Source organism: Melopsittacus undulatus, chromosome 8 (assembly GCF_012275295.1).
Source record: "Melopsittacus undulatus isolate bMelUnd1 chromosome 8, bMelUnd1.mat.Z, whole genome shotgun sequence".
Taxonomy (NCBI): Eukaryota; Metazoa; Chordata; class Aves; order Psittaciformes; family Psittaculidae; genus Melopsittacus; species Melopsittacus undulatus.
Genome location: NC_047534.1, coordinates 10,543,269 through 11,681,097, shown reverse-complemented (window position 1 = coordinate 11,681,097; position 1,137,829 = coordinate 10,543,269). Strand labels below are relative to the sequence as shown.

At 46.4% G+C, this 1,137,829-nt stretch overlaps 42 protein-coding genes and 1 long non-coding RNA gene across 96 annotated transcripts in view; 19 read left to right on the top strand and 24 right to left on the bottom strand.

Moving 5' to 3' along the window:
• Positions 1 to 1,064, top strand: part of IL20RB (interleukin 20 receptor subunit beta) — a 13,683-nt gene extending 12,619 nt beyond the window's left edge. For both annotated transcript variants that reach the window (XM_031052318.2, XM_005152513.3), the window contains exons 6-7: positions 1 to 114; positions 711 to 1,064. The exon at positions 1 to 114 is cut by the window's left edge and continues 32 nt beyond it. In XM_031052318.2, the coding sequence (XP_030908178.2) occupies positions 1 to 114; positions 711 to 836 (240 nt within the window). In that variant the 3' untranslated portion in view covers positions 837 to 1,064. The remainder of the gene's footprint in view (positions 115 to 710) is intronic.
• An 11,026-nt stretch (positions 1,065 to 12,090) lies between these two features.
• On the top strand, positions 12,091 to 66,075 carry GSG1L (GSG1 like). The gene is made up of 7 exons (XM_005152512.3): positions 12,091 to 12,873; positions 29,519 to 29,566; positions 43,910 to 44,062; positions 48,154 to 48,265; positions 52,949 to 53,116; positions 58,756 to 58,823; positions 65,937 to 66,075. The coding sequence occupies exons 1-7, from the start codon at positions 12,573 to 12,575 to the stop codon at positions 65,957 to 65,959; spliced, it is 873 nt and encodes a 290-aa protein (XP_005152569.1). The 5' UTR covers positions 12,091 to 12,572; the 3' UTR covers positions 65,960 to 66,075.
• A 12,920-nt stretch (positions 66,076 to 78,995) lies between these two features.
• KATNIP (katanin interacting protein) lies at positions 78,996 to 139,040 on the bottom strand. 4 transcript variants are annotated; one of them, XM_013129951.3, is made up of 26 exons: positions 138,803 to 139,040; positions 138,088 to 138,164; positions 137,476 to 137,645; positions 132,966 to 133,051; positions 130,022 to 130,156; positions 127,709 to 127,970; positions 126,456 to 126,608; positions 124,242 to 124,405; positions 122,091 to 122,203; positions 121,543 to 121,645; positions 120,897 to 121,103; positions 116,699 to 116,839; positions 111,155 to 112,043; positions 105,869 to 106,600; positions 105,147 to 105,355; positions 100,527 to 100,590; positions 97,349 to 97,526; positions 94,780 to 94,945; positions 90,431 to 90,588; positions 90,045 to 90,109; positions 88,757 to 88,867; positions 86,813 to 86,952; positions 84,119 to 84,220; positions 83,272 to 83,432; positions 80,855 to 80,943; positions 78,996 to 79,478 (listed from the first exon to the last, which is right to left on the bottom strand). In XM_013129951.3, the coding sequence occupies exons 2-26, from the start codon at positions 138,147 to 138,149 to the stop codon at positions 79,423 to 79,425; spliced, it is 4,716 nt and encodes a 1,571-aa protein (XP_012985405.2). In that variant the 5' UTR covers positions 138,150 to 138,164; positions 138,803 to 139,040; the 3' UTR covers positions 78,996 to 79,422. The 4 variants fall into 4 exon arrangements, 3 of the variants coding, with proteins under 3 accessions (XP_012985405.2, XP_030908072.2, XP_030908073.2); XM_031052212.2 differs by having other exon boundaries at positions 127,814 to 127,970; XM_031052213.2 differs by having other exon boundaries at positions 127,832 to 127,970.
• An 89-nt stretch (positions 139,041 to 139,129) lies between these two features.
• On the top strand, positions 139,130 to 181,229 carry GTF3C1 (general transcription factor IIIC subunit 1). Of its 4 annotated transcripts, none has more exons than XM_031052178.2 (37): positions 139,130 to 139,350; positions 140,055 to 140,264; positions 140,432 to 140,608; positions 143,704 to 143,847; positions 144,403 to 144,499; positions 144,959 to 145,082; positions 148,645 to 148,803; positions 149,463 to 149,578; positions 150,955 to 151,279; positions 153,016 to 153,227; positions 153,802 to 153,941; positions 155,476 to 155,629; positions 156,555 to 156,658; positions 156,880 to 157,058; positions 157,403 to 157,678; positions 157,920 to 158,065; positions 158,477 to 158,574; positions 160,186 to 160,282; positions 161,082 to 161,259; positions 161,624 to 161,759; positions 163,529 to 163,664; positions 164,426 to 164,507; positions 165,152 to 165,337; positions 165,893 to 166,047; positions 166,189 to 166,331; positions 166,526 to 166,607; positions 167,813 to 167,925; positions 168,838 to 168,900; positions 169,544 to 169,637; positions 170,516 to 170,688; positions 171,331 to 171,615; positions 173,625 to 173,878; positions 175,206 to 175,492; positions 175,974 to 176,619; positions 178,188 to 178,227; positions 179,191 to 179,383; positions 180,856 to 181,229. In XM_031052178.2, the coding sequence occupies exons 1-37, from the start codon at positions 139,130 to 139,132 to the stop codon at positions 181,075 to 181,077; spliced, it is 6,447 nt and encodes a 2,148-aa protein (XP_030908038.2). In that variant the 3' UTR covers positions 181,078 to 181,229. The 4 variants fall into 4 exon arrangements, with proteins under 4 accessions (XP_030908038.2, XP_033921242.1, XP_012985394.2 ...); XM_034065351.1 differs by having other exon boundaries at positions 165,890 to 166,047; positions 175,974 to 176,565; XM_013129940.3 differs by having other exon boundaries at positions 165,890 to 166,047.
• Positions 181,230 to 181,617: 388 nt separating this feature from the next.
• Positions 181,618 to 182,605, bottom strand: POLR3K (RNA polymerase III subunit K). Its single transcript, XM_034065809.1, has 3 exons — positions 182,097 to 182,605; positions 181,934 to 182,021; positions 181,618 to 181,856 (listed from the first exon to the last, which is right to left on the bottom strand). The coding sequence occupies exons 1-3, from the start codon at positions 182,205 to 182,207 to the stop codon at positions 181,729 to 181,731; spliced, it is 327 nt and encodes a 108-aa protein (XP_033921700.1). The 5' UTR covers positions 182,208 to 182,605; the 3' UTR covers positions 181,618 to 181,728.
• SNRNP25 (small nuclear ribonucleoprotein U11/U12 subunit 25) lies at positions 182,101 to 185,355 on the top strand. Of its 4 annotated transcripts, none has more exons than XM_031052327.2 (6): positions 182,102 to 182,364; positions 182,462 to 182,552; positions 182,631 to 182,736; positions 182,815 to 182,889; positions 183,838 to 183,900; positions 185,163 to 185,355. In XM_031052327.2, the coding sequence occupies exons 1-5, from the start codon at positions 182,248 to 182,250 to the stop codon at positions 183,890 to 183,892; spliced, it is 444 nt and encodes a 147-aa protein (XP_030908187.1). In that variant the 5' UTR covers positions 182,102 to 182,247; the 3' UTR covers positions 183,893 to 183,900; positions 185,163 to 185,355. The 4 variants fall into 4 exon arrangements, with proteins under 4 accessions (XP_033921699.1, XP_033921698.1, XP_030908187.1 ...); XM_005152509.4 differs by having other exon boundaries at positions 184,609 to 185,355; XM_034065808.1 differs by lacking the exon at positions 182,815 to 182,889 and having other exon boundaries at positions 182,101 to 182,364.
• Positions 185,356 to 185,466: 111 nt separating this feature from the next.
• RHBDF1 (rhomboid 5 homolog 1) lies at positions 185,467 to 222,795 on the bottom strand. 7 transcript variants are annotated; one of them, XR_004081065.2, is made up of 18 exons: positions 222,773 to 222,795; positions 206,390 to 206,531; positions 204,085 to 204,215; positions 198,539 to 198,752; positions 196,572 to 196,778; positions 195,758 to 195,880; positions 195,456 to 195,616; positions 192,976 to 193,227; positions 192,133 to 192,244; positions 191,314 to 191,388; positions 190,589 to 190,750; positions 190,382 to 190,482; positions 189,592 to 189,655; positions 189,045 to 189,139; positions 188,004 to 188,079; positions 187,422 to 187,522; positions 187,008 to 187,184; positions 185,467 to 186,230 (listed from the first exon to the last, which is right to left on the bottom strand). XR_004081065.2 is itself a non-coding variant. In XM_005152507.3 (18 exons), the coding sequence occupies exons 2-18, from the start codon at positions 206,507 to 206,509 to the stop codon at positions 185,811 to 185,813; spliced, it is 2,568 nt and encodes an 855-aa protein (XP_005152564.1). In that variant the 5' UTR covers positions 206,510 to 206,531; positions 222,773 to 222,794; the 3' UTR covers positions 185,467 to 185,810. The 7 variants fall into 7 exon arrangements, 6 of the variants coding, with proteins under 6 accessions (XP_005152564.1, XP_030908182.1, XP_030908184.1 ...); XM_005152507.3 differs by having other exon boundaries at positions 187,008 to 187,161; positions 222,773 to 222,794; XM_031052322.2 differs by lacking the exon at positions 222,773 to 222,795 and adding an exon at positions 221,873 to 222,055 and having other exon boundaries at positions 187,008 to 187,161.
• Positions 222,796 to 245,744: 22,949 nt separating this feature from the next.
• On the top strand, positions 245,745 to 262,747 carry MPG (N-methylpurine DNA glycosylase). Of its 3 annotated transcripts, none has more exons than XM_005152506.3 (6): positions 245,745 to 245,839; positions 247,433 to 247,586; positions 252,016 to 252,161; positions 252,771 to 253,004; positions 256,362 to 256,566; positions 262,233 to 262,747. In XM_005152506.3, the coding sequence occupies exons 4-6, from the start codon at positions 252,783 to 252,785 to the stop codon at positions 262,649 to 262,651; spliced, it is 846 nt and encodes a 281-aa protein (XP_005152563.2). In that variant the 5' UTR covers positions 245,745 to 245,839; positions 247,433 to 247,586; positions 252,016 to 252,161; positions 252,771 to 252,782; the 3' UTR covers positions 262,652 to 262,747. The 3 variants fall into 3 exon arrangements, with proteins under 3 accessions (XP_005152563.2, XP_030908059.2, XP_030908060.2); XM_031052199.2 differs by lacking the exon at positions 245,745 to 245,839 and adding an exon at positions 245,864 to 246,080; XM_031052200.2 differs by lacking the exon at positions 245,745 to 245,839 and adding an exon at positions 246,105 to 246,277.
• Positions 262,748 to 264,440: 1,693 nt separating this feature from the next.
• NPRL3 (NPR3 like, GATOR1 complex subunit) lies at positions 264,441 to 310,687 on the bottom strand. Of its 5 annotated transcripts, none has more exons than XM_005152503.4 (14): positions 310,521 to 310,687; positions 309,403 to 309,472; positions 304,082 to 304,120; positions 300,365 to 300,494; positions 297,324 to 297,398; positions 294,185 to 294,338; positions 293,273 to 293,354; positions 286,555 to 286,692; positions 285,664 to 285,820; positions 283,905 to 284,011; positions 282,648 to 282,777; positions 271,613 to 271,802; positions 270,314 to 270,506; positions 264,441 to 265,209 (listed from the first exon to the last, which is right to left on the bottom strand). In XM_005152503.4, exons 1-14 carry the CDS (start codon positions 310,636 to 310,638, stop codon positions 265,044 to 265,046), a joined length of 1,749 nt encoding a protein of 582 aa, XP_005152560.1. In that variant the 5' UTR covers positions 310,639 to 310,687; the 3' UTR covers positions 264,441 to 265,043. The 5 variants fall into 5 exon arrangements, with proteins under 5 accessions (XP_005152560.1, XP_030908041.1, XP_030908040.1 ...); XM_031052181.2 differs by having other exon boundaries at positions 310,603 to 310,648; XM_031052180.2 differs by lacking the exon at positions 304,082 to 304,120 and adding an exon at positions 303,712 to 303,870 and having other exon boundaries at positions 310,603 to 310,648.
• A 4,536-nt stretch (positions 310,688 to 315,223) lies between these two features.
• Positions 315,224 to 317,418, top strand: LOC101872691 (hemoglobin subunit pi). Its single transcript, XM_005152502.3, has 3 exons — positions 315,224 to 315,346; positions 316,376 to 316,580; positions 317,143 to 317,418. Exons 1-3 carry the CDS (start codon positions 315,252 to 315,254, stop codon positions 317,269 to 317,271), a joined length of 429 nt encoding a protein of 142 aa, XP_005152559.1. The 5' UTR covers positions 315,224 to 315,251; the 3' UTR covers positions 317,272 to 317,418.
• A 2,361-nt stretch (positions 317,419 to 319,779) lies between these two features.
• On the top strand, positions 319,780 to 320,544 carry LOC101872527 (hemoglobin subunit alpha-D). The gene is made up of 3 exons (XM_005152501.2): positions 319,780 to 319,887; positions 319,983 to 320,187; positions 320,372 to 320,544. The coding sequence occupies exons 1-3, from the start codon at positions 319,796 to 319,798 to the stop codon at positions 320,498 to 320,500; spliced, it is 426 nt and encodes a 141-aa protein (XP_005152558.1). The 5' UTR covers positions 319,780 to 319,795; the 3' UTR covers positions 320,501 to 320,544.
• Positions 320,545 to 326,135: 5,591 nt separating this feature from the next.
• On the top strand, positions 326,136 to 326,944 carry LOC101872367 (hemoglobin subunit alpha-A-like). The gene is made up of 3 exons (NM_001281559.1): positions 326,136 to 326,266; positions 326,403 to 326,607; positions 326,720 to 326,944. Exons 1-3 carry the CDS (start codon positions 326,172 to 326,174, stop codon positions 326,846 to 326,848), a joined length of 429 nt encoding a protein of 142 aa, NP_001268488.1. The 5' UTR covers positions 326,136 to 326,171; the 3' UTR covers positions 326,849 to 326,944.
• Positions 326,945 to 336,036: 9,092 nt separating this feature from the next.
• Positions 336,037 to 353,117, top strand: PGAP6 (post-GPI attachment to proteins 6). Of its 2 annotated transcripts, none has more exons than XM_034065217.1 (13): positions 336,037 to 336,165; positions 340,448 to 340,625; positions 342,239 to 342,446; positions 342,559 to 342,659; positions 343,034 to 343,299; positions 344,193 to 344,521; positions 345,265 to 345,358; positions 345,902 to 346,025; positions 346,709 to 346,845; positions 348,813 to 348,991; positions 349,444 to 349,590; positions 349,975 to 350,091; positions 350,947 to 353,117. In XM_034065217.1, the coding sequence occupies exons 1-13, from the start codon at positions 336,066 to 336,068 to the stop codon at positions 351,241 to 351,243; spliced, it is 2,277 nt and encodes a 758-aa protein (XP_033921108.1). In that variant the 5' UTR covers positions 336,037 to 336,065; the 3' UTR covers positions 351,244 to 353,117. The 2 variants fall into 2 exon arrangements, with proteins under 2 accessions (XP_033921108.1, XP_033921107.1); XM_034065216.1 differs by having other exon boundaries at positions 342,526 to 342,659.
• Positions 353,118 to 353,256: 139 nt separating this feature from the next.
• MRPL28 (mitochondrial ribosomal protein L28) lies at positions 353,257 to 355,750 on the top strand. Its single transcript, XM_034065218.1, is given in 6 exon segments — positions 353,257 to 353,384; positions 353,386 to 353,565; positions 353,655 to 353,807; positions 354,087 to 354,221; positions 354,901 to 354,987; positions 355,381 to 355,750. Coding segments are annotated over 6 exon segments (741 nt in total). The 5' UTR covers positions 353,257 to 353,276; the 3' UTR covers positions 355,459 to 355,750.
• Positions 355,751 to 360,991: 5,241 nt separating this feature from the next.
• LOC115947115 (uncharacterized) lies at positions 360,992 to 377,139 on the bottom strand. 3 transcript variants are annotated; one of them, XM_031052359.2, is made up of 2 exons: positions 376,894 to 377,139; positions 360,992 to 362,945 (listed from the first exon to the last, which is right to left on the bottom strand). In XM_031052359.2, exons 1-2 carry the CDS (start codon positions 377,104 to 377,106, stop codon positions 361,983 to 361,985), a joined length of 1,176 nt encoding a protein of 391 aa, XP_030908219.2. In that variant the 5' UTR covers positions 377,107 to 377,139; the 3' UTR covers positions 360,992 to 361,982. The 3 variants fall into 3 exon arrangements, 1 of the variants encoding a protein (XP_030908219.2); XR_004081075.2 differs by lacking the exon at positions 360,992 to 362,945 and adding an exon at positions 363,266 to 363,893; XR_004081076.2 differs by lacking the exon at positions 360,992 to 362,945 and adding an exon at positions 374,832 to 374,923.
• A 248-nt stretch (positions 377,140 to 377,387) lies between these two features.
• On the top strand, positions 377,388 to 447,877 carry AXIN1 (axin 1). 3 transcript variants are annotated; one of them, XM_034065286.1, is made up of 10 exons: positions 377,390 to 377,573; positions 379,632 to 380,600; positions 416,943 to 417,083; positions 423,576 to 423,672; positions 431,017 to 431,154; positions 436,531 to 437,084; positions 439,456 to 439,632; positions 440,834 to 441,079; positions 446,546 to 446,713; positions 447,421 to 447,877. In XM_034065286.1, the coding sequence occupies exons 2-10, from the start codon at positions 379,723 to 379,725 to the stop codon at positions 447,545 to 447,547; spliced, it is 2,526 nt and encodes an 841-aa protein (XP_033921177.1). In that variant the 5' UTR covers positions 377,390 to 377,573; positions 379,632 to 379,722; the 3' UTR covers positions 447,548 to 447,877. The 3 variants fall into 3 exon arrangements, with proteins under 3 accessions (XP_033921178.1, XP_033921177.1, XP_033921176.1); XM_034065285.1 differs by having other exon boundaries at positions 379,629 to 380,600; XM_034065287.1 differs by lacking the exon at positions 439,456 to 439,632 and having other exon boundaries at positions 377,388 to 377,573; positions 379,629 to 380,600.
• Positions 447,878 to 449,776: 1,899 nt separating this feature from the next.
• On the bottom strand, positions 449,777 to 452,856 carry PDIA2 (protein disulfide isomerase family A member 2). The gene is made up of 11 exons (XM_005152732.2): positions 452,646 to 452,856; positions 452,078 to 452,284; positions 451,717 to 451,850; positions 451,507 to 451,644; positions 451,319 to 451,435; positions 451,123 to 451,248; positions 450,856 to 451,050; positions 450,455 to 450,575; positions 450,140 to 450,321; positions 449,969 to 450,055; positions 449,777 to 449,842 (listed from the first exon to the last, which is right to left on the bottom strand). Exons 1-11 carry the CDS (start codon positions 452,854 to 452,856, stop codon positions 449,777 to 449,779), a joined length of 1,584 nt encoding a protein of 527 aa, XP_005152789.2.
• Positions 452,857 to 453,092: 236 nt separating this feature from the next.
• Positions 453,093 to 457,130, bottom strand: ARHGDIG (Rho GDP dissociation inhibitor gamma). Of its 2 annotated transcripts, XM_034065803.1 has the most exons (6): positions 456,818 to 457,130; positions 455,532 to 455,714; positions 454,459 to 454,542; positions 454,307 to 454,383; positions 453,658 to 453,721; positions 453,098 to 453,575 (listed from the first exon to the last, which is right to left on the bottom strand). In XM_034065803.1, the coding sequence occupies exons 1-6, from the start codon at positions 456,888 to 456,890 to the stop codon at positions 453,376 to 453,378; spliced, it is 681 nt and encodes a 226-aa protein (XP_033921694.1). In that variant the 5' UTR covers positions 456,891 to 457,130; the 3' UTR covers positions 453,098 to 453,375. The 2 variants fall into 2 exon arrangements, with proteins under 2 accessions (XP_033921693.1, XP_033921694.1); XM_034065802.1 differs by having other exon boundaries at positions 453,093 to 453,575; positions 454,307 to 454,542; positions 456,818 to 456,948.
• Positions 457,131 to 458,236: 1,106 nt separating this feature from the next.
• RGS11 (regulator of G protein signaling 11) lies at positions 458,237 to 463,186 on the top strand. Its single transcript, XM_034065412.1, has 17 exons — positions 458,237 to 458,304; positions 459,065 to 459,161; positions 459,530 to 459,580; positions 459,666 to 459,772; positions 459,869 to 459,920; positions 460,002 to 460,060; positions 460,243 to 460,319; positions 460,432 to 460,513; positions 460,586 to 460,654; positions 461,262 to 461,291; positions 461,375 to 461,436; positions 461,664 to 461,777; positions 461,875 to 461,990; positions 462,310 to 462,397; positions 462,486 to 462,624; positions 462,687 to 462,769; positions 462,841 to 463,186. Exons 1-17 carry the CDS (start codon positions 458,287 to 458,289, stop codon positions 462,965 to 462,967), a joined length of 1,371 nt encoding a protein of 456 aa, XP_033921303.1. The 5' UTR covers positions 458,237 to 458,286; the 3' UTR covers positions 462,968 to 463,186.
• Positions 463,187 to 464,385: 1,199 nt separating this feature from the next.
• Positions 464,386 to 484,015, bottom strand: FAM234A (family with sequence similarity 234 member A). Of its 2 annotated transcripts, none has more exons than XM_031052072.2 (12): positions 483,969 to 484,015; positions 477,855 to 478,163; positions 476,726 to 476,842; positions 476,331 to 476,519; positions 472,689 to 472,819; positions 470,211 to 470,340; positions 469,627 to 469,765; positions 469,189 to 469,329; positions 468,731 to 468,809; positions 468,153 to 468,305; positions 467,198 to 467,300; positions 464,386 to 467,052 (listed from the first exon to the last, which is right to left on the bottom strand). In XM_031052072.2, the coding sequence occupies exons 2-12, from the start codon at positions 478,117 to 478,119 to the stop codon at positions 466,841 to 466,843; spliced, it is 1,659 nt and encodes a 552-aa protein (XP_030907932.2). In that variant the 5' UTR covers positions 478,120 to 478,163; positions 483,969 to 484,015; the 3' UTR covers positions 464,386 to 466,840. The 2 variants fall into 2 exon arrangements, with proteins under 2 accessions (XP_030907932.2, XP_012985408.2); XM_013129954.3 differs by lacking the exon at positions 483,969 to 484,015 and adding an exon at positions 481,180 to 481,369.
• Positions 484,016 to 484,079: 64 nt separating this feature from the next.
• On the bottom strand, positions 484,080 to 502,900 carry LUC7L (LUC7 like). Of its 7 annotated transcripts, none has more exons than XM_034065155.1 (12): positions 502,751 to 502,900; positions 501,958 to 502,028; positions 500,754 to 500,848; positions 496,761 to 496,859; positions 495,956 to 496,066; positions 495,102 to 495,245; positions 494,497 to 494,673; positions 493,568 to 493,656; positions 490,108 to 490,188; positions 489,140 to 489,169; positions 488,045 to 488,209; positions 484,080 to 485,635 (listed from the first exon to the last, which is right to left on the bottom strand). In XM_034065155.1, the coding sequence occupies exons 4-12, from the start codon at positions 496,854 to 496,856 to the stop codon at positions 485,494 to 485,496; spliced, it is 1,035 nt and encodes a 344-aa protein (XP_033921046.1). In that variant the 5' UTR covers positions 496,857 to 496,859; positions 500,754 to 500,848; positions 501,958 to 502,028; positions 502,751 to 502,900; the 3' UTR covers positions 484,080 to 485,493. The 7 variants fall into 7 exon arrangements, with proteins under 7 accessions (XP_033921046.1, XP_033921047.1, XP_033921048.1 ...); XM_034065156.1 differs by lacking the exon at positions 502,751 to 502,900 and adding an exon at positions 502,314 to 502,439; XM_034065153.1 differs by lacking the exon at positions 501,958 to 502,028 and adding an exon at positions 486,957 to 487,018 and having other exon boundaries at positions 485,500 to 485,635.
• Positions 502,901 to 505,961: 3,061 nt separating this feature from the next.
• PERCC1 (proline and glutamate rich with coiled coil 1) lies at positions 505,962 to 506,648 on the top strand. Its single transcript, XM_034065708.1, has one exon. It carries the CDS (start codon positions 505,962 to 505,964, stop codon positions 506,646 to 506,648), a length of 687 nt encoding a protein of 228 aa, XP_033921599.1.
• Positions 506,649 to 507,493: 845 nt separating this feature from the next.
• CLCN7 (chloride voltage-gated channel 7) lies at positions 507,494 to 528,075 on the bottom strand. 2 transcript variants are annotated; one of them, XM_005152494.3, is made up of 25 exons: positions 527,865 to 528,075; positions 520,487 to 520,558; positions 519,235 to 519,306; positions 518,956 to 519,021; positions 518,272 to 518,404; positions 517,826 to 517,935; positions 517,118 to 517,198; positions 516,681 to 516,743; positions 516,052 to 516,135; positions 515,789 to 515,882; positions 515,307 to 515,371; positions 514,731 to 514,847; positions 514,359 to 514,413; positions 513,756 to 513,816; positions 512,858 to 512,996; positions 512,491 to 512,584; positions 511,022 to 511,191; positions 510,646 to 510,697; positions 510,238 to 510,365; positions 510,012 to 510,097; positions 509,582 to 509,714; positions 509,427 to 509,486; positions 508,918 to 509,094; positions 508,731 to 508,811; positions 507,494 to 508,639 (listed from the first exon to the last, which is right to left on the bottom strand). In XM_005152494.3, exons 1-25 carry the CDS (start codon positions 528,000 to 528,002, stop codon positions 508,553 to 508,555), a joined length of 2,418 nt encoding a protein of 805 aa, XP_005152551.2. In that variant the 5' UTR covers positions 528,003 to 528,075; the 3' UTR covers positions 507,494 to 508,552. The 2 variants fall into 2 exon arrangements, with proteins under 2 accessions (XP_005152551.2, XP_030908084.2); XM_031052224.2 differs by lacking the exon at positions 527,865 to 528,075 and adding an exon at positions 524,828 to 524,908.
• A 957-nt stretch (positions 528,076 to 529,032) lies between these two features.
• PTX4 (pentraxin 4) lies at positions 529,033 to 531,266 on the bottom strand. The gene is made up of 2 exons (XM_031052257.2): positions 530,969 to 531,266; positions 529,033 to 530,839 (listed from the first exon to the last, which is right to left on the bottom strand). Exons 1-2 carry the CDS (start codon positions 531,167 to 531,169, stop codon positions 529,589 to 529,591), a joined length of 1,452 nt encoding a protein of 483 aa, XP_030908117.2. The 5' UTR covers positions 531,170 to 531,266; the 3' UTR covers positions 529,033 to 529,588.
• Positions 531,267 to 531,594: 328 nt separating this feature from the next.
• On the top strand, positions 531,595 to 538,114 carry ECI1 (enoyl-CoA delta isomerase 1). The gene is made up of 7 exons (XM_034065289.1): positions 531,595 to 531,703; positions 531,915 to 532,043; positions 533,033 to 533,160; positions 533,767 to 533,913; positions 535,137 to 535,258; positions 535,872 to 536,050; positions 537,625 to 538,114. The coding sequence occupies exons 1-7, from the start codon at positions 531,661 to 531,663 to the stop codon at positions 537,789 to 537,791; spliced, it is 915 nt and encodes a 304-aa protein (XP_033921180.1). The 5' UTR covers positions 531,595 to 531,660; the 3' UTR covers positions 537,792 to 538,114.
• Positions 537,413 to 542,150, bottom strand: LOC101879675 (deoxyribonuclease-1-like 2). 2 transcript variants are annotated; one of them, XM_031052122.2, is made up of 9 exons: positions 542,046 to 542,150; positions 541,471 to 541,667; positions 541,075 to 541,163; positions 540,046 to 540,129; positions 539,830 to 539,930; positions 539,643 to 539,755; positions 539,288 to 539,442; positions 539,083 to 539,179; positions 537,413 to 538,416 (listed from the first exon to the last, which is right to left on the bottom strand). In XM_031052122.2, the coding sequence occupies exons 2-9, from the start codon at positions 541,615 to 541,617 to the stop codon at positions 538,366 to 538,368; spliced, it is 837 nt and encodes a 278-aa protein (XP_030907982.2). In that variant the 5' UTR covers positions 541,618 to 541,667; positions 542,046 to 542,150; the 3' UTR covers positions 537,413 to 538,365. The 2 variants fall into 2 exon arrangements, with proteins under 2 accessions (XP_030907982.2, XP_033921181.1); XM_034065290.1 differs by having other exon boundaries at positions 541,471 to 541,670; positions 542,046 to 542,123.
• Positions 542,151 to 543,379: 1,229 nt separating this feature from the next.
• On the bottom strand, positions 543,380 to 546,448 carry LOC115947065 (deoxyribonuclease-1-like). Its single transcript, XM_031052121.2, is given in 8 exon segments — positions 543,380 to 543,416; positions 543,681 to 543,835; positions 543,837 to 544,007; positions 544,268 to 544,380; positions 545,193 to 545,308; positions 545,447 to 545,530; positions 545,698 to 545,786; positions 546,302 to 546,448. Coding segments are annotated over 8 exon segments (912 nt in total).
• Positions 546,449 to 548,434: 1,986 nt separating this feature from the next.
• Positions 548,435 to 556,638, top strand: INTS15 (integrator complex subunit 15). The gene is made up of 6 exons (XM_005152493.4): positions 548,435 to 548,734; positions 549,694 to 549,915; positions 551,104 to 551,269; positions 553,167 to 553,694; positions 555,236 to 555,275; positions 555,871 to 556,638. The coding sequence occupies exons 1-6, from the start codon at positions 548,543 to 548,545 to the stop codon at positions 556,076 to 556,078; spliced, it is 1,356 nt and encodes a 451-aa protein (XP_005152550.1). The 5' UTR covers positions 548,435 to 548,542; the 3' UTR covers positions 556,079 to 556,638.
• Positions 556,639 to 557,622: 984 nt separating this feature from the next.
• NAA60 (N-alpha-acetyltransferase 60, NatF catalytic subunit) lies at positions 557,623 to 579,261 on the top strand. 3 transcript variants are annotated; one of them, XM_005152492.3, is made up of 7 exons: positions 557,623 to 557,758; positions 570,290 to 570,405; positions 571,787 to 571,916; positions 573,261 to 573,357; positions 575,666 to 575,900; positions 576,713 to 576,896; positions 577,348 to 579,261. In XM_005152492.3, exons 2-6 carry the CDS (start codon positions 570,296 to 570,298, stop codon positions 576,867 to 576,869), a joined length of 729 nt encoding a protein of 242 aa, XP_005152549.1. In that variant the 5' UTR covers positions 557,623 to 557,758; positions 570,290 to 570,295; the 3' UTR covers positions 576,870 to 576,896; positions 577,348 to 579,261. The 3 variants fall into 3 exon arrangements, with proteins under 3 accessions (XP_005152549.1, XP_030908170.1, XP_033921579.1); XM_031052310.2 differs by lacking the exon at positions 557,623 to 557,758 and adding an exon at positions 558,838 to 558,926; XM_034065688.1 differs by lacking the exon at positions 557,623 to 557,758 and adding an exon at positions 560,738 to 560,756.
• Positions 579,262 to 579,766: 505 nt separating this feature from the next.
• Positions 579,767 to 582,711, bottom strand: NUDT16L1 (nudix hydrolase 16 like 1). Of its 3 annotated transcripts, XM_034065659.1 has the most exons (4): positions 582,431 to 582,711; positions 581,866 to 581,941; positions 581,681 to 581,787; positions 579,767 to 580,729 (listed from the first exon to the last, which is right to left on the bottom strand). In XM_034065659.1, the coding sequence occupies exons 1-4, from the start codon at positions 582,665 to 582,667 to the stop codon at positions 580,259 to 580,261; spliced, it is 891 nt and encodes a 296-aa protein (XP_033921550.1). In that variant the 5' UTR covers positions 582,668 to 582,711; the 3' UTR covers positions 579,767 to 580,258. The 3 variants fall into 3 exon arrangements, with proteins under 3 accessions (XP_033921550.1, XP_033921549.1, XP_033921551.1); XM_034065658.1 differs by having other exon boundaries at positions 581,681 to 581,941; positions 582,431 to 582,674; XM_034065660.1 differs by lacking the exons at positions 581,681 to 581,787; positions 581,866 to 581,941 and having other exon boundaries at positions 582,431 to 582,710.
• An 837-nt stretch (positions 582,712 to 583,548) lies between these two features.
• MGRN1 (mahogunin ring finger 1) lies at positions 583,549 to 638,560 on the bottom strand. Of its 4 annotated transcripts, none has more exons than XM_031052266.2 (17): positions 638,405 to 638,560; positions 630,532 to 630,650; positions 626,967 to 627,055; positions 620,435 to 620,581; positions 608,910 to 609,027; positions 605,059 to 605,125; positions 602,116 to 602,168; positions 598,885 to 598,932; positions 594,704 to 594,772; positions 592,401 to 592,560; positions 590,506 to 590,615; positions 586,999 to 587,222; positions 586,005 to 586,128; positions 585,489 to 585,534; positions 584,792 to 584,899; positions 584,250 to 584,294; positions 583,549 to 583,867 (listed from the first exon to the last, which is right to left on the bottom strand). In XM_031052266.2, the coding sequence occupies exons 1-16, from the start codon at positions 638,490 to 638,492 to the stop codon at positions 584,254 to 584,256; spliced, it is 1,611 nt and encodes a 536-aa protein (XP_030908126.1). In that variant the 5' UTR covers positions 638,493 to 638,560; the 3' UTR covers positions 583,549 to 583,867; positions 584,250 to 584,253. The 4 variants fall into 4 exon arrangements, with proteins under 4 accessions (XP_030908126.1, XP_030908127.1, XP_030908125.1 ...); XM_031052267.2 differs by having other exon boundaries at positions 584,250 to 584,261; XM_031052265.2 differs by lacking the exon at positions 584,250 to 584,294.
• A 5,293-nt stretch (positions 638,561 to 643,853) lies between these two features.
• On the top strand, positions 643,854 to 652,054 carry UBALD1 (UBA like domain containing 1). The gene is made up of 3 exons (XM_034065641.1): positions 643,854 to 644,123; positions 649,818 to 649,877; positions 650,922 to 652,054. The coding sequence occupies exons 1-3, from the start codon at positions 644,016 to 644,018 to the stop codon at positions 651,240 to 651,242; spliced, it is 489 nt and encodes a 162-aa protein (XP_033921532.1). The 5' UTR covers positions 643,854 to 644,015; the 3' UTR covers positions 651,243 to 652,054.
• Positions 652,055 to 659,178: 7,124 nt separating this feature from the next.
• Positions 659,179 to 680,392, top strand: CDIP1 (cell death inducing p53 target 1). 3 transcript variants are annotated; one of them, XM_031052336.2, is made up of 6 exons: positions 659,179 to 659,223; positions 677,146 to 677,247; positions 677,756 to 677,854; positions 678,242 to 678,388; positions 678,644 to 678,908; positions 679,017 to 680,392. In XM_031052336.2, the coding sequence occupies exons 3-6, from the start codon at positions 677,770 to 677,772 to the stop codon at positions 679,126 to 679,128; spliced, it is 609 nt and encodes a 202-aa protein (XP_030908196.1). In that variant the 5' UTR covers positions 659,179 to 659,223; positions 677,146 to 677,247; positions 677,756 to 677,769; the 3' UTR covers positions 679,129 to 680,392. The 3 variants fall into 3 exon arrangements, with proteins under 3 accessions (XP_030908196.1, XP_030908197.1, XP_030908195.1); XM_031052337.2 differs by lacking the exon at positions 659,179 to 659,223 and adding an exon at positions 659,516 to 659,535; XM_031052335.2 differs by lacking the exon at positions 659,179 to 659,223 and adding an exon at positions 672,315 to 672,649.
• Positions 680,393 to 681,429: 1,037 nt separating this feature from the next.
• HMOX2 (heme oxygenase 2) lies at positions 681,430 to 696,359 on the bottom strand. 2 transcript variants are annotated; one of them, XM_034065796.1, is made up of 6 exons: positions 696,254 to 696,359; positions 691,331 to 691,438; positions 684,497 to 684,614; positions 682,834 to 683,325; positions 681,775 to 681,892; positions 681,430 to 681,694 (listed from the first exon to the last, which is right to left on the bottom strand). In XM_034065796.1, exons 2-6 carry the CDS (start codon positions 691,396 to 691,398, stop codon positions 681,567 to 681,569), a joined length of 924 nt encoding a protein of 307 aa, XP_033921687.1. In that variant the 5' UTR covers positions 691,399 to 691,438; positions 696,254 to 696,359; the 3' UTR covers positions 681,430 to 681,566. The 2 variants fall into 2 exon arrangements, with proteins under 2 accessions (XP_033921687.1, XP_033921688.1); XM_034065797.1 differs by having other exon boundaries at positions 681,430 to 681,691.
• A 1,138-nt stretch (positions 696,360 to 697,497) lies between these two features.
• On the bottom strand, positions 697,498 to 748,536 carry LOC115947107 (zinc finger protein 347-like). Its single transcript, XM_034065791.1, has 9 exons — positions 748,433 to 748,536; positions 747,729 to 747,874; positions 730,671 to 730,779; positions 729,030 to 729,107; positions 727,565 to 728,440; positions 723,360 to 723,505; positions 701,111 to 701,219; positions 699,470 to 699,547; positions 697,498 to 698,880 (listed from the first exon to the last, which is right to left on the bottom strand). The coding sequence occupies exons 1-9, from the start codon at positions 748,440 to 748,442 to the stop codon at positions 697,652 to 697,654; spliced, it is 2,781 nt and encodes a 926-aa protein (XP_033921682.1). The 5' UTR covers positions 748,443 to 748,536; the 3' UTR covers positions 697,498 to 697,651.
• A 2,873-nt stretch (positions 748,537 to 751,409) lies between these two features.
• LOC117436620 (zinc finger protein 2 homolog) lies at positions 751,410 to 775,497 on the bottom strand. Its single transcript, XM_034065792.1, has 5 exons — positions 775,302 to 775,497; positions 772,234 to 772,379; positions 755,043 to 755,151; positions 753,402 to 753,479; positions 751,410 to 752,812 (listed from the first exon to the last, which is right to left on the bottom strand). Exons 1-5 carry the CDS (start codon positions 775,390 to 775,392, stop codon positions 751,584 to 751,586), a joined length of 1,653 nt encoding a protein of 550 aa, XP_033921683.1. The 5' UTR covers positions 775,393 to 775,497; the 3' UTR covers positions 751,410 to 751,583.
• Positions 775,498 to 775,906: 409 nt separating this feature from the next.
• Positions 775,907 to 830,905, bottom strand: LOC106023539 (zinc finger protein 850-like). Its single transcript, XM_034065798.1, is given in 8 exon segments — positions 775,907 to 776,841; positions 785,784 to 786,177; positions 786,586 to 786,626; positions 786,629 to 788,209; positions 810,709 to 811,031; positions 811,597 to 813,355; positions 826,917 to 827,025; positions 830,767 to 830,905. Coding segments are annotated over 8 exon segments (5,064 nt in total). The 5' UTR covers positions 830,818 to 830,905; the 3' UTR covers positions 775,907 to 776,035.
• Positions 828,483 to 843,496, bottom strand: LOC101878312 (zinc finger protein 883-like). 2 transcript variants are annotated; one of them, XM_034065793.1, is made up of 5 exons: positions 843,087 to 843,496; positions 842,511 to 842,619; positions 839,698 to 841,225; positions 830,805 to 830,910; positions 828,483 to 830,070 (listed from the first exon to the last, which is right to left on the bottom strand). In XM_034065793.1, the coding sequence occupies exons 2-3, from the start codon at positions 842,596 to 842,598 to the stop codon at positions 839,703 to 839,705; spliced, it is 1,611 nt and encodes a 536-aa protein (XP_033921684.1). In that variant the 5' UTR covers positions 842,599 to 842,619; positions 843,087 to 843,496; the 3' UTR covers positions 828,483 to 830,070; positions 830,805 to 830,910; positions 839,698 to 839,702. The 2 variants fall into 2 exon arrangements, with proteins under 2 accessions (XP_033921684.1, XP_033921686.1); XM_034065795.1 differs by lacking the exon at positions 843,087 to 843,496 and adding an exon at positions 842,828 to 842,939.
• Positions 843,497 to 845,097: 1,601 nt separating this feature from the next.
• On the bottom strand, positions 845,098 to 876,502 carry SLX4 (SLX4 structure-specific endonuclease subunit). 3 transcript variants are annotated; one of them, XM_013129937.3, is made up of 16 exons: positions 876,322 to 876,489; positions 868,813 to 868,915; positions 866,378 to 867,092; positions 865,554 to 865,817; positions 864,542 to 864,716; positions 862,730 to 862,945; positions 861,555 to 861,769; positions 860,170 to 860,483; positions 858,044 to 858,326; positions 856,445 to 856,533; positions 853,265 to 853,411; positions 852,433 to 852,602; positions 849,147 to 851,590; positions 847,875 to 847,977; positions 847,198 to 847,680; positions 845,098 to 846,622 (listed from the first exon to the last, which is right to left on the bottom strand). In XM_013129937.3, exons 3-16 carry the CDS (start codon positions 866,745 to 866,747, stop codon positions 846,289 to 846,291), a joined length of 5,607 nt encoding a protein of 1,868 aa, XP_012985391.2. In that variant the 5' UTR covers positions 866,748 to 867,092; positions 868,813 to 868,915; positions 876,322 to 876,489; the 3' UTR covers positions 845,098 to 846,288. The 3 variants fall into 3 exon arrangements, with proteins under 3 accessions (XP_012985391.2, XP_033921319.1, XP_033921320.1); XM_034065428.1 differs by lacking the exon at positions 845,098 to 846,622 and having other exon boundaries at positions 847,542 to 847,680; positions 851,374 to 851,590; positions 876,322 to 876,502; XM_034065429.1 differs by lacking the exon at positions 845,098 to 846,622 and having other exon boundaries at positions 847,542 to 847,680; positions 851,434 to 851,590; positions 876,322 to 876,502.
• On the top strand, positions 876,337 to 878,980 carry LOC115947082 (uncharacterized). The gene is made up of 3 exons (XR_004081046.2): positions 876,337 to 877,045; positions 877,800 to 877,907; positions 878,209 to 878,980. It is a non-coding gene; the product is annotated as an uncharacterized lncRNA (long non-coding RNA).
• Positions 878,981 to 886,104: 7,124 nt separating this feature from the next.
• On the bottom strand, positions 886,105 to 912,107 carry TRAP1 (TNF receptor associated protein 1). The gene is made up of 18 exons (XM_034065572.1): positions 912,013 to 912,107; positions 907,425 to 907,592; positions 905,951 to 906,033; positions 905,424 to 905,564; positions 898,281 to 898,352; positions 897,445 to 897,605; positions 896,122 to 896,231; positions 895,865 to 895,938; positions 892,946 to 893,101; positions 892,444 to 892,564; positions 892,242 to 892,311; positions 890,904 to 891,051; positions 890,194 to 890,379; positions 888,905 to 889,043; positions 888,319 to 888,404; positions 887,653 to 887,798; positions 887,209 to 887,281; positions 886,105 to 886,935 (listed from the first exon to the last, which is right to left on the bottom strand). Exons 1-18 carry the CDS (start codon positions 912,092 to 912,094, stop codon positions 886,834 to 886,836), a joined length of 2,118 nt encoding a protein of 705 aa, XP_033921463.1. The 5' UTR covers positions 912,095 to 912,107; the 3' UTR covers positions 886,105 to 886,833.
• Positions 912,108 to 914,828: 2,721 nt separating this feature from the next.
• On the bottom strand, positions 914,829 to 1,014,069 carry CREBBP (CREB binding protein). 4 transcript variants are annotated; one of them, XM_031052057.2, is made up of 32 exons: positions 1,013,853 to 1,014,069; positions 999,912 to 1,000,447; positions 999,735 to 999,785; positions 978,106 to 978,282; positions 968,254 to 968,503; positions 965,935 to 966,048; positions 958,500 to 958,742; positions 957,804 to 957,903; positions 957,252 to 957,398; positions 956,678 to 956,795; positions 953,851 to 954,043; positions 953,662 to 953,715; positions 952,331 to 952,455; positions 951,560 to 951,748; positions 949,684 to 950,103; positions 948,873 to 949,052; positions 948,457 to 948,643; positions 943,359 to 943,477; positions 942,985 to 943,224; positions 942,435 to 942,523; positions 934,440 to 934,520; positions 933,687 to 933,743; positions 932,492 to 932,569; positions 931,985 to 932,052; positions 927,868 to 928,018; positions 926,882 to 927,028; positions 926,356 to 926,469; positions 925,769 to 925,934; positions 924,199 to 924,366; positions 921,473 to 921,634; positions 920,931 to 921,212; positions 917,071 to 919,236 (listed from the first exon to the last, which is right to left on the bottom strand). In XM_031052057.2, exons 1-32 carry the CDS (start codon positions 1,013,935 to 1,013,937, stop codon positions 917,071 to 917,073), a joined length of 7,257 nt encoding a protein of 2,418 aa, XP_030907917.1. In that variant the 5' UTR covers positions 1,013,938 to 1,014,069. The 4 variants fall into 4 exon arrangements, with proteins under 4 accessions (XP_005152542.1, XP_030907916.1, XP_030907919.1 ...); XM_005152485.3 differs by having other exon boundaries at positions 914,829 to 919,236; positions 949,684 to 950,100; positions 999,735 to 1,000,447; positions 1,013,853 to 1,014,068; XM_031052056.2 differs by having other exon boundaries at positions 914,829 to 919,236; positions 999,735 to 1,000,447; positions 1,013,853 to 1,013,937.
• A 29,918-nt stretch (positions 1,014,070 to 1,043,987) lies between these two features.
• On the bottom strand, positions 1,043,988 to 1,128,242 carry ADCY9 (adenylate cyclase 9). The gene is made up of 10 exons (XM_005152484.3): positions 1,126,438 to 1,128,242; positions 1,081,791 to 1,081,963; positions 1,076,734 to 1,076,838; positions 1,072,129 to 1,072,346; positions 1,067,268 to 1,067,370; positions 1,064,710 to 1,064,918; positions 1,056,803 to 1,056,962; positions 1,053,550 to 1,053,698; positions 1,051,515 to 1,051,556; positions 1,043,988 to 1,045,233 (listed from the first exon to the last, which is right to left on the bottom strand). Exons 1-10 carry the CDS (start codon positions 1,128,134 to 1,128,136, stop codon positions 1,044,045 to 1,044,047), a joined length of 4,047 nt encoding a protein of 1,348 aa, XP_005152541.1. The 5' UTR covers positions 1,128,137 to 1,128,242; the 3' UTR covers positions 1,043,988 to 1,044,044.
• Between the last annotated feature and the right edge of the window lie 9,587 nt (positions 1,128,243 to 1,137,829).

The following is a 1,137,829-nucleotide window of genomic DNA, read 5'->3' as shown; positions in this document are numbered from 1 at the left end:
CTCATCTCTGCTGGCTTTGCCATGGCTGCTTTGACCCTGCTTTTCATTACCTGGAAAACAAGCAAAATCCTTCAGTATTCCTGCTGCCCTGTTGCAGTCCTGCCAGACACACTGGTAACTTTTATTACTGTGTTTTATTGGTTTTTAGGGTGTTGGATATTCACAGGAGCACGAGGCAGGCAGAAAAAGCAGACACACGCACAGGAAGCCTTGCTCATTCCAGTATGATGAGCTGAGCTGCACAGGTCAAGCAGCCCACATGAGTTGGCTGCACGGCTGTCACTGCCTTTGGCCTACAGCCCTGATTAGGGAAGATGCTCCTGGTGCTTGTGGGGAAGCAGCTGGGGAGGCATGGACTGTCCCTGCTGACCAGCTGCTCCCCGAACAAAACAGCTGTGTCATTGGCAGCACTGCTGCATGTCCCCTGCTATCAGCACTGAGCTTCTCATCAGCTTGGTAAGGAGAAACAAATCAAAAGCAGCTTCTTTTCTCACTCACTCAGGAGAAGTATGTTTGAGTCAGGAGCTGAAGTGTACTGTCCAGTTCAATTGAGAATGAAGGAAGCAGCTTTTGTGGCTGTGAGTTCCTGAGCAGTGGCTCTGTGGGCAGTTGTGGCAGGAAGGATGAGAGGAGCAATGTGTGGGGAAAAGTGGATGGATGTATAGCTCGGAAGCCTTGAGGGTGCTTGAGCGAACACATTTGTTTTGCAGAAAGTATCAGAACCTCCAACCCAGCTGATACTGTGTGGCAGTGAAGAAGATGAGCAATGTGATCTGATGGTGCATGTTATACCCTCAGAAGAAGTTCTCCGACTGTGGATTCAAGAAACACTTTAGATCTCATAAAATAAACAGCCTGTGGAAACAGATCTTGTAAGCAGAGCTGGCAGATGGTACCCCAGCCACTTTCCTCAGAGTGCCAATAAGTAGCATTTGTGTCTAAAACTTTTGTGTCTAAAAACTGCTGCAAATCAAGTGATACGAGTGTGTGGCCTGCTCTGTTCCTCTGTGTAGCATCTTCATCCATCTGCATAAAAAGCAAGTAAAGGTCACAGATGACAACCACTATCTTTTATAGTTCATCTTAATATCCATACCCATGACCAGATATGAACTCATGTTCACTTTACTTCTGCCAGTCACATAGATGGTTCCAGGGCAGAAACCACCCTTTGCCACCAGGATTTCACCAGAGCAACGAATGCAGAGACCAGTTCCTTTGTTCTAACCCATTTCAGCCTCAGCATTTTTACCTTGATATTTTAAAAAGGAATTAAGCAGCCAGTAAGAGCTTGGTTAAATCAGCCGGAAAGAGCAGGGAAAAAATGCTTTAGGACTGCAGGCCCTAACCTGAGGTTACACTCATTCAAAAGGATGCTGACAGTGACTTGACACAACATAACAACTTGCTGCTTGTGACAGATAATCATGTATGGTGCCAACAAAACTTAGAGACAGACCATGAGGGGCAGCTGGGTTTTACCAGTGCTTCGTGGGGATAGATGTAAGAAACAGACTTCAAAGACGGGTGGAAGGATCTTTGAGAACCATTTTGGGGAGCAGAACTTTACAAGACCAGCAGCACTTCTAATATTATATAGGTGCAAGATCACCTAGGCAGGGTGTCAAAACCATTAATTCACATGGGCAACAGATGTCTTTGCACCAGGAGGCATTGAGCACCAGATGTATGGATCAAGCATCACAGCATTACCATATGAGGGACCATTCCAGGTCTGATGACATCATTATCTTCCAGATATCTTGTCCTTTTAAGGGACAAAATTGGTCCTTAAAAGACAAATTCCTTTTAAATACAAATGAAATAATTTTGTTGCGTATACTGCAATTATGGCTGTCACTTTGAAGAAAAGTAACTTATTACCTGTGAAGTGAAGACTTGTGTTAGGAGGGCATGAAAAGACTTTAAGCTGAAAAGCTTTTTTTTAAAGCTAACAACGGATCTAATGCAATGCAAGACGTCCCTCACAATATGCCGATTTGTTTCATTCTTGCAATCTTGCATCAAGCCATCAGGTGGCAACAAAACACCGTGAAAGAAGTAGAAGCGACTCAGGACTGACCGTACCTCTCTGTGTAGGCAGTCCACCCCCTGGTTCCTGGCTAGCATCACACTTCGGTATTGTAGCCCAGTGGCTTGTTTTATTCCTGTCCCACTAACATCTGCCTGGACAATATTAGGGTATAGTTCTTAAGTGTTAAATAGTAAGACTGGTACTGCTCAATATGTAGCAAATTACAGGGTGAGAAAATCTGTGAAAATCTGAGCATTGAAGACTCAGGGCTGGTTTTAGGTTGACAGCTAACTGGGAATGCCTAGTTGCCAACACCTATATGATGGTGGGCCCTGACAAGGAGATCTGGGAGTGAAGAGGAGGAGGGCATGTACACGGGCTGATACAAGTCCTGAGGGACCCAGCAGGTCTCATGCCCTCCCTGAACTGAGCTGGGTTGGCAGCAGGAGGCAACCAGTGACTGGGTGATTCTGGCAGCAGGCACTGGTGAGCAGCAATTTTGCTAAGGACAGTCAGCACAGAAGTGAGCTCCCTTGCAGGGCTGTGGGCTCTTGGTTAAACACACCCTTAGCTTTGCCCAGTACTTGAATTTTCAAGGCATAGCTCCCCCTTACAGAAGCCTTGGTAGTAAAGTTGGTTTAGAGAGCTCCTGTGCCTTGCATTTACGCTTATTTTATTCCTTGTTGATTTGGATGAGTTCAGTGTCTTGGTTTCGAGTGTGCCCACAGGGGTGTCCCATACCGGAAAATGTCCTGTTACTTCTCCATTCCATGGGTATAGGTCTGAAAAGCCTTAATAGTTCCTCCAATCTCTTCTCCCCTGATATAGTTGCATCATGGCAGTACCAATTGTTTAGGGATACAAAGTAAAGCAGGGAAAGAAACGGCCCTTGAATACAAAGGGCTTTTAAGAATTGTTCTAATGCGTATTTTCCTGCTGCATACTAAGTACACAGCATATGTTTGTTTCCCACTTGCAACAACAGATTTTATGTCCTTTCTTATTTCCAATAAAGCAGTTAAACAGTTGTACAAAACTGCACAGACGTTAAACAAAAGAAACACCTGAAAAAAAAATCTTAAGATAGGGAGATGAAATGGAATTAAGTGCTGCTGCTGTTTCAGAAAGACAATATTCAATTCGCATCAGGATATTCCAGTATTGAGTCTGTGGAGACTTGGAGCTAAAGTTTTGATGCTGATTGAAAGTCCCTGGAAACCACCTCACTTTGAAGTATGTACTGCATTTTGTTAGGCCTGAAAATCATAGTATACAACAAGAGCAATTCCTTTGCCATCCATGTACAGAGTAGCATGGCAGCATTGGCATAGGTAGCTGCTCTCAACCACTCTTTTTAGTTCATTTCTGTGCATTCCAAGAGTTAACCATGCCTTAGCAGTCATGGCAACAGCTGTCTTTCTTTGATAACTGATTTTGCTCCTACAACCATGATACTGCATAACAAAAAAGGACCAAAGAAGAAACAGCAGTGAAGAGCAATGTGTGCTGATGAACTTTGCCCCGTTTCTTTCTCTTGATGTGGTAGCAAGCGGCTCCATTTCTTTTGAAAATGCACTACTTAGTTACTTTCCTCAAAAAAAATGCTGCATGAAAATAAAGCACAAACCTGCATCACCTTTCTAGTGAGTTTTATTTCTGTGCTGCATGTAACCCATCAGATGTGATTCCAAAAAAACAACTTATTCCTGAAGACTTTGTAAGAACAGAAGGAAAGCTGATCAAGATTGGTTTGCAAAGAAAAAATTATTCAGTCTATTAAATGCAGACCAGCATAAAGACTGTTGATTACATGAGCATTTAAAAAGAGTTATGTGATATGACTGGCTTGACAAAAAAGCAAGGAATTCAATTATCTGTTCCATGACACTAAATGGCTGGAATAGAGCCTAATTCTTCCTGTGAAGTATATTTTCTTAGAAGTACATTAAAGTTTGCAATTTTTACAGACTGATATTAATATACAGTCAAATTAAAATTGAGATCTTTAACTGGATAAATTACAATTTAAAGTATTTTCTGCATTATCACAGTATGTTTTGTCTCTTTAAAAGTTGTCTTTTTTCCTTATAAAATCAAAAAGTAAGCTAAATAACTACTTTGACTACAAATCAATTCACTTTCTTGTGAAGGCAGTACTGTGTCCTGAAAATTGATTGCTACAAACATATTAAATATCTAAATCACTGTATATATTTATTGTTTAAAGAGTTATGTACAGATGATTCTGTTGTTACTGAAGTACAAAGCTGCAGAAATAGAAATTACTCAGTTCAGATCTCTTGTGGTCTTCTCAATAAACAGAACTATAAAAAAAATCAGAAATTACTAAATTGAGGTATAAAAGGAATTAAAATATGGCAAGGTTAAGTGAAATTGCCCACATAAATACTGCACACTGAGCCCTAGTTTAGTTTCATTCAGTGTAAGGGCTATAATTTAGCTATTACTACAGCAATGGCTCCTTCTGGGGAGTTTAATGTCCATGGTTCACTCGGGATCAAACTCAGACCTTCATTAACAGCTGAGGACATGCTCTCACAGTGCAGGCCAGCAGACAGTTAGCCTACCCCAAAGGCATCCTGTTCACCCCTTCAGCCGCAGAGAGAGGTTTGACAGGAGCTTGCACTTTACAGATCTTCAGCATTGTAATAAAAGAAGCATGAGGGAACCGCCAGTCTGGACTTCCCTGATGTTAACAACTTACCCTGCCTACACGAATGTCTGCTGTGCTACCCCAGTCTGTCATCCCTCACTGCGGACCCAAGAGGAGAGCAGTGGCACTGCAGGGTGAGGCTGCGGGCAGCAAGATGGGAAGGGTTGCTATCACCCAGCATTGGCGCAGCTCCCCCAGTGACCGGGGTTGGGACCAATTGCTGAACAACCTTTCAGTAATGAGGCTGGTGAGTCAAGACTGGAGCATCAAACGTGGCCAGGGCTACAGCAGAGCTATAAAAACAACCAAGCTAGAGTATGGCTTTGGCAGTGGGTGCCAGAGCTCAAAGGCAGCTCCCAACAGAGGGGGTTCCTGGTAAGAATTTGCACAGTCCTCTCACCAGCAGTCTGACCAGGGGTGACATGGGTGCACCGTATCAGAGCTATTCTTGGGCACAGGCCCTCCAGCCACTGACCCCAGAGGGTTTACCAACCAGGCAACTACAAGCAAGCCGAAGAACATTTGTCTTCATTGTCTCTTGGGGTCATAACAATATTTGATTATCTTTTTTATTTTTACATTATCCTTTATTTTTTTATCAGACATCTAAAACAAGAGCATGAGGCCTATTTAAAGACACAGCAGAGGATTAAAGCAAATACATTCCACCTGTCAAAAAAAGACTTTAGAAAGAGCAGAGAAGTGTTGGCATGGTGAAACTGCAAGGTGGGGGGGGGGGATTAATAGTGGGAGCAATAAGGCATCTTTCAAAACCCTGAAGTCATAGCCAAATAAGAAAAAAAGGAGGGAATCACAATTTCTATCCGATTAAATGTAAATACACAGTAAATCAGGGCAAAAAGATTTTGGGATACAACTTCCTACAAACATCTAAACTAATAATAGATCCTAGAAATGGGACACTTGCCAGGGAGTCTTCAGGGTCAGATGATCACATATCAAAGGAGCTCTCTAGGAAGTTCAAGCAATGGCAGAAACCAAACTGAATTTGTAACAACTCTGCTTACTGCGAAGGAGTTTATGAAGGTTCCCATGCTGAATCTTTATGTCTGAAAGCATAGGATTAGTTTTCACAAGTGGATGTGCTCGGAATGTTCATACATTAGAACCAAAATGGATAAATTGCTCCAATATTAAGCCTGGAGTTCCTGCATGTGGGTGGGAGATTTGAATACTAGCTGTGGTTCATAGGTCCTCATAGGACCCTAGGATAATCCAGGCTGGAAGAGACCTCAGGAGTTCTCTAGTCCAACCTCTTGCTCAAAGCAGGGGCAGCTTGGGTCAGATCAGGCTGCTCAGCGCTTTATCCAGTCTGGGTTTGGAGATCTCCAAAATCAGAAACTGCACAACCTCTCTCAGTAATCTGCTCACCTTCTTGGCTGTCCTGATGGTGAAAAACATGTCTCCTTAAGTCTGGACAGAAGCACTCTTGCATTATACAGGGCATAATACTGAACCTATCAAAGGTCCCCAGTAGTTCTGATCTAGGTTTGAAGTTAGCTTGGAGTTGGGTGGTGGATCGAAAGAACTCCAGACAGCACACCAAACCACAAAGATTCTATAATTCATGTTTGGGAAAACTATTTTAACTGAGTGCTCTATATCTACATCAAATTATGCAGTCCATTTTGTTATGGGGGTTATGCTGACATATGCAGAATAACAGAATTCTATGAAACCTGAATGATTTGGAGACTGACTTACCAGGAGAGCACATGGTGGAGAAAGGGAGGATCTCTTCAAAGATGCCCACAACTTTAGAGGCCAAGTGGAGAGGTGAAGTGCTCCCTACCTGAGACCTTGTAGGAAACGGAGAATAAAAAGGACTCTTCCCCATCCAAAAGTCAGTCAAGGAATGGATTGGAAAGAGTAAATATTCACGATCAGCTCTGAGCTTGGAAATACAACCCCAGGCTCCCGAGCTGAGCAGGCGGTCCTTATGCTACTGCTGAACTTCTTCCCACCTGCAACTTCATTCCCATTTAAGTTCCCAGATTTATTGCATTTTTTCCTTTAAACAATTGCTCTTTCATTTTGGCATCCCTGCTGAGGCCAGGCAGTTCACATAGTCCTGTGAAAGTGGTCTTTGATACATATCAGTTGCAGCTCTATACTTCTTAACATATTGTGGTCTTCAAACCAACCTCCCACTGTATAATCCCTATCCATTCACTGCTGTGCTTTCATTCTGTTAAGCAGTGTCCTGCTTGTCCTCCAGGTTGCTCATATATCTCACCTCTCCTGCTGCTATCCAGACAGGCTCATGACTAACATTTTCCTTCTTTTTGCCAAGTCCTGGCCTTGAATTCCTCTTCTGCCATCTGGTACAACTTCATTGTTAATTTTGACATTGTTCTTATCACTCTGCTGAGTTTGGTGCTACCTCAAATGTCCTGCAGTTTAGAGGATGTCTCTCACCATGACACCATGTGTCATTATAGAATAGTCTTACTCAGGCATTCTCAGCTTCTTGTATTGCCCATAGAGTTTGGCATTTTCTTTGCCACTTCTGCATAATCATTCATTTTTCTGCCAATGCTCTGTGAAATATTGTCCCCTGCTAAGCAAAAGCTTTCTGTGCACCAGCCTGTCATCTGCCTGTTGACCTTTTCTCTTCTACTTGGAATGGTTATGCAATTACCTAGCTATGCCATAAAGAGATATATTTTCCTCTCCATTTTGCTTTTACTATCGATCTCTTGATTTTTACTTTTGTTGCTTTGTCTTCTACCGTCTTCCAGGGGAAAGAAATTCTGCTCAAAGTGAGAGTTGGTACCAAAAGTTAAAAAATCTGCTTGCTGAATGTAAAAATTTGCATGTATTTTGTGCAGTACTTCGTAAGAATCAGCTTCTAGAGCCAGCCCAACTGTCCTGCCTTCCTGTAGTTGCCAAACTCACCTTCAGGATCAGTACCCTGCTTCCATTTGTCTCTGAGCCAGCAAGACTACTTGAGATCATGAGCACAGCCTAGGGACTCTTGATGCACTGGAATATGTCTTCAGTGACAGAATGTATGTTCAGTCTCTGCCAGTCATACTGGCCCCATGAAAAAGCCATCCCTGTACATAAGCAGCCTCTCCTGCTCTGCTCTGGCAGAGTCCATTTTCCAAATGCATTTTGTACAGGGTACAGTTTCTGCAGAGAACATACAGAAATGTGAAACCCAGGGTACTGACTTTGCTCAAGTAGATCTGACTGGCCACACCTTTCTGCACTAAAATCTCATTGCCAAATCATATTCTAGTACTTACAATGCCTCAGCATATGGATGAATTCTAATTATGGCAATAAAATGCATGGACATACAAATATACAGCATTATTCTTCACATAAAAGACACCAAATGTACACAGTTTACTCCTTTGCCAGGCAGAAACTGAAAACTACAGTCTTTTAAACATTCTAGCTTCTGTCCCTAAAAATATATTGCTAATAGAAAGGAAAAAAATGTTAATTAAAAAATCTTAATTAAAAAAAAGAAAAAAAAAAGGGGAGGGCAAGGTGATATCTGAGAGAAGTCAAAATGATATTTCAGGTCTCTGGGTCTATTTTGAGGAAGAAGTCCAATTTTCATGAAATCTGTCTCAAATTTGGTTGCTTTGCCACAAGGGCTAGGATGCAGTGTTTCTGAGATATGTAAGATTTCAGAAGATTTTGATCAACTGTCAGTGATCAACCAGCGTCAGTGTAACCCTAGCAATGTGTCAAAAAATGGAAATGAGATAAATTCATCTCTAGTTAGCGGATTAGGCACATCCAACAGCACAGTGGGATATGGCAATATAGAATTATATGTGAATGTGGAAATCAGATGCCTGGGTTATAAAAGAGCATGTTTGTGTAACAGGCCCTTTGACATTTCCCAACGTTGCTGTTTCTTGTGGCTACCTTTGCTTTGGGCCAAATACTGAAAGGCTCAGAAGCTGTCATTAAAGCTCTGCTGTACAGGAATGCTTCTCTAATTGTAGGTGACTAACATACATGGTAATGATCTGGGAAAAGTATGTAGAGCATTTCCATTCTAACTCTATTCTCCAAATACAGAAGTCAAACCTGCTATGTGACTGAGGTAATAAAAAAATTGCCATTTTGCTGGACAGAATGTGGATAGAGGAAATATATTGGGGCAAAGTTGCTATTTGCCACAAGAAAAAGATGAGCTATGCAGATCTCTGTGTCAAAGTAGGAAAATTCTGACTAGAAAAGGAGATTCTGAACCATTCACAAGACGAATTGATTGAACTTTGGCTTTGTAGTGCTGAGGAAAAGCATGCTCAAACCATGACAGTGAGCTACCAGGAGAGGTCCAACCTAAGGTGGCAGAAGAAGCTGGACAGTCCAGTGGACAGCTGAAAAAGCCAATGCAAAGACATAAGAAAGCCCAGGAGAATAGACCTGTAAGAATTAAGAGTTTAAAGAAAAGCTATAGGGGGTTTTAAATGTTGATTTAAAATCAGCATATAATCCCATGCATTTGACACTGCTGGTATCAAATAAACAACCAGGCTAAGCTCCCATGCCCTCATCATCACTAGAGGACCCAAAAGTAGGGCTTCCTCTCATTTTAGTAAATGTTGCTTCTGTTTCCCACTAGTGAAAAACACAGCCTGATTGAAAATGTTTCTTTGCAAATGCTATCATTATTTTAAACCTTCTGCATCAAATTCTTTTTGTACTCAAGTAAATACTGAGTAATAACAATTTACTCTGATCCTATAAGAAATAGTGAAGGAAAAGAGGTTTAGCTATAACTCATGAAGGTAGTTTATCTCATAGCATCAGAGAAAAGCTATTGCTGCAAAAAGGATTTTAAAGGTTCTTGTAACCACAATATGAAAGCTATTCCTCCATAGCATTCAAACCCTTCTGCTTTACTACTAAAGATAATACCGCATAAATACAACTTAATCCAGGCATCTGAACTTCCTTCAGCAACATATGTATTATCTTTCCATTTTTATACACAACAAATCTGATAAAAAGAGATTATATAAAGAGAAATCATTGGAGCATTACAGCATGAGTATAGCACAGACTAGTTTCCTTCTTTTCAAGTAATCCCAGTGTATACAGCCAGAGGAGTCTAATAATTAGAAAAAGAAGTACTTCTGTTAGGAAAAAAAACATTTAAAAAATCCCTGACTTTGAACGTACTTTACTTTGTGCCGAATATTTTTAAATGCTTAAATTTCTAAAAGCTCTTTATCACTAAAGAAACCAAATTTCTGCTTTATTTTGCTGCCTATATATATATATTCACTGCCACCGTCTCTTTATCAACAACACATTCAACTCAAAAAAAAAAAAACAAGCAACCACGAGTAAAGAAGGTAAAGAGGCACAGAAATAGTAATATTTGTTAGGATTAGGAGTAAAAACAAACTCCAAAAAGTATTTGGGACAAAATAATCACAGATAACCAAACCCTCGAATGCCCACTACTCAGGGACATAGGCACAGGGAGAAACAGAGTGCAGACATTGATGCTGGTACCAGAAAACACAAGCCACAGAGCAGCAGAGATTTGTGAGTAAAGACCTTTAAAGGCCTGTGATGAGTCAGATATGACAGCCACTTGAAACATAATCCTGAGGAATAGCACTAGCTTTCTTGTGAATGCATTCTGACAAAGTTTAAAGTGCATTGTTTATTCCTCTAAGCCTGAGAAACACAGGAACATACAATGCATTACTAAGTGGAATGTCCCTCAACATAAAAATAATTGAACTAATAATCCTGTGGTCCTCTAAATAGCTATCATCTGTATTTCTTACATGTAATTAAAACCAAGAAAATAATGCTGATTATTTTGCTGCAAGACATAATGCTGGAAGGACTGTAACAGGGAAAGGTGTGGTGCAATTCCAACAGAAGGAAGACTGAACAGAGGCACTCTGCTAGCCCTGCCCACTGGAAAAATCTGTCTCTGAGGAGATGTAGCAATCATGCATACAGGCAGAAGTGGCCAAAATGAAGGGCACTTAGGAAGGGAAGTATCTGCAGGTCAAAGCTATTTCACTAACCTTGCAAAGTTGCCATCACAGTTGTTCTCACAGTGCAGAATTTTCTACTAACTTTCTAGTTTATTTATAACACAAAATGGCTAAAGCCAAGTGAGTCTGTATAAGGAATGAAAAATCTCATAAACAGTTGAGGACTAGACATGCAGGGCAGGCACCAGCAAGAGGCATAATACAGAGTCCTATGAGTACCTGTGAGGGGGACATGAGGGTCCCTGAAGTCTTGTGTGGTGGCTTGCTAAGGAGAAACTTCACCTGGTGCTTCCCAGCTTTCTTCAAGAAGCTGGAGAAACTGCCATAACACCACATTTCCTGTCTGCAGGCAGTACGACATAGGATGAGCTTTGCATATTGAGTCAATGTGCTGACTTAACAGAATAGAGGGTGTGAGATGAGACCATTGCCCCATTTATTAGTGTGAGCCTGTGTAGCTGCATGGTTATTTCCAGGGCTTGCTGGAAACCCACTACTGGACTGCTCTGAAAGGCCACAAGCATCCCCATGGCCCTTGCAGAGAGTCCAAACAAGGCTGGAACGAAATATCACTCAGTCCAAAGCCCAGGAGGCATGTGCAGCTTCTTCACCACAGAAAATTGCATTCATCTACTAAGAACACAGAAATGCTGTGTGGTGGATGTGGCCAACCTCAGGGCTGGATACAAGGTCTTAAGAGATTTTACCTCCACCTACATCAGGTGCCATGGTCTCCTTACAGCACTCAGTATCAGAGAGCTCTAGGCAATGCGGAAAGGGGTCATAAGCATTATGAGACAGTCAACCAACTAGACAGGACAGTACACTTCTCTGGAAATGGGACATTATGCAGTGCTCCCTACTCTTGCAGTATTTCCATCTGGTAAGTCAAGGCCAGGGTTTGCTCAAATTAGTTCTCTAGCCAGGACGTACAAAATGTCCTACAGACCCACTTCAAACAAAACATCTGTGAGTACTGTGTCTGGAAATGAAAGCCTGAGAAAGGGGCTCCAGTTGGTATTTTGAATGACGTGGGGTTTACTCATTACACACTTTCAAATCTAAATTCCTCTGGGGCGTTGCTGACTGTCAGCGTAAGCCCCTGAAGACAGAGATTTACACAGGTATGCTGACAGCAGAATCAAACCCCCGATTTACTACTCACTAGCTCAGAGCAGAAACGCTAAACTACCACTCCATCCCTCCTCCTCCCGAACAAATCTCTACTCTGGCACAGAGAAAATGTGTTTCGCAGCTCCAGATAACGATTCATTTCGGGACTAAGATGTGACGCCTCCCCTCAGCCCAACTGAGCCGCCAGCGCTGCAGTGGCCCCTGAGGTCCTCGGAGGAGGGTGGTAGCAGGCAGCAGCTGGCCCTGACGCCTGCCTCCCGCCGGGTTGCTCTTGCTTCATCCTACAAGAGCAGAGGACAGCGCGTCCCGCAGCCTGCAGGTGTCTCCCAGCGGAGACAGCTGCGGAGCCCCTTGGGATCATGTGTGGTACCAGAGCAGATGTTCACTTGCTCTTGGTGCTGTTTGTGAGACAGACCCTCTCTGATCCTGTCAGCGCGCTGAAGCACACCGACTACAAGAGGACGGCCGCACTCCCGCGCCTGCAGCTGCTCCTTTAACGTACAAAGGCAGGATTTCAAGTGAAGAGAAGAATGGGAGTCTGGCTGCAGCGTTTCTTTCATTGCTACAACAACAGATTGGAAGAAGCTGAGAGTTTTGATGCCTGGACAACTGGATTCTGAATCGTGAGAGGCTTTGACCCCCCTCCCCTCCCCACATAAAACAAGCCCCTTTGACTTCTTCTCTCAGCAGGAGGGGGAGGGAGGGCGGATTTACCATGAAGACAAATCGAAGATGCAGAGCCCTGCTAGCAGTGAGTCTGAATCTGATGGCTCTCCTCTTCTCTACAACAGCTTTTATCACGACCCACTGGTGTGAGGGCACACAGAGGGTCCCCAAGCCGAGCTGTGGGAAAGAGAAGAAGACAAACTGCCTCAACTACAGCGGGAATGAGACTGCAAATGAGACAAACCAGAATGTGGTTCATTACAGCTGGGAGACTGGAGACGACCGCTTCCTTTTCAGGTATTTCCACACTGGGATCTGGTACTCATGTGAGGAAAATATCAATGCTGCTGGTAAGTATAAAACAACTTCCTTCCACCTTGTGTTGCTTTGTGTTTGGCTTAGTGTGATAAACACACAGGCAAGCTGTTCTGTGTTGTATCTTAAAGCAGATTCGCCCTGAAGAGAGAGGCAGGATTTTAACAGTTCTTTGTTGAAAAGCAACCTGTTTCCAGCAAGAGCAAAGATTTGCTTGTTTACCTGCTGGCTGATGCAGGGTCTGTGCTCTGAAGCCAGCTGAGTCTCTGATAAGCAGTATGTGCTACCCCCGTGGGCACTGCAGCCAGCCTGGTCAGTGCTTCCCTTCTGGGAGCTGCTCCATGGAGCGCACAAAGAACAGTGGCTGGTAGTTGTTAAGGAGGTTCTGACATCTAATTGTAATTGCCCCTGAAATAACCTAGGGCAGTGTCTGAATGACAGGGAAAGCACAAAAGTCACAGTTTTTATCATGCCATAGCCTGGACTGCCTCTTTTCTGGTATCTCTTAAGCAAATGACCACCCATAATCCCTTCCTGGTGGCTTGATTGCATGTTTATTGAAGGAGAGTAGTGAAATGGCAGTTAAAGGGCACAACCGGGCACAAGAAGGCTCATTCCTGTTCCCCACTCAGCCATTTACTTGCTGAGAACTGCTCAAGAAGATGTCTCTTCAGCTGTTCAGAGCATTCATTTCCTCTGCTGTACCCTGGCACTTTTACCAGGAGTAGAACACTGAAGGGCGGATGGGAGGTAGCAGCCATTGGGACTGATTTAAATCTCAACAGATGCAAACTGACAATCCCTACTCCCAGAGCTGTCTGGTAGAGCTAACATCCAAACTCTGCTTTTGAAAGAGCTTTTTTACTAGATTATGTGATTGGAAAATAAAGTTTACAAATGTGACACAGTGTAAGATGGTGATGGCATGTGGCGTTGCCCAAAGAGCAGACTGGGGAGTTGATCCTTTACCACTATTGGGAGAGAGAAACAGTTAATCATCCTACATGTTGTGTCTCTGAGGACACAACCTCCCTGATAATGAGAAGTTTATGAGGTCATGGTGAAACTTCTCTGTAAGGATGTACTATAAAGCCAGGCAAACTTGGGGAGAAGCTCACAGTCCATTTCATCCCAAGGTGCCGTGTATATTCAGTTATTTTTGTGGATAATGTTTCAAGAATTAGTTGGTCATTAAAACCCATTTTAATGTATGGAAATGCAAGTTGATGAACTTCAGCCTTGGGACTGTCAATAAACAGTTCCATGCTGAAATGAGGGCACCAAAGTAACCCTCTTTATGTTAGAAAAAAACTACAGAAAACAAAGATGATTTGTCTCACTGCTTTAGAAATAAACATAGGCCACAGCAGCCTCAGTGAGCAGCTTAACACTCTGACTTCTTGAGCATCTTAGCTGGTATTGGGACAATCAAGCATGCCCAAATTTCTGGCAGATATTGAAAGCTTTCCAAGCCAAGATGTATGTGTGAGATAAGTTGTAACTGTGTGACTCTAGCCCACTCAGAAAACTGAGTTATATGTGGGAGAAGAGAAAAACAGTGATCTATTCTGTACTAGGTAAACAAAGCTGTGCTGTAGTGGGTGATTTCAGGAGATAGCTGGAAGCCAGCTTTAGAAAGTTATGGTGAAAGCAGGAGCGAAGGCGTTGTTTCTCCCTCCTCACTCCGCCACAGCAGGCACATGTGTGTTTCCTCTTATTTGAAACACTAAGTTCATGAAAAGTACTCTTCAGTTAGCAGACCAGAAGTGAACAGCCTTTGGAAAGAATCCAGCCAGCTACAGGGATGTATTGGCTTAAACAGACAGCTGCCTCATTCAGGATTTACCACAGTTATTTTCTGGTAAGGAACAATGTAATGGGCACAGATGTAAATTTGTCCCTGAGACTGTCAGCATAAAATAACCATGAAAGGTCTTAATTCAGACTTATGGGTTTGTAATACCAGACTGTCAGTTCATTATCATGGCCTTTTGCAACCTGGCTGGTGATCATCTTACCTGACTTCCAGGGTAAGGAGGCACCAGGCAGCCTCAACCAGCAGCACTGAGCTCATGATTATACATACACTCTGATGCTCTATATATCTGTTTGTAATCCATCCCATGGACTCATCACATTGTCCACAGCATGCTTACTGATCACAGTCCTGTAGGTATCAGAAGTCATACAGTCATCATGTTGGCAATTAACACCTTAGCACACCAGGAGAACATCCAGAAAACACCACGAAGCACACAAATACTCGTGTTAAACTAATCAAAATCCCTAGCTTGAATGCACTCTATACTTTCAATGTCATCTTTCTCAAAGCTTTACCAATAGCATACTGAAAGTGACGGCAGCAACAGCCTTCTTCCAGACAAAGTCCTTCTGAAAGCCACTCCATAGCCTCACACCTATTTCAGCAGAACCTGTGGCCACAGCCTATGGTCAGCAGCATTCCTACAGCTCCTGACCTGTCCATGATTCCTCACTGCCAATGTCTGAAGCTAAGCAACATGAATCCCACCAGGAACATATGAATGCCAGTAACACTCTCTGTGATTGCAATGCTGTCAAAGCCTTCCAGAGACTCATAACTTTCCCAGCTGTAAGCCACATTCTTCATCTACCAATCAAGCATTTGACTTCTCTTTCCCTGTAGTCACAGTGCTGTCAAAACTTTCTGCTCCCTGCACTGGTGCAGCTGCAACACAGCTGATCTTGTAGTGCAGACACAACAGGACCAGCTCCCAGTGGGTTGATATTGCAAGAGCCAGCACTGCAGGGCTTCCAGTTGGTTGGAGTGGCTGGGACTCAGTCACACTTTAAAGTGACATTTAGGCTGCAATCAAATTAATATCGAGTGTCCTCCCACTCTTTATCTGAAATGTCCATTTAGATTCCAGATGTTGAGGTGCAAAAAGCATGCCATCCACTCTGCAGAGGCTAGCAAAGTGGGACTTCATCTTGAGGCAGGTTTCTAGTTTTCACTGACATCTCTAAAAGGGATTGAATGCTGTGATTAGTTCTGAATAATTTGCAAATCTAAAATTTCTTTTTATCCAGCATGTCTAGGAAGATAACGCAAAAAGCATTTAGTACCTGAGAATTGTGAATCGCCTCTGGGAATAGAGGGACTGGAACATATATATTTAATTAGTGGGTATGTCCTCTAATTATTTAGCACTTCTGACTCAAAAGTATGCTGAATCCCAGTCTATCAAACAGAGGAGGAAGGCTCTCCTTTTCGGAGTGGGTTCATGCTTTGGATCTCACACAGGTGGAGGCACCTTCTGTTAGAGCAATGCACCTGAACTCTAAAGGGGAATGAAGCTAGAGCATGTGCTATGAGCTTTGTAGATTGTGCTGGTTATGAGTCTTGTTCTGCAGTCACACACTGCACAGGGCACTTGATGCTACCTCCTGGCTCATGAATTCCTTGGCTATGGCCAAGCATCTCTGAGCCAAGCTCTATAATTTAATTTATTTTTGAGTATGACTTTGAGTGCAAATCTTGTTTCACACCTGCAGCCTAGGTCTGTGCTTGTGTCAGTCCTGGACACCCCACAAGATACCAGACAAGTGATGTGCCACAGGAATGACGGTGGTAAACTATAGTTTCTGTGACTCAAGAACAAACATGCAACAAAAAAAATAAACACATGAAGTAGGTAATGTGGCGTATCTTCTCCTAACAGGTAGAGGAGTTTCAGAGCTGGGAAACAGTAACAAGTTAGCTGAGTTTTCTCAATAGTGTGTTTGCTTTGATTTTAATAGAAAAAGCCTACGAACTCAGATCTTGTTTAAGTTACTAATGAACAGTCTCAGCAATAACATCCACATTCAGAGGGAAAAGCAGCTGCCTAGGTGACTTTTAAGAGCGCTATCCAGTTGAATAAAAAAAAAAGCCTTTCCCTGTTGCTCACCATGCCCCATAGAAGCCAGGGAGATCAGAAATGGGTATGCATAGGCATGTTTTGTATTCTTGGAATAATGTTTTGAGGCTAAGCGGTCTGTTTGTATGCTCTGTATCACATATTCCTCAGCACTCTTCAAGAAATAAGTGGTAGAGTAGAATTTAGATGGTATGTAAGGATGCATCAAAATGTGCCATAAATACGGACATTAAATGCACATTTGAGAAGGAGCCAGAAAACAAGAGAGGTGTATCTTGCAGGAATGAATAAATCTGTGACATGGAAAGACAAGAACTAGCCATACATTGTCACAGATGCAGAGCAGTACTGCATATCCCTTCTTCCCTGCCACCATGGGATAATAAGCATATGTGATTCACCATAGGCTTCTGTCCAGAAAGAGAGAACAGGGAGAAGCACCTTGTGAGTATATAATTAAAAGCAAGAGGAATTGGGAATTCTTGCTAGATTATGAGAAATACAATATAATTAGCATGACTGAAACCTGGCAGGTTTATTTGCATGACTGGAATGCAAAAATTGCTACTTATAAATTGTGTAAGAAGGAAAAAGTGGTAAAAGGAATTGAGTAGGTAGAGCTCTATATTAAAGATAAAATTTCCAGTGATGGAGGAACTGAACCCAGGGGGCCTGGATAATCTCCATCTGACAATGTTGAAATAATTGGCACATGAAAATACAGGGCTAGTAGCAAGAATCTGCACATGCTGTATTCAAAGAAGACTGGAAAAAAATTATATAGGTGACTTGAAGCAGCAACCTTAGGACAGTTTTGGGGGACAGCACAACAAATGGGTTTTATCAAAGGCAAATCTTTTAACAAGATGAATCACTTCTTAGACAAGGGTAATAAACTAGACCCAGTCTGCATGGATTTACAGAAAAGCATTTGATGGAATGTCCCACTGAAAAATTTTTTTACTGAAGAACTACAGAGAGTGGAGGGAATGGTAACAATGTGGTGATAAATATAGGTATGCTTCACATCAGAGAATGCTGAAGAGCCTGAGCCTCTTCAGGCTGGAAGGAAGGCACAAGGTACAGAGAACTATGATATTGGTGGGGATCAACTGGGAATGACAGAGATCAGACAAAAAATATCACTGATTGCTTGTGTGACTTAAGAACAGTAAGGCATAACACAAAAAAAGAAATACTCCTTCCTACAGAGCTCCGTGCCAGGGAATGTTGTGAAGGCCAAAACTGGGGATTGCATGGATCCAGGAAGCAAACATCCATTTGTGTTACTGATATGATGATTTGAGAGTAACCTCTGGCCAAGAAGTCCCCAAACTACTGATACAGTACTGACATTACAAAGGGAGTACATGAGCAGAATCACCCTATATCCATCCCTTTGTTCTTCCATAAATATCTATCATTGGATGATGATACAAAAATAGTGAAGTAGGTAGACCTTTTGCTTGAAGCTGTGGTGCAGATTTTACTTTGTTTTGTTTATTACATGGGGATAAATAGAAAGGCTGTCAATTGACAAAAAATAATATTAGAAGAAGTCTGTGGCAAGTAATATGAAAAACAGAAATAGTTACACCGGAGATCAGATATTTCTAGTTACCTTCTATTTTGGGTTTGGGACTGGTTCTGCTATTGCTGAGATTAGCAATCTAGGAGAAAGAACTAAGGATAGAATTCATGTAGCCTAAAAAGGCAAGATGTATCCTACAGCAAACCTGTGGACATTATCAGATGCAGATGTCTGTGCCCAAACTGATCAACATCATCACTGGAGTCAGTAGAGAGTAGTGAGTACTTCCTGGGGAGATTAAATTCTTCCTCAAACAGGATGAACTGAGCCCTGGGATTATGTATTTTCTTCATTAGCCAAAAAGGAATCTAGGAAGTTGCCATTTCTAACACAGAAGCCTTAATTTGAAGAGGATAATCCTGCTTTAAATGCACTCCTCACATATGCTATGGCACAAAGTCTGGGAATATTGGCATAACAGAGGAGACTTTTTTCTGCATAACTCAAAATGTGAATTGGTCTGATAGAGTTGTAAGAATAGTTTTAAAATTTAAAAAGGTTTACAGCACCAATCACTAAGGCATAAAATTCTTTGAGGTCACAGGCAGTTATCAATTGCAGGCAAAAGGTAGGAAACAAGTTGTGGGCCAATATTTGTCTCTGGGGTGACTGTGAACTGCTAAGTGCTGTGATACAAAGGAATAGTATTATTCCAGGGAAGAGTCAGCACCCCTTTGCAAGGCGCAGGTAACACCTGTGCGTTTTGTTAAAGCCATCATGCAGAGTTATGGTAAGAAAAAGAAGGATTTGAAATAGATGCAGAGTGGAATTTCTAAGGTTGTTAAGGAAAAGAGAATCTCTCAAGAAAAGAAAAACTAGTCCTCTTTAGTATAATGTATCAAAGATCTAGATGTGATGGTACCTTATATATATAATATACATAAAATATATAAATACTTATATTTATATATACTTCTTTATGCATATTTTTATATTTTATATACAAAATATATAAATATATATGTGGGTAAATATTAAGAAAATAATATGACTTAAGTAACTAATCATTGAGAAAAAAAGGAAAATCCAAGGAGGGGTTCCCAGAAAGTGCATCACTGGACTTCACCTCATCTGCATCACCATCTGCATCATCTGGACTTCACTGCATCACCAAGGAAATCCATGGGCTGAAGTGGGTACTTCTTAAAGTCACAGAAAGAAGTATAGGAGGGAAAAATAATGTTTCTGGAATGAGGAAGCTTGGAGTGAGTCCTGCATAGATTATTTGTTGGTATCTTAAGGAGGTCTGAAAGGAGCCATCTTGGTTTGACTGCTTTGCTGATACCATGTTTCTACTCTGTTAGGTGACATCCATGCTTTGGGGTTGGTGCTGATCACCAGTGAGAGCCAAGAAAAAAACAGTTGCTGACTTAATGCATATCACGTTTTCTGAAGGGTTTTATATCTTCTCCAAAGCATCAGAAATTGGCTACAGGTGGAGACAATATATGAGGAGGTTGCTTTGCTGCCGTTGACATTATTACAGCCTCTCAGTATCTAATTGATATGTCTGCTCATGCACTGAACATTAAACTGAGGATCTAATTTGGGATCAGAAAAGAAATCTCCTTCAGGCTATATAACAGCTATAGTAACAAGTTTTTGCCTTCGTTTACAGCACGGGGAAAGGTCCGTTTCAGAAAAGCACATATGAACTCCTCCTAACAAATTCCCCCTTTTTTTGCAACAGGAAAAAATTGGCCTGGCCATAGGAATTTAAGCTGTAGGAGTCTTCAGATCTGTTAATGTTCCTCACAATATTCCTGCTCTCTTCCTGTTGGTACATGATAGCTGTGGTTACTGTGGCGGTGGTTGCTTTATTATACACATTCAGTTTTTTATAGGATGTTGGGGATATTTTGTGCCTGCAGTGCTCTGGGAATTCTGGATTTTAAGTCCTCCTGATTCTGCTAGACAGACTATGCTATTCTGCTAGCTCTATGAACATCTATCATACATAAAATGTGGACATAAAGTCCCTGCAGGCTGAGACCCATAAGAGAGGAGAGTAAGGGAATAGGCAATGAACGACCTTATATGAGAACTTACACACTACCTCATGAGCAAAACCTGTTCCGTTCTCTTTGGAAGTGTCTGTCCTCAACCATTTAATCCAGTAGCCTTAAAGTAGCCATCTGAGAGGTTCTAGTAGTTCTTTGTAAATTGAATAAACTTCAAAGTGCTAGAAGACTAACACCCAAGACTAAGGCCCCATATTTCAAAGAGAATAAAGATGTTTACCCCAAAGTCAGTTAGTGAAAAATATTAATAAATGCATTTAGGGCTACAGAAATAGATGCAAGATGGAATATCAAGCATCATGGTATCACTATGGTTTTTTAATTACACCAGACGCAATCCTGATTTTAAAACTTTTTTTATATAGACTAACAGAACTTGCTTACTGGAAGATCTCAAAATGAGGACTTACCAGGGAATAGGGTTGCTTATAGCAGGATCCTCTGTTAATCTTCAATTGGTGTAATGTTACTCAGTATTCTTGTCAGTAAACAAAATGGCAATATAAATCTTTGCTGATCTAGCTTACAAATGACTACAGAAGACAGTAAATACAAGAAGCAGATGCTATTATTATGGAATGTCATGGTTTGTAGAATAGTCACAGGCAAGCAAAATTCAGTGTAAGGTGTTCCACCTTGAGTTTGGCTGCATTTGGTGGGAAAAAGGACACAAACCATGCTCACAGTGAGGGAAATTAACTGAGAAAAAGAGCCATTCCACCATTTCTAGAGTCACTAGATCCAGAGAGACCAAAAACCACCTCATAATATCATTCAGACTGATTTCACTGTGCATCACCTGGCCAGAAAAAAAAAAAAACACTAAATGAGAATTTATTGCAAAGTTATTATTTAGAAGCTTGAAATTAAGGTTTACAAGAATAAATGCAGTGCAACTTTTTTCACTTGATTTTAAAACCTGGATATTATGTTTAACCTCTTAGTCTGTGGCTGAAAGGTTAAAGCTATCTCAGTTTCCATACTCCAAGTCAGATGTGCCTGCCTGGAAAAACAGGATCCCTCAACCCAAAAATCATCTTTGGATAGAGAAGGTGGGAGAAGTTTCTGGACTTCACTTTGAAACAGGCAACCTAAATTACCATGGCTAAAAGGAGCAGGTTGCAGATAGATGGGCGAAGTAGGGAAGAAATACTGTCATGGTGTTAACTGTGGAGAAGAAATACAGGTTGATGTAGTACAGGCTCTGACATTCAAGGTTGCCTCCCCTTCAGCAATCCCTTTTCCTCTTACCTACAGTCACTTGTGGATGTTTCAAGCCACAATCTGAGGACCTGTACTCACAGCAATGTGCCATGCCATCAGAGGAATGCTCTGTCCTGAATCTGTCTTTTCCTCTATTTTGGCACACATCGGCTTTTGATGTTTCCATTGTCTGCAGTAATCCCAGTGGAAAAGAGTTTTCTTCTTTGCTGTCAGTGACTTTCATCTCTGCCTGCCTGGCTCATGTATCTCTGGAGCTAGGGAACAGATCCAATGCAAATACTCTGCTTGAGCATTATTGGAGAGAAGCACTTGGCATGGTTAAAAGAGAATCCACATTGATCCACAGCTAGTAAGTGAAAGGAGTGGGAGCTGTTGAACCACATTTCTTCTACAACCAGGACTTTAGGGTCTTATTGGCTATTTAATCCTTTGATCTTTGCTAATCACCAGCCTAAATGCAGCTGCTAATGCAGTCACCTGGGAAAATGTAGAAAGCGTGACATGCATTATAAAATGATGTAGTTCATACAACAATGTACGTACAATAAGTACTTCATACAAGTACATTATCAGTTACATCTTCTATTGAGAGAATCCTTTCTAATTTTTCTCAGTTTTCTTGGGAGATCTTATAGTTCCGCAGATACTGGACTGCTGATAACATTAGCAGAGTAAGCACAGTGTGGCAGATGGGCACCTGCAGGATAAGGAGGTGAAACCTCTCGTCTTCCCATTCTGTGACTTGAAATGCTAAGAGCACCTCAGAACTCTGTTGATTTAATGTTTTCTAGATTATAAAGTCAGGTTGAATTTGACACCAGAATAATCGAAAGCCTCCCTCAGCACCACTATTTCCCTGATTCTCCCAGTCATTTAGAAATCTGAACTACTTTCCAGCTCTCCAAATGGGAGATGTATGTACACCTCCATCAGGTCTTACCAAGGTAATCAGATGAGTCTTATGACTTGGATGTGTTTCAATCAGACATGATTTGAGAGCAGCCTGTAGAGATGTTTGCTTTCAGATGCTGCGCAAGATTTTTCACATCAGGAAGGGTTTAGCACAGAAAATGCAGTTTCCATGGCACTTAGTCCCAGTTAGCACAAGCGTGCTAGGCATTGCCTACTCTTCCCACACCTTCTGCCCTCTACATAGCTCTCTACTGCTCCAATGAACCAAAGAGGAAACTCCACAGTGGATTGCATCTCCCAACAGAATTATTACCATTTCTTTGTGAATATGTGAATTGATGAAATTTTTATTTCATGCCTGAAATAAAAAAGTGGAAATCTGAAAATTAAAAGTTTTTCCCCTTTAAAGGGTAGAAAGTTTTAAGACTGAAGTTTGCTGAAAGAGAACAGTAGTGTAGCAGTCAATTTAAAAACAACCCCAAAAGGGAAGAAGATTGTGAATTGTCTCAGCAGAGGCTGAGAAATTGAACAAATTTTCAGGTTATTTGAAAGTAAGAGAAATGTTGATGGGCAGCAGCTAGGAATGAGAGTTATCAGAGTGAGAAAAAGCCAATTGTTTTCATCGTTCAAGACATATCTTAGTGTTATTCTGCATGAACTTTACTTTCCAGCAGAAAATATTGCTCCAGCCAAATCAACACAGTCAACTGGAAAATGTTGATTTTGCAGTTGAATACTCAATTTTTCATTAGAAAAAATTCAATTATATACTCTGTCTGGGATCAGTTTAATCAAAAGTGTAATATTTCACTCATTAATTAACCTGATATGGCTCAGTTTGAGTGACCTTATTAACCTATATTTTCCCTGATATAGTACTTTATTTCACTGAAGTTGTGTTGGAGTCCTCAGTCTCGTCTAGGCTGGGATCCCTTGGGGGTTATATCTTTTTTTAGCCAAATACAATGATTTTACTCTCAGTAGATGATGTGGGATTGCATCAAAATTACATGACTCCAGATATAATTGGAGAGATAAAGATTTGTTAGGGCCTGTTGGGAAAAAAGGGGACCTTGTCTTTCGTAGGCTGGGAGCCAGAGTGTTACTAAAAGGGAATGCTGTTTAAATGAAATGTAATCATTTAAATTTTCATCAGAACTGTACTTTTGAACTCGTAAAATTTTATGCAGAGTAAGTGAATACAGACAGCTTTTTCTTTTTACTGCAAGATGAAAAGCAGAGTTATAACAGAGATCCTTCTTTCAGTCAGAACTACCGGAATTCTTTCAAGTCAAACTATTTAACTAGAATGTTTTGAACCAGTGTAGTTGGAAGACATACAAACTAGGATTTTTCAGAGTTGTTTTTATTTTGCTGCCCTGATTATTAATGAGGCATTTATTGTTGGTTCAGAGAGGAAAGGCCCAATATATGTAATCGAGGATATCAACTTCTGTCCTTATTATTGCAGTAGCCATGTTATAAACTTAGATTCTTGTCCTAAAGCCTATGGTTTTTGCTGTGTTTTCTGCCCTTTTCCCCCTTTCCAGTCTAAACCACCAGTTTACTGAGGTATACTCTGGACAAGTCCAGCCACTGCTGTGCAGTGAGGGGTCCTGAAGTCAGGAGCAAGCAAACCACACAGTTTAGACAACTGGTGGAAGAAACAGTAGAATACATGTGGGTCTCACAAAGGCAGTCATTCCAGTGTGCACACTGGCCTTGAAAGTATAGCTGTGTTCTGTAGTTTAGACCTAATCTATGTGTGCCTAGACCTGCCTTTCCAGCTGCCCTATGTAGCTCTCTAATTGCTCCCTAGTGTCTTCCATAAACCCACAAAAGAATATCAGCCTGCATCCACTTTGGAAGCTGCAGCTAGGCACATCTGGTCTGTTGCAATGTAGTTTCAATGCCCACAAGAAGGTGTACAGAGCTTAATGGGGAAAGAGGCCCAGAGCCCTGGGGCCAGTATATCGTACAGACTTGATAGCATTATGGGATCCATTTGTCTTAACTTTCTGGCAGGACTGAATCTGGAGGATTTGGAAAAGCCACTTCTCTTTCTTAGCCTTTGCTTTCAAATTATTGTTCAGGCTAGGGAGGTACAGATGCCTCTGAACTCTGCCTGAGAAAAGTAAAAGGAGCAAGCATTTGCTTCCAGCACAGAGTCCCAGCTGTACAAAGTGTGTCTGACACTATGAAGTAGGACCCTTCAGTGGAGAAGGTAAGAAAGCAACCCCACTATCTCCACATGCTAGGGAAAGGGAGGTGTCTGGGTCTACCTATCTGAGGTAACAGGACACATGGGTAACCACTCCACCATGTGCAACTGCTCATTAGCAATGTTCTGCAGTGCTTCTTTCCCATCCCTGAAGCAGCCTTACTCTTACCAGCTCATTTACTTTCTCCAGAAGACAGCTCAGTCAGATTAGTGCCTGCTTTTCACACAGCACCCTACTTTTTTCCTGAAGTGATTTAATTTTGCAGACATGAGACTATTTCCATGAGAAGTATGTGCCAAAGACTTGGAAGGGCTGGAAGCTCGGACTTCCCACCATGCTGTGAGCAGCAGAAAGAGAAGAAAGAGTATGGGCCTCATGCTGGAAGCAAGACAGAGAGATCAGCTCATTATGCTGCCACAACTTTCTCTCTGTTTCCCTGGCACTGACACAGTGATAAAATCCACATCTTCACTGTTTCCTAAGAACACACAGAACTCAAAGCCAAGCTTTCTTGAGTAGAAACTACTAAGGAACTTGAAAGCATTTGACCTCCAGTGCTGCAGAGCCATGAAATGAGAAAATTCACAATGAGCCTGTCTGGGGAATTGCTGTGCATGCTCCTGGGAAACTGAGCCCAGGGAACTTTAAGACCCAGGAATTTCTCCTCCCTTGATTGTTTGCTGTTGGTGTCCTTCCCAGTTCAGGCTAGGCACATATTCAAGATGCAGATGGATGCACGTGCACAAGCACACGTGCTCTCACTTGCGTACACATGAGTGACACTAATGTGACAATACAGACCAACCTAGAGAGAGCTGTGCCAAAAAGCACCCACAGAAACACAATATCACTATCAGCAAGCTCATTCCTCTTCCTCCTTTCTGGCTGAGCAGGTTTGCAAATCACTACTGATACGTGCACACCCCTTCTCTCTGTAGATGCACAAGCACATCATACTAATGATCCCTCAGATGTTACCATGGGCTCTAAGTCTATCATCCATACCAAGACCTCAAGACACTTGCCCAGCTCAGATCGTGGGGCTTTTCAGATCTCTCCTCCCACTTTCTGGCTGGTTCAGTTTGAAGTTCCCTAGCAGATTACAAATAAACTTACCCATACACATATCCAAGATTAGATTAATCAATTAAGATTAGAGAAAAACACAAGCAGATTTTGGGCTGTTGGTGGTATCCAGTCCTAGAAGTCCCTATGACCCATGTGCCCTTCTCTGGTAGCCCAGAAGACTCAACTGAGCCAGTGTAGAGCCAGCCTGCTTATAAAGGAATGCATTTGCAAGGGCTTGCATAGACGATGTTTCTACCTCACCCTTGGGAAGCCACAGAAGAAACTCTTACTGGTGTTTAGGTGGTTGGTCAATCCTTTCTACTCAGCCTCCAGCAGCTCTCTGACACTGACGAGCTCCAGAATGCTTGATATGCACTGTACATGGCCATTGTTCCTTCATGGAAGTGGAGAGCAATCAGTCCAGGTCAGTCCTTTCTAACTAAGTTATGTGCAAGGGAGACACTCCTTGGCTTTCTCCTCTGTCAGAATTGCTGCCACAGAAGGGTGGCTGGACTATCAGGTGGTTGAAACCTAAATGCTGTTCTTGTTGCATCTCTAAACAGCCTTTTCTGTATTCTCTAAAGACTCTCCAGGAGCATGGTTATGAGGAGAAGATGCATCTGGAAAAGGGCAGCACAGCAGGATAAACTCTTGCCAAGTCTAAAATTAAACTTAAGAGGGCTTAAGAGATCAGTTATACAAGATACCCAAAAATAACTTAGAATAAATCCTAGGAGGAGCAGTGAAAGCACTGCTGACATCTTCAGTTCTCAGTGAGATGCATGTCTGCATGTTGAAGTATGAATGTGGTCTATAAATACCACCAGTGGTTACCACTGAAATGAAGGAGAGGTTTCCAATGCTCCAGCAACAGGAACGATGATGGGAAGTGTTCTTCACCAGGGACTGCTTGTGCAGTTCTTACCACAACTTTTAGCAGTAACCCAGGCACAATCCAGACATCAGCTGCTGAAAATGATGTGACCTCCTTCCACACTTTTGTGTCTCCCAGTTACAGTCATTCTTTGTGCTATGGCACCAAAAGGACTTTTTCTGGACACCCCAGAATTTTCTGGCCATATTATTTAAATTGGAGGCCTCAGCCACAGCCAGCTCTCCTGGGAGAGGTGTTGTTCTGGGCAAGGTGATTTAAGAGAGAATGAGGATGCACATTCCTCCAAATAGCACATGATTACACTCTCTACATCTGTCCTGCAGACAAGGTACCTGCAGCCAGACACTGTGGTGCCATCAGTTTCCTCAGTACTCACGTGTGTTAGAGAGGCTTTGTACCTTGCCGTGTATCTGAAAGGTACCATTTATCTCCAGCTCTCGGAACAGCTGTGCAGTTTCTGTAGTAGCAAACGCCATTCCCCTTTGGCTGTCTTGGGATAACATGATATTTGTTAAAGGTTTTAAATAATATGGCTTCAGATTCACTGGAACCACAGATGAGAGATGACTCAATGCTACCCAGTTAGTTTAAAGTCAGGTTAAAATAAAACTGTGATAAAAGTAGTAACTTCCATCAGAAAAAAAAACCTAACCAAACCATAAAACCAAACTCAAAACACAGATCCATATGGCTACAATGAAAACTTGTGCTTAATCTGCTTATATCAAGTCCAAATTTAAAGGTTACTCTCCCTGTATTCCCTTGATTTTAAGTCAGTACATTCCTGACACACCTCATGCCCTAAAACATGGAGTGTCTGGATGAGAATGATTCATGCTTACAGCACAGAATCTTTTATAGTCCACCTATTTCTCTTTATTTCTTGGTCAGGGACCTAAAGTACACCACATGTGCAAAGACAATTAGGGAGCTGGGCCTGTTCTTGTCCCTACAGATAAAGAAAGGATGACTACATAGATGACAGAACAGCTAAAGAAGTTGGGTATAAGGAAACACTTCTTCAGAAGGGTGGTGAAGCCCTGGGACCAGAGCAGGAGAGAAACCCCATCCTTGGAGTCACCAAATAATGGGTATCACCATCCTTGAAGTATTGCAAGGTTTGGCTGAGAAAAGTCACAACTGACTTGATCAGGTGTTAGCAATAGTCCTGCTTCGAACAGGAGGCTGAACAGACCTGCAGGGTCCTGTCAACACAATGCTGTTATGATGCTGTGATTTCTGTCATCCATCAGATATTTTTCAGTCTGTTTGCCCCAAAACTTAATAACTTGCTCATCTGACATTCCTTCTGCTCAGTTATAGACTGCCCTACCTACTGTTTTGGAAACAGAGATGGTGCTTTGATAAATCAAGTGTCACTTCCTCTTCTTGACTGTCCTGTAGGCAGAGCCTGGATGCAGAGTAGAAATCCTGCCCCCTGCCATGGAGATATTGAAATGTTCATTTTAATGTCAGGTGAACCTTTTCTTTCACAGGAACTCATACATACACAAACAGACTACAGACTATGTACTCAACACTTTTCAGCATATTTAGCATAGGTTTAAAACTGCAAAAAGTAAATAAAAAGTGGTAGTGATAGCATTATAATAATAGATTGTTATTTCAGCACAGCTATCATTTGAATGGTTATGTTTATCTCAATCTTGGCAACAAAGACGCCAGAAAGATTAACATTTTATATTGGTTTGTACATATAATTAATTATAACCAAGAAGAAATTACACACTGATTTCAACATCACTACAGCATTTCACTGTTTATTCCTTTTTAATGGCTCACATTTCCTAAATCAGCCTTTTGACTGTGCAATTAAAATTGAGCAAAACTACTGAAAAATCCTACTGCTATATCTTTGCATCAATTAAAGTCTTGAAGGGCAAAATGGATTCTTCTCCATTACCTCTGTCAGGCATGCTGGGCTCTGATTCCTCAGGGCAGGCAGGATATTGGTCACTTTGGAACATATCATATTGAAGAAAACACATACACCTGATGAACAGATGCACCTAAAGCAGAGAATTTATTTTATAATCTCTGATTGTCTGAAGAAGTAAAAAAGAAAGGTCAAAACATCCACCTTTAAGACACATTTCCTGCTCAGAAGCAATAGGCTTTTCAAGAATGCCTGCAAAAACGGAGGTGGAGACCTAAACAGTGAAAAGTTAATTTACAGTGATAAATGGATGCAGCAGCCACAAAGCAGAAGAAGTGGCTCAGGGCTGTGATGGTCATAGCAAGGCATTTGCTTGCCTTTTTAACAGTTCTTTTTTTAATGCTATGCAATTGCTTAGCTTGCTTTGTGCTCTGTGCTCCAGGTTTGTCTGTCTTAGTCACATGTGTCTTATCTATCTATGGAGATGTCTGTGCCCATGGCAATGCTTCCTGGCACTGGGAGGTTGGGTCACATTCTGGTGGGGCACAGGCATTGTCCTGACAATGAGGAGGAGGGCAACGGTGTTCATGAAAGAGGCCAGTGCCCTCCCAGTGCGAACCCCTGCAGTGCTTTGCACTGTGTCACTCCATTTGGAGTGAACACTGCTCCCAACCTGGGAAGGAGCATTGCTGACCCAGCAGGGTTCAACTATCAGAGAGCACTTTTTTCTTCACTAACTGTATTTCATACTCCCGCTGAAGGAACTGTAATCCTTAGGGAGATTCCAGCCTTGTGAACACTGTGGTTTTGGTCCAGGATGGAGGCATAGGTAGATGTCTGCTCTCTGTGTGGTACTATAGAGACTCAGGTGGCAGAAGCACCAGTCAGAAAGAGGAGGCAAAGCAAAACCAATCCATTTCTATGTCCTAAAGTAATCCTTTTCTTTTGAAGGTGAAAAATGTCGAAGTTTTATCGACCTTGCCCCGGCTTCTGAAAAAGGTAAGACAAAGCAGTCGAGACTTCTTCCCATTTCACACATTGCATCAGTATTGTTACTTTTGCTTGAGTGTCAGGGAAAACATTACTTCCTAAGCACACAAGGACATACCTGTCATCCAGATTACATACAGCCAGGTGAAACAAATGCAAAGGGTTTAACACTGCTGTTTACTCAGTTTATGAAGATCTGTCATTTCTCTGGTGTATTTTCATTCAGCTGTTATTTTTCAAGAAAATAAAGATCTATATTGTAATACAGACATTCCCCTTCTTCATCTAGTGAGGAAGGACATTCTACATGGTTTCCACAAGCCATCAAGACATTTATGGTCAGAAAACTGCAGTCACAGTACCAAAAGTCTTTTTGTGAGAAAGAATCACCTAGATGCTTGTTTGTTTGATTTACCCTTTAATATATACATATATATACAAGGGCACAGAGACAGCTGCAAAGATCATCTTTACCCTGGTATTGTAGGTGTAAATTCCCAATCGCAGTTTAACCCTTATTTCAAATTAGTATTTATCAGGAAAAAAAATGGGCAGAATTGAATTAATGAACCAGGCAGCTGAGCCCATCCTGTTCCTGCCCAAGACAGAGTACTCTGCCCACAGTTGGAGAGGTGCACAAACCTCTCAGTGTCCTTCACACTAACAATGGGCTTCTGGAGAATCCAGAGGACAGATGGAAGTTCGTGTTTGTACAAAGAAGTGATGTATTTTGTTAAATCATTTGAGAAAAACACAAAACCTTTTGGGCATAGGGTGTCTTCATCAGGTCTGACAGAGAGGCAGCAAGTGGTGTAAGCAACAATTGTACTTTGTCTGAATTGCCGATCGGCTGGACAAATTGAAAGAGAAGGGCAATTACCATTAATAAAGCAGTAGGGTAGTTCAGTGCAAGAAATAGTAACAGAGACAGTATCTGTGAAATTCATTGTAAGTAAACCTAAATAAATTATGCACATAAGGGAAGAACAATCCTGGGATTACTGCCACTAATGGGCTCTGAGTTAAATCTTACACACGCAAATGTGGCCTTGGGGCATAACTGTTCTTGTGAAACTACTAGCTCAATACTCAGCAACAGTCAGAAAACAAACTACCTGTTAAAAAGCATCAGCAAAGGAGTTGAGGACAGAGCAGAGATTATCCTGTCTCATGAGGACTGTATACCTCTGAAAACTTTGCCTTTATAGAAAATATAGTGTGGTATTTTGTCCTTTTTAGTCCAGCTTGCAGAATGGAAGCAAGAAAAATCAGAGTCCTGGAAGGTTCTGTACAAGGGTGAGACTAAGGCTCTTCAGTCTGAAAGAGAGACATGTGAAAGGAGATATGATGCCCATTGATAAAGATGTAAAAGGAACTGAAAAGGCAACCTGGGTTATGGTAGTTCTCTGCTTTTCCCAGTACTAGGCCTAGTGGGCACTGCATGACACTTTTAGGAGACAGACCCAAAACAAGCACCATGTGTCTGTTAGAAAGACAATGGGATGTTTTTGTGCTTTATCCATTTTTTATGAAAGTTCATTATGATGCATAATGCTTGGTGTCATCACCCACACACTTTCCAAAACAGCATCTAGTGCTTCACTTTAAGTATTTTTTTAGTTGTGTGAAATGCTGTCAGCAACTTTTTTAGAGTTGCTGCATGGCATCAGTGTGTATTTCTAGACTCTTCTATTTTTCTGTTTTAAGGAAGGAATACTTTTTTGGTGTGCTGGCATAAAGAAAATTATATCTATTTCTGAAGTCTTTCCATGGAGTTGTAAGGCATTTTGACAGAAAGAGAGGAGAATGCTCTTTCAGAGATGGAAAGTGCTGACCATCTGACTCATAAAACCAGGATAAATTCCACAACTGTAGATCAAGTTGGACACTGCAGCATAGTTAATCTGGATTTTTCACCATCCGTCTTGTACTGTCCACAGATCCTTTCACCACATCTGAAGAGAAAATTGTGTGTTAATGATGCCCAATTTGTATTCACTGTAGGATTCCTTAACTTTTTTACTTAATCTGCTCTTTTCCAGTTAGAAGAAACTGCCCATTCTTTTAATTTCTTGAGTCCCTCACTAGCATTGACTTTAATGGTCAGAGGTTTGTCAACTACTCAGTTACACACAGTGACAATGTTGGGACAGATTCTTGATTCTTCTTCTAAGTAAATGAGAGATGATAAAATGCAGTGAGTACCAAAATTTGAGTTCAGTTATACAAACATATTTGTGGTTTCCACAGTCCATTGTGTAACTGGGAATTTTTGGACTGCACTCATCTTCACAACGAGACTTGAGCTTATTCAGTTTCTGTATATATTCTTGGCATTACCTACTACTGAAAAGTTGTTGTTCATGGTTTCGATTACCTAAAGTGTCCCTGTGAATACATGCTCTGTTCCTGCAACTGAGCACTCAGACTCTCCAAGGTTTTCTTCTGAGTTGGTTTTCCCTCATCTAGAGACATCTGCCTGATCAGCTTCTAAGCTGTTGCAGCCTATGCCTACTTCTCAGCACATCATCTCCCACTATAAGACATGCTAAAATGAAGCCTAAGAACAAACTTAGTCTAGCTGTACAGCCAGTGTCTATTGGTGTACCAATAAACACAAATAAACAGCAAGTTTATTTTAAACGCCTGAATAATATTTTAAACCTCCTTAGCATAGAAAAGCTAATCACCAAAACTCAAAGTAAAATAAAACTGTCTATGGTGAGGCCTTACTACATCCTTGTCACAAATCTGGCATTCATAAATGAAAAGGTTTCTTACTGTAAAAATGTGATAGTTGAGCTAACTATTTTTAATCCATATGTGCTGATCTCTAGTGTAGCTGGATACTACATCTCTGATCAATTATTATACCCTTTGAACCAATGACATCTACTAAAAGGAGACAGCAAAATTTGGGGAAAACAGACCCACAGTGTGGTATAAATAAGCATTTCCAACCCACACTAGGAGAGTTCTTCCGTGCATTTAAGGCAGCTGCCAGCAATCTGTCAGAAGCCTGTAAGCCTAACATTGAATCTATTAGCTATTGGTGGTTGTTAGTGCCAAATTTGCTTAACAAAATGAGCTTGGTGATGGTACATAACAACTAAAAAAACCCCACATTTCTATGTCCACAAATATTTCTTCTGATAGTTGCCATTCACTGTCAACAAAGGATGATGGGTCAATAGCTGGTTACCTTGGGCATCATCAGGAATTTTAGTGGGCTGTCACAGAGCAGATGTTGTTGGGTCCTGAAAACTGCACTATTTTCTAGTTTTCATTACAGTTGTGAGTGGTAAGATAGCAAGTATTTCCAAAATGACTTGGAAGGAAACTCTCACAGTAGGCTGAACCTGATCTTTCAGTTCTGAATTGCTTCTGGGATCTTCTCCACAAAACTTAATCAAAGTTTTATTCCTATTGGATATTTGGATCACAGAACCATAGAATTGTTTGTGTCAGAAATGACCTTAAGGATCATCCAGTTCCACCCCCTTGTGCCATGGGAAGGAATACCTTCCACAAAGCCAGATTTCTCAAAGACCTGTCCAACCTGGCCTTGAACACTGCCAGGGATGGGGCAGCCACAGCTTCTCTGGGCAACCTGTGCCAGTGCTCACCACCTTGTCCAAAGAAGAAAAGGATAACCTACTTAGTGAGGGACACTTACATGTTATGCTGAAAAGTGCACTCAGTTTTTAGCTACTTGGTCTATTTTTGAATGCAGCTTGTGGCCTCTCCTCTCCCTTTGGGCTGCTGTAAACCTTGCTAAAAACATCTTTCTGACAAGCTCCCTGTTGTAGTACCCAATGAGAACACTGAGGCTGGGACACACTCCACCACTCTCCCCCTCCCATCACACCTTTCGATGTACCTTTTAGCTCCCCTTTCCCACTCCTTCAAATCTGTGCCCAAGAAGACTTCCAAGAGGCCATGGAGGATACATTCAAAGGAAGAAACCAAGACCAAATATTATGTCTGGAAACTGTGGCAGCACAATAAAAGGCAGAAGATAGCAGTATGTCCCATCAAATGATCTGATAAATGACTTCACAGACCAGCATAACATCACAGCTATACACATATACAGGTCTGTTCCTCCCCCTGCCTAGGATTGTGTGGGGATTCAAACGCCCTTCTATAAATGCATAAATGTCAGCTGCCAACCACAGTGACATAGAGACAGGAGTCACGATCTGCCAAAATCCTGTGTAAGTGAAGGATGGGATATATCCAGTGGAAAACTGTTGGAAACAGCATTTTCACTGGAAGAATTTTGCTGGGGGAGAGTGAGGGTTTGTAGGAAATGTGGTGCCCTCAAGAGTTTTTCGGATGGGGTCAACAGTGGCTGTGCCTCAAGCACAAACTGACGCGAGGTGTCCTATTGGGAAGTTGTCTCAGGAACAGGCTCAAAGGTCAGTCTTGGTTCAAAATTTAGAGATGGCCACACCAACATAGGAGAGGATTCACAGAACAAACTCCTTACTGGTTTGGTACAATATGATCTAAGTTACTCCAGTGCTCTGTAGGACCTCACTTGCCTCAGCTGTGATATCTATGGAATACCCATAATGAATGGCAAAGCAGAAGGTCATCATCAACTGCCTATCTTGCAGTGTTCTCCACCTATTTGTAGGGAAATTCACATGCATAAAATAAACAAAACTTTTTAGAGACCATGGAGGTTGAGACTAGACAAAACCTTGCAGAAGGAAAATGCGCATTTCTAGTGAGTATTTAACAGTCCAAAACGTTACAGGGGACTTTTTAAATTGGAAATTGTACTGGCAGAGGCAGGAGATGCCTTCTGCATGTCCTCTGCACAGGTCATGATTATGCATCCTGTAGAGATGAAGCAATAAAAATTCTGTATTTCTAAAAAGTAGCTGGCAAAGCTAAAGCAGCACATGGCAAACGGCAAATAAATAAGGTCTCACCTAAACACAGCACAGAAAAAGAAAAAGCTGAGCCAAGTATATGCATGCTCCTAAGCCAGCTCTACAACAGCAGTTAATGAGAAGAGAAACTAGATGCCTGATTTTAATAGATACTGACATAATAGGTGTAACAGAAATTTGATGGGAGAAAGATAATTAGTAGGACAATAACATCTTGGTACTGATGACACCAAAAGACAAAACAGATGTCATGTACTAAAGCTGAATCAGAATGACAGGGTAATGTCATTTATGAGCAACACAATCCCTGTGGATGGATTCAATGCCCAGATAAAAAATACAGAATTACATTAGTGATTACCCATTGGGATGGCTTACACTATAGCAGTGTTAAACTTGATATCAGAGAAGGTATAAAGACAAAAAACAAAACTGTAGGAGCAGACTTCAAAACCCCATGTTCAGACTGAGAAAATGTCGTGCTCAGTATGATGGAGAGGCTAAAATTTGGACAAACTTTATGAGCATGGAGAAATTAGTTGGGAAACTTGTAACTGATTCCTGAGTGGCCTGGTGAACTTGATTCAAAATGTCAGCAAGATATACCTTGTATCTGTGGCTAACAGAGAGAGACATTCAGCATCCTTGCAGAAGCAATATAAGTTTAAAAGCCCCCAAAACTTTTGAAGAAGGCAATGCAAGTAAAATTGATTAAAAGAAATTAAAAGGTTCATATAAAAGGACAAGTGGAGCTTGAAAACTGTAAAGATACTAGGTATACTACAGGCATCTAACTATCCACAAATCTTTCTCAGCCACTGAGAGAAAATGGGAGATAATATTCAATGTTGATAAACGCAAAGTGGTGAACGTGAAGAATAATCCTACCTTTACATATATAGTGATGGGTTCTCAATTAGCTTTTTCCCCTCAGGATAGAGTTCTTGGAACGGTGACAGACACTTCTATGAAAACATTAATTCACTACTCTGTAGAGATTAAGAAAAGACAAAAAGAAATATTAGCATCATTGTAGGAAATAAAGAACAAAACAAAAAGTTACCATGCCACCGCATATATTCCTGATGTACCCACCTGCAGCACCCTGTGTGCACTTCCCATCCCTCACCTGCCAGCCCCAGCTCAGAAAAGTTATGATAAAATTTAAAGAGATAGAAAGAAGAGTTTGAGAGTTATGGTCAAAGTTTGGGGATACTTTTTGTATGAGAAGCACAATGCGGAACAGATTTCAGGCTGGAAAAGAGACAAAAGAAACTTGTAACAGCCAAGTTAAAAAAAAAAAAAAACAACAAACCTTTTTTGTGAGCTGGATAGCTGTTCCTGAGAGGAGAAAAAGAGGATAGATTTTCTAAAAGGACAGAGACCTGCATCTAATGAAAAGAAATGTAACTGGGTCTTCCACAAGAATTATACACCTTCCAAGACAGTCCAGTAGTCCAATTCTACTGTCTTCTTGAATATTTTGTATTCTGCTTGCATTTTTCGTGGTATATCTGCAATAGGGTATATACATACCCACACAGACAGGTACCTGGGCACTTGTATTAGGAGAGTTATGATTAAGTATACAGGAAAAAATGCGTTAGTAACATTTTATCTGTGTTTTCTTACACATCTGTTAAGAATCATTAAAGTTATTTTTAAAAACTAATTAGGTATATGAAGATAAAACCATGCTCAAGAGCAGAATTCAAGCTAAATTCTGAAAAGGAAGCAGCAGTCTTACTTCTCATGCTGGTGATGACAACGACATGGAGAACATTGGTTCTGTGGCCAATGCTAGCCACAAGGTCTGAACATAATTTACTTCTAAGCCTAGTGCTGAGGGTGGAAGTACAGGACTACAAACCCTGCACTGTAGGTCTTCAAAGGGAGGCATTTAACTCAAATATGTTGATTAAAGCATATGAGATAGTACTGAGTTAGTCTTTTCCACTATATTACTCTACTCACTATGTTACTACTACACCAGGAAAAAGAGAATATAGGCAAAAAGATGTTCCACAGTCTAATCAGTCTCCTACACATGATTAAATTCAGAACCAAGCTCAATGGCAGAACCATAAAAAGTCATAGAAAACACATCATCATGTAGAAAAGAATCATTTTATGATTCACAGCTCCACCTCATCTTTCAAAATAAATAAACTAATGAAGAACTAAAGCTAAACAAAACCAAAACAGCTGGCTTTTCCTCTGTCACCTAAGCAGTTTCAGGTATTTATCAGTCATTAGGGACTGTAGTGACAGGAAAAGGGGTAATGGGTTAAAACTTAAACAGGAGGAGTTTAGATTGGATATAAGGAAGAAATTCTTTACTGTGAGGGTGGTGAGGCACAGGAATGGGTTGCCCAGGGAAGCTGTGAATGCTTCATCCCTGGCAGTGTTGAAAGCCATGTGGGATAGAGCCTTGGATGGCATGGTTTGGTGTGAGGTGTCCCTGCCCATGGCAAGGGGGGTGGAACTGGATGATCTTAAGGTCCTTTCCAACCCTAACTATTCTATGATTCTGTGGTTTGCAAACTGCAGTCTCTCTATCAAATTGTATCATTTATTTTACAGGAACAGGTAGTTTTGGGTATCTCTGATGGCTTTTAGGATCATGGAGCTTACTTTGCTTTGGTGAAATGTCTTTCATAGATCTGTGGCCTACTTCTCACAGGTTTTTTACACTGCAGCACAAGAGGAGCAGGCAGACAATCTGATATTATGAGACTGCATTAACCAACAGACAGACTGACTGCTCAGAGCTGAGTCCCTATGCCAGCCACAACAGCATGCTCAGTGTTTATTCCTTTCACCATTTCTTACTGATCACTCCAATATTTCTGGCTTTTAATACCCAGTATTGGAGCAGCTGAGCAGTAAATGACTGAAATCATCAGAAGAAAAAGTGTGAGATTTACATGGCCCTTTCAAGCTTACTTTAATGCTCTTCCCAAAAAAGACATACACTTCTCAGTGTGGACCCATTTGTTTATTGTTTTTCGATCTTCTCTCTTCACTTTATTACTGAGCTTGAAGAGAAGAGATTAAAGTGAGATTCAGGTGTCAGTTCCAACATAGCGGGTAAGTATGGAAGAGCAGAGCAATGGCAGTCAGGGTTAAGAAACAGGGACAGCAATATAGACCAGGAGGAACAAAGCAGACAGATCCAAAATTGCAGAGGAAATACCTTTCTGCTTAGGTAAACAGAATATCTTAAAAATTATTAGCCCAAAACCATACACCCATTTGGTCTATGAAACCAGCACCTACTACATGTTTTGCGGCTGCCAGGTGTGCTCTCAGCATCACACTGCTAGCTCTGGAATTGAGCATTAAAGAAATAACAGAATTTTCCCTGATGTGGCAGACCACTGTGTGGGTGCCAAAGACTATGGATGGTCAGCATCTTTCTGAGGATTAGATCTTGATAAGGAATATGGAAGTGCAAGAGGACCTCTGGGGCCACTCGTTCCACAGCAGTCATCTCTGCTCCCTTTCACTTCCTTTCTCAGGAAGAGTGACAAGGGCCTGCCCCCAGTTTTTCAGTTACTAAGTTCTGGGTCCCTCACACTGTTTAAGTCTAATACAGTACCTAACAGAGAGGACTTTCATCATTGAAAATAAACTAAGGAGGAGGACTCATTCCCCAGTACTCTCATCTCCAATGCAAGTGTTCAATTCATAAAGCAGAACATACAGACCCGAGGTTCTCAAAGGCAAGAGAGCATAAGTTGCTGGTAACGTGAACAAGGGTAACAACTCCCCCATGTCCCCTGCTGCCTGTGCTGCATTTAACATCATTAACATGACTCAGCAATCTCCTTCAGAAATAGCAATATTTTCCGAGAGATCCTTTACATGCAAACAAGCTCATGTTTATGGATTAAAAATGCTTTGAACTCTAACAGCAATTGCTCTGTTGGCCACCTCTTCAGTGTTGCCTTGAGAACATGTACTAATACTGTATCTTTGACAGTCATTTTCATGACCTGACCAACCTGGAGAAGCAGCCAGGAGGAGATTTCAGTATTGTTATTCCATCTGGAGACAAAGCCTCACAAACTGGCTTCAGAAGCTGTTGGCATAGTGAGCTGGCACCAAAAACCAACTTTTCTGATTTGCCAACAAGTATGCATAAAACTCTATGGCTGCATGTGAATGTAGGAGGCATAGATGTGTATTTGAACTCTCTAGAACTGGTTTGTCAGCTGTATTAATCTCAAAAGCTCAACTGTAATTGGAATTATGGAGCTTTGTAGTTCCAGAAACAGCAGCAACTGCTTCTTTATCATCCTGCGCATAATCCTGTTTAGATGGTATCCAAGTTCTTGGTATTTCAGTCCAAATCACTAACGAGTCTGCGAATGGCTTTAATAATGCAACACAAGACAACTAAGAATCACCTTTGCATGTTATGGGGAAAAAGCATAGAACAGCGTGTCAGTAACTTCTTGACATTTGTGAGGTCAGTCTAACAAGAGCTCTCTCAGAAAAAAATGGAGTCAGCAACTGTTGCCTCTTTGTGACACGAAATCACAGTGGATTTGAACAAAGAATATTTGATGCTTTGATATGTATTTTCGCTCCAGGTACTGTGAATGGTTCCTTAATGTTTCTTACTCCAAAGGAAAAAGTCCAGATGCATACCGAAAGAATGACCTATGACAACAACAGCAGTTACCCCAATTTTATATTTATACTTCTTAACCTGGATACCAACCAGTCAAAATCAGCTCAAAACTCCTGGAAATCATTAACCACACCATTCGTTGGGTTTCTTAATCAGGAATTCACTGAAATGTGGTCTGATGCCTTGAGTTCTCAACAGAATTTCTATGGCTTTTGCCAGAATTCCTATTTCAAAGGAAACTCAGCACTGGGGATTCCTGACTCAGAGTGCTCCTTGGTGAGAGGTAATAGCGTGTTCACTTACAGTGTCTTCCCTGGTGATCAGGGCTGACCTGACACAAATTCACACTTTGTGAAGAACTTTTGAGCCCTGAGAGTCATTGCAGGCTGAGGTTAAGCTTCCTTGCCTCACTGTCAAAAAAATACCAGCTTGTTTCATTCACATGAAGCATCCTTTTGTTACCATGTTGTCTCTGGCAATTGTACTTAACATGACCACGAGCTTTGCAAAAATGCATTCAGTATCTATGAACCTTCTTCCAAAATGTTGATGCTGCCCTCCACTGTCTGACAGAAATGCAAGGGACTGATCTCGTCAGATGCTTCATGATGTACTTGAGTTCCTAAAATTTCAGCAATCGTGTGGGTAACAGTTATCTTTTTGTTCACAATGAAGAGTATGTTCATTTCACTTGGGGTTGCTGGAAAATTGATTTCCTTGACATGTAATGTGCTGATGCAGTGGCTAAGTCTACAGGGAGGTGGCACAGATGCTTTCCACCATGAACTCCGTAGAGAAAACAATTTCTTGGTATATTGTTAGGGAAATAACAATAGCTCAGAGACATGAAAAAGTTTGGTAGTGTCCTTACTAGTTCACTGATCTTCTTACAAAATCAGAATCTCTGGACAATGACTGAAGCACAGACAAAAAAAATGTGCTTTCAGCAGGACAGTGTTTTCTTTTTAGGAAAAGCTAGTGATCATAGAGTGCAATCTGTCTTGAGATAGATGATACAAAGGTGATATAATTCCTTCTGAGGTAGGAGTCCTATAATGTAAGTTGACTTTGGTGAGGCCCAGCTTTGCCATCTGAAGTTCCAGGCGAGCAGCTCAGCCCAGGTCCTGGACTTTCAGAGCATTTGCTCCACAAGGATATTGTTCTGAAGATGGTGACCCTTCTATGTCCAGGAATAGCTTCACATTCTGTGGTGTTCAGCTTCAGGACAATCCCACCTGTGACCCACAGCAGCTTCCCTGCACAAATAACAGTTAGTTTGATGAACAAGCAAGGAAAAAAGTCATAAACGGGACAAAGACCAAAAAATGAGAGAAAGACAGTGATCTATAATACAGACCCTTGGATACAAGACATCCAGGTGGAAGTCTCCAAATGAACCAAGTTGTGACTCTTCTGAAGGAAAGATTATTCACAAAAGCTAAGTTAGGCCAGACAAATCACTGGAGCAGGGGACACAGGATGGCTGGAAATAAGACAGACAGAAAAGGTGACAGTAGAGAAGATAGAGAAAGAGAAAAATCCTCTGGAGAATTTCTTCCCTGTCACCTGGCATGACTGAGGTCTCCTCAAGAGAAGGAGCTCTTTGCTTTGCAGGCAGGAGGCTGTAAGAGATTGTAAGTGGAAGTAAGTGATGCCAAGTGACTGCCTCATGAATCTCATGTTGAGAGAAGAGCTGTGGGAGATCACTTCACCATCAGCACAGAACAGAAAGACACTGTCTCCTGAATTAATAACCTGGATCAACTGTTCTGCTTCTGGCAGCCACAAGAAGATGCAAAATCCAGATATAGCTTGCACTTTCTGGAAGTTATTATTGCAGATTAAAATTAAAAATCAAATCAGTCAGGACAGGACATAATCATAGCCATGCAAGCACAGCATGTGTGACTTACTTTCCCCACACTAAATGTATTTTAAAAAGTCACAGAGCAGATACTCAGTGTACACCATGAAATAAGACATGAGATTTAGACATATTTTCTTTCTAGATATAATCAGCCCCCCCTAAAACATGGTTTAGAGTGGAAGGGGCCTCTAGAAACTTGAGTTCAAGCCCCTGCTGAAAGTATCTCCATCAGATCCAGCTGATCAGGGCCAAATTTTGTCTTATCCTACCCTGTTCAAATCTAGAAGTCTGACTCTTATCTGTATCCTTCCGTGAGGCAGCTGTAGACAGCAGGACCTTCACCTTCTCTTCTATAGGATAAGAAGGTGAAGCTTTCTCTGTCTTGCCTTGTATGTCACTCTGAAGGTGCATAAAGCTGCCTCTAGCAGTATCCCCTCACTTGCCTTCTGGACATGTTACCCTGGAACCTTCCTTAGAGACATGTGCTTCAGCTTCCTGTAATTTCTCAAGCACACTACCCTTGTGTCTACAGCATCCAGCTTCAAGCACTGTTTCATAGGTTGGCAGTAGATAAAACTTGTATACAGCTGATGTACATCAACTGAACCCCCAAGCCATCAACCAAACCCACAGATCCCTTTCTGCAGGGTTGCACTTCAGCATCATGTTCCCCAGTCTATACATCCATCAAGGATTACACTGTCCCAGGAGCAGAATCCAGCATTTTTCCTTGTTAAATTTCATATTGTTGCTGATTTCCTAGCATTCAAATCTACCAAGATCTCTCTCTAAGGCCTGTCTACTCTTGAGGGACTAAATGTATCCTCCTAACTAACTATCACCCTCAAACTGTCTCAGTATGCACTCAACTCCTGTGATCAGGTCATTGATAGAAACATTGAAGAGAACTGACCTTAAAATTGACCCTGAGGAACACCACTAGTGACTGGCCACCAGCCTGATGTTACCCCTTGACTACAACTGTTTGAGCCTGACCCTTCAGCCAGTTGTTCACCCAAGGCAGTAGAGAACATAGCCACACCACGGTCTTGAGCTGCAGTCACTACTACAGCACTGCTCTTGAGTGTAGATACCAGCAGTGAGTATCCTCAAGAATTGAAATAGGGTAATAAGCGTCTGGGCAGATATGTTGTATATTAGTCTTTTGAGTTTGGGCTGAAACATTTATGAATTAGAAATCATTAGTTAGAGCTCTCTCCTGACTCAGTTTATAGGCCAGGTTTACACCATCTTATTCTTTCCAACTCAAACCATTTCATCATCCTCTTGTTATAGAAACTTCTGTTTGTAATAAAATGAGACAAAATCCCTTTTCAATCCTGCTGAACAGAACAACACCCTTACTGTTTCTCACTTGTACTTCTCTTTGGAAGAGTGTGCCAGTTGCCCTAATACAAAGCTGACTAATAGGAGTGAGGTAAACAGCTGCATGCTGTTGATGCAACATTACCCATAAAAACACATACAGCCACTGTAAGAAATTAAAAGGTTGATTTATTACTGTCTCTGTAGTACTGTTTAAAACCTCAAAAGGTCAGATTCAGTGGCAACAACAAATAGTACATATTAATTAGATGCAATTATAGAGATGAGTTCCCAGACAAAATGAGAGCTGGGATCAATCTGGTCACTAAGAGGGCACTCCAATATTTGGCAGAAGTGAGACTGCATATCTGGTTTGATAAGCTCAACTATAGGCATTATCACACATATGTTCTTACAGTGACGAGAGAATGTATTAATATAAGTGAAGCCTGTAGCAGTCTCTATGGTTACAGCTAACGTTTTCTAATATAAGCCATTGTCTTCAGATGCTTAACTTTCCATGTTTCAACTGCTTAGGCTGAAATTTTCCATCACTGCTCATTGTTTCCAGGTGAATCCTCTAGCAATCAGGTTAGCAAATGCAGTGAAGAATTCTAGCAGATTCTCATGCTGAAACGGTGATCAGAAATTTGGCAGGGACTTGATATTGTCATTTGTTCCCATCCTCTCAAATTTATTCCATGGTTTGATGACTTTAAAAGACTCAGCAGATCCTGCTAGAGGCTTTGTGCTCAAATCTCCAAATGTGACACCTACAGGGGATGAACCAGTCTCAGCCAGACACTACCAAATGTTGCCAGGCTCACCTGTGCACAACCTCAAAGTCCTGCTGAACGCGCAGTACAAACAGGACACATCAACTCTGCCCTTCCGCTGAGGGATTGTACCTAGGGGCTGAGAAAACAGAAGGCAGTCCAAATTTTGTATCTGCAGCTCTTCAGCTGAGTTATAAATAGCTGGCTCCACCCTACCTCTCTTCTGGCTGTCTTTCTATTACTTCCAACAGCAGAGACCTCTGCAGTGAAGCCCAAACACCCCAAGTCAGAAGAGCCATTCTGCAGGACACCAGTTTCTGTTAAACAGTTTCTAATAACATGCCCCAATGCTACACTATAATAAGTATCTTGAAACTTGGACTGAAAATATTTTCTTTGAATGGTGTCATGAAGAAAGAGGTATCCAAGCCTGTTCACTTGCCACCAGCCCACCTCGTGTAAGGTATTACATGCCATCACCACCGTTAAATTTTGTTCACCCACAAGACAGTGAGGGAAAATAAATTCTGTGTCCTATGCTTTGAGTTAGAGGAGTCAAGAGGTTCTAGATATACCCAAAGAGGTTCTTTAGCCAAACTGGGATCTTAGGCAACAGCTTATTCTGTCTTCAGTATCTTTACCACCCTGCTACAGTTCACATCTTCATTCACTGCTTTTTCTATTTTTCAGAGTTTGGGTGGTGGTTTATTTTAAATTTAAACTTTCTGAATACACAATTACTCCTAGATAGTCCTGATTTCATAACCAGTTTTTGAAAACTTTAACCTCTTGCAAGTATTTACCAACTAAGTGACCGGTTGCTGCTCTTGTGCATTACAGGTGTCCTGTGGTTATCAGTAGTATCCGAGGTGTTATACATCATGCTGTTAGTCGTCGGATTCAGCCTTATGTGCCTCGAGCTCTTTCATTCAAGCAGTGTAATAGATGGGCTCAAGTTAAATGCCTTTGCTGCTGTCTTCACTGTGCTTTCAGGTATGAACCTTCCCTTTCCCTTTTGCCTAAGGAGCCACTATGAAACAGAGCTCTAAAACTTTGGCAGAATAAAAGCTAGGGGCTGCAAGAATCTCTCATCCCCATTCAGCTACTGCATTTTTCACTATAATTATTTGTTACTTTGCAACAAGGACTGCATGATAAATTTGCTTCTTGTCAGCAAAAATACATATTCCTGATTTCACAATGGCAATGCAGTCTTCCCACAGCCAGCACAGCCATTATTATGGCCAAAGCCTGAGGTTCATTTTTTCAGCATCATCACACTGAATATCCAACAGAAAATTAAAAAAAACAGATAGTGTTGAAAATTCCTTTTTTCCATGTTAATCCTGAAAACAGGTAAAGGTTTGATGCTTCAAACCAAAGAAAGGAGTCACCTTGTTCATTAGGAGAATAGAGAATGAAAAGAGTTCTAGTAATCACACATAGGAACAAGCCCAATAGTAATGTGGGGATGTGTACACCTTTTGGAACAACTGTTTCAGCCTATTTTCATGCTTGCTCTGTACTTGCAACCTTTCAGCATAGGAACTTGAGGAATTCACTTCTCTGAAAGAAGTTATCAAATCTAACCATGTAACCAAGTGCCCCTTCACGTCTCTGCTGGCAAAGAAAAACACTTTCCCAGATTTATACAGGCAGCCAGCCATAGCTGGCTTTTGTGAGCACTCCTGCATGGACTCCTCTGGCAGAAAGAACTTCTGCAATAAAGGTTCATCTTATTCTGCTGTATTTCAAGCTGAAGGAGATTATAACAGGCAGCATACATTCTGTAAAGGAGTTTGTATCTTCAGGGGTAGCTTGAAATTGTGAAATACTCGTAGTGGTATAAAATTTAGATCAGATGTAGAGGTGAGAGAACAAAAAAAAATCTGGTAAAAACTGACAAAGCATATTTTTGATCGTTGGATGTAATTTGGATTTTTAAAAAAGTTGGTTCCATTTTCAAACTGTATGGAATTCTCCAGCATTCGAGCTATTGTTTCCATGCTGTTCCTCTTTCTCTTTACTGTTAATCACAGTTTTAAAGTTTTGTAAGAATTATGAAGTTTTCTTTCCTACACATCTTTCTATTTTTATTTTTATCCTTCCCTTTTTATAAGTACATTGTCATGATGTTCCAAATACAAATTTCAAAATATTACAGAGAAAAAGGACAGAAAAAGAAGCAAAAAAGCCCAAAACCCCAAAAGAATGCTAGCTGTTCTTTTCAGTGACAGAGTTACCAAAGGAAAGAAGAGCATCTTTATTTAAACTTAGCATATTTATAATGACATAGCTTAGTAGAAATGAAGTAACAAAGAAAACTTTGCCTTGGAGCAACAGACCTCTCATAAAATTAATGCTAGAATTTACTCCTAAAAGTGCAATGGGATCTTCATATCCTCATAGCTCAATATCTAGGAAAGGAATTATTATTAAAGGAAAAATTATTCTTACATTGTGGCCACCTATTATTTTTTCTTTACCTCTTATGAGTCATTAATAGAACCCCAAAACATCATCATTTTGGTATCCCTCTAAACCTTATACAAATTAAAAACCTTATATCTATGTCTCTCATGTAATATTGATAACAAAGCATTTTAATTAATGTGATATATTGTATAAATAATATTTTTGATAAAGATATCTGAAAATTCTTTCAAATATGTTGTATTTTCCAAATTTAGTTCCTTAAGCTCTCCCATTACTGACACCCAGGAACAGCTCTGTCCTGCAAGGCCAATGATCTCAAGCCAGCAATAAGCGGTCAGTGTTTCTGCACTCTCATCACTCCAGCACACCATATTATCAGGACCTGTTGCCCTGGACCTTGTGGGTGGGCATACAGGCATTTTGTCCTCTTTGCAGCCTTTTGTCCTCAAGCAGCCAGTGAGAGGAAGAGCTGATCTTGTAAATACAGCATTTGTTGATTTGTTATGGGCAGTTCATTTTATCCAAAATGTGACCATTAAAAAAATACTATAGGATATCCCCATGGTGAACTTGGCAAAGCAAATCTAAAATAGACCAAACCAATGGGTGGTATCAGGAACAAACCAAACCAAAAGTGCATGAAGCAGCACAATGAAAGAACTTGCATTGTTTTGCCATATCTTATACATGATATAAAGCCACTGACAGCACAGCCAGGTACATGTCCACCCCCGACCCTCCACACCTGAGGCAGATAAAGCAATGAATGCCAAGTTTTCACTGTGGTCCCTGTGTTACACATAGCAGAACCTGCTGATGACCTCCTACTCAGCTGTATCAGTGGACTGTCATCCTGGCCTCCCACACAGCAAAAGGTTTGAATATTGCTGAAACCCCATTAAGGTTTTGCATAAACAGAACAGAACAGCTTTTCCATGTGTCAAATTTCCTGATGGCTCTGACTATGACATATCTCAGGGCAGTCTGTAATATTTTATTAAGGTTGAAAGATAACTGACAGTAGTTATAGGAACAGCAAACCCCAAACTTTAAGATCAATGCAATAACTGTAGCTGGAGAAAATGCACTGAACAGCAAGCTCCCAGTGATCTCTTTAAATTAAATATAGCCAGAAACCAAGGTGTGTACCAGTTTGCTGTGCTCCCATTAGGCCACCCACCCTGCTGAAATATTTCTTCTCTTGTGAATGGCTCTTTCCACCTCCTAACTTTGCAGTGTGTCACACCAACATGAAGCAGCAAATCACCGCTGCTTCTTGTAATAAAATGTTGTTCAGCCTCTGCAGTTGTCTGTATCAAATATGACATTCATCTTGCTGAAGGTCCTGCTTAACATACCCACAACACAAACATGACATTCCCTACCTTTCCTCCCACAGAAGTGCCCTGAATCATCAGCATGTCTGATGAGACAAATGAAATGCTTTAGACCCTGAAAATAAGGGGGAAAGAAGAACCAAAATTTGGGTCTGGGGAGGGAAAACCAGGATCTTCCACACAGAGGAAGGGCAACTATGGAAAAAAGTTGATGGTCAGAGGCAATAGTAAATGGCAACTTCAATTAAGGTGCAAAGTGAAATGTATGGGACTGCGTTGCATCCCACCATAGCAGAACATCAGTACTTCTAAGTGCCTTGAACTGTCATTATAGCACAAGGGGATTTTTGACATCTGTAGGTCCAAGATCTATTTGGGATATGATGACTCTGCCCTATGCTAGCTAACTGCCTGTACCCATGCTTTTTGTGAGCTCAGCTAGGAGCATCATTCTGCACTATCAAGGTACTAAAGCACACACACTCCAAATTATTGTAGTTTGAAAAATCTCCAAGCATCAGAGCTGCTCCTGGCCATCACTTCCTGAAAACTGGGGTTTGACTTTCTTCAAAGAGATGTCTAATTGTAAAGTTCAGGCAGTTTTTACTGCTTAAGCTGAAGAACCATGCTGGCCAGCTAAGTGGCAAACTCAGGCTACCCTGATTTAACTACAACCCTGTTCTTTAGCATCATGGTGAGTAGAATGTCTAATCTTCACCCAGCTGTAGTTATCTCAGCAAAATATAAAAGCAAGCATCATCAACGTTGTACCATCAAAAGTATTCCTAGAGCATCCTCTTACCACACATCATCAGGAGCACTGAGTTCACTGAACTTCCCTGGGTAACTTCAGAGTGTTTTATAAGTGTTCAAATTTACAAATCTTGGCAGCTGTTCAGATAAAATATCATTGTTTGGCATTGACACATTCAATCTTGCATTGCCTACAGAAGCCTGTCTCGTTATTCTCTTACCTGAGGCCTGTCTGCATTGGGCTAAGTGAGATAACTTGTGGGTGGCATACCCCTGTTTTGCAGCAGCAAGGTTGGTGGTGGTGCTAATTGTGCAACATTTTCTTCAACGGTTTTCTTTCTTTAACTCTTCTCTTATTGAGAATTCAGTACGATGTAAAATAATGAGCTTTCAGTCACACCTTTCCTCTGCCCATGCAACTCCCTCCTCCACAGTAGGAGGCATGAAAGTACAACAAAGACTCTTCTGGAGCTTTCAAAGCACTTCCAGCAGCAGCTATCTCACAAATTATGAAAAAACATTAGCACAGAAAATCCTAATATCATCTCTGCTTCTCAGGTCTCTTGGGGATGGTGGCACACATGATGTATACTCAAGTTTTCCAAGTGACAGTCAGCCTTGGACCAGAGGACTGGCGACCCCATTCATGGGACTATGGATGGTCCTTCTGGTAAGTGTCACCACCAGTTAATACCTTTCAGTTTCCAATAGTCTGTTGGGAGATTGTGCATACACCTCAGATTTTCAGGAGCATGCATAAGCATTCCCAGCTGCCAAAATGCTAAGAGCAAAAAACCACCATGGCCATGCGGTTGCTGAGGTGTAGAGGACAGTTATCAGTGACTGTGCAGCAGCAGCTGTGCGTATCAGCAGGTACATAGCATTTGTAAATAAACAGCACCCACAATTACCAACACAGATTGAGCACTCTCATTAAAGTTCAATTTGGGTACATAATTACCATGGCATTTCAGAGACTTTTAGCTTCTTTTTTTTTTCTGTGTTTGTTTTTAATTAATGTGTCAGTTGAACCTTAGAATGCAACTTTGAACACAGCCGCAGACGGGGGCATGGTGCTCCTGGCACCTTGCTACTTCCCTGTGGATCATGGAGAGAAGGCTTAGAAAAACTGGCATATTTTAGAGACTGTTTCCTTAATTTTTTTTTTATCTTTCCCATTTATCTTCTAAGAATCCCATAAAACTAATCTGGCCAAGATATGTCAACTGTGTTATATTGCTTGCAAGTTTGTAAGAAGTTTAACAAGCACAGGAGACTGTGGAGAGCAGAAATACCTGCAAATAACATTCACATCCCTCTAGAGGCATGAGCCTCTTCGGATGGCTAGGAAAAATACTTTCTTTTTTCGTTTCTAAATATAGAGCTTTATTTTTGTTCCATCTCAAAGCAGATACAACAACCTTTGCTAATGTCAGTAAAAACACAAATACTTCTTATGCACAACACTTCAGGGAATTATCAGCCTTTCTTTCTCCCCTCACTATACTGTGCTTCACAGGAGGAGTTACTAATATTTTAGTAACATGTTGCAAAATATAAATCGCATTATATTTAATGTATAGATTATTTTGTGTCTCAATAATGAATATTTACTGCATATGAAGATGAACTTGTAAATATACTGCATTCATATATTCATAATATTTATATAAACATAACAATAATGCATAACAATTGTATAATTATTAAGATATTTAAATAATAAGGCACATTCTTTATTAATTTGTCTTAGTAATATATTTTATTATTTATTCCAATACTCAAAATTCAGACTGTTGTTAAATGACCAGCATGATAAAGCACTCATTAGATTATTCTCCTTCATCTTGTGCAAGACAAGAAACCTCCTGTTTCGTGGCTCCCGTAGGGCATTATGAGCCCTCCCTGGGCCATGTCATCCTACCCATGCTCCAGGCAAGCTGTTCGGAGCTCAGCATCCTATCCTGCAGCTCACAGTGCTGTCTGCTATCCTAACCACAGCTTTGTCTCGGAGCAGATGTGGAATCCCCTGCCTGTAGCTCTGCCCAGCTACCCACAGCCACAGCAAGCTTCTGTTTAAGGACTGATCCTGGGATAGGCCTCACTGTGGAGGACACTGGAGATTCCCACAAGCAGGGAACTATGTGGGAGCAACCTCAGCTCTTCCCAGATTCCTGATACAGGACCTCAGCTTCACTCTATGCAGTGACCATTGGTTCATCCTAGATAAAGTTGAGCTCACTCAAGCCATTGCTGTCACAATGCAGCTTCTCAGATTTGGTAATCTCTCTCCCTCCCCTAATACCTCCCAAGGAAACATGCTTACCTATGCAGGATGCTGGGCAAGGTGCAAACCTCAGCTCAGGCACATCTCCCCTGGGACAGGTGTGAACAGCAGCAGCATTTTCAACCTGCAGTGGTGCTCAGCAGCCTGAGGAAGGCCATGGAGCTGCTCACGCCATGCCAATGACTGGTAACAGACCTAGCAAAGGAAAGTCTGAAAGTCAAATTCAGCAAAAACATTAGTTTCCTTCCAGCTAACACTGAATCGCCCCTGCTGAATAGACAAGAGAGGTATAGCCTCCCCTGGCATCACCCAGGCTTGAATATCTTCTTTAACTAGGGTTAATAACAAATGCCCACAAAACTTGGTGGAGTTTGGAAGCTCTGCACATGTAGGAATTTCCTTCTGTTTCATCTGGGGTCAGGTAATGGCCTGAAGCATGAGCCTTAAATACCCTTGAACCAGCAGTGCAAACATCAGCATTATTTACCACCTTCTCTAAAAGTAACACTGCAGCATCCCACCAGACAACCTGTCAGAGCACAGGGAGTTGTAACACTGAAAAATGGGGCTAGGAAACGTTCTCCACATGGCCAAGAGGTAAACAGCATGAATGGAGATCCAGACTGCCATTTGTTTCCTAAGTTCCAATGAGGAAACTTCCTTTTTTTGTGACTCTAGTTCCTCTCTATAGAAAATGAATGATAAAAATCCCTCTCCTCAAAATGAGGAAGGGCTGCTTCTGATCTGCTCAGATGTCCCAGGGTTGAAAATGCACCTGTTATCTTACTGCGTTCCCAAGCCATTGTCAAAGCCTGGAGGTTGGTCTGTGCTCTGGCACAAGCCAGGAGTGGGGCAGGGGCAGGGGTTTCAGTGGCTCTGAGGAGCTACAGATGTTCACACTCAGCCTTCCTAGGAAGGAAACAAATACTCAAACCTGAGATGTTTGAGCCGCAGAGGAACTTGAGAGCACAATCCTGAGCTCAGCTACCAGAGGCACAATAGGTACAGCCCCATCACACCTGGGACACAGCTGGTATTGCTGTTAAACAGGTCTTCACCTAAGGTTGGATGTAACTCTTACAGGTAGGAGAACCACTCTTTACACTTAAAAACAAATAATATTTAACTAAAGTCCTTAAAAACTAAAACATATCAATGGTAACTGTCTTATTATTATGATATACCAAACGCCAGACCTGAGGTCACACTGAGGGTCTTCATTCTGTATTTCCTTCTCCTAAACCTTTCAGCATTTCTGAGTCAGTGATTAGAAATTATCAGAGACTTTCAAGAGAATCTTTTCTCTATATGTCATTCCCCACGCACCAACCAGGCACAGTGAAGCATGTGGTTTCAGCTGGCTTCTTCCTTGATATTGTTTAGGAGCCCAGCTGGAAACGTTTGGAGCTGTTGGAGCTTTTCCACACATTCTGTGTAGGATGAAGGCACTTGCCAGGCTTCCCTGTGCCTGGATACTCACATATAGCACGAGTTTTCTTTCCACATCTCCACCCAACTGTGGAAATCCTAAAGAAATTTCATCACCCCAGGGTTCCTTCTCATTTGGTTGCATCTGGCAAACAGGTTCCAAAATTACTAGGAAAGGGCTGCCTCCACGCACGTCATTGCCATGGGAGTCCCTAGAGGACTTGTTATGCACTCAATTTTGAAATCACTGAGATGTGCCATTTCTGTTTACTTGGACCATTTTTTTCCCCCAGATTTTTTGGTTCATGAATGTGTGTTCTTTTTCAAGTTTTGCCTAATTTGAAATGAGAGATTGTTTCCTTGTCTGCAGAACCTGTGCAAAACGGGAAAACAGCTCATGCTGAGGGCTCTGTTGATAATGCGTATTTATAAGATAATGCTGCTGTGGCTATATGCTTTCCATTCTGCATAATTTATATCAATGTTCAGTTTGGTTATAAAACAGGTGAAAGCAAGGAGCAAATAAAGTGTGTAGCTGACACAGATGCTGAAGTTAATCCAAATTAGTTAGGAAGCCACTGCAAACTATATGTGGCTGGAGCTGATGAGCTTAATGTAGTCAGGACAAGCCTGAAGGCAGGTAAGTTCTGCAGACAAAATAAGTAATTCAGTGCCTTTTCTGTAGCCCCATTTCATGCTCAAATAGCATCTAAACTTCTCGGGGCCATGAGTTCCACCCCCACCACCACCCTCCTAACTACCCCCCACCCCCAGCCACATCTGAACTTGATGTCAGTGAGGTAAAGGCTGGAGGGGAGATGTGCAGGGAGGGCAGAAGGCACTCAGAGGAAGCCTAGTTCACAAGCAGGGGGCAGAGCAGCTCCCAGCTGAGCTCTCCTTGCCAGGACACCCACAACACTTGCTGTTCCAGCCTGGCACTGAGGCAGTCACGTTTTTATCTCCACTTTCTTTCTCCCTTTGTCTCCCTGTGCTCCTGGTTGGTACTTGCAGGTATCCCGCCACTGGCTGACCAAGATTGGATCTCTGGACAAAATGGAAGTGTTGTCTTCTATTGTAGTCAGGCTTTCAGAGGCCAGATACAAGCCAGGAATGCTAGAAATGTCCATGAGCCAGGAAAGAAGGAAATACAGTAGTGTGATGAAGGCATAAAAAATGTAACAAAAACCATCCCTGCAGTAGTGTTGTGCTGAGTCAATCTCCCATGGATGCTGGAGAGCTTGTGCTGGTCCAAAAGATGTGCTGTCTGGGGCATTACTCCTTCCAGGAGTTCATTACTGGTCTATAGATTTTAGCATTTGTCTGTGAGACTCTGAAACATTTCAAAGGGAAATCAAGAAGCTCTGAACTCTTCTGTCAGAGTGCAGCAAGTATTCATGTTAGCACTCTGTCACACAGTTCTCTATGGGATGAAAACTGTGCCCAGCCCCTGACCCAGCATCCTTCCTGCATGCCTGAGCACCTGCCACAGGTCCTTTGAGGTAAGATGAGAAGAACGGGTTTGTCACCACTGACTTACCTGCCTAGTAGCATCCTGTGTATATGTGTCTCTTGGTGTCAGAAATATACCATGAGCTGCTGTCTTAACCCAGCTCTGTTTGCTGGTTTCTCTCTTCACAGTCTGGCATGGGGCTCTTTCACCTGCTGCATGGCGGCCTCCGTTACTACCTTGAACTCTTACACTAAGACTGTCATTGAGTTCAGACACAAGCGCAAAATCTTTGAGCAGGGCTTTCGAGAAGAGCAGAACTTCCTAGACCAGGAAGCCATCAAGTACTTCAGAGAAAGGTCAGTGCAGTCAGTTGCTCAATCAGTGGAGGTTTTCATGGACTCTGCTAGTCTCAGAAAATCCAAGCTCTCACCCATCCTGGCACATGTGGGTGAAGCCTCTGGGTTACTTGGAGAAGATGTGTGCTAAAGACAAACACAAAGTATCCTCCTTGGTTTGTTTTTTCTTAAATCTTGTGATGTCCCAGTGCCTGCCTTTTCTTACATACTCATTAAAACACAAGACTGACAAGTCCTTACAGTATGCATCTGATTCATAGGAATTCATAAGAAGCTATACTGCTAATGCAAGCTAATTTTCCCTCTCTGGAAAGGTAAAACTGTGGGGATATAACAAGTGTTATAGCTATCCTTTCTCAGCATGTGTAACCTCCCAGTAATCCAGACAGCTGCCAAGACATTTTCCAGCCACCACTTGGTCACTTTGATGTTGCCATCTTCCATAGTCACATGCCCACAACCCATCTTAGTCTTCCACACAACCCATCCTCCTGAACTCCTCCACACAAATATACACCATGCTTTATACCCACACAGTGCCACACACACTGCTACCAGGGTCTTAGATGATCTCTAAGTCCTGTCTGAGTCCCAAAGGTCCAGAGACACTCCTTTACTCTGCCTGTCACAGCACATTGCCCACCCACACTGCTGGCCCCATGCACTCTTGGTTGGCCCATGTGGCTGCACTGGGATACTTGATGCCTTCATTCTTCCATAAGATGGTTAAGGATTTGCTTAAAATTGCAGAATGTGAATACACACAAATATTGACCTCACACAGCCAGGAAGGTGTGATGGACTCCATAGGGGTACCTTCACAGAACAAGGACCTGATAAGTACAGAGAATGTTCACCTAAAGCCTACTGTTGGAAGTAATGTAAAGGTATTTTGGGAACAGAAAACATAATGAGGATTAATTCCTATTCTTCTGACCAATTTGGCAGTTTTTCAGTGGTGGAAGAGAATGGTTGGGAAGCACTAAGGAGACAGAAGATTTGAAATGATCAGACATTTCAGTAGCAAAATGAGGAGCTCTCCTGAGCAGGAAGAACTAGAGAACTTCCATGCTTATATTTTGCTTTGGTTACCCAGCCTTAACTAATAGACTGTTGTTGCAGTCCAATTTCCAAGTTTTCACTCTATCTTTCAGACAATCTGGAAGGATGAGAGAAATTATTCAAACAACCATGATTTTCCTAATTTTGCATTTAGAGATGACAGTGAATTTTAAAAAATTCTGTATGTGAGAAAAAACCCAAACAGTGAAGAGGAAGTGGTCAGCAAGAGAAATCAACACTCAGTGAGGGAAAACAGACGACCGCATTACTGAAGTGAGAATTGCAGATGAGAGACAGGCAGAACTGTAAGCAACAGTATGTTGAGTTATATTGGGAAATGCTAAGAAAAATTGATAAAGTACTGGAACAATAAATAGCAAAAAACATTAATAGCAGTGAGGACAGTAATCCTCTTTATCTCACACAGGTATCATCTGGTTTTATTTTGATTCCTCTTGCACTCACTGTATTACACATGCCCCATTTCTACATACATGTAAATCAGCACCACACAACACACAGTCAAATCCATGTTGGACTGGTCATCTCAGAGACCTTCAACCCAATACACTAGATTAACAGGTGAAGGGCTTCAAAGAATGACAACAGGCCAAATGCAGTATCAAGGCTTTTTCAAGTCTCTTGGAAGTAAGGTTTGAACTTACCTAGGCAGCTAGCAGGGTGTTTAACACACATATGCCCAAGGCAAGTGAGAAGTCCCACCTTGGCCAGCACAAACTAATAGGGTTTTAATCCTTATTTTATATGTATTATTCAAAACAAGCTCCATAATAAGCAATGTGCGTATAGGACAGCCTGTTCCTTTATACTGGTTAGAGCCACCTTGACCAGTATACAGAGGCAGTGCTTTGTCTCTACCACTTGCTTTATGATCAGACTGCATATTTTGTTCTGTCCTTTCAGTTTCTTTCCTCATTTTGAATGTGTGTGAACAGTTCATTTGTTGGTCACATCCTCCAAGCCCCTCCACATGCACTTGGCAAACACAGCTCAAGCATGTGGTGTTCCCAAACTTCATGATTATGACTTTCTTTTTTTATATCAGATTATTTTAATTGTTGTATCTGAATACATAATAAGAAGCCCAGAGTCAGTGTTACCATGGGATCATTCCAGAGATTTAAAGCTGTGCAGCATTACATCCTTTCTTTGTTTTTTTCTTTCATTTAGTGCATTCATGATTGGCTTCACTGCTGTGACCTGAGGATACGCTGAGACTGGGGGCTCCAGGGGTCATTAGTTATCAACACAGTGTTGCTACATGCTGTGGGTGCCAGCAGTCCCAGCAAGCACACAACTTCCCTGAGCTCTGAACTTCTTAGCACAAACAGAAAATAACTTAATTTTTTTTTTCCTTCCTGTGCATATACCCTGGGATACTTAACATTCCCTCCTACTCCTACACCTCCGTGTTCCTTTTCATATCTCATAAATAAAACCCTCCAGCCTGCCTTCCTTCCAGTTACTTTGTACATATCAGGACTCTCTTTGCATGTTTCTTTGCCTCAGCACACATCCAGCACCCACTGTACACACACATCTAGCCTCTGTGTTGAATAAACTTTGTGCAATAGGCAGCTTTCTTAGATCAATATATTTCTAGTGAAAGCTAGAGCTTTATCATTATTCCCAACAGCTGCAGTTTAACTTCCAGGTGACAGGGAAGAAAAGCATTAGACCCGTTTTGCCTGATAAAAGTTTTTTGTTGGAATATTCTTCTCCAGGCCCCTGCTCCCAGAGAAGAAATCTGCTTTATGCAAAATACTGACAGTAATATACTGCTAACCTTGCAAGTACTTTCTCAAACATTGTATCATTTTACTTCACTTAATTTTAATCACGTGGAATTGCATGTAACAAGGGACACATTAGATGAAAGAGCTGAAATGCTCCCTTGAGAGTTCCCAGTTCAACAAGTGCATATATACCATGTTCACCACCCAGTGCAGGGGGTGCAGCAGAGAAGCCACATCAATGCACAGCTTGCTGTCCTGACAACCCCCCCCCCACACACACACTTCTCTACCAGCTCACCCCATCCCCTTCCCTTGTATGTCAGCCTTGCACAGCCTGTAGTACTGCTGCTTTTTTAACTTCCATCTCCACATCCTAACTGCCTCAGCTGTCAATAACATAGGAAAGACCTTTAAAACTACATGAATGCATGTGTACACCCCAAATGCTGCTCCACTGCCTGGTTTGACTCCGCCTTAAGCAGTGCATAGTTACCCATCCCTAAGTCCACACAGCTTATATAGAGACAGTTAAATTCTCTGACTGCCTGCAACTGCAAAGACACAGACTTTGCCTCTCAACAACTAAGCATCTTTCTGTTTCCATCACTGGGAAAACATTTAAAGAGCTGCTGGTAAATCAAAGAGTCATGGTGTTATTCAACAACTATTTCCTTCCCAGACATGAGATACTTTGAAGAGTCCAGACAACACAGATTCTGTAGTTCACACCATAAAATCAAAAAATTATAGCTCTTCAGATATAAAAGATATGATAGCCCTCAGAGTAAGCCTTCAGTAGAACAGGTCAATGATACAGGCTTGGAGGTATTATTCATGTACTAAGTGTTCTATAAAATTAGCAGTAGAATTGTCTGTAACATGTCAGCTTTCAATCTTTGTCCTATTATCGATTGTCCTCCCTTTTTCTCCGGTTTTGCTTTTGACCAACTCTTTGGCTATATTTTTTGCTCATCTTTTTTATTTTTTCACTTTATTAAGTGTCAGTTCATAATAGGTACCTATCTTCCTTCCCTCTCAGTTTCTCTTTCTTCTGTGTTTCCTATGAATACTCTTGCCCCATATAACCTAGAGCATGGCTCATTGTTTACAGTTTACCCCAGCTAGCAGTGGAGGAACCCTCCACACACTTTTCTGTTTCCTTTGCTCTGAGGATCCTTCCAGATAAGTCAAAGGGACAGGGATTCTTTGTTCTCTCTATATAGTTTGATAAACTATGGTTGTAGCTATGGGAAGGAAGATCTGGAGGAGTGGAACATAGAGGCTTGGGTAAGAGTACATAAGGACTGAAGCCTGGGATCAGGGATAGAGAGGATGAAAGGGTGGAAAGCAAATCCAGGTGAACTTGTGGAGAGCAAGTCACTGCCTTGAGCAAGGAATAAACAGTTAGTGAAGTGATACAAGAAAACTTGAATTACCCACTGCTCTCTTTTGTTATTGACAAGAGAAGAAAGAGTAGCAGCTTTTGGAAATATGCCCGTGCTTGGTCAAGCTGTCTGAGGCAAGGAATGTTGAATCGCATTGGAACTAAAGGCCCTACAGACAGGGATAAGGAGGTTAGCCCACCCTGGTACCAGTGGGAGAGGGGACCCAAGAGATCAGCAAAGCCCTGTCTCCAGTCTAATATGCAGCCTTTTGGTAACTGTGAAGTAAATCTCACTTATCAGGTGCTGTTAAACCAACATATAAATTTAGCAAGTAAATCTGGAAGAATCAGCCTTCCACTGTTCACTCATCCATAGCACAGCACTTGCCAACTTGCAGCTGTCCATCAACACCCATTGTGGCTTTGCAGCTGATTTCACAACATTTTTCTTGCTGACTGAGCCCTTACTCTGATCTGCAAAACCAACCCAACATCAAGCAGATGCTACTGGTGAAATTCTAGAATGAACTGTGTTCAAACTGCCATTGACACCCGTGCAGACAAAATGTCTCTGCAGGGATAAAAGATGTAATTTTCAAGTGCTAGGAGCAGTTTGAAACAGACGGCAGGACCAGAGCTATTGCAGAAAGAATAAATCAGGACTATTCCCAAGACTATGAGAATTAGAACTTTTTGGATCATCATTCACATCTGCTATTTTTCATTTCTGTGCTGTATGTTACTCACAGCTTGCTTTCTCTACCTCCATTGTACTGATATCTGTTGTGCAGATCATATCAATGCACTCCAAAGACATGCCAACCTTTTGCTCTGATTTCCTCCTTGGTCACCTAGATATCTAAACAGGTTTTAAGCTACTGACCTACCATACCTCCCATTTACAGAGTCAGTATCTTTTCATATGAACATCAATGAGAATTTCCAATCTGACTATTTGCGTTTCGTTAGCACACAGGGATAAGTGTAACATTCTGCCTTGGATTTATTCGACAACACAGGAAGGTTTATCTGCAGAGCTGTTACTTCTGGAAAATTACATGGCCTGGCACTTAAATGGTGTAGCACTAGCAACATACACACTTCCAACACACACGTATTGTACAATGCTGTTAGTTCCTGATGTTTAGATTCATCCTGAAGAGTAAAAGAGTGGGAAAGCCACAGCCCTGAGCCCCTCATTTCTATTCCCCATGGTCTCTTTACATGAGCTTTCCTCTGAGAGGGGCAAAGCCAATGAAACAGAGTCCTTTGTGAGACCATTACAATCTCCATAATGGGCCTGGCTGGCTATAGATGGAGGAGCCCAGGTATGTTGTACTCTTACTGATTTTGACCCTTCCACCCTTCCATTTCTGTACATTTGGGAGCAGCTTTCGTTTCTGTTAAAGGTGCTACTTCTATATTCTCTTTTCCAGGACTGAGGAGGAGAGGGCTGAGGCTGGGGACCTGAGGTTACAGTGCCTCCATAGCTGCTCCCCAAATAGTAAGTGACCATGGCTTGGATATGTCCAACGATACACAATGGCTTGTACCATCCCCACACTGGCTCCTTGGGGTTAAGAATAAGGTTTGCTGTAGGAAGCTACAGAAATTGAGGTTTTTGTAACTTTCCCAGACAGTGTTGCCCAAATGATAATCAACTAGCATATGAACAGTACAAAATTCTCCAGGATTCAATTTAGGATGTGCACATATCCTATAATTTTATGTTATCTCAAGAAGCTGTGACTTCATAGTAGTTTAAAAATATGTTCTAATTTACACCTGTATAACTTTCATTATCACTACCTTTTATTAATCTATATTTATCACCAATTCATGATGATGCATGCTATTGAATATAAAAGTGATTGAAAGCAGATTTGGTAGACAATAATGTTAGTATAATTAATGCCATTTCTTGCACTTATTCAGAAAATTGCTATGCTTTTATTCAGCATTTGCAAAAATTCTTACCTTAAGCTATGGAATCAGTGGTTCAATGTACGGAGCAGTATTGGAGCATGGCTCCTGCCCTGCTCTGAATACTATACTTTTCCTTTACTCTCCAGGAAAGATGTGTGCAGTTTCATGCATCTATTTCCGTGCAAAGAAAGCAAGTGATTCTTCATTCAGCAGGAGGGAGACTTGGGAAGGTGACTTGCTGTCTCTGCGCTATTAAAATTTGGAAACCTCATAGCATTTTGCTGCCTCTGTCTTGCTGAGATTCACATCTCAGCCACGTACTTATGGAAGCTTGGTGTTCATAACCCTGATAATTGAGGGTCCCAGTCCCTCGTCAGACCTGCTGGAACAGCTCTCCAGTCCCACGTCACTGCAGGTGGTCTCCCTACAGGCATGATAGTGCTAGAATTGATCTGCAGCTTGGTTTGTCATCAGCTCACATGGTAACTCCTGCTCCTTGAAAATGTCATGTCAGTTGTGGATGTTACCACAGGTAGATCCACATCCTTCATTTTCACAGGCCTGAAAATGTTTTTTAGTACAAAATTGATATGGGTCATATGTCCCAAGAAAGTTCCCTACCTGCCAAGCCACTGGCTAGTGCTCGCATGTGCTTATTTCATTATGAAGACTGTCCAAAGGTCTTTGTTTCAAAGAACAAATAACAATTCTTGACACTTAGTGTTCAAAGGAATAGAAACAAAGCTTTATTGATCCTATGCCCAGCCCTGCCCCAGCACTTCAATTTAAAGGACATATAGCTTACCTCTATAGGCGTGCTGACAGCACTGTAAAAGCCAACTGCAAATGACAAGTCCAGTATCAGGTTAAAGAACAGTGGCCATTCTTCAATATTACATCAGTGCCAGCTTCACATCAGTGACCTACTGTAATGAAATCAGATCAATATAAATAAAGTGACATGAGTGAAGTTCTGCTCTCAGTTCACAGTTTACTTATGAATCCAGATTAAACACCAGAATCTTCATTATTTATGTTTCTTAGGGAGGAAAAAACATTAATTAAAGGTGCTCATGATGGCACAAAGCCTCACAACCCTCAAATGGAAGTCTGCTTCCTGGAACTAGCCCATCAGGCCGTAACTGTCCTGTCCCTGATCAGAGGCTTCTCTTTGATGTTCTTTCTAGCTTCATAAACTCCCAGTCTTCTTGTCACATTACATACGCAATGGGCTCCTGGCCATCAAAGAACTGTTAATGGCAAGACAACGACATGAAGTCAGAGCAGCCACAAAGGTTACACTGGCCGTTTGATTATCCAGGGGCCTGCTTGTGTGAAAGAAGGCGGCACATCACCTAGGACAGCCCAAGGCCTCACCATTGCTTGGTCAGCTCACCACCTGCAATTTCGCTAGGAGAGTAAATGCCAGCAGATCGTTTGAGCTCTTTCTGAACTCTTCACACAGAAGTGGTCCTTTACCAGTAGGACATGCGGATGTATTACCAGAAGTTATTCCTGCTGCTCACTTCAACCTGCATTCCCTGGAGGACTTGTCAGCTGCCTTCACTTAGAAATGCCTTGAGGCTGTTTTAATTTGAACCAAACAGCATATAAGGACTATACACTCACCCTGAGACATCATGATTTTTTCTATCCTTCCACAAAGACAAAACAGGGCATTGAGTCCTTGTTGAGAGGCAAGGATTTTTAGAGAGTGCTGCTGTAAAGTGAAACAGTAAAAACTTCAAATAAAAGAAAAAGGCTGAGCAATCATAGAAGAGAAACACCAAATGGTCAGGTGATTTTAGAAGACAGAATATGAAAGGATTGCAACTAGCCCAGGAGCACTGTGAGAGCATAAGTAGCACAAAGGGCCTTATGCCAGCTCAGGACCAGGACAGGATCTTGCGTTCCTCTGTTGGTGAGACTAAGCTATTCATTCTGAGAAGTGGACTTAAATTATACATTTCATCAAAAGCTTGACTCCAGAGGAGTCTTGATCAAGGCAATGCAATATTCAGTCCTGATAATTCTATATTAAACAATTTAATGTCCAATAATAAACTATAATTTTCCTTTAACAGGGTTTAAACTTGCCTGATATAGGCTAATAACAGCATCAGGGAGTTCTAGCTATACATTGGCATCCTCTGCTTTCACCAAGCTGCCTTCCTGTGCAAACATATGGTGCTGGCCCCTATACATCTGATACCATGTCATGTTTTGTTGATACCAAGTTTAGCATTGCCATTGCAAAGCTCTAAACACTCTTAATACTCTGTTGGCTGTCACTTTTGATCTTTGAGGTCTCAACTTTTTCACTCAGAAGTGTAGGGCTGGGACGTCCCAATGCACGGGCTATGCAGTCACTACACAAAAATGAGAGAAGGTGAAGTTTCATAGCAGGGTCTTGTTGTTACACAGCTATTTATTACCAAGACATGCTCACTGTTATTAGGCTGTGGATAGCAATTGCTCCTGATTTCAGACATCTCTATATCCATGCCACTTCCACCCTCTTCTCCAGCCTTTTCTGGTCACTTGGCATTAATATGATGAGTTTGCTGCTCAGATCAGTGCACCTGGGACTCACAGGACAGATGGGAGAGGTATGGATGATAGATGTAGAATGAGAGGCAAAAGAGAAGTGGAAGAGTTTCATGAAGGACAAGGAGGAACAGGTAGAATGGCAAAGCCAAAAGGGAACGGATAGCTCAGAAGAGCCAAGAGCTGAGCAGGAAACAGCATGTTCTTACAGTGTGTGGCTAAAAGCCTCAGTTGCTATTTGAGGCAGATAAACCCAGGGTCCAGGATACCAGCTTTTCTTGTAGAAAACTGAAAGAATATTCAAAATTAATTCAGCATTTAAAAACTAATATAGTCACTGTTTTGGCAGTGTGGGCAATTTAGGAGGGTCACCTGACAAAGAGGAGGCCTTGAGAAAAGTAATTTTATTCTCATATCATCACCCTGCAGGCATTTCCCCTGGGTCCATCCCACAGCTCTTCTACCATCCTCCCACCCCTGGCTGTCTACAGTAAGATTTATTCAACCAGCCCCTCAGTGCTTCACTGAAAAGCATGTTGTCATTTTCTCCTATTCAGACAAGCTCATCAGAAGAACTCTAGTTTTAAAACATGGTGGAAATGATTCATAAAAAAAGAATATCCACTGTTTTTTCTTGGTTGCAAGTGCCACAGAAGTAAAGTAGTGCTGTATTTGCAGGCAACTTTCAAATGTCTCCAAATTCAGTGCTACAAAGACTGTTGCACAAGCTCAGCTGGAGAGGGCAAGGCACAGACGGCAGACAAGGTCACTCTGACAACGGGGAACATGCTTTATATGCTGAGCAGCACTGGGCTGGAAGAAGGCAGACAACAAGGGCTTGATGCATTTGAAGTGTTGCTCAAAGTTGAGTCAAGGTTTCTCCTTGTGGAGGTACCTGACAGCTGCAATCACCTTCCTGTTTCATGTCAGCATTGATTTCAATTCCAGGTCTTGCAGTTCTTCCTGTAATTTATTCAGTTTATAGTGATTCACTACATAGAAACAGGTGGAAAAAATCACCTCTGATGGAGCATCATGGGTACAGATCTGAGATCCAGCCTTGTTATATTGAAAGCAAAGGGAATTTCATTCCTGTCTTCAGGCAACCCCTTGTCCACTAGGGAAGTCCAAAGTTATTGGTCTCAGCTCTGTCATTTACCTCTTCTAAAATCCAGACTGACATTTCACGTTTACAAGCTTCAGATTACTCCTTAAGCAACCAGCTCCTCTGCTTCTGCAATCAGCATGAGGATAAAAGTAAATACAGTCCCATGTTGAGCACTGCAGACACCGAAAATTAGAGGGTGGAAAAGGAAAGCAAAATAAAGTGTTAGTTTAGAATACTTTTCTGTTTCCTCCAGTGCACAGGTGAATTGGAAACATATCTTATGTAAATTTCAGTGAGATTAGTTACGAAACGTGTTCTCTGTCACTCTTAAGTCGCATCTTTCAATAAATGTCCCATCTCCTACAGCTAATCCTGGATTTATGAAAAAAAACAAACCAAACCAACAAAGCCAAACACAGAACAAACAAACACAAAAACACCAAAACCCAAAAAAACCCAACTGGGTCCAACACTGCTAAAGACATGGAATATTTCAGATTGTACAAGCACCAAAGGAGCCCTTCAGTTACTGTGCATATTATATTACCCCTCCCAGAATGTAGGCAGGAATTAGCTCAGTTAATGTTCGGATAGTTTTACACTGTGAGATATTTGAGGATAAATACATATATTTTTAACAAAAAAAAAAACAAAGTTACAATATGCATTTTTATTTTAGTTGCCCTAAAATGGGCTTTGCTCATCAGAGTAGGTTTCTTACACTTTGCTACAGCAAAAAGTATTTCCCGTATGTGGGATTTTGTAGTGAAGATTAAGGAACGAGTGCAGTTCAACTCTGATTTAAGTAACCAGCAGTTTTGTGTCCTTTGTGCTGGAAGATCCCACTTTTCCACTCCTCTTCTCAGGCCCAGAGTAACCTATGCACCAACAGACAGCTCTCCTTCCCTCTGCCTGCTCCCTGGGGCATGGGGATGCTCTCCTTGGACCAGAAGCTCTGGCTTTTGATCCTCACAAGTTTACCAGGCTTCTGAGTCTCTGGCAATAAATGAACAACCAGATTCATCTGTGCCAAATTCCAGCTCTCAGAACACCTCCACAGCATGACCAAGCATGCTACAAGCCATCATTCCTTGCACTCAGAGAGACTGAGAGCCAGCAACTCAATATACAAAGGCAACACAACACAGATGCCCAGCTCCAGGCTACCCTCGCTTGCACAGCCTGTTCTTCCACTGACTACTGACTCCAACTAATGCAATGAAAGGGTAGCAACCCATCCAAGCCAGAGGGCTGCAAGTAATGCCATTTTTCCTTTAAAAAACTATTTATGAGGGACTCTTCTGCAACAGGCACTATACACTTAGTATGGAAGGGGACAGTCCAGAGGCTTCAATGGAAGAGAAGGATGGTGAGGTGGAACTCAAAGCAGAGAAAGCAGAAAGGAGAAAGGGAAACTGAGGACAAGTAAGTTAGGTGGAATCACTGAATCACAGAATAACATGGGTGGACAGGGCCTCTTGTTCACAGCATGTCACTTAGACCAGGCTGAATCAGGATGCTTAGTTCCTTGTCCAGCTAATTTCTGAATACCTCTAAGGATGGAGATCCCAATACATCTCTTGGCCTCTGTCCCATTGAACACCCTCAGGATGAAAAAGCTTTTCCTTACATCTCGTTGGAAATTTTTGTCTCCCACTCCAGTTCAGCCAGTTTAGGAAAGCAAGGCACTTATGGAGAAGGGTGCTTCCTCTGACTTGTGTGTTCCTTCTTTTCTCTCCTGCCTTTTATGTAAGTCATTTAATGCTTCTTTTGGCTCTGTTTTTATGCAGTAGCTCTGTTACTGTCTACTTTTTTGATTAGCAAATATCTAAATTTATTTAAACCTGATAATTACGCTGTGATCTAGCAAAGGCCTTAACCCTATTAAAGCCAATAGGGGTGAGGCGTACTCTTTAGGACCTTAAAAATCTGGTGTTTAATTGCATCCAATATTGAGAAAGGTGCAAGGAGCTGAAGAAGTGAAAATGTAGCTAATTTAAGCCACTGGTACTAACAGGACAGGACTTCATGCACTGGAACTCATATATGCCATCCAGACCAGGATTTTCTGCTGTCTTCCACAACAAGAGAAATACAAATATATCAGATGCACAAGAAGACTCAGTTGGTCACTGCTATTGCTACAAAAGTTTGTCATGTTCTTTGGCTGTTAGAAATCTTGAATCATGATCTGCACAGTGGGTATGTTTGTGTTCCCCTTCAAGGTCAAGGCATTTCTAGCTGCATTTGATACCCATCAGTACAATTCCAGTCTCCAGAGGTACATCTTCCTCTCCTGCCATCAGTCTTGCCAAACTAAGTAAAATTTAGCCATAGGAAAAAAACACTGGTATCTCCTCTGCCTGTACACAGTCTAGAGTTTGGGGGAGGGAGGGGAAGAAAAGTCCTTAACATATTAAGCTATATAAAAGAAATGTCCTACAATGTCACCACAGGAACACTGATGTCAGCCTGTGCTGCCCTTCTGTTTTTATCTTGCCTGTTTATTCATCTCCTAATTCATTGGGTGAATGTGCAGAGCTACCAGGAAACTGAACTATGTGGGTCCAAAGTGAAGGCAGGTCTTTGTAGTTTTCAGGAATGACCAAGGGCAGGTGTTGTGGCAACCTGCAAGCCAGGCTTTATTCTTTTGCATTCTTACTGGAATTTGTCACAGTCAATATGCCAGTAGCTTTCTTCTCTTTCATGTCCCTCCCCAGCACCAAATCCTTGGTTCTTGCGGAGCTGTTGACTTTTGGGAAGAACACTGATGTGCCAGTGATTATCACACTGATGATAGCTGCTTAGGTGGCACCAGGGAGGAACTGATCCTGAATTTATGTGCCTTATTCTCAAGCACTTTTTTCTTGCTCATGAAAAGCAGAGGGTTTTATACAGGCATGAGAAACAAAACAGCCTATGGGGAAATGCAGTTGTGGGAAACAGGCTTAAAATTGTCCCAAAAATAGGCCTAAAATTGTCTTACAAACCTTCAGCCCAGTCCAGAGGACAAAGTGTGTGTTTGTCTTTCTTTAGGGCTTCACAACACCCAGCTCTAAATGTCACTAGCACGCAGAGGAACAGGAGTGACCATAATGCTCAGAAAATTCCCCCATTCGCTACGTCAAACTCTTCCAGCGACACATCAAGCAGCTCTTCACTTTCATCAGGACCAACCAGCCAGATCTCCATGGTTCAGGATCAAACCCTGCTGGACATTGCCTCCATCACTAGATTGGCCCCAGGAGAATCACCAAACCTTCAACCATTTGAGCAAAGAGATAAACATTTAGCAATATCGTGTCCCAGCCCACTCGGAGCACGGACTATTCCAGCATCTTGCCCAGCCAGCCCCAGGCTCAGTGCAACACCCAGCTCAGCCAAGTCACAGCAATACTCTGACTCTTCTCCAGTCAGTCCAGGGATCAATGCAGCTTCCTTCTATACCTTTTGTCCTCACACAGCACAAAACGTACAAGCTTCAGCATCAGATCACACACTGACCCCAACAAGGAAAAGCACAAGGCCTCCAGCAGCAACTCCTGAAGATAGTTCCCAGTCTCCTGGCTATTCTAAAACTGGATTAAAGAATACAGGAAAGGGTTTTGAATCAGATCTGGAAGATCCTGGTCATGAAAGGTATGTATCCAGACCATACACAGGTTTAAGTCCTCCAATGACTCAAACTGGTATAGGGTCATTAAGAGCCCTTCACAAAAAAGTTAAATATCCTTTATAATTTAGATGCTCCCAGTGGCTTTTTATCCAGTAACTACCCTGTGCTCCCACTAAACTTGGTTACCCAAGAAGCAAAATACTGTATTTTCCATACATCCATTTAGCTCTCCAGCCCTGATTACAGACCATTCCTGGGCCAGACTGTCAATCTCAGTTCTTCCAGCAGGACACAGTTTTAAGGTGCCTCATTTCCTTCCAGATGAGAAAGCACATGTCTCCCTATGCTAGCAGAGAGAAACTCTGCTGTGACTATGAAGCCTGACAGCTAAGAGCTGGGCATGGTACTCAGTGACATAGCCAGTACCTCCCTTCCCAAACGTCAGGCTCTGTGATTCCAACCCTGGGCAAGCTGGGTGTATTACACCCCTCTGAGCTTCTGAACTCCACACTGTGTCTGCCACTTCTTTCCTTGGCAGGACATTTGTAACCATGAAGGAATTCCAAGCCATGGAGGAAGAAATAGAGGATGTAAAAGAAGAACTGAAATGCCTGAAGTGGAAAGTGAGACACATTGGTGAGACTGTGCAGCCCTTGGCTGAAGACAGTAAGCGTTACAATGGCTATACCCTGACAGAGCTCAAGGCAATGGTGCAGTTTGAGGATGACCCTTACAAGGCTGCACACAAGATCCTAACTGCACTCTTCAGTGATGTTTACTTGCTACAGCACTCGGTCACTGAACAGGCCTGCAAGTCCCAATCTCTGCCCAAGCCCAAAATAGACCCAGAGCTGTACACAGTGTACTGTGACATTCTGAGGAGCATATTCCCTGGAATTAGCAGCCAGACCTTGAGGGAGGAGACACAGCACATGCAGAAAAGCACCCAGAAAGAACTGCAATAACACCAGAACCCCCAACATGTTCTGCAAAGTGAGAAGTGTCCAGTGATTTTAGAGGATTAACTGTGGTAGGTACCATCAGTTGAGTCTATCTCCACTAGGTATGAAGCATGCCTAAAGATACTGGTGAGCTCTGAGCCCTTCACGCCACTTGCCCAGTGAGACAGGGTGGGAAGGCATTCTGCATACTTCTGACATTCTAGGAAAAAAATGCCCCTTAGTGTCTTTTTCAACATATGGACGTTTCCTTGTTTCCAGCAACTACAAATGCTGACAAAAAGATCCAGAGAAGGCATTATATGTCCACGCAAGGGCATTCTCCCAGCCCCAAACAGATCAACAAACCAGCATCTGGGTAGTTTCTATTTTCTAGAGTATATCATTCATTAAATGACATTACTTGTTAGAAAATTGTGCCTGGGTTGTTTTGTTTTAGGTTTTTTTTTGGGTTTTTTTTGTTTTGGGTTGGGTTCTTTGTCTCACAATGCTTTGCACATGAAATCAACATATAATCATAACTTGGATACACACTGGGATGTGACCTGGGCATGCAGCAAACCACCCTCCTCTGCCCAGCTGCATCCTGGGTTACATGGGAAGAGCACCAGGCACAGATGTCAGGGGCAGCAGCACACCCAAGCAGGTCTCCATTCCCGGTAACCGGGGCCTGGGGCATAACGGCATGCAACATGCCCCTAAATTACCAACCCACCAGTGACACAGGTAAAGGTCTGTGACCTCCATGTCTCCCAGGCTCTGACAAGTGAGTTGACAGACCAGCTGTGCCTTCCTGTGACAATGGTGCTGAATGGTTGGGCCATTGTGAACACCCTGGAGCTCCTTCCTCTCTCCCTGTGACCAGCAAAGTGCAACAGATGAACCACAGTTTGTCCATCAAGTTTTGCTCACAGGTCTTGCAGCTCATTTTGTAAAGATCAGGTGAGGGTGGAGGGTTGGAGAGATGTCCTTGTGCCATTTTGCTCACTACCAATGGAAGATGCTGCTTCCCTACCCTACTGGAACATCCACCCCTTTCAGACAGTCATTGACACTCTTGGAAGCAGTCACTTCCCTGGTCTCAATGTGACAGGTACATCAAAACCCAGAACATGTCTGTCCTGCACACTGCTGCTGCTCTCTGCCAGTCCACTGAGGACAGCAAGGTGAGCAAAAGGTAACCTGTGAGTTCAGCCTACCTTTCCCTCTGCTGAGATATAATCAAATTCTTAAGCTTATTCCAAAAACAACAGGTAGGAGGAGGTAAAAAAATAGAAAAAAACAAAAGCAGCTCATTCCTTGTGTCACCACAGCTCCAGACATCACTGGAGATAGGAGGGAGCAGGACACTCCAAGGACATGCTCTATACATTCTGTATAAGGATGTTCTGACATTTGTATGAGAGATCCTACCTGTCTTTCAGCATGATGTACCTATACTGTTCTCTGCTGGGCTTACATATACAGTTTTTTAAGCTCTTCACTATTAGCAATTTATTTTACTTACGCTCCAACGTGCAGACACAGGCACAGCACTTTTGCCCATGTAGCCTTTCTATACCAACTACAGCTAAGATGCACAGCCACATCCTGCACATTACCAGGTAGCTGCAGTGTCCTGGGTTCAGCAGTAGCAGTCATTTTTCTCCTTAGTAGCTGGTGCAGTGCTGTGGTTTTGACTTTCAGCCTGGGAACAGCGCTGAGAACACCGATGTTTTTAGTTGCTGCTCAGTAATGTTTACTCTGATCAAGGACTTTCTGAGTCTCATGCTCTGCCAGGGGGGAGGGGAAGCTGGAAGGAAGCAGAGACAGGACACCTGACCCAAACTAGCCAAAGGGGTATTCCATACCACAGCACATCATACCCAGTATATAAACTGGGGGAGTTACCTGGGAGGGCTAGATCACTGCTCAGTCAAGCTGGGTATCAGTCAGCTGGTGGTGAGAATTTGTGTTCTCTTCCCTTGTTATTTCCCTTATCATTATTAGCATTGGTGGTAGCAGCAGTGGTTTGTGTTATACCTCAGTTACTGGACTGCTCCTATCTCAGCCCATGTGATTCACATTCTTTTGATTCTCCTCCCCATCCCTCCGGGAGCAGGGAAGAAAAAAGGGGGAATGAGCAAGTGGCTGTGTGGTTCTGAGTGGCTGGGCTTAAACCATGACATACAGCAACACACAGGATTGTGCACAGCATACACCCTTGGGGCAGCCACAGTACCAAAGGAAGCAACAGGTGTTCTCCCCTAGCTCCCTTCGCAGCTAGGCACAAAGGTGAGGAGTGATGGAGCTTCTGGAGATGCAGTGTCACCTCGGAGCAAATCACGCACACCAATGAGCACCAGGATGGATTGTGACAAATGGTCTGGAAGGCTCTATGCACCATGGAGGAAATGTTTTGTGTCTCACAAAAGCTCCCTGTCTTGCAAGCATTTATGTCCTGCTTTCATAGTTCTTTATTTTGTAGGAAAATGCGGCCCTTCCTTTGGTTCAGATGGGTGGGAATAGGCTGGCCCTCCTCTCACAGAACTCACATAGGTACTGCTACTCCAGACTTGGTTTTATATGACAGACCAGACCCCCAGCTCTCAGAAGTTTCTCTTCAGAGCTCGCTGTAATCCTCATAGGGCAAAGAACTGAGGAAAATGCAATATCAATCTTCATAATTTCTATTGCTTGCCCTCTCTGTCTGTAAAATCTGACAGTTGTTCCTGTGAGAACAGGCTCTGTGGCAGCTCATGTTCATGAGGCCAGACAATATGCTCAGATTATTTGTTTTAGCCTTGTCCTCCTTGTGTCAACTAGTAATAGATATATGCACAGATATATGAATTATTTTTATTAGCATTGCATCATCAAGCAATGAGTCCCTTTCAGGTTTCAGTGTCATCTTTCTTCTGGATCAGTTGTGGTATGGATCACTTCCACCCATTTTAGAGATGTGCATTAGGTCTTTCACCTTGATAGTTCTGGCTTTTAGCTATTCCAGTGGAGCTTCCAGGTTATTTATATCCAAGCATAGTTGGCCAGTCTTCCCAGCATTATTATTAGGTTATCATCTCCAACTTCTGAGTCCTGCAGTCTGTCCCCAGTGCCTTACATGCTGCAGCAGCCCAACTGATCGGCTGCAGGGAACCTGTGGAAAAAAGAACAGGGCATACCCATGGCATTTGTCCTTTAGACTCCTTGCTTCCTTCTTTCCTGCATCCATACGTTGAAGGCAGCTCTGCCTCTGTGAGGACTGTTTGCTCTCCGTACTACACCTGCAGTTACTGTCTGCACCTCTGTGACCACCTCCAATACTTGAGCCACTTCTCTGGTTTTTCTACAGGGAGAAAAATCCACTAATTTTCTACTAATTTCCCTGAGAGCTTTTTATTGTTTGTATTCCTGTGCATTCCCAAATCCTTTCATCCTTTTACGAGCCTTAGCTTTCCTTGCTAGCTTTGCTTACCTAGCTTTGCTGGGGAGAGCAGCACAGCTGTCTTCCCACAGTTCTGAAGAGCTTTTCTGTGCAGTCTATTTTTTCTGCAGTCACCCACTCCTAACACAACAGGAGGATGAGGGCTGAACGCCTACACCAGCAGAAAGAGCCCTTCTCCTTGGAGGGTAAGAGAACTGAGTCAGCATAACAGAAGTAAGACAACAGGATCTTAAATACACGGGCCTGAAATGATTTTTTTTGCTTTCACTTTCAGCACCCTGCACTTGCCAGAAATGTGTCCTGTTACAAGCATGCTCTGTCTTAAGACATTAGGTCTTGCTGCCTGGTATTCAGACAAAAAGGCAATTACATTATTCTGACAGTTAGAAAGATTCAGCAATTGTTTCTCTTGGTCAATCCATGCTGATTTGCACTGTGCCTGTGTTGCTCCTTAGCCTAAATAAGCCTTCTCTCCAAAATGTTATCACCAACCCTTATGTAGAGACAGAGAGAGAATGCAGTCAGACACATAGTGAAAAATTAGTCTATAAATCCATGCTGCATTCCATCTATACTCCATTCAAATATATAATTCTATATTTTTATCTTGAACATGCATTTTCCACTCTGAAGACCCAATAGCAGACCAAATGATTTTTTCTTTCTTAACTACAGGCATTACTTTTGCTATTCTCCAGTCACACCCAAATGCAGAGACTCATTAGTATTACACTTATTCAAGTAACATGCACAGTCTGTTATGTATTCATCCCTGCATGTAACCTGAGGACCCAAGAGCCACGGCACAGGTTGTCTTCCCTTGTGTCATCTCTAGGAGCAGATGTCTAGTCAGAAGTGTGAGGACATGAATACTTTTTCCAGCCTCAGGTGATCTGTAGTTTGTACTGACTGATTGCATTAAATAAGCAGCCTTTTAATACCCACCATGCTGTGGCTCTGTAGGCTCCAGTTGGCAGAACAGTCTACAGCAGGTAAGTTATGGTAAGCAGAGGGTCCTGATCCATACTGGTCACAGAATTGCAAAATAATTTAGGCTGGGAAGAGCCTCTGGAGGTCAACTGGTCCAACCCCTCTGATCAGACAGCATTCAAGTAAAAGAAACTGAATAATAAAATATGTGCTGCAGAAACTAAGCCACTGCAATACAACAAACAGCTGGCAACACACACATCCCAGAAAAAAAGAGAAGCCATACAAACAACCTGCACTGGAATCACTTGCAGAGAAGATCCACCATGGGAAAATGTGGGGAGTTTCCTTCCCCCAGAAGCACTGTGCTGGGATATCATCTGGACAGGAGCCCTCCACAGGTTATTTACGTCTGCATCAGTGGATAACAAAGATAAATGGCAAAGTTTCTGTGGCATTGTTTTGGAGGCCCCTTTACCATGGTTACATCTACATGCATTGCCAATCCATTTTTTAGACCTCTCATTAATATCTCTAATGCATAATTGCAGTCAAAATCAGTCACTGAATCATACATTTTATGAGCTCATGCTTACCCGTTCATACTGTTAATAATAATATCTCTGCATAATGTGAACACTTGCTGCAAAACAAGTCCACCAGCCCTTCTGGTTTATGACTTAAAATATAGCAGAGCTAGTTTTAGGCACCTGTCAACTTCTTTATATTAATTATCAGCACCATCTATACTGAAATCTGAGTCATAGGAGTTTGGGCAGGACCATTAATTACCATGAATGTCTTCTCAACTCTTCCTACCCAAATGCCTCCTTCTTATGATGTGTTCTCTATACATTTATATACCTAGATCCTCTTTGCACACTCCTGCTCAATCAGTAATTTTCACATTAAATCTACAATATTTGTTTCCCAAGGTGAAACTACTTCTGGAGACCCTTTTCTATTTCTTACCTCCATATCCTTCTACAGGTGGTTACTCTTTCACTATGAGTCCTCGCCCATGGACCTCTCCTCCCATTGCAGTTTGACAGGCAGACAAGTGTCCAAGAAGTCACTCCCCAGCCCTCATTCCCAAATCAGAAGCAGATGATCAAGGTGCAAATCTCCCTTGGGCCTTAATGCTACTATCCCAGGAAAAAGTGGCACTGGGGATATCCCAAAGGACTTGAGATGAAATGCATAAGGACAGAACACACACTGATTTACCCAAGTACTCCCCTGAGAAACGCAGATCTTAGCTTCTTGCACATTTACTGGAAAGAACATATTTTCTCAGTGCCACAAAGAGAGCGATTAAATTACATACCAGTGTTGTGCTGGGTCAGTTGGGTTTGATCAGATCTCCCATTTTGTGTTAATACTCAGATACATGACCATCCCAGAGAGATGAATAATAGGATCTATTTCATTTCTCTGACAATATTAAAGATAATAAAAAGTCTTACTATATCCCAAATCCTTCTCCATGAACTCTGGCCACAGACAGATCTCCTGTAAGTAATGGAAATGTCAGTTTGATTCATTTGTTCACCAGTTAATCCTTACCAAACAACTACCAATATATAGTAAGCCATCCAAAAACATTCCTTTGGAAACAAGCCAGAACCAGCATTCACTCTAGATTAGTTTTTACCTCTGTTTAGGCTTATAGCATTTCAGGTAGCTTTCCTACTTACTCTATTTTTAGCAGTGCCTCCAGCAGACCAGGAAAGAGGCAGATCATAAGACTTCTGCTAATCTGCAAATCTGTATTTATCGTTGGGAGACCAAATTTATTATTATTATTATACCGCTAGATGACGACAGCAGAGATGACCTTTCTGCAATGCCAGAAGTCTTATCCACACTGATCTAGGCATTTAATCAGGAGAGAAGTATAGATTATTATGTGTCAAAGGAAAAACTTTTTCCCTATTCAGACAGTCGAGCATTAGAACAGATTGCACAGAGAGGCTGTGCAGCCTCCAGCCCTAGAGGTTTTCCAGCCCAAACTGGGTGAAGCCCTCTGTGTAACCTGGTCTGATTTCAGTAAGGTAAAAAACAAAGAGTGTACACACAATCGCAGAAAGCAGCCACGAACACCTTTGATGAATGGGAGCACAGAGCCATGAATGACAACAGGCACAGCCCCATCAGTGTTTCACACTTGCTGAGCCACACTTGTAAGCAAGCAGGTTGACAGTCCCCAGTGTCCCAGCTCGGCTCACTGGGCCGGCTGACTCATTTTCCTGCCAACCACTCTGTGCACCCTGTAAAGCCGATGCGCCGGTGCTGCCTCAGGCCTTGCCCTTTTGATGGAAGATGAAAGCTCTCTCTCGCTCAAGATGAAAGTTCTTTTCCCAGCTTGTTATAGACAGAAATGTCTTTTCTGGCAGCCACCTTATGCTGCCATCTGGCAGAAGAGAAATCCTAATGGAAAAGATGAAAGGGCTCAACTGCTCCCAGTTCATAACCTTTAACACAGAGCCCATCTCTTCTCCTAAGTACAGTGCTCCCCTTGGGTGAAGAGTCATTTCCCTGAGAAACCTTCACAGCCATAGCTGCTTCTTCTGCATTTCCCTACCCTTTATGCCTACAATGCTTGCTTTCCATCCAAGCCTTTGACCAACATCTGTTTCAGCTCCAGCCATACTGACTGGGACATGGTTTGGAGATCAATTCAGTCCATGATCCTCAGCTGGCCTCATTCACAGGAGGCAGCAGATGAGTACAAGGCTCCTTCTGGCCCTTACAATAGCTCTGATATGCAGTGTCCAGATCTACAACTTCTTTTTAGCACTGCACCCACCCCCTACCTCCTCCAGGGCCAGAAGACTTTCAGGTAACAAGTGCCTTCTTTGCCAAGAAGATGGAGACTTGGCTATTTCTATGTTCCTTTAGTGTTCTCCAGCATTCACCTCAACACGCTTAGCCCAGCTTGATGAACTGCCAAAAACCTTCTTTTCCAGTTACATTCAGATAAACTAAGGAACACAAGCAACAGAGCTCTGAAACAATGGATCTGTCTGCTGTATGTCCTTAGGTTTATGGTTCCCCAGAATGCACATCCTCTTGGAAAATCTCCACAAAATCTGTACATTCTGACATTTTCAGAAGTCCTATGAGCAATAGAGCAAAGATGCACACCAAACCAAGTTGATTTTAATCCCAACAAAGAGAACTTTTAGAGTTGAAAGCTAAAGTTAGGATTTCACTGTGGTCTCCCTGTGTAATTGGAACCTTCCAGAAATAAACAGCACACCTGGGGAAGGCTGCTAGCAGCTCATAAGTGATGGCTTTTCTTTCCTAATTAGAGCCAGAGCAGTGAGCTGTGGGTGGAGGACCATGTGGTGTTGGAAGAATCAGTCCAGACCCAAAAGTTCTGATCCTGCTGATCATTAGTGTGGTCAGTTCTGTCTTTCAACCAAGAGCTAAGAAAGCAAACACTAGAAAGCCATCAGACAGAAGGTCTGTAGCCTTATTCTCACATTTTCCAGTAATTCCTAGGTCAGTAAGACACAAATTGCAATTGTTTCCTTTTATGCCTAGAATACAACACTGCAGCACTTCACAGGGTCCTGAGCCAGGGTGATCGGAGCTGATGCTATTAGACAAGGGTGGAAAATGGATCTCTTCCCAGCAAGATTTAGAGGCCAGTTGGACAGGAAATTACTCCAGGTGGGCACTCTGTCCCCATCTCTCAGCTCTTCCTGCAGCTAGGAGATTCACTCTGTAATTGCTTTCTTAGTCCACATTTTATCCTCAGCTGACAGAATTCCATTAGGGTGATAGAAGCTGTGTGATAAAGGGATGTTTGTGTCTTACATGGGCTGTAAGTCATTTCTCAGCAAACAAGCAAATAGTCACAGAAATGGGCAGAGAGACCACTGAGCCAGGAACCCTCCTTGTGCTCTGAACACCAGGACCTCAGCACCCAAATGGAAGCAAAAATTTTTCCAGTGTGTTATTCCCCCCTCTGCTTCCCCTGCTGCTCTTCAGAGGAGACAATGTCAGTCAGTGCACATCTCCAGACTGAGTATTTTTTAATAGAAAATAATCCATCAGGCAGATGTGCAGCAGCTGCACCCCTAGAAGTGAGGGCCCCATAGAAATAGGAGGCCCTGGCACTGGAACTAGGATTGGTCCCAATGCTCATTCAAGCTCCCTTACGCATTGCTCACATCCTCACATTATCACTGTCAGCGAGTCCCATTTTTGGTTGTTCCAGTGTGTTACCTGCTATACAAGCATATCTTACATGTTACAGGATGAACCTGGAAGAGTTTATTGTGCAGCTCTTACACATTCATCCTCCAAAATGAGGATGAGTCTCCTGACTCAGTACTACTCAGACTTCATGTCTTCTATGCCGCCTTTTACACTATCATTGCATCGCTGCTTGCTCCCTTGTCCACAGAAAGGTGCTTCTCGCTGTTTAAATTCTGCTGTATTAAACCACAAAAGGCAGAAATTGAAAAGAGAAGTTGCAGCTCTTCCCAGGCATCCTGGTTTTCAGATTACGCTGTGAAGAACGGTATCTTTTTAGACTGGTATCTGTGAAAACTGGTATCTTTTTAGAGATCACAAAGAGGCAGCATGACGCGTACTCCCTACCGGATTATTTCTTTATCCCTGCCCTTCTCAGTGTCATTGTGGGACAAATTAATTTGTGTTATCTTGATCCAACCCCTTTAAAGCAAGTCACTACAGGTAAAGGTGAGCAACCAAGACATGAAGGTTTTTGAGTGGCCCAGAAATTGGAACTGGGTGAAAGTTTAATAATTTACATCACAGGCTTCAGCAAGATTTCATATTAATCCTTCTCTGTCCTTTGTCGTGCTTTTGACAATGTCAAATGATGTTACTGAGCACATTCTTGCTGAATTACTCTTGCTGAAATTGTGCCTGACATTGACTGAAGGGCTCCGTGGGGATTTCCATGATTGCATGTTTACTCTTTCTTGTAAATCCTAGACTGACACGATTGACTTGTGACTAGTTAAAAAACGGTGAAAAATATAATAAAATGGGGTTTTTGTTTTGTTTTGTTTTTTTTTAACCCTGATTTACCGTGGAAATTAGTTGAGTAACTCTGAATATCTAGGGCTGACTAGGACAATGAGTTATCTTTGGTTATATAAAGGGTCATTGCATCTCAGCTCCAATTAGGAGGGCAAATGCTGACATCTTCCCTACAGAGATTAATGCAGTATTTTCTAAACATTATGCTACTTTCTATATATGAGTGACTGGAATCAAGGACTTCATTAGGCCTTGCCTCAGTGGCATATGTTATCCCAGAGCAGACAGCAGCAGGCAAACTCTTCTTTCACACAGAGCAGCAGGGGAGGATGTCCCACAACTTAGCAACATTTGGAAATACTTTAAAGACTTTCATGGTTTTTCAACAGTGTGGTAATTGTGGGGAATCTCTTGAATGGGTAAAGAGAGCTGCTAGGAGAGGTTGGCAGAAGGTACAAACCAGTATTCTAGTTGCCAGACGAGCTACACTGGGTACAGATTTCCAGAGGCAAAAGGTGTGAAAACTGGCTGCGGCTACCAACTAACCAGGGAAGAGCAGGGGGCAGAGAAAAATGATAGTGTCCTGGTTTCAGCTGGGACAGAGCTGGGACAGAGCTGGGACAGAACTGATTTTCTTCGTAGTAGCTGGTGCAGCGCTGTGTTTTAGATTTAGGATGAAAACAATGCTGATAACACACTGATGTTTTAGTTGTTGCTCAGTAGTGCTTCTCCTGATCGAGGACTTTTCAGTCACTTGTGCTCTGTGAGTGAGGAGTGGCACAGCCAGGACAGCTGAACTAGCCAAAGGAATATTCCATACCATAGAATGTCATGCTCAGGATATAAACTGGGGAAAGTTGGCTGGAAGAGGCTGATTGCTGCTCAGTGATGGGCTGGGTATCAGTCAGTGGGTACTGAGCAATTGTGCTGTGCATCACTGCTGTTTGCTGGATTTTTTTGTTTGCTTGTTTTATATCTTTTTATTATTTCATTATTAGTATTAGCATTATACCTTATGTTAATTATTATCTGTTCTTAGCTCAACCTATGAGTTTTAACTTTTCCTGATTCTCCTCCCCATCCCACTGTGGCTGTGGGGTATTTAGTTGCCAGCTGGAGTTAAACCACAACAGATAGAACTGTGAACCATGTGGGCTTGACCAAGTATTCTGCAATAACTTACAAAACCTGGATTTACCTCAAAGGATTAGGGTTGAAAAATCATTAGTCCATCGCACAGGATCTGAGATGCTCCAGACAGATACAGAGAAGACAGATGAGCATAGAAAGTCCTCTCCTCCTCATACCTTTTCTGATCAATAAGAAGGATGCTATTCTGTGCCAGGGAACACGACAGATTTAATTTCTTTTCAAATTCAGTGCAATTTGTTCAGCAGAACAAACAATGTGACAGGACTCATCTCATGTAGAGACTGCCTATATGACAATGCGATTGGGCTTTAAGTCTTAAAAATCTTGCAATAGCCTCTCCTCTTCCAAATGCACACATTTGAAACTGTTCTAAGCCCTACCAACAAACCTCCTTTCAGCTCCTCCTCTTTTTCATTGTGGAGCTGCATGTAAAGGTTATCTGATGTGGAGCAAAAATTAAAACTTGGTTCTTGGTAGAGCTCCACAGGTAAACACACCAGGGGAGACCTCTGAACAACAGAGGGTTCTTTTGTGACTCCAGTTTGGGAAGAGCCTTTGAACAAAGTGTTTTGTATTTAGGACAAAATATATCTTGTTGCTCCATCAATACAGAGAAATCTGGGAAGTGCACTGCTATCTTGTGTCTTTTCAGTCTAGCCAACAACAGTTAAGAAGCATGTTTTATATAAGCAAATACCCAAGATATTGCACTCAGGACTTAGTACAGAAAGGGAAACAGCACATTTTGATTTTACATCAGATGTTGCAGTATCTCTGCTTCATGTCTAAAAGCATATACTGACTCCAGATTTCAGTTCTCTCTGGAAACAATGAACGAGTTCTAAACGAGAAAGGAATAATCTTTTATGGAAGAGATTTACAGGTTATCGCAAAAGAGAAATGTTCAGTGAAAAGTACATTTGCATAGCTACAAATCCTGCACATAATTATTTGGTTAGAGGTTTTGTTTATATGGCTACATATGCAGAGTAGTTTGTGTTTAAAAAAGCAGTTCCCTCCTTACCTTCTGCTAGCTAAAATGCATTTACTGTTTCCCAAAACTGATGGTAGGTTGCTGGCAACACAACTGGTTGGTGCAGCACAGAGGTATGATGGCCTCCTTGTTCATATAACCAAATTCAGGCAAAATAGAAAAATAGAGCAGGGGGGTGGTGAAAATCAGACAGGTAATGACCATTTAAAAAAAGCCCAACAAAACAGAAAACTGAATTCATGCGTTAAATTTCATTACTAAAGTAAATGTCCTGTAGCAAATAAAGCTTCTTCTCATAAGACAGGAGGTGGTTCAGCACTGGCAGACATGGAAAATCTTCTAGTTGGATGACACATATCTTGGAGATGTATATTGCAGTTATTTAGGGCTGGATGTATTCAGGACCTTCCAATCACAATCCCGTGTTATCTTTTCCTCCTCTGCAGTCCTTTCTCACATATGCAAGTTTTTGGACGCAAAGCTGTTAAGGAAAAGAAAGTGCTGTATTAAGACTGTACCTGTATTAACAGTGAAACCACAGACTAAAATGAGGAAGAAACATGTCCATTTCTCTTTCCATTTCAGAAGGAAAGCTAAGCTACTCTTCTCAGTAATGTTTCTTACATTGACAGTGAGTGTTGCCTATTTTTTCAGTCCTGTGGAACTACTTTCCTGGGGAATCTGGTCTGAATTCAATGTTGACACTGTTCTGTGTAGGAGGTTAGGGCGTCCCACAGGAGGGGACCATCTCTGAGTACTCCTCCAACCCAAATCAGTCTACAAATCTGTGTTATCAACTGCTGTGGCTGATACAAGCAAGTTCTACAGAGGAGATGTGAGGTAGATGGCAACAGGCAGTCCTCAGCTGCTGACTTCAGAGGCATTCTGTGTACTTAATGTCTGGACAATAGATGTGATGGCCACGGCAACAACAGCTGTTCACTACTGGACATAAGCTATGTCTGCACTGGAACCCAGGATGTCATTACAACAGACACAGGGATGTTTAAAATACTTTTGACACAGCTAGTGCTAATATACTAACAACTTTGAAACTGTATTTGCACAGGCAATGGCATTTCAAATCCTTCTCCTACAGAGCTGTTATGAAAAACCATCAAATAATTTCTGTAACACTTTCTAGAGGAACTAATTGGAGAAAGTGTCATGCTCAGGAGAGAAAACCAATCATGAATATACCAGCTTGGCTGAGAATTTGCAATGTATTTAAGGAGCTTTTCTGAGTAATTTACAATGAATGACTGGGACTCTTCAGACTATAAATACAATCTACTCTTTCTCTTCATGAAAAAAAGAGGTTGTCTTTTTAATTATCACTTTGTAAGAGAAAAGACCAACCAGAAAGACAGTGGGAGGAATAAAGTCAACATGTTTTACCCCTTGTTACACTTATTATAATTTTGGATTTGCTTGAGGAGCAATAAGCAGCTGATTCTGAGACACACATGCCTCATCTCTAAAGCTGCTCAAAAGGCCAGTGAGGATGCAATGAGCCTATTATTCCAAAAGCTCTCTGTAAAGCTGTACAACTGACACCAGTTTTTAGTTTTTCTTCAGGGAGTTTCTTTTCTGAGGACTTCTGTGTATGTGTTAGTATACACTGTGACTACATGCCACATATGTCTTTGATTTATATTGTCCACTTTCTGATATAGAATAAAAATCCACTGGAGTATGACATTCCTGGTTTGCTTTTCTATAGCAGAAAAAGTAGAGCTAGATATATAAAATAGATGTAAGTCTCCCATCTTTTCCCAGTTTAGGTCTATAACAATGTTCACTACCTATACTGTCTCTATAGAAAGTGAGAAGAAAACTGGAGAAGACAGAACTAACCTTGATCAGCCACAGCCTGCTTCTTTTTGCTGTTTGTAACAATCTCATTTTCATTCATCATTCGTACATCCTGATCTCCCACATGATTGCTGGAAAGATTAAAATCAGTACAATAGCCAAAATAATCAACATTGTGAGAAGTTATGAGTGTTACGCAAAAGGTTACCAAATAACTTATTTAAGTCCTAGAGGCTAAACAAAGCTATGAAGCACAGCCATATTATGTGAGACTGTCTAGAAAGGAAAGGCATTCTCTGTCTGCAGCCACCTGAAGGATTTCTTGCCAGTTTTAATTAGTAGCATTCGTTCAGGCACACATTCAAATAGAAATACCATATTCACTCTACGATTTTCATGCCTGCCTACACAGCTGGAACTACATTAACCAAAAAGAGAGATTTCAAATCAGTGCTGTTCAAAGACTGTATAAAAATCCCTATATGGAACTTAACACTCTTTTGTAATGTTGATATAGCATTATTTGAAAATTTTCTGAACTAAACAAAATCCATTCAGTGTGACAAGTTTTGTTTGCAGGCTGCTGCAACATGTTTATGATTTGTTTTTGGGAAAGAAGTAGTAACTTCAGAGTTAAATGAAATTAAACAACTTGCAGGAAAAAAACAAGTGAGCTGAATTGAAATTAAAGAAAGTATCTTGCTCTCCTAGAGAAAAACAGAAAATATCCATGCTTTTGGAAAAAAAAAATGTGTTTTTCTTCTCTCTACAAATACTGCACAAAACAGGTTTTCATTTTTGAAGAAAAATGTAATGTCTCTAACTGCCAGAGTGAAAGAGGGGCACCAATCCTGAAGTAAATCAGAACAGATGCAATTGGTGATAATATCTGACTCCAGTTCAGGGTTCATAAAATATTGAACAGTAACATGTGAGAGAGAATAGGCCAAAATTAGAGGTAACAACACAGAGAAGCTCAAGAGCATTTTTAAAATGGAGTGATATTATCCAACATATAGCAAGGGATTTGTCTTCTCTTGCTTACATACCTATATTTTGGTACACTAGTAGGTGAAAAAAAGGAAAATAAGATTGCAATCCAAGCTAAAAAGGAAGACCAAGAAAGCTTCTGCACAGAAATCTAGAAGAGACTCAGCATGTTCTTGATTGGAAACCAGATCAGTTTTGTGTGACAACAAAAGTATGCCCCTCTTAAAACTAAAGCAAAGGATATAGGTCTTATAAATATATGTAAAGGAAGTTGCGTGAAAAAGATCTGTGGTTACAACTGGTGCTTCCCTGCTTCCAATAAAATAACTTTATTCCTAGAAAGATATTAAACTGAAGAAAGTCAAGGTTCATTTCACCTCCTTCTTCCTATATACCACTGAAAAAAAAATCTCACATTTGTATTTCCTTGAGACATTTTCATTTCTGTAACTTTTTCACTTGAAAAACTGTCTACCTCCAAAATTTACCATGGCAACACAGCCACTTGTACAAAAACACGAATCTAACACAATACATACAAACAATAATAATTTATTTCAGTATCTGACAGTACAAACGGCCAACAACCAATGCTTTAGAGAAACATGGGAAAACAAACCCCATAGGCAAATGTGAACTTGTGTTCTTAATCAGGACAGCTTATGTCCCTTCTACTTACTCTTAAATATTTGAATACTCTTCTGAATGAATCATGTGCCATTTCTGAATGCACAACTTGCCCTTTTTTCAAGTGATATACGTGCAAGACATTCTATTTGTTAGCTGTGTAATGTATAAGTGCTCATTTCTATAAGCTTTAGATTTTTCAATTTTCAATAGCATTTAAAATAAATTATTCTTTCAATCTTCATTTTCTTTGCTAGGGACTGGTTTTTAGACCCTATCAATCCTGACCTTCTAGGTATAAGTGTGTTTTTCACTACATTTCATCTTATTTTCTGTGAGATGCTAACTTAAGTGGTTTCAAAATGTCATTCCTCTGAATGCAATTAATTTCTCATTTAAGAAGTTAATTATTTTGGAATGTTTATAAAAGGAGAATTCTGGTTCTTTAATTAGTACCTGTGCCAAATCAGAGGATTTGCTTTTCTTTACTTTTGATATTTGATTCTTTAACATTTTTTTCCTCCATGTGATATCATTGGGATTTACTATTTTTTATCTATGGAAGACTAACTTTTCCCTTTTGTGATTATTACTACAGGTTTCAATGAAAACATATGTATATATGATTCACAAACCCCAGTAAGCACTAAATATGCCTACAAATAAATCTGGTAATTTGGTCCTAGTAACTAAAAAGCTATTGTTTTTTTTCTCGTTAAGTGGGGCTGAGTATGCTTTGGGAGGGAATTTTCTATAGCAATATGCATATTGCTGAGACTAATCACATTAAAAGATTTTTTGAAAATAGGATTCTTTCTTCCAGTCAAGATCCACTCACATACCTAATAACAGTTCTCTTCTCCTGATGGCAAATCTTCTCATCATCTGTAAAGAGAATGGTATGATACGGGACCACTGGATCACAGGTTGGTAGGATGCCTGATACTACATGGTTCACCATATCCAGAATCCCATTGTAGACTAGCAAGTCATCCACCAGAAGCTAAAGATATTTAAGAAACAAACAAACCAACCATCTGAAAATTAGGCATTGCTTTCAGCAGTTGTCTTTATCAGTTAACTAGAAGTCATTCTGCCCTGTTTGTTTCATTTGCCCTGTTTGTTAGGTCATTCTAACCCTAACCATTCTATGATTCTATGATTAGTTTAACTTTTGTTCCTTAAAATTTCCATTTCTCTCTATTCGCTACTAGGTTTTGATGTTGGGTTTTTTTTTCTCTAAGTTTTTTGTCTTCTAAGTGACGTTTCTAACGCAGCTTTCAAGTAGATAATTAAAAATGTATTTCATGTTTTACATAATTGCTGTTCTATTAACTGGAGTGAATCACTCTTAAATCTAGGAATTAATGAATCCCACCTCACTTCAGCTGTCTAAAACTTGGATTTGTAGCTTAAGCTAGTCTTCCAGGCCTGCTCTACAGTCTACAATCTTAAGTCAATTATCTAAGAAAAAAAAAATCAGATGAAGTGTTCCTTCCCCGGACAAGAAAGGGAGGACAGATGACTGGCATAGATTAGTCATTTCAATACTAAATGCACAGTTAAACAAGATGAATCCCATCCTTTAAGATTATATGGAATCACACTTCAGTAAACTGTGAAAATAAGTATAGAAATCAAGCAAGATGACTCACCAGAACATACAAAATACATACAAAAATTACTTACACCAAATTCTCTCACGCCTCTCTGAGGTGTTTTGGCATAGTTCCATAACTTGATCATTGACACAGTAGTAGGTACATCAAAAATGACATATACCCTATTCACCTGTAAAAGAGAATTAATTTATATTTAACCACACAAATTCCCCAAAGAAATGCAATTCTCATGCATGTTGAATAAAGAGCTCCACATTTAAAGAGATCTAGCTGGAGGACAGATAACTGGTTCTAAGGATTTAAGTTCAGCTATCAACTCTGTTGATAATTCACAGATGTCTCTACCCCAGAGCTACCCTTTCAAATGCACACGTAACTCATCAGAAGATGACATCTGCACCTGAGCTTGTCATCCTGGACTACTATTCAGTTAGAGAAGGGGTAGAGAAACACATCAACCAAATACAGACATGTGTCTCCAGATAAGACAAGCTGGAGTCATTCTAGTCTAGTCTAGTCTGGTCTGGTCTGGTCTAGTCTGGTCCAGTCCATTGCATTCTATTTCATTCAATTCCATTCCAGCACATATGAATGGAATCCACCTTTCTATTTGCAGGACTCAAATTTTGCTTACATCCCCTGATTTCAAAAGCTCTTGCAGAAATTTTGCAGTTTTTGTGTGAGAAACACTAATAGAAGTGCACTAATTTTTTGTGTGAGAAACACTAATAGGACCATTCTCCAACTGCTTGCTGAACAATTATTGCTTCAAATATTGTTCATTTTACATTCAGTGGCATTAATGTCAAAATGTTAAGACCAAAGATTAGGCTGTAGGAAACCAATCTTGCCTATTACAGTTAATTCTATGCTACTCCTTTTATGAGCTACTATATCAACTTTAGGCCAGTATATCTTAAGCTTCATCTCTAGTATCCTGTTAAGCTTTAATCATCTGATGCACTGGAGAAGATATTATTAGTTGTGTTAAATCATTATGCATTTTTTTAACTAAAGAAAGGTAAATGTGATCAATAGAAATGTTTATATCTGTAATCTTCCAGAAGACAATTTGGGCACAGTCTCCAATAGCAATTGTCAGTCTCCCAGCAAATGACAAATTTGATGGAAAATATATTGAAACAAAATTACTATCAATAACAGGGAAATAAAGAATTCAAATTGTATTTACATTAGTAATAAATTCACAAAAGACAAAAACATTTTTAGAATTAGAAAGGAAGAAATATTCAGAAGGGAGAACAAAAGCTGTAATATAAAATTTCCTTAAAGCTTTCAAACCTTCCAATATAGCAAAGAGTTAATTCAGTTTTCTAGGCAACCGGCATGTTTCAAAGCAGCCTAGCAATGAGGACCTAAGCATACACAAGCTTTGGATAAGCATCCCAGCTACAGAGGATGATCATAAATAGACTGACTGATAAATCCACTTGCACTTCCTGGCTGCACAACCATGGAAGATGGACAAAAGAAAAGTACTATGTGGATCTTGAAAAGGTAAAATTTGCTACAGCTTAAGCACAGGAAGTACCATTAAATTGCTCACCCTTCCCTTATGTATATCACACTTTATCAATTTACCCTTTTAAGGCTGATATCTTATGTTCTTCTACAGTACTTTGGTGTCAGACACAACACAAAACTGTGCATGCATCTGTGCTACAACTCCAGGTACTGTCACTTTCCTTTTTCCCACAATGAAACAGCCTCTGCAAGCATGTCTTTTATAAGGACATGAGCAAACTCAGATTGTTTTATGTCAAATCATTCAATCATTATGCTAAATGGACATCAGAGCATTGCATCAAATTAATTACCAGGATTCAAGCTGTGGGAGCTACAGAGTAGGAGCTTCAAAGCATTACACAGAACTTCCATTTTCCTAAGAAATGCAAGTGGTCAGTATTCCCAAGTACACTTAAAGGCTTTATCTTAATTATACCCACTGCATTACAACATATGATGCTGTATGAAGTATTTCTAAAACTGACTTAATTCTTTGCTTTTAATATTCTAATTAATAACTGTAACATACAGAGTAAGGATTTTTCCAGCACAGTAAGCTATAACATATAATGTGTCAGGTTTACCTTTTGTTACTTTTGAAATGCATCCTCTTCTAAGATATTAATACATATAAACTATGTCCATAACAGGCCCATAAAAATATCTTCTCCCATCTAAGTTTACCTACTTTTCTTGTTTAGACATTTGATACCCCATATTTTAAACCTAAGGCTTCTAAAAGAGCTGAATTGCTTTGGGCCCTAGGACATGAAATACTGTCATCTCTAATTTACGAGTTTGAATTCAAAACAGATAATGAGATTTAAAAATTTCTTACTGCTGGAATAACATTCATTGCTTATTGTAAAAACAAATTTAAGATCTCAGTCCACTTCTGTTTGAAAGGTGTTTATGCATATTAATATGCATATTATATTCCTTTGTCAGTATCTTTATCATACTAACTGAAAAAACATCTATGCTAGTCTTGGAAATTCTGCTGTTGCACCATGGAGACAGAAGGAGATTACAAACCTGGGAAATCTGTACTGCTGCTATCTGTGCAGTGAAGAGAAAGAAACTGGAATAAAAAGAACTTCTTCCAAAAGGCAGTGATTTAGCACCATTTACTAGTATCAAAGTCACTTAAAAATTATGTTTGCTTCCCCTTTCCTTTCTGCTTCTAGCTACGTCTATGCACATCAGTAAGACGGAATGAAAAGAGAAAATATACCAAACCAGGAAGAACTGGTGCAAGCCACATATGTCTGCCATCAGTTGTGTCATTTACTCTGTCAATTAGTTTGTCTGGAGTTCGAATGTCTCCAGAGACATCTTCTAAAATGTTCACACTATCTGGAAAAGCAGCAATATCTGAAAAACACTTTAAGGGTAAATAACTGAAAAGGACATTTCAGAATCACCATACTTGAAAGTTCATGCCTGCTTTTCTGCATGCCATGAGCAACCATTTGCCACTACAACAGTAAAATGAAAAAATACTCTAAGCCTTTCACATGGGTAGCTGAGGAACCTGGGGGCACACAGGACAACCCTTACAGATTCTGGCATTCAAAATTATTTAAAAAATAGGAATAAATTAGCTAAATGCATTTAATTTATTTCCAAATTTGTATTTATGACTTTATCAATAACCAGCGTTTTGTGACAAACCCCATTTTTTTTAGCATGCACTTGTGAAAATCTCTCATATGAAATACATCTGAAGAAACGTATCCTTCCAGGAGGCAGTCATCTGTCAGCCTAGGTTTTTCTCGAGTTCCTCAAGGTTTGTGATAAAACCCAGGAAATGTCTAATAAAGCCTTCTTTTGGTGTTTTGAGAGGAAAAGATTAAACCTGCTATTGAACAGACTGCCGATGTAACCAGATTTTCTCTCTAAGACATTAATGTTAAAAACATATGTATGTTAAAGGCATGCAAAGAAATGGGGATAGATGGCACTTCCTTCAGAATTATAAATCCCTAGTAATCCAGTTTGAGGGACATTAATTTCTCCTGTCCTGCTTTCTAAAATGCTTGAGTCTGCAAGTATTTACAAAGAATTGCAGGAATAACACAGCAATGCCTCAACTGTTTGAGAAAAGCTTGCTCCAGGCTCAGTGCTCAATTATTGCATTTAGTATTGCACCAAGACAAATACGCTCTTATTGAGATCCTAATATATCCAAGAAACACTACTGCACAGGCAGAAACAGGCCACCATTCAAAATGAGCTGAGGTATCTTTACCTAGCACTGTATTGCACTGTAAAGACAGACCACTTAAAAGCTAAGTTAAAGATCACTTGTTCTTAAAACCAATTTGTTACCATTTTTCAATTTCAAAATGCTTCTCCATTTCATATATTCCAAGTTCATCATGTACCATACAAGACTAAAAATAGCACTCAGGAAAAAGCCTTTATGACGTTTTTCATTGTATCTTTCTACTTATTAGGCAAGAAGGACCCTTAAAGACATATGATTTATGCAGCATTCATGCTTTTTATCCTTTCTAGTTGGCTAAAAAACTTTTTCTTCCATGTGACTGAATTACGTGAATTATATGTTAGGGTATGAAGCTTTCAACTCTTCAGAGACTTTAGCTGATAAAGAGCACTGAAGTGTAATCTTGATGACTATGAATCTTTCAACCATGTCCTTCATTCCCTCTGGTTACCCAGGGAACACTGAATCAAATTCAAAGTCTCAGCCGTTACCTTCACAACTGGATTGGGTGTCTAGAATAGCCTAAAGCTCCAGAACAAGAGTTATGAAAAATTTCTTTCTTGTGGCACAATGAAAGATTTGACAACAAAGAACTGAGCTCAGCCTTTCCTCATGAATTTATAGTTCAAACTTTCTCGTCCTTCCACACCATAGAAGAATACATGTTGACAGCAAAAAGTACCATATCCTTTATAAGCCTTCCCTTCTCTAACCTTCTCTTGCATTGTTGGTACAGCCCATTCAGAGAAAAAATATTCTGAAAATATATAGAGTACATTAAAACATATGGAAATATCATCAAACAAATCCTGAGAAATACAAGCAGAGTAATTGCATGGAATAAAACGGCAATTTGGAAGAAGCAGCAAGTGATGCCATATGGTAATTTGCCAGGGAGCAAACTGTGTATCTGAAAGGGATAGATGCACTTGGTCTGTAGAAGGATACTGTTTTCAGTTAGTAAGATTTGGTCTCCATGTTCATTGAACAACTCAAGTCCATTCAAACCAATGTAGTATGGATCACCCCAACTCGTCAGAAGCTGAAACTGAAAAATAACTAAAAAGCAAAAAGCTATTAAGGAAAATTCTGATACTTTTGTCTGAACAGACTATTTAATTTGCAGTTTTCAAAATTACTGTGCAGGACACACCTTGATGTTAGACACTTGCAGCTTACGAGAATGAAAACAAAAAATATCAGCTTTTCATTTCTGACTTCACTATGTCAAAACCTCTCTGAATAAACTATTTCTATTAAGACATGAAGTTTGCCTTTTCTGTCACTGATAATACACACATGAACATCTGCAGGTGGCACAACTAGTCAAAAGTTTATCTATATGTTTACATATATACATATTCATATATATGTATGTTCATATATGTTCTTCCATCAGATGAAGAACTGTTGAATTAGTATGTGTCTTACCTTCTTGTACACTGCAACTTAATATCACCATGGCTCCTATTTGGAGTTTTTACTGCACTCCTACATTTCCTGAATATGCCTTTGCCTGGTTTTGATTTATACAGGTGATAACTGGCTAGTAAATATGCCCCAAAACTGAATGGCAGAAAATGTAACAATGAAGTCTATGCTGTCCATTTACTAATGGAGCACCCATTTGTTTCTCTTTGCTCTATCAAGACACAGATTGTCATGAAACCAGCATGGAACTTAGTATTGCTGAGATGTCACTGTCTCCAAACTTGGTTAGAATAGCCTCACGGATTTAAAAGGCCCATCAGCTAGATGCATGGCATGATAGTAAGCATTATCATAAAAGACTGTACTTATCTAGAAAACTTAGGTTAAAAAAAATCACAAACATTAAGAAAGATGGTAAAAATATTACACAGTTGTAGTCACCCTTAATAAAGATAGAAAATGAGACAAACATTCAAAAAAATGCAAAATGTGAAGACTACTTCTAGCTTTCATAGGCTGGCTCAACTATCCTAATGGACCTCTAGCTCCAGCTTGCATGGACTACAAAAGGCGGAAGAAAAAGCTACCAGAGTATCTTAAAACAGGTCACACATTCACATATATTATGCTCCCATTATTTACTCTTAATTAATACTTAATATAAGCCTTCCTCATATTCTTGGTATCTCGTTGATTTCTTACAGCACCAGAAATTGTTGGATCCAAAAAGCTCAGGACTCATAAGCATAGCATATAACTCTAAAATATTCTATACAACAAGTAAGAAAATGACAGAGGAGGATACAACCACATGGCATTAATGGTGCTTCATAGTCCATACTAGCTTGTTCCATTCTCTTCGAACCAGTCCTGTCAAAAAAACCAAAACAAAATGGTTCCTTTATGTACCCTTGGCTCATTCAGGAAGGAAGAGAACAAAACCAAGGAACTAAGCCTCCACAAACACCAGTCCCTGATCTCCCTGCCTGCAATTATGGATTCAACTGTCCTCTGATCTCATAAAAACTGGTTAACAGCATATAGTTAAATCCCAATGAAACATTTTGCTCTAAGTACTTTCGTATTTTCACCCAGGTGACTCATACAGTTGGCTTCAACAGAGAGTATGAAAGAATACCAAAGAGTTAAGAGAAATGGTGTAGATCAGATAACAAAACCATCCTACTTTACCTCCTTTGTACTTTATTAATCAGTCGGGGCTGTAGATAATCCAGAAAGAGAATTTCCTGGGCAAAGTCAAAGTGGCAGTTTCCTGGTCCCTTGCGGATAAGAAAGCCCTCCGGTGGGGAGATGCTGTGGCCATCCAGCAACACATGGACTACCTTAGCCTTATTTAAAAATAACATAAGATTACATGACATGACACAGAATAAAATAGATCCAAACCAATCACATTGACTTCAGAGGCAGAATTAATTTCTATAATTTTGTTATATTTATTTAATTCCTCTATAGTATGACATCCTATGGCAAAAGAAAGCTTAAACCAGCAGACACCAGTTGCAACCCATATTCTGCAATTTAGAACATCACAGCTGACACTGATAGGGATGAGAGAGGTGAGGATTTGGAGGACAAAGAAATAAAAATGCATTGTAGAGATCTTTCAATTACTGCATCTCACTAGATCTTAGTAAACTGAAGCTTCCTTTCTTCACCAAAAGGGTTGTCAAGGTCTGGAACAGGCTGTCTAGTGGAAGTGGGAAAGTTATAATCTCTGGAGGTATTCAAAAGACATGTAGATGTGGTACTCAGGCACATGATTTAGTGGTGGCCTTGGCAGTGCTGGGTTAATGGCTGGACTTGATCTTAAAGGTCTTTTCCAAACTAAATGATTCTATGATTCCTGAGTCTGAACATCAACAGAATGGAGAAACTCAGCTTTGAAGTCAGCATGTGTCACAAAGATGATTTGAGGAGACAATTAAAGTCATCAGGCACCTGAATGCATTGCTAGATCAGGCCTGATTGCTCAGCACTGGCTGAAGCTAGCCTTTGAGAAAACACAAAAGCTGATGCTCTCTCTCAAGCAGACTCTTTTGTGTCTCTGTTGCATTTATATAAAGGCTGTATTTATTTAACTTCTTGGCAGGCGGCTCTTGGACTTTTCCAGGATCATGCAAACTCATCTACTAAGCAGTGCTGTATGTTACCTAAGGGCATATGAATAAAGAAGAGGTATTGTGCCAGGCAGAAAGAATTGAGCGTTGTTCGCTGCATAGATGCATGCACGTCTTGTACAATCTCTGAAGATTAAACTAAATAATTCAAGCATACTTATTCAGATGATGCAGGAGTCCTGGCCCCTTCACCCTCCCCCGTCAGCACCATCTGGTGTTGTATGCATGATCCCAGCCACGTAAAAATTCAATCATGCAGCAACAATTATCACTGCATCTTGCCCTGAAATATGTTAAATATAACTTAGCATTAATCACAAGCAGCATTTGTTGCACTAACTACTCGTTTTTCACTATCTAATGGTAAAGGAAGGAATAATACATGTAAAATACAACAAGATGGCCTTTAACTAGCACTAATTAAAGCTTATTGACTAACAGACTGAACCAAAAGAGAATAATTTAGTTAATGAAAGGCTTAATTTAGTCCAAAGATACTGTGAGACAGTTTCCTAATCTCTGGATTTTATAGTGACTGATGTATATATGCTAATGTAAGGTTAACTTAGTTTTGTATACAAATATTTCATTTTCATTATTAGGGTTTCTATCAAAAATAGACATGCAATATTTATGGTGAAAAGTCCCGTTTCAGGTGTCTGAGAAGAACTAAAAACATTCAGAGTTTTATGCAACCCCCATGTATTATCAGTGACCTGGTATTCATAACAGTTCTCATATTCTTTCCATTTGTAAATGATTTTTTTATTCCATTACAATTTCAGTTACACGTGCAATATCCCAAAAGCAGATAATTCTCAGGAATATTTGCTTTGTTTTGCTTTTTATTTTTTGTTTGTTTTTTTCACAAACATTTGTTGATTTGAAAACCTCTGGTATTGTACTGGGCTAGAGGAGGTGCTCAGTACATTTCCAAACAGCATTAAGACTAATTAGGAGGGAATGTCTGTATGACTACCAAGTATGGAGAAAGAATTATTTCTGGTTTCATCTTTAATACATGTGGGAGCAAAGAACAGAAATATCCTTTTCATATCAGAAAGTCTTCTGCATGCTACTTTCCAGCTGAATCAGACAGAATAAGGAAAAGAAGCAAAAAATCCACTGAAATACACTTTAGTTTAGGAAACGTGTATTGAATGGAACTTCTAGAGACTTAGAGATGAAATCTTACCTATTATACTATAGCTGCTTATATTTATGTGTCCTTTACAGCTCTCATTTCTAAGTAATTTTCATCATCCAAGAAGGTACTCAGCCATCACACATAGCATTTTACAAATTGCATAACAAAGCTCTCACAAGGTAATATTTCATAGGGCTGGAAATAGCACACAAGTCTTCATTTTGACAGTTCACTGCCATTACCCTCTCATACTAAAGCTGTGAATAGAATCCACCAGTCTACAGCTGCCTAGGAAATCATTAGATCTCATACCCAGGGACTGGTTCTTAGAATGAACAGCAATACTTCAAGAAACAGATGTCATGATGCTCTAGGTAAACACTCTACAGCTTCTATACTGGGGCCACACACACATCTTGCATCTTCAGTTTTCCAAATATTTTTTTCATCCTTTTACAGACTTGTAGTCATGAACTCCTCATTTAAATTGTACCCACAGACTGTTATGGGACCTGCTATGCCAATTGTATGCTTTAGCAGACTCACTTCTTTTTGTACCTAAGCAAAGTAAACTGCGATTTTTCTTTTTTTCTCAGTTTTGCCTCAAAAACCAAATCCCATGTTAGATTCTAGGGATTAGAATATTTCTTTCTCTCCTTTAATAACTGAGACACATACAGGGAGTTGATTTGGTATGAAAATTCATACTCTGCCAACTCCCCCCAGCTCTATAGGCTATCATATGGCACCAGATGGATGTCCCTTTAGTCAGCTCTGGTCGGTTGTCCTGGCTATGTCCCCTCCCAGCTCCTTGTGCACCCCCAGCCTCCTCGCTGGTGGGGTGGGGTGAGAAGCAGAAAAGGCCTTGACTCTGTGTAAGCGCGGCTCAGCAATAATTAAAACATCAGTGTTTTACCAGCGTTATTCTTATCCTAAATCCAAACCACAGCACTGTACCAGCTGCTAGGAAGAAAATGAATTCTATCCCAGCTGAAACCAGGGCAGAGATTTTAATAAAATAACCCTTGCTGTTATACAGGGGGTATGTTTAGATGGCAAACTCAATGTGCTCCTTAACCCTGCCATGTGTCAAACATGGGTTAACATGGTTTAATGCCATGTATTACAAAATTGGGTGCCATATGTTAAAGTCTCTAAATCAACTGTACCTTCAATGAAAGATCTTTATGCTCTGGCCCTCTGGGAGTCTTTGGCCAGTCTTGGGCACTCAGCAAGATCCCATGCTGACATTAAAAGATGCCAGGGCTCTTGTGAAGATGGAACACCTTGCCACACATTTATGTAGTGTTCATACTAAAGTAATTCCTGCAGGGTAAATTTACACAAAGAAGCAGTTCTGCAACTTTTGCCACTGATTCATCCAATCCTGGGAAGAATCCATGCCTCTGACTTCAGTATTATTTTTCTCCAGAACTGATCTTTTTTGTCCTGTCTCTCTCTAGTTTAATATATATCAACATTTTTCTTCTTATCTATTGACTTGAGTTTGACATCAAGGATGTAACAGTTATATGTCAAGGGGAAAATCTGGAAACAAATGGATTCATAAACTTTCTATGCCATGAACAGCAACTACCTCTTCATTGTCATTACAAATGCATGCATAGCTTCTGAGAATAAGCAGGGAAATGATGTAACACAATCTGCCAGTCAATTCCAAGAATTCAATATGAAGAACATATAAACCAAGCAATTTGGCAAAAAAAAAAAAAAAAAGAGAGGAGATATATTATGCAATTTTAGCTAAGTTAGTTCACTAAGCTGTTTGAAGATGACAACTGTCTCTAATAAACATTAGAGTTGTAGACTCTTCTTGCTTCTTGGAAAAGGTAGTATTGATTGACTTGCCTTCTATAACTTGCCTAAACAGAATTTCTGTTAGAGAACTGTCCTTGTTCTGCCACTCCCTGTGTTCTAGGAAATAATCATATGGTAGGCCTAAATACTGGATATTGAAAGGATACCACTTCAGAACCATACATCTTGAAAATAGTATGTGTCTCTTAGAAAAATCAGCCATGAGGTCTTCTTTAAACTATCTCTGGCTTTTTTTCAATATTTGCTGTTTGTGGAGACAGAAATGCATTATACCTGCCACAAAATTCAGACTCAGACAATCTAGAAAGATTTATGGTGTTCCATTAAGGCAGCTATATTCATTCATCACAGTACCAATTTTCCAATGCACTACTGTATATTTTTGCTGGCAGTGCTCCTTTGCTTTTACTTACCCCTCTATAGGTATCCTCTGGAGATTTATTATAGTTCCAAAAACGAAGCCCTGCAATACTTTCAATTTTATCAAAATGGATCGTGAGCAGATGATCTTCTCCAAAAGAGAAGGGAATGAGCCACATATGGTCATCCTCTACTGTGATATTAGTCCCATCTATTAACCTACAAGGAGAAAAATCCATTAGCTGCAAAAAGGAAAAGCTTGCTTTTCGCATGAAAATCAGGCGCTTTGCTGTTTTTTTCCTATATGCCACTTAAAGCTTCCAGGGCTTACTGTGCCTGTGTGTATAGAACTAAAAAGCACAATAAACACCAAAAATAGTACACAATTGTTGAATTAAGGACAATGGGGAAGAAAAGCAGTATTTCTTTTAGTTGGTTCTGTTTGAGGAAAAACAGAAAACCCCTTAGGTTTCGCTGTGTGGTCAGGGGCAGGCAGAGGAAAGCTCAACTATCTTCCTACCAAAATGGCCAAAGGCAAAAGGCTCAAAACCAATATAACTTACCAATATAGTCCCGTGCCTACACTAGTACATCTGGCACTCTGCAGTGTGTTGCCAATGCAACTATCATGAATCTGACAAGGAGCTGGATGGCAGCTGGATAACCTGGAGAAGCAGAGTTTGTTCACACCCTCCTTCATGCACACAGGCATAGTTCTATTTTTTCAAAAGAGCTTTCCACCAGTGTGAAAACATCTTTTCATAAAAGCACAGACTTGAAGCTGCCTAAAGCTAATTCCGTTATTTCCTCACTTTGGAATCCTGACTTTATATTCTACCACAAACAATGACATACAAAGATGGAGTAAAGGAGAATATGAACTAATTGTCCACTGTAATTACTTTGGTAAACCACCCAAGGTACTTACTATTTATTTAAAAGTTTAATGGAATATGAGTGCCAGACTTGGAAGTTGCTTAAAGAAGAAGATTTGAACAATGACTCTTTCACAGAGAAGCCAATTAGGGAGCCCATGAGAGAAGATATAACCCTTGACTTGGTCCTGTATAGTGCATGGGACCTATTCCAAATGCTACAGTTGAAGAGCACTGTAGTACACTTATACTCAACATGCTTGTGTCCAAAAAGATTCTTAAGCAAAAATTATTCAATACATTAAAAAAAAAACAAAAATCCAAAACCTCAAAATAAAATCATTACACACAACACAGAGAACATGAATGGATATCATACTGGAAGTACAGAACAAATGTATCCCACTTACTAAGAAACATGTTGAAAAGACGGAGGACTTGAAAAATCAAATCTAAACTGGCTCAGTGGCAGGATAAAGGAAGTTATTACAAGCCATCTTTCAACAAAATTCATGATCAGAAAACTCTAACTTGATTGGATCATAACTCTGGAAATCTAAATGCGTATGCACAGGCCAAAAAAGAGTATGAAGGCTAGCAAGCAAGAGGTACCATAAATAAAATTCCTCAAATACATCAGGAGCAGAAAGCTTGCTAGAAATTCTGTAGGATCAACAGACAATGGGGCTGTAAAAGAAGCATTCAGAGAAGGGAAGACACCAACAGAAAAGCTAAATGGCTTCTTTGCAACTGGGACCATTATGGTGGAATATGGAGAGAATCCACCACCAGAATCTCTTAATCACAGGAGATGTCCTGGGAAGATTTCTTAGATCTTGATGCCTACAGAGAGATTTTCATACAAACAGGCAGAAGAACTGAGGAATTATATACAAGTAAGCTTGACATCTGTGTAAATCAGATTAGCAGAAATTACAAAGTTAGTGTACAGGTAGATAAAAACAACATTCTAAGGAAGACTCCACAAAGACATTGAAAAGACAAGTCCTAATTCATAAAATTCACAGAGCACAAACATGCCAGAGGACAGGATTACAACTGAAAATACCCTTTAAAAGAGACACAACTCAGAAACAACCGGATGCAGCTTCAACAACCAAATGCCACGTCCTGTCCAGACCCATAGCATATGATTTCTATATTGCTATCATTTAGGAAGTACAAGTTAATTTGAGAAAGTATACTTGTAAATGAATAAAACTTTATTAGAATTACATCCAAAAAAGGGGGGGGGGGGGGAAGCTGCAGAATTACCAACAGAATGGCACCTGTTTGTGCAATTCCCTAACACATCCTCACACTTTGCTAACTTGAAATTTTTCCTTGAAGTTAACCAGAAAGCCTGCATAAATATCATTGCATATGCATAGACAGATGCTACAGAACACCCACATTTCTGCCTAGAAAGTCCTTAGCAGAGATACCAACCAGGCATGTTGCCATCTCCTAACTCAAGCACCATCTTTTGGAAACATCTCATTCATGTTTCTACAACAAGCTGTTCCTGGGTAGCTTGTGACATCCAAGAATGAGCAGTGGTGGTATGAAAATCATTTCACATTAACATGCGTTAGAAGTTTATATAATTCAGTAGCTTTATAAAGTCTGATGTAAAATGCCTCTAAAATCAATAAACTCCAAAACCATTTGTCAAAACAACAGGCACAAATACAAAGAAAGAGCCCTGCAGAAAATGCTTGGACAATACAACTCTTTCATTACTTACTTCTCTAACGTTCTGGAATCTCCTGCATACTCTGGAAGATCATTCAAGTCTTGGGGTGAAGCAGAAATCTGTTCTGTACTTATTTTTAATGCATGACCATTCTTTCCTATCACTTCAAGTCCTGTCAGTCCAAGGTAATGACAGTCTCCCCAGGTCATGGTAAAATTCAGTTGCAGGCCTATATAAAAGAATATAGATATAATCTATACACATATTGAGTAGTTTGAAGAAGCCAATATAAGCATGAGCCAATATAAGCATGCATGCAACTTCCAACAATTAGCAGTACATGCATTTCGTTTAGATTATATAATCTGCTATGCTGTATTTGGATACTTCCTGATCTGCATGCTTACCTCTATGTAACAGCATAGTATCTTCTGTAAACGTGTGATAGACCCTTTAGTGGGCTACCAACATCTTGTTCAATTTAAACTATATAAATCCCAATAAATAATGCTATCAAGTATCTCATTACTTAGACTGCAGACCGACAGTAATTGAACGATACATTCAAGCAGGTACATGACAGATTTTGTGATTATGCAGACACACAGCAGACCTATTAGTCTGAAGTCTATCTATCATTTTTTGCCAGATAAATGATTATATAGATTCATATAAATCCAGTTTCTTATAAATCAATAAATTGATAGAGAACACTAACTTGTAGTTAAATCAAAAAACAAATATGGTTCACTAATGTGTCTTCATGTCAAAACTGGACATATGGAAGTATTTTAAGGGTCAGCATTACTGAAAACCAGCAATGTTGATTTGCTTGCATCTCCAGAAAATAAATAGGAATGAAAAATTGGGCAGACAAAAGATTGTGCGTGTATCTTCAGGTTCACCTGTTTCATGCCTTACTGAAAAAAAACCTAAGTAGCATATACAGATTTAACAAGTAATATTCCAATCCGATCAGGCTCTATGAAAATCCATCAGTGTAAATTAAAAACATCTTTTATTTCACACATTTTTAGAGAAACACAGAAATAATCAGGTTGGATAATGTCTAAAGAAGCATCATGTAGTCGTGATGCCCTGTAAAACAAACAAGCATTAAAACTATTAAGCCATCCAGCCCAATTACCTATAAATAGCCATAGTAATTTACACAAGACTGTCTTGATATACACATAAATTCACTTGGCTGTTTAGATCTCATTAGCATTTGCAAGGACACTAAGAAATAAAGAGTTCTATTAGCGGACAAGTTTGGAGCTGTGGCTACACTGATATTAAACGCTATTCCCAAGGCCATTGCTAAGACTAAACTTGCTTTGTGTACAAGTGTGCAAGAGTTCTCAGGCAAAACCAAAGTGTATTTTCAAGCAAAAGGGAAAAGACAGGGGGAAGCAGCTATCCACACAAGGTTTAGTATCTACATCACTGTATCAATGCCTTCATAGGATCTCAAAACGATGCAGGGTGGAAGGGTCCTCTGGAGGCCTATAGTCCAACTCCAAGTTCAGAGCAAGGTCATGAGATCAGGTCTCTCAGGAGCTTATCAAGTGGAAGTATGAATGTCTCTAAGGCCAGATTCAAAATCTCTCTGGACCGCTGTTCCAGTGTTTCACTGCCCTCAGGGTTGAATAGATTTCCTAATACTTAATTGGAAATTCTTGTTTTCTACCTTGTTTTTTCTGCTGCCTCTGAACCCAATCCTATTACTATGCCTCAGAATAGCCTGGCTCTGTCCTTTCTATGCTCTCCTGATAGCTAGAGACAGCAAGAAGATCTCCCCTTCACCTTCTCTTCTCTAGGATGAATAAACCAAGGCAGGCCTTTCATGCTTTTCTCACACATCATGGACTCCAGCTGCCTGACTGTCTTAGTCATGCTCCCCCACCAGACTTGCACCAGTAAGTAAATTTTCTTCCTGTTCTAGGGAGCTCCATACTTGACGATACTCCAAGTACAGTCTCACAAGTGTCAAATACAGGGAAAGAATCTTTTTTCCCTGCCCTGCTGGCTGCACTCTTAGGTCCCAGGAGGCAGCTTTACTGCAAGGCCGCACTGCTGGCTCATTTTCAACTTGCGGTTTACAAGGACTTCAGACTCATTAGTGCAAAGCCGTTCCTTAACTAGCTGGCCCCCAGCCTGTCCTGTGGCAAGGGTTTTTACATCCCACCTGCAGGTCTGTGTATTTGCCCTGAACTTCATGAGGTTACACTGGGTAACATCATGAAGTTATCATTTATTCGGGCCTGCTGAGGTACCTCTGAAGAATAGCCTTGCCTCCAGCTTATCAGCCACTCCCTTCTGTTTAACATCATCCACGACCTTGCTGGGATTGCACTTTATCACATCATCCAAATTATTGAAAAAGAAAAAAGACATTAATCAGTGTAGACTATGATAGTATTGATCCCTGAGGGACACCACTAGTAACCAGCCACTAGCTGGACTTTGCACCAGTGATCATCACGTTTTGAGACACTATTTCTCATTGGCATCATGACTGGTAATAAGATGAAAGAGAGAAAAACTACCTACAGCAGGTCAAGGATACAAATCCTCAGTGACTCCATGCATGAACCAGGAGTTCCAGGTGAAGAGGGCAGTATTGATCCTAAGATTTCCATAATTCCCACTAACTCCCCTAAACCAGAAGAATCAAGAGCACTCTCAATCCAGGTCTAAGGGACCACTCCACAGAATCCTATTCCTCTTGTGCTGATGAAAGGACCAGGAACTGACACTGAAAATTCTGAGCCATTCAGAAAATAATTTAAAAGCCCACAGAGAGTTGTTTTAGTACAGGATAAAGAAATCAGGTACTTAAGTATGGATATAACATTCTGGTCTAGCTTTACTGAAGGGTTTCTGTTGTCAATCTGATCTGAGAAATTCAGCCTACATAAATACATAGGACTGGGAGAGAATTAATGTGTAAGGGACAGAGCTATTACAAATCCCATTCAGGGACTAGGCAAATGGATAGTGTTATTTTTCTGAGATTAAAACCCCTCTGTTATGATACAATGTTCTAAAAGCCATAGTAACAAAGTAACACAGCTTCTGCCTTTGTTTATTGTGGCCTTCAATTAATCTTCTTTATTCTAGACCTGACATCTGTTACAAAGTTCTGTACAGCTCAGACAATCAGATCCTCCATGATAAAATGTTAGGAGAGAAAGTGGTTAGGCAAGAAGTAAATGTAAGAACTTACACTTTCCAGTAAATATTCCTGATTCCTTGGGTACATATTCAGAGAGAGGGTCTGGCTCTTGAACCTAAAAGTAAACCAATAGATGCAATGAACATATATAACACATATACATTAAAGGCATATTGTTTATAAAGGGGAGGAGGCTGGTGGTTTTGTTTGTTTGGGGTTTTTTTCCTGTTTCTTAATTTTGCTGGGGTTTTTGTTTTGTTTTAATTTTTACATCCAGCCTTTTGCATGTCATAGAATCATAAAATCATAGAATAGTTAGGGTTGGAAAGGACCTTAAGATCATCTAGTTCCAGCCCTCCTGCCATGGGCAGGGATATCTCGTACTAAACCATATAACCCAAGGCTTCATGCAACCTGGCCTTAAACACTGCCAGGGCAATCTCCTCCTTGCTTCACCAGTCAGGCTGTCCTGCAAAAAACGGAAAACATACCCCAAAATGTAGATCACCTGGATGCTTAGAAAGTCAAGACTCTTCATTTGGTATTTTTTTGTTAGTGCTCATAGGAGTATTAAATGTGAGACTCCCTTGTGTGGGCTACCTGTTCAGAAAGAGTCTGAAATTCTTAAGTCATTCTTATTTACCTACAAACTGCCATGCAACTGATAACATGCTGTATTTGCATACTGCAAATACATTGCAGAGACAAGAAGTCTGGGAGGAAGTTAAGACCTCAGACAGTGCCACCACAGTTTCTTCTCAAGGCCAGAGCAAACAAGCAGATGTGTCCAAAAGCTTGCATTTGCTCTCTGACAGTGCTAATTAATAGTAAGTTATGCTATTCAACATAGCAAAGCAAAAAGATAATAAACAGATGATAAGATCTGCTGATCATACTGGGGCAAAAAGGGTACTAAAGACTAAGGACAACTGCAAAGGGTTCAGACAGACTTAATTTCATTGAGTGAGCATGATAAAATGCTCAATTATGTTCACTACAGGCAAATAGAAAAATGTTACATGTGAGGAAAACAATCCTAACTTTACATATACAGTATTAGGCTTCAAAGAATAGCAGAGTAGAATGTAATCTTGGCATTATTTTAAATAGTTCCACAAAAAACATTAGCTCAATCTTCATTCGTAGTCAAAAAGCCAAATAGGAAACTCCAGACTCCTTTTCTAGTGCAGACTCCTTAACTACAGTTTCATTTACCACTCGAAGTAAACTCCCTGTCACTAAGAATACACCAAATGGACCTACACTGCACCTAAAAAAAAAAAGAAATATAAGACTTGTCAACACTTTTCTCTTACTGTTAACATTAGATCTCTGCAGTATAACCACTGACATCCTGGATCTAATATGTGTATGCTCCCAGATGGCAATATACTTCTTGTAGTAGCAAATGTCCTTGATGTAATTAAGTAGGTGAAACTGAGCAAGAACTGTGCACTGAAATAAATGCGCATAGATAACCTACAAAAGGTGGAAAAAAAAAACTCCTACTGGGGGTACCTTTCTTGCAAAACAGTGACTCTGTCTTTGATGCCTGATGCCTTTTCCTCAGAACAACTTAAGAAGACCAGCCTGAGAATAAGAATTTGCAACAATACTATCAAAACCCATGGACGCAACAAAGCTACCAGTCTTACAGAAGGCAGAATAATGCCCTCCTTTGCAGATCATAAACCACTGTGCCAAGCCACCTTATCACCTTTTTCTCTCTCTTCCTCCTTTATTGGCTACTTAGATTCCTTCAGTCCACTGGTGCCCACCATCTTTTCTTTCAGATATGGTCTAATTTTCTACTATTTCAACCACTTCTGCTTGTGAACATTGTCCCACCCGTGTCTTTAGATCCTTATGGCTAGAACAAAATACCACCGTAGTACATGAGCTCTTGGAAAAGCAGTAAAAAGTAGAAAGTATTTCCATGGTCCTATGCTTAACCATAATATACCACCTTCCATGTGACAAATAACTGAAGTAGGACTAGCCATTCTGGAAAACAGATTTAGAAGAGACTGTAGCAGAGGGGTATAAATCTCTTGAGTGGCTTGAAGAAGGGAATGGGAAATAATTTAGTTTCTTCCAAAACAAAACCTAGGGGACATTAAATGAACCTAGAGACAAACATAAAGAGGTTCTTTTTGCTATGCAAGTTAAGCTGGGAAACAACACAGAGCACTGCAAATTGTACAAACGGCACACAGCTTCAAAAAGCTAATGGATGAAATAATGTAATAAAAATCCATGGCAGGATACTAAACACAAAGGTGAAGTCAAAACGTCCTTGTAAGACAAATTTCTAAGGACTGGATGAGTGTCTCAGAGAAAAGCCACTGCATGTTTGCTCTATTCTTTCATTCTCCCTAGGCATCCACTGTCAGTCACAGTCAAGAGTCAGGTCAAACACCCTAGTTACTGGTCTGACCTGCTATAAAAGTTGATGTATTAAGGTTTACTGAAGTCACAGGAAAGACAGATGACCATGGATAATACTAACAAGAAAGTAAGACACTTCTTAAGAGCTTTTCAAAAGTTCTGTACTCACTGCTGTAAAACACTGTTTCATCCACTGAACATGCTACAGGAAAAAAGGATGAGTGATCAACAGGTAGAGACGTTTTAAACCCAATACCAGTCTGAATTACAATGTTAAGCTGGGGGAGACAAATCATCTACTAGATCTATATAATTTTATAGCATAAGCATCCATCTACAAAATCTTGATGGTACCAGCAAATACAGAATGAGATCAGGGAGTTAAATGGCTCAGACACAATAGCTTTTGTCATTCCACTGCTGATAGAGCAGGTTCCAGATTTAGAAAGAGTATGAAGAACACCACAGATGAAAAGCAAAATAAAAGGCAGGGACGCCAAACAGCCTAGGTCTAGGCTTCTGCAGTGGAAGAAGTCTTGGTGAATGCTCACAATAAACAAGCAATCAAGAAAAGAAAGGTGAAATTCAATTTGCGTCCATGAAATCCTGCACTGCATAAGGTGTCTAAACAGTTTAAGATACTGCAAGCAAAAAAGGGAACAAAATTACTGTTGCCAATGTTAACTAGCATTGGAGATGTCAAAGGGTTAGAGTCACTGACTCATGATTGTCCTGGGTTCAGCTGTAGCAGTCATTTTTCTCCTTCTTAATAGCTGGTGCAGCACTGTGGTTTTGACTTTAGTCTGAGAGCAACACTGATAACACACTGATGTTTTCAGTTGTTGCTAAGTAATGTTTACCCCCATCAAGGACATACTCAATCTCATGCTCCGCCAGTGAGGAGGGGCACAGGAAGCTGGGAGGAAGCAGAGACAGGACACTCAACCCAAACTAGCCAAAGGGGTATTCCATACCACAGCACATCATGCCCAGTATAGAAACTGGGGGGAGTTACCCGGAAGGGCTAGATCACTGCTCAGGTTGGGCTGGGTATCAGTGAGTGAGTGGTGAGCAATTGTATTCTCTCCCCTTGTTATTTCCCTTATCATTATTATTATTGGTGGCAGCACCAGTGATTTGTGTTAGTTACTGAACTGTTCTTATCTCAGCCGGTGGGAATTAACATTCTTTCAATTCTCCTCTCCATCCCTCCAGGAGCAGGGGGAGAAAAAAGGGGGGAGTGAGCAAGCATGGTTCTGAGTTACCAGCTGGGCTTAAACCACAACAATGATCTTAACAGTAAGATCAAATTCCAACATCCTGACATTTTCATTTGTCTTACAAGCCACCAGGAGAAGAGTACAAAACAGAACATGAAGGCATGACAACAGCATAAGGCTCATTAGGAACAATACATCACTGGGAGCATTTTAGCAGAACCAACTGGAATTTAGATTGATTCAGCTTTGATGTCCTCACAGACTTACAAGTAAGAGTGTGTCCCCTAGAAACAGATAACCTCATTGAAGCAACAGTAGCTGCTCATAAAGATCCTTCGAAAGCAGAAGATTTGATGGAAATCAAGTCAAAGACTGCCCCACAACATCCTGAGCAGAAAATCTTGCAGTATCTTTGCTCAGACATAGAGCGAGACTCCAGTACTTGGAAATATGGCCTTCCTCCAAGTAATAAAACACCTACTGTATGGAATAGGAAAGGAACATTTTTATGCTGCAAAATACTCACAGACCTGTGCAGATGCTATTCAGAAAAGGAAAGAGGAAAAACTAAGGGGAAGGTTGAGAGGGGGAGTTCCTTCTCAGATAAAATACTTCATCTGTGGAGGAAGAAACAAGCAAGAGTACACTCTGTGTGAAAATACGGAAAAAAATCTTTGGTTTGAAGTGGTAGGGAGCACAGCTACTCATTATATATTAACTCTATGGTAAAAATCACTGTCAGTGCTCAGGAGTACCTCAATCAAACAGAACTCCCTTGAATGTCTGTCCGAGTAAGCAAAGAGGAAAAAAAAAACAAAACAGTATAGTCTTCTTTGTAGTCTTATTAATGATTCAGGGAAACAAAAATTTTGAGTAATTTTGGGGCTTCAAAATTTTGCATAAATTATTGAGCTGGTGAAAAAAAGGTACCTTCAAAACAGACCGAGCGCTGTATTAGTTCTTCTGCAAAGCTTTACTCTAACATGGAAATCAGTGTCTACTACTTCCACGTCATCTTTCAGACAGACATTTATAAGAGTGTTCCGAACACAGAGGCCCCTACCTGTTGATTCTCTGCTCTTAGCCCTGCTTGTGTGAAAGGTCTTTCATCTCCCTCCCTATCAGCAGTTGTTGGCCTCTTTAACTCTTCCTCGTATCTCAAGCAGCTGGCATTTTCCATTTCTCCATCATATGTCTCATCATAGCAGTATATCGCTTCAAGAATGTCATCATCCATAGTGAACAATATAGTATCACCAAAGTGCTCTGGAGCTGAAGGCAACACACAGAATAAAATATAGAAGAATATATAGAGTGATAAAACTATTTTTGGTCCTTCTTACATTTAATTTGCAGTAGTGTTTAAAGACAATAGACAGCAAATTGATACTCACTACTGATATAATTAGTATGTTCATTCTCAAATTCATACTGCACAGCAGAAAAACCTGGAGAACTTGGTCGAATTTCAAATACATATAAAAGAAAATAGGAAGAAAAGCTTCTTCATCACATTTTCCAAAAGACAGGTCTATCTGATGTGACTGAAATATGGCCTTGTTGCTACACCATCATTAAGAATAGAGATTAGATCTATAGGCTGCTAAAATTCATAGTTTCATTGAAGAATGTATTACTGGGCTTTGCATTACATTCTGAAATTAAAAGGACTAAATACCATACGTAGTGCCAGCTTGCTCTGAAGTGTAAAGTAATAACAAGCTAAATGTATTTGTTTGTATTCTACTACTGTTTCCACAAAGAAAATAAGAAATGATAGCATACCTCCAGATAAGGTTCCTGAAGCTTTTGCAATTTCTCCTTTAAAGATGCATTGTTCATCTAACACCATTATAATGTCTTTCACACCTCTGAAAGAATGTATGCGAGATTTATTATAATTCCAAATCCTAATCATAGCTACTTGACAGGAATCCACAAAGTCAATAAAGATGAAGTGAGGTTTTCCAGGGGTAAATGGTGCTAGCCAGAGATGCATATCATCCTGTGTCCGATTTACGCCATCAATTAGGTTGGTTATTATTCTGGGATCGTTGCCATAAGCTGGTAAAATATTTATATCAGGTGGTTCAGCTGTTATTTTTGAAATCTGAACAGGCTCTCCTTTCGAACTGAAAACTTCAATTCCATTAAGACCAACATAATGTCTGTCTCCCCATGTTGTCTGAATGTCTATCACTAAGTGCTGTCCATAAGGTAAAACAGGAATTTTAAAATCATTTCCATCATGTGCCTCCGTAGAATTTTCTCCTTGCTTTTTTGGTAGTGTTTGTAGTCCCTCTTTTCTCATTTGCTGATATTCTCCAGGCCAGCTGATTTTCTGTTGATGGAGAAACTCATCAAAGATGTCCCCTTGAAAATCCATGTTGGAGATTCGGCCACGATGGGAATAATTAAACTTTACCAAGGAGTTCCAGGACTCCTGCAGAGTGTGTTCTTTTTCATTTTGCCACTTTGCTCTAGAGGTTTCCATGGCCTTGACAGAAAAGTCGTCACCTGAAAACAACATTACATAAGCATTTAATGTAAAAACAAGACTGGAAGCAAATACTATAACATGGACTTGCCCAAATTATGCTGCTACTATTCATGTTCCTTTACCGTAAAACGCTCTTTGGAGTAGCACTTTTGTATTGCCTCCCTATTACAAAGGCTACATGTACCAGTTTCCCTTACCCATTTAGACAAGCACTTTTAACTATTGAAGAGCAGAGCACATGCCAAGATACAAAATGCAACTCAGTTTGAGACTGCAAATTCTTGACTCAACACTTAGAGAAGTTGGGATTTTGCCCAGTGATACTTATTGTCTGTCTGTCACAATAGTTTAAATCATCTGTCTGCATTTCTGCAGATCTTTCATACAGTTGGAAATGGCTGAACTGGTTAAGTTTCTAAAGCTTTACAGAGAAAAGAGTGCTTCCTGTCAAAATCAACCTTGTGCATATATAGAAAAGTGGTGAGAAAAGAAGTAAGGTCAGCATACAAGGAGGATAAGGTGAGCGTTGCGCTCTATGTAGGTAATGTCCAACTATTTTTCTCACTTTTCAGCAAGTGTGAGATGCAGAAGGGGGCTAATGACAAAGTATCTAAGGGGAACACAGTGGAGACAACCAATTAGAGGGGCCCAGTGGGAACAAAGCATGCTCTCCTTGTGACTGCACTGGGGAGCTGCTTCATTTCCATCCCAAAACAATTAAGAGCAGATAATAACGAAGATTTTCAATAAAGCTGTCACTTATGTATTTTCTTCAAATAAATGAAGAAAAGCAAGTAGAGTACTAAACAATTACAGGCCCATGGGCTAGATTTTACTTCTGTACAATGTCCTTGAGTGGATACTAACACAAATGGTTATCAAGAGTAAGTGCCAACTGCTGCAAAATTATCTTTTCCCAGAAGACTGCTCAAGACTAACTTTTACCTTTGTTTTTGGAAACACTGGGAAAGAGGCAATGTTCCTAATCTATCCATGGCCAGTAATAATTTACACTGGGACAAGAAAGATAAAAATAAGAACTTTAAAGCAGATGGGAAACCACCTGAAAGAAGGTTGTCTTCCAGAATGAAAGCTTGAAGACCAAGTTCCCCATTCTTCCTCATCCCACAAGGGAAATAGAGAGAGGAAGCAAAGGTGTGTATCTCACAGAGCATCAGCCATTTATAAGTCACTTTCTTGTTCAAACCATTGCCTATATGGATACTCTTTGGGTGGATGATCCCCAACAGTACTTCCTGTTTGGATGTACTGGAGAAGACAATTTACCTAAAGAAGATACCACATATATATTTACCACTTTTGAAATGTCAAAGCTTGAAAAATTCAGGATGAGCATGTGGAGAAGAGTATTTGACATTTATTAGCTTGCCTTGTTTTGGAGGGTTTTTTCCCTTTTTTAAAACCCCCCTCTTTTTTAAATGTTAAGTACTTCAAGCAGCACAGAGATTGCAACTCAGAAACACTTCTACAGCAGTTTAAATAGGAGTGATTTTCAATGGGAGGTTAACAGGTTTGTTAGCTACATTAAGGAGTCACAACCGAAGTGGAGCTCTGAAAGGAAAGCAGGGAATAGCCCAAAAGCAAAGGTCAATGGCTAAAGGCTTACAGGGTTGGGCATACTTTTTAGAATATAAGATTTATTCTTTTTATTGGAGCCATGTGAACAATAAACTCTTCCCACAGATAACGAGTGTCCCACTTGCAGATGTTAACATAGTCGCAGCCTTCTGTATGCCTGAAAGGATTGTATAATGGATGCTATCCTGAAGCCCAAGAAAAAATGACACCTCAAACCCTGTGAGTTTAGGAGGGGATTCTTAAATCATCAAGTCCCTTGTCCTGCTTCTAATGGCAACACACCTCACACAATTTCTCTCAAAACTTTACTAAACTACATTTTGGGGCAACTCTTGCTTGGAAAAAAACCCCATCTTTCTTCTCTCTCTGTTGTGTTAATCTCATTTTTACTCCCAGCAGTTATAAATAGCAATCATATTTCCCTGCTTCAATCACAGGCTTCATTTCCCAAATCATTCTAAAAGCTCTCTTCTATATCTGTTCCACTTTGTAATCAGCTTTCCTGAAAATGGATGATCAGAACTGCAGTTTTCCAACTGACGTCTCATGAGTGCCTGTGTTGAGATATTAACATTTCCCTCACAGAAAAGCCTCTGCTGATACATCCTTGGAGTGCAGTGTTATAATCACGTCTGCGTCACACTAGCATTTCATAGCCAATCTGTTATCAGCTACTCAACCAAGATCCATCTCTCCCGAGGTCATTTGCAATTGATTATTACTCAGCTTACAACTTAATTTTTCGTTATTATTCCCCAGATGACCCTCCAAGCAGGACTACCGAATTGCATTCCATTGCTATTACTCCCGTCTTCAAGTTCATCTTTCTGTGCAGTTCTTCAATCTTCTTAACTCATAATACCCCAAATTATATGTTATTTGCAAATTTCATCAGCATATTTCCATCATTTCCTTTACACATTAAACAGTTATCAAAGAAAAATTGTATGTTTTCATAGCAACATTAACTCGAGCCAAGTATGCATGGACATGCTATTTCTCATTTCTGTTGTTCTCATTATTCTTCATTTAGTGACCAAAGGCATGCTGTGACATTGTAAATGAGTTTGTGCAGCCTCCCTTTTGGCCCATTCCACTGTTGGGATACTGCAGCTCCCCTAGTCCCACTCCAATTAAAATTCACCACTCTTAGGGAAACACTTAAAACTGTTTTCCTGTTGTTAATGCTCACTCAGCTCCACTTTGAAGATGGCTTTATCCTGTGCAGTATAGTACAACGAAAACAAAAGCTGCTAGATGGCATGCAGTTTTCCCAGGAACAAACACATATTGGGAGTTTAAAGCACCAGATGACAAAACCTGCTCTGAGCAAAATGAGAGGACATTGTAATGAGAATCATGATAACCCTCATCTTATAGTTTACATTAAAACTCCTAAATTGTTACAACTTTTACAGCTGAACAGAGATTACTATAGTAGGATTTAGGTACAGTTTCCATAACGCTAAGAAGTTTTTAATCTAACAAAGATGCTATAAAATGTGTGAAACGGCAAACGGGTGAGTGGTGGGTGAAGGGAAAATGTCAGTTATTCCAACTACTTCCGCACTTTTCTTCTTTGAGGTATAATTTCAGATATACTTATAAAATTGCTGTTTTCTCCAGAGGGGCAGAGAAAGAAAAGTTCAGACATTCTAAGTTTAGAAAGAATAACTTTTGTTGCCTTTATCTGAAAAATTCATGCAGTACCTGCTGTTGAATTTCAACTGGCATTCCTCCATTTAGGCACATTTCCTGTCCTTTATCACCATAACTTTAATGTAAACACCCAGATACAGGACACAGCAAGCTACACTTTCATGTAAATTGTTCTGATGTTAAATCACTCCCCAAAATCTCAATTTGTGTATTTGTAACCTCTTTTTCCAATTTTTTGTGCCTTGTTGTCCTTGGACTGCCAGACTCTCTTCATTGGAGACATGTCACTGAATGCTGAAGAATTACAGAATGTCAAAGAGGGGTATGAAGGCTCCAAAAGAGAAGTCAGAGTGACCCATGGCTTGAAACTGAAAAGGCGAGATTAAAAATACATCCTGAGCAATGGAAATCAAAAAACTTGTTTAAAAGCAAGACCACGTAGAACTTGTGGATAAGAAATTCTATTATTGTGTTATTTAAGCACAAAAATATTACCCTATGTGCAGAAAATTTCTTAGCATGGAATGTTGTAGGTTGGGAGAGAGTAGGAACTTCAAAACTTGACCATTTCTCATACTCTTCCCTGAGGACACGCTGATAGCTACTGCTAGAGGCAGAACAAAATTACACAAATCTGGATCCTTCACCTCCAACAGGATCCAGGTGAACTAAAAAAGGTTTGGAGAAGGATGACAAGGATAATCAAAAACACAGAGCAGGTAACAGCTAAATTTACTAGAAAACTCTTCATAAATAAGCAGAGACGTCTGAGGGAGTTTTGAAGAGGTATATATCAAGTGGCGAAGGGAAAATAAGACCAATTCTCCATTCACTCTGAATAAATATATTTAGTATATATTCTTATTGAGAAAGACACAAACCTACTGCACAAATAAACCCTGTAAATCTGCAAATGTAAAATGGAGTGCAACCTCACTACCTTGAGGTCACACTCTATCTTTTTGCAGATCTTCATCTCTGATATTAGCAAACATTTGCTTTCTGCAGAACTGTCAAATTTCACAACATAATTTACTTTAATCTCCTCCAAATAAATTTAAAAACACTAACTTGGAATGTAAAATTTTCAGAAGACCATTACACATGAGGTGTAGGACAAGGAGAGAGACTCTGAGCATTGCCATAGTAGAAATGCAAAAAACCGAATACTGCAAACAGCAAAACTAAAATCTCCCTGTCTATACCTCCTCCAGGAATCTTAAGAGGTCTCTTCCCACCTAAATGATTCTGTGCTTCTGTAAAACGCAAAACATGCCAGGAGTTGCACTAAGGCTGTTACTGTGAGCTCATACCTTTGAGAGCAGAACCACCTTCTCCAAGACTTACAGTGTTTAACCCCTCCTTTTTTACACATCTGACACTTCTCCTTCCACTTGTAGGCTGTAAGCTGCAGGAACTTTTGTTAGAAAGTTGCTCCAAAATGTCCAAGCACACATCACCATCCTTTCTGGTTAGCATTTGTAATCTCTCATCTCCATTTCCATTTCTACTACTGGATCTTCCCAGTTCATTTCTCTGATATTTGACATCCTCATTAGTCAGATTTGAAAAGTTTTTCATTACTCCATCTGACTGTGTTTGAAATCTCGAGCCTGAACAGTGTTCTGTAGCAAGCCAGGGAGGCTTCTGCTTACTGGAAGTAACTTGATTATTCCCTGTTACTTGGGAAGATGACTGTAACCAAGAAGGAATTGTACTTGTAGAATCAGGCAATTTTCTTCCTGTTAGTTTTTCCATTTGCTCACTCAAAGTAAGCTCATCATCAGATTGAACACGCTCCGTAACTGCTTGCACTGTTGCATTCTCTTTGGCATCTTTTACACAAACTTGAGATGGTGACACTTTCAGATTATCCTCACACAAACTTCTCTTTGTAAAGTTGACCGAGTTCATCCTATGGTCAAGAAGATTTTCTTCTGGCAGAGATTTCCAGTTTAGTGAAGCACTGTCTGACTGTAAGCATTTAAAATGTAGTTCTGCTTCCTTCTCTGTGACTGCAGGTACATTTAGTAATTCTTTCGCTTCATTTGCAGAAGATGCAGAGATATCTTGCTTGTGATCTTTAAGGTCAATAGTACTGCTGTGGTCAGTGAGATCTCCAGAGGCTCTTTCTAATTCACCATCAAATACAAGGTTCTCATCAACATATAACTTCACCTTTCTTGCTCCAACATCAAGGTCCTACAAGAACAGAAGTATGAAGATATCAATCTGTTCAAGCATTATCACTGTTCTGAAACTCTGACATTTGAACACTTAATCAATAAACAGATAAAAACAATTAAATCCTGGATCAGTAACGTGCTTTTGACTACTTTTTAATCACAAGCTCCAACAACTGAAAAATACTGTGGAATATTTAAGGTTTTTATTTAAAAGGACTAAAAACCCCTCTGGACACTACTGTGAACCATTTTGGCAGGGAAGGCTTAACTATTTATAAAAGCCTGAGTGAAGAAGCGCAACTATATTTATCAGGATATAAATTTCAGAGGTACATTTTGCTTCAGCACCTTTGAGATTCACCACTTTCACAGCATGTTCCACAGCAAACAAGCATCCAGATCAAAGCCACCAGACTTAAAAAGAGTTACAGAAATACAGGGCTGGAAAGAACATTAAAAAAATAATAATAAAATCATCTGGTCCATCTTTTTCCCCTGAAGAAAGTAAAATAACCTATACTGTTGTGAAGAAATCTGGTTTTAAACAGATTTCAAATAACCTGCCTTGATAGCTTATTCCAACACTTAACTAGCCTTTCAAATAGAAAGCCTTTACTTCAGGTACAACTCTGCCACTCACTTTATCACCATGTTCTACTTTTCTATGGCACCCACTACAACCTGATTTTTTCATTCCACTGCAGTAGGAACTAATGTTCTTTCTATCCTCTTTAGCATTTCCATCTAACCTCATCTCCCTCCTGACAAAAATACTGGTATCTTCACAGAAAACATAGCAGATGAGACAAAATTCACCACCTTTCTCCCCTCTGAAGTTCAGTAATGTGCCCATCATGTGGAACCTTTAAGAGCTCTCTGTTCCTTCCTTATCTTAATGGAAACTGAGAAGCTTTTTGTGAAAGTAAGAAGTTTCAGTTTCATCCCGCTTGCTCATCTCTTGGATGTCAGTTTTTTAATACTGACTTAAATTTTCCTCTTTGCTCCTGTATGCACTCTTTATAGCTTAAACGTCTTTACAGATTCCATTCTGCTGCTTTCCAAATAATAACATGTATGAGGCGAAAAATATAATATGGACCTACACAAGGAGAAAAACAGAAGATGCAGGCATAATAAGCTCCAGTTGAAAGAAGGCAGTAGGTGTAGGAATGCACGGCACATTCCTGTTACATTCCTTATAGAAAAAGATAACCTTCATTAACTTCTCAGAGAACAGCTGTAAACCCTGTTTAATTGGCCATTATGACATGACTGCCTGTGTTACTCCTAGAGTATCATAAAGTGCTATATGTTGGTACTAATGCATTTGGACATAAAACGTAATCTTTTTTTCCCCTTGAATAGGAACACTACTAGATTAATCTAATTTGGAATCAAAACACTTTAATGATTATATATATTAAAAAATACATACATGGCTTTGCCTGAAATGATGACGGGGAAGAGAAATACTGTCAAGATGCCCCAGTAATGTTATTTTCTTCATCTTTCTATGTCTTCTTTAAATGCTAGAGATATTGGATATTCAGTTGAATTTAGGATAACTGCAACATTCCTACATAATATCCTAGCCTCTACTGCTGTTTCTCTACTGAGAAATACTCAAACCTTAGCTCTGTATTTTTATGTGAGAACAAACTGTGTGGAACCAGAGAAATGTACACATCTGTATTTTGTAAAATATTTGTCAATTTCATCTTTTTAAATTAAGATCAGCAACCTCTTAAGAATAAAATGTTTTGAAATTAATCCCACTCCACCCACCAGTACTGAGAAAACATTGCAAAATGAGATGGTGTCCCTAAAAGAGGGACAGTCGAGCACAGAAAAGGGCCAGGCACTTCAAAATTACTATTCCAGTTAGTAGGAAATGACTTCTCCTTCCCTAATGTTTTGGAATGTCTGGGATAGATACTGCAGGAAGCAAAAGAGGTGTCTGAGACAATAGAGACAGATGAAACTGGGGCAGGCATTAGTAACAGATGATAGCTCAGAACAACCTGTTAATAAAGGAACCAGTAAAAGAAATAATGAAAAACTTTTGCACCAAAATTCAAAGGAGACTGAGGCTCAAGGAGGAAGAATATGAACAGATCTCAATAGACACAAGACTAGAACTGCTCTTTTTCATTCCCTCCCACCTCTCTTCTGAGCTTCCAGTAGCTTAGTGATCAGATGCAGTACGAAACATTCACAGAATGTTTAGTTTTCCTAGTATGACTGCTTAATTCTCCTCTAGCATGAAGAGGCTGGAAAAATCCTTTCCTCAATGAGTAATTCTTTCAAGAAGCCATCCTGTAAACAAATACTGAATACTTCACCCAATGCAAGTTTTTTGCCTCCTGGAAGAGAAATTGGAATGGCACAATGTCTCAGAACAAGCAAGTAGGTACAATCAATGCCGGAGAAAAAAAAAATGGAAAGATTTGGTGAAAACTGTTCTACAATTTCTCTTGACGTTCCTTCCCAGCTTGTACCTTCAGCCCTCACAGGCTGCCTGCTGGGACAGTGCTTTTCAGTGAAGCAACAAGGATGGTATTTCTGGCTATTTCAGTGATGTTTGTGCATGAAGGACAAAGCTTAAAACCAGAGGCGCTTTTCTGCAAATTACATCTGGACAGAGGACTTCAAGTTGCTCCTGCCTGACTTCTCATGGAAGCGTGAAAAATAAGGAGCAATGGAAGTCAAGAACTAGAAAAGTTCTCCTACAGACTTAACTCAGCTGGAACAAAGCACCTGTATCCTCACAAACAATGCACCCCAGTGGTAGTCCAGCACTGAAAAAAATCTCCAACTCCAGAGAACGGACATGAACATACATACAGGAGGGACAAACATGAAGGCAATCACTTGAAGAAGAAAAGGATCCCATTGGAGAGCAACTAAGATCTTCATGCATTTAAGTATAAATTCCATTCAGAGATCTCTGAAGACATGCAATAGACATTATCTTGGATCTTACAAAAAGTTTCAACAGCATCAAGTAAGAATGCAGTTTCAACACTGTAGCAAATATTTACAAAATGTCTGAATATTTCAGACAAGCTTGAAAAGAACTGGCTGCCCTTACCTACGTTTGATCTCCTCTTGCAGACTAAAAATTGTCTCCTTATTCTCAGACCTTATCTGAAGTAAATAAAGGCAAGATGAAGCATTCTCTGAGACCTTCCTTGTAACTCAGTGAATCAAGGAACCTATGACAATTAATAACTTAATCTATTACAGCTTCCTTCAGACATATTTTCTATTTCCAGACTCAAGTTCTAAAGCTCAAACATACAAAAGTACTGGTCTGAATTAATTTTTTGCTTATTTTTTGAAGAAGTACTTTGGCACCTCTCACTTATGTAGTTTTTGAGGGAAAGGAGGAGGTTAAAATTATTACAAAAAAAACACACAGAAATCTGGCTCTGTACTTACATTAGCAGAAGAAAATTGCTGCCTAATTATATTTTTGGTTTATATTTCTCAGACAAAACTTCCTCATGACAAATGACAGAAATAGGCAGAACTATGTATTTTTCCTTCATCTTAGGGATAATGAGACATTTCTTTAGTCAGTGTAGATTGCTGCACTGCCACCAAAATCCATGGGATTATACCCCTAATGGATTGTACAGCTTGCCTTATAGTAGTTTATTGAAAAAACAGTGCCTTTAAACACAGAAATACATTTATGTGTATTTCCTGCATTGTATTCAATAGGTTTAGTAACAAATCATACTATTACCTCCAAAGCCAGTAGTACCTTTCACAGGCTCTAATAATGGCAGAACATTCTGTAGCCCACGTTTTAATAGAGAAAGCTATTAAAATTCCAGAAAACAAATATAAATCATGTAATAGTAAACTTGTTTAAGCTGTCCCTTCCATGACCATTTCCATATGTATAAATTACCATATGTGCTTATATAAGAACAGGGATGAGAGCAAAACCAGAGCAATAAAGCCTCTTATTTATAATCCAGGACAGCAAATCCTCTTTGATCCAGTACCTGGGATTTTTTTTACAAACAAGAATAATTTTCACAGTGACATTCAAGCACACAAACAACAGACCATCTGCCATGAGATGTCTCTATTGCAACAGTAGATTACCTGTTTTATTATGAACACACAGGTAGCATACTTTTTAGTTGTCCCTGGCAACGGCAGGAGGGTTGGAACTAGATGATCTTTTAAGGTCCCTTCCAACCCAAACCATTCTATGATTCTAACTAAAGTGACAAAATTGAAATCAAGCAATAGTCAGCCTATTTATACTTACATACATCAGAAAATACATATTTATGGATGTTAAATCAAAAAATATTATTATAAACCAAATGAAAGTCCTGAATATGAAGATGCACTTGCCTTAATAAAGAATTAAGTGACAGAACATGGAAGACCTTTTATTAGGTCTTTAGAGATCTTTAATAGCTTTGAAAGTAAATGCTCATTGTGCCTATGAAAATGTTAACACACTGCTACCACTTACAGTCAAGACAAAAGCAAATTTCACAGTAGACATGGACACCTCCTAGCTCTCTATTTTATCAGAGAAAACAGTATCCACATTTAGTTCATTAGTTTGGAAAGAATGGTCAAACCGATTTCCCTCGACAAGGCAGAGCATACATACAGAGGAGCTAAGAAGAGGCTACTTACACTGGGAGTTGTTGTGTTGTAATTCCAAATCTTGATCTTGGATATACCAAAGTCATGTGACCGGGTGAGATTGCGAATCACAAAGTAAAGTTGGACGGGTGGATGGAAAGGGCACATCCAAAGGAAGCTTTCCTTCGTGATCTAAAGGCACGTACAAACAGACTGTCACTAATACTCTTCCTCCTAAAGCAGGATATTTTAATTAACTCGCCACCCCACAGAAAAATATCTACAGATTAGAAGAGTAACAATTTAATAAAATCTACTACATTAAGAGCAAAATCTTAACCTCATTTCCAAACAGTAAATCCGACTCTCCTGACTGTAAGACAGCTCACAACAACCTGACAATTAGATAAAGGTCAGCTGCTTGCTGTCCCAGTAAGACATCTGCACACTCACAGATGACAGGCCGTCTGCCATGCTTTGTAACTGCAGGGTCAGAGCAAGCCCAGTTTATTTTAATCAAATTAATCAGCTTTGCAGGCAACAGAGGGGATCACTGAGCACAATGCACACTGTATAATCATTTTACAATTTCTTAAAGTGCTTACACTTCTGTTTTGCCCTCTAAAGAGAGGAATCATAAAGAATTTTATTCCGATGCCTCTACTTTAATCAGGCTTTGCAGACAACTAATTTCATTTACAGATCTATGCCTAAGAGCTTTATATAAGACTCTACACTTGATATTTCCTATGCTATCACAGAAACTCACAATATGAATTTACAAATAACTGACAAACACCACTTTTTAAAGTACCAAAGAATACCTAATTGTGGACATAGTTCAGAAATGCTATCTCCACATGTTCAGAAATTGGATAAAAGGATACATGGCAGCTCAGAAAGAAACAAGAAGAGTTTCAGAATCAAAATGTTGAGTATTCGTATACTTGATGTCAAATGTTACCCCAAAACAGAGACGAATGATGGCAAAAGTAAATACATATGCAGATGACATTCAGCGATTTGAGATTAGCAGATAAATCAGCTTCCTTTCTATTTTCAAGGCTTCACAGTACATATGGTCACAAAGTAGGTACACAAAGTCATTATTTTTCTGTATCTTTTCACTTTGAAGTGAGACTTCCAGTTTTTCCTGAAGGCAGCAACTACAAAACTTTTCTACTGAGTACTTCAATATGTGCCTAATGATGGTAAGGGCAGAGCTCTGCCAGTCTGTTCAAAGATATCATGAATAGATCCACTTCTCAGAGTGGTGATCTTTGTGTTCCAAATTCTGATGGTTCACGAAGTCTCTGCCCCAAAGGCCTCTCAAAAAGTTTGGGAAACTGTTGTTGTTTTGAATATCAGTTTTAGGCATAAACAGCCATAAGATTGCCAGATAGGTTTAATCCTTTCTATATAAAACCAGAAATGAGCCTTTAAACATCAAAGAAATGAGGGACAGTCCTCAAACGAGTGTGAACCCAATTCCAGGAACAACTTCAAAGCTAGATCATGTCACTGAAGTCATAATATGAACAAGAATGATTAAAAAACCATTTCCCACCAGCAGATAACATCTGATGAGGGATCCATCTCCAGACTTCTCAAGTCAAGACCTGATGCATGAGAAATCAATAGGTTCTGGTATGTACTGTGATAGTGCCAGATTCAGCACCAAAATAGAACCTGGAGAAACCTGTCCATGCTTCTCACTAATTTATCCGTAAAGATGCACATGATCTTCCAAACTATACAATGCGTATCATAGCCAGGCCAAGCATCTTGTGTGAGAGGCAGCTGTATAGATCATTTTGTTTATCAGATAGTGGGAGTAACTGCCTAGGACTGAGCATACATAAACTCACAGGTTTCTGTATGCTGTATTCAGGCTGACAGTCTCTGTCAGCCTATCAAAGATCTGACACCAAAAATTGAAGAATGATGAATCCATGCTCAGACTCAAGACTGTGGAAGACTCTCACCTTTTATCACTAAGAGCGATGGTGATATCTTTGCCTTCACATGATGCACTTCAGTCTGAAGTTACTGTCTCTGCAGCTAGCACTGAAAACTCTAGCCCAAAAGTTCTTGGAACCCTCAGGGTGAACTCAATATGTCAGGAGTAGGAATTACATTTTGAACAGGATCATGGAAAAAAAGTGAGGGTGGGAACTGTTGGTCTTAGATTTTGTGTGTGAGAATGGCCCAAGACACTGCTTGTGTGGGCACTGAAGGTGTACACGATGGAGGGTAAAGAAAGGCACAAGCACTGTGAAGAGAAATAATGTGGGTCTGAGGATTCACCATTGTGAAGAAATGTATTGTTAGATATTTCTAGAATTACAGTTATCTGTCCTTGTTATGCTAAGATTTACAAGAGCTGTACATGAATATAAGAATCAAAAAGGCTTATGGAAAACAATTACAATGAAATGCCTAATCTATGTCTTATTAAGCATTATTTCCTTCATTGAGAGCACATAATGGCTTGCCAGGCATTTTTTTTCTGTTACAGCATATCACAAAGAACAGGGGAGAAACCAATTTAAGTATTCTTCTTAAAAGTCTGCAAAGGTAATAACTAAACTAATAAATAGATAAAATTCCTGACCTTCAAGAACAGTATGTCTATTCTCAGAGATAAACGTACACCTAAATGATCATGATGGAAGTGTTTCAGCATTGGTAAAATGAGTTTTCTACAAAATAAGCTTTTATGTTAAGCTTTCATTCTGTTGAAAATATTAGTTGCTTGGAGATTCATTAATTTGTTGGTTTTTCTAATGCACCCAAAAGCTTTCGTATATGATCTGAAATGTACACAAACTGGAAATCCTGCTTTGACTGCTTAAAGCATCTGCAGTTCAGTTACCACATATCCACATTCTATGACCATATTCCCTCTCCAGATTGCATCTTCTCTGATGCAGTATCTTTCCAGCTTCAAAAGAGAGTAGTGTCACAAATCAAAGGAATATATAAATCATTGAAATATAAAACCTCATTGCTTAAGAATAATGGTACATATGAATATATGAGATATGCTAAGAATAACGGGTTTATAATGACTTAATGAATCTATTGCTACATAATTTACAATTATCTAAAGTCTGAGAGTTACTACTATGACTACTGAGTGTCATCTACCAGGGAGCACCACCTGTAAGGAAGAATGCATATTTGTGACCATGATTTTTCATGAGACAGTAAGAAAGATGTTTGAAGTAAAAATATTTGTCTGGAAATGATACTAAGTTTCAACTAAATTTCAAAAGAGTGCATTTTTGCCCTTTCCATTCTCATTCACCCTGCAAGCAGGAAAGTAACACTAGCATGAAATAAGTTAGAATTTATATTTTTAATAGTCTAAGTGATTTAGTATCCTTATCTGCTAAAATATACTAATCCTAACTGTCAAGGTCTATGGAGACAAAGGACACACAGTGAATGTGCAGCACAAATGAAATAATGACTCCTTAAGCGCTATGGACATTTGCTGATCTCTTCAGTAATATCAGAATTTCATACCAGTTACTGTCTTTTGCCCATTGTCTTTAGCATGTAAGCTGCTCATGTCCCCTCATCTTACAATCTCACAGAACAGCTCTGAAATACTTTTACTACGCTATGTATTTTTCTTGTTATGTTCAAAACTACTCAGTTCTTACTCTTCCATGATTCTTTCCCTAGGTAAAAGGATAACAAGGAGACAGGAAAAAATGAAAAGTTTCCTTCTTGTTTTACTTATATTCCTATTAAGCATCTGGAAGAAGTTAGCAGTGAAGTTTTTATACCTTCAGATCACAAGAATTACTTAAGTTTGTCAGCAGACATAACGTAAAAATGTGAAATTCCACATCCTTAAATGTTTGTGATCTTGTTCTACACGTATTATGATTACATTACAATGCTTTAAGAACTGAATGTGTTCTTTTATCCAAGATAATACCAGAGCTGATATATAATGAGACAGAGTTAAAACTGCCTCCTTCAGTTGCTCAGTTAAGCAAGTCAAGCAAATCAAACAAATTCTGTTCTAAACCAAACTTCTACCTGAATGCCAATATCTTGGTCAGGAAAGCAAGATTTGTTAATAACGAGCAATATTTGTGGGGTTTTTAAATTATCAGACAGTTTTTATGCAAGTCAGGTTCAAAAAGCAATCACGTTTCTAAACAAAAAGCTTTGTGATATTAAGGAAATATTATAATGAGAAATTTTCACAACCGGGACCAATCTGTCTTACATTTAAGTTCTTATTGACCAAACAGCACAAATCCCCTGGGTTGTCAGCATTCCGAATATCCACATCGTGAGGAGACACAAATATCTTTTCGTTGTATAAATCAAAGAATTCCACCTTGCTCAGGCCCACGTTTATGGGATTTCCCCAGTTAGAAAGAAGTTCCATAGTCACATAAATAGCATCTTGTATTTCCATACTGGTTGCCATCTGGGACAAAATGAAATATGGTATAAACATAAGTGACAAAACAATAAAATGTGCAACAAAATAAAGACTGTTAAGACTACAGTACTGATGTATCAGAAAAAAAACTTGCAAACGCAAGGCCATTTGGATGACATTCAATCCAGGTTCCACCAGTTTTGCCCCACATCAATTAATAAATCTATGGCACACTAAGAGAAAAGAACTATCACCCTCTTAAGAAGCCCAAGGAGAAAACAGCTGTCTGTTCTTTGCCTGATTCTTCTGTCATTCTGATGAACAAAGGAACAGTGATAAATTCTCTTCTCTTACACTGCCATAGGTTTATTTGTTTACATGGGGTAGAATTGGTGGAATATAGATCATTCGATCTGTTGACTGAATCATTCCAATGTTTCAGTAATACTGGGAAACATCAGTTACAGCAGGCATATATACAAACCTTCTCTTGCAACATGGATTTGCCATCAGACAGGAATACATCATTGTCACAGGCAGAATTGTGCTCAGGTTCTTGAAGGACTTCTGGATGTTTCTTCTGTTGTCTAAAACATACATATTCTGTGTTACCACCTCATAATTCTTGTGTTTTTAAGAAACAGTTTAGTTGGTTCAAAGATGAAGAGATGACAAGATAAACCCACACAGCCCAGGGAACAATCCCACATACCCCTACACTGAATTACAACTATTGTGGCATTCCACCCTAGATAATTTGGTTAAAAGACTGGGCTCCGGTTCTCAGTTGGTTCTGAGGCAGCCTGAGAAAGTAATACATCGGTAATATAAAAACAGATAAAGATGATGGCAGTTCCCTAATCCACAGAGACTGGCTCAAGGCTGGAACTTTCTCCCTAATTTGATACCACTTGCATGATGTGTCAGGTATCTAAAAATTACAGGTGTAGTGGTACTACAATACACCTGGTGGTATACTGAAAAATAGCTCTTCAAAACAGGAAGCTAGCCTTAAATGAAATATATACATACCTGGTTCCAGAAGAACAAATTCTCTCAACAGCTTCTTTGATGTCAGTCCTTGTCTGGCTTTTTTCTGTAGGTTCACCCGTTGTGGAAACAACAGATGAAACAGAAAACTTCTTCTAAGTAAGGAAAAGATGAACATGTTTCATCCACACTGTTCTCTACATATCAATGAGTATCAATCTGCATCTCTGGAATAAATAAGAGTTTGGGCCCAGCTCTGGTTTCAGCAAACCTTAGCTAATTTGTAACTATACTTCATTAAAGCACATTTAACAGACTTGGTCTTGATTTGCAATGAAAGACTTGAGTTTGGAACTTGATCTTTGTTTTGAAGAAAAGTAACATAAAAGCATTCTCTGATGACTATTCAATACATATACATTGAACAGGATATATGTGTCTCTGCCTGAACTCTTTCCTTCTCCAAAATAGGATCATAAATACTTTCAAACCTCCAAAAGCTCAGTTTTATTAGAATAATAAGAATAATAAGAATAAAATTTTGACTTAATTTTTTAATATAGAACTATCAGTGACTACCTAAGAGGAAACAGAGGAAAAGTTCTGCAGATCTTACAATGCTCTGGGCTCTTTCTCTGCCCATACCCAAGTCTGTACCCTCTTCCCTATGTTATTTTTCCTAAAAATTTGCTAGTAGCTTCTGTCAGAGACAGAATACACAGCACAGGGAACAACTAGTCAGAGAGGAACAGCAGTCCTTCTGCTCTCAGGTCACTTCCATTTCTATAATTTTTGAAGAGTAAGGGAACTTTAAAATGCTTAGAAGTTCATTAGTTTTTTAGTATTAACAATTCTGCATTGTTATACATTTAAATATCAAAGGCCAAGTTCCACAACTGGGTAAGCAAAATTAAATTACTTTTGGAAGATCATTTAGGTCATCTTTAAGACTGAGAACTCATGGTTTGTTTTTGAAACTCCATCTCAAGTGTCAGGGTAAAGTTACAACTATTTTAAGTGTTATTTCATTATTTTTCATTTAAGAACATCAGTATTAAAATCAGCATTAGGATGCATTATGTGAGAATATTCAATTACATTTGTTCTCTTGACCACAAAGCTATAAATATCTCAAAAACAAGAGAAATAAGAACGTAAAGTTGACCTAGATGGTGAAATCAGATGTAGTTACCTATAGTAAATGAACATTTTCACCTTTGCTCCTAATCAAAACTCCCCAGAAACCTAATGTTGGCTCAGCAATGACAGCGGATATATATTCATCACAGCACCAACTCACAATTTCAGGGAGCATCAGCTTAGGCTAAAGTAGACAGCTGTCTTGGAAACTCTCATAATTCAAATGAAGAATTCCATGAGCGCCTAGGCATACCTCTTTTCCTTCCTACTAAAATCAGTCTTCTAAACACCAAACTGGAAGCAGACTTTGAATCCATGAACACTGTCCTTAACAGACAGTTTTGCAAATCTTGGTTTATGCTCAAATCACTTTATGTACTTTCTTTTTCTGACAGAACTGAATTACTGGTTAGGCTCAAAGTTTAGCTAGGATTGTCAGTACAAACCTCCATATTCTTTAAATTAATGAGGAATAATGGTCTGACCTGAATAAGAAGGGGATGGATTTTTGTTGATTTCCTTGTTTATAAGACAAGTTTTTAATTATTTTCAAATGTGGCTGTTGGAGATAAGAGATGTACATGCACTGGTGCAGAAAACCTACACTAGCCCCTCATCGCTAGGAGCCAACAGTGTACATGACAGCTCTGCTCCAAAAGCAGAGTATGTATTAACAGGGAACAGTGCCCATATTAATGAGTCCAGGAGGAAGACAGGATTTATTGGTATGGAAATCACATATTATCTTGTTTCAGAAGCTTCCAGAATGAAAATGGCCCAACCAGGCATGCATGCATCTGTGCATTTCACTGTACAATATATCATGTGACTGGTCTATCTGTTGCTCAGTGATCCCTGAAATCAAGAGAGAACTGTGAGATACTAACCTGAGGAAGCAGATTAATGAAAACCACCCTATGGAAGAATAATACAAATTCAATTACACTGAAGAGGCATCACCATTCATTCATACACAATCTTAATTGTAAGAGATTGTAATTTAGGGGGGGGTTGCTACTTGATCAAACAGCCCTCCTCTATATTTTGCCATACCTTTTGAGGGCTTGTGGAAAACATCGGCCCCTGCAGATCTCTCTGCAAGACTTCATTTTCAACTTGCATTGCTTTAATCACAGCTGAAACCGAGAGAGCAGGATCCTTCTCACACACACCCTTTCGAGTTGCAGAAAGTGGGATTTCTGGTCGACTTAAGGGTCCTGCCACCAAAACAAGGAAGGAATACTCATTTGTCTGGAAACACAAGTATAGATCATTAAAACAGCATACATTTGAAACATCCAGTTCAGCTACTGACACAGGGTTTTGCTAGCAGTCTGTAACCATCCCAAGCAAGGCTGAATTGCTCCATTTGTTTTTATATTAAGATTCTTTAGACAACAGCTGAAGCAGTATCTTAAGAGCAGGCAAACTAGAAAATGAAAAACATGATTTTTATGCTTTAAGAATGTTTTGAACTTGCTCTGTTCTGGTATTTAATGGAAATGCCTTGTAATGGTCCATTGAAAAAGAAGTATATGTAATTTCAGCACATCAGAATTTTTCAATGTAACTGGGGTGTTCAGCTATTTTGGAGGAATCCATAGAGCCTTCTAGCAAAACAAGGGGAGTCAGGAGTTGCTATTTGCAAGGCAAAACAAATGACCTTATTACTTAAGTAGTCATCAAAATGCCCATACGCATCCCAATCTTCCAAGCAATCATGGAGAAATAGAAACGTCACAGCCTATAAACAGATTTAAAAGAAAGGAAATAAAATTTAACAATAGAGGATCCAAGACTGGACTAAAAGAGTAGCACAGTGGTTATATTCAAGGACTTCAAAAGTCAAGGGAAGAAAAGGGACAGAATCTACCCAGACATTTAGGTCAAGTGGAAATATTGAAGAACAGGCTGACAAGCAAGCATGTTCATTATGCTGCAGTGAGATTTACTAAGCAGGAGAGTAAAATGGCAGTGGATGCTAGTAACAGGAAGACTACCTTAGAAAGACAGAAATTAAAACTGAATAGAGACTTGCATGCATTCACACTCTTTAAGCCATATGTCATCCACACTCATAAAAACTCTCAACAAGTATTAGTCATCTCTGAAAATACAACGACAAAATACAGTTCTTTTTATTTTTCTATACCAATCCCCCTGAAATGAAATTAATTTAAGGATTTAAAGTGCTGGTTGGACAGAAATGTTTCTAACAAGCACTATTAGAATGAGAAAATGCTATGCACATCTTTGGAAAGTGGTCAAAGCAAGCATCTGCTCAGACAGATGGTGGGCGAGGGTCTCAAACCACAAAGATTTATTCTGAAGCCAAAATGAATTAGCTGCTTTTCTTCAATTTCGTTTTCTGCCAATTAAGAAACTAATATTTTGACTTTTCAAAGCCATTAGTTTTACTGCTTTCTTGGGACACATCTGCATGATGATTCCTTGAAAAGAACTATCTTAACCACAGAGTATGGTAAATCTGAAAACTTTATCTCAGACCTTTCACAACTCAAGTTCATCAGAATTGTTCAGTTAAGGACTGTGCTGAAATAAGAACTGCAGCCATGATTTCAGGCCCTATATATGCGAGTTTTGGGGGTTTGATTTTTTGGTTTTTTTTTAGCCCAAGTAAAGACCACACCTTAACAGCAGATTTCTAGAATAAGCAGCAGTGTCTTCAAAATGGTGTTTGCCAGTCCAGGAGAAACATTTTCCAGTATGGTACTAGATGCCAGCTCACCTACACAGCACTGGAGACTGATCTACAGTGTTCAAGGTGCAATTCAAGTACAGTCCCAAGCAGCAACAGAGCTAATTTTGCTGTGCCATGTAAAACTAGGCCTTTACTGCTATAAATGCATTGTGTTAGAATCTTCCAAAGCATCAACTGCTGATTTTGAGAAGCCACATTTCTGTTAATACCACAGGGAACAGATCTCCATAAAGGAAGTGGGAAACCCAGAGCAAGCACAAAGACTGAAAGGGAGAGGAAAAATTCTTACGCTGTGGAAGAAGAGAAGGAAGATAGCAAATATGCAACAAAAAACAAAAGCATATAGGCTGTGGTCTCTCTCACAATTTTACTTGAGATAAAACACTCCAGGTGGTAAAAACAACAACAAAAAACACATTAAAAAAAGATTACAACAGCTAAGAAAAATCACATAACAACAGATGTGTGCTCAAATTACATCTGAGCCAGAGGGCAAAAATGCAGAAAAACTCTACTGATTGACATTATATATTCTTATTTCTTACTAGAACAGTTTTTCTCATGTCTTTTTTCCTGGTGGAAGAAATCAGCAGAGAATGGCCGCGTTATTTTATTTTTCACCATGACTGGTCTGACAGGAATGTATATTTCAGCATCATCTTTTCTTTTTGCTGAGAGAACTCGTCCTGGCTTCACTTCTGCAATAAGGGACAGAAAAATCAACTTCAGAGATATTTAGGAGCAGTCAGCCAGGGAAAGCTCACTGCTAGCATGTTGCCTATTTAAGTTATATTCGCATAGTTAAAGTGATAACCTCCATCCTGCCTTTCTCTCTTTGATACTGTTCCATTGATATAGAAGTACATAGGCAAGGCTTGAACAGACTTAGTAAAACAAAATAAGCTATATTGTTATAAGTTACAAATATCTCTCATATGTACCAGCTATTTACCTGCATTATTGTCAAGAAAAGCAAAAGTAAAAAAGACGTCTTATATAAAGACTAAAATGTTGTCTTATTTAGAAGTTTCAAGGGGGGAGGGTTGCCTGGTGTAGTTCATCTGCATCCCAGCTTTGAAATCTCTCTGGCAAAAAAAAAAATCACTCTCCCAAAGATGTTCTTCTCACTGCTGCTCCATCCCTTGCTCCTATTCCTTCTTCTGCCTCCTCTCCACATCATACTTCACTCACCTCTGTGATACTGAGAGAAACACTCCTTTTCTCAAAGTGTTTAAAGACTGCTCCTCTTAAGTTAAGCAATTAACTGTGGATAAGGAAAAAAATACAACAGCCCAAACCCCAAACCAAACCCAAACCAAAATGCACGAATGCACTCAAAATGAGGGGGGAATGGAAGTTTGAGAAATACTGAATGCAGATCAAGGTCTGGTTTCTGCCTGAACGTTCTACCTTTTACAAGGTGGGGTTTTTTTTTAAACAATTTTTGAGACCTAGGGACTGGTTTGGAGTTTGCACATTGAGAGCTCTAAAGGAGAAAACCTGACAAAAGGAAGTGGCTGATAGCCAGATTGATTTGCTTTCTCAGATCACTACATCTCTCATGAGGGATGAAGAGCACGTGCTATCAGAGTATGAAGTGGGCTGTATCTTTTTCTTTGCAAAAAAATTCATATTCTAGTAGTAAGAGGATGCAAGTCTCCCAAATCAGATTAAAACAACAGGTTCATGAGAATATCAACTAGCCATTGATGACTAATCAGCAGAAATTCCCTTAAAAGTAATACTCTCAAAGAATTATTATTATAGTACTGTGGTAGTGTATAATACACAGACTCACTACTTTGATCCTGGCTAAACTCCAACACAGTAATGGTGTCAGAATCAAGGCCAGAACATCCCCCAGTATCCCTATGTTCAGAAACTTCTTTCTGCAATGATTTACTGCTGTGTAGCTGAAGACCTCCAAAGCTTGTAACTGTTTCCTCAGTGGAAGACAGTTCTGAAAACACATCTTCTTCAACAGAGTCGTATTCATCACTAAGAGAGTCTTCTTCCATGCTTTTCTCTTCTACGCTGAGTTGCAAGCTTCTTCTTGATTCCTGGTACAATTCAAACAGATTTGTCAGTAAAACTCAAGCATGTATTGTAAAATAAACAAATGTGGAAGCTCTTCCTCCCTTTGGAGAAAGAAAATCTTCTCATGAACTCAAAGCCATGATGCAGCTAAAAATATGCACATTCCTCTGGCATGCCCTCACTCCTCTGATGAGGACTTGTAAAGAAAATTCATCCTACAACACCTTTGTTCCTTCTCATCAGAATGTTTGCAGGAAAATTCTGCAAGCCAAAGAATTTTCGTGTGCAAAACCAACTCAGGAGAATAAGCTACAAACAGGAAATAAGTAATGGAGAAAGCAGAGGCATGTACTTTTCCAGTACCACACAATTAGATTACTCTCTCTTGTGGATTGATATTTGAAGACTAGCCGCAACCTAGATATTCCAAATGCCTTCACAAGACTGCAATGCTAATGTAATAGCAACTTCTTTATGAGCAAATGTATAGATAATAATAATCCTGTCTTGTACATGTTTGTACGTCAAGAGTAGAAAAGTGTTGTGGTCTAATGGACTAAGCTTACAGTTTGCACAGATTTTTTAAGTGGAAATACTAACAGGATTTTCAGAAAAAAAAATCTATTTTGAATTTTACTGTGGAAAAAACTGTCCTGCGTCTCTCAGCATATGCCACAAACAGCATTGATGGTGATGGAGAGCCTTGTGCATTTATGAGTGCAAAAGGAAAAGACTTTGCATGTCTTTAATACTTTTTTCCCTACTTTGTTGGCATTAAAGTTTTGAAATGAGTATAGGTAAGCAAATTGTATGAGTAAGATGAAAACCTGAAGCTATATTAGGTACAAATGAACTGTGACGGTGCATGTGCAGTTTGCAATGAAAGCTTCAAGCTACTCTTCTGCTACAGATTACCCTTGTAAGGAAATCCGTGTTGACAGAAACATATTACAAAGAGCAGGCAAACTTAAATTCAAAAGAGGGTCTATAAACAACCTGAGGCTTGATATTGAGCATGTCCTTATGATAGTCAAGACTAATATTTCTAGCTGTTTGAGAGGGAATTGTACAGGCTTTCCTTTAGTTTGAAACCTCATAATGTGTATTGTAACAAGACATTCAAGAAATCAATTATAGCTTCAGGAAAACACAAATATTTCCATTTGGGATACAAAGAAAAGTGGGGGATTGGTTTAAAATTTTTAGCTTACTACAGACAAATAAATGATTAGAAACATCCATCACTGTAAACAACTTACTGGTTTGTAGAGTAAAGAAAAAAAATCCTAAGCTCAAAAGCAATATAGGAAAGGCAGGCTGGAAAAAAATGCTTGGGAAGTTTGTCTGATGGCAGTGGTAAGATGTATAGACAGTTTCATACATAGATCTCACTCCATTACCCAGAAAAGCTTTATTGATGTCATTAATTGGTTAGTCAGAGAAACCGTCATAAATTTTTGTTCATTTATTCCTTTTCTTTTCTTAGGGATAGGAAGTTTGTGAAGTGTGTTGGAACAAACTATGATTGGTAATCAAATGGAAGGCTGAACTATCAGACCATGGAGTTGATACACGAACAACTCTTGACGGAAAGCAACTGTACTGACTATAGCATTTTTAAAACTTCACTCTGACTTCTGTTAGGCAGAACAATGACACATAACAATTTTAGCACATTATTCAAAAACTAACCTAAACCCAGAAAAACTTGCTGTTTAAGCTTTCTCTAACCTGACAGCCAAGAATGACATTCATTACGGTGTACAACCATTAAGTGAACTGGAAAAGTCTTCTTGCATGAGATAACTTGGTTCTAGCCAACAGAGACAATATTCTACCTCTTTAAAATGGGACTTAAGATGTTATACAGTATTGCTAACTGAGGTTAGATTTTCAAAGTAATTTTACTTTGTTTTTTAATTTTTACTTATGTCACATCTCATTAATACAAAACCATCTTGTGAAAGAAAATCTATATGCTGGGTTTCAATGCTCTAGTCAAGACCGATACCGAGGACCATTCACATTTCGATTTGCACTACCATGAACAACAGAAAGCAACTGCCAATTGTACCTGGGAGTAAGGGAGAGGATCATCACCATTTGTCTCCACATTCAAGCTTTCATAAGGTTCAAAATCCTCAGAGTACTCAAGAGGAGGTTTAATGCGGAGTTTAGTCCCCTTTTCTGTTTTAATCTCCACAGTTTTCTGTTAAAAGCAGCATTCAAAGAAATTAGACATCTTTTGTGCTACCAGCAGTACAAAAAGAATAATCATCACATTTTACATAACAATATCTGGATCAAGTGATGCTTTTCCCCTCTGTTTCATAGAAGGTTTCTGTCCTCCCTTAGCTCACCTATGGGCCCCTGTGTTATGGCTTAACTGTACTAGTCAGATGCCCCACCTGCTGCTGCTATCCCCAGAGTGGGTCAGGCCCAGCAAACATCATGCATTTTGCACCAAAGTGAGTGCCCATTAGAGTTCACGCCCTCACCTCAACAGGTAAGTGAAAAACTCATAGGACTAGGGACATAGCAATTAACAAAACAGCTGCAGTGGAATCACTTCAAAAACAGGCATGTAAAGAAGTGCTGGTGGAACAACCTTACGGCAAGAGCTCTCAAGCCTCTTGTGGGGAACCGGTGTGCTTGGCTGCCTCCCTGAAATGCATCCACACTGATGGAGAACACACAGGGAAACAAACAGGAGGAGTCAGAAGCTTGTACCCAGTTACAGGGTATGACCTCATTGGGATCACAGAGATATGGTGGGATAGCTTACAAGGCTGAAGTGCTGTGACAGATGAATACAGGCTCTTTAAGAAAGACAGGCTGAGAAGGTGAGAAGGAATTACCATCCTTTATGGGTGAGAGAGCTGGAACATACAGAGCTCTGCAAAGAAGAGGTCAGGAGACAGTCAAAACCAGCAGGCAGACAGCATGGGTGCTGTTATAGGAGGTATCTGTATGGACCTCCTGGTCAGAAAGAAGTAGATGAGGCCTTCCTCAAAAAGCTGAGACCCTTTTTCTCAAGGAGTACTTTAACACGCCTGTTATCTGCTGGAAAGACAACATAGCAGGGCTCAAGCAATCTATATAGATGATCTTTAGAGTGTACAGAGGATTAAGAAGCCAACAAGCACAGATACTCTGCTGGAGATGCTGTGAGAGCTGGGACTCTCCAGCCTGGAGAAAAGAAGGCTCAGGGGTGGGAGTGTGTGTCAGCAAAGTGTATAAATTCCTGACAGGTATCTGCTCACTGACAGGACAAGAGGCAATGAACATAGATTTAAAAAAACAAAGACAAACAAACAAAAGAAGAAAAAAAAAAGAACCAAACCAAGCTAAACCAAAACAAAAAACCCCAAACCCAACATGAACATCCATCTGAACAGAAGAAAAAAAAAATACTGTGGGGTGATCAAACATTGGAATACCTGAGCACAGGGATTGGTCCAGATGGTCTCAGGAGTTCCCTTTCAACTACAGTAATTCTGTGATTCTGTAATGTCTGTGTATGAAAATGGCTACCTGAAGTAACTGTGGGTTTTTGAAGATGTGTTACTCATGTGTATATGAGGGGAAATATTCTGCCATAAGCATTCAAGCACGAAGATTTCATTGCCTTTGTAAATGTCAGACACGGCTGTGAAAGTCATTCAAATTAACTTGTTTTACTTCATAATTAGGATGCAATCAAAGTATGCACACTGTCAGTTAACTCCAGCATGGCTGAAGAGGGGTAGAAGATTTGAGAAACTCATCTTTCTGTACCACAGAATTATCTGTTTTTCACAATTTTGAATTCTGTTGCAGACAACAAAAGAGGACTGTTTCACTAAAGTTAACGTATGATCCAGAAACCTGTGCATTGATTCTAAACTTAGTTATCTGGTGTTCATACACTCCCCTAACATTTTGTAACTGCCAGGAGCACAGATATCCTGAGGCAGCCTCGCTTTTGATAGAATGTATTCTTCAATAAGTCTGTCTTATCACCGTATAGCGTACCTTAACACAGCTTACACTTAACTGTTTGAACATTAGCTGCTAGCTGAGAAAATCAATTCAACTAAGCAGTAAGGGTGACAAGTAATGCAGCCTTGAAACTTGAATATGCAGTATTTGCTGAAAGAAAACCTGCATGATATGAACACTTGATCTGCAGTGACACAGACCCCTGATCCTCAGTCACTCAAGCACGGATCTGATATCTAGCCGTGGCAATTGCTAATCAGGGTAATTACTCAGGTGACATGTCACAGTTGTTCAGAATTCACATTTAGGACAGTTTAAGTCAGACCCTTCTTTAGGCCAGATGGAAAAAAAAAACAACATTGATGTTTCTCCAGGGAACCAATAACTATGTACCTAATGGCTTCAAATTTCTTATGCACAGGGACCGTATTATCTATCAGCAGGGATTTTTATTATCTACATGAATCTTCCTTTCTTCCGATCTACAAGAACCTGTCACAAAGTACAACTCAAGCTATACAAATTACACCTCTGTGCCCCTTAGTACTATTGCAGGGTGCAAAACAGCAGTGACAGGCAGGGATATTTCTCCAAAATGAGTTTCTCTACCCTTTGCACTTCATAAGCTCTCTAGGCTTGCCATCAGAGATGTCAAGCAGTGGCTATTCTGCTGGAGGACAGGTTGAGCTAGTCATGTCAAGGCTATAGAGGTTTCTATTACAGTCATCACTAAAACCAGACCTTTCAATGAGATTCGCCTCTTCAGGCTTCAAAGCAAACACAAAACTGATCATGATACCATTTCACATTGTCACTCAGTATCCATACCAAACCAAGACTCAGATTCTACAATAGTCCCAGCTACCCACTATCTACTAGTTGCAATCAATTGTCACTCAGTATCCATACCAAATCAAGACTCAGATTCTACAACAGTCCCAGCTACCCACTATCTACTAGTTGCAATCAATTTCCCCTAGAATTATGTACAATATAAGAATCAGTTCAGAGATGCATTCTTTCAAGCTGTTTCTTACCTGAAGCCAACCTCTGCGTTGTATTTTCCTTGGTACAGTCTGTATGCTGTGTTCTCGCAACTCTTCCTCTTCTAGCTGGGCTGCTTCTTCAGAACAGAGACAAGACAAAACAGAAAGACAATATCTGACAATATATACCTTAGTTTGCATTCTTTTCTTTCCCCCTCCACCCCCGCCACACCCCAGAAAAGAACAGAAGAGTAAGTGCTTGACATGCAAATGGTATCAACAACCGAAAAGGCAATCCACTTCAGATGTTGGCTAGCTGTGTATTAGTTGCAGGAGTTTTGAAGCATTTCAGGAACAGTCATCATCATGTGTATTCCAGAGAATAAATTGTTTAAAGATACATTAGCTTAACAGCAAGTGAAGCCCCATGTTCATTGATACAGAAGGATAGAATTATGTTCTAGAATAGGGGTGCACATCATTTATTCTAACTCCTAGCTGGGTATACAGTAACCCATCTCAGGAAGCCAGCTGATCCCAGAACCCATGCTATTGAAGGCAGACTCTGACAGGTCCTGGTGAACAATAGGTAATGTGCTGGGTTTATAAGGGAATACTGTGTGTGTTTACTAGCAAACTAAAGAAACATAAAGAGATTGGCAAATTAAGCAGAATGTATTAGGTATTATACTGTGCAGAGAAGGGTTTTTCATGTACAAGTGAAGGACATACAATAAGTGCATTCTATAAGTGAAAATAAAATAAGTGAAGGACACACAATCATTTTCATTCATTTCTAAGGCAAGAAAAAATTGGTTCCAGAACTTTTGCAAAAATTCTATGCATGGTCAAGGAGAACTAAGGGTTCCTGTGCTGGAAATGGTCCCAACTTACAGTGTAACAACTTTTTTTTTTCCAGAAGATACCTTGATTGAGACAAAGAGACAAGCATCTTGCAGGACACATCAGCACCCTCAGTGGAACAAGGACACCATTAACACTCTCAAGAGCATCCTAAATAAAAGCATCTTATTTCCTCTTATGTGCAAGGTAGATTTACAGCTTCCATTTCTTCTCAGTGGAGAAAAACAGGTGATGCAAAACCTCTTTTCTTTAAGCCATAATTTAATGGTCACCCTAAGCCAACAGAAACTGGCACTACCAATAAAAGAAGCAGTTGTCCTACGTAGGTCATAAACTCACAGAAAGATTTAGTTTGGAAGGAACCTCTGGAGGTCACCTAGCCCAACCTTCCATTCAAAGCAGGGCTTACTTCAAAATTAGATCAGGTTGCTCATTACAACTTTCAATACTACATTTTCTATTTGTGTCGGACAACCCAACACACACCTGTGAAGTGAACTGCTCAGAGAATTCACATGGGCAAGTTTTAACTGAGGAAAAACAGAAGAAAGAACACTTTTAATTGTAGTCACTTGTGCAATCTGGTTTACCATGAGATTGCACAAATGCTAGTACAAGCAGATACAACAGGCACAGGGCAGGACCATTCTTCGGAGAACAGTGTATGCCTTCCTCAATTTACAGTGATCATAAAATTACAGGGCAAGAAAAACGAGATGTTCTACTGCTTCAGCACAAAGCGTATCTCTTAGGCCTGAAACAGGACTAAGAACAGAGGGGAAAAGGAATGGACTGCTCCAAGGAAGAAAAATAGCCCTTCTAACTAGAGGTATTGTTACTCCTTTACGCTATTCTTAAGTAACTCCTGAAATACTCTGCAGTCATTAGCATTGGTGCTGATTACTATGGGGGTCTTCTGGTACTGAGGGTCAGCTGTCCTGAGATTACAATGCTAGAAGTGAAGTCTGATTCAGTCACTGCTTTGGGACAGAATTAGAAACATCTTTCACCTCCTAAGCAACCTGTCTCTTCTAAGCAACGTCCCAGAAGGCCACACACATGTGCGACAAATTTAAGTAGGAAAAAGGGACAGGGTAGGTCTTATGTTACCACTGCTGAGTATGTGGTTCTCAGAACTGTGTATTTTGTGATGGTTTCATGTCACCAGGTTTCTCTCAACCAGGAAAAACAATAGCTCCCAGGCAGAAGTTGATGAAGCTGAGCTAGTCATCTGTGCTATAAACATTACTTTAGAACAAAAAAATCCTTCTCATGTGGTGGATGAGATTTGAATACCAACCACTGCCTGTTTCAGCATACAAAATAGGCTCACGGGTGTCATTCCCTTGGAGACTTGAGCTGACAGTGCTTATTCTAGTAGCCAAGAACTGAGTAGTACATCATCAAAATAATACTTGTAATCAAAGGAGATTCCATGCTACTCTTAAGCCACATGTTTGTGACCACACTGACATTCACTGGAAGTACACCCATGGTTGTGAAACTATGCCTAGGTTACACACCCAAAGAAATAACAGTACACCTAGAGACAAGCTTCACTACCTTATAAGCCCATAATTTAATTCAATTACTAAGCCTAAGTAAATGCAAAAAGTTGATTAATCACTATTAGTATTAATGACTCCTAGAGAACACAGACAAAGAAAATGGTCCAGACAAATATGTTTATGATGACACTTTCAGGAACCACAAGAAGGGATATGTGCCCATTCTGTATTACCAAGTATTACACATTCCTAATTTTTCAGAGAAGACTAATCCTATAGATGGATACTTTAGAAGTAATAAATGATGCAATAACTCTCATGGAAGATGGATAGGGGAGAAAACTTAGTGCTGTATCTCAGCTAGAAATCATTTCTGTAAGTAAAATCATATTCAGTCATGGGGAAGAAATGACTAGAAATGAAACAGACCACAAATTACTAAAGTACTACCTCCAGGCAAGAAGCTTATATGGATCACCACTGACTCCCACTCTGGACTCTGGTGGCAAAATCAAGCAGAAGAAGAAAAATGACAGGATGATGATTCAGTTGCTATCTCTCACTGCAGCTACATGTGTTTAAAATACACATGTATTTTTCAAAAAAACGCTGGATAGCTGAGAAACAGCAAAACACTGAATTCTCTTTTACAGAGATAATGCTACTGTCTCTACATTGATGGAGCTGAGGAAAGGAACAGACTGCCACTGAAGTCTTTAAAGGTCCTTAAGACACAATGAAGTACTCCACCTCAACAGAATCAAATGGCATTAAGCAATCATAAAAATAAACAACTTCAGTTAAGCTTAGAGGTAACAGCTACATAGCAGAACTGTAAGAGGAAATTTCTTTTGACAGAGTTCAATTACAGCTACTGCCACAATGTCCCTGAACAATTTTGAACCAAAAAAGTCAAAGACACTGTTTTACACCCTCTGTAGTTACCTAAAGGTACATCCCAAGATACCAATGATGTCACACATCCCAGTGTGACGAAGCACACAATTTCCTTCATTTTCAACATATCTTGTAACATGACCCTTTTGCATCATTACACAAGTTTTTCCTTTCATGCAGCACAGTGAAACTAGGTGGCTATCTGATTCCTTATCACCACCTTGTATAGCCTGCAAGAAATTATATAGCAGTCAGCTAAGCCTGAACACACTTAGACACGAAAGCAAACAGTATGTAAAAGAAAAAGAGATGCTGAAGTTAGAGTAACTGTTAGAACAGTTACTAAAAGTTAGTTTCTAGTCTTGTTGAGATTAATGAATTTTCAATTGTAACAAGATATCATACAAGTAACCTTTGAAACCCTTTATCTTCATTTTAAGTGAAAATAAAGCTTAACCAGCCACTATCTATGCAGCAACAGATTAAAAAAATACAGCCTAAAACAGACTGGTTGTAGCAAGTGTGAGGATAACAGACTAAGGCTGGCAAACTGCTTTACATAGGGATTTAGTAAAATCAACTTTATTTTCATTATGCTAAATAGATTAGAAGGCCAGTAAGCTCACACTTTATACCTTCATACATGCATAATTATTCCTGTCACTACACTGTTCTCTATGACAGACTTAAATTAGAAACAAAACCCACATTTTTAAATAAAACCAGCTAATCACCGGCAGAAAATGGTAGATTTTCTTTACTTCAAATATTTAAATAAAGCTTAGCTGTCTTTTTTTGACAACTATTACAATTTAAACATGATTTATGAGCTTAGTGCAGCTATTACTGGATATAATTTGATTATAGTCTGTGTCATCAAATGTAATTTGTCTACGGGACACCAGACTTAGATAACACTGAAGTCCATCAGATTTTAAAGCCTATTAACAATGTTATATATCAAAGAAAGGTTTACCATCATGTGACACAGACAATTTATACACATTTCTAATCTTCCAGCTTTAGTTATAACTGTTTAACAAATAGAGAAGCAGGGAAGTTAAACTTTGGAATTAGTCAGGGATCAACTGAGAAATTGATAGGGCGTTGCAGACACCACCTCTTACATACAATCAGCTTAAGTACTCTGATGAGAGTCCCATGGAATTTCATTTCACCAAGCTCAAATGCTGCTGTTACTTTATCATATCCTGATCAGTAACCTCACCAACTGAACTACAGCTCTGATGAGTAAATGTTTAAAATCTCTGGAAAACTCCCATGTAACTCACCATTTATCCTGGTGGTCTCTGTCTCATTTTTAAGGCAACCATGTGATTTGATTTTTCTGCGGTAATTTCTCCGCTCTGAATTAGCTCCATTCAGATACAGAGAAAATCCTCGTTCTAACTGCTCCAGTTTGATTTGTAGGGGATCCTTTCTTTTTAAACGTTCCAGTAACCTGAAGTAGAAAGGATAATATAATTCATCCTTATGCAGTGCACAGATAAACATGCACATAAAATCAGATATAGTTTGATGTCACTTTGACGCTATGATGTCCCAAACCATATGATGTCCCAAAACCGAAAAATGTTTCCAGTTCACAAGATAAAAATGTTCCCTTTAAGCCATAAAAAAAAACAACCTGTTTTATTAATAAATTTGTCTGTATTTTCAAGAATGCTGAAAAAAATATTGTGATCTCCTCTAGATGTATGAACTTTGATGCACTTGGCAAACAAAGAAAAGAGAATCGCCAAATGTTTTAAGGCACAAACTTTGCATCACATGTTTAAAAAGCAAGCTCTTACACTAACTTTCACAACTGCTGATATTAGATACTATATTAGTGCACAACAGATATTACATACTCAATGGTGGTAACAATTCTGTTATCTTACCGGTTTCTCTGCTGAAGGGATATTAAATATTCATCATGTTTTTCATCAAAGTTAGTCACCATGTCCTTAGTATAAAACTGAAATAAGAATTTAATTGTCACACTTAAGCATAGAAATTATTTATTACAGAGTACTACTGGCTTTGCACCCTCAATAGACAAGAATGCCATTAACTGAAACAAGTTCCTTCTACAAAGCATAAAGTTGTCAGTGCAGTGAATGAAATTCCTGAAGAACAGAGGAAACTTTATTTGTTTTATAATCCATGAACTGACAATCAAATCAATTATGGGGCACAAGCTGAAAAGGGCATGTCCAAAGCTCAACTGTAAGATGAATTGCTACTGCTCATAAGGTCAGTTAATTCTAGAACTGTGTTAATTCTATTAATTAATTATTATTTATTCCAGAGGCTGTATACATTTAAATTATTTAACAAAATATTTTCCCTTGATTGCCTTTCAGGAAAATGAACTTTTCCAGCAATCTCCACCAATTATCCCAGAGTGACTGCTGCAACTTGTTGTAGGGTGCCCTCTTACACTCTCAGAAGCTTAAGCTTGCCAGAACGTTCAATTTAGTTCTACACACAACCAAACCAAACAAAAAGAAAGAAAGAAACCACTGCCGACCAAACAAATAAACAAATTAAAAAAAAACAAACAACCCACAAACCAACAACCAAACCCCACTCTAAACATACTCGATCTCTTACCGACTGCGGGCTCGTTGCTACAGTACTGCTCGTTCCGCGGCCCGGCGGAGGTAACGCAGCGTGCGGGCTGATCTAACAGCTCTCCCGACCGACAGAGCTGGGCTGCACGTCCCGCCCGCCTGCACTGTACCTGCGCAGCGCCGGCACAGCCCCGGGCCCGGGAGGAACGGCCGTAAAGCCCCGCCGGGGACAGAGCCAGCCACAACTCGGCGAGGGGCAGCCAGGCCGAGCCAGGCCGCCCCGCCGCGGCCCTGTTTGTGCGTTGCCTTGGTTACCGTCGCGGAGGTGATCTCACTTCCTTCGCGCGGCCCGGAAGTTGTGGTGGGCATGGAGGCGCTATGGGCAGTGCTGGACGAGGTGGCTCTGGAGGGGCTGGACGGGATCACGCTGGGTGCTCTGTGGTACCGTCTGGGCACCCGCTCGCCGCCCTTCCCGCTGCCGCTGGAGCCGGCCACGCAGCAGCTCCTCTGGGCCGCGCTCAGCTCACAGCCCGGTGTCAGCTTCTACCTGCTGCCGCTGGCGCGCCCGCCGCTCCGCCTGCACGACCGGTGAGGGCCGCGCCAGGGGACCGTGGCCGATCCGCGCTGCCGCGCTTCCCTTGTCCCGCTGGGCCGGGTGCCTCACAGGGAGGGCTCGCTTCCCTACGGTGTTAATCGGGCATGGCTGGTTCCTCGGTCTCCGCGGTAGCTGTTCGTGCCGCCTCTGCTTGTTCCCCGGAGCCGCTCGGGTTTAGCTGAAAGAACGTCGAAGGGGGCTGGTTGGCGGCAGGCAGAGAGGAGGGGGGGGTTGAAGCCTGCTCTGCGGGAGGCCTCTGCAGGAGTTCTGGCTAGATTTCTGCTCAAATAGTCAACTTTATTTGACTGACTAGATTTCTGATCGAGTAAGTAGTCAAATGACTATTTGCCACTTATCTACAAGCAGAATACATCAGCATGGATGTACCCGTTGTTTTACTTTTCTGCAACTAGTATTTATATGTGTTTCTTTTATTCCCACCACTTAAATATCCTTGAATTTTTGAAGGTCGGATAATGTATTCCCCTTCTCCTGCTTCATACATTCTGCCTACTGATAAAATTTGGTCGTGCTCAAGGAGTGCACCTCTGCGCTTTGTGTTTTTCCAGCTTTGAGGTTTCGAGAGAGTTTCATTTTTCCCAAGATATTTCATAGAGATATCAGCATTGTTTGTGTTATATTTCAGTTCCAAATTCATCTTTCTCGGTTAAATGTTGGCTCTGTGATTTCTTTTCAGATATGAAGAAATAGACCTTGAAACAGGAATACTAGAAACCAAAAGAGATCCTGTTCCTCTGGATGATATTTATCCTGTCCACATGATTTTGGATAATAAAGATGGCATCCAAGGTTCCTGCCAGTATTTTAAAGAGAGAGTAGATATCACTGATCAAATAAGGACGAAGGATTTGCAGCCTTGTTATACTTATGGAGAAGCTATTGAAAAGTGAGTGAAATTTTTGTGTCTATAAAGGTTGTTAACTTCAGTTTTAAAATTTAGCCCTCACTGTGTCTGTGCAGATTATATCAAGTGTGGTGATTTGGGGGGGGGGGGGGGGAGTGATCTCTGTTTTTATTGCACTAATAATAATTTCTTTCCCTACTGTTTTGTAGATGGGGAGAGAAGCTAGTCATTGTTGCTTCCCAAGACCAGCGTTACAGAGCTTTGATAGGCTGGGAGGGGGACCCTGATTTAAAGCTCCCAGATTTCTCCTACTGTATTCTGGAGCGTTTAGGCCGTGCTAGGTGGCAAGGAGAGCTTCAGAGGGACCTTCACAGTGGGGCTTTCAAGTAAGTTTATGTCTTGCTATACGAATGAAATCAAAGCTAATAAGTTTCCACTGGCTGTCTATAAAGATCACTCCGCTTAAGACTTCCTATGTATTGATTTAAACTCTCGTTTGTATTGATAGTGTCTCATCCTTACTACCAGGAGCACTGGGCTGTTAGAGCCTGTATTGCTTAAAGCATACTGATCTCTTCCTTGAGTTCATTATATTACCTGACATTTTTTCATGGAACCAGAGATTGTTGGGTTAATACATGTTTCTAATTTGTAGAAGTTCTTGCTTTCTCTAATCACTTTTTCTTTAAATTTGGGTGAAATTATGGTTTTCATTTACTTTTCTTAAGGCATCTTATCCTTCCCAAGTTCTGAAGAGATTCTTGGATGCCCATTTCTGTACCCAGATTTTGTGCTGTGTAGCATAGAATCATAGAATAGTTAGGGTTGGAAAGGACCTTAACATCATCAAGTTCCAACCCTTCTGCCATGGACAAGGACACCTCACACTAAACCAGGTCACCCAAGGCTCTGTCTAACTTGACTTTGAACACTGCCAGGGATGGAGCATTCACTACCTCCCTGTGCAACCCATTCCAGTGCCTCACCACCCTCACAGTACAGAATTTCTTCCTTATATCCAATCTAAACTTCCCCTGTTTAAGTTTCATCCCATTACCCCTTGTCCTATTACTACAGTTCCCAATGAAGAGTCCAGCCCCAGCATCCCTGTAGGCCCCCTTCAGATACTGGAAGGCTGCTATGAGGTCACCACACAGCCTTCTCTTCTCCAGGCTGAACAGCCCCAACTTTCTCAGCCTGTCTTCATATGGAGGTGCTCCAGTCCCCTGATCATCCTCGTGGCCCTCCTCTGGACTTGTTCCAACACTTCCATGTCCTTTTTATGTTGAGGACGCCAGAACTGCACACAATACTCCAAGTGAGGTCGCATGAGAGCAGAGTAGAGGGGCAGGATCACCTCCTTTGACCTGCTGGTCATGCTTCTTTTGATGCAGCCCAGGATACGGTTGGCTTTCTGGGCTGTAAGCGCACACTGAAGCTGGCTCACATTCATTTTCTCCTCAACCAACACCCGCAAGTCCTTCTCCACAGGGCTGCTCTGAATTTCTTCTCTGCCCAACCTGTAACTGTGCCTGGGATTGCTCTGACCCAGGTGTAGGACCTTGCACTTGGCATGGTTAAACTTCATGAAGTTGGCATCAGCCCACCTCACAAGTGTGTCACGGTCCCTCTGGATGGCATTCCTTCCCTCCAGCGTATCAACAGAACCACACAGTTTGGTGTCATCAGCAAACTTGCTGAGAGTGCACTCAATCCCATTGTCCATGTCAGTGACAAAGATATTGAACAAGACCAGCCCCAACACCAATCCCTGAGAGACACCACTTGTTACTGGTCTCCAGCCAGACATTGAGCCATTGAACACAACTCTTCGAGTGCGACCATCCAGCCAGTTCTTTACCCACCGAGTGCTCCACCTATCAAATTGATGTCTCTCCAATTTAGAGACAAGGATGTCATGTGGGACAGTGTTGAATGCTTTGCACAAGTCCAGGTAGATGACATCAACTGCTCTACACCTGTCCATCAGTTCCATAGCCCCATCATAGAAGGCCACCAAATTGGTCAGGCAACATTCCCCCTCAGTGAAGCCATGCTGGCTGTCACCAAGCACCTTGTTGTTTTTCATGTGCCCTAGCATGCCTTCCAGGAGAATCTGCTCCCAGATTTTGCCAGGCACAGAGGTGAGACTGACTGGGCTGTAATTCCCTGGGTCATCCATTTTCCCCTTTTTCCAGTCATCAGGAACTTCACCTGACTGCCACGATTTTTCAAATATGATGGCAAGTGGCTTAGCAACTTCATTCGCCAGCTCCTTCAGGACCCACGGATGGATTTGATCAGGTCCCATGGACTTGTGCATGTTCAGATTCTCAAGGCAGTCTCGAAACAGATAATTTCCTACAGTGGGCCCAAGGTCTTCATTCTCACAGTCCCTGCGTTTGCATTCCAAGTCTTGGGTGGTGTGGTCAGAGCATTTGCCAGTGAAGACTGGGGCAAAGAAGTCATTCAGAACCTCAGCCTTCTCCAAATCCCGGGTAGCCAGTTCTCCTGATAGCTTTTGGAGGGGACCTACGTTGTCCCTAGTCTGTCTTTTATTCACAGCATCTTCCTCTGTTATCTGAACAGCAGCCTGAGTTACCCAAGCTAGACCATGTATTTGTGGATAGAGGAGCTATGGAACCTGGAACCTGCTGCTTCTCCCCATACAGCTGGGAGTATCAGTGCTTCCTCTTGGCATCATTGCTGTGAATCTGCCATGCTCAGTTGTCCCTTACTGCACAGGACAACCTCCTAGGGGTTCCTACGTACATCCCAGGTGATGACACTGCTAACAGTGATCACTGAGCTGTAACAATATAGCTGTAACCATAATAGCATATGTAACAATATAGCTATAACCATATAGTTGTCATAGCTCATGCCTCTTGAGCAATTCCTGGTATTGGAGTGCTAGAGAATATTAGCATTGCTGCTAAGGATTCACTGCTTTTAGGAGATGAAGCTTGTAAACTACACTGGCATTGTTTTTTTGACGCTTAGGAAGCTCTTTTAGGTAACTAAGATGATGGGTGCAGAGGGAAAATATTTTGTGTGTACTTTTCTGTCAGTTCAGTTGCTTAAAACAGCTCAAAATGGAGTGAGATTAATATCAAAGTTATTGCAAGGGGGCTGTGATTGTACTGTAGCTGGGAGTTAGGAGAGGATGGAGAAGGAGGGCATGGGACTACAATAATGGTTCAGCTGTCTCATTAAACCATGCTGTGACACTGATTATGCATAGGGACTGTAGGTTAAAACTGGAGGTATTTCTGTGTGTTTAATCGGATTAACTATGAAAATCAGTTTCACAGGTTATCTTAATTTTGGCTGTTCCTAATTTTGAGATTGTCATTTTGATAATTACCATATGTTGCCAAGACCATAGGTAATTTAGGTAAAGTGGTTTGGGATTAGAATTAATTAGAATTGATTTGCAGCAGTTCCTATGCCTATAGATATCTTGCCATCTTTTCTTTAGAGTGGATGCTGGAAAAATTCATTATCACCGAAGAGTATTGGACAGAAATGGTCTCATAACGATGCAGTCCCATGTCATAAGACTACCAAGTGGAGCACAGCAACACTCAATTCTTCTGCTTCTGACTCGCTTTCATGTTGATAGGTATGTGCCAGTCAGGTGTTTCAAAGATTTCCTGACTAGATTGTGACCTTTTATGATGATGGAAGATTGCTCTGTTGTCACAGAACCATCACAGTTTCCTGCTATTGACTCTTCTCAGTTTCTTCATTAACTCCTTTTCTGAATGCTGGACAATTTAAAACTTACTTGTCTTGAAGCTGTGTACAGTAAGGGTATTCTAGTTCCTCTCACCTTCCTGCATAAACCTAACTCTTCATACTGTGTCACTAATCTTTCTGTTAATTTTGAGTGTCCTCACTTCACATGCATTTCTAATAGACTTTTTTTTCCTGTCTTCTTTATGATTGAAACTTGTACTTCTGTGGATTGCCAATGAAGCAACAGCCTGGGCTAGTCACTGTTACCTCAGTCGAAGTCTCTTCTTAGTGCTATTCAGAGAAGGAAAAACCCTGTAATTTCTAAAACAATCTAAGAACACTTCAGCATACTTTCCCTAGTGAGCAACCTTTGTAAAGGTACCACTTGTGTTTATAAAGCTGTATGCATGCTTACATGTAAAATCATTTTCTTGGCTAGGAGGAGCAAATACGATATTCTGATGGAGAAACTCTCAAGTATGCTAAGTGCTCGTTCAAACCAGATGGAGACATTAGGAAACCTGAGGGAAGAACTGGTGAGATACATTACTCTTTCAAATTCTCACTCATGTAGAATTGTGATGATAAGTATCAAAGGCAGTGATTTGCACTGCCTGATTTTTTAAGTTGCACAAAATTTGGAGGTGAAATATCAAAAGAAGGATCTTAAAAACCTACTAGATGAAGTTGCTATTTGTTATAAGGGAGGAGTTCTATGCAATCCACAGATTCGGAAAACTTTGTCAGTGGATATCATCATGCAATTCTGACTTGCAGTGCTGCTGCTTATTTGGACAGAGTCAGAGGGATAGAACACACTCCAGAAGCCTCTTGTGCTCTGCCTAGTGTCTGCACTAGCAGGATTTCAGATCCTTCTTTTATATCCTATTCCACAATACTGTGATTTAAGAGGCAGTATGAATGTTTTTGATACTAATCACCTACAGGTGAGACTTTTTGGCTACAATGACTTTTGTCGTTTCTCTTTGTGTTAGGGTCTTTGTGAAAGAACCTTCAAACGTCTGTACCAATATATGATGAATGCTGGCCTAGCCAAAGTAGTATCCATCCCATTACGAGACATACACCCTGGCGGAGGACCCTACAAGACAAAGAAAGGTAGAATCATGTCTTTGCTTTCTTTTTTGTGTAATTACATTGGTTCCATTCTATCTATAAGCTTCAAATATTAAAAGATGTATAAGTGAAAATCTGCCTATGCAATTATGTGGAGAAATGTGTTAATAAAGCTAGAATACTGCAGCCCACTTGAATTAGGCGTTTGTTCCAGGTTTTTAAGAAATGACTGGAGGCAAGTTTGCTGTGTATCAGCTTAAGCTGTTTCAGTTGATTGACTCCTAATAAAACTGCTTACACCAATACAGAGAGCAGGAACAAAGAGCAGTCTGCTGACCTTTCTGGTTGAATGGCAAATCAATAAACTTGACAAAAATATATTACAAGTTACATAAAACAAAAAAGGCTATTATGAAATAAGCTAAAGAAACAGACCATCTTAGTTACAGCTTTTGCTGAAATTCTGACTTTTGCTGAAAGTCATGAGAATGCAAAGTTTCTGTGGAAAGTTTAGTATCAAATGACGAAAGTAAGCTTCTACAGCACTACCTTGGAATTCTTGAAGTAAGCAAGATAGCCAACAAGTACTATTCAAAAAAGCCATAGTCTACTGGGGTATAGTTTAATGCATAACTAGTTTTGAATTCAAATTTAAGAGGTTTGCAAGAACTGCTGATAACTTCCAAACATGCAGTGGAAAGACAAAGATGAGCAGAAAAACATGAAGAGAGGAAACTAAAGAGAACAACTGCTCTCAGAAAAAGATGCCAATAAAACTTGCATAGGGAAAAAACTACAGGAATTACAGAAAGCATGAGGAAGGATAGTATCACCAATTCAATTAATACTAAAGGAAATCTAAATCAAATCTTTAATTACAGAAAATCCCAAGAGTCAGATTTGCAAGAGTTAAAAAGAAAATAGTTCTAAAACAGTGTGGGTTTTTTTTCAGAAATGTAGTGAACTATTTGTGAAAATGAAAAAAGAATCGGATATGAACTTATCATTGCAAATTGCATAGAAGTGATCATAAAGGAAGAAGTACAAGTGTCAATAAAAATATGAGCACTTTGAGAAGACAGAAGTGATGCCAAAGACTTGTATTAAGGCTTTTGATTAAAACAACAAATTCCTTCAAATATTTGAAGTGTGGAGGAGGGAAATCCCTCTCTGTAGGGAAATTGTATTATGGACAAAGATAAGCAACAGCCAAAAGTAAGTACAACTTCTAGCGTGGTTCATAAAGAAATCTATCACTTCTTACTGAGTAAATAAGAAAGTGATTGGTCAGCTTCAGTTGTCACAAAATACACAGGTTCACCTCCTTCCCTTGATATCAGAGGGAGTTTTACACAAGAGAATTTGAGTTCATAGTTTCAGGAAGGCAGTAGAGATCCTAAAAAATATTCTAGAATAGATAAGAATAAAATAAAATACATGAGGGAAATTATAATCTGATTTTTACAAAATATCTGTTGTACATAGTTAATGCATTCTAGTTTGAGCGTGTGTCTCAGTAGACAGGGGCTTGCACAACAGGGGTAGCTTTAGTCACCCTGTTGAGCATAGTCATTGACAAAAATTTATTTTCTCTCTTAGACTGTCTTTGAGTGGTATTACACCATATTGTATTTGGTTTTACTTCCTCACACTGACATGCAGAGATGGTCTAATGAGCTGAATACACTTGCAAATAAACCACAAAAGACTAGATAGTATTCCTAAAAGAGTTTATAATTAGTAGTAAGAACATCTAACTTTGGATTAAAGTATTTACTTACAAGACAAAAAAACACAAGTCCATTTATAAGCTTAGTGGCAACCCACAAGGCAGTAGATGATTCAGGTTTGTCAGAGATTGGCATGATGGCAGCTGCATTTACTACTTAAGGTCATCAGAAATATGCCACTTGATGAATCTTTCCCTTGAATGCTAGTTTCATCTTGCAGACTAAAAAGCTGAAAAGCCACACAAATGCCTTAAAGACCAGTATGTATTAAACTGTAATGAATTAATAATAGCTGATTTTTATTGGGGATCCAGATAGTTTAATCTCTGAAGTTATACAGGAAAGCAGATAGAAATATGTGGAATGCACTCAGGATGACGGCAGAGCATCTGCTATGGGAAGCACATTATTAGGGAGTAAAAGCTAAAATAAAAGGAATTTGTGTTTTGGTTTTGGTGAGGTTTTGGTTTGTGGATTTGGTTTGTTTTTTTGGGAAAGTGGTGGGGTTTTGTTTTCAAATACTGTTTCAAGTGAAAACTAATAGGCTGTAGAAATACAAAGGACATAATAACAGTGCCTGCAGCCCTACCACAATGTCAGCATTTAATTACTACCCTAAAACAGTATCTTAGAATACTGGCAAGAAAAGGATTCAGATTGAGGAAAAATAATGGAATCATCTGTCCTGGTGCTCAGTCACATGGTTAAATTACTGTGGATGAACTTCATGTTGGCTAAGCTTCAGTAAGTGATCAGATACATGCATAAGATAAAATTCATTAGCTGTAACCTCAATGATTTCAACCCATCTTTCACCTGGCATTTTTCACAACAGGGCAGTACCAGAGGAGTAGAGACGGCTGTACATGTTCCCACCCACTGCTGCAGGCTGAATTGGCTACTTCTGCAGTAGCTGCTGAATCACTGCAGCTTGATAAGCTGGCAGTGTGCAATCACCTGGTTGTAGTTTACTACCAGTCTCTTAAATTGTTCAGCAGGAGCAAGGTGATGCTGATGACTGTAGGTCAGGGAGCAGAATTGCTGCAGCTTGTCTGAAGTCATCTATCCCCACTCTACCCTTCTGGGGTCTCACAGAAAAGTAGGTGGAGAGTTACTACAGCACAGCAAGTGCACATTAACATGTTAAGATGTGGAATTTGGTCATGTATGAGATTCTAGCGGAAGGTGGGCAGTAGTATGTTCTGCTGTATGCTTCCTCCAACATGCATGCACACAAATACAGAAGAAGGTGCAAGAACAAACAATAAATTGACAGTTCTTTTAGGTCCTGTGAATATTAAATATTGGGAACTTGCAGCAGGACTTGGTAGGGCCCACCAACTTGTACCTACTTGGATCATTTGCTGAGGAAATGCAATCCTGTGTTAAGGAGCAGTTTTGTGTCCAGGTAGCTTACTGTATTGATTCTGTGTCTTCAAGTGTATGGGTTTCTTTCATTATATGATTTGCATTTATAGAAAGTGAGTCTGTAGATGGAAAAAAAAGGAGTGTTCTTATACCCAGTGAGTGATCTCACAGCCACATATGTGCTCTGAAGATGTAATATGGTGGGTCAACGGTTAACCCTTTAATTGATTTATTTATGCTTTTGAAATTTGTCCTGTTGGGCAGCCCTAATAGTGACATGCACATGAAGGTTTGGAGCACCTCAAATTCAGCTAGGTGATATTTTGGTAGATTTGTATATAGGGAAAAGCTGTTGCCAACCTCTCCTAGAAATAAACAGTTGTCTTTGGTCATTTATTCCCCATTCCCCTGCTACTTATTCATGCTGCTGAAAAATAAAATGGTTTAAATACATGTACCACTCCCTGCATTTTGTTAAGAGTTGTTACTAACATTTGTGTTCACAGGGACTGATGTCATGGTCCGTTGCCTTAAATTAGTAAAGGAATTTAAAAAGAAAATGGAAGAATACCATGATGATGATGAAGAAGAGATCATCACAAAAGCTGTTCAGCCTGTGGATATTGTTTGCGAAAGGGATATGCTCACCCAGGCTTATGAGCTAAGTAGGTGATGTAGTAGGACATCCTAAGATTTTTCCCATTCCCTTCTTATTCCTTGTATGCATATAAGAAGGGTATGTATTGTGAATTGTTTTTTTTTGTTTGGGTTGTTTGTTGGGTTTTTTTTTAAGTTCTGATTGCTCTTCAAATACTGGGAGTTGTCAAGTTTTCATGGAGAAGATTAGCTTTATGTTCAAATTAGATTGAAGCCATAGGTGCTGCCTTAGTGCTTCCTGGAAGCTTACCGATACCACTGAAATAAAACAGCATGGCAAAACCAGGATGTTGTGGTGGGGTGGCAAAAGATTCTGAAGAAAACAGTGTTCCTGCTTCTTCTATCTCTTTTCATTTTGTAATGGAGAAATTAATAACTAACTATGGAAAGCTGCCAGGGGAGAAATTCACCCCTGCTTTTAGTCTGAAGGTATATTGCCTTCAAACCTCATTCTGCTGGGGCACTGTTTCAGGTAAAATTGTGTTTTATGACAGTATTTGACTGTATATTGTATATGTCTGTAAAAATATCTTTAGTTGTTAGTGGGGAATGTTATAATACATAGTTCTGGCATATTCAGTTATTCAGAGCAAATATAAATGTATATATATGTATATATAAATGCATAAAATTCTTTCCCTGAGATTTGTTTTCCTTTCTGAAACAGTTGAAAGTAGGGGAACCAAAGGTATTTCTCAGGCAGAAATTCGCTTGGCTATGAATGTGGGGAAGCTAGAATCAAGGATGCTGTGTCGCCTTTTGGAGAGGTACAAAGTTGTCAAGGTAAGACACTTATTGAAACTGGAGATACAATTGTGGTTACTGTGGTAATGTGTTATAACATTGTTAACCTCAAACAATAGAAACAGCAGTGATTTAAGAATTGACAGTGAAAGAGCCCTGATAAGATTGAAAAGCATATGACTGCAATTGAGGAAAAGGTATATAAGACCGAAGCATTCAAAAAGCATTAAGATTGTAACCTTCTGTAGTCTGAGGACTAAGCCTAGTTGTTAGAAGGTAGCATATCTGCTCCTCTAGCATACCTTTTCTTTATTGTTTCCTAGTTAGCTGCCTTGACATCTAATAGCAGTAGCTGGCTGACCCACACATACAAGTAGTTTATGTCGGTTTGTGACTGGATGCTTCAGTAATAAATATCATGGGGAAGAATGCACATGGCCCCATATTTTCTGTCTGTATGGAGCATGCATTCTGGTGATCCACACCAGCTGATGGGATTCTGTTGGCTGCTGCTTCACAGCATTCCAGAGAAACACTGTTCCCAGCACTGTGACACAGGTCCGCCCTCCAAAAAGAGATGGGGCAGAGAAACTGGCCTCTGCCTTGCTTCACCTGGTCCAAATGACTTACCTAAATAATTCACTGTACAATCAGTGGTAACCCAAGTGACCTGGGAGCTGTTACTTCATGAGTTGAGATTTTTCTCAACTCAAAATAGCCTCTTTCCTTAATTTGTGGCTACAAGGCTTCTATTTTGCAAGATCCTCTAATGAAGGATCTTGTTGGAGACCTTTTGTACTTTTAGAATCATTCATCTACTTGCTTTTTGAAAATAGCAGTGAATTCTGGAAAAAAAAATTCTTCTTTTAGAGGTTATAATGATGAAACTCATTATTTTCAGATTTTTTTTTTGAAGAAGATGAATTTTGTTGAAACAAAATTCAGCTGTTGTTTCTCACATGCACCCATCTGCCCCTTTTCACAAAGGCAGGATAATTGCTATCTCACATCAATAGAGAATATTTTTACTAAGAGCTTGTCATTTGGTAAAAGGTTCTGTAGAATTAAAAGAAAAAACAACAAATCCTATATAGAATATCTAAATTTTTTCCATTTTAGTCTGAATACATATAGTTTGTTCTTCCTTAGACTTTTCCACATCACACATACTGCAGGTACTTCATTCTAGTATGCAGATAACGCAGATTGATTTCTCTTCCAAGCTTGGTATTTCTTTTGATTTCTGTATGTTAGGGTGAGCCAACATTTTTGTTATTTAGAAAATAAGGAGAATACCATGACATATTTTAATGTAAGTCAAGAGCAGTTAGAAAACTTTTTTACTGTTGATGTTGAAGAACACTGCAAGAATGGAGAAATAAGGTGGAAAAATAATGTTCCAACTATTCCCTTAGGGTTTTATGGAGGATGAAGGTCGGCAAAGGACAACAAAGTATATTTCATACATTTTTGCGGAGGAGAGTGATTTAAACCGTCAGTTTGAGAGAGAGAAGGCTAGGAGTGAGCAGCTAGCTACGGTTACTTTGGCTCCAGTGCCAGAAGATTCCCCACCTGCAGAAGATGGGTCTCCAGGAGAAGATGATACTTTGGTGTCCGAGTCTGACAATGAAGAAGAAGGGAAAGATGGCAAGAAGAGAAGAAAAGGTCAGAAGGCCAACTCTGGTTCTCCGTTGAAATTAAGTTTCCAAGATGATACCCATCAGTCAACACCAGCTAAAGGTAGATCATGATTTCAAAATCTGGGGAAACCTTACATTTTTCTTACGGATCCTTTTATTAAAGAAAAGAAATACATGCTGTAAGCTTCCATTGCACCTTTTGGTCATATATTTATTTTTGCACTTACTCGATTATTTCCATGGGTCTTTTTATGTTCTCTTTGGAATTCTTTAAGTGGTAATCTCCAGAGATTCTCAGGGTTGAAGTGTACTCTAGTGTTTGTGTACCAAATCGTGTTTATGATTATCACTAATTACTGAGAAGATAATTGCTTCTCCTTATCCATGTACCATTTCTTCTCCTCTTCCCCATGCAAGTGAAATGGGCTCGCACACCATACTGCTTGGATGTTCACTTTTCTTTCTTATGGTGTAAAGGGCTGAAATGATTCTGAAGACGGTCAGGCAAATTCTGAAACTGTTGCAAGAAAGGAGGCAGGATTGCATGGCTAAAAGCCAGCATATTGTGGAGATCGTGCTAGCTAGCAGTCAGGTTGGCTTATGCTGCTGGGGGAACAGCATCCTTGGGTAAATTTTGTATCTGTCTTGGGTGGTCTGTGATGAACTGAGAAGGTGTCTGTCCTGGCTTCTCTTTTTCAGAGTATCTTACAGCTCAGGCTGTTCCCATCAGAGAGCACCATCTTCATAGAGCTTTAGCTTTAAAGTCCTTGAAGACTTTAAAATGGATTTGGCCACATTTTGTCTTTCTTTAAATATTTTCTTTCCTCCACACTAAGGAAAAAAGTAGGCTCTGCCTCATTAAAACACATCATTTCATTCCACTGGATATGTAAATGTCATCTTAGGTGTGGAATATGGCACAGGAGCTGACAGCGCAGCCAGCTAACATGTTTTTACTTACAACATAAAAATTCTTCCCCTTTTAGCACCAGGGTTGGTTTTTTTTTCAGTTGGAAATGTCTGGTATTGAGCCTTAGAGTGTGCAAAACGTATTTATTCATGCACTGATGTAGACCTTCAAGTGGGATGAATATACACAGAGTAATATGTCTGAGACCAGATAAGATGGTAACTGACTGCTTTCAGCAGCAGTGGGCTTGGGATGCCTTGACCTTACTCGCCTAAACGTAACAAATATCTTGTCCCCTGAAGCTAATTGCTTTGTCTTTTCCTTTAGCTATTTGGAACTTCTTAATATGAAAGCTACCAGCCTTTTGGGACATATGCTTAAGAGGATATGGTGGTTTATTTTTCAATTTTCTTTATTTTAACTATTTGTATGTTCCTACAGCTTTCCTGTAAAACTCCAAGGGAAAGAGAACAGATCATGATTTCTCTTGTAGATTATCTTTGGAGTAATACTAAATCCTTGTCCTCATTCTGCTTTGAGTCAGAGAAGTCAGGTTTCTGGCAGAACTCGAGAATCTTTGTGACAGAAACTCTCCTCTCTTCAGACAGCAGTTTCTGGATAAGCTAATCTGGCCTTTCATGGTCTTCTATGCCTGTTATGAAGAGGCTTCTGCATGAAGAGAATTACCTGGTGACAGGGAGTTCACTTTTTAAAAACTTTTCATTTTGAGGGCTCAATGCAGTCATTCATTGTCAAACCACTGCTTCCAGCAAGGTAGAAGAATAGATAAAAATTTTGCAGAATGCTTTTAAAGTGCAGTTACCTGCATTGTGGATGGGGGAATGCCTTTTATAGCAGGAGAAGCTGAACATTTACAGGGCATTGTGAGAGCAGAATAATTACAAGGCTGTTCACTCTTAAACCAGGCTCAAAGCCAACAGCTGTGAAGCCTCCTGGGAAGAAGCTGCCTTCCCCTCCCATTCTTGAAGAGCCTGATGAGCTCCCAGACAATGTTTTGGGGGAGAGTTCTGCTTTGGAAACTCTAAAGCAGGAATCCAATCTGTCAACGTGTGCTCTTTCCACTGATGAAGATGGAGATGTGGCTGTGGTGGAGGAGGTCAGTCTGGAAGACCCTAAGGTAAGATCACATGTTTGAATACCTTCTTGTTGGCACACCTGTCTGAGCTAAGTTACACACTTTTACAGTAAGCCTTCAAGCTATAGTGTTGTATTAATTTATGGGATTGGGGTTTTGGTTTGGTTTTCTTTTTTTGCCCCTTTTTTGCTTATTTGCAGGTTTCAGGATTTTTTTGTTCTTGATTTTTTTTTTATTTTGGGTTTTTTAATTCAGTGTCAAAGTATATTCATATTTTGGCTGCATTGGAGTTATAAGTGAAAGTTATTCCAGGAGATAGGAAGGTGGATGTCCAAAATACAGTTGTGGGTTAGTTCCCTGTGCTCTCCAAATTCCATGTGTTGACTTAACGTATGTCATCACTTAATGTCTGCTGTGTACATAAGTGCTACATATCATCTGTTCTGTTCCCTGCCTGTGACAGGGAGGTGAAAGATGATCCTCATCTGACTAGTTTGTTACAAATGAATACACTAAAACTCAGTTCCACAGTTGCTGCAATGGGAGGAACCAATGCTAGGCTGAAGACATCAAATAGGTTATGTAAAATTTGTATTTTGTCCATACTGTGCACTAGAAGACATGTGGCCAAAAGAAGGAAAAGCGTTCCAAAGCTACGGCAGTGGAGAGACCTCATGAAACATACAGGCTGCTGAAGCGCCGCAATCTCATCGTGGAAGCTGTTCGAAACCTCCGGCTAATCGAAAGCTTGTTCACGTGAGTCCCTCTGAAAACAGTGTCCAGGGGGCTTGATGCATTTTGGTAGTACTGCTTCAGCAAGCAATCTGTGTGCTTATTCCAGTGGTGCTGTTTCTTGCCCCTGATGGAACTCTAGGCTATAATGTTGGAGATGATGGCACATGGAAGGTGTGGGGGGCTGCAGTTATACTGAATCTTAAAACAGCTGTTTGGAAGCAGTAGTAGTTCCTTGAAGATAATTACACAAGTGAATTTTTAGAGTGTATGTCCCATAAACAGAGATTGGAGGACTTTTGTCTCTGTTCACAATATACTGGTGCTTGGGGCCACATAGGAAGATACAGCACTTCCCTGCTTGAGGATTCTGTCATCTGCATAGGTTTTATCTCTGCATGGCTTCAAAAATTGTTTGTGTTTTATTCTGTCATGGACTGCAGAGGTTCATGATGTCAGTCAGTCATCAGTGGACACAAGGATTCTGTCAGGGTCCTGAAAGTGTGCTTTTCTTTGCAGTTGTAAGTGGTACAGTTCTGTGTCTTCTCCTGACTTGCATTGTCTGGATTAAAGATCTTTCCCTGAATGTTACAATGTTTTTCAGTCTTCTAAGATTCACCACCAAAGAGAAATCAAAATTCTGGTGCTTTCCTGGAGTCCCAGCTTCCAAATTGGCAGGAATTTAGTATAGGAATTATAGATAAGAAATCATGGCCTTATTCTCCTCTGGTTTGAGAATTTTGAAACTCTCTGTCACCTAGTTCAATTGCAGATGTTATAAAATCAGAGTGTTATAAAATTAGAGCCTTGTCTTCTGGCACCAGCCTCATCACCCATTGATCTAGACTCATCCAAGCACGAGATCAGGAAATAGCTCTCTGCTTTCCCTTTTAGTGCTGCCAACAGGTAGGTCACAGGTTTCCTCAGCACTGGTGAAGGTTCTGCCCCTCCCCAGTCTCTGGGAAGGAAATTTGCTGAGTCCTCACTTCAATTGTGTTAGTTACCAGGATGTAAAAAAGAGAATAAAAGCAAGCAATAAGGGAGTAGGGTGTGAGTGAGCTCCTGCAGACTGCTGCAAAGGAAGAAGTGAGCTGGCTTCAAGTCATCTGGTATGTATATCTATATTGTGAATACATGTGTAATTTCTGAACTCTGGATGCCACTAAGTAAATTCTTTCTGCCTCAAGCTGAACTGAACTCACAAGTAGAAATATGAAGTGCATGTGTTTAATCACCACCTAAAAAAGCTGTAGCCTTTCCTAACCTTAGGGAGCCTGGATTCGTAATTACACTATAGACATAGATGGAGAAATCGGGCATTGAGACGCTGCTGTCAGGAAAAGAGCAGTTCTCACCTAAAAAGGAAGAGCTTGATTGCAAAGAAACTACCACTGAAATTTAAAGCTAAGTTAGTATTTTTTACAGAAAAAGGGAAAAGTGAGCAGTAGTTGCTAGAAGTAGGGAAATACCCATTCACCCCACATGCTGTAACAAACTGCTCAGGCAGTTTGAAGCACTGCTGGACTTAAAATGCAAGCTATTTTTTTGCATCTTTTAGACTTCAGAAGATGGTGATGGATCAAGAGAAGCAAGAAGGTGTCTCCACTAAATGCTGCAAAAAGTCTATCATACGACTGGTACAGAAGCTTGCGCGAGAAGGACTCCTCAAAGTCTATCGTACTACAGTCATTCAAGATGGCATAAGTAAAAAGGTGACTACACAAGCCCTAGAAGTAGCAGCATCTTTTCTCACAACCTTCTGATTTATCAAAGTGGCTTTGGCCTTTTTACTGAAGTACATGGATGACTTCATTTTTTGTAGCAGAACCCACAGTCAAGCTGCCCAGAAGCTACATGTCCCCAGCTAACCTAGTGTGAAAACCCAATTAGTGCTTTCAGTTATTGTGCTGCAGATAATTGTGAGACCAAAGAATAGTCCACAGATGAAAATCTCTGAATCTCGCTTCTGAGAGGTTCTGCTACTTACCAGTTATGCAATTCATGGTTCTCTCCCTGCACTGTCAGGCTGCAACACAATTCCATTTAATCCCCTTTTGAAAGCTAACAGCATATGAGAAGTTGCCTTCCGAGTTGAGATTTATAAACATGATCTATTTTTTAAAAAACAAAATCCACTGTTACTGGGGTTTGTAGAAGTAAAATGTCTGTAAATGTCATTTGTAAAGCTGAGGCTTATCATTGTAATGTTAGTGTGAAACCTTCATAAGCAGGCAGAGAATCTATTGAAAATTACCTGATGCACAATTACTGCAGGGCATATATGAAATCTCATCTGAATTGTGTCTGTACTTTCAGCAAGAATATGTATGAGTTTGGCTTTCTGATGCATGGCTTTTCATTTATCCCTTTCATTCTAATATTTGCAAATGAAGTTTTAGAGACGTTTACAGTTTATTGGTACAAAGATCATGGTCTGGCCTCTTGTTTAATGCAAACTAGCAATGGGAGTTTTCATCCAAAAGTGTTTATATTCTGTGAGTTATTAAATCTTCATAGGATTCCTTCACTGTGGCTACTGTTAATTAACTGTCCGTTAATCTCTGATAATTTGTGCATCTGATTAAGAACCAGTATCTCCATAAGTACCTGTTGTTTGTTTTCTGCTGCTCTGAACAGGCAGAGTTTGTTGTGCATCCTTCAGTGAGTCCTAATGATCCCCTTGTAAAAAGTGCCATTGAGCAGGTGCGTTTCCGAATCTCCAATTCAAGCACTGCAAACAGGCAAGTGGCAGCAATGGTTTGGATGGCTTTTGGGGAATTTGGCTTATTTAGGACATGCAAAAATATGCAGAAGAAATAAACACAAAGTTAGTAAAAGACAAGAAAAAGCTGCTCTTTAGCAACAGAGGAATTGAAGTACAAAGATGAGGCAAGATGCTGAATATCTGCTGAAGTTGGGAAAGAAGAGATTTTTACCCAAGTGCTGTCTGGTTTTAATGCAGGATTAAAGTTCTGCAGATGCCATCCCAGGACCAGGCTGATGAAGAAGGTCTGGGGCAAGAGGCAGTTCCTGATTCAGGAGAAACACAAGAAAACTCATGTAAAACTGCTAACAGTCGGGCAAGAAGAAGTGATGATAAATTGGGTGTAACACAGCTAAAAAACTATCACCCAGTTACAGGTAGAGCTAACTTGTTTTTCTCTGTGATTTTTCACTTTCCATTTTATTAATAGTCACTTGCAGATGTTGGGCTCTCCTGGGTTTTTTTTTCTTTATTTATAGAAGAAATATTGGGTTTGTATTAAAATAGTCTCACTACTCAGTGTTTTTTTTAGCTGCTTATTTTTTTACAATTACAAACTAGAATATTTGTATTCACTATTACTTATAACTTCATATTTGTAATTTACACACTTTCAACTGCTCATCTTCCAGTTTCTTCACATCAGTTTTACAGAGGTAGCTGTTTCTCCTGTTGTAATCCTCTCTTTAATTTCTGCTTGGTACTTCATCTTCCCCCCCAGTTCCAGGACTTGGGCGTTCTCTTGGCTTTCTTCCCAAAATGCCCCGTTTAAAAATGGTCCACATGTTTCTCTGGTACTTAATTTATGGACACCCTTCAAATGGAACACTCCAAAAAGGAGACAGTGATGGAGAGAAAAAAGGCAGCAAAGAAGGGCTGGATGGGAACGCAGCTGTAGTTGAAGCACAGCCAGATGGGACCTTAGAAATTATGACAACTGCAGTGAATCCTGAAATCTCAGCTCAGGAGACAGAAGTGGAGTTGTCTAATCAAACAGGTAAGAAGCGGCACATCTTGACTTGAACCATGCCAAAGTCTGTAGTAAACACAGAAAAAAAGGTAAAAGTGTACTTCAAAAATGATTGAAAATCAATGGTTTAGATAATTTTCAGGTTGTTGTAGATTTTCAGACTAATATGTTCTGCTTGAACACTCACAGTTTACTGTGAGTTTTAAGTACTAGTGTAACTGTAACAGGTTTGTCCTGTCTGAGTCTAAGCCAGTCTTCTTGCTCCTAGTGTATGTGGATGATGAATCATGGATGCGCAATGTCCCTCCTCTCCCGCTTCACAGAGAGTTTGGATTTGGATGGGCTCTTGTCAGTGACATTCTCCTCTGTTTGCCTCTCTCCATCTTTGTTCAGATAGTACAAGTCAGCTACAAGGTATAGTGCTTTTTAGTTTCATGTTCGTTTCGCTTTGAAGTCAGATGATGTCAACTATATACCTATAAGCAGTAGCAGCTATCCTCTTTCTCTGTTTTAAAAACTAGCCATTGGAGTTCACTTAGTTCTTGACAATTGTTCACAGAAAAGTTAGTTGCTTTTATAGCCACACTGAAAAAAATGTATAGACCTGTAATACTGCAAATTCTTAAGCTAATATTTGTCAAAGAGCTTTTTATAATCTCACTGAATCTTCTGCCTTACTGATTAACCAGAATAATGTTTAAGCATTTTACAAAAGCAATAACATTTGCTTAGAAATTATTTCAGTAGACAGTTCTGGTAGCAAAACTTAATACTTAAAAGGACAGTTATATTTTGCATTTTTATTAACTTCTGAAATAATTCTAGGTGGATGGTCTCGAAGAGTTTTTAAATGACCCCCTAAAAAAGCACACTCTGATTCGATGTCTTCCAAGGTCAGTCCGACAGCAGCTTCTCTACAAAAGGTAAGCAGATGAGTCAAAGTAAATGGCTCTAGGGATGAAACAACAGTGCTTGACTGTTTTATCAGTTATTTCCTGTTTGTCTCAAAGCGAACTTTGTTACTTAAGACAAGGATCATCAATCTTCTAAGGAGAGTGTGCCAAATCGTGTTTTTCTCTCCCAAATAGAAGGTAATAAGAAACTAAACCAATATTCATGCATGCTGTCAGGCAGTGTTTGAGAGCTGGGAGGTTCTGTCCTTCATAACTCATCAGCAGGATGTTACTCTGTATAAAACACACTCCTGACTGCTGCTAAATTAAGAATTTAATAGAGTCTAAATGTTGCTGTCCTTCATAAATCTTTCAGAAGATGCCACATTTCCCAGTTCCAGCCTCTCATACATACATACCATTTGGTTTCTACTCAGGCTTTCAGGGGCACATCTGTCATTGTTTGCCATTCCTTATCTAGGAGATTAAAAAATTGAGATTGGACTTGAAGATAGGAAGGGAAATCAACATTAAAGGAAGGTGATTCCAACCCTAACTGTTCTGTGATACTATGATTTGAGTATGTGGAATTAACTGTACTGTGTTTGTTTCCCCAGAAAGTCATTGGAGACAGTAGGGATTTGGGTATTTGGAGGTTTATACAACACTTTGCAAACCTGAAAACATGTCATTGCTGAGTGAATAGTGCTAGACAGTATCAAGACTTGTGGTTAGCTCAGGTTTGAAATTTCTAACCTATTACTTGCTAAATCTTAGTAACAAGGACACTAGATTTATGGCATTTTCTGAAATCTGTGGGCTCCATCTGATGCGTTTATGAAAAATGGTGTGGCATCTAACCAGGTTTTCTCCCCTCTCCCTGCTCCCCAGTAGAACTTCTAACTCAGCCAAACTTACTTCACCATTTCTAGGCTTGTCAAATGACCTGACCCCCAGAGAAAACTGCTAAAAATACCATTCTCATTAACTGCCCAGAAAAACTTAGGTCTCTGTGAAGTTAAATGTGGGCAAATTTTTTAGCAAACTCTCTCTCAGAAACTAGATCTTGCAGTTTTCATGCAAGTTCCAGAATTTTGCTATGTAAGTAGAGATGTAGCGTGGGAAATGTTGCAGTTTTTGTCCTGCCAAAGCTATAAGCAACTGAAAGCAGTTTCTTGGAGCAGAAATTCTGAACGTCCTTAAGTACAAGAATCATTGCCTATTTCTTTATATGTACACATGTGAAGGCTTATCAGCCCATGTTTAGCAGTCATGTTTTCTTACTCCTGTCTTCTTTTCATAACACTAAATTGTCTGCAGATCTGCTGCTATTCTGACCTGGTTTATCTCATTTTTATGTGGTACTTCTGGCTAATTTTGCTCATTGCTAGCAAAATTTTAGTTAGTATTTGTCTAAAAGAACTGTGTTTGTGATTTGAGGAGATTTTTGAGCTTTGGGATATTTTTCCATAGGCTGATGATTAAAACAAAAATACCACTTGAGAAATTCTGAAACTCAGTATTTAAAAAAAGCAGTGGTTTCCTGAAACTTATGGTTGCTGAAATGAAATAGCATGTTTTCTGGTACCGTTTTTAATGTTTTCATGAGTGCTGATTGTAATACCTCTAATATTGCTGTAGGAGGTACATCTTTTCAGTGGTAGAAAACCTTCAAAGATTATGTTATATGGGACTGATACAGTTTGGCCCAACAGAGAAGTTTCAGGATAAAGACCAGGTAATTTTATTTCTTTTTATTTTCTTTTATTTTTTAATTTAGCCACTATTCTTCATGATTTTTGTCCAATTAAATAAATGCAAGATTTGGGGGTTGTAATTACCTTAAATACTGAAGTAAAATTCCTGATGTTTCAGATGTATACTCAAACCTGAAGATCCAAATGATATATTGCAGGTTTTGCAGATAATTTTTACTTCCTTCTCTGAAAAGGCACTGTTCAAGTGTATAGCACTGAACACTGCACTCAATAATGGTTGAGGAGGTTCCAGACTGGCAGCACTGTATCAGAAATGAGCATGCTACATTCTTTTTCATCAAGGCATTAGGCACTGGGGGTGTGACACAGAATAAAGTCAATGATCAGAGTAAAACAAGTATGTTCATATGCATCTTTTTGTAAATAGCATGTGCAAGGATAAAGAAGTAAGGACATAAAGTTTATGATGAAATAGATAATTAGGCCCCAGAACCCACGTATTCAAGTGCTGAATGAGAGCTTGTAGGAAATAGTCAGGCTCTTGGAAACTTGAAATATCCTTTGCACAAGGGCAAAAAGAAACTGTTCTAAATCTAGAAACAATATATCTGGATTGCTGGCAAGGAGAGTTTTGGAGTACAGTGCAATAGATGGGGAAGGGTGTGTCTTCTGTCAGTGTACTGGCTCAAAACAGCAAAGACTGAGAAAATGCTAAACAGTCCTAAACAACATTAAGTTGTATGTCCTGTGTATTAGGAAATTCTGCTGATTGTTTATTTATTTTTTACCTACCATCCTGAAATATACTGTATTTGACAGGTCTTTGTGTATATGAAGAAAAATGCTGTGATTGTTGATACCACTATTTGTGACCCCCACTATAACCTGGCTCAAAGTAGCCGCCCATTTGAGAGGCGCTTATATGTTCTGAATACCATGCAGGATGTGGAAAACTTCTGGTTTGATCTGCAGTGTGTCTGCCTTAATACACCATTGGGTATGGTATAACTGTACCTTCTTAGTACCTTTACTGTTTATTCTGTTCATGCTACATTCTTCCTCCTTTCCTATAACTTGACCCAGGCTCTGTTTTGTCATTTCAAATGTTTTAATCTCTTGGCTGGTACACCCAAAAAAGCTTTAGAAAGGGTACCAGCTTCCCATTAGTTCTGCCCTGAATACAATTTTGGACAAGGTAGTGCTTTCTAATGGAAGCTAACTGGAGCACCATTAGCCTCTATGGAGAAGTGGTAAAAACGTTAGTACTGTCTGGGAGCAGTAGTTTGCCACAGCAGGGTGGATTGAGAATTGCTTGAAGTCTGACTTTTCATGCTGATAGCCAAAATTATTTGTATGCCTAGGAGTTATCCGCTGTCCTCGTTCAAAGAGAAGTAACCTTCAAGGAGAGGAGACTGCACTAGATGTAGAAATGGAACAAGAGTCAGCAGTGGATAAACATAATCTCGAACGCAAATGTGCAATGTTGGAGTATACCACGTATGTCATTTTCATCCTTGCTTTGTTTCTTGAATAGAATGCGCAAAAAAGCCTGTTCTGGTTTTGAGGATGTTGCTCAGTAGCAGAAGCAGTTAAGACTTTAGCATTTCAGTTGGGTGTTGTGGGGTTTTTCTTCTTAATTCGGAGGCTATCTGATTAAAAAGACATGGACTTATATATCACATTTACAAGTAACTTGTCTACTGAGCAGGTTTTTATACTAGAGGAATGGGAAAAATAGATTCAGATTTCCATCCTAAGTAGTACTAATGTGTGCTGTTGGACAAAACAAATTTGAGAGGGGAGAAGTGCGCTTCCTAAGTACAGTTAATGCAAGGGAAAAAAATTAAAGATTCTCTGTTTCTGCCCTTTATAGTGTGGTATCACAGGCAACCTGTAGCTTCAATAGCTACTCAGTGTTAGTCAGAATTCTGTCCTTCTGTGTTGCACTTTGCTGCACATTGTTTACAGATTGATTTCTAATATGGGGTTGGTGTACACTGCTAAAATCTGTAAGTGATCTCTGGAGCACTTCATCTCCTGCCTACTCACAACCAGAATATTTGAGAGGATGGAGTGCTTGCGACCTGTGACAGCTGTGCAGGATGACAGCTAAACTTTTTAAATAGTATTGTGCACTGTGGTTTAGTTTTGTCAATATTCGGTTTTAATAAACAGCCTGTTTAAAAGTATTTTCAGTTAGTTGAGTGTTAGAAGTAGACACATCAAGTTACCTTAAAAAAGTTCATGAGGTTGAAGGAACCCGATTCCACTGATCCTTGCTGATAGGAAAAAAAATAAATCTGTTCAGTCCACTTGTCAGCTTTTGCATATGGTCTCCATTGTATGGTAAGAAATCCTTTATATTGGATATCTTGTGTTCACTTGCAGTTAGGCTGGAGATGACTGCAGCATCTTTGAGGTCAAGAAACGGGTTTTGGATATTTTTTTCATGGTAGCTTTCAAGAAAATCTTTCAGAAAGTGAAACAGGATTTCAGAAATACTCTTTGGTGTTATTAGCGGATTGTCAGAGCTGTCGTAACTGCTCCGTATGCAGAGCTCATTCATAGTTTGATTATTGATTTTTTTAGGAAGTATGTTTTTCTCCATGGTTCTTTCCAAAATATCGTATTTATAAAGAAGAAAAAAATCTTTTTCTTCCATTGTGCACTCTAGCACCACATTAATTATTAAATAGCTCATTTAGGAAGAGGACCAGTTAATCCTTTCCATGCCAGTCATTGTTAGTTTTGTCCTCTTTCTGGGGGGAGAATTGCAGTGCATTGGTTTTTTTTGCTTGTGTATGTATTTAAATAAGCTTTAATGTATTTTGCTGGTGAACTGGAGAGACCAGTGCTTGACAGTCAGTGTGAAAAAGGGTTATGATTGCCTTTAGTTCCTGTGGGAGATTTTCCCCACACTTTCCAGTTTTCCATCTGAGTAGGTATTTTCTCTAGTTTTGTGGCAAGAATAGCATTGGAAACAACATGGCCATTGGAATTTAGTTAACAGTGATGAAGTTGCTCTGGGTTTAATCTTGAAACTGAGAGCTCAGTCATTAAATATCAGGGATTAAAATTTGATGAAAAACTATTGTTGTCATGCTCCTTCTGGAGCAGGGTTAAGGAAAGGAGCATCTCTCTTCTTTCTCAACCCTATCTAAACTGGGAGGGCAACAGTTGAGGTCTGCACACAGACCACTTAAGAGCAGCTGAGAAAGCACTCCCTGCAAAAGAATTGCTACGTATTTTGTTATTCTTTCTGCTAGAGGCAGCCGAGAGGTGGTTGATGATGGAACTATCCCTGGAGATGGCTTAGGAGCTGCAGGTCTGGATTCCAGCTTTTATGGGCATCTAAAACGCAATTGGATCTGGACAAGCTACATCATCAATAAGACTAGGAAGGTGGGTATTGTAAAATTTATATGCTGTAATGACTTTTCCAAACTCTAATATTCTCAAGGTTGAGATACTGATAGCAAAATCTTACTGCTTGCACACTTTCAGCCGTGTGTCTCTTTTATCACTGGAAAGAAATTAATGCCAAAGGTGGTAAATCGTGGTGCTGAAGTGAGAGAAAGAGTAGGATGTAAATTTAATCTGAACTGAATTTGCTAGTATATTTGACCAAAGGAGAAATAATTAAGCAAGCAATTTTCAGTACTTGAAATGTAGAAGTTGTCAGACAAAAACTGAAAAATCCAGAACAAGGAAATACACACACAAAATAAATATTACTAGGAAGTCTAGCATAGGCAAGTAAGAAGGGCCATGCCCATTCTGGCTAATCCCTGTCTCTGGCTGCCAATACAAGATTTGTAGGGAGGGTGTAAGAGCAAGGGAGTTGTGTAGAGATATTTCCTCAGAATATTCTCCCAGCTGTCTGCAAGCTTGGTTCAAGGCCATTCTAAACCGGGGGCTGATGTTTCAGAGCAGTTAATAGCTTTTTCTTCTAGCATTAATTTCTATGATTGTTTTTTTGGACTCATGTAAATCTATAGTGTCCACAACCTCATGCAGCCTATTATGTGTCATTGTAGCCAGGGATATTTTCCTTTATTCTGAAGATTTATTTCTGACACAACTCAAAGGATGTCATTTATAGAGTTGTTGAAAGCAGTGCTTTCCTTCCGCATATCACCTTTTCTAAAGCTGTGTTGTCTTAGGAAACTACCGTTTCTGAAAACGGACTGACACTGAGACTCCAAACCTTCTTAACAAAGCACCCCCTCTCACTCAGTACTGGAGGTAAGGTGGTGGTGCTGATGGTGGGGTCTGTAACTGTATTATAGCTGTTGTCTTTGTCAAACTCAGTATGGAGGATATGGGTTATTCCTGTCTCTTTATGGTAATCTAGGATGCTTCTGGGGCAGTAAAATGGATAAATAATTTCCTTCCCTATTTCTGGATATATGGAACAATAATTTTTTAGCCAGTAGTGATGACAGGAGTTGTTCCTGTCTCCTTACAATGATCTAAGATGCTTCTGGGGCAGCAAACTAGGGATGTAAATAATTTTCTGTAGAACAATAATTTTTATCCTTTGTAATTTCTGATGTACAGTATGCAGAAATTCTAGAGGGACCAATGTTTTGTACAACTAGACACTGTTAATATTGCAAGCTAAGGAGGAAATGCTCCAGGTTGAATATAAAACCTGAACTCAGTACCCTAGGCTTTGTAATTACTTGATGATTCCTCGTTCATGTGGGATTTTATTCTGTGAGCTGTTGAGATGTGGCATGAAATGACATGACTAACAAAGGGCAAGTCTGAAATGACACGGGTGTTTTAATATACTAAAACATTGGCATTTGCTCTTTATACCGTTAGTATTATAGAATGCAATTGCTGTAAAGCAAATTTACTACAGTAAATATATGTAATTTTAGGTAACAAAATTAGTATTTTGGGAGAAGCAAAGGTGGGATCTGAGTCACTTGTCCAGAAAGATGAAAATATTGAAATAAGTAAAGAACCAGCCCAGGATCGAACCAAACGAGTGAGAGGTGGAAAAAGCCAGAAGAGGAAGAGGCTTCGGAAAGATACTGGAAAGAAGACAAAGAGGAAAAAGAAGGGTAAGTAACACTTAGAAAAAAGAAGCATTCTTTTTGATGCATAGGCCTGCTGTGAGTTGCTTTAGAAAAGCTGATGTAACTGTCACATGGTGTGGGAACTTCATGGCCATATCTTTGCCTTGCCTCTTTCACTGAAGAGGTTGAGATGTCCTGGGGCTGTACACTAGCTCTGGAGGAAAGCAACAGACTGTTACCTGTGTGTGGATCATGATCGCACTACTGAACTGTACAGACTAAAGAAATTCCAGTTGTGTCTCCACCAGATCAACTCGTTGCAATTCACCATCAGCTTTTGGTAGCTGGCTTAAAGGTTCTTCATGGTATGGTGCTCTAGGTTGTCAGTTTCCTAACTAAAGGGATGTTTTTCCTGGGAGGGGTATTAATGTGGTTTACTTCCTGAACTGCTACTTTTCTTCTCTGCTTTTGTCTTTCATTCCTAACAAACTCCGGTTGGTGCTGATACTGACTGTGATAAGAGTTTGAATTAATCAGAACGTGTAATGCTGAGATAGTGGTCTTTTTTGTCTTTTTTTCCCCCCTCTGATTTGTTAGCAGAGGATTCTGTAGAAAAAAGCAAAAGACTCCGCTACCATGATGAAGCTGACCAGAGTGCCCTGCTGAGAATGACACGTCTGCGTGTCACCTGGACAGTGCAAGAAGACAGTCTGCTCATGCTGTGCCGAATTGCTAGTCATGTGCTAAATGCCAAGGTATTTAATAGACCCATTAAGTAGTGGTCCTGCATACTGAGCACACATATCATCAGTCCTTGAAATTCATCCTGGTTCTAACCATCATGTGTGAACATAAAAGCTGAAGTTTAACTCCAAACACATTTGTTCTTCACACAGGTAAAAGGGGCCTTTGTGCCATGGCAAGTCGTTCGGGATATCATGCATGCCAGCTTTGAGGAGTCCCTCGATAAAACTTCTCATTCTGTTGGACGAAGAGCTCGTTATATTGTCAGGAATCCCCAGACCTATCTTAATTACAAGTAAGAAGGTTTCTGTCTATGTTCTAGGCTAAATTCTCCTGAACTTAAGTGAAGGGATACGGTCCTGCTGTGGTTTTGTCTTGTTTCATGTGACTTACAAATTTCAACTGTTTTTTGCACTCAATGCTATCTAATCTATATTGAATTGGGAAAATCTCAACTATGCACAGCACCTTCAATTGTATCTGTTGCAGAGTTTGCCTTGCTGAGGTTTACCAAGATAAAGCCCTCATTGAAGATTTCATGAATAGAGAAAATAATTATGAAGATCCACAGGTAAGAGGGAAGTATTCTAAAAGGTCACAGAGCACTTGATGCTGTTTGGGTTACTGAGTGCTTGCACTGTTTCAATTGCTGTGATTTCATCTCTTCTCTCTCCCTTGTACCCTTAGCTATTTTTAAAATAGCATCATTATAAAAATGCATCATCATTGCTGGTTGGAGAGTAAAGTGGACACAGGCAGCTTTCCAAAGGCACATAAACAGCACTGCTGTGCAACAAAAATGTTTCTCAGTGTGCTTGTTTATAAACATCCACGACTGAGCATCTGTATGCACTGATTGGGTTTGGGGTTTTTTTTATGCTCTCAACTTCCTTGTTATCTGAGCAAGAAAGCATGTTTGCTCTGTGATTTCTTATTTTTTATTCTGCTTGCATGTCTAAATACTGCATTAGCTTCTGTGGATGAGTGCAGGAAGATAAGCAGATTTAATAAGGGAAGTGTTGATTCGATCACTCAAAAGATGTTATTTAAATTTCTAGCTTTTTCATGGCTTAAATCAAGCACAATTTCAAATTGAAAAGTTGTTTATGCTGTCAGTGCAGAAGGAATTTCAAGACTTTTTTTGAACTGGGATTGCATCACAGCAAGTCTTTGTTTTTATCCCAGAATGACACTCCACATTGTCAGCAAACCCCAGTCAGTTCTGTTATTAGATTTGTGTTTGTTTAAATTAAGAGTAGTTGTTCACTGATGAGACATTGCTAAAATAAATGCATGTGTCCCTAGCCCCAAAGTCTGTCTCTGAAAGCAAATAAAAACTTGTTTCTAGAGAGTTCCTCTTCTGTCACAGATGTTCTCTGAGCTATGATTGTACAAAAAGACTTAACAGAGAATGCGATAAAGCCTGAAGGTTATAAAGAGAATAAAAAAGACTTAAGCAGAAGCTTAAACAAAGACCTACCAAGAGATCTTACGCTGCTAATTCGGCATAATTGTTTTCAGAACATATGTTTATGGTGGGTTGCTTGTAGTTGTGAGCGTGATTACAGACAGAACCTGCAGCCGTCAAGTGAATCAGCTAACATGACCTCCACGGAGCTTTTTTTGATGCGTTCACTTGTCTGTTGTAGTTTCTGACATGATAATTCAAAACTGGCTACTTCTACTAGAATATCCCATGAATGCTTTGAAAGTAGATGGTCTTTTCCCATTCTAAGAAACTGAAGCTGATAATATTTCTATTTCTTCTTTTCTAAGGTTTGTGCAAAGGAGTTTAAGGAATTTGTGGAAAGACTGAAAGAGAAATTCAGTTCAACTCTGGGGAATCCCAGACTTGAGATTCCTGATACTTTGCAGGAACTCTTTTCCAGGTAAGTTTCAGTAAATACAAGAAGCAATGTTTCCTCCAAATCCATACTTCATAAATAATATAATTGATTTTTAGTTATTTGAATAAACTTGTTTATTTTAAACCCTTCCTGTTTTGCTAAATAAGACTTTTAAAACAGAAATTCGCAACGTCAGATTTCATAAATTGTCAAGTCCTCAACTTTGCTATTAGAGATGTTGCTACTCAGGTACATTTTAATTGTAGAATCGTAGAATGGTTTGGGTTGGAAGGGACCTTAAGGATCATCTAGTTCTAACACCTCTGCCATGGGCAGGGATACCTTCCACTAGACCAGGTTGCTCAAAACCCCATGAAATAGGTTTCCCTTTACTGTCTTCCAGATTAACTGGCCCCATTTTACATCACAATTTGTAGCTGCTTGCTCAGCTAAGCTATCTCAGTGCTGGTAAAACTGTTGATACCAAACAGCTCCCAGCTTTGTATAGCATTCTCCAGCTCAGATTGTCAAGCTTTTTCATGTTGATTAACACTTGGAGAGAAGTGTAAAAATCTGGGTCTTGCACCATTTTATGATAACACCTTTGTACATTTTCTTACTTGGGAGGAGCTGTATCTTACAGCAAAAGTGCTGCTGATGGAGGTCCCAAACCTCAACAGAACAGTATATCTATACAGTTCTGTACAGTCTCCTGACCATGTGTTTTATCTCCTTGTCAACAGATATTTTAGAGCAGTGAAGGAGACTGATCTGGTCAGTTGTTCTAGTTTTTGACACTTGTGTTGAGGGCTGCTGGAGCAGATAGTGCTCTGTGCTGTTTCAACATTTGCTGTATTAGCAGTTGCATTGGTCAGTCTCTTGGTGACACAGCTGATACAAAATCACAGAATGTTGCCTTTGTTTCAGTGATTTCCTTTCCCTTCCCTTAACTAGATTTCGAGTTTTGGCAATTGGAGAAGACACAGCTCAAAAGGCAAAAGAAGATAGTCTAAGCAGGTGAGTTGCAGTAACACCATTTTTTCCCATTTAGGACTCCAAGGACATGTCAGCCCTCACATCAGTAAAAGTCATATATACAGTTTTTAATTCAGTGTGGCTTTCATCTGTTTGTTGCAGTGTATAAATTTGTTAACAGAAAAATACTTTCACAAGGCTTATAGGGACCTCTGACATAGATTATAGATTTGATGAATGAAATGACAGCAACAGTGACCTTCCCAAAATGGTGACTGGGCATTCTTTTAGATGTGCTTGGAGTATAAAATCGCCTCGCTTTACCTTTCTGCTGTGTTACTCTGCAAACACTTTGGGAAGAGCTGTATGTTACCACAGACCACCACTCAAAATGGTGGTCTGTTATCATTAGGACAACAGGGTATGTTTTCTATGTGGGTGCTGTATCTTAAGAGGAGGAGAGAGAACTCTGAGCTGATCCAGAAATTTAGGGTGGAAGATGAGGGAAAATGTAACAGGGTCTTTCAAGTGAATGATCCTCAGCTACAGTGACCTCCTAGTGACATCTATTTCAGAAGTGGTGATTGAATTTGTATATTTTTATGCTAGTTTAGTAGTTCTCTACCTCATGCTCAAAAATCACCATGAATGAACTTTTTTTTCCTTCCTTCCTTTGTTCTTTCAGTGTCTATGACATTCATTTTCTAGTGCTACAGAACCTGATTCAGAGCACACTGGCACTCTCAGATAACCAGATGAAATCTTGCCAGTCATTTCAGGTACAGTATCTGGACCAAAACTTTACCAATCATAGAATCCTTTAAGTTGGAGAAGACCTTTAAGATCATTGAAACCTAATACTGCCAAGTCCACCTCCAAACCATGTTTCTAAGTGCCATGTCTATATGTCATCATTCAACCCTAAAAAGTTTCACCTTCCTACCTTGCTATATGCCTTTTTCAAATGAGAGCAAAGAAACCCAGAAACTTAGATTTGTATCTGTTCTGTGGGAATTACACTTTTAGGAAATTATATATTCTAGGCAGATTTTCAGTATGTTGCTTTTCCCTCTGAGGATAAGTTTGCAAGATGTGAGATTGAAGCAATCTTCACAAAATATATGAAATAAACTCTATGCCTTCCACTGGGTCAAACTGTATCATGATTTAGTGCCCACTTAGGTAATTGGAATTATGCTCTGGAGGAGATAGCACAAAGACAGTCATAGTATCCAGCTGACATTGGTGTTGGGAGCCTTTCCTTCAGTGCTGGGGATCACAAATCTATCAGGTACTTAAATATATAGAAGTTCAAAGGGAGTTTAATATCTCATCAGCAGGCAAGCATGGAGCCTAGAATCTACCAAAATGTGGTGCAGATGAACATTTTTTACATATATAATTCTAGTGGGAGCCTGATCCCATTTTGAATATCAAGTGTTCTATAGTATTTAGGTAATTTAATTGGCATTTACTGTGGAAAGCCTGGAAGCCCATAAAAGGAATAGAATAATGTAGTTAAGTAAATTTATATGCATCATTTACGTTCCAGCTAGTAGCTTCATATTCATTTAGCTAATGTAACCCTCAAGTAGGTGAGTCTGATAGTGGATTCGGAGCTAACACTGCCTTCTGCATTGAACGGGGGGTTTTGCAGACATTTCGTCTGTACCGGGAGTACCAGGATGACGTTCTCGTGAAGGCTTTCCTGGAGTGTCAGAAGAGAAGCTTGGTCAATCGCCGTCGAGTAAACCACACGCTAGGACCAAAGAAGAGCCGGGCTTTGCCTTTTGTACCCATGTCCTACCAGCTGTCTCAGAGTTACTATAGGTGGGTGTCAGAAAGGTTACTGTTCATGTGTGAGCAGATAAAAGAATCTACCTGGGCATGCTGGGCAGGGAGGAGAGAATACACATGAAGTATCTAGCGAAAAGAACCTGACCATCACAGCTGAGGCTGAAGAGATGAAGGTAACATCTCTGCATGTTAGCCCCTTGTTTGGTTAGCAGTTAGGGCTGTACAGGGAATAGAGCAAAGTTTGTTAGGCAGGCTTTTACAAACACATGCAGAGGATGGGAGAGGTGGCACCAAAGACCTAGATGTGGTGGAAAGATTTCTTTAGCACTCTTGTCATTCCGATGGTTGCTTGCTTTTCCTCTTCAGTTACTTTGTGCTGCACTGTACCTGGATGTCAGGAGTGGGGAGGAGAGTTTAACTGTAATATGTCACCTTCTGCTTGAGCAGTGAACATCTTTGCTTTATATTTATTATATAGTACCTGACCTTAAATACCTAATGTTCTGGAACTAGCAAAAAGACATGGAAAGTAGATGTAGGAGGTACTTGGTCACCATCTCTAGCATGGAAATTCTACCATTTGGCTGCTGTATATTACTATGGGTCTAAAATTCATATACAGTAAGAACAGATTGTGAAGGGTTTGTGCTTCATTGAATTTGTCTTTTTGTCCAGAGTTTTTACGTGGCGGTTTCCCAGCACAATTTGTACAGAGTCCTTTCAGTTTCTGGAGAAGCTCAAGGATGCTGAAAAATCAGACCAGCCAGATAACTTCTCATTTAAAGATACAGAAAACGAGGCATCAGAAGACATGACAGCATTTCCTATGGATGGACCTGGTGGCCAGTGTGTGGCAATGCTTTCCTTATTTTCCCTGGGACTTGTATCTGTGAATGTGAGAATCCCAGAGCAGATAGTTGTGGTGGACAGCACTATGGTGGAAAATGAAGTGATAAAAAGGTAAACACTGTTACATCTACTAGCAAATACAGTTTGGAGGTAACTTGAATGAAATTGGACAGAGACTAGCATTTTCTGCACAGTATTGTGGCATGTTTTACTGTGATATAGTTTAGATTTTTATTTCGGAGGAAGCATTCTGAAGACTTCATGGCACTTCAGTAAGTGTCTGTCATTATAGCCTTGGACTGCGTTTGTCTTCACGTGCATGACATTTAAATTGCTAGGCACTTAATTGCCTCCACAGCTAATGTGGAAAGCAGAGCAGTATGGCTTAGATGAGTGTTTTCATCAACATTGTCCCTTCCCGTTTCAACAACAAAGAAAAATTAGTAACAAGGCTTCAGCTTTATCAGTGAAACCTGTCTCTGCAATAGTGGTTCTGTTTTGTCTCCTCTTTGATTATATATATTATTTTTTCCTAAAGCCCCCAGTAACTGCATACCACTGAAATGCAAACTTTCCCTTGGCAGTCTAACCCTACGAATAACTGTTCTTACAGTCATTTCATGTTTTCTTAGACTGCAACTAAAATATTTTGCTGTAGTTTAACCTGTTGCTTCTGTTGTATATATACATGGAAAATATTTTGTTCTCTTTCTCTTTAGAGCAGCTTATTACCTATTTGAAGATTGCCATCATAGTCCTCCAAAATATGCAGCTCTTTAAAATAACAGATCTCTGTTCCTTTACTTGTATTTTTTGTGTGTTACGGTTCATGTTATGCAGATCTCTTTCTCATTATTTTCCTCTGAACTGAACTTTGATGTTGAAAAACAAATGCCATGTTCTTGGTGGCAGGTATGTGTTCATTACATCATGTTATATATAGGTGATATGCCTGATAATACATGCCACAGTGATGAATGGGCATGGTCTTGCCAAACAAAAACTCCAAACAAACAAAAAAAGAAAGAGATTATGATTCCTGTGATTCACTTTAACAAGTTTCTTTTCCTTTATCTAGGTAATTGCTTCCCCTTAGTGTGGAACAGGTGCATAGTACTATAATATTAATAACATGCATTTGTCTGTACAAAATTGCTTCCTCCTCTTTTCCAGACTATTTCTCCACTTTGTTGGAAGTGTTCTGAATGCAAGTCCTGTCTTCTGATACACTTGAAGTCTCTCCAGTTAGGTGATCCTATGCAGAATTATTGAGCTATTTTGTCACCCAGTTCATTAGCAAAAATGCACTGAACCCTGGAGTAGTCCCATTTCTGAGCAGCAGGCATCTGAATCCATTATTATTTTTTTTCAAAACTATTTGTTCTACATTACACATTCCCTTTGGTTTTAAATATATTTTAAGGTCTAACTCATCTTGGAAAAGGTTAGAAGGAACCACTAGTAGTTTCTCTCATAAGCTGCTTAAAACAGCAGCAACTTCAGAGTTAGATCAGGTTGTTTGGAGCCTTCACCTTTATCCTTAATGGCTTCTGTCATGTCCTGAAAACAGTGTTGGTTTGTTTCTGGGAAATCTATCCTGGGTGCTGCTACTATTCTTTCTTTATGTTGAGGCTGTCTGCAGTTTGGTTTGTATTAATGTTTTGGTTGGTTGGTTTTGGGGTTGTTTTTTTTCCTCCCTTCCTTTTCTAAAGTGACTGAAATCTTTGGTCTGTAATTCTTTCTTCTTTTCTCCCTTAAACTGTCTGCCCTATACTGCAGAATTCCTTATAGTCTCAGCCTTTGTGCTCTGACAGATGTTCCCTCCTGATGAAATGTCTGCCGAACCAAAGGTTTCAGCACTGTAAGATGAGATATTTTCAACATGTTCACAAAATGAGAGAGTTTCCTTTTCCAGGGACCTTTAGTGTATTTTCCTTTTCTGTAATTGCTTGTTCTCAGCACTTTAAATCAGGCTGCTATGGACATACCCACAGCTGCTCATAACTACAAACCAGAATGCAGAACAGCAGGTGTTCTTGCTCTGCTCAGGATAATGAGTCACTTTCTTATTTGGGAATTAAAAAAGCTATAAACAAACAAAACGTCTCTCTTTGCTGTAGTTTGGGAAAAGAAGGACTTGATGATGATGACGACGATGATGATGACTTAGATGACACCTCTGGAGGCAAACGCAGGATTGAAGTAAAAGCTCGTCAAGCATCTCATACCAATTACTTACTGATGAGAGGCTACTATGCCCCTGGAATTATCAGCACACGGAATCTGAGTCCCAGCGACAATATAGTGGTCAATTCCTGCCAGGTGAAGGTTAAACTGCGATGTACACCAGTTCCAGGAAGACTCAGCTCTCCAGGTTAGTTTCTGTTTGGCCTTATTTGCACAGAATTGGGTTTGAGCAGGAAAGATAGTCAACTCATCAGCTGAGGAACCAATTTGAACAAAACCTCTTAAAAGGAATGTTTTGTTTGTCATTACATGTGCATTTTGCCTGTAATGCTTTCTCTCCTGACCTAAAACAGGTATTTGACTTCTGCAAACACCTTTTCCTTCTAACAAGTTCTTGCCTGTATTTCATATTGAGTGAAACTATTAATCCAAAGAGGAAGTCTGTCCTCTACTTTGTTACTCCTTCTCCAGGAGATTTTTTTTCAGTCCCTTCTGCAACTTAGTATAGTTGCAGAATTCTATGACATGTCACACCCAGCCTTTCCCTTCTATAAAGAGAAAAGATCTTTCAGAGCTCTTTGAATGGCAGTTCACATTTACTTGTCTCATGCAGCTCTCTGAAATAGTGGTTTCCAAACTCTGGCCTTTTCCCTACAGTACTTTAAACATTTTGATCATAGTTAAAGCTTGAATATTCGCAATTTATCAGCACTCCCCTTCTCAAAGAGTATCTTCCTTTCAGCTCTAATGCAAATGTATCCAGGAAAACCTTTACTTGTTTAGGTCTAGTGTTGTTCCTGCCTGCTGCTGTTGTGGTAGAGGTAAAATAGCAATTCTTTTTCATATCTCTTCTGCCACACATGCCCTCCAGGTCTGTTAAGCTGACAGCTCATTACAGTTGTTCTCAGTTTAACTTGGCTGTCAAAGAAGCGCAGCTGTCACATGTGTCCCAAAGGCATGATGTAAAGGCAGCCTGCAGATGAAAGGGAGGGGAGCAGGTAAGAACAGTGCCAAAGCTACCCTCTAATCATCCAGGACTGGAAAAAGGTGTTACGCTGCTTCACCTTCTAAATACTCTGCACAGTGGGGGTGGGTTTGTGCAGTGCTGAACCTTCCTCCACACACAGAGATGTTTTGTTATACTGATTGTACTGAGACATTGTCAGCTTGTAGTTTCTAACCATATTTGGTCAATAGCTTTCTGCCATGGATCAGCTGCTTACAGTTCTTTGATTCATAGGGTCCTCCATAGCATTTCTTGCCCTAGAGAGAATACAAGTCTGCACTGTCTTTCAGCAATATATCACATTGGTCTGAGGGTTTCGGAGACAGATATGTGAGGCAGAAAGAAAAGCAGGAAACTGCAGCAATGAAGATGGAAAACTGAGCTCTGATTTTAATTGGATTAGTTTAGAACACCTCTAATCTGTCTCAGATATTTATCTTTCTTTAGTGTACACTGTAGTAACAGCTGCTTCACAGCTTATATACATTGGGTTTTATTTGCTTTGCAGTTTCTTCTTTGCTTGATAACATGGATGTGGGGGTTTCCTGCCTCCCTGAGACTTTTTCCAGACTGATAAACATCCGAGAAGAGGATTATGAGGTTGATCATTTTCTTCATGAGTGTACAGATCATTATGGCTACAATCCTGGAGATGTAGCTGCTGTTATGGAGATCCGTAATGCAATAGAGGCAACTTCCCACTTTGGAATTTGCAAAGTTGAGCTGAGCAAACGTTTCTGCATCTATGAGGAGGTGGAACCTGAACGCACCAGGAGCTTGGAGCAGTACATTCAGGTGGGTTTATAGCCAGCTGCTTTCCATACCTTAATACTTAGATGCTTAGTATTCCCCTCAAATAGCACAACCTTCCAAGATATAGGAAGCAAGTATAAATAAAACAAAGCTGTTTATATTAGGCAAGAGATCACATACCTGATAGCAATCTCACCTCAAAGTTAGGAAGGCAAAAAATTAAAGCAGCATTAACTCAAAGATAAGAATGAATGGTTTTAGAAACCTAAAGATACCAACCTTCACCTTTGGAAGCAAAATTCTCTTTCCCAGCTACATTTTAACTTAATTGAAGCTGAACAAAAATGTCTTGTGCTGTAATTTCAGTAAAGTTTAAGGGATAAAACACCAACTTCAGTGCAGCAAGACAGAAAATTTAATATTCTGCTAAACTCTTCCTCTTTCTTTGCTGCCAGTTAAAGATGACATTTTCCAGCAAAAGCTCTTGAGATGATTTTGTGGTTTTGTTTGTTTGTTGTTATAGGACCTCATTGAAATGCAGCAAGTTTTAGAAGTAGGAGGCCATACTGTAAGACTGGTTGCAGTAGTATTTGCCAAGCCATGGCTATTACATTCAGTATGTCTGAAGAATAAACCAGATGATTCTGATCAGCAAGGTACAGATGCCACTCTCCCAGATGTACAACAGGACTGCCTGCCACTGGAACCAAAGAATGGAGAGGAATGTTTGAGAGAGGAGGAGCAGCTGGGAGAAGATACACCATCTGTCAGTGATGAAGAACCGCCAAGGAAGAGATTTAAGACTCAAAATGATGTCCTTGCAGATGGCGATCAACTCTGCCAAGGTTCACAGAGTAGTTTGAAAAGTGCAGATGAAAGTAACTTTGATGCAGGTGTTACTGATTCTTCTACAATGATGGACGAAGAACCAGGCTCCCTGGGAGGACAGACAGAACACCTGGCTGAACACTCAGTGCCTGCTCCAGGTGCTACAAATGCGGACACTTACAAGGAACAAGATAAATCTTGTTCTGAGGACAAAAAACTGGAAACAGAGAATGATGACCTCAGTGCTGAGCAGAACAAGCAGATTCCTAGCCTTGAACAATCAGCCGGTGAGCAGGATGATGATCTTTCCTACTTACAGGAGAACCCAGGAGTCTCTAAAGGTATCTACAAGCTCTCTGCATCCAAGAAATAGAGCTTAGCTCATCATCAGTTGACCCCAAACAAGTAGCTCCATTTTATAAGCAAATACTAGATTCTTTATGAAGCTACACCAGAGAGAGAGAGGTTGTTATTATTCACAGTTGAAGTGACATAACACAACTTTATCTGGAAGGTCTTGGAGGTTTCAAATACATCAAAGATTCCATCCTATGCCTATTGCTGGAATGTTCATGACTAGTCCAGAAAGGTGTTTTCCTTTAGAACTCTTTTCTGTGTCTTACTCTTCTCCAAAAACATATGTGAATCTGAAGTTTCTCACCTCTGCCTTCAGTCCAAAGGCTAGACATCTCTAAACCTAAAAAACACAGCGCTGCTGGTGTACCTCTAACTAGAATGCCCATGACTGAAATGTAGTAAAGTCATTAAACCATTCACCAGAAAGCAGCACATGCCAGTGAGAAGATTAATAGCCTTGTTTGTAACCCAATTTGACTTCATTTTAAAATTTCCTTTTTACTGCCAGTTTTCTTTTTTAATAGCTGGTAGTTCTTGCCAAGCTCTATATTAAGTAGGTTGTTTGCAATTTTATTTTGTTGTTGTTTTATCAGCTCTGATTTCAGACTGAATCACAAGCTAATTGCTTGTGTGGTATTTTGCCAAGACCTGCCACTACCCATGTTTAGAGATGCAGACTGCAGACTAAAAATCAGTGCAGACTGATCCCTAGCCTCTTAAAGCCTGGTATTGTTTAATTGGAGCCTTCCTGCAGCAAACAAGACTCAGGGTTGTCTAAACTACATAGACTTCAGCAGTTCTTAACATGAAACTGCTAACTTACGGCTTTGGATTTAGTTTCCTCTACTTGTTTGTAACAAAGGAGGGAAGAAATAGTTATGTTATCAAGCATAGAGTTCTGACTGGTCTTACTGTTGAAGGCCAGCTGAAGGGTTTACATGTGCTTAAGCCAAAGTTGTTAGCCTCTGGGTGTGGTAGAAGTCTGTTAAGTAATTGTGTAATTAAAGTCCATGACATAATGCATACTGTAAATTTCAGAGAAAACCTTCACTTTCAGTCTGAACCCTGCTGAAATCCTGAGTTTGCATTCTCAAGTCCACAGCTGCTCGGACTTTTGCTCACCTTCCATAGGTTTACCAGGAGCATGACGTTAGATAAGTCTAAGTGAGCACAGCAGGCTGAGAACCCTGCAAAAGGTCCTGTGTGAAACTTGGTTCTTTCAGTCGATAGAATTACGTGTTGTGCAGCCACATAATCATATTTCTAGGAATAAAACTTCTTGCTGTGATTTGGGAGTGGAACCACAAATTGGGTGGTTGGAGAAGGCAGATGTGGTTGCAAGAGGTATGGGAAGAAAGGGTATGCTGCAGTCAAGTAAAGGCAGCATGGAAGCTCATAGCTCCCCATGCAACCAGATCAACATGCAGCATAGCTTGTGTGTGTTATTCTCTAATGTAAGCTGTTGCATTTTACAGCATGGACACTTTTTACTTTCCTTCCACTAGATAAAGAGTTTGGGTTAATTAAAAACAATGTATTCCTTTCTTTCCAGGAAGTTCTATGACAGATGTATCCCAGGCAGCCAGGGACCGGTGAGTAACAAAGACTTCTGCTGAGTAACTGAACTTAGCACTAACAAAGTAATATCTGGAAGCAAATGGTTTGGAAACCTTTGGTTTACACAGCAATGCGCAGTGAGCATTGATGATGGAGAAATCCCATGTCTTCCTCCATTGTTCCTGTTCATGTTACTTGTGCTCATGTGCATGCTGGAAAAATTTGATACATGTTTTTTCCAGAAAACCAACTAACTTGGAGGAACAGAATTAATTTTATTTCGCAATAAGTCCAGTGCCTGACAGTCTGAGCTACCACATACCCAGGAAAGACCTGAAGAAACTGCAGTATGGGAAATTTCAATTCCCACACAGGGTCTTTTGACTCCAAAATGCTGAAAATAAGGATTTTTTTTCCTATCTGAGCACTGTTGCTGCATGTTGCAGATTAAAGCAGGTCTTGAGTAACTTTTGGAAGATGTTAGAGCTAGTGACAAAGCATTCCTGGTCATTGGCTATAAGGAAGAAATTCTTTACTGTTAGGGTGGTGAGGTACTGGAATGCGTTGCCCAGGGAGGTTGTGAATGCTCCATCCCTGGCAGTGTTCAAGACCAGGCTGGATGAAGCCTTGGGTGACATGGTTTAGTGTGAGGTGTCCCTGCCCATGGCAGGGGGGTTGGAACTAGATGATCTTAAGGTCCTTTCCAACCCTAACTGTTCTATGATTCTGTGATCAAGACTCCAGGTAACCAGTGGGTGGCATACTGGTGCTAAAAGCACTTTTAAGTGGACGTTTTAATGTGAAATACTTCAGGTCTGTGGAACTGTCTGAAAGCTTAGCACCAATCTCTGCCCAGAGCAGCTACAGAATTTACACCTAGCACGTGAGCCAACACTGGCAATGGATGCGGTAAGAATCTGTTATGCAGAAATTGTGATGAGAAATCTAGTTGGAAGAATTAAGTCCTGATGGAGCTGAACTTAAATGGTCCTTTGCAGGGCCTGCGAGAATGTCTGCTTCATCGGGAGACCTTGGAGGATTGTGGATGGGAACCTGAATAAACCTGTGTGTAAAGGGATGATGGAAGCTGTGCTCTATCACATCATGACAAAACCAGGCATAACAGAAGGCACACTGCTGCAGCATTACATGGGGGTACTGCAGCCTGTCGCTGTCCTAGAGATACTGCAGGTATGTGAAGCACCAGCTGTGTGAACTTTAATCTGGTTCAGCTTCCACAGAGAAGAGTCAGCAACTACTTTGCTGGAAGTCCCAGGAAAACAGGATTCTGAATGAACTATAAAAAACAGCCTCTCCCCTTCCTGAATTAACTAAAGCCAGAGCAAGTTACTGTTCACAATGAGGGAGGAAGGAAACCTTTACCTGTCACTGAAATGACCATATGGCTGATTTTAAAATTTGAGCTTGCTTCTGAAACAATGTACATGCAGTTAAAGTTGTAGTTGGTTTCTGAAGAGTGGTGGCTTGTCATTGTGAAATACCAAATTGGCCTGTTTAATACAGTGTTAATCACTAGAGTTTAGCTTTGTTTTTCCCTTATACACCTTTCAGATAAGTAATCTTTAGTGTAAGAATCAGACTGAGCTGTGTCTGTGCTAGACAGCACTGTAAATAAGACCTTCTGTCCTGGCAGACCTGCTTAGAGGCACTTTACAAAACGTTACATGGAGAGAAAAATTTGACTCTCATCTTTTCCCCACATCCTGAAGTTTGATTGCCACCATCACTGCTATTTTGCAAGTGAAACCTTTATTTGTATTTTTTTTCTGTAAGTATTCAAAATCTTAAGCATAGCAATAATATTGCAGTCCTTCCCATAAGCATGACTTCCCCTGCTAATGCTGGAAATCAGTCTTCTGGTAGCATGGCAAGTTGTGTACCCTACCATCCTGTTTCCCAGGTGTTCCAGCACAGCCTGTCAGTAGGTCATGTGCTGGAGCAGCACTACCAGGAGGGACGGGTTTAAAACCGCAGTAGAATGTACAATGGTGAGGCATGCATAGGTGGGAAAGAGTACAGATTCCTCAGCAATTCTAATTCAAATCCACAAAAACAAGCAGTTACCTGTACATTTTACACACTGGAGGACTTGAATCTAACTTGTCTACCAAAAAACTTGGTAAGACCTGGTTTTGAAACCACAGGCAGAGCTTGTATCTGTAATATACCAAATATTAGTAAATCTAGCTGCATACCTATGTAAGGTGATTGAATACACACCAGGTGTTTTCAGCAAATAGAGCACATAAATGACCTTGCTGGGTGGTGCTCTGGGAATAAATGCAGCCCCATTAGCAAGAACTGACCTGAGTCTGGGATTTACATTGATACAGCTTGAAATCATTTGTAGCTGGTCCTCAGTGTTGAAATACATTGTTGAATGCATGTTCTGTCTTAGCAGCCACTGTGTTAACATCTGTAAGAAATGATCTATTTAGCTATAGGAACTTGCTTTGCTTTGCTGTGATCTTTGCCACCCCAATGGGGGATGGCACTTCACCTGAGGAGGTGAAATGAAGCCACCTGTAGTGTAAATTGGTATAAATTGTCCAACATTTCTCAGAACACCGTAGGTAGAACAGTGTTCAGTGCATTTGTTTTTACCACGCTTGGTCAAGCTAAAAGTGTGAATTTTTCTGCAGGGTCTGGAAACTCTCGGCTGCATCACACGATTCTACATGAAAAAGCCATCCCCGGTGTCGCTCTTTTCTCAGCCAGTTATTGAAGAACAACTAAACAATCCCAAACTGAGCGAAACCCCAACAATATACTATGAGCCTACAGTAGACTGTACTCTTAGGCTGGGAAGAGTCTTCCCCTCTGAAATGAACTGGAATAAATGGGTGCAGATTATCCCTGTATAAAAGCTGAGCCCTGTTAAATGGGTTTAGCCTGTAGGAGTGTAAATATGACAATTTGCACTCCATCATGTTTTTATTAAGTTATTTATCCTTTTTATTTGTGAATGTATTTAAGATGAGAATAAAGCTTAATGTTAAGACGCAGGTATATTTGATCCCACTTTCGGTACCTTCTCTTTTTACCAGTAACTGCTTGTAGAGCATGCAGTTCGTAGTTTCTCCTTTACCTTACACGGTTTTCACATGATAGCAAAGGCTCCTTTTTCCCTGTCCCTTTAGGGTCACAGCAGTAACAGCTCACCTTTGCTTTTCCTTCCACCTGGCAGCTGGCTCCGTGCTAAGGTAGCTAAGATAACTAAGCGAAAGGTTTGTCTATATTTTACACACTGGTTTCTTGGCATATGTGGTATTAGTTTATCATCTATTTTTAGCAGAGTGCTGTGCTGTGTGAGGTAAGGGCCCTGCACCCCTCCCCTGTGCCGCTTTCAGCAGTGTGTCAGCTCTACCGAGGGCAGTTTTAAAGCAACCACAGCACACAGTTCCTTACACCCAGGGACACGTTTATTGCAGCAGATTCCCTTTTCCTCCCCAAATCCCAGCGGGCCTGGGCCGCGCCTCTGCCCTCCGCGCTGAGGCAGGAGCGGGCCGGGGCCCTCAGTCCCGCCACCGGTGCCCGCACTGCGTATTGCAGCACTTGTAGAAGGTGGTCATGGGCTCGTCGGCCGAGCGCGTCTGGATCTGCATGAAGTAGGCGCGGGGGTGCTCGCACTTGGGGCACGGCTCTGCGGACGAGGCGCCGTGAGGTGAGGCCCGGTCCTTCTGCCCCCTCGCTCCGCTCCCCGTCCCGTCCCGTCCCTACCTGCGGTGGAGTCCACGTTCTCCCAGGCCGCGGCGCCGCCCAGCACATCGTCCACCTCCTTGAGCCGCGGGTACTTCCTGCTCGTCACCTGCGGGACGCCGCCGCTCAGTCAGGGCCCGACCCCGCGCCCGCCCCCCTGCCCCGCGCCCGGCCAGCCCCGCACCTTCCTCGTGACGTTGCGCACGTAGGGGCAGGTGGTGCAGGCGAAGCGGTGGCAGCGCGGCCCCTCCTCGGCCACCAGCACGTTACCGCAGGCCGGGCAGAAGAGCAGCATCGCCGGTTCCGCGGCGCCGACCGCCCCTTCCGGCGCGACGATGGCGGCGGAGCCCGAGCCCGAGGAGGAGCTGGCGCACGCTGAGGTGCTGGAGCTCTTCCAGGAGGCGCTTGCGCGGCTGGTGCAGGATCCGCTGCTCTGTGACCTCCCGCCGCAGGTAGGGCCGGGGCCGCAGGGGGCCTGACGGAAGCCGGGGTAGCGGTGGCTGGGCTCAGGCCCAGGTCACTCGCCGGCCGCGGCCGTGCCGCCCGCAGGTGACGGCGGAGGAGATCGGCTCGCAGGTGGCGCTGGAGTACGGGCAGGCCATGACCGTGCGCGTCTGCAAAGCGGACGGCGAGACCATGCGTGCGTCCCGGGGCCGGAGGGCGGGAGTGGGCCGGGGCCGCGGGCCGGGGCGCTGACAGGGCTCTTCCCCCTCCGCAGCCGTGGTGGTGGTGCAGAACGCCACGGTGCTGGACCTGAAGAAGGCGCTGCGGCGGCACGTCCAGCTGCGGCAGGCACGGCAGGGCGGCGTGCAGCACCTCAGCTGGTGAGCGGGGCGGGGGGCTCCGGCTGCAAGCGTGCACCCCTGCAGCACTCCCCCATGGCCTAAGCGGTTTTGCCCTAGGAAGTACATATGGAGGACGTACCACTTAACCTACGGCGGAGAGAAGCTGGCAGATGATAGAAAGAAGCTGCGAGAGTGAGTAGTACAGTCTCTTCTGGGGGATGGAGGGGGTCTGCTGGAGCACACGCAACACTGGGGATTTGTGCCTGGCTCTGGTGGCTCCTGCACTTGAACAGGACCAGCACTGCACACAGAGGTGGGACAGGCCCTGCCCTGGCAGACCATCTGAAGGACAGGAAGGCCTCAGGCAGTTCCTCAGTCACAGCCGTCCTATGCAAAGTGCGTTCCTCCAATTCAAATCACACCAAGGTACTTGAGAATAGAACACAGAGAAGGCCAGGGATGGTGTCCTGTGTGCAAAGCACATTAGTTCAGCTCCCAAGGAAACTGGGAGCACTTGGGGAGCAGCTACTCAGCAGAGGATGAGGTCAGGTACATTGTATTGTGGAGAAGACCAAGAATGGAAGGAACCCTGGACACCTTGTGCCAAGTGCTCCTGTCACCCTCACAGAGGACTAAGCAGAGCTGCTGAGGTGAATGCCAGGCAAAGAGTGTCGGGGTCTGGACTTGCTCAGCCACAGAGACGATTTAGTAACAACACTTACAAATAACTCCCATGTTTCCATGCCTGTTCTCAGGGGAAGAAGGCAGGAGGTGCTTCTGAGCACTCTGACAGCTGCATACAGCAGTGCTGGGTATGCCAGCCTGTGTCCAGACCCAGCAGGACAAGCTTGTCTGGAGTATTAAAAATTTAGCAAGACAGACCTACTAAAAGCTTTCCTCAAAAGACTGAGCCATGGGCAACAGATGTTGCATTTAAGAGGTTGTTGCAGTTAGAAAGGCAGATAATCAGATCCTAAGTGCTGGCAGCGTGTTCTGCATACACAAATGAGAAACTGTCCTACATCAGAGCATAGCAAGCATGTTAAGAGTCCATCTTGCCCTGGGAAAGAGGAGGCTATAGGCTTTCAAAGGTTGCAGTTCCTGGTTAACTGGCACATTAACAGTATAACTCTCCTTCAGGTATGGCATCAGAAACCGGGATGAGGTCAGCTTCATAAAGAAGCTGCGAAAGTAACCTGTCAGGTAAGTCCTGAACATCCATTAGAGCTACCGCTTCTTCATCTGTCTCTTCCCCAGACCTTAGTGTTCCAGCTCAGAGCAGCCAGTGCTGCTGCTCTCTGCTACATAGCAGGGCACTACTGAAGGCCTGTGTCTGGGTTAGGCTTGGCTCTGTGGTCTATTTCCATAGTTGTGTTGTGCATACTTTTCTCTGGCCAGAGAACGACAATTCAGCTACTTCAGTTAACACGCAGCAGCAGCATCTTGGTGCTGGCAGTGATGTATCTCTACCCCTAATTTATGTTTAAACTCTGAATCTACTCCAGCCATGTCCCGAGACTCATCAAATGCAGTGTTCTTTTGCTGGTTTGATTGCTTCTAAAACCTTGCTTTTAGCCTTCTTGAATGTTTGTAAATCACTGACAGGGATGTGGCTGGGTGCTAACTCATCCCTACATTGCTATAGGCAATTGCCATCACTCAGGTCATCTGGGTACTTTTGTGTGTCTCAGGCTCTCATACCCACATGGCTGTTCTCCCACCCTGCTCTGAGTGCTCCTGTAACTAACAGAAATGTCCCGTGAATACACCCAGGCAAATGCAGCAAGCAGAGCATGTTCTGTGCTTTTCCATTATGAGTGTATCTTGAGCCATTTTTCTCAATTGGGAAGAGGGATGTCAGCTTACAGATCCTGTAGGTTTTGACTTCCAGTCTCTGTTTCTGGTTTCTAGAAACTAGAGTTCAACCAAGTCATTGTTCTCAGAAGACAAGATACACCATGAGACTTCTGGTCATGATACTTCTGTGCAACTGATGCATTCAACAGGAAGCATGAGTAGCACATATATGCTACCTGCTTGTAATCTGTATAGACATGATTCTGGTATTATGCAGCTATTTTTATAAAGTTGTGCATACAAACACAAGATGTGGCCAAGACTCCAGCTCAGTTATTTTAAAATCATCTCTGCTTCCTCTCCACATCTGAAAACACAGGCACAGTGGCTGAGGAGCAGTGGCAAGAGCAGCTTTTCCAAGAACTTGGGGTTTTGTTTTGTGGCTCCAGGTAGCTGCGGTAAAAACTGTTGCTTTGTGACCACAGTAACCCTTTTTTCTTCTTTAAACACATCCAGTGTACTAAAATGTGTGGTGTAACAAAAGCCATCTGCCTGTGACCAGCAGTCACCTGTGGTACTGGCTGATCCACCCCAATGGAGGCATGGTGATAAGAGAGCCCAGCATGCAGTAACTATTGTTACTGCCAGATACATTGTTTCTTTAACAGAGCACTGAGAATCCAGCCCTACCATGAGCAGAGTAGGGATCCAGCACTGTTCTGGAGGAGAAGGTGGTTCACATCAAAGAAAAACACACTCCAGTTGAAATGGACATCTTTTGCAGTTGCTATTTGAACTGTCTGTCTCTGAGCTCTAAGTGGAATGCACTTGCAGTGATTAAAGAGACTTTTTTTCTGAGGCTTTTGAGGCTCTTATTTCCAGCTGCAGGTTGTCGGATGCTAGAAAGGATTGATTCTAGTGGTACAGGAAACAGCACAGCTGAGATAAAGTAACAAACATAGCCACAGACTATGCAGAACAATTAACAGTAGCTAAAACGCTACCTTACCATTTAATCACCACCTTAGCAGCAGTAAACAACTCTGGTTAAAAATGTAGTATTGAAACTAGTGTAATAAAAATAATGGCAGCAGAAAAGGTTCAATACAATTGAACAAGGCACAAACGTTCCGTTTTCAGAGTCTTCTGAGATAAGGCAAAAAACATGCCTGCCAAGTGCTAAGGAGACAGTTTAAATTAACCACGGGCAGGGTTAGAAGTGTCATTGGATTAGAGGCTTTGTCCACGTGGAACTGGCACAGCAAACGCAAAGACATCTATCTCCAGTGCCTGCTCGAGAAACCAGCCTTTGCCTTTCAGTGGAGCTGTGCGTCCAGGTCGTATTTCTCGCAGAATTTGTCTGTGAATGGTATACAGGTGAGGAACTCGCACCACTCACACTTGATGGGGTAGAAATAGAACAGAATCACGAGTCCTGAGAAGAGTGCAATGAAGATGAGCTGGAAAATTATAATTTGGCATCGCTTCCTATATAAATCAAACTTCCCAAAGCTAATGTAGGGCAGGAAGGCAAAGGAGAGGAAGAAACCGCTGACAAATCCTGAAATGTGAGCAAAATTATCAATCCAAGGTAGGAGGCCAAATGCAAAAAGAAAGAGCACCACAGCCAGCAGCTTGAAGAAAGCCCTCCATGGGCGTGCCAGGATTTGCCAACTCTGGAAGAGCTCCACAAAGAGACAGGCCAGAATCCCAAACTGGGATCCTGCAGGGCCAACCTGCAGAAGAAGAGCAGTATAGGTAACATCAGGCACATGCCATCTGCCTGGCTTCTGCAGCCAGCCACGGGCATTACAGTTATTAGTCATTCAGGTCCTTGCTCAGAGTTGCTGAGGAAAGAGATGCTGCAGTCTGCAACTTCACCCTTACTCCCTGAACCTGTTATAAAGAGGCCAGGTTTGATTTAGGATCAAGGTAAGTGTGAGGCCAGCAATCACCAGAACAGACTTTCTATTGAAGGAAGACAGATCTGGTTCAAGTCACCAGAAGGGAGAAGCCCTTGAGGGCAATCTCTTGACTCCCACAGCACCCTTTTCCTTATCTAAAGGACCTGGAATATAGTCCTCCAGGTTCTGCCACACAGCTTTCTGAAGACAGAGAGTCAAATCAGACTTCTTCAGCTGTGGCATGTGGACAGGGACAGTCATCTGTGGAAAAGGTGAACTCTGCTCCTTGTCTCTCTCCTGCCTGCCACTCACACATGGAGGGGCTCTGGCACTAGCTACAGCTCTCAATTCCCAGCCTGTCAGGGCCCTCTCTTACCCTATGGCTGGACAAACCCCCCCACTCATTAAGAGAGGCAGCCTTCTTACTGTGGTCAGACTGTGCCAGTCACCTGGAAAGCCCAGGTACTCTGGAGATGTTACTATACAGCAGCTAGATGTACAAGGCATGTGCTTCAGAGACCAAGCCCAGCTCTAGTGTCTCGGCCTCTGTTCTGTACGTTCAGAAAGCTGGTGTTCATGGTAAGTTACCCTAGTCTGCAGGAGACCCACCTCTGCTCTGTAGGGTAGAAATATTGCACTGGCAAGGTTCCCAGTGATGCCACTGAGAAGGTAGATGATAGAGATGCGATGCCATCCTGCCAGCTTCTCTAGGTCCCGCAGGATCGTCATTTGGAAACAGACTGAAACCAGACAGTGCAGGATCCTGCCAAGTTCAGAGTACAGGAGCTGAAGCAGCAGACACTGAAGTCACCCCTGTGCTTGTGCTCTTTGCTGAGCCTGGTGTGGCCTCACCCACACCACTAATATCCCTCCCAGCAAACACAGCATGGTAAACCTCAGCAGGGACAGCAGCTCAGCAACCCCCATGTCTCCCAAGGAACGACTACCAGAAGAAGCCTCATAGCAATCCCAGTGTTCAGGCTTCCCTCACCCAGATAATGCAAGTTTTACACCTATGCTTACCCAGCATGGAGGAAAAGTGAGAGCCAGAGGCGGTAGAACTGGTCAGGGACTTCTGGATTTAGGAAAGGGAGGAGTCCACAGACGTCATCCATGCAGTGCACCTAGGGCAAAGTGTGGTTGTGAGGAGCCAGCCAGCATAGCTCTTTACAAAGCCTACTGCAGAGACTGCAGTGAGTTTTAAAAGAGGGGCTCTCCTCCCACTGCTGTGTCAAGTCCCAGTCTTTGTCTGCAACACCAAGTTACACATGACCTGTTCCCTGGGGCAGCTTTATGCCCTCATTCTTCATCCCAGCACATGCACAACTGAGACACTGCATTTGCACGCCAATGCAACAAGAAGGTTCAATTCTGTTACTGCTTCAGTCCAAGTCCTAAACTGGTCTCCAATGAGGGACAGCTGGCTATAGTGGCAGCCAGCTCTGCCACTACAGTCTGGATCATCAACTTCCCCCAGACTCCACGTGGGACAGGACATGGGACTCCCAACTACACTGCAGCACAGTTGCCCCTAGATCTTGCCATGCCACTAAGGGGAACAGGAGGGGAAAAGGCAGCCATACACCCCTCCAGCTCTTCACTTACCTGAGAGCAGAGTGTGGCCTCTTCATGGAAATAGCCTCGCATAAATTCACAATACTCCCGGGAGGTTATTTCACATCTGGAGGAGGCACAAGTAATCAAAATAAGGAAAACCAAGAATCACACACATGGAACATACAATGGACCACCCTGTGCCCTCCCACATGAGCCACTCCCCATGTCTGCCTATGAGAGCTGACGCCTTTCAGCTGCCCCTGATGTGCTGTAGTGTCTCTGCAGCAGATGCACTAACACATTCCCAATTTGAGGCCAGTGCTACTTCCCAGAGACCCCTCCTCTCCCACAGGCAAGCCTGAGTGAACTTCACAGACTAATGCCCTGCATACAGGGGCTCCAAAACAGCTCCTAAACCTGAGCTATTTTCAGCTGAGAAAGAGCCACTAGAACTCAGGGAAGCTGTGTCTGGGGCTGGGAAAATCTTGTGCCTCCATAACTGACACAGTGGAAAGGGGGAGCTAGGCCAAGGGTGTCCTGGTCATGACTTTCAGGGAGAAGGAAACTTCTTGCAGCAGTACTGATTTTTTATCCTAGCAGGGAAAGCCAGGCCAAAGCACAGGGTAACTAGTCAAGCTGAGAAGCAATGTGAGGAAGCACATAATCTTCCTCCCTGGCAAACCACAGCAGGTTGTTTCTTGGCATCTCCTTGAGTGCTCAGGGACTCCATGCTGCAGCCAATGTAGCCTATTGGAACCAAGCAGGCCATTCCCAAGAAAAAGCACAGAACTCCCCAGCAGAAGTATTTAATCCCTTGGGATGTGAGTCCCTCCAAACTGCAAGGACCAGTTTAGTGAGATACCCTACTGCACTGAAGACTCAGTCTGGTTGCTATCCCCTGCTCATCCCAGAGCCCTTCTCCATCTGGGAGACCTGTTATGGCTCTCTGTCCAACTCCCCTTCCTAACAAGGTTAACACTACATGTGGGAAGGCCAAGGAGGACAAATGGCTACATCTACAAACTGAAAAGGGCCCACTGTGTCTCACCCCAACACCCAGCCCCTCTCCATACAGGTAAAACTCATTACCTTCCTTTGGTCCCAATGCAGCAGGGCCTGCCTGTAATCACGCAGTCCATGTGAAGGTGGTTGGTGTAATTCCCAGCACTGTTTTTTGTACAGATCTGCAAAATGACAACAGGCTGCAGTCAGGCAGCCATGGCTTTGCTTGCTGCCTGGGTAAAGTCAACATAGCCCCTTGGGAAGAAGCCAGTCTTCCCAAGGCCTCCCTGTGACAGCAGGATAGTGCCTGACACTCCATCTGCCCAAGCCACAGTCAACACCTCATCTCTGTCAAGGACAAAAACCAGCCCTGAAGCCAAGTTGGTCTCCATCACTCTGTTACCCTGGCAGGGCCCAGGGCTTTAGCTGGCACAGGGGAACTTTGGTTATTTGAGGGCTTTAAGCCTAGGCTAGACAAAGCCATGGCTGCCCTGATCTGGTGTCTGTGACAACACACAGGAGGCTGCACAAGAGACCCTGCCCTTCCACCAACACAGCTGTAGCTCTGCGCAGCAGGATGCAAATGCCACATTCCAGCTGCCCAAACAGGCTCTGTGCCACCAGCGATGCTCACCGGCCATTTGGTGATGTCATCTGGCCACTCATGGGGCTCCATTGAGGCTGGCTGCTCACACACCCTGCAGCAACACAAAGCAGAGATCAGCCTGAGAAATAACTCTTCCTAGCACCAGATGCCCCCAGGAAACACCACACTGTCCTTGCACCCAGGCTGTGGTCCCACAGCTCCCCTCTGTCCCTGGCAAGGGGCTGGTGATATGCTACGTCAGATCAGCCAAGACTGTGCTGATCAAAGCTGCAGCCTCCTTCCAGCGGGCAGAGATCATGGCTCCAGCACAAAGGCAGCCATCTGAGAGTACACAGCTGCTCAGAATGAATTGGCTCCTTCCCAGGTGGACACAATCCGAAAGAGGGGCATTCAGCAGGTCTCAGCTCTACATCAGCCCATGCTGACAGAGGACAAACGTGTCCCATGGCATCTGGCAGGGCGCTGGGGCAGAGGTGTGCTGGGAAAGTGACTGCTGTACCCCAAGAAGGAAGCTTGTGTGGGGAGTAGGTGAGGAGGGGGAGAGGGATGAGAAAGGTACCCACAGTTCACAACAGGCCACTATGCAGGCCAGCAGCCAACAACAATGGAGATTAGGGATGAGCAGAAATATCATGCTCTGTCTTGGTCCCCCCTGAAGCTGTTGGGGCAAGCAGGGATTTCACTGACCTGTCCCTTGGCCTCCAGAGCAGCTGCTACCCCATCCAGCAATCAACTGGTGTGGGACTTCATGCCTCTGACTGTACTGTCACAGCAACCTTGTCCCCACAGGATGACAGCTGGGCTAAGCAGAACCTACCTGGGGTCCTGATGACAAACAGACCCAAACTGCCTCTTGTTTCCTGCCAACATTGGTGTGCTGGGGTGATGGGGCCACTTCACCCACACGGCCAGCGTGGACTGCAGGAAAGAGGAGAGCTATCACCATATAGCCCAGGGTGGGAGAAGCATCAACAGAAGTGGCCCTGAGCCTGCAGGGACAGCACAAAAGGGCCACCACACTCACCGAGCACTCCTCCTCTGAGGTCTGCACACAGCCTGACTTGTCGTTCCGCACACAGCAAGCAGAGTGCTTCTCCTTCTCCCTCTTGGCACTGATGAAGCTGTGCACTTGCTGGTCCTGCCTCATGCACGGTGAGAACTTGGCCCCAAGGTGGATCAGGGCCTCCTAGCAGAGATGGAAACACTCAGCTAAGCCATGGGGCAGGCAATGATTGGCTAGGACAGAGCAGGCTGGGGGAACCGCAAGGGGTACCCCTATCAGGACTCAAGAGACCAGGGACAAGCCCTACATGATGAAGCCCAACTTCAGGCATACTCCCAGTATTCACTTTGAAGAAGTCAAGCCCAGAACAAAAGTTCAGGGCTTTCCTTGTCCATGACCTCAGAAAGGCCAGTCCTGTGGCTGGGCAGGGAAACTGGGACACAACAGCCATTCCCAGGGGGAATGGTGTCAGAAATCTGTCACACCCCATACAGCTCCTGCATTGTCTCTAATCCATGCTTAGCTTTGCAGGAACAGGGTACAAAGCAGGAGTGCCAAGGCCCAATCCTCCAGGTAACCCATTCTTCAGACGGTTGGGGCCAAAAGCACCACCTGCACCCTGTCAATGACAGCAGGCTCTATGGGAGGTCCAACTAGCAAGCATCAAGCTCCAGCCCCTGGAGTGGCAGGGCTGCAGCATGCAGTTCCCCATCAGCCCACCATAAGTTCCAGGCAATGGCACTCACTGAGCTGGGCCCAATCCAGAAGTTTTCCTGCTGAACGTATTTGACATTTTCATAAACCCCTCTGTTTCGTAAGACCTGCAAGGAGAGAAAGTGAGAGCCCCATGAGCTCCTGCACACAGGGGAGCAGGGCAAACAGCAGGGGCTGGTGGAAACAGCACCCAGGATGAACAGAAATCCCCACAGCCACAGACTGGGTGCACGGTTCTCTCAAAATTGGTCTTTTGCAGGATCACAGATAAACCCCCATCAAGGCACGAGCATCTTCATCTTAAGATTTCATTTAAAATGTCTATCTCTGGCTACTTCAAGAAATCCCTGGGCCTGGAGACCTGGGGGTGGCTTGAGAGCCTGCAAAAAGCTTCACAGCTCAGAAGCATAAACAACATTTGTTGGCAGCATAAGCCCAGGTGCTGGTGTCAGTGCTCTGAAAGCTGTCAGCTACATAGATGAGAAGCTCACCAGGGCATCCCCTGCATGGAGTGAGGACATAGCTATAGAGATATGTACCTCAGAGACTTTTAACAACAGCAGGAAGACTACAAACAGCTTCAAGATCAGCTCTCAAAGTCAGACAGGTCAGTTTTTCTCCTGGCAGAAGCAAAATCCTGCAACTTTGCAAAAACTTAGGTTTGAAATATTTCCCTGCTATGAACATCCTTCTGGTCACCAGGAGGAGAACAGGTAGTTTGAAAGGGCTCCCAGTGCAGACACAACTAGAGCCTGCAAAGAGCCCACCATGATTTGTGCCAGTTATAATTTGATGTCAGCTGCAGACTACAACACAATCACACTCCTGGCAAGTCAGGGGGATTTACTTACTGAATCAACAGTTTCATGTTGCGAGAACCCCACAGGGGCAATGCCATAGATGCACACAGCAAGGATGGTGATGAGTGAATGTACAAAGGTGACCCAGTAAGTGAAGAAAGGCCTGGATGAAGGAAAAGAGAAAATATCAGAGGCAGAAACCCAGGCACATTACATCTACTCACAGAACACAGGAGAAAAGCTGCTGTTTTTTCCCAGGAACCTTGACAGAATATAAGATAAATGGCCAGGATCTAGGGATGCACAGGACTGGAGGCAATGACATAAGGTCTTGCTGGCACAGACCCTGTTTACTCCAACTCCCACATTACACTGGGCAAGCCACCTTTTTCCAAGAAAACATCCTTGAGAACACATAAGCTTGATGCCAAAGTGTGCTGTATAATGACTTTAGGGGAATGATCAGAGACAGGGATTCAGAGCCTTCCTGTTCATCACAGGATAGTGGTGGTGGAGCAGAGATCTGAAGGCCCTCCAGGCAGCAGAAATACAAACACCTAACTCAATGTGAGGAGCAGGGTGAGCTCCCAGTGCATGGTGATGCTAACATGCACTGTACTTCAATGGATACTGGGGAGGTCCCAGCAGCAGTTTCACCCAACCACCCCAAGACAGTGACCTAAGTCACCAGGGGACAACAGCAATCAATTACTAGTTTTGCTGGGACTATGCAGTCTATGACTGCAGCTCTCACCTGTGATCACCCATGTCCTCAGTCTGCTGCTTCACATAGCTGTCAATGCGCTTATAGTACAACAAGCGCAATCCCAATCAATTATTACCCTGATCAATTACTGATTTTGCTGGGACTGAGTCTATGACTGCAGCTCTCACCTGTGATCATCCATGTCCTCTATCTGCCGCTTGACATAGCTGTCGATGCGTTTGCGGTATGTACGGTTTGTCAGCTTCCCCACCATGCCCAGGCCATACGGCCTCTTCTCCTTGGCAAAGAGCTTCCTGACAGGGACAGCAATGCGCTGGCCACGCTTCTGTGGGCTGACACTCACCACCTCCTGCCGCAGGCGGACCTTGGGCTGTGCCAGGGCCCCATCCTTCTGCTTCCTCCAACCTCGCTCCAGTGGGCTGAAATAAAAAGTGGGATAGCAATGGTTTCCTTCTGCATGGCACAGCAATGGGGACAAGCCCTTCTCTGGTCTTTAGTGGCAGCAGACCCTGTCTTTCCCACCTCAGCTGGGCTGAGCAGCAGCTAATGGCAGACAAGGTGCCATGGAGTAGAAGCTGTATTTCAAAGGGTTACCCAGTGTCAGTCGATGAAAGTGCAGGACTGCACACTGAAGGTGTATAAGGCAGCCGTGCCACACTAAGCCCCACCAATGAGGAGCTCTCAAGGCTTTAAAGAACGGTTTCAACAACATGCTAAAATGGGGAGGCTGCATCTGTAGCCTCATGCACATCTATTTTTCCCTCTGCTTCATTCCTCTTACTCTGCTCTCTGCTATGAAATGGAAGCATAGTTTAGCCCAGCACTGGAAATCCCCACTCTTAAAGCACTTTACTGTGATTGAGCTGGCAAGTCAAACCCCCATGCACACCAAATCAGACAGAGGAGAAGAGCAGGAATCCAAGCAGCTTTCCTGACCAAGAAAGTGACACTGTCACGTACTGCAAGCTGTGCCTGTTACCTCCCACAATCTGCCTTCCATTCCTCCCTTTATTTGCACCAATGCATGCATTTCTGTGAGAACAACAAAACCAGGCTTCAACAACACACTAAAAATCCCAAGCAGCACTGTCTAAAGGAAGGCTTTTTTACCAAAACAGAGTATGGGATGAACATTGCACAAGCTGTTGGTGATCAGGACCTGCTTTGGAAGTCTCATCATATTCAGATGCTTTTGGGTTTCTTTGCTCTTTAACAGCTCTCTGGAGGTCAGGTCTGCAGCATTCAGACCCTGACCAAAAAAACCCTACCTACCATTTCACCCTTGCTCACTGCCTAACAACATGGTAGGTATGTCCCTCACATGCACTCTAGTCTAATTTACCTTCTCTGGCTTTCTAAACAACCCCCTCTACACAAAGATAATGGTTTTCAGAAGTGGTCAGACAATACAGCTGACAGACTTTGTTCTAGAAGATCAGCATCTTGGAGAGATCATGAAGTATGGACAAGTAACAGCATGAGGGAGGATCTGAACCTCCTCATCCAAAAATACTGATGTGAAACTTCAGATATTTTCAAGATTGCACCTTGCAGAAAATGCATTTTTATAAAGCTGAAAGTCCCAGCTTCCCTTTGGGAAGCCCTTCTCCAACAGAAAGCACAGATTTCATTACAGCCTGCTCTTGCCCCAAGAGTTCAAGTGGTTTCTGTGTTACGGACATGCCAGTTCCTAATATTTTCAGTGCTGGGCTATCTGCCTATGCCAAAATAAACACCCAGCCACCTAAAAGGACACCCGACTACGACTCTGGTAATAGTTCTCTGCAGTGTGAAAGAAATGCATTTTCCTCAGTAAATAAAACTATTTAAGGAGATCCAAATGGAGAAAAGAAGACTGAGACTGTCTCAGAGGAGTGACAACAAACTCCCACCTTTTGCCGCTTCCACTTATGTTAAGACTGAGTCAAATTCTTGGAAACACTTGAAGGGAAAGCACCAACACAGCAAGATGGGCTGTGAACAGCAGAACCACAACAAGGACCTCCCTGTCTGCTCCACATTCACACCCAGCAGAGCTCTGCTGGGGTGAGCTGCCAGCTAAGCTAGAGCTGACTCGGAAACAACACAGGGCAATTACTCAGTACCAGTTACTCAGGTGGAAAAAATCTAAGCATATGGTACAGTACCACCCACATATTTGTAGGGCTCTCAGCATCAGTGCCACACCTCTCATTTCAAGTGAGGAATGTAGCCCAGCTCGACACTCAGCAATGCTTCACACCACTCCTTCAAGCAAGACAACAGCTCCTGGTGACTGTGGCAATGGCAACAGCCTTCTTGTCTTTGCTACATTCTCCATAGCTGAAGGCTGGGCCCCCAGCATCCTCACAGCTGAATTACGAGTGTCTTTTGTTTCTTCAAGGCATGATACAGTCTCAGAAACACACCACGTGAGGCTGGAAGTTGCTGGAGAGACTGCAGAGGTGGCCTCAGAGTCACCTTTCACATGCATGGGTAGCTGGGGCAGGAGGTCTTGAACTGGCCTTAAAGAAAACCCATTATTGCACTGCTCTGGGCTCTGCATTGAGCCACAGTACTCGGATACTGGCTTCCTCTCTGACTATTCCACTCTGAACAGGTTGGCCACCCCATGTTAGGTTTTGGCAGCTTCCAGGAGGATACTCACAGTAACAAGTGGCTTCTTTCAAGCTCATTTTTGTCCAAGGCCCCTCCTGTGAGATCTGTCTGATCCTGAGGTTTCACCTCTGCATCTTTGATTGCAGCTTCTGATGGTGACTCAAACACTTCATCTGGGTAAGTAGAGAGCTCCTCATGAAGGACTCCTTCCTGGGCAGAGAAACAGAAGTCCCCTCAGAAGAAGGCAGCATCACATTCAGACACCAGCCCTGGCACAAAGCAGTGCTGCTCTCCACAGCACAATCCTGCACCGCCTCTGCTGCCAGTATCACACCAGAGCCCTGCCCTCACCCGAGCAAAGAAAGAAGTGTCGAGCTCATCTGGAAAATCCACTGTGTCCTCCTCCAGGAAACTTGCTGGGGTGAAGCTGCGCCGCTGAGCTCTCCTCAGGGTGCTGTCCTTCACTGAGCGCCCCTGCAGCCAGAGGAAGAAAACTGCATCAAGCCACTGAGAACCCTGAACCCCAGGCACATGCAGGGTCACCTCACAGGGAGCCCAAGTGTTGAGCTGGGTCACACTTGTGTGTGGAGCACAGCAGACCTGCTGATGCACAACACCTTCCTGGTGAGACTCACAGGTGTTACCCCACTTCTCTATCCACAGTGCCCATCTCCCATGTGGTGAGGCTTGCAACATGCTCCTCTACCATGTATTGTACAATGTTGACCAAACCAAAGTGATAGGTAGTACTAGGCACAGCAAAAAGGTCCCTGGGCCCAGGAAAGCAGACACATGGCAGGATGAAGACTTGCACAGTAAGAGCTTCAGGTACTTCTGCTCTTGCATGACCACTGACCAGCTGCAGATGGACCGCCAAGAGGTCCAGGCAGGCTGAACTGGATCTGACGGAACGCTCTAAGGCTGCTGGCTGTGGGAATCAAAGCCTGCAGGCCAATAAAGGGAAAACAAGACCTGTACCAAAACCTAGCTATCATCCCTGCCTCCTAGGCACATGGCTGAAGCAGAACAGGAGATGGCTTAGTTTCTTCCCCTCCACCACTACTCTCCCATCCTCTCCACTCAGAAGCTCCTTCCCTCTCTCCTCTCAGGATGGAGCCCCCACCACCAGACTGGTGCCTGGTGCCTGCTACCCCCCCGACAGTACCTTCACCAAAGCTGCAGCTGCTCGGAAACTCATTTTAGCGACAGATTCCCGTTTCCGCCGCCGTGGAAGGCGGTTGAACCCTGAGCGGGAGCTGGTGAAGGAGCAGAGCGATGTGGCGCCAGGTGTGATTGGTGTGTGTGGGATGCTGAAGCCATCGTTGTCGTCAGCCATGCGAAAAGCTCGGCCGCGGGCCAAGGGGTCTATGATCTGCAGAGAGAAGCAGCCCATCAGTCCATTCACAACCAAACCCTCCCCTGCCAAGCCCTCCTCCCTCCAAGCAAATGCCTTGAGACCATGACAGTGACCTGGTTCCCTGGACTGACCAAAAACCAGGCTGGACAGACCAACAAGATTCCACAATAGGGAGATACAGGTTAACCTGTTGCAAGGTAAGCCTAGTTGTAAGCCTCAAACCTAAATCCTCAAACCTCTCGCCCTGCCCTCCCTTCTTCCCACCTTTTTTTCTTTTTCTTTGGCTGGTGATTGACTGTTTTCACCTGGAATGTTCCTGGTGCTTATAGAAGATTCCAAACCTCCTTCAGCCCTTCCTGAGCTCTTGGTTCTATTCATCTCCTGTGCCAGTGAGCTGCACAATCAGAGAATGTGCTGTCTGAACAGGAGTTTGAGAAATCCCTGGAAACAGCCATGCTCTTTCTCCAGTTAATTTCCTTTCTGATACAGGAAAGTCCAGGACTTAAACAGTATCCTGTTGAAGCTTAACTGTATATTTACATCTGCTTCCATTAATTAAGTTTTAACAGCTGGAAAAAGCAGGCAACCTTCCAGGAGCTGCAAGCCCTTCTATGGGACTCTTCAGGCCAAAGCCCTCACTTCTTCCAAACATACAAACCAACCTAATGAAAATATTGCCTTCAGCCACAAACCTTGCCTCTCTGTCCTTACATCATCACAGCTGTGGTTTCTGTAAGACTCCTATGCTTTATCCTAACATTTTACGAGCTTTTTTTTAACCTGCAGTTGAACACTCAACACAAAGCTTTATGGGCTTTCACCTACTGATACTGTGTTCTGACTTCATGTAGCCCAACAGTATTTCTGAGTCTCCTAAGACCAAAGACTAACTGCAAGACACTCTTATTAGCTAGTAAGAAATCAGGAAAGAGCACAACAAGGTGAAATTTGATTGAAAGATGCACAAAATGCTCTGCTTCAGTGACACAGTCAGGCTTCAGGTGACAGACTAACCTGCTTTGAAATTTGTTTCCCTACTTGCCCAGATTGCAGTGGTGCTCACTAATGCACAGTAATCAACCACATGGGTTACTGTCACTGAATGGAGCAGAGGGATATTGTGGGTTAGTTCTGAAGTGCTTCTCACTGGATGTGCTTGACTGGGTCTTGTTCCCTGGGGTCATACTTGAAGGTAAGGAGGAGGGAATTAGGAGATGCCATTTGCAGGCACTCAACACCATTTCTGAGGACCTGTAAGCAGAGCTGTAGTACTGTTAATACAAAAGACACTTTCCAAATTCTTAAAACAACCAGGTATATAAGAGGACAGTAGCTGTGCTTCTGCCTGCATTTTGCCTGGGTCAAGGATCCACTAGGCAATTGTCTTGAGTGATACCAGGTCTGTTACTGTATATTTGGGTCCAGGGTACTTGCCAATCTGTGTACAACAGAATTTTGTCCTTGCAAAATGACAGCAAAACCCCCAGACTGAGCACTCTTGGACATGCTGCACACATCTAATCACCACCATAGTTCACAACATGACAAACACTGCTCTAAGCCTACCACCAAAACAGGTGAGGGACCTCAGCCAACGAGACTGGAGAGAAGGAAGGAGCCTGCCAAACTGTATCTGAGACTTGAGAAGTGTCTGAGCACAGAGCTCAGACGTGTTGAGGCAGAACTAAGCCCGCAGATAGGTCACAGCTGCCAAAGTGGTAAAGACACTGTGCAGGGAACGCCTGATGGCATCGAATCTGTCCCAAATTACTCACCTTTTGCATGCCCAGCTGGCAGGGTCCAACATACAGTGGAGGAGGAGTCTCTGTGCTTGTTAGAGAAATATTGTCCTGACTGGGCAAGTCCATTTCTCGGATGACCTGAGGTTTCAGCTTCCCATACCGCAGACTGCAGTGGCGGAGGCTCTTTCTCTGCCATTTCTGAGTAGCGTCACTGTCTTTGCTCACCCCAAACCAGTCCGCTGTGCCTCTGAAAGATGCCAGCATACAAGTGCAAAGAAGCATTATGTTTGCTTGGACTATGCACATGAGAAGTCCAAAGTCTTGGTGGCCTCTTCCAGTCCAGCCCAATTCAAAGGCACACAGAACTCTTCCCCATGAGCATCTCACAGCCTGTCCTCAGCTGGTTTAGCAACCTGACAGATACTGGCCAGAAATGTTGAACCATTAACGGCATTCTGTCTCTTAAGACAGAAGAAAAATGACAGATAAATGACAGGAAAAATGACAGATAAATGACAGGGGAGATTTGCTGTGTGGAAAGAACAATTTGCTCTTATTTTTTCTAAAAAGAAAGAGATGGAACAGAAACTCAGAAAAGAGCTTGGTGAAATTTTAAAACCCGTCTATTGAAAACACTTACCATCTCCAGGGCAGCTCTACATCCCCATTGTGGGATTGTACTGTTCCATGGCTCTGGAGCTTCTCCCAAGAGCCACCAGAATTCACTGTTCTCTCCCATCCTCCCCCACATTCCCAGGATACTCCCAACTTCTCCGTCTCATGCTGCAGGATTTCTACCCTCCTCAAAGGTAACATGAAAGGCAAGTGTTTGCTCTGGTCCTGATCTCTGCTAAGGTAAACACACACAGCTCTAAGCTGCTGGTTGCAAAGGCAGGAGCACAAAGTTGCAGCCTTGAGGTAGGTTTGCTGCCAAGTGACTGCTGTCACAGAAGAGCAGTTGTTCAGAAGCAAAATCCCAAGGAAGGCAGAGAGGGAGCAAGTCAGACTAACAACCTACTTCAAATACTGCAGGGCAGCTGATACCCTACACCTATAAATATCATCATAGCCCAGCCAACCTTTTCCCACTGTGATTAATCTTTCCTCAGAAGATGACAAGCTGCATCAGCCTACAGCTGTCTGGCCCAGGTGTCAAAACCTGAAAGTTCTTCCAAGCCAAATCCCATGCCCTGGCCTCAGAATCCCGGGTCCAGAGCAGGATTTCCAGCTGCTGAGAAGCAAGACCTCACAGATCACAAAGGGTTTATGAAAAGATACACTGGAATAAAGGCTGCATTAAATCTAGAACTAGGTCACACACAGAGGAACTGAGTCATTGCACTACAGACAGGGAAGTATTCCTGTGTTTTGTACAACACCAAGCAAAAACCATCAACCAACAGGTGAAGATGTCCTGCTACCATGTAAAAATGTGAATTTGAAATCCACAGCCTTTCCAGCTAAAATCTCCAGATGCAAACCAGCACACACTGCCCTCAGCCTCTCCAGAGGATCCAGAACAGATCCTTCAGCTGGTATGAGGTCACCTGGGCAATTGCTGGATCTTACCTGACCTCACTGACCCAACTGCCTTCAAATGCCTCCAGCAAGTCCAGAGGGGCCAGACCTCAAAGACAGGGCTACAGGCATATCTCAGAGCACTGCTCTGCTTCCACAGACCCACATCTCATCAGAGCAATCTCTCTCTGTTTGGGGCAGAAGGGTCAGCACCTGGCCTGACAGACCCAAACCAAGCCTACAGCACAGAGGTAATGCTCTGGCCATGAAAATGCAGCACAACATATACCACAAGACAGTCTTACAACTCAGAGGGCTTCTCATACACAGCTGTAACCAGTATTTCATGGGTAACAACTCATGAGGCCAACTCCTCAATGGGAAAAATTTGAGGGTCATTTTCTGCCATATGAACCTGTTGATGAATGGCCCATTTTACCAACAGCAGAGCCTCAAAGTCCTCTGAAACTGTGCTCCCGCTAGTCTGGAAGGACAAGCACTAGCACAGCTGTTTTGTACTGTGAGGACCAGTCCTGAACTGCCATAGACACCACTGGGCCAGGGTAAAGAGCTGTACTACTCTCTGATCTTAGTCAAGATAGGCCAGGAGAGCTGACTACAGTTTAGGGTATGTGGGCAGATACTGAATGTCTGTGTCCAGCTGGGGAGCCCCATCACATCCTATGCACTGTAACAAGAAATGAACCAGCATCAGAGGTCAGCTCTTGCTCTTCTATTGCACTGAGCTAACTAGCTCTGAAAGCCTAAAACCAATAAGCAGTTGCCAAAGGTAGACACAGTGCCAGAGTGAGGAAGGTAGGACAGGAACGGACTCCTGGGCCAGTCCACTCTAGGTCCAGTCCTCTCCATGCACAAAGTCACATTGTCTGTCTGATTTAAAAGTCTACTAAGCTCCAGTCTTGGGGTGGTGGTTGATGGGCTATTGTGGCTCCTGGAGTGGCTCATCTCCTTGGTGCTAAGTAAACGAAGACCTCCACCTCAAAAGAAAGACAGTCATATTTGGATTAGAACAAGCCATGTTGTCAACAGTGAATGAGTGGGTGTTCTATTCCATTCCCAGCTTCTGAGCCCCGTCTGGACCAACATAACTAGCATCTGTTCAGTGCTGCTTTCTCTCCTTCCCCTTCTGTCCCAAGGAGGCTTTAGGGCCAACATATGCATACACCACATGTTGCACTGATGCTAGCGAAGGCAGGCTGAGCTGTGGCTGCCCTAGGGAGATACTCCAGCTGTGGTGAACACCAGGAGGTTGACAGCTTGTTAGGAAAGGCAGGAGGGAGTGAGGCTGGCGGGTGGACAGCTTGTTAGTCCATGCTACTTATTGACAGCTGCCTACATATTTAGTAGGAGTGACAATTGGTTTTTGTTAGAAGCGCACATGAACTTTCTCACTCTGGTCTGTTTGCAGGCCACCTGGCCAGCCCTGGGAAGGCAGCACAGTCCCAGCAACAGACAGGATCTGTGCAGGTCACAACAGCCCTTGCACACACATGCAGGGGTGAGTTTCACACTCAGTGCTACCAGTACCTGAAAAACGATCGGGGCAGGGACTGCCGCTTTCTCAGGGAACTCCTGCCCACCCGGTGCCCCTGAGCGGGCAGGGTCTGACTCCTCTGAAACCGTACCTGTCTGCTGCAAAGAAAAGATAGCTGAAGGGAAGGAACTTGTAGGGCTGTGCAGGGGAGCAGCCACCTGCATCCAACACTTCCCCATCTCCTTCCATAGTCCCATTCACAGCAGAACATGACAGTGGCTTCCACCTGAGAGCATGACCTCAGAGAAACAACCAAACTCAACCCACACAACAGCACCTTTGAACCCAGGAGGCTGCTGAATCCTTTTGGTGCATCTGCACCTCTGACATATGCCTTCCATTGCTCTTGAAGATACCAGGGATACTGCAATCTACCTCAACCCCTAGATCAATATGATCTGCCTTCTACGCAGAAGCCCAGCTACAGATCCACTGGCTGGCTTTGGACACTTTCGTATCTGCTCAGATACAGGTGTCTGCTGCCACACAAAGTGACCTGGGCCCATTCGGGTTGACCCTGACAGGATCTTGCCCTGTGCACCTATCTGTCTCCCATCTGCTGCCTTGCATGGACCTCTTGGATAGCCCAGGAGACGGGAAGTGGTGTTAGCTGCCTATACTCAGGCACATGAATAACTCCCATGCCATTTGTAAGACTTGACCTTAGGTTCCCTAATGTATCCTCCAAGCCCCAGGGAACAAGACGGTGTGGAGTCCTGCTGCCAGAAAAGTTTCACATCCTGAGGGCCGTGTTAAGCAGAAAACCTAGCAGTCAGCTTTACTGGACTCAGAAAACAAATCTCCAGGATACTTCTACAGATGCATGGTCTGCAATTCCCCATTGCATCCCTACCTCTGCTAAACAGAGCACATGCTTTTAGGCCTTTCCTTGGTACTTTCCAGATCCCTATCCCTGTTTCTGATTCACTTCTTTCATGCTTTTATTGCTAATGTCATGTCATGTGTGCATCTCCTGCAGTTCTGCCCCTTGGAAAGTCTTTCCCACTGCTGCACCTGCTCTCCTACTCACATCCCAACAGCACTCTGTAGACATTGCTCACAAACTGCGAGTCCTCCAGGAGGAAGAGGACTGGCTCTCCCCATGCTGCACAACAGCCTGATTGTTTCAACAATCAGCACTGCAAAACGGCAGTGACCCCACCACATACATACTCTGAGCAGGAAACTCCCAGGATGTCACAAGGTCTGTTGGTGCAACAGCCACACGTCTGCCCGCTGTCCCAGTGCTAGGCAGGACATTAGCATCTCCCTCAATTGGAGCTTCACCATCACCATCCAGCATTCCTCATTTACTTACTGTAGCTCCATATGCCTCATGTTCCCCCAGGACCAGTGGTTTGCAGTTCCCCAGCCTCTCCACCATACACAAAAACTGTTGTTGTGAGGACCTCTGGGGAAGAAGGTCACCCTAGCCCTGCCACACAATGCTTCTTGTCAGGGCCTTTCCAGCACCCTCCCAGGATATCCCCTCATCCTTGATATGCTCTTGCCCAGTTGTCCTGGCAAGGAGTGGGACAAGGTCAGCAAATACTGCTTCATGGCTCAGTCCTCCCAACCTCACAAGAAGCAGGATCACAGAGAGCTGTTGTGGGGGAACTTCACTATCAAGACAGCTGGGGAATGTCTGAGGCAAAGGAAAACACTGTGTGGGAGGTGAGTCTTTCCCATAGCTGGAAAGTTGCTTCTCTGTAAGTGAGCAAAGCCTAGCTGACTACCCCTGACCTGTGGAGCTCCAGGGATGCTCCTGGGATCCAGGCAGGTCTGACACTCTGCCAGAGACAGAAGCCAGGCATCTCAGGAGAGCAGCTGGGAGAGCCACTCCCTTTGGATAAACTGGGATAAGCCTTTGCCACAGGAAGGGATGGAGCATCAGCTCTGGGGCTGTGTTTCATTGACCCCTGGATCTTGGGGACAAATGATAACCCTCTGTAAAAGCGTGGGGGATCGGACCCAGACAGCCTTCCCTACTCTCCGTCATCCCCAATAACCACCTCAAGGACCATCAATGAACTAATGCTAGGATCCAAGCTGCTGAGAGTCATGGACTGCTTAGGATAGGCTTCTGCTTCCTCCAGCAATCATATGCTCTCAGATACAAAGCAAGGCCAGCTCACTACTTCATACAGTCTTGGCTAAACATCAGGGCCTGAGGCATCCTGTTACTCTGGAACAGCCAACTCCCTGGGGAATAGGAACAGACAAAATTTGTCTCTAAGTGACATTGTCCAGATCACCACAATCTTCCTCCCAGGACTTGTCTCCTTACTTACTAAACACAGGCTATATAGCACCCATGGGCTTATGTACTGGGGACCTATTTGCACCCATCCTCTTCTGCAACCTCATGATAGATAACAAGGGAGACAACCTAATCCTGCTGTGATATGCCTCTGAAGTGCCAGGCCATGGGGCAAGCAGAGGAGCATAAATCCACAAGTAAAGGATAGAATCTTATAAAGCAGGCTCCACGAATTCAGTTTCTCACCTCTTGATGGTCTGGGTGATCGAGGTCTGCCGTTGTAGCACCGGTCTCCTCACCTCGTTGGGCAGGGAGGGTATGCGTGTGTTGTCAGCTGGCATGCTCACGCTTCGCAGAAAGGCCTGGCGTCTCGTGGGCTGCACAGGAAAGTTGGAGGGGGTCAGTGTTCTCAGAATGATGCTCTACAAGGCCAGACAGCTTGTACAACATTTAGTCAGCAATTTAACAGCCGCCCAACACCCCAAACATAAGCTGGGTTTGTGCAGTTGGGCAGCAAAACTAGGCTAACAAGGACTATGCTCATATTAGCCAGGAATGGCTCTGCAGAACAGAACAGTTAGCATCAAGGACACAGCACCTGTGTGCTGCAGTGCTTCTCAGTTCAGAGCAGCTCTAGTCTGGACCATCAACTGATGTCCATTTGTAGATAAGATGTATTACATGAGTGCCTGCAACATATGCTCCTGGCTGTTTTCTAGGCAGAAGGAAACCAATCACACATTCCTAGACCACCCCAGAAGGTGGAGAGAAGCGCAGTAACTGAGATTTCCTTCATAAATTACTCTGGATCTGCACTAAAAGCCTGCGAGAGCTGTGAGTGGGTGTGTGCTGTAGCTGCTGCCTGGTACAGGCTAAGCAAGCTGGAAAAGTCACATCAGCTTTGTTCATAACCTAATTGTCTGGACACACTCCGGTCTAAAAGCTGCCGGCATGTCTTGGCTGATGTCACCTACCAAATATGACACAACTCACCAGACTGCTCTCAGCTCATACAACTGCCTCCTGACTCCCCAGGGCTGTTCTGGGCTAATTTTTCATCAGCTTGGCAGAGACATTATTTCCCATTTGTAAAATGCAGGCTGAGCAGACTGCCCCTCTGGCAACTGAAGCTCTGATCCACTGCTTTTCCGGTCAGTCTGCCTCAAGACTACTTGTTACTCTATCCCCTCTGGCCCAGAAAGTTAATAATTCCCACTAATCTTAACACGTTCTGTTAAGTTTTATGTGAAACAATGCATAGATACTTAGGTTATAAGCCAAAGGAGCCCCATTATGCACTCTTATCCCAACAGCCTGTTCTGGGCACACTGGACCTCCAGAGAACATCAACTCCACCAGCTTCCATCATAAGTACAGAGTATGTCTCCAGAGATTTCAGGCAAGAGAGCACCCATCAATACCTTAAATAAATTATTTGCAAAGTTTCCACCTGCACTGTTAAAACCCTGTATTCCACTTCCCATCCTGCAGACTTAATCCTGATCACTTTCCTTCCAAGGTAAGACCAGAACCAAGATTTATCTGCCAGAATCCCTCAGATAACTGAAGTCTGTTTTAGTCCCTGGATCAACGAATGGCAAAGAGGCCAGTCTTTGCTATTCCAAGTGCAACATAAGTTCCCTCTTAAGATCAGCTTGTCCTCAACTCCCCTCCAGGTGTGTCACCCTCCATTTCCCTGATGGCTAAACCATCCTTTTCCGTAAGCAACTGAACTGAAGCACTGCACTCCAGCCATGGAGATAGGCAGGAAGAACACTGTGGCTCTGCCTTCAGTGCAGGTAATCTCTGCTCCTGCAGTAAGGTCACATGAAGAGCCAGCAGTCATCCCACCAGGTCTCACCAGTATGTGAGGGCTTTTGCCACCTTGTAGCAGAAATTTCTGTTATTCTTGCTATACCCAGCACAAATACAGATGTTTTTTGCACAGTTCCTATTAACCTATCACCCCATCTCTACTTCACCATCCTTCAATTTTACTTATCTCTCATTCCAGACTATTTTCTGCTGTTCCTCATGCTGGTAACAGCTTTGAGTTGCCAGTAACTGTTCTTTCTCTGCTGTTACTGACAACAGCCTGCCATTATCTTGGCTATTCATAAGTCAGATTCATTCCCTGCTCATTTTAGTATAAGCTCCAGCACTTCCAGACCCTTGTGTTTGTCTTAAGGAGCCCTTCACTCCTCCAGTCCCCTTAAGAAATGCTTGTTTGAATACTTGACTCCCACATCCCTCAGCCAGGACACTTTCCACAATCCCCACATCCATAGAGTCACATCCCCTGATCTGAGCGCATCAGCCACCCACCCTCATCCCTCCCACATCTCCTTCCAGGGGGAGTTTATTACCAATCATGAATTTACTCAATGGCTCTGCCCGTTCTCACGTGGTCTTGTGACCTGCCATCACACACTGCATCTCTCTCAGCCGGGACTGCTGGTGACCACAGGCACAGGCATGCTCTCAGTGCAGTGGGGCTCTGCAACCCATCCCCAGCTTCACAGGCCCTCCCTTCTGCCCCCAGCCCCTGTACCTGCACAGGCTGCGGTTCTTCTGGCACTGACACAGGCGCCGGCACCGGGATGTCCAGTTTCAACCATGGTGGCTTCTTCCGCTGTAAACTGCTTGTGCTGTCGTGTCGCGCCTCCGACATTGTCCCACGTTTGTCCTCAGGCCTAGGAGAGGGGAGAAATCACAGTCAGGAGGGAATCAGGCTCATCCCTGACACAGTAGTGCTGGCAGGGTCAAGCAGAGCATGCTCCTCCAGGCTGCAAGTGATAGGACCCAAGCCTCACGTTGGATGACTTCCCAAAGTGCCTTATGAGGGTTCAAGCGTCACAGCTTGTGCCCACGCTGGTCAGCCAGGACCAGGCACTAGGAGGACACAGCACATTTCTGAAGCCTGCAGGACCCTGCACCAGGTGCCAGACTGCAGTCACAAGCCTGAGAGTCACCTCCCATTAAGATTTTTGCTGAGACTACTGTGAGATCCGGATTCCTTAAGGACCAGTCATGAATTAAATCTTAATAAGATCTGGATGCAGTCCAACCAGCTAAGTAACAGCAGTACCAAGAGCCACTGACCTCCCTCTAAAACCAGCTTGTGACTCACACAGGCACCACTGCCCACCCGAAGCCAAGCACCACACTCTCCTACCTACTACTTAGCAATTAGCAAGTGGCCATTTCTCTTTGCTGGTTCTAATCTCTTTTCAAAAAGTAGTAATTTTCTAGAAACACAAGAGTACACAGCGCAATGCAAGTATAGCACGAACATTAGGGAACTGGCACTGATCCTGAACTAAGAGTGGTTTTCATACATAAATAATAATGATACAGTATTTAAGTAAAAACCGCTGCATAATCAAAATGCCAAAGCAACCAGGGACTTGCTGTCATCTTGCCCACTCTACTGTACTGCAGATTCCTCCTGCTGTTTAGGTTGCATGCAGTGGGACAGGGACCATGACACTTTCAGGCTGGCAGAGCAACTGTGCACCTCGGAGAAACAGTTAAGAAAATAGATGACACTGGAAGGAGATCAGCTCAGATACCTCCACAGGTACCTTCCAACCTTAAGTTATTCTACCAGCCCATATTTATTCTTCTGCTAGCACACACATAACAGTAAGCTAGTAGCGGACAGAATGTGTGCTAATGGAATAACTCATCCAATTCCCCCCCCAGCTCCCTCTTTGTGTTGTCCCAGGCCACAGATCCCATAGGGGACAATACAGATCAAGAGTTCCAGCCTCTTCCCCCACCCTGGTGGACAGACAGAATAACCATGCAGTTAACTCAACAGGCACACATGATTTCAAAGAGAGCATAAGAAAAGCTTTCTGTTTGCATTAAAACTCAGCATTTTTACAATGTTAACACAGTCAATTTATTTTAAATGCACAATGATTTTAACAGACAAGGATTCTTCCTTGAGAGTGGCCAAGTATTAGGACAGAACCAGAGGCAGGGGAACCTCCATCCCTCGGGACATTCGGCACTCAACTAAACTCAACTGCCCTGAGCAGCCTGAGCTATCTCCGCCTTGCACAGCAAGTGAGCCAAGCAACTTACACAGGTCCCTCCCAATCTAAATTAGGCATGAGTTCCCTGAAACACACACGGTCTTTCGTGGCATTTCCACCCTATTCCCACAGCTCCCTGCAGCTGCTCTGGAAAGGGAGCCGCACAAAAGGTGAAGCTTACCACTGCAGAAGATACACGGTGCAGGGGAAAGAGGTCAACAGACCTATTGGTATTCTCCTACGGGTTAGGAGGAGAGAATCTCATCTAAAAGGAGCTGAACACCAGCTGCTAGCTCAGTCACACAAGCCAGGCTGCCTGCCAGGAGCACTGCGCTCAGCTGAGCCGGAACGACAAAAAGGGAGGACTCAGCTGTAGGTGGATGAAGGTTGGGTTTCAGCAAATACCACAGGCCCCCAAAAGTCTGGGAATTCATGATCCAGCCTGTACAGACATGCCTTTCGTTCATGCAGCATGGTCCTGTGTGCACAGACGCAGCACCGTTTGTTGCAGGGACACAATTCCTTCCTTCCCTCCACCCCTAGCCGCAGGGGTAACCAAATGCATCTGCTGTTCTCCTATAAGATGAGAACAGTGAGAGTATATGCAGAACTCCTGCCTGCTCTTGGGAAGAGTAAATCCACTACCAGAAAGCTTTCAGTCTTGCATACAAAATGGGCAAACTTGTCTTCATGGTGAGGTCAGAAAGCAAAGCAGATTTCTCACACATGAAGAACCCTCCTGGTGCAATGCATAGAGCTCAGCATTTACCCATGAGGATCATGAATACCATGTCTTCCCGGGATAATCTAATCTGAGACCAGCCAAGAGAGACAGAGCCACCATTCTAGCATGACCAAACACAGCCTATTTTACACATGACCATCATGACACAACTCTAGAGCTTTCTTTGTGTGCCTTCAAGGGCAAATTCAGAGCTTCTGAACTAACACAGCTCTTTTTCCAGCATCTCTTCAATGAGTAGGCATTGCTCAACTTCCTTCCTGTCCACCTACAGAGCTGCCTTTGTGAGCAGGTGCTTTGGTAGTAAAGCATACAAACTTGTACGAGATTTGCAGCTCTATCAAACAGCGAAGCTGACCCAGGAAGGCATTGAATGAATCACTCCTGTATTACCAAAAGCTGTCACAACAATGCTGCACTCTGTAACAGACTTCCCAGTGAAATCTGTCTTCAGTCCCCCTTCAGTCCATGTATCCATCACACTGGCTTCATTGCATCCCTTGCAGGCTAGTGCAGGAGGATCTCCAGCAATGTATGCTTCCAAAGAAGAGGACAAAGCATACATGCACTTGGGGTCAAGCCCATGGCTTTATGATTATCCCCAAAGCTGACTCAGCCTTGTTCTTTAGGCAAGAACATCTCAAGATGAAACTCACATAGCTGACAGAGCAACAGACTGCTTTCTCCCAAGGTCAGCAGTCGAAGAGTTCTTTAAATAGCAAAGCATCAAAATGCACATACAATAGTTGTGTAAGTGCACTCACTATTTAAAAACCAGGTGAGTTTCAAGGGTGACTGCAGAGAACTTAATTCAGGATCAAATCCTTTTTGCCAGTTTGACCTTTTTACTTACTAAAATGTTTATATCCTAATGAGAGTGCAGTGAAGGCAGAGCTGTTCACCATTTTCAACTACATCTGTGCATTAGGAATGGCCAAGAAATAAGCCTTTCAAACACTTCAGATTAAACTTGCAGCACTTGTTCTAGCAGGGCCTGATTCTCTGTACACTGTGAATACATGGCCACAGCACATGTCACCAACTGCCTCTGACCCATGCAACAAGAGACTGGGGTATGGACACAAGAGGCAGGTCTCTAAGAGACTGAATGTGGATCCAACTGCACACACAGACATATAGACAAACTGTACATAGCTGTGTACACAGATGTGCAGCTGGACAGTTGAACGTAAGTCTTTGCAAGGCAGGTAACACTCCTTATTACATCTGGTCCTTGCTCAAAGTGCTGCAGTCACTAATTTCTGTATCAGCATTGCACTAAAAGCATATGCTGAGTTTCACACTAACTCCTTGCTTATTTTTAGGGGATAGTGTTTCAGGATACAGTGTCCATGTATTCGATAGGACCAATGGGCTTTGTTCCAAAGCTGACTGCACTGACACAGATTCATTTGAATGGTCCCATATCCCCAATCCCAATTTGTCAGTACTGTCCTAGCAAGTGTCTTCAAGAAGTCACTGACAGCAGCAGGACAGGAACATACACAGCACAGCCATGCAAGATGAGGCCAAGTATCCATCCAACACCAGGATCTCATTTCCAACAGAAGGTGCTTGGCAATGGGTACAGAGTACAGGATTACTCTACAGTCATCTCGCAGGACAGAGTCATGGCATGTGCTATGAATAACTCAGAGGCTTCTTGCACCAGAGATATCTTTGCATTTAATGGTTCTGTATCCATCTTCGTATCCATCTTCATATCCATCCAGTGATTTCTCTTCCACAATTTATCCAACTCATTTTTAATAAAAAAAACCTTGTATTTTTAACTGCATTCTTAACTGTGAGTTCCACTGCTGAAACACGTGCTATCTGACAAGACATCTTCTTCAGTTTGTCTCTAAGTCTGCCATTTCCTGGGTTCACCTGAGCTCCTGGGCTAGAAGAGTGAGCAGCTTTTCCGTATCCTCTTTCTCCATGCGAATCCCAACTTTGCAGATCTCTTCCATGTCCCCCCTACCATCCTCTCTTCCCACAAATACAGTGGGATCTGCATCCAGCTGCTCAGTCATTGGACAGGAGCTGTTCCAGACCTCTCACCTGTGCTTGAGGTTTGCAGCATCTCCCAAAGAGAAAATGCTCCATCAACCCAGACACCAGCCAAATATCTTCATCCTGGGCAGGTGGAAATGTTCAGGCTTTCAAGTTTTTGTGAACTGTCACTGGGACTTGAAACTCGACTTTTGTAAGCCCTCAGGGTAGCAATTCCAGCAAGTGGCATTAAGAGAGGTCTCCACTATTACTAAAATCACACAAGAGCTATTGGAGACATGGGTAAGGAGACTGTCTGAAGAGATGGGAAGATATGGAATGGCCCAATACCTGCCTGGACTTCTCCTCACAGTGTTGTCACAGTCCCAGTCCTGGTGTCATCACCTGCACTGCTCAGTCAGCTCAGAAGCTGTTCCCTCAGCATCACAAAACTGAGGAATCCAGAAACACAAACTCTTCTCCAGCTCACAGGCTGCACACATGGCATGTGCAGATGTAGCTTCTTCTCACTGAGCAGCTGCGTGTACAATCCTGGTAGCAGCACACAAATGACTAATAAAGTCCATTTCAATTAAAATAAACAAACAAGAGGGAAAAAAACCTTGTATATTGCAGATACTATGGGAAAGTCATCTTCAAAAGCTCCATGCCAAAGGAAGGTCACAGTACCAAAACAAAAGCCAAATCCACTGTGCTCTGGGTCAGGCTCAGAAAGGGAGAGTGCATTAAATTCCAAAGCTGGCACATGATCAAGAAAAGCTGCTTAGTGAAATCCACTGACCCAAACAGAGAAGGAAAAGTCTTGTACAGAAGGCTGAGCATGCTCCTAAAACTGACAGGTATCTCAAATATATGCAGCAATTTGCACAGTCATTTCAAAGACAGACCATCCTTCCATCTAAACAGACAACTGAAACTATTCCCATGTTGATTTTTTTCTTCCAAAATTTCTATTTTACCATCATTTCAGTTTAAAATAAGGCCTTTTTTAAAAAAACAAAACAAACCCCAAAAACCATTCCAAATGACAAATAAAACAAAACAAACATTTAATTCAACCCTAGCACACAAAGCACATCACCTGCCCCTTTCCGGCACTGCATGTGCATGTTCTTAAAGGCACTTTCAGGAGGTAACAGACACAAGGGCTATTCTGCTGCCATCACATCATCACTTCCAGCTGTTTTCCTCCATTTTTAAAACCCCGATCACTGCAACAGCTGTATCTGCAGTGGCTGCTATGCAGAGTTCCAGGCACGTCCTGTGTACCTGGGGACATGAAGGTCTGCCCATGCAGCTATTCTGGTTGGGGTGCACCAGCAGGCATCTGGCTAGAGAGACAGCAAAGAAACCAGGACCCTAAATGTGCTCTCCAGAGTGAGCCAGAGGAGGCAGCGGGCTCTGGCTGTGCCTCTCTCTGCATGAGGATTTCTGCTGGCACAGCAGGGAAAAGGCAGGAAGTCCAAGCAGAAGAGTAGCAGTGGGGTTTCAGTCTCGTGGCTGCCAATAAAACCATCTAGCATGGATTAGACCCAGCAAGTTACAAATAGTATCTTGAACATCAGGCTGGAGACGGACCTTTAAAACAAGCCAGTGGAGGGGCTGAGGGCAGGCAGGGATGGGGAAGGTAGAATAGGCCTGTGATCCTACACTCTTGAGAGCTATCAAGGGCACAGCAACGCCCAGGCTTTGACTGAGGCCACCACCATGTGCCACCCTAAGAAACTACCTGGGAAATTAAACAAGGCCATCAGCACTGCTCTGACACTGGCCCTGTGCAGGGCTCTCTCCTGCTTTCCTGACCCTTGCTGCTGAGCTCAGAGGACATGCCATGAGGCTTTGCACACCCACAAGCTGCCCAGCAGAAGCCGGGGTCTGAGCAATCCACAATCTGAGCACAAGCCTGGCAGCAGGCTATGCAGACACACTGCCCTTTCAGCCCTGCACAGCAGGGAGCTGGCAGGACTGCCATTCCCACACACTGCCCACTGCCCCTCTCACTGCCCTCTGCTGTGCACAAGTTCTGCTTGAGTGATGGTAGAGGCTGATGCTGCTTACAACAGCCTGCACCAGATCACACAGGCACCAGTTTCCCAAGGCCCTGCTTTCTGCTTGAAAGCAAACCAATTTGACAGCTGCTTCCCAAAAAGCAGTCTTGCCTTGTTCCAGTGAGCCACTTCAAGGTGTTTTACCAACACAAAGTTAACCCCAGTTAATTATGCCCTCTTGATCTGGCATCCTGAAGAAGCTCAGACAATTTCAGATAAGCTCTGTGCAGCCTGAGAGAAGAAGGGTAGGACCAGCCTATTCAGTGACAGCTCAGCACGATACATCATGCTGAAATATCAAACTATAGCCCGAGACATTGTTCCCAGCCCTACTCCATCCCCAGCCTAGCAAAATGGTGCTTGGGAAACTGTATTTGCCCCCAGCAAGAGGCATACTGCACACTGAGACCTTGTGCTCTCCTCTGGAGAGGGACCAGACAGGAGGACTGGGGAACAGTCAACCTCTTACTAAAAAACATAGTTTTTCTGCAGGCCACATTGGAAAAGCCTGACCCTACCCAAGTCTTTCATACTTTATGTCAAAGTAGAACGTGGAAGAAATTGATCTGGGATAGTAACAGCCTTTGAGCAAGCTCCAACAGAACAGAGGCATTCGCCTTGTAGAGAATGAATTAATAGGCACACAATCTTACTCCTGAGAGCTTTGTCTTCAACCAGTGCTCTAGAAAGAGTTAGAACAGGAGTTACACACTTGAGCAGGTGGCTGTAAAACCAGCGTGCAAGTATAGAATGGAAAAGCAGCACATAAGCACTAAAACAGAGCTGCACCAGCAGGAACCCATCACGGTGGGGTGAATGCTATAGGGAAGGTCTTTAACTTTGGTGCCTACCCAAGTAACCAAGGCAGAAGTGAGGAATCTCACCATGAACCACTTAGTTTAATTAGTTGAGAAATACCAGTGGAAACTTCCTGGCATGGAAGAGGTCAGGCAGACCCCTAGACAGGAAATTGGAAGTTACGTTAGAAAAAAACCTAAGGGTTTGGATGTCATGCAAAGCCTTGTAGAATGGTACTGATATGCAAGAGGCACATCAGGAGTGCAAAGCTTCAGCGTGGGACCCACTGAACTTGGAGAAGGTTCAGCTATATACTAAGCCAGAGGGTTTTAAATATAGGCAATAAAAACATCTGCAGCAAAGTCTGAATATATGTAAGCCAAACCCATGAATAGGAAAACACGATGCCCCTTTGAGCTACCAATTTTCTTCATTTTCAGAAAAAGATGCAAGTCATGTTGGAAATCAATCATAAATTAGCTCCTACTGGAATGCCAGCATTAAAAGCTTTCAAAGCAGCTTCACATGGGACCTGAATGGTGCCCATGTCTGGTGCCCTCATATAGAGGAGAGTAAAAAAAAAAAAAAAAGCCTCTTCTGGTCCCTCTTAATGCCCAGGTCTGTAGTTGAACTTCTTCAAATACAGGTAAAACACAACCCCCAACTTCAGCCTGCAAACACACGGACAACAGACTCTGATCTTCCAGACCCTTTATTTGCAGCAGACAAAGGGCAGAATAGTAACAAGAACACAGAAGCTGATGCTCAAAATTCAAGCTATAAAATTGTCACAGCCACTTGAATGAGATGCAAACAAACAGGAAAAAGCAGTGCCCCAGCCTGTGTTGCCCCCTCCTCATGCTGGCACAAGCATCCCTGCAGCTGTTGGGTGATCCACACTGGAATCCAACACATATTATCACAGCAAAGAAAACGGTTTGTTCCAGCACAAGCTTCTTCCCTCATCCAAGTCACCACATGGCTCCACAAACACTTGTGCCAGCAAAAGGAAAGGGAAAGAAGCAGGAACAGAAAGAGCAGCTGGAGCCAAATGACTGGACAGCTTCTCCAAGAAGCACAGTTTAAAGCCGTCATGAAAACACAGCCAAAACCTCACACTTGATAATTGTTAGCTTCCCGCTGTGCTACAGAGGTGGTAGGTTCTGCACCTCTTCAGACTTAAATAATCTGACGAGTATCCTCAGTACAGGTATTGAATGCAGCAGGAATAAAGTAGTACTGCATCACCAGGGGGTCATTAAATAGGAAAAACATCCAAACCATCCACAGATTTCTCTAGAGCTGACAGCCAAGCTTCCCGCATGGACAGCTTCCATAAAAGAGTTCCCAGAGGATTCATTTCCCTTGCTCACCTATGGCCTGTGACACCCACAAAGGAATGAGGTGGAAGGGAGCCAAGTAGAGCAGACTGTGCAGAGGGGCTGCCTTTTCCATCTCCTAAGCATGTGTGACACAGATGACAGAAGCAGGTTCACAGCACTAGCCAGCATGCTAGTGCACCAGAGCCCATGCAGGGCCCAGGTGATGCACAATCAGCATACAACAGAGATACAACCTACCTAGATACCAGCAAGGGGAACAGTCTGAGCATAAAACATAACTGACAATGGGGAGAAAGCAATGGAAAAGCTGGAGTACTCCAGCATCTTCATCCTGTTTGTGTTTCTCCATGAACACACCCCACAGCTTTGCAGAGAACACCAGCCTGCCACCACACAACAACCACATTTCCAGCAGCCACATGTGAACACTCTGGTCACAGTAAGCCACTTACAGGGTACATCTGGGCAGGGACTGATGACAATACCTGCTATCAGCTTCAGTGACAGTACATCAAGCGTAGGGGACCAGCACTTCCATTCCTTACAGATGTCAGCACTGCCTGGTCCTCAAAAGGAGCTGGTTTCTACCTAGATATCCATTACCAGCTACCAGACGGCTGATGCATCTCAGCATGCCTACGCAAGAAGCCAGGATACTACTGTTGGTTTAGTGCCACAGTGAATGTAGCCAGAATGGATAACAAGTATAATCACATTAACAAGTCAAATATCAACAATTCCAATGATAAACAACTGACTGCCAGCACTGGAAGTATATGCAGAGGAAGGATCACCTACGCAAGCCTTGTTCTTGCACCCTATTCAGAGTAACCACAGCTGCCTGTTGGGTTAGCAGTGCTTGTGCTGAGCCAGCAGAGCCCTTTGCACTAGGGTCCCCAACAGCCTCAAAGCAGTTGTCTTAGTACCCTGCATGGGTCTACATGTTCTGCAGCTCCTTGTTAACAAAGAAGCAGGAAAGAGTGATCACAGAAACTATTTTAGTACACATTTAACTCACTGCAACAATTCAGTGGACCTCCAGAAGCTACTGTTCCAGAGTTACTCTCACTACTAGTGAAAAAGATGCACTGTACAGTACTGGCTGATCCACAAGTACCATGGACACACTGGTCCATGTCACTGCCTCAATTATACAGCAAGGTAAGATTCACAGAAATGCTTTTGTCAGGGCAAAAATTTGCACCGGTCAGTTTTGTTATGACCCCACATTAGAAAACAAAAGACAAAGCTGACAAAATCCTACCACTGTATTTTAACAAAGGTAACCTTTTTCTTTGAAATTTTGCAATTGTAAGTTTTTTTCTACCAACTCTCCTATTCAACACAAGTACCATAAGGGTCAAGGACACAAGGAAAGCTAGGAACTGGATTGACTCTGAAGGCACCGGTAAACACTGGCTCTGGTTGCTTTTGGAAGAGTTGCTGCCTGTGCACCTACCTCAAGAGCAATTTTTTTTGGTAAAGTAATGCCTCTTACTGATTACATTGTTCATTTACAAAATATGACATCAACAAACACTGATGGAAAAGCAACTGCCAAAACTAGCAACCTCCCCTAAAAAGATCACAATACCCCAAACCAAAAATTATCCTAGACCAAAAGCCACCCAACCTCAGTGGCAGAGTCATGGTACTAAAAGCAGCTAAGAATCACTGTTGTGCTAAGTAAAAAGGCCTCACTGGCAAAAGAGATCAAAACTGCCACAAATGACAACATTTCCTATGGAAAGTTACATAAAACCACTTTGAATAGCAATCTAAAAAAATCTTAAGAGGAAATAACAATAACAAACACTGGAGCCACCAGAAGACAGACTTTATATTCAGGAAGGATGGAAGCCATTCAGGCTAGCTCTCTTTGCATGTTCCTTTGAAATTCAGAGCATCTTCACTCACCATCACACACCTGCTTTCTCCAACACAACTATAGTTCTGTTCTCCTGGATCCAAGTGAGAGAATAAGCCTGCATCCACCAGCAGTGCCCACATCAATGAGGTCCAATGAAGATCCTTCAAAGGAACAATTAAATAGCCAAGGACTCAGACCGGAGCTGGTTTGACTGGAGCTGCTCTTCCTAAGCATTAGCTGATTAACCAGGACACAGGAGAGCTACCCTGCCACTCTGATGCTCTAATTCTTCCTCCTGCTAGTGCTCGGCAGCTGGCCACACGCTATCTCCTACTTTGTCTAACTGGCAAGCAGTTGCAGGAAGAGCTTGTCTTGCTCTGCAGGTGTGGGTACACATGTGTGCATTGGTGCATGCCCAACGCAGCAACTCATTTATAACACAAATGGAAATAATCACGATTCTAATGCTGTGATAGAAAAAAAAAATCCAAGTGAACCAAACTTCTTCAATCCAAGTGAATGGCATGTTCTGTCTCACTCTTCTCGCTGAAATCACAGCCCCAGAGAAGACAGAGAAAAGGAAGGTACACTTACACCTTTTGGCAAAACAACTCAGCCTTGCTGTCTTCTGCAGTCCAGTTTAAAGCACTGGGTTTTGAACTCAAGCAACAGAGAAACATACCTCCCATGTGCTGATTGCTACAGGGCAATAACTTCTGAAACAGAGAAGTGTATTCATCAACTGAGCCATCTGAGCCCTCAAGATTTTAAAATTCAAGCTGTTATAACTTTCACTGAGTCAAAGACAAGTGCTGGACCTGCAGAACAGTAAAAGCTGCATCCTGCACAGCTTCAGGATGACCTCATATGGATTGTTCCTTTTTAAAGGAAAAAGGAACCCAACAACCTTCAAAGTAGAACTGCTGCTGACCAGCAGAGCAAGGGGCTGTCTCTCAGTGAAGTGGAAACAGGAAGAAGAGGAGGTGGCAAAGGTAGGCTTTCCAAAAAAGGCAAGATTGGGCATGTCTGGATATCTCTTCTCCCCCTGGGAACTCTGTACTGTGCCAGGGAAGTATTTTGCAATGATACTTCTTAGTTCACTGAGAAGAAATTACATTTCCTTTAATAATTACTGACTGATTTAGAGATGCTCAGATTACTAAGGCAAGATCTGTTTGTTGCTAAAGGCCCCAGAATTTGAGACCAGGTCTATATCACAATAGTTGTAACATTTCTTTGCTATGCAAAAAGTAGATTTCATTATAGTTAAAACAAATGGTTTATCTAACAGAGCTGAAGAGTGCACCCAAAGGAAATTTCAGCAAGAACAAGCCTTATGTTAATCTGACATTTGCTGTCTCTGCAGCAAACAGAGTGCACAACCAATGAAACTTGGAGTCTATAGCTTTAGGAGATTTAACAATAAAGATTAATATGAAGAATAAGCTCTCCACCTTCACCAAGCAACAAACAGCCCCTAGTCATTACTCAAAAGGATTTTACTATAGTTTGGATTTTTTTTCTGAAAATTCAGCTACTAATTTGTTCGTTTGGCATTTTTCTCAACAAACATTAAAAAACAAACAAATCCCCAAACACTTCCTCATTCCGACAGCATCATGGACTAAATCAACAGGTATGAGATATGTGATCTTAAGGGAGCTTCAACCAGCCCTGGACAGCAGCTAGATGAGCAGGACCCGAAAAGAAAGAGGAACAAGCAATCAGAAACCCCTGAAGTTCAACTAACAAGGACACAGGGAATCTCAGCACAGGCACAATTCCCACCGCTCCCTGCGGAAATCTCCCTCTCTCAGTGTTGCCCCTAGATCTTCGCAAGGGCTCAGTCAAGCCTGTCTGTGAAAACAGAGAGTCTGGCAGGGAAGCCTTGCCCACCCCTTGTGCTGTGGTGAAGTGAGGGTCTCTGTGACTCCATACAAACAGGCCTGGATGACAAGAGCACACATCACACACTAAATCAGTCTGGGGTTCTTCAAGGACACTGGAATAGAGCTGCCAGCCTGACCATGGGAAATAATGGATTCATTTCCTTCCAAGGCTAAATAACAGTGAGAGATCTGTGCATTTCAAGTCCATTTCATTCCAACAAGATGATGATAAAGTTAGACTTGGAGCTCAGTACCTCTTCAGCTGAAAAGAAAGGAAACTAATCCATCTCTGAGCTCAGGGAACATGTTAAGGAACAAACTCATCCTTGATTTTAAGTATTTCTACTGAAACTAGCTGTAAACTGGCAACAGGCAGACGGTTGCAGGAAAAGAAATTAACAGAAGTGTCATATTGGGTCACAACTAGCGTTGGAACCTCTGAGAACGGCACATGGTCCCCACAGGATGCTCACAGAGATAACTAAGGAAAAAAGGCAGCAATCACAAGGGAAGAATCTTATCAAAGCGTTCTGCTGGATAAAAGCTCTAGAGATACAGACAGAGAAACATCAGGATCTTCAGCTCACAGCCAGTCCACTCAGCAGGCAGCATCCCCAGCAGCTCATGGGTGCTCTGCCAACACCTTTGCTGTATACACTAAATGGAAAACAACCTGGGACTCCTGGTCATGTTGCCCATCTCGGGTCTTCACCACTAACCAGGGCTGTGTTTGCACTGGAGGGAGATCCAACACACTGAATGGAATCAAACTTTTACTAATTATATCCAAGCATGAGGGCTCTGTGCCCAGAATAAACTGTCCTATTATGCCACACTCAGCAGACCCTGCCTCTGTCAGGGGAACATGCCGGGACTTGCTGGCTACTCTCCCAGGCTGGATTCCAGAGGAACAGGACTGATGACCCCAAAAGAAATTCCTAATCCTGCCTTAAGACCTCACTTAGCTGCAGCCTCAATGCAGTCCCTGTCACAAAAGTGAAACGAGACATCTGCCATGTCCACTGAGGAGGTGCTGGCCCCTTCCACAGGACATTAACCCCCGAGTGAGGTGACACGTCAGGGACACGTGCTCTCAGCACCAAGCCGCAGGAAGGACGAGCTTGCTGAAGAGGTGCCTGCTCTGCGGGCGAGCAGTGCTCTCCACATCCAAAGCTGCGGCTGAAGCCTACCCAGCACAGAGCAAGACATTCCTGAGACGGGGGCCAGCCCATGGCTTTCCCCAGAACCTGAAAAGCCAGTTTGTAGGCAGATCTCTTGCAAGTGTATTGCTTAAAAAAAAAAAAAAAAAGAGAAAGAAAAAAAAGGGCCTGTCATGGGAAGTCCCAGAGCAGAACTAGTTTTGTGGGAGTTGCTTTTACACCGGGCAGCATTAAACTCCTTTCATGGGAACGCACAGAAGCAGCACACTGCTGACACATGAGACCTGCTGCCTTCCAGGGGGGCTCAGGGCTGATGAGCACAGATACCATAACAAAGCTGGGGACCTCATTCCCAATCTACAGCACCTCGTGGGAGGGTGGAAGGGTTCCAGCTGAGGAACAGCACAGGGTCCCCATGAGCATGCACACAGTGGAGACCTGGGCTGCCCATCAGTAGCCACGAGGATCAAAGGACACAAGAGGGATGCAGCAGGAGGGAAGGGTGATAGCTGCTGTTAGAGCCACAGGGGGGTAAAGAAAAAAAAAGAGCAGAGAGGTTTCAGGCATATCAGGCTTTTTGTGAAGTCCTTTTAACAATCAAAACTTGAAGGAAGGAGATACCTGAAAATTCATCTGTTTCTTCCAACTATATCAACTGATCTAACAGAAGTTATCACCTCCTCTTGCAAACCCTGCACCACCGAGACAGAAGAGCTAAAGAGCAACACATATACATGCACTGGGGTGAAAACCCTGTCCTCCTTCCAAGGGTCTGCTCCCCAGCTCAGCACAAGTGGGCCCTTTTTACCCCTGGCACAAAGGCAGTTGCTTGTCTTCGCTGCTCTATCGGCATCGCTGCAGTTAACACCCTGTGTTCCTTCCACATCATATGCTTCATTCAGAAGCACCTTCAGCTTTGCTACCCTGTCCCTTCCCATTACGTCTGCCTATTTTTTCCTTTGCTGTAGAACGCACAGCTTTCTTCCCAGAGGAAATCAGCAGCCATGGGGACAAAAACAGGAAGAAAGGAAACAACTTCCTGCTTGCTCTGAGACCCAGCCTGGAGATATCCCTGACCAGCACCGTGCATCGTGCCACGAAGCCAACCTGCAAGAGAATCAGCAGCCAGAACCACATAATGCACAAGGACAGGAACTGAGCAAAACCCGTTTGTGCTGCTGCTCATCTCTCCCAAGCTGCGCGAGAGAAAATCACAAGTTAAAATACACACAAGAGGCACTTTGGCACCTTGCTACGTGCATGTGGACAGGCTGCTCCCTGAGGAGCCCAAAAGGACTCACCACTGAGGGTGCAATCCTGCAAAAGCTTTACTCACAAGCTGCTGTGATTCCCCTCTTCATGCCAGCAGTGCACAGTGTGAATAGTCAGTTCAGGGACTCGATCCAGAGGAAAACCAACCTTCACGTATCAAACCAAGCACGTTTTCCACCGGATCTGCTCACAGAGCAGCTGCCAAAGCACTGGTGCCAGCATCACGGGTGGGAACGCGTGGCAAGGGAAGAGGTTGGAAAAGCCTTTCAGCTCCAGCGTGGACGAGGACCAGCTGAATGAGCCATGGACACGCACCTTCACCTACACATCAGGCTCACCGAACTCCCGACAACCAAAGACCCATGCATGAGCCGGAAAGTGAGCTCCCACAGGTCTCCTTCTCGCCTGCGGCTGACAGGGCCGGGTTCCCACCTGAGGCACCGAGACACAGTGAAGGCCGCTGAGCCTCACCTCACGGGGTGGGCGACGGTGCCCGGTGAGGGCAGTTTTCCGAGCGCTTCTCGCTGCTGGCAGGGGCCGGGGCCGCCACCTCAGGGCGCCGGCCTGGCCCCCGACGTTCACCGAGGGCCGCTCCCTGCCGGGCTGAGGCAGCGCGCTCCCAGGCAGGGAACAGCCCTCGGTGTCCCGCGGGGCTGCCCCTCCCGGCCGGGCCGCCAGCAGGGGGCTGCCGAGCCGCGGCTGAGGCGGCCGGGCCGCGGGACGGGACAGGACGGGACGGGACAGAGCCGCCACTCACGTGTGCGCCGTGTCCCGCGGCAGCCCCGTACAGCGCCTACTTCTCCCACCCCGTTCCCACGTCTTTGCCCCTCAGGCTCCGCGGTCCAGCACTCACCGTGAATGCGGATGAAGCGCAGCGGCCGGGCCGCCCCCCAGTGCGGCTTAAGGGACCGGCGCCGCCGAGCTCGGCCCGTGTAGGGCGCGGAGACTCCTCCCCCGTGCCAGGGGCCGGCCGGCCGGGCACGCCATTCACAGCCGCGGCATGCAAATGGCAGACGGGAACCGTGCCGGGTTTAGCGGCGTGAGTCCCGCCGGGGAGCTGCCAGCGCCCGGGGCCGCGGGACGACGCATACCGCCTCGCCGCCGCCCTGACTCACGGCGGAGGAATGCGCCGCGCCGGGCGGAAGCCACCGGCCCGCCCGCGGCCCCCGCAGCGCGGCCCCGACCCGCAGCCCCCGCCTCCCCACCGCGGGGTCGGGGTCCGCCTCGTGGTGGGCGTCGCTCTGCGGGGCGAGCAGCCCCCGACCTCCGGCCGAGCTGTAGCGTTCAGCTCCGGTCCCGTTACCCCGAGCCTGCGGGGTTGCTCTCTTGGCTGCTGGAAGCTCTGCTGCCCCTGAGCGCTGTGCCCAGGGGGAGCCGGGGTGATCCCCGTGCGGGCTGCCGCGGACCGGAGTCACTCTCAGTACTGCCGGCAGGGACAGGCACTGCTGAGCTCCCAGGCCTTCCTCCTGTCCCATTGGCCCCCACGGGAGCTCTCAGGGCTGAGCCTCGCAGGGGTGGCATGCGCTGCCGTGGCACAGCACAGCTAATGCTTGGCAGGGCTGCACTTCGCTCTTCCTTGCTGTTTCACTGTACTTTACCTGTTCTTGCCTCAGCCACCCCCACAGTCCTGTGTTTCCCATCAAGTTCTTCACACCTCCTCCTCCAGTCATGTGGTTGGCCTATTATCCCTTCTCTAAACTGTTTCTTTCCTCCCAGCTTAAACATTTTCCCCTTCTGGATGGCATCCTCCCACCTCAATTGCTCAGCCGTCCTCTCCGTTGTCCTGGGATCCTTCCCAAAGATTTCCCCATCCGTCCTCTCCAGAGCATTGGTCAGCATGTATTGCTCACGCAGAGGTTTGCTAGATTTCTGGCCAAGCCTGCAGCATGCACACCCCTCTCCAGCAGTTTCCCAACCCGCAGCTGCAGATGCTTTTAATATCAGTAATAACGGGGGGGGAGGGAGGGGGGGGGGGACACACACATATTCCCTGCCATCTTATTGCATCTTCCCTGCCCACCCGCACGCGAGTGGAGCGGGAGAGCTGCTGTTGCAGAGGATGAGCTCATCGGTACTGCACCCACCCCTGCCCGCACACCGCACAGGCACCCGCGTGTCGAAGGCAGCCCCCGGAGAGCCCTGCTAACTACAGTGTGTCTCATTAGCTAATGAGGCAACACAGATCAGCCACAGCTTGTGCTGGCCAAGCTGGAGACCAAACTGCACACAGAACCCTGACCGTCTGCAAAGCTTAACAGGCACAAATTGTTTTCAGATGTTTCTACCACATAAACAAGAGGAAGAAGTGTCCAGTAATGTAATGGAGCAGAGGTGGACTCGGAGAGCCCTTCTGCAGCTCCCAGGAGGCACGCTCAGGAGCTGGAGTGTGACTCTGACCTACCCCTGCTCTCCTCCTGCCCACTGCCAACAGTACGTGCATTTATCGAAAACCACAAAGCTCTGCCACTGAAACATGATTTCTTGCCCCTGTATAACAGTGCTGCAGACCGCACTGCTAACCTCATCCCACAGGCTTTAGTTCTCCCAGTGCTTCTCTCCCCAGCCCCCTGGGTCTGTATGCTAGGATCCTTCTTTTACCCAGCTGCAGGTATTTCCACTCAGTCAGATAAATTCTACCCCCTTAGTCAAGAATATGCCCTTCTTGCTCCCATCACCACTCAGGGTGTTTTTCTTTCAGCGCACTGAGTCCTATCAGCCTAAAATACATGGAACAGGGTGAATTAAGGCCAGGTTCTGACTTCAGCTCTTAGGAGCATGAGTGGATGCATAGCAGCAGTTTGGTGCTGAGGACCTGCAGTCCTGATCCAGAGCAGGTCAGCCAGCCCAGCGGCTTTGTTTGTTTTCTTCCCCAAGGATGCTTGCAAGGAGTACTTCTGCTTGAAAGGTGGCCTCTGAGGACCAGCTGAAAGAGAGCTCTTTTCTGGTGCTTGTTATGTTTAACATGAACATGTGATTACATGAATTTGCTTCCTTCTTCTCTGCTGGAAACAGGAATTTTCTCCTTTCTGCTTGAAACCCATGAGAAACTGTGATCTTGCCACAAGACATGGTTAAGACCCAATGAAAGAGATATCCATCAGCATATGAAGTGCAGCACTTTTACTGCTGCAGCTCACTTCAACTGCTCCTTCAAAGCCGGGTGAACCACGTGCCTGCCTGCTGATAGCCAGGCCCTGGTGGGTCTGTACCCGCTAGAGTGGTGCAGACCAGCCCATGGGTACTTCACATGTTTGTTCAACACCTTGTCTTCATCAGAACCCACAATTCTCCCTCCTGCATGCACATCTGAAACCAGGCTTTATATTGATTACACACCCAAGTAGGCAAATGGTGGTGTTGGCATGTGCTTATGGCTACTGCTGGACATGTGGCACCAGGAAGCTGTGCAACGCTATGAGCCAGTGCAGCCCCTTATCCCTTACCTTTTTACAACCTGACGGTTATGTGAGGGCAGCTGCGACACACCAGGAGCACAGACGTCTGGTTTTATCTGGATCACCAGTTATCTAGACAGATGATTTGAGTTTGACTTGCTTTGTTCAGTTTAGGGCAAGAAAGCATCCTAGTGTCTGGCGAGCACAGGGGAGAGCATCAGGTTGTAGCCTTCATGGGGGAAAGCAGAGCTTCCTTTGCCTTGTGGAAATACATGGGCTTTGCAGTGCCTTCTGTGCTGACATGAAGCAGTGGCACAGCCATGGCAGCTGTCCTAGGAAACAGGGAAGAGGTCCAGAAAGGCCTGGGATTTCTTCTAGGGAGGATTAATAACACAGAAACCCAAGCAAAGTCACAGAGAATTGGCCTGGCCAGGAACCAGAGAAGGAATTGCCAGCAGCATGAGGATGGGGATTCCCCTTTGGGAATGCCTTCCTAGGGTGAATTGGATATCACCTGCATCCCCTCACTGCAGAGCAAACCAGGTTCCTGGGTACCAGCAGAAGGTCAGACTTTCATCCTCTGCCCCGGGGGAGGCGGGGGGGGGGGGGGGGGGGGGGGAATCCTGGGGACAGAAGTGGTGTTGGTACTGCGGTATCTCTTCACCAGAGCTGCTACAGACATGATCTCCCTTTCTTCCTTGCTATGCTGCAGGTCCTGTGTGGGGCTGGCATTGCTGCTTTCTGCCCCGGCCTTACGCCACAAGAGCAAGTGCTGCCTGAAACCCAGACTGCCCTTTCTCTGTTGCTGTGGGTGCTAATGGCCCATTGATCTGGAGTGTTGGCACAATGTGCTTTGAGTACAGATGCCTCCTCTCCAGATCGGCTGCCAAGCTGAGAATGGTGCTGCTGACCTGCAAAAAAATATTGACACTTTCTGGAGTGCAAATGAAATGCCTTTTGCTTTCCAAAAAAAATTTCTCTGCTAACAAGTAGCTATGTTGCAACTTGAATTTCCTATAATCCACTAAATTTACATTAAGTTCAAAAACCTAACGCTGGCCAGAAAGCCTTTTGAAGCCTCTGTCACCCTCAGGCGCCAGCAGGCATTGCAGACGTTATTATGTGGGATCACGCAGCGGCAAGGAGGGACGCGGAGGTGACTTCAGCCTGGATGAGCTGGCAGCAGGGCTGCACATGAGGCAGGGATGTGGTGTTAAGCCAGGACTTAAAGCCCAGGGAAGAGGCGCAAAAGTTAACCCACCGTCCCAGTTCAGCCCAAACCAGGATTCACTTCACAGGTGTGTTCAGTGAGTCCATGTGGGGCTGGGGAGCAAAACCAGGAGACAAGGTGGAAGAGGAGCCAAAATGCTGAGGATCTGGGAAAGTGGAGGTGCCCCAGGCTGCTCACAGCCACAGGAGCTGCTGCCCAGCAGAGCACGAGGAAATCACATCAAAACTCAATCCCTTAATTTTCTGTTCAGATTAATTACAATTGATCATTCCTAGCTCTAGCCACAGGGAATGTGTGTGTTTGCTGTGCCAGGAAGAGGTGGAGGAATGGAAATAATATAAAACTAGGATTTAATGGCCAGCCCTTACAGCAATATTTGTTTTCAACTGTATTTCACCCAGAAAATCCATTGGGATCAAAAGCATTGGGTCAACCCATTGGAAGAGTTAAAAAAAAAATAAGGAACGAAGTATGTGTAAAGAAGGCTGTTATTTCCAAAATACGTAGGAAATGGCACTTAGCAAAATGGCTTCCTCCTCCCTGGTTTGCTCCAACAAAAAAAGGAACTTCTAACATATCTATATTCATACATACATATGTTTCACATGGAAGGAATAAAAATGTCATGGAAGAAGGACGATGAAACTCCCAGAATATCTGGTATGTTGCCTGAAAGACTCTTATCATTTTCCAGTCCCCTACTGACAAGAGATGAAATAATATTGCTTCAGAATGTCAAAACTAAACAGATTTATTTCCAAGAGGCACACGAGGACTCTTGTAAAGCAGTCAAATACAGAGTGTAGTCGCCAAGCGTGTGCTCAAAGCTTGCTATCAGAATACAGCTTGGAAGAGGCTGAATCCAAATGGCACAAACTACCCTTGACTTGGTGATTTGTCATTCTGTGGTGCCTGAGTTTTGAATGGTGACTTCCATTTAAATGTCTGAATCCCGCTACTGGGGAATGGATGCCTGAAGGGAAAATTACTCATGCTGATGAAGAAGAGGTGTACAAGGGATAGGAACACAGCACATTAGCCTGACAGATGCCAAACAAGTCCATCCCCAAAGCACTGTGAGAAATGATGTCAGGTGAACAAGCAAGGTTTGGTAGCCTGCAGCCAGTAACCGCATCCCTCCAGGCCAGCTCAGGTGGTTTACAGTCTGCTGCTGGGGGCAAGCCTTGAAGGAGAACATTCAAAATTGTCAGTAATGAATTATCTAGTTCAATTCAGAAAGGAGAGCATCAGGGACCAAACCCAGCATTAGCCACAATGAAGTTCACCATCTCATCATCAGTATCTATTAAAGGGGAGCTGAATTTAAGAAAAAACATTTCCAGTTCAGTTACTCATAAATGAACCGAAGGAGTTCATAAAAGATACAAGGAATTTTGGTTGGTCTGTTGTAAATAAATTCTATTCTTAAAGAAAGAGCAGAGATGTGCTATATTGATGTAAAAATACAAACTCAGTAATTGGAGAAAAAAAAGAATTCATTACTGACAACAACCTTGTACAGAACTTGCTTGGTTGAAATAACAGGGCTTTGTGTAAGTCCAGTAAATCTTTAAACAAATCTTTAAGAATAGTTTTTTGGCAAAGGCAAAGTGAGAGTCTGAAATTCAAAGTAAAATCCACTTTCCCTGTTTTAGTAACACAGATCCACTCTCCAGCAACTATAATTTCACACTGTAGTTAGTTAGACTTAAGGAACAATAGTATTTAATGTAAAAAGTACTCCAAACAATCTAATTTCATGGGTTCTGGTCTAAACTTTATCAGTCTCCCACTGTTGCCTGGTAAACTGGGAAAAAGTACAGCTGGAAAGCTGGCTCCTCTTCCCAGTTTATCACTGCTTTGCTAGTTTGGTCCTTCAGTGCTATTCCTAATTTTTCAGGTTGAAACAGGAGACAAGGAAGAGGAGGTGGTTATCAGCTTCCAAAGGCGTTACGAGCTCTGTCTCTGGTATGTCTGGAGTATGGCCTCACTGCTGGGTTTTGAAGACCTCCAAGCATGGAGATCCCACCACCTCTCTGGGTCCTGCCCCAGGGCTGCACTGCTATCACAGAGAAGAGCCCTGTCTTCACGTCCAGTTGGTTTGCCCTGTCACTGTGGTGGCCTCTTGCCCTTGCAGCGTCTCTCTATCCCCCATGGGCCATGCAAAGTGTGTTTCAATCCCTTCCACCTCATTCTCCAGGGTGAGCAAAGCCTCTCCTCCTCAGCCATCCCAGTCACACTTCACTGGTCTCTCCAGTTTCTCTGCCTCTCCCCTCTACCAAGGATCCAGAATGAGACGATGGATGCATCTGATACACTGAAAACACTGGCATCGGATACACTGAAACACTGGCACTATGCAAAAAGGAACAGAAAGATTATTTATAATTAAACTCCATCAATAGTGAGCCTACAAGCATCTGTCATAACACACCAAGCTGTAAAGACTCCCCATTTTCCAGCAGACTTTTTGGTGCAGAAGCTAAAGAAGCTCCTGCTGGCTGCAGTGAGGAAGCACTGGAGGAGCTGTCTTTGCCTTTCCAGACCTTCTGCAGCTATTGGTAGAAAGATGAAACTGCCAGCAAAGTTTTTAACCAATATTGTGTTTATGCCAAGCCGGGGGGAAGACAAGAAAGGAATGAAACCCAAGAAGAAAGCAATTATTAATCTTGACTCCCACCCAAGACCCTTGCATCTATTTTATTTTATTACAAGTATTTCTTACGAAAGAAGTCTACACTTGGAGCAACTGATCCCAGTGGAGTGATACGGTTTAGCACTAGCCAACCTACGAATATCTGCCTTGCTTGTTTTTCCTTTTTCCTGGCATGTGAAGCAATCTGAAATCATCTGGAGCTTCCTACTGCTTCAGGACTTGTGAGGTCCCAAAGCCAGTGATTCAGAAAACTCCTAAGTCACTCTTTGGAAAACTGGGTACACACGTGACCAAGCTGTCCTCTTGGAGCCTCGGCTGGGGCAAGTCTGTCTGCCCCTGGGACCTGTTCCCTCTTTCACTGGATGTGACAATCGCACCAGTGAATATAGTCAAAGCTTCAACTAGACAGAGAGCAGAAGGCCAGCCTCCCAGAGGATTTGATAAAACAGAGCGTGTCTTCATTCCAGATTGCAACAAAGCCCCTTTCCTTGTCCACAAAGGAAAGATCTGTACAAAATATCTAAGCCTTTCCAAAAAAAAAAACCCAACCCCACAAATGTTTGGACACAGTCCATTTTTAATGTAATGTACAGAAACTTCTCAAACACTGGGTGGGGAATTGTTTCAGAAAAGGGCAAAACATTCCAAACTGCTCACTTCCAAAACCCCTTCAAGCCCTGTGGAGGAGATGGACAGATGTTTTACTGGAGTCCCAACGAAATCACTGCAGGGCACAAATGATCCTCTAGGAAAGGGCAGATCCGGAGCTTCGCTGCCCCAGTCCAAATCCTCCTGGAGCACTTGGGCTGCAGAGAGGGATCAGCCAGATGGGCTCATTGCTGGGCCGTGCAGCTTCACTGGAGTGGGGTCTCTCCTTGTGCTCCAGCATCCATAGCTTGGATCGCAGCCCTCTGTGCCAGCAAGAGAAAGAAGCTGCTCAGTGTCTCGTTCCTATTCACCCCTCAATAAAGCGTCGCAGGAAAGGGAAGGGATCATTTAATTTCTTAAAGGGCAGCTGACTCCCCTCTAAATGGCCACATTCTTGTCCCTCTTGCAGAGTGCGGCTGGTGCCAAACTTGGTCACAAAGGCGTATTCACAGCTTTTTCCTTCCTACACATTCAGGAGTTGAAAGCCAGTTTGGTACAAACTCCCCAAAATGACTTATTCAGCAGCAGCTTGACAGCTTCCTGTTTGCAGAGCACAGGGCTGGAGCTGGGGCACAAGCCCCGATATCACACACATTGCCCCTGCTCCTCCGGCGGTCCCTGCTCCTGGCAGCATATCAACCATTAGTGATGGGGCTTGGCTTGGGCAAGCACCCCATCACCAGGCTGACCTTTTCATCTCTGCTTTTGGTTTCATCACTAGATTTGCTTTTTCTCGAGGTCATTGGTCCCTGGGACATGTTCCAGCTGTAATGAGGATCTTTCCCTCAGTAAATAATTCCTGCTCTCTCCAAGGGAATGGAGCAAATATTCAGCCTCAAGCTACTGAGCACTGAGGGCAGCCAGCTCTTCCCATTGCCAACAGCAATGGAAGCGATTATCCTCTCTGGGATCAAGAGACACTAAGTCTTGTCTAAAAAAGCTACAGGAAGACATTGGGGGAACAGGGACAAAGCTATCCTTCAGCTCTTAGGTTTATTTATAGTAAGGGAATCAGGCAAAAAGGACAAACTTGCTCAATACAATGCCACCTTCATACTGGCACCCGCAGATCCTTCCTGGTATGCCCTCAGCTCCATCATGCTTTGGCAAAGTGTAGGAAAGACCAGGGCATAGGACTGTTCAGGTATTTTTCATGTGGGAGCTGAGCTCCCAGGAGCAGTTTGGGGTGGCAGGGTTTCCCTGCTGGGAACATCATAGGTTTACCGAGGAGAAGAAACCCATGGGTCTGTGCGAGCTCATGGAAAAAAACAGTGTCTGTTGTGAGCAGGTCAGTGGTGGCTTCTGGCTACAGGGGGAGGTGATCTGGATGTTTTCTCAAGGTCAGCCTTTGGTTATGTGGTTTCTTCACAACCTGTGGCTTCAGCATGACTGCCAGCAGTACGGTTTCTCCTCTCAGCCTCCTCCATGGCCTTGTGCTGGAAAACGCCTATGTGGTGTCTGCAATCCCCGCGGCCATGCTTACAGGGAGGAACCAAGAATATCCTCATGTCCATGACGTCTCCAGTATAATGACTTGCCTCTTACAAGAGACAGCCTTCCCAAGAGCTGGGAAGGATCCTCCTTCTAATGGATATAGGTATATTTCTTCTACAGGGCCACCACCATTTCAACTCAAATGTTATAAGTGAGCAAGCTGGGTCCTCATGGCCTTTCCCACCAGGCTGGTGGGACAAGACAGCAGGATTTCACTCCAGTGGCCCTATGCTCTTTCACAGTTGCACACACCACACTGGTAGGCTCAGACTCAACTGGAACTATTTAATCATCAACGAGCTGATATGCTGACTGCCATGCTGTCTAATGACTGCACAGATGATCATTTGTGGCATTTCAGGGGTAAATGAGCTCAGATGTGGTTTTCTGGCAGCAAGAGGACCCTTTCTGCTCCCTGAGCATTTGCTTTCAGCTGTGGCTATTTGTACATGAATAAAAGTGCTCACACCTAACCCTGGCCATGAACATTGTCTTATTGCAGCAGGGATAGTGGTGGAGGAGCCCAGGGCTGTGGCCACCCATGCTGGGTCCCTGCAGCATCCATGGGAGTGGGACAGCCACCCCACCAAGCAGGTGCATCATGCTCTGCCACAGTACACTCCTGAAATGAGGGTCACAAATGCCTCTGGCAGGAGCAGCAAGCACTGCTGAGGGTGGATTAGGGCAGGAATGTGGAAGGATTTGACAGCTCAGACACCAGGGATGAAGGACACAGTCCCAAGCAGGCAGGGAGCTGAGGCACATTTGTGCTCATATCTCCTGGACCAGGCCTCCTGCTCCAGGACAGGGGAGCCATCCAAGCCTTGTTAGGTTGGGACGTGTGGAGTCCTCCTTTCTGGAAATGGGCCAATCTCCACCATCATCCTTTCCATGCGGTTGCTGTGGAGAGAACAAATATTTTTGTGCCTTTACTGGGTTGGAGTTTGGATCTAGCTATAACTGGGGTTGATTAGCAAAGGTGACTTGATATCTTCTCAATGGATCCACACAGTAACAGTCCAAGTCACAGGTCTGCACATATCCTTTGGGCTCATTCCATCAGCCCTATTGGCATTCAAACAGGGACATGGCTGGGACATGCAGGAGGGATCCCAGGCTATTGGGACAGAGCTCCTTGACCAGGAACATCTCCAGCATAAGCCAGCTCTTCAGCCTCAGTGTTGTGCTAAGATTCACTTTCAGCATCTTACACACAGATCGTATATAACCCACTGGCTCATGCAGGCTGTGCAATGCACAGAGACTGCTGGTGCTGATTCTAAATGGACATTTCAAAGGAAAAATGTTCTAGGCAATGTGAATTCTCAGCAATCCCAAAAGGATCAAACCTATATGTTTAAATCTCTCCGGGAGAAGTGGTTGAAGGACAGGAGCATGCCAGCATAAGGCTGGGCATACTGGGGACGAGGGATGATGGAGAGACCGTGGCACCCACTGCTGCTGACTCAGACTCAGCAATCACAAAGTCTAATATAATTTTGTTGCACATCATCACGCAAAGGAGCCAGCACAGTAGGTGAGTGGTGTTGCAAGTGAGGCCAGTTTTGCACCGTATGCACTGTATTCTTACAGCCATGATTCAGCTAAAAGGATGTTCCACCCTGGGGCTGGGCAATTACAAATTTAGCAGCTAGAGTTATATGTCCATAAATATCTTTGTGGTAACCTTCCTCACTGCATCTGGGAAGAGCCCAGACAGGAAATCTCAGGTAGAAATGGGAAACAAAACCTCATAATTTGAGTCATCAATCATATGGTAAAGTGAGGAGAGGCGTTAGCTTGAGTGCAACGCAGCTTCTCTCTGGCAGAGCTTCTAGAAATAGAAGCAACAATTTCTTCTGGTTTTTGGCGTATTTGAGCTTTCTCTTAATTTTTCTGTTGGAGAAGGAATAAAACCTGACCTACTTCTGATCAAAAAAGCCATTGGGATCAGACTCCCAAAATAGGCCTGGTCGTAGATGCTTCCTTGATGCCCGCTGAAGCTGGTTGTTTGGTGCAATGAGGTAATGCTTCTCTGAAATAATTTAAAACAAAGAGTTTCTGTAAGCAAGGCTTCAAATAAAATCATCTGCCTTGTTGTTTAGGGCTAAAGAGTCCATCTTAATATTGAAAAGCAGTTGTGTTTTCTGTCTAGAGCTTGAGTTGTGTCATAAATCATACTCATGACCCTGGTAACCAAACTGATGAGGACCCACTGGTCAAAGTGAAGTCAGACTCCAAAATCAGCCCTCACAAACAGTTGTTTTTCTGGCCTTTTGAAAATAATTCTTTTGAGATGTATGATTGGGAATTTGCCAGGCTGCTCCAGATATTTCCCCAGAGATCTAGATGGTACCAGAAGACATGGAAAATAAGATATGTCATTCTGAAATCAGATTATTGACACTGCCTTGCTGTAAAGTACTCTCATTGTATTCACACAGTCTGGGTGCACAACTGTCTGTAGGCAGACAGAGGGTGTCATGCTAAGCAGAGTGACTCGTGTGGGGTTGCACGTGTCCATGGGTTCGAACAAAGCCAGGTCCCCAGGCAGTCCGGTCTCTGTGGAGATGAGAAGCATCCTCTAAACCAGCAGCTAAAGCATTCTCAGAATGAAAACCCAATCAGCCACATGGTAAACATTAAGCCCCTGCTTCAGCTTCTTAGCAGGGTAATCCTGAGAGCTGCCCTGTGAACAACAATGCTTGAAACCTGCCACCAGCTTTGGGTGAGGAATTCCAGAAAAGGGGGTTTGGAAAATGTTGCCATTCAGTTTTACAATGAGGACCAGATTTTCAAGAATCCCTATGGAAAGGAAATTCCAACACATTTGGAAACTAATTTTGGAAAACAGAAATATTTCCATCCGTTTGTGGGAGGGAGGCAGTACATGTCCCACACAGAGCACTATCCCCAACACAGCTCTGAGCATGTGGGGCTTACCATGGACCTGGAGGACAGGGGGTTCTGGTCAGCTGAGGACACCTGTCAGTGCCCAGGGAGCACATGGAGATGTCCACACAACTTCCCACCTCACATATTTGATTGTGTATCTCTTTTCAGTCGTGAACAAATAAATGAAACAAAACCAAGCCCTGGAGAGCTTGGTTCAATGTGTCTGGGCAAAGCCAAGGTAAGCCTAGTTTGTCAGGCCTTGAGAGGAAAAGGTAAGCCACTCCCCAGCCCTCCCATCTTCTCCAACAAGAAGTTCCCAGAACCACTCAGGACATGGACACGGGGTTTAGCAGGACTTCAGGAGCCACATGTGGAGCAGGGGGTGCCAGCAGCACCAGCAGCCCATCCAGACCTCTTAGACTTCATCACCTGTACTGGAGTGCAGCCTCTGGCTATGGTTTGGGTATTGTGGGAGGGCCTGGACTGCTCTCCAGGACCTGACTCATCTCCCTTTGTGGGATGGAGCTGGGATGGTGGGCAGCCCAAAGGCCACTGCTGGTCCTCACCCACCATGCCCCGCTGCAGACCCCAGGAATGTTTCATGGGATAATGATAGCCCCATGGAATCCAACTGACCGCCAGGCTGCTGCACACTGCTGCTTGCAAAACACTATTTCCGGCACCATCACCAGCCTAAACCCCAAACCACCATGCTGCAGCCTGAGTCTGCCCAATTCCCAGAAATTCCAGCAATAGATGAGGCCTGGGATTTTACTCACACACCCACACAGGAACTTAGAAAATGAAAAGCTAATCATGAATGCAGAAGCAGCCGGTGATGGTCACCCAAGCCCTACCTAAGCATCCAGCCTGGAGGAGCTGTTGTCTCCTGGGTTGTGAAATGCTCTCAAGGCTTTTCTTAGGAGCTTTCCCCTGGCCTGTCTGATCATAGTCTCTCTGCAGCTGATGGAGGTCTAGCCTGACACACTATCACTGAGCTGAAATGTGCCTGCCATGTTGGGAGGGGAACAACTCATTGTGAAATTGAGGGATCTGAGTTTCTCCAGGGATTATTCTAATTAGACACTGGCTATTTTTACCCCATATCACATGTTGGAAATACAACTTTCAAACCAGAGGGCAGCAGCCAAGCTAAATACTGTAATAACCTTGAAAAAAGGGTTAGAGAACAACAACATTTTCAGCAATAAATGCTACAGCAGAGGGACTAACTGCCATGCTTCCTGGCACAAGTTGAACAGCAGGAGAGTCAGGGATGGATCTGCAACTGCTGACAGAAGCTCATGCCTAATCTGAGTCCATCCACAGAGGCACTGTCATACCACTGTGAATGATGGGTGCCTGAAGTCACTCAGATAAACACTGTAAACCCTAGAAACAAATTACATTTACAACAGCTCCTATATTCATGAGTATCACTACAGCAGGTCTCATAAATTTTCCAGCAAACCAGTGATTATGGCCAATGGGAAGGAGGCCAGTGGCTTAGTGCCCAGAGTAGCTTGGGAATCCTGGGCTCCCTCACAACTTGCGCTGGGACCAGGAAGGATCAGTACCAAATCCTTCCTGACCACAGTCTGCAGTGCCATGATGCTGGGCAGTTCAGCAAGCCCAGGAGACCCATGGGCCTGTAATTATCCAACAACAGTGGGCTTCATTCAGGTTTGTTTTCCCTGGGCCATGTAGTGAGATCCTGTACAGGATCCTGCTCCCTAAACTGTATCCTCACATTCAGAAGCTGAGGTTTGGCAAAAGCTCTGGGGAAAAAAACTCCCTGCTTGTTCCCAAAATATCATACATGTGCAGAGCGCTAGTCTGACAGACCTCCAGTTACATGAGCTCAAGTTTGGAAGGACTGGGGTTAAATTTAGCTTCAAATATATACAGAGTTTAGAGCTTGTTTTACAGCTGTAGAACTCCTGCTTGATTTAAGTCCTGCACAACATCCCCACAGCTCTGCTCTCCGCCCTGGCCCTTTCCATATGGGGGCTTGGTCCTTCCCAGGGGGCACAGAGATGCTCCCTCATGCAGTCAGCTGAGTGATGGCACCATACCAGCTGAAAACCTGCATCCAGTTTGTGATGTTAGATGAATTCTCTGGACAGAACAGCAAGTATGTGCCCATTCTGCTCCCCAGACCCCCAGGGACAGCTCCCTGCACTGGGAAACCTGGAAGCACTGGTGGGCCTTCAGACCTGGTTTTCCAGTGCTGCTTGGGCAGAGAGGCTCCTTGAGAGAGTCCCTGGGAATGCCCAGATGCAAAAGCCCACAGCAGTCATCTTCCAGGGTTCTATGCATTTCACTGAGGTGAAACTTGCTTTACTGTGAGCACAACTGCAGGAAACTGGGAATGTTAAAAATTGTCCAGACAAGTTACTCCCACCTCTAACAGGATAACACTATCTTTCAAGGTGAGTGACAGGTTTTGATCTCACAGATGTATGAGAGGTAACTGTGCAGTTACTTGGCCTGCGGTGCACATTTCCCATACACCTCTTTGAAAACATCTGCTTGCTAATCCAAGAGCACACCTGGAAAGTCCCCAGACATGGCCTGCTGTGTGCACAGCTCCTAGGGGTTCTCTGACATAAGGGATTTTCCTGCACACATCACACATCATCCTGCACATGCACACATCACCAAGCGATTCTGACAGCACTGGGATGGTTAAAGACAAAGTTTGAAGCTTTAGGGCATTTTGTTTTGCTTAGCTTCCTGTGGTCTGCAATTGCTATGCCACCTTGGTATCTGTCCTGAGCTTCGGAAACACCAGTCCCACAGACACCAGCTGGGGAAAATGCTGCTCAGCAGGCAATTCAGTAATCCCCTATGGTTTTTGCTACTGTAGCCCACTATACCAGTGCCAGTGGCTCATTTCTTTCTCAGTGTGGAACATCTCCGTATCCCAGGTCTGTGGCTGCAATCCCACATCACTGGTCCCACATCCCAATTTGATAATGTCCTCCTCTTTCCCCATAGCTTTGAAACTCCCTTGTCCTTCCTCCCAGCAGTCCCCAAAATAGTTTTTTCCACTTTTAGAGGCCTGCCAGGCCCAAACCCACTGCAGACACAGTTTCTCCTGGCAGCAGAGACCCAGGTGACAAAATCAAAAGGATGATGCTGGACCCTGGGAGCACATTGGCATGCCATGGGAGACAATTCTCAAACAAGACCATGGAAGCACATTGGCATAGGAGCTCAGCTTCTCTTGTTCCTGATCAGACTGAATCCTGGGTATATACACAATCCCAAAATAGTGGGATCAGCCACGTGCGTGGTCTTCTCCTGGGAAAAGGCAGACAAACAGCACGCTGCAGGATGACAGGGCAGGACAGAGCAGTTAGAGAAGCATTTCCTTTCTCATGATTACTCAGTTTATCTTTGATTAGAACAGGGTTTTTTTCTAAACTGTAATCAGGCTGGGAAAATAGCATGGCAGCTCCTCTAAACGTCCAGCTAACTGCTTGGTGAAAGCATTCATGAGGGCTCATCTAACCCACAGAAATTGCTCCAGACAGGCAGCACTGACTCCAAAAATACATTATATAATGTTTGTAACCCTCTCAACTGAAAAGAATTAACTCAATACCAATAGGAACTGGTCTGTAATGAATTCAGTGATGCTCGTGTGAGGTGTGTAAATAGTGTGTGTAAAAAACACCCTACCTGTAGGCCACTGTAGCAAACACTTCAAGCTATTAGGCATCCCCTCCAAACCTGTCATCACACACACCACCCCAGCTGGCAAATCCTTTGCCTTTTTTTTTTCCTCCCCAGATGTTTCAAGCTCCAGTTTGAAGCTGACATCTGGAGAAGTGATGCTGCAGAAATGCTACACATCAGCAGGCTAAATATGGGATATGCAGAGGAAATTAAAATGTAGTGACAGAACAAAATTAATGGACCTTCAGACGCAAGTCAGTAAGTGATATAGTGCCTGTCAATAGTTTTCTAATGCAAAACCAAGCAAGAAACCTTGTTATACTGAGGGCCCCCCCAGGGGAGACATGACATCTGGCCACAGAGAGTTACTGAAGAAAGGCACTCTCTGACATCTGAGTGCCCCATCAGTTAGCATCTCACCAGTGCCCCTCTCTGCTCATCATTCTACATCCTTCTTAAGCTGACCCATCCTCTGTAGCCAAGACAGAAGTATATCTGAAATACCTCTTCCATGGTATTTTGGGGGTTTAGCCATCTCAAGAGATGAGATTGCAGGCAAAGTGGCTTATAGAGGGGCATGGAGGATGGAGGTTTCATCTGTGGGTGTTTCAGGATCTGTCTCAGAAGCTGGACAAAAATCTGAAAGGCAAAGAGAGCAGGAAGACCTCCTTCAAGATACAGGTTCACAAAGAAAGGATTAATGTAGTCCCTCAGGGAACAGGCAACTGCTCTTTGAGCTCCACTGTGGGCAGAAAGAGCAGATTTTCTGTGCGTTCTCTGGAAGAAATCTGTACTCATCAGGCTTGTGAAAGATGAACATTTCTGCCAGAACAGCAGTTACCTTTTCGGTGAAACCATGAAGGAAACCATTGTTGTTGGGGTATTTGCAACAAAAGGTCTGCAAGGCTGTGTGCTTTGAGCTGAGGGAAGTGGTGACTGTGATTGACAGCAGCATTGGACTACTTGATCCTAAAGTCATACAGATAAGTTACTGAAGGATTTTAGTGGAACAGGAGCTCCGAGGTCTCAAGCCAAACATCCTGCCCCTAACAGAGCTGGCTGCAAAGCTGCAGCAAGTTGGTTTACTGCCTTGCCTAGTTCAGTTCTGAAAATCCTCCAAGGATGGAGGTCCTGCAACCTCTTTGGGTACTGCCTGGTGCATAGGAACCTGAGCATCCCTTGTTAGTACCTGAGGCTTCCCATCCTTGTAACCCCTATGGGCAGCACAAGGTGTGATCTGAACCCCCTTTGTCACCTCCCCCAAAGCCACTCTCACAATGGCTCTTCACTGCACTCTCAATTTTGTCCTTGTCTCTCTCATTCTGGTTGGTGAACAGTCCAGATGGGTGGAGAGAAAAGTGAAACAAATATGTTGGTTACAGTAAAAAATAATTTCAAAATTATTATTATTTTTTTCTCTGTAGACATACAGAGGAATTCTCCAACAGTTCAGAACAAAAAAGAAAACCCCAAACCCCAACTCTGGTCATTTTATTTACACAAGGAGGAATGCAGGAATTCTGACTACGCCAAAGCATTTTTGGTTACCCTGTATTACTACAGATTTGTTAAGAGTAGAACTGGCTAACTTACTATCCCACTGAAGACACAATTGCAAGTTTGAATTGAAGTAATTACTGCAGCCCACAAAATATAGCAAGACACAGCTCCTGCTGCTCTTACAGAAATGTGTCAGAGAGAAAACAGAGATAAGTAGGAAAAAGCCATGAGCTAAGCAAATGTGATAAATTTTCAGGAAATAGGAAGAAATAAATTGGGAGCTTAGCTATTTTGAAAGCAATTCCTATTTTTTTCAATGAATATTTATATTGGCTCTGTATTCCTATCTTTCCAGTCAAAATCCTTTCTCACCATGTGATGATGTATTTTAACATGAAGCCAAAAGGGATCCATATTCCGACTAAAGCAATGTGGATGTGCATATTGTACATGTATAACTTGCCTTCAGTAAGGCTGCCTGGAGAAGGGCAAGAAAGTTTCAGATCATTGCAACCAGATGTGGTGTCTATTGCAACAACCTCCTAAACTAAAATGGGAAACAAGCTTCTGTCAGGCAGCAATCTGCAGTAGGGGAAAAGGGGTTCCTGTGTGGAAAGATCACAGTTTACAGTCCCTTATGGGAATGTATTTATTCCACTATGGGAATACAAACTGCTCCTACTTGCAGTTCTTGCATGTCCTCTTTGGCCCACCCATGACAGCGAGCAAAAGGGGCACAACCAGATTCAGCAGTGCTGTTTAAATCGGCTGCTTCATGGGTGTCAAGACATTTGCTTAAGGCAGACATGCTCATGGGGATTGCTGATTTCAGTATAATCATCCCAAAACTGTACAGGACTGACAAGAAGGGTTGCCTGTGCAATAGCATTGCTTGTCAGAGAAGGTGTCATGGACTTAACCTTGGTTATCTAGCCAAGGTAATTTCAAAGCTGTTTGCAGATAGGCTTTGGAGGTCCTGGAAGAGCCAGTGCCTAATCACCATCTTTGCCAAATTTCAGGAGCCCTTGCTCAGCACAGGTAACACCTTAAGCACTTGATTTACCTTCAAAGCCTGTTAACAAACATTTACATAGAGATCCAGCTTATACTGCCAAGAAGTGTTGCTAGTTAGTCTGGAGGAATTACTACCTCAAAGAGAGTAAGATCCCTTAGCAAAGGGACTCATTTTTCATTATTAACTAAATCTCTTCTGGGGTTTTCCCAACATAATTTTATTGTCAGGGTATGAGCAGCTTTTTTTCATTTTCATTTTCTTTTTTTTTTAACATTCCTAAGGTAAAAGCCACAGTAAAGCTGCAACACTGACCTGCCTTGACTGAAGCAGTGGGTAAGGACAGAAATGTTACAAATGAGTGAGGACTGAGGAAAGCATTAGTGATTTACATGCAAAAGCAAACTATACCTATATTGTATTTATGCCCCCAGACCGTTTTATTTTTTTTCCCCTGGGAATATCTGAGTTCCCATCTCTTCAAAAGGAGGAGTTTGTTTTCAGTGGCAGTTCTTGGAACTGGAACACTAAGTCCAATGCCAACTGAAAAATTGATATGCAGAGGGTGCATCCTGCTGCTTTCCAGTCACTTGAATTCTCACCCAGGCTGCCTGTGTTTGTCTGGGAAATCCTGCAGCATCAAATAGTCATATCAAACCTGAGGGATTTGCTTGAACACAGATTTGAGGGTTCAAGAACCCTCCTTTTAAATGGGATCTCAGAGATAAACTGAAGATCCTTCATATTTAAGTTGCTCTTTGAGCAATGGAACAAAGTACAGTTTTCTAGGCTCCTGTGCCCCACTTCCCTTCCTTTCCACAATCACCTGTCTCCAGTAGTCCTAAGGAGCTCGCAGTGCTGGAGCTCCCCTATTCCCTGGACCACACCACACACCATCTACCTCCACAAGCAGAGTGCAGTGGCTGGCCAGTACATCTGTGCCTATCACATAGAACACTTCAAACAGTGTAGGGAGTTGCTGATCACATTCTTGCTTCTTTTTGTAATGAGGGACATGATTCCAGATCTTTCCGCTCTACACAGAAAATAGGTTTTATAAAATCTACAGATTCAAAAGGGAAAGAAATAGACAGACAATGTGAGCCCATAAATTTTCTTACCCTGGGAAAGAAGGTTAAAAGGGAGACATAACAGCAATTTTAGTTACGATGACTAAACTTGAAACACAAACCCCAGCAGAGGGGGTGTCTGTCTCTTGTTCTGGCTTGTGAGCCCTAAGATGAACCTCTGTCTTTCAGCACTTATAATAATTCTTTTAATCTATGAGGACAAGCAAGATGGAGTTACAAATCACTAGGAATATAATTAACTTGCAGTGAATGCAGAGCTAATCTTTTTGTTGGCAGCATTGTTCCACAGGCAGTAAAGCCTTTCTCAGATTGGGCCCTACGTGCCAATAGTTCTGGTCAATGATTATCCCTTGCAAAAAGCTTGTGACATACTCCCTCCAGTCACCTGTTTACATCCCAAATGTTCTCAAGTTCTGCTATTTCAAGCTTAACTCTTGTGACCTTAGTCAATGATATTCAATCCAAGCCTCCTTACCATATCCTGCAAGGCAAACAACTCCAGGTCAGTTTTAGTAACCAGTGCTATGTCATGCCTGTGGTCAATGACTCCAAATATGCCCACACCCATATGTTTCCTAAATCTGGATGTCTGTGATAGCAACCAAAAGGGTCTGGGTGAGCAGTCTTGTTTCACTGACCATTTGGGGCCTTTTTGCTCTTTGTACATTTTCTTTCACCTTCTGGGCATTGCCTGGATGAATTTAGATTTACTAGAAGAGATCAGCTAAGCAGGATAAGCAAAACAATTGTGACTCCTGCAGAATGTCTCTAAGAGCTGGATGAGTCAGATAACAGATCCCCTGAGCAGAGATATCTACCTCCAACAGCGGCCAGTTGCAAAAGCTTACAGACCATATAAAAACAAGTCAAGTATACAGTCATATTCCTCTTAAATACTCCACCAGACCCACTGGTTTGTGGCTCAGGGACTTCCTGAGTTAGAGATGGTGTGTCTTTTTTTAAGGCTTTTCTTCCTGGTATTCCTTCAAAAGGTTCTTGAACCCCCACAACATTTTAGTATCCAGAGTGTCCTATGGAAATAAGCTACTCAGTCTATGTGTGAATTGTCTCTTTCTTTTTGATCCTGTCACTTTCTGGGCCACTTTCTTTCCTTTTCAGTCTTCGTTCACCCTCCCCATGCCGTGCTTTGTAATGAGCCTCTAAGAGAGTGATTGGGGCCCACTCAGTACATAATTTCTGGTCTCCCTTGGAAAATGCTGTTTTCCCAGGGGAGCTAGTGAGTAGGTGACCAGTCTTTATTCCAGTACACTCGTACAATACAAGCACAACCTTTAAAAGTTCCCTTGCAGCAGCTCTTCTATATTTACAAAGGACACAGAATGACTCCTGTAAAAGCAAATTATCATCAGCTCAACTGCATCCTAATTTGAACATTTTTCATCTGGTATGAGACATTGGTGGAGCTTATCTGAACAAATGCTAGCAGCTAGCATGCTGACATTGCACAGGATGCAGAAAAACAGTTATTCCTCAGTGTGTTACCCTGACCTCAGCTTTGCTGATGCACCTCATTTGCGCCTGTTTCTCCTCTTACTGCTCTAGGCTATACATGTCAAAGGTGATCTGCTGTTCCATCTAGAGGGTATGGATGTGGTAACACCAGCACATGGGAGAAATGTTAATCTCAATCAGTACAGGGAGCTAGTTTAAGCACAGCTGCTGCAGCAGGGGGAAGATCACTCTGAAGGAGAGAGGCAAGAATAAGCTGGGGGCAAAGAGCCAGTGGAATTTCTTGAATTGGGTTTTCCCCTGCATCCAGCACATTCTGAGTACTCTCAGCAGAGAGGCTGTGCTGGACATGGCTAACAGCTCTTAGGCTTGCAATGCTCTGACTTTACATACATGCATATGTGTACATATGTAGAGTCATATGTGTACACATACATACATATATGTACACACAAACCCCTGTCACTCTCACGTATACCATTTTTCTGTTCTGACCGATCTTTAAGGCATGCCTGCAGTACAACTCCTCTTGATTTAGAAAATACTGAATAAACTGCCACTAACACCTTCCAAAAAAGAAACTACCATGCTTAAAAACCTTGGCTGATTGATTGGGCACCTCCATCTCCTGCCTCCCAGCCTCCTACTAGTTCAGCTGAGCCCTTGCTCTCAGTCTCCAGATTCCCACTGCTCCTGTCCCATGCAACTAGGGGAGAGACTCCCAGGCATGGCTGATCTTATGGCACCACCAAAACCAGCTTCACTGGGGATACCTTGTAAGCTATCAACCCTCCAGACATAGTGACCAGAGCCCAGCAGCCAACAGCCTGCCCTGCCCTCTCAGTTTCCATGTTTGTTTCTCTGCACTGAGCAATCTTGTGCAGCCAAGCATTTCTGTCTTGTCACAGAACAAAAACCCAAGAAAAAACCCTCAGTAGAATCCATTCATATGTTAATAAATAGGACTTGCCTGCCCTCTCTGGTCCAGAGCTGAGGCTCCCAGGAGGTCTGTTAATTTACTGTGTTTTCCTATTACATGCAGTGCACTTGGTCAGATTTTTTTCACCCTGAGTGTAAAGTGGGTGGAATGGTATTCACCATGGATGTCCACCATGGATGTCACCAGATTCAGAATAAAACATAAACATCTGCTTACATAATGAGATGAATGGGCTTGGTTCACAGAACTAGACATTTGATCTGTGTCTCAGCTTGGGTGTGGGAGATCCCAAAGCAGCTGTGAGCACCTCTCCCTCCTAGTAGCTGGTTAGTTCTGGTGCTAATTTGAGGGTTGTGTGCACCTCCAACAGACACTGATTGGAAATAGCTCCAAATAAGACACCCGCAGTTGAGGATAAGTAGGAAGCAGCAGCCAATACTGGATGTCAGGAGAGGCCAGGAGTGGATGTCATAAAACCCTGTGCTGTTTGGAGCGCTTTCATCCCGGGAATTCTTCAGTAGTTGGCTCATGAAACACTGCAGCTGTCTTGGAAATGTTGGTAAGAGCAGTGTGGCCATGTGAAGTGGCTGGTCAATGGCTGTCAGTGGGAAGCTCCACATCTCTGTCCAGCTGGATACCACTGAAGCTTGGTTTGCTCTCTTACCCAGAGAAAAGCTGAGAATCTTCCCCTTTGGCTTTCTCCTGCTCCCATGCTGATCTGCTGTCCTCACTGTAGAATGATGGAGAGTCAGCAGTCTGTGTATCCTGGAAGCTGTAGGGAACCACTCTGCAAACACGGTTTCTGCTCCAAGAAAAGCCCAGAGCACTGTATGCATGCATTGTGCCACAGAGCCCAGGGACTCCAAAAGCCAGATTTCCTAAGCATGGATTCCAAGTCACTCCTCTCACATTAAAAATAATAAAAAAAAAATAACAGGAGAAAAGTTTTTGTGCAGTTTTTGTGAAACTTTGATCTTCCCAAACAGCTTTTACAGGAGGCTATTTTAGGTGTTGATGCTGTAACAGTAAAGTTATTGGACAAATGAAGAACATAGCTTAAGCTGTCGCTCAGAGCAATTCACATTCCTCAGGTGCTAAAGGCTTTAAATACTTCCTTTGGGCATGAAATAGATCTGCTGTCAAAGAAGCCAGCATTCCTGACAGTGGCTGTCCTGCAGACTCCCACAGGAGAAAGTCTGTGGAGCTGAACTAGCCTGACCCCAGGAAATCCTTCCCACATCTCTCATTCTTGCTTGGTTTCTCCTTTAACTTTCAGAGTTTGCTGAAAGGCCGTTTGATGGTTGGTTAGATCTTCCTTTCCGTGCACTTTCTTGGTCTTCCTCTCTTATATTAATACCACATTAAAGCTGGGATGTGAACCATGCAAGTCAGGAAGTCCAAGATGCTCTTTCAGAGACACTCAGTCAACATTGTTAATGATTTCTAACAACTTCCCTTGTTGTCTTTGCTTGTAACACAAACAGCTGGTTGCAGACTGGAGTTAAAGGCATTTATGCAGCCTGCAGGTAGCATCTCTCCAGGGTATCCTAACTCTTGTGGGCCTTTGTCCATATAAACTAAAAAATAATTCAGATACCTCCAACTGAAGTTTCAATAACTTTAAAATACATTCATGTTTCCTTCCATTTCTCTTTTTTTACACAGCTACAGTGTTACCATGCTTTACAACAATGATTTAAGGGCTTGTCAGTACATTCTTGGTGTTGCTTTGGGTTCCAAAGTACATTAGGTGTTTCTTCACAGCCTAAAAAAATTACTATTGTGTAACAAACTCTGAATTTGCTCCATTCACAGGCGGGTTGGGGATTTTTTTTACATCTTATTAATCAGAGGAGAAAAACTTGGGAATTCTGGCTTCAATTCAGAGTGTACGGGAATGTCAAAGGTTTTACCCAGCTTACTCACATTTGAGCTCACACTGGTGTGTCAGTCCCCATTTCTGCCTCCATAAGAACACTCTTAGCCACTTGTACACTTACCTGCACCTCCAGAGCTGCTCAAATTTCAGTCAGTAATTTATCCTTCATCCTAGCAGATTCATGAACGGGGTAGACACCAGGTGCTCCTTCCCTGCATTGCTGGCTTCTGGCTAGCGCTGTCCTCGCTGGTGTTAATCAGTATTTTATTATACTAACGGGAATAAATCCATCAGACTTTCACTTGTACCCTTCGTGCAAACATTTGTTTGTGAATCAACAGCCCTAACTTCATGTCTCCACAAAGATGTAAAGAAAATGGTATTCTGGCCCGTTTTGACCACATGTTCCATGTGGTTGAAAGCTGAAGCCAAGTTCTTTTTCCACAGGGCAAATACTTCTTACACAGGGAACTGAGGGAATAATTAATGCAGCTTTCTGCAAAGCCAGCTTGTGACCATTCGTATTCACCAGAATCTATATTCACCCCTTTATTTTTCTGAGTAGGATTAATAGGAAACAGCACGGAGCGCGAGGGTGGATGCTGAAAACCAGAGTTCAAACACAGCGTACAGATTTCTGTGCTCCAGAAACCGAGTGTCACCATGCGCGCTCAGAGGAAGGGCTGTAAATCACTCTGCCTGCGGACCATCGCCATCTACAGCTGAGGTGCCACCTCAACCTCCCACCTCCACTCCCCACAGCCGCCGCGCAGCCCCACCGGCGCCTCCAGCCTCGGGCCCGCCTCCCCGCACGCCGCGCCGGGCACGCCCCACACGACAGCTCCCGGCTTCCGGTCAAGGCCTGCGTGCTGCCCTCCCAGGCCGCGGCCGGCCGAGGTGCGGAAACGGCCGGCAGCCCCGGCAGGTGCGTGTGCGGGGGCCGGGCCTGGGCGGGCTGAGGTGAGGCGGCTCCGGCTGCTGACGGGAGGTTCCGAGGCCTGGGCCCGCCGCTCTCGGAAAGGCCGCTCCTGTTCCCCGCCGCTGCAGCTCGGCGGCCTGGCGCCCTTTAAAAGCACGAGCTGCTGTTCTGAATAGTGATGTACTTGTGGGCTGCACTTAGTGCCACCGTAACCGGTTTTGCATACAAAGGTTTCACTGCAAAATCCGTAAGTGCTTTCCATGTATCTAGCAGGAAGAGCTGTGAGGGGTCTTGCACTGCCTTTGTAGCTGTCGGTACTACTTACTGCTGTGGTACACACCTGTGCATGGAAATGACCCCTTCTAACACTGGAAACCCATGCCTCTAGTGTATGTTATGAACTAAAGATACTACAAAGGCTATGCAATCAGTGCTAAGGGAAAGGTAATACTCCCGTTTTCTGAATCCATTTCAGGTGTGGGGACTGAAGGTTGTGATCACCTGGGTAGATAAGGTGTATAACTACAGTTTGACCTGTGTCCTGCTCACTCTCGTGTCTCTTCTGCAGAGAGCTTCCTTTGGCATTTTTAGATGTGATTAAGTAAACAGATTATGAAACTGGTAATACATGCTCTAGAGATTTTGGGGGAAGAGTAATTTCACAGTTGAGTCCTCCAGGAGCAGCTGCTGTACAGATGTGTAACATAAGTGGTATGGTTTGGGCCCTATACGGAGGAAAAATACCAAGTCCACAGAAGTGTGCTGCAAACCTGTTCTAAAAACCTGAGTATTTTCTAAATGAGATGGCCACCTTAGAAACAAGGCTGTTACGGCACAACAGGAGCACCTCTGTGTTCCGCTGGTTCAAATAAGTGTCTGACGCAGATTTTCACAGCTTATACAGTTATCAGCAATCGGATGGTTTCCTGGAAGCATCTTTTTATAGAAGAGACTTTTGCTTTTGTTTCCTGTTGTACCATCAGAAGTCTTCTGTCTCACTTGCCATTCGCAAACTATTGTTACATACAGTGTATTAGGCAAAGCTGTGTGGGAAATTATCCTCTCCTCAGATGCTTCTTTGCTTATATAGGGTCTGAAGGCTTTATTCCAGTATTTTGAAAATGTCCTTTGCTTTCCTGGTGGACATTACATCAGTTATTTCTCTTTACCTGCATTTACACTTGTATCTCTGCAGGACATCCTCTGTTGAAGCTCTGATCCAGTGTTCTGTTTTCTTCCTATAACTGTTACATGGTGTCTGGTAATGCAATGCAAAGTGGACACCAATACTTTGTAACAGGCATATACTATACAGATTAATCCTGAATTGTTAAATGTAGGATAAGCCTTCCCTCTGAAAGAAAAGAGACTTTCTCACTAAGGAGAGAGGCTCATAGGATGTGCATTGAGTCAGTCCCAATTTAATCACCTTGAGCAACACCTTAGCTATTAGGAGCCCATCTCATGACTGATTACAAAGTGTGGCTGGGATTCCCCCCACGTTTTTTTTAGGAGCAATAGGTTCTTTGTGCAGAGCTTGAGTACTGAGGCCTTTCTTTGAGTACCTTGGCCTGAAATTAACTGTTCTTTTTCTTTAAGTTAAAGACTTCTCATTGGACTTCACACAGTCCTTTGTACAACTGTGTGTGGAGCAGTTTATTCCTCTGAGCCTAGGGCTGACTTCTCAGGAAGAGGTGTGAGAACCTTCTCCTTCAGTGCTCATGGAGGGAGCAACTCCAACATCCTCTTTCAGGTAAATTTTTATGTCTTTGTTGTTTGTGTTTCTCTTCTTGGTCTTTAAGTTACTGGTGCTTCAACAGGAACTCTTTTTGTGGATCTTGTTCAGATGTTTGAGCACAAGTCACAAGTTTTCTTTCTTGTCAGTGCACTAATGAAGGCTTTGGTGAAACATCTCTGGTCATTGAGTCAAACCCCCATGCCAAAACTAAATTATTTCTCATGCAATATTAAGATTTGAGGAAGGAATGTGTTTTCTTGGGTAATTTTTTAAGATGGGTACCTAAGACTGGAGTTCAACTAGTTCTTTATCTGCTTATATAGCTCTTTCAGTATCTTCTACAAACCAGGAGTGATTTCACCGCCATCACAGAGGTAGGAAAGAGTACAACTTACAGCTCTTGAATGATGAGCTCAATACACACAATGTACATTGCTACAAATAATGTAGATATAAAGAAAAAACCTGAACTGCAGATGTTTTTGAGTCTATACGTCCATTTCCTGATCAGTGTTTGTGGCTTCTCTAAGTGCTGCCTTGGTTAAATGCTGGCTTGATTAACTCAAATCTCAGGAGACTGAGCTAGCTAACATCCATTGTTAGTATTTTATTTGTTTGCTTTCATTTAATATGCATGTTTGGCACTCAGTTAAAAATAGCAGCTAAAATGTTGGTGGGGGGGAAACAGAACAAAAGAAAATTATTTAAGAGAATCAACCAAAATGGAGCATAATTTTGCTGGGAAGGCTTTTTGGATTTTTCATGACTTTCCATCACTCTCCCCCATTGTTATCTTCCTTGTTCTTTACAAAAGAATGGGTAAGATTCATTCCAAAAAGCTCAAGATGTCCGGCAGGCAGTAGGAGTGAGGAGTGGAATTGGAAGGACATCTTGCAGGAAATTACATCCCCAGTATGTACAAGCATTACAATACTTGTAATGTACTTACAAGCACTCAATACGGTGAATAAAAACATTATTTTTGTCACACTTTTGAGATATTAGTAGAATTGCACATACTGTCCAAGTCTGTTGGGGGAGAGATTGACTTAGTATTTATGGTTATGGTATATTAGCTCCTACCGGCACTCTTTTTTTCAAGTTGGTTTTTTTTTTGCCTGTTTCTCCAGCACTCCACACTGTTTTCCAGGACTGAACTCACTTCTGGTTACTAATAGGTTAGACTAGACAGGAAAGATGGCTGGAAATCCTTTTTGCTGAGAATTCAGGGATCTGACTTAAAATGAAATGTCTGTGTAAGAGGTTATAGAATTAATAGACAATGGCGAGGCAGAAGTTGCCAAACCAGATGAAGCCTTTAGGGAAAGTGCTGCTAATGATGGTCTCAGCAGCAGATGTATCACTACTTTTTAAAGAGAGTTCTAGGGGATATCTGTGGACTGCAGACCTAGACGTTTGAATTAGTAGAAAATACAGCAAGGTAAAAGTATTGGACACCTGCATAAATATTGTATGGTGGGAGAAAAGCCAGTGTGGCTTTTGTAATGGAAAGTCGTGCAGTAAATGTCTAAATAAGCATGTTGAGAGGTCTGGCTTACAGTCTGTACTCAGATTGTGGGAAGCTTTTAAACAGGAGCCCTCACCTGAACAGCCCTTGACATAATAAGGGAGTTCCCTGTCATAAACAGTGGGTACAAAGATAGGAAAGAGGATGTGAGCTGGCTTTACATTATTTAAGGTGGAACATGGCTGAGGAAGATGAATTGCAAATGTAAACTGATTCATGTGGGTGGAGAGCAGTCCTGACTTCACACACAAAATGAGTTTTTTGAGCCATAATGACTAATTCTGTGATGCTTTCTTCATCGATAAAGTCCAGTTTGATAGTTTTACACAGGCTCAGGGAAGACTGCATAAGCTCACAAAGTACACAGGGACTGCCTGGTTCAGAGGATCATGGTTGAGAGATGTGGAGGATGTGCTGGGGAAGCACTGCGTGCTCATTTTGTTGTTCCATCAGCTACTGATTCTGACCTGTGCTGGAGAGCAGGATAAAGAGGCATCCTTTGGTCTGACCCAGCACTGACCATTTGTACATTCGCACATATAATCTGTACAACTGGGAATTAGTATGAGGAATTGCCTCTCCAGAGCTGGCAATGAGTTCTTATGTATATTTCTTCATCATGCTATCAGGAGATATATGTGTGTGAGGAAAACTTCCCAGCTGCAGGTATGTGAGCCAAAAGTACATGTAAATTACAGGTGGGATTTTTTTTCTTGCCACTTTTTAGTGAAAGCTCATTAAGTACATAGGGAAACACCTACAAGCGTAGTCTTACTAGAAGTATTAAAGAAGCCTGTGTAGACTCTGTTGTACCTTGACTACAGGGTGTATCTGCAACCGAGTTGCATTTTATATGGATTTTCAGTGTCTCTCTGATTCTGGCTTTCAGTGTCTCTCTGATTCTGGCTTTCAGGGTCCCTGAACACTTGCCTGGGACTACCCCAGCAGTTTTGAACACTTCAGGCACTTGTGCAGACGTATTCAGCTCTTGATCTGCCTTTTCTGACTTCCATACTTTTTTTTGTGCATGTGCACACACATGTGCTTAACAACTTGTATCTAGTTTGGTTACAAGAAGATTAGTAAAAAGTGATTAAACCCACACCTGGTTCCTGTTTGAGGCACAGAAGTAGAATTTGTTTACTATCCAAGCAAGAAAATCTAGATAGAAATGAAGTTGCAGAGTTTTGTCTGTGGATTTTCACATTAAGAGATCATGTCTCTTGCTTCCCAAATACATGAGGCTTGGTCACCTTATATGTGCTGTCTTCTACAGCATGCTTTTTCATAGGTGAGAAGGATTTGTATATACAAGAAGCATCCTTTTTAGAAAGTGTGGGTAGGCTTTGAGACATAAAGTTCTATGTTTCATATTTTGGTATGAACAAGCAGAGAGACAAAGGGTAGACTATTCCTTTTCTACTGCAGTCCCCTTATTCCATGTTTTTGCTTTTAAAGCAGTCACATTTCTGTATGTGACCCATTTCTCATGACTATAAGGCAGTTTCCTACTGCTGTTTCTAATGAGAGTTGAAGATGCTGAGATCTGTCTAGGATCAGCCTATAGCAACGAAATCACAGGTACCCTAAGGCTGCCAGTATAACATTTACATGGGAGCACCTGCAGCTTTTAAGAATTACTTAACTGGGAATGCAGTCTGTGCCAGGCAACTCAGGTCCTGTTTCTGATGTCACATTCCATAAGAGCACAAATTACCAAATGAGTTAATGCTTCACTCAAATTGGCCATGTTTTCAGCATGTCTTTATGTGCAGCTGATGAACTGGAAGTTCTAGTTAATACCGTCAGAGAAGTCTGGAGGTACTGTCTTCAGTGTGAAGGACTCCCTTGAACGGGTCTTTCAGAGGGTCAGTCTGATACAGAGAAGTGTTCCTTCTCCATCCCTGCCTTCCTGCAACCTTTTTTCCTATTTGCACCCTTTTTCTTAGGCAGGGCTCTGGTTTGTGAAGGCCACCAGGCAATTCTGTCTGAGGCAGGCTGGTAACTTAGGACAAAACCTTTAAGAATTCCCACTAGGTGAAAGCACAGTTCAGAGCAGAATACCTGGCACAGAGCTGGCCATTCTATGGCAAGTCTCTGACATCACTGAATTAGTGCAGTAAAGAAACAGACATTTAGAAAAAAAACATGCCATCTCTCTGCCAGTCATGCCTATGTGATTGGGTTTTTTTGCTGCCTATTTTTATATGTTTATGTCTGGATTCTTCTGAAGTGAAGTGTAACACTGGAATTGGCACTGGGGATCCTGAGTGCAGCAATGCTGAATTTGTTTCAGTGTAGTTCAAGGAAAGTATTGCTGGTGGAGCTTTCTTTGTGAAAAACATCAGAAACAAGATAAAGATTGGTTTTGATGGTGAAAGTTTTTATAATAATGTTTAAAAGTTGATGATCTGGTGAAAAATGAGTGCTAACAGCTATGTAACTATGTATATACTTCCTTGCAGGTTCAGCTGTGTGTAGCATTCTTTCTCCATTTCTAATTATGTATGATGTTCAACCTTTACTTTTTGCCATATATCTACATGTGGTTGAATTTCAGAACTGATGAGGCATCTTCTAAAACCTGGTGTCTTTGTATTCTCTTGTAAGAGTCACTTTCCAAATCTAGTGCCAATGGGGGAATTCTAAAAGTTTGGCTTCAGCTTTTTTGTGTATTCAGTATAGGAAAAGTACATTCCATATTGTTTTCATAACCTTTTGTACAGGAAAAATAAAGAGCATCTCCAGCAACACCCGAGCTGGGAGATAATCTTTTGCTAGACAAATAGAAAACTGCAAATTGTTCTTGAGTTTGAGCTAATGAGGCACTGTTTGTATCATCATCTCCAGCTCCAACATCTTAGTCTATTTCAGAGTACTTTATACAGTGAATAAATGTTTGTTCCTGTTTGACAGGTACAAAGACTGGCACAGAAAAAGAAACATTAACTTTTTGAAGCTTGCATAGTAAATTGGTGACAAACCTAGAAGAACAATTGCAGGTTACGTGGGTTCCTCAGATACACACTGTTGACTGGAACAGACTACTCTTCATCTTTCTGGTAGGCTGAATTTAAAGCTTAATTTCTGTTTGTGGATGTTTTAACAGGGAGATTTTTACAGCATGAGAAAAGAGTTTGTCACTGTGACTGTAAATAGGGTATCTCCCAATTCAAATGTTCTGTGTCCTGTGGAGTTTTAGATTCTACTCCAGCTATGTTACTGCTTAAAATGATTGATGCATGATTTTGTGGACTTCGTAGGTCTGCACAATTTTTGAGGTGGTTGTTTCCTATTTTTTTGCTGTCTAACAGATCACATTAGTTGTAGGTAAAAAGTACTTAGTATTGGTTCATCCTTGTTTTCAGTTTCTGAATTTCCTAACCTAACAGCCAAATTATTTTTACTGCTAAGTGAAGCAGAATTGCTTTTTATCTGCAGTCCTTCAAAGATGAATACTCAAACAGCAGTTTTCTGTTTGCTTATCAGTAGATCCCAATATTTGCCTAACCTGATGTAGACACAGCTAAATCTGTCGCCTGCTTCTGTAATTTGCCTAGATTGTCCAATGAGCTATAGCTTTCAGATGCATTGTTGTGGAGAGATGTGTAAAAATAAGTTTGTGGAAATGAGTTACTTTTAAATAAGTTTTATATTCTTTATTATATCAGTTTTCTAGAACTATGCCAAGGAAACGAAAGCTGGTGGCTCAGTTAAGCGCTCTCCAAAGTGACTCCAGCCTCCCTTCCTTTGATGCCTTGGGGAACCTGAACACTAAACCTGATGGTGATTCTTCTCCAAAAAACAGCAAATATTTTGCATCAAAGGAAAAAAATTCTTCCCATCTAGAAGCAGATTTTTTCAACCAGCCCTGTGTTAACCTGGCCAAGTCCTTTCTGGGACAGGTAAGGCATGAACGCTGTGATTACTGTACTGGAGCATGTGCTAGCTAATAACTTAGTGTAACAGGATAAAATTCTTTTTCCATCATTTGACTCCAAGACTTTCCTATTTTAGGAATACGGCTCTCATTCCTTCTCTTGTTAAATGCAGTGGAATTTAAAGACTAGTAGCCCAGTCTATTTTGGATGGAGTCAGAGGAGTAACTTTACAGGTTTCATTTACTGTTGCATTTCAAAATTAGTTTCTGTGGATTTTTCCTCCCTTTTTTTCTGGTTTACTGAAATGTTCTTTGCTGTTTATGGTTTGAAGGTTGTTTTGGGCCCATTATTGTCCTTTCAAGTATTCCTTTATTTGTTTTTGGCTCTTGCTTAGCTCAGTGTAAAGTAATGCTCTGCAGTCAGCAACATCTTCTCTGCCTCCTTTTTACTATCTTGTGATGCTAATAGCATGGCAGGTCCTCAGCCTTTCTTGACCAGTATCCACTGTCATAGTGTACTTCAGTATTTTATTGTTATCTGCAAGTTCAGCAGACTGCTTAGTACTTTCTTTCCTGCTGCCCTGTATGCTTTGAAAGTTGTCTCTCATAATACCTGCTTTCATTTCTGCTGTTCTGAGTAGCTCGACATTGTCAGTACACATGGTGAGCTCTCTGATGATCACCCCTCTGAGGTTATTACAACCATGTGAGGCAGCACAGGCCTGAGCATGGAGATGTTTACGACTGTACAGTCCCACAGTTAAACAATCTTCACTCCAAAACCTGTTGTTCCTACCTTTTGTTTCTGAGTTTTAAAGACATTACTGGTTCATGAGAGGACCTTCTCCCTTATCCCATTCTAGAAGCTTTGAGGAATCTCTGAACTTATTGAAAGCCTTTGGAAATGAGAGCGGGGTAGATGAAATGTCTCTCTTCTGATTAACGAGTCCTTCAAAAAACTCTCCCACTGTTTCCATGGGAGGGAATTCCTCCAGTGTTTTCCCTACAAAATGTTCCAGTCTGGGACTTCCTAGATACAATTGCAAAATGTGTTTTTAGTTTCGCTGTTCTGGTCTTATCTTCTCGAGTCTTTTTTTATATAACTTTATTGTCGGTAGGGTGAACAGACCCTCTGGGTTCTCATTGGTTTAGATAACTCTAGGAATTTGTTCCACAAACTGTTGGGTTTGGCCTCTCTTGCTGTGTCTAGCACTTTATTTTCTAAGGATATTGTCTTGCTTGTAATTGATGCCTTTGCTCTGCTCTTTAACCCTGCTGGGGTTTTTTGGTCTGTCTTAACCTCTCTCTGATATGTCATGTGTGTTTGCTGTCTTTATAGACATCCTGCTAGAGGTTTGCCTTTCCAGCTTTGACCTTTGGCTGCCTCTTCCAAGTTCTTCCTAACAAGTTTCCTCACTTTACGTAATTTCCCCTTTTTGCTGGTGAGCAGAACTCTGACAGATTATTTTTGGACCTTGATGCTTGTGGAAGGACACTGAACTTCATGGTCATGAAAAGTTGTTTTCAGGGATAAGTCTTTGGAAAAGACTTTGCATTTTACTCTGGATAAGTTTGAGAGTTTAGTCTTCTTTTGTGAGATCCCCAGTTGCTCACTCTGCAAAGCATTTGATGCTGTCTGAAAAACCATCATTTGTGTCCTGTCCTACTGTGATATTTATTTGGTCTATATGAGGGTACCTGAAGTCTCCCAGTACTGATGCATGTTTTTGTCGTCTTAATGACTCTGACACCCTTATGCCATGCAGTTACCCTGGGCAGATGTTTTAGTGCTAATTCTGTATTTTTCCTATTTAGGCCTAGAATTACATGCCAGTCAATTTCTATCTTAACTTTAGATTTTCTTAAAGTATAACCCCCAGTCTCCCACGACTGATTATATTCTCTCATTTTCTTAGAATTAAAACAATAATGGTATTTTAATGTTTTGTTATCATAATTCTGCCAGATTTTGGAGGTGCTTGATATAGTAATTGCTTAACCTTAAATCTGATACTTCAGTTCTTGGGAACAAAAAAAACCAAACCAAAACATACATGCAGTAAATGGCCTCTCAAAACAAACAGTCATAACAGCAAGATACATCCTCAGTGCAAAATAAAAGCCTCTATAAAATAGTTTACTGTGAAGCATTGTAAATGATCACCATTCTTTAACTGTGAATATTTGGTGTGTCTGAAGACTCACGGAAATGCCTGAATGCTTTCATAATTGTAACTTAACCACTGTATTTCATCACAGTGAAAGAGCAGTGTGGCCACATGGGTGTGCTTTTGGTGTGTTTACAGGCAATTGCAAAACACCAGTGCATTTTTCATAAAAATAATAAAACTGATTATTTTCAACAATGTGAGAAGCGCTGCAGGGTATTGATGAGAGACCAGAGTTGCAACATTTGAGACTGACTGCTGGAGCATCCATACTGCATTTGGTCAGTAATTGCATTAGCAATCCAGCACAAACATCTGTTAGGAATTGAGCTTTGTTTCTTGAAAGTCATTTTTTTCAATGGCTGGTTTTCCAATATGGAAGTGCTGAATATCGTAGAATGGAACTGATAGCTGTTGCCTAAATTAGACTATACTGCAGAATTTCTGAAACATGAGTAAAATAGGTCAAACCACAAAAACCTTTGTATGAAGTTTAGTGATTGTTTTCTTTTTACAGAGAATATTTTCAATGTCGCGGTTTTTACCCTCCATCTGCTTTGTTTTATTTAAGGAGGTACCAGCAGCAAGGAACACACTGTAATAACAAGGATCTGTTGTTGCCTGCCTGAAGCCAATTCCCAACTCTCCCGTACTGCCCCTCTCCGCGGTGCAGAAAATACAGAAATAGCATCAGTACTCACTCTGGTCGTGATTATCTCTGTGGTTAGGGAATAGGACTTGTTTGAACCATCTCTGTGGAGAGAGACTATCTAATCATAGCAGTTATTTAATTGTGCTACTCTCATGCTTCTCCTGATCTAAAGAATATATTTATAATGCTTCAAGATTGATATTGGTGGTGCTTTTTTGCCTTAAACCTGGTGGATTGCGGTGGAGAACAGAGAAAATAACCAAAATAACCACAAATCAACTCTGTGGGCTTCACTGTACATAGGACCATAAACTGATTCTTTATGATACTGCCACATCTAGACACTCCAGGCGTTTCATGGAGTTAATGACAGGTAGGAACTTCTTGGACTGGGCTGTGGCCTGGCCAGCAGAAGCTGTTAGCTTACAGACTGAGCTGCTTGCTGGAGAGGATGCAGTACTATCAAGTCCTTTTTTTCCAATTTCTTTGTTTCCCCAGCTTGTGTGCTCTGGTTATTTTGCACAGGGGGTTGCTAACTGATGCACTCTGACCTCTCTTTCAGATTTTAGTTCGCAAACTTCCTGATGGCAGAGAACTCTGGGGGAGGATTGTTGAAACAGAAGCTTATCTGGGTGGGGAAGATGAAGCTTCCCATTCAAAAGGTGGGAAGCAGACTCAACGAAATGCAGCAATGTTCATGAAACCAGGAACTCTGTACGTGTATCAGATCTATGGGATTCATTTCTGTGTGAACGTTTCCAGTCAAGGTAAGTTGAGGCTGAAAGAGTTTTAATACCTACAGGCTAGGATTGATGTTTCAGGCTACATCTGCCATGTTGCTGTCACTTGTGAGCTCCCTATGGGCTCTGTGAACTCGGGGACTTGCTGTCATCTTCTTCCCTTAGGACCTGGATTTTGCTGTTGGGAACAGCACGTAACTGTGGACAGACAGTGTATTAACTTTGGATATTACAAGCAGGGCCCATCTCCAGCTGCACAGCAGCTAGCCTGGTGGGGTTTTGGTCCCAGCTGTGAGCTGTTCAAAGACAGGAAGGTCTGGAGGAGAATCTTGATAGGATGGAGCTTTTAGTTTCAATGACCTGGACTGCTGTCTCAATTGGGTGGTTCAGTAAACTCTGTTCCTTGAAAGTGGTGATGGAGAATTTGAAGTCTTAATGGCAGCCTAAATCTTGGTGTCTGTTGTCATGATAAGAAACTCTTCTGTCTCCTACATTTATCTTCAGAAGCTGGGGAAAACAAAGAAGACTGAGATGTCCTAAGCTTAAGCAAAGAGTGTAGGAGTGTTTTAGCTGCTTTGTTGTTTCTTAAAACAAATCAAAATACGCAGACTGTTACAGAATCTTCCATCTTTTATTACTCTCAATATAATCAACGCCTAATCAAATTATTTTAGAACTTACTGAGACTCTCTCCTTACTCAGCCTCTGTTAACATGCAAGTGTTACTTCTAAAACTTGGGGTTTTTTCTTTCCTGTAAGAATTACAGTGTTTGCCTTGCAATAAAGTTACTCATTAATGGGACGCTGTAAAACAGTGGCAGCTATTTCTTGGATAAATACTCATTTTGTTAGGAAAAAAATTCAACAGTAATTTCTTTTTTGTCATTTCAAAGATACAGCTTAAGAAAACCCACTGCTCATGTATTTCGAAGTGGAAAGCAAATGTTGTAACTGGGACAGTTAATCCTCAGGTTTTGGCCTTTGGACAAGGGCCAAGCAGAAACACAGGGCCAGGTTACAGTGTGGGGGAAGAGCCTGTCTTCCTAAATGGAGGTCTGGAGTCTGGTGGATGAACACATGTGGGTTTCATTACATTGTCCCTGCCAAATCTGTTCAGATAATGAAAGCAGAATGGTTTGTTACTCAGGATGGGTCTCTTAGTACTTGAAATACTAGGAATAATAATTTTTATTAAAAAAAGATGCTTAGCCTTCGAATTCTAAAAAAAATTGTTTGAAATTTATACTCCGGGAATTTTTCCCTTACGTACCTATGTTTAGCTTTCTAGCAAATCAGAGCTCGCTGTTGTGATGGATTTAGTTGGGACTTTTTTGTTATAAACTTATTCTCCATTAGCCTGCCATACATGCAGCTATGTTGACACCAAGCACAGCTGTCACTACCAGCTTTGTCAGGAACACGCTGAGGTAAGCAGCATGGCTGTGCGTGCTGTCTGTCATAGATGCATCTACATAAGCAGGATGTACTCCTTCGGGGTATGTGCAGATGTGCTCAGAGAAAGAATCTGGGGAGAAATTGTACACAAGATGCTTTTCTCACCTTAGTATAGGTGGAGAAGAAGCCTGTCCTGTCATTTAGTCTGAGGAGTTTGTCTTTTGTGGTGGCACTTATGCACCTGGGTCAAAGGCAAAAACGTTTCATTCTTTGGATATGGGACAGATCTTGGAAACTTTGTTTTGAGCCTGGCTGTGGCTGTGCACAAAACGCATGGAAACACTGGCATAACCAAAAAACCTTGTTGTGGCATAGCTTGGTCCTTCTTAGCAGCACAGATCATGCTCCTATAGCAACAATTCCCTAGGAATGCTGTGAAAACCTGAGTGACTGACCAGGAAACTTCTTTTCTTGGATTTTGGCTGTGCAAAGTTGCAGAGCACCAGGAGTTAATGTGTTATCTTCTGCTTCCTGTGATCTCCTAGAATGTTTCATATTTTCCCCTCAACTTGTCTTACAAGGTGAAGGTTTTTACTCAGTTATTCTGTCCTTAGGCTTTTGCTCCAAGAGCCAGTCCATAACTTTGATCCTGGTTTCCTGTCCCTGAATCTCTTCCAGTTCTGTTATAGGTTTCTGTAGATGGAGGGGCGGAGCAGAACAAGTCTAGACATGCACATACAACAGCAGAGCAACTTGCTTTATACAGGTAGTTGGGGTTTACATCTGACAGTACTGTATGGCATTGCCACAGCAAAGTGGAGTAGTGAAGAAGGGAAAAGGAAAGATCTTGGGGGTTTCCTGATGTCTTCATACACACAAATTGACCCTGTCTTAAGCCATTTCAGTTTTGACCTGGATGCATATTAGCAAAGTTCATGTTGAATGATGTGAGAATTAGGGGAAAACCTGAGGTTGATTTCAGGAGAAATCAGTTACACAGATTTTTCCAAATGGATCTTGAAAGATGTTTCTGTTTGGCCATCGGGTGGCTTGCATCAAAATACTCATGCAGTCGTACACCAATTTTTAACAAAGCATGGATTTCTGGAGACAGTTGGAGCAAGCACAGAGATTTAACAAATCTAGGATGGGCTTAGGGGGTTTAGTGAAGTTAGCACTGAGTAATAATCACAAACAACTCAGCTGGCTTAGATTAAACTATCTAGTTTGAAGTGTAGGCAAGTGCTTTTGCTGCTTAAATTACAGGATCCTTGTGGGAGGAAGGCAAGCAGTTCAGAGAACAAATATAACATCATCAGTATTGGCAGTGACTGTACTGCTGCTTCTCAGACTCTTGAACTGAGTGACCATGGAGCTGATCTGGAGCTGCCAACTTAATGGAGGCAGCTGCCCTTTGGCTGGACAGAGATCAGAGTGCTGTGCTGTCCCTGGTGTCTGTGCCTACCTTCTTGGAACAGATGCTGCACAGGGCAGTCCCAGACACACACTGCTGGGACCCGGCAAGCAGCATGAATTGGACTGCTGCAGCAGACTTTTGTTTGAAAAACAGTTTAACACTGACTTTAATCATTATGGTCTTTAATCAGCTCAGGATCTGAGGCCTATATGACAGTCTGACTTTGCTGTGATTTCTCTGGAATTTGCCAAGGTGTACATTTTGCTGCCAGATCTGAATGAACAGCTTGTAAAATCAAGATCCCAGTGATGCTTTACCCTGGCCCAGTGTCACACTGTGTGGTCTTCCCCCTGTCTTGCAGATCTTAGATTAGGACTTTGAAGGAAGTGTTTTGGGAGCAGCGAGAGTCAGATGGGTGGAGAGAAAACTTTCTTCCCTCCAGTGGCCAGAAGTTGTTTCCAAGAATGGGAGCTGGAGCCAGTCCAGGGAAGCAGCAGCAGGCTGCGCTGTGGGGGTGTGGGACTTCCCTATTGGTTTATGATTTCTAGCTGCTCAGGGAGGGAATTTGCCTTGGCATTGTTGTTAGATCCCAGCTTTTAGCTCTGAATGCTACTCATTATATGGAGTGACTCTTCAGCATGGGTGGTAGATACTCTGCATCTCTGGACTGGCACTGCTGCTGATGGCGTGTCAGCGGACATATCTGTGTCAGGCAGATGCTGAAGCCAGATAACCCCGAGAGCAAACTGCTGCAGGCTGTGGGAGGGAGGGAGGCAGCTGAAGTATTCTGGCAGGCAGGAGCTGAGTCGGAAGGAAGCTGCTCTTTGGTAGCTAAAATAAAACTTCTGATATGCAAATATGCTCAGAAGGACCCAAACATGAGCCTGGGGGTGTGGGGACAGATGGGAGCAGAGAAGGCAGTAGCTCATCATGGCATCCCTGCACTCTTCACTTGTCTGCTGTCTCCACATCTCCCCAAAGCTCTTGTGGTGTTGCTGTCACGTTCGGGGACTGACTGGGCAGAGCGTGGTGTCTGTGTTGCAAATAGAGTGCAAAAACTACCTAGTGTAAATGCAGAGACAGAAATGCTGCATATTCCCTGCCAGGGCTCTGGGAGCACCTGCAGTTTCTCTGAGTGCTTGTCTCTCTTCACATAAACTCCCAAGGCCGCAGTTCAATTCAAGTGTAACCACGGTTTCCACTTGCATTTGTGAGGGATGAAAGCAAGTACAGTAATTAAAGGATTGCTCAGAATCCCACAGTTGTTCCTGGCAAGTGAAGCAGCATCCTGATGCGAAGGATGTTTCTTTATGCATGGATGAAAAGCAGAATTAGGACATGGAGCATGTTCTTAAAAATCTAAAGTGACCTTTGAGCTCTAAATCACTGTAGAACAGGGAAGCAGCTTTTGGCTGCCAGATTAGCATCAATCCCCTTCCTCAGAGAAGGGAGTGCCTGGGAACAGATTGCTGACAGCTGTTGGATAGAAGTGTGTTGACTTCGCTGAGATGTACTGAGGGCAGGGGGGGCTTGGGGCAGGTTTGGGGCAACAGACACACCTCACAAAGCCAGGAATCAGGCCCTCAGTCGACAGGCTCAGCTGGGAGCCCAGGAGGGTAATTTAGTGTGGGAGTTGACAAAACATGAGGGATCCTGGTTTTGGAAATCACAGTCCTTAGGATCTGTCAGTGCCTACAAAAAAAGCTCTTGCCAGGCCTGAGCACATCTCCAGATGTTTGAGACGGGAGAGAGGATTGTTTGGAGCAGCATCATGGAGCATGCAGATGCTGGCAGGAGTGCTGCGGGTGGCCCCAGCACAAGCGGTGCTGTGTGGGGCAGTGCTCAGGCCGCTGCACCAGCCGCTCTCCTCACCCACTCCAGATCATGAGAAGACCTTCCCTGATGTCCAGTGGAAAATATTAAGGAAGTGCTTATATCCCACTTAGACTGGAGATGCTCATGGCAGGGGAATGGCTGTGCTCAGGGCTGCATGTTTCCTTCACTGTCACCAAAATCAGGGAGGGCAGCTGGTAGGGGCTGGAGTTTCCCAAGACTCCCGATAGAGCAGCAAACCATCTTTGAGAAGAGAACCTGTCAGTTTTCTTCACTTCTTGTCACAGGAAGGGCTTCTCTGCTGAAGTGATGCTTTCAGAGCCATGCATTCCACAGCTAGACTCTGCAGCCCCATCCTGCCACAGGTTCCCATCTTGCGAGAGCTTCCTTGGCACAGGGGTTCAGCTCACTCTTAGTCATGGCTATGCAGTTACCCAAAGCTGTGGTCATCCCTCCATGAGGATGTTTGAATTGGGAACACCTGCAGCGAGGGCATGCACATACAGGGGCTGCTCCCCATGCCTGCAGCTCCTTCACAGGTTTCTCTTTGTCCAGTCTATCTCTGCAAGCTGCCTCTTTCAGCTGGCAGCATCCAGACCCGTTCCCCTCTCCTTTTTTTAGTGGAGTTCTTATAATCAGAGTTTATTATAAATCCACTGGGTCTGGGAGCAGCTTTGGATAGCTACGCCAAAACTGAACCATATGTGTATTTTTCCTGAACATTGTGCTGACATAAGAAACACCTCTTACCCTCTGGCAAGCCTTGGAGCAGCAGCTAAACTTAATCACATCGAGAAATAGGGTTGGGGAAGAGCAAGTCAGCACTCATGAGTAAAGGACACAGAGCCATGGGAACTGAATCAGAAGAGGGAAGGGAGAGCACTGACTCCAGGGCCTGGTGCTTGATGTGAAGCTGCCCAAGGGAAGGACAGACCCTGTGGTTGGGTGCTGCAGGCTCCAGAGCTGAAGTGCTCCTGCTGCCTGTGGGGCTGAAAGCTGAGATGTTCTTAACAACCCTGTACTGATACGTGGTTCTTGTTCCACACAGGGGAAGGGGCTGCAGTCTTGCTTCGCTCTCTGGAACCTCTGCAGGGATTAGATGCGATGAGAGAGATGCGTAGTGCTTCAAGGAAAGGACCCACAAAGCTGCTGAAGGACTGGCAGCTGTGTAATGGGCCCTCCAAGCTCTGCCAGGCATTTGGGATTGATAAGACTTTTGACCAAAGGGACCTGACACAAGATGCTGCCATCTGGATGATACCTGGACCTGACCTACCAGGGGAGCAGGATGTGGTAGCCACAGCGAGGATTGGTATTGGCAACAGGGGAGAGTGGACCCAGAAACCCCTCAGGTTTTATTTACAAGGAAACAAATTTGTGAGTGTTGTAGACAAGAAAATGGAGAGAGAGATGGCAGCAATGGGGCAGCTTTCTGGTCTTGCAAGTGTGCCACCAAGCAGGACTTGAGCCGTGCTCTGTATCACAGCTGTGTTGTGGCAGCAGCTATGGCAGACAGAGTTGCCTGGAGGTTTTTAAACAATAAATGTACTTCATTACAATGAATGTGGCAAGGTGGAATTTTATGTGTGGGGCAGGCTGGCCTATGTCTGCCAGCCAGAACTGAGGTTGGTTTGGGATGTCGAAGGCCACCTTCTCTTGTACCCAAATAACTGCTTAATTAAGGTGGATGAATGGCAAAAGAGCTAGGAGGAGAGGAGGTAAAGGAGAGATCATACTGTTGTCTACAACTACCTAGTGAGAGGGTGTAGAGAAGACAGAGCCAGGCTTTTGTCAGACAGGATGAAGGGCAATGGGCACAAGCCGGAAAACAGGAAATTCTCATTAGCTGTATGGAAAAAAATTTCACCATGAGAATGGGCAAACACTGGAACAGGGGCCCAGAGGAGCTGTGAGACATTTGAACCTTCACCAGACAAGCTCCTGAGTGACCTGACCTAACACATTTTCTTTGGGCAGAGTTTTGGACAGAAGACCTCCAGCAACCCATTCGAACCTATACCAGTCTATAACATCCAGCCTAGAGAACAAGAATGGGTTTTGTTTGTTTTCCCAGCTGCTTTTGAAACCAGTTCAATGGAAAACTTACCACTGTGTGAACCACAACACAGAAAGCATCACTATTGTAGCCTGCCATGAGGTACAGGGCAGGGAAAACCTCTACAATTCAGCGCAGAACCTGCAGCCACACTGGGAAGTTGAAAGGTGACAGGGTCACCCCTACATCCCCACCCTCCCTCAGCTTGGAATTCACAGGCAAGATTTTCAAAACCCTTGTCCCATCACATGAAAAATACCTTGTCTGGTGCCTTCTGAAGAGCCCTTGTTATGCTGATTGCAGGAGCTCAACTTGAAATGCAGTTACTGTGGGCTGGTCGATCGGATTTTCTAGGCTGGATATTGCTTTTGCTCTTCTGTAACATCCCTCTTGCAGCTGCAGGGGAAGACCCACTGAAAGGACTGTAAGCAGCTGTCATCAGGTATGTGGTGCACTGTGGCCACCTGGCTCCCCCAACACCTCACTGGTGGAAGATAAGTTACATAAAGCTCACAGTTTCACCCAGTTTGTGGGTTAAGCTGTTCTGAGAACCTGCAACTGGGAAGAGCTCCAGCGTGTGTGTGTGTGGTATAAGGGAAGGTCTTCAGGAGGAGCCTGACAATTTTTTAACAACATACACCCCTGGAAGCCACCACCATGGAGGTAAAGGTCTCCCTCCTGCCCTTTCCCTGGGTACTAGCACAAAGCACTGAGCAGCTCCAGGGAACAGGGGCCTTGCACAGGCCAGGGGTGAGCTGGCATAAGCTCCTTCTGTCCTCAGAAACAGAGCTGTCCCCTCCTGTAGCCCCAGGAGGGCTGGAGGAGCAGTCCTGAACTAGATCAGGAAACATGGCTATGTACTAACCTGTATCTTGTTTTTCAGCTGGACAGCTTTAATGCAGGCCAGGGGCCCAGTCCGGTTCTCTGCAGCCACAGCCATGCTTGCAGGGAGGGAAATAAAGGAAGAAAACAAGCCTCAGGGGACAAGTCTGAGTGCCCTTAGCACCAGCTGGTGCCATGTACTGGCAGCCTGGCCAGCTGATTTCCATCCTGCTCAACAAGCTCCCCAGCCCTCAAAAAACCTGGAAACCCTGAAACCCACAAACACACAGGCTGCTTGGTGACAGCCGTGCTCCAACAGACATCTGGTAGTAACAATACTGGGAAGAGGCAATAATAGGCTGTGACACATTGAAGGAGTCATTCCCATTCATGAAACCATTTACTTGTGATGCTTTGCCTTCCTACTTCTGTCCTCACTGCTGCCAGATAAACAGAACTCCTTGGTGCCTGGGGCCATTCCCCTAAAGCCAGGCCAACTCCATTCTGCCCTGGGGCAGAGGCTATGCATGCTCTGCCATGGGGACAGGCTGCTCACAGGGCTCACACTGAATGACCCAGAAGTCCTGTTAAAGAAGAGCAGAGAAAGCACTTCCGATGCAGCAACGTCCAGCCAAGGGTGATGTACCACCAGTAACACTGCAGTGGGAATCTTCTTGGCTACCCTCACAAGCCCTGGGAAGCCAAGGTCAGGGATGGGCTCTGCACCAGCAGCTGCCATGCTGTGGATATGGCACAGCATGAACCCAGGCTGACCAATTTGTCCTGCAGCAGGCCCCAAAACCCTCACACAGACCAGCCTCAGCTGCCACCACAGGCAGCAGATGGGAAACTGAGGCACAGAGGGGGAGAACCTGCTCTGTGCCACCTGGCAAGGAACTGAAGTCACCTCCTGCAGCTTTTAGGCATCTTTTAGACTTGTTGGTATGGAGAGTGTAGCAGGTTCTCATCCTTTGCCATCAGTCACTTTAAGAGGGACTGGAAAACTGAAATCACGGGGTCCTCGTGGCTGGTCACTACCAGCACACTGCGGAACTTGTCAAACAGCATCAGCAGCTGGGAGCGACGCATGTTCTCGTTGTACATGATCTCCTCCAAGTGGTGCCGGCCCCGGAAATAGTGCAGCAGCCTGTGCAGGAGAGGAAGGAGAGCAAGGGAGCACGTGAGCCAAAAGCAAGCGCACACAGCCAGAACTAATCCTGACACCCTCAAGGTTTCCTCTCCCATGGGAAGTAAATCAGAAAGCATCTGGATTGTATCCCTCATTAACATGAGAAGTCAAGTGAATTAAATATGCCTAGCACAGAAATCCCCTGGAAAAGCAGGGACTCCCCCACTTCAGCACTTTGCAGCCATCCTCCTTGTATCAAAAGGCTTCCTAGCCTAGGGATTTCCCAAGATTATCAATTTTCAGTGTAGTTTTATCTCCAGCCATTGAGGAACCACATGTGCCAACAAGCCTTGAGAAGTCAGGCCATGGCAGATTTACTTCTGCGCTCTCTTAGCTGGGCCTACAGTGCCCTTTGCCATAGCTGTGCATCAGTCTGGGTACCTACACTTGCTTTTAGAATTAAAAACATGTCTTCCCTCTCAGTATCGCAAGGGGCTTGGCAACTACGAGTCGTGTACTCCTAAGGTTGGTCAGGCTGGGTTAGGTGGAGCAGTCACAACAGGGAGATAGAAATACTAATTACAAGCACTACAGGGAACCCTTGGAGTTAAGCTCCCAAAGAGCCCCAAAACCCTGAAGCCTAGGCCCAAACAAGACTGGCTTCTTAAATTCCCCATTCTCTTTCAGTATAGACAGGACAGATACCCCTTTGCAGACATGAGATAACCTCAGCCCTGCACAGCAGGGTCTACGACAAACCACTGTAGGAAGTCCCTGATTGAGGACCTGCTCCCCAGAGACCATTCAGACCCTTAATTCCAAGCCAGTCCTCCAGACAAAGCTCAAGTTTGCTGCTCAGTCTCTTGTCTTAATAACCTCCCAAGTGTAGGAACCATACTGCACATCACTCCAGTCCTCGTGCATGTCAGGACCCAAATGCATATGCCAGGATTGCTTCCCCAGCTATGCAGACAGATGTGTGTCCATATGTGTTAACACATCATGCTCTGCTTTGTGCTTCAGCAGGTTTTGCTTATGTTTCCATACCAGCTGCAGTTCAGGAATATGCTGGCCTGCTACTTCATGCTAACTGACAGTAGAAATGAGTGGAATTAATTCATAGTCCTCATGCAGAAATAGCCCTTGAAACACACCAAATGTGCCTTAGAGTATTCCTGCCTGTTTTCACATGATGGCAGGATGGGGCCTCTCATGCTTTCCCTGAAGAATCAACGTGTGCCTGGCTGTCTCTTGCTGCTCAATATAGGCACTCCTGTCACCTGTTAGCCTTCATGGGTGACGGGAAATGAGACTCCATGCAGCAAGTCTCACTCCATCATGCCCTCCCTCTACACTGCACAGAACAAGTTTCATCTCTAGTCCACTACTGCTTGTGTTTCTCTGCTCCCCAGTTTGCCAAGTCCCTCCCCTCACCTCAGTCTTGTTCCCCAAAGAGCTGTGTGTAAGCTCAGAGCTGGGATCCTCATTGCCTCATCCCTTCTGGCAGCCCAGGGCTGTGCAGCCCCACACACACTGCAGACTCCCTTCTGCTCTGATGCTCATCTGCCAGCTCTCAAGTTGGCACCATTATATAGAACATAATTGCTATGTCTCTGTACCTGCAATACAAACAAACAACAGACGGACAAGCTCCAGTCATATTTACCTTTTCACTATCTGGGCTGTGCATTTGCCTTTTGCGGTATCTCCCACTGGGTATTTAAATCAGGCTAATTGGCTTCTTCCCCTAAGGTGATGGGAACCACTGTACACTGAGAAATGGCCATTAGCAGGGACAGCATCAGTTTGAGTGTGCATAAGTCAAAACCAGGCCATCTCCTGAGGTATTAACATGAATTTTTGCATGTTGTATCTTGTAACACTGTTCAAATAGTGATTTTGAAATAGGTTTTTAAAGCTGCAGCTTCTCTCCCTTTTAGAGAGCTGCTCACTGTTATTGCCCATGCTCTCATCTCCTGCATAGCGGTCTTCTATGCAAATGATTATGACCTGGCTTTCAACAGCAACACAGACTAAGCAGAGTTTTCCAATAAATAAACCCATCCTATATTCAAAAGGAGTCTGGATTTGTAACCGGTCAGGATGAAATATTTTCCACTCCAATAAAAGCTGGAGAGGATATTAAAGAATATCACAAAAAATGCCAGCTGGAAGACACCCCCAAAGTCTAGTCCAGCATCCTGCTCCAGCAGGATTAGTGCCAATGCTGTAGCATTTTCTAGCCAAGCTTTGAAACCCTCCAAGGACAGATTCCCCCACATACCTGGATAATCTGTCCTGGGGCGCACCACTCCCAGGGAGGAAGTCTTCCCAAAAGCCCAGCTCTACAAAGCTGTAATCTGGGGGCTCACAACTCCAGTGAAGATGGGCATTACCCTCATGTTTTTGCGCAGAGAACATTTATGGGATGCAAACAGGACCTAAGATGGCACTTCTTGGGGCAGTAACACTGCATTGTGTTGCTCTGAACTGTTGACAGATGTAAACTTCCAGCTCCAGATGCAGTGATGGAAGACTATTACTTTCCATTGTTCATCTCTCCCCTCTTCAAGTTACAAGAGCTGCCCCTCTAACAGCAGTTCTTAAACACTAAATAAAAAAGGATCATCTCAGACAAGTTATTAAAATAAAATTAGCTTGTTTCTGGTCAAGGAGATATCCCTTCCACCAGCACTGCTTGAAAATGGAGCAAACTGTCCACAGCTAAGTGCCACTGATGAGCATTCCTCAGTGGAGTAAAGGATTTCCATCTCCTAGTCTAAAAACAAGAAAAAAGATCCTGAAAGTGTCTCCACACCCAAGGCTTGGGAGAGAAGCCATGAGTGAAGTCTCACACTATCTTTAAAGCACAGTGCTTAATGCATGTTCTGGAAGGACATGCCGACCCTCCTCCAGCAGCACCTAAGGGAAGAACTTGGATATCAATTTCCATTCAATGTTACAAGGGTTAATGCAGCCAATGCTGCAGCCAAGCTTCAATATTTCTTATTTATTCCTTCAGGTTTCTATCTTGCAAATACCAGCTGTGCATAGCAATGGACAGGCACAAGCTCCTTCTGCCATCTGTTTAATGAATAACAGGGGCTCAGTGGCACAGACACAAGAAAATATTGGGCTGAACTTTACTGCTCCTCTGAAAATAGCCCATCCCTTCTTGTGCACACACAACTACACTTGGAAGCACAGTTGCAGTATATTTAGTGCACTAACTATACATTTACAGCAGGAGTTTGTTCTGGGAGGCAGCTGATAGAGCAGAGCTATTTGCCAGAGACAGACCTCATTAGGCTGCTATTCCTCATAATGAAGCAAAAAGAAGAGCTGGCGCAGTAACCTGTATCAGGGTAATGAGGAAATCACCTCATTCACTGCAGCAGCTTCTCCACAGTGTTTACACTTTCATTAAGAGCAATAGGTTTACCCAGACACTCATTTCTAATGGTTTACAGCACAAAGACAGAAAATACACCCTTCAGCTGCTAAGGTACAGTGTCTCACAAAGCCAGTAAGCAAGAGTGTCTTGCATAAACATTTCCATTTGCACACTCCAGCACCCTACCCACAGGATCCACTTGGTTATCATACCTTCTCTCTTCCTCACTGCTGACTTAAGAGTATGCTATGCAGTTGTCAATTTATTCCATAGTAGAATGGAAATTCAGACTTAGCAGAACCATCCTGGGGATCTGCAAAAGAACCTGGTGGAAGCTGCAAAATAAACATCATTCAGACAGCTCCCCAGTTACAGCAGCTGACTTCAAGAAGAAATCCAAGTAATTTTTTGCATCTGCAATTCCAAAGCTTTCAAATGGCTCTTTACCCAGATGAGGGAAGTGGTAGGGGAGCAATCGTGAAATCCTTTCTTCTTCCCAGGATAACTAAGAATCTGCATTGCTACTAAACTGGTCCAAAGAGTCCCCCACAAATTCTGTCTTAAGATATCAGCAATTATGATTTTGTTTTTACTTTCTCTGTGGTTTTGTTAACAACTTGTCATATAATAAGGACAAAACATTTCAAAGTTCTCAAATGCCAAAGTGTTGCCTTTCTATCAGAGAATATGCTCTGAACAATTTAGACAGAAGGCGGAGAAGGAGACGAGTAATTCAGAGAGCAGTAACTCCCCACAAGCTTGGGAGCACTCTAGGAAATACCTGAGCTGTACAGCATACAGACTTTGCCGCAGATGACAGAAGCATTTTCTTGCTATTACAGTTTCTCTAGGCTACTTCACTATATCCATGCTGGGGTAAGAACCAGGTTTCCAGAGGATTAACAGCTGCATCTGGGACACACAGGAAAGGCTGCGGCACTTGCCTCATGTGGTTTTTCCACTCCACAAGTATGAAAACCAGTGAAAGCTGCATTCCAGTGATGCCACTGGGTTTTAAAATGCTTAGGAAGAAAAAGTACTTTGTCCCATACCTTTTCACAGATGGCTGGTTAGGAAGTGATTCTGCTTATTAGCATGTGCAGAACCACATCTTGTGTATCGTTGTTGTGTTGAAATTTGAGGCAACAAAACTGTGTGCTACTAATCACACATCCTAGTGACTTTAACCTAACTAACCTAATGTAACAAGCAACTCTGCAAAACAGACCTTGAAACACTTGTAGACTGGTCTGTAAAAGTATTCAGACTGGCTTTGTGTCTGATGCTCTTTGTCTCATATTTGCAGGGAGTTTACAAACCCTAGCTGGCTAGGAAATACCAACAGACACAAAATGACAGCATCAACATGACTGGGTCTTTGCATGAAGGTTTTTTCAGGCTATGCAGTTTTACGTCTACCATATATGAACACAGGAAAACTATCTGGCAAACAGTGAAGTCCCTGCTTTCCAACCATATGCCCTGATGCTCATTCACACATCCAGGACCCTTTGTTACCAAGTATTCTTGTGACACATAGATCAGTTGTCAAAAACTGATGTGCATAGATGAAACAGGTGTAAGGGTAACAAACTTGAGAAACTTCATCCTCCAAAATCCCAAGCTAATGGAATTTGCTCAGAGTCCACACCGATCCTTCAACAGAACAGAAAGGATAAGAAAAGATAAGGACAGAAAAGATTACATTCTGCACTCTTCACTCCCTACCTCGCAAACATGCGAAGATCTTCTGGATTTTGGGCAGCAGGGACATTAAGTATGGCTTCCCGCTCATGTTCCAACAAGCTTGCTAGTAGATTCTCCGTCATCCTTTTATTTAGGGGTGAGTCCCCACCAGGTATCAACTCAGCACTGGAATTATCCATGCTAGGGCTTGTCAGAGTCATGTCATCACTACTAGCTATCAGGGGAAGAGAGAGAGAAACAGTATTTTTATGTTCCTCAGCACAATGATGCAGAGATTATCAATTCAGGCTGTTTGTATGCAGTCTTTCCAAAATGTCATTTTAGAGTTGTAGTGGAAAAAGTGGCTCTTGAAATGCTACGTGTATCTGCAATTAGTCATCTGACAACACAGTGATTTTCTCAATGGGAAAGTCAAATGTTTCAACAAAGTTATCAATTTATGTGGAAAACCATACTTCTGGAGGCCATAAACAGTCCATAAAAAACATCTGAAAAGAAAATTCCCAGCCAGCTCTGCTTGAATACCATGAAGTGGTAACATGGAAAGCCTAACAGCCCAGAAGGTGGGAGCAAGCAGGAAGGCCAAGAAGCAATATCCTCTTGTGAATGAGCCAGAATAAGCAGATCACAAACTTATCTGACTCACGTTCCAAGACTTCTGCCCTAATTCGCTACTTCTGTAAAGCTGAAAGTTGTACAGAGTCTCTCCTGATAGCCAACCTCAGTGGCGTTCTGAGAATGTGCAGGCAAGAAAGTTTGGGGATTTCAGCATTGTATCTGATTCATACTCTGAGAAAAAAATGTTTTCCTGGATTCACCCTGGCACTGAGGAAGGAGATTAAAGAAGCCGAGAGACAAACAAGCTAGCTATTTATGAGAACAACAGATAGCTCTGCATCTCCTTAGGTGGGGCTCTACAGTCCACAGAAACCAATGCTGTGTGAAACAAATTTTCACAGTTCTGTTCCTCTCCTGAAAACTGAAGTTCATGCAGCAACAACCGTGCAGCCAGGAGAATGTGGTGGTTACTGCGGAGTAGAGCAAGGAAGTAGGAAGTTACTTCAAAACACCAGATATACCTCACATAAAAATACTTTACCATATGAGAGCTTTGCAGATGACAAAGCACTGCTTTTTAAAAAGAGGAATTCAAGGTCTAATAGCCTGTAAGATTTTATGCCAATGCCCAGCTCTAAATTTAAGAAGGGCTGGACCTACTTAGCAAGCACTCCAGCAAAGATGAGTTGTCTTGGTACCAAGACCTACACATTGCTAAGCAGCGGGCTGTAGTCTGAACAACAGAGAAAAGCATGCTCATACTTGGAGAGCCAAAGCTGAGAGCGTTGGGGGTGCTTAAACTTCGGCCTCCAACTCTGGCTGTAAAAGGCATGTCTTCATCTTGGGCTCGGAAATCCTCCTCATTTGGTGGCACCATCAGACAGACATAAGTGTGAAGCTGAATAAGAAGCCGGTGTTGGAGCATCCATATCACCATTTGAATGAGCTGAGTCTGTGGAGTGAGAAATGAAGTATTAAACAACCGTGAAATGAAATACAGGAGGAAAACAGTGCACAAAGGTTAGGCTTTGTGACTAAGAAATCACAAGGAAAAATACTTTACACGCCACACGACAGCTCTATCCCTTCTCCAACCATAAAAAGGTGACCAGGCACACATGTTCATCACACCCAAACCTTCTGTAGATGCTTCAGCTGTAACCAAGCCTTTAACAATCAACATGGCTTTATGCAACACCGAGCAGCACAGCCAGTGTCTTCAAACAAACCAGCCATGCCCCCTTGTCATAGCTCCAGCACCTGCTGGAGCATCTACAGAGCAGATGGATGCCCTCATCACTTAATGCTTTAGCCATACCAATGTAGCCATACAACCCCACCTGGAGCTGTTTCCTTCTCTTTTAACAAAACAAGTTTAGTAGGTGCTAAAAAGAAATGAGACAATCTTCCTTCTGAGAGACCAGACAATGACAAATGAGTCAACCAGATGCAGGCCCTGATGCCCATGGCCGAACAGTGGTAGCCCTGAGACCAAGCTTACTGGCTTCTACGCAAAGCCAACCAAAACCAGTAATCACCGAAGGGTTAATTCCAGAGTGATCAACACATTGAAGTGCCGCTCCCCCAGAAAGCCAGGGAAAGGGAAGAGTGATGGAGCAGAGCTGAACAACCAAGACAGGTGCCCAGAAGTAGGGGCCATTTGCTGTCAGATGGGAAATTGCTGCATAACCATGGGAGAGCCTCTGGAGATGGGAGTCATGCCAGGACTCAGTGATACAGAAGTAACTCTAGCAGCAGCCAGAACCTTGGGACCAGACAGCAGCCTGCAGCTGGCCAAGGAGTCCCCTCTCAGTGCAAGGGGTTAATATCCCCCATTTGCTTTCCACCCCTCTACAATAATAGAACAAGCCAACTTAGAAAGGCACCCAGGTCTTTACAGTGCAGGCAGACAAGTTTCTAAAGCACCGAGAGAAGATGCTCGTATTAAACAAACATGCACAACACCCTGTTACAGCAGTTGAAGACCTGCACAATGTCCCCAGAGTAATGCTGAAAACAGCAGGCAGAGTGAATGACAAGTGTTTGTAGGTTCTTGGCATGGCCTATTTTCAGGAGTTTTGAAGGAGCATTTAAAATGCATCATTGTGTCTGAATTTCTGCACAAAAACCCCTTTCACATCACTGCAGGCAACCCTTCCCATAGCTCATGGCTCTGAAAACACTTATTCACTGACAAAAGCTGTTTGGGGATTTCATAGCAACCAACACTGTTTTGGTGAGAGAAACATAAGCAGAATGAGCTCAGGCTCTGCGAAGGAAGTTAGCTCTGCTGTATTAATCATCAGGATAACAGGCCAAATCTCAATAAAAGCCCCAAACCGAAGTTCATCAGCCCACATAATTTTCCTTTTTCCATAAATCTTGCAATTCCCAGTTCCTCCTCTGCTATCAAATCACAAGAGAAACTCCTTCTGTTTGCAGACAGACCCACACCCTGTCTTTTCAGGGACTGCCACTTTAGGGGGCTGAATGTATTTTAGTCTTAAAACGTATTATCTGGGATTGCCTTCAAACATATCTTTTGGAAAAGCCATAATTCATCTTACACGTTTAATAGAAAATCTATAGAAGAGGAAGGCGAAAGATACCAAATGCAATGTTTTGCTAACATCTGAAATCAGCCTGGGAGAGAAAGGTGGCTTACACCAGTGATTACATTGCTAAGAACCTTCATTCCAGGTGCAGGCCTGGATGGAAAGACGTCTCACATGTTTTACTCCAACTTCCAACCTGCACGCAGTGATGTCTGATGAGACAGTTTCACATCAAATGAAAGAGGTCTGCACATCTCCCAGCACAAAACAACACTGGAAAATCTAAGACAATTCAAGGAGACAGTAAAACAGGCTCTACCAGAATCTGCTGAGTAGGGCCCAACCTAGCCAGCCTCCACTGGTCACTCTGGTGGCTTCATGAATTACAGAAACAGCCAGTTCCTTTTGTTACAGCTCCATGTGCTTAGAAAGTCTTACCCAACACTCTCTAACTTTGCATATGCCCCTTCACCTCTGCATTCTTGTACAAGTACCTAGAAAGCCACCCCTGAGCCAGCAGCTATAGCGCACTAGAACAAGAAGCCAGGCAAAAGTGGTGTTCCAGCTTTACAACTATAACATGGTACAACCGACGACTCCCAAATGCCTCTGTGTTGTAAGCGGGAGAGCTGGAGATTAGCTGTGACTAAGAGAACAAGAGAAAACTGTGCTTCCATATTGAAGTCAGCCTGAACAATCATCTCTAATGATGATCATTGACAGTTACCTGTAATAGGCAAAACTTCAATGGGAATTTGATACCTTTTATGATCTAGTCCTAGAAAAAAGTGATGCAGTGCCCTGCAACTGGCATGATGCCCAAAATGCTGTGCTTTGTGCCATCACTGCACGTGTGTCTCACACCATTTCCACTTTTTCCAGGTTTAAACCTATTTCTTACCAAAAGCAGCAAGTGTTTTCACAGATAAGATCTAGCAGAGGCTTTGCTAATACGTTCTGCTGCTTGTCCTGGATATGAACACTGAATTTACATCCATTCTCCATCTGCTCCTCCTGAGCTCTGATGCAGCTTAGAGACAGGTCTGCAGGAGAAGAGGCTTCCCTGTACCATCTGTGCTGTGCTGGTTGTTAGAAATGCTCCTCCTCCCTCAGGGTTATCTCTGTGCTTGGTCTATCTGATTAGTTGGGCTTCTTGCTGAAGCCAAAAAGGCTGGGAGTAGCTTCCCAGGCAACAGTATGCTTCAGTCTCAGGACTGGCTCCACTCACTCAGTCATCATCTGGCACGGTAGGAATCCATAGGCAGCCTTTGTTGGCTGAAACACCAGGACCGTGACAGGAATATAAAATGAAACATTTTCTGTTGCTTAATTTAACTACCAATTAACTCTAAATTTCATCCATATTCTTTTCATCCTCCCCATCTCCCCACGCTCTCTTTCCAGGCTGCTGCGAGTGGGTTCTGTCTGCCTCAGCATCTGGACGGCTCCCACTGGCACGGATCAGCCCAGGGCCACCCCCTTCACCCCCCGCCCCACGGTGCAGCGGGTGAAGCTGGAGTGTGCTGTCACGCAAGGCGGCACGGAAGGCACTGGAAACAATACACTGCTTTGTGCTCATTGACAAAGGCAGAGAAGATATGTTAGCTTCTGAGAGCATGGGCACTGTGCGTCAGCCCATCTGGGCAGTTTGGGACAGTCAGAGGAAAACTCAGCACCAAGTCTTGGGGGGACAAGATCCAGCACCCATAATTCTCTTCCCTCTGGGAACCAAAGGGAGTCTTTGTAATGCATTAAAATGCATTTCCTGCAATGATTCTTTATGGCTGTTTTCTTTCCCAGGCCTAAAAAACCTAAGAACACCAAAATCTCTGGGACCAGTAACAGGTTCAGGAAAGGGAGCAACCCAGAAACAACCCTAGCTTGCTTCTCACTACAAGAGGATACACTCCTAGTCAAAACACAGTTTGTTTTACCTACAACAAGGTACACAACCCCCCTTTCTCCAGTCTGGATCGTTTAGTTATTTGACACATGCATTCTTCAAAGTCTGACCTGAGAACTAAGGGCTGCCTTGGCTCAGTAGGATAGCACCTTCAAAGTCACTGTGGTAAATGGATGCTTGCTGAAATATATTACCTTTATTCATCATTCAAACCATGCTGGTTTATGAAAAAAAAGATCGGATATTAAAACTTCACCATGTTTTACAAAAATCAGGCTCTGAAGACCCATATTAATGTAAGACAAAACGTTGTCTAATGTTGCTATTTTAATCATTAGGTACCTGCTTTGAATTCTCAGCTTAACCGTTCCCTCTATCTAGGTCTAGGAAGACATATTGTTTTGACTTGCCACACTGAAAATCCCTGATTTTATACCTAGTCCAAGAGTATAAATGCACCTTAGTACTTCCATACCTCTGCCAGCAAAAGCTCCAGTGACTCTTAACACCTTCCAGATGCCCAGTGGAACAGTCCCATTTCCAGCGTGTCTCTCAGAAGACACAATTGCCTATTCAGTATTTGCATGCAGCTCTCCTCCCTCTCCCATCCCCTGACACACTCATTTTGCACTGAGCTGTTACACAAAGCACAGCACGTTTCCCAGATGCGTAAGGCAAAGGCCTCATCTACCAGAGCCTTACTCCCAGCAGCATGGGCAGACTTGTTAAAACAGAAGTGAAAAATTAAACATATTTTGTTCAGCAGCAGCTGTCACACTTCCCCATCTGTTTTCTTCTGTGTTTACAAATATGTAAAGGGTGGGTGTCAGGATGATGGAGCTAGGCTTTTTTCAGTGATATCCAGTGACAGGACAAGGGGCAATGGGTGTAAACTGGAGCATAGGAGGTTCCACGTTAACATCAGGAAGAACTTCTTTACTGTAAGAGTGACAGAGCACTGGAACAGGTTGCCCAGGGAGGTTGTGGAGTCTCCTACGTTGGAGATATTCAAGGCCCACCTGGACAAGTTCCTGTGTGATGTACTCTAGGTTACCCTGCTCTTGCAGGGGGGTTGGACTAGATGATCTTTTGAGGTCCCTTCCAACCCTTGGGATTCTGTGATTCTGCAGTTATCCTAGCCCCATCAAGGGAAAATTAGGTAACTACAATAATAAAGAGCTACTGTAGACTGTAGTGAAGCGGACGCAGGGAGGAAATGGGATCTCTAATTCACCTAGGTAAACTTCTACCACATGGGTGGAAATACCCCTCCTGCTAGTCCATGTTTGTTCCTCAAGGCAGAGTAGAGAGATGTTACAGCATCTTCTGAAACAGAAGAATTAGCTGAGGCCATAATGCAGATGAGGGGAAGCCACAAGCATTGTCTCTTTCTCTTGGTTTGCAAAGAAACTTAGCACAGAGTGGCTGGATGAAGAAACTCTGATACTGCACAAAGAAAGCCTTGCACTGGAAGCAGGTTAAAGCATTGCCATGCACCAGTTGCAGGCCCTAGGACTAAGGGGTTTAGGTCACCAAGTGTTTTCGTGCCTTTGCAAAAGTTATGAAGGGGTGTGCACCACACCAAACACCACCAGAGCTCCACTAAGGGGTGCTCTGCAGCCACATCAAAGCGAAAGGAGAGCACAGGGACAGAAAACAACAGTCACAGGCAGAAGGACAGCTTCTTTGGGGTCAGGGTAGAGGAGATGCAAACTGCTGCTTTCCAGGTAAAAACACTGAAAGGAAGATGAGTTTCCCTGTTGTATCACCTCACAGGATCTCCTCACTCCATGGCTGCACCCTAGTGAGATCCAGCACCAGCAGCATGAGCTACACTGGCTGCTGTTCAAGGCAGTCCCATGCTACCTCGAATTGCTCTAAGTCCAGGTGACACTATACAGCATGGTGGAGCTAACAGGCAACTCACTCCTGTGAAAAGTGGAAAACTGTTCTGCTTTCCTCACTCACATCCCCAGCTGCAGCAGTGCCTCCCTCATTCTGCACCAGCCCTGGAGCTTGCTGGATCTCCTCCTGAGCAAATTCCACCTGCTAGCCTGGCAGAAAATTAGTGCTGCTGAAACAAGTGAACCGAGTCAAGCTGGACAGGAGCCAGAGCTCTAGTGCAGAGGGAAGAGGGACAGGAAGAAGACATGTGTGCACACCTGAAAGTGGAAAGAAAAAACTGGGCCTCCTCTCAACAGCACTGAGATATCATTAGAGTGGCTGAGCTGTAGGCGTAGGCTTATCCTCTCTCACTGTTGCAACACTGCTATCCAAGCAAGGCATTTTAAACACAGAGAAAGGGAAAGTAGCATAGATATCACTACATAAATACCAAAATCTTTTCAAATTATAAGTACAAGACCACTCACAGACATACTACAACCACAGAGTTCAACTGCAATATACAGGCAAGAAAAGATCAAGATGACAGGCTCAAGAATTCCTTTCTCCAGCACAGGCATGGCTGAGAGCACTGGTGGTCCTGGCAGACACCACTCACTGGAAGACTTCTACCTACTTCATAGACAGACATCAAAAGCAGAAAGTAGACATGTACTCCATTTTTCAAGGCAGTCTTGTTCTTGCTCAGGGTGTTTCAGGTTGTTTGTACCTACTGCCAGGCAAAAAACACCACAGCACTCCAAGTATAGAAATGCCAGTGTCATCTTTGTGCCTCCCCAAAGGAATGGAGCAATTCTACCTATATAACAGTAAGTAAGCAGAAATAACTTTGTCCTCTTTCAAGTCAGTCTGTATGACTTTGTATACAAACAGGAGGAAGGGCTTTTTAACAGCCTTCCTAGTTTGTATCATGTTTTATTAACGCCTTCCCTATTTTCTGCCCATCGAGAAGCATGTGCCAAAAGGAGGGAGACAATCCCATGCTTAAGACAAGAGTCAAATGGGATGGATGCCATGAGAACATAACAGTTTCTGCAGAAAATACAGTCCTTCCCACAGTACTGACCTTCTAGTACAGATGACCTTCAGAAAGAGAGACAGTATGGTCAGTTTGATGAAAAGCACAAGATAACAGAACACTAGTGAAAATCTTCAAAGTTAAAAAACCCCATTCCCTTCTATGTACACAAAGAGCAAAACTTCAGTGAAAGGTCCTGACTTTGGGTTTTTTTTCATCCAAAGGCAAAGCAAATACAATTTGACAATATTTACAGTTCAGAGTACAGCATCTTTTATCATTACACAGCAGAACACAAACCCACCCACATTCCATCAGGTTAATTGCTGTATTGACTAGACCTCTTAATTACAACTGGAGTTTAATTACAATTGAAGTAGTCACTTCAGGACAGGACTGGATTCATTACTCTAGTTCCTAACAAAAAATAACATAGGCATCAAAGTAGAAGAAAATGTACTGATATGGAAACATCTAAAAAGTCTCTCTAATCTAAACTCCAGCAGGAACTGTCATACTTAGCTTTATCAAAAGCTGAGTTGCATTGGCTCAGAACAGCTCACCAGGGTACAGCAAGCTCCTTTATCTTCACACACGTGCCCTGCCAATGTGGCCCTGAATCTTCTGCAACCACAGTTCTAACCTCCCCTTTTCAAACTGTAGAAGGCGCTTCCATAGTTTTTGACAGCACCATCCTTCATCCTTCTACACACACTGAAATGACGATGAAAACAAGCCATGCAGCTGACCTTTAAGACCCTACCATGGACGGGTGAGCATCAGAGAGAAGGTGCACACTCTAAAACAGCTATTTTAACACTTCAACAGCTCTGCCAAACATTTGAGTGTGCACTGTTGTTTCAAGGCATAACTGCAGCAGTTAAGAGGCAGACTTTATAGAATCATAGAATAGTTAGAATTGGAAAGGACCTCAAGATCATCTAGTTCCAACCCCCCTGCCATGGGCAGGGACACCTCACACTAAACCATATCACTCAAGGCTTCATCCAACCTGGTCTTGAACACTGCCAGGGATGGAGCATTCACTACCTCCCTGCGCAACCCATTCCAGTACCTCACCACCCTAACAGTAAAGAATTTCTTCCTTATATCCAGTCTAAACCTCTGCTGTTTAAGTTTCAACCCGTTACCCCTTGTCCTATCACTACAGTCCCTAATGAAGAGTCCCTCACCAGCATCCCTGTAGGCCCCCTTCAGATACTGGAAGGCTGCTATGAGGTCTCCATGCAGCCTTCTCTTCTCCAGGCTGAACAGCCCCAACTTTCTCAGCCTGTCTTCATATGGGAGGTGCTCCAGTCCCCTGATCATCCTCGTGGCCCTCCTCTGGACTTGTTCCAACACTTCCATGTCCTTTTTATGTTGAGGACACCAGAACTGCACACAATACTCCAAGTCAGGTCTCACGACAGCAGAGCAGAGGGGCAGGATCACCTCCTTCGACCTGCTGGTCACGCTCCTTTTGATGCAGCCCAGGATATGGTTGGCTTTCTGGGCTGCGAGCACACACTGAAGCTGGCTCATGTTCATTTTCTCATTGACTAACAACCCCAAGTCCTTCTCTGCAGGACTACCATGAATTTCCTTTTTGCCCAACCTGTAGCTGTGCCTGGGATTGCTCCGACCCAGGTGTAGGACCTTGCACTTGGCATGGTTAAACTTCATGAGGTTGGCATCAGCCCAACTCACAAGCATGTCAAGGTCCCTCTGGATGGCATTCCTTCCCTCTAGTGTATCAACAGAACCACACAGCTTGGTGTCATTGGCAAACTTGCTGAGGGCACCCTCAATTCCATTGTCCATGTCAGCGACAAAGATATTAAACAAGACTGGTCCCAACACCGATCCCTGAGGGACACCACTCGTTACTGATCTCCAACAGGACACTGAACCATTGACCACAACTCTTCGAGTGCAACCATCCAGCCAGTTCTTTACCCACCGAGTGATCCACCTATCAAATTGATGACACTCCAATTTAGAGACATGGATGTCATGTGGGACAGTGTCGAACACTTTGCACAAGTCCAGGTAGATGACGTCAACTGCTCCACCCCTGTCCATCACTTTTGTAGCCCCGTCATAGAAGGCCACCAAATTGGTCAGGCAGGATTTCCCCCTAGTAAAGCCATGCTGGCTGTCACCAAGCACCTTTCTCTTTTTCATGTGCCCTAGCATGCCTTCCAAGAGAATCTGCTCCCAGATTTTGCCAGGCACAGAGGTGAGACTGACTGGTCTGTAATTCCCCAGGTCATCCATTTTCCCCTTCTTGAAAATGGGGGTTATATTTCCCTTTTTCCAGTCATCAGGAACTTCACCTGTCTGCCATCATTTTTCAAATATGATGGCCAGTGGCTTTGCAACTTCATTCGCCAGCTCCTTCAGGACCCGTGGATGGATTTCATCAGGTCCCATGGACATGTGTACATTCAGGTTCTTAAGATGGTCTCGAACCAGTGGGCCCAAGGTCTAGGTTTTCACAGTCCCTGTGTCCGACTTCCAAGACTCGGGTGCTGCGGTCAGAGCCTTTGCCAGTGAAGACCGTGGCAAAGAAGCCATTCAGAACCTCAGCCTTCTCCAAGTTCTGTGTAGCCAGTTCACCCGAAAGTTTCCGGAGGGGGCCTACATTGTCCTTAGGCTGTTTTTTAGCTGCTACATACCTATAAAATCCCTTCCTATTATCTTTAACATCCCTTGCCAAGTTTAGCTCCAGTTGGGCCTTAGCTTTCCTAACTTGGTCCCTAACTACCCTGACAACATCCCTGTATTCATCCCAGGCCACCTGTCCTTGTTTCCACCTTTTATAAGCCTCTTTTTTTCTGTGATTTTTTCTCAGCAGCTCCTTGTCCATCCAGGGAGGTCTCCTGGCTCTCCTGCTGCACTTCCTTCTAGTTGGGATGCAACACTCCTGAGCTTGTAGCAGGTGATCCTTGAATGTTAACCAAGAGTCTTGGGCCCCCTTACCCTCTAGGACTATATCCCATGGAACCTTGCTAAGCAGGTTCCTGAAGAGCCCAAAGTCTCCTCTCTTGAAGTCCAGGGCAGTGAGCTTACTGCACGCTTTTCTCACTGTCTTGAGGACCTCAAATTCAACCATCTCATGATCACTGCATCCAAGACTTCCCTGGAGAGTCACATTTCCAATGAGCCCTTCCCTGTTGGTGAGCATGAGGTCAAGCAGGACACCTCTCCTCTGTGTTTAAACAGTAGGATGTCTTAGAGCAACCAGAAGTATTGAAAGAAAAGTAATAAGGCAAGTAATTAATTTTAAAAGCAGTACTGGGAATAAGAATGACTCCTGAAGCTACTGCAGCTAGAATAAAATTAATGCTATTAATTCAGCTTCAATCTTCAGGACACTGAACTGTCTGTAACTACAACAAAATACTGGCAAAACAGCAAAACTGTTCTTCCCCTGCCTCTCAAGATGGCAGTGGACCAGTACATACTATTGGGATTAGATTATACATCACTTCTTATCTTTATCTGATCATAATCTCTGTCGACCTGTAATTACAACAAATACTTCTCTAACAATTGTGCCTGTGTGTGCAACTGATGTTAATCTTCCAGATATTTGAACAGTGGCTTAATTCATATAGCCAGCAAGTCATCAAAGTATGAAGGCTAAAAAACAACACTACGAGAAACAGCTAAAGAAATCTGTCTGTGCTTCCTTTGCTACATGGTGCTATGTTCAGAGGTCCAAGCTCCTTCACTGGGGAATACAACAGTGTCAGCCAGGAGACTTCACATTATTGAGTTCTTGAATTTCACCAGTTCCCAGAAATGCTGCAAGCCATGATGTATGCATAAGAAAAGCAACAGCTCACAAATCCAAAATACATATATTATTATCCAAAGTCTGAACATTAAAATACTAATGTTGTAACACATGGACTTCTGTTGACTACATGCTGAGTCTACTTCCTCTAACAGCCTTTAAACAATTCCAGTTTCATAGCAAAAGCTAAGTGAACAGACAGTTTGCTTTTAAAACCAGATTGTGAACTTAAAACAGATGGAATATGATAAAATTAAATGTGATTGTGAGGAATCCACAAACTTGCACTCAGCCCTACTAATTTATGACAGTTTTCAACAGACCAAATGGAGTTTCAGTTTTCCCTACAAAATCACTCAGGGAAAAGAAACATTCCGATTTTTCTTTTAAGATGTGCTTTGCTAGCACACAGCATCCGCACAGCTTCACCTTGAACATCCCCAAAGCTTTTTGGCATGCAAATAGGAAACAACAAATCATAAGATTGGAAACACAGTAATTGGCAACTTCTAAACCTACGATAGCAGGTTCCAGACTAAGTACTCCAGAAGCAATACTATTCCTTGTTCTCATTAGCAGAAGAACAAGGAACTCTTGTATGTTCTCCATCTCACCTCCTGAACAGGTGGCGCGAGTGGGTTCTTGAACTCTGAGAGTGACACTGGAAGGGAGAACTTGGAAAGCATTGACGGCAGGTTGTGTCCCCGGAACTGACAAGAAAATGCATCTGCTAAAGGAGAGTAACTGCAGAAAAAAAGACAAAGATAGAAATCAGTTTTATATTGCTGGTCAGTGCAACATTTATCCACTTAATCATTACAGAAGTGCCAATTCCCAAATGAACACTGTCTGTGATCTAGAAAACCAGTAAGGATAGTTTATGGCATGCTGCATCCTGCAAAAGTAAGCAAGAAGCATATGCACTTTCATCTTGGCACTGCATTCAGCTGCACTACAGTATTCAAGGTGTGGAGAGAATCCAGAAGAGAAAAATAAGAATGAAAAGAAGTCTAGACCTGCACAGTCTCTGATCAAAGGAACAGGGACTGGGCAGTCAAGACAAGACAGGGATGAGCAGGATATAATACAAGCTTTGAATATGCAAAACGCAACTGCAGATGTGACTGTTCTCCCTGACTATGCTGACAGGACAAGCAACATGACTGATCAGAAGTAAAGGAGAGTCAAATATTAGGAAAACTTTTTGACTTAGGATTCCCATCTACAAAGGTCTTCAAGAACAGCACTGCCATATACAGCACAGGAACAGCTGTTCCTGAATGACCTCCAGGTCCCTTCCAGCTCTATTTTTATAATCCCATCAGAGAAGTTTTGATTTAAAACTATTTTCCTATAACTGAGTTCCAACACAGATTCTAGAAATATCTCAAAACCCAACACAGTAAGAGTTGCCAATCTTCAGCAGAGTAAAAATACCCACCACTGCCTCCACATCTTCCTTGATTTGCTGCTGCCTGCTCTCAAAATGGCCACATTGCCTTCTGTCTGTGAGAAGGCTTATCAGTGGAAAATGCCATCATACAAAACAATAGTGATAGCAACCCTAGCCTGATTTGCTACTTTTGACTAATTTCAGGTGATGCTGTGTACCAGATACACAGATACTCCTATGAAGCACTCATTTATTTAACATCATAAAGCATTTTGTTTTGTAAATGTTTCCATATTGTTTCAGGTTCATACAGCCTTTCTGATATGGGCATTTGGAAAGCAAATGTACAAAATACTAAAAGTAGCTTTAAAGGGTAAATACTTCCAAAAGCCCACATCACTGCAGAAATGTATCTGCAGTGCATATCTGCACTTACCACCACCTTGTTGCCACAGTAACTCATTTTCCTTCTACTTACAGACAGACACTGGCGTTTGGAGAAAGCATGTAGACATTGTTTTCACACAGCGGATAAATAATAATTGCTTTTCCCCAGTAAACGAGATGTGCAGCAAGCTGGAAAACCTGCATTGGGAAAACAGGGAAAGATTAGGTGAGCAAAAGCAAAATTCAAACTCTCAGCAGGAGTTCCACACAATGACAGAAGAGTCGTGTTTGTGCTGAAATGAAAGAATGTTCTATCCCTTCATCCTGCCTTCAGAATAAATTCACGGTTTAATATAACATGTGGCACATCAAAAAGCATTTGACAAGGTTATGAATTTCCAAAGGTTCGCTTCGCATTTCTAAGCAACTTAGTACTTCCTGCCTTAAAGGAATTTTCTTCATGCTCTATCAATAGAAGTTTAGTTACTTTTCATGCCCCAAACCCTTATTTCTGTTTATGCACAAAATGCATTAAGTGTTACACATGAAAAATAAAACAAAAGAATCAGCCTCTACTGTGAGGCAAACATAAAGGAAACCAACACTGCCTTTTTAATGCACTGAGATATTTCAGTAATGAGCTACACAAAGTATTTTAATATGTTAAACAAGTCAGTGGTTGTTAATGGCTCTGGGAGAGCCACATAAATAGCATCTCAGAGACATAAAATCCAGCCTGTATCATTAGATGCATTTAACTTCGCTTTTTTGTGGAGAACAGAACTACAGAAGCAGTAGGGAATTTCCAGAGCTCATCCCACAGCTATATAATGCCAAGTATGACCACAGACCACTCTAAGCAGGCCTAGAAATTTTATTACAAAACAGGGCCTTCCCCTTCAAACAAGAAAAGGTGCACACCTAAGACCAGGAGCATCTGAGAAGACAAATCATGCTCTCCCCGTCATACAAAGCATAGATCATGTCCCCAAGTCTGAATCTACTATAATCATCACACTTGACAAGTAAAGGGCCACAATGAGCAGAGTCATCCACATCTCTCAGTGGTCTCATGTCTCCCATGACTGCCAGAGTCTCGTTCCCTCCACTGGCACAACAAAGGAAAACAATAGGTAGATTTGCATGGGCTTTCAGCACACTTCAGTAGAAAAGATCTTCACAGATCCAGGAAAAGTAACATGTTTGGCCATGGCAGCTGTAAGCTTTCACTCACATTTTGGATACCTCCATTTGCACATAGACATCAAGATGGCAGAACCAAGACAAGACTGGTGTAAGTCAAGAGTACTATTTGCTCCCGTTTTAGCTACCTAATGGAAGGGCACAGAGAAGACAGAGCTATACTTCTCAGAGGGGCACAGGGAGGGGACAGAAGGCAATGCACACAAGATGGAAGATGGGAAACTCCCATTAAATGCGAGGAAAGATTATACTCTGATGCTGGTCAAATGCTGGACCAGGGCCCAGAGGGGCTGTGGGAGGTATCCCTGCAGGTATTCAGAATTTGAATGGACAAGCCCTGAGCAGCCTGCTTTACTGGGCTTGCTCTGAACAGTGGTGTGGATTGGAGACTTCCAGGCATCCCTGCTACACCACAGCAATCTGCAGCTTAGATATAGCTACAGGACTGTTGAGTGCTCTCACTGCACCACTGCCCTTCATTTCTCCAACCTCTCCCCATGTGAGCTCTAAGGCTCACGCTTTCTCTGTGCACTCTGCTCACACTGACAGAACTGACGTGCTCACGTACCACAGAAAGCCCTGGCACACAGAAAGAAAACACCTCATGATTTAAAAGGATTTCAGCTGCTGCTGACAGTTCCCCGTACCTGCAGCAATGCCAAGTCAGCATCTTGAGCCAGTTGCTGCAAATTCTTCACAGCAGAGGTAGTTTTAATTACTCTCACCAGGGCAGGAGAGCAGTCCAACGGGAGCTCATTAAGCAATGACTTCTCATCATTTAAAAGTAATAAGGCATGGTAGGGCCTGCAGAAAAATAGAATAGATTTGCACAATAAACTACAGCTTTTCCTGAAGGCTTAGTTATTCCCAGACCATGATTCCTGGGGTCAATCTACTGGTAAAAAACAAGCTTCTAATCTCATCCTTTTGGTGTAAGCGGGTTCAGAATAAGCTTCTTTTTATGTCACAAAGTAAGGTGCTCCCTATAAAAAAGGGATAAGTGTTATATGGTAACTGGATGCCCCAGAGACTAGGAAAAAAAGACTGCACTGTGCTAGCATGCAATTAAGGCTGGGGAACTAGTCTGAAAACTACTCATCTGCACTACTGAAATACAGAATGGAGTAAAAGCAAGAATTAGTTACTTTTGCAAGTAAAAAGCTGTAAACATGGAATGCTGGAAATAAGATCTCACAGGGCCTGGGATATCTTTCTTCTAAAAGCAAAATTACTTCTGGGTCAGATTAAAACGAACACACAATTCTTGTGACTGGAAAGACCACAAAACTCTCTTGCAGCATCACCTCAGTACAACCACCTTAATATTAAGGCAAAGGCTGTTGCTTCATACTACCACATACACAGCAGCATTACGGCACCACAGCAGAAGATTCAAGGGATCCCTGTCTCAACCGGTGCCACCACTGCTACAGCTCATGTCACATCATCTCCCCAGCTCTGCCAGCACAGACATTTGTGGCACCACACTTGGAATTAGAGAAGAGCTGGCCACAATCTGAAGGACAACTTGCACTTACCTGATGGATTTCAGGCTTCTCTCAATTGCTTCAGGGGGTATAAAGTTTGTAGCAACATAATGGATTTTATGAGGCAGGCAGAAACTCACTTCCAGCCAGTTGTTGATATGTAAACGGACCACCCCTGTTGTGCAGAGACTAAAATAGGAAGAAAATAAATACATTCAGCATTTACTGTGTGTAACAATGAAAATAATAATCCAGATTCACCCCTGCACAGGAATCACATCAGGACAAGAAAAGGCTGAATGTACCCTATCTATCCCCAGACTGACTGAGGGCCAGCTGATTCCTAGCTGCAAGTGCTCCCATAACTTGTACTTACAGAGCATTATCCCCAATGAGACTTTGGAGGGATCTGAAAGACATGACCCCACCGATCTTCTGCTCCCTCTGCTCTTAACATTGCAGCAGTATCTCAAGATAAGAGTTTCCTGAAAAAGCTACTGCAAGGCAGAGATTTCCCTAGACCAGAGCTGCAAAGGGCAAAGATGAATTGGGCACAGCGTTTTCACCTCCAATTTCCATCCTCATCTCCAAGAAAAAAGAAAAGGAGATGTCTGTACTGGGCAAGGGGTGTTACAAGCAGCACGTTTCCACAGTAATGGACTCCTTCAGTTCTGCTTAGGTTGTTTATTTCATAATAACCTGCTCCAGCTTGTCACATGAAATCACAAACGCGCTTGGTTAAATGGCTTCTTCATTCTAGGAAACCACAGGGACTAAGCTAAGCCTTTAAGCTGACTTCAGACAACAGGACTGGAGTGGAAATTACGGACATCTCGGGAATGGCAATAAAGTTTGACACTCATGTTCAGCCTGAAAGCAACTATAAGCCTCTTTCACTGAGAAGAGGGCCTAAAATACAGTTTTGAAGTTTGCACTCTGACAGTTCCAGTCTTAATTTTAAATTCAAGAGTGCTGAGACTCGCAATATGACTTTTGTGTCGGTAATACCCACGAACTTCCCCTCTACACAAAGCATATTTAACAACATGCCAGGAACATGCCGGGAGCAAATACATGCCTTGGAAACTCTTTATGTGGTGATTTCAACATTCTACCTAGCATTCAATTGCAGGCCACAAACTAACATGCTCTTTTTCAAGTTCATCTGGTTGGATAGAGGCTTTAGAGAGACCTGAAAATTCAGCTTTGAAACAAAAACACTGGGCAGCTTTGGCTGCCAGTGTAACTATTCACCAAACCACAACAGAGTGGTGAGAGAACAGACATGATCCTGTCCTACTCTGTGCATGATCAGACTCATTAGGGGCAATCTCACTGCAGACAATGCTTTTCAGAAGCAGAGGCTGTGGTTTTGTTCTCAGATCTTGCAGTGACCTCCAACAATATTGATTTTTCAAGTTGCAAATAAAGTAGCTATTATGTATGTTTTTCTTGAGAGGATGAATCCACTGTCTCTCTGACACTACCACCTCACATCAGAATAGAGGCTCCAAACCCTGAAGGAACATGCAAAGCACAGCAAACACCTCCATTTTTCTTTCATTAAATGCAAGAAAACCAGTAACACTGCTTATCCCACCAGATATACACCAACTGACAGATAAAGCTGGATTCTCTCAAAATACATCAAGATGAGGGGCACCCTAAAGCAGGAGTTATATGCGCTATCTACCAGGCCAAATACTCGCAAGAGAAGACATGACAATAAATGAATGTGGCAAGTGAGATAAAAGACTACCTGGAAACTACTGGGGTTGCTAAAACAGGTAACTAAAAAGCAGCAGAGATACATGAAAACATGAAACACTTGCAGGGATATTTTCCCTGCACAGTTTAGCATTCAGGAAACAGAGGAAAATACAGTTGGTTCCTTTCATTCTTCAGTCCAAGTGCACCAAGGCAAAAGTTTTAATTAGATAATTACACTCCCCACAGCATAATTTTGTCTGCAGTGAAATATACAAGAGCCTAGAATTAAAGACAACAAGAAAACCAGATTTTCAGTTCTGATCTGGATCTTAATTTCATTCTTCTACATTTGCATTCAACTGTACAATTTCAAGCCTTCATTATAGCTTTATGTACCTGGTTTCTCCTTCACCTGCCCCTCCTTGGATGGAAAATAACTGAAGTCTTTAATAATTTGACAAGCTACATTCTCTAGCAGCAATGTATCTGACTGCCCTTAGCCAAACAACGGAGTTGAATAATTTCACCAACAGGTACACAGAGATTCTAACAACATGAAATGCAGTCAAGCCACAGAAAGTGAAGTTTGGATCCACATTTGCCTTCATTATACAGATCCCCCATGAAGTCATCTGTTTAGCAAGCTTTTTACTGTGAGCCTCACAAATCTCCATGAGCTGGCCTCAAGCACTTTCGCTTTGAACCAGCCACCTTCTTTTAGAGGCAGAAGCAGAATGGCAAAAACCAGCAAAAGAAGAGAAAACCAAGAAAATAAGTTTCCAAAGTCATACTGGGCAGTAACCTACCTCCTATTCTACTTTATTCTTCTTAACTAACTCAAGTAGTGGAGCTGAGTCCAGAATGATGCAGGACTGTGGGAAGGTGAGAAGACTGCATCGGCTGCATTGCACACCATGAACCTCAGGGACACAGTTTAAGTAGCCCCCGACAGGAAACCTAGAATTGCACAAAGGTGCAGTAGGTACACCAGGAATTTACAGAAGGCTCTTTTGTTTGTTGCTCCTTTCCCAGCTACTCTCACATTTTATGGGGATTTCTGCACCCTGAGCTTTTTCACTGAGTTGACATTTTCACAAAATTATCTGCTGTAATTCCAAAAGCTCTTTTCAGAGCAGTTATGGCCTATATAAGGGTTGTTTGGCCTTACATGCCCACTGCTCCATCAGTTAACTGGCATCCAGAGACATTGCTGCAACTTTTCCTTTTTCCCACAGACTTCGAGAGCAACTGGGCAAAAATAGCTTCACTCCACATACTCTTAACTGGCTGTTAAACCCTCAAAGGCATTCCATCTTATCCCAGAAAAACTCAGTTTCACACTTTAAGAAGAAAATTAAAGAATCTCTGGTTAGATAATACATGAGGAGCAATACTGAGGGATAAGGATATGGAGAGGGGGTATCATAGTCTAAAACTGAGACAGGGAGAAGACAACAGAAAAAAGCTGTATCATAAGACTTACGAGACATCTCATGATACTAGAAGGAGCAAAGTTCAAAAGAAACAGAAAGAAACACAGAAACTAGTGAAGGCATGGACCTCCTTATCAGGGGATGCTGTGTTGGTTAGATATTTACTCTGGCTCACAGGACTGTGGACTAATTCCGGGAAGTGAATATACAGAAACCACCTGGGATTTTTTGGGAATATCACTGCTCTTTTGCTCTATTCTGCTCTGCCCTGAGCAGCAACTGTGAGCCACCGCCCCAAAACGAGAACCCAGTAGTTGGCCAGTATGCCACAAAACTGCAACATTCTTTTCATAACTACTGGCAAAACAAAGATAATCCCAGCTCATATTTTATGAAATTTTACCTATACACACACCATTTTATGTCTGTTCTATTTATATCAGAAATCAATAATGTTTTCTAGTTTAGTCATGGAAAGCTTGTAGCTCTGGAGTTTATTTTTGCTACAGGTTGTGACTACTTAAAGCTTTGAAATGATTTCACATTTCCTTGTAAAGAAGACACTGACCATCCTTTGATCAAGTAACGGTAGTTGGTTTATATTTTACAGTACAGCCACACAAATCACAACTAATAATTCACTGAATCTCATAAAAGTATTCCAGTTCTCCCTGAGCTGCTGAGATGGGCTAGATCTACCAGTCAGTTCAGATCCCACTAAGCTAAAAATGTAAAGGCTCTTTGCATATTAAAAGAAATAAACAATCCTCCCCCAAAACCTCCCCATACTTTCACTTTAATTCCAGTTATAAAGTGAAAAGAGAAGTTTGCTAAAAACAGACAGGCAGTATGAAGCTAACATACTATCTGCAGTTGCAGATAAAATTTGGCAAAACCTGTCTTAACTCCCTAAACTGAAGGCTGGCTTAAAAGAGACACCCATTTTAACAGTGCTAAATTTGTCAGCACTGGAAATACTGGCAACTGGACTTTTTTGGTCCTAAAGCCAATGCTTTTTGTTCCACACCAATGCTGAAGTTTGGGGACATGATAACAAGACTCAAATCTATTTTCTGAACTAATACAAAAGAAACATTCCCGTTTTCTCCACTAGAGTCAAAAAAGGTCCCAAGATTTAGATGCTGATTACTCCTGAACTGTTAATTTAAGAATATTCCATTAGTACAGCAGCAGTAGTGTTATGGTCAAGATGACCTGGTTATTGAGACCTGGTTATTGATTCCTGCCTTATAAATTACAGGCATTTCATTCAAAACACAAAGGACACTTTGATTCACACAGCTGTGGTTTTGTACAAACCAACTTGCTAAGGGACGTGTTGGGTCTTGCCTGAAATACCTCAGCACCATCTACAGGAAAACAAGGGCTAGACAGCACCTTTGGAGCAAGGGAGATAATTCAAGAGGCCTTCCACTGGAATTGCAGAAATCAGCAGACAATAGAAAATGCTGGCTTGAGCAGATCTCAGATGGAGAGCTGCGTTCCCATCTGCAATTCGAAGTGCTCTCTCCATTTTACTATGCTGTTCCTTTATGCCAAAGGCTATGCCAGAAATCTCTGCAAATTTAAAACAGCACATTATCACTGCATGCATCTGAAGACTTGCTGTTTCCAGCAGCCTTTTCTCCTCTAAAACAAACAGACCAGATCTTTCAATCTTTCCTCTTAGGTCATTCACACTCCTCCACACTCTCTAATCCTTCTCGAAATGTGGTGCCCAAAAGTGGATACAATATTCATTACAGCAGGGGCTTTACAATCCTGAATGGGGTTGATTTCTAACTTACAGTTGAGTCTTGTTCTATGCATTCTTGTCTATTTGCTCTTTCTGCAATCCCATGTCACTTGTGACTAATCCTCATTTCACAGAGGACCACACAGACTCTGCTCCGGAGCTGCTGCCACACAAGAATTCTTCATCTTGCAGTTGCAGAATTAAAAAAATCCTATTTCTAGACCATTTCTTCTACCTTAAAAAAAAAACAACCAAACAGACCACTTTTAATTCCATGCCTGCCTGGTAAGGTGCTGCAGCCCCTCTCAACTGAGCTGAGTGCAGGTATAATTAAGCATATTTCCTCTTCTCTTGCATACAGTATTAATGGAAAAATACTGCAGAACAGCACCTTATTACCCAGCCAGCCAACAACACTGTTAACTACTTTTCAAATATAGCTTTCCAATAAAATGCACAGCCATTATATACTTTTAGCAACACCTTATTTTTTTTATATTTTCTTATGACAATTTCATGCAAAAGTGTCAAAATGTAACTGGCACTGCTTCTCTCCCTCTCACAACGCCTAAATGAGGGAGACACTGCCTTCTGTTACATCTTGGGGGCAGCACCAACGTGTGTTTCTCTGTGGTTAGTCTATGTCAAACAAGGGTCATATTAGCACACTCCATGTTCCTCCAGTCACAGCTAAATGCCACAAGATGTCACTGTGTCACTAAAATGTTTGGAAACAAGATCAGGATCCGCCTAATCATGCACAAACACACAGCCCTAGAGGAACAGAAAAAAGTAACTAGTAGGTGAAGTTTAATGTTAGAATTACAGGCTGCATAGGAAGTGCCTATTTTAAACTTCAGTACAGGTCTGATGTGAGTTGTATGGGACAATATACAACATGCCTTCCAAAGAAGCTGAAATTCACAGGTCTTGAACATAACAAAGCACAAGCTTATTCTAAGTTTTATAATGTGCGTTGCAATCTTTAAATTATTTAGGCTTTCAGTGCCTTACCTTATAAGGCCTTGTGATTATACCCTCTGTACACGGGGAACCGCAATCTAGGGAGGGTAAAGGGTTTGTCTAATATCATGTAATGTGCTCTACAGTCAATCAGGGAACTCCATCATAATTCTCTCAAGCCCTGACAAACACCCTAATCAAAGGTCACATCATCTTCTTCCCCACTAAAACCTTCTTGCTCCTTTGTCAAGATCTTTCAGCAAGCACATGTTGTGAACGGAAGCATTTGCTCTGCATGAGAAGTCAGCACTGACAAGCTGTCAGAGCCAAAGTACGCTGGAGGAGGCTGGTGCCAGCTCCTGCTGAAATTCAGCACTAACTCCACACTCCTTTGAAATCCTTGCCAGAACTTTTAAATCCAGTCAAGAAACAGCATGTTACACTTTTCATTCTGCTGAAAGTCTCACCACCTAATACAAATATACTGTCCAGACATGCACACTGTAACCAAATGAAGCCAGGGCCGTATCTGACTTGCCATCAGTGCTAGATGCAGCATTTTTCTCTTAGCTACAGGTTTAGAGCATTACAGTGATATGATATTCATATTATCACACTTTCCAATGCCACAATTCACTTATCATTATGTGCCTCTGTGCTAAGGAAGAAAATAATTCTTAAAAGTTGGTGATGTCTGTCACAGTTTTATGAACCAAAACATATCCAAAGGGAGACCAAGGTAATGATTACAGTAGCAATTCTGTAAACATTTCACCTTACAGCTAGACTTCACTTTGCTCCTCCTGGTCTAAAACCCAAGTCCCAGTGAGTCAACAGCATGAAGAGGCCGACAATATCCTAAGGAACGAGACTAAGAGATTTCGTGAGAGGCAGCACTGCCACTTACCTGTCATATGTCTCTTTGAGATCTCTGGCCAGTTTGCACTTGGGTAGAATGTGATGAAAAGGTGACTGTGGCCCTTCTGTGGCTGTGGAAAGTTTCAAAACAAGAAAGCAAAGAACTGATTTCAAAGGAAAAAGCATGTCCTCTTCCCCCACTAGGTATTAACCAGTACCTCAGGGACAAAATCCATTTAATCTACAATCTACATCCTCGCTTAATCTACAATCATCTTTGCAGTAACTCAAGTTACATGTTAAAATAATAGTAAATTATTGCCAGTTTCTCCTAAACCTCAACTCAGTTAAGCACATGTAACCATGAATTTGACAAGTGATGATTTTAAATGTTTTTGGGTTTATGCATGTTAGTTTTATTTTTTAATGCTTGCAGCAAGATCACTGTCAGAGTTCACCTTAAATACTCCATATTATTACAGTAAATTGCTCTGAAGTACAGGCTATAAAGATGCTCTGTAACTGTTTACTAGCCATGGTAACAACATGTAAGAGTAAAGTTTCCACACAAGAAACCGGGTGATGCAGCACACAGCATTAAAGCATGGGAAATTTGCTCTAAGTTGGGTGAAGCAGGCTGCATGAGTTCTTCCATCTCAGCCTGACAGGCAGATCCAAATGTGATGGTTCAGTGCCCATTCATTCTCCAGTGACTGCACTGAACTGAGCTAGCAAGGGAAGTGAACAAGCTACTTCGCTTCTAAGGCTGACATCTCTGCATAGGGACAGCAATCTTGGATGAGGCAAAATGCAGTCAAAAACTGTCAGAATGCTAAAGAGCACCAAAACTTGTTCATACTGATCCTAGCCACAAAAGGAGTAAGAAGGCACAATCAGCACTTTTCTGAAGAAGTACTCCTGGACAAACACATTCCTGCACAAAGCTAAGCTCAGCACGTACTTTCTGACATGGCAGACACTTCATCCTGAATAGCTAAGATCAGCTTGGCCTCCCTGGTCAGGTATTGGCAGCGGCGCTCCTCATGCTGCAAGACTATGGCGATTCTTCGGGAAAGATTGTGTAAGCAGTTTATCACAGATGGATCTGCATTGGCCTACAGGCAACACAGAAAAGAAACAGGTCAGTCATTCAGCCACAATCACATATACAAAACTACAGTGATGGGTAAGCAGTCAAAAAGCTAGGCTGGATGGGGCTTTGAGGAATCTGGACTAGTGGAAGATACCCCTGCCTAGGGCAGGGGGTTGGAACCAGGTGATTTTTAAGGTCCCTTCCAACCCAAAACACTCTGTGATTCTATGAAAATAATTATCTTCAGTAGATACCAAAAGTCAGCCTCTTTTGCAATCGGAAAAAGAAAGGCATTTTCTCTAGCAGCAGCAAAGCAGAAAGAGATGTCAAAAAGTAAAGAGAAGCCTCTGGGATTTCTACACTTGTCTGTGCATCAAACAAACACAGTGTCTATAGTATGAAACTCCTATCCAGTTGTTAATGGTTCTAATGAGTTCTGCTAGCAGAGACCAAAAAACTCAGTTTCACATAGTGAGAAAATAAAGTGTCAAGCTATTTGAAAAGGCAGAATGTCATGATGTTCAGGTTAAATTCACCAGCAGTGTGAGGACTACAGTGCCTTTAACACAACCCATTCACTCCATGTTCCTATACTGATGTTTGTTTTATATTCTGACAAGGCAGTAACTATGTGAGAATTGCCAGCACGGGATCAACAATTTGATCCCAAACTGGAATGAATTTGGATTTACACTCCCAAACATTTCATAGATATGGCTGACATTTAACACTGCATTTGTGCATGTCTCAGAATGAAAGTGCAGGAAAAATCTATCACGTAAGTACAGCTAATAAGGTGGGGGGGGGAGGGCCGACACGAGTTGGTGGCTCCAGTCTGAGTAAGCAGCTGCTTTAAATGTTTGTTAAGACATTTAAAGGAATTTACACTTTTAGCAAGTGAACACTTGGCATGTAAGCTAGCAAACTATGACTCAGCATTTTTGATTCCACTGTTCTTGCTGAGTCACGACACGTTGGTAACCCTGAAGCTTGAACACAGCAGGATCGGTGCTGATTACAGCACTTGGGACTTTGCCTGCTCTGTCTGCCCTCTGCAGATGGTCTCTCACCTTTATCTCAGAATGCCTCCACCCACCCTCTGCACTGCACTACACCATTCTAGGAAAAAATTTCCACTTGCTTCTTGCACAGCACTTCCCCCAAACTTGACAGCTCTCTATGAACTAAGGATGTCTCATTTGGTAAATGATTTAGTGCCACATTACACACACAATTACACCAGAATCATCACAGTGCCAAGATGAGAAAAAAGTAGGTTTTCCCAGGAAAACCACTAGAAATTAGATTGAGGAAAAATGTGGGCTAGGTGTAGTCTTCACTGCATTTCAGCAAGCTCTTACAATATTGTGAATGAAAGAGCATTGGTTTCAACACTTCTGCTTCCACATGACCATGTGCATTCATGTTTGTGTTCACATGTACATCTATACACACTTACCTACAACCAAAGCATGGCGCTTTACCAATACACCAAACAATACAATTCCTTGAAGCTAAGGTCTCTTAATGTGTGAAATTTAAAATCAATCCCTGTATTGCAAGTCCTGTCAGGACTCTCTGACTTAAGAATGTCCCAGAGCACAAGAACTCTGGATCCCTTGCTTGGTTCAGACTGGCTACTGGGATAATTGTCTTGTGTGAAATTGTGCTCTTCAGCCAAGCTCAAGCCACCCAGACTGTGGTCATGGCAATGTTAGCTGACATGGAAAAGCCAGCAGTAAGAGAAGGACTAGTGTTAAAAGGAAGAAAACATATAAAATCATGACATTATATCCAGTCAAACAAAAATCAGTAATTTCCATAGATACAGCTATTTCAAGTCCCTCATTTATTTTTAAAATATTTCTTCATATGTGTACATGCCACAGAAATAAAATGATGGCTCCACAGATGTGACCTGTGGGCTGGAAAGAAAGAGCCAGAGCTCAAAAATCAAGTAAGGCTCAAACATCCTGAAATATCTAGGGTTTTACACCACCTAATTAGCCCAGCCAGCATCCCTTAACACAGATACCAACATCTAGTCAATAAAGTGGGCCTAAAAAAATTCCAATCAAAACCTATGTATTTGCTCCAGGTTCTTGCTGAGCATCATAACCTACTTCCTCTTTACTTGTACCTTTTTCTCATTTAGAATGCTACAGCTGCTGCTCCCTGGTACTCTACATCTCATTGCTAAGAGGAAGTAGCTTTCAAATACTGTCTATTTCATTACAAAAGAAAAAAAACTGCAGCAAAAATCTTAGACACTGAACAAAGGCACATGTCCTTGCAACACACAGCATCAGTAAGGGCTCAAAACAGTGTAGTTCTGAGCCAGTCTAGGCTTCTGAATGACTCTGCCCTGAGCTAGCTTGGATTGACCAAAGTCATGGTGGGGACCTGACTCTTAAGGCTGGCCAAGCATAAGCCACTCTCCACACTGCCTGCTGCCTCTGCTTCTGGAGCACAGCTGATTGCCAACGTCTGAGCTGCATGGAGTCACAAGGCCTCAGCGAGGTGTAGCTGTATGGATTTGGCCCTGGGCAGGAGCAGAACAGTCAGGTACAGAGTGTGGCATCTGACACACAGGACAGTCAGACCCAGGCTGCCTTCTCCCATAGCTCTGCTGGTCAAACCTTAATTTCAGGGCCTAGAAAGTCACAGCAGATTACCAACTCATTAATAATGGAAGACAAGAGACATGCAGAACTCGCAGCTGGGTTCATATCTATTTTGCAAAGTGGTTTCTTGCATGTCTTTACATTCTGGATATATAAAACCAAACACTCAGAAAATATCCAGAAGAGTACTTGTTTTCCACTGGGCTGGAAAACTTTCCAACTTGTCAGTGCCATATTCTACATTGTTTAGGTCTGTTGTTTCAAATTCAAATTCCAAATCCAATGAAATGTTTTACAAGAGATTACTGGAACCTGAATCTACTGCATTCTCTTATACATCCAAATCACTTCCTGCTGTCAGATGGAATTAAGACAGTCCTTACCCTTAGTGCAAACACCACGTTGAAGAGAATCATTGTAGGCATCTCTCTCTTTGGTGAGGGATCAGTTTTGGATACCTGAAAAATATTTTTCAATAAATCCTACAGGCTAGTGTCAATTGGATCCAGTAACAAGGGGGGAAAGAAGCCTAACTCAGTCAAATAGCAAGTTTACTGAAAAAAGAGAGCAGACAAATCAAATTATACCATCAAATTTGACTTGTAAAAAATAAAACTATGATTTTTTTTTTAATTAAATTGTCACAGTTACGCTACATCACTGCCTTTTTTGAGAAGCTGTGAAGACTTAAACTTAAACCAAAGAATTTTAGTCATGTCCATGGAATACAGCAGTCTTAATAGGTGTCTTTACTATTGCATATTAGCATCTTTAGGGGCCCTACTTTTCAATTCCCCAGTTGGACTGAGTCATGTTACAAACTGTTGCTTTTATCAGACAAAAAAATACAAAAATCTAGAAGTGCAGTACTAAAATATGAGGTTTGCTTTTCCCTTCCTGCAGGATTTCAAACACATCCTAGAGCACCCCTATTCTTTCTGCAGAAGAGAGTTTCAGCCCTAACGCAGGTACAGACTTTCTGGTGAGGAGGAACAGTTGCAGCCATCATGTGTAAGTTGAGCTTCTGCATTCAGGCAAACACCTCTGAATCTAGCAAGTGTCACCACAAGATGGAGCACAAAATCAGGAGGACATTTCTGCTGCCCCAAAAGTTCCATGGGGGGAACCCATCCAATCCCATGTGAAATCAGCTATAACACCCAGGCAACCTAATTCTGGGTCTCTACCCAACACATGAGCAGGTGTAGCTAATGCAGCATCTGAGACAGAGCAAATGCAGGGATGCTGGCAAAAGCAGAGCTGCATCCACCGTTTCTGACAGGTCCCAAGCATCAGCAACAAACTGCTCAGCAGTAAGCTCCAAAATCTGAGTGCTTTCACTCAGCAGTCTTAAGAATTAGAGAAACGAAAAACAGCAACAAAATGTGGTTGTTTTTTTTTAAAGTATAAGTGAAGTCCTATCAAAAAGGCCATGACAAGAGGGTGGTAAAATTTATCTGGACTTACAGGTTCCAGAATGTTTTGTGAACTTTAACAGAGACTCAAAAGCATTTCCAAATGTAGGGATTGATTCTGTTCCCGCCTTAAAATCAAAGAAACTGGCACCATTAATATCAATTGGAATGCAGGCTAGATTTCATATCACCTCTTGTCCAGAAAAAAAGAAGAAATGACTAAGCTGGAAGAGAAAATACTGAAGGAATTTGAAGAATTCAGAATATTCCTACATAAAAGGTAGTCTGCCATACAGGATCAACTACTTGTGTTCTTGTAACTCTTGAATCTCATCTGAGTAAGAATTTGCTGAGCTGTCCTATGGATTAATTTACTATAGTAAGAACCCTGGAGAAACCCAAACCAGAGACTGTCAGGTCTCCCCAATCACTGCCTTTGCTTTATGGGAAAGGAGCTCCATCTAGCTTCCTCCTAAATGCTAAAGGGTCCCAGATTTAGACTCAAATGAACTAGCAGAGATGGCTGCCACATCTAGAAGTTTCTAGACACTAGAAACTTCTGGTGTGCCTACTGGTGTGATAAGACACACCCAAAAGATCCTACAAGGAGGAGCAAAGTGTTTAAAGCACTTTATAACTTCATTCATTTACCCTGATGCATTTTTATTTGGACATACTGGAAATGAAGAGACATTTCATGCAAATAGGATAAAACTGATTGGGAAGTGGAGAGAACGTGGTGAGGAAATGGAAATACAAGTTTTTAACCTCATTTACAGCACATTTAGGAAGTTGTGCCTTTCAGACAAGATTAACAAAATAAAGGAATCGGATACTGTGAGACAACATGCCATGCTGTCAGGGCACCAACAAGTCTTAATGGCCCTGACCCATCCCAATTAGGTCCTCCAGGCTCATCCCTGGAGCCCCATTTAAGCTCAGCCCAGGGGCTGTAGGTATGCCTGTCCCCGGCCCCATTTCAAGGATGGGCCTTCAACCTACGTTGTCTCCTGGATGGACCTCTGGTTAAGAACACTGCAGTCTTGTCCTCCAGCCCTTTCTCTGGTCCTGTCTCCTTTTTGCTCCTGGCTGGGGGACCCACACAAACCCTGCGCCTGGTTCATCACTTGCCTTGACTGGGGCTGGTGATGCAGTTGCACAGCTTGGGGACGCCTGAATTCTCTCTTCCAACACAGCTTAAACATTTGAGGACTGAGTCGTGGTGACCCTACATCACATTTCTGATAGACCCTAGACTGAGTTTTGAAAGTGGAACACGAGCATCTTTTGATGCTTGGAGCCAGCTCTTCACTTGGATTAAAACAGTCTGGTCCTCTAAATATCAAGCAGCAGATGCCAACAATCTGTTTCCATCTCTAATTATAGAGGGAACGATAAAACTGGCAAGTAGACTTTTTTCCTGAAAAAATGAGTGACTTAGTAAATGTGATGAAAAATGAGACCAAAGCAGTTCAGTGCAAGGGAAATCAGTTTTAAATTCAGAAATTACCAAAGCCCACTTCATTCTTACAGTACATCTTGTGACTTTGTCCATAAGAAGATTTTACACCTCTTTCAACTTCCTGCCTGTTCTAAGCAAACCTTGTGAATGACCTTCAGCATCAGTAAGAGTTAAAAGCCAAACAAGGCTAATGAGGCTTCTAGACTTTGTGAAGGTTTTGGGTTTAACTGCCATACTAATTAGAGGTGCTAAAAAGCTAACTTGCAATAACTAATATAATGAGAAACAGCTTTTGAGCTGGACTGCTTCGTATTACTTGTCTTTACTCACACAACTTTTCTACAGTAACCAGAAAGGGGCCTCTGTGAATCACTGACACAGCTTCCTCAGTTTGCCACTCACCGTATTTATCTGGAAGCAGAAGACAGCTTTGCACATCAGGAAGTAAAAACAGGAACAAAACCCAACACACACATTCTGAATTCTGTTTCCTAAGCCATGCAGTTTGTAAAGAAGGCAGGTCCCCAGAGTGGACCTCATACCATACCTGCCCCAGGGCATGCTGAAGCAATGTGGGATGGCCAACAAAGCGAACATTATCAATCTTCAGTTCAAACTTTTTGCCACACATATCTATCTTGGTAGCCAAAATTGTTGCCAGGATAACATCCGAAAACCTTGAAGAGCAGAAAGAGAAGTTATTACAATTTTCAAAAAGCACACCCCAGAATATTCCTCCAAATAGAGATATATTTAACTCATGAGGTTCTGAAGTATTGAAAGGTGTGTTTAATTGTTGTACCTGGAGCACCACCAATTATGTAAAATTAAGAACCCCTTAATTATATCTCTCAGATCATCACAATTATGAAACAGGAAGCATTCACGACAAAGGCTGCAGGGTCATGCTTATTTAATTACATGCTGAGCAAAATACATTGGAAAGATTAGATTTAGTTTGCTTAAATATAAAAACAGCTCAAGTTAGCCATTGCCTGGATTTAGCTGCAGGTTAATGAATTTACTAAGCAACTACATATCGACACAGCCTGTCACTCAAGCACAGAGATCTTCAAGCCACCCAGTATGGCAGAGGGGAATGCAAGAAAGAGCTGATTCAATTCAAAGAAACATATAACCAACACTTGATCTTCCTTTCCCTAAGCTCATCAGTGAGCTACTCAACAGATCCCAGCCTGTGGTCAACAGATCACTGGCATCCTTCTGAGAGCTGGCTGGCCGCACCTGGGCTTTCTCATTTGATAAACCAAACTGAGATAAATTCATGACAGGGCAGGCCCTTCTCAGCACCAGCCATGGTGTTACTGGATTGCTCTGGATTGGTGGTGAGAAAGAAAGCAGCTGCAAGTCAGGAATGCAAGTACAGAAGTCTGCCCTGTAAAAGACAGATACTGCTGCAAAACAAGTAAGAATCCAGTGTGATAAGGGAGAAATTCTGCAAATGCTCTTTCCAACAGCCTTGCAACACTGGCCTGGTCTCTACAAACACTTGTTTTCTTTAGGGTGCCCCCCAAGATGGTGGAGCTCAAATTCACAAGGAGGAGGACCTCAGCTAGCTGCTGGAGGGAACTTGTAGAATAGGAGCACTGCAAGGTTTGATATTAGCAAGTTCTTTCCTCATCTGATTTCTCGGAGGCTCCCATTTAAACAAATTAATTCCAAACCAGTTTCTGATGAGACCAGTTTTTTAGGAATAAAAATATTTATTTAATTTTCTTTATTTACATTCTGGGACATGTGTCTCTGTGAGACCATCCCCCTCCACCAGGCAGGTATCCCAGATAACCTAGTATCGCTCAAGAAAAGGGCAGGCATGGGTGTATGCTGCACTCATCTTATCTCCTAGCCACACAAGAGCCCTTGATGCCCAGAAAAGTAATTAATGTACCATTTTTCTGGCTCATCTGAGTTATGGAGTACTACAGAAATTGAGACAAATGCACATAGCCAGGTATTCTGTGTGTATCCATCTGCATATGACACACAGGGCATTTCTTTTATGAGACCTATATATGCTGAAGATGAAGGACAACATGGGGGCTTTACAAACTGCCAGAGCCCCACTGTTTGTACAAACAAGTCATCATCCTGACCATAGCACATTGCTTACATTTGGCTATGGAAAGAGCAGCTGTGTAGAAACCTCCAAATCCCTCACCACTGCTCCTAACACAGCTTAGGGCAAGCAGAGAGACAGGGAGACTAACCAGAGACTCCTGAGATCACTGAGCCTATGCTTTTCAGCCACTGCACTGGGCTGCATAACACATGGAGTTCATGAAGAAAGGGCAAAGCGTCCTCAAATAGAACCTGGACTGATGGTCTCTGGAGATCACATTCAAAACAGGGAAGAGTCACCATTACAGCAGTGAGTTTTTCCCCCTTTTTGCCAGGTTCAGCTGTGCTCATTAATCGGCTCATCACAGAGCCAGGAAGACTGTAATAGCAATGGATCCAAAACAAGCATATGTTTTCGGGCGTGAAGGCAGAAAGAGGGTAAACTAGAAATTGCCTGCTTGTCGGTAAGAAATTAGTTACTCTTTCCTCCCCAGCATTGGCAAAGGATACCTTGGGAGCTGGAAAACAGATCATCATAATGACTTTCAGCACTGTTAAGATTTGTCTTTTGCAAGAAATTACACTAGCATATCTTTTAACAGATAGATGTGATGAATTAACAGTTCAGAAGTTCCCAAGGAGAGTTCAGGACACCAACAACCCTCTGTCTGCCCTACTTTGTAGGTGGCTCTGTGATAAGGAAGAGGTGAAAAGGTAGATTTTGTAAAGTCCTCAATATCTTCCCACTAGCACAGACTTCTGTTTCTGGGAGAGTACTGTAACTGCAGCCAGATGACACGCTCAGGATAGATAATCCTGTGATGGTTTACACAGATGCTGCCTGACAGGTACAGACACCTGGTATCACCACAGACTCTCCCAAGAGTGACCTGGACTCCAGCCCCATTCTCCATGCCTAAATTTATTGGGTTTGCTGGTTTAAGAGTTTTCTCCCCCAGTGCTCTTCCTAATTTAAATAATTCTTAGGCCTCAGGATGCTAGCGAGATTGAGGGACAGCAGATACACTATTTCAATTAATCATCTTAGAAAAGGACACTTTTATTTTAAATATTTTAATACTGATTTTCTAATCTCTGGGGTATATTAGATAACTTAAAAATACCGACTTATCAGAGCCCAAGAGTTTGTTAGAAACAGATTAGGTTTCACAGCTGGGCAGCAACAGTCCCTTCTCCTTTTATGAACATTGTGATTTCCAGAGGGAAGCAAACCTCTCCTGTAAAAAGGAATTCAGCAGGCAGAAACTAAACACAAGAAACAAAAGCTTTAATTTGCCCCAAATATCCCACTCCTCTCATGAGCTCAATATAGCAGCAACAGCAGACAATCTCGCACTACAATACAAACCACACTAGTGCAGATCAACTGCTGTCACCAGCATCTCCTCTGGAAACCCAGCTGAAACAATTGCTTTAGCACATGGAAAAGGAGGGGGAAAAGTACCTCTAGCACAAATTCACTTTTTCCCCCCAATAATTGCTAATAACTTTTTATATACCACAGGAATTGAAAGCAAGGTTTTTGTAAAGAATTCTTTGAAGTACTTTAGAATGGGAGCTGAGTATGTAGGTAAGCATCTTTAGGTTAAGCAAGGACTAGAGATGCTGTTTAATACATCTGGGGCCCTGGGTAGAGATAAGTGCTTTTTCCTCCACACATCCAAAAAGGGGGTACAGTGCAGTCATCCAGTTTAACGTAGTAGGGCACCAAGAACAATCAACCAGCACAGCTGCTCAAAACCAGGTCTCTGAAGAGTTCTATGTCATTTCTGTGAGATTAAATAGTTTACTCACTGATCTCTACTTTTAAGCCATTGCTCATCAGACAGCAATTTGTTTTAGGGCTCCTTGTTGGAATAACTACAATGCCAAGGCTATACTTGTTGTATTCTCAGAGGATCACAACCTTTCTCAGTTCACAGAAGAAACAGTACCACACCCATTCTGGATACCCTACAGGAAGCACAGAAATGTTAGTAGGACCTTTGTAATTACCCTGGCATAAACCTTGAGCAGTACATTTTCTACAGACATTGTGATTTAGCATGTAATTATCTCATCATTTGGTGTAAAACAGAAACCAGAAACAAAGCACAATTATAAGGATGGTGAGAAAAGAAAGCCATTCTAGACAAAGGTGATTGTTTAGAACGTTTGGTCTTACCCCGAAACCAATTGCTCATCAGTTAGAGGACATTGGTCTCTGAAATGGGAACATGGCCATGAACACAAAACAAAATACAACAAAAGAAAATAAACGAGGCAAGTACACAAAATACAAAGAAAAAAAAAGAAGAGATAATATTAAAAACTAGGATGAAGTATTAAGGGTTAAACTCCTGTAAAGGAAATACAACTATTGCAAAGAGTCAAAAGTTAATGGTAGGTGAATTCTGGGGACATACTGCAGGCTTAGATTGACAACACGGAGAAAGAGGCCAAGGCATTTTCATCTTCTCACTAGCACCGGCTGCTGTAATGCGGTTCCACAATACACTGCATTTATGGAGCTGTATTTACTTGATATATTTTATTTCATGCTACCTTAAGAAAAAATAGAAGAGGTTGCAGTCTGATTTAGAACAGATTCTAAACTTTAGTTTCTTTTCTAGACTATTACTGGCTTTTTCACTAAAGGAACATCCTGTGCAGCCCCAAATGACCCATAGCTCTTCACAATTGGTTCTAGTGCTCCCATACCCACAATACCCAGAAAAAGAGGATGCCAAACATTTGTTGTTGCATGCACAGCCAGGATTCTACAATGGGCCTTGCACAAAGAGCTGCTGCTTATTACCCCAGGGATCTAAACAATAGGTACAAGCCTGGCCAGACTCACAGCACAAGCATGAAACCATTCTCCAATTCTCTGCCTGTCCCAGGCAATAAGCAGAAACTTAAGAAGAGTAGGCTGAAAAAGTTTTCAAGGCAAACAACCTGAAAAGGCTCTTTACATCAGGAGTACAGAGCTCTGTTAACAGGCTCTGTTAACAGCTGTACTCACTTGTGTATCAAGAGAAAGAAACACCTATTTTCATTTTAAGTCAACCCTCTTTTTTTTTTCCTCAAACACCAAGGAAAACAGGGCTTGTTTCCTGAAATAAACTTTCCAAATATACTAAAAAATAATCTGATAAAAACTTTATACTGTCCACCTTAGAAAGAGGATGCAAAATGAAAGCCTTAACAATTATTTAATCCAAAAGACAGCAGATTTCTACTGGTCATGTTGAAAAGGGAATCTAGAGCAATCCTAAATGACAAACTATACAAAGAGAGTGATATTACAGGAAGAGTGTTTAAAGGCATGGATGGGCGAATGGAAAAGCACGGGCTTACAGAAAGGAAGCCTTTCAGAACACATACAAGGAAGAACACTGGAGTCCAGTGAAAGAGGGACAGAGGATACAGAATGTTATCACAGGAGAACCACTGTTTGTTAGAAAGGGACATTCAACTCCTTGTTTGTCAGTAACTTGGGGTTTGTTACAACAGAAGTGTTTGGCCAATTAATGACATCAATGCTGACGCACTTGCTAAACCTCTTTTCGTTAGTCAGGCTACTAAAAAATGCCAAGTCTGGTCTAACATATGTTGCTATACGTGCATCCTCATTAGAATTTTTGCTTGCTGACTATACCACTTTCAGAAAAAATAAAAAATCCATTTCAAACCAATTCAACCAAGCATTATCTTATGGCTTCTAAAGGGTATTTGCCTCAAGGTTTTTGGGGAGGAGGAAGGAGACACGGGCAGTCATCTCTATGAACTGTGAGGGCTATGTATTACTGGTAAAGCACTCAAAAACTGAAGGATGTTTCTGAAGACAGCAAATGATTAAAGGATGAGAAGAAGTCAACAGAGACAACTGACAGGCAATTTGGTTTGACAGTGACAGATTCTTCTGAATACCTTTTTGTTGTACAGCCACCATCAACACTCCTCAAGCACTTCTGCTGCTTGACTTCCTTTCAAAGGAAGAAAAATCTGTATTCTTCAGACTCAAACTCACAGCTCCATTAAGCAGAAATTAATACAAGCAAACACACACTGGTAACCTAGAGGTAGGACTGTCATGAATAGGCTGCAGCTGTCTATAAAAAACAAAAAGCTTAACAATGACCAGGAAATTCGAGTCTAAAGACTAAAAGAAATCCAATTATGCATATCATTATGCTATACCAAAATGGAGTTAAGACACCCAAACTGATCTAATTTTGTTCTTTCTGAGGCCATACAGGAATACATACACCTCAACAGCTCCAGGAAAGAACAGATCAAAAATAATCGATCTGGGTTCCAATGGCACAGGGAAAAAGCCACAGTGAACCCTATTTTTAGGCTACAATCAGTGCTAAATTGCTAATAAATTAGACAGCCATACAGTATAAGAAAGGATGAATCCATCCCTCGTAAAAACTATTGCAGCAATAAGGTAAATCTGAACCAACCTTTGCAATGGAACATGAGAACACAGGAAAAACCCAACCCCTCAACATTATCAAAACTTGCCATACACCATCAACCCCACCTAGAAGTCTGCCCACTCCAAAGCCTCAATTTGTGCCACCAAAACCATCCACAGATGCTACTGTGATGCAGTGATTAAAAGGATCCAGAAAACAAACTGGACTTCATGCTGGTGAAATCTCTCAGTTCATACTAAACCAAGTGCTTCAGGAAGAGAACCACTGCACCACTGCACTGTGGAAGAATAAACTCACACAGAGCTGCCACCGGGGGAATAGCTCTCACTAAACCCGTCACTATTCCTGGTCTCAATGGGAAACCACAGAACACATTCTGACCAGGAGCCCAGGAGCGAAGGTTCAGAACACTGATGAGGGAAAAAATCCCCATGGGCTCAATGACAATACTGGTTTTGCAGCATATGAAAAGTGAACTCCTTCTGTTCCTAGTTTACAAATCATATGCATCACACCATCTCCAAGACATCTGCACTTTTCTGCCTCCACTCTCCCTTTAAAATCTCTTCTACTCCAAGGTACCAACTTCTGTTACTCCTAAACCAGTCTGATACAAATCCAAAGTCTGAGCAATCTGTTGTACATACTTCTGAAAATCCCTTTTTGCTTTGTGCTGGAAGAAGTGCCTGTGTACCTAAACCAGAGGTTTTAGGCTACAATCAGAATTAGGTACAGTTAAGGCACAAACAGAAGTTTTAGGTACACAGGCCCTTCTTCCAGCACTAAAGTTCAGGGAAAGATACTAACTCTGCCAACAAACCTCCTCTTGTCTAATATAAATTAACAGCACCAGCATATAAACAGCATCAGTGGTTTCTTCCACAAGCTGCTGTCACTGAAGAGAAGGATACATTTAACTGCTACATTAGTTGTATGAGATGCAGTGTACTTACAACACTGATTACATTGATATTTGAAAAAGCTTTTCAATAAAGAAACACAGTTTGAATTTCTGAATGTAGATGCCCAGCCATGTAAGCAGCACAAGCAGTGTGCTGGACCTCAGTATCTGGCCTCTAACAGAACCAGCATTTTCAGAGCAACATAAATGCTCCTTTTCTTCTACTTCCCCTTCATCTGCATGGCAGCTATAGACAGATCCATGGGAGATAATTTAAGGTACTTACTACTAATAGACTGGTGTTGTTAAACAGCTCAATTTCATCTAAGAAGATGTGAGGTTTATAAACACCAACCTTAATAAGAGTAAGCATGAATTTGTATGTATTGCTATATAAGAAACTGTGCAAGTGACAACTTCTGTTTTCTGAATACCATCACTGCAGGGGGATTTCTGTCTTAATATGTTTCATTCAGCACTTCAGAACTGCAATACTTGTGTTTAGTGAGCTCAGTTGAGAGATCACTTTTACAGACTAAAAGCTTAACAAATACCTGACCAGGAGATTAAACACTAACGTTCAAGTCCAGAGTTCTGGACACCACTACAATGAAATAATAACCCTAACCCTAAACCTTTTCTTAATGTGGGTTATATGCCAGCACAGTCAACCTACTTAAAACCAGTTTCAGAAAAATACTAGCAGTTTTCTCATCTAACCATAATTTGAAATCATAAAAGCTTTTCTTAAATCACTATAGTAGCCCCATATTGCATCACACTAATTCAGCACCATAGGCAACATACAGCCATCACAGCTCCACATTAAGAGCTTCTTCCAACCTGTGGAAATGGCAGAGGCAACAAGAATGGGTATCAGACAGAAGCTGGTTCTGTTCCAACACCATCTTAATCTACATGTAGGGAAATACTAGAGCCAGGGTTTTGAACAGCAACCAACAAAATCCCTGAGATAACCAGCACTGCACTGAGCCCTCCTAATGTGCACGCTAGCTGCTGCCCATAGCACATAGCGCAATGCCATTCACCAATTCCCAAACTTAAAAGACCAGGGCTTGCTCCCACTGGAGTTGGGCACTGTACCAAACTGCACTCACCGGAGACACAATAGAAGGCAGTATCTGAAAGTTTCAAAGATGGCAGAAGAGGCAAGAGATACAGGTTACTACCTCAAGCAAAATGCTTTTACGTAATATCCCAGTCCTGGAAAAACATATGAATTGATGAAGTTTACTGTCACGGGTGGTTTTAATTTCAGGTAAGCCATTCTCAGTCATAGAGTTAAGAACACATCTACACGTTGTGAGGTTGGAATCTAAATTTCTTGGGGAGGACACAAGTGATGAATACTCCTTTTTCACTGTTATATAAGAGAACAGAAGAACTGGCCCATTTTATTAATATTGGGGATTTAAACACGTATCACAAAAAAATATCTGCAGCTGAACTATGGGCCAACAGACCAAAAAAAACCTTTTTATTTCCCAGATTTGTGTCATATCCGATAGTGACAAATTTAGAACCATGCAGCAGATCTCAAATGTTCTATAAAAACTAATTACAGAGTCCATTTGTATGTACATGCATGCTGGACACTGCCTATTTTCCATGTGTTTGTTACCCACTGATTTCCTGTAACAGAAAAACTCTTTAAGTCTCACTTTTCTTTTGAGCTACTATTTCACTCCACAGACACAAAGGCAGCTATATCTGGGGAAACAAAATTAGTTATTCATTAGTGCACAGCAACTCCATACGACAACTACATGAGCTACGGAAGAATTTGAGGCGACTGAATAATACATCCAGTGAAGAGGTATGCAGGTAAGGAAAAGTGGAATTTTGCCAAAGGATTAATACTCCTAGTTTTGAAAAAGTAACACTGCCTTTCCAGTGGCCATGAAATACCTGACCTATACCTTTCCCAGAAAACAACAGATTCAGTAGCATTTCCTCATGAGACATTCCTCATTACTAAGTACTCATTTAATCATAACTTTGCATTAAAGCATTTTCTGGCAGGCCATCATCTATACAGGCTGAGAAAATTTGCCTACTGAATCAGGAGGCAACAGAGCCAGGGGCCACATCATCTCTGTTTCAAAATCTTGGGCAAGGAGAAATGTTTCCCCCTACCTGGAGTCCCCATCAGGATCTTCTGTGGTGTCACCAGAGCCATTCACAGCATATCGACTCCTTGGTTTATCTGAAGCAAAGAACAGACAACTTTTTCTGGGAACAATTTCCTTAAAGTGTGTGTCAAGAAAATACTCATCTGTGCCCTTTTAAAACTATCAACAAGGCAAATCTAAAAAAAGTAGTATTAAAAGCAGAAAGCCTCTTCATTTTTAGGTTGAAGTACCTGATCTTGTTTGTTCTGTTCTCATTCAGAAATACGTGAAACAACAGGAGAAAGAGGCTTTCATCTTGAGGGGATAAAGAGTAGAAAATAAAACATTCACAGAAACAACTTTTCTCTCAAGTGCCAGGTAACCCTTTGCAGTTTTGGACAGAGTGGAAAACAGAATTTTGCCTGATGCACTTCCCTCATTATTGCTCAGGTTTCATGGCCATAATGTTCCAGAAACAACTCCTGCAGTCGTAAGTATCAAAACCCTTTACCAACAAAATGCAGAAGTGGGGTGGGAGGGAAGCAGCCAGCCAAAAGAGAAAGACATCATGGCAGATTTTACCTATAAAAACAAATAATGGTTTAGAGTCATTCACTCCTGGTAGAAAGTGACTCACAACCTGGACGGGTGCCAAACCTCTCATGATATATGTCAGATAGCAAGCGACCCGAGTCAAAGACCCTCATCACTTCCACACCTTTAGGCCACACACCAAGACCCTCACTTCTCCCCCTGCCTCCACCTTGCCTTACAGCTCCAGCTCATCCAGGAAAACAACCACCGTAACACCCAGCACTAATGTAGTTCAGTTAATGTGGGGTGTGAGGTGTGTGCTTGTGGGGGTGCTAGGGCACCTGGGGGGTATGAGGCATGGGGGTGGTAGACAGGGTGCTTGTGAGGGGAGTCCGAGGTGTGCCTGGAGGGTACTTGGGGTGTGTGTGGGGTGAGGGGTGTGTGGAGGCGGTAAGGGGTGTGTGAGAGGTTTGTGTGTGACTGTGTGCGGGCTGTGAGGTTTACCAGCCCCGCAGTGCTGCGGGGGGTGCAGGCCCCCACGGGCTGCAGCCGGCCCCCGGCGGAGGCTCCCGCACTCCCCGGGCCGGCCCCCGGTAGTAGCGCACTTACTGGCCTGTGCGGCGGGGTGCTCGGCGCCGCGCTGGAAGGGGAAGCGGAAGAGCAGCTTGTTTCCGCGGCTGCCCGAGCTCACCAGGATAACGCTGATGGGGCTGGTGCTCTCGCCCATGCCGGCGCACCGCTGTACAGTACCCGGCCCGGGCCGGCCCCGCACGCAGGAAGGCGGCTCGGAGCTGCTGGCTTCCGCTTCCGCTGCCACCGGCGCCCGGGCCGCGGCAGCCGGCTGCTGGCGGGCGGAGCAGGGACGGAGGGCTCGGGCTTCCCGGCTGCGGGCTGAGCTCCGGCGCCTCACAACCTCGATCAACGCAGTGCGCCCCGTCCCCAGTACAGCCCAGTGCCCCCAGATCAGCCCAGCACCTCACACACTCTCTGCCTAGCACTGCCGTTTGTCAACCCAGTGTCCCCCATTCAGACTAGTACTTCCATGGACACTGCGAGCTGTTCCACGCATTTCCAGTTTATTCCAGTGCTTCCGTGGCTACAGGCAGATCAGCCCAGTGCCCCCAGCATGGTCCAGCACCCCCGGTTCAGCATGATAGACCCACAGCGCTAGCCCGGAGCTGTCACGCAGGGGCCGCTGGGGACTGCTCATTGCCATTGGCCTCTATGGGTCATTTGTAGCCTTTCAGCCATTTCAGACTAACATCTCCAGAGTTTTACTGAAGTCATAGGCAAACAGCAGAGTGGGCCTGTCCCTCCCTAGCAAGTCAGCCATTACTGGGTGCCCACGGGGGCAGGATGCCAAAGTCAGATTCTTGGCTCCCCATGCTCACGGAAAGGCTCACTTCATCTTGTTTCTCATGTTCATTGCATGATCTCAGGGCACTTTACAGCTAATACCTTGTGGTCCCTGTAAATGTACTCCTGGCTGTAGATTAGTAGAGGTAACTTCCCCTGGCAGCTGTCGTGTTACCTTTGTTTTACTTGGTGTTTAACTGAGATCAGAAATTATCAGCAATTACAAGAGATGTCCTGGGTTTTGCTTGCAAATTCTTCTGTACTTGCTTGCATTATTTAGACATTTGAACACCCTGAGATATCCCCACTCTGGATTTTGCTCTGTGGTTCCCCCCAAGGACACTGTACAGATGTGGTGGCTGAAGAGGGAGATGAGCACACGCAGCATGGGTGTAATCTGCAGGGCCATTCTCTGCAAGGCCAGCGATAACCATTGAAGCAAGAGAAGATGGCACTGAGGGGGCAGAGTTGTCTAAGGGAGATTAAAGAGCAGTCGTATTATCACAGCAGAGCATTCCTCGTGCACCAGCACTCGGCAGCTACGTTAAAAGTCCCCAGTGTGTCTGCTTTGAAGTATAATTTTACTTTCTTAACCAGTTACAGACATAATTGTCTTTCCAGCTGTTGGAGGCTGTAGTTTAGTTAAAACAAAGTTGAAAGTTCTCTGAACACTGTCAGGAAATTAAAGAACAAAGCCAGGATTTAGATTCCACTTTTGAGATTTCCAAAACTTACTGTGCCCCAAATTTATCAGAATTAGAGCAGATCTATGTGCCACCTTATCCACAGGATTCCCCCATGTGAGAGAGGCAGTGCCCACAGAGAATACAGACCTGTGTGGAAAGTTATTCCTGACCTCACAGTGCTGCCATTCAATTGGTTGCTGGATTTACAGTCAGGGCTGATGGAAATTATAATCCTTATTTTATAAGGAGCAAACAGTCCTGTTGCTCATTTCTGCCATTTAAAATTAGAAACTGTAGCAGCCTGCTTTTGGGACAGGGCTGAAACAGTATTAACCTATGTTAATACTAAAAATCACCTTTGGTGACATTTCACAGCTTCATGACAAAGTTTTATCATCTGCCCAGGAGTGGACATTGTGCTGTGGGTCTGTGACTCATGGCTGAGCAGCAGCAAGAAAGGAAGGCAGATCTGGTGGGATTTCCCAGAGGACAGAACTTCAGTGTTGTTCCTGTGACAGAGGAGCACCAGCACCCATGTTGTCCAGCTCCTTGCATTGCTGAGGCCAGGTCTGCCATGTCTTACTATCCTGAGAGCAGCGGGAGCACTGGGATGGAGGAGCTTGGCTGAGGTCCATGCAAGGATAGAGATTGTCACTCTCCATGTCACATCATGGAACATGGCTGAGGGTCTCGATTCTTCCACCAGGCACGTTCCTAAGGAGTGCCTGCAATTGTTCCCAGTGCAGCCCTGATCCTGGGCAAGCAATGATCTCCTTCTAGCAAACCACTGTCACCTTCTGTCTGCTTTTTCTTCTGTGACAGTGCAAGAGTATCTCCCAGAATTCATAAAGACTTCAGTGACAATGAACCCTCTGCTCCAGTCATCGTGCCTACATAGACCATAATCCTGCAGTCATGGAAGATCAATATTCAGGTTAAACAGTGGGCAGTGAAGTAGGAAGGAGTCCTGATAGTCTCTGCCTTATCCCTGGGTATATATGGGCCACAGTCAACTTCACTCGTGTGTTGATTGAGTAACCTCTGATTAAAAGCATTCTCACTGAGGAGAACTTGGAGCACAGCCATGCAGCAGGCAGCGTAAGAGGCAGCACTTTGCGGAAGAGACAGAAACATTGAATAAATATATAATTAACAACATCTTTATTTTCAAAGTAATTTTTCTATGGGAAGACTGCAAATTTTTGAAATGTGTGTAGCAAGGAATGGTGAATACAGCCTTGCCCAATACCTCCATCCATTTAGGCTGTATACAATGAATGTTGCATTGTCCTGTGCTCTGACTGAAGGATTGCTGCCCATGCCATCAGAGGCACTTTTAATTGAAAACTGCACTGCATCTGCATAGCCAGACAGTTAGCTCTGTTTTTTCAGTGCACATGTATGGCATTTATCAAAGGGAGGATACACAAAGAGCACTCTGATAATTTTCTTCATGGTAAAGTGATTGTGCTCACTGGGTCTGAGGTGAGCCCCCTCTTGTATTCCTTCTTAATGTGAGGCACAGAGAGAAGTGAATTACCCAGCCACCCAGCCAGTGGACACAGGGCTGAGGAGGGTGCTGTGGCACTGAGCACTGTCTTAAATTAAACTGCAGATAAGGTGGTTGGCCTCCGCAGAGGTGATGATAATACAAGATCACCGAACCCAGCTTTGCACCTGCTCTTTGAGAAAGTCCAAGGTTTCTTCTGCTTCATGTGATGGATGACATGTGGAGAGACTTCAGTTCAGAGCCCAGTGGAAAGCACAAGGGGTGGGTCAGAGCCCTTCTCCAGGTGCCACTTGCCCTGGGACACTGGGGATACCAGAGGATACAGCAGCCACTGACTAACAGCATCCATACTGGTTCTTTAGCACCACTGGTTCTTTCCCACCTGACCCCAGGATGCAGAACAGCCCCAGGAGCATGGGGTCTATTTGCAGACCCACATATTGATAGATCCCTGGAATCCTCTTAGGATTCCTCTTATCAGGACAACATACCCTTTGTAGCAGTCAGTAGCATTGCTGTGAAACACAGACACATCTTGGCAAGGAATCTGGCTTATACATAGCAACCTTCTCTGCACAAGCATGGAAGGCTATTTAGGCAGAGAACACTATCTGACCTCTCTGATTGTACCAGCCAGCTTTCCCTGCATGGCTGCCAGCACTCAGTGGTGGTGTACAGCTGCTGTAGTTTATCGGGGTGGCAGAGAGATTTGCCTCTGCTTCATGTGCTGGCAGGATATTCATTCCCAGAGGTTCAGCAGCGATCATCTCAGCTACAGTATTTCTTTGACACTTTGCCCACTTATCTGTGATTACAGACCTGTGCTAGTGTTTCCTTTGCTTGTTTGGTCCTTCATCCATCAAGAGCGCCCATGCTCTGAAGCTACTTGCCACCTATCGTGTGCCCAGGCTTTCCAGTGCATGTCCAGCATGTAGCACAATGCATGCCAGCACTGGCTGCGGTGCTGTTTTACAGTTCCAGGCATAATTAACAGGGATCACACAGCTAGAAATCAGAGGTGTGCAGTATGAGGCATAAGCTCTCTCCCTGTACCCACAGAGATCATAACTAGTGATGCTGTTATAAGCACTATTAATTGCAGAGTGAATCCCTAATTCTTTGCAAGAGGCTGGCAAAGTTGAGTCCTGGCAGTGCTGAAGCAAATGGCAAAATCTCCACTTATTCGCACAAAATCTGGCTTCACTCCCCCTCTAAACAGTACTGCACATCTCCCAGTCTGTCCTTACCACTATTTAGGAACCATTTCATAGGAAATGTTGTGCCACATGGCACCCACATATACTGGAAGTGTATGATGTGGCACAGAAAACCTCAGGGTCTTGTGTTCACACCTGTGAAACAAGTGAGAAAATGCAGATATTTCTCCAAGCTCCTTAGCATGCTTGAAGTCCATATGCTCCTTAGCTTAAAGATGTGTCCTAATGCTTCATCAATGGAATTTTCCAGCATTGTCTCTCTGTTCATGTATCAATATGTGTCCAGACAATTTCTACAGACCACATGGCCATTATGTTAAGAAGCAAGAAGCTGATAACACCAGCAAGCAAGGAGGCCAGTGCACTGACCCTTGCCGAAACAGACATGGTTTTGCAGGGAGATAAGAGTCTCCCACCTCCATGGGTGGCCCTCTGGAGTGACCAATGAGTGTGGACAGGCACCAGTGTCCAGTCTCCCCTTCCTCTTTATAACCAGGGCTGCCAGGGTGATGAGTCCAAACCCGCTCTGGGCATCCATCACAAGGAGACCGAGCCTGCATCCTCCTGCACGATGACGCTGACTCAAGCTGAGAAGGCCGCCGTGGTCACCATCTGGGCAAAGGTGGCCACCCAAGCTGATGCCATTGGGGCAGAATCACTGGAGAGGTAAGTCCCCCCAAACTCCTCTGAAGAGGGTGCCTCCTCTGGCTTTGCTATTAGAATGCACCTCATGTAAAAGTTGCATGAGTGAGAGCACACTGGGACTGGTGAGAGCTGGTGGATGATGTCTGTGTTGTTTGGTATGCAATTATATAGAATTATATCTGTGCTACAAAATGCTTCAAAATCTCACAGCAAACCATATTTTTTCTAAGCAATTTTATAGGTTTTTTTCTCATTACAGCAATTCAGAATAATTCATAGCCAGGAGTCCTGGCAAGGAATTCAAAGCCATTCATATTCAGTCCTGAAACAGGGTTATCACTGTTCGGAAATGCACTTGAAGTGGTTTATTGTACAAGTGATGTGCTTTCTCTTGCAATTTCTGGGCATTTAGAGAATAACTATCCACTAAGTTCACTGGGTACTCATGTTTCATTGTTCCAGTGGTAACAGACTGTTCGGAAACAAGGCAACTGGACCCCTCGCATGAAGTATAGCACAGTAATCCAAAATTCATACAAATTAAGGAAGCTGGCACTAAAGGGATAACAACCTGGAAGTTATTCAGAAATTATGTTATTCAAAGTTATTTGTTATTTACAGCTCCATATAGAGCACTGTGGTATTCCTTCCAGGATTCTGAGTACCATTCATATCAATTCTTGTTCGTTCAGCTCGTATTAGTTTGAAGGTCCTGCAGACTGGCTTACAATGTAATATAAAAATATAGTAATAATTTGTGGGCCATTATTTATTTGAACCAAACAAAAATACATTGAGTTCTAATTTGTTTTTTGCTGTCATTCTTCTCTAGTACATACAGGTTAGCTCACTGTCTAATCTGTATGTGCTGCAGAAGGTTAAGAGCAGAAAGACCTTCCTGATGCAAGCTTCAAGCTCCCAAAGCCCTATTACAACAGCTGAAGAATGCACTTCTGTAGCTGGCAGGTTTACATTGCACTTGCTCTGAGGTTTTACCATCTCATGCATGCTGTTTCCACTTCTCAATCTCATTCTCATGTTCTCCTCCAGGCTTTTCTTCAGCTACCCCCAGACAAAAACCTACTTCCCTCACTTTGATCTCAGCCATGGCTCAGCTCAGCTTCGTGGTCATGGCTCAAAGGTCATGAGTGCCATTGGAGAGGCTGTGAAGAACATTGAGGACATTAGAGGTGCTTTGGCCAAGCTCAGTGAGCTTCATGCTTACATCCTCAGGGTGGACCCAGTGAACTTTAAGGTGAGTGAGCACACAGACTTTCAGGGATGAAAACTGCTATCACAGAATAAAAGACCATATATAATTTTGGCTAATGGCAGCTCGATCCCTGGCTGCACTGTGCAGCCTTGTCAACTCATGTAGCTGCTTGTTTTCCACCTACTTTTTAACCTGAGATTGGATCTTTTAAGGAAAGATCTGGTCTAGCTCCCATGGCTGTGTTAAGACAGACTCAAGTCTCTGTTGCCTTTGTTGTAGTTTATGAATCTCCCTCACACATCAGGTTATATCACCTGTCTTGAACAAAGTCTTAGCAAATTCTAAACATTTCCACTTTGTTGCATTTCCCTTTGGTGAGGAAGAAAGGAAGGGACATTTGGAAGACAGAGTGAAATCAGGCAGTGCCTTTTGCCCTACATCAAAGGCAACTCTGCTTTTTTATATATAACATCAGGCAGCAATGCTATCTGGCTGGGACACGTACTTGTCATCCCAGAACATATTGTCACCAAGGCCCATTGCAGACCCCTAGACTGACATCTGTTACTGATTATGATGGATTTCATCCTGTTTTGCCTTACAGCTCCTTTCTCACTGTATCCTGTGCTCTGTGGCTGCTCGCTATCCCAGTGACTTCACACCAGAAGTTCATGCTGCATGGGACAAGTTCCTGTCCAGTGTTTCCTCTGTTCTGACCGAGAAGTACAGATAAACGGCCTACACAGAGGATTTGGGATGCACATCCATGGTGCACCCCAGCTTCCAAGCCCTGGGGTTTTCACCCCTTCCTATGCAGTCCTCTCAGATCCCCTACGCAGGGACTCAGTCATCTGTAAGACCCAATAAATAATTCAAATGTGGGCTAAAGTCTCTGTGTGTTCATCTCCATGTGTTCCACCTGCACTTGACTGTTTTGGCAGGGGTGTTCTCAAATTCCTACACAATATGAAAGAAAAAATACTAAATATTGTAAATTCGTTTACCAATTAAAGTACTGAGCTGTGTAAATTCAGTGGGAATAGCATAACATAACATCATAACATATCCAGTGGGAATAACATAACATTGAGCAGAAGCTCCTAACAAGCTACAGCCCTGTGATTACTACTGCTCACCAAGGCCTGTCTTCCAAAGACTGTTTCCAGGGTGATCAGGAAACAGTCTTTTACCCTGCTGGAATATTGAATGGATCCAGGCTTTTTTGTTGGACATATCCAAAACCCATCACAACCTGTTGTGAAAAAAACCCTGCATTGCCATATATCTTGATGTGCCCAGAGAGATGGTGAGCATTGTCTTCTCATGCTCCTTTCCATGGGGTATGGGCAAAGTATCCAATGTGCTTCACGAACACCTTGGGCTATCACACCTGCTAGACAGGTTTGGTAAAGGGACCACTCCCTCAGGTTGGCATCTCTTGTTTTTATATGTGGAACTATACAAGCATTTGAAATTTGGGAATACCAGTGGCCACTGTAGATCAGTGTTGATACCATTTCTGGGACCACAGATTTCCAGGGTTTCTCTGGAAAGAAGTGACAGGGAAAAGAACAAAACTGATGGTCACCCTGAGGGGCACAGGGATCCTTCATACATACCTGTTGTGGGTTAACCCCATTGGGCAGCTAAGCACTACACAGTTGCTCATTCACTTCTTCCCCTCAATGGGATGAGGGGAAGGAGGAATAAAAGCAAGAAAAGCTGGGGGTCACAATCAATCAAATAAACAAGAAAATAGAATAGAAATAGAATAGAAATAATGGTTTCATAATTGAAAGATATCTGGCAGAAGAAGGAAGAAAACAAAACAAAACAGGTGATGCAAAGGCAACCACCCACCATCTGAGGGCAACCCAGCCAGTTCCTGAGCCAAAAATATGGGTAACCCCCAAAAGCTCCCTGAGCCCCCCTCTTTTCCCTTTTATTGCTGAGCATGGCATTGCATTGTATGAAATACCTCTTTGGGTAGTTTGGGTCATCTGCCCAGTTGTGTCCTCTCCCAGCATATTGCACACCCAAAAATCTGTTCCTTGGCAGGGGCAGAGTGAGAAGCAGAGAAGGCCTTGATGCTGCACAAATGCTGCTCACCAAAAGCTGGACCAACAGTGTGTTATCAGGGCTGGTTTAGTCACAGATCTGAAGCACAGCACCACATGGGCTGCTGTGAACGAAGGTATTTACCAGGATACATTCACTGCTCATGTCTCTCTCAGAGGACTCCTAACATAAAAAGTTGTGTGCAAAGTCTTAAGCACACTCTGATCAACAGCCTGGGCTAGCACTGCAAGCTGTGGTTCTCATCTCATTTACAAACCATAGGGACTGTGTTTGAGCAAGGGGGAGAGAGATGGTGTGGAAGCTCTGAAACCGCCAAATTGCTCCAAGTGTGTCATCAAGCGTTCCACAGCAGTTTTAAAACATTCTGCATTTGTGGGTCTTGGGTAACCTGAACACTGAAATCTGCAGTTTGGGTGTTCATCAGCATCTGGTGTGTCCCTAACACCAAAGCTGTGCCAGTGACTGCATACAGAGGCTGAGTGAAAGATGTGACCATCACCATCCACCTGTGGGATGTCCCAGAGTTTATGGCGAGAGGCAGGAGCACACACCAGGGTGGGAAGAAGGGAGGAAGCCCAGGCCTGACAAGTGTCACAGAACAGACTTTGGGAAGAGCATGCACCAAAACCGAGGCTCTTCCCCTCCCAGGTTTCTCCAGGCTGCTAGAGTGATGGTGTTTCTCATGGCAGATTCCCAGTACAACCCAGGAGAGCTTGTCCATGGCTCTCTGCTTCAGGCAGAGGGGGCCTGGAGGACATGAGGGGCCAGGGACGTGTGTGGGACCCACCCTGACACATGGCCCACATGGAGGAATGATGGATCTCAACAGGAGGCTTGAGGGTGTGCTGGCACGCTCCGGACATGCCCATGGCTGCTGCTAACCATGGGGTAGCACAGCTGGGTGCTGCCTCCAGCCCGCAGCCTGGTGTGGGGCTGGTGCAGGTGGTAGGGCAGGGCAGGGCAGCTGGGGCCCCCTCAGGGCCCCCTCAGGGCTGGGCCCCCCAGGACAGTCAGGGCCCCCCAAGGCAGGGCCCAGCACTGCACATCCAGGGCTCCCCTCGCCCCTCACCCCTCGGCAGGGATAAGATAAGGCCAGGGCGGAGGTGCCGGCTGCTATAAGAGGGTGGCCCGGGGGACACGGCTGCCACCGAGAGCTCCTGTCTCTGCCAGCCGCCGCCATGCTGACCACCGATGACAAGAAGCTGATCCAGCAGGTCTGTGAGAGGTCGTCGAGCCACCTGGAGCAGTTCGGCGCTGAGGCCCTGGAGAGGTGCAGGCCGGGCCCCATGGGCAGGGGCGGGAGGGTGGGAGCCCCAGGAGGGGTGGTGTGGGGGATCAGTGGCACTGACCATCCCGCTCCGGCAGGATGTTCACCACCTACCCCCAGACCAAGACCTACTTCCCCCACTTCGACCTGCAACATGGCTCCGAGCAGATCCGTGGCCATGGCAGGAAGGTGGCCACCGCCTTAGCCAATGCTGCCAAGAACCTGGACAACCTCAGCCAGGCCCTGTCTGAGCTCAGCAACCTGCACGCCTACAACCTGCGTGTCGACCCCATCAACTTCAAGGCAGGCGGGGGACAGGGGACCAGGGATAGGGAAAGGGGGACAGGGGACCAGGGATAGGGAAAGGGGGAGGGGACCGGGGATGGAGGAAGGGGGACAGGGAAAGAGGGATGGAGGAAAGGAGACAGGGATGGGATGGGGGGATGCGGTCCACAGCAGCAGTGCTGAGCCTTGTTTTGCCTTGCAGCTGCTGTCGCAGTGCTTCCAGGTGGTGCTGGCTGTGCACCTGGGCAAGGACTACACCCCCGAGGTGCATGCTGCCTTCGACAAGTTCCTGTCTGCCGTGGCCTCCGTGCTGGCCGAGAAGTACAGATGAGCTGCTGCCTGCACAGTGCCATCAATAAAGACACTTCTGCTGCAGCACTATGTCCATCTGTGCCAGGGCTGGGAGCTGGGGGCTGGAGCAGGATGCAGTGTTGCAGTGGTCACACCAGAGGGAGGGAAGGAAAGAGGGAGAGAGGGAGAACGGGAGGGAGAAAGCTGCTGGTGAGGCTGGTTACGGTACTGGGGAGCAGCACTGGCCATGGGCTTTCTGGATGCCCCCACAAGTCCCTGCCTGCTTCCACCCTGCCCCAGCATGGGATGTGGTCAATGGTGGTAGCAGGAGCCATGGAATGCAGCTCAGCCTCTCACCTTTTGCTGTGCCTGCATCCCTCTGGGGAGTGGGGGGGAAGGAGAACAATGACTGCTACTGCTATACTCAGGACAGTATCCACCCCTTATTCAATATTCACATCATGCTCAGATCCCACATTTTTCAATATACCAATACCCTTGTCTCATATACATATATATATATATATATATATCCACACACAGAGAGAGAGAGAGAGATCATTCCTTAGTGCATGGACCAATCCCTATAAATCTGTTGAGTTCATCCAGTCCATGATGTCAGGCTCCATCCCTTGCAAGTCTTTCAGAGCAGGAGAGGCTGTGTGCAGTGTTGGATCACTGCCTGCTGATGATATTCATTAGGGAATGTAGTGATAGAACAAGGGGTAATGGGTTGAAACTTAAACAGCAGAGGTTTAGGATGGATATAAGGAAGAAATTCTTTACTGTAGGGTGGTGACACACTGGAATGGGTTGCCCAGGGAGGTTGTGGATGCTCCATTCCTGGCAGTGTTCAAGGCCAGGTTAGATGAAGCCTTGGTGGTATGGTTTAGTTTGAGGTGTCCCTGCCCATGGCAGGGGGGTTGGAACTAGATGATCTTGAGGTCCTTTCCAACCCTAACTCTTCTATGATTCTATGATCCTATGACACCGCAGAACTTGTCTGGTTCTGTCAAAGTTCATTCTCTGTTGGGATGATGGTCAGAGGGAAGTCAGGGGCAGTCACTGGTGACCTGGAGACATCTAGTTGGTGGGCTATAAAAGTGCTACATAGCAGGCAACAGCATGCAAATGAGTTCACTGGCTGTTTTCCCCTAAAAGCAAATCCTCTTGAGGTACACATCAGACTTCCCCATCTTCCCTCACTACCCACCAAGTATATCCAGGTTCCAGAGCAAAAGCAATCCCATGAGTGGGTTTGCCTTTACCTGAAGCAGGAATAGCCCAGACTGTCTTCCCCAGCAAATTATTTCTGTGCATCACAAGAACTTTATCTCCTTCTACAGTATGGAAAAGTTCTGACTGGTCTGGCACAGCCCTGTTGGCAGATCCTCTGGTGTCAACCAGCCGGGTGGCTTTTGGTAAATGTGTATCCCAATGTTTGAAAGTCCCACCACCCATTGCTCTCAGTGTAGTTTTTAACAGCCCATTGTACCTTTCCATTCTCCCAGAGGCTGGTGCATGGTAGGGGATGTGATATACCCACTCAATGCCATGCTCTTTGGCCCAAGTGTCTATAATGTTCTGGAAATGAATCCCATTGTCTGACTCAGCTCACTCTGAGGTGCTGTGTCACCACAAGATTTGTTTCTCAAGGCCCTTGATAGTGTTCCAGGCAGTGGTGTGGGGCACAGTGTATGTTTCCAGCCATCTGGTGGTTGCTTCCACCATGGTAAGCACATGGCACTTGCCTTGGCGAGTTGTTGGGAGTGTGATATAATCAGTCTGCCAGACTTCCCCATATCTGTACTTCAGCCATCGTCCTCCATGCCAAAGAGGCTTTAACCGCTTGGCTTGTTTAATTGGAGCACATGTTTCACAGTCATGAATGACCTGGGCAATAGTGTCCATTGTTAAGTCCACCCCTTGATCACAAGCCCATCTGTATGTTGCATCACTGCCCTGATGGCCTGAAGTGTCATGGGCCCACTGGGCCAAAAATAATTCACCTTTATGCTGCCAATCTATGTCCATCTGAGCCACTTCAATCTTAGCAGCTTTATCCGCTTGTTGGTTGTCCTGATGTTCCTCAGTGGCCCGACTCTTGGGTACATGGGCATCTACATGGTGTACCTTCACCACCAGGTTCTGCACCCAGGCAGAGATATCTTGCCACAGTGCAGCAGCCCAGATGGGTTTACCTCTGCATTGCCAGTCGCTCTGCTTCCATTGCTGCAACCACCCCACAGGGCATTTGCCACCATCTACGACTCAGTATAAAGTACTGGCCACTTTTCTCATTCAGCAATGCCCAAGCCCAGTTGGATGGCTTTCAGCTCGGCAAATTGACTCGATTCACCCTCTCCTTCAGCAGTTTCTGCAACTTGTTGTTGGGGACTCCATACAGCTGCCTTGCATCTTCAACACTTCCAAAGCAGTGGAGGGACCCACTGGGCTAGATACTTGCCCATACTGTCCCACACACCTTGCCACTCATGACTGTAAATCCTTGGGGAAAATCTCTTGGTGGTCCTCCTATATCACCATCTGATCCTAGACAAGACTTGAACTGGACCCTGCTTAGCTTCCACAATTGGACGAGATTGGGCATTTTCAGCATGGTATGGCCATAGCCGAAACAGAGAGAACATATGCAGCAACAAGCTGGTTCCCAGCAAGAGGAGCAGGGTACTTTCAAGGGCACTAAAAAGATATTCAGGATCTTTAAATATTCCAGAATCTACTCCCACTGTGAATAGTCTGGTGGAGGAGCAGAAGGTGTGAGGGAATGTCTCCTTCATAGACTGACCACCCAAGGAGGAAAAAAAAAGATGTGTAATTGCTAAACACTTCCATTATATACCTCCCAAAGTATAGAGGTGATGACCACACTGGCAACACATACCACAACCTTAGCCCAGCCGATAAACAATAAAACAGCAGATACCGTCTGTAAAAAAGGTACAACATGATGAAACTCTGAAATTAAGAGCAACAACTTTTGAGAGCCAATAAATCAGCATTGTGATGAGTGACTATTAATCCAAAACAATGAATGCTTATCACAAATACGATTACACGCACTCCGGTCAGATCTGTCGTTATCTCAACCTTCACGCCCCATGTTGGGTTGTCGTGGTTTAAGCCCAGGAGGCAACCCAGAACCATGCAGCCACTCACTCACTCCCCCACTTCCTCCCGCTCTGCTCCCGGAGGGATGGGGAGGAGAATCAAAAGAATGTAACTCCCATGGGCTGAGATAAGAACAGCCCAGTAACTAAGGTATAACACAAATCACTGCTGCTACTACCAATAATGATAGGGGAAATAACAAGGGAAGAGAATACAACCGCTAACCACCCACCAACTGATACCCAGCCCAAACCAAGCAGTGACCTGGGCCTTACAGGTGACTGCCCCCAGTTTCTATACCGGGTATGATGTGCTGTGTCACTAGCCTCTTTGGCTAGTCTGGGTCACGTGTTGTGTCTCTGCTTCCTCCTGGCTTCCCCTCCTCCCTGGAAGAGCATGAGACTCCTAAAAGTCTTTAGTCAGAGTAAACATTACTGAGCAGCAACTGAAAACATTGGTGTTATCAGAGCTGTTCCCAGGCTGAAAGTCAAAACCACAGCACTGCACCAGCTACTAAGAAGGAGAAAAATGTCTGCTACTGCTGAACCCAGGACAGTTGGACTAAATCAAATGTCTAATCCCCTTGAAGGATTATCTGGGGGCATAGGATGAATCCTGCCTAGCTCCATCTATCACAAGGGTTGTTTAGGACTTCACTGGGGATGCTGTGGGAGTGAAATGCCTGTATGAGCTCCAAAAGAAATCAGACAAGTTCATGGAGTGAAAAAAGTCTGTTACAGACCACGAAGCACACTGTTATTGGGCTCAAGCCCCTGAGCCACAAATCCCCACTGACACCCAGCCCGGGTGTGTGCTCTTCCCCTGGCATGTGGGCAGGGTGGCAGTGGGGTGGGCAGAGCTGCAGTCCAGCACAGCACAGTGGTTTCTGGGGTTTGGAGCCTGAATTAAAAAGCCCATTGGCTTTAGATCACAGCTGATGGGTTACAAGAAACTAAACTAGCCCTGGGGCTGCTCCATGTGTGACATCAGAGGGAGGAGATGAGCATTCGTGACGCATGGGAGACAGTGCATCAGGAGAGCAGTGCCAGCAGAGGCCAAGTGTGAGCAGCAGTGGGGTGCTGGGTGCATGGGTTCCCTGGACTACACTCACCCCTGCTCCTGCAAAGGCACTCATGAGTCCAAGGCACTTTCCCTCCACCCTCACATGTATCCTAGTCTACATCCCTGAGTCTTCATGTCCATTTACACCCATCCATTTATCCTTGTGCCACTAGTCTGAAGGGCTCTTCTGCCTTTGCATTCTGTCCCCTGAAGCATGCACATTGCTGCCCCCGCTGATGTTTTCCTGGTCTCTGCTTCCAAGAAGATCAGCCCCCTGCATCCTCCTCCCCACCCCATCCTCCCTCCTTCCCTGCTCTGAAATAGTGCCAGCTAGAGCTAATCTCCCCCAAACACAAATGATAAGAACCATCGGCCATGGAGGAAACAGGGGTGTGAACCGTCCCCTGCCTGCCTGCGCCACCTCTTGAGCCTACTGGCGGCACCTCAGGCCCTCTCACTGTCCTCATCTTCCTCATCTTCCTCACATCCTCGTCTTTCTTGCCCTTATTGTCTTGCCATCACCATTTGGGGCACACAGGACTTGCCAGGGCTCCTGACTGTCAGCTCCTCCTGCCAGTGCTTGCATCAGTGCAGGCACTGATCCTCATGGTCCTACCAAGTGTTCCCCCTTCCCAGGACTCTGAGTCACCCGGTCCCTTGCAGCACTGGGACCAGCAGAACACATGTGCAGGAGAGAGGGCTGGAGTAGGAGAGCTCTGGGATTTGTGTGCAAAGGGATGTGACTGGGGTTCAGGGAGCAGGGGTGAAATGGGCACACACTTGGGTACACTGGTTTGGGATGCACTGAGGGAACAAGAACAGTAGGTACAGTGGGGCAGCATGGCTGAGTGGCTGCATGTACAGGGGCCATGCTGGTTGGCAGGGTGTGTGTGAGCAAGGATGGTGCACATGCAGGGGCTGTGTTAGAGGCAATGTGTGCATGAAGCAGTTCACATGTGTGCGTGGAAGCTGTCTGTCTGTCCAGGTGCTCGCGGGTCCATGTGTGGGTGCTGGGGTGCTGGGCAGGGTCAGTCTGTGGGGCACAGACACTACTGCAGACATAGCCCCACTCTGCTGTCCTCACCACCCTGCCAGCACACATCCCGGCTGTGCCAGAGCTGCCTGCAGCCCAGGGGACCTCAGCCCCGAGCCCAGCCTGTGCCGGCAGGGAGGACACGCACTGCTGAGCCCGTGACAGCACAGACCCTAACCCTAACCCTAACCCCGCAGTTATCCTGCGCCAGAGGGCATGGCCGTCCCGCTTGCACTGATGCTGACCCCATCCCAGCTGGTGCTAGGGGGCAGAGACTCCCCCGCCGGGCCCGGTGCCGGTGCGGTGCCGGGGGGGGGAGCGGGGTGCGGCGCTGGCCGGGGTCCAGCGGGGCAGGAGCGGGGCCAGGAACGGGGCCAGGAGCGGGGCGGGCAGGGGGGCGGGCGGGGCCCCGGTACAGCATATAAGGGCGGCGGCGGCCGGCGGGGGCACCCGTGCTGGGGGCTGCCATAGCGGAGGTGTCACCATGGTGCTGTCTGGGAGCGACAAGACCAACGTGAAGGGCGTCTTCGCCAAAATCGGCGGCCAGGTCGAGGAGTATGGCGCCGAGGCCCTAGAGAGGTACGTGCCATCCCCCTTGTCGTACCCTCTCCTGCCTCTCCTCCACTCCCTCCCATCTGCCCTTGCCCTCCACAACTGTTCCTGCCGTACGTGTCCCTGTCTCACCTGTCCCTGACATCATCCCTCTATTCCCCAGGATGTTCGCCACCTACCCCCCGACCAAGACCTACTTCCCCCACTTTGACGTGAGTCCAGGCTCTGCTCAGGTCAAGGCGCACGGCAAGAAGGTGGCGGCCGCACTGGTCGAGGCTGCCAACCACATTGATGACATCGCGACTGCCCTCTCCAAGCTCAGCGACCTCCATGCCCAGAAGCTCCGCGTGGACCCTGTCAACTTCAAAGTGAGCATCTGAGAAGCGGTGACAAGCCTGGTTCCCGTCTGCACCCCCCTGTCCATCCCCCTCACCTCCCCCCCTCATCTCACCCCCTTACCCCTCCTCCTTTGTCTTTCAGCTGCTGGGCCAATGCTTCCTGGTGGTGGTGGCCATCCACAACCCCTCTGTCCTGACCCCAGAGGTCCACGCTTCCCTGGACAAGTTCCTGTGCGCCGTGGGCAGCGTGCTGACTGCCAAGTACCGTTAAGACGGCACCACGGCTAGAGCTGGACCCGACCCACTGCCAGCTTCCAACAGCAAGCAGACAAATGATCTGAAATAAAATCTGCTGCATTTGTGCTCCAGTCCTGGTGTCCTGCTCTGGTTCCTGCCTGCCGGGAGGGAACGGGAGGGATCTGCTTCGGGTCTGAACTGAGGGTCTCCCATTCCAGGTGGGCACACAGAGGAAATGGGCTCTGATTTTGCTGTCTCTGAAAGGAGGCAGTGTTTGCGGAGTGGTGGGGCTGCTTTTCCCAGCTGTGGGGTCTGGGAAAAGCAGAGCATTTCCAGGTACTGTTGCAGGGGAAAGACTTGGGGAGAGTGGCTGGAGTCTGGCCCTTGGGAGCTCTCTGCAGCGCCAGCCTGTGCTGGTCTTCACACCAGAGCACCCCACTGAGATCCCCTCTTGCCCCACCAGCCCTCTGCACCCCTGACTTCCAATTCAGGCTGAATCATCGGATATCATCTCCTCCTGGAAATGCCTGTGGGAGACAGTGGGGTACAGGGGCTCCCAGTGCTTGTGACCCTCTATGAGATGGCACAGCAAGGATACTCAGAACCTCCAAGCACAAGGACATCTCTCTGTGCATCCGTTTACACCTAGTGCTGCACTCTTGGGGTGTTACTTTTCAGGGGTCCTGCGGAGCTGACAGGCTGGGGGAGACTGGGAATGGGCACTGCAAGGAGAGCAGCCAGGGCTCAGATAGGCAGTGGGGCAGGGGGTGTCAGGGCAGTGAAGCAGCACTGGGAGCGCAGTGCTGTGTCTGTGCAGTCCCTGACCCTTATCGCAGCCTGCAGCAGGGCGGCTGCAGTGCAGGGGGCTGTGGGCTGATGATAAAGGAGACGTGGGCTCTCCTCCAGCCATGGGTGTGGTGGGAGGCGCAGCAACAGATAGCTGTGGGGCCGCAGCCTGCCAGGTGCTGAGTAAGGCTGCCCTGGCCCTGCCAGGCTGGGGGGCTTGGTGCTGGGGGGAAGGTTCAGGAGAGCCCGGGGTGGCTGGTACAGCCCTGACACAGAGCCAGGCTGAAGTTGCCACTGGCCCTGCATACTTGCCCTAGCCCCATGGGCTCCAGTCACCATCAGTGAATGCACCAAAGGCAGAAGAAACCCCAAATGACTCCAGAGAGAGAGGGAGACCCTCCAGCCCTCAGGGCTTCTCCTGCAGAGTACCACAGGCATCATAACCGCACATGCCCGCCCCACCTTGGGGCAGTGAGGAGAGGAGCAGAAAGCTGGTCAGGGCATCACTGAGCTATCTGATCTACTTGTGCATGGAGGAGGGCTCTGGAGCAGGTCGCAGCCTTCCAGCCAGCATCACCCAGGCACAACTCTGCTCCACAGAGAACCCCTGCTTCCTCTCTGAGGGAGAGAAGGGGTATGGTGGAGGGGTCAGGGCACAGGGGTATACAAGGCAGTGAGGTCTGGTGTGTAAAGCACTGGGAAGAGCCAGTATCAAATCCAGCCCAAACTTGGGCTTCTCCAAACCAGGCCACAAAGGATCCTTGTGGTCCTAAGCACAGTGTATGTGTAAGGGGCAAAGTGTAGCAGCAATGAAAGCGATGGTATGCTCATGGAGGGGAAGGGGTTGGCAGTTGTCCCCACTGCCCATGACAGCTTCCAACAGCTCCCATGCTATGTTGTGTCCTCAGGCAGGACACATTGTGTTGCAGTGGGCAGTATCCTGCAGCACTTTCTTAGGGCTCTGCATGGCCAAAGAACCACTGAACTCCCAAGAGCCGGGTGAGTTTTGTCCCAGCCATTTGTCCCTGCTGCCACAAGATGGGGACCTCAAGCCGTGGTGCTTTATCGGGGGCAGGCAGAGGGTGCAGAGGTCCCTGCCAGGATGGGCTTCCAGCCAGCCCCAGTCCCGAGCACACTGGGGACACTGGTGCCATCTCAGAGGGGTGGAGGAGCCCTCCCCAGCAGCCCAGTTCCAGTGCTGGGTGCCCCAGCAGCCAGGTACCCCATGCATCCTGGCTCTTAGCACAGGAGCATGTGAGCCCCAGGCTCCCTTCACTGGGCATCTCTTGGTGGCCATGGCTTCATGTGCCCCAGGATGCAGCCTAACCCAAGGGCATGGCAGGCTGGCAAGAGGTTTCTGCACCACGGCTCTGCCTGAGCTACTGTTCCTGCCTCAGGACCTGCAGGCAGCGCAGCAGCGGTGGTGGCTGCAGCACGGCAGGTCAAACCTTCAGCCCACTGCTGTTCCGGATTGGTGTTGCAGCTCCTATTGCTGCAGCCCCAGTGCTGATAAGAGAGGTGGAGGCAAACTCTGCACTGTCACAGCAGCAGCAAACAGAAATGGCAGCAGGTGACATGGAGGAGGGGGACTCTGGGGACAAAGCCTCCTGATTCGGGACATGGCAGCATTCAGGAGGCAGAGTCACAGGAGGCAGCTCCAGGGAAGAAAGCAGGTGAACATCTTCAGGCAAGACAAAAGCTGTTTCTGATGGCTCTGCTATCTGGAGGCTTCTCTTGCCTCTTACCAGCACTTATTCCTGATGGACAAAGCATCTATGGTTCAGAGGTACCCACAGAACAACACAGTATGTTGTTATACAGTGATCACCAAGGCAAGTGGCATTTCAGAGCCCATTTTTATTCAAAGGGGTGCAAAAGTGACATCAGAAAAGAAGCCTTACCCGGTCACAACACTTTCATCAGTCTGTTGAGTGGTTGTAAACAGCTTCATGCAGGTAGCTTGGTTACTGCTCTTACCAGTGTCTGATAAACAGCCATGGCCTTAGAAAGTGTGTTCTGGAAAGGGACACAGAAATACAGACTTCTGGAGGATGTCAAGCATCCTAGGGCAGTTTACCAGGAATTTCCCATTCAAAATTTAGCAAAGAAACAGTGGAAAGATACAGAATTAATTTCTTCTTAGAAGCTGATCTTAGGACACCAGTTGGGAGATCCTCTTGCTGGGAAGATGAGGGGAAATATCATGTGTTTTACAAACTGTTCTGTTTATACATCCTATTTTGGCATTCAATATGCCAATAGCGTAAGTCATGATTGGTGCAACCTATAGGTCTTTTGTTGAAACACTGCTGTGTAAGCAGTTTGTTTGCCATGCATTTGGACAGTTACTCTTTCCTGAATGTCAGATTTTCCATACTGAACTGACCTCTCTGACCTGTCTAGATCAGTTTGAATTCTAACCCAGTGCTTTGGGGTGCTCACAGCCCCTCCAGCTCAGGAACATCTGAGAATTTAATAAGCACATTCTCCATTACAACACATAAGTTATTGATGAAAGAACAGGGAATGATAATGTTGAACCAAGGACTAGAATCTGTCACAGCAAGAAAACAGACTCATCTGAAATGATTCGTTCTTGGCACTGGCCATGGTTATTACTCATCTCTTTCTTCGATTAAATGTCCCACTGTTTCTCTGTGATTTGAAGTGGACTGGTTTACAGTTCCTTAGTTTCCTCCTTTTACCTATGAATGGTGAGATCCTGTTGTCTTGTTCCTGCCACCCCATCATCCTCTACCACTTCCCAAAGATACTGTCTGCTTGGAGATGGCTTCAATCAGCTGCTGAGGTAAAGGGGATTTTTTTCAGGCAAGCAGTCTGGAATGAATGCAATATACTTTAATCCACACTGTTGAGGATCCCCCCACCTTCCCCGCTGTCTATTTTGCCACTGGGTAAAGTGGTTGCAGAAGACAGAAAATAGAGTCAGCCTTCACTAAAATGCCAATTTTGATGAAGGATTTCAAATATTTTCTTCTCTCTCCTTTCCTAAAAGCAGGGACTGCTCCCAGCGCAGCAGCCACATCAATCAGAGCTATACAAGCCCCTCCAGACAGAACAGGGCTGATAAAACAAGTACTCACAGAACTTAAACCTGTGAGCCCTCCTTTCTGTCTGCCCTGCTTTGCCATCACAAGAAGTTCAACATTGCAAGCAACATCTTAGAAAACGTTTTTGCTGATCCCCATCAAAGCTGACCTGTGAGCACCTCAGGTCTCATCCTGTGAGCTCCCATGACAAGAGGCATTAAGTATTATGAATACCCTGGTTTTGAAGATGTTCATAACAGAATCCAGGTCCTGGATTTTCCGTGTGGGAGGAGAAGGAGCAGACCTGTGGTATCATGATGTTGGCCACTGATGCCTTCTTCCTGCTGTTTCGGAGCCATTCAGCAGAAGCTTTCCACACCTACAGTGCACTGGTTTTCCACCTTCTTTTTGTGGCTGACCATGTCTGTTTTGATAATTAGATGTAGCCAGCTTTCCACTGCAATGGTCCCACCAGCAACTCTTTGCAATGAAGTTACAGTATTTGCCAGTTATGCCTGCTTGATGTTGTGCACTGGGAATTGACCAGATTTTCACCTCAGAGATGGGAATTGAATAGAAATGCAAAGTTTGTCTTCCTGGTGGTTGCCCTGTCTTTTGCCACACACCAACCACCTGAGAAGATCTGCATTTGCTGAGGGATGGTGAAAGTGAGAACACAGGAAATGCTCTGCTGGTGACATCCTTGGTTCGTCCATCCCAGGGATGTTTTCAGCAACAGGAGATACCACCTGGGAGAGCACACGAGCCTGGCCACTTTTCATGGCACTCTTGCAGCATCCACACCAGCAGTAATAGCAATTTCAACGAGTACATTCCTGCCTGCTGCCTTTAGCATGTCTGTTGACCTGCTGCTCACGAATTTGCTACACCTTTTACAAACCTGCTGATCCTATTTGTTTCCACAGCCTCCTGTGGCAGCAAGTTCCAGAAGATCATTCTCCTCCCCTGCCCTGTATAAAATCCTCTACATTCCTTTTAAAGCAATCTACCAGGCTCATCGATGGCCTCTAATTCCAGTCACACAGCATCTGATGAGCACAAAGGCCACAATCACATTCTGATTTTGTAGAGTTGTCCCTTTCTGCTCCTCCTTCTCCAGGGTCAAATCCCAGCCTTCCTAAGACCTCCTCATATGGCAGCTGCCCCATCCCCTTCATCATCTCAGCTGCTCTGCTCACAGCTCTGAAAGTTCACCATGTCCTCGGATCAGAGGCTGGAACTGCACAAATGTGTGTTACAGAGCAGGCAAAAGCTGTCTTCTTTCTTATTTTGAGACCCCAAGCCCTTCTTGATGGCATGGCCACTTTTTGCTGCACGTCAAGGCTACAGTTTTGGTGAACCATCAGTGAAGACTCCATTATATTTTTCCTGAGCCAGTTTAAGTCCAGCCTCCTCTGTTTTAGGTTTTTCCCTGTCACCTTAGTTATCTGCACTGAAACAAATGACCTCCTATTTTTCCATTTGTGAATAACACTAAAAGCTGCATATAGCAAAGCTCCCTGACCACGTTGGCTTTTCCTGAGTCTCCTGCAGTGATGGAGCATCATCTGACATTTCTGACTAAAGCCTAAAAGCTGAAGTGTGCGACTCTACCAGCATATTTTCGGTCCGTAGTCCTGGGACACAGTTCTTCATTATCCTCTCCCTGCCCAGATCCCCTGTCATATTCACTTCAAGTAGGCAATGAGCTGCTCAGTAGACACAAATCAACGAGGATGTAGCTGGAGATGGTTAAAAGATGAGCTTTTCTGCTAGTGCCGCTCTTTTACTCCCTGTATCAGGACCAGACAGAGATACAGGAGCAGTGTGCCAGCTCTGTGCTCTTCAGAGACCCTTGCACATGGCCAGGAGGATCCCAACTATGGATTTATGGAAAGCAATACAGCAAAATGTGCACTGCAGTTGCTCAGCCAGAAAGCTTTTATACCCCCTTCAATGGTTGAGCAGCTGAGTGCCTTTATTAATAGTAGAAGTGTATTTATCAAAATTCATGGGTCAGCACTGTTAAAGTCTCATAGATTCAATTTGCACAGGTCACCATTATTTATTTTTCCAGATCATAGCTTCAAACAGGGATATTTTCAGCTGGGATAGAGTTAGTTTTCTTCCTAGTAGCTGGTGCAGTGCTGTGTTTCAGCTCAGTCTGAGAGCAATGCTGATAGCACACCAATGTTTTAGTTGTTGCTAAGTAATGCTTACTCTGATCAAGGACTTTCCGATCTCTCATGCTCTGCCAGTGAGGAGGGGTACAAAAAGAAGGAGGGAGCAGAGATAGGAGAGCTGACACAGAGTAGCCAAAGGGGTATTCCATACCACTGCACATCATGCCTGGGATAAAACTGGGGGGAGCTAGCTGGAAGGGGCTGCTCACTGCTCAGTAACAGGCTGGGTACCAGTCAACAGGTGCTGAGCAATTATACTGTGCATTTTCAGGGGTTTATTCCTCCCTCTCATTCTCTCTTTTTCATTACTATTATTACTAGTAGTAGTAGTAGTAGTATATTTAATTTTATTTCCATTATTAAACTGGTCTTATCTTAACCCATGGGTTTTACTTTTTTTTTTCCCAGTTCTCCTCCCCATCCTCCTGGATGCATGGTACTTAGTTATCAGGTGGGGTTAAACAGCAACAAGTATATAGTCCAGATCTCTCCCCAGCAGTCTGAATCACTGTAGGAAATGCACTCTCTAGAACAGTCTTCCACCTGCGTGGAGGGATGTGCTTCAGGATTCATGGACCAAAGAGCAAAAGCAGATGTAGTGATCCCTACTCATCACACAGCCACATGCGCTGTGTCCAGTCACATGTGTTGCAAAGCCAGGCAGAAGCCCTGGCCCCAGCACAGCCAAGCTCCGTCAGACTTCAGCAGAAGGTCACGAGGGGGCTTCTAAACCTTATGATTTTGGTTGCCACCACAAGAGGAGACAGATGTCACTGCAGCTGGATCTTCTGCCTGGCTGCACATCATAGCGAGCCATGGGTGGCAGCACATGTCCACCTATGGAAGCAGAGGACGCTATCCAACTGCATCTTCAGCTCCAAATCCAGCTCTGCAGCAAAAGGGAGACCCTCCCTGATTGAAACTCACCCAAGCAAGGGTGCTTGGCCAAAGAGGAAAGAGTGGGAGCAACCCAGTCCTTTTCAGTGATAACATTTCAGTGTGCTCATGAGTTTGGAGCAGCTGTCAGTCTGAAGGTGACATGTCCTACAGCACTCACCACCCCAAACAGTTGCAGTGAACATTGGAATGCTTTTCTTGGGGAACAGGAGCAAGTCTAAGGGACTTGAGGTGTGAGAAAAACAGGTATTGTATCACATTGCAGATCTGATTCTGCATTGGGCTAGGTGAGTTTGATTTGTGCTCAGATTTGTCAGATCTTTGAATCTCAGTTTTTGTCCTTTAAGAGGGAAATAACTGTAAGTAGAGACAGCATTGCAGAAAAGTCATTCATGAGGATTGACTGATGACAAGTTGATACCTTCTAAGTGGAGTTGAAGGGTAAATTACCATAGAATAAGAACAGAAGGGTTTGTTCTTCTTTCAAGAATTGTTTCAGGAAGAACAATTTCTGAGCAACAGCAAAATCAACTGGGAGAACTCAAAGCTAACATGGAAGAGACTTGCCATTCCTTAGGGAAAACTGTAAAATTACTTTATATCCCGAAGAAGCTCAAAAAACAAAAGTGAAACAGTGTAATACCTAACCAGAGTGTGATTTCCCAATATCAAAAGGATATGAGGAATAATAAGCAGATTATGAAAAAATGGAGAGGAGGACTAGCCTCTGAAGAAAGCTCTGCCTGATGTTCATAATATGTGTGAGTAAAGTAAGAACAGGTGAGTCCATCATGTCACGACTTCAGAGCTCAGTCATGAGCTTTGCTGTAAGTCATGAGCAACAGAGGAGGATAACAATTGGGGTATTACAGGATCTCAAGGATTGCAGGGTCTCAAGAATCAACGCAGTAGAAAGGGGATGATACCCTCATGCCCAGCAAGAAAAAGTGGGGAGGAAGCTGGTGCTGTTGTTAGGCAGGACACGTTCCAGAAGGAGAGCTCTGAACATCCAAGGACAGTATTACACAGGGACAAATGGAAATGAACAGGCAGTGAGTAAATCTAAACTGGGAATTAGAAAATTAGTCCCTTCCCATCCCATGCTTCCTGTGCTCAAGCTTTTGGGCTGACTTCAAGGAAGTCTTCTAATAAATTACATGAGAACATTTCTGGCTACTGACTGCACAAGCTGCTCTGACAGGGCTTTCAGTGATGTAGAGCCCCTAGAGAATGACTGACTCTTTCCTAGGGGATTTCATTCCCATACATAATAAGCTTGTCACAAATATATCAGCTCTGTGAAAGCAAGAAACAAAGATTTGGAGCTCCTGAAGTAGAAAGCCCATGAGTTTGTGTTTGACTTGAAACAGGGCAGAATTCCCCAGCCAAACTCAACTGTAAGCGAATGGTGTAATTTTTGTCTGAGCAAGGGCTCCAAGATTGTGTCCAGACTGCATTATTCCCCTGGAGAACACAAACACATAAGAAGGTATCCCAAGGAAAAGGTGTGTAAGAAGGAAGATCCTTCACTCTTCCAAAGCCCACCAGAAAATCAGCGGAGGAGCTGACTGTTTCTATGAAAGCCACAGATGCCGTGAGCCCTACGAGCATGGCAGATACGCGAGAGCTGAGAAGGCAGTTGGGTTTTCTAGGAACAAGTATAAACCACCACACTTCACATTGAAGGGCAAAGCTTCCCCAGCAGTTTCCGCTCTGAGCTGGGATGCGGCGGGCTGTTTGGTTACGCTGCGGCAGTTAATGTCTGTGATTTCGTGTTAAACGGATCTCAGATTACCGTTTTATTTCCCCCTCACGGCAAACCCAGGCAGCGAGACCACCACCTCTCATGGCAGCAGCCTGCTTCCAGCACCTCTCCCCAGGGTGCTCTCCCATAGGCCCAGGGTGCTCCTGGGGTTTGACCCCCTTGAAGTCACTCTTCCGGGGCTCTTAGGGACCTCCTGGAGTATCGGGATGCCACGGGACCATCTCAGTCTCTGGGTCACTGCGCTCCCTGCGGTTATCTGGGGCCTTGGGGTGCTGACAGGACTCCAGCGCTTCCCCAGGACCCCGGCGGTGCCCAGGACAGTGAGACAGGATCCCCCCAGCCCCGCAGGCTGCTCCGGGGGCTCCCCCGCTCCGTGCACACCCCGGTGCCGCAGTGGACCCGGCGCTGCCCCGGCCGCGGGTGTCCCCAGGCCGCAGCGCTCCTGGGGGCGGTGGTTCCGCCGGGGGCGGGCCGGGGCGGGGCGGGCCGGCGGAAGCGGGCGGTGACAGCGCGGGGATGTCGCTGCGGGGCGGGCGGCGGGCGGCGATGCCGGGGTAGCGCCGGGCGGCCATGGCGCGGGGGGGCGGCCCTCCGCTGCGGCGGCTGCTGCTGCTGCTCCTGCTGCAGCTCCTGGCGCTCCCCGCCGGCAGCGGCAGCCGCGCCGGGCCCGGTGAGTCCCGGCCGGGGAGCGGGAGGGGGCTGGGGATGCTCCGCGAGCACAGGGACACAGGGGCACGTCCGGCGGAGGAGCCGGGCTGAGCGGCCTCGCTGTCCGCCTGGCAGGGTCCCGGCGGCAGAGGCGCCCGTGGGAAACGGAGCGGGTCACGTTCAAGTGAGCGGGGACCTGCCTGCCGCGCAGCGCCGGGAGCCGGTCTGAGCCCCGCTGCTCCCGACACGGGTGGCTTTGGGGTGGCTTCATGATTTCTCGATGTGATTTGGCTGGGGGGGGCTCCGGGAGCTGTCTCTGGAGGAGCAGCGCTTGTGTCCGGTGCTGCAGAGCAGCGAGAGGTCAGGCACGGTCCCAGAGGGGTTTCTGCTGTACTTGCGGTGGCAGTGATGGGTCTACTTGGTTTTGCTTGGTTCTGAGATTACTTCCAGCACATCCAGGCGGCTGGGAGGGAGTGGAGGGCTTGCAGAACGGTGGGTTGCTCTCTGTGGCGGTGATGGGGATCCGGGCTGCGCCGGGACTGAGCCACCCCATACAGAATGTGGCAGTGGCTGCAGTGGTGGACAGGTCTGGGGACGTCAGGTTGTTTGCCTGCTTCGCTCCATCAGAGATAGGCTTGTGCCAGCGGTGCCTATCACTGTTGATGGTGCTTAATGACTTCCTCATAGTCTGCAAAGCCTGGAGCTGCTCCGGGGAGCTGATGGACGAGATGGCCTTTTGCCCCAGGCCCACCCTCCTCTGGCATCCTGCTAGCTGGGTTCCCAGCCCTGAGGAACTGCCCCTGCCCTTGAGGTGTGGTGGTTGGTTTGTCTTGGTGCCATCCCACCGGCTGGGGAAGTGTCCCCACATGGTCAGGTCTGGGCACTGATCAAGATCAGTTCCTCCCCAGAGGAGCGAGGGGTCCTCTTCCTGGAACATTTATAGATGGATTTTTGACCTGGACTAAAGGAACAGGGTTTCTGTTACATTATAAATGGGGAAACATCCTGCCACGTAGCCAAGTCTTTTCTTGAGTCACACTGATCATCATCTCTGTAGCTTTAGACAGTGTCTGCTTTAAAATGAGGATTTCATCATTTTGATGAGAAGCCCTGAAACCAAAGTATCATTTCCTAAAACTACCATGATCTCATGGTTGTTTGGAAAAACAAACCCATGCTCTTGCAGGTGGCTCTTTACTCTGAGATTCAGATAACACATCTCTCTGCATCTGCGATTCTACTGCACTTTGTTTCTTGTCTTAAAAACACTTTTGCTTTTTGCATAATAGGTTTGAAAAGTGCTTATGTGGAATCTGGATGGGAGAGGATGGAAACAATATCCATTTGACAATCCCCTTGCTCAGTTTAAAGGCTTGTGAACATCATGGAACAGTCAAATGGGACTTTCCAGGTGTTGCTGTGCTGGTGCAGAGCGTACTGAATAGATGGGGACAGACACATACTGGGCGAGCAAATACAAGAGTGTTCTCTCTCGATGCAGATGAGCTGCCAAAGTAAACGCCTTGCTTGCGGGTGACCTGTCTTTCTGGCTTTCCTCTGCTGATACTCAGCTTATCTGCCTGTGGTGCTTCCTTGTCAGCCCAGCTGCCCCGAGTGCAGCTCTGGGGTGCCCAGCACAGCAAAGCCTGTGAGCAGGGGCCAGTTCTCACCATGAGAAGCTGCCTCTGAATGGACTTTGTCCACATGGGTGTGTTGTTGGTACGGCCTCTGCTGCTGCCGACCTGGTCACTGCCCGCCTGCCCTCGGCCTAGCACTGCGCTTGAGCTGGTGCCGTGTAATTGACCAGTCCTTAATAAATAGCCCTGCTCATTGCTTGGGGGTTTAATTCTTCAGCCTGGCTGCCCTCTCCTCCCCCAGAACCACACAAATCGTGCTTCAGCTTCAAGAGGATGTGCTGAGTGGGTGGTGACCATGGCTGTTGGCTGTGCAGAGCTTGATGGCTGGTGGGGTTAGAACGATGGCATCCTAGTATGGTTTGTGTTGGAAGGAACCTTAGAGATCATCTAGTTCCAACCCACCGCCACAGGCAGGGACACCTTGCACTAGAGCAGATTGCTCCAAGCCCTGTCCAACCTGGCCTTGAACACTGTGAGGGATGGGGCAGCCACAGCTTCTCTGGGCAACCTGTGCCAGTGCCTCAACTCCCTCACAGGGAAGAATTTTTTCCTAATATCTAATCTAAATCTCCTCTCAGTTTAAAGCCGTTCCCCCTTGCCCAGTCACTACAGACCCTTGTAAAAAGCCCCTCTCCAGCTTTTTTTGTCAGCCCCTTTAGGTGCTGGAAGCTGCTCTAAGGTCTCCCCAGAGCCTTCTCTTCTCCAGGCTGAACAAGCCCAGTGCTCTCAGGTTGGAGCAGAAGGACTTATCCGTGTGCAGGCTGTCTGATGGGACGTGTTGCATTGGGCTCTCCCAGCTCTAATCACACTTTGTGTCTCTGTCTCTCCACATCCTGTGTCCAAACACCTCTATGGATCTCCAGAAACAAACATGCCTTCTGCATGCAGACTGCAGCTGGGGTACAGACACCACTGATTAAACACTGCTCCCTTCTGTAACTCCTGTGCATCAAACATAACTGGGCTCACTGCAATCAGCGCAGGGGATCACAGACAGCTCTTGTCCGTAGTAGCCCACGCGCTGTGCTGCCTTACAGCCAGGGAGCATTTGCCTCAAAAGCCCCTTTTGTGGTCTCTGCTCCTTGCTGGCCTAGAGAGCAGCACAGCCCCGGCATGGGGGAGAGCTCTGCCCACGGGCTGCCAGCTTCTCACCACCCAAGTCTCACCCTGCCCCTGGGTGTCCTTGCCTGACCCTGTGCATTGAGGTGCTGCAAGAGCTGCTCCCTTCGCTGGACCCTGTGGGTGCGTGGCCACACTCTTCCTCCAGCTGGCTTGCATGGCTGGTATTTCTTGCTCCCCTGTTTCCTCCTTTCCTTGTCAGGTTTACAGGGTGCCCGGAGGCTTTGGCTTGGTAATCTGCCAGGGAATTAAACCCATGATTACCGTTCCTGTCTCTTTGCAGTGCTGTGGGTGAAGGTCAGCATGCATCCTGCTTTGGGGCATGAATCGTAGTTCCTGCTAGGATTAGATTCCTCTTGGCATAAAGTACATCCCAAGGCTCTGGTCCTGCTTGAGGATTGTTTTCCTCTTTCTTTGGCTTCTTTCTTAAACTCCATTGGGTCCTCTGTGTTTCCAGCATGACCCTGTGCAGTGTTGGAGGAAGGCAAGTTAAACCACACTTGCTGCTTTATTCTCTGTTACAAATGAGGAATCTGTGGCTGAAAGATGATTTCTTCCACTCCAGAGAATTCTGGGGTAGAAGGGGAACATCTGGGAGGACTTGGCAGAGATGTGAAGATGTTTTCTTCTACCCTTTTGCTGAGTGTTATGAACTTTGTTTTTGGGTGGGCAACCTGTGCAGTTTCGTCCCCTTGTCAGCCCTGGTGTGATGGATTTTTTCCATCCCCGAGCTGCAGTCTGGCTGGTTCCTTGCAGACAATAACACTGATGTACAATTTGCAGGTGGAATTATCAGCAGGCTGGGGGTAATCCATAGGCATAGCTGGGCAGAGGGGTGGATGGCAGATCTAGTTAGTCCTGATGGCACTTTGACTGAATAGCTGTAGTTTTGCATGCTCTTTCAGCCTACCCTGGGGCTGTTCTAGCTATCCCAGCAGCCTGTCTTCCAGGCAGGAGAATCTTTAGACTTCGAGAGGTACATCTGAAAGCAGAATTAGGTTTGCAGCACATGAATTTTCATCACATTGTGTGTCACAGGGAGGCAGTGGGTTGTGCAGTACGTGTGTCTTGAGCTGAGTAAGACAGATGAGGTTAGCTCATGTGCTCAGCAGAGAGATGAGGGCACATCTCTTGACTGTGTGTGCCTGCTGCAGGGCCCTGGAGCACCCCTGCTCTACCTGTACCCGTCTGCTCTGCCCTGTTTGTCCCTGCTGCCTACTCTATGGTCCTTTCTTGCGATACCAACTTTTCCTCCGACCTTTTCCTCCTCTCTTTCTCTGGTGATCTGCCATCTTCAGAGCACATCTTGCAGAGGGCACTTAATTCATCTTTTAGTGTTCTATGGCTCCAGGTGATGGTTTTGTAGCAGGGGTGTGGGTGGTTCTGGCTGGATCATAGCATATCTAGTGGGACTGGGATGAGAAACCAGGGACACAAAGGGCTCCTCTCCAGCAGCCTTAAGACTCCTGTGTGCTCCTGTGTGTGGTTCAGCCCTGAAGCCTGCCCCCAGCAGCCACCCCAGCAAGTGCTGTGCTCTCTGCCTTTCAGACCCCATGTATGTCTCCGAGTACTTCTCTCAGAGCGCACAGAAGCTGTCCTTCTACAGCTGGTATGGGAACGCTAAGCTCTTCCACTTCCATGTGCCGGAAGAAACTGTGCTGCTTCGCTGGCTTCTGCAAGCATCCCGGGGAAAAGGACCTGAGTGCACTGACATGGAGATCACAGTGTATGTATGTCCCTGTGCCGGTGCTTGCCCACAGTGGCTTCCTGTCCTTCTCTTGTCCTTGTTGTGCATGGTTGTGGTTGGTTGATTGTAGGATGCTGGACATCTGTTCTCTAGTAGAAAAAGCCGTTGTTTCTTCATGTAGCAGCACTAAATCTGTATTTAAACCTGTAGGAGCTTAAACCTGTAGGAGCATTTTGTTTAAACCTGTGTTTAAACCTGTTGGAGCATTTTGTGTTCCTGTTATCAGTGCATCTGCAGCTGTCTGTCAAATGCAGTGTCTAAGAGACGCCTTAGAAGCACTGGAGGTAGCTCCACAGTGAAGCTGGTGTTGCTGCTCATAAGCAAAGGTGTTCCTGGACCTTTCTGTGCCTGTCAGGATCCTGCACATGGTACCAAAGGATGCAGCAGGACTACAGGGGGTTTGGAAGGACCCCAACCAACTGGAGACAGCCAAATTCCCCAGCACAGAGGAACTGAATAGAGTGAGGATGCTTTGTGAGGTATGCAGCTGTGTGTGGAGCAGAGATAGGAGAGGAATGCCCAGTCTTGCAGACACAAGAGCATGAGAAGATTGCAAACCTAATGCCAGTGAAAGAAATGTTGCCTGAAGCAGTACTTGAGTTGGAGGATTTCAGGACTTTGAGCTGTAGCTTGGGAGGGTACCAAGCTTCCTGGGCAAGTTGTGCCCATGGAGACACATGGGTCTCTGGCACCCACTCCACAGAGGTCTTGGGAGTGACTGAAGCAGCTTGACTTGTACTTCCCTGGTCTGTCCTGGACACAGATCAGTGTTCTCAGTTGCTCCAGAGCAGCCTGGCACAGCTGATCTTCCTTTCTGCTTTCCAGAAAGGTTTCCAATAGCTTGGGGATGTGAGGGACAAGGCAACAGCTAAACAATACCCTAAGAAATGAAGACCAGCCCAGCTAAGCTCAAATGGGTTAACACCATATTCACTGTCACGGTTGCCTGCTGGACCTGTTACATGCTGTTGCAGTGCAGTTCAAAAGCAAGCAAATTAAATGCCAGATTGGCTGCCCAAATAAATATCTCGCGTGTTATTTTGCTGCCTGCTTTTCTGCTGCTTCAAACACTGGGCTGCTTATCTGGGAAGCCAAAGTGCTGTTGTACTGAAGTCAGTCACATGGACCTTTCTTGGTAAGCATCTTCTTAGTCTGTCTGCTTGCCCTTCTTAAGAGAGGAAATAGGGAAGATGTAAATCTTGGCTAGAAAATAAAAGCTCTCTGTTGACGATTCAGCCTATATGGGGAATTTGCTGATGGTTATAAAAAAGGAGTAGTTTTGCGCCTGGGGCTTAACCTCAGTAAATGTGAAAATTTGCTTTCAGGCTTCATGGAATTATGTAAATCCTTATCTTAATAAGCAGCCAAGTTAAACCAATCTCTAAATAAATCCTGGATAAGCTAATAGCAGCCATTCCTCACCAGATGAAAATGATGGCTCTTGTGGTCCACTTGAAAATGTGTGTTTTTCCCCCCTGCTCCCTCTCAGATCCCAGGCCAACCTGGCTGTCCACTGGTGAGTTTGTATCCCACTTTGTTTTGCCTGTGTCTTTACACCCCTCGATTTATTTGCATTCTGATTTCTCTCACAGGCACTTTCGCTATGGGGCCCCTCCCGTAATTAACCCACTGGGCACTGGTTTTCCTGTTAATGCCACTGTCCGTCCTTCCTATAACATCAGCATCACTCTGAGCAGTGCTGTGCAGAACACCACATTTGTGAACATCACCAGCCCTGCTGCTGGAGACTGGTTCATCGCTGCCCATCTCCCTGAGGCTGCTGGCAGGATTGAAGTGAAGGTGAGGGTCCTGGTGAGGCTCTCAGCCAATGTGCCGTGTGTCTTGCCACAGCTGACCCGTCTGCTCTCCCCTCCTGCAGGGTTTCTCCACTCCATGCCCCTATATGTTCCAGGCAGATATGTTTGTGCTCAGACTCACTGATATGCCTGTTCTGGAGCCTGGTGTTGCCATGCCACAGACAGTTGTCTCGCCTGCTAAGCCACTGCATGTCAAGTGAGTGAGAGCAGTGGGTGGAACAACTTATGGCCATGGTGGGGTGGGATTTCCCATGAATGCTGCTTAGGGGAAGCACTGTTGTTCCCGTGTGGGGCTGGAGGTGGGGGTCTCGGTGCCTGTTTGCAAGCTCCCTGCAGCAGTGGTAGGGTTTGCACAAGGAGCACACACTTCTCTGGCTCTTCCTTGGTGGTCCTAGAGGTTCAGCTGTGGGAACTGTAGTTCTTGGAGATGTTTCCCTTTGGAAGGATGTTCACAACACCAACCAGAACCGGCCAGCTCTTGCCACAAAACCCCAGGACTGTGGTGGGTCACAGCTGGCTTACGTGGAGAGCACGAGCTCTGCAAACTGCTGGTCTCCCTTCCTCCTGCAGGGTCTTTGTTCCCAAGCATGCTGCGGGGATGCGGTTTGAGCTGCGAAGCTGTGTGACGAGGGAGCGGAGAGCATGTGCCGTGCGGGTAGTGCTGGGCTCCATCACGCTGCCCCAGTCCTTCCAGAAGATCATCACCTGCACTGGGAATGTAAACTGCAGCCTGGCCATGGAGTCACCCCCCTGGGAGAAGTGGCTGCAGATCATGGTGGAGAGCCTTGGCCCTGCCAATGCCAGTGTGTCTGTGGAGATGCTGGCTTCTTTCACAGGTGGGCTTCCACTTTCTCTAGCCCTATGGGAAGGACCAGAGAGAACTGTGTGTCTACTGTGTCTCTCCTGAGCTTTGGGGTGGGTGGCTGTCTTCCCTAGCATGCTGGCATAACCTTGGGGGCTGGAGCATAGTTGTTGCTTTGAGGTCAAAAGTGAAGGCTTCAGTGTTCACCCAAGAAGGTACTTCCTGGAGATGCCTGTTTTGGAAACGCATGAAAAGTCTGGGGTCTCTGGAGCAATGATGTTTTCCAAAGCCTGTTTGGGAAGCAGTGCCTGATTTACTTGAAATCTTGTGGGGAGATTAATTTGGGGTTACTGCACTGTGATGATATGTTGACTATTGATTGGGAATAAGCAGGCTACAGACAAGAAACCATTTCAGAGAGGTTTCTTTGGGGTAATGTCTTGGGTAGTGGGGGGATGTCACCATTTTGGGTGACACCCTGTGACTCATAAGGTTACAAGGTCCTTGTGGTTGTGATAGGCACCTTTGCATCCTCCTATTACATGACCACAATCCCTGTTTGACTCTTGGAGGCTCACCAACGAGGCACATTTTCTGCTGGGGGTTCTGCCATCCCCTCTTCAAAGCAGATCCTGAACCCACATGCTGGAGGGCCTGGCACTGGCAGTTGAGGTGTTAGAGGGGAGCATTAGAGTCTCTGGGAGTTATGGACAGACTTCTATCATGTCCCAGCTTGTCAGTGCTGATGCTAGAGTTCCCCCTGCACAGATGGTGCCTTTCAGGGGCTGTAGTGAACGCTGCAGTGCATGAACCAGCTGAAATACCTCCAGTTTGTGCTGTCACTTGAAGGTCTGGAGCTGCTGGGGTCCTGCCTGGATGAGGTTCTAGTCCTACCTGTGCTGATTCCTTTCCCTTTCTGCTTTACAGCTTGCAGACCAGGAAGTACCAGTTCATTTCTTAACTTCAGCAGCCTCAACCAGAGCCAAACTGGTCCCAGACCAGGTAGCACAGGAGCAGCAGGGAGCTCCGCTCTGTCTACTGCAGAGGCTTCACACAACGCATCTGGCCAGAGGAGCTTCTGCCTGCAGAACCAGCCCGTCGTTCGTGAGGACCTGGACGTGGTGTCTGTGCGGTACAGGCTCTTGAATGGTCCCAGTGTGCCTGTGAACAACCTCTCCCCTACCCTGCTCCTCCTCAACCTGAACACTGGCATGGACAGCGGGGGTTCCCTCGTGATCAGTCTCCTGCTCAACAAGGTGCGGAGGCTCTCGGATGGGATTGTCTCCCCTTTGCAGGGCTCCATCCCTGCTCCTGGGTGGGTTTGTCAGCAAACTCCAGGGGTTGTAGGTACCGGTGGGACAATTGATCTTCTCTTTTGTTGTCACAAAACACTCTGAGCCTGCTTTAGCCAATTCCATCATGTCCCACCTGCCAGCTCCAGTTCAGGTGCCACAGCTTGCTGGCATGTGGTGGCAGTGACGCAGAGGAGATGAAATGGAAAGCAGCTGCAGTGCCATCTTCTGCACAGGAGCCTGGCACCCTGCCACCAGGATAGGAGACTGAGCAGGGAAATCCAGGGATGTTCCTGCCCATGTCACTGATTCCCAGTCTCCTTCAGTGACATCCCAAAACCAGCCCCTTGAAATTCCATGTAACTTCCTGAGGGCTGGAGCAGGGCTCAGCCCTGCTGTCCTGCTGCCTCTGGCTCCTGCCGCTGTGCTCCTGCTGCAGCAATGTGTGAGTGCCGCAGCTCTGGGGCAGTTTCCCCATGCAGCCCCCCACGAGCCCCTCTTGCCCTTCAGCCAACTTGTGACACGGTGGCAGCGCAGGGTGAGGCGAGCATGGGTTTGCCCAGAAGAAGCTGCTACTCTGTTGTCAGGTGACCTTGGTCTGCAGGGTTCATTGTCACCTGCTGCTCCTGGGGACAGCGTGGGAGAGGAGTTGTGCCAGGGGGTGGCATCAGGGCGCTCTGACCTGGGACACTGCTCTGCTTGCACAGACATCCGTGAACCTGGCCAATGCCTCCGTGGTAGCGTGTGTGAGTGCTGCTTCACCGGTGCTGTCCCTCAATGCCACACACAACTGCAGCACAGGTAGGAGACGCTGACACCTGATGCCAGCTCAGCGACACCATCTCGGGGCTTTGCTTTTAGGCTTGTGAGCTGTCAATGGGCTCGAGACTTTGTGGTGTCCCAAGGAAGCCGATTTCGGCACGAGCCCTTGTGAGGTCTTTGTGCTGGCATGTGCCTAAGGTGCGAGTCTGGCACCAGGAGTTAGTCTCCAACACAGGAAGGTCTCATTACCATCTGGGGCTCTTCCAGCCTTGTTGGCAAGAGGTTTGGGGATGGCCAAGGTATTGCTGGTGTGTAGAGAAGCTAAGCTCTGCACTGGAGGACTAGCCAAGCAAACAGGGTGCTCCAGGTGCGTTGTGCTGTCTGTGCAGGGCTGAGAGCTGAGATGAAAAAATAAACAAGGGTCTCAGGGGCAAGGGTCCTCTCCATTCCCCGGGTACCTCCTGAGGATGGGAGCAGGAGCCACAGGAGCCTCTGATTCCTGTGCAGTCCGTCTTGGCATAGGATTGCTGTGGGCCCTTCTCCCTTGGTCTTGGCACATCCCAGCACCCTCTTTTCCTTAAGCTTTTTTCCAGGGCTACCCTCTGAGTGTGAGCATGTCCTCTGCGGAAGCGACGCTAATTGTCCTGTACCCACAGACGGATGACTGGTTCCTCTCCCTGCAGCTCTCCTGCCTGAAGGGCCAGGGGTGAGTGCTGTGCCATCCCACCTTGGTGCTGGTTCAGAGCGCTCTGTCTCCACATCCCACTGCCCTCGACTGGTGTGAGCATAACCAAACCCCTGTCCTTGCCGCCATGCCGTGGGCTCAGCTCAACTGGTAGCAGCTGAACTGCAGCTGCAGAGGGAGCAAGGGGTGGGTGACAGTGTCAGCTTGCTCACTTGTGAGCACCCAAACAGCTTCTCTGGTGTGCAGCTGGCACATCTCCTGTAGGCTGCAGATGGCGGAGCCTGCCTGGATGAGCTTCCTCTTCCCCAGGTGGATTTTGAGGTGATAAATTGGTAAATGAAAATGCTGCTGTTACTCCTTTGGAGGGTCTCTGAGATGAAGGCAGCTGTGCCCATACTCCTGCAGTTTGCCTAGAAAGCAGCAGCTCAGTCCTTGTGCAAGGGGCAGTGCTAGTGATGCTGCAGTCAGTTATGGGCATTGGGGTCTGCTATGGGTGTCGGAAGAGCTAATGGCTGCACATCAGTTTGGCAGTTCAAGTGGAGAAGGAATCAACTCTGCTTCAAACTCTGGGGAGGGATGGAATAGATCCCGGAATATCAGGGAGCTTGCATACACAGGCATGGCCTGAGCCAGAGCAGGGTGCTCCCTGGGCATAAGGCTGCCCCAGAGGACCAGGGTACCAATGTGACCTGCTGTCCTTGCAGTCAGTGTAATGCTGCAGAAGCCAAAGTGACCGTCTTTGCATACCTCACCCCCTGCTTCAATGACTGTGGGCCGTACGGACAGTGCAGTCTCCTGAGAAGACACGGCTACCTCTATGCTGGCTGCAGCTGCAAGGCTGGTGAGTGCATGTTCTAGAAAGCTTTGCCATCCTCCCCAAGGGGAGGACACATGTTTATGGTGGTGGTGTTTGGGTAGGGCAGCCTGGTGTCACAGTGCCTGCCCAAAGAGCCCTTAGCACTCACAATGGCCTCTTGGAGAGCATCCTGACTTCCCCAAGGGATGCTGTATTCTAGGGAGCACAGAGTACCCCAGGGAAAATGGGGAATTGGGCTGAGGACAGCTCAGGGCTTGGAGAGGTGCTCCTGAGTGCCCCCAGATTGATCAGGGTGCTGGCAGGGCTGCTGGAAGTGCCTGCACCGGGGCCTGTGCCTTCCAGGGGGGTTTGTTATGTGGGGTCCTGGTACTGGTGCCATGAGGCCGGGCTGCATCCCTGCCTATGCTTTGCCGTGGTGCTGTCTCCTGCCAAGAGCCAGCATGCAAGCCAGTCCTTGGGCTTGGAGGTGCCCCTGGAGGAGGAGCATCTGTGTCAGCTGCCAATTATCTTAATGGGATGAGAAGGCTGGGCTGTAGTCAGTGGTGTAGGGAAGATGATAGCTCTGCTGTGCCTGGGTGGTACGTGTACCTGTTCCCAGCAGAAGGACAGGGTAAACTGTGGTTCAGTGCCGCTTTGGGTCTGAGCCAAGACATCCCTGCTGCCTGCTGCAGTGCTGATGATGGGTGTGGAGCGAGATGGAGAGCAGCATCCTCATTTCCCTGAGGGGTGCCAGGTTCTGGGAAGCACAGAGCACCCCAAGGGAACCAGGGAATCAGGCTGAGGACAGCTTTCTGTTGAATCACTTGGAGCAAAATGCCCCATCTGCATATTCGTGACCCAGAAATAAACTGGAGAGAGCAGCTTCCCCGGGCTCTGCCTGCCAGGAGCCGGCACAAGGGGCAGAGCTGCTGGCTTGGTTTCTAGTGGCACTGTAGCTACTTTTAACTCTGCCTCTGGACCACAAGGTGCCTGCACATACCCAGGCTGCCATGTGACTGACCTTCTTTCCCCAAAAGCAGGGTGTGGGCATCCTAATCTTGAATTGAAATACACTCAAAGAAAGAAAAAGGCAAGTGTGTGTTCACAGGAGACCGTCTCAGCTCAGTCCGTAGTCAACAGGCTGAGAACCGTGCCCTGTGTCATCACACTGTCCTCTAGGAAATGCTCACTCCCACTGTCCTGTGCAGACCCGGGTGTCACTGTGGGCTGAGGCACTGGGTTTGATCACACCAGAGAAGAGGAGTTACAGTTGCACCTTGGGCCGTGCAGGGGGGCTACAAGGACCCTGAGCTGGGCTCTTCTGGGGGAGCAGAGGGAAGGGGCAGGAGGCCATAGACCTGGGCTGCAGCAAGGAAAATTCCAGCTAAGCTGAAGAAGACAGCTTTTTCCCATGTTGGGGTTGTTCATCATTGCACGGTGTCTAGCTCCACATCCTTGAGGATCTTCAAATCTCAGTTGGGCAAGGCCAGAGTTGCAAAGCTGGAGCAACCTCACCTGGCTTCACAGTCTGCCCTCCTGTGCCAAGTGATAGGAAGAGGCCAGTGGCTTCTTCAGTGCTGTGGTTCATTCTCCATCCTGGTTCCTGGGATGTGTAGGGATCTTTCAGTCAGCTGATACCATCGTGTGAAGCATCAGAGGCTCAGAAGCCTAATGGACCACCAGCAAGTAGCACGTGTGTTGAGTTATTGAAGGGATGAAAAGTACCATTCCGGACAGACCCATGCTGTAGCTAGGGTGGCCTCTGCTACATGGGAGCAACCTGTGGGATGCCCCCAGAGCAGATGCAGGGCATTGCTGGGGTTCCCCAAGACTTTTCACAGCAGAGCATGCAATAAGTAGAGACCATCCTGGGACCAGGAGTGGGAGTGGCTGATGGACCAAGTGAGAGGAGGCTCAGGGGTGTGAATCCTGCTCCTGAGGCATCCCAGGCTCTTGGGTGCTGCAGGACAGGGTAGGGCAGTGAGATCCACACAAGCCTCTCTGCTCTGCAGGTTGGGGAGGGTGGAGCTGCACGGACGATGCCAAGGCCCAGTCTATCAGTGTGCAGAACCTGGCCACCCTCCTGCTCACATTGAGCAACCTCATGTTCCTGCCGGCCATAGCGGTTGCTGTTTATCGTTACTACCTGGTGGAGGCCTCCGTCTACACCTACACCATGTTCTTCTCCACGGTAGGGATTGCCTTTTGTTGGGTCCCCTCTCACCTCCCGCTGAGCATCAGGAATGCTGCATCAGTCTGCAGTCTTTGGTGGAGGTGCTTCTAGGATCGTTGGACAAGCACCTGCATGGGCACATCCTGCTCCTTCAGAGCTGGGCAGAAGTGTTACTTTCACCGGGCTCTCATATTTGAGGGTGGGAGCCTAGGGAGCAGAGATGGGTGTCTTCGTCTTGGCTCCTTCAGGAGCATTGCACTCTTCAAGGGTGCTGTCCTAGGAGCTCTCTTAGAGAGCGTGTTGATGGCTGCTCTCATCTGCTTTCTGTAAAACCATGGTGGAGCTTCGGGGAGGCACTTCCAGGAGGGATCCTGCTGCCATGGCCTGAGCCTTCTCCTGCCTCTCCTTCCCAGAAAGCCCTGTGGTGCTGCTGGATTCACACTAGCCTTTGCTTTTGTCCCTGGCTCTAGTTCTACCATGCGTGCGACCAGCCAGGCATCGCAGTGCTGTGCATCATGGACTACGACACACTGCAGTACTGTGACTTCTTGGGCTCTGTAGTGTCCATCTGGGTGACGATCCTGTGCATGTCCCGCGTGAAGAAGATCCTGAAATACGTGAGTGTCAGGTAACCCTGCACTGCAGGGCCAGACCTGAGCCAGCCAAGCCACGGGCAGCCGCACTGAGCCCTCTCATGGTTATGTTTCAGTGACACAGCCTAGCCTGGTGACAAAGCCTGTCTGACACTCAGTGCCACCCTGATTTTAAACCCCTGGGTTGTTCTGTCCTGGGATTGTGAACCTGTGTGCTTGTAGGGACTGGGATTTGTGGGAAAGGTTTGTGGATCCTCTGGTTTCTCCTCCTGAAGGTGCTGCTCCCAAGTCCTGCATGCACACGGGGCTGGGTGGCCAGGAGGTGAGGTCCTCCATGCCTCTGGCATGGCTGGCTGTGCTCTCGCAACAGAGGAGCTGTTGGTGACAGCAGTGGTGTCTCATTCTCAGGTCCTTTTCGTCTTGGGGACTCTGTTAATTGCCATGTCCCTGCAGCTGGACCGCAGAGGGGTGTGGAACATGATGGGTCCCTGCCTCTTTGCCCTCGTCATCATGGTTGCAGCGTGGGTAAGTAAGGGCAGTGAGGCAGGACTTGCTGTCCTTTGCTCCGTTTTGGAGAATGGTGGTGGCAGAGCAGACCCTAGCTACAGCCCATCCACAGCATGGCTTGATCTGCTCCAAAAATCTCATCAGAGCAATTTTATTTTAGCCTTTCAGTTCTTATAAGGGGCCTGTAAGAAAGAAGGGGAAAGACTTTTTAGTGGGGCCAGTTGTGACAGGAGGAGGAGTGATGGTTTTAAACTAAAAGCAGGGAGGCTTTTAGGCTGGATGTGAGGAAGAATTTTTTTACAGTGAGGGTGGTAAAATCCTGGCACAGTCTGCCCAGAGGGATGGTGGAGACATTAAAGGCCAGGCTGGATGTAGTTCTGAGCAACCTGATGTAGTTGAAGATGTCCCTGCTCATTGCAGGGGGGTGGACTAGATGACCTTTGAAGGTCCCTTCCAACCCAAACTATTCCATGATTCTGTGAAGCACCCAGATGGAGGGGAGGGAAGGCAAGGTGTTCGTCTATCCCTTGTAGCTGAGAGATCCCTAGTTATGGGTCTTGGCACAGTCCAGCTGCTGCAGCTCCAATTGAGTGCATGCCTGTGGCTGCAGTGTTGCCCCAGAAGGATCGTCTGTTGCCCTTGCAGTGGGCAGGAGCTATAGCATCTGTGCTGGGCTTTGGTGCCACAGCTGGGTATGGGCTTTTGCATGTGAAAGGTGAGCCCAAGAAGAGGGGAGGATAAATCTCTCTGGGACAGCAAGCACAGCCTCTTGCTGTGAGGTTGGCAGGTGCTCCTGGGCCAGGCAGCACTGCCTGTTCCCCCTGCCTAAACTTCTTATTGGGTGCTTAACCTTCTGTGCTCTGACACCTCCAGGTTTACCACGGCGTGAAGCGCAGGCACTGCTACCCCTCCTCGTGGAAGCGCTGGGTTTTCTACCTCCTCCCAGGGATCACCTTGGCTTTCACTGCCATCTCAGTATATGCATTCATGGAAACCAATGAGAACTATTACTACACCCACAGCATCTGGCACGTGCTGGTGGCTTGCAGCGTTGCTTTCCTGCTTCCTCCTCGGGACAAGCATAAAAAGCCCTGGGCCTGGTCACAGAAGCTCACTTGTCGCTATCAGATCTGCCAGAACGACCGTGAGGAGCTGTATGCTGTGACATGAACTGCTCTGCTCCTGGTGGCTGAGGTGGAGGCTGCTGAGGTTGCTCTTGGCCTGGGCTGCCCCTCTCTCGCACGTCAGCAATCCTCTTACGTGCTTGGTTACTGGCTGGGAGGGCGCAGCATGCACCAGGTTTGAAGATGGAGATGGTGGGCTTGTCTTGTGAGGGCAAGCTTGAGGCCACCTCTGCTTTTCTGCTGGGATGGGGCAGGCTCTTTGTGATTCTAGATCAAGGAATAGCCTGTCCTGCACCTCCCCATGGCCCTGGGGGAAATCGCAAACCCTCCTTCCCCTCCTGCTGCATCCATGAGGCTTGGGCTTAGCCCGCACTGAGCTGCACCCCCTTTCCTAACAGAGGGCTGTGGGGCAGGGGTTTCCCCTGCTGTTTTGCAGTCAGCATTTGAACCCAAGAAAGATGGGTTTCTTCTGACCTAGGGGGCAAATACTGCCACATACCCTTGGTGCTGGTGGGGAGGAAGCTGATCCTGGTGTGTACTGGGCCCTTGGATGTCATGTCCACAGGGGTCTGCAGCCTCTCTTGCTATGAAACAGGCAGTGCTGCTCTTACCTAGTCCTGTTTCTGGGGAGGGGAAGAACAAGGCTGGGACCTGGGCCCTGGATTCAGGGTCAGACTTGGCAGGAATGTGAAAAAACCAAGGTGAGGCCATGCAAGAAGCATCTCACCCAGAGCTGTTAACCTGCAGCAGGGCAGGGTTCAGTCCAAGTTAACTTTAGCTGTCAGCTCAGCTAGAAGGAGCCAGGCTGCTGCATTGTCCCCTTCCTCCCTCGATGTTCAGGTATTTACAGTCTTCCTCCCTTCTGTGGGTTTGGCATGTGTGCAGCTCTGCCTGGGGCAGTGTGCATGGTCCAGGATGAGGTCTGAGCTGCTCGCTCCCTGCTCCTCCAGCCTGCTGTGCCTGGGAGGCTGGGTGTGTTGCAGGATCACAGCCGATCTGAGGCCACTGGCAGCATCCTGCCCCAGCCAGGAGCTTTGCTATGAGCTCCCCAGATGCCTACAGTCTCCTTTGCAGTGTCTGTCTCACCTTAGCCTTACTAAAGGGCACACAGACATCAGAAGACAAGGGCAGAAGCTTAGCAACCAGGAAAGCTGGGTTTGCCCATCCATATCCTGTAGATAAGAGCTCAAATACACTGTTCCTTGCTGGTTGATTCCAGCGGTCGGTTGGGTGTAGACTGCTGGGAGCCCCTCCTCTGGTGGCTCTGTGGAGGAAAGAGCTATTTCTGAAGGATTTGCTTCCTCGGGATCCTTTCTTTGCTTTGAAGAGCAGCCAGCCTCCTGCTCAGCTCTGCACTTTACCCTCTGCCTCCCCTCCTCTTCAAGCTCTGACTTCCTAAGCAGGTGAAGGGCACTCGCCTGACCCCAGCGATGTTGTCCCGCCTTTCCCTTTGCTGCAGGATGGGACTGGGGTGAGGGACGCGGGGCCCTCAGGGCTTCTCGAACTCATCACTTTTAGGCACTTTTCCCCCCGTTTCGGTTTGCACAGTGGCGTTGCAGCCCCAGTACCGTGCCAGGAGCTCCCGCCGCTCCATCAGCCGTGCCCTCCGTGCCGGGCTGCCCGTTACCGGAGAAAGCAATAATTAATTCCTCACCGGGCCTTTGGGGCGAGAAATCCCGCTACTGTGATTGTTTATTTTGTGTTGATCGTGGACGTTCTGCTCTATGCCTCCTGCTGCCCTGCACAAGGTTGCGTTCGGTGGCGGTTGGTGTTCATTATCTGGGGTAAGACCTGAGGGAATTCCTGGGGAAAGAACAGGTTTGTTGGGTTGATTTCCTTTGCTGTTACTACCTGTGATTATTTTATACGGTGGATTTTAACGCTTACAGTTTTATAATCCAATAAAGCTATTTGAGGGCACCGCCGCGCTGTCACCGTGCGGGCGAAACGCGGGCTCGGCGCGGCCCCTGCCGGCCGCCGTCCTCGTCCTCTCCCCATGGGCGCCAGCCGCTGCGCGGCGGTGGCGGCGCCGGTTCCGGCCGCGGTGCGCGCCGGGAGCGGAAGCGGCGGAGGGCAGCGATGCCGCTGCACCGGTTCGCGCCGCGGCTGTGGCCGCAGCTGCGGCTGCGGGAGGGGATCTGCGCGCGGCTGCCGCAGCACTACCTGCGGGAGCTGCAGGACGAGACCCCCCCCCACCCCCGTGCACTGGCGGCCGCACGGGCTGCGCGGCCGCCGCAACCCGCGCACCGGGGAGTGGGAGCGCGTGCAGGACGTGCCCGTGCCCGTGTACCTGCCGCGCGAGGCGCACGAGGGGCTCTGGGGCGGGGAGGGCTGGATCCGCGGCTTCCGCTACGCCCGCAATGACAAGGTGAGCGCGGCGGCGCTGTCACCGGCGGGGAGCGGGGACGGGAGCGGCCCTGGCGGCGGCCCCGGGCGCTGACCCCGCTCTCTGCCCAGCTCTCCACCAGGCTGCCCAAGACCTGGAAGCCGCAGCTCTTCGAGCGGCAGTTCTACAGCGAGATCCTGGACGCCACGCTCACCATCACCGTCACCATGCGCACGCTGGACCTCATCGACGAGGCCTACGGCTTTGACTTCTACATCCTCAAGGTACGGCGGCGCTGCGGGCATCTGCTGTTAATGTGTTACTGCACGTCAAAAGCTTCCAGCCTTTGATAACCTCTTGACTTGCTGTTACAGGTCAGAACCATGATCAGATCAGCTCCAGGACAATCCTAAGGGTTATTTTCAGTTTCATAATGCATGTCCTGTGAAAGCCTCTATAGTGTGTGGATAAACCATCCAGTGCTGTCTATGTACTGATAGACTCTAGTGTTTTTTAGCAGGTGGATTTCTGGTGCCAGTTAACATCTGATTTTATTTCTCCAGACTCCAAAAGCTGATATGTGCTCAAAGCTCGGGATGGATTTGAAGCGAACGATGCTGTTGCGACTTGCACGGCGGGATCCTAAACTGCATCCCGATGATCCAGCCAAGAGAGAGGCCATCTATAACAAGTACAAGGTGGGGGCCTGACCTGCAGTTTCTGCCCTGGTGTCCACAGTGGTGTTTGTGGGTTGTCCACTTTGATAATCTAATCACCCTGTCCCAGCACAGACCAGTGTTAATGCTCCTGTGTTCAGATTTAAGAATATGGCCAAAGAAGGCGTAAGCACGATTTATCAGGCATTTTATTTCTTTGGGGGCTGTCAATTTCTGTATGATTACTTGGGAAGACAAGCCTGTGTGTCTGCTGTGATTGAGCTCAGTGAGGGTCTGCAATAAGCACTGATTGGAGCCAGAACTGCCAACAGCAGTGAGAATTTGTATTGATGCTGTAGTGAGGAGACCACAGCTCCTGTGTGCAGTTTAGTGTTGTGCAGTTGCTGGTGGCTGCCAGCATAAAAACACCTCCATAGAAGCATCCACAGTCTGTGGAGCTGTGCTGAGAAACAGTCCCGGGACTACACAAAGGGGAGGCACAGCAGTGGCCATGACTGATTGGAGAAAGCAGGACTCTTACTGCAGGGCAAGGAGAGGTAGGAAGTGGACTTTAGTTGCCAGCCATGAGGGAAGGCTGTTTTAGGATTTATCCATAGTAATGCTCCTTCTGGATTGCATGTTTGTGAGAGGTGAGCATAGAGAGGATTTGCATCACCGTCATCTGGAAAGACTGTACCACCTGCTTCTTTCTTTATCACAGGAATTTGTAATCCCAGAAGAGGAAGCTGAATGGGTCGGCTTGAGTTTAGAAGAAGCAATAGAAAAACAGAGGCTCCTAGAAAAAAAGGTGAGTTCCTGAGGCAGCGCTTGGCACTGAGGTGCCTCAGCTGCATCAGGCTGCACATCCACCTGATCTGAACAGCCTGAGCACTCCTGAGCAATGATCCAAAACTCCTGAGCAGCTGTATGGAGCCACATGGTAACATTGCCCCCAGACCTCTTGACTCTGATTTTGCCTGCAGCGGGAGCAAAAAGGTCAGAAGCACTGACTGTACGAGGTGGTACTGACGTTAACAGGTTGCCTTGTTAAGCCACTGAAAAATACCTGACCACATCTTGCTCTGGTGTTAACTGTTGGCACTCCCACAGCAGTGGCTCCTGGGGCTCTCCAGCAGGCTGCACCCCTTGCTGCTGTGCAGGTTCACTCCTTGTAAGTGACTTATTCTCTGCCTTGTTTCAGGACCCTGTCCCGCTCTTTAAGGTGTATGCTGAAGAGCTCGTCAACCAGCTTAAAGAACAGGCAGAGAAGAAGCAGTAGAAGAAACCTGTGGAGCAAAACCCCTGCTGCAGAACAAGCTATGGGGTTCTGTGTGTCCAGTCTTGTGTGGAAGGGGCCACATGAAGAGCATGCCCAGGAGCATGTTGCAGTTACTGAAGTCTAACAACAGCATAAATTCATGAGGAACAATTCCTGTAGCCTCTGAAAGTGTTCCTGTAAGACTGACTTAATGTGGTCTTGCCTTTGCAAGTAGTTGGCTGCTGTTGAGAGTTGGATCATGATGTAAAATGAAATATGTATTTTGGGAGTATCAGTAAACTTTTCTCTGATACTTACGGCTCATTAGTGTGTTCTAGCAGGGTCTGGGAGACACACTGATAGTGTAACATAGATCAATCCCCAGCCTTCTGCAGCAGGGCTGAGCTCGCTGGCCAATCTGACCCCTTGGTCCCAAGGAGACCAAGGCTGTTCCTGTTTGAAGTTGGTGACTTAATTCTTCCATTCTGTAAAAATGTAGCTGAAGTGGGTGCTCAAGCCTTTGCTCCCATCTGGCAATAAGGGATTGTAAAGCACTTGGCATAATTACATGCTAATGAACAGCACTGTGTATTATGGGTATCATCTGTAAGCTTCATGTTTCTGTGTTTCTGAGTGTGTTTCTGGATGGAGAAAAAGGTCTCTTCCATTTCCCTTCAGCTCAGAGGTAAGGCACAAGCACAGAGCTTGCAGGATGGACCTCATGTGAGCTATATTTCTGGATTGTCACCCCTGGAAGAGACTTAACCATGTCTTGGGATGAGACATGCTTCTCTTCTCTATAAGGGCAAGTGGATTGTCTTAGTTTCTGAACCACAGGACCCATGACAAGAGAGAGGCTGGGCTTGTAGAGCAGTGTGTGGCTGACCCCCTCTGCACGGGGATGGAGTAGGACCAGAGAGAAAGTTCACAGGGCTTTAATGTCTGCCTTAAAGATTCAGGGGATAGGTGGTTGCTGGGGAGGCACCGACCTGGGATGAGGGGGGTGGTGAGGTGAATGCTATCTAAATGATGGCATTTCCTGAAGACAAGACTTCTCTGCTGCTTTCTGGGCCAGGGAATGGGTTGGAGCCCTTGCAAGGGGTATTTGAGCCGCAGGGTGAGTGCGGCAGAGCTGTGCAGCCCCTGAGTGGTAGGGCTGGTTGGTCAGGGGCTGTGCTGTCACTGCATGGGTGCAGGAGGCTCAGGGCCACAGGGGATGGGTTGGGTGGCAAAAGCTGGAATATTTCCAGCCTGCCTCTGTCTCTGCTGCGGCAAGTCCAGGTTCTCAGGAGCAAACTGGCACAGAAGGTTGTATTTGCTAATGAGTGATTTCGTAGCTAGGCCAGCACAAGGATGTTTGCTTATCTTTTCCCTCTCCTGCAACTGAGCTGAGAGGGAAGCTGCTGCCCAGCTCCTCGGGGACCCTGACACTCTGCCCTCGTTAGAGATAATTAGCTGGGACAAGCTCCTGGTTTGACAGCTCTGCTCATCATTAGGCCAGCACAGCTCATGCATTTTAATGCGGCTCTGAGCAAAGCTCCAGACCCTGGCTCCATCCCGGCCCCCCTCCAGTAGCTTTACTGGGTCTGGCCTCTTGGGCTATGGTGGAGCATGGTGGGCATCTGCCTGGATCCTGCTCTCAGCCCTGAGGGGGATCCCAGTGCCTCTGCTCCTCAGCAGTGAGGGGCTGTTTGGGATGGTTGAGTGGGACATTAGCAGCTGCTTCTCTAACCAGTAGGTTTTAGTTACATAAAATCATCTTACAGTTGTGTGGTGCTGTAAGGGGAGGGCTTTGGTTGCACATCCTCCCCAGCTGCGCTGCTTTACTGCCTGTCCTTGCAGTGGGCTCTTCTGTGGTGCTGCTCACTGTGCTTGCCCAGTGTGTAGGATCTGCTGCCTTGGGAAGGTCTGGGGGGTGACAGGGGTAGCAGGAGCTTTTGGGCCAGACCTGAGCGAAGCTCGTGTCCCATTGCTACAGGAGGTGCAGGAGTGTCTCCATGGGTAAATTACTGGGGATGTGGTTAATCCTGACTTCTGACTTGGAGCCCTCCATTCTCTCATCCTGCCTTTGATAAGAAACCTTCTCCTTGCTCCTTTCCCTACACCTGTGTTGGATGTGGCTGGGAGCTTCCCCCAAGGACATACTCTCATGGAGATTCTCTGATTTCAGGAAAACAGAAAACTGCTTTGGAGCAGTGGTGCTGCAGTTTCAGAGGAAGCAGAGTTGAAAGCAGGGCTGGTTGCCCTTCTGTAGGCAGAGCTGCAAATGACTCAAGGTGGGGAGGGAGCCCCTGTGCAGTATTTGGGGTAGTTTGGGGCTATGATACCACCTGCCAGCTTACCACGAGGAGATGAAGTAACAGCTCAGGACCTGGTGTTAGACCTTTGCTGGTTGTGTGCCCCTTTCTTTGCAACTCTGACCACACACAGAGCACTTGATTCTGCTTATGCAGTGGTGGTGCTTACCTGTCCAGGTCAGCTCAGTCTGGCAGGTATCAGGTTCTTTCACTGCCCAGCAAAGGCAATTGAAGGAGTCTGCCATGGTAACGTGTCCCTGGGAAGCCACAGACCCACATGTACAAACTGGGGCCATCAGCTGCACTGGTGGACATGGGAAGGGCTTAGCCACCCAGCACAGCTCAAACCTGAGCACTGCCTCAGGCTCCAGCAAAGGTCACCAGGCTCCTGCTTCTGGCCTGAGGGTGCTGAGCACCGCTGCAGCGTGCAAATACCAACAGCAGGCTGGGAACAAGGACGTGACAGCCACCGGCAAGCTGCCAGAGCCCTGCACAGGGTCACCTTGGGTTTGGCAGCTGAATGTAAGGCTGGGGTAGCAGTGGAGACTGCTCTGAAGAGGGAACAGGGGAAAGTGGTCTTGGCAAGAGCGCCATGAAAGGAAAAATGCACAGGAAAAAGCCAACAGGCAGGGCAGGGTTTGTGCCCATCTCTTGGTGTGCTTCCTGAGCAAGGTGGCTGCTGCCTGGCACCTGGATTGCAGAATCAGAATCACAGAATGGTTTGGGTTAGAAAGGACCTTAAGATCATTCAGTTCCAACCCCCTGCCATGGGCAGGGAATCACTCGGTGGTTTTATTTGCCTGTGCAAGACTGCAAGTGAGAGGACTTCTGATGGGGCAGGAGAACAGGGCCGGTCACCCAAACCCAACCAAGCACTGCTGGAGGCTTTCACCCAAGACTTCCTTTGGCTGTTGCAGACAAGCGCTGCCCAGCAGCACACCTGTAAGCTGGAGTGTGCCATGGAGCGGTGTCACCCACTCGCAGCAGTGTGGCTTGGCGAAGGGTGATTCCGTGCCCAGGAGGGTTGGTTGGTGCTGCAGACAGAGGAGCAGGGGTGGCTGGGGCAGATGAGCCAAGGAATGGGAATGGCCACAAACTGCAGGTTCAGGTTGGCCATGAGGGTGCTGCAGCCCAGCACCGGTCAGTGGGGGGGATCTCCAGCCATGGCAGTTTCCCAGGTTTTGTGGACAAAGCTGAACTGGATTTTGGGGATCAAGATGGAGCCAGGCTCATCTCAGAGGGACACAGGGAAGGGCAGGAGGCCATGGGTAGTGATGTGATTGGAGGTAAGGAAAACTCCTTCCATGGGAGGGTGGTGCAGCCCTGGGACAGGTCTGGAGAAGCAGGAGCACATCCGTCCTTGGAGGCTTTCAAAAGGAAGGGGAAGGTCCTGAGTGACCCGCTTCAGCTTTGCAGCCAGCCCTGCTCAGAGCAGGAGGTTGGAATAGAGACCTCCAGAGGTCCTCCCAACCTTACGCTTTCTCTGATGCAGTTCTAGTCACTCCTCCACCTTGAGAAGCTCCTTGCAAAACAGCCATTAGAACAGGGGGATAAGTAATGAACTGGAGAAGAACAAGTTCTGGCTGGAGGGGAAGGGCCCTGTCTGAGCAGGAGGAGGGGATGTCTTAACATCCCTATTCTCTCCTATTCTATCCTGCCTGAAGCTCCTTCTGCAGCTGTATGCTGTGCTCTCTCCCATCCACCTGAGCAAGTATCTCATGCACCATCATCACCTCCAGGAGAAGTGGCTGTGGGCAGGAATGGTGGGATGGAGCCCATGGCCACACACTGGATCACCAGGAGCCCAGTGGAGTGTAGCAGCAGCAAACAAACTGGCTCTGCCTGAGAAGCCCTGGGGGATCCTGGGGCCGCTGCCTTAGGTGCCCAGCAGAAGGAGAGCCCTGGCAGCTCTCCATGAGTGACTGCCGGGTGTACTGGTCCTGCTGGTTCCTGATGCTCTGCTCGTCCTGGCTGGCTGCACCAGCCCTGGAGGGGATGAGGTGGGAAATGGAGGAGCTGTGTCACAGCAGACTGGTGGTCTGATGGCGTCCTGGAGCTTACTATGGGCAGGACACATAGCTCAGAGGGCAGTGGGTAAGACCAGCCACAGGGTCCTGGCTGGAGCTTGGCTCCAGGGGGATAGCCACAGGCAGGTCTGTGCAGGAGCTTGGTCTTCACAGTAAGGAGTCATAAAAAACAAAACCACAACTCATAAAAATCGACCTATGCAAAGGCACTAATTGCCAAAAGCATCTACCCCTTGGCATGTTCCTGCTGCAGCCTGTCCTGCAGCCATGGGCTGAGCTGGACAGAGGGTGCTGGACCAGGAGTGCACATGGAACACAGGCAGGCTTGTGGAGTTACCTCCATCCTCAGCTCCTTCTGCATGCTGTGGGCTCTGATGGGGCTCCTTGGCTGCAGGATGAAGGCTGTGGGTGTGAGGGGCAGCCATGGCAGCTGAGGGTGGTCAAGGGCACCTTTCCCTGGCTGGACCCTGCCTTTCATGAGTCTCCACCACACACACTTCTGAGGCAGCCATTGCCATGGTAACACTGAAAATGGTGCTGGTTCAGGCCAGTGAGAACACCCTGAAAACACAGGAACTGGCATTGCTGAGACAGGAGCTGTATTCACAGGGCCTCCAGGTACCAGGGATGTGGCTGCTCACAGAAGGTCCTCACAGGATCCTGTGCCCCCAGGGATGTGTGTCCCAGGCTGGGGAAAAAGGTGGTGGAGGGATCATGTGGAGTGAGAGATATTAGAGAAAAGGGAGCAGTCACAAAGTGGGTTTCTCCAGCAACACTCCTGGTATGGATGGGGTGGGACCAGCAAAGCTCATCCCTAGGACAACGTCAGGGTCTGAAGCAGCCCAGGGCAGGTATGATGAATGGAGCAGGCATTTCATGGAGCTGCATCCTCACCAGTCAGAGCTGCTCAGCACCGTGGTTGTGTTTTCTGGCTATCACTGGGTTATTCACCCAAGGAGGCTGCTCCTTTCTGTGAGCACAGCTTGCTGTTGTGCAGTCAGGCTGGATTTTTCCCTCTGTGCCTTTAGAAAGGCTGATCTCTGCCTGCTGTTCAATCCTCCAGGCAGTCCTGTAAGATGCTTTTGCAGCTCATCCTACCCTGCCCTCATCTTCTCACCCTGATCAATGGGTATCGTCAGCAAACCCAGTCACCTCCTTCCTCCCAGATGCTGGAGGAATGGTGGGGTTGTGCAGGGGACCTTGGGGGAACTTTTGCACCACCTCCTGCTTTATCCAGGTATTTATTCACATGGGGACTTGCCCACTCATTCCAGAGCACCTGAATTTGATTGAGACCCTCTACACAGATCCCTTCTGAATGTATTATGAGACCCGGATGGACCTTCCCAGCTGAGTCTCACCTTCCCGGCAGGATGTGGGGTGACTCTGCCCTGGTAGCCCATTGCCACCTGTGCATCCACTTGTTTTATTCCTTAGGATGTTGTCCCTCAACTTCCAAGGCTGACTGGGGACCTGGGATTGGTTAAATCCTTCTTCCCAAAAGCCATGCATGGTTTTAGGAGGTTTCAAGTGGTGGAAAGTCTTTACTCCTAACTTTAAGCTGCCTTGCTCCAGCTCTGGGACTTGAGCCTCCTCATGCCCTGGCTCTCAGAGCAAGGCTTCCCCATACATGCTATTTTCTCCTCTTTCTCACATTGTAGCCTCTCAGTCTATTTGACATTGAGCTTCAGGTCTTGTTGCAAGGCTTTTTCTCTGCAAATTATTAGCTGTTGCCTTTCCTTTTTACAGCAGTTTGAAGCGTGAGACTGGAGCTGGGCACCAGCACCAAAAACCAGGGAAATCTTGGATGCAGGCACAGGCCAGCAGACTTCTGCCTGGCCAGGCCATCCCGGAATGTGCAGAGCCAGGACCTGCTGAAGTGCAGAGGAGGGAACTCTCCTGTACACAGACCTACTTGTCCTGCTTAGCTTCCTTCTTCTCCGTGAGTGCTGTTCCTCTCACCTGTTACCAGTTATTCCTTGTTTTCTGCATGATAGACTGCAGGAAAAGGAGAATTAAGGGCTTTGCAGGGCCCTGGGAAAGGTGCTTTGGTTGGGGGGACTTCCTGGAGCAGCTCTCTGCAGTAGGGAGCAAGATGATGGATCCTTTGAGGAGGGACAGGAGGTGCTGGGTGGCAGGAGGGGACAGCAGTGGTGGGAGCAGAGGGCAGCAGGTGACAAGACCCTGGCACAGGCGCAGGGCTGGTGGGTGCTGCATGTGGCTAAAGCCATCCTGCGGCTACAGCTGTGTGGGCTGGGAGACTGTGAGCCAGGGAGTTGCCATGGGAACCGCCATGGGAGGATGCTTGCAGGGCTCCATGGCCTTGGTGCCTGCACTGGGTCCCCAGCCACAAGGCTCCTGCTGCTGGAGCGGGGCTGGAAGGGCCCACGGGTACCTGTGTAGGTACCGGCTTGTATCCATCAGGAGGGGAGCAACCCCTTTTCAGCTGAGTCCCAAAACGCTTCACAGAGAAGCTGCCTTTAAAACAGAGAAAGAGCATGAGGGAGAGCAACCCCAGCAGGACCAGAGTGTGCTGGGACCTGCAGCTGGACAGGATCCTGGTCCCTGGGGTCCTGAGCCCACACCCTGTACCTTGCAGATCCCAGAGCAGGCCAGCTCCATGTCCCTGAAGGCCTTCAGTGGCAGCACTGTCACCAGCCCTCTGCACACCCAAGAGGGCTGCACTGTGCACATCACCCCCATACGCTGCTGCTGGCACCTTCCAAGCTGGCTGCTCTAAGGAGAGAGGCCTTCCCTCTACAAGCCACCTCAGTTGCCCAGGTAGGGTGTATTCACTGAATATACACACCCTGTTTGCTGGAGCATCTCTGCTGGTTTCCTGGTAGCACAGAGTTGGTGCCCTGCCCTTTCCTGGCTCTCCCTGTAATACGTGGAAAGGACAATTGCTATTGCAACTGCCAGGATCCAGACTGCACTTTCCAGGAGCAGGTAGGTAGGGCTGTCTGCGGATCAGCTGCTTCATTCCCCCCAGTTCCTTCAGAAGCCATCCAGCCTCACTGCTCACTGCTGCTCCATCCTCTGCTGGTTTCACATTCTCACCTCTGTTTCCTCTGTGGTCCTCAGTGAGCAGGATTGGAATCCCCAGTTCTCCCACTACAGCAGAGAGCTCATGCAGTGTCTCCCAGTGCTCCTGGAGCTGCCCCGATGGACTCCTTCTGGATGGCTGTGAGGAGGGAATGGGAAGATAACCTTGGCTTCCTTTCCCTCAAACCCACCCTGCTCCTCTCTCACCCTGTTGCAAGTGAGCTCTCCATTTTCCCAGGATCTCTCCAGCCCTTAGGTTCTCCCTAAGACCCCTGTATGTGATGACCAGTGGGTACAGAAGCACCATGTGGCTGTTCTAGCCAGCAAGGCTGGCTGGGTACCTGTTCTCTGGCTGCAGCATCCATCCCTGGATCATGAGGATCCAAGGATGGCTGCTGGTGGGACCACTCTCCCACCTGCATCTCTCCCATGAAACCCACCTGAGCAAAGATCCTGGCCCACACTCACAGGTCTGACAACAATACTTGTGCGTATCGTCCTGTCCATCGTCATTAACACCCCCAGGAGTAGCAAGAGGCTCCCTGCCCTGCAGACCTGGCAAGGAGCAGCTCAGCATGAAGGTAGCAAGGTAGAGTTGGTGCATCAGCATCCCAGCCTGCAGGGATGAGCATGGCCAGGGCCAGAGGTCCGAGCTACCCTATCCTGGCCAGCACCATTGGTGGGTCCAACAGAACCAGGGAAAGAACCGGGCAGTGCTGGTGCCTGGACAGAAACCGCAGTGCTGTGAACATGAATCACTGCTGGCAGCAGTGGGGAAGGAGGACAGAGGTGACGGAGGAACATTCAGCCCCATGCTGCTCTCTGGTGTGAAATCCCCAAAATGGCAGGAGAGATGGATGGCAGCCTGGTGGCAAGAGCCTGCCATGGCCAACCCTTGCACCAGTGGGCGTTGTGCATGCCCATCCAGTGCGGCTCCTTGCGGGAGGATGTTGGTGAGGGCTGCACGATGGTGTCGGCATTGAGGCATTGTGATGGGGGAAGGCTGGCCAGGAGGGAGGCACTGCTCCCTGCAACAGCCTTCAATGAGTTTTCCTGGAGTGTTGCTGCTCTTTAGGGCTTCTTTCTCCTAAAGGAAAAAAACAAGAGGGAAAAAAAGGAGATGAGGAAGAGCAATCTCTTGGTGCGGGATGAAAGCGGCCTGTCTTGACTATTTACCCAGCAATTATAAGTAAATCGGTGGTGCCTAACGGGGCCGGTTGCCATAGTGACGATGGGATGGAAGGACCAGCATTTGGTCCTGGCCGCAGCCAATCAGGCTGGGAAGACCAAGCTGCAATATAAAGTAAAGATTCCCATCTTCCAGCCACGCACTTGCCAAGAAGGGAAATAGGTTCAAGAGTCGGGGGGATAAAAAAAGTGCTCCAGACGGCGGCAAGCAGGGCGGCTGCTCCCGTCATGGCGGACCGCAGGCACCCGGGCAGGTGAGAAATCCCAACGCTCCCCATCTCCCGCTCATTGTTCTCCCGCGCCGCGGCCCCCTCCGCCGCCCCACCCCACCCATGCCCCGGCACCCACAATGAACCCCCCCTTTGGGCGCCAGACAAAGAGAGGCGGGTGCAGAAAGGCTCCACCATTCTCCCCAAATTGCCATCGTAGGCCTTTCAAATCAAATTTCGCAAAGCAGCTTCATCAAAGGCCCCCGGCTGAGAGGCACGAGCCCCATGTTCCTGCCCCCCCCGGCAGGCCGGGCTGGTGCGGGGATCCCGCACAAAGTCGATGCCGCTCCAGAAGAGTCTTTGCCAAAAAAAAATAATAAAAAAAGAGGAAAAAAGAAAAAAAAAAGGGGGGGTGGGAGATGGAGATTAAGGAAAGCGCAAGCGAGAAAGAGCGGCGCCTAAATTGCTCGCTGTCTCCCCATCTCATTACTCGCGACTTCTGAGGACGGGTATTTCCAAAGGCTGCAATGAAAGACTTTGAATGGAGCCCCCCCGGATGAGATCAAAGCCCAAGGGCCGGGGTGTGCCGGAGGAGAGGGCGAGCGGTGTCGGCACTGCAGGATGGTGGGGGGAGCCTTCCTCCCCTGCTGCTGCTGCCCTCCATGTTTCCCGGTGTCGCTGCGGCCGCTGCCTGACCCATCTTGCAATGGAGACCAGGGACAGCGGCTAGATCCCAACGCCTGAGATCCAGATGTGCGAACTCTGTTGGCTCACAGTTCTGCAACTCTCCCAAAATCTGTGATTAATGAAGGAGCTTATTCCGGTCGGGACCCCTCTGGATACCTTGAATTGCAGATGAGCGGGTGACTTCCCCACTGCTTGAGCCCGCTCCTTGGGTCTCTTCTACGCCGCAGCATCATGAGCCTGGTGAGCCACCAGCAGAAGGGCCGAGGACAAAGGCAGGAGGACAGAAGTTGTGCCACTTTCCCTTCCCACTGCCTCCCTTCAAATACGGGCTGCTTTCTTCTGCTCAGTGACAAATTCGGCTCCGGGCAGTGTTCCCACCACCAGCACCATCAGCGGCATGGAAAGCAAACTCACAGATGGTAAAATAAGAGAGTCGTGTAGGGTTCAAAGAGACCTTCTATGTCAATTGTTATATTATTAGGTAAACTCCAAGAAGAAAATCTTTTAATCCACTGTGGCTAATCCAGTCCACTTTTGTTGGCCAGGACATATTCAGCATCAACAAAAGGCTCTGGCCGACGGACACCGGCATACATAATGTATTGATAACTGCGGGAGCCGGCTCGGCAGCAGAAAGAGCCACGGCTCGGGCCAGCAGCGGGGGCCGGGGCAGAGGATTTGCCCGACTTTTATCAGTTTTATTTTCATTTCAAAGCACCCGGCTGATATTTGCACTGCGCCGCTCGTCAGGGGGGCACAAAGAGCACAGGGATGTTCCCAGCTGCAGCCAGTCCCAAAACCCCTCTGGGACCCCACCAGGACCCCAATGGGACTCTCACTCCTCACCTCAGGGCGATGGGGGCACAGAGGACTGCAAGGGCAGGTTTGTCTCGTGCCCGGTTTTGGGGTGATGGTTCCCATAGGGAGTTTAAGCTGGGGTGGCTCCCCCCAGAACAGCCATCCTGCGTTGGCAGGGTCCCCTGGGATTGGCGGGAGTCACCTTCCTGCAAGGACGTGGGATAGAACTGATGCGGGAATAAAGCTGTCTGCACTGCGAAGGGCCAGTGCTGCCAGGGAGGCGAGGTGGAGAGCAATGCATGGTTACACTTTGTCCTCCAAACCTGGAGAAGCAAGAGACTGGAGCCAAGGAACTGGAAAACCAATGGCAGCAAAGGGCAGGTGGGACATGAGCAGGGACCACATGGCCACGGCTCAGCTGCTGCAGGGTGCTCAGGCTGGAGGAGGCAGGAGCTGGTGGGACCGAGCTGAGATGTGTCCAGGTGGCATCCTGGCTGCCAGCTGCAGATGCTGGAGGTGAGCAGGGGACACTGGTCACTCAGGCTTTGGGTATGGCCCATCCTGAGCAATGGGCTGCCCCAGGGCAGGGCTGGGTGGGAGCCCGTGCCTGGTCCACAGCAAGGCAGGAGGGGACAGACAGCCAAGCTGGGCCCATGGCTTAAGCTGGTGATTAACAACGAATGTAAAACACATGGCTGGATGGGTGCTGGTGGCCATGGGATGAGGATGGGACTGAGCCAGCAGTGAACTCTGCAAAGCAAGGTACCAGGGCCTCCAGTGGGGGTGAGCTTGCCAGCAGCTCATGGTCCTCCTAGGATGCCACTGAGGATGAAATGACCTTATTCTCACTGTGGGTAGCTCAGTGCTGTCCAAGGCCAGTAGCTCAGGTTTAGACAGTAAATCATCAGTAAGACTTGAAGTGGAGACACAGCAATGGAGAGGCCAAAAGGATTTGTTTCAAAGCACCCAGAGGCCTTGCCCAGGGTTTGGTCCTCATGACAAGGGACAGCAGACAGGAGATCACTCTTGAGTGATGAGAGTCACTGCACCCCCAGATGCTCCCTGAGGTAGGCACAGGGCATTCAGCCATTGGGGTAGTGCTAATGGGGCACTGATGGGAGTGACACAGGGAGGAAACGGCCTCCGAGGGATTTGGTTGTTAATGCACACCCTGGGTCCAGCTTTTCTGCCTTCACTGCACTTGCAGGTACATGGAGTGCTTCAGAACCACAGTTTTCCTCGGATGTGGTTAAACTGGGCAATGGTCAGAGATTTCTGCAGGGATCGGATGCACATACAGAGCGATTAAGCACAAAGCTGTTACTGGCCCTGAGCAGTCCATCCTGAGACTTGGCAAGGGAGCCAGGGGAGAAGGGACAGGGATGTGGACGCAACCCATGAAAGCAGCCACTCTTCCAAAGGCTGAAGCGTAATGAGGGCCCACTAATCCTCACTGCACAACTCAGCACATTGCTCTGATCATCACCAAGGCATCCCCAAAACTCCTCTCTGTACAGTCCATCCAGAGGTCCCTCCAGCACAGGAGCTGCCAGACCAGACCAAAGCATAAGAAGCACAAAGCACCTGGAAGACAGAGGATGATAATTCAGGCTCAGTCATCCATTTTCATCAGGAAGAAGTTTAATGGCAGGAGCTGCAGAGGTGCCAGGCTCTGGGCAGCAGGTGAATGTGAGACTAAGCTGAATAGGCCAAATTAAAGATGTTCAGCATTGGAAATCTGAAAAAACACTGGGAAAAGGGAGACATGGGTCTCCCGTTCAGGCACCTCTGCTCCCTGTCCTGCTGCAGGAGAAGGCTCAAGTGGACTGGGAATGGCTGCCCACAAGATGGTCATCTCCAGATGAGGGGCACTCACCCCACCTCATGACCCTGAGAGAGTCAGGGAAACATGTGAAGACTAACCAAAATCCATGTTAACATCCTCTGTGAGCCATGCTCTCCATGATGTCCTTGGCATACTGTGGAAGCTGCTGCTACAGGAGGATGTTCAAGGTCTGGCAAGATCTGTACATCCACTGCCACACTTTTTCTCATGCTTTGGCCAGTTATAACTATAAAGGATCAGGACGAAACATGAGGCCAGATTTGCTTGTGCTTGTCAGCCATGGGTTCTCCTGAGGCTGGTCACCATGCCAACCGGCATCTGCATGCTGAAGGACTTCAGACAGAGGAGATGCAGTAATAGGAGAACATCCAGCAGGACAGTCAAAGCAGGGAGTATATCCCCTGGGAGAAGACCCAGAGAGCCCAGCACCCTGAGGTCAGGAAGGCCGAGGCTGCAAGGATCAGGCTGCTGTCTGCTCCCACTATGGGGAGAAGAGCTGTATAGGCTAAGGGACAGCACTGGCAAGAGTGTGAGTGGTGTGAAATGGCTGCAGATGGGCAGGCTGGACTTGAGACTGTGGCTCCAGCCCTGCAGAGCAGGGTGGGTGGTGGTGCCCTCTCTATCCTGACTGGGACAGGGGCCGAAGGGCTGGGAACCAGCACCGCTTTATGGAAGACATCCCAAGGCTTGGTGTCTGAAGATATGGCACAGTGAAGTTTGGGATACCTGTTCGGCCTGATGCTTGCACCTTCAATAAGCAAGTGGTGAGCACGAGTGGAAAGGGGTCAGTGATGATCCCAAAAGTGCTGGCAGAAGGGGATGGGAAATCTCATGGCTGACATCCAGCATCAGGTTTGCCTTGGCTGTGTAGCAAGCCTTGGATCCCTCCAAAGACAGAGACCTCCAACTTCTCCAAGTTTCATCCCAGGGTGATTTTGTGAGCAAGTTCTCCAGTTCTGTGTCAGGATGACACCAATACTCTCCACACCTGTTTGCTGGTGCCAGAAAGCCTTGAGATGAGTCAGCACCAAGATGACCTCCTGGGCTGGGCTTGTGCTGGGGCAGCTACATCAGCAGAAGAATTTGGAAATTCTTCCATTAGAACATGAATAAATGGCACTCACTGAGCACCTCCAGCTCATCAGCTGGGCTCCATGCAGCATCAGTTCCCTAATGAGGAGCAGCAGAGCCTGCCCCAGCCTGCACCCCCTTGCACTCCCACTGGCACAGCCCAACCAACCCTAACACTTGGGTGTCCACAGCCAGTCTGCAGATCTCCAGCCACAGCAGAAGGGCTCCTCCCATCATCACTTATCTTTTCGCTTTTGCTCTTCTCTGCAGAAGGTAGCAGGTAAACCCCATGGACACTGCTGGGCTGGGTCCAGCATCCTGGCTCAGCTGGTCAGGACTTCAGCTGGCATCCATCAGTGCAGAGCCTTTCCTGGTTCTGTTCCTGTGGCCTCATTCCTACCATGGAAGAGGAACCCTGCAGAGAAACTTCATTTCCTAGAGGTGGTGCAGCCGTCAGGCAGGTCTCCAGGGGTGAAGGGGCTCTAGGACTTGCCTGTGCCAAGCTCCAGCTGCCCTGGTTGGGTGCTGGTGACACAGCAGCCTGGGGGTCCCATCCATCACCTCAGCCAGGAGGGCTGGCCATGGCTCGGGACGTGGGTGCAGGATAGTTACTCTGAGGAAGGGGAGATGGCAAAGAAGGGCAACCCCCACCTGGGGCTGAAGGGTTTGATGGTGGTGCTGGGACACAGGAGGTTGGGAAAGGGGTGCTGAAGGCTGGAGTTACAGGAGGAGTATGGAGACATCCCAGAGGGTCTGTGGCTGTGTTACCAGAGCGCTGAAAGAGCGAGGGGGCTGCCACAAGTGCCTGCCAAGACTAGGGATCCCCCAGGAAGGCCTGGCTTATCCCCTGGCCCCTGAGCACCCCTTGTCCAGTTGCAGCATGTCGCACTGCAGAGGAGCGCAGTGAGGGCTCTGGCTGGCAGGCTGGGACTTGCCATGAGCACAGCCATCCTTCCTGCTGCTGGGAGCTACCAGAGCCGCTACTGGCTATAAGCAGCTTCTGGCCTTCCTGAGCACTCAGAACCAACGCTTCTCTAAGGGTATGGCATCTCCAAGAGAAGCATCTGGGGCATCTAATGTCTCAGAAGCATGAAGCAGTGAGGAAAACCACTCTCCAGGAGAAATCAGGGGTGAAAATGCCATGGGGCTTCCCTCTGCAGCTCCCCATGTGATCACAAGAACCATTGGCCCTAGCTCAGGTCTGGCTGGGTTTTGGACCTCAGCAAACCAGTCACAACCTCAGCTGCTGTTGTCACTTTGTGGGCTGGGAGAAGAACAGTGGTGAGTTGAGACCTGAACCGTGCCTGCCAGCTACATGCACAGGTAAAACAGTTCCCAGAGCTTGTCCTGGGTATATGGGTGTTCCTGAGATGTCTTCACAAGCCTCGCTGTGCCCAGCAGAGCTGACCATAACCCCACGGGCCACTAGGTGGACTCGCAATAGACCACAACTGCGTGATACGAAATGATGCTCACTGACCGCCCTCCGCATCTCTGGGAAGAGCCTCATCAAAGCAGATGCACTGTCAGCGAGCCTGGTGGCAGCAGCGTGCATCCAACTGGGCACCAGCTGGTCACTAGGCTTTGGCCAAACCATGGCAGACAGACCTTGCTCATCACAAACCTTTTGCCAGCTCCCTGGAGAGCTGACCCTCCAGGATGGGTGAGCCAGGAGCAGGGAGAAGCACCTGCTCTCCAAGCTGGGCTGCTGGTAGAGATCACATCAAAACACTCAGGCTGGAAGCCTGCAAGGCTGTCGAACAGACATCAAGGCATCACTGAGCACTGAGCTTGCTTTCACCAGCCAGGCCACTGACCACATCTAAGCCAGAAGATCTTGCCCCTGTGTTGCAAAACAGATCTGCAGGAGTGAAGCAACTGATGTTTCCAGCAGTGCTCTTCCCTCACCTCCCATCAGCCCAGCTGGTTGGGGTCACTCATGGATAAAAAAGATCTGTCTTTCCTCCCAGGATCAAATGGGTTGAACTACTACATCCTGCTCTGCAACAAACAGCTGTCTCAACGCACTGCTCAACAGTGTGAGCCACCAGCCAGACACTGTGTTCCTCTGCAGGGATGATGTCCATCATGTGCCCACCCCATCCCATCCTGCCACAGGGACATGGGAGCAGCAGGCACAGAGGGCATGCAAGCAGTGCCCTGGGGCAGGTGGGTGAGACCTGGGTCAGCACTAGGGCTTGGGGACCAGGGACAGGGATGTCCCCTGGTGCCACTGCTCCCTTCTGCCCCTGCTCTGCGAGATGGGTTTATTTCTGTGGAGATAAATGCTCCAGAGCCCCTGCACTCAGGGAAGGTCCCAGCACAGCTCAGGACAGAGCAGAGCCTGCTCCAGATAACTCCATCTATCTCATGCAGGGCCAAGGTATGAAATGTGTCCATCAGGACCATGGGAGCAGGATCACCTTCCTGCAAGTGGGGACTGGAGGGTGTCCCTGCCTGCAAGCATCTTCCGAGCAGGGTGGTCCCAGCAGGAATGAGCTGACATCTCTTCTCTCTGCAGAGTGATGCTGCTGGAACACACATGGATACCATCCCTCCCCTGGGCCCTCAAGAGAGGCAGCGATCCTGGTGGTCAGGAGCATGGAGAGGCAGGCATGTGGAGTGCCGGGCCTGGGCAGACCCCAAAGGTAGGTGCAGGAAGGTGCATGGGTGGGATTTCACCAAGGAGTGCATCAGCAGCTGGTGATGAACTGCACTGGGCACTGGGCAATGCTGGGGGAGTGTGTGTGCGATGGCTTTTGGCAGAGAGGGTTGATCAATCCCAGGGCAGTTGCAGGGTCTTGGGTGCAGCAGGGGTCTCACAGGGTCTCTGCTGTGCCAGACATGGGCAACCCTTCCCCAGAAGCAGCACAGGGCCAGATGGAGAGGGTCGGGATGTTCCTGCCCAGGTGATCTTAAGGATTTGAATTTCAACCTTAAATCCCACTTGCAGCCTCAGTCCTATAGCTTTTGCCACAAATTTTATACAACCCCCAGAGCACCATCAGTTACAGATGATTTTCTAGAAGGAGATTTTACCTTCCCCAAGGTATCATTGCTCTCTGAGAGAACTATCTGATAGGGTATCCATGGCAGCCAGCCTCTTGTCAGTAGCTAGGAACAACCCCATACCCTGTGCTGCTGTACGAGGGCTGAGTTTCCAGACCTGAGCAAAAACTGGGAGAGGGAAATTTCTAGGCAGAAAGCTGGGATGGGAGCCCAGGGCTTACCTGGGGAGCTGGTACAGAAGAGGTGAGAAGAGAAGCCCATGAGAACAGCTGGGCTCTGATGCAGCCAGGGGCAAAGGAACATTAGCTGCTACTGTTATCAGCTATTACTGGTGTTATGGGAGGTGCAAGGCAAGCAGAGGAGAGTGGCTGTGAGCTGCTGCTGTGAAGTCAGATAGAAGGAGAAAGAAGATGGGGAAAGCTTTGACCAAAACTCCAGTCCTGAGCCCAAAACCTGTCCTGGCATCACTAGATGTGGCTGATAGCCACGGGAGGAGCTGGGGATGGTCTGAGGACTGGTGGCAGGAAAGCCACAGGGCGTTGGGTGATGAGCTCATCCAGAGCAACCTCCCAGGGCATACCATGAGCTCATCTGTAATAGTTTTTTTGGGGAAACACCAGGTTTGGGGCCCTGTAACCCGGCAGGAGAAGGCAGAGCAGAGCTGGGGGAAGCAGGCACAAGGGGAAACACCAAGCAGAGATACTCCCAGAGCTGAAGGCAGAACGAGACCCTGGGGAGAACAGGCCAGGGTGCTATGACACTGCAGGAGCTCAGGGTAATGTGCAGGTCTTTCCTCTGCCATACAGACACCTACCGCACCGTGGGTAAATGCTGGCAGCTGCAGAAACCACATCAGACTGCTGCCTGGGCTGGTCCAGGCCCTCCTGCCCTTACATTCCTGGATGGAGGCCACCCCAGATGAAGGGCTGGAGTTTTTCTCCAGTGAACAGTGAAACCTTTGCCCCATCCACCCCCTCCAGTCCTGTACCTGCATGGAGAGAGGCCTGGGAACCCTGGCGTACCCTGGGGGTTTGCAAGAGAGCATCCATGTGCAAACAGAAGTGAAATGGGAAACTGGGATGATTTTGCTGGAGGGCAAAGACACAAAGAGCACAGAGAGCAGTGGACCCTGCAGACTTCCCACCTGCCTGGAACAGCAGGCTCAGGCATGGGCTTTATAAAAAGAGCAGCACCTGTGCAAAAAGGCTAAGCTTGGTCTCCTAATGGTGCTTCATCCTGGAAGTAAACCCAAGGCATTTCGGTGCATTTGCCTTTTTGGTGGGGAGTCCAAAGGAGGCACACACAGGCTGCCCATGTGTCCTGCATCCCAGGGACTTGGAAAGCTGTTCCCACTGCTCCATGGACACTTTGTGCAGCTGACATTGCCAGGGTGGGGAGGTATCTTTAGTCCGGTGCCTCCTGCAAGAAGGGATGCTGTGAGAATTGCAACCAGCATCATGTGCTTCATCTCTCACCCCCAGCCCTGGCAGGGCTGCCCATGGGTATCCTTGCTGCCCATGCAGAGATGTGCTCTGTCCCTCCTGACTGATGGGGCAGGAGCTGCCTTCCAGCTCCCAGCCCTGCTCTATCCGGGGCCACTTCTCTGCTGTGGTCTTCTACCAGCCATGTGCTATGGCTCCACTTGTTCATCCCCTCCCTGGCCCTGCCACTGGGCTGTGGTGCTTCATCCCAGCTGAGAACACAATAGCAGTGTTTTTACCTTGATTACTAATACATGTTCTTCATCCCACTCTGCAAGTGCCATCGTGCCAGCAGTCCAAAGAGAGAGCTACGTGCCTCCTCTTCCACCCCAGAACATTTGTTTCTCAGCAACCTTTTCTGCCACCACTGCTCATGTAGCCAAGCGCTGACTCCTTCCTCAGAAATGAGGGTGCTCCGGCACGAGGGAGGAGGTGGCACATACCCGTCTAAGGGCGAGCTGCCCTTTGCCAGCAATTGGTGTAGGACCTCATACTTGAGGGTATTTCTGTTTGTCCTCCAGTTTCAAACAGGTTTTTTAATAACACCGAAATTCGGCTCCACTTCGACCTTGCAGGGTCCTCTCAGATCGCAGCCAAAGGTTGAACAGCACCATCTAGTGCGCTTCCTCCCGAAACTGCCCAGTTCAGAGGCACGCCGGCTCCCACCCAGGCACAGCTCTGCCGCTAGAAGGGTATGCTGGGTGCTAACAGCCCCCCCAAGCCATCAAACACCAGCTCTGGATCAGGCCAGCCTTGCTTTGGGGAAGCCAGAGAGAAGAATGAATTTGAGATGAATATTGTCAGTGCTGAAGCTGAACTGAATGCTCTCACTGCAGAAGTGATGCTGGGAGGCTTGCGGCTCACAAGCCAACCTGACAGGGAGCTAATGGTGCTACCAGAAACACCCCTTTGCAGCTCTCAGAGATGGGAGTGAAGGGCTCACAGGGAGGCTCTGCAAATCACACCACACAAATGTTGTGTGCACAACGTCAGGCTGCTTGGACACAGCCCCAGATCCCTTAGACCAAAGGCTGAGCACAGCTCCTCTATCATTAGCATATGCTGGCTTCTCCAGGCAGACATGAAAGCGTGCACCAGGAGCTGGGAAGTGTACAGCATTCCAGGCTTGCACAGGGACCAGCTTCAGCTGCAGGCTGACACCAGTTGTGCACCAAAACACTGCTGGCATCTTGGCTGTGGCACTTTTGAGAGGATATAAGGCAGGGCCACACTGAATTGATGAAGAAGGGAGAAATGACCCGATTTGGTTCATTTGCCTCTAGCTTCTGCTGAAAGACCTTGCAGGCTGATTCCCTTCCTGTGTAGCCAGGGATGCTCGGTTGGGTTTTTCACCTGTTTGATGTCCCCAGGTAAATCTGAGAGGAGCTGATGTTGGCCCTTGACAAAGTGCAGGGACTGGGTTCCACAGGGCGGGGAACAGAGGTGTAAAAGGCAGAGAGGGGGCTCCGGAGGGAGCCCGTGGCTCTCACAACCCCACTCAGCCCTGCTGGAGGACCAGAAAATGGCAAGGCACTGGGAGGGAGCATCAGCCTTTGGAGAATTCACCCCTTCCAGCCTACAAAGGGGCAGCTGCCTGGCTGTCTTGGCTGTGCTTTCTCAGGGCATGAGGAGGGAGCATGCACACAACAATGCTGCACTGATGGAAAGGATCAGCTCTGCCTCCCCAGCATGGCAGGAGCTGTGGGTGGGATGGGAGCTGATTCCTTACCCCATGTTGTGTCCCCTGAGCTGGGGAATGTGGTCGTGGGCAGCTGGGTGTGAGAGAATCCCTCCGCACTTCTCTCGCTGTCCCCGGTCCAGCCCAGCCCTGAGGAGCAGTAAGAAAAGAAGGTTCCAGGGAAGGACGGCAGCATAGGGATGGGGCATGCCAACCCCCAGCACTTCAGCCACATGCATCCTGGTACATCCAACACGCCACCCCCTCAGTCCCCCCCTTGCCACAGAGAAATCTAGCTTCAGTTTCTCGTGTGAACTCAGCTCAGGCCATCAAATCTTGCTGGGCCTTTCTCTGGGAGATGAAAAGCTCCCTAATACCTGATCATCTCTCACCCATGAAGCTGCTTAAGCGCTGTAATCGAGGCTTCTTTAGGGCTCCTTTGAACTGGCAAAGGAGGCTGTGGTTCTCAGGCATCCCCCTGCAAAGCAGGGGTCACTTTTAACTCTTAGACACCTTCTTCCTAATTTTGCAGCATCCTTTCTGAAATGCAGATGCTGGAACCCCTTCTGCAGCGCCCAGCCCCATCCTGGCGAGGACAGCCCCTGCTGCTCCCATGCTGCCCCTCCTGCCTTCCAAACTCACCCCCAAGTCCCTCCTTGCCAAGCGTGGGTTTCCAGCAGAAGGGCCTTGTGCTCAGCAGAGGGATCCTTTCACAGCTGCTCACATTCAACCACACTTTATTTGCCCAGAACTCAGCTTATGAAGCTTTCTACAGCTGTCTTGACCTTGTCCGTGTCTCCTGCCCCTCTCATTTCCCTGGCCCCAGCGTTTTTCTCAGCAGGGTTTTTTAATCTATTTCTAGACCATTGATGGAAACACTGAATAGCACTAGGCTTCCCATCCAAGCCCCGGACACCCACTGAGAGCACTCCCATTCTGCAGGGATTCCCCATTGATGGCTGTCGGTTTGCCAGCTCCCAGTCCCTTTAAGGTGTCTCTCTTGATGTTGTATTGTGCTAATTTTTAATCAGAATACTCTATGGATTAAGTCACATGCCTGAGCAGAGTCCAGGTCTATTATTTCTATGCCATAACCTTTATCAGCCAAACTTGTAATCTCTTCAAAGGATGACATCACAGTTTGACAAGAGCTATTTTCCAGAAACTAGGCTGATTGCATTAATTATATTCCCATCCTTTAATTCTTTACCAGCTGAATCCCACATCAGCTTTTCTATTATTATGCCCAAGATCAGTATTGCACTGCTACGTGTAAATCAGCTCCAAGCATCCTTCACATGACAGCGCTCAAGGAGCTGCACCATCCTGCTGGGCTCAGCGCCGGGGAGGGAAGGGGAGTGCCGCTGCCCAAGATGGAATTCTGTGTATTTCAGAAAGCTGGAAAAAAGCATTGTACATTCCCAAAAGTGTTCCCTAAATGCATGGGAATAGGCACATGCAGAACAATTGCATCAAAACCTAGAAACCATCCTGTCAGGTCAGAAATCTTTCCCAGTGAATTCTGGGTTTTAGAGGACTTGCTTGCATGTTCAGCTTTTGGGATGTACCCAGGAGACTGTCTGGCTCAGTCCCAGGGCGCTCTATGTGTACCATCGCTTCCCAGGGAAGAGACAGGCTTTGCATTTCCCCATCACACCACTCTTGTTCAACCTCTACATCTGGTAATCCTCACCTTCTTCCTTCAATGTCCCTGTCACCCCAGGACAGCACTGCCGTTTCAGTGCTGGGGTACCCTGCCTGGCCAGAAGCTCCCCATGTCCTACCACGTCGGGGTAAGACACGCTCCCCATCACCTTCCTCTGGAGTCTCCATGTTGCTGGACCCATTTCAGTCCATACAGTGCCACCTCTTGGCGAGTCCCTTATTTCTCCCCAACGCAGCACTGCCCTGCTCAGAGCACCAGGACACAAACTGTGGTTTGTAAACCAGCTCTCGTTGTTGGCGGAGGCAAGAGCCGCTGCTGGCCCAGCCAGCGTGCTCCTCCAGCACTGTGCTCACTGGTGCGCGGTCCGTCCTGGGCAGAGCTCAGACATGCCGCTCGATCCGGGACGGAGCAGTGGGAGCTGGTGATGGTTTTCAGAGTTGCTACCTTTACTCACCAATCTGAGCCGGCTCCTCCAGGCCTTGGAGGTCTCCAGAGCGCGATCCCCTCCTGGGCCGACCCTGCCCAGGATGCTCGGGGAGCTCTGCGGGATCCGTATGGCCAAAGGGAGGGAACCCTGCGGACCCTGGAGCCGCTCAACCTTTACGTGAGGCCTATCCCACTGGGGCTCAACTGGGGCCCCCTGCGCAGTGCCCGCACCCTCGGCCATGCGCCCGGGGCTCGAGGCCTCCTCGGCCGGGCACCTCCGTGCTCCTCCCTCTGGCCCAGCAGCGAGCACTGGGTGCCGGAGCCGCAGCCCCGCTGCCCACCCGCCCACCACCGCCTCCCCGCGGGTGCCCCAGCTCCGCCTCTCCCGGGCCGGGCCCGGCCCTCTCCGCCCCCGCGGCCGGCTGCCGGCGCGGGCTGCCGGTCCCGCAGTACCGGCCGGGGGCGCGGGGGGCGCGGCTGAGCCGCTCTCCCCGGCGCTGGGAGGCAGCGGCGCAGGCGGAGCGGAGCGGTGCGGGGCTCGCTGCTGCTCTCTCGCTGTCGCCGCCACAAGCTAGCGGCCGCGGCCATGGGCGTCCCGGGCCGCCCGCTTTGTGCTGCCGCCGCTCCTCCGCCGCCCGCCGCCCCGGGCCGCTGCTGTTGAGCCGCATGGGCCGGGCCCAGCGCCGCCGCCGCCGTTGCTCCGTGCGGGTGAGTGAGTGAGCGGGGAGGCGGCCCCGAGCCCAGGCCCTGCGCCGAGGCCGCGCCGGAGGCCGCCGCCAGGCGGGAGGCGCGGGGCCGCGCCGGGCGCCGCCGAGCCGGCGCTAGGCCGCCCTGGGCGCGGGGGGGGGGCGGGCGCCTGCCGGCGGCCACGGGCCGGGGCGCGCCGCGGTGGGTGAGCGGGTCCGGGACGGAGGCGGCGGCGGGGCCCGCCTGCGGCGCCTCCCCTGAAGTTGCCCGGGGGGCGGCGGGGGGCCCCGCGCCGCGTCCTGTCAGCGCCGGGGCTGCCCGCGGAGCCGTGTCCCGGCCCGGAGCGTCCCGCGGAGCGGCTTGGGGCTACGGGGGCCCGGCCGCCGCTGGCAGGGGCCGTGATGCGGGTCCCCTCTAGAGCAGAGAGCGGCCGGGCGCCCCCCGCTCCACCTCGCCTGCTCCGGTCGGCTCTCGGCGGGCACCCCGCGGGGCTCCCCCGGCCGGGGCGAGGAGCGAGCGCCGCCTCGCAGCAACAATGCCGGGCATGGCTGTGGGGCCGCTGCCCCGGGGGGTCTCCAGCGCCCAGGCAGGGGTGACTGGGGACGTTCACCAGTGAGGTAATGCTAGACCAGTGCTCGCATCCGTAACCGGGGTGAAAACGACCGAAAGCCGCGGCCCCGGTCTGCGGTGCCAGGGCAGTGGCTGCGTGCTCGGGGTGGCTCTGACCGGGTGTGAGGGCAGCCTGTCTCAAGCGATGCTCAGCACAAGTCAGGCACGGGGGGCCTGGCTGTGCTCCTTAACCTCTCCTGGTCTTGCTGGGATATTTTGCGATGTGCAGGTGTATGAGCAGGCACGGCATAGGTGGTGGTTCTTGGTTCAGCCGGGGATAGGCAACGGGGGGAAAATGGCAGAGCATCCCAAAGACGCGTTTGTTGGGGTGAGGTGAGCTTTGAGAGGAAGGCCGAGCTAAAATGTGTCTTTTCGCGGTATGTTTTCACATGCGGTTGAGTTAATCCAGTGCAAGGATTGCACAGGCAGCTGGTGATCTGCAATGCTCAGGGCTTCAGGGCTGATGCTGTTCTGTAAAACAAGACTTTTGCTGCTGCCTTTAAATGCTGAAGTTACCATGTCAAGCAGCAGAAGCAGCAACCCAAGAATTGCCCTTCTCTGCCTTCCCCTCCTTCCCCACACCTTCCATCCTCCATATTGACTCGTTGCCCTTCTTCAAAAACGTTGTACTTGATCGGATTTCCTTCGTGAGGTGGTTTTCTCATCTTCCTTTGATGACCTGAAATTTTCCCAGGCTTGCAGCAGGCAGTGTTGTTAGCATAAATTAACCTTTTCTCAATGGCCTGCATTTGAGAAAACCGGTGCCAGAACTGAGTTCCTGTGCTAACATGCCCATCTGAAGCAAGAATGCAGTCCAGATGCCCAAAATACTGGGGTCAGTGATGTATCTGGATTCCCCTAGAGCTAGCCAAGGCAATGCAGCGTACTCTGAAACGCAGAGATTTGTGAGGAATGTGGCGCCGGTATGTCACTTGAGCATACGAAAGCCACCTGTGTTTGATTAAGGTGCAGTCTTGCTTTCAGGACTAACTGCATGTTCTTTGAAAGTATTTTTCACAAGCCTTAAATTCCTGTTTGGGGATGAGAATTTCCTAACCAGATAAAATCATGCTGCCTTATGGTGACCTGATACATGTGCTGTCCAGGTAGGCTGTGCAAGGGAGTTAATGGTGGTGCAGGAGATGGTATGTGTCCTGTGGCACCTCGTGGTACCTGGATCCTGTAAAACCACTGGTGAGGGGAAACTGGCTGCTGTTTTAGTGTAGCACCAGCTGTATCAATGATGCCAAATGCTGAATGTAAAGTTTTGGGTTATTCTGTGACTGTCATCTTATGAATGTGCCTGGTTTGAGCCTGGTTCTGCGCTCTGGAGTCACTGAGGGCTTTACCATTGATTCTGCTGAAAACAAGGTTTTAATGCAGCAATGCAAAGCAAAATTAGTGGTTTGTAATATTGGGGTATATATTTACAGTGATACTCGCTTATTTTTTTCTCATCTCTTTCAGCAGTACAAGTTTGTTCACCTTGGAGCTACAAATACTGTTGATTTGAGATTTGAGCTCATCTGCCACTGTTCCTGTGCAAGCAAGGATCAGAAAAATGAATATCCAGGGGAAAGGCTTTCCCTTGGACCTCGGAGGAAGCTTCACTGAAGATGCTCCAAGGCCACCGGTTCCTGGTGAGGAGGGGGAACTCGTGTCCACTGATCCAAGGCCACTTAGCCATGGTTTCTACTCTGGTAAAGGTGATGTGGTTAGAAATGAGACATCCACGGCAACACCGAGGCGCTCCGATTTGGATTTGGGGTACGAGCCCGAGGGGAGTGCTTCACCAACTCCACCCTACCTGAAGTGGGCCGAGTCACTGCACTCCTTGCTGGATGATCAAGACGGTATCAACCTCTTCAGGACTTTCCTGAAACAGGAGGACTGTGCGGATCTGCTGGACTTCTGGTTTGCCTGCAGCGGCTTCAGGAAGCTGGAGCCGTGCGCGTCTAATGAGGAAAAAAGACTCAAGCTGGCAAAAGCCATTTACAAAAAATACATCCTCGACAACAATGGCATTGTGTCCCGGCAGATCAAACCAGCCACAAAAAGCTTCATCAAAGACTGCGTCATGAAATTGCAGATTGACCCTGACATGTTTGACCAGGCCCAAACAGAGATTCAGTGCATGATAGAAGACAATACCTACCCTTTGTTCCTTAAGTCGGATATTTATTTGGAATACACAAGGACAGGTGGGGAAAGTCCAAAAATTTACAGCGATCCGAGCTCAGGATCTGGGACAGGTAAAGGGCTACCTGGTTATCTGCCAACTCTGAATGAGGATGAGGAGTGGAAGTGTGACCAAGAGGCCGAGCCCGAGGCCAGCAGGGACTCGGCGCCTTCCAGCAGGCTCACACAGAAGCTGCTCCTGGAGACGGCCACACAGCGTGCTGCCTCAGCCCGGCGCTACAGTGAGGGGAGGGAGTTCAGGTAGGTGAGCGCCGGGACAGTGTCCCTTCTGCAGGTGCCTCCAGGGAATGGATCCTGGAACAACTGTGGGCACCTGGGTGATGGGAGCTTTGGAGGACTTTGGGTGGTGGGGAGCATCTGTATTGGTACAGGATGGCATTGTGTGGGTGCTTTGATGGAATGCAAAGCTTGAATTGAAAGTCTTTGGCTGTTCCTGTCTGATTGCCCCAAATCATCCTTGTAGCATATTCCTTACCTGGAAAAACTGCTACTGGATGTGGTGTGGAGGCCGGTAGGGCTTGGTGGGCAGGGCAGAGCCATGGGCAGGCCTTGTGCATACACGTGCAGTTGAGCAAGCTGCAGTTTTAGGTTGGCTATAGCCTGCACCAGCAGAAGGCCAGTGTTCCGTTACTATAACGCAGGCAAATAATCTTGTGATAGAACTTTTCTGTGTAAATGCACCAGGAAATTATTATGAGCCACCTCTCAAAGCTGCAGGAAGCTTGCAGGAGATACCCTCACCTCAGTGTGCTTATATGAGTGAAATGGTGTTCACAGTGCTCCCTGACAATGGGACATTGCTTTGCACAAGAGATCCCTGGCACTGAATTGGAGCAGTGTCAAAGTCAGAATCACCAGATCCAGTTAAAACCATTCCCTGCTGCAGCTTTTGCCTTCATCAAAGTAATTGCTGGGGGGGTTTTAACTGGAGGAGTTACACAGTTTTGCAGCTTGGGGTTTTTTTTTCTGGGTCCCCCACCCACTTCCAGCCAACATGGATTTTGCAACTTGCTGAGAGCTCAGTTAAAATTCCAGACAATTAACTTAGCAGGGAGCTCTCTGGGATCAATAAGCATGTGTGTGTCTAACCCTTGCTGAATCAACAGAACCCCGCCAGAACACATTCCTAGTTCTTTTTTTTTTTTTCCTTTTTTTTTTTAATAAAATCTCCTTGTTTTAAGACCTGCTTAGGCTAAAATCTGACGCTTTGTGAAGATTACGAAATGAAGGAGCTGAACTGTCCTCTTCAAAGCTGCCTGCCTTATGAAAAGCATTTCTGTGTTTAATCTCCCTCGGCCGTCCCTTTAGGCTGGCAGCTGGAAACACATCCCGCCCCGCACAAGGTCTCGGCGCCTTTCAGCTGGCGAAATGTTTTTGGTTTGATTCTTGTTTCCGTACAGATTTTGACGGGATGTTGCATGTGAAGCTCTTGGAGGGGGGAGGGGGGAAGGGGGAATTCATGCGGACTCCTGCTGGTTTAATCAGGAGTCAGGAAAAAAATATCCCAGTGGCTTGGGACTTTCCCGTGGAGTTAATAAAAACCTTGAATGTTTCTTGAAGTACATTTTCACTGAGCACTTGGGTACTCACCGTAAGTGAAGGATTAGAAAAATCTATCTTTTAGGTACCTTTATTTAAGCAATAACGGCTTTAAGATTGAAAATAACTCATTTGAGGTTCAGCTGTGTTCAGTTTCCTTAGTAGAGCAGGTAGCAAAAAACCTGCATGCAGTGCATGCAGCACTGCGCTTCTCAGCTCCAGCTTCAGACAAAAATGCACTTTACCCGTTATCTGAATGCATCAGTGCCAGATGTTAAAATGGTTTAAGAAATGTGCTGTGAAATAGAAGCGTTTTGGAGTAGAGTTCCACAGTCTTGCACATTTTCATACCAGATTGGAACAACATGAAATAAATCTTTACCTGGAGGATGGAGGTCATTAAAAATGCATGGCTATTAATTTGTAATGTCCAACAGCCTGTCATTGTGGCTACTGACACTCCATTGACCTGTGGGGTAGGGAGGCACAGAAACGTTTGCCGTTCTCACCAGAGCAGGAGTCAGCCTTCAGAGCATTGCCATGCAAGATGCTGCTGAACTGCCCAATCCTGCATTTTTACTCTAAAAAAAATCTGCTGAGATATTAATTTATGAGGTGATTGTTCCTCTTTGTGCAAGATCTTGTGGTTGAATTAACTTACTTCCCGTATGTTGTATAGCAATAGCTGTCTTGAATAAGCTGGTTTCTTAAGCTGTAGCATCTTTATCCTGCACGCTTTTTTGTTCATTTACTTCCTCACCTGTGGAACTGTGCTGGAAGCTGGTGGATCTGCTTGCAGCAAGAGGCCATAGCTGCGTGCAGCAGTTGAAAGGCTGGGTCCCAATTTAGTTTGAAAATCTCCACAAATCTTTTCTTTTTTGCATATGTGTAGAAGATTTTTTCATTTCTGTTCTTGAGGGAATGTTGAAATAAGCTGTTTTGCATTATATCTGAGGGCCTGTGTAATCTTCCCAAGATTGAACTTCTATTCCTTGGCTTCCATGGAAACCCTAAATAAAGAGGAATCTGAGCAAATGCAACAGAAGTATTTGTCTGGTAGCAAATGAGCATCTTGAATCAGTTCCAAATTTTTTTTTGCATCAGAAAGTTCATAAATCTTGATGCGGTAGCTCTGCTCTCGGGGGAGCAAACATGAAGATTCTTCAAACAGCAGAAGACAACTCATTATTAGCACTGATAGTTGAAGGTGTGCAAGTGCGCATGTGTATTTGAGAATATCCTGGAGCCACAAGCATTGCCATTACCCACTGTGATTTTGTATGTGTAGAAAAAGGCCAATAGTCATTATAGTTAGGTTCCTGCAAATTAATTGGACATTGGTTATGGATCAGTGAACTTCAAAGAGGATAACCCCCGAAGATCTTGGGCATTAACTCGCAGCTTCCGAAAGTGACACTAACATGGTTGTGAGAGAGGCTAAATCGTTCATTAACCTTCTTCTGACATGCCGGGATGGCGTTCCTCAGATCCCAAGAGCAGGAATTAAACCTGTGCCTGGGAATCACCTTGCAGCCTGGTTTTCAAGTGCTCCAGGAAAACACAAGTATCTTAAAAAGCTGGAAATTTGGTGTTGGTGGTGAAAGGTCTTAAAGTCAGGGTGGATTTCTTCTGCAGTCTCTTTAGCTCTGAGTTGGAACAGGCTCTTCTCCCACTCCCAAAGCATTGGAGAGTAGTGCTCACAGCTGTTGCCTTTGCTTTCTTCCCTGATGGGACATGAGAAGAGCACATGATGTTACCTGCAAGCAGCTGTACCTTCATCTCTTCTGAAAGCTGAGCTAACTGGGAGATTTAGGTTAGTTCTACCAATGGTTTTGAGGTTTGACCAATGTGTCATGAAGCACACAACATGCTGAAAAGGGAACCTGAATCATGAGAGAACATGCAGTGGTGGGTGAAGTCTCTGGTTGTGTATTGATGAGTGTTATGGTGGAGCTAAGCATGGATGGAGAAAATTTTCAAGTGGGGCTTTGCTATACACATGGTTTGTTGTTTGTTGGTGTTTTTTTAAAGGGAGCTGACTACATGATTCAGGCTTGAATTTCCACAGTGCTGAGCTGACTAAGCTCATGGCATTTCACAAGTGTTGGTGGTTCCGGTAAAAAGATGGGCAATGTGATTCCCTACCAGGGCTGGCAGAAATCATCAGGAGGGTCCCTGTGCTTGTGTCCACCTGTTGGCAACCTCTTTGGACGTGTGTGAGGGCAGCTCTCCCAGCAGCATACAACCAGCAATCCTTCATAACAGGGTGTACAGAGAAAGCAAGGGGAGAAAAGCTGAAGGAGCTTTGGAGGGATGTGACAACCCCTGGTCTGAGGCAATGCAATGATCAACTGTAACATGGAGAGGAACGGTGTGGGATGGTTCAAGGAAGATGGATCTCTCTGATGCTTAGGCAGCATAAGTGGTCCAGCGGTCAAAAGTTGGGCCTGCATCAGGAAGAAGGTGAAATTTAACTGGCAGACCTAATTACGAGGTTTGGTGCTTTGCTTGTAATTAAATATTAAATTGCACACTTCTGACTCAAGACTGTGTGGTAAAGGAAGAGGTGTTAATTGTACCGAACGGGTGGAAGACTGGGGATGCAAAATCAAAAGCGCTGGTGCAGGAGAAGTCTGTGCTTAGAAAGTTTAGGCGTATGTTACTGTCTTACTGATGCCTCTTTTAACTGGAGAGACAGCACGTGCGTCTTGGAGTTAGGCTGCTGGAGCTTCATGAGAGCTTGTTTGCTGGAAAAAAGCAGCTACTGAATATTATACCCATATGTAATGGTGGAAAGAAACTTAACTTGAATTAAAATTGCTGAACCCATAACATTACTTGTAATTGTTACATGATTTGAGGTCTGTATAGAGCAGCAGCTATTTCAAGTTTTAAAGAAAATAAGTTATGGAAGAATAGGTTTGGTTCTGCATTGTTCTTGAGAGAAGTTAATCTAATGGGGAGGTGGGGTCTGGTGCTAACAGCACTGTGGTAATTTAGTGACCAGAGTACTGTAAGCTATACAAGGCAAAGACTAATGGTGTTTCTGCTCAGAAGTTACGCCACCTTTTTTAAATATGTTGTTAAGCTGATGAAACTTCTGCATGGAAATGCTTATATTAACAGTGTAAAGTATTTCTACTAGTGGGTGCCAAGTTTTAAAATGGATTTTATTTGAAGAATAGCTTTTGTGCCCATAGCTTGCCTTTACACAAATCAAGGTGAAATGGTGCTGTATTTGTTGTTTGGTTATGGATCAATGCTTTGGCTTCCTTTTAAAGACAGGTAGTTAAGCTTTTAGCACTCTTGTTTGATAAATGAACAGCGTTTTCTCCCCTCCTCCAGCAAACAGCTACCTTATTGTGTTGTGATTGGGTTCGATTTGGGTTACAGAATCTTTTCTCTTAAAAGCATGAAAGGGGGTGTTGTATCTCCTCCTTTCTGGTGCTGAGGAGATTCTGGTTGGACACACCAGGAAACAAATCTTCCTGAGGGGCACAATATAACCCAGGAACCAAGTCACCATCTTTGGAGGGCTTCATGGCTGATTTGGCTGTGGTCCTATTTTGATAGGGTACAAATGATAGGATAAAATGATAGCACAAATAATGAAGTGCTATATTTTGAGGACCAGATTGGAAGCTGGAATGGTTTGGGTTCTAAACAGATCCCAGGATACTGAGAAGTACACCCAGGAGGTGGGCCACAGGGTGGGTACACCTTGGTTTTGATCTGCCGTTCAACTTGGCTTTATGTTTTAAGGTTTTCTTTGTTGTTGCTGTAATGGACCCTTGAATAATTAGTTAATAATTCCTTGAATAATTAGTTACCACTGGACGTTTTAAAAATGGCTGCCTCTTGGATGTTTTCCTCTAATAGTCTGTTAGATCCTGGATTTATTAACTATTGAGACAGACTGTGAAATCCTGTTACGCTGGGCTTGCTTGGTGGAAAAGGGACTGAGAAGGGTGAGGGGTGCTGGGGGAATACATGCTGGCCTCATGGTATGGTAGAGCTGCTGATTTCTTTCCCCACCTTCACAAACCATGCAAGAAGCCCTTCATGCTCACTGGGCTGGGCCACTGGCTGCTGAAGTACACCACAGCCATGGGTCATCCCTAGCTTTGGGGCTTCAGAAGGTACTCCAAGAAGCTACAGCACTATGGCTGCTCAGTGCAAGGCCAGTCATGCAGTCACCATGCATTTAAAATAAACCTATCCTATCAGAATCAGTGGGAAAATCTGGTTTCAGAAGTGGCTGTATGTGTAGTGCAGAAAATCACTGTGTTTAAAAAAACCCTCAGAACGGAGGTGCTGATATCCTAAATCAGTTCCTGGAAATATCATTGGATTATTAGGCTCATCCTTAAATCCATTAAGCAAATTACAGTTAATCAGTCAAATAAAAGAAGAAAGATCTTTTGCAAGGCCCTCTCTTTTGAGCTGCATGCAGAAGCTGTAGTAATATTTTAATTTTCCGTCTTGTCAGTGAATGTATTCAATCACTTCACTTCCTTATGTGGAGGATTTGAAATTAGAAACTGAGGTTAATTATCTGCATTAAATGAAATATGTGAAGACCACAAAAGCAAAAACCTTCACAATTTGGTACGGTCTTTTAAGCTAGGCAGGCTGTTTCAGAAGGAGAGGGGTTATTTTTCCCTGGTTTTGTTCCGATTGAAGGGGTTTAGTCACAGTAATTGAAATGATTAAAAAGTCAAATTGCTGGTGAATATAATTCTGAGCATCTTTCTGAAAAGGTTTGATACTTGGTTGAGAGCAGGAGTTTGCTCTGCCTGGGCTTGCCAGGGAGCATGGAGCAGCCGCTGTTGTGCCATCTCAGTGTGTTCTTGGGATGGTTGTCCTTGGTGCCTTGTTATCAACCTCTTCTATGGCAATGGGGTGTGCTCACTCTGCTGGTAGGTTAGTAGAGGTGATTTGGAAGTGCAGTGATACTGGAGGAAAGCTACACTTTTGAGCAAATTTGATGTAAACTGGGGCAAGCACCATCCATCCTAATGCCAGCTATTGGCTAATTACTGCCTGTTTCACTTGTAAGTGCAACTTTGGACTCTACAAAGATGATACTTTTGGAAATACACCACCCCACAGCAGTCAGCTGTTTTGGGGGTACTTGTTTATTAAAAGGCTCACTTTTTCCCACCTCTGCAGTACGCTTGTGGTTCAGGTGTGAGCTGCTCTGGAGGCTGCAGTGCCCATCTCTGCTTGTCGGAGCTAAAGCTGTCCATTCACTGGTGCAACCCTGAATATCCAGCTCTGTGCACTTCAGGAAAGGTCTGACTGTTCTGGAGACATGCATCTTCTCATTCCCTTTTGTCGTATGCCAGAGCAAGCTGTTTTGCCAGAAGTCACGCTCCAAAATTGAATTGGAGGAGGTCACACTTGCATGTAAAAGCAAAACCATCGTTACTCGCAGCCCTGGTCTGTATTCTTCACTGTTGTAGGGCAGTGGTGAATTTAAGTAGAACCGTTGCAGTTTTGAGTCAGATTATCCAAATTCTGTAAAACCCAAAGGGAAATTGGATTTTACCTTTGAAGACTCCAGAGCGCACTTTTGTGGTAAAACCTGGATTTTTTTGATCCTTTGTCTCCCAAGATACCACCTGTCCTTAAAGTACCAGCATTTAGAAGGTCTTTAGGTAATCTTTAGCTGATCTAAATAACTAATAGATTGCCTCTTTTCCAGTGGTCCGTGTTTAGGATGAGTTAACTGCTGGAAAACCATGCTCTTAGTGTCGGATTTACCCTTTCCAGTCATAAATTTTGGCCATTTTCTTGGCTGGCAATCACCATTTCAGACCGGGTGAGATTTATCTGGAAGAGGGGATTCCTTGTTCTGCCATTGCTGCCAGCCTGATCCTGGTGGTTGCTTTGGGACCTCCAGCCAGTGCATATATTCACATGGGATCTATCATTTGGTAGCTGGGGACCCCACCAAGTTTTCACAAACAAAGTATTAATGAGAGCTGAGTGATAGAAGAGAGTGTGGGACTCTGTATGCAGCTGTAGCTATGGGTTTGAGTAACTTTGTCCTGGCTCTGCTCTGTGGAAGTAGGAGCTGTAAAAGTTGGCACCAGACATTTAAATGAGAGCTGGGATGAAGCGACTGTTACCCTCGAGGATCCCAAAAGAGGAGTCAACAAATAGAAATTATTCTATTAGCAGGGGCAAAGTTCACAGGTTAACCATCATGTCAAATCAATGAAATACAGCCTTGATCTCCTGCACAAGGGCTTTATTGTGTATAAATAAGAGTGACCAAGCAAAGACAGCAAGTTCTTGCACTGTAAATTTGCAGCAGGCAGAAGAAAGGGAAGCTCTGGACAGACTGTAGTGCGAAATGCCTGCTTTGGACATCGGCTTCATTCCTGCTTCAAAAGATTGTAAAACATGACCTTGGAACCTTCTTGCTCTCCTCATGGCCCTACCCAGATTGGATTTCCAAGGGGCATGTATTTTTTGTTTTTTTAATAAAAAACTGGGGTCTTTGGCTAAGAGGCCTTGTCTTTGTACTTTTAATTCAGTCCATGTGACTGTCATAACATTTATTTCTTAGGAAATGAAAAATGTTCCTTCTTGAGCAAAGCCACAGCAGAAAGCTGTTGGGTATGTGGGCAGCCTCAGGTGTGTGCAGCATGTGTCTTCTGCTGAGCTGCTGGTGCTGGATGAAGACCATCACCCCAAGTCCTTTGTAGTTTGGTCCATGGGTCTACCATGAAAAGAAACAGCATAAGCTGCCTTCTTCTTTGTGGAGGTATTTATGTTTAATGTGTCTGCGAACATGTGTCCATTCAGGGAAACTTTGTTTTCCTCTTGGGAAGAGCTACTTTGACAAGGCTCACTTGACCCTTTTCAAGATGGGCCAATGTTAGCAAAAATAGATGAGCTTGAAATGAGATGGAAACAGGCAGTGAAGGATGTGTGGATGTGTCACTGCAGCATAGGATTTGTCACATTGTAAAACGGCACCGCAGTTTTCCCCTCCAGACACATGCAGTGTGGTTTGTGACCTGGGGGTGATTTCAGTGCTGCTGCTGGGGAAATTAGCCCAAATGGAGGCATTAGAGAGGGCAGAGCATACCGCTGTCCCCGGGTGGTTTTGGGTCTTCCCCAGAAGCAGCTGGTCGAACCTGCTAAAACTGATCCATAAACCTTCCTCCTTCTGAAGACAGGAAGCTTTCCAAATGGGCATGGGAAAAACCTTCCTTTGGTAATCCTGGAGATAACAGGTCATTCAGCTTCACGCAGTGATTCTTGCACAAGTTGTGGTCAGGCTGAAGTGTCTATTTTAGAAAGGCATCCAATGGATGGGAGATCATGCAGCATTTTTGTTATCTCTTCCTGTGGTTAGTTACTTGCTGCTCCCAGTGTTCCTTAACAGCTCCCTTAATTTCTTCAGTTTCTTCCAGGTCCAGTTTCTAGCTGCTGGGGTTTGATGTGTCTTTGCTCGGTTTGGTGTGTCTTTGCTCGCTTTAGAGGCTCTAAATACCTTTGCATGTTTGAAAAAACCCCACTGAATGGGTGTGAATGTTCTTCTTAAGTGGCAGCAGCTTTGTTATGGAAGGCCCTTTGGTTTTATTAGACTTTTCAACCCTCCGGTCGACTGTTAAACAAGCCGTGGCTTGTCATGGTTGACAAACCTTCGCTCTGGTCTCAGACCTAACCTACCAGTTTAAAAGGCAGTATTCTTTTGTGTGCAGGTTTCTGGGTGGGGACCATTGGGCTTCTAAGGGAAATTAACTTGCGGCCTCTCTTTCCCTCTCCTACCTCAAATAAATTAAGTTTTGTGTTAACTGTTCTGTCACTTCCAAAGGCCAAAAGGAAATGTCAGCCTGTGATTCAGGTTTTCTGCTACCTGAGGTTCTCTGCTACACACTAAGAGTGCAAGTAGGTGGGAATATATAATTGTATTAGAAACAAAACAGCTGCCCAATCAATGTCAGCAACTGAAGATAAAATGTAGAAAGTTTTTTGCATGATTCATCCATAATTATTTAAAAACATGATGAATTTATTCTTAAGCTTTGGAAGAGAATTCTTGCAAGGCTGGCGTTTGCCGTCTGTGATGTTTATACACCTGAGTAAATGCCTGTCTCAGCAGTTTGTCAGTGGTGAGTGCCCCAGATCTAAATCCCTTCAAAGGTAAACCCAGCACACCTTTGTCTCTGCAGGCCCTTCCATCTCCAGAGCTTTCACTGAGGAGGTGTAGTCAGTCATGGCAGCAGCTGGCACTAGGATAGCCAGGGTGCTGGGGCTCACACCATTTTAACAAGTATTTCATGCAGATTTGCTCTCTGTAGGTTTAGGTGGCAAAGGCTGTAGCAGCTAAATGATGCAAATACGGTGATGGGACTGGTGCAGAGGTGGTTGGGGAACAGCTTTATGTGCCCCCAGCCATGACAGCCAAGCTGGGGGCTGTATCTACTCTCCTCTTTTTAAGTCCCTCTAGCAGTACGTGTTGTATGGATGGTAGTGGTCCAGGGAAGAAGTGGGGGAAGTTCCTTTGGGTGGTCCCTTTTGCATGCAGCAGGCTGGCCACGTCTGATTTTCAGGCTGTGGAACGTATGGTGCTTTTCCTTATTGTATGTCATTGCAGGTGCTGCTGCTTTCTGCCCAGCTGGGCAAAACTCATGATTTTCATTTTGAGCCCCGCGGTGCTCAGGAGAAGGTGGTCTGCGCTGGTAGAGGGGCATTGTTCACATGCTGCTCTCTTTGTGACTGCCAAGGAGTTGGACATGTGCTATGCTGAACTGGCTGAGAATTGTCAGGGTGGTTGTTGTTGGTTTTATGCTAACACAGCACTCTGCCCGACGCACCAGCCCAGATAAGCATCCACGCGGGGCAGGGCACTTGCCCACGTGGCCGGGAGGGCAGCTGGCACTGCAGTGGGTGTCATTGCGAACAACCAACGCCTCCCAGTTTCATCAGGCTCAGAGCGCGTTTTCCTCCAGTGAGAGGCACAGGCAGGCACCTGCTGCAGCAGGGAGAGGAGGGGAAGGGTCTGAAACCAACATCTGGAGTTGCATCTCTGACCCAGACTTTAGCAGAGTGTCCTCAGTCCCTGGGACCCCAGTGAAGCTCCAATGCTTCATCATGCTGCTTGCCTCAGGAGATGAGCAAATCTGAGGAAGGCAGAAAGTCCAGTGCTTGTTCTAGCCCCTCTTCTGCTGCACCCTGCTGCCTGCAGCTTTAGTGAAGAGTTCAAGGAAGCTTTTCTGATCCTGCAGCAGTCTTGGCAGAAAAGCCAGCTGGCCTCATGTTGATCAGTTTTCCTTTCTTGATGCAATGCTGGAGCTTCTCTCCTTGAAACCCAAGTGTCCCTTGCAAATTGTACTTGACTTGGGCACTCTCAGCCTGGGACATGTGGCTTGTTTGAGCTGTAGCTCCACTATCACCGATTTTGTAGTGAAGATGCTGGGCTTGCAGTCCTCTGGTGCCTGCCCGCAGCTCTTCCACAAGCTCAGAAGGATAGATGCATCCTACAGCTCTCTGGATTTGCCTCCTCAGTGGCAGGACACCCTTGACAGGCAGCAGTTGCTTGGACTCAGCAAGGTCATCTGGGTTTTGGTCCCTGATGGTGACACCCTGAGTCAGCTCCACATGGATTGCTCTCTTTCTCACCTCATGTAGGTTCTTCTGTCTGGAGCCATTAACCACACTGCCAGCAGTCAAGCTACAAGCAACCCTTTTTCTTTGTTAATTGCCACCTGTGGCTTGGCACCAGGAATGTCAGAAACCCTCCCAGGTAGCCCATCTTGGGCTGTGGACTTGGGTGTAGTGTATTGCCTCAGGTGGTATGGAGCAGTGTAATCCTCTCACTTCCCAGCTTTGGAAATCATCCTGGAAGCCTGAGCTGAAGAAAGAGGATGGGACTGGAGCCAAAACTCTTTCCAGATGGGACAGTAGTGGCAGGAACACCTATTGTCCACAGAGGTGATGCCAAGGCACAGAAGTCAATTAGCAGAGAAGAAAAACGTACTTCTTTAACATTTTGATTTTAAAATATTTTTAATTTTTAAATTGAATATGCACACATTGGTATTCCAGGTAGGCAAAATCAGAATCGTAAGAGCAAGCATTTGAAATTATCTGGTTCATGTTAGTTAGCAACTTAGTAAAACAGGCAGGTTTGCCAAACAGGATTATATTCCGTTCTGAGTGATGCTCACTGTGAATAACATTTACAACCTCGAGTTACTCTGCCTTTGGCTCAGAGGACAAGTGAAGAAGTTTGGAGTATGGTAGAGGGGTCTCTTTCTAACCATACTGTTACCAGTGCAGTTATGGTGGAGATGGAGTTTGAAAATTAATCTTTCCTCCTCTTCAGGATCACCTGTTAGTGTTGCAGATCACACAGTCAGCCCCTTCAGGCCTTAAAGAGGTTTTCACGAGCTCTCCCTTTCAGACAGGGGACCCTTTGCACCAAGTCCCTCTCCCCAGCTGATGCTGCAGCTGTTTATGCTAGGCTGCTGGGTTTCACCTTTATTATCTTAGTGCTCAGTGCATCAGTTCTCTTTGTGTTACCATATTTTGAGCATGAATTTGGAAACAGAGCAGTGGTGGAGACCTCAGGGATGGAAAATCCTTCTCAGGTTCTGGAGTGAGTGTGGAGATTGTGGGCATCAGAGCAGCAGTGCCATAGCAGGGAAGGAGGGGAGGATAGTGGGGAAGTATCACCTGTAGTCTGCTACCTGCGGCAATCCAGGCTTGAGGAGGTGGAATAGAGAAGAGGGTAGATGTTATGACCCTGTGTTGGCTAAGGACCTGCTGACTGTGCGAGCTGTCAGAAGCTGTTTGAGGTCAGAGTGCCCTCCAAGTCCTGGAGAAGTGCCTTATTACTGCTTTACTAATCTTCCTATCTCCAGCTTCCCATATAGACAAAACAGGCATGCATCACTTCTTGGAGTGAAGTTTGTTAAAGCTTGTCCCAGGCTGTTTTAAGCGTGCTGTTGGCTTTTTTTGTGTTAATCCTTCACCCTTGCTCTTCCCATGGTCCCCACAATACGAGAAGAGAAAAGGCCGTTCTAGTATCTCACCATAGCTGATTGTGATTTTACCTCTCTCACCAGAAGTCTTAAAATACTCATGCAGGTACATCAGCCATGGCCACTTCTGGTATTGACAGTAGTCCCACATCAAGCCAGAGGTTGGAATACTCTGCTCCTTCAGAGGTTCCTTCCAACAAACACCTCTGTGATTTTAGTCCTTAATTAACTGCCAAGCAGATCCTTCTCTGTCACATGTGTGTCTAAAGGCCTTAATCAGCTTTTATGCAACAGTGAGCCCTGCAGAAACTCATATGCTGGTGTAGTGAAGTAATAGCACTAACAGCCGGACTGGTAGCAAGGATACAACCATACCCACAAATAATCATGGAATACAATATGAGAGCCTGCTCTGAGGTGAAAGTGCAGTTCCAGCAACCAAAGCCACATGAGCAAGGAAAAGCATTTCTTTTCCCCCCAAAAAATAGGCATTGAAAGAGAGGGATGAAACTGCTTTACTATAGCAGCCATATGCAGCAGATCATATCCTTGTCTGTCTCTCCTTCCCTATTCTCCTAGAGGTGTTTTTAAATCTCATGTCTGAAGGGTTAAGCTTTAAAAATGAGAGAGGTACGTCTCCTTTCCTCTTGAGTTTTAATGATTTTTAATTTGCTGTTTGATCCTGGTTCTCATGCATTGACTGTGTGGGAGCTTCCCCACTGGCTTACAAATAAAGCAAGTGACTGTTGCTTTAAAAACTATAAGGCTTAAATCAAATTATGCAGAAATAAAATTGAGCATGTTTTTCAAACAACAGCAATAGAAGGAATAGTTTTTTTGTTGCTGTTGTTGTTTAGGCTTGGTATGCACATTATGATCCTCCTGGTTTTTAGATACCTGATCTCAGATCTGTTCTAGTGGTGTATTTCTCTTTGCAGCATGGAGACCAGAGGTCGTGCATCTCACCTCAGAGACCAGAAAGGTGGGAATGGGCAATGCACTATTTTTAGAAATCAGCAGTGACACATTCCAGGAACTCCTGCAGTATTTTTGAGAACTGAGTTTGAAGGTTTTGAACACAGATAGGGAAATATGTCATCTGTGTAAATTGCTCTAAATTACCTGCAATTTGTTGGGAGTTGCCATTTCTAACTGCTTATTGCAACTCTAGATATTTGAGGAAGCTTTTGATTATCCTGAGCTTGTAAAATGTAATTGGCTATTTCTTAATTGTTGTCCTCTGTGAAGTATAATTACCTGTAATGTAGAGCTTTTTATTTGTCAATGCCGCAAACAGGAAATCAAGAGTGTCTGATTGAGATAAGTTTGGGGACTCTACCATGACTTGTAATTGCATTAGGTGACTTGTTCATACTGGGACTGGTCTCTCCTGTAAAGTCTTGGAGGTCTTTAAGGAACCTGGAAATCTTAAACACCATCTTTATGTCGTAGTGTGTAGAAGTCTGGCTTGTGCTTTCCTAAAGCACTCTTCAGACAGCTGATGTCTTCTTAGCAAGGTAGTGGTATCTCTTTATTCTGACATGTTGCATGAAGTTTCAGAAGGAGCAGGCTGAATTGGAATTAATTGCTTAAATGAGAAGATGTGGTAGAGTTTGCTGATGTCCATGAATACTGGAGAGAAGTCACTTAATTAATGCTTAGCAGGCTGAAGGAAACGGAGAGATACAGAGAACCCCAGTTCTCATTGGTGTATGATGGTACCTGGATGTAGAGCAGACAGAGAATAGGACTATACTGAACTTGGATCTGTTGCAGACTAAAAGCATGTCTTATCCCAATCTGGCATGTCTGCACAACAAGTTGGTCCTCGTGTCCCATTTGCTGCTGCACGGCTGCCCTTGATCCAACTGTGATAGCAAGGCACATGTGGAAGTGTGGGTTTGGGATTCTGGGGTGGCTTGGGGTATATGCTGCATGGTCAAGGTCTATCTGTAAAGTTTTGCCCCCCTGGGTTTGTGTCATGCTCACTCATACTGAAGCTTTCATTGTCATCATCTTCCCAAGCTGCATCTGTCCTTGGTGAAACATTAATACTTAATTGAACTTGGCCATTACTAGGAAACTCTTTGTTGAAGTTCTGTTCTTACATTTTACAGCAGCAATAGAAGTGTCAGGTTAGGTATGTTCATCCCTCCTTCATCTCCACCAGGGCTTGGCTGTGCTGGGCCCAAGTGCAGCTCTGAGGAACAGTGGAGGAAGAAGCAACATGAATTAGTGTTTCCAGTCTGGGGTTTTACATTCTGTGTAGGGGGGTGGAGAACCATAAAGGGAGAATTAAAAGCCCTCTCATTGCCCACTGCAGCCCTGGGAGATCCTTTTGCAAGGCAGGCTGGTTTATGAACATGTCTGATCTTATAGCTGGGGTTTTCAGATGTTTGAGTACATGTGTTTCCTTTGCATTCAGTCTGTAGGTTTAAATATCCTCATTGTGCCATTAGAGCATGACTTAGAATCAAGAACCACTGAGTGTTCTTCAGGAGCTCCTGGCCAGTTCTGCTGCCCGAAAGCAGCAGCGCAAGCTGCCTTTGGAGGAACCTCCTAAAAACAAAACCTTAAAATAAAACCCCTCTTCTTTCTAAACTTGCTCTCCACAAACAGAGAATTGTTTAGTTTTATTTTTGCTCTTTTGATGGCAAACCGGTGCCGAACAGTTCTCAGGGAAAGCGGTGAGTCAGCTCGCCCAACAGTGACTCTATTGATAGATGGAAGGAGTGGCGCTGAAGTCTGTCTAGTCATTGTTGGTGCTTGGCTGGAGCGCCAGGGGCTCCGAGGGCAGGCTCAAACACCTCTCGCCAGCCTTGGGAGATCAAACGCTATGAGTCAGGCCACAGAAATCATGATAGGGCCTAAATTAATTAAATCTTTCTTTAAAAAGCCCTGTTTTGAGAGCGGGAAGGGAAGGACACACGCACCGGGGGGTGTGGGACCCGCCAGCTCATGGGGTGTTGCAAGTTGACTTTCCTTCGTGCCTCCCAAGCTGCTTCAGTGGAAACACTGCCTAGTGCCTGCTCTGAAGCAATGGACCTGCCAACTTTCTTCTCTCTTGATATCCTCCATTTCTCACCTTTCAGTTTAAGGATGTAAGCCAGAGCTAGAAAATAAGCACTTGGCACAGACACACCACTCCTACGTATCCCATCTCCTGCTAATTTTTCAATTAAAAATGCATACAAGGCAGAAAACATTTTAACAGGGGCTTTAATTCATTCTGTAGTTTGTGTAATTTTGATCAAGGGAGGAGAGGCAGGAGGAGATGGCCAGATGGTAGGAAGTGTGGTTATGCTGCAGACTTACTAGTGGCTTTCCCTTGGGTTTTCCCATCCTCTTTTCCTGAGGCATGGCTTGCTGTCAAAGGTGGGGAACCACATCCATGAAGCCACAGCTTCCAACAGAGCTTTACCTACAAACCAAAGGTCATGGGCATGAAGGACCATATCCTATTAATGCACCAGCTATTCATGCCAGCACCAATATCCTGTGCCATGCCTTAGGTTGGTACCATCCTCTGGGCAAGAGAGGGTTACAACGGGCACCAAAGGCCTCGAACTTCACTTTGGTCTATTAAATGCTAATGCCACACACTTTGATACCTCAGGCCATGCTGCCCCGAGCTTTCTTCAGGTGCTCTAAACATGTGTTCACCTCCCATCTCACCAGGCACCAGGAGAAGGCCAATTTTCAGCATAACGCACAATCTCAACTATTTTATTGCTTAATTTAGGCCATAAAGTCTCTTTGATGTGTTGTGTAATGCAACGTTCATTCTGAAAAAGTGGGTGGAGTAGCTTTATGGTATTATAAAAATAAATAAAATGCCTGGCAGGATTTTGAAACCACATGGTCATTCCTCCACTCTCCGCAGATAAGTTGATTGTTGAGAGAGAAATCTTGCTTAATATCTAACTTTGGGTGATTTATTTCTCCAGAGTCCTTTCATCTCCAGCATGTATTGGGTTATCTGTGACTTCTAATCTGATTGTTTTAAGCGTGATCAAAGAACCCAAGAGAATGCACTTTATTTTCCCACTGTATGAACAGAATGCTGTTTGTACAGTGCATTACATCACCTGTTCCTGCTGCTCCTGAGTCCAGCACCAAATGGCTGCGGTATAAATAGAAAACAGAATGGACTTGTAGGGGGTGATGAAATCTGTTCCACTTGCTGAGTAAAACAGAGTTAACTCAACGTATGCTTTCTTCACACCCAACTCTACCTCGGCACACAACACAGGCTGAAAATGTTTGAAATAACTCACTCATGAGGGGTATGGAGCTGACATTCGTGGTGTCAAGGAGCCATGCTGGAAATCCACAGGAGATGGCAGGCAGAGAGATTGCTGTCGTTGAAATTGCTGGGATTCTTTCCAGGCTATGCAAAGAAAGAGTGTGGCCTTGTGTTGTTCTAGCTGCCATGGTCCACAGGCAGCGTCTGCACAAAGAGGTGGTCATTGTCCTTGCCTGGGCTTGGGGTTGCAGGATCCCTACATATGTGGAGGGCTTTGTCACCCCAGAGAAATCCATCAACAGAAAGCAGCTTGTTTTTGGAAGGTCTGGGGGAAGTGGACCCCACGTGCCACCTGACTTTACTCCAGGATGCAAACTGTATTTCTGGGGAGCAAGCACTGAGGAGCAGCTCTGATTCACGGTGGAGGCCTGGGAGATGCTTCTTAATTTGGGCTGGGAGCTGCAGTTCTTTACTTGGTCCTAACAACTCTGAATTCAAGAAATGATGTTTATTTTCTGACATTAATGCTTCACCACCACATCAGCTCAGCACCTGTGGAGGACAGCCATGCATCTCTCTGCAGCTTTAACACATCTCCTCCACTAGCCTCTCCCAGCCTCCTCAGGGGCACTGAGCAGCATTTTCACTCCAATTACCTAATTGATTAACATATTTAACTTGGAACGTTTGTTCTGAGCCTGTGTTTGACTTCCAGTTTCTTGCTTCTCATGCAGACCAGGAGGGTAATGTGAGGGCCTGTAAGCTTGCTTGCCGGGTTTTCCAATCTGTAGCAGCTGGCCTTTAAAAGAATTAAAATACATAATCTTCCATCCTTACTGACCTTGCCTTGACACACGAGCAGCCCTCATGAACATCCCACCCTGGGTAAACAGCTCACGTTTTCATTCAGAGGAGAGCTGCTGTGCACCAAAGGGTCAGGGGAAATCACTTGGGAGATAAGTGGTGTTTTTATCTGAAGTAATTAATCCTTAGTGTTGGGGTTTTTTTAATTTTCTAATTGGCTTGGAAGTTGTTCTTGTGCAGTGTGTGGTCTCTATAGGAATGCTAAACCAGCAAAAATGGCTAAAACTTGTCTTCCCCACCTTATCCTGCCACTCTGCTCACTGGGAAGCAGAAAGCCACCGGCATTTCTGACGTGCCATTCCAGCAGGATGAGCTTATGGCCACTATCTCCCCCATCAGCCTCCGGGTAGTGATCATCTGATATGTGTAAAGGGGTTGCCCATCCATCATTAAGCTGCTGGTGGTTTTCTTCATCTTCAGTCCCCAGGTTGGAGGAGCAGGAAGGAAGCAGGGAGAGGACTGCAGCATGGAATTTTCTCTTTTGATGTTGTCTTTGCATGGGTTAGGATCTCCATGGCTCCATCACTGCTGACTGCTAAAGCACGGCCAAGTCTCCTTGGTGCAGCCATCACCCTGTGTGATGGGCAATGTCTTTCTCCAAGCAAATTGAGCTGCTCTGCAATTTCTTTCCAGTAAATTATAGGATAATGAGTTTGTCCTTCTGCCTTGAATGCTATGCAGCACCACCATGGGACTGATTCAACCTTTCATGTGTTCCCTGCGGGGTGCTGAGCCATGGGAACCGCTGCACAGTTACCTGGTCTTGTCCTGCCCCCAGGCCTGCTGCTGCTGGCCAAAGCAGCGATGCTGAGCTCAAGCTCGCTCTCAGAGACATGTGGGCAAGATGCTCACCTCAGGGTCATATTGCAGAGTTTACCGTAGCTGAAACACTTCTGGTGTGTTGTTTGCACAGTGGTGGTGTTTGGAGGCCACCACTTGCTGGGCTGTGGAGACGGAAACGTTACAGTTTGTATTAGGATTTTCTAGCCTCATGGAACAGCATCCTCCTTAGTGACATTTCAGCTTCCTTTTGGTGCAGCTGAATGAGTGTCTATCTGCAGTGGCTGTGAAGCTACTCTGTCTGTGCCCTTTTGAGGGAAAGAGACTGAATTCTGGTGCTTTGATTAATGAAATGATGAGCTGAGTTTACTCTATGTCCGTTTTATTGCTGCTGTTGCAGACCATAGAAGCATCCAGATGGACTGTGCAAGCTGATAGACACAGACCAGCACTGAAATGATCTGCATCTGCTTGAATTCACCAGTTGGGATATTAGAGTTTAATGTGTGTAGTGTTCCTTCCGCAACAGAAATCTGTATTTCAGTGTGATACACTACTAGTTGGTTTTTTTCCCCAGCTGTCTTATACAAAAGCACTTAAGGAGTAGCTTCAAAAGCACCCAGAGGTGTGAATTACAGCTGATGTAATTAATTTGTGTTTGTGGGCCTGGCCCCCTGCCGTCTAGGTGGTGTGTTGGGCTGGCAGTTACTGAGAACAAAAGTCTAATCTTGGAGAAGATTAGGAATTCTTTGACAAAGGTTAAGCCAGGGCTCCACAGCCTTATCATTTGTACTGGTGTCCTGTGGCAAATCTGTAATTTAAGCCATGAGCAGTAGGCTGGCTGTTCCTCACACCAGCTTTAAAGCAGCAGCCTCTCTGCTCACCTACCTGCTTGCTTTGCAAAACAAAATCTTAAGAGTGGTTAGATATAAAACAAGACCGAGGCAGCTCTAGATCCTTAAGTCACTGCAGGGGTGCCTGTTGCAAGCTGGATCCTGCTGTGTGATTTTTGAAGTCTCTCCTTCCCTAGCCCATCTCCATGCTGTCCCCTGTCTCTTCTGCTCATCTTGTTCTCATTCCTCCCACCCTGGTGTGAGTGAACAGCATAAGGACTGTGCATTGAGCGGGCACTGCAAGGAGAGTTGAGGTGAAACAGGGAGGGAGGCAGATGGACCAGCAGGCAGTTCAGAACGGGGGAACCCAACCTTGCCTTTTCTGTGTGCCGCCCTGGTGTGCTGAGCCCCAGCCTGGCTGCAGCAGGATTTAGTCCCAGCACACTTCCAGCCAGCATGTTGTGGCAAGCTTCTCCAAGCAGCAGTTTCCACTTTTCCTCTTTGTTGTCTATTGTTTTGTTATTTGGGGAACTGGAATCCATGCTTGAATTTGAAACATGGTTAACATTAGCCTCTGACGCAGTGGGATGGGGCTTTTTTCCTTTCAAATTGGTCTGAGCCTGAGTACATCGTTCCCTGGATGACATGAGGGATCCACAGCTCTCCTGTGACCCACACGCATGGACAGCAGGGCAGTGTTGTGTTCAGTGCCGGAAGACCATCCTGTTCAGTGTCAGCAGAACTGCAGGGTGCTTGGGCTAAATGGGGCAAATAGTCACTTTCCAGAGGGAGGAGGCTGGCTGAGTGCTGGTGGTTTAGATTTGGCCCTTTAATGAACAGCATCAGGAATAATTGAAGTTCTCAATTATTTTTATTTTAATTTAATGTGTTAATAACGTGAGGATCTTCAGATGAAAATGAATTTCCAAGTTGCTTTAAGTATTTGCTAGCATAAGAAGCTAAAGACGTGGAAGAAAGGGCCATCTGATGAACTGCTATTGTTCTCTTAATTCAACCCACCCCACTTGAGCCACTCTGCATGAATGGCTTTATGTTTGCTAATAAAATCATGCTATGTTCCCTGCAACACATGTTCTGCATGTCCCAGCTAGTCAGCAGCAGTAAAACCTTTTTTTATAGGTTTATAATATTACCTTCTCAACTGTGGCTTCTTTTAGAGACAGCAGTACTGTCAGGGTTGGCCTTGAGCACACAGGGGTGGCTTTGAGAGCTGCCATAACCCCATATTTCTGGCACATCTTCCTCCTTTCCCTTGGTACCTTGTGCCCTGGTTTGTCAGTGAGCATGTGTACCTCCCTCACTTGAAGGGTGCTGTGTAAGCAGAGACTGTTGGAAGAGAAACAGAAATGTTCTCCTTGGATTGCATCCTCTGCGTTCTCCCCAAAATGTTTGGATGAGCCCAAGCTGCTTCTCGTGCTGGCTCTGGGAGGGTCCAAAAGTGGCTGTCTTAAAGTCTGAAAGGGCTCCAGAGCCCTTTTATCTGTTTGGCTTTGGAGACCCAAAGGGTTTGTGAGAAGAACTCTGCTGCTGTATGAGCCCAGGAGAACTGCAGCCAACCTAATGGTTTCTTTGGGCAGTCCCTGAGACAGAAGGATGAAAAGCAACCTTCTGCCTTAGCACAGCATCTCAGAGGGGGCTGCTTTAGCAGTTGGCTGGCAGTGGTCCTCTAGGAGCCACATCCAAGCTAGGTGGAGAATCAGTATGCATGGCAGTTGCTCCCTCTCCTTGGCACATTGCTTTAAGGACTGTAGGTTGAAGGGGATTAGACCAAGTTCTATGGGGAGGAGAATAGCCAGCAGGGGATGGCTGATCATTTTTGTTCCTTTTGTGGTACAAACAATCTCTCCCTTACTACTCATAGGGGCTCATGAGCCTTTGTGATGTTTATTAGGCTGAAAGATTTGGAGACCTCTGGTCTAGCTAGCTCTCCAACTGAGAAGGGGAATTTAGGCACTTGTGATAGTGTGGCCAAAGAAACTGCAATAAATATTTGGGAGATTTTAATGTTTAGCATTTGTCAAGAATGGTTTAGCAGAATGAAGTCTTTAGTGGAAAGGATGGAAGTCCAGCTGAAATGACAAAGATGTGCCTGGGTTGGCGTTGGCACATCTTCCACACTTCAGGGATTAGAAGGAATTGTGTAATAGCAGCATAATGATCTGCAGAATTGGCTCATTTCAACTTCAGCTGCTTTTGTTTAGGGAGATGGACTTTAAATCTGAAACTGGGTCAAATCTTTTCTTGCTCTAGAACTGAAAGTTCCACACGTTTCACACTTCTGTTTGAAGATGCCTGTTTCTTACAGCTGTTTAACCAGCCTTCCTAGGCTGGATTTCAGACAGGCAGGTGACTTTGGCCTGCAGGTTCTTGTGAAAGTGGTGCTGATCAGGATCAGAAAAGGATCTGATGATCACCAACACATCCTCTCTGGCTGATCGAATCACAGTCCTTGGTCCTCTTTAGTACTGATGGAAACAGCAGACGCTGTTCCGCAGGTATATTCACTCTTCTGGATTCTTACCACATTATCAGTGAAGGTCAGTGTCAAGATAATCTCTTTGTGAACTTGCCCTACACTACCAGGGGGACAGAATTCTTCCCCAGCAATGGCGTTCTTCCTGGAAGTGAAGCCCAAGTATTTGTGAGCAGTGTCCTCAGAGCTGCTGTGGCCCCACGACTCCTCTGCTGGCAGCAGAGAATAAAATCACCAAAGTTTTTCAGTGCAACTGCGTGTCCAACAGTAAGTGAAGATTCTTCTTTCTGATCCCAAGGGCAGCTGCTCACAGACATGCATGGCCTCCTGATCTCCCGTGGTTGGCCCAGGTTAAGGAATTATGCAGATATTCCTTTGTCCCAACCCATGCTTTAACTTTTCCCAGAGAACACATCCTGAAGGGAGATTTGCCAGGTTAACATCGGGAAATAGCTGCTTGGGAAGCCCTCTGCCTTGCTACTGGAGAAAGCAACTTGATTAATTTTCTGACTGGGGTCCACTTCCAGTGATAAGACTGGGAGCACTTGTGAAGCTGAAGATTTGGAGGTCAGAAATTATGGCCCTTCAGCAGGCAATCCCACCAGGCGGTCAACCTGCTGCCTGCAGGCAAGGAATGAAGTGATCCTGCATATGGAGATCTCCATAAGCTGCCAGCAGTGGAATTCATAAATTCATTTATTATTTGCTTAAAGCTGTACAACAAATGCCTCTCTGCAGCATACAGAGACGTCTGTTACCATCTTGAGCGGAGAAGATGATGCCATTGAGCAGTTCCTGTGTTAGCACCATACACATGCAAAACAGAAAAGTCTCTCTTCACTCCCTTAACTCACTGTGTGAATTTTACATCATGCTGTGGATACCCACGTAGTCCAGAAAGATTAGTCCTAGAATAAGAACCTCTGGCAAGGACTGTTCTCTCTTCCCTGGATGTGATAGGGTACCAGCAGCAAAAGTTGGCAGCCAAGCCTGTCTGCTGTCACATTGTGTCATGCAAGAGTCTCACTACTGCAGATGTGCAGGCTCAGACATTGGTGTCACAAGTTCCTGCATGTTTTGATTAATTCATCTACAGTTTTCACACACAGGTTCGGGGATGGGTGCTTTCATCAACTTTGCAATCAAACTGTGTGCCAAGGATATTATGAGTCACGTTACAGACTCACTTGTAGTTTTGCAGGGGCGGGGGGAGTTAATAGTGATGTTGAAGTATCACTCATTTACTCTACAGCAATGGCTGTAGTCATGGTTGCCTAACATCTCCCATTATATAAAACTTTGTTGTAGTTGCTCATATCTTTATCAGACTGTGTTGTTTGGTATTCTTCCATGCTGAGATTTTGCCGAAGGCTTAATTGTTTTGGCAAATTTTAGCAAAAACAGAGGAGGAGGAAATTACATTGTTTTGCTCATGTCAGAGTCTTACAATTTACTTTTCATTGATAACCATCCAACTTCCCTACTTTGAAGCAGGGGTGCATCTTTTGGCAGGTGGGTTGCTGGAGGTAGGAAGGGTGCTGGCAGCTTGTGCATACCTTTTGCTCTCCACATGAAAATCTGTCCAATTTGATTAAATTGGAGAATTGCACGAGCTCTGTAGTAGACGGTTTAGAATTTTGGCAGCCAGAATATCCTGAAAAGTATTTGCTCTAATGATGCTCATGGCTAAGACTTCAGAGACTGGAAATTGCAATTCCTATTGCTGATGATGATGATTCTGGATTTGCTGACACTTGTCATTAGAGGAGCAGCTGTCTTCTTGCATCCTTCAGAAAATGCACTTAGCAAAACCAAAAAAGGCTTTTTGGGCAGTGATGGCGGGGAGGTGCAGAGGGTGAGATCCCCCAACAGTGAGCAGGTGATGTTGGGAGCTGGCAAGAGACAAGGCTGTACAGGATATCTAAACTGGAAAGGGTTTTCTGATGCTTCCAGGAGTTTTCAGGTGCTGTTCAGCCTTAGTTCAAGACTGTTATGCAGGAGGAAGATACTGCTGCGCCACTCATCTCCGCCAGTTTTGGTAATAGGCTAAAATTCCCTTTTGTGTTAATGAATGGCAGGTTAGAGGAGAGAAACCCTGTTTGCCTCCAATGGGGAGGGCTGTGAGCCAACCCTAACAGTGTGATTGAACTCATGTAGCCAAACGGGAGAGAGGGGCTGGGAACATTTGCCCCATGTAGGCATGGGACAGTGTAAGTCTGATGCACAGTGCTATCACATGGCATTTCATAACAGCCTTTTCCTTCATCCGCAGAATTTCATTTATAGTTATGGCAGCTGGGATGACTGCAGCACATGGCGGTGGGTCAGGCTAGCCATGGTGCTCTGCTCTGGGCTCCACTTGCTATAGAAGGAGAAAATGATAGCAGCAATTGCTGTGAGGGTGGTGAGGAACTGGAACAGGCTGCCCAGGGAAGTTGTGAATGCCCCATTCCCAGCAGTGCTCAAGGCCAGGTTGGAAGGGGCCTTGAGCAACCTGGTCCAGTGTGAGGTGTCCCTGCCCATGGCAGGGTGGTTGGAACTGGATAATCCTAAGGTGCTTTCCAACCCAAAACAATTCTAGGATTCTGTGATTTTATAATATACTATGTCAACTGGAAGTGATTTGGGCCAATCCACAGCCATCCAAAATGCAGAATTAAGCACTGGGGATCCCAAAATGTGGCTTTTGCAATGAGCCTGTGCTGACTTCAATGTCTGGGGAGCTGTCAGCTGGAGCATTTGAGGCAATTGTAAGATCTCTTCTCCATGTGGGTTTTCTGATGAGATCTGGCCACAGCTTTGTCCTTACTCAGAGCACTGAAGAGTCTCTCCACACCTTTCTATTTCCACTAATTATTATAGCATCTTTGGGACCTCCCTCCCCTGTTGAATTTGATTGGGTGTCAGCAAATACCTTGTACTCAGAATTTCTAGAGGGAATAAAACAAGATCAGTGGAAACACAAAGTTTACCTTTAAGAAACTCAGGTAAAAAAAAATCAATACAGCTGTCTTCTGTCCAAACAGTGGCTAATTTCTTTAGAACAAAAACCACTTTGGTTGCATTTTCACTCATGTTTTCTGAATGGAATCATCAACTGGTTGTAGTTGTATAAAGATATGTAGGAATGGAGCGAGAGTTCGAACAGGTCCTTTACAACACTTCAGATAGACATGGTACTTCATATATAGCCCCACAATAATGCATGCCAGATGAAAAGATACCGCAGAATTTGTGTAATAAAAGTAAAAGCCCCTATATCTGTCTATTCTAATTGATGAAAACCAAACCAGAAAAATTCTATAAGGCAAAACTAACGACAAACCTCAGCACAGTTCTTCAAGTCAAATTTCACTTGATACAAACTGCACCAAGAAAAAACCAGCACAGGACTTCCCTGAGCAGTGACTAAACACGGTGATGGGATGAACTGCGTATATAGGTCTCCTGATGGCTGCTCTAACGTTCTCGCTCTACATTTAGGGTATTTCATCTCCGCTCTGGTCTGGAGTTTAGCTGGACCTTCTGGTGTTGCAGTGCCCCAGGAACTACCTTGTGAGCTCCTGTGCAATTTGTTTATGAACAAAAAAAAAAAGTATGTTATTGTTTTGCTTCCATGCCTCCTTTAGGTGTTCGTCATTACCTTTTAATACCTGTTTAAATGAGATTAACTGATTTTTGCACCTTGAACCTCTGGAGATCCCTCCTTCAGGAGAGAAGCATTCCCAGTGGGTTCCCTCTTAGTTACAGTCAAGGTATACTTAGTAGACAGTCATTGCTTTCTGACCTGCACTGGCTGGCTCCAGATGTTGGTCTCCATCTATCTCACTGCTGAATGCCCTTGGTTTGTCAGTCAGCCATCAAATTTAGATCCATTTGTAAAAGTATAGCCATTACTATTTGGCCTTGTGAGAAGGATAGCATGACTTGATCCACCCTCATTTTGCCCCAACGACTGAGTTGTATTGGCCAGGTCAGTTTGAACTGAGAAGGCAACATCAGATTATGAGCTCCTAATGGAGACCAGGAGAACAATTTAGGATTTACACATTTGCTGTGATGCTGACATCTCTTCAGAGCTGAGCAGTAAATGATAGAGGAGGTTTAAAAGCTTTTTTTCAGCTTGCCAATATTTTGTTGTTGTTATAACCTGCTGTTTGTTAACATGATGGAACGAGTATCCTTTAATGACCCCGTCTGGGGAGCTTGTGAGACTCCAGACACTGCTAGAGAAGCTCTGTTTCATGAGACCTACTTATCTGTCATAGCTGCAGTCAACTATGCTTAAGAATTTCTGCTCATTATAAAGTACTGATTGGAGGCAGAAGTATCTGGGGGGTTATCTTCTTTTCTGTTCTCATCTAATGGTCTCTTGACTTTGAACTTGAATGTGTTCCCTCGATAGAAGTAAAGTTAAATAAGGCTTTGCAGGAATTTTTAATGTGAAGGTATGAAACTTCTTTGTGAAGGTCTTTTGCTCAACTGAGTTGTTTTTTCATGTGCTGCCAATATCTGATCCCACTTCTTGACCTTTAATATACGCTGAGAAAGAAGATTACGATGTTTCTAATCAGTTGAATCTCCCCTCTGGGAGCATTATTAAATCCTGACTCTCAGCTTTATCTCTGCCAGGTCTTGCCAGCCGTCCACATTTTTGGTTTTGTTACCAGCTGAGGTCAGAGTTCGGTCACCTCAAAGGCTCTTGTTCAACTGGGGGAATTTCTTGGATCCTTTCTGTAGGAGTTAAGACATCAGTGAGCAGCTCTGCTTGGAGGCAGACCTCTTCGTTTCATGTGTGTTGGTGACCCAGACCTTATTCAGTGAAATAATCTTTTTGTGGGTTTTTTTTTTGTGCAGGATTATTGCTAATCCAACCCACCTAATCATTAATAGGTCTTTGGAAACAAACTGGGTGGTTTTGAGGTGCTAAATCCATCAATGATGTTCAAAATATTACATCAACTCATTTCTTCTGTCACCCAAATTGGTAATTTCATTAAAATACCAACTTTGTTGGCAATAAATTGGTAATAAGTATTGAGTTTCATGCCATTGTTTCAGTGAGGATTTAAGTGAGGCTAGCAAGTCTGTGGTTGTGCAGTTCAGTTTACATTATGTGGCCCAGTGATACAAGCAAGAAGTTTAATGTCAAAGCTGCAACTAGTCTTTGTTAAATGGAGCCCCTTTGAGTTGCATATTTTCCCCTTCATTTGGTCATCAGCAGCACCACTGTTGTGACTTAAGTGTCAGGAAATTTACCCCTGAAAGCAATACAGACAATGGATTGCAATGCTGGGGTTTATACCCTCCCAAAAAGCTTCAGTGATCTAAGGATGGGCTGAGCCCAGGCAGTCTTATTTGCCCTTTGATTCTAGTACCTCCTATTCCCCAACATGGTTCAGGTACCTGTAGATGTACCATGTTCTTGAACACTCCACAGGCTCTGTAGGTACGTAGGAAGAAGGAAAATGGTCTGGAGTCATTGGCCAAAGCTGGATGCTTTGTTCCCGTCCAAAAGCTTACTCATCCTACGGGCCTTGGTCTTAAGTTACTAAGCTTACAGAGAAATCTGCTTGTAATTTCTTTCTTGTAAGCCCTTTCTTGTTGAGCAGAAATTTTGGCAAAGAGTTGTTGAGGCACTGGAGAATCACCAGTTCTGCCTGGTTATACCAGGCCTCCTCAGATCTTTCTTTGGAACAAGCAGGCAAGAGGAAATACTTTCCATTTCAGAGAAGCGTGGACAAACAACATTGCTTCAGACGGAGAAGAAAAGCAGCATACGGAGTTACAGCACTGAATCCTGCTAGCCAAAAGCATGCTCTTGCCTTTATTCAATCATTCCTGGAACACAGTGTTCTTATTGTATTCCTCACCCCGCTCAGCGCCTCTCCTCGGGCACAGCACTCAGAGATACCCCAACCACGATGCTGGCAGGATTGGGGATGTTAAAAAAAGCATCAGACGCATCTCGAGCATGGACCCACTCCCTTGCCTGACATTAGGTGAACGTGTTTTCTGAAAACCTGGATCCCGTTAGAAAGGTTCCCGCTGCCTGGAAAACAAAGTACTTGCTTGCCTGGTTTAGTCATTAAGTAAATTTGTGGTTTGGTTGAGACGAAAAATAATGAAGAAAAGCTGTTGAAATCCTGGGATTAATTTGATAGTTTGCAGGCAGCAGTGTTTTTAAGTGGAGCTGCTGCCTTCGTTAGGGTATGAGCAGACCCAGGTATAAACCTGGCCTTCCCTTTCTCCTCGTGCCTCAGAGGCAGGCATTTGGAAGTAATTTGTTTCATGAAGGCCCTGGCTGTGCAGGCGAGGGGGTTGCTCTGGGCTGGAAGCCGTGAGGGTGTCTGCACAGCCAGGAACCTGAGAGATGCTTTTGGCTGCTTAGTCCATGTGTGGAGGGAGCAGCACCCTGGGCTGCAGGCAGGGTGGGAGCAAGGGATGGGTGGTCACCTGTGTGGTGTGACATGGGAAGCTCTGAACAGTTTGGGGGTTCACTGGTGGTTTTACACTGTGATGTGATAGATGTATTGCCCCTTCTGGGAAGAGCTGTTTGCTCTGTGACGCCTTCACATCTCCCAGCTGCCCTGCTGGGGGAGGGAGACCACTGGGCAAAGGCAGAGAAGCCTATGCAGAGACCCCCATGGTACTCTGCAGAGTGTTTTACCTTTCCACTAGCACCCGTTTACTTTGGGAAAGCAGAGAGCTGGGAGCTGGCACTGCTGCATGCTGTCTGAAATGGCTCCTGCGTGTTCCACCACTGAAATACCTACAGGTATATAAAAAAAACACCTGCTATATTAAACATAGATGTCATTTCTGTCTGAGAAGCCAATTAGCAGAGCAGAAAAGTCTCACCTACCAGCCTGTTGCTGAATTTTCCTCAGCTTTCAGTTTGAGGAGGGAGGGGACAGTGAATTATCAGCCTGTTGTGCCTGTGTCTGCACAAGCAGGTCCAGTGGCCTGCAGGGAGCATGTTTGGAGGGTCAAAGAGTGGGGATGAGAACTCGGGTTCCATTCATTTTGAGGGGGGTTGCTGTGGGCTGTTCTCACCCAAACCATTGAGCAGCTGGAGCACATCAGGAACATGCTGGGAACGGGGCATCCCCTGCCCAGGGATGGGAACCTGAGCTCCTGAGCATGCTGCAGGGATCATGTAGACAGGCCCTGTGATTTGAAAAGATTTGTATTAATTTAAATGCACAACGTGACCTTAAAGCACATTAGAGCTTCTATTCTGATGTTCCTCCTAATGCATGTGATCCTGGCCAAGACCTCCCTGTTCTGGAGGTGTCAGGAGGATTTGGTCCTCAGGGTCAAGGTCCTCTCACTGTGTTCAGGGTGCAGTTAGATGTCAGTTAGTTGTTAGAGCAATGTTTCCTGGCAAAGAATGTGGGTGTTCAGGACATCCCTGTGCAGGCTGGGCTCCATTCAGTCACAATTAGTGCAGTCAAATATCCTCTATATTTAGAGAAAATGTCCCTGTTTAATGCCAGCCTTTCATAATGGATAAGGATTCATATTATTCATGTCATAATTAATAACCAAAAAAACCCAAAACAAACCAACTATGTTATGGTATAAATGCAGACTCATATATTGAAATAACCTGTTATTGTTAGATAGGGAACAGAATGTTCTGCAACATTTACTTCATTTCAGGAAGATGATCCAGGCATCCTGTTAATTGATATGCAGACATCGTGTTGCCCATATTTTCTCTTATTGTAATCCATTTCTTGTGCATTGAGCTATTAAACAAATGAGGGGTTTGGTTTTATCCTAGGGAAGACTTGCATTGTTTTTAGGAAGAACTAGACCTTGTTTGTCGAAACTGGTTTTTTTTTACAGTTTTGATTCTAAATCCAAAACTAGTGGACAAAATGTAATATTACCTTGGGGTGATGAATGAGCACAGCCTTGCCTCTGTTGGGAAGGAGGAGCTGGGAGGGCTGATTTGCAAATGCACGGTCAGATGAAATCTTGAGGGACATGTTCTGCAGTTCCTTGGGACACAGTGGTTGCATCCTGTTGTCTGAAAGCATTTCCTAAGAAGGCTAGGATGGCTATAGAGCAATACGGCCACAGCAGTTAGCCTGTCTAGTCTTTTATTTGCTTCCTAAGGCAAACAGTTTATTTCCTGTATTTCAGCTTCCCTAGATTCTGACAAGTTCTAAACCACTTTCCTAACCCACTTTGTTGTATCCTGTGATCTAAATTATTGGTTTCACTTCATGCATCTTTTGTACTTCAGCCCTCCCTGAGAAGCAGTATGTCCTTGGTAACTGCAAAGGAGTGAGAATTTGGAAACTCAGACTGGTAGATCTTGGATTTAGCTTTTGTAACTGTCCTTTAATACTTCACAATAATTACTGAAGCTCCCCATAAAATAATCCCTGTGTAGTCCTGAAATGGAATTGAATGCTTTAGAATAAAAGGGAAGAGCAGTCCTTATCTGTACTTTTAGTTAGGTTTTTATTTATTTCCCGTCTTCCTCCAGCGTGGGAGGATGAATAAGCACAGAAGATACAGATTTGCAAAGGCAAGAAGTGCTAAAGAGCGTCAGTTTTTTCATCAGCTCTTAAAAGCCAGACTGTAATCATAAATTCCCTGATAGCTGGAGCATGCAGAAGTCATCTTTAAGCCTACAAGTGACAGGCTGCTGTTGCTTTTCAAACTTCAGATTTCTTTTTTTTGTGAGACACAACTTTGATCTGGTTCCTTTGTAATGCTCTGCAGAGCGCCGGGGCCGCTGCGCTCGCCGGCTGCAGGGCTGGAAGTGAACTTTCTTGGCAAGAGCCATCTGGAGACCTCAAAGAACAGATTAACTTGTCCAGAATTGAAGTGATCTTTGAAGAAGCTGCCCTTGCCTAGAACACATGTGATTAGCTTGACATTGGCAGTGATAAAGTTGAGATGCACAGCAGTGTCTGAGTACCCAGAGTAATTGGGAAGGGTTTTAAGTGGAGCAGCCCCAAGGATCTGCAATCGAATTATCGGCTAAATCCCCAATTTTAAGCTTTTGAGCAGACTGCGTCTTTTGTGCAGGTTAAATCCAGTCAGGAGTAAAAGTTTTCAGCTTTGCATCTTTGTAGACATTTTGTTCTTGTCTCCAAAACACACGCGATGATGTACTGGGAAATACTGAGAATGCTTTGGGACATTTCTAATGGTTTTATATCCAGTGTGGTGCAACTTCTGTGATGGTCGTTGGCACTATGGACTGGAAACTGACACTTTTCGGTTCAGGTGGTAGATTAATGTAATCTTGTAAGCCAGACTTCTTCATGGGTGCTGTTCTAATCCCTTGTTTAAAGGTGACCCTACCACTTGGACACTCTTGTCAGCACATGCTATTTGAATATGCTGAAGGGATTTGCTTCAGCTCATGCATCATAAGCCAACATGTGCAGCTTTTAATTTGATTGACCGGTTGTGATAATGAAATGTGGTATTGCGTGAAGGATGTGACAGTCACCCGCTTGCTGGTAGATGTAAATATGGGAAATAAGAGAGCCCTGATTGTGTCTGGCCAGCCAGAGACTCAGCAACCTGTCATTTTGGAAGCTTTCTTTTTTTCCCCTTAGATGGAAGTACATGACTTTTTAAACAGAAAAAAAAATAAGCTTTTCACACTCAGTAAATGGGAGATGTCGAAATACTGAGCTGGAAGGATGTCTCTGTGTTAGATTGAGTCATTCCAATGAGGCAGGCAAAATGACCAGCGATGCCAGATGAGAGTAGTGCTTAGTGCCGGTTTCCTCCTGCAAATGCAACTCTGGAAATAGCCATCTTCAAAAACACAAGACTCTGTAAGTTTGAACTGAGTTGTCAGAAGTTGGTATGAAGATGCAGGGTGGCAGCACAGAGACTCAATAACTGGGACTCATTGAATTGCAGCCCTGGTCTATGGTCTCTGGGCACCATCCCTCAGCTCAAACACTGCCCACCAGAGCAGGAAAGGAAGAACCATGTCCTGCTGAGGGGTTCCTCATTGCGGTGCAGGAGCTGCTCCACCTGCCATCGGCTGTGGTTAGAGATCTTCAGTTTCTGCAGAGCCCGTTTTGGGGTGTCTGTCCGTGGGACTTAACCAACATCCCCATGTCTTCTGCAGCTCAGAGCTTTCCAAGGCATCGCATGAAGCTTGCTGAGTAACAGCTGCCTCATGGCTCAAGCTTTCTAGAAAATGGGGTTTCTCTCATGTTAAAAATTAGCTCCTTACCCACCATGGTGACTATAGGTTCCAAGCGTGTCACGAGGGAAAATCTTCTGGAAGCACTGTTTAGAGGGAACATAAGCAGAAAGCATTGTGATTGTCAACTTCGTGAGTCTTTATCTCTTGGGTTTACCAATCTAGTGTCTCAAGCAGCTGCTTCCTTGATAGTGCAGGGGTTTGGAGGTGCCTCACCATGCCACCAGGGAGTTTGGAGATGCATTTACCTCAGGGCCAGGCAGATGGGGGACCCTTGCAAAATGAGGACTGCCAGCCTGCCTGGATTCCATCCCAACTTCTGCTCTTTTGAGTCAAACATTTCTTCCAGAAAATGTCAGTGTCATAAAACTTCAGTGGTGGAGCTGGAGGAGATGGTAGCAATGGAAACTGATAGATCTGATTAGCTTCCCTGTTAGACTGGGAGCTGTTCCAGCCACACTGGAACTGCTAGGACTTGGGAAGCCCATGTCTCTGAGATCTGCCAATAGAGTGTTGTGCAACTTATTACCTCCAGTGAAAATATAAATTCTCCAGAATTTAGTTGCCTGGAGGCCTTTCATCTGCCAGGCAGTTTCCTTCTTGCCTTAGTTGATTTTTTTTTCCCATGCTTGATGAAGAACATCAATGAAGGAGGTATGTAGCTGTTGAGAAGCAAAGGGAGTGTACTGCATGGATATGGCTTTGTGGGCAGGATCTGTGAGATCTTCCTCCCACTATGAATGGTGAAGGTGATGCAATTCTTCCCCAGAGCTTGCCACCCCTATGTTTTTTGCATAGAGTGGGGAGTGGATGTTTGGCAAAACTGAGGACTTTGCATTTTCAATTTAAAATTGAAATAGCCATGGGGTGAAATTGTGTGAAAGAGACTGGGGATCCCAGGCAGGGAGGGAAAAGGATGCCTTTATGGACTCGCGGTGTACTGGGAATTCCAGATAGCACAGGAGGACCGAAGAAGACCTTACCTCTTTTCTAACATGCTAATGTTCAAAGTGCTGTGTGCTGGTCTTGGTTGGAGGGGTGAAAACTTTGGCAATGGGATGCAGCCAAGACATCATTCAAAATAGATTCTTAACAGGTAGAAGGAAACTCTAAGAAGATGTTTGCTGGTTTTCTACAACAGTTTTAGCCCTTGTCAGCATTATCAGGATTAACAGTGATCATTGGAGGACTTTATGCAAAGAAAAGGCAGCTGGTCAGGATGACTTACTTGGGTCACTGTGATCTCTATTATAATTGTTCCCTATGTGATTATTTTGAGGGTTGAGCAACTGAGAGCTGCAGAAGAGACGTGGAGCTTTATTTCTGCGATGTGTGAAATGTTCTGTGTTCATTTCAAAAACGTTCATCCCTTTTTCTGTCTGAAAAAATAAAATTAAATTCAGGAAGTCTGCAGGAATTTTTGTGAAGTCTAACTTTAAATGCTCACCTTTCCTTTTGTCGCCCTTATCAGCACATAGAGCTCAGTGTGTGAGGTTTTTAGCTGACATTTCAAATCTCTCTGAGTGTGCCTGTATCCCTTTTAAAGCAGCCTCCCCTCCCAGATCAGAAGTGACCAGGTTTTTTTGTTAGACTCCATGTTCCTTTAATGTTTTCCTCCTAATAGATGTTGAAAGCGTTCTTCAGAGGCACGGCACAAAACATTCAAATAGTGATACGAGCCAGCTGAAGAGACTTGTCAGGGAGAGGGAACATTAGGAGAAGGATTGAATACAGATGGATTCCTCAAAAGTAATGTAACCTGTTATGATTGCTTTGAAATCCTATACCCTTTCCATCTACTTATGCTTACCAAAAGTTTACATTTGCATTGATGTATTAGAGGCAGAGCTAAAATGGAAGTAATCCCTGCTGTATACATGCTTAAGTGTGTAATTTTAGCTAAATAAAACAGTTGTGACCAAGCTCTTGCCTGCATCCTCAGTGGGAAGCCCACACCTGTGGAGTGCTGCAGGAGAGCCCATCCATCCTGACTCCTCCACCCAGTGCCCATATGCTCACTCTTGGTTCCTTCAGCCATCTCAGACCCATTCCTGACAAGCTCTTCAGATGCTCTCTGTTGCACTGTCTTTGTATCAGCAGATACAAAGGAGAAATTGATTTATTTTATTCTATATATCATAGTGCTTTCTCAATATACTGCTAGAATAATCCATGTCTCTTCCAGAGAGTCCTGGGAGAAGGTCCAGTAGTAGTTGGTGCTATATTTTAATTGGGTTATCCAAAAAGCATCCTTCTCTTTGCCCGCAGGGAAGGCCTGAGCTATCCATCATTCCTGCCTCAATTTGAGAGGTTGTATCAGGCTCCATCACGCAACTGTCATATAAGATTTGACAGGAGGGTTGCACTGCCCAGCACTCCTTTAAAGTTCAGAACTGACCATTATGCAAGGAGAGAACTGGTGAAGGGGGGTGGTAAGGTTTTCACTTATTATACCTTGATTTTCAGGGTGAACTTGTTCAAATTATTTCCAGCCTTAAACATTTGCCCTAGAAAGCTGTTCTGAAATCTGATGGAATATAGAAATAAGATTGCTTCACTGCACATTTACAGTGACAGACAGAAAACTTGTGTGCTGGAATGTCCATGGTGACTTGCCATCCCAAGGCGCCTGGAAGTGTTTGTACCCAGCTGACTCTGTATTGCACCCGAGTGTGGAGAAACCTGACAATGCTCCCTTTCCCTCAAGTAATCATGAAAAACCTCAGCTGATTCAGTTTTGAATGTTCTTTGCACCGCTCAGCATCTATACTGAGCTTCATTTCATCATCTGAGGAGAAATAGCTTGGCATTTCTGTTGGTTTGTGGCAAGCAAAGTATTAGTTTTCTGTTTGTAAGATTGCAAGGGTAGTTCGTTCCTAACTGACCCCATAATGGAACTAAACCAGTGTGATTTTTCTTAGTGATCCATGAGCATCCATGACTCCTATTACAAAGAAAATTGGTTTTGTGACTAGGAGCAGAAAGGCAGGGTGAATAGGAGCTGTATGAACAGTGTGTTAACTGAAGGCTTATGGCCTTGACAAATTCAGATTTTAAAATACTTTGGTAATGCTTCCATCCTTGCACACCAAGTGCCATGTTATATATAAATCACTCTGAAAACTTCCACCTTAACTGGGTTGCCTGCTAGTCTCAGTTCATGTAGTGGCTGTCCTGCCTTTATATTCTGTGCAAATATGCAGAGACTGCCAGCTTTCCCTTTGCTGGTGTCTTGCCTCTGGTCCTTCCATCTGTGAGTTTCTCACAGGTTTCCTTGTTGTATGTAAATGTAAACTCATAAGGGCAGTGACTGTTTTCTGTAGGACTTTGACCACCACTGGGCAGTCAGAAAGCTTTTCACGGCAGAATGAGGAAGCACGAATTGTGTGATGTATCCTCCTTGGAGGTGTTTGCTCAAGGTCCATTACAAACCACATCAACTAGGTGCCGGTTACTGAGTTACTAAATGAAAGATCATGCCGATGAGCTTCGTGATCTGAATTAAAACAGGACTCTGATTTTCAGAGCTGGTAACAGAGCTTACAAAACCCAGGAATTCATCAACTTTGAGATAGCTTGCAAACGCTGCTCTTTATGCAGAGCAGAAAGCAGGGAGAGTGGGGGATTAAATTATGCTGTGGCACTGTGTTGGTGTGAATGTTTCAGCTTTGTTCTTCCTTCTGGCCAATTGCAAAATGACTTGCATTGACAAGAAGATGCCTGCGTGGCCTGACTGTCCTGCAGTGTAGCAGAACTGCAGGCACGTTCGCAGCAGTAGCTTTCCTATGCCGGTGGCAGAGTCAGCGTAAAGGAGCTCTTGCCTGCTTGGTTGACAGGCTGCTTCACCGTTAATGCAGATCTCTGAGCAAGGAACTCGCTTCTCAGGTTAGCTCATGCAGGCAGTCTCTGTCATTTCATTGAAGAGAAGGATGTTGGCCTGCGTGCACACGTACTTGAATAACTTGTCTGCAGGACAAGGCATGTGGCTGTGTAAAAACAAGCCTCCAGAGATACGTGACCAGATTGTCTGTTGGAAAAGCCGGTGTGATTAAATGGTCCTTCCTGGTGGAATTTGCAAGTGTTTGATGTACCCAAGTGTGACATTGGAGGTCGGCTTTTGGTACTGCATTGGGAGCAACAGCCATTTCTTGCTTTACCTTCCTCCCTTGGCGAACATGTTGGCCAAACGAGAGATGTAAAAACAAGCATAGATTGGATGAGCTGCACTACGTATCACTTGCTGTTGGAAGAATAGAAGCCTGTTTTGACTGAGAAAAAATGTCTTGTTATCTAGAATTGCTTTTAAATGTCCTGCCTTGCTTATAGGATGACAATGCTAAGCAGTTAGCCAGTGGACACTGTAAATGCTGATGGGAACTGGACTTCTTCCATATAGTCTTGTTCCCTCCCTTCTGCATCTCTTAACAGTCTCCATTACTCCATGAATTCCCTTTTCCTTCCAGTTACAAGTCGAATTGTTTGTGGTTCTGTCAGTGCAACTTAGTATGAACTCGGTTACCCTGTAGCCTGTAGCTGATGCTGGGGCTCCAGAGTCCTACTGCATAGTGATGCAGAGTATGGTCAAGATTCTGTCCTTCTAATCTGACTCTCATTTTTTCTTGCAGACATGGGTCGTGGAGAGAGCCTGTTAACCCTTACTATGTCAACACAGGCTATGCTTTGGCACCAGCAACCAGTGCCAATGACAGTGAGCAGCAGAGCATGTCCAGTGATGCCGATACGATGTCGCTGACAGACAGCAGTGTGTAAGTAACTCCAGTTTGGTGGACAATAAGTGGGACAATAGCATGCTTGTTTCTTGAGCAGTAGTACTTACCTGGGTACTTCTTGGGTTTTTTTGTTGCCAGACTGTGCTCAGTCTGCAATTACTCTTCAGTAGGATTAGTGACTGACCAGTTCTATTTTATGTGTGGTGACCACTGCACTTTAACACAACTTACACTGATAAAGCCCCACCAAATCTTTTCTGCTTTATCTAGTTCTGATGCTCATGACAGTGCCCTGTATCTTACCCATGAGATACCTTCCTTAAAGAAGGCCTGCAAAGGGAGAAAAAAAGGATTCTTGTTGTGACTGCATCTCTGTGATGGAAAAAAAAAAGATTTGGGGAGAAATATTCAGTGTTTTGTCTGGTTTTTTAGTAGTGCAAATGCTTCTGTAGAGCAAAAACCCTTTGATTCTTCAAGCGAAAGATGACAGGTTTACAGAATTAGGAGAGGGTTTTATTAACTTCAGTGCTGTAAACACAAAGTCCTCCAAGAGGCTCGTTTATTCTCACTGTGATGATCAGAAGCTGTCAGACCTTGTTGAAGCAACTTTCTAGCCTTTGTCACAGATGTTGCTATGGGGTGCCCCAGCAGATCCCCACCTGCCCTCAGTGAGTACTGTGAGCTGGGGAGTGTGCAGCATGATAAGGAGGATTTCTGTGTCTTGTGGTGGCTCTATGCAAGCTAGTAGTGTGCTTGTCTGGCTTCATGGAGGCATGGAGCCTTTTAGGATCAGCTGTTGAGTCCACTTCTCTCCTTGGCACCAGCTCCTTACACCTTACCCATGCCATGTTACAAAATGGAGGAGGCAGACCTTGGCCAAAGGGGCATGGGAGGATACCCTAGGACAGAAAGCTGTAGAGGACTGCTAATTGAAGGCTCTGTTTGATACAAGTCCAGCTGCTTTGCTGCATCCTTCTGTGATTCTTCATATTCATCAATTTGCATGGAGGAGTACTCTGAAGCTAGCAGGGGTCACGTAACTTCTAGTTATCAGGAGAGACAGATGTAAGAACTCTTCCAAATTAATTAGCTTTTAGCGCTTCCTTTTCCACTGGTCCAGTAGGCTCATGGGGTTGCACTGATGGTTATACCTCCGATAAGTCATGATCATTTATGCCAGAGTTCTTCACCCTTCTAATTTTTATTTCAGTAGCCATAATTTATTTCTTTCACAAGGGGAATAATTTCTGTTGGACCTATCTTATGCATTCTTTTTTCTTTGCTCCTTTTTCCTTTAGGCATTTTATCACTTCTATGCCCACCATCTCTCCTATGCTTCTAGGACTTTAATTACCTCTGATATGTGGGCTGACTCTGCTAATAATTAACCCAATCTCAGTGGTTCATTTTAAGTAAGTCTCACAAATCGTATGGGTAAACCTGTGATCTTTCTTCCTGTGCATCTTAAACTGCGTGCATGCAGATTGATCCCCAAACTGGGATCCTGTATGTATAGCCTTGACTTTTGGCGTACAAAAACTCTGTCTATTTTCTGCACTTGCTCTTCATTACATGCTTTAGAATTCCAGTAGCAGGTTTTGTTCGGGTTTTACGTGGCATTGCAGAACCTATCTGCTTCCTGAGTTTCAAAGGAATTTTTGCAGAATTCCTCAAGGCAGCAAAAATGAAGAGCAACCAGACGCAAGTTAAAGAAGGGACTCCTGCTGCTTGACAAGACTTACATGTCTCAGTGCTTTGAATTTAGGCCTCCTCTGAGGAAAATGGCAATAAAAGCCTCGTTTGCTGATGAGCGAGGTTCTTCCCTATGTGTGCTGTTTACATACAGCAGTCAAGCTCAATAATGAATAAATCTGGCTTCTGCTCCAAGGCAGCACATGAATGGGTGTGATCCCAAGGCAGAAACCTCTGTGACCCTCCATCAGAGGAGAATGTGTCTGGACAATCAGGATGCAAACATCGGTTAACTGGGGAGCACTAATAAACCAGGGAAGCAGGCAGGTGCACAGAGATCATGGCTAGATGCAAGGCACTCTCTTCAGCGTTGGCCAACTCATGTCGGTGAAGGCAGACACATTGAGCAGTTACTTGTTCTCTGGTGTCACCAGCTCCCTTTCAAGCTTTGATATTGTGTGGATCATGGGAGTGCGGGGTTTGCATGGGAGTGCGGGGTTTGCATGTGGCTGCAGGCACAGCCCAGCTATGCAAAGCCGCTAGCAAAGACCTGAGCAATGCTTTAGCTGCCTGGCCTCTTGAGTTGTAGTGAGGGGAGGCAGGCACAGGCTTTTCAGGAGCACCCAGCTCACCAGAGTGTTTTTAAAAGTCATTTCTGCGGTACCAGCTACAAACATGCTTGTCTAAAAGACAAACTTTCAACAGGATGTCTTTCCAAGCACTGGTAAATATTATTGTAATGGGTTGAATTTATATAACAAATATGTTATCGGTCCCTGTTGTTCGAGGAGTTTGCTTTTTGAGTGGCTTAAAAAACATTGCTCTTAAATGCCTGCGCTCTGCTGATTATTTTTCAGTCATCCTGTGTCATGCGAATTCCTCTGCCCTTGTAGGCAAAACAGCTCCAGTCTTCTCTGTTGAAGCCTGTTTTTACAATCGGCACCGCAGCTGTGTTGTTTTAGCTGGTTTGTGTGGAGGGAAGGTCTGGAGAGGACGCGGTGAAAGGCTTCAGCGAGCACAGGCCCGGCAAGCGTGCCTTGGCCACACATGGGGCTGAGTTGCTCAGCACTGGTGTTCAGGATGGGTCAGTGGTGGGCTGTGGCTCTGCCTCCATCCTGGGCTGCTTGGAACCTGCCCCAGGCTTACAGCACCATTTACAGTGCAGTCCTGAACTGCTCTTGCTGTCTCTGATAACCCCCACATAAGGACAGCATTTTTCCCAACTGGAGGAAACAGCCTCTGGGTAGGAGGGGTTGTCACAACAGAGATGCTCAAGGGAAATTAAAGCAGCTCTAGGTAGGAATACTACAGGCAGAAGCTGAAATGCATTAAATTGCCATGTGGTGCTCCAGTTCAGATGCAGAAACACCTTAGGTCCATATGTTTCATGTTTCTGCAAGAGCTTACATGGGTAAACAAGAGGTAATGTGTCCTCTTTAGCCCAGTGTTGTGGTCCAACTAAACAACAGTACTTCTTCCTCTGGCTCATACTGTATGTCCTGGCTTATCTTGGTTGGGAAACAGCTTTGCTTTCCCCCAGGGGCTTGGCTGGAGGGATACTCACTCTTCCCCAATTCCAGTCAAACCTGCCTGAGAGTAAGGATGGCCATTTGCTGGAGCAAAGGGGTTTAGGACAGCACTAACTCCTTCAAAAAACCTTGTGGATTATGTATTCTTGGATGACGGGCCTTTGGCCAAAATGCCTGGCGATTTTCCCATCATGCTTCTTTATGTGAGAAGGGTCTCTCAGTGACACTGGTGCTTTGGTAAGAGTAATTGGTAAAAAATATCAGTTTTGCTGTGGATTTGTTTCCTGCCTTTCCTATGGCCAGTGATTCAGAATGACCTTGAGTTCTGCTCTATTTAAACAAGTTTAACAGCTTTTTAATTTAAAAGATCCCAAATGATGATTTCCAACTTGTTAGGCTTGATGGTTGGGTTTGGAGCCTGCCTACGGAGGAGCAAAGACAGCCCTTGTTAGAAGAGTCCAACTGCAGAGCCACACCAAAACCTTCCTGCTCACTGGAGGGTCTTGCAGGTCATTTTGGAGAGGAGAGGAAACCCCCACATTCCTGAATAGCAAACCAATTGCTTTATCATTAAATAAATGATAGAAAGACTTGCTCTCCCTGTTGCATTTCAGCACAGAGCTTCCTGGTGCTACAGAAAATCACATGGTGAAACAAGGAAAAACAGTTTGGGAAAGTTTTATTTTAAAAGTAGATGTGCTCTAAAAAAGTTTTGATTTTTTTATATCTATATAATATTTCTCTATCTATTGAAAATATCTCAAAGCAAGCTACCTGACAAAAGGAAAACAAAAGTACGGTATTGGTTTTTCTTGCTTTCCCCCCATCTATTGAATAAGGTTTTGTTGGGATAAAATTAAAGTGCTTATCTTTGAATTTGCTTCCTCTGGTTGAGTTGGCACAGTACATTGAACGAAGGAATGTTCCAAGTTCAGAGGTGGCATTGGGGAATCTAGTTAAAATGACATCAAAGGCAGCACAGCAGGGCTGAACATGTGTTTGAAGCCGGATAGATTAGAGGCCATTATCAGCCTTTCGCTACTGTGCTGGGAACAAAAGTCGCTCTTTCCGCTGGGACTGCTGCTGGGGAGAATTAGAAAAAAAAAGAGAGAAAGAAAGAAAAATTGCACCTTCTAATATAATGCCTCTTTTCCCGCGAATGGCTGTGTGGCGAGTTGCTGGCAACCAGGTTTTGTGCGGCGGTTAAGCTGAAATGTTGTCTATTGGTGCCGACCAGCGATGGCTACAATAATCCCCCAGATTTTGGGGTTTATTTTTTCCTGTAAAAGTTGCCAATTGTTCCTTGTCATCCAGCCTGGAAAAAGCTGCACGGTGATGGGATGGAACTCTCTACCCGTTGTGACTCTCAAGCTATTTTTCAAATGGAGGTTTGTCATTAAAGAAAATGAAGCTGGCTAATGAAAGCCATCGTAATCGCCTGTCAGTATAGCAACACTTGGGCAAATTGCTGCTCCCATAAGGTGTCACTGCCGGGCGCAGTGGAGGTGATGCTCTTCCTCCTCCCGCATTACCTGCAGCCACTAGCCAGAGCTGTAATTAGCCTGGCTAATTTTCTGTTGTCTCATTTGTCTTCCTACTAAAAAGCACTTGTCATTAATCAGAGGTTTTATTTTGTTTTAATGGTGTTTAATTTTGAATGCCGGGGTTACTGCATGAAATTGAATTCTGTTGTAATTTGGTGGCAGTTCTGCCTGCACCCACATTTCCAGAGAGCCAGCGGGCTGCAGGCACAATGGAAATGGGAAAGAAAGTTGATGGTGACCATCCTTGCACAGGCTGGTGCTTGTAACTCGGGAGGTTTGCAGGCAAAGCAGTACAGTAAATCGTGTTTTCCTTGCCAAATGGCATTTCAAGTTTAGAAATCTGCTGGTGAAACTGTTTAGTTTATGCTCTTGAGAAGCAGCTGTGCTTGGCAGTTGAGGAGGGGGTGGGTGCTAAATACATTTGGCTTGTGCAAACATCTTTTTTTTGTGATATGTGTTGGGACTGGCTTGTTTGCACTGCTGAGAGTGGTGAGGGGTTGGAAGGAGACAGTGTGCGTGCATGGAAGTAATTTGGTACTTTGGACAAACCAAATCCCTCCATTCCTGTCCTCCCATTTCTGTGGCATTGCACGTTCTTCCCAAGCAGTTACTTTTACTGCATCAGTGAAATGTGTAAAATAAAAAAAGAAAGCTCCAAATTGCCAAGTGATGTTTTCGCCTTCATTGTTTTTTCTCAAAATAACCTGGTGTCACCAGGAGATGAGCCCCTGACCCTATATCGTAACTGGGCTCCATTTTACGCACGTTCTTTTCGCCCTGGATGTAAGCAGGCTGGTCACAGTGATGGGAACAAGAATGCATTTCCTTTCTTCACCTGCAGTCATACTCAGCCAGAGATGATGTCGTTAGGGGTGCTTAGTGAAGCCTGGTGCCTCTGATCCCCCTAACATGCCGTCACTGGAGCTGATGTCCACCCTGCCCTGCATGAGCCCTGGCACACCAGGTCTGCACCATCACCCAGCACATGGCAGAGCCACAGACATGGTCTGTTGGGACCAAGGATCATTGCCACCACCATCAATTCATCTCTGCAGAGGCAGAGATCTCTGTAGCTAGCTTTTCCAGCAAGGGCACAAACCTGAATAGAACTGAATTTCACTGCCCATGGCATCCTTTCCTAACCTCATCGAGCCTCTTCTGGAGTGAGGGCTAGGTCCTTTCACACAATAACTCCAGTATCAAGCCCATAATTTCAGACTGAGTTGGGGCTCATCGTAAGAGCAGCAGAGCCTACCCCTTCACTTTGATAAGCCATTTGAGAAGTTGTCATGCTCTCTTAAAAATGTATACCTTGTTCCCCAAGCAAGGTGTAGATGCTTGCTGAGCTCCCACTCCTCCTCCTCCCCCTCCTAGTCTGCTCTGTGGTTTGATGTGTATATTACAGGCTCTTTAAGAGAAAGCAACCAACTATGAAAGGTACCAGGATGTGGTCCAACTCCTTCTCCCTACCCTCTGTCAGGAGCAGTGGTTGCAGGAGCCCTACCTCACTCTGCTCCTGACGGATGCCATGTAAGTCCCTCCTGGCACCCAGTGCCAAGAGCATTGCTGGTGCAGGAACCTCAGTCAGCATCATTCCCCACACAGATTCCTCTTGTTCTGCTGCACTTGCCCTGGGCATGCCAAGCCTTTCTCAAAGGTAAAGGGGTTTCCTGCCTGCCACTGTGCAGCTGCAAAGCTTAAGTGAACATAATGTATCAGAGAAAGGCACTAAATCATGGCATGTTGTTGTTTTATTCCGGCAGAGATGGGATCCCACCATACAGACTCCGAAAGCAGCATCGCAGAGAGATGCAAGAAAGTGCCAAAGCAAATGGACGTGTGCCACTACCTCACATTCCTGTAAGTAGCTCTGTCTCCTTCCCCAGAGGTAAATATGCAAAATATGTGAGTTCTCTAGTGTACAGTTGCTCTGCTTTCTCCAGTTTAACCCACCTTAGCACTGTGTTCATTTGGGGATGTTTTAAGATGGATGTGGACCATACTAAGAAAGGGCTTGGTAGTTTTCTGCCTAATTCATCGTCCAGAGCTGCTCCAAAATGCATAATTTTTCTTAACTGTTCAGTCAGTAACCAGTTGTTTCTCCTGAAAAAGGGAAGCACTGTCTGGCATTTACCTGCAAGCAGGTTACATGCCCTCAGGTGAGCTGAAGGTGTTTGTGGAAGGTGTCAGAAGTCATTGGACATGGAGAATGATGTAGCTCCCAGCCAAGGTCAGCTGGGGAGAAATGCAACTGTCCCAAGCAGTATTTCTGCACTGGGCAGCCAAAGGCAGCTGTAACCTGTTCTCAAGGACTCAGCAAAGCCTGCCTGGGGATATGAGACAGGAGAGCAAAGAAAGTGCAGGCGTAAGTATTTGTCTGTCTCTCCAGCTGCTCCAGGTAAGCAGCCAGCTTCTGGGAGATGAGCATAACTGCTAGGGCTCTGCAGCACCATCTGCAGCTCTGCTTATTATTACTTTCTTTTTGTGAGAAGTTACAGGTGACATTTAATATCTAGCAGGGATAGATATCCAGGGATAGATGTCCCCTTTGGACAGCTGGACTCCAGCACAAATCAAACAGGGAGAAAAACAGCCTCCATCTGCTTTCTCCAGAAGTGCCTTCAAACTTGACACAGCTGTTTTCATCCTGCCTGCTTAAAGCAGCACAATACCAGCAGCAAATCACCCTTGTTTTAATCTGATTTGTGTTTTTTTTAAGAACCCAAAAACCCCAAACCACCACTCTTTGTTTTGCCTTTTAAATTAGATTATTTTCCTTAGATTTAAGAGGGTCTCCTGTGCTTTGATCACTGGGTTGACAATAAAAGCCCTGGCTGCGGACGCTCGCTAGCCATCCTTGCTCAGTCACCTCTCTTTTCACACAGTTGCTTTCACAGTGTGCTCACTGTTGAAAAGGCTGGCTGGGTGCCTTTTTATTTCACTCGATGCCGTTTTTACTGTAAGCATGGCTTTGTTAGAGTTGAAGTTTGAAAGCTTGGCCTTTATTTTTTGTTGTTATTGTTGTTGCTGTTCCCCAACAGTGGGAACGACTGAGTGAATATTCTCCAACTTCAAAGCTTGTCAGTGGCTTTACCTTTTGGATAAAAATAATGGTGCCTTTCTGTTGATCGTGTGCACTGGCAATGCCTTAGTGAACTGCAGGTTATAAACTCGGAGTATGGAGCATTAAATATGTATAGTGAGCTCTGCTTTAACGAACTTCCATCTGCCAAACATTTCTTTTGTTGAACTGAATAAGTGTCATTCCAGCAGCAGTTCCTTGCAGGCTAATTAGTTTTATTTAGCATTAAATTTTATCAAGCTTTTTGGAAGCCAGTTTAAAAAGGGAGGGGAAAACAAGGTTTAAATTGGCCACCTGCTACTTATAAATTTTTATATTATCCTACTTATCTACACAGTCTTTTAGAATTACATATTCCTCCTAAACTACACATAGATGCTTCACAAGGATTTTTCTGTGAAACATCCACTGTTCCCATTAGGTTCTGCACTGTAATTTTAAGTCTCAGGGAAAAAGGCATCTTGATGCATATTTATATGGGAGTGGAGGACTGCGAAGTCGAGTTAGTTCTAGTCTTTCTCCAGGGAATAAAAGTTTAGTTCAGACACTCTGGCACCTCCTGCCAGCCAATTACTGACACAGAATTGGCATCGACTTCAGAGAGGCACAGCTCTGCCCTCACTTATCAATCAGCCAAGAAAGGAGAAGGTAATTAGACAATATGTTTTGACAACACCAGTGTGAAATGTTATAAAGTTAGTCTTTTAAAATCACCTCAAACTGCACACTTATTGAATTAAATGTCCCCAATTAGCAAGGAGCCATGCAAATGTTTCTTCAAGTGGTGCTTTCCAAAGCCAGTGGTTAGGCTATCTCACAGCCCACAGCTAAAGCAGTCTTCATCAGCCGCCTAGACCTGGTGGTTACCATGCTTTTAAACATGCAGCAATGACTAATTTCCAGCCTTTGAGTGAATGTCTTTATGGACTCATATCTAACCAGTGTAGCCAGAGTCTGTACTGATAGTGCTTGCAGAATGCATGGCATGTTTTCCTAGTGATAGTAGAGACCCTCCTACTTCCAAAAAGCCGTTTCAGAAGTCCTTTAGAGACCTTACTGTTCCCTTACAAATGAATTATGGGGCTATTACGCAAAATTCTGAAAGAACTTACATTACTTTTAATAGCAGCACTTTTAGTTAGGTCCAGAAGCTATAAACTCCAGTGATTATGTGTTCATAGGAGGCTGCCTGCTAGGTTCAACAGCTGTGCTGCCTCCTAATAATGAAGGCATGTGCTGGTTGTGTGGGATGCCCTGCTGTGCAGCAGGAGATCTTGGTGCACGAATGTTCTGCACCTTCCACACTTCCCAACTCACCAATGCTCCAAGTTTGGAAAAGCTGTGCTTTGTAAAATGGCTCTCTGCCCAGGAATGCAGTGGGTGAAGATCACTAGCAAGCAGTGAGACCTTTGTTTTGTGCCTCTGGCAGGAATCCATTACATGGCAAACGAGTGTTGCTTTTTATGTGGTTTTGCATCTCTCTTGGATTCGAACAGAGACTTGGAGTACCAAGGAAAGAAAGAGCAAGCAAGTTCCCAAAGGAAGGGTGAAGACATAGAGAATGCAGGGCTATATGTATGCAAGGTGGCTTCCATAGCATACTTGAGTGCAGCACAATATTTTGAGTGAGCACTGTGCTATGCTGTACAAGCGAGTGTATGGGATGAACCCTGGTCTTGTGCTGCCTGGATAACTATGGCTAAATGAGCTTTCTGCTCCTGCAGGTTGGAAACATGCTCAGAATTCCCATCAGCCGTTACATGCCGTTCTCCTCAAATGCCTGGCAGCAGTGGGACTCCTTGCTAATCCTTGAATGCTACTAACATGGATGTTAAAATTCAGCTATCCATGAGCTTTGACACAAGTGTTTCTGGTATGGAAACACCATTTATTCTTTAAAAACATGTGTCACAGAGGACTGCATTAATCTGGGAAACGTGGAGGTTCAGAAGTTCTTTTCTCTTGGCTTCTCTAGCCTGCTTGTCTTTCTTTAATTTGCAAGACTGACTTGTGAGCTAAAGTTGACCACTCAGGCATCATGAAGACATCAAACCTCCTGTAGAAGAGGGAAATTTAGCAGGGCAGAATTCTTTGACCCAGTTGGATGTGTCAGAAATGGATCCCTGGGGCTGGTTGGAGACTTCTAGCCAATGATAATGTTGTAAAACTTCCTGTTTCATCTCAGAGCAGCTGAGGTTTATTCTTCCAAAGGAGAACCTGCAAACCAGGGTGAGATTCTTTCCTTTCAGCCTTTTCATGTATAGATTGTAGTAAAACCAGACATTTAGGATGCTGGTGTGTTCTGATGTGCAACTTAGTCCTCAGAACTCAGTTTCTCAGGGAAGGTGATTTCCGTCAAAACCCAAAACCTGCATGAGCCTCATGGAACAAAATCCATTGCAAATCCCACTCTGTCAGCTCCAAGAAAAGGAGAAAACATGATAGCAGATGCTAAATGGAACTACTAGAGAGCTTGTGTATCTCATGTGTGCTTAGCAGGCTGCTTCTTCCCAAAGGTACCAGAGACTTCACATGTCAAGGAAAATGTTCTGGTGATAGGTACCCCAAGAAATCCTTCCTCACAGCTGTCACTAGGAAAGATTGCTTCATGCAGAACACTTCAAGCAATTTCTTTCTTACCAACCTATCTGGCATTCACCCTCCCATCTGTTGTCCTCTGCAGCCTCCACAACTCAGTGTGATTTGGTTCTGGAAAGGTCTAAGTGGAGCTTGCTCTTTCTGAATTTTTGTCCCATAATATCCAGAGATCTCCTTCTGGTTCAGACTGGAGGGCTGGATCCTCCAAAACCAGCCAGCTCTTGGAGAGTTCTGCACCCTTTACTTGAAACAAAAGCATTTGGAACAATAAACTGGCAGGGCTCTCTATGTCCACATGAATCCAGGGACAAGTTCAACATTCCAAAGCCCTGGAGGATCCTCCTCTGGGCATAGGCTCAGCCTGGCTGGTTTTGGATGGAGCATGTCTCCCTTCATCCTCTTCATGGAGTGTGACTCCCGTCAAAGTCAAGCCCATTATTCCATAAACGTTTCAAACACTGTTTTAAGCCTTTTGAACCAGGTAAATGCAGTCCATGTTTGCTGTCCAGGGAGGCAGAGAGCCCTCAGCAGTTATCTGTGTTGTTTCAGCACAAAGAATTTGCATTCATTACTCTGCAATACTGCTGGTTTTGGGAACACCTGTGTATCTCATCCTTTGAGCTAGGAATAAAGTCAGACCCGTAGCAGCAGTGTTCAGAGCATCATCCTGCTTATGAGTTTTCTGTGAGTGCCCCTTACAGAACGACACAGGGCACTTGCAGCCAACATCTGTGTGGTGAAGCGAGGTTTATTTCAGCTGCGTTGAACTTGGATGGTCAGGGAGACCCTTGCAGGAATGGCTTCAAAGAGACGGCTTCATCCTGCACCCTCAAACAGGACCTCTGCAAGCCATCCTGCTGAGTGGAAGGCTCCAAGTATGGGGCAGTGGGTTTTGCAAATGCAGTGGTTTATCAAAGAGAGAGGAAAACAAAGTTCATCCTAAAGATTCTTGGGTTCAATTACTTTCATTTCTGTAGTTAAGCTTTAATCACCTCCAGACTCTGAGAGCTGTAAAAGACCAAAGTCATCTTGAGTTCCCTGGCTACAGAAGTGACTCTGAATGTCTTCAGATCCTCATCAGAGATGGAGCTGTAGTACTTAAGCTTTGCTGAGCCTGGAGGCAACCACCTTATTGTAACAGGACACGAACATGCAGGTTAGCAAACATCAGCCTTTGCACCCACTGTTGCTGGAGGCTCAGGAGAGACTTTGGTTTGGGATGCTGCATTGCATCAAAGGCTTTGAAAAGAAAGGTAAATTCTTTCCCAGTTTTGCTTTTCCATGGAAGCCACTGTGGTAGCTGGAGCAGGGAGACCCAGGACTGTAACTGCTGAGCACCAACCTGCCTCTCATTAGGCTCATTAAGTTTCTAACGGAGCAGGTCTTGGTGCTGCTGTCGTATAAACAACCGCAGGGAGAGTTGGCATGTCTGAGGTGGCAAGAAGGAGTGAACACAGTCCCGACGGGTTGTGACTTGTCAGGCAAGAGAGAGATTTCCCTCCTTAGGGAGTCGCTGGCGCTGCCTCACCAGGTGCATGGTGGTGGTCATGGGTTTGGGGTTTCTGATGAAAGCAGACTGCCTTAGCCAGAAGTGTTCCCTTGGGCTATGCAGGAGGAATGGGGAAACATCACTTGGATCCTAAAAGCTCCCCAGGGAGTAACGGAGCAGGGACAAATTCTGTCATGCATTCCCCCATAATGGAGCATGTCTGGGGCCCATTTCTGGACAACACAAGTTCCAGGCTCTGGGATGAAGCATGCCACTTCAGCCTGTGTGCCAATATTTCAGGACTAAATGTCATTTTTTGTTGATGGAAATCTTTGATTTGCTGGAGGACCTGGTGGCAGCAAAGACTTTGCTATACCAGGGTGGGAGCCACCTGGTAGCTCCAACATGCTTATGCCCTCCCCAGCATCTGCATCGCTGGTTAAAGGGGATGGTTGGTTGGGGCCCTTTCCAACTTGGATGGGTCTGTCCTACCTGGGACAGCTTCAGAGCTGTCAGTCCCTCTGCTTGTCATGGGAAGTTGGTGCTAGAGCAGGCAGTCCTGTGCCTGCAAAGCTGCATCATATGTGCAGATGTCCCCTGGGATGCTGCAGCCCAGCACCATCCAGCACGGAAGAGAAGGCCACAGCAGTGAGCATTGGAATTGGGATTTGCTGGCAGGGTTGGGTCTAGCTCTCAGCCAACAAACCAGGTGACGCTTTAACTGAGACTCTGCAACCCAACTTGGCTGTCACAAAAGATGTCTTCAGCTTCTCGATGCCTCTGTTTTTCTTCCCTTGCCTTCCACTTGGGAACTGGCAGAATGAAAACCCAATGTGATCTGCATACTTTTTGTCAGGTTTATTTTAGTCTCCCACATTGCTCTTTGGCTGATCTGGGATGTATTCAGGTAGTTTCTCATCCTCCTTTAAAGATTTCAAGCTCGATGTCTGCTTCTGGTGCTGCATTTGTTCTTTTGCTATAAATTATCTCACATCTTCACGTTTCATTTTATCTCTGGTCCTATAGAGTGTGTATATCTCTCATGTTGGTATTGAACTATTTGAATGCAGGTTTTTATACTGTTGAATTCTCCATATATTTTTTCTCCAAATTAAATTTTTATCTCTGCTGTGTCATTTTTTTCTACTATTTTAACAAAATAATGCTGAAGGAATAAAAATGAGGGGAAAAAAAACAGCAGCTGATAGCTTCATACCTCAGTACACAAACTTCTTATCCCAGAGCTCAGGAATTTAAGGACAAAGTAGCTCAGCATTAGGAACCAAGAATGCCCTTGAACTTCAGAAACATTAATTTGTTCACCCAGAGCAAGCAGAAAAATAGTGTCTGTGCTTGTAAGGTCTGTTAAGGTATTGATAGAGCAAGCAGGGGATTGCTAGTTGCACCGCTCTGAAGAGCTAAGATGCAGTCCTGCAGGATCCTCTAGTAAGAGAGAATGCTTTGTGGGAATCACAGCCTTTTGTGGCTGGACTGGGCTGTAGCAGAAGATGGAGGGAAGTAAGATGCCTGGAGGTGACAGAATTTCCACTTCTTTCTGTGGCTGTGGGCTAGATCTGCAGATGGACCAGCATACGCTGATCCACCTGGAGTGAGCTGAATGAATGTGTAAGAGTCCTCCTTCTCTTGAAGTCAAAACATCACTGCTAAAGCATGATTTTTGAGAGTTTTCTCTGTACATCCTTTTCCCACCCTTTGAGATCAGGATATTCCTGTTGATCCTGTGTACACAGCAGCAAGCACATCCATCCCAAAGTAGAGCTTGATGCCAAAAGAGCTTGTTGAACTGTGCCTCCAGGAAACCTTCCACTTACGTGGGGTGGTGTGTGGAGCTGGTGCCAGCCTTTGGTGATGGCTCAGCTTCCACCCCCCTGGTCCTGGGCTGTACCTCTGCCTGCCAGCCTGCCTGTCTTCAACTCCCCACCAGAATGGCTGGCATTTCCAGTTTCCGAAGCCTCCACAGCAAACGTGATTTTCCATGCATCTTTTGCTAACCCCTGGTGTGTTTTCCCTGCAGCGTACATACCGAATGCCAAAGGATATCCATGTTGAACCAGAGAAGTTCGCTGCAGAACTGATCAATCGTTTGGAGGAAGTACAAAAGGAACGTGAAGCAGAGGAGAAGTTAGAGGAGCGCCTTAAACGCGTTCGAGCGGTTAGTAACCTCCTTGCGCCCTCTGCAGCCTGGGCATCTGTCTATGTACTATACACCACAGGGAGCTTTCAACTGCTATAGAAGAAACTAGGGTGACCACTTCCCTGCTCTAACAGCCATGGTCATCACTTGCATGAAGGCTACTGGAGTCTCGCCTTGCCCCAGGATCTTCCACAGTGCTGTTCCCCCATACATGCAGGGCTCTCTGAGCTCCAGCACTCCCTGCCTGATTTTAGATACCAGCTATGGCACAGTACTACCCACTTGTGACACAGGTTAAGGGTTGTGGATGCTCTCCATCATCCTTTTGGCAACCTTGCTCTCCTGACTTTGTGAGCAATCCCTTCCACGTGAGGATGGGTACTATGTAACAGGGGTTTGCCTTCGCCTGTGGGATTTTGTGTGATCCCTATTTTTCCCACAACTAGTAACTAGATGGCAGAAAATGTTATGCTTGGAGATGTTTGTGTGTGCTGTCAGGCTGTTTCTGCCCATCAGTGCCTAGCTGATGGGAGATGTTTGTGTCTGCTATCAGGCAAGGATTCTGCCCATCAGTACCTAGCACACCCCTAGAAAATTTGGAACTGATCAGGTGTAGCATCCAAAAATCCTCTCCTGGGCACACGGGTGGCTGGGGAAACCTAACCCAGCACTCCATGCTGTGAGCCTGGGTACCACTGGGGCCCTTCAGAGCAAGAAGACTCAGTACATGAACCGAGGGAAGTGTGGAAGGTCTTTAGCTCCACAACAAGGTCCAAAAGGGAGAGAGTGAGGTACTGGTTATGTAGTACTACCTGTGTGAGACACTCTGCTCAGCACTACTCACACCGTATCTTCTGAGATGATGCATGTCATTGGTACCTGCACATTTTGTGCTGGGGATACAAGAGGGTTTTCAGAGAACACCACAGTGTTACTGAGCATCACCAGGGTCAGAATAGCTACAACCCTGTGTGAAATAATTGTGGGTCTCTGCAGTTAATAGCTGCCATGGCCCTGAGGCAAAGGCTCTGTGCTTAGTAACCCACAGCTCTGCCTTAAAGCAAAAGTGTTGGTGTCTGTTTTGACTAGCTCTGTGCTTTCAGAGAGGCTGAGGCTTTAGGGCAGACCCTACAGCCCCATTAGAGTATTTTTGAATGTTCATCTAGCAGGTCTTTAAACAGGAAGGAGCTGTAGGTTTGAGTATTCATGTTAAATCACATCTGCATTTCAAATGCAGAGAAGTGAGGAAGGCAGGAGGGTTGGTAAGGTTCCTTCCAGCCCCAAGCATTGTCCCGCAGACTTCTGACACCTCTGCATCCAGCATCCAGCCAGAAAAAAACAGTGAGGTTAGATTAGATTCCTGTTAGATTCCCATACTTCTGGAATTTCTCCACCTGGTGCCTATTGCTTTCTAGATGAAGCCAATGTAATAGCATTTCTTGCTAACACAATCCTAGAGGACTCTTCCTCCTCCCGTGGCTCAGTTGCAGCTGCCACCTGTACCAGACTACACTATCCGAGCCCTCTCCCTCCTTGAAGAAGCTGCCAATAGCAATACCATAAAATCAGCAAATACCTCTGTGCCAGAGAATAAATTTAAGTCTGTTGAAACACATTTTTGTGTGACTTAATCTATTTTTAAGCCCAGGACTCCCACTAACGCTATATATTAAGCCTCCTTGCTGTCTCCAGAATGTATTTCATTGAGTGGCTGGCATCTGGCATTAGCCATTCAGGAAAAACTCAGAGTAAGCAACTGTAGCTGTTTTAGGTCAGCACTTAAAGCGCAGGAGCTGCTGGTATCAGCAAGAGGAGAGCTTGAATTCTGATAGGTCACAGAGCTTTCTCTACAACCTGAGCACCAGGACTACAGGGTAACCTCTTACCGCATCTGCAGGGCTCACTGCACAGCAGCAGAGGGAAAACCACCAGCGTTACTCACACTGGGCAGTTACCAGCTTAGCAGAGAAGCTGGAAATATTTTGCAAGACCTAGGGAAAAATAGCTTTTCTCCCCCATGCTGAGCTGCCTGCAGGTTCCCTTTCAAAGCCGCATCATGCAGCAACATGGAGAAGAGGCATCTGATTTAAAGCCAAATGCCTTCCACTGACAAAAAAAAAGTGAGGTTTCTAAACACAAAAAATTCTGAATTAATTCATTATTTTGAGCAGTGTGGGAGAGGATTAGAGGAGATGTGTGTTCCCTTATTACTGTTTGAACCACTTCAGTCTCGTGTCCATGCATGGAAGTTACAGTATCTTATCACACTGATCGGTATCGTATCATACAGATCATTTTGTCCTTGTCTGAACTGAGCAAATTGAAAATAAGCCAGGGGAAGCAAAGCCACTGCTCAGATTCACGCTGTTTGGGTATAAAACATGAGAGGGAAATCATTTGCATGATGATCAAAAGCACACTTGTGGTTTAGGTGAGCTGTTTTGCCCTAACCACCAGCAACAGCCTGATGGGTGGGACTGGGATAAGGCAGAGGAGGTTTGCAGCAAGGTATCCCTTGCCCATAGCTCATCAGTGCAGGTCTCTCCCTCCTAATTCAAAGGGAAGGGCACCCCCAGCCTTGCTGGAGAGTAAAAATAGCTCAGCAGTCAGCAAAGTTGAAGCCTGCATCTCTGTGGCTGCCGCTGCCTTTGGGAGCTGAAGGAAGAGGTTTCTGACAATCCTGTGTCAACAAAGCACCATCTAGTGGTTATGGCACCGGGGCCTCCCCGCTTGCGAGAGGCTGTGCTGCTGCCAAGCTTTGGCCAGCTCACTGCAGCGAGATGCTGAAACACAGCTCTAGGGCCCATGCCACCCCTGTGTCCAGGGAAGCTGAGCCCTTGGAGGGGGGCTTCGCAGGCCCACAGGTTTCTTTGGTGTAAAAGTTATTGTTTCTTGCCTTGTCTCTTGGTCTTGTTGTCTTGCAGTCCCTTTCTTCTGCCTGTGCTTGCTGCACAGAGGGAGGCAAGCTAAGTGGCAAGTCATGTACAGCTGGGTACAGGCAGGTTTGGGAGGGAGGGAAGGCTGCTACTGCACTGCCAGGCACAGTCTGCGATCAGGTAACACAGGGAAGGAACACCTTGCGGTGTACCAGTGCATGTGGCTGAGCCAAAGCTTGACTCTGCTGTGTCCAAAGTCCTGCATTACAATCTCAGCCTGGGTTGCCCCAGCCTCACTATTTTTTTGGTGAAAAGATTCAGCAGAACTGGGATCTGCAGCCTTGACTCGACCCTTTGCCCAGCATAGGGAGAGAGGGCAGCTTGGGGTAGGCACCCCAGTTCATAGAATCATAGAACAGTTTGGGTTGGAAGGGATCTTCAGAGGTCATGTAGTCCACCCCTCTGCAATGAGCAGGGACATCTTCACTAGCTACTGTTCTCTCACTGTTGGGGCTTTCTTATCTGATGCAGGGCTGAGACCCGTGCTAGGGGATGGGAATCCAGCTGCCCCAGGCCTGCCTTGTACTCAACCCACCTCAGCAACACTTGCTCCTGCCTGAGGACATGATTAGGGTCCAGATCTCCTGCTCAGTGACACAGATGAGCTGAGCCAAGGCAAACAGAGAGAGCCAGTGCCTTGACCCTTAACTCACCCTAACCTCATTCTTGGAGCAAAGCAAACTACCAGGTCCCAGTTACCGGCAAAATTGGGTTCCAGGGAGCCAGAGGATTTCCCAAATCCCAGGCACCCATTTGGCCGGTCATCCCAGGTTGTCACTCTCATGCCACTCTGCTCTAGTGTGAGAGCCCTGCTGGAGCTCTGGGCCCTGAGCAGAAAGGGCACACTGCTGTTCCTCAGGGATCGGTGCATGGGTCACATCTTTCCTTGCACATTGGTTGGTGTTTAAACCTTAGCATTTTCCACAAAGTACCAGCCCTAAAAGCCTGCCAAGTGCTGAGCCTATCAGATTATCAAAAACTGCTCATAAACGCCTACCCCAGTGGCAGGGATTTAGACCGCGCATGCTTCATCTTTTCTTGCCCCTCAGCTAGGTTCCAGGGACAGCAGTTGGCAGCTTCAGCGATGTGGCTGTAGATGGAAGGTGCCTCAGAAGTTCTTCAAAGCAATTTGTTAGAAAGTGGTGTGTCCCCTCCAGACGTGGGCATCATGTCACACCCCCAGGCTTGCAGTGCCCGTGCCTTTGGCGTTTGCAAAGCCTGACATTGTCCCTGTCTTCAGGTGTGACAACTGGGAGGAAGTCTTTTATTTGCTTTCTGTGTGGTTGGTAGCTGAAACTTTGAAGCTGGTTAGCAAGTGATGGATGATGACATCTGACAGGCAAAGCTGGTGGGAGTCAGATGCATTTCTCTGGCAGGACAGAGATATCCTGTGCTGCAAGTGATTTCTTTACATGCCAAAGGAGGAAAAGAAAGCAGGATTAAAGGACTCACTGGAATCCTGCTTACGTAATTAAAAAACTAGGAATCCTGACTTCCAATAAAGAAACTTCATAAATATCTGAGTTTATGTTGGAGCATGAAGTAGTTTGTCAGCATCAAAAATGTGGCTGTCAGCATGAAGGAGTTCTGTTCTTCCTGGCAAGGACTGAAGCTGCTAACACTGCATCCTAGACCATTGTGAACTAAAAGAACAAGCAGTTAGTTCCAACCTGGTTCTTTATCTGCATTAAGTGTTTCACTCCAGCCTGTAGCAGGCCTGGTAGATATCAATGTTTGATTTTCAAAACCATTCATGCTGCTGTCGACCTTCAGTTGTTCCCTTCCATTCCAAGCCCACTGTTGGCTTTACCATGTGAAATAACCATTTGGGTGAGAAATTCCCCTGGTCCTGACTCCAGAACTGTTTTGTCACATATCCTGTAGCTTTGGGCTTTATCTGATAGGCTTTGAGGCAGTGCCTTATCAAAGGCTCATAGGAAGCACAGGTACAGTGCTGTAAATTGTGTTTCTGCTGGCAGTGGTTGTTACAGAACCACCTTCAAGGGACATAGGAGCCTTTTAGTAAGCTCTGCCCAATCATACATCTGATTTGAGTTGTTATACTTGTCAGAAAGCTGCATCTGTAAACCCTGGTTGTGGTGTGGGGGCTGTCCTGTCAGAGGCTGCCTCAGTCTCTTTGGGTAATGCATGGAGACCCTTGCTAATGGTGGCTCAAAAAGCAGGTGCATAGACAGACATGAGCATCTTTGCTCAGTGGCAGCAAGAACGCACAGGTTTGGATTGAGCATTAGGAGATTCCTTGCAGGAGGGTGTCACACTCTAGGACAGGTCTCTGGAGGGCTGGTGGATCTCTGTCTTGAAGGTTTTCAGGATCTGGTTGGACTAAGCCAGGCCTGACTCAAGGGTTGGCAGCAGTCCTGCTGCGAGCAGGAGGTGGGACTGGGGACCCTTTCAACACTCTGCTGTCATTCTCTGATTGTTCTCATGTTTCTTGCAGGAAGAAGAAGGTGAGGATGCAGATATCTCTTCTGGTCCCTCAGTCATTAGCCACAAGATGCCTTCTGGCCAAGCCTTTCATCACTTTGCTCCTCGTTACTCTGAGATAGGCTGCGCTGGGATGCAGATGAGAGATGCTCATGAAGAAAACCCAGAAAGCATCCTTGATGAACATGTACAGCGTGTGATGAAAACACCAGGCTGCCAGTCTCCAGGACCTGGACGCCACTCTCCTAAGCCACGGTCCCCAGAAAGCGGCCACTTAGGAAAACTGTCAGGGACACTAGGAACAATTCCTCCAGGGCATGGCAAGCACGCAACAAAACCAGGAATGAAACTGGATGCATCTAACTTATACCACCATAAACACGTCTACCATCACATCCATCACCACAGCATGATGAAACCAAAAGAGCAGATCGAGGCTGAGGCCACGCAGCGAGTGCAGAACAGCTTTGCTTGGAATGTAGATTCACATAACTATGCAACAAAGACACAAAACTACACTGAAAACTTGGGCATGGGCCCTGTCCCCATGGACTCTTTAGGCTACAGGTGAGTCAAGCAACACCCAACAGGAATCCCAGAGCTGTGGCTTCTCTAGGGAAGCTCTTTCATAAATAGCTGTAGCATGTCAGTGAAACAGTGTCTGAACCACATGTTGTTGTGAAAGCCTATGCTGAGACATAGTTTGAGGGCCTCCCCCTGCTCTTCCCCTTCAGAAATTGATGTGTTCCCAGTAATCCTTATAGATCCCAGTAGTCCTCATAGACCCCTTTTTATCTCTCTGATCTGGTGCTGAAAGACACCTCTTCCTGGGGTTTTTAATGGTCTTGGTTGTAAAGTAGGTTTTCTGCTCCTTAAAGCAGTGGAGGTGCTTAGAAATTACAGATGCTGGTCTACTTCCCCATGCATCAGGAGTTTCTAAGTATAGGGCTGTGTCTCAGGGTCTGGGTAAGAGGCTGATCTCATAAGGTGTTATGAGAGGACAAAAAAGCCCTCCGTATTGCAGGTCCTAAACCATTCACCAGAAGGGCTCCTTTCTCTTCCTAGCAAAGTGATGGATGCTGTGGTACTGCCGTGGTGTCCTGTCCCAAGGAGATGCTCTCTGGGTTAGGGGACCCTCTACCCAGAAAAGACATCTTGCTGCCTATGGGCTTTTGTCCACTTTCTCGTGGCCACTTGAATTTCTCCATCCCCTCTATGCTGAGGTGAAAGAGCAAAACTCCTCTGCCTTGGCAGGTTCAGCTAGGCCTGTTACTGGATGACTGCAAAGGTGAGAGTGGGCTGCCTGGGCTAAGGGATGGAGATGGAGCAACCCCAGGAGAGAGCTGTGCCGGTTCCCCAAGGCCATGGGTTTGGAGTGTTGGTTTGCAGTGTACCAGGGGTGGGATACCTAGTGAAGGAGGGTGGTTGGGTTTGCAGTGGGCAGGACCAGCTTTCCAGGCGGAGTGCAGAGGCAGCCCAAGCTCCAGGGAGAGAGAAGCATTTAAATCTGCCCTGTTTCTATGGGAAAAAGTTTATTTCAACAGAGCATGAGCATGGTCATGCTGGGTCAACCCAAAGCCCTATCCTAGACAGAGAGCTTGTCTCTAGCATCGACTACAGCATGTATTTAAGGGAGTTATAGGAGGGCACATTCAGAGCTGTCCTTCCTCTGGCACAAGCTCCCAGTTCATGACAGTCCCTGGGTTAGGAACTTCACAGGACAAGAGGTTGCAGCAAAGTTTGGTCTTGCTTGGCAACCAGCAGTCTCTTGCAGTGGCTCGTTTCGCTCCTTGTTGACCTTGGCTCCTGGTTGACTCCAGCCAAGCTGCTGTCCCTTCAGTCCATGGCTGCTGTGTCTGTGATTGATTAGAACCTGCAGAAAAAGGGGATTTTTTGTTTGGACTGAACCTGCTGCTGGAGGATTTCATTTGATACCCACTAGTCCTTGAGTGGGGAGAAGAGAGAAGTTGTCAGTTCATCCTGCCTTTGTAGATCTTCAGCAACCCCTCCCCAGGGTTTTCCCCTGAAAATCAGCAAAGCTGTCTGAAGGCCTGGGACTCCTCTCTGGTGTTAAGATTATTTTTCCTGTGTGTGTTAGTGAGCTTGCGGAAACAGAGGTAAGGAAGTCCTATGGAGTACAGCAAGTGGATTATTACAATAGTGGGGGTCCTATGAAACTACAGGCTGTGACAAGGACAGGCCAGCATGCATGAGTTCCACGTGGCCTTGTGAGCATGGGGCAGCTCAGCTGGGCACATGGGGTTTCTGTAGGAGCCTCTGCTGTAGCCATAAGCATAGCCAAAGTGTTGGCTATTGCCTGGCATCCGTCTGGCTGCAGTGTTTGAGGTGTCTGGGCTTCCCAGTGCATGAGAGGCCACAGAAGGCAGCCCACCCTGCTAGGATGTGATCTTCCACCATGATGAGAAGCCGTGATTCAATTTGGAGTGAGAAGCAAATGCTGGGCATGGCAAGTCAGCAGTTTGGGGTATCAGTGAACTTGTGGGGTGATTGGAAAGGTCCAGGTTTGAAGCAGTGGTTTGGCGTGGAGAAGCAGCAACAGATTGCAGCACCAGGATGAACCTCCTGCTCTGAGTAAAGAGCTGGAGGTTTAACACAGCCCTTCTTGTGGCAGGAGATCTTGCCATGTTGCCGCGGTTCCTTTGGCCTAAGGAGAAGCTCCCTTTCCTTGCAGGTGGCTGGACAGAGAAGTTTGTGGTGCCTAGGTCTAGCCAGTCTTGCTCTTGGGCTCACAGTTGGGTTTTGAGCTATGGTAGCTCCAGGGGGCTCTGGAAGGCAGACAGGGCCACATCTGCACTGCAGGAGCACCAGACCCTGGCAGGGCTGAATGTGTCTGGAGACAGACGTGTCCATCCTCTGCCATGGTCTGCAGTGGTTTGGCTTAGGCAAAGCGCTAATGTCTCAAGCTTTGTTCTTGCAGTGGGAAAGCAAGTCTGCTCTCAAAAAGAAATGTTAAGAAGACCGATTCAGGGAAAAGTGATGGTGCCAACTATGAGATGCCAGGATCTCCTGAAGACGTGGAGAGAAACCAGAAGATCCTTCAGTGGATCATAGAAGGAGAGAAGGAGATCAGCAGGCATAAGAAAACAAACCATGGGTAAGGGCGGGCAGAGCGAGGGGTCTTCATGCTATGGTATTGCATCTGCTGCACAAAGCATGGGTGTCTAGGTTGACCAGCACTCTGCCATGTTCCTGGAGATCTCAGGAAGACAAGAATCCACCAGGCACAAGGGTTTAGACCCTCTGGAGACTGAGGATTGCTTAGGGGCTATTAGGTCTGTTTTTTTCTGAAGGATAACTTGAGGCCATGGCAGAAGATTGCAGCCCCAGGGAATCTCACGAATTATCTCTGTGATTCCAAGGTGGATAATATGGCATGCAGGATTTTCACCTGTTTGTAAATACCTGTTACTCCTGCAGGGTGCTGATAGAAATGTAGGAACCTGATGCACTTTAGCCATTGGTCCTGAGTAAGTAGTTTAGCACAGTTCAGGGTTGCCCAGCATTTTGGCTTGCTGGGAGCATCCTCTGGGGTGGCCTCACTTGCCTAGAGTGAAGCCAAGGATGTGGCTGTCTCCGGAATCTCTCTGTAGTCAAACACAACTCCAATGGGCACTGATCTTTAATCACAGTCTGGTCAGTCTGGCAAAACACAGCACTTGCTGGGTGTTGACAAGAGGGATCCGGGGTCTTGTCCCCTCTGGAACCTCTGTGCTGGTGGCTGAGTGGTCAAACTGCTGGTGGTTTCTTCTCTTGCTTGATGATAGAGGTCAGGATGAGCTGCACTGCAGGCAGCTGGGGATGAGTGCCAGGGCCATAGGCAGTGCCAGGCCACAGTGAAGTAAGGCAGCAGGTTCTGCTGCTGGAGCTGGGGAAGGACAAGCACATCTCTGCAATATCCCCTTCTCTGGATGCTGACCAGCAGGTCATGGAGAGGCTCCCAGCCTGGCAACATCAGCAGCACGTAGAAAGGCATCTTCTGGGGGAATGTCACAAATGGTGGAGCTGCCTTTTGCTGGTTTTATTTTTATGTACTGTGGACTTGATGAGAGCCCTTAAACAGATCTGTGGGCTTTGTGTCAGGATTGGGTTGCTCACCCTGATGTCTCAGGACTTGCTCTCCTGAAATCTTCTCTAGAGGTGGATGGTGCTCCCCTTTCCTTCAGAAGCCATTCTGTAAGGAGCTTCCCAGGGGTGCCTATGTCCAGATACAAAAGCATTAGGTCTGTTTAGGAGTGACTGTGTACCTGTGCAAAGCATCTTGTTGATTCATGTAAAACCTTTGTGTTTGTGTGCAGCTCTTCTGGTGCTAAGAAGCAGCTGTCCCATGATATGGTCCGATCCCTCTCCATTGAGCGACCTGTTGCAGTGCATCCATGGGTCAGTGCCCAGCTACGAAACGTCGTCCAGCCTTCTCACCCCTTCATCCAAGATCCCACCATGCCACCCAATCCAGCCCCCAACCCTCTCACCCAGCTGGAAGAAGCTCGCAGGAGATTAGAGGAGGAAGAGAAAAGGGCTGGAAAACTCCCCCTTAAACAAAGGTAGGGTCTAATTGTGCATGGTAGGGAAGGGGGAAACTGCTCTGAAGGTGGCAGCTGAAGGAGAAGTCCACATCCTCTGCTGTGGTCTCCAGCTCCCAGCACCATCTGGGTCAGAGAAGTTTGCATCAGTCCCTCTGACATCGTGGTGCAAATGCCAAAACCCACCTTGAGGGCCTGGGTTTGTGGTTTGTGGATGGAGAGGCTGGAAATGCTCCTGGCAGAGTGGGGAAGGGGCTACTGAGAACTTGAACAGCTGAGCAGGGGGAGTGTGCCTAGAAGGGGCACGGTGTGGGAGATCTCTCTTCCCAGTGTTTGCTGACTCTCCACTCATTCACACTCAGGTGATGATTTCAGAGGTTGGTGCAGGAGCAGGATTTAGCAGAATGCAGCAGATTTTAGTGCAGAAGAGGAATATTTATTTGCTCTTTATCTGCATCTCCTGCAGACTTCCGGCAAAAGCTGCTCATGTCACCTGGATGAGAGCAGTGCACAGTAGTCCTGCTGCTGCAGCACTGACTCACTGCATGGCTGTACCCAAGTCACTGCATCTTTCTGTGACTCAGCTTAATGCCTGTTGCAGAGCTAATTCTCCTGCTCCTGTGTTCATCTTTCAGGGAATGTTATTTGCAAGGCACACAGCTCTCAGATGAAAAGCCTTTGGGAAGTGCTAGATAATTACTGTTAACAGCTAAAAGCACTTTGTCCATTAAAAACCTTTCACAGTTTTATAGCTGTCTTCTGAAAACCTGAAACTGTAGTCTGGCTCTTAGAAACACAAGTGCAACTTTAAAAAAGCTCTTCTAATTGCTGAGCTCAAGTTATTTTTGCTTGCAGTGACCATGTAGCAGACTTCTGCATATTGATGTCACAACATTGATTGAAAGCCAGGTAAAATTAGAGGGCTCTCCCAGGTCAGGTTAAGCCGAGTTTATTTGATCTACCTTTCAGTTGGTGTAATTGGATCAGGTTTATTACTAGGGTTGTTTATAGTTGTACTAAATTCATGCACCTTCCCCAGAAATATCTAGATGCAGGTACACACTTTGGAAACAATGACCTGGGTTATATGCATGTGCAGTTAATACTCTCATAGTAGTCTGGCATGTGTGGTAAGCATAGCTTTTGTAGAAACCCCACGGCATTGTGGTAAAGGCCATGCAGACCAGTGGGAGAACAGGCTGAGCAGTTCCAGTGCTGGGCTGCTCTGCTTACACTGCCTCTCCATGAGGTCTGGCTCTTCTCCTGATGGTGCAGGGATCCCCCTAACCTGCTCCGTGTATGGAAAACCAAGGAGCCATGTTTGCCAGCAGGGAATTGTTCATGAAAGGCAGATGTGCCCGTGCCCAGAAGCAAGCAAGAATGGATGCAATGGTGACCAGGGAGCCAAAGATTTGTGGATGTTGAAATCTCTCTGCTGGATTTTGGCAGGATTGGGTGCTCCAGCCAAAGGAAGCTTGAGCTGGCAGCTTTTTAGAAGGCTGCTGCCATGGTTAGCACAGGAGTCTGCCTGAAAATAGACCCCGTCGTTCTTCTGAGAGCAAAGGAGAAACGGAGAGCAGAGCTCGTGTGAAAACAGTTTATTTCAGTTGGGAGCTTTGAAGAGCTCTGGGAAGTTGGAACCAGTGTCCCAGGTTTGCCAGCAGCCTTGGGGAAGCACAGTGCCAGTGGCAGGAGATGTGGAGGTGTGCCCGGAGGTATCCTTGAGGCACCAGCTTGAGCTGGCTGTGGGAAGAGAGCGCACCATGCCAGCTTGGTATGGCCAGGCTGAGCTTTCCAGCAGTTACCTATGTGTCCTCTGACAGAGCCCTCACCGGCAGTGGCCTTCTCCAGCTCACTGCCCACTGCCCTCTGCCCTGGCTGGAGTGCCAGCAACCCCTCTCTCACCCCAGCACTGCCCCACTAGAGATAAAGGAGACACCCGTAGTGCCTGTACTGGGAATCATAGATATTCTTCCATAAATAACACTTCTTTTGCAGAAAAAGCCTTTCTCTCCCTGTTCCATAGCAAATGGGGAGAATATTGGAGTGAACCAGGTGCCTCACCTCTGTGTGGCAGCAAGGTTGGATTGGTGCTGTAGCACAGACTTAGTTTCCCTGTCATGGCACCACTGGATTATGTGGCTCAGAAACCAGGACTGAAATGCAGATGCAGTGAGTCAGATGGGTGCTGCTGGGTCCTTAATGGGTAATATTTTATGCCTGTGACAAATGCAGCAAAGGGAGATGATCCCAGAAGGGGCAGGGGGGTGATCCCTGGCTATGTTTCTGGGTCACACTGCCACCCTAGAAATGGGTGCAGGTGGAAGCTTTAATGAGGCAGGGCTCAGAGACAGTCTGGTGGCCTGTCTGGGTAAGCCGTGGTCTCAGGAGATGTCTTAGTGATGACAGAAGTGGAGACAGTTGTGTTGTCTCATCCTCCTGAGAGGAGCTGTTGGAAAATTCCATTTTCAGTGATTCTGGATTCCTCAGCCCTGCTTCAGCCTGCTAGGGGTTACAGCACTGCTGGATAGGAGCAATTGATGTCACCTACATCGATTTGTGCAAAGCATTTGACACTGTCCCACATGACATCCTTTTTTCCAAACTGCAGAAACATGGATTTGATGGATGAACCATAAGGAATTGGCTGGATGGTCACACTCAAAGAGTTGTGGTCAGTGGCTCCATTTCTAAGTATAGATACAACCAGTGATGAGTGGCGTTCCTCAGGGTCAGTACTGGGACCAGTGCTGTTTAACATCTTTGTCAGCGACATGGACAGTGAGATTGAGCTCCACCTCAGCAAGTTTGGCAATGACACCAAGCTGTGTGGTGCTGGAGGGAAGGAATGGGATCCAAAGGGACCTTGAAGCTTGAGAGGTGGGACTGTACAAACCTCATGAAGTTCAACAAAGCCAAGTGCAAGGTCTTGCACTTGGCTCTGCGCAGTCGCAAGCACAAACACAGGCAGCCCTGAGGAGGAGCTGGGGTTGTTGATAGACAAGAAACTCAACATGACCCAGCAGTGTGCACTTGCAGCCCAGAAAGCCAACCAGAGGAGGCCACAAAGATGCTGCAAGGGCTGCTGCTGAGAGAGCTGGGCTTGTTCAGCCTGGAGAAAAGGCTCTGGGGAGACCTTAGTGCAGCTTCCACTGCCTAAAAGGGCTGACAAGAAAGCTGGTGCGGGACTTTCGACAAGGGCACGTAGTGACAGGACAACCGGAATGGCTTTAAACTGGCAGAGGGGAGATTTAGATTAGGTATCAGGAAGTATTCTTTCTTGTGAGGATGCTGAGGTGCTGGCACAGGGTGCCCAGAGAAGCTGTGGGTGCCCCATCCCTGGCAGTGTTCAAGGCCAGGTTGGACACAAGGGCTTGGAGCAACCTGCTCTAGTGCAAGGTGTCCCTGCCTGTGGCAGGGGCTGGAACTGGATGATCTCTAAGGCCGCTTCCAACCCAAACTGTGATGTGTGGCATAGTAGGGACATCCAAAAGCCATGGGGGTTGTTTTACCTCTAGCTCTGTGAAGCAGTGCAGAGTTTCTGCTCTGGAGCATCATTTCAGGCATCATTTTGGGACACATCTCTGCTCTGGAAAGAGGTGAGCACTGGAGCTGGGCTGCGTATGTTCAGAAACAGCCTTTCAGGGATGAATTACATGGCAGGAGGAGGAGGAGGAAGAAAGAGGCTTCCAGCCACTGGCACCATCCCACTCTTACTGCTTCTGTGCAGAGCTCAAGGGTGTCTTCTCCACTTCCCCAGGCAAAGGAGAATGGCAGCCCTGGAACCAGCTTTGCTGCCTGCACAGGGTGTGAAGCTGTGTCCCCACGTCCCCAGGCACACAGCAGCTCTCTCTTAGTCATGACTTGTTTCTAGCAGGATTAAGGGAAGCTTAGGGACTTTGAGGTTTTCCAAACCCCTTCAATTAACTTCTGGCTCGCAGGGTTCACAGAATTTGCCTGAATTTATGACCCATTTTTCCTTTAAATGGCTCATTTTATTTTATTTTTTTCCCAAGGATGACTCAATTCCTTCATATTTTTCTAGCTAAAGGGCATCCTGTGCTTTGATATGGGGATGGGAGAGGCTCTGAGAGCAACGCTGGCACCAGGAGTGGACCCTTGCCTCTCAGGATGCTACATCTTCTCCCAAGGTCCCCCAGGCAGAACAGGCAGCAAGAAGGTTGTTCAGTTGAACATTAGACCTCTCATGCCTATAGAAAGAGGTGTGAAGATTGTGTTTAGTCTTGGTTTGCAATGCTTGTGTTTATGTGGCCATACCATTAAATAGGTGCTCTGCCCATGAGCCAGTGTTTAAAGGTTAAGGTCAGAGTCATTTCCAAAGCTGCAATTACCTCATGTGCTTGGCAAATTCTGGTTTTTACAGCAACTTTCCAGCCATGTAAATACAAAATCGTCCTTTTTATCCAGCGTGCTTTTAAAACCATTTCTTAAAGCTGCCAAATTTGTTTTATGTGACATTGAAAGGGAAGGCTGCATCTGGCTGAGACCACACATGCCAACTTACCAGTTTGTGTATTCTGCTTCAGTGTTTGTGCAGCATTTACAGCACCCCAGATGAAAAGCTCTACAGAAGGACAAAGTACCCTGAGTTTTATTACAGCTTTCGTCTGCACTGAAAATGGGCTTAGGACGGGGCTGATGCTTTTGCTCCAGTGATGGCACCACGTACCAAAACACCAGTGTGTGGGCTGAAAGCAGAGAGCAGGGTCTGGAGAACACTGCAGGTTGGAAGTCATCGAGGTTTTAGGGATGGCAGCAGCCTTGCTACGCTGTGCAAATGGGAGCAGCAAAGCCTCCAGGGCATGCCCCACTGGAATCTGTCCCCTCCAAACTCCATCTCCCATGGGAGAGGTGCCATTGGGAGCAGGAGCAGTGCTGTCTCCACAGCCCTGCGGATGTAGGTCAGCAGAAAGCCATGCTGAGCTATTTGGCCATGGCAGCAGTAATCCCAAGCAGTCTGAGCAGTGTTTGCATTATCATCCCCAAGCATGCTTCCAGCCTTTCCTGCTCAGTGCACGCCAGGAGCATGCTGATGGTGACTTGGGTCTGCTGCCATGGGCCTGGGATGCTTTGTCTTGTGTGGAGCTTACTGATGAATTTCTCAGACCAGCAGTGCTTTGGGAAGCAAAGCAAAAAGCATGTAGGTGGGCTTGTTCAGTGTGAAGGGGCCAAGCTAGAACGTCAGTGAGCTGCACCCACCTTGTAACTGTGGTCTGCCCCTACCCAGCCTTTCCAACAAGTGCCTTTTCCTCCTTCACCAGCCTTGGTGTACATATGTGTGCCAAGAGAGCTGGTGATGGGAGCAAAGGATGTATTGTGGTTCCTCCAGCCAAATCTGTCACTTCCAGTGGGATCTGATCTGCACTGCTCTCCTGGGCAGCCCCGTACCCAGATGAGCACCCACATTGGTGGTGCTGAGCACTGTGGGCTCATACTCAGCAGGTCTCTTGTGTTCGTACACGCCAGGTTGAAGCCCCAGAAGAGACCAGGCAGTGGCGCGTCCCAGCCATGCGAGAACATCGTGGTTGCCTACTACTTCTGCGGAGAGCCCATCCCCTACCGCACCTTTGTCAAGGGGCGCGTGGTGACACTGGGACAGTTCAAGGAGCTGCTGACCAAGAAAGGGAACTACAGGTAAGGGCTGCTCCCCGTGTGTGCTGTGGTGCCGCAGACCATCAGTGACCCCTGGCAGATGCCAGGTTGCCCCAGCCAAAGTGAAGCAGCACAGTGGAGGAGAGCTCTAGCAGGGCATGCTGTGATGGGGATGTGGCAGCATGGCCAAGGCACCTTGGCTGTTTTAAGAGGCAGGTTTCAGGGACAAGGGGAGATTGGGTTTTGTAGCAAAAGCATCTTGTATCACGGTTTGCACCTTCAGCAGAAGCTGCTGAGCTGCCCTGTGAGGTCCTGGGCTGGTGAGGAGCAGCATCAGTCAGTGCTCAGTGATGCTGTGGGGAACACTCTGACTCCCAGAGCTGGTTTGGCTCCTCCCAAAGTTTCTTCCAGTGAGAATAAGAAGGTTGGGTCTTGTGAGAATCCCAAAGCAGCCAAGCATGGGGGCAAGTAACTCAAGAGTTCTCCCTTCCAAGTAGGAGCTGCCGTGGAAAAGCATGCCTAGCAACCCTTCACCAGCTCCACTGCCTCATCCATTGCTTTAGAGAGAGCTGTGAATGGGCTTGGATTCATGGCTGGAGCTGCAGAATGTGCTAGCATGGATTCTGACCATGCTTTTTTAGCTCACTGCAGGGGCAGAAGTGTGGTCCAGGTTGCCTCTCCACCTGGGGGAGCTGCTCCCCGTGCACCACATGGGTTTTTCCTCTCTCCCTCATGTTTGTGTTTTTCAGGTATTACTTTAAGAAGGTGAGTGACGAGTTTGACTGTGGTGTGGTCTTCGAGGAGGTGCGGGAGGATGACACCATCCTGCCCATCTTTGAAGAGAAGATCATCGGGAAGGTGGAAAAGATCGACTAGGTTCCAGGGCTGCCGAGGCATGAGGACGGGACTGTGAAGGACTCTGGGACCGGAGGAGAAGGCCTGGGGCAGATGCTGGTGGTGCCATTGCCATGGGCACCGGGTGGAAAGCGGCAGCCTGCACCGGCACGGACCTGGCCAAGCTCTGGGTTGCTGGTGGACACCGTTTCACCCCTCAAACCTGCCAGTGGGAGCCTGGGCTCCCTCTCCATACCGAATATAAGTGTAATGTAGCATTGTACAGTGCATTAGAAAGTGTAACATGACCTTGTTTACTAAAGCTGCATATTTTTGATATATTGTAATAAAAGGAAAATACTTCCAATGTCACAGTGCTCTTATGTAAATGTAAAGCGTACAGGTACTGCAGAGCTTGCCCAAAGTGGACAGCCACCCATCAGACTCCGTCTGCTCCTCGCTTTCACAGCACCCTGCCCTGGCCCGCAGCGTGGATGGCACAGCCCTGCTCCGGAGGGGCTGCAGTCCCAGCTCACCTCGGAACACCACTGAGCCACATGGGCCGAGTCAGTCTCTGCCCTCTCTGGCAGTCTCAGCTGCTGCACATGGTAGGGTGGTTTTTGTCCTCCTGAGCTTTCTTGTGACTGAGTAAATCCTGAGGGACAGAAGGGTCAGTGCCAGCTCTCGGGGCTGGCCTGGCAGGCTGGGTGCTGGCATCCCAAAGCCCATGTGCTCATCCCCCCAACAGTGTGCCCCCGGAGAAGGGTTTTCTGTAGCCCCTGATGCTGAGCTACAGCTCTGGACAGGGGACTCTTCTTAGGAGAAACATAGGGGATGGAACTGATTAGACACTAAAGTTGAGGACAAGAAATGTCTTTTTAGAGTCCTGCATCTTGTTGGCTGCTGTGAGAGCAGAGGGGTGATTGATGCCAGTCTGTGGGGCTCCTGTAGAGCCAGGGCACCCAGTGGGGCAGCCAGCAGCACCCTGGAAGCCTCCTGGGCTTACTCAGATGCAAGAAAGCTGAGGGCTGCCCTGGTGCTCCCACCACCCTGCCCTTGGCCCTGCCCTGCTCCAGCACAGCCACAGCTCTGTGCCAGCTCCTTTGAGACCAGCCCTTTTGAAACCAGGGCAGCTCCCAAAGCTTCCACATTGACACTTGCCCTGCCCAACACTGCTCCTGGCATTGGAGCTGCTGGGGACCCTGTAGCATAGCGCCAGGATGCAACTCAGCCTGTTGTATATGTCACCGAGTGCCTTTAAAACACAGTTCTGTGACTTGCCTATACTCTACTTGAAGTCCAGCAAAATCCACAATCGTTTTCAGCCCAGGAACAGTGTTATGAGGGGGTTCCCTCCCTGGTTTTTTGAGTTCTGATGACTGTGTCTGGTGAGGTTGTGAACATGCCCGGGATTTCCATCTCCCCCTTTTTTCTCGGGGGGTCCCCTGTAAATATGTACAGTGGCTGTGCAGCCCCATTCTCCTCTACATTCTCATGTGCTGACTTGTACAATGATCTTTTCAAAGGTACTTGGATAAAGTGAATAAAACCCCATGTCCCACCGCCTGCTGCTTTCTTCCTTCCCTGTGGAACAGACACCGTGGCCCCCAGCACCCAGCTGGGACAGCCAGAGGATGGAGCAGGATGGCAAAGGGCCTGGGCACATGATGGAGCTGGGGCAGGGATGGGTTCCATGGGGGGGTGGCAGGGCAGGTACCGGCCCCAGGGAACCAATGTGATTCCCACTGGAACAGCCCAGGGTCAGGCAGCAGCAAGCCCATGGGAGAGGGGATGGTGATGGCCCTTGAGGGGATGCTGGGGGATACCAGGGGTTGCGAGCCAGGCTGGAGAGAAGCACATGGAACCCCACGTTGTGCTGGTGCACGACTGTGGAGCCCAGGCCTGGGGTGGGAGAGCTGCCTGTGAGCTACAAAACAGGGGTTCCACCGGTCCCCATCACCCGCACCCTGGCAGCCCAGCAGGAGGGAGACCGCCCTGTCACAGCTGGGTTTCCTGCAGCCCTGCATACCCTGTGCCATCACAGGGCTGCCAGGACAAGTGCTGCTGCACCACATGGGGCTGTGCCAGCTCAGCACCCCCGGAGCCACAGGGCCCCTTGCTGTACCCTCTGCCCATCGTCAGCCCTGCCCTGTCCTCAAGACATGAGTGCTCCCTAGGACTTGCTCCCACGGTGCTGCGGAGCTGCAGACACAGACCAGAGCCCAAATGGTTTCCAGGTCGTTTATAGCACGCACTGGAGTGGGACAGGGCTCACAGCTCATCCCGGGATGCGCTCTGCTCCTTGCTGCCTGTGCCGTTCTTGGGGGTCCTGGGCACCTGGAGAAGGCAGCAGTGAGCTATGGGCAGACAGCCCCTGCCTGTCCCCATCCCCATCCTGCAGGATCTGCTCCCCACTCCACAGAGGCTGGGAGCACCCTAGGAGGGTGGGAAGACCCCACTCACCACAGGTGGCTCCTCGGGCAGCATCCCCCCATTTTCCAGGAACTTGGAGAAGGTCTCCACATCACGGGAGCCCTTGAACTCAACCATCTGCAGGCACGGGGTGGAAAGATGGACAATTAGTGACCCCATCGCCTGGGTTCTGGCACAGCACCCTCGGGTGCCATCACCCACCTTCCTGCCCGGCCCTGCAGGGAAGTAGTGGAGGGTGGGGAAGCCAGTAATGGTGATATTCTCCATCTCGTTGGCCGTGGCATCCAACTCGGCAATGATGATGTCCTCATGGTCCTTGTAGAGCTCCCCCAGCTCCTCCCAGGCGGCTGCCATCTCCTGGCAGTGGGAGCACCACGGCGCATCTGTGGGGCGGGCGCAGTGCCAGGGACCAGGCAGGGACACGGCTCTGCGGGGTCAGGCTGAGGGGGCTGAGCTGGGGCTGGGGCTGCAGCAGGGGGGCTGAGCCCAGGGGCTTGTGGGGGTTCTGGCACTTACAGAACTTGACAAAGACATTCTTGGTCTCATCAAACGCCACTTGCTCAAAGGTCTGACCCACCAGCACCTTAACAGCCCTGGTGTCCCAGTCCTCGGGGGGCTCTGCGCTCAGCAGGTGGGGCTGTGGGGACGGTCGGGACAGGCACAGCCTGGGCTGAGCGATGCCAGGGCCCCACGGGCAGCCAGGGATGCTCCTGTGCATCGGATTGCTGCGTCCCCTCTGCCACCAGCCCAGCTTTGTGTGTCCCACATCAGTGATCCCCTGCCTCCTTCCCCATAACACCCCCCAGATCCTCAGGCCCCCCAGATCCTCAGGCCTGGCAACACAAGTTGTGTTCACCATCAGGCTTTGGAGCTACCAGCACCCCTGGTGCTGGCTGGCGCAGTGCCGCATCCCTCACCTTCACTTTGCCATCCAGCACAGCCTGGATGAAGGTGCTTATGGCTGTGTCTGAGAAGGAATCCTGCTCCATGCGGTACTTGCGGTTGTTCTTCATCTTGACTAGGCGCATGGTGGGGGCATCAGCAGGGGTCATGCCAAAGAAGTTCAGGACTTTGGCACCATCCCCAGCCACATCCACCACCACGAAGAGCACCTGGGAGATGGGTAGGTGACATGAGGCTGGTGTCACCCATGGCTGTGGGTCCCCCCCATGGGACCCACTCACCTTGCCCCGGAAGGCACCAGCAGCCGCCTGGAAGCCATCCCGCAGTGCCAGCTGTGCCGATGATGACTTGTTGAGGAAGAGCAGCATGTGGTGAGGGATCTTGGCACTGAAGATCTGGTCAGAGGTCTATGGAGTACAAGGAGGGTGAGGGCAGGGCCCTGGCTCCCGCAGGGATGGGTGCAGGGAAGGGCTGTACCTCGCTGGTGAACTCCATCACCAGCTTCAGGCTGTGGGCACGGAGCAGCTGGGTGAGCTCAGCTGCATCCAGCCCCTGTGCTGGGTCCACGGGGAAGTCCATCCGTCCATCATCGAACTGATGGGGCAGAGCACGGTGAGGGCTATGGTGGGAAGGATGTGCCCACAGCCCCTGCACTCCCTCCTCACCTTCTTGAAGAGGCAGATGGTGTCTGCTGACAGCCCATACGCCTGGAAGAGCTCGGCCGCCTCAGCCACACCAAATGGCACATCCACCATCTCCATGGCCACCTCGTAGAACGTCTGTGCTGCCTTACCCCTCAGGTCCTGCGCAGCCCCCCATGAGCAGCCATGGCCACAGGCACAGCCCCAGTCCAGCCCTCACCCACCCCAGCCCACCTTGAAGAAGCCGACGACCACCAGCTCCTGGGAGCTGATGAAGGTGCTGGCGGTGTCAGTGTCTTGCAGCAGCGTGGCGCTGGGGCCGGCCCGACGCTGCATCCAGTGCACGATGCCCTTCATGTCCATGCGGCCTGCCAGGGGGGCCGTCACCCCGGCCACCCTCACCGGGCTGCCCCCCCGGCCATGCCATCAGCCCCCAGCCACCCGCCTGCCATCATCCCACACCATCACCTGCTCACCATCACCACCCTGCAGTCCCCGTCAGGACACTGACATCCATCTCACTATCACCCACTGCCACCCATCCTTGCACACCCATCACAGCATCCCCACAATGGTGCCGTGGCCACAGCCCTACCAGTGTAGTCGATGGGGTGGGTGCGGTTGCCATCACGGAAGAGCTTGAGCGTGGGGTAGGAGGTGATTCCAAACTCCTTGGCCAGAGCTGTCTGTGCCATGGCATCCACCTTGCCCAACCGCGCCGGGCTGGACTCGTTTCTCAGCGCCTCTGCTGCCTGGGTGTAGGCAGGGGCCAGCCGCTGGCAGTGCCCACACCAGGGCGCGTCTGTGGGCAAGGGCTGGTGGTTGGTCCCCAGGGGGGGCTCAGCAGGTTCCCAGGACATATAAAAGCTGTGTGAGCACGTTTGGCTCTAGCCTGTGCCCCTGCCCATGTCCCCTGCTCCAGAGCACATGTCCCACACCCCAACCGTGTGCCTGTGCCCTCTGTCCCATTCCCATTACACATCCCCTGCCCCATGCCTCTGCCTGTGTCACTGCTCCATGTCCCTGTCCCCATGCCATGCCCCACACCCTGTCCTGTTACATCCATGCCTTGTGCCCCTGCCCACATCCCCATCCTGTGCCTCTTTCTGCACCACATCCATGTCTGGTTCTGCCCATACCCCTGCCCACAGTGGGGCACTTACAGAACTCCACCAACAGCAGCCGGTGCTCACTCAGGGCACGGGCAAAGTTGTGTTCGTGCAGCACCAGGACACCATCCTCCTCCCCGAGCTCGTCTGAGAGCATTTCATCCTCCTCCACCACCATTTCCCCATCCTTCTCCTCGCCCCTCAACACTGGTCCCAGCCAGGCCAGCACCAGCAGCCAAACCAGCCGGGCCCCGCCGCCCCGCATGGTGCCCTCACCAAAGCTGGTGCCCGGGGAGGGGAGGGCACAGATAAGGGCCCGGGGCGGGTGGTGCCGGTGCCCTGGAGCTCGTGTCCCTCCGCTACTGGCTGCCCGGCGCTGCCGATAAGGCAACGGGACCAGGTGGCCGTTTTCCAGCCACGCATCCCTGCAGCAGGACCCGGCCCTGCCTGCGGGACAGGGACGGGGAACAGGCAGAGCCGGTGGGAGCGCAGACACACCAGTAAGAGACCAGTCTGTGGGGTTTAATGGCGATGGAAGAGCGCAGCCTCCGGCCAGGCGCTGCCGCGGCAGGGTCGCGGCCCAGCCCCGGCGATGGGGACCGGGGGTTAAATAAAAACAGCAATTAAAAAGAACTTTGGTTGCGAAGACCGCGACCGCGAGCGCCTGCTGCCCATGGACCCCCCGACCCCACACAGCGGCGGTGCCGGAGCGGGGTCCCCAGGGCTGGCAGGCACCGCGTCCCCGAGCTGGCGGGGGGGGGGAACCGGGGTGTGGACGGGGGGTTCAGTCCTCCCAGGCCTTCCTTATGCAGAGGCCCCACTCCCAGGACAGATGCTCCATCTTGTCGTCGTCGGTGACGAGGGAGCGGACCCGGTAGGAGCCCCGCGCCAGCCAGCCCCGCGGCGCCTCCTCCGCCGGCGTCACCACCTCGTACTCCTCGGCCCGCGGCGCGTAGCTGCCCACCATGAAGACATCGCGGTCCACTGGGAGAGAAGGGGACAGGAGGGAGGAATGAGCGGGGCCAGAGTGGCATGAGCCGCCCTCCAGCCCCCCAACCCCACTCACCGGGCCGGCCCCGGCGGTAGGTGAGGTGCAGGCACCGCAGCCCGCAGACGATCTCCCTGTTGACCTGCGAGCACAAGGCAGGGGTGCCATGGGTGTTGCTCCACAGCACAGCACACCCACTGCTGCCCTGGACCCCTGGCCTGGGTGGGGTGCACCCCCCACTAAAGCCCCATCCTGATCCCCCCTACCCCAGGATCCAGCCTCTTGGTCAGTATTGGGCATAGGGCAGCATATCAAGGGTGGCAGGGACCCCACCCTGAGATGGGAGGGACACCCCTCCCAATGAGACCTCCAGGGACCACTGGGAAAGGCAGGGACCCACATGGATAGAACCCCTGAGAGAAGCAGGCACACTGGGGTGTCAGTGATGGGGACAGCAAGGATGCCCGGGGGGGCGGGGGACCCCAGAGGGGTACAGACTTTCAGGGTGAGGGGTGGGAGCCAGACACCCGAAGGGCACAGAGACCCTGGGGGTCAGGGATGCCAGGACAGCTGGGACCCTTGGGTGCAGAAGGGACCATGTGCAGCAGGGACATGTGGGAAAAGGACCCATGGGGAGCAGAGATCCCATGGGAGAGGGACCCCAGCATGTGAGGGCAGCAGGGCTGTGCCCAACCTGTGCGCACAGGGCACTAGGAGCCCACCTCACCTTGAAGGACACCTTCACCCTGTAGTCCACCCCTTCCTTCAACACAAAGGCTCGGCCACGCAGCACCTCCAGGTCTCCTGTGCAGGGAAATGGCCCATTCAGCCTGGTCCCCCTTCCTCTTCCTCCTCCTCCCATGTGTGCCCATTGCTCACCTGTCAGGTCCATGGTGATGGGCCCTGGCGCCTGCTCACACATCAGGGTGAGCTTCGTCACCTGCACATTGGGCACGCTGGCATCTAGGGATAAGCAGCAGAGTGTAGCACTTACCCACCCGTGCCCAGCACATTGCCATCAGCACCTCTGCTCCCACACAACCAGGGGGCTGCCCGTGTCCCCCCGTAACAGCATGAAGGGCCACAGTGTCCATGGTGGAGTGTTAGGAGCCAGCAAGTGCTGGACAGCCCAGGCAGGGTGCAGGAGACTGGGAACATCTCAGCCTGGCCCCAACAGTGGCATCAGCACCTTTGGGGTAAGAGCACATTTCAAGGGCCCAGACACAGGTATCTGCTGGGGTATGGTGCTCCTTGGCTCAGGAGCAGGCCAGAGCAATGGGAAGAGGCAGTATGTGCAGATAAAGGCATCCCTTAGCACAGGCACTGGTCTAATTCACCCTTCCTGCACTTCCTAGCCTGCACACACCCCCCAGCTTGCACACATGCTGTTGTACACACCTCATGCACCCCACTGGTTTGCACACACCTCACCAGCTTGCACACACCATCCCCCCAGCTCTCATGCACCCATCAGGCAGCATGGCAAGGTGCTGAGCCCATGGACCCCACAGACATCTGTGGGGAGCACCCACAGACACTGAGAGCAGCACCAGGCTGTGGTAGCTGCTATGGGTGCCATGGGGAGTGAAGAGCACCATGTAGGCACTGACAGCCGTGCCATCCCAGCCTCCTGCGGCTGCTCGCTCCATCTCCGTCATCCCAATGAATTTCCTGGTCCTTGTAACCGTTCCTATGGAAACTGCGGTGGTGATCCCGTAACCAAGGCAACCGGGGTCCCCGGGCATCATTACCCTGTCTGCAGGGGGATGCCGGGGTCTCTGTGCAGGTGGGGGGCACAGGCAGCACCCATGGGTGATGCCAACCCTCCCTGCTGGGGATGCCCCATGGGCGCTGGGGATGCCTGAGCATCCTGCATGCGCTGAGGCTGCATCAGCCAGCAGAGGTGCCATGGTGCCAGGGTGCCCAGCCCCGGGGGCAGCCCCCAGCCTTACCCACGGCCACGGGGATGGTACCCAGCAGCGCCTGCTTGTACTTCCGCAGGCTCTCGTCCCCCGGGTCCAGCTCCTGGATCTCCCGCAGGCTCTTCTTCTCCGGCGTCTTGTACGCCAGGGCCACGTCGGCATCCTCCTCCTCCTCCAGCGATAGCGTCACCCCCTCCTTGTCAGCCATGATGTCTGCGGGGGACAGGCAGTGGCAGTCCCACCGCCCCGGGGACACCCCAGGGACACCCTGGGGACCCCCCACCCCCTGATAAACAGGCAGTGGTGGGCAGGGGGCAGCTGAGCTGGGTACACTGTGGATGGATGCACGCAACCCTTGTGGGGCAGCCGCATTGTCCCCCTGCTCAGGGCCATGGGGATGCTGCCAGGCTCCGTGTCCCCAGGGCCTGGTGGCACAGCTGAGACCAGAGGTGTTGCCGCCGGCTGCATTTCCGCATGGTCATGGAGCAGGACGTGCTTGTGCCTACGTGGTATGCACAGTGCTGGGGGTGCCTGCAGACGACCGCGGCCCGCGGGTGCCCTTCATACCTCATCAACCAGAGGTCCTTGTCACCCCCTGCAACCTCGCTGGGCAGCCACCAGCCTCATCTCCCACCCCAAACCCAAACCATCAGCGGTTGTGGAGAATAAAGCCAGCTCTAAGGGTAACAATGCCTGCAGTGGGTGCCAGGCTGCTGGGGGGCACAAGGGTGGGGGATGTCCCCAAGCCTGACGCTGCCCTGCCTGCTGCATCGCCCTCCACACCCTGTGACTACCAGCACTGAGCCCCACAGAACGCCTGGAAACCCCATCCCTGGGGACACAGCCTGGGGCCGGGAGGACTGCGCTCAGGCGCCGGGCCCCGGTCCCGCTGTGCATGTGCCCGGGGCAGCGGCAGTGAGCGGGGCACGGAGTGATGGCCCCGCTGCGCCTCTGGGTCCCCAGCGAGAGCCCCTGCACCTCGGCTGTCACGGCAGCGTGCGGCACCGGCCGCGTTGTCTCCCACTCGGGGATGCCCCCGCCCCGTGGCTCGCTCAGCCCCGCAGGGGTGGCCGAACGGTGTGGTGGGTGCCGGGTGCCAAAGGCCGGGATGCGGGGGAGCCCCCCCCCCGCCCGTACGGGGTGCTCCGGTCCCTCCGGGCCTGGGGTGATGCTCTCATGAACACAGCGGGTGCCCGGGGCGATGCTCACCCGCTGCGGACCCGGGGCGATGCTCCCCCCCTCCGCCGCCGCCCCCGGGGCACCCGGGCGATGCCCTCCCGCTGCGGGGCCGCATCACCAGGCCCGTCGCCGCTCACCTCGGTAGCATAGCGCCAGCCAGAGCAGCTCCAGCAGCTGCCCGCCGGCCTCGCACACATCCAGCCCGAGCATGGCCGGGCCGGGCCGGGGCCAGCGCCCCCGGGGGCCGGGCGGGGCGGCCGCTGCCGGGGCCCGGGGCGCGGCTCTGCCGGTGTCGGCGGCTCCGCCGGGGCCCGCTGCCGCCGCCGCGCTCCGCGTTCCGGCCGCTCCCGCTGCGCTCCCGCTGAGCTCCCGCTGCGCTGCCCGGCGCGGCCCGGCGGGGCGGCGGCGGCGGCTCCCGCAGACGCGGCGGCTCCGCTGCCCGCCCCCGTCCGCCCCCGCCCCTCGGCGCCGGGCGGCTCCAGCCCCGCCGCTCATGGGCGGCGAGACTGCAGTGAGCTCATCCGCCGTGTGCAGCGCCGCGCAGACCCTGCCCCGCTGCCCGCACCCTGCCCCGCTGCCCGTACCCAGGCCCACTGCCGCCGTGCACAAACCCTGCCCGCACCGACACCCACTACCCGCACCCTGTCTGCACCCAGGCCCATTGCCTGCAACCAGCCCCACGGCCCGTAACCAGCCCCACTGCCCACATCCTGTCCGCATCTTGCCCCACTGCCTGCAACCAGCCCCACTGCCCGCCTTGCACAAACCCTGCCCAAACCCAGGCTCACTGCCCGCACCCTGTCTGCACCCAGCCCCACTAACCGCACCCAGCCCCACTGACCGCATCTAGTCCCACTGACCATACCCAGCCCACTGTCTGCGCTCAGACCCACCGCCTGTACCCAGACCCACTGCTCACATCCTGACTGCATCCTGCCCCAGTGTCCACACCCTGCCCCACTAGTGCCCGGCATAAACCCTGCCCCCACCCAGCCCCACTGCCCACACCCTGTCCAACTGCCAGCCCTGCCCGCACCTGCTTATGCCCAGTCCCACCTGCCTGCACTCAGCCCACCCCTTGCCCACAAGCCCCTCACCCTGCCAAGGCCTTGTTCACCCTGCCCGCACTCTGCAAGATTCCTGCCAGCACCCTCAGTGCACTGCCTGCTCCCTGCCTTCACCGTGTTCCTGCTCACGCCTTGCCCGTACTGCTCCCTGCCCGCACGTCCATCTCAACGGCCACAGTGGTTCCCCTCTGCCTGCACCCAAGTAGCACAAACCCCGAGGAGCGGCACTAGCCCTGCGCTCCTCTGACCCAGCCGGCAGAGCCGCGGTCCCGGGCGGCGCGGAGGGGCTGAGGAGGGTCCCCATCGGGCGGGGCCGTGGGGTCCCGTGGGCAGGGCAGCGGCCGGTACCGGGGCTGGGGCTCGGGGGTGCCGCGGACGGGGGGTCCGTCGGGGCCCAGCAAAGACGGCGGCAGCCGCGGCGGGGGGAGCGCGGGGCGGGGCCGGGAGGGGCCGGGGCGGGGCCGGGACGAGCAGCGCGGAGCGGGGCGCGCACCCGCGATGACCATCGGCGGCCCCCGCGGCGGCACCCCCGCCTCGCGATGCCGTGCCTGCGCAAGGTGAGCCGGACCCGGACCCGGGCAGCGGGCACCGCGCAGGGACCCGGCACCGAGGGGACCCGGTACTGGGATAGTGGGGACCGGGTACCGCGGGGTCAGGGCGCTTGGACAACGGGGTCTGGGCACAAGCACCTTGGGGACTGGGTACCGACGGGACCGGGCATTGGTACCTTGGGGACCGGGTACTAAAGGGTCCGGGCGCTGGGACACTGGGGACCGCCTGTCGAGAGATCCGGCTGCTGAGATGGTGGGTACCGGGCACAGGCACTATGGGGCACCGGGTACCGAAGGGACCGGGTGCTGGGACTGTGGGTACCTGGCACTGAGGGGACCTTGGCACCGGCACTGGGAAACTGGGCATCGGGGACAGGGCACCCCCGGCGGCACGGGCGTCGGGATTTCCGGGGACCGGGGTCCAGCACCACTCAGTGCTCAGCGGGCACCGGGCACCGCCCCGCGGGGGGACACCGGCCGGCAGCTCCCATAGCTGCGTGCTCAGCCCCTGCCCGCCGGCCCAGGGCGCTGCCACAGTCCCGGCAGAGCTCGGTCCCCGAAACCGGGGCTCCCCAGTCCAGGGAAGACCCCGCAGCTCCGGCATTGCTCAGCCGTCGGGCTGCAGGGTGCCCGGGTCCGTCTGCGGGGTGCAGGGCTCTCCGTGCTCCAGGCACAGGGCGTCAGGGTCGGGGGGGGTGAATCCAGGCAGTGTCCAGGCCCAGTGCCCTGAGCAGGGGACTGAGCGTGGTGGGTGCTTGCCCGGCAGATGGAGCGGATGATCGTCAGCATGCAGGACCCCGACATGGGCGTCAAGATGAGGAACCAGCGCTTGCTCATCACTGTCATCCCCCACGCCATGACAGGTGGGACCCTCAATGGGGTGCCCCAAGCGGTGCTCGGGTGGGGAGGCATTGGGTGCTCCCTGAGGGGATCCCACGCAGCACCCAGCTCCCTGGGTGGACCCCAGCAGCACTCATCTCCGCAGCACCCCACAGTGCTCTTCCACCACAGCACTCTCCTCCCTGCACCCGCGGGTGCTCAGCACTGCAGCTGGGATCAATTATGCATCGGCTGAGCAGGGCGGGCGCTCGCTGGGGTGGGTGGCCCAGCATGTCCTTGGCAGGGCCCCCATCACCCTGTGTGACTCCCTTGGCACTCACCATAACGTGGTGCACAGCCCCAGAACCTGGGGGACCCCACTGCACCCTGCTAACACTGCCTCGGTCCCCAGGGAATGACATCGTTGAGTGGCTCATCCAGAAGTATGGAATCTCTGAGGAGGGTGAGTGCCCCGGCACACGCAGCCGGCACGGCAGGGGCTGCCAGGGCTGCCGAGCAGACGTGCAGCCCCACTGATGCTCCCCCAGAATCGCTGCACCTCGGCAACCTGATTGTGAAGCACGGCTACATTTACCCACTCAAGGACCCCCGCAGCCTGGTGCTGCGGGCAGATGAGTCGCCCTACCGCTTCCAGGTAGGGTCCTGCTGCAGCCACGGCCCTGGGGCTCCCCCTACCCGGCACTACGGCACGCATGGGGCAAACCTCAGCCTCTTCCTCCTCCCCTTGCAGACCCCCTATTTCTGGACCAGCACCAAGTGGCCAGCCACAGAGCTGGACTATGGTAGGTACCACCACATCACCTGCACCGGCATGGGCCGAGCCCCTTCCTGGCCTCCCTGAGGTGCTGCTGCTCCTCTTGCAGCCATTTACCTGGCCAAGAAGAACATCCGCAAGCAGGGTGACCTGATCGAGCACGAGAAGGTGAGCACTGCCCTCCTCACCTTGCAACAAGCGAGGGTGTCTCAGCTCACCCAGGAGCAGGGTCTCACCTGTGGGGCAACACCAATTCCCTGTGCTGGAGTGCCAATGGGACCCGGATCCAGGCATGGGGATGGGTGTCGTGCCATGCCTACCCAGGTGACACCAGCACTGCTGCTCCTCAGGACAACTACAACCTCCTGCACAAGCGGATCAACCACACGTGGGACTTTGTGGTGATGCAGGCACGGGAGCAGCTCCGGTGAGTTCGGGCACGGCACTGCTGCACCCTATGGAGCTGACAGGGATGGAGCACCCTTGGGTGATGATACAGGCAGGGTGCCAGCACCTCCCCATTGCCTTTGTATGGGCAGGGCGGCCAAGCAGCGGCGGAAGGGCGACCGCATCGTCATTGACTGTCAGGAGCAGGCATACTGGCTCGTCAACCGGCCCCCGGTGAGTACGAGATGGGGTAGCACTGAGGGCACGGGGGTGCTGCCAGGCCCCAGCACGATGCTCTTGTTGCAGCCGGGAGCCCCCAACGTGCTGGAGCAGGGCCCCGAGCGCAGGAACTGCCACACCACCCGTGTCCAGCTGGTGAGTGAGGGGCAGAGGGCACAGACACCCTGTGTGTTGGGGTGCTGAGCTGCCACCCCATAACACATCCCATCTGGGGTGTGAGCCCCAGCTCTGCTAACATCCACATGTCCAGCCTGTCCCTCTGCCGAGCTGGGGGTATCCATGTGTTTGCCTGTGTACCTGACACCCCTCTGTGCCAGCACCTCTGATCCCTGCAGTGTAGCTGAGGATCCCCAGCACCCCGGGTGCCAGCAGCCATCCCTGGATCCTTCCCTGTGTCATGGTCCCACTAACGCTGCCCCAGACACCCTCACCCCCCAGCTCATCCTCACTAACCACCCACTTTCTCTTCTCTGCGCCGTGTGCCGTGTCCTCTGCCCACGTAAGTGTCACTAACCCAGGGCTGGTGCCATGCCAGGGGGGTGGATGCTGGGGTTCACACCACAGACTGTGCTGGCTGAGCCAGAAGGGGTGCAGGGATGAGGCTGGGGTCACGAGGATGGGCTGTGGGGTGCTGGTGTGAGCAGGGGGGCTGGATGCCTGGGTTCTTGCCCAGGGTGGCAAGGGCAGTGCACAGTGTCCCAGCCCCACCATGCACTCGCCCAACCCTGTGCATCTCTTGCAGACCAAGAATATGGATTACTACAAGCGGGAGGTGAGTGGGGCAAGGGATGGAGGCTGCACCTGGGGGGCATGAGCTGCTGGCACCCCTGATGTGTCCCCTGTGCCTGGCCCCAGATCGAGTACTGCAGGAAGGCCATGGCCAGGACCAGGGTGAAATCTTCCATCTGCCTTGAGGGGTGAGTGGCTGGTGGCTGCCAGGTCCTTGCTGGAGTGATGGGAGCACCTGCACCCCTGCAGCCACAGCTCCCACACTGCCATCGCCCTCAGCAGGGAATGGAGCCAAGGCTCCGTGATCATCACAAAGCACATCCCCACCATGTCCCTGCCACTACCCCAAGGTGGCTGGGGCTGGTGGCAGCAGTGGCCGGTGGCCCTGGCCACCTCCAGCCACTGCTCCTGGCAGGTACATCAAGTTCAATGAGCAGTACGTGCCCCACGACCCCATCATGTCCGGCTGCCTGCCCAGCAACCCCTGGATCACTGACGACACCACTTACTGGGCCATGAATGCCCCCACGTAAGCATTCACATGGGGGCTGCCAGCCCCCAGCTCCTCAGTACCCTACCCTGCAGGATGAGGTGCTGGGTCATGCCCCACGAGGTGCTGCCCACAGGGTGCTGACCCCCACGAAGCTGCGTGTGGAGCGCTGGGGATTCAACTTCAGTGAGCTCCTTATGGACCCCCTGGGCCGGGCACAGCTCCTTGACTTCCTCAAGAAGGAGTTCAGTGGTGAGCACCCCCAGACCTGCACCCCAAACCTCCCATCCCATCCCAGCACCCCCAGAACCCACCACTATGTCCCAGTACCACCTAATCCACTGTCCCATCCTGACACCAAACCAACCCTTTGCTCTGTCCTGGCCTCCCCCATCCGATCTCCCCCTCCCAGCTAACCTGTCTCAGCACCCCTGTCCCAGCACCCCTATACCACTTCACACCAGCTAGCTCCATCCCAGGGGTGATTGCTGGGCCATGTGCCCAGTCACGATGGACTTTGGGGGTGCCCAGCACCACATCCCCATCCTCAACACTATGTCTCCCTCCCCAGCTGAGAACCTGAGCTTCTGGGAGGCGTGTGAGGAGCTGCGCTATGGGGAGCAGTCCCGCATCCCCGAGATTGTGGACTCCATCTACCAGTGAGTGCCAGTGGGGCAAGGTTGGGGGGGGGGGGAAGGTTTTGAAGGGGGTCAGGCCATCACAGTGCAGGGGCCGGGCACTCCCCAGGCAGTTCCTGGCTCCCGGGGCCACGCGCTGGGTAAACATCGACAGCAAGACCATGGAGCGGACACTGGAGGGCATCAAGACCCCCCACCGCTATGTGATGGACGATGCCCAGATGCACATCTACATGCTCATGAAGAAGGTGGGTGAGGGCAGGCAGGGCAGGCAGGGCAGGGCAGGATCCTGACACCTCTGCCCGCCCAGGACTCGTACCCGCGGTTCCTCAAGTCGGAGCTCTACAGGAACCTCCTGGCCGAGGCCGTCATCCCTCCGGAGACCAAGAAGCGGTGAGGGCAGTGCCGGCCCCGGGGCGGTGCTGGGGTGGTCGCTGCCAGCACTGACCCTGCTGTGCCCGCAGGGTCTTCCCCTTCATGCGCAAGCCGCGGCACTCCAGCCCCAGCCCGGCGCTGCTCCTGCCCGCGGCAGACCCCGAGGAGCGGAGCCGCGGCCCCGCGGCCGCCCCCGTCCCCGAGGAGGAGAGCTGAGAGTCCCGGACCCACCAGCACGGGAGCCCCCAGGCCCGGCAGCGCCCGGCGTGGCCGCAGACCCTGCCCAGCACCCCCGGCCCCGCCGCAGCACCGTGGGGCAGTAGCACTGAAGGAGAGAAGCCATAGACCCCCCCCGGTACCCTCTGCTCACATCCCTGCACCCTTCTCTTCCCCTTGGGGACCCCGCACCCTCCTCCCACCCCCCGGTACAAGACAATAAAGCCCTCATGGGCAAAGCTGTGGCTCCCATGGTTTTGGGGAGGGGTGACCAGCCACAGGCTGGTGGCAACGGGGCTTGATTGTGTCTTGTCTCCTGCCATGGGCTGGCAGCAACACCCTCCCCTGCCTGCAGCACCCAGCAAGGGTGCAGACCCCAGGCAGGGGGTACCCAGTCACGTGTGCCCATGGCACAGCCACCACCATGGCTCCACTTGTGCCAATGGGCAAAACCAGACCCATTGTCAACCTCACTGCCCTCCTGGCATGGCTGAGCCAGCACTTGGGGCACTCAGTCACCCTGGTGCACGCATGCACAGCCCATGGAGTAGGCAAAAAGGCCCTTTGTGTGGGGCCAGAAGTGCCAGGATCAGCAAACCCGGCTGCAATGGCGCTGCGGGCTGGCAGCTGAGCCTCTGCCTGCTCACAGCCCGTTAATCTGAGTACAGGCCAAGGATTGCCGTCAGGATTATTCTCTTCCCGGGAGCTGAGCCCCAGCTGTGCAGGATTAACGCTGGCAGTTACATAAAGGAGAGGGGGGCTCGTGCCCACCAGTGCTCAGCCTCAGACCCCAGCCCCTGCTGGGCATCCCCAGCCCGCACCCCAGCTAAGGAACAGCAGGGTGCTGGGAATGCTCAGGACTGCAGCATCCTTCCATGCCGCAGAGCTTGGGTCTGCTGGAGCAGGGGCCATTTCATGGCTCAACGCGGGGTCAGACAGAGGGACCTTGGTGCAGGAGAAGCTGCAGAAGCCTCGGTCACAGGATGGAGCTTGGGAGCTTGGTGCTGGCAGCCACTGGGCAGTGACAGATGGTCCCACGCTCCAGGAGACAGCGCCTGCCATGCAGCTCCCTCCGGCTTGATCCAAAGCCAAGCCCCAGCATGAGATTTTCATGCTGATGAACTGCAGCAGGGGTGTAAAACCAGGTCACAAGCCCCAGGCAGAAGGCAGGGTTATCTAACTCCAGCTTCCCTCCGCATGGTCCCTTCTGCCAGTCCATCATCTACCTGCAAGCAGGATAGGGCAGCAAGCAGTGGCTTGGGGCAGAGCCACAGCCAGCTCAGCCATCAAAGCATCACCAGAACACCTGGATCCATCCTGAAACAGGGAGTTTCTGCCTTGGGGAAGTCACTCAAAGGGCTGCCAGAACATCCCAAGTGTTGCATAACCTCAGCTGCCACACCAAAAGCAGGGCACCATTTACAAACAATGCAAAAGAGGGTTTATTGGAACCATTCAGTTAGACCAAGTCCTACAGGGCACAATTTGCAATAAGTTAAAGAACCAAACCAAACAGTCTTAGTGTTAAAAACCACACTAATACGTAACACAGTGATATATGCCATCATCACCCATCTGAGTTATTGAATCAAGGCACAAAGTCATTCATTAAATACTGCAAAGAAACAATTACACTGGGAAACAAGCTGGAAAAAGGACTTTTTTTGTTAAGAAGGTGCTGTTTTGGCACTGATGAGTTTAATTGAGCTGCCACAGGGAAATCTGTGTTTCCAGAGTATCTGGAAACATTAATGAACTTAAAGCCAGAAAAGCCCCCCCAAAGCCGAAAATCCATCTTTCCTGAAGCAACATTCAGTGTGCCTATGGGAAAGGTCAGGTCCAGGTAGGGATGGGAGGAGGAAGAGTGCCACTACAGTGCAAATGCAGTGAGCATACAGCCCGGGCACCTTGCTCCCTGCCCGGGGAATTTCAGTGGGATACAATCCGCATCCAACACTCAGATCAGACTGCACTCAGCCTGGGGCTCCCACAGCCATGCTCCTGGCTCTGCCCCTGAAGGACAGGCTGAACCCAGCTCTCACAACCCAGGATGTGCAGCACTGGCACAGCCCTCTGATCCCTGCAAAGCTGGCACAAGGACCTGTGGGGCTGCTGCACTTCAGATCTTTATTCTGCTGAGCAAAGAGGCAACTTAAGCTGGGGGACACAGCAGGAAAACATCCCTGCACCCCCAGGTTTCTGCAGGGAACAGCCTGGACAGAGAGAAACATAGGGAAAACCCACCGGTTTGAGTCCAGGGGGCTCTGAAGGTTTTGAGTGCTCTCCAGGGAGCATCCCCAGGTTCCTGCACAGCCAGGACTGCAGAGACCAGCAGCACTCACCCCACATGGCTCTCTTAACTGCCTGAGATATGGCTCACAGGGCAGAGGGAGCCAAGGCACCCTTTAGGCCAGCTGGAAGCAGGAAGTGAGTGTCCAGGCTGACCACTGATGCTGCAGCTTGTTTTGCTGCAGGACTGGGAGAGCTGAAGGGCCCATGTCTCAGAGCAGCTGATGTGGTGACTGCAGCTTTCCAGGGCTGAGCAGCCAATTCAGACCTTTCCTTCCAGGCTGTTGTTTCCACATTCCATACCAGATCCCACTAGGAAAAGCAAAGACACTGAGCCACAGAAGTCTCCAGGGGAGATGTCACCTTTACTCAGCAACCTGTTCCATTCCCTCAGGCTACCAGGCTGGACAGAAAGAACAGCACCCAGCTGACAGAGATCCTCACCCAGCATCACTTCAGTTCCAAGGGCATGGAGCTCTCTTTGGGGCTGTGCTGCAAAGAGAACTTGTGCTGTTTCCCCGTGCAGTCAGAGCTTGCCCACCTCCTGGCAGTGGGGAGAGTGCTTGGAGATGGCTCCTTAGCAGCTGCAAGGCTGAATGAGTACTTGTAGGGCAGCTGGCACTGCCTCTGGGGTACAGGGCTCCGACAGTGGCAAGCCCAGCTCCCAGGGAAGGTTAATATGCAATTCTACTCTGAAAATAAGGTCCTACATCCTCTGACACCTCAAAGCCAGCAAGAGAGGTCATGTCTGAACCAGCAGGGACGAGCCAGCCTGGGCTAAGGGTGGTTTTCATACCACTTATAATCAGATTTGAGGCAGGGAGGAACACTGATGAATGAATCAGGTGAGAGACCAGCTCCCTTTCTGTGTCACCAACACTGCACAGCCAGGCTGGAAAGGAAGCAGCAGAGGAGACAGACACAAGTAGGTTTGTGACTGCAGAGTAGGACACACAGGGCTGTTCTTAGGAGAACAGGCCATTTTCTAAGTAGAATGACAGTTTAACCTGCACTTTGCTGGCCTGGGTGACACCTCACCACCGCTGGGGTCTATCACTATGCACATCCCATGACTACCAAAGCAGGGGCCCAAATCCACGAGAGGGTGATTGCAAACCAACCTGCAGCCAAGCACCTCTCCCACGCCAGGAGAGCTGACTCAGAAAGGACACCTAACACCACAAACTGAAGCTCCACTTCTCACACAAGCACCCAAGGAATAATAAACTCTGGCATCCCCAGCAAGCACATGCTTTCCTCCAGACACAGGCTGAGTCAGCACAGTTCTGCGGGCACAGAAGGATCAAGGGGAAAGCCCTCTTCCCCGAGCTGACAGCACTTCAGTGGTCACCAAGCACTGAGGACATCAGCTCTGAGGACAGATGCACTGGCAGCTGCCCCCAAGGCCTGGACATACCCAGACACTGGGGGTGCTTCCCCACCAGCCACACTTTGGTTTGCAGATCAAGAAAGGCAGCTTCCCATTTGAATCCGTGATCTGGGTTTGCCAAGAGCACGGCTGCAGAGGAGAGGCAGTGTGGAGACACCTGGCCCTGGCCAGCCTCTCCCCCTCCCTCGGCCAGCTCACACTCGGCTCTGGAATCGCATCCTGTAGAGGCGGTCCCGGATGTACTGCTCGCTGTCCACAGCCACCTGGCTCAGCCAGATCACCCTGCTCCCAGACACATCCTCCTTCAGCTTACGCTTCATCAGGGACACCGTCCCTGGCTCCTCACTGGGCTGAGGGCCCCGCAGCAGCACATAGCAGGCGTGACGGCTCCGCTCGAACAGCAGGGCTGTAACACAGAGCAGAAGGAAGGCCCAGCCTCAGGTCTCTGTGCTCAGTGGCCACCAGACCCAACAGTATGCACCCAGAGTACAGGAGGTACCAGAAGTGTCTCCTGTGCCTCCTCACTGGACAGCTGGAAGGAGGGGACTTACCATCAAATGCAATTATTTGGTCTGTGCTATTGCGGAGCTCCAACAGGACATTAGTGTAGGAGGGGTGGAAAAGATAGAGCTTCTGGAGAGGAGCTTTGGATCTCTGCAAGAGGACACCATCAGGGCATGGACCCATAAATTATCACAGAGACACCACCAGCACAAGGCTCAGCTATTACTCAGAATACATCCAGTTACTTGCCCATGTCTGCCCAGCTTATCCTGTCTGATGCCACTAGAACTAGTGCTGGGATTCTGCTTACTGTTCAGTGCTCTCCCCACCCCAAGCTCCCTGTAAATAGTAGGTCTGTCTGCCACAGGCAGAAGACAGATTTTTGCCTTAGGGCTGGTTGAGTTAGCAGGGAAGCACAGGAAGCTCAGCTGGTGCTCAGGCATCTTCCAAGACACAACCTGTCACTAACACTGCCAGCCACTGCCCCAGAGAGCTGTTTATGACACAGCTGAGTTGTGCACTGAGGCTTGCCAGAGGCTGCCTTGGTGCACAGAGAGGATATTCACGCGGCCATGGCAGATCACTGAGTGGGGTACTGCCACCAGAGGCTCCTGGCCAAATAGCAGCAACCCCAGAGGTACCAAGCCAGCAGCCTCAGCCTCACCTAACAGTACCACACCAAGGCAGGGCTCTGGGCATCCAGTGACTTTGCTTGTAGAGCCACTAAGTCCCTTTACTCTATGTAGCCAGGCTGAGGATGACAAAAGGTGCTGCTACCACTACCAGCTGTTAGCAGGGACATTGCTGTGGACATTGTGAGGGCCCCACAGAGACCAGACCACATGCAGAGGTATGCCTGCTTGAAGCAGGCTGGACTAGTCAGAGCCCCCACACCCAGGGCAGAGGCTGCAGTGGTAGTGGCACAGACAAATGCAGATAGGAACACTGGGAGAAGCTCTGTCCCAAAGCCTGGAACAGCAACCATTCAGCAGCAGTACTCACTGTTTCATTTCCTGGCACCTGGTATTCACCCCAGATGAGGAAGGTGGACCGGTGATCAGCAGTAGGAAGTGTGGCTGGCCCAGGGCTCTCTGCTCTTGAGTTTAGCTTCAGGTTCCACTGGACTGTTCCAGATCCACTCTCAACAACCATAACCTAGCAGGGAAGAAAGAAAAGGAACTCATACCAAAGAGCACGGACAAACCATGAGAGAGAAATCGAGTTAGCTGTCTCCACCCCATACAGTCTATGGGAATAAGCATCTGAGACAAGGGAAGTTGATGAAATACTTGAAGCTGAGCATCACAGAGCTGTGAGAGCTGGGGCAGGCCACGTTAGAACAATGTCAAAGTTTTGTAGCTATTTCAAGGGGTTCAAAGCTCTTTCATTGAAGCCTCTTGCTGAAAAAAGAATTAAAGTGCCTGAGCCAGCTTCAATAACCTGTTGAAAGAGAACCTTTACCTGCCTAAAGTTTCCTAAAACCAGCCAGAGGGAACATTCCACCAGCTGTCCTCAACTCAATGCCTGCTCGAGCTGTGAGACGCAGAGAAAAGTGAAGCTAAAGGGAACAGATTTCAAACCTTCTTCCTGTTGGGTCCGATTTCACTCTCAAGGACAATACCAAGAACATCAGGTTTGTAGTAACCAAGCAGCGGCTCACTAAGGGAGAGAAAGAGAAGGGACAGATTATAACACACCCTGATGGCTTGGGCATACCTTACTCTTTCAGAGCAGCCTCTGTCCTCCCACAGCTCCCCTGGTAAATGACTTGATTGCTACCACATTAGGTTAGCCTGATATCACTCCAACCCTGAGCCCAGTCCTAGGCAAATCACAGCAGGCATAGAATGAAGAATCAAAGCTTTGGGTGCCTCCATTGTGAGGCAGCACCTGACATTTGCTAGCAGAGGACACAAAACACAGTAAGTATGGTCTAGATAAGCAGGCTCCTGTGTTTCAAATCAAAATGTATCTGCTAAGACTCTGCTGTTGCAGGGAACCTGGAAATGTCACATCCACCCCACACTGGTAACACTACCTCACAACACGGGACACGTTGAGAGTCCACAAAGTCTGCAGATTGTGTGCATTGATCAGCGTAGCCATGTCCGAGTTTACAACCAGGATGTTCTCCCGTGACTGCCCAGGAATTTTTGCCAGGTAATGGATGTCCCCAAAGCTGAACAAGGACAGAGAGATGATTATGCTTTCTAGACTGTGGATGGGTTTATTGGGGGGGTTTGTTTCTTGGCTTGGTTTGGCTTTTTTTCTCCCTGCACAGTAAATGCAAATAGGAAACCCCAGCCTGCTTTCTCTCCTTTCCTGTGAAACCCTGACCAAGCCACAAACACCAGCACTCTCCTTGAGCTTCAGATGTGCTCCTAGTCCAAAAGCCATGTAGCCAGGAAAGAACAAAGCCGTCTTGTCATGAATACCAGTACCCTCCACTCCACTAGCAACCAAAACAATCTCACACCTGAGAAGGGACAAGCGGTGCGTAGTGCTGTCAATGTTCTTCTCCCACTGAGGATCTTGCTGAAAGCTGGGAAGCTTAATTTCCATCCCAGTTGCTGCACTGTAGAGATCTTTCAGGGAATACGCATAGAGAGAGTTTTCTGTGCAAACAAAGCACGAATGAAGGAGATAAGTTGTTCTGCCCTTGCTCTGAACTCACCATTTTCCAGATCTGGCAGATCAACTGTATTTTTAGGACTTGCATCATAGACTTGTAGTGGTATTTTGAGACTCAAGCCTGCATTTGAATGCTTTTAACATCTTATCTGTTCATAATCCAAGTGTTCCACAGTAATCACTCGCTATAAATGACTACTTAAACCCTACATTCTCAACATTTTGTCAAATAAAACTACTACAGGGGGTAACAAACCTTAGCTTAAGCAGAAGCTACCTCTTCTCTTGGCCTTGAATAGCTCTTTTGCTAGGTGAAAGCATGACACAGCTTTTAAGAATGCAAAACACTCTTTCAGACAACTGTTTAGGAATCCCCATTTCACAGCTATAATTACTGCTTTCAGACTGAATTCACAAACAAAACTGTACCTGTATAGAAAAGAAAGTAGGAGGAGGAGACCAGGTTCAGCATGATATAACGAGGTTTCCCATCCACAGCCAGGCTTTCAGTGGAGCCAATCTGTTTGCCATTTTTTCCTGAATGGATGAATGTCTTAATCTACAGAGGGAAGGGATAAAAAAAATAAAAAAGGTTAAAGATTACAAAAAAGGTTACAGCACTGCTACTTCTCAAACCTGTTTCACAAAGCTTCTGAGCAGCTGGTACTGAATAGCAGCTGAATGGGAGCAGCATAGGCTGGGATGGAGGTTTGGGAGATGGGCATGAGTTAGATGATCCCTTTTTCAAGTTTGGAAGTCACTCTCAGCACATCCCCTTGCTGAGATTTTACTACCTCTGCCAATCACCTCCCCTGCAAGCTGGGACCACCCAACAGCAAGTCCCAGCTCTGCTAAGGACAGCAAAGAACTATTCAAGCCTACTGAACAGTGACAACGATGGAGAGGACCTAAAGGCGGAAACATACCAGCATATGGACACAGGGGAAACTTGGCTTCACATGGTAGCTCTGCTAAATATTTTAAGTGCCCTAATTTACTCCTCTTAAGGTTGACATGAATCTAAGGGGATAAAAGAGCTGACACGTTTCTTTATATTCTTTTAACAGGGTAACAGAATCCACTAAAAACATTTGACCCATGAGAATTAAGGCTAAAATGAGGATCAGATTCAAATGTCTGGGCAACAGTCATGGTCTGGGGAGAGAAATACACACTAGGGAAAAGACAAACATCAGACCCAGAGAAATGGCATTGTTCAGAGATGCTGAGTCAGGTAGGAACCCTCTGCTCCTTGAGAGGAAGGGATGGAAAAGAGAAGATCTGCTGCTCTGGAAGTGCATCTGGTGAGTCTGGCAGGTAAATAAGGAATAGTTTCCTGGGGAGAATGAAAGTCACATCTGTAGAGGGAGAGCAATGCATCCACCAGCTGTTCCCAGTCTCCTGCACTGGGAGGAGACACATACCAGCTCTTGTAGATCAGCTTCACCTTTACTCACAAGCCCTAGCTCAGCAGCTGTCCCAGGACAGCAACAGCCAAAGGTTTCATACAGCAAGTGCACGTACACACCACTTTACTCACTGCATTGCTTAATACCTCTATGTGCTGTTACAGGCAATGTATCCTGAAAAAATCTTGTATGTTCCTGGACATGTTAGCGTTGAAGCTTGCAGCAGGTAGAGGTCAATAAGCCTCTCAGAAAAAGCTGCCATCTAAACCCCTGCATACAGACCCCTCCCTGCACACCTCTCAAAGCTCTGCCATGTCAGGGAAGAGCAGTATAAAGTAATGTTCAGCTTCAGCCCCTCTTAGCAACAAAGCTAATTTACTCAAATTCTGAATCTGCCTTCCGACAAGGCTGCTTTCTTCCCAGCTGCAGAGCCCCACTCAAGCTCCTGACATTTTGCATGATTTCTCAAAAAAAGAACATATTTTTACTTAAGCTGACAGAGTGCTTGCCAAGTCCAGAGGAGGAAGGGATTTTGTACCAAGATAGCTAGAGAGGTTAACTGGAAAACAGATCAAAAGGCAGCTTGCAGAACAGAGACTACATTCAAACCTCTCTGGGCCACCGAAGGTTAATAAAATAAAAAGTCTTGAGATAGCTGGGATAGCAAAAACAAGGAAGAAAGAAAACAGAAGGGAACCATAGGAGTCAAGAGGATGGAATTTCTGATGACTCTGGCAACAATGCCTTGGACAGCAAAACCTTATTTGCTTATGGAGGACTCTTGTACGAGAACAAGGAGCTCCCACTCCTCCCAACAGACTTGCAGGGAACCTAACTTTTGTATGCTTTAAACAGGACAGATTGCACACGCAGATGATGCTGTACCACTCAATCACAGATAAAGATGTTCTAGCGCAAAAACACTTTTAGATACATGACTTTCGCCCTCTAAGAAATGGGAAATATGAAGGTAACACAACTGGCAGCTATTTCACTGACCCAAGTCAGAAGTAACCAGCACAGTGACACTAAGAGAGTTGTGCAAAGCTGACCACAGGCAGAGATAATGTGTCAGAAAAGGGAAGCGGTGGCACAAAAGCACTGGTTGTCAGCTGTGCTTTGATCTAAGAGCCAAACCTGTCAGAGTTTGTTCACTTCCACTTCTCTGAACAGAGTCCCAGAAAACTGCAAACTCATCTAGCCTAGGCTCATTCCACACACAGCCCAGGAACACACAGTGGAGAGCACTCTGAGAAAGGGCAGGGATTCCTGGCCCGCTTTTTTCCTTGTTTCTTTCTTTCTTTAACTGTAAATCACTTGCATTGATTTGGGAGTGTTTGGATTCATCTCTGTAGGGTGGGAAAGAACCTGTTCCAAACCCACAGAAAGCAGAGGTCTCTGGACACTCCCTCTTAGACTACAAGACTGAAATAAATAGCATTCCTGCCATGCCCTGTGGTCCAGCCACTGGGCTTATCACAGCTTCAGAGTGACATACCTTATCTCCTGTAGCAATGAAGATTATCAGGTCCTGAACTCCATCACTATCCACATCTGGAATCACTGCCACAGGAGTCAGCACAGTATAATTAGCTCCAAAATCACTGGAATGTCTCCACTGAATTTCCCCTAGAAGACAAGTTATTAGGAAACATTCACTACAAATGCACTTTAGGTTGAAAGACTTTTATTGCCCCTGCTCCTGGAAGTACTTTGCAGCAGCCAGCCATTTACAGTCCATCAACACCACAAACCAGTTACATTTATGCTCATCACAAGGTACTTCATTGCATTTCCACATTTCAAATGAGTCCCAATATCCACAATTTCAAGTTATATTGGAAAGTAATTCTAGCTGCCTGCACAAATGCACCCAAACATCCTGAGCCCAAGGACAGGTTTTCTTGTGCCTGAGGTTAACACATTTATCAGCATGTTCTTGGCACAGAGAATCCTTTTTTTTGTGATCCAAACCTTGCTGCTGTGTGTTTAAATCTGTACAGACGTTTGAATATCATAAAGCAGCTGAATTCTGACCACAGCACAAACTACTCCCCACAAGACCTTTGCTGCAACTTACCTCCCCTAGATGTTCCATGGTGATGCAACCAGCTGCAACTCCATTCACATCCCCCTCTCCCTCTTTTGAAGAACACACACAGCACGTTCAAACTTGTGTCTAAATAGATGTGGCAAAGATTCGGTTTCTAAATAACGGGCGGGGTGGGGGTTTCTCTTCAACAGCTCTAGGCCAGTTGAGTGGCTCTACTCCATATGCTGCTGGCCACTTTCCAGTCACTGCCCAGTGGAATTTGCAGTGGAATTTGGTGTGAGTGTGGGGAGACCACCGAGGGGGCTTCTTTTCAAGGAAGACTTAAGTGACTAACTAGGTGTTTAGAGGGGAAATGCTTCCCCTCCCCTTCAAACAGTATCACATACAGCAATTATCATTCAGGAATGCAACATAATAATCTTTGTCAGGAAAGCAGTTGTACTGAAGGCTAAGAATTACTACCTGACGCTGTCCGCAATAATTCAAGGCAGGCTGTATTTGCAGTAGGATTCCTTCAAAGCTGTTACTAAAACATTGGAAAAAAAACTTGGATTTTTTTATTATGACAACAGATGTGAAGAACAGTGCCCCTACCAAATCATGGGAAGGCAAGGAATTTTACCTCTGAAGAAAACAAAAAGGCAAAGGAGAACTGAAGTTTTAAATAACTGCATCCTGGGTTCAGCACAGTCCAAAGCCGCAACAGTAAGACCAGGCTGGTGATACATTTCAATGCATAAGGCTCTATTCTTTGCTGGTCAAACAGTGGATAAAGTTTGGAGGAGGCATCTTACTCTCTTAGAAGAGCAATCTGACTTAATTGAAACAGGTGAGATGGACTCAACACAAAGCACTTGAGAAGCTTTCATGCTCTAAGAGCACTAAGAAACCAGTCCCATCCTGTTCCATCAACTGGAGATAAGACTATTCTGTCTAACACCAAGGTGCTTCCTCAGAGCCCAAGCTCACAGCAGAAGCATGGCAACAGAAGGCAAGATGGAAATTAGACAAGTGCCTGGACAGTAAATCAAACCTGGGTGAAAGGGTTGGGTTTTTTTTGGTCCAGAAATAATAATAAAATTAGGATTCAGGAGGACTGAGTCCAGCTCTTGCTTCAAGCAGCCACAGAGGACTTCTCTCTGTCAGACATCCTCAAGGCTGGAGTTATGGTTTATTTAGTGATTCCTTGCACAGAGACAATTTCATACATCTGATCATCGTGGTCCACTTTCTGCCATACTCCTCAGAACTACTCACAGGGCTCTCACAATGCAGGCTGCTGGAGGACAAGGTGAAGAGAGAAGTTGCAACAAAAGACTTATTCCTGTCCTCTTCTTGACTCTGCTCCTGGCCCTGGCAGAGATGGAATACGCAGCTACACCAACTTTTGCTTTGACCTGGAATAGCTAATTTTAAACTCCTGTGTGTCAGTTTGCTTGTAAGATAAACATGCAGGAATGTTAGATGACCCACACAAACAGAAGCATGCAATCCTACACTTCTTGTATGCTCAGGTCACTTCTAACAATGAAGAAGACTTAACACAACTAGAATTGATACAGAAGTACTAGCTTTATCAGCATTTAAAGATGATCAAAACCCCATTAGATACTTTCAAATGATGATCTGCCTATCTTTCCTCCAATCTCCCTACAGGCAGAGGTTAGACAGCCTGAGAGCCCTGGAATCTCACCAATGCTCCACAATAATGAATCATTAACAGCTAAACATTGTTCTGGCTACTCTTTTTAGCACAATGTGATGTAAGTCAGATTTTGCCACTTTAGATACATTTAGCCTATTTAAATAGCTTATTTAGCTTATTTAAATACATTTTATTCTTTAGCTTATTTAAATACATTTTATTCTGGCCTCCCAACCCCCAGCCAAAGTCAACTACACTAAAAAACCCCTCTTAACCTACTTAACAGCATAAAAGTAACAAATACGTGAACTTCTGGGTTATTCACTTTTCTGTTTGAAGCAACTTTTAATCTCTTGCTTTTAATTTATTTACAGAATAAATACAGTAAATAAATTTTATTTACTGTATTGCTGTTGTGACCTGTGGCTTAGCCTGGTTCCTTCTCTCCAGGAGCTATTTCTTTATGTCTGTCTCTAGCTACATGTATTTGGCACCTACACTTTGACCTGAAAGCAACTGCTTCATTAATAGTCTAAATAACCTGTGCTAAAGGTTACTGATGAGGGAAACAGTGCTAAGATATCTCAGTTGCTACAGAAGCTTTTTAGCTATGTGTGTGTCTATGTATCCACACTGGAAATTAAAAGCTACAGTAGAACTTCCTCAGGCCTCTCATTGTTTCTCTCCCAGTTTTTGGAAAACAGGGTACAAGTGCCTCAATACCAGATAAAGGACAGGATCCTAGGACTGGTTCCAAGGGAAAACATGCATTTTTTTAGAGCCTCTGAAACAGTGACAACCAAAACAGAAATGTGTCTCAAGCTTCACTAGTGTGGAAGGTTCATTAAGATGATCACTGCCCCGTTCTGAGAGATGTACAGGCACTATTTACCCCCACCCTACATTAGACAAGTTGATGATGGATTTCTCCATCTACTGGTTCAGAAATGAAGGCTTTCAGAGGAACTATGCAAAATCCTGGACTACAGAAACAGCCTCATGAGTGTAAGTGTTCTCCTTGATGACTTTGAAATGATAAATCCCTAACACTCCTCTTGTCACAGCAGGCACTCCTAGCACACACACAAGTGACTGAGAAGCATTGCAGGTGCAACCCCTGACAGTATGAAGTAACATTCACAGTTAGTGACTGCTGCTTCTGTTTCAAAATCTGTTGAGATGTTGCTCTTACAATACAGCAGCTGGCACAAACCACCACAACAGAGTCCAGCCTTTGGAACAGAGAGGCTGAGAGAACAGGCGCTTCTCAGCAGCCCAGTGAATGGCTCTGGGAAGGATAATAAATACTCTGTGCCCATTGTTCATGTACCAGCAAGTCATGTCACGCTGGCGTCCCCAGCCGCAGAGGTCCCACAGTCAGCGGGCGAGGAAAGCAGGAGTACCACTCTCAGTATGGCAGTGGTACCCTGCTCACCACTCACCTGTGTGCAGGTCAACTGCTGTGAGAGACACTGGCTTCCCCACCACCAGGCATCCCAGGGCCTTAGGCCCCCCGAGCTGCTTGATGCCACACTCCAGCCACTCCACTTCCTCGGCAGCAGGCCTCTCCCACAGCGCACTCCCGTTGGTGCCAGATACAGCAGCAATGAAGGCACATGGAGAAGGCAGACCTGAGGAGGAGACATGTCAGAGGGAACACTACCTATACGCTCTACCTTTGCTGCTCCACACCACCCGAGAGCTGGGACTCACCCAGTCCCTCTCCACACCCGGATAACCCAGTTTTCTCTCCCAGACCCATAGCAGTCTCACTAATTAAAGCTAAAAGAGCAAAACCAGCCCTTGCTGCAAGGCTTTCTGTTTTTGAATCAGCTACCTTCATCCAGACAGGATCTGTTGAAGCTGCTGCTGCCATTGCTAGCTTTGAATGCAAAGACAACATCTTGCACTTTGTCTTCATTCACATCTTGTATGGCAAGAAACTGGTAGGCCACTGTAAAAAAGATCACAAGGCAGGCACTAGTGAGGATTGCTTCAACCAACAGCAAAGCTAGCTGGAGCAAAACAAATTCCTAGAGTCCTACTCACTGCCTCCATCTCTGACAGTGTAACCTCAGGACAAATTGTCTTTTGTATTAAAAAAAGCCATCCACATGAGTACTGAGGGCTGGAAGTTAGTGCCAAAGGATTTTTTAAGTTTGCTGTGCCCCAGAGGATTTGTCCTTTTTTGAGAGCCAACCAACCAGTCTGAACCATGTTGAACAAAGAACAGCTCTGGTCTTCGGGTGTGGTTACTATTTCTGAAATATAAAAGCCCCAAAACAAGCCCAAATCCAGTCCCAGATACTCCATGTTTCTCACTCAGCTAAAAGCAGCCTTTTTCAGCCCAGAGCAACAGAACTTGGATGTCTGCAGTAACACACAAAGCTCAATCCCGACCGGTGAGCACCACCTCTGTGTTTATAGCACAACCAGCACACACACACACTGCTTTCACAGAAGTAAATAGAGCCACCAGGGAGCAGTACCCAGGCTAAAGAGCCAACTAAAACAACTACAAATGTGTGCAACTTATAAAAAAACACAACAAGATGCAATTCTTCTCCCCTTCCTGTCAGCCATGGGGAAAAGTCAGAAAGTCATTTGGACAGAGGAAAAAATGCCTAATTGTCCCCAGACCTCAGCTCAAACTGCACGGAAACATCTTATAGACCAAACTTAAACAAAGTTCTATTCCTAGATGCACTTATTCAGCCTGCTACCTTGTTAGAGCTTCAGAGCAACATCTAATTTGTCCATTAGATCCTGTAAACACCTTCTGGAAGGCCACTCCAATTATGATGGGCCACTGCTTATTCAGGTCAGGTATTCACGCAGCTCTTGCTCCCAAGGGCAGCATCCCTGCAGGCCTGGCTCCAGATCATTATTAGATAGAGGTCCACAATTCAAACTCATGGCACATAAAGGACTATTGGTAGGTATTTATCCTGCTACAGCAAGCTCACCTGCATGGTTGTAGTTTCGGAACCATGTTCTTTCTGAAACTGGTCTCTCTGGGCAAGGAATGATAAAGGAGAAAGCAAACACAATGATGAGGCACAGAAATAATGAGATGAAGAAGGCGGCAGTGCGCCAGCGGGACAGCCGGGACAGCTGCGATGACTGCTTGTTCACTATTCTTCTCTCCACAGAGTTCTCATGGTTCTCTTGAACTTTTACATCCTCAGTCTTCAGAGGGTGGATCTCAGCTTCTGGGTCTTTGTTATCCATCACAGCTCATTCATAGGTATCCTGACACCCTTCTTTCCCCTCACCTACAGTAATGGAAAGAGCAGTTAAAATAGATTTTGGAATATATTAAAAAAACAACCAACCCAAAATATTCTGTTACTACCTGATATTCACACTGAAAATACTCAACGGGAGGTGAGAAAATCAGCGTATTGTTGCAGAGCTGGATATAAAACACTGCTGGTACCGGAGGTCTCCCACACAAAGCAATGGAGAGAGACTGTGGGATGCAGGAAGGGCACAATTTCTTCTTCAGAAGAGGAAATCAGCTCTACTAGACCCAGACAAAGAAGGCTACAGCCTCTAAGCAGAAAGGACTGACTGGTCTGTAGGTCTTCCTCAAGAAAAACACATCAAAACCTCCTTTTGCTGCAAAGACCTCTTGTGTGTCCATCTGACTCCCAGATGGAGAGGTGAAAGGAAACACTCATGACCTTTATACCCCAACATAAGGCTGTTTCCTACTGCAATGAGCACTTGAGCTTCCCCAGGAGACAGGGAGAGAAACAAACACCAGCATATTCTGTAAGGAACAACCCAAAGCTATTCAACACCTTCTCAGAACAGAAACCATTTGGTAAGTTTAGCAACCCAGCCCTGAAAAAAGCAAGAGTGATTTTCCTTCCTCCCTGGAGGAAAAGGAGGCACAAATTGAGACTAAAATCAGGCAAATTTGATTTCATCAGAATGGAAGAAGAGCTAACAACTGCTATTTTAACTTGTCCTGCTGTAAGTCATAACCTTGAGCTACAAGATCCACCTTATAAAAAAGAGGGGTGGGAAAAAAATACCCTGGTCATTTACAGAAGCCCGTAATCCATCACCCAAACAACAATGCTAATGGATGTTGATAGTGCTTCCTTCAAAAAATAGCAGAAGGGAAGAAATACAGAATAACACATTTTAGTAGCCTGGAAAAAGCTGCATGGCAGTGTCATAAAAAGTTATATCAGAGCAAATAAACACAGCAACTGAGCCAATTTTCCATGACTGCCCCAGCAGTCACGTGCCTGCATTATCCACTGGAGCAATTTACTTCTCCAGCAGAAAACAGCTTAAACTCAGCACCGACACAATGCAGCGAGCCTGGGTTTTCAACTCCAACAACAACAGAGCTTGTTGCATCACATGTTTCATGCCCAAGCTCATTTACAGGTTCAAAGAAACAAGATGAGAGGCACCCCTGGGAGGCCAGGTTCCTTCAGGCAGCTGCGGCTGCACTGGGGGGGGCCTCACCTCCTGAGGTTGTCCCTGTCCCACCACAGGGAAGAGCTGCAGAGGCCTCTTCTCTTCTGGGTACAAATCACAGTGGGGCCAGACCTACAGCAAGGCAGAAGTTGAGTGCCTGGGGCAAGCAGGGCAGCCTGGAATGATGCTGTCAGTCCTGCAGCTAACCTCAAATGTTTGCTGGACTTAAAAGGCTGGAGTCACAGAGCACTTACTCCAACCTAAGTACCCTGGCATCTATTCTACAACAGCACATCGAGTACAAGATCTCGCTCCAGACAATTTAATTCAAGCAGAACAGTACCATGCAAATGCAATCAAATCAATAATATAGAAGCTGTATCTTATCCCAAAGATCTTGCTCTGAAAACCTCATCTGCCCTTCACATCAGTCTACCAGCAACACAAAAGACACCTTCATGAGTTGGCTGTTTGCAGACCAACTGCAGGCACCTGACAGGGGTAGGAAAGCTCCAGATGGAAAGGGGAAGGAACAGTCATGCATCCAGCCTTCCCCCTGACCTGGCCACTGTGCTGGCGAGCCAAGCACCAGACCTGCAGCAGGTTCAAGGTACAAGGCTCTATGCACAGGCCAAGCAAATGATTTACCAGAACAGAGCAACCACTGCTGCAGCGATGGGGGACAGCAGCAGGAATGGGTTAGTGACCTCCCTTGCCATGAGGCAGATGGCTCCTGTGCCTCTGGCATGCCTGTCTCCAGGAGCAGGCAAAGGTGGATCTTCTTGAACACAGTGGTAATCAGTGTCCTGCAGCAGGGCTCAAGCACAACACCACCGGCCTCTCCAGCTCCCCAGGATGGAGCCAGGGAACCTCCAGGGCACAGCCGAGTGCTTCCAGCTCCTATGCAACTCCCCAAGAAGACCCAAAGCTGGGCTTCTCCCCACTTAGTCCAAAAGGAACACCATCCTAACGTTGTATGGAAGGTCTATTTTTATGACCAATCACACCATTGTCATCTAGACTGGGTTGAGAACAATAAAAAAGTGGTAATTATCCTGACAGCCCCAGCAATTCCTCTTCTTTTGCAGCAATGACCCTCAGAGCCACGGACTACAAAAAGCCCTCAAAGCATTTAAAGCAATTCTTTATGTCTTCTTTCAAGGTTTGAATAATGCCCTCTGCGCCCCTGCCAGAGCAGAGGCAGTGCCAGAACAATGACCACAAAGGTCAATGGCAAAGATTCAAACAATGCAGGAAATCCCATTGCTCGCACTTGCAAAGTACATGCTGGCAGCATGTGAAATGGTCTGAGCTCTGAACAACAAAGAAGTCTGGTAATCAGTTTAATTGAAGACAAGCAGAAAATGGTAGTGTGCGTTTCAGATTGTTTTACTGTCCTCTAGCAGCCAGCATTTTGTCTCCTGCTGGTAGAGGACACAAAATAATTCACTGGGAAGTTTAAGCCATGCAGGCACCTTGCAAGGCAATAAGCAGTGACAGGATCTTGTGCTGCTGCATTATGAACACATGCTGCATGCACTAGGTCTCACATCTATCTGGGGATGGGAGGCATTACCATGAGAAAACATGAGAGAAAGACTTCACAGGAAAGAACTAGAAACCACATGTGAGACCCAAACTGAACCCACTGCAGTAGAGCCAGGGTCTGCATCCCACACCACTTCATCTGCTGGTGTGAGTGCTTCCATCACTCCCTAAGCTCTAATGGCTACTCTCCCCAGCAACTGGATGAGCTAAAAGCAGTCCCTGATCAAAGCCAAGAAGAAACAAACATCCTTTCCTGTCCCACAGCAACAATGCTGTGCACAGGACAGACACAGCTTTACTCACCTTCACAGGGACTGACTTTCCTCTTCTCCTTGAAGCTACAGCGCAGATTTACAGATCTGATCTCAACCAAACCAGTGAAACTTGTGCAGCAAGCAGTTCACACCAAGCCACAGCTACATCCAAGAGACAAACTATCATTACCAGTCAGCTAGAGCTGCCTGACAAGCACAGAGAACCACAAGCAGTCAGGTGTATGAAGCCTGGTGACAGAAACCATATTAAGTATCAGAGTGATGGAAGGTTTAACTCATTTTCCACCCCTAAAATACCAAACCCTGGCATCTGTAATCTCACTCCTTCCTGGAAAATTCCTAGTAATATACCATAACCGAGGTTTGATGTTCAGTATGTTTATATTTTTCACAGAATGATGAATTCAGTTTCTGACTGGCCATTTTAGGAACCCAAACACAGCATCTGGCTGGCCTAGCTCTTGTGTTTGTTTGTTTTAAACACCTTCCAGGTTTCCTCCCTGTCAGCCAAAAACCGTTGAGGCCCCAAGCTGCAATTAATATTGATGAAACGACTTCCAAGTTTTGCTTTGAATAAGATGCAACATTCCTTTCACAGCTCCTTCCACAAGCAGACTGTTCAGTTTTGATCCCATGTATGGCACGGCTCTGCAGCAAAGTCACTGGGCTGTCACCTGCAGCAACATGCAGACATTGTTGGATCATTTTTCCCTTTTCGGCAGTTCCGTTTCCACTTACATCAGGGTCCAGCCAAGAGGAAATAACACCTAAGGTTTCCCACAGAGGAAGAGATTTTCCTTTCCAAATACACTCACACTCTGCACACAAGCTTCTCATTTGGCTGGGTCATCTGCAGCTCACCACTCTTTCTCAATATAAACTTACAGCACAGGCTGGAAGGGAGAACTCCCTTGAGGAGACCACCTCCTTCCAATGCTGGGTACCTCTGCTCCTGCTTGTGTCCACACAGCCTTTGTAGGACACTGTAACCCAGACCACACAAAGGCAATGCAGGCACCCAGCTCAGAGAAACACATTCTGCTGCTGCAGTTGCTCTTTGCCCTCCCCTCACTGCTGCTGTTTTGCCTCTGTTAACATGTGTCTTTCCAAAACATCAAATTCTTAAATGGCACATAACCATCTGATGCCACAGAGAATTCACAGCACAAGTTAGAAAATCCTCAGAGCATAACCAAATATCACCTTAGAATGTGATACATTTGCCATTTGTAGGAGAAAAGTTCTGTTTCCCAGGGCAGTTTTCACTGGAGACAGGGATTCAAGTAGAGAAACTTGATCTGTTTAGCAAAGACCAAAACACGATCCAGTAAGTTCCCAAGAGAGCAATGGGAAAAGCAAAACTCTAAGATGAAGAACATGATTAGAGCCACAAAGCTACATGGAACTAATTATAGTGTAGGCCAGCAATAACAACCAGCAGAAACATGTGCCATTTATCATCCTGGAAGTTACAAGCTTTGCTGGATCCAGGCCACTCACCCTCACTGACTGTTGCAGATCCCTTGCATCAACCCCAAGAGTAGTAGTTAGCGAGCTGTTTGAATCTCTCATGTTAGAGACATACCCACCTCACCCACGGGGCTCCCTGGCCTGCGACAGAAGCACAGAGACTTCTCCACAACACCAGAGAGATCTCAGTGCTGGAAAACCCTTGAGAAGAGGCTATGGTCATTTCATGTGGGTTTATTATAAGACAGAAAGACAGTACATTTAAGTGGAACGCTTGTTCCACAGGTCACAAACACCATGCTGCCCGCTGGGTCCTGCACAGCCTAACGAGGTTTAGGGCAGGATGAAACGCTGGTCTTCCTCCAGCCTCTGCTGTTCTTTGTCAGCTACATCCAAAAGAAACCTCTCTTCTCCCCCCAGAGATGGATTTTTTTCTTCTCTCTTACACACATTCACAGAGGAAACCTCATTCATTCACAAGCCATTCCACCTGCACACCCAACACCCAGCCTGCAGAACCTCCTGGCTTCCAGCCTCCACCGCAGAGTGCTGGCTCCGGTCACACCGAGCTTTTTGCTTTCCAAAATAAGGGAAAAAGGGTGGAAATGAGATTATAATTCAACATATTAAAGCATTTTTCTTTCTGCGAGAAACATTCCAATTCACATCTGCAAACGAGCCACTGAGGCAGAACGAAAAGGGTACTTGAACCCTGTCCAGGAAGGGTGTTGAAGGCTGGAGGTTGCTCGGTAGAGATGAGGCGTGTCTCATGTTTCTGTTTGTCTGAACACAGAACCACACGCACAGCACTGTGCGAGCGCATCTCCGCAGACCTCCTACGCAGCCCATCCACCCGGGATCAACCAGCTCTGAACCAGCTCCGGCAGAGCCCCTGCCTCTTGCAAAAGGGATTAAATTCTTCCCAAGGCTTCTCGATATGGCTTTAGGCCAGTTCTTGAGCTGCTGAAGACGGGCAGCAAACACCCCACACACCCCCAGCTCACAGGCACGGGCACCGGGCTGGGACAAGTTCATCGGGGAGGGCTGAGCGCCGCGGTGCTTCACGGAGGGGTGGCGGTGCCTTCCCCAGCTCTGAGCTACGCCTCGGCGCGGGTACCGCCGGTGGAACGGCTGCTGCACCCTGCACCCGCCCCGTTGGAGCCGGTACCCTGCCTCTACAGGTTCCCCTGCAGTGCCGGAGGGGCGGCTCGGAGCCATGCCCGGGCCTTCGGGCCGTCCCGAAGCTCCCCTCGCCCGCCCCCCCGCCGGTAGCCGGGGAGGCCCCATGGCGGCCGAGCCGCACCAGCAGCGAAGCTTGACCCCCGCCCTGCTGCGCTCCACACTCACCCCGTGCGCGCCGCCACCGCCGTCACTTCCTCCTCCGGCGGAGGAAGTGACGCCAGGAGGCACCTGCCCAGTTCCGCCGTGCGGGGGCCCCGCAAGAACGAGTCCGGCAGCGGTGAGAGCCACAAACACAGTCTTTAATGCGATCAGACCGGAGAGAACAGCACAGGCACGTACAGACACCCCGAGAGCGCCCCGCCGCCCCCCCCGCACCGGCACGGGGGTCACAAAACAATACGCGAACCGCAGGTTAGATGTAAAACAACAGGGATGGGGTCGCATGCACTAAGGACTAACACCGAGGGGGCGCGGGGAGGCCGCGGGGAACCGAAACTGTTAAAGCAGCTTTACGGGAAGGGACGAGCACCGGCCGGACCCCCCGCACCGGGCACGGCCGGAGCACAGGCTGACAGTCACGCTCTAGGTCGCGTTAGGAGAGAGCAGTGTTTAGTGACACCGGCCTCAGCGAGTTGAGGAGCAGCAGCCAGCCCCGTGCCCCGACAGCGCCCAGCGCGGCTGGCAGCAAGTGCGTTACTCACAGAGCACCGGTCCGGGGTCCGGGCTGTGTCAGGCACAGCGGGGGGGGCTCCTCCCCACTGCAAAATAAACCTAGTTACAAACAAGAGAGTTACAATATGCAAAGTTCCTCCACACGTTGGTGCTGAGGTCCCAGGTACAGCAGTGCGCTGCTGGCAGCTCCAGCCTTCCCTTCCCTCACCCTGGCCCTGGCCTTTACTCCAGCCCCAGTCACCTCTGCTTCTTGGCCACCTTCTGCCTGCCTGGCCTTGGATAAAACACATACACAGATGTTTTTTTTCGCAAGTCAGAAAACACCAGGAAGTGGCCCTGACTCCAGAGTGCACAGAAAACAGGCAGGCTGGGTCTGTACCCCGCTACTGAAGACACTGGCCCTGATTTTGCACTGTTCTGTTTGTATCTGAACTGGACAAGTACTTAAACCAGACTTGAGCCCCTCTTAAAAATGTGCTCCAGATCATCTGGTCATCCTCACAAAAGATTACAGCTTTCAAAATGGGCAGATCAGGGCCAAATTTGGTCTGTCTTGACTTAGCTGCAGTAGCAAGGCAGCTCTCAAAATGCTGGAGGTGTAAAAAAAGAGGTAAGCGCTAAAAGGAAAAAAAAAACCCACTTCTGAATTTCATATAAACAGAAGGAGAAATTAATTGAGAACCAGTGCTACTGGTGTGCTCACAGAAGGTCAGGGAGATCTTTAGGGAAGGGCTGAAGCGCTGCAGAGGTGGCCGCGGTCACTGGGTCAGACAAACACAGTGTGGCAGCCACAGGCCTGAATTGGAAACGATCCGTCCAGATTTATTGATTCCTACTAAAACAAGATCCTGTTAAACAGTACGTAACTCTGTCTCTACAAACTCACAGCTATCTGCCAAACAATAAAAATTCCAAACTACAAAAGATGAGTTGTATTCAGTAAATATAAATGGGGAATTTAGGCTTTGTGTAGAATGTTTTATCAGACTATTTACAGTGCAACACAGATCATTTGAGTTCAGATCTCGCCAGCTTCTCTCTCTTCTGATCTCTTGGAACGAGATTTGCCATTTGTGCTCTCGTGCCGCCTCTCAGAAGAGCTCTTCTCTTTCCTCTCTCTGTCTCGTGACTTTTCTCTTGAAGATCGATCTCTAGAAGATCTGAAGTACAAAGTTAACCATCGCTATGAGCTTCATAACTAAAAGAGTTTCAAATACTCACAAAATGACAGCATATTTCCCTAAAAGGGCTGTGGCATAACACAAGTTCTGTGCAGAAATGTGCCTAGGTACTGCACTGCAGGGACTGGAGCCCTGAGACAGCAACCCTGGGACCTCCACAAGCTTTATGTAGGAGAACACCAGTTTTACAGTGCTAAACGCACAGCTCAGCCATTGTTACTTTCTCCTTGGAGTAATCCTTTCAAGCTGTGGCTAAAAGGGCTCTCTGAGGTCTTCCCTGGGCCCCTTGTTAGTTAACTGGGCCCTGCTAAAGCACTTCCAATTTCTTCCTCACCTATGACTCAGCTCTGCTTGTGTCTTCTAGAGGTTTTTTTCATTATGCGCTAAGCTAGTGGCTTTCTGCTCAACAATTGTAAATATCAACTGTATTCTCTGGACTCAAATGCTTGCTCAGCTCTGGCATTTTTACTGTGCAGCCTGACAAGCATGGTCCTGGGCAGCCCCCTGGGTTCAAAGCCAGGGTGATTCAGATTTACATTCACAGCCCACACCACAGGCAAAGCCTTTCACAGCTGGCTCAAAGGACAGCTGCAGATTCAGCAGCGCTTCACTGCATCAGCCCACTCAGAATTAAGCAGAAGGCCCACTCCAAAAAGGCTGTTTTCCTGCGTGATTTACACCAGCTTATTGGCTCACAGCCTTCAAAAGGTGCTGATTCAGAATGAGCCCTATCTGCCCAAGCCCCTTCAGAAGTAGGCAGAGGCTCTCACAGACCCTGCAGGGCCACGACATTTTACTGATAGACTAAGCACACAGGTTTTTCTTTACAGTCACAAGAAGAGGACCTGGCAGGCACCTCAGAGGTTCCAGCTTTCATTCACATTGATTGTAAGGTTTGGAAATACTGCACAATTGATACATTAAAACCTTGCAGCTCTCTGTATCACAAGCCATTTCATTTTCATTAAATGGTGACATTTAACCAGACAACAACACGCATCTGTCTGATATTAACTCTTTTCCCACAGCAATGCCTGTTGCCCCAAGATTTCCAGATCCTGTGACAGCCTGTTTTCTTCTACAAGTGAGAGCTCAGACCAGAACCTGAATGCAGGTTTCATTAATTCAAGGTGAAAACAGAGGCTACACTCATTCAATGAACAGGGGTTTTTCCTGTTGGTTCTTTGGTTTATTTTCTTAAACTGACCCTTGTCTCTCCCAAGTTGTCAGCCAGCCAATCCCCCTACAACCTCCATGGGCCGATTTGAATGTGTTCAAGGTTTTCGAAGTAATCCCTTACCTGCTCTTTAGTAATAGTTATTACAGGGTCTTCCTCACTTCCTAATTGTCCAAACTTCTTTTCTTTATTTTTCATGTTCAAGACAGATTTAAAAAAGGACTTTAGTATCTCAGCCATTGGAGAATTAACAGTAGTTACACATCCCCCCTCAATCATTAAGATATATTTTTTCAGACCATTATTTCCCTCCCCAGCATCAGGTATCTTTAAAACCTGTTCTTACCCCTCAGCTAAAGTGACACAAGACACCCAGCAGTCGGTTTGTTTCTAGAACTGTACTTGAGCAGTGGTGCCTAATCAGGTGAGACAGTGCTAAAGCACTCCCCTATGAATTAGGAGGACTTAAAGCTTCAGCAAGCTTTTCACCTGGTGACAGACTTGCTCCTGGGCTTAAAAGAGCTGCAAGGAAACACAAGGATTCAATTTTTCTAATACTCCTACATATGCTTGTCTCATCCTTCCTCCAACACAGTAGGTGTTTTGATGAGTTTCAGAAGAGGCTTAAAGCCCTTCCTCTAACTATAGCACTTCTCCTCAACAACAGGAGAATGGTGTAACTCCTCCTCATGGCCTCCTTTTTCCCTCCCTCCAGTGCAGATTCCTGAAAAATCCCCTCTCTCTCAAGCAGCTTTCTAACAGATGACTTCCCCCAGATCCCAAATCATACACTTCCTTCCCCGTGCCAGCACTGAAAGAAGCTGGGAAACAGAAGGTAACCATAGAAATATCACGTCAAAACTGCCTCTCAGTTACTTGGCTTTCACAGGCCTGGGAAAGCTCAATTAGCTCAAGCAAGCCTTTGTGCTGCTTCTTTTACAAGAAACCAGCAATTTCTCACAGCTCAGCACTGCAAACCAGGGAGCCATTTCTATCTCCTAGATTTGTCCTCTCATGCTGGCACCTCACTGTACAACTGCACTACTGCTGTAATGTGAGGCCACCTACGACCAGCCACTGGGAAGCCCTGCTTTGGCCCAGGAGCTGGCACAGGACACTGCAGCTGCTAACATGAGAATCCTGTTGCACTTCTGCTCACTCTAAAGGACCGGGAGGCTCACTGCAATGCCAAGGATTCACAGAATACATACTTGTGTTTTGAACTCCTGTCTCTGGACCCCCGCCGGTGACCTCTGCTGTGGCTGCGGGAGCGGCTCCGGTGGCGTCTGTGTCGGTCACGGGACCGGGAGCGAGACTTCCGCCGCTCACGGGAAGCCGACCTCGAGCGTCGCCGCCTCCTATCCCGAGACCGTGATCTGGAGGGGACACACATTGCCTCAGACTCAGGAGAAGGGTCAGTGCATCAGATCTGCACACCTCAGCCCATCTTTCAGACATTCTCGAGTAACAAATATCCAGAGCACCAGCACTCGCACCCCTAGCCCCATCCCTGCCAACACAGAAGGCAGATCAGCCCCAGGGTGGGCACCTCTCTCCTGGGCCTCATGCTACCAACAAAATGCCCATACCTAAGTTTGATTTGCTGAGAAGCTTATATAAAAAGCTCCCACTGTTACTGTAAGCATGTGTCAATGCCTAGAACAGAGCCTACCAGCTGTGCCTCGCTCGAAGTGAGGCCTGTTTAAACAGAAGAGAGGCCAAAGAAAGTGGCATGTGAAATTACCATAACCAGTTCGACAGTCTGCTAAGAGAGGATATTCCTTGTGGAAGTACTGCACTTTAGAAGCAGATTTGTTTCAGTCTGCTCTAAAAACTAAACAAAGGATGTCAACTTATATGGAAAGCAGTAGAGAGGAAGATCTCCAGCTACCTGACCACAGAGAATGTTGTCACATAATTAAGGCAAGCTCTCTATACAGATGGGGGACCTTTTATCTTGAATCTCTGCATTTTTCCATACGAGGTATCATACAGGTAATAGATACATTTCAAACATCACAACTATGAAAGTACTTTAGACATTTATTGAAAGCGGCATCAAAAATGTTCTTAGCCTCGTGCTCTGCTGCACACAACACTATCTGTCCTGACTAGACTACAAGTTACATTAGGCTGCAGAACACCACTGAGGTGCCCAAGCAGTGATTCCCATTTCCTTCAGGGAGCAAAACAAAGAGACTGGGGCACCGAGTGAACTTCATTTGTGACGCACAGGAAAAACCTCAGTAGTTAGATAGAAACACAAACAGGCATCTGGGAGAACTGCAAGAGAAATGTGCACTCACCTTCGACGGTCTCTATTTCTTGATCCAGACCTAGAAAGAAGAGAACAGGTAAGCAAGAGAATGTATGATATAGCTAGTGGGTTTTCAACAGAACAACCCATCCACCCTGGCAGTTCTTCACAGGAATGCAACAGCACTCCCCAAGTGATATGGCATTTTAAAAAAGCTTGCCATTATAACATTTAATTAGCTTCAACTTGGGGGCAGGGAGAATGTGTCAAAAACTGAGGAAATCTGTAGAAACACTAGTTTCTACATGCAGAGCTTCCTGTCAGAAATTAAAACGTCTACAAACCAATTCAGTCTCTTAATAACACACCACAACAAACCTTCCTGGCTGTGCATATTGGTTGTATGCTCTTTACGCTCTGCAGTCTCACGTCAGCTACATCAACTCTAACGTTCTGAAGTGCCACTCTCCAGTCAGAAAGATACTGATTCCTTTGAGGTAGTTGCACATCAAAAAGCTTTTAATAAAGAGAAAGCAGTATTTTCTCACTCATCAGATTTGTTTAACAAACATTAGGAGGAAATTTGCATCAATGGTATTTTCCCTGAAAAGAGGTAGAAAAAAGGAGGGGACAGACACAATGAAAGAACAATCACTGAAAAGTAACAGTGACACTAAAAATCCCTCATCCCAGACTTAGAAAGCCATTTCAGAAGAACAATCCAAGCCTCACTATTACTCCCACATTTCCATGGCTTCAGAACTCATGTGCGGCACTCTCAGCTTAATGCTGCATTAGCTTTTGGCAGTCTGCAAATAACAATGTCTCAATTCGCTCAACTTCTGCAGCACCATTACTCAGCACCACGTAAAATACTACTCTGTGAAATATGGGCCTTCCCTTTTTCTCTATGGCCACATTTCAGAGCCAGCTTACACCAAAACATCACACCCTGTGCGAACAGCCTCTTTTTGCTTTAACTGAGAAGTGGCTGGTCTTAGTGACTTAGGGACTCACTCTTGTAACTGTTCCTGTCTCCCCACTGTGTACAGGCTCGCAGAGGTGTTCCATTTACACAGCCACAGAGCTGTTGGAGCACTGTAACAAGAGATGAGGATGAAAGCTACACACAGGTAAAATTTTAAACAGCGATAAAGAAGCATCTATTTTAATAATATCAATTAAACCTGTACCTGGATAAGACAAGATAAAGAGAATCAATGTGCACTGACCTTCCTTCACAATGAAATGGGATTGTTCAATCATGGTAAAAACAAAAAAAAACCCAAAATGTGGGCAGCAATTCAAGTAGAACTGTAAACAGCGTGGAGCTGAACTTGGAGTCAGGCAAATGGACCATGATCTGAAGCAACACACAAGACAACCAGATGAAGGCAGAGCTGCTAAGCCAGGAGAGCAAGGCAATAACCACACACCTCCTTTTTCATGGAGCAGAACCTGACGGAGCAGCAGGACCCCCTCTAGATACCTGGCAGACAGCTGTATTTTTTTTTGTGGTTGTAATTACTCCAAGTTCCCAATGTTCTTTTCCTCCTGATCACTTTATTCTGAATGACCAGTGCACACATTTACACAAAGCCCTTCCATAGCCTGTGAAAAGCTTGGCTGACCTTCCATAACTGTAATCTGAGCAGGAATGTGTACAATAACCTGGTAATCACTCCCCAGCACTAAACTTCAGAATCCAGGAGGCAGCCAGCAAAAGAAGCACTTTCCTTACTAGCCTGAATCAGCAGACAGGAGAAGAGAGCTGTCCAGAGGAATGACAAGCGGAGCATATTTATTTTTTCCTCTTTTTTTTTTTGGTCCTGTATCACACAGGCTATGTGCTGAATTTCACAACTTGTGTGTTGTTTAACTTTATACAAAGGAAACCCATCTGGCAACTCCACCTAAACCTGTTTGCTGGCGTACTCAGGAAGCAAATCAGAGGTCTGCACTTCCAAGCATGCCACCTCTCCACAGAACTTCTGTCTTAAGAGATTACTGGGTAGCTCGCAGCCACCAGCAACACCAAGGGACTTCTGTTTATTTACCACTAGGGCTAACAGCCCACTTCCCTAATCCTTATGCAGAAATTACAGTTTAGTTGACAAATTAATAAAGTCTGTGAGAGGTAAGAATTTCACAAGTGAATCTACAGGTTTCCATGGTACATCATAACATCTGTAAGTCACTGAAGACTTCTCCAAGTCAAGCAGTACTTTTTCTTACTGCATAACACCTTGAGTATGCTGCATATGAAGACATTACAAGAAGAGTTATGAAAGAAATATGTCTTCTGTGGTTTTACAGTTATCAAGCTCTGGTTAAGAGAGGCAGTCTCAAAGGCAGTAGAAGTTGCCCATTAGTTTTTGATGGAAAGATGCTCCTGCAAGCGCAGTGGTCCACAGCTCCCAGCAGGTAAGGGTGCTGAGAAATGGAGAAATCTGGGCTGACTCCAGTTCTGACACTGAGTGCCCACTTGGAAAACTATTTTCCTTCTTTGGGTCAAGTCCTTATTTTGGAGAGGCAAATAATTTGGCCTCCTCTGTATGGCACTGCTGACTCCTTCATAACAAGCTTTTCTTTGGTACCTTAACAGAGGATGCTTCCACACAGAGTGAGAGCAAAGGCTGACCACAGCCTTGTGCCACGCACTACTTGTAGCACAAGTAGTACTATGTATGGAATCAGCAAGAGCCCAGACTTTAAGCTAACTCAATGCAGTTTTTAAACCCTTCCTACTTAAAAGATTAAGTGGTCTTCAAATCCCCTCATCAGATTCATCCACATATGGACTATTTCTGAACACAACAGGCTCCTAGCTCTCATGAACTGAGGGTTTGGGGTTACTTAAAACAACACAAAACCAAAACCACAGACATGCCACAGAAGGAAGAAAGCCAGTATTCTGAGGAGATGCACACCAAATAAGAGATCCAGAGGACTCTTCCTGAAGGCAACTCTGCTGAGCATTTCTCACACAAAAACGAACTCCAGGAAGAAGAGACACCATGGAGAAAGACACACTGAATCCAGGTTACAGATGGTCCTGCTGTGCGTCTGAAAGAGCCCACTACAAAGTAGCTGCACAGGAAGACATTTGTTTCACTTCCATCTTTCTGACCATAGCAATGTATCCCTTTCAATTAACTCTTGCACTCATCACCCAGTTCCAGAATCTGCAGCTCCCAAATGTAACTGACTGTCAGTCTTGCATGGATGCCAGAAAATTGTGAGTCTCTACATAAAGAGCTGCAGTTCAGGAGAAAGATGCAGCATGAACTGGTGCCTCATATGATACCAGATAATCCAGAGAGAGAGGAAATCCACAGGAAAAATTCTCCTGAATAGAGAATGCCTAAAAATCTGGGGCTTCACTGTACACCAGAATCAGCAAGCTGCAGAGCACAGAAAACCAAGCTGCTTCAATTCTGGTATTTATTTGCCAGGACTTCCAGCAATATATGCCCTGAAGCCGGCATTATCTTAGAGCATACTGCAGCTATGTATCTCATGCCTCAGACATGGATGGCTGAAATACACTCTTCAGTTGACACTGAGGGTGAAAAAGAGTTCTCCGCAGGCAGTAAAGTTGGGTTTTTAGATGCAAGAAGTACAAGAGGAGAAACACGAGGTAACTGGGGAGATGCTGTGACAATGAGAGCAGCATTCCTACTCAGCCACATCCTCTGCCTGACTACGGCAGATAACCACCCTCTCCACACCAGACTGTTTAACCAAGCTGTTGACACACAAGTGAACCTGTTCTGTTCAGGTACAGAAGAGAGAGTTTTTCCAGTTCAGCTGGCAAGATGTGGAAGAGCTTGTCCTGAGAATACCAACACCGCAGCCACTCCCACTGCTCAGATTATACACATATGAGCAGGTGACACATACGGCCTCAATCTGCGGAAGGAGCCACTCCTTGGGATCCCTTGGATCCCCTAAGAAATGTTTTCCAAAGATATGCCAAAAGCACTTTGCTGCTATTGTAGGAAAGTTTCAGAGTAAGGCAGGCACCTCACCCCCTGGCTCACATATACCAGCTCTGTTCTGCTGTCATCTTCTAGACTAGAAGCAAGGAGGGAATTTCTGCATGACTAGCACCTTCCGACCAGACACAGCCCTCACTCATCTTAAACTTCCCCACTGAGATAAGGGCATTTTACCTAGATTCAGATTTCCAATGACAAGGACTAGACCAGTATAAGCCTGAAGACTACATGGAGACCACATCTTTCAAATACTCAATGGAGGTGTGTATCTGAAATATGCAATACACATACAATTACTCTAACATGGGGGTTCGTGCATTCGTTTTCACCTTTAACTAAATGCCAGGGTGCTCAGTATCCAGAGCATGCCCAACAGCTAATCCAGCAGCAGATGCTGAATTCCAGCAATGCTCAGATACAAGAAAACAGACTACTTCAAAACCAACTTCACAAGCCAGTTACCAGCTTCCACTTACCGTCTGCCCATTCTCTCCTCTCGTTCTCTCTCCTCTCTCCTCCTCAAACGATCCTGGTTTCTCTTCTCCTGCTTTTCTGCCACTGTTTTCTAGGAAAGGAAAAGTCCACATCGTATTTCAGCCATATAGTAACATGTCAGAGATCTTCAGGAAGACTATTCTGATAGTAAGACAAAGGTAGTAAGACGAAAACATGTTCCACTGCATTTAGTGTGCTAGTTAGGATCTCTATCAAGGTTTCAATTTTCCTTACAACTTCACTAACATCCATCAGTGCAAGAAATGCCACTCCCTACTTTGCTTTGAGCACTTGGGCTCTAAGAGACAAGCTCATTAGCTCTGAGGCAAAGGACTGTCTCACCATGAGTGTACATAACTCACAATGGAACAGTGCCGAGGCCTTGTGCCAATGATCATCAGGGGCTCTGACCTCAATATACTGTCTCATGAATAAGGCACAGGATTCACCACTCTTACTCAAGCAGGCTGATGGCCTCTGCAAGCAAGGCCAGTACCAGAACTCCATTATGAACCCTTTCAGAAAACTTATCATTTCAGCAGCTGGAGACCTTTTTCACCAACAGCACAACATGAAATTTCAGTTCAAGCATTTCATTAAGACATCTCAGCTAAAAAACCCAGAGTGACAAAATTCAGCCATATCAATGAGAAAAATAAAGGTGATTGCAACAATGCAATCGCATTGCTGCAACGAATGACAGCGATGGTCTGGTTTGCCTAATTCTGACTGCACATATTTAGTTACCCAGAAATTACAGAACAAACCCAAGACGAGCCTATGCAAACCCTCATCTGAGGTTTCAGGAATTCTGCAATCAGAAATTTCTGGACTTTCACAAGCACTCTGCAAAGAATTCTGTATGAATTTAGTAAACTACAAGGAGAAGGCTTAAAACAGCGTGGATTACCCTCAGCTGATCCAGTTTCTCACGAATCTGAATAAAACCCAAGTGTAATTTGCCTCCAAAGTGGTCAGCAAGACGACGGTCGTTGTCATGGAGACCCAGATATGCTGAACAGACTTCGCACACACGGAGCTTCTGCTGCTGGAAACTGGATGCGGGCATTGAATTTCGGTATTCTTCCTAAAGGTAGGCAAAAAAAATCCACACAAATGTCAGGGAGCCCTTACATAGTCACAGCCCTCCAGAGAAAACCCTGTAAAGAACTGAACTGCTACTTTCAAGAATGAAAACCCACCCTCAATATACAGAGGTGCCATAACGAACACTTAGAAAGCACAGCTACCCTGACAGTCTCTCCCTGCAAGCAACTAGCGACCCAGTCTTTGTGAGAATAAATCCCTCCCTGCTCTGTCAGCTCTCTTCACTAGATAAAAGTTTGTATTCTTCATCTACCACATTACACTGCCAGCTGTTTGCTGGCACAAGGCTGAAACTGAACAAGGACATACTGGCAACAAAGGCAAAGAGGCAAGAACCACCCAGCTCTTTGTCATGGCTCAGCCTACCCCAGTGCTCTACTGCAGTTCATAGGAGAAGCAACACCATACCTCTGCCTCTTTCTTTTTCGCTCGGACTTTCTCCACTTCCATCAGGATCTTCTGAGACTCATCAACATTTCCTTCAGCTCCCAGCTGCTCAGCTTTAGCTAGGAGTTTTCCTATGTCTTCATTCAGCTCATGTACCTTCTCTGCCTAAAGAGATCAGGTAGTTTTTAGTAAGACAAAAAAAGAACCTTGCATGACAACTTGTCTTTTTTTCTTGAAAAAATCCTGTTTAACAAAATCAGTTGCTGGAAGATGACCATAGATCTCCAAAAGTCAAGACTCCCAACAAAAAGGAATTGGTGGGCCAAGTACAGGCAATGCAGGCACAGATACATAGCAAAGAGAAAAATGACACGGAGAGGACATCATCAATGCTGCCACAAAAAGCAGCACGTTTCTGGCTTACAGAACAAGACAGAATCCAGAAAACCAGCCTCATGAATCTTTTGTATTCACCCCATGAAGCAAGAGGAAAGTTTCCCAAAGAGGAAACTCCATGAGGATTTGTTATATGAAAAGATTACACTCACCGGATAGACTTACTATTCTATTACATTATTTCATTACATTAACATTGTAAGCTATTACATTAACACTAAACAGTGTGGGGGAGAAACCCACATGTTTTTTTGCCATGCTAAAGTGACCAATTTTAGAGTTCATGTTTTGTACTACTATGGTCCTCCGTACCGGTAAGTTTGCTACAAGAACAGCCAGAGCAGAATCTGAGCAGGATGGCTGGGAACCACAAAGCTTTTGTGGAGCCTACCTCCCAAGTATCAATGGTGTCAGAGACAACACAGCTCCAGTGCTCTCACACAGACTTTCACACCAAACATTCACTGCAAGGAAAATACCTTTGCAGACACTTCAGCACTGATCTCTTCCTGTGTCTCAGCCAGACGTTTCTTGGCCAGTTCTGTTCTCCTGTCGCACTCTGCGATGAAGGACTCCAGGTGATCCATCGCCTGCATTTTCAGACAAACAACTGTGAATAAAGGTGCCCTCTGTGCCAGACACAGCCAACAGCAATCCCTATATAACGTACAAACAGCTTCGAGAACAGATGCCTTGAGGAAAAAAAGATATGACACTTTGTAGAAAAGTAACACTTGATCCCTGCCCTTAAGTCTGTCATCTGCCTGGAACCCGACACAGTTCTTTTACTCTGACACATAAGAGGATGCTCACACAAAGACTGCTTTGCACTGGAACTTCCAATGCGTGAGCAACAGGTGCAAGGACAAAAGCACTGGAATAACATGTAAAGGGAAGATAGAATTGTTCTTCTGTCTGATCTGTTTCATTACAGAAAACTAAATCTGGGAAAGAGAAACCACAGAGCAGAAGGCTTTTAATGTTAAATCTCCTTCTGGGACAGGCCACCAGGTTACAATGACCTGGTACAGAGCAGCAGATGTTTGATGCAAGGAATGCCAGAGGAGCCTTCCTCATTAGCTGGACTAATGGTGTTGCAAGGGCCATAATTACTTTCAGTTTTAAGGCAGCAATCGAGATGACCCTGAGGAAGGGGCTCCGCATCTTGTCAGCTAACACATCAAGTAACATGGCTAGCTGAAACTTCCACTGAGCTCTACTGTTCAGTCAAATAACTTTTAAAGGCAGTTTTCATGGAAGTAACTGGAATGTCTCTGTACTCACATCCAGCTCAAAAAACAGGTCTCTCTCTTTACTTGCAATCTCATAATCTGCACGCAGTGCCAAGTCATGGATCTTTGTACACTCTCCCAGGTCCATTCGCTGTTGAAAATAAAAAGGAAAATCAATGTAAGAACCCTCCGTTATGGCAACAAACAGCAGATACTTAACTCCTGCCAACTTTCGTAAAGTCTCCTGATGAAGAAGACTCCCCCTTAACCTGTCAGTAACAGAACTAGCTAGAAGCACCACATGCTCCCTAGAACTCCTCTTCTAGGTGTTCCTGGAACAACATTAAAATACCCCAAACACTTTAAGTCCAGTCCTACTCCTTCTCTAGGTCACAGAACAGCCTTAGAAATTGCTGGAAGGACCTGGGAAGGCACAGCACACTGCAGCAGCAACTGCAAATGCCTCCTACTATGGCACAGCAAAACACACAGATTTGTACCCTACTTAAAACTCACCTGGAAAAGCACCTGTGTCAGGATGAGCCCTAGTAACAAACTGAAAGATACCAAATCTTAGAACACAGACAGAATGTTTCCGACCAAGAACAAATGGACTTAAAGGAATAAGGGCACTTGCCAGTAGATAAGCACAACTCCACACTCAACACCACGCCTAATTCTACTAGCTAGTCCCTTCCCATAGTCAGCTGCAGCCTGAAACTTTTAAACATACCCAGCAAAGCTAAATCCTATACATGACCCCATCTAAGAAGAGACTTCTTGAGAGCAGGAAGCTCTGACTTCCATGCTACTTTTCACTCCCCTTCTAATCAATGCTATTTAAATTTGTGGGGTTTTTTTCCCCCACAGTCAACAGCCACATAACCCAAAGTTAATTATGCCCTCAAACCATGGAAATGGCATTTCAACATTATCAATATGTAACAGAGAACATTTCTCAAAGTAGAAAAAGAATGACATTTTGAAAGCCAAAATAATGAAAGGCCTAAGTGTGAGCCACAGAACAAATTACAGGGTACATGTCATGGCAGAAACACCCAGCCAGCTATCCTCTTCTCTCCCAGTCACCACCAGTCCCAAGGACCCCAGCAGTTCTTGAGTAAAGATTTAAACTCCCCCATGCACATAAACTTTGAATACATGTAGATGCCACTGATAATTAATCCTGTTCACATTTGCTGAGCAATCCACATTGTGAGCTATCTCTTACGATCGCTACTAAACTGCTAACTCACTGGAAAGCCTATTTCTAGGAGAAAGGCTTTTTAATAGTAATCAGAGCTGCAGAGCTTCACCCAAGTGAAAAAGGAAAGCAGAGACCCCTACAAAATCACCCTCCAACCTACAGACTTCAGTTCACTCACATCTCCCAGCAGGGAACACAATTAATTCCCTCAATGTCATTTCCAAGCTGTGTTCTAACTGGGCAGCTTTCAGACTGACCTGTCTGCTTATTAGTGGAGCTAAAATTCAGGATTACCAGCTGATGCCACCTCTGAACGTGCTGCAGGACTTCCACTAACAGAAACATGTTTACCATCAGCTGCAGAGGCAAGTCAGTGCATGCCATTAATGATCTGGATGACAAGTCCCCCGATAACAGCATATGAGCACACTAAACCAACTTGTGTTCTCCCAGAAGTTTACTCCCTACCCACAGACACCAAGAAGAGACTATTGCAGTTTATTTAGTGACACATTTGGACAAGTTTCTGGGAATAATCAAAAAAGAATAATCACAAAAAGGCACCAAATTAAAATTGCAGCTTGTATGACCAGGACCACTGGCAAACAAAGCAAACATCAGCATGCCTCCTGCAGCTCTCAGGAATATTCCACTGCTTTACTTATGGTCTGGATTCCTCTCACTCTGAACGTGAAGGCCAGCGAATGCAACTCCATCACATTCCGCTGAGCACAGTGACCCCAGGGATCCAGCTTCCTGCTTCTCCCCAGTCAGCCTCCCACTAAGGAGTATCTGCACACATGCAGGATGCAGCAGTTAACAATGCCTCAGGGGAAGGATGCAACATAACCAGCACCAGAAGGCTTGAAGGATCTGTTGGAAGGTTCCAAAAAGAGCCAAAGTCCTGATTTCTGCAGTAATATACATCCAGAGATGCTTCACCTACGCAGCTCTCCCCTTCATGGAACACGGTTAAGATGTCAGGGAACCTGACTGAGATCACGAGGAAAGCCTACACGTTCCAGCTAAGTTTCATTGTGTGCTGGTAGAGCTGACAGCTGAAATGCTGTTCCCATTCTGGACATCACATGTTCCTTCAACACAGATCTGCAGCACCAATACTTTTTCTTGCCCCAGTAACCTGGTAACAGTGGTGTAGAGAGCTCCGCAGCTACTTAAAAAGGCTACCACAAGATAATTCGAGTGACCCATAAGACCATTTGCACAGAAGCAGTCTTCCTTCCTACTCCCCTGTAATGCTTCTGATCATAAACTCCACAGCAAGAGGACTCACTGCAGACAAGTAACATCAGAAGCAAGAGGACAAGCTTTCTCTATGGGCTTCTTAGCCCCAGGAGACTCACAACCCATCTGAACACCTCAGACTTCCTCCACACTTTGACACCTGCTCCAGCAGTCATACACGTCACTTAATGCAATTCCTCTGACTCACCATTTACTTTCTTCCTGGAAACGTACCAGAAGAGGCAGAAAGCAGCCTCTACCTGCAAAACACTGTCTGGGCCCAAAGAGACTTTGTAGACTCTTGTGTTAAAAAGATATACCCTAACAACAGTGACCTGTATGAGGGATGGAGGTGGGCAGAAGGTGATCTAAGCAGCTTTGAACTCCTGAAATGGCAGTGAGGTGATATGGAAGCTGATTGCTGAAAAATATACCTGAGCTTCAAATTAATAACAAACACAGAGATTGGTATTTAACTCTTCCAATGTTACCCTGCAATAGCATTGAAAAGCCAAAGTTTGAGAGCTCAGAGTTGAGGCAGCTTTTACTAAAGTTCTTTCTACTAATGCTGCCAGAGTCTTGCTATCACAGTGACACACAAAGAGAAAGGAGTGCCAGCCCTCCCATTGCTGGTAACCCCACTGCGTCAAACACAGCTCCTGAAATAACAACAGGAAGAGCTATAAATAACAACAGTATCTTTAAACAATCTAGTTAAATGGATGGACAATATGAACTGCCCCAGTATTTAGTCTCAAACAGGGAGGGTAAAGATGGATTTCAAACATCCACATTCATCTCCATCCTGCAATTCTGTAGCACAGCAATAGTTGCAAGAGATGTGCATTGTTTTCTTTCAAAGTCAGACTCCATCTTTCATCTGGGCACCTAAACTGAATACCTACTTCAGCAAGATCCCACTGTTAGAAGTCCACATCACGTTTTGCTCTCCGAGAGAGAGCATGTGAGCCAAACCTTTGAAAACCAGCCAGCTCTGTTCCCAGAGGGCAGCAGCAAACGAGTCGACCCAACAGTTTCAAACCAGTCAGGCAGAGTGACACACTGCTCACATCAACCAACTCTAAAGACAAAGTCAGCCTGAGCTGCAACCTGCCATTACTGTGGCAAGCAGGAATGATGAAAAAGCTGCCATGCCATCAGGGAACACGACATGGCTGAAAAAAAGAGACTGAAATTCTCCAAGGGTTAACAATTATTGCAGCACATAAGAAAACACTTGCTAACCTGAAGATGCAACCAGAGCACCCAGAACAGCAGGCTAGCTATGGTCTTGCAGCCTCTGCAATCAATACAAGTTTCAGGCCCTAAGCATCTCAAACTGCTAAAAGAGAAATAATCTTGTAAGTTCATGTGTGGTAGTGGGAGAAAAAAAAAAGATTCAAGTGAATTCTGAGAGCTCCTGACTTCAGTGGTTCCATACACAAGTCACACAAACTAAAATTAGAACTATGACAGCTCCTCAGGCGAAGAAAGCCTGATCTCTTCTAGAAAGTACCCACAACGCACAGCTAAGCCCTGTAGAGTTATACCAACATCTGCCTCCCCAGAACTCCTTATTACAAAGATACTTACTGTTCCTGCAAGGATATCATGGGGACAGCAATCCAGAAGGTGGCTCTTGCAAACACGATCGTCTGTAAACTTCACCCTTTGTCTGGTTTCATCTCCTGAAATTCATTTGTGGTTTTAAATAAGGAGACATTAGAATACTGACTCAAGACCAAAGACCTCGGTATGATCATTTCACCTTAATATGCAGATTAAAATACCTGGTGCTCCTGCTCCCCAAAATTACTCAAAAAAAAAATCTTAGAGGGTATCAGGATATTCTGGAACACTTTTAACTGGGAAAAAACACTATTTCAGCATTTAGTCATCCAGTATACCATGTTAAACACAGTGCTGGCGAGCCAAGTAATGTCCAAGGCGTGTCATCCATATAAAGAGACAGCACACCCAGGGGAGAAAAAAGAAGACAGACAGTCTGGCTCACAGCCAAAACCTTTTATGTTTTGTGGGGTTATGCCCCCCCCTTTTTTACTGTAAGGAAGGGGCAGGAGATACCAAATCCCACGCTACTGGAGGGCCATGACTCACAGAACAGGGCTGTGCTGGGCAGTTTTTATAGGTGACTGCATTTGCTCATACAACAATTAAAGCATCAGTCCATTTGGTTTGAAAACCGAATCTGCAGTCTGCTTTCCAAGGCCAGGCAAAGATGAATCTTGCAGGTCTTGGCCTGGAACACGAAGCGTGCTTCCCACCCACATCCCACCCTCAGAAGACATTTTACACTCAGGAGCCACTTAAACAAGACAATATCAGAAAAGCAAAGAAATTAAAAGTAAAAAAAGAAACAAAGTTAGTCAATACACACTGCGAGCTCCAACATATACTATACCCATCTGCATTCTTCAAGACCTCAGCTGCAGAATTTTATGCCCACTGTTGAAAAGTTTTAAAGGAAAAGTTTTCTTGCCCACACCTGCAGTAAGGAAGTCAGGGGAATGATACATAAAAGTAAAGGCAAAGTGGTAATGGTATGTGACAATTTTAAAGCTCAACTGTGTATATGACACAGGTATGTGTAATACTAAAGTATGAATATAGTTTAGGATTCGCAAGCATCCAGGAATAATGTTGTGTCTACTGAAAATGGGGGGTTTTTCTTATTTTTTTTCTTTCTAAGCTACACTTTTAAAGTTACTTGTGAAAAAAAAGCAAACACTTTTTTTTGTTTTTGTTATAACAGCTTTAAAAATTGGTTGTGACTCACGGCTCGATGAACATGAGGCTTTTCTGCAACTCCCTTGCAGATTGATGTAGGCAGGCAAAGATACACTGAACCTTTATAAATAAAATAGAGGGGCCACAATTGTTCAGTTTGTATGAAATAAAAATATGGGAAGCAATTCAACAGCAACTCAATACACAAAGAAAGAAAAGCACTTATTCACTTACGAAACAAAGTGCAAAGTACCTGCACAGCCCTGCTAACGTGCCAGAGGGGATTTAAGTACTCAGCAAGGCGCAGAAGGGAGATACAAACCGCAGCGGGAACATATTTTGCACAGGCTGTCATTTCTTTTCTTGGACAACAACTACAGCGGCCGGCTCCTGCAGGCAACCTACCTACACGCCTCCGTGCGTACGGCGCGGCCTGGGCATAGAGCCTGCTCTACCACCTCTCTCTGTGGCAGCCAGGGCCCGGAGCGGCGGGCTCCTCCCGAGGCTCCCCCACGCCGGGCGCTTTCTAGGGCCGGGGCCGAAGCGACCTACCACTACCGGGCTCCCTGGGCCGAGCTCGCCGGGCCGCCCAGAGGCGCGCCGAGGCCCGGGCCCGCTCCGCCGGCACCGCCCGTCGCGCCGCTCGCTCGCTCGGCGGCGCCAGGGCCAGGCCTCTGCGGAGCGGGCCGGGGCTCCGGCTCTGGCCCGCCACGTCCCCCGGCGCGGGCGGATCGATCGCGCCGCAGGTCCGGAGCGGAGGCAGCGGCCGCGCCGGGCCCCGCGGGGGTGAGGCGGCTGCCAGGCCGCGGCGTTTCCTGCAGGCCCCGCCCGCCCCTACTCACCGTCCCGGGCCGTGCCCATGAGCTGGTCCAGCAGGGCCCGCATCTGGGCCTGGGCCGACATGGCGGGCGCTGGCCGTGCCGCGGGGCGCGGGGGGCTCCGGGCTGGGCGGCGGCGGCCTCGACGACGGCTCAGACCTCAGCGGCGACGCGCGGCGGGCGCTGGGCGGAAACGGCCCCTCCCGCCACCGCGCGGCATGCCGGGACCGGTAGTCCGCCGGCGGGGCGGGGCGTGGCTGGGCGGGGGAGCGGGGGCCGGAGCCAGCAGCCGCTCCCCCCCGGTGCCGCAAGGCCCTGCGGGAGAGGGGGGCCGAGGGCCGGCCGCGGGTCCCCGCCTCAGCGGGCGGTGTCGGGCGGAGGCACGGGCTGTGGGCTCTCCGCTGGGCCTCATCGGCAGCGCTGACCCTGGGTGCCCCAGCACCCATTCTCAGGCCTGACCGTGTGGACCCAGCAGAGAGCCACAGCGGCTGCCGAGCTGTGCCAAGCCGTGCCAGGCCGTGCAGAGCCATCCACAAGCGGTGCTGAGCCGTGCCAAGCTGTGCGGTGCGGAGCCATTGTGGGCAGGAGAGCGGGTGGCATCAGGGCGCAAAGAGCTGCTGTGGTTTATCTGCTCCCACTCGCCGTGTTTGCCCAGCAGTGCTCCAGCGGGATGGCTGCTGCTCCCATCCCGGCGGTACCAGTCTGTTTGCAGAGGGGAGGGGGAGTGCTGTGGAGCCGGTGCCCAGCTCTGCCCCTGCAGGGTGCCCCAGGGCTGCTGCCCCAGGAGGGGAGGGTGACAGCATGGCCCTCTCCTTGCAGTGCTGCACTGTGCCACAGGCTGGGACCCCCCCTCAGCACCGGGGGACCCAGTCAGCCCCAGGGTGCAGGACGCTCAGCCCAGGGTGGCAGGGAGAGCAGACTGGGAACTGGGATCACCCCGAGAGCAGGGGACAGGGCAGCTCCAAGCAGGACTCTGGCTGTCCCCAAACCCAATGGCCATTGTCCCCAGCACAGGCAGTCACAGGGTCTGGGTGCTGTGTCAGGCTCCCACCATTCCATGCCCTCCAGCTGTCCTGCATCCTCTGGCCATCTGTGTCCTCAGCCACTCTGTGTCCCACAGCAATCTCCGAACCTCAGCCGTCTGTGACCCCCAGCTGTGCCCTGCATGGCCATTCTGGCACTTCCTGTTGCCAAAGCAGAACAGCACCTCTGGCCACAGCTGCTTTGGGACATGAGCTGCTCACCATTGTCACTGTCCTCAGTCCCTCACATGGACCAGCATGGTTCCACAGCAGAGATATGGGGCACCCCATCTGCACTTCAGTCCTCGGTGCTGGTCCCAGCCATGGGGCTGTCCCAGCTGCTCTCCACACATCATATCCCCATCTTTGCATCCGCTGGCACTGCCCAGCCAGAGCCACCACCCCTGGGCACTCAGCCCCATGCCCCCGGGACCACAGCACCCTGAAGTGCCATCTCCTGATGGTGGCCATATCCTGCTACCTCAAAAGGTTCCAAACCCCATCCAGCGGTGGTCAGGGAGCCTTACACCTGCCTTGGGGAGCACGGAGCTGGAGATGCGAGGTCCAGACCCACATGGGGGCTGCACAGCACCAAAGGGGACCCATGGAGAGGCTCCACCCGGTGCGGTGGCAGCGCCTGTTTGCAGAGGCATGGCTCGATAGGCAGTGTGTTCTTCAGAAGATCCCTACTCCAGGAGTCAAAATAGCATGAAATTCAATTTTACGCCTATTTGACAAAGCTTGATTTCACCTCCAATCAGCACGGAGATAAGAGCCCTCGGCACAAGTGCGCGGGCAGTTTGGCAGCTGGGGCTGCCGATTTAATAGGTGAATTTACAGGAACAACACTTGAAAATCCCCTGGCTAGTGAACCATTAAGGTGAGCCCTGCCTTCCGTCCCTACGTCCCTCCCCGCGCCGCTCTCCCGTTGCTGGGTGCTAAAGCAAACCCCGGCTCTATTTACTGAGTCTACTATTACAATACAGCTACCAAATATTTGCCAGCCGTCAGCTCGCTGCTCCGCTATAAATACTTCAGGCCCAGGTGGAGGGACGGGAAGGGGGAGCGGCGCGGGAGCCTATGCATGGCCAGGCGGCAGCGCCAAGGTGAGTGCCGAGCCGCGGCCCCGGGCGATGCCCTCCTGCCCCGCGGTGTTTCTGCGGCTGCAGGTGGCCGTGGGGAAGGCTGGCCCCATGGCTGGGGCAGCCCCGCATCCCTTTCCCTGCAGGCTGGAGGTACGTGGTGCCTGCAGAGGCTGAGCTCCAGGGCAGCACGGAGGCAGGGATGGGATTCCCGCGGTGGGGAGGGCACAAAGAGGGATGCATGGTGACCCCAGGGATGGCAGCGGTGCTGTCTCAGGCATGGCAGGAGAAGTACTTGTCCCCCAGGATTTGTCCCCTGCCTCATGACCCTCTCAGGGCTGGGGCAATGACATGTGGCCGGGGATGCCCTGCAATGAGACAGGGCTGGGGACCCATGGGCACAGGTAGCACTAACTAGGGGGGGCCTCATCCAGCTCAAGAAGACCCATGGTGGCAGGGTGGGTGCTGAGCACCATTGAAGCCCATGTACAGCCCCAAGGGGAAGGGGAACATCCCACTGCCCCACAGCTCTGGGGGATGTCACCGTTGCCCCTTGGCTCATGCCTCAGGGGATGTCCCTACTGCCCTTCATCCCATGAATTGGTGGAGACATCCCTGCTGCCCCACATGCAATAACTTGGGGATATTCCCATTGTCCCACATAACATGGATTTGCATGGACATCCTCACTGCCCCACATCCCATGGCTGGATGGGGATGTCCCTGTTGCCTGATGCCCCAGGGTTCAGTTAAGATATCCCCACTGCCCTATATCCTATGACTCAGTGTATGTTCCCACTGCCCCGTCTCACACGTCTCAGTGGGTGCATCCCTACTGCCCAATGTCGCAGGTTCAGTGGGGATGTCCCTGCTGTCCCGTGTTCCATAATTCAGGGCAATGTATCCACTGCCCTGTATCCTACAGCTTGGTAGGGTCATCCCTGCTGCTCCATGTCCCATGGCTTGTGGGGGATGCCCTGCCCTGCCTGCCGTACAGCACAGCACGGTCCCTCTGCCTCCTCAGGGCCAAGCGCAGTGCAGTGGGTCCGGGGGTGCGGGGTGCGTGCCACCTTCACCCGCTGTCCTGCCTGCAGGGTGAGCGCGGGCCCCAGGGTGCCCCTGCCTGCTGACATGGCTGCAGGCGTCATCCGGCCGCTGGCCGAGCTGCGGCTGCCCTCACCCTTCCCGCACGGCCTGTTGCTGCCCGTGCGCCCCGAGCCCGACTTCCCCGACCTCTCCGAGGAAGAGGAGGAGGACGAGGACGAGGATGAAGAGGAGGCAGCAGAGGAGAGCACGAGGCTGGAGCCAGCCGTCCCCAGCACTGCCGAGCCCACACTGCAGCTCCTCCGGTTCTCAGAGCTCATCAGCTGTGACATCCAGCGGTACTTCGGCCGGCAGGGCCAGGACGAGGCCGCCGGCAGCCATGGCATGTCTGAGGACTGCGGCTCACCGCGGCACACCGAGCCCGAGGCGCCGCGGGGCAGCCCCGGGGCTGTGCACAGGCTGGGGCCGCTGGCCGAGCTCTTCGAGTACGGCGTGCACCGGTGTCTGCCGCCCCGGGCGGCCAGCGGCAAGACACAGCGGCTGGAGAGGAAGTACGGCCACATCACCCCCATGCACCGCAGGAAGCTGCCGCCCTCCTTCTGGAGGGAGCCGGGCCCCGGCACCACCGGCCTCCTCCACACCGGCACCCCCGACTTCAGCGACCTCCTGGCCCACTGGACGGTGGAGCTGGGGCCGGAGCTGGGTGCCGGGCGGGAGCTGCAGCCGGAGCTGGGCCGCCCAGGGCTGGAGGCCGAGCCCTTTGCCGGGCTGTGACCCCACCGTGGCCCCCAGCCCCGCCACGTGCCGCCGGTTAATGATAAACCTGGCAGCAGCGGTGCCAGTGCTGGGCACCTGGAGCTGCTGGGGCAGAGCGGCCATGGGACGAGTGAATAAATGACTGCCGCCAGGCACCAGTGTGTGCCGTGTCCTTCGCCACCCGCCGCCGGTGACAAAGGGCCACTGCTCAGCCCGGCCCTCAGCAGGAGCCGGCTGCCCCGGCAGCAGGGAAAGGAGGGAAGTGCGGTGCCGGCAGGAGCCAGCAGCCCGTGTTTACTCTGCAGCCCAAGTCAGTGCATCCCAGTCCCTTATCTCAGCTGTGCTGGGGCAAAGGGCGATGCGGGGCTTCACAAAGCACCCGGCCGCCAGCACCCAGCGGGGACCCATCCTGCCATAAAGACCCACTGCACACCAGGGCTCCCCTGCCCCATGGTGGTGCTGGGGAACCAGACCCACATGGAGAGCAGGGCCATTTCCCACTGCTGGGAGGGCAGACGGCCCTTCCCCACAGCCCCCACCGCAGGACATGGCTGTTACCAGGGTCCAGCCGAGGCATTCCCTGCTTTGTGGCAGCTCTTTGTTGGCCATAAAAGGAAAAGCACCCGGGCAGGGGCAGCCACCCCCTGCCTTGAGCACTCCAGCCCTGCCAGGGGCTGATGAAGGTGGGGGGCACTGGCATCACCCCCTGCAGCCCCCAACATGCAGTCTCCTGCCATGTGCCCTCCCAGCACCAGCAGTGGGGATGGGGCTTGGCTCAACCCCAGGGGTGCACCAACAGACATGGTGCCAAGGCCAGAAAGTGTCATCAAGGGAAGGGAAGCAAGAGCCAGGCAGCAGCACAGTAAAAGTACAAACAGACTTTATTTCAGCACAGTATCCCACAGTCGAAAGCCCCTCCAGGCACCAGGTTGCCTTTGCCCGAGTGAGGAGGATGCAGGGTGCAATGCCAAGGTGAGGAGTACAATGGTGGGAGATAGGGGAGCTGAGGTGCCAGGGCTGGAGCCCTCCTCAGCACCCAGGGGAGTGCTTCCAGCACCTGGCCCGATCGAGAGCTGGTGGTGGGCTTTGGGGTGCCTAGCCTGGCCCAGGCTGCTGGTAAGGGCTGGAAACATGTGCAGGGGTGCTTCTGGACCCCAGCATGGGCAGAGACAAGAGACAGCAGCAATAGTGGGAGGAGGACAGGAGTGGCAAAGGGGCACAGGCTGCCCAGAGCAGGCAGCTCTTCCCTACCCATCCCTGCCCAAGCCCCAGGAGTGTCTCTCCAACATGTGTGTTGGGGTCAGAGTTTGGCCAAGGGAGTAAAAAAACCAGCAAAAGGGAGCAGCTCTGAACCACATGAGCCCCTTTTATTGCACAGTTAAGCAGGGCAGAGACACAAGCACCTGCCCCATGGCTCAGCTCAACCCCACCAGCGGCAGCATGGGGAAGCAGGACACAGCCCTGGAAACAGGATAGACCCCACCATGTCCCCCTGCTCCCCATACAGGCCCTGTGGCAGGGGCTAGGGCAGGGCTAGGTCCCAGACAGCCTGGGCTGGGTAGGCAAGGCAATGGAGGCCATGTGCTGTGCAGAGGGTTATGCCCAGCTCAGGACACTTCCACTCCCCTGGCACGCTCCAGCCTTCACCCAACCCTCAGAGAAAGCCTATGCCAGCAGCTAATGGAGCCAAGGGTGCGTTTCGACCCCTCAGGGAAGCAGAGGAAAGGGTGAGAAGAGGAGGCAGTAGACGTGGGAAGGCAGCAATGGGCAGGAGAGCTGGGGCAGCACAGCTGTGCCGGTGCTCCAGGCACCACAATGCCTGCACAGGCTGGCCCAGGCCTCTCCCTTCCTCCCACAAAAGGGGGGCCCCAGCTCTGAGGGGCTGGGTCGAGTCTCCCTCCGCTGGGCAGAGCCACCTCACATCACGTCTGTGCCAGTGAGAGCTCCTCCAAGCCTTCCTTGCCCAGCCGGTACCTGGCGAGGTCCTTGCGGGTGACCATGCCCACCACCTGCCGGGACAGGGACACGGTACAGCCCCACACCAGCAGGCAGAGCTTGGGGACAAGCCCCGGCTGCCCATACCCAGCAGGCAGGACTCACCTCATTGCGGTTGTTCACAACCACCAAGTGACGTAGGCCCAGGGCTCGGAAGAGCTTGAACACCCGTGGCAGAGACGCCTCCTGCATGTCAGATGGGATACATGGGCTGTGGCATCCCCAGCCAGCACCCATCACTCGCCCATGACCCCCAAGATGCTAGGGTGGCCTAGAGGTCCCTGACCATTACCTGGGGCACAGTATAGGGCGAGGGGTTCATGAACTCGCTGAGGTCAATCATGCACTCGCGCTCGTCCTGGGACACGTGGATGGACTGGATGGGGGGGAAGCGGGGATAGGCATCCCGGAAATCCTTCAGCTTCAGCCGCCGCTGCACCAGGCTAAGGTTGGCCCTTTCCACAAAAACCTGGAGAGAAAAGAGACTGCTGGGGACCATCCTGCAGCACCAACAGGCACCAGGGCAATGTACAGGGGAGGGAGGGAAGAGAGCAGGAACATGGGGCAGAAGGACCATCTGCAGAAGAACTGATTCCCATTCACTCAAGGGCTTGTGAGTCCAGCAGGGTGCAGGAAGATGCTGGGGTAACCCCAGCACAGTATGGAAGTCCCCACCCTCTCCTCAGGTGAACTGAGGTTGGTGACAGGGACCATCTGCCAGCTCCTGTTTAGCAAGATAGGCAGGACAGGGGCACTTGGGCTCAAACACAGCTCCAATGGCTACCACGCAGCATCACCCACCTTGTGCTTCAGCAGGACGATGAGCTGGGAACGTAGGATCAAACCCCGCAGTCCTGCCACCTGTGACAGAGCACAGTGCATGAGATGGGGCTGGGAAGGGGATGGGGCAAGGGCCCCATTCCATGGCCAGCTCTCACAAGCGGCTCCTGGCTCACCTGCGTGGTGCCAGGGTTGCTCTCCACCACCGGGAAGCCGTTGTGGTTGGAGGAGGTGTCGCTGAGGATGTCCACAACCGTGCCCACCCTCTCGATCCTCCGCAGGCAGGTGACGGGCGCGCTCATGACCTCCCTGCAGGGAAGGCTCAGTGTGAAACACAGCCCCACATGCGGCATGCCCCAAATATCCCCCCCCAACCCCTCTGCACACAGGCCTCTGCAGACCTGATGCCTCCCCTGTCCCCAGAGCCTGCCAGGGACACGGGGAGGGAATGCACCACAGGCCACACTCCCTGCTGGGGAAGGAGCTGGGCTGGTGGCACCACACAGCAGTGACCAAAGTGTGTCACCACCTCTACTGCCAGCTCCAGCCAACAGTGTGGTCCAAACATCACTGCCCCAGGACTGGCAGCATCCCCCAGACACCTACCTGGCTGTGAGGGAGTGGGACGTCACCGGGGCCTCCCAGTGCAGGAAGGGCACACTCTGCAGCTGGATGTGCATGTCATAGAGCCCCTGCAATGAGAGCCGAGCCATCAGGAAAAGCCTGCTGAGATACCAAGGAGTACAGCAGCTCATCTCGGAGAGAAGACACCACTTGTCCTTGGCCCCCCAGCACCACCAAACCTGACCCTGGCAAGCACACCAGCTCTCACCTCCACAAAGTAGTCTCCCACAATCTTTGCTGTCATCAGCACCAGCATGATGGGGAAGCCATAGGTGACATTGCCTGTTGCCTCCATCATGATGACTGTGAGACTCAGCGTCATCCGCACTATCCCACCTGCAGGAGACACCCAAGGGGTTTGGGAGTTCAGGAAAGCAGGGAAACATGGGGTGATGGTATAGCAGAACACCAAAGGTGTCCCAGTCTCTGCACAGTGACCCAGGATCACCAACACAGACAGGGGTGCCCTGGACAAGCCCAGACCTCACTAGGGCCCCAGTGCTGCCTGTGCTTGGCAGGGTAGCTGGGAAGCTGACAGCAAGGCTGGGCTTCAGCTGGGGAAGCAGGGACCACCTTTTCCCATGCCACCTTCACCCCAACTCGAGCAGGCACTCACCCAGCTGTGCAGCAGCTCCCATCAGGGCGTATTTCCCAGGGTCAGCCCAGATCTGAGCACAGGAGGAAAAAGAGGCTGAGTCAGCTGCTGGCTCCAGGGCATGCAGAGATAGTGAGCAGTGCCCTGGCCCCCACCCTCCCTCCGGGAAGTGGGGAGGAATGCCTGAGGCTGCCTGCATGACCCAGCAGCTGGCAGGGCCCCACTAGGACATGGGAAAGCCCAGACTCAGCTCAGGAAGACATCCCATTCCAGACTGCTGTGCCAAGCTCTCAGCCAGCTCCATGCTGCCTGCACATGCTTCTTGCCCAGAGGCAAGGGAGGAGGGCTGGGTGCCATGGCTTCCACTGCCCAGCACCCCTTCCCACCAGTGACTCACCGGGCCTTTGGTCAGGTAGGACAGGGAGATGCCAAAAAGCCTTCCCCAGGCAGCACCGATCAGCAGAGAGGGGATGAAGACCCCTGCAGACACCGTGAGGCCATAGGTCCAGCAGGCCAGGAAGAAATACATTAGTGTGAACATGCCCAGTGTCATGGGGTTGTAGGAACCTGAGGTGGAGAGAGAATGGAGTTAGTGCTGGTCCTGCAGCATGATGGATTACAGCCACAGAACAGACAGCAGCAGCCCCACAACACACTCCCAGCAACAAAAGCCCTTCTGCCATCCCAGCAGCACAAGCCTTTCAAACCGGCTCTTTAAGTTATTTCTGTCCCCTCAAAGACCCTGCCAGCCGGCCAGTGCCATCCCAAGCCATCCCATCCCACTGAATCCATCCAGCACATGCCATCCCTTCATCTTGTGACCCGTGATGACCTGTTCCCTCCCAGCCCTGTGGTTCCCAGCCTCACACAAGGCATGGTGATGAACCCCAAAGCCCCCAGGGAAAGCCAGTGCTGGAGGACAGAGGTGCTGGGGAGCTGGCAGGGGTCCTGCAGCTAGCCCTGGGATGAACTCAGCAGGGTTGGTCTTGCAAACCCTGTCGTGCCCCACTGCTCCAACCAGCCCCAAGCTGCCCCTCGGTGCAGGCTGTGCCATCACAGGAGACCTCAGGACTCAGCCAGCTGCTATTTTAGGATTGCTGGGCAGCTCAGTCTGGTTTAAACAAGTACTTTGCAACCTCTCCTTCACTGGGAGGTCAAGAAACCAAAGCCCTGAGCCAGGGAGGACCCAGCGCTACCAGAAGCAGCCCCAAGACACAGGACAGTCATCACTTGGCTTCAGATGGCCAAGCCGCACTCTCTGGGCTGAGGATTTAGAAATGTGGAGCTGTCTGCTCCCTGTCCACGTGCAGCTGGGCACGAAATTCAGACCAGTGGGCAGAGGGCATGCTGTCACAACACCAGGTCCAAGGGAAACAGGAGCTGGAACCTGGGAACCAAATTGAGTTTCTCAAGCAAGTCCAAACTTCAAGATCCACCTCCGCAGCCTGCCCAGAAGGTAAAGTCATTCTGGGGCAAGAGGCCCTGCTAATGGAGAAAACAGCCAGGGACATTTCTAGGATGGAGCTCAGACAGCAGTGAGGGTCAGACATTCTCCCACGCAACTCAAAAGCAACAGCTTGGAAACATACAACAAAACCAGGTCCTTATCCACAGGCTCCCAAGACCATGGCTCTTTGGCTGAGCTCACAGGTGCCACCAGTTCAGCATCCATCCATCCTTCCTCCTTCCACCACTGCAGGAAAGCAGTGGGCACAGTGCTTTGCTGGATCCCATCCTGCCCTCATGGGGCTGTGCTGATTAACCCCTGCCTTGTCCCACAAGCAACCAGGAAGCAGGTCAGCCAACTTGCACAAACCCACCCCCATTCTGCTCACATTCAAGGACCTGCTCACCAGACACACAGACCTGGAGCATCATGGAAGAGGTTGACAACACTCTTCTCAGGTGTGTTGAAGAAGGCAGTGGCCATGGAGTTGTACTCTCCATCAGCACAGAAAAGCTGAAGGGGGAAGAAGACAGAGTTAGAAGTGGCAGATCCAGGCTGCCAAGGCTGCAGGCTCAGGGGGACGTGTGCTAGCGAGGAGGCAGCGCAGTGCAGCAAGCACAGCAACACCCAGCTTTGCTCTGCAACTCTGCCTGCCATGGGGAGCACTCGCTGTGAGATCCAGTGCCACAGAACCCAGCAGGGTCTTGTCTCCCTGCTCAGCCTTCAGCTTCAGACCAGGCTCAGGGTGCCCCCCACACTGGGGAGTCATTCTCCAGCATCTCCTACCTGCAGTGGGTATGCCACTGTGCTCCCCTGGATAGGCTGGCAGTCTCTTGAGCAGTAAATCATGACAAACCCCACAGTTGCTGTCACTGCTGCCACCAGCATGGCCTCAACCACCTGGAGGCAGGGCCGGTGGATGTACCTGTAAAGGGAGCGGGGAGTGAGGGTGGCACCCAGGGGTGCCAACAGGATCACCCACAGCCTGGCTTGGCACCCTACATCAGGCATATGGACAGGCTGCTCCCTTCCCAGACCCTGCGAGGCTGTCCTGCGCTCTGTCCTCCGGCCCCAGTCGTGGGGACTGGGCTGGGAGGCCAGCAGCAAGAGCAGCTCTGCCCAGCCAGCCATAACAGATCTGCCTGTCTTCCCTGCCCAAAGCCGGGCACAGATCCCATGGGAAGTTTAGTGTTGTTTGGCCATGGGGACAGTGCAGAGCCGAGCCCAGAACGCTGCAGCCCAAAAAGGGCAAGAGGAGAGAAGCACTGTAAGCTGCTGCAGGCCCCTCACCACTCCGCAGGTCATCCCTCCCTAAGGCCACGAGGCCAGTCTTTGTGTTTGAAAAGCTGGTGACAAGTTCTGTATGCACCAGACTGGGCTTAGATGGCTTTAGCAGCTCTCTCGTTCCTCTCAGAAGTGTGTATGCTCAATGTTTGCACTTCTTTGGGCCCTCAAGTCACTGAAGCACAATACCTAGGCAAGGTCAGAGCAACAGTGGGAAGCTGCGGGTCACAGCCTTGACAGCAGGCAGTGAGAAGCACGTGGCATCTTTGCTCCCCAGCTTCCAGGGCTGCTGTTGAGTGTGAGGTAACGGCCTTGCTCTGGCTGGAAATGCCACTTCCAGGGCGCACAGAAGGTGCCAGACAACCCATGTCAATCACCTCAGTTACCTGTGAGCTCTTACCTGATCCGGAACATCGTTAACCAGTAATTGAGGGCATTGAACAGGGCCCCGAGGATCCCACCTGCAAGTGAAGAAGCTAAAGCTCAGTACACAAGTCCCAGGCTCTCATACGGCTGCCCAGGACACAAAGAACCTGTAAAGCTCAGGGAGACACCAACAACCCCTCCAGTGTGATGGCAGCACTGGGATACGTGGACACTGTCCCTGCAGAGAGAGCCAGGACCTGACACCAAGAGGAGCCCCACAGCAGCAGCAGGGTGGCTGGGGCCGGTGTCACGGCGCTGGCACTCAGCAGGCAAGGGACAGGCCAGTTCCACAGGGGTAAGGGCAGCTGGAAAGCCAAGGGCTGCCCACAACTGCAATGCACTAACCTCAGTGACTCTGCAGTATATGGATTAAAGGGCCTGCCTTTGCTACAAGGGTAAAGCTTGGGCCAGGATCCAGCTCTCACCCCCATGTAAGCCCCACAGGCAGCTTGTGCTCCAAAGTTTAATGCATTTCCCATTTTCCCTGGGAAACTCTATCCCAAAGATTTTTAGACTCAGACAGAGAACAGAGGAAATCATTCAGACTAATCAAATTGAAAGAGCAGCACTCTCTTACCAACCACTCCCATAAAGATGAAGATAGGAATTTCCTGGATTGTGTATCCCATTTTCTGCAAGCAAGAAATGGATGTCAGGTCTTCTGGCCCATCTGCAACCCTGCAGCTGGTCACTACTGGAACAGCACAGGCCTGCAGCCCCCAGAGCTGCCCCAGAGTCTCCCCATGGCACTCCACAGCCCCAGGCCAAGCCATGGCTGCAGGAAAGGCTTCTGCTGGGGTTGGTGGAGCTGGGCTCTGGCCAGACCCACAGCCTGCAAGGGCAGAGCCTGCCTCAGCCTCTGGGTGATGCTTTAAGACAGCCCCAGGCTGCTGTCGGCTACTTCTAACCCCCACGGCAGAGCCCTACATGGGGAACATCTGTGCCGTACCTCGTTATCAAACCTGCCAAAGTTGATGAGCCCGGGGCTGGAGAGATCCCAGGCATTGCCATGGTAAACACTCAGGACAGAGTTCAGAGTGAACGTGGAGATCATGGAGGCAAAGAACTGGAAGGAGATGCAGCCCACAGTCACTGTCAGACACCCACAGCCCCACACCCTCGCTGTGTGCCCCCGCCCCCCATTTCCCCAAACTGCCCCTCCAAGGCCTTTGGGGAGAGCTTTGGTACCACAGTGGGGGCCAAGAGGCCACGCTCCCTGTGGCAGCACTCTGGGCAGCTTACACCAACCAGGGGCTCACTCCTATTACCTCTCCATTGCCCCACGGCACAGCCCAAGGAGGTCACTTGGGAAGGGATTGGCAGCAAGATGGAGCTAAGCCAGGACCAAATTCCAGCTGAGGCCCAAGGCACAGAAGGGGAATGGGATGCTGTTCCCTGGGATGTGTTACACATGGATGCCTGGCTGGGATAGGGATGGCAGGAGGCTGGGACTGCAGGTCATGGGGAAAAGGCAATGCCTCACATTGCAGCCCTCAGTTTACTGCTTCAGCTTCCCAGCACTTACAATTCTCCATGTCAAGAACTGGTTCCAGAAGGAAGCCCCTTCCTCCAAGCTGAAGAGGACACCGCCTGCAAATGCAAGACACAAACACCTTCATAAGGGGCACATGCCACAGACCCCTAACCCACAGCACCAGCTGAGGCACCTAAATCCATCCCAGCCCTTGTGCCCCATACAGCCCCAGACCTCACAGGCTCCAGTGAAGGGACCAGAAGCCCACCAAGCCATCAGTGATGGGGCAGTACCCTCCACTGCCCTCTGCCATCCCAGGGAGGCAACATCTGGGATCCAAGACAGATGACCCCACACCTCCTCTCTTCTTAAGACCTGTGGCATGGCCAGACAGTTTGCTGTGGAGCTGGGCATGCTGTGGGAGGGCTACCTGCAGTGCCATAGGCAGATCCCAATAGCTGTCTCTGTGCAAGTGGGAGCCACCTCCTGATGAGATGCACATGCAGGCAGTGTCAGAGAGCCAACACACATACCCACGGGGGCACCAAATGCAGCTGAGACACCAGCAGCAGCTCCAGCTGAGACAAAGTCCCTCTTCTCTGTGTCTCTGCGGAAGTACTCGAAGATCTGAAACACCAAAGCAAAGGCAGGTTTAGGGCTGGCCACAGGAATGACTTTAGTGGAGACACAGCGTAGGCCATATATGACCCAAGCCATCTGCATGACCCCAAGGAACAGCCCAGTTTGGGCACAGGAGGGGCACCTGCAGCACAGCCCCTCGGCCCTCAACACCAACCTTGAAGTCTCGCTTTAAAGACGTGGATCTTCCCTGGGAGATCCCAGCAGCAATCACTGCTCCAGAGTGAATCATGGGTCCTTCCTGCGGGCAGTAGAGCAGAGTCAGATTGCGTAAGGAAGAACCCCAAGGACAGTCAGGGATGGATGAATGCTGCTCACCAGGTTGCAGCCCTGAAGAAGCTGCCAGGAGGATCTGCCTCCAGGAAATACAGACCTTGCCATTTTGCCCCCTTAAATCCTCATTCTGTGAATGTGGCTCCTGTGGCCATCCCGTTCTCACCAGCACTCCCTCCAGCACAGGAGGCAGGAACTTCCCTTGCTTGCCTTCAATCACAGCAAGCTAGAAAGGCTCCAATAGGGCACCCAGGTATCCCCCATCTAACATTTGCAGGGACAGCTACTGGTGGATGTGGACTACTGCTCTTCTGCTCTCAGCCCAGCCACACACAGCCTGGCTTGGTGGCACCACACACACCAGGGTGTCACCCTGACCAGCAGACCAGGGAATAAAACCAGGAAGTCATTGCAGGGACCCTAGCATAGGGCTGGCAATGGGCTGCATCATGTGCACCAGCAGTGGGTGACAACACTGCAGCAGCCTGCCAGAGATCCCTTTGTGCACATCACCTTCCCAACAGCCAGGCCGCCAACCACCGAGAGGATGACTCCACAGACTTTGATCACCAAGGTCTGCAAAACAGAGACGACAGGTTCAGCACAGCACACACAAACATGGCAACCATGTGGGACACAGACCCAACCAGCCACAGGAGGCAGTGACCACGGAGAGGTTGTGACTCTCAGCCCTCTGTTGTGGCAATGGGGTTTGGCCAGCTTCCTTCTTGGACAGAGCAAAGTTACCCAAAGGTGCTCTCCCCAAAGCCAGGGGATCCTGGCTCATCCAGGGCAGGAGGTTTAACCACCCAGCACTGGAGGGAACAGCTATGGAGCTCGGCAGTGCAGCAAGGAAGCCAGGAGCTTGTGCCAGCTCCTCCACCACCACAGCACAGCAGGACCACCCCCAAGAACAGAAGGCACACATCCCACCACTTCCTGCTTCTTACCTTGAGGCGGACAACGTGTGGGATCTTCACACCATTGAGATAGCATTTGATCTGGGGAATGCCGCTGCCAGCTGCGACGGGCTGTGGGGAGCACGGAGAGCATGAGTGGCTGCCATGTCCAGCATGGGGACACACTGGCCACCTTAACCCTGTCTCTCAGCACAGGACACACCAAGCACAACCTCAGGGAGGCTCAGAGATGAGGCCAAAGACTATCTACAGCCTCTGGAGGTGGGCTTCAGAGAGGCACCCCTAAGGGCAAATGTGACAGGGAGAAGGATCTGGCTGGGTTCTTGGGGAACACTAGGGTGCTCCCACCACCATGCCATGGCCAGGGGCCTGGCGCTGCAGAAGGCTCACACTTGGTGGCCAGAGAGAGCAAGGGCAAAGCCACAAAGCTTACTGCTGACTCCGAGTGGCCTGTAGAGAGCCATTGTCTACTCCCAGCCATAACCGGTCCCAGTCTCTGGAGCACACCCTCTGCCCTAGGCTCCTGGCTCAGCACTGTCAGTCTGACAACCCCAGAGAAACCCCACAGCCCAGATAGAGCCAACACTAAGAACTGGGGCTACCAAGAGCCCATCTGGCAGAAATACATTTGCTATTACATGACTGTATTTTCTGGAGACACGATCTTGCTTCCCCATGTAAAGAACTGGGGCAGGAAGCACAGGGATACACAAATCCAGGCTGGTCCCAAACACATACCTCTATGAAAGCAACGATCACGGAGCCCACCATCACCACACTGGCATTCAGGGTGGCCCAGAGTAGCAGGGAGAAAGACAGGCCCCCTTTCTCTGTGAACTTGTCAATGTCTGTGGAAGCAGCTTAAGGAAAGACCAGTGTTGGTTGGGTACCACCCCTCCCACCATGAGAATGTGAGCAAAAATGCTTCTTGGGCTGTGCCAGCACAGCAGATCCTGTGCACTTAGGGCAGCTGCAAGGAGCCTCCCCTGTTACAGCAGTGCCCAGGCACAGCTCAGCTCTGCAGAGCAGCCAGGCACACAGCAGCACTTTGGGTGGCAGGGTCTGTGCCACCAAACCCAGGCAAGGAAGTGCTGTCCTCTTCCCCAGCACCCTTCCTGCAGGCTCCAGGAGCACAGATCCCCCAGCCCCGGCTGGCTGACAGCTATGGCTCCATGGGAGGATACTGCCCTTCACCACCCGGTACTTCAGTCCAGCCAGGTTCTCCACTACGATGTCGATGAAGCAGGCGACGAGGCCAGTGAGGATGCCGATCATGGCACAGATGACCCAGCGCTTAATCTCCACTGTCCGGAAAGCCTGAGGGGCACAGAGCCATCAGAGCTCACTGCTGCCCAGCCCGGGCCCTGCCAGCAACAGGGGTACCCCAACCCATCAGGCCACCTTCCCCAACACAGCTCCAAGCCTGGCAGCTCTCCTAGGAGCTGGAAAGCCAATGCTGGCTCACCCAGGATTGCAAAGCCTGGCAGTGCCCCTCTGTGGGATCCCCAACAGCAGGCTGCTTTTCCAGCTTGTCTGCTTCTGTTAGGTTCCTCCTGTTGGGCTTTTTGCAGCAGCAAGACTCCCAAAGGCCCCAGGGCAGATGTTTCATGCTGCTCCAGAAGTCACTCTGCTCAGGGACCTACCCCATGCCATTGACTACCATGTGCATGCAAGCTAGCTCCCACCTGAACCATCCTGTGCTGGGTCCTTGCTCCTGAGGTTTTAAGGCTTGTCACAAGTTGGCCTATCTTTAAACCCACCCTGGCTCAAGCACTGCCTCCTATGGCATGGAGAATCTCCCCAGAAGCCAGGAAGGGGGAACACCTTCCTGAGCTATCCCAGCCGCAGGGTCAGTGGGCAAGACTTACTGTGTGGTTTATCCTCCTCTCCTCCTCCAGGAACAGCTGATTTTCACTGTTGTCATAGTCCAAGCTCTACATCAGAAAAGGAAAATGCTGTTACTTTCTAGCACAGGGGAACATACACTTGTGCTGGGGAGGGCTGCCCTCAGGCCCTCACCCCTGCCCCTCCACACCCTCATGTTATTTCCTCCCTCAAACCAGCCGCTTCCCCACTGAAACCCCTCAGCTGGGCAGCCACAGCCCTCATCCATGTACCTCATCCACTGCATCCCAGAGGGCACTTACCTCGTACTTGAGTGACAGGAGCTTCTCGTTGTGGGGGATCTCGTTGGGACGCTGCCGAGGGAGCTCAGTCTCCTGCAGGATGTGATGCATAAGTTTGGACAGCCAGGTCCCGGTCCAGGCCTCCCCTCTGGCACATAACTGCTGTTTTAACACTAGCTTTCATGCTCAGGAGAGGCAGGAGGGCTGCAGAGCACAAGCTGCTGGCAGGCTGGGATCTGGGATGATTTTCCACCAGCTGGTGGATGTATGGGATTTAAGGCAGCTGGAACAGGCTGTGAGGTGTACACCCTCATCCACCCTCAGGAGGGACTCTTCCCCATGAGCAGAGGGAGGGATTGACCAGCCAGGTACCACACTGCCATGTTGATCCAGCACTGCCTCTGAGCAGCTCCAGGCTCCAGAGGAGGTCAACCTTTCACCTCGGCAGGAAATTCCTTCAGCTGAAAGCAAGGAGCTATTTCAGGCAGTTATTTCAAACCATGAGTTTGGGCAGGAACCAAATTCTGATTCCCAAACACCTTTGACCATGCAAGCTGCTCCCAGCTCCAAATTAGGGCATTTACTGAGGATGCTGGAGGCGCCCCTGGGGCAGTGGCACCATGCACCCTTCCCTGGACCTGCATTATAGCTGTGGCCAAAGCAGGCCCAGCCTGTCCTCCGAGGGACTGGATTAAGGCATGTTTCTTCCCATTTAAGCATTCCACAAGAAATATTTAGCAAAAGTCTTCTCATTTGATCTTTCTACAGCTCCGGAGCTGAAGCAGGAGCATCTGGGAAAGAAAAGCTTTTCATGTGTGCAGGTGGGACAGGGGATAAGTTGAAACCTGAGTGTTTCTGCAAGGTGCCCCCTCTATCACTATCCCTGTCTCCAGGGCTGAGACATCTCTCCCCAGCTGCTGTCACACTTTGCTCCGAGCTGGGCAGCAGGAGAAGCAGCTTTAAGGAGCAATCGTGTCAACAAGGAAGAAATTCCTTCCCATCAGACCCGCCTGTGGCCCTTGTGCTGCCACCCAAACAGGTGCTGTCCTTGGGCCAGCTTTCCCCAGGTAAGGGGTAGCAGCAAGGGTTAAGGCACAGGGCAGAGCAGCAGGGAGCTCCCAATGCTGCTATGGTCACCCAGCCCAGGAGGAAGCACTGGAGTCCTCATGGAATAAGTGGGGTGTGAGGAGGGGAATAATAGCAGTTATAAGTGCTGCCAGTGGAGGAAGGGAAGGGGGCTTGGTAACAATGAGCTTCTTTCTATGCCACTCACCAGCTCATGGACATCCTCATTGAGGTCCACATTGCTCAGCTGCCCAATGCGCAGGAAGGAGGAAGGAGTGAGCTGAGGAGAGAAGGGAAAGAGGGGTCAATTCCTGAATGTGCTGCCAGCCCTGGCAGGAGGAAGCAGCAGGTACACAGGTGCTCATGCTCAGCTCCCCTTGCTGAGCTCTGCCTGCCACCACCAGAGCCCCACAGGTGCAGCACCTGCAGAGGACTGCTCTTGGAGGGCACACTGAGGAGGTGGGACCCCAGAGGAGCACAGGCAGCTTCAGCGTGCTGGCTGGCAGAGCCGGCTCACCAGGGAAGTGCCAGACAGCAGCAGCTCACTTGGACTGGGAGCCCCAAGAGCTGGCGAGGGTCACCAACAGCCTCTGGGCAACAAGTGGGGTACCCCAACAAATTTGTGCTGAGCAGCACACTCCACACTCCCCTGGAGCAGGGCAGGGACAGAAACCCTGAGGAGAAAGCTCCATCTCCAAAGTCACAAGCACACAAAGATGCGCTGGGGCTCATGCACCCAGACAGCAATAAGTGATGGCCAAGGGCACATTTGGCTCTGCCATCCACTCCATGGGAGCAGTTCCCAGCCAGGGAGATGAGCACATCGCTGTGTCCATCTCCCCCCGAGCAGCCAGGACTGCAGTGATGGCTGCGCTGGCTCCCAGCTGAAGCGGGGCACGCTGCTCCTGTGCATCAGCACCAGTGCCTTCCCAGCACGGTGATGGGAAGAAACATTTGCATGTCCCCCAGGGAGCAGGTTCTCCTTTCACTAGTGACCACTCGGGCTGGTTACTGGCAGCACAATTGCATCACATGGGAGTTTTCGAACTCTTTGGGGCACTTCTCATCTGGCCAATGCAGGCAAGGGCTTGGGCTGCACAGAGCCAGGCTCCAGCAGGGCAGTGCTGTGAGGGGACTCAGCAGAAGAAGCGTGCTGCCATCACCCCTCTGCTGTTGTGAAACACCAGGATGCACAAGGGTGCAAGCAGCACCGTCACTAAGCACAGCCCAAACACCATTTCTCAGCAATCAGATCTTCCCCTCTGGAGCCTCACCCCTCCCAGCTGCCTGGCTTAAGGACTGGAGAATAAAAGCAGGATGGTGAGCAGCAGCAGGGCCCTGCCATGTTGGTCCCTCTGTGCCAGCAAGCTCGCAGACCCCAGATAGAGCCCTTGCTGCTTTAATCCCCCACCAATCCTGTCTGGAACATGAAGGCCAGAGCAGCCATGAGCCGTACACGTCACTGCAGATGATCCCTTTGTGTTTGCAGCCTGACCTATTTTCCCATTTCTCTATCTGCTCAACGTTCCCGTTCACCCCCTGACCTGCAGGTGGGTTTTACCTCAGCTCCTCAAACCCTCTTCAGTGCTGTTTTGTCCTCAGCAGCCTGAGCCCACTGGACGGGCTGAGCACAAAGTGCTCCACACTGTTGCTTTTGAACACTGGTTTGGCAAGACCAGCCTAGGCTTTGTTTCTGGTCTGTGATGGCTCCACAATCACCATGGAAAGGATCCAGGTGGACCTTTATCCCAGCAGACAGAGCAGCCTGCTGTGAGCTGGGTACACTGAAAGCTGCACCTCCCTGGGGCATGTGGATGGGAATTTACACAGAGTTAGGAGCTGCCTGTTTCAGTGCCCACTGGTGCCCAGCTGCTCTGGTGGCAGCAGAGATCCCAGCTGGGATCCCACTGTCCTAGGGAGATGGGAAGGACAAGGTCCTCACCCTGAAACCCTGGCTGGGATAAAACTGAGACCTGCCAAGGGAACCCACCTGCACCCACCTTCGGGAAGAGTGAAGATTAAAGGCTCCCTTAATTGTCACATGTATAGGGCAAGATGAAGGCAACAAGATGGAAGTGGTCACTCATGCTCACATCTGGGCTCAGACCTCAGGCACCAAGCCCTCAGACAGGATCAGTCCTTCAAGGAAATTCTGCTAGCCAGGGGGTCCACAAAAAGACCATGCGTGGCTGAATTGGTGACACTCCCCTATCTCCATCCCTTCCCTATGGAGCAAGTGGCCAGGAGGGCACTGTAGCTCCACTCCCAACAGATTAGGCAGCAGTAGGACGCAAGCACAGATGAAGGGAAAGGAGCAAAGGAGCTTCAGTTGAACCTGAGCTTCCAAAAACACAAGCATTGTGTTTTCAATATGCCCCCTCAAGTCCCAGCCATCCCTCTGTCACTGCGAGCAGAGCTGGCTCCTGTCTTGCCCAGCATGGGGGAATCACATGCTGGGGGGGCAGGAAAAAGCTACTTTCATCAGCTCCTGACTTTCAGAAGATGAACAGGAGGGATTCAAGCAGCCAGGAGCCAAGACAGAGGTTATTTGTGCATGGCTCATCGGCTCACTGAGCACATGGGCAGCACTACCCTCCTTCAGATGCTTTTCAAACTCAGGCCAAGACAGCTGCTGACCTCAAGTACTCATGATGTTGGCGTGACAGTGGTACAATTATCTCCACATAACAACACTTGCTGTTGCCAAAAGGCAGAGGACACAGGGGAGTTAACAGCTCTCCTGTCCCAGGAGAGGCACTGGGGCCAGTGAGCCTGCCTCCAATAGAGGCACACAAACAGCAGCAGCACGCAGTCATCAGCACTCATCCTGTTTGGGTGGTAAAGTGAATGTCTTGCCCATTTCGAGCTCTGCAAAGAGATGTCTGGAGCCCTGATCTGGACCCAAACTGCTTAACATCTTGTCAGCAGGGCAGTTGGAATGATGGTGGCAAGGCTACTCCTCAGAGGGAGCTCACCAGGCTGCAGTGAAGCCCCTGAAGTTCAGCAAGGGTAAATACAAAGCCCTGCACTGAGATGGATGTACCACAGTGGTTAGTAAGCAGCTCTGCTGAAGAAGTCTTGCAGCAAACTGGTGGAGCAGTTGAACAGGAGCCGGTGGCACAGATCTGCAGAAGAGGCAGTCAACTGCCTCCTGGGTGGTGCAAGACCATAGTGAGAAGGTGTGGGGAAAGGATCCCAATGCCTCCATGTGGCACCTGCGGTACCACACCTGGGACTTGGCACCCAGTTTGGGATCCCTGGGACCAGAAAGGCACAGGAGTGAGTCCAGAAGGACAGTCAGGGGCTGGAGCACCTGGCAAGATGGATAAGGAGAAGCTGGTGATTCTGAGGGAGATGATCTTGCCATTTCTGGATGCCTAACAAGAGGTTACAAAGACAGAGCCAGACCTTCCTCAACACTTCACATTGATGGGACGTGAAGCAGCAGAGGACAAGCTGCAGCAAGGGAACTTCTGATAGACATTAGAGACAAACAATGATGACACACTGAATCTGGTGCAAGAGAGGATGCAGAGTCTGTCCTTGAAGACACCCAGATCTCCACCACACGTGGTCCTGGGTGACCTGATCTAAGGGATCAGCTCTTAGCACGGCCTGGGCTGGATACCTCCTGAGGCTGCTTCCCCCTTCATCATGCTGCCATCCTGTTCAGCACCACTCTGAGACCAGCAAGAGCAAATTCAGGATCAATCTCAACAAGAAAAACAATCTGGGAGAAGATTTCAACCACCCATGCCCCAAAAGAATTATCTCCAAGGTCAGGCAACAGCAGCAGTGAATGCAGGTAGCAGCAGCAGCCCAGAGTATTGCAGGTCAAGATGGGAGACAGCAGCACTGCTGCCAGCATCCCCATTTGGCAGAGGTGATAAGAAGCCATGCTGCCATACATGATGCCACAGCAGCATTTCGCCTCCAAGCAGAGCAATCAAAGAGCAATCCCTGATTGAGGCGAGAAGAATGACTTTAGCCAAGGCTAAAGCACTGCAGAAGTAACACAGGCTGTGCACGCAGTGACCCAGCAGAGCCTCTCAAACACTGCTCTGAAGAACCATAAATAGGGAGCGCCTGACCCTGCTCCACAGACCATTTCCACAGGGATAAGCCAGGACATCCCCCACTCCAAGTGACCACCGCTGGTGTGAAGATACCTGCTCCCCCATACACTGCCCCTTATCACTGTCCTGCTCACTAACGAACTGGAAGCATGTGGCTTTCTGTGACCAGTGAGATAAAGCATGGCACAGATGGCACCCAGAGCCCACAGAGATATTGCAGAAGCAGTGAGAGGGAAGGAAGAGGATTTCTGGCCCCACAGCCCTCTTAGCCCCAGCATGCTCTGAGCCCCTGGTACCTGCCTGCATGGGAGGGGTGGCTCCAGGCTGCAAGGCTGTGTCATTGGGTGCCTCACTGGCAGGGAGAGCTTTTGGAATCCCCCTCCTCTGACACAACCACAGCTGTGATGGGCTCCAAACCAACACAGCTGTCATCCCTCAAGTGCACCACACCAGGAGAGAACAAGGCTCCTCACCTCGAGGCCCATAAGGGGGAAGAAAGCATCCAGACTCTCCCTGTGCTGACACCACTCGGTTACAACTTTGTCTCCAGCATCCTGCTGTCACTCCTGGGCACAGTTGCTCCTCGCCCCTCACCTGCACCAGGCCGGGAGATGCTGTTATTATCCTGACCCTTCTGCCTTTCTCCAGGCACCTTGATCCATGTGCAGGAAAGCAGTGCAAGGTTAAAGCACTGCTGCAGTCCCAGATGATGCACCCAGCCGAACGACTGGACTTGCTAAATCCCCTCTCCTTGGGAAGACTCCAAGGACAACAGCTTTCCAGGGACTCCAGCTCCTGGCAGTGGGCAGGCAGGGACAGGCAGTCTCTCTGCCGGTACCCAGGGGAGGTGCAACCTGCAGCCCATCCAGCAGGAACCAGGGCTCACCCAGACTTCTCTTTTCTCCCTCCTCCCAGTCAAGACATTGCGATTGCAGCAAGCACAGCCAGCACAGCCCTCCGGCACTGCCTCCCAGCCACAAAGGCTGCAGAGCAGCCTGGTTTGTGAAGTTACAAGAAAACAAGACAAAGAACATTTTATGTAGAATAAACACTTGGGGGTTAACAAGGACAAGCTGCTCAGCAGCAGCCTGGTCCACATTACCGTGACCCCCTGTCGAACCCCCCTGTTCCAGACACCCTCTGGAGCAGGGGCATTATACCAACCCCAAAGTCAAGGCATTTCAGCACAAACACGGAGCATATCTTTGATGGGTAGTGAAAGGGAAGTGTTCTTTTTAGAAAAAATGCCCAATGATGGACACTGGCTGCTCCCACTACAATTTTCCAGTTTTCAGCCTAAGAATGACACACTCAGCTCAAGCGTGCAGGAAGGGGGCAGCCCATGGCAGGCACAATGCTCAGATGTACAGGCAACTTCTTGCTTCTTGCTATACTTGAAGCACTAGAAAGTCCTGGTGAGAGGACAAAGGCTCAGTCAGCCATGGAGCAGCACCCAGCTGGCCACAAAACTGGAGACGACCTCAGACACAGCCCTGCAGCATCCATCCATGGTCATGGGCACATTTATCCAGTCCCTCCTCACCTCCCACCCACAAGTGCTTGATCTCAGTCTCTTGCAGCAGTCACCCAGAGACTGTGTTTCCTTTTGTCACTCTAAGGTCAGTTTCATTTCTATTAACCAAGCACAGCTGTTGAGAAGAGAAAGGGAGGAAGCTCCACCGGGGACATTTTTATTGTATTGCCGCAACCCAAGTTTAAGCCTCCTATGAGCTGAACAGCTTCAGTCTCTGTTTCTCTGCCACATCTGTCCTGCCTTCCTGCTTCAATTTAAAATGGCATCAAGGTCAAAGGGATGGGGTGAGAGAGAAGCAGCTGCCCTACACCAAAAAGCAACCCCAACACTATGGTAACAACCCAACCGCCACTGTCAGGTCAGTGCCATTGCTGAAGGGCACGGGTGGTCAGGACAGCTGTGGGCTCAGAGCTCCAGCAAGGTATTCGCTCTCCTCTTTTGCTAAGAAAGATGCCACATAGCGCCTTGTCACCAGCTGGGACCTCAGCTATCCACATTGTGAAGGGACATGGCGATGATAAATCAGATCACAGGGCTGGGTCTCCACCACCCCTGCTGTAGAAGGGCTCAGGCATCTCTTCTAAGCCACCAGAAAAGCCCTTTCCCAGCTGATCCAGAGGCACGAGGTTTGGTTAATCCCTTCAGACCTGCAGAACCACCATGTGGTCTTCAAAGACAACCCGTGCTGTACATACACGCGGGCTTGTTCTGCCAGGGAGTTTATCTGCACTTTTCACATCAGAGCAGTGCAGTGCTGCAGGTAACTCCTCCAGCTGCCATCCCTCGCTCCCACAGTGCCACGCAAGGCACTTCCAGCCTAACAAACCCTAATTAGCCTGCTGTTCTGACTTGCCCAGAAGGGCAGCACAGAATCATGCTCAGCAAGCTGTTCCTGCTAACAGGTGCCAAAGGCTGGCACTGCTCCCTGTCTCAGCCCAAGTCTCTCACCAAACTCTGATGGCAGATAGGAAGTTCAAGGACATCACCTGCCCCTCTGTCACCTGGAACTGACACAGAAGCACCCCATGGATCTGACCTAACATCCCACTCAGGCCATGGCCCTCACTCAGCACAGCTGCTCAACCACAGCTTTGCTCTGTAACAGGCACCAAGTGCCGTGGCCAGAGCCATGGTGTGCTTCATTTAACCACACCACATGTGGAGGAGAAACTTCCAGGCAGTGTAACAGCCTCTGGGTACACCAGAGGAAAGCTTCTCTTCAGTTCATCACCCAAAATTAATCTGCAAGAAGAAACTGGCTTCCTTCTGCAACATGGCCCACCACGGACCTGTTGTTAGCCAGTGTAGTTCTGCACATACCGCATGAGGCCCATCACCACAGCAGCATTAGATGCTCTTGTGCTTGAGCCCAAACTGTTGGCTTGGGCAGCACCAGTGTGCCAGGCAATGTGGTCTCCAAAGGAATGGCATTATTAGGACAGATGAAGGGGGCAGCCCCAGCAGGCAGGCCACAGACCACCTGCACCCATGGCCGAGGAGTGTGTAGAGGTCAGGTCAGCCCCACAGAGCTGCAGCAGGGCCCTGGTATCACTGGCAGCTGTCATGTTGTGACGGGAACTGGCTGCAGAGAGAGCTGCTCTGCTGCCCGGCAGTGAGTCAGTCCCACAATCAGTTTTTCCCACAGGAGTGACCCGAAGCTCCAGTGCCTCAGCCCTGACTCCCCCCCACATTGGGCTCTGACAGGTTCTGCTCTCCCCGGCTCAGGAGAGCCCGAAGGAACCCCGACCTCCCCCAAGGCCTGCTCTGGGGGCAGAGCTCCAGCACCCCTCGGCTGCCCACCGGCAGCTTCAGCCCAGCCCCGAACACAGTTAAACGCTACAGGGGGAGGAGGACACATACACGACCCCAGCCCTCAGACCCAGCCCGCCTCCGGCGGCCTCTCAGCACGGGGAGGCCCGGGACGGGTCAGATCCCTCCCGATGCGCCGGCACCCCCTGCCCAGTGCCGGTACGCACCTGCCGGCTGCCCGCCGCCGCGCCGGGGCCGGTGCCGTTGAGCAGCGGGGTGGTCTCTCCCGCTCGCCCGTCCTCATCGTAGTCGTCCTCATCGCGGTCGCGGCCGGACCAGGATACCTTCTTAGCGACGTTGGCCATGCAGAGCGACGGCAACACACACCTCCGCCGGGCCCGGCCTCACCGGCCAGTCATGTGATCACAGTGCCACCGCCCTCACGTGAGCGCTATGAAGGCCGGCGGGAGCTGCCGTGCCCCGCTGCACTATGGGAGTTGTAGTCCCGTCGGCCCTGCTCCCCAGCCTCAATCCCGGTCCGCAGCCGCCACCGGGCCAGTCTTGCCCGCTGGGGCTGCCGCGGGCAGAACAGCGGAGGCAGAGGCCCAGGAGGCTGCAGGGCCGCAACGAGGCCTTGCCCCACGCTGGGCGCAGGCACACCCGTATCTGGCCAGCAAGACCCTTCCACAGGTACCCCGCACATGTAGAGGGGCTGAGGCAGGTGCTGCCCCCATTCTCCGGGCAATGTGCCGGAGGGTGCTTCACCCGAGCCCCCAGCCCGGCCCAAAGCTCTGCTCCACACGAGGAGCCCCTCACACGGGGCCAGGTACATGGCCAGCCCGCACCCACTCTGGCACCTCTGGCTCATCCCAGTCACGGGCTTTTCCACTTCCCGTGGCTCTGACTCAGTGACAAGTGCTGGCAGAGGCAGAGGATGAGCAGGGGTCACCCCTGTGTGACCCAGCCTGGTGATCCAGCTGCCTGCGCAAAGCAGCTCCTATCTGGCCAGAAGTGGCACCAAGCGTTACAGTGAAGTGATGCGTGGATAGACTCCACAACTAGTTAAAGTTGTAAAGTAGGTATGCTTTTATTCAGCGCTGAGGTGCATGGGAATAGCTCCTCCAAAGCATGCACACCTCAGGGTTGTTCTCCCTTTACATTTATTCTCTTAAGGTATACACAGACATGAGGTTGCTCAATACACCTATACATACTTATTATCTATCCCCGCTTCGTATTGTAATGAGCCGGAAGGTCCTTTGCACCTGCGCAGTGCCCCTTCTGGTCATGGGTAGGGGTCTCAGGATGAAGTAAATGAGTTTTCCTCTTGTGAGTAGGGGTCTTCAAGATGAAGTAAATGAATCTTCCTCTTCTTAAACTTTTCACCTCTTAATCTTCACACATGGCCTTAGGGTTTGATCTGTGCCCAGTCTGCTTCTCCGCCGCTTATCAGTAGAACCAAACATCTGCTTTTGTCCCTTACCTGTAGAGCTAAGCATCTAGCTAAGTATCTGCTTCTCCCCCTCCAGCAGTAATCAATGCCATGGCATGATGGCAATGGCAGGTACTTAGGACAGACAATACTTTTGTTTAGGCAAAGGAATTCCTTTAACCCTCTTGTACAATTTCTCTGTATGACCCCCCTGTACATTGGTTACCCCTGTATCAAAGAGCAAGACCAGAAATCAGTGAGGTTTCTTCCCTGCTCAGAGCATTTTAATAGAAATAATGGGCGGTACATCCTCTGCGGGCAGGAGTTGATGACTTTCCAGCACCAGGATTGCGTCTCCCCACTACCTTTCCCTTGTCCCCATCTCTGGTGGTCCCAGTCCTGAGATGCTCTCTACAGTGTGTCGCATCACCTTGGGAGGATGCAGCTCATGCTGGCATCAGCAGTGTGAGCCAGCTGTGATACTGCTGGGAGCCGGCACCGTTCCTGCTGCCGGACTCATCACAGGCAGTGCTGGAGGCAGGGGCACACCACCCTCCGCACGCCGCCCCGCAGGGAGGCATCAGCCAGGGTGAGGAGGGGGTTGCGGGGCAGCCCCCGGCCGATCGCCATGCTGGCCACCTCTCCAGGCAGGAGAGCCCGGCTCCAGAGCGCGAAGCCAGCCAGGTGACCCACAAAAGCTGCCGCGGTGCTGAAGTCCCTGCCGGGGTGGTCCTGCTCCCCTCCCAGCACCAGTGAGCCACCGGCAGGAACTTCATACCCCTGCCGGAAGCCGGAGCCAGCAGCCAGCAGCCGCCTGTCCACATAGAAGCGGTACTGGCCCTGGCCAGAGGACCAGGTGAGGCAGAAGTGGTGCCATTCACCATCCAGGAGCGGCGTCACTGGTAGCTCCCGAAGATGCCCGTCCCCAATGACAAACTGTGTGGAGCCGGGGAGGTCCCTGCCACAGCCACGCACTGCCAGCTCGCTGCCGCTGTCCTCAGTGGTGTAGGAGAGGAGAGCACCGAGGCAGGGGGCTGGGGTGGCCACCCAGGCACAGACTGACAGCGCCCGCAGCCCCCGGCGTGGCCCCAGCCCCAGGATGGCCACATGCTCGGCAGAGGTGTTGGGGAAGAACAGGACAGCAGCGGTGTGGCAGGCTGGGGGACTGGGTGCTGGGGTGAGGAGCCTGTACCTACCCTCTCCTGGCTGCTGGGGGCCTGGTGGCTGCTCCTGGGGGACCATGGTCACAGTGGGGAGCACCAGTGCCACTGCTGGGGCTCCGAGTACTGCACTGTGAGTAGGCTCTGCATCCTCCCTGGTTGCTCCATCATGCCCAGCATCAACCGGCCGCCAGTGCCCTTCTTGCTGCCGGCGTTGCTGCCACTTCCTCGCCTTTGGGCGCCGAGGGCTGGGGGTGCTGGGGGCCACCCAGCCATCTGGCTCCCGCTGGTTGCCCCAGCTCCGGGCAGCACCCAGCGGGCTGTGTGTCTTGGTGCCAGCCTCCACCGGTGCACCCAGCGGGTGAGTGAGCAGGCGGTGCGGTGGGCTCAGGGCACCCACTGTTCCCTCCAGCCGCTTCAGCCTGCGGTGCAGCCGCCGGCCGGCAGTGGCCAGGCGGGCCAGCTCTGCCCCCAGGGCAGCCCGGGCAGCGGTGGCCGCCTCTGCCTGCTCTGCCAGTGCCCTGAAGCGTCCGTCGATGTTGTAGGAGATGTTGTAGTTGCCGGCAATGCTCTGGAGATGGCTCAGTGTCACCTCCTGGAGCCGCTGAAACTGCAAAGGAGCGGGGGGCGAGGTGGGGTGAACCCACATCCCCGTGCACTGCTGGCCCCGGCCTGCCCCAGAACGCTGAGTGCCCCCCGGACAGGCAGGGTTGTGCCTCCCCCCCATCCCGGGACCCACCTGCTCCTCCAGCCGCCGCAGCCGCAGGAGCAGGGGGCCAGGGCGGGCGCCGGGCCCCTGGGTCAGGCCACCCTGCAGGGCAGCAGCGAGGAGCAGGCAGACAGGCAGCGCTGTCCCGGCCATGCCGCTGCCGGATGGGTTCTGCCTGCGCGGCAGGGCCAGCCCCGGCCCCCGCGGAGTCCCCGGGGCAGCCTCCACCATGATGAGATCCGCAGCCACAGCTGGCGCGGGCCAGCAACCGCCATCAGTAGCCAGGGCTTGGCGGGGGCCGTGGGCCTCGGGCCAGGCGCTCCCTAGAGCTCTGCCCGGGTCAGGGGCCGTGAGGTGAGGTGTGGGGAGACCCTGGGTGGGTGGGTGGGCCAGGTGAGGTGTGGGGAGACCCTGGGTGGGTGGGTGCGCCAGCCGAGCAGGGCAGCAGGATAGGGAACCACATGGCAGGGTGGGCAGGGCAGTGCGGGCAGGGCAGGAAGGTGCGGGAGGGCAGGATGGGGCAGGATGATGCCGGCAGGCCAGGACGGTGCCGCCAGTCTGGAGCCACGAGGGGGCGGTAGCGCCCATTGTAGGCGGAGCTTCATTCCCGGTGGGCGGGGCTTCAAGTGGGCGGTGCCGGTGCCGAGGGGGCGTGTCCCACGGCGCGGGGCGGTGACGCGCGGCTGTGCTCCCGTCCTGTACCCTTGAGCCGGCGGCACAAGATGGCGGCGGTACCGGCTCTTGCCCGTCGCATCGTCAGCTCAGGTGCGCGCTGCCCCGCGTTCCCCCCGCGCCCCTCCGCAGGGACACCGTGTCCCCTACGCCCCCGGCACTGGGGACTGCCTCACCGCCCCTCCCGGCGTCCCCGCGCCGTGGTCAGGGTGCCCCATGGCCTCCCTCGATGGGTCGGGGTGTCCCTGTGTCCCTCCCTGTGGGGCTGTGCCCTGCCCGGCCCTACCTGCCTCTGTGCCCCCAGGTGTGCTGCCGCTGTGCCGCCGGCTGCCGGCGTGGGGCAGAGCCATCCGGCAGCCCCCCAGCTTCCCGCTTGCCCCATGTCGTGCCTTCAGCAACAACAAGATCCAGGTGGAGATGAACGAGAGCTCAGGTACAGCCGGTGGCACCTTTGCGGCGTCACCCTCATCCTACGGGGAGTTGTGGGACACAGGCAAGGCCCCTTCCGTGCCTGCCCCGTGGCATGTGTGGCACTGGGCATGGAAACCACTGAAGCCCCACATATTCCAGCCTCAGCTGCTTAGGACCCTCAGAGAGGAGCGTTTGGGGAGGAGGGTGTCACCAGCTGTGGTCACATCAGGTGGCTGGGTACTGCTTGTGTGCCACAGGCAAACCCTAACTGTCACCATGGACAGACCTCCTGGCCCGTGCCCTGCCCATGCATCGTTCCCTCTGCAGGGTCCGTGCCTTGGAGACCTGCTGGAGTGGCAGGCGCTCCTCCGGGGAGCAGCTGTTGGAATTGCTGTGTCCTGCCTGCCAGGAATAGCTGCCATGGAGCCATGTTCCTGCACCAAACAAAGGGTGCCCCTTCCTGAGGCTTTCCAGAGCCTGCCTGAGCCTGCCAGGGCCCTGCCAGGTCTGCAGCCTGAGCACGGCCGCAGCACACAGACCAAACACTCCAGGACCTTTTGGAGAGGGTGGTGCTGTTTGAGAGGGAACAAGGGCTCAGAGCCCTGCCCGCAGTGCTGGACAGGGTGGCAGTGCTGCTGGAGGGGTGGGAAAGGTGTGTGATCCCCTGGGCATGGGATGTTTGCTGTGATAGCAGAAGGAGGCTAAACCTTATCCAGTGAGCCCAGAGAGAAGGGAGCTGATGGACAGTGTTACCCCAAAGGTGTCTGCTCTTTGGGACATGGTGTGTTTGTCCATGCGCCAGGTTTACCTCTGGCTCAGTGAGCCTGGATTGCAGGCAGGTCTGGCCTGTTCTTGGCCACACTGCTCTGAGGGCATTTTGAAGAGCCAGGAGTGGGAAGACACTATCTGGGTGAGCTGGGAAGCACGGAGGGGGGTGAAGATCCTTTGGGCCAGGCACTGTGAGCAGTGTGTCCATGGGGTTCTGATGTCTCTGTGTTTACTGTGGTGCAGGCGTCGCCACAATGAAGTTCAAGAGCCCCCCAGTCAATAGCCTCAGCCTGGACTTCCTCACCGAGTTCTGTATAAGCCTGGAGAAGCTAGAGAATGACCGGGCATGCCGTGGCGTCGTCATAACATCCGTATGTGTTGTCCTGAGCTGGATCTAATGTGCAGGCTCTGGGTTCCACTCCCTTCCTCATGCTTAGTCTCTTGGCTCCATGGTCAGCTTTGATCAGCTTCAAAATGAGGGAAGGCGATTCTTGGAAGTGCTGTTCTCTTTCTTCCATGCTCTTTTCTAGTACAATAATAACAACCAAGTATTGTGATTTGTTGTTACAATCAAAGCCGCTTACCTGCAAAGCTGACATATCCCTTGAGATCTCTTGAACTGTCCAGAGGGAGCTGCTAGGGGATGCCAGTGTTTTATTTTCAGATGTGATGTGTGTACAAAGTGGGTGCCTGGGAATGGGACAAAACAGGTTGTGTGCTGCATGCCTTATGTACCAGCACAGGCATCCTGATAATAAGAAATCGTGCTGTGAACAAAGAGTCCCAGCCCTGCAGCCCATGGTGATGGGATGATCCAAGCTTTGGGAGCACTGGGAAGATTGTTTCAGAACCCCAAAAGACCCTGGTTCATGTCATATTTAATGAATCCTTTCACTTTCCTCAGACTGTAGGTTGAGTGCATTAGGGTCATCCCTGAGCAGTGACTCTGAGTGATGTTTGCATTTTCCCAATTCCAGGCCATCCCCAAAATCTTCTCATCTGGGCTGGACATCACCGAGATGTGTGGGAAGAGCACGGAGCACTATGCCGAGTTCTGGAGAGCTGTGCAGGAGATTTGGCTCCGGCTGTACAGCTCCAACATGGTGACACTTGCTGTAATCAATGTACGTTCTTTAGATCCACTGTCCCAATGACCCTGAGCAATCTGTTTTGTTTGCACCACATGGGCAGGGACAGCTTAAGCAGCTTGTGAGTGCTGAAACAGACACAGGGAAGTAGCTGTTGGGATGTCTGCACAAAGTTCATGTCTGTTGGTCAGCACACTGGGGTGTGGGAAGGTCTGGAAGCGTGGAATACTGCAGGCTCCATGTATGTAAGCTGCAGATGCTCTGGGGTATAGCAGCATTTCAGCTGCATGGAGAGCTTGCATGGCATTCATGTTTTGCCAATAGGGGCTGAGGTGCCCATGACAGTGTTTTGTGCAGGAGGAGCCATACTCTGTCCCAAGAACTTGGCTGGAGGACCAGGAGGAGGGCTTAGGTGAGTGGTAGAGCCCGAAGCGGCATCAGTAGCAGACGAGTGCTGGAGAAGCCAAGTGGTTGGTGTAGGAGCAGTCCAAAGGGTGCCTGTCACATGCCCACTGGCTGCTTTCTCACTGATGGGACTTCTAGGAGTTGCCTGTTCGCTTGCCTGCTGCACTGCTTTGCTGGAGGGGAGGAAGTGGGAGGCAGCCATGCATTGCACACGTGTCCCTAGTCCTGTGGGCAGCAATGCTTCGGGCAGTGTGGTTTGTCATAAACCCTTTTTCACTGGGTTGTGTTCCTCCAGCCACAGCTCTTGGCTAGCAGGGCAGTGCTGTCTGAATCTCAGTGTCTGTAGTTGGGTTGTTACCTGCTTGGTGTCTTGTTTTCTTGTTTTCATGTTTTGGTGCAATGCTGCTTTGGCAGCTTCTGGTTCTGTATCCACCTGTAGACTGTCTTTGAAGGCAATCGGGTCTCTGATGGCTTCATGCAGGCATCCTGTGCACCAAGCACTGAGCTGTGGCAAAGATAATCACAAATGAAGGTTTTCTAGACAGAAGGTGTTACAAAGCCCCTGAAGAGAACTGTTTCTGTGACATTTAGGGTTACAAACTCAACTGGTGTTAAAGACTCGGGTATGGTTACAAGAAAATGCTTTAGCAAATAACCACTGTGGGATCTGTGATCAGAGTAACATGGATCAGTTAACTAGAGAGCAACAAAGAGCATTGAAAAATGAAAGGGTAAACCTACCAGAAATCTTCTTTAGGGCTGTTTCAAACCAGGTAATCAGAGACTTAGGGAATATCTACTCTGTTAGTGTTTGTAACCGTGACCTAGACTCACTCCTTCCTTCTCATTGCCAGGGGTCCAGCCCGGCAGGAGGCTGTCTCATTGCCTTGTCATGTGACTACAGGATCATGGCAGAGAACCCCAAATACACCATCGGCCTGAACGAAGCCCAGCTGGGCATTGTGGCTCCCTTCTGGTAGGCCAGTGTCTCCCGCTTCTAGTGTTATGTGTTGGTCTCTAAAGAAAATTAATCTTTAAGGAGTTTATAAATCAGTTTAATTGGCCACCGAGATGTAGTTTTATGTGTCAGTGATCAGGCAGCTGCAGGAGACAGCACCTCATTACTCTGTCCTGTAGGCATCTGAAAAGCTTTCAGGCTGCAGAATGTCTTCACATCCTTCACTAATGAGGACCTCGGTTCTGACTCTGCAGTCAACTCTGAAACAAGTTCTGGGAGATCTCCTGGTCAGGCTCAGCCTGGGAATATGCTTTTCTCTGGACACATGCTGTGTACCTGCAAAATACCATAACTGTGAAGATCTCTGAAAGCTTAGGGACACCAATATGCTAAGACACAGGCCTTTGGTTGCCCTAAGAATGTGTCACTGAGGGGAAATAGAGCAGCTCTCATGGAGAGGAGGGGGAACTTTGGTAGAACTCAAAATGACTCTGCTTGCCTGACTTTGCACAGCGTGGCTGAGCCTACAGCCTGGGGAGTGAGACCAAGTGTGCTCTTAGCTTCGATGTCAGTGCAGCTGCTGCTAGGTGTTTGTTTCCCTGACCATGGCTTTGCCTCCCATCTCCTCTAGGTTTAAGGACACATTTGTGAGCGTTGTGGGACAGCGAGTTGCTGAGCGCTCCCTCCAGCTGGGCTCCCTATACCCCGCACCTGAGGCTCTCAAGTTTGGCATTGTAGATGAGTTGGTGCCAGAGGAAAAGCTCCAGGAGAAGGCTGCAGCTGTTATGGCACAGTGGTTGGCCCTTCCTGGTACGGGTGACACCTGCAACAGGGAAGGAGGGGACCTGATCTGGGTGGGAAGGACAGGCATCCCAGTTGGTACCTGGGAGCTACATAACAGTTCTCATTTAAAGGGAAGGTGTGGATGGTTGGGAGGTAGGAAAGCTCAGCATAGCAGTCCAGGCAGCCTTGGGCTAACAAAGATGGGCTGGCCAGTGCCCTTGCATGGGAGGAGACTGTGCTGGGTGTGCAGCGACATGACTCCAGCTTGGCTCACCCTGTCAGCCCTTCCTGAGTCAATCTGGAGGGGTATGAGCCTCAGATGCAAACTGAATCTCTGTGTCTGTCACTGGAGGTGTTACCCCAGGAAAGCTGCCGTGGAGCTGGGGTAGAAGGCAGGGTGCCTGTGTGGCTGCCAGTTCACCTTTGTGGTCTGGATCAACTCTAGGCACTCTGCTGAGCTGGAGATGGTGATGGGGGTGTGAGGACAGACAGCACAGACATTACATGCATGTTTGGGCTGCTCTGTGACTGGCAGCACAGGGTTCCTGGGCTGGGAGAGGGCTCCTCATGGTCAGGGTTTGGTGTGAGATATCCCATCCCATACCACCTCCTCGGCTGCAGGGAGCTGTAGCTGTGTAGCACTCGTCAGCTGCTTTTTGTGTAGGAATCTGAATGAAACTGCACAGAAAGAGGGCTCCCAGGACTGTCACTTTGTGTCCCAGCCTTGGAAGAGGGTCCCTGAGCAGCTCTCTGCCCTGCCTTGCTGGTGTTAAAGTGGCACCTCAGCTCCTAGCTTGCAGGAGGCACCATGCAGATCCTTTCCCACAGCCCTAAATCAGAGCAGAAGGAGTCTGCCCTGGTGAAGGTGTCTAGCACACAGGAGCTGGAGCAATTTGGGGTTCCCAGTATATGGGAGGGTGGTCATTTCTTCACTGTCATTAAAGCACAGTGAGAGCACACGTGCAAGATCCTGTGCCACAGATGTGCTGCTGCATCACTGGCCGTGGCTCTCTGTGTGTGTGTATGCGTGTGTGAGCAGGTGGGTGCTCAAGGCCTCAGTCAGCTCCAGCAGCCACCACTGCTCTGGCAACATCCACGTATTCATATGGAGTGGCACAGGCCCAGAGCCTGCTGTTGGGATAAGTTCAAGGGGATGCAGCTGCTGGCTTCTCTACAGTGTGTTTGGCATGAGCAGAGTGTCTTGCCAGAGGCTGAAGGGTCTGGGTCATTGGGAGCTTAGAGCCAGAGCAGTTTCACATAGCAGAGTATTTTGTCTGGTTACTGCTGTCCTGAGCCTGGTGTTGTTCACTGGGATGGGGGCTAGGCTCTGGAGAGTGCAAAGAAAAGGAGGTGCACAGTTTCCTGTCATCTGTCCCAGCAGAGCAGTGGTTTCAGCAGTACAGGTCATGATTTATTATATCAATTTATCCAGTTCAGCTTCCAGCTGGTGGGGTTTTCTTACACCTTTCCCTGCTGGTCTAAGCAGCCCTTTGTTGTGCAGTACCTCCTCATTTGGAGACACCTGCATGAGGGGGCAGTGGCTGAGAGGTGGTCAGGGTGAGGACCATGCATATTCCTCATCCCCACTCTCCTCTCTGCAGACCATGCCCGTCAGATCACCAAGTCCATGATGAGGAAGACAGTGTTGGACCGCCTGGTAGCTCACCGGGAGGAAGACATTAAGAACTTCATCAGCTTTGTCTCAAAAGAGTCCATCCAGAAGTCACTTCGCATGTACATGGAGATGCTGAAGAAGAAGAAGAGCTGAGGAGCCACCCAGGGCCTGGTCTTAGGAGCTTGAAATGCTGCAGCAGCTATAGACTTTCACAGTGGTCTGCAGTGTCAGCACTTGATGATGTGCTACCTGCTCCCATGGCCGTCCCAGCCACCCCTTTAGTCCCCATAGAGTGCCTGACACCACTGCTGCCTTTCCTGAGAGTGGGAGAGCAGTCTCCTCAGCTCCCTGAGGAACAGACAGGGAGAGGATCATGACACCACTGAGGGCAGAGCCCTCTGATCCTTGGATGTCCTCCCTCCTATCCAACAGTTAATCGTGGAAAGAGATTTATCAATAAAGTCTTCAATGAGGTAGGAGATGGATGCTTCATTCCCAGCCTGTCGATGGTCACCACTTCCTGGCTGGTGGCCTGTCCCCAGGCTCTGATCCATGGTGGGCTGAGGGGGCTGGGCATGGCTGGTGGCTGGCTGTGACCCTTCTCTGGACCAGGATCTGGAGCAGCCCTTGTACAGGGATGGTGGATGGGGCTGCAGGTGGTGGCTTCACAGGGTTGGTGGTGGGAGCTGGATCTGGATCTGGATCGTGGTTTGAGGCCGCAGGACAATTAAGCCGTCAGCTTCACCTCAACTGGGTAATGGTCACTGACTGCCAGGGCCTGGAGGAGGGTGAGAGTTGGGGAGGTGTAATGCAAGGGTTTGGTGAGCCCCTCACCGTGCTGGTGGAACTGGCAGGGAGGCTGTGATTGCCCAGCCAGAACCTGCCTGCTGGAGGGGGACACTGTCTCCCACCTGACACTCAACACACGAGGCTCCAGTTTTCCACCTCTTACGGAGGCAGCCTGTGGTCGGCACTGGCAGGGGGGTGCCTGCCCTCTGAGACACCTGCATCTTGCCTGGGGGCCCTATGCCAGCCTATGGGTGGCTGAAGATAGTCTTGGATTGCCCCATGCCCTGGAGCCCTGCCTGCTCCTGCCCGTGAAAGGCCAGGCAAAACCCTGTGTGCCTCATCTCTTCCCCCCAGGGACAGGCAAATCCCCACTCCCGTTTCCACCCACAGATCCCTTGTCACCATGAGCTTCCACATGCCTGGTGCAGGAACTGTGCAGGAGCAGACAGGTGCTGGGCAGGGGCACCAGAGCCAGCTCATGCTGCTGCTGGAGTTGCTTCAGCTGGGGTTTTGAGCTGATCCTTAAGTGTGGCAGCTGCATGACAGCACAGAGCTGCCTAATCCCTGCTAGGTGTCAGCAGCCCCGGGGCCAGTGCTGCCAGGGCAGCTCAGCCTTGGTGCCTGTTTGAGCCCTGAGTTTGCAAGCCTGGCTCACCTCTTCCTGCTTCAGCTGGAAGGCACGCTGGAAGTTGTAGATACCAGCGGAATTGGGCATGATGCTTCTCTTCAGTTTGGCGCCGCACACCACGATCCTGCCCACGAGACACGGGTGGTGGGTCCAGCTCCTGTCCCCATGCTCAGGGTGGTGAGGGACAGGCAGGGGGTGCTGGGGGAGCCAGCAGTGTTGTGGCAGCACTCACCTGTCATAGGCACAGTCTGACCTTCCCACTGTGGTGTCGGTACCATCCAGGAGCAGCCACTTGAAGATGTCGCTGGTGCGCAGACGGATGGATGACCAGTCACTGCGCTGCACATAGGCGCAGTCGGCGTTGAAGTCCCCCAGGAACATGATGTTCTGTAGCAGGGAGATGGGGCACTTGTGGTGGCTGAGGAATGGGGCTGTCACCAAACAGCAGCCTCCCATGGCAGGGGATGGGGCAGGAGCAGGGTCCCTATCCCACCACCTGCCTTGGAGCAGGGAACTAGTGTGGGTCTAACGGTCCCTGTGGCTCAGCACCCACCCTCAGTGCCATCCCCAGTGCTGGTGACACTCACATCGGTCCCCCACTTGTTGACAATGGCCAGGTAGACATCATAGAGAGCATCAATCTCAGCAACAGCATCATGTGGGGCTGAGTGCAGTGGCACCAGCACAAAGTCCTGCACCTCTGCCAGGGAAAAGATATGTCAGCCCCATGGCCACCCCATGCCACCACCCGGAGCCATTTGTGCCCCCGCTTACTGGTGTTGGGGGCTGAGACCCTCAGGATGAATGGCTCCCGGCTGAAGACATCCTGGGGATCCTCATATTGGTAGGTGTCCACCACAGACACAACGTCTGTCCTGCAGGGCCAAAGGGATGATAACCCTGGGGCTTGGCATGGCCCCTATGTCCCCTGCATGGTGCCAGGGGCCCCGCAGTACTGCAGGCAGGTGGCAGAGCACCCAGCCCCATTACCTGTAGATGAAGAGGTACATCTCCTTGTAGTTGTCCCGTCCCAGGGGGCCGCTGATCTCATAGTCGTATGGGGACATGGACACACTGTGGAGAAGCAAAGGCAGGATGGTGACATTTCTGGCACCAGTGACATGACTGGTACCATCCTGGGGTGGCACTGGTGGGTGGCCATGGGGTTGGCACCAGCCAGCCCTGCCATACTGTCCCTATGGACCACTGTGCCCTGTCCATGGGGTGACATGGGTGTGGTGGCTCCAAGCCATCCTGTTGTCCACACCACCCGGGGCATGTCAGGACACGGGGTGGCTCCGTAGGGACGCTCCTCACCTTCACGTGCAGCAAGGCTTAATTAGGTCAATGAGCAGCCCTGGGCTGTGCAGAGCCCGATGTCACCCTCCCTGCCTCGGCTGCTGTGTGGCCGTGCTGGAGGGGACACCGGAGGGGTGAGGGTGCGGGCTGGATGTACCTGTTCCAGCACAGCAAGGCAGCAGCAGCCTCCATCCAGCCCCAGCCCCTGCCTGCACGCAGCCGGTGAGGGGCTGCCGCACTGCCATGGCCATTTCCAGCCCACCCCTGCAGCCCCTTTTCCTACCGGGGTGCCTGAGCCACTCACTTCACATCATCATCTGCCACTGGGTCCATACCGGGGCCCCCTGCCACTGACAGGGTATTGGGGCACAGGGGGCTGCCTGCCTCTGCCTCCATCCCTCACCTCACCTCTGCCTTGTGCTGCTGGATTTTGGAGGTGGAGCTTGCTGGAGCTGTGGCTCCTTTCCACCCTGTGTGCTTCAGGGGAACGGCAGCTTTTGGAGGAGTTTTGTGCCACTTGTATCCCTCTTCCCCTCCCCAGGTTATTCCCAGCATCTTTTCCAAAGCTTCAGCCTGCTCCAGGCTTCAGCCACAGCACTTTCCTCCCATTCCCCTTTCCAGAAGGCATGGATGAGTCTGGTTTTGCCCCTTATTGCTCAACCATTTTGGCTTTCCCTGTAACGCTGGTGTCCCAGCCGGGTGCCCCAGCCCTGCTCATACCTGTTGAGCTGCTCCATGAGCTGGGTGACGGCGCTGAGGTCGGAGTCGCGCACCTCCTGCACCAGCACCACATCGTAGCGGCTCAGGATCTGTGGAACCAAGAGGGATGGTGATGATGAGAGGGAGTCCATCTGCTACCTGGACACCCTGACATGATGCTGGGTGCAGCACCACGGGGTCCTGCATGTCCTTCATGCAGGGTGTGTGCTTGACACCTCACCTTGGTCCCCAAGAAGTCTTCATCCACCCAGGGCATCCCCAGCACTGGGGTGTCATCCCATCCCCATGGCACAGCAGCCATGGATGGCACATCCCTATGTGTTCCTGGCACAGGAGCCACCTCTTGGGCCCACCCCAGTGCACAGCCCATCCCTGCACGGCACCGGCTGCACTCACACTGATGATGATGCCCGCCACTTCCTCGTTGGACATCTTGGAGTCACCGAATGCCTGGATGTTGAAGGCACCAACGCGCAGAGTGGCAGTGGCCAGGCATGGGAGAGCCACAGCCAGAAGATACACTGCCAGCAGCACGGTTCCCATTGGGAGTGATGCTCAGCAGGGATGCAGTGATGGGAGCCAAACTTTCAAAACTGCTTTAGATTTGGGGATAGAGCAAAGAAAACCACCCCATGTAGGTCCTCCCTAAGTCCTGGCACACAGCGTGCCATGGTGGGTACTGCCTGCAGCAGCCCACGGAGCTGGCAAGGGCTGTCTATATGCTTGCTGGTCCCAGGGGAAGCTGATTCTTGTCCTGCCTCCATGAACCCTCCCAGTAGCAGCCCTGCCAGCCTGTGGGATGACCCAGCTCTGCTCCCCAACAGGGTATCTCCATCACCCACCACTACCAGCACCCTGGGCTGCTCCACATCCTTAAACCTGATCACAGCCCTGGTGGGTAAGGGGCTGACTCCTCATCCCAGTCCCTCCCAGTTTGCTGCTGAAGGTGCTGATCCCAGATCTGTCCTTACCTCGCCAAGTGCGTGACACCTCTGCCCTCCCAGCAGCAAGATGGGCGGCTTTATTCCCGACGGAGGTGCCGGCAAAGCAGGATGAGTCGGACACCCCCGTGGGGTTTTTGGCACGGCTCTGGGCTTCTTCCTACATTGGGAAACCCAAACCCCATGGAGCAGTTGGGTGGGGCTGGCACAGCCACCCCTGTGCTGATGCATTGCAGGGTGTCCAGAGAGGTGAGGCAGTGCTGGAGCATCTCAGCAGGGCTGGGTGGGTGTATGGCACTTGGGGTGCTGCAGACAGAGTGGTCCCCAGGTCACAGCGAGGGGCACAGCAGGAAAGCAGGTGGTGAAGAGCGGTGGCCTTAATGTGAGTGATTCAGACGGTGTAATTAGAGGGGAGAGGAGGAAATTGTGGGGTGTCTGGTCAGGCAGGCTGAGCACCGCCAGCCTCGGGGAGAGGGGATGGCTGCAATCTACTGCAGCAGCTGTGGTGGTCACCCAGGACAGCCCCATTGGTGACCCAAGGCAGCCCCAGTGGAGCTGTCATCCCGCACACCAGCGCATGGCATCACCCTGCTCATGGCATCACCCCCGAGGGAGCGGGCAGCTGTGCCGGGGTGCCGGCAGCAGGGCAGGCAGGGAGGGGATGGCTGCTCATGCCTGGGTTTGCTGGGCTGTCCTGCGCATCCTGGGTTTCTCACCCTCATGCCCAGTCATGGGATGACTCTGGTGTCCCTCAACGCTGTGCTGGCACCGAAACCAACCGAGGAGGCACCGACTCCCTGGGAAACCCCTGGGAACTGACTCATGCCTTCTGCTTCCCCCCCACCTTCACTGTCAGCACCCTGTCAGCCACCCCACATCCAGGCAGGTTCCAGCGGGATGAGGCTCTGCAAGCTGTCGGAAGAGCATCCTGCATCCCAGCAAGGGGCTCACATCCTGCCCAGAGACTCTCAAGCACTTCCTGGTGTCTGGTTTTGCTGCTGGCAGCTCCGAGCTTGTCACCCTGTGAGTCTGGCTCTCTCAGTGGCAGGAGGGGACCCCCAAACCTAGGGAACACTGGTTCCAGCTCCAGTGGGGCTGCCCCTGGCAGGGGGACAGGGGGCTTGGGCACAGGGGGCTGCTGGGGGGCTGAAAGGACTCCTTCCAGAGCTGCAGGGGCTGGAGAAGACTCATTTTTTAATGGAAGCAGAGAGTATCCCACTCCCACAGGACCCTGAGGACATCCTTGTGGAGACAGCAGGCAGCTTGGCTGGCACTGGCGGTGCATGGGCTCCCATAAGGAGTGCAGATGCATGTTGGGGTGTCCTGGTAGCCAGCATGGGGATGGGCTCAGCGAGATTTCAGGGTCACCTCCACCGGGAAATGGTCACTGACAGCCAAAGCCTGTGTATGGGGGGAAAGCAGAGGGGTGGCTGAGCTTGTCCAGACCCTCACCACTGTCATGGGTGGCTGGGACCCCAATGCTCCAACCCCAAAATTCAGAGCATACCCCAAAATGCTCAAGCTGGGGGTGTTGCATTAGTGCAGAGGTTGGGGTCATGCCACCCTTGGGTGCACCCTGGGGAACAGGGAGCCCGCCCATGCCCCCAAGAAGTGAGGTAGGTTGGATCCCAGGGCCAGCAGGATTATGTGCCTGCCCTTACTCACATCCTTGCTCTGGAGCTGGAAAGTCTTCTGGAAGTCATTGATGGTGGCAGAGCCGGGCTCGATGTCCTGGCGCAGCGAGGTGCCGCAGGCGACGATGCTGCCAGGGCATCACAGGGGTGTTAGTGCCTGGGGCACCACCTGCACCAGCACCCTCCCCTGCCACAGCACCCACCGGTCGTAGGCACAGTCGGTGTCACTGACGGTGGTGTCGGCACTGTCAGGGATGAGCCACTCGCAGGCGTCGAGGGAGCGCAGGCGGATGGACGGCCACTGAGCACTGGTCACGTAGGAGCAGTCAGCGTTGAAGTCACCCAGGAGGAAGATGTTCTGTGGGGCAGCAAGCTCTGTCCCTGCCCATGGACCTTAGGGGGCACCATGTGCTCCCAAAAATATCAAGGGGTAGCAAGAAACCTCCCAGCATATTGGGGCAAGCCCCCAGTCATGGTAGTGGAGCCACCCAGCAGCTCCTTGCCTGGACATTGCTGAGGTGGTACCTGTTCCGATGGTCATGAGGGGTGTCCCATGGGACACGTCCATGTGTGGTGGCTGTACCCCAGGCTGGAGCTGAGCTCCCCACCACCACTTACATTGGTTGCCCACTTGTTGACAACATCAGTGTAGACGTCGTAGAGCGCATTGATCTCTTCTGCTGCACTGCTGGGCTCGGCGTGCAGAGGCACCATCACAAACTCCTCCACCTCTGCTGGACAGGTGGCTGTCAGCTCCCAGCTCGGGTGCAGCACCCGGGAAGGGAGGGGGAACCCCAGGAGCTACCCCGGGCCAAGCCCCAGCTACCAGCTGGGAAAAGCTGCCAAAGGGAAAGGGTGCATTGGCTTTTTGTGGTCTGCTTGTCCTTCAGGCTGGAATTTCCAGTGAGGAGTTGTATCCCTCTGCACATGGTTTGGGGTTTGCTGCTTTTTTCCCATCAGTTTTTCCAAGATACTGTGGGTTTGGGAAGAAGATGGAGGTGGAAGAGAGATGGGGGAGTGTGTGCATCCTTGGGAGGTTCTTGGGAGGTGGAGGTGATGGCACGGGGTAAGATATGGCACAAGGTGGGAGATGGGACATGATGGGAGATAGCATGCGATGGGGATGGCAGGTGATGGGGTATGGCAAGCAATGGGGAACGGTGCATAATGGGAGATGACACCCAGGTGGAGGAAGCAGATGGTGGGATATAGCACAAGACAGGAGGTAGCAGGTCATGGGATGTGGGACAAGATGGGAAACAGCTGGAGAAGTGAGATGGCACACAACTGGAGAGAACACATGGAGGGAGATGACAGTGATGGGAAATGGCGCATGGTGGGAAACAGCAGGCAGTGCTGGTCATGCTAGGCAGGTACCCAGGCACCTGGGCACCCATGGGTGGGAGAAGGCCCTGCTGCAGTGAAGGACCCTGGTGGAGCCTCTGAGCTGTGCTCCAGGGTGCAGTGCCCCTCCCTGGCATCAGCCCTGTGCAGAGGGGACCCTGTGCCAGGTCAAGGCAGCCCCAGCACCGGCTCTACTCACGCGTGGTGGGCGAGGAGAACTTCACAATGAAGGGGTCCCTGCTGAAGGCATAGGTCCCACAGGAGACGCAGCTGTCATTATAGTAGTAGCTTTCCAGCACTGAGACCATGTCCGACCTGAGGGGGAGAGCAGAGCAGCCCCCAGCACCACTCCTGCTGCAGCCAGGGCCCCCAGATGTACCCACCACCCTTTGGGGGCCACCAGGGAGAACAGCAAGTGACACAGGGGATGCTGAATCCAGGAGCATCCCTTACCTGTAGATGAAGACGTACTGCTCCTTATAGCTGGTCCGGCCCAGGGGGATGCTATCCAAAAAGCTGTATGGGTGCAGGGACATGCTGGGAGTAAGGTGCAGAGAGAGTGAGAGGAGGCTCCTTGTGCCTCTCAGGACCCACTGGGCTCTCTCTGGCTGAGCCAGAGGTGCCCTGGCATGGCAAGGCTCCAGCCGGGGTCTGCCCCAGCATCCCCTTTGGAGGGACCCCTTGCCCTGTGCTATCTGGGGCACCTGTTGAGCTGGTCAATGAGTTTCTTCACAGCACTCAGGTCAGCATCCCGGACCTCCTGCACCAGGGTGATGTCATATTCTGACAGGATCTGCGGGGACAAATCACAGCTGCTCACCCCTGGCTGGGAGCTTCTCCTAGGGCACCCATGGGTGCCTGGGCTAGGCTGTGAAGGCTCCCAGGCTGGCAACAGGAGGGCAGGTGGGACCCCAGGGCCAGGGAGGCAGCTCCTCTGTCAGCATCCTCTGGCTTGGTGGAACCCGGGGTGACACAGTGCCCTCTAACACACATCTATCTACAACCTCCCACCCCAGCAGCTTCTTACTTGCAGACTGCTCTGAGTGAGGATCTGAGCAGCATCAAGCATCATCCATCCTTGGATGGGGTCTGGCAAGAGTGGAGATAGCCCAAGGTTGGAGATAGTGATGGAGGAAGAACAAATGAGTGGGTAATGGGGGCTTGGATGGATAGAGGGATGGAAGGGTGAGTGGGAGGGTGGGTGGATGGATGGATGCTTGTAGAAAGTTGGTGTCCAACTGTCCCAAGCTGGCTGCATCACAGAGACCAGAGAGCAGCCAGGACTGCTCCTCTACCCCCAGCACTCACAGAGACAATGATATCTGCGATGGTCTGGTTGGACATCTTGCTGTCCCCAAATGTCTTGATGTTGAAAGCGCTGATCTTCAGCATGGTGGCCATGTGCAGCAGGAGAGCTGCAACCAGCAGTGACAGCACCTGCTTCGAGGCTGCCATCCCTTGTGCAGATGGCAGAGTGGCAGCCCTCCTGGCTAGGATGGGGATTTGGCACAGATGATGGGGGTGTTCAGGGCATTCTCACCTGGCCATACTGATTTCACTGGGAGGTATCTGTTTTCCAGTGAACACTGGGACCCAGGGATGGTGCACCCCTGTCCCGCCATCGTGCTCCTGCCTCACATGAGGCCTCATGCTGCCTGTCGCTCCTGGAGGGAGGCCAGAGCGGATAACTCACTGGCAAAGGAGCAAACACCATTTCATGGTGACGCAGAGCAGCTCCTCATTCACCTGGATGCCCTTCCTGGCCGGGGATGTGCCCTGGCAGCATTCAGGGACACCAAGGTCCCTTCGCTTGTCCCCCTCCCACCCCTCCCCAGAGCCTGTGCCCCAAATGACCCTACAGAAGATGTGCTGGGACACAGCAAGGGAGGGATCCCCCCCAGCCCAACACACCTCCCCACCTCCTCCCTGCCCAGAGCACCCTCACTGGGGTGTTCTGCTCCCCCCCCCCAGCACTGCCCTGCCCCATCCTCACCCAGGCTGGAGTCTCCAGGACTCCCTGACGAGCAGTGCAGCAGCTCCCACCCACCGGGAAAGGTGTTTGGGAAGTATTTCCCATGGAGCTCAGCTCCCTCGGATAATATTTCACCAGTGAATGGGATCTGAGCCCAGCTCAGGTGCCCTGAGTGCCTGATCCTGCCGGGAGCCCCAGTTTGCAGGGCTGGGAGCTGCACCAAACACCCCAGCCTTCGGCACACCTGAAGCCCAACATGAGGAAGGGTTTGCTGCCTCCAGGCTCACTTTTTCTTCTGCTCTAATTAAATCCTCTCCTTTTCCCACCTGTACCCTTGCTATGGCTGCAAGCACCGGTACCTCTAATGCTGCAGTCCCTCTCATTGCTAACACAGTGATTCGGTAATGCCAAGATTTAGTCATGCTGTGATTTGGTCGTGCCAAAAAGTGCCCAAAGCCTCACAGACCCTGCCTCGTCCTGAGGAATGCAGCAGCCCCCTCGGCAGAGGCACCTATAGAGGGCTGCATCCATCCCAGGCGATGCTCGTGAGCTGCACCGGACCTCAGCCCCAGCAGTCACATTAAAACCAAGCTGAGCTGCAGAAGGCGATGGGGGCGAGAAGCGGGACGTACCTTTGGTGCTGTGCAAGGTCTCTGCAAGAGGAAAGATCCGCACCTGCATTTATGGGGAGGGACCCGCTCCCCGTGCCAAGTGCTTCCCTGCCCGTGAGGCCACAGGCTACATATGGCATTTTCCACGGAAACAAAGGTCTGCTCAGTGAAAAGTCAATCAGTTCAAACCAGTGCCAGCACCACCTGCTACAGGTAGGGCTGAGACCGTGCCTGAAACGACAGACAGGAGATCTGCGAGGTGTGAGTGAACCCCAGAGACTGCTCATGGGGATCAGCAGATCTCCACTATGGGGTATGGGCAGCTCTCGCTCATCACCAGCTAGGATTTACTTTAAAAAGTGTTTATTTCACCAACACCAACCGTTCCCGCATTGCCAACAAGCCGATTTGAGGGAGCTGGTGGGATGCTGGCGCTGAGCACAGCCGGTGCATCCCACCACGGCCATGGTGCTGGGGTGTGGAGCTGCGAGCCCCGGTAACAGCGGGTCCTGCCGCGGTGCCTGACCCAGGAGCCCACCGGGGTCAGGCCCGGTCCCGGGGTGCTCCCCCGCACCCCGCACACTCCCGCAGCTCACCCAGCCCTGCCCCAGCGGCCTTGGCCGGATGCCCGGCCTCCGGGCACAGCTGCCGCGTTCCCAGAGGGCCATACCGGGTGATCCCTAGGGGACGGCAGGGCCCTGCAGGCACCTCCCCCCCCATACCCGGGGCTCAGAGACCCCTCAGGGCTGGTCCCCCCCTGCACCGCGGCCCAAGACCCCCGCTAAGGGCAAGCCCGCCAGGGGGCGCTGCCGGTGGCGAGCGCGCGTTGTCACATTTTGTCCATGCGGGGCTGCCGTAGCGCTAGCCCGCCCTGTGCCTCCGCTGCTGGGAGGCCGCGCCGCGCTGGAGGACGGCAGAGGGGGTCCATAGGGGTCCGTAGGGGCCCGGTCGGGTCCGGTGTGAGCCATGAGCGACATTCGGCACTCGTTGCTGCGGCGGGACGCGCTGAGCGCCGCCAAGGAGGTGCTGTACCACCTGGACATCTACTTCAGCAGCCAGCTGCAGAGCGCCCCGCTGCCTCTGGTCGACAAGGGCCCCTCCGAGCTCCTGGAGGAGTTCCTCTTCCAGGTCCCCAAGGAGCGCGGCGCGCCCCCCAAGGTGGGCCCCGGCCGCGGCACGGGAGGGCGAGCGAGGCCTGAGCGTCCGGACAGGGTCAGGGGCCGGTAGGGGCCGAGCCCCGCGGGAAGCCGGGCAGGCCCTGGGGCTGACGGCGTGGGGCCAGGCAGCGGCACCCGGACGCAGCCCCGGGGAGCGGGTGTGGAGGCCGAGGCCCCGATTGCTCGGGAGCCTTGGGGACGCTGCTGCTGCAGCTTGAGGCCTTATGGGGGCAGGATGAGGTCCCTAGGGGGGCGGCTGCTGCTGAGGATCGAGGCCCCATGAGGGTCCCTGGGGTGCTGGTGACGGAGGGGTTTTGGCCAGGAGGGGAGAGGCTGGCAGGGCCACAGTGGACCGGGCAGGACTCTGGGATACCAGATAGGGCCCCAGGGAGGGGAGGTACGGGGCACCTCGAGGCCCTTAGGAGCTACCTGCAGGCTCACAGCGTTGCAGCTGGGCCCTGAGAGAGGTTTTAGGTGACTGCTGTGGGATGGAGCAGTGTCCTCCCAGACAGCAGTGACCAGAAACCACAGCTGCTGCTGAATGATGGGGTGCATGGGCTCGGGCATGGTGGGCTGCTGGGCCCAACTGTGACACCCTCCCTGCCCCCCCCCCCCCCCCCCCCCCCCCCAACCCCCAGCTGCTCAGCAGCACCCTTAGTGCTGTTATTTGTAGAGAAAGGAAATAGTTTTTACCCCAGTATTGCTCTTGGTCTCGTATCTTAGTTCAGGGCAGCACTTGCAGGTGCAGCAGGAGCCAGTCTTGGTTATCCAGGTATTCAGACTAGAGCTTTTCACTATAACAAGGTAAATGCAGTGGTGGTTCAGGAAGTTTGAGCATGTGTGCTGTGCATAAATGTTGAGTCTAACACTTCAGGAAGCTCTAACTCTTCCTGCCTTTTCATCTCTTGGTTCTTCAAGAGCCCCACTGTATTTTGCAGTTTTGCTTTTGTCTTCTTTCAGAGACTGAATTCACTTCAGGAACTTCAGCTCCTTGAGATCATGTGCAATTATTTCCAAGAGCAAACCAAGGATTCAGTCCGGCAGATCATTTTCTCATCTCTCTTCAGCCCTCAAGGAAACAAAGCAGATGACAGCAGGATGGCTTTGCTAGGAAAGCTGGTTTCCATGGCAGTGGCTGTGTGCAGGGTTCCTGTTCTGGAGTGTGCTGCCTTCTGGCTGCAGGTACAGCTCCTGTGCAGGCCGGGCAATCCTGGGGAAGGGGAAATGGGGAAATGCCACAATGGGTGGACTGGGGCAATGGTTGGTGGCAGCTGGTTGCAGTCAGCTGCTGCTCCTATGGCAGCTTAAGCTGATATAACAGCTGGCTGCTGCAGCTGTGTTCTCCCTGTGTCTGTGCTTGTGTCCATTCCTCTGTTCCAGCTTAAGGGAGAACTTCTGCTAAACCACTTCTGTGTGCATTGGCAGAATAAAATTTGGTGTTATTTTTACTGTCAGTAAAGGTTTTATTGATTTCCTCCCCCTCAAGCCCTGCCTGTTGAAAGGGGTCAGTGGAGGGCTCAGCCAACACAGGGAACAAAACCATGGTAGTTCATGGTCACGTTGCACAAAGAAGCCAAATCTACAGTTTGGAAGTAAGCTGTGCCTGATGTGCAGGGTTGTGCATGACAGAAGAGGCACAAAATACCTGTGTCTGGCTTGAGATTTGGGCACAAAATACCCATGTCTGGCTTCCATGAACACAGTATGTTAGGGCTCTCTGTTGTCTCTTTGCCCATTGAGATTCACCACTGTAGACCTCAGGAAGCAGCATATTTACTCCAGCTGCCTTAGTGAGAAAAGCAGAAGTCACCTGTTTTACAGAAGGGGAAGAGCAGAAAGGCTGTGCTAGGAGGGAAGGGTGAGAGAAGGTAAAACAATACTGTTTCTGTGTGGTCCCTCTTTTCCCACCTGGAGAGCTGAGGGGGTGGGAAGAGGGGATGTAATCTGGATAGCAGAAGAAGGTGAAGCTTTTTGCAGATCCCAACTCTTAAGTGACACGAGGATTGCACAGAATTTTTTTCACGTTAAAAATGTCAAGCACAACTGAGAGATGACTGAACTAGTTGAACTACAGAACTGTTGCTGAAGTAGTAAGGAAAATCTCAATCTAAGTAAAAATACTGATGTAAAAGGTTTTCATTTTAAACTACAGACACTGTAAACATGAAATAGCACCTATTTAGTACTGTGAAGCTAATTTTATTTCTGAGTGAATATTTTATATGCAGAAACACAGGTGTTGAAGCAGCAGAGAGGCTGGGCAGTGGGGGCAGGCACAGTATATAGGCAACACAAACTTTGAAGCTGGCTCTGTAGGAGTTTCTGTGGCTGGTTTTAACCTGCTTTTCCTCATGTGCTACACTGCTGCAGCGAACCCCTGCGGTGTACTGCGTGAGGCTGGCCAGAGCCTTGGTCGATGACTACTGCAACTTGGTGCCAGGGTCCATCCAGACACTGAAGCAGATATTCAGTGCTAGTCCTCGCTTCTGCTGCCAGTTCATTACATCTGTCACAGCTCTCTACGACCTCTCTTCAGGTAAGTGTTTCCAAGCTGTGTCTTTGGAAGTAAGAGGAGCAGTATAGTGCAACTCAGGTTAACTGTTGCAAGAGAATTAACTGCTGAAATTCTAAAGGTGGTTGTGACCATGTAATGATTGCCAGAAGCAGCTCAGGGGTGTGGCTCTTGCCTCATCTCTCACTGGGGTGGGGATAAAAATAACCAGTTGGTGATTTTTTATCTACTGAAGGTAAAGTCTTCGTTAGGGAAGCAGCCATGTAATGCCTGACACAAAGTGCAGTGCCTGCCACAGAGGTTCAAAGGACATGGGAAACTTATTGATGGAGCAGCTCTATGAGTGAAAGCTGACCTGCCTTGGCTGGGCAGCTGGACCTCCCTATTCCATGTCACCTACTCAGCAGATAGACTCAGGGCTGTCTGTCAGTCTGGATCCTTCAGAAAAGGGGAGAAACACAAATTCTGAATGTCTATAAACTGAAGCTGGGTTTCTGTTGAGCACTGATGAGAAATGCAGTCAACAGTGTACTCCAATGTGCCCTTTAACTGTATGTGTGACCAGGTAGTGATATGACATGTCTCTGTTGTTGCTCAGACCCTGGAAATGTGTAGGTGTCTAAAATAAGATTCATTTATTCAGAGAGACAGCTCAAGAGACAGAGAGTTCACGGTAGACTAGAGAACAACGGTACACTAAATACCAACACCACATGTAATGCAGAAAAGGAAATATATTTGTTATTGATAAAGGAAATGTTTTGCATGGTCTTCTCCAGATAAGCAGCTTGGTGGTAGTGAGAGAGGTGCAGGCTTAGACTTTTTTCTTTTAAGTATTTGGTAGAGCTCATAGCATCTTCTTCCTTAGTATTTTACGTCTGTTTAGTGCAATCACAAGTTTAAACAACTTATTAAAGAATGTGCCAGAAGGGAAATTACAAGAGTTATAGGAAGTGATTGCTGGGGTTTTTTTTACTCCTTACTTTATTAGAGGTGTCACTGGTGACATAAGAAAAGGAAGCTCGCCCTTCAAAGAGTGAGCTGTAAGTGTGCAGTCTCTACCATGTCCTGAGGACAGGAGTGCATGACACAGACAGCAGTATCTGTGAAACTGAGGTCTCAGAAAAGCTGAATACTGAAAAATACCAATTCTGTATCTGGAGCACATGAGTAATTCTGTAGTCCTGATGATTTCTCCTCTAAGTCATTTCAGGCACAAAAAAACTGACTAGATAGTTCTGTGCTGAGCTCTTTGTTGAGACTGCATGCAACAAGCAACAAAGTATGTTGCACAGTCCAGTAGCCCGCCCCTTGGCAGGATGATGTGCAACTGCTGTGAAGTCAGCGTTTCTCTTGTCTCTAGGCATGCTGCAGCTCATGACCACCTTTCACTTCTTGAAGCTTTACATAATCCTATAATCCTTTACCTGACATGTGACTGTGTTGTCATATTAAGTTTTTCCACCAGACGTGCTTGCTTAGATGAATCTAAAAGGAAATCAATTGAACGGCATGAAGAGAAAGAAGTGCCAACAAGTTTTTCCTGTTCCATTGTCCATTGTCCTTCCTGTGGCAAGGCATGAATGGAGACTGAGTTTAAAGAAAAATTGGGCAGATGATAGATGGTAGGGAAGAAAATGTCAGAAGCACCTTTGATGGGAAAGAGGATAAATGTTGGCATTTGGTGGTGTCTTTAGAATAGGTAGAGAAGGTGAAGTTGACAGGGAAGTTGTAATGTCTTCCCTGGGGTAAACAATCATCTTACCTTTGGCGTCTTGAAAAAAAACAGCAAAGTTTGGGAGGTTGTGAAATTGTAATTGTGACAGTGCAGGAAGGGTGTGTGTGAGAGAGATTAAATAAAGATTGCTGTCCTGTGCTCCAGTGCAAGGCCCATCTTACCCAATAACTTTCCTATCTTCAGATGACCTCATCCCTCCTTCGGATCTGCTGGAGTTGATTGTGTCCTGGATCTTTGAAGACCCCCGTTTGATCCTCATCACCTTTCTAAACACTCCTATTGCAGCCAACCTGCCAATAGGGTTTTTAGAGCTCACCCCACTGACTGGACTGATCCGCTGGTGTGTGAAGGCCCCCTTGGCTTATAAAAGGAAGAAGAAAGCCTCTCTTTCTAATGGACATCCTCCCAGCAAAATTGCCAAGGACTCGACTTCAGGAGAAGACAGAGATTGCCACCAGCTGTATTCAAAACTGCATCTAAGTGTCCTACAGGTTCTCATGATGCTTCAGGGGCATTTAACGGAGAAGAACCTTTATGGGCGCCTGGGCCTAGTACCCTTTGACCATGTGGTTCCACTCGTTGAGGAAATTAACAGACTATCTGATGAACTCAATCCTCTCAATGCATCCAAAGAGATTGAACTGGCTCTAGACAGACTGGCTCAGGCTTTGCAAGTGGCCATGGCATCAGGAGCGCTCCTGTGCACTAGAGGTAAGCTGTCAGTGGGGCTGGCAGAGACCCTGGAATGGGATTCTTTTCCTCCAGTGTTCAGAAGTTGTAAGAGGGAATTTTGGGGTGGGGGAATTAAAGATCAATGTGTTCACAGCAGAAGTATTAATTTGCTGCTCTTAGAAAGCACTAGTGCAGGAAATAGTTGAGGAAAAATAACTGGATGGAGAGCAAGAAAGGAGAGATCATTGTTGGAAGTGGCTGGTGTGTTGCTTTGCAGAACTGAAGAACTTGTCTTTGACCTTGCAGTATGCACAGGCGGGTTAGAGTTGGCACAGGGACAATTTTGACTCCCTCAGAATGGCTTGTAACTGTTTAAAAAGCACTGATTAATTGTGCTTCAATTTGACTTCTCTGAGTTTGCTACTGGAGGAGAGTCTGTGAAGCAGATAAACCCATGAGGTGGGTATGCTAGACAAGATGTTTGAAAAGCAAACCAAAACTCTTCATCTGGAACTTCTGGGCCTTCAGCTCTCCTGTAATGAGACCCCATTACAGTGTGCATGATTTCAGTTAAACTTAGTAAAGAAGCCTGTTTATGTGCCTTTTGTCTTTCTGCCCTGTCTCTAAAACCAGCTCTTTCTGAAAGACCTGCAGACACAGCACAGAGTCAAGCAGAGTCTTTTCTTGATACATTCTCTTGAAAACGGGTAATTTTTAGTGTGACCAGAGGGCTTAAAGCTTCCCAACAGCCACACAGTTAGTGCAGACCCCAGATGCAGAGTGGCCTCTGTCTAAGCAGGTACCTGACATTTTTGCTGTGGTTGAACCAGCACTGCTGGTAAGATCTCAGTGTTCTGCTTTCTAATGTTTTACATACAAAGTAGGGTATAATAAAAACAAGCAGAAAAGTGCATTATTTTTTTTAAGTTAATGGCTTATTTCAGCTGTGGTTTTTTCTTAGCTGTTGACATGGTACATTCTGAACCCTTGCTCTTACTGTGGAAGTGGAAGGTAATTTAGGATAAGTAGCTGCTGAAATAACAGTTATTTCAGTGTTTTGGAAGTTTATCTACAAAGGGACAGTTTGTTCTCAGGCTGTTCCTGAAAGGACTCTTATCAGCAGGGTATGTTGTTAATTACCCTGGTTCTAGCTATTCTGCTTTAGCAGAAGTTTGGTGATGGTAAAAGTGCAATTTCTACTTGTTAGACAGGGAAAATAACCCCAACCCATTCTTTATGCTAGCACTGCTTTAAAACACCCCAAACCAATGCAGAACAGGTATTGGGTAAATTTTGCCTTGCTTTGACCTCATCATAAATGCCATGGTCAGTGGCAGAGTCATATTTTCTATTTCCTCTGTCTTAATTACATACAGTTAAGTGTCTGGTATGGAAAGCTGACTGGTGAGATGGAGAACATTTTCTTTCCTATGGAGGTTTTTGGTCTGAGAGTTGGGATTCTGGGTCTGTTGATGACTGGAGCTTTTTTGGTAATCTGATTTTCCTAGAAAGGAGAGCGGGAGGAAAATCGCTCTAATTTCTGCTTTACCCTTACCGTGATGTCTTGTGTCCTCTTTCAGATGACTTGAGAACTGTGTGCTCCAGGCTACCACATAACAAGTAAGAGGCCTTTCTACAGCCATGTCAGTTTTGATGCATATTCCAGGGCTCATACTTGGGGGCTGGTGAGGCAAAATCTTGCCTACAAATTTGTGTTTACTTTCTGAAAGTCAGCCTTTATTCACACACAGGTTAGCGCAAGGATAAAGGTGACAGGCAGTGCTTGCTACTTCTTCCCTTGCAAGCTGGACTCTTGACTGAAGGACACTTCAGTGACTCCTGCCATGTGGATGATCTTGTTCAGACTGTGTTAGAATAAATGCACAGAAAGGGAAAATGAAATTACAGTGTGGAACCTGCCCCAGAGTTAGCCCATCCCCAACTCTCTGCTTGTTTTATCTGACCCTAAGCTTAACCACACTGTACTTCTTGCCTCTTTGCAAAGAGGAGCCAAATTTTATTAAGAAGAAGGGAAAGAGGGGAAAAAAGTCTTTCTGGAAGCTGTAGAGTATAATTGAGTCACTGTCCTCTTGCCTCAGCATTGCTGTGTGTTGGTTATGAATTGCCTATAGAGTCAGTCCCTTGTGGGGTTGCAGGGCTGTGACAAAAGCCTTCTCTGAATAATCCTCATGTCTGTCTGAATTCCTCTTCACAGCCTGCTCCAGCTGGTGATCTCGGGTCCAGTACAGCAACCGACCCATGGCGCTCTGCCACCAGGATTTTATCCTCACATCCATACTCCTCCCCTGGGGTACCCCGCACATGCCGCACACCCTGCGCTCCCGGCTCACCCAGCGCTCCCAGCTCATCCCGTGCAAACGTTTATACCAGGAATGACATTCCCATACCGACCAATCCGCTAGAACTGTAGAGTGTACCCAGTTTCCCTTAGTTTGAGGAAGCTTTGCAGATGAAACCAAAATGTCTCGGGAACCACATTTTCCTCTTTGGTGTAAAGCTGAGCAGTGCCTGTGTGAGGGCTCAGCCCTTCGGATGTAGAGAAGATGCAGACGGGTCGGCTGTGGTCGGTTTGGATGCAGGCTGCAGATGCTAAGGCAGATCATAGGGACGAAAGGAGAGGGTGGAAAGAGGCAACAAAACCTTCAAACCTCTGCAGTGTGTGGAAGTTTTCTTGATTCCCATTGTTTCATGGACTCACCAAGGGTACATTTCTCAATCATGTGTTTCTCCGTAGCCCTGATCGGTTGATGGCACACTGAGCCCATCTAATCTTGCTCTAGGAGGGCCAGCAAGAAAGATGTGAGATTTTTCCCAAGCTCGTCCACTCCAGCCTGCTCATTCCTTTGTAAATGTTTGTATCTATAGCTACAGAGTATGTGTACACTGTATATTTTTGGAACACAAATGTTTGTTTCAGAAGCACAAGGTAGAGTAAAGCAGCACTTCCTATTAAAGGAAACAATCTAAGAAGTATAAATTCTGCCACTTTATCTTTCTAACATTGATTAGACAGGTCAACATGTTGGGCCTGCTCTAGGGAGGGAAGAAAACCCCTTTATGGCTTCAGTCATCCCTCATCTCTAGGGTGGGGAATGCCCTCTTTACATGCCTCAGCGATTCATGAAACTTTGGGGTGAGATCTGGTGCTTTTGATCACAGCTGGCTGGAAAGCTGGCCACGGGTGGGCTTGCTGCTCCGAGTGAGGTTTAGGGGGGTGCAGATGCGTTTAGGAGGGGCAGCAGAGCTTGCTGCCGTTGGCAGTACAGCAAAACATGCCCTCTAGTCCTTTTAACTGAGCTCTCTTCCTGTGCTGTGATTCCCTCAGCTCCTTCTGGTGGGTAAAAAAGCAAGGAAGAAAAGTCTTTTCTGCACATTGATGACTACAACAAAGACCTCTGAGGCCCTTGTCCTTACCGGGGAAGATGTGGTAGTTGTGGTTCTGCACTGCCTATGAAAAAACAAATCAGATGTGAAAAAACTATTTGAATGAAACTGCTGGAAACTCTGTTTTGCCCTTCTCAGTAAAGGAAAATAATTAACTTTTGGTCAGCCCTCAGGGGGTCAGCGTGGGTCCCTTCTAACTGAAATATCCTCTCTCACTTTGTGGAGCTTCAGCGATAAGCGAAAACCTTTACAATCTTACAGTTTCACGACTAGAGTCATTACTGGCATGGAGCCCCAGCAGCGGGAGAGGTCGCTGCGTGCCCCTCACGGTGCAGGACTGAGGGAAGCTGCGGGAGAGGTGACACGGGGACATGGGCACACTGCATCCCGTGTTCGCAGCGCTAGGGCCCGCGGCTCCATCGCTGATTTAAACACCCTCTTTAACGACCGCCCTGCGCTCCCTGCCCGCGGCTGCTCGCGTGGCCTCAGGGAGCGGGGTTTCCCCTCTGCGCCTGCGCCTCAGCCGTCGGTCACGTGCCGGCGGGCAGCCTATGGGGGGGCACCTTGCTGCGCGGTGTCTGGGGAGAGGAAGCGCCCGCCGGTGTCCGCCAGCCCGCCGGTGCTGCCGCCGCACGGTATGCGCTGACCCGCCCCGCCCGCCCGCGGAGCGCCCGCACGGCGCCCGCCGCCAGCCCGAGGTGAGCGGGGCCGGGGGGAAAGAGAGGGAGGGCGGGGTTGCCATGGCGACCTGCGCCCGGGACGGGCCTGGCAGGGCGACCAGGCGACGGCGCAGCGGGGCTCGGCCCTGAGGGCTGTTCTGCTGGTCGCCGTGCGGGGCCGTGGTGCGGAGAGCCCCGGGCAGCCTCCTCTGCCCCAGTCTGCAGGGGTGCGGGGCTTTCCGGTGCCGGGTTCGCGGGGCAGCCGTGCGGGAGCCCGGTTGAAGCGGCGCAGTTATGTTGGCGAAGCTGTGTTATTTGGACTGTTACAATAAATAATCCCAACTCGAGCTGGAGTTAGTTCGCTGGCACCGCCCCGTGCTCGGGTACAGCGGGGCCAAGGGGAGAACTATTCCTTGGCTTCGGTAGAGCCGCAGGAGGTCCTGCAGCCACACTGACAGCTATTCTTTCTCTTGGAATGCTGTTATGTGCAGAGGCTCAGCCTGCAGCACAGGGGGTCTGTAGCTTTAGCTAGTGCGTCTCCATTTCTTCTCCGTAGAAAAATTCCTCTCAGGAAGGCCAGGAATATGTAGTACATCACTAGATCCAGTTCTTCCTCTTGCGTGGATGTTGCTCTGTGTCTCCTGGCAGCTTGGGTCATGGTTCACAAATTGCCCTGCTTGGCTCAAAGCTCAACGCACACCACAGCAGCTTCGCTTCTCTGTGCTTTGCCCCACAGAAACATTGTGCTCTTTTGAACCAGCCTGTAGAGCTTTAGCAGAGAGAAAGCGAATGTTCAACTTCTTATCTAAGCAGGAGAACAGCTCGGTGTTTTTGCAAGATGTATCTTGAGGTTTTGCATTGATCACACCGAGTCCCAGAGACTTCAAGGCAGGGTGCTTCCTGCTGTATGTGGTGGCATAATGGTGGCTGGCTCTGTTAGAGATGTTCCAGCTGCTGTGCCCAATCCCTTGATCTGCACAGTGCTGGGTTACACCTACGCTGTCTGTATGGCAAAAGCAGTGTCTGTGTTTTGGTGTTTTGGAGACTGCCGAAGCAGCACACTGAAGGTGTGGCTTCCTTCCATTTCCTGCTGGAGTGACCAGGGCTGGTATCCTTGCCACTGGGGTTGCTGTCTCCAGCCCTGAGCTAAAGCATGAGTCTTAGACATTTGTTCTTGAATACAGGCATCAAATGATCATCTCCCATAGTAAGTTGCTTACATATTTTGGTTATGTTTGCTGTGTCAGTTTTGAACTCTGTGAGCCTGCTCTCTGTATCTGTTGTAGTCTTTCCCATCTTTGTTACGCTGCAGCACCTCCCAGTATCACCCAGCCAGTGCCAGATGACCCTGGTGAGCTCCCCTGACCCTTGGCTGCTCATTGCACCTATTCTCTCTGCTCTTGAGAATCACGTGAACATGGGCTTGAGTGTCTGGCCTTTTATTGACAGATATATAGACGTGTTATATATCTGTAACTAGCTCAGACCAAAGGCTTTCTAGGTGTGGTTTTCCTTCTCCTTTTGTTCTGATAATCCCTGGTATCTTATTTGAGTACTGCTGAGCAGCAAACTAATGTTCTCAAGGAACTCACTGTGGGAACGTGTTGTATTTTGGTTTGCTTTGTTTTCCCTTTCAGCAGTTAACACAGATTGGAAATGTTTGCCTTTCTCCAACCTGTGTTCTTTTTTCTGTTTACCAACTTTCAGACTTTGCCATTTCATTAGTCTTTTGGCATTGTGAGAGCTTTCAACAACTGTGAACAGCTTTAGATTTTACCGTGCCCAATCCCAAAGGATCATCAGCCACTTTTGTTGCATCTCTGTTCATCTCTTATTCCATCTGTTTTTCAGGAATCTGCTGAACAGTTTATAGCTGGAATCTCTTTCACTATGGAGTCATCCTGTGTTTGCTTCCTTTCTTTTAATGTGCCATAGACTCTCCTTAGTCCAGCTTGATTTTCTCAAAAGCCTTTACAGGGATGCTTCTGGTAGTTATTGGGAGTGCTGGTGGGAGGTATTTATTCAACTAATCAGTTGCCTGTATGAATAAACTCTAGCAGGTTCTTAAACATGAGGTTCTTTAATTAAAAAGAAAGGTGGTGGCTTTCCCCCAGTGTATTATAATTAGAGCAAAAACTTTTCATTTTTGAGATAACGCTGGAGCAGCTTCAGCCTCACTGGAAGCAGCGACACTGGGTGCTGTCTGACAAGGCTTTTAAAGTTGATGGTTTTATCTTGCAGGTTAAATAAGTTGGTGTGTTGTATACTAGTGTTTTAATTAGTCTTATATGCCTGGTAGCAAATAAAGAACTATGCAGTAGTATGTGAGTATTGTTCTAATATGTCATTTTGTTCTTTGAAGTAGCTGCTGCTATTGTTTTTCTCAGTGAGTTGCTTGCTGTATTTAAAGCAAGTTGACTTTAATATGTATGAGCAATAGGTAAGTGGCTGTTCTGTGAATGCCCTCTTAAAAGCTTGTGGCATTCTTATTCTTGTTTCTTTTCTTAAACCAGAAGGGTATGCTCCTGTCTTTTGGTACCTGGACTGGCCTCAGATGTCAGGGAAAGGTGTGAGAACTGCCAGTGGGGTTCAGAAAAATGTTCTTGTGTAGTTGGGAGCTCAGAGAGCCTCTAACATAATCCATGTACTTATTTTTGTAAATGAGGTCTAGTACTTCTTTCATGTCTGTTGTTATTTCTTCCCAGAAAGGATGATCTTTATTTGCATGTGGGGGTGGGGTTTTTTTTCTCTGTGGGGGGTTTTGGGGGATTGGGGTGTGTATTTCTATGAATATAGCTGTTGGGCCAGTGTAGTCTGATAAGTTGGTCAGTGAGCTGGTGCCTGTAGCCCAATTGCTATGTGAGCTGGCCCTCCCACCCAAGAAACCATCCTCTCTCTTCCTGGCTGTTTTCTACCTCTCTGCCTCCCACCCCAGCCACTCCCAGTGTAATTCATCGGGTGAGCAGGAGCAGTGAAGTTCTGGTTGGCAAGGCTGACTCTGAGTGACAACGCTGGTGAAATACCTGAGGAGTTACAGGTACAAACCTAGGGACTTCCTTGTGAGTGGTTTGCAGTGCTGATTCAGAGATGGTCATGGCCCTGCCTTCCTGCTCATCACGGGCTGCTGGGCTGGAGGCAGCCTTTGGTAAGGGACAGGAACGCCCGTCAATGACTTGATGCCACTGGCTGCTGTTAATGCCTTGCTCTTCTGGTGTTAAGATGCTTTTGAAGAAAGAGTTGGACTAAGCTGTTCAGTGTAACAGCAGAGAAAGTTCTGCCTTAGCTGAGCAGCTCTTCCACCTGCTTGAAGGTGAAATGCTGCCTGAAATAATTGTTAGAGTGGTATTGCTCCTGTCTGCCTGGGTTTTTTAACCAGTCACAGCCTGTCTGATGGCTTCAACACAGAGTGTTGCTAAAACACTTAGAGCTTCATGTCTTACACTGTCCCCCACCCACACTTCCCTCCTTCCAGAATGGTAGGAATGGGAGCTGCTCAGTTTTCCAAGGTTAGCTTTTAATTCAGTTTTACATTTTTTATTTTCAGCTTACTACTGTGGATGTGAGAGCAGACATCTGTGCCAAAATCCATTTTAAATGTTGCTAGCTTAAAACGGTAGCAGTGGTGCTCTTGGAGGTGGTTTTTTTAAGTCAAACCTGGGTGTCTGATGCTGGGAAACACCACTGAGAAAGAAAAGGGAGCCATGTTGGCTCAAATCTTACATTTAGGATGTTGGAGAGGTGCATGTTTGCAGCAGGTGTCTGCCGGCAAGGGCAGCAATGTGCTCTTCAGCGTTTTCTTTGATTCTGTTTGTTTGCTTAAGCACCTTGTTTGCAACAGCCTCTCAAAAGTTCCTTGTTTGTGGCCCCTGTAGTGAAGGGGTGAAGGGGCTGGGTTTATCGACAGCCGCGTGTTGCTGCTCGGTAATGAGGACAGTGTGGAGGTAACCGACGCAGGCTCAAACTCCCTCTGCCCGTGTTTGTACTACAGCAGGCTGTATTTCTGGCTGGTTATTTTAGTCACTACATACATTTCTGCGTGGCTGTTTATTCTAATTCGGGAATGGCAGTGGGCCTGCATGTGTGATGGGTTGTTTAGTTGGGGTTTTTGTTTGTTTTCTGGAGGAACAGCTGCTTATTGGAAACTTGCCCTGTTCAACGTTTGCAAGGTATTAGATCTCTCCTGTAGCGAGCTGCTTGTTGTAAATGTGCCTCTGTTGTGACCCTTCAGTTTTAACTCCCTGCAGTGCTGCTGTCACAGAGCAATTTTCTCTTCTCTTCTGCATCTTAATAAGAAAAGATTTAACAGCAAAACCCTGTTAGAGATTCTTGTTGCCATTCCCCGGAGGAATTGCTGTATCTGGGGCAGCAGGAAGCAGAGCCTTTTGCAGTATGCTTTGGAGACTCTTTATTTGGGTATCACCTCCTGTGAAATCTGTGGCTTCAGTAACGTATCTAGAGTTGTAGGGTAAAAGAACAGCCCGGCAAGCAGCTTGCATGCAGAACATTAACATTTCTGCTGCTGGAAGGCTGACAAGTCAAACTTCAAGTGTGCAGAAGATCAGGGATACAACTATAAAGGGATTTCACTAACAGTAAGTGTTTTCATTTCAAATGAATAGCCTCTGCTTGCTGTGCAGGTAGAACTACATTTTTGCCTTCTCATTTCTTAATATCCTTTTGGGATCTGTTTCAAATCCTGATCCTTCATGGCAGGAAGCCAGAGTTAATTGCTGTGATTCTGTAGTTTTGGCCCTCAGACATTCAGTTGTGTGTTGTGCACACCTCCATCTGGGTGTAACAGAAAATGAAGTGCAGAGCTGGGGACCAGGCACAAGTGAGGTTTTTAGAGCAGTGGTTTCAGAGATGAAGAAGAATTGGCTGAGCAGGGAGGGGTGAGCCTTTGGGGAGAGGCCTGAGTACAGGATGGGTGCTCCCAGGTTGTGTGTGACATGCTGCCTTCTTGCCTGTCTGAGTCCAGTGGCCAGGCTCTTGAAGATGGCCCACGCAAGGAGAGCTGAATATCATATTTACTTGTTTGGTATCTTTGGTGTTATGGAGGATTTTGATTTAGCAGGGTGATAACTCAAATGGCAGCATAAGCATAATGCAACAGTTGCAGTGTACAGTTGAATCCAAATACAAATATGACGCCTGTTACTGGTCCATGTGCTCACTGTCATGGTGCCTGCAGTCACTGGGAAGGAATATACAGACTGGAGCCAGCTCAGGCCCTGGGCTTCTTCAGAGTTTATATTTTTAATTGTCTGGTTTCTATACTTTGCTCAGCCACAATATGTGCTCCCCCAGTGCTGGTCTGGCCAGCTCAGGGAGACATTGTTCTTTGTATATTGTCTCAGGGCACCTGGTGATTCACTGGTGCAGCTGTATTTAAACCCAAGGTTACACCCCTGGTATTGAGATAACGTCTGTTCTCTTTACAGTACATTCTTCCCCAAGCTCCCTGTTGTTCTGGCCTCCTCCAGTGTAGGGGGTACTGGTCAGGGATGCTGCCTTGGGTGGATTTACTGGAGTAGAAAGTCCAGACAGTAATAAACTCCTTTCTCCAGAGTGATGTCCCTGAGACAAGGTCAGGCTGTGCTTTGGAGGCAAATGGGATTTGCGTAGCAGGGCTGGACTAAAGGCATCTCTTCAAGATGGGGATCTAGGAGGCTCTGCAGGGGGGAAGTGGTTGAGCAGGGCAGTTTTCTGCAGAGAAGGAAGCTGCTACTGAAGGAGTTTAAATAATGAGAAGCATAAGGTCTTGAGCTAGTGCGTGTTCCTGAGTAACCAGGGGTACACATGGGCTCTGAGGCTCCGTGCTTGTGGGTCTGGTAGAAATGACAGAAAAACATCATGCCTGGATCAAAAGGACTATTGTGGAATGACATAATCTAGCATCAGAGCCTGTTTGCAGCCATGTTCTCACATTATTTTCAGACCAAGGCACAAAATCGGTTGTTTTGTCCTAGATTTTCTATTAAGAGTCCTGCTCACTCCAAACATCTGCTAATGTGGGGAATTAAGTGATGGCAGTTTTGAGCAGCACTCCTAGGGGATGTGATGAATGGTACAGGAATGGAGGTGAAATGATCACTATTCTGCTCCTGACTGTGAGCTCCAGGCTCCATCAGTTTACATAACATACCGGGAATAAGGAGTACTGCATCTTCTGGGGTTTGTGTGCTACAAATCCCAAATGGACCTGCACAGGATTCCTAGAAGGAGCATTTGAAAGGATAAATGGAGTGTGACAAATAGCGTACAGAGCTGTGTTTATATCGCATGCACAGCAGAGGTAGCTGTACTGGTGCAGACAGCACATTTAACATCCCAGCTTTCCAATTGTGCCTTCAGGTGCAAAGGAACCAGTCTGAGCCCAGGCAGAGTGAAGAGATTTGCTCCTCACTGATGTTATGTGAGCCTGTGGGTCTGAACAGCCTGATCTAAGTTGATTTAAAACCCTGAAGGATCCTTCTAACCTGATTTGTTTTTAATTCTACCAGACTTGAAGTGGTACCTGGGGGGTGTAAAGCCAAGTATTAAAATATCTTTAAATTTTGCTTTGATAATGTTGCCCTAAGTCCTAGAAGTGCCTCTTGGAGGTTCTTAATAGTGAATTAATGATGTTTTCAAATCCAGTTACAATTTTATTGTGTTAAATGAAGAGCTTGATAACAGGGGTGTCCATGTGGAACATCCCCTGTGAAACCAGTAGCCTAAAAACACAGTAAGTTTAAAATGAAATGCAGCAGGGAAATCTTTATTGCTTTGGAATTAGACCTTTGGTTGGTTCAGATTGAGTGGTTTAATGTAAATCAAATCCCTTGTACCAGATGGTGTAAGGTAGAGAGACTTAAAGCTCTCTTACAGTGAAAATTCCTGCTGGTGCTCTTGAAGGGATACTCTCCAGATAATAGCCAAGCTTGTATCTGTTTTGAGCACCATGTTGCTCAGCCACAGCTAACACATCTGTCCTGCATTTTGAGTAGCTCTTAATTTTCCTGGGCTTTGTTTGATCCTGTTTATTTACAAGTGAGAGATGATGCCAGGTGCCATCAAAGGTTTTTTATCCCAGAAATCTCATGTTGGCGGAGTTTGAGGACTGTTCACACACACAAAACAAGGACTGGGTGGCAATGCTGGAGCAGCACCTCTGGTGAGGTACAAGGCACAAGGGAGTCCATCTCTGCCCTGCTGTGCATGCATGTGAGTCTTCCAGGGAGTATCTGCAGGCTGTGTCTGTGCCAAGCAGGTGGTGTGCTCATGTAATGTGACATACAGCTCCTGTGCATCTGCCCCTGGCTGAAGTGCTGGGTAGGAGGGATGTGACCTGGCAGCCAGAAAAGGGCCAGCTCACATGCTGCTGCCTTTGCAGAGCAGATGTGTTCCACATCAGTGTGATGCCTCAGACCTGTCCTGTGCATGCTGTGTACTTGATAGTTGTCTGGAGTAACTTAATCATTTCCTTCAACAAGCAGGTAATCCTTACTAATCTAGCAGGAGAGTGCTTGGAGAAAATGCTTTGAATTCCAGCAGGTAAAGCATCTTCCGCCCAAGTAAATAAAGGTCTGATTTATTTAATGGCAGAGGTGCCAGCAGTACCAGGGTAGTTGGCTGTGTGTCTTCTGGGACAGTGCTTCCTGAATTGTAGGATCACTTTATAAAACTATCTTGACAGTTCTTGTTTTTCTTTATTCTTTCCTGCAGGTTTGCTTTTATCCATTGAGGATGAGTTGATTTCCATTAGCTATAAAATTGGAAAGTAAAAGATTCTGATGAGCTTCAGTCTTTGTTTCTGCAAGTGAAGAAGATACCTTCATGTTGTTTCTTGTGTGAACACTGAATTTGAAGCCAATACACTCCTTATTGAAGTTACATATGTATACAGTTCTAGTTACTATTCATTTCGCTTTAATCTTAGATTACCTTGATTTTATTCTGCCAGAAAATTCAGTGATATTTGTTGCTAGATGATAAAAATTTTATTTGGAATTTTCATGATCTTATCTGGATGGAGATTGAAGTCCAAATAGAAGTTCATAAACCCAGCAACTTGGGATGGCTCATTGCTGAATTCCAACTTACTTTCGCAGGAGGCACAGGGCAGAAACATTGTCAAAGCATATCTAATTGTGTTAAATGATGGAAATCTTAACTTGTTGAACCTCTTGACGAGGCTTTTGCAGGCATGGAAGTGCTTGAGGGATCTTTCAAATTCATTTAAGCAGCTCTCTGCCAGATTCTAGTAAGCATCAGGCCTTATTCTGGATTTTGTCCTGGGTTCAGCTGTAGCAGTCATTTTTCTCCTTAGTAGCTGGTGCAGTGCTGTGGTTTTGACTTTAGTCTAAGAGCAATGCTGATAACACACTGATGTTTTTAGATGTTGCTAAGTAATGCTTAACTCCAACCAAGGACATTTTCAGTCTCATATTCTGCCATTGAGGAGGAGCATGGGAAGCGGGGAGGAAGCAGAGACAGGGCACCTGACCCAGACTAGCCAAAGAGGTATTCCATACCACAGCACATTGTGCCCAGTGTATTAAGTGGGGGCAGTCACCTAGAAGGCCCAGATCACTGCTTGGGTCAGGCTGGGTATTGGTCGGCGGGTGGTGAGCAGTTGTGTTCTCTTCCCTTGTTATTTCCCTTATCATTATTATTACTGGTGGTAGCAGCAGTGGTTTGTGTTATACCTTAGTTACTGGGCTGTTCTTATCTCAGCCCATGGGATTCACATTCTTTTGATTCTCCTCCCCATCCCTATGGGAGCAGGGGGAGGAAGGCAGGGGGAGTGAGCAAGTGGCTGCGTGGTTCTGAGTTACCAGCTGGGCTTAAAAACCACAACAGATTTGAATACCCCATTGGATTAAGAGTGCTGTTTCTCTCAGTTTCTCTAGAAATAATGGTATTATCTAGATTTTATATCTTCGTTGGTTTTTTTTTTTAAATACAAGAACTGTAAGAGGGAAAGAACTTACTCTTGAGAAATCCTGAGCTGAGTTTTTTATAGGTGTGAAGCATCTAGTTCAAGTAAAGAAACTGTCCCTGTACCTGGTAGCAAACCTAAACTCTAAACAACCATTGTGCTCTTGCACAATGAGACCTACAAGTAGGTGGTAGAAATATGCGAGTACCAGTACTCGGCTCATTGTGCTGAGTGAACAGTGATAGTTCATGGAGTCCCAACCATTGCTTGGGCTGAGGCTTCTCTGCCTTTTAGGCAGAATTACTGTGAAATACTGTTCTTGAGCTCATTACAGCTTATTGATGCCAAAGATTTATGATGTTATTGTAAAATGGTAAGGTTAGGCCTTACAATATGCTTTGACTTAAAAATATATGTTAAGTTGGCTTATTTAGTAATGTACTTACTCTTTTCATCCCACTCCCATTACTGCTAAATACTTGTAATGAGAATTTGAGAGGTTGCTCTGCAGATCTGCAGTGTACCCAAGGCCAAAATGTTTTGCTACATTTGTTTCAATAGAGCAAGGCAGAACACTAGTGGAAATGATCAAAATCTTTCTACTTTCCTGGAGGGTTTTTCTTTGTTTTGAAATTAATTTGTTGTACATTAATACCTGCAGGTTTTAGGTAGGAAAGGAAACCAAATGCTCTAATTCTGCTCAGTGCTAGCTTTGTTATTTTGGAAGGGGTGCCCTCAGAGCTCTTTCAAATGTCAACTGTGCAGTTATTTCATAAGCACAAAATGTTGGCTGGTTTTATACTCGCCATAGATGAGTGTTTCCCACTTTGACACAAGGGGGAGGTCTCTGTGCGCGCTGGGTGGAGCAGTGCACGGTGTTAACCATGCCACTTCCACCGGTGCGCTGAGCGCAGGAACAAAGGGCTGACACACCTGGGGAACAGGTATTAAGCGACATGACTTGACTTTGGGGTTTCACAAGCAGCTGTGGACCTCCCCCCATCAACAGCACGAGGCTGGAGCCGTGTTTTGTGTCAGAGCTGAGTGTTGTCAGTGTTGTAGTGTGAGTGGAGGCTATAAACCTCCTAAAGGCCCTTTTAACTTCTGTTGGGTGCTGGGGTTCTGTTTTGCACTGATACTAGTTACTTCCAAACATCTTTTCTGTCCTCTAAAAGCAGGCTGACTCTAAAAGTGATGCTGTGCTCACTGTGCTAGCTGAGGCATTTGTTCAGGACTCTGGCTCTGCTAATTGCAGCATGCCACAGGCTGTGCAGAGGGCCAGGACCTGGCTGAGTCTTGGGTGTTTGCCCAGATGTCTCTGCAGAGCCAGCGGCTGTCATTGGGGTATGAAGAGAATGGACTTCCTTGGGATTTCTTCTCTCCTGGACGCAGCTCTTCCAGCAACAGCAACACCTGGCTAGGGAAAGAAGTGCTCTCCTAAAACCTTGTGGCAGGACACAGTGCTAGGTGGTGCCTGAAATGTTCTGTAAATGTGCAGGAGCATCTGCATTGGGCCACGTAATGCAAAGCAGATGGAGAAAGTCCCCACAAATGCAACTGGTGCTGGGAAATGACTTTCTGGATTTGAGGGGAGAGGAGCTATCCTGTGCAACAAAATGGTCATGGATTACTTTAAGGCTGGCTTCAGCCACAGGATAATGCACGATGCTTGCCCAGCTCTTTGAGAATATAGCGTTAAATAAACACAGACTAATCCTCACAAGAATGCATCCTGTGCTGGCTCTGCCTCTCCTGCTGCAGCTGAGGCTGCTCCTAGGCCCCTGCCTCTTCTGTTCATTAGCAAAAATATGGCTCTGTGGTGGTTGTTTCATTTAACTGGTTCCTTAATGCTGAGAGTGCTGCCCGAGAGGGGTGTTGCCTTACAGGAGCATCAAAACTGACAAAGGAAAATAAAATGTACAAGAAAAAGCACTTCTGTTGCAAACCCGAGTGCTGCTTAACATCCTCTAGCATAGCAATGTACTGGGACTTGGAGCTTTGCCATGGCCAAAGCAGCTCTGGCTCTATGTGCTTGCTCACTCGTCCTCCTTTATCCCCCCACCCCGAAGCTGACCTTATGGTACCCAAGCTTTTGCCAAGCAGTTCTGGCCTACGAATGATTTTGCCCTCACTTTGTGATCTTGTGGTGGGCCACTGCTCTGGAATGGCTCAGAAAGGGTCCGGTGAGTGTGCCACCGAGCTCCACACTGCTGTGCACTGGCTGCTTCAGCATACTAGAAGGTCACCAGGGGCTAGTGCTGGAGAGTGTGCTCGCTGCCACAACAGAGTACAGATTTGAAGTCCAGCGTCAGAGGGCTTGAGCTGATTCTAGGAGTGTAAAATTAGTTTTAAAAGCAGCCAGGAGTACTGGCTTTGTGGGGTTTCTAGGCGATAAAGTTGGTTTGAAACTGGCATCCGACTGGTTGTGAAAGCTGTAGGCTGCTTGGTAAATATGCAGCCAGAGTCCTAGAACAGGCTGTGAAGTAGCTGTGGTTCTTTTTTAAGGGCTTATTTGGAGAAGAATGAGTGATCCACATCAATATATATATAGGTCCCTGTGGATGCCTTCTTGGGGAGATACATAGGACTGGTCACTGGGAGGAAAGCTGGGTCTGGGAAGGATCCCTTGCTTGAAGAAACCCATCCCATTTCACCTTTTCCAAGAGCTGTAAGAGAATGTCCTTGGAACTCTGTTAAAGCATTTTGCCATTCTTTCTGCCTACATTGGAGAAGATTTCCTTAGATGATAGTGGACCTTATTTGTATCTTTTCTCCTGTTGTTATGTTGGTTCTTTGATGTGTTCCAGGTTGCATGCAAACCAGTGCCAGAGTTTCTTCTTCTTCCCTGTTCTTCATTCGTGTGGCTGTGCTGCAAATGCTTTTACAACCACTTATGTTACAGCTTGCTTCTTTGCCTCTGGTACCTTGTTAGGAAAAGGCTGAAGACATTGGAGTAAGTGTCCTGTGCATGGTTAGCAGGGTTGTGGTAATGCTGTTGTGAAAGAAAAGGGTATCTTGGCATTTCTGTATTTGAATGCTGTCTGCTGGGCAGGAAAGGAAGCCCTTGTGGAGCTGTAGCAGGTAGGAATAAGGGGAAATGAAACTCATTCACCAGCGTAAGTTAAACAAAATGAACCTTTTAAAAGAATTTGAATCCTCTGCATATATACTAACTGGAGATGATGGCGTTGTGTAAGAGTTTATAAACATTTTTCTAGCAGTGCTTCCTTTTTAAGCTGTTTGTTCACTTTTGTTTGGTCCTGCGTAGACATGTGAAGAGCTCCATGCATCATAAGCTACACTTGGCACATTGTTGGCGTACTTAATGCAGCATCCCGACCTCTTTTTAGAAGTGGTTGGTGCCACACGTTCCCTCACGCAGCATTGCTGGACCATGGTGTGTAGAGATGCAGGGCTGGATCAGGCTGAGAAGTGAGATGTGCTGATCCTGTGGGCAGCAGGGCTTCGACTTGCTTCTTGGTTAATGTTGCCATGTTTTGGTTCATCTCTCTTGAAAACTTATTCTGCTAAGAAAAACAGCTTGATGCTGAGACCCTCCTGCTGCCTTTGTGCAGATGCCTGGCTGCAGCTGGTAGTCACAACCTGAGCTGCTTCATTCCTAACATGCTTGCTTTCTTTTCTTGCAGGCGTGAATGACAGAGGAGGTGCCCCCCACTGCACTTACAGACGTAAACCTGCGTCTTCTCTGCCACAATGACATAGACACAGTGAAACAGCTCTGTGGTGACTGGTTCCCAATAGAGTAAGTTAATGGTTTTGGGGGTGAGATGGTGGGGATCTAGAAACAAATGGTGTGAACCTGCACTGGCCCAGTTCAGAGCTGACAGCAAGGGCTCTGCAGCTGTCTGGACTAAGATAAGAGCCAGTTCTGAATCTTTTATGCACTGGTGGTGTTCCTATTAATGGCCTTTTGCTGCTTGTCCTGATCAGAAAGTTCCTGTATGCAGATTTTGGCAGAGAAATAGGCTTTGTTATTAAGGGGGTAGATCATCTCCTTGGGAAAGACTCTGTTTGAGATGGGGAAAGGAGCACACTTCCAGGGAAAAGGATAGCAACCTCATGCTTGTGAAAGCCGTGTTCTGGAGTGTGTGCCAAGAAAACACCCTCAGAGCTGAACCAAACTGACCTGGAACAACTGTTCCTAAAGGAACGTCTATCTGAATGTCCCAAGGGACACCGAACAGTACTTGCCCATGCACACGGTGGCTCCCGAAGCTCTGGCTCAAAGCTGATCTCAGTCTGTCCCAGGTCAGTTCCCCAGGTTCCCATTTGGTAAATGCTTGTGTCAGCACAAGCATGGAATAAGATTTTCTGGGGAACAGGGATAGCTTACTGGCTTAAAGCTTCCAGGGAAACTACAGCTGTAGATTTCAAGGATTTATTTAGCTTTGTCAAGGTTTATAGAGGATTTTAGTGGTCTGTAATTAAGATTGCATAAAATGTAACAAACCAGCAAAAGCAGTCATAGTATTTTGGATTTGTAGATTTCTTTTAAACACAAGGCATGCTGTGCTCTCACTTGGAAATAAAAGAATGTGTGCTGATTTCCTGTAGTAGCTGCAGGAGGAGGAGGAAAGCTGGAGGCTGGTGATGCAGTCTTTTTGGTACCAATATGCAGTATTTTTTTCACATGTGTATAAGTTAATGAGATTTTTACATCTCGGATGAGGGCAGGTGGATCTTGCGTTTAAAAATAACTTGCTAAAGACGGAAGTGAAAGCTCTGGGCTGTGAATGTAAATGAAATGTGGTTGTCTTAGCAAGGCAGGAGGCCATTACGTGTGTAGCCTGCATTGCTGCTTAGATGCAATTGAAAGAAACCATGCTACCAAATGGGGTACAGCAGCTGTTTGATGTTCGTTGGTACTCCACAAGAGTTGAGACAGGAAGGGTGAATAACTTCCTAACCCAGATTACATGGAATAAGACAGCCCTTTCACTTGTACAGCTTCCTGCCCTTAGTCTTGTGTAAAATACATTGGTGTGCAGTTCCAGTGACTGGCATTAAAGATGTTGCTGTCCATTTCCAGTTGATCAGCATCTTGGCACAGTGTTGGCTGTGCTGCTGCCTACTTCCATGGACTCTGTGTCCCTAAACTTTCCTGTTTTTTCTTCCTTCCTCAGGTACCCTGACTCATGGTACCGGGATATCACTTCCAACAAGAAGTTCTTTTCTCTCGCAGCCACTTATAGAGGCTCCATTGTGGGAATGATAGTGGCAGAGATCAAGAGCAGGACAAAGGTTCATAAAGAGGTATGCTGCTAAACTGTACTTTGGTAAGAGATAGTCCACCTCTTGCCATGGTTAACTGGGATGGGACCTGTTTGGGATATTTTTTCTCCCTCTATTCAGACACTTGTTAAGAAACCAGGAACATGCTGATTTTCAGCTAATGAAGTGGTGGGATGGGTCTGAACACATGGGCTGCTGAGCAGCCTGGAACCATAGTCTCTTTCTGCTGCAGCTAGGCAGCTGTGGCTGGTGGGAAGCTGACTGCTCAATGTGCTGTGCAGAAGGATCCATTCATGCAAGTGTAATCCAAAAGTGACAGTGTAGGAGACCATGTACCTGTTTGGCTGTTTTCAGTGTCCCTGGTCATCCATTGCTGGTGACTGAGGTTTGAGCAGCTGTAGGAGAGTGAACCTCTTCTGTTCTTACACAAGTGTTTAACTTCCTTCACTGTTCTGGATAAGTCACTACAGTGACTTCTACAGAATCCTTCATTTACATAGCCACGTCTCTAACAAAAGCAGAGGTGATCAATCTGCAGAAGGCTCAGGCTTCACGGATGACAGAGCTTGGAGGTCAGGAGAGACAGCACAGTACAGCAGAGAGGTGAAGAAGAGATGGTCTCTGAAGACAGTATGGGAATAGACCACTGGGTTAGTGTACAGAAAACGTCATAGGCAAGAGGATTAAAAAGAAGCAGGGGAATGCAGAGAATTCATAACTTCTAAAAGGCTCTCAGTATTATGATTAAACAGTAATCTTAACATGTATAGGGACTGAAAACATTGAGTATCATGGGTCTCTCCATTTTAGCTGTCTGGCTTCACCTCAGAGCTAGTCAAAACTCAGAAACTGCATCTGCAGCAACTCTAACAAAAAGCTCTTGTTCCAGCCAAGCTGAAAGCCAGTTCAGCCACTGCTTCAGGCCATTGGGCCTGTAAACATGTTCCTTGTCCTCCAATAGAGACCTCCAGCTGACATGAAGCTCAGATGGAGCATGCAGACAATAATGACTGTTGCTGGACTGATGTAGATGCTGATGGGTAACTCCAGAATTAGCACTGGAATTCTGTCTGGTAAAGAATGCAAATATATTCTGTCCTGAAGCTCACAAATAATGTATATAGTAAGAAAAGATCCTGATTTGTGTTCTGTGTCTGGGAAGATTATATGAAATACATATATAACCCCTAAGGGATCATGCTTGGAGGTTTTAATTCCCCACGTCTTTTCCAGAAGATACAGTGAAGACTGTTCAGTGAAGTTTCCAGCTATAGCCTTGTTTTCAGATGTTCTAGGTTGTGATTCTTGCTTTCTCCTGTGCCTCCCCAGATATCCTACTAAATAACTTGTCCTTTCTCTCCTCAGGATGGAGACATCCTAGCTTCCAATTTTCCTTTGGACACACAAGTTGCTTACATCCTAAGTCTTGGAGTGGTGAAGGAATTCAGGAAACATGGAATAGGTAAGATGCTGCAAAGTGACAACTCTGTTGCTGTCATTTGTCATGTGTGGGCATGGCTGAAGGAGACCTGCAGTACCCTTTTGAGACAAGCTTGTTGATGATTTGTGCCAGCAGTTGGGAAGGTGATGCACTCACATCTCTTCTTGGTGTTAATGTGAGTGTACTGAGATGTTGTTACTGGCTTTCTGCATCTTGATCCTGGGGGTAACTGAGCACACAAACTTGCACTCCTGCTGCTGAGACTGAAAGTGCCAGGACTTCACCCTGGAGCAGGGTTTGAAATTATTTTCTTTCATGGGTGTCAGAAGCCTGGTCCCTGAAGCAGGAAATAGAGCTGCTTATAACTTTTTACCTTAACACATAGAACAAACATTTAGAAGAAAAAGAGTGTAACTTGGACCTGATGAAATTTGTCACTTTTAAAAGTCAGCTCTGAATGCCTACTGCAGCACACAGCTTTTTTCCAGCCATTTGACAATCCTGCAGTCAGAGTTCATCTCTGTTTACAACAGGATGTGTTTTGTTGTGAAATAAGTGCCCCTGTGGGGCACTTTCAAGCATGATCTGTCTTTGGTCTGCAAAAGGAAATAGGCCAGGTTTGACAGCATGGCCCAGTGTTGTACATCTGATATTTCTTCAGTAGATACAGGTATAACTCTTCTTCTTCAAGTCCTCCCTTCTCTTACGTTCTTGTTTAGAAAGATACATACTGATAGGATACATAAAGAAATGACCGGAAGAGGCCTTAGTGAGAGTGCTGTAGTTAAAACTTGCATTGAAATGCTGCTGAAGATAAGTATTTTCTTCTTTGCACAGAAATACAAAGAACACAGGATAATGTTCAGGGAAAGTGGTAAAGGGGTCTCCTGTTTCATAAAACTGTGGTGGGTTTGAGTCTCCTTTCAGGTTCCAAAAGCTGATTTATTTTTTTTTCCCAAGCTCCATCTTGCTGGAATTTTCTCCTTTCAGGATTAGTGTGTTCAGTACCCATTACATATTTACAGCCCATTGCTGTGTTCCATCAAAATCTTTGGTCTTGTACATGTAGCAAAACCACCTAAAGAAACTATTGCCTGCTGGCGCTTCTCCTGAGACCTTTCTCTTGAGAGCTTTTCTACTTGTGTTTGAAGCTGAAGTCTTTCATGCAGGAGCCTTTTCACCCAAGGCACACTTCTAAGCACTAAAGCTCTGATTTTTCTCTGGCAGACATTAAAAGGCTTTGGTTTCTAATTCTCTGTTATCCTTAAACCAGAGGGCAGTTGGTTCTCTGAGAGATAAAAGCATGGAATATCTCATAACACAGTAAAACAGCTCTCCTGTTTCTCACCAGTCTCTGGGTGGTGTTTTTGTGCTTAGCTGATTTAAAAAATCCTCACTAAGTATTGAGTGACCATCAAGTCAGTGCTGTTGACTTCTGCTCTGAAATCCTATGTGTCCTTGTCCCGGAGTCTTACATTGGATTGTGAAACAGCAGCATAAAATCTCATCTGTGTGTATTAGCTAAACTATTTCTTTAGCCTGTTTTTACCACACCTCATGGAAGCAAGCTCCTCTGCAGGTTGTGCTGGGTCCTTCATGCCATGTTGAGGTGGTTTGGATGAACCTCCAGGTCTCATCTCTTGGGGCTGGAGTATCCTCTGTGCCTGTCTCTGGTTTCTTCTGCCAAAGAGACTATATCCCATCTCCCATCCTTAGGAGAGATCTTAAAATCCTACCGGTTCTTAGATTTGAATTCAAGTTCAGCAGACACAGTGCAATAACCTGCTTGTCAAGTCCTGTTGTAAGTGGCTTTAAAATACATAGATAGAATCATAGACTCACAGGACGGTGGTTTGGGTTGGAAGGGAGCTTGAAGCCATGGGCAGAGACACCTTCCACTAGACCAGGTTGTTCTGTGTGTGTGAATGTGCTCTGTTTCATACATGTGATGGAACTGATTCCATTGAAAATCATTCACTGACCCTCCCCAAAGCTGGGAGCTGCTTACCCAGGGATGGGCATTATTGACAGCTTTCTGTGTCTGGCTCTTCTTTGTGGTTATTGAATCAGAAGTTTGTATCTTTATAAGATGTGTTTTGTGAAGCTATGCTCATAGGCAAGGTGAGGTTCATATTAAAACCACATAATGTGTTCCTGTTCAATTCATCAGGAGGGTTTGTGAGAACTGGGTTAGACCTGGGGTCTCCAAGTGAGTGCAGCAGTCACTGCTTAGACACTGGGTGCAGATCTCAGCTGGGACCTCCAAACCCTTGTGCTGCCCTGCAACAGCAGCTGCACTGTGTGATTCTGATGCTCTTTCCTTCAACAGGTTCGCTTTTGCTTGAAAGTTTAAAAGACCATATATCGACAACTGCCCAGGATCACTGCAAAGCCATCTACCTGCACGTCCTCACCACTAACAACACAGCAATAACCTTCTATGAAAACAGAGACTTTAAACAGCACCACTATCTTCCCTATTATTATTCCATCAGAGGGGTCCTCAAAGATGGCTTCACCTACGTCTTGTACATCAATGGTGGACATCCACCATGGACAATCTTATATCCTTTACCTTCAGTCTGATTAGCAATGGAGCATTCTAAAACGAAACTGTGTTCTGGGTTGACAATAGCAATCTAGCAATGTGTGAGCTGGGGTAGGTGTGGGGACTGATGCCCACTCAGACACGAGTTTAATCTGGAGGTGGATGGAAGGTGATGTTAGAGGAATAGGACAGAGGCTTGTTTGTCCCCTGAGAACAGTTCAGAGAGGCAGTGTAGGATGGTACGTTGAGTTCTAAGTTGGAGCAAGTTTAATACTAGTGATAGTGAATACTGGTGTTAAGCCAAAGTGTGCTTGTGGGGTGCAGGATTTGGCCAGGAGCATGGCAGAGAAGCCCTTTGTCTTGCTTCCTGTGACCTGGGATGCTATGCAACCCTGTCGTGGCCTAGATGTCAGCAGGCTGCTCTCAGACTGGCTTTGGGAGTTCGTTTCAGGTCACTGGATCATGAACAAGAAACTTGATCTTTCCTGGGTGTAGCTGGTCAGTCCAAACCTCTCCAGGCAAGCGGATGGATTGCCATCCCCACAGGAACTCACTGTGGAGTGCAAAGGGAACCAGCAGCTGCTTAGAGAAGGTATTCCCCACACAAGTTGGAGCCAGTGTTCCCAAGCTGCCGCCCTCTGCAGTGCAAAGCAGACCTGCTTTTGATAGAAAGGAGCAGGCAGTTAATACAAAGAGTAGAACCGTGTAACTGAGCAGAGCAGCTTTCACTGTGTCATGGGGTCTCTTTAGGGAGTGCTAATCCCCAGAGTTATTTTAAGTTATTTCTTGAGTTACAGTGTGAATGTTGCTGTCCTTAACTGGGGCCACTGACTACCTGCAGCACATTGGATCAACGCTGGCCAGCCTGAGCCCATGTTCAATTCCCCAGAGGATATATCGGCAGGCCCAGAGCCTTCTCTGCAGCCTTCTCCCTTGGTCAGGCATTTCTGCCAAGAGCGGCATTGAGTACAGCCGGACAATGTGATGGGAGCGGAAGGTACAGAAGGCAAAGGTGGGTACCTGGGGAAGAGCTCCCTTCTCTGCCCAGGGCCAGCAGTGATGTGGTGGCAGTGCCCATGGCCACTGTCCTGAGGGGCTGAAAGTGTCCTGGAGCTGCAGCTCTGCTGCTGGGCAAGCTGCTGTGTAAGGTGTCTGGGGCACAGCGATGCCCCGGCCTCCAGCTGGGGGCCAAACTCCCATTGGTTCTGTTTGAATGGAGTTTGAACTCTGATCTTGCTTTCTTGAGCCCAGAACCTGACAGCAGATTAACCTGTCCCTGCTGTCTCTTCCTTTTCCTAGCTGTGTTAGACCAGCTTGTAAGATTTGGTGACCACAGTCCTCGCTCTTTGCCCAGCACAGTAATTAGAAGCCCATTTGCTGTTGGCTCTGACACAAGGAGTTCAGGACAGCAGCTCCTCAGTACACTTGAAGAAATCTGTAACACCTTGTTTCCCTTTCCATAGGGATTGTTCTTCCTTTCATCTCCTGAACCATCCGGCTCTGCATTGGTGCCTGTGATGATGACAGCTCTTGATCAGTGACCCAACCCCTGGACAGGACTCCTTGCTCCACAGGTTGACCGAGATTTGGTAGACTTCACACTTGCGGGGCTGCAGCCCTGCCTTCCCCCATGGCCTCGAGCCCTGGCTGTGCCCCGGCTGAGGGCCCTTTGCATCACCACTCTGTGTGCATGTTGCACTGTCCCTGCCACTTCCCTCGCCTCTGGGTTGCTCCTATTTGTATACGTGATGTAGAGGGGTTCAGCTGCTTGCTTCCACACCATGGCTACTGAAAGCAGGGGGAATGAGGTTAATGAATCTGTGCTAACCATGTAAATGAACTGTAAGTGCCCTGGCAGGATGTAGTCATGCCCTTATTTCCAGGGAAGGGGGAGCAGGATGAGGGGAAGTGGGGATCATGTCTGGGTCCTGCCAGGTCAGGTGTTGGTGCTTCCTGCGGGTAACCTCCAGGGAGGGCAACTGCCTCGCATGAAAAGCACCCAGCCCCACCAGCCCTCCAGAGTGGTTTACAAAGCAGCATCTCATTCAGGATGCATCGAGTAGAAGGCAGGGAATTAAATTGCTATTTCATAGTGAAATATATATATATTATACTGTATAGATCTTTCTGCCTTTGTCCAAGTTGGAATGTAGCAGGGGAGGGAAGCTAGGGTGTAGAACTGCTGCAGCCAGAGCCCTGCTCCTCCACTGCATGCACCCCCCCTTGGCCCCGGGGCTGGACTATGCAGGCTGCTTAGGGATGAGATCTGTGCACAGATCACAGCAGCTTCTCCTTGCTGCTCATTGTTGTGCTTCAGGCCATGGTCTGGGCATCCCCAGGGCAGTGTCAGCAGGCAGTCTCCTGGTGACTGTCCTGTGGTTGTCCAGCAGTGTCCTGGCTGCAGGAGCCTCCATGGGCAGGCCAGCCTGGGGCTGGGTCTCAGCTCACTAGCAGTTAACATCCAGCCTGTGCCCCTGGGCTGGCACTGCCCATGGCTGTTCTGGTTGGTGTTGCTGGTCCCTCTTCTGGGATCAGAGAGGTCTAACTCAATCACTGACAGAAGGCAGAAAGGTTTCCATGAGGATGGTCAAGCTTGAAGCTGTTGGAGTCTGAGCTTGGAGACCTTCAAGCCCTGTGAATCTGGGGCTGACCTTGCTGTGGGCCTTGCTCTGAGGGCAGAAGTCCCTTCCAACCCATCCTCTGGCTCAGCAGGGCAAGCAGCTGGGTGCAGTTGCAGCAGCAGTCAGGCTGAGCATGGCTCAAGGGATGCAGTTCTGTAGCAGAGGACCCACAATGGGGTAGGGAGCTGCAGCCTGAGCTGGAAGCTTCAGCTGAGGTACCTCTCTTCGGGGTTGTAGCTAGGGCACAGGATGGGAGAGGAGCTCTGTTGCCATGGCTGGGATAGGCTGCGGGGGCTTTGGCTGTCCCCAGTGCTCCTCTTGCATCCTGGCTGGGCCCCACTGCCAGGGCAGGCACCACTGTGACCCCCTTCATTCCACAGTGCTTTCCATGGGGAGACCTGAGGCACCCTTCCAGCCTTATTTATCTTGCCACGTTTTGGGGTTTTTTGCTCATCCACATTTTAGTTAAACATGTCTGTTTGTTGATTTGCGAGTTTCTTTAGGAGCTCAAGCCCCTGGCTTTCCTCAGCATTTGCTTTCTCTGGACCAGAAGGCCTCTTTCTCTCCCGATTCCCTGGCACTGTTCCCCACTCTCCCTGCTGCCCGTTAACCCAGCTCCGCTGCTGCAGTTCTTGGGCGCTCCCTGAGGGGAGCTGTTACTGCGCTGTGTCCTCTGCCACCCTGCCCCGAGGAGCGCCATTGCTGTCCCCATTGGCCTCTCTAAACGTCTTCAATTAAACTAAGCCTCTTTCCTGAGTTGTTTCTCACTCTGTGCTAGAGCTGGCATCCGAGGAGCTGCTCGAGCACCTTCACCTGACCTTCTGCTCTGCCAGGATGGGGGGTGATCTCCCTCTTGGCTGGGATGGGGGGTAGCTCCTGCTGGGATCAGCTGGGAGCAGGGCAGCCAGCAGAGCCTGCCCAGTGCACCCGAGCTGCTCGAGGGGGGTGGATTCTACTACTGTGTCCCTGCACTGAGAGCAGGGCCCTGGACCCTGGAGCCATGGCTCTGGCACCCGCAGCAGCACAAAAGCTTCTCACCAGCCCCTGTGTGGCCCTGAGCCATGCTGGAGTAACAGCAGCACAACCTGAACACGGGCTTGCAGCCAGTCCTGCAGCCCTGGCTCACAGGGGCTGCTCTTACCTTTCCTGCCAGCTTCTCCCCCTAGCAGAGCCACCAGAGCACAGAGCCCTGAGAGAGCCCCTGCCCCTCCCCCCCCCCCAGCTCTACCCCAGTGCTCAAGAAGGATCCAACTGAAGCACATCCAGCAAAGCCATTTATTCCACTTTCCTGCTCCCACAGATCTCCAGGTCGAAACCCACACACGTGCCCCCGTGTCCCAGAAGGAATTCAGGACCGGCCAACAGTGGCGGAGGTGCTGGGGTAGCAGCCCCCTCGCTCGGCTGCGCTCGCAGCCATGGCTACACGGGGCATTTAAAAAATAAGACATTTTGTTCCTTAAAACCAAAGGTGGGACCTGGCTGCAGCACTGCGTGTCCCTCAAATCAAAGCATAATTCTAAGGCTTCATCGCCCTCACATAAGCACATGAACTCTGCAGGGGCTGTGCAGGTTGATCTGGGAAGCTCGCTAGAGTGTAATGGCCATAAAAATACATCGCTTTCCCCTGCTTCAGACAAACCCAATCCCTCCCGGCTGGGCAGTGGAATTGTGTGGGCAGCAACTGCAGCCAGCGCTGGGAAGTTAAAGTCTCTATGGTCTGACCCACGTTGACTCAAGCTCAAACACGGCGGCATCACTCCATGGCCTCAGCCACCGGCTGCTGCATCACAGCGTCTGCCCCCAGCACCACCGCCTGCTCCAGCGCCTCGGCCACGGGCACAGACATCAGCTGCTCTGCCACGGCCTGGCTCTCCAGCCCCACCAGCACCTGCTCTGCTGACTCCGCCATTGCCTGCACCATTGCCTGGTTCTCTGCCTGATCTCGTAATTCACTGCCTGTTTTAGCTTGTGCCATCAGCTCATTTGCTGACTTGGCGCCCAGGCTGCCCATCACCCCTGATGCATGGTCAATGGGCGGCTTCTTCAGCTTCTGTGTGGCAGCCACCGCCTCGGCCAGCTTCTCCTCAGGCACCATGTTCAAGATCTTCAGGGCAAAGAGCAGCTGAAATTTGGCGGTTCCAACAAAGGAGTTGGCCAGGAAGTTGGGGAGCCCGCCCATGCGGTCTTTCTGGGTGTAGAGGGGGACACGGACCATGCCCATCACCTGCAACAGCACAGAGCACAGCTCAGCAGAGCCCACGGCAACACCAACCCCCCCGTCCCCCAGCCCCTCGCCCAGCACCCGCCAGCCCAGGCCCAAGCCCACCCAGCCCAGCCCCTGCTGCCAGGTGCTGCCCATGCTCCCGCACCGGCCCTGCCCTCGCCTGCCTGAAGCCTCTGCTCTGCCCTCCTTGAACCCTGCTAGACCCCAGCTCTCCCTGCCCAGGCCCTGTACCCAGCCCTGGCTCCATTCCCCCTCCTGCCCCTTTGGGGGGATCCCGCTGCCCCAGGCCACTATGGGGAGTCCCACTTCCCCTGCACACCCTGCCTGGCCAGGCCAGGGACACCCCGGCTTACCCACGCATCCCCTCACCTCAACCACACCACAACCCACAACCAACTGCCTCCACGTGTGCACCTGCCAAAACCCACTGAGCGCCTCGCGGGCGCGCAGGGACACCCTGCCTCTCACACCCTACCCCAGGGCATCAGGCGGACCCCGCTACCAGGGAGCAAGGGAAAGCTGCATCCCACACTGCCTCCATGCAAGCCGGGGAGAGCTCGGGTCAGAGCAGCACGTTGCCACAGCGCGGGTCGCGATTCCGGTCCACGTTATTCAGCACAAGGCAGGGGCAGGTGCCCACCAGACACGAGATGGACCCCCCTGCATCCAGCGGGTACATGGGGCTCTTCCCTACACGGGCGGTCACCGGGAGAGGCTGGAGCTGGAGCCTGCTATGCTCCGGAGCCTGAGGCACAACCCCAGCCAACAGCCAGGCCTCCTATCACTGGTGCTGCGCGGCGGTGCATGGCACCCTCCGCCAGCGGCTCTACGTGCGGTGCATTCCTCGCGGGGCTGCGGGAGCCGGCAGCCCTGCAGACCTAGGAGGGAAGCCTGGTCTTCCCTGTAGTGAACGCTCTTAGAGCCCTACACGTCCCTCCCTGGATGTCCCACCTCCAGCCCGTGGTCTCGGGAATGCACCGCGCTGATCTCGATGGTATGCAGCTCCTCCAGGGTCAGCTGCCTGGCGTAGAAGTGTGCCACCACGCGATGTGGCCCCTCTGTCAGGTGCGAGCACAGATAGTCAGCTTCCGTCAGGCGCACACAGCCCAAACCCAAGCCCAGCACCCGATTCAGACCGTCCTCCAGGGACCAGTAACGGCGATCCACGAACCCCCCGGGAAAGCCCAGCAGTCCGTCAAATCGCATCTGCATCTGCAATAGAGGCGCACGGTGTTAATGGGGCACATCGGAGCCACGGGGGAGGGCGGGGGGAGGCGCGGGCGTCCCAGCCCGGCACCACGGAGGCCTCCGGGCCGCTCCGGCACGGCCCTACCAGCTCCAGCGCGTCCAGGACACCGAGTTCACCGACACCGCGTCCGCCAGCTCGCCGCGGCCCTGGGCCGGGGAGCCGAGGCGGGTCCCGCTGCCCGGCAGCACAGCCGGCAGTCCCGGGGGCTCCCCCCCGGGCTCGGGCCCGCGGCCGCCTCTGCCAAGCCTGATGCTACCGCCCTGCACAGGAACTACCGGACGGCCCCACCTTCCTCCGCCAGCTGCCCTCACCCGCGACTCCCGGAGCCCGCCTCCCCCTGCGCCCGCGGCCCGACCCGGCCCGACCCAGCCCATCCCGGCCCGGCCCATCCCCATGGCCCCGCCCCGGCCCTGTGCCCGCTCGCAGCCCGGGCCCCCAGCCGGGCCCCTCACCAGCACTGCGTAGCGCAGCGGGATGCGGCCGAAGAGCATGCCCGGGTTGGGCGCGTACAGCATGGCGTGGCACGAGTGGCTCCAGCCCGGGCCCAGCCGCATCGCATCGTACCGCGTCAGGGGCTTCAGCTCGGGCACGCCCGGCACCCCCAGCGTGGGCAGCGGCGGCAGCACCGCCGCGCCCGCCGGCAGCGCGCCCATGGCCGCCATCGCCCCCATGGCCCCCATGGCCGCCATCGCCTCGCCTCCCTGCACCGGGACGCTGCTCCGCGCACGCGCGACGGCGCCGAGGGAGGGCGGGACAGCCAGTCGCAACAACCAGTAGGGGCTCGCCCTGCCCGGCTGAGCCAATGGGCATTCGGCTTGGCGGCCAATGGCTGCGGCTAACCAATGGGCTGGGGCGCTGCAGCCGCGTCGCCCGCCGTAGTAGAGAAAAGGAGCGTGGGGGAACGGCGGCGCTTGCCACCAATGAGAGCAAAGCTTGGGGTCGTGGGCGCGCCGAAGGGCACGCCGGGAAGGAGGCGGGCCAGGGCACAAGAGCGTCACCCCTCCTCCAACGGCGGTCTCGTGACACGCCCCTCAGGCAATAGCCCCGCCCCTCAGCCTCGTGACCACGTCCCCAGCGGCACAATGGCTCAGCCCCGTGGCCCCGCCCCCGGACCGACTCCCCCCTTGGCACAGCACGGACTCTGGGGGCTGCTCCACGTGTTTATTACTACAAACACAGAGGGGGGACAGGGGGGGCTCGCCCCGGGACCCGCCGCAGAAGCAGAACAAGGCACACGGCGTGGGCAGCTCCGGGCTCCGTGGAGGTAGGGGGGAATGTGGGGGTCAGCCCCGTCCCACGTGGTTCGGCTCACCCCCCGTTCGGCTGACCCCTCGTCCTCATGCTACCCCTCAGCGGAGCCCTGCACCCCGGCAAGGCTCCCCCAGCACGCAGAGCTGGGAGGAGGAAGGCGCAGAGCCCAACGGGGCTAATGGGACGGGAGGGAGGGCCACAGCTATGTACAGGGGCAGTGACAGCAAAGGGCTGTGCTCGGTGTGTACAAAATATACAACGGTTGTGTCTTCCGCCTGCTGCTTTTAACCCCAAACCTTCCCCCCCACACACACAATTCCCATGTAAAACCATGCCGCCAGCCCTACCCACCGCCCCATCCGTTGCCGCTGCCAGTGGGATACATGCATGTCTGTTACAGAACAGCCGGAACGGTGGGTCCCTGGGGCGGTGAGGACAGGCCAGCCCCGCTGGGGAGGGGGGAGAGGCAGTACGTAGGGTCCGGGGGGGGGGTGCATCGGCCGGGGCAGGGAGGTCGGGCCCCGCTCACGAGAGGTTCTGCTCATCCTCCAGGTGAAGACACGTCTGCTCAAAGAGAAGGGGCTGCGTGGGGCTGCCGGTGCTGCGGCCAGGGAGCACCTTGGTGAAGTCTGATGAGCCTGAGGGAGAAGAATGGGGTTCAGACCAAACAATGCCAGTCCTGGGGTCAGACTGAGAGCCCAGGCCCTAGGGAGAGGGTACCCCTGCTACCTGTCTTGCCCTGGAGCAACTACATGAGCTCAACCCTAACCTTAACCCTAACTACATGAGCTCAACCCTCATAACCCTAACCCTGCCCAGGGCCCTGGCACTCAGGAAAAGTGGGGACGCCTGTGGGGTACAGGGATGGGAATATAGCCAGGACAGAGCCAGTGTTGCAGCCTGGCTGGTTTGCTGCCCTTCCTTCCCTGCTCTGATGGCCAGGATCAGCACCATCCCCACTCTCCCCAAGGGGTCCTGCTGCCCCACACAACAGAGATGCATAAGAACGAGAAGACGTACCAGCTTACTCCTCTATACCAATAGAGCAGGAATCAGGACCCAGTGCTGCCCAAGACAGGAGGGAGGAAGGCAGACAGAGAGGGAAGGAGACATTAGAGAGGTACTCAGAGCAGACTGCGACTCTACGAAAGAAAAAAGGCTGCAACGACAGTAGTCGGGGTGAGGGCAGCTCCCCGCAGCCCCGCTTGTCAACAGAGCGGGCACACCGCGGCCCTCCCTGCTGCCTCCCGCTGGCTCAGTCCCCACGAGTCCCGTCCCTCGGCGAGGAGGGCGGCTGGGGCAAGCAGGGGAAGCCACTGCCACATAAACTGTGGCACCAAGCGGCTGCAGCCCAGAGAGGAGAAAGGAGGGGACGGACAGAGACAAAAGGGCGAGGGAGGAGGAGAGAAGAGGGCTGAGTTACCCACAGCTCGCTCTCCCCGTGCTCCGGGCAGCTCCTGTCCCAGCACCCCCGGACACCACCATCCGCACAACCCCTCCGTGCCATGAACCGGCACCACGAGCACAGGGGGTGCCGCCGATCCCAATGGCGCGGCCGTTACCTGGCAGGTAGACATCAACGGGAGGGTCGTTCTCCGACTGTGTCAGGCTCCTGTGCTCGCCGCAGCTCCCGTCCTGCAGCACGTCCTCCAGCGAGGGCGGGCGGCTGCCTGCAAGCAGAGAGCACCAGAGAGCCCCTCAGTGCACGCGGCCAGGAGGACGGGTGAGATCCCAGCCCCAAGGAAGCTCTCCAGCCCCACGGAGGGCTCGGGGGAACCGGTCAGACTGGCCCAGGCCATGGCGTGCAAGGGCCACCTTTTCATATGCATGCTCGTGTGCCACAGTGCACATCATGCACCCATCCCATCTCTCTTCATGCCCTCAGGATGCTGACTGGGCACCAGAGACACTGGGGCACATCCTGCATGCCCAGTAAGGTGGCCGTGCTTTCACCAGGACCACAGTGGTGCACGCAGGCGTCTCTCCCTCAGCTGTATGAGCAGGTAGCCCATGCATAGAGCTCACAGCAAGGACTGGTGCTTGGCAAATAAGAAAAGCAGATTTGGTGACTTTGCTCCCCTAGTTCCCAGAAAAGAGCCTGGCACTTCACCCGGGTGAAGCACAGCAGCTCAGGGGTAGACTTGAGGGGCTGCACATTCCTCAGCTCCTATGTTCATTCCCCAGCTGTCCCCATCCGGTCACACCAGAAGTGGACACAAAGATGAGGTCTGGCCACCCCCAGGCCGAGTGGACACCTACCCTGCTGCAGGGACAAGGCATCCTCGATCTCTTCCCCGGCCACACTCTGTAAGGAGGAACAGCACAGGTTACTTCTGCAGGCTGGAGGCCTTGCTGCATGTGTCCTGCCACAGCTTCCTCCAGAGCTGTGCTTGGGGCCAGGACTTGCTTCAGGAAAGGACCAAGGGTCACCCACCAGTGCTGTGGCACCATGGGCTGGGATGGAGGGGTTTACGTGCAGTGGCAGTGTGTAAAGCCCAGCCAGCTGAGGGGAGGTCAGCTCTGATATGGTTTTCCAGTGCCCCAGCTCCCAAAGAGGTGTTAGGGATACAGGGAGTGAGCACATCCTTTCCCCATGGAGCTTATGTGTAAATGAAGGCAGCCAAGACTCTTGGCTCTGGGTCACATGCCAACACGCTCATCTTTATCCCATCACTGAGGAAGGGATGGCCCTTCACAAGGCACCTCATGTCGCAGAAGCAGCCCCCCCAGAGGAGCTCTGGCTCAGAGCAGCTCCCCAGCAAAGCACACACTTACTTCTGGAGAGCTGCTCTCCCTCAGGGCCAGCTCAGCCCCGCTCAGTGCTGGCGGTGAGTCAGAGTCCTCCGAGAGCTTCTCTTCGTCCTCCTCGTGGATGGGGGATGAGGGAGACCGTAGTGTGCTGCGGCAAGAGAAACTCCACTCGCAAGGGGCCGCAGTGCTGCTTGCACCATGGCCCTGGTGTGTTTGGTGTTGTCACCACCCCTGCCTGTCTCCACCAGCAGCATCAGCCAACCTGCACGAGCAGGAGCTCAGCTACTGAGATCAATTCAGCAGGGCAGGCCTCTGCTGCATGGAGAAGAGCAGCAGTTTCTGGGGCAGAGCTACAGCACAGTAACACAGCTTGGACAAATCTGCCTTGGCAGGGAAAGCAAGAGGCGCTGAGCCCACACTGCTCCTCACACCTCTGGGGCTCCATTCCCAGGGGGAAACCTGGAACGGAGCAAGTGGAGTGCCAGGAACAAACCCAGTCTGACCCCACCTGTACAGCCCCACAAGGGTCACATAAAGGGCACATGCAGTGGGCTGCCCATTCCATGGCATCCACACCTACATCCTCCATAAGGCCAATAGAGGAGGCTTCAGACAACAACTAAAGGGTCTCACAATTTTGTGCTCCAAAATTCAAATCACTTCTCTCCCCATTCTTTTGTTCCTGGGGGACTCATGGAAAGCTGAAATCCATCAAGATTTGGCTGTTGAATGCAAACTGAGGGACTAACTGCACTGGGAAGGAGACATTCCTATTAAAAATTCTCCTTGTTACACATTCTCTTTCTTTTGGTAAGCCAGGCCTTAGGTGACATAAGCTGTAACCTCAGGCTGAACACATGGGTGATGCCCCAGTTCTCTCACCAGCACAAGTACCTGCTGGCCTACTAAAAGATACCAGTGGTGGGACCAGCCAGAGTCCTCTCCTGGCTCCCAGTATGTGTGGCCACAAGCCCCCAGGGCTTACAAGGGGCACAGACCCCTCCATCTCAGTGCTGACCTATCTGGAGACTTGCTCCTCTTGCCCTTTTGGTGGCTGCTCTCCACAGCTCTGTCCATGCCCACAAGTGGTCGGCTCGCAGGGGGCATCCCATCCACCACACCGGAGTAGTTGATTTCTTCATACAGAGGGGCTGATGGGATGGTGGGGGAAACAGAGCGAAGGCCGTTCAGTGCTTCCAGCAGGGAAATGGGCTCATAGCCTGGAGGGATGTTGTCAGAGCTCTGTGGGTGAAAGAGCAGCATTAGGAAACTCCCCATCAGGCTGGAAGCTCCCTAGAAAGGGGAGGCCCGGCTGCAGCCCTGCACCTCCACACTGCCAGCCCCACAGAGCCTCAGCCTCCTTCCGTGCACCAGCCACACGTTCCCCTTTGACCTGTAATGCCGGTGATGCTTCAGGCAAGTTTCCAGAGCAATGCTTAAGAAACTGGGCATCTCAGCAAGCTGGAATGGGGCTGGGCATCCCCCCAACATGCTTTTAAGAGCTGGGCAGGGAGGCTGAGAGAGCAGGTTCCTAACAAAGCTACTGTAAGATGTGCTTGGATTGTTTCTCCTAACAGATGGCTCAGAGACCCTTCCAGCTCAGCAAACAGCCCACTTGTGCTTCCAGCCCTGGTGCACACAGCTCTTTCACAGCATCCTCCGTGCACCAGCCAGCTGAGAGCTGGTCCTTGGAGCCCACAGCTCTTCTGCTTCTTCTGTAGCCTCCATCCTCTCAGCTGGTAACACTGGCTCTGCACAGCCGCCTCTGCTAAGAGGTAGGAAAGGGATCACAGAACCACTGTGCACTCCGTAAGGGAGGAGAGCAAAACTGCATCAATTCCAAATCCCTCCTTAACTCACTAAGCTTCCAAAGGGACTCTTGCAAAGACATTAAGCCAACACTGGTTTACCTCAAAAAATCCTCCTGATTACAAAGGTCCTGAGCATTTGGAGACAAACAGGTTTTATGCTGCAGCCTGGAAGGCCACAGGCAGCTCAGCCCAGCCTGCTGCAAAGAGGCAAGACTTCAGCAGTTCAGGCTTACATTAAACTGAGCTGTTTCAGCTCTATATCCTCATGGCTCTATGCTGTACCAAGGATGGTGTGTGGCTGCTAAGCCTTGCCATAAACTCCTGTGGCTTCTCCGTGCCTGATCTCAGAGCTGCAGATGTGCCTGCCCAAACTGTTCCAACACAGGCACCAATTTGGTGCGAGTTGACTGCTGAACTGACTCACTTGTGGTCACAGAAGGAGCCAGATCTGAAGGGGAGGAAAGAACGAGTGGTACTTAGGGTCAAGCATCAACCCACACCCCCCAAGTACTGGCTTTGTGATGTTCATGAGCTTGTATTGAAGACCACAGCGGGTGATTGCAGGATAACCAAGCCAACCAGGAGATCTGTTCACAGATGCTGCCATCTGCAGGCGGTGCGGCCAGAAGCCATCTCCACCAAGAGGCGCTGCTCTGTGGACAGCAAAGTCCGGGAGACGAACCCCCGTAGCTCGTGTTTGGGCATCTTCTCCTGGCTGTGCAGACCAAGGCCTGAGGGTTCAGAGGCTGCTCCTTTCGGCACATGTGGTGAAAGCTCAGGGTCTCGGCACAGCTCAGAGGCTGGAGGTGGATTTCTCAGCCAGTGGCTGCAACACCCTCACTGCAAGTTACTGAGCCTTCAAGCACCCCTAAGGGCACTGCTTGTCCCCGGGACACTTACCACTAGACCCCAAAGAGTCCACTGCTCCAGCAGCACTGCTAGTCACTGTAGGAAGTTTGCAGAGGGACAGGGTCACACCAAACTTGCAATAGCCTCATTCCCTGAGCCCAGCTCTACGTTTTCTCCACACCTAACAGGCACAACAAGCCACATTCCTCATCCAAGCTGGCTTGAGGAAAAGGAAACTAGAGACTCCTTGATACCAGTGAAAACTGTAGCTGCATTTGATGGGAGTACACAAAGAGCACAAACAGACCCTTCCTGACCTGAGGGCCTCCCTCACCTTCCCCCTTCCCGGTTCCTGGTCCCCCATAGTTGCCATTCATGCTGTCCCCAGCGCGGTGCTCCAGTCACACACACCAGCTTGGAGAAGCTCTGTCCCTCCTGTTTCTGTAAAAGCAGAACAGCCCACTGCAGCCAGTGTTCCTGAATGCAACTCCTGGTCCAACAGTGCCTGCTTGTCTACCTCTACATCTAGTATCAGGGTGGAAACCACAAGATGTGTCCATGCCAAACTGCCAAGGGGATGGGACAAGTGCAATGGGTGAGCCGAGGGGTCAGCAGCTTGCCCACAGCTTGACAAAGCCAGGAAAACATCTTGGCCAGAACTACCAAGCAGCCAGGCTCAGCACTGGAGACAATCACTGCGAGTCAGTGCCAGACCCCTGTGGCAAGCTGCTTCCACCTTCTTATTCCTCCACAAGCAACCCAGGGGCTTAGTGATGGTGTGCAGGGTGTGAGAGCCTGACTGCTCACGTGGAGGCAAGTATCGGGAGTGCTGCAGCCTGTGTAGGGGCAGGAGTCAGCCCCAGCGTGTCAGCGAGCCCTCGCATGTGTAACGCTTCCACGTGCTGGTGACACTGTGTGGGCAAGGAACTGCCACAGGAGCCAAACATGACCAAGTCACTTACGGTTTCCCTTCTAGGCTTCCTGCTGGGCAGGGAGACAGGGCTCACTTTAAGGGGTTTAAAGGGACACTGTCAAGAGAAAACTGTGTTTAAGGAAGGTTTGTTGAGGTTAGTGACACGAAGAGACACACGGCATCTCCTCACCTTGCTCCAGGTGACAGCACCTCCTTCCTCTACACACCATGGTCTGCTTCACAACAACCCTTGGGGTTTCTCCCCTGCTCTGTTTCTTACCCCCAGTTGAAGGCAGCAGGGCTACAGTGCTGCAGAGGACAGATGGGTAAAACAAGGCTGCTTCTGTGACACTATCTTTCTGTTCCCATGAAGATGCAGATCTGCTTCTCCTCACTCTGACCTCATGTGGCACCAAGGACATGCAATCAAGTCCTGAGGCCACCAGCACCACGCTTCTCATCCCATGTTTCCTCAGCTGCCTGCGGAGATCCCAGTCTCTCATGGAGGCTTGCACAAAGAGGCCTTTCTGCTGTCATGCTGGAAACCCTGATGACAGGGGCATTTCATCAGAGCATGCTGCCACACAGATGTGTGTGCAAGTCAAACTGCCACCTCCCCATTGTCCCTGCTCCCGTCCTGCCCAGAGCCTGCACTTTTCTGCTGGGATTGGCACTGAGAAACCTCCTCAGATTGAGGTTTCTGTGGATTTGTTTCCTCCAAAAGAGAAGAGGGCACTTGGCTTAAACCAAGTTTATTAATTGTTAATCCACGAGAGGAGAGATCCTGGCTGTCCAGCAGGGTTGACAAGAAAGGCTGCACTGCTCAGCAAGACCAATGTCTGAGTGTACCTCCTGAGGTCTCAGGAACACAAGCAACTGGTGCATGCACAGGCTGCCCGCTTGGGCTGAGACCAGCACCCAGGCTTTGTACGCAGGATTGGGAGGTACTTACAGAGTGTTCGTCGTGGTCAACGTTCTGTGCCAAGACAGGGCTGAATGACACTGGTGACAGAGCCCCCGGCTTCTTCCTCACAGCCCGGATCTGCAGCAGGGCACGGAAAGCTAGGGGAGAACAGCAGGCAGGTGACTGCATGGCCAAGCAGGACCAGGCTGTGTTTGGTGTGTACCAGAGCTCCTCAGCTTGCCAGAGACATGCCATAGGCCTGGTGGATCTCCACATGTACATGGGGCGCAGGGCTGTGGAGCACACCAAAGCCTGGTGCTGTGGTCTGGCATCTAGTCAATTGAGCTAGACAAGGAAGAGATCTGCTGGCCAAAAACTATGGATGCAAAGTCCTTGCAGAGAACAGGCACTCCCTGCCCTGGTGCCGTCATGGACAGGGGTGCTTCAGGCCTGATACTGTACAACACAGTAAGAAAAACATGAGCTTTGCCTTGGGCAGTGCACTGCAAGCTACAGGATGGGGGTGTGTGTCATGTGAACCACCCTGGGTTCATCCAAACCCAACAAGTCTCAGCCCTGGGGTCCAGATGGCCCTGGAAGCATCATACCTGCCACCGGCTGCTGCCCCACCAGCCAGCACTGTGCTTCTGAGAGGCTCTGCAATAGCTGCAAACCCAGCCAGAGGGTTAGTGGGTATAGTCCTGTCTCCTGCACAGCCATCCCTTGGTCTTCCCACCACAACAGCTTTGATCTCCACTCCCTGCCCACACTCCTATTTCCTATCTGCAGATCTTTAATATTGTTAGTTCCTCTGTGCCAAGGGCACAGATGAATGAGCCAGATGTGTGTTCTGGTGCAGCTGTCAGAACTTGCTCATAGGTAAGGAAAAGCTCAGGCATTTCCCTAGTTCTTTTGCACCCAGCCTAGAGCAAGAGGACAGAGGTTCAGCTCTATCCTTGCTGCCCCTGCACTCCCCAGCAGCAGATTCCCAGAAAGTCTGATATGGTGGCACTTTCCAAACAAACACAACCTCCTCCACTGCATCGTGCAGATGAGAGAATACTGTCCCTGTGTTTTAAGTTGTGCTATTTATAGTTAAAGCTGTCTGGCACTTCCTCTGATAAGATCTTGCTTTCAGTTACTGCATGTTTGCCACGTTTGAACTGGTCAGACTTCTCAGGCCAAATACTTGTCTTAGGCTCTTTTTTCTTTTGCTAAGAAATATCAATTAGAAACAAATACCTCAGCCCAAGGTAAAATAAATGATCTGTAGATTCCAGCAAAAACACAGGCATCATCTCTCAAGAGACTCCTATGCCTCTCTGCTTTGAGCAAACACATGGAATTCAGCAAGTGCTGCCTTAGTGTCAGAATGGGTATTTCACTTTTTCCATATTTTGGGAGCCAAGCAATGCAGATCCTCTGAATTCTCCTGGCAGAGCAAAGGACTCCAAACTGACTGTTACCTCATCTCTGCCTCCTGGTGAAATCAAAGTCAAGTTGTCAGAGGGTAAAACACAAACAATGTAAAGTACTTGGACAGCCCCTGGTGGGAGTGGCTGCTGAATAGGCCAGATACGCTCAGGATAAAGCTTCTACATCCCTTCTTTTGGGGGATTTTACATCATTTTCACCAAAACACAAGATCTGCCTGCATGGCACAGCTCAGAGCACCTGCACCTTCAGATCCATCCCAGGGAGAGGGCAGGTGGCCAGGGAGGCACTGCACAAAGAGCCATTTTCCCCTCATGTGCTCTTCTTCCCTATTCAAGGACAGCTATTTTAGGTGGCAGGAGTGTTCAGACACCAGTGAGAGCAGCAGCACATTTGATGCTGATCCTCAGGGTGGGGTATATAAAATACACACTCCCTCCCACAGCCTGCACTGACTTAACAGGAGAAGTATGGAGAAAGATGCCCTTGTTTCCTGGGCACATACTCACGGAGCCTGCAGATGGGGCAGTTGTTGGCCTGGTATCGCAGGGTGTCAGCACAGGAATTGCACAGACAGAGGTGTCTACAGGGCAGAATGAGGGTGTCCCGGAGGTCAGACAGGCAAACCACACACTCGTTGCTGTTGTCGCTGTTCTCATCATCTGAAGGCTGCAGCAAGAGGCAAGACGTGGGCACGTGAATGGTAAGCGCCATGCAGACCTACCAAGGGACTCTGGGGCCTGGGGAAATTCCCACCCAGAAGTCTGTGAAAGAGCTGGCATCTTCCTCCTGCAGCTCTCAGCAGGGGTTTCTCAAGGAGAGCAAGCTCCAGCCCACACAGCCCTGCTACAGACACTCCTTCCTCTCAGGGCTCTGCTCTGAGCTCACTGAAGGCCAGAGATGAGGGCACTGACTGTGAATCCACAGCTGCCCTTCCCCAGAGCTAGTCTGTGTGCAGAGGGGTAGGGATCCCTTGGCTGAGGGGAACCAAGAACAAGGTCCTGCCTGGTAGTTCCCAGGGTAAGCAGGGAAGTGGTCTCTTCAACAGTCCAGCCTTTCTGCCCCAGAGAGAGCAGCCCAAAAAGGATCTGCTTGCTGACTGTGGCAGGCAGCAGGGCAGGCTGCCCCCAGGCTGGCTGGAAGGTGGCACCCCAGCCATGCCTAGCCCAGTTTCCATACGTCCTCTGAGCAAGAGAGGAGTGCATGGTTCTCCTGCCACAGCATCTTCACCAGTGTCCTGCTCTGGCACAAGCTTCATGCAGCTGCAGGAAAACCAGCCTGGGATGCTCACCACCTCACAGCTACCCTGGTACAAAGGTCAGTGTGAATCAATCCCACATGAACGTCCATCACACTAGCCTTTCAGTCAGAGTCCCAAAAACTGAATTACAGCCACCCAGCAACCTGTTCCTGGGTGGAAAAACCCACTCTCTGACTATAGGAGCTCTCTTCACTGACACCCAAGAACGCCACAGAAGTAACACTACCAAACTGATGATCCAGTGTGGGCCACCCTCCACCTCATCCCACTTCATGAGGCCCCTTTGGTCTCCAGGGCAACCACACGCTAGAGCATGGGCCCCTTTGGTGTAAACAGCGACAGACAGCATCTGCTGCTGCCACATCCACACCCAGCCTGCTGCCTGTGCCAGCAAAAGGCTGCAAGGTCTGCCCCATCACATGGACTCCTCATCTATTCTGGGAGGTAGGGAGGGCAGGCTTTTTGCTTTTCCATTAAAATAGTTTGCCAAGTACACTAGTAAGAACAAAAATGGCTCCAGGCCACTTCTCTGATGAGCCACAAATGTGTGACTGCTGGATCAGGAGCATCATCACAAGACCCTGAAGGACCCAAAGAGAAGCCTTCAATGCTCTTAAATACGTCCTGTGCAAAAAAATAATCTTTAACAAGACGTCTCTCTCCTGCCTCTTCAGGTGCTACCTGTTTGCAAAGGAAGACAGAGATCACAGAACCCTTTGGGCAGGACACTGCACTACTTGGAGAAGAAATCCTGCTTGTCTTGCTCTGTGGCTACTCCTTTTTGCAAATCACACATCACACACAGCCGAGCAGTGTGGTGCTGAGGCCAGCACTTGGTATGCTGCAGCCCAGGTGTCAGCAAGGGGCAGCTCAAAAGGAGGAAAAGCAAACATAAAGCAGTCACATAATCTGCACAGTGCTGTGCAGCAAGCTGGGATTCAGCAGAAGTTTCTGCCTGAGGATGGACAATATTTCTGGTTACAACATTTGCATACACATCCCTTAGTGATGCTGTGCTCCCTCTTTGCCGGGGGATGCAGGCTGCTCTCCCGGACACTGGCAAGCCCCAGAGAGCTCAGTTCACTGCAACGCTACAGGAATATGTAGGTCCTGCACCCAAAAAAAACCCAAACCAAACAGAAGAGCATGAAGGAGCCATAGCAGCAAAGCACAGCACCAGGCACTACTGCCTTGACTGCAGAGAGGCAGCAACACTGGCTCATGGCTGTCTCTACTGTCTCTGTGCTCTGATACACCCCTGGAGCACTGATGCCCTTCTCTCCCAACAACCCCTGCCCCAGGGAAGAGCCTTGAGTCTCATCCTGTCTAAAATGATACCAGCACAATTCCTTGGAGTGTTTGGGCCTTACAACAGTGAGAACCTGTCATCCCTGAGCATCTTCAATGCCTGCAGGAGTGACACAGACTTGACAGTTGTTCTGGGAAGCATCTCCACGTTGCTCTGCTGAGCCCCATAGTTAAGCTCAAAACCAGAAGGTACAGGCTGGAAACCCACAGCTCAGAGAGCAGGAGGCTTCTGAGCACAATTACCTTGGTCTCTTGGTTGTTTTTGTTCTCGATGCCATAGATCTCCTGAAGCAGATAGCTCACCCGGTCAACCTGGGGAAGAAGACAACAGTTGGAGTGCCAGCTGCTCTGTCATTGCTGCTTTGTGATCACCTCCCCTCCCTCCCTCTGTCAAAATGTCCGTGTTACATCCACAAAGCCAGCTCCCCTGTAGCTACCTGAAAACTCTAACAGAAACAAATATCACAAAGTATAGCTGGTAGAATGAGCTTTTCCTTACTCAAAAAGTGGTGCCCATCCTGTCTTGTCCAAGCAGGGAGCCCAGCTGCCCACTTTTGTTGCTATCAAGATCATCTGAAAACCAAGTACTCTGCTTGTCTCACAGATCAAGAGAGAATATGCACCCACAGCTCAAATAAGCCAGAGGCAATCAGCCTTCCATAGTCCTTTCCTTCTGTAAAGTACTGCTCAACTTTAACCAGTGTTAACTTCCACCCATCTCTGTAACCTCAGCAGAGGTACTCTGCAGCAGCTTGGTACTGACACAAGCATGGCTGTACATCATTTCTTTGGTCATCACCTGAGAACATAAAGTCAAGCTGCTGAAGACAGACAAACCATGTCCCTTAACATGAAACACAAAAACACTTGAGGGACAACCCTACATTAGTGCAGTGTCATTTATGATGATCCCCAGGTCCTTGGTGGCTTCTCTAAACTGGGATGTGTGGTAGCAGAAAATGCTCAAGGACAGGGGAAGCTCCTCACAGCTCCAGACCTGGGACACATTCCTCCAATCCATGCCCTTCTGCAGCCACTGGCAGCTGCCCACAAACTGCTCCAAGCAGCTGGATTAAAGCACATCAGAAAGGTAGAATGATGGAGGGGTTGCAAGGTATCAAACTGACACATCCCACACACAGGGGAAGCAAACACTTTCCTACCATCTCTAGTAACTGTCCAGTTGCCACCACACAGTGAAACCAAGCCACTGGGAGCCCAGTGCTTCAACAGCTCGTGGATCCAGGGGTTTTGGCATCTCCATGTGTAATTGGCAGCTCCTTTTGTCAAACCAGGTGCTCAGAAGAGCAATGGCTTTGCTATGGGATTTCAGTGCTGCAGAAGATGTCACATACCAAGATGGGGGCAGGAGCTAGCTATATCCAACCCATCTGCCAATTTAGAAATGCTCTGAGCTGGGATACAGCAGCTTTAACAAACTAATTCCAAAGTCTCCCCATTGAACTCAGCATGCAGCTTACAGACAATCTGTTCTAGGGCTGCATTTCATGGCAATGAGGTCAGTCTTTGGACTGCTGAGCAAAATCCTCTGCAGCGGCTCACAACTCACCCAGGAAGTTTGGGAACAATTATGTGGGAGATGTCCTTTTATAACTTGACATCTGAAAGAGAGTCTTGTTACAACACCCTGACTGCTCAGAGGATTGTGATTAGTGACAGCAAGTACAGAAGTGGTCAGCTCAAAGCAAAGAAGATGCCAGGAAGACTCAGCAGGAGTCTGCATTAATTTTAACTGCTTGCCTCTAAAAACTCCCAAGAAGTTCATGTCCCAGTAGGCAAAGGGTGAGCAGCGCAACATGGCTCTTACTAGACAGACCTCTAGATTTTAAAAGAGTAGGAGTAAATAAGAAGTAGATGATTGCACACAATGCAGTCCTTCACCTTCACACTTTTTCAAACCTTCCTGCACCACGTCATCCTTCCAAAGGCTTCTGTTGCTATATAAAGCCTCAGTTGATGCACACAGGAGTCACCAGCCAAGTCCAGGTCATGTTTTTCTGCTGATCCATCTGTGTGTATTCATCCATGCTGGATTTCTTGAAACAGATCCCTACGTACATTGTAACTGATCTCAGCTGAGAGAACAAAGCAGTTCAGCTCATTAGCTGCTGCTTCCTGCTCCCAGAGAACTTTAGAAGTTGATGCCCACAAAAGGTACCCAGCAATCCTGGCAATGGTGAGGAGGGGAATGCAAAAAAAAGCAGTGATGGAGAAGAATGTACAAGGTTACATAGATAGTTTACTCCATGCATATACTCTATACCTCAGCTCTACGCTCTTGTGGGCACAGATGTTACCTCAGTTTCAATGGTACTGTGTGATCCTCTAGAAAGAGCTTCCTTATATTTCAAAAGCCATAGGGGAGATCATCAAAGCATTACATTTTACAAACTGCCAATAAAAAGAAAGTACCCACAACCAAACACAGAGTGGGAAAGTTACATGCTCTGCCAGTGAAGACAGACAGGCACACACTGTTTCACTGCAGGAACAGCTAACCATACTGTGGCAGGGTGGGAACTTCCCTGAGGAGCAGCTCCAGCAAGACAGCCCTCCATCCCTCCATCTGAGGTGTCCAGAGTGCTGGATGGACACTGGCACACACACTGTGTTAATGTGTGCAGTAACCCAGCACCGACTCAGAGAGGTCACAGCCATGTAAGCACTAGTTTTTTCTTTTACATCTTGCTTTTCATGAGCTCACAAATGCTCTTCTCTGATCAAAAAGTAGGTGAGAAAGAGGCACTGCTGGTACCACACTGCTCTGCTCCCTCACTGCTCAGGCAGCTTCCCCCAGCACAGTGCAGGAGCTCTCTCTTCGAAAGTATGCCTCTTCCCATACTTTCCAGTACAGTACAGTACTGGCAGGTTCCCAGTACAAACCTGCCTTCACACACTCCACTGACTCCCTCCCAAAACAGTCTCTGTCTGCCTCTATTAAGAGTACCTGTGGGATACAGATCAATCAACCAGGAGATAATGCTGCAACATAGCCAAGTTAAGCACCAAGGAAGGGAGGGAAGCACTAAGCAGGTCAATCTAGGGAATACAGGGCTCAGAACAGAAGTCCACCTGAAGCAGCAAGCATCGCCACTAGCATCAGGATAAAGCTCTGACAGTGCTGTTACTAGGCATGAGCAAGTCTGAAGGACAGGTTGTGAGTCTCTGCACAGCATTGGTGAGGCAGGTAGTGAACGAATGAATGCAATTTTTATACAGGATTAACTGGTACTTTTTAGCGGCTCTTTTCTGACCTGGGGACTGCAACATCTTAAGAGAAAAAAAGTGTCTAATCAAGGCATCTTCTTGGTAGTAAAAGGCTTCTTGTTTCAGACCAGAAAACCCTAGCCATCAATCATGAGCAGCTGAAATCAAACACATTTACAGCAGAAACACAACACACATCTGAAGGTGAAGGGATCAACCACCAAAATCTCATCTCTTTCTTCAAGAAATTTCAAGCTGATCCTTGCAGCAGAATCACTACCGGATTTCCTTTCAAAAGGTGAAATTCTTCACAATCTTTGCCGTTCCTGATGTATTTCTTTCAGTACAAGACTGGATGCAATTTCAATCTTGGTAAGGCACTACACAGTTTCACACCACATCGGATAGGCTAAGAAAGGGCTACAGACCCCTGATGTTTCCAGTTCGCCAGTCTCCCATCTTCCCTTCCCCTCACAATGTGTGCAGTCTGGGACATAAACGACAGCTTAAAAGCAAGACCATGCTGTGACTACTCAAGTTCCAAGATACTTGTAAGGAACAGGCAAGATAAGCCAAAAAGTCTCAGTCCCCAGGGCTGCTCCAAAGATACTGTGGGCACAACAATGAAGCTTGTGTAGGGAGAAGATGATCCCCTCATATCTTAACATGCTCACACGTGTGGAAAGCTAAGAGGTTTCAGCCTCTGGGCAGAAAACTGGAAGCCTGAAAAGATAACTACCCACACCACAAAACACAGAACCTAAGGAGATCAGGCAATGTCAATGAACAGATGTGCTTCACACTTCTTAACACATACAGCATCTAAGCTCACTTACACAAACCTAATTTAGTTACACCTATATAATATAAGCATCAGTACTGTGCTTTACCAGCAAGGCAGGAATGTATAGGGAAGACCGGATCTATACATAGTGCTCCCAGGGGAGCACAGAGACCTGCACTATAGTTATGCCAGTCCCACTGCTGTATTTCTTTCCCCAACACACATCTGTTTGTGCAACAAACAACCCAACATTAAGGGCTGCCAGCAGCTCACTGCTTTTGCTTGTGATATCTGAGCTAATGAGGTGAGGTCTCAGGCTCTCAGTGAACTACCACTAAAGCTTCCCACCGGGTACAGACAGCTGCCTGTGGGACACCAGCAAATGTCTTTAATTAAGGAAACAGGTACTTACAATTTGCTTCTGTTTCAATGGCTTCACGGAAAAGCTGCCATCAACATGCTAGGGGGGGAAAAAGGAAATGTATTAAATAGCTGAAGTGTACAAATGAAGAGCAAACAGACTCACAATCAGAGTTGATGGCTGCTACCTAAGGAGAGAGTGGCATGTGTGTAACAGGAACAGCATGAATGGCTATCATTCTCAGCAGTTAGTGGAACAGGGTATCAGTGCTCCTCGTCTGCTCCAGTGCAGTGCTAGATGGACTTGGCTCAAGTTAAACCTGGCTGAAATGGGTCAGAGCATGCACAAAAATCCCTTGACACACTGCATGCTTTCAGGTTGCAAGCAGTCCAACTGGGTGCAAACACTCCTTCAGCCAGTCCAGCAAGACTTGGCAGTGGGTATTTGTTAACACCCTAAAATAACATCCAGTTACAGAGCCCCTCTTGAGGCCAGAGCCCTGAGAGAGCAAGGGGCTGGCAGGAGGCTGAGAACAAGAATTGCCCACTGGACGGAGTTCAAACCAAGTCATATACACTCCACATTGCCACCTTCAGAGCTGCATTGACTGCCTCAAGCCTTTCACTTGCTCACTGGCAGCAGGCACAGCTGGAACAATTCTGTATATACCTGGCATCAGAACTGGTGACAGGAATAGTGCACTATTTCTATTTTCTCCCATCCTTCACAAGGGCCAGCCAAACTGAAAGAAACCAGCTCTCCTGCCACAGTCTAGAGAGCAGGAAAGGAGACTTAGAGGAAACTCCAGAAGGCTCTGCTGCTGTGAATAGCTGCAGCCATGCATCCATTTGCTGAAGGAGTTTCAGAAGGAAGAGACAGCAACATCACACCAGAAGACAAAACAGTCCTGCTCTCCAGGCAAACACAGAGTGCCAAGTGTCTGCCTTTGGAAGAGCTGCAAGGCCAGACTGCACAGAGCATCAACCTTACTATTCTGATCCTAAAGGTACATATAAATAGCAAGCAGGTCTGTCTGTCATCTGAGCATGCTCTGGCAATCATCAGCAGTGCTTATTAGCAAGGACCTCCTCTGGATTTATGGACCTACACTTCAAAAGCTCCAATTAATCTAAGGATGGGGAATATATTTTAATGAAACAGGGAGGAGAAAGAACTCAACATGTACTTTGCCCTGTGACTTTTTTATTAAAAGAAAGATTTTGATCTTGTTTTAAGTATGCAGTGGAAGATGAGAAGTAAGAAGTGGCCCCACCAGACAGCATCCCCCACTCACAGCACACATAGACTAAAAAAGAAGGGAGGCACTTTCAATCCTTGAGCTCAGATCTGGACACAGGACATAATCCAGCATTGATGCAATGGCTTGACAAGCTTTAGTTAGTTCCCAGTTTTGCCTCATACCTCATTCAGGTCCCTGAACATTACTTTCAGGGTTTTGCCATCAACTTTGTGCATCCAGAATGATCCAAGGTCCTGCACAGTAGGTGAAATTTGCCTATAAACCTTGAAATCCTGCTTCCAAAGATGCAGCAATTTAAGCCACTTTCCAATCTCATCATACAGAACTTTCCAAAGCTTCCCTACTGCCCTCATCCTAACACATTACCAATATGTGTGTATTTTCCTACTTTCTACAAGGTGCTATTATCAAGTGCTGGCCATGGGATGCTAGAATGGGAACTTGAGAGTTGGGACAAATCCAGCAAGAGCTCTACTCCCCAACTACAGAGGCTGGGCCTACTGCAACAAGGCTATGTTTGGATACTTCGAAAATAGCAACTAGACACACTCCTTTGTAAGTAAAAATCATACTTGCATCATCGGATCCAAAGCCTAAACTGAATCTTGTTACAACCAAAAAGGCAAATGTAGGCAATAGGTGGTTAGCACAGGTGAGTCTCACAGACATGGAAGGCAAACAGGCGTACCTTCAAAATCAGGCTGTAATATGCAGGAAGCTGATGGTCTCATCTACTTTACCCTCCTTAGAAATAGCTGAACAATCATTTTGCAAGACTGGGGGGTTCTCCACCTACCATACTTTCCTGCCAAGATGACAGATGGGCTCCAAACACCACAGCCTAACCCAAGGACCCAGTGCCCACACTGTCCTCTCCCTGGTGCTGCTGAACACCTGAGAGATTCCAGTGTGCTTTGTTTTTCCAGATAAACTGGAGGAGAAAACTAGAAGAGTAAATCCCTGCACTAGTCCCAGGGGTGCTGCAGCTGTCCACCTCATCTCTAATTGCCAGAAACAGAACTGCCTACAGAGCCAGTGCATAGTGCAGCCCTTCTAGTGTAGGAAAACTCATCTTCTTCACTAACTCAAACAAAAAGCAACCTAGAACACTTAAGGGCATCTTCCAGCCACAGGGCTTCTATAGGACTGACTGTGCTTCATATGCCCTCTGACTCAGCTTGTCACCATGCACATTATCCAACCAGGAGGAACAAAATTAGACCTGACAACTTGCTCAAGGACATGGCAGGAACCAAGCAGATTGAGAAACAGAAGTCAGCCACATGCCAGCCTGGAAGTGAGGAATTTCTAAGAGGACAGAACTGATGCTGCTTCCCTCTACATGCCCAGCTCTGCTCTATCATCTCTTGCCTCATCTTAGCATGTCACTACAAGTATCACTTTCCCAGGATATGTGTCTGCAGTATTACCACAGTGAGACACAACATGATGCAGTTATGGATTTTGCAACTGTTTTCAGGGTCCAAGTATCATGGGAAGAGATTCTGTTATCAAGGTCTGTGGCATACAGCTTGGCTTAGCCTTACCATGTAGGCAGTGGTCAGCTACATCAAACATGCCACTGAAAAGTAGTGGAGCTCAAAGTCTTTATGCAGCCTTATTTATAAGGGCTTGGTCCTACATGTAAATTAAGGCCACACAATGGTGCAACAGGGTCTGGACAGATCAGATCCAGTTCTGCAAGCAGATCACGATGCCCTGGAAAACCGCATGGTAGCAGCTATGGTCAACACCTTCCACCCTCAAACATCTCAGCCACTGAGGCACACCCTCTCCCACTCACAGGAAACACCAGCTACAATTAGCTGAGTGACCAGCTGAGGTACAAATGATAATTACAGGCTGCACAGGAGCTGCTGCAAGCAATTATTTGTACTACAATAGCACCCAGTCATGGGCAGGACTCCATTGTGCTAAGTGCTATATAAATACAAACTACTGACCCATGAAAACATCTACATATGCAAGGACAGGGACAGAGGGAAAAAGAACTCATTTACCTTTTCAAATGCAGCCAGAAGAACATGGGCATGACCTGTCACCTCAACCACCACTGCAAAAATAGAAAGAGCAGTCCTCGTTAAACCTTGAAAACAGCACAAGCATAAAACTACCCCAAGCTGCATTTCAGTCTGTTCAAAATTCCTGAACCACCATCTGTTCTATATTCATCTCCTCTTGCAATTTAAAACTCTTCTTATCTTGTCATCTTGCACTCCTGCAGAGCAAGAACAAAACCCTGCTGGGCTCTATAGTCGGCCCCATACGGACATGCCTTCGTTATCTCGGGTGCTCCAAACTATTCCACTTTGTTTTCAGAGGCTGGAAAGGAAAAGTAAAACAAAGCGCTCAGTGGGACTCCATTCTCCCCTCAAATTCCTGTTTTTAATTACCTGAACTGATCACAGAGATTAATAAATCCATCTGGTTTAACTGCAGTTGGCAGCACTTCCAGACCTATTATTTATCTCCTTATTTCACTCTAATCTGACACGCTCATAAAACATTTATTTCTCATATCAATTCTGAACATAAAACACCTCTATCCAGTTCTCTGATTTTTTTTCCCCAAAGACAAACATCGTATCTTCCCTCTTCCAAACTCAAGGCTTCCTTCTTAATCCAACAGCACTGAGAAGCGCTTGTCAGAGGTTTCAGTATTGCATCCATGATTCCAAGAGCAAATATAGAAGAAGTGGAGGTACAATCTCCTTGGCTCATCATAGGGAAATGGAAGACAGAGGCCATGGAGGAGTCATGGAGGGAAGGGAAGGCATGTATTCACCTTGCAGTGCCCGGACCAACAAGTACCTGGGCTGTGCTCAGCGAATGCAGAAGAGCTGGCAGAAACTATCAGCTCAGTGCCAAAAAACTGAAGGAAGCAACTCCTGAGTTGTCTAAAAGGGAGGGGAGCTCAGCAGCTTCCTTCAGGCCTCCAGAACAGCAGAGACAAGAGGAACCATTCAGTGGACGACAGCACAGAGATCAGGTTTGGGAACAGCAGCAGATGGGAGAAGAGCATCCATGCCTGCAGATTTTCTGGTAACCAAGACTTGACATGGCAATTTGGGTGCAACTGGGAACATAATGGCATGCAGAAAAGAAGGCTACAACTGGGAATTCATCTGCTTGCTCCCTCCATTGCCAGCCAAGAGCAAGGCTGCTCCAGCTTACTCAATACATGAAATTCAGGACTCTCCCAGCAGTTTGAATAGCCAAGAAATAGACAGCAGGCATCGCTTGCCTCATATCCTCCGTGGCATTCAAGCAGCGTGTGTGGTTGGAACGGTGCAGCACCTTCCCTCCCCAAAGGGTTTCTGTACCCTGAGAGCCATCCTGTGAAAGGGCTAACGCTGCAAGCTCACATTCTCCATGGCACACACACATCTCCTGTCAGAATTCGGTCCAAACCAATATCTCACTGACTGCTATTTCAATTTGCCATTCAATTTTATTTAACACAAGCAGTCACAGGCCAGCTGTAATTTTCCAGGTGCTCCAAACACACAAGGCCAGCTCCTTCCAGTCCCAGCAGTTAAAACCAGAACCAAAATACACAACAATTTCCTCAAATCTCACTCAAGTGTCACATATTTTTGTGCTGATATTCTCTCCAGGAGAGGTTTTAAAAGCAATTGCCTTTCCAGGTTATTAAGAGATGACAGGACACTATTGGCTAAGATTGGGCATGGTATGTGCATAAATGTATGCTTCCCATGCTGCCTCCTGTTCTATTTTTGGTCCTTCTTGGCATGCCCAACATCAGAAAGTACAAATACCTTGCCAAAAGCTCCATAAACAGAGGGTGTTTTATATTTATGGTCAAGAAATATACATTTATGTCAATTTTACTAACGGTGCCTGAAATCACTAAAAATAGATGCATTTTAGAAGTAGTTTCCTCTACGTTGCACTGTGCTTTGTTAGTCGACACTTTACATTGGTTGATCCAGTTTAAATTGGTTCTGTTTCACTGTGCTTGGAGGACTGTAAAATAAGGCAATGAATTTCTGGGTAATTTTACATCTCTAACAAAAGAAACTGAGCAAGTCACTACATTAAACAGTGCTATCAACGATGGCTTTTTTTTCCTAATTATTCTTATATATTGTACAAAATGTTACAAACAGCAGAAGTGAAATGCTGGTCCTGCTGACCACATCAGCCTCTGGCTTTAGAGAACCTGAGTTACTTGGGTGCTTTCTGTTGCTGATGCTAAGAACAAGTGCAAACACATGGAGCCCAAAACACACTCCCCCTAAGGGAAATACTGTGGAATGTAACAATCCAAGCATTTGTTGGACTTCCCCCTCTAAAATGGCAATATGCTTTAAAAATAATCAACAATATTATTTCTTATCAAAGGTTATGCTCTTTAATTGTAACCATTCAGCACCGTTCAGAAGAAGCAGGAGAATCTTAAACTGTTGGAAGAAGCTGTATCTGGTTGAACAGTGGGCTAAGCATTTGAAAGCCATTTCTTTTTCTCTGACCATTCCTAGGAGAAGGACCACCCTACAGTTAGTTGCAAACAACTCACCCTTTAAAGATGGGGAAAAGACAAACTTCCTTCTTGCCTTACAAACTGCAAACGCAAAACCCAAAGAGAAAGTAATCTGCTCTGATTTGTTCCTGGCATTGGTGGCAGAGCCAGGAGCTCACCAAAACACTATCCCAACACTAAATACCTGGACATTTTTCCTGTAAAGAAATGGGTCTATATTTTAAAAGCATGTTTTTATGTAAGAACCCATAGTTACTGGGACCTTTCAATACAGGGAAGTTAAGGTGAAATCCTGACATATTTTTATTCTGGAAAGGTTCCCCAAGCCTCTGCTACAAGCAAAATGTTTTCATCACTGCATAATAAGGCCTGCCCTGAAGGAGTCACATAACCTCAAAGAGAGCTAGATGACCATGGGAGCACACCACCATAAGCTTACCATCTCCTTCATCCACCACTGCTCGGATAACCACAGGGAACACGCCATGATCCAAGTCAAAGTTCAGCTGAGGGAGAGAAATGAGAGGAGGTTAGACAATTCACACCAGGCTTGCCTGAAGACAATACTTGAGATGGAGGTAATATCAGAGGAATGAAAGCACCTTCTGACCCAGCCCCTGGTCACAAAAGAGCAGAAGAATTTAAAATGCAGGCACCAACTTTTAAAGGGAGTCAACCAGAATAACTACAACATATATACATGTCCCTGCCCATGACAGGGGGGGTGGAACTAGATGGTCTTTCAGGTCCCTTCCAACCCTAACCATTCTGTGATTCTGCAATATACTGGTTATATAGCACAGCAGTACATACTATTGCTCCCTACACAACAAAAGAAGCCCTGAATCTGTATGAAGTTCCTGAAGACATAGAGAAAAATCTGCACAACTTCAAGCTCACTGATTTCCATCTCTTGGCATGTCACGAAATTCAGGTCCTTAACCTTCTAATTGGTGAGAGTGAAGATTTAAGATTTAACTTGAGTGCAAGGAAAACAGACTCAACTTCTTCCTTTGCCCTGCAATTCATTAAAGCACTTCAAAAGCTCCATATCATCTTACAAACACAAGAAAAATGCAACCTTACAAACATGATCCTATGCCAAGAACAGAAGTGGCTCAGAGACTGGATTTCTGGTGGTTTTCATTAATTACTGGCTTGGATTTTTTGGTCTCATCTCTAGCCAAGAGAGAGGAAGCTGTCATTTCACCAGGTAGTCTGTTTTCAGTTGTCCAATGAAAACTGAGACCCAATTCGAAGCGGCGAAGCACCACTCAGGTGGTGCTTCAGGGCTCCCCTCACTTTGCCGCAGCTCCAACATCATGTGCAGCATGATTTTGTCCAGGTAGTCATAAGATAAACTATCAAGATAGCTGTTGACATTGGCACAAATGGCAACCCAGAACACTCAGAATAGAGAGAAGGTGACCCTCACCATGAGCTTTAATGTACTTGAAAATATTTCTCCTCAAATGAATTACAACCTAAATGTTCATCCTGAAATGAATGGTAACTGTACATCAGGAGATGATATGCCCAGTGAACCACCAGCCAAGTATGTCATAGCCATTAACCACATGGCTGTGCCTCTGCCAAGAGCTGCAGGCATGTGCTTTGGACTGCAACAGCTCACCAGCCAGGGGAAGAGAGGACTGCAGTTCTGCTGCTCCTCTCTCCATAGCTGTATGCTCCTCATGCCTTTGGGGCCACTCAACTTCTGCAGTGCTTTCTGGAAGTGACTCTTAGCTGCCTAACAAAGCTCTGCACACACACACATCCGTTCAAATGTGATTCCAAACAGGTATGTGCTAAAAGACCTTATGATTTGACTGAGCTGGTCCTCAAACCTGAAGGATATTGATTTTCATCCTCAGTATGAGAGTTTCACATTTTATTTCTCTTTTAAACTATCAGAATCCATTCTCTTTCCAGAACAGCAGAATAACAAAGCAAACACAAAAATTTCATTTAACCACTCAGTATTTGTTATAGAAGAGTTTCATTAAGCCACTATTTTCCAGCCTGCATTTTTGAGCCTTTATGGCATACCACAGAGGGACATTCATTGAGGACAAGTGATTAAAATTGCTGAAAGAAGCTTATGGTTTTGCTTTGCTTCCTGCTCTGATTTATTACAGTACGACAACAGTTACTGTTTGTCAATTTGAAGGGAAAGTCACATCACAGATTTGTGGTTGCTTTACGACAAACTTTTGCATTCTCAAACAAAAGGCCTCTTTAAGGCTCCCTTTCACATTCATTTTTAGGGACCTGAAAACAACTGCCTCAACACAAGCCATACACTGTAACTTGCAAGCAAACCAGTATATTATGAAGACATAGTAAACTTTTATAAAGCTTTCCACATAACAGCCCAACAGAACATTATTTTCCCTTCTGTTGGCCAGCCAAGAACTACACCATATGCAAGTATGACAGTGAGCAAAAACATGAAGTAAATCTGGGGTTTTTGGACAACACCAGCAGCAATGCTGGAAAGCAATCTGGAGCATGCAATTGTACACAGCTCAGTTATAACACCCTGTCAGCTCTCTCAGGTTTAAGTGCTGCATTTCAGCGGCCACTTAAGATTTAGCTGTGTGCATTTTACTGGACTTATGAAGACAAGGATTGATATATACACAGAGCCAAAATAGGAGAAGAAACTCTACTGAACCACAGTGCTTGTTCAATATTACCTCCACAACCAGAGCTCCCAGTAACACCAATGAAAAAAAGAGGAAAGATGCAGCAGAATCAAACAAAATAAGCTATAAGCTTTTCTGTAGCATCTCTCCCTTTAAGCTGTCAAAGGGACGTGACTTTAGTACTTGAGTTAAAACCTTGCTGGCAGGAACAAAGGTGAAAATTAAGTTTCTCAGTTCTTTAAGAGGAAAGAGATCTGAGCTCCTACTTTCCAGCTCTCTCAGATGACAGAAGGGGTTGAAAAGCAGCTCTTCCAGGCTTTTGTAGGCTGAACTTGTGAAATCACATATTGGCAGAAAAGCCAAGACACCAGGAGACCAGACTCTGCAGGCTTTTGGTAACCACCATGGCATTTGTTGAGGCACGGGACTGATTATGGTTATAACTGTAACTTCAAGACAATAGCTATTCAATCTTTCAAAATACATGAAAGATTGCTTTTTTCCCTTTTTTTTTCCTTCTCTTTTTTTCATATTTGGAGTTCTCTATCAGGTTTCACTTATACAATACAGGCTTGGGTCAGGAAATGAACACTGTATCATAGTTGATCTGGGAGAGGGGTCCACAGGAATAAATACATTAGCAGTAGCTGCAGTCCAACTCCTCTGCATCAGGAATCTTTTATGGCAGACCTGCACAGAGCAGGGGAAAGAGCAAGGCCTCCCTGCCCTGCATCACATGCAGAGGAAGCCCTTGGGCCAAAGTTCAGGGGCTCAACAAGCAGTGACTGCCTGGGTTGGAATTTTGCAAAGATACTAAAATTAATAGGATTCCACAGATCTCGCTATGTGGTAAAAGCCACAGTTTAATTAAAAACAAGCCTTCCTTTGTTTGCAGTTATGGGTTAAACTAGAAGGAGGGAAGGCATTCTGTTATTTACCAATAATGCACCAGTGTGAATCTGTCCCAGAAGGGAGAGTATCCCCCCACCTTACTGTACTGCTACATTCAATAATGCAGGATGTAGCCCTTCAATAGCAGCCTGCTAGAGCAGTAATCTGTAAAGTATTTTGACTGTTCATCCAATCAGTAAACACTTTTGAGAACGTACTCCCAATATGCGTGTATTTATTATTGATAAGATACATAGGAGCACTACTGCAGCTCCTCCCTGCACCCCAGTGAGCTGTCCTGCATGCACCCTGCTTTGGAGAACAATGGTCCAGGGGATCAGCAAAAAAAACAAAACAAAACAAAGATCCTACCGAGACAGACATTTGTTCCCAGGAGCTCTTTGGCTGTCAGGGAGAGGAAGGCTGAGGAGTGGCAGGTTCCTCCAGGAAGAGCTCCAGTGCCAATCTCTGAAGTCTCCCTCCTGCACTAGACACTGGGATGCCAGCTGATCAGTGATATCAGAAGTTGCTTCTTTGGGTTTCATCCCTGTTTGCCTGATCTACCTGCCAAGTTCCCATACAGTGTTCATATCTGCTCCTCCTGGGGCCCTATTCATCTCATACCCACAAAACAAGCCAGGGCAGGTGGGAAAGGGTGTTCTACAGCCATAACTTCATGGCACTAAATGGTGTCTAGTGCTTCTGGGATAACAAGCTTGTGAAAAGAAGGGGATGCTGAGAAAAAACTTACCTCATCATCCTTCCAGTCTGAGAAATCTATCTTGAAGGAAGGCAAAGAGAATTGCTGGCTTACCCCCCTCTTGTAATGAACCGTCTCCGACTGCAGAGAGGGATTCTTTGTGCTGTATCTGAAGAAAGGGGGGGAAAGAAAACTTGCTGTAACATGTGATTGCTCTCAGCTGGGCTCTCACTCATTCCCGCCTGTCCGCCTTTCAGGAATCACAACTGGCAGCTCTAAGAGGCAGAGCTGGCAGGGGCTGGCAGCCGTTCAGTGGGGATACAGAAAAGGAAGGGGAAGATCAAAGCAAGAAGGTGAGCACAGGGAAAGGAAAGCAACACAGACAGGCAAGGTCTGACTGGGTCCATATTGACCTGCCTGGGAACACTAGGTGTCAGAGGAGTACAGTGGGGTGCAGCAACCTGGCAAAGGCTAGCTCACTAAATCCAGGGCCTAGGCAATGCTGGCTTTGAGCCCAGCAGTCTTACTTTCTGCAGGGAACCCAGGAAGAAGCAGCAATGATCTAACAGTGGGAACACACAACCCAGCACACTGGTGAAAGCTCTCCCATGCGTCTGTGGGACACCTCTGCAGTGAGAAACACTTGCTTGGCTCACCATCATCCTGGTAAACAAGAGCCATTCCAATTTAGTCCTCTATTCTTTGTGTGCTTCCCCAGAGGTCTTGCAAGGGCAACCAACATCACCAGACACACACCAACCAGTCTCTGATGCCGGCTGCCTACAGAAGAGTCACAATTCTGCTGTCTTGAACCCAGCATTGAAACACCAGTATTACCATGCTGGGATGAACATCTCTGGCACGGGACCACAGCTAACATCCACCATCTTCTGCATCCAGAGCCCCCCAGCCATGTCTGCCCCAGGGGAGACCTTTCATTACCCACTGACTGTCAGTACAATGCACACTGGGCTTCAATGGCAAAACAGGATCAGGAAGTTTTCACCCCTTTCTGAAGGGTGATTTCTGAGCTGGATGTGCACAGCCAATTCCAGCACGGGAGAGGAGGCAGCAAACTGCAACACAGGGTGGGAACATCTGAGGCTGGTTTTAACACCAAAGCCTTTCCTGTTGAGCTACCAACCGTGTGTTCAGAGCATGTTGACAAACCAGAGAGAAAGTGAGAGATCCCTTGCCCAAGAGGCTTACACTGCAGAAACAACAACCTCCCCCGGCACAATGACGAGACAGGTCTAGCTCCAGCTCGACAAGACAGACAGCCAGTCACAGTAATGGCATGTTATCTCTTCTGCACACTAACCATCACTTCCTAAACAACACTTCACATGCTGAGACTGAGAGTGTGCTGGCCTGCAGCCACTGCACACTGCACAGCTACAAGCTTGAAGCCTTGTTGACTCTTCAAACTTGACTGCCACTGTCCCTGTTGGAGCAGACAGCCCAGGGACAGGGTCCAGGTACAGGTGTCACATTAGCACCAGGAACTTCAGGCTGAGGTTTTCCTTAATTCAACTTGGGATGTCACACCGGATCCCCTACAACCAGCTCCTCAGATCTTGCTGATCCCATTTGTCAGGGAATACATGGGCAAGTACTACTGCCAGCCCTGCAGCAAAGGAGAAAACAGCAGAGGAGATTGAGCCATTTGCTGTGGCAGTCAGCGCAGAGTCCCCTCAAGGAGAGCATGCACAGAGGCAAAGAAAAGAGAATCCTTGCTTGAAAACATCATTCTGTACTTTTGGGGATATTCAGCTCTTCTGAAACACAGACATAACTTACAGTTCACCAGGTACGTAAGCAAAGGTTGGAAGCTCCAAGTTCCTTTGGCCCAGCTACACTTTGTGGAGGAGTGCAGCACACCAGAAGGGGATGGCAGTACAAAGCTTTTCTGCACCCAAGGTAATGCCTCCTGGTTTCTGTAAGCCAGGAGCAAGAGGGCTGGGCAGCTCATTGCCAGAGGGGGTGAAGCAAAATCCGTGGGAAAAGCCCATGGGGTAGAGTCAACCAAGAAGTGCGGAACTGCGCATTACACCAGAGATGTGAAGACTGGGCTGAAGGATGGCAGAGATGATTACAGAGGACATGCCTGAACCTTAAAACTCAGCTTCAAGCAATGCTATGAGTGAAAACTTGACACTCAAGAGCTTTAGCTCACAGAGCCAGTGGGCTACCCTCCTGGGCTCAGGCCAACCAGCACTGTAACGCAGAGCCTTAAAGCACAATGATTAGGATGCATTCTGCAGCTGAAGGATAAGAATCTGGATACCAGAGGATGATGAATATCTATTAATTCCTCTCAAACCCAAGGAGGAAAACCCAGGCTCTGCACTGGCATGAACTGCTGCCTTTCTCTGTAAAGCAACTGTATAGTACCTGCACTGTCTGAGGATCCAAAAGTTTTATCAAGTGTTACAAGATCCATGATTTGGAAGGCCATGATGAAGGCTGGGTTCACCACGTACACTCTGCTTTCCTGCCGAGGCAGGTACATCATGTTATTTATGCCAATACCTTACCCTCAAAGACCATTCTGTACTGCTCTGAAATTGTGCTGCTTTACTAGAAGGTCTCACTCCACCCTTTGCATTTAAAGCATAGTGTGGGAGAGATCAGAATGACAGGTCTTTTATGTGTGAATTACAGAGCGAGCAATTGAGTGAAGTTTTATTTACTGACTTGTCAAGCACAATGAATAGAGCAAGCCTGTATCTAACTCCTTTTGTGGTGCTCTCAAAGCTTCTCAGCTCTGCAGAGAGGCACAATTCTCCCTCTACAGCTGGGAAAGCAGGGGATGGAAGAGTGACTTATCTAAGGTGACAGCAAGTCAGAACCCAATGGAAATGAAGTGCAGGGGAGAGAGTGGAGCTGGGAGAAGGGTGTACACATGCTTATGATGCATGCCATGAAAGGCAGAGGACCTGCACTTACAGAACCAGAAGCTCAAGCCAGTCTAAAACAGGAAAACAAGGAACCCTGTTCCAAGGAGGACAGGGTAGGACAATACTCTTAGACTTGCTGCTCTCACTATCCCTGACAAAAGAAATAAACCAGGTACATAGATTTTCTGAGCTGAAGAGTATGACAAAAACACCAAGGAGACTTCCCCAAGTGAACCAAGTGGGTCTTAGGTTTCAGACTGCATCACTGCCTAGGCCCCACTGTCAAACCTTGTATGAGACTTGGATCTGAATACCCAGACAATGCTGGGGACCAGCAGCCAGTGCTGAGGCTGTCGAGCACCAGCAGGACCAGAGCCTAGTGAACTCTTTGGAGTGCTGATCCCAGATTGTCAGAGAGATCAACCACATTTCTGAGGAGATGCACAGGATCCACTGCACAATTACACCCTCCTCATGCTGCACAGCAGCATAACTTGGCAAGATGTTTTGTAACTTTGCTTTGTAGCAAGTAACCTGCACATTAGTTTCTAAGTGGACTCTACCCATCCCCAGCCCTTTTTGTTGGCATCTGCTCTATTTGTAAGTGTTCTACTACCTGCCTGTGCTGCTGTGGGTTTACAGCAAACAGCAGTGGAGAAGCTCTGTAGAGTTGTGGAGATGTGTTACAGCAAAGGAGAGCATGTATTAAGAACAAAGGATAGCAGAGAGGCAATGCACCACCTCTCCCCACATAAAGGCTGAAATCTGAATGTCTGGGCTGCTGTTTATTAGACTGCACCAGGCCAGGTCTCCATCCAGACGGGAGATCTAACAAAACCACCTTGTGAACACTGTCAGCTCAGGACACTGGAGAAATGGGGTCTGTCCTGTTAGGTCAGAGCCAAACAGAAATCCCTGGTCACATATTTTTAAACCTCTTTCTTTGCTCAGGTACCCGACAACGTGAGAATCACCAATAACACAAGGTACCACACTGCTGACTGCAGCAGCAGCCCCCAGCTCTGTCCTCAGGATTCATGCAGCCCCTCTCCTTCTGTAAGCTCTTTGACACACCTTTACTCTCACAAAGCAAAGTTTACACTCCACACTGACTCCTTCCTCCTCCACATCAAAGCCTTACCCCTCACCAAAACCAGCTGTGTATTGGAGAACCAGGAGATGAGAAGTCCTGTGACTACAGCACTGTGATTTCTGAGAGAACAAGAAATAAACTAAACTATTCCAGTCTCACTCCTCCATCATCATTTGAGATGCACTCACTACTGCACAGAGAAACTCAGCCTGTGTCTCACAGTCTTCTCCCTGTAGGCAATCCAGACTTGCTACTGGGCACCTGCAGACCTTAAGTAGCACCTGAGCCACCAGTGGCATGCTAATGTTAGGGAACCTCTGGCTATGCAGAGTTAAATTTCTGTTGCTACATGCTCACTGCAGACGCAGCATGACCAGCATGACCGTGTGGGGATGTTCCCTCTCTCACTCATGTCCTCAGTGCCTGGGGAAGTTCTCAGCAGGGTGCCAGTCCCAGCTCTTCCTCACTGCTGTGTTCCTCAGCTCCGCTTGGCACTGGAACTGCCTCAGACAGCTGAAAGATGATTTCTGTTACCACAGGCACGTTGGGACCCCTGACCAAACAAGGATGCTAGCCAGCTTGCCTCAGGGTTATGCAGAGCATTGTCCAAACCTCATTCCTCAGAGAAAAGCAGAATGCACAGCAATGTTTCCCCAAAGTACTACTTTTGACTAGTAATGGCTGAGAGACAGACTGTGCTTTGAAAAGCCTGTGGACAAAATGAGAGAGTTCTCTTTCTTTGGCACAGCTCCGCACATTGCATGGCAATTTGCAGAGAGCTGAGACAAGGCAGTCACAAGAAAGCTTTGGAGGGTACTCAGGAACCAATTCTTCCACTGCTGCAGGCTGTGACCACCTGGCAGGCTCCATGTCCTCTTAAAGGTAATGAAGAGGGAATCAGTCATGTTCTGCTGGCATTCAAAGGGCACAGGAGACAGGAGTTGTTCTGGAGCAAGCACGATGACTCTCTCTCCCACCTGTTCACTCCCCTTTCATTTTGGACCAGGATCTCAGGTCAACTTTCAGAGAACAGGGAAGTTGATTTGTTGGAACTGGATGATCTTAAGATATTTTCCAACCCTAACCATTCTATGACTAACAAGTGTCTCAACTCAAAGTGATTTTTGCTGGTAACAGAAGCACTACCAAAATATAAGAAGTCCACAGCGCTGGGCCTCAGAATTAGACAAGACCCAGCCCAGAGCAGCTCCCATACAGAGCACGGAGGTTTACCTGGTGCACTGCCGTCCCTGACAGTCTTCTCCTCCTATTCCTTTCCAAGAACAAGTTTCTGCTCCAGGCCAGGAGGAAACAAACACTTCAGCATGCAGCTGAAGCCCTGCGGAGGTCTGCCTTCAGCTGCTGAACTGATCGGTGAGAGCACCAGGCTCACAACTCCAGCCAGGCTTCAAAGCTGGCAGCTTACACAACAGCTACACAGAGCACACAAAGGCCAGAACTCTTATTAAAGAGAGAGGGTTTGTCTGTTCAGTGAAATCTATAGAATACAGCTTTCCAGCCTGTGAACTCTGCACACCACAGTGTTCCCTTGGGGACTGGTGTCTGCCTGGATCAAAGTGGCTTCAGCTGTAAAGGCCTGTGCCTAGCAAAAACCAGCACTCTCCTCTGATTTCTTCACACAGAAGGAATCTCCCTGCACAAAGAATTCATATTAATCACCAGTCTGCAGCCAAAAGCAGCAAGGGCACCTTTCAAAGGCTCTGAATAGAGAGCTCCTATTAAATAACCAAAGGAATATCTGAGTGCCTCTGCCTCTCCTACACAACCTTTAGTGAAAACAGCCATGCAGTTCAGTTAGATTTCATTTTGTGAACCAACTATTCAAACTTCCACATGCAGACAGAATATATAATCATTGCAGTGTCATGTCCACCATCAGCCTGTGGCAGGATGTTTGCAATGAGTGTAGCAGGCATTGCAAAGCAAACAAGGAAACAAGATTTAACAAATAAAATATACCCAGTACACCCATCTGTGCATCAGCAACACAAATAGCACACCCCTGCAAAAGGGCAAGCATTGCAGAGCTACACTGACCTATTTTCATTGTGTTTTCTCTTTATGATGAGAAAACAGAGCTTGGCATCAATACCAGGATACGGAAGGGAACCTTTACTGTCCAAAGAGGAAGATCTGCAAACTCAGACTTCCCATGTCATATATATCATCAGCTCCTGATCTGCCCACATTGCTCATGTCATTAGAGCTGGCTTTTTTAAGTTCTTCCATCTACAGGGCTGGTTTGACTTCTTCCCCTGGGGAAATAATTGCTGTTGCCATGTTTTAACTACACACAAACCTTCCTGGTAGACTGCAGGATAGATCCCTACAGCTGGAAAAGTCCCAGGGGCCCTCCCAGGAACAGGCTAACAGTGTGCACTTCCAGGCTTTTGCTAGAAAAGGATACATTTGTACAGCACACACAAAAAGAGTATGAGCATCTCTACAACCTTTCCAAAAACACACTAGTCTCCTAAAACATCTTTTGTACACATCTGAGTGTAGAAACATGTAAGCCAGTTACTGCAGGAGAAAGCAGACTACAAACTGGGAGTCCTGCAGCTGTTCTCTAGGAGATGTTGAGGGGTACTGCCAGCCCTGAGATGGAAACGCAATGCAGAGCACCTTGCATGTATCTGGGGGGAAATGACCTACTTACAGGCAAACACTAGTGAATAGCTAGTGCATCTATGCACTAAGACAGAGGTTCTCATGCCATTCTCATACCCTACCTAGGACCCATCCTGGTCACCCAGGCTGAGATGGCTGTGCCCTTCCTTGCTACACATGCTGATCACCCCTACCTCAGGCATGTGGCTGCCTCTCCAGCTGGCTAGTCTTAAACCCCAGTGAGCATCACAGATTCTGACAGCAAATATCTCTCTGCTTGTAGGACATTTCTGAAGCTGACAGGTACTGCTGTGCCTCTGGGACACTGAGCAATACAAGGCTTGTCCTCGCAGGTGAGCAGTCAAGCTGTTTTGAGTTTCTCCAACCAGAGTACTCCTTGCTTTCTATCAAGCTGCTGGGAAACTGATGCCAAAGGAAAGGACAAACTGAGAAGTATCACTCCAAGCCAGCCAGATCACAGATCCTCAGGTGAGATGCTGTGTCCCCTCAGGTGAGCTCACTGCAGGGGCTGCCACAGAAAACAGAAGCACAGCAGAACAGTTTGAGGATTTCCAAAACCAAAGAAAATGGCCAAAGACAGAAAAATAAACTGAGAATACAGGAGGTCTTGAGCTGTTCAGAGGCAGGTTACTGCTAATCCCATGCCGTTAAAGAGACTCTGGACACAGGCAGGTCTGGTTTCTGATACCCTTGTGGTAATACTGGTCTTCTGAGAACTGATGTATTTTACTCTTGAGAGTCTTTAGACTCACCACAAAGTAACTGGGCAAAATATATTCAGAAGGCAATAGGAGCAGTTCCTTCTAGGTTCAAACCAATTCCCATATCATCCAACAGGCTTCTACAGATATCTGTACTAGCACCAGAAAATGCTGGATACCTTCCCCTGGGCATGGGGCTGCAGAGGTGAAGACACCTCTACAATCACCACAGCCACACATTCACCTTCTCCAGACTTTACTGGCCAACTGCGGTCCCACAGTGGTGGCAACACAGCTCCCTGTGAACCTCAAGAGTTCATCAGCTCAGGACAAGAGGCAGGTGGCAGTTGGAAGCTACATGTTCTCAAGAACTTGGCTCAGAAATGGTATAGCTGAGCGTATCTCCCAGCAGGATTGCCTGGGAAAGTCTGCTGAACGCTCCTTTGAGACAGGTTAGGACAGGCAGCACATACTGATAAGGGCACCAGCTTTTAAATGGAGCCTGAACATCTCCAGGAGGAAGCTTCCTGGCTTGCAGAAAGGCTTCCCTTGAGTCACAGAGAGCAGCTAACCCTGAAGGCAGGCCCATGACACAGAGGGCTGTGGCTCTCAGATGAGCAGAGACTCTAGAACAAGCAATGCCTCTGCTCAGGGAGAGCCACCTTCCCTCTCCTCCCTCCTCTCACCCCAAACTGTAGGCATGTAACAATGCTCCTAGCAGGAGTTTCACATGAGCAGGAGCGCTGATACTATCAGGACCAATGTTTGTTTCAGCAGAGAAGCAAGAATAACTTATTTAGCATTTCTGAGGAGCCATGCTGCAGGCTGGGGATGAGAAGAAAATCTCTGCTTTTGCAAAGGGTCCAGAAAGTTTCTCCCATTTTAGGATTTAGCATCAATTTAGGAGAGTGGGAAAAAGAAAAAGTATTTCGTTTTAAAAGCATCTTCTTCCCAATCAAGTGCTGAACACAGCTACAGAAGAAGTTTTGAATTTATTGACAGTGCAGCTTCTGCACATGCTTGTTCCTTTGATGTAGCTGTCAGCACCAAAAGAAATTGAGAAAAAGGAAAATCTACCAGCCCAGGCAGGGGGAAGCTGCAGTCCTATTTGTGCACTAAGAATGCACTCGCTCCTCTCAGAGCTTGAAGAATGCAGTCCAGATTTTTTTTTTCCACTAGAATTTGAAAAGAATAAATCAAAGTAATTATAGCACTGCCCCTTCAGAATTGCTTTGCAAAGCTGAAATCAGAGCTTCAAAAGGCTTTTACTAGCAGCCGGCAAATCCAGAGAAGCAGAGATGCCTACTTCAAGCAGCTATACTAGCCCCAAGACATGCTTCATGAGCCACTGCCACAGGGAAAAACAGCCTGGGTTGAATTAAAGCAGCTTATAAAGTCTATATTTGTATCTCACTTCCCGCAGCCCTTATTACCTACACATCTGCATGAAATCAGGATCAAGCCTTCCAAAAGGTTCCCTGGCCTCCGGTGCAGCCCCCACACCTATATAACATTTATTGTCCAAGAACTCCAGAGCAGAGACAGACAGCTCATCATTCCTATACTATGGGGAAATAAAGTATGACCTTTTTAATAAAAGGCCAGCAGTGGAAGCAAGAGCTGAATCCAAGTACTTTACCTTTTGATGTAAAGGACCAGTGCATAGGGCACTGCTGCCACACAGGCAGGGCAGCACAGTGTGGTCAGCTACATTTTGTTAGCAAGGTAAGAATGCTGTCTACTGATCCCGGTTTTGTGCAGAGGCAGGTAGGGCTCATGAACAAAGACTTCTCTTCTGGCATCTGAACAGAGATCTCTCCCAGTAAACCATGGGCAGGGTGGATTATAACATTCAGGTTTAAAAGAATATGTCTTTGAAGGTTACAGTTGTGTTAACTTTAAGATGCTCTACCTAGGAATTGTTCAAATTAGATTTAAAAAGCAATTAGGAAATTCATGTTTGCTGCATAAGCTTTAAAGAGCAGACAACAGCACTGGTGATGGTCACTGGCTGAGTGCATGGCACTGATTTAAGTAACGTTTTCTTTAAGTAAACCAGAAACTGTGTTTTCCTCCTTCAGTCAACCAACTGAAGGCTGAGAGGAGAGCTAAGAGTTACAGAAGACACACTCTATCCAGAAATAGTTATATTCAGCAACTATAATACTTCCATTAGGCAATTATTAAAGGCACAACTTGACAAGATGGGTTCTTATGAGTCCAACATAGAGCAGTTAACCAACAAGAATGCTACACTGCTGGTCTCAGGTGACAGCTGCATTTCACCCCAACACAGCCTGGTTCAAGACACAGGTTAAAAAGAATATCTTTCTTTTTAGAATAACTTTCTTTTTTGCCATTTTGACACAACAAAAAGCAAAACTAGGAGTCTGGAAAAAATACATTTTTAACTACATGCATATTCTTTACTGACTTAAGCTTATTGTAAAATGTAGCACAAAGGTTGATGTGAAGTTTATACTGAGTTGTAAATACAGATAATAGATGTTTCATCGTTACTGACCAGTGACAAAGAGAGTCTCCAAGTAAATCAACAAGTGAATGTGCAAAACAAGATTAAAATCAGTGATTTAAAACAAGACTCGCTGATTTAAGCCATGGCTGAAGTCTGGCAATGTAAATACATCCACCCTGGCCACAGAGGCCCCCAGCTCTTCCCATTAGCCCACAGCAGGTTTCCTTCTTGGGTGAAAAAACAAGGAACACTGCAGGGCAGCACAAGGGACACTGGCCATCTCTCCACATTGTACCTGTATTAGGGAAAGAGGACTTCAATCTCCAAGGCTGTCATTCCAACACCTTCACTAGCACTAAATTCACAGGAAACCTAAGGACCCAAGAGACAGAACATGGAAACTTTATTCTAAGGTATCCTGCTTCATTCAGCTCTGCTCAGGACAAGCTGAATCTAAATAGAAAGCATTTTCACAGTCTGTTGAGAGGTATTTTTCAAGCACTTAAAAGGACCTAATTTATTACTTCCCAAAAATAAAGGCATTCACAGGCTTCAACAGAAGAAGTGAAATGGCCTAAGCAAAAATTCTGGATTGGGATATCCTCCAGTTTGGAGGAAAGCACATCTGGATGGCAGCTTTGAGCCTGTCTCATTTCTAAAAATACACTGTTCATTGGTCATTAGTTGGACGTTTATATTTTGTATAAAACATATAAGCCGCTTTATGGTTTGTCATATGTACTTCTCCCTGCTGAAACCTCTACAGGTCCCTCCAATAAAACATAAGTTAACCCCAAATCCAGAGCACCAGTGCAGAAGCTATCAGCATCACGTGCACAGAGCCGCTGATCAGCCAAAAGCCTCTACCAGAGGAAGCCAAGAGCTTCTGCAGCCCGAATCTTCCTTTACCCATAGACCAAGAAGAATTCTTTGTCCCATGGCCATAGGAAGCCTGCTGTAACGTACCAGCAGCTCACATGTACCCAGCTCACACCAGGGAAAGCACATTTCAGCAACCTTATTTCTTAATACAGAGAGGAAATTTTGCATAGTGTTATGAAATACAGCGTTGATTGGAATGGTTTAAACATGCTGATTTAGATAAAAAGGTTTTGAAAGCTGTAGGATGCACTACCAGGATATAAGAAAGACCCCATGGATGACAGTTTGACTATTCTTTCTACAGCTAGGCAAAGACTAGCTGGCAGTAAACACAGTTTCAGGCAATAAATCCTCCTGATGACCATTTCCCAGCATCCTGTGTTGAGGAGATCATTTATCTCAAAATAGGCTTTGGGTGGGCCTCAATTCCACAGATTTCCTATGTAAATGTCAGACTGAGCTTCACTTTGGTGGCCCAGATGCTCCCATCACAGGGATCATAGAAATCCAGTGAGTTAGGTGATCTGGGTTAAAAACAACTAGTGTTTGAAGGGAAGGGTGGTTGGGTTTTTTAATTTCATAGACAATCTTGCTGACAAAGCATACACTTGTGAGTTCCTCTCCTCTGATGCACACAAAATGGTTTCTCCACACCAAAAAACAAACCAAGAAAGGAATAAAAAGAAAGGATATTGGTGGGAGGGAAGTGAAAATAGTATTCAAAGCTATGAGAATATATAAAACAAAACAGAAAAAGATTTCCCTCTCCACCATCCATGGCAGCACTGCCCTCAGGGGTAATTAGAGGTTTCTTACAGGTTCATCACATGAGAGCCTATGCCCCTCCACATGCCCACATGCCCAGGACTTACACTGCCATGCCACCAACAAACTCCTCTGTAGCCTGGCAGTAGATAGTGATGGCAACACGAGCATCTGCGTCAAATGTGAACTCCAGGCTGTACAGGACTTTCTGCTTTCCATTCTCCTCAGTAGGACTGTCAACATCATCTTTATACCTGAAAGACAAAGCCAGAGGATTAGAACATATTCTTATGAGATGTGATCAAGATCACTCTGGGAATCAGGACAAGAGTACTCCAGTGGAGGTGTTCTGGGCACAGAAGGCACCATGGGCTTCCACTGGGGCTTCCCAGGAGACATCCATTCTTTCCTCCAAGAAAAGTTCTTCCAAGATTTGACTGAATTTATGCAAGTGAATTACATAGTGATGGTGTTGACGAATCTCACTGAGCCTTACAATGCTGGGACACAGAATGAGACAAAAAAGTGAACTCTTGAATGTCAAACCCTAAGATAAGAATGTCAAATCCTAAGATAAGAAACATTCTCCCTCCTTTTAAAACTTCACACTAGACTCAGTGTTTAGGCTAAACAAATCCTGCATGGGCCTGAGAAGTCTGAAGCCCAATTGTTTTAACTCTGCAAATGAAATGGCGCACGACTGGTAAATAACAGGGTTTCTGTAACCCAAAACTCCTGATCAACAAAAGATCACACTGATCTGTGTGATCAGTATCAGACAGAAGATTGATATTCAGATCAGAAAGCATCCAAACACAGGAACTTCAAATACCTTTAAAAGTATAAATCATCAACCAAACCTTTGATGCTGCTAATGACTGAAGCTTGCACACATTTATTGTATAAACAAAAATTAACACATTCAACTGTGTAACAGATGCATGATAACCAACAGAGAATGAGTTTAGAAGTTAATTCAGTTTCTGTAAAGGTGAGTTATAACTTGGCTATGGGCCACTCAACAAGTATGTGATCACCAGTGCCCAGGATTACTCCTCCTCCCTACTGCTAGAAAAAGGCAGGTAACAAATCTGGTGAAGAAGGTGGTATGAAGAAAGGTCCAGGGCAGCAAGCTAAGGGCATGGGTGAGCAGTGAGTTATGGCATGCTAGGAGGGGGCAGGGAAACCAGCAATCTGGAACAAGCAGCCAACACAGTACACCATGAGAAGACCTCTCCTGCCTTGAAGAGCAAAGTGACAGAATGGATGTGATTCACTGGCAGGGCAGAAGCAGATTCTCTTACGTAAATTCCAATCCCACCATAACCTTACAACTGTAGGTACCACCATCAGACCCCACACTGTGCAGAAAAGGTGAATGCAACAGGTTGCCTTTGAGAGGTGTACAACACTACTTGATGTACACTCAGCTCCACCCTCACTTGTCTGTTGGTACTACCTTAATTGCCATGATGCCTGGGTCAAAGCCAAGCAGCTAAACTATTCAGGAAAAGCTTGGCACTATCTCTGACTTCGCAGTATCAGTCAGCCTTTCCCTTCTTTAAGTAGCCTCAATGAATATGCTGCACTGTTGAAAATACTCAGAAATGGGCTAGGCATACCACATAATTCCATCCGAAAATTGTCAAGGGAATCCTTATTTACCAAGTTCACTGAGATGGAATATCTGCTGCCTAATTAAGAGAGTTCCAGCATTAATTTTATTTAACACCACACTGAACAAGAATGAAATGTTCAACTTCAGCCATTTAATACAGAAGGTGCCAAATAAAATCTGAGAGCAGTACAATCAAACACTTAACGCACATACTAATGTAACCTTAGTGAGCCACTAGAGCATACACTTGCATTCCTGCGTGAAGGAGGTGGAGAGCTCCAAACAAGACTTTTGCCAGAGGTTCACCGATGTCAGAACAGGAAATCAAACTAGAATACACCCAACATGCAAGTATAAAAACACAAATCCCAAGAACTAAAGGTCTGAACACTTGCAGCAGCAAATACTGGATACAATATACAGGATAGAGCAAGATGGTATTTTCACACTAGCTAGTTGCATTAAAAGGATAAAATCATGGCACTCAAAGGCTGTAAACAAGAAATACTCTATCCAGCAGGGCAGGTTTGCCTAGAAAATACAAGGGTAGCATCAACATTTTGTGCTGAACTGACCCAAGCACAACAGATGGCAACAATCAGCCCACAAGAAAGCAGAAGTGCAAACTCCTGCAAATTCTCCTGTGCTGCATTGCCCTCCACTGATCTGAGGCTGGCAGCAGTGGATCCCTGCTATGATACCTTTGACACTTCCTCCAGAAGTAGGGTGGGGGAAAACCATCACCCCTTGAAGGCAAGCACCAATGAAGGCTACTTCATAGGCCTATACTCACTGTATATACGGTAGGTATTAAAATAGAGATGGCTAGCACATGCATGAGTTACAAATCAACACCACAGATGCAGGTATCTGTAACAGCCAGAAGTAACAAAGTGGGAAACCTGGGGGTGGGGGCAGATCACACAACAACGTTTCTTCAATGGTAAAACCATTGCCTGTTTTGTCTTCTCAGAGAAGCCACAAAAAACACATGGGTTCCCATATCACCACCCTACTCCCAATGTCACCTCTTCACCTTCCTGCCAGCACTCGGAACATGCTTCCATCCTTTCTAGAACCAAAGAGGTTAAACCTTTCTAAACCTAGGCTTCACTAGATCTCTTGCCCTGGGAAACCATGCAGGGGCCACTACCAACTACCAGCTGCAGTGCCTGGAGAGGTTTTTGGAGGATGCACCTGCTGGGAGGTAGGAAGCCCTGCCTGCCTGCCTTGAACACAATCACTCAAGCAGGGGGCAAAGTATACATGCCTAAATGGTGACAGTCACAGGAAGGCTGTGTACACATCTTCCAGTTGCAAAATGCCTGGTGCTGGAGGTTAAGAAAATTATCTGCCACATAGCAAGGAGTTCAGGTGAGAAAAGACTGCATAAGCAGCTATACCAACTGGTAGTTGGACCAAGGAACAAGCAAGGACTACCAGTGCATACTCTGAGAAGCAGAGGTATCTCATGTTCCACCTTAAGGTGCAAGAACAGTGGGACATATCTTCAGGGGACTAATAAGACGAAGACACACATTTTGCATTCCTTCTTTCTTTGCAAGGGATATGGCAGACAAGGAGGTGGTGGTTCAGGAGTGGTTTGGGAGTTCAAGAGCTCTTCTGTCTCCACCTGCACTTGAAGATTACAGTTCATTCAGTCAAACCCTACAGACAGTGTTGGTGTGAGGTAGCCACAGATGCATGCACAAGTTTAGAAACCAGTGACTTTGCTAGGTGTGCCTTTCAATCATGCACATGAGAGCACAGCCTCCACAACCATGTGTATAGAGCAGAAGAGACTGACCACCTTTGAGAACAAACAGCTGATCCAATGTTATGGTGAAAAAGGCAAAGCAGGATGACCAAGGGAGCTGAGGCCACCTGGTGTGACATCACCTCTTTTTGTCTGTCTGTTAAAGAATTAAAAGATAAAAATATAATTAACAGCAACTATGACAATTTTATAGAACTAGGTGGAGTCAAACCTGATTTCATCCTTTGAGGAGATTAAAAAGTTTGATCAAAAACTTAGTAGACCTGCAGGATAAATGTGAAGTATTGCTTGACTTAGCATTGTAAGATACGCATTACAACAGTTTTAGCAGGCATTTGACATCTCTATCAGTGTTCATTGAGGGAGATCATCATCAAATGGAAGCTTTCCTGTTTAAGCATCCTGCAGAGATCTGTACAGTTTAACACTGTCCAGGGCTGCAGACCAGGCAGTCCCAGCACCCTCACCATCACCACCTCCACTGCAGGATGAATAGCTCCAAGGATCATCAGCCCCACTGTGTTGGAGAGGGAAGAGAAGGGTTTCCCTTCTTTCACTCACAGTAACTCAGCCATCTTCTTCAGTCCCAATTATCCACCTCCCTCTCAGGCCCTTATCCAAAGTACTCAGTGGTCTCACTACTCCCCACGGTATTGCTGCTGCTGCTTCAGACACATTCCCAAATCACTACAGTTGCTGATTCCTTCAGCACTTTAGTTCCATGATGCTATCCAAAGCCCACACTGAAGCAGAGAGGCTGTCCCAGGATGTAATTTTTCCATGAAGCACATTGCTTTATGAGTTGATCTTCCTCTAGTGACTGGAAGTGCTTTCAAGGTAAGAGTAAACAGCCAGCTTAAGCCTATCGGGTACTTCAGCTGTGAAATAAAGCTTCCAATCCAGTGCCAGAAGAGGGACATGATACAGACATGAGGCACTCTTCTTCTGTTAGTGGTTAACAGCAAAACTCATGCTGCCCTCCTCTGATGTTCAGAGTCTCATCCTGCTAGAACTCAAGCACTCGCACAAGGTGTTGAAGACTCAGGTCCACAGGTTTACTGCTTCTCTCCAAAGCTGCTGTAAACTTTCACAGTTGGGAAAAGCTCAGAATTTTTCTGGTGAGAGCTGGAAGCCCAGAGTGGACATTTCCTCAAATTCCTCCATAAAGTCCTGCACCCCAAATTACAGACCAACACCCTCTTCACAGGTGAACAATGACTTTTCAATTAAATACAAGGGTGGTATAGGGATCAGTGCTGTGTAATATTTCTGTCAGTGACATGGACAGTGAGTGCACCCTCAGAAAGTTTTTACAAGGGCATGCAGGGATAGGACAATGGGGGATGGCTTTCAACTGAAAGATATAGATTAGGTATTGAGAACAATTTTTTTCAGTGCTGAGGCCCTGGCACAGGTTGAAGCTGAGACTGCCTCATCCCTGGCAGTGTTCAAGGCCAGGTTGGATGGGGCTTGGAGCAACCTGGTCTAGTGGAAGCTGTCCCTGCCTGCTGCAGGGGGGTTGGAACTGGATGATCATTAAGGTCCCTTTGGACTCAAACCATCCCATGACTATGAAAAACAAAAACTTCGTGAGCACTTTACCATCAGACCCGACACTCAACCCAGTAACATTTTATTTGGTGGAGGAGATGATAAATTAAACTTAACTAGTTCTGGAAAGAATGTGCAAACCTCAACTATTTGTTTTAAATAAGCCAAGCCGGAGAGGGCACAAAGTGTCTTTATGTACAAAGAAGAATAAAAAAAAGCCTCTAGTACAGAACAGCAGAAAAGGCACGAGACACAATGTACCCTTGGGGACTGGCAATTAAAATCTCATTCTGGGTCTACATCAGTACAAAATTAAATAATGTTGATGATGGTGTTAACAGCAGTAATACGGCAGCAGCAGCACAAGAGCCTATTGGAGCTAACAAAGCAGCAAAAGAACTGATAGTACCAGGAATTAGACAGATGCAAACCAGGACACTGTTAGGGTGCATGGACACTACATTTCATATAGTCCAGAGCGTCAACTCCACCTGGGAAGGCAACCAGAGAAAGCAGAATGAAAGAACAGTATGTACTAAACCCCATCAACTCCTCCATTCACACCAAGGCCTCTCCCAGTGAAAAAGCCACTTCCCATTTGGCTTCCAAGATGTTACACCATTTACGTGGATGCCTGCAAGAACAGAATACCCTTTCCACAGCAAGTGTGGGAGGAAAGCAAGGCTATTTCCTAGAGAAGTACTTCACCCTTTAGCTGAAAGGGTGACAGAGCATTCAGAGCAGTTTACCAATGGTTACTTTTTCAGAAGTTCTTCCCTCTTTTCCTGTTCAATCAGTTTTAAAACCACAGGTATTACTCATTTAAAAAAAACGAAACAAACCCTTCATTTTTCACACAAAAACAAACTAAGGGGTTTGTGCGGTTATGACTCAAACTATTCACGTTACACCATGCTCCCAGAACCACCTTGGCTGAGAGGGGAAGCTGGCCCTGTGCCTGAAACACAGAACTCTGAGCAATTCAAGAATCTTTGAGAAATGCTCTGCCTGGACATCTGCCCAGTAGCTCAGACCAAAACAAAGCACTGTATGCTCGGCCTCTGTACTTCAGCCATCTGTTTGAAAGAGGGCAGCCACAGGTCGAAGCATTTGCCATTACATCCAGCTAGTGCTGGTTTAGATCTGAGCGCAGCACAATGAAACAGATCTCCATGACTATCCAGTCCCCCTTCCCCTATGCATGGGCCACCAGCCATCTAAACAAATCCATAACACTAGGACCAAACTTTATCTTGGCAGCAGGAGAACCTGAGGAAATTTCACTCAAGACCAGTAAATCTTCCTGGCCTGTGACTTGCACCAGGATCAGCCACTTTCTGGCTTCTCCCTGCATAAGAACACAGAAAGAAATCTCTCTGTAAGGTTTACTGACCTGACTAATATCTTCCATTCATACTAATGATTTTATAGCTTTGTTTATGACTCTAGTCTGTCCTACAGAGACAGATACATCACTAGTCCTATTTGGAAACACAGATGGCTCAAGTCTAGGAATAAGGAAAATGAAAAACACCTGAAAGCTCTGAGCACAAGGAAACAGAAACCTCTACACATATCTAGCAACAGAGATCTGAAATTCAGATGTTTCTCCAAAACCTCATCAAATACAGTTTGGCTCTGGATGACAGATCGCTGGGTTGAATAAAATGAAAGCTTCAGGCAATAGCAATACCTCACAAGTCGGAGAGAGTCTTTGCGGATATTCACCAAACTTCTCAGCGTCTTCACTGGTTCATGTGGCGCTGGAGTGACATAAGGAAACTGGAATAAAAAGGCAAATCATTCTCCTATTATTATACCATAAAAGGTAGTAGCATGTTACCTGGCATACAATTTACCCAAACCAAGAAATATCTATCTTTAAGGGTACTCAGCACAACAACAGTAACAGCAAATTCTACTTACAGATAAATCAAGTATGTTTCAGGATAAGAATCCTGCTCTGGCCCAGCAATAGCTCATATTGGCAGTAAGTACTTTAAGAAAGCTCTTTTCCTGCACCCTGAATTCTGCAAAGCCTTTCTCTCACAAGCTTTTATTTCCACTTAAGAAACCACCTCCAGCTTGAGCAGAAGAAATGCAGCTCTTCCATGTGTGTTACAGCATGCAAAGGGTGACTTGACTGTTAATCAGTATGCTGAAGCCCTGGATTACTGGGGGAAACTCTTTTTATTCTTAAACAATGGGGCAAATGTTCTGGAAAAGAGACGGAGATAGGGGGCCTCATCCTGTCCTACTGTCAAGAGACCTTCTTTCATAGATTGTCTAAGGGATAATAATGCTTTATTTTGTAATTCTCCTCACTGGTCACAGACTCTCTAGCAAGAAATGCAAAGGAAACCGCTTACTGTGGTGACCACAACCTTACGGCTGCAGACCTGCCTGCTGTATCTCCCATCTGCTTCGTGGAAATTGAAGCTGAAACATCCACTCACACAGCTGCCAAGTTTGATAGGTGCTCACACTGGAGACACAGCCATCCTCCAAGTCAAAGCAATGGCATGACACAAAGGTACATCGCTACATGACAGGCTTTCAGGCAGAAGGTAATTCTGAATGTACCCAGCAAGTGCCACCACACAGACTCATTGGAGTTGGGGTCCTTCAGACACACACCTACCAAGTCGCCTGCAGTACGATAGAGGGAGTGACTGGTATGGAGCAGAAGTACCAGGGACCACCAATATACATGATTCCGTAGAAATGAGGAGTCTGCTAAACAGGCAGCCAAATGCTACTGCAGCTGAGCTTCAGGGCAGTTCCAGGACACAACCTTGCAGCATTGTCCTCAGACCACAGAAATGCATTGGTGAGGCAACAGTCAGAGAGGGGAAACATGCTGCCTCCTGATCAACATAGAAGACTGTCAGAGGAACCCAGAATCAAGAGGATGACTCAATATGAGTTACACATCTTGTTCCACTTTATTGATCAGGATCGCCTATATTTATACAGTTACTGAGAGCCCATGCGCTACTAAACACTCTTTCATTGGTTACATTAGTTTGTCCACCTGCCTATCTATACATAGCTATTGGCTAAGCTAGAATTTCCATGTTAGTCTCTGCATCTGCTTGCAATGGCTCAGTGTATTATGCTTTGATACATACACAATAACTGGCTGTATTAAGACTGGATACATAATCAATAGCTTGCTGTATTAGTGGATACATATACAGTGTAGCACACAGCAACTAAGATACAATTGGTTACATTAAGCAGATGAGAGCCTGGTCTCCAAAACTTGCTAACAGTTCACTATTGTGTCTTAACACATCCCAGTTTCCTCTCATCTTGCTTGCACTGCTACTTTTGCTTCTTTACCTACAGCTTTCTTCATCCTCAATTCATGTCAGGCTCCACGTAGGCACTTGCTGATTTAGGACTGTCCATAACCGCCATTTTCTAATGCTAAGACATCGGGATTGGGCACAAGATGCCCACTGCTTTGCAGCCAGTCCACAATGGTTCACTGTCATTCACTCAGTTTCAAGCCTGGCTTGTGCAAGTCAAAATCAGGGATTATTCAGCCCTTCATAATTCGTGTGCCCACGCTCCATCAGCCATTGTTCCACAGAAGACCTGTGCCGCAGCCACAGGCAGCAGAGAATTCACAGGGTAGCAGCAACTACTTTCCTTGCACCCTGACTGCTGGGTATTGTGGTTGGTAGCACTGCTTCTACACAGAGCAGTCAGGACCAAAGCTACTGCAAAGTGAAGACGTGGTCCATGTCCAGAAGGCAGTTCTGCTGCTCTGTGTTCAAGTGTTTTTTTTTCCTTGAAGATTAATCAGAGCTGCCAAAAGGCATCAACTTTACATAGGCAAACTATATACCACAACAGTCTCCCTCTCTTAAACCTATTTGGCAAACGTCCCACTGTGTTAATAGCATTCTCACCCACTCCCCTCTGAAGAAACAATGAAATTCAGTGCTGGGATGTCTACAAGGAAACCCAAGCTGAGACATGCAAGCAATTTAACTCTCCAAGGCTAGGCCCTACAGCCATAGACACACAGGATATTTTGCTTACAGTTGCATCTTTGGCTTTTATTGGAGCACTGTGCAGCTGCTAGTCACAGAGCAAAGGAGAAGCAGTCAGCTTTTAACCACTGTCCTGTACAGGTCCTGTATGCAGACATGGCACAGGACATGCACTGAGCATCCCCATGCCTGCACAACACTGTTAATCCAGAACAATTTCCATCTAAAGTCCTTCCTTCCTAATTCTGTTGCTCATCTGCACTTTCTGCTTGAACACAGGATTTCTGGCTTCTCCCTTGTCCTACCCTGCAGAGTGCTGTGAACTAATTGTGGTGCTGAAAAGACCAATGGCAAAGCCTGAGGATAACTCAGCAGAAATTGCTTGTCACCAATCCAATTCAGTGAGTCATCTTGCCTCAGTTTCCCCATCTGTAAACCAGGGGTGACACTGAATTGCCCCCAAGCCTTACAAGCATGAATAAACTTCTAGTCACAGCTTTTCTGAGGATGAGAACCATGGCAACAATGTTTTCTTTTTCACATTTTGAAGCTGCAGAAACAACTAGGAAAATAGCTGGCAAAGCAAGCAGCTCTTAACTCTTTCCTCTCCAGCACTCTGAAAATAGCTCCAAATGGCTTCTGCTGTTACCTTTTGGTTTTTTTAAGCAGTTCTGAGATGCAAGAGAAAACCAAACCATAACACTTGCATAAAAGTCCAATCTGTCTCCCCCCCCCCGTTTATAACAGAAGAATAAGTCAGTCACTCAAGCAGGTAGCTTTTCACAGTCTCGTAAGACCCCTGTGAGCCCAGCATAATAGCTCCATGTTGCAACTGGGAAAACTAAAGGAAAGACTTTCTGAGCAGCCCACCTAGATTACAAAGCAAGCAAACCCCAACAAATATCAGGATCTGTCTTAACACCACCCAGGCAATCATAATTAGTCCCTAAAATCTGTACTCCTGAATTCCTGTCCTCCTTCCTCCACTAATTCTTCCTTCTGCCTTAAGTGAAAATAAGCCTAGAAGGTGAATATTGCTTCTTAGGAAAACTCTGCCTGCATTTGAACAGCTATGGCAACTGGCAAGCTGAGCCATGGCATAGGGGAACACTCTTGCACCTCTGACTGGAATTACACTCCCCAAGTAGTGAGGGTTTCTTAGGTCTGTGCTATCCTCCTCTACAAGACCCTACAAAGATTTCCCAAAACAGGCAGAAAACAAGAGGGTAAAATGGACAGCATATAGGAACTTGCCTGAACAGGTCTGTTCCCGAGGAAGTTTAGATCCATGTTCTCGCCAAAAAGGTAGCCCTCAGGGTGAGGGGTGTCAAACTTCTCACCTCCCATAAAGAAGTGACTCGCAAAGTAGTTTCCTAGAAAAAGAAAACCACAAGGGAATAAAAACACATCTAAATTAATGCTTCCCACAGAATAGCTGGTCTGTGCAGTTTTTCATTCACAAGTACAGAAGAACATAAAACATGGAAAATACTTGCTGGTTCGCTCCTTCCCTGTGTTACTAATGGACACTGCCAACAGTAGGAGCAGGGAAGAAGCCCAGGAAACTAGAATAGATCATTACAGTGGAGAAAATTCCATTTTAACTTGTTTTCCAGAGAAGGGACAGGGAGCAGTAAGAGTCAGCTCCTTCCAACATTGCTCAGTTCCAAGGAATTCTTTTTTGTTCCACCATCCAGTCCTACAAACACCATCGACCTGCTCAGAGAAGGATGAGAATTCTTCCCTCTGCAAAGCCCTGCAGAGTCAGAGGGGCTCCTGTTGGGCAAAGTTTGCCTTCCCTCCCCTCTTCCATTCCCATATCCCAGGGACAGAACCACATAAAACCTTTGCTACGAGTGCTAAAGACTGCACATCTTAATGCTGAATCAATAACATTGACAGTTCTAAATGCAGAAACAGGGATGTTTGGAGGAGATAAACCCTGAGACTGACTAAACTGAACTTCAGCTCTGAAAACTTCACAGCATATTTGTTTCATTCATCTTTAAGGTGACGCACTACAGCGCAGATTTCAGGAGATAAAGTCTGTGCAAGGTCACTGGGATCCTGGAGCATTGGATGAACTGCAAAGTCAACCCAATCAATTCAGCTGCATGAGGGCACCATGCAGCTGGCTCCCTCCTACAATGACTTCAGGAAAACATCATCAAACATGTACTTCAGAGTTACAACTTCAGATAAATAAGAACCAGGAGAGAACTGAAAGAGGAGGCTCCACCCCAGCCATTTCCCTGGAAGTTTCGGAGCCGGGGTTTCTCATGCATGTGACAAAGGGACTGAGCCAAACGTACATTCCCTTCCCTATGTGCAGTGCACAGACAGCATAAGATTCATTTTAAGACAAGTCATTACAGAAGCAGTAACTAATCATCTGAATCGTTATGAAGGCATTATGAAAGGATTTGCAGTTCCCTCTAGCTAAGAGCAAGCACAATTTACTCTGAAATGGAAAGGGTTTCTTGAATGGCTGTTTTTTTCCATGAAGCCTTTTTTCCTCCATGCTTTAAGAAAGGCTCTTGCTCTGCACAGATGGTAGTGCTGTAATGACCATGGTAGTGCTCAGCTACTGCTGAGCTCAGCTTACAAGCATCCAGATGTATATATTATAGAAACACGTCCTTCTTTCTACATACAACCATCAACTTCAGCACAGGTCCAAAATCTACCTAGAATCTGCCCTACAGAATCAGCTAGAAAAAATGTAGGTGCTCCAAATGACAAGCAACCTTTCCCAAGCCCTCCCATAAGCTACAAATTGAAAACCTAATCTCCATATCACCTCCAAGCACAGCCAGCTGCATACAGCCTCTTTACCTGAGAAAACACTGTGGTGGTTTATGCTTATCCTGAGGTTCACAAAAGCGTAATAAACACTGGGTTTAGGAATAGATTTTACATGGGTCAAGCAGGACTGTGTTTTGGTGCATTTTATCTGATTAACCGTGAAGACAACACTTGTGCAAGATGTCTCAGTACCACGGCGGCTGCTTACCTGGGATCTCAGTCAGCTGCCTCATACACAGTGAATGAGACATCCTGGGGCTTGACTCACCTCAGCAAACCTGTATTACAGATTCAGAGCAAAGCTTTTTTCTGTGGCAGAAGTTCTGCATCCTGTGTGCAGAGGACACACAGCCCCAGCAGGCAAGGACTGCTCACCACCACTGACACCCCATGCCTGCAGGGAGCCAGGAGAGCATCACCCTGCAGCACCCTGGAATGAAAAGATCTCTCTTGTACAATTGGAACAACACCGAGTCACAGAACTAGCACATTCAAGGCACCTGCCATGCTGCCTGTGCTCCACTAAGAAGTACTTTGAGGACCTCTAACACTGTTAGGATTTCTCAGAAATACACGCTACGCCCTGCACTACAGCAACACTTCTCTAATTGAAAACAACAGCTTCAACTCCACATTCAGAAAGAAGGCTGCCTTCATCTTCCTGCTAAGTCACCTCCTTCAATGTGAAGGGTTTTTTTTTCCCAGAGGCACTTCCTTAATGAGCAAACAAGGAATGTAGTCAATGCCAGTCACAAGGAGCACAAGGAAACCACTTTAAGGAGCTCAAAAGGAATTCACTTGTGAGGAGAACACCCCAGGGGTCTGCCAGTGCTGCTGCAGACACAAAAGCTGCCACTTCAGCAAGATCTCAACAGCAAAGCTAACAAACCAAGATGGCACAAACTGTCTACACAAATTTATAACACAGTTCTCAGCAGCGAAAAAAGACAAAACAACAACAGAAAAGATGTTTCACTGCAAGCTTTCAGAAACCAGTTGCTACCACACCACATTCAGTTCAGAGCTCTCAAGGTAAGACCAAAGTTACACACTATTCCTCTCAACTACTGGCACAGGCAACTCAGAGTTTGCCCAAGGTGGAGACAAAATGTTTTAAGAAAGTGCTTCTGTAAATATCACACCAAGGGCTAAAAGGACGAAGTAGAAGGACAAAGAAAATTCACATAAGAGAACACAACGTATCCCCTTTTCCAGTCACCGTGACATCCACATACCTAGCACAAGACCAGCTGGGTATTTAGTGCCTCTACAAGGCTTGTATGTATTTTGTACACATTAAAATCCCACTGCAGCTCCACCTCCAGGTTCAGTTTCCAACTCCATTACCAAGACAGCTTTAGGATTTTAGCCAGACAACTATGGCTCTGGAACCCTGTCCCCACATGTCCTCCCAGCCTATTAAACAACCTTGACCTACCTTATGCAGCTGTTGCAAGGCCAGCTTTGATAGAGTTCTATGGCTGTGGGCACAAGGGGGATGCTAAGTACCATCCTCTTCCACAGGAAAAAAAAAAAAGAAAGCAAAAAAATCTTTGGATTAACCCTCCCCAGAACTGCTACAAACTGAAATCCTCCTGGAAAATGCAGCAACACACTTACAAGGAAAGAAGACAAATAAACAAGGATGAGAACATGAGAAAAACACCAGAGCACAGAAAAACTGTGGCTTTACTTCCCCAAGGTAAATCAGCACAAAACACGGGAGATAACTAGGTAAAAGAAAGCACAAAAAGACAACATTGCTAAAGTAGATGAAGCACAAGCAGTGTTTTTAACAGAAATTGGTGGAAAACTTTACAGTGGCTGGAAACACACCATTGGGACACCCAGAATGGCCACGCCTGCCTCATTAGTTTGTCCCACACAAAACCAGACTGGAACCCAAGGCTTCTCCAAGGCATCAAGTGACACCAAAATGCTTAACATTTAGTCCAGCATGGTGATGGAGTTTTATTATCACAGATGCACCAGTATGAAGGTGCTCCAGTCATAATTACTTCTCCCTAACTAATGCAAAGTCTTAATGCCGTGACCATGCACACCCAACACACGAGATGTACGAGTGACATGCTGACAGGGGACACAACACCCTACAACAGCAAGGAACAGAGTCAACAACCCAACTGCAGCCCCAGCAAAACAAGGGCTGTATCGTACAATGGTTGTTAACAGAAAGCAATTAAATGTCCATTCAGGTTTCTCACCATTATTAGAATTAACAGTGAAGTGACAGAAATTGAGTCCTTTTTATTTACCCAGACACTCAACACCATGGCATGCTGACAACAAAACTCTAAACACAGCCTGAGCCTGAACCAGCACCACATGTGGATGAGGCCATCCTCATCTCCCATCCTCGTTGGGCCACCAAAAGCTACCATGTAGCAAACAAGAATGTGGCTCTGAGCTGGATTAAATATAATCCAGCAACAAACCAGTAGCAAAAGGAACTGGTTTTGACCCGCAAGTGCTCTAGTCTGGTGCTGGGCAAACCTGCAGAGAAGGGAATGCTCCAGTCAATGCATCAGTGGTGATGGTGGCCGTCACCAGCACGGTCAAGCCGAAGCTCCCACAGAACTACAGGAGGAGTACAGAGGCAATTGACCTGCTGTGCTGTGTGGCACAGGTGAGGAGCAAAAGCTATGTGTGAAATACAGGAACGTGTTTCTGTCTCGATGCTGTCACAGTACACATGGCTTATGAGTGGAGAAGGTAGTGATGGGCTGGGTACAGCTCTGGGTACTCTTTTCCTATTTAAAAATGCTCTTTCTTTGATTAAAGCATCATTCCCAAACAACAAAGCAGTTCAGCTTCCAAGAGGAGTAATCTGCCTCCTTTCCCCCAACCCCCCTTCCAAAAACGTCCAGGGTATTCTCTTCCAAGAGCCTACTCCAGAGGAGAAAAGCCATCTCAAGGGCATGTGCTCCCTGCCCCGCTCCCCTCTGCAGATGAGATCACTATAACAAGAGACGAGCTGACTAAGGAGCTGCAGAAAACATTGGTGCGTTGCTCAGTGGTTGCTAAAGCAATAGGGGCATCATGAGACTGCATGCAGGAACATGGATTGGTTTCCTGCTTCAAGAACAGGAGCACAGAGAACATCATGACTGTTCCTTGCAATTACCCATTTTTAACCCCATTTCATGGGTATGCTAATTCTTCTGTATAAACTGGGCCCTTCTCCAACCCCCTTCAACTGGTCAGGCATCCACAATGCCAGCACTGTTTCCATAAAGCGAGCAAAAAGGTTAAAACATACCAGTGAAGACAGATTAGAGAACAGAATCAGGTGTCACAGCATTTCAGCAACTTCAGCTCCCCCAGATGCAGGAGGAGAAACACAAGTGATCCACACCCAAAGCCTTGGAGGAATAAGCAGGGCATTTTTAGGGATTTTTTACTACAAAACCTCCTATCAGCTGCAACAAACCTGTCAAACAATCTGTATGTCTCACCAGGGACTCTGGCTCACAAGGACCAAGGTGGATTCCACAACAACCTGCTCAAACCTTCACAGAGCACACGACTGAGCCAGCAACAACCACATCAAAAGTCAGTAAGCAAGTAGTGAATATTCAGCACTGCATTTGCAACCAGCTGTGACTCCACAGCTGCCATCACCTGGGAAGACCTGATGGAGTATCCGTGTTCCTTTTCACAGGCTGACATATTGCTTACAATACTGTCAGAACACCTGTAGTTAGTGTTTATTTCCTTGCACAACAGGTCTTCTTGTGAGGTGTTATATTTGCTCCGGAAAGCAAACCCACCTCCTTCAAACCAATGCCCACCAGGGACGGCCCAGACACCTGCAATAAGTCAGGATCTGCTTCAATCAGAGACTCAGAGGGAAAGAAGGTAAATGTAACCAACAGCCCTGGGTGCTGCACAAGATGAATAACCTCAGCTAACACTCTCTTACCACATCTTACAGCCTTTAAGGGTAATGTCTGAGCAGCCAGGAGACTGCTTGCTAATGCTCCAGTGCACACATTCAAACAGCTAACACGGCTGACGGAAAAGGGGCTTCTCCAGACAGGCAAGCTCAGGGCTCACAGCATCAAGTTAGAATTAGCAACTGTTTAGCCTAAGAACTTTTTGTTGACTTCCACCTTGCTTCCTAAACCCAAACAAAACCTTGCACACTCACTTCCAGTCATCTTCACTGGCAGGTTTTGTACCACCAACAGCAAATCTTTCCAGCCCCAAGCCAAACACACTTAAGATTGCAGGACCAGAAGAGACAGCGTCTTGCTGAAGACACTGCACCTGAAGAAGTGGTTGTCATCCTAAGATCCCTTACTTTTCCTGTGTATAGTTACCTTCCTTGAATGTCCACGTTAGAATTGTCCATGACCTCTCCTCCTGCCCAGAATGATCCTGAGTTTGAACAGCCTTTCTCCCTTCCTGAAGTCTAGAGAATCCTTGTTAAATAAACGTGAAGGAAGGTGAAGAGAAAGGTCTAGCCTAAAGCTAGTACTTTCAGAAAGAGCACAAGCAAGTGCAACAAAAAAAAACCCCAAGCATCTAACTGTATCCAGAGCCTTTAAGGAAATACCAATGTTTTTCTTTAATCAACTGTTTGAGAGTATTATCTGTTTAGTTTTACAAGGAGAGTACCACTAATGGAACACTCTCTGACAGCATCTATGCCAAGGACCCCTCCCAGGGCGCACATGAACATAGAAACCCAGCTTTGTGTGTGTGATGCAGCTACCTTGGCAAAGCACATTGGCTAAAACCCCATTAAATCCTAGTCCAGGTCAGCATGACAGTCAGAAACAAGAGTGTGAGGATTTGAAAGAAGCAGTTTAATGTTCATTGCATATGGTAGTTATAAATTAATCCGGCCATATCTAAAATTCTAAGTGTCAACAGAAACCAAGGGCAACCTCTACGCTGTAACAGAGCTGCCAGCAGGGCCCTTGGTACCACAGCTACAGCTGAGCAGCCAGTTCACATCCACCCTGTCTCCCACACCAGGAAAGCCCCCCAGCCATGCACAGGACATGCACAGTCCTGCTGGGATGCAGCAGTGACATCTGCCTCTCCTAGCAGCTCAATGAACTAGTTCCCACCCCTTAAATAGGCTTAAATAGGTTCCATTTTCTAATATAGCCAACACAGCTGAAGAATTTTTCCAGGCAGGTTTCCCCCTTCCATCTCCTCCACATCACCTTCCTTGATGAAGGCCAACCTTCTACAAGACAAGGTGTAATGATGGCAGGACTCTATCCAAGAAGACCTTGCACCCCCTGCAAACACACTGGGAGGACTTGGCTTCCTCCATCACACAGCCCCGAGGATGTCACAGCCAGCAAGTCACTGCACACACACAGAACTTGAGTCTAAACTAAAAGGCTATGCCACAGCTGTACTCCAGAATGAGGGAACCCAAACTGCTGCTCTTCAGAGTCTTCAGCCTGCCTGGAAAAACCCTAGCAGAACAGAAACTTAGAGACATCTGCAAGCAAATGAATACTGCAGGAGGAATTCCCTCATTAATTGTTTTGTGAGAAGAATAAACAAAATTCTTTAAATACATTGAGCCATGCCAACCTCAAATGCCAGTGTAAGACAAGGTGAGTCATGGGATCACCCCAGCTTCACTGAAGTGGCACTGCTGACAACTTCATCAGCTTCCACAACATCTCCCTTTGGGAAACAAACACCCACATAGGCCCTGCCAGTCAAGGTCCCCAAGGTGAGAACTGTGCCATGTCAAGGGGATAAAGGCTGTCATATGGGCAGTTTTCCATCCTTGATTCCATCACATCTGATTTTCCTCCTGCATCCAAACCAAACTCCCCTGTGGCCTCCTCTCTGGCAGCAGGAGATGCCCCACTTGCCGCAGAGCAACGACTTGCTGTGGTCCCAGAGTAGAGAAGCGAAGCCTTGCTCACCTACCAGGACCCACCAGGACCAAAGGGCAGTGACGGAGCCGGCACTGACAGAGGGCCAGGATGGGCTGATCACTGAAGTGCTAGATCCTGGGCACACGGCACTCCTGCATCCCTGCACCCCAGCCGGACAGGGCACCGAGACGCCCTCAAACCGCGGGTTTACGCCGAGAACCATCCATCCCCACCAGGGAGGCCTCAAGCCGAGCCATCGCCAGCCCCGGGTCCCGCTCGGCCCGGCCGGTGACAGGCACTCCCGCAGGCCCCTCCTCTGGGGACCCCGCGGCCCAGACACCCCCCGCTACTCCTGTCCCCCCCTGGGGCGGCCTGGGGGGCACAAGACCCGGGGAGAAGCCTTCCCCTGTCCCCGTCCCTGAGGGGAGCGGTGCCGCGGCCCTCACCGGACTTGGGCGGGTATCGGTAGGCCGAGTTGGCCTGGATGTCGATGTCCTCCACACCCGCGATGCGCCGGCTGAGCAGAGAGCCCATGGCGGCCGCGAGCAGAGCGGCCGGGCCGGGGGACGCAGAGCGGCGGCGGCGGCGGCGGCGCACGGTACGCTGGGTAAGCGAGTCCGTCTGCGGGGCGACTACAACTCCCGTCAGGAAACGCAGCGGCGCCTACCACCAGTGGCGAGGGGTGGCGGAGGCCTCAACCGGGGCGCAGCGTGCGCACTGCCGGCAGAGGGCGCTGTCATGCGGGGCCCGCTCCAGAGCTGCGGGGGTGTACGGGGGCTGCACAAGGACATCCCGTGCACAGGGATGCTCAGGGACACCGCCTGCACAGGGATGCACGGGGACAGCCCCCGCACAGGGACGCAGCTTGCAACAGGTGCAAAGGCAAAGCAAGGAGAAGGAATTACGCTGAGGGTGCCCGGCCGGGGCAGCTCAGCCCCGGGAGGCTGTGTAGCACAGCGCAGGCAATGATTAACCCGCTGGTAGTTGTTTGGCAGAGGAGATTCACGCACAATCATCCACATCAGCCTCCTCTCCCGCTGGCTGCTGAGGACGAGGATGTAGTGCATCCTCCAAGTCTGTGCTGGAAAGAGGGTGCAGGTAGCTGCAAACTGACGGCACAGGCCAACTGGTGCAGCTGGGCCAGTCCTGGGAGCAGGTAACTGCTCCTGGCTGAGGGTCGCTGCCAGCAGGAGAGGCAGACAACAGACACCTCCCCAGCCACAGAACCATGGGATGTTCACATGGGGAAATCCCTCCTGGTTCCTCTTGTTGCAAATAATCCCTGCAGGAAAGTGAACAGAGGTGTCTGTGGTTCATATGTGAGAGCACAGGAGAGTGGGGAATAACTGAAGGCTGTCTCACATGCACGACAACAGCCATGAGGATGGTGTGGAGGAAGAGGCACAGAAGAGCTCCTGACAATGTCCCAGCACTGAGCTCTGTCCCCTCTGGTCCCCAGGCTCTTGTAAAGGTGCAGGAAAAGCTGCCAAGAGGCACCTTCCTGCACATGCACTGCAGACAGGCCCACGTTGCAGAGGAACATGGAACCCAATTCCCAGCAGTGGATTTGGGGATCCTTGGGAGACCGAAGGAGCTGAGGAGGCACATACAGAATCTCTTCAGTTGGCTTCGGAAGCAAGGCACGGACAGGGAAGAGGGCTGGGGTGCAGGAAGACAGGACGCTGCAAGAGCCAACCTGATGGCATGGAAAGATCTGTGATAGCAAACAAAGGGTCAGTGTGTGGAATTTGCTGTCTGTAAACACAAACTGAAACACACCGAGCGGGAATAAGCAAACAAAACTGAAGGGAAATGTGCTTTTGGGTAGTTATTGCCCCTGCAGTTGTGGCCACCCAGAGCACTGCGGCTCTGCACCAACAGGGCCATACAAGGCATGGACCATGTAGGGAACAGGTGCTCGGTTGAGGCTGACCTTGCTCTGCTGCATCCCGTGGTGCAGTAGGGCTGAGAAGGACGGGCGAAAGCCTGGGACCTGGTGCAGCAGCATGTCCTACCATCAGACCAGGAGAGTCAGGTATCTGCACCCACCAGAGGCGAGACCCATAGAGTGCTGACCACTGTGTGCCTGGGATCCTGCTGACACCTGCAGTGATGGTGCCTCTTGCTCAACCAGCCTCTCTGTGCAAGAGTTCCTGGTGACAGAAACTGCACAGAGAGGGAGGGATGGAGTCTGCTGACCAGCACAGCCATGTGTACTGTTCTGGAGCTGCTTCTGGCCTGCGCAGGCAGGTTGGGGATGCTCCTGGGTGCTGGGAACAAGCACAGGCAGCAGCAGGACAATGTGGACAGCTCGTGTGCCACCAGCAGCCCCGAGCTGAGCATGGTGAACCCATAACCCCCCACAGCCTCTCCGCACACACTAGCAGCTGATGTGGGGCTTGGTTCCGGAGCACACCATGCACAGCAAGACTCAGCAGCTCTGTCACCCCATGCTGTGCTGGGAACCAGTTTTGGGGAGAGCACAGGGGCAAAACAAAGCCATGTTTGCAGAAGGCAGCAGGGCAAGGAGGGAAAATCACACAGGGACAGAAAATGAGGATCCTTCTCCCTTCCCTCCTGCATCCTGAGCACCAAGAGCATCCTGTTCTGCCCAGCCCAAGGAGGCAGCTGGAGATGACTGCCCCAAAGCTGTCCCCTGAGCTTTTTTGTGTCAGAAGTAGTCACTTTCCTTCCACAGCTGCTGGTGCTGTTCACCGGGAACATGGCACCATATGGGTTAAGTGGGGAAGCCAGGAGGAGAGCTGGTGTCCCAGCAAGCAGCAGGGTGTTGGCACTACCAGGGCTCAGGGAAGAGGCTGGATAGTTTTGTTCATGCAGAACCTCCACCAGCGGGAAGGTCCCTCTCGGCCCACGCAGCTCTCCAGAGCTCAGAGGAAGCAGCCGGGCCCCCGAGGGGGTTATTGTCATCTGGGAGGGCTGGAGCCTTTGCTGCAGAACATCTCCCTGCGGGCCCCACTCTGTGAGACGTATGTGACAGGCAACTACAATAGCAGCAGCGTGCCAGCGCCTGGCTCAGCCCTTCCGCTCCAAACCCCAGGGCCCAGTGAGTGGTGGAGCTGAAGGGCAGCACCTCCAGAGAACAGCAGCTCCCTCACCGCCGCCCAGCCTGGGGGACACGGCACTGGCACACACAAAGGCAGGATATTGCACCACTTGCCTTCTCCGGGTCCCTCTGCAGCAGCATGGGGCAAGCAGAGTGAGGTACTCAGGGCAGGGAGCTGGGTTGTCCTGCCAGCCCACATGGGGAGAACCAGCAGTGCCACAGATGGGTCTCATAGGCTGGAGGAGCAGCAGCCCCCCCAGCCTCAGCACTGTGATAGTGACAGCCCCATAAACCCTGGTGGTGGCAGCAGGGTGGGTTATGCACCTTCACCCTGCACCTCCAGGCTCCCTGAGACCCTATTTCCCCCCCAGCATGGTGCTGCCAGCCCTGGGCCCTGCCTGCACCATGCTGAACATGGAATGGGATTAAAGCATGAAGGTGGGAGGCCCTGACAGCCCAATGGGACGAAAACATGCTCTTGAGGAACAAGGGTGCCTGAGACTCTGGGTACCATCACTGTGTGGAGTGAAAGTGGTCAAGTTGGGGAGGTGCAGAGCAAAACCAGGCTGGAGTTCCTGCCCCTGGGACTCTGCAGAGCCCCAGGAGTGACGAGGAGGCCTCAGGTCCTGCATTTTCTTCCAGCTCAGCCCTATTTGCTTCTGAGTAAAATCCATACAGGAAAAGGTGAGGCTGAAGACATTCTCCAGTATGAGCTGGAGAAAAGCCAGAGAACAAATGAGGGATCCTTCAACTGTGAGTCCACCTCCTCTGCCAGCTCCCAAGGCTCTCTGCCACTCCATTTGCACACCTGCCATCAAGGGCCATGTCCCTGTGCTCCAGACCCAGCTGGCATCCACTGCATTGCTCCTTCCTGCAAAACCTGGACAAGGAATCAGTTCTGAAGCCAGACTTCAGTTACCAGAGCATAACCCTGGGGAGCATGACTCTACAGAGCTCCAGCCTGCAGGCTGGAAGGACACTCAACCCTCCCACCACTACACGTTTCTCAGCTACCACCACCTGTCCTTCAGGAGCCTCCTTGGATGTCACTGCTGGGGAGGCAGCTCCAAGCATGCCTGTGTAAACAAGGCAGCATGTTTGCCTGCAAACCTGCCACTCACGGGAGCAGCTCATCCAAAGTCCAGCTGCTCAGGGGTTTATTACCCAGTGAAGCAAGTTGCTTTGTCTCACTTGTCCCCTTCCCAGTGCTGCCACTCGCTTTGTTGGATACATGTAGAACAACAAGGTTCAGGTGTCTTGGAGACTACACACAGTTATTCCTCACCAGAAGGAGTGGCAAGCACGTGAACTTTGCCTTCCTAAACACTGCCCTACTCCAAAGGGCTTGCACCTCTCCCTGAAAGCCCTGTTGGGCCTGGGGCCAGCCCTCCTCCCTTCAGACTGCATGGTTTCTAAAAATGCCTGGTTATCTCCGATTGAAATAATCCTTCAGATTTGGGGTTTTTTTCAGCTCTATTCACACCTTGCTTGCTGCAGATCTCCTCTTGCAGTTGTCCTGACCTTGTAAACAGACCGGTCAACTCCTGATGTGTCCCACTGTCATCACCCTACAGCTGCACTCTCACTTGGGAGCAGGCCTGGAGTACCTTCCATGGCTCCTAAAGCAGGTGTACCAGGCAGTCAGACAACACCGGAGCCATCTGTGTCCCACCAGCAGAGATTGCAAACCCCTCAGGTCAAACGCGTGACCTGCCTGAGCTTCAGCCATTAATCCTCATGGCTCGCAAATAGCTGCAGCCGCATGTGAAAACACTGACCAGAATCAGCTTGTCCGTGAAGAAACCGCTCGCAGTGAGGCCAAGCCCGCACACAGACTGCAGGAAGAGCCCAGAATCCCTGAGGAAAGGTGGACGAGGCTGGAGGCCTTCATAAGCCCCGCGGTTCCCTTCTCACCCCGCTTTCCCTTGCTTTGTTCCCCACCACCCCGCCCCCCCGGCACTCAACCGCATGTCTCTGCCTGCTTATCGTTTCCTGGTACTTAGCAACACCATTGTCCCGCTCCGGGCGCTGCAGCGCCTGCGTGCATCTGCAGTGGCAATGCCCAGCTCTCAAAGGATCCTTTCATGCTGCCAGGAGCCCCCCAGCACCTTCCAGAACCTTTCCCTGCTGCCAGCTCTCCCCTTAAACCTCGGCAGCCTGTCAAGGACGTGCTGCGGCCGCGACAGTCACACCGAAGCAGCCCCGCAGAGGAGACCGCACAACCCCCGCTATTTATTACAGCCGGTGGAGGGCCCGGGGCCAAGGGGCCAACCCCAGCGCCTCACCGCAGGCCCCGGGGTTGTCAGGGGGAGGCGGCTCAGGCCTGAGGCAGCCGCGACGGGCCCGGAGAGGCCTCGTAGGCGGGCGCACGGCAGGGGCGGCAGGATGCACACACACCTGCCCCGCCCGGTTAAACATTACCGGGGCCCGGGCCCCGCCGCTGCTGTTACCTCCCCTCCCCCTCAGCGCGCCCCGGCCGCTCCCCGCACGTCAACAGGAAACCGCACGCGGCCGACTGTAAACACCGCCCGCAGCCCCCCACCCGCCCGCCCACGTGACCCTCCCCGCTCCGGTCCCGGCCCGCCCCTGCGGCCCTCTCATTGGTGGCAGCGGCGTTGTTGACCATATACGGTCAGGTACCAGCAAGCCGCGGGTGACGGTTGGTCGGCGTGGCTAGTCACTCAAAGCGCTCCGGCGCCCAGAGGCCTCTCCGCAGACGAAGCAGGGGCTGCTGGGAGTTGTAGTCCGTGCGGACGAAAGGCGGTGCGGAGAGGGGGCGGGCGAGAACTACAACTCCCAGCGGCGCCCCACTCCCCGCCCCTCCCCGCCCCGCCCCTGGCGGCCGACGGCGGGGCTCGCCGGGTGCCGTGAGTCAGTGCCCAGTAAACATTGGCGTGAGCCGCGCCGGCTCCGCCATGGTGGCGGCGCCGTGAGAGCGGGGGGCGGTGCGGCGGGTTGGGCGCGGCGGCGGCGGGCGGCTGGGGGCCGGGGCCATGGACGAGCTCAAGCACCAGGTGATGATCAACCAGTTCGTGCTGGCGGCCGGGTGTGCCGCCGACCAGGCCAAGCAGCTGCTGCAGGCGGCCCATTGGCAGTTCGAGGTGAGGCTGCCGCCCCGGGGCCGGGATCCGGCCCCCGCCGAGCTCTCGGGACCGAGAGGTTGTGTTGGTGCAGCGCGGTGAGCGTGGGCCGCGCCCGGCCGGGCCCTGCGGGGCCGCGCCGTTGCCTGTGCCCGTGTGTGTGTGTGTCTGCCCCCCAGTACCCTCATATCCCCGCTCCCGGCGCGGCGGCCCGCACGTGGCGTGGGCCCACGGGTGGGGGGGGGGGGGCGACGACGACACGGGGACGTGTAGGGCGGGGGTTTTGCGCGCGCGCCGCTTTGCGTGCGCGTGGGGCGCGCCGAGCGCGCGTGGGCCCCGCGCGGGGGGCGGGGAGAGGCAGTGCGCGGGTGGGTGCGGGGCGGGGGTGCCCAGCGTGGCCACGGCTCCTTCCTCCGGCCCTCCCGTGTGGGTCCGTGCGCTGGAAATCCCCGTCCCAGCCCTTCCCACGTCCCTGCCCTGGGAGTCAGTCCTCGGGAGCCGTGGGAGAGGAGACTTTGTAGGTCAAAACCTTCCTGGCTCCAGACGCCTTTTCCTCTTGCTCGCAGGCAGGATACTCCCAGGGTATTGACAGGGTTTAACGCCGCGGGTGGGGAGCGCCCCGCGGCCTGTCCGGGTGCTCTGTGCCTCCAGAGATCCCCGAGCTGGAGTGCAGGCGGCACCGCAGCCTTAGCAAGCAAAGCTCCTTCGAAATAGGATTGGGTTTCCCTCGTGCAGCCCCAGGGGCTCTCTAGTCTGGAGCTGGTGGATATGATGTTAATGGCACCTTTGTAATGCATGTTTTGTGATGCAGAAGGAGATCTGACTCAGTGTAGAGATCGGGAGGTTCAGTTTGTGTCTGTCCTGTGGCTGGGGCACCCCTCCCGTTGCACCTCGGGTGGGTGTGAGCTCCGTTGGCAGGGCCTCACTTGGGGGCTTGTTCTGAAACGCGCTGTGTGGGATGGATCAGGCGTGGAGGCAGTTCATCGCCATGCGATCTGCGTGCGCTCACAGCATTCCCAGGTGCTAAATGAGAGGCCGGGAGGCATTCGAAGCCAAGCCATGCGTGGCCACGAGCGAGAGGGAGGGCCGAGCTGGTGTTCCCCTCTGTCGTGCCCGTTTACTACCGCGGCCCGCTGCCGGGAGCACCGTTGGCGGTGGATGTGTTGCATGCGTAACGTGCTTGGGGTTTTGTTTACTAATACAGCTTGACAGTGGCCCTCTGGGACAGGCGGGATCCGCTTCCACCACGGCCACGCGTGTGGCAGAAGCGCTGGGAAACGGCTGACAAAAGTTGCAGGTTTCCTCCCCAAAGGCTCTGCAGAACTTTGCCACCGCTTGGCGAGTTGCACAAGTACAAACGGCCGTCTGCTGCCGGCCTGGCACTCACATGACTCAGAGGAAGCTGGGCTGTAAACAAACGCTGCAATGAGCAGTTACCATGTTCCCACTCACTTTTGGTGCAACGGTCAGATAATTCCCTCTGCAAAATGGCCGCTGGGCATGCCGTCTTCGGGGAGCTGCACTGGGGAGGTGGTGTCTCCCGACTCCAGCCTGCTCCCACATCCTGCTTGGGATACTCCAAGGCTTTTGTTTTTCACTGTATACCCATATGCTGCTGGCCTGCATCTGCAGCAAGTGTAAACTGGTGGAGTTCAGGCAAGCTCAGTGTGAGTGAAGGCAGTGTACATTAGCAGTCTCCTCACATTGACAGAGCTGCTCCAGGGGCACGGTGTCAGTTGGAGCAGTCCATTTGCACCCTGAGGATGTTGCTCCCGTCTGTAAGACCACCATGGAGTGAGGTGATCTGCACAGTGGAGCTGAGGCAAGCTGGATGGCCCTGTGACAAAACAGCAGGAGATGGGTTCTCCCAGTAACATGCATCCATCCTGGCTGGGGCACTGCTGGTGTTCATCTGTCCTGCCCAGGACCTTTCCTACGTGGGCACGTGCCCTGTTCGCTGCTTGTGGTGTGTCACAAGGTGCTGGTTCACTGGCAGGAGCAAGAGGGAGGCCACTGTGAAACACTTCAGGCTGGTGAGATCCTGATGTTTTGGGACCACTTTCCTGGGCTCGTGGTGCTTTGGGGCTGTTGTGAGTAGTGGGGGCTGCAGAGGGTTTGCTGTGCATGGTGTCTTGCTGCCCCTGGCAGACCTGGAGTTTGTCTGGAAGGAAGACGTGATCCAGGACCTTGAGCAGGGCAGGAGATCAGGAAACTGGGATGCAGCTGCCTTCGATGTGGTGTGAACTGATCAGAGCCTGTACCGTACTCTGGGGCTCGACAAGAAAGCTGCTCTTTGCATCCCCTCTGTCCCTGGAGAGCATGGGTAGTGTGTGGATTACCTGTTCCACTCACCACAACTCCTGGTTCATAGGGACCCAGGGCAGGCTTTCTCTTGCAGTGCCATGAGTTCTGCTGTGCTTCCAGGGACAGCAGTGGTGGGTGCCAGCAGGATTGGCCATCCCAGCCCTCCAGCCGCTGGAGCAGTGCCATGGCTGATGGCAGGGGCAGGTTTACAGGCCAAAGAAAGCAGCTTGGAGTGTCTCTGGGTGAAGGCTGGCACTCGGCTCCCAGGGCCGCTGGTACTGGCTTTTTGGAGCTGGTGTTTTGGAAGAAGCCAGGGAGTGCAGGAGGTACCTGAAGCCCAGCGGGCTACCAGGGCAGCATTACAGAGTTTGCATTGTGGTGCATTGGGCTCCTTCTCAGGTAGAAGGATATTATTCGGCTTTGTTATGTGCTGATTGCTGCTGGGGCTGCTTGGGAAGGATAAGAGAAAACCCACCCATTCCTGCCTTTTTCCTGGTGCCAAGTGTCTCTGTTCAGTGTAGTGAGATTGTGTGTGGGGAAGAAGAGGAGGAGCAGGTGCCTGGGTCTGCTTGCTGTCTCCGTAGTTGGATTTCCACTTCCTCTTCTGATGTATTTGTGTTTCATTGAGCTGCTTTCCCTTCCCTTTTCTTTGTGGCTCAAGGGCAGGGTGTCCCCAGGGCTGCTCTGGCACCATGGGCTCTCTTCTGCCTGATCCCCTCTGCTGGCAGTGGCTGTAGCTCACACATGCAGTCGAGATGGAGTAGGCTCAAGCGCAGCTTGGGCAGGGGATCAAACAGCACCGGGCACCCCATCTGAGTGGCAGAGGGCTTGTGTCCTGCTCCTCCAGGCTAAGCTTGTTCTCCGCTGCACCCAGGTCTCCTTGCACTGATCTCCCCCCAGCCCTTGCAGCCATCCGGTGACACAAGGTCACCACCCGTGCCTCTTGGCACCCTGCAGGGTCTCTGTGTGATCTGCCTCAGGCAGAGCTCCTGGTTTGTATCCTGGGGGGGACACACAGTGGCCTGCTCCCGTGCAGAGTGTGGCCAGGGGGTGGGTTCGTGTGCCCCTCTCACACTCAGGGTGACATGGGTGATGGGGCCTTTTGTGCAGGGTCAGAGCTGAGGAGTGCCTCGGGCTCTTTCTCAAGCAGAGGAGCATTAACTGGCTTTGCTTTGGCACCAGTTACCCTAGCACTTGTGATGCTGGCTGGAGACCAGGAAGCATCAGCAGCTTTGGGGATGTGTGTGTCCCTGGCACCTTGTGCCACCGAGGGGCCTCTCTCCTGCTTGGGGTGGGACTGCTGCAGGTCCTGGGTCCCTAGGGAGGTGGCAGCTTCTCCCATGAGCAGAGGGTTTGCTTCTGCCACGCTTGGAAAGGGGCAGATGGAGGGGAGAAGAGTATTTTAGGGAGAGGGGCCTGTGATGGTGGAGTGCTTCCTTCATGCAGGTCACAGCTTTCATCCCAGCATCAGCAGGGATTGGTGGGCAGCTCAGGGGAACAGTGGGGAACTCTGTCCTTGTCTGCTGATGGCACAATCCCAGATACGAGGCCACTTGGAAAACAGGAGCACAGAGCAGATGTAACCAGCTTATGGTATCTGGCTGTGCCCACACCTCTGCCTGTGCTTCCTGCTTGCTCTTACCCCCTTTCTTATCACAGTCCTTTCTTGTCTGAGTGACTGGGCCTTTGGTGTTGCCACCAGACCTCACCCAGGACGAAGGGTAACAGTGGAGGGGTATTGCTGCCTCAGAAATGTCCATGTCTTGTTAGACATTATCTAGATTCTTAGACACATGCGTGTTCAAAGACCTGGTCTCCAGAGCCACAGACCCAGTTTCTGCTGTATGGCTGCTTCTGAAACCCGGTGGGCCTTGCCTGAGGGTGCTGAGGGCTCTCCAGTCACAGCCTGGCTGGGTGCAAGGTTCAGGTACTGTGTTATTCAACGCAGACAGAGAAGAGCAGTTTTTGCAGGGCAGAGGTTCCTCAGCCCAGCTGTTGTACACTCTCCCTGAGGTTTGAGAGCTGCCTGTCTCTACAGCAGCAATTGCTTCTCCACCCAGGTCTGGATTGTTGTTTGCAGATACCGCTCCTGGCTGCCGCCTGGTCTGGCTGATGGTTCACCACCGTTCAGCCAGGAGACCATAAACATCTTTTCCAATGACCAGCCCCAGCTCTCCAGCTCCCCAGTGGTGCAGGCACAGCCCCTTCACCTTCCCAGGGACTGCCAGCCTGGGTGTTTGGGGTAGAAGTTTTCCATCGGATCAGCAAGCTGGTCTGCCTTGCTGTTGTTCATCCCGTCCCTGTGTGTGACACAGGAGTGTGTGTGGTGGCAGGACTGTAGCTGCTGCAGTTTGCAGTGTTTGGTACAACCTGCCCCTGCTTTTTCTAGGTTTTTCTGTGTTTTATTTGTTAGCACTTGGGTAACCTCAGGCACCAGCTTGCAGGAAGGGATCAAAGTCTTGGTTGGTGTGGCAGTGCCTGGCTGCAGCTCTTTGCCTTGTATCCAGCCTTGTAGACCTGCAGGGTGCGAGGGAGAAGGGTGAATGGGGCTTATCCTCCAACCAGAACCAAATCTAAACCACTTCTCTTAACATTTCTCTCAACTCTGATCTACAGCCAAATAAAACCATTGTTTTCTAGCTCTGAGTTAAAGTCTGAACAGGAATCGGCTTCCCCTTCACCCGTCTTGTGTCAGCCCAGTCTCCTGTGCCCCCAGAGTGCTGTCTGCCTGTGCTCCTCCCAGACCTGGGCTGGGTGTTTTCCCTCCCGGGCAGCCTGTGTTCCCAGCGTTCCCTCCCTGCTTGTCCTCTCACGTGCCTGTGGCATGTGACATATTTACCAGGTTATTACTGGTCTTAACTGGAAGCTAACTGAAGTGATGTCAGTCCTAACCATACCCTGCCTGCAGCTGGATTGGAAATGCTCTGGTGTATGGGGCGGGCTGTCTGTTGCAGCTCCAGCCCTGGGGATTTCCCAGTATGGATATTATGACTGTGATCTTGTCCTGTTAAGGACACACATGTAACTGGTTCCTGCTGGGTTTGGATTTCATTTCCCTCCTCTCCCTGCACGCAGTGGTTGCAGAGCATCGTTGTGAGCTGTGAAACGCCTTTTGGGGTCCACTCCAGCAGTGGCTGCTTCTAAGGAGTGAGCACAGTGATCCCAAACAGGCGTGATTGCTGCTCACCACAGTGCAGGCACAGGTCCCTGCTTGGGGATGCAGGAGCAGCTCTGTGCAGCACTCTCCCACACAGGCATGGGGGCTGCAGGCATGGTCCAGCCCCCAGGGCCTGTTTTGGATCATCTTTGGGGTGTTGCAAAGCCCTGCTGTTGTGCACGGGGATGAGGTGGGTGCCCAGTTTGTGTGCTGGTGGTAACATAATCTTCTTTTTCTTCTTTTTTGTTTTTCAGACTGCTCTCAGTGCTTTTTTCCAAGAAACAAACATCCCCTACAGCCACCACCATCAGATGGTAAGTGCTTTCCCACCTCTGCAGCACTCACCCAAGGCACAGCTCCAGCTGGTGGGTGCTTCTGGCTGTTGCTGATGCCCAGCTTGCTGCTTCACAGCCACAATAGAGCAGGCAGGGAGGTCTGGCCAGGCACTGCCAGAGCTGCCTGCCAAAGAAGGTTTTCCTGGAGAGCAAATAGGGGTGGCATAGCCTGTCCTACACAGTGGGACCACATGGTTGGGGCTGCCCTCACACCTGCAGAGAGGTTGGGGCTGCTTCTTGGGGAGGGACGTCTCATGGAGGGTGCTTTGGGCATGGCCAATGGTCCAGACCAGCCCCAACATGGCAGAGAGAACCCAGAGGAGCCTGGAGCACTGCCCCCTTATAAGGTGTGTAAACACTCATGCAGATACATGCATGTTTCCCACTCTGCAGCCCAGATGCTCCTGAGTCCTTCTGTGCTTGCTGGAGCAACTGAGCTGGAGCAGGCCTCCAGCACAGTGTGTGCAGTGTGTGGATGTGTGTAAACACCAGAGAGCATGCATGCACGTGGATGCTGCCTGCCTTTGCTCTCTCCCAACGAATCCCAAACTTGGTCCCTTAACTCTCAGGACGTGGCAGCCCATAATTTGCTTGGGCAGATATGCCTTAGGGATTTGCTGGCTGCTGTGGTCTCATTTAACTCTCCAGGACAACTGGGGATATGGAGCGTGCAGTAAGCATGCAGAGCAAGTGCCTGGTGGGCCCTGAGTGTGCCCAGTCTTCTTTGAGGTGGGAGCTGAGCCAGGAAGCTGCAGGTCCAGGGTAGCACCAGCGAGCTGTGGAGTTGAGGGGTCCCTACTTCTTGTGCAGGAGGGGGGCAGGCAGCTCCCGTCTGTGCCCTTTTGACAGGAGCTCTCACCACAGCATTAATAACTGCTGCTTGTGAGCAATGTTGTCAGCAGAGCACGGGTCCAGGGGCCCTCTGAGCCACAGCAGTGGGGGCAGAGGGGGCTTGTGCTGGGCCCTGATGGGAGGCAGTGGTGGGGACTCCCTCATGCCTGATGCTGTGTCTCCTTCCCACAGATGTGCACTCCTGCCAACACGCCGGCCACACCGCCCAACTTCCCCGATGCCCTCACCATGTTCTCCCGCCTCAAGGCCTCCGAGAGCTTCAACAGCAGTAGCCCCGTGGCCTCCATGGCAACCTCCCCACCACCCCCAGCCCCACCACTGCCCCAGCACGGGGCCTTCAACCCTGCCTGGCCCACGGCTTCCCCCCCCAGCCAGCAGCAGAGCATGTGGACTCCGGCCGCCGCGGCACAGCCCGCGGGATGGCCAGCTGCTGTCTCGCAGCAGGCCACAGCAGAACAGAAGGCCAACGTAACCATGGAAGCAGAGAGATGAGGCCGCGGTGGAGAGTGAACGTGGCAGGGACCCCTGCATATAAATATCTATTTCCCCCCCCTCCCCGAAGAGGAGAGGAACTCTGCTGCCAGGCGTCTGGCAGCCGCAGAGACACACAAGCAAATAGCTGCCTTGCATGGGTTTGGTTTGAAGTAGTTTTTACTTGTCCTCGAGCTGAACAGAGCTCCCCAGAGACAGCAGGAGGCTGCGTGGGACACGGGACTGGTGCTGCCCTCCACCTGGGACCCTGCTGCCGCTGTGGGCTCAGGGAGGGGGTGCCCCCTCCTCTTCTGGGACACCGGAGTTTGCATGCAAGTGACATTTACAGAGGAGGTCCCTTCTTCATAGTCCCCCGGGCCACCTCACTGGGCAGAGTGGGTTGTGCCTGAGTGTTTCCCCCCCATCCCTTGGCCCCACTTGAGCAGGTGGAGGGCAGACAGACACCCCACACAACTTGTTTTTGTAAGGGCTGGAGAGAGCAAGGGCTGCTCCTGCTCGGCTATAGCCTTTGCCCTGCATGCACCATGCTTGCTGGTGAGCAGGGCTGGGGGACACCAGCTCCCGGGGAGGCGTCTGGCCCCTCATCCAGCCCAGACAATGGGGAGCAGGGGGGGACCCACGGTGGCCCGGCTGGGCCAGCACATCCTCCCCTGTGCCCTCTTGGGATGGGGTTTGCCCAGGGCTGTTTGCATGACACAGTGTAACCCTAGAGACTGGGATCGTTTTTAACCCCTCTGTTCTTTTCCCCCGGCGGCTGGAAGTCCCTCTGGACACGCCGCAGCCGCTTGCAATACACGCTCTTCTGCTTTGAACCTTGTGTCCTTGCTTCGTTTGCAGCAGCAGTGGGAAGCAGGGAAGGCTAGTCTGGGCTTGGGATGTTTCAGGATCTCCTCTCTGAGTGGCTCTGTGTGTGCTGTGCCTCTGAGCTGGGGCTGGCCGCATTGTGCTCTGTGTGTGCTGTTCCACACAGCCCGTCCCAGCCTGCAGTGACTGCCAGCCACCTTCGGCCAGTTCAGCTCCAGCAGAAGCCAGCCAAGATCTGCCCCACATTATTTGTGGGTGTGAGACCCCACCAGGGGCAGAGCTGGGCTGTGGGCAGGGCTGCAGTGAGAGCTCAGGTTCCCTGCATGTCATCCACGGATCCTGGGTGTCTTGCTGTGACCTGGCTCTTATTCCATGTATACTGGGTGATGGGCCAAGTCCCATGGAGTTGTCCTCCTTGCTGAGCCTTCTCACTATGAGGCTGCATTCCTGCACTTACCAGTCAATAATTAATTTCAGTCTCTTATTTGTGTTGCTAAAATAAACATGGTAGGAGTGATGGTTTCACCTGGGCTGGAGCTGGTGCTGGCCTTGTGAGCTTCCCTGCATGGGGCTGTGCTGGATCTGTGTGCTCCACTGAGGTGGACTGAGCCAAGCTGGTGGCATGTGGAGCAAGCCAGGGCCATAGGGCTTGTTTCCTAATTGTGGTGGCCTGAGCACATTGAGGCCAGGGTGGAGTCCTGCTGGAAGCGGGTATGGCTCGTGAGATGGGGAGTAAGGGACAGAGCCCACCCAGGGGACACAGAGAAGGGATCTGTCCCCAGCCCTTGAGGGAAGCACCTGCCTGTGAAACACAGGTAAAGCCACATGGAGACCTGGATGGTGGGAAGGGGAACCTGCCTGGGAGTGTACCTGGGCCACCAGGAGCCATAGGATTGGGCTTTGAGCAATCTGGTCTAGTGGAAAGTGTCCCTGTCTGTGGCATAGGATTAGAACAGAACTAGATGAGCTTTAAGCTCTCTTCCAACTCAAACCATTCTGTGACTAAAACCAAGGCCCAGACTATGCACTTTGACATCTGACTGATGAGAGAGAGCTCATGGGCATGCACAGCCCAAAAGCATCTGGCTGTGGTCACCGAGCCCAAGGAGGTCTCATGTGCCCCCAATAGCCTAGGAACTGCACAGGAGAGGCAATGGAGGAGCCAGCATCTTTATGGTCTGCAGTGTTACCCCATACAAGGAGCAGCTGCCAGGGCAGTGTGGCACTCACCCCACCCATTCCCTGAGGCCCTCGTGTTGCCCATCCACTCCCCAGATCCCCATACAATTTCACAGCCCCTGGCCAGCTCTGACACCTGAAGTCCTGCTGCTGCCCATGGCAGTCTGCAGCTGCCCCCCTGAAGAGCTTGTCTTCATCTGCATGGCAGCACCTGCAAAGCAGAAAGCCTTGCATGGGGCATGGCACCCCCAGCAACACCCCTCAAGCCTCTCAGGGAGCACTCAGCAGCAGGTTGGGGCCCAGGGGACACACAAGATGGGCACTCACGTGAGTACGGGGACACATAGTGGCTGCCATACTTGGGGATGCGGACCGTCTTCTCTGTCGTGTGCCAGGTGCGGGCCTGTGGGTTCTTCACTGCTTCAAGGTGAGAAGCAGAGACACTGTTAGCACAGTGAGATGAGAGGCTGCTGATGCTTTTGCCATGGAGTGGCACAGCACCATCCCAGGCGCTGACAATGGGACATTCATGTGACTGGCCAGAGCTCGTGCGATGTCCCAGCGCTGATCCCCTGCGTGGGAAGTCCTTGCCCATGGTGGTGGTCCTGTTGGTACCTGGTGAGTTCAGCCTGCCCTTGTAGATGACCCCATCTACGCCCAAAATATCCACTTCTCTCTAGAGGGAAGAGCAGCTGATGAGGTTGGAGGTGCCCCAAGGCTGTGCCCAGCCTGCAGCACTCCCGCCATGCCAGTACAGGTGGGCTCAGTGGGTTTCCAGAGCACAGGGACATATGGATAAGGAGCTTACGTTATTGCAGTTGAACTCTGCTGGGTGTCTGCAGGGACAGACGGTGATGAGGGAGGTGGAGGTGGACAGTGGCCTGGCAGAACTTCCAGGGCCCTGGCTGGCCCTATTCAGGAAGAGTAAATGTAGGTGCTCCCTGCCCAGGAAGAGGAACCCCAGCAGGAGAAGGAGGGACACAGCGATGCCTGGCAAGCCTCACCTCTCCGGCAGCTGCTGTGCCAGGCAGCTGGAGGCTCTGTCTGGCTGGCGCTGGAGAAGCTGGTTGGTCTTTTGGATGGTCACCAAGGGCCTGCAGGTGAGGATATGAAGGCTAAGTCAGGCAGTGGTCTCTAGCGGACACACAAGTGGGGGTCTGTCCTGGGGGATGCACAGTACTCACGGTGCTGGGGCCATGGCCAGGGGTCTGTTGCAGGAGATGCACTTCGGTGGACCAGAGAGCTGCCTGCAACACAGGTACAGCTGTTCAGTGCTCTGCCAGCAACCCAGGGATGGTGTGAGGTCCCCTGGGTGGCCAGGACCCCTTGCCAGGGTGGGACACAGAGTGGATGGGACAGTAGCAGAGGATGGGACAGCATGGGAGATGTTGGGGCAGCGCAGGAGATGATGGAAGGGGATAAGGTGGGATGGAATGGAGTGGGATAGGAGGGGACGCAGCAGCCCTCACCTCTTGAAGCCGGCAGCACGGCTGGCATTGCAGGGTCCCTGGCAGAGGCACTGCTGGATGAGCCCTCTCACCTGCTCCAACTGTGCCTGCAGGGGAGCCAGTGCCACATGGTCCAGCTGTAGGGAGGGCAGGGGAGCTTGTTAGGATGCAAGACCTATTTCTAGGGATGTTGCTGCCCCTGAGGGACACGGGACACACTGGGACGCAGAGTCAGCCATGGCACAAGAATCATGTTTACTGGTGTTAGTAGATTGAGAGCTCACCCTCCCTACACAGGGATGTGCTCCCTGGCCTGGTGCATCCTTCTATCCCTACCACCCTCTGGGTGACACTTTTACCTTGGAGTCCATCTCATTAAGGAGCTTCTCTAGGGCATTCTGTGTGTCCTGGTCCATCTGGGACATCCTCTGAAGCAGGTCCTGCATCATCTCACTCAGCTGGACCATGGCATGTTGCAGCTCCTCCTGGCTCACTTTGGTCTTCAGTGTAGCCTTGTCTGCTTTCTGAGGAGGGCATGTTGACAGCAATCCCCGGTGCACCCCAAGCCCTGCCACCATCCCTGCATGCCTTTGGTTACTCACAACACCCAAGCCCTGCTCCAGCAGCACCATGCTCATGGCTGGGTGATCCATTATGAACTGCCACATGCCCCCAGCCACCCACCGAGTGCTCACCTGGGTGTCTTTGGTGTCACCCCACAGCTGTTCCGCAGCTTCCTCCAGCCTCGTGCACTGCTTCCGCAGTTGTCTCACCTGGCCCAGCACCTCCCTGCCAAAATCCAGGCCCTGGGGAGGACAAATGTGACCCTCAGTGAGAAACAGGGTGGATACAGGACCTGGGTCAGGTAGGGATGTTTATGGGTGGCTCCAGTGAGTGGCTAGTGAGGACATCCTGAGAGATGCCCCAGTGTGTCCCTGGCAAGCAGGGTGTGGGGCTGCAGCTACCAGGTCCTCAGGCACTGTGTCCCCACCCCAGGTTGGGCAGCTGAGCACCTTGTCTTTTCCATCCTGCTGGTGTTTTATCTCACTCAACACCTTTTCCAGTCGGACAGCAATGTCCTCCAAGGTCATTGACTCTGCTGAAAACAGATACCAAAGCTTTGCTCCCAGAAGTGCTGGCTCCTGCAGACCCCCAAGCAAACCACCATCTCAAACCCAAGGTTCTTTAATGGATGTGGAGTCCCTCCAACACTGTTGCTGGGACCTGTGTTTGGCCATCACTAGGATGTCATAGGCTGGTTCCCACCAGCCATCCTAGTGTGGCTGGGAGAGAGGCAGAGGGACAGGGGTCTGCAGTGCTTTAGGGACCCAGATGGGATGGCTGAGTATGGTGGTGCCATCCACCAGTGCTGGCAAAGGTCTGTCTGCACAACCCAAAATGGTGGCCCAGCACGGTGGGGATGTCAGTGCGCACCATGTTGCTGGAGCTGGCTCTCATGGTGACTGACATGGGTTTCCACAGTCTCATGCTGCTCCAGCATCCAACTGAGCCTGCATGAGGCTTCTTGGCCCAGCTCCTGTGAGGCTTCAGGACTGAGCTCCTGGCTGGAGAGCTTCTGAAATGAAACAGCCCCTGAGATTTAGGGGAGAAAGAAGAGCCCTGTGCCATTCCAGAGCCAAGGAGCACTGCCAGCTCCCAGCAAAGGAGCTTGGCACTCAGAAATCGACACGTACCTCACCAGTGGGTATTCTGCGGAGAGAGCTCTGGCACAGCTCCTTACGCACCTCTACCTGCAAACAGGAGAAAAATCAGCCTTTCCTCCTGCTGTGGGAGGAGAGAGCCTGGGCAGCCCCTGGGATAGGGAGGCAGATTCCAAACCTTGCTGCCACCCCCAGTGCCATCCCATCTCCAGCACTGCATGCCTCTCAGGGCCTCAATCTAGATGGTTAAATCCTCCTGGCACTGTAGGAGGGACAAAAGCAGTGTTGGTGACCAGGATACCAGATGGGTGTCTCTGCTCTGGTGCTCTGGTGGGAAGGTGACACAGACCCTGCCAGAAGAACCTTTGTGGGCTAGATGTCTGCCCAGGCAGGTTGCTGCAGCCAGGGAAGCCTTTGGGAGGCTTGAGGGTATTTTCCATACGGATTTGTGAAAGCCTGGCCCTAGACAGCTTGGGGACAGTCCCAGGGTCTTGGTGCTGAGTCTCTGCACATAGTGCCACAGATGCCTGCTCCCAACCCCTCTGCCAGGGCTCCCCCCACTCACCAGCTGGTCCAGGATGCTCTGCAGGATGTGGCTATACTCGTCCTGTTGCACTGACTGCTCTTGCATCTCCTCCAGACCAGCCTGTTAACAGAGGCATCAGGGGAGTCAGCATCTCCAAGGGCTGGAAATGGTGAGGATCAGCATCAGCAGGGACAGGCAGGGACTGGTAGTGCCCAGCTGTGGCTTCAGGCAGTGTCTATCTGAAACCCCCGGTCCCAGGGCAGATCCCCCATCTCCCAGCTTGGCCTCAGGATGGGAGGGAGCTCGAGCTCCAGACCTCATCCCTGTCACCCTGTGCACCCTCACCATGCATGCAGGTGCCCAGGGAGCCCAACCCCTCTGCTGAGAGCTCTTCAGCAACTGTCCCAGCTCTGTGCATGCACCTTGTGGAAACTGTCTTTCAGGAGATGTAGCTCTTCCTCAAAGCCCTCGACGGTGGTTTTCAGGGAGCAGATGGTGGTGAGCATCTCCTGCAGCATATCCATGACCTGGGAAACACAGGTTTGGTCAGTGATGCTGGGTCCCCACAGGCTCTGGGAGACATGGAACAATGGGAAGCTAAGCAGTGCACAGCAAAGACTGGAGCTTGGGGATGTCTTGGGTCCAACAGGGCTGTCAGCATCAGCCATCTGTCCATCCCATAGCCATTCCATGGAGCTCCCCCAGACTGAAGTGAAAGACATTCAAAGAGGACAGGTAGCCTCACCCTGGCTGTGTGCTGCAGTCTTTCCCCTTTGCTCTGTGCTAGTGCTCTAAGCCAAGGTCACAACACATGAGATGGGACTGGACAGGGGCTGCCAGGTCTCCCAGGCAGTGAGGTGCTGGGTTTGCTGTGCACCAGCCCCACATGCTGCCTATGAAGACAACAGCAGGGCACAACTCATCCTCGTACTGAAATGTGTGGCACAAGCCAGGAAGATGGCATTGATGTTACATGTTGTGTTCCCCACTCAGAGCCTAAACTTGAACAGCCAAACAGCTTGAACTTGTGCACTGGTGATGTCTCCCACAGGATCCTGCCTCGGAGTGGAAAAAGCCTGTCTGCAAGGCAGCACTGCTGTCACTCACAGCTCAGACACTCACTGTGTGGAAGGGAAAGGAATGGAAGGGAAGGATAAAGACAAGGCAAGGAAAAGGCAAAGATAAAGGGAAAAGGAGTGGGAAAGAACAGCCTAGGGTGACCCCAGCTCCCCAAGCACAGTTGCCAGGGCAGGATGGGACCCAACAGACTTAAATCTCAGAGCAGGTACTGCTGAAGTCCCAGGGGCAGGTGAGAAGTGACCAAAATCACCTTTGGCTAGTAGCTGTGTTGAAACACTGCTCTGCAGTTAGTCCCTATAGTGAACCTGGGGCCACTGGAGCATGCTTTGCCAGGCTCCCTGATCCTGAGCCAGCATGTTTTCATGACATGGACATGTTACAGTGTAGGGCAGGTCCCTGTGTGGGGCAGGATGTCACCCAGAGCAGTGTGTCTGCAGTGCAGTACAAGGCAGTCAGGACACCAGGCAGGGCAGGGTGCTTGTGTAGGGCAGGACACTGCGTGAGGCAGGATGCCACGCTGAGCAGGACCACCGGGCACAATCAGCAAGACATCAGCAGCAATGTGTCAATGTGACTGGTGCCCTGCCGAGGCTGAGCACCATCCTGAGGATGGCTTCTCACCTTCGTCATCCCCTCCTCAGTCACTTCTATTCTCCTCTTCACCTGTGCCATCTGCTGCTCCGTGGTGCCTGTGGTGCCCAGGGTCCCGCCAGGGAGGCTCAGCGGTGGCTGACAGAGACCCCCCTCGTCCTGCGCACCCTCCTGTAGCTGGATGTGCTCCGGGGGCCCGGGCAGGAGGACACAGAGCCTGCCGACTTGCGGGCTGCCGCCGTTGGCCACGTTGGAGGCCACCTCCGCCAGCGTGATGGTGAGAGTCATGTTGCCTTTGGTGATCCGAGGGCGGCTTCGGGCCGCGGCCGCCGGTGGGATCCCAGGAGTGAAGTCACAGGGGACGTTACCTGGCGATGGCCCCGGCGTTCTGTCCCCGTCCTGGGCCCGCCTGGCGGGGGGAGAACGACGAGACCAGGCCCCGTTCCCGTGCGGCCTGGCGCGGGGAGCAGGCCCTGGCCCTGTGCGGCCTGGTGCGGGGGAGCGGGCCGAGCTCCGCTGGGGGCTGCAGGCTGCGGACCCGGCCGCGAGCGGCCCCCTCGAGAGAAGCAAGCTCCGGCCCGCGGCGGGCTCAGCACGGCCCCGACCCGCCCCGGCACCGCCCGCTGCCCGCCTCGCCCCGCCCCGCCCCGGAGCCGGTGGGTGCAGGAGCAGCAGCCCGGAGCCGGCAGCCGGTAGGTGCGACCCCGCCAGACCGCGGTGGGGGTCGGGCCCCGAGGATCGGTGGGGCCGGGCGAGGGAGGCTGTGGGCTCCGTGTCCCCAGGCCCGGGCAGGCCGCGGCGGCCTTGTGACAGCGGGGCCGGCTGGAGCGTGGGGACAGTGGGCACGGAGGGGACACACGCAGGAGCCCTGCACCGTCCGCCGCTGATACTGAGGGAAGGATGGAAATCAGTGCCCGGTTATCGCGCTGGGGAAGGGCCGCACGGCTCCAGGCAGGGCAGGTCTGTGTGCTCTGTGTGCCTGCAGCGCTTACTGCGGAGGAGAGGTACGGGCCGGGGAGAGGAGGAGGCAGCCCTGGGCTTGGACTGGGCTTTACCGCTGTTCGCAGCGGCCACAGAGTGCCGCAGCGTGCGGGCAAAACCAGAGAGCTTCAGTTTGTACCCTCAGCAGTGCGGGAAGGGTTGGGACGGGAGGATCGGGTGTGCTGAAGGCTGGAGCAGCGGGCGCGAGGTGAAATTCAATCGGATGGAAAGTGAGGTCGTGTACTTGGGGAAAGGTTTTCGGCTGTAAGGAGAGCGCTTCAGCCCGGCCGCGGGCGTGCCAGCTTGCGGAGACGGCGGCGGGGAGTTGCCTGCAGGGCACTGCTATGAGAGGAGCAAATAGGACCCATTACCGTGACAGATCCCTGGGAGGAGGGAGCCAGGCCTAGGTACAAGTGCGTGTGTTTGCAGTCATCGCTGCTGGGGAGAGATGAGTTTGGGCTGGAACTGCCCGTTAAGTGGTCAGGAATGATGAGCCCATTTTAGAGGAGATGGAGGAAGCCTGGGTGTTTTGACAAGCAGGAAGAGAAATTATGGTGATGGGGATGGTATTGCCCATCAGCACAGTGGCAGTGTGAACCCTGAGAAAGGAGAAGAGCTCATTCAGCTAATGGGCACTGCAGCACAACAAATACCAGTGAATAAATGTGAGAGTCTGGGAGGTCTTTAACCACTAGAGTGGTGAGACCTAGGTTCTTCCTCCCCAGGGGACTGCAGAGGCAAAAGTGTAGGAGCTGTTAAGGCAGCACTCTGTTAATTTATGAAGAGCACAGTGGTTTGTGACTGCTGCTAAATGGAGGGATGGGGTTTGGGACCCCAGGAAGAGCTCCAGGTCTGTGAAGGGGAGCAGGAAACGGGCTGGGATGGACACAGTCAGGCCAACATCCTCTGGATCATCTGCAGGAGTCATATTCAAGGTTAAACTTCTCCAAGTCACTGCAAGCCTAGGTGGCTGCCCCTTGGTCTGAGGTGTCACTGGAAAAGCTGCTTGGAGATGTATTTGCACTGGTGAGAACTGGTGAGGGGATTGGCAGTTGTCACGCTCCTGGCTGAGCCTGAAACATCAGGTGGTTGAGTAGGTCAGGCACAATGATTTTAAGTAGAGTTGTTTTAAATGGTAATTATAGAGGGTTTGAGCTGAATGTAGAACTAGCTGAGAAACTCTTTGTGAATATGCAACATAGCCTACTGTTTTTTCCCTTTCAAACTGTGCTTGAAATGGGGTTTTCCTTTCTGCTTTCCAGAGTGTGTGTTTGGAATAGGCAATAGGGGGAACTAGAATGAGTATTATGTAGTGTAGCGTATAACCATAGTATGTCATTCATTCATTTTTAGGACCTAAAGGAGCTCGGGTCAGCACAGGCTGAAAACTTCCCTTTCCCAAAGTTTCTCTGTCTAAATGTTGTAGTGATGTCTGTGCACCCCAGAAAATCCCTGGGAGCATTTAGTGATGTAGCTGTGCTGTTCTCTCCAGGCATTATGTGAGGAAGGAATTCCTGCTTAGAGCTAGGGAAGTGAGGACTTTAGGAACTGATGTGAGGCTGTCTAGTGGTGTGCCTTGGGCACAGATGGGGAATGAGGCTGTAGGAAGGGTAGGGTGATGGAGCAATGTCCCCAGATGTCCTGAGTGATGCCATGTGGAGCAAACATGCTCAGTCCTCCTCAGCTGCTGTGGTATGGGTGCTGTGTCTGCTCAGGAGGTGATGGGAGAGGGGATGTGCATGTTTGTATGCTGAGTACCAAAAGATCTTGCAATGGATGTGACTGGGACAATTAACAGGGAGGGGGCTTCTCTTTCAGAACCTGAGCCCTTCCTAAGCAGATGGATGACCATATTGAGTTTCTTGTGTTCCCTCTACAGCGTGGCCACTGCTTTCCTTCTGGATGAAGCACAGTTAATGCACTCCTGTAGCGGAAGGGCATTCAGCCAGGGGCCAGACTGCCCACAACTCCCACACTGTATGTATTTCAGGGAGTTTTGGGTCCTTGGCACATTGGACACCTAGTGACACTGGTCACTTGGTCCACTGTCATCAGCAGAAGTGTTCCTTTTGCCAGTGTTACTAACATAGTGAGAGAAAGAATGAAAACAACTTTATTATGTAAAATATTACATTTTTTTCCCATTCAGATGTGAATTTAGCAGATAAATACTCATATTTAAAAGATGTGGTGATGCAAATATCTTCTGATATGAGGATGAGTGGGTTTGGAAGGAGATACACAGACTTCTAGTATCTGCGCTTATCCAAGGCTATTTTTTTTCTTATGCGTAAAGAGAAGTATGAAATTTGGTGTTCTGTGTCTGTTTGTGGTACCACGGTAGAGTCATACATTTGATTTCTTACAATTGCTTTAATCATGAGAGCGTATCCTAGACTGAAAAAAGCTACTTTTCTTTAACTCTTTTTAATAGAGTTCTTTGCTAGGATCTGCACTGGGGCTGTGCATTGCTTTTGCTGCTATTACCACGGCTCTGTACGTGTGGTAGTTTTCCAGTGTGCAGGTTCACATTTACTCAGCTTTGCACTAAGCCAAGGAAAAGATTGGTGGCTGCAAGGTTAAACAAGGAGGCAATGGTATTTGCATAATACGGAGCTTAAAATAATAACAAAGGCAGAATATACCTTCAAGTTTCTAGGCAGCAGATATGCCAACTTCTCATTAAACTGTGATGAGAAGGTGGTGTTCTCCCAGACTGATACAGGCAAAGCTGCTGAAAACAGGGAGGAAGGAGGGTCGGAAGACAACAAATAGATGCTGATATGCCTCATGGCTCTTAGCAGCAGTCAGTGGTGTTCTAAAATGAAAGATTCTAACTGTACAATACTTTTCCCTTCTCTCCGATGCAGTAGAAGTCATGGTTTGCAGAGGCAACTTCAGTTGTTCTGCAAATTGTTAGAGGGTTTTGGCTGAATTTTCTTCTAGGACCTGATTCTGCAGCTGTTATGCGGGCAAAGTACTCTAGCCTGAAACCAACTCTCCTGCAGATTTAGAACAGGGTGTCTGAGTGCACACATTTGTGAACACAGATGTGTATGTACCTTCTTTTTCCTTCAAAAAAACACATGATGAGCAACTTCTGCCTTGGGATGTCATACTCACCTTGCTATTTTCTTATTATTCCCAATCGGCACTCGGCATTTGTTCTGCAAGTGGAGAGAAGCAGTGCAATTTTCATAAGCAGTGTTAGATCTTTACAGGCTCTGCAAAGGACATATCTCCTCCTCTCATCAAAGACAACACAATTAGCATGGGTGCTGTAGGAAATCACAATCTATTTTTCCTCAGTAGTAAATGTCTCTGAAGTGGGGGAGAGGCTTTCTTTCTGGCATGAAACACTCAAGGAAACTCTTGGTGGCTGTTACAGTTTGGTTTGGGCTTGTTTACTCAGAGGTGCTGCATGGCTGCAGTCTAAAATTTGTTGTGGTGGAAAGGGCTGTTTGAGAGGCCAGTGCTGGTCCCAGATCTAGGTAAAGAATAGCAGTAGGAAGGAAACTGCTTCATGCCTTGTATCCCCTGTATGGGACCACACATTAGTGCAGTTATCTTTAATGTGAACTCTCTTAGCAGGCCTGAATTTAGCAAAAGAAAATACAAGAAATAATCCCAAAAGATGGTGATGTAATTAGCATTTTAGGAATTGAGAAGAACAGCTGTTGGTGCTTTGTGTTTGACTTCACATGATGAAACCCAAGAAGATCAGAGAATGAAGTGAGCTGCAACTTAAGTAATGTATTTCCCTGCAAATTAAGTAATGTATTTCTCTGTTACCTATTGTGATTAGTAAAATAATTTTGCATTAGTAGTAGTTATGTTTCCTTTGCCTCCTTTATACATAAGAAAATGGAATAATACCCAGTTCTCTTATGGATTAGGAGAATTTAAGTTAAAATATTTGTGCTGAGATGGTGCTCCTTCTGCCCTGAACTAGTGTGCAGGTACATTCCCTATGGTGTATATCCCCACCCCTTTGATACCCAGCCTCTGCATTTAGGAAGAAAATCTTCCCTACCTTGCCCTAACAGGCTGATTACCTATGAACAGTTTTGGAAGATGTGCTTTTAAGTTTACAATGTTTCATCTTGCATTCCATCTTACAATCATAAATTCCATCTGTCACATCTTACCATGATGCGCACATCCCATGCACATCCCATGCTCTAGCCATATTTCATCTTTTTTTGTCCCCTTGCATTGCGTGGTCATAGACAGAAGTAATTTTACTTGCAATTTGAGCCAATTGCTCTTAGCCTGTTTGCTTTGGGACAGTTTCCCTCAGCTCCATTTTGGCAGCTAGTGCAAAGGCTGAGTCTATGTGTGAAGTCATTGCAGTTATCCCAGTAAGTCCCAGAGCTGAGATTAGGTGTGTGGGAGCTGCCTTCCCAGCAGGACGCATTCCCCTGCCCTGCCTGGGATGGGCAGTGGGAGAAGTGGGGACCTGTGCAGGCTGCAGGGAGAGGCTCTTTAACCACTGCAGAGGGGTAAGTCAGGCTCTCTGAGCTTCCCCCTGGTTTATACTGCCCAAAAAATACAGCCCACTCCCTAAAAGGACTTTGCAGATGTAAAAAGGGAAAGCAGAGAGGCTTGCTCTCTCTTGCTATTGGGTTACGTGTGTAGACATAGTGCACTTCCCGCCTCGCTCCAGATCTCAGCCACTACTGTTTTGTGATCACTGATGTCTCACAATGGTATCTGGTGAAAGTATCTTTACAGAGGAAGCCTTGATTTACATAATTTGACAATTGAATCTTTTATTGAGACAAGCTGTGGTGGATGAGGCACAGTCACAAGTGAGCACAGGTTATCTGCCAGAGTCTGGCGATGGTGGGCATGGTCAGCCTGCTCCCTGCAAGGATGGACTCTGAGGGTCTTCCTGCTTCTTACCTTGGCATCTTTAATCTGACATTATCTTACAGTGCAAGATAAAATGAATCAAAAGGGTTTTTTTAAAACATGTTTTGAAGCACAGTTATTTGGTTGAAAAGATACACTTCGTAAGGAGTCAATGAGGAACTGTATTAAAAATAAGCCCTCATTGCTCAGAAATCCTTTGTGCTTCCTCCCACAGCTGGAAAGAAGGTATAATCTTTTAGATTGTGGGTGAGTAAGATTATTGTCCCAGCAAGAATTATTGTAAAATTGATTTAATTTAGGTCACAGAACACAGATTGTGACATGGGGGAGCAAAACTTAACCATAGGCTGGCCTTACTGGGGGTGAGACAGGCAGCGCTGAGGCTGGCTGCGAGGTGGGAGTGCGTGTGTTCTCCTCGGCTGTTGTAGGAAACCTGTCCAAGTTGTGCTTTACCTTGTGCACTTCCAGTGTGGGTAAGGGAAACGGCTCCTCACCCTCTGCTAGTAGCATCCTTGAAATGAACTGCACCTTCCCTTATAGAAAGCATTTGCCCAGCCTGGAAGTCATTGTGATATTGGGATGCTAATGTTGTAGAGAAACAAATAAAGGCAAAGATCAGGGCATAGATGGGGAGCAGTTTATGTCCTGGCTGGGAAGCACCAACAACTTAGCCTGATTCCACCAGGTAGCCCTGGTGTCATTTGCCTCCCAGGAGCAGAGGGAGCCCTGTTGTCATTTGCCTCCCAGGAGCAGAGGGAGGGTCAGCTGCTTTTTATGGCTGTACCATGTGTCTGCAGAGCTTTTAAAAATAAAGACTGGCTGGTATGTTCTGGGTTGACTTGCTCCTATCTCCAGGATGTAGAACAGCTGCTGTCCATGTTCTCTCTCCATCTCTTTTGGGTTGTTTTGTTGTGTTGGGGTTTTTTTTCTGATGGCCATGACTCAGCCCTTCCCTGCTGCTCTCCCAGTTTCCTGGTTTCTGAATAGGCTATTCTTGGGACAGCAGTTCCTGACAGATAGGAACAAGGGGAGTGTTGTTTTGTTTTGCTTTTTTTTCCTCCTCTGGCCTGTCTTAATGCTCTGCTTCCCTCTGATTTTTAACTTGTTCCCAGATTTCTGAATCATCCTAAATTGTTGGATGCCATCTGGGGTGTTCTTGCTCTTGTACCAAAGGAGCTCTCTCAGGCATGATCCAAGCTGCAATCCTTGCACAGCACCAGCTTTTCTTTTACTGCACTCCCATGAGTGTGGAGGGTTAGGCTGCTATAGCTATGTCTATTGTAAAGCTTAAAACCTCCTTGTTTTAGCCCCTCTAATTCCAAGGGGCAGTGCTTGCCTCTCTAGTGATCTAGTTTGCAAGGTGTAGGTCCAGGTGAGGACCACTTCTTCATGCTATGTCCACATGACACAGGTGACACAGTAACTGTCACTGAGGAGCTAATGGGCAGAGCACTGCAGTTCAGATGGCTAAGTGTGACTTTGGATACTAGCTCTGCTCACTTTCACAGGTGAGGGGAAAGTACAAACTAGAATTTAAAATAATAATAAAAAAAGCTTTCCAGTTGCTTAATTAGTTACTGCCCCCATGGATGGCAGAGGCTGGAAATCCGAAGGATACTCTCTCTGAAGTGCTTCATCATACAGTTACACAGCTTCATAACACAGAGAACATTGTAATTTCTTCTGGAGCTTATTCCTCTGTAGGGTGAGCTGGGGAAGGTCACCTTCCAGTGGCAGGTAGTACACCCTAAACCAGGCATGCTGGCCAACACTCCTGCTAGGCAGATGCCTGGTTAGAAGGGAACATCGTGTCTAATACTAAACAATCTTTGATGCGTGTCCTGGGTTTATCAGTAGCAGTCATGTTTTCACCTTCTTGGTAGCTGCTGCAGTGCTGTGTTTTGACTTTCGGGCTGGGAACAGTGCTGATAACACTGGTGTTTTCAGTTACTGCTCAAATGTTTACTCTGGCCAAGGACTTTCTGAGCCTCATGCTCTGCCAGGGAGGAGGGGAGGCCGGGAGGAAGGAGAGACAGGACACCTGACCCAGGCTAGCCAAAGAGGTATTCGATACCATAGCATGTCATGCCCAGGGTGTAACGGAGAGTTACCCAGACGGGCTAGTGCTCTGGGGGTTGGAGGAGGTATCAGTTGGTGCTCAGTCAGGCAGGGTGGGGTGAGTTATGGGTCGGTGGCTGGTGAGGTGTTGTATTCTCTTCACTTGTTATTTCCTTTATCATTATTATTATTAGTGGTAGCAGTAGTGATTTATGTTATACCTTAGTTATTAAACTGTTCTTATCTCAACCCGTGGGAGCTACGTTCTTTGGATTCTCCTTCCTAACTCTCTGGGAGTTGAGGGAGCAAAGAGGGGGAGTGAGTGAATGAGCTGTGTGGCTGGGTTTAAACCATGACAATGGGTTTTAGTTTTATTAAGAGCACAGCTCTTTCTGTCAAGACACAGTTGTATGCAAGAGGGAAGTAGCCTGAGCTGTTGTATACTTTGCCTTGAATATTCAGTTGGCTTTTTAAAAGCACCAGGGGCACTCAATGTTTTCTCAAAGTCTGGTTACCAAGAGAAATTTCTCAGCCAAAAGTACTAGAGGACTCAAAACACAAGGGTAGTGTTCTTCTTTAGCATCTCTCCACGTTTTTGGATATGCTGTATTGTTGTTAAGCCAACCAAGATAAAAGCTTTTCTGTGTGAGGAAGCTTTGGGAACATTCACTGCCGGATTAAATTAGCCTTTCTGAGAATAAATTAGTGGCTGTGATGTAGGCAGCCCTGCTCACTGCAGCTGTAAAATCCATGCCTGCTGATGTCCACAGAAGGTAACTTAAATGGGAGATGAGATAGCTGTGTTTGGGGTAGTGCTGTTGAGATTAGATTTCTGGCTGCTGATGAATTAAAAGCAGCCTGTTGACTTTTATTGATTGTGTCTCCAAATAAGAAGCAAGCCACCCTTTTAAGAGAGGGAAAGGAGCCCCTGGGATTGAGAGCAGCTTAATTTTGGGAGGAAATCTTGGACTAAAGCTGTATCCCTGCTGTAATGTTTCTTCAACTTGGGATGCTTTTGAGGTCCTCAAGGGTCCCAATCACCCAACACCCTATAGGGGAGTACTGGGGCCTTGTGTTTGAGGGGAGGACAAAGACTGGAACACAGAATGAAGGAAGGCATTCACGGTGGGATTTCCATTCTACTGCTGACATTTCCATTCTACTGCTGACTCCTTTGGGCTTGAATTTTTAACTGACCACTGGGTAAATACCTTCTACTAGTGTGTGTGTGCTTCCCTTTTCTTGAAGTTGTGTTCAGTTTGTCTTCTAGTTAACTTAAAGCCTTTATTCTGCTTTATGGTATACAAGGAAGTGCTTGCAGAAGGTGTGGGTATGTGTTGAAGTCTCAGCTTGCCCTCCCACCTGCTCTGCTGTGACCATGCAGCTCCTCCAGAATCTTAGCGTAATCTTTGAGGAAGAGAGTGAAGCAGGGACTGGAGACTACTTCCACTGCTGTTAAATATCTGCTCTTCCCCTGGGTTTATTGTAGGTCTTCCACAGAGATGTCCTCTGGAGCATATTGGTGTTTTGGGAATGGAGGTTCCCCAAAAGTTTGTGGCTTCAAGCTGCAGATGCTGTTATTTTAGTGCTTTTAGTACTAAAATACTAATAGTACTATTTAGTACTAAAATAATATAGTACTATTTTAGTGCTGTTATTTTGGCCTTTCAGACTCCCTCTTGGGTGCCACAATTCAGGATGCATTAGCACAGTGGGAGCTCAGGTTTGAGCTGGCTGCTGTGCTATTCTGATGAGAGAGCTAACAGTTCTCAGCTTGGTGTTGTAGCAGTGGGAGCTGCTGTGTCTTCATCAGGCTCTGGAGAGGATTTCAGTCCTGAGTCCTCCAGAGAACCGAACTGTTTACCTGCCCTGAGGTAACTTGGTGTTATGTGCTTGAATTTTCAGCAGGTTCATTCCCCAGCTGTGAGAGCAGTGACCCAGGCTCAGGACTGGTCACTCAGGACTGGTCAGCCCCAGCACCCTCTGATCAGCACTGCTTTTAGGGTCATAGTAAAGCAGTGGAGTGTTGCCTTTAAAGGTAGAGAAAACCTTAGAACAGGGACTTGAGGAGGTGTACCGAGGAGGTGTACTGCTGTGTATTAGGAATGCCTTGAATCCAGCTGCTGTGTGTAGATTTCAGCAAGAGGTCTTCTGCTTTCTGTGTCCATGGTTCTGGAATTAGTGCAGAATCTGGGTGATGTCTCACACATGCCAAAACTAGGCTGGTGCCTGGAGCTGTGCCTGAAAGGTAAGAGGACATCATCTCTCTTCTTTCACCCTTGTTTTCACAGCTCTGTTGGCCTGACTGCAGATCTTCCTGAACTTGGCTAGCGCATTCGTGTCTCGGTCAGTGTTCTTGTCAGTTCTGCTTATGTTTAAGTGAGCCAGGCCAGTGACATCACTGGCTTTGCATTCCTGCATAGTCTCCCCTGGTAGGACTGCTGTGTGTTGCCTCCCAGCAAGCAGTATTGGCAAATAAGGCTCATGGGGAAGCAGCTTTTGGCAGGATCCAAGGGACAGAGATGTAGCAGCTCGTTACATGGCTTTGTTCAGCAGACAGCAGCAGTTTTGGGGAAGGGGTTATGAAGGAGTTGGCAGAAAATTGGTACTGCTTACTGAAACCAGTCATGAAATGCTCTGGAGTAAAAGTGACTTCCCTGTACCGGGAAGTCAGCACAGACTAAGCACGTCTGGTTGAAATCAGAGGGAGAAATGGGACAGGCAGGAGCTGTGTGTGACTCAGGGTGCATCCCGTGGCTCCCTTTGAGTCCCTGTGCTGCTGTTGGATATGACCCAGCACTGGGCACAGCCAGTGGCTGTTGATTAACCCAGGGGATTTCCCCTCTGTACCTGGGACATGGTCATCTGTCTCTGAGCAGGCCAGATGAGCTGAGCTTGGGAGCAGGGGTTGCAGGTGCCCTCCTTCTGTCAAACTACCATGGGACGAGTGAGCTCTACACTGGCAGGACCTTGGGCCACCCTAAAAGAGAGGTCCTGGCCTGGAAACGGTAAGGTCTGGTCATGCCATGGGAGGAAGAAGGTGAGTGCAGTAACATTAGTGGCCTCAGCATGGAGGAGTTCCTCCAGTGTGTGTCTCTGGACATGCATGGCTCCTCTTTGTTGGCGATAGGACTCAGAGATCTCAGACCTTACACACACATTCCTGCTTAACCCCAAACCATGTTTCTTCACAAGGAGTGAGCTGTAGCCTTAACTGCAATTGGGTGATAGAGAGCACTTGTCATTAGTCGTCAGAAAAAAACCCAAGGCGACACTGTACCTGTAACATCTAAATGTCAGCAGCTTCTCTGGCACCAATGTAGGGGTATCTGTGGGGGTAGAAAATGCTAATATTGGATTCTATGATTCTATGAGTGAGACTGGAGCTGGTCCTATAGCAGGCTGGTGCTTATGGCTTGGATGAGAGAACATCAGTACTGTGTTTTGTACATCCCTTGGAAGGAAAATGGATCTGGAATCACCACTAGTGTATGCAAAATTATTTCATTGTATTGCAAAATCTGCGAGGGAATTCTGAATAGGCTCTTGGGCTCTGATTAATTCTGACACTGACATGCAGCTCCACAAAAGTGCTGATCCTCTATGACTCTAATTTCTCCCTCCCTTGGAGCTTACTGCGTTATTTAGTGGAAGTCACACATCTCCTCATTTTGATTCAGCAATGATATAGCTGTATTGTTTGACTTTCTCTCAAAAAAATCTGTAGAATGAGGGAGTAATGAAAAATATGGGTGCATAAAGGAATAAAATATTTTTAGAATAGTTTTGGGAAGGATTTCTGTCAAATCCCGAGTTGTGCTGTGAGGGGTAGTGGGTAATCATCCTATATTCATCTTCTCTGTGTGAGAGCTGGAGGTGCCATTGAAATGGGCAGGCAGCAACCTGACAGCAGGAGACACTTTTGTGTGCAGGTGACTGAGGAGCAGAACTTGCCACTACCATCAGTGGCAGAGCTCAGCGAGCCAGTGGGCTATAAAGGAATTGAAGTGGTCCATGGGGAAACTCCAGGCTGCCTTTCTAAAACTCAACTGTTGGGAGTGGGAGGGACTGACTGGGGAGTCATTCAACCATGCTTGCTTTCTAACTCGTGCTTAAATGTCTTTTAAGGGGTGTCATCAGAGGTGAGCTATGGCGCATTGACTGACTTCAATGTAAGGAACTGCGGAGCTTCTGCTGAGTCTCCTCTGGGACTTCTGCTTGCTGTTAAGTTTCTTGAGCTGTGGATTTTGTGTTTGTTTAAATGAACAGCTAGTCCTGTGGTACAGTTAAGTTTGGTGTTATGTTTAAAACACTGGTATTGGAGTAGAGCTTGGTTTCAGTGACTCTAGGTTATTGCAGGTTATGTTATTAACATTATTAACTAGATATCAAATGGATGATGTAATGCAGTACTTATCCTCTCGGGAAATTTTAAGTAGATACACAGGTCTGCAGGCAACAGCTGCTGATATTGCTGGGTGCTTTCCCATGCATGTTATCAAGTGGTAGCTTCATAACTTCAGGGAATGTCTCATGGAAAAGCTCTCTGGTTTCCCAGGGATTTGGCTTGTGGCACCCTCCTTTTCTCATCTTGGTCTCCCTGGAGCAGATTGCTGAGGTACAGAGGATCTCAGGTTTGTCTTTAATGTTACTTTTAAACCCATCTTTGCACCCATGAAAACACCTAGCATATTACAGTCTGCCTTGAGGCCAGCTGGTAAGGTCTGAAACATAGCACCTCTTGCAGGGCAGCCTGTGCTTGCTCCATGTGCACAAAGCTGTCTTTTAGCTGCCCTGTTGTGGTCCAGAGTGCTCTGTGCACACCTGGACCTTCCCTGATGCCCCTAAATATGTAAGGGCTGGGGTTCAGTCTTGAAGTATAAGGGTAATGGCCTCGCCTCGATGCAGCCCGGTGTGCTGTGGTTTGGGAGCCCAGAACAGGGAACAGAGCTACCCCAGTTCTTTAATTTCTGCTGGTTTTTCTTTACATGTTCAGGTTAACCGGGTTATGGCAGTGTTGTTTCTGCAGCCTGGGTGAGGAGAGCCAGCAAGCACTTGGTCAGCCCATCTGGAGGTGAATGGCACTGGAGAGAATCCCAGAGGCAGCAGCAGGGCCTCACAAATGCTCCTCCTGCACGTAACCCTTTGTGGGTGTTGCAGATAAACCATTATTGTCTTAAGCAGGGGGATTTTGTGTATGGTTTTCCTGACATCCATACAGAGTTGCTGCACAAAGCAGTAATTTGAATCTCTGGTTGAGGACAGCTGAGCCTGGGCTGTGTCATGGAGATTATCTGACTGTGCCTTGGATTTAATGCCTGGCGAAATCTTGCTTTGGACACAGCACCTGGCTTCCAGGGAGGATCCTGCTTGTAACTGGTTAGCCTGCTGGGTTACAGTGGCACACAGAAGGTTAAACGACATATGCAAGGTCCCAAGGTAGAGGACTGCAGTGGGGATGCTCCTCCAGAGATTCACGTGCTGTAGAGCAGAGCAGGGAGCTTTAGTCATCTGATGTAGCTGGACTGAACAGTGAATAACCTCCTCCAGCAATCCTTTGTGTTAAAGGACGACTCCTTCCCTGCTTTGCCAGCAGAGCAAGGGAAGAGCCTGACACTCCGGGAAGCAGCTGACTTCTGCAGCTGAAATCTGAGTGCAGAAGTGTGGGAGCAATGTGCCCTTGTGCAGCAGCCCCGCTGCTCCTGCACAGTGGGTTTGCGCTCCCTGGCAGTGCTGCTGAAGGCGCAGGGCTTCTGCTTCGGGAGATGCAGTTTAGAAAAAGAGCAGACCTTCCTGTTGGTCCTTAATTTGGGCTTCCCTCTGCGCCTTGCGTCAGCGTGTTGTAGGCATGCGCCCTCTTGCTGTCTTGCCCAGAACCAGGATGATGAGTTGGGAAGGTGCTGCTAGGGTTAATAGCGGGGTAAAGGAGGGGTAGTGATGCCTGGTCAAGGATTGCCAGGACATCCTCTTTGTAAAGGAGGCTGCAGCACTATCTGCTGTTTATTGCTTCCCTCCTGGCTCTGAGGAGGTGGTGTGCGGGCTGGAAGCGGGAATGCGCATGAGAAGAGGCAAGGCTGAGGGGGAAGTTTGGCTCCCTCGCAGGGAAAACATCTCCTTTTTTTCCTTTGTTCCACGTAAACCCAGCCAGAATTAACCACTGACACTGCTTTTTCAGCAGGGATTTTTGCTGTCTTTCCGTTCAAGGTAAGGGCTGTGTGCTGTGGATTGCGTGCTGTGCTCTCGGGAGCAGTGGGAGCTGAGCCACATCCCCACAAGCTGTGTGGGAGTATGCAGTGGGCCGGTGCATGGAGAGGGCAGCACTCCTGGCCTATGCTGTGGCACAGGGGTAATGCAGAACATGCTGCCGAACCCACCCAGGCTGGGCTTTGGAGATGCTGCTCAGTAATCTATTGTGAAAGAGGGCATTGCCATGGTCAGGGTATGGATCTGACCACCTCTCATCTGACCCTGCTCTGTTCAGTCTCTTCTTGCTACCCCTAAAAGCCCTTTGAAGGACAGTAGGCTGATGTTTTGCCAGTATCTGACCTGCCTTTTGTGTTTATACTCAACATATTTGTCTGTCTTCCTAGTCTTGGTATTTCCCTCTTTCTGGACCAGGTAGAAGCCTGTGGCACACAGGTGGCTTTCTTGAGGCTGGGAAAACTGGAGTGGTAGTGCCTATGACACTGTCCCTTTTTTAAGAGGAGGAAGGCTGGCCTCAGTGAGGGGCCCCAGCTTTTTCAGAATTCTTGACTTTGCTTTTAAAGCCTGGAAGCTGAAATTTGTCTTCTTGATGTACAACAAAGCTGAAAGCGATCACATCCTTTTCTCTTATTATTCATTGAATTTTAGTGTAATTTTTCCCCTTCTAAATATTGGAAGCTATTTTTTTGTGGAGGAAGAGCTCCAGAAATGTGTGGTAGCAGCTTTTGAAGTGCCAACATCACTGAACATGGCTGAGGGTAAACAAACGCCACTTCCTGCCCCAGTGGCTGGAACCAGTGCTCACAGAGGCAAAACAAAGCCAAATCGTTGTGAGTCTCCAGTCGCCAAATGCCGGAGGCCCAAGGGACCATGCAGACGGTGTTTCTGCTTGTGGGAGCGGATCTCAGCTGCGCCGAGGATGACTCAGGGCTGCACCAGGGCCAGCACGTGAGTTAATGCTTGCCAGTGATCTGCCTGCTCTGTCCTTCCCAGGTTCATCTCACTCTTGGTGATTTCCAAGAGGAAGCCGCCTGGGGAGAGTGGTGTTAACACATCAAACCTTTGTGTCTCGGAGCAGTGCAGCAATTGTCTGTGACTGGCCTCTTCTTGGCATTATCTATTTTATGTGTTCAGCCAGGACGTGTTCTGGTGGTGCTATGGTCCATGGTCACACTGCACTCCACAATTCCATTCTTTTTCACAACTGGAGCCCACCATACCTCTGTGGATGGGCAAGCCTTTTGCCTTGCCATGTTTGAATCTCAAACTGTTTCCACAGGGGTGTCGCAGAGGGAAATACAGGCAGCAGGGAACACTGGACCCTAACACAGCAGCTCCTCTTGTTGCTGCTGTAAGCAGCTGAGAGAGCTGTGTGGTCACCAGTTTTGGATGTGTCAGTAATGGGAGCCATGGGTTTTGGGGTATTGATCCCTAAATAACTAGAGCTGGGGATGCTGGTCACAGGAAGGAGGTGCATTTTTACCTGGAAATAGCATCTTCTCTGTCCATCCTTTTACTGGTAACCAACTCCTTTTGAGTCTTACGATCTTGCAGTAGGTTCCAAAGGACCTGCACTGGACATTGGTGATTCTGTCAGACCTTGAACTTAAATGCAATAAACTTGGCTAAGATTATTTGTAAAGCTTTTATTTTCCCCCTAGGTGTTGAGCTGATCTATAAGGATCATTATTCCAGTAAGCCCTACCGCAGAGTCAGTTTCTGCAGTCTTTGGGAATGTTTTTTCCCATGTAAGAACAGCTAGTTCTGTCTAAGCTGTTTTCATGACACAGAAAGGCACTGGTGGTTCAGCTTTAATGGATCAGCCTGGTTAGTGTGGGACAGTGGCTCATTGGGCTGGAGATGCTGGGGCCTCCAATTCTGTCTCTCTGTGGCAGTGCTGTGGGCAGGAGAAATCCGTGTTTCTCTTGCAAGACAGAAAGAGTAAAATAAGTCATCTTTGGCAAAAGCTAGGTAAAACCAGAAATGACCAACAGGGAGAATCCTTGTTACGTGCTTCTGGGGGTCATGTTTTGGTACAAAATACTGTTGTGGTTTTGATGCAAAACAGTGCTGTGGTTTTGTTCAGTGGCTGGTTCTTCCCATCTCTCCTGCCTGTGCCCAGGTACCAACAACGTGCTTCAGCCAAAGGGAAACACTCCAGGCTCCTGGCTCTTCTCAGAGCTGCTCAGGGAAGCTGCCTCTCTGCAGTGGTGCTGCTACCTCAGCCTGTGTTGTTTTGCTTTGGCCACGTTGCTTTTGAGAGGTGATACTGCCTGTGAGTGATGTTCTGGGGTAGCTCCAGCCCAGTGCTGACCCAGCACTGGGGGAAGGCCGTGTGCAGAAATGGGCTGAAGTTTTGTGCTTCTTACATTAAGATAGAGCTCAGGAGAAACAGCTTCTAAGAGGCTTAAAAGCAACAGGCTTGCTTTCTCTGCTGGGAAGGGCACACAGCCAGCATCTTGCTCTCTTAATAAGCAGAATATTGCATTAAGAGTGGCCTAGTCTGCCAAGTATGACCAGAATAGCTCTGCAGCTCCTGCAGCTTCCTCCATCCCAGTGCCCGCATGGCTGAGACCCGTTGGCTGTCACCCTTGTGGCCGCCGTTTCCTGCTGGTCAGGGTGGCAGGATTCATTGCTGGCTCAGCTGGGGCTGTTGCTTCATCTGGAGCAGCTGGTGGTACTGTGGCTGGGGTTGCCTCTTGCCCTCCTTGTCTCCTGTTTCTGGTCAGCTGCTTTGGTGATGAGAGGAGTCAGGGCAGGGAGTGCTGGAAGGTGTTACCTTCCCCAGAGGTCAGCATCTCAGCAGGCAGGGGATGAGATGTGGTACCTCAGAAAAGCTGTGGGCTCACCTGCCCTGTAAGGGCAGGGGAAGCTCTCGGTGTCCTCAGGTAAGGACTCGGGGTGCTCCGCTGGAACTGGGCTCATGCAGGAGCCCTGCAGGCACAGGGACAGGAAGGCCTGAGGCTCCCGTGTGTGCGGGGTGGGCTGGCTGGCTACTTCCAGAATAATAAGTCCTCCTTTTCGTTACACCCCAGTGAAGTTAAAAAGAGCACAGCCCAATTTGTAGCTTTGTAGGTCGCTGAAGGAGAGGGCTTTGCAGTGTGCTGCACTTCGGCTGCTTTTCTCCTCCTGGAAGCATTCTCTGCTGTGGCAGCTCTGCTGTACCCACTGCATGGGCTGGCTCTCCTTCCCCTGGCCTTTAAGGAAGAAACTGAACAGAGAGAGGGGAAGAAGATGACCCCCATCTGCACTGGTATTGCCCTTTGAAGCTGTTGGTTTGGCTGCCACACACCACTTCAGACATCTGAGCAGAACTATTAGTAAACACAGACATCCTGGGGAGACCCTGTGCCTCTGGGCCTTTGCTCCGCTCCTGGGGAGGATCAGTTCCGTGATCAGTGACAGGCAGTGGTGCTCCCCGTGATCAGCAGTGGGTAGTGATGCTCACTCATGATCAGCAATGGGCAGTGGTGCTTCTCCACAGACTTAAGATCCGATAAGGTTTCCTGCCACCTTGCAGGAGGTTGCTTGGACACAGGGAGCATGATCTAGAATAACAGGAATGGTTTCAAAGCCAGGCAGGTTGGACAGGGATGGATCTTCCCTTCGCACTGCTGGCAGGGCTGAGGCAGCCCTCGCAGCCTGTTCTGGTGCCCGTGGAGGCTTGTGCCATGCCGTGGAGGTCAGCATGCCCCAGGCAGGTTGTCCAGCATGTGGCATCAGGGCAGAAGGACCCTTGGTGCCTCTTCCTCCCTAAGCAGTGACCCCAGCAGGGTGTTGCCACCTTGGCTCCGCTCCAGCATCCCTTGGCACCAAGTTCTCTCAAACCACTGTTCATGCCTTGCTGCTAATGCCTTGGGGATAATGTGGCAGCAGTGCTTGCTTTGGCCATCTCTTGGGGTTCAGAGCCACCCTGGTTGCACTCATGGGATTTTTCCAGGCTGGCTGTAGCCTGGGTGCAATTTCCCTGCTCAGCTGGGATCTGCTGGAGTGGGACTGGCTGAGAATGCACCATCCTGGCAGCACAGGGACCTTCCTCTAGGAAAGCAGGAGACCAAAGGGAATGGGATAAGCAGGGTCACCTTTGCTCCTGGCCCATTGGGGATGAAGGATGGGGGGTGCCAGTAGCTGTGCAGACCACAAGGGGAGCTCCTAGCACTGCTCCCTGGGCACTGACAGCAATGTCACAGTGTCCCGTGCCTAATGGCAGCCTTCCCAAGCACCGAGCGAACAACTCTCTTTTATATTTCCTAATTTAGTCACATCCTGCCAGATATAACTGAGCCAGAGTAAACAGGGAAATTGCCTTTTGGAGTATGTTGGAGGGGCTTTGCCATGTGCCAAGGACTCATAGCCTCATGCGTGCCTGGTGGGGGCACACGTGGGAGAGGTTCCTGCTCTCCCCATGCCGACTGTTGGGCATGCCAGCCTGGGCAGCGCGGCAGCAGTGGCTTCTCTCCATCTCCGTAACCCTCTTGTTGTCTCTTTTCACACAGATTTGGCAGGTCAAGCTGGTGACCGGACTCCACTGCTCAGCAGAATTGTTCTGCTCAGCTCTGTTGAGGCCTTGGAACTCCTTGGAGCAAGGAAGAGGACAGGTAAATTTTACCCCATGTAAAATAATGTCTCCAGCTCTAAAAGACGTTCTTACCTTAACTCACTCAATGACAGCATTTGGAGATGCCCTCTAGGTTTGGCACCCTCCACCTCAGAGTTTGTGCCTCAGGCTGGGGCCATCCCTCCATGCCCTGTAGCGCTGCCTGTCACTGATGGGGGAGCTGGAGGGCTGTGGGCAGCTCTCACCCACCTGCAGCACCATAATGCTCAGCCACAGCACTTGGCAGAACAGCTCCATCCCAGTGCTGCTGCGCATGTGGGCCATGCAACCATGTGCTTTGGATTCACTTCCTGTGCCAAAGCCTGTCCAGCTTTAGGGTTGTGGCCTTGTTCCTGCCCAGGGTGGGTGTGGAGGCCAGTGCAGTGGTGGCAGCAGCCCCAGACCCCCCTGTTACCTGTCGCCTCCTTCCCCAAGCAGCACACAGCTCCGGGCAGGTGTCTGGGCACAGCCAGATACTGGTGTCTCTTCTAAAGGCTCTGTCCTTGCAGGGCCACCCTGAGCCATGTCCAGTGACCCTCCACCACCCTACCCGGGAGGCCCCTCAGCGCCGCTGATAGAAGAGAAGCACGGATCCCCCCCCGTGGCAGGTACAGGCATTGGGTAACACTGCTGGGCACTGGGCAGGTTTCTCCAGGCAGGGCCACTTGCAGCTCTGACCCACAGTGTGCTCTGTTCTGCTGAGGAGCGTGGTGTAATACCTGGCTCCTGTCCCCGTGCCACCCTCTGGGGAAGGCAGGAGGGCCCAGGGGCAGTGGCAACAGCCAGAAGCACTCCCTGCTCAGAACCCAGCTCTGCTTGCTGCTGTAGGGTGAATTTGGGCTTCCTGTAGCCCAGAAGATGAGGCCCGGGGGGTGCTCCCCATCCCATACTGTCTTCCTCAACTTCTGTGCTGGGGCCAACCCCCAGACCACCCAGCTGAGCGACCATCAGCTCTGCAGCCTCCTGCCCTGGCTGCTAACTCTGTTTCCTTTCAGATGGCATCCCTCCAGTGGTGGGACAACCCCAGGGGGTTCCCATTCCTCCTCCTGAATTTGGGCCCCCACCATACGAACCACCCTCGCAGCCAGGGTTCATACCCCCCCACATGCCCACAGACCCATCTGGACCCTATGTGCCACCAGGTAAGTCCTCAAGGGGTTGTGTGAAGCAGGGGGTGGTGATGGACAGGAGCCCCACAGAAGCACGTGGCTCCCAGGGAGCAGGGTGGGGGGGACACAATGGGGGTTGGGGCTTGCAGGGAGGCTCCTTGGGTGGATGGCTTGGGCAGGGTTAGCCCCAAGTCCATACCTGGTGTGGCAGCCAGGTGGCTCCCAGTGAGGCTCTGGCCTCTCCTGCCGTGCACAAAGATGCTCACCTGTGTACATTTCTCATTGCAGCAGGTTACTACCCCCCGCCAGGCCCTCACCCCTCCATGGGCTACTACCCAGCCCCAGGGCACTACCCCTCTCCTGGGGGCCACACAGCCACAGTGCTGGTCCCATCGGGGACTGCCACCACCGTGACAGTGCTGCAGGGTGAGATCTTCCAGGGCGCCCCAGTGCAGACGGTGTGTCCCCACTGCCAGCAAGCCATCACCACCAAGATCACCTACGAGATTGGGCTCATGAGCTTCCTTCTTGGCTTCTTGTGCTGCTTCGTGGGGTAGGTGCTGGAAGCAGAGCTGCGGTGGCAGAGGGTCAGGGCAGGGGCACACATGGGCTGTCTCTGGGTGCCTCAGCTCACCGCACTCTGCCTCTTGCTGTGCTCCAGGTGTGATCTCTGCTGCTGCCTGATCCCCTGCCTGTTCGATGACTTCAAGGATGTGACACACACGTGTCCCAATTGCAAGGCCTACATCTACACATACAAGCGCATGTGCTAACAGCACCCTGGGAGCCCGAGCCACTGGAATGACACTGGGCCCTCTCCCACTGCCGTCCTTGTCTCTACGTGCAACACTGCTTTGCTTAACTCTCTGGTGGTGTCTGTGTGTGTGTATCCCTGGCTCCATCCTGCTCAGAGCTGCGACCGTCTCCCCAGCCTCTGATCCTTGCTGTGAACAGTTGGATTGGTGACGTGGGTGCACAAGGAAGGTGGATGCAGGCCCCATATGCTGTGTATGGGGCATTGCTCTGCACCCCCCTCATGGTCCCAGGAGAGGGGTGCCAGTGAGGCCCCTCTTGCCTGGAGCAACAGCTGCTGGAGGCACCTACCCCTGGGTCCCCCACAGTGCAGGGGGCATGTGGTGGGAGGGAGCTGTTGCAGGCAGGGACAGGTGTTGCCAGGAGGGGAGAGGGGACTCAAGCAGCCCACAGCACGCACAGGGGAAACACTTTTAGGAAGGGGTTGGGTGGTGACAGTCATGGGCATGTGCCATATGTGCCACATGGGCAGCGCCACATGTGCCAGGTTTCAGTGTGGGTCATGGCCCTCTCCAGCCAGGACAGCATGAAGCCCATAGGCAGAGCCACCTTCAAGGCATAGTATGTGGGGGGACACTTGGCAGCACCACTGCACCCTTGATCAGCACCTCCGTCCTGCCAGAGCAGCCCAGCAATCACTGCAGTGCTGCTCCAGCTGCATGTGCCCCTGCTGCCACTCTTTTGGTGTGGGAAAGCTCCTGGCAGCCTCTCACCCCCCTGTCCACTGTTAGTGACAACTGCCCTCCCATGCCCCTCCCTGCCCAGCCCTAGAGGTGAGGCTGGTACCAGGCCCCACTGGCTCGCAGCACTGCAGCAGAGCCATGGCCTGAGCCCATCAGGGGCTGTTGGGCACGCACCCTGCACCACCCATCCTGCCACTACCACACCCATTGGGGTTCCTCATTGCATGTGGGTATAGGGATTTAGTTTTAGCTCACGTGATAGGGGCTGAAGAAGGGGGCAAGCAGGAAGTGACAGGAGCTGCCCACAGCACTGTGACAGATGAGGGCAAGGGGACCCGGGAGTGTTTTTGGCCTCTTGTGGCAGCTCCTTCCTCCCCAGGCCCCACAACCAGGGCAGCTGGAAAGCACATCCCCTGGAGAACAGGGGTCTCAGTCCATAGGTCTGCATTCACAGCTGGGCCTGCACAGGCAGCTGCCCTTTGCTCAGAGTTGGAACTGTGGCACTAGTTTGTTTTTACATAAATAAATAACAGACCCTCAACTCTCCTGTGCATCTTTCTTCTCCCATGCTCCAAATCCACAGCAGATCTGTTCCCGAGGGAAGCTGAGGATGAGGAGGGATGGCATGGCATGACACGGCATGGCTGGGCACAGCAGTAACAAGCCCTAGAGGAAGAACAGTCCCAGTGGCAGAGGCTCTGAGGTCACAACTGTCAGCTGCAGTTGGGGTCACTCCAGCTCTGCCCTCTACTTATGCCCAAACACTCAGCTGAAAAGGAGAAAAGCCCCTGAGATTGGGATGGAGGAAGGCAGAAGAGCATCCCCTCACCCAGCCTAGGGGCCTTTCTGCCCCGGTTCTTGTCCTCAGCAGAGCTGGGGGTTCCCTTTCTTCCAGGAGAGGCAGCAGGGATGGAGCCAGGTGTAAGGGCAGAAGCCCTACAGGAGTCAGAAAAGAGTACAACAGCACCAGAGGCTGCCCCTACTCTACTTGTCCCATTGACCTCTCCCCCAGCCTTCCATATCCCACCCCAGCCCTGCACCTCATGGTGGTCACTCATTGGCCCAGGGATGGGCTTTGGCTTTATCCCAGCTACAGCATTGCACCTTTTTATTCCAGTCAAGGCTTCAGGAAAAAAACAACCCAACTCCACTGCAGCACAACAGACATCCCTCACCCCCATCCCCAGTGGTCCTGCCCCCCATGGACCTTCCTCCCTGAACAGTTAACTCCAGTTAACTAGATCCCTGTGATAAAACCAAATAGGCATTTGAGCTAATAGCACACAATCAACACTTCAGTTTCCCTTAGGGTAGACACCCGAGTGCTCTCCACTGAGAAGGCTGACAAAGGTTGCAGCCCACAGCAGGAAACTCCATCCAGCAGCTGCTCCCAGGAAGGAGATGGAAAACCAAGTGAGTGAAGCCTTTGCCAGTACAGCACAAGACAGCTCCAGCCTTAAAAGCTGCCCCAGCTTGGGCAGGGAGGCGCTGCAGGGGAATCCTCACACCATCAGTCCTGTACACTAGTCAGCTAAGACATTACATTACAGTGCTTGCATTATCGGTGTGCAAAGAGTCTTTAACAGTCCCACAAGATTCCTGTTTATTTCCTTACTTCCACCATGCAGCCAACAGCAGTGGCAAGGGAACAGCCGGAAAAGGACATGGCGTGTCTCTCCCCTTCCCACAACTGGATCCACAGGCCACTGCTCCCATCACAATATGTACCAGGCTGCAGCTCCTGCCAGCACCGCGATGCAGGTGGCCAGCATCAGCTGCACCAGGGGCTGCTTTGCCAGGGCCACTGCACCATGGTAGGGACAGCTGGATCCTGCATTACCTGCTGGAACACAGAACATGCCATTAGTGCTGCAGGTCTCATGCCACACGCACGTGGCAGCTGTGTTATCGACCACAACCTACCGAGCTTGTCTGCATAGTAAGGGCATTTGCGCAGGTCTCCTTTTCCATCATGGACTCGAAGGCCTCCATCTTGGGCTTCTGCCAGTGACTTGCCAATCTTGTCCAGTTCATCAAACACCTGCAATTGGTCACAGCATGTACATGAAGTAGGCAGGGGCAGGCGGCTTTCACCCAGTCCCTGGAATAACCTGGAGAAGAGGCAAGAGCCTCTCCTGCCTCCTTCCCCCAGAGGCAGCACATGCTTTTCACTTCAGAGTGTCTTGCGGGCAGTCATGTGGTGACACCTGGCACGTGCTACAGCTCTTAAGAGGGCACAGCCCCTTCAAGAACATCAGGGCAGACCCAGGAGCAAGATGGATGCAGCATGGCCCCACTGCTCACTGCCCAACCTGCTGCGGGTGGGAGTACAGGCAATGCAGACCCTCCCTGGGAGCACTGCTTCTGGTCATGCAGGGTTCAGGCAGCCCCTCCAGCTCTGCTGCAAGGGGCTTCCCTAAAAATCCTGACAAAGGAGCTACACTTCTGGCCAGCTTAGACCACAGTGACCTGCTACAGGCACAGGTGAAAGCTTCTATCCAGTAGCTAAGACTATATTCATCCTCCTGGAGCAAGTGGCATCTCATTCAGGGTTTATGAAAGGCAAATACTATGAAGAGGACAAGAGGCTACAGACATTTCTGTCCACTGGGCAGTGTGTCAAGACTTGAGACAGGAGATTAATTGTAACCAGTGTACATAACAAGCTCAAACTCTCCCTCCATTTCAGAGCCAACAGCCCATAGGAAATCTTGCAGTGAAGTCATCTCAATTTTGCCCTAATAAAAGGCTCAGCAGTGATGTTGGAGCATGGGAGGAATTCCTGCCCAACACCAGCCATGTCTCCAGAAGCTAGCAGAAGAGCTATTTAAACTAGCCCCCAGGAAAGGAGGGGCTCTGGTGGCTTCAGACCCAAACCACTGCCTGGGTGAGCAGGCTGACTCAATCAATCTGGACCCAAGAGTTAGTCCAGACTCAAAACCAGCAGCACCCACACACAGAGGCGCTCAAGGGATTTCATACCTGCATGTTAAATCTGAAGGCTCGGTTGGCTTCTTCCACAATCCTTTCCTTGGTGTTCTTGTCCAAGTCCAAAGCGTTCATCCTTGCCCTGTAGAGCTGCTTGAACTGCTGCGCATTAGAGATGTTACCAAACACATAGAACTGGATCCCTTCCTCGGTACTGGGCAACTTGAGGGCTCTCTGGGCTACCTTCTTCAGCACTTGGCCACCTGAGAGGTCCCCCATATAGCGTGTGTAAGCGTGAGCCACTAGCAGCTCTGGCTGGTTCTGTCCCACATGATGGATTCTGTCCACATACTGCTGAGTTGCCTCTGAACACTGGATCTTCTCTTTCCAGTCTTCTCCATAGAAATATTGCAGGTCTTTGATCAACGCTTCTTTCCGGTGAAGCTCTAGGGGGAAGTACAGAGGACTAAAGACCGGGTTGTCCTCATTGCGATCCATTTCCTCTTCCAGAGCAGAGTATGTGAAGTAAAGTGCCACAGTGGCCAGCTACAGACAAAGCACAGTGTGAGAGGCCATTCACTACATCAGCATATTACACCTTCTGGCTGCCCCTGCCTGCACAGACCTGGGGTAAACAAGGAGAAAATTCCCAGGCTTGACACAAAACCAGCCCGGAGACCCTGTGCGAGGCACAGATCGTTTGAAGGATGGGAGGTTCTTCGCTAGCTACATTCATAGAATCATAGAAGAGTTAGGGTTGGAAAAGACCGTAAGATCATCTAGTTCCAACCCCCTGCCATGGGCAGGGACACCTCACACTAAAACATATCACCCAAGGCTTCATCCAACCTGGCCTTGAACACTGCCAGGCATGGAACATTCACAACCTCCCTGGGCAACCCATTCCAGTACCTCACCACCCTCACAGTAAAGAATTTCTTCCTTATATCTAGTCTAAACCTCTGCTGTTTAAGTTTCAAGCCATTACCCCTTGTCCTGTCACTACAGTCCCTAGTGAATAGTCCCTCTCCAGCATCCCTGTCGGCCCCCTTCAGATACTGGAAGGCTGCTATGAGGTCTCCACGCAGCCTTCTCTTCTCCAGGCTGAACAGCCCCAACTTTCTCAGCCTGTCTTCATACAGGAGGTGCTCCAGGCCGTGATCATAACAACGATGCCTTCAGAGCACAAAGAATTAGCCTGGTGTTGCCAGCGTTGTGCTCTGGGGGGGGGCTCCTGTCACCTTGAGAGCAAGGCACAGGGACAAAAGGTACAACCGGAACCAACAGGTTGGTTTGTGCTACAGGAGACTATATGCCAAAATCTTCAGGATCAGACGCAAAATACCATCTCTTCTGTACACAACATAGAGCAATCCAATCTGAAGTCTATAGAAAACAGCTTAGTCTTCAGAAGATGGACTAAAGCGCTGCAGCCACACCTGCCCTTGTGGCCAGCAGATGCATGGCCAGAGGCCCAGCACTTCTACCTAGCCAAACTTGTGCTGGACCAGATTGCTGCCCATCCCCTTACCCCAGCCATAGGATACACCAGGCAGAAGTCCTGGACAAGAGCCCTCTTACAGTTTTGACTATGCTACCTAGAAACTGTATTCCTTGCCACCCCCTGCAAACAGGGCTGCAGGGCCCTGCCTGAGTCTGCATCAGTCACTGGACACATAAAGGAGCTGCTCTGTCATGGGAGCAGAGCAACACTCACCTTGAAGAGCTCCTCCTTGATCCGTCCTTTCAGGAAGTCTTTGACAAACTGGGTGTTCTCCGCACGGTCATGGGATTCCTTAGTCCCCTCCTTCAGCAGCTCTGAAAGGTCAGTGGGACTGCAGGCAAACAGGGAGAGCTCCTTTTATCCCACTTACATACACAGGAATGAGTTTGGTCCTGCTGTGTTTGGAGGGATCCCCCACTCCCTGCCATCTCCACCAATCTGGAGAAGGTACAACTTGGGATTTCTGGAACAACACAGAACCAGGAGGGTGGCAACAACCAGAATTGAATTCCACAGATGAAGGCACCCATGTGCCAACCAGATGTGCCATTCCAGGAGCGCTGAGCCCACCAGGGACTCACCCAGAAAGCCAACCGTACTCTGGGCTGCATCAAAGACACGTGACCAGCAGGTCAAAGGAGGTGATCCTGTCCCTCTGCTCTGCTCTCGTGAGACCTCACTTGGAGTATTGTGTGCAGTTTTGGTGTCCTCAACGTAAAAAGGACATGGAACTGTCAGAACAAGTCCAGAGGAGGGCCACCAGGATGATCAGGGGACTGGAGCACCTCCTGTATGAAGACAGGCTGAGAAAGTTGGGGCTGTTCAGCCTGGAGAAGAGAAGGCTGCGTGGAGACCTCATAGCAGCCTTCTAGTATCTGAAGGGGGGGCTATAGGGATGCTGGAGAGGGACTATTCACTAGGGACTGTAGTGACAGGACAAGTGGTAATGGCTTGAAACTTAAACAGCAGAGGTTTAGATTGGATATAAGGAAGAACTTCTTTACTGTTAGGGTGGTGAGGTACTGGAATGGGTTGCCCAGGGAGGTTGTGAATGCTCCATCCCTGGCAGTGTTCAAGACCAGGTTGGATGAAGCCTTGAGTGATATGTTTTAGTGTGAGGTGTCCCTGCCCATGACAGGGGGTTGGAACTAGATGATCTTAAGGTCCTTTCCAACCTTAACTATTCTATGATTCTATGCCTCAGCAAATGCAAAGCATCCTCTGAGCCATGCACCTTACTTTTGCTTCTCATCCATGCATGAGAAGCATCAACACCTCAAAAGGAGGCCTTGGGCATATGAAGAGCAACCACCAGGGAAGGCTAAAGGGCACAGAAGCCTTATTGATAACCCTTCATGGTCACTCTGTAGAAGGAGAAAGGCTCATGTGAGAGCAGATGAGAGCTGAACAGAAAAACAGGGCAAGAAGACCCTGAAAAATGTATTCATCTGGAATTTTACCGGTTTTGCAGGTTTCCACAAGTCAGCTACTAAAAAGAATAACTAAAATCTATGATTTCAGGCTATAGCCACTGCACCTACCTGGAGTTTGCTAAAGTGCTATTTATGCACTTAAACTCACACCAAATCGCACTGATCAGGTTTACTGACTAGTCTGCTACAGATAGCTGCAAGAGACAGAGACACTCCAGACCAATCAGTGGGCATGCACCCAGGCAGCATGGAACTGTCTCAAGACCCCGGCAAAGGGAAGGGGCGGCCGACCCAGGGGAGCAGGGACCGCGGGAGGTGGGGGAGACCTGGGGGTAATCCCGAGGACCTCAGCTTGGGGCCGGTCCCGCCGCGTTGCCATGGACACGCGCCGCGCGCGCGCACCCACCCTCTGCCTCAGTCCCCACCAACCGCCCTCTGCCCCGCGGCGGGAGACAAACACCCGGCCCGGCCACCCCCAATTTATCCCCCACGGTGGGGACGGCGCAGCCAATCAGGAGCCGCCCGCGCAGGCGCAGTCGGGGAAGGCAACGCGGCGGCGCTCAACGAACGTTTATTGCGTGGGCTCATTGCGAGCGGCACCGGCCATGGGAGCCGAGCCCGGGGGTCACCAGGTCCCAGCCCTGCCTGGGCAGGGGCACCCGAACGTGTCCAGGCGGAGCTTGGGTGTGCCCAGGGAAGGAGCCTCCGCATCCCCCTGCGCAGCCTGTTCAGTGCCCTCACACTGCAACGGAACAAGTTCTTCCTCATGGCGAGGGGAAACCTCTTGCGTTTCAGTTCACGGCCACTGCTCCTCATCCTGGCGCTGGCCACCACTGAAAAGACTCTGGCACCTTCCTCCTGCCACCTGCCCCAAACCTCCAATCAGCTCCCTCCACCGCCTCTCCCCTTCCTCATCTCTGAGGGCTCATTCTCCTAGGAAGAAAATGCTTTCACCCTCCACAAGCAGAATGGTCAGTGGGAGGGGAGACACCGGGCTTTGCCTAAAGGGTATCAGACCTCACTGCTCCCCACACTCACCCCACCTAGGGCTCCCCACCCCTGTGGGTCTGCTGGTGCCGGAAGAGCGCCGAGTTCTCACTGAAGCTCTTCCCGCACTGTGCAGAGACGTAGGAACCCACAACAGTGTGGATGTGCTGGTGCTGGATGAGGTGGGCACTCTGCCGAAAGCTGTTCCCACAGTAGGCACAAGAGTAGGGCCTCTCCCCAGTGTGGATCAGCCGGTGCATCACAAGCGTATAGCTCCTGTCGAAGCTCTTCCCACAATCCATACACTCGTAGCGTTTCTCCCCGGTGTGGACATGTTGGTGTTGTGCCAGGGTTATGCTCAATCTGAAGCTCTTCCCACAGGTCCTGCAATCATAGGGTTTCTCCCCAGTGTGTACCCACTGGTGTTGGAGAGCTGTGTGTGGTTGGAGAAGCTCCTCCCGCACTCAGCACACTTGTAGGGCTTCTCCCTGGTGTGGGTTACCTGGTGCTGGATCAGCTTTGAGCTCACACTGAAGCTCTTCCCACAGGGCCTGCACTCCTAGGATTTCTCCAGGGTGTGCACCCACTGGTGCCAGATGAGATGTGATTACCTGGAGAAGCTCTTCCCACACTAGGCCCAGTTGTAGGGCTTCTCTCCAGTGTGGGGCACTTCCTGCAGTCAGAGCACTCATAGGGCCGCTCCCCTGTGTGGATGCTCTGGTGCTGGATATGACCGGTGCTGGAAACTCTCCCCACATTCAGAGCAGAGTACCAAGTGCAGCTCCCGCCGCGCTCAGACAGCGGCGCGGCCTCCCCCCGCGGGTGGGTCACCTGCTGCCGGAGCCCATGAAGCTGTGTCTGCTCTCCCGGGACGGGTGTCCGGTGCGCGATGAGGCGCCGGCGCTGCCGGAGGGTGTCCCCGCAGGCGAAGGGTCTCCCTCGGGGTCCCTGCGGAAGGCTTCAGCTCTGCGTGCTGGGAAGGCTCATCCGTGCCAGACCAACAGCAAATGCCCACCTCGGGGGCAGTGTAGACCCTTCATGGCAGGAGCTCGATGAACAAGACACGGCAGCAGCCAGCGCTTTCTCAGGAGAAAGCATCCAGAGGACACAAAGTAGAGCGCTGGAGCTTTGTAGGTGCACTGCCAAGAGATGGGGACCCCGACGGGGCACTGCCAGGCTGCTGGAGCCTCGCAGGTCCCAAGAGTCGAGGCAGGCTGAGCTCAGGCACAAACTTAAACCCTCAGCCATCACTGAAATCCACAGGGAGAGAGCATTCCTCAGCCATCTAAGCTTACAAGACTGCATCAGGGCAGCTGGAGAGGCAGTAACCTGGGCAGAGAAACACTGCTGGTACCTCTGAACCCCTGTTCAGGCGGACGGCGGCTCAAACGTGGTTTTGCTCAAGGCTGCATCACCTCTCCCATGTGCTTCATGTTCCATTACACAATGAGCAGCATATACACAATGCCTCTGAAAGGAATTTTATGCCAGAATGATACTAAAACCATACAGGCACATTGGAAAGGCACTTTCAGAGCAGCTCCAGTGTCCTTGCAGAAGCACAGCAAGGATTGCTCTTGGATTTACCCCTTCCATACCTAAAAGCTGGCACTCCAAGTGTAACCTTGTAGAAGAGGAAGACACATAAGTCATCACTCAGCTTTACACCATTCCTGTACGTTGTAGTTACACCAGCCCCTCCATGGGGCTTGGCCACAGCAGAGACCATGGTGATGGATCACACCCACTCAAGACATGGCATTAAGACAGCGAATATGTTCGGAAATACGTGTACACACGGAACTGTGCCTGTGTAAGAAAACAGCTCTCTTTTCAGATGCAAAATGCAAGAAAGTACGTAAACATCTGCAGCACAGCTTTTCAGAATAAACCTCCAGAGGCTATGTTTTCAGGCAGCACACAAATCAACGTGGTGGTAGCTGCAAAGGACGACCCATAGTGCCCCTTATCATTTCACTGTCACAGTGAATTTATAAGCAGTGTGTTCCGAAGCTCACCCAGGGCTCACTTGCTGTATATTGGCAAGAGAAGCTTTTTATAATGTCAGTAAAGTACCTGCTCCTTGCTTTAGCTTAAAAAGCAATCAATAACTTTAGTTGAAAAGTTGGGTTTGGTTTGCTTCTTCTGCAGCCCTGGAAGTGTTAAACAGAACTATCAAAATATTTCTGACAGCTGTTACTACCCACTGGAAATAAAAATGAAAGCAATGCATTTTCCAAGACAAATGAGCCTGCATTAGGACGGCAAGAAAACACATGAATGTATACAAACAGAACTGGCTGGCAGCACATCATCACTGGCACATGGCAACACTGAGGCTAGCTTGGGAAGGCTGCATTTGTTTATGGAGTAATGAAGCAGGGGATTGAATGATTTCCGTCAGGGAATTTGCAGTGCATGTCAGAAACGTCCTTGTGGTCTTGAAGGCCGTAAAAGAGTTTTAATCCTTTTCTCATCATCTGAGGAAAGTTTTAGAATTACAAGAGACATCTCAGTTTGTCAACGGCAGCAACAAGGAAGCACAAAGCCAAGCCCCAACAAAGCTGTTACCTCCAAACCCTGGCAGCACAGATGAGGTATTTAAGCCACCTTTCTGCATTAGGCAGAGACTGCCCTGGTGCAAGGTTTAAGGATGACAAAGACAGGAGGATGGGGACACTTTCAGTGACTAAAATTCACCCTTCTTTCTTAACATACTAAACAGTTTTTTATGACACAGTGTTATTTGAACGACTGTAATTTACATCCACTGAACTGTGACATCGCAGTAACTGAGGATGTAATAATTGATTACAAAAGCTCTGACTGTAAACGCAAGTCATACCTAAGAGAGAGTAAAAAAGCTGGGAAGGGATCTTACTTATTTTCCTGTATTAAAGCTGGTAAGTAGGACTTGAAGGTTTTTCAGGGATGCAGTGTGTACTTGAGAGAGAAATACACGGTACACTGAGGATAACAACATTTACTAGAATGCCACTTAAGACAAGCCTTATCCTGTTCACATAACAAAGTCAGCTCTTCCACAAGAAGGCGGGTGAGGAAAAGTGATGGGACAGCCAGGGAAGAAAACTATTCCAAATTCCTAACAATTCACCACATGTGGCAGAAGGCTTTGCTAGGAGGTGTCCCCACACACACTATACCTGCTATAGACCTGACAGAGGAGAGCTTCATCAGTGGCCAACCCCTTACCCTCCACCAGGAGCCCTCCCTCTGAGGACAGACTGTCCTGGTTTCAGCAGTAGCAGTCATTTTTTCTCCTTCTTGGTACCTGGTGCAGTGCTGTGTTTTGACTTTCGGGCTGAGTAGTAGTAGTAGTGATATATGTTATACCTTAGCTATTAAACTGTTCTTATCTCAACCCATGGGGGCTACATTCTTTGGATTCTCCTTCCTAACTCTCCGGGAGTCAGGGGAGCAAGGGGGGAGTGAGTGAACGAGCTGTGTGGACTTGGTTTAAACCACAACATAGACCAAACCCTTCCCACAGCCCATCCTCTCCCACCTCTCCTTCCTGCAGGGTGCCCATGTCAACTCCTCTCCCTCCAGTTCTCTGACTGGGCTTTCAGGTAGTACAGGCACACTCTACTGCTCTCCACTAGACACAGTGTTGCTGCTTAGAATGCACCCCCGACCTCTCATAAGACATTACTTATAATTTACCATTAGTACCTTACAAATTGTTTATTATATGTCATATAAATCAAATAAACTCAAAGATATATGGTATAAAAAATAAAAATAATTACATGCTCCAAAAATATAAACACTTTTAGAAATCTGGCTTCTTATTTTGAAGTGTGGAGTCAATTTGTTCAGTAAGACTCTGCAGACTCCGAACTGCCAGAACAACAAAAGTCAGAAGATGCTGTGATAATAAATACATAAAAGATGACATTTTAGGGTCCAAGATTTCCCCAAGAGTGCCAGACAGTTTACAGCCTAAGATCCATCCTCTTTGGGAATGACACTGATCAGGTTTTCTGACTAGTCTGCTACAGATAGCTGCAAGAGACACAGACACTCCAGAGCCATCAGAGAGCATGCAGCCAGGCAGTATGGAATACCTAGGTATTCTGGGAAGCACCCTGCTCACTCTTCTCAAGTCTGAAGTCTCGACTTTCAGAGCATGTGAGTGAATTTGCTGTTTAAACTAACCTCCACGACAATAGTCGTGCCTAAACTGGTGGGCATTCTGCAGAGGCAGGAGAGGCAACTTGCTGGACCATAGTTCACCTCTACGGTCATCTATCACACCAAGAAGCTGCCATCCCATGAGTCTGCCCACCAAACGATGGAAAACTGGCTCGTCTTGCCCAGGAAGGCACAAACACAACTGCCAAGTGGTCAAAGCATTTCTGAAGGGCAAGTGATAGTAGAGACTAAAAAAAACCCAACTGCTTGCTGCCAGCCTTAGCCACACTGCTCCTTCCCATCCCTGTTGGTACACTTGGATTAAACAGATTTACTGCACGTATATAGTTGATTAATCAGCTATTGGAGTCCCCCCACTCCTTTCCAGATGAGCAGAAATATCACCCCTTGACCTGGAAGGTCTCCTGCCTTACCCAATACTGCTTGTGCCACATTGTGAGACAGGACTCACCTGACATTATCATCTTCTGTTTCCTCATAGTGCAACATTTCCCCTTCTCCCCTCTCTGCGCTCTCCATTGCAGCTGGTATTGCTGGTTAATGCTGGAGATTAGACAACCTGAAAGGCAAAACCAGACACGGGTTATAGAGGGAAGCTGCCTTCATGAAGGGGCAGGTTTGAAATGCTGAGCCATACAGCAAGCAGCCTCTGAGCTGCTCCAGCAGGCTGGGTGGTGAGGGGCAGCCACTGGCCATTTCCACAGCACAGCAGGCACTTTCAAGGAAGCAATCTTGATTGCCCAGTTCAATTACCCCAGTGAACCTCAACACTAACACCACCCACCTCACCAAATGTTAGCCTCAGAGGAGACCTACAACACAGCACGCTGCATTTGGTTTCCCTCTTCAATATGGCTCCTGGCTGAAAAGGAGCAGAGACTCCACATCAGCTATCTGCACTGAAATTGTGAGCAAGCTGCTTTCCCCTGGTGCTACCAAACATTTCATCCAGTGCCAGACTCTGAGCAGGGCAGAAGCAAAGGCAAGCGCCTCTCCTTCAATCATGACGAAGAACAAGCAACTTCATCTTCACAGTGATAAGGAGCTTTCCCTAGAGGAAAGCAGTGGTGAATTAGGCCAGGAGTCATGCAGCTCACAGGGAGACAATCACCTTCCCTGCAATGGAGTAGATGCAGAGGAACTTCCAAAGCAGGGACAGATTTCAGTGCTCTCACTTTTCTGGGCTGTACTGCATGTGAAGAGTCAAAACAGCTGCTGCAGATGGCTCCTGCTACCACTCACACTCTCCTCTCCTGCCTAGCAGGGTTTACTTCAAACCCCAGAAGTAACTGAGTTGTCCCTCCTCTTCTGCAAAAGGAAACAAACAAAAACCTCTCCATGGAGGTAGCAGGACACCGAAAGACCTACCCAGAAGCAGGAGTGAGACACCTGGCTGATATAGCTCAGTTTCCTCTGAAGCAGAAATCCACCCACCTCATTTACAAAATGGACCTGTAATTAGCTTTGTGCAGAGCAACACCATCACCTTACAGGCAGCCTTGCCAGATCAACAAGGAACTAAGCTACTTCCTGGCTCTTAGAAAGCATTCACTGTAAGAGAGCCATACCTCATGCTCTCCCACTCGAGGTCAGCCCCCTCAGGGCTAGAAGAGCCAGGCAGACAGCTGCAAGTTCACCAAGCTCAGCACAGGGCGAGCACCAGCACATCAGCTGCTGGCTCCCACCTCATATGGAGCACCCCAGCTGTATAAATTAATTGCCCTCTGGCTCCTCACCCTGAGTTTCTGAAGCTCTGTTCTACAGCCACTTCCACTGCCCTCCACGCTCCAGCACAGGACTCGGCCAGGAGTGTTGGGAGCTAGGTCTGAGCACCCAGTTTGGAGGACACATCACCAGGGTGAGGCTTTCCCCTGTGATCACAAAGTCCTTGGTCTCGCTCACTGGGACAGAGCCTTCCCCAAGGGGAGGACTAACCACAGTACACTAACTTGTGATGCCAGCCCACCATTGCAGGAACAGAAGTCACAGGGGAAGCAGCCCCACATCCCCAGGGCCCTGCACCACAGGATACGACACAGCACAGCCTCCCCAGCCAGAGGGTAGAGGAAGCCAGGTTCAAGGGCGCTACTTTCATTTTGATCACTCGCTGGACAGCAAGCACCACACCAGGTCAGCAAACTTGCCACAGCTCCAAACATCCACCGTGAGGAAGGGAAACTGAAGCAAAGAGGCAGAACCTGCCCAGGCTGAGCCAGGAGCCAGTCGCCGGCCCAGGGGAACAGCACAGCCAGCCTCCTGCCAGCACAGCTGCACAAGTCCTGATGGCATCCTGGCTTCCCGTGCAGCTGGCTTCAAGTCAGGCACTCCTCAAGAAATGCAGATTCCAAAATTAAACGAGAGAAACTGGTTCCAATTTACCTTACACTTCCAGAGAGGCAGAGTCCTACAGGTAGGGTGTGCTGCCTCTGTATGCTGCCAGGCCTGCAGCCACTGGCAGAGGAGCAGGTGAGAGCAGAGCTACAAAGAGCACTCCAGCACCACCCTGCACACAGGAAGAGGCCTAGAGGTGGCATGACATTACACCCAACCCAAAGGAAGCCACCAGATCAAGCCTCAGACATGACTAGTGAACAGCAGCAGCAATGACTCAAGGCTCCCAATGGCCAGAAATACACAGCGTGACTCCAGAGATCATCATTCTACAAGACACTTCTGCTAACTCACTTCACAGAGCCTCTGCACCCAGGTCCTGCAACACACTCATGTTTAGCAGCACTCACCAGCACTGGGACTTTGCTCTCCATGCCATGGGGCATCTGCTGGGCTCTCAGAAGCCTCTACCCAAACCTCTAACTACCATTGTAGAAGCATAACTCAGAGCAGTGAATTACTGTTCCAGCAGTGTCTGCTGCTGGCAGAAGGGGTTAGCACACAAGCAGTCATTTAAGGACTTGGGTGCAGTCAGACTTGTCTCTCCTGCAACTGCTTTTGCAGATGCTCCATCTGACATGATCACCTCTACAGCAATAGGCAGGACAGTGACAACACCAGTCCCTTTGGCCCAAGGTGAGGACACTACATACACAGGACTACATGGAAGCTGAGATTGTTCCCACTACCATCCAGCACAAATCAACCCCTATCCTTTTCAGTACTAGGGTATCACAGGAGAAGTCAGAGGAAGGGAAGTAAGAATCACTATCTCTTACTATTCATTACATATCCCTTTTTTTTCAGAAACTGTAGCTGAAAGCACACAACATGGTCACTGCTCAGGGCCCTCATTTCTCATGTCTTTGCTCCCCTGCAAGAGGCAGTGTCCCACTCACCAAGGAGGTGGCTCGAGCAGCTGCCCACTTCCACTGCAGAAGCTGGAATGTCATTTCATTTGCTTCATGACCTCTGCTCATTAAGACCTGGCTGATGTTCAGGGTAAACACATACCTTCCCAGTGCCTACCAGCAGCCTCCTGGGAGGAATCCAACAGCTACAAGAGGCAGAACAGTGGGGCTGGAAATTGGAGACAAGGCTTAGTATAAAACATCTCAGCACTCCAAACATTTCTTTCCCAATAACAGTGTTCAAACCATCTGAGAAAACTTCCCTGTCTCATATAAGCCAGCAGTTAGTTTGCCCCAGGCACATTTCCAAGGCAAGTTTCATACCCAAGATGCACACCCATTCTTCTCAGGTTAGGAAGACACTTGATCCCAACAATCCAGTGCCTTTTGAACAAAGTAGACACTGCTGTGGCAGGGAAGCACGACTGAAGCCCTGCCTTTGCTTTGCACCCTTGGGAGAAGCTCAGTAATTTGCAAACACCCAGGTGGCACAGAGTTCAAGTTCCCTGTTCAAATAGTTTACAAATTCAGACTATTTCCCCACAAGCAGAACTTGTATCCTTGTTTAAACAAGCAGCAGCAGAACATGGCTGCACCTACCCAAGCATCACTGCAGTGGAGACAAACCCCAGAACCCCAGGCCTAGCAGCTTGAAGAGCATTCACAAAGGTAGCCTGGCACTCACATTAGGAGAGCTTCACACCTTCTCCTCCTCCCCTGGGGACCAGTTTGGTGCTGGAAATGGGACCTCACAGAATAATTGCTACACTGCCTGATCCCAGGTAGGTTCAAGACTTCACCTGGACATAGCCTACATGTAGGAAATAATTCGAGTCTATGGCACTTTTACAGGTGACCACGTAATCGCTACCTCTGCCCCCCAGAGCCACAGTCCAGCACCTCAACAAAGTGACCAAGGAGGGAAACTCCTGGTAAGGTCACAGATCTTGTCCACTTCTGCACTTTGGTAATCAGCCCTTGTGCCAGGCACTGCATCCGGAATCTGTTTTCTCATGTTGCCTGGGAGAACAGCACAAGGGGCACATCAGTCAACCAGCTTTAGACCTGGGGAGACTAGGAATGGAGTGTGACAGGCACATGTGAACTCAGGAAAAGCCTTTGCTCTGGTGAGAGCCAGTACCTCCCGTGCCCATCCACCATGCAGTCAGCTGTGCCTGGGACACCCCAAGTGGGGCCAGTCACAGGCACTTAGAGCTGATGTATGTAAAGCAGTGCTGTGCTGGGCACTATGAGGCTTGAATAAGATACCTGTGTCACCCAACAAAGGAAAAGCTGGGACACCAATAGGCTTCATTGGCTTTCATCCTTCAAGCTCTTTCTTGAGCTCAACAGGATCAAGAATTATAGAACCATAGAATGGCTGAGGTTGGAAGGGACCTTACAGTTCATCGAGTTCCCAGCCCCTGCCACGGGCAGGGACATCTACTAGCACAGGTTGCTGCAAGCCCCATCCAACCTGGCCTTCAACACTGCCAGGGACAGAGAAGAGCCAAGGGCCCCAAGGGAACCAGCAGAACGCGGCGCAGCCCCTGCCCTGAAACACTCGGACATCCTCCTGGAGGAGCTGTGTGCAGGAACCACTGCAGGGTACGAGGCAGCCCCTCTGGCACCCTCCCTCACCTGCTGTGCGGACGCTGGCCCGCAGCAGCCGAGGGAAGAGATGGGGGAGGCCTGACAAGCGCTGGCCCTGCACAGCCGCTCACAGCCCCGCGGCTCCTACGAGCACACGGCTGGCACAGGCCAGCAGCGGAGCCGCCACAGCTTGAGGCCCAGGCCAGAGCCACGGGCCGGGCGCTGCTCCCGGGACCGGCCACCCAGGCCTCTCGGGGAAAAGGCACACGGACGAGGCCCTCACACGGCCTACACGGGTTTCCCGGCCGAGCGCCGCCGGTACCGGGCCTACAGGACCCCGGCAAAGGGAAGGGGCGGCCGACCCAGGGGAGCAGGGACCGCGGGAGGTGGGGGAGACCTGGGGGTAATCCCGAGGACCTCAGTCTGGGGCCGGTCCCGACGCGTTGCCATGGACACGCGCCGCGCGCGCACGCACTCACCCTCTGCCTCAGTCCCCACCAACCGCCCTCTGCCCCGCGGCGGGAGACAAACACCCGGCCCGGCCGCCCCCAATTTATCCCCCACGGTGGGGACGGCGCAGCCAATCAGGAGCCGCCCGCGCAGGCGCAGGCGCAGTCCGGAAAGGCAATGCGGCGGCGCTCAGCGAACGTTTATTGCGTGGGCTCATTGCGAGCGGCACCGGCCATGGGAGCCGAGCCCGGGGGTCACCAGGTCCCAGCCCTGCCTGGGCAGGGGCACCCGAACGTGTCCAGGCGGAGCTTGGGTGTGCCCAGGGAAGGAGCCTCCGCATCCCCCTGCGCAGCCTGTTCAGTGCCCTCACACTGCAACGGAACAAGTTCTTCTTCATGGCGAGGGGAAACCTCTCGCGTTTCAGTTCACGGCCACTGCTCCTCATCCTGGCGCTGGCCACCACTGAAAAGACCCTGGCACCTTCCTCCTGCCACCTGCCCCAAACCTCCAATCAGCTCCCTCCACCGCCTCTCCCCTTCCTCAGGAAGAAAATGCTTTCACCCTCCACAAGCAGGATGGTCAGTGGGAGGGGAGACACCGGGCTTTGCCTAAAGGGTATCAGACCTCACTGCTCCCCACACTCACCCCACCTAGGGCTCCCCACCCCTGTGGGTCTGCTGGTGCCGGAAGAGCGCCAAGTTCACTCTGAAGCTCTTCCCGCACTGTGCAGAGACGTAGGAAAACACCCCAGTGTGGATGTGCTGGTGCTGGATGAGGTGGGCACGCTGCCGAAAAGCTGTTCCCACAGGAGGCACAAGAGTAGGGCCTCTCCCCAGTGTGGATCAGCCGGTGCATCACAAGCGTATAGCTCCTGTTGAAGCTCTTCCCACAATCCATACACTCGTAGGGTTTCTCCCTTGTGTGGAGCTGTTGGTGTCATGCCAGGCCTGAGCTCACACTAAAGCTCATCCCACAGCTCCTGCACTTGTAGGGTTTCTTTGCAGCATGCACCTGCTGGTGCTGGACAAGCTTTAAGTTCTCAGAAACACTCTTTCTGAACTGTCGTGGTTTAATCCCAGTCCCCACAGCTCTTTCACTCACTTGCCCCCCCCCCTCGCTCCCCCAACTCTTATAGAGCTGGGGAGGAGAGTCCAAAGAATGTAGCTCCCACAGGTTGAAATAAGAACAGTTTAATATCTAAGATATAACACAAATCACTACGGCTACCAACACTACTACTAATAATGATAAAGGAAATAACAAGTGAAGAGAATACAACACCTCAGCAGTAACAAAAACCGTATGTGCTATCACCAATGTTCCCAGCCTGAAAGTCAAAACACAGCACTGCACCAGCTACCAAGAAGGAGAAAAAATGCGTGCTACTGTTGAACACAGGACACACACTCAGCACACTTGAACAGCTTCTAACTCGTGTGCATCTGCTGGTGTCGTTTAAGGGATGAGCTCACACTGAAGCTCTTCCCGCAGTTCCTGCACTTGTAGGGTTTCTCCCCAGTGTGCACCCGCTGGTGCTGGAGGAGGCAATAGCTGTTGGAGAAGCTCTTCCCGCACTCAGCACACTTGTAGGGCTTCTCCCCGGTGTGGGTTACCTTGTGCTGGATCAGGTTTGAGCTCACACTGAAGCTCTTCCCGCACTCAGCGCACTTGTAGGGCTTCTCCCCAGTGTGGGTTACCTGGTGCAGGATCAGCTTTGAGCTCTCACTGAAGCTCTTCCCGCACTCAGCACACTTGTAGGGCTTCTCCCCGGTGTGGATCCGCTTGTGTAGGATCAGACTCGAGCTCACACGGAAGCTCTTCCCACAGGTCATGCACTCGTAGGGTTTCTCCCCGGTGTGCACCCGCTGGTGCTGGAGGAGCCGAAAGCTGTCAAAGAAGGTCTTCCCGCACTCAGCACACTTGTAGGGCTTCTCTCCAGTGTGGGTTAACTGGTGCCGGATAAGATTCGAGCTCACACTGAACCTCTTCCCGCAGGTTCTGCACTCGTAGGGTTTCTCCCCACTGTGCACCCGATGGTGCATGATCAGCTGTTCTTTCCTGGAGAAGCTCTTGCCGCACTCAGCGCAATTGTAGGGCTTCTCCCCGGTGTGGATCCGCTTGTGTAGGATCAGATGTGAGCTCACACTGAAGCTCTTCCCGCAGGTCATGCACTCGTAGGGTCTCTCCCCTGTGTGCACCCGACGGTGTAGGATGAGCTGTGCGTTCTTCAAGAAGCTCTTCCCACACTCAGCACACTTGTAGGGCTTCTCTCCAGTGTGGGTTACCTGGTGCCGGATCAGTTTTGAGCGCTCACTGAAGCTCTTCCCGCACTCAGAGCACTCATAGGGTTTCTCCCCAGTGTGCACCTGCTGGTGCTGGATGAGATGTGACCGGTGCTGGAAACTCTCCCCACATCTGGTGCAGGTGAAGGGCTTTTCTCTGGTGTGGATTCTCCGACGCTGGATGAGGTTGGAGCTCACCTGGAAGCTCTTGGATCTTTGAAACCTCTCTGACCTGCGTGGGAGAACAGGGTTCTGTGCAGGACCCTGGGAACTCTTCTCCTCTGACAGTCCTGAGCATAAACCCTTGGGCTCCACTGGGCTGGGGATGCCTTGATGGGCATTGTCTTCAATCGTGCTCACAACCGCAACTTCACCTGCAATAAAATGAGAATCCAGACAAGTCACAGGCAGGACTAGAAGCTTTGGAAAGGGCAAATCGCAAGGGGACAAATTCTAAAAATTCAGCAAATAGACTGACTTTAAGTATAAAACTCCTAGGCACACAGCACAACCAGCCCAGCATCAATGAGTGCTGGGAGGGAAACAATAGGGAAGAAAAGAGAACTTAATTCTGCCTTGCTGCTCAAACCCCACATTCTGACTGTGTGCAAGGGGAGGACGGATCCCCCATGTCAGAGACACTCTGACAGAGCTGAGGAAGACAGAGGCATGACAGGAACCATCAGAGGCACACAACAGCTTCTGTGCAGGAGATGAGTCAACTGCCCATTCTGCTGGGAAAAGGTACAGCTGATAGAGGGTCTCACAGAGGACTTTAAAAACACCAGTGGCCTATGGGGTGGTTTGGCACCTATCCTGCACCATCTGTTCTAAATTAAGAACTCCTGCCAGCAGTAAAAGGCACTTTCAAAGCAAACTAAAGGAGGCAGCAATTCATAAATCACCTAAATAAGCTGGGGACCTCCTTGCTGCAAGCTGCCACGGATGCTACAATGTGCGCACCTTGAGAAGGCAAGAAGATACATCTTGAGACATTATGTGTGTAGTTCAGGAGCTCCTGAAGCCACAGACTGCTCAGGCCTGTGAAAGGATACAGGGACACATCACTGCTTGTCTGCCCTTCTCTGGGTCTTCATCAAAGGCTGGGCCTGCTGCTTGCTGTATGAGGAAAGGCTGAGAGAGCTGGCCTTCCTCTGCCTAGACAACAGAAGGCTCAGGGCAGACCTGATCACCATAGTCCAGTATTTCAGGGTGGCTGTGAAGAAGACGGAGGCTCCCTTTTCACAAGGAGTCACACGGAAAAGACGAGGGGTGTGATAAACACATAAATGTATTGGCTTTCGCAAATCACAGGTGTGGTTATGTGGATATAACTATACAAGTTTATAGTTACAAAACCAAAGCTCAATAAAGACATAAGATGAGCAAACCGGAGTTGTATAGTAGAAGAATCTGTAAAGTTAAAAAGAAGAAAAGGGGGGGAGGGGTTTGCGTGCTTGATAGAAGAAAAGCTAGTGCCTGTAAAATATAGTTAAAGTACTTTTTAGCTTAACTTAGGTTGTAGAAAGAGAACAATGTTTATGTTGTTAGCCTGTGGAATTTAGGGTCCCCACTAAATGTGAGTTAATTGTTTCACACTGGTCATCTAAAGTATCTTTAGTTTTAAAGAACAATGTTTGTGTTGTAAGTCTGTGGTGAGATAACAAGATTTAGTGACCCCAGTAAACATGAAGGAGTTATTTCACACCATCCTTGTACTTATCAGTTAGTTCAGAGACAGAGCCTCCCAAACATCCGCTAGCTTGCCATACTCCTTTTCTGCCCATCCTGCTATAAATTTTACAGGAAGGTCACACTGTTTTAAATCTTTGTTAGTTATTAGAATAATTACAGATATGGCTGGTTTTAGCGAGTTGTGTCATTACTGGAGCGTCCAACTGTGCCAAATGTGAAAAGCACACTGTGAAGAAGACTGCTTACTTCATCCTCAAGACCCCTGCCCACAATTATTGAAGAGCAGTGCGCAGACACCAAGAGGAGGAGACGTATGATAATAAATTACTGGACTTAATTATAATGTTCCCTGCCTATATGTAGGGATTATGAATATGTATGTGACTAATGGAATTGTGAAAGAATATAAACCTGTAACAAATGCTAATCATTTGCGCCTCTGGCTATGGTCACGCACCCAGCGCCGTTTGCTTTTGCTTTATTGACTTTGTCCCTTAATAAAACCTTGTTATCTTGTTTAGAGAAGTGAATTCGTATTTCACAAGGGGTACAAGTTACTCCTGGGGAGATTCTGGTTGGACACGAGAGGAAAATGTTTCCCAGCCATTGGAATAATCTCCCCAGGGAAGTGGTGCACTCCCCAGCGCTGGACGCTTTAAAGACTCAGCTGGACAGGGCACTGGGACATGCAGGCCCGGTCACGCTTTGCCTGGAAAAGTTGTCCTGGATGAGCCTTGAGATCCCTCCCAGCCTGGTGGCCTGTGGGGCTATGATTACCCTTGTCACAGGCAGCACGTGAAGCTGGACGGGCCCTGCTCCAACCCAGCACCGCCGCCCTTGGACATTCTGTGGGCGCTGCTGCCCCTGGAGCACTGCTTCTCAGGACGGGGTCACACTGATGGCCCTTACCTGAGGTGCCGCTCAGAGCACTCTTCCCTTCGCAGGAGCGGAGACGGGACATCCGCACTTCCTCCTCCTGATCCATGTGGATGAGCATCTCCGGCTCCGCTCCGGGGGCCTGCTCCGGGGAAAGAAACGAAGAGGGTCAGGCGAGCTGGGCTTTCCCCGACCGCTACCAGCGGCGCGGCTCGGGAGCTCGCGGCTCCGCGCCGAGCAGGGACCCCGCCTCCAGGGCCCGTGCAGCGGAGAGCACCGGGCCCCGCAGCACCCCCCTGCCAGGCAGGCTCACGCGGCCGCGGGGGGCGGGCTTCCGGGCCAACCCCTACCGGGTCAGGTCCCGCTCCCTGCGGCCCGGCCAGGCCCGCCCTCAGCGGCTGGACCGGCGCACCAGGGGGCGCTGCCCCGTGACGGCGGCGACCAAGGCCGGGCGGTGCCTTCGCCTCCAAGAGCGGAGGAAGATGGCGGCGCTGGGCTGCCGGTGGCGATGGTGCCGTTCTACGGCGGGGCTCCGCGGGCCTGTCGCTACCGAGGGCAGCTCCCGCCGCGCTCAGACAGCGGCGCGGCCTCCCCCCGCGGGTGGGTCACCTGCTGCCGGAGCCCATGAAGCTGTGTCTGCTCTCCCGGGACGGGTGTCCGGTGCGCGATGAGGCGCCGGCGCTGCCGGAGGGTGTCCCCGCAGGCGAAGGGTCTCCCTCGGGGTCCCTGCGGAAGGCTTCAGCTCTGCGTGCTGGGAAGGCTCATCCGTGCCAGACCAACAGCAAATGCCCACCTCGGGGGCAGTGTAGACCCTTCATGGCAGGAGCTCGACGAACAAGACACGGCAGCAGCCAGCGCTTTCTCAGGAGAAAGCATCCAGAGGACACCAAGCAGAGCTCTGGAGCTTTGTAGGTGCACTGTGATTCCGAGAAAACTCCATGAACAAACTCGCCAACACAGTTTCAAGCTGACAAGCAGGTATTCTTTATTGCGGCGCCGGGAGACACGGGGGATAGCTCCTCCTAACGTGTGTCCCCGTATTGCTCTACAGGCCATGCCTCTATGGTCCCCCTGCATATTACATCATTTTCCAGAAAGTTTCCCGCCTTATACAAAAATGTGATGGTGGTCTTTCATGGTCGTTTACTTTTACCAGCTTAACTAACATTACAGACATAGCAATCATCCTGTCCTTCTACTTATCAGCTAGTTTAAGTGCTCCCATCCTGGCCATCAGCTAGTCCCAGATACTCCCCATGCCCAGGTCCTGTTCTTCCATTCTGCTTTTCTCACACCTTTTGTACTAAGGTTCTGAGCACCTGGAACTATGTCAACTACCTTCAGGCACCACGGTTATTTTCCATTACAAAGCCATCAAACTTATCATTACTTAGAACTGATTACATTTTGTGCTTTTGTGACTCCTTGTATGAAATCCCCCCTTTTTCTGTCCTTTTGCAAATTCTTTTGCAACATTTTATATAATACCATTACCATCTAGAGTCTTTTGAAATAGTTTCCTGTTTCTACTTGGTACTTAAATTTCATTTCTTTTTCCAATCTTCATAACTTATCATAGGTCGTTTACAATACCAGAAAGAAAATTGTATTGTACCACAAATAATCAATATTAAAACAATTAATATTCCTACAACCAGTTGCCTTAACCAGGAGAGATATCAAGTAACCATGAAGTTAACTTTTTCCATATTTCTTTAAACCCCCAGGAGGTATCATCCTTGTCCATTTTATGAAAGATTTTAGTTTGTTTCCAGATTTTCTCCAGATTTCAGGAACAGCAGCTTTCACTGATTATGGAACAAACCCCTCCTTGTAAAGTAAGTAACATGTCCAGCACCCACAAATTTGTCCATGAGAGAGAGCTGGAAATTGGAATGCCAATTAATGGAAGGCCCTGATCTCCTGATTCGAGCAACTGTGCACACACTCAACAGCCACTACAATTAACAATTTTAGTAACATTCTGCATTAATTTCAGGTATAAGTATTGGTGCCAAACTAGTAAGCCACTTATCATATAAATCCAAATTATGATCGATACAATTTCATATGTAAGGGTTCAACTTGCCATGTCTTCTCTGGTTCTGGTGCTTGCTTTATTCTTGAATAATGTATCCAAGCAGGTTGTTCCTTTATCTTCACTGCTGTAAATGTGGTCAGTGAGATCTTGTACCGTCCGCTCCACTTCTCCTGTAGAGGATTCTCTTGAAAAATGCTTATCATAAACACAGTCTCTGGATCTAAAAGGGTGAGTCGGATAATCCATGCCTCTCACTCTTGTCCCCAGTATTCTCTTATTTCTGCTAATTGTTTTCCCAGATTGACCAAAAACTCTCAGAGATAGCCTTCTCCCACTTCCAGAAGACTTTCTCCTTTAGACTGGGACTGATAGGATCTTCCATATAAAATTTTACATGGTGTAGCCTTTTCTTTCGAGCGAGGTTTAGTTCAAATTCTTAACAGAGCCAGTGGTAAGGCTTGGTACCAATACTAATTCATTTCCTGACATATTTTACCAGTCTGTTGTTCGATCAGATGGTTCATCTTTTCTACCTGCCCACTGGCCTGAGGCCTGTATGGAACATGTAGTTGCCAATTGTCATGGTTTAAAACCAAGTCCGCACAGCTTGTACACTCACTCCCCCGCCTTGCTCCCCCAACTCCCAGAGAGTTAGGAAGGAGTCCGAAGAATGTAGCCCCCATGGGTTGAGGTAAGAATGGTTTAATAGCTAAGGTATAACACAAATCACTACTGCTACTACTACTACAAATAATAATGATAAAGCAAATAACAAGTGAAGGGGATACAACACCTCACCAGTCACCGACCCATAACTCACCCCACCCTGCCCAACCGAGCACCGACCGATACCTCCTCCATCACCCCAGCCCTTCTGGGTCACTCCCGGTTACATCCTGGGCCTGATGTGCTATGGTATGGAATTCTCTTTGGCTAGCCTGGGTCAGGTGTCCTGTCTCTCCTTCCTCCCGGCTTCCCCTCCTTCCCGGCAGAGCATGAGGCTCAGAAAAGGCCTTGGATAAACCAAATATTTGAGCAGTAACTCAAAACATACTTGCTATCAGCAACGGTTCCCAGCCCGAAAGTCAAAACACAGCACTGCACCAGCTACCAAGAAGGAGAAAAAGTGAGTGCTACTGCTGAAACCAGGACACCAATCAACTTCTAATTTTTTTTTTGCTAATTTCTTGTAACTATTTGGCTCTAAAGTGCTAGCCTCGGTCAGAGGAAATTGCCTCTGGTACTCCAAAACAAGGTATTTCATTTAACAATGTTCCAATTACTTGTCTTGCATTATTTATTCTACAAGGAAATGCTTCTGGCCACCCTGGAAAAGTTCGTTAACACCAACAAATATTGGTAACCTTGTGTTCTCGGTAATTCAGGAAAATTTATTTGCCAGTACTGTCCCAGATAGCTTCCTCCCCAGTTGTACCAATTTGATTTCTATTTTCAATGTTAGGATAATTCTTGAGACAGAGCTGACATTGTCACTAATTGAAGTATGGTATATAGATTCCTTCCTACAATTTGCTTGCCTTAAGTATTTACACAAAGAGTTGCTACCCCAATGAGTTTTATTACGTTCCTCCTGAAGTACCTCCCAGAGTTGATTACAGGGAATTACAGTTTGCCCATCAGGTATCTGAACCCAAGCCTCTTTGTTTTCCTGTCCTTTGAGATCTTCAATCAATTTTCTATGCTCCTTTGAATATCCAGGTTTAGATTTCTCAATTGTTAGTTTGCCGTCAGGGATTAAAGGAATGATTTTAGGTTGTTCAGCTTCTTCTTTGGCTTCAATATTGGCCAAATTATTTCCAATTTCCTGATCAGAGTCACCAGCTGCCAGTAGTCCATAGAATTTCTGTAGCATGTTGAATTTTATTTTTTTTTCCTGTGTGTTCAAAAGTTTTCATTCTTTTCAGATGTCACCATGTTCATAGACCACAAATGTGTATTTAGAATCAGTCCAAATATTTATCCTTTTGTCTTTAGCCAGTTGCAGGGCTCTTGTTCAGCATGTTCCAGAGGTTTCTTTCAGATCTGGTCAGCTTGAACATACAGTCTCTATAGTAGCCAAGCAGTTGTGTGTTAATAGTTCTGCTGGTTGTTCCTGCAAAAGGATGCTGGATTGACAACATTAGTGACCACCATTTCTATATCACTGTGTTGCACAAGGGTGGCCTGGTATTTTAAAAAACATGAAGGAGGTAACCAGTGGGCTTCCAGAACTGCTGATACAACATGGGACACTAGTACAGTAATCGTTTGTCCCAAGGTGAATTTGCAAGCCTCTTCAATGTCCATGACAACTGCAGCCACAGCTCTTAGGCATCTGGGCTCTCCTTTGCTTGCTTCATCCAGCTGTTTTGAAAAACACACCACTGTCCTCTTATAGAGTCCTAGTTTCTGAGCAAGGACCAAAGCTATTCCCTGTTCTTCACAGGAATATAGCCGAAATGATTTAGTCACATCCGAAGTCACAGAGCTGCAGTTCTCATAAGCTCTGTTTTAAAGCCCTCCTCTGCAGAATCAATCTATTTCAAAGAGAGAGGGGTTTCTTTTAACAGTTCACATAGTGGTCTTACCAGAACACCACAATCATGCATCCAAAGTCTGCATCATCCAGTCATTCCCAGGAATGTACAGAACTCCTTGATGGTTGATGGTCGTGGCGTTTGACAAATGGCTTCTTTTCTAGCAGTTCCAACTTCTCTGCTCTCCTGTTGTTTCATAACCTAGGTAGGAAACTCGGGTTTGAATTAGTTGGGCCTTTTGTCTGGATACCCGATAATCATTCAGTCCCAGAAAATTCAATAATCCCACCATTAACTAGACACATTCTTCCTTTGTTTCTGTGGCAATTAATAGGTCATTCACATATTGTAACAGAGCCCCCTCTGAGAGGGTGGATTCCATGGTTCTAGTTCCAGTGTTAACTGATTTCAAAACTCGTTGGACTGGTTTTAAACCCTTGAGGTAATACTGTCCAAGTTAATTGAGTTTTCCTTACTGTGTCAGGATTTTCCCTATTCCAAAGCCAATAAATTCTGCTTTCCTCTGGCCAATGTTAAACAAGAGTCCTTTAAATCCAAGACAGCAAACCATTTGATCATTATCCAATTTAGTCAATAAGGTAGATGGATTATCTATTATTGGATGAATAACCTCTACAAATTTGTTGACTGCTCTGGGATCTTGAACCAATCTGCAACTTTATTTCTTTACTGGCAAGAGTATTGTATCCCAATTCACATTCAATGAATAATTTATATTTTAAAATTTATTCTTCTCACCCTAATAAAGATTTTGGAGAATTTAGCATGCATAAAAATTGATGCATTCCCACTTGTTTTTCCAGTTTGTACTTTGATGGTATCAGAAAGAATCTATGTTTTTTTCTTTTTTTTTTTTTGTTGGTGGCCAGTAGCTCCCCCATCTGTAACAAATTCTTTTCCCTCTCATTTAACGCCGAACAAGTTGCTCCCGTATCCGCTAAAGTTCCACTTTATTTCCTCTAGTCCCCAGTTTTAATTTAACCAGTGGATCTGCTAGGGTAGATTGCCCAGGTCCCCGTTCAGTCTATTTCCAATTCAGCCATCGGAGCCACTCCATGCACTTCCCCCAGGGCAGTCTCACTTCCAACGTCCAAACTTCCCACACACACACGGATCTGTTCCCATAGGAGAAGAACACACTCCCCCACCTCCGCCCGACATCCCTCCACCTCTGCCTCCCCAGCACTCATCCCACGCTCAAACACGGGAGCTGCCCGAGCTCCCCTACTTTTCTCCCTTGGTTTTCCTTAACTTTAAACATCTTTCCCCAGTATCATGATCTGAACATCTCTCCAGCTTAGCTTTCAAGTTTTTCCCTATCCTTTTCCAAAGCCAAAATTAAGGGATCTGGCGGAGGTATATTAATTTTGCATTCCATCTGTCATATCTGCATACATTACTTCATTCCATTTTCCTTGCCACCTCAAAAACAACATTAATTGTAAGAATGTATCATAATTCAAAGTTCCCTTTTTAGGCCATTTTTCCTGATCTTCCAAACTATACAAAGGCCACCATTGGTTACAATATTTTATCAACATTTTCTCATTTACTGAGCCCCCAGGAAAACCCTCCCAGTTCTTTCCAATGTGCCAAAATACACCATAAAGGACTCCTTTTCAAGATCTCTCCACTCTGCCCAATTTCCCATCATCAATCTCGCATTCACACACACACTCCACACAGTTACAACACTTGAGACAGAGACTAAAATCGTATCAAACTAACAATTAATAGTTATAACCTGTCACCAACACTAAAATCACAAGACCAAAATCATCACTATAACAAGCCACAGAATAGACACTCCACAGTTACAACACCTGAAACAGAGACAACAATTAACAACGTATTTATAGCAGTCTGTCACCAATACCAAAATCACAAGACCAAAATCACAACTGTAACAAGCCACAATAGAAGTCAAATACCAGTAAAATCCAGAAACCCTTCCTATAAGACACACACTACGTCTTGCAGGACCCAAACCACAAGATCCCTCTGCCTCCTGTGATTATAAACCACAGGACGCCCGCTGCCTCCTGTGCATAAAACCTTTTGTACAGGACACCCACTGTGTCTTGCGGACCCAAACCACAAGAAGCCCAGTTCAGGTTTTTTTTTGTTGTTTTGTTTTGTTTCATTTTTTGGATTTTGGATTTTCTTTTTTTTTTTTTTTTTAATTTTCGATTTTATTTTGTTTTGTTTTTTTTCATTCCCTGGCTCCAGTGTCCATCCTGGCTGTTCCATCAGGGAGCACCAGGAGTCGAATCGGAGGGCAGCTTCTTCTGAGCATGGGGGACCCAGCTCTTACCAAAGCATTTTTTTCCTCCAAAGTCACTCAGCCTTCTAGTACATGAGTATCACAGAGACACTGTATCAAAGGAGATGTATATGGGGTCCCAAGTCCATGGTCTGCTACAGTCTGCCCGACACCCCTGATAAGAGCATACGAGAGACCTCGTACTGTGGGTCTTGATCCAGCACATACACCACAGGGAAAGCACACAATACATGCATCCCCATCTGTCTCGCTTTTCCCTCTACAACTGCCCATTTGTCATAAGGATCTGGGGGATATAAATCAGGCTTCTTTTCTGGATCAATAGGCTCCGGGTCAAAAGGAACATCCACGTCAGCATCGGCATTATCAGGCGTCAGAACCTCAGGATCAGCAACAGCAGCCTGATGAACATGCACAGGCTCCTTGTCAGGATCAACAGGGCCTGAGTCAAAAGGATCATCTTCACCTCTGCCCAGAGTCTTCGCAGCCGTGGCAGCAAGCGGCGGAGGTTCAGAGGGAGGGCGGGAGGGGACACGGCGGATGACACTGGACTCCATGGTCTGGCTTTTGACTTTAACAAAGAATAACAGAATCATAGAATAGTTAAGATTGGAAAGAACCTTAAGATCATCTAGTTCCAACCCCCCGGCCAGTCGGCAGAAACCTCTCAGAGATAGCCTTCTCCCACTTCCAGAAGACTTTCTCCTTTAGACTGGGACTGATAGGATCTTCCATATAAAATTTTACATGGTGTAGCCTTTTCTTTCGAGCGAGGTTTAGTTCAAATTCTTAACAGAGCCAGTTGGTAAGGCTTGGTACCAATACTAATTCATTTCCTGACATATTTTAACCAGTCTGTTGTTCGATCAGATGGTTCATCTTTTCTACCTGCCCACTGGCCTGAGGCCTGTATGGAACATGTAGTTGCCAATTGTCATGGTTTAAAACCAAGTCCGCACAGCTTGTACACTCACTCCCCCGCCTTGCTCCCCCAACTCCCAGAGAGTTAGGAAGGAGTCCGAAGAATGTAGCCCCATGGGTTGAGGTAAGAATGGTTTAATAGCTAAGGTATAACACAAATCCACTACTGCTACTACTACTACAAATAATAATGATAAAGCAAATAACAAGTGAAGGGGATACAACCACCTCACCAGTCACCGACCCATAACTCACCCCACCCTGCCCAACCGAGCACCGACCGATACCTCCTCCATCACCCCAGCCCTTCTGGGTCACTCCCGGTTACATCCTGGGCCTGATGTGCTATGGTATGGAATTCTCTTTGGCTAGCCTGGGTCAGGTGTCCTGTCCTCTCCTTCCTCCCGGCTTCCCCTCCTTCCCGGCAGAGCATGAGGCTCAGAAAGGCCTTGGATAAACCAAATATTTGAGCAGTAACTCAAAACATACTTGCTATCAGCAACGGTTCCCAGCCCGAAAGTCAAAACACAGCACTGCACCAGCTACCAAGAAGGAGAAAAAGTGAGTGCTACTGCTGAAACCAGGACACCAATCAACTTCTAATTTTTTTTTGCTAATTTCTTGTAACTATTTGGCTCTAAAGTGCTAGCCTCGGTCAGAGGAAATTGCCTCTGGTACTCCAAAACAAGGTATTTCATTTAACAATGTTCCAATTACTTGTCTTGCATTATTTATTCTACAAGGAAATGCTTCTGGCCACCCTGGAAAAGTTCGTTAACACCAACAAATATTGGTAACCTTGTGTTCTCGGTAATTCAGGAAAATTTATTTGCCAGTACTGTCCCAGATAGCTTCCTCCCCAGTTGTACCAATTTGATTTCTATTTTCAATTTTAGGATAATTCTTGAGACAGAGCTGACATTGTCACTAATTGAAGTATGGTATATAGATTCCTTCCTACAATTTGCTTGCCTTAAGTATTTACACAAAGAGTTGCTACCCCAATGAGTTTTATTACGTTCCTCCTGAAGTACCTCCCAGAGTTGATTACAGGGAATTACAGTTTGCCCATCAGGTATCTGAACCCAACCCTCTTTGTTTTCCTGTCCTTTGAGATCTTCAATCAATTTTCTATGCTCCTTTGAATATCCAGGTTTAGATTTCTCAATTGTTAGTTTGCCGTCAGGGATTAAAGGAATGATTTTAGGTTGTTCAGCTTCTTCTTTGGCTTCAATATTGGCCAAATTATTTCCAATTTCCTGATCAGAGTCACCAGCTGCCAGTAGTCATAGAATTTCTGTAGCATGTTGAATTTTATTTTTTTTCCTGTGTGTTCAAAAGTTTTCATTCTTTTCAGATGTCACCATGTTCATAGACCACAAATGTGTATTTAGAATCAGTCCAAATATTTATCCTTTTGTCTTTAGCCAGTTTGCAGGGCTCTTGTTCAGCATGTTCCAGAGGTTTCTTTCAGATCTGGTCAGCTTGAACATACAGTCTCTATAGTAGCCAAGCAGTTGTGTGTTAATAGTTCTGCTGGTTGTTCCTGCAAAAGGATGCTGGATTGACAACATTAGTGACCACCATTTCTATATCACTGTGTTGCACAAGGGTGGCCTGGTATTTTAAAAAACATGAAGGAGGTAACCAGTGGGCTTCCAGAACTGCTGATACAACATGGGACACTAGTACAGTAATCGTTTGTCCCAAGGTGAATTTGCAAGCCTCTTCAATGTCCATGACAACTGCAGCCACAGCTCTTAGGCATCTGGGCTCTCCTTTGCTTGCTTCATCCAGCTGTTTTGAAAAACACACCACTGTCCTCTTATAGAGTCCTAGTTTCTGAGCAAGGACCAAAGCTATTCCCTGTTCTTCACAGGAATATAGCCGAAATGATTTAGTCACATCCGAAGTCACAGAGCTGCAGTTCTCATAAGCTCTGTTTTAAAAAGCCCTCCTCTGCAGAATCAATCTATTTCAAAGAGAGAGGGGTTTCTTTTAACAGTTCACATAGTGGTCTTACCAGAACACCACAATCATGCATCCAAAGTCTGCATCATCCAGTCATTCCAGGAATGTACAGAACTCCTTGATGGTTGATGGTCGTGGCGTTTGACAAATGGCTTCTTTTCTAGCAGTTCCAACTTCTCTGCTCTCCTGTTGTTTCATAACCTAGGTAGGAAACTCGGGTTTGAATTAGTTGGGCCTTTTGTCTGGATACCCGATAATCATTCAGTCCAGAAAATTCAATAATCCCACCATTAACTAGACACATTCTTCCTTTGTTTCTGTGGCAATTAATAGGTCATTCACATATTGTAACAGAGCCCCCCTCTGAGAGGGTGGATTCCATGGTTCTAGTTCCAGTGTTAACTGATTTCAAAACTCGTTGGACTGGTTTTAAACCCTTGAGGTAATACTGTCCAAGTTAATTGAGTTTTCCTTACTGTGTCAGGATTTTCCCTATTCCAAAGCCAATAAATTCTGCTTTCCTCTGGCCAATGTTAAACAAGAGTCCTTTAAATCCAAGACAGCAAACCATTTGATCATTATCCAATTTAGTCAATAAGGTAGATGGATTATCTATTATTGGATGAATAACCTCTACAAATTTGTTGACTGCTCTGGGATCTTGAACCAATCTGCAACTTTATTTCTTTACTGGCAAGAGTATTTGTATCCCAATTCACATTCAATGAATAATTTATATTTTAAAATTTATTCTTCTCACCCTAATAAAGATTTTGGAGAATTTAGCATGCATAAAAATTGATGCATTCCCACTTGTTTTTTCCAGTTTGTACTTTGATGGTATCAGAAAGAATCTATGTTTTTTCTTTTTTTTTTTTTGTTGGTGGCCAGTAGCTCCCCCATCTGTAACAAATTCTTGTCCCTCTCATTTAACGCCGAACAAGTTGCTCCCGTATCCGCTAAAGTTCCACTTTATTTCCTCTAGTCCCCAGTTTTAATTTAACCAGTGGATCTGCTAGGGTAGATTGCCCAGGTCCCCGTCAGTCTATTTCCAATTCAGCCATCGGAGCCACTCCATGCACTTCCCCCAGGGCAGTCTCACTTCCAACGTCCAAACTTCCCACACACACGGATCTGTTCCCATAGGAGAAGAACACACTCCCCCACCTCCGCCCGACATCCCTCCACCTCTGCCTCCCCAGCACTCATCCCACGCTTCAAACACGGGAGCTGCCCGAGCTCCCCTACTTTTCTCCCTTGGTTTTTCCTTAACTTTAAACATCTTTCCCCAGTATCATGATCTGAACATCTCTCCAGCTTAGCTTTCAAGTTTTTCCCTATCCTTTTCAAAGCCAAAATTAAGGGATCTGGCGGAGGTATATTAATTTTGCATTCCATCTGTCATATCTGCATACATTACTTCATTCCATTTTCCTTGCCACCTCAAAAACAACATTAATTGTAAGAATGTATCATAATTCAAAGTTCCCTTTTTTAGGCCATTTTTCCTGATCTTCCAAACTATACAAAGGCCACCATTGGTTACAATATTTTATCAACATTTTCTCATTTACCGAGCCCCCAGGAAACCCTCCCAGTTCTTTCCAATGTGCCAAAATACACCATAAAGGACTCCTTTTCAAGATCTCTCCACTCTGCCAATTTCCCATCATCAATCTCGCATTCACACACACACTCCACACAGTTACAACACTTGAGACAGAGACTAAAATCGTATCAAACTAACAATTAATAGTTTATAACCTGTCACCAACACTAAAATCACAAGACCAAAATCATCACTATAACAAGCCACAGAATAGACACTCCACAGTTACAACACCTGAAACAGAGACAACAATTAACAACGTATTTATAGCAGTCTGTCACCAATACCAAAATCACAAGACCAAAATCACAACTGTAACAAGCCACAATAGAAGTCAAATACCAGTAAAATCCAAAACCCTTCCTATAAGACACACACTACGTCTTGCAGGGACCCAAACCACAAGATCCCTCTGCCTCCTGTGATTATAAACCACAGGACGCCCGCTGCCTCCTGTGCATAAAACCTTTTGTACAGGACACCCACTGTGTCTTGCGGACCCAAACCACAAGAAGCCCAGTTCAGGTTTTTTGTTGTTTTGTTTTTGTTTCATTTTTTGGATTTTGGATTTTCTTTTTTTTTTTTTTTTTAATTTTCGATTTTATTTTGTTTTGTTTTTTTTCATTCCCTGGCTCCAGTGTCCATCCTGGCTGTTCCATCAGGGAGCACCAGGAGTCGAATCGGAGGGCAGCTTCTTCTGAGCATGGGGACCCAGCTCTTACCAAAGCATTTTTTTCCTCCAAAGTCACTCAGCCTTCTAGTACATGAGTATCACAGAGACACTGTATCAAAGGAGATGTATATGGGGTCCCAAGTCCATGGTCTGCTACAGTCTGCCCGACACCCCTGATAAGAGCATACGAGAGACCTCGTACTGTGGGTCTTGATCCAGCACATACACCACAGGGAAAGCACACAATACATGCATCCCCCATCTGTCTCGCTTTTCCCTCTACAACTGCCCATTTGTCATAAGGATCTGGGGGATATAAATCAGGCTTCTTTTCTGGATCAATAGGCTCCGGGTCAAAAGGACCATCCACGTCAGCATCGGCATTATCAGGCGTCAGAACCTCAGGATCAGCAACAGCAGCCTGATGAACATGCACAGGCTCCTTGTCAGGATCAACAGGGCCTGAGTCAAAAGGATCATCTTCACCTCTGCCCAGAGTCTTCGCAGCCGTGGCAGCAAGCGGCGGAGGTTCAGAGGGAGGGCGGGAGGGGACACGGCGGATGACACTGGACTCCATGGTCTGGCTTTTTGACTTTAACAAAGAATAACAGAATCATAGAATAGTTAAGATTGGAAAGAACCTTAAGATCATCTAGTTCCAACCCCCCGGCCGTCGGCAGGGGCACCTCACACTAAACCGTATCACCCAAGCCTTCATCCAACCCGGCCTTGAAAACTGCCAGGGATGGAGCATTCACAACCTCCCTGGGTAACCCATTCCAGTACTTCACCACCCTCACAGTAAACAATTTCTTCCTTATATCCAATCTAAACTTCTGCTGTTTAAGTTTTCAACCCAGTTACCCCTTGTCCTGTCACTGCAGTTCCTAATGAAGAGTCCCTCACCAGAATCCCTGTAGGCCCCCTTCAGATACTGGAGGTCTCTATGAGGTCTCTACGCAGCCTTCTCTTCTCCAGGCTGAACAGCCCCACCTTTCTCAGCCTGTCTTCATATGGGAGGTGCTCCAGTCCCCTGATCATCCTCATGGCCCTCCTCTGGACTTGTTCTAACAGTTCCATGTCCTTTTTATGTTGAGGACACCAGAACTGCACACAATACTCCAAGTGAGGTCTCACGAGAGCAGAGCAGAGGGGCAGGATCACCTCCTTCAACCTGCTGGTCACACTTGTTTTGATGCAGCTCAGTTGGCTTTCTGGGCTGCGAGCACACACTGAAGCCGGCTCATGTTCATTTTCTCATCGACCAACACCCCCAAGTCCTCCTTCTTCAGGGCTGCTCTGAATTTCCTTTTTGCTCAACCTGTAGCTGTGACTGGGATTGCTCTGACCCAGGTGTAGGACCTTGCACTTGGCATGGTTAAACTTCATGAGGTTGTGTCATGGGTTCAGCCGTGACAGTCATTTTTCTCCTTCTTGTAGCTGGTGCAGTGCTGTGTTTTGACTTCTGGGCTGGGAATAGTTGCTTGATAGTGAGCATGTTTTGAGGGTGTTTTTGTTCAAGGCCTTTGTTTTTGTTCAAGTGCCTTTTGTTCAAGGCACGTGTTCTGCCGGGGAGGAGGGGAGGCCGGGAGGAAGGAGAGACAGGACACCTGACCCAGGCTAGCCAATGAGGTATTCGATACCATAGCATGTGATGCCCAGGATGCATACTGGGAGAGAGAGAGCAGGAGGGGTGGAGCTCTGGAGGAAAATGGAGGAAGGAGCACGCGGTGCTTGGCCGGGCAGGGTGGAGTGAGTTATGGGTCGGTGGCTGGTGGGGTGTTGTATTCTTTTCGCTTGTTATTGGCTGTATCATTATTATTGTGTTATGCCTTAGCTATTAAACCGTTCTTACCTCAATCCGTGGGGGCTACATTCTTTGGATTTTCCTTCCTAACTCTCCGGGAGTTGGGGGACTTGGCTTAAACCACGACATTTTTGCATCAGCCCACCTCACAAGTGTGTCAAGGTCCCTCTGGATGGCATTCCTTCCCTCCAGCGTATCAACCGAACCACACAGCTTGGTGTCATCGGCAAACTTGCTGAGGGCACCCTCAATCCCACTGTCCATGTCACTGACAAAGATGTTGAACAAGACCGGTCCCAACACTGATCCCTGAGGGACACCACTCATTGCTGGTCTCCAGCCGGACATTGAACCGTTGACCACAACTCTGCGTGCGACCATCCAGCCAGTTCTTTATCCACCGAGTGCTCCACCTATCAAATTGATGCCTCTCCAATTTAGAGACAAGGATGTCATGTGGGACAGTGTCGAGCGCTTTGCACAAGTCCAGCTAGATGACGTCAACTGCTCCACCCCTGTCCATCACTTCTGTAGCCCTGTCATAGAAGGCCACCAAATTGGTCAGGAAGGATTTCCCCTTAGTGAAGCCATGCTGGCTGTCACCAAGCACCTTGTTGTTCTTCATGTGCCCTGACATGCCTTCCAGGAGAATCTGCTCCCAGATTTTGCCAGGCACAGAGGTGAGACTGACTGGGCTGTAATTCCCTGGGTCACGCATTTTCCCCTTCTTGAAAATGGGGGTTATATTTCCCTTTCTCCAGTCATTGGGAACTTCACCTGACTGCCATCATTTTTCAAATATGATGGCCAGTGGCTTTGCAATTTCGTTCGCCAGTTCCTTCACGACCTGCGGATGGATTTCATCAGGTCCCATGGACATGTGTACGTTCAGGTTCTTAAGATGGTCTCGAACCAGATCCTCTCCTACAGTGGGCCCAAGGCCTAGGTTTTCACAGTCCCTGTGTCCACCTTCCAAGACTCGGGTGGTGCCATCAGAGCGTCTGCCAGAGAAGACTGAGACAAAGAAGCCATTCAGAACCTCAGCCTTCTCCAAATCCTGTGTAGCCAGTTCTCCTGAAAGCTTCCGGACGGGGCCTACGTTCTCACTAGTCTGTTTATTAGCTGCTACATACCTATAAAATCCCTTCCTGTTATCTTTAACATCCCTAGCCAAGTTTAGCTCTAACTGGGCCTCAGCTTTCCTAACCTGGTACCTAACTTCCCTGACAACACCCCTGTATTCATCCCAGGCCACCTGCCCTTGCTTCTAACCTTTTATAAGCTTCTTTTTTTCTGTGAACTTTCCTCAGCAGCTCCTTATCCATCCAAGGGGGTCTCCTGGCTCTCCTGCTGCACTTCCTTCTAGTCGGGATGCAACACTCCTGAGCTTGTAGCAGGTGATCCTTGAATGTTAACCAAGAGTCTTGGGCCCCCTTGCCCTCTAGGGCTATATCCCATGGAACCTTGGTAAGCAGGTTCCTGAAGAGCCCAAAGTCTGCTCTCTTGCAGTCCAGGGCAGTGAGCTTGCTGCACGCTCTTCTCACTGTCCTGAGGACCTCGAATTTGACCATCTCGTGATCACTGCGTCCAAGACTTCCCTGGAGCGTCACATTTCCAACCAGCCCTTCCCTGTTGGTGAGCACGAGGTCAAGCAGGGCTCCTCTCCTCGTCGGCTCCTCTATTGCTTGCAGAAGGAAGTTGTCTTCCACACAAACAAGAAACCTCCTGGATTGCGTGTGCCGGGCCGTACCGTCGCTCCAACAGATGTCAGGGTGGTTGAAGTCCCCCATGAGAACAAGGGCCTGCAAGTGTGAGGCTTTTCCTATTTGTCTGTAGAGTTCTTCATCCACAGGTTCCTCTTGATCAGGTGGTCTCTAACAGATCCCCACAGTAATGTCTCCCATTACTGTTCTCCCTTTAACCCTGACCCACAAACTCTCTGTTGACTGCTCACCTGTCCCCAGACAGAGTTCCATACTCTCCAGCCTATCCCTAACATAAATAGCAACTCTTCCTCCCTGCCTGCCAGGCCTGACTTTTCTAAAGAGCCTGTAACCTTCCATTCCAACACTCCAGTCATGGGAGCCATCCCACCATGTTTCGGTGAAACCTACTGTATCTGTTGTGGTTTAAACCAATCCACATAGCTCGTTCACTCACTTCCCCCCCCTTGCTCCCCCGACTCCCAGAGAGTTAGGAAGGAGAATCCAAAGAATGTAGCCCCCACGGGTTGAGATAAGAACAGTTTAATAGCTAAGGTATAACACAAATCACTACTGCTACTACTACTACAAACAATAATGACAAAGGAAATAACAAAGTGAAGAGAATACAACACCTCACCAGCCACTGACCCATAACTCACCCCACCTTTCCTAACCAAGCACCGACCGATACCTCCTCCATCTCCCCAGAGTCCTCCAGCCCTTTTGGGTAACTCTTGGTTACATCCTGGGTATGACGTGCTATGGTATGGAATACCTCTTTGGCTAGCCTGGGTCACGTGTCCTCTCTCTCCTTCCTGGCAGAACATGAGGCTCAGAAAGTCCTTGGGCAAAACAAACATTTGAGCAGTGACTCAAAACATACGTACTATCAGCAACGTTCCCAGCCTGAAAGTCAAAACAGCACTGCACCAGCTACCAAGGAGAAAAAGTGACTGCTACTGCTGAACCCAGGACAGTATCATACCCCTGTAGATGTGCCCACATCTCTAATTCCTCTTGTTTGTTCCCCATGCTACGGCTGTTTGTATAGAGGCATAAAAGGGTTTGTCCAGTGAGGGTCCAGCAAGCCCTGTCCCATCTGTCAGCATGTCTGTTCCCACTTGTCTGCCTGCCCCAGCACTCATCCCATGCTCAAACACAGGAGCTGCTCGAGCTCCCCTCCTTTCCCCCTTGGTTTTCCTTTTTTTTTCTCACAGTTGCCCACCCTGCTCTGCAGCAGCTCCAGATGCCTGCCTCTACAAAAGCACTTCTGCTTTAACACTTCCTTAACACTGAATGTGGATCTGCTGCTCGTTGCCATTGACAGCAGTCTCTTCCTACTTGCCAATGTCAGATAGACAGATGCAGAGGGTGCTTCCCTCGGAGGTACTTGTGATACAGAATTTTCCAACCTATCTTTCCGATTACTCTGTGGGGTTTTTTTTATTGTTTTTTTTTTTGTTTTGTTTTTGTTTTTTAACTTTAAACATCTTTCCACAGTATCACGATCTGAACAACATCTCAGCAGCTTTCTGGTTTTCCCTGTCCTTTTCTAAAGCCAAAATTGAGGGATCTGGCAGAGCTATGTTAATTTCATATTCAGTCTGTCATGCTGGGTGGTTTCTTAAAGTGAAAAACATATCTGCTTACATCACTTAATCCCATTTCCCTTGTTGCTTTAAGAACAACATCAATTGTAACAATGAATTATAACTCAAAGCTCCATTGAAGGGCCACTTTTCCCCATCTTCCAATTTATATAAAGGCCATCATTGATTACAATATTTGATCAGGGTTTTCTTATTCATTCTTCCTCCCGGTGGCCCCACTATATCTTTTCAACGAGCTAAAAGGCAATCTAAAGGGCTCTTTCTGAGAATTCCCCCACTCTGCTGTCCTCCCATTGTAAGCCTTTAAAGATAGATGACACGGTTAGCCCTACAACAATAATATATTACCCAGAGTAAAAGGTACAACGGAGTGCTGCACGCACAACGGATACACCCAAATTCCAAACAGTTCTGTAAAGAAACTGTTTGTTTCCCACCAAAAGAGATAATATATTTTGAACAAGCAGGACACTTAGCTGGGATATACAAACAACAGTGATGGCAGATAGGGCAAGGGGTAGCTTGACCCTGCCCCAGGGAGTTTGATCACTACTCTGACAGTTAACCCCTGTATTGCTCTACTGGTTCTTTAGTTCTCCCAGGTTTCCACAAACTGCTTGTACTAATTCACCCAAACGGCCAATCTGGTCCCAGTCGGACCAATTTCCCGGGCAATTAACACACCAGAAATCCCGGCCAAATTTCCCTGACACTTTATCCTCACAAACAAACCATTCAAAGACAAAATCTGGATCACACACAGTATCACGGTGGATAGGACACCAAAACTCAGCAACAGGTTCAATTTCATGAGTCATGCACGCTTTGTCTGTCTCCGGCCGCTCTCCTCGCACAGAACACGGAACCACGGATCAGGACTCCACACTCGCTTCATAGCTATGCCACGTCTCACACAAAACATTCATTCACACAAGGGCCCGTCTCTCAATCACCCACTTCACACAGAATGTTGTCTAAGCCAGTAATTGGTAACACATACATCTCAAGCCAGTGTTTACCTGCCAAAGGTTCATGAAGCCGTTAGTACAGTGGCCCTTGTATCGATACCCTACAAACCCAACCCAACCCTTGGGACGAGCACCTGTGCCCTTCACCTCACGTAGGATGTATACCCATGGCTTACCGGTATCCCCTTTACCTGATACATACTAAAAACTCTAATGTCTCCCCTTGCGGTCCTACTTTTCTTGACCAGGAGACAGAGCCCCTGACACCCCTAGCCTTGTACCTCCTCCTGCTGAATTTGTCTTTTCCTTTTGTACATGAACCATATTCCCTGTTAGCTAACATAACCCCCAGGGGACTGTCTAGGGGTATTCTGGCCTGCATTTCCTTGCTGCCTTTCTGCCCCGGGACTCAGCTTACCCACCCGTTGTCCCATACTTCTGCCCTGGGGGGTCTTTCAGGTCTTTCTTACTCATTCACTTTGTCTCTTCACCAGCCAATTCCCTTGCAGGAGATTGGAACCGTGGTTAGAAAGACTCCACACTCACTTCATAGATCCCGGATACCCAGTCCATGCCTTCACAGATCCAGGTTACCCGGTCCGTACCTCATTCACACAGTGATCACCGTTCACTTCGTCTCTTCACCAGGCAATTCCCTCGCAGGATATTGGAACCGTGGTTAGAAAGACTCCGCACTTACTTCACACATCCTGGATACCTGGTCCTGTCTCGTTCACACACCAATCACCTCCATACTCCCACCTACCCAAGCAATACTTACAGTCTGTTTTCTTGTCTGGGTCTTTGTGCACAGGAATAACAGGCGACCACGGTTTCCTTGTGAGCCTTTCCCCACTTATGCTTTATGAGTACCCTTCTCTGCCCAGGATATAACCTGCATGTGCCAATGAGTCCAGAGGAAACCGAGCAATTCCACAAAATCAGCACGGCGCGCCTTTCGCGCAAATTCCCCAAGGCCCACGGAAGCAAGGCAGGCTTTATCCTGGACGAGCCCCCATTTGTGAAATAGGAGCTCACTCCTCTAATCGAGATAACAAGGTTTTATTGAGGGACAAACTCAATAAAGCAAAAGCAACAGCACTGGGCATGTGACCATAGCCAGAAGTGCACTGATTAGCATCTGTTACAGGTTTATATACTTTCACTATTGCATTAGCCATATACATACTCATAATGCCTGCCTAGAGACGGGGGATATTATAACTAGCTCAAGGAACTTCTTATCATAAGTCTCTGCCTCTTGGCATCTGTGCACTGCTCTGCAGTGACTGTGGGCAGGAGTCTTGAGGATGGAGTAAGCAGTCTTCCTCACGGTGCACTTTTCACCTTTGGCACAGTGGGACGACCCAGTAATCACAAAACTAGCTGAAACCAGCTGTATCTGCAAGTTTCTGATTGCTGGCAAAGATTTAGACCAGTGTGACCTTCGTGTAAAATTTACTGCAGAACGGGCAGACAAGGAGTATCCAACGCTAGCAGATGTTCAGGAGGCACTGTCTCCAATCTAACTGATAAGTAGAAGGATGGTGTGAAGCAATTCACTCATGTTTAGTGGGGCCACTAAATGCTGTTATCTCACCACAGACTTACAACACAAACATTGTTCTTGTTTTTCAACCGAAGTTAAGCTAAAAGAACTCTGACCCTATATCTTCCAGACATTTGCTTTCCTCATATCAAGCTCCCTCTCCCTCTTTTCTTTTACTTTTACAAATTCTTTTGCTATGTGACTTCATTTTGCTCAAGAGTTCTGGCCATTTTCAACTTGTCTGATCTTGTGTCTTCAGCGAGCTTTGCGAACTCACACAGTTCTATCCACGCAGCAACACCAATGATTTGTGAAAGCCAATGCATGTATGTGTTTATCACACCATACTTCCAAGAGATGGGGACCCCGACGGGGCACTGCCAGGCTGCTGGAGCCTCGCAGGTCCCAAGAGTCGAGGCAGGCTGAGCTCAGACACAAACTTAAACCCTCAGCCATCACTGAAATCCACAGGGAGAGAGCATTCCTCAGCCATCTAAGCTTACAAGACTGCATCAGGGCAGCTGAAGAGGCAGTAACCTGAGCAGAGAAACACTGCTGGTACCTCTGAACCCCTGTTCAGGCGGACGGCGGCTCAAACGTGGTTTTGCTCAAGGCTGCATCACCTCTCCCATGTGCTTCACGTTCCATTACACAATGAGCACCATATACACAATGCCTCTGAAAGGAATTTTATGCCGGAATGATACTAAAACCATACAGGCACATTGGAAAGGCACTTCCAGAGCAGCTCCAGTGTCCTTGCAGAAGCACAGCAAGGATTGCTCTTGGATTTACCCCTTCCATACCTAAAAGCTGGCACTCCAAGTGTGACCTTGTAGAAGAGGAAGACGCGTAAGTCATCGCTCAGCTTTACAGCATTCCTGTACGCTGTAGTTACACCAGCCCCTCCATGGGGCTTGGCCACAGCAGAGACCGTGGTGATGGATCACACCCACTCAAGACATGGCATTAAGACAGGGAATATGTTTGAAATACGTGTACACACGGAACTGTGCCTGTGTAAGAAAACAGCTCTCTTTTCAGATGCAAGATGCAAGAAAGTACGTAAACATCTGCAGCACAGCTTTTTAGAATAAACCTCCAGAGGCTGTTCTCAGGCAGCACACAAAGTTTTAGAATCGCAATTTACACTAACACAGCAAATATAGGCTCTAAGTAAGGTGTAACATTCTGACTGAGATAAAGAGAAACAACTTTGAGAGCCAATAAATCAGCATTGTGACAAGTGACTATTAATCCAAAGCAATAAATGCTTATGACAAATATGATTAGACACACTCCGGTCAGATCTGTCATTATCTCAACCCCTTGGGCCCCACACTAGGCATCAAAAAGAACTGTTGTGGCTTAAACCCAGCCATGCAGTCACTCTCTCACACCCCCTCCACCTCCCCTTCCCATTGCCCTCCCCCAGCTCCCAGAGGGATGGGGAGGAGAATCAGAAGAATGCAACTCCCACGGTTTGAGATAAGAGCAGTCCAGTAACTAAGGTATAACACAAACAAGTGCTGCTACCACCAGTAATAAGGGAAATAACAAAGGAAGAAAATACAACACCTCACCACCCACAGACCGATAACTTGCCCCACCCAGCCTGACTGAGCACCAACTGATACCTCCTCCAACCCCCTCAGAGAACTACTCCTTCCAGGTAACTCTCTGTTATATCCTGGTCATGACGTGCTGTGGTATGGAATACCTCTTTTGTCAGTTTGGGTCAGGTGTCCTGTCTCTGCTTCCTCACAGCTTCTCCTTCTCCCTGAGTAGAGCGTGAGACCCACAGAGTCCTTGGTCAGACTAAACATTTGAGCAGTAACTAGAAACATCAGTGTTATCACTGCTGTTCCCAGGCCGAAAGTCAAAAGACACAGCACTGCACCACCTACTAAGAAGAAAAAAAAAAAGACTACTACTGCTAAACCCAGGACAAATAGAATGCCACTTAAGGCAAGCCTTGTCCTTTTCACATAACAAAGTCAGCTCTTGCACAAGAAGGTGGGTGAGGAAAAGTGATGGGACAGCCAGGGAAGAAAACTATCCCAAATTCCTGACAATTCACCACATGTGGCAAAAGGCTTTGATAGAAGGGCCCCCGCAAACACAGTAGACCTGCCATAGACCTGACAGAGAAGAGCTTCAACAGTGTCCACCCCTTTTTCCCCTAAACCAGGAGACCTCCCCCTGAGGCCAGACCAGACCCTTCCCAAAGACCATCCTCCCAGCAGACACCACCCCTTTTCCCCAGGTGTCTCTTACCTTGGGGCTGCACAGCCTATGACAACTGGGCTCTCTCCCTGACTGATCTCTCCAAACTCTCCTCTCAGGCGCAGACTCTATTGCTCTCCACTAGACCCAGAGTTGGGCAAGTGATAGTAGAGACTAAAAAAACCCAACTGCTTGCTGCCAGCCTTAGCCACACTGCTCCTTCCCATCCCTGTTGGTACACTTGGATTAAACAGATTTACTGCACGTATATAGTTGATTAATCAGCTATTGGAGTCCCCCCACTCCTTTCCAGATGAGCAGAAATATCACCCCTTGACCTGGAAGGTCTCCTGCCTTACCCAATACTGTCTGTGCCACATTGTGAGACAGGACTCACTTGACATTATCATCTTCTGTTTCCTCATAGTGCAACATTTCCCCTTCTCCCCTCTCTGTGCTCTCCATTGCAGCTGGTATTGCTGGTTAATGCTGGAGATTAGACAACCTGAAAGACAAAACCAGACAGGGGTTATAGAGGGAAGCTGCCTTCATGAAGGGACAGGTCTGAAATGCTGAGCCATACAGCAAGCAGCCTCTGAGCTGCTCCAGCAGGCAGGGTGGTGAGGGGCAGCCACTGGCCATTTCCACAGCACAGCAGGCACTTTCAAGGAAGCAATCTTGATTGCCCAGTTCAATTACCCCAGTGAACCTCAACACTAACACCACCCACCTCACCAAATGTTAGCCTCAGAGGAGACCTACAACACAGCACGCTGCATTTGGTTTCCCTCTTCAATATGGCTCCTGGCTGAAAAGGAGCAGAGACTCCACATCAGCTATCTGCACTGAAATTGTGAACAAGCTGCTTTCCCCTGGTGCTACCAAACATTTCATCCAGTGCCAGACTCTGAGCAGGGCAGAAGCAAAGGCAAGCGCCTCTCCTTCAATCGTGACGAAGAACAAGCTATTTCATCAAACACAAATCAAACTCCTGTTCTTTTCAGTACTAAAGTATCACATGAGAACTCAGAGGAAGGGAAGTAAGAATCACTGTATCTCTTACCATTATACATCCCTTTTATTCAGAAACTGTTGTCTGACAGCCCACAACATGGTCACTTCTCAGGGCCCTCATTTCTCGTGGTTTTGTTCCTCTGCAAGAGGCAGAGTCCTACTCACCAAGCAGGCGGCTTGAGCGGCTGCCCACTTCCACTGCAGAGTCTGGGATGTCATTACATTTGCTTCATGACCGTCTATTTCCCCACAAGCAGAACGTGCATCCTTGCTTTAACAAGCAGCAGCAGAACGTGGCTGCACCTACCCAAGCATCACTGCAGTGGAGACAAACCCCAGAACCCCAGGCCTAGCAGCTTGAAGAGCATTCACAAAGGTAGCCTGGCACTCACATTAGGAGAGCTTCACACCTTCTCCTCCTCCCCTGGGGACCAGTTTGGTGCTGGAAATGGGGCCTCACAGAATAATTGCTACACTGCCTGATCCCAGGTAGGTTCAAGACTTCACCTGGACATAGCCTACATGTAGGAAATAATTCGAGTCTATGGCACTTTTACAGGTGACCACGTAATCGCTACCTCTGCCCCCCAGAGCCACAGTCCAGCACCTCAACAAAGTGACCAAGGAGGGAAACTCCTGGTAAGTTCACAGATCTTGTCCACTTCTGCACTTTGGTAATCAGCCCTTGTGCCAGGCACTGCATCCGGAATCTGTTTTCTCATGTTGCCTGGGAGAACAGCACAAGGGGCACATCAGTCAACCAGCTTTAGACCTGGGGAGACTAGGAATGGAGTGTGACAGGCACATGTGAACTCAGGAAAAGCCTTTGCTCTGGTGAGAGCCAGTACCTCCCGTGCCCATCCACCATGCAGTCAGCTGTGCCTGGGACACCCCAAGTGGGGCCAGTCACAGGCACTTAGAGCTGATGTATGTAAAGCAGTGCTGTGCTGGGCACTATGAGGCTTGAATAAGATACCTGTGTCACCCAACAAAGGAAAAGCTGGGACACCAATAGGCTTCATTGGCTTTCATCCTTCAAGCTCTTTCTTGAGCTCAACAGGATCAAGAATTATAGAACCATAGAATGGCTGAGGTTGGAAGGGACCTTACAGTTCATCGAGTTCCCAGCCCCTGCCACGGGCAGGGACATCTTCTACTAGCACAGGTTGCTGCGAGCCCCATCCAACCTGGCCTTCAACACTGCCAGGGACAGAGAAGAGCCAAGGGCCCCAAGGGAACCAGCAGAACGCGGCGCAGCCCCTGCCCTGAAACACTCAGGACATCCTCCTGGAGGAGCTGTGTGCAGGAACCACTGCAGGGTACGAGGCAGCCCCTCTGGCACCCTCCCTCACCTGCTGTGCGGACGCTGGCCCGCAGCAGCCGAGGGAAGAGATGGGGGAGGCCTGACAAGCGCTGGCCCTGCACAGCCGCTCACAGCCCCGCGGCTCCTACGAGCACACGGCTGGCACAGGCCAGCAGCGGAGCCGCCACAGCTTGAGGCCCAGGCCAGAGCCACGGGCCGGGCGCTGCTCCCGGGACCGGCCACCCAGGCCTCTCGGGGAAAAGGCACACGGACGAGGCCCTCACACGGCCTACACGGGTTTCCCGGCCGAGCGCCGCCGGTACCGGGCCTACAGGACCGCGGCAAAGGGAAGGGGCGGCCGACCCAGGGGAGCAGGGACCGCGGGAGGTGGGGGAGACCTGGGGGTAATCCCGAGGACCTCAGTCTGGGGCCGGTCCCGACGCGTTGCCATGGACACGCGCCGCGCGCGCACGCACTCACCCTCTGCCTCAGCCCCCACCAACCGCCCTCTGCCCCGCGGCGGGAAACAAACACCCGGCCCGGCCGCCCCCAATTTATCCCCCACGGTGGGGACGGCGCAGCCAATCAGGAGCCGCCCGCGCAGGCGCAGTCGGGAAAGGCAACGCGGCGGCGCTCAACGAACGTTTATTGCGTGGGCTCATTGCGAGCGGCACCGGCCATGGGAGCCGAGCCCGGGGGTCACCAGGTCCCAGCCCTGCCTGGGCAGGGGCACCCGAACGTGTCCAGGCGGAGCTTGGGTGTGCCCAGGGAAGGAGCCTCCGCATCCCCCTGCGCAGCCTGTTCAGTGCCCTCACACTGCAACGGAACAAGTTCTTCTTCATGGCGAGGGGAAACCTCTCGCGTTTCAGTTCACGGCCACTGCTCCTCATCCTGGCGCTGGCCATCACTGAAAAGACTCTGGCACCTTCCTCCTGCCACCTGCCCCAAACCTCCAATCAGCTCCCTCCACCGCCTCTCCCCTTCCTCATCTCTGAGGGCTCATTCTCCTAGGAAGAAAATGCTTTCACCCTCCACAAGCAGGATGGTCAGTGGGAGGGGAGACACCGGGCTTTGCCTAAAGGGTATCAGACCTCACTGCTCCCCACACTCACCCCACCTAGGGCTCCCCACCCCTGTGGGTCTGCTGGTGCCGGAAGAGCGCCGAGCTCACTCTGAAGCCATTCCCACACTGTGCACAAACATAGGGAACACTCCCCAGTGTGGATGTGCTGGTGCTGGATGAGGTGGGCACGCTGCCGAAAAGCTGTTCCCACAGGAGGCACAAGAGTAGGGCCTCTCCCCAGTGTGGATCAGCCGGTGTTTCACAAGCTCACACCTCCTGTTGAAGCTCTTCCCACAATCCATACACTCGTAGGGTTTCTCCCTTGTGTGGAGCTGTTGGTGTCGTGCCAGGCCTGAGCTCACGCTAAAGCTCGCCCCACAGCTCCTGCACTTGTAGAGTTTCTTTGCAGCATGCACCTGCTGGTGCTGGACAAGCTTCAAGTTCTCAGAAACACTCTTTCTGAACTGTCGTGGTTTAATCCCAATCCCCACAGCTAATTCACTCACTTCCTCCCCCCTCGCTCCCCCAACTCTTATAGAGCTGGGGAGGAGAGTCCACAGGATGTAGCTCCCATAGGTTGAAATAAGAACAGTTTAATATCTAAGGTATAACACAAATCACTACGGCTACCAACACTACTACTATTAATGATAAAGGAAGTAACAAGTGAAGAGAATACAACACCTCAGCAGTAACAAAAACCGTATGTGCTATCACCAATGTTCCCAGCCTGAAAGTCAAAACACAGCACTGCACCAGCTACCAAGAAGGAGAAAAAATGCGTGCTACTGTTGAACGCAGGACACACACTCAGCACACTTGAACAGCTTCTAACTCGTGTGCATCTGCTGGTGTCGTTTAAGGGATGAGCTCACACAGAAGCTCTTCCCGCAGCTCCTGCACTTGTAGGGTTTCTCCGCAGTGTGCACCCGCTGGTGCTGGAGGAGGTGAAAGCTGATGGAGAAGCTCTTCCCGCACTCAGCACACTTGTAGGGCTTCTCCCCGGTGTGAGTTACCTTGTGCCGGATGAGAGTCGAGCTTACGCTGAAGCTCTTCCCACAGGTCCTGCACTCATAGGGTTTCTCCCCAGTGTGTACCCGCTGGTGTTCGATAAGCTGCCCTTTCTTGGAGAAACCCTTCCCGCACTCAGCACACTTGTAGGGCTTCTCCCCGGTGTGGGTTACCTGGTGCTGGATCAGGCTTGAGCTCACACTGAATCTCATTCCCGCACTCAGCACACCTGTAGGGCTTCTCCCCGGTGTGGGTTACCTGGTGCTGGATCAGGTTTGAGCTCACACGGAAGCTCTTCCCACAGGTCATGCACTCGTAGGGTTTCTCCCCGGTGTGCACCCGCTGGTGCCGGAGGAGCCGAGAGCTGTCCGAGAAGGCCTTCCCGCACTCGGCACACTTGTAGGCCTTCTCCCTCGTGTGGGTTAACTGGTGCTGAATAACACTGCGGCTCACGCTGAACCTCTTCCCGCAGGTTCTGCACTCGTAGGGTTTCTCCCCACTGTGCACGGGATGGTGCATGATCAGCTGTTCTTTCCTGGAGAAGCTCTTGCCGCACTCAGCGCACTTGTAGGGCTTCTCCCCTGTGTGCACCCGACGGTGCAGGATGAGCTGCGCATTCTTCAAGAAGCTCTTCCCACACTCAGCACACTTGTAGGGCTTCTCTCCAGTGTGGGTTACCTGGTGCTGGATCAGGTTTGAGCGCTCACTGAAGCTCTTCCCGCACTCAGAGCACTCATAGGGTTTCTCCCCAGTGTGCACCTGCTGGTGCTGGATGAGATGTGACCGGTGCTGGAAACTCTCCCCACATCTGGTGCAGGTGAAGGGCTTTTCTCTGGTGTGGATTCTCCAACGCTGGATGAGGTTGGAGCTCACCTGGAAGCTCTTGGATCTTTGAATCCTCTCTGACCTGCGTGGGAGAACAGGGTTCTGTGCAGGACCCTGGGAACTCTTCTCCTCTGACAGTCCTGAGCATAAACCCTTGGGCTCCACTGGGCTGGGGATGCCTTGATGGGCATTGTCTTCAATCGTGCTCACAACCGCAACTTCACCTGCAATAAAATGAGAATCCAGACAAGTCACAGGCAGGACTAGAAGCTTTGGAAAGGGCAAATCGCAAGGGACCGAATTCTAAAAATTCAGCAAATAGACTGACTTTAAGTATAAAACTCCTAGGCACACAGCACAACCAGCCCAGCATCAATGAGTGCTGGGAGGGAAACAATAGGGAAGAAAAGAGAACTTAATTCTGCCTTGCTGCTCAAACCCCACATTCTGACTGTGTGCAAGGGGAGGACGGATCCCCCATGTCAGAGACACTCTGACAGAGCTGAGGAAGACAGAGGCATGACAGGAACCATCAGAGGCACACAACAGCTTCTGTGCAGGAGATGAGTCAACTGCCCATTCTGCTGGGAAAAGGTACAGCTGATAGAGGGTCTCACAGAGGACTTTAAAAACACCAGTGGCCTATGGGGTGGTTTGGCACCTATCCTGCACCATCTGTTCTAAATTAAGAACTCCTGCCAGCAGTAAAAGGCACTTTCAAAGCAAACTAAAGGAGGCAGCAATTCATAAATCACCTAAATAAGCTGGGGACCTCCTTGCTGCAAGCTGCCACGGATGCTACAATGTGCGCACCTTGAGAAGGCAAGAAGATACATCTTGAGACATTATGTGTGTAGTTCAGGAGCTCCTGAAGCCACAGACTGCTCAGGCCTGTGAAAGGATACAGGGACACATCACTGCTTGTCTGCCCTTCTCTGGGTCTTCATCAAAGGCTGGGCCTGCTGCCTGCTGTATGAGGAAAGGCTGAGAGAGCTGGCCTTCCTCTGCCTAGACAACAGAAGGCTCAGGGCAGACCTGATCACCATAGTCCAGTATTTCAGGGTGGCTGTGAAGAAGACGGAGGCTCCCTTTTCACAAGGAGTCACACGGAAAAGACGAGGGGTGTGATAAACACATAAATGTATTGGCTTTCGCAAATCACAGGTGTGGTTATGTGGATATAACTATACAAGTTTATAGTTACAAAACCAAAGCTCAATAAAGACATAAGATGAGCAAACCGGAGTCGTATAGTAGAAGAATCTGTAAAGTTAAAAAGAAGAAAAGGGGGGGAGGGGTTTGCGTGCTTGATAGAAGAAAAGCTAGTGCCTGTAAAATATAGTTAAAGTACTTTTTAGCTTAACTTAGGTTGTAGAAAGAGAACAATGTTTATGTTGTTAGCCTGTGGAATTTAGGGTCCCCACTAAATGTGAGTTAATTGTTTCACACTGGTCATCTAAAGTATCTTTAGTTTTAAAGAACAATGTTTGTGTTGTAAGTCTGTGGTGAGATAACAAGATTTAGTGACCCCAGTAAACATGAAGGAGTTATTTCACACCATCCTTGTACTTATCAGTTAGTTCAGAGACAGAGCCTCCCAAACATCCGCTAGCTTGCCATACTCCTTTTCTGCCCATCCTGCTATAAATTTTACAGGAAGGTCACACTGTTTTAAATCTTTGTTAGTTATTAGAATAATTACAGATATGGCTGGTTTTAGCGAGTTGTGTCATTACTGGAGCGTCCAACTGTGCCAAATGTGAAAAGCACACTGTGAAGAAGACTGCTTACTTCATCCTCAAGACCCCTGCCCACAATTATTGAAGAGCAGTGCGCAGACGCCAAGAGGAGGAGACGTATGATAATAAATTACTGGACTTAATTATAATGTTCCCTGCCTATATGTAGGGATTATGAATATGTATGTGACTAATGGAATTGTGAAAGAATATAAACCTGTAACAAATGCTAATCATTTGCGCCTCTGGCTATGGTCACGCACCCAGCGCCGTTTGCTTTTGCTTTATTGACTTTGTCCCTTAATAAAACCTTGTTATCTTGTTTAGAGAAGTGAATTCGTATTTCACAAGGGGTACAAGTTACTCCTGGGGAGATTCTGGTTGGACACGAGAGGAAAATGTTTCCCAGCCATTGGAATAATCTCCCCAGGGAAGTGGTGCACTCCCCAGCGCTGGACGCTTTAAAGACTCAGCTGGACAGGGCACTGGGACATGCAGGCCCGGTCACGCTTTGCCTGGAAAAGTTGTCCTGGATGAGCCTTGAGATCCCTCCCAGCCTGGTGGCCTGTGGGGCTATGATTACCCTTGTCACAGGCAGCACGTGAAGCTGGACGGGCCCTGCTCCAACCCAGCACCGCCGCCCTTGGACATTCTGTGGGCGCTGCTGCCCCTGGAGCACTGCTTCTCAGGACGGGGTCACACTGATGGCCCTTACCTGAGGTGCCGCTCAGAGCACTCTTCCCTTCGCAGGAGCGGAGACGGGACATCCGCACTTCCTCCTCCTGATCCATGTGGATGAGCATCTCCGGCTCCGCTCCGGGGGCCTGCTCCGGGGAAAGAAACGAAGAGGGTCAGGCGAGCTGGGCTTTCCCCGACCGCTACCAGCGGCGCGGCTCGGGAGCTCGCGGCTCCGCGCCGAGCAGGGACCCCGCCTCCAGGGCCCGTGCAGCGGAGAGCACCGGGCCCCGCAGCACCCCCCTGCCAGGCAGGCTCACGCGGCCGCGGGGGGCGGGCTTCCGGGCCAACCCCTACCGGGTCAGGTCCCGCTCCCTGCGGCCCGGCCAGGCCCGCCCTCAGCGGCTGGACCGGCGCACCAGGGGGCGCTGCCCCGTGACGGCGGCGACCAAGGCCGGGCGGTGCCTTCGCCTCCAAGAGCGGAGGAAGATGGCGGCGCTGGGCTGCCGGTGGCGATGGTGCCGTTCTACGGCGGGGCTCCGCGGGCCTGTCGCTACCGAGGGCAGCTCCCGCCGCGCTCAGACAGCGGCGCGGCCTCCCCCCGCGGGTGGGTCACCTGCTGCCGGAGCCCATGAAGCTGTGTCTGCTCTCCCGGGACGGGTGTCCGGTGCGCGATGAGGCGCCGGCGCTGCCGGAGGGTGTCCCCGCAGGCGAAGGGTCTCCCTCGGGGTCCCTGCGGAAGGCTTCAGCTCTGCGTGCTGGGAAGGCTCATCCGTGCCAGACCAACAGCAAATGCCCACCTCGGGGGCAGTGTAGACCCTTCATGGCAGGAGCTCGACGAACAAGACACGGCAGCAGCCAGCGCTTTCTCAGGAGAAAGCATCCAGAGGACACCAAGCAGAGCTCTGGAGCTTTGTAGGTGCACTGTGATTCCGAGAAAACTCCATGAACAAACTCGCCAACACAGTTTCAAGCTGACAAGCAGGTATTCTTTATTGCGGCGCCGGGAGACACGGGGGATAGCTCCTCCTAACGTGTGTCCCCGTATTGCTCTACAGGCCATCCCTCTATGGTCCCCCTGCATATTACATCATTTCCCAGACTGTTTCCCGCATTCATACAAAAATGTGATGGTGGTCTTTCATGGTCGTTTACTTTTACCAGCTTAACTAACATTACAGACATAGCAATCATCCTGTCCTTCTACTTATCAGCTAGTTTAAGTGCTCCCATCCTGGCCATCAGCTAGTCCCAGATACTCCCCATGCCCAGGTCCTGTTCTTCCATTCTGCTTTTCTCACACCTTTTGTACTAAGGTTCTGAGCACCTGGAACTATGTCAACTACCTTCAGGCACCACGGTTATTTTCCATTACAAAGCCATCAAACTTATCATTACTTAGAACTGATTACATTTTGTGCTTTTGTGACTCCTTGTATGAAATCCCCCCTTTTTCTGTCCTTTTGCAAATTCTTTTGCAACATTTTATATAATACCATTACCATCTAGAGTCTTTTGAAATAGTTTCCTGTTTCTACTTGGTACTTAAATTTCATTTCTTTTTCCAATCTTCATAACTTATCATAGGTCGTTTACAATACCAGAAAGAAAATTGTATTGTACCACAAATAATCAATATTAAAACAATTAATATTCCTACAACCAGTTGCCTTAACCAGGAGAGATATCAAGTAACCATGAAGTTAACTTTTTCCATATTTCTTTAAACCCCCAGGAGGTATCATCCTTGTCCATTTTATGAAAGATTTTAGTTTGTTTCCAGATTTTCTCCAGATTTCAGGAACAGCAGCTTTCACTGATTATGGAACAAACCCCTCCTTGTAAAGTAAGTAACATGTCCAGCACCCACAAATTTGTCCATGAGAGAGAGCTGGAAATTGGAATGCCAATTAATGGAAGGCCCTGATCTCCTGATTCGAGCAACTGTGCACACACTCAACAGCCACTACAATTAACAATTTTAGTAACATTCTGCATTAATTTCAGGTATAAGTATTGGTGCCAAACTAGTAAGCCACTTATCATATAAATCCAAATTATGATCGATACAATTTCATATGTAAGGGTTCAACTTGCCATGTCTTCTCTGGTTCTGGTGCTTGCTTTATTCTTGAATAATGTATCCAAGCAGGTTGTTCCTTTATCTTCACTGCTGTAAATGTGGTCAGTGAGATCTTGTACCGTCCGCTCCACTTCTCCTGTAGAGGATTCTCTTGAAAAATGCTTATCATAAACACAGTCTCTGGATCTAAAAGGGTGAGTCGGATAATCCATGCCTCTCACTCTTGTCCCCAGTATTCTCTTATTTCTGCTAATTGTTTTCCCAGATTGACCAGAAAACTCTCAGAGATAGCCTTCTCCCACTTCCAGAAGACTTTCTCCTTTAGACTGGGACTGATAGGATCTTCCATATAAAATTTTACATGGTGTAGCCTTTTCTTTCGAGCGAGGTTTAGTTCAAATTCTTAACAGAGCCAGTGGTAAGGCTTGGTACCAATACTAATTCATTTCCTGACATATTTTACCAGTCTGTTGTTCGATCAGATGGTTCATCTTTTCTACCTGCCCACTGGCCTGAGGCCTGTATGGAACATGTAGTTGCCAATTGTCATGGTTTAAAACCAAGTCCGCACAGCTTGTACACTCACTCCCCCGCCTTGCTCCCCCAACTCCCAGAGAGTTAGGAAGGAGTCCGAAGAATGTAGCCCCCATGGGTTGAGGTAAGAATGGTTTAATAGCTAAGGTATAACACAAATCACTACTGCTACTACTACTACAAATAATAATGATAAAGCAAATAACAAGTGAAGGGGATACAACACCTCACCAGTCACCGACCCATAACTCACCCCACCCTGCCCAACCGAGCACCGACCGATACCTCCTCCATCACCCCAGCCCTTCTGGGTCACTCCCGGTTACATCCTGGGCCTGATGTGCTATGGTATGGAATTCTCTTTGGCTAGCCTGGGTCAGGTGTCCTGTCTCTCCTTCCTCCCGGCTTCCCCTCCTTCCCGGCAGAGCATGAGGCTCAGAAAAGGCCTTGGATAAACCAAATATTTGAGCAGTAACTCAAAACATACTTGCTATCAGCAACGGTTCCCAGCCCGAAAGTCAAAACACAGCACTGCACCAGCTACCAAGAAGGAGAAAAAGTGAGTGCTACTGCTGAAACCAGGACACCAATCAACTTCTAATTTTTTTTTGCTAATTTCTTGTAACTATTTGGCTCTAAAGTGCTAGCCTCGGTCAGAGGAAATTGCCTCTGGTACTCCAAAACAAGGTATTTCATTTAACAATGTTCCAATTACTTGTCTTGCATTATTTATTCTACAAGGAAATGCTTCTGGCCACCCTGGAAAAGTTCGTTAACACCAACAAATATTGGTAACCTTGTGTTCTCGGTAATTCAGGAAAATTTATTTGCCAGTACTGTCCCAGATAGCTTCCTCCCCAGTTGTACCAATTTGATTTCTATTTTCAATGTTAGGATAATTCTTGAGACAGAGCTGACATTGTCACTAATTGAAGTATGGTATATAGATTCCTTCCTACAATTTGCTTGCCTTAAGTATTTACACAAAGAGTTGCTACCCCAATGAGTTTTATTACGTTCCTCCTGAAGTACCTCCCAGAGTTGATTACAGGGAATTACAGTTTGCCCATCAGGTATCTGAACCCAAGCCTCTTTGTTTTCCTGTCCTTTGAGATCTTCAATCAATTTTCTATGCTCCTTTGAATATCCAGGTTTAGATTTCTCAATTGTTAGTTTGCCGTCAGGGATTAAAGGAATGATTTTAGGTTGTTCAGCTTCTTCTTTGGCTTCAATATTGGCCAAATTATTTCCAATTTCCTGATCAGAGTCACCAGCTGCCAGTAGTCATAGAATTTCTGTAGCATGTTGAATTTTATTTTTTTTTCCTGTGTGTTCAAAAGTTTTCATTCTTTTCAGATGTCACCATGTTCATAGACCACAAATGTGTATTTAGAATCAGTCCAAATATTTATCCTTTTGTCTTTAGCCAGTTGCAGGGCTCTTGTTCAGCATGTTCCAGAGGTTTCTTTCAGATCTGGTCAGCTTGAACATACAGTCTCTATAGTAGCCAAGCAGTTGTGTGTTAATAGTTCTGCTGGTTGTTCCTGCAAAAGGATGCTGGATTGACAACATTAGTGACCACCATTTCTATATCACTGTGTTGCACAAGGGTGGCCTGGTATTTTAAAAAACATGAAGGAGGTAACCAGTGGGCTTCCAGAACTGCTGATACAACATGGGACACTAGTACAGTAATCGTTTGTCCCAAGGTGAATTTGCAAGCCTCTTCAATGTCCATGACAACTGCAGCCACAGCTCTTAGGCATCTGGGCTCTCCTTTGCTTGCTTCATCCAGCTGTTTTGAAAAACACACCACTGTCCTCTTATAGAGTCCTAATTTCTGAGCAAGGACCAAAGCTATTCCCTGTTCTTCACAGGAATATAGCCGAAATGATTTAGTCACATCCGAAGTCACAGAGCTGCAGTTCTCATAAGCTCTGTTTTAAAGCCCTCCTCTGCAGAATCAATCTATTTCAAAAAGAGAGGGGTTTCTTTTAACAGTTCACATAGTGGTCTTACCAGAACACCACAATCATGCATCCAAAGTCTGCATCATCCAGTCATTCCCAGGAATGTACAGAACTCCTTGATGGTTGATGGTCGTGGCGTTTGACAAATGGCTTCTTTTCTAGCAGTTCCAACTTCTCTGCTCTCCTGTTGTTTCATAACCTAGGTAGGAAACTCGGGTTTGAATTAGTTGGGCCTTTTGTCTGGATACCCGATAATCATTCAGTCCCAGAAAATTCAATAATCCCACCATTAACTAGACACATTCTTCCTTTGTTTCTGTGGCAATTAATAGGTCATTCACATATTGTAACAGAGCCCCCCTCTGAGAGGGTGGATTCCATGGTTCTAGTTCCAGTGTTAACTGATTTCAAAACTCGTTGGACTGGTTTTAAACCCTTGAGGTAATACTGTCCAAGTTAATTGAGTTTTCCTTACTGTGTCAGGATTTTCCCTATTCCAAAGCCAATAAATTCTGCTTTCCTCTGGCCAATGTTAAACAAGAGTCCTTTAAATCCAAGACAGCAAACCATTTGATCATTATCCAATTTAGTCAATAAGGTAGATGGATTATCTATTATTGGATGAATAACCTCTACAAATTTGTTGACTGCTCTGGGATCTTGAACCAATCTGCAACTTTATTTCTTTACTGGCAAGAGTATTGTATCCCAATTCACATTCAATGAATAATTTATATTTTAAAATTTATTCTTCTCACCCTAATAAAGATTTTGGAGAATTTAGCATGCATAAAAATTGATGCATTCCCACTTGTTTTTCCAGTTTGTACTTTGATGGTATCAGAAAGAATCTATGTTTTTTCTTTTTTTTTTTTTTGTTGGTGGCCAGTAGCTCCCCCATCTGTAACAAATTCTTTTCCCTCTCATTTAACGCCGAACAAGTTGCTCCCGTATCCGCTAAAGTTCCACTTTATTTCCTCTAGTCCCCAGTTTTAATTTAACCAGTGGATCTGCTAGGGTAGATTGCCCAGGTCCCCGTCAGTCTATTTCCAATTCAGCCATCGGAGCCACTCCATGCACTTCCCCCAGGGCAGTCTCACTTCCAACGTCCAAACTTCCCACACACACGGATCTGTTCCCATAGGAGAAGAACACACTCCCCCACCTCCGCCCGACATCCCTCCACCTCTGCCTCCCCAGCACTCATCCCACGCTCAAACACGGGAGCTGCCCGAGCTCCCCTACTTTTCTCCCTTGGTTTTCCTTAACTTTAAACATCTTTCCCCAGTATCATGATCTGAACATCTCTCCAGCTTAGCTTTCAAGTTTTTCCCTATCCTTTTCCAAAGCCAAAATTAAGGGATCTGGCGGAGGTATATTAATTTTGCATTCCATCTGTCATATCTGCATACATTACTTCATTCCATTTTCCTTGCCACCTCAAAAACAACATTAATTGTAAGAATGTATCATAATTCAAAGTTCCCTTTTTAGGCCATTTTTCCTGATCTTCCAAACTATACAAAGGCCACCATTGGTTACAATATTTTATCAACATTTTCTCATTTACCGAGCCCCCAGGAAACCCTCCCAGTTCTTTCCAATGTGCCAAAATACACCATAAAGGACTCCTTTTCAAGATCTCTCCACTCTGCCAATTTCCCATCATCAATCTCGCATTCACACACACACTCCACACAGTTACAACACTTGAGACAGAGACTAAAATCGTATCAAACTAACAATTAATAGTTATAACCTGTCACCAACACTAAAATCACAAGACCAAAATCATCACTATAACAAGCCACAGAATAGACACTCCACAGTTACAACACCTGAAACAGAGACAACAATTAACAACGTATTTATAGCAGTCTGTCACCAATACCAAAATCACAAGACCAAAATCACAACTGTAACAAGCCACAATAGAAGTCAAATACCAGTAAAATCCAAAACCCTTCCTATAAGACACACACTACGTCTTGCAGGACCCAAACCACAAGATCCCTCTGCCTCCTGTGATTATAAACCACAGGACGCCCGCTGCCTCCTGTGCATAAAACCTTTTGTACAGGACACCCACTGTGTCTTGCGGACCCAAACCACAAGAAGCCCAGTTCAGGTTTTTTTTTGTTGTTTTGTTTTTGTTTCATTTTTTGGATTTTGGATTTTCTTTTTTTTTTTTTTTTTAATTTTCGATTTTATTTTGTTTTGTTTTTTTCATTCCCTGGCTCCAGTGTCCATCCTGGCTGTTCCATCGGGGAGCACCAGGAGTCGAATCGGAGGGCAGCTTCTTCTGAGCATGGGGACCCAGCTCTTACCAAAGCATTTTTTTCCTCCAAAGTCACTCAGCCTTCTAGTACATGAGTATCACAGAGACACTGTATCAAAGGAGATGTATATGGGGTCCCAAGTCCATGGTCTGCTACAGTCTGCCCGACACCCCTGATAAGAGCATACGAGAGACCTCGTACTGTGGGTCTTGATCCAGCACATACACCACAGGGAAAGCACACAATACATGCATCCCCCATCTGTCTCGCTTTTCCCTCTACAACTGCCCATTTGTCATAAGGATCTGGGGGATATAAATCAGGCTTCTTTTCTGGATCAATAGGCTCCGGGTCAAAAGGACCATCCACGTCAGCATCGGCATTATCAGGCGTCAGAACCTCAGGATCAGCAACAGCAGCCTGATGAACATGCACAGGCTCCTTGTCAGGATCAACAGGGCCTGAGTCAAAAGGATCATCTTCACCTCTGCCCAGAGTCTTCGCAGCCGTGGCAGCAAGCGGCGGAGGTTCAGAGGGAGGGCGGGAGGGGACACGGCGGATGACACTGGACTCCATGGTCTGGCTTTTGACTTTAACAAAGAATAACAGAATCATAGAATAGTTAAGATTGGAAAGAACCTTAAGATCATCTAGTTCCAACCCCCCGGCCGTCGGCAGGGGCACCTCACACTAAACCGTATCACCCAAGCCTTCATCCAACCCGGCCTTGAACACTGCCAGGGATGGAGCATTCACAACCTCCCTGGGTAACCCATTCCAGTACTTCACCACCCTCACAGTAAACAATTTCTTCCTTATATCCAATCTAAACTTCTGCTGTTTAAGTTTCAACCCGTTACCCCTTGTCCTGTCACTGCAGTTCCTAATGAAGAGTCCCTCACCAGAATCCCTGTAGGCCCCCTTCAGATACTGGAGGTCTCTATGAGGTCTCTACGCAGCCTTCTCTTCTCCAGGCTGAACAGCCCCACCTTTCTCAGCCTGTCTTCATATGGGAGGTGCTCCAGTCCCCTGATCATCCTCATGGCCCTCCTCTGGACTTGTTCTAACAGTTCCATGTCCTTTTTATGTTGAGGACACCAGAACTGCACACAATACTCCAAGTGAGGTCTCACGAGAGTAGAGTAGAGGGGCAGGATCACCTCCTTCAACCTGCTGGTCACACTTGTTTTGATGCAGCTCAGTTGGCTTTCTGGGCTGCGAGCACACACTGAAGCCGGCTCATGTTCATTTTCTCATCGACCAACACCCCCAAGTCCTCCTTCTTCAGGGCTGCTCTGAATTTCCTTTTTGCTCAACCTGTAGCTGTGCCTGGGATTGCTCTGACCCAGGTGTAGGACCTTGCACTTGGCATGGTTAAACTTCATGAGGTTGTGTCATGGGTTCAGCCGTGACAGTCATTTTTCTCCTTCTTGTAGCTGGTGCAGTGCTGTGTTTTGACTTCTGGGCTGGGAATAGTTGCTTGATAGTGAGCATGTTTTGAGGGTGTTTTTGTTCAAGGCCTTTGTTTTTGTTCAAGTGCCTTTTGTTCAAGGCACGTGTTCTGCCGGGGAGGAGGGGAGGCCGGGAGGAAGGAGAGACAGGACACCTGACCCAGGCTAGCCAATGAGGTATTCGATACCATAGCATGTGATGCCCAGGATGCATACTGGGAGAGAGAGAGCAGGAGGGGTGGAGCTCTGGAGGAAAATGGAGGAAGGAGCACGCGGTGCTTGGCCGGGCAGGGTGGAGTGAGTTATGGGTCGGTGGCTGGTGGGTTGTTGTATTCTTTTCGCTTGTTATTGGCTGTATCATTATTATTGTGTTATGCCTTAGCTATTAAACCGTTCTTACCTCAATCCGTGGGGGCTACATTCTTTGGATTTTCCTTCCTAACTCTCCGGGAGTTGGGGGACTTGGCTTAAACCACGACATTTTTGCATCAGCCCACCTCACAAGTGTGTCAAGGTCCCTCTGGATGGCATTCCTTCCCTCCAGCGTATCAACCGAACCACACAGCTTGGTGTCATCGGCAAACTTGCTGAGGGCACCCTCAATCCCACTGTCCATGTCACCGACAAAGATGTTGAACAAGACCGGTCCCAACACTGATCCCTGAGGGACACCACTCATTGCTGGTCTCCAGCTGGACATTGAACCGTTGACCACAACTCTGCGTGCGACCATCCAGCCAGTTCTTTATCCACCGAGTGCTCCACCTATCAAATTGATGCCTCTCCAATTTAGAGACAAGGATGTCATGTGGGACAGTGTCGAGCGCTTTGCACAAGTCCAGCTAGATGACGTCAACTGCTCCACCCCTGTCCATCACTTCTGTAGCCCTGTCATAGAAGGCCACCAAATTGGTCAGGAAGGATTTCCCCTTAGTGAAGCCATGCTGGCTGTCACCAAGCACCTTGTTGTTCTTCATGTGCCCTGGCATGCCTTCCAGGAGAATCTGCTCCCAGATTTTGCCAGGCACAGAGGTGAGACTGACTGGGCTGTAATTCCCTGGGTCACGCATTTTCCCCTTCTTGAAAATGGGGGTTATATTTCCCTTTCTCCAGTCATTGGGAACTTCACCTGACTGCCATCATTTTTCAAATATGATGGCCAGTGGCTTTGCAATTTCGTTCGCCAGTTCCTTCACGACCTGCGGATGGATTTCATCAGGTCCCATGGACATGTGTACGTTCAGGTTCTTAAGATGGTCTCGAACCAGATCCTCTCCTACAGTGGGCCCAAGGCCTAGGTTTTCACAGTCCCTGTGTCCACCTTCCAAGACTCGGGTGGTGCCATCAGAGCGTCTGCCAGAGAAGACTGAGACAAAGAAGCTATTCAGAACCTCAGCCTTCTCCAAATCCTGTGTAGCCAGTTCTCCTGAAAGCTTCTGGACGGGGGCCTACGTTCTCACTAGTCTGTTTATTAGCTGCTACATACCTATAAATACCTTCCTGTTATCTTTAACATCCCTAGCCAAGTTTAGCTCTAACTGGGCCTCAGCTTTCCTAACCTGGTACCTAACTTCCCTGACAACACCCCTGTATTCATCCCAGGCCACCTGCCCTTGCTTCCAACCTTTTATAAGCTTCTTTTTTTCTGTGAACTTTCCTCAGCAGCTCCTTATCCATCCAAGGGGGTCTCCTGGCTCTCCTGCTGCACTTCCTTCTAGTCGGGATGCAACACTCCTGAGCTTGTAGCAGGTGATCCTTGAATGTTAACCAAGAGTCTTGGGCCCCCTTGCCCTCTAGGGCTATATCCCATGGAACTTTGCTAAGCAGGTTCCTGAAGAGCCCAAAGTCTGCTCTCTTGCAGTCCAGGGCAGTGAGCTTGCTGCACGCTCTTCTCACTGTCCTGAGGACCTCGAATTCTGACCATCTCGTGATCACCTGCGTCCAAGACTTCCCTGGAGCGTCACATTTCCAACCAGCCCTTCCCTGTTGGTGAGCACGAGGTCAAGCAGGGCTCCTCTCCTCGTCGGCTCCTCTATTGCTTGCAGAAGGAAGTTGTCTTCCACACAAACAAGAAACCTCCTGGATTGCGTGTGCCGGGCCGTACCGTCGCTCCAACAGATGTCAGGGTGGTTGAAGTCCCCCATGAGAACAAGGGCCTGCGAGTGTGAGGCTTTTCCTATTTGTCTGTAGAGTTCTTCATCCACAGGTTCCTCTTGATCAGGTGGTCTCTAACAGATCCCCACGGTAATGTCTCCCGTAATGGTTCTCCCGTAATGTTCTCCCTTTAACCCTGACCCACAAACTCTCCGTTGACTGCTCACCTGTCCCCAGACAGAGTTCCATACTCTCCAGCCTATCCCTAACATAAATAGCAACTCTTCCTCCCTGCCTGCCAGGCCTGACTTTTCTAAAGAGCCTGTAACCTTCCATTCCAACACTCCAGTCATGGGAGCCATCCCACCATGTTTCGGTGAAGCCTATTGTATCTGTCGTGGTTTAAACCAATCCACACAGCTTGTTCACTCACTTCCCCCCCCTTGCTCCCCCGACTCCCAGAGAGTTAGGAAGGAGAATCCAAAGAATGTAGCCCCCACGGGTTGAGATAAGAACAGTTTAATAGCTAAGGTATAACACAAATCACTACTGCTACTACTACTACAAACAATAATGACAAAGGAAATAACAAAGTGAAGAGAATACAACACCTCACCAGCCACCGACCCATAACTCACCCCACCTTTCCTAACCGAGCACCGACCGATACCTCCTCCATCTCCCCAGAGTCCTCCAGCCCTTTCAGGTAACTCTTGGTTACATCCTGGGTATGACGTGCTATGGTATGGAATACCTCTTTGGCTAGCCTGGGTCACGTGTCCTCTCTCTCCTTCCTGGCAGAACATGAGGCTCAGAAAGTCCTTGGGCAAAACAAACATTTGAGCAGTGACCCAAAACATATGTACTATCAGCAACGTTCCCAGCCTGAAAGTCAAAACAGCACTGCACCAGCTACCAAGGAGAAAAAGTGACTGCTACTGCTGAACCCAGGACAGTATCACACCCCTGTAGATGTGCCCACATCTCTAATTCCTCTTGTTTGTTCCCCATGCTACGGCTGTTTGTATAGAGGCATAAAAGGGTTTGTCCAGTGAGGGTCCAGCAAGCCCTGTCCCATCTGTCAGCATGTCTGTTCCCACTTGTCTGCCTGCCCCAGCACTCATCCCATGCTCAAACACAGGAGCTGCTCGAGCTCCCCTCCTTTCCCCCTTGGTTTTCCTTTTTTTTTTCTCACAGTTGCCCACCCTGCTCTGCAGCAGCTCCAGATGCCTGCCTCTACAAAAGCACTTCTGCTTTAACACTTCCTTAACACTGAATGTGGATCTGCTGCTCGTTGCCATTGACAGCAGTCTCTTCCTACTTGCCAATGTCAGATAGACAGATGCAGAGGGTGCTTCCCTCGGAGGTACTTGTGATACAGAATTTTCCAACCTATCTTTCCGATTACTCTGTGGGGTTTTTTTTATTGTTTTGTTTTGTTTTTGTTTTTTAACTTTAAACATCTTTCCACAGTATCACGATCTGAACAACATCTCAGCAGCTTTCTGGTTTTCCCTGTCCTTTTCTAAAGCCAAAATTGAGGGATCTGGCAGAGCTATGTTAATTTCATATTCAGTCTGTCATGCTGGGTGGTTTCTTAAAGTGAAAAACATATCTGCTTACATCACTTAATCCCATTTCCCTTGTTGCTTTAAGAACAACATCAATTGTAACAATGAATTATAACTCAAAGCTCCATTGAAGGGCCACTTTTCCCCATCTTCCAATTTATATAAAGGCCATCATTGATTACAATATTTGATCAGGGTTTTCTTATTCATTCTTCCTCCCGGTGGCCCCACTATATCTTTTCAACGAGCTAAAAGGCAATCTAAAGGGCTCTTTCTGAGAATTCCCCCACTCTGCTGTCCTCCCATTGTAAGCCTTTAAAGATAGATGACACGGTTAGCCCTACAACAATAATATATTACCCAGAGTAAAAGGTACAACGGAGTGCTGCACGCACAACGGATACACCCAAATTCCAAACAGTTCTGTAAAGAAACTGTTTGTTTCCCACCAAAAGAGATAATATATTTTGAACAAGCAGGACACTTAGCTGGGATATACAAACAACAGTGATGGCAGATAGGGCAAGGGGTAGCTTGACCCTGCCCCAGGGAGTTTGATCACTACTCTGACAGTTAACCCCTGTATTGCTCTACTGGTTCTTTAGTTCTCCCAGGTTTCCACAAACTGCTTGTACTAATTCACCCAAACGGCCAATCTGGTCCCAGTCGGACCAATTTCCCGGGCAATTAACACACCAGAAATCCCGGCCAAATTTCCCTGACACTTTATCCTCACAAACAAACCATTCAAAGACAAAATCTGGATCACACACAGTATCACGGTGGATAGGACACCAAAACTCAGCAACAGGTTCAATTTCATGAGTCATGCACGCTTTGTCTGTCTCCGGCCGCTCTCCTCGCACAGAACACGGAACCACGGATCAGGACTCCACACTCGCTTCATAGCTATGCCACGTCTCACACAAAACATTCATTCACACAAGGGCCCGTCTCTCAATCACCCACTTCACACAGAATGTTGTCTAAGCCAGTAATTGGTAACACATACATCTCAAGCCAGTGTTTACCTGCCAAAGGTTCATGAAGCCGTTAATACAGTGGCCCTTGTATCGATACCCTACAAACCCAACCCAACCCTTGGGACGAGCACCTGTGCCCTTCACCTCACGTAGGATGTATACTCATGGCTTACCGGTATCCCCTTTACCTGATACATACTAAAAACTCTAATGTCTCCCCTTGCGGTCCTACTTTTCTTGACCAGGAGACAGAGCCCCTGACACCCCTAGCCTTGTACCTCCTCCTGCTGAATTTGTCTTTTCCTTTTGTACATGAACCATATTCCCTGTTAGCTAACATAACCCCCAGGGGACTGTCTAGGGGTATTCTGGCCTGCATTTCCTTGCTGCCTTTCTGCCCCGGGACTCAGCTTACCCACCCGTTGTCCCATACTTCTGCCCTGGGGGGTCTTTCAGTCTTTCTTACTCATTCACTTTGTCTCTTCACCAGCCAATTCCCTTGCAGGAGATTGGAACCGTGGTTAGAAAGACTCCACACTCACTTCATAGATCCCGGATACCCAGTCCATGCCTTCACAGATCCAGGTTACCCGGTCCGTACCTCATTCACACAGTGATCACCGTTCACTTCGTCTCTTCACCAGGCAATTCCCTCGCAGGATATTGGAACCGTGGTTAGAAAGACTCCGCACTTACTTCACACATCCTGGATACCTGGTCCTGTCTCGTTCACACACCAATCACCTCCATACTCCCACCTACCCAAGCAATACTTACAGTCTGTTTTCTTGTCTGGGTCTTTGTGCACATGAATAACAGGCGACCACGGTTTCCTTGTGAGCCTTTCCCCACTTATGCTTTATGAGTACCCTTCTCTGCCCAGGATATAACCTGCATGTGCCAATGAGTCCAGAGGAAACCGAGCAATTCCACAAAATCAGGCACGGCGCGCCTTTCGCGCAAATTCCCCAAGGCCCACGGAAGCAAGGCAGGCTTTATCCTGGACGAGCCCCCATTTGTGAAATAGGAGCTCACTCCTCTAATCGAGATAACAAGGTTTTATTGAGGGACAAACTCAATAAAGCAAAAGCAACAGCACTGGGCATGTGACCATAGCCAGAAGTGCACTGATTAGCATCTGTTACAGGTTTATATACTTTCACTATTGCATTAGCCATATACATACTCATAATGCCTGCCTAGAGACGGGGGATATTATAACTAGCTCAAGGAACTTCTTATCATAAGTCTCTGCCTCTTGGCATCTGTGCACTGCTCTGCAGTGACTGTGGGCAGGAGTCTTGAGGATGGAGTAAGCAGTCTTCCTCACGGTGCACTTTTCACCTTTGGCACAGTGGGACGACCCAGTAATCACAAAACTAGCTGAAACCAGCTGTATCTGCAAGTTTCTGATTGCTGGCAAAGATTTAGACCAGTGTGACCTTCGTGTAAAATTTACTGCAGAACGGGCAGACAAGGAGTGTCCAACGCTAGCAGATGTTCAGGAGGCACTGTCTCCAATCTAACTGATAAGTAGAAGGATGGTGTGAAGCAATTCACTCATGTTTAGTGGGGCCACTAAATGCTGTTATCTCACCACAGACTTACAACACAAACATTGTTCTTGTTTTTCAACCGAAGTTAAGCTAAAAGAACTCTGACCCTATATCTTCCAGACATTTGCTTTCCTCATATCAAGCTCCCTCTCCCTCTTTTCTTTTACTTTTACAAATTCTTTTGCTATGTGACTTCATTTTGCTCAAGAGTTCTGGCCATTTTCAACTTGTCTGATCTTGTGTCTTCAGCGAGCTTTGCGAACTCACACAGTTCTATCCACGCAGCAACACCAATGATTTGTGAAAGCCAATGCATGTATGTGTTTATCACACCATACTTCCAAGAGATGGGGACCCCGACGGGGCACTGCCAGGCTGCTGGAGCCTCCCAGGTCCCAAGAGTCGAGGCAGGCTGAGCTCAGGCACAAACTTAAACCCTCAGCCATCACTGAAATCCACAGGGAGAGAGCATTCCTCAGCCATCTAAGCTTACAAGACTGCATCAGGGCAGCTGGAGAGGCAGTAACCTGAGCAGAGAAACACTGCTGGTACCTCTGAACCCCTGTTCAGGCGGACGGCGGCTCAAACGTGGTTTTGCTCAAGGCTGCATCACCTCTCCCATGTGCTTCACGTTCCATTACACAATGAGCACCATATACACAATGCCTCTGAAAGGAATTTTATGCCGGAATGATACTAAAACCATACAGGCACATTGGAAAGGCACTTCCAGAGCAGCTCCAGTGTCCTTGCAGAAGCACAGCAAGGATTGCTCTTGGATTTACCCCTTCCATACCTAAAAGCTGGCACTCCAAGTGTGACCTTGTAGAAGAGGAAGACGCGTAAGTCATCACTCAGTTTTACAGCATTCCTGTACGCTGTAGTTACACCAGCCCCTCCATGGGGCTTGGCCACAGCAGAGACCGTGGTGATGGATCACACCCACTCAAGACATGGCATTAAGACAGGGAATATGTTTGAAATACGTGTACACACGGAACTGTGCCTGTGTAAGAAAACAGCTCTCTTTTCAGATGCAAGATGCAAGAAAGTACGTAAACATCTGCAGCACAGCTTTTTAGAATAAACCTCCAGAGGCTGTTCTCAGGCAGCACACAAAGTTTTAGAATCGCAATTTACACTAACACAGCAAATACAGGCTCTAAGTAAGGTGTAACATTCTGATTGAGATAAAGAGAAACAACTTTGAGAGCCAATAAATCAGCATTGTGACAAGTGACTATTAATCCAAAGCAATAAATGCTTATGACAAATATGATTAGACACACTCCGGTCAGATCTGTCATTATCTCAACCCCTTGGGCCCCACACTAGGCATCAAAAAGAACTGTCGTGGCTTAAACCCAGCCATGCAGTCACTCTCTCACACCCCCTCCACCTCCCCTTCCCATTGCCCTCCCCCAGCTCCCAGAGGGATGGGGAGGAGAATCAGAAGAATGCAACTCCCACGGTTTGAGATAAGAGCAGTCCAGTAACTAAGGTATAACACAAACAAGTGCTGCTACCACCAGTAATAAGGGAAATAACAAAGGAAGAAAATACAACACCTCACCACCCACAGACCGATAACTTGCCCCACCCAGCCTGACTGAGCACCAACTGATACCTCCTCCAACCCCCTCAGAGAACTACTCCTTCCAGGTAACTCTCTGTTATATCCTGGTCATGACGTGCTGTGGTATGGAATACCTCTTTTGTCAGTTTGGGTCAGGTGTCCTGTCTCTGCTTCCTCACAGCTTCTCCTTCTCCCTGAGTAGAGCATGAGACCCACACAGTCCTTGGTCAGACTAAACATTTGAGCAGTAACTAGAAACATCAGTGTTATCACTGCTGTTCCCAGGCCGAAAGTCAAAAGACACAGCACTGCACCACCTACTAAGAAGAAAAAAAAAAAAGACTACTACTGCTAAACCCAGGACAAATAGAATGCCACTTAAGGCAAGCCTTGTCCTTTTCACATAACAAAGTCAGCTCTTGCACAAGAAGGTGGGTGAGGAAAAGTGATGGGACAGCCAGGGAAGAAAACTATCCCAAATTCCTGACAATTCACCACATGTGGCAAAAGGCTTTGATAGAAGGGCCCCCCCAAACACAGTAGACCTGCCATAGACCTGACAGAGAAGAGCTTCAACAGTGTCCACCCCTTTTTCCCCTAAACCAGGAGACCTCCCCCTGAGGCCAGACCAGACCCTTCCCAAAGACCATCCTCCCAGCAGACACCACCCCTTTTCCCCAGGTGTCTCTTACCTTGGGGCTGCACAGCCTATGACAACTGGGCTCTCTCCCTGACTGATCTCTCCAAACTCTCCTCTCAGGCGCAGACTCTATTGCTCTCCACTAGACCCAGAGTTGGGCAAGTGATAGTAGAGACTAAAAAAAACCCAACTGCTTGCTGCCAGCCTTAGCCACACTGCTCCTTCCCATCCCTGTTGGTACACTTGGATTAAACAGATTTACTGCACGTATATAGTTGATTAATCAGCTATTGGAGTCCCCCCACTCCTTTCCAGATGAGCAGAAATATCACCCCTTGACCTGGAAGGTCTCCTGCCTTACCCAATACTGTCTGTGCCACATTGTGAGACAGGACTCACTTGACATTATCATCTTCTGTTTCCTCATAGTGCAACATTTCCCCTTCTCCCCTCTCTGCGCTCTCCATTGCAGCTGGTATTGCTGGTTAATGCTGGAGATTAGACAACCTGAAAGACAAAACCAGACAGGGGTTATAGAGGGAAGCTGCCTTCATGAAGGGACAGGTCTGAAATGCTGAGCCATACAGCAAGCAGCCTCTGAGCTGCTCCAGCAGGCAGGGTGGTGAGGGGCAGCCACTGGCCATTTCCACAGCACAGCAGGCACTTTCAAGGAAGCAATCTTGATTGCCCAGTTCAATTACCCCAGTGAACCTCAACACTAACACCACCCACCTCACCAAATGTTAGCCTCAGAGGAGACCTACAACACAGCACGCTGCATTTGGTTTCCCTCTTCAATATGGCTCCTGGCTGAAAAGGAGCAGAGACTCCACATCAGCTATCTGCACTGAAATTGTGAACAAGCTGCTTTCCCCTGGTGCTACCAAACATTTCATCCAGTGCCAGACTCTGAGCAGGGCAGAAGCAAAGGCAAGCGCCTCTCCTTCAATCGTGACGAAGAACAAGCTATTTCATCAAACACAAATCAAACTCCTGTTCTTTTCAGTACTAAAGTATCACATGAGAACTCAGAGGAAGGGAAGTAAGAATCACTGTATCTCTTACCATTATACATCCCTTTTATTCAGAAACTGTTGTCTGACAGCCCACAACATGGTCACTTCTCAGGGCCCTCATTTCTCGTGGTTTTGTTCCTCTGCAAGAGGCAGAGTCCTACTCACCAAGCAGGCGGCTTGAGCGGCTGCCCACTTCCACTGCAGAGTCTGGGATGTCATTACATTTGCTTCATGACCGTCTATTTCCCCACAAGCAGAACGTGCATCCTTGCTTTAACAAGCAGCAGCAGAACGTGGCTGCACCTACCCAAGCATCACTGCAGTGGAGACAAACCCCAGAACCCCAGGCCTAGCAGCTTGAAGAGCATTCACAAAGGTAGCCTGGCACTCACATTAGGAGAGCTTCACACCTTCTCCTCCTCCCCTGGGGACCAGTTTGGTGCTGGAAATGGGGCCTCACAGAATAATTGCTACACTGCCTGATCCCAGGTAGGTTCAAGACTTCACCTGGACATAGCCTACATGTAGGAAATAATTCGAGTCTATGGCACTTTTACAGGTGACCACGTAATCGCTACCTCTGCCCCCCAGAGCCACAGTCCAGCACCTCAACAAAGTGACCAAGGAGGGAAACTCCTGGTAAGTTCACAGATCTTGTCCACTTCTGCACTTTGGTAATCAGCCCTTGTGCCAGGCACTGCATCCGGAATCTGTTTTCTCATGTTGCCTGGGAGAACAGCACAAGGGGCACATCAGTCAACCAGCTTTAGACCTGGGGAGACTAGGAATGGAGTGTGACAGGCACATGTGAACTCAGGAAAAGCCTTTGCTCTGGTGAGAGCCAGTACCTCCCGTGCCCATCCACCATGCAGTCAGCTGTGCCTGGGACACCCCAAGTGGGGCCAGTCACAGGCACTTAGAGCTGATGTATGTAAAGCAGTGCTGTGCTGGGCACTATGAGGCTTGAATAAGATACCTGTGTCACCCAACAAAGGAAAAGCTGGGACACCAATAGGCTTCATTGGCTTTCATCCTTCAAGCTCTTTCTTGAGCTCAACAGGATCAAGAATTATAGAACCATAGAATGGCTGAGGTTGGAAGGGACCTTACAGTTCATCGAGTTCCCAGCCCCTGCCACGGGCAGGGACATCTTCTACTAGCACAGGTTGCTGCGAGCCCCATCCAACCTGGCCTTCAACACTGCCAGGGACAGAGAAGAGCCAAGGGCCCCAAGGGAACCAGCAGAACGCGGAGCAGCCCCTGCCCTGAAACACTCAGACATCCTCCTGGAGGAGCTGTGTGCAGGAACCACTGCAGGGTACGAGGCAGCCCCTCTGGCACCCTCCCTCACCTGCTGTGCGGACGCTGGCCCGCAGCAGCCGAGGGAAGAGATGGGGGAGGCCTGACAAGCGCTGGCCCTGCACAGCCGCTCACAGCCCCGCGGCTCCTACGAGCACACGGCTGGCACAGGCCAGCAGCGGAGCCGCCACAGCTTGAGGCCCAGGCCAGAGCCACGGGCCGGGCGCTGCTCCCGGGACCGGCCACCCAGGCCTCTCGGGGAAAAGGCACACGGACGAGGCCCTCACACGGCCTACACGGGTTTCCCGGCCGAGCGCCGCCGGTACCGGGCCTACAGGACCGCGGCAAAGGGAAGGGGCGGCCGACCCAGGGGAGCAGGGACCGCGGGAGGTGGGGGAGACCTGGGGGTAATCCCGAGGACCTCAGTCTGGGGCCGGTCCCGACGCGTTGCCATGGACACGCGCCGCGCGCGCACGCACTCACCCTCTGCCTCAGCCCCCACCAACCGCCCTCTGCCCCGCGGCGGGAAACAAACACCCGGCCCGGCCGCCCCCAATTTATCCCCCACGGTGGGGACGGCGCAGCCAATCAGGAGCCGCCCGCGCAGGCGCAGGCGCAGTCGGGGAAGGCAACGCGGCGGCGCTCAACGAACGTTTATTGCGTGGGCTCATTGCCAGCGGCACCGGCCATGGGAGCCGAGCCCGGGGGTCACCAGGTCCCAGCCCTGCCTGGGCAGGGGCACCCGAACGTGTCCAGGCGGAGCTTGGGTGTGCCCAGGGAAGGAGCCTCCGCATCCCCCTGCGCAGCCTGTTCAGTGCCCTCACACTGCAACGGAACAAGTTCTTCTTCATGGCGAGGGGAAACCTCTCGCGTTTCAGTTCACGGCCACTGCTCCTCATCCTGGCGCTGGCCACCACTGAAAAGACTCTGGCACCTTCCTCCTGCCACCTGCCCCAAACCTCCAATCAGCTCCCTCCACCGCCTCTCCCCTTCCTCATCTCTGAGGGCTCATTCTCCTAGGAAGAAAATGCTTTCACCCTCCACAAGCAGGATGGTCAGTGGGAGGGGAGACACCGGGCTTTGCCTAAAGGGTATCAGACCTCACTGCTCCCCACACTCACCCCACCTAGGGCTCCCCACCCCTGTGGGTCTGCTGGTGCCGGAAGAGCGCCGAGCTCACTCTGAAGCCATTCCCACACTGTGCACAAACATAGGGACACTCCCCAGTGTGGATGTGCTGGTGCTGGATGAGGTGGGCACGCTGCCGAAAAGCTGTTCCCACAGGAGGCACAAGAGTAGGGCCTCTCCCCAGTGTGGATCAGCCGGTGTTTCACAAGCTCACACCTCCTGTTGAAGCTCTTCCCACAATCCATACACTCGTAGGGTTTCTCCCTTGTGTGGAGCTGTTGGTGTCGTGCCAGGCCTGAGCTCACGCTAAAGCTCGCCCCACAGCTCCTGCACTTGTAGAGTTTCTTTGCAGCATGCACCTGCTGGTGCTGGACAAGCTTCAAGTTCTCAGAAACACTCTTTCTGAACTGTCGTGGTTTAATCCCAATCCCCACAGCTAATTCACTCACTTCCTCCCCCCTCGCTCCCCCAACTCTTATAGAGCTGGGGAGGAGAGTCCACAGAATGTAGCTCCCACAGGTTGAAATAAGAACAGTTTAATATCTAAGGTATAACACAAATCACTACGTCTACCTACACTACTACTAATAATGATAAAGGAAATAACAAGTGAAGAGAATACAACACCTCAGCAGTAACAAAAACCGTATGTGCTATCACCAATGTTCCCAGCCTGAAAGTCAAAACACAGCACTGCACCAGCTACCAAGAAGGAGAAAAAATGCGTGCTACTGTTGAACGCAGGACACACACTCAGCACACTTGAACAGCTTCTAACTCGTGTGCATCTGCTGGTGTCGTTTAAGGGATGAGCTCACACAGAAGCTCTTCCCGCAGCTCCTGCACTTGTAGGGTTTCTCCGCAGTGTGCACCCACTGGTGCTGGAGGAGGTGAGAGCTGTTGGAGAAGCTCTTCCCGCACTCAGCACACTTGTAGGGCTTCTCCCCGGTGTGAGTTACCTTGTGCCGGATGAGAGTCGAGCTTACGCTGAAGCTCTTCCCACAGGTCCTGCACTCATAGGGTTTCTCCCCAGTGTGTACCCGCTGGTGTTCGATAAGCTGCCCTTTCTTGGAGAAACCCTTCCCGCACTCAGCACACCTGTAGGGCTTCTCTCCGGTGTGGGTTACCTGGTGCTGGATCAGGCTTGAGCGCACACTGAATCTCATCCCGCACTCAGCACACTTGTAGGGCTTCTCCCCGGTGTGGGTTATCTGGTGCTGGATAAGGTTTGAGCTCACACGGAAGCTCTTCCCGCAGGTCCTGCACTCGTAGGGTCTCTCCCCTGTGTGCACCCGCTGGTGCTGGAGGAGCCGAGAGCTGTTCGAGAAGGTCTTCCCGCACTCGGCACACTTGTACGGCTTCTCCCTGGTGTGGGTGAACTGGTGCTGGGTAAGTCTGTAGCTCACGCTGAACCTCTTCCCGCAGGTTCTGCACTCGTAGGGTTTCTCCCCACTGTGCACCCGATGGTGCTTGATCAGCAGTTCTTTCCTGGAGAAGCTCTTGCCGCACTCAGCGCACTTGTAGGGCTTCTCCCCTGTGTGCACCCGACGGTGCAGGATGAGCCGTGAGTTCTTCAAGAAGCTCTTCCCACACTCAGCACACTTGTAGGGCTTCTCTCCAGTGTGGGTTACCTGGTGCCGGATCAGTTTTGAGCGCTCACTGAAGCTCTTCCCGCACTCAGAGCACTCATAGGGTTTCTCCCCAGTGTGCACCTGCTGGTGCTGGATGAGATGTGACCGGTGCTGGAAACTCTCCCCACATCTGGTGCAGGTGAAGGGCTTTTCTCTGGTGTGGATTCTCCGACGCTGGATGAGGTTGGAGCTCACCTGGAAGCTCTTGGATCTTTGAATCCTCTCTGACCTGCGTGGGGGAACAGGGTTCTGTGCAGGACCCTGGGAACTCTTCTCCTCTGACAGTCCTGAGCATAAACCCTTGGGCTCCACTGGGCTGGGGATGCCTTGATGGGCATTGTCTTCAATCGTGCTCACAACCGCAACTTCACCTGCAATAAAATGAGAATCCAGACAAGTCACAGGCAGGACTAGAAGCTTTGGAAAGGGCAAATCGCAAGGGACCGAATTCTAAAAATTCAGCAAATAGACTGACTTTAAGTATAAAACTCCTAGGCACACAGCACAACCAGCCCAGCATCAATGAGTGCTGGGAGGGAAACAATAGGGAAGAAAAGAGAACTTAATTCTGCCTTGCTGCTCAAACCCCACATTCTGACTGTGTGCAAGGGGAGGACGGAGCCCCCATGTCAGAGACACTCTGACAGAGCTGAAGAAGACAGAGGCATGACAGGAACCATCAGAGGCACACAACAGCTTCTGTGCAGGAGATGAGTCAACTGCCCATTCTGCTGGGAAAAGGTACAGCTGATAGAGGGTCTCACAGAGGACTTTAAAAACATCAGTGGCCTATGGGGTGGTTTGGCACCTATCCTGCACCATCTGTTCTAAATCAAGAACTCCTGCCAGCAGTAAAAGGCACTTTCAAAGCAAACTAAAGGAGGCAGCAATTCATAAATCACCTAAATAAGCTGGGGACCTCCTTGCTGCAAGCTGCCACGGATGCTACAATGTGCGCACCTTGAGAAGGCAAGAAGATACATCTTGAGACATTATGTGTGTAGTTCAGAAGCTCCTGAAGCCACAGACTGCTCAGGCCTGTGAAAGGATACAGGGACACATCACTGCTTGTCTGCCCTTCTCTGGGTCTTCATCAAAGGCTGGGCCTGCTGCCTGCTGTATGAGGAAAGGCTGAGAGAGCTGGCCTTCCTCTGCCTAGACAACAGAAGGCTCAGGGCAGACCTGATCACCACAGTCCAGTATTTCAGGGTGGCTGTGAAGAAGACGGAGGCTCCCTTTTCACAAGGAGTCACACGGAAAAGACGAGGGGTGTGATAAACACATAAATGTATTGGCTTTCGCAAATCACAGGTGTGGTTATGTGGATATAACTATACAAGTTTATAGTTACAAAACCAAAGCTCAATAAAGACATAAGATGAGCAAACCGGAGTCGTATAGTAGAAGAATCTGTAAAGTTAAAAAGAAGAAAAGGGGGGGAGGGGTTTGCGTGCTTGATAGAAGAAAAGCTAGTGCCTGTAAAATATAGTTAAAGTACTTTTTAGCTTAACTTAGGTTGTAGAAAGAGAACAATGTTTATGTTGTTAGCCTGTGGAATTTAGGGTCCCCACTAAATGTGAGTTAATTGTTTCACACTGGTCATCTAAAGTATCTTTAGTTTTAAAGAACAATGTTTGTGTTGTAAGTCTGTGGTGAGATAACAAGATTTAGTGACCCCAGTAAACATGAAGGAGTTATTTCACACCATCCTTGTACTTATCAGTTAGTTCAGAGACAGAGCCTCCCAAACATCCGCTAGCTTGCCATACTCCTTTTCTGCCCATCCTGCTATAAATTTTACAGGAAGGTCACACTGTTTTAAATCTTTGTTAGTTATTAGAATAATTACAGATATGGCTGGTTTTAGCGAGTTGTGTCATTACTGGAGCGTCCAACTGTGCCAAATGTGAAAAGCACACTGTGAAGAAGACTGCTTACTTCATCCTCAAGACCCCTGCCCACAATTATTGAAGAGCAGTGCGCAGACGCCAAGAGGAGGAGACGTATGATAATAAATTACTGGACTTAATTATAATGTTCCCTGCCTATATGTAGGGATTATGAATATGTATGTGACTAATGGAATTGTGAAAGAATATAAACCTGTAACAAATGCTAATCATTTGCGCCTCTGGCTATGGTCACGCACCCAGCGCCGTTTGCTTTTGCTTTATTGACTTTGTCCCTTAATAAAACCTTGTTATCTTGTTTAGAGAAGTGAATTCGTATTTCACAAGGGGTACAAGTTACTCCTGGGGAGATTCTGGTTGGACACGAGAGGAAAATGTTTCCCAGCCATTGGAATAATCTCCCCAGGGAAGTGGTGCACTCCCCAGCGCTGGACGCTTTAAAGACTCAGCTGGACAGGGCACTGGGACATGCAGGCCCGGTCACGCTTTGCCTGGAAAAGTTGTCCTGGATGAGCCTTGAGATCCCTCCCAGCCTGGTGGCCTGTGGGGCTATGATTACCCTTGTCACAGGCAGCACGTGAAGCTGGACGGGCCCTGCTCCAACCCAGCACCGCCGCCCTTGGACATTCTGTGGGCGCTGCTGCCCCTGGAGCACTGCTTCTCAGGACGGGGTCACACTGATGGCCCTTACCTGAGGTGCCGCTCAGAGCACTCTTCCCTTCGCAGGAGCGGAGACGGGACATCCGCACTTCCTCCTCCTGATCCATGTGGATGAGCATCTCCGGCTCCGCTCCGGGGGCCTGCTCCGGGGAAAGAAACGAAGAGGGTCAGGCGAGCTGGGCTTTCCCCGACCGCTACCAGCGGCGCGGCTCGGGAGCTCGCGGCTCCGCGCCGAGCAGGGACCCCGCCTCCAGGGCCCGTGCAGCGGAGAGCACCGGGCCCCGCAGCACCCCCCTGCCAGGCAGGCTCACGCGGCCGCGGGGGGCGGGCTTCCGGGCCAACCCCTACCGGGTCAGGTCCCGCTCCCTGCGGCCCGGCCAGGCCCGCCCTCAGCGGCTGGACCGGCGCACCAGGGGGCGCTGCCCCGTGACGGCGGCGACCAAGGCCGGGCGGTGCCTTCGCCTCCAAGAGCGGAGGAAGATGGCGGCGCTGGGCTGCCGGTGGCGATGGTGCCGTTCTACGGCGGGGCTCCGCGGGCCTGTCGCTACCGAGGGCAGCTCCCGCCGCGCTCAGACAGCGGCGCGGCCTCCCCCCGCGGGTGGGTCACCTGCTGCCGGAGCCCATGAAGCTGTGTCTGCTCTCCCGGGACGGGTGTCCGGTGCGCGATGAGGCGCCGGCGCTGCCGGAGGGTGTCCCCGCAGGCGAAGGGTCTCCCTCGGGGTCCCTGCGGAAGGCTTCAGCTCTGCGTGCTGGGAAGGCTCATCCGTGCCAGACCAACAGCAAATGCCCACCTCGGGGGCAGTGTAGACCCTTCATGGCAGGAGCTCGATGAACAAGACACGGCAGCAGCCAGCGCTTTCTCAGGAGAAAGCATCCAGAGGACACCAAGCAGAGCTCTGGAGCTTTGTAGGTGCACTGTGATTCCGAGAAAACTCCATGAACAAACTCGCCAACACAGTTTCAAGCTGACAAGCAGGTATTCTTTATTGCGGCGCCGGGAGACACGGGGGATAGCTCCTCCTAACGTGTGTCCCCGTATTGCTCTACAGGCCATCCCTCTATGGTCCCCCTGCATATTACATCATTTCCCAGACTGCTTCCCGCATTCATACAAAAATGTGATGGTGGTCTTTCATGGTCGTTTACTTTTACCAGCTTAACTAACATTACAGACATAGCAATCATCCTGTCCTTCTACTTATCAGCTAGTTTAAGTGCTCCCATCCTGGCCATCAGCTAGTCCCAGATACTCCCCATGCCCAGGTCCTGTTCTTCCATTCTGCTTTTCTCACACCTTTTGTACTAAGGTTCTGAGCACCTGGAACTATGTCAACTACCTTCAGGCACCACGGTTATTTTCCATTACAAAGCCATCAAACTTATCATTACTTAGAACTGATTACATTTTGTGCTTTTGTGACTCCTTGTATGAAATCCCCCCTTTTTCTGTCCTTTTGCAAATTCTTTTGCAACATTTTATATAATACCATTACCATCTAGAGTCTTTTGAAATAGTTTCCTGTTTCTACTTGGTACTTAAATTTCATTTCTTTTTCCAATCTTCATAACTTATCATAGGTCGTTTACAATACCAGAAAGAAAATTGTATTGTACCACAAATAATCAATATTAAAACAATTAATATTCCTACAACCAGTTGCCTTAACCAGGAGAGATATCAAGTAACCATGAAGTTAACTTTTTCCATATTTCTTTAAACCCCCAGGAGGTATCATCCTTGTCCATTTTATGAAAGATTTTAGTTTGTTTCCAGATTTTCTCCAGATTTCAGGAACAGCAGCTTTCACTGATTATGGAACAAACCCCTCCTTGTAAAGTAAGTAACATGTCCAGCACCCACAAATTTGTCCATGAGAGAGAGCTGGAAATTGGAATGCCAATTAATGGAAGGCCCTGATCTCCTGATTCGAGCAACTGTGCACACACTCAACAGCCACTACAATTAACAATTTTAGTAACATTCTGCATTAATTTCAGGTATAAGTATTGGTGCCAAACTAGTAAGCCACTTATCATATAAATCCAAATTATGATCGATACAATTTCATATGTAAGGGTTCAACCTGCCATGTCTTCTCTGGTTCTGGTGCTTGCTTTATTCTTGAATAATGTATCCAAGCAGGTTGTTCCTTTATCTTCACTGCTGTAAATGTGGTCAGTGAGATCTTGTACCGTCCGCTCCACTTCTCCTGTAGAGGATTCTCTTGAAAAATGCTTATCATAAACACAGTCTCTGGATCTAAAAGGGTGAGTCGGATAATCCATGCCTCTCACTCTTGTCCCCAGTATTCTCTTATTTCTGCTAATTGTTTTCCCAGATTGACCAGAAACTCTCAGAGATAGCCTTCTCCCACTTCCAGAAGACTTTCTCCTTTAGACTGGGACTGATAGGATCTTCCATATAAAATTTTACATGGTGTAGCCTTTTCTTTCGAGCGAGGTTTAGTTCAAATTCTTAATAGAGCCAGTGGTAAGGCTTGGTACCAATACTAATTCATTTCCTGACATATTTTACCAGTCTGTTGTTCGATCAGATGGTTCATCTTTTCTACCTGCCCACTGGCCTGAGGCCTGTATGGAACATGTAGTTGCCAATTGTCATGGTTTAAAACCAAGTCCGCACAGCTTGTACACTCACTCCCCCCCCCTTGCTCCCCCAACTCCCAGAGAGTTAGGAAGGAGTCCGAAGAATGTAGCCCCCATGGGTTGAGGTAAGAATGGTTTAATAGCTAAGGTATAACACAAATCACTACTGCTACTACTACTACAAATAATAATGATAAAGCAAATAACAAGTGAAGGGGATACAACACCTCACCAGTCACCGACCCATAACTCACCCCACCCTGCCCAACCGAGCACCGACCGATACCTCCTCCATCACCCCAGCCCTTCTGGGTCACTCCCGGTTACATCCTGGGCCTGATGTGCTATGGTATGGAATTCTCTTTGGCTAGCCTGGGTCAGGTGTCCTGTCTCTCCTTCCTCCCGGCTTCCCCTCCTTCCCGGCAGAGCATGAGGCTCAGAAAAGGCCTTGGATAAACCAAATATTTGAGCAGTAACTCAAAACATACTTGCTATCAGCAACGGTTCCCAGCCCGAAAGTCAAAACACAGCACTGCACCAGCTACCAAGAAGGAGAAAAAGTGAGTGCTACTGCTGAAACCAGGACACCAATCAACTTCTAATTTTTTTTTGCTAATTTCTTGTAACTATTTGGCTCTAAAGTGCTAGCCTCGGTCAGAGGAAATTGCCTCTGGTACTGCAAAACAAGGTATTTAATTTAACGATGTTCCAATTACTTGTCTTGCATTATTTATTCTACAAGGAAATGCTTCTGGCCACCCTGGAAAAGTTCGTTAACACCAACAAATATTGGTAACCTTGTGTTCTCGGTAATTCAGGAAAATTTATTTGCCAGTACTGTCCCAGATAGCTTCCTCCCCAGTTGTACCAATTTGATTTCTATTTTCAATGTTAGGATAATTCTTGAGACAGAGCTGACATTGTCACTAATTGAAGTATGGTATATAGATTCCTTCCTACAATTTGCTTGCCTTAAGTATTTACACAAAGAGTTGCTACCCCAATGAGTTTTATTACGTTCCTCCTGAAGTACCTTCCAGAGTTGATTACAGGGAATTACAGTTTGCCCATCAGGTATCTGAACCCAAGCCTCTTTGTTTTCCTGTCCTTTGAGATCTTCAATCAATTTTCTATGCTCCTTTGAATATCCAGGTTTAGATTTCTCAATTGTTAGTTTGCCGTCAGGGATTAAAGGAATGATTTTAGGTTGTTCAGCTTCTTCTTTGGCTTCAATATTGGCCAAATTATTTCCAATTTCCTGATCAGAGTCACCAGCTGCCAGTAGTCATAGAATTTCTGTAGCATGTTGAATTTTATTTTTTTTTCCTGTGTGTTCAAAAGTTTTCATTCTTTTCAGATGTCACCATGTTCATAGACCACAAATGTGTATTTAGAATCAGTCCAAATATTTATCCTTTTGTCTTTAGCCAGTTGCAGGGCTCTTGTTCAGCATGTTCCAGAGGTTTCTTTCAGATCTGGTCAGCTTGAACATACAGTCTCTATAGTAGCCAAGCAGTTGTGTGTTAATAGTTCTGCTGGTTGTTCCTGCAAAAGGATGCTGGATTGACAACATTAGTGACCACCATTTCTATATCACTGTGTTGCACAAGGGTGGCCTGGTATTTTAAAAAACATGAAGGAGGTAACCAGTGGGCTTCCAGAACTGCTGATACAACATGGGACACTAGTACAGTAATCGTTTGTCCCAAGGTGAATTTGCAAGCCTCTTCAATGTCCATGACAACTGCAGCCACAGCTCTTAGGCATCTGGGCTCTCCTTTGCTTGCTTCATCCAGCTGTTTTGAAAAACACACCACTGTCCTCTTATAGAGTCCTAGTTTCTGAGCAAGGACCAAAGCTATTCCCTGTTCTTCACAGGAATATAGCCGAAATGATTTAGTCACATCCGAAGTCACAGAGCTGCAGTTCTCATAAGCTCTGTTTTAAAGCCCTCCTCTGCAGAATCAATCTATTTCAAAGAGAGAGGGGTTTCTTTTAACAGTTCACATAGTGGTCTTACCAGAACACCACAATCATGCATCCAAAGTCTGCATCATCCAGTCATTCCCAGGAATGTACAGAACTCCTTGATGGTTGATGGTCGTGGCGTTTGACAAATGGCTTCTTTTCTAGCAGTTCCAACTTCTCTGCTCTCCTGTTGTTTCATAACCTAGGTAGGAAACTCGGGTTTGAATTAGTTGGGCCTTTTGTCTGGATACCCGATAATCATTCAGTCCCAGAAAATTCAATAATCCCACCATTAACTAGACACATTCTTCCTTTGTTTCTGTGGCAATTAATAGGTCATTCACATATTGTAACAGAGCCCCCCTCTGAGAGGGTGGATTCCATGGTTCTAGTTCCAGTGTTAACTGATTTCAAAACTCGTTGGACTGGTTTTAAACCCTTGAGGTAATACTGTCCAAGTTAATTGAGTTTTCCTTACTGTGTCAGGATTTTCCCTATTCCAAAGCCAATAAATTCTGCTTTCCTCTGGCCAATGTTAAACAAGAGTCCTTTAAATCCAAGACAGCAAACCATTTGATCATTATCCAATTTAGTCAATAAGGTAGATGGATTATCTATTATTGGATGAATAACCTCTACAAATTTGTTGACTGCTCTGGGATCTTGAACCAATCTGCAACTTTATTTCTTTACTGGCAAGAGTATTGTATCCCAATTCACATTCAATGAATAATTTATATTTTAAAATTTATTCTTCTCACCCTAATAAAGATTTTGGAGAATTTAGCATGCATAAAAATTGATGCATTCCCACTTGTTTTTCCAGTTTGTACTTTGATGGTATCAGAAAGAATCTATGTTTTTTCTTTTTTTTTTTTTTTTTGGTGGCCAGTAGCTCCCCCATCTGTAACAAATTCTTTTCCCTCTCATTTAACGCCGAACAAGTTGCTCCCGTATCCGCTAAAGTTCCACTTTATTTCCTCTAGTCCCCAGTTTTAATTTAACCAGTGGATCTGCTAGGGTAGATTGCCCAGGTCCCCGTCAGTCTATTTCCAATTCAGCCATCGGAGCCACTCCATGCACTTCCCCCAGGGCAGTCTCACTTCCAACGTCCAAACTTCCCACACACACGGATCTGTTCCCATAGGAGAAGAACACACTCCCCCACCTCCGCCCGACATCCCTCCACCTCTGCCTCCCCAGCACTCATCCCACGCTCAAACACGGGAGCTGCCCGAGCTCCCCTACTTTTCTCCCTTGGTTTTCCTTAACTTTAAACATCTTTCCCCAGTATCACGATCTGAACATCTCTCCAGCTTAGCTTTCAAGTTTTTCCCTGTCCTTTTCCAAAGCCAAAATTAAGGGATCTGGCGGAGGTATATTAATTTTGCATTCCATCTGTCATATCTGCATACATTACTTCATTCCATTTTCCTTGCCACCTCAAAAACAACATTAATTGTAAGAATGTATCATAATTCAAAGTTCCCTTTTTAGGCCATTTTTCCTGATCTTCCAAACTATACAAAGGCCACCATTGGTTACAATATTTTATCAACAATTTCACATTTACCGAGCCCCCAGGAAACCCTCCCAGTTCTTTCCAATGTGCCAAAATACACCCTAAAGGACTCCTTTTCAAGATCTCTCCACTCTGCCAATTTCCCATCATCAATCTCGCATTCACACACACACTCCACACAGTTACAACACTTGAGACAGAGACTAAAATCGTATCAAACTAACAATTAATAGTTATAACCTGTCACCAACACTAAAATCACAAGACCAAAATCATCACTATAACAAGCCACAGAATAGACACTCCACAGTTACAACACTTGAAACAGAGACAACAATTAACAACGTATTTATAGCAGTCTGTCACCAATACCAAAATCACAAGACCAAAATCACAACTGTAACAAGCCACAATAGAAGTCAAATACCAGTAAAATCCAAAACCCTTCCTATAAGACACACACTACGTCTTGCAGGACCCAAACCACAAGATGCCCTCTGCTTCTTGTGATTATATACCCGTAAAAACCAAAACCTTTTCTATTAGACACCCACTGTGTCTTGCAGGACCCAAACCACAAGATGCCCACTGCCTCCTGTGATTATAAACCACAGGACGCCCGCTGCCTCCTGTGCATAAAACCTTTTGTACAGGACACCCACTGTGTCTTGCGGACCCAAACCATAAGATGCCCAGTTCAGGTTTTTTTTGTTGTTTTGTTTTTGTTTCATTTTTTGGATTTTGGATTTTCTTTTTTTTTTTTTTAATTTTCGATTTTATTTTGTTTTGTTTTTTTCATTCCCTGGCTCCAGTGTCCATCCTGGCTGTTCCACCGGGGAGCACCAGGAGTCGAATCAGAGGGCAGCTTCTTCTGAGCATGGGGACCCAGCTCTTACCAAAGCATTTTTTTTCCTCCAAAGTCACTCACCCTGCTCTGTGCAGCTACAAGCCACTATAAATGCCTGTGTGCTGGGCAGCAGCTACAGCTGCCTGCCTGCTTCAGCAGCAACCATAAATACCTGCCGGCAACCGCATCTTGCATTAACCCTTTCTTGCCCAAAATGTTAAACTGCCACCTGTTAAAAACTTTTACATGAACCTGACAACAAAAAATACACAGAACACCGTCTGCCCTCATCACACACACACACACACATATACACATGTGGGATCTCACAAGCACACTCCACACAACTACAATATTTGAAACACAAAATCCAGACAACCATTGCTTCCACTACACGGTCCCACACACAGAACGTGGCACAAGGACCCTGTGAAGACTATCAGGAAACCAGCTCCGAGAAGCATCACTGCAGTGCGAGGTGGCAGGCTCAAACTTAGCAGGCGTCCCCACAGAGGGTCTGCCTCCCCCACATCGCATGAGGCTTGGGCTCTTATACTGACCAAAATGCACACTCATTCCAACACAGGTGGCCAGCCTGCGTCAGAAGAAGTGGCCAGCAATATCTATAAAGGTCTCCAAGGGTCAATAGAAACATGGACATACTTATATTTACCAACTTCTAGTACATGAGTATCACAGAGACACTGTATCAAAGGAGTTGTATATGGGGTCCCAAGTCCATGGTCTGCTACAGTCTGCCCGACACCCCTGATAAGAGCATACGAGAGACCTTCCTACTGTGGGTCTTGATCCAGCACATACACCACAGGGAAAGCACACAATACATGCATCCCCCATCTGTCTCGCTTTTCCCTCTACAACTGCCCATTTGTCATAAGGATCTGGGGGATATAAATCAGGCTTCTTTTCTGGATCAATAGGCTCCGGGTCAAAAGGACCATCCACGTCAGCATCGGCATTATCAGGCGTCAGAACCTCAGGATCAGCAACAGCAGCCTGATGAACATGCACAGGCTCCTTGTCAGGGTCAACAAGGCCTGAGTCAAAAGGATCATCTTCACCTCTGCCCAGAGTCTTCACAGCCGTGGCAGCAAGCGGCGGAGGTTCAGAGGGAGGGCGGGAGGGGACACGGCGGATGACACTGGACTCCATGGTCTGGCTTTTGACTTTAACAAAGAATAACAGAATCATAGAATAGTTAAGATTGGAAAGAACCTTAAAGCTCAGTTGGCTTTCTGGGCTGCGAGCACACACTGAAGCCGGCTCATGTTCATTTTCTCATCGACCAACACCCCCAAGTCCTCCTTCTTCAGGGCTGCTCTGAATTTCCTTTTTGCTCAACCTGTAGCTGTGCCTGGGATTGCTCTGACCCAGGTGTAGGACCTTGCACTTGGCATGGTTAAACTTCATGAGGTTGTGTCATGGGTTCAGCCGTGACAGTCATTTTTCTCCTTCTTGTAGCTGGTGCAGTGCTGTGTTTTGACTTCTGGGCTGGGAATAGTTGCTTGATAGTGAGCATGTTTTGAGGGTGTTTTTGTTCAAGGCCTTTGTTTTTGTTCAAGTGCCTTTTGTTCAAGGCACGTGTTCTGCCGGGGAGGAGGGGAGGCCGGGAGGAAGGAGAGACAGGACACCTGACCCAGGCTAGCCAATGAGGTATTCGATACCATAGCATGTGATGCCCAGGATGCATACTGGGAGAGAGAGAGCTGGAAGGGGGGAGCTCTGGAGGAAAATGGAGGAAGGAGCACGCGGTGCTTGGCCGGGCAGGGTGGAGTGAGTTATGGGTCGGTGGCTGGTGGGGTGTTGTATTCTTTTCGCTTGTTATTGGCTGTATCATTATTATTGTGTTATGCCTTAGCTATTAAACCGTTCTTACCTCAATCCGTGGGGGCTACATTCTTTGGATTTTCCTTCCTAACTCTCCGGGAGTTGGGGGACTTGGCTTAAACCACGACATTTTTGCATCAGCCCACCTCACAAGTGTGTCAAGGTCCCTCTGGATGGCATTCCTTCCCTCCAGCGTATCAACCGAACCACACAGCTTGGTGTCATCGGCAAACTTGCTGAGGGCACCCTCAATCCCACTGTCCATGTCACCGACAAAGATGTTGAACAAGACCGGTCCCAACACTGATCCCTGAGGGACACCACTCGTTGCTGGTCTCCAGCCGGACATTGAACCGTTGACCACAACTCTGCGTGCGACCATCCAGCCAGTTCTTTATCCACCGAGTGCTCCACCTATCAAATTGATGCCTCTCCAATTTAGAGACAAGGATGTCATGTGGGACAGTGTCGAACGCTTTGCACAAGTCCAGCTAGATGACGTCAACTGCTCCACCCCTGTCCATCACTTCTGTAGCCCTGTCATAGAAGGCCACCAAATTGGTCAGGAAGGATTTCCCCTTAGTGAAGCCATGCTGGCTGTCACCAAGCACCTTGTTGTTCTTCATGTGCCCTGGCATGCCTTCCAGGAGAATCTGCTCCCAGATTTTGCCAGGCACAGAGGTGAGACTGACTGGGCTGTAATTCCCTGGGTCACGCATTTTCCCCTTCTTGAAAATGGGGGTTATATTTCCCTTTCTCCAGTCATTGGGAACTTCACCTGACTGCCATCATTTTTCAAATATGATGGCCAGTGGCTTTGCAATTTCGTTCGCCAGTTCCTTCACGACCTGCGGATGGATTTCATCAGGTCCCATGGACATGTGTACGTTCAGGTTCTTAAGATGGTCTCGAACCAGATCCTCTCCTACAGTGGGCCCAAGGCCTAGGTTTTCACAGTCCCTGTGTCCACCTTCCAAGACTCGGGTGGTGCCATCAGAGCGTCTGCCAGAGAAGACTGAGACAAAGAAGCTATTCAGAACCTCAGCCTTCTCCAAATCCTGTGTAGCCAGTTCTCCTGAAAGCTTCTGGAGGGGGCCTACGTTCTCACTAGTCTGTTTATTAGCTGCTACATACCTATAAATACCTTCCTGTTATCTTTAACATCCCTTGCCAAGTTTAGCTCTAACTGGGCCTCAGCTTTCCTAACCTGGTACCTAACTTCCCTGACAACACCCCTGTATTCATCCCAGGCCACCTGCCCTTGCTTCCAACCTTTTATAAGCTTCTTTTTTTCTGTGAACTTTCCTCAGCAGCTCCTTATCCATCCAAGGGGGTCTCCTGGCTCTCCTGCTGCACTTCCTTCTAGTCGGGATGCAACACTCCTGAGCTTGTAGCAGGTGATCCTTGAATGTTAACCAAGAGTCTTGGGCCCCCTTGCCCTCTAGGGCTATATCCCATGGAACCTTGGTAAGCAGGTTCCTGAAGAGCCCAAAGTCTGCTCTCTTGCAGTCCAGGGCAGTGAGCTTGCTGCACGCTCTTCTCACTGTCCTGAGGACCTCGAATTCTACCATCTCGTGATCACCACACCCAAGACTTCCCTGGAGCGTCACATTTCCAACCAGCCCTTCCCTGTTGGTGAGCACGAGGTCAAGCAGGGCTCCTCTCCTCGTTGGCTCCTCTATTGCTTGCAGAAGGAAGTTGTCTTCCACACAAACAAGAAACCTCCTGGATTGCTTGTGCCGGGCCGTACCGTCGCTCCAAAAGATGTCAGGGTGGTTGAAGTCCCCCATGAGAACAAGGGCCTGCGAGTGTGAGGCTTTTCCTATTTGTCTGTAGAGTTCTTCATCCACAGGTTCCTCTTGATCAGGTGGTCTCTAACAGATCCCCACGGTAATGTCTCCCGTAATGGTTCTCCCGTAATGTTCTCCCTTTAACCCTGACCCACAAACTCTCCGTTGACTGCTCACCTGTCCCCAGACAGAGTTCCATACTCTCCAGCCTATCCCTAACATAAATAGCAACTCTTCCTCCCTGCCTGCCAGGCCTGACTTTTCTGAAGAGCCTGTAACCTTCCATTCCAACACTCCAGTCATGGGAGCCATCCCACCATGTTTCGGTGAAGCCTATTGTATCTGTCGTGGTTTAAACCAATCCACACAGCTTGTTCACTCACTTCCCCCCCCTTGCTCCCCCGACTCCCAGAGAGTTAGGAAGGAGAATCCAAAGAATGTAGCCCCCACGGGTTGAGATAAGAACAGTTTAATAGCTAAGGTATAACACAAATCACTACTGCTACTACTACTACAAACAATAATGACAAAGGAAATAACAAAGTGAAGAGAATACAACACCTCACCAGCCACCGACCCATAACTCACCCCACCTTTCCTAACCGAGCACCGACCGATACCTCCTCCATCTCCCCAGAGTCCTCCAGCCCTTTCAGGTAACTCTTGGTTACATCCTGGGTATGACGTGCTATGGTATGGAATACCTCTTTGGCTAGCCTGGGTCACGTGTCCTGTCTCTCCTTCCTGGCAGAACATGAGGCTCAGAAAGTCCTTGGGCAAAACAAACATTTGAGCAGTGACTCAAAACATATGTACTATCAGCAACGTTCCCAGCCTGAAAGTCAAAACAGCACTGCACCAGCTACCAAGGAGAAAAAGTGACTGCTACTGCTGAACCCAGGACAGTATCACACCCCTGTAGATGTGCCCACATCTCTAATTCCTCTTGTTTGTTCCCCATGCTACGGCTGTTTGTATAGAGGCATAAAAGGGTTTGTCCAGTGAGGGTCCAGCAAGCCCTGTCCCATCTGTCAGCATGTCTGTTCCCACTTGTCTGCCTGCCCCAGCACTCATCCCATGCTCAAACACAGGAGCTGCTCGAGCTCCCCTCCTTTCCCCCTTGGTTTTCCTTTTTTTTTCCTCACAGTTGCCCACCCTGCTCTGCAGCAGCTCCAGATGCCTGCCTCTACAAAAGCACTTCTGCTTTAACGCTTCCTTAACACTGAATGTGGATCTGCTGCTCGTTGCCATTGACAGCAGTCTCTTCCTACTTGCCAATGTCAGATAGACAGATGCAGAGGGTGCTTCCCTCGGAGGTACTTGTGATACAGAATTTTCCAACCTATCTTTCCGATTACTCTGTGGGTTTTTTTTTTATTGTTTTTTTGTTTTGTTTTTGTTTTTTAACTTTAAACATCTTTCCACAGTATCACGATCTGAACAACATCTCAGCAGCTTTCTGGTTTTCCCTGTCCTTTTCTAAAGCCAAAATTGAGGGATCTGGCAGAGCTATGTTAATTTCATATTCAGTCTGTCATGCTGGGTGGTTTCTTAAAGTGAAAAACATATCTGCTTACATCACTTAATCCCATTTCCCTTGTTGCTTTAAGAACAACATCAATTGTAACAATGAATTATAACTCAAAGCTCCATTGAAGGGCCACTTTTCCCCATCTTCCAATTTATATAAAGGCCATCATTGATTACAATATTTGATCAGGGTTTTCTTATTCATTCTTCCTCCCGGTGGCCCCACTATATCTTTTCAACGAGCTAAAAGGCAATCTAAAGGGCTCTTTCTGAGAATTCCCCCACTCTGCTGTCCTCCCATTGTAAGCCTTTAAAGATAGATGACACGGTTAGCCCTACAACAATAATATATTACCCAGAGTAAAAGGTACAACGGAGTGCTGCACGCACAACGGATACACCCAAATTCCAAACAGTTCTGTAAAGAAACTGTTTGTTTCCCACCAAAAGAGATAATATATTTTGAACAAGCAGGACACTTAGCTGGGATATACAAACAACAGTGATGGCAGATAGGGCAAGGGGTAGCTTGACCCTGCCCCAGGGAGTTTGATCACTACTCTGACAGTTAACCCCTGTATTGCTCTACTGGTTCTTTAGTTCTCCCAGGTTTCCACAAACTGCTTGTACTAATTCACCCAAACGGCCAATCTGGTCCCAGTCGGACCAATTTCCCGGGCAATTAACACACCAGAAATCCCGGCCAAATTTCCCTGACACTTTATCCTCACAAACAAACCATTCAAAGACAAAATCTGGATCACACACAGTATCACGGTGGATAGGACACCAAAACTCAGCAACAGGTTCAATTTCATGAGTCATGCACGCTTTGTCTGTCTCCGGCCGCTCTCCTCGCACAGAACACGGAACCACGGATCAGGACTCCACACTCGCTTCATAGCTATGCCACGTCTCACACAAAACATTCATTCACACAAGGGCCCGTCTCTCAATCACCCACTTCACACAGAACGTTGTCTAAGCCAGTAATTGGTAACACATACATCTCAAGCCAGTGTTTACCTGCCAAAGGTTCATGAAGCCGTTAATACAGTGGCCCTTGTATCGATACCCTACAAACCCAACCCAACCCTTGGGACGAGCACCTGTGCCCTTCACCTCACGTAGGATGTATACTCATGGCTTACCGGTATCCCCTTTACCTGATACATACTAAAAACTCTAATGTCTCCCCTTGCGGTCCTACTTTTCTTGACCAGGAGACAGAGCCCCTGACACCCCTAGCCTTGTACCTCCTCCTGCTGAATTTGTCTTTTCCTTTTGTACATGAACCATATTCCCTGTTAGCTAACATAACCCCCAGGGGACTGTCTAGGGGTATTCTGGCCTGCATTTCCTTGCTGCCTTTCTGCCCCGGGACTCAGCTTACCCACCCGTTGTCCCATACTTCTACCCTGGGGGGTCTTTCAGTCTTTCTTACTCATTCACTTTGTCTCTTCACCAGCCAATTCCCTTGCAGGAGATTGGAACCGTGGTTAGAAAGACTCCACACTCACTTCATAGATCCCGGATACCCAGTCCATGCCTTCACAGATCCAGGTTACCCGGTCCGTACCTCATTCACACAGTGATCACCGTTCACTTCGTCTCTTCACCAGGCAATTCCCTCGCAGGATATTGGAACCGTGGTTAGAAAGACTCCGCACTTACTTCACACATCCTGGATACCTGGTCCTGTCTCGTTCACACACCAATCACCTCCATACTCCCACCTAACCAAGCAATACTTACAGTCTGTTTTCTTGTCTGGGTCTTTGTGCACATGAATAACAGGCGACCACGGTTTCCTTGTGAGCCTTTCCCCACTTATGCTTTATGAGTACCCTTCTCTGCCCAGGATATAACCTGCATGTGCCAATGAGTCCAGAGGAAACCGAGCAATTCCACAAAATCGGCACGGCGCGCCTTTCGCGCAAATTCCCCAAGGCCCACGGAAGCAAGGCAGGCTTTATCCTGGACGAGCCCCCATTTGTGAAATAGGAGCTCACTCCTCTAATCGAGATAACAAGGTTTTATTGAGGGACAAACTCAATAAAGCAAAAGCAACAGCACTGGGCATGTGACCATAGCCAGAAGTGCACTGATTAGCATCTGTTACAGGTTTATATACTTTCACTATTGCATTAGCCATATACATACTCATAATGCCTGCCTAGAGACGGGGGATATTATAACTAGCTCAAGGAACTTCTTATCATAAGTCTCTGCCTCTTGGCATCTGTGCACTGCTCTGCAGTGACTGTGGGCAGGAGTCTTGAGGATGGAGTAAGCAGTCTTCCTCACGGTGCACTTTTCACCTTTGGCACAGTGGGACGACCCAGTAATCACAAAACTAGCTGAAACCAGCTGTATCTGCAAGTTTCTGATTGCTGGCAAAGATTTAGACCAGTGTGACCTTCGTGTAAAATTTACTGCAGAACGGGCAGACAAGGAGTGTCCAACGCTAGCAGATGTTCAGGAGGCACTGTCTCCAATCTAACTGATAAGTAGAAGGATGGTGTGAAGCAATTCACTCATGTTTAGTGGGGCCACTAAATGCTGTTATCTCACCACAGACTTACAACACAAACATTGTTCTTGTTTTTCAACCGAAGTTAAGCTAAAAGAACTCTGACCCTATATCTTCCAGACATTTGCTTTCCTCATATCAAGCTCCCTCTCCCTCTTTTCTTTTACTTTTACAAATTCTTTTGCTATGTGACTTCATTTTGCTCAAGAGTTCTGGCCATTTTCAACTTGTCTGATCTTGTGTCTTCAGCGAGCTTTGCGAACTCACACAGTTCTATCCATGCAGCAACACCAATGATTTGTGAAAGCCAATGCATGTATGTGTTTATCACACCATACTTCCAAGAGATGGGGACCCCGACGGGGCACTGCCAGGCTGCTGGAGCCTCCCAGGTCCCAAGAGTCGAGGCAGGCTGAGCTCAGACACAAACTTAAACCCTCAGCCATCACTGAAATCCACAGGGAGAGAGCATTCCTCAGCCATCTAAGCTTACAAGACTGCATCAGGGCAGCTGGAGAGGCAGTAACCTGAGCAGAGAAACACTGCTGGTACCTCTGAACCCCTGTTCAGGCGGACGGCGGCTCAAACGTGGTTTTGCTCAAGGCTGCATCACCTCTCCCATGTGCTTCACGTTCCATTACACAATGAGCACCATATACACAATGCCTCTGAAAGGAATTTTATGCCGGAATGATACTAAAACCATACAGGCACATTGGAAAGGCACTTCCAGAGCAGCTCCAGTGTCCTTGCAGAAGCACAGCAAGGATTGCTCTTGGATTTACCCCTTCCATACCTAAAAGCTGGCACTCCAAGTGTGACCTTGTAGAAGAGGAAGACGCGTAAGTCATCACTCAGTTTTACAGCATTCCTGTACGCTGTAGTTACACCAGCCCCTCCATGGGGCTTGGCCACAGCAGAGACCGTGGTGATGGATCACACCCACTCAAGACATGGCATTAAGACAGGGAATATGTTTGAAATACGTGTACACACGGAACTGTGCCTGTGTAAGAAAACAGCTCTCTTTTCAGATGCAAGATGCAAGAAAGTACGTAAACATCTGCAGCACAGCTTTTTAGAATAAACCTCCAGAGGCTGTTCTCAGGCAGCACACAAAGTTTTAGAATCGCAATTTACACTAACACAGCAAATACAGGCTCTAAGTAAGGTGTAACATTCTGATTGAGATAAAGAGAAACAACTTTGAGAGCCAATAAATCAGCATTGTGACAAGTGACTATTAATCCAAAGCAATAAATGCTTATGACAAATATGATTAGACACACTCCGGTCAGATCTGTCATTATCTCAACCCCTTGGGCCCCACACTAGGCATCAAAAAGAACTGTCGTGGCTTAAACCCAGCCATGCAGTCACTCTCTCACACCCCCTCCACCTCCCCTTCCCATTGCCCTCCCCCAGCTCCCAGAGGGATGGGGAGGAGAATCAGAAGAATGCAACTCCCACGGTTTGAGATAAGAGCAGTCCAGTAACTAAGGTATAACACAAACAAGTGCTGCTACCACCAGTAATAAGGGAAATAACAAAGGAAGAAAATACAACACCTCACCACCCACAGACCGATAACTTGCCCCACCCAGCCTGACTGAGCACCAACTGATACCTCCTCCAACCCCCTCAGAGAACTACTCCTTCCAGGTAACTCTCTGTTATATCCTGGTCATGACGTGCTGTGGTATGGAATACCTCTTTTGTCAGTTTGGGTCAGGTGTCCTGTCTCTGCTTCCTCACAGCTTCTCCTTCTCCCTGAGTAGAGCATGAGACCCACACAGTCCTTGGTCAGACTAAACATTTGAGCAGTAACTAGAAACATCAGTGTTATCACTGCTGTTCCCAGGCCGAAAGTCAAAAGACACAGCACTGCACCACCTACTAAGAAGAAAAAAAAAAAAGACTACTACTGCTAAACCCAGGACAAATAGAATGCCACTTAAGGCAAGCCTTGTCCTTTTCACATAACAAAGTCAGCTCTTGCACAAGAAGGTGGGTGAGGAAAAGTGATGGGACAGCCAGGGAAGAAAACTATCCCAAATTCCTGACAATTCACCACATGTGGCAAAAGGCTTTGATAGAAGGGCCCCCCCAAACACAGTAGACCTGCCATAGACCTGACAGAGAAGAGCTTCAACAGTGTCCACCCCTTTTTCCCCTAAACCAGGAGACCTCCCCCTGAGGCCAGACCAGACCCTTCCCAAAGACCATCCTCCCAGCAGACACCACCCCTTTTCCCCAGGTGTCTCTTACCTTGGGGCTGCACAGCCTATGACAACTGGGCTCTCTCCCTGACTGATCTCTCCAAACTCTCCTCTCAGGCGCAGACTCTATTGCTCTCCACTAGACCCAGAGTTGGGCAAGTGATAGTAGAGACTAAAAAAAACCCAACTGCTTGCTGCCAGCCTTAGCCACACTGCTCCTTCCCATCCCTGTTGGTACACTTGGATTAAACAGATTTACTGCACGTATATAGTTGATTAATCAGCTATTGGAGTCCCCCCACTCCTTTCCAGATGAGCAGAAATATCACCCCTTGACCTGGAAGGTCTCCTGCCTTACCCAATACTGTCTGTGCCACATTGTGAGACAGGACTCACTTGACATTATCATCTTCTGTTTCCTCATAGTGCAACATTTCCCCTTCTCCCCTCTCTGTGCTCTCCATTGCAGCTGGTATTGCTGGTTAATGCTGGAGATTAGACAACCTGAAAGACAAAACCAGACAGGGGTTATAGAGGGAAGCTGCCTTCATGAAGGGACAGGTCTGAAATGCTGAGCCATACAGCAAGCAGCCTCTGAGCTGCTCCAGCAGGCAGGGTGGTGAGGGGCAGCCACTGGCCATTTCCACAGCACAGCAGGCACTTTCAAGGAAGCAATCTTGATTGCCCAGTTCAATTACCCCAGTGAACCTCAACACTAACACCACCCACCTCACCAAATGTTAGCCTCAGAGGAGACCTAGAACACAGCATGCTGCATTTGGTTTCCCTCTTCAATATGGCTCCTGGCTGAAAAGGAGCAGAGACTCCACATCAGCTATCTGCACTGAAATTGTGAACAAGCTGCTTTCCCCTGGTGCTACCAAACATTTCATCCAATGCCAGACTCTGAGCAGGGCAGAAGCAAAGGCAAGCGCCTCTCCTTCAATCGTGACGAAGAACAAGCTATTTCATCAAACACAAATCAAACTCCTGTTCTTTTCAGTACTAAAGTATCACATGAGAACTCAGAGGAAGGGAAGTAAGAATCACTGTATCTCTTACCATTATACATCCCTTTTATTCAGAAACTGTTGTCTGACAGCCCACAACATGGTCACTTCTCAGGGCCCTCATTTCTCGTGGTTTTGTTCCTCTGCAAGAGGCAGAGTCCTACTCACCAAGCAGGCGGCTTGAGCGGCTGCCCACTTCCACTGCAGAGTCTGGGATGTCATTACATTTGCTTCATGACCGTCTATTTCCCCACAAGCAGAACGTGCATCCTTGCTTTAACAAGCAGCAGCAGAACGTGGCTGCACCTACCCAAGCATCACTGCAGTGGAGACAAACCCCAGAACCCCAGGCCTAGCAGCTTGAAGAGCATTCACAAAGGTAGCCTGGCACTCACATTAGGAGAGCTTCACACCTTCTCCTCCTCCCCTGGGGACCAGTTTGGTGCTGGAAATGGGGCCTCACAGAATAATTGCTACACTGCCTGATCCCAGGTAGGTTCAAGACTTCACCTGGACATAGCCTACATGTAGGAAATAATTCGAGTCTATGGCACTTTTACAGGTGACCACGTAATCGCTACCTCTGCCCCCCAGAGCCACAGTCCAGCACCTCAACAAAGTGACCAAGGAGGGAAACTCCTGGTAAGTTCACAGATCTTGTCCACTTCTGCACTTTGGTAATCAGCCCTTGTGCCAGGCACTGCATCCGGAATCTGTTTTCTCATGTTGCCTGGGAGAACAGCACAAGGGGCACATCAGTCAACCAGCTTTAGACCTGGGGAGACTAGGAATGGAGTGTGACAGGCACATGTGAACTCAGGAAAAGCCTTTGCTCTGGTGAGAGCCAGTACCTCCCGTGCCCATCCACCATGCAGTCAGCTGTGCCTGGGACACCCCAAGCGGGGCCAGTCACAGGCACTTAGAGCTGATGTATGTAAAGCAGTGCTGTGCTGGGCACTATGAGGCTTGAATAAGATACCTGTGTCACCCAACAAAGGAAAAGCTGGGACACCAATAGGCTTCATTGGCTTTCATCCTTCAAGCTCTTTCTTGAGCTGAACAGGATCAAGAATTATAGAACCATAGAATGGCTGAGGTTGGAAGGGACCTTACAGTTCATCGAGTTCCCAGCCCCTGCCACGGGCAGGGACATCTTCTACTAGCACAAGTTGCTGCGAGCCCCATCCAACCTGGCCTTCAACACTGCCAGGGACAGAGAAGAGCCAAGGGCCCCAAGGGAACCAGCAGAACGCGGAGCAGCCCCTGCCCTGAAACACTCGGACATCCTCCTGGAGGAGCTGTGTGCAGGAACCACTGCAGGGTACGAGGCAGCCCCTCTGGCACCCTCCCTCACCTGCTGTGCGGACGCTGGCCCGCAGCAGCCGAGGGAAGAGATGGGGGAGGCCTGACAAGCGCTGGCCCTGCACAGCCGCTCACAGCCCCGCGGCTCCTACGAGCACACGGCTGGCACAGGCCAGCAGCGGAGCCGCCACAGCTTGAGGCCCAGGCCAGAGCCACGGGCCGGGCGCTGCTCCCGGGACCGGCCACCCAGGCCTCTCGGGGAAAAGGCACACGGACGAGGCCCTCACACGGCCTACACGGGTTTCCCGGCCGAGCGCCGCCGGTACCGGGCCTACAGGACCCCGGCAAAGGGAAGGGGCGGCCGACCCAGGGGAGCAGGGACCGCGGGAGGTGGGGGAGACCTGGGGGTAATCCCGAGGACCTCAGCCTGGGGCCGGTCCCGACGCGTTGCCATGGACACGCGCCGCGCGCGCGCACTCACCCTCTGCCTCAGTCCCCACCAACCGCCCTCTGCCCCGCGGCGGGAGACAAACACCCGGCCCGGCCGCCCCCAATTTATCCCCCACGGTGGGGACGGCGCAGCCAATCAGGAGCCGCCCGCGCAGGCGCAGTCGGGGAAGGCAACGCGGCGACGCTCAACGAACGTTTATTGCGTGGGCTCATCGCGAGCGGCACCGGCCATGGGAGCCGAGCCCGGGGGTCACCAGGTCCCAGCCCTGCCTGGGCAGGGGCACCCGAACGTGTCCAGGCGGAGCTTGGGTGTGCCCAGGGAAGGAGCCTCCGCATCCCCCTGCGCAGCCTGTTCAGTGCCCTCACACTGCAACGGAACAAGTTCTTCTTCATGGCGAGGGGAAACCTCTCGCGTTTCAGTTCACGGCCACTGCTCCTCATCCTGGCGCTGGCCACCACTGAAAAGACTCTGGCACCTTCCTCCTGCCACCTGCCCCAAACCTCCAATCAGCTCCCTCCACCGCCTCTCCCCTTCCTCATCTCTGAGGGCTCATTCTCCTAGGAAGAAAATGCTTTCACCCTCCACAAGCAGGGTGGGCAATGGAAGGGGGAGACACCGGGCTTTGCCTAAAGGGTATCAGACCTCACTGCTCCCCACACTCACCCCACCTAGGGCTCCCCACCCCTGTGGGTCTGCTGGTGCCGGAAGAGCGCTGAGTTCTCACTGAAGCTCTTCCCGCACCCTGCACAAACATAGGGACGCTCCCCAGTGTGGATGCGCTGGTGCCGGATAAGATGGGCACGCTGCCGAAAGCTGTTCCCACAGTAGGCACAAGAGTAGGGCCTCTCCCCAGTGTGGATCAGCCGGTGCATCACAAGCGTATAGCTCCTGTCGAAGCTCTTCCCACAGTCCATACACTCGTAGGGTTTCTCCCCGGTGTGGAGCTGTTGGTGTCGTGCCAGGCCTGAGCTCACGCTAAAGCTCATCCCACAGCTCCTGCACTCGTAGGGTTTCTTTGCAGCATGCACCTGCTGGTGCTGGACAAGCTTCAAGTTCTCAGAAACACTCTTTCTGAACTGTCGTGGTTTAATCCCAATCCCCACAGCTAATTCACTCACTTCCTCCCCCCTCGCTCCCCCAACTCTTATAGAGCTGGGGAGGAGAGTCCACAGAATGTAGCTCCCACAGGTTGAAATAAGAACAGTTTAATATCTAAGGTATAACACAAATCACTACGTCTACCTACACTACTACTAATAATGATAAAGGAAATAACAAGTGAAGAGAATACAACACCTCAGCAGTAACAAAAACCGTATGTGCTATCACCAATGTTCCCAGCCTGAAAGTCAAAACACAGCACTGCACCAGCTACCAAGAAGGAGAAAAAATGCGTGCTACTGTTGAACGCAGGACACACACTCAGCACACTTGAACAGCTTCTAACTCGTGTGCATCTGCTGGTGTCGTTTAAGGGATGAGCTCACACAGAAGCTCTTCCCGCAGCTCCTGCACTTGTAGGGTTTCTCCGCAGTGTGCACCCACTGGTGCTGGAGGAGGTGAGAGCTGTTGGAGAAGCTCTTCCCGCACTCAGCACACTTGTAGGGCTTCTCCCCGGTGTGAGTTACCTTGTGCCGGATGAGAGTCGAGCTTACGCTGAAGCTCTTCCCACAGGTCCTGCACTCATAGGGTTTCTCCCCAGTGTGTACCCGCTGGTGTTCGATAAGCTGCCCTTTCTTGGAGAAACCCTTCCCGCACTCAGCACACCTGTAGGGCTTCTCTCCGGTGTGGGTTACCTGGTGCTGGATCAGGTTTGAGCTCACACTGAATCTCATCCCGCACTCAGCACACTTGTAGGGCTTCTCCCCGGTGTGGGTTACCTGGTGCTGGATCAGGTTTGAGCTCACACGGAAGCTCTTCCCGCAGGTCCTGCACTCGTAGGGTCTCTCCCCTGTGTGCACCCGCTGGTGCTGGAGGAGCCGAGAGCTGTTCGAGAAGGTCTTCCCGCACTCGGCACACTTGTACGGCTTCTCCCTGGTGTGGGTGAACTGGTGCTGGGTAAGTCTGTAGCTCACACTGAACCTCTTCCCGCAGGTTCTGCACTCGTAGGGTTTCTCCCCACTGTGCACCCGATGGTGCTTGATCAGCAGTTCTTTCCTGGAGAAGCTCTTGCCGCACTCAGCGCAATTGTAGGGCTTCTCCCCTGTCCTTGCCCGACGGTGCAGGATGAACATTAATTGTAAGAATGTATCATAATTCAAAGTTCCCTTTTTAGGCCATTTTTCCTGATCTTCCAAACTATACAAAGGCCACCATTGGTTACAATATTTTATCAACAATTTCACATTTACTGAGCCCCCAGGAAACCCTCCCAGTTCTTTCCAATGTGCCAAATTACACCATAAAGGACTCCTTTTCAAGATCTCTCCACTCTGCCAATTTCCCATCATCAATCTCGCATTCACACACACACTCCACACAGTTACAACACTTGAGACAGAGACTAAAATTGTATCAAGCTAACAATTAATAGTTATAACCTGTCACCAACACTAAAATCACAAGACCAAAATCATCACTATAACAAGCCACAGAATAGACACTCCACAGTTACAACACTTGAAACAGAGACAACAATTAACAACGTATTTATAGCAGTCTGTCACCAATACCAAAATCACAAGACCAAAATCACAACTGTAACAAGCCACAGTAGAAGTCAAATACCAGTAAAATCCAAAACCCTTCCTATAAGACACACACTACGTCTTGCAGGACCCAAACCACAAGATGCCCTCTGCTTCTTGTGATTATACACCCGTAAAAACCAAAACCTTTTCTATTAGACACCCACTGTGTCTTGCAGGACACAAACCACAAGATCTGCACTTTGGTTTTTGTTTCCTTTTGGTTTTGTTTTGTTTTTTGGATTTTGGATTTTCTTTTTCTTTTGGTTTTTGGATTTTGTTTTTTTGTTTTGTGTTTTTCACTCCCTGGCTCCAGTGTCCATCCTGGCTGTTCCACTGGGGAGCTCCAGGAGCCGAATCGGAGGGCAGCTTCTTCTGAGCATGGGGACCCAGCTCTTACCAAAGCATTTTATTTTTTTTCCTCCAAAGTCACTCACCCTGCTCTGCACACCTACAACCGCCAGCCTGCTAGGCAGCCGCATCTTGCATTAACCCTTTCTTGCCCAAAATGTTAAACTGCACCTGTTAAAAACTTTTACATGAACCTGACAACAAAAAATACACAGAACACCGTCTGCCCTCATCACACACACACACACACACACACACATACACATGTGGGATCTCACAAGCACACTCCACACAACTACAATATTTGAAACACAAAATCCAGACAACCATTGCTTCCACTACACGGTCCCACACACAGAACATGGCACAAGGACCCTGTGAAGACTATCAGGAAACCAGCTCCGAGAAGCATCACTGCAGTGCGAGGTGACAGGCTCAAACTTAGCAGGCGTCCCCACAGAGGGTTTGCCTCCCCCACATCGCATGAGGCTTGGGCTCTTATACTGACCAAAATGCACACTCATTCCAACACAGGTGGCCAGCCTGCGTCAGAAGAAGTGGCCAGCAATATCTATAAAGGTCTCCAAGGGTCAATAGAAACATGGACATACTTATATTTACCAACTCCTAGTACATGAGTATCACAGAGACACTGTATCAAAGGAGATGTATATGGGGTCCCAAGTCCATGGTCTGCTACAGTCTGCCCGACACCCCTGATAAGAGCATACGAGAGACCTTCCTACTGTGGGTCTTGATCCAGCACATACACCACAGGGAAAGCACACAATACATGCATCCCCCATCTGTCTCGCTTTTCCCTCTACAACTGCCCATTTGTCATAAGGATCTGGGGGATATATATCAGGCTTCTTTTCTGGATCAATAGGCTCCGGGTCAAAAGGACCATCCACGTCAGCATCGGCATTATCAGGCGTCAGAACCTCAGGATCAGCAACAGCAGCCTGATGAACATGCACAGGCTCCTTGTCAGGATCAACAGGGCCTGAGTCAAAAGGATCATCTTCACCTCTGCCCAGAGTCTTCGCAGCCATGGCAGCAAGCGGCGGAGGTTCAGAGGGAGGGCGGGAGGGGACACGGCGGATGACACTGGACTCCATGGTCTGGCTTTTGACTTTAACAAAGAATAACAGAATCATAGAATAGTTAAGATTGGAAAGAACCTTAAAGCTCAGTTGGCTTTCTGGGCTGCGAGCACACACTGAAGCCGGCTCATGTTCATTTTCTCATCGACCAACACCCCCAAGTCCTCCTTCTTCAGGGCTGCTCTGAATTTCCTTTTTGCTCAACCTGTAGCTGTGACTGGGATTGCTCTGACCCAGGTGTAGGACCTTGCACTTGGCATGGTTAAACTTCATGAGGTTGTGTCATGGGTTCAGCCGTGACAGTCATTTTTCTCCTTCTTGTAGCTGGTGCAGTGCTGTGTTTTGACTTCTGGGCTGGGAATAGTTGCTTGATAGTGAGCATGTTTTGAGGGTGTTTTTGTTCAAGGCCTTTGTTTTTGTTCAAGTGCCTTTTGTTCAAGGCACGTGTTCTGCCGGGGAGGAGGGGAGGCCGGGAGGAAGGAGAGACAGGACACCTGACCCAGGCTAGCCAATGAGGTATTCGATACCATAGCATGTGATGCCCAGGATGCATACTGGGAGAGAGAGAGCAGGAGGGGTGGAGCTCTGGAGGAAAATGGAGGAAGGAGCACACAGTGCTCGGCCGGGCAGGGTGGAGTGAGTTATGGGTCGGTGGCTGGTGGGGTGTTGTATTCTTTTCGCTTGTTATTGGCTGTATCATTATTATTGTGTTATGCCTTAGCTATTAAACCGTTCTTACCTCAATCCGTGGGGGCTACATTCTTTGGATTTTCCTTCCTAACTCTCCGGGAGTTGGGGGACTTGGCTTAAACCACGACATTTTTGCATCAGCCCACCTCACAAGTGTGTCAAGGTCCCTCTGGATGGCATTCCTTCCCTCCAGCGTATCAACCGAACCACACAGCTTGGTGTCATCGGCAAACTTGCTGAGGGCACCCTCAATCCCACTGTCCATGTCACCGACAAAGATGTTGAACAAGACCGGTCCCAACACTGATCCCTGAGGTCACCACTCGTTGCTGGTCTCCAGCCGGACATTGAACCGTTGACCACAACTCTGCGTGCGACCATCCAGCCAGTTCTTTACCCACCGAGTGCTCCACCTATCAAATTGATGCCTCTCCAATTTAGAGACAAGGATGTCATGTGGGACAGTGTTGAACGCTTTGCACAAGTCCAGCTAGATGACGTCAACTGCTCCACCCCTGTCCAACACTTCTGTAGCCCTGTCATAGAAGGCCACCAAATTGGTCAGGAAGGATTTCCCCTTAGTGAAGCCATGCTGGCTGTCACCAAGCACCTTGTTGTTCTTCATGTGCCCTGGCATGCCTTCCAGGAGAATCTGCTCCCAGATTTTGCCAGGCACAGAGGTGAGACTGACTGGGCTGTAATTCCCTGGGTCACGCATTTTCCCCTTCTTGAAAATGGGGGTTATATTTCCCTTTCTCCAGTCATTGGGAACTTCACCTGACTGCCATCATTTTTCAAATATGATGGCCAGTGGCTTTGCAATTTCGTTCGCCAGTTCCTTCACGACCTGCGGATGGATTTCATCAGGTCCCATGGACATGTGTACGTTCAGGTTCTTAAGATGGTCTCGAACCAGATCCTCTCCTACAGTGGGCCCAAGGCCTAGGTTTTCACAGTCCCTGTGTCCACCTTCCAAGACTCGGGTGGTGCCATCAGAGCATCTGCCAGAGAAGACTGAGACAAAGAAGCTATTCAGAACCTCAGCCTTCTCCAAATCCTGTGTAGCCAGTTCTGCCGAAAGCTTCCGGAGGGGGCCTACGTTCTCACTAGTCTGTTTATTAGCTGCAACATAAAATCCCTTCCTGTTATCCTTAACATTTCTAGTCAAGTTTAATTCTAACTGGGCCTCAGCTTTCCTAACCTGGTCCATAGCTTCCCTGACAACACCCCTGTATTCATCCCAGGCCACCTGCCCTTGCTTCTAACCTTTTATAAGCCTATTTTTTTCTGTGAACTTTCCTCAGCAGCTCCTTATCCATCCAAGGGGGTCTCCTGGCCCTTCTGCTGCACTTCCTTCTAGTCGGGATGCAACACTCCTGAGCTTGTAGCAGGTGATCCTTGAATGTTAACCAAGAGTCTTGGGCCCCCTTGCCCTCTAGGGCTATATCCCATGGAACCTTGGTAAGTAGGTTCCTGAAGAGCCCAAAGTCTGCTCTCTTGCAGTCCAGGGCAGTGAGCTTGCTGCACGCTCTTCTCACTGTCCTGAGGACCTCGAATTCTACCATCTCATGATCACCACACCCAAGACTTCCCTGGAGCATCACATTTCCAACCAGCCCTTCCCTGTTGGTGAGCACGAGGTCAAGCAAGGCTCCTCTCCTCGTCAGCTCCTCTATTTCTTGCAGAAGGAAGTTGTCTTCCACACAATCAAGAAACCTCCTGGATTGCGTGTGCCAGGCCGTACCGTCGTTCCAACAGATGTCAGGGTGGTTGATGTTCCCCATGAGAACAAGGGCCTGCGAGTGTGAGGCTTTTCCTATTTGTCTGTAGAGTTCTTCATCCACAGGTTCCTCTTGATCAGGTGGTCTCTAACAGATCCCCACAGTAATGTCTCCCATTACTGTTCTCCCTTTAACCCTGACCCACAAACTCTCCGTTGACTGCTCACCTGTCCCCAGACAGAGTTCCATACTCTCCAGCCTATCCCTAACATAAATAGCAACTCTTCCTCCCTGCCTGCCAGGCCTGAATTTTCTAAAGAGCCTGTAACCTTCCATTCCAACACTCCAGTTATGGGAGCCATCCCACAATGCTTTGGTGAAGCCTATTGTAACTGTTGTGGTTTAAACCAATCCACACAGCTTCTTCACTCACTTCCCCCCCCCTTGCTCCCCCGACTCCCAGAGAGTTAGGAAGGAGAATCCAAAGAATGTAGCCCCCACGGGTTGAGATAAGAACAGTTTAATAGCTAAGGTATAACACAAATCACTACTGCTACTACTACTACAAACAATAATGACAAAGGAAATAACAAAGTGAAGAGAATACAACACCTCACCAGCCACCGACCCATAACTCACCCCACCTTTCCTAACCGAGCACCGACCGATACCTCCTCCATCCCCCCAGAGTCCTCCAGCCCTTTCAGGTAACTCTTGGTTACATCCTGGGTATGACGTGCTATGGTATGGAATACCTCTTTGGCTAGCCTGGGTCACGTGTCCTCTCTCTCCTTCCTGGCAGAACATGAGGCTCAGAAAGTCCTTGGGCAAAACAAACATTTGAGCAGTGACTCAAACATACGTACTATCAGCAACGTTCCCAGCCCGACAGTCGAAACACAGCACTGCACCAGCTACCAAGAAGGGGAAAAAATGACTGCTACTGCTGAACCCAGGACAGTATCATACCCCTGTAGATGTGCCCACATCTCTAATTCCTCTTGTTTGTTCCCCATGCTACGGCTGTTTGTATAGAGGCATAAAAGGGTTTGTCCAGTGAGGGTCCAGCAAGCCCTGTCCCATCTGTCAGCATGTCTGTTCCCACTTGTCTGCCTGCCCCAGCACTCATCCCATGCTCAAACACAGGAGCTGCTCGAGCTCCCCTCCTTTCCCCCTTGGTTTTCCTTTTTTTTTCTCACAGTTGCCCACCCTGCTCTGCAGCAGCTCCAGATGCCTGCCTCTACAAAAGCACTTCTGCTTTAACGCTTCCTTAACACTGAATGTGGATCTGCTGCTCATTGCCATTGACAGCAGTCTCTTCCTACTTACCAATGTCAGATAGACAGATGCAGAGGGTGCTTCCCTCGGAGGTACTTGTGATACAGAATTTTCCAACCTATCTTTCCGATTACTCTGTGGGGGTTTTTTGTTGGTCTTTTTTTGTTTTTGTTTTTTAACTTTAAACATCTTTCCACAGTATCACGATCTGAACAACATCTCAGCAGCTTTCTGGTTTTCCCTGTCCTTTTCTAAAGCCAAAATTGAGGGATCTGGCAGAGCTATGTTAATTTCATATTCAGTCTGTCATGCTGGGTGGTTTCTTAAAGTGAAAAACATATCTGCTTACATCACTTAATCCCATTTCCGTTGTTGCTTTAAGAACAACATCAATTTAACAATGAATTATAACTCAAAGCTCCATTGAAGGGCCACTTTTCCCCATCTTCCAATTTATATAAAGGCCATCATTGATTACAATATTTGATCAGGGTTTTCTTATTCATTCTTCCTCCCGGTGGCCCCACTATATCTTTTCAACGAGCTAAAAGGCAATCTAAAGGGCTCTTTCTGAGAATTCCCCCACTCTGCTGTCCTCCCATTGTAAGCCTTTAAAGATAGATGACACGGTTAGCCCTACAACAATAATATATTACCCAGAGTAAAAGGTACAACGGAGTGCTGCACGCACAACGGATACACCCAAATTCCAAACAGTTCTGTAAAGAAACTGTTTGTTTCCCACCAAAAGAGATAATATATTTTGAACAAGCAGGACACTTAGCTGGGATATACAAACAACAGTGATGGCAGATAGGGCAAGGGGTAGCTTGACCCTGCCCCAGGGAGTTTGATCACTACTCTGACAGTTAACCCCTGTATTGCTCTACTGGTTCTTTAGTTCTCCCAGGTTTCCACAAACTGTTTGTACTAATTCACCCAAACGGTCAATCTGGTCCCAGTTGGACCAATTTCCCGGGCAATTAACACACCAGAAATCCCGGCCAAATTGGCGGCACTAGTAGAGACCTTCTGTACCAGTGCACTGGCTGGCTGTTTCTGATGCAAGTGCATTTTCTCATCAGCCCCCTGCAGGACAGCACATCGGTTCTGGGTGGGTACAGTAGATTTAGGAGGAAGCCCCTTGCTTTTAATTGCTCTCTTCCTCCTTTAACTGTTTGGTTTTCTTTGGTTACTAATTCCCAGGTTCTGGGGGTAACAGCCTCCTTTTTTCCTCCATGAGTTAGAGGGGAAGTTGGAGGCCACTGCACTGTTTGGGCCTGCAGCAAGCAGTCCTGCTTCCTCTCAGCTTCCCTGACATCTTGCAGCTTACTGACAGCATCCCGCAGCTCAGCCACCTGCTGCAGGAGAACTGCCATCAGGGAGCAGCGAGTGCAGCACTGCCCATTCAGGACCTCTCCCTCCCCAGACCAGACTAGTGCAGGCACTCTCTACACTCCAAGCTCCGCACCGCAGCCTCCCCTCTCACCGGCTCTGTCTGGGTGCCTACACTGGCCACCATCGGAGAAGCCAGGACAGACCTTCCAGACCAGACATTAGTCATACAGCAAGCGCTCACCATTCTGCTCACCTGCTTGCGCGAACTGCCGCGCACACTACCTCGAACCACCCTGTTTGCCTGCTGTGTTCCCCGCTCCCTGGGCAGGTTTCTAACCACTCGCAGTGCGTGCCGCTCCTCCTGGCTCCGCCCCCGGTGAGTCACCTCCTCGTGGGAGCTGAGCTGCCGGCTCCTGGGCAAGTCCTGTTGAGGACTTGAGGCTCCCTCCTCGGTGGCTCTTGTCGCTCTGAGGTGAGGCCCCTGAGCACTGATCTCCCCCCGCTCCGCGTCGGTGTTACAGGCGTCATCTCACATCCCACTCAGCAACTTGCCCTGCCCATCCCACCAGGCAGTCAGCTGTGCCTGGGACTCCCAAACGGTGCCAGTGACAGGCACTTATACCTGATGTATGTAAACCAGTAAGGTGCTAGGCACTATGAAGTTTGAATAAGACACCTGTGTGATCCAGCAAAGGAAAAGCGGGGACAGGGTGTTCCAAGACATGTCAACCTGGCCTTCAACTGTGCCAGGGACAGAGAAGAGCCAAATGCCCCCAGGGCACCAACAGAACCCGTCGTAGCTCCTGTCCTGAAACACTTGGACTTCCTCCTGGAGGAGCTGTGTGCAGGAACCACTGCAGGGTACGAGGCAGCCCCTCTGGCACCCTCCCTCACCTGCTGTGCGGACGCTGGCCCGCAGCAGCCGAGGGAAGAGATGGGGGAGGCCTGACAAGCGCTGGCCCTGCACAGCCGCTCACAGCCCCGCGGCTCCTACGAGCACACGGCTGGCACAGGCCAGCAGCGGAGCCGCCACAGCTTGAGGCCCAGGCCAGAGCCACGGGCCGGGCGCTGCTCCCGGGACCGGCCACCCAGGCCTCTCGGGGAAAAGGCACACGGACGAGGCCCTCACACGGCCTACACGGGTTTCCCGGCCGAGCGCCGCCGGTACCGGGCCTACAGGACCGCGGCAAAGGGAAGGGGCGGCCGACCCAGGGGAGCAGGGACCGCGGGAGGCGGGGGAGACCTGGGGGTAATCCCGAGGACCTCAGCCTGGGGCCGGTCCCGCCGCGTTGCCATGGACACGCGCCGCGAGCGCGCACCCACCCTCTGCCTCAGTCCCCACCAACCGCCCTCTGCCCCGCGGCGGGAGACAAACACCCGGCCCGGCCGCCCCCAATTTCTCCCCCACGGTGGGGACGGCGCAGCCAATCAGGAGCCGCCCGCGCAGGCGCAGTCGGGGAAGGCAACGCGGCGGCGCTCAACGAACGTTTATTGCGTGGGCTCATTGCCAGCGGCACCGGCCATGGGAGCCGAGCCCGGGGGTCACCAGGTCCCAGCCCTGCCTGGGCAGGGGCACCCGAACGTGTCCAGGCGGAGCTTGGGTGTGCCCAGGGAAGGAGCCTCCGCATCCCCCTGCGCAGCCTGTTCAGTGCCCTCACACTGCAACGGAACAAGTTCTTCTTCATGGCGAGGGGAAACCTCTCGCGTTTCAGTTCACGGCCACTGCTCCTCATCCTGGCGCTGGCCACCACTGAAAAGACTCTGGCACCTTCCTCCTGCCACCTGCCCCAAACCTCCAATCAGCTCCCTCCACCGCCTCTCCCCTTCCTCATCTCTGAGGGCTCATTCTCCTAGGAAGAAAATGCTTTCACCCTCCACAAGCAGGATGGTCAGTGGGAGGGGAGACACCGGGCTTTGCTGACAGGGTATCAGACCTCACTGCTCCCCACACTCACCCCACCTAGGGCTCCCCACCCCTGTGGGTCTGCTGGTGCCGGAAGAGCGCCGAGCTCACTCTGAAGCTCTTCCCGCACTGTGCAGAGAGGCAGGGACACTCCCCAGTGTGAATGCACTGGTGCTGGATGAGGTGGGCACCCTACTGAAAGCTGTTCTCACAGTAGCCACAAGAGTAGGGCCTCTCCCCAGTGTGGATCAGCCGGTGTTTCACAAGCTCACACCTCCTGTTGAAGCTCTTCCCACAATCCATACACTCGTAGGGTTTCTCCCTTGTGTGGAGCTGTTGGTGTCGTGCCAGGCCTGAGCTCATGCTAAAGCTTGCCCCACAGCTCCTGCACTTGTAGAGTTTCTTTGCAGCATGCACCTGCTGGTGCTGGACAAGCTTCAAGTTCTCAGAAACACTCTTTCTGAACTGTTGTGGTTTAATCCCAATCCCCACAGCTAATTCACTCACTTCCTCCCCCCTTGCTCCCCCAACTCTTATAGAGCTGGGGAGGAGAGTCCAAAGAATGTAGCTCCCACAGGTTGAGATAAGAACAGTTTAATATCTAAGGTATAACACAATTCACTATGGCTACTACTACTACTACTAATAATAAAGGAAATAACAAGTGAAGAGAATACAACACCTCAGCAGTAACAAAAACCGTATGTGCTATCACCAATGTTCCCAGCCTGAAAGTCAAAACACAGCACTGCACCAGCTACCAAGAAGGAGAAAAAATGTCTGCTACTGCTGAACGCAGGACACACACTCAGCACACTTGAAAAGCATCTAACTCGTGTGCATCTGATGGTGTCGTTTAAGGGATGAGCTCACACTGAAGCTCTTCCTGCAGCTCCTGCACTTGTAGGGTTTCTCCCAGTGTGTACCCGCTGGTGCTGGAGGAGGCGAGAGCTGTTGGAGAAGCTCTTCCCGCACTCAGCACACTTGTAGGGCTTCTCCCCGGTGTGCACTACCTGGTGCCGGATGAGAGTCGAGCTTACGCTGAAGCTCTTCCCACAGGTCCTGCACTCATAGGGTTTCTCCCCAGTGTGTACCCGCTGGTGTAGGATCAGCTGCAATTTCTTGGAGAACCTCTTCCCGCACTCAGCACACTTGTAGGGCTTCTCCCCGGTGTGGGTTACCTGGTGCTGGATCAGGTTTGAGCTCACATTGAAGCTCTTCCCGCACTCAGCACACTTGTAGGGCTTCTCCCCGGTGTGGGTTACCTGGTGCCGGATCAGCTGTGATCTCACACTGAAGCTCTTCCCACACTCAGGACACTTGTAGGGCTTCTCCCCGGTGTGGGTTACCTGGTGCCGGATCAGGTTTGAGCTCACACTGAAACTCTTCCCGCAGGTCCTGCACTCGTACGGTTTCTCCCTGGTGTGCAGCCGCTGGTGCTGGAGGAGCCGAGAACTGTCCGAGAAGGTCTTCGCACACTCAGCACACTTGTAGGGCTTCTCCCTGGTGTGGGTTAACTGGTGCCGGATAAGACTGTGGCTCACGCTGAACCTCTTCCCGCAGGTCATGCACTCGTAGGGTTTCTCCCCAGTGTGTACCCGCTGGTGTTGGATGAGCTGCAATTTCTTGGAGAAGCTCTTCCCACACTCAGCACACTTGTAGGTCTTCTCCCTGGTGTGGATTACCTGGTGCCGGATCAGGTTTGAGCTCAGACTGAAGCTCTTCCCACACTCAGCACACTTGTAGGGCTTCTCCCCGGTGTGCACTACCTGGTGCTGGATCAGGTTTGAGTTCACGCTGAACCTCTTCCCGCAGGTCATGCACTCATAGGGTTTCTCCCCAGTGTGTACCCGATGGTGCATGATCAGCTGTTCTTTCCTGGAGAAGCTCTTGCCGCACTCAGCACACTTGTAGGGCTTCTCCCCGGTGTGGGTTACCTGGTGCTGGATCAGCTTTGAGCTCACACTGAAGCTCTTCCCACAGGTCTTGCACTTGTAGGGTTTTTCCCCGGTGTGCACCTGCTGGTGCACAACAAGCTTCAAGTTCCTCGAGAAGCATTTCCCACACTCAGCACACTTGTAGGGCTTCTCCCCAGTGTGGATTATCTTGTGCCGGATCAGATTCGAGCTCTTCTTGAAGCTCTTCCCACAGGTCCTGCACTCGTAGGGTTTCTCCCCAGTGTGCACCCGCTGGTGATGGATGACATGCGATTTCCTGGAGAAGCTCTTCCCACACTTGGCACACTTGTAGGGCTTCTCCCCGGTGTGGGTTACCTGGTGCTGGATCATGTTTGAGCGCTGACTGAAGCTCTTCCCACAGGTCCTGCACTCGTAGGGTTTCTCCCCAGAGTGCACCCGATGGTGCTGGATGAGATGTGATCGCTTCTGGAAACTCTTCCAACATTCAGTGCAGGTGAAGGGCTTTTCTCTGGTGTGGATTCTCGGATGCTGGATGAGGTTGGAGCTCACCTGGAAGCTCTTGGATCTCTGAATCCTCTCTGACCTGCGTGGGAGAACAGGGTCCTCTGCAGGACCCTGGGAACTCTTCTCCTCCAACAGTCCTGAGCATAAACCCTTCGGCTCCACTGGGCTGGGGATGCCTTGATGGGCATTGTCTTCAATCGTGCTCACAATCCCATCTTCACCTGTAATAAAATGAGAATCCAGACAAGTCACAGGCAGGACTAGAAGCTTTGGAAAGTGCAAATCGCAAGGGGACAAATTCTAAAAATTCAGCAAATACACTGACTTTAAGTATAAAACATTCTGACATATCCTGCATTCAGGACATGGTATTTCCCTCCAAACTACACAGAGGAATTTTCAGAGTGTTCACAGCACCAAATGCTGTAAATTGTCCTGCATGCTTCACCGGAACCTGAATCTACTGAAATCACTGCTATATTAGAGGTAAAAGTTTACTGCTTGAATGTGAGAGATGCTTGGTCTTCCAGGATTTTGTTTCTGAAAATCTAGAACCACAGAATAGTTTTAGCTGGAATGGACCTTACAGATCACACCCAGTACCAACCTCCTGCCATCTGCAGGGACACCTCGCACTAGACCAGATTGCTGTAAGCCCCATCCAAACTGCACTTGAACACTGCCAGGGATACGGCAGCCACAGCTCCTCTGGGCAACCTGTGCCGGTGCCTCAGCACCCTCACAGGGAAGAACTTCTTTCTCCTTATCTAAATCTCCCCTCTGTCAGTTAAAAGCCATTCTGCCTTGTCCTGTCTGTTCTTGCTCTTGTCAAAAGCCCCTCTCCACATTTCTTGTTGGGCCCTTTAGGTGCTGGAAGCTGCTCTAACATCTCCTCAGAGCCTTCTCTTCCCCAGGCTCAACAAGCCCAGCTATCTCTGCTTGCCTTCATAGGATGTTACTAAAAGTTGAACTGGGAGTCAGAGGAAGGCCATAAAGAACTGCCTTGTTCAGCAGAACACTACTTGGGTTGCAACAGTAATCTCTGTGCTCTTGTGCTGCCGGTACTGCAGAGAACGAGAAGATGCACAAGGCATGAGACACGGATACCACCTGGAGCCAGGCTAATTCCAGTCTTCGAGCAGTAGCAAATTATCTTTATGCCTTCACTGGTGCAGAACAAATTTACTCTCTATGCAAGGTGGTGGGTGAACTGAAGACCCTCCATGGCTGGTTCCAAATTATGCATGGAGGAAATCCAATACATGTAGGAGATAAAGATAGGTGCATGTCGAATTGACGCTAGCTTCTCCACTCACATAGTTTTCATGAAAACCATCCCATGAGAGGAACAGAAACTGCAATTTTGCTATTTACCATGAAGGCATTTCCATTTGTCTGCAGATACTCCAGCCAGGCCTGGAGGAAAAGAGCAAGGTGATATCCACAGACAGGATGGAAAGAGGATGTTTCTGGCAGGACAGCTTGAAGCTCTTGACCAGATCGTCAGACTTACTGAGTACACAGTGGAGCTAGCAAAGTTGTTCTGTTGCCATTGTGCCCAAAGAGCTGCCAACTTTGGCACTTATACAGAATCCTGGTTCTTTACAGAGACCTTGAAAAAGCCTTCAGAAGTATATGACAATTGAGTTTTCTGTAGTGTTCTATACTCTGGGGGAAGATCAGGAGTGCCAAGCTTCTTTTTACAATTATTGTCATGACTCTAGCGCTTCTACAATCATTTCTGTTGCTTCTGAGCTACTAGGTACCTTCACTGGCATCTAGGACATGCTGTCTGTAAAGGGTTTGATCAAAACCAAGACAGGAACTCACTGGAAGAATTCCAAGTGGAAGGAGAGCAAGTTCACAATGATGAGGAATTAATACCAGAAGCATGAGGCTGAACTGGCAAAAATGAATAAGCAAGAGAGACATGAAGAATGTGGTTCTTCCTCAGCCCATGCCAATTTGGGTTGATGGCAAGACCTCTGATATGGCCAACAGTGCCAGTGCTATAGCTACAAGGCAAGCTCCAGGTAAGCACAGTAAGCTGCGGGACTTCTGACTGTGGTACCTCAGTGCTGGGACTGGAGGTGGCTGATGTGATGCCACAGAAAGGGCTGGAGGGGAGATCTGGGGACCAACATTACAAGCAAGAGGAGAACAGCCTCTACAGCTTGCACTTACACCACGATGGGCCTAGGATGTTCTTGATATCATTCAGGAATAGCACCTTGGAGTCTGAGCAGCTGGATGAAAACTGCAGCTCCTAGGCACACAGCACAACCAGTCAAGCATCAGTGAGTGCTGGGAGGGAAACAATAGGGTTGAAAAGAGAATGTAATTCTGCCTTGCTGCTCAAACCCCACATTCTGACTGTGTGCAAGGGGAGGACGGATCCCCCATGTCAGAGACACTCTGACAGAGCTGAGGAAGACAGAGGCATGACAGGAACCATCAGAGGCACACAACAGCTTCTGTGCAGGAGATGAGTCAACTGCCCATTCTGCTGGGAAAAGGTACAGCTGATAGAGGGTCTCACAGAGGACTTTAAAAACACCAGTGGCCTATGGGGTGGTTTGGCACCTATCCTGCACCATCTGTTCTAAATCAAGAACTCCTGCCAGCAGTAAAAGGCACTTTCAAAGCAAACTAAAGGAGGCAGCAATTCATAAATCACCTAAATAAGCTGGGGACCTCCTTGCTGCAAGCTGCCACGGATGCTACAATATGCGCACCTTGAGAAGGCAAGAAGATACATCTTGAGACATTATGTGTGTAGTTCAGGAGCTCCTGAAGCCACAGACTGCTCAGGCCTGTGAAAGGATACAGGGACACATCACTGCTTGTCTGCCCTTCTCTGGGTCTTCATCAAAGGCTGGGCCTGCTGCCTGCTGTATGAGGAAAGGCTGAGAGAGCTGGCCTTCCTCTGCCTAGACAACAGAAGGCTCAGGGCAGACCTGATCACCATAGTCCAGTATTTCAGGGTGGCTATGAAGAAGACGGAGGCTCCCTTTTCACAAGGAGTCACACGGAAAAGACGAGGGGTGTGATAAACACATAAATGTATTGGCTTTCGCAAATCACAGGTGTGGCTATGTGGATATAACTATACAAGTTTATAGTTACAAAACCAAAGCTCAATAAAGACATAAGATGAGCAAACCGGAGTCGTATAGTAGAAGAATCTGTAAAGTTAAAAAGAAGAAAAGGGGGGGAGGGGTTTGCGTGCTTGATAGAAGAAAAGCTAGTGCCTGTAAAATATAGTTAAAGTACTTTTTAGCTTAACTTAGGTTGTAGAAAGAGAACAATGTTTATGTTGTTCGCCTGTGGAATTTAGGGTCCCCACTAAATGTGAGTTAATTGTTTCACACTGGTCATCTAAAGTATCTTTAGTTTTAAAGAACAATGTTTGTGTTGTAAGTCTGTGATGAGACAACAAGATTTAGTGACCCCAGTAAACATGAAGGAGTTATTTCACACCATCCTTGTACTTATCAGTTAGTTCAGAGACAGAGCCTCCCAAACATCCGCTAGCTTGCCATACTCCTTTTCTGCCCATCCTGCTATAAATTTTACAGGAAGGTCACACTGTTTTAAATCTTTGTTAGTTATTAGAATAATTACAGATATGGCTGGTTTTAGCGAGTTGTGTCATTACTGGAGCGTCCAACTGTGCCAAATGTGAAAAGCACACTGTGAAGAAGACTGCTTACTTCATCCTCAAGACCCCTGCCCACAATTATTGAAGAGCAGTGCGCAGACGCCAAGAGGAGGAGACGTATGATAATAAATTACTGGACTTAATTATAATGTTCCCTGCCTATATGTAGGGATTATGAATATGTATGTGACTAATGGAATTGTGAAAGAATATAAACCTGTAACAAATGCTAATCATTTGCGCCTCTGGCTATGGTCACGCACCCAGCGCCGTTTGCTTTTGCTTTATTGACTTTGTCCCTTAATAAAACCTTGTTATCTTGTTTAGAGAAGTGAATTCGTATTTCACAAGGGGTACAAGTTACTCCTGGGGAGATTCTGGTTGGACACGAGAGGAAAATGTTTCCCAGCCATTGGAATAATCTCCCCAGGGAAGTGGTGCACTCCCCAGCGCTGGACGCTTTAAAGACTCAGCTGGACAGGGCACTGGGACATGCAGGCCCGGTCACGCTTTGCCTGGAAAAGTTGTCCTGGATGAGCCTTGAGATCCCTCCCAGCCTGGTGGCCTGTGGGGCTATGATTACCCTTGTCACAGGCAGCACGTGAAGCTGGACGGGCCCTGCTCCAACCCAGCACCGCCGCCCTTGGACATTCTGTGGGCGCTGCTGCCCCTGGAGCACTGCTTCTCAGGACGGGGTCACACTGATGGCCCTTACCTGAGGTGCCGCTCAGAGCACTCTTCCCTTCGCAGGAGCGGAGACGGGACATCCGCACTTCCTCCTCCTGATCCATGTGGATGAGCATCTCCGGCTCCGCTCCGGGGGCCTGCTCCGGGGAAAGAAACGAAGAGGGTCAGGCGAGCTGGGCTTTCCCCGACCGCTACCAGCGGCGCGGCTCGGGAGCTCGCGGCTCCGCGCCGAGCAGGGACCCCGCCTCCAGGGCCCGTGCAGCGGAGAGCACCGGGCCCCGCAGCACCCCCCTGCCAGGCAGGCTCACGCGGCCGCGGGGGGCGGGCTTCCGGGCCAACCCCTACCGGGTCAGGTCCCGCTCCCTGCGGCCCGGCCAGGCCCGCCCTCAGCGGCTGGACCGGCGCACCAGGGGGCGCTGCCCCGTGACGGCGGCGACCAAGGCGGGGCGGTGCCTTCGCCTCCAAGAGCGGAGGAAGATGGCGGCGCTGGACTGCCGGTGGCGATGGTGCCGTTCTACGGCGGGGCTCCGCGGGCCTGTCGCTACCGAGGGCAGCTCCCGCCGCGCTCAGACAGCGGCGCGGCCTCCCCCCGCGGGTGGGTCACCTGCTGCCGGAGCCCATGAAGCTGTGTCTGCTCTCCCGGGACGGGTGTCCGGTGCGCGATGAGGCGCCGGCGCTGCCGGAGGGTGTCCCCGCAGGCGAAGGGTCTCCCTCGGGGTCCCTGCGGAAGGCTTCAGCTCTGCGTGCTGGGAAGGCTCATCCGTGCCAGACCAACAGCAAATGCCCACCTCGGGGGCAGTGTAGACCCTTCATGGCAGGAGCTCGACGAACAAGACACGGCAGCAGCCAGCGCTTTCTCAGGAGAAAGCATCCAGAGGACACCAAGCAGAGCTCTGGAGCTTTGTAGGTGCACTGTGATTCCGAGAAAACTCCATGAACAAACTCGCCAACACAGTTTCAAGCTGACAAGCAGGTATTCTTTATTGCGGCGCCGGGAGACACGGGGAATAGCTCCTCCTAACGTGTGTCCCCGTATTGCTCTACAGGCCATCCCTCTATGGTCCCCCTGCATATTACATCATTTCCCAGACTGCTTCCCGCATTCATACAAAAATGTGATGGTGGTCTTTCATGGTCGTTTACTTTTACCAGCTTAACTAACATTACAGACATAGCAATCATCCTGTCCTTCTACTTATCAGCTAGTTTAAGTGCTCCCATCCTGGCCATCAGCTAGTCCCAGATACTCCCCATGCCCAGGTCCTGTTCTTCCATTCTGCTTTTCTCACACCTTTTGTACTAAGGTTCTGAGCACCTGGAACTATGTCAACTACCTTCAGGCACCACGGTTATTTTCCATTACAAAGCCATCAAACTTATCATTACTTAGAACTGATTACATTTTGTGCTTTTGTGACTCCTTGTATGAAATCCCCCCTTTTTCTGTCCTTTTGCAAATTCTTTTGCAACATTTTATATAATACCATTACCATCTAGAGTCTTTTGAAATAGTTTCCTGTTTCTACTTGGTACTTAAATTTCATTTCTTTTTCCAATCTTCATAACTTATCATAGGTCGTTTACAATACCAGAAAGAAAATTGTATTGTACCACAAATAATCAATATTAAAACAATTAATATTCCTACAACCAGTTGCCTTAACCAGGAGAGATATCAAGTAACCATGAAGTTAACTTTTTCCATATTTCTTTAAACCCCCAGGAGGTATCATCCTTGTCCATTTTATGAAAGATTTTAGTTTGTTTCCAGATTTTCTCCAGATTTCAGGAACAGCAGCTTTCACTGATTATGGAACAAACCCCTCCTTGTAAAGTAAATAACATGTCCAGCACCCACAAATTTGTCCATGAGAGAGAGCTGGAAATTGGAATGCCAATTAATGGAAGGCCCTGATCTCCTGATTCAGGAAACTGTGCACACACTCAACAGCCACTACAATTAACAACTTTAATACCATTCTGCATTAGTTTCAGGTATAAGTATTGGTCCCAAATTAGTATGCCACTTATCATATAAATCCAAATTATGATCAATAAGATTTCATATATAAGGGTTCAACCCTCCATGTCTTCTCTGGTTCTGGTGCTTTCTTTATTCTTGAATAATGTATCCATGCAGGTTGTTCCTTTATCTTCACCGCTGTAAAGGTGGTCAGTGAGTGCAGCGGAATGGACTCAGTCAGAGACCAATATGATTAGACAAAAAGCCATTTATTGCAAAGCATTAACTCCTTATATACTATTGCTTACACACACCTACAGCAATTTGGCATATCATGATTGGATACTTGTCTTGAAGACCCTTAGTGACTAACATATAATTGGCTAAGCACAGGTGTGAGAACTTGACCTCGAACGCTTGCCAGGAGTCCACAGTTCTCATAACTCAGTGAATTCCAGCTTCTTCTTATCTTGCTTGCTTAAGCTTCCTTGGTCCTCTCATGGCCTTGCTCTATCCCTCGGAGTTATTCAGAGTTCATGTACCAAACATCCATTTTCCTGTGAGAACACTGTCTCCACATCTCCCCCTTTTTAGTTTTACCAAAAGTTTTTTACAATTTGGCGTGTTTGCCCTATCACTGCTTGACTTGTGTAACATAACAACCCACTACTCCAGGCAGCATTATTTCAGTAAGATTAGTCTAATTTGAAGTCACTTGAACCTTTATAACATGTTGCATACCAGTGAATCCTACACATCATGTAACAGGTCACAATATTGGGGATTTAACAGATGTGCCCAGTATACTTGTCGGTTACCCATGGTCACACATAATAGAATGGATAGTACAGAGATTTGTGTCATTGACGTTTCTTTATGTTGTTGAGTTCTGGGGCTTTATACGTTTCGCTGGCAGTATGGTCCTGTCGATAGCTGTACACAGCCGTATCCCTGACCCCATGTCAGCAATGGCACTGGTCCTTTCCACTTGTTATCATTGTAGGTCTTTATACAGAACCAGTGGTTTGGGCAAGGAATTGTCTGTCAGATGTCACAACTGTTGTATTGTGGAAAGAGAATCAAAACTAGACAAATTTATTGCCAGCTGTCTGTGTGGAGAAAATCCTTGCATTCCTCCTTTTTTTTTCTTTTTGATCTACTACCAATACCTGCTTGAGATGACCCTGCCTGAGCAGGGGATTTGGACTAGATCATATCTCCTACATGTGCCAACCACAGCCTGCTGGGCCTGCCCTTTTTCTCCTGGATGGCTCTCTGATAACAGCAGAGGCCATCCCTCACATCAAGGTCTGGCATGGCATGTGTCCCCACCGCTCTACGCCTGCTGGGTTGCAGCCAGCAACGGAGCTAAAGGTTCTTCTTGGTGGCAAACAACAGAGGCCAACCCAGTCTTGCCCTTGACTGTGGTAGCAGGCATTTGGTGAACCTCAGTCCTTACACCTTGTTGTTGGGGCAGTTTCACCTGCTTCATCCAGTAACAAGCCACTATTATGGCAAAGCACACGCAGATTTCCATTAGCAGAGTAACTATTACAGCAGCATGCTGGAGGTGCCAATGGCAGCGAGTGAATAACCAAAGAAATTTCTTACCAGTGGAGCTCTCCCATCCTCTTAATTTGGTCCATTACCTGCATTATAACACTACCATCATCTTAGAATCTTTCTAGCTTTTGCCTTAGCATTTTCTAGCAGCTGCTGCAAATTTGCATGCTTTAACATCTCTTTTACAAGTAGCAAATCCATACAATACAAGGTGTAGTTTCTTATTAGCAACTGGCTAGTAAATGCAGGTGGTTTTATACAGAAAATCACAGCCTCTAATAATTTACAAGCACACATATTCAAGTTGTTGCTTTTCAGTTGCCCCCAAGTGATGTTTTGCAATCATTCGGTTTTCTCTTCCTCTACCTCATTTTGCTTGGGGTATTCACAGTCAGCTCCTGTAGCTGAGGCATGGGGTTCCTCCATTCATCTGTCCAGCTCATGCCAAGGCTTGCCAAACTTTGCAGGCAGCCACCACAGACCTGTAGGTAGGAGGACACAAATATACCCCTTCCCCCAGGTTATAAGTTCTTGAGAAGTAGACAAATTAAAGTGATTCCTTAAAGCAGAAGCATTCTGATGCAAAGGGGATGTGAAGCAGCTGCAGAAATAAACTGCACATTTTTAACAGTCAAGGAGTTTGCTGTGCCATTACCCATTTTTTTTTCTTCCTTCTTTCTCTGCTGTCCTGATGCTGCTGAGGTGACAGCTGATAGAGCTCATGGTTGCAATTCCCCTCTCGCTTCAGCAGTTCTTGTTTCAACCAAACTGTTCCTCCATGTCGTGGTTTAAAACCCCACCTCAGTATCCTGCAGTACCACACACCCCTTTTACCGCCCTCCCCACCTCCCCACTCCCAGAGGGATGGGGAAGAGAACCAGAGAAATATAACTCCCACGGATTGAGATAAAACCAATCCAGCAATTAAGGTACAACACAAATCACTACTGCTACCACTAATAAATCAATGTTAGAGGAAATAAACAAGGAGAGAGAATACGATACCACCTGCCGAAACGAGCCCAACCCGGAAGAGAGCTAACCCCCCCACTTCCGGCCAACTTCCAGTTACCTCCCCAAGCATGACGTGCTGTGGTATGGAATACCTCCCCGACTAGCCCAGGCCAAGTGCCCTATCTCTCCCTCCTCCCTGGCAGAGCATGAGCTTAGAAAAGGCCTTGGACAAAACCAAACATCTGAGCAGTAACTCAAAACGTACACGCCACCAGTAACCACTCCCAGCCCAAAAGTCAAAACACAGCACTGCACCAGCTACCAAGGAGAAAAAATGACTGCTACTGCTGAACCCATGACATTATCCACCCCTTGCATTTACCCCAGGTTACAAACTGTCTCAATACTTCAATAGATTGAGAGGGGTGTTTTTGTTTTGTTTGTTTTGTTTTTCTTTTGTTTTTGGGGTTTTGGATTTTTTTTTGTTTTGGTTTTTGGATTTTGTTTTTTTGTTTTGTTTTTTACACTCCCTGGCTCCAGTGTCCATCCTGGCTGTTCCACCGGGGAGCACCAGGAGTCGAATCAGAGGGCAGCTTCTTCTGAGCATGGGGAGCCAGCTCTTACCAAAGCATTTTTTTTCCTCCAAAGTCACTCACCCTGCTCTGTGCAGCTACAAGCCACTATAAATGCCTGTGTGCTGGGCAGCAGCTACAGCTGCTTGCCTGCTTCAGCAGCAACCATAAATACCTGCCGGCAACCGCATCTTGCATTAACCCTTTCTTGCCCAAAATGTTAAACTGCCACCTGTTAAAAACTTTTACATGAACCCAACAGCAAAAAATACACAGAACACCGTCTGCCCTCATCACACACACACACACACATATACACATGTGGGATCTCACAAGCACACTCCACACAACTACAGTATTTGAAACACAAAATCTAGACAACCATTGCTTCCACTACATGGTCCCACATACAGAACATGGCACAAGGACCCTGTGAAGACTATCAGGAAACCAGCTCTGAGAAGCATCACTGCAGTGCGAGGTGGCAGGCTCAAACTTAGCAGGCGTCCCCACAGAGGGTCTGCCTCCCCCACATCGCATGAGGCTTGGGCTCTTATACTGACCAAAATGCACACTCATTCCGACACAGGTGGCCAGCCTGCGTCAGAAGAAGTGGCCAGCAATATCTATAAAGGTTTCCAAGGGTCAATAGAAACATGGACATACTTATATTTACCAACTCCTAGTACATAAGTATCACAGAGACACTGTATCAAAGGAGTTGTATATGGGGTCCCAAGTCCATGGTCTGCTACAGTCTACCCAATACCCCTGATAAGAGCATACGAGAGACCTTCCTACTGTGGGTCTTGATCCAGCACATACACCACAGGGAAAGCACACAATACATGCATCCCCCATCTGTCTCGCTTTTCCCTCTACAACTGCCCATTTATCAAAAGGAACTGGGGGATATAAATCAGGCTTCTTTTCTGGATCAATAGGCTCCGGGTCAAAAGGACCATCCACGTCAGCATCGGCATTATCAGGCGTCAGAACCTCAGGATCAGCAACAGCAGCCTGATGAACATGCACAGGCTCCTTGTCAGGATCAACAGGGCCTGAGTCAAAAGGATCATCTTCACCTCTGCCCAGAGTCTTCGCAGCCGTGGCAGCAAGCGGCGGAGGATCAGAGGGAGGGCGGGAGGGGACACGGCGGATGACACTGGACTCCATGGTCTGGCTTTTGACTTTAACAAAGAATAACAGAATCATAGAATAGTTAGGGTTGGAAAGGACATTAAGATGCCCAGTTCCAACCCCCCAGCCGTCGGCATGGGCAGGGACACCTCCCACTAAACCATATCACCCAAGGCTTCATCCAACCTGGCCTTGAACACTGCCAGGGATGGAGCATTCACAACCTCCCTGGGTAACCCATTCCAGTACCTCACCACCCTCACAGTAAACAATTTCTTCCTTATATCCAATCTAAACTTCTGCTGTTTAAGTTTCAACCCATTACCCCTTGTCCTGTCACTGCAGTCCCTAATGAATTGTCCCTCACCAGAATCCCTGTACGTCCCCTTCAGATACTGGAAGGCTGCTACGAGGTCTCCACGCAGCCTTCTCTTTTCTAGGCTGAACAGCCCCAACTCAGCCTGTCTTCATACAAGAGGTGCTCCAGTCACCTAATCATCCTGGTGGCCCTCCTCTGGACTTGTTCTAACAGTTCCATGTCCTTTTTATGTTGAGGACACCAGAACTGCACACAATACTCCAAGTGAGGTCTCACGAGAGCAGAGCAGAGGGGCAGGGTCACCTCCTTCCAGCTGCTGGTCACACTTGTTTTGATGCAGCTCAGGATACGGTTGGCTTTCTGGGCTGTAAGTGCACACTGAAGCTGGCTCATGTTCATTTTCTCATTGACCAACACCCCCATGTCCTCCTTCCTCAGGGCTGCACTGAATTTCCTTTTTGCTCAACCTGTAGCTGTGCCTGGGATTGCTCAAACCCAAGGGTAGGACCTTGCACTTGGCATGGTTAAACTTCATGAGGTTGGCATCAGCCCACCTCACAAGCGTATCAAGGTGCCTCTGGATGGCATTCCTTCCCTCCAGCATATCAACCAAACCACACAGCTTGGTGTTATCAGCAAACTTGCTGAGGGGGGCACTCAATCCCGTTCTCCACGTCACCGACAAAGATGTTGAACAGAACTGGTCCCAACACTGATCCCTGAGGGACACCACTTGTTACTGGTCTCCAGCCAGACATTGAACCATAAAGCACAACTCTCTGTGTGCTGCCATCCAGCCAGTTCTTTATCCACCGAGTGCTCCACCTATCAAATTGATGTCTCTCCAATTTAGAGACAAGGATGTCATGTGGGACAGTGTCAAACGCACATTGGTCAGGCAGGATTTCCCCTTAGTGAAGCCACGCTGTCTGTCACCAAGCACCTTGTTGTTCTTCATGCACCCTGGCATGCCTTTCAGGAGAATCTGCTCCCAGATATTGCCAGGCACAGAGGTGAGACTGACTGGGCTGTAATTCCCTGGGTCATCCATTTTCCCCTTCTTGAAAATGGGGGTTGTATTTCCCTTTCTCCAGTCATTGGGAACTTCAGAAGGAAGTTGTCTTCCACACAATCGAGAAACCTCCTGGATTGCTTGTGCCAGGCCGTACCGTGGCTCCAACAGATGTCAGGGTGGTGGAAGTCCCCCATGAGAACAAGGGCCTGCAAGTGTGTGGCTGTTCCTATCTGTCTGTAGAGTTCTTCATCCACAGCTTCCTCTTGATCAGGTGGTCTCTAACATATCCCCACAGTAATGTCTCCCATCACTGATTTCCCCTTAACCCTGACTCACAAACTTTCTGTTAACTGATCACCTGTCCCCAGAGAGTGTTCCACACTCTCCAGCCTATCCCTAATATGAACGGCGACTTCCCCTCCCCTCCTACCAGGCCTATATTTTCTAAAAAGCCTGTAACCTTCCATTCCAACACTCCAGTCAAAGGAGCCATCCCACCATGTTTCTGTGATGCCTATTATATCATACCCCCAGAGATGTGCCCACATCTCTAATTCCTCTTTTTTGTTCCCCATGCTAAGGGCATCTGTATAGAGGCATCTGAGCTGAGCTCCAAATGAAGCTGGCTCATTGGCTGGAGTGGCTAGAATATCACCACATTGCTCCGAGCATTTATTATAGGTGCTGGCAACTGACTGGGTGTGTTGGGATGGAATGATGCTCCCCTCCCCCAACACAACTAGTTTAAAGCATCCTTGACAAGTCTGGCAAGCCTCCCAGCAAAGCCACTCTTCCCTTTCTTTATCAGAGCAGCCCCCAGTAGGCCTGGCCTACAGATTTGGGCCCCATGTTCTAGTCACCCAAACCCTTGACTATGACACCACCCTGTTAACTATTTACTCACCTGTCTAATCCTCCTAACCTTTGGGATATCCTCTGCTGTGTCTTGGAGAATTGTCGAAAAGACTATCTGAGCTTCAGAGCCCCTAACCACCTCTCCCAGGGCTCTGTAGTCCTTCTTCATACTCCTCAGGCTACTCCTATCAATATCCCTAGCACCCACATCTATCACTAGAAGTGGGTAATAGTCCGTTGGACTTGCTAGCAGGCAGCCTCTCAGGAAATCCCTGATCCATGCTCCAGGTAGGCAACACACCTCCCTTGCGACCGGATCAGGCTGACAGATGAGCGCTTCTGTCCCTTTCAAGGCAGAGTCCCCTACTACTACAACCCGCTGCTTTTTTTGGCAGCACTAGTAGAGACCTTCTGTACCAGTGCACCAGTTGGTTTTTTCTGATGCAAGTACATTTTCTCATCAGCCCCCTGCAGGACAGCACATCCGTTCTGGGTGGGTACAGTAGATTTAGGAGGAAGCCTCTTGCTTTTAATTGCTCTCTTCCTCCTTTTGTTGTGGGTTTTTTTTTGTTACTAATTCCCAGCTTCCTGGGTTAACAGCCTCCTTTTTTCCTCCATGAATTAGAGGGGAAGGTGGAGGCCACTGCACTGTCTGGGCCTGGAGCAGGCAGTCCTGCTTCCTCTCAGGTCCCCTGACATCTTGCAGCTTACTGACAGCATCCTACAGCTCAGCCACCTGCTGCAGGAGAACCGCCATCAAGGAGCAGCGAGTGCAGCACTGCCCATTCAGGACCTCTCCCTCCCCAGACCAGACCAGTGCAGGCACTCTCTACACTCCAAGCTCTGCACCGCAACCTCCCCTCTCACCGGCTCTGTCTGGGTGCCTATGCTGGCCGTCGTCGGGGCAGCCAGGGCAGAGCTCCCAGACTGGGCCCTGGTCATACGGAGAGTGCTCACCATCCCGCGCGAACTGCCGCCCAAACCGCCTCAACGCGCTCCTGGTCACTGTGCTCCCTGGCAGGTTTTTAACCACTCGCAGTGTGTGCTGCTCCTCCTGGCTCCGCCCCCAGTGAGTCACCTCCTCGTGGGAGCTGAGCTGCTGGCTCCTGGGCAAGTCCTGTCGAAGACTTTAGGCTCCCTCCTCGATGGCTCTTGTCGCTCTGAGGTGAGGCTCCTGGGCACTGATCTCCCGCTGCTATGCTCTGGTGATGCAGGCGGCCTCTCTCAAGCTACTCACCTCAGCAACACGAAAGGGACATTCCCATCGTAGAGTTAAAAGATTGCTCTTGCCAGGTCTTAATTCCCACTACCCAGGGTTAATGTTATGAATTTTAAAGTCTAACGGCATCATCTGGGGAATCCATCTTTTTCATCTTAAATGTTCCAGAGTCTGAGCTATTGTGGTAATAAATCTGATACTCACCTCTCCTCCTTCATAACTAGTGGTCTTTTGGGTTGTCATAAAAGGTAATCCAGACATCATATCATAAGGACATATCCCTAAATCCGATCTGGGTTGCGTTCAAACCCGTAACAATGCTCAAGGCAAACACTTTACCCAGGACATTTAGGTCTCAATTATTAGTTTAGTTAATGCTTGTTTCAAGGTTTGATTCATTCTTTCCACTCTTCCCGAGCTTTGAGGATGCCATGGGGTGTGCAATTCCCATTTTATCCTTAAGGCTTGGGTTACTTGTTGTACAATTTTTAATGTAAAATGTGTTTCCCTGTCAGAGTCAGTTCTGCTAACCATCCCATATCTAGGGATAATTAGTTCCAAAACAGCTTTTGAGACTGCATTTGCTGTAGCCCTGACAACCAGAACTGCTTCCACCCAATGAGTTAAGTGATCTACTGTTACTAATAGGAACTTCCACCTCTGCACAGGAGGGAGTTCAGTGAAATCTATTTGGATGCTTTGAAAGGGCCGCATCGCCAATTCACGGCCCCCGGAGGTAGTTTTCCTTATAACCTTTATTATTCACTCTCTGGCAAGTCATACATTTATCAGTTATTTGTTTTGCTAACTCAAAAATTCCAATACATCCATACTCCCTTAAAAAGTGGTCACACAGGGCTTGTGTGTGCCCCAGTGAGTCTTTTCATGTATGTTTTCTAATATCTGTCTGCTCAGAGGTTTATTAAGGAGTTACTTCCTGTCAGGGAATTTCCATTTCCCATGTTGATCTTGTTTTCCTCCTTGTTTTACTCAACTCTCTCTCTTCTGACGCACTGAATTTTGGAATCTCCAATTCCTCTTCCTAGGTAACAGAAGCAACATGACTCTCCCAATTCTGTTTTCAGCTGCATCTCTAGATTCTTGGTCTGCTAGATTATTTCCCCTTATTTTGGGTGTCATTCCTCTCTGATGTCCCCTAACATGCACTACAGCTATTTCTTCAGGTAATTTTAATGCTCCCAAGACTTCCAAGATAAGCCCTTCATGAATCAACCAATTCCCTTTTGAATTTAAAAGCCCCCATTCTTCCCAGATTTTCCCAAAGGTGTGCACTACACCAAATACATATTTCGAGTCAGTGTAAATAGTTCCCTTCCCATGTGCTAAGTATTCTAACGCTTTTTTTAGAGCATAGAGCTCACACGTTTGAGCAGACCAATCTGAGGGTAGTTTCCGTTTTTCAGGGGTTTGCATCTTTTCTCGTTAACTAGCACATAGCCTGACATCCTTTTTCTCTGTAGACATCTAGATTCATCCAAATGTGTTCTTTCACCTTCTGTGAGGGCCTGTTCCATTAAATCCTCCCGATTCTGGGTTTGGTATTGTATAGCTTCTAAACAGTTCTAGGTTAAACCTCCTTTTTGCTTCCCATATAAGAACTGAGAAAGGTTTAGGCTTTTGTCAACCATTAATGTTAAATCATCCTTATTAATTAATATTGCTTCATACAAATCATAGAATCATAGAACAGTTAGGGTAGAAAAGCACCTTAAGATCACGCAGTTCTACCCCTTCTGGCATGGGCAGGGACACCTCCCACTAAACCATATCACCCAAGGCTTCATCCAACCTGGCCTTGAACACTGCCAGGGATGGAGCATTCACAGCTTCCCTGGGCAACCCATTCCAGTACCTCACCACCTTCACAGTAAACAATTTCTTCCTTATATCCAATCTAAACTTCCCCTGTTTAAGTTTCAACCCATTACTCCTTGTCCTATCACAACAGTCCCTAATGAACAGTAATTCACCAACTTTCCTGTAGGTCCTCTTCAGATACTGGAAGGCTGCTACGAGGTCTCCACGCAGCCTTCTCTTTTCTAGGCTGAACAGCCCCAACTTTCTCAGCCTGTCTTCATACAAGAGGTGCTCCTGTGCCCTGATCATCCTCATGGCCCTCCTCAGGACTTGTTCCAACAGATCCATGTCCTTTTTACGTTGAGGACACAAGAACTGCACACAACACTCCAAGTGAGGTCTCACGAGAGCAGAGCAGAGGGGCAGGATCAACTCCTTTGACCTGCTGGTCACACTGCTTTTGATGCAGCTCAGGATATAGTTGGCTTTCTGGGCTGCAAGCGCACACTGAAGCTGGCTCATGCTCATTTTCTCATTGACCAACACCCCCAAGTCCTTCTCCTCAGGGCTGCACTGAATTTCCTTTTTGCCCAACCTGTAGCTGTGCCTGGGATTGTTTCAACCCAGGGGTAGGACCTTGCACTTGGCATGGTTAAACTTCATGAGGTTGGCATCAGCCCACCTCACAAGCGTATCAAGGTCCCTCTGGATGGCATTCCTTCCCTCCAGCGTATCAACCGAACCACATAGCTTGGTGTCATCGGCAAACTTGCTGAGGGCACACTCAATCCCATTGTCCATGTCAGCGACAAAGATGTTGAACAAGACCAGTTGCAACACTGATCCCTGAGGTCACCACTCGTTACTGGTCTCCAGCCGGACATTGAACCGTTGACCACAACTCTGCATGCGACCATCCAGCCAGTTCTTTATCCACCGAGTGCTCCACCTATCAAATTGATGCCTCTCCAATTTAGAGACAAGGATGTGTGTGGGACAGTGTCGAGCGCTTTGCACAAGTCCAGCTAGATGACGTCAACTGCTCCACCCCTGTCCATCATTTTTGTAGCCCCATCATAGAAGGCCACCAAATTGGTCAGGAATGATTTCCCCTTAGTGAAGCCATGCTGGCTGTCACCAAGCACCTTGTTGTTCTTCATGTGCTCTAGCATGCCTTCCAGGAGAATCTGCTCCCAGATTTTGCCAGGCACAGAGGTGAGACTGACTGGGCTGTAATTCCCTGGGTCACCCATTTTCCCCTTCTTGAAAATGGGGGTTATATTTCCCTTTCTCCAGTCATTGGAAACTTCACCTGACTGCCATCATTTTTCAAATATGATGGCCAGTGGCTTTGCAACTTCGTTCGCCAGTTCCTTCACGACCTGCGGATGGATTTCATCAGGTCACATGGACATGTGTACGTTCAGGTTCCTAAGATGGTCTCGATCCAAATCCTCTCGTACATTGGGCCCAAGGCCTAGGTTTTCACAGTCCCTGTGTCCACCTTCCAAGACTCGGGTGGTGCCGTCAGAGCCTCTGCCAGAGAAGACCGAGGCAAAGAAGCCATTCAGAACCTCAGCCTTCTCCAAGTCCTGCGTAGCCAGTTCTCCTGAAAGCGTCTGGAGGGGGCCTACGTTCTCCTTAGTCTATAAGCTGCTACATACCTATAAAATCCCTTCCTGTTATCCTTAACATCCCTAGCCAAGTTTAATTCTAACTGGGCCTCAGCTTTCCTAACCTGGTCCATAGCTTCCCAGACAACACCCCTGTATTCATCCCAGGCCACCTGCCCTTGCTTCCAACCTTTTATAAGCTTCTTTTTTTCTGTGAACTTTCCTCAGCAGCTCCTTATCCATCCAAGGGGGTCTCCTGGCTCTCCTGCTGCACTTCCTTCTAGTCGGGATGCAACACTCCTGAGCTTGTAGCAGGTGATCCTTGAATGTTAACCAAGAGTCTTGGGCCCCCTTGCCCTCTAGGGCTATATCCTATGGAACCTTGCTAAGCAGGTTCCTGAAGAGCCCAAAGTCTGCTCTCTTGCAGTCCAGGGCAGTGAGCTTGCTGCACACTCTTCTCACTGTCCTGAGGACCTCGAATTCTACCATCTCGTGATCACCACACCCAAGACTTCCCTGGAGCGTCACATTTCCAACCAGCCCTTCCCTGTTGGTGAGCACGAGGTCAAGCAGGGCTCCTCTCCTCGTCGGCTCCTCTATTGCTTGCAGAAGGAAGTTGTCTTCCACACAAACAAGAAACCTCCTGGATTGCGTGTGCCGGGCCGTACCGTCGCTCCAACAGATGTCAGGGTGGTTGAAGTCCCCCATGAGAACAAGGGCCTGCGAGTGTGAGGCTTTTCCTATTTGTCTGTAGAGTTCTTCATCCACAGCTTCCTCTTGATCAAGTGGTCTCTAACAGATCCCCACAGTAATGTCTCCCATTACTGTTCTCCCTTTAGCCCTGACCCACAAACTCTCCGTTGACTGCTCACCTGTCACCAGACAGAGTTCCATACTCTCCAGCCTATCCCTAACATTAATAGCAACTCTTCCTCCCTGCCTGCCAGGCCTGACTTTTCTGAAGAGCCTGTAACCTTCCATTCCAACACTCCAGTCATGGGAGCCATCCCACCATGTTTCGGTGAAGCCTATTGTATCTGTCGTGGTTTAAACCAATCCGCACAGCTTGTTTACTCACTTCCCCCACCTTGCTCCCCCGACTCCCAGAGAGTTAGGAAGGAGAATCCAAAGAATGTAGCCCCCACGGGTTGAGATAAGAACAGTTTAATAGCTAAGGTATAATATAAATCACTACTGCTACTACTACTACAAACAATAATGACAAAGGAAATAACAAGTGAAGAGAATACAACACCTCACCAGCCACCGACCCATAACTCACCCCACCTTTCCTAACCGAGCACCGACCGATGCCTCCTCCATCCCCCCAGAGTCCTCCAGCCCTTTCGGGTAACAATTGGTTACATCCTGGGTATGACATGCTATGGTATGGAATACCTCTTTGGCTAGCCTGGGTCACGTGTCCTCTCTCTCCTTCCTGGCAGAACATGAGGCTCAGAAAGTCCTTGGGCAAAACAAACATTTGAGCAGTGACTCAAACATACGTACTATCAGCAACGTTCCCAGCCTGAAAGTCAAAACAGCACTGCACCAGCTACCAAGAAGGAGAAAAAATGACTGCTACTGCTGAACCCAGGAAAGTCTCATATACCTGTAGATGTGCCCAAATCTCTAATTCCTCTTGTTTGATCCCCATGCTACGGCTGTTTGTATAGAGGCATAAAAGGGTTTGTCCAGTGAGGGTCCAGCAAGCCCTGTCCCATCTGTCAGCATGTCTGTTCCCACTTGTCTGCCTGCCCCAGCACTCATCCCATGCTCAAACACAGCTCCCCTCCTTTCCCCCTTGGTTCTGCTTTAACACTTCCTTGACACTGAACGTGGATCTGCTGCTCGTTGCCATTGACAGCAGTCTCTTCCTACTTGCCAATGTCAGATAGACAGATGCAGAGGGTGCTTCCCTTGGAGGTACTTGTGATACAGAATTTTCCAACCTATCTTTCCGATTACTCTGTGGGTTTTTTTTAATTTTTTTTTTGTTTTTGTTTTTTAACTTTAAACATCTTTCCACAGTATCACGATCTGAACAACATCTCAGCAGCTTTCTGGTTTTCCCTGTCCTTTTCTAAAGCCAAAATTGAGGGATCTGGCAGAGCTATGTTAATTTCATATTCAGTCTGTCATGCTGGGTGGTTTCTTAAAGTGAAAAACATATCTGCTTACATCACTTAATCCCATTTCCCTTGTTGCTTTAAGAACAACATCAATTGTAACAATGAATTATAACTCAAAGCTCCATTGAAGGGCCACTTTTCCCCATCTTCCAATTTATATAAAGGCCATCATTGATTACAATATTTGATCAGGGTTTTCTTATTCATTCTTCCTCCCGGTGGCCCCACTATATCTTTTCAACGAGCTAAAAGGCAATCTAAAGGGCTCTTTCTGAGAATTCCCCCACTCTGCTGTCCTCCCATTGTAAGCCTTTAAAGATAGATGACACGGTTAGCCCTACAACAATAATATATTACCCAGAGTAAAAGGTACAACGGAGTGCTGCACGCACAACGGATACACCCAAATTCCAAACAGTTCTGTAAAGAAACTGTTTGTTTCCCACCAAAAGAGATAATATATTTTGAACAAGCAGGACACTTAGCTGGGATATACAAACAACAGTGATGGCAGATAGGGCAAGGGGTAGCTTGACCCTGCCCCAGGGAGTTTGATCACTACTCTGACAGTTAACCCCTGTATTGCTCTACTGGTTCTTTAGTTCTCCCAGGCTTCCACAAACTGCTTGTACTAATTCACCCAAACGGCCAATCTGGTCCCAGTCGGACCAATTTCCCGGGCAATTAACACACCAGAAATCCCGGCCAAATTGGCGGCACTAGTAGAGACCTTCTGTACCAGTGCACTGGCTGGCTGTTTCTGATGCAAGTGCATTTTCTCATCAGCCCCCTGCAGGACAGCACATCGGTTCTGGGTGGGTACAGTAGATTTAGGAGGAAGCCCCTTGCTTTTAATTGCTCTCTTCCTCATTTTGTTGTGGGGTTTTTTTTGTTACTAATTCCCAACTTCCTGGGTTAACAGCCTCCTTTTTTCCTCCATGAGTTAGAGGGGAAGTTGGAGGCCACTGCACTGTTTGGGCCTGCAGCAAGCAGTCCTGCTTCCTCTCAGCTTCCCTGACATCTTGCAGCTTACTGACAGCATCCCGCAGCTCAGCCACCTGCTGCAGGAGAACTGCCATCAGGGAGCAGCGAGTGCAGCACTGCCCATTCAGGACCTCTCCCTCCCCAGACCAGACTAGTGCAGGCACTCTCTACACTCCAAGCTCTGCACCGCAGCCTCCCCTCTCACCGGCTCTGTCTGGGTGCCTACACTGGCCACCATCGGAGAAGCCAGGACAGACCTTCCAGACCAGACATTAGTCATACAGCGAGCGCCCACCATTCTGCTCACCTGCTTGCGCGAACTGCCACGCAAACTACCTCGAACCACCCTGTTTGCCTGCTGTGTTCCCCGCTCCCTGGGCAGGTTTCTAACCACTCGCAGTGTGTGCCGCTCCTCCTGGCTCCGCCCCCGGTGAGTCACCTCCTCGTGGGAGCTGAGCTGCCGGCTCCTGGGCAAGTCCTGTTGAGGACTTGAGGCTCCCTCCTCGGTGGCTCTTGTCGCTCTGAGGTGAGGCCTCTGAGCACTGATCTCCCCCAGCTCCGCGTCGGTGTTGCAGGCGTCATCTCACATCTCACTCACCTCAGCAACTTGCCATGCCCATCCCACCATGCAGTCAGCTGTGCCTGGGACTCCCAAACGGTGCCAGTGACAGGCACTTATACCTGATGTATGTAAACCAGTAAGGTGCTAGGCACTATGAGGTTTGAATAAGACACCTGTGTGATCCAGCAAAAGAAAAGTGGGGACAGGGTGTTCCAAGACATGTCAACCTGGCCTTCAACTGTGCCAGGGACAGAGAAGAGCCAAATGCCCACAAGGGACCAGCAGAACCCGGCGTAGCTCCTGTCCTGAAACACTCGGACATCCTCCTGGAGGAGCTGTGTGCAGGAACCACTGCAGGGTACGAGGCAGCCCCTCTGGCACCCTCCCTCACCTGCTGTGCGGACGCTGGCCCGCAGCAGCCGAGGGAAGAGATGGGGGAGGCCTGACAAGCGCTGGCCCTGCACAGCCGCTCACAGCCCCGCGGCTCCTACGAGCACACGGCTGGCACAGGCCAGCAGCGGAGCCGCCACAGCTTGAGGCCCAGGCCAGAGCCACGGGCCGGGCGCTGCTCCCGGGACCGGCCACCCAGGCCTCTCGGGGAAAAGGCACACGGACGAGGCCCTCACACGGCCTACACGGGTTTCCCGGCCGAGCGCCGCCGGTACCGGGCCTACAGGACCCCGGCAAAGGGAAGGGGCGGCCGACCCAGGGGAGCAGGGACCGCGGGAGGTGGGGGAGACCTGGGGGTAATCCCGAGGACCTCAGTCTGGGGCCGGTCCCGACGCGTTGCCATGGACACGCGCCGCGCGCGCGCACTCACCCTCTGCCTCAGTCCCCACCAACCGCCCTCTGCCCCGCGGCGGGAGACAAACACCCGGCCCGGCCGCCCCCAGTTTATCCCCCACGGTGGGGACGGCGCAGCCAATCAGGAGCCGCCCGCGCAGGCGCAGGCGCAGTCGGGGAAGGCAACGCGGCGGCGCTCAACGAACGTTTATTGCGTGGGCTCATTGCCAGCGGCACCGGCCATGGGAGCCGAGCCCGGGGGTCACCAGGTCCCAGCCCTGCCTGGGCAGGGGCACCCGAACGTGTCCAGGCGGAGCTTGGGTGTGCCCAGGGAAGGAGCCTCCGCATCCCCCTGCGCAGCCTGTTCAGTGCCCTCACACTGCAACGGAACAAGTTCTTCTTCATGGCGAGGGGAAACCTCTCGCGTTTCAGTTCACGGCCACTGCTCCTCATCCTGGCGCTGGCCACCACTGAAAAGACCCTGGCACCTTCCTCCTGCCACCTGCCCCAAACCTCCAATCAGCTCCCTCCACCGCCTCTCCCCTTCCTCATCTCTGAGGGCTCATTCTCCTAGGAAGAAAATGCTTTCACCCTCCACAAGCAGGGTGGTCAGTGGGAGGGGGACACACCGGACTTTGCTGACAGGGTATCAGACCTCACTGCTCCCCACACTCACCCCACCTAGGGCTCCCCACCCCTGTGGGTCTGCTGGTGCCGGAAGAGTTCTTCCCACGCTCTGCACAGGCATAGGGATGCTTCCCGATGTGGATGCGCTGGTACCGGATGAGGTGGGCACTCTGCCAAAAGCTGTTCCCACAGTAGGCACAAGAGTAGGGCCTCTCCCCAGTGTGGAATAGCTGGTGTTTCCGCCTCCTGTCGAAGCTCTTCCCACAATCCACATACCAGAAGGGTTTCTTCCTGGTGTGGACCTGTTGGTGTCGTGCCAGGGCTAAGCTCACACTGAACCTCTTTCCACAGCTCCTGCACTTGTAGAGTTTCTTTGCAGCATGCACCTGCTGGTGCTGGACAAGCTTCAAGTTCTCAGAAAAGCTCTTTCTGAACTGTCGTGGTTTAATCCCAATCCCCACAGCTAATTCACTCACTTCCTCCCCCCTTGCTCCCCCAGTCCAAAGAATGTAGCTCCCACAGGTTGAGATAAGAACAGTTTAATAACTAAGGCATAACACAAATCACTACTGCTACTGCTACTACAGATAATAATGATAAAGCCAATAACAAGTGAAGAGGATACAACACCTCACCAGCCACCGACCCATAACTCACCCCACCTTTCCTAACCGAGCACCGACCGATACTTCCTCCATCCCCCGAGCTCCAGCCCTTCTGGGTTTCTCCCGGTTACATCCTGGGTATGACGTGCTATTGTATGGAATACCTCTTTGGCTAGTCTGGGTCACGTGTCCTGTCTCTCCTTTCTCCCAGCCTCCCCTCCTCCCTGGCCGAGCATGAGGCTCAGAAAGTCCTTGGACAAACCAAACATTTGAGCAGTAACCAAAAACATACGTGCTATCACCAGCGTTCCCAGCCTGAAAGTCAAAACACAGCACTGCACCAGCTACCAAGAAGGAGAAAAAATGAGTGCTACTGCTAAACCCAGGACACGCACTCAGCACACTAGTAGGGCTTCTCCCTCGTGTGCACCCGCTGGTGTCGTGTAAGGGATGAGCTCACGCTGAAGCTCTTCCCGCAGCTCCTGCACTCGTAGGGTTTCTCCCCAGTGTGCACCCACTGGTGCTGGAGGAGGCGAGAGCTGTTGGAGAAGCTCTTCCCGCACTCGGCACACTTGTAGGGCTTCTCCCCGGTGTGGGTTACCTGGTGCTGCATCAGCTTTGAGCTCACACTGAAGCTCTTCCCGCAGGTCCTGCACTCCCAGGGTTTCTCCCCAGTGTGTACCCGCTGGTGCAGGATGAGGTGCGATTTCCTGGAGAAGCTCCTCCCACACTCATCACACTTATAGGGCTTCTCCCCGGTGTGGGTTACCTGGTGCTGGATCAGGTTTGAGCGCCCACTGAAGCTCTTCCCACACTCAGAACACTTGTAGGGCTTCTCCCCAGTGTGGGTTACCTGGTGCCGAATCAGACCCGAGCTCATGCTGAAGCTCTTCCCACAGGTCCTGCACTCGTAGGGTTTCTCCCCAGTGTGCACCCACTGGTGCTGGATGAGGTGTGATTTCATGAAGAAGCTCTTCCCACACTCGGCACACTTGTGGGGCTTCTCCCCGGTGTGCATTACCTGGTGCTGGATCAGCTGCGAGCTCACACTGAAGCTATTCCTGCACTCAGCACACTTGTAGGGCTTCTCCCCGGTGTGGGTTACTTGGTGCTGGATCAGCTGCGAGCTCACAATGAACCTCTTCCCGCACTCAGCACACTTGTAGGGCTTCTCCCCAGTGTGGGTTACCTGGTGCCGGATCAGACTCGAGCTCACACTGAAGCTCTTCCCACAAGTCCTGCACTGGTATGGTTTCTCCCCGGTGTGCACCCGCTGGTGCTGCATGAGATCCAATTTCCTGGAGAAGCTCTTCCCACACTCAGCACACTTGTAGGGCTTCTCCCCAGTGTGGATTATCTTGTGCCGGATCAGACTCGAGCTCAGACTGAAGCTCTTCCCACACTCATCACACTTGTAGGGCATCTCACCTGTGTGGGTTACCTGGTGCTGGATCAGCTTTGAGCTCACACTGAAGCTCTTCCCACAGGTCCTGCACTCCCAGGGTTTCTCCCTGGTGTGCACCAGCTGGTGCCGGATGAGGTGCGATTTCCTGAAGAAGCTCTTCCCGCACTCAGCACACTTGTAGGGCTTCTCCCCAGCGTGGGTCACCTGGTGCTGGATCAGCTGCCAGCTCTCACTGAAGCTCTTCCCGCAGGTCCTGCACTCGTAGGGTTTTTCCCCGGTGTGCACCCGCTGGTGCAGGATGAGCTTTGAGTTGTTCAAGAAGTTCTTCCCACACTTGGCACACTTATAGGGCTTCTCCCCGGTGTGGGTTACCTGGTGCTGGATCATGTTTGAGCGCTGACTGAAGCTCTTCCCACAGGTCCTGCACTCGTAGGGTTTCTCCCCAGAGTGCACCCGATGGTGCCGGATGAGATGTGATCGCTTCTGGAAACTCTTCCAACATTCAGTGCAGGTGAAGGGCTTTTCTCTGGTGTGGATTCTCGGATGCTGGATGAGGTTGGAGCTCACCTGGAAGCTCTTGGATCTCTGAATCCTCTCTGACCTGTGTGGGAGAACAGGGTCCTCTGCAGGACCCTGGGAACTCTTCTCCTCCAACAGTCCTGAGCATAAACCCTTCGGCTCCACTGGGCTGGGGATGCCTTGATGGGCATTGTCTTCAATCGTGCTCACAATCCCATCTTCACCTGTAATAAAATGAGAATCCAGACAAGTCACAGGCAGGACTAGAAGCTTTGGAAAGTGCAAATCGCAAGGGGACAAATTCTAAAAATTCAGCAAATACACTGACTTTAAGTATAAAACATTCTGACATATCCTGCATTCAGGACATGGTATTTCCCTCCAAACTACACAGAGGAATTTTCAGAGTGTTCACAGCACCAAATGCTGTAAATTGTCCTGCATGCTTCACCGGAACCTGAATCTACTGAAATCACTGCCATATGAGAGGCAAAAGTTTACTGCTTGAATGCGAAAGATGCTTGGTCTTCCAGGATGTTGTACCTGAAAATCATAGTAACACAGAATAGTTTTAGCTGGAATGGACCTTACAGATCACACCCAGTACCAACCTCCTGCCATCTGCAGGGACACCTCGCACTAGACCAGATTGCTGTAAGCCCCATCCAAACTGCACTTGAACACTGCCAGGGATACGGCAGCCACAGCTCCTCTGGGCAACCTGTGCCGGTGCCTCAGCACCCTCACAGGGAAGAACTTCTTTCTCCTTATCTAAATCTCCCCTCTGTCAGTTAAAAGCCATTCTGCCTTGTCCTGTCTGTTCTTGCTCTTGTCAAAAGCCCCTCTCCACATTTCTTGTTGGGCCCTTTAGGTGCTGGAAGCTGCTCTAACATCTCCTCAGAGCCTTCTCTTCCCCAGGCTCAACAAGCCCAGCTATCTCTGCTTGCCTTCATAGGATGTTACTAAAAGTTGAACTGGGAGTCAGAGGAAGGCCATAAAGAACTGCCTTGTTCAGCAGAACACTACTTGGGTTGCAACAGTAATCTCTGTGCTCTTGTGCTGCCGGTACTGCAGAGAAAGAGAAGGTGTTGGTCGATGAGGGAATGAACATGAGCCAGCTTCAGTGTGCGCTTGCAGCCCAGAAAGCCAACCATATTCTGGGCTGCATCAAAAGGAACGTGACCAGCAGGTCAAAGGAGGTGATCCTGCCGCTTTGCTCTGCTCTCGTGAGACCCCATTTGGAGTATTGTGTGCAGTTCTGGTGTCCTCAACATAAAAAGAACATGGAACTGTTGGAACAAGTCCAGAGGAGGGCCACCAGGATGATCAGGGGACTGGAGCACCCCTTGTATGAAGACAGGCTGAGTTGGGGCTGTTCAGCCTGGAGAAGAGAAGGCTGCATGGAGACCGCATAGCGGCCTTCCAGTATCTGAAGGGGGCCTACAGGGATGCTGGTGAGGGACTCTTCATTAGGGACTGTAGTGACAGGAGAAGGGGTAACGGGTTAGAACTTAAACAGGGGAGGTTTAGACTGGATATAAGGAAGAAATTGTTTATTGTGAGGGTGGTGAAGTACTGGAATGGGTTGCCCAGGGAGGTTGTGAATGCTCCATCCCTGGCAGTGTCCAAGGTCAGGTTGGACAAATCCTTGGGTGATATGGTTTAGTGTGACATGTCCCTGCCCATGGCAGACTGGGTGGAACTGGATGATCATAAGGTCCTTTCCAACCCTAACTATTCTATGATTCTATGATTCTATGCACAAGTCATGAGACACAGACACCACCTGGAGCTTGGCTTATACCAGTCTTACAGCAGAAGCAAATCAAATTTATGCCTTCACTAGTGCAGAACAAATCCATTGTGTGTGCAATCTGGTGGGTGAACTGAAGATCCCCCATGGTTGGTTCCAGATTATGCACTGAATAAATCCAACACATGTAGTAGATGAAGGTTGGTACAAGTCGTATTAACACTAGCTGAACAGTTTTGAAAGGTTCTTGGGACACAGGCAATGAACAAATCCCTGCCCTCTTATGTACATGAAGTCTTGCAGAAGCTTTAATGCTATGAATGGTCACTGCGCAAATCCGAGGTCACCTGAAAGCCTGTTCAAGACAAGGGGCTTGTGCTGGTTTCTAGGGTGTTCACAGAGAGCAGCAACTCCTTCCAGCCCACTGCTCTGAATGTGGTTTGATGAGCATGTAGCAGGTTCAGAAGCATGTGCCCCCAACAATGCTGTGCCTTTTGCTGTCCACAGGAAACAGCTCTATGCGGGCTGAATGAGCAAGATGAGACCTGTGTGACATGCACACTTCCTGTGGTCTGGCACAGCTGTGATAAGGAAGCACAGGCCATGGAAGACGTGAGTTGCTACTGAAATATAGGTCTGCAGTAAAGGAAGGAGAGCCTAGAAGTTCAACCCCAGACTGATAAACATACATATTCCATCTTCTCCTTTCTAGGAAGCACAAGAAAACATCACTATGATTTCACAGTGAACTCCTAAGATACCTTCTGTGGCAGCTTCCTGTGGTAATGATGCCAGTTCTTCCCTCACATAGCTTTCATGAAAACCATCCCTCGAGAGGAAGAGAAACTGCAATTTTGCTATTTACCGTGAAGGCATTTCCATTTGTCTGCAGATACTCCAGCCAGGCCTGGAGGAAAAGAGCAAGGTGATATCCACAGACAGGATGGAAAGAGGATGTTTCTGGCAGGACAGCTTGAAGCTCTTGACCAGATCGTCAGACTTACTGAGTACACAGTGGAGCTAGCAAAGTTGTTCTGTTGCCATTGTGCCCAAAGAGCTGCCAACTTTAGCACTTATACAGAATCCTGGTTCTTTACAGAGACCTTGAAAAAGCCTTCAGAAGTATATGACAATTGAGTTTTCTGTAGTGTTCTATACTCTGGGGGAAGATCAGGAGTGCCAAGCTTCTTTTTACAATTATTGTCATGACTCTAGCGCTTCTACAATCATTTCTGTTGCTTCTGAGCTACTAGGTACCTTCACTGGCATCTAGGACATGCTGTCTGTAAAGGGTTTGATCAAAACCAAGACAGGAACTCACTGGAAGAATTCCAAGTGGAAGGAGAGCAAGTTCACAATGATGAGGAATTAATACCAGAAGCATGAGGCTGAACTGGCAAAAATGAATAAGCAAGAGAGACATGAAGAATGTGGTTCTTCCTCAGCCCATGCCAATTTGGGTTGATGGCAAGACCTCTGATATGGCCAACAGTGCCAGTGCTATAGCTACAAGGCAAGCTCCAGGTAAGCACAGTAAGCTGCGGGACTTCTGACTGTGGTACCTCAGTGCTGGGACTGGAGGTGGCCGATGTGATGCCACAGAAAGGGCTGGAGGGGAGATCTGGGGCCCAACATTACAAGCAAGAGGAGAACAGCCTCTACAGCTTGCACTTACACCACGATGGGCCTAGGATGTTCTTGATATCATTCAGGAATAGCACCTTGGAGTCTGAGCAGCTGGATGAAAACTGCAGCTCCTAGGCACACAGCACAACCAGTCCAGCATCAATGAGTGCTGGGAGGGAAACAATAGGGAAGAAAAGAGAATGTAATTCTGCCTTGCTGCTCAAACCCCACATTCTGACTGTGTGCAAGGGGGAGGACGGATCCCCCATGTCAGAGACACTCTGACAGAGCTGAGGAAGACAGAGGCATGACAGGAACCATCAGAGGCACACAACAGCTTCTGTGCAGGAGATGAGTCAACTGCCCATTCTGCTGGGAAAAGGCACAGCTGATAGAGGGACTCACAGAGGACTTTAAAAACACCAGTGGCCTATGGGGTGGTTTGGCACCTATCCTGCACCATCTGTTCTAAATTAAGAACTCCTGCCAGCAGTAAAAGGCACTTTCAAAGCAAACTAAAGGAGGCAGCAATTCATAAATCACCTAAATAAGCTGGGGACCTCCTTGCTGCAAGCTGCCACGGATGCTACAATATGCGCACCTTGAGAAGGCAAGAAGATACATCTTGAGACATTATGTGTGTAGTTCAGGAGCTCCTGAAGCCACAGACTGCTCAGGCCTGTGAAAGGATACAGGGACACATCACTGCTTGTCTGCCCTTCTCTGGGTCTTCATCAAAGGCTGGGCCTGCTGCCTGCTGTATGAAGAAAGGCTGAGAGAGCTGGCCTTCCTCTGCCTAGACAACAGAAGGCTCAGGGCAGACCTGATCACCACAGTCCAGTATTTCAGGGTGGCTATGAAGAAGACGGAGGCTCCCTTTTCACAAGGAGTCACACGGAAAAGACGAGGGGTACAAGTCACTCCTGGGGAGATTCTGGTTGGACACAAGAGGAAAATGTTTCCCAGCCATTGGAATAAACTCCCCAGGGAAGTGGTGCACTCCCCAGTGCTGGACGCTTTAAAGACTCAGCTGGACAGGGCACTGGGACATGCAGGCCCGGTCACGCTTTGCCTGGAAAAGTTGTCCTGGATGATCCTTGAGATCCCTCCCAGCCTGGGGTTGAAACAAGGGGAACGCAAAATCACAAAATGGAATATATAAACTTTTAGAATTAGTTTTAAGCAATGTTAAATTTGATGGCTTTGTAACAGTAGCAATGGAAAATTACTGAGGTGCATGGTACATAGAAAAAAAATAGAGTACAGCTAGACAACATTCTGGCACAAGATAAATTGTTATAGTTGATGTAGTTTTAAGAAAAACAGTCTAGAAGAACAGGACACAGGGATAAGGAGTATTTGGGAATAGCAGGTGTCCAGTACGTGCTACAGTTAAACTAACTGGTAAGTAGGAGGATAGGAGAATTATTATGTCTCTGGTGCTAATGAACCAATTAAACTGGTATAAGTATCTGTCATGGTTTAAACCAAGTCCCCCAACTCCTGGAGAGTTAGGAAGGAGAATCCAAAGAATGTAGCCCCCACGGATTGAGATAAGAACGGTTTAATAGCTAAGGCATAACACAGAATTACCACTGCCATTACCACTACAAATAATAATGATACAGCAAACAACAAGTGAAGAGAATACAACACCCCACCAGCCACCAACCCATAACTCACTCCACCCTGCCCAGCTGAGCACCGCGTGCTCCCTCCTCCATTTTCCTCCAGAGCTCTCCCCTCCAGCCCTCTCTTTCCCAGTATGCATCCTGGGCATCACGTGCTATGGTATGGAATATACCATTGGCTAGCCTGGGTCAGGTGTCCTGTCTCTCCTTCCTTCCGGACTCCCCTCCTCCACCTGGCTGGAAAAAAGCTTGAAACATGCTCAAACCATGACAGTATCTACTGCGTGTGCTTCAAAGGGTGCCAGAAGTGATGAAGACTGTTGGAAGAAGTAAACAACCCTCAGAGACCACCACCGCATTTTTGTACGCATGCGGGGAACTTTCTGGAAAATAACGTAATCCATATGTAGCTTCATGAATATGCATGTATGCCCAGAGACTATATAAGGATGGCTTGTGTAGCAATACAGAGACACACGTTAGGAGGAGCTATCACCTATGTCTCCCGGCGCCACAATAAAGAATACCTGCTTGTCAGCTTGAAAACTTTGTTGGCAAGTTTGTTCCTGAAGTTTTCTCTGAATCAATTTGGTGACCTAGATGGGTCCCTCTCTGCTCGGCTGCAGGACCGCTGAGGAAAGGGCTCCCTAGGGCCCTCAGGAGTTTTTCCCAGAGGGACCCCTCAACTCATTCGGATCGCTGCGGGAGCGGACAAGGACCATCTTCATAAAAGGTATTCTTTTCTTTTGTATAGTCTGTAAGGTGCAGGGGGCATCTTGCATAAAGACTACATTGGTAGTTGGGTTGGTTTGGTAAGCGTACGTAAGGTGTGGAAGCCTTCCGTAAATCGAGATAAGAAATCTCGTGGGTAAAGGCGTATACCCGGCTGCTAGCGTCCGTTCGGTATACACCCAGAAGCAGCAGAGGACTTCTTGTGGTTTGGGTCCTGCAAGACGCAGTGGGTGTCTTGTAGAAAAGGTTTTGGATTTTACTGGTTGTCGTGGTTTAAACCAAGTCCACACAGCTCATTCACTCCCCCCCCCTTGCTCCCCCAACCTCCAGAGAGTAAGGAAGGAGAATCCAAAGAATGTAGCCCCCACCAGCTGAGATAAGCACAGTTTAATAACTAAGGCATAACACAAATCACTACTGCTACTACTACTACAAATAATAATGATAAAGCCAATAACAAGTGAAGAGGATACAACACCTCACCAGCCACCGACCCATAACTCACCCCACCTTTCCTAACCGAGCACCGACCGATACCTCCTCCATCCCCCGAGCTCCAACCCTTCCGGGTTTCTCCCGGTTACATCCTGGGTATGATGTGCTATGGTATGGAATTCTCTTTGGCTAGCCTGGGTCAGGTGTCTTGTCTCTCCTTTCTCCCAGCCTCCCCTCCTCCCTGGCCGAGCATGAGGCTCAGAGAAGGCCTTGGACAAACCAAACATTTGAGCAGTAACTCAAAACATACTTGCTATCAGCAACCGCTCTCAGCCCGACAGTCGAAACACAGCACTGCACCAGCTACCAGGAAGGAGAAAAATGACTGCTACTGCTCAAACCAGGACACTGGTATACACTCACAAGAAGCAGGGGGCTTCTTGTGGTTTGGGTCCTGCAAGATGCAGGGGGTGTCTCGTGGAAATGGTTTTGGATGTTGTGGTTTGTTACATTAAGGATTTTGGTCTTGTTATTTTGGTATCGGTGACAGGATGTTATAACTGTGCTATTAATTGTGGTTTGTTTTATAGAATTTTAGTCTCTGTCTCTGTTTCAAGTGTTGTTAACTGTGTGGAGTGTGTCTGTGGGATCCCTAGTGTGCGTGAGTGAGAGACTGATAATGGAAAATCAGCACAGTGAAGAGATCATGAAAAAGAGTCCTTTAGGGTGCATTTTCGCACACTGGAAAGAACTTGGGAGGGTTTCCTGGGGGCTTGGTAAATAAGGAAACATTGGTAAAATATTGTAACCGATGGTGGCCTTTGTATACTTTGGAAGATCAGGGAAAATGGCTTAGAAGTGGAATCCTGAACTATAATACATTTGTTACAATTAATGTTGTTTTGAGTCCACAAGGAAAATGTCATGAAGTAATATATACAGATATGTTTTTCACTTTAAGAAACTACGTGAAGTGACAGACTGAATGCAAAATTAATATAGCTCCACCAAATCCCTTAATTTTGGCTTTGGAACAGGACAGGGAAAAACTGAAAGTTAAGATGGAGAGATGTTGTTCAGCCTGTGATACTGGGGAAAGATGTTTAAAGTTAAAAAACAGTAATCATGAAGATAGGCTGGAAAATTATCACAGGTACCTCCAAGAGGAGCACCCTCTGCACCTGTCCTATCTGATATTCATAAGGAGCAAGAGATTGTTGTCACTGGCAACAAGTGGTAGATGCACATTCAGAGTTAAGAAAGGGTTAAACCAGAAGTGCTGTTGCAGAGGCAGGCATCTGCAGCCCCTGCAGAGCAGGGTGAGTAACTGTGAGGAAAAAAAAAAAGGAAAACCAAGGGGGAAAGGAGGGGAGCTTGCACAGCTCCTGTGTTTGAGCATGGGATGGGTGCTGGTGCAGGCAAACAAGTGGGAACAGACATGTTCACAGATGGGACTTAGGGGTTGTTGAATAAATGTGGACAGGAGGAAGCATGAAGAGCGTATAGGAATCAGGAACAGATGGAAAAGAAAAAGCTGGGTCATGCTATAGCCATGGCTTCGGTGGTTGCTTTGAAACTGGGGGGTGGAGTGCCATGGTGTGGCTCCGGTGGCTGAACTGGAACTAGACTGACAGGGACCTGGGGAATCTATCCTAGTAAATCCACTGGTTAAATTAAAAGTAGGGACCAGAGGAAATAAAGTGGAATTTAAGTGGATAGAGGAGCAACTTATTTGGTGTTAAATCTGAGAGAAAATAATTTGTTACAGGTGTGGGAGCTACTGGCCACCAAGAAAAAGAGAAAAAAACCCAAACAACCAACGCGAGGCATTCTTTCTGAAACCCTTAAAGTACAAACTGGGAAAACAAATAGGCATGCATAAATTTTTATGCATGCCAAATTCTCTAAAATCTTTATTAGGGTGAGAAGCAACATTTAAAGAAGGCAAAATGGAATTTAGAGTTAAAAACAATCAGTTAATTGTAGTTTTGAGTTTATCTTTAATTCAACAGAGAAGCAAACAGGAGTACCTCCCTGAAATAGAAGAAATCCTTAATCAGGTATATCTGGGAGTATGGGCATCTGAAGTTCCAGGTAAGGTGAAAAAATGCTTTGCCTGTTAAAGTGGAAATAAAAAGGGGGGCCTGCCCAATTAGAATAAAACAATATCCCTTAAAATTAGAAGATCAAAGCGAATAATTAAAAAAGTCATTGATAATTTAAGAATATATATTAATTCATTGAATGTGAATTGGAATATAATACTCCTATGTGCACAGTAAAGAAATATGATAAAAGTTGCATATTGGTTCAAGATCTCAGAGCAGTCAACAAAATTGCAGAGGATATTCATCCACTAGTAGCTAATTTGTATGATTTATTGACTAAATTGAATAATAATCAGGAATGGTTTGCCATCTTGGATTTAAAGGAGGCATTCTTTTGCTTACCATTGGCCAAAGAAAGCCAAAATTTATTTGCTTTTGAATGGGAAAATACTGACACAGGAAGGGAAACTCAATTAACTTGGGCGGTATTACCTAAAGGGTTTAAAACAGTCCAGCAATTTTTTGAAATCAGTAAGAGAACTAGAATCACGGAAGCCACCTGCTCAGACGGGCACTCTGTTACAATATGTGGAAGACCTACTAATTGCCACAGAGACAAAGGAAGAATGTATCCAGTGGACAGTGGAATTATTAACTTTTCTGGGACTGAATGGTTATCGGGTATTCAAACAAAAGGCCCAACTAATTCAAACCCTAGTTTCCTACCTAGGATATGAAATAACAGGAGGACAGAGAGAACTTGGAGCTGATAGAAAAGAAGCCATCTGTCAGACTCCATGACCATCAACCAGCAAGGAGCTCCAGACATTACTGGGAATGACTGGATGGTGCAGACTTTGGATCCATGATTACGGTGTTCTGGTAAGACCACTATATGAACTGTTGAAGGGAAACCCTCCCTCTTTAGAATGGACTGATTCAGCAGAGGGGGCTTTTAGAAATCTAAAAACAGAACTAATGAGAGCTGTAGCTCTGTGACTTCTGGATGTAACTAAATCCTTTTGGCTATTTCCTGTGAAGAACAGGGAATAGCTTTGGGGGTCCCTGCTCGAAAACCAGGACGCTACAGAAGGGCAGTGACATGTTTTTCAAAACAGCTGGATGAAGCGAGCAAAAGATGGCCCGGATGCCTAAGAGCTGTGGCTGCAGTTGTCATGAATATTGAAGAAGCTTGCAAATTCACATTGGGACAAAAATTACTGTGCTAATGTCCCATGTTGTATCAGCAGTCCTGGAACAGAAAGGAGCCCACTGGTTATCTCCTTCATGTTTTTTTAAATACCAGGCCACCCTTGTGGAACAAGATGATATAGAAATTGTGGTCACTAACGTTGTCAATCCAGCATCCTTTTTGCAGAATCAATCAACAGAACCACTAACACACAACTGCTTGGCCACCACAGAGACTGTATATTTGAGCCAACCAGACTTGAAAGAAAAACCTCTGGAAGATGCTGATTCTTGGTTTACTGATGGTAGTAGCTTCATGAAAAATGGTAAACAAAAGGCAGGATATGCCATTACCACCAGTTCACAGGTAGTAGGGCCTAAACCAACCTTTACCTTCAAACACCTCTGCCCAGATAGCAGAAATAATAGCGTTAATGAGAGCCCTAGAATTGGCTAAAGATAAAAGGATAAATATTTGGACTGATTCTAAATGGACATTTGATGTGGTCCATGCACATGGTGCTATCTGGAAAGAACGAGGACTTTTGACCACACAAGGGAAACAGATTAAACATACTACAGAAATTCTACAATTACTGGAGGCTGTTCAGCTACCGGAAGAAGTAGCTATTATGTACTGTGAAGGACATCAACAAGGTGATTTTGATCAGGAAACTGGAAATAATTTGGCCGATTCTGTAGCTGAAACAATCTAAAATCATGTCCTTAATCCCTGATGGCAAACTAACAATTGAAAAATCTAAACCTAGGTATTCAAAAGAGGACAGAAAATTGATTCAAGATCTAAAAGGACAAGAAAATAAAGAGGATTGGGTTCAGATACCTGATGGGCGAATTGTAATCCCCTATAACCAACTCTGGAAGTTAGCCCAGGGAGAACATAATAAAACTCATTGGGTTAGCAACTCTTTATATAAATATTTAGATGTGGGAATCCTTAAAGAGCCAAGGCCGCGTGGTGAGCGATCCCGATACCCTGAGCCTTGTTACTGTAAAGTAAGAAGATTTTTGGCAGGCATAAGCAAGGTCAATTGTCATGTTAGGCCTCTGTAATTTTCCACTGAAAACGTGCAGAGAATGATCTCTGCCAAGGTTGTAGTTTCCCACTGTATTTTTAGAGTAAGGTATTTAAACGCAATTATAACAAGTTATAAACATTAGCTTTGTAAAGGGTAGTAACCTCTAGACTAACCAATTAGAGCTCAGTATTCAAGGCTGTTACATAAGAAACCTAAGGGTGTAAGGGTATAAAAGGAGCACTGTATCTGAATAAATTTTGGCAATCGCTTGATCACATTGATCCTCTCCTCATTGTCCAGGACTCCTGCGTCGACATTTAGACAAACAAACTGTAGGAAGAAATCTATACACCACAGTTCAATCAGTGACAAAACAATGTCAACTATGTCTGAAGAATAATCCTAAAACTGAAAATATAAATCAAATTGGTACAGTTGTGAGAGGAAGTCATCTGGGACAGCACTGGCAAATAGATTTTTCTGAATTATCAAGAAAAGGGGGTTATTGATATTTGTTGGTGTTAACAGATACTTTTTCCGGCTGGCCAGAAGCGTTCCCTTGTAGGATAAATAATGCAAGACAACTTATTAAAACATTATTTAACGAGATAATACCTTACTTTGGAGTACCAGTGGCAATTTCTTCCAACCGAGGTTCGCAGTTTAGTGCAAAATTGTTACAAGAAATTAGCAAAATTGAAAATTGATTGGCAACTACATGTTCCATACAGGCCTCAGGCCAGGGGACAAGTAGAAAATATGAACCATCTGATCAAACAACAAATTAGTAAAGTATGTCAGGAAATGAATTTATATTGGTACCAAGGTTTATCACTGGCTCTATTAAGAATTCGAACTAAATCTCAGTCGAAAGAAGAGGTTAGGCCATTTGAAATTTTATATGGAAGACCGTATCAGTCCCAGTTTAAAAGAGAAAGTCTTCAGGAAGTAGGAGAAAGCTATCTCTGTAAGTTTTTGATCGATCTGGGAAAACAGAGGAGGAGATAAATAAGAGAATAGCAGGGAGAAGAGCAAGAGGTTTGGATTATCCGATTCACCCTTTCAGATCCGGAGACTGGGTTTATGTTAAGAATTTTTCAGGAGATCCTCTACAGGAGAAGTGGAGCGGACGGTACCAGATCTCACTGACCACCTTTACAGCAGTGAAGATAAAGGAACAACCTGCTTGGATACATTATTCAAGAATAAAGAAAGCACCAGAACCAGAGAAGACATGGCAGATCAAACCTTCAGGACTCTTACGTATGAAATTGTGTCAGTCATAATTTGGACTCGTATGATAACTGGTGCACAAGCTTGGGACCAGAATTTATACCTGAAATTAATGCAAAATGTTACTGAAGTCTTTAATCGTAGTGACTGTTGGATGTGTGCACAGTTGCCTAAATCAGGAGAAAGCCTGGAACTCCCATTAATTGGAGTTCCAATTCTTAACACTGTTTTATGGACAAATCTGTGGGTGAACACTAGCAATTTGTATTCAAAGGGAAGGTTGAGATTTGGAATAGTTAATCCTAATCCAGGTAATAAATATTACACCTGTGCACAAAGATGTATTACACCAGGAACCAGGGTAGGAGACTATACTTGCTTAAATGTCACAGATGTAGGTCACCATTCAAATTGCAATCACACTATTAATATAGATGGTATCGTAGTTCAGTGGTGGCCCATTCCTAAAGGGAAAGGATGGTATTGGTTATGTGGAGAAAATGTTTATAAGACTTTACCCCCCAACTGGAAGGGGGCATGCACCTCAGGTGCTGTAATACCCAATTTTACTATTATCAACAGGTATTCTTCCGGAACCTGGATTAGAAGTTTCGTTAAACGGATTAAGCGAGGCTTTAACCCTATTATTGAACAGCACACTGCATTTAATAGTTTTGTGAGAGAGCTAATTCCATCTTTGGGAGTAAGTGAATTAGAGAAAGCAATTGTAAATATCTAAGCAACCACAGAGGAAATAGAAAGTAAAGACATTGATATAATCCAGGCAGAACAACAAGACATAACCAGCCTACCTAAGGTGGTATAAAACTGAATGGCTCCAGACATGTTACTGGCATCACAAGGAGGAGCTTTTTCCATAATCAGTGAAAGTTGTTGTTCCTACATAGAAGTGGCAAAATTGAAACAGATCTGGAGGAAATTTGGAAACAAACTAAGGTATTTCATGAGATGGCCATGGATGACACCTCCTGCCGTTTTGAAGAAATATGGAAAAAGTTAACTTCATGGTTACCTAATCTCTCCTGGTTGAGGCAACTGGTTGCAAGAATATTGATGTTAATTATTTTAACATTGATTACTTGTGGTATGATATAATGCTCCCTCTGGTGTTGTAAACTGTCTATGATAAATTATGAAGATTGGAAAAGGAATGAAATTAAGCACCGAGTAGAAATGGAAAATTATTTTAACAGGACTTTTGATGGTAATATATAAAATGTTGCAAAAGAATTTGCAAAAGGACATAAAAAGGGGGGATTGAAACAAGGGGAACACAAAATCACAAAATAGAATATATAAACTTTTAGAATTAGTTTTAAGCAATGTTAAATTTGATGGCTTTGTAACAGTAGCAATGGAAAATTACTGAGGTGCATGGTACATAGAAAAAAAAATAAGAGTACAGCTAGACAACATTCTGGCACAAGATAAATCGTTATAGTTGATGTAGTTTTTAAGAAAAACAGTCTAAAAGAACAAGACACAGGGATAAGGAATATCTGGGAATAGCAGGTGTCCAGGATGTGCTACAGTTAAACTAACTGGTAAGTAGGAGGATAGGAGGATTATTATGTCTCTGGTGCTAATGAACCAATTAAACTGGTATAAGCATCTACTGCGTGTGCTTCAAAGGGTGCCAGAAGTGATGAAGACTGTTGGAAGAAGTAAACAACCCTCAGAGACCACCACCACATTTTTGTACGCATGCGGGGAACTTTCTGGAAAATAACGTAATCCATATGTAGCTTCATGAATATGCATGTATGCCCAGAGACTATATAAGGATGGCTTGTGTAGCAATACAGAGACACACGTTAGGAGGAGCTATCACCTATGTCTCCCGGCGCCACAATAAAGAATACCTGCTTGTCAGCTTGAAAACTTTGTTGGCAAGTTTGTTCCTGAAGTTTTCCCGAATCAGTGGCCTGTGGGGCTATGATTACCCTTGTCACAGGCAGCACGTGAAGCTGGACAGGCCCTGCTCCAACCCAGCACCGCCGCCCTTGGACATTCTGTGGGCGCTGCTGCCCCTGGAGCACTGCTTCTCAGGACGGGGTCACACTGATGGCCCTTACCTGAGGTGCCGCTCAGAGCACTCTTCCCTTCGCAGGAGCGGAGACGGGACATCCGCACTTCCTCCTCCTGATCCATGTGGATGAGCATCTCCGGCTCCGCTCCGGGGGCCTGCTCCGGGGAAAGAAACGAAGAGGGTCAGGCGAGCTGGGCTTTCCCCGACCGCTACCAGCGGCGCGGCTCGGGAGCTCGCGGCTCCGCGCCGAGCAGGGACCCCGCCTCCAGGGCCCGTGCAGCGGAGAGCACCGGGCCCCGCAGCACCCCCCTGCCAGGCAGGCTCACGCGGCCGCGGGGGGCGGGCTTCCGGGCCAACCCCTACCGGGTCAGGTCCCGCTCCCTGCGGCCCGGCCAGGCCCGCCCTCAGCGGCTGGACCGGCGCACCAGGGGGCGCTGCCCCGTGACGGCGGCGACCAAGGCCGGGCGGTGCCTTCGCCTCCAAGAGCGGAGGAAGATGGCGGCGCTGGGCTGCCGGTGGCGATGGTGCCGTTCTACGGCGGGGCTCCGCGGGCCTGTCGCTACCGAGGGCAGCTCCCGCCGCGCTCAGACAGCGGCGCGGCCTCCCCCCGCGGGTGGGTCACCTGCTGCCGGAGCCCATGAAGCTGTGTCTGCTCTCCCGGGACGGGTGTCCGGTGCGCGATGAGGCGCCGGCGCTGCCGGAGGGTGTCCCCGCAGGCGAAGGGTCTCCCTCGGGGTCCCTGCGGAAGGCTTCAGCTCTGCGTGCTGGGAAGGCTCATCCGTGCCAGACCAACAGCAAATGCCCACCTCGGGGGCAGTGTAGACCCTTCATGGCAGGAGCTCGATGAACAAGACACGGCAGCAGCCAGCGCTTTCTCAGGAGAAAGCATTCAGAGGACACAAAGTAGAGCGCTGGAGCTTTGTAGGTGCACTGCCTGCCCTTCCAAGAGATGGGGACCCCGACGGGGCACTGCCAGGCTGCTGGAGCCTCGCAGGTCCCAAGAGTCGAGGCAGGCTGAGCTCAGGCACAAACTTAAACCCTCAGCCATCACTGAAATCCACAGGGAGAGAGCATTCCTCAGCCATCTAAGCTTACAAGACTGCATCAGGGCAGCTGGAGAGGCAGTAACCTGAGCAGAGAAACACCGCTGTTACCTCTGAACCCCTGTTCAGGCGGACGGCGGCTCAAACGTGGTTTTGCTCAAGGCTGCATCACCTCTCCCATGTGCTTCATGTTCCATTACACAATGAGCAGCATATACACAATGCCTCTGAAAGGAATTTTATGCCGGAATGATACTAAAACCATACAGGCACATTGGAAAGGCACTTCCAGAGCAGCTCCAGTGTCCTTGCAGAAGCACAGCAAGGATTGCTCTTGGATTTACCCCTTCCATACCTAAAAGCTGGTACTCCAAGTGTAATCCTGTAGAAGAGGAAGGTGCATAAGTCACCACTTTGCTTTACAGCATTCCTGTACACTGTAGTTACACCAGCCCCTCCATGGGGCTTGGCCACAGCAGAGACCGTGCTGATGGATCACACCCACTCAAGACATGGCATTAAGACAGGGAATATGTTCGGAAATACGTGTACACACGGAACTGTGCCTGTGTAAGAAAACAGCTCTCTTTTCAGATGCAAGATGCAAGAAAGTACGTAAACATCTGCAGCACAGCTTTTCAGAATAAACCTCCAGAGGCTATGTTTTCAGGCAGCACACAAATCAACGTGGTGGTAGCTGCAAAGGACGACCCATAGTGCCCCTGATCATTTCACTGTCACAGTGAATTTATAAGCAGTGTGTTCCAAAGCTCACCCTGGGCTCACTTGCTGTATATTGGCAAGACAAGTTTTGTATAATGCCAGTAAAGTACCTGCTCCTTGCTTTAGCTTAAAAAGCAATCAATAACTTTAGTTGAAAAGTTGGGTTTGGTTTGCTTCTTCTGCAGCCCTGGAAGTGTTAAACAGAACTATCAAAATATTTCTGACAGCTGTTACTACCCACTGGAAATAAAAATGAAAGCAATGCATTTTCCAAGACAAATGAGCCTGCATTAGGACGGCAAGAAAACACATGAATGTATACAAACAGAACTGGCTGGCAGCACATCATCACTGGCACATGGCAACACTGAGGCTAGCTTGGGAAGGCTGCATTTGTTTATGGAGTAATGAAGCAGGGGATTGAATGATTTCCGTCAGGGAATTTGCAGTGCATGTCAGAAACGTCCTTGTGGTCTTGAAGGCCGCAGTAACTGAGGATGTCATAATTGATTACAAAAGCTCTGACTGTAAAGGCAGATCTAATGAAAGTATATCTCATTAAATGAGAGTAAAAAAGCTGGGATCTTACTTATTTTCCCATATTAAGGCTGGTGAGTAGGACTTGAAGGTTTTTCAGGGATGCAGTGTGTACTTGAGGGAGAAATACACGGTACACTGAGGATAACAACATTTACTAGAATGCCACTTAAAGCAGGCCTTGTCCTGTTCACATAACAAAGTCGGCTCTTCAGCAAGAAGTTGGGTGAGGGAAAGAGATGCGACAGCCAGGGAAGAAAACTATCCCAAATTCCTAACAATTCACCACATGTGGCAAAAGGCTTTGCTAGGAGGTGTCCCCACACACACTATACCTGCTATAGACCTGACAGAGGAGAGCTTCATCAGTGGCCAACCCCTTACCCTCCACCAGGAACCTCCCATTGAGGCAAGACCAGACACTTCCCACAGACCATCCTCCCAGCATACACCCCTTTTCCTCTGGTCTCTCTTACCTTGGGGCTGCAAAGCCTACATGAACTGGGCTCTCTCCCTGACTGATCTCTCCCACCTCTCCTTCCTGCAGGGTGCCCATGTCAACTCCTCTCCCTCCAGTTCTCTGACTGGGCTTTCAGTTAATACATGCACAGACTCTACTGCTCTCCACTAGACACAGTGTTGCTGCTTAGAATGCACCCCCAACCTGTCATAAGACATTACTTATAATTTATCGTTAGTACCTTACAAATTGTTTATTGTATGTCATATAAATCAAATAAACTCAAAGATATATGGTATAGAAAATAAAAATATTGACATGTTCCAAATATATAAACACTTTGAGAAATCTGGCTTCTTATTTTGAAGTGTGGAGTCAATTTGTTCAGTAAGACTCTGCAGACTCCGAACTGCCAGAACAACAAAAGTCAGAAGATGCTGTGATAATAAATACATAAAAGATGACAGTTTAGGTTCCAAGACTTTCCCAAGAGTGCCAGACAGTTTACAGCCTAAGATCCGTCCTCTTTGGGAATAACACTGATCAGGTTTTCTGACTAGTCTGCTACAGATAGCTGCAAGAGACACAGACACTCCAGACCAATCAGTGGGCATGCACCCAGGCAGTATGGAATATCTAGGTATTCTGGGAAGCACCCTGCTCACTCTTCCCAAGTCTGAAGCCTCGACTTTCAGAGCATGTGAGTGAATTTGCTGTTTAAACTAATCTCCAAGACAATAGTTGTGCCTAAACCAGTGGGCATTCTGCAAAGGCAAGAGAAGCAGCTCGCTGGACTATAGTTCACCTCTACAGTCATCTTTCAAACCAAAAAGCTGCCATCCCATGAGTCTGCCCACCAAACCATGGAAAACTGTGCCTTGCTCAGGAAGGCACAAACACAACTGCCAAATGGTCAAAGCATTTCTGAAGGGCAAGTGATAGTACAGACTAAAAAAAACCTGACTGCTTGCTGCCAGCCTTAGCCACATTGCTCTTTCCCATCCCTGCTGGTACACTTGGATTAAACAGATTTACTGCACATATATAGTTGATTAATCAGCTACTGGAGTCTCCCTAACCTTTTCAGATGAGGAGAAAGATCAAACCTAAACCTTGAAGGTCTCCTGCCTTACCCAATACTGTCTGTGCCACATTGTGAGACAGGACTCACTTGACATTATCATCTTGTTTCCTCATAGTGCAACATTTCCTCTTCTCCCCTCTCTGCGCTCTCCATTGCAGCTGGTATTGCAGGTTACTGCTGGAGATTAGACAACCTGAAAGGCAAAACCAGACAAGGGTTATAGAGGGAAGCTGCCTTTATGAAGGGACAGGTCTGAAGTGCTGAGCCATACAGCAAGCAGTCTCTGAGCTGCTCCAGCAGGCTGGGTGGTAAGGGACAACCACTGGCCATTTCCATGGCACAGCAAGCACTTTCAAGGAAGCAATCTTGCTTGCTCAGTTCAATTACCCCAGTGAACCTTAACACTAACACCACCCACCTCACCAAATGTTAGCCTCAGAGGAGACCTACAACACAGCACGCTGCATTTGGTTTCCCTCTTCAATATGGCTCCCATCTGAAAATGATCAGAGACGTCCACATTAGCTATCTGCACTGAAATTGTGAGCAAGCTGCTTTCCCCTGGTGCTACCAAACATTTCATCCAATGCCAGACTCTGAGCAGGGCAGAAGCAAAGGCAAGCGCCTCTCCTTCAATCATGACGAAGAACAAGCAACTTCATCTTCACAGTGATAAGGAGCTTTCCCTAGAGGAAAGCAGTGGTGAATTAGGCCAGGAGTCAGGCAGCTCACAGGGAGACAATCACCTTCCCTGCAATGGAGTAGATGCAGAGGAACTTCCAAAGCAGGGACAGATTTCAGTGCTCCCACTTTTCTGGGCTGTACTGCATGTGAAGAGTCAAAACAGCTGCTGCAGATGGCTCCTGCTACCACTCACACTCTCCTCTCCTGCCTAGCAGGGTTTACTTCAAACCCCAGAAATAACTGAGCTCTCCCTCCTCTTCTGTGAAAGGAAACAAAAAATCTCCATAGATGTAGCAGGACACCCAAAGACCTACCCAGAAGCAGGAGTGAGACACCTGGCTGATATAGCTCAGTTTCCTCTGAAGCAGAAATCCACCCACCTCATTTACAAAATGGACCTGTAATCAGCTTTGTGCAGAGCAACACCATCACCTTACAGGCAGCCTTGCCAGATCAACAAGGAACTAAGCTACTTCCTGGCTCTTAGAAAGCATTCACTGTAAGAGAGCCATACCTCATGCTCTCCCATTCGAGGTCAGCCCCCTCAGGGCTAGAAGAGCCAGGCAGACAGCTGCAAGTTCACCAAGCTCAGCACAGGGCGAGCACCAGCACATCAGCTGCTGGCTCCCACCTCATATGGAGCACCCCAGCTCTATAAATTAACTGCCCTCTGGCTCCTCACCCTGAGTTTCTGAAGCTCTGTTCTACAGCCACTTCCACTGCCCTCCACGCTCCAGCACAGGACTCGGCCAGGAGTGTTGGGAGCTAGGTCTGAGCACCCAGTTTGGAGGACACATCACCAGGGTGAGGCTTTCCCCTGTGATCACACAGTCCTTGGTCTCGCTCACTGGGACAGAGCCTTCCCCAAGGGGAGGACTAACCACAGTACACTAACTTGTGATGCCAGCCTGCCATTGCAGGAACAGAAGTCACAGGGGAAGCAGCCCCACATCCCCAGGGCCCTGCACCACAGGATACGACACAGCACAGCCTCCCCAGCCAGAGGGTAGAGGAAGCCAGGTTCAAGGGCGCTACTTTCATTTTGATCACTCGCTGGACAGCAAGCACCACACCAGGTCAGCAAACTTGTCACAGCTCCAAACATCCACCGTGAGGAAGGGAAACTGAAGCAAAGAGGCAGAACCTGCCCAGGCTGAGCCAGGAGCCAGTCGCCGGCCCAGGGGAACAGCACAGCCAGCCTCCTGCCAGCACAGCTGCACAAGTCCTGATGGCATCCTGGCTTCCCATGCAGCTGGCTTCAAGTCAAGCACTCCTCAAGAAATGCAGATTCCAAAATTAAACGAGAGAAACTGGTTCCAATTTACCTTACACTTCCAGAGAGGCAGAGTCCTGCAGGTAGGGTGTGCTGCCTCTGTATGCTGCCAGGCCTGCAGCCACTGGCAGAGGAGCAGGTGAGAGCAGAGCTACAAAGAGCACTCCAGCACCACCCTGCACACAGGAAGAGGCCTAGAGGTGGCTTGACATTACACCCAACCCAAAGGAAGCCACCAGATCAAGCCTCAGACATGACTAGTGAACAGCAGCAGCAATGACTCAAGGCTCCCAATGGCCAGACATACACAGCGTGACTCCAGAAATCATCAGAGCACAACTCAGAGCAGTGAATTACTGTTCCAGCAGTGTCTGCTGCTGGCAGAAGGGGTTAGCACACAAACAGTCATTTAAATACTTGTGTGCAGTCAGACTTGTCTCTCCCACAGATGTTTTTGCAGATGCTTCATCTGACATGATCACCTCTACAGCAATAGGCAGGACAGTGACAACACCAGTCCCTTCAGCCCAAGGTGAGGACACTACATACACAGGACAACATGGAAGCTGAGATTGTTCCCACTACCATCCAGCATAGACATAATGAGCTGTGAATTCAGGAGACAAGTCAGCACAAACCAAACCCCTGTCCTTTTCAGAACTAGGGTATCACAGGAGATCTCAAAGGAAGGGGAGTAAGAATCTCTTACCATTCATTACACATCCCTTTTATTCAGAAACTGGTAGTTTAGAGCCCACACATGGTCACACTCAGGGCAGTCATTTCTCGTGGTTTTGCTCCCCTGAAGAGGCCGTGTCCTACTCACTGAAGAATGGGGTTGATTGAAGAACAGGGTTGTAAACAAATAACCTTAAGGATGGTAGGCTTTGTTAGCAGCTATAGAGAAAAGGAAATTACTAAGATAAGCTTTGCCAGAACCACCTGGTGGTTACTGATATGACTGATAAGACAACAATCCTAAAACAAAGTGATGAAGAAATAACCACCAGGGTTCTGAAAGTCCCTTACCACATTTTTGTATGCATACAGGAGGCATTCTCTAAAAGTATGATGTAGTGTATGTAATCTAAGGAATATGTATGTTTAAGGACAATATAATAACAGCCTTGTTGATGCTTGGTAGAGACACACGTGGAGGAGCTGTCCCCCATGTCTCCCGGCGTTGCAAGATAGAATACATGCTTGTTAAATTTAAACTGTGTTGATGAGTTCCTAGTGTTGTCTCCAAATCAGTTTGGCACCCCAGATGGGTCTCTCTCTGCTCAGCTGCAGGACCTGCTGAGGACAGGGCTCCCTAGGGCCCTGAGTTTTTCCTGGAGGGATCCCTTGACTCATTTGGATCACTGCGGGAGCGGACATGGACCATTTTCATAAAAGGTATTCTTCTGGTTTCTGTAGTCTGTAAGGTGCAGGGGGCATCTTGCATAAAGACTAAATTGGTAATTGGGTTGGGTTGGTAAGTGTACGCAAGGTTTGGAAGCCTTCCGTAAATCAAGATAGGAAATCTTGTGGGTGAAGGTGTATACCCATCTGCTAGCGTCTGTTTGGTATACACCCACAAGAAGCAGGAGGCATCTGGTGGTTTGGGTCCTACAAGACACAGTGGGCATCTTGTAGAAACGGTTTTGGATTTTACTGGTATTTGACTTATGTTGTGGCTTGTTACAGTGATGATTTTGGTCTTGTGATTTGGGTATTGGTGACAGACTGTTATAACTACATTATTAATTGTTGTCTCTGTTTCAAGTGTTATAACTGTGTGGAGTTGTGTCTATTTTGTGGCTTGTTACAGTGATGATTTTGGTCTTGTGATTTGGGTATTGGTGACAGGCTGTTATAACTACATTATTAATTGTTGTCTCTGTTTCAAGTGTTATAACTGTGTGGAGTTGTGTCTATTTTGTGGCTTGTTACAGTGATGATTTTGGTCTTGTGAGTTTGGTATTGGTGACAGGCTGTTATAACTGTTAATTGTTGTTGGTTGGTACAATTTTAGACTCTGTCTCAAGTGTTGTAACTGTGTGGAGTGCGTCTGTGGGATTGTGTATGTGTGTGTGTGTGTGAATGCATGATTGCTAGTGGGAAATCAGCAGAGTGAAGAGATCATGAATAAGAGCCCTTTAGGGTGCATTTTGGCACATTGGAAAGAAGTGGGAGGGCTTCCTGGGGGCTCAGTGAATAAGAAAACATTGGTGAAATATTGTAACCAATGGTGGCTGTTGTATACTCTGGAGGATCAGGAGAAACGGCCTAAAAATGGATTTCTGAACTATAATATGTTGTTGCAATTAATGGTATTTTTAAAGCAACAAGGAAAATGGGATGAAGTGATGTATGCAGATAGGTTTTTCACTTCAAGAAACCACCTAGAGTGGCAGACAGAATGTGAAATTAACATAGCTCTGCCAGATCCCTAATTCTGGCTTTAGAAAAGGACAGGGAAAACCAGAAAGCTAAGCTGGAGAGATGTTGTTCAGCCTGTGATATGTTTAAAGTTAAAAAAAAAAACAACCAAGAAACAAGACAGAGTAATCAGGAAGACAGGTTGGGGGTTACGTATCACAGGTACCTCCGAGAGAAGCACTCTCGGCATCTGTCCTGTCTGTTATTGATAAGGAGGAAGGGGTTGCTGTCACTGGCAACAGAGCAGAATGACTTGAGAATGTTAAAAAAGCGTGGCGAGCGTCCAGGAATCGGGAACAGATAGAGAAGGAAAAGCTGAGTCGTGCTATAGGCACGGCTACAGTGGCTGCTTTGGGACAAGTAGAAACTGGGGGAGGGACTAATGTGAGAGGACGAGGCAGAGATGAGAGATTGAATTCCCCTGTGGGTGGAATCAGTGTGCATACTCTAAGGAGTTTGGACGTCGGAAGTGAGACCGCCGTGGGGAAAGTGCCATGGGGTGGCTCTGGTGACTGAACTGGAACTAAACTGACAGAGACCTGGGGAGTCTACCCTAGCAGATCCACCGATTAAATTTAAACTAGGGACTAGAGGAAATAAAGTGGAATTTTTAAGTGGATACAGGAGCAACTTATTCAATGCCAAATCTGAGAGAAAAGAATTTGTTACAGATGTGGGAGCCACTGGCCACCAGAAAAAGAAAACAAAACAAAACCAAACCAAACAAAAACCCACAAAAAAAACCCCAACTAAAACCCCACTTTCTTTCTGAAACCTTTGCAGTATAAACTGGGAAAACAAATAGGCATGCATAAATTTTTATACATGCCAAACTCTCTGAAAATCTTTATTAGGGCGAGAAGCAAAAGGCAAAATGGGAATAAGAGTCAAAACCGATTAATTAATTGAAGTTTCGAATTTATCTTTAATTCAACAGAAAAGCAAACAGGAGGACCTCCCTGAAATAGAAGAAATCCTTAATCAGGTATATCTGGGAGTATGGGCACCTGAAATTCCAGGTAAGGCAAAAAATGCTTTGCCTGTTCAAGTAGAAATAAAAGGGGGGCTGCCCAATTAGAATAAAACAATATCCCTTAAAACTGGAGGATTGAAAGGGAATCAAATAAATACTTTTTTTAAAATATGGATTATTAATTGAATCAGAATATAATACTCCTAACTTGCCGGTAAAGAAATACGATGGGAAAAGTTACAGATTAGTTCAAGATCTTAGAGCAATCAACAAAATTGTGGAGGACATTCATCCAGTAGTAGCTAATCTATACACCTTATTAACTAAATTGAATACTAATCAGAAGTGGTTTACCATTCTGGACTTAAAGGATGCATTTTTCTGTCTGCCCCTGGCCAAAGAAAGTCAAAAATTTATTTGCTTTTGAATGGGAAACCCCTGAAACAGGAAGAAGGACACAGCTCACTTGGATGGTGTTACCTCAGGGATTAAAAAAAAAAAAAAAAGTCTGACCATTTTCAGAAATCAATTGGCAGGAGAATTAGAATCCTGGGACGCACCCACCCAGACAGGAACTTTACTACAGTATGTGGACGACCTGTTAATTCCTACCAAAACTGAGAGGGAATGTGTTCAATGGACTGTAGAATTTTCTGGGGCTAAATGGAGACCAGGTATCTAAATTGAAGGCTCAACTAATTCAAAATCGAGTATCTTATTTAGGATGCAAAATAACAGGAGGACAACCAGAACTTGGAGCAGCAAGGAAGGAAGCAATCTTTCACACACGATGACCATCCACAGTTAAAGATATCCGGACATTTCTGGGAATGACAGGATGGTGTCAACTCTGGATCCATTATTATGGTGTTCCGGTAAAACCCTTATATGAGCTGCTAAAAGAAAATCCAGCCTTTCTAAAATGGACAAATCAAGCTGAAGAAACATTTAAAAGTTTAAAGACAGAACTCATGAGAGCTCCAGCTCTGGGGGTCCCGGACATAACTACATACTTTTGGCTATATTCCTGTGAGAAAAGGGGTGGGGCATCTCAGCCTTGGGGGTTTTGCAGGTATGCAGATATGACTGACAAGACAACGATCCTAAACCAAAGTGTTGAAGAAATAACCACCAGGGGTCCAAAAGCCCACTACCACATTTTTGTATGCATACAGGAGGCATTCTCTAAAAGTATGATGTAATGTATGTAATCTTATGAATATGTATGTTTAAGGACAATATAAGCACACCCCGGTTGATGCTTTGCAGAGACAGGCTTGGAGGAGCTATCCCCCGAGTTGTCGAGTTCCTGGACTTTTCTCCGAACCATCACCAAGCAGGCGGCTCAAGCAGCTGCCCACTTCCACTGCAGAGGCTGGAATGTCATTTCATTTGCTTCATGACCTCTGCTCATCAAGACCTGGTTGAATGTTCAGGGTAAACACATACCTTCCCGGTGCCCTATCAGTAGCCTCCAGTGAGGAATCCAACAGCTCCAAGAGATAGGACACTGGGGCTGGAGATTGGAAACAAGGCTTAGTACAAAACACCTCAGCACTCCAACACATTTCTTTTCCAATAACAGTGTTCGAACCCTCTGAGAAAACATCCCTATCTCACCTAGACAGCACTTAAGTTTGTCTCAGACACATTTCCACAGCAAGTTTCACACTCAAGATGCACAGCCATTCTCAGGTTAGGAAAACACTTGATCCCAACAATCCAGTGCCTTCTGAACAAAGTAGACAGTGCTGTGGCAGGGAAGCATGACTGAAGCCCTGCCTTTGCTTTGGCACCCTTAGGAGAAGCTCAGTAACTGGAAAACACACAAGTGGTACAGAGTTCAAGTTTGCTGTTCAACCAGCTTACAACTTCAGGCTATTTCCCCACATGCAGAATTTGTGTCCTTGCTTATCAAGCAGCAGCAAAACGTGGCTGCACCTCCCCAAGCATCACTGCAGTGGACACAAACCCCAGAACACCAGGCCTAGCAGCTTGAAGAGCATTCACAAAGGTAACCTGGCACTCACATCGGAGTAGGAACGGAGTGTGACAGGCACACATGAACTTAGCAAACAGCAATTGTTCTGCGGAGAGCCAGTACCTCCCGTGCCCATCCACCATGCAGTCAGCTGTGCCTGGGACACCCCAAGTGGGGCCAGTGACAGGCACTTAGAGCTGATGTATGTAAAGCAGTGCTGTGCTTGGCACAATGAGGCTTGAATAAGATACCTGTGTCACCCAACAGAGGAAAAGCTGGAACAGCAATAGGCTTCATTGGCCTTTGTCCTTCAAGCTCTTTCTTGAGCTCAGCAAGATCAAGAATTATAGAACCATAGGATCGCTGGGGTTGGAAGGGACCTTAAAGCTCATCGAGTTCTCAGCCCCTGCCACAGGCAGGGACACATTCCCCTAGCACGCTGCTTGAAGCCCCGTCTAACCTGGATTTGAACAGTGCCAGCAACGGAGAAGAGCCAAGGGCCCCCAGGGAACCAGCAGAACGCGGCACAGCTCCTGTACTGAAACACTCAGACATCCTCCTGGAGGAGCTGTGTGCAGGAACCACTGCAGGGTACGAGGCAGCCCCTCTGGCACCCTCCCTCACCTGCTGTGCGGACGCTGGCCCGCAGCAGCCGAGGGAAGAGATGGGGGAGGCCTGACAAGCGCTGGCCCTGCACAGCCGCTCACAGCCCCGCGGCTCCTACGAGCACACGGCTGGCACAGGCCAGCAGCGGAGCCGCCACAGCTTGAGGCCCAGGCCAGAGCCACGGGCCGGGCGCTGCTCTCGGGACCAGCCACCCAGGCCTCTCGGGGAAAAGGCACACGGACGAGGCCCTCACACGGCCTACACGGGTTTCCCGGCCGAGCGCCGCCGGTACCGGGCCTACAGGACCCCGGCAAAGGGAAGGGGCGGCCGACCCAGGGGAGCAGGGACCGCGGGAGGTGGGGGAGACCTGGGGGTAATCCCGAGGACCTCAGCCTGGGGCCGGTCCCGACGCGTTGCCATGGACACGCGCCGCGTGCGCGCACTCACCCTCTGCCTCAGTCCCCACCAACCGCCCTCTGCCCCGCGGCGGGAGACAAACACCCGGCCCGGCCGCCCCCAGTTTATCCCCCACGGTGGGGACGGCGCAGCCAATCAGGAGCTGCCGACAGCACTAGACCTCGCCGCCGATTGGTGGAAGCGGCCGGGAAGCCACACAGCGACCATAAGTCCCCGCCTCGTTTCGCCGGTGCAAGGGCACCCGAACTTGTCCAGGCCGGGCTTGGGTGTGCCCAGGGAAGGAGCCTCCGCATCCCCCTGCGCAGCCTGTTCAAGTGCTCCCACACGGCAACGGAACAAGTTCTTCTTCATGGCGAGGGGAAACCTCTCGCGTTTCAGTTCACGGCCACTGCTCCTCATCCTGGCGCTGGCCACCACTGAAAAGACTCTGGCACCTTCCTCCTGCCACCTGCCCCAAACCTCCAATCAGCTCCCTCCACCGCCTCTCCCCTTCCTCATCTCTGAGGGCTCATTCTCCTAGGAAGAAAATGCTTTCACCCTCCACAAGCAGGAATGGTCAGTGGGAGGGGAGACACCGGGCTTTGCTGACAGGGTATCAGACCTCACTGCTCCCCACACTCACCCCACCTAGGGCTCCCCACCCCTGTGGGTCTGCTGGTGCCGGAAGAGCGCCGAGCTCACTGTGAAGCCCTTCCCGCACTCAGCACAGTTGTAGCGACGCTCTCCAGTGTGGATGCGCAGGTGCTGGATGAGGTGGCCCCTCTGCCGAAATCTGTTCCCACAGTAGGCACAGGAGTAGGGCCTCTCCCCGGTGTGGATCCTCTGGTGCTGAAGCAGGCCTCCTCTCAAGGTAAAGCTCTTCCCACACTCAGAACACGTGTATGGCCTCTCCCCAGTGTGCACCCGCTGGTGCTGGACAAGCTGCAAGTTGTCATAGAAGCTCTTGCCGCATTCAGTACACTTGTAGGGCTTCTCCCCAGTGTGGATTAACTGGTGCCGTATCAGGGTTGAGCTCAAGCGGAACCTCCTACCGCACTCGGAGCACTCATAGGGTTTCTCTCCTGTGTGGACCAGCTCATGTCGTGTCAGGGATGCGCTCACACTGAAGCTCTGCCCACAGGTCTTGCACACGTAGGGTTTCTCCCCAGTGTGCACCCGCTCGTGTCTTCTTAGGGCTACGGTCAAGCTAAAGCCCTTCCCGCAGGTCCTGCACACGTATGGTTTCTCTCCAGTGTGCACCCGCTGGTGCTGGATGAGCTTGGTGCTCTCTGCAAAGCTCTTCCCACACTCGGCACACTTGTAAGGCTTCTCCCTGGTGTGGACCCAGAGATGTCGTGTCAGGGTTGCGTTGACACTGAAGCACTTCCCACAGGTCCTGCACTCATAGGGTTTCTCCCCAGTGTGAATACGCTGATGTTGAATGAGCAGAGAGTTTCCTGAGAAGCTCTTCCCACACTCAGCACACTTATAGGGATTCTCCACAGTGTGGATTACCTGGTGCTGGATCAGCTTTGAGCTCACACTGAAGCTCTTCCCGCAGGTACTGCACTCGTAGGGTCTCTCCCCTGTGTGCACCCGCTGGTGCAGGACAAGCTGTGAGTTCGCGGTAAAGCTCTTCCCGCACTCAGCACACTTGTAGGGCTTCTCTCCAGTGTGGGTTACCTGGTGCCGGATCAGCTTCGAGCTCACATTGAAGCTCTTCCCACACTCGGAGCACTCATAGGGTTTCTCCCCTGTGTGGATCCTCTGGTGCTGGATGAGATGTGATCGATGCTGGAAACTCTCCCCACATTCGGTGCAGGTGAAGGGCTTTTCTCCAGTGTGGATTCTCCGATGCTGGATGAGGTTGGAACTCACCTGGAAGCTCTTCCCACAGTCCCCGTGTAATGTCTGTCCCTCCATGGAAGGGTTTATCTGCTGGATAACATTCGGCAGCATCCTGAAGCTTTTTCCACACAGTGCCACTTGGCTTTGTCCCTTCCCCAGAGATCTCTGAATCCTTTCTGACCTGCGTGGGAGAACAGGGTCCTCTGCAGGACCCTGGGAACTCTCCTCCTCCAACAGTCCTGAGCATAAACCCTTGGGCTCCACTGGACTGGGGATGCCTTGATGGGCATTGTCTTCATTCGTGATCACAATCCCATCTTCACCTGCAATAAAATGAGAATCCAGACAAGTCACAGGCAGGACTAGAAGCTTTGGAAAGGGCAAATCGCAAGGGGACAAATTCTAAAAATTCAGCAGACAGACTGACTTTAAGTATAAAACATTCTGACATATCCTGCATTCAGGACATGGTATTTCCTTCCAAACTACACAGAAGAAATTTCAGAGTGTTCACAGGACCAAATGCTGTAAATTGTCCTGCATGCTTCACCGGAACCTGGATCTACTGAAATCACTGCTATATTAGAGGCAAAAGTTTACTGCTTGAATGCGAAAGACGCTTGCTCTTCCAGAATGTTGTATCTGAAAATCATAGAACCACGGACACTGCCTGGAGCCTGGGTTATGCCAGTATTAGAGCAGAAGCAAATTAAATTTATGCCTGGCTCCAGATTATGCACTGACTAAATCCAACACATGGAGTAGATGAAGGTAGGTGCAAGTCAAACTAACGCTAGCTGAACAGTTATGAATGGCTCCTGGGCCACAGGCAATGAACAAATCCCTGCCCTCTTATGTACATGAAGTCTTGCAGAAGCTTTAATGCTATGAATGGTCACTGCGCAAATCCGAGGTCACCTGAAAGCCTGTTCAAGACAAGGGGCTTGTGCTGGTTTCTAAGGTGTTCACAGAGAGCAGCAACTCCTTCCAGCCCACTGCTCTGAATGTGGTTTGATGAGCATATAGCAGGTTCAGAAGCATGTGCCCCCAACAATGCTGTGCCTTTTGCTGTCCACAGGAAACAGCTCTATGCGGGCTGAATGAGCAAGATGAGACCTGTGTGACATGCACACTTCCTGTGGTCTGGCACAGCTGTGATAAGGAAGCGCAGGCCATGGAAGTCGTGAGTTGCTACTGAAACATAGGTCTGCAGTAAAGGAAGGAGAGTCTAGAAGTTCAACCCCAGACTGATATATGCACATATTCCATCTTCCCCTTTATAGGAAGCACAAGAAAACATCACTATGATTTCACAGTGAACTCCTAAGATACCTTCTGTGGCAGCTTCCTGTGGTAGTGATGCCACTTTTTCCCTCACATAGCTTTCATTAAAACCATCACACTTTAGCTGGAAAAGTTGTCCTGGATGAGCCTTGAGATCCCTCCCAGCCTGGTGGCCTGTGGGGCTATGATTACCCTTGTCACAGGCAGCACGTGAAGCTGGACGGGCCCTGCTCCAACCCAGCACCGCCGCCCTTGGACATTCTGTGGGCGCTGCTGCCCCTGGAGCACTGCTTCTCAGGACGGGGTCACACTGATGGCCCTTACCTGAGGTGCCGCTCAGAGCACTCTTCCCTTCGCAGGAGCGGAGACGGGACATCCGCACTTCCTCCTCCTGATCCATGTGGATGAGCATCTCCGGCTCCGCTCCGGGGGCCTGCTCCGGGGAAAGAAACGAAGAGGGTCAGGCGAGCTGGGCTTTCCCCGACCGCTACCAGCGGCGCGGCTCGGGAGCTCGCGGCTCCGCGCCGAGCAGGGACCCCGCCTCCAGGGCCCGTGCAGCGGAGAGCACCGGGCCCCGCAGCACCCCCCTGCCAGGCAGGCTCACGCGGCCGCGGGGGGCGGGTTTCCGGGCCAACCCCTACCGGGTCAGGTCCCGCTCCCTGCGGCCCGGCCAGGCCCGCCCTCAGCGGCTGGACCGGCGCACCAGGGGGCGCTGCCCCGTGACGGCGGCGACCAAGGCCGGGCGGTGCCTTCGCCTCCAAGAGCGGAGGAAGATGACGGCGCTGGGCTGCCGGTGGCGATGGTGCCGTTCTACGGCGGGGCTCCGCGGGCCTGTCGCTACCGAGGGCAGCTCCCGCCGCGCTCAGACAGCGGCGCGGCCTCCCCCCGCGGGTGGGTCACCTGCTGCCGGAGCCCATGAAGCTGTGTCTGCTCTCCCGGGACGGGTGTCCGGTGCGCGATGAGGCGCCGGCGCTGCCGGAGGGTGTCCCCGCAGGCGAAGGGTCTCCCTCGGGGTCCCTGCGGAAGGCTTCAGCTCTGCGTGCTGGGAAGGCTCATCCGTGCCAGACCAACAGCAAATGCCCACCTCGGGGGCAGTGTAGACCCTTCATGGCAGGAGCTCGATGAACAAGACACGGCAGCAGCCAGCGCTTTCTCAGGAGAAAACATCCAGAGGACACCAAGCAGAGCTCTGGAGCTTTGTAGGTGCACTGCCTGCCCTTCCAAGAGATGGGGACCCCGACGAGGCACTGCCAGGCTGCTGGAGCCTCGCAGGTCCCAAGAGTCGAGGCAGGCTGAGCTCAGGCACAAACCTCAACCTTCAGCCATCACTGAAATCCACAGGGAGAGAGCATTCCTCAGCCATCTAAGCTTACAAGACTGCATCAGGGCAGCTGGAGAGGCAGTAACCTGGGCAGAGAAACACTGCTGGTACCTCTGAACCCCTGTTCAGGCGGACGGCGGCTCAAACGTGGTTTTGCTCAAGGCTGCATCACCTCTCCCATGTGCTTCACGTTCCATTACACAATGAGCAGTGTGATAAACACATAAATGTATTGGCTTTCGCAAATCATAGATTTGATCATGTGGATATAACTATACAAGTTTATAGTAACAAAACCAAAGCTCAATAAAGATATAAGATGAGCAAACCGGAGTCATATAGTAGAAGAATCTGTAAAGTGAAAAAGAAGAAAAGGGGGAGGGGTTTGCATGCTTGATAGAAGTAAAACTAGTGCCTGTAAAATATAGAGTTAAAATACTTTTTAGCTTAACTTAGGTTGTAGAAAGAGAACAATGTTTATGTTGTTAGCCTGTGGAATTTAGTGGCCCCACTAAATGTGAGTTAACTGTTTCACACTGGTCCTCTAAAGCATCTTTAGTTTTAAAGAACAATGTTTGTGTTGTACTCACATGAGGAAGACTGCTTACTTCATCCTCAAGACCCCTGCCCACAGTTATTGAAGAGCAGTGCGCAGACGCCAAGAGGAGGAGACTTATGATAATAAATTACTGGACTTAATTATAATGTTCCCTGCCTATATGCAGGGATTATGAATATGTATGTGACTAATGGAATTGTGAAAGAATATAAACCTGTAACAAATACTAATCACTTGCGCCTCTGGCTACGGTCACGTGCCCAGTGCCGTTTGCTTTTGCTTTATTGACTTTGTCCCTTAATAAAACCTTGTTATCTTGTTTATAAAAGTGGATTCGTATTTCACAAGCAGCATATACACAATGCCTCTGAAAGTAATTTTATGCCGGAATGATACTAAAACCATACAGGCACATTGGAAAGGCACTTCCAGAGCAGCTCCAGTGTCCTTGCAGAAGCACAGCAAGGATTGCTCTTAGATTTACCCCTTCCATACCTAAAAGCTGGCACTCCAAGTGTAATCCTGTAGAGGAGGAAGGCGCATAAGCCATCACTCTGCTTTACAGCATTCCTGTACGCTGTAGTTACACCAGCCCCTCCATGGGGCTTGGCCACAGCAGAGACCGTGGTGATGGATCACACCCACTCAAGACATGGCATTAAGACAGGGAATATGTTCGGAAATATGTGAACGCACGGAACTGTGTCCCCACACACTATACCTGCTATAGACCTGACAGAGAAGAGCTTCATCAGTGGCCAACCCCTTCTCCTCCACCAGGAGCCCCCCTCTGAGGCCAGACCAGACCCTTCCCACAGCCCATCCTCTCCCATCTCTCCTTCCTGCCGGGTGTCCATGTCAGCTTCTCTCCCTGCAGTTTTCTGACTGGGGTTTCAGTTAGTACAGGCACACTCTACTGCTCTACACTAGACACAGTGTTACTGCTTAGAATGCACCCCCCACCTGTCATAAGACATTATTTATAATTTATCATTAGTACCTTACAAATTGTTTATTGTATGTCATATAAATCAAATAAACTCAAAGATATATGGTATAAAAATTAAAATATTGACATGTTCCAAATATATAAACACTTTTAGAAATCTGGCTTATTTTAAAGTGTGGAGTCCATTTTGTTCAGTAAGACTCTGAAGACTCAGAATTGCCACAATGAGAAAAGTCAGAAGATGCTGTGAAAATAAATATATAAAAGATGACAGTTTAGGGTCCAAGACTTCCCCAAGACTCCCAGACAGTTTACAGCCTAAGATCAGTCCACTTTGGAAATTACACTGATCAGATATGTGGGTTTAGATCAGGGTGTAAGAAGTTATGAAGCAATCCAGTGGCCATTATAATACTGTCTTAAATACATTTCTGTGGAGGAAGAGATAGGCTGACAAGGTAAATGCACTAAGAAATGAAGCAGAAGGTATCTTTAACATGGATCCAACAGGCAAGTGAACACACACAACTGAATATTTGACTTTGACTTTCACATGATATCTGGTGTCTGAGGGTGCTTTTGGGAGCCATCACAGAGACTAGAAAAACACCTCCATTGCTTCGCATCCATTTAAGAAACAAAGATTTAGGAGTTTTACCAGAGATTGATAATGGAACCAAGGAGAAAAGGCATTGTATTCCCACAGTGCTCCCTGCCTTAACTATCAGCAGGGCAAATCACATGCTGAAGAAAATAAGATAGAAGTCACAGGGGTATAACCACTCAGTGCTTTACACAGGGTAAAAACTTATTTATTACAGCTGGGTTATTCTACTCAGTACTGGAACCTGAAGGATAAAGTGTTTCACAGCCCAACGCCAGGGAAAAGGTCCTGGCAGTTGTCACTGTGGGGAGCACCTGCCCCTAGAAGCACCAACATGAAGAAAAGTTGGGGACGTAAATCCTATTAGAAAAATTGAAAGAAAACAAAAGGCACAGAAGGAAAATCGGGGGGGGGGGGGAAGAGGCTCCAGACAAACTGTGTGCTGAAGGCAGGACAGAGACCGAGGGAGTTTGTGTAGTTGGCAGCAGACGGCTTAGACAGAGAGCTCCGTTCAGACCCACTCCGCGGCATGTCATTCGAGAGCAGGCCACCAGGAGGAGAAGCACACCCGCCGATGACGGCACCGGCGCCAGCTCCAGCCGGGAGCAGCGGTTCCAGCTCGTCGGGAAGGCTCCATGGATATTTTCAGGAAGGAGGAATGGACTCCATTCAGTACCGTCTCCTCCGTCTTTTTTTATCCTTTTTCTTTTCCATCTCTTTCCGGGCTCCAGCCGTGGTAAATGTGATACAGTGAGCATCTAGAAAGTCTAGCAGCTTTGCCTTGGAAATTTTAATGCCGTTCTGTTTGAGCTCTGTGTGCAAATCAGCCAGCTCAATTGGCTCATAGAACAGAATCTTGTTGTACAGGGCTGTATTTGAGCGGATATAGCACCTTACTGCCTCCATCTTTTCTTCTTCCCGAGCTGCTGCCTGAGATGCTCTAAACTCCTCTTCGTCCTCCTCAGACTGAAAAGCACAGGCTTCAAATCCATTCATGAAAGAACTAAAAGCAAGATCAAATAGACCAGAGAGCAAGGAAAGAACAGGCCATCAAGAACAGGACCAGAGCTCCCCAAATCCCTGGTGGCCAACCCCTGTGGCTACCCTCTATAGGATCAGAGATTCTCCAGTGCCAGCACCCACAAGCTGAGTGAAGAACACAGCACATGCTCTGCAGACCAACCCATCCCAGCCACAACAGTGCTGGTCCTGCTCACCCAGCCCTGGAGCCATCTGGCATTCCTTGCTCCACATCCATAGCACCTACTGCTGCCATACTGCAGCAGCCTCTCGAGCAGTGATGTGCCATGCTCTCTCTGTGCTCTAGCTGCAGGTTTTCAGTCAACATTGAGGGCTCCATGTCACTCTAACCTGTGGAGATCAGGCATGCCAGATTTGGGCCTTGCCCACATGCAGCCACAAGCACTTTTGTATTCTGAGAACTAGGAATTAGACTAAAAAACTCAAAGCCTATTTCTTTTGTAGGACTGTATTGACCTTCGAATAACACACCAGGGCCATTGTAGGTCACATTCCTAGCTCATCTGTCCTGCACCACTGACTGTTTTGCTGCCTTACCTCTGTGAACCAAAGGAGATGTCGCTACCATCCAATGAAGAAACTGTGGACTCCTGAGATGCTGAGAACATTGGTTCTTCACCATCAGCTGCCAGAGACCACCTCTCTGGAGATACAGATGACTTTTTCTGCTCTGTATCTCCTTCTGGGTGATGTGTCATTTTAGTCCCCTCCTTGGGTGCTGCACAGCCTGCTTCATGGGATCCAACAAGGTCATCATCAGCCCTCTGGACTACAAGCACTGAAGAAGCTGTAGCAACCTGCTTCCTTTTGGCCACAGTCCTTGAGGCACTGGCACACTTTCCACCTCCTGCCCGGTCTGCCTTTGGCTGCCCGGAACATTTGGCTGGGGACTTCTGCAGGGGAGGCTGGGAAGATGGGATTTCATCCTCAAAGTCAGAGTCCATGTCCTGGTGAGTATACTGGAATATCTCTTTCAGCTTCAACACCATCTGGTGCTTTGGGAGAGCGCGAACTCCAAATCTGAAAGTTGGAAAGTTAGGTTAAGATGATGCTCACCTCCCACCATCATAGCTCAGGCTGGAAGACCCAGCGGTCCATCTGACAAAGTATGATTGTGACCTCAAAAAATGCTATCTGAAGGTTCCCCAGGTTTCACTTCCACTTTCTTTCACACTATTTGCCAGTGAGTTTCTGCTCATAGGGGTAACGCTTACCTACTCAACTCCTTCTTCAGCTGGGGGGTCTCCATCATGGAGTAAGCTGGCATTGGTGTCACTGGAGTGGTGGGAGACTTGTCATTCTCCTGACAGGAAGGTTCTGTAGCACAATGAAATTACCATGATCAGAATAAGTACAGAAAGGACTTAAAACAGCTGGTGTCTTCCCTTTTAATGGCAGATATTCTAGTACCATATAAGTGTTTAAGTAGCATAACTTTCCTACAAGGTGTTTTAATTATTACTCAGCTTCATATTGGACAGAACAGTCAATATTTCTTATTTTCCAAACTGAGATACTTGGCTTTTATTGACTTTAAATCAGAAACCAGATTAAATTAAGATATATGCCACATCTGAATATGGAGCCCATACAGAGATTTGTTAGAACAGGCAATGTTCACAAGGCAGTTAAAAAAACACGTTTACTGAATTAAGTAAAGTGTTTTTTCTCCCAGGAAGGAAATTTCGTAACAGGAACTTGATGCAGAAGAAACTGAGCAAGTCAAGTTTCTGGGCTCCTGTGCTAGATACTTATTTTATGACACCAATTTACTGATACAGTGAAGCACAGTCTCACATTATATTCTAAATACACGTTAAACTAATCACTTTGTATGGCTTAATGAATTATTTCTTTAGATATGATGAGATCTGGTCTTGAAGGAATCACACAAGGATATGTGTGGGGCATGCAAAGGTCTGTTGCAGGGCTTCAGAACCAGCAAAGTGAAAGCAGCAGGACAGAACAGTACCTCGCAGAGCTTTGCAGGGAAGCGTGCACATGCAGGGACAGGCATCCATGCCAGCAACCCTCTGTGCTTGCACCACTGCACCACCTCATGTCCTTATGTACATTAGCACAAGCATTGCTTTATGACAGCATGAAAAGCAAGACTGCACAGAGCACTCACTACTCCTGGGAGCAAATATCCACTGTCATGCATGCTGAAGGCTGTATTTTCACTCTGTTTTGGCAAGGTTTTTAACCCCAGTTACCTGTAGCTTCTGGAAGGAGTACCACTGCTATCACAGAACCAGTGTGAATGAAATTAAAGTGGCTATGCTCCAGGAATCCCATGTTTAGATATGATCTCTCCAACATCAGAAGATATTGCACCTTTTTTGTGCTTGGCCCTGACAATTACTTCAGAACAGAAAGCCAAAAGAGCCTTTCAATATACCAAGCAAACCACAGGTGAAATGATCACTTAAAATTAAAACAATTTAACCTAGTCCAATAAATCTAGTATCAATACAGGCCCTCACCAGGAGTCTTTACAACATCTGTCTGACATGCACGTGCTGACAACCTCTGAGACAGAGGAAGCATCTCTGGAAATTCATCTTCTTTATCTTCTCCATTCCAGTCATCCCAGATTTTGGAGTTCAAGTAACTTGGTCTATTGCCCATGGATGAACATGCCTCAATAGGACTCTTTTCAAGACAGAACAAAGTTGTTCTGCCAACAGGACTTCCTTGAAGGGGGGTACTGCCTTTAATTTCCTGCACATGGGCTGGGCTCTCCCACTGTTCATGCCAAGGGCCAGCTCTGGGGCTGCTGGTGGTGCTAGTCTTTGCATGGCTGACCCAGCTGCAGTCCTGGCTGTTACCTCTGACTGGTGACACATACTCAACATGCCAGCAATCATCAGTGGGGACTGGGGGATCGTCACAAAGCAAGACACTGCTGCTCAAAGAAGGCAGACTTATCTCCTTTTCATTATCCTTCACCTCAACCACACTGGTATTTGTTTTATCTTCCAATGACTGCTCATGGCATTGAGGCACAGGTTTGGATAAAGATGAAATCTTGGCACATTTGCTTTTTATGTCAGTGTGGCCAGGGGAAAGCAGAACTGGATCCTCTGGAGAAACTGGGGGGGAGTTCATGGAAAATGATTCCACAGTTGGGCTGCTGGGAGGGCTCCTTTCACTGACTCTGTTCTCCATAGGCAAACGTTTGTCTGACAATGTTGTTTCATGAACTTTTATTGAATTTCCAGTCATTTCATGGTTATTGTTACCTGCTGCGAAGTTCTTTGTGCTAAGTTTAGATCCTGGACTTTTTAAATAATTAATACCTGTGATCTGAGTCTGTGTTGAGAAGCTTCTGCTTTTGCTCAGAACCGGTGTGTCTGGTACTAGCCAGGAGCTGTCTGTACCTGAAGACATTTCATGATGAAGCCTCTTTTCAGGGCTCAGGTTTGGACTCCGTTTGCTCTCCATACAAGCATCTACTTGTCTGCTGAGAAACAATCTGATGGACATCTTTACATCACTGCTTATATGCACCGTATCTGTAATGCCATGTGAGACACGGGGTGATCTTTGCTCTGTTTCAGTGACTGATGAGTTCTGTTCAGGTTTTGCTATCTCAGGACCTTGTTCTACATTTGAACATTTCAGTTGCCCAGAGATTTCCATTCTCTTTAGAGCAAAGCCTGACTCTGGCCACTTCCTGTCTTGCTGTAATTCCATTTCATCATCAGAAGATAAAACAATAACATCACTCTTCTTGTTCCCCTGAGCTGCAGCATCCTGAGTTCTGATGACCAGTGATGACAACACTGGGACATATGTATCCTTATTTAAATCAATGTGGGGAAGCTTTGCTGGAGAAATTATGTTCTTGTTTCTTGATGCAGTATCCAGCTCGCTGGCTTTCTGAAAGCTTATTTCATCAGAAGGGAATGATTTTTCCTCTTTGTTTTGCTTTGTTGTTGACACATGCTCACTGACAAACCTTCTCTCCGATTTTGGAGATGCAGGTGAAGAGCCAACAGCGGGAAAAAGGGGCACGTAAGGTTTGGGAAGAGGACTCCCACAAAAACTGTTCCTATGTGGAGAGAGATCTTTTTGTGACTTGCTGTACAGAAATGAATCATCAACATATTTTTCACTAGAAGCCTTCCCTGATTTTTTTATAACTTCTTTCAGTGGAGAAGGCTCACAGTAACTTCCCTGAGTTCCCTGAGAAAACAAGTGCTCATAACTTTCATTTCTATTAGTATCATTGTGGAAACTTTGTACCTGTTTTTTACAGAGATCTGCCTTGTCACGTGAGACCTGAGACAACTTGTTATCCTTCATACCTTCACATCGCTTAATAGTCTCTCCTTCATTAGTTGTGGCACCATGGGATGCTATGCCCCATTTTCGAGGTCCACTGTGGTGAAGCACAAAAGTGGTCTGTAGATCATTCATCCTCTTGCACCTATTTATACCCTGCATTTTCTCTTCCCGTGCAGACAAGTCACATTTAGATTTTCCCATATCATTGTCATCTCTCAAATCTTTGAAGCTGTTGCTTATTAAAGCAGATGTAGATCTCTTTACCTCTTCCTCCTTAGTTTGCTGATTTGTACCCTGGGCTGCCTCAGTATCACTGCAGATACTGCAGTCTGTTCCCTCACTCCCCTCTGTTTCACCTTGAACCATTTTCCTCTGAGTTGCAGCAAACTCATAGATTTCCTCCAGCTCCTGTTCACCCACCCCATCTTCCTTCTGGCATTCAAGGTTCAGCATAGCTACTTCTTCCTCATCTTCACCCACCCACATCGACTTCAAGAGGTCTTGGAAGTTCTCAGCTCTGTCCTCACAATCTTTGCCATCCATCACAGAGATAAGATCTTCTGAATCCACTCCAGAAGACACCTGACTCTCTCCGGTGTTGCTTTCGCACTTTGCCATCAGTTCCCTCACACCAAACCTACAATGATATAACAGTAATGTTAGTATTTTCTTCCTTCAGTATTACTTCACTGTTTGGCTGCCTGATCACTTTTGTGAGCCTTCTAAAGAAATTGCCTGAGGATGCCGTTTCCCAAGATACACAAGATTCAGTATAATCCTGAAATTCCAACTGTCACTCACAAGAAAGCATCAGGCTCGCTCTTCCTTTTTTATGTTTGAGGCTAAACAGGTACATGATTACACTAAACCCCTTCTGCCATTTGCACTGGAGAGAGCCGCAAGGAATGGCTGAGGCTGGATAATGTCTGTCACATGCAAACTTCATGGCTTTTAGGAGTAACAATGAAGCTCTACACATACATTTTGGCAAGACCAAACCATTTTCCTCCCTCTATCTTGGCAACTGCTCCCATTTCAAGCTCTTTACTTAGCACATGCCTAGGATTGTGACTGAGAGCATGGCTGACACTGAACATTGGAGTTTTAAGCATCCAATATGCTCTGCAAGTGTTGTTCAGGTTAAGTTCACTGCTAGTGCAATTATTTGGGAATCCCATATGAGATATGTTCAGCATTGGCTGTCAATAAACAACTTAAGACAAAACTCCTGGCAAGAAGTCTGCTAAGCATATACTGAACATAGAATATCTCACACAGGTACACCCTGAAGAAAGACTTGTGGAAAAGATGTGGGTAGGTTGTTCTTGTGTGCAAGTTTCATTTAAGATGTAAGCAGAGGATTATGGAATTTGTAGATTATGGAATTTGTAAACTACTAAAACTGTACTGAAAGCTGTAAAATTGGGGTCTGTGTGGCTGAAAGCACAAGGGAATCCAAAATATGCACATGGCACAAACCTGGCAGCCAGAGCGTGCACCTGGGGCAGCACCCCAGCAGGGATGTCAGCATCAGCAGCATAAAGGTACCGCAGGAATGCAGACACTGCTTCTGCTGTCACGTCACTCAGCAGTACACGATGTGTCTGTGTGTTCCCATCCTCCTCCACTAAGAGTCCTTGGCTGTGAACCTGGGGTAGGAGGAAAGTAAAGTCCATTTGCTAGTAAAGGAACAGCAACACCAACATTCTTGTTCCTATCAGCTTAACTCCTTTCATTTGAAAAAGTCTTACCCTGAGACCAGGATCTTATCCCTCAGAGGAAAGCTAAGATGACCAGTTATGCAGAGCTTGGTACAGAACAGGACATTTACTTCCTTACTCTACAGCTGTTGGCTTCCATGAAGTTTAACTACTCCTTTTAGTTACACATATAAAAGATGGTCTTAAAAGCTCTCCAGTTAGTTTTGGAATCAAATTACTCCTCAGACCACAATTTCCAGTGTTATCTACCTCTTTACAAGCAAGCTTCCTCTGATACATTTTGAATTTACCTACCATTGATGCACTGCCAAAACTAGTTCTCCTGGTGTCCCACAGGAAAAGAGGGCAAAAATCACTTAGGAAGCTTCCTCCATCCTTGCCTCCCATAGTGTCCTCAGATAAAGTACCACATTTTCCACCACTTGGTCAAGATTCTGGTTTCCTAAGATGAAAAACCACTGCAGGTCCCAAGGCACTTGCTGTTAGGCCCAGAAGTGCTCTGTGCTGATTCTGTCTTATTAACTGATTGTAGGTGTGGGCAGTCCCAGCTTTCGTGAAGCAGAGGAGGAAAGTACATCAGCAATACTTACAACTTGTATGACCTGTGGACATCGCGCGTACAACACAAACATGTGGGCATAAAGGACTTCCCCACAGTCCACCTGGAACTGGACATCACTTAAGTGGGGGTTGTTGACCATTGCACCAAAATCTTCAGCGAGCAACCTGAGGGAGGACTAGAACACAGAAGGAACACAGACAGAAGTTATGTTACAGCTGTCAAACATTTCCCTGAAAAATAAGGGAATAACCCAGTTTATCAGCACTGCTGTACTGTGGATCCCAGTCTGGATACATTGCCTTCGCCTCCTGGAGATGATCATCAGTATTATCAACTTCAGGTCTTCCACAGAACATACAAGCAAAGACTAACAGATATTTCTGGCGTTGTTTTCGTCCACTTTTTCCAGAGTCTGGCAATTATGAAGAAAGGGTGGTCGTGCTGTATTCTACTGTACTTGTTCTGCCTTGTATTACAGCACATTATCACCCTCAGATCTTCACTACACCATATCCTGATGTGGTCTAGCCACTGCCTATTGGTCTCTTGATCTACTGCCTTCCACCACATTTTTAGGAAACTGTAATTTCCACTTTGATGGACTTGAACTCAAGTTTCTATAATTAGAATAAAGAGAAAGCGGATGACTCAGGCATGGGGTAATGAGCGTTTCTTCTCTCATTCACTGTCTGTCAACGACAGCTGAGAAGAGCAGCTCTGCAACAAGGGGCCCACACAGAACAAAACCAGTGTAGGTGTCTAGTTCAAAGGAATTTACGTGCATGGTCCTGAAACCCCTTTGAAAATTCCACTCAATTATAAAAAATAAGACATGTAATTTCGATTGTAAATCCAGAACCTCTTCCTGGGATTTTGGAGAGGGCTGGTTGATAGTGCTACCTGTAACTGGAAAGCTCAGGCAGGCCTGGGGTATGTTGACAAAGAAAGCAATGATAAATGCTCTGTTTCTGCTCTGGAGCTGCTCCCAGTATGAACCCACCCCAGGCAACCTCCTAAAGACTCAGATTCCTCTAGGCAAGTGTTGTGGCTCTGGAGGTGATCAGTGCATCAGACAAGTGTGAAACACCCTCAGCTCACAGCTGAGAGGCTATCAGACTGTAAGTAGAAACCAGTTTATAACTAACACACTGATCATTATCCCTGTGCTTTCCAAGCCCACTGTAGAGTTGAGGAACTGTAAACTTTATCGCAGTAAACATCTGCGTGAGATGCTGTTCCACCTGGAACAACACAGCTCTTCATTTTATTAGCAGGTTTCTACATTAGCAGTGGACTGTGGAAACCCAGCCTTTCTACTCGCTCCAGCATGTGCCTGCAGGCAGCCAACACTAATTAGCACCAAAACAGCAGCACGCACCAGAACACTTCTTCATAGGTGGGCTAGAGAAGACTCTGCATGCCGTGGCAGTGGTATGGACTGCTCTCCAAGGGGAAGACAGGAAGCTCAGTCTGGAAACTAATCTAGTGTTTCTTGGTTTCTTATTCTTGGCAGGTAGGATACCTGCAAGACAGTACCTCAGGAAGCCAGCAAACACAGACTCCTGATGCTACGTTCTAGGCAGCAAGCCCAGAATGGCTTTCTTGATGATGCTAAAATTATGAATCAAGAATGGGGAAATTAAATAAGGCTACAACCCTCCTGGCTGTACCATTCTCTGAAGACGGTGAACACAAAAGAACATTCTCTCCTACTGAGGTGGCCCGCCAGACTGGACTACACAGATGTGACAAGGGTCTTAAGCATGGGTGGGAATATATGCTACCAGTGTAATGCTCTGTTTGCTCTACTTGGTTACACTCTGTGCTCATATAAAGCACAAATCTCTTCCACTGGCAGTTCAACTCTTCAGCAGCGCTTCACTTGCTCAGGAAAACTACCATGGAATCAAACTAAATCTGAAAACAAAATGATCATACTGGTTTTACTGGTAACAACTGAGTTTCAGCAACAGTATCAGTTTCTGTATTTCTGCTAAAGGCCTCTGGCTTAACAGACTCAGAAAATTCTAAAACAAGATTTTTTTTTTCCTGCCCAAACTTTTTTTTAAATACCCCCAAGGAATACCTAGAGTCTCTGGGATGCTCACGTTTAATACTGATTCCCACCTCAGAGAACTGTCTCCTTCAAAAAGTATCTTAATTCTGTAAGCACAATATGAAAGTGTGTTCTCAGGGCATCCATATATACCCAGCACCAAAAGCTCCAGCTCTCATGGCATGATTATTTGTTATCAAACCAAAGTTGCACCAGATAAAATAGATGACCTTGATAAGAAAATAAATTAATTTGGTTTTATATGCACTTCAATTGAAAACTGATTAGACATCCATTGGGGACTACATATCCACTGGTGCATTTGGGGCAAGGTTGTGATCCACAGAATGCTACTAGCTTGATAAAAACATCATCTGTGGCTTAGTAGCCTGTATTCTTCACTAAGTCACCGCAGAAAACACACTGATTTTCAAGCTAGTTCCTCTGATATGTGTTCCCACAATTGAGTATTTTCTATACCAAACCTTTTAAAAACTCATATTAGCAGAAAAAAAAATGCTCATTTTCCATGGACCTCACAGCATTCTACATGATCTATCAGGCTTTAAGGCCAGATGGCAAAATGTAGTGCAAGTCAGCAAGTCCTTGTAAGAATTCTCTCTCTCATTGCAAAGCAGTGCACGGAGAGGAAGGTGATGGAGGAGGAAGACCTCCATTAAGAAACACACAGAGTAGGTGTGTGAGCCTGGGAAGTTCTGTCTCTCCTGGACTGCACCCAATGCTCTTGGACAGCCTGGGCATTAAAGCAAAGTCCTGCTTAACATTGTGCAATTGTATCCCTAGTTCCTACCCCCAAATAGTGCAGTAACACAACACTTTAACCTGGTTCTCTTTATATAAACTATGCACAATTTGGCCATTCTAAATCACCTCTCTCATCAGGTAGGACCAGTACTGAAAAATATGCATGCCTGCTTGTGGGCATCAATGAAATAACACCCATGTGTGCTGATCCCACCTGTGCCCGTGATGATTCCTGGGTAGCTGTGAACCTTAAGCACCTCTTTGTTTCTATGGAAATAAGTGGGAAATACTGCATACTTCTCTGAATTGCACAAATGCAATAGCTTCTTTTTCACAGTGATAAAAAACTACAAAATAGTAGGGGAAAAAAAAAAGAGTTATCCTTACCTTTTTACAGCTGCTTGTCAGAAGGCTCTTCTCTTTGGATGGGGGCACGAAGCCACTATGTGGAATATCACTGGAAGTCATTTCTTTTCCTCAAAGAAGAAAATACACATCACAAATCACATACAACTTCTCTGTGAAACAGAGTGATGTAAGGACTCCTAACAGGATCCCTGCCACAATAGCTCCCTAGAGAACTGTTGTAACCTGACTGATTTGAAGGCTCATCCTTTCCGTTTTGCCTTTGCTGGAGCGTTTGGCTCAGGGCTATGACAGGCTGTGAGTACCTGAGAACTATTCAGCCATGAGCTGCACCAACCTACTGCAGATCTGTGTGTGTGCCATAATCATCCAGGTGGAGGAACCAGAGAGTACAACATGTTTTCCAGCTTTCACATCTCAGTTTTCCTCCACTGGGAAAAACTACAACACAGAGCAGGATGGGACATGCCACTTTCATCCCAGCAGATAGGCAGAATGTATCTTGGATCCACATTTCAACCTAGAAAAATGCTGTGGGCTCTTGTGCTCAGAGGCAGACACTGATATCAGTTTTGCACAGCCTGAGCTCTGTGGTATTGTACAGAATGCACAGAACAGAGTGCAGAGCAACAGAAAGAATTCATGTCTTCTGAAATGGACTTTGGTGCATTCAGGGAGACCTTAGAGCTGCTTCCAGTGCCTAAAGGGGCCAACAAGAAACCTGGAGAGGGACTTTTTACAAGGGCCTGTAGCAACAGGACAAAATGGCTTTAAACAGTCAGAGGGGAGATTTAGATTGGATATAAGGAAGAAGTTCTTTCCTGTGAGGGGTGCTGAGGTGCTGCCACAGGTTACCCAGAGAAGCTTTGGCTGCCTCATCTATGGAAGTGGTCAAGGCCAGTTGGATGAGGCTTAGAGAAACTTGGTCTAATGGAAGGTGTCCCTGTCCATGACAGGAGGTTGGAACTAGATGAGCTTTAAGGTCCCTTCCAACTCAAACCATTCTGTGATTCCATGATTCTGCTGAACACCCAGGCCATTTTAAGGGATAACATTGACTTTGAAATGCACAGTTGTGTGCCACATGCAACTGTGACTGGGGACATGAGAGAGCTGCCCATAGGGAAATTCTAGGTGTTGTATTTTTTCAACCCTGTAGAGGTACAGATAAACTTCAGGTTTGTGTAATTGCTGTACCAACAAAAAAACATCCCTCTTGCACATCTCTCTCATACAACTGCCTCAGGACCTGACAAGACAGTGCACATAATGGTGCCCAAAAAGCAAGGATGAGGATTTTGTCCCAACTGTTGAGCATGTCCAAGCTCCGTCCCAGTGGAAAATATTTTGATATCTTTAAGGGAATTTTAAAATAAAATTTAGTATCTGCTGTCCAGGAGTTCTGTCAAATGCTGGGACTTAGGAATAATTTCAGAAATGTCAGCTTGACTGTGTCTAAGGCTTACTGCAGAAAAATGTTCCCCCCACAGTATCACCTCTTGGATCAACATCAACATTCTGTGGGTGCTGCCATGGCTCTCCTAACTTAGTATGGTGTTAAGTCTGGCTCTGTGTAGTTGAGGGACTAGGGACAAGGCTGGCAAAGCTGCCAGAACTTACCTGGTTGCTCTGCTTCCTGTATGTGGCCAGCATCAAGGTTCCTCTGAGTAAGGGTAAGTCCTTCCGTGGCCAGGTCAACAAGGTCCTGCAGGACTTGCGCATCCTTCTGGCTGAGAGATGAAAACTGCCCATCTCCTTCAGAGCCTGACTTGAATTCATAAGAAGCTTTGCCTCCACCCTCTGTGCAAGTGGGCTCATGAGAACTGAGTTCAGGCTGAATTTGCTGGGATACTTTTGGCTGAGAAGATCCCACTGACAGCAGAAGGGTCTCAGGTTTATGATTCTTATCAAAAGAGAAAGGAAAAAAAAAGATGCCATTACATTAGGTCTCATTATATGTATCTGCATTTGCAGAGCTTAGAGTACAAACTCTACTTCATGCTTTTGAAACATCTAGTAAAGGATTACAGAGCATTCCCCAGGTACAGGGGCTTCTGAGGCACAAACCCTCTGCAGTTTTATGAAGGACTCTCCAGAGATAAGATAGCTCTGAAAAGAAGAAAGGAAACTACAACAGAAAATGCAGAAAAGGTGGTTTTCTCCAGGAGCATGTCTGTGCAGGCAGTTGCCAAGCAGAGCTAGAAAGGATTGTGGAAATGCTTCCACTCCAACACCTAAATATTTCATTATAGCTGGAGCGCTGGCAACAGTCACAGCTGAAGCTCTCCAGGTGCTTCTGTTCTGAGTTCTGAAATGGTTTTGCAGGTACATGTAACTAAATCAAACCTTCACCCTGGAGCTGATATTTTCCAGGTTTGGTCTCTGTTTCCCAATAAAAGTAGTTCTGTTTGTTTAGTTCTAGGTAAAAATGGTTTAGCCATTTCTGTGAGTGGAAAGAATGAAGAGGGAAAACACACTCTTGCCATGATCCTAAAGGCTTGCTTTCTTTTTATTTTTAAACTTCTCTGGCAGTTTTTGGCTTGAACAAGAGGCTTGGACTAGGGCAGAAGTACTAAATAAAGCCCCTATATATGCACAGTTGTCTTTGAACAGAAGCACCAAATAATTCTTCAAGGAAAGAACGAGGGATGAAAGAGATATCCTTCTTGGAAAGCAAGTATGTGATGAGAGACTAAAAGAGCTTTGTCTATTTTGTAGGCACTGAAAGAGGAGGGTGACCTAGGTGAGAATGAACAAAACAGTGGAACTGAGAACTGGATCAAAGCTCATATGCACCAAGAGCAGTGGGATGCACAAAGAAACATGAAGTGCAAATGTTCCATTTTACAACCCCAGGAGCTCCCACCTTCTTCCCTGTACAACACCAATACCAGTCTTCAGTTTAAACTTTTCACCCAGATTCCTGCTGAGTGCTGCACACCAATAAAGCTCACACTAGAACTTATCTGAGAAAAGTGCCAAGAAGGAAAACAAGGATCAGGTTATTGTAAACATTGACAAACTAGTGGCAAAACGAGCAGGATGAGGTCCCTTTACTCAGTACTCTCCATTACCATCTGTTCTATTTTCTGAAAACTCAGAGAATAACGTGGTAACCTCAGCTTCAGTCTCCTCTCCAAAAAGGAGAAATCAAAGTTCAGGAGCATAAAACCTAACTGTGTAAGACCAGGGGAAAACAGGGCACAAGCACTGAGTATGCAGAGGCAAGGGATCACACTTCACTTGTAAGGTGGGCCAATGCCAGCCTTATGAAGTTTAACTATGCCAAGTGCATGGTCCTACACCTGGATCAGAGCAATCCCAGGCACAGCTACAGGTTGGGCAGAGAAGAGATGGACTATTCATTAGGGACTGTAGTGATAGGAACAAGGGGTAATGGGTTAAAACTTCAACAGGGAAAGTTTAGATTGGATATAAGGAAGAAATTCTTTACTGTTAGGGTGGTGAGGTACTGGAATGGGTTGCCCAGGGAGGTTGTGAATGCTCCATCCCTGGCAGTGTTCAAGGTCGGGTTGGATGAAGCCTTAGATGATATGGTTTAGTGTGAGGTATCCCTGCCCATGGCAGGGGGGTTGGAACTAGATGATCTTAAGGTCCTTCCCAACCCTAACTATTCTGTGATTCTATGATTCTATGTTTAAATACCAAATGAGGAAACAGAAGGGTTAGAGGGCAAGTGAACTAGGGCACACAAACATCAGAACAAAGACAAAAGAGTATCCCACCTGCATAGGCTTCCAAGGTACAATTGGAGGGGTTAATGCAGCAGTGTAGAATGATTCAGGGTCATAATGTCCTGTCAGAGCACTGATATTCCATAAAAAGCACTCCTTAGCTTCGGACAATGGCAAAAGCCAGGTTGCTTTCCCAGATTCGTTCTCCAAAATCCTACTAGTGGGAAGCTGAGGCGTGGGAGGGAATTCCACCTCCTTTACAAGCAGCATTGCTACTCGCTCTTGGATCCTTTTGTGGACCTTCTCCGGGTCCTGAAGTAGTAATGGTGGAGGTGTGGTTGGGCCTCTTTTACACCGTTTTTTCTCTTTAAAAAGAAAAGGAACCCAAATAAATAAACAGCTGAACACAGAAGACAGAGGAACTCAGCATGCAGCTCCTTCAAGCACTGTAGTCAGTGATGACCAAAAGACAGCTAGAAGCTGCATGCAACTCTTCAGATTACTGCAGGTAATCTGAAGCCTCACATCATCCTTGTAGAAGAAATAACTCCAGAAAAGACAACTCCTGTTCACACTGCTCTGCTGCCACTGTTCACACTGCTGGGAGCTGTCAGATCTCTACAAAATCTGGTCATTATGAAAACAACTGATACTGATGCAGTCCACCTCCCAGCCTCACAGCACAGTGCCTGTATGCCAGCACTTTGCAATAAAGGGAGAGAAACCCACCAATAAATCCATGAAGGACTCTGTTCTTCCATACTGATGATTGTGAACCACAACTCACACAAACAATGAGCAGCCTTTGTTCAAAAATCCTGTGTCTTACTAGCTCTGCCTTGCTAATGCCCATCCCCAAATTCAGCTGGAAGTACTTATTGGCAGGAAGAGACCTGAGCAGGGTCATGAAAAGTGAAGTTTCCCCTTCATATGCAGCACTTGGCACTCTCCCCTAGCAATTGTCTTCCTTTTTACATCTTTCTTCACACTGAAGCAGCAAAGCACATGCCAATACCCGTAGTGTACACATATGCCCATTATGGAAAGGAAACAAGGGATAGGGCTGAAATAGCTGCACTAATCCAGGTTGTGGAAAGATGAATAGGAAAAAATCTACTGCAGGAGAAATAACAACAATCTTTTAATGTTATTTCTTTTCACTTCCATGGTTTACAAAAATAAGTGCTTAAGAATACTTCATAGATTCAAACCAATCAAACTGAAAAGAAAGCATTATATTCCTAACAGATTTCACTAAAACCCATGGACACCTTGCAGCCTTTCTTGACTGTGTGTGGATACTGAATATTGTTGAAGTTCTGACAGCTTAAATGAACAGAAACAGGGCTGTCATCCCTCCTATGCCCCATAGATAAATGGGTTATGTTCCTCCTCCACTAACACAGCCTTTAATGCTAACTCACTTTAACACATACCTGATCCTGGCTTCCATCTGATTGGCAAAGCAGCCACTGGTTTCACGTTTGTCACTGATTTTGCTTGCTTCTGCTTTTCTTGCTCCAACAAAGAGCATGACATTGCCATAGCAACCAGAAAATCTTCATCCTTAGTCTCCATTTTGGCCCTCTTATGCGTTTTCTTCAATGCCTCTTTGGAGGAGCCTTTTCGCTTTGACCTGCTTGGTTGATTGCTGAAATACAGGAATGCAGCAAGAAACCCAAGTTAATGTGGCTGGATCCGAGACAAGAAATACGGAGCACTCCAGACCAGCTGCTCTACTTGATCAGAGACTCCCATATCAAGGATAATGAAAAACTATTCAGTACCTTCTTCCCTAGAGTGAGCAAAGGATTTCTTCTCATCCATGGAACTTAAAAGCAATTTAAAAGCTTATTCTGAACAGATAAGCACAAGCTCACAGCACTGCAACAAGCATCCTCTTTTACCTTGAATGGTTTTTTTTTTGTACCAAAGTGGAAAAAACAAGTTGAAGCAGGGTAAAACCAAGATCACCAGAAAATGCTTTCCCACTCTTCTGCTTCCACTGGAAATGGCCCTTCCTCAGCACAAAGGCACTTAGGAGCCCTTTCAGCCAGGCACCACTTGTCCTACTCTTGGATTTGCTTCTGATCAAATCCAAGAGAGCAGATGCAGCTCTGTACTGAGAACATCTCAAAACATCACGTCTGTTTCTCTTTGGCTTGGGGTGTAAAGCACATACATCCAATATAGCCACAAGCCGAACAGCTGAGGCATTGGCATGACAGATGCTCAGGAGACTACATGCTTGGACTGTGTGGTTTGCTTAAGCAAAAACTCACCATTCAGCTTTACTGCAATAACCTCCTCAGAGAGCAAAAATAATTCTGACAAACCAGTGTAAGATCATTTACTCCCCATGTTGCTCCAGCCTGCTGACTTTTACAGTCACCCACCACCTGGCTACTTCTAAAGGAAAGCAAGATGATTTCTCCAACTACCTAACACATTCTCCTTAAGTAGTACTGGGTCACGACTCGACCTTCTTTGAACTTGGAGCCCACCCAGTTTGGAAGTCTGCCTTGCTTCTACCATTCATCCTGAGGAGCACAGGTTCAGTGTTTCTCAGGCCAAAGAAAGTAACCAGCATCTTTTATTTTTACTAGCTTACCTGGGACACTGAAGAGGTGCTTCACCAAGGGTGGAAACCTGCAACTGCACTGCCTGAAGCAGCATCTTAGGGGGCACGTTCATCTCAACAGCACAGCGTTTCAGGTGACTGACTCGGCTCTGTGGAGTCTGGAACTGCTTCCCACAGATGGGACATTCAGGGACCAGTGGTTTGCTGGAGGATGACAGCTGTGCCTCTTCCATCTCATCCAGACACCTGTGAGATGATGGTAAAACTTACCTCTGAAGACTTTAAAACCGTCCACACTAAGATTTAAACCATATTAAAGGAAGCACAATCATCTCCAATATCTGCAACAGTCAGAAATATCCCTTGAAGAAACAAGAATTACATGCCTACCACTGTGATGAATATAACAAATAACAGTTATATAGATATTATTGCCTCAGAGCCATATTAGAAACGTTGTGCTCAAAGCAAGTGCAGATAATAACCCTCTTTAACTTTGTGATGGATCCATCACCTAATCCCTCTCTCTGCATTCACGTTAACATTCCAGCTACTTACAAACCACTGTTAAAAAAAGAATCACCTATCAGAGAAATCAGTCTTCCTCACCCAAAACAGGACTTCTTGTCCTTCTCACTACTTCTGTAGGCATGACCACATGCAGAGTCCAAAGCACAAATGTTTTCTAGTTGGATATCTCACTTGACAGTGTTTTATGTCACACAAAAGGCAGCAGCTGAAATTAACACTTAGGAGTGCAGGATGATGGACTTCTAAGAATTTCTGGTAGGCCAGAACTATGTCTCCAAAGACATATAGGGTGTGAACTCCTGGATCTGCAGTGCCTATTATAAAAATCACTACCTGATTAGGAAATGACACACACCACCTACACACACAGGGCTGTGTTAAGAGACCATTCATCTGATGTATGAGGACTGGTGACTACTCGTTCACCAGTGCATCTATCCACCTACAGCTTTACCTCTTGTGATTAAGACCGCTATCAGAAAATCCATTGCTAATATAACTTTATAATCTCATACCTGCTTAACAGTTCAGAAAGCAGACTTAATTTCCAAAAAGCACTTCTGACACACTGTCACTGTTTTACAACCTCTGTCCTCTCAAGCAGCAGTAAATATCTGAAGACACAAACAGCAATAACAGCTCTAAAGCTGCAGGTGCAGATAATCCTAATGAATGTGAGTCACTTAATAATGTGATGTAGGATTGGACAAATTAAATCCCTCTTGCTTCTGGTGGAGCTCAAATTAAGAAATTACAATCATTCAAATGTGCCATTTCTGATACTCTCTCAACAGAGGAGCACAGACTTTTAATTTACAAAGAGCTATCTGTACATAATATATTAACAGTTCTTGATATTTACCACTAAGGAAACTGTTAAATTAGGGCACTAATGTCAATTTACTCATTTTTCTAAATAGCATCACCCTTCCCCCAGCAAACACAGTGACAGACTAGCTGTCCTTATAAAACTAGCAAAATAAAGCAAATGTTACTTTGTTGGCCGAAATCAGTAGGTCTCCAAATCTGCAGCAGTGGGTCCTCATTAATTTTGATTCATAATTGAAGCTCCTCCGCCACACTACCAATGAAAGCAGCACTGGCCTGACAACACACATGCAGAAGCCCTGGAGGGCAAGACAATCAGCTTCTGCTTTGAGATCAAAACGACTTGTTAATTCAAGCCATAAAGGTCAATGCCACTCTGCAGATTCCCCTGCTACCATGTTCTTTAATGGCTAAACTGAGTGAGCGGTCTGTGAGGCGAAGGGGGAAAGCATGTGGAAAAGACACATCATTCTGGTCTTTCACCTGTTAACATGCTGCTCTCGTCGCTTTGTGTTCATGGCTGAGAGATCCTTCTGGCAGATCTGACAAAAAAACAAGCCTGCATCTTCCAGGCTTGCCAGGGCTTCCTCTTTGGTTTCCTGCTGAAGAGCCAAAGCCAGAGCACCGTCATGTTCCATGGAGGGAAGATGGTGGATATCTGGCAAAGAAAGGATTATCTCAGACAGAAAAATGAGAATCCTGTATGAAAGGCAAGGAGCTGTTGTACTTATTTATTAGTTTATTAAACTAATGTTCATTATTAGTTTATTACACTAGACACATAAAAATTAATTGCAATCTTTCTCTTGCATCTTCACACCTGACCTCTCACAAGGACATGTACAAAATGTTCTCTATAAATGCTACAAGATTGCACTAGCCAAAGGGCAGGAGGTGGCAACTGGTTCACAGAACATCACATGTCAGAGCCAAGTGAAGGGCAAGTTTCGGCTAAAGTTTCTGGGGACAACATGGCATCTTATATATTACATATTAAAACACAGCGGATTGTCCATCCAGAATCAACAGGGCCTTGACTTATAAAGAATGAAACAAGACAAAATGGCTGTGAATTCAGTTCATCTGCATAGAACATATCACCTTACAGACTGCCTGGAGATCTACCAAAGATGGGGCCTACCTAAAAGTCATATTTACCTAGCAGCTGACTAATGCTGTCCTAAGGGAAGGATGACAAAGTTCACTGATCCTGCTGGAATTCCAACCTGTTTCCAAGAAGACAATTATCCCTCTGGAATCTAAAATGAGGTTAATTCAGCCTCAGAGAAGAGCTGGGAGAAAACTCCGTATAGTCCTTTAAAATAGAGAAAGCAAGATTTCTCAGCAGTCTGGAGTGATTTATTCAGTGCTGCACACTGAGCCATTAGGCTGGCTAGGAATAAAGCCCAGGAATCCAGGCTGCTTCTCATGCAACCATGCTCACCAGCCCACAGCACTCCTCCTGCATGTACCAGAGCTAACAGGAGAAACATACCATCCTCTGGTGGGTTCTGCTCCTTGCTTTCATCCGGGAAATCTCCATTGGCTACAAACTTTGGCAAACCATCGTCTGTGCTGTGTTTTAGCTGCTCAGGTGCCACTCTCTTGAACTGCTGCATCCTCTCCACTACCAGCTCTGCTACCCGCATCTTCGACCCTGCAAGCAGTGGTACCTTTGAGGTGGGTGAAGAGCAGGTCCCTGGCTGTGTAGCAGGATAGAAGGATAACATAGTCTGGGAACAGCCACGCAGAGTATTTACTGTAGGGAGGGAAAGCACCAGAGCTTTACCAGTCAGTTTTGAATACAAAGCCAAGCTGCCCAGAGAGCTACTAGGAAGTTTTCCTCAACAGCAGCCTAAGCCAGGCTGTTTTGCAACAACCATTCTTAAAGGAAGTGAACAATTTGTTTTGCTGCTACATGAGTTTATACTTGATAACCACAGTATCAGGCTTCTGTGCTACAATGGAGTTTAGATATTGCTACATCCCTTTTAGAGGAAGGCCCAGAAATCCAATATGCTGGGCTGCATCACAAGCAGTGTGACCAGCAAGTCAAGGGAGGTGATTCTCCTCTTCTACTCCACTCTCATGACACCCCACCTGGAGTACTGTGTTCAGCTCTGGGGCTCCCAACATAAGAATGTAAACCTGTTGGAGCAAGTCCAGAGGACTTATGTAGACAGAAACACAAGGATCAGGCCTGCTTCGATCAGTGGTGCTGTATGGCCCCTCCAGGTGCACTCCTGAAGACCTTCCCTGAACTACAGAGTCTTTTCCCTCCCAACGTATTTTCCATCTGAACAGTTTTGGTTCACTCACCTGAGAGAGTCCTTTGGCCACACCCATTGGTTACTGGACTTGGCTGGCTGGCAGAGAGAGGGTTTCTCTTTCCATCCCCTTGTACAGCCTCACCACTGTTACAGGCCACAGCATCACCATCTTCTTTGTGCACCAATGTTTGTTCCTTTGGTCCCAAATCTTGAGGCAAGTATGTCTCCTTCACAGCTGGTAAGCGATGATGGTTTTGGCTCTTAGCAGCAGCTTTGCCTCTTCTTAATTTGCTTCTTGCTGCAGTGCTCTTTGACCTGTTCTGAGCCCTTTTTGCTGTCTCAGTATCCCCAGCTTTTTTATTTCCTCTACCCAAAATATTTGCCCACAGCTCTTTAAAATCATTGTCCTGTTCATCCATTGGCCTGCAGGGTCCAGAAACACTGTGGCCTTAACAACACTGTGAGGACTGGAAAGCAGGAGGAGATACCAGAATCAGTTCATCATCTGTGACCTGCTATCTTCACCAATTCTCCTCCACCACCTCAGAAATGTCCATTCTCCAGACTTCAATGAGGTCAACAGAGTGGACACTTCTGTGTTGTTCCGACAGCTCATTCTTCCACAGTTAATTCACAGCCATTTAGTAGAGCACATTCTCCATGGACCCCACCTGCTTTCACAAGTTAAGCACCCCAGTTTGTGCAGAGCATGTGGAGAAGCTTCATGATGTGCTACAGTGCTTCAGAAAGACACTTAAAAAGCCCTTAAATAAAGAAATAAAAAAGGTGGTTATGTAGGATGGTATATGCAGGTACAGTGTATGACAAGCTGGTGAAGAACTTTGAAGGAGGAAAGGATTTGTATAAAATAGTATGATTAGAAAAAGCACATACTGACCCAAAACACCATCCCTATAATTCTACTACAGACAGGCACAAGCTACATGAGGAAAGAAGAGAAAGCTTTCAAAACAGATATCTGATACTGGGTAGGCTTTGGTCCTGGAGCTCAGGATTTGAGACTGTCCCTTTTTTATATGCATTCATACTTAGGTTTATATAACACAAGACCAGCAAATGGAGCAGGGAGAAAAAAAAATTCTTTCACATCAAGCAGCTATTCTAGAATGTAAAAATCTGCTTTGCAGCACAGCAGCTTTAAAGAGGAGAGCCCGACCTCATTTTGAGAAGCAAATAAAGGCGGTTTCTGGCATTCCAAAAGGGTTTCTGGGACAAGTCTGAGAACAATTCTAACATGTTCATCCTTTCTCTCCTCTTACTTCCATGCCTGCTCACCTTCAGGATTAGCTCTCCTGCCAACTAATACTGAACTCATCCTCCAAGTACTCAATAAACCACGGCACTGACCATGTTTCACAAACTGCTGTCAAATACACAAGGTAAACAGACTAAACAAATGGTATTTTTAAATGAGTTTCTTAACCTTTTCAGCTACAGTAAGAACAGCAAGACTAGCTAGGGGTTACGTGGAACAGCACTGGGTACAATGTACAGATGGAAACGCCACCAACCCCCAGGCAACATTAAAACTAGATCTCTATTCTTAGACATTTTGATTGTCCTCTTCTTCCTAGTCCTAAATTCACCCTGGTTCTGGCTATTTTAACAGAGGTTTTATATTGCTCCCAAAAGCTATTTCTTTCAAGCCTAAAACAGAGTGTTTCACTTGGAATGGCAGCAGCTGTGGTTCAGTTTCTCCAGTAAAACTCTGGGCACAGAAAGACTCAAAAAGCAGGAAAAACACATGCTAGATTGTTTTCTCAAATGGCTTGGCTGCCGACATTCAAGGCTGAGGAATGCTGGTTATACACTTTAATGGGTCAGCCTTTCCTATAAGCAATTACAGATGTTAATGGATTTATTTATTTTAAACTCAAGCTCCCAAACCAGCAGAGGATTTTGCTGTCAATCTTGGAGTCATTTCCTGTTAGAGAGAAACTGAAGTTTTATGTAGCCAGTTCATAAATTCAATTTTCCTGGACAGAATCTTGGTGTAGTTATCACTGTAAATTTACCATTTTTTTCTAAGTAGGAGACAGCATATACAAAACCACAGAAACTTACATCCGTCATGGCTTTAAATACCTCTCACAGATGCATTTGTACTGGCGTATTATTTATGGTGAGTTCCTGATATTAAACTTTAAAACAGACCAGCGCTTTTGCATTTGCAGTCAATGTTCAGTGCCCCAGGTAGACCAAGTCTGACATACAAGTGATGCAAAACTAAGGATGTATCTGTCTTACTCCTCCCTTTCCAGACTCGTATTTACAGGCTCCTGCTTTGCTCAGCATCTGTGTTTCTGATGCTGCTGCTACTGGTGTACCCAACAGCCAGCCTTGGCATCAGTTTGTAAAGCTTGAAAAGCAGCTTCTTTCAGTAGAGTATTTGATTCATTTTGGAAGATTTTAGGACTCAACAAATCACAAAGCTGGTCAAATAAAATAAACAGCACCACTTACCCATCAACTTAGATGTCAAATCTATAGCCCAGCTGCGCCCTTCAAGTAAATGTGGATCAGTGAAATGGTACAAAGCAGGACCAGTAAGAATGAAAGATGGAACCTGGAAACAGAAGTAAAAGGCTAGGTTTAGAGTATTCTGTACTGACTGCTCTGTTTTGCTTGAGTTCCAAGCTGCAGAGGAAAGGAGAGAGCTCTAATGGTACTAAATTCTGCCACTTCCATTGACCCATGTACCTGAACTATGTGAGTTCAGACACATTGCTCAGGATCTGCTCAGCCTAGTGAGCATCACTGCAGTCACTGCAAAGAAAGCCCAGAACCCTTCAGAAGGCAGAGCATGTCAGACTAGATAGGGTTCCTCAAGACTTTGTCTGAGCCCACAGCTGACCCCGATTTGAGCAGGACACTGGACTGGAGACCTCCCGAGTCACTTTCAGCCTGAGTTATCCTTCATCCTACAAACAGCCCATCCTTGCTTTTTCCACTGGGACTAATTTTGTTTCCTGGTAACTTTCTTTAAACCAAAACCACAGCAGTTAATTCCTACAGAAACCCATCAATGTTACTATCATAACCCTCTGCCCACACAACACCCTCAGCTTTTTGATCCTGCCACTTTAAGGCTTACGGGGATCTACTGAATTGAGTTCTTTGGTTTAGCTGAAAAAATCCAGGGGGAAGTATGGAAAAAGTATCCCTTTTCATCAGTCCTGTTTGCTTCCTTTGTACTTCATTGACTGTCTTCTGTTGGGGTAAGGAGGACAAAAGTTTTAAACTTATTTAGACCACTATCTTATTAAATTGTATGTATCACATCGTCCAGTGTTTGTGTTCTGAAAGAGTTCCAGTCTTTTCTCAGGAGAATCCTTCCTGGCTCCTAACCATCTCCAGCAGTATTCCCAGAATCCACTTCACTCTCCATTGCTTTATCTGAGACGCACTGACTGGTGCTGCAGACAGCAGACTGCTGATACTGCTGCTGAAGAAGTTTTGTGTTGTTCACATTCCCTCCTCATCAAGGCTTTGCAGATCCTAACATCTTATTTGCTTTGTTTTGAAAGCATCTGCTTGTTGAGCAAAGTTTTTACCTGAACAAAGACACCCAGGGCTCTTTCAATGTCTGGTATCATTAAGGTGTTCCATATGATTTAGCTGTTTTCCCACCTCCATGCTCTGCCTTACACTCCTCCACGCTAAGTTCATGATCCATGATACATATTATCTGCAGGTTGGAGCCTGCCAGAACCACCTCTGATCTCAACAGAGCTGAAAGAGCTGCGTCACTGCCCAGTGGGACCACCAGGCATGTGCTGAGGTGCGTTCAGAATGAACCTTTGGATGCTCTTTGCTACTTTTCAGCCAGTTTCCTCTCTCAGACCATTAAAGATTCACAATACCATTTACCATTCTTTATCTCTTTCCACTTTTCAAAGGATTTCTGAGCAAGCTACATGAACTTATTCTTTATTTCCTGCTTTGTTGACAAATCCAAAGCACTTCATTAGACTACGGCGAGACAGTTTACTGGAGAAACAAGGCTATCATATTGACAAGATGCTATCAGGTTAAAACGACATGAAGACAGATACCTACAAACAACTTTACAATCATTCCAATTGGTTTAATAGGTACATATAAAGACTTACTGCCTTGTAATTACTCAGTTAAATTGCAGAATTCTTCTTAAAAACAAAACAAAACAAACCCCAATCAGCAAAACCCAAACGGGTAAAACATCTGCTACCCTGCCACCTTTCTGAGCAGATTCTCTTTTAACAATGGAAAGCATATTTCTTTCAACAGTCCACAACTTGACTCTCTTCTGAGCTCTCAAATATACACCATCTAGGCCTGTTCACTTGCTGTTTTAAACTACTTGTTCCAGGAACAATTCTCCTGCCACCTGAGCTTCCAAGAATATGTCATCATTATGGCTAGAATGCTGTTGATCAGTGCTAGGTAGGCCTCAACAACTTGTACCCAGCAGATATCTTTTCTCCTCTTGACCCCCTCAGTGATGCCTCAGTACATACCGTCCTCAATTACTCATCTCTAAGGAAAGCCTGACTCTATACCTTCAAAGGAGAGAAATGCCATGCTACCCTGGGAGCAATTTCCTGGGTTTCACAAGAAATGCCAGGACAAGTGGGATTATTAACACCAGAAAGCAAGGCAAAAAGTAACCTTTGTATTCATACATACCATTTCCTTGTGGTGAAAGGACAAATTATCCCATCCTGCAGACAAATCCTCTCCCCCTCATCTCCTGGCTGGTGACACAGCCCAGCAGGCAGCTGCATTCCTGACTGGCTGGAGGAAGACCCAGTGCTGATTCTGCCACACCTGTCTCCCCCAGGCAGGAAACACCGAGCAAGGCCATGTTTGTGTGCTAGACAGTGGGTTGATGCAGGAAGGGTGGCACCTTTCTCATCAGGAGCACCTTTCTCCCATTTTCTCCACCAGCAAGAACATAGGTGTGGTCTTGACAGGTCTGTAAGGCTGGCCAGAATGTAATGGGAAGTCAAAGAATGGAATCAAAGTGACTGATATCACCTCAGTCTTCGGAAATCAGTTAACTGCCTTGGCCTGCATGAACCTGGGCTGCTAATACCAGTGGTGACAGGGACATGATGATGGCATGCACACTGCTGTGCTGGCACTGATAGTATTAATGCCCTCCTCTTCTTGTGAAACCTGTGGCCTACAGATTTCAAGGTTGGTAACAAAACTTTCAATCAAGCCAGTCCAAATACTGCAAAGGGAAAGACTTTCTGCAGTGTTTGTTCTGGAAACCACACCAGAAGGCAATCCCTAGGGATTCTTCCAGACCAAATCCTGTAACAAAAAATCTCCCCGTAGGTTCCTGATGGAGAAAAACTTACGTGTCAATAGTATAACTTCTGAAAACGCACATTATCCTCCATACTTTTAGACTCCTCACTACAGCCTGTTCTCTCCAGCTCCTGCAGTAACCAACACCTTTATGGCCAACACCACTCTGCAAAAACACAGCACCAGACCTGTACAGTGCAGGGTCTCTGTGTTCAAAGAAGTGCAAATAAATGTACACTGAGGACAGCAGCATCTGTTCTGTGAGGAGAGAGCAAATGTAAGTATGGGAAAGGAATTCAAAGTCAGGTACCAGTCCTCATGTCCTGGTCCCTGATGGCCTTCCTGTGCCAGAAAAGGATGACAAAACCAGACATGGAAAATAGGAAATGACAAATTAACTCAAGTCTGTATAAGCAAGGAAATGATAGCTGGAAAATCATTATCAGATTCTAAGGAGCAATCTTAGCATTGACCAGTATCAGTGTCTACCTGACACTACCCACTTCTATTACCTGATATCCCATCAGAGTACTGTGCTCCCATTTGTTTTCCAGACTATTCTCCCCCTGCTAGTACCTTGTACATATGGCAAAGCATTTCATAGCCAGTAAAAAATCTATCATATTCCAGACATGAATTTTAAATCACTACTTACATGACAAAATGTCCCTTTCGAACACTGTAAAGACCAACCTTACTTCATAAAGCACTCCACTGAAAAAGTCTTTACTTTCTACCTCCTCTGGAAAGATAAAGGGGAAGTGGATATAAAAATAAAAAATAACGGTTGCTCAGGTGCAAATGCTCATGGTTTGTATGCAAACACAGTAGCATAACGATCAGAAATATATGCAGCTAGTGTTTCAAAAATGGTTATTTGATTTGACTGAAAACAACAAGAAATTACTAATTTAAACAGAAAAATAGAATTGAGAATTAAGGACTGAATAAAAACATTTCAGAAGAGGCCAGTAAGAGAACAGTGCTTCTTAAAACATAACTTGGTTTTCAGAAAAAGAAATCAGACTACTAATAAATACAAATATATAAAATAACAGCATGGTAAGGGAATGGGATAGCACTGAATATAAGCAATAGATTTTATTAACACAAGATGGAGGTAAAATTACCTAAGATTATTTATCTGGACAGAAAAGTTAAAAGACTTTCCAAAAGATCTTTTGGTGTGCATCAAAACCAAAAAGAAAAACCTGCCAAGGCCACTAGATCATTATAAAACAAAGTGTAGAACTGTTAATACTGAGAATACAAATATTCTTACAATATCCACCCCACAATGTGCCTATTCTAACAATGATCCAAAGCATACTGAAAAGCAGCTATTGAAGGTGCTTCAGTAAACAGATCATTTGCAAGTAGAAGTCACTGTGATTTTTCAAAAAGGACAATTAGGGAAGTAAACATCCATATTTCAGACTGAGATCAATACCAGACTGTGAAAGAAATGGCTTATATGGGAATTGATGAGCAAGGACGGAGAGAAAAATTAATACAAATCAACACAGCTTTATGAAACCTCAGACCTCCCACATTAAGCTAATAAGTTTTTAATGAGACCTCTATATGTTAACACAGGTGTAATCTTTTTGTAAACCATTAAAGAAGTATCAAAGGACAAAATGATTAATTAAAAGCACACAAAATCAATACAACACATTTATAATTATTAAAATGTAGCTAGGTAAGTTACAAATTACAACTGCAAACAGCAGTTGATGCATTGAGGGCATTCTGTTTCCAGCAGCATCCCACAGGGATTAACTCTCTGCCTACCTTGTTTTTCTATTAATTAGGCTTAGGAAATGAGTTGGAATAGACATACACCATCACTGATCAAGCTGTGTATGACAGACGTGTACAGACAGCATGATCAAGCTGTCTGGTCATGCAGAGGAGGGAACTATTGAAGTCGATGACAGAGAGGCAGATAAATTCAAGCCACTTGGTAAACCACTGCAAATCTCAATATAAAGTCCCACATTTGGGACAAGCCATATTTACAGGATAGGTAAATCTACCCTGGAAAACAACAGCTACTAAGGAGCTTGGGGTCTGAACAGATGCTGAAATGCTGGCAGGCCCCTGTGGGAGTTTGTAGCCATACTGATACAAAAGGCTCTATATTTCTTGTAGTGGGTACACCTGAACACTATGGTGATATTGTTACACTGCACCTAAAGCATGATTCCTTCCAAGGAGGAACCACTGCCCACAGCACACAGAGCCAGTGGCACATGGCTTAGGAATACGGCTGATTCAGGCTGCCTTTTCAGTCGCCAGTATACAACCTCACCCAGCCATCATTCTTTTACACTGACCACAACGTGATCTTGTCTCAGGTGTCCAACATCACTCTCATACAGTTAATTTTGACCATGGCAAAATATCATTGTGTGGATCAAGAATCGAGTAATAAGCGTTATGGATGTTTGCGGTAAGAAAATCAACTGAGTCATTAATGAAGAAGTGACTTCAATGTTATAGATCCAAGTCATCTCCTTCCAAGAAGACAATGTTATTCTAAAGGGCACATTCACTGTGTATCAGTTCTACTGATACAATTTTTTTCCCAAAAAAGTGTATTGTCTGATTTGTGATTATCATCACAAACCCAAATGTAAGGTGAAATTTAACACAGCATCTTGATTTCCCCACATTCTCTAAAATAGAAAGATGCTTGCATTGGAAAGGTGACCAAACTCATGGATTTCTAAAGGTAAACTAATAATGTATCTTTTATACTGAAGTTTCATTAATTTATAACAATTAATAACTTGTTGTCAGCTAAAATTACACACAAGAGCTACAATAAAATACTCAACATGCTATTTTGTGCACATGCTGCTTCATATTTGCATGTCATCGTATCTGTTCTCCATATTCCAGCACCCACCATAAACACGCTTTGTTCAACTACTCTGAAAATACATTTGTACATTCCTTCCTACTAAAACATCTTCTTTTATTACCTTAGTTCCTCCACCTTCTCAATATCCAAATATATTGTTACCTAGAGATTGATTTGAGTGTTCTGGGAAACTCTGGTACCAACCAATGACCTAAAATGTGCAGATGTGTGTCATCCATGGACTGATATGATAATAGCAAGAGGTCAGCTCTAGGGCAATGACATCAATCTCTTTGTGTTGAATTTTCAGAGAAAACTCTGGGCAAAAGCTTGGCCTACAGCTGAGAACCCTGAAGCACAGTTTGAGTTTCACAAGTGTACAACGTGTCAAACATCCAGTCTAAATTGCTGTTTTCTACCATTTGACAGGTTCTTTTTCTGCAGAAAAGGGTGTAATAAAAACTGACACAGTGGGAAAAGCAAATGCTCAAAAGAAATTGAGGTCCATTTTCTTCTAAATATAAAAGACATGGTAAATTTTTTTCCTGTTTCTGCCTCTGACACATGTGTATAGTGTAAAGCAACAAAATGACTTCTGCCTCTTCTGAAAACTATTTTAATCCAAACAGCAAAAACAAAGAGGAGCGCAGGGAGATTGAAAACAGAATTCTAGGCAGATATGAAAGCCAACCACCCAACGGTCTCTTTTTCTCATCAAAACAGGGACTTTACCTGGCTGGTGATTTTTTTGGAGTTTATACAGAAACTAACAGACTGAGCACCAGTCAACATTTCTGCCTTTGGGCTCTACTAGAGTCAAACTATTCAGTGCAAATGACATATGTTCTTGCCCAGCAAATGTGTAATTTTGGCTTTATTTTAAACCAGATTGGTTAAAAGAAGCACCTGTGTATCTGCAGGACCGGGGACAAAGTGTTGTCGGTAAACCAGCCTGCACCAGCTGTTTCCCCTCAAGGCAGAGGATTCCCCACACGATGATCCTCGGCCCGAACAACAAAATTCCGTCTTGCTTCTACAGCTGACAGACTCTTCATAGCATCACAGAATGGTCAGGGTTGGAAGGGATCCTTAGAATGGTTTTCTTTTGTCACACTGCTGGAAATTAGTTTGTTTCAAGACTGGTTCATAGAATCATATAATCATAGAATGGTTTGGGTTGGAAGGGACCTTAAGCTCATCCAGTTCCAACCTCCTGCCATGGGCAGGGACACCTTCCACTAGAGCAGGTTGCTCCAAACCCCATCCAACCTGGCCTTGAACACTGCCAGGAATGGGGCAGCCACTACTTCTCTGGGCAACCTATGCCATGCTGTTAATGAACCTTCCCAGCAGTCAATGCTTGCTACAGTCTGACACCCTCGCAATCAGCCCTTTCATTGAAGAACTTGCCTCTGTCAGTGACGTTTTGCTTTTGATGCCATGTTAACATCAGTGCTGCGCTTCACCCTACCGAGGAGCCGCACGGGAGCAATGAACCATGCATCCAAACCCAACCGGAGCCCCCCAAAACGCGCTGTTAGTGCCCCGAGGCTTCTGCTGCCGGCGGTACCTGACGGGCCCCTGTGGGCTCACTCCGGGGCTGACCTTAGGCTGCACCACCCGGCAGTGCCGATGCCTGTGGCGCCCACGACACCCCCCCCCCCGCACGGGAAAAACGACTCCCGCTCCTCAGAGGGTGTCGCCAACCCCATGGCTCAACACCACCAACTCGCCGCCAGCAGGTGGCGCGGCGCCGCGCTGTTGGCGCCAGCGTCATGACGTCATGCCGCCCGTCCATAGCTCACCCACACCACTGAGAGGACTGCCTCGCACTCCGGCGGGCCTGCCTGCCCGTCCGCCGCCGCCAAGTCTCTCCGCAGACCTCTCCTCCGCGGCACGAGCTTCCGCAACTCCTAGCGCCCGCGGCCACTGCGGGGAGCCCCGGTGCTGAGCAGCAGCGCATGCGCAGGGCGCCAACCGCCGCTCCTGTCCCGTAACGGGCGCGGCGCGCGTGCGTGAAGTGCTTGTTAGAGGCCTGCCGGCAGCACTAGCGCATGTGCACGAGCGAGGACCGCACCCTCCCCGCGCAGGCGCACCGACTTCCCGCCGCTGGTTGCCACAGTGATGCTCCCGCCCTGCGCGGTCCCTGTTGGCATTGCCTGTCGGCAGGGCCGGGCGGATGAGCTCGTCCTGCTGGGGAGGAAACGGGCACCCCCGCCCTCAGAAGAGCCGGACCCTCCCTCTGGGCAGGCAGCGGCACTGGGCGGTGCCTCCTGAGGCGGGCGCTGCCTGTGGCGGGCGGTTTGGCGGCCACCGGGGGCGGCCGTGCTCCAGGGTAGCGGCGGCGGGCCCGGCCTCTTCCGCCCGTCAGGGCCCCGGCCGAGCCCGTGGGTCAGGAAGTGCTGAGGCGTTCGATGAAGCCCGTGGCTCTGCTGCTTCCGGGTCTGGGAAAACTGGCTCCGAAAGAGGAAAGCACACCAGAGCACTTCTTGTTAACATGTTAAAGAAGTCTGAGCTCTGGAACTCCTCGTATGTAGCAATAAGTGTAAATAGGGAGAGAAACACCACCTGTATGACTATAGTCATGGGCTCACAGAATGGTTTGGGTTGGAGGGGACCTCAAAAACTCATCTAGTTCTAGTCCCCCCATCCTATCATTGCATGTCCATGTAAGCAGTAACTAAGTTTCTTGTAGCTCCAACGGGTCCATGACATTATGCTGGCGGCCCCAGAGCTGGATGTGGGACTGCAGGGGAGGTGTCACAAGTGTGAAGCAGAGGGGGAGAATCCCCTCTCTCGACCCGCTGGTCATGCGTCTTTAAAGTAATTCGTTTTCACATCGAGGTCCATGTCTGCAGGATGTGAAGCTGCAGCAAGGCCATGATAATTATGCTCTGCTGCTCATACAGATATTAATGGAACTGTTGAAATTCCAAGGCAAGCAGTTATATGGCTCAAGTTTTTGCCAAGATTACCTGTTGACAGAAAGAGTGTTGCCTTTTTATTTTGTACTTCTTACTATGTGGGGGTTGAACAGGAAGATGGATGCCATTTTTTCCACTACATTTCATTCAGATTTAGAGACCTCATTCTGAGTAGTAACTGACTCGGAATCAACAATCATTTAATCCAAGGTAATAGCTAATTGTGGCCAAAGGTCTGCAGGTATAAAACAACCTCAGATACGGTGGGAGGAGGTGGGAATTCAGACACTGGATTTGTGTTTTGAACACGTTTTGGGTTACAATCAGGATTTCTTTCTCAGCACTTGTTATTTGTGCAGCAAGAACCCAAATCAGTCCTGGAGAACACTTGTTAACAGGCCGAGAGGCAGAGGGAAGAGGTCCAGCAGCTCACACAACACACCGAGGCTGACGTTCCTGTACTAATGGTGAGCAATATGATGGATCCTTTATACATTTATTTTTCGTAATTATATCTTGATCTGTAATTTGGCATCACCAAATTAAAGGGACATTCCCATAGCACCACCTGTTTGAAAAGCTTATAGGAGAAAATTAACTACAACTTTTGAAATGGAACAAGCTCCTGCAGCACCAAGCATTTTCACTTCCAGGAAAGCAATTTAGTTTTTAACACATGCTAAATTCAAAGAATTTTAGCTGAAAACATTTGAATTTTAAGCATAGAATTGGTTAGTTTGGCAGAACTGATGGGTCTGTTTTCTGCAGCAAATCATCCCCAGGAGATGCAATGGACCTACCTCAGTATGAGAACCAAAAACTGACATGAAGAAATCCTTTGGTTTGTGTCTTTTAACACTTCTGCTAGTTTATTCAAGTTCTGTCTGAAATTGCTACACTTACGGGAATTAGAAGCCCTCTGAAGAAAACCCTGCAAGAACTTGCAAGCGCACATTGCACAAATGTACTGAAAAATACTCCAGTCAGATGTACCGAGGCACCATGTCAAATCCACAAGAACAACTATGCCATGTGGCAGTTATTCAGAGCAGCCCCACGGAGAAGGACTTGGGGATGTAGATTGATGAGAGAAGCTCAACATGAGCTGGCAGCGTGCACTTGTAGCCCAGAAAGCTGACAGTATACTGGGCTGCATCAAAAGAAGTATGGCCAGCAGGCCAAGGAGGGGGATTTTCCCCCTCCACTCTCATGAGACTATACCTGGAGTTCTGTGTACAGCTCTGGGGCACCCAACACGACAGTGATGTGGACCTGTTGGAGTGAGTCCAGAGGAGGCCACGGAGATGCTCAGAGGGCTGGAGCAGCTCTGCTTTGGAGACAGGCTGAGAGAGCTGGGCTTGTTCAGCCTGGAGAAGAGAAGGATCTGTGAAGACTTTAGAGCAGCTTCCAGTGCCTAAAGAGGCAACAAGAAAGCTGGAGAGAGGTTCTTGACAAGGGCATATACTGACAGGACAAGGGGGAATGGCTTTAAACAGAGGGGCGATTTAGATGCGATATAAGGAAGAAGTTCTTTATTGTGACTGTGGGGAAGTGCTGGCACAGGGTGGCCAGAGAAGCTGTGGCTGCCACATCCTTGGCAGTGTTCAGGGCCACGTTGGACAGGGCTACGAGCAACCTGGTCTAGTGGAAGGTGTCCCTGCCCATGGCAGGGGGTTGGAACTGGATGAGCTTTAAGGTCCTGTCTAAACCAAACCGTTCTATGGCCCAAAGTCACAGTAACATTTTGTTGCACAACACCCTAAATGCAAAAGTGAATTTAACAGCACCAAATATTTATCAGAATAAGCAGGAGGACTCAGAGAGCACCTCCACAAAGCACCAGAGATCTGCTGACCCCATCACACAGCTGCAGTTGGGGAAACTTCCCCTCAGTGTTCAAAGCGATGCTGAACATGGCTAACACGTGTCTTCAGCAACACCAGTCTCCACATCGCTGCTGCCAGATGACACTGCAACCTCCAGCAATTCTGCATTTCACATAGTCAAATGCATTTTACTAACCGAAAAGTGCTGAGATACCAGAGAAAAGGGCTCCTGAGAAACATGAAGCACATTAACATGCACAAGCATCTGCTTTTTCACCACTTGAATCCTTGAGAGCTTACTGCACTCCACATGAGAGGCCCAACAACCTGAGCCTTGATCATGTAAACGCAGCCTTTTAAAGGTGTGCACTGGAAAGAGCCAAAGGAATTGTGCTATTTCGAATCTGGATGGGTCTGAGAGCACCAATATTTAGCAGTACCTACTAGCTATCAAGCAGGGGTCTGCCTCACAGGGTGTTTCAAGGCCTCCAACCTTTCCTAAAGGCAACAAGGACACGGCTGCCACTGCAGGGTGTATTCGCTATTTGTACCCAACATCAGCTCAGATATGCAGCCACAATTATGGGTATAGAGAGGAGAAGCAGCTCTCCAAGAGTCAAGCAGCTCACCAGAGGCAGACTGATTCTCCATGCAGACCTACTGGACTTCTGCTAGCTATTTTTTAATAACTCACTTTTTCTCCCCTGCAGGGAACTGCTCTCTATCAGATCTGGCATCGGGCTGCAATGCTTTAGACTCCAGAATGAAAATCTTGGCTTAAGTTAATGCATGCTAGTGGTACTCTCCTATGAATTACAACTGTATAGATGCTGGCAGGTCCCTAAAATAGCAACACTTTGGATACGTGTGAGAGAGGATATTTACTATCACACGTCAGTTTTGAGCTGTCTCTGCGGAAAACAGTGATTATGAAAACTTGTGGACACTATTGCCAATACTAAAAAGGTTTTAAAATAACTGTGTTTGAATTCACTGTGCAAAATTATTTATAGTAAATACGTAAATATGTTTAACTACAGATCTATGAATACACACATTATGTGTTACGTACTGTCCTGGTTTGAGCTGTAGCAGTCATTTTTTCTCCTTCTTGTAGCTGGTGCAGTGCTGTGTTTTGACTTTCAGGCTGGGAATGGTTGCTGATGGCACGTACGTTTTGAGTTACTGCTTGGGTGTTCGGTTTGTCCAAGGCCTTTTCTGAGCTCATGCTCTGCAGGGGAAGGAGGGGGGCTGGGAGGAAGGAGAGACAGGACACCTGACCCAGGCTAGCCAAAGAGGTATTCTATACCATAGCACATCATACCCAGGAGGTAACCAGGAGAGACCTGGAAGGGCTGGAGCTCTAGGGGGATGGAGGAGGTATCGGTCGGTGCTTGGTCGGGGAAGGTGGGGTGAGTTATGGGTCGGTGGCTGGTGAGGTGTTGTATTCTCTTGTTGTTTGCTTTATTATTTGTAGTAGTAGTGGCAGTAATGATTTGTGCTATGCCTTAGCTATTAAACTGGGCTTATCTCAGCCCGTGGGGGCTACATTCTTTGGATTCTCCTTCCTAACTCTCTGGGAGTTGGGGGAGCAAAGGGGGGGAGTGAGTGAACGAGCTGTGTGGGGTTTGGTTTTAAACCACGACACATACACATATACACATTTATCCCCAGTGTGCTGCAGACAGCACTTCTCAATATATGAGGTTTAGCAGCTCCAGATTAACTTTTTAAAGCTTTTCATACAAACTGATTCAATCCAGGTCAGCAGTGCTCAGAGAAGCAGCCCTGGAGGCCAATTCCAGTGAGTAAAGTTTAGGGTTTGCATTAATTTGTTGTGTTAATCTGCCCTTCTCATGGGCTTTCCCCATGCTGGATGACAGAGATCAGCACAACACTCAGTGCACCAAGTCTCTTGAAAGGGCAAAACAAGCAACAATGCAGCATTCTCTTCAAGAGCAGATTTGTTTTGTTTTCCTCTAAAATGTAAATTTTGGGATGATGCACACCACTACCTCCACCTCCACTTGTAAGCCTGTCAGGAAAACAAGCATGTTTCCATTCAGGAGGTCACACCACGGGTTGGAGTGTGCACATCACATTATCTTGTTATAAATCAAAATTTGTCTTGTTCTCCTGGGAAGTGAAATGAATTATAATTTCCAATAAGAACCGCCATCATTAAGTAAAGGCCACTAAAGTAAAGGTCACTAAACATGCTAAGAATCTCTAAGAACATTAAAAATACAGTGCCCAACTAAAATCCATATCCTTGGATTTCTTAAAGCACATTGCAAGATAACTTGGAACGCTTGCTCTTTAAACTATCTGCTAAACTACTGAAGACAGAACAAGTCCATGATTGCAATACATGAATAAAGCAAACCTCGAGGTCCATCTCCTTCCACCTCGTGTCACAGCTCTGACTTCCCAAGTTTGTAAGGATTTAATTTAGGACAGTTCCATGTAGGATTAACTTGCTGATTTACTTCCAGATCAGGTTTTAACCCCAATTACCCCTCATTTACTTGGGCTGCAAAAGGAGAACTATCTCTGCTTGGCATCACATCTTTGCTTCCTTGTTAGCTGCTATTACTTAACCCCAAATTCCATGCAGATCATATCTTGATATTGGGCATAAAGTTAGACAGATATGTTTAATGGACAGTTCATTACAATACCTTTTGCTGTATTGATTTAAAAAACAGGGAAACTCACCATTTTTTCATCCTTCCTGCTGCTCTAAATAGATTACCAGTGATGAGACATGCAAGAGTCCTCACAAATCTAAGTACTTAGAGAAGCCTTTGCTCCTTGCACTCCTGCCAACTATCCCATTTCGACCAGGACTTACGCAGACTTTTAAACCCATTCCCACCTGTTCACTCTCCAGACTCTTTCCAGGAGGAGTGGAAAGGGAAGAGGCTTGTGATTTGAGATAAAATTCTTGCTAGAAGAGGCTCCAGGACTGATGGTGGGAGACAGCACCAAGGAGCACCCTTCTGTCATAGGTGAGAAAGGGAAAATGATTGTCCAGGCAGGCGAACTCCCCACTTGGGCTGCAATCACAGCATTGGCCACGAGGTACTCCAGAGAAAGTGGAGGTTAAGTGTAAAGCATGAGGTAAAGGAGAAACAAAAGATGATTCTGAGAGCAGAGGGAGAGCAAGTGACTTTTTTTACTGAAAGAAGAGCTTCCTGCTGATGAAAGAGAAAAACCCCACTCCAGAGGTGTCAGGAGGTGAGCTGTTCCGGGCAGAGAAAGACAACAGGGTAGATTTTAGTACGCCATCTTCTTCTACCCAAGAAACAGAGGAGACAACCAGCTGGAAAGGACTTTGTACAGGGTAATTCCAGTAAGCAGTCAAGCTTCCAGGTATTCTCTGAAACCCCAGGAGTTTTTGAACCCAGGAGTCACTGGGAAACTGCATGGTCTCAATGGGTAAGTGTTGGGCAGACCCAGAAGTGCCCTGGGAAGAATTTTCAAATGAACAGGGTGTTGGGCAGCAATGCTGTTGAAGCTGCTGTCACATTTGTGTCGACTGCTTCATCCAAACCCAGCAGGTACTTGTCTTTGTGCCTCAGGATCCTGGAGGAGGTTTCTTTCACTGTGTGCTGGGATTCTTGAATCCTGAGCTGTGTCCCTAACTCAGATTCACTGTGTTTCTTAGGGAAATTTATTTACACTCTATGCATACCTTATTTGTACAATAAGAATATTTCTGTCTTCACAAGGAGAGTGGGAAGGATTAATTCACAATTCTGAGGCACTACAGAAGTGCTAAACATTATTAATGGCTCCCAAGTTTTATTCTTTTGGAAACTGTGGCCATTTCTTCCCATAATGTTTTAAACAGTTGCTGTTCAAGGAGCTTAGACTGCAGATTCCTGGCCTGTGGTTTGCTCATAAATCACAGGCCTGGAGCCTACCCAAGACACTCTCGATAGTCTCAGCAGAAGTCTGGATGAGAGAAAACACTGTTCTCAGTCTGGCCCAGTGAACTGCTTTATGGGCCAGTCCAGTTTCAAGGTCCTGAGCCAGACATTGAGAGGGACTCCGTCCAAGTTTAAAAGCATGAAGTCTCAGGAATGTCCCCTCAAACTGGATTTCACTGCCTATAAATATTTTCCATATTCTGCCCTGAAGGATATAGGTTTGACTCCACAACTGATGAGCCTGGGCAGAGCAGGAGAAAAGGCCACTCTGTTCATCACCAGTGGTTTGTCAGCACACAAAATTTAACTTGTAGAAAAATGAACAAAGTCCCCAGCAAAATGAATAAAACCCAACAAGAACAAGAGACAGGCAGCAGTTAATAGGGTGCTAGTAAAAATCAAACCTGACAGATCAATTTTCTGCACAAAGCAGGGTTCAGCATTGCTTACAGCCAGGATACTAAACAAGCTCCATGAGATTCTTCCAGGCGGGAGATCCCTAATTCCATCTCATGGCAAAATGGGGAAATCTGGTAGAACAAATGTGGAAGTAAAGGACACAACTAGCCCATGCTGGCCACATCAGGGCACTGTGCCCACATGTTGTGCACTATTGGAACTCATGGTTCAGCTCAATCTGCTGGAAAAATCCACTCCTGCTGCAGGAAGAGCACAAGCTGGATGGAAACTGCCTAATGATAAAATGCACTCAAGGATGAGTAACCTAGTACCTTAGTAGAGACGGGAGCTGGAAACTGCAGCTTCACTGCTACAAACAGCACTGAAGTTCTGATGCAGGATCCAAACAAGCCTCTGCTTGCAGTTTTAAGGTGGTGCAGAAAGCAAAACTCCAGGCTCTAACTAGCTTCCCATGGCTCCCTTTCCCCATCATGTTTGAAAGAACTCATCCCTTATGCTGCTGATTTACTAAAAGCCTCTGTGGTGTTCCATGTGGAGGCCCTTTCAGACACAAAGCCATCTACAGACTTGCTTTTGAGCGACACACCCATGTTCCTATCAGCACTTTTAAGGCTGTGTTCCTCAGCATGATGCCATACATCCCCTTTTTCCGCTAGATTCTGTTTCAGGCACACATAAACCCTTCATACAAGAGCAGGTCTTTGCAAAATACAAGGGAAAGTGGAGTGTGAGAGGCTAGGACCCAGAGAGACTGCTGATGTGTGCAGTGATGAAACAGATAAAGCATTGGACAAAGTATCATGATAAAGTATGTGAAACTGGGGTCAAAGCACCCTCCTGATCCTGCTGCTCCTTGCTGCAGAGGGGCTCTCAGGACTATCACCACCTCTCATGTGTTTTATGGGCACAGTGACAAAGGGTAGGTCTGCACTCCGGTAACAGAAATCTTATCTGATCTTTTAGTCACAAATTTCTTATGGCAATATATCAGCACCTCAGGACTGTTGGGTTTCCCGAAGGATTCCCAGGATGGGAGAGGTTAAAGATGTGTCAGTTCACAGCAGTCTCACAGTCAGTTTGCTTCTCACTGCATCCGATTTTATAAACTAGCACTCAGCTCCAGGCATTCCATAAACAGACGCTATTTTCAGGCATTCTGTGAACAAGCACCAGGTGACCAGCCTGCAGGATGATGCACTCCCCTGCCATACTGTTAGCATCAGAAAATCACCACAGGTTTTGATTTCTTCGGGCTCTGTTAGAATCACAGAATCATTTAAGTTGGAAAAGATCTTAAAGATCAAGTCCAACCATTAACCCAGCACTGCCAAGCCCACTGCTAAACCATGTGCCTAAGCACAAGACCTACACGTCTTTTAAATACCTCCAGGGATGGGGATTCCACTGCTGCCCTGGGCAGCCTGTTCCATTGCCTAATCATCCTTTCAGGTAAGAATTTTTTCCTAATATCCAGTATAAACCTCCCCTGGTACAGCTTGAAGCTGTTTCCTCTTATCTAAGGGAAAGAGACTGATCCCCACTTCACCACAACCTCCTGTCAGGTAGCTGTAAGAGAGTGATAAGGTCTTCCCTGAGCCTCCTTTTCTTCAGGCTCAACACCCCAAGTTCCCTCTGCCAGTCCTCATCAGACTTCTGTTCCAGACCCTTCACCAGCTTCATTCCCTTTGGACCCACTCCAGCACCTCCATGTCTTCCTTGCAATTAGGGACCCAGAACTGAACACAGTATTCGAGGTGCAGCCTCACCAGTGCCAAGTACAGGGGGACAGTCACTTCCCTGGTCCTGCTGGCCACACTGTTTCTGCCACAATGCATCAGAAGGGGTGTAGGACATAAAATGTGTCTCCTTCTTCTCAACTCCCTCCAAATCATCACATTAGTTCCTCTTCTGCATCTGAATGAAAATGAAATTTTAGGTTAAAATGGTACCCTGTGCAGCAGGCCCTTTCATTCCTCTGCACAGCCAGGCTTCCTTTAGTGTAAAGGGCTGCAGGTTGTCCTGTCCAGCAGAGCATCCAATTAACCAAATCCAGCTCAGGAATCTTAATCCGGCATTTAAAGATAAGCTAAACAAATATCAGGGCTACCTCAGAGCCCCCACTGAGCAGAAGGAATTCTTGTAAACCAGTCTGCATGGTGTAAACCAGACACATAGAGGGAAACCCAGTGTGGCATTTTTCTGTTACAAATTTCTTCTGTTGAAGAGCCACTGCTCCTTAGAAAGGATTAGGGTTAGGGTTAAACTCCATCTTTAAAGACAAGGCTAACAGGGTTCAATAGCTACACATTCCTGTTTTCCCACCTCACTCTCTGCCACTAGCTACTGTTGTTTTCACAGCCCTCTCTCCCACCACTGACCAGCGCCTGATGCCCTCAAGAATCAAGCAGCATCTGAAAAGAGAAGAACCAATGAATCACCAGCTGGAAGACACAAAGACCAACAAAATAAGGGGAAGAGAGGAGTAGAGGCATCTGGAAAAGGAGTTTATTTGTCATAAATACAGATCAGCTGGACATGCAGTTTATCCACAGAACAGGCAAAACCCCTGGAGACTCCAGAAAGCCACACATTGGAAAGCTGTTACCCAATTACTTCCCCTTCTCCACAGCAAGACCAGGATGAACTCAACCATCCAACAGCTCAGTGATCTTTATACTGACATGCTTCACCAACAGTCTCTGTGCCTAATGGCAGCAATCCATCTCCATGGCTGCAAAGTCCTCCTGCCTGGTCAGAGGTGGAGGTTTCTTAATAAACTCTGTTGGTGCTCGTTCGGAGCACAGTGGTGCACAGGGTTGCAGTGAACTGGGGGGGTTGCATTCACAGACTTAACTGGGACTCTTGCTGCCAATATCTGTTTTGGTTAAAGGCCATTTCTAGAAACTATAATATGAATTGAGGCTCTTCAGGCTTGTGTCAGAAATGTGGGTATATTGTTTTAGCAGTAGCCTCTGGATTTTGTTCCTAAGACCATCGCTCTTTGCACAGGTTGATGACATACGCTCTAATAATTACAACTGGCTCCTCCCTGTGCAGGGAGGGTTGGAGGTCCCCTCCATTCTCCCCAGCCCTCTGCTCCGTGAACCCATCACTGCACAGGGCCTGCAAGCAGATGCTGCAATAGTTGACAGAGTGACTGCACTTGAGGGAAGAGAGATCAGCACAGAGTTCATCCTTCAGTCTTCTGTGGCTCAGTTCTTGTCCAGGATTCTGGTGAGGAGTTCATTCAGCTTGTTCACCATTGGTCTGGGATCCTCATTTAGCCCTGCTGCTATCATGGCATTCTCATAAATCTGAAAAAGAGAAGAAAGCATTAAATAAGGAGCAAGAGCAAGCTGCATGAGAGCTGGGGAGGGAGTGTCACTCTCCAGGATTGGCATGCCCAACAGGTACATCTTCTAGGCCATCGGGCAGGAAAACACACGGATCACAAATAACAAGAATACCCAGAATGGGGTACCATGAGAAGATGTGATTCTGGCCCACTACAAGGGCTTCACCACACATGGCCTGCAAGCTGGCTCTGGGGAGAATGGTGCTGCTTCTGGGGAATGCCTGGCTCTCACCTGATCAAGCAACAGCTGGGCCAGATCAGGCTGACTGTCCTTCAGCTCATTAAGCTTCTTAATCAGAGCATGCCTGGAAGAGAGAGAGCAACACTGAAACTTGGTATTTTTGGACACAATGAGAAATCTATTTCCAGAATGAGCAGCTAAGACAAGGTGGGACAAAAAAGGTTCTACCTAAAGGCCAAAATAGCTCCAACGATTCCTTGCTCCTGCTCTTAAGGCTTCTTTCTTCTCTTCCTACCTTGTCCTAAAATCCTCATGGACCCCAGAGGGCTGGACATAAGTCTGTGTGGGTGGCTCATGTTGACTGTGCCATGTAGGCTCACGTATTAGAGCCCTGTAGCACATACTGCACTTAAGGAGAGCTCTGCTAAATGGGAGCATTACATTGCCTCCTCTCTCTCTCTCCACCCCAAGCAGCACCAGTACTGTTCCCCTTACCTGGTGTTGATCTCCAGGGTGGGCTGCAGGAGCTGGGCACGCTCCTCTTGGGTCTTGGCCAGCTGCTGCATACGCAGAAAGTGGCGGGCAGCCCCCATCTCGAGCACAGTGATCATGGCAGGGTGGGTATCCAGCCGTGTAGTTACCTGTGGCAAAACCAGCCACCATTGCCAAGATGGAAAGTGCATGTGGGGGAGGTTCAGGGACTCAGTCTCCCCAGCACAGATCCACACCGAGCCTCCACATGATTCATCTCCACCCTACAGGAGCTGCTTAAACCAGCAGGAAAGTGGAGGCACAAATGGCCCCACTGGGCCACAAGCAGTAGCTCATAGCTGGACCCAAAGCACTCCTTACCAATAAGACCTTCCAGTCCTCAGGCAAGAAAGTCACAAACCTGTTCTGGTAACCTGAGCCTTAAGCAGTAGAATGGGCTTTGCTCATTACAGCAAGATGGGGTCCTTCCACTGCCACACTGACCATTCAAATGACAAATGCCAGCACCTGTATCATTTACATATATCACTGTATACGATATACAGAGATGAAACACATAAATTCTCTCAGGAAAAATCTATTGCAGCAGATCCCCAATCAACCCCCATCTTTTCCCCCTAGACGATTGCCTCCATGGATCTCCTGTACTCAGCCACACAGAATACCTACCTTAACGCCAGTGACTCGAGACCCTAAGGCGTTTCTCATCCAGGCCATGAGATCCTCAGCTTCTTTCTCTGTCAAACGTTCTGCAGCTGGCAGGGGAAAGAGGGCACATCTGAGCATGTGCCTATAGTGTGCCAAGGGACAGTGAGCGTTATCCCCAAAATCAGTCCATTTCATACTTCTATTTACTTTTCTCTTGTGGAAATGGAAAGGCAGCACCACTCGGCACACACCTATGTATATACCCTCATCTAAGACCATTCCATACCCAGAGAGGGCAGGCTCATGCCCTCCCAGTGCCTGCCTGTCTCTGCCAGGGCACCAGATGTGTGCATGTTGTTAAACTTGAACCATGGAAACTCCACCTATAACACTCCATCTGTTTAAATTACCAAATTGCTTAAATTTGTTCATATGGGATGAAATGGATTTATAAGAACTTCAAGTTGCCTCAGAGCATGAGAATGGCGGGATGAAAGGAGTGGTCTTGCTTGCATGCTCAAGAGCTGCATGAGGACTGGAGGAGGTGTACCCTCACTGGCTGTCACAGGGCAACAGGACTGTTTGCAGCAGGAGAGCATCACGATACCTGGGCTGCTCTCCTCAAACTTCTCTTCCTTATAGTGATCAACCACAATATCTGTCTCCACTGAAATCAGCTTCTTCTTGTCAAACTCCCGAAGGTGCAAGAGTGTCAGCTCATCAAATTGCTCATAGCAGAACAGGACCTGTGCCAAAAAAGGGACAATAACACATTGCTTGGGACAATAACACCTTCCTCCTTCCTAAGGCAACTTCACATCAAACAGTGACAACATCACAAGGAAACTAGCAGGTTGTCCTGGGTTCAGCAGTAGCGGTCATTTTTTCTCCTTCTTGGTAGCTGGTGCAGTGCTGTGTTTTGACTTTCGGGCTGGGAATGGTTGCTGATAGCAAGTATGTTTTGAGTTACTGCTCAAATGCTTCGTTTGTCCAAGGCCTTTTCTGAGCCTCATGCTCTGCCAGTGAAGGAGGGAGGCTGGGAGGAAGGAGAGACAGGACACCTGACCCAGGCTAGCCAAAGAGGTATTCCATACCATAGCACATCATACCCAGGATGTAACCGGGAGAGAACCGGAAGGGCTGGAGCTCTGGGGGGATGGAGAGGGTATCGGTTGGTGCTCAGTCGGGCAGGGTGGGGTGAGTTATGGGTCGGTGGCTGGTGAGGTGTTGTATCCTCTTCACTTGTTATTTGCTTTATCATTATTATTTGTAGTAGTAGTAGCAGTAGTGATTTGTGTTATACCTTAGCCATTAAACTGTTCTTATCTCAACCTGTGGGGGCTACATTTTTTAGATTCTCCCTCCTAACTCTCTGTGAGTTGGGGGCACAAGGGGGGGAGTGAGTGAACGAGCTGTGCGGACTTGGTTTAAACCACGACACAGGTTCAACCCCATGGTGACTATCACTCACGGCTCCAAATGAAAGCAAACCCTTGGAGGGCTTTGTTACCATGGTGGCAGGTCTGCAGTTAAATGAGTCTTGCTGCCCCATGGTAAGAGAGAACCACCACTGCCTCTGATCCTGAAAGGGCCACCTGCCTGCAGAGGACACTTCTAATACCACTACCAGCCCTGCACAGCAGCGCCGGGGCTCCAGCTCTGCAGTTCAGTGAAGGCTTAGACAGATGCACTAACAGCCTGCTCAGTGCATGACAGCTCTTTCCTAGCCTCACGCTGCAGGATCCAGTCTGAGTGGGGACAGGAAGCATGGGAAAAGACACCGCAGTAGCGGGGTCTCTCAGAGGCCTCAGTGCCCTACTCAGCCCTAAAGGCCAGGTGAGCCATGACCACAGACGCACTGACTCAGGGTGTTCCCCTGGCACACTGTTCACCCACCTCCATGTCCTTTTTCTTCATGGCCTCAAAGTACGGGGAGTGCTCAGCCAGGTGCCGGTTGGGTGCACACAAGTAGTAGATGTTCCTGCTCCCTGCCTTCATGCGGGAGGCATAGTCAGTCAGGCTGGTGAGCTGGCCTGCGGGCAGGGACGACGATTCATAACGTAGCAATTTTGCTATGTCCTCCTGGAAGAAATGTGCTCCTGTGAGTGGGGGCAGGCAACTATAGCTCTACCTGACCACTCCCAGCCCCAAGAATTCCCTTTGTAGCATGCAGGCCTGTTTGCAGCCCTGTAAAAAGGCTCAGGGGATCTCAAGTCCCTCCTTTCCTGCTCCTAATATTAAGGAGGGAGAAAAGCAACCTAGACAGGATGTAGGTCAAACTCTCCTGGAAATGGGAATCCAGGCAGAGGACAGTAGTAGTGGAAAGCCCTCCTTCATTGCCTGCTGTAGTTCATATTGCCTTAGGGAGAGCTGACAACACAGTGTGGGTACAGAGGCTCCACAGTGTCTCAAATTAAGTGAGAAGCAGCACCTTGTCAGAAAGAGTGAGAGTTTGGGCACTAGAGAATCCGTAAGTCTTGTTACACCCAGGAACACAAGCTACGGGTATGTAAGATTCACAGAGAAGTAGCAGTCCCCTCATCGCAGGTCATGGTAGGAGCCAGTAATCTTTCCCATCAGGTGCAGTGCTTCAGGACTCCTGGTACCTTGACATCCTGTTCTGCTATTGTGACAATCCCCTCTCTCATGAATACTCCGTAGTCCTCAAAGAATTTGGCATATTTTTCTGCATCCTTCTTGCTCTGGTCAATGAAGAACTTGATCAACCTCTTCTGCAAAACATCTCTGAGCTTCCTGCAGCAGAAATAATTCTTTCTAAAGATAGCTGCTAGACCAAAATGTTTTAGGTGAACATCTCTCTCCCTCTGCAGTGTTTGAGGGATGCATTTGCAAACTTGATGATAAAGAAGAACCTGTAGGTCCACTGTCTCCTCTCCCTCATGGCTCTACATCTGTTCTTTGTATCTCAGTCAAGAGCAGCTCCTGGGCTGGAGAGATAGCTAGAGCTATGCTACAAAAGTACTGCTGAAGCTCAAATCTTCACTAACTCGTGACTTAGTGATGCTGCTGTACATAACCAACCATGCAAGGGCATCTGCCTCACTCCCACAGCTACCCTTACACATGGGAAGGAAGCAGCTATAAAAGGATTATGCTTGGAGGAATACTTTCTGAAGGCTTGAAAATCTACTGTGAAGTGACTGGGTTTATTTGCTGCCTATAGTGAAAACAGAGGCATTTCCCTAGCCATAGAATACAAAGTTGGCCATCAAACTTAAGGTAACACCACCACTGTTAAGGAGCAAAAGCCTACGTGTATATTTCCTTCAAGTTCCAACAATGGCAGATGTTTGAGAGGGGACCTAAAGGACAAAAAGTAAGGAAAAGCTTACTTCAGATCTAAAGGGTTTTTAAAAGACACTGGTTTGTGGACAGTCAGCTTTGCTGGGCCTTGGCACCAAATGAAAACCCTGCTGGCTGGCACTCAGTTTTAAATAAATGTGTGTGTGAGTGCAGCAGAGCTTTGAAAGAAGTCTGGAAATGACAGGCACAAGGTGCTGTTTGATGATCTACACATAAATAATGGTGACACTGAAGTACAGCCTAGCTTCCTAGTACTGACAGCTTTGGTTTTGTTTTCCAAACCATTTGGTGGTGCAGACCAGACACTTTAAATAGCAAATCCACTGTTACTGCCATAGATCAGAGATACTGAAAGGCAGCCTAGGACATTAAGGGCACACAGCCCAAGCAGGTGGCAGCAGATTGTATGACATAGGACACTGCTTCCAAACCTCGAGATGTGATCAACATGGCTGAGAAACAACTCACTTCATAGACTACAGAAATTCTCAAGAATGGAAATGCCGCAGTTTACATGCTTGGTCTTTCCAAGTGCCTCTACCTGTCCCATAATGTTCCCTCCTCAACCAGCAAGAAGCTGGATGAGCCTCAGCAATCCACACGATCTACCTCTTACTTACCTGATCAGTGCACTCTCCTGCAGCAGCTCCCTGCTGAGATTCAGGGGTATATCCTCACTGTCCACGACACCTGGAACAGACAGCAACCCGTGAGCAGTGAGATAAGCAGGAATGCCAGGTGGAGGAAGGCAAGGCAGCCCCTTGCCTCACCCCCTGTGGAAGCTATGGTCCACAGCCCATTATGCCTGGTCCCAGCACACACCTCTAAGAAAACGCAGCCATTTAGGCAGGATGTCTGCAGCTTTGGTTTGGATGAGAATTTTGCGGCTGTAGAGGGCAACGCTGGAGCCCAGTTCCCTGCTGATGTCAAACATGGATGGTTTCTGCAGCAACAAGAGACAAAAGCATAACACCAACACTGTGCAGGGTGCCCAGCTGCACACTACCCTGCAGTATCTCTGCGGCTGCACCAGCCGACCAGGTTATACTGTGGTCTTCCCTACCAGTGAAAATCAAGTGAGAGCCAAAATCTTGTCTGTCTTCCCTAGGAAGCTACCTGAGCCATCTCCCTGCTCCTGTCATGATTCAGTATCCCCACAACCATCCTGTGGCACTCAGTCCACTGCGTAGATACCACACTGGACATTTCTCCTTGTCATTCTGCAGCTTTATCTACCTCCTTTCCATGAGGAGCTCTCCTATTCTCTCCTCTTCAGAGGAACTGGGCAGATGTCCCCCTGTTCCCTGGACAGAAGGGCACATACTTGCTCAGGCACGTAGAAGATGCTGCGGATGTTGAGGGGAGCATCAGTCTTGTAGTGCAGGATGTAGCGGGGCTTATCGTAAGCCTGTGCTATGAAGCGGTAGAACTCCTCATGCTGCCACTCGCCGATGTCCTTGGGGTCCAGCATCCAGAGTGCCTGTGGAGGAGCAGGGACATGAGTTCCCATCAGCTCTCAAGACCTGCGGCCTCACAGTGCAAGGCTCTTTCAGAGTTATATTCTCCCTCCAGGATACTGGAGCAAGAAAGTATGATCTTTCAAACAGACTCCTCTGCACAGGCCGAGGGCAGTGAGATGTACTGTGATTCAGGCACATTGTCACAGACTAACAAATTACTGCTCCTCAGCTGATACCAGGTCACTTCCCATAGAGGTGGCCCTGCAACATACATCAGGCAGCTTTGTTTAAGCCAAAACAAAAGGGATTTGACTAACTCCTATTGCCTCACACTTGCTACTGGCTAAGAGCATCCTGGACAGCTACCACAGTTCAGCTGACTGGCAGCACTGATTAAGCATCTCAAGGCCTGACCAGCAAACAAAAGAAAAGTGAAAGTTTAAGTGGGTCTGTTTCAACCAGCCAGCCTCCCTTATGGAGGTCACTATCACTATTGACATGGTTTAGTGGTGGACTTGGCAGTCCTGGGGCAATGGTTGGACTTGATGATCTTAAAGGCTCTTTCTAACCTAGTTGATTCTATGGTTCTATCATCCCACCACGAGGTCATCCAAGTGCTTGTGAAGCAACTCCCAGATTGTCCGTTTTCCATGGATTTGTTTTGGAGCAGTTCAGGAGATGCTTTGTAAACCACTCGGCCATCCCTGCTGCAGGGCCAGAGTGCTCCAGCAGTACCATTTCACATGCCAACACATGAACTGGAGTCATAAGCTCCAGATCAGGTGCTTTCCAGTGGCCATGCTTTCCACTCGCTGCTGCTCTAAACCCTCCAAGGCTTTCTAAAGCATTCAGGCTATGCTCACATCACATGAAAGTTTTCAGTACCTCAGCAGAAGACCAGCATCTAGCAAAGACACGAGAGGTTCTGCACATTTAACAGGCACTGGATATCAACTAAAAATCTTATGTCCCCAGCCAGGTGAAGCCCACTACAGCCACTGTCACTCACTGCCACTCAAGGCCTAATGACAGAACGATTACTGAGGATAATGCAAACAACCAGCCCACCCTCCACTTATCAGAATCCAAGGGATTCAGGGCCCTGGTAGCCCTACCATGCTCCTTAAAGTTTCTTCTACCTCAAAACCTTGTTCCACGAGTGGCTTCGTAACATTTCCAGCTCACACAAGTGTCCTGGAGGGTTTGCAGGATCACAGTTAGGATTATGGACTCAACTGGGTACTAAGGTGCTTTGCAGCAGCTGTTGTTAGGTAAAGTGCTGCTTCCCCAGAGGCTTACTTGTAGCTACAGTTATCACAGTTACACCAGAAAAAGACTCTAACTCCACATAGTCCACTACATGGCAAGCATTCAAGAGCTTATCTAGGAAAATCCACAGCAAGGAACTAACTAGGGCTCTGTTTACAGCAAACTGATGGTGATGTCTGGAAAAAAAAACCAAGAACAAGATCTTGGATAAAGCAAAGGCCTGAAACAGGAGCATAATGAGAATAAAGCTGTTGCTGTAGCCCAAGGGAAAAGAGACTTTCTGATAAGAAGATAAAAGTACATGACTCTATTAAGCACCCCTTGCTCTAGTACTGCTCTTCTCTAGGGAGCCTGTTCTATTGATTGCAAGGTAGAAAGTGCAAACAGCTGTCTAAGTCTATTTCTAGTTTTGTAATTTGAGGGAAACAGGTAGAAAGTCTCTGGAACTGAAACACTATTACACAGGGATCCAAATAAATATCAGTGACTGATAACAGCAATTACAGAACCTTAGATAAACGGTAATGAATTCAAGTGCAGGCTTGAAAGTTTGTGCATTCAGTGCCGCATTCCAGCAACCAAAAAACCCACACACATGCTCTCTGCCTGCTCTCTTAAGTAAGGAAGCTTTAAACAACCAGAAAAGGAGAGAAGCTGGATGAAAATGATTCATAGCTTTTTGTTTTAAAGATAATTAATTTCACCCGACTCCTGCAACTGGGCCAAGAACCTACTGACTAAAATAGAGCTGGCTGCAATATAATTGCAAGTGGGCAGAAAACGCACCAAGCAGTGCTCGGCAAGGAGCTGTGAAGAAGATCAGGCTATGACCTGAGCCACTAAGAAAGCCAACCATTCACTGGCACTGGCTGTCCCATGGTGAAGGAGAAAGAACTAAGGCAAAAGGTGTCAGCACACCAGTGATATGAGCAATCCCCACACCACTAACATGTCACCTAGCTGGAACAGTTAGAATAAGTATTATAAAGCACTGAAATAATAATTCTGATTGAGGAAGATCCAGAAGATAACTATAAATAAAACCTGCTTTGCTAATCTACAGGAATTCTCTCCAACAAATGCAAATAAGCATTTCCAGGCATGACTTCTGCTGGATTTTTCATAAGAGCAAGTAGAGATAGGATAAGGGGGAACGGCTTTAAACTGAGGGTGCTGAGGCACTGGCACCGGGTGCCCAGAGAAGTTGTGGCTGCCTCATCCTTGGCAGTGTTCAAGACCAGGTCGGATGGGGCTTAGAGCAACTTGGTCTAGTGGAAGGTGACCCTGCCTGTGGCAGGGGGTTGGAACTGGATGAGCTTTAACATCTTTAACCATTCTATGACTGTAAGATTGTCTCCTTTTGTTCTAACTTACTCATCACTGCAGGGTCTGTGATATCCTGGACAATCCTCCTGATCTTCAGGGACAGCAGCAGCTCTATGCTGATTTCTGTCTCCTGTGGGGGATTGCAGTGGTTCACCTCTACAAGTGACCTCAAGAGCCCTCCTGCTCACCTGCAGTGTGTTAATTCTTCTCCCATTGAGGTACAGTGGGAAGCTGATGAAGTTGCTGTATTTTGTCACCACCTCTGGAATAGAAAGAAGACACAGAAGAGCTGCATATATAACAACCACACAGTTAAGAATTTCCTCAGTAAGAGCAGATGAAAGGTGTTGCAGGAGAGGAGAAATGCTCCACTCATGGAGCACCAACAGACTTCACACAGCCCCTCAGCAGGAACAGGATAACAGCATTAGCCTTCTCCACTCACCCTTGACTCGGTCTTCATTTGCAAACTCCTTGCAGTCTTCTTTGAGATGAATAATAATCTTAGTCCCAGTTCTGACACCAGATGCTTCTGCAATCTCAAACATTCCTGAACTAGGATTAGAAACAGACTCTGTGTCATTTTGTGCCTCAGATACACCTATTATAGGACATAAAAATTAAGAGCACACACAATACTTCAGTGCCAAGCAGAAAAGACGAAGTTGGGAATGGCTGAATGTTCTCTGTGCCCCTGAGAGGCCCCCAGGAACATGTGGCTGTCTTTCCTACAAAGACTCCATACCCAGCACACTGGGTGTTTCTCTGTAAAGACACCAGCAGCCTCTACTGAAAATGAAACGAAGTTCAGGTTGTTTAAGCCTAGCCTTCAGCTCCTCTCCTACATTTCCTACAGTAACTGCAACACCTAGGCTCCTGCCTTCTCACCTGTCAGCTCTGACCTGTCTGTGGGCCATTATTCATTTCTCCACTGGAGGATGCAGTGACTGGTTACAATGAAAAGCAGCTGTACTCTGCTGAAGACAGCCCCTTCTGAATGACCCCTCATATCCTACTGCTAAGTGAATGCCATATGGGGATCAAACACTGGTGAGCACACTGACCCAGAGCAGAGCCAGCAGCAGCAATGACAGACAAGCAAGCCTTCAAAGTGTACAGCAGTCCAGATTGCAGTGTACGGCAGTCTGACTGCAGCCGAGACAGTCTGATGTCTCAGTTACAAGATGCTTTTTAAAGAATTTAAATAACAGTAAATTCTTCATTCCTAGGATATTTTAAGGGAATGCAAAGCTTGTAAACCACAGAAGCTCTAATTTCAACATTGTCCAGCAGTACACAGCTTTGCCATCACTGATGCTTGCAACTTCAAACAAAAAGCAAAGGATGAGCACACAGTCTGATCCACAGAAGACCTGTGCCTACAGAGCCACAGCATAGCACAAACCCTGCCTACCATGGGTGCCCTCAAGCAAAAACCCAGGGGATGACTAGGCCAAAGAGGTTAAATTTGTCTCTCCAGTCTGGGGCACTGCTGAGATGATTGCCTGCCAGGAGGGAAGGAACAGGAGAGGCAGGTACTCTCTTTTGTCTACAACATGCCTGCTTCGACAAAGCAAGTTTGTCCTTGTGGTTTTCACCCTGGCACATCTGGCCACACTATGTTGTGATGTATCATCTGTGCAGGATCTAAACCAGTGAGTGTGGTCATGAAAGACAACACAAGCCCCATCTTGATTAGCACAGCTTTCAGTCTGTGCCTGGCCTGGACTCAGCCCTGCCATGCTTCCATCCCATTCTGCAGCCTTACCCATCTGATGACCAGTGGTAGCCTGGGCTCCCTGGCTCTGCAGACTGTGAGAACACCTCCACTTTATCAGCCACCATGAAGGCTGAGTAGAAACCCACTCCAAACTGGCCAATGATTTTACTGCTGGCTTCAGCTTGGCTCTGCAAAGCATCTAGAAAAGCCTAGAATAAAGAAGACATAAATCATCAAAGGTACCACCAGGAGGCTGCAATCCACCCTCTGGCTGGGCTCCTCCTGCCCTGATGCAGCCCTATGTCAGGTACCCAGCCCAGCAGCCCAGCCTCATCCCACACTTCCACATTCAGTGCTCTGAGGGCAGTTCCCAAGGAAAAGGGTTTTCCCACAGAGGACTGCACCTCTGGAAAAGGGGAACATTGCTTAGGGCACTGCCACTAGCAGTAAAGGAAAACAAGCGACGGCTCAGTTGGTCAGAAGCATGAAACCTTAAAATAGTGACTCCAGCGATGAAAAACAAGATGAGGTACATCTATGGGGACACAGCTGCTGCCCCCTGGACAGTGGGTGAATGCTGAGGGAACATGTGCCCCTTCATAATGATGGCCTAGGGAGGAAGGTCTTTGGGAGCGAGGGCAGCCAGGTGCAGCAGCATTACACACAGGGCCCATTAGTGCTGCTTGAGCACCACAGCACACACCATTAAGAGCTAGAAGACTCCAGAGGTAGGTTTCACCTTCCAAGAGGGGTGTAATTTTACAGCTGGGTCAGGGACCAAGGGACAAAATGGAATGAGAAATTACTGGGAGAACAGAAGTGGCTGTAATTGGAAAAGACTTTTCTAAGGGGCGGGGGGAAAGGGATGCCTCATCCCAAGTTACCTTTGAGCCTGATCGAGCAATGGTACCGAGGTTAGAAACCAGCTCCTCCTGGGTCATCCCAACCCCTGTGTCCTGAAAACAAATGGCAGTTGTAGCAAGAATATCAGTAGAGAAGCATTGCTTTAGCAAACAGCATCCAAACAACTTCTGACTCCTACTCTCTCCCAGCCAGCTGAGCGGAAAAGGCAAGAGCAGGCTTCCAGCTGTGACTCTGCCTGTTCATGGTCAGGACAGTGGACTGAAAAGGCATGCAGCTCCAAGGGAGCTTTTCAGAAAGCTCAGTCTCAAGCCATTTCTCAAGAGAAGACAAACCCATGCCAAGACAGGCACAGGACAGTGCTGGAAACAGATCTCAGCTCAGTCACTGCCTCACTGTGCCAGGTGTTGTGTATGTACAGACAGTTTCCATTCCTGAACAGGTCCAAAAGGGAGGCTGCAAGAAGCAGACGGGGACCCAATGCTCTCGTACCAGGAATCTGTGGCAGAGCTGCAAGTCCCTTAACTCTGAGGTAATGCAGACCCTTGTCTATAAGCATCACATTCACTGATCTCCATCAACTCTGTCCCCCCCTCACATTAAGCTCCACAAGACTTGAGTATGAAGCTGTCAATGCCCAGGTCCCTGAGCACTGGGTATTGCAGTGCCCATGGGGACAGGCTAACACCAACCACACCTTGCAGTGCTCTGTGCAAGTTTCAAAGGCACACAGTTTGCTGTCATCACCACTTTAATCCAGATTGCGTTGCTGTGTGCAAACATCTCTCCGCTGCTAGCATGTGTCCCTCAGGCAGCAGACCCTGCAGCAGCACATCCACAAAAGGCTGCAGAAAGCCTCAGACTGGGCTATAGCTTCATCTCTTCCCACAACATATTTGCATGATCCCAAGACAACACAGTTAACAGCAAACCCCAGCTAGAAATGAACACACAGGGCCCCAACAAAAATCTTTCCCACTTTGTAGTCCAATGTATTTTCAGACTTTCTCAACACACATCTTGCACAGCAGCAAAGGGCAGGGTAACACTCCCCAGGATGCCACTTCTGAAACTCCCCTCCCCAAATCCCAGCAGCTTCTCTACCTGACAGAAACATTCGGAAAGCTACTCTTACAGGTTCTTGGAGTCACTCTGTGAGGCGGCAGCAGAGTGAATATGAGGCAAGTGAAAGGTGATTCTTATTCACATGAGAAGTTCAGCTCTACTCCAGTAGTGGTGAGCACAGTTACTGCAGCTGACGGCAGCCTGCACATCCGGAATGGCCAACATGCTCCCAGTGTTGTTAATGCAGAGTGGGATTCAGTGTGCAGGAGTCAGCAAAATGAGCAAGGGCAGAGCTGGCTGTTGATAGATGGCTCAGAGGTGAGATGCCAGAGGGCATTCTGGCACAGCATGCCTCTACCAACCATGTGGGGCATTTGCTAGGCTTATTACTAGCAAAGTAAGTTAATGTCAGTATGTGTTTTCTAATAGTGTTTAACTCCTCTGAAGGATCAAACTGCTCAACTTGTGAGGTGACATGTGGGTAAGACATTTTTCTGCAGCCCCCCAAGTCACAGTGCAGCAACATCTTTCCCTTGATTAAATATGGTAAGGCCAGTCAGTTGACTTGGCTGAAGAGAGGGATGATGCCCAGTAAGATCTCAACAGCAGGAGATGAAAAGACAGGAAAAACAAACAGGCTATGGCAAAATCTCAGGAATCTGACATGGTCCCTTCCCCCATGGAAGAAGAAGCCAGAAAGAAAAGTTTTCAGCATCTGGTTCAGGTTTTGCTCATGCCAGACCCTGAAAAAAACTCTTAAATCCTCTGATCCACTCCTATTTATAGCACAGCATGTCATTCCAAATTCCAGTATGCTAAAAAAATATATATCCCTATCCCATGAATTTATTTGGCTATTGAATTCCAGACGCCCTGCCAAACTTATTGCAAAATGTTTAGTGGCAGTTCCTGCAGACTAGTTTGATGAGGGGGAATCGCAACGAAGAAAGAGAGCACGGCACAAAGCACTCTGCTCCCAAAACAGCCCGAGCCGCTGCCGGGGAAGGCGGAAAGTCCTTTGAGGTGGCCAGCGGAGATCTTGGCCGGGCAGACATTTCCTACTGCAGGAAAACACCTGGGCGGATTGCGAGGGAAAAGCCATCAGGATTCAAACCGCTCTGGCCGCGGGCGCGCTTGCTGCGACTTTCCTGCTGCGCTTCTGCGCTCCCTTCACCAGATGGTGCTGCGCAGGGGAACGGGGAATAAAGCGGCAGAGAGACGAGAGATCTCGGCCGCTGCAGAGCAGGCCCATGGGAGGCAAATGAATCTGCCACGAACGGCCCGCCTCGGGCTGGGCCGACACGAGCGCTGGCAGCTCTATGTAATCCAAGGAAGGAGCTGGCAGGACTTCCACTGCCCGTCTCACACCGCTGCCTGTTACGCACGCTGCTGCTCGGCCTCTGGGCATCTTCACCAGGAACCACCGTGGCATAACACAACCCCCTCGAATGCATTCTCCCCCTGCCTTCAGTGTGTGTGACAAGTTTCATGAGGCTGCAAACAGCCACAGCACAGTCACTCATACAAGCACGAAGCAAACTGTACACAGGGCTTCACAAATTACAAGGTGTGATGGGTATGTTCAAAGCGCAAAAATGCTTCTCCACAGCTTGGAGAAACCACCCACTGTGTACCATGAAACAGAGCTCAGTGCACTGACACTTCATTAGCTGAAGGTTAATTACAGAAGCCCTTCTGTTACTGAGCAGAACAACAACCTACTCAGCTGGTTGAATTTCCCTTCTGGGACTTCTTAGGGTGCAGAGTAAACAGCCTCCCCCTGAACCATCCCTTCTACTGCTCTGTCCCTCTGCAAGCAAACACCACAGGCCATGGACCTTCACCCTATCTTCTGAAGAGCTCTACAGCCAAACTCGAACTACACTTCTAAACTAAGTAATATTTACCCTGAAGAGATGGCAGCTGAACATTGCTTTTAGCACCTTTGTGTGTGTAAAGCCCTCGCAGATGCAAAGCCTGCTGTTGAACTGCACAGGACCTTTGTGCTTTCCCTGCACTTTGTTCTAACCTTTGTTTGTGATGTGGGTGCTGGACATTGCAAACAGAGGCTGCTCGGTGTAACAATGGTGGGGGGAGAGAACTGTCCTGCATGCAGCACCTCAGGGCTCCCACAAATAAAATCCAGCGTGTTTGCTCTGCAGCCCTGAGGGCCTCCCTCTTCCTTGACGAAGAGGTAAATGAACACCTGCAGCCCAGCTATCTGTCTCATCAAATCAGGCAGTCCACAGCTCCTGATTTCCTACCATACTTTTTGGTAAAGCAGAAACCAACTGTGCATAATTACAAAACAAATCTAGTTTAAATCAACAAATTTCTTAGTTTAGCTGGTAAACAATAACCTCAGTAATGTAACATCTTTGCTCATTACCCAAGTCCAGGACAGGAGCCACACTGAAGCAGCATTCTGGTTTAGAACCAATATGACATCTGCAGCAACACCCAGCAGAAGAAAAGCCACAGTAAGACTGAAGCATACAGACACAAAATACTCTTGGTCATGGAGTGGCCAAAGATGGAGGCTGTCCAAAGCAGATGGAGGCTGTCCAAAGCAGAGAGCCTGAGGTTCCCTTTCCTTCCAATACCTTGTGTTAACGTGATTTTCAACAATGCTGAGCACTACTACAGGCTCAGCCTCCCCCCACCCAGGTCCAAATACCCACTGTTCAGAGAAGTACTTCCTTCTATCCGGTTTGAATTTCCCATTTTAAAAGGTGACATGCTCCTATTTTGGCATGAAGAGGAAGAAAAGATTCTGCATTTCCTTTCCTAGGCTGCAGGTTATTTGATACATTTATATTTCTGATTTCCTGGCTTATTTGTTAAAGATGATGCAACAACTGGAAGCTCTAATGTTCCTCTGCAATCAATGGCACATTTCCATAAGCTTAATTCCACCTAAGGCTTGTTGAAGTACAGGCAGCTTTACCCCTCCATCTCCACCTGCGTTATTGTCCACCTCCTGCTCCCCAGCTTCCTCAAGCCCAAGTAGCAGACGGATACTGCAGTGCTGCACAAAGAGAAGAAGGATGCAATCCTCTCCCTACTGCAGCCTGGTAGCTGGACATGACCCAGCATGGAGGGGGACTAGCTCCCTGCCTGCACCAAGCTTTGGGGGACATGTGGGTGCACTGAATTCCATTTCCTCATCAGAGCCTCAGGACAGCCCCATTGCAGCTTTGTTGCAGACTCCGTGTAACTCCGAGAGAGATCTGCTCAGTGATGCAGGGAGCTGTTGCAGGGAGGAGTGGTGTTTGCAGTCATTTTAACTCCTCCCAAATACAGCAAACTTGTTATTTAGTGGCTTCACAGGCACCGATTTTGGATGACTGAAACAGCAAGAAGAAAGCCCAGCAAAGAGAACTGAGCAGCCCAAGCTCTGGCAGCAATGATGCTGCTTACCCATGTCAAAACAACAGCCACACACTTCCACCCAGCAGCAGCAGCAGCTATGAGCTTTATGAACATTTCCAACATTTTCCTCCAAGGTACTAGCACTGCCCTAGCCCTAAATGGAGCATTAAAAACGAGTAGGGCTCCAGTGCCTGAGCTCAAAACCACACAGCAGTATGGCAGAGCTGTGCAGTAACAACCGACACCACCACAGCCAAATGCCTGCCACCAGCCAGCCAGGGAAGCCTTGTGCAGGTGTTGAAGGAGAGATCTGTGGTCACAGGTTTTGGGTCTCTAAAGGGTTCTCTGTTCCCACCTCAAAGGGTCAAAAACCATGTCTGGAAAGCCTCAGCCTGCAGAACTGCAGAGCTCTGCAGATCTGTCCTCACTGAAAACACACCCCTAACATTTTCAAATGTATTTTCTGAAGAGATCTGACCTCGCAGACTGTGGCTGCTATCAGATGGCGCTGTCCTAGAAACAGAATGAGGCAGTTTCCAAAGGGGTGGAGGACACAGTGGAATTTGCTAAAACAACGGGACTTTGGTGAAGGAACTGACATGGTGTAATCCAGTGAACTAGACAGTGAACATTCCCCCTTAGCAGATAGAACACTTGGCAATGCTTGGGAAGAACATCCCTGAACAAGGACATTGTTTTAAGATTCTGAGTCTTGCTATGCTTGGGACTGAAATTCAGCCCTGGCAGAGAAGTAAGCAGAAGTGCAGTCACATAAGAGAGATGAACATAGTCCTTTACTAGAGCTAAATAATCCCTGCAATGAACATGCCTGTAATGGAGGCCATCACACACAACAGATCTGCCTTTTCTCAGCTGGTGAGACAAAAACAAATGCTACAGGTCTTGGAAGGAGAGAGAAGAGATGCAGAAGATCCACAGGCCAAGAGCATCATGAAGGTCTGAGGAGGACCTAGCGGTGAACAGGAGATCACAGGGCCTTTTTAGAAAGAAAACAAATGGGGTGACCATTCCTACAGATCACATGTGAGGGACCTACTACCCCCGTTTTTGTGGCTCCTACTGGGTACAGAAAGCAAAACAGCATTCCTGTAAGGTAGGGAAATGTTCTGAACGAGGTCTGTTCAAAGTAATCATCATATGCAGTACATTTCCCAAAGAGGTTATAAATAAACCCTTCACTGGAGGTAAGGAGCTTTAGGCACTGAGAAGCAAACCTATTAAAAGAGATCGAAGTAGCACCGTTCTCTCTCCTTTCTCACGGCAGAATTGCTGCAGTTAAAAGCTTCCTAGTTAAGACTCATTTAATCGCATTAAAGATGCACAGGCAGCCAGGTAGGGGGTTATAAAAAGAGCAATCCCTAACACATCTAATTAGGTCTGATATCAAATGCACCCCATCAGCAAGGTGAGCAAACAGGTTTCCCTAACCAAATTGCCAAAGAAGGGGTCAGCTTTCACAGTCACAGGGCATGACTTGTAAGAATGTCTGGATGGAATCAGAGGCCAGTATGGTCTTAAAAGGGAAGGACAAGCGCAAGGAAGGACTGCCACCCTGCCTGGGGCTAAGCGAGAGCTTGGTTAAAGAATCAGTATTACACAGCAGCTAGGAAAATGCAACAGTCAGGTGTGATAGGAATAGCAAAGGCTCTGCATTACAGTTTGAGAATCTCTGGGTTGATGGCTGTGTTGCCCACTGACGAAAACCAACTTCCCCATGGCAACCACAGCTGCTTGTTCTGCACAGAAACATTAGTGTAAAACAACTACACAGCCTCTAACAGCCAGCACTTTTGTCCCACGTGAAAAATACCACTGTGTGCTTTGACTGTGCCACGGCTCCTCTGGACCTGCTGTGGTCAGCCTTCACTCACACACTGCTCTCTGCCTCGTTCTCCACTTTCCACAGCACCTCTCTCATGGTTGATACTGGTCCACAAGGAAAGTTACCAGTTTGCCTTCTTTGTGTTAAGAACTTTGCCAAGAAAACACCAAAACTGAACTTCAGACTTCTACCTTGGACAGCAGCCATGAAGAAGAGCAATCAAAATACAGAGAAGGACCAGCTCCACTTGCAATCACCACACTGAGGCCCACAGGTGAGCATGCTGACATTGCTTGTCCCCATCCTGCTAAGCATTTTGTCACCAGAGGGAATAATCAAAACCAGAGCTGCAGAAAGGAGGACAGATAAGTGCCATGGTACTGCCACAATGCATATAGCCCCACCTGTACATTAGAGCAGAACCTTAGAATCTGCTGGACTTGGCCTGTTCTGGAGCAGGAGATAAAATATCAGCAATGGTTGAGGTAACAACTCAGACTTAAGGAGGTGAAGGAAATCCTTCCCAAAGATCAGGATGAAACCAGACTCCCAACATATCCACCACTGAGAAATGCACACACAACTTGGGAAGCGCACAGATAAGGCACTGGGGAAAAAAGGTACTGGTAGTTCCTCATAGGGAAGGAAGGAGTGGAAATTTTCCTGTGGGGATGAATGGGGAGCAGATACATCAGTGGTTTCTCATCAAATTCTGAGGTAACAGCCTCATGAACCAGAGTCCAGCTGAGGACAGAACACTTCTTCAGGTAGGTTTGGGAACCCACAGGACTGTGCTGTCACTCAGCTTCCACTGATCTGTCACAGGACAGAGGCTAGTGATGAGAGCCCCAGGGAGTAACACTCTCCCGCTACTAAAGGGAGGTACCTGGATAGTGATGGTTCCTTTTCCATTGTCTGTCTGCAGATGGATCTCCATCTCTGGCAAGGCCTTCCCTTCTGCCATCAGCTGATGACGCAGTTTCTCCAGTGCATCGCTGCCATTGGAGATTAGCTCCCGGATAAATACCTGGGGATGAGACACATCCTGACCCTGCAGCCTGGCCTTGTCCACTGCATGGGACTCCAGAGACCTGGGAAATCATTGCCTACTCACAAACTAATTCCCAGCTCACTAGCAAAAGAACTGCATTTCCCATTATCTGCCAGGAGAATGGCTTGTCTGAACTCAATATCAAAGAGCAGAGGATCTGAGGCTCACAGAATCATCAGCCACACCTACAAATTGCTTTGAAAATACATTTTCAAGGTGTCTTAAGAAAATGTCATTCAACAGCCAGGACTCACTGGGAAACTGAGCAGGTATTGTCCCAGCTCCACTGTTTTGGAAGTACCCCTTGACAGAGACAGGGCTTTCCCAACAGAAAATCTACCTGCAACTAGTGGGTGCCTCACCTCCTTTTCTGAGTACAAGGAACGGGCAACAATGTCCAGCAGTTTCTTTGTTTCAGCCTGAAATTCATGTTTAGAGGCTGCACCTAGAAAAAAAAATCACAAAGACACCTTTAAGGCATTTTGCCAGGGTCCTCTTGGGCAGTCTTACCACTTACTTCAGCTTCCCAGGAATGAAAGCCTGAAGCAGGATGGGACACAGGTAGCTGCAGCCTCCAAGATGACAACAAAGATGACAATCTTTACCAAGCTGACAATTTGCCTCTGAACCTCAGCTACTGGCACACAAACCTCAAGGCAGCCAAAGTCTGTGGTACTGGCACATTGGTCACCCTGTCTGGGCTGCAGAGCAACCAGTGAATGAGAAGTGAAAGTTGATTCAATTCGTTCCTAATGTGTGGCTCTCCCAGTCACCCTCTCAAATGCCTCCCATGGTTTTTAGCCTGCCTTCCATACTCTTCCTTGACTCAGTTTTCAAAGGAACCATCTGTACATGCTCTGCTCCAAGAGCTTCTATACCCAGGTAGCATTTCTCATGCCCAAACAATACTCAGAGCCTTAAGCAGAAAAATTATGATTCTCAAATGTCTCTCTGGATCAGACAAGGGCGTATATATGTACAGCCATGTCTGCAGGTGGGTAGCTGTGCTCAGAAAGAGATTTTTCTTTGGGAAGAAAAACACTACAAAACATCTCAGCTGAAAGACCACATCTGGTCTTTTAAAAATGGCATTTTCTCCTGCCAGAGGCATTAGAGAACCCTGAAGGAACATGGGGAAAGCCATGGGTCCCACATCACCACTGCCATGCCTTGCTGGCAAGAATCTGTATTCCCCTGTGACAGGGGTGAAGCTGGAGTGTGAACAGCAGCAGGAACAGTGCATCAACCCCACTGCGGGCCACCCAGCCTGGCAGTCTCAAAAGTACCTGCCAGAAAAAAACATGGGAGCACAGAGTTAAGATGCTATTTCTGAGCTTGAGTAACTCAAATGGCTTTGCTTTAAAGCACCTCTCCCTGGAGATGTGCAAAGCAATTAATTCTAACTAAAAGGTTGACACTAGGATTCTCATTACACCTCTATGATCCAGAGCAATGACGTGGGCAGGCACGGTTTGCTTCTGGAACAAAAAGTCTCTTTTTAGGCAAATTCTAGTGCCTGTGTAGCCTCTACACCTATGTGTGGCCATCAATTGCCTGGCTAAGCCCAGAGATGCAACTTCTTCCAGCAGTCTCGATGGCCTCATTTCTCAGCGAAGGCTATTCTGATTCACATTCCAATTTCGGGGAGGTGATGGTGCAATACAGATTCAGACTGCAGCTAGGATGCAGTGATCAATACCTGCACCTCCTCTTGAGGCAGAAACACTACCACAGAGAGCTAACCCTCACAATCAGGACACAGAGGCAGCCAGATCTTGTCCCTGGTCTGCCTTTATCCCAGGAGTGCTCTCACAATACAGCTGTGTTTCTGCCCACCTTTCACGTTCTCTGTGTTGCTGATGATGTTGTGCAGGGGCTCTTCTTCCTTCTCCTCTGCTGTCTGCGTGCTGTACGTCCGGACCGCAGAAATGCTGGTGGCAGGAATGTTGTACCAGAGGTTCCCATGATGGATTATTTGTCTTTGGAGACATGCTGCTCCCTTTGCTAGAAGACACAATTGAAGATGTGTCAGTACACACCACAAGTACCAGCATCAAACAGGAACACTCTTTAAAGGTCCACTTAAGCATTCCCATGGGGAGCTGCAGTGCCTGATCAAGATTGAAGCTCCCTCCCAATGGAACAATCACCATTTCCCTGGCATTGTGCTTGCTGCATAAGAAAGGCAAAGTGCTGCTTTAGATTGTCTCTTCTGAATTAAAATTCTAGCCAGAAGATGACCATTAGTAGCTCTCACAACAAATTAGCCAGTGAGGAAGAGGCAGTCTACAGCTTTCATTGTTGTTACCTGGCCAAGCTGAAGACAACAGGGAACACAACTCCCACATTACTGCCTGTGGAAACATAAAACCTCAGTGCAAGGCAGCCTGCACCTCCAGGAGATGCCTCCTCTGCTGGAAGATTGAACAAAGCCAAACCTGGCCACTGAAAGACTGTTTGCAGCACTACAGAGCTCTGTCCAAAGCCAGGTTCTTGGTCTGATTTCTGCATTGTAGTGAGAATGGCCTGTGCCAGAGAGAGAGCTTGGAGGGTGTGGATCTGAACATGCAGCTGCACTGAGGTGAGAAGCGATTTGCCTTCCCCAACCCTACAGTGAACATAAAGCAACCAGGATGGTCTTGTCTGATCAGGGAGAACCTGGATAAGCACCAAATTTCTGGAAGGAGTGAGAAGTCCACACTTTTTTTACACCTCACTCTGTGCTTGCAAGCTGTTCCATAAAGCAAGGGAAGGAGGCAAACCCTACACAGCAGGCCTGCAAGGGGTACGTTTTCAAGATGTCCTTTATTTAGATGAATGGGTACAAACTCACTCAAAGACTGAACTGAGCATCATTAGCATGGCCAGAGTCCTCTCGTGCACTGTGACCTTCCTGGAAACAGCTTGTGTCCGTCCCCAGCCCTCCAGTCCAGCTGGCATACCAGGAGAGCTCAGCTCCCTCCTGAGCCTTCCTCCACCTTGTCACAGCCCTGCAGTGAACTCTGCATCTCAGCCCTTTCACCAACACTGCTCTTCATCCTCTGGCTCGTCCTGGGAGGTCTCAGGCTCCCTTCACAAGTGCTCTGCAAACCTCCTGCCCACCTCAGCAGGTTCTACAGCCAGTACAGTCATAGAGAACAGGTCTTGTTGCTCCAGATCATCAGGCTGGGCTCTTCCTCCAGCTTAGATGGCCACAAACCCCTGAGCTTTAACAGTACTTTTGGCCCCTACACCTCATTCCAAAGAGCTGATCAAGGAGGTTGTCAGTCCTCATTCTTCCTCCTCTTCACAGAAAGCTTTGATTCAAGATCCACTTTTCCATCCAGAAGCTTGAATTACTCCCCAGTCATTCTGCCCTTAAAGAAAAGAGCTCATAAATAGTTCCTAATGCATCTGAACACCTCCTACACACGTAACTGTTCACTCCCTACGTCACAAACAGTTCTGCCGCATTATCAGAGGACAAGTTCCTTATCTTTCATTCGACTGTCTTTGTTGGGCTCATCTGAGAGAGCAACAAGGAAAACATCCTGGGAGACTGGAGTGGAGAGCCACAGAGAGCTCATCGTGTGGCTGTCCAGCCCGTCCAGCACCAAAGAGGGCTGAGTCAGCCCACGGATCACACATTTATTTATGTATTTACACAGGGTTTACATATTTATGCTCATTTTATGCTCAGTGTAGGTTACTCTGAAAAATCTGCACATGCACATACACATACACACATTTTCCATCCAGCAGAAACAGAAGAGGGAATTTCCCTCCCTCCCTGACTCCAGGATCCAAGAAAAACAGGTCGGGAGCAGCTCTGTGCTAACCTTAACTACCATCAGATCTCCAGACAGAGAGGCTCTGGAGTCAACACACAGGTCACCCCTGTAGCCCATAACCACTGCCTAACTCTTGAAACCACAGCTATTTATAATTTTTGATATATTCATGTTTTTTGTCCCCTGATCCCTAAAGCACAGTAACAAAGCACCACCCATCAGTCATAAGTTACTTGTGAATTTGTGTAATCTTGTCATCCTTAACTAACAGCCCATCCTGTGCCAGATAGAGACAAGGCTCACTAAACCCAAGCTACAGCATCTTCAGACTGTTTGCCTCCTGCAGAGCCCTTGCCTGGCCAGCAGGGAAAGGCTCCAGGCAGTTTTGGATATAAACTCACAATTACCAGCACACAGAATTTGCATCTGCTGAGTTAACAGGAAAAGTGACACCTAGAATGAGCCCAAGAAACAAATTCCTAAAACCAAGAGACAAAGAAGGAACGGCTCTGGCTCCGGGTGAGTGCTGTGATGTGCTGGGGCAAATCAGGTCTTTTTGTATCGAGTTAATCAACTGCTAAGCTTTATCACATACCTTCCTGTTTGCATCACTGCCCCACCTGCACCACAGAAGATGGCAGATACCCACATTATTCTCCAGCTTCCAGTTCTCAGTGGATCCCAAGTGATCCTGTGTGTATGACCACAAGGCAGTTCCCCATTGCATGTGGGGAGCATGCCATAGAAAAGGGAAGGACCTGTGGGCTTGGGGGCTCCTTTCAATGCCAGATGCCTCAGTGATTCCCGATCCCCTCAGGAAACACAGCGGTTTTGGGAAAAGGACCGCTGTGAGCCAAGCCAAATGCCAGTTAGAAATTTAGGGTGGGGAATTGAGCCCAAAGAATAACCAGCTCGAGACAAACAGGAGAATTTGGGTAAGCAGAAATTACCGTAACATGGTTGCTGTGCAGTCACAAGCCTGAGGATGCTCTTGCAAAGAGCACAAGGAATAAGATGCTTCCAGGCCAGATCTCATCAGAAGAGGCTTCTGAGCTGGGCATCAGATTCTTCGTGAATCTGGGGAGAAGAGAGTCCCTGACTGATGCACTCGAAACAAAACACCTCTCAAAAACTGCACCACTCTCAGCCTTCAGCAAGGGAGAGCCAAGAGAAAATTATGCCAACTTTGTGTGGCCAGAGGGAAGGACCAGCTGTCCTGCAGCCAGGGATCTCTGCCTGCATCCAGGTGGAAGAACACCACCTCCTCCTGTGCCTCCCTCTTTATTTCCACCCCACACAGCTTCTGCTCACTATTCTTTCCATGAAGGACTCAAATGGCATGTTAAGGAGTAAACCTCTGGCTGTGCTGGAGTCTATCTATCCCAACAGAGGAACATGGCTTCTCTCTCGGACACAGGCACTAATAAACCACTAGGGATTTCTGTGGTGGAAGAACTGAACTGTGAAAACACTGAAGCAGCACTCAGTGGCACAATAAATCTAACAGTCTGACCCTGAGAGTGACCATCTTTGTCACACGGTTTCCTCTGTCACATTTTTCTCTTTGTAACCCATAGGGAAACCACAGATCACACTGACAACCCACAAACCATCAGGAGCTAGGCGACAGATAAGCCTGGCAGATACTGAGCAGAAGACACAACCCAGCTGATGACCACTAACAAGTATACTTCCAGACTTTACAGACTGCACTGTGCCATAGATAGGACAGGACACCCCATCATCAGGACCTCAGAGTTCCCACCTTCTCAGCCCTCAATCCTGCCAGTTGTCTTGGGTGGAATCCTGAGCACACCCCTGGGGAACACAAACCTTCAGGCTCATGTGTATGGTTCTCTGGAACTGGAACAGCCAGAGAACAGCAACCCTGCTGCCTTCTCTGCTGCCTTCCATGCTGCACACGTTACACACCCTACATGAACCAGGAGATGAACCGTGACACACTATACATGCTGTATGAGCCAAGAGATGAAGTATGTCCATGAAGCATGTCCAATGCTACATGACCTGGATGCTACAGACCCTATATGAGCCAACAGATGAACCTGGTTGTGCTGCAGGACCTGAACACACTATATGCCCCATACGCCAGCAATTGTACATAGCATATTATGTGCCTAGGAGATGAACTTGGACACAATGTACACCGTGTATGAGCCAGGACATGAACCTGGATGTGCCGTATGGCCTGGACATGCTCCACACACTCTATGAAGCAACACGGGAACCTGGATACGTTCTTCACCCTACATGAACCTGACAGGCTGCACGCCCTATGGGAGCCAGCAGGTGACCCCAGGCACGCCGTGTGCCCTACGCGAGCCCACGCGAAGCCTCCTCCCCCAGCGAGGGCTGGGCTTTCACGGCTGCCGATGGCCGAGAGCACGGGAAGCCTGTGGAGCCGCTGCCGGGGTCCCTCGGGACGGAGGCGGCGCTGTTTGTGCACACACGAACACGGGCACGGGCACGGGCACGGGCCCGCTCCCGCAAGACGCGACCAGCGCATACGGCAGCGAGGGCAACCCCGGGAAGGAGAAGGGTCCCTCACGCCGCCCGCCCTCCCGCACACCCCCTGCCCCCCCGCCGGGGCTCGGTGGCGGCGGGTGACGTGCGGCGGGGCGGTCCCTGCTCACCTGCGGCGGCCCGCGGCCCGGCCCCGGCCCCGACCCTCAGCAGCGCCACCCGGCACAGCCCCCGCCGCGCCGCCGCCGCCATGCCGCTCGCGCCCGCCTCACGCCGCTCTGCGGCCGGCGCCCGTCGATGGCGTAACGGAAGTGCGCGGGCCTCCTCACGTCATGCGCACGCACACGTGTAACCCGGCGCTGCGTAGTGCGGCCTAACCCGGACCGTGCCTTTGCGTTCGTTTCTCCGGGGCCACACCGGCTGCCGCCGCTCGGTGCCCGCCCACCAGCTGTGGAGTGAGGAGCTCCCTCAGGAGAGCCGCCTCCCACAGCGCTCCCTGCCCGGCTCAGCCCCGCTCCGCGGTCAGCGCAGCAGCTGCTGCCCGTGCCGGGCCCCGCTCTGCTGCACCTTGTGACAGAGGTGGCAGGCCCGGGACGCCACTTAGAAACCTGCCCGGTTAAAAACCTTTCAGTGTCTCCGCCCCCCGAGGACTTGCAGCGGGAGCCTGGCGCAGTTACTGCAAACCCGCCGGTTCCTCCCGGCACCCTTGAGGGTGTTTTGCGGTTCTGCTGCGGGGACCCCGTTTAACATGGCGGGAGCTCGGCTGACAGCCGTGTCTCTCCAGCCTTCCCTTGAAGCCAGGAAAGGGTGCGTGGGGCCGGGAGCTGCCTGAGGAAGCCCCCCTGAGCGGCACCTTGGCCAGGCTGCCCGAGCGATCCAGCAAATTGCTTAGTATCTGCTTTTCTCTGAAATCCTCATCTCCTGGTGCTGCTCTGAGTGTAGATCATTGAGAGCTAAAGGGCAGAGGTACTGGAGAAGGGTTTTGGAGGGTGTAGGTTTGAGAGAGGAAATGTGCTGCTCTTCTGAGAGCCGGATTTGGAACGTGCGTGAGAGCAGAACATGGCCTCAGTGAACACACAGCTAAAAATAACAGGCCTGAGCAGTCTCGTTTCACTGAGCGCTAACCACTTCCAGGCAGAGATGAAGGCCGTAAGGAGGGAAGTGTGGCCACCTAACAGAGGCAGCTTTGTAACCCCGGCTTGAGGGAGCTGGCTGGAAAACCTATGCACGCATGGCACTCGTGCTCACAGCTTATCTTTGGGACTGGACCAACGCATGTGCTGGTTTGGAGGTTTGTGTGTAGGAAACACTTGCACACAGTGGGGTTCCTCAGTGCTGGATGTTACAGATCAGGCACAACAAACCCAGTGTAAGCCCTTTCATCACTCTGGCACTCTCCTGCTGGGCTGTGTTTCCACCTGGAACCAACCCCTGCTCCTCCTCGAGGTTCCCTGTGCTGCTGCCAAAACCAGAATGACTTCCAAGCCCATTTCAAACACTTCCCTCCTACTGCTGCTTTGCTACCTCCAGCTGACCCCCAGCACTCCTGAGCATTGCTCTGCCACACCACAGAGCTCTTGTACCTGCTGTGAAACACCAGAACCCTGCTCCTCCCTTGCCGTGGGTCTCACCATTAAGCCATGAAGTGTGGTGCTGGAGGGAAGGCTTGGGGATTGCCTGGGGTCTGCTACAAGTCCTCCCCTCTGCCCAGGCTCGCTTCAGTCATCTGGTGGTTGGCACTGACTGGCACCAGTTGCTGCCCTGGCAGTCCACTGGGGAGATCACCCTGCTCTCCATTTTAATGGGGATGCAGGAAGGACACACTGCTCCCACACAGCAGCCTAACTGCTCTGCAGTGCTCCCCCAGCTCCCAACTCCGTGATCTTCACTGCCCTGAGAAAACCGTGGGCTGTTACTTGCTTTGGAAGAAGCACCTGCTGCACAGCAGGGTCACCTTGTAGGCCATTAACTTCACTTACTGCCATATGCTGCCACTGACTTGAAGAAACATTACATGCTAAGAGTGCAGAAACTGCTTCTGGCTCCCAAGACAATGACTGATGGGGAGTCTGGCACTGGCTGCACCCCAGCAGGAGGGCTCCTTTTCCTCAGCCTACCACTGCAGTCAGGGCTCACCCTTTCACTCTAACACATCCAGGTGGAAGGCCGGAGCATGGAGCACTTACACCTGTGCAGCGGGCAGATCACTGGCTTGATAGACAGCACCAACCAAGGCGGTGAGCCTTAGTGGTGTATCTGCAGTGAGAAGAAATGCTCCCCAACCTGATGTGGTGGCAGTGCTGGTGGACATCTGACAAGGAGCAGAGAACCACACTGTTGCAGCTCACCATTCACATTTAACCTTGTTCCCCTGCAGAATTCAGTAAGGGGGAGGGTCTTGGTCACCCCCTCTGATGACAAAGATCCTGCACCACTCTCCCCTGTGGTGGTGTGATTCTAAGGTTCTGCTCCTTTATCACCAGTACCTCCCCCATCAAAACACAGATCAGATGTCCATCCAGTCTTCACATATGCTGAATTTATCAATGCCCAAAGGAGAACGTAGTGAAGCCCCCAATTCTGTTGTGCCTGCACACCAAGCCCAGCCCCTCCTCCTGTTTGACTGCATTTCCGTTTGCTCCCTGGTAAAATACCTGCTCTTACCCGAAACAACTGCTCCATGAAGCTGGGATTGTCCCATCTAAATCCATCCCTTGCTCTGTGCTCTCAACGTACTTCAGGTGGTACTTAAAAAGTATCCCAGCATTTGCTTTCCATCAGGAACAGGAATGCATGAGAGCCACACCTCCTCTTTGTGCTCCAGCCAGGGCTCAGTTTATCCAAATCCAGACATGGTGCTGATGCTTTTAGAATGGATACTACTTAAAGGTATTAGTGAGGTTGAGTGCTGTTATCTTAACCTTGGCTGTCAAGCTTTGCTGATCCTAGTGGGCACCAGCCAAGTGGAACCATCCTCCAATCCAAGCAGTTTTACCAGCTTTTATTAGAAACACCAGCACATTTCAAGTTTCCTCTTTTTGATCACAAATATAGTATTTTTCCTCTTTTTAAAGTACACAGCATGAGACACAGCATCAGGGCTTTCCATCCTTTTTTGTTCTTTTTACAGCACTTTCTTTAGGACAAGCTTTGGGTTAGTGTTCATTGACCTCACCCCAGCCCCAAATTTTGACATCTTGAATTGCTGAAGACAATGGTATGGGCAGATGAATCCAGTCGTGAAAAAAGATACAACAGTGAAGAGTTTGCCAGAAAAGTTTTAAGCAGAGACCCTCTACAGTTAAAAAGAATGAAGCAGCGCCACAGCACACTGCTCTTTGCACAGGATGGGGATAAGAGTTGAGAGAAATCCTTTTGCTGTTCTCCCCCCATCCTGCCCCAACACTGTGCCAATAAAAACGGTAAGGCTGGAAGAAGCCAGGAGGGCCCGGTGCTCCTGCTGGAGTGGGATACCTTCCCAGGTCTGCTGCAGATCCCGTGCCAGGCGTGTGTAACCTTACGGGCTGAGGGGCGGTGGTTGAGACCAGCCATGGTTTTAGCTCATACCTACAATTAGGAAAGTTTCCCAGGAGCTTTTAGCTCTGAGAAAGCAATTCACTGAGGGGGAGGAGGAACAAGTAGCCCAGGGACATGAGGGCATGGTGACAGGATATTAAAGGGGACATGTACATGATTTGTTATTTTTTATTCCACAGAAAACCCTCAAATCTAGACTCAGAGTTAACAGCAGAAAAATAGTGTTAAAGTCAATAGGTTCATATTTTACTGTAGACTAAATAAATTAGCCTAGAATTAACTCAATACTCTCTATTTTCCTTTCATTGGTGATCCTTCTCTAAATTAATGCAGTTTTTAAAAAGCAACGGCTATTAATAATTTATTCCAGTTAACCCTTACGGATGAACACCTGCAAATAGTCAATGGATGGGAACCATTCCCCTCTCCTTTCCCTCCCCGAAAAGGAAACAATCACTAAAGGGTGTTGTAAAACAGACATGCTACCTACAATACTCCATGGATCGAGCCACTCCTACCGCTGCCTCTGGCTGCTCTGTGTAATGAGTGAATATTCATAGCTATGTCTTACAAAGAACATGATCCAAAAAATATATAAATAAATAAAAACCTTAAACATTCTTACATGGATTTTAAAGAACAGAATACATGTTAAAAACTTCAGTAATTTATATCAATTTTAAGCAATACTTTATATACAATGGAAAAAAGACATGCATAGTCCAAATACAATGTTGAAAACAGCATTTTCATAACAAAAAACCCAAACACTAAGTGTTAATACCATGTACATGAACTCAAGAAGGACCACCCTTTTTGTCTGTTGCACACAGTTTATTTAACAATATGATATTATAAGTAAGAAATGAGTTTTTTTGTTGTGTTTTTTTTCTTTTTTTTACCATTCTATACAGTGATTGAATCTTCTTGGATTTTCTTGTTTATAGTAATTATAGCGCTTGCATGATTTACACTAGAATTGCTTTTCCTCATTTCAAGTTTCACACAGAAGAAAGAAAGAAAAGAATGCTTCTTCTCTATTCAAATCAGCACGGTCTAAGAGTGATCATCCCTATTTTCATCTAAAACCAGTTTTATCAGAGAAACAAAGCAACAATTTCTACATCTGCAAGACAAGGATTTTGGCATTGGCCAATGTGTGGTTTTGTGTGCAAGAGTCCATTCCTATCTTCCCAGGGGTAATACTTCAAATGCCTGCAGAGTTCGCTATAGAAAAACAAAAATCTTCCCACAACGTGTCAAAGTTACCGGGATACATTATAATGTTGCATTATTTCAGGAAACAGTTTCTGAATATTATTTTTTTTCTTCTTTTAAACGCAAATGTTTAAAGTCTTGAAAATACAAATAAAAATATGAATATAATGAACTTGTTCTCCCCATTAAAAAAAAGGTATGAGTCAACAGCAACAAAAAAAATAAAAACCAAAAAAAACCCACAAAAGAGACCAGATATTTTAACCGCCTGGCTTTAACAAAAAAATATATTCTTTGTATTGTTTTTTTTCTCTTTTTTTTTTTTAAACAGCAATTCATTCTTCCATGTGTAGGAAGCAGCAGTTCCATCCAGGATACAAAACAACCCAGATGTCTGAATTTCAGTACAAAACGTCCAAGAACACGAAAGGAAAAACAAAAAATGAAACAAAAAAAGTGATGCTCCCATAATGCTACAAACCCTCCACAAATTTTTCTAGTGTGTCCCCGGTGGTGTCACCAACCAGAGACAATTCATTAGACAACGCACTCCTGTTCGGGGTGTTTAGTTGTGGAAGCATTGCACTCTGTTCTGGGTTGCCCAAGTGTCCCTGATCCATGGAGCTAGCCATAGTAACTGCAAGTCCTGGGTGGGGGGAACCAGTCTGAGGAGAGACGTGGTGAGGTGACGGTTGGGGCTGTATCCTGGGTGACGGGCTGGAATGTGGTGGCTGGGACTGGGGACGGGGAGACTGAACGGGTGCTGGGGACCGCACCTGGTTGCTGAGGGAGGTGGTGATCTGCTGGCCAGGGAGATGAGACGCCTGTGGTTGTCCTGAGAGCATGTGCTGCTGCGGGCTCATGGGGTTAGGCTGCCCGGGGGACCCTATCTGCTGCTTCATCTGCTGCTGTTGCAGGATCCGCTGCTGCAGTGCTTGCTGGATGTTGGGCGTGCTGTCAGCCCCCATACCAGGCTGGCCCATCTGGTTCAGCTGTCCCATCTGAGCCATCTGTCCCATGGAACCCCCCTGTATTGATATATGCTGCTGCATCCGCTGCTGCTGCATGGCTTGAGGGTAACCTCCTGGTCCTTGAGGCTGCTGGAACTGGTTATGGCCTGCCATCCCTCCTGCCATGCCAGCCCCTCCTTGCTGCTGCTGCTGTTGCTGCTGCTGCAGTAACTGCCGCCTCAGAATCTCTCTGTATTGCGGACTCATGTTTGCCATGCTCGGGTTGTGGCCAGGGTTCATAATGTTGATTGCTTGTCCCTGGGGATTCATAGCTCCTATCCCTTGCTGCTGGGGAGGAACACTCGGTCTCTGCACTCCCGCTTGCATCGCGTTCATGTTCTGCAATCCTGCTTGCGCGTGCATGCCTGGCTGCTGCATGCCAGTCTGCGGCTGCTGCATCCCAGGCTGGGGCTGTATGCCTGCTTGTGGCTGCATCCCAGGCTGGTTTGCCACGTATTTGGCTGTTCTTTGCTTTATAAAAGCTGCCATAAGCTGAGGGTTGGACTTAAGGATATTAAGAACCTGCTGTTGCTGCTGCGGAGAGCTTGGTGATTTCAAGGTCCTCAGTAAGTCCTGAAGTGCATTCGGGGGGATGCTTCGGGGCGGCTGCTGCACACCTGGCATCCGTGGCCCAGCCACTGCCTGTGGTGTTGCCATTGGCATCACGGGTCTTGCCATTCCTGGCTGCATTGGTTGCTGCTGTGGCATTGGAGGTGACTGCCACTGTCCAGGCTGCATGTTGGACATCACTGGGCCACTTACAGGGTTGGGCCGGGGTACATTCATGCTGACTTGCTGCATCTGGTTCACTGAACCCACCGTTGGGTTTACTAGCCCTGGGCGACCAGGAGGCAAACCATTGTTAATGTTGTTGACCCTGTAGAGCTGCTGCTGCTGCTGGGCAGCTTCTCTCTCAATCTGCCGAGCTGCTTCCACTGCGGCTGGTGGAGGCTGAGCCGGAGGTGGAGGTGCAGGAACTGGGTTTGCAGGTTTTCCTGTAGAAACAGTAGTAGGGGGCTGAGTTCTTGACACACTGGGAAAGCCAGCCGGTGACATACTTACAGGGGAAGGCTGGGGCTGGGGAGGAGGCTGCGGTGTTTGCGGTGTACTTGGCTGCTGTGTAGGGGTACCAGGCGTTGCTGAGGTAGGAGAAGGCAAACTTTGCTGAGGCACGTTTCGGGTGTTCATGGTAGCCATCCTTCTGCGCATGAGCTGAGCCTGCTGCAGGCGATGCTGGATCTGCTGCTGCCGAAGCTTGTGTTTGATATTGAGACAGAATGGCACAGGGCATTTGTTCTCTTGGCAGTGTTTGGCATGGTAGCAGCAAAGAGCTATGAGCTGTTTGCACACTGGACAGCCGCCATTGGTCTTGCGCTTGCAGCCCTTGGTGTGCTGGACAACCCGTTTCATCTTCTGGCAGGATGGCAATGAGCAGTTTGCATTGCGGCACTGACAGGCATGGACAAGGGACTGAATGCAGCGCTGGATGCTCAGTCGTCGTGACTCCTGGGGGCTCTTTGACTGCTGCTCTCCTTGGCTGTTGCTCTCATCATCCAGACCCAGGCCCCACTTAACCATCTTGTGGTCATGACTCTTAGTGTTGTAGCAGTTAATGCAGAGGTCGTAGTCCTGCAAACAAAGAAAACACAGTTTGGTTGTCTACAGAGCACTAACTGTACCAGGAGAAGATGAGAAAAGCAGGAGGGGTGCTGGGTGAGCAACATGAGCCTGGTGTGGAAGCACATTCTGGGTTTCAGTGGGTACACATGCACAGTACAAAAGCAGGACAACAGCAACAAGCTGTCAACAGCCACCTGTTTCAATTTATACCTCATACTCCAAGGGAGAGAAGTTGCTGTGTAGCCTGGAGGGACAGCAGGAGAGGACTTTTGGGGCAGAGAGTGTGGGGCAGCTGAGGGCAGAAGCCAGGTCAGCAAAGTGAGCCTACAATCACACATCTTGACTACTATCAGGAACAACACACTGAGGGGCTGAAATTGTGTCTTCATTTTATTACATGAAGTCTGTCGGGAATTGGAGTTTTATTTGTTTTTCACTTTTGATGCAAGGAACTGGTTACTTTTCTATGATGTCTACCTGGGTAACCAGAGAAGGAGAGCCAAAACCTCCAACTAGTAAGACAAACTTACTGTCACTGCCTAAAAGATTGTGTTTGGCTCTCCATTTAGCTATTCTTAGTGTAATTACCGACTACTCCGAAATATGTTGTTTTTTTTTTTTTACATCTCTAAAATGACCCTCAAATCAAGTGCAAGTTTCATGCTATGACAGACATAAATCTGAAAACCTGCTCACACCCCCCACCTTTTTGCTGTCCTGTCCTTTTTTTGGCTGGAGGAAGGGCACTCCCTGACACAGAAGTACCCAGAAGAAGCCTAACAGCCATACTTAATTCCATACTTCCACCACTTATTTCCCCCAGTGTGTATGATCCATTTCCTTCAGTCTTGCCTCAAGAAACATTGTTCACTGCTTTCCTCAGAGGGATTAATTACAACTTCCACCACAAACCTGGCAATAACTCGCACTAGGCTGCATCTATTCAATTTCCTTTTACATTTTTGGGTTCAACTACAGCCAGAAGTCATCACAAGTCCTCCAGAGGCCACCTTCTCCTCCTCAAGTCCACCAGCATAACTCTATGCATAATTGCTCTCTAACATAGTTCAGTGGAATTGATCTATGCTGTAAAAGTAGTAGTCATTAAAAGCATTGAGCCAGGTTAGGAAGCAATTATTTGGTCTGATCTGAAGGGCAGGTAACCACTAATGCTGGGCTGGAGACAATGATCAAGAGTTGTGGCAGCTCCTCGCCCAGCTTTGCAGCAACTCAGACACACACCCACTGTGTTCCTTACAACACAAAGTACCACATATAAAGCAGAACAAAAGCTACCCTGCAGAAAGGTACACTAGCTTCTCTTGTGGACATCCATTTAATGTGGATGAGCTAGTGCCCTGCAGATTCAGACTAGTCTGAGTGCAGTCATACCCCAGCACTCAGTCCTGAAAATCTTTAACTTAAAAAATTGTCTATACAAGGGAGCTACAGTGCAATAAATGATGCAGCAGCAGCCATTCTGGAGTACTGGCGTTTGTCATGTCAAGAAACTAAAAGCAGTTAATCTAGAGGAAGAGGTACCCCACTGTGGCCGTCACCTTCCCTTGAGGATTAGCAGCCCTTTTATCAAGACAGGCTTAATCTGGAGGAACTTTGGGCAGTATAAAAAAAATCCCATCACAAACCCTCAAACTCAGCTGTAGGGCAAGAGAGAGCAGAAGTCTCTGGTGATATCCACCTACCTCACAGACAGTGCAATGCCACCTTGTTTCCACATGATGTTTGCACTCATTGCACGTATAGACAAAGCGATCCTGCCCTTGAGTATGTAGTTCTACCAGCATGCAGAGCGTGGACCACTTGGATCGGCGCAGTGAGGAGAACTCCCAGTGCTTATCTCTGGCTAAGGTGAGGAAGGCATCCCGCCCATCCATCAAATCACAGCTAAGTAATGGATCAGGGTCCACAATAGGAGGCAGGGTGTTAATTACAGGCCCAGCATGTAAATGAATCACAAAAAAGACCTGCAGATAAATGGGGGAAAAGAAAAATCAATAAGGTTAGATCATCTTGCATAAAAAAGCTCATGTTCTGCTGCAGTAATGCTATGCTACAAATGTTATCTAATTAACTTAGTTTAGGCTGATCTCTTCCAATGTATTAAGACAAGAAAAGATTCTAGTGCAATCACAAGCTTTACTCCTGATTTTTCAGTTCCGAGTATCATCATGCCTGGATTTACAGGAATAAAATAATCCCTTTATGCAGCATATTTTGACAGTACCTCTTTATGCTTCTCCATAGTGGCATACAGCTTCTGAGACAGATCATTGGACACGTTTGGCATGCTGGGTTTCTTCTTATTAGCTCTGCTGATGCTACTCTTATTCTTGTTGGTTTTTTTGTTGTTCTTTTTCTTGGCATTTTTGCTGTCACCCTGGCTTCCCTGCAATACATGCATAGGAAAGATGTTACACTTAGAGCTCTCTCCCATTCACTGTAGCTGAAAGTAAAACACTTTCACTGTCAGTAATAGAGCCTTGTTCCAGTGCCTGAGAATCAACAATACTGGGTTAAATATATCCTATCTTCCAAGAAAAATAGAAAGCCAAACTGGCAGGCAAATTCAAACACTTTTAAAAAATTGTTTTTTAAAGTATGCATATATGTGAAATAATGCCTACACTTTATTTTTCCCTTCTCAAACACTGTACTTCAACTTCCACTGCTTGCTTTACAAAATCTCATAGATACTTGATGGTAAACCGAGTTACAAATAAAATTAACTTAAATTCCAGAAGTGCAGTATTTTGCTTTGTTGTGCATTTGGGATTTCACATACTTGCTTGAGCTCTCATTTCATGTATGTTTCTTTGTGCTAAACAAATTTAGGGCTAGTACACAGATCAAAACATGCAGGATGTAATACTAACAAAATACAGTATTCTGAAGACTTACAACTACATATGAACTCCAAAAAATGCCCCAAATCCCCAAAACCTTCACTTGTGTCTAAGTTACAACAACACAGACCACAGTGACCATACACTGAATACTAGATGTAAGTAAAGAGTAAAAAATAGCAGATGATACTATTTAGATGACCTGTGGAAACAGAAATAACTTAGACTTCATGTCCTTGAAAAACAAAAACCCAAGGTCTCAGCAGGGAGCTCACCACTCAACAAAAAAATCCTCTCTAACTGCTAGAATATTAAAACAGGCTACTGAAATACTCTGATATATATATATATACATGCAAGAAGGTTTCATGAACACTATGTACAAGCAAACACAGGCTTTATCTGCAAGCACATTTATTCAGAGGACATGAAAATATTCCAACTGAAGCAATTATATATATATATACACTGTTGCCATCCTTCCATTCCATTAATTAAGCTTAGATAGGAATTGCTTGTCCAATCGTGTTTTTGCTGTAACTAATTTTATGAACTTTTTGACAAAACCTGTTTGGAAAGTAGAATTGTACTATTTTATGGGAAACCAGACAGAGCTCTAAGTGATTTGAAGGTATTCAGAAATGAGTTACTGGACATCCCCACCTCTGCTTCTCTGCCACCCAGCTGGAATTAGGGCATGTCCTTCTTTGCCCAAGCATTTTACAGCACCAATAGATTTGAAAGTTTGAACACCAAAAGGGAAAACAGATTGAAACCTAGGTAACAGTATAGGTTTTCTTTCTCCTGCACCTTTAGTGAGTTTATATTTGATCAATTGTACAAAGCTATTCCAACACTAGTAGCATTAAGTGGGAACATAAGGATGTTAACAGCTAAGACTACATCTTCTCACTCTGGGCAGACAACCTGTACCAGTTTCACAGTTAGCTGTGCTGGGCTTTTCATATAATCTTTTTTCCCCCTTTTAGACATAGAGGTTTACACCGGTGTTTTCACTGGAAGGGCATGCTATGATTTATTGAAAGTGATACTGTTAGCAAAAGAGGACTGCAACTTAAAATTCCAAGCCTTCTCTTTCAGTTACTTTTATACTGCTGTGTTTGTTGAAATATTTCAGTATTAATAGTTATATGTAGAAGCAACAAGGTGAGAACTATTAACTTGATGGTTCTATAAAGACCATACCAAAAGCTCTGTTAGCTTTGAAGGAGCCACTAAGGTTTAATGGAAGGAACTTGCTGACCCAATGAAACTGATGGATTAAGGTCTACCACTCCACATCAATCCATGTAATACATACTGTATGCAAATTGCCATGGCTTCTAAGCTGAATGCAGTTTTCCCCCAGTTAAAGCTTTTGGTTCCACCTCAAGCTGCTAGACCTCAGATTTTCCTACTATATTTATTTTCAAAACACCTTGCTGCAAATCACAAGTAAAGAAGTATAAAAGTGCCAAGACATTTTGCTTACAGATACAATCAAGACAGGAATAAAAATGAGCAATGAAATTCTGGCCAGGACCCTGAAAAACTATGTTGTTGAGTTTTTTGTTACGCACAAATTGAGAACACTGGCGAAGGAAAACCGCCACCAAGATCAATGTTTCACATCAATGCAAAGCCTGTAATAAACACTTTGAAGTTTTAACTTCCTATTGTTTTAAATGACTACAAATTGCCTTTGCTTAAAATAAGAGCAAAATTTAATTCAGCCCTGAAAAATAAAGCACCTTTCAAAATGTACATACTAAAGGTGACATGCAAAGGTGTGAACCAGAAGCTCAACCAAATAACTGTAAGCAAATGTACAGTGATGATGCAAGCCAAAAGTAGCTTAGAAGATTTCTCTGAGAACAGAGATGCTGAATTGAAATAACTTCTGATTCTGTTAAAAGTACAGAAATAACAAGTCATCAGTATACTATTACCTAAGAGGAAAATCAGAAATTCAGTTAAAGGGAACCCTTATTTAACAACTGATGCGAATGACCCTCTTTTCTTGTTTCCTGGATGTGAATTCTCTATTAAAGAGTTAATTGCCAGCTTTGTGAGCCAGAAGCAAACATAGCATATAAAGTTAACTCACCTCTGTTGTTTCACTAGCTGCAGTACTTTCTTCCTTTTTCCTTTCTTCCTCTTCCTGCTCTAACTCCTTAATGCTTTCTTCCAGCACATTGGGCCAGAAATCACCTTCAAAATAAGGCAGCTCCTTGGCACTTGTCAGCCTGTCCTCAGTTGCTTGCTTGAAGATGTCCTGTTAAGCATATCACACAATGCCAAAAAAAAATAAATAAATAAAAATTGCTCAGGAGAGAGAGGAGAACCAGCGACCTGATCCAGTGCTCCACTGAACAGCTGTGTCTCAAAGCCCACAGCCCACCCCTAGCAGTCCTGCTTTTCTGGGTGCTGTTTAAAACCTGGCCTGGCAGTATTGATAACAGCCCTCTCCCTGTTTCATCTCAGAAAGTCAGCTGCTGAGGCTCTCCTAGACCCCCATCATGCAATGGGTTCATGTTCCTGACATGATGGGAGAGACTACAATACCCCTGGAAAACCTGACCACCCCCTCCTTCGTAACTATGCCAATTAAAAATGAAGCATACAGTGCCTGGCTTATTCTACATTGAACAAGAGTGGGAACTGTTCTAGTGGCAGCAAGTGTGTCTCATCTAGCCCTTTCTCTTACACATTCAAAAGCACATAGGCACTGCAATGCATGTGGCTGGGCTGTATAGCCTGGTAAGTCTGGAAGAATTGCTGAATGCACGGTACATCTATTACACAGAGGAATCCTGAAGTCTAGTTGTGGTAGGGGGTCCATGTGCAGCCTGTGTCCTTCACTAAGGGCTGGCTGAATCTCTGGGGCCACCTGGACAAAAAAACTGGGGACCACCAAGAGGAACAGATATTCTGAAAAGGAACAGGTACTTTATATAGTTGGTCTGAAGGTGGTTTTTTTAAGGTGTATTGTGTTTAATAAGCACATACAATGCAAGCCAAGTTTCTTCTCTGGATTAATTTAAAGACCACCTTATCAGAGACAAACAGATTTTCTAGTTCTTTGCTACGCTAGATCAGATGACACGGCTTACTATACATTGTTCTACTCCACACACTTAGAAACTGTCACTGGCAATCAAAACGTATTTTTTTTCCAGCAATGTCACTACTATTAAGAAATACTTGTGAATTTTATCACTTAAAGAGTGGCAAATGCTACTTTTGCCATCCTTAACATATTTCCTTGGTTACATGTGCAATATTCTCCAGTTGTGAAAATAACCTTTCATGTGAAGAAGCTGTTTTATAAGCAGTTGATTTTACACTTAGCAGGTCCAGTATTCCACCTGATGATCCTTGATAATCGCCAGAAGCAAACAACTTGTATAAACCTTAACAAGCCAAACAGTTCCTTGCCTAGAAGACTGCAGTGGAAGACAATACACAAAGGAAGGTTCTTGCACAGTTCTCTTAATGCAGAAACCAAACCTAAAGAACTCAGTCTGAAAGTCAGGACCTCCAGAAAATCTAGGAAAACGAAGACCAGCTGGGAATAAAACCCCTTCTACAACACTACCACAGCTTCATGCATTGTGAAACACTATAGTTTCAAATAAAAACACATAAAAATTAATTCAGAAAGTACAGTAGCAAACCTTGTAGTCATGAATGATTCTCTCAGCAAATGCCTTGTCCAACATCTTCTTATACCATTCTTGCAAACGTTTGGGTTTGGGTATTTTCTGATCAGGCGGATGGCAATGAAAAATATAGTCATCTCCTTCACTTGGGGGACAGGCCCAAATATGTCCTGTCACATACCTGCATTTCACACACAAGGAGGAAATCTTAATCATTCTAACAACTTAAAATTAATTCAGACAAACTGAGATACAAATTTGCACCTCCTCCTTTTCCTTTTTCTTTGTAACAAATGCTGATGCAATAACCTCTATTATACAAGAGATGAGAAAAGGCCTGGGATATAATAATGAAACTTAAACATCAAGTGAACCTCTGATAAAAAAACAATATACTGTCAATTAAAGAATCCTAACACCACATTAGTGATAAAATCCAAATTTCTGCAGAGAGAAATATGCCTCTCCACAGTGGCATTTGCTCCACACATCTCAGAGAGGGCAGAAGAGAGACTATCCCAAGTCAAAAGATACTTAGTCTCCTGAATTAAAAAAACAATACTAAGAAAAAGGGTTTCTTTCTTTACAAAGACCTCACTTACCCAAGTTTCTTCACATACTCCAAATATCCAATGAGGATTTCATGATAAACTGCAGTTCGGAGGCAACGGGGGCGGAAGAAATGAATGCTATCTAGATATGATATGTACACACGCCTGTAGGAATGAGAGAAGAATGACAGAAAATCATGTATGGCTGAACATCTGTTTTGTCTGCTGAGAACTGACTTTTACTTTAGGTATGTATCCAGCCAGACTGAACAAATTAATGATATTATTTTAACGCATATTTAGGCATCTTAACATGGTATGAAGAGCTCTCAAAAAGCAAAAGATGGGTAGCATTTTTTCAGACAGCAAGAATACACAGAGAGGCAAAATTAAATACAGAATACAAAGAATTGTAACAACTTTGCTGTGATATTTGTTTTCCCCTCCCAAGTCATCTGCAGTCATACAGGAGGACTTATTCGTGCCACAGAACTGAAACACATCTTCTGTATTTGCCCAGTAAATGTAGCAAGACGTTCTCTGTGCAAGAACCACCAGTACAGAAATGAAAAAGTACCTTGTATTTGGAGGTGGACAATCTGAGCCGTACTCCTGTACGTGCATGCCAAAGAAGCACACATCAACTCCATCTATTTCCTCAAATGCAAACAGAGCTTTGGTACGGTAAGGGAAAGATTCCGACATCTCACCAGAATCCACAAATCTGAAAAACGGTGGTAGGAAGGGGAACAGGAATTAAAAAAACAAAACAAAACAAACAAACCACCACCAACAAAAAGACAATTATTAAACCAGTATCCAACCAGAAAGATGATCGGATACCTTATTTTTAACTTATTAGAAATATTTATGCAAAAGTTAAACATGGTCAGATCAGGGCTGTATAAAACAGGGACCCGTTTTACTATAAAACTCATGACAAGACAGTTTCCATACAGTTACCATACGAATGAACAGGCAAACTTTGAGTGCATGAGCATCCTCAGAAACTGCAAGCCTTGTAACATGGAGCAGAGAAGAAAACCTGATGCATTACATTGAAGTAATGTAATGTAAACACTGTCTTTGTGAATTAAAGCTAAAATACTTTCTAGAATAAACATTTTATGCTTTTCCTTTATGATGAGGCAAATCAGAAGTAACTTCAAAAAGCTAAGTTATTTATAAAAGCACAATAAAAAGAAGGAACAGTAAGGATGAGAATCTCAGCTACTGCTCCAAACTAAACTATGGATTCTGTAATGCTAAACAAACACGGTCAAACTCTCTCTGAAGATTTAGTAATACAAAGTCATTGCATAACCAAAACCAGAATGTCCCTGATGCCCCCCAACAGCTGAAATACAAGTGTCATCTCTTCTCAGTTCATTTGCTGCATACTGCTTTTTTTTACCTTTCATTATCTTATAAATGCCTAAAATTCAAAAACATGCAGAAGGATTAAGGCACAAATATGCACCATTTTGAGATTTTTATGCAGAGAGACATCAAGATAGTAATAAAAAAATCAAGATCATATTTATTGTAATTAATAGAACTAACCTCGATTTCATTCCTGGTTTCACTTCTACTGTCTTATCTGAACTTGCTACCACCCTGACAAAAACCTCTCCAGCTTCAGGATGATTCTGTCGCCGCAAGAATTTGTTTACTCTGTCTTCCAAATGGTTTCCTAAACGCGTAGTCTGTAGCCCTAGAAATGAAGGGAGAAAACATAACAATGGAAACGTTAATGCTGGAGAAATTACTGTTAACTCAGGGTGTTACCATGCTTGTATGCTCTTTCAGGTTGCTTCTCTCCCTTTGTTTTACCTTGGTATGAAAATTTGATGCTTTTATTTATACAGTCAAAATTAAAAAAGCAAACCCATCCATGTTTTTAACCAAGTCGTAAGTGTTCACACCCTATCGTGGAAGCTAAAACCACTATAGTGGGAAAATTACTTTGTAAGTGAACTAACAAAGGCAGCTTTACACCGCATTCTAAATTTGCGGGCTTATTTTATGAACACTGCAAATGTTTTCTCCTAACAAAAACACTATCTGGCTGTTTGACAGAGATTACATCACTTTATAGATCTGGCTCAATGCCACACCTTTTTAGGCAGAGGAAAGCAAATCAACAGAAATGAAAAGCCTTTTGACTTCAATGGAGATTTCATTGCTTTTTCTTTTCAAGAGAGCTTTTAGATTGACCAGTTACAGTAATCTGCACATAAAGCTTACATAGCTCCTGCACAGCGATATAGGTCTTTAAAAGTTCAAGTCCACACATTGTCCAGATCCCCCCTCTTGTTTTTTACATTTACAATTAGTTTTAGTAGGGATAACTGGTTTTGTGGCATTACAGGATGTCACTGATTTCAAATAAATCCACAAATTACAGAAATTAAGTTGAAGATTTTAAATTAAGAAAATAGAACCAGCACGCTGTTCCAACTTAAAGACTTACATTCTCTTACCCTGCTGTACTTATTTTACTAACTAGTATTTCTACTTCATTTTTACGGTCAATCTGCTATCTTTTTCAAAGTGACAGTGCAATGTGCAGATGTTTATTTTACTAAAATGTCTTTAATTTTCAGCTCTCCATTGCTTCATTTTTCAGTTGTTATGTGGCTATTGACACAAGGCTGTTGGTTCTTCCTGACAAAGAGCTTGCATACTGAATGCTGTATACCTATGCTAAAAATTATTTTAGGCTCCAATACCGCATAAAAAAGCCACATATACTCAAAGGAAGACCTCACTTTCTAAGTGATTTATATACTTAAAATTTAATTTTATAATTAGTTTATAGAAGTGGCCAAATGTGGTAACCTTGTTTTACATCTTTTAGTCTATCCCCTTGTCCAATGGGATTCTGTCGCTATGACCAGCACAACATATTCTATGATTCTCAGTATCATTTACTGAGAGCCAGTATTTAAAATTAAATACATGTTAAAGTAATAATTACACTATGCCTTTTACCAATTCCAATACACTGGCCTTTCCCAGTGTTTCCCACCCCAATACAATACATTGGGCTTTCCATATATACTAAAGGGGTCAATTTTAAAGGAAATACAAAGATTTTTAAATAGAAGTCTCAAATACTTTCTGAAGAAATTATTTCATTTTGTTGGTTTCTCAGAAAACAAATCAGAATAAAACAGAAACAGCTCAATTTCAGCTAATGGATTGGTACATTTAGCCATTTTAGTTAACTCTACTGTCTTGTTGTGTGTTCATTTTACCATCTTTTCAATGCTAAGCAGCCAAAGGATATCTGCTACCTTCCTTATGCAGCAATTCATTGAGACTTGAAAAACAAAAAGACCAGATAAGAAGATAAAAAGAAAGAGGCAGCACTGTAACAAAAGGAACTATGGTCACATATCTGGACACATTAGAATGTGCAAATTCTTTCAGAAAGCAACTAGACTTTGGTTCCTGGATACCTCTAACATATGTACTCCCAATAAAAGCACATGTCTCAATGAAAACTGCAGTTCAAACTTGAAAAAAGGCATCCAAACCAGTAACAGCATAGAAGACTTTCAGGCTCGTTAAGTATCAAAGTTTTGCTGCAGTAGCGATGGCCAGACATTTCTTACAGCATGAGTGATTGGAGAGATAAGAAGAAAGTCAAACTTCTGGCTGATTGTGTCTTTTTTTGTTGGGAAACTATTCTGGGTGACTTACTTGTCAAGATACCTTTTGTCTTTGAATGCCTCTGCATTAGCTACTGGTTAAGTAATATTTGTAGATTTTCTTAGTAAGAAACATACTTCAAAAGTTAAGAATTTTCACAGCATAAGCTATCTATATGTTGGTTTATATGTTGTAGTTGGCATGCTATCAGTCAGGTTTATGAAACCTACTTGTGATGTGGTTAAGATAACCAATTTGACTTAATATACATTTGGAATATGAATGTAACCATAATAGCTGAGCAGTTGCTTGCAGATGAGGGATGGGCTATCTTGATTATCAGCAGTTGTGTCAGCATGCTTGAGAGAGGGTAGAAATACTGCTGGTAATTCATTAAGTAAAGTTTGTTATAGGGAGGGAGGCAGAGGGGAAGCACGTTAATGCTTCAAACCTTCATTGCTTATGTTTGTTTTCAGGTCAGTAGTAAGACCAAGGTTTTGACAACAAGAGCAGGCTTCCCTTCCCTGTTCTTATGTTTCCACTAGAGCACTGTTCAAGAAAACTGATCTCAAGAGCCAAGCCCACCAGTGGATTACAGCTGGCAGCAGGACTCAAGGGAAAAAGAAAACAAGAGGAAGGAAACAGAGATCAGTGGAAAGGAAAAAAGCACCATTATTTCCCTGTGCAGATTCCTAAAGAGCAAAACAGTCACCTGGAACTAAATGGCTCCTTACTCAAACTTGAAGCAATGCCACAGAACTGCAGATATACAAGGAATTGCATACTTATTTAAGACAATTTACATTAATATATGCTGTACAGTCAGCATATAACAGAAGAGACATCTATTTAAAACAGTTGCCTAAACCTACATTTTTATTTCATCATTTTATTAATGTTCTCTTACTATCTTAAACGATCTTTAATGAGACTAATTTTAGTCTTCTTAACAATACTATCTTGCATGCGTCAGGTTACTCCAGAGACCATTTTGATTACTGTAACCTAATACGCCTCATGCAGCATTATCATCTCCAAATTATCCCCGTTTGAGTCTCTTATTATGCAATCAACCACACATGAAGTTATCAAGAAGTTCCATTATTAATGCAAAACCATGCTTTTATTACGATTTGGAAGATTCAGGCTTGCAAAATCACAGTACGACAAGGTAATGCTCAGAATTTCCAAGGACCAAAGAATAACAAGGGAGGAATAGAGTGTTCCTGTAAGTTCTAGTTGTTTAAGTGTCTGAATCACCCTCTTGGTTTCTATACTCATGTTACTTTCATTTTCTGTGCACTGACATTGCATTTCCAATGCTAGTTCCTACTCCTTCTCTGCCACATAAGTCTGTAGGAGTAAAAGTTACCAAATTATGTTCCCTGATCTTAAACGCATGTAAAGAATGCCTATGTAAGGATTACAATGGAGACTGAGGCAATCTGACCTGGCATCTTTTGGTATGCTCTTTAGTGCATGTTTCAATAATATTATGATAATGGTTACTTCCAAGAAAATGTAGACACAAAGTACAATTGGTTACTTCTTCTAGTGGACAGTTCCACTCTACAAGTAAAAGCTCTTCAAGTACATTAGTACTTGACATCACCACAGTACACCTAAAATACAGCATAACTTGTTACTACGTGTTATTTGAAGGGCACAAAGGTTACACTAATTTACTACATTTTCAACACTACATGGAAAGATGTATAAAGAAAGTGCATACAGCCTTATGTTTCTCTTGTTCTGTTTTCCCCTAACTTTTTTGAATCTCAGAAGAAAACAGACACCAAATACCTCAAGCAGCATTAAAACTTACCACAAACACATAAAGAGCAGGTCTTTAAAACGTTGATTAAAATTCTGACAGCTACTAAAGCCTTGGGCTACACTATTCCCCATCTGAAAACATTCCTGTACTGTTCATAGTGCCAACAGAAGGTCTCAATCAAAAAGCTATTAGGGGTAGCAAGGAGAAAATGAAAGCTTAAGATAAAAATAGAAATACCAAACTCACTTTTAGCACTGAATTTGTTTTCTTTGCGTGTTCTACCAGTTTTCTTCAAACAATTATCACAGACAAACCTATTGAGGAAAAAAAATATTTTTTTTTACCAAAAACCTTAGTATACAACCAGTTACTGGCCAGCTTAAACCCAATGTTTGAACCCATCTCTCTCAAGGGATTTCAAGCCCTTATGTGCTGGTTTAATTCTGCCAAGCAGTTACACCTGCATTTGTGTTCTGCTCTATAGAAACTTACCTCCAACTACCTTCCATTATTTAGTAGTTTAGAAAGAAATCACAGAAACCTGCATCTATGAACAAGTTGGTTTCACGCAATTTTTATCTGCGTATACTGAAATGAGACTCCAACCATCAAAAAATGTATTTAGAAACACTGTCCTTTTGTACTCAGCTCTTAGAAGGCAGTGACTGCACATGAAAGAGCAAAGGCAGAAAGTCTTGATTATATAAATGACACTATTATACAAAGGGTAAAAAACACTAACAAACATCTTACCCTGAAGGCCAAATAATATCATAATGTAATACACAAATCTGGTGCATCTTCCGACCACACTCTTTGCAGTCAACAAACCTGAGAAGAAAAACAGCAATCACTTCTGTTGTTAGGCAAGTGATTTTCCAGAATTCACCAAGAAAGAAGACTTTTCAACCTTTTGCTAAGAACTGAATCAACTTCAGCAGGCCCCACTTATGTGTCAGTTTAAAAAAACAACCACATGCTGACTAAACTTTCAACTTACTGTAGATGTAAAAACTAGTCATCACAGTGAATCACTCTGCCAAGAGAACATGTATTAGCTTGTCCTTGCCTGCATGGGTCTGCTGTAGTTCTGTTGTTGTTTTGTTTTATTTTGTTGGGTTTTTTTTTTCTGTCTGTTTCTTTGGTTTTGTTTGTTTTGTTTTTTTTTTTTTAATAGCATGTCAAAATTCCTTTTTTGGATGGGAAAAATGTTAGAGCTTTTCCAAGTCAAGACTGCAACACCAGTGATAAAGACAAGTGCATCAGGGTCTATCTCTGCAGTCTCCCTTTAAAGGTCTATGGAAAGAATTCTATTTAGTATTTGCAAGGATGAGAAAAATAATCAAAATGTATTCTGTATCACACTGCCAGGGAACAAGGTAGTAGCAAGGTAAGATGTTGTTTCAGCTAGTTAAGGACAGTAGGAAAAGTAGCACAGTGCTGCTGAAGGAATGTTCAACTTGGCTTTTACCAGACCTCCTGAAGGCAACAAGCACAAGGGAGGAGGATGGCTCTTTCAATGGGTTAAGCTTCTCTTCACTCAAGTGAAGAGAAAAATGTGTTTTAGAAGTCTAGCTAAACAGAAGAGGAAAATGCTGAACTCCCCCATGTCCTCAGGGTTTGGTGTGTAACGCTCTATATGACAGAGTGCCATTTTCAGATAGTTGTGCAGTACTTTGCAGAACACCCTTTAGGAATTACCCAGATAAACAGAACTAGAAACTGCCATTAAAGCAGGCTCATGTTTTCCCCTTGAATATCAGCACTAGACATCACATGTGTATGATATTCTGTGAAGTCCAGAGAGAGATTCGGCAGCATGTTCGGGTAGAGATGGGGGCAAAATTAAGGCTTTTTTATTTTGACTATTTTGATTTCTGAAGTGCTGGCTAAAGGACAAGTAAAAGTGGTGAGATTAACTTAAGAGAAACTATGGCCTGGTACTTACGGCTCTGGATCTAGTGTATCATTTTTCTTCTTTTCAAACTGATCCTTAGAGATGGTTCTGGAGACAAAGAGTTAATATGAAAATTCAGTAGTACCTTTATATCAGAGGCCAAGACAATATCATGCTTTTCTGAACTGCAGCAAATGAGCAGATCTTAAGTCTGAAGAAAGTATATAATTTATTTTCTATTCAGAGAAAGCAATTCAGTTCATTGTAAGCTCCAGAAAGTAATTTTCCCATTTCACTTTTGGTTTAAATTAAAAGCAAAATAAGATACCCAAGTATACACATAAATTTAAGATCATAAAGAACAGGGGAAGCTATTGTCAGTAAAATAGCCACTTTTCAAAACAGCTTGTATTCCTCAAATCTTAAGAGCTTTGGTCAGGTTAAAGACAAGCCTTTGGTTTCATGAACAAAAGCTGTATTTTAAAAGGTGAGACATCAGTATTAGCTAAAGTCTTTAATTTGAAAAGGTAATGGATTAGTGACATTTATTTCCATACCTTCCATTCCCCCTGCTCCAACCACATTATCTAGCATCTGCTACCCCTGCAATCAGTCTAAGGGCAACACTTGAGTAGCACAACGGGACACAAGCAACACTGTTTGGCAAAAACCCCCTATTAGTAAGAAAGTAGACTTTTCCTCAGGAACACCACCACTGGCCATGGTGTTTTACTATCATATCAGGACTAGGTATCACCCCTCCTATTTAAAAATATGGCATGCAGAAGAAAGGAAGCAACTTACGTTTGAGGCTGGGAAGGGTCATCACCCAGGGTGACATTCTCCCCCTGAATTTCAGTGAAACACTTCTCACAGAAGTGATACCTGTCAGCAAGAAGGCCATATTTGGGTGAACTGGTCCAGCACAACATACAGCCACCCAAGCACGGAGCCACCAACCAGAGCAGGGCAGATCACCACGACGAAAGGGGGGGCGTTGTTGGTTGATTGATGGGTCAGTGTGGACAATGAGAAGGAACAGAGGGAAGGGGAGGGCAGGATTAGAGAACAGGGGAGGGAACAAACAGCACAGACGTAAGAGGTAAGACGCAAACACCAAGACAACACAGAGCAGAAAGCCAAGGCAAAGCACAGATTAGCATTCGGTCTCATTTTAGACATCACTAACAAGTCGTCGGGTGTCAGATCCAAAATTTGGGGAGGATTAATAAAGTAGCTATCAAGTGCTACATTTGTATAGACTTCAAATTTAAGAATTTGGATTTGATTTGCATTACTTAGGAAAAAATACTCTTTGATTCCAGGCTTGTGAGTGAACAAGTTTCCTTTGGGTAAAAACAAAGCCTGTCAAAAAGCTTTAAGAACACATTTATTACAGATTTAAGTGATCAGAAAATATGCTGAAAGCATTTACTGATTGTCAGTAAAAATTGTAAAAGCAGAAAAAAGTCTATAAAATATTAAATTAAAAAGTTATTTGACTATAAGATTAAATGTGACCAATTGCTCAGCTAATATTCTTTAATATAAATGAAACCAAATCCATACTCTAGACAAACATTTAACAGAAATGCAACTGTGGGTCAGAGTTTCCAGCCATTTATCTATATAGGTATAATATATGTATATATGTGAACAACATTAAATATTGTACATACATACATTTATCAGGGTACATTAAAGATGTGGAATTAAGTTTTACAAATTGAATGAGGCTAGGTACAATTTTTGGTCACCAGATCAAGAGCCAATCCAAGTTATACTCAGCAAAACCAATGCTGCAGTTTTAACAAACCAAGCTGAGTAAACTGGAATACAACTCTATGAAAATACAATCTGCATTTTAAAAAAAGAAATAAAATCAAAGTTACATGGATTTTGGTGGGGGTGTTGGGTTTGTTTCAGATGAACTGGAACCAAAGTTGTCAGGGTCATTAAAAATAAAACAAAGGAGGCTAAACGTTTGGAAAGGATATGAATTCACACATGAACAAAGGTAACAAAGAGAGGCTAGAGCTGTAAAATGCGGGAAGGCCACAAAGGATCGCCAAAATAAAAGCTTTATGGAGGATCAAGAGTGAGAGAGTATAAGCAGCAACGGCAGCACAGTAAAACGCAGTTTTAGTACTCAAACGCTAGAACTTTAAAAATGGTAAGTGTAAAAAGCATCAAACAAGACTCAATGTCACAATGAACCAACAACTTAAGGGATGGTAATTAATAAAAAAGGCGGCCTGCCCCTTCAAACACATACTCATATGGTTAAACTACTGGAATCCAGATGACAGAACTCCAAGACTGTGCTTTACTGGAGGCACAGAAGCCATTTACAGTCACTTATTGAGATGTATGGAACTGCCTCCTGGGACACACACGTCACCACTACGCATTTCTAAACCCTTGTGAGACACAGTGCAGCAAGTGGAAGCGGGTCCTCCAGCAGCGCCTGATGCATTAGGGAAAGACACTCCACAGAGCAATCTGTGTCCTCCCTAGGCTGGAGCCAGGTCTGTGTTACCACAGCATAATTTACAAGAGCCTGAAAACTTCTGCAAACTCTGCCAGCTGGCTCAGGCTCGAAGAGCTATTCTGCTAGCCAAGAAGCACTTAAATGCAGCAGCACACTGAACGCTCCCTCTACTGTGGGACTGCTACAAAGAGGAAAAAAAGGTGTATTTTATTCTAGTTAATACAGCTCATACTGACATATCCATGTAGGCATACTATCAGAAGGGCAGCTGCAACTTTGACAGCAAACACCTGAGCTAAAGTGCTCTGCTTCCTGCCCAGAGAGCTGCTTGCCACCTGCCAGAAATTAAATTGCAAGTGACTTCTGGGTCAGCTTGACCATCACCATCCCAGGGAAAACCAAGCATTTTGGAGCTGATAGTAGTGCAATAGAACAAGGCAAGGAAGAAAATAAAGTATTCCAATAATTTGTAATAATTTATAGTGATAAATAGAATCATAGAATAGTTAGGATTGGAAAGGACCTCAAGATCATCTAGTTCCAACCCCCCTGCCATGGGCAGGGAGACCTCACACTAAACCATATCACTCAAGGCTTCGTCCAACCTGGCCTTGAACACTGCCAGGGATGGAGCATTCACAGCCTCCCTGGGCAACCCATTCCAGTACCTCACCACCCTCACAGTAAACAATTTCTTCCTTATATCCAGTCTAAACCTCTGCTGTTTAAGTTTCAACCCACCACCCCTTGTCCTATCACTACAGTCCCTAATGAATAGTCCCTCCCCAGCATCCCTGTAGGCCCCCTTCAGATACTGGAAGGCTGCTATAAGGTGAGGTCTCCAGGCAGCCTTCTCTTCTCCAGACTGAACAGCCCCAACTTTCTCAGCCTGTCTTCATACAGCAGGTGCTCCAGTCCCCTGATCATCCTTGTGGCCCTCCTCTGGACTTGTTCTAACAGTTCCATGTCCTTTTTATGTTGAGGACACCAGAACTGCACACAATACTCCAAGTGAGGTCTCACGAGAGCAGAGTAGAGGGGCAGGATCACCTCCTTCGACCTGCTGGTCACGCTCCTTTTGATGCAGCCCAGGATATGGTTGGCTTTCTGGGCTGTGAGTGCACACTGCTGGCTCATGTTCATTTTCTCATTAACTAACACCCCCAAGTCCTTCTCCACAGGACTACCATGAATTTCCTTTTTGCCCAACCTGTAGCTGTGCCTGGGATTGCTCCCACCCAGGTGTAGGACCTTGACTTAGCATGGTTAAACTTCATGAGGTTGGCATCAGCCCACCTCACAAGTGTGTCAAGGTCCCTCTGAATGGCATTCCTTCCCTCCAGCTTATCAACAGAACCACACAGCTTGGTGTCATCAGCAAACTTGCTGAGGGGGCACTCAATTCCATTGTCCATGTCAGTGACAAAGGTATTAAAGAAGACCAGTCCCAACACTGATCTCTGAGGGACACCACTCGTTACTGATCTCCAACCGGACATTGAACCATTGACCACAATTCTTTGAGTGCGGACATCCAGCCAGTTCTTTATCCACTGAGTGGTCCACCTATCAAATTGACGACACTCCAATTTAGAGACAAGGATGTGTGTGGGACAGTGTCGAACGCTTTGCACAAGTCCAGGTAGATGACGTCAACTGCTCCACCCCTGTCCATCATTTTTGTAGCCCTGTCATAGAAGGCCACCAAATTGGTCAGGAAGGATTTCCCCTTAGTGAAGCCATGCTGGCTGTCACCAAGCACCTTGTTGTTTTTCATGTGCCCTGGCATGCCTTCCAGGAGAATCTGCTCCAAGATTTTGCCAGGCACAGAGGTGAGACTGACTGGGCTGTAATTCCCTGGGTCATCCATTTTCCCCTTCTTGAAAATGGGGGTTTTATTTCCCTTTCTCCAGTCATCAGGAACTTCACCTGACTGTAACGATTTTTCAAATATGATGGCCAGTGGCTTTGCAACTTCGTTCGCCAGTTCCTTCACGACCTGCGGATGGATTTCATCAGGTCCCATGGACTTGTGTACATTCAGGTTCTTAAGATGGTCTCGAACCAGATCCTCTCCTACAGTGGGCCCAAGGTCTAGGTTTTCACAGTCCCTGCGTTCACCTTCCAAGACTCGGGTGCCGCGGTCAGAGCCTTTGCCAGTGAAGACCAAGGCAAAGAAGCTATTCAGAACCTCAGCCTTCTCCAAGTTCTGTGTAGCCAGTTCACCCAAAAGTTTCCAGAGGGGGCCTACATTGTCCTTAGTCTGTTTTTTTGCCGCTACATACCTATAAAATCCCTTCCTATTATCTTTAACATCCCTTGCCAAGTTTAGCTCCAATTGGGCCTTAGCTTTCCTAACTTGGTCCCTAACTACCCTGACAACATCCCTGTATTCATCCCAGGCCACCTGTCCTTGTTTCCACCTTTTATAAGCCTCTTTTTTCCTGTGAATTTTTCTCAGCAGCTCCTTATCCATCCAAGGAGGTCTCCTGGCTCTCCTGCTGCACTTCCTTCTAGTTGGGATGCAACACTCCTGAGCTTGCAGCAGGTGATCTTTGAATGTTAACCAAGAGTCCTGGGCCCCCTTGCCCTCTAGGGCTATATCCCATGGAACCTTGCTAAGCAGGTTCCTGAAGAGCCCAAAGTCTGCTCTCTTGAAGTCCAGGGCAGTGAGCTTACTGCACGCTCTTCTCACTGTCCTGAGGACCTCAAATTCGACCATCTCGTGATCACTGCATCCAAGACTTCCCTGGAGAGTCACATTTCCAATGAGCCCTTCCCTGTTGGTGAGCACAAGGTCAAGCAGGGCACCTCTCCTCTTCGGCTCCTTTGTTGCTTGCAGAAGGAAGTTGTCTTCCACACAAGCGAGAAACCTCCTGGATTGCTTGTGCCAGGCCGTGCTGTAGCTCCAACAGATGTCAGGGTGGTTGAAGTCCCCCATGAGAACAAGGGCCTGCGAGTGTGAGGCTTTTCCTATTTGTCTGTAGAGTTCTTCATCCACAGGTTCCTCTTGATCACATATCATGGTTGTTACAGACCAGTATTACAAGATAATTTCAGGACTGGATATTGACACTGCAAATCTCATTTACACTAGTTTCACTTACTTCGTACCCCTAAATGGATACAGTATTGTTTGAGAGTTAAAAAACCCACCCCAAACCCTAAACATTACAAGTTCAGTGTGTAAAAGAATATAAAATTTTATGTCCTTTATTTTCTATAATATGCCTCTTTAAATTTTTCTTCAATTAAAAAGCTAATTATTTTCCTTACTAACAGGTTGCTCCTTTTAAGAGTCAGATTGGGAAGGACTGAAACACAGAAGGAACCTCCCAAACACCAGAAAAAATCCATGGTAAAGGCTCCTGTTAATAGTTAATACTTTCCTACATTTAAACAATCCCAAGAAAAGGTTAATTCTAATCCATTTTCAGAATAATTTATGGGCTTTCAAAGCACTCATGAAACTGAGCAATGAGGTTGCCTTCGATACTGGATTTAAGTTACATTGCAGAACTCCAACTAGCTTCACCAGCACAGGTATTCTGCCCTCTGCTCATGCTGCAGCAAGCTCAGTCTTGCGGGGATGAGGCCTTTGGTTTCACAGTGTGTTAAGCACGTGCTCCAGATCCACAGGGGATATCACAGGATTCTAGATCCTGCAGAACCAAAGCCTTAGCACTAGCAAGAATCAAGCCTTAACGCATGATACTAAAATGAGGAAATAAAAATTGAAATACAGTGAAAATGAGTCACCTAAAGATCATGAACATTTGTCCATAAAATAACCAAGGTGAAACAATAGCTGTAACTTATTATGAATATGGACTCTAAGAAAGGGAGGCTTGCTTGTAAATCACTGACTTTTGCATGTCACTGGAAATACTCAGCAAACCCCAAAGCATACAGTATTCTAGTTATACGTGTCACAGAAAATCCGAAGAATGTACTTACTGCATCACATCAAAAATGAAAAACTTTTCAAATGCAGACTGTTCAGATGAGTCATTCCCTTTTATCAAAGAGTAACAGTATGGTTCCATACCAAAGGCCAGAAAATGCTCAATCTCTCTATTAACAGGTGAATTTCCAGATGTAATTAAGTGCATTCAATGGAAATTCTAAATAAGTAATTGGATGTTAGTACTGATATAAAAAAACAGTGTTCTCAAATGGATAGTCACATATGAAGTGTATTTTCTGAACACTTAACCTAAGCTTCTGCTTTCCTATGGAAGCCCAACAGTTCTCTACAAAAAAAATAACTCTTAATTACTGAACTGTAGTGCCAGAGTTCATTTATTCTGTGGTGCCTATTAGTTGTAATTTAGGTTATGTGATACACTGAACTTGAAGAACACCCCATTTTGTCTGTTCTGCAAATGGAAAAAGTCAAACACATCTGACCAGTTAAAGACCTGTTGGAACAACAGAATGTGTTTTTCACTAATATTTGGTTATAAAAAAACTAAGATCTGAAGATCACTATCACAGGAAACAGTTACTTTGACTGTTTTAGAGCAATATATCTGATGAATAAGGGCTTTCTATGATCTGACAGTCCAAATGCACATTTAAAAATATGGTGATTGAGCTTTAGAAATATTTTCCCAAAAAAAACCCAAACCAAAAACCCCATTTATCAGTTGATTTAGTTGGCCCAAAATAAAAAACCTCATACTACCCCAAGCCAAACCCACCCCAAACCCCAAACTCAACCCTTCCTCACAACATCTGGATCAACAGAAATCTACACCTACTTCTGTTCTGCTGCTGGCCTACTGACACTTAAGACAAATCACCTCCTTTTTTTTACTACCCTTTTAGGCTAAACTCAATGTAAATGGGCTATCACATTTATAACAGGCAGGAAATATTGCACTGCTGATTCTAGAGGAGCCCACTGCCCCATCAAGCCTGTACTTGCTAGCAACCAACACTGCCTTCCACTCAGTAATCCATATGATTAAACACTGACTTAAACAGGAAAAATATAACAGAAAAAACCTTAAATTAAAAATGATTCCTTCAATTATTCTTGAAGCTGCTTTTCAAATACAGCACTACCTGGACATATAACATAGAAAGTATCTGAAATTTTACCACTTAAAAGCTGGTATTTAAGGGTTATTTTCCCCCCACTTCCAGTATTGAGTGCTCTTTAAATGCATTTTAATTGCTTTATTTCTGCCCAGACTATTTTCAGAGTTCACAGTGGCTGTATAAAACCTTTTATGAGATCTCATGAATTTACATTCCTCCATGTCAGTAGCATCTGCCTCACAAAGGCCACCTAAAACCCAGCATACAATTTAAGACGACATGCCTTCATCTCCCACACTGTGCTGCTTCAGCTAGGTCGTACACAACAGTCTTGCACTATCTTACAGCATGTTTGGTGATGTAGGGATTCCCCTTAGAGAGAATAAATGCAAGCACTGACTGTCCAAATCAATTCCTTAACTTCAGTTAGACAACAGCCTGACGTGCACCTTTAAGCTGGCAAAACATATAGCCTGCCAAGCCTATGGAAAGTAATTCATAACTTTGTTTTAAACAGGGAAAAGGAAGTCTGAGTGTCAGTCTATTTATGGTTTGCATTTGGGGAGGGGAAACATTATCTAGGAAACCAAAACCAAAGCCAAGTTCTAAGTTTATTTTGTTATTACAGCACTGTTGATTTAAGCACTAAGTGGAAATTTAGTTTTATTATGTATAATTGTTTAAAAATCATACAAATACCAAATCCTAATACCAATTACGAAATAAGAGACAATTGTCACAGCTTCTCAGGAGTCTCTGGGTAGTTTTCAATGCTAATTCAAAGCTAACTTATATAGAATTAAGTACTAGCTAGCAATAGAGAATGTAAGTCTTGCAATCAATCACTATATCCCTTACTCTGCAAATTCTGACACTAATTCTGACAAGCATAAACCTGTGTACTTTTTTACATTTCTCCCAGAACAAGGTAACATGTGCCTTTGTGCAATTCCGGCCTTTTTCCTTCAGCACCCTGCTACTCATTTTGTGGGAAATATGACAAATTCACTTCCACTTACATGATGTATGGTGCATCCTAAATAAAAGCAAGTACTTAGGAACAGTGAGCATCAAACTGCAGTACAGGAAACTAAGGGGTCACTTGCAAAAGGACAGCATGCAAAGTTATGTAAGGAACTTTTTCTTGACTGAGCTGACAAAGGAAAGAAAGTTAATAATCCTTCTCCTCTGTATGTGCAGAGAACTCAAAGGATCTCATTTCCTGAATAAGGGGGGGGGGAATAAAACCATCATGGACTTACCTATTTTGGTAACTGTAATAGGCAGCATCACGAGGAATAGTACACAGCTGCTTGCCATAGCAGCACAACGTCTGTGGAGAAAACTCATACTGCAAAACAACAGTGAGAAAAGAAGCTTTAAAATGTAATCAAGTATCTATTAGACAAACCTGATGCTTACAGGCATCATAACATATTATGTTTATCAAGCTCTTTCACACTATTGCAAATGTATCAGCACAGCTTTCTTAATTACAATTATTAACTAAGTTAAAGAGATGACCCTCTAATCACCTACTTCATTGCAACAGACATAGGAAACAAGCAAAGCATTTTAATGTCGTCAATGACCAAAAAAGGTGTTCTCCAAGGGAGAAAATTACAACAATAACAATAGCAGCAAGAAGGATGCTACCTTTTTTAGCTTTTAGCTTATTTATAATAAAGCCAAACTTCTAGCAAACCTTTCACTACTGCAATTTTTTTTTAAGAGTCTGCAAAGCTCATGTTTTATCTGATTAATCAAGCCAAGTTCTTTGGAAGGATACAACTCCATCCATGGAATACATACCTTGCGCCCACAACAGTAGCCAAGTGATTGCATTACAGGATCAATTTCTTGTTCAAACACCTCTGCGAGCTTAGTGCAAAACTTGTAGACCCTGGAAGTCTTGCGATTGTAGAGCCAGGCATTGTTAAACATCAGCCAAACATCGTCCACATACTGCCAGGGCTCTTGGTACTGCCCAGTATCCAATTTACGTTTAATGGTTGAAAGATCCATAGGATTCTTCACAATGTCGAAGTAGTCCTTCAAACACACACAAAGCCCCTTATTTTTAAGATGTCAACTATTCACAGTATGTTGAACAGAAAAGAGAAAACGTTTATATGAGCAAAGACAAAACACACAAACACTTTATGTTTTTTTTAATGCCAACTCACCGGAATCCCTAAAAGCTGGGGATCCACAGGCTGTCGAAAAGGTAGAGACTCTGGATCCTGCCGGTACAAAGCTTCAAGGGTAGGCATGAGAGCCTGTCGCAGCTCCTCAGGTTTGAAAACTGTTAATGAAAGTCAGAAAGGTTAGAAAATTTCCTTCTGTGTTTCTTAACCTCTTGATTCCCCTAAAAAAGAACTATGTTAGCATAAAAATCTTTAAAGGGATTTCCTGATCTACATAGCTGATTAGAGGTAAAACTTACAATCAAGAGGCTACTGCACAGCTTTTGTTTACTCAAATCACAGTAGGTGACATTCCCATAATAAGTAGGCAGGAACAACTGTAGTTGATAGTGATATATATTTTAGCACATAAAAAGAAGTACTTCTCCAGAGCAAAATTAATTCAATTGCTTTAATGTGGATGAACCTTAGCTCTCCAGAAAAGAGATGAAGCATATTTCCCTCTCCCTATTTTCTAACCTTGTTTGCTGTTTCCTAGGCAAGACACTTCTTGCAGAACACCACAGTGGACAAGGCCAAAGAAGAGCCAACTCTACAAAGAGTAACCAGATGTCTTGATAGTTGGCATAGGGATTTCCTGGCCATAGTATACAAACGCTCCTGAACTGATGCACTGTTAATTGATTTTTAAAGTGTTAATACTTTCAGATTTATATGCATCATTACAACCACTTGGCAACAGTGGCATGGCAACAGCCGCATTTCTTTCAATAGTCAATGACAAGGACAAGAAAGGCAATGCATTTTCTGAAAAATAATGATAACTTGGAGAGCTCTTTGAACATCTCAGCGGTGTAATTACATTTATTTCCTTAGGAACAAAGTCTTAAAATAGGAAAGAATGCCTATTATTGAGAATAAAAAAAAAAGAGAAAGACAAATAAGGGAAGCAAGATGGCATCTAATATTTATCTACCTGGCTGAAATAAGAATGATACCAGGAAAAGGGCGCAATTAGGAGTTCTGTCAAAGCATTTAAATCAACAGGGCTACAGTGACCCCTTCAAAGCTGATCATAGCTTCTTTCACTCAACTGCTATTTTCGCAAGATATAAATTGCTTTTTGTGACTTCAGGTTAAAAAAAAAACCTATGATTTTAAAAAAGTTCCCCCCCCCCGATTTTCATTTGGGAGGTATTTCTGAGAGAAGTCTGTTCATGTCAGCCGCACTCATCGAAATCACACACAAAATAAAGCAAGACAAGAAATTAAGTTGACACTACATGGAAGAAGTTTTGAAGTGTTACGTTCTCAATTTTTATAGCCATTTGTAAATGCTGCAGTTCTTGGAAACTGTTAGCCAGGATGAAAAGTGTACAACCATTTGAGTGCACTGCCTTGAGAGAGAGGAATGATTGCTGCTCACATACACAACAGGCAAGATACCACCCAAATTACGGCAAAAGACTAAGCAAGCTGCCAGAAGGGCTTTTGCAAGGGCCTGTCTTAGAGTTATATCAAGACCTTATGCTGCTACTATCGAACTCAGACTCAGCAGATTAAAAATGAGATGAGCTAAGAACAACAATGAATGCAACCTGATGATCATCTCAGCTGTTGTCCCAATCTCAGTCCCCATAAAATGGCATTTCTTTTCCAGATTGATCAATACCATGTATGGTGGCACCTTTCTAGGAGGGGAACCCTATCATCTGCTCTCAAAGTTTTATGAACAACTACTAAGTCATTGTATTGAGACAATTCTTGAGAAGGAAAAATTCCTTGAGAAGGAATTCTTGAGAAGGAAATATTAAATTCTATTCATGAGAAGTATTATTCTCTATTGCTTTTGGAACCATCCTGTTCTGACTCAAGCAGTTCATAATCTGATAATCTGAATTAGTTAATAAAATTTAAAGGTCAAAAGCACCTTTTAATAATCTATTCTGGCCAATTACTTGACATTTCTTTGAGAATTTTCCCCACACCGATCCCTGGAACAGCATACCACTAAGCTAGACTATCTTTCAATTAAATGCAATCTTAATTTAAATCCATACTACAGAGACTCAGCACAACTTTTGCCAAGTTCCTTGAATTCCAATTATCTTTCCTGATAAAATTTAAAAGCTACTTTCATTTTAGAAGTTTGAAAAAATAGAAATAAAAACCCAGTTATTATTTTGATTTATGACTTGACCTAAAAAAGTGAAGAAAAGCGGTCTTTGTCTTTAGCAGCAAAAAAGCTGCTCTGCCTTTAAGAATACGACTAGTAACAGAATGTTTTCTTATAGGATCTCCTTCTACACAGATTTTACACGAAAGTTTCTGTTTTCCCCTCTATCCTTTTCCAAAGTTAAATGCTCCTGGTTCTCATCTGGTAGCTGGATAGTCTTTGTAAGGAGCTGGCATCCATTTACTCATTTTTGTCTTGGATGTGTGGGTGGAAAAAAGAAAATGGGATCTTTGCCTGAATCATGATAACGTATTATCTGCCAGAAAAGAGTTTAATGCTACCTTTTTAGATTTGTATTTCTTTCAGAGGAAATCCTGCTTGTAACTACCAAGGAGAAAATTTGTAAAGGAAGATGAAGACGTTTTCAAAACAGTAAGGACAATACACCTGAATAACCCTCCCAAACCAATCCCTTGCAGGTTTTGTATTATTATGTCTTATAAAGAAGGGAAGAAAATAGTAAAACTAACCTTGGGAGGTCAAACTAAGGCAGGCACCTATGACGAGGAGACAGAAGCTACTCAGATGAATATCATCCTGTTTCTTTTGCAAGGGAATATGCAAGAAACCGAACCCATTCTTTTCTTGCTCACATTAGATATGCAGGGAAAAAAAAACCAAAAACCAAAACCAAGCCAATCCCTGAATTCAGAAGGGTCTGGTTGCCTGCATTTATGAAGGCAAACCCTTGATGAGGAAGAGGAGCTTGCTGAAGGGATGTCTGCAATTCTCCAAAAAAGCTCAACTACAAAAATTCAGGTGTAAGTGAACTGAGCAGACCAGTATCTCAGCAGTATTATCTTGGTCTGTTTTTCTAGCCCATACAGTATTCCCCATCACTTCAGTCAGGTTACAAACTAGTTGTATTAAGTGAACACAGCCAAGCCAATGGAGTTAAGTACACCTGGGTGGTTGGTATAAACAGATGAGATTCCACCTCCACAACTATGTCACCTGTACCCAGAAAAACAATCCAATGAGGTCCAGGTGAACCCTTTCAAACATTAACATATCAGGCTATAACTCGCTAAGCTATGTTAGAGCATGCAGTCTCTGACATCTCCAGCCATGAGCCTTCCCCTTCATAGCTGTAGCATGTACCTGCTACATCCCAGGTTACTGTGGGGTAAGCCTCATGAATCTGGTTTCAAGGAAACAGGTTACACTTCTGTAACCTATGCAAAACTCCATGAGTCTCATAAGCAGTTTTTAAATACCATGTAACCCTTAAGCATGCTTCACAGTATTGACCCTCAAATAACTCTTATTTAGCATTTTAATACAAATGCTGTATTGAAGTTGGACAAACTACTTGGTGAGAAAATTTCAGCATATAAGTTGCGTATATGGTTGTACCTGCCCACACTGCACACATATTATACTACATGGTTACTTAGTGAAACTATTTCCAAGATAAAACTTCATTACTAAATGAGGCATTGGAAATGCGTAGTAACCCAGACTGAATCAGCAGAAGGACACAGCCAACTTCCACGAACTAATTCTGCAAGGACTTTCCTCTTTCTACCTCTCGCCTCAATTTGCTTGCAAGTGCACTCCTTCTAACAAGCAGCAGTGATTATTTCCACTGGGAATATAACTGGCTTATAAATGCTAATACGCTTTCCACTCCCTATGTTACATTTTGCGTGAGACAGGCTCTGCCACTTAATTCTGCAGCATACTCTCATTTGGCCGGCCCACTGTGCTACAAACTGAAAACACCATCTACAGAAAAACGCATTTTATAGCATTTTGTCATAAAAGTATTATGCTTAGTAATTAAATATAACTTAAAGCATATACAGGAGATCAAGATTCAAGCTGCATAAACTTTCAAATATTATGATTACTTGATCACATTCTGGAAAGCTTGCACATGTAATTTTCCACTAATATAGTTATATGCAGCTTCTTTTTCAAAGAAAGAAGGAAAAAAAAAGGTAATTAAATGGATCACCACTCTCTTTTTTGACATTCGTAGCATGTTGGAAGCTTACCTTTGGTCAAAAACTAAAAACCACTCACAGAAAACATCATCTCAAAAAAGTGGATGCCAAGACACAGAGGTCTCTAAACAGCTAAGGTTTTTGAATCCAAAAACTTACCTGCAGGCTCCCACAAAGCCTGCATGACAAGTAATTTATTTCTGCCTGTTTTAACAATCTTATTCATTTATCTCTTTTTAACCCAGGGCATGCAATCAATTATGTAAGTCCATTCAAAATCTGTAATGCCATCAAGATCCCTTTTGAAAAAATACATAATACGGACACCCACACCTAAACTTATGCTGACACTGTAGATTAACTGAGGAGACTACTGACCTAACCACTTCTGAGAAGAATGCTTTCAAATTAACACAACACTGAAAATAACACAGGACCCTAGAAAAAGTTTCAGTCTATTGCAGCAGTCAAGGCTTGCAGGAATACAGATCAAGGAGTGGAGTTTAAGCACCAGATTCTCAAAGAAGTGAATGCTGAAACTCAGTATGAGGGCAGTATGTGCATCCTCTAATAGAAAAGCAGAGCAACAGGTATTCTTGATTACTGAGAGCACTCTTATCTACGCTGAGCTCCCCTGAAACACACTGGCCAAGATGTACAGGGAGAGATTTATACACATAATTCTCCAGTTTATCACTGTTCTGGTGCTTCTGAGCAGAAACTGGAGTCTGTGAGAAGACTGCCGTGACCAAGACCACAGTGACATGCTTTTAACCCCATGATTCATGTAACATTAAAGGAATCCTACTTTCAAAACCAAGCTAGAGTACTGATCTAGAGCTCCACGTGTTGGAACACGTGCAAAACAAACATTCCAGCAGCAGCTGAGACCGTGGATAACAAATGCTAGGGAAAGCTAAATGCACAAAAAAACCAGTTTTCATGCACATACTTTTTTTGCGGGGCTGAGATGGTGATGTGGATTGTGAAGTGGTTCCATTACTGCCGCTCTCCTCTTCCTCTTTAACATCTACTTTTATTTCAGGCTTCTTCTCTTCTATTTCCATTGGCTCCTGTTTCAGTTCTGTTCCATCTGTTTCTTCTTTTGTTTGTGAAGATCCTTGTAAATCCTCCTCCACCTTAAGAAAGGATGCAACAAGATGTACTATTAAATCTACAACCCAAACTTCAGACATCGAAATATTAGTCTGAGATTGTCGAAGCACTCTCCATCCATGGCTTTCCTCAGGACAGTTACTTTCCAGTAACTATCCTCCTCTCACCCCTTAGCTCACCAATTCAGACACATTATTAAGTGCTTTTATATCTATCACTGCTTTCAGTTAAGCTGTATAGAATCTCATTTACCTCAGTCTTAGCTTCCACTTGTGTCTCACTAGTCTCTGGCTCAGTTTCTTCAGTTTTAACTTCTGATTTGCTTTCTAGCATTGGTGCATCTGGTCCTAGTTGCTGGGAATTCGTATCAGCACTAGCAACTGAGGCAGGGGTGGGGACCCTGTTATCAATACTAGCTGCTGCCTGGGATAGCTGTTGTAAAAACAGTACAAAAGAAAGACACTGCATATATAGAAATATTTTCCTTTACTAAAAATGAACAGCACAAAAGAGACATGAGATGATATTCTAGAACAGTGCAGAACATGGATACAGGAGCTTACTGTAGCCAAGTTTCAATATCCCATATTTAATAACTCTGCTTTATGGAGGAGAAGCCAAGGAAGAATTCTGCCCCAAAGCGGCTTCTTTTACAGAGAAAACACCTGCCCAGCAAAACACTGTACATCCCTTGAAACGTGCATTTGTCCTGACTGATTCTTAGAAGAAAAAAAAAACCCTATGCAAATCTCAAGATCGGTCAAGACCAATTCTGATTAAGGCCGAATATAACATCAGGCCTGTTATACCTCATCTTTCTGCACACTGCTGCAATTTTTATTTTGAGCAGTTCAAAGTCATTCAAGGCACCCCCCTCCTTCAAAAAATACTGAGAACATCTGAACACACATTTTTACACATCTCTATAATGAACCCTTTGGTCTAACATAGAAGCTACTATTGACAACCACAGGCTCTACATATTCACGACATGGTGTTATATGTAGGGTGAACTTTTGTGGAATGTCACTACACAAGAAAAATGCAACTAGCTGGTACTTACTGGAGTGCCAGGTGGCTGTGCCTGCACAGATGTTGGCTGTTGCTGAGATGGCTGTGGGGTTGGCACAGACTGGGGTTGAACTGGGGTCTGAGGTTGCGGTGTGACTTGAGCCTGTGCGGCAGTCTGCCCTGTAGGTGTACTTTGTGTCTGTGTCGCGTTTGGAACAGAACCCGGGGTCGGTGTTGGTGTTTGTCCTGAAGATGAGACCGGTGTCGATGGCTGAGTGGGTGCTGCGGGCTGAGGAGGAGTCATTCCTGTTGATGTTTGGTGCTGGATAGGTGGCATCCCAGCAGCAGTGGACACAGGAGGTGTAGTCTGATGTAGAGGTGGCTGGGTCACTGGTGGACATGGTAACTGCCCGCTCTGTGGTCCTAGCATGTTCATGGAGTTTGGAAGAGCAGCACTGGGAACCTGCCCCTGCTAGAAAGAGAGACTGTGTTACAGATATGTGACTCCAAAAACTCTCAAAAAGCACTGAAGCCTTCTTTAACAGAATCACTAAATATAAATGTGAGATCAGGTATATGAAATGCTACTATTGCAAATGACTATGCTCTGATTTCTCTGATCATTTTCAAAGACCCTGCTCCTAGACCTAGATGTGCCATGTACACCTTTTCATGTTTATTCTACTCGCAGAGAGGGAATCCTCACCATCTTTGAGTAACAAAGAAATCCACATGCAGAAAACCTCTAAATCATGTCATTAGCTGGGCAAAGGTCAGGTTTTGCATACAAATGCTTTCAAGAAAATACACATTTTAGGCCAGCTCTCTAGAGCAGCCCTGCTTTAGGAGACAGTTAAACTTATTTAATGCCTACCCTGGGCACAGTGCAACACTTAAAAAGGTGGTGTGTGTTGGTTTGGTTTTTTCTTTTAATTTCTAATTAGACTACTCCAGATGCTTAAGAAAACCTTGCATTTGTTTTTCAGAACAGCAACAATAAAGTATTCTGGATGTGCACAGACTTTTCAACTACATTTACTATTTTATATTTAGTACATTTTACTAATGATTGCATCAGATAACCAGCAGTAAAAAAAGAATATTCTTATCCCTAGATGTATTTCTTACTTGAATCCAAATCAGTGTTCTTACAGATGAGTTTTGAAATTTAAAACATAGTTCTATATTGCTTGTATAGAGTCAGTTTTATTGAACTAAGTGCATTAAGAAAAAAACGTTCACCTCAAAAGTGGTCAAAAAAGTTGAGCCATGGCCCAAGAAATTGTAGATGCTTCATCCCACACATATTCCATACTTGACTTGACAGAGCCCTCTGTAATCTCAGTTCTCTCTCATTTGAGGATGGGACTGACCAGAAAACTCTGAAGGTCCCAACTAACCTAAATTACTAGAACTCCAAGTTAAAAGACAAGCCTCTCCTGTGGAAAAGCATATACTTCAGCATCTTAAGCACAGCCACTACTTCACTGACCGCTGCTGTTAATGGAAAAATGTTACATAAATCCCCCAATTTTCTCTTCAGAAGTAGAAAGGTTAAAACAAAGTTTGAAAAATCTTCAATAAGCACTTTGTTGCAATTCCTGATTTAGAGTCTAGCTACTCAGGTCCACACAAAGATAAAAGCATATGCTCACAGATGTCCCATGAACTAACTTTTCCCCCTAAAAATCTCATCAGAATGCATTTTTTTTTAGAATTTAAATGGGAAATTACAGGGCACTGCCCCCCAGTTAGCATATGTAAATAAGTAATACAAGAGCTTATGAAGAAGGCAAATGTAACCCAGTATCCCCCAAAGTCAGGGATGGCCACAATAAACAGTGGATATATAAATATAAATAAACAGACAAATTAAATAAATTAGAACAAAGTAATTAGCATAACTCAAGCAATAGACAATATCTCACCTGTGCCACCCCAGCCTGGGCTGTTGATTGACCCATGCCCACATTGTTTACATTCATAGCCCCAGTGGATGCTGGAAACTGATTCTGGGGCAGGAACTGGTTCTGGGTAGGAGCCTGACCCATCATATTGTTGGAATGAGCTCCCATCATGTTCTGTGGCTGAGGCATTCGGGAAGGAGACATTGCCATCTAAAAAGTAACACCCAAATTAAGGATATTGCCATCTGATATTGTGTAGGAAGACAAAAGAAGATACCCTCAATGTAATCAAAAGATAGGGCAAAAAAAATAGAAAGAAAATTGATTTCAGTAAACCAAGTGGAAATGGGCATATGCCTATAACTAGCATTTTTTTCATGGTATTCATGATGAAGTTCTTTTCAAAGAGGTAATATTCAAAACTCTACTAAGAGTGCTAACTCTGCTTTGTTCTCTGAGCTAATAATTCAGAATAAAAAGAATAAAACCATGTCTTAATAGAGGAATAAAGAACATATATAAAATGCAAAGAGTTTCTGAAAGAACTATCATCTTGCACAAACTGCTGGAGATTATTTCATATCTGGTATCTACCCCTCTAAAGTTGTTTTGGTTTGGTTGTTTTGTTTTGTAGTTTTGCCTCAATAAGAGCCTGACAGACTGTCAATTTCCATGAAATTACCCTACAATTTACAATACCCCTCTGTGACACCACCTTTTCAGAATAGCATTAACACCACTAAAATGTAATCAACCAATTTTGAGAAGAACTTAGTAGTAAGAAGTACGAACCGCAGGAACAGCACCCATGTTGTTCATTTGTACAGGGTGGTTCATTGGAGAAGCTGCACGGGGTCCCATGGGTGCTTGTGGCATCTGTACATTCCCTATGGACATGGGGTTAAACTGATTCATTCCTGCAAATACATTCCCAAAACAACTCATTAGGAAAAAGTCATCAGAATTTACATATGTATACTCTATTATGAAATTAATATTTATTATAACTGAAGTTTGACTGCCCTACACTTCTCTTTCTCTTTTAATTTTGTTCAAATTACTTGGCTTAAGAGACAAATCAGGATGCAAGAGGTATTTAGAGGAATATCAGTTAAGGTGAAATATAATTTTTGGTTAAAGATTAAAATGCAGTAGATGAAGAGTAGGGATGATGTGCAAAGACAGGATGCTATGTGTAAATGATACCTTGGGATGATTTATTAAAATCAAGTGTTTGCTTTGAAACAGCAATGTTTTAGTGAGGGCTGACTGAAATGGTTGAAGTAAATATAATAAAAACACATCTTGTATATATGAAGGCAACTCAGGACAGAAGCTAGTAATAATACGCTTAATGGGTGTTGTGCTATTTATACAAACATTTAACCCCTCCAAAAAACCCCCCAAACTTGTCTATTAGTAATAAATGTGTAAATAAATAATTGAGCTATACACATTATCAACTTTTTTTCCTACTGAAATGCATTTTAAAAGGATGTAACTTCAAGGACATTTCAATACAAGTTTCAACTTACACTAACTCTGATTCAAAAAAATACAGTAACTGGAAAAAACTGAAGCACCTAAAAGTCACAGGATTTTTCAGAGAAAAAAAAACCCACCCAGAGGAGGCTAAATGAGCAATGGCAAGCCATGAGCGCTAAAAACAAGCTACAAGGCTCTTTCAGACGCACTTTGCATCAGAAACCAAGAAAGGACATTATTAGTTGTACATACTCTAGGATTCAAGTGCTAAGTTTCCAGCTACAGGTGTATTTTTGGCTACTTAACTGATGAAAACATGGCAACATCTCTCTCCCCCTGCCCCTTTACAGTGTTTTAAATGAGATTATCCACAGTATTTGTGCTTGTGCTCTTCTCTTTCTGAAATTACTTTGCAATTGCTAGCAAAGTTTTGCGTACATACTGCAAGTCTTAAGACAAGACAGCACCAAGACAGTTCCTACCACAGAACAATAATAAAGAAATAAAAAAGATGCCTAAGAAGGGAGAGCCAGTAGCTCTCCCCACCCTGACTGCATAAGAAAAACAGTAAATCAGCTTTTCACTCTAACAATTATTTTGAACCCATAAATTGTATATAGAGAGGAAAATACAGATACCTTGAGAAACCTGCATTCGACTTATAGGCACGGTTGGCATGGACATAGGCCCATCTGCAACACAACAGAAGTATAGTCAGAAAAAAACCCAACTTAAACTATGAACTCAGGATTCACATGAGAGCTCAAGCACACAAACTCTGCAGAGCTATAGGTGAGATGCACAAGTACATCCTCCAAAGTACTTACTGGGCGGCCGCACGGGCTGTGCCTGGCCCATGGCAGCAGCCACCTGTGGGATGCCAGGGGGCTGAGGGCCCGCACTCTGTAAGGCTGGCTGATTCCCCAACATCCCTTGTTTGTGAAGACGAGACCTCCGTTTCTCTTCTAGCTCCTTCTGGATCTTATAGATTTTCTCTGCTAATAAATGATAGTATTCATCCTGCAAGAGAGGGAAAAAAAGTAGTACTCAGTGTCAAGTATAAGAAAGCAGCAGCAGAACTCATGTAGTCTACGAGAATAGTATCACCTGGTTTAGGTTTTGTAATGTCTACACCTGCCTATTTGAAAAATAAATATTTCTTTTTAGAATTCTATTAAACTGAAAGTCTCATCACTGCTTTACTGTAGCAAAGGAAGAAAAAAAAACACTTCTATATGTAAGACTTGGCTTTATGGCTATCCTTCAGACCTGCTCTGAGTAGAAAACTGTAGAATCTCTGTTGCTTGGATAAGAAACATGAAGTTGTGATTTAGTTTCCAAGTGTTAAATTATTTTTAAACATTATATTCACAATAAATATTTCCACAGACAGAAGAAAAATACATTTCCAGCAACACACACTCATTACACTTCAGAAGACAGGTGTTAAGGACAGACCAATTTTTACACATAGAGAGGAACCACTCTTTTACTAAGGAGTCTGACTACCGACTGTCATTGCAGGGAATAAACAAAACCAGACAAAACCCCAGAGGAATGGAGAAAATCAGTGAAAAATAGTCCACAGGAACAGACAACTAAACACAACACCGGTATGAGATGAAAAATACATTTTACTCAATCCACACTGACAACAGATCAAGTAAGACAGTCACAGTGCACAGCAAGACAGACATTTTGTTTGTTGGCAGGTGTGTGTCCAGCAATTGTTAAGTGCATGAGATTATATACCTGTTAAAGGCATAAACCCCCCTCAAACCTTCAAGACTATGTTTCTTTTGTGGGATCACTTACACTCTTTTGAACTCCAGGGTTACATGGAGCAAAGGTTGAGTGATGCCTGTCACACAATCCTTTTGTCTTCATCCAATTTTGCTCAAAACTAGATTTTGTTATTCCACTAGGATTGAGTTCATTTCAGAAAACTTAACAAGAGATAGGGATTTCTGATCAACCTTGTTAAAGAAGTCCAGAACCGCAATACAAAGCTTTGGGTTTAGGTCACTTCCCTCCTCCAAGTTTCTCAAAAATCCATCAGTGCAGACATTGCTGGCTGCCCAATTTAAAAGCACTACAGTCCCTTCCCCCCTACTGGCTTAAATGCCTACTTGTAAATGTAATGTGCTACATCCACACTACAAAGATTCCTGAAAAAAGGATGTGCCCACAAGGAGCACATCATACTAAAGCCATGTAGCGTGTAGTAAAACATGCTTACAATCATGCCTCATACTAATCTGTTTTTCAATGTCAAAGTGGAATGGATGCTCCTTTAGAAGAAAGATGCAATTCCATGTGGCCTTGTTATTACATTGTTCCAAGTTTGCTGCCTGCAGCCAAATACATTATATGCATTCCCATAAAAGAGACTTCTGGCAATTAAACTCTCACAGCTGTTTTAACAGGTGAAGAGCAGATGTATCTGCATGTTTCTCTAGCACACTAGGTCAGAAGACATTTAATTTTATAAACAGAAGTCTACTATGCTCATCCTTATTGAGAAAGTATTTAGATGCATACATACATCTATGAAATCTTTGTTCTCTCTGAATTAATTTCCTAAAGCTGTCAGGGTGATAAAGGGTGATGACACTCCAGTCTTCCTTGCTAAACAACCTCTTGGTAGCCACAAAGAAAAGATGATATTGTCACTGACCAATACAGACACAACAGCATCATTACATCTATGGCCACTGCCTATCTACCTCTAGGAAATAAAACTTCAATTCCACCTTCAGCTCTTCTGGGAGATGGTCTGAGAGTGCCAACTAAGTGCTACTGTCTTACTGGATGATTATCACCCAAAATGACACTAACTACTCTCTTTAGATATCCTCACTTTACTTAAGAAAGGACTTCAAGATTCTGATCAGGTAAGATCTCACCAGCTATGGTGATTGGCACTACTAACATTTTCTCTGCCACATGAAAACTTTCAGAAAGTGGTTCCTTTACAGCAGAATCAGCAAAGTATCATAATAAAATAGTATCCTCCGCATGTCAAACAGAGTTTGCTCCTTCTGACTAATACAGGTTTGAACTGGCAACCCCTTAGTGACAGAGCAAAAATCATGAACAAGAACAGGAATTGTGTCTTGTTTTCCTATACACAAGGACAAACACAGGCAAAGTGACTCCTTATTATGTTGAGACACAAAATAGCTATGCGTCCTAGCCAAATCTCTCTCAATGCTGTTGAGTAGGGGAGAAATCACTCCAACAATACGGGTAAAGGTAAGCAGTACAATAGAACTGAGTCCTAGAGGAAAAATTGCAGTTGCAAAGAGTCATTAAGTTCCCAAACTACTATTCACACAGACTTCCAGAAAGGAGAAAGTCAGTAAGGGAAACATCAAGAATGGCAAGCTGTGCTCCGGTCTTCGTGCACATCAATCACACTTTCAGGAGGAATGCAAATAGGGTTGGGATGTTGTTGTCTAGCTCTCATGGAGCTGAGGGAAGTGAATTAACTTGGAGCGACATCAATCAGATGGCTTCGGACTACACAAACACTGTCATAGACAGAAAACATGACTTCCCTCATCAAGAGAATATGGAATAATTGTGCTTTTCATTATACTTATGAAATTCATGGTACTCCTGGTTTTTAACATATACCAAACAGCAACATACCCTACTATTAGCAGATTCATACATATCTCCTTCCACCTTCCTGGCATAAGCCACCAAGTTCTCCATGCGGCGATCCTTCAGTGCTGCTGGATCAGGAGTGGGAAAGATGGCTTGGACACTAAGAGAAAGAAAAATAACAAAAGAAAAATTCTTCAGAGAAAAAAAGCCCTCAATCCAGCTTTATATCATCCCAGACATTCCCTTATACACCAGATATGTAAAATCATAGCAAAATAGTTTGGTTAAAAAAAATAAAATCAGTATTGTATTATTTCCCACAAGATTAAAGCAAATTCAATGATGAAAAATATGTGAGATTTAACAGTCGAGAGTTCAAACAGTCATTTACTACAACAGTGCAAATTTACTAGCAACATGAACTGGTTTCATGCCCATTCCTTAATGAGGTAAATGAGCTGAAGAGGAAGGTTAAAGGTAACAGCTCATCCTCAGTGGCCTGCTGTCAGACAACCACCACTGATAACTTTCTCAACAACCTTTCAACTTAATGATAGAACTACTGTATTGAAATTCTTCAAAACATTCAGGAAAAAGAGTTTTGCTGAATACTTACAGTTTATGTACTAAATGATTGCGCAGGTCCTGAGTGACATGTTCATGCCATGCTTTCCTTACCCCGGTACTAGAAGGAGGTGCAGCTGTTGGCATTGAGCTGAGATTTCCAACATTGCCAGAATTTGTGCCATCATTCATTAGTGGGCTAATATAAAAAGAAAAGGGACTGCTACAGTACAAGAATGGAGTTTTGTTGCATGTTTGATGCCTGAAGTAATTTTTAAGTAATTGCTTTCATCACTTCTAGCTACTGCATCAAGCATTCTCTAATTCTGGTATCAACAAACTGCAACACCTAAAGCAGCAAAGCTCAGGAATTTACAAGACATGCTATGAATGATAAAGTACCACAACTGTTAAGATATCTGTACACTCTCTATGGGGACAAAGTGGTAGATACAGAATTGAAATAGGAAAGAATAGCATAGCTATATATGTGACTGGTCATTTCCACACCAATACAGTTAGTTTTTAAAGCATGCTCTTTATTTACATTCACAATTGTGTAAATAAATACTTAATTGAGCAAGAATAAAGATGTGTGCATTACTTATTTGTCCCAAGGGATGTTGGAAGAGCAGTTTCAGAAATTAGATTAGCTTGCTGGTCTGTTGTTATTCCTCCTGTGGGAAGGTTCATCTGGTTGGCTCCTTTGGAACAAAATAAAACATCATTGGTACCTAGTTAACAATTTGTGACAATAACACAGCAAAACTACACTTTACTGACCCAACTGGTTAATAAAAGAAACAGTATATCAGGTAAGTACTTTATGATAGTATCTCCTGTGGTACATATAAGCAGCTACTTATGCAATCAAGTTACTTTCAGTCTGAACATTTTTGTTCCCACAAAAACTAGTCTAGTAACATTTAAATTTAACTTAAATGCTTATTTAACTAAACTCTTAAGATTAGTTCAGTAATATAAAAAGAAGATAATACTATCAATTAAGTTCCAGAAAGAAATTAGCTTCTGAGACAGAACTGCCTGCTAAATAGGTGAAATACTTGTTAAACCAGAGTCCTGCAATTCTGCCTTATCACCTCAGACAATACCACACTATGGACTGTATTTTAAAAGAAACTAAAACTACTCCTACTTGGCAGAAGTTTTCTAAAATTCAAATGTAAATAAATGGTAGTGCTTATAAATAGTACAGTAATCAAGTGAAACAGACTATGCTAAAAATTGAACAGCTCTGTTTATTTTAACACCTTAGTTTCCTGGTATTTTTTCCACCTACCCAATGCATTAATGGTCCTCATTTGCTGGTGAGCCTGAGGCTGTGCCGGCTGTTGGCCTTGTACCTGGGGCTGCAACTGTGTTTGAGGCTGGTTGCCATATGGCAGTCCAAGAGCAGCATAGGCTCGTTGCATGGAGCTCGGGTCAATTGGATTAGGATTACTTAGTGATGGAGTATTCTGCTGGCCTGTGCCAACAGAACCAATGGAATTTTGGATTCCACCAGCTGGAGACCCTAAAAGGGCTATCAAAAAAAAAAAAAAGGTAAGAGAAAATGGAAAATCAATGAGGACAAACAATTTAACGAATCATGCCAAGAAACAACAGAACATGCATATAGTTGTATCATATACATTTTCTGCCAAAGGACAGAATAACACCAGAGATGCCAAGTGGGAAAACTCAGCCATTGATTCTACAGGACAGAAACCACCCTAGCAATTAATACATGCAGTCTAAAGAGAAGTGCTGTAAATTTTGGGCAGACAGGCCCACAATTAACATAATATACATAAAGTATAGGCTCCAATATAAGGCTAAATAGAATTTCATGCTTGGGACAGTAGACTAAGGGAGGGTGGGGGGGTGTAAAAAAAAAAAAAAATTAATTCCTCTACTTCCCTCTTTCCCATCAATCCCATTTTAGGTCAAAATATTTGGCTCCAGAATAGAGATCCTGAGTTCACCAGAAATACTGTCCTAGGACACAAAGGTAATACTGAAGGTCTGTTGGTAGAAATTTTCATTCTGAGTAGTCACAGATGAATCCTCTGAAGGCCAAATTACCCTAAACCCCAAGTTATTCAGAGATATGAAAAGCCCAGATGGGTTTCAGATTGTACTGACAAAATCTAAAATAATTTGAAGAGTCAGAAAGAGGATGAGACTGCTACTGGTTTTGCTAAACAATTTAGATAATATTTAGGTACTCATAAACCTGTATGACCACCATAACAAACCAACCTCTCTCGCCGCACAGACATATGGAAAAGTCATTTCCATTGTAGACAGCAAATGTAAACAACAGGGAAAAGTAGTTTTTACTAAACCCAGAAGTGAATAAAAATCTACTTTCTGGCCCTCATTTTAACTGCCATTCTAAGTAATAACACGTTCCACTGTGAATGACATATGAAGTAATACATACTTCATATTTTTCCCCTCTAGTAATTAAATATGAAATGTGTATTACAAATTTGTGAGCTAAACACAGCAATGATAATTGCTTTTAATATAGACAACAATAACTTTTATTGAAGTATTAGGAGAGGCACGTCTAGAAAAAAAACAAAATCAGGAAAACAAGCCTTCTGAGACATTAACAGCATTATCTAAGCTTTCTTCAATCCTTACCCACTAGGGGACATGGAGAATCACTGAAAAAGAAACACATGCTTTCCGCTTCCATCCAAGAGAAAACACACACATTACAGAGTCCAGACTTTTCCCTCTCAATTTGATCTTATTTGCCAAAGAACTACAAATAAACACAGTCAAAGATCCCCTTCTCCAAAATAGGCAGCTACCCAGAAAATATCCTTCATTCCCCCAAGGACAATCCATGGTCTTTTCAACACTGGGTTTACCATGGAAATTAAGCTTACTTATGCTTACACTTTATGGACACATTCACAGTAACTTCTGAACTCACTGATCATTTCCAAGCAAGTTTAAAAACAAAGAAGCTGACTGAAATCCTATCAGGTTTCATTAAAACAAACAAACAAACACAAGCACACCAAACCCAACATATTAAAGATCTACAGTATGAATCTCTTGTTGGACTTGCACATAGCATCTGGAATCTCTACAAGAAAGATGTCTTTACACCAGCAGAAGCCAAGAAAAAGGAAATATCTGTGATGGTTAAACAGCACAAAACTTGTGGCACCCTGGAATTCAAAAGGCTTCAGAAGCTGTTCTGACAGCAAAGGATCGATTCAGGAGCTAATAAAAATTCCAGCTTGTTAGAAGATGACATTTCTCCAGAAAAGTTACAATACAACACCCCCACAAGCTCTCAGCACTGTCTGTAAATCAGGACATCTCTGGAGGTGGCAGAATGACCACAGGTGATGTCAAAGGCTGGGAACATGAAAAAAGGCTTCCAGCCATCCCACCAAGGACAGCCAAGAATTTCACCATTCCTCATACTCCTCTAGGGAAAAACAGCAGACACTGATCTCCAGAGGACTGCAAGCTTGGCTTGAACCTCACAGTGAAGCTAAGGAATACCCTGGTGAAGTCAACCACCTCTTGCCCGCAGCTTTGGGCTGAGCTTCGGCAGTGGTACCTATCACTATGAAGCACAAGTTCAGCCCCTGTGTTAGAGTAGCTTCAGGAACCACCATCCAGCCAACTCTAGCAAAGTTCACTTAAGCAAGGTCAGTCTGCCCCAGACAAAAGACTACTGAACTCAGTTTGGGTAGTCAGCAGAGTTGACAATTACTCAATGATACTTTAAAAGTGACAATGTTACCCCCAGGGGACACAGGTATGAAGAGCACTATTTTAACCTGCAGTTTGAAAACACAAATCATCTCCAAGAAGTTCCACATATGTGCACGTACATATTCAAGCAGACAAAACTGATAAACAGCCAAATGTTGCTTCAACACTTCCAACTGGAGCATTATTATTAGGGACAAACTACATTCTCACAGCCAGTAGTACACTTAAAATGTGGAATTAAGTGCTCCTGACTATTTCGTCTCAGCTTTTCTATACTTCGTAATTCAATTAATATAGCACACTGCATTGGGTATTTCCATAACATCAGGGATCTGATTCTAAACGTGGTTTCTATTATCTGCTTGTTCACTAGTTTTATATGAATGCATGACATTACCTCAACCTGCCAAACAAGAAGATAGAGGAAGAGAGTATTATATTTCTATACTGGACAGATCAAGTGCAAATGCAGTCCTTTCTGTGGCAGATATACCATGGGAAGTCAAGTCAATTAAAATAAACAGCACTGAAACAAACAGAAGTTACCACATTAGGCCACCACTACATGAAGCAAAGTCTACAGTGATTTATATTAACTGATGCTTCAAACATTGACAAGCTTGTGACAGAAGCCAAAAGTGCAAAGACAGCTCTGTACAGGACTATTCACATTCTAATTGCTTTAAAGACAACCAAGCTCTGCATGTCCCACTTTACAAAGTCACATGGGTTTATGTACCTTACGAGTGACAGTTCAAACAAGCAGAAGTTAAGCAGCACCAGAACTTCCTGAACAGCCCTGATTAGATTAGGCCCTCTCAGGCACATGCATTAGGATGTAACCTAGATTATCAAAATCTCATCTACCGGATTCCTGTTTCAGTGCGCAAAGTAGATAATGCTGCCTTAATTAAACTCATATTTTATCGAGGGGGACCCCTCCACCCGATTACAATTTAAACACAGATTCCTACTGCTATTTTAAGTACGTATGCCCAGCACTTCCCTGACCTGACCACCCCAGTGAAAGCAACAAGTTAATCCATTTTTGAAAAGTCTGATTTACATTTTTCATTTTACTTCCCAATTCTGTAATTGAGACTTGTCCAGCAGGGTTCAAATGCTCTGTCCTGCAGGTCCTCGCTCTGCTCATTATATCCATTCTAGCTCTGAGTGGCTGGAGCAAAAACTCTGCTGGTGACCTTGACTCACCTCAGCACAAGCCTGTCCTGCACCCTGAATTACACAGGTGTACAGAAGGTTAAGTGTACCCCACCACCATCTAATTGAAGGCTGTATCATGAATCAAATCATGGGGTAACTAAATATTTTATGAGCAGCTTAAAGTAGGAAGTGTTGGTATTAAACTTCACCCCCAATGCCATTTAAATTTTTATTTATATTAAGCATTAAACTAAAAGCCTTCAAGGTATAGCATCGTATTAGTCAACAAATGGAACTTCTTAATCTGTGGGCTAACCACGTGACACAGTGGAGTAACTGATAGCTGGCAGGTCACCATTATGCACGATTTAGAGCACTTGAAAAAACAAGAGACATTTTGTTTGTAGATTTTACAGTCACTGACAGTAAGATTTGAACAAACTGGATTTCATTTCCAGTTTTTGCAGCAAACAGGCTCTAGTGAAAAAGTAGCCACCTATCTTTCTGAACACATCTATCCATGCACCAATACACTCTGCTCTTCCCTACAAGGGTTAGTTTCCAAATGTTCTACATTCGGGTCTTCGTTCATTTTCTGCTCATACTCAATAACTTACTCCCTCAGCCAGCTAGTTCCCAGTCCCTAGCTTCATTTCCTTCTTCAGAATCCCACCCTCCATCCCCAAATCCACACGCTCCAGAATTTCTGGCCCCATCTTTAAAATCACATTTTTAGATGAAGGTTAGTCATCTGAAATTTACTCTTTTTCAATCCAGCTTTTTCCTCAATGTATCTTATTTAGAATTCACCTACAAGGTAAAATACAGGGGAGACTAACTGCTAACTCCATGTTCACAATTCCACCTTCCAGTCTCACTCAACCAAGCAGGGTTCCCAAAGACTTTCTAGTGTCCCCTGATCCTGGAATGAAGCACATGCATGAGAATGGGCCAGGTCCTAACAAATGGTGAGCACAACACACCCATTACCACCAGTAGGGCTGCAAGGGGAAGTACATTCAGTAGCTGTCTGGTTGCACAATATATACCTGCTCAAGTCAGGAACAGAAGAATTAAGAAGCTCAAGCATGTGCAACACAAGATGAATCGTCAGAAAAATAACTGTTACAATAGAGCCATAAAACTAGGAAACATACCAACAGCTGTTTTCAAGAGTTTATAAATCAAATTATGGTAGGCTCAGCAGGGTGCAAGAAGTACTTCCTAACAAAAGCAACCCTCCCACACCCCAAAACATCACAACCAAATTCTACATCATTACTTCAAAACACAGGAGTCACTGTTTATCATGCTTTAGCATGTGCAAAATCATATTTGGTTTGCACTTTCCTCCTACTCCCTCCACAGAGGTATACATGGCATACACAGTAAGAACCATGTGGAACAGAAATAATTTCAAACTTGTCCTGACATGTCCTATTAACAAGTCATGTTAATATCAGCAATTACAATAAAAGACAGTTCAAGATTACTTATATAAAAACAAAAGCTATAAAAATGAAACCTGGCACAGATGTTCCTTGTGAAGTATCTAAACACCAAAACAAGGAGTATGATACCCATAAAGAAACAGCTCCATGGTAATAACCTAAACCCCAGGACTTTGTGCAGCATGCGAATCCCCCAAGGAGGAGGAACAGATAGCTACATACAGCACAGGAACCAGCACATGTGGGAAAGGCAGAAGCAAGCACCAAACTGCAATGCCTCAGAAGTGCTGAACTGCAAAACTTTCTGAAGGATCAGCACACTTTGAAGGAGCTGCTTGAAAGCCCAGCCCAAGTATAACAGGACTCAAAAACAGCAGTGGTAAAACAAGCATGAACACAGGCAGGAAGATTTTAGGACTCAGTCTTTCATGACCATCAGGCAGGTTATTCAAGCTGTAAGGAAGACAGCCTGACAAAAGTAATGAGGTTTGCTATACTTCTCAGGATTTTTTTTCCCTTTACAAATGTTCTGATCATATTCTGCCATATACAGACCCCTTCCTCCCCACCCAGCTTAGTAGATGCTATAATTACTTATTCTTAGGAGAGCCAACATTTTCCTCAAGTCTTAAACTATTCTGGCTTAGGTTAGTTGTCACCTCATCAGGCAGTGTTTCCAAGTGCATATATTAATGTAAGATATTTTTGAATGCCTAAAAAGGGACATATTTTATAATCTAAACAAGTATTTTTAGTGTTCATCTTTTACCTTCAAACCAACCACAAAATGTTATGTGTATGCTCTGGATTATGTCTCTGAGCCAAGGAACCTTGCACCTCATCATACCAAACTGCAAATTTTCCTGTTTACTACCATTGGATCCTTAATTAATTGAATGGAAGGAGATTCCACATTTATAACCCCGTATGCAACAAGAGAGCCACTCTGCACTCTACAAACTCTACACTTAGCCATTATAATTATGTTGCATCCAAACAACATCCTATTTGATCCTGTAACAAAATTATTTTCAAGTTTTGCTCAAGTGCCTTCTCTTTTGATAAGCTGTATTAATGGCAAAATAAATACTGCACAAACTACTTTTCTGCAGCAGCTTCTATTGAAAAAAAAATTATGTCGTGCTAGATGTTGTTAACACTTTGATAACAACTGTGTAATAAGGATGTTATGCACAAATGGACCATGTCATATTAAAAAGCAAAGCTTTCAACACATTCTTTGGAGGCCAAACATAACTAACCACTTGCAACAAATGACTGCTTTCAACATACAAAACATATCTTGTTTACCAAAATGTTTGTTTGGCAAAAAAACACCAAAATTCTTAATTCCAAGCAGCTCTGTATTTATAGTTTGGGGTTTTTTTCTCAGTTTTGGAGGGGAAAAACCCGCTTCTGAAACCATGAGAGCATGTTCAATGGACACTTACGACAGTCTTACCAGCTACTCTTTTTCCCCTGCCTTTATTTCACCTAACCCACGAGTTCTTCCAAGGGTTACTAGTGTTCCTCACTGCAGTCTCTGACTAATGGAAATTAACAGAATGCTTCCAACACGATTCCAATGTACAAGTTTCACAAAGTCCTCCAGCTGTTTTCCACTTCTTAAATCTTATCTAAATATACTTAGGCATAACATCACTTAGACTTCTAGAACTGCTACATCTATACTGTCAAACATTCTACCTCGGCATCTTTTCAAAGGCTCTGATGAGAAGCAAATCTACCAACAGCAGTTCAGTATTTTCTGTTTCAGAGCAAGAGGGAAGAAATGAACTGGAAAATGACTGCACATATGCATCAGTGACAGCTACATTATTGCCAAAAAACAGGCATGGGCAAAACCACTGTGATTTGCAGAACTTCAGCCAGCATTAAATATACCTAACGATTAAGACAGCCAGACCAGATATTTCTGTGCACAAGAATATTTTTGTCCATTTTTTATCATTCTTAATCACTAGCATGTTGACTTATGTTGTTTCTAGCTGAAAGAAAAATAATGAAGTAGCTTCTATTTTCCGCAAAACCCTACCTGCATCCAAAACTGCACTGTAACAGGAATCTACTGATCTGCCTCACAATGAAACACCAACTAGAAGTCACCACACTCCTTAAAAAAATGATGTGTGCTTATCTGATACTCTCCCTTTTCAATTATTGTGTATTTCAGTAATAAATTAGGTTCATTGATCAGAAAGGGGAATTCACTAGCATATCTGACCTCATACAAGATTATTAAACAGAATGAAGTTTGTTGGGACACTTTCAAAGTTTATTCCTACACTGCAAGTTTGATCAACTTTAACAACATCATTCCTCTGTGAGAGCAGTAATACAGCTACTTACGTTGTTGATTTCTTTTGTCACTGGCATTTTTCAAAGGCAGGCACACAGGACAGTCATGCCGAGTACAATTCTTCCAGTGGGAGATGATTTGTCTCGAAGATGCACAATGAGCAACTGTAACAAGGAAAAGCAATAGAATTAAGGACACTCTCTGGTTAAATGGTTTTGAATTAATTCATCTCACTCCTTGGTTAACTGGTTTTATATCACAGAATCCCAAGGGTTGGAAGGGACCTCGAAAGATCATCTAGTCCAACCCCCCTGCAAGAGCAGGGTAACCTAGAGTACATCACACAGGAACTTGTCCAGGCAGGCCTTGAATATCTCCAACGTAGGAGACTCCAAAACCCCCCTGGGCAACCTGTTCCAGTGCTCTGTCACTCCTACAGTAAAGAAGTTCTTCCTGATGTTAACGTGGAACCTCCTATGCTCCAGTTTACACCCATTACCCCTTGTCCTATCACTGGATATCACTGAAAAAAGCCTAGCTCCATCATCCTGACACCCACCCTTTACATATTTGTAAATATTGATGAGGTCACCCCTCAGTCTCCTCTTCTCCAAGCTAAAGAGACCCAGCTCCCTCGGCCTATCCTCATAAGGGAGGTGTTCCACTCCCTTAATCATCTTTGTGGCTCTGTGCTGGATTCTTTCAAGCAATTCTCTGTCCTTCTTGAACTGAGGGGCCCAGAACTGGACACAATATTCCAGATGCGGCCTCACCAAGGCAGAGTAGAGGGGGAGGAGAACCTCTCTTGCCCTACTAACCACACCCTTCCTAATGCACTCTAGGATGCCATTTGCCTTCTTGGCCACAAGGGCACATTGCTGGCTCGTGGTCATCCTCCTATCCACCTGGACCCCCAGGTCCCTTTCCCCTTCACTACTTTCCAGCAGGTCAACCCCCAACCTGTACTGGTACATGGGGTTGTTCTTCCCCAGATGCAAGACTCTACACTTGCCCTTGTTGAATTTCATCAAGTTTCTCCCCGCCCAACTCTCCAGCCTGTCCAGGTCCCGCTGAATGGCAACAGAGCCTTCTGGTGTGTCAGCCACTCCTCCCAATTTAGTGTCATCAGCGAACTTGCTGAGGGTACACTCAGTTCCCTCATCCAGGTCATTGATGAAAATACTGAACGGCACTGGTCCCGGCACTGATCCCAGCACTGACCCCTGAGGGACTCCACTAGTCACAGACCTCTAGCTAGATTCTGCCCCATTGACCACAACTCTCTGCCTTCTTCCTTTCAACCAGTTCTTGATCCACCTCACTACCTGATCATGAAGTCCACACTTCCTTAGCTTATCTATGAGGGTGCTGTGGGAGACAGTATCAAATGCCTTACTGAAATCAAGAAAAACCACATCTACCACTCTACCATCATCCCTCCACCTAGTTACTTCCTCATAGAAGGCTGTAAGGTTGGTCAAACATGAATTCCCCCTGGTAAACCCATGTTGGCTGTTCTTAATGACTCCCTCATCCTTGATATGTCTAGAGACGGTGTCAAGAATAAGTTGTTCCATCACCTTTCCAGTGATGGAGGTAAGGCTGACTGGTCTATAATTACCTGGGTCTTCCTTCTTGCCCTTCTTATAGACTGGTGTGACATTTGCCATCCTCCAATCCTCAGGCATCTCTCCCGTTTCCCAAGACTTACCAAAGATGATGGAGAGTGGCCTAGCAATGACCTCCGCCATCTCCCTCAGCACCCGTGGGTGTATTCCATCCGGACCCATCGATTTATAGATGTCCAGATTGCATAGCTGATCCCTAACCCAATCCTCATCTACCAAAGCAAACTCCTCCTTTGTCCTGACTCCTTCTGGGGCTATAAATTAACTCATCTCACTCCCTGGTTAACTGGTTTTAAATTAATTCATCTAATCTTTTAGAGCAACCCTATTATTTCTCCTTTACAAGCAATCACAGCTAAATGTAACCAGAATTTTTTGGTATGTGCCAAAAAAATGAGGGAAACTAGCACTAAAATCTAAGACACAAACATGGTGGCTGTTACACCTTCTTCATACAGAGGAGATGTAAAAGTCTCTTGCAAAGCTACACTGGTACTATCCTACTTCTAAAGGGCAAACACTGCATTCTGTTTTCTAAACTGACAGCTACGGAGAGATCAGAAATGGAAACCAGGCGAAGGTAATGAAAAAGGGAGCAGTTGTTTAATTAAAGAACCAGTTCTGGCACTCATTCGTGCCTGGTATAGGCATCTTCTTAACAAGACAGGAAACACTGCTGACAAACAGGCAAGAAACCTTACACAGCTCATTTACAAGACTAGCCTCAGCAGCATCTATTACCTTGACAGGCCTTCCCAGCTTGACAGTGTGTCATGTGGTTGAGGACATTTTTCATGGTTCGACAGTGCGGGAGAGCACATGCCCGCACCTCCCCGTTGGCTTGCTCACGCCGCTGACATTTGTGAGCATGAAGTAGCAAAACCAACTGTTGCTGGATCAGTTTGCGCTTCTCCGGATCTGCTGTTGGTCCAGTTGCCATTGCCTGCGTCGGTACGATGCCCACTTGTTGTACTTGGGTTTGCATCTGTGACTGAAAAAACACATAGTTCAGCATCACGTTTCCAAGTCTCAATTCTGATCTTACTGTCATATAATAATAATTTGAGTACCACAAAACTATTTGCCAAACATTCTACTATGCCTGACTACAAGGAATATTATGCTAGTCTCTGTAGCACACTCAAACATTTCTATTGTAACCCTGGCACAGTAAAAATATATTGAGAAGTTTCTCAGTCAAGATATTCACTACAAGAGGGCTACTGAGTTGCTGGAGTGGGTTCAGAAAAGGGCACTGAAGCTGGTAAAGGGTCTAGAGCACAAGTCTGATGAGGAGCAGGTGAGGGAATCGCGGTTGGTAAGTCTAAAGAAAAGATGGCTCAGGGGGGACTTTATGGCTCTCTACAACTACCTGACAGGAGGCTGTAGGGAGGTGGGGATTGCTCTTTTCTCCCACGTAACAAGCAATAGGACAAGAAGAAAGCACCTCAAGCTGTGCAGGGGGTTTAGTCTTCCCTGAAAAGGTAGGCAGGCATTGGAACAGGCTGGGGCAGTAAAAAAAACACCATCCCTTGAAGTGTTCAAAAACTGTGTAGACAAGGCCTTTAATGACATGATTTAGTGGTGGACTTCACAGTCCTGGGGTTAAGGCTGGACTTGATGATCTTAAAAGTCTCTTCCAACCAAGCTGATTCAATGATTCTGTAATAGTTTAAGTAAAAAGCCATCCAAAATCTTTAGTTCATTAAACTGATCATAATTCCAACAGGAATGAGCCTTTGCCACACTTGCCGATGAAAGTCATGTCTGGTTAGTATATTTTCATATTATAGGTATTACATGCTTCAATCCTAGTTTCTTGCCCTCAACTGAAGGAGGAGTCCAATGGGAGAAGGCAGGCAAAATTGCATGACTGTCTCTACATGCTACAGTGAAAGGCAGAACTGATTTTCCAAGCCTAAATTAGCTTTTCTTCTCACAACTAAGTGCTGATGTTCCTTTCACAGACAAAATCTCCAAGATGTAAGATGTATACAGTTTTCTCGCCACCTAAATCTAGATTGCATTGTGTCTGCTGAAGTGAGCTAGAGTTAACTACAGGGTGACACTGGATTGTATAAGCTTGTAAAATCTACTGTTCTGTTTCCAGCATTCATTCTTCATGGACACACTTCTGTACCAGTGCTCAAGCCCTAACTGACAGAGCTCACATACCCCCAGAGACCTTCAGTCTAATACATAGCTTATATCACTGCAGAAGAGAAATTGCCCCCTTAACATGTAATTTCTTTAGCAAAGATTTTTGCAAAGAGCTTTTCTATTGCCTTCTTGGACCTCTGAAGGACAACAAATGTAGAAACCCGATTTTCAAAATTAAACACATTCAAAACCTGCAATGACTCCAGAGACTGCAAAAGTGCATAAGTCCCTGTGATTTGCAGCCTGAATTAATCTCATGGGTAAACATCAAAATGTCCCAAGAATCGCTTTGATTATGCACTGTAAAAACAGGTTACCACAAGAAAAGCTCACCAACTTCCAAGCTACCTACAGAAAATCAGCCATTAAAAACATTTATAAATAGAATATAAGAAGAATAGGATTATACTGGGAAGGTAACAGAGGAAATAGCTCAGTGCTATCTAAAGCACTACTGACCAAAGCCTGCTTACTATATTTAAGGAAAATCCTTCTAAAGTGACAGAAAACACTATTTGTAGCCCACTCTATTTTTGACATTTAAGAAAGACTCCCCAGAAAATTTCAGTCTACAAAACAGAGCAGGGTGAAGGAAACCCATCCACATATGCTCCCAGGGAATGAAACTGAAATGAATTCTTTCATTTCTTCTGTGAACAAATCCACTAGAGTAGACAGATTTTCCTAAAACAATTCTTGGGTCACAAATAGGAAACAATTAGTTCAGCCAATCTGCAAAAACGTACTGAGAGCATGCCAAAGAAAAGCTTGTTGGAAGCGATGCTTTCATCTCAGTCAAAGAACTGTTTCCCAAGTTTTCATTTTGTTACTACCCTCCCAGCTAACAGACATGACTACAGCTGTATCAGCACAGATGCCCTGACCCAAAGGAATTTCTTGAAGACAGAGTAAGAAAAAAGCAGAATCGTGGAGTATCAGTAGTTAGAAAAACTAGCAGCTTTGGTTCAGATGAGAGTGTCTGCAGGTAGGCACAAAAAAGGAACTCAGAATATTGCCTGAGCTCTGTAGAGTTATGTTGGTCACTATTTCAACCATGTAAATTCCTAAACCTACAAATACAATGAATGATCTTTCCACCACCTATCTTACTTTTGGGGCTGTTCACTGCTGGAGAAAGTTGATCTCTTCTCTGCTAGTTTGTCTTAAGAACAGTGAGCGGTCTGCAGGACCTGTTCAAAACTGGAGATACGCAAGTACACTGCAGTCACGCCAAACATGCCTAATCTTCTGTCAACTACAGAAATCTTTCCACTTCAGAACAACAGGGAGGCTTCATACTGCTGCACCTGAACAACTAACGATTTTCTTGATGAAGTGGGAAATTCAGACACTCCTGATCCCACAATTAAAATAAATGCTTCAATGGTCAGACACACAAGGTAAAGAGAGAGTTCTGCTTCTTTTGCTACCTCGCTGAGCTCCATCATACACAGAAAAAACACCCACCACACGTTCAAAGTCTGCTAAAACCTCTTCCGACAAAGATGGTAGCTTCATTAACCACTTTTCTAGAAACAGAGTAACACAATACTTATATGATGCAAAACAGGTAATCCCATTTAAAATTCTGGAAACTGTGTATTCATATAAGAAGACAATTCTGCCCTCTCCCTGTTTCAAAGGGCAAAAACTTCCTGTGCTTCTGTGCAGCACAGATAGACAAATATCTCATCTTCATCTTTATCTCCATGTTCATTCCTTCTCCCCGACAGAAGATTACCACCTTCTGCAATCCCTGTTATTAGGACAAATCTTGCGTTTTAAAAACATCTTTTAGTTCTTCAAGCCAGGTGTGTAATCAACAGTGGACTGTAGTAAGATTAAGAACCCACTGCCACAGAGAACTAGAAAAGCAATGTTATTCACTAGTAACAAGAGATTTTAACTTGTCACCCACATGAGCATTTACATTATGGGCACATCCAGTCTATCAATTAACACTTAAAAAAAACCCAACTCTTTCAGTATCTGCAGAGAGCAAGGTTGCATCCCACCTCCCCTCACACAAAAGGTGAAACATCCCCAAACCTCTTCAATTCCCCCTTAATCAGAGGCTTGAAGTGTGATCTTGAGGATCCCTTTCAGAGAAAAGATAGTGGGCACAAACTGGATATATGCATGAACTGTAAATCTTGATTCACACTTCTAATTAGCCACAATTCTATTGGAATTAAGTACTTGCAGTGCCACTGACAGAAATGCTCTATCAGGTGTTGAACCAGCTCTGAACAACCAAGGAAGCACTGTTCTGCACAAAACTGCAGTAACATCAAGGAAGGAGGCGCTTCTCAGAGCAGCCACTTAGGAACCCAGACTAATTACTAGAGCTTCCCTGTGAAAGGGACACAGAACCAGTTTACACTTCTTGCAATGCACTCTGACACTCTCCACATGGATGGTAGTTTCTCTGGTTCCACCAGTTACTGTGAACTGGCATGGTCTGAACAGCCTAGTCCTATCCAAACAGGAAGGATCCTTCTGAAACAAGGAATCCACAGGTCTGCTTTGGCTCCAAAGGTTGGAGGCTTATGCACGCACAAAGGAAGCTGACATGAGCTGAAGTACAAGCACAAGCATTTGTGTCCAATAACCCCCTCAATGCTTCATTTCCTCATGCAAGGAGTAAGACGAGTAGGAATCTGAGTCTTGTATGGTGGGCAGAAGACTTAAGATGGGGTAGGGAAGGGGTGGGGGGGAAGGCTTCCTGAACTGGACACTACATCAGAAGGTGACTGTGCTCTCTGGAGGGCATCAAACACGGAAAGAGGTAAGGTGATGCTCAGCTCCTGCATACAAAGCCAACATGATGCACAGTCTTAACATGAAGAATATATTCAGAGCCCAAGATTTATTTCAAAGCTATTGACACTGACATGGCTACAGGCAAAGCCTTTGTGTTGAGAGTAAATAGGAGTATTTTCATCTTCCAACTTCCACTTTTCACTTACTTACTTACTTACTTGAACATAACTTTCACCTCTGAAGCTGGCATTGGTGAGTGAGCCTTGCAAGCCCATGATAACCACAAAAGGTGAGGAGGCTCCTATGGTCGTGCCATGGGAAGAGCTCAAATGGTTGGTCAGTGCACTTGGCTTTTAATTGGTAAAGGAATTTTCTGTTTAAACCAGCAAAGGTCTTAATATTATGTCGTTGACTCTGCTTGGAATTAGGGTTGGATCAGTGTATTTCTTAAGGATACACTTTTGGAGCTTTATCTCCTTGTCCTTCTGATTTGAAAGACCAGCAAATACCAAGAAATACACACTGAAGTGTTTTAAGTAACAAACAGGGACAGTATTTGACAAAGAAATCTGTAGACAGAAATCAGCTCTCATGTACAGGAAATTACTCAAACAAAATATGAAGAGGTTTATATAGGATTTACTGGGGGATAAAACAGACAGAGGAATGAGCAACACTAAAAACCGCAAATAGCAAATCTGTGGACAAGAGGCAAATGAGAAGTTTGTATGTGAAGGGAAGGCATGCCGTCAAGAGTGCTTGCTCTAGAGTACATTCACCTCAGCTGCTGGAAGACCGTAAGAAGTGGCAATGGATATCCTCTACCACGTATTTTTGTATATGTGGATGGGAGAATGGAACACGAGCCAGAACTCTGGGGAAAGAGTAGATCCTCTTTTTCGGCTTCTGCCAGCCTGGCACCATATCTGCAGATAGTGCAAAACCTAAAATGTTTTACCATTCAAAGCAATGTTTCTGGGAGGAGTTCCTGCACCAATACAGAATAGAGATGCCTATTTTGTTCCTGACAAAATAACATAGTTTCTCTGGCGCTGAACACTGTCGAATTTGTTTCCAGGTTAAGATCTTCTTTAGAAGACCATGGCTAAGCAATGTGGACAAGAGCTTTTCCTAGCTGTTCACAAGGCCACTGCTCCAAATCAGCTGGGATTTTCTTGAGGATGGGAAGGAGTGAGTGTGTCTGTGAATGAGAAACTTTCAGCATGCAGGTCAGGGCACGCGCAGGAAGGTGAGCACAGCAAACAGTAAGCCCACCAGAGACCAGGAGACTACTGATGAGAGCAGCAAACAGAAACACAGCATGTCTCTGAGGCAACAGTCACAGACCTTTCCCACAGTGATAGAGAAGACTGACTGCTACAAGAGGAAAAAAAAAAACAAAAGGTTAAGAAATCAAGACTTACTCACTGTCAGGACTCAACAGTTAAGTGATTTTTTATAAAGCCTTTTATTTCTGGTCTCTAGAATAAAATATGAGTTGTCTATTTCAACTAGCTACAGCTCTATTTGCTCTAATTGAACCTGGCCTTCCAGTTTAAAAGCTTTCTTCCTCTCTCTAGGTCTGCAATAAGGCACATTTAAGACATCCTCATCCCCAGTCACTGTTTTCCTCTCTTCTCATCGAAATCTGTTAATAAAGATATCAAAAAGACAAAAGAACCCAGAGAAACAAGGAAGAATGCAACAGAAAACCCAATATGTCATTTAATAAGAGATCAGGGACAGGGGGGCAAAAAACACAAGAGAAGATGTGTCGTTCCATTCCAAGTCAAGAGAAATGAGGAGAAGCGATTTCCTTTGCTTCCAGAAAGTAACATTCTCTCAACTCCATCTGCTGGTCATAGGGATAACTGTGAAATGAAGCTGGTGTCTGGAAGCTGAACTTCACACATTGTACTCCTAACCCCTGTAGAAATACTAGATTTACTGCTATGTCCATGAAGAAGCCATCTATTACAATGCCTGGAACACACAGCACTGCAGACAGTGCAAAGCTCCACCAAGTTTGATGTGAAAGTCTAACAGGGTTCCCCCCACTGACAACACAACCCAGAGGCCAGGTACTCCAACATCAAGAGACTCCTGGTTCCCGTATAAGCTGCACACTGCGGCGAGTGCCAAAGTGCAGAGCATGGCTCACTGCCACAGTCCCGCAGAGATTTTGCATAATCTCACTACAGGCAGAGCATTGCCAATCCTGCATCAAACAGCTGAAGTAACACCGAAACTCAACAGTGTGTCACCAAAACTTCCCAGGACGTAAGAAGCAACATTTACGTTTCTGAAACAAGTCATTCACTCAAGATTTCAAGCTGCCTAATCTGTAAAGAAAATTGATTGTATCCTGTCACAGTCATACAAAGCAATAGCTAACATTCAGATCCACAGTTAACAAAATAGAACAAAAAAAAAATCCATCCAGCTGGCACTAAAAATTAATACCTTAGTGCTGACCTTTTAATCATTTTAATACCATAAGGCTTGTTATTTCTATCCTAATTAAACAGATTATACCAACATGTTTCTCAGGGTCTAGTGCAGGGCTGGAAGATGCCATGAACTAACACTTAAGAGAACCACTTCATTTGGGAGGTGAGAAGCAAGAGTGTGTGTTCTTCTCAGAATTCAGATTTAAAACAATTCCACTGTTGCAGCAGAGGTTTATCCCAGCTGTCAGTCTGAGGTTTATGCCTTGCAGTGGGAAAACTCATGATTAGTATTTAGGACAGGGGTGCCACAGATAATGATGCTTAGAATAATGTGGGTTAAAAACATCCCATCTTTTGTTTTACTTTTGCAGTATACACAAGGTTACAAAGAAAAGCAAAAGGAGTGTTTAAGAAATTCCTGCTTTTCAAGACTAAGGGGCCTTAAGACAACAGCTGCACCTTTCCATTTCCTCTTCTTCTATTTAGATATTCTTATTGGTAACCAAGGTGTTTAACATCATGATGGAACCTGTTTTCCTGTGTCAGACATGCAACATACAACCAGTGTTTTCATTCGCATGGGTTTGTCTCTCATGGAATAGTATTTACAGAGCCCTTTAACCTAAGGGTAGTATAAATTACTGTTTTAGCAAGACATGTGGCTCACATCTTCCAATCATTTCCCAAAGATGTAGTTGGTATTTCACTTGCTGTAGTAGATGGAGTCTGAACTGATACTCCACAGGTTCATTTTTGACAGATGGTAACCTAACGTTTACACTTCACTCCTGCCTCCTTCAGGCAATGTCTCCAGCAGACCACGCACAAAGCCAAACCCCTCAAACCAAACCACCATCTCTAAGGTCCAAAAGCATCACAGGACATAGCAAATGGCAAAGGGATTGCAGAAAGAAAGCATGGCACAATAGTTCGTAGCTGCAAGCCTGCTCTGGGGAGCTGCCTCTGTCACAAACAACTTTTCACAAGGGCTGTTTGAGTCATATTTTAGTTGCCCAACATGAGACACAGACAGCCTTCCATGAGTTACGGAAGCACACATCTAGCTGATGTAAACATTATTTTACCCCTAACATCTTCACATATGAAAGGAGGAAGGCTTTAGCAAGCCAGAGCCTACAAACCTCAAGTTCAGAGTCAGCAGATTCTTCCAGTCTTAGCCTTTTTGTGCCTCAGCCTCATGTTTAAAACTGGGGCAACACATCTTTATCTCAGAGAGGCACTGTGAGAATTAAACAATCTGAAGTATGTGCCTGCTCCAGTAATGACTGCCACAAAAAAGACTGTTTGGAAATGACCGTCTGAGTGAAATATATTACTACATTCAGACAAGACCCACAGCTACACACTGAGCACCAAAAATAGAACAAAATGTTGACTAGATGCTCTTTCAGAGGGCACTGTTCATATTGTATGCTGAATAGAGCAAAGTCCCTGTGGAAGGAATAGCATATGGCCATGTATGCACTATTACCAAATAATTACACTGCCTTACCCACTGCCACCAAGTAAAGGTTAAATTTTAACAAGTCTGACATTTCCTTTTAAATTCTTGGCTTTGCAATAAGAATGTTTAAATGGAAATTTCAGTTTCTAAAGACAAAAATTCCACCCCATCAGGACTGTAATCAAACTCTAGCCACCACATGACCCATAAGCAGGGTGAGACCTTTTGGTTCAACAGTACAGATGTCTATCAGCTGGAATGGCCATTACTTTCTGTATTGGCTTGAAGAGAAAAAGATATATTGGAAATACAGAGCTTTTGACACCTGAGAAATAAAGAAAGATGGTGCTGACTGTCCTCTCAGAAGACAAGTGATATTTCTGACATTTTAAAGAAACTGCAATTGATAGCACCAGGAAAGTAAGTTTTCTTTGCTGTATTCCACTTCTTGGACAAGATGGGGAGAAAGGAAACTGAAAGTTTTTTTCTTTTACTTCCTTCCCAACCACTGGACAAGCCTTGATGGCAAATGCCTTTTTTGTTCCACCTGAGTATCTGCCATTACATCCTATACTAGTAAGTGAGTACAGTAAGATTTAGGCTTCCCAAACCCTGGTACTGAAATGAGCACAGACAATTAGGCTGCAGAATGATCCAATCCCCGAGGTGAACACAGCACTTTGTGAGGATTTGCAGGTTCGCTGCAATATCAGGGCAATAATTCATTTGCTATATATTTGATCTAAACTTAAAAGCATTTTAAAAATAAAATTAGAATAGTCATGCAGCAAATTGTCTTTTAGAACTATTCTGCATGAGTACAAGTCGTATTCTGAACATGTTCTTAATTCCAGTCACTATCTCCTTTCCATAATCACAAGCAGTAAATGACACAGTAAACAAAGATTTCATAGTGTAACTAAAGGAAAATTAGGACGTGGTCCTCTAAAATCAGGAGAAAAGAGGAAGCTTATTACACTCTGTTCCCTCATATTTAGCCTGGTTAGTGACAGGCAGATAGCAAACTCACTGATGGAAGGACAAGCATTGCTTGTGCCAAAAAACCAGCTAGTTTTCTAGTTAAATTGAAAAATAAGCAATTTGCATCTTATGGAAGGTTTTACAAGTTTCTATAGTAACTGCTACCATGTACAAGAATTTAAAATGCAACAAGCTGGAGTTTCCATGGAAACAACACAAGCAGTTTGATTAATACGCAGACATACTGAGACAAATGGGAATATTTCATTTCACTTTATAAAGCAAGCTCTAGTAAACAGAATACTACAAACTTGGGCAAGGTATCCTGCTAAGAACTGTTCTTATAAGCTTGTGAGCTGCAAGTCACACACAAGAGAAACTGAGAAGCATGTGGCATGTTTACTACTTCAGATTCAAAGGATATGAAAGGTACTATGTTGTTTCAGGAAGCTGATGCTCTATCTAACACATTATAATTGATTTAGAAATGTAAACTTACAAACGGCACTTACAGAGAAGACATTTCAATTTGGTTTGGAGCTAAATGTACCAGACAAAATGAAAGGAAGTTCTTACATCAAAGCACTGTGATTTCTTAGAAAGTTAAGTTACTGGATGCACTACACAGTGACAGTGAGGAATCACGGGGCAACTCTCATGTTCAAATGACCGTGGAGTAGAGGTCCAGTAATGCTGCCAAAGCTGTATCACTCACGAATTTAGAATGCACGACGGAGACACAATGAATAAGGGAAACAGGCAAGTACGACTCACCATGTTTGGCACACTGGTGACAGGAGTACTCTTGATGTCGGCTGGAAAGGGAGACAAACTATTCGCCATGCCTGGCTTGCTTGGTAACTGAGGATTCACTCCTGTAGCTCCCATCTGCTGCCCTCCAGTTTGACTGAAAGGCTGCCCGAAGGGACTAGTGTTACCTGTCATTCCCATCTGGAAAAGAATGAATAAAATTATTATCACCTCTTTGATTCCAAGGGGACATTAAGAAAACATGCATCAAATATTGATCTTTGCATTCACAGAGAACAAACTCCAGTGTCAGTTGCTCAATATTATAGTATCAATTTTACAACTTTAAATAAAAGTATGGGGAAAAAAATTTTTTTACAAATTCACAGTTCTGTGTCTCAGGTGTTGCAACTTAACTTACAAAATCATCATGAGAATGCAAAGGGGAAAACAAGAACAATCCTTCCTACTCTGCATTGACAGAAATTACTTTTTTCAGCACTGCAAAAACTTTTGAAAACCAACAAAACCTCAAATCCTGTAACACTTTGTGCACAGAGTGCACAAAGCATGACTTTGTACATAGACTAGAAGGGAGTGGATTATACAGAGGCATCTAGCAAATGCTTATCTACTTATGATTTTGTACTTGAGGAAAAATGTCTGAGCAAAAGGACATCTATCTAATGCTGACATCCTTAACAAATCAGACCCCCAAAACTCCTTACGAAGGGCAAGCAGAAACATGACTCCTTCCGAATGAGAGCACTGTCCATCTGAAGAGGCATTTTCCCTGAAGAACAGCCTCTCAAGAGAAATGGTGAAATCTCTATTACTTGAGCCAGTTAATATTTTATTAGGGACTGCAGTGATAGGACATGGGGTAACGGGTTGAAACTTAAACAGCAGAGGTTTAGACTGGATATAAGGAAGAAATTATTTACTGTGAGGGTGGTGAGGTACTGAAATGGGTTGCCCAGGGAGGTTGTGAATGCTCCATCCCTGGCAGTGTTCAAGGCCAGGCTGGACAAAGCCTTGGGTGATATGGTTTAGTGTGAGGTGTTCCTGCACATGGCAGGGGGGTTGGAACTAGATGATCTTAAGCTCCTTTCCAAACCTAACTATTCTATGATTCTATGATATTACACTGGACAAAAGGTCCTCAAAAAACATTTTAGCAGGAATTTACTTCTTTCAAAGAGGACAACTAAGAGTAGGACTCTCCTTCCCCCTCCAAATAAAGAAGAAATAAAAGCTGACAGATCATGTTTGTGCTCCCACCTGTCCCACACTGGGAGGATTTCTAGATGACCTTATCACCTGTCAGAATGTCTTAAATATAAATCCAACCACTGTGCAAGTCTTGAAATATTAAATCCTATTTTTCCCCTTCCTTTGGCCTCTTCAGCTCTTCCACATACAACACACTGGTTTTCCATGGTCCTGGTCTTTTCACTCTCCTTACCAGCAGGAATTCAGGAGGACTATTCCCATGGCTAGAAGAGGTAATGTGCACATCAGTTTGCCAGTGTAACACCCTCATCATAAGGAACTGCTCAGTGGTTGTTTTTTCATGCTTACAGGAATCAGGCTGCATGATCACTTGATGAAGCACTGGTTAAGACCACTAAATTATGTCGGGGCAGAGTCCAATAAACACAGTTTGACTGTGCCTTGTCCTCTTTGTCAGTGTACTTTGTACACTTGGGTTTCAGACAGCTGGCCCAACCACATTCAAAGTAGCTTTATATTAGGAAATACTCCCTTAACCTGCATCCTGCCAAGTGGCTGTTGCCAGATTCAGGCCTTTTTTCCACTGTACAAACTGTTAAATCTTGCCAGAAAAACCTGACTCCCTACATACATGTTAAAAAAAACAGCAGCTGTTTCTTGTCAATATAAGAGGTTATCAGATATGTGCTGTCTTCTATTGTAAAGCTGAATAATTCAAACAGCATTTAAGTCCAAAAAACACATTACTTAACAGCATCAAAACCTAAGTAGTAAAGACTGCTTTTATAGAAGAGTACAGCTACCATCACACTGCACAACTATTAACAACTATATTTTCTGTATTTCTGTAGGACTGCATGTTAGGGTTTTATTATTATTTTGGCAGCTTTTCTCTGAGGAATTAAGAGTGAAGTATTTAATAAACTTACCCACTCATCTTAGCCTACTATTTCAGACGTATGATAAAGGATCATATGATACCTACAGCTACTCATTAATACTATGACAGTGTTTCAGACTACCTGTGAAGAAAATTTCTGAAACTAAAAGTGAGATTCTGAGAAAGCAACTTATGACTACTTAAACCTTTCAGAGGCCAGAAATAGGAACATTAGCTGTTTGGGTCTTACTCTGTTTCTGCTTTTGTCTAAATCCCCAACTACAAATTTCATTCATTTGTAAACATAATCTAGGAGTGCAGCACAGGCTGGGATCAGTCCAGCTAGGGAGCAGCTCTGTGGAAAAGGACCTCAGGATCCCAGTGGACAACAAACTCCACACGAGTGAACAGTGTGCAGCTGCAGCAAAGGGTTATATCAACAAGGGCACTTCCAGCAGATACAAAGATGTCATTATCGCACTCTACTCAACACTTGTCAGGCCACACCTGAAGTACTGTGTTCAGTTTTGGTCCTTGCTAAACAAGAAAGATTTGGACAGGCTGGAGAGGATCCAGAGAATCACCACGGAGATGATCCAAGGGATGGGAAGCCATGTGAGAAAAGGCTGAAAGAGATGGGCTTGCTCAGCCTACAGAAGATCTGATCACTAGGGGAGGAGATGGAAAAGACTCAGTGTAGGCAACAAAGTTGCCCACCACGGACTTGTTCAGTTTGTGCAGTAGTCATACATTCTAAGCCTCTGGCAGAATCTCAAAACACAGCTGAATTTTCAGAAAGTGGAAGATTTTCTTTAGGCAGTGAGGATGTTAAGCAAACTTCACACCAAATTTAAGTTCTTGCTCCTGAAGAGAGGTTTTCCTCATGTAATTTCATTCTCAAGAAAGATTAGCATTTTTATTACAGGAAAAAATGTTTTAGAATATTTTTTAGAAAGAATATTACAAATATTTCTGTCTCAAAAGAAAAAGAACAGAAAATTTCATTATAAGTTTGCTACAACTCTAAGCCACTATAACATCCTAAAAGCATCAGCGAACTGCAATACTAACAGGTTTATCATATTAGAATACTTCCTTTTCAATAGATCTTGTTATTAAACATATCACAACTAAGTACAACAACAAAGCAACCTGTCAAGCCTTGCAAACTGAGAGCTTAATATGATGATAATTTCTCCTCTTCTAGGTGATCATTAACTAACAGATACCTGATTGAAATTTTAAGAAATGCCTTGCTATTCTTTGAAACCAAGCCAGAAGCAGAGCAGCTTCCATTTGAAACACTGTGGTTTTTTTAAACCTGCTATCTGCCACATGGTGTTCCAATTCTGACATTGTTCTTCAATCAACTAAAGGAACCTAAGGCTGAATACCAGTCTACAACTTTAAAAAAGCAGGTACTTTGATAACACTGTAAAACATTAGATATGCCCTTTAACCTAAACTTTATTTCTTTTTTGTAAATTATGGCCACTGAAACAAACTGCTAAAGATTTTTTTTTGTTTGAAGTCCACCTTAAAATAAATCTGAAAAGGTGGCAAGATCTTTCTTTTGTGGCAGTCCCTGAAGTAAATATGGAGACAAAAGTCAGGAGGGCCCATATACAAGATGAGTTTAATAAAGCTCAGAGATGTTCATAGTTTCAGGTTTTCTAAGCTCAGTTTTGCCTCAGAGGAATTAAACTTACTAACAGAACTGTGATTTCCAGAGACAAGGAGTGCACACCACAATGCAAGAATTGCTCTAACAAACTCTTACCTATTCGTAATAGTTTTCAACCAAGGCTGGGCTCAACGAGGAATTTTAGTGGCAGAACAACCTTGCTGACAAACAGCATTAAGATCAACAGCCTTTCAGAGCTGCTACTACCAACCTAAAGAGCAGCTCAATATTTACTCCAGCAGCAAGCACCTCCAGCGAACAGAGCCAGCAGCAAAGCAAAGCATTGCCAGCACCTCACCAGTGCAAAGGCAGCAAATAGGAGATGGAAGAAAAGCAAGAATGGGGCAAACCTCTGCATAATGACACAGAAAGGTATCCTACTGCATAAGGCATTAGCTGGCATTTCCTGCTTAATCTGAGCATCAAGATAAGGTGACCTTCCTTGGAACTTCATTTAAACCACTGCTAGTTGAAATCTCAAAAAACAACTGGCAAAATATAATCAGATGATCAAGCCTTCACATAGTAAAGATTTTACACAGCTTATTCATTCTGAAAACTGAAACCAGCAGCTCCAAACCAAGCGACTCAGAAGGCTCAAATGCTTCTGCCTCTTCCCCCAGTTCTTTTCCGATGTGAAATGAGGGGGCAGGCGGGGGAAAAAGGCAGATACTCAGAAGACCTTTGTTTTTATATTTAAGTCATTAAAGATGACAAACCAACATGAACATGGGAGTCAGCAACCTGATAAGAATGGTCTTTTTATGCAGGACTCTGAGCCAACACAAAGATTTTTATGCAAAGTTTGTTAAATTTACTTTCCTGGAAGGAACAAAATCAAAAAGCTATCCAGTGTGAGTTCTTTTTTCACCTGCAACAAATGGGCATGGATGTGTGTATCACAGGACCACTCAAGATTCAACCTATTAGCATGGTAGCTGGTGCACTTCCCTCACAACAGAAGCAGAAAGCTCTCTGAAAACCTGGGTTATGTTGCACTTCACTCCCATTTTGTGCTAAGCTTAAGGATGTTCCTTCCCCTGTTGCCTTCTCTTCCTTTCCATCAGTTCATTCAACTGTCAGTTGATATCCTTTCTCAAGCATCATTTTCTACAGGCCGTGTTCTCTGATCTCTATCCCAGGTGGCTCCTTTCATCCCTCCTCATCCTTTGGCAACTCACATTTTATCCTCATGTTTCTGTGTCACAATTTTGTGCAACTCCTGTTTCTTACTTGGTTCTTTGTGCTCACAACTGCAATGACTTCTGACAGAGTAAAGCAGACATTTTCACAAGCCAGGTGTTCTCTATGCAGCTACTGATCAGTTGTGATGGGGGAGATGCAGAGGTGCTATAAAGGACCTAGCACAGAACTGCAAGTCAAGGCTAGAAGCACCTGAAGAAATAGCATAATTAATGCAGAAAACCAGCTTAAACACATTATTTCTACTCTAAAATAGTTCTTCTCAGAAACAGAAGAATACTACTCTCCTTTAATGGAAAAGGCATTTAATTTAATAATTCTGCTATCCCAGAAAGACAAGCAGATTCTGTTCCCTTTTATATCACTATGGCAACTCACTAAGATACTGGAATCTATTACTGAGAGTGGATAGGAAACAGGGTATTTCACTATACTCTCACCAGTCAAGGAATGCAGAAACTTCCAAGCTGAAAAAAGAAAACCAAACCTTTGTTTAGCTGACTTGGACTACACAAGTTTTGAGCAGCAGGTGTGGGAGGTACTTCTCTTTGGTTTACTTTTTGGTTATTTTCAGAACAGCAATTCAATTTCCTCTAGCACCTGGAGCTTCACGGATATTACAGATCAAGTATGTAACCAAATTTATACCTCATCCAAAGGCTCAACTCGAAGTTGGTGGGACTGAAATAAGAAGTTCGCCAATCTAATTTAAAAGATACCTTAGGACCAGACTGGACCTTTATACTATATCATTTCTTCTATTTTTAAAAACTTACCCTTTTCCTCCCTTCTTTATCACTGCTGACATACCACAGAACTTCCTCTAGCTGAACATCAAGGAGCTGCTCTCTTTGTACACGAAGCATCTAGGCCATAAATAAATCTTTTCCTTTCCTCCTACTCTTAAGTTTTTATTAACTGTCCCTTTACCTTTACCACTACAGCCATTTATCTCACTCAGTTACTTCATTACCACATATTCCTCTGATGCTCCCAAGACATGCAACTAATACAACATGCTGCAAAAACCATTCACTGTTACAAGCACTCAATTTCCTATTCACAATCCCTTTTTCAGCTTTCCTACCAATATGCTGTTATAAACCACAGAACTGTACACACTTCTGCTCCTTACTACCCATTTTCCTTTGGGCAACTCTGCTCTCCTCTGGCTGCCACAACCCACCTTTCTCCAGGGTTTCCAAACTTAATAAAAGGGACTGTCAGGACAGACTGAGCTCACTATCAGTTTCCCTGCAAGAGAGAAAGCATCCTCATTGCAGGCACATGCCAAGAAGCAGCATCCACCTCTGACAACACTGCCAGTTCTGTATGTTGTATCACCATTGCCTACATAGAGTTAACGTTAATTTGTTTTGTTAGTTGGTCCAGACAGATTAGTCCAGGGGAAGAAAACCAAAACCCCCTCTTTAAGTTAAATGTTGACTTTCATGAAGTTTTGAAGCACCGACTCTTCTGTACAAAACTAGAAGTTTATTATGGCCAGTACTTAAAACCAAAACAAAAAAATACCACCATATTTAGACCAGCCTGAGAGCAGCAAAACCACTGAAAGATTGATATGAGAACCAAAGAACTCAAAGCAGCATGGGTTCAGCAGAAAATAAGCCTGGCTGAAGTAATCTGATTATGATCCAATTCTGTAAACTAAAAATAGTTACCATTAATATTCAGTTTGGTACCTACTAGATTTTTAACTAGAAAACAGTCCTAGAAAGAAAGGAAGCACGCTAGACAGCTTGGCTGGACTTTGAAAGCTGTGAATCTGCAAAGTGCTTGAACAACAGCCCTGAGCTCTCAGTATGACAACAGGAGGTCTGAAAAGAAAACTGGGTAAGCATGCAGTGACTTCTTTATGTGTTTGGCTTGATGTGAAAGCTACTGCAATGACAACGATCATGCTGTATTAGTTCATGAACAGTACGTAAGAATGACAGGATTCAGAAAAGCCTCAAGGACTATTAAAAGAACTAAAATGCATGGCTGCAACAGAATCTAATTGCAATCATACCCTAATTTATTTAGCTTACTATTTAAGCTTATTAATTTGCTTAACTTATTAAGGTAAGGATTGAAGTGAACCTGAAGTACCAATTTAGGGAATAGGAAGGTGATAACAGGAATATTTCCTATTTAGCAAAGACATATCAACAGGGAAGAGCTGAAGCTCTACAGCTTCAAAGCAAAAATTAGAAAAAATGTAAGTGACCAAATATCACTGAAATTCTGAAGATTAATGCAATTTTTTATCTAAATAGTGTGTGCTATTACTCATCAACAGGAATTAATTCACAAAAGCCATAAGACCTATAATCAGAGGTATCATGTCTGACTTTATCGCTGTCATTTTTATATGTGTAATTCTTTATTAAATGTAACCTAATAACTGAAAGCAAATACAAGTTCCCTTCTGCTTGTCTATACAGAAAGATTGAGAAGAAGTTACCCCAGGAAGTAAAAATCATTTGAGACTCTGACCAAGCTGTCAAGACCATTAAACAAACCCACAGACAAGTATCAAAGTCCAGGAAAGCAGTGGCACAGAGGAGAAACCCCAAAACTACATCAAAACACTGTATTTTCCTTGGTCACGTAGAACTGTACTAGACAGAACATGGCTTAGTGCAACTTCAGATGACTGCTCTTCTAATGACACAAGATCAAGACTGGGTGGACTCCAAGAGAGAATTTCATTCACTCAATCCAGTAGCAATTAAGCTGCCTCTTCAGACTGACAGTGATTGCAGTAAAGTTGTTAGCTGGATAACCTAAGGAAACTGGGTTTAAGCAATAACACTGTGACTATCGGCATCCCACCTCCTCCCCCTCCCTCCAATCAGTTTAATCACTTTGTAAATCACTGGTCAATTTTACCCATTTTTGTTAAAGGTCTCACAGATAATTAAGTTCCTAAGTAGAGAGATGGACAGGTAGATTATGACACTCAGATTTACATCTCCAGGTAGAAAAGGCACAAAGACCTCTGCTATTCCCCACCATGTTTAGCCGAGGGCAGTGTATCTAGGCCTCTCAAAGAGCCACTGTTACTGCCAGTTTACTCCTGTCAGCACCTCAGAAAGATTATCTGAGGACATGGGAGCAAACTGAAAGTAGGATAGGGAATGGTTTAGAAGACCCCTGGGGAGGGGTGCTGTGAAGAACCACAGCCTTACAGTGCAGCACAAGGATACACAGCCAATCTAGGTATGCCACTCTCAGATCCATTTTGACAACAGAAAAATAGAAAGGTCAGACCATTTTTCCCCCCACTAAACTGTTCCCATGTCTCTGAATCTTACAAGATAGTTATAAGAGGAAGACAAAGACACCCTTACATTCTTCCAGACTTGTCTATGTACGAAAGCTAAAATCAATTTAATTGTAAGAATATAAGAATTTTACAATTCGAGAACAGAAAATGCATATCCTAATTCAGGAAAAAAGAGAGAGAGCAGAGGCATCATAGACATGATCTTTTATGATAAAAGGCCGGGTCTTCACAAACTAATAGTAGTGTTGAAGCACTGCATACGTGAGAGCTTGGCTGTTCAACAGTATAAACTGCTCTATTAAGACACATCTGTCACTCACTACTGCTTTCTTCTAAATACCTTGTACTTGCAAAGAACCTTCCCCCTACTTCCTCCTGTTGTATTGCTGAAATAACCCAGTGTGAAATAACATACTAAATAGCAAGAAGACAATAACTATTTCAGCCTTCAAAAGCTACCTGTGAACAATGATTTAGTTTTCTGAATGCCTGAGCAGCAACTTTAGGGTTATACCATAATCAATAGCCCTTGGTTGTCAGAGCAACTGTGCATAAATAATCCAGCCCTTCCAGAGCAGCTTCTGACATGCTTCATCCAAAATCCCCTATTACATTACTGACACGTTCGGGACACTTTTCCTCTCTCTACTTTTTAAGAGCAAGCTGGTATGAAATGGAAATTCTGCCCTTTCCACTATGACCCACAGATCCAAGAAGTATCCTTTAGGTTCAGCATGATTTGGTATACAGACAGAGGTATACTGCTCCTGCCTCCAAGTCAGCACTGTCACAAGTCACCACAGGACAGAGATGATTCAGAACCTCTTCTGTACTTGCTGCCACCAAGCCACTGCAATCCCTTGCACCCTTTACTTTCCTCTTTTATGGGCCTCACCAAAACCAGTCACTTAATACTCCCATTATCAGACTAAGCCTTCATATCCCGTCACCAAATTACTACACCTACTTGAAATCCAGGCCTTCAACATGCAACTTGGTTAACAAGCTCAGCATTTTGTCTCCCTTCTCTCTTCCCATTAACTGAAATGATTTTGCTACCAAGAAGTGTCACCTTGCTTAGCTTAAATAATTTCAACTTTCTACTTTTTGATCTTTCTTATCTTTTGCTTAAGACAAGGAAATTAAGCAGTCAGGTGTCTCAGAATTAATTATCAATTAGTTATCAATTAAAGCAGACAAAAGTACTGTGAATGTAAGAGTGTATCTGCACTAAGTAATGGGAGAACATCAGAAATTCAGACTGTCAGACAATTCAGTTGCTTTTAATACTGTTAGTAAGCACCAGCGAAAGAGGACAGAACTCATTTCAGAGGGCTTCTTTCTGCTTCCCAGAGTGGTAACTCCAGGAGAAATAGACACTAATGCTCTGCCATCTGCACTGCTTCACCACTGGTTCCTGAAGAGTTAAACACACCCAAGTTCCAGAGCTGCTATGACCTAGCATCAACTACCCGGAATTAATCCCCTCCTCAGTCCCTGTATGCTACTGCCACGACTGCACTCAGCCACTTTGCTTGCACACTCAGTACAAAAGAGCTGCTTTCCAGGCAGGCACATGCCGAGGACTTTGCACTTTGGACTCATACCTTCCTCTGGTATGAAACACGAATCTTTGACACAAAGCAAGGTCCACCTAACTGATTAAGGCTCTCCAAGAAGCATAAAAAAGGTCCACTAGGAATTTACATTCACATGTGAACTGGGAAAAACAGGCTTTCTTTACTATGCTGGCACCATCCTGTATCTGTTTATTGACCAAAAAAAGTCTCTACTAATTACTACTTCATCCTATAGTAACATGTTCCAGAAGAAAGTCTCCATGGTGCTTGGGATGTATATGCCAGAGGGACAGATGGAGAAGCAAGGAAAAGATTAATCATTTTATGGCAGAAAGCCAGTGGTGTTACCAAATAAAAAAAAAAATTAACTCCATTTCAGTGCAGGCCCAGTGGCAGTACCTTTACCTCAGCTGAGGTGAGAGCTCACCTAAACCAACCTGCAGATTTGGAGGTCTGACAAAAACACTCACTTAAAAATACTCACTTTTGAAGTCAGTAACAAGAATGCCTTAAAAAAAAAAATAAATCAAGAATCAGTTTGAGAATTAAATCGTGACCTGGCAAGTAGCATTCAGAAGAAGCCTGACTTGTGCTGAAGTCTCCGCTCCCCTACCTAATCTAACTGCTCTAATAAAAGCCTACTACAACAGAATCATGAAGCATTTAGGCAAACTTGCTCTTCAGTAGTAAACTAAGTCAAAGAAAAATACTGAAATACCAGGAACAATTGTAATTTACTTCATCCCTTATTAAAGGATCAGAGATTTGGTAAAGCTAGAAAGAACATTTTAAAAATCCCCTGAAGAGGAGACCAGGTGTTTTATTACCACTCGTTAGAAGATTTGAAATTCTCTTCCAAGCATTTCACAGAGGTCAAAGACAAATTTCAGTTATTCCAAGGCAATGAAACCACTTTAGAAGTGTACAAATGTTTCTGCATAATTATTGAAATACAAAAGGTGGAATTCTGTGGCAAAGCACTCCTTACAAATGACTGGATATAAACAGAACAAACTTTTAATACACTCAACTAGAAATTAACCTTTTCCAGGAGAAAAAAAAAATAAATCAATTAATCACATGCTTGCACTGTGAATATGCCTTAGGAAAGAAAATGTCTCCAAAATTCTGCACAAGCCTGAGCGCTGATACAACTGAATATACTACAGGAAGAATCAAAGTAATTTCTGCACTGAGCAACACTGCTGTACTTAGAGAGCAAAAACAAAGCTCACACAGCTTACTTTGTAACGAGTGTCACCTTTGCAAATAAAAACATCAAAGCTTTAATGGATAATTAGCCACAATTGATCAATGTATTCCAATTGCTTCAAGAACTTTTATGAGTGCCAAGCAGAAAAAGTTGTTTTCTGAAGATGAACAAGACATATTCTTACTACATAAGGATAGAAAATTAACAAGAACCGCTAAATTAACTAAAGATGCTTCAAAGGTTTGTTTCATCAAAAAAAATGTAGTTTGGACACAAACAGTAATTCAACAGCGCTTACAAAGAGGATTTTGAAAACTGAAATTCAGTTAAGGAACACCTCTACAGATTGTATATTCACAGGCCAAAATCTTTATGAGTTACTTCTAGAAGCAGAATCTGTCTGTACTAAAACACATCAGTACACACACAGTGTGTACAATTGTCACATCAAACCGGAATTTTCTAATTTTAACAAATTTCTCACTCTAATTTTGAGTTAAGATCTATGTTGATCCCAACTCAAATATCCCTGTCCTCCCCCAATTCCTCTACTTCATCATCATCAAGCTAAATGCAGGTTTCTAAAGCAACAGCAAATCTCAACACAAAATTAATGCTTCTTCCATTATTTTCTGTATTACAGATATTAGCTTTTTGAAATGTATCCAACAGGTCACAGAAGAATTTACAGATGTGTCTACTGGCACCTCAGCAGTTCTGAAGTCCCTACAGTTCACTGGAGACAGACAAAAAAAAGGAGAGTTCAACATTCACCAAAAAAAATAGTATTATTTGGAATAAACTGTCTCAGTGAGAAAAACAGTAGCACTATTTAAGAGATTCTTCCCCATTTATCTCACAGAAGCTGGCCAAAGACACATTACCAGGTAGTCTGTGTGATACAACAGCCTACAAAGAGGTGTAGAAAAGGCAGCACTAGTAGTTCTACAGACTAACAGCAATAGGAAAGGTGTCCCAAAAATATAATGACAAGAGGTTTTCTGTTTTCCTTCTTTACAGTATGTACTGTCCTCAAGAGACACGAGTCCTAAGGGGAAAGTGGACACGCTGAAGGGAGAGCCTGTGCTTCTGAGAATTAATTATTCTATTTCAATCCACAGCTGGGGGCGTGGAGGTATCTTTCAAATAGACAAGAGCCAAATTTACACCACAGGTTACATTAATATACATTAAAAGGGGAAAAAATACAAAAAAAAATGAAATCAATAGAGTTCACTCCAAACAACCACTTAGCACAAGTATCATAGCCTGACATTAACAGTAACTAAGGAGAAACAGAACTATAAATAATTTACACTGTTGAAATAATACTTAAATAACTCTTAAGAGCCAAATATGTTTATTTTGAAATACACTGACTCCAACAGCTACATGAAACCTCCAGTCTTTCTGTAGAAAACAGGCTCTCCTGAAATAACAATTCACATAAGCCTACCAGGAGACTTCTCAAGAGGTTTTTAAACAAGGCAAACTGATGGTTGTCTTTAAACACACGCTTAAAACTGAACAGTGTGAACAAAGGCCTGCCCATACATGCCTCTCACCAAAAGCAGCCTGTACACAGCACTGTCCAGAAACTTATTTTAATGCAAGATACCCAATATCAGACTAATGAAGCAAATACAACTCATTCCAAGAACGAAACATCATCTTCAACTGATGGTCTTCCAACACTTTTCCAGGGGAGCACAGAATCACAGAATACTGGACTGGAGGGGACCTCAAGGATCCTCTGGACCAATTTTTTTTTTGGCAAAGCATGACCTAGACTAGATGCTCCAGTGCCCTGTCCAGCTGAGTCTTTAAAGTGTCCAACATCAGGGAGTGCACCACTTCGCTGGGGAGATTATTCCAATGGCTGGTTGTTCTCACCGTGAAAAATTTTTCTCTTGTGCCCAGTCAGAATCTCCACAGGAGTAACTTTGTACCCATCACCCCTTGTTTTTCCCACATGACTCCTTGTGAAAAAGAAGTCTCTATCTTCTTTGCAGCCACCCTTAAATACTGGAACATGGTGATCAGGTCTCTCCTGATTTTTTTTTTTCCTCTTGGTTAAAAAACCCAGTTCTCTCAGCCTTTCCTCAAAGGGCTGCCCAGTCCTTCGATCATCTTTGTCACCCTTCTCTGGACTCTTTCCAGACTGTCCACAGAGATCCTCCTATTGTAAAGGTAGCCATTTAATTTAGTCCATTTGCCAAAAAATTCAAAGGGCACTTTTTTTTTTGTCTGTTTTCTAAAATCCCCTTACAAAAATTGAATACCCCACAGATAGAACAGCATAATGCTGCAGTCACTCTGAAAACTCAAAACCTTTCCACCCCAAAACAGCAGCACCTCCCAGAGACTGCTAAAGAATCTATTTACTACTCTCTTCTAAAAGTCTATTTTAGACAGGTCCTTTTGGCAAGGATGTTCCTAAATTTAACGTGCTGTAATTTCATTATGATTCATTCCAAAACAAAGGCACTACTGAATCCCTTTTATGGCACAGTACGCTGCTTATTTGCCAAACCTAAAGCAGACTCGTACACACACATACCAAAGAACATGACTATCACTTTGGGGCCTGAGCGTTTTCAGAGCTTGTAAGTACTAACATTTCCAGATGCCACTTAGGTAGTTTTTGCAGCACCAGGAGTTCAAAAATCATCTGCAGTCCTCATTCATGGAAATCTCAATTCTACAAAATATTTCTGGCCTTAGAATTAAAGCCATTGCTGCAATTACGTATAAACAGCTAAGACACAAATAAATAAGCTCAGTGTGCCACTTTCCTCCCCATTTTTTCTGGTGTAAATACCCTTTACTGTAACAGCAAGACTGACAAAGCTGCAGCAGTCAAACTGTCTATATATGCTACACAAATGATTTACCCTTCCAAACCACCAGTTATTTCCTATGAATATTCACAGGAAGAAAGGAATATTTGTATTTTTTGCCATTCTTTGTCCTCAGCCATGCAAAGTTAAGTAACAGTTGTGTAAGAATTCAGTACTTTTTTACTGAGATGTGGGGGGAAACTGTAACAAAACATCCCTTCTCATTTAAAAGTTAATCTTTAAATACAGGTGAAAACTGCCCTACCTTCTGTAAGGTTGACTTGGCCATGCCCTGTGTAGCCTCTTGTACTGAAATTTCAACCCGCTAGAGCTAAGTGAGGAGACTTCAAAATCCCAAAATACAACTTTTAAATGTAATGTTGGTTTTTGTCCGAGAGTAAAGGTGTCCCATTTGTACGTCAACAAAGTAGTTTTCACTTGTGGAAGCCACAGAAAAAGAACAGCCTCATCTCACTGCTCTTCCACTCCTGATCCATTGCTTAGGCAGGTTGACACAATGCCATAAGTAATTTTCTGATTTCCTGCACTGCCTTTTTTTCTAAGGAAATAGGCAACCAGCATCTACTTTTCAGACCATAATACTGGCTGCTTTGACACATTCCTGCATGTAATTCCAATTATAGGATTCCCAGAATAATCACAGCTCACTGTCAAGTACAAACATTAAGTTTATCTTTTAAGTAAGGAGAAGTTTTGAGGCCTGCTAAAAGATTTTGTCATCAGAAATGCTTCTGTGAAATGGTATCTATGGGCATGATTGCAGTCTATTAAGAAAATTACTACGACAAAGACGCTTCCTTCTGACTGAAGTAATCAGGTATTTCATAACAGACCAACATTTAAGATGGCAGGTGTTCCTCCCTCCCAACATCTGACTCATTTTTTACCTGCGTATTAAAAAAACAAACTACAGACAGCAGCAGGAAGGTATGTGAAAACAGCCTAAACACTCAAAAGAAGTAATTTTAGTCACATCTATTAGTTAAGACTTGGAAGATTTTATCATTTTAAAAAACCTTCTGAAACAACAATGGAAATCTTGCTTTTAATCCATGGCATCCAAAAGAACTGATGGATCTGCTAGTCTCATTTCCAAAAGCGTCCTTCAGATAAACTACTTAGAAATAAACCCCACCCCAAACACAAATATTGAAGACAAGAACTAATACTATTTAGTGTTAGGGACAAAATCCTTAACCATTGTGTTGTGTGACCACAGCAGATGATCACAGCACAATTCTACTCTGAAAAGACAATTCTACTCTGAAAAGTCACCATAAACATTTTTGACAGCTGAATGGCAAGGCAATGCCAATTAACAGAAACAGGCTTTGTGATGCTTGAGTAAGAAGCAAGAGGAGAAACCACGCTGTGGTCTGCCCCCATGAAGGCTACCTGTTCTGTTTCTTGAAGTATTTACCTTGCAGCAGTAGAGACAAACTGAACCTAGATAGCTGCTTAAGTGTATGTAGAAGACAGCAGCCAAGTGACTATCACTTCAAAGATCTTCAATGATATTGCACAACTACAAATGAAATGTAACTCATGTACTAGAAATAGGAAACAACTCAATTTCAGGTGCCATGAGTAACAGTTGCGGTAAGAAAGCTTTTCAAGTCACCAGATCTCTTCTACAGATCAGAGTAAACTCATCTGTGGAGCACCACTTTCCAGGGTCATGTTTCAAAACAAAACTATGTTACAGATACTGCAATTTTACTAGGAGTCAGTATGTTTTGCTGTTATGTGTCTCTATATATTGAGATCCTTCTTCTGTTTGTATTATTATAAAAGCACATATGTCTTTTCTCAGTAAAAATGCTGTTCTGGCGATAGTTATTCAACAGAGAATGAAGCAACCATGGTCAAGTATGGAACATTTGTTAAGAGTCCCCTGCAACAGGGAAGCTGCATTTTTTGGAATACGATTTGGACTGGCTACTTGTGTTTGCCAGAGACATGGTCTGCTAGGAGACAGCTTGGCAGCCTAGGACAGGCAACTCGGAGGATGACAAGCATATTAACTGCAAGTCATGTAAGAACAATTCAGGCGGATTCAGACAGACTGAGAGTCACCAGAGAAACAAACAGCACCAGCAGTTTGCTAAAACACACAGAACTGCAAAGGAATGAGAACATCTTCAGCTGGCTTAATTCACAAGCAGCAAGCTTAGCTAAACCTGGTACTTTGCAGTATCCGCTGGGTGAGCTCTTTAAATAATTAGCGTTTTTTCTCATCAAATTTTCCTCACTACATATTCCAATCAAGTAACATAGCTACATACACAATTTCAGTCTTGTATAGGAATTCTTGCTCTTTAATGCAGTTATCTTGTTTCTTTAAGATTAATATCCAATACCAAAAAAACAGGGAAACAACAACAGGAAGCAAAACTGTAAACTGTGCTTGTCAGAGGCATACGTAGTATACAGGTATACACCTAGAAACAACATTTTTGGCCTAGAAACAACTTTTACAGCTGAGTAATGAACAAGATGAGACAACTGGCTATTCTCTTGGTAGACAAAAAAAAAGGAAAAAAAAAGTTTTTACTGTTTTCTGAAGTTCACCTCTACTAAGAGATCCTCTTCTTCTTCAGTATAAAAACTTATCCTACTGCAATATGCACTGTCATGTGGCTTTTTTGACTAAAACAACGTAAAAACACGCACTATTCCGATAAATTAGGCCAAGACAGTTAAAACACTGTCCTGAACTTGCATGCAAAATCCAGCATAACAGACCTGACTTCACACAGTTAGTGGTTACAAAGCTGTTACGATTTTTATATCAATCCTACTACTGGTGATATTTGCCTCTAGTATTTTCCTTCAGAGTTCTCAAAATATGCAGAACGTATTTACTTAAAATCTACAATCTTGACAGGTATTAAAAAAAATAATAATGTTGTAATCCTTTTAACTAGGTATGAAAATAAACAGCCACTTTCTCCCGATTTCTGTAAAGATTTAGACTAAGACCTGACCAAACAGCTCCATCCTTTACTGGGGCATACAGAGCCCAATAACATGTCTGATTAAACTGCACATTTCAGAAAGAAAACTAACCTTTAGGTAGGTTTACTAGTTCTACAGAGAAAAACACTTTGAAAGGATCCCCCAGCCAACTGCAGTTTCATTGCCACTTAAGAGCAATAGCTTCTGCAGATCACTAGTCACAAAGAGCTACAGAATTTCTCCTGTTCTTTCTCTTCTAGTAGCAGTTCCTGCTACTGGGTATCAGCAGTTCCTTACTAGAGCCATACAGCTCTGAAGTTAGTGAGGAAAAGGCGATTCCTTTTACAGAACTGTGGAAGGAGACATTACACCTTAGAAACACATGGAAAACAAAACACTCAAGAGTCCTACTCATCTCAATGGGACTGCACTACTTCTTAAGGGAAAGAATGAAAGTACCAATTAAGTGAATCACTGTCCAAAACTCTCAACAGAGTGCAAAAAAGAAGCTTGAACTGTACAAAATAAATAGGAATGTCCCGAATTTCTCCTCTGATTTTCCACAAGCTTTGACATCAATATCAGCCTGAGGGGAATGCATCTCAGAAAGAAACTATATAATACCTGATTTCCAGAACACAACTTCAAGCTCTTGCCAGTCACAATGAACTATCTGAAGGCTTTGTCTCCCTCATTTGAAAAAGCAACTGTGACAGCAACAGGAGAGTATTAAGGCACAGAGTATGCTTGCAATGATGTGCAGACTTCTATGGAAGCAACAGACCATCTGCTTAGCTTTGCTACTGCTTAACATGTTCTATAACAATCTTAACTCTGATTTTAAAAGATTTTCAAGATGGTCTTAACATGTTTTCTAGACTTAATAGATTTCACAAAAAAGCGTGGCACAACGCAAGAGGACAAGCACATTACTACTGTAAATTACTGTGACAAAATGATCTTTTCCTTTACACCTGCCAAATGGTAATTTTCTGAAGAAGAAACCCGCTGCTCTTTTAAGATGCTACCTTAAAGAACTTCAACCTAATCAAATTAAAAATATCCTTGTAGTGTCATCCAAGAAAACAGGGCCACAATGCCAGAGTTATAAGCAAAACTGTTACAGGAAAGGAGTGGTAGTGGAGAGAGCAGAAGTATGTACAGTAGGATAAAAGAGAAGTTTCCTCAGAGGTTTCAAGATGATCACAGACAAGTCAAACGCCACAAAGCAGGTGCTCTAAATAAATCTGAATATGCAGACTGCAAAGTCACAGCCAAGGAAGAATTCAAATCCTTGATCCAGTAAATAGCTGTAGCTTTAATTCACAAAACTGCAATCCTCCTCAGGGACTACACTACTGCCCATTTCCAAAAACATTGTAGGCTATCAAGAACACGCCATATACTCCCAAGAAAACACGACTATGACTACAATAGGTATTGTCTAACTTGCACTGATTGACAGGTTGCTTTTTAGAGTGGACCATATGACATCTATTAAATCCTTCATTCACGTCTGTATAGACTGAGGAAGTATTTTGCTTTAATCTCTCCCTGCCAATGGCAAAACAGCTGTCTTGATCTCAAGCACATTACAGCCCTCTGACATAGAGTATCAGTTATTCTTCATTCTCTTTTAAACTGGTTCGGGGTAAGGCTGAACCACCACTTTCAGCTTATGCAAGCACATGGATCACAAGCTCAAGATACCATGCTCACTTCTAGTGTACTTTTCATTCTGTCTAGAGCTGCCCTAAAATGGCAAGTTCTGCTCAAAATTAGCAGTATTGGCTTATGATGCTCCAGATGAAATGAATCCAAGTTATTTCTGAGAACAGGTGAAGGGATGAGAATCAGGAGTTTTCTTTTCCCTTTTTCTCTTACTAGAAAGAACGCTTATAAAAACATACCACAAGAAAGAAAAACAGAAAAAGCAATGGACTTTCCTCGATTAGTCATTTACTAAAAAAAGATTAGAACAAGCAACCAATGAACAAGGTCTTGCTTCAAACTAGATCCAAACCATAAAGGGTCAAAAGTACTACATACTCACTATAAACACACTGAATTGAGTAAGATGGGCTTCTGAGCCACACTAGAATGAGGTTTTAATCAGTGATATACATCACTTATGTTAAACAGAATGAGAAAATCTTGGGTTTAGAAAGTTCTTTTAAATGTTTTCTTTTTCTGCATTTGTATTTCACACCTTTCTTTCCCTTAGGATAGAGTGCTACAGCCATCACCTTCAAGAATTCATCTCCAGCCTTAACACAGATCTTCAAACATGATGGCAGCTACATTTTAAGCCAAGTTAGGCACATTCACTATTAGGTAAATCACCTGCCTCACCACTTTTATTGCTGCTCTTCAAATCTTTTAAACAGCATATATTAAGTAGAAAACATCAAGGAACAGAAGGTGAAAAATTAAACCACAGTCTCCTTCAGCAGAAATTTCAGTTTCTGGAAGGAGAAACTGACTGATTAAAGTGTTTCTTCACTCTTCTTGAAAGCTTTCACCACAACTGCAGCATCAATAAGCAAAAAAGCTAACACACAATCATGTCTGATCATTCTATCAGGACAAAAACTGGGGGATGGGAAGAGACTGGAGAAGGATGCCAATCCTCAAATGCCAACTGAGAAAATGGCAAAAAAGAGAATGCTTCTGCTTATCAGAAGAAAATTCAGGGAGCAAGTAATTTGTTCGAAAAATATTTGTGTAAAACACTGTGCTCACCCGCTGTCTTACTATGACAAAATTAAGCTGTAAATAAAAAAAACTTAAAAACAAAACAAAACCCACAAATCTTTTAAGCCTCATCTTGTTCAGCAAGAGGTTGAGACCTGGAAAATACAATCTTTTCTATTTTTAATAAATTGGCCAAATTTTAAGAACTCTTTTCTCTTACATGCACCTTCATAGAAGCACCATTTTATCATTTCTGCTCTGTCACTAAGCAGCCCAACTTTCCCTGTTTCTCCAAACTACTTCCTGTGTAAGGACTCTGAAAGCACTACTTTTGCTCTGGTCTTTTGGAAATGCATCACTGGTGTACAGGAGCACAGAACTGCATATGAGGACAAGCTATTTATGTAACTGGGATACTTCCTCTATTCTTTTCCCGTGTATTTCTTGTTCAAATTAACTTTTCCCTTTCTTGAACATGTGCTGAGAAAGTACAGATCACCTTCCCAAGCTGGTGAATCCCATTTGCAGCTGGCATCAGGCTAACACTGAAGTCCTTGAAGAATGGAATTTGAGTGGTGGCTTATTCCTTACCAAGGTGGTTCTGTTTATTTTAAACCAAGACATTACTGAACCTCCCCCCCACCAGGCTCACATATTACTTCATAAGATGAAGACCTCAGGCAAGTCCCTTTGCTTTGAGGTAATTCTACTTGGTTAGTTCATCACATAGATAATTAGTAGCTTTGCTATGTAACTGCATAGTGACTAGGAAAAATCTAAGAAATTAGATATCCAGAAGTTTATAGAAATAAGCCATATAATTAGGTTTTGTCACTCTTCCCACATATTTCAGAGGAAAGAAAAAGAAAGATAAGCTGATTCTCTATGAGCACACCAACCTGCCTCACATAACCAATGTAGCAAATTTGGAGGCCGGAAACAGCCATACCCACTTTCATATGCTACACCTTTACTAAGATCACAAGCATCTCTTGCTTAAGCAAAGGTGTCCCCTTCACTGCAGAGAGAAGACTTCTTATGGTTTTTATTTTTAAAAAATAAAAATTAACCATATAGCTCTCCACAGTGATGTCAGCATTTCTTCAGAGATGACACACTTTCATATCAGGCAATGCAATTTTTTCCATTATTTTTAACACATCAATGAATTAACACTTATGTGCTAATAAGTGACAATGACTAGTGATGTATGAACAGATAAAATATCAGAGATAGGAAAATTATCTTTTTCTACATATCAGAATATGGTGGGTTTGCCACCAAGATTTCACAAAATTTCGCTGTACCAAAGCAACACAGCCAAGAGATGAGGCACACTGCTGTCTAATTGAGACAAGAGGAGCAGCAATCAAAACACTTCTCTAAGCTCAAGAACTAAAAAACAAGGACTATATCAAGCAGGGAGCAGCACTGTGCTCCATGTAGGGGGAGATACTTTCAGGTGTATATATTCCCTGCTGCTCAGCAATGGTCACTGAATTGGACTTCTTGCCCCAACACTGCCCTTCCCCTTCACAGACTTCACATTACTTTGACAATCTATGTGAAATTTGGTGTTTTCAGTCCAGTTCCTCTAGATTTGGAAACACTCACTGCACAGCTGTTGACAGTGGTCCTTGACAAGGGGACCAATTGTTACACCTCTCCCTTCAATTACAAATATTTAAGTTTTCATATTGCTTTAGAAAATATATTTGTCTGGCAACTAAATCAAGATCCTGCACAGAAGTAATCTTCTATTCCTTTCTGCAGGATTATGCTACTAATTTCTAACCACCCTGCTATGATACTATCCAACTTTTAACTTTAAGGATGCATTTTTCAAAAAGCACTTTCATTTTTTATTACATGAGAAATACTGTTTCAATTATCTTGCTTTCATGGTATCACTGGTGACTGAAACAGGTAACTACAGACTCAAGAAAGTGCATTCTTTAGCTCTATTCCAGAAAAGAATCTACTAAATTTTCTGAACACCTGTATGGAGAAAAAACAAGTGCAATAAATATAATATATCAAAGTATTTGTACATACTTTAGTTATTGCTCCTGTCTGTGCTGTGTTCAGTCCGGTGTGACCAGCCATCTGTGGAGATACTTGGGTTAAAGTCTCTGCCAGCACACTGCCTGCATTCCCCTGCATGGCAGGGGCAGAATATTGCATTCCTGCTCCCCTTCCTCTTCCAGCTGCCCCAAGAGATCCATTCATTACCTGCCCTTGTCCTTGCTGAGGCTGATTCATTAAACTGTGACCAGAATTACTGTTGAGAAGGCTCTGGTGTGTCTGACTGAAATTAGTATTCATACATATCCCAGGTCCAGTCTGTGATGTTGCAGGGCTGCTCGTCACCAGCCCCACTTGTTTTTGTGCTTGAGAGTTCAGAGTTTGTGAAGCAGGTGTGGTAGGTCCAGAGGTGCTGGCTGCTTGCTTTGCCAGGCCAGAAGCAGAAGAGTCTCCCTGGTTTAAAGGACTTTTACCCATAGCACCCAGATTACCAATATTAGCATTGTTCGGCTGCCCTTGAACTTGACTACCAACTCCTTGCTGGACAGGGCTATTTGAGTTCACATTTCCAATTCCTGGGTTTAAGGAAGAGCCGCTGCCTCCCCTTAGAAGTTCAGAAAGTTGCTTGTGTTTGGAAGCTGCATCTGGAACAAGGTTCCCACTGCTGTTTAAAAGGCCCAACTCGCCATTGGGGATCAGCTCATCAGGAAGATCATTTTCCAAGTCAAACAAGGATCCAAAATCTACAAGTAAAAACAGAAACAAAGGTCAGAAAAAAATGACAAAAAGTAACTAAAACACTTATCTACACTATTCTGCAGCAGTCCTAAGCAATGACATGCATTAAGGTACAACTTTACCCAAGGTTCAACAACCCAAACAGCAAGCGAGGGTCTCCACGACACACACTCCTGAGCCTTTCAGAAAGCACAGTTCTTGGTATGTACTGCGCACTCACACACAACCACACAGGATAAGGATAGCAAATAAGTTGTTTTTTCACAAGATTTTTAACAAAACATTGTACCAAGCTTAAGAAACTAAGGTGGCACATATATGATTTGATTTAGCCTAACTCCTCAATTTCTCTAAGTTTTAGCTAAGAGAAAGCAGCAGAAATATCAAGAGATTTTTTCCTACTCATTTATTCTCCCAAAAGAATGATTAAATCACCTTCTCTGACCTCCTATATAATCCCAAGCCACTTTACCCAGCACTTTAGCCAGCAATCCTACCTCAACCCTGTAATTTGTTTGTGCATGGCCAAGTAACATCTCCAGCTAGGCTTCAAAATTTGATCAGAAGATTACAACTACTTCTTCAATAGTCTGATCCCAGTCTCACATATAAACACATGCATTATCAGTTTCTAGTTATTGATTTGCATCATGATCCACTATCTTAGAAGATCCCAAAAGGTGCTCAGCATTTTCTCATCATAATGTCTCTTTAATCAAGTCACTCTCAATCCCTGAACAGCTCAAATAATTCAAACTGCTCTCTTAAGTGCCCAGTCCTCATTTATCATGCCCAATATTGACAGAGGTAATCCACACACTCTCCAGATGAGTGAAGTAAATCAATCTAATCTTCATTAAGCCACTTGAAGGAACTGTTCTGCCTGGCTGAGCATCCAGATTGATAAAAAGCAGTGGGGGTTTTTCATTTTGTTTTCAAAAGGAGCAACTCGAGTTCACCAAAGTGTTTTAATGCACATTATAAGCAGCATCTGTGTAAGAATTATTTTAGTATGTATCTAAAAATAGTAAGTTAGCTCACTTTATATAGGTACTTCCATGTGAAAGCAAATTATATATTTGAAGACCTAAGGACAAGTACATACAGCAATACATACAAACAGACTAGCCTCAATTCATCAGAGTAGTTGTTCAAACATGCAGCACATGTCAGAAAAGCTTTCCAGCCTAAGGATGTGATCTAAACCAGCCACTTTTTACTGTATCATAATAGAAATGTGTGAAAACTTTATTTTGGCTCCCTCCAAGCTACCCCTGAAAACCTCTCACTCTTCAACTGCAAAAAGCTGGTGTAGGGCTCAGGCTGCGGAAGTGGCATTAAGTGACAGCATGAACCCCTCTAACTGCATTTAAAAGAAACAACAAAACCCAAACAACACATAACCTGTATGACCACACCAGGATGCATTATCAATACACCTCAGTACATTTGAACACAATGCATTTTATCAGCACTCAAGTTTTCAATTCAGCCACACTGAAGAAAAATGAACAGAAGTTTTCAGATGTATTGCTATGACCAGTGAATTACACAGTCACAGTAAACACACACAAAAATGTTGAATTCTGCCTGTTTTGAGGTGCTCATGACAGGTTGGAGTCCCACATCTTGTCATTGTTACTTACTGAGGTCAGTCAGCTCTGAAGATGCTTTCCAGGCTGGCAGAAGTTAGTTGTGACAAAATACATCCCAGTTCAGGAACAGAGCTATGCCCTTTCAAGCAGGCAAGTAACTAACATTTTCATTAGCTAGGTTCATTAAAGTATTTTTTATTTCTCTCTTACTTGCCATCTTTCCCTTCTCTTGTTTAGTTCACCTTTTCAGCTCATCTTCACAGAAATTCCTGGTATACCTTCAGTAATTGCTTCACTTCCTCTTTCCCACACAGCTACTCAACACGATGCTGCAATTTGTGTCTCTTACTATATCTTTTGATTCTACTTTTCCTTCTTCCACAATTTCACTATTTGTAGCCTTCCATCCCTCTCTAACTCCCCTGATGAAAACTCCATTGCCTGTTTTCAGCGTCAGGTCCCACCTGTCCACAAGAGTCCCAGGCCCCCATAGCACAGCCTATGTCCCTGCACACCAAAGGCTGCAGCCTGGAGCAAGACCAAAGCCATCTGTCTGCATGTCACCAAGGTGGTGACACAGAGTCTATGGCTGAGGCTTTGCCACTTTTGCTAAACAGCTTTTCATCCCAGCTCACTGGAAAGTTCAAGATTTACAGTGCTTGATTTGACAATTTCCATAATCCCATGAAACTATGTTTTCCCAAGCTTCTGAACCAAAATTGTTAATATTTCATAACTAAAAGGGTCAGGGGCAGAGGAGAAGTGACAAAATGTGGAATGGGAAGATGGTGCTGTGGCTTAAAAAAAGAAGAGCATTTTTTTCCAGTTGCATTTGAAAATGGGATGCTGGAGTACAAGTACTCAAATCTTTTTTGTTTGGTTGGCCAGACTCTTAGCAGTCTCACCAGAGCCAAGAGCTGGAAATGTTTTTGCAGTTTACAAAAAGATTGAAAAAACCATTTGGGAATACTGCCTCTTAAAACCTAAAATTATCTACAACTCTTAAGCTCCTGTAAGAAGGCTATACATTAGAGTTAAGCATGGAAAGTTTACAGTTCTGCCAGCAGGAAAATAAAAAGCAGGTAAACAGCTTTGCATGGTGGCAGTGTAAAAACTCACTGAGTATCCAAACATACAGGCAACTATTAATCTTCCTGCTTTTATATTTTAGTCAGTCCTTCACATTAAAAACATCAACACAAGACACTTTTTACAACACTTGTAAAACAGAAAACAAAAGTCCACTTGAACATGTCTGCAACAGACCCATAAAGATAAAAGACTGTCTTGGCAGTTATAGAAATAATAAATTACTTATACACATGTAAAAATCTGCTGTAAGAAGAATGTGGCCCACTTCTACTGGTATCAAAGTGAGAAATAACCTCAGCCCCCCATTCTCAGAAGAATGTAACTGTTTCCATTCTCAATGCTTTGACTATGTCAATCTCTATGGCAGCTACCAAGAGTCCAAAAATCAAGAGATGCCTTTGCCTTTACACAGTTATCTGAAGCAATGCTCAAAAAACACCTACACTGAAGAATCCCACCCCAATTACCAAGCTTTGTACCTACTCCATCTCTCAAACCCAACTAGCATGCAATAGAACAGTGAAAGCAGTCTTCATTTTAAAGGTTAGATTCCCTTAACTAGTAAGGCACACACATCTAGTTTCAGTGCCTGTGAAAGCAGAACTGCCTAAGGCTTTGGAGACCCACTTCATAGTGTCTCATCACTAAACACAGCACTTCTGATCCTAAATCTCACACCTTTCATTACCTCTATTACATAAACACAAATGTCCTCTTAACAGGAGAGCACCAAATCCAGAGATAACATGTCCTTTCGGAAGGGATGGAAAACCACAAGGCAGCTACAACACCCCCACTCATTCCAAAAGGCTCCTTTTCCAATTTGAGAATTTTGCCTTCTTTGAGCAGCTATCTTCACACATAAAGATAACCACACTTGAGACACACACTCTCCTAATTTCAGTTTTATGAGCTTAAATGTCACAGTTTTCTGCCTTCCTGGACAACACTTTCAACAACCAGAATAAAAAAAGATGTTCCATTTCCTTCTAAGCCTTCTCAGCAACAAACTGTGTTGCTTTCTTAAGGCAGAGCATTTTCAGCTGTATGACTACCTGCAACTGTTATCAGGAAACACTTTCTTAATATAAATATTCAGTTAACTTGTTTCAATGTCACAATTTCCCCCTCTCTTTAGCTCAACATTGAGAGGTGACAAACATTGTAAGGTATTTTTAATATATGTTTTATTATCTCAAACATACCACACAGCAAGCAGAAGAACTATCAAACTCAGTTTCATTTCTTCCTGCATAATCTCCACTTGAAACGCGATTTGTAGTTTTCACATTACAAACCTTTGACTGCCCTTCCACAGAGCAGACACTGAAGTCACACTGCAATACAAGCAGTATTTTCACTGTGCCTTTCTTTCATGCCAACATAGCTGTTACATTTCAGTGAGCCCAATTTTGTTTTGTAAGGCTTCTTTCAATCATGCCAGACCCCAGCAGACAAAGCCTCAACAGTTCAGAGCTCCAGTCATTCCCTAAAATTCGATGTCAGGTAACTCAATAGCAATACTGTTTGGTGCAGTCAGGAATTACACATCCATTCCAACCTCCTTTCGAGGTCTGAGGATTCTGTAATTTATTGTTTCATAGAAGATAATAAGCACATTTAATATTTTAGAGCAACTGAACAACGTATTTGTAGAACAAACTTTACATTAGCATCTTAACCTAACAAGACACACAGAGAGACTGCAAACTGACCCTGACTTTCAGAAGATTATGTTTAATAACCAGGTTGAGAAAGACAGCACTGAGGGACCTGGCTGGGCCAAGGAGACCCCAGCGGTTGGGTGGAGGGCAGTGAGGAGGAAATGAGAGATCCAAGAGCAGACACTTGGCTGGGTCCCAACAAGTTATGGCTTGCATGATAAAGAGACTGGGGTATTTCACTAAATTTATTTATTTATGCCTGATCTTTATGAACCACTTGCATTTGGGATGAGAAAGAAATAGTCTGGTTTGCTTGCTCTTAAGTCAGTAGACCAGTCAAAATTCAAGTACACTGTTAAACAGAAATGAGCCTCACCTAAAGGCATTCTAAGTATTTGCCTCTAAGAAACTCATTCGAATAATTATCACAGTGCTCTCTCGTTTACAGGCTCACACTGAAGTTGGAAGGGACATCAGGAGGGCTGTAGCCCAGGCCCTGACATCCTTGGCAGCCCTTCACTAAATCCACTCCAGCTCCCCTATCTTCCCAGGATGGGAATTTGACTTGCCTGTAGTTGACTGCATTACACTTTCAGCTTTTCTTGAAAATGGGTGTAACACCTTTTCTTGCCTTCCTATGGCTGGGATTTTTTTTTTTTTTTGGGGGGGGGGGGGGGTGGAAGGTGTGGTGTGTTTGGGGAGTTACTCATTCTTACCATGCTTACTTTGCAACTTGTCTTCTTGCAAGCATGATTCTCCATAAGATGGATACCATTCAGGGAACAGATACACAACTAAATAGTGACACAGTTCCTAAAAATCAATTAAATGAGATCCATTTTGTGCATCCCAATAGCCAAAAGGGACACTAGCAGCTTAAAATCTAGTTATAGTAGCTACAAGCTCCTAAAATCTCCTCAAATGCATTTCGGTAAGACTCTAATATCTAAGTGACTTTTCAAAACTGAAGCTCATTACACAGAGCAAACAAATCAAGAAGCTAATGAGAAAGAATGAGTTCTCATGGAACCTCTACCGCAGTATTACCAGTATTATTGACTCAGTTTTAAAAACGTTTCTGACACTGGACCAAACACCAGGCATGCAAGTCAGGGTGGGGAAAAAATGCAGTGTCTGTATCTCCTGTACCACACATGAAGTGTGTGGTAACAACTACCTGACAGGGGGACAACCAACTGTTCTGCCCCCAGCTTTCTTCTCACCCCCTAAAGACAGAACAGTATAAACTGAGATCCTTCCTTGGTCACACTGAGTTTACTTCCTAACCTCTCCTTCCCCTTGCATGTTGTGTATTACAATGTCATATCCTCGGGTTTCTCTACCCTGTACTTATCCAAATTGTCTCCATCATCTCTGTTTTGCTGTGCTCATAATGAAAATACAATTTGTGCTGAAGGTCCAGAAAACCTAAGACATTAGCTTCTTCCAGGAATAATTCCTGTTTTCAGATCTACCCTTCTATTAAATAAATAACTGGTTTTAATATTGGAACATTCAAGTAAAGTAAGGGCACATTAAATGCATTTGGAACCGAAGTTAACATACAGAACCAAATATGAGGAGTGCATTCAGGTAAGAAGATACTCTCTCATCTCTTCCCAGATGCCAGATGAGAATAAATACAAATTAACCCCAAAAGTGTGCAGCAGAAGCAGCCCAACAAGAGTGCTCAATCTCGTTTGTTCTTGGAAGCACCGGATGGCAAATGATGGGTTGACTTTGCTTTCCTGTGATCCTGCAGAGCCTCTAAATAACCTTTCTTCCTCTGTACTGTTTCTTAAGCTGTCTTCACTATTTTGACACCATTGCTGTGTCCATTATTGTGAGTAACTTTAAATCCTAGCCAGTAGCATCTACAACACAGACATTACTATTGTCACATTGTGGGTGACAATCAGGCTGCACACATTTACTGACCAAAAGGCTTCAGTAATTTTCTTTGCCATAAGAGCACAAATCTAGACAAAAAGAATAGGAGACAATCTGCCTACAGACCAGGAGACTGCCCCACTGGTAACATCCGCTTCTCATTCACAAGATCATCCTGATGAAGCTTAAATATTTCAGTGTTCCTGGAGCACATTAAGAGAAACGAGATTGCCTTCTCATCCCATCACAAATGCACACATCTTTTCTCTTGCCCTATTTAACAGCTGACAAACATTTAAGTTCAGGATGACCCTTTAAAGAAGAATCATCTGTGAGTCCAATAATTAATAATGGACACTCACTTAAGAAAGCATGAAAATCACGGTCTGTACCAGAAAAGAGGGTTTGCATGCAAATACCATCAGTTAGCTCACACAATTGACAAATCAACTGCTTTACATCACAGCTGTGCCACCCTCACCCCAAATCTGGAAAAAAGTCAGCAGATAATGCACGAAGATGTGAATTATCTTAACAAACTAATTTTAACTGTGACATTCCCTGGCCATAGAGTTTGTATTAAATATAAGGTCAATGCAAGGTGTTTCAGATTTTAAATTTTCAATCCTCCGTCCTCCCTGCAGAGACAGCACTGGTGCCAAGAACTCCACACATGTATTGCAGTTCTAGCTCAGGCTGCTTCTAGCACTCCCTCCAGCTACATAACTCTGTTTCTGGAAGTTCATACCTTTACACATCTTCCTTAACAGAAGTGCAGAACACATCTATTCTGTCAAGACTAGAATAGCAATGATTTATATGTAATTGCAGTAACATTATGAAACAAACCCAAAAATTGTTATGCAAGATTACTAAGACACAGGCAAAAATGTGTCTCCTTTATGATGTATAATAGCTACAAAAGGCATGTTTCCTTTCTCGTTATTTTAATGCCACTTTTTCCTTCTCATTTTTGATACCAAATTATAAGTAAAGGATCATTTGCCTAGCTGCTCAAATTCAGCTGAGTAAGAACACAACACAAAATAAACCAAATGTGCATGAGGAAGCAACAGTAGACATCCACTTAAAACTAATGATTTTTATATATTTCACTCAAAAAAATCTTCCAACCGTAACTGCCTGAATACAAAAATCCCAATGCCCTCACAAATCTACTTTTACTTTATAGCATTAATTTCATAGATAAGGCTGTTCTGAACCATTCTCATTAATACTTTTCCTTAAAGGAGTTTATGAACCTTAGGAATAAACTTTATAACTACTACAAAACAGATTTACATTCAGTACTTACTGAGCTGTAGTTTCTTGCACATTTCTATGCTCCATTAGACGAAACTACAGGAGATGACACAGAAGCTACGTCATCAACACCCACTACAACAGCTATCAAAATACTAGCAGTGCTAAAGGTGGGCAGAGCAAGAGAGAAGCTCATGCCCTTCAGGTGCGATACACACAGCCAGGGGCTAGAATCTAATATTCCTTTTTCCACTGACACTGTGCAACAGAATAGAGCCAGCTCTGATGCCTGTCTCACAGATGTCCAACAGCAGCAATGGAACAATGCCTGCCCATGAAAATAGGGAGCATGTCACTCAGAGAAACTCCTTCTGACAACCCTGTCTTACTGAGGAAGTTCCCACAATATTAAAGATGACCATCAGAGAAGCAGGTTATTTTAGACTTATATATGCATAAATAAAAATATACACACAGAAAATTACGGCAAGTCAATGATATTGTATTTATCCAACATTCTAAATAAGGTCCTTATTTCTCAATGGCAGTGATCAAAAGGACAGGAAAAATGAAGTGAAGCTTTGAAGATTTACATTAAGAAATTTAGATTCTGAGTTACGATTGCCAATTGCTAGTGAGAAGTTTCCATTTTCTTTTGATTCATACTATGATTCTGCACAATACTTCATAATATTTGTTGAGACATCTCTATTAGAGTTTTGCAAATAAAAGTTTTAGGTTCTCTCTGTATCTTAGACATCTGACAAGACAGATGGAAAACATAACATATGTTAAAAGGAAGATTTACAAAGCAAAAATTCTTGAAAGCGTAAACCAAATTAGGGTGGAAGTGTCAAATTTCTAAGCTATCCCACATGCTTTTTCATTGTGCAAGAACCCCAGAATTTTTCAAATCCTGTTTTTCAACTACCCCTTCCACTCTGATTTCACATTAACCTGCAGTACTTTGCTAACAAACTTTTGTTCATGTTTTGCTCTGTTAGCAGGTAACAGCAGAATGCAGCATCACTAATAGAAATAAACACCAAGAATAGGTAGATTTTTTTTTTGTAACGTGAAGTTGCAGACGTAATAGTGAAACACAGTATGTTGCTGTAGAAATAATTAATGGCACTGGACTCTGACTCCTAGGAATATTCAGCCAGAATGGAAAGTGAATAATCTGCAACAGAAAACTGGGAATCATTTCACAAGCTATCAGGAGATCTCTGGGGTACAACAAAGACCAAACCCTTGAGCACAGCCTTATTCATATGCCACAGCGCAGAACAGCCCTTACCAAGTTGATTTTAAGTCATGAACAGGGGAAGGAACCAATTTGATAAACTCCCAAGTACATATACAATTGTCACTCAAAGTATGAATTTCAAAAAAAGAAACAGTCGCAACCACAGGACTGCCACTTAAAATCAGGCTGGCAGATCATCTGCTCAGCTCTTCATCTCACACAGATGTTAGTGCCAAACTCCTTGGAAAAACCTATAAAAAAACCCTCCAACAATGAGAAAGTACACAATAACCTGCTGTCAGCAATGCCTCATGAATCGATAAGAAATCAGCTGCACTAGATTCTCAATAAATGAGCCAATCTCTAACCTCTAAATCTGCTGTCCCATATTACAACTGCAGGTGTGAAGTTATGCAGGTCAGTCATGGAGAAAAGAAAGAACAAAAAATTTAGCTTGTATCAAACATAACACAGCTCAAAGAAAACATTTTTGCTTGGCATCATCATCTCCCATCCACCATCTCCATAAGTACACATACACAGTAAGTCTTAAGAAATGATACAGCCATGAAACATTGCACCACATTTTGCACCGTAACTAGGTGGAATAGGGGAAGTACTACAAAACAAAGGACATCCCTGTGAAATAATTACAACCACACACATCCCTTCACCTACATCTTTTCAGAAGAAAAGTTTCTTCCCCCAGTTTCTACCTTGCAAACCCAGGTTTGTTCACTTAATGGAATTGCCTGTTTCCTTATTCCAGGGAGATGGAAAAAAGCATGTGTATAAAAGTGATTCTTACTGTCACAACATGCAACTGACACTCAAAGTTTTGCACACATCCCATAAACCAAGAGCAGACTAATTAAACAGACTTCCATGAAACTTTTCAGCTACATGGGAATGAACCCTCCTAAAACACACATACTAATACTTCCATGTGCACAAACAGAATCTGGTTTTAGATCACTGAGACGTCAGTCCATTCGCAGTCTCAGCTAACTATGTGAACATAAGGTTAGAAAGCCTTGCTGTGTCTCCTTAAGCTACTTTGTTTTAAAGGTAATCCACCTTTTTTAAAACTAAATCCACGGAAATACACCTATCTAAGTTTCGGCAGGAGAGCAAGATCAAATTAGGCTGCGTAGGGCCACAAACCCCCTCCTGCACAGCTCTGTAGCTTGCTGGGAGCTAGCCAGAGATCTACTCATCTCAGCATGTACAAAGGCATGTACAACAAGGCCAGTCTTTCCCCAGTTAGAAAATGTGGGCACTGTGACGCTGACACGCTAGGCCATAAAGAGAACGTGAATTACCGGAGATCTCAGCCTGCAGGTTTTGCAGCAGCAGCCATACTGCTTAATCTGTTTATGAGCTGAAGTTATGGAGGAAAAATAAACAAACAATAAAACCACCCAACAAAAACCACATACGAGAAAGTACGAGGTGAAAATCCAGTTCTAGTGGACTTTTGAAGCTGCTCATGATTTGTCATTCCTGGACCTAGCACAGCTCTACGAGAGCAGAAGCTGCTGGGTATGTAGCAAATGCAGACAGAAGCCTTGCTTGCAATGCAACACAGACCACCATCAAGCTACCCACAGAGCCACAGCAAAGGGGCACCCGCAGAGCACCAGCTTCACTGCTGCTCCATTCAAACAGGTTTCTCACAATCCACATACAGAGTTCAGAGTGCGACCAGCTAAAGAATGCTGACAGTTCACTATATATTCTGCCCAAGGACCAATGCCAGCAACATACAACATAATCATGACACTCAACGTTAAAATAATACATTGCCATAACAAAAGTTACTGTAATTCTATTTCTCTGTAAGTCCATGGTTTATTCTGAAGCACACTAAATGAGAATGCCTCAACAGTTACAGAGAAGACAAGTGCTCAGGTATGAAAAACATTGCACATCTAAGAGTGGTAATTAGACAAGCACACTACTCTTACCTGGCTAGACAAGGAAAAAATCTTTCCCATGGACATTTCACCATAGGAGCCAGCTCGTTCAATACTGCACAGAAACAGCAAGCCATGAGTCTCAACCTTTCTTACCGACACAAAGGGCAACGGGCCAACTGCAAAACGGGACTACCATTAAAGTTAGCAATGGTCACAGCTCACTTTTCTGTTACCCTTTCATCTCTACTCCCTTCTCTAAGACATTTGATTTAGCTGTTTAACAGGAAAGGTGCATTTTCAGAACGTAAAGCAGACCAATTTCAACCGTATAAACTTTGCTCTGGTAAGCTGAGGAGCTATTTTTATCAGAAAGATTAAAGGCAGCTAAAATTTACCCTGACAAAAGGAGTTGCTTAACATCATTGCATCAAAGCATAAAGCAAAATACCAACAAGGACAAGCAGTTGCTTTTCTGCCAAATGTTCAGACCTGCCACCAGACCCTTCACCACGGCACCACTGCGCTCAGTAACAAGTATCTTCAGGCTCTGAGCTGTACTTCTCAGCAACAGAACTGTACCAGTGAGCCAAACACAGCATCTTTTAAAGGACATCCCAGTCACGCAAGCTGCCGCAGCAGCAAACAGCACGGGTTTACGACTGCCATTCCCATTCAGTTAACCAATACACAGCTTGCTACTCATTCTGGGCACAAACCTCAAACCCATCTCCCTGAGCACCTCTGCTCACAAAGGCAACTTTCCAGGTTGCAACATAACTTTTTCGTTGAAGCTTCAGTGCAAAGAAGCCGACCAGTTTAGCTTCAGAAGCAGGTATTTGAGAGCAATCACTACACCAACTATTTGTATTACCTACTACAACGCACAGAAATGTTCAGCAGTCTTTCAACAAGCAGCTACTGGCAACAAACTTACAGAGAGTTTTTTGGAAAAGGCTCTTCTAACTTTACCTGCACTCTCAAACAGAGGTATTTTTGCCTAAAGAACACCAGGATGGCAACTGAACACTACGGACATACTCCTACTTGTTTAATAGAACACGGTGTGTGCTGTTTCTGGCGACCAAAGGCCCCCTTAGCCGTGCAAAACTTCATGCAGATGCTGGAGTTTACGTATCTAGCACTGCACAGAGCTAACTGAGATGCATGAGAACTTGCTGAACAGGACGTAATTATGGCTGAAGCATTCCAGAACAGACCAAGTGAACTTCAAATAAGAAAGAAAGAAAAAACAAGAAAGACAACGCTTCAAACACCTTTCACTGCTTACCAGTAGAGTCTAAAACGTCTAGCTGAAGAATTAAAGAACTGTGCTTTTCCCAAGTTACTGCAGTGCACTTCATAGCAACTCACATATCAGCCTCCCGTATGATATTCTACCACTTCCATGAAAAGGATTAGCATGGTTTAATCAGAAGACCTCACCTAAATATTGTCTGCCAGTTCTTACTCTAAATACAATTTCTTTTTGTCATGCTTATTTGTAGGCTGAGAAGAAAAAGATTCTCTAACACCCCCCCCAAACCGAAAGGACTGAAGTATCTCTAAACTATTGCCAAATGCAGATTAAGCAAACCGAAAAAACCTCACACAATTTATCAGCCCAATTATAGTAATAATGTTTTCAGTCTATAAAAACACAGCAGGCACAGCACTTATCACTGTCCCTTCAAAAAGATTCATTAATCTCTGAAAACAGAAATGCAAGTCCAAGACACTTCATGTTCCTACAAAGCCACTGTTTCAGTGATTAAAACAGTTGGAACACTGAAGGACATCAGTACATGCACACACGCTGTTATGCACACACGTGCGTATTTACAATGGGCACATGCTTGCTGGGAATGAGACATTTTGATGCGGTTTATTACCTATGAAACCATTATGATTGAGGGAAAAAAAGGCATGGGCAAGCTGAAGACACTACGCGACAATAAGACAAGTCGCGGCGACTGCCAGTCTTCTGGTTATTTCATCACACGAATAACCCACAACTTCAATTATTGCCTACACATTATTTGTGTTTTTTAAAGGAAAACACTTGGAATGGTTCAAGCCAAGTGCCTTACACCAGGGTTACAGGTGGGAGATGAAAAATGTTAATATGCTATTAAGGAGTTTTTATTCCATGGTGTGTTGCACGCAAAGGGAGAGGGGAAGAGACTGACTGCGTTGGGGCTGTAGTTGTGGGCAATGTAGGGGTTTTAAGAAGCGGAGACAGAAACCCGGACCACTCCGTGTAACAAGCAGGGAAGTCAGTGTTTCTGATGGTCGGGTTTTCTCCCTCCCTACCGGCACTCCTCTCACCTGGGTACCCTCAAGCCGAGGTGGATCCCTTCACCCTTTCACCATTAAAATGAAGAAGTGGTGGTCAATGATGGAGGAAAGGGAATTCAACTCAAAAGTCCTTACTCGTCTCTCCCTACCGCTATTTATAGCTGGGACGGTACTTGGCGTTCGGGTCCCGCCTGGTAACTTCGAATGGAGAAGGCCCAGCCGCGCCGCGAGGGATCCTTCCCCCCTTTCCCGGCACCTCGCCAGGCCGGTTCCCACCCCCGCCGGGAACCGGCGAAGGGCGGGCGGTTTCCCCCCCCTTTCCCTCCAGCGGGCGGTTGGGCCCAGCGGCCTTCAGGCCCAACCGCCTGCCGGAGGGAAAGAAAAGAGGGGGGGGGAACCACCGGTGAGGCCCGGCCGCCCCCGCACCGCCCCGCAGGCCTTACCTGTGCTATCGCTGGCAGAGAAGCCCGGCGAGTTGAGCTTGGCTCGCTTGGGGTTGGGCGGCCCGTCGAGTAAGTTCTCCGCCATGGTAGCCGGCCGAGGAGAGGCTGCCGAGCCGGTAATCGTTGTCGAGGGGGGAAGCCCGTGGGGGGGTGAAGCTCGCTTTCTCCCCGTTCCTCCAAAGGGGAACCCACCGCCGAGCAACAGCGCCGCTCAGTGCCCGACCGGCGGCGGCCCCCGCTCCCCCATACCCGAGCTGGGCCGCCGCCGCCGCCGCAGCAGGCCGCAGGGGAGGAGGGTTCGGGGCGGGGTGGGGAAGAGCCCAGCGCCCCCTCCCTGCCGGACTCGCTCCTCCCGGCCTCTTCCCCCCGCCCGGCCGCCGCCGCGGAGGTGCCCGGATGGCGGCTCAGGCAGTCACTCGGGGCGCATAGCGCCCCCCCGCTCGCGCCCCGCCGCCGCGCCCCGTCCCCTCCCCTCCGCGCCGGGGGTTTCGCCCCGGCCCCGCGGCGGCCCCCGCCCGCCGCCCCCGCCCGCGGCCTGAACCGCGGCCGAGGTAGGGGGGGGGGGAGGGACGAGGAGGAAGGAGGGAGGGGTAAAAAAAAATTAGCAAAAACCCACAAAAAACCGGAAAAACCCCGAAAACACCAGAAAAACGCCCCAAAACAATGAGCGCGGCGCGGCGGCGGCCGCGGCTCCCGGTCCCGGCGGCGGCGTTCGGCTGGCTCCGGCCGGCTCTGCCTCGCTGCCTCGAGCCCGTCTGCCCGTCGGCGGCGCTCGGCGCGGCTGCCCGTGTCCCGGCGGGCGGCCCCGCTGCCCCGGCCCGGCCCGGCCCGGCCCCGCTCCGCTCGCGCCGCGCTCCGGCTCCGCGACAAGATGGCGGCTGTTGATTCCTCAATTAAAAAAAAAAGTTTTTTTTTCTCTTCTCTTTTCCAGAGACCATGGGGGCGGGGCGGGGGCGGGGCCTGCGCATGGCGTCACCGCGCAACGGCCACGCCCCCCGCCGCCCCCGCTGACGCCGGAAAGGCGCGAGCGGCGCCGGAAAGAGCCGAAGCCGTCCTCAGGTGCTCCGCGGAGGGGTCGGGGCGCGGTGGAACGGGGTGATCGCCCCCCTCAGGTGGAGGAGGATACCCCTCCGGCGTCAGCACGGTCGCTGTGTCCCCTCCGCCTCAGTCCTTTCGTCAGCGTCCCGCTTGGTTATCCCAGTCTCCACCTTTCCCCCCGCTGAGTGAGAGGAGACTGTCTTTCCTCAGTCTCCCCTACTTGGCCTTGTCAGGGTTCCCACTCAACACCCTTACAGTGTCCCATCTCTGTCGTTCCCCACATTACCCTCCTCTCAGCTGCCCCCCCAGCCTGTTTCCCCTCTGTCTCCCCTCAGTCTCCCTTCTCAGTCCCATCACAGATTTCCCCTCTCAGTCCCAATGTCCTCCTCACAGCATCCACCTTCACTGCCCCCAGTTCCCCACAGAGCTGAGGTGCAGCACGACCTAACACTCCTGACACAGCCGGTGGTGGCTATGCCAGCCCATGCCCTCCTGCTCCTTCAAATGTTGAGTTCAGGGGGTGACATTGAGTGAGGCCTTGGGGTGATGCTGAGGCCATGGGGTGCTTGTATCTCCCCCCAGACTTCCCTCAGCATCCCCCACTTGTTCTGGGCCTCCTCCTGCCTTCCCGATGAACCTGCAGACACCTCTGCAGCCTTCTTGTGCCTGCACTGTGTGAGGGGTTGCTGCAGACTGGCTGACAGGCTTCTTTCTAAAGCACACCCATGGACTCAGCTTCCTTCTGCTCCTCAGCTGTCATATGTGGCTGTGCTGGCTCCATAGTGGGGCTTTGCAGATCTCCAACCTGAGTTGATGATAGCCAGACCAATCGCTCAGGCACCAGTGCCAAACCCAGCCTTGCTTTACAAATGCCTCGTGCTCTGTCTAGACAGACTTCCCCAGCCCAAAACAGGTTTATGGGACTGGAGCTTACATACTTCTGAGGATTTCCATACTGGTTCCCAACCTGAGAAGCAGGTCATATAAGCCACAGTGACGTGCCAATGTGGCAGCAGAGCTTCTTGTGCCCAAATGGGTTGCTTGGGGCTGTTTTCATCGCATACATGTTGGTATGTCCCCAAAGAGCAGCCACACCAGAGGATAGGCTAAAGAAGGGCACTGAGACAATCCTGGGGATGTGTTGATGAAGTCCATAAGCCAAGATGGATTGATCAGCAATATTTTATTAGATTAAAGGAGATCTATAATGACATCTTCTTTTGTGAAGAGCAGGTCTGCCTTCTGTTTACTGCAAAACTCGAATTCATTACATTTACTTCTACATTTACATGCATTTCATTACATTTACTTGCAAATTCTGTATTTATTTACATGGTGCCTGTCCTCACTGAGGTCTGACTGTAATCACACTGGAGGTCTCTTACAGGCCTCTGCTTCTGTCACTGTATTACTCATTAGTACATAAGTAAGTGCTCTCTGGTTACACCTGCTTTAATTTCCTTCAAAAGCAGTGAGTTCCTGTCTGGTTTAGGATGGCTCAGTGTGGGACAGGGTTTGGTGTCTCATAGCGGCTCGAGACATGAGAGCACCAGCTCTTGTCCAACAGTGTTTGATTGTGATATAAGGCATTTTCCCCAGTTCAGGTTGAGGGAAAATGTTTTGCTGGGGGGGGGGGGAGAGCAGGCAAATCAGGTGAGATTCCCTATTAGGCACAGCCAATGACAGCAGTGCCCTTTGCTATCTGCTGCTTCCACTTTTTAACAAGTTTGGGCAATGCATTTTAAACTGTAGTTTGGATAGCTTTTTGTGCTTGCCTTGCCTATTGTCATGTGTCATAGCATGGTTTGAGTTGAAAGGGACTTTAAAGATCATCCAGTTTCAGCCCCATGCCATGGGCAGGGACACCTTCCACTGGACCAGGGTTAGGGTCAAGGTGGTCTTGAGAATGAAGGATTTGCTGGAGCAGCTAACACCGGGAGACCCCCACAGGTTTTTGCTCTCTTTATGACCTCTTTCTCTGCTGCTGCAATAACTGCAGCTCTGGTATGAAGTCAGGATGGAGATTTACCACTGGGGATAGAAGCTGAGTGGTCCCACAGCTACCACCTGCCTCCAGGAAGGTGTTCATGCTGCCTGGTGTTAGTGCACTGATGTTACACCAGTACAGCCACTGAGCAACGGGCCCTTGACACCACCACTGCTGCACCAGCAGCTGGTGTGTTTGTATGCCTGCCAAAGTAACACTACATACTTGGTGTTGGGAACAGGGAGCATATGGGAGAGCTCATGCAGGCCATGGTTCCTCTCCCATTAGCTGAGAGAGCTCCTCTATTTTTACAGCAATTGTCAGGCTTGTCACATTGATGAAACTGGGGGGGGGGGGGGGGGGGGGGGGAGGAGGAGGAGGCTGGCTGTGGGTCCTGGGGACAGAGTAGGAGATGGAAGAAATGCTTTGGAAGGAGGGAATCCTATAACCCGAGCAGTAAGGGCAGCAGAAGAGGACTCTATTTCTCTATGTCCTGCAGCTTCTTTGTGACACAATGTCCCCTTAGGATGGCCCCAGTTGCCCCCTACCATGGGATTAGAACAGCATTGGGTTAATCACAAAAGGCAGAGGAAGCCATTGACTGTTATCCACTGCCCCTGCAAACAGGACTATGAATCAATAACCAAAAGGCTTAATACCTTTGGTATCAGTATTGCAAGAGCTGGTAGCCTCACCCACTGGTAATGCCAAACACAGAAGAACTCAAATGGAGTAGAAGGATTTAGTGGAAAGAATGGAAACTCTTTGAAAGACACTGTAAGGCAAGCAAACGAGCCCTACCACTGCAAACTTGCACCCAGGATTCCCGGTTTGGATCCCAGAGCACAGCTTCCTGCTCCTCCAGCTGATGGTTAAACCCTTGCATGGATCCTGAGGACTTAATCTGTGCTGCTCAGGACGTACAGTGAAGCAGGTGCTTAGTGGATAACTCCTTTATTCAGAGACTAGTTCCAAGAGAAATTGCATAATAAAATCTGCACTGCTGCAGCCAATTGCCAGACTTCCTGTCTCCAGAAGTAAGCTGCTTAAAGACACAGTTGCTTAGATCCTACCTTCCTTCCCTGGCCAAAACATGGAAGTATCATTGCTATAGTCTGTGACCTCAAAACCTTACAGCCAAACAATTAACAATGTCTAAACAACTTCTGAGGATCTCTGCCCAGTAACTTGTAGTCACTGTGGCATCACCAGAGCAGTTCTTACAGGGAATAAGAGAGTCTGGTTTTCCTGATAACATTACGTCCCAGCATCTGATGGCCTGACCATCCCTGTGTGCTGTGAGATGAAGCTGTCCCAGGCAAAAAGACAAGCCCAGCACCTGTTACCTTCTCTCCTCCTCTCTGCCACAGAAGGTACTACCCATTCTTTTTCCAAGCACATCTGGTTACACACACCCTGCACTCATGGGATTGTGGAGCAACTTCAAGTGAAACAACTGTTGTTTCTGGCTTCTGATTTTCATTGTATGTGTGAACTCTCGTGGTGTTCAGGAAGTGGTGGTAACCCCTGGGACCGCAATCATAGTGCTGTTAGTGCTTTTTTTGTGTTTAGCTGTATATGTCTATGCACTTCTGCAAAACCTCAGCTGTTTGGGCTACAGAGGCTAACTAACTTCCCAAGTGGTCTCTTTGCTTCATTTTATGCAAAACAATGTGTCTGCAGGTGGCTAGCCATGCTCCATAGGTGCCATCCTGTCATTTAATGCTGTCAAGCACTGGCCAGATCTGATTCTGCCTGCCTTTTCAGTGCATATGTATTGTTTTAAAGCCATTTCCTACCTACTTGTTGAATAGAGTCTAATGGGGACTGGATGTTACTACTGCTCAAAATTCTGCCCATCCTCTCTACCAGCGTAACACTGATGTAGAGGAATCATGCATGTAACAAGCAAGGGTATCTCACAGAAGTGAGAACAGTTCACAGTTTCACACAGTCTTCTGCCCCCCACATAATCAAATTTGTCACTTCAAGAGGTCCTTTTTTCTTTTGTTCAAAATGTGAAGCCCTTTTGCTGGAGTTGGTCTTTACTTCAGCCATGTCTAACAAACTTGTAAGAAAAATCTGTATAAAATCTGTCTCTACACTCTCATCCTGGGTTGTTGCTCTGCAAAATCATAGTTTGCACTATGTCTGAGAGACAATAGTCCATTTGTTTTAAAGTCAAACTGCTATGAAAAATATTGTCTTTGGGCTCTGCCACATTACAGTTTTGTCTGCCTGACACCAGCTCTCACCCGGCCTCACGGTCACTTTGAAAATCATATTTCTATCCATAAAATAGTAATCTGGGAAAGTTTCATGTCTGCCATGTCTCCCTTTTAGCAGTTGCAATTAGTGCCTTATGGGTGGTTTCAACCAACATGGGCCAGATTAAAGACAGGAAACCTTTTGTTCCCCTGCAGATTACAGTGAAAGATCCTTTGCCAGAGCACACAGAGATGCCCAGAGATACACTGGACATTTTAGATAGGAAGATTTTAGTATTTTCCACCTTCCTGCTCTCTGCATTCTCCCTCGGTCAAAGATTTGGCCTTCCCCATCCCACAGCCAGTAGGAGGGAGCATTTGCAAGCTCTTCAGGTGCTATGTGTGACAGCTTGGCATTAGCTAAATCCCAAATGAATGGCAGTCCAGATTAGTGTGCTGAGCTGTGAGCAAGACTCTGCTCAGCCTCTGCTTTCTCAAGGGACCTAAATTTTGTGTAGGCTGGCACTTCCAACCTATATCTCCCACAGCTCATCCTGAAAAGGAACAGGGGTCCTTATCCTCCTCAAGCCTTTGAGCAAATCTGTGACTGTGCTCTCCTCCCTTGGAGGAAAGGGCCCCCCATGGTGACCAGGAAGCCCTTCTGGGCTGGGTCTCTGGAAAACTGTCCTGCTGAACCAGTTCCAATTTGTATAAAATTCTTCAATATTCATCAGGGCAGGGAGCCCATTGAGCTGGGTTGACAAGGTGAATACATTAACCACCTGTTTGTTCCTCCAGCCTCGCTCTTCCTTCACCAGTTGGGTTCTTTCCTTGTTTTGAACAAAAAAAGCAACATTCACAGGATCTCAGAGCTCAGTGCTGTCTAGTTCAAAGTGGGACCTCCTGTGGTCCTGCCCCATGTTGCTTGAAGAGCACCCCCCTAAAGCATGCTGTGGGTATCTGGTCCCCATCACCAGCTTGGCCAAGGCAGCTATCAGGGAAAATCAAGCTCCAGGCTCAGCCTTGCAATGGGTGGACATGGTGGTCTCTTGAGGGCCTTCTTGCTCAGGAGCTGTGGTTCAGGAGACCTGGAACCAAGCCAAGCAGGTTGTGGTGTAGGGCTGGATATCAGGAGAATATTACAGTGGCAGATGTCAAGCAGGAGAAACATCTACTTCTGGTTTAGAGTTAAAAACTGCAATTTCTAGGAGAAAAGAAACAAAATGCTGGTTGTCTTCTCAGCATTTCTGGGGAACTGGTAGAGTTGGGTGATCACAGAATCACAGAATCCCAAGGGTTGGAAGGGACCTCAAAAGATCATCTAGTCCAACCCCCCTGCAAGAGCAGGGTAACCTAGAGTACATCACACAGGAACTTGTCCAGGCAGGCCTTGAATATCTCCAACGTAGGAGACTCCAAAACCCCCCTGGGCAACCTGTTCCAGTGCTCTGTCACTCTTACAGTAAAGAAGTTCTTCCTGATGTTAACGTGGAACCTCCTATGCTCCAGTTTACATCCATTACCCCTTGTCCTATCACTGGATATCACTGAAAAAAGCCTAGCTCCATCATCCTGACACCCACCCTTTACATACCTGTAAACACTGATGAGATCACCCCTCAGTCTCCTCCAAGCTAAAGAGACCCAGCTCCCTCAGCCTCTCCTCATAAGGGGGATGTTCCACTCCCTTAATCATATTTGTGGCTCTGCTCTGGACTCTTTCAAGCAATTCCCTGTCCTTCTTGAACAGAGGGGCCTCCCCCTCTTTCTGGCAAACAACACATTTGTGGAAAACTGCACCTTTCTGCAGATGGATAACTCTTGCATGTTCAGGTATTCAGCAAGGATTCAGAAAACCCCTGAGGTTTCATGTTTTGAATTAGGAAAGCACTGAAACCTTCTGATCTATTAATTGATAAAGAAACCATTTAATTTCCATGCTGCATGAACTAAGCTTTAAAACCAGCTTTTTGCTCTGAAACTGGAAAAATAAAAGAAGTAAGAAAGGACAAGTGACCAAAATCTACCATTTCACCAGTCTTGCCCTCACTGAATTTTTCACATCAGTTTGCTCCAAACCAAATTGCTTAGATTTTCTTCTTATAGCAACAACCAATTCAAAGGCACTACTATTTCTTTAGCTCTGTGGTTTTCTCAAAAGAGCTCCTTTAGTAAGGTTTGGCTTTCGTGCATCCCACTCAGATGCATCTCAGTTCCCTCTTACAGGCTTGCAATCAGCTGCCTGAATCATAGAACCATAGACTGGTTTGGGTTGGAAGGAACGTTAAAGCTCATCCAATACCAACCCTCTGCCATGGGCAGGAACACCTTTCGCTAGACCAGATTCAAAGCCCTGTCCAAGCTGGCCTTGAACACTTCCAGAGATGGGACATCCACAACCTGACATCTCCTGGGTGCCCAGTGTAGAGTATGGCAGAGCCAAACCCAAGCCCTTTCTGTTGATTTAATCCAGAGCTTCTCCCAAACACAGCACGAGGGCTTTAGCTGAAAGACCTTTTTCAGCAGAAATCACCTTTTGCAATGCATTTGCATAGTGCTTAAATAATGGGCTCAGGTGAAAATAGAAATAATTGTTGTCATTACGGATTCTAGCTCAGGTGAATAGATCAGAGCAGGGCAGAAAAGTGTCCTGTTGTGGTGGTGATAATCAGCACAGGAAAAACTAGGATAATTTCTACTGGAAAACACATGTGAGAGCAACTCCAATGAGGTGCTGTACTCCATTGCTTTCAAGTTTATCAAAAACATGATCCTTCTCTCAGCTGTGCTGTCCCATTCTGTGACATTAACGGCAGGACAATTTAAAGCTGGAAGAATCTCCTGGCACAGTATGTAATTTGCCTGGGGAAATTAGTTTCAAAAAGGATCAGAAAGTTGAATACTATTGCTGAGCTTAAAATGAAGGCGAATAATTTTATAGCCAAAATAATATTTTTCTATGATAAATTATGTAGAAGGCAAGAGTAATAAAATGTTATGCTCCAGGGTATAAAACAATCCCTGTAAAGGTCAGGAAGCACTTTTAACGTACATGCACATCACTGCACATTAGTCCAATACATTCTAATTTGTTTGGACTTTGTGGCCTTGATTTCATATGATACTTTTCTCACCTGCAGTTCCTCAAGGCCAAACACCTTCTCTGCTGGACAGAGAAACCTCTCCCAGCTCTTTCAGATTATTGCTCCAATTCTTTAAGCATGAGGCTGAGTTATTTTTGTTCTGCGCACTACTCCGGTCCTGTACTTAGAATCATAGAATCATAGAATAGTTAGGGTTGGAAAGGACCTTAAGATCATCTAGTTCCAGTCCCCCTGCCATGAGCAGAGACACCTCACACTAAACCATATCACCCAAGGCTTCATCCAACCTGGCCTCAAACACTGCCAGGGATGGAGCATTCACAACCTCCCTGGGCAACCCATTCCAGCACCTCACCACCCTAACAGTAAAGAATTTCTTCCTTATATTCAGTCTCAACTTCTCCTGTTTAAGTTTCAACCCGTTACTCCTTGTCCTATCACTACAGTCCCTAATGAATAGTCCCTCCCCAGCATCCCTGTAGGCCCCCTTCAGATACTGGAAGGCTGCTATGAGGTCTCCATGCAGCCTTCTCTTCTCCAGGCTGAACAGCTCCAACTTTCTCAGACTGTCTTCATACGGGAGGTGCTCCAGTCCCCTGATCATCCTGGTGGCCCTCCTCTGGACTTGTTCCAACAGTTCCATGTCCTTTTTATGTTGAGGACACCAGAACTGCACACAATACTCCAAGTGAGGTCTCACAAGAGCAGAGCAGAGGGGCAGGATCACTTCCTTTGACCTGCTGGTCACGCTTCTTTTATTTGCAAGACCTGACACACTGTAAGGTCTTCTAAATCACCCTCTGATTTGTGACTCTATGATTTTGCTGTTACAATGCTGTGTCTAATTATAACAGGATTAACTCTTCAAACCAACCTATCCACCTTATGCATGCTGCTCACTTCCTATAATGCTGAATTCAACAGGTTGGCTGTTGATGTGCACAGCCATACGCATGCACTCGGTGCTTAGGTCTTAGATCATCCTAAGATGAACTTGTCATTTGTTTTTCTGTTTTCTTAAGCCAACAGCAGATAAGGTGTTAAGAAGAGAAACTGTTTTTTCCTGCTGTCCTTTCTGCTCCACCTTAGCCATTAAAGCTACCCCAGCCTTGTGCTCATCAGGAGAGTGGAGACAGAGCAGCTCCGCATCACCCAGCCTGGAGGTCTCACCATCATCATCCTGGAGCAGTGCTTGACAAACCATCACACCTCATCTCAACCCCCAACTTCACCATATCCAGTGTATGGTCACATCTATTAAATCAGCCTGTAAGAAACCAGTTTGGCCCCTCTGCCCAAGCTCACATCTCCCTGTTATTTTAAAGCTTCTCGCTTGTCTTCCAGGCTCTTCTATACAAGAAGGCACTTGGTGCTCATACTTAGGGCAATTTAGCAGAGAACTCTGAAGCACACCTGTGAAAGAAAACCAGACCCAACCTTTTCACAATGGCTTTCGGTGATGCTTGCAGCATCCCAAAATGCTTGGGTGGAATTTGCTCATGAGCTTTGTAAAATTACCCTCTGGGAGAGAGCAAACAGGGGAGAATTCAAGCTAGGAAAGCAAATTTACATTACTGAAGTGTTAAAACAAGACAGAGCTGTTATCTCAAACCCATGGAACAAAAGCAGCCAAAGACTCCAATACAGGCTTTTGCATGGATGAAGACTCTGCCAGGAAGAGTTTATAACTTAAAATGTCACAGAATGTACCAGAGCCAGCGTGAGCCCAGTTGTTGGAAGAAGCACAGTCACATGACCCCAACCCGTGTGTGGGGAGGGAGAAGCAGTTGTGAAGAGTTACCTGAGACTTCCAGCTATGCAGGCGACCAGCCCAGACATAGAGTGCCACTTGGGTTGAGCCTTGGTTGACAGCACCAACACCAGGTGTGCTCTCAAGCCCGTTTTTGTACTCTGATTCTGCCTCCTCCTACAGTTACAAAGCAGGGGCCAGGCCAGCCCAGGGCAGCCAAGGCTGGGTACAAACCCACCATGGGGCTGCTTAAAGCTTCTAGGAGGCATCCAATGAAGACAGGGAGCTGGATGTGGATTTCACTTGCTCACAACATGATTTACCCTTTTGTGGCTCCAATAGCTGGTGCAGACTTAACCACGGTGGAGCCACTTCTGGGCCTCTTTGAAGGCTCTCCCATGGCAGGTCCCTTGGTGGCTCCTCATCCTGCTAAAGCCAGCAAACATCCTAGCAGGGCTTGGCAGCAGCAGGTGGGCAGCCTGGGACTCTGGACACAGAGCTCAAATCCCTCCTGCCAGAAACCTTGGGATTTTTTGAGACTTCCTGGAAAGATGTCTCATTTTCATCCTTCTCCTCCTTTGGTCTATAAGTGGGTGTTGTCATGACGTGGTCCTGGTCTCCCTCAGACTTCAGTCAGAGATGTTCAGAACTCTTTCAGAGCAAAGACAGCCCCATCTCCTTCTCCTTGAACAAGCAGTAGCTTCCTGAACTCCAACTCCAGCGTGAATTCTCACCACAACACTGGGGTATCTTTATAGCTTTGGTTATGAAGTTGGTTCATTGTCTGGCTGTGCCCAACCATCACAAAAACATCCCAAACTGTTTGGCTTTGTATTTCCCTGAGTTTAAGTCGAACTGAAACCATTAGATCATCTTTTCTGCATTTTTGGTCGCCACACATCACTGCATTTAGTGTGAACAGTGAGCCCTGTAACTCAGGTCAGACAAAAAGGCCCAGAGCACTCTCCCTCCCTGGTTGGCACAGGGCACCCAGCTCTCGAACTGGGTGATCTTGTAGCACTGGGGCAAGGCAAGAAAACCTCGTGGCTTCATCTACCAACTCCGCACTTACAGGCTGAGCCATTCCTCCCAGAAGCTGAATTGAAAACGTGCGCTTGAAAATGAGCTAATTTTGCTTTAAAGGCTGCAAGCCCTGGTGAGTGCACTGCTCCCCTTGCAAATTGTCGCAGTATGCAGTTACCATCGCTGTGAGAGAGCTGCAGCTTATTTCAAAGTTGAATTTGTCCAGCTTCTCATCCCCGGGACATTTACATCTCTGGAAATAATCTGGGGACTTTGCAGTCTGCTCTAGTGAAGCTGTCGCTTTCTTTGGTCAGATCTTTAGGCAGGAGCTTGGTTTTTAACAGTCTGATGTCACTCCACGTCCCTTCCTTTATATTCTTTGCTTATTTTTTTAACATTAGGAGAAACATAATATTTTATTTTCAAGCTTTCCTTCACAATTCCAAGGGCCAGATCCTTTATTCAACTGACAAGAGCTGAGAACCTCACGCATTTGCATGACTGCAACCAATGACTTTAAAAACTCTTTTAACTAAATCACTGCCCAGAATTTATCAAAGACTCACCAGGCTGATGTACATGAGGGCTGCTGACACCCAGCACGGAACATATGAGCCCTAAAGTACCTAAAATTATCTCGTGTTAGCTTTTCAAAATATGTCTCCACCCTCCAATCAGAATGACAACTTTTGGCAACAACAAGAAAACAGAAATGACAGATGGTAACAAAATCTGGTACACAAACATGACAGTAGGCAATATAATGAACATTTCACCCACTCGTTCATTTATGCTAATCATTGCTTTTGAGCAACCTGAATTGTTATGCCAGACAGCAGCGGATCTGAAGCATGGCATCGCAAATCTCAAAGGGCCACCAACCTGAAACCAGAATAAAACCCCCACCGGGCTACTCATGAATGAAATTAAAGTATGTCTAAACTAGAGCCTGCTCTGACAGCCACTGAAATATCCCTCCGTTCCTGAAAAGCACATCCAGCCCTCCCCTTGCCCTGAAAAAACACCACATCCACAAAACAGAGGCAGTCCAGTTTTCCTGCTACCCGGAGCTGCACCAAGCCTCAGATGAACCAGCAAAAATCAGCAGGCAAAGATGGGAATTAGCATCCTTGCAGTGAACACACGTTGTGCTAAAGAAATCTATTATTTATGGCAACAAAAATTGTCTTTAGAAAATGCTTCCCTCCTGGACCAAGCTCTTCAGGATGGATTCAGTCCCCACAGGAAAATGCTTACTCTTTTATTTGAAGCCCACTTATCTCACACTGACATTCTCAGCGGAAGGTGCTATGTCACCCACAAAACTCCTTTTATTTCCTATAAAAATGTAAATCAGCCTATTTTTTCCCCCAACAACCTTATGTAATGAGCAGTATCCTTGCTCAATTATTTTGAAGACATGCTTTCAGCCTCTATTCTATGCAGAAATCCAAAAGACTGAAACCATTCCTCCCCTTCCCTGACATTTCAGTGCTCGCTCCTAGGCCTCTTGGTGCAAAGGTCTTTTGGCATTCCTGGGGTGGTTAAGACCTAAAAACATCTCAGAGGGCAACAGCAATGCCATTATATTCACCTGAAGGTATAAAATAAGTTTTTCCACCAATAAATTGCCAGCACTTTCAGGAAAAAAGCACCATCTTGAGCAATTGCACTCAGAGCTGGCCAAGATGTGTAATTGTACAAAACTGTACATATATGTAATCATAAACAAGGCCAGTCCTCCATGATGAAGATTTCCAGACACTGGCCTTTGTAAGACCCAATTTTCATTTGCTTGCAATGCTGTCAAACATTACCTACAGTAGATGAAAAGCTCCCTTCTGTGGCCAGAAACACAGCGAAAAGTCACACAAAGAAAGGTAAATTTGAGCCAAAACATTTTAGTTGCTATTGAGGGGGGAAAAAAATCACTATAAGGTCTTGGTAGGTTTCCAGTAACCAGGTCTGTAAGTTCTATGCTCAGCCCCAGGAGAAGTGGTTGGAGATAACATTTGAGTGAGCAGTGCATCTCCCATCATCCTCACGACGGTTTATCTGACCTGGGGTGAACACAGCTTTCTGTCTTCTTTCCCTTATCATCTCAGGTCTTGGATGAAGCATCCCAGCCTCTTTAGTTGTTCCTTGGGCGGAAGCTACTCAATTTATTTAATCACCCTTGTTGCCCATATCCACTTCTTCTAGCCTTTCTGCACAAAAAAATACAGCAATTTGAATCTCAACAGCATGAAGCAGTCAAAGCAGAAGTTTACCATGCACAGGGTTGTGCCAGACCAGGGCTTTCTGTTTGCCTCTCTGCTTCAGTCTCCATCATTCCCAAAAATAATGTCCCCAGCCAGCTCCCAGCCTTGGCAATGCTGCTAATAGCGAGCCATCAACCAGCAGGGCTGGGGCCTTCCAGACACCCCTATGCCATAGCACCAGATGATGTGCGGTGGGTTGGGGTGTCCTGCACAGCGGCCAGTGGCTCAGCCCGCCCGCAGGGATACCACTGCTCACTTTCAGCAACCTTGTCTTTGAAAGAAGCCTGTTTTGACTCCTCCTGAGCTGGTTCGTGCCTGTGGCTGGCTCCCGACCCGCATTGATGGCAAGAAGATATTGCTCCACCTGACTTTCCCAGATTTTATCCCACGTTTTTGGAAGCACCCATCTATCCAAGCATGCACCATTCAGTCTCCCTTTGAGACACTTTTTCCCTTGTTTCCCTTGCTCCTAAAAAGACCAGCCTCCTGAAGAGATCATTGATGTCCATACAGCCCAGGACACTGATGGATCATCTGACGGCCGTGGACAGTGCTGCAGCTGTGGGACAACTCCAGCAGTAGAACAACCTTGGCCTGAAGATGGGGGCTTTGGCTGGAGCAAGGCTCACCAGCTCTAGGCGGCAATGCATGGCCCAAGGCTCCCTGTAGCTGTAGTATGGCTGTGGACATCTGGAAGCCCAGTGCACCCTCCAGCTTTCCCCATCTCTTACAAACCACATCAGCATGGACAAACTGACAGCCAGGACTGTTGTGTCGAATGTGGGGCCCATCCATCCACAGCTACAGGTGACATCTGTTAAAAGATAAGCAAATCCTCCTTTTATTTTGTTTTTTAGGGTTTTTCCAAGGTTCTGCACAGTCTTCCCATCCCCTGCCATCCCTATTCCCCACCTCTTCTGCCCAGTTCTAGAGTTAGGAAGCCAAAAGTGATGTTGCTCTCTTCACTCCAGGATGTGGTGAGCTGGCTGGCAGGTGGTCTGGAGGTAAGAGATCTGGCCAGAGTCAGCATGAGAAGGTGGGAGCTTCTGCCTCTTGTTTGTTACAGAACAGGGAAGGTGTCTGTGTCCTGCTGACGGCACACACTGCTCCCAGAACCAGGAACACTGGCTGGGGAGGATGCTGCTGACCATGCGGATGCATGCGGACCATGGCTGAAGGGGACTTAACCCCGTGTCCTTGCTCATCCAGGCATGTTCACAGGGAATTCCTCAGTCCTTGGTCCCTGGGTGCCCTGGTGCTGTCTGGCCACAGGGCACCCAGTTCTAGCACAGGGGACAGGTGCTCTTGATTGCTTTGCTGCAGCGGGGACCCCCGGTAGCCTCTGGCTCTGCCGGGGCTGTCCCTGCTTTTCCAGCTGGGGCTTTGGCCGCTCTTGGGACACACTCAAAGTTCACTGTGCTATAAATACCCGGGTGCAGGGCTGCCAGCACACTCCTGGCTGGGGGGGGTGTGTGCTAAAACCAAGTGGGGTTTCATTGCAATTAACCCTTCGGGTGCATGGCTCCTCTCTGTGCTGTTTGAAAAAGAGGAATCCTCTGATTTGAAATGTTTCTCAAGCCAGAAGAGTGCAGCAAACTCCTTCTGTGGGCTGATTGCTGCTGGGAATGGCCCAGGGATTGGTGCAGGAAGCAGGGGAGCACAGCAGGGCTGCGGGAAGTTGCAGGGGACTGGTGTTTTGTAGCCAGGCGCACACACAGTCCCTGTGTGACCTCCAGCTTGAGCAGAAGAGCTAAAACACAAAGAAACGCCCTAAATCAGACCTAGATCTGTCCCTGCTTCAGGGACAACTCCCAGATTGTATCCCTGGTGGTGCCAGGTCACCTGAGGCAGAGCACAGCTCATTGCCTGGGTGCAAAGGGGCCTGAGGCTCCCTGGGGAGCCAAACCCATGGGTAGACCCCTGCTATGACACCAAAGCTGTACAAAGCCCTTTTACGGTGCCAAAGTCAATAACCATTTCTCCGCCACACACCTCACTGCGATGGGCTGAAGGTCGAGCCAGTCTCTGGGAAGAGCCTCTTCCTCCTTTTACTGTGTTCCAGCTACAGGAGATGGAAAGCTTGGAGCTAACAGCAGAAGATGGACCTGCACACTGGACGCAGCAGAATGGAGCCATGTGCAGAGCCCTGATAGGCTCTGTGAGACCCCACCAGCTCCTGCTGAGGCTGGACATAGTTTGGTGCACACATGACCCAGGGACAGCTGGGGCTGCCCTGAGCTTGGTGCAGACCTATCAGGGCTTGGTCTTTCAGTCCTCAGGGCCTCGTGGACTCCTTTCACCCTGGGGATCCTGCAATGAACCATTAACCTCAGGCCTGCACAGGTCACAGTGTTCATTGGAACAACCTCATTTCAATCTTGGAAAACTCACCTTCAGGCTAAGGAGGGTGCCTTCATCACCTCCCTCTCTTCCTCATCACCATCACAGAGGTAACACTTCCTTAGTGCTGTCAAATGCCACATTCCTGCCTGGCGTTTGCTCAACCAAGTTTTTGGCTTATTCAGGTTGTTGCTTCTGACACCAACATGGGTCCTGCCCCACCACGACGCTGCACCCTGAGCTGTGGCCATCCCTTGCACTCCCAGCAGCAGCCATGCTCCCTGCATGGATCCGGGACATTGCTGCCTTAGAGTTGGGCTCCCCCAGACCCCACGGCGGCTGTGTGCAGCACTGCTGGGTTATGCACTGTGCAGCACCGGAGCAAAGGAGCCGAGCGGGTGGCACTAGGGGGAGATAAAGGCCGGGATATGCCGGGCCCTGTGCCTTTGCCACTCCTGTCCCCAGGGCCACCCTGTCTCCAGCTGCCTGTAGGAGCAAAGGGCAGAGCTCTAGGTTTCCACGTGTCTTTCCTGGCATCTTCAGTGTTTGGGAAGCACCTTTAACAATGATGGTCCTTAAGGTGTTTACACCTGCATGCAGCAGGTACAAAATCAAGAAGCTGCCTTCTGCCGCGTGTAGATTGCACAAAGGCACCAAAAAATGCACCCAGGAGGAAGGAAAACAGCACAAGATGTACAGAAGAGGTGCCAGCAGTGAAGGAGGAGTCTGGGGAGCCGGCCTGGAAGCAGAGCGTAACACACACTGCGAGACCTCTGCTGGAAACTGAGCCCATCACTGCCCTGGCTCCTCACTCGCAATTCCCCTGTGGGCACATTCAGCGACAGCACAGCAATGCCAGCCCCCACAGGGCCCCTTTACCAGCAAAATTGAAACCTCCAGGGCTAAAAACCATTTCAGGGGGATCTCTGGCTTCAGGCACTGCCCCAGTGTCATAACAGCTCCTCTTCTGCCCCAGATGTTCCCTTCTCCATGGGCTCCCTGTGATCTCTCGCACTGGAGATGGGAGTTCACCAGCAGGCGTTTTGGGAGCTCCTGGGAGACAAGGAGCAGAACCAGCAGGACCTGTCCCTGTCAGAGCTGCTGGTGCACAGCCGGATCTCATAGGCACCCATGGGTGCAGCTGTGGGTCCTGTGACATGAATCAGCACTGCACACTGGAAAAAGCACAGTGCAACAGCAGCTCCTTGGGCAGGAACAACTTGAGGGAGCACATTTTGCTTGTATTTTCCATGGATTAAAATACAAAGGGTAAATTTTGTCCCCTTTTTCCAGCAGGAAGGATTCAGAGCTCGGCTGGCACAGAGCTATAATCACAGATGCTGTTGATAAGGGATTGTACATTGCCCACGATGCCAAAAACACATGGAGCCCTTGGGGCCTGCACTCACCAGGCACATCATAGAGCACCACGTTGGGAGGGACTTCAAGGATCTTCTGGTCCAACCTTTCTCAGTAAAGCCTAGAAAGAAAACCTAGAAAGCCTGGAAAACCTAGACTAGATGCCCCAGTGCACTGTCTAGCTGAACCTTTAAAGTGACCAGTGTCAGTGAGCGCACCACTTCCCTGGGGAGATTATTCAAATGGCTGGTTGATCCCATTGGAAAAAAATTTCCTCTTGTGTCAAGTCAGAATGCCCCCAGAAGTAACTTTGTGCTCATCAGCCCTTGTCTTTTACATGTGTCTCCTTGTAAAAAGGGAGCCTCCATCTTGTTTGCAGCCACCCTTAAACACTGGAACAAGCTCAAGTCCCTGAGCTCCCCCCCAGAACACCTGCAGAGCACCCACCTCCAAACCCACCAACCCACCCCAAACCCATGTTTTCTCTCCCCAGAGCTTGGTTTTGCACCGGTTTTGGGCTCATGGCCTTTCCAAATCTCAGTCCCAGGGTGAGCTGGACATGGCTGGGGTCTCTGCAGAGCAAAGCCCACTCTCGAGTCTGTGCTGGCCACTGCCTCGCCAAACCCATCCTTCTCCCTGCCAGCACAGGGCTTTCTACCTCCTCCGCCACCCTCTGCAAGGGCTCTTCAGCTGTGAATGGGTCCCACTGCCCATGGTCACACCGTGGCACCAAGCGGCATTGCTCACCCTTCAGCCCAGCTCTGGTTTGCTAATGCTTAGGGCTCTAGCTCTAAAGTTTTCAACATCCTCTCTCTTAAGCTTCATGCCTAGCCACACTGCAGTGGCTGGTAACTGGATCAGGACCTTGGAGCTGGGAGGCTGGATGCAAAGAGGGAGGAAGGCAGAGGAGTGCCCAGGCTAGGCGTTATCTGAGCCCCCACAGGAACAAGGTGTCTTTGCCATGATGTGAGCTGGCGAGAGTGAGGGAAGGGAAGGAGATCCTCCGTCAGCACTTTGCTATGCCTTGCGCTGCCCGTTCCCTGCTCACTGGGATCATGGCCTCACTGCTGCAGTGGCAGGATGCCATCCAGGGCTGTGCAGCTCCAGGGTTGCTGCATGCTGGGTCCTTGCCCCCTCCCAGGCCTGGAAAAATTCACATCTTGCTTTGGCTTCATTCCAAGCATGCTCCAAAAGCAGTGATTTGGTGTAAAGCAACAGCACTGCTTTTTCAGGGATGAGAGGCAAGTGAGGGGCACCAAGCAGCACCCTGACAGGTTACCCCATGTGCTGAGTGCCTGCTGACAATGCTGTCATCCAAAAGAGCAAAGGTTTGTGCTCAGCCCCTGTTACAGCCCATAAAAACCTTCGGGGGCTCCGAGGCAAGGCTGGGATTTGCAGTCTCTTTCCCACCAGAGCTGTGGATTTGCAGAACAGCCCGGAAGTAAAGGCTCATTTCTGATGGTATTTTTGAATGACGCTTAACAAGGACAAAAGCATTCCCTGTGATTCTGCTCATGACAGTGCTGCGACTGCAGTGCAGCCTTCCCATTGTGAAGTGCATCGTGTGCCTCCAAACATGCAAGGGCAGGATGCTGGGCTGCAAATGGACAGGGTTCAGGGTTTAGTCCCTACACAGGAGAGGAACCATCTGTCTAGGAAGGCTTAGGTGCTTCACCTTCCCAAAACCAGGCTGGAACACTGACCAGTGAGACAGGCAGCTAGACCCAGACGCTCAGCTTGGAGAAGACTCCCCTGGGCTCTTGAATGCTTCAGCTTTGCTCTTTGCACCAGGAGAACCCGGATTCAGGCAGCAGAGCTCAGTGGGGTGCAGTCAGCCTGTCCCCATGTGCTGCCTCCTGCTGCAGTTATGGGTGCTGCCACCCTGGCATCTTTGAAATGGGGCAAACCGTGCCCAGCTCCCCCCAGAACCACACACACCAGCCAGGCTTTAAAGCATTCCTGCCCATCCCAGTCCAGGGGCCAGAGGTTTCTGTGTGTAACTGGACATCATCACGTTTGCCAGGCTGGGGCCTGAGCTGGGCACCCATGGGTGCTCTGGTGGACCCCACAGCTCTCCAACAGCCACTGGGTGCCAGAGAGAAAGGAGCCTGACCCAAGTGGTGAACCTGACAGTGGACCCATCCTCCGCACATCATCTGGCTTAAACCCTCTCATCTGGGGACACTCAGGCAGGGGACAGGCTCTCTGGTGCAGTGCCACAGTCGGGGCTCCTGGCTACAGCTCTGCCCTCTTGGGAGCTGCTGTCCCTGAGCCTCTTGCCAGCATTTCTCCCCTTTTGACACATCAGGAAAGTTTCCATAGTGTTTGCTTTCAGCAAATCATTTCCAACATTGCATCACCCCCCACGTATTTTACTGGTTTCCAGCCTCCCAGCTTGGACACAGCCTTTGGAAAATGACATTTCACCTCCAATATGTGCCCCTGGCACTAAAGCCCAGTCCCTCTGCTTTCCCCAAAGACTCTTTGTGCCAAGCCCAATGTCGCCGCTTGTTGTAAAGCATAGAGTACAAAGCATATGCAGGACAGATGGATATGAGGTTTATAAGATAATTAAGCATGTTAATGAAGTTCATTTACATCCAGCTCTTAAATTCCCATAAACTCTGCAAAGCTGTGAAATGGGAACTACCGCTCCATGCCGCAAAGCAACAAAATTCAGTTACCAAAAGCAAAATACTGATGGACAAGTGGGAACAAAACCGGCTGTAGTCCCAGCCAAGCAGAGCCCCAGCAGGTCCCCACTCCCACCACACAGTACCATGAACGGACACTCCTCTGATGGATAAAAACTGCTTATGGGCTTTGGCTGCACTGAAACATTAGGAAACCAGGGAAAGCAGGAGGGAAATCATTACTGCAAAGAAAGGTTTGACCCCAGAGATAGAGGAAAAGCTCCACAGTGCAAAAAACAAAAGCTGGTCAACAATGCAGGGAGCCAGGTTCCAGGTACCTCACTGACCCAGCCACTGGCTGCCCCTGAAGCAGGTCCATGGTCAGCAACATCTCCCAGGTCCTTTGGTGAAGCCCCAGTAATAGTGCAGCAGAGCACCCACGAGCAGGGATGGTGTCTGGCTCAGGCTGGGCTGCATGGCTGAGACCCAGAGGGAGCTGGAGCAGCCCCAGGACAACAGAGAACCCCTAAGGATACCCAGGGAACCCTGGTCAGGAGTCAGCAGATCTGCTCCAGGCCCACCTCCTACTCCCAGTGCTGCTGAACCCAGGTTAGGTCCATGCAGCTTCTCACTTCAAGTTGAAAACCCACCTCTAGTATCTGGGAGCAGGCAGTTTCCAGCCACCCACCAACCTCTGCCTGCTGGGGACCCCCTCACCTCACTAATAACCCACCAGGGAAGTCAATACTTATCTCTGGGCACCCGGGAGGATCTTGAAGCACAAAGAAGGAAGGAACCAAGGAGAAACTCCTGCAGGGCTCCCCACTGCCACAGCATGACCGAGGAGCTGGGTCCTGGCAGCACCTGCAGATGGGAGAGGAGCAATGGCCTCCAGGCTGGCCCTGGTGCCCCTCACCGAGGACACTGGTCATGCTGAGGCTGCCTACAGCCAAACACAGCTTGGCCTTTTGGGCACCACTGTGAAATGTGTCCCTGAAAGACCTTTGGGCTTTTCTTGTACCCAAAGTCACCATGTAAACTAAACAACTGCAGGATGCATCTCTCAACATACCATACCCAGTGTCGGTGTACAGGGTTTGTTGCAGCTAAGAGCCAAAGCACGGAAACGTAATGTGGGGGGACCTGGGGAGGAGCCAAGGCAGATCTGCAAAGGAAAATGGGCAGACTGATTTTATTTGAAATGCTTTGATAAGATTTATTAAAAAATATCCCTTGGCAGTTGACAATCACCACAATCTACAACAGGAATCCAGCTGGGTAACATCAGAACAAGTTTTGCCTACAACCAAAGGTGAACACCCAGGAACACTCGAGCATGGCTTACACACACCTATGGGCATTGAAAATGGGAGTTGGCATCAAGGGACGCAGTGCAGCCACTTGCTGCAGAGAAAACTGCAACACACACGTGTCACACACGTGCTCTGGTACTTACCATGGTGGTGGAAAACCCCAAACCTATTTAAAATATGGGGGGAAAAAAATAAACTGGCACCCTCAGAGAAACCAGGCTCTGTGGCTCCGTGATTCCAGGAAGACAAAGCTCTTGGTCTGCTGCAGCTGCAGGGGAAATGAGGGAAGGGGAAGCCTGGACACCTGTACAGGAGCATCCTGCTGCACAGCCCCATCACCAGCACACATAATGAGAAGGGCTGAAGCTGCAGGAGGTGGCAGCAGCCACCTCCAGCAGCAGGTCACTGGTCTCAGTGGGCAGAGGGAGTGAAGTTCTGGGCACAAATCCTGAGGGAACCACAATCTCCAGGTCAAATCCTAACTTTGAAGGGCTCAGGGCTTCACTAGGTTACTTCCCCCCTTTCTCAGTGAAGGCCAATGAACACACAGTGGGATGCTTAAGAGAGACCCCAAGGGAGGCAGGGATGTGTGGGAGGCAGACTGTACCGAGCTGCCCACAGCAGTCCAACACCTTCAGCTCTTCCGCATGGACAGATCCTGATTTTGGAAGTGTAATGGCTCCTCTTCCTGGACAGCTGCTCCTGGTCAGTCATTTCTTGTCCTGTGGGCTCATACTCCAGAACAACAATGCCTCACCCCCCTTTCCAAGTGGATTGAGAGAACCCAAGCAAGGCACTGCTATTCCAGAAGCAACCATCAGTGCTCTCCACTAAAGGGAAAAATAACTGCTTAAAAACTCATCCCCAATTCCGGCCAATGCAAGGTCCCCACGTGGAAAACCTCCTGCTGAGACCTCCCACCATGGCCTGCAGTGACCACATGATGGCTGCAAAGGAGTTGCTGGCTGGGCTGTGGCCCAGCCCCTTCCCAGCACTTCAGAACAGTATTAAAATGAGTAAAAATTAGGAAGGAGTCAGCTCTTTCATAATTTAGGAGGTATTCCCCACCAGCACTGGGAACACAAAGGTCATTTGCTGCCAACCAACACATCAAAGTGTAGCAAGTCTACGTGGCAAACTTCTTTCACATTTGAAATACCTTCTAAATATGCACCTCACCATAATTTAACTCAGTGTTTTCATCATTTATCAAAGAAATGTTGGAAAAAGCCAGAGACAAAGCAAAGGCCTGAAAAAAACTTCTCTTCCAACAACTATTCTTTGACACAACATGCAAACAGCCCAGGGCTGCATTTTAAGTCGTGCTGGAGCAAAAATAAGAAGGCGAACCAATTTCAGGTTGACATAGTGTATTGTGAATTACGTTCTCAGCTTTTCTACAGCTACGAAAGTTTGAAATGATCTGCCATACAGTAAACCAGTTTAATATACAATTGATTACAGAGCTGTAGGAAGGAGTTGGAGATAATACGTAGTTATCTATGTACATTTATAGCTTAGTATTTCACAGATACAACTTTTTCCCATTTCGGTTTTGTCAACGAAGCGGAGTCAGTATTTACAGGGAAGCTGCTGCAAGGAAGCCACGTCCCCAGCAAAGCCCTGGCAGAAGCTGCTGCATCCCCCAGCGGTGCATGTAAACAGAGCGGGTCTCTCCTTTCGCAGGTAGGGATGGGACAAGGCAAGGGGGCATGGGCTTCACTGGGGCAGGAGAGAAGGAAAACAGAACACCTCCAGCTAACGCGGAGACTTCAAAATGGTTTAATTTGCCTTTTTGTCCTTTTAACTGGAAACTGCTCTCAATTGTTTCAATTCATAATTCAGTAGCACTTCAATCACATTCTCAGTTAACACTTTCTACACCATCTCCATGTGCTTATGCAAGGCCAGGCAGTGCTGAAGCTTTGGGTGATACTGGCGAGGCAGCTTTGAAAGCAAGCAGGGGATGGTCAGGAGTTCCAGCCCTGTGCTGCTGCCCAGCTGACAGCCCCCAGAGAACCAAAGCCAGCCCTGGATTGAGTTTCTTGCTTCCAGGAGAGTTTCTTACAGGCTATTGGGTGCTGCAGCTCAACATACAGTGACTACTCATGTAGGGTCAGGTGTTGGTGTGATGCTGTATAAACCACAGCGGGACAGACCCAGACCTGAGCCAAACCATCCATGTGGCCCGGCCATGGTTAGACATGCACGATGCCTAGTGCACAGTTTTAATAACCAGCTGAGATATGCTGATGTTGAACACAAAACACATCCAAGAGACTGGGAGGGAAGACATATTGACAAAGGCATACGGCTGCCACCAGGCTGACTGGGAAGTGGCTCAGCCGAGCAGGGCAGCAGAATGCTACTCCTGAAGCAGAGCTCCCAGACCTCATCCACCTCACTAGCTCAGAAGGACACAGAGCCCGTTGCTGCCTGGCACTGCTGTGGGACTGACATGGCAGCTCCTCAGTGTCCAGCTCCTTCCCAACTCACCCAGCTTTCCCACCATCTCCATCCCTGCTTTCTCCATCTCAATGCCGCAGCACTGAAAGAGCCTGAGGGTGGGAAAAGAGGAAACCAGCCCCTGCTGCCAGCAAAGAAGTCATTTTATGCCCAGTTAAAAATACTGGTTCATGGAAAGGAGCTTTCCCAAGCAATGCAATATAAAAAGCCACCACGCCAGCCCTAGGGGGAGAGGTGACTTTCCTGAGAGCAAAGGGGGAGCCTCTCTACCTGCTCCTGGGTAATTCGGTGAGGGGGGCCAACGTGCTTATCATCTTTGGATACTGCCACTGCCTCCTCGCACAGAGGAGACACCCACCATTGAGCAGATTCTCAGCACAAGATCAAAACTGGTTTTGTCTCTCAGCAGATGTCTGGGGTTGTTAAGGCTTTTGGCTTTAAAGAGTTTATTACTTTGGAAGTTTAAAGCTGTACTCGCAGTAGGGTATAGCAAGTCTCTGTCTCAGCATCTTGCTCTTTCTCTTTTAACATGATCTCTGAAAACTAGAAGAAATTAAACACGAGAGAGTTACTCTGGCAACTCCAGAACTGCACTCTGGACCTACTACACATGAAGAGAAACATTAGACGGTGCCAGTGGGACTGTGCTGGTACCTGCATGGTGAGCAAAGCCCGGTTCATGCAGTAACATGGAGCAGATCACTGCATCCAAAGCCAGGTTGGACAGGGTCTTGGGTGACATGGTCTAGTGTGAGGCATCCCTGGCCATGGCAGGAGGGTTGGAACTGGATGATCTTAAGCTCGGTTCCAACTCTATTCTATGATCCTACAATACTGCAGCCCCCCCGCCCCGACAATTTCTAAGAGCAGCAGCAAGTTGGAGTTACACAGCTGATATTAGAAGTAAATGACAAACAAAGCTCTGGTCTCACTCAAATAAAGGCAAAGTTTCAAAGTCGCTAAAGAAGCATCTTCCCTCAGGGCACACCTGCAGATGTACCATATGCTGCATTCTTCGCTGCCCTGAGCTTAAATCCTGCAACAGTGAATTGATACAAACCATCTTTCAACTGCAAACTAATATTTAACCAGTGCATGAAGCTAGAAACAAGTGAAGACATGAGTGACTGAGGGAGGAAAAGAAGGAAAAACTTGAGAAAGTTACTGGGTTTTTTGACTCATCCAAAAGATGATTTGAGAACCAATGCTCAAAGTCGGGACACGCATAATGCTGCTCCTCACCAATGACAAACTGGTCAGGGCACCACTCATTAGAGCTGAAACTTAAAATCTGAGTAACTGTTCCCAGCCCCAGTCTTCTCTGCAGCTCTTCAGAGTCAGTGAACACTGCAACTTCTGGACATTAAAATACGCACTGTTGCAGTGAGCCAGACAAAAGGGAGAGAACAGAACAAACCATGGGAAGGCCAAGAGGGGGGGAACTGACAGCTTCTTTGCAGAAGTATTCACCATCACACTGCACCTGACAGTCCTGCTGCTGCACTGCTGCTGACCCTTGTCTTCCACCTCTCCAGTTTCCTTTACATTCTGGGTATAACTTAGCAGAAAGAGGCCCAACTTCTTGACAGGGCTTTACACAATCATACCACAACCACCACCAGTGGAGACCAGGCTCAGCAACACCAAGCAGTAATTCAAGTTCTTCCCTTCAATGCTGCTCTCTTACAAATCAAAACAAGGACCGATACAGCCTGTATAGAGAACTCAAAAGGGAAAACCCCATTGGAACATGTGACTTTCCTGCCCACACTGATGTTCCATATGCAGCTTGCCAAATTTCAGGGTTACTCCAAGACCCCCACTGGGTTTTCACAGCTGCCTGGGCATTGAGATGTAAGCATTGCAGCACTGGGGGATCCCTGCACCTCCAGCTCGACTGTCTCCTCACATGAATATCATTCTGTATTTACGGTCAAACCACCCATCACATTTTCAGTAACTGGGATAGACATAGAGTTTATTCCTTCCCCTCTTCTGCTTTTGCACATTTGCTAAAACTCAGAGTAATAAAAACTTCTTTTCCACTTCTGGTGTGATGAAAAATGAAATTTTTCACAGAATTCTTAAGCTTAATTACCTGGATATGCCTGCTGCCCTTCTGCACCTTCTGCCAAGCAGCTTAATAACACAAGGAGAAGAAATGACTTAACAAACACAAGGAGAACTGTGACCAAACAAATGGACAAAAGGCATCAAAGCAAACGTGCTCTTCCCAATTGTATTAGGAAACAAGAGAGGCAAACAACAGCAAAAGCAGCATCTGATGCCCTGACCTGCCAGCAGCAGAGTTGAAACGCTGCTGTGCAACGCAGAAGACAGTTTAGCAAAGGTGAGCGGCAGGGAGGCAAGAACCACTCGAACACCCATCTAGACCGAGCAAACCAGACCACAGCAGGGAAGAAGGGAGAAAACAAATACAGTCTCTAAATTTGGCAAACCACCCCCCCCCCCCCCCCCCAAGCTGCACAGTTGATGGCATAAAGTTGATTGCTTTGTAAGAGATGATCACATTATATCCAACCTCAGGCGCTTGCAGCCTCTCATGATGTTGCAAAGCAACAACACGGAGTTAACAACTGCTCCCTTGCAACATTTTTGCTGTGTTCAGAATTACAGGTCTAAACAGAAACAGGTTAGAGGAGCAGTTTCAAAATTCTAGATACTATAAATCTTGGCTCTTCAATGAAGAATAAACTCTCCTTTAGGTAAAAGCTGGTATGGGTATAGTGTTTGGTTTATAGCTCCTTTCATTTTTGCTCTGGGCACCTCCTTTCTATGTTTTAGCCCTGAAGTAGGAGTATCCAAACACTTATGTTTTGGTGAAGCCCTTTGGGAGTCCACCCTCTCCCCACCTCCTTTTGTCACATAGAAATCCTCTGGCACTCTGCCTTAGATACAGCAGGAGCAGCGGTGCCAGCACTCACTCCAGGAAAGGGAACAGCCGCAAACCTTGGGAAGTAACAGGAAATCTGTTCTTCTCAAGATCATAAATGCCAGAAGTAAATCGAGGTGAATGCCATTTACTTGTTTTTTTCTTTGAATGAGAAACCTGTTTCACAGAAGTAGCTGCGAGAAAAACAAGTGGTTCTGTGTGTTAGCAGCAGATTAAGACCACACTGAGGAAAACATTCAGCATATTCCTCATTACGCTCTAGAGCAGCTCCCACAAGTGAGCTGTGGCAGGAGGCAACATGGGGCTAGCAAATATCCAGCAATCTTCCTTACCCCTTTCTCTGGATAAGTTTAAAATCATCACCATTAAACCACCCTGTGAACAGGAAGCGCAGCCATGCACTGACTGCTCCTGAAGAACACACTTCCAGGTGCCTGGCCAACTCCTCAGCCCTTACATGATGTTTGAACGGTGCTGGCACTAACCCAACAAGCACAAAAGAGATTTTAATGACATGAACTTTGCTCATGGCCTCCCACAAGCGCACACGTGTCACAGCTGCAGACAGGAATGCAGTACTGCACAAGGCAAAACTGACTCTGGAGGCAATTTTAATGACGTGTATTGGGACATCTCTTCAAAGGTGGAAAGGGAAGGTGGAAAGATTCACCTCCCACTGTTTTACAACAGAAAACAGGTACGTCCTTGGTTCCTTGTGCCTGGGAAGACCTCACTATCCACCAAACCATAAGCTGTGAGCTTCTTGATTTCCTTCCTACACTGCATTAAAGGGAAGATCTTAAACCTCTGAAAGAAGACCTGCAGTCTCAGGTGTTGAACACTTGCTGCTCTCCTGGTGGCAATAAGCAAAGAGGGGGACCACCAGTTACTCAGCTTTTTCTGACTTTTTTTCCCAGCTTCAGAGTTAAAGCAGAGTAACGCAGCCAGCAGTTCCCAGAGCAGAGAACAGCTCTTAATTTCAGAGTCCACTAATATTCCTGTCCTCACTCACTTTATTTACTCAGTGCCAACAAAAGAGGCCCTGCTATTTTTTTCTTGGTATTCCAATTACCATAAACCCAACAATCCTCCCACAGCACCATACTACAACAGAACAGGAGTGATATTTGCTCTATAGGCTGGAGGATGAGCTTTGCATTCTGCGGTGCATTGCTTCACTAAGGAGAAGGAAGGTGCTCTGGGTGCAGGGCCCTACTCCAGCACCTTTGCCCTTCAGGTTTAATCACAGGGTGCAAACCTCTCACTGGATGCAGGGCTGTTGCTGGTGGAGGTTTAGTTATTGTGCAGTGTTTCACATGAGAAGCTGGCACATCTCAACTGGACTCTGCAACTGCAAACAGCAAATCAATGAGAGAGAAATGCTAGGTAGAGTCATCTATAAAACTAGGAGAAAGAAATCAAAGGGAGAAAGGTTTGAATGACTTTAAGACACTAATGTAACACTAGAAGGCATGTAAACAATTCTAGACCATGCTAACTCCTTTACTGTAAGAAAAGGAATACTGACACACACGCAACTCAAACAAGAACCCTAAAAATGGTTTCAGGAATACATTCTTCAGATGCAAGAGGTATTTGCAGAATTATACTACCTGAAAGTTGGAAGTGCAACCCGCTATGGGGATGGGGGCAGAAGGGGGCTAGTTTCAATCTACAGAGAAGGAAGGCTGCTGTAAAACTGTGCACTAATAAAAATCTTACCTTGTTGCTCATCAGGAAGAGTCCCTAGACAGGCTACAGCATCTGTGGCAAAGGGTATGGGAAGGAGCATTTCCTGCTTGTTTTGTATGCTGGCAGACTGAGCAAGTCAGATTAATTTTAAATAGCTTTTCTATCAAGCACAATTTAGACATGCATAAACATCAGCTTTTGTGAGAACAGTGTGCAGAGTCTGACCCAGAAATCTCAGATTTACATTTGACACAGGCTTCAAGGGCTCCACACTAACTGTGGAGTGTGGATGGATCTCAAATAGCTGAATAGTAACTTCACAATGTCTACATATTTATTACTCAAACTCCAAAAATCACATATGGAATAACAAGGAGTATCAATATATTCTGACTTTAGTTCAGATGGAAAGAAAGAATTAAACCCCACACCAATCTGCAGACAGCACAGCATTGCATCTCACCAGCTCCTCCCCAACTAATGAACTTACTTTGGGCATAAAAGTTCTTTCATTTTATTTGGTGTCACAAGGAGTTGGCTGTACTGGAATAGTTGCCACCCAAAGAGGGGCATCAAACATAAGTGAGGGAGGTGATGGAGGCATGCAGAGGGCAAACTGGTATAGTCTAATGCCCCTGTCCTGCCAGTCCTCCGTGCAAGCAGGCTCCTGTGCTCCCGCAGGTCTCCGGTCCCAGGGACCTGCATGGAGTCATCTGCAGGACTGGGAAATTATTGTGCTTCTCAGCTCACTAGAAAGGACTCTTTTCCCTCTTCCTGTTTTCAGTGGCACGCAGGGAGCATGCTGTTCCATTCCCTGCTGCAAAAGCACAGTGTAGGGGGGGGGGAATCCTGAAAAATATTGTGCAGCACCATTGATTCAGTACAGAGGGAAGCTGGGATACTCAAATGCATTTGGTGGCTTTGGAAGTTTCACCAGCTTTGAAACAAATATTGCCTAGGTAACATCCTCACAGTGTGGTTGGTAGTTCAAAGAGGCTGAAACACCATCTTATTACTCTTATTAAACCCATTACCAATTCATCTCTCCTGATCCCATCCACACACACACACACAAAACCCCCCAAACAAAACAAAACAAAAAACCCAAACAGGAATAAAATAAATAAATAAATAAAGGCATTCCCCAAACATTCATTTCACTTTCTCTCTCTCTCAAATGAGATCAGCTTAGAGACATCAACTTCACTGATCTTTGCAAATTCAGCCAGTTAACTGACTAACATGAAACTGCATTAGATTCATTAAGACATGAATTGTAACACTCGCATGGTCACTCATCTGCTTCTGGAAACCTGCCCTCAGAGCTGGTGATGTCCAAACCCTTATTCCATTCCCACATATCAGTAACTCATTGGCTATATGGAAAAGAAGTGTATCCAAAGCACACAATGGCACATTAAGGTTGAAGAAAGCATTGGTAAAGGAGAAGAAAAACTACAGCAGTTTTTTAGCCTACTCTAACTAAACGTTGAGCCACTCCAGAACTCCTCCTCCAGCCCAACACAAAGTCAAATTGTGTCACCCCCTCTCCAAGACATTCTTTTCTCGTATGTTACTGGCACTTTATGTCAGTCTCATATGGTAGATACATGCACATTTGTCTGTGTGTTTACATACAAAAGGTCTGATAACAGTAAAACATTGTTCAGAGAGATATAAAAAACCCAAGGAGTTGCATTAGCCAAAAAAAGTGTTTTGTGAGAAACAACAATAAAAATGATATAACCACAGCTTTTCTTTTCTCTAAAATTAGATAAATACCCAAAGCTATGATTTCATTTGGGGCCTCTGTACCTTGACAGGGAGTCCAATGGAGTATATCTGAAGGCACTTAATATCCTCTACTCAGCTTAAGATGGTTGCACAGGGATCTGGGGAGCTTGGGATGTGATTTAGGGCATGGAGGAGAGAGATAGATGAAAACAAGCCCTGAAGAGCTGTGATCCACACAGCACCAGGCGCTGAAATGAAAACAAACGTACAACCCAGGTGTTCAGAAGGTCTCTCTTGAAAAAGAAAACTGCCAATTGCAAGAGTCTTTGTGTTTCTATTGACAGAGCACTTCATGCAACTCTGACAGTGCATCATACACTCTTAGAGATATTTAGCTTTGTCAGTTCATTGATCTCCTCAGTTCCCGCTTCCTCGCAGTCAGTCTTCTCTGCAGCTTTGCCAAACCTGCACCTCTCCTCTGCTGTCACAGCATCTTTCTGGAGCTTCTTGGCGGAAGGAAGAATGTCCTTGGTTTCTGAGTTATCTGTGCCATGGGCTACCTTATCAGAATTCTGTACAGAAGGCACCAGGTTGGCAATCTCATCCGTTGGAGATCGCCCGATGCTGCCATCCACTTGAACCCGAATGTCTGGAGATATAGACAACTGGTGATGTGGCACAATCCCATTGTCCATGCATTTTGGGTAAAGGTAGGTCTTCATCTGACCTTTCCCCTTCACATTGACTGTCCCCCGATAGTCAAAGTCATACCCCATCTTGTTTAGGATGCGGTAGCTCTCCTCACTCACCTGTATACGACACTCGACGCCAGTGGTGTCCATTCTGCTAGCAATGTTCACAGTGTCACCCCAAATGTCATACAACAACTTGGTGGTGCCAATGACCCCAGCAGTGAGGGGGCCGTGGTTAAAGCCAATACGAAGTTTAAAATTAAACCACAGCATGTTGTTGTTGAAGTCATCCACCACTCGCATCATTTCTTTGGCAAATTCAAAAAGGGTTTGCAAATGTCCGTGGGGATGGTTGTTGTCCTGACACTGAGAGGTGTTCAGTCCTGAAGCAGCCATATAGGTTGCCCCAATTGTTTTGATTTTCTCAATGCTGCTGTAATGTGGTTTGCTCAGCAGCTCATCAAAATCCCCAATCAATTCATTCAAGACTCTGTAGCACTCTTTGCCTCCTTCATAGTTCTCTTCATAGAACTCGCTGAAGTTCACAATACTTGCAAAGATTACTCCGCCACTGTCATGGTTTTTGGAATAGCTCTGGGAAACCTTCAACTGCTCAGCCACGTGGTATGGAATAATATTCCTCAGCAACCAGTCTGCTTGATCCCTCATGCTCTGAATTTTGGTGCGATGAAGGTCAGCCTCCACATCTCCGTGGTAGTGGAGACGGTAACTGACCTCAAACTCTCGATTCAGAAACCAGACCAGGAGGAGCAGAAGGAAGGAAACCAAAACCACTTCTTGGCCGATCAGGTCTGCTGGCCTCTTCATGTCGTTTGGCACCGAACTGTTGCACGGACTTTTTCTGGAGCTGGAAGCAGAAGAACATGAAAGGTATGTTTAAAAATGCAGAGTTAGGGCATTGCCATTTCTGCTCCGCATCCTATCTAGCAAAGGAATTCTTTGCTAGAAAAAGAAGTATAGGCAGTGTACATTACATACTAAGTTATAAAATATGCTTTGATAACTTTATCTGTTGTTAAACATGCAAAAGAATTAATTTCATTGTTAAACTCGTTATCATCAGGGCTATCATCAGGTTCAGCAACACAGAAATTACCTGACCTGTGCAGCAGTCACCAAGGAAACAGTTATCATTATATCTAAGTATACAACTAAAAGCACAAGTAAATATGTATTTAAAAATGCCTCTGTATGCATTATGAGTTGTATGTTTGCACATGCACGTTTATATGAGGGGTGTCCATAAATTTTGTGGAATTTGTCTTTCTTTGCATTGCCTCCAATATTTAGAAACATCTGCTTTATACTCCTAGTGCCTTTCCCTTGTTTCCTCATCAAAGACCTTTGCAGTATACCTTTCATGTTAACACACGAAGGTTTGGGAAGTAGATAACCCCATACAAAACACTTCATGGAGAACTGCATGAAAGTGAAGAATATGGAGCTCTGGCTTGACACCTTTTGTACATTATAACCACTGAAGCTTTTTATGGTGGAGACAGAAAGTTTCTCAAAATGCCAAAATTAAAAAGAAAAAATTAAAAAAATTAACCCCCCCCCATGTCTCACATAGCTCCAGAACAGGCTTTCAAATCCTTCCAACAGATCGTCAACTGCCTGTTGAGATCATGAAGCACTGATGGAGTGTGCTTCCAGTGCCAAACCACCCTTAACAAGGACACATCTGCAGTCTACAACTCAACTTTCTGAAGAGATGCAGTCACAAATTTCCTTTGAGGAGACATCACCTGTGTGATCCTAGCAGCTAAGTCTGAACCCAGACAGACTGGCATGAAGTGATTCCTGGAGTCACTTCACTGCAAGTTTTCTGTAAAATTATGCCAAAGCTCAAGATTTGATATGAGCAGACATGCTGGAATTCCTCATGTTAAAGAGGTTTGATAAGGGAAGGCATTGCAGCAAACTTTTTCCTTGACACACAGAAAGACAATCCGTCTCTCAGTGTCTGTGTGGATTTCTCTTATGAAGGGATGTTAGCAGAAGAGATTAAAACTCAAGCACAACTGTAGAAGCAGCTGAAGACAAGCAAATTTGTTTCTGTAACATATGAAAGCATTTTTAAGTTCAATTTGTTTCTTTATGCCCATGCGGGACATTTCCACTTCTGAAATGGAAGCGGGCACTTAAGCAATGGAGCTATATTATGGACTCAGTTTCTTTTTCTGAATGTTCATTCTCCAACATTTGATTGACAAAAAAACAAGCATGATGAAGCAAAACCATAGCAGAGTTGTGAAACAGATGAATGTGCACAGTCTCTGAAAACATCTGTAGGTGCTATGGTCTTCATTTATATTCATTAGCTCTTATCAAAGTAACCCTGTAGGAGAAAAAGTTTCCCTTAAGTAAAATATTTACACCAGAGAGTTTACAGGTTGAATTTCAGATTAAAGATAAGACCCCATACTTTGTTGGAAATTACTCCTTTTGTTTTCAACCATAAATATACTTTCAATATACTTCCATAAACACATAAACATACTTTCAACCATGAATATACTTCTCCCAGGAGATTAATTTTATTGGCTTGCTATTAAAAAAACACAAGGGAAGAATGAAAGCAGATTACTCCTAACTCACCAACTAGGTCCCTACAATCAGGTTCCCTGGTGTGTTGCTATACTAAGACTCCTTCTTTTTCTTCCTTTCTCCCTGACAACTACTTTTCTCAACTAAACCTTTGCCATGAACCTATTGATTTTCTCCCTAGAAAGACAAGTCAGAGACTAAGACAAAGGCTAAGTTGTTAGTGACTAGAATGTAACACGTAACAATTCCTGAAATACAACCCTTGCTACCTATTTTGCAGGTGGCAAAGTATCCTTCCATTCGATGGGCTTATAAAACACAATGAGGAGAGAATAAGTAAGAGATTGTAGAAAATAAGTAAGGCTGGAGAAGGTGAGGAATGAATCTTGGTCGAGGAGCATGATTCTGGTTCTTTTCAGAACAGTTCACTATTTTCTGTATCTTGTGAGATGAGATCTGCCAGAGGATCTGAGCAAGGACATGTTACCCCTTTGAGAGTATGAGTTTTATCCAGATAATCTGCTCTAACATCAAACATCCTTGCCACAGGGATTTATTTAAGTCATTAAAAGCTTTTTATTTACAGTTTGTTGTACAAAATGTTCCTCAAAGTACTTGAATTCCTGTTAAATGAATTAGGCAAGCATCACCAATTCTGTTACAAAAAGTGGCTTGTGTTGAACACAAGATCTGCCTTTTAAGAAGAAACTGCTGCCTCTCATTCACCACTCCTGAAGTACTGGCATCTGCAAGCACTCAATCATCTCCTCCAGTGCTGACCTGACCTTATTTCCCACGTGGGTGTACAGTCTTAGAGATCTGCATGTGAATCGAGTGCCTCTCTTGTAAGCTGACCTGATTTCATTAATAAGGTAATGGGTTAGTATCTCAAAAAAGAAGGTGCAGTATCTTCCAGAGCAGGCATTTCTGATCACAGTGGGACTGCTACAAGCATTAGGACAAAAAGGCACAAGATGCCAGCTTGAAGGAGAAGGCAATTACATCTTACTCATTTGGAAATCGAATTTCTGGATGTTGCAGCAACCAGGTTTCAAGACCTACAGGACTATAAATCATATTACACAGTCAGTTAGCAAAGGTGACCTGAAGCTACATTTCAGAATGAAAAGAAGGAAAAAGAACCCCCGTACACACCTATAACAGGAAGGATCACACACCCCCAAATGTTCTAAGGTCTATTTTTTATGAGGTGCTGCAGCAGAAAATGGATTTTAAAAATCATGCAAATTGAAATCTTAAGCCAACAATGTTCCTTTAAGTCAAACTGGTGAAGTGCTTCCTGGCACAGACACATAACTATTAACTTGGCATCTTCATCCAGGCTGTGTGTTGAATATGGAACAAGTGAGAGCTCTGGAGATAGAATCTCCTTTGGCTTGATCACAAATCACAAAGATAATGGCTTTCCACTTACAAAGATTTTTGGAAAGCTATTCTGCTTCTGAGCCAGTAACCTATGTTTGGATTTGGATATCTTGCTGTATTTAAAGAGGATGCACGCTTGCTAAATCTTAACGAGTAATGCTATGGTGGAACAGTGTGAAAAAAGGAAATCAAAGTGCTACTTTTGATGAAGAACATGTAATGGATGGCTATAAAAAAACTCACCTCAAGTGGCCTACCACTGTTCCTCCTTGAGCGATCACAAAGTAGAAAATGATACACTCTACCTGCTCTAAGAAAATAATGTGAAAAAGAAATATTTCCTACTTAAAAGACAAAGCTTATGGTTGTATCAGTTTGGGACTAAAGAGCTTGTCTGTTTGAAAACCAAGGAAAATACCATATTTTGATTTACTGAGCACAGGGTGGACAGTCCAGAGTTCAACCTTGTGCTAAGACTTCATTACCACTACTAGCGACTTTCTTCCCACACGACATTAATTGTTATCTCAATTCTTGATCAAGAGGGAATAGCCTCATTAAAGGCATGCAAGACAAGTAAGTCTGTTTGGCCCTCTTGGAACACAGAAGAAACTTGTATGCAAGGAACCTTACTTATTTCAGTAAGAAAGCAACAGCAAAACAGTTTGTTAAGATAAGGAAGTTTCAACTTTATATTATTCCATCACCAGGAGAGAGGGGAAATTCTGTTTGCATACAACACTAGAACTGTGGTAAACAATAACGCACTTAAAAGACAAGCCAAATTCTGTTGCAAATTAATGGCAGAAATTTAATAGGACTGACTCTTATTTCTTTCTTTAACTGCCAGCACTTTGAAGGATTGTGTTAATTTACAAATTTGGGCTGGTTCAGTTCAGTGGAGCCTGGACTGTTAACAAAGATCAGACTGAACTGGTACAATTTCCGCTTAAAACAGAGACAGTGGCCAATTAACCTGACAAAACCACCGCTGACACACATAACAGCGAGTGCTGTGAAGTATTAACTTGTGCACTATAGACATGCATTTTTCCCCCAACTGAATGTGTGACAGACAAAATACAAATCTAGTACATCTCAGAAAAGAATCATAGAATCATAGAATAGTTAGGGTTGGAAAGGACCTTAAGATCATCTAGTTCCAACCCCCCTGCCATGGGCAGGGACACCTCACACTAAACCATATCACCCAAGGCTTCATCCAACCTGGCCTTGAACACTGCCAGGGATGGAGCATTCACAACCTCCCTGGGCAACCCATTCCAGTACCTCACCACCCTTACAGTAAAGAATTTCTTCCTCATATCCAATCTAAACCTTAATGAGAGAGATATTTTGGTCACTAGGCCTTATTTGGCCTTTAGCTGGCAAGTTAGGATTTGTCCAGTGGGCAGAGTGCTCCATGCCTGCTTGCAGCAACATCTGCTGCTTGGTTTGGTTTCTTACCCATTCTTACCTTTACTTGTCATGAGTTGATTATTTATGGAAGAAAAATATTTGCATGCAAACAATGCTTGATAGCTTTTTTTTTGACAGATTTCTAATAAATGATGATGTACAAACAGTCACTGAACAGAAGACCGGGCTGTCAACTAGTTAAGGCAGAATTTATCATTTACTAGTGATCAGCAGCTGGACAGGAGCTGACTAAGCTGTTGTCAGTGCTGGACAAGATATTTGTAATTCTGAGCAGCATAAAAGGTTTGGTGATTTCACAGACTCTTAATAAACAACTGGGGATCCAAGCTCAGGCTAATCCTAAGACATTATTACAGTGATCCCCTTTAATATTTTATACATTGTACACCACATAATCAGTGATGCTTTAATATTTTGTACATTGCCTTTTCAGCAAATTCCCTTCAATGTTTTAGTTAAAAAAAAAACAAACAAAAACAAAAACCAACAACAACCTGAACAAAAACAAAACAAAAAAAAAACCCAAGCCACCTCTGTTCTTTTGGCTTTAACTTCCCATTCTCGATTTAGTGAACTGGAATTCTGTTATGAAAATTAAGTTATCTTTCATGAATCAAAACCACACAAAAAGGAAACCCCATGTTAAAAGCAACCAAACAAAACCCCCAACACTGTAGTAAGTGGTGACTTCTTGGTGAATAAATATCCAATGTGAAAGCACAGTTATCACCTCTCTGTGATAACTTTTCTAAACAAATGTTTTCTAGAACATTTCTAAACTTTTCTAAACACGTTTCCTATCAATCACAGCATTCATGTAGATGGCATTTTTAAAAGGTACTTGTTTTGATACATACTCCCAGTAAAAGTGACACATGCCTCAAAACACATTTGTTTAGATTAATTACTGACTCACGTATTCACAGGGTTGTTAATTCCATCAAGTACAACATTGCCCCATCACTGCCACCAAATTTGTAATTAGCAAACTCTACTTTCCTGATAGCAGAGACCAACTAAAACAGTTTGAAAACGGTGCTGCCAAACTTGCAATAAAACCAGGAGAAATTCCACACTGAAACAATCAGAGCAAATCTTGAACATGTGTACTTATAAGGGGCTATTAATAGCCCAAGAAAAGATTGGTGTGTGTTTGTTTAGATGTCTGAGAGCTAAAATCTCATTTGCTCCCAAGGAAATGCCTTGCAATTCTGCCTAAGCAAGCTCAGGGGGCAAACAGCACCCAGACTGTCATCACCAGTGTTGCTCATCCCAGTGAAGGCAGCTGGCTTCACAGACAGCATTTTCAGCTGAAGCTCCTCTACCACAGGGAATTCTCACCTGGCAAGCTGTGGATAGCATCCAACTCAGAACACTTCTGGATGGTGCAAATCAACCAAGAAAATAAAATAAATAGCTCACGATGTACAGATAATGCTTTAAAAACTGTTACTACTACAAAACCAGATGGTATTTTATAGCTCCTCCACAGTTCTAGTTCCTAGAAATCAAATTTTGAAAGAAAATAGCATTATATAACTCAGTGACCGCAGCATCAGCTCTCTGATGATTTTTGGTCATATCCAAGTCCCCTGCAAAGGAAATTACATACACAAGGAGCTTAAGCACAACTTGCTCAACCAATTTGTTGAATTCCCACATGTATTACTGCAGCAAAGTTTTGCTACATATAATTGACTGGAAATTTTTCTATGCCTAAACATAAAGACTGTAATTTAATATAAAGCTTACCTAAAATTCTGTGGCAAATCTAGATGAAAAGTTTCCATGGAGCTGAAATAAAAAAGCACTGATTTCAGAAGGAAAGTTAAAGCATAAACAAAGCACCCTGCCAGAATTCCAGTTATCATTTTAAACTTTTCTATTACGTAGACTGCAGAACCAGTAATCGCATTGTATGCTTGATCAGCTTCAAACAAACTTTGTTTGAATGGGACTTAGCTGCACTTTTTGCTTGGAAGAGGCAACTAGTCACACAGAGATACAAACATCCCTAAATAACAGATGATAACGCAGTCAAGTTGATGCCTGTTACAAGTAAGTGTTAAACAGTCCGATCTTACCTTGGCAACATGAAAAAGCAATTTCAGAACTCTAAAACTCACTCATGGCTTCATCTTATCTGACCACACCAATACAAAGGCTAAAAAAAACCCAACAACCCAAACCCCCCCCCAAGCAAATCTGCTGCCTATTTTTGAAAATGCTATTACAGAAAATCATTCAGTAGTTCAAGCAACTTTTGTGTTTACTTGTATTGCAATTTCTCTATCACAATCACGTATTACAACTCTCAAGATTTGTTACTTTTGGAAAAAGTAAAGAAATCTGCAGCATGGATTTATTTGCCTGTGATGCTCACAAAACTCCAGTTACCACTGTGTCAAAACCCATTATCCAAACTAATGACAGGAGAGGAACAAAAAAAGTTATCATTAACAAACCAGTTATGGGTCTCATTAATTCAACCTGTACTATCCTTCTTCATGATCAATTCTATGTATCATTTTGTCAGTCCTACAGTTGAACAGCCCTGTTATTTTAAATATTCCTTTTTCAAGATGAAATAACAATATATTCCCTGATTTCTGTACTTTGCCCATTAATGGTGACCCCTCTTCAAACCACAGGTTTAATCTAATATGACCAAGGAAACCATTTGTCAACTGACTCTACTTCCAAGTTATTTTTTTTCCCCAAGGAAGAACTTTCTTCCTATAACCCTTACAGTCACTTCCAACTTACAGATGTGAATAAAGAGTGACTTTTATTCTCCCTGCCTTTTTTTATACAAATCTCATCAAGATTTAAAGAGACCACTGAAGATACTTGAAGAGCAGATTAAAAGCTGAACGTTCACACAAAAATATATCTGCAAACTCTTCTTGGTTTGCTGGTTTTTCATGTATTTCACCGCATGATTGAGCCGGCATCTGAAGAAGGGATAGGAACTAGAATAATCTAGCATTAAAAGTCCTTGCAAAGCCCACACTATGGTAGGAGAGCCAAAGGCTGTGACATTTCTTAAGCCACTGAGAAGTGCAAGTTGATTATAAAATTCTGACAATAGGAGTGAATGGCTTGGGAGGACTCCCTTGAATCTTTTGGCAAGTAAGTAGGAAGAGAATACTGCAAACAAGTTCTCCTATGGAGAAAATCAGAGAAAAACTTAGAAGCTTTAAGGTTATTGCACAGAAACTGCATTAACTTGATTCTTCAGTTACTGTTCTGCAGCGTTCTCTGAAAAGGCAGGAAAGTGAGTAAGGAATCAGTGTATTAGAATCCTATTAAATTGTATCACCTGCCTCCCACAGTGGAAAACATCTTGAGAAAGAAGGTTATAGAAAGATACATGCTTCCTAAGGGCAAAAATAAATTCAGAGGGAAGTGAGGGAACAACTGGGTTCTCTGGTACCACCAAATGTATTGGAGATTTCTTTATAATAAAACAGATTTTCAAACAAATGATGAATGGCAATTCTATGGGTCTGATAAGAATGTGTGGCCTGGAAACACACTGGTTGAGGACAGAGTGTCATTTCAAAACAGATGACAGGAACAGGGCTCCTCAGATATTATCCTGAAATCCTTAAAATTATAAAAATAAAAAAAATGAAGAACTCTTCCCGAATACTAAGTTTGAGGGGCTGGAGAAAGTCATGGCAGATGCTAAAAACCCATGCATTAGACACTCACTTCACTGGTGGAGAAAACCAGAGTTGTTCATCTAAAACACAGTCTATGAGTGCTAAGGTGTGATGCTCACCTGTCTGGACACAAGGAGATGTAGAGCAGAATGAGTAGCACTGCTCCTACTACAGTTGCCAGCAGAGATCGCATCCAGGAGCTAAGCTGGCAGAAGTTACAGTACTGCACAATGGCGATGAGAATCGCGCAACACATAAACATGGTGTACTGCAACAGAGAGAGAGAGCATGAGTTAGCGTCTTCTGCTGACTGGAGCCCTCCTGCACATAAATGCCAGTGTAAATTAAAGACGTGTGATATGAAAGAGAAGGATTCAATTTTGGTTGTATTATATGCATGGCAAGTAATCCCTCACAGTGTCTGCATCAGGACACAGCACCCAAAGATGGAGATCTTCCCTTCAAAGAGCAAGAAAACTTTTAGCACAGGTAGTTCATCACAATTTTCTGTAGATGGAGTTTTATATTACTGCATTATACAACCATTACTTCAGTAACTTTCAATACCTTCAGTTTACCTTTGCAAAAGGTTCAGTGTGTCTTCTTATAAAAAAAAGAAAGAAAACAGAAGAAAGAAAGAAAGTGGAATGGAGAAAGGAGAAGGAAAGCAAAAGAGAGAGCAAGAAAATCAAAACAGAGGAAAAAGATGAAAATAAAGAATAAAAAAGAAAAAAAAAGTGGAAGGTAAACATTTGGTAAACTCCTCTCAGCTGCTGGGGTTAGGCCCTGTCTATTTTTAACCAAACATCAAAATTCCACTGCATTGAAAATGTGAAAGACATTAACCCTCAGAAGCTTCACCCAACTGCCTACTTTTAAAAACACTTTTTAAAGGTTATTATCATACCTGCCAGTAACAGGTGCATTCAAATAAGAAAAAAATCTGTGTTGGTAACAAAAGGCCGGGATCAGTCATCATCAAACTAATGTTTGGTAACACACTCACTTGTGCCAATTTGAAAGGAGTGTTTTAGATTTTCTGTTCCAAACACTGCATCTCAAAAATCTTTTCCCTTTCCACATCTTCACTGGATAAAGAAAAGGAAGCACAGGACAGATATATTGCCCTGAATGTCTTAATTTTCCCAAGATATAATCTTATAGGGGTCAAAACTCTCAAGCTGATGTGCAAATTTCAGATTTATCAAGAATATTCATGACCATCCAAACTAGAACAGAAACTTCACAACCATATTATGGATTTCTGTTCTAGCTACATATGGCAGTTTACAGTATCAAATGATCATTCTCTCACTTTTTCTCTCATTTTAAATTTCCTTTAGAGCTGAAGTGCATGGAATGCAGATTAGCAATTCTGTAGCATAACAAATAAGCATGTGATTCAGAAGCAGACACAGGGTATGGAAAAACACCTTTACATAATTCACCATTTTTAAACCACAATCACAGCTGTTGTTTTTCTGAATGACCCAAAAATGGATAAAAGGAATTTCAGAAGTGTCCATAAGCCCCCCAGAATTTGAACTTACTTTTTTTCCCACATTTCAGGTCTCCTAAAGTGGCAGAGCATGGGTTCTCACTCCAAGTGATGCCCCAGCATGGAGCCAGCCTATAGAGGGTCAGGAGGCGCTGTGTTTTACTATGTAAGCATGGCTTTGGAAAGTTTTTTTTCATTGCTGCTTTGGTTAATTTTGATCTTAATTATTTTATATCCAGGGAAGGTATAAAATGCTATGAATAAAAAAAAACTTTGCAAAACCATGTCATAGTAAAATATGACACTTACCTGACCCTCTATAAATTGACTTCATTTCCTAGAGCTCCATGATTGTTGGAACACTGAACACAAGATGAGTTGGGACACCTCTTGGGGAGTAAGCCAACAGCCCCACAACTTAAGAGGACCTGCAAGAGGAAAGAAAGCAAAGTTCATTCTCAGTTTGGTCATGAACACCACCACCTTAACTGCCACTGCCTGAAGCGCTCAGATTGGCCACCTGATCTGAGCAGGCACCGAGAATACACTAAAGAATGGTTCTTCCAACATTTTTTGTAAATGTTTGGAGAGATGATCAAAGATGGTGATGAATGGGATGATATCAGAGTCAATGGGCAGATTTGAAGGTTTTCACCTCCCTTCAGTGTGAGAACATTCCTACAATTAACTTACTGGTGGTCATGAAGGAGAAAGACCATCATCAAACTGAATAAATAAAGAAATAAACAAATTTTACAGCTTAAAAATGGTTAATTGACATTCACAAAAGGTAAAAGCTGCAAATTATTTTAAACACAGAATGTGAAAGAATATCTAATGCACTTCTCTGTGACTGTGACAATCATGGAATATCTGTTTAATTTGGGAAGGACCAAAAACCGTCTGGTCCATATGCTCCCACAGAACAAACACTTCCCAATACCCTGTAGTAAGCTGTGATAGGAAGAATGAAGAGGATCTGATTATTACCTATGCCCAGGGCCCTGAAATAGCAAGATATTTGTGAAACAGAATTCCCTGAAGATCCAGGAAAGGAAGGATGTTATACTGTGCTACCTAAGAGAAACTTGCAGAAAAACAAACTTTCATCTCCGGTTCCAGTCCATTTTATTCACAAAGTTTTAAAGCATAGATTTTATGCTGTAGTTAGCCTTTAAAGCATTCTATTCTTCCCCTTAGTTAATGTTTAACCCCTTGTTCTCCTCTTCTGACTGTTTTTATTAAAGGAGACAACAAATCCCCTGTGGACCTTTCTGTGGCTGGGCTAAATATGGCAACTTCTTTCAATATTTTTAAACAGACAGCTATTGCATTCCTTTAACCATTCCTGCAGCTCCTGCACAGCACAGTAATCATTTCTATGTGCTATCTCTCTTTCAAGTTCCTCCATTTAACTTCACAATGAAAAAGCATCCACTGCCAATACTGCTCTCATTGTTGAAATTCACTAACGTGCGGGCAAAATTTTAAGTCATACACAGCATCTCCTACTACAAACTCTAAATCAAACCCAGAAACAACACAATGACAAGACTTACACTATTTGTATTATCTAAAACAACACTTGAAAAAAGGGTTTGGTCTAAGAAAAAATAAAAGTATGTATGTAAGCATGTACATAGGCAAGCATTCAGAGGCATCCCTCTCCTCTTTTGTAGGAGAGTTTTCAAATAAGCAAGTGACTGTATTTACATAACAAACTAGGCATTTCATCACACACAAAACCCTATCCCTCTAAGGGATCTGTATCAAACAGATGTAAAGCACGAGGGAGGTGAAGGGAGACAGCAGGCAAGCAACAAGCTTTGTTAGATCCAAAACGTCAGATTATGCAACGGAGTTCGACAACTTACGTGTATATTTGTTTCAAAATCAGAGGTGAAGTGTGAAAAAACTGCAAGAGCTGGGAGAGAAACCAGGATTGCACCTAAAAAATGTCGAGGCAGCCAGCCAGATATCACCTCCAGGAGACGCTTGGTGCAAGTCATCACCTCCTCCAGAAAGAACGCCATTCTGTAACAAAGGAAAGCCCAGAGCCAGCATTAATTTCAGCCCATCACATCGTACATCGCATTTACCTGTAATAATATAACTTCAAATCCTTCATTTAAACTACATGAGCAACTGCAGCACATTACACACCAGAGCACCTGTTGGTGAATTCAGGAAATGATCCACCTTTGCTGGAAGATGACTGGTTGGTGGCTCACAAGGGATGTCAGCAAGTGGGACGGTGCGCTTGGAGAAAACAATCTGAAATCCAAATTTCACTTACTTGGGAGGCAAGCATAGGGAAGATTTCTCTCCATTCACAAATATTTAGCCTTAAAGCAGGTGGGGAGAGGGGAAAGCTTTTACAAGCTAAAAAGAAAACCCATAACATAACACCAGAAATGTTTGGGAAAGAAGGCTGTATGCCCTGCTAAAGCTCAGTCACTCAGAGGCCATGTAAACCCATGCCATCTTCATGTTATACTGCAATCAAAACCAGTTCTCCCAGTTACAACCACCGAGACAGAAGTTCCTGTCTGCAATCAGACTGTTCCCTCTCATTAGGGAAGGGGAAGAAGAGTGTGGGCTGAGAGCTGGCACCCTCGGCAGGCAGCAGAGCCCGAGAAGCAGTTGGGATGAGCACCTCGGGGGCCAGCTGGCACACTCCTCCATTGCCTGTCGGGATCTATCACAGCAACCCAGTTGGCTCCGCACAAGGCACGCAGGAAGGAATGGTTCTTTCCTCAAGCTGCTGATAAAGTGACGGCTCAAACCTGTGAAGTGCTGAAGGAGCCAACTGGAAGAGCTCTGGAGAGCAGCTTTACAGAGATACTTATTAAATGAGAGCATTTCTAATTGTTAACATTAATAAGGAAAGGTAAAAGGACACTTAATGCTTGAGGATATGGCATAGAAAAAGGTTATCTATCTACAAAAACAAATCCTCAGGACAATTTCCTTTTTACAGCTCAAAAACATTACTCACTCCAGAAAAATTCCAACTGCAGTTCAAATTTCTAATTATTTTTATGAAGCCATAAAAAGGTAACATAGTACACTCAGCTTCATTCAAAGCCACTGCATGTGGATGTATGTAATTGTCAGAATCAGTCTAGGCAGGTAATTCTGCTTTTGTAACAGCAGACTACAGCAGAGCCCAAACAGTAAATAATAAATACAACATACACTAAATATGAAATTCACCATCTCTAAAGTTACACAAGTTATTCTGTATTACCTACAACTTTTAAAAGAGGAAAAGCTACCCACTGAGTTTTTTAACACTTTTATCTAAAATACAAGGTATTACTCTGGATAAAAGCTTGACACAAACCAGAATAAATTTGAAGTTCTTTATGTGAATTTGACACTTACTCCACAGCTTTAAATACGTATTGTTTATGATTGATATTTTAATTCTCTGGTCCAGACTTCTGTGTATTTTAGGACCCCAAACATTTTTTTTGAAGCTTCGAGAGCTCTTCTCTGATTTAATATATTAAAATCTGGAAATTACACTTAAATGCATAAAAAAATTCGTGGTAACAGGATTAAGACGCCGTAATACATCAGGGCTCCACGAGAGGGTGCTCACAGATTTGCTAGCTCCTAGTTTAACGGACTTCCATTTGCACGAAAAATGACAGCTATATTCCATCATAAAAAAGAATTTCTAAAGCACAGAAATTTTTAAAAAAAGTATATAAAGCAAAAGAAAATTTTAAAAAAGCTCTATAAAAGAAGAACTGTGTTTTCTGAAGTGTTATATACTGTCCCAACTCAGTTGCTTCTAACATCAGTGACGGAACTGTCTGTGCCTGTCTTCAGTGGCAGCCTAGTTCACCCAGTAACAAGTGCTTCTGAAAATGCCACTCGAGTTCATGCCTCTGAAAATTAAGGTCAATTCTCCCAAAGCCTACAAATTAGTATTAGCATTTACATGGCTAACTGTGAGAAAGGAATTGGAGATTCACAGCCTGGTTTGGGTTGAAAGGGACCTTAAAGCTCATCCAGTTCCAATCCACTGCCACAGGCAGGGACACCTTCCACTAGACCAGGCTGCTCCAAGCCCTGTCCAACCTGGCCTTGAATGCTGCCAGGGATGGGGCAGCCACAGCTTCTTTTTCAAGGAAACCAACCTGGGCCACAAAGCTGAGCACTTGTGGGGCCAGGCTGCATCCTGGTGCTCCCACTGGCAGCTGGGTGGGAAGCCCAGAGAAGTGGGATCCGAGGAGGCAGATCATCGACACCTCTGCCTACGCTCTACGTGATGTTCCACATCGCTCCCATGCAGGCTGGCACAGGAACCAGCTCTGTGGCACGCAAATCGTGGCAGATACCCAGTGCAGCTCATGTCTCTCAGCACATGTTGCTGCACCACGGAGCCCCAACCCACACAACAGGGGCTCCCTGGTGCAGAAAGCTTTTCTAGTTTTAATGTTTTTTGCCAAGCCTCTATGCCAGGACAAATTCTTGTGGGAACTATAGCAACAAATCCTGCCATGAGGATACTTCTTTATTTAGGCAGCTGTGTGCTTCAAAAAAGCTACTGCGAATTCCAGGACAATGGCACATTCCTTGTGATAATGTTTTACCTTGTTGCATTGATCTCCTCCTCCCCACCCCCCTCCAGTATTTATCACAATCTTCTGCACTCTGGAATTACAACAATTGAAATATCATCCTTCACAAAACAGCGAAAGCCTGGGAATACAGCACAACCCTTCCACTGCAGGAAGTAAGAAGTGCATTAAAACCAGACAGCAAGGAGAGCTGCAGACAGATTTAATGGCTACAGGGCAGTATCAGTAAATAATGCAGTGTCAGTGGGTAGCTCAACAGGGCTTAAATGCTAAAGCATCCAAGATGTTTACACAAGCTGGAGTTCAAATTAGTAACTTTGACATAAATGATTAATGGGTAATGGAGAATGTTATCATCATTCCTGTATTTACTGGCAGTTTAAAATCAATTCCCATAGTTCACATCAAAAGCTTTTGGCACAGCAGCAGTTTGGTGGGATATTAAAGACCAAAGCCACAGATGTTAGAAATAAATAAAGGCAAACAGAATACATTGTTTTCCCTTGCAGCAATACTCTGTATCGGTCATGGTGGTAACAGAAGAGTTCATTACCCTGAAGTTGCAGAAAACAATTTCAGCTCCTAGTCACTGGAATTTCAGGAGAACCAACTGGCCTTGGTTATGGACAGACCATGGGTGCTACTTCAGCAAGCCCAGGAAGTGCCAAGCATAGGGCTGTTTTGTCAGACAAGAGCAGTTCCCCGCTCTACTGTTTTGATTGTACTTGCTTTCTTCATCCGGAAGATAACTTTTTGCTCTCTAGAAAGGTTCTTTGAAATTCATTAATCAACTTCTGCAGTGCTCCCACCTCTCACTCTTTTGAGCAGTGCTGAAATAGCCACTACTGTGGCCTCACTTTACTGTGAAGTCTGTGCTGAAGGATGTTATTAGATAATAAAAGTAACACTTTTTTTAAGAGTGAACTTATTTATAACAACAAGAACTAAATGTCAGAAGTATCTAGTTAACAAAAATCCTGTATTTACAGCTAAAATAGTGGACAGGTGTTGGCTGGAACTAGATGATCTTAATGTCCTTTCCAACCCTAACAATTCTATGATTCTATGTCTTTTAGCTGTACTCCTGCAGAAGGAAGCACTCCTAAGAATCCCAAGTGAAATCTCACATGCTGTTGTATGTTCAATGACATTTCCCAAGGTACTTTTACAAAATAGTAGAACTTTAGGACCTCTTACCCTTCACCTGCACTCATGAAAGTCAAAGTAGTCACATTTCAAGCAGGCAGGACATTCTTTGCACTACATCTACAGAACAGGAGATGGCATCTCCCACATGCTCACAAGTGAAACGCCATTTTTTGTGCGCAGCTTTGTACAGGTAATTTTAGAGTGGCACTTGTGAGAACCATTGGATCCTCATCTACAGATACTCCAGTAACCTATTAGGAGACACCTCAGAGGAATCAAAACATCCTTCTTCCTTGTAAGCTTTGCTCCATGAGGACCTCTCTTCCAGAACTTAAAGTTTCAACTTGTTTCACATTGTACAAGCAGCGATACAGCATTCCCCTCCCACTACTGCAGCTGGACTAAAGCTCTGAGCCACAAGAGTGAGTACTTCCTAGGCTAAGTCCTGGATTCAATTAAGAGTTAGACTGATTTAAAGACAGGGTGTTTCACATCATGACAATGGAAATACAATAAGAAACTTAGGCAAGAATTTTTTAGTCCTAAAATAATCCCTTTTCCTGAAATTCTGGGATTGTGCCCAGCATTGTAATCCAATCGCCTCCCTTAAGATATCTCAGTGGTATTTTGTGATTGTCATTTGGGATGACATTTCTGCACAGGAAGTTCTGCACTGTTTCTATGAGTAATGAGCGGTCAGAGTGAGCAGTCCTCACTTTGAAGAGGGAAAAGATGATTTTCTTCTTTGTGCTCAAGGGAAGTATACAGAAGTGTGTGTCATAGGTTGTGGAGCCCTGAGCAGTCTAAAAGCATATTTTATGTATTTACTATGAAGTAAATACATATTGGAAATTCCAAACAAACAAGAAAAAGCCCTCCAAGCCAAAACAGATAGCTTTTCCTAAAAAAGTACCCCCCAAATATGACATTGTCATTACATTTAAAACTGAACACCTACCAGAAAGCTTCTAAGATCTTTCATCTACAAACTGGTGTACAGTATGAGGCTATTTTCAAGAAGGTATCTGAGTAAGACCTGCTCAGTTCCAAGATGATCCTGTTTCATACATTAAGAGATTTGCTGAGGTATCACCTTAGGTGTGATCAGAGTTAAGCCAAATACTAATTATATCTCATTAGTATAGGAAAGACTGTGAATGTGAGCCCAGGGTAGCAAGCTCCTGAGAACCAACAGCTTGTAACTGTGGAGTAAATACAGAGTAATTTGCAGACACTTCCCTCCCACCAAAAGAAAGGAGCAACACATCTCTCACTTGCACAACAAGGGCTCCGGTAGCAAGGGATACATGGTGACTTGATTCCTAAGCTCCTACTCAACTGCCAACTTGACGGAGAGGTCAGGGAATGGCAGCCGTCACTTATCCCATCCAGTGATTTCTATTTCCCACACTAACCAGGAGAATCTGTGGGGTCTTAAGATTAATAGTCAGCTTGACTTCAGTGAGTGCAGCAGGTGCTAGTGACCACCAATCATCTGCACCCGTAGCAGTTGTGCAGGAATTGCAGTATTCCATGTGCCCAAACTTGTGAGTGCTCCTTTGGATGAAGACAGTCCTGCATGCATCAATACAGTGTTTATTGAAAACCTGTTATTTTTATGCCAGGTGGGATGACGTGAATTCTGATGTTCTCCACAGTGTGAGATGTTTCTCAATCCATTTTTCAAAGCAGAATTAAGCACAGAAGAATAATTAGTATTAAAATATATATTCTTCTAAGACTTAAGAGTCATCCTGAAACACTTCCTTTTTAATCTTACTGACTTTAAATGAGGCATCCAAGCCAGCTTAGGAAGTAAAATTTGGGCTTTAAGCCAACATAGTCTCATGAAAATATTAGAAATGTCAGTGGCAAAACCAAATAGTGTTAAGAAAACACTATAAAGCCACTTAAACTCACCTCGGTGACAGCCCAGGCTCACTACAGCACGGCTCTCAATAACACAGTGCTGCCACGAGGTTAAACCCCTGTATGACTGTACACAGCTCAGAAAGACAAAACCTCTTTGTGAATTCTCAACTATACAGGTAGCCTATAGAAAACAATTTTCTTTCTCCTTAAGAAACCTGTAAACCACCAATTACAGAACAGGACTGAAATAAAGCCCTATGTACCTCCATACAAAAATTTCAGGATTACAGTAATAATTCTTTTAAATGTACAAAATAAAAAAGGCAAATTCAATATAGTATCAAGAACAATAATGAATTGAAAAATACTAAAATGGAGTAAAAATTTACCTGCAAGGTGAATGAACACGAGTTTTCTCCAAACATACCAGGAGAGTAGAAACTAATTCTTCTGCAAAGTGGTGGCTGAGTTAGCCAGAGCTGAACAAATTTAAGGTACAATGCCATTGTCACTGAACCCAGACTAGCTGCTCACTCCTGCCTTCCTACTCTCCTACTGGTGCCACGGAAGAGCTGCTTGGCCACATTAAACTGACAAAAAACCTTCCCTCCTACCCAAGACAGAGTACAGACATTGTTTTGGAAAGGGGAAAATGTATTTCTGATGTGAGAGACAGGACAGAGCAACAGTTAATCCAGTGTAGGATGCACTAGAATGACAGTCCTACCAGTTCAACTGTCTCCCAGGACAGGTCTTAACACTTTCTGACTGCCTAGAATTTCTAAAAACTCCAGAATCACAATGTTATTCAAACAGCAACTCTCAAAGACACCTGGTAAGAAATACTACCCTTAAACGCATTTCCACTGTTCATAAATGACCTTTGTCTACTAGATGTCAACTTTCATGTATGTATGCATATACATTTATACACACACTGAGTTAAAAGCTTGTGTCAGTGGCTTAAGTACTAATTGAGTATTTTTTACCTTGACCCTGAGAAGCCAAAATAAGAGTGCAAACTGCAATCTCTTGTTCCTTTTTAAACAACAGCAGAATGGCTTCTAACTTGTAATTACAAAACCGTTTTAACTTACCCATACCTGACAGATTTGCAGAACTACATGTAGGACATGCATTTCCACACACCAACCTTTCTAACATGCTCTTGTGCCAGGGAAAGTGCAGTGAAAACGGGAGATGAAGACAGCAGAATAAAGTTGCTCTCACAAGTACAAACAAGCAACTTATTGTTAGGTCTGTCATCTGGGTTAATAACAGGCTACATGTGGTATCTGTATAAATCAGGCAACACACCCAGGAGAGCATGAGTTTACGGAACATTTGTACAGGCCTCACCTCCAAGGGCACAGGAGGGGTTGAGGTACAGGGGTTGCAGGGGACACCTTTAAGGATTCATGGATCAGGGATTCTTCACTGCAGGCTGTGAAGAGCCAGCATGGGGCTGGCACTGCCTGCAAAGCCACCCTTTCTGCAGGGACAAACCAGTACCACTTCCATTTTCAAGGACTGCCACACAGCCCAGGGGGTCAGGGGAAATGCTGAACTCCAATTATGTGTCAAACAGAGAAAACAAAACTATTTAACTATTAAACCCATGAGACTTGAAATACAGATCATAAAGAGAACTAATTCTAGATAGATGCAATGTGACTTTTCTTTTTTGTCCACTTTTTTACTTTTCTTGTTTGTTTGCTTTGAGAAAAGGACTGTTCTTTGCATTTCTGATAAGTTATTTCAGTTTTAAGACCAGAATGGTGTTCTTTTAGCTGAGAATTTTAAGTTTTTATTTTAAGGACAGATTACCTTTCAGTTTGAACTCCCTCACTCTGAAGGCCCTGTGACGGGAGAGGGTATACAGCTGTGTGTAGGATCACAAGGAACAGTAAGGGGCAGGCATGACGTGAAGATTTTGTTTCCTTAAGTGACCTCTATCAGAGTTATCTTTTTCTCCTATAATTTCTGTAGCTAGACCTGTCTTTGCACAAGATGTGCCTCAAGCCTTCTTGGCTTCACTAGCGCTGTTCTCCAAATATAACAGACCATCCAAGTGAGTTCCCAAGATATTGTCAGAAAAATGTTCCCAAGCCAGCCACCATTTCAGTTCTCACTGCTATTTCAAGACTTTTTTATGCTGTATTTACCTAATTGAGATGACAAGGGACAGCACCTCTAGCAGGATGGCGATGATGAACACCACAACTGCTCCAGGTGGTGGAGGGGATGCGACCATCCCGTGTTTCAGGAAACACGTGATAGAGAGTATAAGGAAGACTGTGGTAGAGAGGAACACATCCAGGAGTGAGCTGAAGGTAGCGCTGGCAAACGTCTTCACTGGAGCATTCCTTATAACCTGTGTGGAATACAGGGATTGAGGGAAGGGATGAAAATAAATAAATGCTATTTTGCTGAATTTGATTGTGCCATAAACAGCAGCTCACAAAACCAAATGAAGGAATACAGAACATTTTGCCACCTCATTAATCCAGCGTAAGTACTGTTTTAAAACAAGAGACAGCAGAGGTAGTTCAACGGCCATCAGTGTCCTGAGAATAAATCTGTGCTGGAAAACAAGTACTGGCAGCACAGCCCTTTGGTCTGAGGTGATTTTTACAGAGTATTATAATACAGAAATACATCATATGAAAAGTGTCTATTCTATGCAAGGAAACATAAACCCCATAATTACTAGGAGATAAAGTTGTAAGAAGTTTTCAATTTACAACATGCCTTTAAGCTCCAATGGTTGCTGAAATAAACCCTCTAAACACTACTCTACAGAAACAGTCTCTTGCTCATGGCAGAGTTCACATCTCCCTTTCATCCCAGACTAGAAGCAGCCATCAGGAAGCTATGTAATCTGCATTCATCAGAGCCCAGGACATCAAGTTCTGTTCTTCCGTAACTCCTCACCACACATTCCCATCCCATCTCATTCTGGCCACACTGCTGTGCATCTGTGCTGTGTGCTCCTTTGGCCAGTCCAGCTGAAAACGAGATCATGAGCTTCACAACCTGGCTTACTTAGATTGGCTCAGTTGTATGAGAGCTTATGTCTGCCCAGAAAAACAGAAAGTACGTTATCAATATCACCATGAAGTAGCTCAGTTTGAGTATTCTGGTTCAATTGGAATTTATTTTACTCCTCAGAACTCTATCTGCACTTAGCAATATTGGGAAAATGAACTTGTTCCTCATTTGTACCCTCTATGCAACCTAATAAATTCAGCTAGTATCATTTCAGTGCCAAGATTACCTTTTAATGAGAGCTGTAGCATAATCCTGTTAGTCCACACAAAAAGTCACACAAATTGAATTAAGGAAAGCAGCACTGTAGCCTGAAGTGACAACATTAAAGATGCCCTAACAGTGTAAAATAGCACCTAATTTCCAAACAAGAACAGGCTAAGCAAGCTCCTGGGCAGTACAGCCACTTATGGACAATGATCACAAACACACATGCAGCCAGATTAGAGGTCAGTTCAGTCGTGTTGGAAATTACTCTCAGCAACAGTTTACTGTAATGCAATTAAAGAACTAGGAGTGCTGACAAATCATTTCACTCTCCAAGGGAAGATTTTGTTGTTGTTGTTGTTCTGGACCAGTTTTATGCTAATATTGAGGCTTTAACAGGTTTTTGCCCATGCTGCAGTTACTGCTAGAGAGTGAAGATTCCCATTTCCAGGGAGTTCCACATAATTTCCAAACTAATAGTTTGGCACTAACAAAATGCACAGACCACATTCCTGCTCATACTAGGAATTTCCTACATATCTACAGTAATAGTCAAACATATATAGATTGACCTATCACTACTTCATTTCTCTTTCCAATCTTTCCATTGAGAAGAACTTGATTTACTGTTTTCCGTATAGTTTGTGCATGTTTTGCAGGCTGTATCCCATCGGACATTTCTCTCTGCTGTTGCTACATAAGGTTTATTCAGAGATACCACCAAAACACAGTGCGGTGGGATGAGTATGGAGCTCCTGAACAAAGTAAGCAAACTGAACAGCAGCACAACTATGCTTCTCTTTGTTATTAAGAAAAAACCAAACTCAAATGGTTAAATCTCATTTGTAATCACTGGAAAAGAAGCAAATATCTACTGATATGGAAAGCCTGTGACATTATTAGCTGCCAAAGGAAGTAAGGACTTTTTACGCTCAGTGTAGAATACTGAAGAAAGCACCAAGATTCTCACAATTTACTCACTGTTCTCAGAATTATGCAGTGATTTGAACTGCCTGTTTCTAAATGCAGCACGCTTAACAGAATTTAGGACATTTGAGTTCAGAGCAGGTTTGGGTTCCACAGGGACAACTGTGAGACTGTGACATGAACAAGGATTAAATTCAGTTACCATTTTGAAAGTTAGGATATTTGATGAGAAGGCAAGTAGCATTTGGCCCTAACCAACTTGAAAATGGAGAAAACGCAGGTGAGAAGTATTAGTGTATTGTACTAGTGTATCTTGGTGGACTGTGAAAATGCACTGCTAGTCCAAATGTTAGACTAGACTCAACACATGGCACAAGACAGGTAAACTGGAAGGAGACTGCTTCCAGAGGCAGCAATAAGAAGTAGTAAATCACATTGAACGTTTCATGACCCTTGTCATCAACTGCAACGAAAAGTGTTAAAAATAATAGCAGATAGTTGCTTAGACAGATTACAAAAAGAAACCAATGCTGAAACATACCTCTTCCTGATAGCTCGTTCTGTAGGCCATCTCCAAATCCTTATCCAAGAAGTTCAGGCTCAGCTTGTTAATTGGTGGTTTAAAGAAATAGTCTTTCATGAGGCTAGAGAGAAAAGATGGTATCAGCATCAGTTATTTCAGCTATTACTCTTTGAGAGCCCCTCCTTCCATGGTTTCTATTTCTAGGGAAACTGGTACTTGGCTTTGAAGTTCCTGCAGGTTTTCTTTGCTCTCGGTCACTGAGATACCCACTTACCCACACCGCTGTTCAGTCAAAGGAAATACGTTACATAAAAAATAACAGAGCAAATTTTCATACTTTCAGAAAGAGATTAACAAGTCCCTCCAGAAACTTAACAGCTGTAACCCCAGATGACTACAGCTAATTGTAAATAAGCCAGAAAGTAACAAAGGTTAATTGCTGCTACAGAGGCACAGCCTCAGGAGATGTGTGGCTGTGGGGTATTTGTGTCTTGGGTGGAATTCTGTTGTTCAAAGCAAGCCAAGGATGACAAAGGTAACAAACTGTCAGGGGAACAAAAAACCCAATGAAACACATTGTCCATTTTAGAAATCAGCACCTTTTTGTTATTTCAAATACATTAAAGTAACTCAGTAACTCAACTGGGAACATTCCCAGTGTTAATGATCTGAGCCGTGGAGAAACGGAATCTGAGGAGATGGGTAGCTTAAATGTAGTTCTGAAAAAGAAGACTTGAAATCACCAGAATCATCAACAAAGGCACTGACAAATAATGAAGCCAGCTCACTAGGACTAACGAAGCAGGAGGCAGCATCTACCAGCGGGTGTTTATGCACTCCTTCACCTTCTCTTCCAGTGTCAGGTGCAGAAAAAAGTCATAAAAGAGACCTCAATCATTAAAAGTTGTTTCTATTCCTCATCCTCTGCAGCGGAAGTGGAACATTTTTGAGTTTTATATCAGTTGTCAGAGGTTTCTGAAAGAAGTTTTCTAATGACACCTACAACACTTGGTGTGCAAACCTTTTCTTTCTCCAGTAGGTGTTAAAGAGCTGAAAAGATTCAACTTACAGTGCACAGAGTGCTTTGTGCCTGACAGTCACAGGGTAAGGTCATGTCTCTTACACGACTTTATTGCTGGGACTGCCCATCACACTCTCTTCTGTGCCACCCTCATCTGAGACTTCCAAACACTGTCTCTTGGTATGAAACTCTTTTAATTCTCAAGCACTTGTTATTTACATTAAACTAGCTGGTTTTGAAATAGCTGTAGAAACAGCTTCTTTCCAAGTGCTTTTTCCACCTTGAAAATTCTAGCACTGGAGCAACAGAGTGGGCTATTTTCAAGTTGATCTCTCTAAGCAAAACCCAGAGATACACACAAGATCAAATCCTAAGCAGATGAAGAAACTGAAATATCCCACAGAGCTAACCTGTGCCTGAATTGTTTTTTCTCAGGGGGTGGTTTTGTTTTCTTCTCTTTTTATTTTTCATGAACACTTGGCTAAGAGGTTTTTTTGGAAGTACAAGCTCCCAGCACAGGATGTCATGTGGGAAGTATTTTCTTCCTTGAGATGCAAGACCAACGAACCACACATTCCTAGACTGAAGCTTGATAAGACAGAAGACTTCAACCATGATTATGGCAGACACTTTATAACCTTGAAGCATTCTGGCCTTGGCTAGAATATTAAAAATACGAAAACCATCAGGATACTGTGGAGGGATGACAGGACACATTCACTTGAGTCCTTTTTCCCTCTTTCATTCTTCCTTGTCTTCCCTCCCTCCCTCATCTCTCTTAGATATTTCTAAGTTCATCTTATAATATGAATTTTGCAAGCTTTTCCCCTTTCCTTTCCTCTCCTCATCTCTCTTGTAATACTGTTGAATTCACTTTCTTCCTCCAGAGGAGCTCATGATGAGAATGGTGATGCTGTGCTGGAGCTGCAATGGTTAAAGGATGTAGGAAGAACAATCCCATTTGTCAGTGCAGCATGAAACAGAACATATAACACGATGAAACCAGGGCAAATGCAGCATTTCTGATGTCATCCAACCAAACTATGCCAGACCCGCTCCCTGTCCATTGTCATCTCTTCCAAAGAGGAAGATCCCAGTTTAGTTGACTAAACAGACTAAACATAATCTGCTTCCCAGGAGGCGCTGTGCCTCCCCAGCACAAGTGATTTCTGTTTTCCCTCAATCAAGTAAGACTGGGAAGTGGGAGATGAAAGAAACAAACAGATTTTTAAAGTATTTAAACAGGAAATTGACCCAAGCAGGGGATGATGGGCTGCAGAGAACCCAGCTTCTGGGAGAGCTTGGTATTTCTGCTCTGTAAGTCTACAGAGATCACATCTGTAAGTACTGTCCTGATTATGTATGAGTATTTGTTTCTTGTATTTCTTCTAAAGGTTTATAACCTAAGGAATATGTCATTTTTCTTGGAAATAAAAATCTAAAAAGTGAAAATCCTCTGAGGGTATCCCTAATGAAATTAGTTTAAACATTTTGCTCTCTTACATCATAGTTTTCTTTCAAAATGCACAGTAACATGCAGATTAACATGAACAAAGCTTCATATTTTCACAGTGGTTTTAGTAAAGCCAGACTCAAAAAAATATGCTGTCTGACAAATACTTATAATCAAGATGTAAGAAGGTGCAAACTGGTAACTTCTATGAAAAGGAATCTTGTGTAATGCAACGATGTGAACATGATGCGCTAACACCGCCTTTATTATTATTGTTTTTAAAGACAGCTGGAACTGTGCTGAGGTATCTGTCACAAGCATCTCATGACATCTCAGCATGCAGAGACCAGTGGCTGCTTGTGAAACTCTCAGCCACACACCTAAACTCTAAAAAGAGGCTGGGAAATGAAAAATATCACCAGTGTCCAGCATTTCCTCTTAGCCAGCCCTAGGCAGCTTCCTAACACAGTTCACGGGCCCCAGATCCTCCTTAGGATGTGTTTAATTCTTCCCAGATGTACAGGAAGCTGGTGTGGCTAATTTATGCACCTTATCACTGTATCTGGGTTAGGTACTTTCTGTTAATAGGCATTTATATCACTGACCAGAACACCAGCATTGTGCACCACATGTGCACATCACTGCACAGTGCCAGAGGAAGCTCACCCTTCACTGCTGTTGAGTGTGTAGTAACTAAAACCAAAGCATCAGAACTCCAGTATTATTCTTGTGAACAGGGTTTCACTTACAATGACCATGGGGAAATTTGGACTTCACCACCCCTCTCTGAGACAACTCCAATTTCCCATTCAAACATCCTCATGGATACTAACTTAGTCAAGACTAGCAATTTTTACTGTAGGAGATCAAGAATGTTTTTAAAATGACTTATTACATCACATCAAGAAACGTTAAGAAGGATTAATGTAAAATGGTAGACTTACAGCATTTTGCATAGACCTAATTAATCAGAAGCTTATTTTTGGAAAGTTATGTTTACATGAACCAAACTCAGCAGAGAAGTTTCCCTGGCAACAAGAAATGGCCCACTTAATATGGTAATGATGATATTTAATTGAGACCAAAAAAAAAGCCAGGCTTTGACTGATGTCACACATGGTCCTACTTTTTCCTTTTTCCAAATCAGAAAAATCATCAATGTTGTAAATGGAAGAGGAAAGCACCAGGATCACAAAGGACTGAGCTAAATACCTTCAGCAGAGCAACTGCATAAATTCAGCTACTTCTATAACTTAAAATTTGCAGCATGCTAGTTACATTTTAAACAAAATCCAATTTGTTCTTGCTGATTTCTACTGATATTTGGACTTTCTCAGTCTGTATCTCTTCTGATATTTGAAAATATCAGCTAAACACCTATTCTCAGTTACTAATGACAGACCATGCACTGGGTCAAGGGATGAGGAAATGAGACAGACACTAAATTTTACCTGAAGTTGGCCATAGGAGAAATGTAATCTGAAGAAATCTAGAGAAAAGACCAGAAAGAGACTGGTATCTCTCCCTCTCACTTCTCCTTGCTTTAATGAGTTTTTCAGCTAAAACAACAGTGTCCCTGGTTCCAAGCAGCGTGGAATCTGAACAAGCATCCTGTTTCAAGGATATTTAACTAAAATACCCTTAATCTGGGTGGAACAGTGAAGCAAAAAATTAGAATAACCATAAATAAGAATAAACTCAAGTTATCTGTTTAGTTGCTTCAGTCAAATCACTGCCATAGTAATAGAGATATGGTTGTGCAAGTATAGAAGTCACACACTAATGAATTCTGAAGAACATATTTTCCTGTGCCCTAAATAAGGCTTTTGTTTGAAACAGAGAGAGAAGCTCTTTACAGAAGAATGAAAGAAGAACTTCACAATATTATGTAGGTATGTAGTAGGTGCAGGAGAATTCACTGCTATTAATTATGCTTCCAAGTCCAATATGATTTCCAGGTATTAGTCACACAATGCTACCAGATGTTGCTCTTTTGCTATACAAAAATGTGAGGTTTTGTGGTTCAGATTTTATTTTACACTTTAAAATGCAGGGAAAGGTAAACACTTCTGTGCAATAAGAGGACTTCTGAATGTAGAGGTAAGAATTCAACTTCATGACAAGTCGTTTAAAGAGTATTTTTCCTTTTTGAATACTTGACTGAAGAATGCCCATTGACCACACAAATGATGAAATGTATTCCTGAACAGAATGTTTCTGACATCAAGTTCCTATTGTAGTTTAAGCAGAATACAGACTAAGGATCAGAAAACATATGACATATGTTAACAATAATTACTGACATTAGGCAAAAAGCACACAAATAAAGATTAAAGATATGGGACCCCTGTTACTGACCTCTCACCTTTACACAATTTTATACTGTACAGCTCTAATTTCCTTACCTGTCTTCTTTAATCACATCCACAAAGTGAGCATCTGTTTTCTCTCTGATGTTTTTGAACCTCAAAGGAAGAAGAGCTGACTGATCCAGACTCACTCCGCCCCATCTTCCTTTCTCCTGCAACATTTCATAAAGCGAGGTTTGACTATTGCTGAGCTTTTCTTCCTGTGGAGGACTCAAAAGTCCATTTTGAGTCTTTGGACTGTGTCCTCCTGGACCCTGAATGACAGAAAGCAAAATACAACAGGGAACATTAGTGGCTGAGAAAGTAGAAGAGATTTTATGGAGCAAAAGTTGAAAGAGGTTCTTCCCTAAGCACACTGAGCTTCTACCTGATCATGTCAAAGACCTAACCCTACCTGCCTTGAAGGTGTTCACATCTTCTGTAAGGCATGCTGATTTAGGCAGCATCTTTTTGCCTCTCTTTGGAACCTAGGAACCAAGGTTCCAAGAAGCAGAAAACAAAGCACATTTTCACACACGCAATGAAGACCACCCACAAGCCCCAACTTCTTTCTCTGATCTTAGGAGTCAAGATGCTTCTAAAAAGCTTTTTAAAATCCTACTTAGACTGTGTTGTCTTTCCACATGACATGAGACATTTCCATAAGTCATGAGACAACTTATTCTGTCAGCCCTTGCTTCCACTGACCACTACAGCCCTGCTGCTTTCTCAGACAGAGCTTCCTGCAAATGAAACCATGTTTTCTTCACTAAAATATACTACTTCTTTCTGGCTTTCTTTTGCCTTTGCATTAATTAATGCTGCATTTTTAAATTGTGACAAATGCAAACGTGTATCAAACTTGGCATATTTGAATGTTCATCTCCCCCACCATCTTACCATTTATCATGTATCATTTATCCTCATCCTGAAACCTACTCATGACAGAAGCTTCTTCATTCCTGCCTGTACAGCAGTCAGCACAACAGTGACAAGCTCCTCCAGAAGAGTATTCTTGGATGCCACCACAGTGACCATAAATACCATAAATATAATTCACCACCCCAACTATGCACTGAAACATGTTACTTAGATTGTAAAATCAACTTAGTTAAAGTTAAGAAATACCTGGTTTCTGGCTGCTCATGCAGAACTAATTCAACCTATTTGTATTATCTATCATAGGATCACAAAATGGTCTGGGTTGGAATAGACCTTAAAGATCATCTAGTTTCAATCCCCTGACATGGGCAGGGATACCTTCCACTAGACCAGGTCACTCAAAGTCCCATCGAACCCGGCCTTGAACACTGCCAGGGATGGGGCAGCCACAGCTTCTCTGGGCAACCTGTGCCAGTGCCTCACCACTCTCACAGGGAAAAATTTCTTCCTAGTATCCAATCTACATCTCCCCTCTTCGAGTTTAAAGCCATTTTGCCTTGTCCTACCACTACACACCCCTGTAAAAAGTCTCTCTCCACCAAACAAGGAATATGAATATAGAGAGGTATAACAAAAGCTGAAGACACAGAGAGATGACTAATGGAGCAGCAGAATGTCACTTTGTGAAGGGAAGTCAGAAGGCACTCAGGCTTGGCTCCTTTTTTGACTTAGCAATAACTTGCCAAGACCTTGAGGGCTAAAGTCATAACAAGGTGTGTTGGAATGGTTCCCTGGGGCTACAGGAAAAGCAGGAGGGAGGTGGGCTATGCTTCCCCTTCCTCCTGCCCAGGAGGGATGCAGGATCCCCACCCTGCAGGCCGCCCTGATGGAGCTGTGAGTTCCTAGAGCCGTTTGCTGGGAGCCAGGCGATGAAAGGATTCCCAGTCTAGTCCCTTCTACCACTCACAACAGTTGTTTTGGCAGCTTGCAGGTGTTCCCAGCAGAGTGGCAGCAGATGACAAAGTAGAACAGGAAATTCAGTAGTTACCTTGGTGTGCTGCCAATGTTTTGCTGAAGACCATAATCATCAGAAGAGAAAGGTGATTTCAGCAACACATATCTCAGCAAAAGCAGACCAAAAACAAGTCCCAAGACTGGAGAGACACTTGCGTATGACAGAAGAGGACTCCCCTGCCAAGCCAGAAACACAAGAACTTCTCCTATAAAAGGTCACCAGTTGCTTTTCTTAAAGAAAACGTTCAGCATCTTCAGAGAAAGTCTTCCTGCAACTGTAACACGTTATCCAGCCTATCCAGAGGGAACAACGCTATGGAGAACAAGACATGTTGCAGTGCCAGGGTAAACTCTGGTTTTAGATGAGAAGTACTAACAAAGGCAAACCAAAGAGAAATGTCAAAAAAGTTGCTAGAAATTAAAGGTTTTCATTGTTTGGTGGGAGTTCTTTTTAATTCATGCTAAGGATTATATTTGCTCAGAGCACTTCCCAGAACTTGAGGCCTAAAAAAAAGATGAATGTCATAGTTATCACCTTAGATTTTTCTCCTGGTGAAGAATCTTTCTCCTTTTCCTCACCCTTGCAGCAGTTGTCATTACTTGAAAAGCAGTAACTAAGAGTGCAGCATTTTTGCTATGAACAGCTCAAATAAAAGACAAGGGCTCCATGCACTGTTTGCTTTTCCTGTTACTCAAGTTCATCTGAAAAACACAATGAAAATTCCTGCTCTTTCAGAGAAGGTCAGCATGGACTTCTCTTGGCCTTTTCTCTTTAGCTCCTTGGCAAAGGCTCAAATCCCTAAGAAAATTCTTCCCTTCAGTCAGCTCAAGGTTTTCCTGTGCTGTCTCCACTCTGTTAATCTTAACAGGAGAGGATTAGAGTGTGAAAATGCTTGCGTGTCAGGAGAAAATCCCTATTTATTAAATGTTGTTAGCTCCAATGTTACTGTGGTTTCTGATGGCAACAGCCCGTGTAGGTGTTTTTGAGCACTCAGAGGTTTGATGCGCCATGTGACAGTTCCTTCTCATCAAGAAGAAGCTCCAGAGGCTGTTGGGACCCATGGAAGTCCAAGGACATGGCTAACAGCACTAATGTTTCCTAAGATGGAGGACATGAACGCTACAGGGCCAGGCGCAGTACCAGGGCATGGGAAGGGAACAGACTCCAGAGATAGGTAGAGGGAGCTTGTGGCTCTTCTCAAGAAAGCTGAGACTGCAAAGATTTGGAAATCAAATGCCACGGCACCTTTGTGCACATAGCTGCTCTTTAAGCTTTCAGCTAACAGGCATCCCAGACTTACCGAACAGCCACCTAACTGCTACAATTTTTGCCTTAGCAGTAACAACCAAATCAAAGAAGGACACGTGTGACTTGGCCTCTACTTTGTGCTTCTTCCAGTGAAATGACAGACATTTTATTCAGCACTGTGCAGACCTCTTCTAAGCAAGGTTAGATGACTTGCTCATTAACACACATGAAACTAATACACCTGTAGTAGGAAGAATCTTAAAGGATAATTCTGATGAAGACAGCACATGACATTGGTACCTCAGGAAAAGCTCTGTTTGCAGTCGCTTCCTGGAGTTCCCTGGCATGTGGGCAGAGACAGCCTGGGGAAGAAGCATCTCATGCATATCATCTTGGCAGCCTGGGCAGATCTCCCACGATGTTTTCTGTCTTAAAGATCTCATGCTGTTTTGAGACCAGTACCTGCTGGCCACTCTGCAATATTTCTCTCAGAGATGAAGGGATTATAATTTTATTTTTTCTCAGGCTGTTTCCTAGGAACTCTGGCACAGAACATGGTCTACTGCGTTACATACCTTTTCAGCCCAGTAAGGCAGTCCCTGCTTTTGAGCTTACAATTTCAGTGTAAGAGACAACAGGCCAAATACAGACAGAGTAGAGGGACAAACACAAATTAATGTAGTAGCTCATTAGTAGAATAAGTGCTGGCAAGGTTTTCAATTAGCTCTAAGTGCAAGAAGAGCTGTAAAGACAGATGTGAAGAATAAGATGCATATCTCTGAGTGTGTTTATAACGCGATTATTCCCAGTGAGAGAAAGCATTAAACCTATTTGAAAATATAACAATCAGGTGATGAACACTGCTATCCAATCTGCATTAGGCAGGAGCTTAATATTTAGGAAGGAATGAGAGAAGACAGGTAGAGCAGAGAGGTTACAAAGCCCACAAACAAGATGATGAACCAGCAATGTCTGGTACTCTAAAGAAGCAGGTGACTTCTGCAATAACATCAAAGCAACAGGCAAGGAAAGGAATCTGGGCAGTAGCATGCTGAATATGTGAGACACTGCATTTGTTGCTCAGAAAAAGTACGTGAAATAACTTTAAGGCCATGAATTTCAGCTGGGCACATGAACACGAATGGCTTGTCTTAGAGCTACAACACAGAAGACACTGGCAAGACACATGTAACTTGCGGCTAGATGACACATAGCCAACGGGTGTAAGGGATGGAGAGCACAGTGGGACTGTTTGTCCCACTTGCTTTGGCTATTCTCAGCATAATTTAAAGAGTTCAATTTTAGGTTCTTCTCAGTATCAAACTGGGGTCATAAAACTACTAATAATTTTGAAAATTTGGGGGAGAGCTCGACTAAATTTTAGAATATCTGCTCAAAACCAAAATCAGTTCTGCTGCTTAAGAGCTTGAATAAAGAAACAGCAATACAAAAAAGAGAAAGCTAACTGAAGCAGAGAAATAAAGGGAAATAAGGGAAGTGACAAATACTTAAATTACCTTTGTACTGTTTTTATGCTCATCCTGACAACCATTTTGGATAGCTCCTTCCTCTATGCTGACATCACAGTGGGGAGTAAGGGTGGTACTACATGAAGGGCAAGGCTGCAAGGAGACAAAAAAATTTTAGCCACAAATATTCTGATGTCCTCATAAGTATTATGAAATTTGTAATTTAGTCCACTTGTATACTTGCAGCATGGTTAAAAGATAAACAAAGCTACAGAATGGGCAGCAGGGAGCAAAATTTAACTGGAACAGAATGCACCACTTCAAAAATAAATCACAGATTTTCTGTTTACTGAAAGTAAATCTAATGCAGGGGAAGTTTACTAGTGTAAGATCACAGATACACTGTAATCACTGCCTACTAGCAAAGGACCTCCCCAAGAAGAATAAAATACTCTGTAGTAAGAGAAGTCTACTTTTCTGTTTCAAATCTGCCTGCAAAAGGATCTGAACATCATTATGAGTGAAGACTTAGCACAGTATGCAGCAAAATTCAAATAAAAGCACGAAACACCATGATGCGTTATGAATAACAGTACAGCAAAATGGAAAGCAACAAATCTGAAACTAATAAAGGGAAATACTTTTTCATACAGCACTCTAAGACAGTAGAGTGGAGCTCAGGCTCTTATACCCTGCTGAACCCTAACACCCAGCAGATGTCACAAGAAACAAGGAACACAAAGCCATCAGGACCTGTAACAGTTGCAGGTTGTACATTTTGGAAGCAACCTAAAACGTCACGCTTCGGCTTTTACAACAACCTAACCCTTTACAGTTAAAATACAATGATCTTATGGGGAATTCACCCCCTGTCTTTATCTTGCAAGTTCTTCACCCTTTTCTCCATGGGTAGAGAGACACCAGTAATGGGGAACGACATACTGAATTTGGCCCACTAAATGGTGGTAGGTGATCCACTGAACATTTTAATAAATTTCCCAACAAGGAACTTGAGCCTTTTCTCACAAACTCAACACCCTTTGTTCATTTTATGTTTATTTTGAAGTCAGGAGGGGCTTGTTCTAGCCTCTGTTGTCTTATTCTCCTGATCCAAAACCACAACAACTTCTGTCTTCAGGTTCACTCCCAGTTTCAGAGACCAGCATCTAAGTCTTGTCAAAACTGACTTTTCACCCTTATCATTTTCTGGTGTCACACCTGAAACAGAGTAATGCAGGTTGTTTAATTCTCAGGATGTTACAGCATTTCTCCCAGCCCACTCTTCCTGTGGCTGCCAATCCACCTAATCACTTAACAATGCTTCTCAAAGGCTTTCACAAAAGCTGAGCCTCCTTAGCAGCCAGCAGATCATCCTATCTGCTATTCTTCATGGGTATGGCCCAGTCCAGGGCACTGATATTACGAGTTTCTTAATTTGGCATCAGATAAGCAACTTATACCATGTTCTGAACTTGTACAGTCAGAACAAACACCAGCACACTTGGGGAAACAATGAAGCTGGTTCTCAAATGTTTTTGTTTAAAAATAATTTAGGACTAAACATGATGAACGCATTGGGCACTTTGTGGAAAGCAATATGACAATGGGCTAATGAGCCTTCTGTGCTCCTACAGTGTTAGTTAGTAGATGTATCCATGGCAAAAGTCAGTTAGTGGTAACAAAACCCAAAACCCCTTAACAAAAAAATAAATACTCCCTGTTTGAACTTGCTAATAAATCAGCAAGACCACCTCAAATGCTTAGCTTCTGGAGCTAATCCAGAGGACAAAAACCTCGGAAAAGAAGCCCAGCCTCTTGGGAAAATGTGGAAGTCCATCTGACTTACCTCATGTGTTCAAGTCAACATCATTAACTTCATCCACTGTTATAGACATTCACACAAACTCAGTGTGTATGTGACCTCATCATGATGAATAATACATTAATGCACTTTCAGCAAACATTAAGACAAGCAAAAGTACTTTCTGTTTTCATACCAAGAGATGATTAAGACACTGTCAAGTAAGATCCCTGTCAAGTAAGGGATTTCATAAAATATGATAGGGAAAATTAACAGATACCAAAACCACTTAAACATGATGCAGTGTTTTCATTAAAAAAAATAAGTTGCTATTATAGATTTGCTTGTAGTTTTTAGCCTCTATCGTCACCATTTGAATTATGTACATGACTTTATTCATATCCATACTGCAATAAGGTTTGCAATTAAATGAACTACAGATACACTGGAGGAGGAAATACAGTTCCTTTCATGGATCAATTACTGTTGCATTCTCCTTCCTGACTTTCCTTAACAGTTCTTATCAGCTAGAATATCCGTTCAAGCCCAAAATGTGAAAGTCATCCTTTGCATTCAATATGGCCCCTTATACCATTTAAAACAAAAATATTTCAACTTGCCTGCATTTTTGCCCCTCCTTTTGCAGAGCTGGAGTCAGCTCCTCCTACACTGACACTGTTTACAGCTTTGTATTTAAAACACTTGGCATGTAAGTCATGATTCTTTTGCAAATTATTATCTCCAGACCCTACCAGCAAGCTGCAGGCTTAAAAAAAACCCTCCAAAACCGAACAAAAAACCAAACCATGGAACTGCAAAAACAAAACCTACTCCTTTTAACAAAAATCATACAAAATCTGTGATTAAATTGCACAGTTGATCTTTGTGGAAATTTTGTAATATACATTTTTATTTATTTATTTACCACTGTAAGACCTGCTTCAGCCTGGCTGACATATCAAACATTCCTTAAAAGCTTAACCCAGGCTTCTCAGTCCACAATCACTCCAATAACAAACTACGCAGCACAGAGAAGGCTGGTGCACACCTCCACTCAGAAGCATGCTGTGGGATCTGGAATACCTGTAGCTAGCTATGCTGTGTGAAGAAAGTACACTTTGCACTCCTGTGCTGTGACGCAGAACACATTTTAAGTAAGCGCTCAGCATTCACACGATTGCTTCATCACTATGCTACACGCATTCTGACATGGCCTGTGGCACATTATACAGATGCTTATCAGATCGCAGGGAAAGCCAAGTTTGGGGTCATTCAGAATTCACTCCAGCATCAGTGTGTTTGGGGCAAGACAGGCACACTATCTTCAGAGTTGCAAGGCCTGCAGTGCTCGTGGTGATGATAAAACCAGATACCTTGATGCAGTTGTGTTAGCACAACAGTAGATAGGGTATCCAAGAAGGCTGAAACTGAGCTGGCACTTGTCCTAGATGCTCTTCTGAAGCCGCTTCTTTTAGCTTCTCCTTCATTTATCTGGGAAGTTTGTACTTTTGCATTGCATAGTCAGTCATTTCGCATTTAAACAGCAATTAATACCCAGCCAAGACAGACCCCAAGCAGAAAATCAGGGACTAGGCAGCAAACAAAACACCGTGACCAGCAGCATAAGTCCATACTGTATGCTGGCTGCTCAGGAATAGCAGGACATCTGTGTCCATGCTTCTGCAGGGTGAGTCACCCTATGTTCTATAAAATACTTACCATAGCTGATCCTTAACAACAGATCTCATTTTGGACTTGGATCATTTAAACAAGTACCACCACAAGTTAATACATAACAAATTTCATCAAATCCCAGCTGCAGTCAGGTCAATCTTGTACTTTGCTGCAGTTTCATTGTCCTCCAGTTAGAGCTTACTCCGCTGTCTGACATTAACAGGCATCCCCGCTTTCTCTTCAAACAGCACCCTTAGTTTTACCGCTTTGCTTAATCCCTCCTCTCTCCCTCCTGCTCCACCAACAGGCAGCTTGGTAATTACTGCTCCACCTGGTACATTCTTCCTTCACTACTTAAAATAAAGGGGTTTCTATCCTTACTGTCATATCTGTACCTCTGCATGGCCATGCACCGGGCAGCACAGACAATCTTATTTGTGCAGATACACACTGACATGTATTTTCCTGTCTTACTTGCTAACACCTTCATTGAAAGAGAAGAGAGCTGGAAAGCTGGTGCCTGAGGGATGCCAAATATATTCTTATATGGGAGAAGGAAAAGCATCACCAGCAACTTGGATGCAGTCAAACCACACACAGTGCATATTTTGGGGAGGGATAAATATGTCTACAGCTGCTTTCTGCAGTCCTAGCTTGCTCTCCAAGGAGCTCGTTTCACTTTTTCTTTAGGTAAGGCTTCCAGCTGATTTCACTTGTGATCCAGTGTTTGTACTCCATGACTTATAACCAGGGACAGAGGCAGGGTAAAGGTGTCCTGCCTATGCTCTCCTAATCCAGACAACAAACATTATAAGGCAGCAAAACTGGAGTAGCATTAAAGTCACACACACACACCCATCAACTCTCTCAGCTCAGTCTCAGGCTGGTGCTGAAGAGATCCTCTGAGGACTAAACACTGAAATCTAAGGACAGTGACCCACAGATGACCACCCATGGCTCTGGCATTTGTGCCCACCTCAGGCAACCCAGGACTAGGAACTCTTAGCACAAACAAAAATAGAGAACAGACATCTGTTGTTTGGGAAATCTGTTCTGAGCTGGAAGATGGAGAGTAACAGCAAAGCTTCAAAGCAATACACATTGTTTCACAGATTTCCTTGTCAAGAGATCTTCTGAGAGGTGTGAACATAAAATGTCATAATTCCTCTAAGCTGAATCCATACAAATCATTGCTCTCAGTTCCAGATATAGGTTTCTAGAGCAAGCAGATAAAACACAATCCCATAGCCTACTCATGCATTTTCTCCCATCACACAAACAATACCATTATCTTTTTGCAGGGATGTCTGTTCTATACCCATATGAAAAAAATCACAGGTACACGATCTGCAACACAGAGGAATGGCAAGAAGCAATTGATAGCAAAAGCAGAAAACTGTAGAAGTTACAGTAGCTGCATACTTACCTTAGGGGTTGCTAAAAATTTTTTCAGCCCTCAAACTAATTCTTGTCACTTCATGTATATATATACACCTATACATACACACACATGCAAATCTCCAGAACAGTGCATAAACAAGGCTGTAAGGTTGCCTCATCCATATATACATCTGTCCCTCAATTGCACAGTTTGAGATCTGTGCTGCTTGGCTTTGAAACAAGAACTCACCTTAGGTTTTTCCGCATGCTTGAGAGTCTTTGTCAAGTCACTGGCATTCTCGGCTGATGATGTTCCCTGTATCCTGGCTCCGTCTCCAGACTCCAAGCCAGGAAGCAATGTTTGTGAACAGCTGCAGTGGGGCTCCTTCACCTTCTGACCAGAGATCAGATAGGTCTTCAAACCTACCAAAAAAAGAAATGAACAGTCAGAACTGCAGAAAGACAAAAATAACTCTCCTTTGGACTTCTCAGATACGAAACGCAGCAACTGTCAAAGCACTTTCAAGGCTTGGGAATACAGCACACAGAAAGACTGCCTGGGAATGACCACCAGGAATATAAAGATGCTCTGTGTGAAATGGTGGCAATTAGGACTGCCCAACATCTGCTGTCCCAGATGCAAGGGACTAACACACAGCAACAGCCAGGACCTACACGTACTTTCTTTATTCCATTTTCACTCATGTACTTCTGAAAAATAGAGCTATGACCTTATGTATTTGCTTCCAAGCTGTAATCTGAGCTCTTGCATTAACTCTTTACTTCTGGAAAGGACTCGCAGCCTGTTTTTCAGTGATACCTGTGTTAATATTCTACTTCTGGAAAACCAGCACATATTCCTCTACTTGCCAGAGATGTCGTGAAGATTGCTTAACGCTGGTAGCACACCGAGAAAGAAAATGGCGTTTAAGTGCTAAAAATCCTGATGGGTTTTCATAGTGCAGACTTCACATTTTTAAAGAACAGAATCAATCTCTCCCTCTCACATGTACTCCCACACACGCCCTCTGCAACTGCTGTAGGAACTGAAGCATAATTGGAAAGCAGATCTGATATTAAAGGCCAGGCTGGTAAATACCATGTTGTAACAAGCTGAGCTGTAACAAAAACCTGTTCAAAATGAAAAGATCTGAATTTTGTTTAGAATATCACTTATTTTACTTCCTTGTAACTTTGTGTGATGACCTTCTGGGTTATTTTTAGGCACAAAGACTGAGAAGGAGCTCCAAATCACACTGCTTCCTGAATCCAAATGAACTAATGTTACTGCCACTGTATGGGAAAACTCCCACCCAGCAAGGAAGGGCACTGAAGTGCTCCAGAAAGTGTGGAGGTCATCAACTCATAGAACTGGAGAGCACCTTTTCCTTTGTGGTACCAGAGGCTGTTGTCCTGGGTGTTTCTGCAGCTCGAGACTCACGGGATGACGGCTGGGTTTCTGTTTGGGTCAGCTGCACAGCACCCCCCCTCACCCCTTTTACTGATACTTGTCACCCAGTTGCAAGCAGACATGTGACTGTCACAGCCATCGACTGCACTCAGCTGCTTCCATGAACGGGATGAAAGCTGGAAATGAGTATGTCAAGTTGCAGCCCTTGGAAGAGGGCAGGTTTTGTTCCGTATGATAAGGTCATTCTCTCACAACCTTCTTCACAGACAAAAAAATCGTGTTCTATAAACCTTGCATTTTTTTTTGTCCACAATATGTAAACACAGACAGTATTTCATCTGTAACCTTTCCAATAAAAATGTTAGGCGTACTAGTAACAATTTTACATTTTCTCTGTTTATTCCAGTAGTAATTTCAGCTCCACGTCTACAACCAACAGAGAAACCTGCAGCTACATTGACCATTTCAACCTCGGGTTCAGAAGCTGCTTGGAAAGCTGTGGTGCCCTCATGTAGTGCTCCAACCCCCGGAGCACCAGCTTGCATACTAGAGATGTTACACTAGAGCCAATCTTTATTTTTATATCATTTATAGTCACGTTTGCATTTTATTTGGCAGTGTCACTTCATAACCCCCCGAGCTGCTGCTGGCTTCCAGATGTAGGGCTGCCCTTTAAAACTTTTATTGATGGGGGCTGTCATTTAAGGAATTCACTACAATCAGCTTACAATTATATGTTTACTGTGGTAAAAGCTGGAACATTAAGCTTCCTATTCCTATTTTTAACAGCTACCTTAAAGCAACACGATTATTTTACCACTCCTATTATTCCTCTATTTTTTTTCTCTTAACAAACACAATCTCTTGAGGTTTTGTCTCTTTGAAGAGGCACTTTGAATGTCTTCTTGTGCTGCACAGCATAATTATTTTGTCAATCTGTTGCACACAGTAAAATTATCTCCAGCTTGAGCTCTTTACAGAGAAAAAAGGGAAAAGGCTATAGTATGCTGGGAACTGAAAACGTGTTTGGGAAAGCAGAATCCACCCTTACCCCAACCTGAAACTGCAGTGGGCTGCAACTCCTCAACCCTGCTCCCCACCAACCCCAGCCACCATCTCCACAGTGGCAGCCACAACACTCGCACCCACTCTGACCCACAGGCTCTAGCTGCAGGGTTTAATGTTGGCTATGACAGCTGCTGTTGGCAACAGGAAATATCAAAAACTCTTATTCCCTCTTTATGCTTCCCAGCCCCACCACATCCACTGAATAAGAATCTGCAATGTGACATCAGACAAAGAGAAGTCAATGTCCTAAAGAATCACAGCATATGTGTCATCCGAAGTCAGCAGGGCTACTCCTAGAGCTGAATGCAAGGTCAGGATCTCAGGGGAGCAAACAAGAGGAGGAAAAAAGGTTATTTTTGGAAAGCTTTGGAAAATCAGAAGGTGCAAAAATCCTTCATCTTTACATAACTTTATTAACATTGCCAACCTAATACTTGGTTTGTTATTAAATCCTTCTTATAGGAAGGTTCAACTTCCTTGCAACTCCCTAACACTTCACAAAACAACTCCTACATTCAGTCTGAAATATTTGGGTATAAAAAGGGGTCATTAATTCAGTAGAACTGTATCAATATAACTAAGATGTATAATACAATATTATTCCTCCTTCTCCATCTCCAGTGAATTAGTACAATCAACAGTCTGTCATCTTCCATACAGTTGGTGCATGGAGTGAAAAATATCCATGCCATCATGCAGCACGTTCAAATCAATTAAGTAACACAGCAGTATTAAATGAATAAGCCAACAAAGGAGGAGTTGCTATTTTATTTGAAAAGCAGTAAACAAGGTGCAATTTTTGGTGTGTTGCTGCGCAACGCTATAACTCAAGACATGGCAATGAAGAAAGCACTACGAGATGCTTATACTGCTATTTATAAAGGCAAAGCTCACCTCTTCCTCCCCTCCTGCCATTCTCAATCTTATAATCATTTCCTTCCCCTAAATTTATTCAAAAGAAATGCTGAAAAATAACACAACCTCAAACTGCCTGATGGCAAATCTCTGCTCTGGCAGGCTTTACCCTGCAGCGCATTGCTGCTTTTTCCAGACATGGTTCTTGGAAGCAAAGACAGGGAACTGGCCACAACCCACCCCCCGACATACCAACTGAACATATACAGTATTTTCTACTCCAGGGGGAAAAAGTGAACCATGTTGTTTATCTTTGAGAAACACAAGCCATTTCCTTCACTTGTCTTCAAGGTCTGAGAATCTGTAAGCGTTATGAAGAGTAACTGCTGCTGCTTACTGAGCCAAACCACTCATTTCTTTAATTCAACCATTTTGAATATTGACATGGCAGCATTTGTAAAGTGCATTTTTGACAAAATAGTTAATAATTAAGGTGAGGTCTCTGCAGAACCACAGCGGGTCTATTACTCTTACTACTCTTGAATTTTCAAAGCATTAGGAAATTTCTGGCTCCTTTCTTCAGCTAGCTTTTCTTTTTATCAGTGATATTCCTCTGAACTTGTAAAAACAGAAAACCATCCTAAACACTGACAAAATACCCCTAATAACAATAAAAAAACCCATATGCACGCACTCACACACAAATTATTTTCTGTGTACACAAAAATAAACAAAAGTATAAATAAGGCTGTATATAAACATCCCAGTCTTCAACCTGATTCTGGTAGCGTGAGAAAAACAGTCACTGCAGAGCTAATGGAACATCCAGTAACGTGGGTGCGAGCAGAAACTGGAGCTCCCTGTCCACATGCTGCCTCCCTGCCTGCTCCCTGCCAGACCCTGGGTGATACCAAACCAGGCTGGGCTAGAGCCACTCTGCCAGCCTCAACTGTAGCTGTGTTTATGGAGAAAAACTGTCACCGGTAATTAGTAGGAAGTCACTTGCTGGGCAGGAACAGGGAAAAGGAGAGAAAAGATGTTCTGGTCTTTCAAGTCCTTAATCAAGTAATTCATTTCCTTTCTTTCAGCTCATTTATCCTCATGACTTCAGTACTGAAGATGCTGTTATGCCAATCTAATCTGATTTTAACATTAGTAGAGGGCATTCCTCCACACTTCTTTTGGAAGATGAGATGTCTTCTACAAATCAAGAAATGAGGGATTAATGCAAATACTCCGAAGCAATTCTTTGGTAAAGCAAGATACAAGTTTCAACTTTTGATGCTTCACTTACATGAGGTTGAAACTTTTTAGCCCTCTATTGATAGCTGACCGGAAAATTACCTTCTCTCTGGGAAACTGAATGCGTCATACTTCTCACATCTCTAACAAACTTCAAATGCTTTTGAAACCCTTTTGGCACTGATTCTAAGAGACACTAAAAACAATGTCAATATTTCAGTTGCAGTTTTACTGATTCATTTAACAATATAATCCCATTCTTATTTCATATCCTTGTTTCTCACTCCATTAAACCCTTCCCTTTTTTCGCTGCAGTACATGGAAACAGCATTTAACTAACAGGTGATCCCTCTTCAAAACTACTTCCCAGTACACAGCCCTCTGTTCTGTAAGACTAGCAATGTTTCCTTGTATTGCTGTAATAAAATCCAAATTGTATTGATTATCCCCCCTTTAACCACAGACTTCCATACTAATGCTTTTCCACTGTTTATCTTTCCATCATTTCCCTTAAAGTCCACATATTTCAATCATTTAATCATATCTCTTTCCAAACTAGTATATATTTACAAGCCAACTGAGCTCCATTTTCACAATCGTCAATTTTGCAGTATCTTACCTCACAAAACTGGAGTCCGCACGAAAACTTCCATCATGAGAACAACAATGACTGTCACTTGCACTGGCTTTTAGACTGCCACTCCTACATGAGGGCAAGAGTCACCTTTCAGTTAGAAAGTAATTCTAATCACCTGCCACTCCATAAGGAACAATGTTAGCTATTATCTTTCAACAATTTAACATCTCATTTTATGTAACTCCAATACAAGTAACCAGCAATGGTGTAGCAAACTCCTAAGAGAAGCTTTGCAGTACAGGACTGGCATTAGGTCCTTTATGAACTAATGTGTGGCAACTCCCTTTTGCGTTACACTTCTCTGCAATCTATCAGCCCTTGCTTTCTCTTTTTAGAAATACAATAAAAAGTTTTCTCCATGCCTTTTAAAGGCATCATCTTTGCCCTTGCCAAAAATCTAGGAGTGAAAATACAGTGTTCAGCCATTGCCACTCCAAGGAAAGGAAACAGACCTACAGTTAGGTTTCCTCATACCATAAAATATGCTGCTATATGGTTTTATTAAACTCTGACTTGCTCTGTAAAATACATTATTAACTGCAATGTCTGGAATGTAGTATGACAGGCAAGTAACAGCAATAACAAAAGAGACCAGAAACTTATTTACTGCTTCTAATTGCAGATTATTTTTGCATCTCTCTAACTTTTCCACTTTGTTTGTTTTTTTTTTTCCTTGTCAAAGCTTAAATAATTTTTCAGGTACTAACCTTTCCTGTTTATGCAAGAAATAACATAGTGCATACCATCACTCCAGGAGCTTTACTATCCTTTGGGTCCAAGCTGTTGCTAAATCTAAAGATGATTTTCAGCAGGAAATACCCTTCTCTCATTCTTAACAGTCAATAGATGCCAAATCTGTATTTATAAGGACTATTTCTCACTTTGTTAGACCTACTCTTACACAGAGAGTTCATGCAAACCTCTTCCTCTCTCCCCAGCACATTCTCCTCTATTGAACCAAGAACTGGTAGCTTACACCACCACAAGAAACCTCAAAACCAGAAAACTCTGAGGAAGGCCACTGACCTGGAGAGCCCAACAGTGCTGCACGGCAACGCTGACGTGCACTGGCAACATGTGCAATGCCGCAACGGATTGACTGCCCACAATGTACAAGAACAACATGATGAGATGCTGCTCAGCACACATAACATAAGAAACTGATGGACAGAAACTTTCACTTTGTGTTTCACTTGAGATCAACACTGAAGATGGATGAATCTGAGATTTACCTTCCTTTTCCTAGGTAAGACTACGTAACTAACATCATACAGATAACTGAGGCATCTTCAGAGAGGTACCTAGTAACCAGTCTGAACATAGTGCCAAGAAACTTGTAACCTCTAATGTAAATAGGCATCATTACTTATATAATAATTTTTTCCCTATTCTGCAACTTTGTCAAAAGATTGTTCCACTTATGAAATAACTTTAGAAAGTTTCCCCCTTGAAGCTTCTACTAATTTCATGATTAAAGTATTTGTGCATGCAGAAATGAAGGGAGAAGCCGAGGCTCAGAGGAACGTCCTTACCTGGGCAACAGCACCTGGTAATTACAAACTGGATAATCAAAGGTCTTGAGACATCCCTGCAAGGCACCTTTCAGTTAATTCAACTGTCACAGCTGCAAGAGCACAAATGCTATCTCTGTCTTAGTAGTTATTCCTCATCACGAGTCAGTGAAGTTGCTCTTACTTTGAAGCTCAACTTCTGGCTTTCAGAAACACAGGCATGTAAAGGCCTATAGGTACATTTTTAATTTCAAGGGGGTGATTGCATTGTCATTAGATTGCTCTGAGAGTAAATTGTAGTCAAGCATGTCAGCAACTCGGAAATAATAACAACAACAGTAATAACAATAATAAACCCATTTCTGCTTTTAACCTCTGAAGCACCCAAGAACTTCAGAGACCCGTGCTAAGAGGCCACTTACTGGACAAGTGCTGGCAGCACCTTCCTCCCCTAAGGCCATGAGCAAGCAATCAAACATCTGCTTGCCCAGGTTGAACAGAGGAAAATTAAGAGCTTCCACAGCCAAACCTTGCAGGTTCCCTTCAAGGCATCATGCCCAAGATACAGTTATTAGCCTAATCTCTAACTGCAAAAGGAGCAGCTTTTCCAGCAAGTTTACAAGATGCTCCCAAAGTGGAAACAATTGCCCAACTCACCCTGCCAGCCATGCTCAGGATGTGCCAAAGAGAGTTTATCTGATTTCCTGAAGGAACTACCAGCAGCTGTGGTTCGACAACCACAACATCTAGTTCCAGCCCCCTGCCATGGGCAGGAACACCTGCCACTAGACCAGGTCTCTCAAAGCCCCATCCAACGTGGCCCTGAACACTTCCAAGGATAGGACTTTTGCTTGCTTCTGACTACAAACTCACAGTTCCCTCATTTTCACTTTTTTTAGACTTTCACTTTTCCCCCATCTTCCCAGATAAACTAAACAAGATTTTCAGAGAGGAGCAGAACACGTTTCCATAGCCATACAGCAAATGCACATTTATTTTGTTCTGTTATACAACTTCCCCTGTGTCACTGAGTTACTTTTCTTTCAGGCAAAGCATCTCTCTGGCCATCCTTCCTCCATGTACTAGGGGCAGTCCAACAGACCCCACCTCTCCCTCAGAACAGAACCTGACCAAAAACTCAAAAGCTCATCACTGTCTTTTATACCAACAGGCGTTTTCTGTCAGTCACACTACAGCTCTACACAAGACAACACTGGATGACTTTACAAAAAATTGAAGTAATTTTCTCCAACCTGCAAAATTTCCAATGAAGCAAGTCTGACCCTCTCACCTGCAGGAACCACTTCCAGCTCAGTGAACACAAAAGATGAAACCCAGAATGCCTGGATTCTAACAATCCAGCCTACCTGGAAAAGCACTCTGAATGTATGGAGCAACATTTCCTGTCACTGAAATAGAACAGGAATTTATGAGCCAACTTGTTATCTTAGGTCTCTGGAAAGCAGAAACAATGATAATAAGAAACAGAACTTTACAGACTGGAAACACAAAGGAACTCCAAAAACAAACCTCAAATCCTATCCTCATAATCTCCAAAGGACTCCAAAGAGCCAGAGAAACCAGAGGCATCTTCTGCATTATGGAAAACCTCTGTTTTTCTTATGCTTCTTTTGTTTAGCAAAGTGCTTACTTTTAATCAGCTAACAGAAAACAGTGGGTTTGGAAAATGCTGATCAACAACATATGTGTAAATTTTGGTATTCAACATCTGCCAGTTTTAAGTGGGGAACCCTGTACCCAAACCCACAATCTACATTTACAACTAAACAGCACAAAGAAAGTTGCAGGCTGTGGGTCTATCCTCCTTCAGTCTCTTTTTCTTCTTCTCACCCGTGTGGGATGATAAAAACCAACCACCAAACAAAAAACACAGACATGCAGCTCAAACACAAAGGTCTAGCTACCACTCTTGGCTCAGGGGTATATTTACATATGTACTTTTAAACTCTACTGGCAAAATTAAAGACGGCCTGACTAGGGAGCCTGAGCCCCATCCCAGGCTTTACAACTGCCCTGATTTACTTTCTGCTCCACCAGTTCCGACCGACCATGGCCTGAATGCGAATGGCAGATGAGCCCATTCCCTGGAATGACTCCGTGCAGCTCACAAGCTGACACCTTAATAGGAAAAAAGTAGCTTCGAGTCAAAAGATAAGCCTGGGATTTTTTCAGTCTTGCCAGCGGCAATAGCATGCTCCACAAGGGAAGCCTGAAGTCCAGCAGATTTAGTAACATGCTGCAGATAAAAGATTATCTCTATTCTAAGGGTTCCCCACAAAACCTAATTGATGTATGATGCTTTTACATTTAAGGCAAAAAGATGGTCTAATACCAGCTCCAGGATTAACTGGTAAAGGTACTGTCTGGGTTTTACTCACATTGCTAAAGCCTTCTGTAAACTCTCCTGCAGTCTTGGTCATGAAAAAGCATCTACTTTTATTTTTCATGTTTACTGACTATCCCCTTGCCCTCTGTGTTAATTTTAACACCTGAGAAGGAAAAAGCAAGATGAGAGAAAATGAAATTTTTGAACAATGCAGCTGTCAAACCAAGAGTCAACCAAGCACACAGGGCACAGCTTTTTCAGGGTATTCACACCTTCCAAATTGATACTATTCCTACCAAAGAATACCCTTTCTGAAAATATACCTAAGGAATAATTAATTAGAAATTGAATTTAACTATTAATACAGCCCATTTAGAAATTCAACATCTGCTTCACTGGCTGGATTGTGAATAAAGTGCCAGTGCTGAAGAAATGACAGAGGCAGAGGAATGAGAGCTGAGCAATCTCAGCCCTCAGAAAGCTGCTCTGTAGCACTGCCCTACTCACTACTGCACTCACTGTAAGTTGTGAGCTGTGGTATGGAGACATACAGCCTGCTTTGCATGGCTGCAGTGTTGTACAGCAGATGTAAATACACTTTGGATATACAACATGCCTGTTTTGGCATGCAAGGGACTCTGTTCTTAAAGAAAAATGATAAGGTCACAACACTGTTAAGTCTTTTGAAGACAACAGAGAAACATTTTTTCCAGTTTCTTGTTTAGGGTGCAGATGCTGGTTTGGTGTGTCCCCCTCCTTCATAACTGACAAGAAAGTATCTCAAAGTTCAAAACCAGATGGCTCAGGCAATAACCAACCTAAACTTTTGCCTAGCCCTCAATTTTAACAAACGCTGGACCACATACAGAGACCGAGGCGTTCCTCTGTAAAACACTTGCATTATGGGCATCCCTGTACTTACATTAAATTACTGCTATGGCCAGGCCATGGTAACAGCATGGAAGGCAGCAAGATGATGGAGGAAGCCTTTGGGAGAAGCTTCCCATATAGTTACTTCAATCCAAGCTCTCTGTCAGGCATGTCAACATTTCCCCGGTGATTTTTGCACCCATGGCAAGTTCTGGCATTCCAGATCGTTCATAGGGAGCAACAATCCTTTGGGGACATGAAGCATATACTTCCATAACTTCCCTTTATTCTAAACAAAACTATGTTTCCAACTTAAAATTACATTTTACTGTGGGAGGGAAACCAGCAGTCAGAAAACTGCAAGGGGGAGATCTCCAAGGCAAGGACTTCAAAACATCTATTTAAACAACAGCATCATAAAACAGAGATCTATGGATAGACGAGGAGTTTTCAAGAAAAATTCCACTCCTCTAGACTGAACAATATACAAAGCCACAAGCATTCCAGAAAAGACATCCTATACATTAAATTTTCTTCTACCCACATACTGGCTGGCATACCTCAGGAACTATGGATGGCTGTACCAGCCTCTGCTAAACACAGGCAGAATGTAATACACTGAAGAGAGAGAAGCTTCAAGTGAAAGTTTTGTCAGCTCTAGGTTTTGGGGAATGGGAATTTATTCATTCCAAACTCAAAAGGCATGGCCAGTTTGAAAGCACTTAGAAGCTTATTAGAAATTCCATCCAGGAAAAGTTCACTCGGGACCAGAAGATGCCACCTATCTTTTTGACTGCTGTTTTAGAAACGATGAATAGCAAGCGTGCAGGATGCACAGAAGGATTCCAATAAAAAACAATGATCTGATGCAACCAGAGCCTGCTCTGGCCCTTGGTAATAGAGTGAGCTATTGTGGCTCTCAGTACTAACATTTTTTAATAGAATCCAGACAAGAGCATGCACCAATTTAAACAAGACTTAGAAGTCTATTTTGTTATACTGGTGCAATCTCTCTGTGTTGACAGGACGACAATCAGGCACATTCCTTCCCTCTTGCATAATGCAGGTAGTCTGGATTTGCCATGCTAAATCAGCATTTTACTTAAACCAGGGCAATCCTACCGGCTAATCCTGCCCTCGTGCGGAGCCATGCAACTGCTCTGCTCACTGTGGACTTGCAGGCAAGTAAGCCTAAATCAAACCAGAATCATGTGCAAGCCTGCTACAAGCTGGTGGGCTCTGCATGTTTGACTTTTTTTGGTTGGCTGTTGTTAAAAATTCACAATCTGACATTTAAGAGGAAAAGTAAAAACCAGGCGTCATACTCTCAGCAGCAGTCTTCAAAGTTTTTTCCAAGCAACTGATCATTATTGAAAGCACACAGTGAGCACCCACATTCTGACTTGTGTCAAAATGAAAATACATCATCTGAGGAATCTTTGTGGCCACATATAGAATCACAGAATAGTCTGAGTTGGAAGGGACCTTAATGATCCAGTTCCAACCCCCTGCCATGGGCAGAGAGCTGCCATTAGACCAGGTTTCTCAAAGCCTCATCCAACCTGGCTTTGAACACTGCCAGAAATAAACTCTAATTCGTATGTTTCCAAATATCCATCACCTACTGCAAAGAATGGCCCTTCTCATTGAACCTTTCCTCAGTATCGGCCATGCACGTGTAACTTGTTACTTCTTCCTATTACAAAAGGCAGCAACAAAATAAAAGCAATTACTCAAGAAGGCACAATCAGAGCTTCAGGAAATGCACACCTGCTACTTAACTGCAGACTTTGGCTGGCTTTTCTCCATGCCTGTTTATCTGCACTGGGGCATTCTGCACTCTGCAAGTAACCCTAAACACTTAACTAAAATGAATGACACAAATATTCTACAGACAATAAAACAGAGAACATAAAAGACTTGGCCTTAAGGGACCAAAAAAAAAACTTTGCATTTCTCAGATAATTCCTGCATTAAAAACAAGGGGACTTTTTTTTTTTTAATTGCATCTCTAGAATTTTGAAATTAAAGATCATCCCAGCTCTGTTGCTCTTTGGTCAGAACTGAAGAGCTACATAGTGAGCTTCTACAGAGCCTGCAAAAAATGTTTCTTGTCACATGGCAGACAGACTGGAGCAGGGCCAGCATATTTCAACAGCATGGCAAGCCAGCAATCCCCCCACCAGCACCACCGGCTGTGGGAATCGTGTGAGCATCAAGATACTTACTCAAATTGGCTACAAGAAACCAGACAAATAGAAATTATGTTGCACTACTGAATTCAGTCTTTTCCTTATTCCCTCGACACTGAGCCCTGTGCAATGCAAACAGGCAGCTGTAATTCAAGGTAAGTTGTTATTTATAACCTATGCACCACTTGTTTACATGTGGTTGACAGCTTTACATGGTTACTAATTCAGTACTGAAAAACAAAACTAATGCAAATAAAACTGCTGCAGGAGGCACTTCAGAATAACAATATAGAGCAGTAGTATAAACACCAGTCAGGTGGTGAAGAAGAAATTCCTAAATGCAGCCACCATGTAAGGATGTATCACTATGAGCTGGATTTTTAATTTAATTGGCAAACTTCAGCCACTGAGTACTTGCAGTGTCTCCAGCACAAAAAAGATTGAGAGCCACTGCTGAGAACAGCTACTGAGTATCGTGTCTCCCCCAAGCAGAGAATTATCTTTTCAGTTTCTTTTCTCTCCTGAAGTGAAACATACAACCCCTCCCTCCCCAAAATAAAAAGAATTTGAAAGTTGTGAAACAAAGCTAAAAAGGAAGTACTTCCAGAACTGTGTTTATTCACATAATCAAAATGCTTCTGAAATTTCTTCCATTTCCCCTGTGTATAACATTCTGATGTCCTCTTGTCCTGACACAACACGCTACCTGCGTGTTCCCTCTTCACGTGGTAGCCACAGGTTCAGACTCCAGGTTGGATACCTTTTACTTAAGACATGGCAGTAAACCCACAGCAGAAATTGGGCTTGTGTTGCTACACACGGCACCTCAAGTATATGACAGCAACTGCCACTTCATGTGAAGGTGCCATGCTCCTGCCTTGTTAGGCCAATGAGAAAGACACAGCCAACTTCTTCACTGAATGAGTCTTACCAATAGTTTTAAGTTGTTTTTCAGACTGTGATATTTAGACTTTGTGTAGTTATGGAGAAGTTTTAGGGTCCATGAATGAAAACCAAGAAAAATAAGCTTTCTAAGAGCTGGCTTTGTGTCTATAAGCATGCCAAAGCACCCGTACTCATCAGAGTCTGCAAACCAGAACAGGCTGAAAACCACCATAACAAGGGATGTTCTAGGATATCTTCTAATGCCCTCTCCCATTATATCACTGTCCAGTGGAGCACACTGCATCTCTTACTACTAGAAAAAAACATGATGGGCAAGAAGAGTGATGATCCCTCACCATCTACAAGGACAGAGAACAACCTTTCTGTCACATGAGTAGCTGTTGAGGGTCTTCAGCCTATCACTCAAAGCTCCCAGTACACAGGAGCCAAACACCTAGGTCAGGAGACGTTAGAGCAAACACAGATATCTCACAGAATATTTGCATTCAGAAAGGACCAGTTGGCTTCCTGGGCTGCAAGCGTCCATTGCTGGGTCATGTTGAGCTTCTCCTCAACCAACCCTCCCAAGTCTTTCTCCTCAGGGCTGCTCTCAATTCAGTCTCCACCCAGCCAGCATTTGTGCTTTATTTGTGCTCTATTGTTTACCTCATGCCAAGACTTAAACCACACTACCTCTGGTCCTGTTTATTCATTTCAAACGCTGTATCCCTGTTCAGTTTAGCAACCTGTACTTCACCAAATAATATGATAGCTTAACCATAACTTAGATGAAACATGCCCATAAAACACAGAACATATGTAAGGAATTCTTGCATGTATCCAAATGGTAAACTACCTGGTGAAACAAATGCTGAGATTCGTCTCTTGTTAGTCAATGGATTCACTTGATCATCATTACATTGTGCCACTAAAACTACTGAATGTGAATGACATTAAATAACAGACAGTTAAATAAACATTCTCGAATGTAAGTCCATCAACATGTTCCTTGGGCTTGTCACTGTGTTTGAAATGAGTTCATCCCCACACTAGAAACAAGTCTTTGCCCAAAGCTGATACTCAAACCTAGTTTTTAAGACCTAAGGAGATACTAACACCACCAGCTGACAAGCAAGTACAAGTCTTTCAAGTGACATAAACCAGACACGGGTAAAATCAGCATTTCTGTTTTTCCAAGGTCTGAAGATCCCATAAATCCTCTATTATTATTATCTGCATTTGGACCAAACCTGGCAGCCTCCTTCATACCAAAGCAAGCCCCCAACAACCAGCTCCTCCGTCAGCTCGTGTCCCATATTAGATTGCTCCATCCTTTACAAAAACATTCTCAGACTTTGTGCTAATAACTAGCTGATTACATTTCAAACCCTCAGGCTAAAAGTTATTACTGGGGAGTACAGGAATGTGTCTGGAATGCAAAAACAACCAGGGTGAAAATCAGTGGGCTCTGAGCTGGTATAAGTAGATAGTTCACTAAGGAAACATCTCCTCTCAAAAAACCTAAGCCCCAAGACAGTGGCCCCCTATCTCCTCTAGTTAATCTGATGGTGAACTGATTCAGCCTAGCTGATCCTAGCTCTGGGGAAATGGCATCTCATACCTACATAAAATATAAATAACATTTCTGTTACGCTTACATGCTCAACAGTCAACTACCCTGAATAACCTGTTGATAAACTAATGGAAGAGACTAGCTTTGTTATTCACATTTTGGAAAGAAACAGGGGAAAAGTTCTTTTTATGGAAGCTTTCTTCATGGTTAAATGATACCACATAACAGGTTTATTGACAGAAAGTTTGTTATGAAAACTTACTTTAGTCCATGCAAATTTCTGCATCACCCTCGACCTCAGAGTGCCCAAGCACCTTCAAGCAGAGTATTAAACCATGAGAGCAGCACACAGAGCATGAAGGTCTCTTCTCTTTTTCCAGCCTCCTTGCAAAGGGTGTTACAGCACATAGTGAGAAAGTAGCTCTGCAATGTACCTACATAAAAAGGCCCAGGTACCTGTGGAAATTAGGGAATCAGCACCCCCAACTTGATTCTGGGGGCTATGGGCTGGTGTTGTTCTATATCTGTGTAATTAAAATCCCTTCTCATTTAGACATGGAGTTGCTCTTAATCACTTTGAAGTAAGATGTAAGGGACACCGTGAAAAGCAAAAATCACATCTCAAGTCTCCAGGAGAATATTCTTGCAAAAGCTACATATCCAATTGCAACCATAGCTGTAGGAAAAGAAGAAAAAAAGCTTTTTAAAGAAACATCTAAAATCTAAAAATAATGTGAAAGCGCAGAAACAACAGAAACATCCCCTTTCCTACCAAACCCTGGGGCTCTTGGCTGGACTTTGCAAAATTGAAAGAAATCCAACAAAGGTTAAATACTTCCCCAACACCTCTATTTGCTGCTGTGCTGCTGTTGCCATTTGCTGTTAGAACTGGAAGGGGCATCTCCATGGCCCAATTTCTTTGTACTTCTACTAAATCACTTGCCTAATGAAGTCCTTCATGATTTATTTGAAGATCCAAGCATGCAAAAACAAAATTCTTCAATGAAGAATGAAGTATTTTGTGGGATTACTTTTCCCCTGAGGTTAGGGATCAAGGTTTCTGAGAAACATGATGAATCACTGTGGGTTTAGTTTACTCATCTTAAAAAGTGGGGTTTTTTAATCTGATAACAAGCAATTCTTTTTTTCAAAAGTATCTAAGAAACACTATGAGCTTATTTGAATGAGAAACAATATGCCTTTTTTTTTACTCTCACCCTTGTACATACTATTTTATGTAAAGGGAGGGGTTTATAACCAACTGATGGCACTTTTTAGTATCATGCTGAGGTAACTCTTGCTATTTTGGAGGCAACAGCCTATTTGGAGTACAGCAAGGCAGTTGCAAAACTCAGAGGCATAGGAAGTTTCAAAACAAACACTGACTGTTAAAAGCATCCTTCAATTTGTAGTGTCTTTCTAGGAAACTGAAATTAAACATCCAACATAATGAAGTTAAAGACACTGACCTCATTAAATGGTTTTAAACAGTGCCTGGCTTACAGGTGAGTTCACAGGTTATTCCACACATGTGTTCCCTGTCACTAACATCAAAACTTCAGTCACACAGGTCAGCTTGTCAGTTTCCACATCAACTTTCTGTGCAGTGAGATCCCTATGTTTCGTGGACACTGTGCCCTTCTGAGTGGACTTCTGACTGCCTTTCACTGTTCCTGTTGTTCTTGCACACTCTCCTCCCTTAACCAGCAACACAGAATTACAGAAGTATTTTATGTCAAAATAAAGAGTGCCTGCCAAAATTATTAAGTCTAAAAAAGCTTTAATAAATCTGTTTGATAAAAGTGTACTTATTGAAAACAGTTAAGGTTGAACAAATACGTTCTGAAAATAATTTTTACTATAAAAGGAAGACACAGCAATGCTGTGGGTATCACATACAAGTAAAGAACTTTTCCTCCCTTAGAAAGCATCATCATATGGGATCTTAGAAACACCAGGAAATCAGAGTATTACAAGATACACAAGCATGCAAATAGACATTGCTAACACAGCAGCCTTCTACTGAAGCTTATAGAATGATCACTTCTTCCACAGGGGAAGAAGATCAGAGGTTGTATCAAAATGGGCAAGCCAAAATCAACTGGATTATGCAGTTGATCCTTTTTTGAAGAAGGCTTTGCCCATCTCGCAGTGCACAGCAGCAGCTCTCTGTGTAACAGAAAAAGCCCCAATGGGTGACACCCTCAGCCAGCAGGTTTTGTTCCACTTGAGACACATCCCCAGTCTGGAAACCTCCATTCATGTCTCTCAGGAAAATGAAACTTCAAAATGAACAGCAGCATTCTCCTGCAGAGCACAAAATCCAACTGAAAACAAACTTTCGGTGCTAAGCCCATAATTCAATGTCTTTTTTTCCAATTAGCTGCCTAGTCCAAGAAAGGACATTTTAATTTCTCATTGATCCAGGCCACTGGAATTTCATGCAAGAGTTCACTTGGGAAACTCTAACAGGGGCATATAAGCTTACAACTGAGAAAGGAAATACTGTTCTAATAGTTACTGGAGGGCTCCACTAAGTCATGGCCATCTACCAAAGGTATTACACAACAGCTGGGTGTCCTGTTTGTAGAATACAGAGAATATAAAAATCATATAGTGTTTCTTAAAGAGAATAAAGAACGTAGAAAAAAGAAATGAAAGCTTCTCCTATGAAGCATTACAATTCTTTTTTTTTTCTTTCTTTCTTTTTATTTAATTTATGGAGCCGTCACAATCTTAAGGAGTAAGTTCGGGGTTTAAAGGGAGGTGTGCTTTTCATCTTTTATGTCAGAGGCATAAAGGTTGTTTACTTTAGAAGAAAACTGATTATTTTAAGCCTGCTCTCCCATTAGCACCAAAGCACAAGCAAAGCATTTGTCTTTTCAGCTGAAGGTAAAAAAAAAACAGCTTGAAAAACCCTGTAGCTGTGCTCAGCGAAGCCTGAATCTGATCTTTTGCTGTGAAGCTTGTGTTGCTTTTAGATTGCCACTTTATCTACTGGAGGGTACAGCAAGTTCAGGAAAAGATTTGCCAACTCAAACAGGGAACTGTTGTGAGGACTATCACCGCAGCTACACTTTGTTCAAGATAACAAGGCGATTTCAGGAGTTCAGCTGAGGGGCCCATAACAACATCACAAACCACGTAAGATCTCATGGAAAAAAAAAAACAAAACAGTATTTCAGAAAGATACAGAATAGCTACTGTTCTCAAAAGCAAACAAATAAAAACACTGGGCTCTGAAGTGAGCCTGAGCACATTTTTGCCTCATGCACTAGAAGTGCTGGACAAAGACGCTGATGCCCAGAGAGGTGCATGCAGTCCAAAGTTTGCCCTGAGATACCTTTATGAAACACTTCAGTTTACATCCTCTTTTCTGGGAAAATGAACTTAGAGGACATCATCTTCTTCTGGCCCAAAACAAAGAATCCACTGACCTCCCCAAACGCTCTTCATCCTCTTTATGGCACAGAACATGCAACGAGAGCAGCATCATAGCCCATGCCCCCAGCACAGCTCCTCACGCTGCTGCAACTCCTGTGAGCACCTGCAGCACTGCTGCTGCAGCTCAGAGCCTCCTGACAGCCGCATCTCCTCTGGCACTCCACGGGTATATGCAGCTGAGGAGCACAGATCGATGCTGTGCCTGCAGCAGTGCCTCTGAGGTGTCCTTTCATTGCACTGGCCTGAAAATGAAATCAAAAGATGCTCCTTCCTCCTGCCCCCCAGGTTTGTTAACCAGATGGATCCACACATCTTTATATATCTATTTTGACCCCCCTCCACCCCACCCCATTTCTGTCTTTCTAATGAGGAGTCAATCTTGCAATTACATTTTGGAATATTTTTCCTGAAAAAAAGGGCATGAAACCATTGGTTTGTGCTAAACTGAATGCAGAGTGGAACTTTCAAGTCATATGCTGTGCTCATGAGACAATACAAGGCAGGTTCCACAAGAGGAATCAGAATCAGGCACTAAGCCTGGCATTCCAAAGTGAACTTCTGGCCAGCTTCTTCCCTGGAGACAAGTCTGGACCAGCTCAGAACCACTGACAGGTTAGACAGATATCAGGACATGCTTCAGAACCAAGGGTGGCGATGGCCTCTGAGGGTTGCTTATCAAGTCGAATGATGTCTTCTCGAGATCCTTTCTACAAACCCTGCCACCAGGACTACAAAGCAAGTGCCTTGATGCATACTATATATATATGTATATATATATTATATTCACATACATTCACATGAATATATATTATATTCACATACATACACACCCCCCCAAGCACATATATATACACACACACATACACTTGGGAAGATTCCAAGCCCTTGCAAAACAGCTAAAATTCTCCACAGAATTTGCAGGAAGGGAGCAGGAGACTGATTTTTCCTCTCTCAGCCTCTCTTACTATACTTGCCTCCACCCAGATGAGCCACAGCGGTTATGGAGAAGGCAGTCCCCTGTGTAGCACAGGAAAAGTTCTCCTTGTCTCAGAGATCTGCTGTGTGCCTGCTCAGTTTAGATTTCCATTGATCCAGCAGAAGAATATGTAGGCAGAAGGAAGTTTTCCAAGTTTTCATATTTGATTTTAAAATTCCTCTTTGTGTCCTAATCTTCACAAAGGAAGGCCATACTAGATGGATTTTTTTCAATTCAGGAAAATTTGAAATCATCATTCATTTTGTCTGACTGGTTAAACACCACTCAGTAACAATCATCACCATTCATAACAGCAGCCATAGAAACACACCTGCCTCTCTTACAAAACTCTGGTCCTGCAATAAACCTCATAAGCCTACATATTATTGAAAAAAAAATTAAAATCTTTTTCAGTTTAGTTTACAGAATGTTTCCTTCAACATTTTAATTGCTATTTCTTCAGAAACAACACTGTTTAATGTCAAGGTCCCACTCTGTTCTCAGAGCAATTTCCACCATAACCTCACATGACCATGGAAAATGCTGACTACGTATTGTATTTATGCACCAGAGGCTTCATGAAACTCCTTCAGTGAGATGCCTATATGGGGCAAGACCTTCTAAATCCCCCGATATGCAGTGATAAACCAAATTTAAAGTCCTGTCATTGAAAGAAGAAAAACTCAAGACATGAACTGGTTCATCTGACTCAAAGCACAAAGGTTACGTCTGAAAAGTACCAATTTTAAATGCCAAAGTAGTTACTCCCTCATTTCAATTTAAAGCAGGGCAGCACTACTGATACTGTTCAGTGTTAATGTAGTTGAAAGGGAATGGGAATCAATAGGGGTTTTTCAGGAAGAGAGCACGGAAAGGAGATGAGCAGTTTCAATTCTGCTTCACCTCTGCCAGCAGCAGCTTCAACCACATCCTGGATACTCAAAACCCAAATTATCTCCAACACCTTACGTCTGCCAAATACACTAATTCTTCTCTCATCATCTACAAGTTCCTAGCTCTCACATTCTCAACAGCTCTTCCAATACGAGTTAACATGATGAATAAAAAATATGTGGCATATTGAATTAAGAAATCTGGGAACAGCTCTAACAGCTCTGAAGCTGCTGTACAGATTTTATTACTCTCTTGCACAGTGAGGCAGAGTGTACTTGCAGCAGCCACCTACTTCCCAGTTCAAAAGAACATGGAGCTCTTATCAAGCATTACACTACACATTTCCAGGCTGAAGGAAAGTCCAGGCCACAGATTAATGAAATGGAATGCCTATTCTCACTCTTCATACGCACCTTTATAACCTTCCTCAAAGGGCATACATCACAGCAATATTCTTTTGGTAAACAATTTAGTTCTTGTGTTTAAATTGGTTTCCTTCAGAAACTTGCAAAATTTTTGTGTGTTGGGAAAAAAAGAAAAAAGGTTAAAAAAGCAAAGGACGAGAAAACTGCAAATGGTGAAGTCATGTAAAGCCTTCATGGCAAAATCATTTTGAATTCAAATTCAATTGGAATATATAGCAGCCTAGGAAATTATGGTTCTAAACCACAAACAAGCAAAGGAATGTTTAGTAACCCCAAGCAAAAATCCCCTGGCCTTTCTAGCAGCACAGTTCGAGTTCGAAGCTTTGCATCTATTTATAGACCTTGGGCACATATCACTACAATAGTTGATTGTGCTTTGCAGCTGTTTTGTATATCTAGAAGGGCAGGAAAGAACAGACTGCACTTTGATCTTTCCCTTTTTTGGAGTATTAAAACAACAACAAAAAAAAGGCCATTAGAAAGGACTCAATATTTTTGAATCACACAAGTACATGTTTCAAAAGCCACAGCTTACACTAAACATGTAGGACTTGGAGCTAACATGTTCAATTGTTTACTGTTATTATAAATACAGGCTGCAGAAAATATTTATTCTAGAAGCATGGAAACTATTTCACCTATCATGAAAACATATGCCAAACCTAATTATAGGAGTCTTTAGTCCCCAAAGCATCTGTTGATAAGTGACACACACATAAAATTAAGATTCAACTTGAATGCAACTGCATCATAAATTAGCACTTAGCATTTTTTTGGGTAGTAAAAGAAATTCAGTGTTTGCTCAAGAGATCACTGGGGGTGTGCATTAACTGCATGCCACCTGTAAAACCTGTTAGTATTAAAGCTTTATAAATTATACAAAGGTACTGGAGCTAAGACTATTAAAGGCAGAAATATATGGTATTTGTGGAAGTCAGTTCAGTGATTCCTACCTTACAAAGTGTGCGGCCCTTTCTGAGCTCTGAGGTTAGGGAAGGATCTATTCACCACTCCAGTGTTCCACAATATGTCAAGCATGTGTCAGTACCATGGGGAGAAAAATCTGACTTTTTTAGCAATAGAAAGGAAATAAGCCTAAAGCAAGCATCTTCAGAGACCTGACTGTACCATATCTAGCATCCCTGCAGAATATTTCTAATCAATTACTGATAGGATTTACAAACTGCAATAAACCAGAATATAAATGTCCATCTTACAATCACTGTCTAAATGTGTTCAAATAGCTCATTTCCAAACAGCCATGTGGACTGAAGTACATGAATACGTTTAAAGCAGCAAATGAGCAGTCTGTAGAAGTGATTAAAAAAGAAAAAAAAATAACCATTAGGGAAAAATGGAAGGTCAAAAGAGCCCTGTGGTGAGTCCTGTGGTACCACAGCCAGACCTTATTGACTGTGCAGGGTGCCCAGGCACTTTCCTGCTTCAGCAGGCTGCAGGGCAACCTTGTGCTTCCACTCTTTCCCAATGTTGATTCAGGTATGTCAGAGAGAACAAATAAACAAATTATAGAATTAGTGAGATGGAAAAGCAGCAGTCAGCTGCAAGAAATGCAGCAGGTCAAAAGGAGAAGAGAACAAATCTGTAAGAAGAAAGCTGGCAAGAACAGACTTTAGTTAAGTGCTGAACAGCCCCAGAGTTATCTGTATTGCATGATCAGCACAGCCCATTTGATGATTATATGAACGAAGCTTTTAGGCTTTTAAATATATAAGATAGGACATTAGATAGTACTTTTTAAAACCTCATTTTAAATAAAAATATTTATTAATATTTATATCCTGAATACATATTTGTTTCTGCTGTGGCCTGTATCTCTCTGCTGCATCTATCTTGTTTATTTAAAACTAAGTTCGCAGGGATAGAATGAAGCTTTTTTAGAGCACTTAAGAGAACATTGTTGATTTTCATTAGCATTATTATATAATTATATACTATGTTAGAAGCCAATATATAAAAATTATAATCTACTAAATTATTTATATTAGGGTAATATTAAAAATGCTACTACTTGAGGTTGGACAGGACTTTTTTGAGCAACCTGGTCTAGCGGAAGGTCTCCCTGCCAGTGGCAAGGGGTTTTGAACTGGATGATCTTTAAGGTCCTTTCCAACCTAAACCATTCTGTGAGTCTATGATTACCCTGATCACAGGTATGGAGGTGGGAGAGCAAATATTTATTGCTAAATATGACCATGTTTCACTGTACACATCTAAACCATAAAATCAAATTAAAAAAATCCAACCCCCCAAAAAAAACCCTCAAAACAACCAACCAACTTTTTTCTTTCTTGGCCACAAAAGCTTTTAGGAATCATTTGATTTTTCACTGACTAAGAAATAATGATATAACTCCATCAGCAAATACCACAACTATGAGTATTCCTTGGTGACATGTTTGTGCTGTTCCCAGCTGCCTTTCCTAACATTGTGACAACCAGATGACTTAGTTTAAATGGAAGCACTTGCCCTTAATCCTTCACCTCCTCTTGTTGGACCTTCCAGTGGCACAAAAACGCCCTTTGCCATGAATATTATCATCCCACCACGAGATCAGCCAGGTAGAAATAGGAGTTGTCCAGCTGCCATCCCTGTGCTGCTATGCAAAACCAGTTGTTTAGTGAGTTACTTTGAACCATGAGCAAAAATTCCATGCTGCCGTGAAGACTACAGGCAGTTCAGGAAAAGAACGGGGAATCAGACTTACCACCAAGAGAAGCTGCTACTGGAGAAAGTAATGCAAAATAACAATTCACCAACAGAGAGCTCGTGGTCCTGGAAAGGAATCTCCAAACCACAACTTCAATACTATGACTCAGTATTAGCAGGCAGTATGAAAGATAGAATAAACAAGAGAAAGCATGAGCTGACAAAGACCGCAGCAGCATCTATGGAGACTATGATAAATAACATGTATAACTGTGCATAATACCACTGACAAATTTATTAATCTGGTCCAAGCAAGCTACATTTCAGAAAGGTAGGAAAATATTCTGAAAGGCCTCAGTGTATTCACATTCTGCAGTGCAATCCAAGACTGAGTTTTTGCATTTTAAACTTCGTATTTTAAGAGCTGGAAAGGCTGCAATTTAGAGAGATCTCCCACACTATTCCTTTTTACAAAACTTTTAGTAAGAGCATGTTTTACATACAAAATATAAACTTTCCCAAGTGTATTTAGCTATAATTATCAATGGGAATCCAGGGGAATGTTACCTGTTACCAGGATAACTCTTTTCAATAGAGGGATGCCTCCCTATACTATTATTTCTTAAGTAAAACATGTTAAACATTAAATTCAAATGTCAGGTTTGCTCAGCCTGAGTTAACGCTAGCTGTAAGTAGTGTACAGCTGTTGTGCTATGTCAATACATGCTAAAAAGCTTCCACCTCACTGGTTTTGCGTCTATGTGGAAGCCACCCAGTCTTGATGACACAGACAGTATACAGTAAAGCTTGTACAGTTACTGCTGAACACAAAACTGTGCCAAAAGAACACTTAGGATCTTTGTTAAATCCACAAGAATAGGAAATCCAGAGGCAAGTCCCTCAACCAAGGCCATGGGACAAGGTACTTCAAGACACAAGATATGATAAATACCATATTCTTCAAAAATACAGTTCCTAAAGATAAAGTTCCAAAGAGAAGGAGAAGGAGAAAAAACAAACCCCATTTGCCTGGTGAGATGCTCAAGACAAGAAAAGTTAATTAACAGTGTCTGTGAGGGGCAACACAAGTGTCCCCCAGAGAAGCTTCCCAAAGGAGTCTGCTGAGCAAGGCAGAAGCCCTGGACTCGACTGGCTTCAACGCTGGCATTTGATGAAGCCAGCTCCTGCTTCCTGACCATATTCCTCATCTTTGGATCAGACAGCTCCAAATCCAGCCTGGAATTTATGGATAAACCTCCAAGGATGATCAACTTTGTTGTCAATCAGTTTGTGTTTACTGACAAGAGGATCAGACATTCTCAGGAGACAAGCAACAAACGCTCAAGGGATCCGAGGCACCACAGCTGCCAAGGATGTACTTGTGACCGATTTGAGATATACTTCCCAAAATACAAATGCAGCTTCTAGAAAACACTGCCATTTTAAACAGCAACAGACCCTTAGAAATATTTTTACCATTGAAACATTACACACAGTAACCACTATTTATATTTCAATATGTCAGCCTTAAATATTTACTTTTCCACTCATGTAGTTTACATTATATGCCAACAGAACACTTTCTTGCATCATTTAAAGAGCTTATAGAAATTAAAACTCTCCAAGCTATAAGTAAAAGTGTTATAAAATAACTCAAGTTAATGATGAGGGGGAAAAAAAACTTTGGTATTTTTTATCCAGAATTTAATTTCATGCAAAGATGCAGGATTTTTGCAAATAATTACTTTGTTTGCTAGATTCTGTCTGATAAAATAGAAGTTGGTTTTTTTTTCCAAGTAGCAAACTGTTTTGAACTTTAAACCCCTATCTAGGCTTTTACATGATGACCATTCATCAGTCAGCAGCACTACATTATTCTCCTGCCCTATGGGTTCTGAAAAGCCAACGATTCTAGTCAAGAGTAAGTAAATGTTTATACTTGGTGTTGCACATCCCAAGGCGCTATCTGCAGTTACTGGACATTTTTCCCAGAAAGCAAAGGGCTGGGCAGCTGTATTTTGACAAGAAATGTTGTTTCCTTTTATGGCCCACAGAGTCAGTGGCTGTGGTCTGAGCACAGGGAAGGCAGCGTGCTTCGTCCATCCTACGGCACTGTTATCCCTGGGCAAGCTGTTCTTCTGTCATCATGCCTACTCTTCTCTTCCTAGTACTCACTTTCTAGTGCAAAAGAGATGCTCTAGATAGGACACTACTATTTACTTTCTGGTTTGCTCTATTATAAACCCCATATATCCAGAGTTAAAACAAACTACTTGATTGAAAAAGGTTTATGGGTGCTCCATAGCCCACCAGAGATGGGTTCCTTTCCTGCAAAGGAGCCAACAAGGGGCTTGTCTACTCTGCCACTTACATCTTTCAGTTTTCATATTATTAAAACCAGCTAAAACAGGTTTTGAAGAATCCTGTGAAAGGCCTGCAGATTCACTGCCAGTTCAGCCACACTGAGGTTGCATAATGTTCCAGCTCATAGCCAATAAAAAATTAAAAAGGATGACTATAAGCCTTTCCAATCAAGTTTTGGCTGTTTCTTTGGGAATTCTGTCCTGATGGACACATGAACTAGAGAACTGCAAGGAAGAAAATGAGAGCAGAGGAAGTGGGAAACAAGTGTAGCGGATCAGCTGCGGACTGAACATCAGCAGATCTGCTGCACCAGATTCCAACCAGCCCACCCCAGCTACTTACTCCTATTACTTCATTTACTCCTTTTCCTTCCGCTTTTCACTCCTTTAGTTGTAGCAAGCACTGAATCAGCCCTTCCGTGTGGCTTCAATCTCAGAGTGGAAACCTGGAAGGAAGGACTGGAAGGAAGGGAAGGGGCATGGGAAAAGTAAAAAGCTGAAGGCAGGGAAGGAAAACATTTCTAAGATTTTATTAAAGAAGGTAAAACAAATTTTCCAAACAACAATTGGAAATTCAACAATTCTAATCTACACAGAGGGGAGAAGGCCAAGAAACCACAAAGCCACATGAACACTGTTTGCATCCCTTTACAAGCAGCAAAGTCTCATTACCTCCCCTACTTAAAACCCCATATTCACTTCAGCCTCTTTCCTAAAGCAAAGCAAAAACTGATATTTCGTATAAAGGCAAACTCCAAACAGCACTTAACAAAACAAAAACTTACTTTACTTAATTAACTAATGAAATTAACACTTAAAAACTGCACTAGCAGAGAAGAACTATCCTCTTAAAATGCATGCAACAGAGTGCAAGCAAGCAGCAAGGATTTGTAGGGATGTAGCTTTGCTGGTTAGTCACTTGCACAAGTTTATGGACATGGGAAAACTGCAGACTGCTGACGGGAAACACATAACCTCCTGCAATGGAAAATCCGGCAGAGAAACACCCTGTGGCCACTGCAGCTGCTGTGCTGCAGCCTGGTAAGCATGAACTTGTCCTCCAGCAAAAAACATCCAGCTCCAGCAACCCTGAAAAATCTGTATTTGGCAGCTGGGTGGAGCAATCGAAAAGCCTGTCTCCTTTCCCTCAAAAGGTCAGATTTAGATTACTGGACTAAAATTCAGGTCTATCCCAATTGCATCAACACTGCACAAGTGGGACACTGGAGAAACAGGCCACCAGTTCTTCCTGGTTTTCCTTGGGAACATGCTGTATCTTACCAAGTAAAGGCTTCAGATTGCTCAACACAATTCCTAGTAAAGCATCCCCAGTGAAACAAGCAAAATAGATTTACAACTCACTTATCTGAGTTTAAAACTTGGTTTGTACAACCTGTAGATACACAGATCAAAATGAATTAGGAATCAACTCCTACTCCAATTTCAGATTGCAAATAAAATTCCAGGTATAGCCTAAACAAGTTCAGGACTTATTAAAGTTCAATGCTGTAGAAAATGCTTAAATTGTAAGGAGGTTACAATGGTAAATATAAATAATTAGAGCTGACACTGTTACATCAGACTTGAACAAAACCTAATAAATGACTCAAGTTTCAAACTCAAATTATCAAGGAAACTGGATAGAGACATACATTGGCAACCTTTCTATGCTAAATGCAGTCCTCTGTATTATAACAAGAATATTAAAGAGAAAAAAAAATTAATAAGATGGATGCAATGAAATCCTTAGGTGAGAGCCCTGGTATTAATATAAACAACAATCCCCTAAAACTTCCCAAGACCACGAAATATATAGTACATTACAGCAACAGGTCTTCTGATTATGAAAAGAAAGAGAATTGATTAAAATAACACCAAACAAAAAAACACCCAAAAACCCAACCAAAGCACCATACAACCCAAACTGGGGGAGGGGGAGGGAGACGGTCTCAAGTTTTAGGTACCTAAAAACAGCCCTTGAAGCAATCCTCCCCTAAGGATATTTTGATCTTAGTCACATGTTTTTTCTAAGGTATTTTTATTTAGTCTCCAAGTAGATAACTGCAAGGAGAGAACTGCTAACATGGTATAAAATGAATGATGTCTGCCCTCACAGCCGAGGGAGGCACTATGTCTGAAACATTACCAATAAAACCACTGGGCTCGCTGGCCTTGGAGAATGCTCTCTCACACACACATACTGTTCCCATCACTTGCCAACTTCATCTCAATCAAAAAATAAAGTTTATTTTCTTAATCTTTGCTACAAGTACTTTGAGGCTTACCTGCTTATCAATAAGCAAGCCTATACAACTGTATTAGTAGATAAGAAAAAAATAAGAAAAGACAATATTTGAGAATGTTTCATGATACATGTGTGCTCCTGTTTACACAAAGCCAAAGAGAAAAATAGATCTTTTATTATTCATGGCTCTTAATTTTCTCCCAAATCACCTATTTTTTTTCATTTTTATCTTACTCTTTGCAATATAAATTTGGAAAATACACAGAAAGAACAGCTCACACAACAACCTTTCCAGATAGTTACATCTGGAAAGGCTTTTGCAAGTTCAGGCAGCCTAAGTGAAGTTTCCAGTTAAACAGACCTGGAAATGTTACCGCAAGGCTCACAGACCAGAGCAGAACAAATTCCAACAAATACATTTGTAATCACAAAAACTTATCACACAAGTGTACCCACAACACAAACACCTTCAGACCATGGATCACTGATGCTGCAAAGCGAGGCCTGGCTAACTGAAGTGGAATTCGATCTGGCTGGCCAAGGCAAACAAAGATAAGTACAGAAGACATAACAGCTAGATTTGCTCACGCACAAGCAACATGGACCTGGCACATCTACCTGCAGGGACACTGGCTGCTCTGTAGTAGAAGCAATGCATTTATTTATATAACTACTACACGTGTGTGCATAAAGATAAAAATTACTATCACTGCATGTTGTATTTATACCCAATAGGAAAAAAATCTGATAATGAGAAGCAGAGACTGATTAACTGTTAAAAAAAGGAACACCAACCCTATGAAGCACCTTCAGGAGCTCTCATTAAGAGGCAAAGCACTCTATCCAACACCACATTATCATTCCAGAAATGTTGTTATCTGTCCAACACCATGTTATCATTCCAGAAACGGGTACCGTGATATCAACACACATCTGGGTCAACATCTTAAAACCTGTGTGGGCAAACCCACATCTGTGCGCACCCCTGGGAAAACACTATGGGGCTCAGCTACCGAGACAGCTGGGGTCTAAACTTGAAGGAAAGAAAGGCATAGATTTAGCACAACATTATTACTCTGTGTAGCTTCTGATGAGACCAAGATCATCTGCATCCACTTCAAGCAGAGGAATTCTCCTTTATTCTGTGTCCTGGACAAGTCAGACAGTTCACAACACAGAAATAACCCCAAGCCAACAGTGTACCCCCCAGTAAATCAGCAACAGTCCTATGCCAAATAATTCAAAAAGAGGACTAAAATTCTTTTAATGCTGTCTTGCTGGAATACTGCATCTTTATTTACAGCAGCACAGCTAAGCTGTTACAGCAGCAACACATCACTATTGACAGCTTCCTGATACTTTGTAGAAGGTGGTAAGTTATATTCACAGAAGTAATAAATGATGAGGCTGAAGGAACTGCTGACCAGTCTAGGCACTCACCTGCCCCAAGGCCAGGCAGCCAGAACCCTACAGATAGTTCCTTAACTTCTGCTTAAGCTGTTGTTGTTTCCTAACAAGCCTAGTACAGGGCTTCTTGCTCTGTCTCCCTTCCTCTCCGCAGGCAGCCTTCACCATGTCTGAAGACTGTAGCTATCTCTCCCACCCAGCCTTTTATTCCAGACTAAGCCAATCACCATCCCTTTGATCTCTTCTAGACATATGACTATCTTCGTTGCCCTCTTATGGACTCTCTCCATTTGGTTTGCATCTTTATTGTTTTTTCCACTACTGAAACAAAATTTGTGAGATTTAAGGACTAAACAATAAACACCCCATAAGAAGCAACTGAGGTTAGTTTTTCACAGGTTTCAACTTCTTGCAGTCTCTTCCCTCACTCTGTCCTCCACCTCCAACAGCCCTTTGACTTCCACTTCTCTACTGCCTCACAGCTTTTCCAAATACCATCACAAAATTCCTCTTTAATTTACTTCTCAGAAGATACAATCTAATGGGTAATTAAGAATACAAAAGAAAATGTAGGAATAACTATTTTCCCTTAACAGATTCCATTTCATTAAAATATTTTGTTGCTATAATGCCTACAGGGCTTATCTACAGTTGCAAGAGAAGAAAGAAAATAAACATTGAATATTTACCTAAATTAGCCACAATATTTTGAGCAAACCTACCACAGATTTATCAGACGTTGGAAACTTGCACAAAAATATGTGAGATATTGCTCAAAAATAAGGTTTGCTTTTCAGTTTTATGGCTAGAAACCATAGTAATACCAGTATCTGTAAATCCTACCTTTCATATTTCATAACATACTTCATATCAGCAAACTGCATTGGAAACATGATTCCAACTCCCACCACAAAGTCCACCACTATCTCCAGTTTTTCATGCCTTTGAATTATTGGCAAACAAACATTGAAGAACATTAAATAAGAAGGGGGAACAAACTACAGTATTAACATATGATCAACTACATTAAACTGTAAATAAAAGTACAGAGTCATTCTTAAGGGGGGGACACATGTACTGCTAAGTTTGTTTATAAAGGAGTCTGGTTCTCTTCCAAGTTTCACGTTCCAGCCTGAAAATAACTTCTTAAAACAGCTGTCAGGGTTTTTCTGGGGGGGAGGGAGAATGACCTACCAGCAAGCACGACCTTTCTTTAGAAGTGCAGAAGTTATCAGGGGTAGTAGACTGCGCTTCACTGACACAACTCAACTACAATGTGACCCCTAAAATCTGCAGTCAAGAATGTGAAAAAGCATCCAAAAAGAAAAACTAATGTCCACAGACAGACCCCAGCACCTGAACTCATGAAACAGCAAAGTACCATAATCTCCATGCTCAGTCCACCATGGGAACTAATCATCTCCCACTGGATCAAAAATCAGCCATTAATCTTCCTTTCACTTCAAGTTCTTTTAAAGCATATTTTTCCCCAATTAACTTCTTAGTTAAGTAGATTTATTATTTTAAAATAAAAAAATGCAACGTATTTTAAAATTCAGTAATCAAAGCTCCAAATCCTGTAATAAGATATTTTAAAGGTGAAAATGAAGGAACTCAATAACCTACTGACTGCTGTAAAATTCACATTAGTGTTTAACTTTCAGATTGTCATGTATCATAAACACTTGGTCTCTCTGCTGTCCTGGCTGGTAAGACTGCAACTAAAAGTAAGTTTTTTCTTCTATACAATGTATACTGATAGCTCAAAACCTCCAATTTCTCCACACATGGAGACACATTCACAACAGAAGTAGTATTTGCATAAACAATTATGCTAAGTAGTCTCTGCATTCAAAACAGACAAATATTGTCTGAATACATTTACTGAATCAATCTCTTCTACAGATGGGAAAAGTAGAGGTTCCTCCATGGTTTAAAGGTCTTGGAATTTACTTTCAGGAGACCAACAAAAAACACCTTAGATATACTGTTGCTCTTTCCATCTCCAACACCCAAAAAGCTAAATCATGTTTCAGGAAATACAAATTGTCCCAGATGCTAGGCAGCATCAGAAAACTTTAGCCCATTAAAGAATCACTTCCTTCCTCCCAAATAACTGTCACTTAAAACTCTGCTCTCTTCTAGAGCTACCATAACATTGCAGTAAAAGATAATTCATCATCTGTTTTGTATTAAAGAAAACTTACTGAAAAAATACAGTTCCTGACAAGTTCTCCTCTCCAGGTCTCAAGGTGCAATACACAGCTTCAACCAGCAGCACAGAAACTGGAACCAAACCAAAAGATGCAGACAAGCAACTAGAGAACATCACTAACTAGTCCTATCCAAACACAGAGAAGCAAAACAGACACACGGCTGCAGGATGAGGACTTACTGAAGAGGTGAAGTGAACGTTCCTTCTTACAGATACTGCACCTGCCTGTACCAACGAAGAGATTCAAATGCTGCTGGGCTGAACCTGCGATTCTTCATCCTGATTTTGAAACAACGAAGTCCGCAGTCCCTCTCTCTCTTCTCATTCCCATGTCTCAATAGAGATTTATCTTTTTAAGACCTCAAATTATTTTACTAATTATTCATAAAGCCATAATGAAAAGGGAAAGTACAATTCTCCCCTCTATTCTGTTCTATTACTTCAACATGGGGAGAAAAATGCTATAGGTAGAAAATGTGGGACTACAATAGGATGTGAGAAAACATTCCCACCTCAGCACAAAAAGAGTATCTGCAGGCAAACAGTGTCCAAGAATTATTAAGCAATACATCCTGTGTCCCATGGAACAATAATACTAATTTTAACTACTCACTATTTAGTCTCCATTTAACTCTGGGTTTCTGGACAACCCTTAAATACAGCATTTTGGGAATCACTGTCAACAAAGCATTAGCACAGCTTCTCATCAGTAAATGAGCTCAATCATTGCCCTACCTCAGCATATACTAGCACTTTGCAATCGCTTATTCTACCACAAACATTTTAGAAGTGAACACCTGTATGACTGTTGGGAGTTAAAACCTGGGTTTGAGAATCACAGAGTTGATACCCAGTAGAAATCTCAGTGACAAGTCAGGGCTTCATTGTCACATTTTCAGGATGTGCCTGGTAAGCTTCACGTAAAAAAAAAAAAACCCTTATATTAGCAATAGTTGAACTTCATAGAACAGGAAAATGAAGTAAACTATTCCAGAAGCTTGGTTAGAGCAAGCGGGAACACCACAAAACACAAACACCAGGACACCTGACACAGCCATAGCGAGAGTTTGGTTAAGGATAACTTGCATCCTCTAGCAGGTGATTGAATGGGCACATCAGAAAAATAATATATTCAGTCAAATGCCTAGATAATGGATTTTCAGGAATGGCTACACAGCTACAGATTAGTTTCTTCATTAACAAATTAAAGTTGAGATTCTAGACCCAACTTTTCAAACCAAGCACTTGGCTCACTGTTACTGTACAGTATCCAGGTACAAGTACCATACATTTAATCCACACTGGTTATTCAAATACCCAGTGATCTTTCCAGCTTGTGTACTGTGCCTGTGTGGTTGATTTTTATCCCCTGACAAGGGACAGGAAAGAGTAAATATTAGAGAGTAAAATTTCCCCCTCCATTTGTTATGGTTCAACTATACATTAGTACAAAAATATCCAAGCATATATAAATGAAGACACTTATTTTAGGCTTTCTTGAAAGAAAGGGGGTTTTCTTCAATTTACAAGACATGGTAAAGTCACATCAGGCAAAAAAGAAAGCTAACTATACTCAAAAAATGAAAACTATTTTTTTGTCCTACAAGGTTCTAACAGAGCCATTACCAACTCAAGCACAGAGACAGGATCCTTGCTGGTTTTGCTAGATTACTGCCCACCACTGAACTGGAGCTGCCATCCCTTCTTTCCCTGCTTCCATCACACACCTCCCCTCTGCCATGTGCAACAGGACAGCACACCTGGAAGGAGTTGCCAAGCAGTACTGGCTCACTGCTTTCTGCCTGCACTTACAAGAGTGCAATCCCCTTGCTCCACATTAACTGAGCAGCCCAGGTAGCAGAAGGCTTCTTAATTAACTCAATACCACTTCTTGTCTGAGAAGTGTCTCGTTCAATAAAGATCAAAGGATGAACTCCTTCAATGACCATTTAATATCAGCTATACTTCACTGGCTAATTTTCCTTATCTTCTAATAGTCATTGCAGCAGAGTTGTAATTTTACATATGCATTGAGAGGGCAAGAAAACCCCTTATAAACACTCTAGACCATCCTTCTGATCCCAAAGTCTACATTTACAGCTGCAACTCTTGTAGTTTATGTTCGTTTTACACTGAATCACCAAAATATAGCAGCAAGGTCTTTCAGTGCACCATTTTGCTTTACTTGTATTTGTGAAAGTCATGTGCTATATCTAAACTTGTCTTATTTCGATAAACTATAGACATACCCAACATACACTAAAAGCGGCTCCTGAATTGAGTATTATGTCTTTCTCACACAAACTGTTGTGTCACCATGATGTCCCGAAGGTCACATTTAACACACAAACACACACACAATATCACATTATTTCCATAAGTTGGTAATTCTGCTATGAAAGCCAACTTGCTCTTCTTTGAAATAAAACAATCGTATCTGTGAACTTTAACAAAGTGCCATTTGAATTAGGGGGATTTAGTGTTTAAAAACCTGCACCAAGCATTGCTGGGGCATGGTCCAATTCCTGTACTTACTAAGTAGTGCAGGAATTAACAAATCTTTTGCTCCAAATGGGTTAGACAAATAACGCACTGTCAGCACAATCCAGCTCCATTACAACAGCAGAACAACTCACACAAATTTATGACTGTATCAGCTGCACACTTGTCCATGGCTTGTATTAGGCTCATACAAGTCAAATCATAATCTAAGTCCCAAAATAGATTTGTAATGCAGTTTCTTTAAATGTTTATCAAATACACCACTTCCAACAAGCACTGGTAAGTGCGGAAGCCTAGCAGGCAAATATCCTAACTTGGAAAAAAATCTTTATCTAAATTTTAAGACATTTTAAGTCACCTCCTGAGATCTTGGAAAGAATTAAATGCTTAACAGATGTACCATATTTTAAATATAGCCACATCATGCATGCATTTTTTTATAACACTTAGAAAACACTGTGCCTGAGCAAAAATCTCTTCCGTATGGTCTGATTTGCTTTCATACCCGATTATGGACACAGAATCATTACCAGCTCCTGAGCAGCAAACAGTCATCACCAAGCCATCTCTCTGAGCACAGGTAAACAACAAAGCACACCAGTGTCAGAGGGCTGCATCAGGGCTCAGAGCACCTTTCCCTCGGTAGCCTTTGCACCTTAAAAAAAATGGCATCCTTTATCTGCTTTTCAGAGGAGACCTGATCACCGTGTTTCAGTATTTGAAGGGTGGCTAGAGAGAGGACAGAAGGTGCTTTTTACAAGGAGCCACATGGAAAAGATGAGGGGTGATGGACACAAGAATTTCCTGGGGAGAGTCTGGCTGGACACGAGAGGAAAATTTTTCCAAACGGGAACAATCAACCACTGGAATAATCTCCCCAGGGAAGTGGTGCATTCCACTATGCTGGACATTCTTTTAAGATTCAGCTGGACAACGTGCTGGGACACCCAGTCTAGGTCATGCCTAGTACAGTTGGACCAGATGATTGCTGAGATTCCTCCTAACCTGGTATTCTGTGATTCTAGAATTCCTTTTTTCCCCATCCCCTACATCAGATAAAGCAAGAGGTCTCAGGCTCAGTTCCCATGAGCACATAGATCATATTCCAACACACCTCCACTACAGCAGCAGTGACCTTTCTTTTCCAGAGCTGGTCTCCTGCAAGTGGTGCTGGGGAAATCTTTGCCACACTAGAGCAATCACAGCTGAAGACAAGCGCACCCTGAAAACCTCTCCTGGGCGCGGCTTCCACCTTCTATTATCAACAGGGAGTTTTTACAATGCTCCCTATTAAATACAGATAGCTCAGCAAAACTTCTATTAAGGAATGCCACCCATTTGATTAATATCTAGTCATTCATGCTACAAGAATTGCACAGTTTCCAAACTGATTAAATTAAAATATCCAATTATTAAGAAATAACAAACACAATTTGGAGTATTTCCACATAAGAAACATCCTAAGGACATATTTACTGAAATGCTCTATATACACATATATATGTATGTAAAAATACAAATAACTCAAAAGCTTTATATAATTAAGACTTTTTGGACTTATTTGTGGAAAACTATTGTATAATACCAAACTAAAACACCTGACACAGGCAAGAAAACGTGACTTCAGTGATGCCTAGCACTCCTTTAGTTTAGCTCTGTACCCACAGCAAATTCCAGAAGCAGGAATGTCTCATAACCAAAGACGTATATGTTATTTTAACATCCTCAGCAGAAAAATTTGGGTACTGATCATAATGGATTCCAAAACCTCAGGTGAGGCATGGGGTGTGTGTTTCTCTTAAATGGTTTATTGGGATTACAAAACAACTTATAATGAATTTTCTCATCCTCACGTGGTATTTTTAAGAACACTCTCTGCTTCTAGTTGTGTCACACTGCCAACCAGCAAGTAAAACATTAAATATTATTTATGTTGTCTCATTAGTAACTTATATGTACTTACGAATCTCTTACATAACCCGTATCTTAGCAGCAAGGTCAGTCCCAAACAGGGAGTTAGAGCAAAACAAGTAAAGTCCTTTTCATTTCCCACATATTGTTATCATATAACAACCAAGTTTTAAAAACTAGAAATAGATGGGAAAGGTTACAAAAGCCTTGGATCAAAGTCTGATTGTCTGCTGATGTAGTTTCACTGTGGGCATGCATGTGCAACTGCAGTGTCTCCACTGCTCATTTGGAAGCCTGCAGCCATTTCTCCTCTTAGCGCCATCCAAATGCTGACCTCCTGGAAACACCAGCAGCTCTTACCAAGCATCACGCTGTCTAAACAAAGGAAATTTGGAGCTAATGTTGTACCTGGGCTCTTTGCAAATAATGTCCTTACAGGAACATTTCCTCACTACATCCTGTCTTTAACACCGGTCCTGTCAGGCCCTGAGCACTTCCAACAGATTTATCTGCTGTACGCTTATCCAAGTCGGTCAGAGGTTAAAGACTCTTAGTACCTTACAGGACAGACTTCACATGTCCATTAAATACAAGTTAAAGAATGCAAGAATTTGATTCCAAGAACTACTGGGCACAGCTATGCACAAGCTTCCCAGGGAGGCCTTTTGAAAGGAGCATACCTTGAAAAGAATAAAAAAAATTAACTTCTATTTCATGTGTTAAGCAGATGCATCTACATCAAACATCAAAACTGCACATTTAAGAAATAAAAATATTCCATTTCTGACCCAAACATCCTTGTATATCTAATGAATGTCAAGAACTAATCATTTAATATCAGAAGCAGAAGTTTTCCTACCTTTCTGGTAGACTGAAATGATAATTCATAGCATGAAACATGAATTTTATTTCATTTATAGACTTCGGGGATTGGGTTATTTTTCATTCTTTTTTCTTTATTATTCAGTTAAGCACAGTCAACCAAACTATCACTATCATACAGATATTGGTATTGCTCATCAATCAGCTCTGCTTTCCACTTTCTCCTTCTCCCTCCATTTTAAAGAGTAAATAGGAAACTTACTACTAAGACCTATGAATTAACAAGACTGGAAGGAAACTAACTCCTTATACACTTCTAGACAGCTGGATTTGGATGCTTTTCATCTCTTTCCACGTGGCCCCTCTCTTCCCTTTGCAATGGCAGGGCCCCTGGTTTAAGGAATCACGTGACCTATAGGAACTCCTGGACTTCCAGCCCATGATGACATCCACACAAATGGATTTGAGTGAACTTCAGCTGACAGCTGAAGGAAAAAAAAAAAACAAAACCGCAACAGGAAGCAAATTTCACTAGCAGATAATCAAGATGTGGTACAGACAGCAAAAGACATTTTGCATGTTTCTGCACATGGTAAGCAGCAGGTAAAAGGAAAGATCCCAGTAGCAATTAGGGCATTAACTCCATCAGTTCCTCTGCCCTGTGCCAATTTTGGAGATTGTAAGTAATGCTGTTTTATGACAACATACCATGATTTATAAATTTATAAACAATAGCATGATTTCTAAATTTACCTTGAAAACAAGAGCTTTAGAAGTGCAACACAAGAAACAGTGTTACCAGTGAACACTTGCATTATAATCGTTATTTATACATTTTGCTAAGAATTCCCACATTCAGTTACTGTAGCAAATACAAGCCTAAAAAGTTTACAGGCAATCCTAAGGAGTACTTTGAGTCCAAGGGATGCTAGCTGCAGAAATGTATCCAAAACATTTAATTACTTCACAAAGAAACTTCAGAACCATGTAAAATATTGACCCCCTAAAGCCATATATGTAGTATAGATCATATATCCATTGCTCTTGGTTAGAATATCTGGAGAAAAATAATGAAAGAATATTCATTTGATGAGAAGACTTTGGCTTGGAAGGGCAGTGCAGCTGTCTGGTACAATCTACTGACTACATATGCCTAGCAAGATAAGGCAAAACAGCCACATCTGACAGTAACAGTGTCCAAACAGGCCATTCAGGTAAATAAGAAGCTGTAACACTGTGGCACAATCTCCACTCTATCATTCTTTTCCAACTACCACTTTGTATTTTCACAAATTATTACTTGGGAGCAAACCACTAGGTTTTCAAGACTTGCATGGCTTTATTCAAATAGAGCTCCAATAATTTCCTGCAAACCTATGGAACAGCCATCACAATAATGCAAACTTATATAACAGAGCCTGTTAAAATGTGTTAATGAGACTACATTGACTAGCCGGCTTCTTTGCAATAGCAACTCCCACTGGAAGTTAAAAATTTAAAGGCTAGGATTCTTTTTCCCCCTTCTTTCTTTTCAAAGGCCAGAAATGAGATTGAAAATCACCTAAAAATAGCAGAGAATTTTCAAGTGTCAGCTGTAACAGAGAAAGGAATGGCAGTCTCTCCTTACAGAGCCAGGATGGATGGAGAGAGCTTCTGATTCAGGATCAAGAGACTGCTTGCACACAAACTGAAGAAAATAGAAAAAAATTGTATTTATTAATTTTAGTAATATTCCAGGACAATCTACAGCAACTTGAAATCAAATAAAATTGTACTTTGTTTAAAAGTGGTGTATATAAATTCTTATATCCTCTGCTTGCCAGACGGAAAAGTACATATTGTGAAATAACTACAAAAAGAGTGTTAAACAACCCATTCAGATCATGCATCCTCCTTCTGACAGAAGATGGATGTAAATTATGTGTCTTTGCCTTTGTTTTGTCTTTTCAATCAATCTTTTTTTCCCAAAAAGCCACCATGTCAAGGCTTTCATTTTAAGAAGTTCTTTTGCATTTAAATAGTCTCTCACCTATCTCTGAAGATTTACTGATATAAATGTGAAGAAGGAAGAGCACCCAGATTTGTTAGTTGTAGTGTACCTGTTTACATTGCAGCACCTCTATTTTGGCTAGCCAAAGAGAGAAACATAAAGACTCTGCAGAGGATGATCACAGAATGCAGCAGAAGCCATGGTGTCCCTCCAGTATCACAGGACCTTAGATTTCCATACTCATCTGTCCTATGTTCCAGAATAAAGCTCCACTCCTGATATGCTCACTTCAACTCGTGTAGGATGTAAATGTCTTGAGGTCTACAGAAATTGTGACTTCACTTTAGAGTGCTTACATAGGGCTTAAACAGAGTTGCAACACTTTACAACCAGACTGTCAGTGCTGCCTTGATTTATTTGTTAATTAGTGTCAGGGCACACAATAAATTGAAACTGGAGCCCACACTGCTAAACAAAGAGCATTATCAGTCTCCATCGTGTACAAAGTGGAGAATCTTCCAGAGATACTAACTATGATTCTAAATTATTTTTCACTGTGCTGTCAAATTAGCCCTGAAGTATGTTATTGAAATTCAAAGCCTCAAAAGCCAACATCCAAGTTTTCCTTAAATAATAAAAACAGCTTAGGTGTGAATATTTTTTAATTGAGATACTTTTCTACTTGGTCTTGCACAAATAAAACCAAGGGCACCAGAACAAATCTTCCTCAAAATCTAGAGAATCTCCGGACTTCCTGCAGAGGTCACAAAACCTACCTGGCAGTAAAGCTGATCAGCACTAATGCACAAGTACATAGGTTTACTTCCAGCAAAAATTATGTCATCGCATCATGTAAAATATTAGGAAAGCTCAATAATCATTAGGTTTCCCTACAAAGTTCTTTCTTTTGTTTATAGCTATGAAACAACTTCACCCTGTGACTTGACAAGAACCAGGTTGTGCAACTACAGTCATTATTTACCTCCTTTTCTTTTTGCTCTTACATGGTGAAATGACAGACCACATCAAAATGTTAAATCGATGTTGAATTTACTTCTTCCTGGCAATTTGTCTTCATGCAAATTACCTCTAATTATAATTCTTTATCTGTCACTGAGTATTTTTCATTTTCTGAATACAGGAGTTAAGTCAACCTGTGGATGATATTTTATTTTCAGGCTCACACTTGAAAATAAGATCATGAACCACTACACCTCAGTAACAGGGTTTAGAGGTCAGATTATATAAAATAGATAAACTGACTAGTCACTAGCACCTTCTGTCTCAGTCGGTACATGGAGTTTTGTTTTGCGGGAAAGTGGAAATACACACACATGCTTACTTAGTTCTATCAACTGTTGCCTGACCCTCAGATTAGTATCAGAACACATGAAATCCAGAATTACAATGTCTGTCACAAATGAGTTCAATAAACATAAAAAGCATGTATCTAAAGACTTATATTTATTGAAAAATATGAAACCAGAGGTTGAATAGGAAAACCTCACAACAGCTGGCAAGACACAAGACAAGCACCCTAACCTCCTGCGCTCACCCCAAAAACACGCACTAGTTACAGACTAAAGTTGATCTCAGCCAAGCCACAAAGCAAAGCTGAATCTATGCACAGCTCTCTGCAGAGCTGTCCTGCTGGCACAAGCCTTCTACGTTTATACTACACCCAGCAGGCTGGGCTCAAAAAGCTAAGGATAGCTTTCATCTTATCTTTCATCTACCTGTGAACTTCCAGAAGCACACAACAGCTACAGGCCCTCCGTGCACAGGTCTAGTAAAAGACAGAGGGATGAGGCAGGCAGGGAAGACCCCACTGCTACCAGGGTGTAACTGTAGTCTGCTCCTGACTGGCTGCAGAGAGGAGGAAGGGAAGGAAAAAAAAAAATCCATGACTTATCTCTTCATAACCTTGACTGTGACTTCTGTCTTTCAGGAACGCCACATTGTATTCCCTGTAACCCAAACTTGAAGCAGCAGCAGAGTAACAAGGCACTTAGCGGAGCTGTATCTCATGGTCTGCCTACGGAAGACCACCCTATGGGTTACAGGCTGCCACCACATACAGAGTTAGGCTATTTATGGAGACATAATAGCCCTAACTTACGTTAAGAGGTTTTAATATCGAGCAAAATGGCAACAATCAATGGCTTGATTAAAAAAAGAAGTTAAATAAAAGTAAAGCAGATATATAGCACAACATGGAGCATAGTGAAAGACAACACAGCACCCTGCAGATCTTTGATAGGCTTTAGGAGAAACAGCCACTGATTGCCCCAGATGAGCTGGTGGACTTCCATACAGTAGGGGCTACGAAAGCTGGCCTTGCCTCTGAAGCCATTGACCACTCTGATTAGTCACCTGATAGAGGACACAAGAACCATGAACCTTTCTTCCATGATGAAATAAACAACAAAACCAGAGAGAAAAGCATGTCTGTATCTTCAAGGGTCTCAAACAGAAATTCAATGATAAAGCAATTCCTTGAGGCAAACCAAACAAGAAGGCGTCTTGTTGCTGAAAGTTTGGGACTTACTTTAACAGGAATTTTAATAACTATGACTCTTACTTAAGCACCAGCATACATACAAACGCCCCAAATGAAATCATGGTTCCATTGTGCTATACTCTATTAACACAGATAAAGTCTTCGTGTCCCAACAGGCTTACGTACTTTGAGCACTCAAAAAAAGATGCTTAGTGACCCCAGTATTTCTGGAAGTATTACTGGCTGGCAAATAGCAATATCATGACCTCCTAAGTAATAAGAAAGAGAAATGCAAACAACCAAGAAGAACAGAGCAAAACAAAATTATTTCCATAAGCAGAACTTTTTATATCCTGAGAAGAGATCTTTGACTCCAGAGCTCAGAAGGGATATGTTAATGTATTATATATAACGTATTCTGTGACTCTCAGCATCTCATAGTCTTTAATAAATTTACTTGCTAGGAAGCTCAAAAGGAAAACAGAAAAAGAATTCTGTTGCAAAATTATTATGGAAGATAAAACTGAACTGATGTCTAGGTTGTGTGTAGATATCAAACCACTTTGCTTTCCTGCAATCCCCTCACATGCAAGGGGATCAAGTGCTGTGAAAAGAGATAGCCTAAGCAATCTCAAAACAGGCAAAACCACTGTAGGGTCATCACAGGCTTGCTCTCTTTGTCTCTTTTAGACACCACCTACTTAATTCAAAAGTCAGAAACAGAAGGGGACATATCAGGGCCTCACTTCATGCAATAAGAACCCAAGGAAGCAAAGAAGGAAGCAAAGGAAGAAATCCTAAGGTTTCAGTGAACCACAAAACTGCACAGCAAGAGGGAAATTTAGTTTTGCCTCATTTATTCCAAAAACCAAGGAGAGCAGTACTAGGACAACTCAGGGGACCTCTACGTTAGTATGTCAGATGGAACGGCAAGCACGATTCTGAAGCCATTTGCCCAATTCATTCCAATGCACCCTGCTTTGGTGCACACTGTAGAGCTGTGCTGGGATTCCTTCTGGGTGAGCCAAGCACTCCAACAACGGGGTACTTTTGTTTAAAGACCCAGTCCAGAAGCAGTCTTGGGTAAAAACCCTGAAATGTGCATAATATGGGCACTGAGTCCTCAGCACCTCCCATTCTCTTCTATAAAGAGTCTACTTGATCATGGTGCCCTAGGCCCAGAAGACAGCTACAGCTACCATGGCAGCTCAGACAATTAAGAGATAATATACTACATGTACAACATAAAAAATGGGATATCATTAAGATACCAAAGGTTGAGAGGAAGCTGAGAAGTGAAGTACCAGTAGGGAAACAAAGCTTGTGCCTGTTATCTTTTCATACTTGAAAAGAGTACGATGTATGACATAATTAAAAAACCACAAACTTCCTCTTCTCTATCACTACTATCAATGAATTCTCAGGGAAAACAGGGAAGTTTCCTAAGAGCACCTCCCTTCACAAACCTGAGCAGGTGCTTGTCAGAGGACAATTAATTAATTAATTAAATCTCAGTTTACTCCATTAAATCTAAGAGCTGCTCCTTAACAAAACCCTCCCCTGCTGCAGGTTCTAGTCACCAGCCTGTGGCAATGCTGTTAGATTGCTTTTACCAGTGCCTTCTTTTTCTTTCCTTCCCTGATGCTGTTTATCTATCAGTCAAGGAATCTGGCTGCAGAACAAAGCACTGAGGAAACAGGAAAAAATGGGCAACCCTGCAGCACCTACCACGTGCCCCTGAGGGTATGGGCATGGGAGGGAAAGGGACTACGTGTGCCACAGGTAAGAGGCAGTCACAGCAGAGCTCTTCTTGGTTTACATGCCCACACAGATGCTGATTTCTGTAACTATATAAGACATTGATAAGAAATGGAAGCTAATTACAGCTCCACAACAAAAGACAGAAAGGAAAGGGTGAAAAAAAACCAACCCAACCCATGTTCCTCGTTAAACTAATTCTTACCACATGCTCCAGTTGCTTTCATAGCTAGGTTTCAGGGTAAGAAGAGAGCATTAAAAGGTCAGCCCAGCATACTTCATCTTATTTAGACGGCATTTCAGTTTGTTGTCTGTAGTGCCCTGGCTAAAGCCGGACCTGTGAAAGGCATTCAAAGCTGCAAAACCCAAACTCCTGTACTGAACAGAGGTGGCAAGCTATGCTCTCTCACAATAAATATGAACAAGGACAGAACAAAAGTCTCAGAAAGACCATAGAAAAAAAACCACTCTTGGCATGGGATAGGATTGCTCTACACAGTGCTCCTGTGATCTCCTATAAACAAATAAAATATTTAAGAGCAGTACCATCAGTCTTCACAAAGAAGTTTGTGTTGTTTTGTGATTAATGATATCGAGTGCAGTTATAAATTTGGCAAAAATACTTAATCTCATGTGTTGCTACAACACAGCCTTCATGCTGCAGCTGACTTGTAAAGGTAGGTGGAAGAAGGAAATATCCCAGGGTTGTTTCTCTACAACCTATTACATTTATTTTCACCAGAACAGCAAGACTCAGCTTACGGTAAAGGAGAGATTACATCTGATCCTTTCTTCTTAAAAGCACACAGTAATATATCAGTGACAACAATTTTCAAAAAAAATAACTGAATCTGTATTTTTAGAAGCTCAACAGAAAGCCAAAGCCCAGGGACACACATCTGCTTCAGTCCTATGGCTTCCAGCCACCAATGTCACTGTCGATATTTTTCCTCCCCATGAACCTCTCATTTCAGCCCCACTGCCATATGCATGCAGACAGCCAGCTCACCAAAAATAAGTATTTGTGTCACATCAGAATAAGCACCTGCCACAGGCGAGCGGCCTGCCACTGCCACACTGTTTTGCAATACTCCCCCCTCCGTCCTTACTCACTGACCTTTCTACAACCATCCTGGTCTAGTTTTGTATTTGTTGCAACAAACATCTCCTTCCCCCCACTACAGCGCTGTCCTGTGACTCCTTCAGTTTCTTCCTCTCTGTTTTGCAGGATTACTTTATCAAAAAAGGGGTACATTTATAAAAGGGTTTGTGACATATTTCACTCCCATTTTGATTTGGGTGCTCCCCACCTTGGGCTACAAGCACTGCAGAGAACCATAGCTGCACCAGACAAAGGCACAGCACTGAAAAGGCATGGCTTTTACTAAAGAGACAAACCCTCAGCATGAACAATCTTTCTGCATGCGTTTCTCAGAGCTGCTAGAAAGCAGTCAAGGGTTGCATTTCAGAATGAACACTCCAAAGAAAAACGAAAATCAGACCCTTACACAAGCCATGAGGGGAACCAAAGGATCCCTCATTTTCTCTTCCAAAAGGAAAATTTGTAGTTTCATCCCTAAATCCTTGGAGCTGCAATGAGAGCCTCTGCCAGCTCACTGAGCCACCTGAGTAACTTTTTCCAGCCCAACTTCGAACTGTAACAACTTGCTGTATCAAACTGCCAAATCTACAGGGCTCATTTCTTCCTGTGAATCCAGCTGTCATGTTTCCCAAATGCCTTCACAGTCCCAACTCTCCCAATGCCAAAAAGAACTTTTCACAGATCTACATAATTTCGCAAAACACATATGCTCTATGTATGGCACATGAAGCCAATTAACAAGTTTACTTACTGAATTAAAGGATGACACAAAACAGTGAAACAAAAACCTCTTGCAGACAGCAAACACATTAACCTTCTCCTCCCTATGAGGCAATACTCTCAGGAGGAGCACTAAGGAGCTTTAAAGTCTAAGTTGATTTTGAGTACCCCAGAAGATCTTTCACGTTTATCTCTGTGACATCTTTTATTCCATAACTCCCATGGTGTTTGTGATCACCAGCACATGGAGTTAAATGTGAAACGTGTTTAATTCGCAAGTCAGCAAGCACAGATCCTGTGCTAGCGAAAATATAATCTTTCATAAAATGAAATAAAAAGAGTGAGCATAAAATAAAAGCAGGTACCTTTTAACTGGTCAGCTACCACGCTCTGACCAACTCGCTCGATCACCTTTCCATCCTCCATTTCATAACGATCATCCAAGTATTTCGCAGTAGCTTCCGAAATATGGACTTTTCCAGCAACCCCGAGCTGCTCCATCAGATTGGCCAGATTGACATCATTGGACCACACATCGAACTTGAATCTCCTCATTCCCAAAATGCCACACAGGACTGTCCCAGTATGAACACCGACACGCATGTTCACCATTTCTTTTTTCTCTTGGCAAAACTGCTCAATGGCTTTAATCATTCCTAAGCCCATCTCGATACAGCAGTAAGCATGATCTGCCCGGGGCTCCGGGCAGCCAGCTACGCAGTAGTAACAGTCTCCCAAAGTGCTTATCTTCTCACATTTAGTGTCCTCGCACAGACGGTCAAAACGTCCAAAGAGGTCGTTCAGGAGCCCCACCAGAGCATGGGCAGATTTATTTGCACTCATTTTCGTGAAGCCAACGATATCTGCAAACAAAATGCTCACCTGTTCTATCTGCTGCATCTTAAAAGGACGGAATATGATGGGGGTTTTCTGTATGGAAGGCTTCTTCTTCCTGTTTTTGGGGCTTGAGGTGGAATGACGTTTGATGGAGTTTTCACTTTCATCATCCCCCTGCTTCATTAAGTCATCGGCTATTATTCTTGGCATAACAGAATGAATCATCCTCTCTTTCAGGGCTTTTTCCACTTCTAAGTCTTTTCCATGCATGATGGACTGCCCCACTTTCAGGAATGTGCTTCTCGATCTGACTTCGGACATGATAAATAAATGGATACCGATGGCATGGATGCAGATGTGCAGGAAGGCTTTACACAACAGCTCCCAGTAAATGGCACTAGCCCCGGGAGGTGCAAAACAGTTCTCATCACGGAAGTGATAACCAAAGGTCTCAAAGAGGACCGAGTACGACAGTCCCAGAAACAAGCTTAAATACAAGGGTAAATGCATCACTGTGTAAAGCAACAAGAGCACTTCAATACACATAGAAAAACTGCCTACTTGAGAAAGACAAGTGTCTGTGGGATCTGCCGGGGGAGTCTGATTGGACATGTCACCACTTCCTGAGATAGGTTTCAGAGCCTGGAACTGCGGAGCTAGAGTCAAAGCAAAAACCAGGAGGGTGAGTATCAGCGAAGTCCATACATAATGGCGGGCATAAGTCTTGGTGAAAGTGAATGCAAAAAAGCCTACACATACCAAGAGGAAGCACAGAGCCGGCACCATGAAAACAATCTGTTTCTCTCTCATGTGTATGCCAAAGTAAATGCCCCAGAGAAGGCAGGCCACACCGATGTAGAAAAGGGCATAGCGAAACCTCCTCTGAGTCTGAGGGAAGCATCTCTCCATACAAGCCTCCTCCAGGTTGTTGGAGTCGAACTTGGGGTTCCACCACTTGGAAGAGGCCCTCTCGAAGAGCTGAGGCAGCTTCTTCTGCCGCCGGAGGCCAGGTACACTGCCGCCACCTCCACCGGCGCGGCGGGTGCCCCCCGACTCCCCGGAGCTGCAGCTGGAGGAGATGCTGTACTTGCAGTGCTTGGAAGAGGAGCAGCCCTGGTGCTGCTTGGGGTTGATTTTCACCGTCACGCTGTTGCTGTCCCCGCTGGAGTCGCAGCTCACCTCGGTGCTGTGGTGATGCAGCAGCTGCTGGTGCGGTGGGGAAGCCATGTTGTCAATTCCTCCTGAAGAGCCCGCTCAGGAGTTGGGTCTCTCGGGCTGGGAAAGCCACCGGGCTCCTCGGAGAGCCGCCTCTAGTCTCCTCCCGCCAGCACCGCCGCCTGCGCGGAGGGGCGGCCGGGCAACGCCGCGGCGTTCCGCCGCTCGCCGGGCTCGGCACACAGCGCGCTGGGGCGCGGGCAGCCCCACATATTCCCCCCGCCTCGCACGCCTCCGCCGGCCGGGCTGGGGCTGCCGCCCGCCGCTGGCCCCGCTCCCGCAGCCCCTCGAGGAGCTCAGTCCCGCGGGGGGAACGCCGGGCCCCAGCCGGGAGGGGACCGCTCCTCCATGTCGGCTGCAGCTGGCCGCGGCTTCCTCCCGCGCCCGCCGGTCAGCGCTCCCCTCACGACCGCCGCCAAGGGGCTGGATCCCGCCGCGGCGCCTCCCTCCTGCGCCCGCCCAGCCGGGACGGCACCGACGACCGCCCTCCGCGGCCCTCCCCGCCAACGGGGCTCGGGGCCCACAGTTGCCCCACGCTTTCCTGCCGCCGAGGGCAGCGCCCGGCGAGATAACGAGAGCCCCTGCGGCGCCCCTCAGCCCCCGGCTCGGGGCTCCACCGCCTCCTCCTGGCCTGCCGCGGGGCTGCCCTGTCACCCCTCCCGGCGGGTGGTGCCGCGCCGCCGCTGGGAGCTCCGTGCCCTGCCGGAGGCCGGCCCGCCCGCTGCGCGCCACCGAGGGAGGAGAAGGACGGGGACGCGCTCAAGCGCGGGCCGCCACCATCTTACTCACGGGGGACTACAGGCGCGCGCCCTGGCCGGCCAATGGGGCGCGGCGCCGCGGCGGGAGCGCGCACACACACACAACCACCCCTCGCTCTCTCTTTCTCTGTTTTGCTTTCCGCCCACCCTCTTCCCGGCTTGAGGGGCTGGGGGGGGGCCCCGGTGCTTGCAGCCCCCCGGGCGCACCCCTATCCCCGCAGCGGAGGGGGGGGGGGTGCGGGTGAGTGATTCCCCAGTGAGGCAGCGACTCTCCCTCGCCGCGGGCGGGGAAGGGCTGACAGCGACGGGACGGTGCGGAGGAACCGGAGGCTGGGGCCGGGAGGGTCCCGCAGGGTCCGTCCGTCCCCCCGGGGCCGCTCTCTCTACCCGCAGGATATGTCCCCCCCGGAGGGTCCCCAACCGCCTCAGGGCCCTGTTTGTTCAGGAGGGGCCGGGGAGCCGCCGCTGTTGGCAGGGCTGACGTTTGCCATGCGCAAACAACATGCACTTTAGCAAACAATTCAACCTTTCCGCATCCCCGTAGCCTGCTGGAAACTTGCTGAGTTATTTTTCTCCTCTTTCTTAGCTTGTTTATAACTGACGCTATCTCGCCTGCACCGCTCCCTCGATTTCATTATCTCTTCCTACCAGATGGCCCGTGTCTCTCCCTCCTTCACAGCGTTTCTCCCTGTGCTTGCTTCAGCTTCTTCTCACCCTCTTCCCAGCTCTCCATCTCTTACCCCTGTTTACCGGTAATGTTAACACCCAAACCCTCGGTCCCACCATCTTCTCATCTTGCCCCCTCTCAGCCCCTGCTCTGGGGCTTGTCTGGTTTCTTCCTGCTGCTTCCTTCAATCCCATTTGCTGTTTTCCAGGTGAGCCTTTCCCAGCTGGCTGCTTGCAAAGCGGTCCAGCCACCCTTCCTTCAGCAGTGAGCCCCTTACCCTCAGAAGCCAACAGGTTTTAGTAAAACACACTTTTCTCAGACAGTAATAGAAAATATGTGGTCACACTGATACAAGAACTGAAATCTGCAGTTTTCCCCCATTTGCTTTGTAAAGATATTTCTTATTGTGCAGTAACCATGCTGTAAAATGTGGCTTTATTATGATGATATGGAGAATTTTGTGTTTCCTGACATACTCTGGTGGTTCCCAACATAAGGAGGACATGGACCAGCCGGAGCAAGTCCAGAGGAGGCCACAGAGATGCTGTGAGGGCTGGACCAGCTCTGGTCTGGATACAGGCTGAGAGAGCTGGGCTGGTTCAGCCTGGAGAAGAGAGGATTCTGGGGAGACCTTAGAGCAACTTCCAACACCTAAAGGGGCCAACAAGAAATCTGGAGAGGGGCTTTTGACAAGGATCTGTAGTGGCAGGACAAAGAGGAACGGCTTTAAACTGACAGAAGGGAGATTTAGATTAGATATTAGGAAGAAGTTCTTCCCTGTGAGGGTGGTGAGGTGCTGGCACAGGGTGCCCAGAGAAGCTGTGGCTGCTTCATTCCTGGCAGTGTTCAAGGCCAGGTTGGACAGGGCTTGGAGCAAACTGGTCTACTGGAAGTTGCCCCTGACCATGGCAGGGGGTTGGAACTAAATGATCTTTAAGGTCCCTTCCAACCCAAACCATTCCATGATTCTACAAAAAAAAAATCCATAAAAAATTGAAAAAATCAATAGCATATTGAAAAAATCAATAGCAGTAGTTGGTTTGGGTTCGCTATGACACAGCTGTCTCTTGAATTCCAACTAATGGCTTGACTAATCAATATTTTATAGCAAGTGCTGCTTACCATGCTGCTCTTACATAAACACTGTTAGGAAGAAAGAAATTGCTTAGCTGACAGAGCAGAAAGCAAGGATGGCCTCCTGGGCTTGGCTATTAATTGATAAATTTACTAAGACTTCTTTGCAATCTTTTCATCAAATCACCTAAATGTTCTTTAAGTTACATTTTTACTTTTTAAAAGATGATGAATTTATTTAATCTGGAGAATTAAATAAATGTGACAGCTTCCAAAGGTTCAAAGATATTGTAGAAACTGGGGAGGAAAAGAAAAAAGCGGGGTTTGTCTCTGTGTAAAGAATTTAAGGTAAAACTACCTTTTAACAAAAAACTTTGATATGTAAACCTGTAAGATTTATGCTGTGGTAGAGATGGGGTGATTTGAACTCTGAGATTTGAGAGGTACTGAAATTCCAGCATTAATTTTTATCATTGTTTTATGATAGTATTGAGTTATTATTTATGTTGTTGTCATTGCTTACTATATCCTTACTCGGCTGCCAGCCTGGGTCAGCTGCATTACCTTAACACCCCCCCCCCCCAAAATAATATAGAAACTGCAAAGAGCTAAAATGGGGGGGGACACACACAGCTGGGGGGAGAGGGAAACAGGAAATTTCTTGGTAAATCAGGATGTCATTGAAAAGAACACCAGGGTACATTTACTTCTAGTTGAAGACATGAGTTTTCCCTCTGTTATCAACAAAGTCATGATTTCATTTGGTTCTTTTGGTTCCGGGTTATTTAGGATGCCTGGGTGGTATATGAGTCAAACATCCTTTGCCCAGAGTGTAGTAAAAGTTGGAGTCCTTCAAACTGGTGCTTATTACTGAACCTTGCTTGGGTAGACTTTAATTCAATTTTCATCTAAAATGCAGATGCAAGATTGTGGATCATACCTTCCTTCAGAATACAGCTGTTGGGCAGTGGCTGGTGTGTGTACAGCGCAAGGAGGAGGTGGTTCAGCTGCTCGCATGCTGTACTGACAAAGAATCTGCTCGCACAGTCTGAGGAGAGAGCCTGCTCATGTATTTTCCCTGTATTCACACAGATGAGAACAACACCTTGGGAATGGAGGTACACGTGTGCGGGAGACAGGACAAGCAGAAACAAAGCTCAGGCTGGGAAGCAAGAGAAGTGTGTTTTGTTCCCCCTATGCTCAATAAAGCAGACTTTGTATGTTCTTAAAATAAACAGAATCCCATCAAAGATATTGACTACATCACAAGTTTTAACTGAGTGACCCACATGATCCCAAATTTTGTCTGGCTACTAGTCAGAGACTGCTTTTGATCTCCACTGATGAAGTAGTCTTCTCTTTTCCAGCTTTCATTTACTGGTTCGAAGGACAGTGAAATGGGTCTGAAGGAGACATCTGACTTGTTAATACCCCCCCCCCTTAGTAAGCTTCAGACTGTGATGCTGAGACTGTTCAGAATCCTTGCTCCCACTAGGTTTGTTACTTGTAGACTCCCATCCTGTCCTCCTTTTGATCTTTTGGCTGAAAGAGTCCCTCTACACTAACCAGCCCAGCCGTTTTCTGTCATTCCCAAGCTCTGTGGAAACATACAGTGTGTATGTAGGAGAGAGAACACTCCTGTTAACTCTGCACAGGCTGGGAAAGACCTAACGCTACCTCCTGAAAGACTGAAGTTTTAATTGAATGTTATATTCTGGACATTTTTCTTTCACTTTGCTTTTATCACGAAGACTTTCCTCCATTGAGTTAAAGAAGCAGGTTAAATACATGTAAATAGTAATCAAGAAATGTCTGTGATGCTTGTATTTATTTCAAGTATGAATAAAATTTGTCTTAGAGGGCAAGAAGTGGTCTGAAGTTGTGTCTGTTATTTCCTGCCCTGCCTTCTGATTTGTTTTCATCAGAAGGAGTTTAATACCACGACATGTAAACACAATCAGTGTGTCCCTCTAAGGCAGCATCTGAGTGAGCAATGTTTGTAGCAGCCTCTAAGGAAGATGCTTCCTCTTGGTTACATTCATAGCAACCTCCATTTGCAAATCTTGGTGGAGCAGGAACTACCATGCTGTATCAGTTTTGAGTCCCAGGTTCGTTTTATTATCTGGTAGGTCTGTGTTGTGCTGTTTTCCTGAAGAGAATTCTGACTGCCCATCCAAAATACTCTGTGACTGCTTTCCTTTCTCAGAGACTGAGTTAGAGGAAATATTTTACAGTGCAATAGTTGGGTGAATGCATATCTTACTTGCATGTATCTTTTTGTGCCACTAAGTATACATATTTATAGAGTTGAATTTATTTCCCATCTAAGAGGTGAAGCTTTTGTCAGCTGAAATGATTAGCTTTTGTTTGACATTCATAATGTTGTATTGCATGGCTTACCTGATGGAGCTGTGCAAAACTATTTATGGGGGTTCTGAAATGTGACAACCTGCTGTTTTAGACTTCACAAACTGCCTTCACAAGGTGGAAGTATATGGCATGGAAACTGCTGGCTGGAGCAACAGCCTGTGATAATGCTGGTGTAGTTGGGAGGAGGGATGCTCTTTTAGAACTCTGTGGCTTTTATTGTATGCTGTCAAAGGAAAACTTAAAGACAACATGGATGTTGATCCTGTCTGGCTCTGGAAACAGCATAAATATTGGAGAATAATACATTTAAGCCTATTTTGTCCGTCCACAGTCAGAAAGACTCAAGGGAGACAGCCCAAATGGCCCATTCCCTACTTTCTTACCTTAATAAATAGCAGGATCTCCCTTTCTGACAAACTTCTGCATCCTTGCTGACAAGTGCGGCATTCATTATGAGCTTTAGTTTGAATCCTGGTAACCTCTAGGTGAACAAACTCATGTTATTGATGTAAAACCAACAGATTCTGACTTCTGTTCACAGACTAACAGGTAAACATTAGAAAATACTTTGGAGGATTGATACTCCTTCATGGCTTTTAAAATCAGAGGAGCATCGTGACTCTTATTTTGCCTTTCCATGAAAGAAGAGCACAAGGATTATCTTTGACGTCTCTTTGAAACTACAGGAGCTGAGTAAGTGGTGCATTCTCCTCACTTCCTAGGGCAGCCAAGCCAGGTTTGTTTTGTGTTCTGTGTTTAAATCCTTCTGAAATTGCAGTTCAGATTATTCATATTACTGACACCATTTTATATCCCAGATGAGCAGATAAAATAAGCAAGTAAGCAGCAGAAGATCTTTTCATGAGACTTGGACCTCAAGAGGGTGGATAAAATCTGAGCAGGAATCCTTGGGTCCCATGGGATCAGGATTTTACAGTCAGTGTTTATGGCTGTCTCATTTGAGTGTCCTTTTACACTGAAAGCAATGCAGTCTACCACTTACTTGGTGAAATGTCTGCCACCAGGAGGTAGCTTCACTCAAATATACGTTTCGGTTTGATGAAGACAAATTTGAAATTTATTACTCATTCCATTCATAACCAGAAGTTCTCTTGGCCTTGCCAAGCTGCTGAATCAGCTTGGGTGCCTCACCCTCGAGTCAGCAAAGCCTGAAATAGAAGCTAGCACCCTTTCCAAAGAGAGGAAGCACCACTGTTGTCTGCAGATACAGCCGCATCTAACCTGTTCTGGTGACTATGAACACCTGGTGGAGGAACTTGCATGACACTCTTCTTTAAAAAGAAAAGAAGGGAAGGCAGGAAGGCATTTTCTTACTTGAAATGTGAGCATTAATATTGCTATGAATGTCTGGGTGTGAAAGCACCAAGGAATAAACAGCAGGAGTACTGTACAAGTGGCAGTTGTTTATATCATCCAGCCCAGCGCAAGCTCCCCGTGCACCTATTTGCAGCTTCTCAGGACATTGAAAATAGGGAGACTACACCCAGACAAAAGAGAGGTCTTAAGCCTTTAAGAAATGATGGCAGGAAGACAGAGTAAAAGCTATAAAACACTGGCTGGAGATCACCTACAGTGGTGCTCATCCAGGATTCCCAAAGTAAAGTCGAATAACTCTTGCTGCCATGCCGTAACTCTGCTCCATAGCACAGCATGAAACAGCAAAAAACAGTGCAAATGACCACCAGTTGCAGTCAAGTAGTGGGAAGTGACACTGTCAAGTCATCAGCAGGACTTCCATGAGTAGGTGGAAGGCAGTGAAAAGGCATGTAAAAATAGTCCTGATATGATATAAATTAGAGAGGAGTTTTTGTGGCTCCAAGTCAGGCCAAGAAGTAGAAAAATAATCACAGTGTTAGTTCACTGATTCTCCCCTGCTCAAGTTGCTCAGCTTTTTATCTTGCAGATGTAGCACCAGTAATTTTTAGCATCCCACAAAACGACACCTGTTAAAAATAAAGTCTCAGGGACATGTCAAGCAGATACTTGTTGTGTGCCACCTTGCCAGGAATGCTCCTGGTTTCCCTCCACACGTGCTGCAGGTCTCACACTCTTCCTGCTCCAAGCAAAGGACTGCCACAGGCACTTTCTGTTAGAAGTCCTCTGAAATAGCTCTACCTTCCATAAAGAGTGGGTTGTTCTGATGGGCAAACAAAAAACCAGTCATCCCTTTTGAACCCTGAGCAGATGAGAGATGACACCGTTACAAGGCTGAGGGGAAGGAAACCACCATTTGCCTTGGGGAAACTCCAGATGTATTTTACTTTCTCTGGAAACTTCTCTGTGTCCTCTGAAAGAAGGGCTGGATGCCCACGTGGTGCCCTGTGCCACAATGAACCTGCTCCCATCTCACCATGAAGGTCTGGTACGTGCTTCTTTACCTGCACAACATCACAGCTGATGTAATCTTGAAAAATACAGTGTATTAAGCCAATGCTATGGATAAACAGAAAACAAAACCTTTCTATTCCGCTCTCACAGCTCCCTTATTTAGACAACCTGTCCTCATATTGTAATATCTGTGGGAAGGTCCTGATGGGAAGGGGAGCAGCAAAAGGACCCTTATAATTAAATTGTTCTAAACCAGGCTAGCTATTCAGAACTAAACAATTTACATAACCATGCTGGCAAGTCTCCTTCTAGGGTGACATTTGGCATGGGATTTTCCTGTGGTACTATGGAGGAAATGGTAGAGGTTTGGAAAAACTGTCATTTCTGCAATGGGTGTGAGGGTTGCAATGTGATTTTACCATTTTCTGGTTTTTACAGCAGTACAAATTCCAGCACATTTTATATCTAATGTTTTGGATTATTCAAGTGAAAAGAGGTGGAGATGAGAATTTACTGGCACAATTACAGGCTTATGCAGTCATCTTGTGCACATGCCACAGGTTTGGAAGAAAGACCTGCTGCAAATCTGCAGAAAACCCTAGCTGGGGGATTTTAAGTGCCACAAGGAATTACACAATGTAAAGCGTAGTGAAACATTTGCTGTGCATGCACCAAGCCCTCTTTAAAATGAAGTTTCTGGGGATAAGGGAATTGCTGTGGCATTGTTGTGACTTGATCCCTTGTCTCAGTTGATGTGTGACAGAAAGATGACACCAGCGCTTCTGAGCTGAGAGTGGGTCTGGTGAGAGCTGTTTGAGCTGAGTGTTCCCGACCGCATCCCTGAATAGATTCACTTTCTCCTTCCCTGGCTCAGGCTGTCACAATGTATTTTAGCTACAAATCTGTTATTCTGTGCTGTGGGAGCCAGAATCATTTTAAAAAATAACCCAACTCAGTAATACCAGATTTTTAGTGCTCTTCTCTTTTTTTCCCCCCAGAAAGGGTAGAAGAGAGCATCCCTCTCAGCTAGACTTGAGATTTCACCTGCATGGCTGCAACACTGATGCTGTTTAGGAATATAGATGACCCCCACTACCTAAACCAGAGCCCCTGTTACACTAGTGTGGTGATTGAAACTGGGGAGGCCCAGTGCAGTGCACTGATCTTACTGCTAGGTGATTTATTTAGTATTTGTATTCATTAAAAACTGATGTCACTCTAAACCAGTTGCTGCTGGACTTCTTACTTTATGACTGAAAGATTTTATTTACACTTCACAAAGGAAAGGCTGCAGTAAAAGATTATTGTTGGGGATTCAGAATCAAGAACTTAAAAATCACAAAAAGCTTACATTCATTTTAGCATTTTTAACACTCTCAAACAATATCCATGGGATGCTTTATGCTTCCGGAGTATTCAGGACTTTTGCGGTGCTATTGATTGACCATGAGTGAAAAAGGAGCAGTGAACGCCTTCCAAACACTCATGTTTAAAATGGAGACTGAATGCGTGTTTCTGTCACGTGCCCGGTTCTGTTTCCAGGGAACAAGATGGGAAGAAAATGGTGCTGAAAACACAAATGCACTCACTTTGGCAGAGATAGTTATTGTGTCTCTTAGCCATCTTTACCTGTGTTACTGCCCTGACAACTGTGGTGTGGTACGGGAATAAAAAGTGAAGTAGCTCAGGTCTGGATTCTGCTGTTTGAGGACTAGACAAATACATGAAATACATTTTGATAGGGGTAAGAGAAAGCATACCCTTCTGCAGCAAAGGAGGCAGGGGTACTGAAAACGCAGCAAATGTTTGTTAAAAAGCAGGCCTGGGGAAGGGCAAAACATGGTGGCATATAGAATTATATGGAAGATTGCAGATGTAGAATGATATAATCCAGCAGTTATTGGCTAGATGCAATCAGGATTTAGGAATGGTGCCCTAATCCTTCTATAAACTGTGAATCTCCTTGAATGGGGTGATGGGAGTACTGCAGTTGCACTTGATAAGCAAAAATCAAATGACCCCCATGCTTCATGGCCCAAGCTAAACTCCTAATGACACAGTCAGGAAAAACCATAACCCATCACAGGCATTTCAGCCATTCCCAGCAAAGTTTTCCCCCAGGCTGCAGCTTTCAGAGGCTCTGCATGATTTATACCTGTGAGACCTTCTCAGAGGTTATGTTTCAGTAGATTCACAAAGACTCATTATTTACCAAAGGATATCTCGAAGAGGGAATTTGGCTGCTGTGCTCCTATATACAACCGCATACCTGGCTTGTCACCACATACCTGTCCCACATATTGTATGTTAATTTGGGAAATTATTTCCTAGAACACTTAGAAAACAAAACAAAAAGCTGGAATTGGTTGCCAGTATTTCTTCAGTCCAAACAAACAAACCAGGAAGCAAGGCTGCAGACTATCCCACAGCACATCTTCTTCCCCTAAACTAGCAGCGTGCTTCACTACCCATGGAAATTTCAGCAAC

Excerpts from the sequence above, each read along its gene's own strand:
- HMOX2 (XM_034065796.1), bottom strand. The coding sequence starts at position 691,398 with ATGGAGAGCGCAGAGAGGGGAGAAGGGGAAATGTTGCACTATGAGGAA. Across the intron at positions 683,326-684,496 it reads TCAAGGAGGAGCTCTTCAAG|CTGGCCACTGTGGCACTTTA; the intron begins GTGAGTGTTGCT and ends CTTTGTCTGTAG. Across the intron at positions 681,695-681,774 it reads TTACTATGCAGACAAGCTCG|CAGGTAATGCAGGATCCAGC; the intron begins GTAGGTTGTGGT and ends TCTGTGTTCCAG.
- LUC7L (XM_034065151.1), bottom strand. The coding sequence starts at position 502,811 with ATGTCGGCCCAGGCCCAGATGCGGGCCCTGCTGGACCAGCTCATGGGC. Across the intron at positions 495,246-495,955 it reads GTGCTGAAGTGTCTGCAAAG|GCAGAGAAGGTACATGAGCT; the intron begins GTATTTTCCTTG and ends TGATCTCTTTAG. Across the intron at positions 493,657-494,496 it reads AGAAACTGGATCAGCTGAGG|AAAACAGTGGCAGAAAAGCA; the intron begins GTAATCCACGCT and ends TTCCTTTCCTAG.
- AXIN1 (XM_034065286.1), top strand. The coding sequence starts at position 379,723 with ATGAATATCCAGGGGAAAGGCTTTCCCTTGGACCTCGGAGGAAGCTTC. Across the intron at positions 423,673-431,016 it reads TGCCACTACCTCACATTCCT|CGTACATACCGAATGCCAAA; the intron begins GTAAGTAGCTCT and ends TTTTCCCTGCAG. Across the intron at positions 437,085-439,455 it reads ATGGACTCTTTAGGCTACAG|TGGGAAAGCAAGTCTGCTCT; the intron begins GTGAGTCAAGCA and ends TTGTTCTTGCAG.
- RGS11 (XM_034065412.1), top strand. Across the intron at positions 460,320-460,431 it reads CAGGCACGGGAGCAGCTCCG|GGCGGCCAAGCAGCGGCGGA; the intron begins GTGAGTTCGGGC and ends TTGTATGGGCAG. Across the intron at positions 461,437-461,663 it reads TCTTCCATCTGCCTTGAGGG|GTACATCAAGTTCAATGAGC; the intron begins GTGAGTGGCTGG and ends TGCTCCTGGCAG.
- SLX4 (XM_013129937.3), bottom strand. The coding sequence starts at position 866,747 with ATGGATGAACAGGACAATGATTTTAAAGAGCTGTGGGCAAATATTTTG. Across the intron at positions 856,534-858,043 it reads ACAGGAAGCAGAGCAACCAG|GAAAAGAAATGACTTCCAGT; the intron begins GTAAGTTCTGGC and ends TTCTTCTTTGAG. Across the intron at positions 851,591-852,432 it reads GTGCACGCTCTGGCTGCCAG|GTTTGGTGTGAGGGAACTGA; the intron begins GTTTGTGCCATG and ends ATATCATTGTAG.
- MGRN1 (XM_031052265.2), bottom strand. The coding sequence starts at position 638,492 with ATGGGCTCTCTGCTCAGCCGGCGCATCGCGGGTGTGGAGGACATCGAC. Across the intron at positions 620,582-626,966 it reads GACTCTCTCCGACTTGTGAG|GTATAAAGATGATGTTGACA; the intron begins GTATTGCTATTG and ends TTTGTCTTTCAG. Across the intron at positions 605,126-608,909 it reads CAGACTGGAAGGATGATGAG|CTGAACTTTGACTTGGATCA; the intron begins GTAAGTTTTTTC and ends TCTCTCCCTCAG.
- CDIP1 (XM_031052336.2), top strand. The coding sequence starts at position 677,770 with ATGTCCAGTGACCCTCCACCACCCTACCCGGGAGGCCCCTCAGCGCCG. Across the intron at positions 677,855-678,241 it reads CGGATCCCCCCCCGTGGCAG|ATGGCATCCCTCCAGTGGTG; the intron begins GTACAGGCATTG and ends GTTTCCTTTCAG. Across the intron at positions 678,909-679,016 it reads TTCTTGTGCTGCTTCGTGGG|GTGTGATCTCTGCTGCTGCC; the intron begins GTAGGTGCTGGA and ends GCTGTGCTCCAG.
- NPRL3 (XM_005152503.4), bottom strand. The coding sequence starts at position 310,638 with ATGGGCGAGAGCACCAGCCCCATCAGCGTTATCCTGGTGAGCTCGGGC. Across the intron at positions 309,473-310,520 it reads GCACCCCGCCGCACAGGCCA|ATAAACCAAGGAGTCGATAT; the intron begins GTAAGTGCGCTA and ends TCTTTGCTTCAG. Across the intron at positions 297,399-300,364 it reads TTCAGCATGCCCTGGGGCAG|GTATCCAAAACTGATCCCTC; the intron begins GTATGGTATGAG and ends AATATTTTTCAG.
- ADCY9 (XM_005152484.3), bottom strand. The coding sequence starts at position 1,128,136 with ATGGCTTCCCCACCGCACCAGCAGCTGCTGCATCACCACAGCACCGAG. Across the intron at positions 1,053,699-1,056,802 it reads ATTTTGAAACAAATATACAC|TACACCATGTTTATGTGTTG; the intron begins GTAAGTTGTCGA and ends TCTCTGTTGCAG. Across the intron at positions 1,051,557-1,053,549 it reads ATCTCCTTGTGTCCAGACAG|CTCCATGGAAACTTTTCATC; the intron begins GTGAGCATCACA and ends TTTTTATTTCAG.
- PGAP6 (XM_034065216.1), top strand. The coding sequence starts at position 336,066 with ATGGCGCGGGGGGGCGGCCCTCCGCTGCGGCGGCTGCTGCTGCTGCTC. Across the intron at positions 342,447-342,525 it reads CTGGCAGGATTGAAGTGAAG|GGTTTCTCCACTCCATGCCC; the intron begins GTGAGGGTCCTG and ends CCCCTCCTGCAG. Across the intron at positions 342,660-343,033 it reads GCTAAGCCACTGCATGTCAA|GGTCTTTGTTCCCAAGCATG; the intron begins GTGAGTGAGAGC and ends TTCCTCCTGCAG.
- LOC115947107 (XM_034065791.1), bottom strand. Across the intron at positions 728,441-729,029 it reads TATCTTCTTGCCTTCTCAAG|GTGAAGTTGCGGTTGTGAGC; the intron begins GTGCGCACATTG and ends ATTTTATTGCAG. Across the intron at positions 701,220-723,359 it reads TGTGGCACAGACAGTATTGG|GCCCCCGGAGCGGAGCCGGA; the intron begins GTAAGGCAGGAG and ends TCCCCGGAGCAG.
- NAA60 (XM_005152492.3), top strand. The coding sequence starts at position 570,296 with ATGACAGAGGAGGTGCCCCCCACTGCACTTACAGACGTAAACCTGCGT. Across the intron at positions 571,917-573,260 it reads GGACAAAGGTTCATAAAGAG|GATGGAGACATCCTAGCTTC; the intron begins GTATGCTGCTAA and ends TTCTCTCCTCAG. Across the intron at positions 573,358-575,665 it reads ATTCAGGAAACATGGAATAG|GTTCGCTTTTGCTTGAAAGT; the intron begins GTAAGATGCTGC and ends TTCCTTCAACAG.
- CLCN7 (XM_005152494.3), bottom strand. The coding sequence starts at position 528,002 with ATGGCCAACGTCGCTAAGAAGGTATCCTGGTCCGGCCGCGACCGCGAT. Across the intron at positions 519,022-519,234 it reads TCCTGTCACTCAAGTACGAG|AGCTTGGACTATGACAACAG; the intron begins GTAAGTGCCCTC and ends TTTCTGATGTAG. Across the intron at positions 512,997-513,755 it reads TTAACGATGTTCCGGATCAG|GTACATCCACCGGCCCTGCC; the intron begins GTAAGAGCTCAC and ends CTCCCTTTACAG.
- ARHGDIG (XM_034065802.1), bottom strand. The coding sequence starts at position 456,890 with ATGCTCGGGCTGGATGTGTGCGAGGCCGGCGGGCAGCTGCTGGAGCTG. Across the intron at positions 454,543-455,531 it reads TACCATCCCCGTGGCCGTGG|ATGCCAGCGTGCCCAATGTG; the intron begins GTAAGGCTGGGG and ends GCTTATCCCTAG. Across the intron at positions 453,722-454,306 it reads GGGTGAAGGTGTCCTTCAAG|GTCAACAGGGAGATCGTCTG; the intron begins GTGAGGTGGGCT and ends TTGTGCTCGCAG.
- POLR3K (XM_034065809.1), bottom strand. The coding sequence starts at position 182,207 with ATGCTGCTCTTCTGCCCGGCCTGCGGTAACGTGCTGGTGGCCGAGGAG. Across the intron at positions 182,022-182,096 it reads TGCGCAACGTCACGAGGAAG|GTGACGAGCAGGAAGTACCC; the intron begins GTGCGGGGCTGG and ends GGCGTCCCGCAG. Across the intron at positions 181,857-181,933 it reads GAACGTGGACTCCACCGCAG|AGCCGTGCCCCAAGTGCGAG; the intron begins GTAGGGACGGGA and ends CCTCGTCCGCAG.
- KATNIP (XM_013129951.3), bottom strand. The coding sequence starts at position 138,149 with ATGGTGACTAACTTTGATGAAAAACATGATGAATATTTAATATCCCTT. Across the intron at positions 90,110-90,430 it reads ATTAATAAAGTACAAAGGAG|GACTGGTTCGAAGAGAATGG; the intron begins GTAAAGTAGGAT and ends TTTTTTTGACAG. Across the intron at positions 79,479-80,854 it reads GCAGGCTGTGGCTGATCAAG|CTTTGCGTCCAAAAACTTGC; the intron begins GTTAGTTCTGTC and ends TTTCCTTAACAG.
- UBALD1 (XM_034065641.1), top strand. The coding sequence starts at position 644,016 with ATGGACGAGCTCAAGCACCAGGTGATGATCAACCAGTTCGTGCTGGCG. Across the intron at positions 644,124-649,817 it reads CGGCCCATTGGCAGTTCGAG|ACTGCTCTCAGTGCTTTTTT; the intron begins GTGAGGCTGCCG and ends TTTGTTTTTCAG. Across the intron at positions 649,878-650,921 it reads ACAGCCACCACCATCAGATG|ATGTGCACTCCTGCCAACAC; the intron begins GTAAGTGCTTTC and ends TCCTTCCCACAG.
- LOC117436620 (XM_034065792.1), bottom strand. The coding sequence starts at position 775,392 with ATGTTTGTGCAGGGTGCGGGAAGAGCTTCAGTGAGAACTCAGCGCTCT. Across the intron at positions 772,380-775,301 it reads GGTGGGGAGCCCTAGGTGGG|GTTGTCTAATCTCCAGCATT; the intron begins GTGAGTGTGGGG and ends TTTGTCTTTCAG. Across the intron at positions 752,813-753,401 it reads TATCTTCTTGCCTTCTCAAG|GTGAAGTTGCGGTTGTGAGC; the intron begins GTGCGCACATTG and ends ATTTTATTGCAG.
- LOC101872367 (NM_001281559.1), top strand. The coding sequence starts at position 326,172 with ATGGTGCTGTCTGGGAGCGACAAGACCAACGTGAAGGGCGTCTTCGCC. Across the intron at positions 326,267-326,402 it reads GGCGCCGAGGCCCTAGAGAG|GATGTTCGCCACCTACCCCC; the intron begins GTACGTGCCATC and ends TCTATTCCCCAG. Across the intron at positions 326,608-326,719 it reads TGGACCCTGTCAACTTCAAA|CTGCTGGGCCAATGCTTCCT; the intron begins GTGAGCATCTGA and ends TTTGTCTTTCAG.
- LOC115947115 (XM_031052359.2), bottom strand. The coding sequence starts at position 377,106 with ATGGCCGAGGGTGCGGGCACTGCGCAGGGGGCCCCAGTTGAGCCCCAG. Across the intron at positions 362,946-376,893 it reads GGAGGAGCCGGCTCAGATTG|CCATCCAGAAGGAGTCCATC; the intron begins GTGAGTAAAGGT and ends CCCTCCTCACAG.
- CREBBP (XM_031052056.2), bottom strand. The coding sequence starts at position 1,013,937 with ATGGCGGAGAACTTACTCGACGGGCCGCCCAACCCCAAGCGAGCCAAG. Across the intron at positions 958,743-965,934 it reads TGACAAAAGAAATCAACAAC|CCCTTTTAGGGTCTCCAGCT; the intron begins GTAAGTAGCTGT and ends TTTTTTTGATAG. Across the intron at positions 934,521-942,434 it reads TATTACAGTTACCAAAATAG|GTATCACTTCTGTGAGAAGT; the intron begins GTAAGTCCATGA and ends TCTTGCTGACAG.
- FAM234A (XM_031052072.2), bottom strand. The coding sequence starts at position 478,119 with ATGGATAACAAAGACCCAGAAGCTGAGATCCACCCTCTGAAGACTGAG. Across the intron at positions 468,306-468,730 it reads TCGGACCCAACAGGAAGAAG|GTTATGGTTGTTGAGAGTGG; the intron begins GTTTGAAATCTG and ends CTTCCCTGCTAG. Across the intron at positions 467,053-467,197 it reads CCAAATAATTGCATTTGATG|CCCTGCTGTTCGAGCGGAGC; the intron begins GTAAGTCCCCTC and ends TCTGTGTTACAG.
- PDIA2 (XM_005152732.2), bottom strand. The coding sequence starts at position 452,856 with ATGCGGGGCGGCGGGGCCCGGCTGGTTTGGCTGCTGGTGCTGGCCTGG. Across the intron at positions 451,851-452,077 it reads CCACCCCATCGACTACACTG|GCCGCATGGACATGAAGGGC; the intron begins GTAGGGCTGTGG and ends CCCCCCTGGCAG. Across the intron at positions 451,645-451,716 it reads TGGTCGTCGGCTTCTTCAAG|GACCTGAGGGGTAAGGCAGC; the intron begins GTGGGCTGGGGT and ends GGGGCTGCGCAG.
- MPG (XM_005152506.3), top strand. The coding sequence starts at position 252,783 with ATGCCAAGGAAACGAAAGCTGGTGGCTCAGTTAAGCGCTCTCCAAAGT. Across the intron at positions 253,005-256,361 it reads CCAAGTCCTTTCTGGGACAG|ATTTTAGTTCGCAAACTTCC; the intron begins GTAAGGCATGAA and ends CCTCTCTTTCAG. Across the intron at positions 256,567-262,232 it reads TGTGAACGTTTCCAGTCAAG|GGGAAGGGGCTGCAGTCTTG; the intron begins GTAAGTTGAGGC and ends TGTTCCACACAG.
- TRAP1 (XM_034065572.1), bottom strand. The coding sequence starts at position 912,094 with ATGGCGGCGGCGGCGCGGCGGGGGCTGTGCCGGGTGGCGCTGCTGAGG. Across the intron at positions 906,034-907,424 it reads CAACACAGAGAACGTGAAAG|GTGCAGCCTCTAAACATGAA; the intron begins GTGGGCAGAAAC and ends TTTTTTTTCTAG. Across the intron at positions 887,282-887,652 it reads ACCCTGGAGATCAACACCAG|GCATGCTCTGATTAAGAAGC; the intron begins GTAAGGGGAACA and ends TCTCTCTTCCAG.
- LOC101879675 (XM_031052122.2), bottom strand. The coding sequence starts at position 541,617 with ATGGGAACCGTGCTGCTGGCAGTGTATCTTCTGGCTGTGGCTCTCCCA. Across the intron at positions 539,756-539,829 it reads GGTCTCAGCCCCCAACACCA|AGGTGCAGGACTTTGTGCTG; the intron begins GTAAGCGGGGGC and ends TTTCCCTGGCAG. Across the intron at positions 539,180-539,287 it reads TCAGACTGTGCCTATGACAG|GATCGTGGTGTGCGGCGCCA; the intron begins GTGAGTGCTGCC and ends TCTCGTGGGCAG.
- INTS15 (XM_005152493.4), top strand. The coding sequence starts at position 548,543 with ATGAGCGACATTCGGCACTCGTTGCTGCGGCGGGACGCGCTGAGCGCC. Across the intron at positions 548,735-549,693 it reads AGCGCGGCGCGCCCCCCAAG|AGACTGAATTCACTTCAGGA; the intron begins GTGGGCCCCGGC and ends GTCTTCTTTCAG. Across the intron at positions 551,270-553,166 it reads TCTCTACGACCTCTCTTCAG|ATGACCTCATCCCTCCTTCG; the intron begins GTAAGTGTTTCC and ends TCCTATCTTCAG.
- RHBDF1 (XM_005152507.3), bottom strand. The coding sequence starts at position 206,509 with ATGTCGGAGGCGCGACACGACAGCACAAGCAGTTTACAGCGGAAGAAG. Across the intron at positions 187,523-188,003 it reads AGGCCACACTCTGCTCTCAG|GTGCACTGCATGGATGACGT; the intron begins GTAAGTGAAGAG and ends ACTTTGCCCTAG. Across the intron at positions 186,231-187,007 it reads TTCTACCCTACAGAGCAGAG|GTTGGCCCTGCAGGATCCCA; the intron begins GTGGGTCTCCTG and ends CTTCTTCTGCAG.
- LOC101872527 (XM_005152501.2), top strand. The coding sequence starts at position 319,796 with ATGCTGACCACCGATGACAAGAAGCTGATCCAGCAGGTCTGTGAGAGG. Across the intron at positions 319,888-319,982 it reads GGCGCTGAGGCCCTGGAGAG|GATGTTCACCACCTACCCCC; the intron begins GTGCAGGCCGGG and ends CCGCTCCGGCAG. Across the intron at positions 320,188-320,371 it reads TCGACCCCATCAACTTCAAG|CTGCTGTCGCAGTGCTTCCA; the intron begins GCAGGCGGGGGA and ends TTTGCCTTGCAG.
- GTF3C1 (XM_013129940.3), top strand. The coding sequence starts at position 139,130 with ATGGAGGCGCTATGGGCAGTGCTGGACGAGGTGGCTCTGGAGGGGCTG. Across the intron at positions 145,083-148,644 it reads ACCCTACAAGACAAAGAAAG|GGACTGATGTCATGGTCCGT; the intron begins GTAGAATCATGT and ends TTGTGTTCACAG. Across the intron at positions 161,260-161,623 it reads CTGCCTTAATACACCATTGG|GAGTTATCCGCTGTCCTCGT; the intron begins GTATGGTATAAC and ends TTGTATGCCTAG.
- ECI1 (XM_034065289.1), top strand. The coding sequence starts at position 531,661 with ATGGCGGCGGTACCGGCTCTTGCCCGTCGCATCGTCAGCTCAG. Across the intron at positions 531,704-531,914 it reads CCGTCGCATCGTCAGCTCAG|GTGTGCTGCCGCTGTGCCGC; the intron begins GTGCGCGCTGCC and ends CTGTGCCCCCAG. Across the intron at positions 533,914-535,136 it reads TGACACTTGCTGTAATCAAT|GGGTCCAGCCCGGCAGGAGG; the intron begins GTACGTTCTTTA and ends TCTCATTGCCAG.
- LOC101872691 (XM_005152502.3), top strand. The coding sequence starts at position 315,252 with ATGACGCTGACTCAAGCTGAGAAGGCCGCCGTGGTCACCATCTGGGCA. Across the intron at positions 315,347-316,375 it reads GGGGCAGAATCACTGGAGAG|GCTTTTCTTCAGCTACCCCC; the intron begins GTAAGTCCCCCC and ends GTTCTCCTCCAG. Across the intron at positions 316,581-317,142 it reads TGGACCCAGTGAACTTTAAG|CTCCTTTCTCACTGTATCCT; the intron begins GTGAGTGAGCAC and ends TTTGCCTTACAG.
- NUDT16L1 (XM_034065658.1), bottom strand. The coding sequence starts at position 582,667 with ATGGCGGCCATGGGGGCCATGGGGGCGATGGCGGCCATGGGCGCGCTG. Across the intron at positions 581,942-582,430 it reads CGCTGCGCTACGCAGTGCTG|ATGCAGATGCGATTTGACGG; the intron begins GTGAGGGGCCCG and ends CCTCTATTGCAG. Across the intron at positions 580,730-581,680 it reads CCCGAGACCACGGGCTGGAG|GTGATGGGCATGGTCCGTGT; the intron begins GTGGGACATCCA and ends GTGCTGTTGCAG.
- LOC101878312 (XM_034065793.1), bottom strand. The coding sequence starts at position 842,598 with ATGCTCATCCACATGGATCAGGAGGAGGAAGTGCGGATGTCCCGTCTC. Across the intron at positions 841,226-842,510 it reads TGCTCTGAGCGGCACCTCAG|GTGAAGATGGGATTGTGATC; the intron begins GTAAGGGCCATC and ends ATTTTATTGCAG.
- PERCC1 (XM_034065708.1), top strand. The coding sequence starts at position 505,962 with ATGGCTGCAGGCGTCATCCGGCCGCTGGCCGAGCTGCGGCTGCCCTCA.
- GSG1L (XM_005152512.3), top strand. The coding sequence starts at position 12,573 with ATGAAGACAAATCGAAGATGCAGAGCCCTGCTAGCAGTGAGTCTGAAT. Across the intron at positions 48,266-52,948 it reads GACTATGGATGGTCCTTCTG|TCTGGCATGGGGCTCTTTCA; the intron begins GTAAGTGTCACC and ends CTCTCTTCACAG. Across the intron at positions 58,824-65,936 it reads CCATAGCTGCTCCCCAAATA|GGCTTCACAACACCCAGCTC; the intron begins GTAAGTGACCAT and ends GTCTTTCTTTAG.
- PTX4 (XM_031052257.2), bottom strand. The coding sequence starts at position 531,169 with ATGGTGGAGGCTGCCCCGGGGACTCCGCGGGGGCCGGGGCTGGCCCTG. Across the intron at positions 530,840-530,968 it reads TGCGGCGGCTGGAGGAGCAG|TTTCAGCGGCTCCAGGAGGT; the intron begins GTGGGTCCCGGG and ends GCTCCTTTGCAG.
- SNRNP25 (XM_031052327.2), top strand. The coding sequence starts at position 182,248 with ATGGCGGCGGAGCCCGAGCCCGAGGAGGAGCTGGCGCACGCTGAGGTG. Across the intron at positions 182,365-182,461 it reads TCTGTGACCTCCCGCCGCAG|GTGACGGCGGAGGAGATCGG; the intron begins GTAGGGCCGGGG and ends TGCCGCCCGCAG. Across the intron at positions 182,890-183,837 it reads GATAGAAAGAAGCTGCGAGA|GTATGGCATCAGAAACCGGG; the intron begins GTGAGTAGTACA and ends ACTCTCCTTCAG.